Source organism: Ambystoma mexicanum, chromosome 1p, assembly GCF_040938575.1.
Source record: "Ambystoma mexicanum isolate Mex_15411 chromosome 1p, UKY_AmexF1_1, whole genome shotgun sequence".
NCBI classification, from domain to species: Eukaryota; Metazoa; Chordata; class Amphibia; order Caudata; family Ambystomatidae; genus Ambystoma; species Ambystoma mexicanum.
The window spans coordinates 1,097,827,865-1,098,981,297 of NC_090921.1; the positions used below are offsets into that span (position 1 = coordinate 1,097,827,865).

The 1,153,433-nt window shown below is 46.3% G+C and overlaps 2 protein-coding genes, 1 non-coding gene and 1 pseudogene across 5 annotated transcripts; 2 read left to right on the forward strand and 2 right to left on the reverse strand.

The window, feature by feature from the left end:
• Window positions 1-79,504: 79,504 nt before the first annotated feature.
• On the reverse strand, window positions 79,505-83,198 carry LOC138462406 (28S ribosomal RNA; annotated as a pseudogene).
• Window positions 83,199-83,604: 406 nt separating this feature from the next.
• LOC138465835 (5.8S ribosomal RNA) lies at window positions 83,605-83,758 on the reverse strand. The gene has a single exon (XR_011267909.1). It is a non-coding gene; the product is annotated as a 5.8S ribosomal RNA (ribosomal RNA).
• Window positions 83,759-87,639: 3,881 nt separating this feature from the next.
• On the forward strand, window positions 87,640-742,660 carry ILVBL (ilvB acetolactate synthase like). Of its 3 annotated transcripts, none has more exons than XM_069604705.1 (16): window positions 87,640-87,782; window positions 167,792-167,930; window positions 237,370-237,571; window positions 319,860-319,987; window positions 370,031-370,169; window positions 447,575-447,686; window positions 447,967-448,066; window positions 528,912-529,009; window positions 581,845-581,981; window positions 664,759-664,893; window positions 664,984-665,098; window positions 680,129-680,298; window positions 709,290-709,360; window positions 732,351-732,422; window positions 739,589-739,694; window positions 739,841-742,660. In XM_069604705.1, the coding sequence occupies exons 1-16, from the start codon at window positions 87,778-87,780 to the stop codon at window positions 740,017-740,019; spliced, it is 1,908 nt and encodes a 635-aa protein (XP_069460806.1). In that variant the 5' UTR covers window positions 87,640-87,777; the 3' UTR covers window positions 740,020-742,660. The 3 variants fall into 3 exon arrangements, with proteins under 3 accessions (XP_069460806.1, XP_069460809.1, XP_069460808.1); XM_069604707.1 differs by lacking the exon at window positions 87,640-87,782 and adding an exon at window positions 167,372-167,390 and having other exon boundaries at window positions 739,841-740,153; XM_069604708.1 differs by lacking the exon at window positions 167,792-167,930 and having other exon boundaries at window positions 87,641-87,782; window positions 739,841-740,169.
• A 316,430-nt stretch (window positions 742,661-1,059,090) lies between these two features.
• On the forward strand, window positions 1,059,091-1,060,053 carry LOC138525929 (olfactory receptor 6N2-like). The gene has a single exon (XM_069636222.1). It carries the CDS (start codon window positions 1,059,091-1,059,093, stop codon window positions 1,060,051-1,060,053), a length of 963 nt encoding a protein of 320 aa, XP_069492323.1.
• Window positions 1,060,054-1,153,433: the final 93,380 nt, after the last annotated feature.

Here is a 1,153,433-nt window from a genome sequence, read left to right on the forward strand (position 1 = left end):
TGGGAGAATAAGCTGTTGCTGTCACAATTCCTGCACCCAGCCCCCCGGCATATCAGGCTGGAGCCTGGTCACGGCCACCTAGTCGGCCCCTAAGGGCCTCTCCATCTCCCCAGACACCTACTTGGACTCAGACTTGGCGTATTTGGCACCAAGCTCACACACAGTCCTGAGATCCACTTTGTATTGGACTTGCAATGTATTATGGGGCAATGGATGCCCCCATGTAATTCAGTTCTTTGAACTGGATGAGCGGTCTAGTCTTTCGGGTTTGGCTCAGCCCAGGGATACCTGGGATACCTACAGACTATTTAAACCACACCCGGCCTGAGGAACATGCTTTGCGTTTCTCTGCACCTGCAGCATGACACTCATGCGCTCGGATATCCTGAAGAGGCCCATTTCTTTCTTCAGCGCCAGGGCACCTGCAAGAATAAGAACTTTGTTGCCAATGCTCACCTCGAAGAGCATCCAACTTCTGTCCAGCTCTTCCCAATCTTGCGGTTTCCTACGGCAGAGTCATCTCCGTCTCGGCACGCCGCGCCCTATCAAAGGGGAGAAGAATAGAAGAAAAGACGTTAGTAAGCATTCTGCAATACTTAGTTCTCTTGAATTTGCAAATAGAGTTTAATCCTTACCTGAACTCCCATCGATCGGACAACTTCTGCTCGGGAGCATCCCGCCGATCTGAAAAAGGGGAAAAGACACATCAGGTTAGCCTAAAACATTTAAGAGGCGCCGCACATCGCGCTTTCTCACCGCAGCTCATCTCCTCAGCTCGCTTCCATGCTGGGTTACTGCGGCACCTAAAAGGACACGGAAAAGACGAACATTGGTTAGTATTAAGGAAGCCAATAAGCATCACGCTCGGCATTCCTACTTACTTCAGCAGCGCATCACCATCCATAAGACCTTCATCACCTAAGGAAAGAAAGACACAGTATTAAAGGGACTAGGGCCATCAGAAATTTTGTAAGACTCATTCCAATTACCGGTCGGGCTGAAGCCGCAGCAAGCCCCATCCGCCGGGCACGTGCCAGTGAAGCAACTAGGTACCCTCCAGCCCGCATCACCCAACGCACCCCTGCATCGAAGGCAGGACGGAGAGTGTTCAGGCATCTGCCTGGCCCAGAAGTGCGCGCACCGCCCACAGGTGAGGGCGATGCAGCACGTGAAGGGATCCTATTGGCCTATGAGACTGCCATGTGAAAACTAGAATCACATTTCGGAAAAAGGACAAATGTGGTGTTGGAAAGATACCATTTCTTTTCCAGTGCTCAGGCTTCAGGAGAGAGTATTGACACCTACCTAACAGCTCTACGCACCCTCGTTGCACCGTGCAAATTCACTGGGGTGCCGGATGAATACATCCGAAATCAGATTATGATGTGCACTAGTGATTCCAGGATAAGGGAGAGACTTTGGATTGAAAGGGATCCCCCCATTGGAGAAAGTAATATAAATAGCGAGAGCAAGAGAGGAGTCTAAGAAGTGTCTGAAAAGATTGGAGATGTACATGCCATAATGACCAAAAGAGGACCAGCCAATCAAAAAGCAAGAGCCAAGGATAGTAGAGGAATGTTTGCCCAGAGGGAAGGATGCAGGATATGTGGTTGGCGGGGACACACTCCTGGCACGAAAGAGCGTCCCGCTGCCAATGTAGAATGCAGGAAATGAAGAGTGAAGGGACACTTTGCCTGGATGTGTAGAAGTACCATCCAATATAGACAGACTGTCAAGATGGTTGAACCAGATGAGGACAATGCATCTTTTGTTGGTTATGTGAGCGACAATGTACCTGACCAAGGAAGTGAGAGAATGCACAAAGGAGTGCTGTTGAGTGTGGGGTCTTGCAATAGGAAGAAGCAGCCCTTGGGTGATGTTATCTGTGAATGATGTGCAATTACATATGATGGTTGACACCGGTTAGCCCAATACGATGATTTCTACTGAGTTATATACAGCAAGTTACCACAAGGGTGCAATCCCAAGCGTCCACAGAGTAAGGAGGGTGCCAGTGTTGGCTCGTGAGGGTCTGAAGAATGAGTTGGTGAAACTTCAGGAGGCTGGAATAATAGAGGAGGTAGAAAGTTCAGAATGGTTGGCTCCTGTGGTTCTGACTCATAAAGCAGATGGGGGTATGAGAATGTGTGTGGACCTAAGGGACCTCAATGGTAGTATGTGGGTGGACAGACACCCTTTGCCCAACATAAATGAAATGTTAATGCTGGCAGGAAGAGCCTCATGTTTTTCTACATTTGACCTATCATCAGCCTACCACCAAATTGATCTTCATATAGAATCACGCCCTTTAACATCGTTTTTGACCCCTTTTGGCGCCTTTCATTTTTGTAGGATGCTGTTTGGTTTGGCATTGGCATCCACAGTCTTCCAGCGATTGATTCAGAAACTTTTTTGTGGTATGTCAGGTGTGGAGTATTTTCAGGATGACATCCTAGTATAGGGGAAAATCACAGCGAGCATGATGTCAGGGTATTGAGAGTGATGAATGTGTTAAAGGAAGGTGGCCTGACAGTGAAGTGGGAAAAATGTCATGTGGCGGTATCCAGCGTGACATTCTTAGGACACACCTTGGATGAAAGTGGTATTCATCCCAAGGAGTGTCTGGTGAAGGTGTTAAAAGAAGCACCTGCACCTGCTAACAAGGAACAGCTGAGATCTTTCATGGGCTTGACAGAATACTATGCTCGTTTTATTGCTTCCTACGCTGAAAAGAGAAAAGACTGTTAACATGAGGGCGTTACTTAAAAAGGGAGTTCATTTTGATTGTCAGACAGTTGTCAGTCTGAATTTGAGAGACTGAAGGAGCAGGTGGACCAAGCTCCATCATTAGCTTCGTTTTCGCCTAGAAAGAAGACTGTTTTGACTGTTAATGCTAGTGAAGTGGGCATTGGATCTGTACTACAACAATGGGACGAAAGAGGATATCGTCCTATTGCCTTTGCTTCAAGGGCATTGAGGGATGCTGAACAGAGGTATGCAGTGATTGAAAGAGAGGCTTTATCTGCCATTTGGGCTTCCAAACATTTCAGGACCTTTCTATGGGGGGTTCCATACAGATTAAGGACTGATAATAAGCCCCTTGTACACGTTTTAACCACTAAGGGTTAGTCAAATGCTTCCTCTAGAATTTCTAGATAGATGGATGGCAGATATGGAAGAATTCAACTTTAAAGTGGAGTATATTCTAGGAACAAAGAATGCAGTAGCTGGCTGTCTATCACGTCTTCCTAGTTCTTCTAGTGAAGCCTGTGGCGATAAAGGTAACCTAGAAGAGTGTACCATGATTGCCAGTGTGATTCCTGCAATTGATGAGGTGGAGTGGCACAGGGAAAGCACCACTGATTTGACTTTGACTAAAATTAGAGCTGCGCTTAAGAATGGCGTTATAGATAAAGAGTTGAACAATAGTTTTGGTCATGTGTGGGAGGAACTGTCAGAAGGGCCATGGGGAGTTTCGAGAGGCCAAAGGTTGGTTCCCCCCGTGTCCTTGAGGGGCAGGCTTGTTGGACTAGCTCATGAAGGACATTTGGGCAGGTCTTTGACTAAGAGAAGGTTGAGAGAATCTTACTGGTGGCCAAGAAGGGACAGTGATGTCGAGGTGGAGGTGAAAGAATGTGTAGCATGTGCCACAAGTGACAAAAGTAAAGTGCGTAAACCCCAGCCTGTGCATCCAGTGGAAGTTCCTGATGTGGTGTGGATGAAAGTTGCAGTCGACATCATGGGTCCCATGGACATTTTAGGTGGTGATTTAAGATTTATTGTGGTTCTCGTGGACTATACTTCGAGATGGGTCGAGGGAACAGTTTTGGAAAGTGTCACGTCAGAGAAGGTTGTGGATTTCTTAAAGAAGGTGTTCGACAGAGAAGGTGTGCCAGCGAGTATTGTCATTGATAATGGGGTGCAATTTGTGTCAGGACATATGCAGGAATTTATGAACAGTTTAGGGATACGGCATCATAAAACCACTTTGTACAACCCAGCAGCCAATGGTCTAGTTGAAAGAATGAACAGGTTTGTTAAGGGTGCCATTCAATTAGCTGTAGCCAATGGTCTATGTTGGAGGAGTGTTTTGTCAGAAGCTCTCAAAGCTTACAGGTACACGCCATCTGCGTTGACGGGATGCTCTCCTTTCCAGTTGATGCGTTGCAGAAAGGCAGGCACAAAGTTGAGGGTATCTGCTCTGGGTGGTGGTGCACATTCTCAAGTTGACATGCAGGAGGTACTGGAGTGAGTTTGTTCAAGGCAGGAGAAGGTTAGAAAACATTTTAGTTCCAGGAAACCCTTACCGGTGTCGGTAGGAGATCGAGTGCAGATAAGGAATCCCTGGTATATGGCCAAGGGTACTAATGTTTTTATGCAACCCTGTACTGTTGTTAAGGTGGGGCAAGGGTATGTGAAATTGGATGATGGATCCAGATGGAGTAAGAGGAGAGCCGTAGTGGTTGAGAAGGGACAGTCCATAATGGGGCATACTACGAACATTCCCGGCAGGCAGTGGTCGAAGTGTATGAAAAGAATAGTGGAACTATGTTCCTGCTGGCTTGCCCCCGCTCCCCACAAACCCCATCGCCACACCCCTTCTGGCACACAATCCAAACCCCCAAGCACACACACCTGCTTTTTATGGGAATGTTCAGTGCAGTGCACTGAAGTGCAAGCTTCAACTTCTTCCTATACTTTTATTTTAAAACGAAACCACTCCAGAACGGTTTCTTTTTAAAATAAAAGTATAGGAACAGTGAAACTTAAAAATAAAAAGTATAGGAGCATTGCTTACGACCGCTCCCGCCCACTTTGACCTCTGCCGGCAGGCCTGAAGAGGAAAGCATTTCAGATATGTCGGTGGGTGAGAGAGAGAGAAACAATGACAGGGTTTATGCAGGTTCCAGAGTTTCCCCCTTGGACCAGAGGGTCCAGAGCCCTCCCTGTGGCCAGAACTGTTTCTTTTGAGAGACAGCCCACTGAGGCACCGGTTGTTGTAGAAGGAGGAGTGGTGCCAACTATGCCAGTGGGTGGGGGAGAGGGGTTGAGAAGGGATAGTAGTTACCCCGTGTGGGAAAGGAAGGTGCCGTCTAAGTTCAAGGATTATGTTTTGAATGCTTGAATGGGTGTTGATTGTGTGTGGTGGGGTGCAGAGTGTATGTGTGTGCGTGTGTGTGTGGCGCGGGTGCGTAGTGTATGAGCGTGTGTGGGTTTTGTTGTATTGGAGCCCTAGGGGAGGAGAAAAGTTACATTGTGAGTTGGATGATGTGGAACCCTATGTGTGGAATGTACATCATGATTCCGCGAGGTGTTTAGCTTGTTTACTTGTGATGGGGGTTCTATGTTCTGTGGGTAACAGTTTAGATGTATGCTGGTTGAGTCCGGCTGGGCTCAGGGTCTGTGTTGACAATAAAGCATATATCACCTACCATGAGTGTCCTTCAGTTCCACAGCCTGCCTCATTGTGAAGTGATTGGAACAGAAAGGCAATTTTTCAGAGGGAATATATAAGCCGAAACACTCTACTTGTAGTTCTAGCATTTGACAGGAAACCATCAGTTTACTTAAAAAAGGATACCCAGAACCACTAAACTACAGGGATAAGATCACAAAATTCACACTACAGAGGACCCTCTGCTATTTTGTTTGGGGCAATTTAAGGTGCAAAAGTGCAGCATTCACATCTAACACACAAAGGATGCCACACAGCAAAGCACATACTTACACAGAGGCATCATTGTAGCAGAACAATTCGAATAGAGCCCGGGAGGATGATCAGTTACCAGGGGAGACAGCCCTGACTGGGTTTAGTTATGCAGTTACAGGGGGAGACAACACTGACTGGGCCTAGTCATGCAGTTACAAGGGGAGGCAACACTGACCGGGCCTAGTTATGTAGTTACCGTATGCAGTTACCAGGGGAGACAACACTGACTGGGCCTAGTTATGCAGTTACCTTATTCAGTTACCAGGGGAGACCACACTCACTGGCCATAGTTATGCAGTTACCATGGGAGACAACACTGACTGGGTCTAGTTATACAGTTACATGGGGAGACCGCACTGACTGGGCCTAGTTATTCAGTTACTGTATGCAGTTACCAGGGGACACAACACTGACTGGGTCTAGTTATGCAGTTACCATGGGAGACAACACTGACTGGGCCTAGTTATGCAGTTACCATGGGAGACAACACTGGCTGGGCCTACTTATGAAGTTAGCAGGGGAGACAACACTGACTGGGCCTAGTTATGCAGTTACCATGGGAGACAACACTGACTGGGCCTAGTTATGCAGTTACAAGGGCAGACAACACTGACTGGGCCTAGTTATGTAGTTACAAGGGGAGACAACACTGACTGGGCCTAGTTATGTAGTTACTGTATGCAGTTACCAGGGGAGACAAAACTGACTGGGCCTAGTTATGCAGTTACCTTATGCAGTTACCAGAGGAGACAACACTGACTGGGCCTAGTTATGCAGTCACCATGGGAGACAACACTGACTGGGCCTAGTTATGCAGTTACAAGGGCAGACAACACTGACTGGGCCTAGTTATGTAGTTACAAGGGGAGACAACACTGACTGGGCCTAGTTATGTAGTTACTGTATGCAGTTACCAGGGGAGACAAAACTGACTGGGCCTAGTTATGCAGTTACCTTATGCAGTTACCAGGGGAGACCACATTGACTGGGCCTAGTTATGAAGTTAGCAGGGGAGACAACACTGGCTGGGCCTAGTTATGAAGTTAATAAGGGGATACAACACTGGCTGGGCCTACTTATGCAGTTTCCAGGGGAGGCAACACTGACTGGGCCTAGGCATGCAGTTACAAGGGGAGACAACACTGACTGTGCCTAGTTATGCAGTTAGAAGGGGAGACAACACTGACTGGGCCTAGTTATGTAGTTACCGTATGCAGTTACCAGGGTAGATGACACTGACTGGGACTAGTTATGCAGTTACCTTATGCAGTTACCAGGGGAGACAACACTAACTGGGCCTAGTTATGCAGTTACCATGGGATACAACACTGACTGGGTCTAGTTATGCAGTTACATGGGGAAACAACACTGACTGGGCCTAGTTATGCAGTTACCATGTGCATTTACCAGAGGAGACAACACTGACTGGGTCTAGTTGTGCAGTTACCATGGGAGACAACACTGAATGGGCCTACTTATGAAGTTAGCAGGGGAGATAACCCTGGCTGAGCCTACTTATTCAGTTACCAGGGGAGACAACACTGACTGGGCCTAGTTATGCAGTTACCATGGTAAGACAACACTGACTGGGCCTAGTTATGCAGTTAGCAGGGGAGACAACACTGGCTGGGCCTAGTTATGAAGTTAGTAAGGGGATACAACACTGGCTGCACCTACTTATGCAGTTACCAGGGGAGACAACACTGACTGGGCCTAGTTATGCAGTTACAAGGGGAGACAACACTGACTGGGCCTAGTTATGTAGTTACAAGGGGAGACAACGCTGACTGGGCCTAGTTATGCAGTTACAAGGGGGGACAACACTGACTGGGCCTCGTTATGCAGTTACTGTATGTAGTTACCAGGGGAGACAACACTGACTGGGTCTAGTTATGCAGTTACCATGGGAGACAACACTGACTGGGCCTAGTTATGCAGTTACAAGGGGAGACAACACTGACTGGGCCTAGTTATATAGTTACCGTATGAAGTTACCAGGGGAGACAACACCGACAGGGCCTAGTTATGGAGTTACCTTATGCAGTTACCAGGGGAGAGCACACTGACTGGGCCTAGTTATGCAGTTACCATGGGAGACAACACTGACTGGGTCTAGTTATGCAGTTACATGGGGAGACAACAGTGACTGGGCCTAGTTCTGCAGTTACTGTATGCAGTTACCAGGGCAGACAACATTGACTGGGTCTAGTTATGCAGTTACCATGGGAGACAACAATGAATGGGCCTAGTTATGAAGTTAGCAGGGGAGACAGCACTGGCTGGGCCTACTTATGCAGTTACAAGGGGAGACAACACTGACTTGGCCTAGTTATGCAGTTACCTTATGCAGTTACCAGGGGAGACCACACTGGCTGGGCCTACTTATGCAGTTACAAGGGGAGACACACTGACTGGGCCTAGTTATGCAGTTACAAGGGGAGACAACACTGACTGGGCCTAGTTATGCAGTTACAAGGGGGGGACAACACTGACTTGGCCTATTTATGCAGTTACCGTATGCAGTTACCAGGGGATACAACACTGACTGGGCCTAGTTATGAAGTTAGCAGGGGAGACAACATTTACTGGGTCTAGTTATCCAGTTACCATGGGAGACAACACTGAATGGGCCTAGTTATGAAGTTAGTAAGGGGATACAACATTGGCTGGGCCTACTTATGAAGTTAGTAAGGGGATACAACATTGGCTGGGCCTACTTATGCAGTTACCAGGGGAGACAACACTGACTGGGCCTAGGTATGCAGTTACAAGGGGAGACAACACTGACTGGGTCTAGTTATGCAGTTACAAGGGGAGACAACACTGACTGGGCCTAGTTATGCAGTTACAGGGGGAGACAACATTGACTGAGCCTAGTTATGCAGTTACAAGGGGAGACAACACTGACTGGGCCTAGTTATGTAGTTACCGTATGCAGTTACCAGGGGAGATAAAACTGACTGGGCCTAGTTATGCAGTTATCTTATGCAGTTACCAGGGGAGACCACACTAACTGGGCCTAGTTATGCAGTTACCATGGGAGACAACACTGACTGGGTCTAGTTATGCAGTTACATTGGGAAACAACACTGACTGGGCCTAGTTATGCAGTTACCATATGCAGTTACCAGAGGAGACAACACTGACTGGGTCTAGTTATGCAGTTACCATGGGAGACAACACTGAATTGGCCTACTTATGAAGTTAGCAGGGGAGACAACACTGGCTGGGCCTACTTATTCAGTTACTCTGGAGACAACACTGACTGGGCCTAGTTATGCAGTTACCAGGGGAGACAAAACTGACTGGGCCTAGTTATGCAGTTACCTTATGCAGTTATCAGGGGAGACCACACTGACTGGACCTAGTTATGAAGTTAGCAGGGGAGACAACACTGGCTTGGCCTAGTTATGAAGTTAGTAAGGGGATACAACACTGGCTCGGCCTACTTATGCAGTTACCAGGCGAGACAACACTGACTGGGCCTAGTTATGCAGTTACAAGGGGAGACAACACTGACTGGGCCTAGTTATGCAGTTACAAGGGGGGACAACACTGACTGGGCCTAGTTATGCAGTTACCGTATGTAGTTATCAGGGGAGACAACACTGACTGGGTCTATTTATGCAGTTACCATGGGAGACAACACTGACTGGGCCTAGTTATGAAGTTAGCGGGGGATGCAACACTGACTGGGCCTACTTATGCAGTTACCAGGGGAGACAACACTGACTGGGCCTAGTTATGCAGTTACCAGGGGAGACAACAGTGACTGGGCCTAGTTATGCAGTCACCAGGGGAGACAACAATGACTGGGCCTAGTTATGCAGTTACCAAGGGAGACAACACTGACTGGCCCTAGTTACCATGGAAGACAACCCCGAGTGGGTCTAGTTATGCAGCTACAAGGGGAGACAACACTGACTTGGCCTAGTTATCCAGTTACTGTATGCAGTTACCAGGGGAGACAACACTGACTGGGCTTAGTTATGCCGTTACCATGGGAACCAACATTGACTGGGCCTAGTTATGAAGTTACCATGGGAGACATCACTGACTGGGCCTAGTTATTCAGTTACCAGGGGAGAACAACACTGAATGGGCCTAATTATTCAGTTCCAGGGGAGACAGCAGTGACTGGGACTAGTTATGAAGTTACCAGAGGAGACAACACTGACTGTGCTTTGTTAGGCAATGGAATGTAGTAAAGAAACACAAAGGCCACCGCTGAATGCTGCAAAGACAAGAAACCCAACTAGACGGAGCAACCATCAGTAAATAGATATGCTACAAATACAGATAACAGCGACAGGGGCCGAGGACTAAGCAAGGCGACTCGAGGAAAGCGTAGATGGAAAGCAGGGGGCAAGGACAAGTAAGTCCATGCAGAGGAAATTGAGAGCACTAGGTCATAAAAATCCACATGTATTCTCCATCCTTGCAGTTCAGCCAAAGCAAAAAAAAGGCATGGGTCAACCAGCTGACTTCACATTATTATTACAGTAGGGTGTCCAAGTAGCTGGTGACGTCCCCAGGACACTAGTTTCCCAGTCCTGTGGTTTCGCCTTTCAATTAATAAAGATCAGCTTTTATGTCTCCAATTAATACAAGTCAGGTTGTCAGGTCAACAACTCCCAGGGTTGGAAACAAGGCATCCGTATGATATGGAGTCATAAACTTTGCAGGCAACTAAAATAGGTTGGCGAAGTGATCACCGCCTTGTGCCCTTTTACCAAAAACCAAGGAGAGAACTTCAATCCTCGCATTGTTTGAGGCAGCGGGCACACACATGCCACCAGCTCTGGCTGCACACCCTCTAAATAAGCCAATTTAAAAACATAGCTCTCAGTCGAGTGGCAGGATCTAGGCACCCATCTAGGTGACTGTGCCTTGGTGAATCTTGTCCTGACATTGCTGTTAAATAATGTCTCTTCAGTTTCTGAAAGCTCAGTGCTTTTTTTTGTTTTTTTTGTTTTAGTGGTTAAAATCAATTCAATCTTTAACATCAATAACAGTTGAACATACAATTAGATAAAACATACAAAAATCTTGTAGAAAACGACCAAAGAAAACTAGCGTTGCAAATACTTGCACGCTATGTTAAGATTCACTCTCACTCAATAATGAATAAAAAAATATGTAACTGTGTTTAATGGGCATAGATGATCCTGACAAACACATTTGAGCGAAATACTGTCCAATTCATAACAAATTATTGAATGCAGCAGAGGGGATGGAAGACGGCAGACTTTTCTCCAAATCAAGGCTTCTAATTAAGACTAATAATCTATCAGGGCTGGGTCATATATTTCAATTCCATAGAGTATTTTAGGGACGATCTTGCCCTAAATGAAGGCAATAAAGAGAACTTGCCAAATTTAGAATCCACCCTATGCAATTGGCTCGCTAATTTAGCAGCCTTAGTGTACAGCCATGAACAAATAGATATAACAGAGGGTTTGGAATCAATCATGAAGCCAAGATAAAGAAAAGAGTTGATCCTCTCCACAGACTCTGTTTGAACATACCACTTAAATGAACTCGTTCAAAAGTTGCATTACCTTTGTCTCTGCAGGATTTACAGACAGTGAATTAGCATTGACAAAGGCAGAAAGGCCATTCAAAACACGTTGGAGGCCAATCAAAGTATTGTCAAAGATTAGATAGTCGACTGCATAACCAGTCCATAAAGGCCTTCAAATAGATTTTTGGAGTTGCCAGGGCCAAAGGCTGCAAATATTGATCTTAGTCTGCCATATATAAATTGTAGAGGCAGGAGGCTAAAATGCACCCTGCCTCACACCTCTGTGAGTTTTAATCGGGTGAGACAACATACCTTGCTGATTTAGGCTGACTTGTACAGAGGAGTGGCTAAGGAGAGCGTCTATCATTCTCAAAAGGCCTGGAGGGATACCCCATTGCTGCAACGTACGCCACAGCAATGACCGATCCACTGCGTCAAAGGCTGCTGCAAGGTCAATAGAGGCAAGAAACACTGGGTTACTACCCCTTGACCAAGCCTGACACTGAATACAGTTAAGTAGCATGCCATTCAGTTGAGTACCCATTCCCTTCCAGAATCCAGTTTGCCACTTAGATATTAAACTCTGGCTAAATGGTGAAAGTTCAGCATTGGGTACCTAGGGAAATGCGGCTTCTGTAAGCATTGCATCCGGCATCACAGCATCAGGAATGTTTAACATGCTAATTCCTGTGCCGGGTCTTCCAGTAGTTAATCACAATGAGCTTAGAGAGATGCTGAGCCTGGCTGCAAGGTATCCGCCATCAGGAAAGTGTGAGATTTCCATTGTAAGTCCTCCCTCTGGCTCATGACAGTGATCTTCTGGGATTTTGTTTCTGACTTTGGGTGTCTTATATTAAAGCATCAGAAAGCCTGGAAGTAGATTGCAGTTCCATGTCTTCCAGCAGCTCAGCAAAGTGCATCAGAACTTGGATTGGGTTTCCTCTGCAGGCAGATCTGCACGAAATCCCAAAATATTACCTAAATAAATGCAGTTTCTGGATTTATAATATTGAGAATAATTATACAATGAAGATTAAAAAGTGCAAATTTCAGTTCCAGGGAAATGCAGCGACTCAGTATAAACAAATGATTCCAGGTCTCCCAGTAGCTCACTGGGGTCCATGCAGGTAGCCCTATTCAAGTGGGCTAATTTAAGTGCAAAGGTCACTAATTCTTTAACTTCAACACAGATGTCCTGCATGCTGTGCCACCACCTTATTCTCATTACTCATCAGCCTAGGTGTCTTTTAGCTAGCTGGTGTCCCGATTGTTGTTATTTACCCTCTTCATTGCCTTGGCTGTTAGTTCACTAGGGTAGCCTCTCACAGGTAGCCTCCTTCTTACCCTCCTTCTTAGATCTGTGCCTTCCCTTTTGTAATCCTGGCGCCATGTGCTGTTCCTTTTCAATCTAAGCAATTGCCCCAGTGGTACGTTATCTCTTACATGACGAGGGTGAAAACTTGTCTAATGCAACAGTGCATTGTGATCTGTTGGCTTATGGAATGGCTCAACAAACAGAACTTTGTTCTCTTCGTTGACTTTGATGGTGATGTCTAGAAAATTTAGAGCATTTTTATTCATAATCGACGTGAATTGCAAGTACCGTTCCTGTGTGTTGATCCATTCACAAACAATGTATCTTCAGCTTCACTCCATTTCCATACCACTCGTCATGGAGACAGCCAACAGATTCAGTGTGGTGGATCAGCTGGGAGATGACAAGCGTTTCCAAGAGTTTGCCCAGGAAGGGGTTAATGGAAATAGGGCGGTAGTTAGCCGGGCAAGAGGGGTTGGCAGAAGGCTTTGTGAGGAGAGGGTGCACAAGGGAGTGCTTGAGGGGTATGTTCCTAATACAACTCCTTTGCACCAATGTGTGTGTCCTAACTTTATGTGTGGTCTTACCATAGTATCCTTTGCTACAAGGACAGATAATAAAATAAATCACCATGCTAGAATTACAACGAGAGAAACTCTTTTGTTCCCAGGAGTTTCTGTGTTTTATATCGATCTCTGTTAATCTGTGTAGTGTATTATCTATTTGAATGCACTGCTTTTCGATAAATAATGAAAACTTTGAATCCCCTTTCACTGAAATATCATGCACTTAATATTGAACATAACAAGACCAAATGCTTTACTGAAAACAAAATTAGCTCAGGCAAAGGAAGTTCTGCATTTATGCTGCCATTTGAAAGAATAATATAATACATTGTACAACTTGTATTGTTGTATTCCACATGTATTCCACATGCAAATGATGGACAAATGCATATTACAAATCTGAGAGAGTTACATCTTTTGATAGGCCCACACTGGCATTGCTAGTAAATAACACAAACCAAGCATTTTCCTTTCACATGTAACATCAACATGTTCAATTTAGTTTTGAACTCTAGACTGCATGGTGGTTTCTTGAAACCAGGGCTTTACAGACACATTTTCCATCACTTTGATCTGAGTTACTGGGCACATTTGAGTTTACAGAGGACAGATCATCATGGTCTAATTTTCAGAACGTTATTTCTGAAGCCACTTTGGTAAGAGATTGATGAATGCATTGTCAGTCAGTAATGTCAAATCAAATAAGCAGATGTCTATATAGACACTAACCTCTGATCTTGGCTGAGAAATTACTTTAATTCCATATTACATAAGGGAGGGCTAGCTCATAGCTAACACATTGTTCTGCGATAGAGAGAAAACACTAGGCCAAAGAAAGCAAAGAGGAGGACACTACTGGGTGTAGGTGAAGGGAACCTATCACAGACTCTGTCCAATCCAAAAGTCAAATGATGCTGCATAATTGGAGTTTGCGGAGTATTTAAACTCAAAGAAATAGGAAAAGAGAAGGGTTTTGGGAAATCAGAAAAGTAAGAAACCCTGTTTGATAGGAGAGAAGCAGATTGGGGTTCCAAATGCAAATAGCCGTTGAAACCTCTTCTTAAGAGGGCCTTTCCAGAGAGGACTAAATGCAGGGGCTTTCCAAAAGACAGAGCCAAATTACCAGAGAGGGATATTGGATGCTGGCAGACAGACTGCAAGGAAGAACCTTTCTAGAAGTGATACCTGAAACCAGTTGATATTCCTACCTGAGCTAGTCCTTTAAAAGACAAACCCAAAAGGGAGTACAATATCCCTAGAGTATTAAGATAAATATTCCAAGAATTTATGAAATGCCAGATAGCAATTAAAAGTGTTTTGAGGGAAGCCATTTTACATGCTACGTCACTATAAGGGAGAATATAGTACAGGGCATATCTGCGTTGTGATAACTAAAAGTGAAACCATGTGAAGTTTCATCATAATAAGGCTTTTCCCCAGAAATTGGGATCTGTGGAGGCCATAGACATTCCAAATTCAGATGTTGAATGATAAGCCTTTGTGAGTGGTGCATACCAGAGGCAATACATGAATTGAAATATGTTCCTTAAGGAACATTCTTCTTTGAACTGGTGTGCTGAGAGGGGGGAACTGCATCCCAAGAGAATAGTGGAGTTAGGGACTACTGTCCCAGCATTCCGAAAAGAAATAGAATTCCTGGACCCAAGCCTTTCAAATAATTGTAACCAAGACAAGCCTTCAAATTGTTTTTTTAATTTATGCCCAAGTTAGAAACCAATAGTGTGTTACAGATGGCGTCCAATATTTTAGATATGCTTCAGTACTGGAGCAAGAGAATCATGTGTTGAGCCAATATTTTTTCTCTGATGCCAACACTTGACGATGGTTTCAGAGGAAACTAAGTAAACTGTTTTGATTCAAACTTTATTCAAGAACTGCAAATTCAAAACTGCTTGCTTCTTGTTCCAGATTGCTGTGCTGGGGGGTATTAGATATAGGATTTTTCTCCATAATGATACACTGTTTAAAGTGCTACATGTTCGGCACCTTCCATACCGCTGGCACTGTCAAATAAGGAGTTACATATCAATATATTCATATATACTGGTGAGTTATTGTTTAACTGATTTTCCTCCTATTCACCCGCAGTTATAACTGTGTCAATTACTTAATTGGTACTCTTCCGCTGTAATAGAAGATTTCAATTGCTTTTATTTGCACAGATCTAATATTGGGCTGCCATTATCCAGAAGTTTTTATATTACTTACTGTACATGCGTTGTTCCACAATTGGAATGTCTACATTCTTTAGTAACATTATTACTATTCTTGACATTAGATGCAGCTACTTTCAAACATTCTGTGATCTCCTTCTGTATTCTTGACAAGATCATTTCATTGTGCATGTATCTGTGAAAAAGAACTAGAATATTAAATGTATATATCTACTTAAAAAGGAGAGTGCACCTCTTCCATAATGCTATTTGTATATGACAAATACACCCCAGCGGGTGAGGGGGCATGGAATGTTAGGCAGCACCAATACTTTATGCCCCACATTTGTAGGACAGTGCAGACACTCGTATCATCTGCACCACTTATCTTACATTTCTTAACATCACTTGCCCTATGGTTTCCTTCCCAATTAGACTCCATGTTGTTACTATCAGCAGGTCTTATTTTGTTTGTTCTGATTCATTTCTTCAGATACTCATACGCTCCTAACTTACTAGTGAGCAAGTTAGCCCTTATTTGGAAATCCTATTCATGGGTACTATTTCTGTCTATGGCTGAAATTGGCCAAAAGGTAAATAATCCCAGATGGATTTTGGGGTGGGATGAATGGTAGTGCAACAATGAGTTTTTGTCTGCAATTTGGTAAATGGTCTCACTCTCAATAGACCCTTTTCTTGGAAATGTATTAGATCGGAAAACTGATCTCCACTCTGTGATAGGTTATGTTATGTTATGTTAGCGGTACTTGTATAGCGCACCGTCACCAACGGAATTGGTCCCCAGGCGCGCTGGCGGATCTGTAAACAGGGAGGGTGGGTAGGGTTAGTCGGGAAGAGGGGAGAAGGAGAGTGGGAGAAGTGGTGTGCTGTTGGCAACTTCAGCTCGGTATACACCGAGTGCTGGGTTTTGGTCCTAGTATCGGATCGGGCGAAGGCCTCGAGTGCTGTTGGTGAAGATTATGTGTTGTTGGTGATGTGTGGTAAAGTGCATGCGGATTGCTGGGAGAGAGATGGTTGTGTGGTTTTGTGTGGGTTTAAGTATGCAGAAGATTGAGGGTTGGGTTAGTGGGATCAGTATCCTGATTTAGGTATTTATGGTTCTGTTAGAGTTGTATACCTGTTGGTTGGGATGTTGCTGGTTCCTCGTGGGCCCACTCGCTTTGGTGGAGTTGCACTGATCCAACTGTATCCTATTGAGTGTGGTTTGGATTGGTGGGTGCGTCTGAACCTGATCTTCAGGTGTGGGACCGGGTGGGTGATATCTATTCTCAGGTGATCTAGTGTGACCTTGGTCGGTTAAGGCTTTGAATGTTTCAGGGTCGGGGTTGTGTTGATGTGTTGTCCTAGTGGATCCGTCTTGGTGAGCTTGTGTATTCAGATATTCGTATCCTTCTGTCCTGACTGGGTCTTTGGTTTCCGTGGGGTGAACATGCTCGGGACTGTTGTTTAGTTGTAGTTTGTGTGGTGGGGCATTGTTTCCCGCTTTGTATTGGTGGACCATGTGTAGTGATGAAACATTCTGTTTCTCACCCATTGCATTGGGGCCCATGGTGCAGTGCTTCCTTTCCCTCTCTATTTTTTGTCCTTAGGGCTGTTGGGGATGGTAATAGTTAAGGTCATGGTCCTCTTGATGATTCGTTCTAGTCTTTGTCTTAGTTTGCTGTGTTTGCTATCTTTGGTCGTATTGCGACTGTCTCCCGTTTGGTCCTTTGGTATGTCGTGGTATATTTACCTCGGCTTTTCCCATTGATTGATCAGTGTGTATCGCGGTCGCTCTACGCTCATTTATGTTTTTAGTTATCTCTGTGCCCCTGTGGCCAGTCTTTCTAGTTATGACGTGAAGAGCCATGTTTTCAGTAATTTCCTGAATAATAGTGGTTTCTTGTGTTACGTATGTACTTTGGAAGGTCATTCCAGGTTTTCGGGGCTAGGTGAGAGGAGGATCCTCCTAGTTTTCTTTTGTTGTAGGGCTTCGGTTCCAGGCGGATGTCCATGCTTGATCTGAGCGTTCTTGTCGGTTGATGTAGGTGCAATTTGCTCTCTTAGGAACTCAGCGCCTTAGTTGTGTACTGCTCTGTGTGTAATGCACATTGTTTTGAATTTTATTCGTTGTTTTATTGGTAGCCAATGTAGTGTTTTCAGCGCTGGTGTGGTGTGTTCTCTTCGGGGTAGTTACAGAAGTAGTCTGGCTGCCACGTTTTGAATGCGTTGTAGATGTTTTAGGAGTCGTTCAGGCATGCCTAGGTATAGGCTATTGGCGTAGTCTACTTTGGACATGATGAGGGAGATGATGGTGGTTGTTTTGTTGGTGAACGATAGAAATGGTAAGATTCTCCTTGCCGCTCGCAGGAGGAAGAAGCATTTCTTGAGGAGAGCGTTTACTTGTGGCTCTAGCGTGAGCTTACTGTCCATCAGAACCCCAGGTTGGTGCTGGGGCTGTCCCGAATTCCCTTGGCCAAGGGATGACTTGGTTTTCTCCTCCATTTTTTGTGACGATCATTATTTCAGTTTTGCCTGGGTTGATTTTGAGGGAGTTAGAGTTCATCCAGAAGAATACATCGCGGAGGCAGTTTTCTACCATTGAGTTTCTTTCCGGGTTGTCTTGTATTTTGAAGATTATTTGTGTATCATCAGCATAGTTGTAGCAGGTGAGGCCGTGGCTTTTGATGATTCTGATCAGTAGATACAGGTATATGTTGAATAGTAGCGGGGAGAAGGATGATCCTTGTGGTACTCCATAGGTGGAATCTCTCGGGCTGGATTTGAAGGGTTTCATCCATACGGTTTCCGTTCTGATTGTTAGGAAAGATTTGATCCATAGTAGGGTGGTGTCTGTTATTCCAAGTCCTTCTAATCTCGTTATTAGAATGTCATGGTCGACTGTGTCAAATGCTGCTGATAGGTCTAGGAGTGTCAAGGCAGTGCTGTTGTCCGAGTCTGCGTTGATTTTTAGATAGTCCCATATTGAGAGTAGAGCTGATTCCGTTCCTCTCAATGGTCCGAAGCCAACTTGTGCCTGGTCTAGTAGGCGGTGCTCTTCTATAAACTCTTGGGTTGTTTTGTATATGTACGTTTCAAGCAGCTTGGCTGTATATGGGATATTGCAGATGGGCCTGTAGTTAGAGAGGTCCTCTACGTTTCCCGCTGTATCTTTGAGTAGTGGCCTGATGTATGCAGTTTTGAAGGCTTGTAGCACTTTCCCAGTTGCGATGGAATGATTGAGGATGTTCCTGTGATATTCCATGGGCGTTCCTTGTTTGAGGATCAATTTGTATATGTCTGGTGGGCAGGGGTCTTCGGGGGATCCTGAGTTATTGCTTTCATTCACCAGTTTGAAGAATGTCTCCACTGATATTTCTGGAAAGCTTTCTTAGTTTGTTTGGGTGCTCCTCCCGGGTGTAGGTTGGAGTCGTGGTCAGATCAGACGGTCTGCTTTGTATGATTTGTTGGATGTTGGTGATTTTGTTTTTGAAGTTGTCTGCAAGGTCGTTGCAGAGTTTCGTGGATGGAGTTGGTGTGTTGTTGCATCCCGGAGGGTTTTTGATTTTGTTTATGATTTTGAAGAGCTCTTTTTGGGTGTTTGGTGCTTCGAAGATTCGGTTGTCATAGCGTTTCCTCTTGGCTTTTTGTATTTCCTTTTTGTAAGCCCGGTAGTGTTGTAGGAATTTCAGTTTGTTCGCCGCGCCGTTTTGTTTTCTCCAATCAAGTTCTAGTCTTCTTTTTTTTCTTTTCATGGTGCTAAGTTGTGGGGTGAACAATTTTGCCATTGACCGTTTATTAGAAGAAGCAAAGGGTTTTCTTTGGCGATGTTGTCTATAGTAGTTAAAATCCAGGAATGCAGCAAGGTTACCTTTTTGTCCAGGTCATCTTCTTCCATGAGTGTTGGGTGCGGTTTGTTTAGCTCCAGGAGTTCATTCAGTTTGGAGTTTTTGATGGTTCTCCAATTTCTTTTCATGGTTTTCGTTGTTTTGTCTGGTTGATTGTTTGTTAGCGTGGTCATTTTGATTACGAAGGGGATGATGAGGTGGTCGCTCCAGGGTATGTGAATTGGGGGTGCCGTGGTGAGGAGTAGTTTGTTAGCGAAGATTGCGTCAAGTGTATGCCCTGCTGAGTGGGTTGCTCCTTTGACTAGTTGTTGTAGGTTAATTGCTGCTAGTTGGCTGGTTAACGATTTTTGTATGGTTGTGCTTTCTCCTTCAAACCAGATGTTGAAGTCTCCTAGGAATATCAGGTGATTGTGTTTGATGGCTAGGACGGTGATTGCTTCTGTGAAGGAGTCTACGAAGGTTGCATCGTACGTTGGTGGTCTATATATTTGTACGAATTTTATGTTTGTTTTGGGTGTTACTGCTAGACGTATGATTAGGGATTCGCATTTATCGATGATTAGTGGGTCTTCAAGTTTGATATCCAGGTGTTCCTTGTGAATGATTGCCAGCCGTCTCCCTCTCTTGGTTTTTCTGTTTGATTGGACACATTTGAAGTATTCAGTCAAGTAGTTGTTGAGGTTGATCTTGTAGTTGTCGTCTAGCCAAGTTTCAGTTACAAATAGGATGTCGATCCCTCCGCTGCAGAGCAGATCGTATATCTCGGTGGCATGTTTGGACATTGATCTTGCATTGATGAGGTTGCATTGGATCTTTTTGGTGTGGTTTTGCTTGTTGGTTGTTCCTTGTTTTGGTTTGTGGTTGTTTGGTTTCGGTGCATCGTTGTTAGCGTTGATTGGGGATGGATGAGGATCAGCAAAGGCTGTATCTTCATTGTAGGAGGGCGTATGAGGGTCAGCGGAAGCTGCATCTTCATTGAAGCGGTCTGCTAGATTGAAAGCTTGGCTGTTCAGTGGTGTTGTTTCCCCGTTTGTTCTGGTTAGGTGAAGGTCTGTGAAGGCTTCTTCTTCGTTGAATTGGTCAGTTAGGTTCATGTTTGGGTTGTTGGTTATAAGATCTTCGTCGTCGTTATGTCCGGAATGGTGTGGGTTTTGAGGGTGTCCTTCTGTTCTTGTGATGTATGGGGTGATGGGGTCGGACTCTAGCCACATTCTTCTTGGGTGTTCCCATCTTTTTCCTGGTTGTCTTGGGATGTTCTTTGTGTGTCTTGATGTCTCTGTGTCATTGGGGTATCCTGGTTCTTAGGTTGTTGCGAGGTACGGTGTGAGATATAAGGAATTTTCCCTTTGGAATTTTGTTCTGGTTGTTTTGGTTTTTGGTGTTGTGTTTCCTCCATTTGAGGTTGTTGCTTCGGTGGTAGTTTGGATTTGTGTGCCTGTGTCCAGTGCGGCCTTGTCTTGTGCTCTTTCTCGGCGTCCCTTTCTGGTTCGGGGCATTTTGGTGCTCAGTGCAGAGTTGCCGGTTGAGTGGTTGGTTGCTGTGTCTTGTGATGGGAGTGCTGGTATTTCTTCTTGTGTTGGTAGCCTTGGGTGCTTTTGTGCCGTCTGTTCTTCCGGTGGGTCGGTTTGTGTATCCTCTGAGCGCTGTCTGATGGTGTTTTGGTGCTGGGGTACTGTTGTCAGGGGTGTAGGTCAAAGTTCAGTGCTGTCTATGTAGGTCTCTCGGAAGGGGTGAGGGCGGTCAAACTATTCTATCACGGTCTGGTCCTCACGAGGAGTATGTTAAGGTGGTTAGGCTAAGGAGACCTGCACGCTGGGAGAGAGGGCCCCCAATGCAATCCGAATGCCACACAATATAGTCTGGGAGCAGAACCCCTGCCAAATTTGGGAGACCTGTATAGTGCGAGAGAGGCCTATCAATGCAATCTGAATGTCATACAATGCAATTTTGGAAAAGAACCCCTGATAATTTTGGGAGATCTGTATAGTGGGAGAGAGGCCCACCAGTGTAATCTGAATATCATACAACTATCAAAGCGATTTGAATGTCATACAATGCAATTTTGGGATAGAACCCATAGTCATTTTGGGAGACCTGCACAGTGGGAGGGAGGCCCATCAATGCAATCTGAACACCACGCAGTACAACCTGGGGACAGAACCCATGATGAACTTGGGGGTGACCTGTATAACGGGAGAGAGGTCTGACAATGCAATCCAAACATCACACAATGCAGCTTTGGGGACAGAACCCCTGCTAAATCAGGGAGACCTGCACAGTGGGAGAGAAACCCACCAATGCAGTCCGAACGTCACACAATGCAATTTTGGGTTCAGACCCCCGCCAAGTTTGGGAGACCTGTATAGTGGGATAGAGGCCTATCAATGCAGTCTGAATCTGATACAGTACAGTTTGGGAAATAGAACCCCTGTTAAATTTGGCAGGCCTGTGTACTGGGTGAGAGGCCTATCACTGCAATCTGAATATCATACAATACAATTTGGGAGTGGAACCCTTGATACATTTTGGAGACTTGTATAGTGGGAGAGAGGCCTATTAATGCAATCTGAATGTCACACAATACAATTTTGGAATAGAGCCCCTAATAATTTTGGGAGACCTGTATAGTGGGAGAGAGGCCCATCTATGCAATCCGAACATCATCCAATACAACTTGGGGACAGAACCCCTGATGAACTTGGGGGACCTGTATAGTAACCCCTAATCATTTAGGAGACCTGTTTTCTTGGGGGGAGTCCTATCCATGCAATCTGAATATCATGTAATACGAATTGGGAGTTGAATCCCTGCTAGATTTGGGAGATCTGTATAGTGGGAGAGAGGCCTATCAATGCAATCTGAATTTCATACAATACAATTTGGGAGTAGAACCCTTGATACATTTTGGAGACCTTTGTAGTGGGAGAGAGGCCTATCAATGCAATCTGAATGTCATACTATGCAGTTTGGGGACAGAACCCTTGATCAATTTGAGGGACCAGTATACTATGTAGTTTGAGGACAGAACCCCTGGTCAATTTGGGGGACCTGTATAGTGGGGGAGAGACCTATAAGTGCAATCTGAATATCATACCATACAATTTGGGAGCAGAGACCCTGCTAAATTTGGGAGACCTGTGTATTGGGAGGAGGCCTATCAATGCAATCTGAATATCATACAATACAGTTTTGGACAAAACCTCTGATAGATTTGGGTGACCTGTATAGTGGGAGAGAGGCCTATCAATGCAATCGGAATGTCATATGATTCAATATACGATTTAATTTCGGAAAGGAAACCCTCCTAAATTTGGGAGGCCTGTTTATTGGGGGGAGGCCTATCAATGCAATCTGAATGTCATACAATACAATTTGGGAACAGAAACCCTGCCAGATTTGGGAGACCTGTGTATTGGGAGAGAGGCCTATCTATGCGATCTGAATATCATACAATACAATTTGGGAACAGAAATCCTGATAAATTTTGGAGACCTGTCCAGTGGCGGAGGGGCCTATCAATGCAATCTGTATATCTTGTAATACAATTTGGGAACAGAAACTCTGATGAATTTTGGAACTGTTTTATATCGGTTTAAGTGGCTAGGATTATAGGGTAGAGTGGTTGATCTACTCCTAACCCAGGCCACTCCTACCTTACTGGTCCTTGTAGTTGATGGTACTAGATTTGAGACACCTGTTTCGTGGGAGAGATGCCTATCAATGCATTCTAGATATCATACAATGCAAATTGGACACAGAACCCCTGCTAAATTTGAGAGACCTGTATAGTGGGAGAGAGGCCTATCAATGCAATCCAAAAATCATACAATGCAATCTGGACACAAAACCCAACTAGATTTGAGAGACCTAGCCAGTCAGATTGGTACAATATGAAATAATGATTACATTTGAGGGCAAGGGAGAGAGAGATGCAGTGGGGAGTAGTCACCTTGTTCGCGATGGGTTTGGTAAGTGGCTCGAAATCTAAGGTAGAGTAGTTGCTCTACTCCTGACCCAGGCCACTCCTACCTTACTGGTCCTTGTAGTTGATGGTTGACGGCTGGCCACTGGCTTCCCTGCTGACACTTCTTGGAGCTGCCTCTGTTGGAGCCGCCCTTGGCCTAAGGCACTTAGCCGCAGGGCTGCACTTAAAAAATATATGGAAACAAGGCCCGGGAGGGTCCTTGTCCTAACCACACTCACCTGGGCTGCCTGGGTGAAATTGGGTGCTCGCAGGCTGTGTCGGGAGCAGGGCTAGGCACCGAGAGTGCAACAACCAATCAGGGCGAGGGGGCGGCCTTAGAGGCGGGATGTGGATTCGGGGCAGACGGGGAAGATGCACTGCATGCGGGCGCTGGGGGACCCAACTAACTTAAAACATATATGGAAACAAGGCCCGGGAGGGTCCTTGTGCTAACCACACTCACCTGGGCTGCCTGGGTGAAATTGGGCGCTCGCAGGCTGTCGGGAGCAAGGCTGGGCCCGAGAGTGCAACAGCCAATCAGGGGTGAGGGGGCGGGCTCAGAGGCGGGATGTGGATTCAGGGCAGACGGGGGAGATGCACTGCACGCGGGCGCTGGGGGACCCAACAAACTTAAAAAATATATGGAAACAAGGCCCGGGAGGGTCCTTGTGCTAACCACACTCACCTGGGCTGCCTGGGTGAAATTGGGTGCTCGCAGGCTGTGTCGGGAGCAAGGCTGGGCCCGAGAGTGCAACAGCCAATCAGGGGCGAGGGGGCAGGCTCAGAGGCGGTATGTGGATTCGGGGCAGACAGGGAAGATGCACTGCACGCGGGTGCTGGGGGACCCAACAAACTTAAAAAATATATGGAAACATGGCCCGGGAGGGTCCTTGTGCTAACCACACTCACCTGGGCTGCCTGGGTGAAATTGGGTGCTCGCAGGCTGTGTCGGGAGCAAGGCTGGGCCCGAGAGTGCAACAGCCAATCAGGGGCGAGGGTGCGGGCTCAGAGGCGGGATGTGGTTTCGGGGCAGATGGGGAAGATGCACTGCACGCGGGCGCTGGGGGACCCAACTAACTTAAAAAATATATGGAAACAAGGCCCGGGAGGGTCCTTGTGCTAACCACACTCACCTGGGCTGCCTGGGTGAAATTGGGTGCTTGCAGGCTGTGTCGGGATGTGGATTCGGGGCAGACGGGGAAGATGCACTGCACGCGGGCGCTGGGGGACCCAACAAACTTAAAAAATATATGGAAACAAGGCCCGGGAGGGTCCTTGTGCTAACCGCACTCACCTGGGCTGCCTGGGTGACATTGGGTGCTCGCAGGCTGTGTCGGGAGCAAGGCTGGGTAACAGTGAATTTGAGAGATTTACTTTGCTCATTGATCATCTGCCTAAAGGACGCTCTGGATGTAATATCCATTTCTAAGTGATGAATTTCTCATCAATATACCTCTCTTTATGGGTCTTGGAATCAGCATATACCATCATTGTCTCAAAATACTCCATGAATATATTTGCTACCTTCAGAGCCACCATGGCACCCATGGAGGTACATATCAACTGTTGATACAGTTAGCCATTGAATTGAAAATAATTACCTTGAAGGGTCATGCTTGTGCACCATGTAATACAATCTGTAGGTGCTTGTCTGTCTTGGGCGCCCCTCACGGGAGTATGCCCTACAATTTCTTTAGCATCCTATAGAGAAATACACCTATGTAATATTTGAAAATCTAAATTCATTAAGGATTTTTCCATGTTCCAATGGGAATATCCTCCACCTGTTTGATGATGTGTTTACTGTTCTTTCCCTATAACTTGATTTTAGACGTTTCCCTTTGTAAAAAAAATCTCTGCATGTTTGGAAAAAAGACTCAATAACTGACCCTATAACTCAAGCACTGGTAACTCAAACACTGGGTTTGTCTGGCATTTATTCCAAATGTTTGTGTGTTTTAGGCATAGTACAGAATGCTGGAAATCCAAGTAAGGTTTGTACTATAAAGGCACCCTCTTGTTCTTAGCCAGCCTCCCCTTTTCACCGCTAATAATGTCAGTGTAATGGGTGTTTGCAAATGCTGGTTAGCGTCTTTCTGAATCGGGTGACAGCTGTTCCTGGCTCTTTGACATCTCTCATATCTTATACAGTTAAGGATATGTTTGCACTACAATGCTCTTCCTTTGTCTGCAGGGCATATTATAATATCTGGACTATCTTTAAGCACATATAAAACTGTTTTTTTTTTCTCTGACTTAAATTTTGATAGTTAAACATCTGTTTAATATCTTCCTCCTCCATGTCTTGCAAACCCATTTTTCAAAGACCACAGATTCGGGGCTACCTGTGACAGGATACAAACTAGAGGGGTCCCTCAGTCTACTAATGCTTTCAGATAGATATGGTGGAGTTTTGGTCAAATTATGAATTCGTCCTCATGAATCTTGAGAAGTCAATTCTATTGCCAGCGTTGATATGTCTTTTAGTAGCCAAAGATCAAACTCCTTTTTGTAGCACAGCTTCGTCATCACGAGTTGACACATGGTGAAGAAGATTGGCTGCCAATAATTGCTGCTCCTGCTTGGTCTGGGGGCTGTCTCTCATTCTGGGTTCGTTGTTCAACCACTCTCTAAAATAGAGCCACTGCTTGAATGTTGCCTTCTTGGCCATCTCTGTCCTCTATCGCCTCCCTGTTGTCTATGCCAATGTTCACCACTATCTATAGAGTCTGACCTAGCGCTAAATGAGGTCCCAGGAAACCTAAATCTTTTCGGTCTATATGGTACTTGATATATGTACGGTTCTGAGCTTTTGATTGTAAGGTGTATGTACCATTTGATTGACACACACAGAACTGCCTGTAGACAATGGGCTGTGCTGTGTCACCCTTGTTCTGAATGCTAGCCAGCCTTTCTCAGGTTACACACAACATGAGCCACTGCACACCTTCCCTGAGTCTAGGGAAGCCCTTGACAGCTGGAGAACATCTGGTAAAGGTCTTGCACATACAAACCTTACTCCACATATGATCTGGCTTCTCCCTTTGGGTTCTGGGGCCTTGCCAGGATCTCACAGAAACCTCCCAGGAAAGTTGCCAACAAGTCTTGTTTTTTTGGCTGTGAACGTGACCTGTAGTATAGCCCTCTGCAGGATTACTGCTTGCTTCTTTCCAGTAGCTCCCAGCAGGCACTGGTGTCGTCTTCCTTCTGACACTCCAAGTGTAGCTCCTCCTCTTTGGACCGCCAGTCCCACTCTGTCTAACTCTGCTCTCAATGAACCCGTTTTATAGGGATGTGCATTTCCTAAATTGCCCAATAGGGAATGGGATTAGTTACTCCCTCGTGGGTCTTGTGTGCCCCATCAACTCTCTCAGGTTTGCTGGTTGTTCCTCCGCCCCCTTCTCAATAATATTCTGAGGTCAGGTTAAGGGGCTGCACATCCAGCCTCCATGGTCTCTGAGTCTGCTGCTAAGAGATTTCACGTCGTTTGGGGGTGTTAAATTGGCAGCAGGTCACAAGATATTTGGCGATTGCAGTATCAAGTAAACCTCCCTGCAAAGATAATCCTGTTGATATCCGCCTGTGTATCCGCTCTGCCCTGCACCAGTTAGCAGGGCTTCCCAGGGGCCTATGGCTGTGGGCAGGTTAGATCGAAGTGGCGGCGGCTGGAGAGCGTGGTATGTTCATTCCCTGCATGGCTCTGCATTACATGGCGGCAATCTACCTCTGAACCCCTTAGCCTGGGATTCCATTTGGCAGAGGAGGTTGGTAAGAGGAGAGACGAAATGTAAAGAAATATAAATGGAAAATGGGTAGGATGGAGAAAAACTAAACCAACGGACAAAGGAAGAGAAAGATACTATACAACATAAATGATGTAGTAAGCCAAATAGTGATACAAAACAGGGGAAAGAACCTTGGCTGAGTTTTAGGGGGAGAGACAAGTGGAAGGTGTCAAATTACAAGTAAGAAGAGAGGTTGGGAGATCAAATAAAGGTAGCTGGGGGTGGGGGGCAAAGTTTACAGATAATAGTGCGACCAGAGATTGGGATAGAGCAAAGTGCATAGAAAGATGAATAGTAACACAGGGAATGAGATAAGTGAGAAATAAAAAGAGTATGAGGGATGCGAGAACACGATTGAAAGTAGGGGACATAACAGAAGGAGCCAGAGAGTTTGAGGCGAGAGATGGAGGGAGCAATGAAAGTAGAAGTGAGCAGAGGTTCATGGTGCAGGAAGAAAAGAGGGATCTGAAGGAGTCAAGGAGGGCAGGTAAGAGAGGAGAAGTGAGGTCTGAGGACACAGGTGCTGCAAGAGAAGGTTTGAGGAAAGCAAGCTGATTCGAGAGGAAAGAAAATAGTGGTGAGAGATGGAAAGAAAGAAGCCGATGCAGAGAGAGAGAGGGGGGTAGAGAGAGAGAGAAATTGGACAAAGGAGTGGTGAAAGGCAATGAAGGGAGGGGAAGGGAGAGATCCACTTCGAAGAGGGTGGGTGACCGAGGAAGTAAAGGAGAGATGCTAGCGGAAGGGTGTGGAAGACGGAGAGGGTAGAGACGAAAGGAGAGAATAAATGAGAGGTTAGACAGTGAAGGAATCTGTAGTAAGGTGGCTGAGAGAAAACAAGGGAAGGAATGAGCGCCAGCAAAAAATTAAGGAAAGGAAAGAGTGGCGCAAGAGAGTGAGACAAAAAGAGAGTTAAGAGTCCAGGAGAACATGGGGGAAATGAAAAGGGCTGGTTTAAGGGAACATTTATTTTTGTGACCCTAGTTTTATTCGATTTTTCCAACAAGCAAGTCAACATACAATGACTTCAACTTAATAAATTTAAGCCATCTAAAATTCAACAACAATTAAACCAAAACCCACCCCAAACAAATCATCCACAATAAAGGCGAGACCTAAGTTCTAGGAGGAAATAGAGGCGAAGGAAGAAGAGGAAAGAAGAAGGGAGGGAAAGGTTAAAGAAAAAAAAACGAAAAATAAACCTACCTATATAAATTTGAATGCAATAGAATGATATAATCAATTTCAGCAAACAAAGGAAAGGGGAAGTTATGCAAGATGGAGGCTTTGTCAGAAGTGAGACCGTGAAGTAGCGAAGAAGGTGTGAAGGAAAAAGATCTGAGATGTAGACTGGAAAAAGTAAGGAGAAGCGAGGGATGGAGTTTAGGTGTAACAGAAGACAGACTGACGGCGTTGAGGATGGTGAGAGCCTAGCAAGGGAGTAAAGGAAGAAAAGGGGAAGGAGAGGGAGGCAGTTGGAAAGGAAAGGAAGTTAGTAGGGTGTTAAGTGGTGAGAGGGAGAGTGTATTGAAGGGGACATGAGAGAGGGAGGGACTGAAACAAAAAGAGTTCAGACAGGAAGGAAATGATGTCAGATGGAAAGGAAGTTCAGAGTGGACGTGAAAGGATGAAAAGTAAGCACAGTAACACAAGGGCGGGTCAGAGGAACTGAAATGTGGAGAGATGAACAAAGGAGATGTAGAGTAAGGAATGAAAGGAGAAGAGAGGGAATTGAAGCGGAGAAGGTAATAGGGGCTATCTGAAGTTAAACTGAGAGAAGGAGGCAGGAATGAAAATTGGCAAAGGATGGCGGGAGGGAAGGAAGTAGGAGTGCAAGGGGAGGTTGATGTAATGTCAGTAGACACCGGAGTCACGTGAGCGAGGGGGTGCCCGCCTTACGTGACAAGGGACATGATGCAGGAAATAAAGTAGGGAATGCCCGGAAGGGGATTACCCAGTAGCACCATATCCTGGCTGGTTGTGTCTTACTTTAGCTCCGCACGAACAGTTTGGCGGCGAGTGTGTGAGCACGATCCCGAACTCCTGAGAACAACCATAGGTCGGAACATTACATAATCACACTGGCGACAAGGTCAATGCGTGCCCATATGTGTTTTTGCCCGCTCTGCAAAGCTCCCGCAGCCGGCTATCGATGTCCCAAAGGCCATCTAGAGGAAGTGTGCGTAACCACAAACCCTGTGGAGGAGACAGCGAAAATGCGCTGGAACATTCCCCGGCCACACTGAGGTATAGCGCGCAAAAGGTGGAGGGGTGCATATTTCCCAGCGAGTGGAGAAGGAGAAAAAAATATATAAAGTAATGCTGCGAAGGCATGCAGCACACACACTCAATACGCATGGTGAGCCCTCAGAACAGCCCAACAAGGGAGAGCGCCAGCAGCATCAGAGGTCCCAGAGGCAGTTTAGTGAGACTGGGAGGCCTAGTCCCAGAAGCAACACAAGCAAAGTTTATGAGGCCTTTCGATCCATATGCCTCAGGAGCCACCCTTAGGTGTCAAATATGGCTCCAGCAGTTGGAGCTCAACATACAAGCCAGGAAATTAACAGAAGGGAAAAAACAACACACCCTACTACTGTTTAAAATCGGCGCTGTTGCACTACGGATATTTAACACCCTGCCAAATAGAGAAACAACAGATAACTACAATGCAGCAAAACTAGCACTAAACAGCACATTTAAACCCAAGTTGAACCTGATTATGAACGATTCCAATTCTGCATGTCTAGGCAGAGGGAAAAAGAAAACATTGATGACTTCCACGCTCAATGCAGAGAACTAGCAGTAGGCTGCGAATTCCCAAATGAAGAGTTCACCATCCACCTGCAGATCATCAATGGGATGTCATCAGACAAACTATGCAGGGTACTGCTATCAGTGAAGAACATCCCTCTAGACTGCATTCTAGACATGGACAGACTACCAGAACGTACAGACGACCAAGTAGCCTTCTAACCATGCAATGACTTCTGCTCGACACCTCCAGAAGGATGAGGAGATTCCTGAATTCAGAGGGAGACCAGAAGGCAGACGATCCACTAATACTACGTCTGGGCAAGCACCAAATCAACGCAAGTCCTGCAAGTGGTGTGGAGGACCCTGGCACAGAGGAGAACCATGCCCAACCCTATGGGCTACCTGAAGAAAGTGCAAGAGATGAAACCACTTTGCAGCAGTTTGCCTCAACTCGCCCCCTCCAAAAGGAACAGAACAACCCGAGACATTGAACCCCAGGCAGAAAGGCAAGGGGCATCGCCGATGCATGAAGGTCACCCAGGAGCAGTGACACAGAAGACACCTCAGAGGAAGAAACATCCCCAGAAAGACGCTGCAGTCGACAAAAAAAAAGAACAGTGAATGGGTCCACATGATTTCGGCCATCAAGCCAGGGAAGAACAATCAAAAGGGAAAGCCATCGAGACGACCCTCCCGCACCATCCTAGCAGACGGGACACCCACCAAAGTTGTCTTAGACACCGGAGCAACAGTGAACATAATGCCCCTGTGAGAAATGAAGAAAATGTAACCAAGGCCACAACTTCAGAGACAAACTAGTTGCAACTATTTGCGTATGGATGCAAAAAGACGCTACCCGTAACAGGGTCTTTCCGCTCCAACCTATCACACAACAGAACAACATGTCGAGTAAGTACATATGTGGTAGAGGGAGATCTGGAGATACTGGCAAGCTGCCACAGCACAGAAAGACTAAAGCTGGTCCACTTTGCGTTCAGCATTAACACACCTGATATCGACAACTTCCTAAGAAAACATAGCAAAGTAATTGGATACCTCAGAGGAAGAACGGTTAAGCTACACCTTGACCCAACGATTGAGCTCAAAACAGTGAGGCACCGCAGAGTCCCCTTCCACATGCGGGAAGCAGTTGAGAAAGAACTAGAAAAATTGGAGAAACAAGGAATTATCGGAATGTTGATTGATTATGTTGATCAGGACCAACACCATGGGTATCACCCATGGTCATAGCACAGAAACCACGTCAACCCAGCGATGTGGGAATCTGCATCGACATGCATTTGCACAACGTGGCCATAGGCCAAGAAAGACATGTGACGCCGACAATAGATGAGCTGATTGTGGATCTCACAGGGGCGAAGATCTTCAGTAAGTAAGAGCTACGCTCCCGCTATCATCGGATACGCTGGGCCCGAGAGTCACCCTACATAATTACCTTCTCTTCCCACCTAGGTCTCAGGAGATACAAGAGACTTAACTTCGGGATATCATCAGCTGCAGAGGTTTTCCAAAATGAGATACGAAGAGTATTGAATGGCCTAGCGGGTACCACCAACGTCAGTGATGATATCCTAGTGTACGGAACAAATACAGAAGAACACCATGAACAGCTAGCAGCAGTCCTACAATGCCTAGAAGAGTCTGGCCTCACTTTACATGCAGGGAAGTGTGAGTTTGGCAAGAGCAAACTGAACTTCTTTAGATGTGTTTGATGCAGAAGGGGTATCACCAGACCCCACTAAGGTATCGGACATCAAAGAAGCCAAAGCCCCAAAATCAGCATTAGAAGTAAGGAGCTTCATGGGGATGGCTACTTACTGTGCCAGATTGATCCCAGACTTGGCCAACATCGCAGCACCCCTACACAGTGGGAACACCACCAGGATGCCTTCTAGCGAATCAAAGTCTCCCTATCGAGCACAACCAGGATGGCGTGTTTTGACACAAACTGCGCCACGGAGCTGCTAGTGGACACAAGTCCAGTAGGAGTTATGGCAGTATTGACTCAGATTTACAGAAAAGGAACGGTGTACCCGGTCGCATTTGCCATCAGGGCACTCAGTAAGGCAGAACCAAACTATGCCCACATAGAGAAAGAGGCTCTAGTGATACTGTGGGGGTGCTGTCATTTTCAAGTCTACCTCCTGGGTCAACCAGCAAAGGTATTCACGGACCATGAACCCCTGGTACCAATCTTCAAAGGCTCTGCTCCATACCCTCCGGCATGCCTGGAGAAGTGGATGCTGCAGTTGCAGCCTTGCAATATCGAAGTGCTGTACCGAGTCGGTGCAGACAACCCGGCGGACTACCTATCCCGCCATCCCCGACCGACCACCAGCCAAGAGAAAGAACACGCCATCGAAACAGAGGAACTTGTATGCCATGTGGTAGCGTGTGCCCGGCCGAAGACAATGGCCGTACAGGAGATAGCAGAAGCAGCAGAGACAGATGCCTGCCTGCAACGCGCGTAACACACCACTCAGTCAGGAGACTGGAAAAATATTCTAGCAGCAGTGGCACATCGCACTGCAGCGGCACAGGAGAAGTTACAAGCCCTGTTTGGAATCAGACACGAGCTCACTGTATCCGAAGAAGGAGTCATACTGAAAGGACACCGAATTGTTCTGCCAGAAGTACTAGAAGAATGGTTCTACGGCTGGCGCACGAAGGGCACCAGGGCATCATAAAAACACAGACTTATCTGGAGTCCAGAGTGTGAATGCCGAAAATACAGAACAGGATGACAGAACTAGTAGAGAGCTGGCCAGCATATCAGTCCTTGAGGAGACACGTAGCACCCAAAACCATCACAATTGCACCCAGAAGCAACACGAGATGGGAATCAGTTAGTGTGGACTTCTGCACCATCTCCGGAGAGCGATACCTGTTGGTCCTGATCGACGAGTTCAGCAGATACCCAGAAGTCGAGCACATCAAGTCTACTGACGCGCCATCTGTGATAACAGCCTTAGAAAAAGTATTTGCTGTACAGACCATACCACAGAGGATAAAGAGCGACAATGGTCCCCCATTTACTAGCCGCGAACTACGGCAGTACCTGTCTAACCTCAACATCAAGCATCAGAAGATCAGCCTCTGCTGGCCACAAGCAGAGATGCCGAAAGATTCAGGGGGTCCCTTAACAAGACCATCAGGATTGCGAAGGTGGTTACATGACGTATACCGGTTCCTCCAATCACACGGGCAGGCCCCACACACCTCCAAAAGAGTTAGCCCAGTGGAGTTGACGTTTGAGGTTCCTATCCAGGATGAACTACCACTGCACCCGAACTGGATAGCCCCAGACACCGACACACCACTCATCCGAGAGATGCAAGAAAAACTAAAAGACAAAGAGAGGAAAGCCTGTCCAGCACAGCACAGAGAACTGCAAGCTGAGGACACAGTGCTGGGGAACAGCAGAACACCACCAAAGAAGATGACGCTGTCCTACGAGTCCTTCCCGTGGACAGTGCTGAAGTCCAACCACAGCATGGTGACTGCCACCAGAGGGCATGAAGTGGTAATACGGAATATATCCCACTTCCGCAAGGTACCTTCAACACTCTGGAAAGAACAGCCCGCACTTGAAGTAGGAGGAACCAACCCACCAGAGTCATCAGGATGGCACCCCGGAACGAGCAATGTCAACCCACAGCAAGATGAGGCGCCAACCCCCAGCGACAACCACGATGATCACGGCGAAAGCCAGAATGATGCAGAATTTCAAGGTAGAGCAAACACCAGATATGGACTCCGAGAAAAGCCTCAACCATTGACCCAACCACCAGGGTAAATCCTGCACGGAATATATCGCTGAGGAACAAGAAGAAGTGATAGCCCGTCTGGCGAGTGAGAACATACAGAGACACTAACAGTGGGAAAAGATATTTGTGTTCAAAATATCTACGTTTGGGAGGAATGTGATGTCAGTAGACACCCAAGTCACGTGAGCGAGGGGGAGCTGCCTTAAGTGACAAGGGACATGATACAGGAAATAAAGTATGGAATGACCTGAAGGGGATTACCCAGTGGCACCATATCCTGGCTGCTTGCGTCTTACTTTAGCTCCGCACGAATAGTGCGATGGAGAGTGTGTGAACTCCATCCCGATCTCCTGAGAACAACCAGAGGTCGGAACATTACATTATCACAGTTGAAAACAGGCGCAGAAAAAACAGGCGCAGACTGTCCAATAGGGCAATGCCCGAACCAAAAATGCAAAATCCTAGTGGCCCAGTTTATTTGCTCAAAGTGGGACACTTTTTATGTGGGCCAGTTTGATAAGTTACTTCACTCTGCAGCTACTAGTTTTAACCATTGTTGCTGAATAAATAGTCTTTAAATTGAACTATTTGCATTATATTTTATTTATTTTTTTAAACTCCCACTTGGGTACCACTCTGTCACAAAAGGAATGAATTACCATTTGCAACTGTGGGCCACTTTTTCATTGGTGCCCGAGACCATGTTATGGCCCAGTCCGACCCTAGTTCTGTTTGTTATGCAGTCAGCACCCCGTTTCCTGTTCACTGAGCAGGCGAGCTTAGTCAGGAACACGATTTCAAGGCATCCGGAGGAGAGGGGAGGAGAAATGCAGTGGCCAATATTTTATTTTTATTATTTCTGAGCAATGTGTGGATACAAATCAAGAGAGGTCAAAATGGACAGCTCATGACTTGTTTCAAAAAGGACACAAGTTGGACTAGCACCGCCAGAACAATAATAAGTCCTGTGGCCCAGAGAGGACAAGCACGTACTCACGAGAGACTTGTATGTGACATAAACAAACAGGTTACATTTGTATGCGCACTTCATCAGAAATATATTGCACATGAAAGACACTGGGTGACAGGACCAACTCGCGTCCCTGGGACAGTGGTGGACTTGCCTGCAGGGCCTCTGCAACATGGGCCGCTTTGCTGAGAGCACGCAGAACGTTTTATATTGCTGCATGCAGCATTCACCAAAGATGTCATTTTCGCGTGCACAGTGTAATATGTGGCCACTTTGAGAAAAAAAACGGTGACTCTTTTTGTTCCCAGTCCACTCCTGCCCATGGAAGAAAAGCAATGCATTCCCAAACACTGTGCAAGGTCTGTGAATGAGGAGGTCGGGCCTATTGTTTGCCTCTCTGAGGGTGCTGGGGATGAAATTGCGTTGCTAGGCCTTTGCTCGCCTGAAGGTAGACGTAATGAGAGGTTTTCTGGGACTCAGGATATTGCCTCATTGCCAGAACATTGCTGCAGCTCAAGAGGTATTGTGGGTCCCTTGGCAGAGCTGTTGGCAGGAGCTTTGAATGTAGATGCGCTTGCAGGCTCGCACTGGTCTATCTGGCACTAGGGAAATGTCTAAAGGGGGTCAAAGTGGGCCTTTTAGATGAGTGACTGCACTGTGCAGCTGGTAGTTGTGGCCCACGTTACTGACCGATTGTGCTTTGAAATGCTCTGTTTGCAACCTTTCTGATCGAAAACGCTCCCTAGGTAGGACAGAGTTTATCACAAAAGGTAATGAATCAACATTTATGACTGGGCCACGTTTTTTGTAGTTGTAATTGTTTATTTGTAGAGCGCTTATACACAAGTGAAGTGCTTCAAAGCGCTTCAAGGCGGGAAGGGAACAACGGAGTACAGTCTTCATTCTTAGGCCTTGAAGAATCTGAATTATTTACAGCAATAGCTAGCATACTAGAGCTGAGGCCCATATACTAGTGAAGTGCTTGACACAGAGTGAGGGAGAAGGGGAGGATAGAGTGAGTGGAGCATACAGATCAATAAACTACAGTACTGGCTTGGCCAACATTTCAGGTTGCTTGGTAGTTGGTCATCAATGCGCCTATGCATGAGTATTTCCAGCACGCCTACGCTAGGGAGGGGAGACAGAGGGAGGACCGGATAGACAGACTTGCAAGGCCTAGAACATTCAAGGTCAAGGAACGTGCCAGTGCGCAAAACAGGAAGTGCGAGGGAGGGGAAGGAGGACAGGTGTGCCCAGTCCAGCAGGGGCCTAGGTTAAGTGTAGGGTGTGTGCCCCTCTCATGGAGCAACATTGTAGTAATGCCAAGCAGAGTGTGGAGGCCCGGAGGCAAGTGCAGGACTGGCGGGGGAGCCTAGGACCTGTGAGGCTCTGTAGGTGCAGCAGGTGACCAGTCAGCTAACTGAGCAGGTTGGGGAAGAGAAGGAAGGAGGGAAAGAGCGAGAGGAAAGAGATTAGCAGGGGAGAGGGAAAGAGAGGGAGGAAGAAAAGAAGAGATAGGTCTTGAGGAGTTTCCAGAGGAGGTCAGGCTCAAGACAGAGAGAGGCAGGGAGGCTGTTCCAGAGGGAGGCACCTGCAGAGGATAAGGATCTACCCCCAAATCTCTGTTTGGAGAAGCGGCTCACCCACATAGAGTTGGACGAGGCCGAGCAGAGGGCTCTAGAGGGAGAGTATTTGGAAAAAAGAGAGTTGTAGATAGTAAGGGCCCTGGCCCCAGAGAGCCTTGCGGACTATGCAGAGGGACTTGAATTTGATCTGTGCAGCCACCGGCAGCCAGTGGAGTCATTTAAGCACTGGAGAGATGCAGTCCCTGGGCTTGAGTCTTGCGGTTCTGTTCTGGATAAATTGCAGAGGTTGGAGAGTTGAAGTACAAAGATTGAGGAAGAGACTGTTGCAGGAGTCCAGTCGGGTGAGAACCAGGGCTCCGGAGACAGTGAGTCTCTGGGGGAAGTTGAGATAAGGTAGAATACCTCTGAGGAGGTGCAGCTGGCAGTGAGACATGTAAGAGATGTGAGAAGAGAAGCAGAGAGTATAGTCGAAGATGACTGTAGCCTGTTATAATGAGAAGTGATGGCGTATGTATAGCCCTCCCACCCCCTAGTAAGAATGACACAGAGCCAGCGTATGCACACAGCTTGGCCTCACCTGCACGTGTGCGGGACAGCACTATTTATTTCTTTAGCATGATGACGTGGTCTGCATCAACATGCGCAGCATGATGGCACAGTTTCCATCATCACACAGAGCGTGACAGCATAACATCCCTGTCCCAGAAAACTAGATTCAAAGCATCTGACAGCCCTGAATAATGTTTGCCCACTTCCTGTATTATTTAGTTGTACATTAAAAAGTAATGGAATCGAGGAGTGCTTCTTTTCTCTCTTCTTTGCGGTATTTGGTTCTGCTTGCTGATACATGTGGTCTCTGGTGATTATTCTTTCTCTATGTCCAATCGCTGGAGAGCCCAGCGGTTCTTGTGGATCATGTCTTGACCTGTTGCTTTTGCATAACCATCCAGGGCGGATGCTGGGACTGGTTTGTGCTCTGTGTCCTCCCGCATCAGTAACTTCTTGATCCTTTTTTCTCAGTCACTGTCAGTGGGTGTGGCTTGAGAGGGATATTGAGTTTATGACTAGGATGCCTATTCCTTAAGAGGACCTCATTGCTTTTCTGAAGATTCACCAACATGGTTCATCAACCCTTACATTTTCTTTGCGTTGGCAGTAACATTTCTGTGGTACACCTATCGATCTGCAATGGAAGGCCCTTGTCTGGATGGGGGACTTTGTATGCTTCCATGAACATACTATACCATCAGTGCTTACACTGGATAACCCAGTCAATGAATGTTTCATTGTCCAATACGCTCGCAGCCATCGATTTTGCTCTTGTGCAACATGGAAAGTTTAGTTTTGTGTGTACATGAAATGCTCCACTTTGCTGGTGGCTCTGTGCCAGCTTGGCATGTTGCATTTGTGTGTGTAGGCCAACTAGAAAGTATCTAAATTCTTGGCCCTGAAAAGGCAGGCCATTGAATGGTGGAAGTGATTCTGGAATTCAATGGATGGCAAAGACCTACGCCTGTGTCTGATGATTTGTTTCCACTACGACCAACAGTATAACAACTTTGGAGTCACCAAGATGGAAGTCCTCTTGTGACCCGGTAAGTTCTGCTTGGACCCTCAGTGGGCCTTGTAGGGCAGCCTTTGCTGTGGTTGCTCTGTGATGCTGTAATGGAATAATGTGCAGACCAATCTGTTTTCAGGGTCAGCTGAATATATGTATCTGCTCTGTTCACACCACACTTTCTTCCATGGGCGTGGTGATGGTGATGGCAACCCTGGTAAGAATGCAGACATCTTCTTCTGCCTTGCACATCGCTGCTCCTTGGCTATCAGGTAGGTCGCCCCGGGTGACATGACAGATAGTCTGCAGGCTTTTCTGAACTTTGAGAGCTGTCCATGTAGTTCTGAAACCATTGGTTGCGTAACCTTGAGGATTAATAGAATACCCTACTAAAAAGTAATAAACACTCTAAGTGAAGAGCTGAAAATACTGCAGCAGAACCTGTCTTGCTGTCTACCTGTATCTGTCAGATATGGGGAGACATTGTGTTCTTGGGATAGCATGGCTCCCAATCCAACCTTGGAGGCATCAGTCTGTAGAATTAACTCTTGACTGAAATCAGGCATCTTTAGTATCAGTTGCTGACACAAAACTTGTTTCAGACCCGAGAAGTTGCATTGGTCCTCTTTTCCCCACACAAGCTTTTGGGGATGGGAGTTTTCCAGCTTGTGGTTAGATTGGTGGTTAAGGCGGAATAGTTTGGCATGGACCGTTTATAACAGCTGACCAATCGGCTGCAGTCCCTGACACAAAACAAGGGGCCCCCCTGGAAACCGGAGTGTATAGACCCCTGATATTAGTCTTCAAAGAAAAATATGTTTAGCTCTTCACTTAGAGAGCGTATTACTTTTTAATAGGGATTTGTTGGAAACAGACTAATTAGACCTCAGGTGGAGAAAGTAAAAGCGGTACAAGAAACACCTGTGCCAAAAACCAAGAGGGACCTTAGAGCATTCCTTGGATATCCAGCTATTATAGACGGTTATGCCAAACTATTCCACTTTAACTATGAATCTAACCAAGAAGCTCGAAAACTCCCATCCCCAAAAGCTTTTCTGGGGAAAAGAGAACAAATGCAACTTCGAGGGTCCAAAACCAATCTTGTGTCAGGAACTGATAGTAAAGAGCCTGATTTCAATTGGATGTTAATTCTACAGACTGATGCTGCCAAGGTCGGATTAGGAGCCGTGCTATCACAAGAACACAATGGCCTGGGATACCCCATATTGTACACAAGCAAGAAGTTATTTCCCAGCGAACAGTCTTATGCCACTGTTGAATTGGAAGCCCTAGCCATTAAGTCATAAATCTATGATATTATTTGACAAAAAGAAGGTTTTGGCTCCTGACTGATCACTTCCTCTGACTTGGATAAGTCTGAGGAAGGACTTCAATGCGGAGTCATGAGATGGTTTTTAGATCTCCATCCCCTTTGTTTCTCTGTAGAACATTAAAAAGGAAAAGAGCAAGGCAATGTGGACTTTGAGTCATTTCCCACTTCCCAGTCAAGGGGGAGCCTCTCATTTATCAGGAGAGGAGCCACCCCCTGTGAGGCTTGGAGGTGAGCCCGGTCTGCAAGACCCTCCCGGTCTGGGCAAAGGGAACCTCACTGGGAGTGACTTCCATCTCAGGGACAAGGACTCCCAGTCTGATTAGGACCTCCCAGACCAGTATGCTTTGTCTGCCTACATGGAACTTGTACAGCCTAATTGTATTCTTGTTTTAACTCCACCAACACATGACAGCCATTACTTCCTGTTGGCTTCAGGCAATGCTGGATTTCATCTGAGCGCCAAAGACACTGATGAAGGACACACCTTTATTGCTTGTGATGGCATACCTAAACAGGAGAAGAACTGTGAATGGAGAGAAGGAAACTCCTATGTACGGGGGTGGGTGTGCAATCCCTATGCAGAAGTCAGCCCTCTGGAGGAGACGTCCTGGTAGGGCGGAGCCCGCTGCTGCATGGAGAGCGAGTCCAAAGCTAGGCAGATGCCAGAAGGCTGCCATTTTCTCTGACTGCGAAATCCAGGTCGGAGGAAGAGGCAGAAACGGAGAAGCACCCGTTTCCTCTGATGGTGTAACCACATACAAGCCGTGGTGAGTTTGGAGCCTGTTAACCGATGCCGACTCCAGCTCGCTTTGGGAAACCCATATCCTGAGCTGTATGCCCAAAGGCCAAAGGACATTAGCTTCTGATACATGCAGCAACAGGGAGGCGAACATTCCCACAGAGAGACTACCACTGAGAGGTACGAGCACTTTGAATACAGGCTGGGAGAACCAACAAGGTTACAGGAGCAAGAGAAACCCGAGCGGGCAAGCACCCCATGTGCATCAGAATGCAAATAGTACAAACACTGTGAATCAAGGCTGGGAAAGCCAATGAGGTTACAGGAGCAAGAGAAACCCGAGCGGGCAAGCACCCCATGTGCATCAGAATGCAAATAGTACAAACACTGTGAATCAAGGCTGGGAAAGCCGGAAAGGTTAGAGGACCCTGAGAAACCTTTATGGACAAAGGTCCCATGTGAATCAAATTGAGAGTGATACAAAACACTTTGCATCCAGGCTGGGAAAGCCGACCCGGTTACGGGATCCTAAGAAACCCGAAGAGGCAAGTGACCTATTTGAAGCCAAGTGAAAGGAAGACAAATATTTTGTATCAAGGTGGGGAAAACCGACGAGGTTGCAGGAGTCTGAGAAATCCTGAGTGCGCAAGAGCCCTGTGTGAATTACATGAATTGAGAAAAACAAGTCTGTTGAAATGCCGTAGCACCCCTGGGTGTCCAAGAGCCCTGAGGCTGTTATGAAGAGAATTGTACTAAAAAAAGAAACCTGGCAAGCTCTTGAGAAAAACCCTTGTTTTCCAGAGGAAAAGGGAACCATAAGTAGGAAAGTTTCTTTTGGACTAACAAATTCTGCAAGAAAGCTGTGAACTTGTTTGTTTTGATATTAATGTACTTGGAATTATTTACAGACCATCCAAGTGGCTGGAACAGGCAAAAGCTGGAGATGGAGGTTATTGCTCCAGCTTCTGTTTTTAGTTCAGTTTTCCAAAGTGGTAGGGCCAGATTAGTTGGATAGGATTTTAGACCAATGACTTTTTTTCTTTGATGAGCACCATTAGTTTTAGTTTATAGGTAGGGAACTTCCCTCATAGAAATTGGGAAAGTTAGGAATTCCCTTTTACTTTTAAAGTCCTTGAAAACACTTCTGTCATTGGTCTGAGTCCTCCTTCTGGTTCGCCACATAATGTTCTGCCAGTTACAACAGTGCAGGAGGCAACTCTTTTTAAAACGCTGGAAGATCTTGCATATAACAAGAGAATGCTCCGTCTAATGAGAAAGACAATTGGATAAACAAGGTCTGCTGGTTGCATCAGGACTCTGTGCAGGGGAGCAGAGTCGGTTAGTAGTTTCAAAAATATTAGTATCACACCTCGTCCCGATTTATCACGGTCAGGCACAAGTAGGAAGAGATGGGATGACTATGCTAGTGGGACATTTGTAGTTCGCACCTGAATTCACCACTATGGCACAGAAATACTGTCAAAGGTGTGCTATCTGTCTACAGAATAATGTGGGGAAAGTATGCCAATCAGTCATGGGGCACAACCTCTCCCTTATGGCCCATTTGTAGGATTGCAAATTGATTTCCTTCAATTGTAATCAGTGGCAGTATTTACTTGTGGTTGTGGATGTTTTCTATGGGTGGGGCTGCCCCTGTAGAAATGCAGATGCAGTAACAGTTGCCAAAATATTGATCTGGAGTTTGTACCTAGACGTGGAATACCTGTGTGCATTAACTGCGATCAGGACCCTCATTTTGTTAAAAACATCAATAAGACATTGCTGGCAACGTGGAACGTTCAGCATATCTAACACTGTCCTCACCACCCCCAGTATTCAGGAGCGGTAGAGGGGTGAAATGGGGTCCTAAAGAACAAACTTGCAAAATTATGTCTGAGGCCCTCCCCCAGTCTTTGTTAGTACGAGGAGTACACCTACCAGGAAAACTCGGATGAGTCCCTATGAAGTTCTTTCTGGATGACCTATGAGATTACCTGTATCTCCACCATTAAAAACTGTGTCTGATAATTTACAGCTGTCGGACAATAGATTATTTAATATTTCAAGATGTTAATACCTTCTGTCAGTCTCATCCATAATCAGGTCTAAGCTGCTCTGCCACGGTAACACGACACTCCAGGTCATTCGCTTCAACCCGGTGACTGTGTCCTGATAAAGGTTCATCAAAGAAAGACAGCTCTTGCCTCCAGGTGGAAGGGGCCGGACCTGGTGTTATTGACTTTTAATTTGGCTGAAAAGATTCAGCGGCACCTGACATGAGCGCACATGAATCACTGGAAAAGGGCAGTAGTCTCTGCAACTTTGTTGTTATGAACCTTTTGATCTGTATTTCGGTACTGGCTTAAACTAATGTAGTTGTAGGTGAACATGACTAAATTGTGCAGACTATTTTAGCTATGAAAAACGTAGCTAACTTGATGACATCTTTTGATGTCAGAGCTTGGCCATGGTATACGAAACGCAGGGAGATGCACTGGTAAGGGAGAACCTGTGACCCGAATGGAGCCTGGGAATGTGGAGTGGATCTTTGGTCAGGATTTATACCACGACCAGCAGAAATGTCCAGTCGGGGTAGTTCCTTATCCCTGTGAGGCTCTTCCAAATTAGATCAGTGATGAGGATTACCTCAAAGCTCTGAACAGCAAATTGGTGGAACCGACAGTGAAACCTCAAACTAACCTTAGAGATAGAGGTTTGCCCACTACTACTACTAACATACCTACTACCACTGGAAGATGAACTGGGTATCCTGAGCCTTCCCACATTTCTGATTTAATTTACTATGGTTACTCTGTCTTTTTCGCCAGGAGGAGGAACAAGATTATGTCCAAATTGATTTACTGGTATAAGCGATGGCCCAGAACCACAGAGGTGACAGCCAGACAAGTTCTTGGTGGCAATGCTAGCTTTGTATCAGATGCAGTGAACCTACCCATGGTAATGCATAGGGTTGTGGTACTTGGGTATTGTGAATGAAAAGACCTTAGTACCATTTTAGGGAGAAGTAGGGACAGGCTGATACGTTTGGAGTGTTAATTGCTGACGATCCTAGATGGAAGAAATGGTACTAGAATGGTGAAAGTGTGTTCAAATTCATCAGAGGCTCGGTGCCAATTTTCAGGGAATTTAGATGATTGAGCGTGTACTATGATTCAACATCTGCATTCTCCAGAGATCGATATAGACGAGTTTATGAAATATACTTAGGTTTACAATCAAAGGGTGTGGTACAATACGGTGCCAAAGATAGATAAGACTGGATAAAGATACTTGGTTTTGAATACAACAGTAGCAACAATGTTATTTACCATTCCCCAGTCTGCCTTTCAGGTTACAACTCATTATCCAAACTGCACAGGGGGGCTGGAATCCGGCTTGCACAACAACAAGAGGAGTTGTTTGGAAGACGGCAGAAAAGGGAAGTGATTGATACAATGTGGAATGAGGCTAATACTGCACTTGCAACGTAGGGAATATATAAAGGGTCAAATTTAGAAGAACGAGTAGACTGACTTAAATGGGCCACCGGGCTCATATCTGGAGCAGAGCTTTCCATCAGTGAGTCACACATTGGCGGGCTGCATGTGATCGGCAGTCTTAGCAAGCTAACTAAAGAAGCCCTTCAACATTTGATGAACTGTGTGCTGGAAGCAGGCCAGGCAAGAATATGGAATGGGATATGGCTTTCGAGGAGGTGCAAGACTACCTGGACACGAATCTGGTGTCGATTAGAGGGGATGTGTTACATGTCATCTGGCCTAGACTGTTGAAAAATGACTCAGGAGTACCTTTGGAAGCACAGCAGCTGGTACTGTTAGGCGAAAGAATGCTCCTTTACAGCACGAGGTACAATAAAAGGACTGTTGGCATTAGTAAGCTGAATGCTGCCTGGTCCGTGGGCAGGATATAACTGGGAATGGGTCACCCACCATGAAGTGTGGGAAATTAGGCCACCCGATGATGCCTCTTGATACTTTGTCTCTGCCCCGGGAATGACCCCTGATTTGTGGTTTAATGTGTGCTCGAACTGGAAACTATGGCCTCTGCAGCCCCGATAGTTACAATGCTTTAATTAGCTAGAAGGACAGTTACTGTTGGTAAGAAATAGGGTGGTTTTGCGAAGGAGAAGATGCTGGATACAGTCTGGTAGGAAGAATGTTCTTTAGAGAGGATGAATGGTGTGTAGCGCTGTTAGCTCCACCAGAACCAGATATTCATTTTATGATTCATACTTGGAGCAAACAGAAAACCCTCTTTTGGCCTGCTGCGGCGAGGGAAACGGTAAAGGTGTAGGCAGAGTTTTTGAAAGGGTGACCTGAGTTAGTGGCACACAGGTTTGAAGGTTTGGAGTAAGTAGAGGAAGTAATTATCGAAAGTGACTAATATTTCAAAATGTTTACAGGCACTGGAAACTGTGCACAACCAGGAGAAACGTGCATTTAAGGTGGCTCGCCATACTGCTACTATTTGTGCTCCAGATGTTTTATGTGCTATGAATCAGGAAGAGTCTGAAAAACCTTATATTATCACTGCAGTCCATCTCACAGAATGTTCTCTTCTCTTGTCAGGGGTAATAGCTGGATATTACGGGGGCACACAGATGGACACTGGCCCCTGTGTCCATCTGTGTGCCCCCACTGGCCACTGTGTCCATCTGTGTGCCCCCACTGGCCCCTGTGTCCATCTGTGTGCCGCCACAGTCCCCCGTGTCCTCCTTGTGCCCCCACTGGCCCGTGTCCATCTGTGTTTCCCGACTGGCCCCTGTGTCCTCCTCTGTGCCCCACTGGCCCCCAAGTCCATCTGTGTGCCCCCATTGGCCCCTTGTCCATCTGTGTGTCCCCACTGGCCCCCAAGTCCATCTGTGTGCCCCCACTGGCCCCCATGTCCATCAGTGTGCCCCTCTGGCCCCTGTGTCCCCCCACTGGTCCCCGTGTCTTCCTGTGTGCACCCACTGGCCCCTGTGTCCATCTGGGTGCCCCCACTGGCCCCCGTGTCCTCCTGTGTGCCCCCACTGGCCCCTGTGTCCATCTTTGGGCCCTCACTGGCCCCCATGCCCTCCTGTGTGCCACCACTGGCCCTGTGTCCTCCTGTTTGCCCCCGCTAGCCACCAAGTTTGTCTCTGTGCCCCCACTGGCCCCCTTATTCTCCTTTGTGCCCCCACTGGCCCCTGTGTCCTCCTATGTGCCCCCACTGGCCCGTGTCCATCTGTGTGCCCCCACTGGCCCCCATGCCCGTCTGTGTGCCCCCTCTGTACCCCTAGTCTGTTTGTGTGCCCCAACTCACCCCCATGTCTTTCTGTGTGCCCCCACTGGCCCCCAGGTCCATCTGTCAGCCTTCTTGCCCTCCCCCCACCCCTTCACCTTTCACTTTTCTTAGCACTTACTCTTATCATTGTCCCTGGACCTTTGATAATAGCTTGTCTGTCCCAATGTCTTCTCCTCCCTCTCCCTCCCAGCACTACCTTGATCAGTAGTTGACCCTTCAAGATAGTCACTTGTTTTGTTCCTCTCCTCTTCCCTTCTCTCCCCTCCCCCGCACCTCCCCTCCTCCTCCCCCTCCTCTTGTCACTCTTGCACTGCAACAATAGTCGTCAGGCATAGTAATGTTACTGCTAGTATTGTCTCCTTTTTCCTTCCCCTCCTCCCCCATATTGTTCCATGCACTTATACTATCTGTTATGATATGATAGTATAATGACCAATACCCATCATTTACCCTTTTATAAAAATTCAGCAGAAAACCTTGATGTTACAGCAAGAATTGGGTCAATTGCTAGAGCATAATAAAGATGGTTGTATTGAGTTTAACTAACCACTGAATGAGGTAGAGGTAGATGGTTCACCGAGACAAATGAACAGTTGGATTGAATCACAGATGAGGGGCTAGTGGTAGAATCGCCTCTGCCAAGGTATAACAAGTGAAATGGAAATGTAGACAATAGTGGGAAAGCAAGGGAAGAGGTAGATTAGTTGAGCAGCACACAAAATAAAAGGGGGGGTCTGTTAATGTCTGTAAACCCCTGCGGGGGGATTAGTGGCATGGCAGTGCCATAAAGACACTGTATAATGTACAGATTGTGTGGGAAAATGATTATGTCAGGAGGGAGAGTCTTGTTTTTAGGGGCCATTTGTTTGTTTTGTTTTATTCGTATTTATATAGCGCACAACAGCCCGAGGACATCCTGGCACTTGTTACAGTACAAAGCTTAGTTAGTTAGTTACATGGTCATTAGCAATATATATACAGGTTGCAATATAGTTACATAGTCATTAGCAGTATATATACAAGTTACAATACAGTTATATTACATTTGTGTTATATTACAATATACATGGCAGAAGTGGAGGAGGCAGTCCTCCACTTGCTAGTTGAGGAGAGTGGCCTTGAGGTTGTTGCGGAAGACAGAGATGGAAGTTTCAGCTCTAAGGGTGGCAGGGAGTGAGTTCCAGAGTTTCGGTGGAATATAGGAGGAGCCTAGACCTCCCGCTGTGGCTGTCTTTATGCGTGGTATGTGTAGCTGGTTGGTGTACTGAGCTCTGGTGGGGCGAGTGGATGTGGTCCTTGATATTGCTTCAGATAGGTATGCTGGAGCGGTTTTGTTGATGTATCTGTGAGTGATGGTGGGGATTTTCAGAGTAATGCGGTCTTTGACATGGAGCCACCGGGCTTCACGTCTGGCATGGGATATATGGTCTCTTCTAGGGATGCTCATGGTGGCTCCGAGGGCATTGTTTTGTGTGGTTTGCAGTCTGAATGTTTTTGGCGGAGGTGCCAGCTAGGAGGGCATTGCAATAATCGAGTTTGGCTCCTATAGTTGCTCTAGCTATGGCCAAGCGGTTGGGGGTGGATAAGTAGGGTTTAATGGCATTGATGAGTTTGGTGCTGAACGCTGATGCAGAGGCTATGGTGCTGACTTGTTTGTTCATCGATAGATTTGCATCAATGTGAACACCTAGAGTCTTGACAGAGGATGATACGGAGATGGTTGAGTTGTCTATGTTGAAGTTGTTGTATTCGGGGCTTAGTTTCGATAATGTCTTTGTCTGGCCCAGGATGAGAATTTCGCCCCGTTAAGACAGAGGCCATTGATTGCCATCCAAGCTTGGATAGTGGCATAGATGTTGTGAAGGGCCGTGGCATCTTGGTGATAGAGTCCAGATAGGGCTAAAAGTACATGAGTGTCGTATGCATAGTTTGTATATGCAACACCCATGGAGTCAAGTAGGTTGAAGAGGGGTTTTGTGAAGAGGTTATAGAGGGTGGGGGCTGTACAAGATCCTTGAGGGACACCGCAGTTTATAGTGGTAGGATCTGCGTTAGCTATGTCGGAGTAGACCTTCATGGCTCTTTCTTCAAGGAAGGAAGTGATCCAGGATGCTGCTTGATTAGAGAAATGGGCTGCATGGGTGAGGTGGGTGGTGAGTGTTTGGTGATCTACCAGGTCAAAAGCAGCTGATAGATCGAGAAGGAGGAGCAAGGCAGGTTTGCCTTTGTCCATGATCTGTGAGATTTGATTTTTTAGGTCTAATAAGGCGGATTCTGTTCCATGCCCGACACGGAAGCCAGATTGTCTTTTGCCTAGCATGGAGTTAGCTTCTATGTATGATTGGATCTAGATGTGAGCTGCTTTGTCCAGGATTTTTAGGAAGAACGGGACTGTCATTATCGGTCTGTAGTTGTTGGGTTGCGCTGGGTCAAGTGTGGCCTTTTTTAGAAGTGGCCGCACCCAGGCTTCCTTGAGATTGTTTGGGACAGTTCCTGTTTGGAAAGATGCGTTAATGAAGGCAGTAATCAGGGGTGCTAGGTCATTGGCGCAGTCCTTGATGATTTTAACTTGGGAGTTGGCCTTTGAGATCCTATCATTGAAGGAGTTGGATTTTGCTGCTAAAATGGCTTTTTTATATTGGAGGTCTATTTGTTTGAAGAGGCTCTTATTTAGATCACTCAGATCCGTTTGCCAGTTTTTAAGCGACTGACGCTTTTGAGCTCGGACGGTTTGGAGTTCTTCCGAGAACCAAGAGTTGCAGTGAAATGATTTTTTTCCCTTCTTGCTTTCAAGTGGGGCTATAGAGTTTATGGCATTGGTGAGAGTATCATTGAAGATAGCTGATAGTATATTTGGGTCCTGAGAGAAAGGTGGTGCTAGGAAGGGGCTTTTAAGGTGGGTACGCAAGTTGTCTGCATTGAGTTTTTTAGAACTTCTTATTGAGGCAGGTGGTGCGTGGGTGAGAGTCTTAGGTTTAGGGTTGGTGGGGATGAGGAATTCGAGGCATGTGTGGTCCGTCCATGGAAGGGCGGTGTTTGAGGTAATGTTGGATGCACAGTTGTGATCCATGACCCAGTCAAGGGTGCAGTCTTTGGAGTGAGTGGGGGTGAGGACTCTTTGGGAGAAACCTAAGTCTGCGAGTTCTTTAGCTAGGGTTGTGGTGGATCTATCCTTAGGATCATTGTATCTTAAATTTAAGTTTCCTATTAGAAGGATTTTGGAGGACTTTTTAATGTTGTTGCTGAGTCGATGGGAGAGGTGCTCTTGGAAGTCAGCTGGGAGTCCGGGAGGTCTGTATAGGATGTGGATGTTGATTAGATTATTGGGGGAGAGCGTAAGCTTGGCTGATAGGATATCAGCATAACCACCCCATGTACTATAGTCTGCTCATCTAATGGATAGTGAGTCTTTGTGGATAAGGGTGACTCCCCCTCCAATCTTATCACATCTATCTTGCCTAAGGATGGTGTAGCCTGTGGGTGGGGCTAGTGCGATGGCTGGGCAGGAGGCATCATTGAGCCAGGATTCGGTGATGCAAAGTAAGTCCAGATTAAGTGTGGATAGTAGATCATTTATCTCGAGAGCATGTGCAGGTAGGGAGCGTACGTTCAGTAGTGCACATTTAAGAGGTGGGTGTTATGTGCCTTTGATGTTTTTGTTTGTACTAGTATGGGGTGAAGTGTGCTTGTTGTGGTGTGTGGTAGTGAGGGGCTTAGTGCGAAGTAATGTCAAGGTATGTTGGGGTGGTGGGGGGAGAGGGGCAGTGCCTATGCTCATTTTAGTATGGGGTAGTGGTGCAGTGCGGGTGCCTAATCTGGTGTTTCTAGTCGTGATGGGTGTGGGTGAGTAGAGCAAATACCTAGGAAGTGATTGATTTCTGAGATTGCGGAGTCTGGTGGCTAGGCTAGGTGGCCGAGACTGTGTGATGTTGTAGTCTAGTGCTGCGGCATGTGAATTTAGTGCCGGCTGCTGGGTGAGGTGTGCTGGGAATATGTGGGGAGGCATAGAGGCCATTATAGTGAGGGCTATAAGGATGGCTGTTAGGCTGGCTGAGCGGAGTGTGGCAGGGAGAGTGCGGGAGAGTGAAACTATGCTATGATTGGGAGGTGCACTCTTGGGCATCATGATAGTGGAGAGTGGCTGTGTGTGTGTGTGCAGCTGGTGTGTGCCGCTGGTATGTGACAGAAATGACAGGGGTATTGTGTGACTAGTGCTAGGTAGTTCAGAGGCAGGTCACAAGTGGGTCACAATTCAACAAAACACAATGCCTAAATTCGATTTTCTAAGTGGGGCAGGCAGAGGCTATCACACCTTATATCGGATACCTAAATCATCTGTGAAACATTATATAATCCCAAGTGTTTATTATTTTTATGTTAGTGGACATGGATAGGGTAATCCTCACTTATTGACTTTGGACATTGTTTGCACCCGAGGGCTGTCTGGGAAGCATCTGCTGTGCGACTGCTGAGACAGCACTTTCAGAGGCTCTCGGGGTACTCGGTGAATGCCACTTGGTTGCCATTTTTTGATTATGCCAGTTCATACTGGTTATCAAAATGGAGTCTTATTCCCTGCAGGATGCCCGTCAAGAGGCAGAGAATGAATGCCACTCACCTGAGTAGGTGGACACTGGATGTCATCATACTGTGGCAGTTGAACTGGAAGGAGAACGTCACGTGATTCCTCATCAGGAGCTGAACATGGAGAAGAGACTCAGGCGGGATAGGTCAAGCAAAGGTGACCTATTTTAGAGGAGGTCTGACTGTGAGGGTAATAAAGACCAGGTAAGTTGGAAGGTGGTTGGCTCGGACAGTTGTGCATAGTGGGATGCTGTCCATTTGTTGACTCGCAAGTCTTAATAAATGGAACCTGAATTTTCCATTCTCTACCTGGCTTCTTAGACTGGTTTTTATATTACTTCGATACCCTCCAACCCAGACTGAGAGGGGTCCATACAACCACCTGAAAGGGGCAGTTCTCTGGCAATGTCACACCAGTTGCAGAGTTTGAGTATTTGGCCATAAAATGGGCCACTCATAGCATATGCTACTAACTAACCAGTTGACGGTCACTGACCATGTCCCTTTGGTATAGATGGCTCAGAACGAAGCCACAATCGCATCGAATATAGGTAATGGCGGTAAGTACAACTGCATTTACCTGCGCATGTACTCCCCAATTGCATGCATCCACCAGCATGGCTGCACAGAATGGGCATGGGAAACGGTTTGACACATGGCAGGCACAGCGAATGGACAGTGAGCACACACACACTTGTCTGGGAATGTGGGTGAACGTACCAATGCACATGTAATGAAGCTGAAATGTGCATGCATGCACATGGACAGATGACAAGCACCCATGTGTGCTAAGATCGTCCACACCCATGACAAAAACCCATCTTGGCAGGCCAACAGTCAACGTGCACATGCATGCACAGTGCACACACTCAGCAGGCACCACCACCACCACATACATGCATGGGCCCCCATCAGAGCACTAGCACCCACGCGACGCACATGAAATTTTGAACTCTGGGAGATACACAAAGTGACAAGAGTGTAATGCAAGACCATAGACATGTATGCTAGATGACTAACAACATGTTATCACATTTCCAACACGTACACAGTCCACAGACAGTGAAGAGGCTAGACCCTCGACTGCAGCAACATCGACTGCCCCCACCCCTGTACAGACCAAAGCACCCACCAGCAGGAGCAAGCAGCAGCGCAGGGCTGCCAGGTCACCACCAGCACCAGCAGCAACCCCACCTCCACCTCCCACTGCTGTGGACATCCCATCATACCCTACGGGGGACACAAAACACATGCCAGCAGACAGTTGCCCCTCACCAGCAGAGCAAGTGAAGCAGCGGTCACTACCGCTCTCAGTGCCATGCCACAGATACCGCCTGAAGTGGCACACTCTGTGACAGCAGTGGTGTACAGACAACAGGGAGCCAGTGTGCCAGCATACCCAGCATGAGGAGTGCAGCCCCTGGCACTTTGTGGCAGGCCCCATATGTCTTCCACTGAATGGTAAGAAGAGGAGGAGGCGTATGATGGTGAGACGACACTGCTTTAGCCCAGCCCAGCCACCAAGTCTGAACAGCGGTCCAGCACTGTCTGAGTCCAACTTGCCCACAAAACGTGCAAGGCTGGATACTATAAATAGGCGCAGGTGGGCATACACACACTTGTGGGCCAGCAGCAGCAGGAAATGCAGGCGATGTGGGTCTGCCTGCAGAGATTCACACGCTGCATTGCACATGCTGCATTGCACGCTCACAGGGCTATGCCATCATGACCATGGTTACACTGGGCCACAGGGTGCGTGACCACACAGATTCTTTCTCGGCCTCAGCAGAGTCGCTGAGCCAGGCAGTTCTGTTGTAAGGATGGCGGGAGCAAGTGGAATCCACTGTGGCCATAGCCATCAGTGTAGGGCTAACAAGCCCTGGCGCTGCAGCAGGCTTGGCCCCCGGACTAAAATACCCATGAATCTGGGGGCCAGCATGCAGTTCGCAGCATTGCACTCACCAGGGCTCTTAAGGCCCACCCCCGCCCATGCCAGTTGCTGGTGATTTCAGATTTGCGGTACGGGCAAGGTGGGGAGCACTGTGAGCGCGGACAGAGACAAGGATTCAGAATTGTACATGTCATCAGGCAATCTGAGGCCTGGACACGTCAGTGAATTCTGAGGCAGCTTCTGCTGCTTGAGAGCCTGTGCACGGCGGTGAGACGCCAGAAGAAATGCCAATCATCAGAACGACTGCTATGGCTTGAGACCACGTGGAAACAAGAGGTGCCTGGGGCGCCCTCTGGGGGCCCCTGGCTTCAGTTAAGTACTTCACAAGAAACGTGAATGAACTTGTGCGCATGATTGCCACGTGTGAAGCTATAATATGTGGATGTGTGAGATAAGATTGAAATGAATGCTTACAAGCTTTATACTTGGGCAGAACATTTTACAAGAGACTGAGGGTTCATTGTGTGGGGGCTCATCTCATGCCATCATTCACGCAAGTCATATTATGTCTGTCTGCTGACTATTACACTTACTATGAGTTCTGTTGATATTCCAATATCAAGTCATGCTTTTGTCTGTCAGTTTCCATTGTTTGCTAATCATGAGTTATGTTAATGTTGCGCTTGGGTTTATTATGCTCATCAGATATTCCATGTGCAGGTCCTAGTTAGGATTTCCAGGGTGCATGCATGATAGTAGGTTGAGGTGTGCAGGGTCAAGTTGTTTCGGTTATGTTCAGGAGAGATTGATTAGGTCACAATTAAGAGTGACTGCAGTGATTAATGTGTTTCCCCTAAACCCCCCCCATCCTATTCAACAACGTTCCCCTAACCCTCTTTCTGGTATTCTTAAATAACCCTACCTATCCACAACTTGTAACATTTCACTGGCAACTGACTTCCTGTTGCCACCCAGAGATTACAACTCCGGCAGCCCGGGAAGTCAGGCTGTTTCCCTGATATGAAATAGATGCTTCAGTGCGAGTAGGCTAGATCCCATTAGATGACAGGACCTTTCTGTCTCTACAGGTTTGTGGCCGGTTTCTTTAATGGAAAATAGATGCTTCAGTTTGAGTAGGTGAGTTCCCATTAGACGAGAGGACCTTTCTGCCTCTCCAGGTTGGAGGGCCGTTTCTTAATGGAAAAAAGATGCTTCAGTGTGAGTAGGCTAGTTCCTGCTAGATGAGAGGACCTTTCTGCCTCGCCAGGTTGGAGGGCCGTTTCTCTAAAGGGAAATATATGCTTCAGTGTGAGTAGGCTGGTTCACATTAGACAAGAGGACCTTTCTGCTTCTCTAAATTGTAGGGCAATAGATGCTTCATTGTGAATAAGCTAGTTCCCATTAGATAAGATGACCTTTCTGCTTCTCCAGATTGGAGGGCTGTTTCTCTAATGGGAAATAGATGCTTCATTGTGAGTAGGCTAGTTCCCATTAGACAAGAGGACCTTTCTGCCTCTCCAGGGTGGAGGGACATGTATCTAATGGGAAATAGATGCCTCAGTGTGAGTATGCTAGTTCCCATTAGACGAGAGGACCTTTCTGCCTCTACCGGGTGGAGGGACGTTTCTCTAATGGGAAACAGATGCCTCAGTGTGAGTAGGCTAGTTCCCATTAGACGAGAGGACCTTTCTGATTCTCCAGGTTGGAGGGCCGTTTCTCTAATGGAAAAAAGATGCTTCAGTGTGAGTAGGCTAGTTCCTGCTAGATGAGAGGATCTTTCTGCCTCGCCAGGTTGAAGGGCCGTTTCTCAAAAAGGGAAATATATGCTTCAGTGTGAGTAGGCTGGTTCACATTGGACAAGAGGACCTTTCTGCTTCTCTAGGTTGGAGGGCAATGGATTCTTCATTGTGAATAAGCTAGTTCCCATTAGACAAGATCACCTTTCTGCTTCTCCAGATTTGAGGGCTGTTTCTCTAATGGGAAATAGATGCTTCATTGTGAATGGGCTATTTCCATTAGACAGGAGGACCTTTCTGCCTCTCCAGGTTGGAGGGCCCGGGAAGTCAGGCTGTTTCTCTAATGTGAAATAGATGCTTCAGTGTGAGTAGGCTAGATCCCATTAGATGAGAGGACCTTTCTGTCTCTACAGGTTTGTGGCCGGTTTCTTTAATGGGAAATAGATGCTTCAGTTTGAGTAGGTGAGTTCCCATTAGACGAGAGGACCTTTCCGCCTCTCCATGTTGGAGGGCCGTATCTCTAATGGGAAATAGATGCTTCAGTGTGAGTAGGCTAGTTCCCATTAGACAAGGACCTTTCTGACTCTACAGGGTGGATGGCCATGTATCTAATGGGAAATAGATGCCTGAGTGGAGTATGCTAGTTCCCATTAAACAAGAGGACCTTTCTGCCTCTACCGGGTGGAGGGACGTTTCTCTAATGGGAAACAGATGCCTCAGTGTGAGTAGGCTAGTTCCCATTAGATGAGAGGACCTTTCTGATTCTCCAGGTTGGAGGGCCGTTTCTCTAATGGAAAAAAGATGCTTCAGTGTGAGTAGGCTAGTTCCTGCTAGATGAGAGGACCTTTCTGCCTCGCCAGGTTGAAGGGCCGTTTCTCTAAAGGGAAATATATGCTTCAGTGCGTGTAGGCTGGTTCACATTAAACAAGAGGACCTTTCTGCTTCTCTAGGTTGGAGGGCAATAGATGCTTCATTGCGAATAAGCTAGTTCCCATTAGACTAGATGACATTTCTGCTTCTCCAGATTGGAGGGCTGTTTCTCTAATGGGAAATAGATGCTTCATTGTGAATAGGCTATTTCCATTAGACAGGAGGACCTTTCTGCCTCTCCAGGTTGGAGGGCTGTTTCTCTAATGAGAAATAGATGCTTCATTGTGAGTAGGCTAGTTCCCATTAGACAAGAGGACCTTTCTGCCTCTCCAGGGTGGAGGACCGTTTCTCTAATGGGAAATAATTGCCTCAGTGTGAGTAGGCTAGTTCCCATTAGACGAGAGGACCTTTCTGATTCTCCAGGTTGGAGGGCCGTTTCTCTAATGGGAAATATATGCTTCAGTGTGAATAGGCTAGTTCCCATTAGACGAGAGGACCTTTCTGCCTCTCCGGGATGGAGGGCCGTTCCTCTAATGGGAAATAGATGCTTCAATGTGAGCAGGCTAGTTGCCATTAGACAAGGGGAACTTTCTGCCTATCCAGGTTGGAAGGCCTTTTCTCTAATGGGAAATAGATGCTTCATTGTGAGCAGGCTAGTTCCCATTAGACAAGAGGACCTTTCTGCCTCTCCAGGTTGGAGGGCCGTTTCTCTAATGGGAAATAGAGGCTTCACTGTGAGCAGGTTAGTTCCCTTTAGACGAGAGGACCTTTCTGCCTCTCCAGGTTGGAGGGCCGTCTCTCTAATGGGAAATAAATGCTTCACTGTGAGCAGGTTAGTTCCCTTTAGACGAGAGGACCTTTCTGCCTCTCCAGGTTGGAGGGCCGTCTCTCTAATGGGAAATAAATGCTTCACTGTGAGCAGGTTAGTTCCCATTAGACAAGAGGACCTTTCTGCTTCTCCAGGTTGTAGGGCTGTTTCGCTAATGGGAAATAGATGCTTCATTGTGAGCAGGCTAGTTCCCATTAGACGAGAGGACCTTTCTGCCTCTCCAGCTTGGAGGGACGTTTCTCTAATGGCAAATAGATGCTTCATTGTGAGTAGGCTAGTTCCCATTAGACGCGAGGACATTCTGCTTTTCCATTCTGCTTTTCCGGGTTGGATGGCCATTTCTCTAATGGGAAATAGATGCTTCATTGTGAATAGGCTAGTTCCCATTAGACGAGAGGATCTTTCTGCTTCTCCAGATTGGAGGGCCGTTTCTCTAATGTGAAATAGATGCTCCATTGTGAATAGGCCAGATCCAATTAGACGAGAGGACCTTTCTGCCTCTCCGGGTTGGAGGTCCGGTTCTCTAATGGGAAATAGATTCTTCAGTGTGAGTACGCTAGTTCCCATTAGACGAGAGGACCTTTCTGCTTCTCCAGATTGGAGGGCTGTTTCTCTAATGTGAAATAGATGCTTCATTGTGAATAGGCCAGTTCCAATTAGACAAGAGGACCTTTCTGCCTCTCCAGGTTGGAGGGCCGGTTCTCTAATGGGAAATAGATGCTTCAGTGTGAGTAGGCGAGTTCCCATTAGACGAGAGTACCTTTCTGCCTCTCCAGGATGCAGGGCCGTTTCTCTAATCGGAAATAGATGCTTCAGTGTGAGCAGGCTAGTTCCCGTTAGACAAGAGGACATTTCTGCCTCTACAGGTTGGAGGGCCATTTCTCTAATGGAAAGTAGATGATTCAGTGTTGTCAGAAACTTACAAGGGAAGAGTATCAACACTCTCCCCCGAACCACAGAAGCCGAATGGATTCGACCCTCCCACCGTGGTTGGCACAGGCACCTGACTGTGCAAACACAGGTAACCACGTGGCAGCCAATGGGGGGAAGAGGGATTAGGGAGAGGTTGTGGATAGGGTGGGGAGATTAGGGAAACCAGAAAGAGGTATAGGGAAAGCCTACTTGGGATAGGTACGGGGAAGCACAGGGTAAACCCTACATATGCAAATATTAAACCTGACACACTCCTATCATCCTATACCTACCTACCTACTAAACTGTGATACACATTTACCATACCCAGTGGTCATAGTCATATACCTTGCTACTTATTGACTACACCTAGTCAGACAATGCACATATATCACATGAAACACAATGAGCATGGCAGCATGATGACATTTAGCAAGCTGAATGAAACAAACAGGGAAGTCTTCCCAATGAAATGACAAACACATGGCACTGGGGGTCAAAATAAGCAAACATGACATTTAACATAGATCACGTCCCAACATGAGTCAGAATGCACTAAATTTGCTGGTACGGAGTTAACACGTTTTTTCTAACCACACTTTTCCAAAACGTAACTAAGTATTCCCTGCCCATCATAACCAAAGACCTGTGAATCTCTTGTACTCCATTCATATAGTTCTGGTCTGAATTCATGGCCACAAATGAAACATTTCCACTATTTGGGATACACAGTGTACTGAACACCTACTTCAGTACTTCAAAGCATAACATAGGAACATAATCAAACAAACGTGACTTTCAAGCACAGCGTATGAAATACACTGTTCTCTGCCGTCGGAACGCCGACGGCCACAATCATTGCATTTCCCATTAGACGAGAGGACCTTTCTGCTTCTCCAGGTTGGAGAGCTGTTTCTCTAATGGGAAATAGATGCTTCATTGTGAATAGGCTAGTTCCCATTAGACGAGAGGACCTTTCTGCCTCTCCAGGTTGGAGGGCCGTTTCTCCAATGGAAATAGATGCTTCAGTGTGAATAGATTGGAAAAAGGTGAGTAGGCAAAAGGCCTGATGCGTGCGCTCTTCATGTCCCAAACTAAAAATTGTGGAGTTGGGCTGTGCTGCTGTGGTCAATACTGTGTACACCTACTTCTACACAGTGAAGAAGATACGATAAAAGAGAAAATGACCCGCAGATCGCGCTTCTTCTGATTGCTAATATACGTTAATAGTGTGTTTATCAACAAATATATGAGAAGAATAGTCAAAAGTCCATATTATTGGTGTGCTTTACTGACACCCTGTATCTGCCAACACGTGTTTCGACAATGGCGTCGTTCTCAAGGCTGACAATATCATATCAAACATTGATGCCGGTCACATAAACACATTTCAGTAAAAATTTAAAATATATAATACATAACCAATTTATATAAGAAAGCATCAAGAGTATAGTAAATTGAAGAATGATAATCCATAAATAAATAAATAAATAATAGAATTCACATGCCCAATTAATGGAGGTCAATATGTTCAATATGGAGATGGAACAGGAAGAGAAACAATGGCAATATGTTACTATGATCATTAGTGATATTCAATCAAATAATATATATATTAATATGTCGGATTAGCACATTGATCATGCATTGTTCATGCTCGTGCAGCAAACCAAGCAACACCATTTACTCTCCTCTACCTTAATTCGGTGTGCATATTAGGTGTGACTAACTAAATCATTGTGCAGTAAATGATGTAAAAGCATGGTATCACAAGAGTCTTGTATTAGTACAGAGAGTGAGTCTCACCTATCTTCTGGTAATTATATTTTGAACGGAATCCAAACTAATTTATCATTCCAAAATGAATCCTGATATGGTTTTATCCATAACTCGTATTGTACTCTGTTGTTGCCTGTGAACTCTCTCTGCATGTGTTACCCGTATACATGCATGCTTACTCTCCGGAAACCGGTATTGTTTAAGCTCACAAGTCATATGAGTATTCCAAGTTCATGTAATTAATTGTTCCGATTATGTTCGATCCATTGCAGGTTACCTATTAGTTAAATATGAAACTACCTATTAGTAAAACAGTATTTTCGTTCATTCCTAAAAGGATATTACTAAAAGAATATACACTTACCATATATGTGGGTTCAATCCCATTCAGAATTATTGCGAAAGAGTCAAAGACAAATACTATGTGAATGTTGCAGGATCTATGCCGGCTGCGATCTGATGTGATCACGCATGCGTCAGGGGCCGTACATAAAAAAACATAAACACTGGCTAAAATTAGTCCATCACAACAACCATTCATAGTGCAGCATTCAAACCATACATCACACTCAGTGACATTCGACCAGACAACAATAGCTAAAAAACATGACAAAATTGATTAGCAGTAGGAAGTGGGGTACACATTCCTCACATCCCATCTAATTATTTTAGTACTTGAAATGTTTTCACAAACAACAATAGAAACAATTAAAAACAATCTATCACAAAGGTGGATCTAGAAGAAAAATGTTTATGTAGATCACATCCCTAGGGAGTAAGCTCGAAAGATGCACAACCAGGCACCAGCTGGCATACTTCTTAATGGACACAGGCCTTCTTCCACAGTATTTACCTTATTTTAAGGGTCCACCTTCTGCCTCTCCCAAAATGTTCCTCCCTCGGTGGCCCTCATCTTCCTACACCGATTTTGTCTGTACCTTTCAAACTGTTCTCCAAGTAATCCTTTCTCTTGTGTCTCACCTTCCATCGATTTCCTTTCCCCCCTTTGCTAGTTTTACCCTCTTCACGCTGCTCTCCCCCTTTCCCTTCTTTTCACGCATCTTCACCTTCCTCTCCCATCACCTCTCTACCGTCCACCTCTCTAAGTCTTACTCTCCTTTCACTCCCTTCTTTCTCTTTTAATCCGCTCTTTACTGCAACGCCTGTTTACAAACTCCCATACTAGGCCTTCGACCCAAGCCTCCCTGTATAGTCCTGCCCCTTTTGAAACTGAAAAAGAAAGGGAGTTAATGAATGTACACAAGTCCTTGTGTGTACATGACTAAGTGATTGGTTCTTCTGAGTAACTCAACCTCTTCAGATCTACTGGTTTGTATCAGTTATACATTGTCAGCTGCAAACTTGAAGTCAAGCAGCACTGTCATGGCAGCTGCCTGACCCCACCATGGTGCCTCCTGCAGGAAGCTGCACAATAACCCTGCCAAACTTGAACCTCATATGCCAACTTAATTGCATACCCTCAAGCTCAAGTATGTCTTTTTCACAGTCCATCATGCAGACTATATTCAAATTTACTTTTAGTTGGATTAAAGACGATACCCACAGACTTTTTGCCTTCTAATGCAGAGTTCTTCATTCTTCAAAACTCTGCCAGGTCTTGAATTACAGACTGCTACCTGGCAAATGAGAAAGTGGATAGGGTAGACACCTGGGGAATACCTTATATACTGGCTATTATCTTTCTGAAGGTACAGGTCCCCCTCAGGGTCTCATAGCTCCATTCCCACGTGTCCACCTAGAAACAGTCACAGTTCTCTGCTTTTTTTTTAATGTTGTCACTCAGTTCATTCTTGTACTCAATATGTAATTCTTTTCATTGACGGTTTCATATTTTCAGTCATTTATATTCCATTCAAGTATTTATATTGTTAAAGTAGGCCTTATGTTCATTAATTATATAACTCGAGTTATCAGTTCATGGTTCTTACACATTTATCATATTTTAGATTTATTATAACAATTTCATTGGACCAAAGTGTAAGATATCTTATCCATTAGCATAATTATGGATCTATGTGTTCTAATTGAAACTGAACGAGTTGCATTTATTTCCAAATGTTTTGTACCCAATTTGTTTTAATGTCAGAATGTGCTGTAGATCATCCCTCCACCAGCCACCCTCCTCCCTCTACACAATCCAATGTGGCCTGACCACAACCCACCATCTACCTTTGGTGGTATATCGTTATACTGTTAACTGGTGTTATGTTCACTAATATTCTTAATAAAAATCTATAAAACTTTAAAAAAGTATAATAAACATTAGCTTAAAGAAATAGACAATTGGGTAATGGACGTGTTTTTATTATGACAAGTGCTTACACTGTAAAGCAACAAATAGTACATATACATGTGTAGACTGGATGCATAGTATACATTACATAGTATATTTGGCAATTGTCTTTTTAAAACCAAAGATCGAATTGGAGCCATATGGAGTGAACCTGCTTTACCTAGTGGGATTGGAAGAAATAGAAGCCTAATAGTGAAACATTTGTGGAAAAAACAGTTCTCATAACTGCACATGAAAAGCTGCAAGAATTTGATAACGGAAAAAGTAAACTTTATTATTGCAAATGTTCACAATCTTATGTCACAATATTTCTTGTAAGGGATCAACAGATATCAAGACTTCGCACCTTCACCAGGGGCACGCTGATACACAGTGCCAGAGATTTGTGACGCAATTATCGATCTATTAATTATTTGCTTTGCATAATGGTGCTGTAATTTGAACAAGTACGGGTAACTATAGACAACTAAAGAGCTAAGAAAGAACATTTCCAAGTTAAAAATGTCACTCAAAATATGGATTTATAGGACAGTGGGCCTCATTACGAGATTGGTGCTAAAAAGCAGCCATTAACGGCATGCCATTAATAACATGTCCGTTTTGGCTGGAACCTGCAAACAGCGGGTGATTAAGAGTGCACGAGCATGCACACCCCTGCATGGCGGTAATGGCCGTACCGGCACCCCGGTAACGTCCCTCAAACCCCCAGATAGCGGCATCAACAAATGCACACATAACGGCTCCGGCCTCGACAACCCCCAAATAGTGGTACGGTATTAACGTAGTGCCAAGAACGGGCCTGTTATTACCGGACCCGGAAGTAACCTCATCGTGCCGGAAACGGGAAAAGCGTAGGCGGCCATCTTCAAAAACACAATCCATTGCCATCCTCCACATACACGACCTTCACCACCAGAACTCCTAGCACACCACAGACAAAATGTCGAAGTCTACCTAGAAAGGCACGGTTCAAGGATGAGGAGCTGAACATGTTAGCTGACACCCTAGTGGCGAATGCTGATGTGGTGTTCTGCAGCGACCTCAGGCGTCCAGCCCAGTTGAAGAAGGCTATCTGGGAAGTAGCCCGGAAAGTAAGCGCAGTCGGCACCACCGCACGCACAGTGCGAAACAGTGGGATGACCTCAGGCTGAGAGTATGGAACATCTTGTCGGCCAATCGGAGCCAGGGGCTGGCAATAGGTGGAGGTCCTCACTCACCAGTGAAATTGGCCAGATGGGAGGAGACTTGCAGCTCAGTCACAGATGTGGAGTCAATTGAAGGAGTCGATGGAGCTGAGTTTGGCGTGCCAACATCGGCAGATGAAGGTGAGTGTCCCTGGAAACACATGACAACTAATCATCACCATTGACCTCCAAATGTGACAGCAACGCCAGCCAATACATGGCCCATCATGCACACCTACACATATCCATATACACATGCTGGGCCCACCACTATCACATCCCAATGCGTGCTGCATGCTGCGCCCATACACGAATACACACCCAACACACAGATTACCTGCATGTGTCACACAGCACGCCACTCCCAACACACATCAAGGCCCAACAGCAGCCACCATGGTGTACATGTGAACACCTGCACGATTCAAAACAGCACCCCCCAACCTTGCATGTACCCAGTCCGCTGCAAAGCCAGGCATGCAACTGATCACATGGCGCCACCTGCACAAAGACAAACGCATGCATGATGCAAGCACCACCATCACTGATGCCCTGCCACTCTCTGTCCCCCACAGGTACGGATGCAGACAGCGAAGAAGCACAGGGAAGTGCACAATGCACAACACCAGCCAAAAGGCCAAGGAGGCAAGGGGATGGCACCGGACCATCTACTTCAAATGGACCAAGGATTGGCCAAGTGGCACAACAACCAGTGCCCTACCAGCCACAGTGCAACCCACACAGGATGAGCAGACACCTGCCCCTGCATCCCTGGACACACAATCGACACAGGCCGAGGACACATCCGGCATGGACGATGGCACACAGTCTGCTGCTGCAAGCACAATTGTGGAGATGGCTGCATCGGCACAGCATAGTGTCGACGAGGAAGCTGACCCTGACGATGACGGCAATGCAGGCCTCGTCCACTCAGAGCCTGTAGGACGAACACCAAGCCCGCAGGTCACCCCACAGGACACACCTCGCGGGATTAATCCGAACAGGGCAGCCAGGGTGAGTGGTCTCCGACATTGCACAGCCCCATATTGCATGCAATACCACCACATAACCCACCAACCACCACCCACACTGCCATACGGGACCTTGAGGGACGTCTGTCCAGGATGGAGGGCCGGCAGGAGGAGATGCAAGGCTATGTCAAGCAGTACCTTGCTGAAGGGGAGACAACACGCAGTGTCATCCATGACAACACTGCGGCCGTAATCCAGGCCATCAACTCAAGTGCACAGCAAGTGCGCAATGGCTTCAATGCCTTGGGACAGATCCTCACCAGGATTGCTGACAGCATGGAGCAGCGGCAGAATCCAGCTTTGGGGTCACAACCATCTGGCTCATCCACATCGACCACGCCAGCCAGTTCCAGGCAGACCAGCCCTGTGCGCAGGTCCCTGCGAAGTGCACATCGCTCAGATATCCAACCCCGACCTCCGAAGGGGGCTCCACAGTAGCAGGGCCACCCTGCAGATTCTGTTTAGGAATACATGCAGACACATGTTGTGCCATTGTTGACTTTGGGTGTTAGGGGAGGGTGGAGGGTGGTGGTGGGTGTAGTACTGGGGGTACTGTGAGGTGTGGGGGTAGCGTGGGGGTGTGTGGGGGGAGAGGAAGGGGTGTTGGGGGCGTGGATTGTTAAATCATGTTGTACAAAAAAATCACTCCAACACACCTGTTGTGTACAAAACATCACATGAGTGGACATTGCTTATTTGTTGTTTGTCAAACATATGTATTGCTTCATAGTGAACTGTGCCCATATACCCACACACCCAGTGCCCACAGTTCCCAATACATGGCACCCTCTGCATCCAAGTACATCAGAATAATTGGTCTATGACCAATTGCCGCACTGCACCACCCTCACATGTATCACGTCCTGGCCTATGTACAACATCTACTCCTTCCTCTCCTACTTCACCAGGTGGTGGCAGCTCCATGTCAGGTGGCAGGGGTACGATCCACCGGATGCACATGTTATGCAGCATTGCACATACCATGCTGATCTTGCCCACCTTCTCAGGCCCGTATATGAGTGCCCCACCCGACCTGCTGATGCAGCGAAACCGTGCCTTCAAAAGGCCAAATGTCTGCTCAATGACCACACACGTTTGTGTATATGCACAATTGAAGTCCTCCTCGTGCCTGTTCTGCGGATTCCTGACAAGGGTGAGTAGCCACGCTTTCAGAGGATATCCAGCATCACCTACATGGGAGCAGAAGGAAGTATGTGTAAGGATAATGCTCAGTTGCCATGTCTGCTGAGCCTGTACATCTTTCAAGTTCATATGCACAATCCTGTCAATGGCAGCAACATCCACATGACTATCAGCCCTGTACAGTGCATGCCAATCCATGATGCAAGCCTTGGGTGACATACATGACCTAGGGTCCTAGGTATTTAAACCACCAGGCCCCCCTATGCATTTTGGCTAAGTCCATTATGTACGCACATGTGAGGGATGTGTGGGTGGGGATAACTCAAGATACTTTCATCCCTCTCCTCCCATGGCCCAGGGGGCATTCCCCTTGCATAGGCATGTAGCCCCCCGCCCCATCCCTCTCCTCCCATGTCCCAGGGGGCAGACTCACCCAACAGCCAGCCACTTCGTACGACGTCTCCTTCCATATGGCAGGGTAGTGAGGAGTTCCGCAGCACCATGGCATCATGCGTGGATCCGGGGTATCTGGCACAGCAATGTGTTATTATCTGGTTGGCATCACACACCATCTGCACATTGATGGAGTGGTATAGCTTCCGATTGCGGTACACCACCTCCACGGCATGTGGGACTACCAACTCTACGTGGGGGCAGTCGAGGGCACCAATTACATTGGGCATGCCTGCCAGTGGAAGGCTATTTTGGTGGCATTTGCCTCCAGTGGTGTCTGTGGTAGGGATATGTAGGCACTTGCGTGCTTCAGTAGTGCATCCAGCACTTGGTTTAACACAACAGAGAAGCATGATTGCGACATGCCATGCATTTGGCCCACTGTGTGTAAGTGCCTGTGGCCAGGAAGTGGAGCACAGATGCCACCTTCAGCAGAGGGGGGGTGGCTGTGCGGATGTTGATCAGGCTGACCAAGTCTTCCTGTATTAATTCCACTATGTTGGTGATGGTGTCCCTGTCCAGCCATTACAGGGTGTGGATCTCTGCTGGGGTTAAGTCAAATGGATGGGCCCTTATACGTGGATTGATGGCTGTCTGCGGGGAACAACTACCTGCACTGGTGGGATTTGCTGGGCCAGTCTCACCCTCCTTCTCCTGCGTCTCCTCTGTGTTGCCTGTTGTACTGCCTGCTCAAGGAGTAGCAGTGCAGGCATGTCCTCCAGCCCCATTATGGCAAGTACAAGTGGTAGCATTTTGGTTTGGAAAGGGGTGTGGTGTGTGGGTGTGCTCCTTTTGTGCTGGCCCTGACTCCATTGCCTCCACCTGTGCTAATTGTGTGCACTTGTGGCACTTGGTTACACAGCAGTTTGTTGTTAACGGGTGGTCGGCGATGCCGGTATTGCCGGCATCATGGTGGCCCTTCTTACTGGCATCTCGATGCTGGTAAGTACATGTCCGTGCGACTCGTGGTGTCCTCTTCGTTGCGGGATGCCGGTATTACGGGCACGCCGCCTGCGCGCGCGCCCGCATGCCGGTACGGTGGTGCACAACCACAGCAGGCCCTTGTCGATGCCGATGGGACCGGGCGTCTAGGGTCGTAATACTACGGACCGGTATTGGAGGCCAGTATTGACTTACTGGCTCCGTTATTACCGGACCGCCAACCTCATAATGTGGCCCAGTCAGTTAAAATAACACAAAAAGCAATTCGCACTGCCTAAAATTAAAAATGGGATTAGGGTGGAAGGAACTCAGAAACACTTGACACTTTTCTGAAGCGCACATGGCACTTTTTCAATCTCTTATACTCTTTGCACTTTAGTCGGGCATTTCCAATATTTAGATTTGCCTTGGTGAAGTAATATGGTTCTGCATTTACTTTACAACGCATTTTGCACTCAGCACTTATGTAGATGTATAATGGATTTGTATGTACAAGGCAGTTTTGTCAATATTTAACATGCATTTATGTGTTATGATATGTATTCTTGTTTTTATTTATGAGCTCTTCGTGTTAGGTATGCGGTTAGTGTTTTGCAATAACTCATTGTGAGCAGGGTCAAATGAGTGGTACGTATTTCTACATTAACGTGCACCTGCATATATTTTGCTGCCATTACATGTATTATGCTTTTATTTTTGTTCACAAACAATTCACTTATTTATGCTCCATGCTGTGTCTGACAAATTGAGGAACATTACTCAGTATATTAATTTATTGTTTAGCAACATGCATTGCTGATTTCGATAAAGTTAGTGATGTTTATTTAGTCAGTTAGTGAGTCTATACCCATGAAGTTCTTTGTGTATTGAGATTTGTTGCTGCACAGCAGACAGTGAGATTTTGCAGAAATTGGTAGTGCCATTTCGTTGATGTGGAAGGCGAAATTGTAAGGAAAAAGGTGTTACCAGGAAGCTTAGGACTGTGTTGATGTGCTAAATGGAGAAAAAGACAATACTTACCATGAGAATGTGGGGCTTTGTGGAGCCAACAGACTCATGGCCGCTACTTAAGTCCCTCACCGGCCCGTGTTGCCTGTTCGTGATTGTTGGCGTGGTAGGCACGGGCCGGAGAAGAACAGGTGTGCAGGCGTTTGTGTGATCGAGGGACAGGACCCGGGCCATGCAGTGAAGTGGCGTGTGCCAGGAATCAGCTTACGGTGCCTCCAAGAGAATCACCCACCCGGTCTGGCAAGAAACCACCTTCATCCTGGTCTAGGCTCTCCCATGCTCAAAGAATAAACCATGTTGATAAAGCAAAGCACCCAAAACCTTCGCAAGTACATGTCAGCGTAAGAAATCGGCATTCCAAACAGAAAGCGCCGCTCCAGGTGTGTTGGAAGTTGCGATGGACACTATGGAAGCCTTGCGATACCATGCATCACACGCCCCGACCGGGGAAATCTCGGCTCTCCTCGTTACATGACACAGAAGACTTAAGGACCGCCTTCAGCCTTGTTCGGCGCTTCTGATTATGAAAGTTTTCTGGAACTCCATGTGTTTTGCTAATTCCTGTTTTGCCATTCAGATCACTGCTTCTCTTTTGACCTGCCTCTGTGCGCCCTCTTGTCTAATGATCTAAGATACCCGGACCTGCTACATTACTAGGACTGCCTTGCCTCAAGGTTTTTTTTATCACCGCCCTTACTGGAAACTGACCTCGGATTTTCGCCTCACGGACTGCTTTTCTTGCTCCTTGTAATTGGATCTACTCGCCTGTTGACAGACCATGCTTCGTCCCTCGGAATTCCAACCCTACTCCGCGATTACCTTCCTGAACGGCACCTCAACAACGTCGCGCCCGGACTAGAGGCTCTTTTCATTGTGCGCCGCCCGGTGCATTCAGGCGTCCTCATTTCGTTGGGATAGGAGTGCACAATGCATGAACTAAAGACGTTTTCTGCCGCTGTACTGGCAATTTGCTACTAGCGTCCTCGTGCCGTCGGGTTGGATTAATTCCCCTTTCATTGATTCCTGGACATTTGGACCACCTGATTACGGATACTTTGTCTTGCTTGATTCCAATATTCCTGGTAAGAGCTGTTTGTTCTGTTGTTTATACCATTGTCTATTCCCCTAGTTCTGCAAGCACACTGTGTATCTCCCTGTACTCATTTGGGCATTATTGTTGTAGGCTCACACTGCTATCAGCCTCCCGAATGTCTCCCATTGCTGTACCCGTCATCTGCTCCAATTCAAACAGGGGATTCTTTCGCAAAAAAAGTTCAGCCCTATACCGTCCTTATCCTTTTACTGTGTTTGTGCCAGGTTTGGGTATTGCCCTGTCATTTTTGCATTACAGCTGGTGATGTCCGGTATTGCGTCCATAGCTTCCGATTAATAGATCCCTTTGTTTGTTAACCAAATCAACAGATGGGTACACTGGTAAGAAGAACTTGTCGTCTACTTTTCGAGTTCTGCTATATCCATCAGTTCTTCTTGCTTCTGGATTATCCTCAGAGATTACCCAGGTGGCGAGACCTGATAGCACGCTGGTAGGGAGTTGATAAGCGAGGAAATACATGAGATGGGAGCTATATCCTAATCAAGAAGGGTAAGAACTAGTGTCAGGATAAGCTAGGAGATGCTACTCAGGTTAAGCAAGTGTGCGCTAATCAGGTTGTTTCTTTCCCTATGTTCCCTATACCTATCCAATTAAGAACCCTAAACCCTCTTTCTGGTGACCCTAACACCCCCCACCTATCCACAACCTCTCCCTAACCCTCTTCCCCCATTGGCTGCCGCGTGGTACCTGTATATGCTAAAATCAGGAGCCCATGCCAACCAAGGTGGGAAGGGTCAACTGCATTTGGCTTCCGTGGCTAGGAAGGAGTTGTGTGATACTTCAGGGCTGTGACATAATCACCAACGCCCAAATTGGGATAATTAAACCACCCAAGCCAGATGGAGTCCCCTCCACCTTTAGCACAAAGGTGCTAAAAGTATTACAAGATATCCAGGCAGAATTGATTCAGTCCCGGCAGGAGACTGCTACATTGAAGATTCTGGTTGGTGAGCTAATAGCTCGGAACGCCGCATCATGGGGAGGCTGCAGCAACTTCCTCAGCAGGACCATCTCGTCGCTCAAATACAGTTGTGGCGCAACAGCCTCTAGGTGTTCCATTGGCAGTCCCCAAGAGGTTTGCAGGGAATCCTATAGGTTTGCGACCTTCCTGACACAATGCAAGCAAAATTTTCTATGCAAACCTAAAGCATTTGAGCCCGCTCAGGCTCGGACAGCTTTCGTTATTTCTTATTTGACTGGGGACGCGGCACCCTAGGTGATTCCTCTAGTCCAAAAGGATGACCCAATCTTATATCATAGGGCTGGGTTTTCAGTGGAATTTGCATGACGGTTTGACCGTCAAAATGTATAACTGGCCCTGGATAAAGAGTTATTAGCACTGAGGCAGGGTACAAAGGATTTGGTGACATATGTGATGCAATTTAATCGCTTGGTGGTAGTGGCGGCGTGGCCAGAACCCAAGCAAGCAGTGTTATTCTATCAAAGATTAAAAGAAGAACTAAAAGATGCAATAGCTCATGTGGAACCAGATTCAGTCATGTAGTGCATTAATTGACTTGGCCCTGCGGTTGACCATAGATTGGGGGAGCGCAGGGGTGAGAAAAGGAGGACTGATGGGGTACCTTTTGTGAACTTAGACAGAAGTAGAGAGGTAGGAGGGTGTGCTAGTGGGAAACAGGGAGAGCCCAGGCAGATTGGTAGCGTTCAGGGACCTTTGTCAGCGGAAGCAAAGGAATAGTGGAAGCCCAATAACTTGTGTTTGTATTGTCGGAAATAGGGGCATTACATCTGGAACTGTCCCAATATACCCGGTTGAGTTGGGGAAAGGAGGAAGGTGGAGGCGGGAAAAGAAGGGGCTCTGTAAGTGGGGGAACGACTATACTGAGCCAGCAGGATACAGAGTTCCCTTCAGCTATGTAAATTAAGGCCCCTCATATCTATTTATTGGTGACTTAGATTTTTGAAAACAGTAAGATGGTATCGGCAATGGTGGATTCAGGGGGCACAGGAAATTTCATAGACATTGCTTTGGCAACCAAGTTAGGAATTCCCAGTAGAATCAAGAAGGAGGGCAAGTTGGTGCAAGCCGTAGATGGCTCATGTTTAACACCAGGACCTATTACCACCCAGGAGGTGAGGATGTGGGGTGCTGAGGGTCATGAGGAGGCGATCACGTTTGATTTGATTGCGGCACCTCAATTTGGGGGGGATTTTGGGAATGCCCTGGTTAGTGGCACATAATCCCAGAATAGATTGGTGAGTCAGGACATTGACCTTTGGAAATGAGCAGTGTGCATCTCATTTGTCAGGCATTGGAGGGCCCACCACCTTTTTTGGTAGAAGTAATTCACTCCAGATTGGGGCAGTGGTTCCCATCCTGCCGTTATTGCTGGTGTCTTTGACAAAGGTTGTGCGGTTCAGTTACTGCCCAATAGACCGTTTGACTGTGTGATCGAGTTAGAACCACAGGCTAGGTTACCTTGCAGTCGGGTGTATGCCGTATCTGAAAAAGAGACAACATCTGTGGGAATACTTAGATGAGATGCTAGCCTGTGGGTTTATAAGAGCTTCTAAATCTCCAGTTTCATCTCTGTTGTTTTTCGTGCTGAAGGAGGGCACCTTAAGGACCTGCATCGACTACAGAGCACTGAATATGGCGACCATAAAGAACCGGTTTCCATTACCTTAATTTCTGTATTATTAGACCAGGTAAAGATGGCTTAGATTTATACCTACTTGGACTTGAGGGGAGCATACTGTTACACTCACCTGGTCTCTGCGGAGGCCTTGGGGCACGGTTGCAGCCCTCCCTGAACTTGAATCACCCCCTTCAGGCCTCTGCCTCAGTAGAAAAGCTGTGAGCGGTGGCACGTGGTGATACTGCTCCTGTGTGGAGATAAGAGTGTGTGAATGCGCCAATCTGTGATTGTTGTACCTCTCGAACCCTTCACCCCAAAGTACGGTTTCTGTGAGCATACACCGGCCCATAAAGCTCACCTGTGAATTATGGAAGATAAGCTCTCCACCCTGCTACTTCTGGCAAGGGCGCGTCGAATGGGATCTAGTTCCTTCACTGATCCCTGATAAGGATTAGTCCAGTCCAGCTGCAACTATGCTTCTCCTTATGATTGGTAAGTCTTTCTTGAGCTCTTGTGATGCTGTTCGTTCTGTTTAATGTCTTTATATGTTGCTCCTATTTATGGACGCAATAATGTCTCTCTTCTATTTTCTTCCCTTGGATGGAAATGCGGCCTCAATGTAGCTGTGAGACGCGAGATGCGGCCGGATGGAAGATGGATGCTACCGCAATGTTCGACAGCAGGTAAGTGATGGTTTAAGGAAAAGCGCGAAGTATGGCAAAGCGCAACCTTAAACTGACTGTTTTTTCGAGGTCTAACCTTGTCTTCTGTTTTTTCTTGCAGCCGCTGCTGTCGATGATGGGGCATGTCATCCTGCGGTGACAAGATGAAGATTTTGGCGTTCCGGAAAGTGTAAAGATTAATACTTGGTTCGCCGAAGAGATGTACAGGTAAGAACAGCTTCCCCCAGTTGTTAAGTATGCTGGCAGGAAGCACGATGTCCAGGAAGCAGGATCTTCAAAGGTAAGTCTGACCTCAGGCGACGGTGAGCGTTACACTGCTTGCAAGTGCAGAATAACGCGAAGCGTCTGTCTTCAGGATCAGGGCAGCTTATATAGCGGAGATCGTGGGCACGCCCATTAGGGCCGGCTTACCACCCACACCCTCCACTCCTAGAGTGAGCACGTGCGAAGGCAATCCATTAGCACCCACACACAAGAATACACCTGGGGCTGCTTAATGGATGGAATGTTCAAGGTTAATGCATCTGAAGTGCCATGTCCATAATAAAAGCTTTTTGGTCTTAGATGGATGTTCTTGTTTACTTTTGTTCATGAGCCAGTGTCCACCCACGTCTCCTGTGCATGCGACCCCTGCATGCCTGTGCCACTGACTTCATGACCATGACACATACCATCTCATCAGGGTGACGAGTGGAAGACGGCTTTCTGTACAAAGTTTGGTTGGTTTGAGTATTTGGTGTTGCCTTTGGTTTATGCAATGCTCCTGCTGCCTTTCAACATTTTATGCAGGCGGTGTTGCGGGAATATTTTGATTTGTTTGCGATTGTTTACATTGATGATATTTTGATTTTCTCTGCGTTCGCAGAACAACATGTACAGCATGACAAGGCAGTTTTAGCCAGGTTATAGGATTATCATTGATTTGCCAAGTTAGAAAAATGTGAATTTCATGCCACTAGAGTAGGAATTTTGGGTTTCATTTTGACACCATCCGGAGTAGTGATGGATGATAAGAAGGTACAGGCAGTCACCAAATGGCCGTCTCCACAGTGAGTAAAGGACATTCAATCATTTCTGAGCTTTGCCAATTTTTATCCAAGATTTATCCACAATGTTTCTGCTATTATTACCTCCATTACCCGATTGTTAAAGAAGGCGACCAAGTTTCATTGGGATCAGGAGGCGGAGGAAGCATTTGAAAGTTTAAAGACAGCATTTACAGAGGCTCCGATTCTATGTCATCCTAATTTGGAGAAACATTTTCAGATGGAGACTGATGCCTCTAATCTGGCAATAGGGGCAATTTGTTCACAGACAGACGAGGAGGACATTCTACATCCAGTGGCCTATTTTTTGCGCCAATTGACATGTGAACATAACTATGCCATTATGGATAAGGAACTTTTGGCAATCAGGGATGCCTTCCTGGAATGGCGTCATTACCTAATGGGGGCCCGACGTCCTGTAGTGGTTATTACTGTTCACAAGAATTTACAGTACTTAAGGTCAGCCAGGACCTTGAATTCTCAGCAATTAAGATGGGCCCAATTCTTTGAAGAGTTTGACTTCATGGTTACATACAGAACAGCTTCCCCCAGTTGTATGAGCAACAGCAAGGCAGATGCATTGTCCAGGCAGGAAAATCTGGGAGGGTAGTGTCAAGTGGAACTAAGTATCATTCCAGTGGAAAAGATTGTGGGTGGGGTGACGCAGGTGGTGCTGGGGGAGATACGTCAGAATTTTCCTAAAGAAAAGTGGTCAGAGTGGGTGAAGAAGGGCGAGGCCAGAGTCATACGAGAGGGTCTGCCTCATCAGGAGGAAAAATTGTTCCTCCCACTGAGGCCTCGAGGACAAAAGCCTTGTTTTGGTCCCATAACTCTCCCATGGCAGGGCATGTGGGTATCAGGCAGGCACAAGACATGGTGCAGCGATATTTTTGGTGGGCAGGGTGGGCCTCCCAGGTCCAGAAATATGTGGCGGTTTGTGAGACTTGTATACAGTCTAAGGCTGATCATTTGAAGAAGGCTGGATTGTTGCAGCCACTTGCTACTCCCACAGAACCTTGGCCATGTGCATCTATGGACTTTGTTACTGAGTTGCCCCGGGATGTAGATTGGATACAATCTTGGTGGTAGTAGACTATTTGACAAATCAAGCCCATTTCATACCATGTGATGGTATTCAAAGTGCGGGTATTTTGCTGATCTATTTTTGCAGTTACAGTGAACAATAGTATCCGATCGAGGGTCACAATTCACCTCTCAGCTTTGGAGTGCTTAATCTAAGTAACTCGGAATCTCCTGCACACTATCCACTAGTTACCATCTCCAAATGGATGGCCACACTGAAAGAGTAAATCAGACCATGGAGCAATATCGGAGGTGTTATTTGGCCCAAGGCAAATCCTTGTGGGTTCAGTCTCTTTGGCTGGCAGAGTTCTGTTATAATAATGCCAAACATGACTCATTGGGCATGTCCCCTCATTTTTGTCTCTATGGCCAGGATTGTCAAATGTTACCAAAAGAGGTTCCAAGGTTTAATAAGATCCCGGCAGTTACTGAACATGCGCAGGAGCTTCTTGAAATACGAGAGAAGGCACGCCAAAATCTGAACAAGGCCCAGGTGAACTATAAGAAGCAAGCAGATAGAAAGAGACGATCCAGCCCCGAGTATGTGGTGGGAGATCGAGTGTGGTTGTCCACTCAGCACATTAAGTTATTTGGATCTCATACATTTCTGCCCTGTTTCATCGGACCTTATACCATTGTTCGATGTGTGTCTGATACCGCAGTGCAACTGTGCGTGCCTTCTCATATGAGGATTCATCCAGTGTTTCACGTTTCTTTGGTTAAACCCGCAGCTCCTGGTGTGGTGACAAGAAAAGATCTGGAGTGATGAAGGATGGTCAAGAGGAATTTGAGAGGCACATCCTGGATTCCAAGTGGTGCGGTACAAGACTTTGGTACTTTTATTTCCTGGGTGGGTTGTGGTCCTGACGATGACTGTTGGGAACCTGCGGAGGCAGTGAATGCAGATCGACTGGTAAGACTATTTCATCAATCCCATCAGGGTGAGCCGGGTCCTGGGAGGGGCCCTAGCGGAGGGGGTAATGTAAGGAAAAAGCTGTTACCAGGGTTGTGTTACAGTTCTAAAAGGGGGAAAAGACTAAATTTCCCATGAACCTGTGGGTATTTGTGGAGCCAGCGCAGGCTCATGGGAACCACTTAAGTCCCTCCCTGTGCTGCCTGTTGGTGATTGTTTGCGTGGCAGGCACGGGCCAGAGGAGAACAGGTGTGCAGGTGTTCATGTGATTGAGGGATAGGACCCATGGCCATGCGGTAAAGTGGCTTGCTGCTGAAGGGCTTCGCTCCTCATTGGGGGCACTGTGCAGAGTACGGTAGTGTGTTCTGTCTAATGCAGGATTACACATTGCTTGGGGGAGAGCCAGCAAGCCCGCCCCAGTCCTCAGTTAAGTGATACGGAGAGTGTGGGGGTGATTGGCTTGAAGACTCATTACAGCAATCTAAACTATGCACACAGGGTGTGGGTTTTGGGACGTTTGAAGCTACACGCTGTGAAAGACTTGAAAACGAGTACGGCTTCCACGTGTCTTTCCCTTCAGAAAGGAGCATCATGGAACTCGCGTTGAGCAAGCCGCAGGAAGCGGACCACTAGCACTCTGAGCACTATACTTCTGGGGCATTTTTTATAACAGGAGCATAGGACGCTTATGTTGTTTGTGGCAGCTTGCTCTGGTCTTTTTTCATGTTACATGGCAAGACGCTGGTGTGCAATATATTTCAGAGTTACCTTTCGCCTGATGACATGGCAGGAGGGGTTGAAATCTCCCAAAGGAGGGAATACCACGCTATTGCCAGATATACGTTTGTTGCCTAATGTTTTGTCCATTTCATGTGTATGCTGCCACATTTCATGTTGTACGCTGCTGCAGTCGACTATGGCCATCAATAACTCATTATGTGCGTATGTCTCTTGCTGATAGGGAGTTGATAAGTGAGGAAATACATGAGTTGGGAGCTATATCGGAATCAAGAAGGGTATGAGTTAGTGTCAGGATAAGCTAGGAGGTGCTACTCAGGTTAAGCAAGTGTGCGCTAATCAGGTTGTTTCTTTCCCTATGTTCCCTATACCTATCCAATTAAGAACTCTGAAGCCTCTTTCCGGTGACACTAACATCCCCTACCTATCCACAACCTCTCCTTAACCCTCTCCCCCCCCCCCCATTGGCTGCCTCGTGGTATCTGTATATGCTAAAATCAGGAGCCGGTGCCAAGGTGGGAGGGGTCAACTGCATTTGGCTTCCGTAGCTAGGAAGGAGTTGTGTGATACTCCAGGGGTGTGACAGATATCCATGTTTGGTCGTAAATTGGGGTGCGTTCTGAGAACCACCTTTTTTCTGTAGAAGATTGCTTCTTTTTTCTGACCGAGCGCTTGAAGCTCACTTATTCAGCAGGCCTGGGTAACAGCAACCAAAAAGTCCACCTTTAACAAAAACCATTGACAATTGGCGGTTCAAACAGTTTTCAAATGAGCGCCAACAGAACCACATTGAGGTCCCATTGCTTGTGCAGTATTCTCCTTGGCAGGTAATCTATGTAGAGCGTTAACATGTCTCCAAATTATTTCATTAACAAATGACAGCATCCGCAGTCAGCTGTTCCGATATGCCGCTATCGCTGACAAATATGTTATATAAGAGACCACAGACACACCACTTTCCACCAATCATGCGATGGAGATATCATCCAGTCTTGCCTGCATTGGGTTTTTGTCACTTCCTAAACACCAGTGGCAACAACACCTAGACACCCTTCGGCCTTAGTTTGCGCTATTTTATATTTTTAAATAATAATAACCCCTCCATTTACTTGCATACTGCGACCTGGTGGAATCCTTCCCAGTGGCCCTAATGCTCCCCATGTTCTTTTGAGAGGGTCCCATGTGACTGTAACGATCCTTCAGATGGTGTCACTTCTCCCCAGGAGCGGAGACTCTTTCGTGGAGTTTAGGGAGGTGAGGCTGCTGACCGATAGTCCCCCTATAGGTGGCAACATGAGGGATGGGTTGTGATAAGAACTCTTTGGTCAGCTTAGTTGTTTGTTTCGAAGTGACAAGGATAGTTTAGGAGTTGGACTAGGATGGAATACTTCTTTGACACAACAGATTTTCAGCCACAAGTTTTAGTTTTGTTGAGGTAGGGAACCACCTCTAGTTAGGGCCAAAATAGGTTTTGCATACTTTTACCCATAAATAATGTTTATAGCCAAAACCATGCCTGCTTTTGGTCAGACTGCTCATTCCAGGTCACCACAGTCCTCCGGGACTAGGCCATCAAGGAATGATTTGTGCTTGGGTACAAGACCTCCCCACCCTTTACTGTTTGAGAAGGTCCAACCTCAATAGTAAGCTCCACAGGGCTTCTGAACTCAGCACTTTCTGGTTGAAATACCACAACCTCTTGAGCCAGTTTGGTGAAACTGGGATTAGATGGTAGTTGCTTGTGTGCTTCAATTTGTGCAGGGCACTAGAAGGACTGGTGGAAAGTGTCGGCCATCTCAAGTGAGGAGGCCATCTCAAGTGAGGAGAAAGGCATCCCCGTGAGAATTCTCCCCCTCTCCCTTCCAAGGTGCATAGAGTACTTTTTTCTTCTGAGTCAGCATACCCCAAGTTCAGAAGATTGGCTGTAATGTTTTCACATGATGTTCCCATTAATGGGGGACATATGACTTTCAACTAAGGACATCTGCCCATATATTCTCCTCTTTCGCCACGTGGGACGCTATTGGGAAAACATTGTAGGCATCAGCCCCACAACTTGAGCGCGAACATGCAGGGAGTTGCAGATCTCATGCTGAAATAAAACTGAGTTGTTGTGTTTTCAGTGCAGATCAACGCGCAGTGGTGATCTGCCAGATGGTGCAGAACACCTTGAATGTTAGATTGCTCAGAGTGCTAGTCAATTTATATGGTGTGCCTCTTCCTCTGAGCTATAAAGGTCATGGAGGTCCCATTTCCCCATTAGGCTCTTCAACCTGAAAGACTGGAGTCCCGTCACAAGGGTCTTGCTCAGGTATGGATAAATTTTTTTCTCGCAAAGTCTGGTTGCTTCCCTTTATTCAACCCTGCAATTCCTGACGACCTATTCCCTCTGTCTGAGTCTGAACAGAGGGTCACAAGGTTTAATTGTATATCTTTCATGTGTTAGGTTATGTTACCAATATTTGTAAATTGCAGCGTACACACAACAGCATCTTAGCTCTAGGTAGCGGAATGAGGATGGAAAGAGCTAGAAAAGATATGTTTTTAGTATCAGAGATAGTTCTCAGTGGCCCGTAAAGCACAGGGAATAGAATTCCAAAAGGTGTGCCGCGGCAACCAGAAAGGATCGGTCCCAAAGACAAGTGGCCTTGAATCGGGGGACAGAAATAAGACAGGCATTCGCCAAGCAGAGTGTCCGAGCAGGAATGCAGATAGAATTTGGCCTGTAGATATTCTACCCCAGTTCCATAAAATACATGATGAACTAGACATTTGGCCTTGACATGAATGCGCTTGGCCATGGGTAGCCAATGAAGATGGTGCACAACTAGAGTAATATGAGCACAACTAGGTGTGGAAGTGGGTAGTCTGGCTGCAGAGTTCTGCAGGACTTGTAGGTGCCATAAGAAGTAGACAGGTAGTGCCAGAAATAGGGTGTTGCAGTGGTCCATGGAGGACATAACAAGTGAGGACACCACAGGGGCACGTAACTGAGAAAGGAGAAAACAAAGAACCTTACTAAGGGTTTTCAGTTGAAGATAGCCCCTTAGACATACTGCACTTATCTGAGATTCTGCAGACAGAGAGGCTAATATTATTACCCCTAAATCCTTCAATAGCGGATCAGGAGAAGAAAAAGGGCCCAAGGAAGAGGGCCAAAAAGAGGGGGTCCAAAAGGCAGTAGAGGAAGGAGGGCCCACCACCAACACCTCAATTTTTCCCCATTCAACTTGAGCCAGCGATTATACATCCATGCACCCAAAGCTTCAAGGCAGGCCCTACATCTGGTCACTGTCTCGACAAGAGAGCGATCTAAATGGACCAGAATCTGTGTCATCTGTTAAGAGTAACACTGGAATCCGGGAGAGCAGATAAGCTTGGTAAGAGGTTGCATCTACATGGTAAACAAAACCTGGAAGATGGAGGAACACTGAGGTCCACATGTCAAGGCAGTGGGATCAAGACGGCATGGCCAACGGCATCAAAGGTGGCAGATAAGTCAAGTAACAATAAAGCACCAACGCTGCAGGAGTTGTGCAACCGATCCACACCATTAACGTTGGAGACCAGCACCCCCTCTGTGCCACGTTCTGGACGAAAAACCGGATTGCGGTGCGTGGAAGAAGAAAAACTCAGGAGGAGAGGGCAGACTAAGGCTTCATAAGAAAATGAAGAAGCAAAATGGGATGAAAATTAGCCATGATAAGAGGGTCTAAAGAAGGCTTTTTCAGAAGTGGAACAACCAATGTGTGTGTGACAGAAGCTGGGATCTGACCTGTGAGAAAGTATTAACAGCATGTGTGACCAGAGGACCAATCAGGGGGACACAGTCCTTCAAGACAGAGTGCCCCCAGCAGGACCGTCCCTGCGGGGGCATTACGTGGGGCACAGCCCCCGGCCATCCATGGGGAAGGCTGTTTCGCCATGGAGCCCGGGTTGGGCAGCGAGAACCAAGTGGAGCGGAAACAGGTCCCTCTCACTCTGGCCTATAGTAATCTGGAGGAAGGCGACTAAGCTTTCTTGTAATCCTTGTACCAAGATTGAGAGGGGGACTTGTTGGCAAAAGCATCTAGGCCCCTTATAGACCCAACTGGAGAACAATTTCTAATTGACGCCCATCCAGACTTCCAGAGCAGCCCAGCCACATGGTCCTCGCATTCATTCCTATGGCCAACTACCAGATGACAGGGCTCACAGATGGGGTTGGCCAACTGTTACGCATTCTGCGGGGCGGTCCCGTTTTGGAGGACTATGTCCCGTGCTGGACGGATAAAAGCCCCACCTCCTTTCAGTTAGGTAAATGTTTTTTATGTGGGGCTGTGGAAGTCTGTCTCCCATGTGTGTCCACCATCCTCAAGCCTCGCTGCGGTCGCGGGGAGCTCCGTCCCCGCCCAGAGGGAAAAGCTCTAAGGTGGAGGGGAAAGCTCTAGGTCGACCCAGCCAGAGGTGCTGCCTCCGGCACCTGCCTGGCATGTGGGTCGTCCATCCCCAAGCCCAGCAGCTGTCCCGGGAAGCCCCGGAAGGGTCCCTGTCCGGAGGGAAAAGCTCTATAGGCCCCCCTCCTGTAGAGCTCCAGGGTGGCCCGGGCCAGAGCTAGAGGACGGCCAGGGTGCTGCCACCCCCTGCCTGTGGGCACCTGCCAGTCACTTTCCAGTGGGGGCCAAACGCCCTTCCCGCCCGGACCCATTGGAAAGCATTGCATGACCAGATGGCTCTCTGCAAGTAGGGTGCCCAACTTTCTGAAATCATTTTACAAGACACTTGTCCCAAGGAGGAGGAACTTCCCCCCCAGTGAGTCATGGGGACCGCATCGGGGCTCCCCACGACCGCCGCTTGGCTTGGCGACTTGGTCACACACAGGTAACCAGGACTAACCCATGAATGCCATGGAACTCCGGGCCGGCCGCTCGTAGCAGTTCTAGTCCCTCAGAGAAAAGGGGCACCCCTAAATACCAGCATTGCGTTTCAGACTTGGTCACACACAGGTGACATTACCCAGAGGACGAGGAAGGCGCCACGGCCACCACACAGCTCCGGCCGTGCCGCGTTTCCAGCCTCCACCCATACAGAGGTACAGAGCCCCCCGCCAGTTTTCTGTTACTTGCACCTGCCTTAGCTCCGTTGAAACATTAGTCGGAAACAGGGGCCGGAATTTCCGTTTCTGACATCCATCTGTGCATTCAATGGAGGTTCTGCACTTGGAAACATTGTCGCTGGGGCTGGGACTGTGCACTGAGCCGCCACCGGCAAACCAAAGCCCAGACTCTCTTCTCAGCATCTGTCCAGGTGAGGAGCAAGTATCTACTGCCTGCGCCACAGACCTGCCCTGCAGGGAGTCACTTCCACACAGACTATTAAGCTTACGGAAACCGACCAGAGACAAGTGTAGGAGTCAGACAGGCCAGCTGCTACTGGGGCCTCCTGGTCCGACTGCCCCGGCCCCTCGACCAGATGGCCGGTGGGGCCCCCAACTAAATAGCCCAGAGGCCGTCAGGCCGTGCTGGCCCTGACACCACCGTCCAGGGGCCAGGGCTTAAGGCACTACCGCCTCTGGGTGCTAGGGCTTAAGCTGCCACGCCTCTTCCCCGCCTGCCTCCCAAGGGCTGTGTCAGGCCACTCTGCTTGCCAACGGCTGGGCCATCTGGTCTGCCAGGCTGACCGGGAAGGGAGAAGAGTGCGGGGGGAAGTTTCCTGTGAGCCCGGCGGCACAGTGGAAGGATGGAGGCTCTTGCGGCACCATCGCAGTGCCGTTTAACAAAAGCTTGGCTCGGAGGACAACTTTCAATAGATCGCGATAGAGCTGCTTTGCTACTTACGAAAACCCTGACCCAGAATCAGGTAATCTACGAATGATTTAGCACCAGGTTCCCACAAACATGTGGTGCACTACGGGCGAAAGAGGTGGCTAGCTCATGTTCACATTTGAGTACTGAGGCGATCGGCTCTACACACCGGCCCAGAGGTCATCTATCCTAGGCCAACCGAGGCTCCACAGCGCTGCGGTACCGTTACGGTTAGGGGGGAATTCTGACTTAGAGGCGTTCAATCATAATCCCACAGATGGTAGCTTCGCCCCACTGGCTCCTCAGCCAAGCACATACACCAATTGTCTGAACCTGCGGTTCCTCTCGTTCTGAGCAGGATTACTATTGCAACAACACATCCTCAGTAGTAAACCCAGCTCATGTTCCCTATTAGTGGGTTAACAATCCAACACTTGGTGAATTCTGTTTCACAATGAACGAGCCGACATCAAAGGATCAAAAAGCGATGTTGCTATGAACGCTTGGCCGCCACAAACCAGTTATCCCTGTGGCAACATTTCTGACACCTCCTGCTAGAAACCCAAAATGTCAGAAGGATCCCGAGGCCCCACTTTCATGGTCTGTACTCATACTGAAAAACGAGATCAAACAAGCTTTTGCCCTTCTGCTCCGTGAGAGGTTTCTGTCCTACCTGAGCTCGCCTTAGGACACCTGTGTTATGGTTTGCCAAGTGTAATGCCCCAGTCGACCGCCCCACCTGGCACTGTTCCCGGAGCGGGTCGTGCCCGGTGAGTGACAGGCGCTTGGAGCCAGAAGTGAGAGTCCTGAGGGGCTCGCCCCTGCCTCCCTAGGTAAGTGAAAAAACAATAAGGAGTAGTGGCATTTCATCGGCGGCCCGAGGGCCTCTCACTTATCCTACACCTCTCATGTCTCTTCACAGTGACAGACTAGAGTGAATCTCAACTGGGTTTTCTGTCCCTGCTGATTTTACCACGCCCGTTCCCTTGGCTGTGGTTTAGCTAGATAGTAGGTAGGGACAGTGGGAATCTCGTTCATCCAGTCATGCACGTCACTAATCAGATGACAAGGCATTTGGTTACCATAAGAGTCATAGTTACTCTTGCCATTTACCCACGCTTCATTGAATTTCTTCACTTTGACATTCAGAGCACTGGGCAGAAGTCACATTGCGTCAAAACACCCACTGTGTGCATTCTGCAATGCTTTCTTTTAATCTAACAGTCTTAGATATTCCCCTGGTCCGCACCAGTTCTAAGTCAGCTGGTAGGCGTCTGCTGACGCAGAACGCTGGCCTGAACCGCGGGAGGGGAACAGAGAGGCGACCACTGCAGCTGGGGTGATCCACAGGAAGGGCCCGGCTCACATCCAGGTGTGTGGGGGGGAGGCAAAGGGGGATAAAGGAGGGAAGATGCCTCGTCCAGCCGCGCCACACAGCCAGTCCTGTTTCGCACCCCAGCCCGCTCGACCCAGCCCTTCCTGAAGTTACGGATCCAACTTGCAAACTTCCCTTACCTACATTGTTCCAACATGCCAGAGGCTGTTCACCTTGGAGAATTGCAGCGGATATGGGTACGGCCCAGCACAAGATTTACACCATCTCCCTCGGATTTTCAAGGACACGCGAGAGCTCCCTGGACGCAGCCCGAACTGCAAAGCTTTCCAAGGCTCTTGCTCCTCTCTCGGGGCAAACCCATTCCAGAGTGCCCTGCCCTTCACAAAGAAAACAGAACTCTCCCCGGGGATCCCGGCAGCTTCTCTGGGATCGGTTGCATTACCGCACTGGATGGCGCACGGGCGCCTATCTCTGCCACTCCGGGTTCGGGGATCTGAACCCGACTCCCTTTCGATTGGCTGAGAGCAACAGAGGCCATCACGGGTTCCTTTCGAGCGACGCTCGACCATTTATTAGGGCGGATTGACCCATGTTTAACTGCTGTTCACATGGAACCATTCTCCACTTCAGCCTTCAAAGTTGTTGTTTGAATATTTGCTACTACCACCAAGATCTGCACCTCCGGGGGCTCCACCCAGGACCCCCTCACCCCAGGCTTCCATACGCACCGCAGTGGACCTGCTACTTGTCACCGCTTAGCTCCTGTGACTCTCAGCGCCGGTCGGATTAGGGCCAGATGCTCCAGCGCCATCCATTTTCAGGGCTAGGTGATTCGGCAGGTGAGTTGTTAAACACTCCATAGCGGATTCCGACTTCGATGACCACCCTCCTACTGTCTGTATCAACCAGCAAGTTTTCTGGGGTCTGATGAGCATCGGCATCGGGTATCTTAACCCTGCGTTTGGTTCATCCCACAGCATCGGTTCTGCTTACCAAAAGTGGCCCACTAGGCACTTGCATTCGATGCCCAGCTGCACGCCAGCAAGCCAGGCTTCTTACCCATTTTAAGTTTGAGAATAGGTTGAGATCATTTCGGCCCCAAGACCTCTAATAATTTGCTTTACTAGATACAACTGGGGTATCTGTGCGCAAGCTATCCTGAGGGAAACTTCAAATAGTCTTTCGCCCCTATACACAGGTTGGACGACCGATTTGCACATCAGGACCGCTACAGACCTCTACCAGTTTCCTTTGGCTTCGCCCTGCCCAGGCCTAGTTCACCATCTTTCGGGATCTATCACACACGTTCATGCTCCACCTCCCTGACAGAGGTGGCGAGATAGTCTGTTTGTGTGCCTACCACGACGGTATCCTACCCCAGCCGGCGCGTGCCGGCCCTCACCTTCATTGCCACACAGGGTTTTGTTTGCGTACTTGTTAGACTCCTTGGTCTGTGTTTCAAGATGGGTCATGTAGGTAACCAACATCACCTCAGACCATTGGTGCCCTTCGTGGGCCTCCCCGCCAGGCAGCGCGACATGTTCGGGGCACACCGAGGGCAGTCCACCACAGTCGAATCGGGAGCCCAGTCCCCCGTTGCTACCCTGGTGACCCCCCAAGAGGAGAAGGGCGCAGCAGTTGTCAATCTCACTGTGCTCTGCAGACACAGCAAAACTGCTGTCAGGGGGCTGTAACACTCTGCCGGAGTTGAGAGCCACCTGCCCCCTGGGGTCTTCCCAGCCGACACAGAGCTAGTCGCGGTGCACCGCCACAGAGGAAATGCGCCCTGCGTGGGCCAGGTGTGCCCAGGTGGCAGTACCATGAGGGCATCCACCGTTCCAGGTGACCGACCTGCCCGCCGTGTTGAATCCTGCGGGTGGACTGCACAAACCCCACCCGTTTACCTCTCGACGGTTTCATGCCCTCTTGAACTCGCCCTTCAAAGTTCTTTTCAACTTTTCCTTACGGTACTTGTTGGCCATCGGTCTCGCACCCGTATTTAGCCTTAGATGGAGTTTACCACCCGCTTTGGGCTGCATTCCCAAGCAACCCGACTCCGAGAAGACCAGACCCTGGCGTGCCAGAGGCCGCTACCGGCCTAACACCATCCGCGGGGTGAGACTCGATCAAAAGGACTTGGGCCCCCTGAGCGACGCAGGGGAGGTGGTTTTCTGTACGCCATATTGCCCACGCCTGCCGCAGAACAGGGATTTGGCGCTAGGCTCTTCCCTCTCCACTCACCGTTACTGAGGGAATCCAGGTTAGTTACTTTTCCTCCGCTTAGTAATATGCTTAAATTCAGCGTGTCGCGACGTCTGATCTGAGGCCGTAGTCGGGGGAGCAGAAAGCTCGGCCCGGCTGGCCTCAGGGCTGTACGGGGGGCTGCCCCAGCCCCGTGCTACCGAGTGTGCGCTGTGCCGATCCGTGGCCGAAGCCCACATGGGCGCGATGGGCATGTGCCCCGGCGTAGGGTGGAGGTGCAGCCAGGCTTTTTTAAGGCTTGTTGCTGCCGCCACCACGACCACCACCAGGGGACGCCGGACCCTCATGAAACCCACACGAGGCGGGGAAACTGGTGAGGTCGGTACGCGCCCGCAATGACCTTTGTGTCAGGTCCAGCTATCCTGCGATGGTGCTGATCGGTGTCTGACCTTAGGGGGACGAAGGGAATGGGGTCCCTGCGTCAGCCCCAGCCGCGCCCCAGGGAGGGAACCCCTGGCCGATTGATGTTCAAGCGACCCTCAGACAGGCATAGCCCCGGGAGGAATCCGGGGCCGCAAGGTGCGTTCGAAGTGTTGAGGATCAGTGTGTCCTGTAATTCACCCTAATTCTCGCAGCTAGCTGCATTCTTCATTGACGCGCAAGCAGAGTGATCCACCACCAAGAGTCACATGCAACTTTTTTTTGTTCCAAATGTCTGCCTGACCCCGCAGGAGTGGCCGGAGGTGGAGGGAGGCAGCGCCGCCTGTGTGCGAGACAGCCAAGAGCCCCATCTAGCTTCCCCACTTGGGAGTCGGCCGAGATCATTGTGGTTTCAATACAACAACAAAAAAAATCCAGGCGCTTAGCCCGGGAAGCATGCAGCAGTACGGCGCTTCCCACAGGGACGAAGGAAGGCCGCTCTCCCACAGGCCCAATCCACTCATCCTTCCCCGACTCCTTCTGCCCCCCTTTCGGGGAGGGTGGGAGGGGAACAGCACGGGGAGGTGGTCGGGTGGGGCCGATAGAGTCTTCAGACCCCAGCTGGGCCGCACGGGGCCGAGCTCCAAGTACCTGGGCAAGAGGGAAGGTCACCTGCTGCGCCGGCCATTGCTTGCCCACAGGTGTGGGTGGCTAGAACCTAGACGCCCGCCCGTCGGTTAAGCCTGCGTGCACCCCCGGCCGGCTCGGTGAGGGGGAAGGCCGCACGGGGCTCTGTCTCCGGTGTGTGGTTGGGGACATCCCCAGAAAGTTAACCAAACCCTGCCAAGCATCCCCGTCCATCTGCTGGATCGCATACCCAGCTTCGTTGGAAGGGAATCCCGCTCTCCGGCGCCTGGTTGCCCACGCGCCCCAAACCGCTCTGCTGGCAGGACCATAGCACGAGGGGTGCCCCGGGCTGTGGGTGCGCGTCTGGGACGCAACCGAGGTCTGGCCCATGGCTCTTCCTCCGGCTGCTCCGCTGTTAATGATACTTCATGCTCCCACTCACAAGCAGATACCCCAGCCCTACATGTCACAATTCACACAAATGCCCCATTTCTCCTTCCAAACACACGTTCCAGATTCAAATACCACATCCCTCTGGACCCACATGCTACCACTCCTCCCTCCGAACCCACAGACACCAATATCCGTCCCTCCATAACTACACCAATATGCACCACCCCTCTCTCCAGAGCCACACCCATATGCTTCACCTCTACCTCCAGACTCGCACTCAAATTGCACCATCCACCCTCTCTATACCCACATCCAGATTACCCCATCCCTGCGACACTCACATGCTCCCACCCCTCTCATAGACCAACATCCTTCTCTCCAGACATACATATCCTATCCCTCCATTCACACCCAGATGCCCCCCTTCCTTCCCACCAAAGTGCTCCAGACCTCACTCAGACCCTCATGTTCCATCATTCCCTGACATGCTCCCACTATATGCCCCGTCCCTCCATTCCAGATCAACGATGCCTCTCTCTGATCCAGACTCCATCAAGCTGCCACATCCCTTCCTCAAGACCCATACCATGATGACCCATCCTCTCTCCACACAGCCAGATACCCCCATGACTCCCCCGACCAATGAGTCCCCATCCCTCCATCCAGACACACACCAATGTGCCCCATCCCTCCAGACACACACCAATGTGCCCCATCCTTCATTCCAAACACACAAACCAAGATGCCCCCATTCCACCTTCCAGATGCACAAAGATGCCCCCATCCCACCCACACCAAGATGTCCCATCCTACCCTCCCAACACCTAGATGACCCATGACACCCTCCAGAACAGATGTCCCATACCTGTTCCAGACCGACACTAATGTGCCCTCATCCATTGCAGACCCCCCAAAGATGCCACCATCAGTCCCTCCAGAGTATGATGCCCCCATCTTGCCCTCCAGACCCACACCTAGACGATCCATCCATTCCTCCAGACCTACACTGTGCCCCATACCTCCCTCCAGACCCACACTGTGCACCCATACCTCCCCATACCCACACAAATGTGCCCACATCCCCTCCCTGCAGACCCATACCTAGATGACTCACCCCTCCCTCCAGACCCACACCGTGCCCCCATCCCACCCAAACCAGGATGCTCCATCCCCAGACCCACATCAATGTGCCCCGTCCCTCCCATCAAACCCACACCAATGTGCCTCCACCCACTCCCTCCAGAGCCACACCAGGATGCCCCATCCCACCCTCTAGACCAACAGATGCCCCATACCTGTTCCAGACAGACCGCAATGTGCCCCCATCCATTGCAGACCTCACCAACATGCCACCATCCCTCCACCAACAGCAAGATGCCCCCATCCTGCCATCCAGGCCCACACCTAGATGAACCATCACGCCCCCAGACACAGACCAATGACCCCCATCCCTCCCAATCCCACACCAATGTGCCCCATCCCCTCCCTCCAAACCCACACCAAAATGCCCCATGCCACCCTCCAGACCAACAGATGCCCCATCCCTGTTCCAGACCGACACCAATGTGCCCCCATCCATTGCAGACCTCACCAAGATGCCACCATCCCTCCACCCAAAGCAAGATGCCCCCATCCTGCCATCCAGACCCACACCTAGATGAACAATCCTTCCCCCAGATCCACAATGTGCTCCCATCCCTCCCCAGACAGACCAATGTCCCCTATCCCTCCTATCAAACCCACACCAATGTGCCTCTATCCCCTCCCTCCATACCCACACTGATGGCCCCATCCCACCCAAACCAGGATGCCCCATTCTTCCCCCCAGACACACACCAACATGCCCCATCTCTCCCATCAAACCAACACCAATGTGCCCCCATCGATCCCATCAAACCAACGTGTCTCCATTCACTCCCTCCAGAGCCACACCAAGATGCCCCCATTCCGCCCTCCAGATGCACACAGATGTCCCAATACCACCTACACCAGGATGCCCCATTCCACCCTCCAGACCAACAGTTGCCCCATACCTCTTCCAGACCAACACCAATGTGCCCCATCCATCCAAGACCCCTCCAAGATGCCCCCATACAGCCCCCCAAACACACTGTGCCCTCCCTCCAAACCCACATCTGTGTGCCCCCAGACTAACACCAATGTACACCATCCCTCCCTCCAGACCCACACCAATGTACACCATCCCTCCCTCCAGACCCACACCACTGTGTCCCTATCGCTCCCTCCAGACCCACACCAATGGGCCCCATCCCGCCAGAGCCACACCGGCGATTCCACCAAGATGCCCCATCCCTCCCTCTAGACCAATACCATAATGCCCCATCCTCTCTCCACACAGCAAGATGCCCGTTCACCCTTGCAGACCCACACCAAGAAGCCCATGTGCCTCTCCCGAACCACACACAGATGGCCCCAGCCGACCCCCTCTAAAACCACCCATCCCAAACACACCCTCATAAAAACATTAAATTACTCTATTAGCCTCCGTTGATCAGTTAAGCACCACCATCTACTGTCCTTGTTCCTTTTCTTAGCCCTCCATACCTTTCACGTTGGATAGCCGAACATGATTTTTAAAGTAAAAATTATTTTCCGCCCCTCAATCGGGTGCCTTGCAGGAACGTTCATGGTATCCCGAAGAAAATGCTAATTGTATTCTCAGCCAGCCAAGACCACAAACAGTGCTACTGCTCTTGCAGCCTGGCAGCGAGCCTTCTCGGTTTCTGCTCAGAAAAAATGACGATGAGGGACAAGACTAAGTGGGGCGCTTCTTGCAGAAACATTCCGGTATCCCGAAGAAAATGCGCACCATAACCGCTGCAAGCCAAAAGCACGCAGATTCCGGTTAAACCATCACCGGTAGCCGATAAGCCTTCCCGCGACTCCTGCTGTTCTTGCAGCCTGGCAACCAGAGTCTCCGCGAGTCCCAGCTCGGTTACACCTGGTATTAAAATGCCCACCTTAACCACTGTAATTGCAAGGTTAAGTAAGGCACTCAGATTCCGGGTGCACTTGCACCGGCTGCCAGAGTCTTCCCGCTAGGCCGTTACTCCCGAAAATCACATGACGTAGGAAGTCACGTGAGAGGAAAATCATATTGATGACGTGAAAAGTCACGTGAAGGGGAGTAGGCGGGCCGGGCCATTGCTATGGTCCGTTTCTCGAATATGAACTAGACTCTACCTTTATGAATTGGGACCTTATTGTGGATTTACGAGTATTTGCCATTCCCGCTGTGGGTTTCCATGGTGTGAGTAGGATTTACGTTTACCTTTGTTCCGCCTGCACTTTAGTTCCTGGTTCCTCCTTCCACTATTTTGTATTGTTCATTACAGCTGCTTGATTTCACTTTTCATTGGCGAGCGCAGCCAGTGTCATTGTAGAAATTCTACTGTTTTATCGTTCAGGTAAAACGCATGGTTGGTGTTAACTATTTGGTCTAACGCATTTCACCCGCCAACCTCTTTTTATGATGACTTCTTACAATGACTTCTGGAGTTGTTAGTCCATTATATTTTTGAGACGTTTTCCATCTGGCATGTGTGATCTCGATGGGATGTTGGATTGGGCAGGCACTTAACTTTCACAGCGGTGATGGGTGGGTGTGGATATTGTATTTTTCGGTATACCGTGCCTTTTATTTAATGACACAACCTTTTTTTATTTCCATCAACACGGGCACTCCCCATTGACCTTAGGCTCTCACCTTCTTGAGCATTTATTGGTTCTCTATCATGTATTCCTTTGGGACTTATAGTCTGGTTATAGCCTTTTCATATTGGTAAATATTGTGCATATTTCCACTCACATTTAATGGACATGTATGTCGCAAATCTTTAAAGCATTTGTGTATATTACTTCGATTGAATATTCTTACTTTGTATTTCTCTGCAGAATTTTGTTGAAATTCCTGCACTTGAAAAAAGGGGCTATCCAGAAACGCGTTGAGCTTTTCGATTTTATCTTTCTTACTATTAAAACACATTATCTTTTTATGTTTACATTGTGTACGTGTACTGCTGTTGAATTTGCCTTTGAATGTATTGTGAATTTTTGACTATTTACCGTTTAATAGATGTGCGGGGGACTGGAGTTTCCTTATTCAGGTCACTTCACATCTGTTTCACTGTTGATTTTCAGCCTTAATGCCAGGACTGTGTTCTCCCGCGCACCCCACACTTCTAGCTCTGGTATATATTTATTAATCTAAGCTGCTGTGCATCTATGCAACTCTGCTTCATCTGCCGCGGCGTAGTGATCCAAGGCCCTGAGGATGTGTGCAGTGTACCTATCTCATAGCACATGCACCTCCTGGAAAGGCTCCACCAATCTATCTCTGAGTGCACGGACTGCTCAGAATTGTTTACTCTCCTGTGAAGAATGAACATTGGCATTATCCTTTTTTCAATATCATTTTAAAGTGGACTGCTTAGCAGTAACCTGCCATCACTGTATAACTGCCTGACGGAGCACAGCTGCCCTTCTGACAAAAGGAGGCGGTTTTTGAAGTGGAGACTGTTTCACAACAAAGCTAAATCAGTTCAATACAATATTTGTTTGGCAATCAATTTTGGCCGTGTTTAGCCAGATTAATTAATCGAACAGGCTTAATACCGAAGACCAGTCCATATGCGCTGGACCGGGACTCGAACCTGTGTTGCTCTTCGTCTTGCTTCCAAGCTATCCATCCGCCCGATTTAATATCAATCTTTTAACATGGTCAAGCAATTAAGCAGGTTGATTGTTGGTTGTGATAGGGATTAAGGAGGAGGAAATCGATGCCCATTTTAATTCTTCTGTTACCTGACTTTGGAAGACCCTGCTTTGGACCATCATTAGATCAAAAACTAGACCTCCATATTTGGAACAGAAAGTTGACCATGAGCACTGTGTATTAATTTTCAGGCATTTGGTACATGACGGACATCAGCCAGTTTTTCTGGTGTCCAGGAAGCAGTCCAGATTCTTTGCAATTCCAGCATATTTCTTCCTGTTCGGTTGGAACACACTGATACTGTTGCCATAAAGAGACCTTACAAGGTCTGCTCTACAATTCCATTCTCAATATATGTCCTCTAAAAAGTCTTGACGATTGCAACATTACTGATACCAGTAATATAGCTAAGCGGGTTGAGCGCTTGCTGCTGCAATCTGTGTGATTCGCAGGTTCGCATCCTGGAAAGGCCAACTTGGCCTTTCATCCGTCTGAGGTCATAAATGAGTACCAACTTCGGTTGTTATGACACTGTACCACGCTTAGGCGTAACCGCTATATAAATAATGTGAATCTTAAAGAGGATAGTGGACCTGATTCTCCTAACTAGAGGCCACTTTTGGGTTAATGCCTTATTTGTCTTTATTTTGGCCACTGCTGCCACTTATAGTGAAAAATACCCATTGGATGAATAAAGCACTCAATCCAAACCTACCAATCCGCTCTCTTCATATTGAACCAACACAGTCAAACACCTTGTTAACATAGAAGCTTACAACTTCCCAGCTCTGTCTTTTTGGCTTAAGGTGCTACTATGATGACTCTCGGTGCAGGCTGCACGTGTTTCTGCTATGCATGAATCTGATCTGTTCCTTGTGGACTACCCAAGCACCACATTAAAAGAGCCGGCCTGCCAGCACCCAACTTAACATCTTGCTTTGTACATTAGTCCTAGAAAGGGATGGGAGTACGAGGCACTCCATTTTGAGTCTTTACAAGTTTAGGGGGAAGCAAAATGGTTGCCTTTAGGGATGAGGGAGAATGCTCTTCCACTGTTGTTTATTGTACATCGGCAGCAGGGTCATTTTACCAGTTTTTGGTGCCCGGGGCACAAACCACCCTGGCGACACCCCCAGAAACCCATCGCCTCATTTCACCCTCAAAAACGCATGCCCCCCTCGCTGAAAGCTCCCCCCCCCCACGAAAGCCATGCCCCCTTCCAATCCACAAAACACAGGTTACATACCTCAAGTCAAATTCAACAGAAACTAGTTTAGGCTTTAAATGAATTATCTAGTTGTTAATAAAATGTAAATATTACACATCTCTGTGTAAATTGGACCACCACACGTAACACAAGGGTGGCAGAATCCACCTCATTGAACTAGAACACCCATTGAGAAAGTGTAACACACTCTTTACTTGGCACCCACTGCTTCTTGTTCCCTGTGTCTTCCACTCCTCCTTGTGTTCCCCAATTCTCATTCAGGACCACTCGCTGCACACTGTCCACTGCTGGAGATACCATCTTATTCCAGGGTGGTGCAAGAAATATCCCCACAAGTACCTCCTTGCCCGAAGGGAACCAGTACCAAGACCTTGCACAATGGCCACCCCATGCTACATTAAGCCATAATTGGCAAAGAGGTGCTAGGATTCTAGCAGAATTCGACCAGATGTTTCAATACCCAGGATCCTCCCACTACCAATATACTAGAGCCATGCTATGGCAGCGTGGTCTTACCTTATCAAAGTCTCCTCGTTGAGGATATGGGGAAATAACCGTGTTAGACAAGCTCAAATAAATAAATGTAGGACTAATATTATGGAATGCAACTCCTGAGGACGTGAAGTCCTAAGGCAATGCCAGCCCCAGGAGATACATTCCATAAATTGGCATTAGATGTCATCTCATCTGACTCACACTAATGAGCATGTAAAGAAACTGATAAAGAGGAACTTCCAATAACCATGGTAATATGCCTACTTTGCTCATCTAGAACCCCTTGCATTTACATTTTTAGTTGGCGCTTGCACCATCTGTAAGCCAAAACTATTGCATTTGAGTACAGCAAGGGAGAAACATGAGGAACACAAAGCTTGTAGGTGATGCTTGGTATTTAGACACTCATTGACTGCCCATGGCCATGGTAATTCCTATGGCCACTCCCACCCAGTTCCTGCTCCTCCCCACCCAAAACACCTCCTCATGTGCCCTGCCATCAAACTTTGCACTCGTTTTGGCTTGTTTATATTGGGCATTTGACAGTCACTGCTATTAGATGTCCAGTTATTTGCACCATTTTGCACCCACTACCATCAATGGGCAGTTAATACCGCTACAGCAGTGACTGGCAACCTTTCCAATGCCCACACAAAAGCCCAAACTGTTGGCATTGCCAATGCCTGTTTTTAATATACAAAAGCCTCAAAGTGATGTTGGCTTTTAGTTTGTATGTTTTCGAATTCCTGTAATTACACCTTTTGTGTTATCTTTGCAAACAGGACTACAGGTACCAGAATGCAAAGGGATCTTAAAAGCCACCACTGGCTGATCATGGAGCCGACTAGAGACAATGGAGATCTCCAAATTGAAGCATTTTTAGTATTCCGTTCCCATCAGGTTACGTGCCAAATACGTAGTCGCCATGTGGGAAATTAAAAACGGAACCATTTTTGTATTTGTTGTTTTTTTCCCCCTTTAATGAGGTTGTCAATATTAAACAGCAAACCAGGCTGTGCGCCTTTTCACTTGGGGATTGTGCAGCAAACGGTTCTCAAACAGTGCCAGAACGCAGACCTAGCATATCAACCGAAACCCTGATCTTCCCATTTGGCTGAGGTGCACTTAGTTACGGAACAAGCATAAACTGAATAAACCCACTACCCAGCCCCCAAATACAGCATGGAGGCTGTGACGCATACCCAGAAACAAGTAGTCTCAGCACAAGAAATGTTTATCGTGTAGTTTGCATTACCAGCAATGGCCCACTTAGCTGGGAGGCAGCATTGTAAGCAGTACTACTGTGTGATGACCACGAACAAACAGAGGCCAATACCTGGTTTGCTCATTTAAAGTTTAACTGTTTTTTACATCGCACATAATTTCAGAAGGACAACACGGTTGGAGACTTAACTGCATATTAACCACTCGCCCCCTTTGGTTCCCTGTCAAGCACCCGGCGACAGATATGTTGACATGCACCAGACATGGATGGATGGGAGCCATCAATCTGGTTGAGCATGTCAAAGCAGAGCCTGCGCCACCCATTTCAACTCTGCAACCCCGATTTTACCTTGCTAGAGCACCCCACATTCTCTGCTTTAATGTATTAGCCAAGTGGAGCAGGACGACGAGAATAGCAGCTGAGAACAGAGTGGGATTCCGTTCCCCTCTGACCGTTATGTGCTGTGGCTACCTTTTGGAAACGTAATCCAGGTGCGTGTGCTTTTTACAATAAAGTTTGACCACGAGTCGGCCTGTGTCTTGTGCCTCCACCACCTCAGCAGGCCGAGTCTGCCTTTGAAATCATTAGGCACAACAGAAAATCTGACGGCCTGAAGACCGTGTTGCAGTTTCTGCGACATATTCGGTTTAATGAAATGCATTTTCTCAAGATTGCTTCGTGAAATGCAATACCATTTTATGCCTTGATAAATTGCTGTGCTGGGACAGAATATGCCTGATATAAACTATATATTTCCACTGGAAAGATACTCATGGGGTTTGGAATGGAAAGAAAGTTGCTTCCCTATAATTGCGTGTGCAGAGCTTCAAAGGGAATCATAAACAAAAACAAACAGTTTACTAAACTTGTCATGCAAAGTAGGGTTGTCCTGAAATTCGACGTAAAATAGTTCAGACAAATTCAGCTTTGCCCTAATAACGTGTATAGTCCGGCCAAAAACAGAATACTTAAATCCATGGTTTCCGAAAAGCTCACTCAGATAAAATATACAACTGTAATACATAATTCTACCTTTCATCTCTTCTGCCAACACGTTTGCAATGTTTGACATCAATGCTTTTACTGGGGAAGCTATGCTGGTTGATAAACATAGCTAGCTTAAAACAAACACTCGGGGTGTTGCTTCAACAAAGTCTATTTAACTTTAGTTGTTGAAAGAGTACAACAGTTTCCGACCGAGAACTTGGCAGAACCAAAGCAGACTATTCAGCATTTGTCAGAGTACTAAAATATTCTTGGCTCCATTATATAATTCACACCTTAAAGGGCAGACCACGAGGCAGCCTTGAATAGACATTAAGGAGGATGGACCCAGCCAGGTAGGCCTGCTTTTTTCTTTTTTTTTCCCCCAGACAATAATTATTATTCCCTCGTTGAACTTCAATGGCATGGGGACCTTTGTGTTTGGCTCGACTGCAACACGCACTACTTCACCCAGTCTCCTCTTAATAGGATTCAGGCAGACTTGCAGAGAGACTAGAAAAGGTCTGATTGATTTACTGCAGATTGAAAGGTGCGTCATGATTGGTTGCTCTGCAAGGAGGCAGGGCAGCACCAGTTCCACAGGGGCTGAGCAGAGCCACATACAACACTAGCGGTTTAGCCAAGCGCCTCCATCAACATTTTTACCATCCTGTCGCAGCAGCGGGGCTTGTGCCCCACACCAGCACTCTGATTTTTTTCAATGCCATCTAGGGTGTGGAGGCAGCAAACAGAGGGGGAGTAGCCGTGCCAGTCTGACTTTTTGTTTTTTTTATGCGCGCCTGCAGGCAAGGACAGACGGTGAAGGTATTTTGCATCTTTGCAGGCCCGCCACAACATAAAAACCATGTTTCTTTTTAATGAGCAAGGGCGTGTTTTCTGCCTAGTGACCCACCTGGCCAGCACTGCCATCCCCAAGCTGGGCTTTACGCACCCCACCCCTAATTTCCAGTCCCCCTACCCCCAGCCCCTCAAGATGAGCAGGATATGGGGGCCCGGGGCATGTGCCCCGTTTGCCCACCCATAAAAATGTCTCTGGACGGCAGATGTGTAGGTGCAAGATTCTCTTAATATGTTCTCTACAGTGAACCCATCACTCCCTGTGTTTGCACATTCACAGCTTTTTAGATTCTCTTAATATGTTCTCTACAGTGAACCCATCACTCCCAGTGTTTGCACATTCACAGCTTTTTAGATTCTCTTAATATGTTCTCTACAAGGAACCCATCACTCCCCAGTGTTTGCACATTCCCAGCTTTTTAGATTCTCTTAATATGTTCTCTACAGAGAACCCATCACTCCCCAGTGTTTGCACGTTCCCAGCTTTTTAGATTCTCCTAATATGTTCTCTACAGGGAACCCATCACTCCCCAAGTGTTTACACATTCCCAGCTTTTTAGATTACCTTTTCGATCCTGCCACATCCCATGGTGCATCAAGCACATCCTTCTCTTCTCTTCGCAAAATATTGGGATCTCTGCCTCATCTAACATGCCCTGACCTGCTCTGGGTCTACTCTAATTTGCTTACTGTGCAGTTTTATAATAGTCCTAAAATATTTCCTTAATTCCTTCTTGATCATGCACAACCTCCTCTGCACATTTGTTCTCACTTAGTTGCTGCCATCTTTCTCCCCATTTATTAAACAGACGAATGTGCCCGCAAAATGTTCCCGCATGTTGTTTAGCTCTATATGTCTTATAACCATAGTTCCTGAGTCTCTCATGCGAGTCCAACGTTTCCTTTTTTTTAGTAGCTTCACCCGCCAAGAGGCATCTTGTGGTATTAGTTCACATAGTCATAGCTGTAAACTGACTCTCTGGTCTGGCCCTCAAAACAACTCAAAACCTTTGAGGCCGCAGAACGGGTTTAAACCCATGAGCAGGGCGAGAAACAAGATAATCGCGTTACTAAAGTGATGGTCCTTTTAGGTGCCTTCATCTGATATAATGGTTTGCTGATGCCTGCTTCTGATAAACAATCTGAACTTTGACCTCCTGTGATCTCATACAGTTTGCAGATTTCACAGCCCAGGAAAACACACATAGGCTCTCTGCCTCTTCTCTAAAAATAAAAAAAACGGTCGTTTTCGGTGAGAGTCCAGTGCACACGTTATTGGTAGGGCTAGGTTGAAAATAATGCTAATTCTGAAAATAAATCATGCACTGCGGAGACGAGTATTCAAGTGTTTACAACGCGGTTAAAAATAATTCCAGATCATTGTGTTTGCTCCATCACTACATATATTAATTACTGATGTTTCAATTTGTCAAAGACACTGATAGTGAGCGCACATACCCAAAAACCGTTTTGCCCAAGAAGGGCACTCCAGTGCGATCCCACTTCTGAATGCCTTTTAAAGAGAGTAACTCATTAGTACAATGCAGAACACACTTTAGCTGAGTTTTGCAAACACGTTTTTAAGTGTTTGTCTGTCAAAATAAGCACCAAGGAATTGTCACCTTGTATTGAGGCAAATACTTTTTTTTGTGTGAAACTTATTAAGGGTCACATCTCATGCAGGCGCACATTAAGTCATAACACACAGCTAGACAGTGCAGGTGGTCACAAAAAATAAAACCCAGGTGTTGGTGCTGCGCATTCTATGGATCACATTCAGCTAAATGTACCCTAACCTGTAGGTTCCACCATTTCTCCTTCAGCAGTCGGCCATTGAGCGATAAGACGAGCCACCAGGGGGCCCCGTGTATTCCTGGGCTTAGTCTGCACTCCACAAAGGGCCCCAAACTCTTCATCAATATCACTTCACCTAATCGGATCCTCCAACCAAGTCATGGCCACAGGGGGGACAGGGTTAGTCCATCGCATCAAGAGGCACCTGTGTGCTACGGTCATGCTCGTTTCCAGCTAGCATGCGTGAAAAAATCCCCACCACCCCCTCCAAAGTCTTGCACCCGAGGGCATAACCACACCATACGGAGGAAACCAGCTGCTGCTACATGGCATCTCAGACGCCTATCATCCCTGGTAGAGTCAAAGAGGTGGAGTCAGGCAGCGGCCAGATATACCCTGTGAAGGGTCTTAGGCTGAATCAATTGGAGTCTAGCGCTGGAGGCTGTGTCGTGTGTACACTCTCAAAGCATGGCCCAGTGCTTGTTTGTGAAAGGGGAACCCACATCCTCCTCCCATTGCGCCCTACACTTCAAAGCTGCCCAAATCCTGCTAAATGAATCCATACAAAGACCATATGCTTTGCTGAAACTGAATTCAAGAGATACCGCAACAGAGGGGGCTCTGTCAGAAAGGAAGACGATCAGTCTTTAAAAGCGTCCCACATCCGAAAATATTGACACCGTCGGCAAAACCCATTTCCCAACCTCTCCGCAAATTGCTCCTGGGAAACAAACACCACTCTGGGTACAGATCAAACATATGCCCTATCCCCAATTTCTCCCCTGACCCCCATTCCAAACTCGCGGCCGCATCACAGGTTGGCTACAAGCACTCCATATTACAAAGCTGAAGCTCTGGGGGGTAGGGAATATCCACTCCCAGTCGCTTAAGGAGTCTATTCCACACATGCACAGTGAAAGCCACCGTTTTGAATTAACAACCCCCCCCTATGTACTAACGCACCCTGCAGCATAAATGAGATCACCAAGCACTGCTCAAAATGCACATGTGGGCGGGGTAGACCCCGACATCCAGTATGGCACACAATGCACCTGAGCTGCAAGAAAGTACAGTTCCAAATCCGGTGTCCCAATCCCCTGCGGTCCCATGGAAGAGTCAATGTATCCCAGCTAATCCGAGGGGATTTCAGGTGCCATGCCAACTTCACCATCAAGGCCTTTAAGTCGGAGAAGAAAGCCGCGCATGGCCAGACAGGGACATTCTGAAACCGATACAGTAATTTGGGAACCACCACCATTTTGGCAAGAGCTACTCGTTGCAACAGAGAAAGGGGGGGGAGTGCACCATCTGGTCACCTTACCTATAAGAGCCTGCAGGTAAGTCAGGTGGTTATCCTGAAGAAGGGAACTATGACTCCTGTTGACCCACACACCTAGATTATTCACAGAAGTTTGTTCCCAACGATAAACTCCAATATCGTGCAGCTTGACCGTGGCCTCATCCAGTGGAAACAAAATTGACTTGGACCAGTTAACACTGAGCCCCAAGAAGTGGCCAAATTCTACAACCTTTTGTTAAAAGGCCCAGATTGACAGCTGGGTCCTTGAAATACAAAATTGCATCATCTGTGTATGAGGACACCAACTCCTGCATCGCGCCCAGCGTCAGTCCCTTCGCTCAGTGATACTCCCGCAGCTGGACCGCCAGTGGTTCTATCGCTATTGCGAAGAGTAGAGGCGAAAGCGGACACCCGTGTCTCGTCCCACGGCACAGAACAAAAGTAGCTAAACACTTACCCAAAAAACCTAACCGCGCATTCACCCCCGCATATAGAGGTCTCACAGCAGCCAAGTATTACTCTTGAATGCCAACCTGTTGGAGGACTGCAAATGGATAATTCCATTCCACAGAATCAAGTACTTTCTCCACATCTAATAGGGGTGCAATAGCCTGCACCTCGGGGTCTATTTGACCTAATATAGTGAAAAGTCTGCGCAGATTCAATGAAGTCGACCTCCCTGGAATAAATCCAGACTTATCAGGATCGATTAAGGTAGCAAATATAAGGTTGTAACAGCCTTATTTGACAATATTTTAGCTTCGAAGTTGAGAAGTGTTATCTGACGTTATGAAGCACAATCCTGGGGATACTTCCCAGGATTTAATATCAAAGTCACCACAGACTTGTGCTACGTAGGTGGGAGTAGATCTGAATGTACTGCCTCCTGTCAGACATCTAGCAGAGAACCCACCACTTTGGACCCCAACTCCTTGTACATTTCAGCTGTTATATCATCCGTGCCAGGTGCCTTTGCAGTGGGCAACGCTTTGATAGCTGACAAGATATCATATTTTCTAAACGGCACAGCTAGTATCACTGCAGCATCCTGGCTTGGAGTTGGTAAGGAGGCATCTAGCAGAAACCTCTACTTCATCCTTGACCATCCCCCCCACGATGCATAAAGCCGCTCATAGCACGCGCAAAAGGTTTCCAGAATGAGATCCAACTCTGCAACCATCTGCAGTGCGCACAGCCGCTATATCTGAACTATCCCCTCTTGCCCAGCATCGCAGCCAAAGCTGCCCAGGCCTACCCTCCTCCCTGTGACGCTGGGCCATCAGTTAAAGCTGCCACCTTAAACTGCCAGAAAGGTCTAGGCACTCCCTCACGGCCCAGATCTAGTGACCACAACCCAGGTGAATGGCCTGATAATGGCCAAGGGAGAAGAGAGCATTCCCTCGCATGATCACCATCGTCGGTCCCGCCAAGACGACATTTATCCACGAGGACACGTTGTGGACCGATGAGTAAAAATGATATTCCCTGTCCTCAGGGTGTAGCACCTTCCATACATGTAACGGTTCTAATTCAGTCATGCCCTTCCATACTGCATCTGCAGCATGCGAGAGGGGGGAATGGAGGGTGAGCATTCCCCACAGATCTATCTCTTGTCCCACCTAGCACTACGTTGAGGTCCCCAGTCCATGCTATATTGGTATGCATATGCTTATAGCAGCTAGATAGGAGCATTTCCAAAAACGAGAGATCAACCACATTGGGACCATAGACCTTTGCAAAAGTAACTGGGACATGGGCTAGAATCCCTATCCCAAATCTACCTTTCGTGTCTACGACCTTCTCCACCAATCTGACACTCAGCAATCTGTGTAGCAATATCGTAACTGCGGCAGAATAAGTAGAATAGGTTGTGTAGTACATGTTAGCACCCCAGGACCTAGCAAGCTCCACCCTCTTCCCCATATCCGCTGCACCTATCAGATAGGTCACCTGCAAAAGAATCACTTTGGCACCATGTCTCTCGCAATAGCGAACTACCATGCATACCTTATGTGGGTTATTAAGCCCATGAACATTCCAGCTCACAATTCCGGACTAAACCCAAATAATACGGCACACTGCTGCTCCTCTGCTCCTTGCCTCCGTCCATCCACACACAGCCAGATACATACCAACCGCACTACCCAGCGACATGAACCAATATTCAAATACAATCCCCTTTCTCCACCCGCCGCAATCTCAATCGGAATACCCAACAATCGCACCTCTGCCCACACTGCAGTAAATGTCTGCTCCCTCCCAACACATATAGGCCATCAAGGGTAACCCCCCGGGGCCGCCGGACACTGCCACCTCGAGGGTCTAATCGAGCCGACTGCTACCAGAGGAAGGCCAACATCCCAAAGATTCCCATCAACTGGACCAACTCGTTACATATGCAAACGTATACTCTCACCCAATGCACCACCGTGCATACATAACAAAACGCAGAGTAAACCAACCCACCAGCCAATCAAGACATATGTTCCCCTTGCAATAACTGTCAAGGCCCACGCCACCAAGTATTTGCAACTGTGAATCATCAAGGCGGGCTCAGAGTCACCATATCTCTCCTTCGGTAAAGTTCCCCAAAAGTTTTGTTCTGCTGCAGGCTCGATGAAGAAGTGAGTTTTGTCACCATGAACCACCCGCAGTCTTAACAGTTATAGCGCCCAGAGACTGCGCTTTGCCGCCAAAAAGGCAGGCCCACTGGACTGACTGTGTAAAATCAGGATAAAACGTGACTCGAGCCTCTCCATATTGTATGTTGCCAAGATCACGAGCTCTGCAAAGAATGACATCCCAGTCCCTGTAATTCAACAGACAAGCTATGACTGGTCAGGGAATCTGCTTTGACACTCTGTGCGCCCTCTCCACCAGAAACTGCGAAGACAATCGAGGGTATCCCAGCATCCCAGCATCTCCTGAATACATTAAGACCTTCATATTCTGCTGCAGCACTGTCTCATGGATCCCAACCACCTGTATATTGTTTCTAAAATGACCTCACCTCCAGATCCTCATCCTTCTCAATCTAGTTGACCTCCTGCTGCAGAGTACGAATCGCCTGCGTCACCTCCACGCCGAATTCCTTGAGTATTCCCACTGCTTCAGAAATCCGGCTGCTTTCTTTATATGTTCCTGTGTGCGATCAAACCTATATACCATTCATCTAGTTTGGAATTGAGGTAGTTAAATCCACTCCATCTCCACCAATACTAAGTCTAGTTCTGAGGTTGTGGCACAACTGCTGGAATTTAATTCTGCCTACCCCGGGTAGACAGATCCCAGCTTTTCTGGAGAAATTTGGGGCAATGACATCCTCTCTCCACGAGCGGTCAGGCTCTTTGTGAGAAAACGTCAAGTGTGACTACCGCTTCTTACCCTCTGCCATGTAAGTGATAGTTTGTAGAATAGCACCCGGGATCGCAGCAAACTCACACCTAGTGTTCCTCAATAGTCGGTCTGCAACACTCTTATAGCAGACGGGCTTCCAAACATAGCAGCTGATCTGGCAGGGGTATAAAATACTCACTCCACACAGACGTAGCACAATTCCTTTCAGGGGGTCCCAACATCCACAGGTAGGGCAGGCGCAACCCGCCGCCAGGTATTCGTCAAGCTTAGATGGCAGAGGATCAACCCAGATCACTCGCAATCCAAATATGGGTCAACAGTAGAGTATTTACTGCATAATGTGCATCGTGCAGCAATACTTGCTTTATAGTACTCTTGGGTAAATTGAACCATGTACCTTGGCTCTCTCTCCTGTGCGCTCCCTCAGCACCCAGAACTCCAATCAGATAGATGCCCCTGCCAGGATCAAAGACCACCCGATTTCAAGTACTGTGGTTAGCTAAAGTAGACCTGGCAGTTGGCTCCTGGATCCTACAGTCCTCACCAGCCCCTGCTCCGCTCCTCTAATACAGCAGCGATTGCCTCCACTCCAGGTGGGACCTCAAGCCGGGAAACACCCGAGGGAGGCACATTCTTCCATTGCTGCCTACGGAGCCTCTGTGCCAGCAGCTGCCAAACCATCTGTGTGCTGGGGACACCTCACCCTCGGCTGCCGCCGGCTCGTGGGCCCCACAGGGCCCAATTCAATGGAGTGTGGTGCCGTACAGCCCCAATCCCTGCTTTTAGTGATCTCGCCAGACAGTTACAGCCCAGTGCAGACACCACCAAGTCTCTCCTCCACAGCTCAGTGTCGCCATATCTACAGCGCCTCCCAACTCTGCGCCCCGCAGCAGATTGAACAGGCCGCTCCTTCAGGCCGCAAGACTCCGCTCTCACCACCATTCCATGCAGCCACAGAACCAGCCCAGAGTTGTCCAACAGGCGCCCGGGGCACCACAGTCAATGTGCCCTACAAAAAGTTTGTGGTGCGTTCAGCATATCAACTGGATGGCCCCCCCATGCAGTGTGTCATCAAGGAGTTTAGCTAGCCGCGGCCACCTTGGTCGCGAGCGCCCTCCTGAGGCAAATACTTATCTACGCGTAAAATGTGCTTGCTAGTAATTCTAATGCAATTGTCCTCAATGTGGTGGGTTCACAGTGCATAGCTATACAAATTATGCTAATGTTTGGAGTGAAGGCCATGGGAGAGTGGGCAACGCACAAGTGACCCCTGTGAAAAGTTGGAATCTATGTGTACGGTCACTCCCACACTTGCCACTCATGTTTCTTCACATCAGTGAGTATTTGTTTAGATTGTATTTCATTGATCTGTATAAATGTATGCCCTTATCAGAGGGAAGCCTGAAAGTCACTACAGCCTTCCTTAACAGGAAACCATTGCACTGAAGAGTTGCAATTGGTAACCAATGGCAGCAATTGTTAGGGGTTATAATGATGCACCCAGAACAATCTGAATGGGCATATGGTCGGATAGACATGTTCAAATACTCTACGGCATCTACCTTACATAGGTTGCTGCACTGTGTAAATGCAAAAGGAATTCCGGAAAAAGTTCTGGGCTCCCAACTAGAAGTACGAACCCCCTGCTTCTACAGTGATAACATTGCCAAAGGTCAATGAGATCACTCTTCCATCAGCCAGAGTAGTTTCCTGGATGCTACTCTGTGTGACCTCCAACCAGCCTTCCCAGTCAGTGGCGGTTGTCAATGTTTCATTTTGTGACCTATTGAATAAACCTTCCATGATTCATTGAGATGAAACATTGAGTGTTTGGGCTGATGGGTCATGCTATCTGTATTGTGGGATGGTGACTGCCCCCTTCGCGTGGCCTTGCAGAGCACATTCTCCGCAAGGCGCGAAGGACTGCAGCCTCTGAGAGAAAGGCTTGTGACTCCCTGAAGCTCACTCGTGATGGGGCTTAGGTCTGTGCTAATAATGTAGGCCTAACACTACGTGCTAGAACTACAACTCCCAGCTCCAACTGTAGTTCCCCTGTGTGTTTTCTTGCTGGCAGGCGCGACAGCAAGAAGCTGGGCAGGGCCGGCATAAAAGGAAGTAGCCAGCTTCTTTGCATTTTAGGCCACTATTCTTTGCAGCAGAGGGTTTAAAAATCGTTTTTACTATTGCATTTGAATTTTGAGAAATTTTAATAACATTGGGCCTCATTACACGGATGGCGGTGAACCATGGCGCTATTAGCGCCATGGTTCATGCCGGTAAAATACCGGCACCGCCTTGGTGGAAAGGGGAATTACCGCCCTATTCCAAGGTTGGCGGGGCGGTAATTCCCCCTTCCACCATTGCCCTTCCCCATTCCCATTTTTGCCCCATAGGGCTCTATGGGAAGGGGGAAGGCGCTAATTACGGTACCGCAAAATGCGGTACTGTAATTAGCTCCCTGCTCCCTTTGCGGGTTGGTTTTTTAAAGCCTGCAAAAAGCAGGCGTTAAATTCCCCAACCCGCAAAGGGACCTCGTAGTAAGGCGGTAAGGTTTTACCGCCGCCCTTGTAATGCGGCCCATTGTTTCTAAATTCGTCTTTTAGCCTTAGGTACGTTTTCATTTGCATTTAAATTGTTTCTTCTATTTGTGTTGACTGTTGAAGCAGGAGTTTCATTTAAACGCATGTGCACGTTACTATGCGCTAGAAATACAACTCTCATCTCCAACTGTAGTTCTTATGAGCTTTTTCTTGCCGGCAGGTGCGACAGCAAGAAGCCGATCAGGGCCGATTTAGGGCGTGTTTGGGCACTGCAATCTTCTAGGTAACTACTTACTTAAGTGGGCCGTGTAATTCTTCTAAGAACATTGCTTTCTTTTTTCATCGCTTTCGCACTATGGCTTGTTTCTCTGCCTATGTATCAGTTTCAGCGGCCCGGCTAATGACCAGAGAAGCCACTGTGCACAAAGTGCAAGAGTACAGACCAAGTATTGGAGTATTGGAACCAGATTCCCCTTCTGATGATGCCGGTGCCAATGATCAAAATTCCGAAGTCGGATTAGTAGCCATTCCCCTTTTGGAGAAAATAAATGTAATTGTGGAACATAATGCAAATATTATTTATATATTTGAAGATGGCACGATTCCAAAGATCGTGGATGAAAATCCTAGCCACACCCTTTAACATGGTGTTACTTAACACAAGATCCCTTAATGCACACACAATGGAGGTACACGACTTCCTCTTGGAACACAATATGGACATAATATGCCTTTCCGACACGTGGTTACAAGATCCGTGGTGCCCCATTATGGAGATAGCTGCACCAGCTAACTATAGCATTTTTTCAGACAATCGCTCTGGTACTACAGGTGTGGGGAGTGTCCATCATTAAGAAAGAAGGGTTGGACTTCTTTCAGATACCTGCTACCTTTAGAGGGCGTGAGCTTTTGTACTCAAAATCAGATTCAATAAACTGCCTAAATCTCCTGTTATATAGGCCACCAAAACATGCCTGGTTTTCAATGAGGAACTAATGCACATTCTTCAGCCCCTGAATAAACCTGGAAGTGCGAAATTACTTCTGGGAGACTTTAATCCTTGGCTGCATGATATACCCAACCAGGAAGCAGCACAGTTGGAAAACAATTTGAGGCGCTCAGAATGTGTTATCCTAAATACAGGACCTACTCACTCTAAGGGGAAAATATTGTTTGTTTAGCTACTAGAAATCTTCAAGTAGTGATTAAGGAGACCCAGCCCTGTATTTGGTCAGACCACTTTTCCATCTTTTTCCAGACCTTTTGCAAACAAACTGGAGGTGTTGTGTGCCTTTTTAAAGAAAATTCTCATTAGGAATTGTAAAAAAGTTTTGGTTAGTGATTTGAACAAGGGGATCGTGTCAGTAATGGAAACCACTACCAACTAGGATAAAGCTGAGCTATTAGTTTCTACTTTCGAGTATATTATAACCAAAATGCTAGACCAGGTTGCCCCCTTAAGAACCTCAGTTGTGAGAGGCAGAACCCATCATAACAATGGAGCTCAAAGAAAAATTGGCTTTACGCCAATGGATAAAAACAAAATCTGATACTCACAAGTCGGCCTGGAAGGAAATTGTGATCAAATACAAAAAAGCGCTATGCAAGGCTAAGACTTTTTTGAGAATCAGATTGCGAAGGCCAATAATGGAGTCAAAGAACTCTTATCTTGAAGAAAGTTGAAAACACAAGCCAACAGCCAAATTCCTTCATCCCTTCCGAAAAGGACTGCGCTAATATACAAAAAGTCCTAGCTGCTAGAAATGAGATCAAAAGCTCTGCCACGGTGGCGGCAGGTGAAAATCCTGTACTCACAACCCCGTAAGGAGACTGGTGCCCCTATAGTGATTTCCGATGTAGAGGAGTTGAATTTTGTGTTTCCGGCCTATAAGTAAACACTCTCTTGGAAATTAAGAAGGATATGCACCCCACCTCCTGTTTTGGAGATACCCTCCCTTCCAAGATAATCTTGGAAAATGGAACTATATTTGGGCCACATTAATTCCTCCTTTTGACATGAAGCGGTTCGTAGAAACATTAAGCGAGTTACAGTTACTCCACTCATCAAAAAAACTGGTAAGTATCCCTAGGACATATCCAATCTGAGACCGATAACCAATACCCCCCTTTCTTTTGAAAGTTCGGGTTAAGGGTTCCACCAAACAGTTTCAGGACTTCTTACAACATAAGAAAGTCCTTCATAAAAAAAAGTCTGGATTTAGGTCTGGCCACAGTATGGAGAGTGCACTTTTGGATTTGCAGTCAGACATGCTGAGCATAGTGGACTCGGGTGGTTGTGGGCTGCTGGTCCTTTTGGACCTCTCGGCGACCTTTGATTTACTGGATCACGACATTCTTTTGACATCCCTGGCTAAAACAGGCAAGTGCTCACCAAATGTTATAGAGTGGATCCTCTCTTTATCAAACAGGGTCTCAGCTGTACATTGGTGGGAGGCCTTATCAGACTATGCCCCCACCTCTTTACGAGTACCACGAGGGGCTTGTTTGTCTCCTGCTCTATTCAATTTATATATGAAACCTCTGTGGGATTTGCTGGATGAGGTAACTATTTGTTTAATCAACTATGCTGATGATACTCAGCTGTTGCTGAAATTGGAAGCTAGCTAGATACAAGACTCTGTTAGATCAAGTGACACTTTCAAAATTGTTAAACTTTGATGGTGGAGGATTGGATGTGTCTCAATGATGCTAAATCGAAAATTCTACTTTTTGGCTCCCTGCTTCAGAGAGCTAAATTAGATCTCAGATACAACTCTTTCTTGCTAGATGGATGTGTGATCAATACTGAGATTAAGATCAAAACCTTGGGCAATTTCCTGGACTGTAATGTTAGTCCCGATGCAACGGTAAACAACCGCATTCATAGCACACAATCACCTGAAACTCTTGAGGAACATTAGACCACTGATCTCAGAGAAGAACTGTGAAACTCCAGCTAAGGTCACTGTCCTATCAAGAATGGAGTATTGTAATGCCCTTTTGCGGGGGGTACCTCAAAGAATTTGCATGCCATCCAAGTGGTACAAAACAACGCAGTTCAGATTATAAAAAGTACCGCATGGTGAGCATATCACAATATTTCAAATGTCTCTGCACTGGCTCCCTATAAGAGCCAGAATTCAATTTAAAATGGCTATCTTTGTTCACATGGCAGTATATCGGACAGCCCATGAATATTTAAAGGAAATTACCTAGCGATCAGCAAAGATTCTACGTTCAAGTAACTTTGTTACTACTTTGCCATGCCAAAAATGGCTAAAAGCCAATGGAAAATCCTTCTATTACACAGCATCGTCTGCTTGGAATGCTCTCCCTCCAACCTGCGGTTGGAAGGGAATCTGCTCTTTTCAAAAAAGCTTGAAAACCAACCTATCTGACCTGCTTACAGGTGACCTCATTGGGGAAATGCCTTATGTTATTGTTTTAGTGTCTTGTGTTTCCACGCCCTGATGCCAGTCCGGTCTCCAGTGTGTAATAAAATAATACTAATATGTTGGGTGTGTTCGCTGCGCTTGGGCCTTCGTTCCAAAATGGCTGCAAATAATTAAGATGGCATTTGCACTTACCTCTACTATGTAGCTCCTAATGCATGCAATACGTTATTGTGCGCTCTCCTGCATGCACACCCCCTTATACTCCCTACCCCCTATAGTTTGCTTCTCATTCAAAATCGCCTAGGGGGCTGGGAAGACCCTTTCTCTTTATCAACCGGTGGTAGACGTGATGGGGTTTGGTAGGGGTAGAGAGTGGGGATTGAGTAGAGGATAGAAAGGGTGGGGATCGGGTTGTGGGGGTAGAGATGGTGGGGTTTGAGTGAGTGGGGCTGTGGGTGGGCTTAGATGGAGTGGGGGTGGGGTGGGTGGTTGAGGTTAGTTGGTTGGGGTAAAAAACATGAAGAAAGTAGCCTCTGGAGGACTTGTCAAAAGTAGCCAAACAAAACCCAACTAGCACGTATAATGGGGTGGGGGGTAGAGAGAGTGGGATGGGTGTAGAAAGGCAGCGTCAGGGGGACCAAGATCTGCCATCCAAAGTGGCCTGAAATAGTCACAGTTTCTCCAAAAATAGCCCATTATGTAATAGCTGAACAGCTGGGAAATGCAAAGCCTGTCACCACGACTTCCTTCTTACAAAGTTGCTGGTTGGAGCAAATATTGTTGGGGAACTTCTCATTGGGTAGCACGGCGGCAGAGTTTGAAATCGCTATTTGACAGTTCATGCTGTGCCATTGCCTGTTTCTATTCCAACCAGATATTCTCAATTCTGAACCCCTGTTCTCTCTTCTGTAACAATGGTTTTGCAATTTTGTTGCACAAGTGCAACAAAAATTGGCAAAACCAAAAATGTGTCGAGGTCTGGGGGCAGGCCTACTAATGGGGAACCGGGGATGAGGCACTGACAAGGCGCTTCAAACATGGGCTCACCTTTGTAATTTAAGCCTGCGTGTATGTGAAGTGGATTGGCTGATTAATGGGTTGGGCCCCTGGCACTCTTTTCTGTTGGTTATTTCACTTCATTGCCTGGGCACCACCAATACATTTATGAAGTTGGCACCCATGGCCCTTCTAGCCTGCAGGTGGTCCTATCTTGAGCTTTGTGTGAGGGAGCAAGATAGGATAGCAGCCGCCGAGCCGGTACAGGAGCGCTGCAGGTAGAAGTGCCTCACTGTTTGGTGACTTTGCAGGGATATGAAAGCGAATAGATAGACTGCTGCTCTTTTTTTGGATGACCCTGTTCGCTGCAGTCCTGTTTGTCATTTACATGTTTGTTTAATAATTCTAAGAGCATTTTAGGGATCCTATTAGTTTAACTTTGGACATTCTCTACTTTTGCTATGTTAGACATTAGGCGTTTGCTCTGTTATTTTCCTTGCTACCTCTTTGCCACATTGCAACAGCTGCACCTGCTTAAGGTAAAGGCTGTAGATTGCACAGGGAGAAGCCTGTCCAGAAACATGTTCACATTTCCCCAAACTGGTTGACCCTGTGCAATACAAATGGCTAATGAGCTACCTGGTACAGTTGGTGACCCCCGTCAGCCTCTGCAAAGAAACATTTTCGCTGGAAAATTAAAGTTGCTTGTTAGTCAATGATTCAACAAAGCATTCTCAGGAAATATCAACAGATTTTAGATACTCGGTAAGCTCTAAAACGTGGTAAATATAGACTAAACCAGGAAGCAATGTTGTCCCATGCACTGTTCTGTTTTTAATGTAGTCTCGTCTGCAGCTGGTATCCGAGTCACCTCTTTCAGTGATCAATCTAGAGTACCAATGCAGGACACATGATCCTGCTTGTTGAAGTCCTGCTCTTATGTCCTCGGTTTCTTGTTGTGTGTGCCTTCCAAAATTACAGTTTTGCCTCCCTATCAGGCTGCCCTGTTACAATACTGAGCAGACGCTGTCTGGTATTCTTTTAATGAGCCTTGGGTCAATTCAGGTGATATCCTATCCAAAAGTAAGCCCATGGTTCTGGCTCCCTCCTATTGTGCAAGGACATAATATAATTCAGGCAATATGTTATTATTTTGCAGTGATCTGTCGCCCTCCATTTTTAAAAATCCTTTCTTTCCATCTATTCGTACTGTCTCCTTGTGCTTTCTTTTTCTCTTCCTCATCCCTCAGCCTACCCCCCCACCCTTACTTTCCCTCATTGCATTTCTTTTGGTGGTGGTGGTGGGGGGAGGGGGGCTTATCTTTCTTTCCAGAATTCTTCCTGCCTCTTATTTCTAGAAAAAACTATTATTACAAAAATGACTAAAGGAAAAAATATAAAAGGAAAAACATGATGGGAAGAGAACGAAACAGATGACAGGCTGGCAGGGAGAGAATGAAAGTAGGACAGATGGAAATGGAGGAAGAAAGGAATGAAAGGATAGCGAAGGAGAGGGGAGCTACAGAGAGACAGAAGTGCAGAATAGCACCACGTATATCGTAGTGTTTTAGATATGTACTGTGAATCACTTATCAATGGAAGTGGGTGCCAAAACTTTCAAATGGGATGTTTGCCCTGAGGTATCTAATTGCATCACGTCACGGAAAGCACTCTCATACGAGCAGTGGGTGCAGTATTCTTTCAGTACATGGAACATAAGAGAAGTGGAACACATACAAAAAAGATCCAATAAGTGGCATGGTGATTACTTTGAATTTTAAAAGAAATGATGCATGTAAGTGCAGCGATCCGGATCTGAAGTAGAGGGTGGAGGGGGATAAGACAGTGGTGCCCCTCACCCCCCTTGCTCTTCGCACTGGTCGTGGAATTATTAGTCAATGCCCCTAGGCTCGATTGTTTTAGTGAAATAGGTCTCTGTAGTGGAGAATGTCGTGAGTGTATGTACAGGACATACTCACCAATGCCAATCTGGCTGAGGGGATAAATCCTCATTCTTTCACAAACATTAATATTTCCTTGCAGGTCTGGGCTATTGCTTGCAAAAGGCTAGGATGTTAGGGTTATGGTCAACTTGAAACTTTTTTGCAGAAATATATTTTTCTATTTATGGCCGGTTGTCTTGCACCCCTATTTTTTTGTACTATTCTGCCCCCCCCCCAACCGTTTATATGCCCTTTCCCACTCACCTTTATTTCACAATGTTTTTTTTAGCTAAACATTTTCATTAAACCCATTGAAAAAATAGCCGTCAATGTAGAAAGCAATGCACATGATGGGAGGTTGGCCAAGTAGGATGTTGGCGGAGCCTCACTTCAATTACGATGTCCTGTTGCAGTTATCAACAAGGCATGATGCCTGGTTTCTTTGGTATCGCCTGTTTCTAACCCCAGTTGTCAATCTCTCTAGCCATGGTTCTTAGTACTGTGAAGGTCTGTGGCATTAGGGTAAACGCAGGTGCCTCTTTCAGGCAAGGGCGGGAACAGGTAAGGAGGCAGACTTCAGAATATAGGCACCACCGAAAGTCGTTGCAGTTCAGGTGGCCATTCTTGATTACGTAGCTGCTGGTCTCTTGCTCTGTCAGTTTCCAATGTGTTTCGGTTCTTGTGCTCTTGCCTATATGTTCTCTGAACAATGGAGTGACAACCTGGTCCAGCAAGGCTTCCAGGGTGTACAACAGTTAAAGCTGGTTTCAAGGCCTTTGTGTCTCAGAGACAAATGCGAGTAGGATCATCTTACTCGGGTAGTTGAAGTTCAGTCCCAGTAGATACCAACCGAACAGCCTTGTGCTCAGTAGGGCTTTGAAAAAGTTACCCCCGCCCTCGGGCTACTAAGAAAATTCCTTGCTCACAAGGCTCATATAATGGGCAGCCACGGGTTGGAGAAAGCTTTGGGACTGAAAACAGAGGAGAGGTGGCCGCGCGGAGCTTGGCCATGCTAACACAGGCAACTAGTAACTACTCTGCTGGATAGTAGAACATCTAACCCATCCCCCTACCACAAGCAATCGGCCAAGTATACTTCTGAACAGTCTGGCGAGGGGAGGCCCAGAGATTGAGTGGCAATGCAGTATGGTTCTATCGAAACTTCTAATAATAATCTAGTCCTATCCCTAATTGAAGTAGCTGGAAAGGGAGTGGACAAAGAGGGACCACTGAACAGCCAAGAGGGTGGAAAATGGACTCCAAATCAACTGGAGAAGACTGGAATTTCTGCACCAGAAACTTGTCTGAATAACCCCAGAGTAATCATGGGTGGAAGGGGACCAACCAATGGGAATCAAACAAGTACCAATATTGTAAGTCCCCAAGTGGGCTTTGGAACATTGCCCACAATAGTCTCAAGTGGTTGTGAACCCATTAAGAATTTACAACACCTTGCTCCTTCTCCACTGATGCATAATTCCAGCTTGAAGGTAGTCGGAGTACCCAGGGCAAATGTTACACTTGATAAGGCAGCAACTAGGTTGGGTCATGAACCATCTTCCCTCATTCTTAAACCTAGCAGACCAAAAGTATCCTGGCTGCGGGGTCAATATGTTTACATAAAGTACCCACACTGGCCCCAAATCATCCTTATGAACCCAGGTAAGCACAAACAAAGGTATATACTGGATCCGGATAGTGAAGGGATATTCACTTGCAACCCGAGAACAAATTGGTAATTGCACCAGGATTCCCCAACTGGGGCAAAATGCTTTTGACTGTTGGAACGCATTTTGGGGACTCAAGTATAGCTAAGGATATATTGAGCTTTGACAGGAGATGTCACCCCCGGCAAATAGTGTAATTGAACTTAGTGCTTCTGCTCTGGAAAATGTTAGTGGCCCGTCATCTCTAGAGCAAATGCCGTCCCACTGGGGAAAAGGACTTTGGGTGATCTCTTCGATCAGACATCGATGCTAAATGGTGTATTACTGTTTTAGTGATTCCCCTCCTTGTTTTAAGTCCTGTAATGCACCTCGTTCCCTATGAGATAACATTAGACCACTGATCTCAGAGAAGAACTGTGAAACTCCAGCTAAGGCCACTGTCCTATCAAGAATGGAGTATTGTAATGCCCTTTTGCGGGGGGTACCTCAAAGAATTTGCATGCCATCCAAGTGGTACAAAACAACGCAGTTCAGATTATAAAAAGTACCGCATGGTGAGCATATCACAATATTTCAAATGTCTCTGCACTGGCTCCCTATAAGAGCCAGAATTCAGTTTAAAATGGCTATCTTTGTTCACATGGCAGTATATCGGACAGCCCATGAATATTTAAAGGAAATTACCTAGCGATCAGCAAAGATTCTACGTTCAAGTAACTTTGTTACGACTTTGCCATGCCAAAAATGGCTAAAAGCCAATGGAAAATCCTTCTATTACACAGCATCGTCTGCTTGGAATGCTCTCCCTCCAACCTGCGGTTGGAAGGGAATCTGCTCTTTTCAAAAAAGCTTGAAAACAAACCTATCTGACCTGCTTACAGGTGACCTCATTGGGGAAATGCCTTATGTTATTGTTTTAGTGTCTTGTGTTTCCACGCCCTGATGCCAGTCCGGTCTCCAGTGTGTAATAAAATAATACTAACATGTTGGGTGTGTTCGCTGCGCTTGGGCCTTCGTTCCAAAATGGCTGCAAATAATTAAGATGGCATTTGCACTTACCTCTACTATGTAGCTCCTAATGCATGCAATACGTTATTGTGCGCTCTCCTGCATGCACACCCCCTTATACTCCCTACCCCCTATAGTTTGCTTCTCATTCAGAATCGCCTAGGGGGCTGGGAAGACCCTTTCTCTTTATCAACCGGTGGTAGACGTGATGGGGTTTGGTAGGGGTTGAGAGTGGGGATTGAGTAGAGGATAGAAAGGGTGGGGATCGGGTTGTGGGGGTAGAGATGGTGGGGTTTGAGTGAGTGGGGCTGTGGGTGGGCTTAGATGGAGTGGGGGTGGGGTGGGTGGTTGAGGTTAGTTGGTTGGGGTAAAAAACATGAAGAAAGTAGCCTCTGGAGGACTTGTCAAAAGTAGCCAAACAAAACCCAACTAGCACGTATAATGGGGTGGGGGGTAGAGAGAGTGGGATGGGTGTAGAAAGGCAGCGTCAGGGGGACCAAGATCTGCCATCCAAAGTGGCCTGAAATAGTCACAGTTTCTCCAAAAATAGCCCATTATGTAATAGCTGAACAGCTGGGAAATGCAAAGCCTGTCACCACGACTTCCTTCTTACAAAGTTGCTGGTTGGAGCAAATATTGTTGGGGAACATCTCATTGGGTAGCACGGCGGCAGAGTTTGAAATCGCTATTTGACAGTTCATGCTGTGCCATTGCCTGTTTCTATTCCAACCAGATATTCTCAATTCTGAACCCCTGTTCTCTCTTCTGTAACAATGGTTTTGCAATTTTGTTGCACAAGTGCAACAAAAATTGGCAAAACCAAAAATGTGTCGAGGTCTGGGGGCAGGCCTACTAATGGGGAACCGGGGATGAGGCACTGACAAGGCGCTTCAAACATGGGCTCACCTTTGTAATTTAAGCCTGCGTGTATGTGAAGTGGATTGGCTGATTAATGGGTTGGGCCCCTGGCACTCTTTTCTGTTGGTTATTTCACTTCATTGCCTGGGCACCACCAATACATTTATGAAGTTGGCACCCATGGCCCTTCTAGCCTGCAGGTGGTCCTATCTTGAGCTTTGTGTGAGGGAGCAAGATAGGATAGCAGCCGCCGAGCCGGTACAGGAGCGCTGCAGGTAGAAGTGCCTCACTGTTTGGTGACTTTGCAGGGATATGAAAGCGAATAGATAGACTGCTGCTCTTTTTTTGGATGACCCTGTTCGCTGCAGTCCTGTTTGTCATTTACATGTTTGTTTAATAATTCTAAGAGCATTTTAGGGATCCTATTAGTTTAACTTTGGACATTCTCTACTTTTGCTATGTTAGACATTAGGCGTTTGCTCTGTTATTTTCCTTGCTACCTCTTTGCCACATTGCAACAGCTGCACCTGCTTAAGGTAAAGGCTGTAGATTGCACAGGGAGAAGCCTGTCCAGAAACATTTTCACATTTCCCCAAACTGGTTGACCCTGTGCAATACAAATGGCTAATGATCTACCTGGTACAGTTGGTGACCCCCGTCAGCCTCTGCAAAGGAACATTTTCGCTGGAAAATTAAAGTTGCTTGTTAGTCAATGATTCAACAAAGCATTCTCAGGAAATATCAACAGATTTTAGATACTCGGTAAGCTCTAAAACGTGGTAAATATAGACTAAACCAGGAAGCAATGTTGTCCCATGCACTGTTCTGTTTTTAATGTAGTCTCGTCTGCAGCTGGGATCCGAGTCACCTCTTTCAGTGATCAATCTAGAGTACCAATGCAGGACACATGATCCTGCTTGTTGAAGTCCTGCTCTTATGTCCTCGGTTTCTTGTTGTGTGTGCCTTCCAAAATTACAGTTTTGCCTCCCTATCAGGCTGCCCTGTTACAATACTGAGCAGACGCTGTCTGGTATTCTTTTAATGAGCCTTGGGTCAATTCAGGCGATATCCTATCCAAAAGTAAGCCCATGGTTCTGGCTCCCTCCTATTGTGCAAGGACATAATATAATTCAGGCAATATGTTATTATTTTGCAGTGATCTGTCGCCCTCCATTTTTAAAAATCCTTTCTTTCCATCTATTCGTACTGTCTCCTTGTGCTTTCTTTTTCTCTTCCTCATCCCTCAGCCTACCCCCCCACCCTTACTTTCCCTCATTGCATTTCTTTTGGTGGTGGTGGTGGTGGGGGGAGGGGGGCTTATCTTTCTTTCCAGAATTCTTCCTGCCTCTTATTTCTAGAAAAAACTATTATTACAAAAATGACTAAAGGAAAAAATATAAAAGGAAAAACATGATGGGAAGAGAACGAAACAGATGACAGGCTGGCAGGGAGAGAATGAAAGTAGGACAGATGGAAATGGAGGAAGAAAGGAATGAAAGGATAGCGAAGGAGAGGGGAGCTACAGAGAGACAGAAGTGCAGAATAGCACCACGTATATCGTAGTGTTTTAGATATGTACTGTGAATCACTTATCAATGGAAGTGGGTGCCAAAACTTTCAAATGGGATGTTTGCCCTGAGGTATCTAATTGCATCACGTCACGGAAAGCACTCTCATACGAGCAGTGGGTGCAGTATTCTTTCAGTACATGGAACATAAGAGAAGTGGAACACATACAAAAAAGATCCAATAAGTGGCATGGTGATTACTTTGAATTTTAAAAGAAATGATGCATGTAAGTGCAGCGATCCGGATCTGAAGTAGAGGGTGGAGGGGGATAAGACAGTGGTGCCCCTCACCCCCCTTGCTCTTCGCACTGGTCGTGGAATTATTAGTCAATGCCCCTAGGCTCGATTGTTTTAGTGAAATAGGTCTCTGTAGTGGAGAATGTCGTGAGTGTATGTACAGGACATACTCACCAATGCCAATCTGGCTGAGGGGATAAATCCTCATTCTTTCACAAACATTAATATTTCCTTGCAGGTCTGGGCTATTGCTTGCAAAAGGCTAGGATGTTAGGGTTATGGTCAACTTGAAACTTTTTTGCAGAAATATATTTTTCTATTTATGGCCGGTTGTCTTGCACCCCTATTTTTTTGTACTATTCTGCCCCCCCCCAACCGTTTATATGCCCTTTCCCACTCACCTTTATTTCACAATGTTTTTTTTAGCTAAACATTTTCATTAAACCCATTGAAAAAATAGCCGTCAATGTAGAAAGCAATGCACATGATGGGAGGTTGGCCAAGTAGGATGTTGGCGGAGCCTCACTTCAATTACGATGTCCTGTTGCAGTTATCAACAAGGCATGATGCCTGGTTTCTTTGGTATCGCCTGTTTCTAACCCCAGTTGTCAATCTCTCTAGCCATGGTTCTTAGTACTGTGAAGGTCTGTGGCATTAGGGTAAACGCAGGTGCCTCTTTCAGGCAAGGGCGGGAACAGGTAAGGAGGCAGACTTCAGAATATAGGCACCACCGAAAGTCGTTGCAGTTCAGGTGGCCATTCTTGATTACGTAGCTGCTGGTCTCTTGCTCTGTCAGTTTCCAATGTGTTTCGGTTCTTGTGCTCTTGCCTATATGTTCTCTGAACAATGGAGTGACAACCTGGTCCAGCAAGGCTTCCAGGGTGTACAACAGTTAAAGCTGGTTTCAAGGCCTTTGTGTCTCAGAGACAAATGCGAGTAGGATCATCTTACTCGGGTAGTTGAAGTTCAGTCCCAGTAGATACCAACCGAACAGCCTTGTGCTCAGTAGGGCTTTGAAAAAGTTACCCCCGCCCTCGGGCTACTAAGAAAATTCCTTGCTCACAAGGCTCATATAATGGGCAGCCACGGGTTGGAGAAAGCTTTGGGACTGAAAACAGAGGAGAGGTGGCCGCGCGGAGCTTGGCCATGCTAACACAGGCAACTAGTAACTACTCTGCTGGATAGTAGAACATCTAACCCATCCCCCTACCACAAGCAATCGGCCAAGTATACTTCTGAACAGTCTGGTGAGGGGAGGCCCAGAGATTGAGTGGCAATGCAGTATGGTTCTATTGAAACTTCTAATAATAATCTAGTCCTATCCCTAATTGAAGTAGCTGGAAAGGGAGTGGACAAAGAGGGACCACTGAACAGCCAAGAGGGTGGAAAATGGACTCCAAATCAACTGGAGAAGACTGGAATTTCTGCACCAGAAACTTGTCTGAATAACCCCAGAGTAATCATGGGTGGAAGGGGACCAACCAATGGGAATCAAACAAGTACCAATATTGTAAGTCCCCAAGTGGGCTTTGGAACATTGCCCACAATAGTCTCAAGTGGTTGTGAACCCATTAAGAATTTACAACACCTTGCTCCTTCTCCACTGATGCATAATTCCAGCTTGAAGGTAGTCGGAGTACCCAGGGCAAATGTTACACTTGATAAGCCAGCAACTAGGTTGGGTCATGAACCATCTTCCCTCATTCTTAAACCTAGCAGACCAAAAGTATCCTGGCTGCGGGGTCAATATGTTTACATAAAGTACCCACACTGGCCCCAAATCATCCTTATGAACCCAGGTAAGCACAAACAAAGGTATATACTGGATCCGGATAGTGAAGGGATATTCACTTGCAACCCGAGAACAAATTGGTAATTGCACCAGGATTCCCCAACTGGGGCAAAATGCTTTTGACTGTTGGAACGCATTTTGGGGACTCAAGTATAGCTAAGGATATATTGAGCTTTGACAGGAGATGTCACCCCCGGCAAATAGTGTAATTGAACTTAGTGCTTCTGCTCTGGAAAATGTTAGTGGCCCGTCATCTCTAGAGCAAATGCCGTCCCACTGGGGAAAAGGACTTTGGGTGATCTCTTCGATCAGACATCGATGCTAAATGGTGTATTACTGTTTTAGTGATTCCCCTCCTTGTTTTAAGTCCTGTAATGCACCTCGTTCCCTATGAGATGCATCCAGGTCCTTGGGTCACCCTATTGTATATGACTTAAGCTTATAATGAATAGAATGTTGTTTGTTTAATTTGTGATGTTATATTTGCGTAACCTTTTATGGCTCAAGGGCGAAATAAAGTTATGACTGACAATGTTATGGGCATCTTTGAACTCCAGACTTGAAACTCCTTAATGGAAAATTGGTAAACCTGCACTCTATTATTGAAGACCATGGTCATGCCTGGCATATTCACTCTTTTGCATGTTTCCATATGTGAACACTGTCTACTATTCAGACACATATTAATGTCCAGATCTCTAATTCTCAAAAGAAAGTAGATAGACTGTTACAGGGTTTGAAATTGAGATTCAATGAGCAGGAGCTAAAACCAGCTCCTGGTTCCCAGGAATCGCTCTGTAAGGCAGGACCTACAACAGGGGAACTAGGAACTACCTTTAACTTTTTGTCCACTTTGTATGAACCATTTGTGTTTAAATGTGTATTAGATGTGTTCTAATTTTTCTTTATTAACATTCCCAAATACTCAGTTAATGTCAGATTTACATGTTTGGAAGGCACCAGTTGGCCATAGGAGCGAGAGGTAGCTTCTGGTAGCTGTTTTCAAGCTAACCAGGCTCTACTATGCTAGAAGCAGGTGCTACATAGCTCCCAGCTCTCCTCACTTTCGAACCCTGTTAGGAGATTCCTTCCACTAGCTGATTCTGAAACATTGGACAATGTGTGTCTCTTGTTCTTTATTCGTAAAGATGTTGAATTCACAAGGTCTTCAGAGTGCTCTCCCTCTAGTGTTGTGGTCAGCGCAGCAAATACTGGACTTGGAGTACTTTAAGCAAGTATGTCTGGAGTAAGAAAGCCCGTCAATATCAGCTTTTAGATGTTCTGGCTTCATCTATTCAAAGTCTTCTTCCAGAGGTTTCCATAAGCACTGGTAACGTTATTTGCCTACAATTGCTTTGCCCTCTTTTTCAATGCTAGTATTGCTGTTCATATAGAAAGGTGAAGGATCCGTGTAAAATCCATATGGTATCAAGGAAGGAACACAAGGTGATCTTTTTGGAACTACTTCCATACAAGACTTAAAGGCCGCCATCCACTTTCCCCAGCCTATATATCAAATTTGATGCAGTGTGCGGGCAATTCTGCTCACTATGCGCTGACCGTAAAAGTTCTGTAAATATGGACTTTTGTTGCACCAGGTACTGTAAGGTATACCCGAACCTCATTCTCAGTTGCATAGATTTGGAGGAGTACCTGAGTATGGTGCTGGTCCCTCCAAGTTAAAGTATCACTGGTTATCAAATATTGTATCAGTGAGACACTGAGAATAGGTGTACAAAGGTGTCTTTATTATATGAATTGCCCTTCTGTGGGCACGTGTTTCGACCTGACTCATAAGTTTCAATTTGACACCTTTAGTAGCAGTTGTTTCCTGTCAAAATGTGTTCGGTTATCAAATGGTGTAATCCCAAATTCCACGGGCAAGCATGGCTTAACTATTGCAGGGGTCGAAAATGGTATTAATGGAGCAGGAGCTGAAAAAATTGGGTTTCAGTGCTTTTCCTCTGACCAGGAGTTTCACACCCAACCCAGGAGCTATGAAAGTGAAATGTCATGAATGCCTTTTCTTACCATAGTCTATGTGTAATGGATGAGAAAATATCAGCAAAAGCACATTAGAAACGCAGCTCTAACATATGTACTAATTTAACATTGAGAGTTGCACTCTTGTCAGAATAGTCACTCCAGAGTGCTTGGAATCGTGTAACTTGATCTTATTTGCAAGCTGTGCCACACACCCACAAATGAATACACCACACACACTCTCGTCCCGTCAGTATCTATTGGTTCCTCTGTCTTATACCATATTACTTTACATTTAATTCACTTTTACTCCCTCTGCCTTGGGACAATGTCCCTCTATGCTGCTACCTCTCACCTGGTCTTTACCTAATTTGTCTGCCATTATATCCATCCGTGTAACTGCATCTGTCCTTACGTGAAACTCTTTTGCCATCTCTTCCCTGCCCTGGTAGTTTTCTTTCTTGCTGCCTCTTCTCTGCTAAACCTTTGTTCTCATGCTCTACTGCTGCAGTTTCTCTGGCTGGATGAAGATCCAGGGTAGGCTTTGAAAAGTGACTGTATTTGTTTGTCCCTTTGCATAGGAAAAGTGCATCCGTGACAGCTCTACAGATAAGGGGTGTATCAGCTACTTTTCCTCCATAAAAATAGGCAAATACTCCCATAAAATAAAAATAGGGAGTAAGAATACTTCCTACAAAAAATGAGAGACTGAGGCATATGTCTGCTTTCACTCACACAGCTCCATGGATATGTCTGGACCAGCAGTGCACGTAGTACCACGGGAAGAAACTTGCAATTATTACTGCATGATCGGAAGACGTAAACGTGTATCTTTTAATGTGTATGCATAACTAGGTGCAAAGAAATATTACAAAAACATTTCCGTTTCCCAGTTATAACCTATATTTACTTGCTTATAAAATGCTCCCATTGGGAATTGGACTTACATTACTCGCTATAAAATCATTTTACTCCACTTTAAAAAATATGGAGTAAAATACTCCCACTTCAAAATCTTATGCGGGACACTGATTGGTGATTATATAGGCCAGCATGGCAGGAGTGAGCTGGAGGACTGATTGGGGTAGGGAGTAATGGGGTTTGGGGTTTCCTAGGAGTGGGAACCTCTATTGAATAAGGAATCTGGATCTCCCATTTCATGGTCAAAAGGAGAGGGCCATAATCTAATTAGCTGCCATGCCAGATTCTGACAACCTTGCTACAGTATAGGGTCTGTCTTGTGCAAAAATGTAAACTTCACTGCATCACATTAGTGCCAGTAACATCACTGCATTGCGAATAACACATGCTGCTATTATCAAACTAACACTCAGTTTGACTACTTGATAGGAAGGCAGAGACGGCCCTGCTAGAATTAAAACCTATGAGTGCAGTTTGCACCAATATTTTTGGAGATTGACATACATGTACTAGGCCTCATGGTATGAACCCACTTTGCAGTAGCCAATTTCTTTTTTCTTCTTTTTCTGATGCACAATAGTAATCTACAGGCAAACTGTTGCAGTTTAAAAGTGTATAACCCACTAAAGCTGGTAATGCAGACAACCCGCTCCTTGGCACAGCTACTGTTTTTGCACAACAAGCAGACATCATTGACCAGTCGGCCTTAAAAAGTATTAATTATATCAATACTTGGTAATATGTTCTACTTAAAAGCAAGCACAGATTGAGGAGCAAATGGTGACTTTGAAAATCAAATGGTCCTACCCAGGGTAATGGCACAATTCTTAACAAAGAAGAGGTGAGAATTCTTAGAGGAAATGAGAACCTCCTACAACCTCTGTTTTATCTGCTGTAGTTAACAATGACATGCTCCAGTTACACGCGTACTGCTTTAAACAAAGAATGTGGCGAAAAAAGACTTCCAGCAAAAGCTGAGGCACATTTGCAGAGTGCCCATTAATATAGCTTGAACACCTTGCCTGCAGCGCCATTATGACGGCTCTCGAGTGCAGCAGCTTCTAAATAAAATGCCCTTGGTTCCCTTTACGCTAGATGCATAAGAATGCTGCAGTATACAATACTTGCGACATCTATAAGCCGAAACTATTGCATTATAGTATAGATGTGGAGAAATTGCATATGAGGAAGGACACACAGTTTATAGGTGTTTATTTGCCCACGCCCATTCTAATCCCTCGTGGCCATTCCCACCCAGTTCCTGCCTCTCCTCGCCCAAATCATCTCCTCATGGGAACTCTTTGAGCTTGCTTTAATTACAACTCACCATCAAACTTGGCACTTGAGGTTCCTGCCAGTGTTTTTTCAAAGCAGTCTTCTGACGGTGAATGACTTAATTGGAGCTCTAAACAGACTACTTGTGTAATGTGTCTTAACCAGGTTCTACCATCAGCCACTCGATTTTATAAGCACTATGCATATCCTTCACTGAAGTCCTGTTAAAAACCATCATTGGCAAGCCAACAGTTTTGGTATATGTATTCGGCATTTGCCAGGCACTGCTATTGTATGCACAGGTTCCCGCACCAATTTGCACCTGCTATCATCAATGGCCAGTTAATACCACTATGGCCGTGCCTGACAAGTGCCTTTCCTATGCCTACACAGAACCCCAAACTGTTGGAATTGGCAATGCTTGTTTTACATGTCAGTCTTCTGAATGGGCCTGTCTTCATTTGGCGGAGGCACTGCAAACATGCAAACTGTTAATGTACTTCCAGTTTCCTTACAAATTTCAGCTCCTTTTATGTTCTGCTCCCATTTAGTGGTGGTAGCAGGCAATTGCTACATGAGCAGTTTTTTAAGCCGGCACCTTTTTACAACTCCTGGCAGCCTTAGTGGTAGGCTTACCAGGTGCCAAATCACTCAAACCTGTTGATTATTGGCGCTCAGCACCCGGGAATTTCGAACCCTGTTATTGTCCAGGAAAGCGTGAATAATAACTTGTTTAGGTTACATGCCACTACTTGCCCACGACCACCAGTGTTCATAACTTCTACAAATAACCATCTCTTCTTGTGCAGTTTAGGGTGGTTTAACAATGCAACAACATCTCCGGTTTCCTGCACAGCCCATCTATTTACCAGGTATTGTTATTGAACATGAGCAATGCCATTTATTTATACACTTATTTATTTTTTATTTGTACACTTGTAATGCGCCAGAGCCCGCATACATCAGGGCGCAAAAAGAAAGAAAAAGATGAAGATAGAGAGGGCAAGAAAGCTACCACATAAGAGGACAAGAAAGGCACATTATTCAAAAAGAAGGGTTTTCAATTTCTTTCTAAAAGTCATAGATTTTTTCATCCAACCACAGTTGTTTAGGGAGTTGATTCCACCTCTTAGTAGCTTGCACAGCAAAGGCTCTGCCCAGGTCTCTTGCTCTTTTACACCGTGACGCCAGCATGTACGCCCGTTGCTCGACCTTGTAGTTCGCCCTGAAGAGTATGCAACTAGACCTGCTTTCAGGTGCATTGCCATAAAGACATTTATGGGTCAGCGCTTTAAACGGAATGCATGCTTTCACAGGCCGCCAGTGTAGACTCCTTCTGTGTGCCGAAATAGGCTCATGCCTAGGGATGTTCTTGAAGATGCGCACAGCGTCTCCTGCAGGCGTCTCAGTCCGGTTGTGCTGATTCCAACCATGAGCACGTTATAATAATCTAATCTAGGTGCTATGAGTGCGTACACAAGTGTAGCACAGTTGGCCTCAGAGACATATGGCTTATTTAATCTCAGAAGTCTGAGAAACTATTGGGTTTTATTGGAGACATTAGTAATGTGAGTGTGCAGGTTTAAAGATGATTCAAACATGAAAATGAGAGTTTTAACCATGTCCATCACCTCTATGAGATGTTGTTCAATCATAAAACGTTTATACTGACAATCCAGTTTAGCGCTGAGCCAAGGAGCATAATCTCGGTTTAACTAGCATTTATGCACATGCCATTATTAGTCATCCAGTTGTGGAATTTGGTATATACCATTTTTATCCTGTCAGTCTATTGTGTGAGAGCCACTCAGCTCGAAGAAATAGCTGAGTGTCATCAGCATAATTGGTAAAGTGACTCCTCCTTCTAGGCGATCACAAAGAGGGCGGCAGAAAAAGAAGGAGGCAAGCATGCGCCCTGTGGAACTAAACATTTTTGCACTTTGGCAGGTGAGGAGACCTTTCCCCAAACGATCTGAGAGACTTGGTTAGATAAAAACTAGTTGATCCAGGTAATTCCTTCGGATGAGTAAATACCAGCCCCTCATGTTCATCAGGAGCTTGTCGTGGTCGACGAAGTCAAAGGCTGCTCACCAGTCCAACATCAGCAGCCCCACCTTGTCCTCATCCTTAATCCTAAACATCTCAGATTGCATATTCAACAGAGCACTTTCAGTGCCAAAACAGGCTCTGAAGCCTGATTGCTGATGATGAAGTGCTCCAAATGTCTCCAAGAAGACCTGCAGTTGTGACATAGTCACTTGATGCGGTTTATGGTCATAATAACGAATTTAAAAATCTCGAAAAAAATAAATCTCGAAACAAAAAGGCCGAAAAAAAAGGTCGAATTTTTTTTATGACGTTTTTTATTCGAAATGGGGGGGGGGTTCCCCCCCCAACCCCCCCCTTTTTTTTTTTGAAGCATTTTTTTTTAAATCCCGGACCCCAAAGTAAGTATATAATTAAAATAAAAAATTGACTTTTTTTCAACCTTATTGTTATTCGAGATAATTTTTTCGAGATTTTGACTGACCACCACTTGATGCAGCACCTTAAGTAAGAAAGGAGCATTCGAAATAGGCCTAAAGTTTGAATGCATCTTAGGGTCCAGCCCTGATTTTTTTATTTTTTTTTATTTTTTTATTTTAAATAATGGGGTGACCGAAACACTCTTCAGGGCATTTGGGACCTGACGGTCTCTTAAACTGGCGTCAATAAATGGTTCCATGTCTTTACAATGACACCCAAAATAACGACATACTTTTTAAATTCTTTTTTAATTCTTTTTTTTTATTTGGGTGTTTCTGCTGGCTTTTTAGCCTCCCCCTACTGCCCCAACCCCTTTTAATCTTTGAACCCACCCCCCATATATACCTTTACTTTATAATGTTCATTACAAACGCTGGATACCGCTGGTAAGATGCACAAGGAAAGGCAATAATAGGTCGGTATTGGCCAGAATAGCTCTAGAAGGAAGCGGGTCCTCCATGCAGGTAGTAGGCCTCATTTGTTTCAAAATGTGAGAGGATGAGGAAGAGAGAGTAGGGGAGGAAACAAGAAGGGGTGCAAGCATACGAAACAGAAAGGGACAAGACAATAGTAGACAATTGACTAAGTAGACAAGAGCTCAGATAGAACAGCATCTATCTTTTATGGCCGTTAGTTTCTTGTTTTTAGTCCCTAGTGGCTGTGTTTTGACATGTAGCCCTATACATTGCATTTCTTTGGTTACTAGGCACACTATATGTTGCCTTTTGGCCACTAGATGCCCAGTGCATTGTGTTTTGCTTTCTTGTGGCACTAAAAGCGCACCTCCGTCTGATTGCTCCCCCTCACCATCGTGCATCTCCACATCCCCATTCTCCTGCTTACAGCTCTTACTCATTAACTGTTTCGCCAGGGTCTTCAGTCCACCCAGAAATAAATCCCCATTCACTGCTCCTCCCCCTCCTTACTCCTTCTCATACTACCCCATAATCCCCTCCTTAAGGCATCCTGGCAGTTAATTGCATTCCAGCCTTTACAGTCTCCCTCACCTCCCCTTCCAAACGCTTATGGAATGCCAAATCACTTTGCAAGAAAACATCCTTGCTGCAAGAAACAAGGTCTCTTAAACCATTCATACAAACCACCACCCATAAATTGCAGCAGTTGGATGATAGGTGGAATGTCTTTGAAAAAAGGATGACAGAAATGGAAAACAGAATTGGTCTTATAGAAGATATTTCCCCTAGAGTGTTGCTGTTGGAAAAATCTGTTAAAGACCTTTCAAAACACAACGAAGATTTAGAAAACAGAAGCAGGCATAATAATCTATGTATTATAGAGCTTCCGGAGGGCTGTGAGGGTAATGATGCTATTGTGTTTCTTCAGAATCTACTCTCGGCAGTTCTACACATACCTAAAGAAATACCCCTAAATATCTAACAGGCACATTTCATTGGCCCTGCCAGAACCTCTTCAACATTGCAAAGCTCCTTGAGAACTATGATTTTTTGCTTGCTGGAATACACCCAACTTCAGCTCATAATATCAAAAGCCAAAGGGAAAAACGCTCTAACTTGGCATGGCAATAGGATCTACATTTCACAAGGTGTCGCCAAGAAAACTGCCCAATGTAAGAAGGAGTTTCTCTCATCGCCCTGCGCTAAAACAGATTAATGTAAGATAGGGGCTATACCATCCCTGCACCTTCAAGGTAACCTTTGCTGGCCGTACCTCAATATTTGATGAACCTGCAGATCTTAAGTCTTACATCCGCTCTCTTAAAACTGCAAACATGGACACTTCTCTGCCCATCAACATCCGGAACCTGACTATTTTTCTGTTACATCACGATATGCTGCAGTTGTTATAATTTAACCACTCAAGTGGTGGGTCGTGCACCGCCTGACAACCTCCATCTCTCAGGGCTGATTTTAATTTTGTCCTGCTGGTGTCATGTGCTCCAACTCTTTCTTTTTTTTTCCCTTTTCTGTCTTAGTATACTTAACCCCTTTACACCTCTTCTCCTTCATATACCACTACCGATGTGTTCTGCAGTACTTGGTTTATAATTCTTTTTCTTTTCTTCCGGTCAAGTTTACCCTTCCCTTCCCATGTCCCTTTTGTGTTTTCCTTTTGTGGCCACCCTTACAATTGATCGTGCATCTGTTAGTTCTTCATATGCTGGCTCAAATTGTAGAATATATTAGCTTGTTTGCAATATTTATTGATTCCTTTATTTTTTGGTCTCTTAATGTACATGTAATATTTTCAGTAAGTCACAATGGTGTTTAGATGTGTTACATGGAATATTAAGGGCTGTAATCACCCGATCAAGAGATATAAAATCATATCCCTTTTGAAAAAGCTTAATCCCTCTATTGCATGTTTGCAAGAAACCCACATCTCCACCCCAGAAGCTATGAAACTCAAATCTTTTTGGGTTAAAGACTTAATAGCAAATGCGGAGAAGGGTAAGAGAAATGGCATAGCTATTTTTATTAGTAAAAAACTATCATACACGATTGTGGGTCAGGATGTGACACCAACGGAAGATGGGCCTTGGTTAAATTGCAAATTGGATCTGACATAATCACAAACATATATGGTCCCACTCTTCCTGATCCAGACTTTTGGCTCTCTATTAAACAGATCATTCTCACATCAAACTTCCCCAACCTCATACTATGTGGAGACATGAACCATGTCTTGGACTCCTTCCTGGATAGAAAATCCAAATGTTCATTTAAAAATTCCAAGTCATATAAAGCCTTCAAGCAATTTCTAGCCGAGACAGGTCTTATTGATTCATGGAGACTGGCACATCCTGTGGATCTAGATTATACTTTCCATTCACACCCCCATGATACACTTTCACGCCTTGACTACATCTTCATTACCAAATCCCTTACAAACTCTGTTACTGACTCCCACATCTCAAATATTATCATCTCTGTCCATGCTCCTGCCATCACTACTTTAGACCCCTCAGATATTAAAAGACCATCCTCTAGATGGAGATTTAACAATTGTTTCCAAGATAAGAAATGTATTCAATCCTTTTCTAACATTTTTTTTAACTCTGTTTATTGATGGTCTTAGCAGATACAGTTCATTGCACATTTACAATCGTAATACATTCATGTCATCTGACATACCACAATCATATAATGGTACATTTGCATTTATATAGAAGTGTCATCATCTGAGGCCATTTGACATAAATACATTCGAAACAGGGCCCATATATCTTTGGGGCAATTGCTTTTTGGTACGGTCAATGTGTATTGTTCCTTGCATTCGTTGACATATGACCGTTCTCTGAGAAAATTCTCAATGCTTGGTGGAGAGGGTTCTTCCAGCATTTTAAAATGCACCTTTTTGCTACCACACAGTCTCCCAGTGGTTTCCGCACTCTTACCGATGTCCCTGAATAAGTAGATTTGGTGGGGTGGGGGGGTTCAGAGAGGCCGGGATCTGATTTATTTCTTCTATAATTTCTGATACTTTTCCCCAAAACGCAGCCACTGCAGGACATTCCCAATACATGTGAAACGACCCTGCTTGAGGTGTTTTGCATTTGGGACATTCACCGGTCCCATTAGTTGTGAATTTGGCCACCTTAGCCGGAGTGTAATGGAGTCTGTTCAGTACCTTGAACTGAATCCGACGTAGGCCTGCGTTCATCGATACCACCTTCGTGAGCGCACAGTATTTGGACCATTTCTCGTCTGTGATGGTTGTATTCAAATCCTTTTCCCATTTGGTTTTGAAATCCTTGAGTGTGGGGGAGTGTGTCTGCATCAGTACATACAATTTAGAGATTCCCAGCCCCCTGCCGGATATTGCTGCTTGCAAGCATGGGTGTATGAGAGGTTCGTCCGGAAAAAGTGGCCAACGTGCATTAAATGTTGACTTCATCCTGTAGTATTGGAGTGCTCTGAGTGGTCCTCCTCCCACGGCATTGCCAAAGTCCTCCCTGCTCACGAACTTCCCATTCGGGAAAATTAGCCGCATTTTAATTTCTTTGTTTGGGTCCCAGTTTCGCTGTAATGATTTGTCTAGCGTTGGAGGGATGCCAGGGTAGTACCAGAGGGGAACGTCCTGGTCATACGGAGTATCTATTTTTAGTCTTTTATACAATATGCCCCATGCTCGAACCGTACTTCCTATGTGGTCATAGAGACATGAATCTTTGTACTGCAGATTAAAAATAATGGAACGGAGATCAATGGGGGATGCAGCAAATATCTCTAACCATATGTGGGGTGAGCGATCTGATAGGTCGTACCAGTGTTTGGCGAATTGCACCTCTGCAACCAGGTACTATAATTCAAAGTCTGGTGCTGCAATACCCCCGCAGCAGTACGGCTCGACTATTTTCTCCTATTTCATTCGAGCGGTTTTCCCATCCCAGAGGAACGTTACGCCATTCCACGTAGATTTTTTAAAAATGTTCTTCCCGGCCATATGGGTATGTTCATGAAGAGATAGAGCAGTTTAGGGAGAACGACCATTTTTAAAATGGCAACCCGGCCCTACATGGATATGGGTAGTTTGGCCCATGCCTGGAATTTAGCGCTGAGAAGCTGCAGCACTTATTCGTGATTTTCTGTGTATAGTGTCTGCCTTTCTCTGGATATCAATATGCCCAGATATCGGATGTGTTGAGTCGACCATTTAATTCCAGAAGTTGCCGTTGGGCACACGGTGGTCGGTGTCAAGGCAAAGATCTCTGATTTAATCCTTTCTAACATTTCGACATCAATATTTTGAAGACAACTCTGACAATGACACCTCTATAAGTAATAATTGGGATTCCTTCAAAGCTGCCCTAAGGGGACACATTATTGCCTACTCCAGCATGAAAAAGAAACAATACAAAAAAGACCTTGACAGTCTTTACTTCTTACTAAGGCAGAAAAACAATTCTGCCTTTCCTCGTCCAATGTAGACCTACGTACCGTTTTATCCATACGCTTCCAAATCAATAAAAAAAACTCACTGAAAAAGCCTTTGGTGCAATATTAAAGTATAAATCTAAAATATATCAATCTTCGAATAAAGCAGGTCAGGCCCTTGCATCCTATCTCCAAGCAAAAAAAAGAAAAAACACTTATTGCTAGTATCAAAAGTACCCCAGGCACTGTAATTACTGATCCTTTGAACATTATTGAAACTTTCAAGGACTTTTACTCTGATCTATATTCCACAGACTCATCCATACTAGAAGCCAATATTTCCAATTTTTTTAGTAATATTGACAGGAGCTCGTATCCTACAATAGATCTTGCAGACCTTGAGGGAGAACTTACAACTAGTGAAGTCAATCAAGCTATTAAAGGGTTGAGCCGAAGCAAAGCCCCAGGAACTGATGGTCTTTCTTCCAAATTCTTTTGTCAATTTTCATGTCAGCTTATCACCAGACTTAAAACTTAATTTTCTTCTTTTATATCCAAAGGTTTTTCATCTGGTACATTTTCCGAAGCCCTTCTTATTCTATTCCCTAAACCAGGAAAAGATCTTGACTTCCCTAAAAACTATTGGCCCATTTCCCTTATTAATGTAGAAAGTAACATTTTCGGCAAGATATTAGCTAACAGAATAGAATCTCACCTTTCCAAATTGATTAAACCTGATCAAGTCTGTTACGTTAAAGGTAGAAACATCTCAGCCAATGCCAGACTTTTACTAAACGCTTTATACATTACTGCCAAAGATATAAAGAACAAACAAGCTTACGCTGCCATTGCATTAGATGCCGAAAAGGCCTTTGACTGAGTTAATTGGGAGTTTATGTTCCAAGATCTAAAATGGCATGGCTGTGGTGTAAGCTTCATCTCCCTTGTAAAACTTCTATACTCAAACCCAAAATCCTCCTTATTCATCAACGGCCAAACCTCATCGTTCTTTTCGTTACAAAGAGGTATCAGACAGGGCTGCCCCTTTTCCCCTATCCTAAATGTAATATTGCTTGAACTTCTATCACCGGTATTTCTGTTGGTAATTATGAAACTAAGGTCGCTGCATATGCAGACGATATTCTTGTCCTGTCAAAAAACCCTAAAAAATACCTTCCACACTTATTAGCTGTAATACGGAACATTTAGGAAGTATCGGCGTATAAACTCAGTAGAGAAAAATCAGAGTTACTACCACTAAACCCCTTCTGTCTTAAACACGAATTAGACATTTTTGGGTTCAAATGGTGTGCTAACTCCTATAAATATTTGGGTATGCATTTTGCTTCCACTATTAATAGTACTATCAAAATGAACACAGACATTCTACTCAATAGGCTTTCCGAACTTACCTCCACCTGGTCACCCTTATTTCTTTCCTGGTGGGGCCATCTAGACACCATCAAGCTGATGCTCTCGCCCATCATTTTATACACGTTACAAATGCTGCCCGTTCCTCTTCCCACCACCCTGTTCTAATCCATTAATTCCATCTTACTTAACGTTCTCTTGTTCAAAGGTAAATCTAAAACAATTGCACTCAACAAACTCAAAACTCCACCTGAGCAGGGAGGGAGGAGTCCGCTTTCCTGGTTTAAAAAAATATCACTATGCTTTCTAACTTTAAGCAAACTAGTTTCTGGTACATCCCATCACTCTGTGATGATCTCCCATCCTGGTGTAAACTTGAAAAACAAATGGCCCTCCCTCATGACATTGTTGACACAATTTTTCTCTTTCATCAGGTGGCCTCCACCCTCTCTGATCCTGTTACGCTCACCTGGCCCCCACAGGGGTGTCGATCGGACCCGGACAGCTGCGGTCTCCTTCAACGTGATGCGTAGTGCAGAGAGGGCTGTCTGGACTGGCCCGCCTAGTCTTGTCTGCTGGACCCGAAGAAGTATTTTCCTGCAAGTGGAGACAGGGATTAACCACCTGTGGGTTTTAGTGATGGCCTCCCAACTGTTCTCGCTCTCCCCCACTAATCACCTCCGATATCCCCTTAGTAACCTCACCTTATGTTCGTAAAAGATGAGCTCTCCATCCTGCGTGTCTTGCACGGGCGCGTAGATACCAGTTACTTCACTGGTTTGAAGGCGTTGGGAGAGTTCCGGTAAGTATTGACTCTGAAGTCCCTGGCGGGATTGGTAAGTATCAAGTTCAAAGAGTTCAATGTGCCCGATGTTCACTCTTGCCCCCTTCCTTCCTTAAGTTGCAACTGAGTTCGTGAGAAGAAGGTCTCGTAGCTGCTGCTGGCGTTCAGGTAAGAGTCTGTGTTACCCAACGCTGTCCGGTAACTATTGCATGCGTTAACGTGTTGTTTTTCTCCCTCTTTACAGATGCGGCATATGAAAATGTGGAGAGTTATGGAATAATACCTCCGGTGGTAAATCAGGTAAGTCTATGGTAGTAAGAGGTTGTATTTGTTGATTCCCTTGGTTCACCTTGTTTTTTCTTGTGTCCCCCAGGTGCCGGATTACGGCGAAGAAATGATGGAGACAGTGCCGGATCGAAAGATGCTGTGAGAACTGGTGAGTATGGCGCCGTGCTGCAGCTGGCGAAGCGACGCGTGCAGGACTGATGTACTTTCCAGGTCCGGAGATTAAATGGTTCCGGAATTAGGTGAGGAATTTGAAATAAGTTTGTTTTCTAACCTTGTCCTTTTCTTCTTCTTTATTCTAGGAGCTCCGGATTCGAGGCGGGCATGGCAGAAGACTGGATGCTGGCTGCAGGCACGCGGGCGTGGCAGAAGACTGGGTGCTGGCTGCAGACACAGTGAGCGTCACGCTGCTGGATGCAGAATAACGCGAAGCATGTGCTGCTGTTCGGGTGTGGTTTAAATAGCCTCCAAAGTAGTTCCAGGTAAGAAGTTCCCTAGAGCCACGCCCGAGTAAAAAATAGTCCCTGTAACAAAATAGTCCCATCCAGGCCTCATGTAGGCTTGGACTCTTTTGCAGCATGGTCTGCATCAGGTAAGTAAAGTCTATGATGTCTATGATGCCTATGGTGCCAGGACTGATTTCTATGATGAGCCTGGCGCCTAAGGCGCCAGGACTGAACCCAGACAGCCCCAAGCCGGGGCTGCTGTGGTTTAAACAAATGTCTGGATGCCTGCTCCCGGAGCTGAGGGCCTTGGTCCTGATGCCCGTGGGTAGGCATCATGACAGCACTCCCCACCCTAAGGCCCCTCCTAAAGTTGTTCTTCCCCCTGGCCCCGGTTTGTCTGGGAAGTTCCGATGGAATCTTTTCACCAACCGAGGTGCATGAACGTGGTCGCTAGGCTCCCATGATCTTTCTTGTGGTTCGCAGCCCTTCCAATCGATCATATAAAAAAGTTTTGATTTAATCATCTTGGAGTCCAGGATATTTTTTACCTCGAATTCAGGTTCGCCATCTATCAAGATGGGGTCAGGTGGTTTGGTTAATCTTGTCCCTGGTTGAACTGGTTTTAGAAGTGAAACATGAAAGACAGGATGAATTTGCATATTAGAGGGTAATTCCAATTTGACGGCCACTGGGTTGATAATGGCCTTAATGGTGTAAGGTCCCAAATATCTAGGATTAAAAGTCCGAGTTCCCTTCAGAGGTATATGTTTTGTAGCCAGCCAAACTTGATCCCCAATCTGGTATTGTGGAGTTTCACTTCTATGTTGATCTGCATTTTTCTTGTATTTCTCTTTTGCTTGTTTCAAATGTTCTGTGGCTTCCTTAAAGGCTTGTGTAATAGTAGAGTGCAAATGACTAACTGCGGGCATTTCTAAGTGCTGAGGCGAATCGAGTTCTGAGGTCCGAGGGTGATATCCATATATGGTATAAAAAGGGCTTTGTCCGGTTCCTGAATGTACAGAGTTATTGTATGCGTACTCGGAAATCCATATAATATCTTTCCAATTGCTTTCGGTCTGGTGTAGCATGCAGCGTAGGTACTGTTCAAGGGTCTGGTTGGTCCTTTCCGTCTGACCATCGGTCTGGGGATGGTGACTTGTTGATAGCCTCACGTCAATTTGTGCTAGTTGACAACATTTCTTCCAAAAATGCGAGATAAATTGACTACCTCAGTCAGAAACCAATACGGAAGGGAATCCTTGTAATCGAACAATGTTTTCGAGGAACTCCTTGGCCAGAATCGAAGCAGAAGGTAACCCCTTTAAAGGAATAAAGTGGGCCATCTTGGAAAAAAGATCCACAATAACTAGGATGGTGTTAAATCCATTACATGGAGGTAGATCTGTAATAAAGTCTAAAGACAAGGTGTGCCATGGTGTAGGTGGAATATCCAAAGGTTGTAAAAGGCCTGCGGGTTTTTTCTTCTGGCTTTTGTTTAGGGCGCAAATGTCACAAGACATCACAAATGACTTTACATCTTTTCGCCAAGTGGGCCATGTCATGATGCCTGCCCCCGGAGAACCAGGCCAGGCCCAGCACCCCCGGAAGCAGGCATCATGCCCTCGGGTAAAAGCCCAGCGGCCCCTTATAGGGGCTCTTTGGACTCAGTCCTGGCGCCTTTGGCGCCAGGCTCATGTTGGACATCAGTCCTGGCGCCATAGGCGCCAGGCTCATAAAGGGAGGTGTTTGGTGCACTTACCTGATGCAGACCATGCTGCACGCTTCAGGCCTCCCTGAGACCTGAAAGGGACTATTTTTTCATAGGGACTATTTTTTTCACTCGGGCATGGCCAGGGAAGGATACATACCTAGTTGGGGAAGGATACATACCTGGGACTTCTTTGGAGGCTATTTAAGCCACGCCCAGACAGCACTTCATGCTTCGCGTTGGTCTGCATTCCAGCAGCTGAACACTCACGGTGTCTGCTCCTGCTCCTGGACTCCAGCCACGCCCGCCTCGAACCTGGAACTCCTGTAAGGAAAGAAGAGAAGAGAAGAGAAGAGAAAGGTGAAAACCACGAACTATTTCAAACTTCTTACCTGCATCCGGAATCTTCACTCCAGCATTCCTGAAGAAGGACTTCCATTTAAAAGCATCGCGTTGCTCACTGCAGCGCGCTCTTCACTCACCTGTCCTCGAGACATCTCCCGGCTCCATCGCGGCTGTCAGCACATGTCGCCACATCTCTGCGTCTAGGGGAGAGAAGAAGAGACAAAAGGTGAGCAAAGGGAACACCGGAGGAAAGCCTAATTTACAGCCATAATACTTACCAGCTTTTCTTGGTGTCATCCCATATTTCGGGTTGACGCCGCTCCGTTGGCAGGTACCGCACCCCGGCCCCTATGGGGAAAGGACAAAAGACATTATTGGGAAATGATAAAGACATTTAGAGGAATCGCCCTCACTAACTCACCTGAGTTTACCATCGGCAATTAACCCCTTCAGCGCATCGTCTTCATTCTGCATCTGAAATAAAGGACAGATCACAAGTTAGGAAGACAACATAAAAGGGGGCTCACTCTTGAACTTTTGAATCTTCATACTTACGGCGTTTCGCTCAGAAAAGTCAAGAGGATTTTGCCAGCGCCATTCTGAAAACCAGTGAAGTAACTGGACTAACGTGCGCCCCTGCACCAGTCGCAGGATGGAGAGTTCATCCTTCCAAACCATAAGGTGAGCTTAAACCGGGGGTTTGGAGGAGGAAGTTGGAGGAGAACGAAGGGGAAAAAGGGGGGAATCAAGCACACTATTCTGCAGACGGTTAATTCCCTTTCTCATCTGCAGAAGGATATTCCTACGGGCCAGTCAAGCAAGATTTGGGGAACCAGTTCAATCGGTGTTCCGGGCTCTGCGCATCACGCTTGAAGAGGCCACAGCAATCCAGACTAGACCTGCGCCTCCGTGGGAACCAGGTGAGCGTTACAGGCCACCAGAACTGTCTCTTAATTTTCGCTTCAGTTTTTGCGATACCTGGGTGCCTTCCATCAGGGTGTCATGGTAATTGGTCGTCCTTGATAGTAAGGTAGGTCATTGACGACTGAGTAGGCCGGGCCTTTCTTTACGCAGTCCTGCAGGGTTGCTGGATCGAAGAGTTGTTGGATTTTTTAATGAATATCTTCTAGTGTCTGTAGAGTAGTTATGCCAAGAATTCTTTGCTCGGGAATTATTGGCACTGGTTCCGGGTTTGCATATGCTTGCCATTTTTGCAGCCTGGTCGATAAGTGATCACAAAATCGAATTCGGCAAAGAACAATGCCCATCGAAGTTGTCGCGATGATTGGGCTTTGGCTGTTTTTAAATACTGCAGGTTCTGGTGATCAGTGATTACGGTAATAGTATGCCTGGCACCAAGAAGATAGTGCCGCCAAGCCTTAAAAGCGGATTTGATGGCTAATAGCTCTTTATCATAGTTTAACTCAGGTGCTGAGAACTTTCTGGACCAAAACGCTACTGGGTGAAGTTGACCGGTTTCAGGATCCTTCTGGGACAGGACAGCTCCCATGGCTAAACTGGATGCATCAGTTTCTACTATGTATGGAAGCTCAGGGCGTGGATGCTTTAAGACAGGTGCTGATGTGAATTTCTCTTTCAGCTCTTGGAAGGCCTTTTCAGCCTCCTCGGTCCACAAGAAGCGTTTGTTTTTTCGCAAAAGTGCTGTGATGGGATGTACAACATGGGAGAAGTCTGGAATGAATCTGCAGTAGAAATTAGCAAGTCCGAGCATGCTTTGTACCCCTTTGACTGAACTGGGTGATGGCCACTTGAGAATTGCGTCCACCTTTCGAGAGTCCATTCGGACTCCTTTTGGAGTCAGGATAAATCCAAGAAATTCAATTTCCGTAGCATGAAAAACACATTTTTCCAATTTTGCATATAACTTGTGCTGGCGTAGTTTCTCAAGGACTACACACACATGCTTAACATGGTCTGATTCTGAGGAGGAGTACACTAGAATATCATCTATGTATACGACGACACAGACGTCAATGAGTTCACGAAGGACATCGTTCATAAAATACTGGAAGGCTGCTGGTGCATTGCACAACCCGAAGGGCATCATCTGATATTCGAATAATCCGTACTTGGTGCGAAAGGCAGTCTTCCATTCGTCACCTTTCTTGACACATACCAGATGATATGCCCCTCGGAGATCTAACTTAGTGTAGATACAAGCATCTTTTACTTGGGCTAGTAATTCGGGGATCAGAGGCAATGGGTATCGTTTTTTTTACTGTAATCTGATTTAATGCGCAGTAATCTATGCACGTTCTAAGGTCACCTTCCTTTTTTTGGCACGAAGAATAAAGCTGAGGATGCAGGAGACTTGGAAGGACGAATAAAGCCATTAGCAAGGTATTGGTCCAAGTATTGCCGTAGGTGATAATTTTCAGGTTCCGTGAGGGCGTAGATTCTACTGCATGGGGGTTGTGCACCGGGTAGGAGGTCGATTTGGCAATCGTATGATCTGTGAGGAGGTAATGTATTGGCCTGTTCTTTTTGAAAAACATCCTGAAATTCTTGGTATTCCTGAGGTAACTGCACGATTGGGTTAACGACTGTAGCCAGGCCTTTGTTCAAAGTTTTCTCCGGGTAACAGGTGTGTGCACAATCCGGGAAGGTTATTCTCTTCTCTCGCCAATCTATACACGGATTATGTGTTTCCGACCATGGCATCCCCAGTATTATCTGGAACTGTGGGGCTTTGATTAGATCGAACACAATAGTCTCTCAATGCCCATCTTGACTCGACAGTGTCATCTCTGTAGTGGAATGAGTTACAGGCCCCGAGGCAATCTCAGTTCTATCAACTGTGGTGATGACATCCGAAGTGGTCTTTTTGCAAAGAGGTAGATTCATCCTTGACACCAATTCATGGTCCATATAGTTTCCTACGGCCCCGCTATCTATGTATGCCCTTACTGCGTGCATACGTGATGGCTGCCTGGGATCAAGTAGGACCATTGGGATGATCAGATGCGAGGTCTGAGTGTCCTTCTTTAAGCTCGGCAAGCGGACCTCTACGCTTGTCGGGCGTGGTCGTTTCCCGAATCAGGCTCTATGTGGCTTTTATCAGCAACTCCTACCACCTTCTTGGGTGGTTTTGTAGGGCAATCCCGTAGAAAATGTCCTGAGGTTCCACAGTACAGACACAACTGCATCTGTCGTCTTCTTTCTCTTTCCTTTTGAGTTAAGGGTCCTTTAACCCCCTGATCTGCATAGGTTCAGATGCATCTGTTCCTTTGGTGGCAACGTTGGGTTTAACCAATACCCGGTTCTCGAACTTAGCTCGATCAGTCTTTCGGTTCTGAAGTCGGTGGTCTAGCTGGACCACTAAGTCTGTAAATTCTGTGCAACCCTGAGGTGGGTTCACAACTTGAGCCAAGACATCTTTGAGTTCTCCATGAAGTCCACGATGAAACAATGTAATTCGTTTTTCCTCCGGCCACCCGGTTTCCACCACCAACCTATTGAAGGTTGCAATATAGGTTAGCAGATCCTGGTTACCTTGTCGTAAGGATAAAAGTTTGTTGTCCAGGGCTTGACCCTGTGAGTGTCTGGCGAATAGTTTTTCCATGCTCCTTTGAAAACCTTGAAAATCCCAGAGAAGAGGATCATCCTGGTTGACTAATGGAATTGACCAATCCGCTGCGCTGCCACTAAGATATGACAATACAAAGGCTACTTTGGCTTGGTCATTTGGAAAGGCTCCCGGTCTGCAGAAAAAGTACAAGCGGCATTGGTTCATAAACACGGCAAACCTTTTGGGGTCCCCAGCAAAGCGTTTGGATGGAGGTGACGGAATATTTCCTGGTAAAACCACTTGCACAGGATTGCTTGATGAAACAGGGGTTGGGTTTCCCCCATATCCAGGTAGGGGCATTTGCCCAGCTTGGTTTTGCAGTAGTTGCCTAGCCAGATCATCCATGCGCTCCTTTGAGACAATCAGTTCTCTCCTGAGGGCATTAGTCTCTTGGCGAGCGGCATGTGCGTCCGCCCTAAGTTCCCCCAATAATTGGGCCAGTTGGTTGGTTTCCGAGGTTTCCATAACACCCGGGTGGGTATTTGTAGAGAGGCTTCGCGTTCTGTTACGCTCACCTGGACCCCACAGGGGTGTCGATCGGACGCGGACAGCTGCGGTCTCCTTCAACATAATGCGTAGTGCAGAGTTGACTGTCTGGACTGGCCCGCCTAGTCTTGTCTGCTGGACCCGAAGAAGTATTTTCCTGCAAGTGGAGACAGGGATTAACCAGCTGTGGGTTTTAGTGATGGCCTCCCAACTGTTCTCACTCTCCCCCACTAATCACCTCCGATATCCCCTTAGTAACCTCACCTTATGTTCGTAAAAGATGAGCTCTCCATCCTGCGTGTCTTGCACGGGTGCGTAGATACCAGTTACTTCACTGGTTTGAAGGCGTTGGGAGAGTTCCGGTAAGTATTGACTCTGAAGTCCCTGGCGGGATTGGTGAGCATCAAGTTCAAAGAGTTCAATGTGCCCGATGTTCACTCTTGCCCCCTTCCTTCCTTAAGTTGCAACTGAGTTCGTGAGAAGAAGGTCTCGTAGCTGCTGCTGGCGTTCAGGTAAGAGTCTGTGTTACCCAACGCTGTACGGTAACTATTGCATGCGTTAATGTGTTGTTTTTCTCCCTCTTTACAGATGCGGCATATGAAAATGTGGAGAGTTATGGAATAATACCGCCGGTGGAAAATCAGGTAAGTCTATGGTGGTAAGAGGTTGTATTTGTTGATTCCCTTGGCTCACCTTGTTTTTTCTTGTTTCCCCTAGGTGCCGGATTACGGCAAAGAAATGATGGAGACAGTGCCGGATCGAAAGATGCTGTGAAAACTGGTGAGTATGGTGCCGTGCTGGAGCTGGCGAAGCGACGCGTGCAGGACTGATGTACTTTCCAGGTCCGGAGATGAAATGGTTCTGGAATTAGGTGAGGAATTTGAAATAAGTTCGTTTTTTAACCTTGTGCTTTTCTTCTTCTTTATTCTAGGAGCTCCGGATTCGAGGCGGGCGTGGCAGAAGACTGGATGCTGGCTGCGGGCACGGTGAGCGTCACGCTGCTGGATGCAGAATAACGCGAAGCATGTGCTGCTGTTCGGGTGTGGTTTAAATAGCCTCCAAAGTAGTTCCAGGTAACAAGTTCCCTAGAGCCACGCCCGAGTAAAAAATAGTCCCTGTAACAAAATAGTCCCATCCAGGCCTCATGTAGGCTTGGACTCTTTTGCAGCATGGTCTGCATCAGGTAAGTAAAGTCTATGAGCCTGGCGCCTATGGTGCCAGGACTGGTTTCTATGATGAGCCTGGCGCCTAAGGCGCCAGGACATAACCCAGACAGCCCCTAGCCGGGGCTGCTGAGGTTTAAACAAATGTCTGGATGCCTGCTCCCGGAGCTGAGGGCCTTGGTCCTGATGCCCGGGGGTAGGCACCTTGACAGATCCCATTAAAGTATCAAGGTCTGCCTTTAGAATCTTCCTTTTCCATCAACTAAATACCACTCCCAAGACTTCTCACCCTATTTATGGTATAACAAATCAATCGCCACCAACAGTAGAACCTTCTACAGGAAAGTCTGGCTCTCCAAGGATATCAGATACATTGACCAAATTGTTCACCATCACACCATAATATCATTTCAGGATCTTAGAACATCTTTCTCTCTACAATTATCAGATATGACCTTCTACAATAAATTGGTGAATGCATGCATTGACGGATTACATGCACATGACTACAAGGTCTTATCTCCTGACATGACGAAATTACAGTTACTCTCCATTAATTCTGACATCAAAGCTGCCAAATTTGAAAAACTATTAGAATCTGTACGCCAAATGGACTGTTCAAACTCAATGGGAAATTTGATTGTTGTACTACATTTGATGATAACACATGGTCTCTGTTATGGTCTAGAATTAGGGGAGTCTCTACTTCAGCCAGCATCACCCAAACCCTTCTATTTTTTATGCACAGAGCCTTTATTATCCCGTGTAAGGGCTACCCGTATGTGGAACAGGACACAGTGGAAGGAGAGCATGATGCATACAAGGGCCAATGGTGGGGTCGCCATAACCAACCTGACCGCCTCAGGGTGCAACAAAAGAAGGAGCAGCACAGCCAAAAATGACCGCTCAGATATGTGGGGAAGCAGGCAGGGATGAAATCGGCAAAGCCGGAGCACTACAGCCAAACGCGGCCGCTGCACCGCCACATGAGGAAGCGGGTGGGGGAAGGAATGGGAAATGAGGGAGAGCCGCAGCTTAAAACAGCTGCCGCACCAACACGTGGGGAAGCGGTCCAGTTACCAATGGATAACTTTTGTAAAGATGAGGCGCGGAAGACTGCACCAGCAGGACTAGGCAACAGCCTTGCACAGTACGAATTAAACCCCTTGAGTCCACAAAAACTCAGTGTGTCAGTCCGAGTTACCTGGCGGGGGTCAACCAGGTTCCTACCGCTGGAGCCACAAGGCGAGGCAGTACGGAGGACCGTGTTGAGAGAAGAAAGGGGCGGGGCATGGGGGGGTTTGTAAGCTACAATGTATGCTTAATCCTGATTGGGTAATTAGCCACCAGCCCCTTTTTAAGGTAGAAAACCACGAAGGACTAATGTGTTTTTTTTCCGTGCCTTTTCAGGATCGACAGGACTTGGAGAGGAAAGCACCTGAACTCTGCTGGGCATACGAGGATATGGGGGAAAAAGAGCCAGAATGTTTATCCTTACACTGGGATCTACCAGAAGAGACTTTGAATATCTTGAGCTGTTTTATTATTTTTCCTTTTGCCTAACCTGAGAAAAGAAAGAACATTCCAGAATTTTTGGTTTTTACTGTTTTTCTTAATTATTTTTTGTCCATCTAGACAAGAATTCTGTTAAAGCACCTCAGTGGTCCAGTATCTCATTACATATTTTGGTGGCAGCGTTGGCATCCCGAAACACGGCATGGAGGGCATTATTAAGGCACTGGCAGATGGACAGCAGCAGCTGCAACAGCTAATACAGGTTCAAAGTCACCAGGCCCAAACCGACAGACAGGCGCTGCAACAAGCCATGCAGCTACAGGTCCCCAATCAAGATCCCCTGAAGCTCGTTACTGAAGTGATGGTTTCCTCCAGAGGACAGACACATGCTGCAACAAATGTCCTGCAGAAATTTCAAGCCGGGGAAGATCCAAGCTATTTCTTTACCAACTTTAAGAGGGTGGGCCGCAGCTCACAATGGCCAGTGGGGAAGTGGGGCCACTTCATCACCCCCTTGTTGACAGGGTCTATGCAAGGGGCCTATCAAGCAGCAAACCTCGCTGGCAACTCCCCCTATGCCGAAATAAAGCTAGATAAAGAGAACCATCCTGGAAAGAATGGACAAAGACGGGGAAGAGTATCGAGTGAGTCTGAGAGAGACAAGACTGCATCCGGGGGAAACACCCCGGCAACTATACTACAGAATACACGACCTAGCTGACAAGTGGCTCAAGCCTGCTACAAGCACTATGCCGGAAATGACTGAGAAGGTTGAGCTTGAACAATTTATAGAGGCGCTTTAGGCGCCAATGCAGCATTGGGTGCACCAACATCACACACTGTCATTGGTTGAGGCAATAGATATAGCCTCAGCCTTCCAGAAGGCTAGTAGTACTCAGCCCTCTACACATGAACCAGTCAAACCAGCCTCAGCCAGGGGAACTGCTAACACTGAGACAAAGACTCTCCGACCAGAAACAAGAGGAACAGGCTGGCCCATTGTGAATCGTCAGCTCCAGTGTTTTGATTGTGGAGAATGGGGGTACATTGCCAGATTCTGCCCCAGGAAGACAGACTGAACCTATGGAGATATGATATGTCATGTCCAAGGTCAGGAGTTTCGACGCAGAAGAGAACCATACCTAGTGGAGGTACAGGTTGATGGAGCGCCAAGGCAGGGACTCCTGGACAGCAGCAGCGAGCAGACAACAATCTGTCCGGAAGTAAGTGGGGCAGGGATGGTTGGGGGAAAACAGAATGTGTGCATGAGGACACTAAGATGTACCCTGAAAAGCATGTTAAGATAGAGGTTAATGGGGTTTGTTCCAAGATGAAGAGTACCGTAATCGCCCACCTACCGGCCCCTGTTCTGTTAGGCACCAACCTACCCACATTTAATGAATGTGTGGCTGACATAGAGTGGCTAAAGAATGCTCCTTTTTTCCTCACTGAGATCACACCAAAAGGGATCCAGGCACACAGGAAGATTAGAAGTGAGGTGAGCAAGGAAAAGAAAAACTGGACAGAAAAACACAAGGTCAGTGCGCTTGTAGATTGGCTGCTGGAAGACTGAAAAAAACCTTCCGGTGTGAACTATTGACGGACCCTATCCTAAATAGCGCAAGAGAACAAACCCAAGCCAGCACAACCAGCGCAACCGGGTATCCCTGGTTTAAGACGCATCAGGGTCTCATATATAGGGTTACGACCGACCAAACAAAGAAGGAAGTAGAGCAATTGCTGGTTCCTCTCGGTTTCAGATCAACTGTACTTAAACTGGCACGCGATGAAGCTACAGGGGGCCATTTGGGAAGAGAAAAAACACAAGCGAAGCTTCTGAAAAGATTTTACTGGCCAGCAGAATACCGTGAAATAGCTAAACACTATGAAGAATATCCCACGTGCCTGCAGACCAACCCCTCTAAGCCATTATGAGATACTTTGAAACCCATGCCCCTCACTAAGGAACCGTTCTATTTAATTGGAATGGACATAGTCGGCCCTCTACAGCCAACCAGCCATGGACACCAATATTTACTGTTCGTAGTGGATTACGCCACGAGGTATCCTGAGGCTTTTCCAATGAGGGGGATCAGCGCTACTCAAGTGTGTAATCAACTGGTGCCCTTCTTTTCTAGGGTAGGGTTACTTGCTGAAATTGTGACAGACCAGGAAAGGAACTTTGTCTCAGGAATAATGCAGAGGGTTTGTCAACAACTTTGCATAAAACAAATACGTACTTCTGTGTACCATCCCAAAACCGATGGACTTGTAGAACATTACAATAAAACAATAAAACCAATGCTCAGGAGAGTGACAGCACCCACAGGAAAAGACTGGGATCGGGTAATACCATGGGTACTCATGGTTCTGAGGGACACTGCACAGTCCTCCACCAGCTTTTCACCATTTGAACTGTTGTTTGGCCACAGACCCCAAACTATATTAGACATAGCAAAAAGTGAATGTGAGGAACAGGAAGAAGAGAAGCCCCTTACCGACTATGTCTTGGACTTAAGGTCACACCTCACTAAACTGAGAGAACTGGCACATGGGAACCTGGGCAGGTCTCAGTTAGCACAAGAGAAATATTACAACAGACAAACTAGAGTTCGCACTTTCCAAGTGGGTGATGAAGTGCTGGTGTTACTCCCTACCTCACACAACAAGATGTTAACACAATGGAGGGGGCCATACAACATAGTAGCGGTCCTCAGACCAATGAACTATTTGGTCGAGCAGCCGGATAGAAAGGAGAAAAGACAGAACTATCATGTTAACCTCCTTAAAAAATGGAAGGAACCCAGCCAATCATCTTCAAGAGTTCAGCCCCTCACGGTAGACCCACGTCAGTTCGCCTTCCAATCAGTACAGTGGGTAGCTCAACTCAGTCAAGAAGAAAAGGAGCTAGAACACCTCACCCCATTAAAACATGTGTTCTCATTTTTCCCAGGAAGGACGACACTGGTTGAGCATACCATTAATACCAAACTATCAGAGACAGTGCAAGTACGTCTGTATAGGCTTGCAGAGTCCCGAAGAGCTGCAATTCAGGCTGAGGTGGATGAAATGTTGCAATTGGGTGTCATAGAACCACCCACCAGCCACTGGTCTTCGCCTATTGTCCGGGTTCTGAAACCAGATGGATCTACACGATTTTATATGGACTACTGAAAATTGAACCCCATATCCACATACCAGGCTTGCCCAATACCTTGCATTGACTAACCTTTGGAGAGGTTGGGTGCAGCCCAATTCCTCAGTACAATATACCTCACTAAAGGATATTGGCAAATCCCTCTCCGACAAGAATAGAAAACCGCTTTTTTCAGACCCCCTGGAATATATCAGTTCACAGTCCTTCCCTTCGGCCTTCATGGGGCACCTGCAAAATTCCAGTCTCTAATGAACTGCGTTTTAGCCCCCCACAAACAATACAATTCGGCATATCTAGACGACATAATCGTTTTTAGGAAAACCCGGGGCGAACATCTCCAACATTGTAAATTAGTTATAGTCGCCCTTGAGAAGGCCGGTCGTAACATAAACCCCAAAAAGACCGTCCTGGCAGCACAACAGACCAGATACCTGGGATATCTGGTCATGTTATTGTTATGTTATTTTAACTTTTAGAGCGCACGGTCACCAGAGGCATCTTGGCGCTGAGGAAGAGAGAGGACCACCTCCAAATATAAGCCACTGCAAGATTAGAATAGCAGGGTCTTCATCGATTTTCTGAAGGCTAGATGGTTAGGTATAGCCATAATCTTAGGTGGCAGATTATTCCACATTTGAGCCGTAGCAATCAAGAAAGCCTGACCTCCAATGCGTTCATGGCGATAGGAGGGAACTACCAGCAGATCAGCCGAGGCAGAACACACCGGACGAGAGGGGTAGTAACAAGCAAACTTAGACTGGAGGTATTCTGCCCCCAGTCCATGGAGTGCTCGATGAACAATACAAAGTGACTTAAAATCAATTCTCCGACTGACAGGGAGCCATTGAAGAGCATCGAGTTACAGTAATCCAATCGGCTAAGCCCCATGACTGCGACAACTGCAGGATGAAGAGGAGCCGGTAGAAGCGGAAGGACCCTCTTCAATATCTTAAGAAGGAAATTACCTGTTTTGCACACGGCAGAGACTTGTTCATGCATTGATAGAGAAGCAATGAGGGTTACACCGAGATTCTTAACCTTTGTCACAGGGACAGGTAGAGGGCCTAAAGAAGAGGGCCAAAAAGGAGGACACCCAAAGTGAAGGATTGGGGGGGCACCCACCACCGTCACCTTTTTTCTTGTCCCCATTCAACTTCAACCAGTTTCGGACCATCCACTCACCTACAGCAGCCAGGCTCTGATGGAAGCACGAAAACACCTCAGTAAGTGCTAAATCAAGACGAATCAACTGGGTGTCGTCGGCATAAGAATAGCACCTGAATGAGCGGGAGAGAAAAGGAGGAAGAGAGAGCACCTGAGCGCGATCAGCCAGGAATGACGAAAACCATGATAGGACCTGGCCAGCAATCCCAATCTGGGACACGCGGGTCAGCAGGGTGGGGTGATCAACCGTATCGAAGGCTGCTGAAAGATCTAACAAAATCCGACCCCGCTACTCCACCAGCATCAACCAGCCTGGCCATGTCATCCTGAACTGACACAAATACGCTTTCCGTCCCCCGACCTGGCCGAAAGCCAGATTGGGCAGGATGAAGCAGAGTAGATGACTTTAAAAAGGAGGAAAGGAGAGGGAAACCAAAGATTCCAACAGTTCATAGAGAAAAGAAGAATAGAGATAGGACGGACCTGGGAAAGAAGGGAGGGATCTAACGAATGCTTCTTCAAAAGGGGGATTGTGGTACCGATTTTGAGTTCAGTCGGAATAACTCCATTCTGGCAAGAAGCATTAACAGATGTGGCGAGTTCCGTAAGGATGTCACCAGCGATTTGTTTCATAACAACTAGAGGAACTACATCGGAGGGGGAGCCAGATGGTTGGAGGGGGTGTCATCAGACCACAACTGGATATGGTAGAAGTGATATTGAAACTACCCATGCCCAGCAACAGAAAGCAGATCCATGCTTTTTTGGGGTTCGTGGGATACTACCGTCGCTTCATACCACTATTTTCTACCATCGCAAATCCATTGGCCAACGCCCTAAGAGCTTCCTAGAAGGTTGAGATACCACAGGACAAAGACGCCATGGCAGTCTTTAACCAGCTCAAGACGGTTATCACAGCACTACCTGTATTACACTGTCCGGACGTCGAGCAACCATTCTTTGTTCTGACAGATGCATCGGGTACCGGTCTGGGTGCTGTTTTATCACAGGGGGGTGAAAACGAACTACACCTAGTGGCTTACATCAGTCGGAAACTATTGCCTCATGAGAGCGCTTACTTGACTATAGGGAAGGAATGCCTTGCCATAAAATGGACGATCTTTTACAGACCATGCCCCTTTACAATGGCTCGCAGTACAGAATGACTCCAATCAAAGAGTTTTAAGATGGTTCCTCACATTACAAGCATTTCGGTTTCAAACCATCCACAAGCCTGCTGCTTTCCAAGTAATTCCAGACTACCTCTCCAGAAATTTAGTTCAGCCCGAACGGCATCTTCGGGGGTGTATGTAAGGGCTACCCGTATGTGGAACAGGACTCAGTGGAAGGAGAGCATGATACATACGAGGGCGAATGGTGGGGTCGCCATATCCAAACCTGACCACCTCGGGGTGCAACACCTGAAGGAGCAGCACAGCCAAAAATGACAGATGCTCAGATATGTGGGGAATCGGGCCGGGATGAAATCGGCGAAGCAGGAGCACTACAGCCAAACACGGCTGCTGTCCCGACCCGTGAGGAAACGGGCCGGGAAGGAGTGAGAGATAAGGAAGAGCAGCAGCCTAAAACAGCTGCAGCACCGCCATGTCAGGAAGCTGGTGGGGAAGGAATGGGAAATGAGGGAGAGCCGCAGCTAAAAACAGCCACTGCACCTACACTTGCGGAAGCAGGCCGGGAACCAACGGATAACTTGTACAAAGATGAGACGCGGAAGACCGCACCAGCGGGACTAGGCAACAGCCTTGCACAATACGAATGAAACCCCTTGAGTCCACAAAAACTCAGTGTGTCAGTCCCACCTACCTGGCTGGGGTCCACCTAAGGAAAGGGACGCAGGGTTCCTAATGCTGGAGCCACAAGGCGAGGCAGTACGGAGGACTGTGTTGAGAGAAGAAAGGGGCGGGTCTTTTTTTTTTTTTTTTGTAACCTACAATGTATGCTTGAACCAAATTGGGTAATTAGCCACCAGCCCCCTTTTTAAGGCAGAAAACAATGAAGGACTAATGTGTTCTTTTCCGTGCCTTTTCAGAATCGACAGGCATTGGAGAGGAAAGCACCTGAACTCTGCGGGGCTTACGAGGATTAGGAGGAAAAAGAGCCAGAGAGTTCATCCTTATACTGGGAACTACCAGAAGAGACTTTGAGTATCTTGGGCTGTTTTTAATATTTTTCCTTTTGCCCTGAGAAAAAAAACTTTCCTGAACTTTTGGTTTGTACTGTTTTGCTTATTTCTTTTTGTCAATAAAGACAAGAATTCTGTTCAGGCACCTTAGTGGTCCAGTATCTCATTACACCCCTGTTTAACTTACAAAAGCTCAAGCCCACACGGATGGGAATTGTTGGTCTTGTGGAGATACCCCTGGTTCATACAAACATATGCTCTTTGACTGCCCTCATGTTTTCTGATTATGGCAGGATGTTTGGAAATACATGATGATCATCTTAAATACCTCTTTCTTTTGCTAATGTTTTTCTTGGGAGCATTGCACTCAAAGGAAAAATATCCTTCTCGTCGTCCACTTTATACAATATTCTCATTGCTATTGCCAACTATCTTGTCACCACCAATTGGAAGCAACTTCAAAACATCTCCTGCAAGAACTGGAATAATGTTTGCCATACTTGCAGAATCAAACATTGCATGGCTTCCTACTTAAATTGCCAATGTACAACATGAAATGGGCCCTTTTCATTAACTACTTGGACTATCGCAATATGTCAGCCTATGGCTCATAGTTAATGCCTTATGATATTATGATCCTAAATATATTGCCATATTGTATTTCTATATTTGTAAAAAAATATGCACCTTTTTGCTTACTTGGCCATTAACCTTGAACCATTCCATTCCTTCCCTCTCGTGTCTTCCCTTCTGTTTCGTGTTGTCTCTTGTATGTGTCCCCTGTTCGTTGCCGAAGTTCTTTTTCATATACAACAATATTTTATTAGTGACCATTATATACCACACAGTTGCTGTTTAAACTGGCTCGATTTTATTTACACTAATATTTCAAATTGTCTTCATATATTGATACCTTATATATATTTGTATTATATCAAACTCATCCAGTCATTGTAACTCCTGGTTGCCGTTATGAATTGTTTTATGCTTAACAAATAAAAATCATTAAACTAAAAAATAATTACTCAGATGAAATGGAATTAGATTTGCCTGGGGCGTGAGCTTCACTACTCCCTGCCTCTTCCTTGACTCAGTGGCCCGCATATTTTCCTGTGGGAGTTTGGAGATTAAACACACCAACTTTACATAGAGGTGGAGAGTGAGGGTAACAATACACCATTAAGGCATCGGGGATCGAGGAAGCATAATTTAAGGAGAAAGGATGGTATGTGATTTCTTCCACCTGTCATAGCGTCTCCCTGAGTGTCACCTCCCCCTGGTGGCCATCCCCCATAAAGCCGCTCCAGGGTCAGGACCTGGTAGCAGCTGACGTCTCCTGGCCACATGGGTTAGGGGAGGGGGCGGGTAGCCCTGGGAAAGGAGTGATTACTTCCTTGGATTCATCACATACTCTTTCTCCCTAAGATCATGACTTTCCTCCCAAGGGTCTTTGACGAGATATTTTTTTTTTTTTTTTATTATTTGTATGTGTTCATTTAGAACTTTACAAAAGAAATGAAGAAAAGGCAAGAAAAAGACTTTCACTGAAGTAGCCCAGAAAAGTCCAGTGGTTTCACGAGGGATGGGGCTGTTTGGACTCTATCCTCTGCATGGTGAGTTGCAGAATTTTGGTTGAAGCTAGTAACCAGCAGTTTCGGTCCCCACCTATCAGTCTGTTCCAACACGTTGCTTCGTCCCATCCGTATTCTTCTGGGCTAAAGTGCTTTATGTAGGCTGATCTTAAGTCTAGGGTTGCTGGGCATGAGATCAATAGGTGCCTGATAGATTCGGTTTCGACGTTGCACAAGCGGCATGTATTGGAGTCAGAAAGGCCTCGGATGTTCAGGATCTCATTTGTTTCCAGTAAATTTAGCCGGATTCTTAACATGTAATTTCTTGCTCTCCTGTTTGGAAATTTCCGGAGATATTTCATCGGCTCATTTAATTTGGAGAGCATGGTGGGAAGGTGGAAAAGGAGTTTATTTTTGTTGACTAGGTCTTGGGTCTGTATCCAGTCTAATTCTTTCAGTTTCTTATAAACTCTCAGAGGGTTTGTAATAAGATCAGCTTCCGTGCACGTCACTGATTCTAAGGTGGACGTAATTTTGTTTTTCCATGTTTTTAGCATTGTAACTTTGCCGCTTTGTAGTTCTGTGTTCAGTAGACCAAATATTTGGTCAGTGTCGGCCGTAATGCATTTCCTGAATAACCTAAGTGAGTTTAGGATTACTGTTGCTCTTAGTGACAGTAAGCTAAGTTCCTGTCGAATTGCAGCAATGGATGTAGACTTAGGAAGGTTTAAGACTGATTTCCAGAACTTGCTCTCCAGTATTTGCCAAGTTCTTTCTGGGATTGTTGGCATGGCCTCTGTTCCATAGGTAATTGAGGGAACGACTTTTTTCTTGTAGAAGTCTATTACGGGAATGCACGAAAATTTACCAAATTTTGTATCTATTGCTTTTGCTTGTGAGGCTAGTTTCCCCAACTTTATTTCCAAAGCGAGCTGCATAGATATTTCGTTTTTTGAAGAGTCGATCTGGACACCTAGGTATTTATAGTCGGGTACCGGCTCGATCTCTTTACCCTCTAAGTACCATTTGAATTTTTCGGAGGATTTGTTGTTCTTCCGTCCTCCTCCCAGAATCATTATTTTTGTTTTTTCTCGGTTTATTTTTAGGTTATTTTCGGCTGTGTATCTCAGGAGGTTTGTTAGTTGTCTCTGGTGGCCGATCTGGGTCTGATCCAGGAGGATTAGATCGTCAGCATACAAAAGGTAACTTATTTTTGAGGATGCAAGGGGCGGCGGAAACGTGTGCTCCAGGTCTACAAAATCGCCGTAATCTCCGAGGTATGCAAGGAACAAGGCGGGAGCTAGCGGGCATCCCTGTTTTACCCCTCGCCCGGTCTGGATTTCGTCTGACAGGTCGCCTCTTTGGGAGAGTCGAACCCTGAGGGAGGTATCCGTGTGGAGAGCTTTGATTGGTTGGAATATTTCTTGAGGGCAGTTCCAGCTCTCCAGTTTGTCCCATAGGTGGTGTCTGTCGACGAGGTCGAAAGCCTGCGTTAGATCGATGAAGGCGATAAAGATCCGTGATTTTTTTTCCCATGCTTTGCTTTTTAGGGTGCTGATCGCTAAGATGTTCGCCGTCGTTCCCGTATTTTTCTTAAAGCCCGATTGGTAGTTGTCATTACATGGGGCTTTTTCGGCCCAAGATTGAAAACGGTTCAGGAGTGAGCTTCCGTAGACTTTACCAATGCAATCCAACAAGGCAACAGGGCGATAGTTGCGGGGGTCGGTGATGTCCCCCTTTTTATAGATCGGGACGATGATAGCTTTTGTCCAGGACGGCGGCAGAGATTGCTGCTCAGAACATTTCTGAAAGATTGAGGCTAGCAAAGTTGCCCATTCCGTGTAGTTGTTTTTCAGATCGATGTTTGAAATCCCATCTGGACCCGCAGCTCTGGAAATCTTCAGTTTTTTTATATGATTGCTAATTTCTTCTCGGTCATTTAGTTGAATCCAGGCTGACTTCTGGGCTGTGTGATCCCGACAGATGATTTGAGCGGGGGCTTGAAAGACCGAGGAAAAGTGCGTGATCCATTTGTGCTCTGGCATGGCATTGATTGTGGAGTTGTTCATTGAAGGCACTGTGGCTTTCAACAGGGACCAGAATTCTTTAGCTTTGTTACCATTGATGGCTGTTAACATTTTTTCAGCGTCTTGTTGGTATAGACGGTAACGATGTTCTTTCACCCATGATTTGTAGATTGAGGATGCCGCTTTTAATTTTTCTTTGTTTGACGGGTCGTTTCCTAATTGTCTTTTAAGTTTTCGCAACTCCCTTCGTTTGGCCACCAAGGTGGCATCGTAGGCGTGCTTTGGGGCTGCGTGGACAGAGGTTATCTGTTTTGAGTTCGTTCGGTGTTTTAACAGCAAAGGTACGTAATCAAGATTCTTTACGCCCTTGGGTCTGTCTTCCCCGGTATAGTTTGCCAGCAGAGTTTTAACCGCTCGGGTCGTCAGGTTTAGTCGGTTTCCACGGGCGTTTGGTTCTACTTCCGTAGAATAGAGTTCAGGCGCCTTGTGGTAATTTGCCAGCGACATTGTCAGCTGATTATGGTCGCTGGCTGTAGTCTGTCGGACTTCAAAAGATTGAACTTTGTTCAAAAGCGGTCTGGATACATAGATATAATCTATGGTCGCTTTTAGTGGGCCTTGTTCCCAAGTTGGCAGACGGTTTTTGTTTGGGAAGGCGAAGTTCAGGTTTTCAAATTTTCTAGAGGACATCAAGGAAGACCATAGGAGACCTCTTTTCAGTGGTGTTGTGGTTTGCGAGGATGCATCCAATGTTCGCAATTCTCTGGGGCATTTGGCATTCAGGTCGCCACAGATGATGATTGAAAAGACCTGACGTGTTGCTTGGATATCGTCGATCAGGTTTTCCATCATTAAGAGGTAAGACTGATGGTTTATTGCCGCCGGGTTCCAGTAAGTGTTAATCACCACTATTTGCAGCGGTTGGGAGAGGGGCTTTTCAGACCATTCGCATAATACTGCTAGGATTGACAGATTTGCTTGGAGGGTTGACTTGAGGGTCAACCCGATTCCCTGTCGACAGGCCAGAAGAAGACCTGAAGTCGGCCGACCTAGGGCTCCTTTGTTCGCTGGGGCCAGAATTGTGTCGTACCCATCCATAACTGGATTGTTTCTGAGCCAGGTCTCTTGGAGGCAAATAATGTCAAATGAAGCTAAGTTTGCATCGCCCGTTGTGGTGAGATGTAAGTGACCTCTCGTATTCCATGAGCAGAAATTTAATGAAGGTATGAGCCGGCTGACGTTCCGTTTACCCTTGGGCTCTACTGGGAGACCTGCAAATTGCTATTTGGATTTGGACCCTTGTGTTAGGGCCTTTGGGAGCCAGGCCCACAGCTCCTGTAGTTTTGCGGTTGATTTTTGGACTGTAGATGCGCTTTCTGTTTGAGCTCTGTAGGTTGACCTGTTGGTTTCCGCCATAGACACAGTCTTAGTCGAATTTAGACGATCTGCTTTTGGATGTTCCGGCTTCAGGGACGACTCTTCTGTGGACTCGTTTGACTTGTCGCACCTAGGAGTGACGGGTTTTAGTTCTCGATGGCTCTCAGGTAGCTTTGAGAATTAATTTACCACTGTTCGAGTTATCCCTGAGGGGCTTTGTGGCTCCACTTTTTGCTCTTGCCCCGAAGTTTTGGACTTTCGGGTCGATTTTTTTCCTGGGTTGGTTTTTTCCGTGTTTTGAGGCTCTCTTTGCACTGTATAGCCTAGCGCAGCCAGGTCACTTGTTGCATCCTCAATTTTCGACCTTATATACTTCGAAGTTGGATGAATATAGGCTTTTGCTCTTTCGTTCGAATGATATGGATCTATGATTTTTAAATCTGAGGACTTGATCTTCCGGAGGGTCGGTATCAGGCTAAATAGCATGAGGATTCCTCGTCTGTTCAATATAATGTCATTGTCGTTTTCAGCATGTTGTTCAAGCTTAATCGGGGATTCCCCTGTAGGGTCCGGTCTTTTCCGATGTTGTTCGGTCCTTGAAATAAAATGGGACCGCAAGTGTTGCCCCCTCTTATCGGATTTTCTTGATTCTGAGTGTGTGTTTTCTTTGGACTTTTGATAAGGGTCCCGGAATTGTCGTGCATCCTGTCTGCTAAGTTGGTTGCTAGAGGTTAGCTTTTTTCGAGATTGCCCCTCGCGAGCTGGAGGACAAGTGAATGACACCACTCTAGAGCTCGTTGGGCTACAAGAGGTGGCAGGTTTCCGACGATGGAGAAGTTTCCTGCGCTCTTCCAAGGTGATGAAATAATGTGGAGAGTCCTCTTCTGACAGTTCTTTTGGGTTATCTTTTTTTGCGACTTGATCTACTTTAGTTGAAGTAGACTGCTGCTTTAGTGGTTTAAGTGTTTTCTCATATTTTTCAGGTGGTTGGTCTTCCATGTCTTCAAGATGTTGAGAGATATTCATCAAACCCTCGTCTTCTAGGAGGTTTTCTAGTGATCTAGGAGAGGCTTTTTGGATTTGTTGGAGTGCGGTCGGACTCCGGGCCGAGGTTTTTGTTTTTTCTTTCTGTTTTGCTTACCCAGAGTTTAGACGCAGTGCTAAGGATTGATTCTGTGTTTCGGATTTCCCTCCACTGGGGTTGGTTTTTTTTGTTTCCCGTCTCATGCCTGTGAACAAAGGGTAAGAGAGATCAGACTCGCTCGCTGGCTTATTCGGAGGGGGCGGAATGTTTGCCGTTTCTTCTGTGATATCAATCACCTCTTGTTGTTCCGGGATTAAGAGACCAGCGGCCAGTTGGTTATTGAAGAGAGTGCTGGGGGGTGAAATTAAATGTTCGACTGGGGAAATTTGGACTCCCAGTTTTGTCCCTATGTCGGGTGGAGTAGGAGGGTTTTCCATTCCTTTGTGGCCGATTTCTATGCCTTGCTTTAAGATTTTGAGTTTATCATCTAAGGCGGTGATGTAACCTTCCAGAAAACTTAATTTCGTGAGCATTGTGGCTTGAATAGCTGAGTTGTCTTTCAGATTTTCGTTAATGCTTTCATACAATTTAGTAAACGGGTTCATTGCAATGGTGATAGCTGACATTATTGGGAGAAGATCTCTCTTGTGCTGCGATGCCGGCTCCGTTGTATGACCCTGGGGAAGGGGGCCTTGTTTTGGAGCGGGCGAAAGTATACTGGACTCGTTTAGAATCCGTCTTACTGTAGGCGAAGAGGGAAGGTCCGGAAGGCCACCACTGAGTCGCCCAGGTAAATGTAGATTTGAGGGGAGGGCGGGCAGTAGTCCCACTTGCCTGTTGCGGGTCGGCCGTTCCTTAGTTTGGCTGATCGCAACAGCTTTATTTGGGAGTGTATCAGACTCATGGTCAAGTTGAGGGAAAGTTTGCTTTCGTGGTTCAGAAGGTGGGTCTTGCGAGGGCTGGGGCCCAGTCTGCTCTATGGTTTCGAGTGGGGTAATTGAGTTGAGGTGGTTTGACAGTGAGGGTTCTTCACTGGCTAACTGTCTGGTTTTGCAAATGGCTGGTGCCAGATTTTCCTTAAGTAAGGCTGGTAGCGTCATGTCATCGAACTTATCAGAGTGGACGGTAACTTGGACAAGGTCCGTAGATTGTTTCGGTGTGGCTTTCCTCTTGGGTGTGACCTGGGGACCCGGTGTTTGATGAAAGGGCGGGACTGTTTTGTTTGCTGATTTCGCCTGTGAGGCTTGTTTTAAAGGAGATGCGGGTTGGATATCGTTTGCGAGATTTTGGTGTTGAACACAGGTATTTATTGGGACGAATATTTTTCTCGCTTTTTCTGGTGGTTGGCACGTTTTAATTGCCTCCAGTATTTCCTCATCGGTGAGGTCCGCTTGCCTCTGGTGCGTCTCTGGCGCAAAAGCATGGAAGAAGTCTGTTACGAGAGTGGCTACCGATGGTTTTGTTGGTTTCAGGCCCCGGTGATTTTTTATTATTTGGCCGTTTTTTTGGTTTTTTGACGTATGTGGTTTGGTTGTACTTTTTAGAGTTTTTTTTGTAGTTTTTGAAGGGACTTTCTTCCCAATGGAAATTGCGTTTCTTGTGTCCGAAGGTTCCGTCTCTTTTCTAGTGCGTTTTATTTTGTTTTTCAGAACCTCCGGGGACGCAGGCAGTGGTTGCGGAGGCTCTTCCAGAGCTGGGACCTGCTCTTCATTTCCTGTGTTTCCTGGGGCTATGTGCTCAACTGCTGAGTCGCAAGAAAGAGTGTTCAGTGACTTGCTTAGGAGCACTTGGGGTTTTAATTGTGTTGGTGTCTTGCTGGCTTGGTTGTCCTTGATTTCTCCATGGCTTTCGGAGCTTCTAGGCTCTGCTGAGGGGTCTATTTGGCCATTTCGTGTTGGCCGAGATGGTTGAACGTCCTCTTCGGCAATGGGTGTGTCCCTTTGGCCATCAAGCCCTCCTCACTGTGCGTCGCGTCCTGCCGTGGGGTTGGCGCTGGAAGTCGGCCCCACCCCCGAAAGACCTGCGGGTGCTCAGCCTCGCTTGGGGCCATTTCCGGGGAGGCCGTTACCGGGGCCGTTGCCGCGGGAGCCGGGCTTCGCTCGTCCTCCAGGACACTTTGCGGCATGCGCTCCCCGCCAAAGCGAGCCCCTCCCGCTCTCGGTCCTCGATCCTCCCTCCGGAGGCCATCGGGTCCCGGGGCTGTAGGGGTGGGAGTCGCGGGCGAGACCGCTGTTTGCAGCCGCTGTTTTCCGCCGTAGCCAGTGCAGGAGGTCGTTGACGCGGGCTATGGAGCACCGACAAGTCGCCCTCGGGATCCAGGCTCGGCGGGACCAGGGCCGGGAGCGCGTCCTCCAAGGTCCGCCGGAGCGGGTCCTCCGTCTCCCCTGGGCCTAACTCTTGGTGAGTAGTTGCTATATTTGTATTTGAAGTACTGGGCCCGGATCTTTCTAAGGAATCCTGTTTCCAACGGGCGTTCATAGTTGAGCCTGTTAAAGTTTTTGAGTGTTTGTGAAATTTGCCCGGCGTAAGATGAGATTGTGCGCAGTATTGTTGTAGGTTTTTTTCAACAGTGGGGCGTGAGAGCGCGCTTCGAAGCTGGCGACCCTCTTGTGTGACCTTTGGGTCTCGGTCCGTGGTTTTGGCTATGGGGGTGGAATTCACTGGTGGTGCCGCTGTTTCCATTGTTTCAGACGTGCACAGACTGCCACAGACTGCAACTCTACAGCCAACTCCGCGGCCGCTCCGCGGCTGGGTGGGGATTTTATAGGTCCTCCCACGTATGCGAGTAGACACGGTAGAGAGACTCCTGTCTCTGGAGAAAAGGTTTGGAGTGACTGCCACAGACTGCAACTCTACAGCCAACTCCGCGGCCGCTCCGCGGCTGGGTGGGGATTTTATAGGTCCTCCCACGTATGCGAGTAGACACGGTAGAGAGACTCCTGTCTCTGGAGAAAAGGTTTGGAGTGACTGCCACAGACTGCAACTCTACAGCCAACTCCGCGGCCGCTCCGCGGCTGGGTGGGGATTTTATAGGTCCTCCCACGTATGCGAGTAGACACGGTAGAGAGACTCCTGTCTCTGGAGAAAAGGTTTGGAGTGACTGCCACAGACTGCAACTCTACAGCCAACTCCGATTCGAGGACCATTCTGAAATGCTAATCTCTTTTGTTGTATCCCATTTCCATCCAGGGCTTTCAGGTATAAGCCCTTCTTCGTCCCTGTGGGTTCTCATTGTAATTGGCCTTTTTTCGGCAAACCCATTGATCAAATTGAGGGACATCATTGATCAATTTGATCAATGGGTTGAGGGACATCAACCCATTTATCAAACTGGGGGAAACCAGGCCATGAGGGTTTCAGACATGGGGAGGTTATTTTCAAGGGGAAGTGGGGGATACCATGTCTCACCCGATGGAGCTATGACATCTCCTCCCATGTGGTCCTCCCTCATATACCCGCCCCCATGTTCAGGATCGGGTAACAGCTGCTGTCCCCTGGCCACATGGGAGGTTGCCGCTGGGAGATCAGTGATCATCACAGAATCTTTACCCATTTAGAGATCTCTTATTTTTAGTCTGGCGTTTACTTTGTTCCCAGGTCTGTTAATCAATGGAAGGGGACATGGAGACTGATTGCTCAGATTGTCTGCTGCACCCAAAAGATAGTGTGGTATTCCCCTTTCAATGGACCAAAATAATTTTCTGGGAGTTCTTTCTTATTAGATGTGCTTTCAACCTTTATTTTCCCCGAGAATATCACGCAAAGGACATTCACTCAGTCTTCCCAGTAACTCGCCCCTCTGGATTTTAGATTGAGTTGGAGAAAAATTTAAGAGGATGAGTTTTAACTCGGGCCCTCCAGACAGGATGGCAAAACATTTGGAGCCCTTATCTTGCCATTTGTTTTATCCGGGAAGAGAGGAGTAGAATACCATGTGTAGACCCAAAGAGATTATTACTTTATCTTTACCTTGTATCATACACTCTATCGGACTGAAAAGCTGATAAACATTTCCCTCCACGGTTTCTCTCGCAGGCAAAATTGCCTGTGAGGTCCGGCGATTAAAGGCAACTCCTGTCTCACAGACCATATGTTGAAGGGTTTCATGTTTTTATCCATTGCTATTTTTGTACATTCCGGTGAAGGGAATGGGGAGTGTAGGTCTCTATATCTTGAGATAGCGATCCCCCTAGAGGAGAAAATGGTATTGGATCAGTTTTCAGATATAAAGTAGGACTGTACCTTCCACTAAATAGTGGATCCATGGGATATGAGGGAGGAGACAGCCTCCCGGGGAATGTCATAGCTCCATCGGGTGAGACATGGTATCCCCCACTTCCCCTTGAAAATAACCTCCCCATGTCTGAAAGCCTCATGGCCTGGTTTCCGATCCCACTCATGTCACCATATGTGAAGAGTCAAGAATGAAACTCTGACACAGATGATTCATGATTTTCGCCATAAATCTTTATTAAACAAAAATGGGTGTGGAAAATGCCTCTGTCCCTGCTCTAGAGGCATTTTCCCTACCTAAAACTACTAATGGGTCAGTCCTTTGTCAAGATGTCCAAAAGTACTATTATGACCCTCACATTCTAAAAATCCATAGGGTGAAAAGGGAAATGTCTTTGGTCTTGGAAGGTGTACACATTTTCAAAAAGAAAAATGTTTACTAGGATACAGTTAACAATATCAGAGGGGGGTCCCCTTCACCTGGATTTCTCTTCACTCCGCTTTATACTGGTTAAAATATATTTAATACACAAAACAGCTTGGCCGACAGTCTGATTCTTGATAGACTACCTGGTGTGCTCTCCTGTCATGTTTCTTCTTCTCCTTGATATCTCTCAATCACACTCTTTAGTTAGTTCCTGATAAACACTGCTCATACAACACACTGGCCCACACCCTGCTCTCCCCATACTCTGCATCAAACATACTGAACCCATGCCACTGGTTTGTGTAGCTGGACATTTGAAGTCCATTCCTGGCGATGATGCAAGTGCTTGGCCATGTACCATTGCTTTTGCCAGTGCTTGTTGCTACAATCTTGTCCACGTTTCATGATCCTCATCCTGAGGCCTCATGCACATTTTGGTAGCTCTGATCCAAGCACCAAAGTTAGGCTCCTAGCTGCTGTTATCCACTGCTTGTACTGTGAACTCCAGCAGTGCTGCATTGGGTTAACGTTTGTACACTGAGGCTGGTACGGAAACCTGGACTCAGTGCAAGTGCCTTTTCGCCTGTTATGGCACTAGGACAAAAAGCATTTATTGCCACTAGGACAAAAAGAATGTTCGTTTTAATACATCTTCGCACCACCGTAATATTTGTTATAGTGTAAAGATGTTCATGTTAAAGGTATTTATATAGCGCACCGTCACCAATGGAGTTGGTCTCCATGCACTCAGGCGGATCTGTAAACAAAGAGGTGGGGTTGGGTTAGTGGGTGAAGAGGGCATAGGAAAGTTGAAATAGGGTGTCGTGTTGGCAGCTTCAGTTCAGGTTTCACTGTGCGCTGAGCTTGGGTGTTAATATAGGATCGAAGCAAGTCCTTGTGTGCTGTTGTTGCGGTTTATGTGTTGATTTTTGTTGCAGTGTGGCGAAGTGCGTGCGGTTTGCTGTGAGAGAGGTGGGTTTTTGTGTGAGTTAAGTATGCAGAAATTTGAGGTTTTGGTTAGTGGGTTATATGTCTCTTAATCCATGTAGTTTTATGTATCCAGTTGTCATACTGGGTAGGTATATTCTTTCTCATTCTTCACCTGACTGTCTAGTCTCTAGGGTGATGGCTTGGCTGGTTCTCAGCTAAGTTATTTGAGTTCAGTACACCCGGTTGGGCGCGCATAATCCCCTATTTCTATAGTGGTGTTATATTATCATTCCCCCGCTCCTTCCTATCTATTTACTGTCGGTGTTTCATTGCTGCCTGGGATTACAATGTGGGCCAAGGTGTTATTGCTAGGTCATACCTTGCCTTCCTTCCCGATTGATCGGTGGATGTTCTTTGGTATGATTAGGTGGTCTATCTTTCAATTGATAAGTGGATATATTGTAGATCAGTATATCCTTACTTCTATTAGGGTCAAAGGCTTAAGGAATAGAGGATAGGTTCCTCTCTGAGCCTAGTTCCGCTGTGTATTCCCCTATGGGCATTCTTTCTAGTTAAGGGGTGAAGGGCCAGGATTTTAGGAGTTTCCTGAATTGTAGGTGATCTCTTGTGTTCCATATGTTCTTTGGTTTTTGGTGCAAGGTGAGAGAAAGAAGCCCCAAGAAAGATCACTGTACAACTGTACTCTAAAGATTATATATATATTTTTACACTGGCATTGTCTGCCCTACGGCAATATTGCTTTGAAATTTTTTTTTTTTTTTTCCATTCATTTGTTCCACTTGTGCGATTTATCATAAAACATTACAATTGCAGTGCTTTGAGTTTCCTGTAAGGAACCCACGAGTACCATTTGAAATGTGAAGGAGAAAGATTGCAGACAGGACTGGTATTCTAGCTGAGTTTGCTCTTCGGTTATTGCCCTCGTTCTGTAGATGGTGGAAGGATATACTCATTCCCTCAAACTTGAACCCATAGCTATTGCCTGCCTTTTGATCTGCGAGCATAACTGCGTATTTCCCTGCAGTAGTTTTCAGAGGCACAGGCGATGCGCGGTTATGTGGATTACACGCCAACATCAGTGTATTTCATTTGTTACTGCTTGGCTACCTCCAATGCTTATGGTTTTTCACAAACATGTAAAATAAAAACTAAGACACGAATATATGTTGGACAATTAAAGGCAGCAGGCTTTATTATGCATCACAAACTTGTCAAATTAAAATCCACAGGTGCTTTTGGGCACCACGAAGACGGGCAGCCCTGCTTCAGCTAATCCAGTAAACAAAACTCCAGGTTATTTGACCCAGCTCCCCCATAGCGTTCAGTAAGCGGGTCTGGTCTACATGAGCATTATCCATTCCTTCATTCGTGGCTCGTACTCCATTAATACCCACAGGGGCTTTCTCTGCCCTGGACAATGCCGCCACACCCGAGTGGGTTCACGGCCGCTCCGGTTCCCCCAAGTCACATATGTGCATTCTTTCATTGCCAGGGCCTCAACAATTGTTGGTGAAAATCTCAGTCTGGACAGATGTACTCCATCTGCCAAGAACAAGTCTGGGTTGCCCAATGTTATGATGCCATGTCTGCCTTTGCAAAATGTTGCCAAGCGGAGTTCAGCTTCCTCCTAGAAAGTTCCACTGCTTTATCTAATTCAGTGCTTCTTCAGATCCACCTGGTTAGTATTTCTGACATAAATACATCCGAGTGGCTCAAAAAGCACGTTCTGCTGGTGAGGGAGGTGCAGATTTCCCTTAATAGCCACCTTCTGCCAAGTTTGGTTATATCATTTCCTCCTAAATTTATCACTAGTTGGTCTGGGAGTCTTTAAAGCCCATTGAATCCGAAATCTTGTCTTGAAAATCATCACCCAGTGTAGCCCACCACGTGATTGTGGTGTTTGGGGTGGGAGGGCGTGGGAAAAGGGGTTGGAGTGGGTGATATCCAACCACGCGCCTGCTCTCGCAAAGAATGAGTGGACCACTATTCAGACAGACCTGTGGGGGGAGGGTGGGGCCGGTGGAAAAAGTTTTAAAAAGTTACATCATCCTCATATCCGTCTTGAAACATTCGGACTTTCTACCTCCTAGCTGTTTGACCCCTTTGCTCCCCAGCCCACCTAACCATGCTGAGGTGGCTGCCCAACCCCGAAGGAGTGTGCAGAATTCAGCCGGGTCCCAGCCCGCCCCTCTAATTGCTTTTAAGGATGGCCTGGAACTAGAACCTACTAAGGGACCTACTGCCCAAGTGTATTCGGGTATTCCGCCAACGGTGGCCTGATCTTCACAAATGACCTGGTGATGCATACCGGGCAGTGCACTTCATCTATACAGTACAAGTTAATTATTCTACCTTTGCCTAATTGGTCCATTTTGGACCTTAACAGGATGGACATGCTACCCTTGGACAAACTAACATCAGCCCATATCATCCCATCTTGTGGTTGTGTTGGTGGAGATGAGCTCACTTACCCGGAAAGCTCTCTTGTAGAGGGATGTTTCAGAGCGGTTGCTGCAGATCTTTTCTAACAGTATTAATAATTTGGCCAGCTTCTCAAAGTTCAGGGAGTGTCTATGGTCTGTTTTTTTGACCTGTAACCTGGAACATCCTTTCAAAACATACTTTATTAATGCACTGTGTGTTGTCTTCTGCCAACTAGCTCAATTAAATATGAGACAGTGTTCAGATGTACCATTGCCCAGGATTTCTTTGTTATGCATGAAAGCCCAGTCCAAGAAAATTATATCGTTCTCTTTCTATCTTTTCAAATTCTGTTATTCACTTAAATGTTTCTAAGCACATGGCATACTACCTAGCTGTTTTGGAGGCCAGCGCTTGTTGTGGCAATGCCATTAATGTATTTGTGGAGTTATTACAACCTTTTTTTATTATTGCTGAACAAGAGACTGCTATTGGAATATCTTCCCGTATTAACTTTTTTACAGTGGTCTTTTTTCTTTTTGTCACATTCGCTGGTTGTCTTTCTCTTGTTTCAATTTGGAATACCGCCCATACTACTTCTGTGACTGCAGTCGTGCACTGTTCTGCTCCTGGATTTAGCTCTGTGAAAGCCTTCCACTGAAAACGAGATAATGTATCTGCAATGTATCTGCAAGTGAATTCCTTTTTCCTACAATATGCCTTGCTTTTAATTCAATATTCATTTTCAGAGATGCACTCCCTACACAGATTTGCGTGTTTGAGAAGGTCAGGATTTGCACCGGACGTGCAATCCAGACTACTCAACATGCCTTTTAGCGGCTCTCACCTGTTTGGCAGCAAGGCTAACGAAAGCCTGGAGAAGCTGCAGACCACTAAGTTGGTGGCAAAATCACTTGGCATCGCAATCAGTCACAACAGTCTTACCCCAGTGGATCTTCTTGGAGGGGTAAGTGCTTTTGCTTTTGTTCCTCAGTTGGAAAATCGAGAGGACAGGCTTGTTATAGAGGCCAAAGAAGATTTCCTCATGATGGACGAGGGAGAGGTACCAAGTCCGCTCAAGCAGCGGTTGCTTTACCATCAACCACTGCTGCAGCCGCCTCAAAACCTCTGAGGTCTCAATCCCAAAGACCCCAGTGGGAGGCTGACTGTCTGCATCTGCAAGAATAGGGAGGCTTTACAACAGATGCTTGGGCATTAGACACAGTAGCCCAGGGTTACAGTCTCCCATTCATAAAGACTTCAGAATCATCCACCGGGGAAACCACTTGCTCAAAACTCCAGATCGCTCCTTGTGCAGGATATGTTGACCCTGCTAGAGAAAGGTGCTATAGAACCAACACCTGTAGTGCAGTGGAACAGAGGGTGGTGCTACCCATACCTTTCCCCAAGAAGGCCAGGGGAATTGAGGCCCATCTTGGATTCAAGAGATACTTGAACAAGTTCTTCAGGAATGACCCTTTCAAGATGGTTACCTTTTCTCCGATCCTTCAGGCCCTCCAGCTCCAGGATTGAATGGTGTCATTGGACCTTCAGGGTGCTTTCTTTGATGTGCCTATCCATTACAAGCACAAAGTACCTGATTATTATTATCAGTTTCAGCCATACTATCTTAGGAGCACAGGATTGATAAGTGCAGAGAGCTTTTGGATGTGATGCATGGCTGAACTATGACTGGGAGTTCAGAATGACAATGGACAATTTCCAGATTTAGTTTGGGAGGAGGAGGATGCCAACCTATACATATTTAATGTCCTAAAAGGGAAAATGTTGCAGCCAGCATACCCTGCCATCTGGCAATCTAGCAATAGGAGCTCCCATACCAGAGTTAGGGAGGGCTACCGGCAACGGGGCAAATGGAATCCTTCCTTTCGGAAGAAACCATTTGTTCACCAGAGAAACCAGCAGAGCCAACACTTCACAAGTAATGTCCCCCCACAATGGGGGGAAGCTACAGCAACCAGACAACAGTTTGATGGAAGTTTGAAAGGTTAATGCAACTGGGGAGCAAATGTAGATTCAGAAATCAGTGCAGCAAATATGGTGCTAACATAGCTTCACCAAATGCACCCGGGCCAACCCCCTGGCAAAAAGTAGGCCAGCGGAGTCCACAATCCCATAATGGATTTTTGCTTCTGGGTGTATCCCCAATAAATATTGAAGCCATGGAAAAGTGGTTAACAGATTTCCCAGACGGAGAAACAAACAGGTTCATCGAGGAGGGATTCATACAGGGTTTCAAAATTCCCTACCATGGCCCTGCTTCTGACAATATACCCAAAAGTCTAAAATCAGTAGCAGCAGACCCCCTCAATGTAAAAAATACTGTTCACGAGCATTTGGTTGCAAGAATTAATGTGATCACCCCTGGGTCTAGTCCCCCCCCCAAGATTTTTGATTAATTCACCACCCATCCCACCTCAAGGGCATATCTATAAATGATGGCATATCGAGCACAGACACATCAGTGCCTTATGCCAACATTTAGTAAGCACTGGACATAGTTAAGAATGCAGGCAAAGATGCCCTGATGGCCAAGGCAGACACCCAGTCTGCATTCAGGCTCCTCCCCATAAGCAGTTCACACCAGTGGTTCAGTTTTCATTTTGGAAACAAATTCTACTTTGGCAGATGCATGCCCATGGGTTGCTCCATCGCCTTCGCATATTTTGAGGGCTCCAGCTCTTTTTTGCAATGGGAACTCGAGTCATACTCGATGCTTTAGTGGTCCACTACCTAGACGATTTCATGTTTTCAGGTCCAGATGGATCAGATTTGTGCCACAGGGCCTCGAAGGCTTTTAAGGTCATCACCCAAGTATTGGGTATCCCGCTAGCGGAAGAAAAAACAGTTGCCCTGTCCATCATGATCTTATTTCTGGGGATCGAGAGACTCGTACAAAGGTGAATGTCGGATCCCAAGGGATAATGTGGTGGATATAATTGATGCCATGAAAATGAAAGATCAATCAACAGTAGGAGAGTTATTCACTAGAAGGAAAGTTGAATTTTGCATCCAGAATAATTCCACATGGGCACACATTTCAAAAGAGCCTTGAATTGAAAAAGGGGGCCACCAAGAAACACCACCACACACACCTGGGAGCAAATGTAGAGGCAGATTTAGCAATATGGTATACCTTCTTGAGACGTTAATGGAACAGTAATATGGAGAACACCCCCCAATGACAATTGCAAGCGGGTATTGTTCACTGATGCAGCTGGAAGTAAAGGTTTTGGGGGTGTTTTTGGCAATAAGAGGACAGCGGACGCTTGGCCCCCGGACTGGCACACTAAACGGCTGACCAAGAATATCACACTGCTAGAGAGGTTTCTAATTTAGCTAGCACTCCACCTGTGGCGCGATTGTTGAGGGGATTAAGTTTCAGCAATAGTTATTTAACAGTGTGGTCAGACAACTTGGCAGTGGTGTGGTGATAAACGGGGCGCAGCCTCATGCCAATGGGTTCTGGAGATACTTGGGTCCATAAGGAATGTATCTCTGAAAATGAATATTGAACTAAGCGAGGCACATTGTTGGAAAAAGGAATGAACTTGCTAATGCATTATCTCGTTTTCACTGGAAGACCTTCAGAGAGCTAAACCCAGGGCAGAACAATGCACGACTCTGGTCGCAGAAGTATGGGAGGTATAACAAATTGAAACAATAGACAACCAGCGAATGTGACCAAGAAAAAAAGACCAAGGTAAAAAAGAAAGACTGGAAGAGATTCCAATAGCAGTCTCTTGTTCACCAATAACGAAGGTTGTATTAACACCACAAATATATTGATGGCATTGACACAACGAGCACTGGTCTCAAACGGCTGTGCAGTATGCCAGGTGCTTAGAAACATCTAAGAAAATATCAATTTGGAAAAGATTTAAACCATTAAAGCGTGATGGTTTTCTTGGAGTGGACTTTTATGCAAGACAAAATCCTGGGCAATGGTATGGCTGTCCTATTTCATTAACCTAGTGGGCGGAATAGACCCAACACATAGCGCACTAATAATAAAGCATGCTTTGAAAGGGTGATTCAGGTTAGAGGTCACAAAACCAGACCCCCTGAACTTTGAGAAGCTGGCCAAATTAGTAATACTGTTAGAAAAGATCTGCAGCAACAGTTATGAAACATCCCTCTACAAGACCGCTTTCACCCTAGCATACTTTGTGCGTCACTGACCGGGAAAGCTCCAATCGATATATGGTCTGACATGGGCTGATGTACGTTTGTCTAAGGATAGCATGTCCTACCTGTTGAGGAGGTCCAAAACAGACCAATTGGGCAAAGACAGGATAATTAACTTGTACTGTATAGATGAAGAAGTGCACTGCAGGTATGCATCACCCGGTCCTTCTTGAAGATCATGGCACTGTTTGGGAATCCCTTATTAATACACTTGGCTGGTAGGTCCCTTAGTAGGTTCCAGTTCTGGACATCCTAAAAATGCAATTAGAGGGGAAGGCTGGAACTTGGCTGAATTCGGCACACACTCTGGGGTTGGAGCAGCCACCTCAGCATGGTTAGGTGGGCTGGGGAGCAAAGGGGTCAAACAGCTGGGAGGTGGGAAGTCGGAGAGTTTCAAGAGGCACATCTGGCACGACAAGATTTAACTAAATAAACTCATATTTTGTTTCTACAGGCCAACACCCCCGCCTCCCCACACCCCCCGCCCTCATTGCGAGAGCAGACTGGTGGTTGGATGCCTACCGCTCCGCCTCCCCCTTTCCCAACCCACAATCACATGATGGGGTACACCGGAGGATGTTGTGGGATGATTTGCATGTCAATTTGTCGGATTTGATAGGCTTTTGAGACCCTCGGACCACCTAGTGATACACTTAGGAGGAAATGATATAGGCCCACTTGGCAGAAGGAGGCTTTTAAGGGAAATCTGCACATCCCTCACTGTCATAGCGGGCAATTTGGGGCACTCTGAGGTACTTGTCAGAAATACTACCCAGATGGTTCTGGAGAGGTGCAGGATCGGATAAAGCAGTGGAACTTTCCAGGAGGAAACTGAACTTGGCTTTGGCAACATTTTGCAAAGGCATTGGTTTGAATAACATAAGACGTGGCAGCATAGCGTTGGGCAATTCTTGGCAGATAATGTATTTATTTTATTTACTGGATATTTGTAACACGCCTATACAACAAGTGGTGGGTATGGAGATTTTCTGAGGGCCTAGCGATGAAAGGATGCAAATAGGTGACTTTTCAGGGAACCTGAGTGGCCGTGAACGCACTTGGGTGTGGCGGCATGGCCAAGGGCAAGGGGATTAATGGAGTATCAGCCAGGGTCCCGCTTACTGTACGCTGAGGGGACCTGGGTCAGATAACCTGGAGTTTTGTTTACTGGCTGAGGTGAACCGGGGCTTCCTCCCCACCTGACCTTTTGGTCCCCAAAAGCACCTGTGGATTTGATTTGACAAGTTTGTGATGCATAATAAAGCCTGTTGCCTTTTATTGTCCAACAGATTATCTTGTTTTGGTTTTTATTTTACAAATAGGAGTGTATTTTAGTTGTTTCTGCTTGGCTATCTCTAATGATTATGCCTTTGGACCCTTAATGGCTCAGTAGCCGTGGAGGTAGAGGCTCAAAGCTGTAAGCCTGTTGACAGGCAGAGGGGCAAATGCAGGCGCCATTCGGGTGCTTGCAGCAGGGCTGGACAAAGGGGCTTTTAGCATCGCTGTGCCAAAATACAACGGACAGAAACCCGTTCCCCCATATGCCCCCGCCCCAGCCCCATCTGTTCACTGGGGCTTCAAATGGGAACCAACATATATACACATGCACCCACTGCACACTAACAAACACTGCCCATACAACACACACGTTCCCCACACACCCTGCTCTCCCCATACCCTACCCCAAGCATACTGACCCCACATAGTGCCCTACCACATTCCCCCACCTCACACATTTACCCTGTCCACAAGCACACTGCCCCTCACACTGTCTCCACTCATGCACACTCACTCCCCACACCAACATGCTGCTCCAACCCCCCCACCCACTCACTGCCCACACAGAGCCCCACAACACATGCACTACCTCCACACACATTGGCACTCTACATGCTTCCTGTCACACAGATTGACCAGCATCACACATGCATGTATTGGCCACACAAAGTAACATTGCCCACACGTGCACACATTGGCCCTACAAACTAAGTGGCCACAGACAGTCCTTGCCTATAAATCCTCACACCCTGCCCCCACACATCTGCTGGCCCCACAGATATACTGCTGGCCCCAAACACAAGGTCCCCTCGCACTGCCCACACAAACTCACTGCCCCCACCCAGTAACACTGCTGCCACACACACTACTCCCTCACTGCCGTCCCCACACCACTGTCCCAAACACTGCCCCCTCCCACACACACTTTGGTGGCACACACGTACACATTGCCCCTCCCCAACCCCCACACACAATGTTGTGAGTACCTGGGCCTTTCACGGAGATTCATGTCACTGGTTTGTATAGCTGGACATTTGAAGTCCGTCCCTGGCCATGGTGCAAGTGCTTGGCCATGTACCATTGTTTTTTCCAGATCTTGTTCCTATAATCTTGTCCACGTTTCATGACACTCATCCTGAGACCTCATGCACTTTTTGGTATCCCTGATCCAAGCACCAAAGTTAGCCTCCTAGCTGCTGTTATCCATTGCTTGTACTCTGAACTCCAGCAGTGCTCTGTTGGATTAACCTTTGCACACTGAGGCTGGTACAGAAACTTTCTCCTGTTATTGCCACTAGGACAAAAAGCATGTTCGTTTAATGCATGTTTGCACCACTGCAATGTTTGTAGTAGTGTAGAAATCGCCCCACTACAATAACTGTATTCTGAATGTTTTTTTTTTTTACACGGACATTGTTTGCACTATAGGGCACTATTGCTTTGAACATATTTGTGCACAATTGCAGTGCTTCGGGTTTTCTGTAAGGAACCCACTGGTGTACAATTTGAACGGTAAAGGAGGAAGCGGGCAGACGTTTGTGGTATTCCAGCTGAGTTTGCTCTCCAGTTATTGCTCTCGTTAGTGTTACAAAGGTCACCGAGAGGGATCCAGACGACGTGACGTGCCATGCAGCTTCCAAAGGCGCAAGACCGTGCTCGAAACAGTTAGTGTTTTCTGTAGAGGGTGGTAGGATATACGCACTCCCTCTTAAACTTGTACCCAGAACTATTGGCGGCCTTTTGATCTGCGAGCAGAACTGCGTATTTCCCTGCAGTAGTTTTCAGAGACACAGGGGAAGGCGGTCCTGTCGATTACAGGCCGGTGCCTGTGAAAAACCAATGGCGCTGAGGCAAAGTCCATCACGCCAGGCTCATCGTTAACCCTCCTGGCATTGATGGTCCCTGGCCTGTAGAATAATCTGCGCATTTCCATGCCTGACAACATTCCACAGCACACGTATCTCAACTACAGAGCCTATTTCTTATGAACCAAAGCGCGTTGTGATTGTTTTTCAAGCGGTCTTTCATGGAGTAACAAACGACCTTCCTTATTTTCTTGATGCAGTTGCTGTGATTTCTCACTCGCCATGGAGCTAAAGTGCGACTGCTTTTTCATCCTGGGAGCGCTTTTTGGCACCTCACTCTTCGCGCTGGTAGTCTACTTGGTTTACCGTTTTGGGGCGATCTACCAGTTATTCCACAAGGTAAGAAATCCACGAGAATTGCTGTAGAAAACTACTGCCCCATCATCCTGGGCTTATCGCTTCTTTGTGGGACGGTGTACTGGGGTACTTAAGAGGAAGGCCCTGGGCGTGGGACGAGGGTTGGGGGGGGGGTGTAGATGCCAGGTGGCCCCATGTCCTGAGAGTAATTGCAGTGCTTGCAGGTTCACTTTTCCTGTATGTTGTATGTGTGCTCATGTGAGCCCCACCCAGCCAGTAAAAGTGTGCAGCAGACGGTGTTGCATCCGGCAAGGTGCCATCTGGTAGCCGTGAGGGTGTTTTTTGTGCGCAGGTATACTGGAGAGATCGAAATGAAGGTTAGATAAGCAGTAGCTAAATAAATGCAACTCCTGGGTATCAAGCATTTTCCAGCTGCGCTACCACTGCGGGACAAGGGGCTAGTACATAGCGTTCCACAAATCTAACTTGCGCATAAGATGCACATTTATCATTTTGTCCATTATTCAGGACCACATCTGCTTTAAATGTCGTTCAGACATGTTCTAATTTGTTTATGCATTGTCCCAAACAGTTATATTCACATAGGTGTATTTCTTCTGCATCAGTTGGTGTGGGGAGCCAAAAGTAGCTCCTGGAAGCTGCTAGTGTTAAGTTAACCAGGCTCTTCTAGAGTACAGGCAGGAGCTAAATAGCTCGCAGCACCCCTCAATTTCGAACCCTGGAGTGGAGGATGCTGTGATCCACTGACGGGCATGAGCCTGCACACATGGAAAATGAAGTAAATTACTCACCCTAACAAACTTCCTCAGTCAACCCCACACAGATCCTCTGACTCCTACATAAAATACCCCACTTGTTGTGAGACAGAAAGAACCTGTAGCTGTTGCCCCCATATTATTGTTGAAAGTGGGTGGCGGGAGTCAGATTGGGGTGTAGTTGCTGTACCATGCTTGTGAAATTGATGACTATAGTGTGAGCCTCTTTTGCATAAACTGCCCCTGCTGGCTGCAGGACCCTGTCCTGGGAAAATGTTTGCATACCCAAAGTATGATACCTAGGTCACTTCCGTGATGTTGTTACTGGACCATTACGTTCCACCAAAAACTGAATACGTTCCACCAAACACTGAATCTCCTGCATTTTCACCGTATTCAGGATTTGTTGACCTTTAGAAACTTTTACTGCATCTAGGTAATGGAATTCGGGCAGTTAACTTGCTTCTGGGCCTCTTCACTAGTCACTGTTTTCATTAGGCATGGCTTTTAGTCATTTTATTTTATTTGTTGGTTATTTATATGACGCTTATTCAACAAGACAGTGTCTCAAAGCGCCACAAGGCAAAGGGGAAGGGAGTAATGGAACAAATAAACAGTGGAAAAGGCAATTAATACATGATAAAACAAACAGTGGTCCTACTAGGCCTTGTGACATTTGGAGCGTGCAAGTGCAGAGAAAGAGGTGGGGGTGTAAGTGCTAGAAGGGTCCCCCACGGGGAGAAGTGCCAGAGGTGCCTGTTGGCAGGGCATACGATAAGTGCATGGGTGGAGACATCACAAGCCAAAGAGGGAGATCTAACACCCATCAGGTAAGTGCAGGGCTGGGACAAGCCACCCAACTGGCAGGTGTGGGCCCAGAAAGCAGTGCAGGGGGGGGCGGATGCAGGTGGCATTTGGGCAGATGGCCAGGACCCCCTCAGGCCGCCAATCTAGAGAGAGAGAGAGAGAGAGAGAGAGAATATAAATATACAGTGAGATGGAGTTGCAGGTAGCATGGCCCCAGACAGTCCTATGGATGATGCAAAGGGTCTTGAATTGGATCCTTGCAGTGAACTGTTGCAGTAGTCCCGCCTAGAGAGGACCAGAGCTCTAGACACATTGAGTTTCTGGGGGAAGGTGAGGAAAGGGAGAGTGCCTTTTGTCATTGGTTTTATGTGTGATTTTTAGGCAGTGCTGAGCAGAATATAATTTGATTTTCTTATTTTCGCTAACCTTTGGAGGGATAGGCAAGTCTTGCTACTGTTTTGGGATCGTTTTAGACACATTTCACTGGAGGAGTAATTGTGCTGACCAGTGTGGGGCGGGGATATATCTGAAGGAATGGAGCAGGGTGGAGGAAGGGCAGAGTGAAGGAACAGGCAGGGCAAAGGAGATCTTCCCTGAAACACATTTTGGAATAAAGTGTGTAAATCAGGGAATTTTCAAGTCAATGTTTAGGGAGGCACTTTGAGCCAAGCACACACCAAGTTATGACACCTTGGACTCAGTGCATTATAAAGCTAGCAGCAAGACCCCTCAGCAAGTTAATACGTCAACCACAGTATTTGTGTTCAACTGGCAGGACACAGGTCCCAATTCTGACAGGTCAGTTCCTCGGCATTCTGTGAGTGATAAACTGAATACAATCAAAGTGGGTAACACTAAAACCTATTTTTACTATGTTAAGAAGCGGGAGGAATGTGGCATAAAGTGCTATATTAGAATGCTCGGTTATAAACCTGGAAATACAGTCTCTGCCATTTGGTGTGAAATCGAGCCTGTTTAGCCACAGACATCGTGACCTCACATGATGTTTCTAGATTAAATCTAATGGAGTTCAGTCACATGTACATATGCAACATTTCTTAAGGCTACAAGAAAATGTACAATTGAAGAAAAAAAACAGTTGTACATTTATTTTGTACTAAACATTGTAATATCAGCAAATAAGATTTGTCACCGTTGCAATTGTTTAGTCAACCAGTCATAATCTCAAAGCATTAGTTATCTGAAGAGCTTTTTGTGATATCGAAAGCACATTATAGCATTGTGTGGCAAGTCAGAATCGGGAGATGGAAAAGGTGGCATCTTCGTCCAAGGGGTTTCTTTATTTTGAAGCTCTCAAACCATGAACATTCCCCAACCTTCTTGGTCCTTATCTATAGAAAATAATCTGTAGGAGTGCTCATCACAATGTCATACAAAATAACTCCATCCCGCCGTCCAGAAACCTATTCTGCCCGATTTCTGTCCCTAACATTTTATAAAAAGATAAATCACCTAATTCTTTTTTTAAAAAAAAGTGCAACAAGCGCCGTTGCCCAAACCAAGGAATGGTTGGTGTTTCTGACCCGACTGTATCTCTCTCTCTGCCCCTCTCCCTTGCGCTCTCTCTCTCCCTGCCCTGTTGGACAGTTCTAGTTACAGCACAAAGTTCCCCTTATGGATTATCCTCTTCTTCAAGGTTGAGTTTCAGTCTCTGGTTAGTTTCTTTTCCTTGGAATTTGTAGGCGCTGTGCCTCAGTCTTTGGTCTGTGTTCAATCTTTGGGTGCTTCTTGGCACATACATTGACACCAAGTCTCTTTCCTGGGGATCCCCACCCAGGTATATTGCTGTACTCTCATTAGGTGTATCCTAGGCTTTACCCCACCTCGGGGTCCAGTTGCTTTCACCCCACCCTGCCTTTGGTTTCCTCCCCCACACCCGGTTCCTTGGAGCGACCATATACCTTTTATTTCTGGGCAGGCATTCCATGATCGCAATGCAGCTTCTCTTCCCCAGCTTTCTCCTTGGGTTCCGCATGGTGTGGAGACTTGTCTCCCTGCCTGCTGCTGTTCAGCAGGCTACTGCATTCAGTCTTCGCTGCAGTGTATTGGTCCTGCACAGATGTCTTCTTCAGGCTCCTGTCAGGGACGTCATTTCACAAAAATGCCAGGGGTAGTGGAAGTGACATCACGTGACCCTTGACCCCCTGATGACATCACAGGAAGTGATGTCATTTGACACCACCCCGAAGTGATATCGAGGGAAGCGATGGAACATGACCTTTCACCTGTTGACAAATCAGGAAGTGGCATCACATAGCACTGTACACTACGAAAAATATGGTTACGATATCACTATAATGTGATGTACATTTCATAAAAGAATGGATCGGCATATGTATAGTTAAGATCAGTGTGCATAGGCCCATATCACCAAATTACTGTAAATGCAAGCAGCCGTCCATGACCGAATGATAATGATGTTATTATATAGCACTTATATAGAAAAAATATACACTCAATATCACCCAACCTGTGTTGGTACTCATGTATCCACCTCAGAAGGATGAAAGACTGAGTTGAGGCGTTTAAGAACAGACTAAATCAGTGACTCACCCCCTGAAGTGTGCCTGAAATAAACCTTTAATGAGTCTAGCAATTATTGTATAGAATTCCAGAAAGACACATTATTTGGTTTTCCTATTCTTTCTTATTTAGGGTCAGTGCTGAAAGTGTTAGACTTGTGGCACTCCTGTTCTTATTTTTCTTCTTTTTTTAAGGGACCTGAACAAGAAAGCTAGCCAGAAGTAAAGAGCCACATGGTGCCGGTGCATGGAGCTTGCATTACAAAAACAAAACATTTACAAAATGAAACCCCAAAAAGGTTTTTTTTTTTTTTGTTTTTATTTTTAGAGGTCGCAAGTGAGACCTCGGAGGTCGCATTTGCGACATTTGTCGACCTCTAAATGACATCACTGGCTCCTGTCCCTCTGGGACCAGAGCTCCAGTTCTTTTTTTTTTCGGCAGGCCTGCCATGGTTTCCACAGGCTTGTCTGGGTCCTAGTTTAGCAGGCTTGGTGGATGCTTCCATCTCCCAGAAGTTTCCCTGCATCTTCTGCTCCGCGGCCGACTTTTCTTGCTTCCTCCAAGACGATTGGATCTGTATTTGCCCCCGGCATTGCAGTGTGTGTTCGGACAGATTTTCTCTTTTTCTACAACCCCGCCCAAATGAGACCTTTTCCCCTTTTTTTATAGCAAAGCCGAATCTGTGTGTTCTTGTATTTGCTGCTGTGTTAAAAAAAATTAGGCATTTTCTCCTCTATCCCTCTATCTTGCTTCTTCCCTGTGTCCTGATAACTCGCTTCTAGGTGTCGTGATTTATTTTTTTTATTTTTTACTCTATTTAAATTGCTTGCTGTGGATTACAGGGAGACGAACATTTTATGCACATATACATAGATTCATAGTCTCGGGAGGATAGCTCAGGGGCAACACGCTCGCCTTGGAAGCAAGACGACACGGAGCAACACAGGTTCGACCCCCGGGTCCGTGCTTAGAAACCTCTGGGTATTAATCGCGTTATAAATAACCTATCATATAATTTTACAGATGATTTGGTACATTTCTTACTATTTCAGTATTCTCAGACATACACATAGTTTCATTTTACAAAGGATTTACTACATTACCTGCTATATCGATACTTTGTTGCCATGGCATCAGCTCAATGTTATAACTTCTTCCTATATTCTCGGAGCGGCCCCCATATGTCTTTGGGTCTACATGTTGTTGGAACTGTGCCCACATATCCCTCATCCCTTTCATTTGCATACATCAGTTCTCCAAGCCATTCTTGTATCATCAGTGTTGCGTTTGATTTCCATTTTAATAACATACATTTCTTAGCAATTATGCAGCCCATATTAAAGAAACAACAAATGTTCACATTGACCCTCCCAATATCCCTGAGTATGTACATGATGTGGGAGTATTATGAGGGGTATTTCAGTTACTTCGTGCAACACATCAGCCACCTCTTGCCATAATTCCATTACTTTGGGACAGCTCCAGAACATGTGGATGGTGTCTGCTGCCTCACTTCCACATTTCGGACATTTGTTCGTGGTGTTAGGGGAGAATCATGCCATTTTCACCAGAGTATACTGCACTCTATTCAATACTTGGTTTCCTCAAGAGTGGTCTCGGTATCTCTTTCCCATTTCAGTCTGACTGTGTTATGGTGTTCTCTTCTGTTTTGCACCTTTCCGTTCATACTAGATAGTAGTCCCTTCCGATTCCCCCCCACCCCCGTGCCACCATCTCTATGCATTCACATGGTGCTGGTTCCTTTGGGAATGATGGTCACTTTTTCTTTATTGCTGCACGCGTACAATAATATTGTAGCACCCGTACCGGGTTGTCACCCAGTTTTGTTTTAAATTCTTCTATAGTGACAAATCTACCCTGTGGATAAAGGTCGCCTAGCCTAATTTCTCTACCTGGGTCCCACGCCATCTGTATGTCCGTATCGAATGTAGGAGGGAGCCCTGGGCAGTTCGATAATGGGATACTGTTACAATATGGGTTGACCGTGCCTATTCTATTATTTATTCGGGCCCGTGCGTTCACAGTTGTGTGCACTGGGTCAAACGTGCACAAGTCCACATAGTGATCGCTAAGTATGACCAATTTGAGGTCAGACCTGGAATGCTCCATAACCCTCCAGTGCCTTGTGTGGCGTCCCGGTATCTGGTCCATACCAATATCTGGCATAGTGTGCTTGCGCTGCCAAGTAATATAGTTCAAAATCTGGGGCTGCCGAGCCTCCCCTGGCGTAGGGTTCAGTCAGGGATTCCCATTTCATGCGGGCAGTCCTACCCCAGCCCATATAAATTGCACAGCCAATGTTCGAACCTTGGTAAAGAACGTACGCCCTGGCCATAATGGGATTGTATTGAAGAAATATAGTAGTTTGGGTACCACCACCATTTTCAAGAGTGCAATTCTACCTTACAGTGAAATTGGATATTTAGCCCATAGATTTAGTTTAATTTGTAATGTGTGTAAATATTCTTCGTGTTTCCTTTCAATGGTAGTCTCTGCTTCAGAGGTATTTGACAGTGGTCTGTGCCAAGTGGAGCCCGTGAAGGTTCTTCGGTTCCCTAGTATTCTCCGTAAATGGAAATAGCTCTGACTTAGCAGTGTTGATTCTATATCCAGAGTGGTGTGAATTCACGAACTTCATCCGTTACCGGTTTAATATTTGCACTTGGATTTTGTAGATATTGGAGGGTGTCATCTGCATATAGTGAGATCACTTGTGGGGGATCTAATAGGTGTATCCCTCCATTGCTGTGGAGGTTCCTAATCCGGCATGCAAGAGGTTCTATTGTAAGAGCAATTGGGAGGGGGAAAAGGGGCATCCCTGTTGTGTACCCCTAGCCAATGTAAAAGGGGTAGAGTAATTCTGGTTGGTGTGTGCTTTGGCTGTTGGTCTAGTGTACAATAGTTTCACATAGTTTATACAATTGTCCCCCAGGCCGAGTCGTCCTAGCACCCCAAATAAGAAATTCCATGAAACTGAATCAAATGCTTTTTCAGCATCTAGTATAACAGCAGGGGCTCCCGGGTCTATCTGAGACATTTTCCTGAATAGCCGTCTTAAGTTCAGGGCAGTCGATCTACCTTGGATAAAGCCTGACTTGTCAGGGTGTACTAAGTTAGGCATGTGTGGGAGCAGTCTGTTTGCAAGGGTCTTCGCAAATACTTTTGCGCCAGCATTTATTAGTGACAGTGGGCGATAAGAGGATATCTCTGAAGGGATCTGCCTGGCTTCAGAAGAACTGTTATCACAGCCTCAGATAAGGATGGTGGGAGCTGGCCGTTGGTGCATGATTCCTCCCATACTTTCAGTATGCGGGGGTTGGGAGGCACATATATCTTTGTATGTCTTATAGATTTCTGTCCCCAATCCATCTGGGCCCAGAGCTTTTCCACAGGTGAGTGAAGAGATGTTTTCTGACACTTCGAGTGTAATTGGGCTGCCTAGCTTCTCCCTAGTTTCATAGTCTAGGCAGGGTAGGGCAGTCTCTATCAGAGTCAGAGTTTGCATATAGGGTTTGATAATAGTTCAAAAACATCAAATGTATCTCCTCTGTTTTAGTTATATGGTGTCCATCTGGGCCTGTGATGTATTGCATCTCTCTCTCTCCTCTGACTATTCCCGCAAGGAGGCGACCAGGTCTGTCTCCTTCACCATACGTACGGGCCTGGGTTAGTCTTACTGTGAAGTGGACCTTGCGGTCCGCTAATTCCCTGAACTTTAATAGATTGCCCTTAATGACCCAGAGGAGTGCTCTATCCCCAGTATTTCTGTATTCATTTTCAAGTTTCTTTATGGAATGTTCCAATTCCCCCAGCTCCTGTCTCGTATTCTTAAGTATGCCAGTTATAGAGGCTATCATCGTGCCACAGAACCATGCTTTCAATGTTTCCAATATAATGGCATAACTCGTAACTGATCCCTTATTAACTCTGAAGAAGTTTTCTAATTCTTCACTTAAGGTTTCCACCGGTGGGGTGTCCGAGAGTGCTGCCGTAGCTACCCTCCATAATGGTCGAGTTCTGGCTTCGGTTGTTAGTGCAATATGGATCGCTACCAGGGTATGGGCAAACAGGGTGCGTGGCAAGATTGTGCATCCACGCAGTTGTATCAACCAAAAGTAAATTCGGAATAGTGCGTCATGTACCGTGGAATAGTACGTGAATTCAGCATTGTTTGGATGTTCTACTCTCCATGCATCAATAAGTGTGTGCTGTGTCATGATATGATGTATTGTTTTGGCTGCTGTGACAATGAGGAGAAAACACAGATGGCCTGAACACAACGTTGTTTATTCAAAAGGAAAAATATAAGAGTATCTTCAGCCACCGAAACTCCTTGATTTCTCTCGGTGTCTTTGCAACCCTGTTTTCATGGGTTTTCTATAATATGGGTGAACAGAGAGGGTCCTGGGTTCAGTCCTCGTAAGCCGAGAGCATCTCCGACGTTGTTCCCTTGTCTGCAGATCGTCTGTTCTGAAAGAAGCAGAAAGAACCTTTCTCAGTCCTTCTCTGTCAGGCTTATGAAGGGGCATGTAAGGTCTTAGCCAATCCGGACCCTGTGACCAACAAAACCCATTTACACCCCTGTTGGCCCGCCCCCTTTTGCCCAGCCCGTGGCTTGCCAAGATGCCTCACACTGTGTCCCCAGCGTGGAGGACTGCACTTCACGTCTTGGAGAAGATGACACCCCTGCTGCATACGGTAAGCCTGCGAAGTCAGGAAGGGAAGTTTCTGTGCCCTTAAAGCTGCCCTTGTGTTAACTCAGTTTCTGGTACTGGATCTATATTTGGATATATCTAGAATTGTGTTGAAATCTCCCCCCCAGACGACGGGGACGTTGGGTGTCTTTCCAACGGGAGTGGCCACATGGGCATAGAAGACAGGGTCCTCTATGTTCGGGCCCTATGTGTTCACTAATGTAATTGCTTCGTCATTTATTGTTCCTATGACAATCGCCTATGGTGGTCAATATGAGTGACTTCAGCCCTAAATCTTATGGATTTTTGCATCAGGGTGATCACCCCTCTTGCTTGGGATGAGTATTCTTTGTAATATCTCTGTTTTCCCGACTTTGGTGCAATTTTGCTATGTGTCGCTTCTAGGGCTTGTGTTTCTTGTAACATCACTACACCAGGTTAATGTCACCCTAAATGAGCCCACACCTTCGTAGATTTTTATTAAGTTATTTAGTCCACGCACGTTCCATGACATCAATTTTGTGTAGACATATATTAAGCTTTACTGTATCAAAGTACCCAGTCTCATCGTCCAATTGCTATGTCATTGCACTCACCCACCTGCACGTTTTATCACCTTCTTCTACTTCTATTGGATGTAGCCCAGGTCGGTCTCCAATCTCCCCAGAACCCCACTTCATTAACTGATTTAACTCTCTCCCGCAACCCTCCACCCACAAAATCTGCCCCAACTCGATGATGTTCTCCCATAATAACCTTGGAAACTCCCCAAGATGCTTTGTTGGCGGCCATGTCCTACTGACCCTGCTGCAGTTTGCCCCGGTTCAACTCAAATTGTAATTTTCAAGTGTGCCTGTTTACTGTAACATGCATTAAAACGAAGTTCACACCACGGTTCCAGTTCAGCCATTTACATTACCCTCATCATTTCCCCCTCTTGTGGAACGGTTCGAATCTCTGTTCTGACGCAGTGGTGGGATGGGTATAGATGCCTCAACGTAGTTAAGTGGGTCTGCAGGAGTTTTGAAAAAGTGTGCCCTGCCCCCGTGTTGGATTCTTAATTTAGCAGGTAAAATTAGGGCGTAGGGCAGACGTCATACTCTAAGAAGTCGTTTTACAGGGTCATATGTTTTCCTCTGAGCCTGGATAAACATGGATGTTACTCGATTCAAATCGCAATGTTCCAAGTTCTCTGGAAAGTTTCATGATGGCGTCTCGGTCCCTGTAATTAAGCAGTCTAGCGACAATCTTACGTGGAGGTGCTGTGGGATGTGGTTGTGGGGCGAGAGTTTGATGTGCCCTTTCGACAAGGAACAGCGTGGAGAGTGAGGCTGTGTCAAACAGTGATTTCAGTCTCAACAAAGAGTTCCATCGGGCCTTTGCATGAAATTTCGGGCACTCCTATTATGCGAATGTTATGTCTAGAACGCGATTCCAGGTCTTCACATTTATTTCTTATCTTGGTAAGCTCATGTTTTAAAAGATGCTATGTCACGATCATGTTGGTTAATCATGTCTTCCGCCGTGCTGACTCTTGTTTCCACTTCCTTAATACGTCCACTTTCTTTCTCTAGTTTTGCTTTCAGGGATCCCATCATTGAGACAATGTCGTTGAGCTTGACGTTAATTGCCGTGAATCCACTTTGCATAGCGTTAAGGAAGTGGTCGTCCCATGTATTTTCTTCCATGGCTTCCCCCTGACCAGCTTTGGAATGAGTGGCCGTCTCGTGGGGCCGAGGACCGAGGGCCGGTAAATTAATCCATGGGACCTTTTTTCTTATTGGCTCCCTTCATCATGTTGTCAAGTTGTATTATGCACTGGTCTGCCCGAATGTGACCTCTACAATTTCTTGCCTCGGGTTCCGGGCTTCTGGTTTCCCAGTTCATGTGGCCTCCAGTGTGATATATTGTGGTCAACAGACTGTGTTATGGTGGTTGTTACATCAGCATCCTGCTGCTAGTTTGCTAGATTGATTACACCGTAGGATGTTGTATGTTCAGTTGGCTTGGGGTCTACGTCTGGCTGAGTGTGTTATGGTGACTCCTATCTCTGATTTGGCCAGAGTTTTATGGGGTCACACTTATATTCAGGCCTCCATATATGACCCGGTATAGTGTTGTTCTTATAGGTTGGTCACTGCAGGAGGTCTGACTCTTGGTGAAACTGAGTGTAGCCCTCTGATGTGCAGTTGTAGTGGTGAAGTATCTCGTCTCTAGTACAGCAGTTGGGAGCTCGGATAACATGTGCAGCTGGTGACCAGTCTATGCCTCTGTGATGTTTGGCACAAAGGGCTGTGTGCCCCATGCTCATAGAGTTGTTTCGGCAGTATCTCCCTCGTATTATCAGGTGTGTATAGCACAGACCAAATGGCAAGGCCGTTTGCTGATTGGCCAAGCTGTCACTATGCTGCTTTTAGAGTGACCCGTATGGCGCTCCTCTGGCCCTTCAAACTGGATTGTGATTCGGCTGCCGTCCAGGGCCATGAAGTCAGAGTATTTTTTGTACCCTTAGGGGCTGATGGAGTCCAGTGGGGATGACGGCAGCCTCCTGGTGGGGTTATTGACTCTGTAAATGTACGGCTTGGTTACGTACTCCTGGCGCCCTCCACGCTTCTTGGGGCTAATGCGTTACTTCTGGCTGGGAATTTCATTCACCGCTTCCCCAGTCGCCAATGTGTTGTATTGTTTCCTCATCGTCTCCCAAGTAATGCGGTCTGCGCCACTGTGAGAGCCGGGCGCACCGTCGGGCCAAAGGCGCTCTACCGGTGATGTTGCGTGGTCCCGCGAGCGACACCACTCTGTTAGTGCTAGTTCTGGGCAGCGGGTGGCGTGCGATCCCTCCCAGGTGATCGGGGCACAGGGGTCTCACTAACCGCTTCTGCGTTGCTCTGGGCCATTGCTTCCTCTTCACGGATCTCCTCCGGGGATCTCCGTGGACTCCAGCAGCAGGTGGGAATGTGCTGCTCTTCTCGGCTGTGGTCATGAGACGTGCTGTCCAGGATCACTTAGCTTGTTCAGTGGTTATTACAGCTCCGTTTCGCGGCACATACTACAGCCCACAAGAACCGCACACCCTCTCCACAGCACCCGGGTGAGCAGGCTCCTAGGGCCCAGGAAACTGCGTTCATGGGCTTCCCAATGCCAAGTTCCTGCCAGCAGCCTCAAAGAGACAGCTCCTCCCTCCTCCGGACGCCTACCATGGCCGCTGCTGGCGCTCCACTGCACCTATTTTTGGATGACTGCAACGCTGCTCAGAGGGAGCTGTGAACCCTGCCACTTGGTCACTCGGTGCCCAGTTCCTTATTCTCTACTTACAGGTGTGCAGAGTTAGTGTAATAGGGTCAGATTAGGATTTATAAAATTCAGGATTATAGTGGGATCCAGAGCCTTTCTATCAGGCGGCCATTTCTTTGGCTGCCCAACAGTGCCCCCAGGTGTCATGCTTTCTGATCTATGATGTAACCTAGGCCCTTTTCCTTTCCTGGACACTTTGACTCTTGATTGTTGCATTGCTGTTTGTTGTAGTTGGTGTCCTGCTTTGCAGTGCCTCACTCTCTCCCTCCACCCTACCCTATTCTTCTCTCTGCACTCTCCCTCATGTGGTGCTCTCAACCTCCCCTAGCTTCTCTAATTGCTATTCTATCACCTATCCTATCCCTCTGACGAAGTCTGGAAGGAGAAGGTTCAAGAAGAATCTCCTGGTCTCCAATCTAGGCCTGCACATCGCTGACACCTATGTCGACTTTTGTTCCAAGCAGACTTTCACCGACATCCTCTGTCGTTCCTTCTCCGGACCTTTGGATTCCCCTTATGGTCTCTGCTCTCCCCTTTGTCTTCCTCTCTCATTAATGGTGGCACCCGTTGGGAAGTACTCATGGCATCCTTCCTCTTGGGTCATCATTAATGTCTATTAAATGGCACTGTCCTGGTCCAGGGCTCTCAGCCCAACCTCCTTCTTGATAGGTGTCTTCCGTCTATCAACTTCCTCTCCTCTCCTGCCACTCCTCTTTCTGCCACGCCTCTGGCCCCTCTGCCATGTCCGACGGGTGTACCACACTTATGTACCCCTCCTCGGAAGACCTTAAGAAGTGGCAACCTTCTCCACTTGGCTACCATCAAACCTTGCTCTGCCGTCAAACACTCCTGACATATGCCTCCCCTTGAAGACCTTCACCTAGACGTCCTCGCTCTCACCGAGATGTGTTTCACTGCTGGTTCTGTAACAAGTTTTGACACTCCTTCCTGAGGGTTACAAGATCCTCTCTAAGCCCAGGCGTAACCAGCCCGGTGGCAGAGTTGCCCTGATCTTCCCTGAGTGGATCCCTGTAACTATCATACCCATGCAGGCCTACTCCTCCTTCGAATCCCTTGTCTGCAGGCTTGGTGTCTCTCGTGGCCTCTCGCCTTGACTTTTCAACATCTACCTGGCCCCTCTAGCCCATTAGATCTCCACCTTCTCTCCTAGCCTCCAGTGTTATGCAGATGACACACAGCTCTCCTTCAAGCTTTCCCTCCTCTGCCTCCTCTTCTTCTGCCTTAATGCCAGTAAGACAGAGATTCTTCTCATTGGGACCAGTGCCCCCTCTTTCCCTCCCACACTCTGGCTGCCCTCCATGGCCCCCTCCCCCTCGGGAGGCAAAGAAACCTTGGTGTCATCTTCGACTCCTCTCTCTTCTTCTCTCCTCACATCGCATACCTTGCCAGGAAGGGCCGCTTTCAGCTGCACCTCCTCAGAGGCATCTCCCTTTCTTCACCTTCCCCCAGAAACTCAATGCCTCCAGAGCTCTGGTCATCTACAGGATGGACTACTGCAACGGCCTCTTCCTCAATCTGCCCAACTCCTCCCTTCACCCCCTTCAACTAATCCAGAACAGTACTGCAAGACTTATCCTTGGCCTCAAGCTCGGGGACCGCATTCCTCCAGCCCTAACCTCTCTTCACTGGCTCCAAGTTGCATTGAGGATCAAGTTCAGGACCTTCTGCATCATCCACAAGGCTTTCCGGGACCTGGGACACCGCTACATTCAACTCTTCCCCCTAAATACCTTCCCGCTAGAGCCCTTTGTCGTCTAGCTCTATCTCTTTGCAGATCAGATGCTTTTCCAAGCGGAGACTGGGGGGTAGATATCTCTTTTCTGCATGTGGCTTCCTCTGGAATGGCCTCCCTGCCCCTCTCAGATTTGAGCTGGATCTTCTTAAGTTCGGGAAACTTCTCAAAACCTTCCTTTTATCTTCTTCCTTCCCTCTCCCCCGCTAATGTCCACGTATGCATGTTGACTGGCTGCATTCAGAGTCTTACAGGGCACCAGGCCCCCCCTAATTGAGTCTAACCCTGCACTTGGTCTCCTGATTTCCCCCACCCCCCATCAACCTGCACTTGCCCTACCGGCCTGCCCCCCGCCCACACCCCCGCACTAGCCTGGCTGGGCCTGCACCCTTGTAGCCCTTCCAGCCCCTTTCATCGCACTTAGCTTGTGGACCTTCCTTCCCCTGTAGTCTGCTTTCCCCTGGCTCTATACACCTGGCGTCCTCTCGCACTTGCTTTTTTCTCACTGGCCCTTCTGCCCTGGCCGGCACTCCCCCACCACCCCCTTCCCTCTCCCCTGCACTTCTCTTTACTGCACTTGCACGATCTGAATGTCGCAAGGCCTAGTAGGATCACTTTTGTTTTGTCCTCCCTGTTCCCCCACCCTCCTGTCTTGTTGTACTTCGAAACACATTGTGTATAGTCGCATTATGAATACCCAATAAATAAATAGACTTCAATGGGACACCCTTATTTCTGCTTGTTTTTGAACCTGTCCTAACTTTTTTGAAGGGAAGTAAGGCCTTCAGCTTTACTTCGCTTTTGCTCATTGTTAAAGTGGAAACCGACTAGTCCCTTGAGAGACTTTATTTTGTCAATTGAACAAAGCACCTTGCAGTGCAATTAGTTTCCTCCTAAAGTTAGATCTTATGGGCCTTTGGTTACTCTTTTATGTGTCTAAGACAAGCGGGTGGCAACAGTAACACTTTTAGTTTTTGTATTTTACTCCTGCACTTTCGAGTTGACTGCAAATGGCTACTAAAGATGGCTAGGACCCCCAAGATGGCTGTACCTCGAGGTATTTTGCTTGTTCTTTGGCCATATTATAGTTTGGCCCTCCTCCTGCCCTCTCAGGTCAGAACATTCCATGTAAGGTCATGCACTTGCCCGGAAAGCTGCTCCTTACCTGGCGCGACAACTAATGGCTGTTTCAATGTGGCCGATCCTTGCCATTGGTGGGCCTCGGCATGCTTCATTCCCTAAATCTGGATACCAGAAGGCCTTCTGCAGCCATTCTTGAACTACTATGGAGCCAAGATTCCTGCGACGAAGAGCAACCTGTTGACGATTTAAGGGCGACTTCTGCAGTGGACCAGCATCCCCTCCAGTGATTGGCCCGTGAAGCCCTGCTCCTCTGCCTGATCTTAAAGGTGCCTTGGCAGTGCTTCAGCCCTTGTACTAGGCGATCCAACTAGTCTCAACACCTACTCGAGGTTGCCTGCCGTAGGAGCCTTCAGAAGTGTCAGTGGACTGACCAGCTCCCTCATGGGCTATCTCGCTGCAGCTGTTGGCGTTCCGTTTTAAGCCTCAGATCTTTGGTCGTCAACTTGTGCCATAAGTCCCCTTCTCCTGAAATGTTAGTGTCCTAGCATCAATGGAGACTAAGCTGGAGCTGCTTCTGTGACCATGCTGGAAGATTGCCTGTTGCCGCCTGTGACTATCGCTGCTTCTAATCTTCATCCCTCTTGTGAAGGGTCCTGAATTAATCTGCACTGCAACAGTCTGTATTCTTCATTGTTCTGGCATTGCTTCTTGACGTTGGACCCGACTGGAAGAAGCACTCAAACCAGCAACCCCTGGGCCACTGAACCCCCTCACCTGAACAAAGGATGGATGACAGATTTATTTATTTGTATTTTATTTTCTATTTTTTATCTTCTCCCAGGTCACACTGTGGATCATCTGGGAATTGCTGGGGACAATGTTGGGGTGGTGCGGGCTAGGAAGGGGTGGCTGGTGTGTAAGAAAACAAACTCTTCCTGCCACCCACCCTGCCCTCCATATGTTAACATCGAGCACAAAGTCCCTTGTCTCGTAACTCCCTCTGCGCTTACCTTTGGTCATCAAACCTGCATCAAGCATCCTACGACTGGGCTAGCCTTGGGACTGGGATAGGGGAGAGTATGTACATGTCTTTGGAAAAATACTTATTTAATGTGGAAATAGTTTGAACTGTTTTAAACCTCCACCCCACAAGCCCATTGCATTCTTTGTGAGAATCCCTTCCCTGGAGAAAACTGTACTGGAGCCTGTGATTAGTGGGCACTAGGCCCCATACATCTGAGGCCTGGTCTTCTGTAAAGGGGAATTGGGATGGTATTGTTTCAATTCATTTTAACTCCATATGATTACTTACTTGGTTCATTGTTGTTTGATGGATTGTAAGTGACCTACTGGTGAATGTATATATTTGTGATGTATAGTTTTGAGTGATAATACTACCTGCTAGTTTCATTTCTTAGTTTGTTCTTAAATACCTAATAGTTGTATTTTTATATATTAACTGTCTAAGCTGGATTGTGTGTTATTCTGTGTGGTCTCACGTAGGCCCTAGACCACTCTGGCACTCTCCTGAGACTAAGCCTTGATGGCTCTTCCACTTACCTTGATTGGGTTTTGGCTAAACTCTGCCTCTGTTCATCATAACCCGGATGACCTCCTAAAATCTCCTAATTCCCCTCACTCCCCAGGGTTGCTTTTAGAAATCCATCTTAACTTCTGCTTTTCTCCCCAAACATGGATTAGTGTCTGAAAGAGGTCCGAAACCTCACCAGCCATTCTTGTATACAGGCGCCACTTATCACATAGGTCAGTTCCCATATAACCAAATTCCAATGTAACCAATAAAGCTGTAAATTTCTGGGGACAAGGGAGGATATCCTAGATTCCTATCTAGGGGTAACATGTTTCAAAGGGGGGCCTGGGGTGGAGGGGCACAGTGGGACCGATTTATCTCCAGGATCCCTCTCTCAGGGGTCACTGGGAACGGGGGGGGAGAGGGGCTGAAGTAAATCTGGATGGGTTGGAAAATCCATTCCATTAATTACTTCCTCTGGGATTTCGGGGCCGACCGACACCTTTAACAATGTTCTGTCTCTTCTGACCCGTAAGGTGAGCAGTATTTTAGGATGGACTTATGCGGTCCATGGACACAAGTGAATCAATCAAGGCATTGGCCCAAGTTTTATTTACTCAGATCTGTTTGTGTATATGTTATGTTATTTTGCATTTATAAAGCGCCTTATATACCATTGGTATGGTCTGAAGGCGCTGGTAGGTTGAACGCCCTTGGGAACCGAAGATCAGATCAGTAGAGAGAGTCAAAGGTGCATGTGAGCACCGGATATGTGAGCAGCTCATGCAGTTTTCGTGTAATAGCTGTTTCTTAGCGGTAGGTGTGGTGGTTGAGAGATCAGGAGAATGTGTTCGTTCTGGCAGGTTTTTATCCAGAACGGTTGCAGCTGCGTTAGGCCTGAGGAAAACGCCTTTGCGGGGTGTGAAACCAGCAGTGTTTACATAGAATGATGTGGAGTAAGCGGCGGATGTTGGTATGAGAACAGTTATACCGAATGATGTCATAGTATCTCTGTGTTCTAGTTGAGTGGTGATGTAAAGGAGAGCGTAAGCATGGTGGTGTGATATGATTTATATGCTCTTTCAACGTTCTCTGCATTCCAAACCATACTATATACGTCACGCAATTCTATGCGCTCAGTCCGTAGCGTGCACTCCTATCCACTCATGCACCCCAGTCTGGTCAAATATACTCTGGTCCACCCCGCGTGCTCTAGTCTGCCCGGTGCATGCGCTCTTGTCCGCCCCACGGATGCCCTCTTGTCCGCCCCGCGCATGCCCTCTTGTCCGCCCCACGCATGCCCTCTGGTCCGCCCCATGCATGCCCTCTTGTCCACCCCACGCAAGTCCTCTTGTCCGCCCCACGCAAGTCCTCTTGTCCACCCCACGCATGCACTCTTGTCCGCCCCTCGCATGGTCTCTTGTCTGCTTTTTGCTCAACGCATTCAGTAGCTCTACGTATTCATCAATTCTATGCACTCATCAGTACTGGATGCATCTGTGTTCGTTCGTTCTACGTACTCGTCAGCTCTACACAACTTGTCCGCTCCTCTCAACTCATCAGTTCACTGAGGCCATTCGATCGCTCCAGGTACTCGATCGCTCCAAGTACTCATTCGCTTTACTATGCATTCACCTGTTTTACGCACTCACCCCCTCTATGCACTCACCCCCACATGCACTCCCTCCCACTCACCCCCTCTACGCATTCACCCCCTCTACGCACTCACCCCCTCTACGCATTAACCCCCTCTACGCATTAACCCCCTCTACGCATTAACCCCCTCTACGCATTCACCCCCTCTACGCACTCACCCCCTCTACGCACTCACCCCCTCTACGCACTCACCCCCTCTACGCACTCACCCCCTCTACGCACTCACCCCCTCTACGCACTCACCCCCTCTACGCACTCACCCCCTCTACGCACTCACCCCCTCTACGCACTCACCCCCTCTACGCACTCACCCCCTCTACGCACTCACCCCCTCTACGCACTCACCCCCTCTATGCATTCATCCTATCCATGCATTCATCCTCTCCATGCACTCATCTGCATCACGCACTCATCCGCATCACGCACTCATCCTCTCTCCGCACTCATCCGTTTTAGGCACTCATGTTTTTCACGCATCCAACAGTAATATCCTGTTCTATATATTCATCTCTACCCTCATCAGTTCTAGACCTTCATCTGCTCTGCATATTCATCCTCTTCATATACTCCTCTGCTCTATACGTTCATCCGCTCCATACACCCATCCGTTCCATACACCCATCCGCTCCATACACCCATCCGCCTATCCGCTCCATACGCCCATACGTTCAATATGCTCATCCGCTCCATATACCCATCCGCTCCACACACTTATCCGCTCCATACACTTATCCGCTCCATACACTTATCCGCTCCATACACTTATCCGCTCCATACACTTATCCGCTCCATACACTTATCCGCTCCATACACCCATCCGCTCCATACACCCATCCGCTCCATACACCCATCCGCTCCATACACCCATCCGCTCCATACACCCATCCGTTCCATATGCCTATCCGCTCCATACGCCCACACGCTCAATACACTTATCCGCTCCATATACCCATCCGCTTCATACATTCATCCGCTCCATACACCCATCCGCTCCATACACCCATCCGTTCCATACGCCTATCCGCTCAATATGCTCATCCGCTCCATATACCCATCCGTTTCATAGATTCATCCACTCCATACACCCATCCGTTTCATACATTCATCCACTCCATACACCCATCCGCTCCATACACCCATCCGCTCCATACACCCATCCGCTCCATACACCCATCCGCTCCATACACTCATCTGCTCCATACACTCATCTGCTCCATACACTCATCTGCTCCATGCACTCATCCGCTCCATACCATCATGTACTCTATTTGCATTTGCCAGTTCTGTGTATTTATCTGCTCCAACGCTTTACACATTCTCTGCATTTCCGTATTTATCCGCTATCCATACTCGTGGGCTCTACATACTCATCCGCTCCACATTCTCATCTGTTCTACACACTCATCCGGTTTATGCTTGTCCGTTCTGCACATTCATCTGGTTTGCGCATTCCTGCATTCTACTTGCTTCTCTGAAGTTTACGCACTCGCCCCCTCTGCGCACTCGCCCCCTCTGCGCACTCGCCCCCTCTGCGCACTCGCCCGCTCTGCGCACTCACCCGCTCCATGCACTCATTCGCTCTATGCACTCATCCGCTTCACATACTCATCCGCTCCATATACGTATCCGCTCTATACATTCACCAGGACTGTACATTCATCTGCTCCGGCAATCTACATACTCTCCGCACTTCCGTATTCATCCACTATCCACACTTGTGCGCTCTACATACCTATCCGCTCCACATACTCATCTGTTGTACACACTCATCAGGATTATGCTCATCCGTTCTGTACATTCATCAGGTTTACGCATTCCTGCGTTCTACTCGCTCTCTGTATTTACGCACTCGTCTGCGCTACAAGCTCGTCCGCTCTACATATACGCATCCGTTAAACATGATTATCCGTTCTATACACTCATCCGATCTACGTATTCATTCGATTTCCACACTCATTCGAACTATATAGTTATCTGTTCTTCGATTCATGCATTCCTTGACTCAGCAAATTCATCTGTTCCCACCGGCTTCATCCATTCTAACTATTTCATCCACGCTATTCACTTCTTTCACTCCACACGCATTCTGTCTATTTTAGGAGCTTAATTCTTGTTACTGATTCCGTATGATTTACTCTTATTAACCATTTCACTGCTTTGATCGACTTTATTTGTTTAATTCTGTTTATCCTTCTAGTTTATATTAGGGGTTATTAGCTGTCGATTTCTTGGATCAGGCAGTTTGTTGGATTGGTGTCATTGAGATGCTGTTAGCCTGTTTGGGTTAGTTTGGTCCCGGTAGGTTTTTAGGGGAAGAGCCAGGTTTTCAGCAGTTTGCAGAAAGACGCTAAATCCTCAGTTAGGCGGATGTGGGGTGGGAGTGAGTTCCACAGCGTGGGGGCCAAGGTTGAGAAAGATGACCCTCTTAACCTAACTGAGTTTGTTTTAGGTATGACTAGCAGGCCGGCTGAGCTTGATCTTGGGTGCGAGGGGGGTGGTAGGGTTTTAGCTTGTCTTGAAGATATTGAGGTCCGGTTTTATGCAGTGCTTGATGGGAGATGCATAAGGTTTTGAAGGTCACCCTTCGGGCTACTGGAAGCCAGTGCAGCGTCTTAAGGGCTGGGGAAATGTGGTCTCTCGGGCCGAGAGCAAGTAGCAATTTGGCAGTCGCATTTTGTGCCCTTTGGCGTTTATTCAGTTGGTACGCGTGGACTCCGAGGTATAGGGAGTTTGCGTAGTCCAGTCTTGATGTAACGATTGATTGGACTGCGGAGAGTCTGTTGGGAAAGGAGAGATATGGAAAGATGCTCCTAAGGGTTTTAAGGTGGTCGTGGCAGGACTTTGAGATGTTGTTGACTTGGCGCGAGAGTGTTAGATCAGAGTCAAGGGTGCATCCAAGATTTTTCACTGAGTTGGAGGGGGTCGGAGAGTTGCCCATGGCGGATGAACAGGGTAGCGGGTGGGGAAGAAGTTCTGAGTTGCCACATACCATGATTTCCGTTTTGGAGGGATTTAGTAAGAGGTGGCTTTGGGACATCCAGAGTTCTATGTCAAGGAGGCAGGAGGCCAGGTCAGGTCGTGAGTTGGGTTTTGAGTTCAGGAGTTTTAGAATTAGTTGAGTGTCGTCGGCGTAGTTGTAGCACAGGATGTTGTGTGAACGAATTATCGGCGGGAGAGTGATCAAATAGAGATTGAATAGGGGGGCGGATAGGCATGCTCCTTGTGGGACTCCTGTGTCAACTGGCCTGGCTTGGGAGGTATAGGTGGAGAGTGTCGTTATTTGGTACCTATCTTTGAGAAATGAAGCTATCCACTTAAGAGCGGTTCCACAGATTCCTAGGGAGTGTTGGCGGTCTAGGAGGATTGAGTGATTGATTGTGTCAAAGGCGGCGGATAGGTCAAGAAGGATTAGTGCGGCGCATCCCGCGGAGTCTGCTGTCATTTTAATGTCATCCCAGATTGAGGTTAGGGTGGTTTCAGTTCCGTGACGGGCTCTGAAACCTGATTGTGCGGGATCAAGGAGGTTGTTGGCTTCGACAAAGGCATTTAGTTGGGAGTAGGCGGTTTGGTCAATGAGTTTGGCAAGGAACCTGGTGTTTGAGATGGGGCGGTAGTTTTTGGGGTTGAGAGGGTCGAGCAAAGGTTTTTTAATTAGTGGTTTGACATGAACCGTTTTGAATGCGTTGGGAAAGATACCAGAGGATAAGGAGGCATTTATGATGGATCTTGCGTGAAAATTGAGGGTTGTGGCTGGGCAAGGGTCCAGCGGAGAGCCAGATGGTTTGCGGGTGGATAGAAGTTTGAAAAATTGCTTTGGAGATATTGGACTAAAGGATTCGAACTTTGGTTGTGTAGTGGTCGCAGCCGATGGACTGGGCGGTATGGTGGGAGTATTGTCTGGTGGATGTAAGAGAGCTAGTTTGGTGGCTAGAGTATTTGTTCTTTCGAGGGCTGTGGTGTAAAAGTGGAGGGAGAGTGAGTCGCACAGTGATTGGGAGGGGGTCGGGATGGCCGTGGTGCAAGCGGGTTTGGAGAATTTCGGCGATGATTTTGTGGAGTTCTTTGCTTGGATTTTTGCAGTTTAGGATTCGGGAGTTGTAGTGGGCTTTATTTGCTTTCCGGATTTCGCCCTTGTACTGATAGAGGTGCCGGGCCAAGGTGGCCTTGCTCTCCTGGGTTTCGTTATTCTGCCATTTGCGTTCTAGGTATTTATATAGTTGTTTAGTGGTCTTCAACTCCGGAGTGAACCATCTGGGGAAAAGGCCAAGGCGTGTTGATGGTTTGCAAGAGGGTGTGAGCCGCCTCAGAGATGCGTTGAGCCACGAGTTGAGCCACGAGTCGAAGGCGTCAGGGGTTAGTTGTTTATTGCGTTGGCAGGTAGGTTGTGGAACTGGAGGAGGGCGTTGGCTAGGTCCAGCACGATTATTCGTTTTTTCCAGCATTTGCATAGATTCAGAGGTTCGGATTCGGGTACGGGAAGGGGGGGTCAGGTGAGTGAATGGTGAAAGAGAGAATGAAGTGATCGGACCAGATGATAGGGGTGGGTCGGTTTAAGTGAATCCGGGTGTTGGAGCTAAAGATGGCATCAAGAGTGTGTCCTTTATAGTGAGTCGGGCCATTTATGTGTGTTGGAGGTTCATCGCGTCTAAACCGTCAACCAGAGAGTGTTTCATAGGGTTGGTGGGGATATCGAGCAATATGTTGAAGTCTCCAAGAAGGGTGAGATTGGGATGGTTTAGTTGAAGGGTGGCAATAGAGTCGCAGAGGTTGTTTGCGAAATGTCTATCGTAGCCAGGGGGTCTGTAGATAATTAGGATGCAATGTGAGAGCGACGGGGAGAGGGATAGTTTAACAAGGAGAGATTTGTAGGAAGGAATGGAAGGTTGGTTTTCGATGACTGAGGCGCGGAAGAGAGACTTGTAGACGACTGCTACTCCCCCTCCTCTAGCGGGATGGTTCAGTGGGATGAGGGAGTAGTCAGGGGGGAAGGGTTCATTGGCGATTGGGGCGAAGTCGCCAGAGAACCAAGTTTCGGTGATGAAAACCAGGTCTGGTTTGTCAGAGGCGAGGAGGTCAAAGTAGCAGTGTCTGTTTTTTGCTACGGATCAGGCATTAAATAGGATGCAGTTCACATCGTCGGGCGAGGCTGGTCTCGGAGCTGGAGCGAAAGGGGTTGGTGGCGGAGAGAGTGCAAGCTGGAGAGGGAGCTGTGTAGTGTGGGTGATGATCGTTGGGAAAAGTGGGCGCGCTGACAAATTGGTGTGCTTCGGGCCAGATTGGGTGATTGCGTGTGTTAGGATGATTGGGTTTGGCTCGGGGGGATTTGAGGGTGGGTTGTGGGGGGATAGGAGTTTCAGTTACAGTTGATGACAAGTCGAGGGAGAGGGGTTTCAGGAAGGGTGAAGCCATGGGGGAAGGAGGTGATTGGGGGGGAGAGGAGGTGGGTCGAGACAGGGGAGGCGAAGAGTGTTGAGAGATTGAGGGGGACCAGGTACGTTTCTTCTTTAGTTTCTTTGTTGCAATTGGAGTGTGAGAGAGGGTAGGGGGGTCAGAGGGGCAGAGGGATGCGGCTTCGGTTCTTGCTAAGGCTAGGCATGCCGTTTTTAGGGAGGGGAAAGGGTGTGGCCGGTGGTGGAGGGTGGCGGGGGTTTGTGGGCAAGGCGGTGGTTGGTTGCAGAGCGGGATGTTCCTGGTATGATAGTGAGAGGAGCGGGCATGGTTATCATTGGCTGGTCGGTGGCGTTCAGAGGAGGAGTGGTCTTAGGGTGGATGTTTGCAGGGCGGGATGTCTCCGGTATGTTAGTGAGGGGAGCGGGCATGGTTATCCTTGGCCGGTCGGTGGTGGTGTTCGGGGGAGGAGTGGTCTTAGAGTGGTTGGCACGCCATTGTGCCCCTCTGGCTTGGTGTTTGGAGAGGGGAATGGAAGGGAATGCAAAGGAGGGAGGGTTGATTTGGGTAGGGGGGACGGGAGGGCAGGCAGATCGGGAAGTGGGGGCGGTCCATGGTGCTCGTTTCCAACAAACCTTGGTGGAGTAAGTGCACTCATGCTGAGTAGCTGTGAGGTGTAGTTTCAAGTGCGACTTATGGTTTATTGGACTTTATAAATTCAGTGATATCACTGGCTGGGAGTGGCTATAATCAGCTTTCATAAGAGGCTATTGGGCGCACTTCTATAATCTGCTTTCATAGAGGGTATTGGGCACACTTGTATAATCTGTTTTCACAGAGGGTATTGAGCACTCTTCTAAATGCAATTTTCACTGGGAGGCTACTGGGCACACTTCTAAATTCAACTGTCACAGAAGGGCTATTGGGCATATTTCTGGTTGCAACTTTCACAGGGAGGCTACTCGGTACATTACTAAGTGCAACTTTTCACAGTGGGAGTTGTGTGCACTTCTAATTCAACTTTCACAGAGAGGCTATTGGGCACACTTCTAATGCACCTTTCTCAGATAATATTGGATACACTTCTAAATGCAACTTACCCGGAGAGGCTATTGGGCATGCTTCTATAATCAACTTTCAAGGATATTGGGCACACTTCTAACTACAACTTTCACGGAGAGGCTATTGGGCACACTTCTATACTTAACTTTCGCAGAGGATATTCGGCACACTTCAAATGCAACTTTCACAGAGAGGTTATTGGGCACACTTCTATAATCAACTTTTCCAGACGGGCTATTGGGCACACTTCTAGATGCAGCTTTCACAGAAAGGCTATTGGGCACACTTCTAATTGCAACTTTCACACAGGGTATTGGGCACCCTTCTAACTGCAGGTTTCACAGTGAGGCTATTGGTCACACTTCAAATTCACTTTTCTCAGTGAGGCTATTGGGCACACTACTAAATTCAGTTTTTCACAGTGAGGCTAATTGGGCAGATTTCTAAATGCCATTTTCAACAGAAGGGCTATTGGGCACACTTCTAAATGCAACTTTCCCAGAAGGGCTATTGGTCACACTACTAGATTCAACTTTTCACAGAGAGGCTATTGGGCACAGTTCTGACTGAATGTTTCATAGAGAGGCTATTGGTCATACTTCTAGATTCAACTTCCACAGAGAGGCTATTGGGCACACATTTAAATTCAACTATTAAATTCAACTTTGACAGAGAGGCAAATGGGACACTACTAGATTCAGCTTTGTATAGAGAGGCTATTTGGCACACTTTTAAATTCAACTAATAAATTCAGCTTTCAGAGAGAGGCTATTGGGCACACTTCTAAATTCACTTTTCACAGAGAGGCTGTTGGGCACACTTATAGATTCAGTTTTCACCGAGAGGCTATTGGACACATTTCTAAATTTAGTTTTCACAGAGAGGCTATTGGGAAGACTTCTAGATTCAACTTTCACAGAGAGGCTATTGGGCACACTTTTAAATTCAACTATTAAATTCAACTTTCACAGAGGGGCAAGTGGGACACTACTAGATTCAACTTTGTATAGAGAGGCTATTTGGCACACTTTTAAATTTAACTAATACATTTCTCAGAGAGGCTATTGGGCACACTTCTAAATGCAACTTTCACAGAGAGGCTGTTGGGCACACTTATAGATTCAGTTTTCACCGAGAGGCTATTGGACACATTTCTAAATTTAGTTTTCACAGAGAGGCTATTTGGCACACTTTTAAATTCAACTAATAAATTCAGCTTTCAGAGAGAGGCTATTGGGCACACTTCTAAATTCACTTTTCACAGAGAGGCTGTTGGGCACACTTATAGATTCAGTTTTCACCGAGAGGCTATTGGACACATTTCTAAATTTAGTTTTCACAGAGAGGCTATTGGGAAGACTTCTAGATTCAACTTTCACAGAGAGGCTATTGGGCACACTTTTAAATTCAACTATTAAATTCAACTTTCACAGAGGGGCAAGTGGGACACTACTAGATTCAACTTTGTATAGAGAGGCTATTTGGCACACTTTTAAATTTAACTAATACATTTCTCAGAGAGGCTATTGGGCACACTTCTAAATGCAACTTTCACAGCAAGGCTATTGGGCACACATTTAAATTCAACTATTAAATTCAGCTTTCACAGAGAGGCTATTGGGCACACTTCTAAATTCAGCTTTCTTAGAGAGGCTATTGGGCACACTTCTAGATTCAACTTCCACAGAGAGGCCATTGGGCACACTTTTAAATTCAACTATTAAATTCAGCTTTCACAGAGAGGCTATTGGGAACACTTCTAAATGCAGCTTTCTTAGAGAGGCTATTGGGCACACTTCTAAATGCAACTTTCACAGCGAGGCTATTGGGCACAATTCAAGATTCAACTTTCACAGTGAGGTTATTGGCCACACTTCTAGATTCAACTTTCACAGAGAGGCTATTGGGCACACTTTTAAATTCAACTATTAAATTCAACTTTCACAGAGGGGCAAATGGGACACTGCTAGATTCAACTTTGTATAGAGAGGCTATTTGGCACACTTTTAAATTCAACTAATAAATTCAGCTTTCACAGAGAGGCTATTGGGCACACTTCAAATTCAGCTTTTACAGAGAGGCTATTGGACACACTTCTAAATGCAACTTTCACAGCGAGGCTATTGGGCACACTTTTAAAATCAACTAATAAATTCAACTTTCACAGAGGGGCAAATGGGACACTGCTAGATTCAACTTTGTATAGAGAGGCTATTTGGCACACTTTTAAATTCAACTAATAAATTCAGCTTTCACAGAGAGGCTATTGGGCACACTTCAAATTCAGCTTTTACAGAGAGGCTATTGGACACACTTCTAAATGCAACTTTCACAGCGAGGCTATTGGGCACACTTTTAAAATCAACTAATAAATTCAACTTTCACAGAGGTGCTATTGGGCACACTTCTAACTGCAACTTTCACATGTATAGAACAGAGTTTCCCAATGCAAATATTTCACAGATATAATGGGTTTACAGTGGTAATGTTTCGTTAGATGAGTGGTTGGGTAGAATGGCGTGAAGTATTAACTTCTGGCCCTACCTTTCCCACACTTACTTATTGTTGGCTTCTTGCTTCTCCTGCGGATACCTGCAGATACGAAGTGGAGCCGTCACTGTAGGAGCCGTCCTTTGCCTTGGGTCCTTAGCCGATGGGCTGCCAGGCAGAGGGCTGCCTTGGGACGGTTGGTAATGGCGTGACCCCACGGGCAGCCGGCCAATCAGGGCACGATGGGTGGTTTGGGGGGCAGGAGGGAGTGCCTCAGGAAGTAGGCCTGGTGTTTAGATCCTCAGCACCAATCACACGCGGTGCAGGGACCTTGGACAGCCTATGGGGAGGGAGGGAGGGCGGGATCAGGAGAAACAAGGAAGTGGATCGGGTTGAGGGAGGAGGCCTGCACTGGGTTCAAGGGGGCCTGTGGGGACCTCAGGCACCACGAAAAGGTGCAAGATGGATGCTTGCACGCTCAGAGAGGGGGCAAACACTCACCTGGGGGCTAGTTTCCTACTGCCACGGGCGAGTGCAGCGAGGGCCGGTAGGCCTGGTTTTGGATCCCAAGTACCAATCACACTCGGTGCAGGGACCGTGGACAGCCTATGGGGAGGGAGGGCGGGATCAGGAGAAACGAGAAGTGGGTCGGGTTGAGGGAGGAGGCCTGCACAGGGTCCAAGGGGGCCTGTGGGGACCTAAGGCAGCACGAAAAGGTGGAAGATGGATGCTCGCGCGCTCAGAGAGGGGGCAAACACTTACCTGGGGGCTAGTTTCCTATTGCCACGGGCGAGTGCAGCGAGGGCTGGTAGGCCTGGTGTTTGGATCCCAAGCACCAATCACACGCAGTGCAGGGCCCATGGATAGCCTATGGGGAGGGAGGGCGGGATCAGGAGAAACGAGGAAGTGGGTCGGGTTGAGGGAGGAGGCCTGCACAGGGTTCAAGGGGGCCTGTGGGGACGTCAGGCACCACGAAAAGGTGCAAGATGGATGCTCGCGCGCTCAGAGAGGGGGCAAACACTCACCTGGGGGCTAGTTTCCTGGTGGAGGGGACTGGTGGTGCACACTATAATGTCTGCTTCTTCACTTGTTTCATCCCAGTTTTCCTATCCTCTCCATTCCTGTGCCCCGACCCACCCTATTTCTATGGGTTCCATTGGGTGATTCTTAGGCAGATCTGAGCAAAATGCGCCCATTATCCATGCTAGAAACAGGAGGGGTGGGGGATGTAGGAGGAATAGGTGTTGCTCTAGCAGTAGCCTCTGCTGTTCTCCCACTGGGTTTTGAAGGGGGTTAGGGTGACTGGTCTCCTTACAATTTTGTTCTTCCTTTTCATGATGGAAGGTGGTGGAATCTTTTGGCCCTTCACAAGAGGGGGGTGGGGTGGCATGTTCAGCCAATTTCTTCCTCATCCTTGGTAACACTGGGAGTTCACCAGTTGAAAGGTTTGCTGGATGTGTTTTCGAGTGATCTTCCATAACTAAAGAAGGTTGCTCCTTGATCGCACCAAAGACTGGCTTCATATACCACTGCCCTGTAGGGGCTAATCTATCTATAGGTCGCTACATGTGGATGTTGGTTGGCGTCTGACCTTAAATCCGGACTCGTATATCCCACTACTGACACCACTTGTGGTAAATCAGAATCAGTAGACGACTAACGTGGCACCTTGGTCAAAAGGATTTCATTATTTTGAAGCTCTCAAACTTAGGGTTTTTCCTAACTGTCTTGGTTTTAAACCAAAGTAAAGAAGGCTAAAGGAGTGCTTGTCAGAATGTGTAACAAAATAAATTCAGTCCGCCGTCCAGAAATCTATTCTGGCTTGACTTTTGTCTGTACCACGTCATACAAAGAAAAATAACCTAACACTTAACAAAAAGGTAAAACAAGTGCAGTTGCCCAAACCCGACCCCCACTGTAATATCCTTCACTCACTCACTCACTCACTCACTCACTCACTCACTCACTCACTCACTCACTCACTCACTCACTCACTCACTCACTCACTCACTCACTCACTCACTCACTCACTCTCAACCAGGGTCTGCTTGCCCTGTTGCAAGCTTCTAGTTATGACACCAAGTTCCTCTAATGATTTCCCCCTTCTTTGAGGTTGAATCTCAGTCTCTGGTTATTCTTTTCCTTGGGATTTGTAGGCACTTTCCTTAGTCTTCGATCTATGTTTAGTCTTTGAGTGCTTCATGACGGGTTCGTCCACACCAGGTATTTTCTGTTGATTTCCCCACTCAGGTACACTGCAGTGCTCTCTCCGATTAGTTGTCTCTTGGTATTTACCCCACCCTGGGGTTTTTGGTTCCTTACCCCAACTTAAGGTCTGGTCTGTTTCATTCCGTCTTGGGCTCTTGGCGTCTTGTTGCTTTCACCCTGCCTTGGATTCTCCTGGGGTCTCTGTCCAGCAAACACTTCCCTGGAGCGATTCCGTGCCTTTTTATGTTTGACTGGTGCTCCTCTTCGACGGCGTTCAAGGAAGGTGATGCAGCATTTTTCCACTGGCTTTTTCCTCAGGTTCTGCCTAGTTTGGAGCAATGGCTCCCTTCCTGCTGTCTTTCGGGAGGTTGTGGGGGGTGGGGCACTCCGGCATCTGGTCTTCACTGCTGCGTTACAGTCCTGCATGAGCGTCCTCTTCCTCTCGCTGCTCTCAGGTCTGTTTCCCAGCTGGCCGGCCGTGTGTTCAACAGTCTTTTCCACGTCTTTCGTTGGAATGCTGTGCGTATGGTCCCGTGTGCTGCCACACCTCACAGGAGGTTTTTTCTCAGCCTCTGCTGATCTGGGGCCAGATCTTGCTTGCTTCTTCCAAGCAGAATGGAGCTTTTTCCCAGCAACACACTGGTTTGTCAGTTCTTGGGCCTCTCTCGCTCATGGATGGTTTCTGAAGGGCATCAGAAACCACACAAGCCAATCCTGTATAGATTTGCCAGTTATGAAAGAGGTCCTTGGCCATATAAACAATAAAGCTGTCTCTGTATAAAGTTTCTGGGGAGAAGGGAGGATAACCTAGAACCCTAGCTAGGGATTGCCTGACCTCCAAGCAGTGGGGGAGAAAACCCCCAGTGGGATCACGCTTCCCTCCTGTCCCCTAAGGGGTGTTAAACTTAGCAGGATCATCTATCTAGTCCCACACTGGGTTTCTCCCCCTTGGGGAGGACTAATTGTCTGGATTCTTTCACAGTGGACATGTTCAGTCTACTCAAAGGTGTCCCTGCGTTATACCTGAAATCTGTTTTTTTGACTGGCACAGCAACATACTGTGAGAGGTCAGAAATTTGAGATGTACAACTTTGTGAAGGTTTTTCAAAAGATGCCATTTTCTAAACTAAAAAGGTTGGATAAACGCCTCACTATCCCTACCCCGATGAGGATTTCCCCATCTTAAATAAACTAATGGAAACACTCTAACAAAAGGTTTCTGTCCCTCACACTTGTACATACACCAATTCAATAAGGCAATATATGGCCGTTCAAAAGCAACAAATATAATGGAAGTTCACATCATAATTGCTTCTGCTTATGATCTGGGTGAATTCCCTTGCCCCAGATTCAAGCAGGACTTTGTTTCGCTTTTCCAAAAGGATAAGGAAATCCTGTCTCATAACAAAGTTCCACATCAGTTCTCTTTTTGTTCCACTTTGATTACACAAACTTCCAACTTGAATTCAACCAACACTTCACACGTGTTCAACAAAGTTTTCCTCTTTTCAATTGTAACCGAGATCTTGAAACAACTTCTTTTCATCAGAAAAGAATATTTTTGTACTTCATCAACAAAAATGTCTTTGTCAGGATATTTCTGCACAAGTTTACAAAACCACTTATTTGACAATATTCAATAATTCAGCAGCAGTTCATACAACACTTGCTTCAATGGTATTCATTTGTCAGGATGATTCTGTATAGATTCACAAAAGCACTTTAGTGGTTCTTCAACTGCTCCTTCAAGAATGTTAACCACACCACGGTACTTCCACCTGGTCTTCTCGCCTGCCAGGCTTACTATTATGAAGTTCACTGTTCTGGTGCACTCTCCTGCACTCTCTTGCACTCTCCTGCCTCCTGGCTGTAATGTAAATGAATTGCCTGACTGAGGCCATATCGTTTTTAAAGATGGCCAACGCGTGATTGGCCTGTCTGCAGCCTTACAACACCCTAGCTGCACTGAATCCGATTGGCTGCCCTTCCATTCATCAACCAAACAGAAAAGCCGGCAGGCGTTAGCCGGCCCTCCTACAAAGGCCTGCATACTAAGGCTCTTGTCCGAGCCTGTCGGAGCTCAGAGGAGCCTGGAAACTGCCCTAGTAGTGCGCCGCCCACCGCACTGCGGCTCCCCAGGGCTACTTTCGTTGCTACAAGTAAATCTCATTGGCTCTGCATTCCATCTGCACCCGTACTCCTCCTAAATGTTTCAACGAACACGGCCACCTGCTACCCTTGGTCCTTTACCTCCATTCTACAGTCTTCTCCTTAAACCGCTAGTATTTAAAAAAACGTACTACGCTAGCATCGTATTTCTATCTGAACTCCATAATGCACGTTTTACATTGTCATATGTTACATGTATTATGCTCTGCATGCTGCTATGTTTTGATAACTCCGCCATTAGTTATGCCTGCTAATAGCTATAACAATATGTCTCCCTGGTGATCTACATAGCCTCACCTCACCCTCTCAGCTGCTGTAGGCATCTGTTGTTCAGCACAACTGCTTGCACCCCAAGCTACCGCCCTGACTTATCATTGCCAGGCACTCGCCTACGCACCCTCCAATACCAAACCTCTAACATGGTGACCACTAACCTGCTGTAATCAGCCCACGCTCTCCTCAGCTCTTAACGCTCTACCCTCCTACACCCCTGGGTTTGGTCACCTGCACCCCCTATACCAACGATCCATATCACTGTTAACTCCTCAAAGGAGTGTGTCCATCGCTGTGGAAGCCCAGCTCTAAATAGCTATCACCAGTATCACCCATTCCCAGAGGCATATAATAGCTAATCTCCTAGACCAGGCCCAGTCGAGGTCAATAACACGTCTCCCCTCACACCATCTAGCAGAAGTCAAACCCAGTTATAACACAGTAAGCCACCCCCAAATAGCTGTCTGCCTCCTACCCATTGTACAATGGGAAGACACTACCCTCAGCTCCTCCACACATCTAGGCCATCCTACTGGATGGCACTGTACAGCAGGTTGCCTATACGCACTCCAAAAATGGCATGTACCTCTCTACTGTCCATGCCACACCCTCAACCCCTGCCCCATGCCCTTTCTCCCTAAAGCTCCCCCATTCATAGCACCCCTCCTTCCATCTCACGACCGTCTACCGGCTAAGTGCCATAGCTCTACCGAAATCTTAGCCCCACTGATTAGGACTTCTACTCTCTCCCTAGCTACGAGCCTCCCCAACCAATGCCTAGACAGCATGCGAAGCTGCGCTCTGAAGGGCAGATATCAGGATCTACAAACCTCTCTGCATCTCTCTGCTGCTTGCAGCTGCCGCACCCTACCTTGCCCCCTTCCACCTCGCACGAGCCGGTCGTAGGGAAGCCACCTACCTTACAGGAAGAGCCTGTCCCACACTGCTCTCAGTACCCCAGAGGCCCTCTCTACCCCATACGATCTGCACTAACCCCCTCTCGGTGCAAGATTAATCCAGAGGTTTGCGCGCCTCCGTGCAGGCACATGCCCACAAACATATAGCGCGCGGCCCAGAAAGCTCACCAGTCGCAACTATAGACTATGCATCAGACTCCAGCCCTCAAAGGGATAGATCTGCACACACCAGTGCTCACCCAGGTGCCCACCCCACCCAAGCTAACCACCAAGATGTTCATTACACCCATGCACATCGTGCAGGCTACCACTGCTGCTAGCCTGCCATATATGTCATCTCAAGTGCTACATGTCCATTGGCCTCTCTGCCGCCTAGGGTGACCACCGCACCCACATGTGAAGTGGCTGCTACCACAGTATGTCCTACCGTCACTACCTTGCCCACTGCTATCACCCTACCCATACGTGATGATGCTGCAACAAATGGAGGCCCAACTGCCACCATAATGCCCACTATGACTGCCATCCTCATATGTGTTTATGCTGGCACCACTGTATGCCCAACTACTACCACTCTGCCTATTGTATCCACCGTGCCCATCACACACACAGCTCACCTCACCCCTCCACCTAGCCCCATACCACATACTGTCACCCGCGGCGGCACCCTATCCCACCCCCCTGAACACCACCCTTAATTGTGCCCTCATCAACGCAAGTTCCCTCCCCGCTCACGCCTTTGATCTGCATGACCTGATCACTGCGCACAACCTCGATCTCTTGGTCATCTAGAAAACTTTGCTCCATGAAGCTTCCAGTCCAGCCATAGCACTTGCTCTCCCATTGGTTACACCATATTCCAACAAGACCGCCTGCACTCCAAGGGCGGTGGGGTAGCCCTCATAGCCAAGGAATCTATCTCTATTGGAAAGATCAAAAATTGGCCAGAAGCAACTGCGAATTCCTAGCCCTCAAACTCAACACCTCCCACAATTGCACCATCACACTTCACATCGTTTACGGCCCCCCTGTTCCACTTGCAGACTTCCACTCAACGCAACCCTCACACACCTCCTCTCTGACAACCTGAAGACTCCCACCAAGGTCATCCTGGCTTATGACCTTAACCTAGGGCTCCATGATCCCAATGACACGCCAGCGAAATCCCTGGCAAAGGCTCTGGAAACCCTACAAACACTCCTCCTCCGATCCCACACACATCAAAGGTCGTACTCTAGACTGGCTAGCACACCGCAACTGCCCACCATTCGTCACATCCCCCCTTCCTTGGACCGACCACCACCATATCCAAGTCACCAGCTCCCCACCCAAATACCAGAAACCGCCCTCCGTTCCGATCCTCCTCCGCCTGAAACTCTCCCCTTCTCACCAAAGAGAGACTCCTACTCTACTTACTAGTCCCAGCCTTACGGGCCCCTTTCTCCAATGACCCGAACACACTAGCACTCTCCTTCAACACTACCTTAACAGAGGCAGTGGAGGCCATTGCCCCACTAGTCACTCGGAAAAACACAGACCTACTAAACACTCTAACACATGGTACTCCCTGGAACTTCTAGACCTCCGGTTCAAGAAACGGGCAGCCCTAGCTACCTGGCAATCCACCCACTTGGACTCAGCCAGACTCAAGTTCAATAAACTCTCCAAGGAGTACAAAAAGCTATCATCCAGGCCAAAGCCAGCTCCTTCAACACATGAATAGTCAACGCTCACTCTGACCGTAAAGAAATGTTCGCCATCTTCAGGGAACCGGAAACCTCTGCCCTCCCCCCCCTCCCCAAGCCATATCCAGAGATAAAGCCTGGTGCTCGGACATACAATCAGCCATGCTCAAAAAGTTAGATACCCTTCACACCAGAGTTTTAGCCAGCCAACACCCCTCTATCTCTCCCAAAGACTCCCACACTCCCATCCTTAAACATGAGGCCCCCAACACGCCGCTTTTCTCATTCAGGGACGTCAACGAGTCATTTCGCTCATGAAGAACATTAAACCTTCCATGTGCAAAGGGGATATATGTTCGGCCACCCTCATCAAAGTGTGTGCAGACACGCTTGCACCCTTCCCCACTGCGTGCATCCTTTGCGTCAGGTTCCGTTCCACCGAGCCTTAAGGGAGCATGGGCACCCCCCCAGCCCCTACTAAAAAAAACTTCACTCGACCCTAACAACTACAGACCCATAACCACAGTCCTCTTCCTATAAAAAATCCTGGACAAAGCAGCCTACTTACAAGTTCAACACTTCCAGGAATCGACCTACATCCTTGGCTTCCGCCCTGGCCACGGAACCGAAACTGCCCTGCTTGACCTCAAAAACAAATCGATAACATCAGAGACACAGGCAAACCTGCTCTACTCCTCCACTTGGACCTCTCGGCCGCATTCAACCTGGTGGACCATAAGCTATGCTGCCAACACCTCTCCTCCTCAGCACACTTCTCTGCTAATGCCATCACCTGGATCACCTCCCTCCTCCAAGGTAGAGCCATGCGAGTTTTCTCCGACTAAGCTTCGGAAAAACCAGCCACAATCCAATGCGGAGTACGTCAGGGCTCTTGCATATCTCCCATCCTATACAACATTTTCACCATGCTCCTCTTCAACATACTTGACTCGCTTGGCATCATGTATACCAACAATGCTGACAATACTCAAGTTCTCCTCCCCTTGTCTGGCGATTATGAGGCGGATGCCAAGACCCTTAAATCCACCTACGCCACCATCCACACCTGGATGGCCGAAAACTGGCTTTGCCTAAATGGTGAAAAAACAGAACTACTTCTGCTAGGACCCAATGACACTCTGAAAAAAACTTGACCACCGATACTCATCCTTCAACATTGACAACACTGCCATCCCAGTCTCCCACGCAGTCAAAACATTTGGGGTTTATCTAGATGGAAACCTAACCATGTCCAGACAAGTCGGCGCCATTGCTTCCTCCGCAGCCTACTACACTAAATTCCTAAACGCAGCAAGGCCACTGCTCCCCTCCGCTAACTGCCTGGCTATTGCTAGAGCCTTTATTGGCTCGAGATTGCACTACTGTAACATCCTCTTTATGGGCACTTCAGCAAAAAACCTTGACAAACTTCAAACTATCCAAAAGAATGCCCTACGTGCCACCTTAGGCATCTCAAAAAGGGAACACATCTCCGCAGCCAGACGACAAGCCCATTGGCTGCCCGTTTGCGAACGTGTCCTCTTTAAAACACTTGCCATTACGTATAAGTGCATCCATCACTCAGCCCTGCCCTACGTATCTCCTGCTGCTTGTGTCCAAAGTTAAGCATGCCAGAGGGGAGTCGGGGGGAGTTAGCTTCACCTTCATAGCTGCTAAGCAATGGAATTCCCTTCTGCTCGCCCTCAGATCTGAACCCTCACACCTGGCGGTTCGCTATCAAAACCAGGCTCTTCACCTAATCCTCATGTACCCCAGCAGTGCCTCCAGGCTAGGTCGATGTGTGTAGACTTTCAATAACAAACTATATGTAATATGTATATGTTATATGTGCTATGCCATGATATGCTATACACCATGTAACATTTGTGTAGCCATATCTCCCCCTATGTAACACATCATGTACCCAAGCTTGTATACCCACCCACCTGCAACTGTAACTAAGTCATTTCCTTGTAACAGTGCCACAATTTCTCTGGGGTGTTTGCGCGCTTTATAAATGAAAATCAATAAAATAAAAATAGAACAAACTACTAACTACAAGTACTTATGTGGTAACGGTCAGCTTTAGGACTTTTGCAATGTCTCTTGCTTCACAACATCAAGTTTAAGAATTTCTTCAGGTGAAATAAGAACCACACTGGTGCTATTTGCCACACATTTGTGATTACCATACGTAATACAGGATATGCTCCACTCCTCTTGAATACCCTTTTATTAGAAGGGCAGATCTCCTGCCACTCTTATCTCCCAACGTCTACTCCACAACTTCAATTCAGATATTACTTTTGGGAGAACAAGGAACACATTGGTACTGTTTGGCACGCCCTTGTGATTGCCCCACACAATGCAGGTTAAGCGCCACGCCTTCTAAATATCTTCCATCCGAAGGGCAGCCTTCCTGCCAGTCTTGTTACTCCCCTAGCTCACTTAACAAATGCTGATGATAATTCTGTTTCACTTTCACACTTCTTTGGCTTTGGCAATGTAGGTTTAAGCCATCTCCTCCAATAAATTCCTTCACATATGGGCGATTTACAAACACTGATATTCTCATTTGCCTTCTTTTGGCTTGGACAATAATGGTTGTTTACGTTGCCTTGTTATGATTTCTCTTTTTGCTTTGGCAATAGTAGTTTGTATTTTCTTATAGTGTTATTGCTCTTTCTTGCTATTTGCTTTTAATATAACACTTCTGGTTTGAACATTAAATTCTTCTGTCTGCTCCCTTTTAAATCAGCTCAGTCTTCAATAGAATAATTAGCCTGCTTTAAATTAGTTCGGTATTTAAAAAGTGTCCTTAACGTTATTCTGTCCTTCCCATTTCTGAGGTTCAGATCCCTGGACTTGACCAGCGGATGGTTACGGAGCACTCCGAGGTCACCATGTAACAGTGAACTCACCAGGTCTGGCGTACAAGTCAGTTTGCCTTAATGCCTCCAGGTCATCTGCTTCGGTTTCCCTGCGTGTCCCGTCAACCTCTTATATGGCTTCCCGCGGCCTGAGCCTCTCAGGACCGGCATTAGTTTCACGCACCAGAATGGTCCCAGCGTCTCGGATCTTCAACATCTGCTTCTGTTGCCACATCGGCTGGTCAAAACCCCTCCTCCTCCTCCTAATTCGTAATGGGCGGCAACTTGCAGCCTTGTGCCTCTGCACTCCTCTTCTTCGTCCCAGTACTTTGGGAAATGTGGGACTTGAAGTCCACAACATAAAATTCAGCAGTCAAGGAAATGATCATCACTAAGTTAATTTCTCTGCTTGTACCTATTCCTCAAAGGAAAACCATAAGGATTTCATGAAGTATTTGGCTTTACAGAATGGGTGTTTCCAGGGTTAAAATTGGTAACATCTTCTGTATTTCCCTGGGACTCATCTGAGTTTATTTCTATGAATGTCTGCTACTTTAAAAAGGGTTTTTTTACTCCTAATACATGACTGGTTATAATTGTTTTCACCCACATTCTGACAATTATACATTCTGACGATTCGTTTGAGACAATGGAAGCTCTATGACAACAAGTCATTACATATTTCTGCATCAATGATATTCCCTTGTCTGAGGAAGAAGAATACCACGTCTCATCCCACAAAATCCTTCTGTTCCCCTGGGGCTCTTCTCCACCCAGGCTATCGTCCTGGCTAATACCACCCCCAGGGTCAGGGTCAGGAAACGTCTGACTTTTCTTGCTAACGGGGAGACTTTCGGTAGGGCTTTTGTGTGAGGACTCTGTGGGATTAATCACAATACTCTCCTTGAAGAATTGGGCTGGGGGCAAGTGTCCCTCTGGATGGCTAGCCTTTTACCCCCTTAGGCTATCAGATCTAGGTCCTGGCTGCCAGTCTGGGGTGAGGAGTTGAATGCACAGTGAAAGATTCATGATCCATAGAAGGCCTTGAAAGCTCAGATCTGAGCTCTCTAGGTCTCCTCTGGCACAACACCTCTGAGGGGATTATTTGGGCATTGAGTATGCACCTAGCAATTGTTGGCATAATCTGGACATAGAGGGTTGTACCTTACATCTGGTTACTACAGAGTAAATAATCTAATGGCATAATTAAGTCATATGAAGTTGCTGGTGGATTATGCTAGCAACTGGATGTGCTGGGCTCTTAGTTGAATCTGGTAACTTACTAGGCATATGAGCGCACTGTTGATGGACTTACGGAAAACACCTTTTTTAGCCCTTTTACTAAAGGGGAGTTCCCTTCCTATCAAAACTAAGACTAAGGTGCTCCTCGGTCCAAACCTATCCACTGAACTGGCCCTACTACTTAGAAAAATATAAAAGAAAAACTAGGCACTGTGCCCTTCACTCAGTGGTTTCACACCGATCTCTCTCAGGCATAGCAGTGCCCTTTCCTAGTTATTAATTCAATAAGTGTCTGTAGAAAAATCAATTCTCGCTTCTTTTTAACGAGTCTTGGCAGTCTCTCAAAGTTCCAAAAGTTCCTTTAAAGAAAGTCTCAAGTCCCTGAACAAACTGTGTCCCAATTTCTTTAGGTGGAGGGATATTTCCCTGATGCCTCTACACAAATTGTGGTGAGCTCCCCCACTTGCTTCATGTCTTGGGAGTCTGTGCTCCCCTGGTATTTGTTATTCACTGTTTTTTTAGCCTCTCTAGCTTCCTAGTGTTCCTCTATCCCAATGTTTCTCATCTCTCTGGGGTATTGGTAACCCCTCTTGTTATGTGGCTCTCTTACCTCTTGGCAGTTTCTCTGAGTTGTCTGGTGGATTGCAATCCTCTGGTTTCATGGGCTCCCATAACCCCTCATTAACTTTCTCCTTCTCTCTTTCCGGGACTCTCTGACCCTCATAGGGGCTTGGCGCAATCCTTCCTTCATCCCCTTTTTTCTCTCCTCTCTGCTACCCCCCGGGCCCTCGACACCCCAGATTCTGTTCTGATTGGTGTGTTCCAGTGACGCAACCTCTCTTTGACAGCGGCGGCGTTCGCCACAGCGTGTAGGTTTCCCACTCTGGATACAAGGGAACTTTCTGCTCTGTTCGTTTTCAGTATCTCTCTGCTCTTGGGCTCCCTCGTTGAGAGCGGAGGATTCACTCCTCCCTCGATCCTTAGTTTTGGTGGCGGTTTGCGGGCCCACCATGTCGCCTTTCTGGTCACGCCTCCAGGTAAGGCTTGCTTTGAGCTGCCTTTGCCTCTCTCTCTGCACTCTCCCGTGTTGGGTCGGCAGTACCTCGCTTCCGCACTAGTCTCTGCCCGCGCCACAGCGGCATCCTGTGCAGCACAGCTCCTCCCCTCAATGATGTTTCATATCAGAGGCTTGCCTCTGCGTAGCATTTTTTCTCTCTCAATTCAAGGGCTGTCGGCCCTTTCTTCTCGCCCCGTGACTTAAACAGGGTTTATTGTTTATCGCCAGCTGTTAAGTTCATGGAGAATCCAGAATTGTCTTGAGCCTAAGACATAGAGGTAAAGTTACTGTTGTTTGGAGTCCCATACATGGATGCAATTTAAGCTTCTGCTATCCCAATGTATGCAGATAATCCCATTCCCATGGGGGTATAATGAGTTCCCCCTCCATGGGAATGGGAGTCCTTGTCCCCTTGAGGGGAGTTGCTCCCAGTGACGTCACGCTTTGGCAAACCCTTGGGAAGGGTTTTGCTGAGGGGGCACCCCTTCCTAGCCTCAGTGGGAGTGGCTCCCTCTTGGGAAGAAGGGATGAAACCTCCAGATTCGTCATACTTGGCAGGCATACCTGAAGATCGTGAGGGAAGAATGCTGGTTTGCACAAGCTCTAGTTCAGCCACCTGCAGCAGCAGTTTTTGCCCTGGTTCCTCTGAATCCTTGAGTCCTGGACCCCTCTGCAACTTGTGGCTGCTTCTCACACCACAGCTTCATACACGGGCATTTAGTCACTCAAATAAACTGTATACAGTCTTTTTTATTGAGTGCACCATGAACACCTGGGGTTGGATTACATGTACCCCTGACCTATTGGAGACAAGCTCCTTCAGACCTTTCACCCTTCACTCCCTTCGCCCGCCACCTGGGAATCTCCATTGCCTTTTGTGAGGGGTCAGAAATGGGAGGCGGACAACTTGATGAAGGTTTTTCACAAGAAGCCATTTTATCAACTTAAAACGGTGTGGTAAACGCCTCTTTACGGAACCTAACGTGTGTTTCCCTGTCTGTGAAACTAAGACTAAAGGAGAACATACTTAATGCAAAATTGTCTTAGGCAATGATGGTTATCGGTCTTACATATTGCCTCCTCTTTACTTTGGCAATGCTGGTTATACTTTGGGTTCACTACTGCAACTTCTTTCCTTGGGCAATAGTATTCACAGCCTTTCTTAAATATCGTTCTCTTTACTTGGGGTAGTGATGGTTATAAACTTTCTCCTCCTTTCCTCTTCACATAAGTATGGTATTCAAACACTATTCAGCGGTTTACAACGGAGCGCCCTGGGGTCACCTGTCCGAGGAAAACTCACTGGTCTTTCCCTGCGCATCCGTGTATCCCGCTTCCGCTGCCAAATCTCTCTTCGTCGCATTCGGAGCTTCTGACATCTCCATATGCAGTTCCTTGTCTTGTGCCTTTTCGAACAGGAGACCATGTTGCTTCTCTCATTCCCCAGTGCTTGCCAGCCACCGGAACAGGCACAAAGCGCAGAGAACGCTTCTCCATGGGGTAATCTGCAACTGCAGCACTTCCCGCTGCGCGGCCTCTGCAACTCTGGTTTCTCCTTCTCACAACTCTCTCGGCCCCATCAACCGCAACAGACACAGCGGTGGTCCCGGCGTCCTCGGCTCTCTACCTACATGGCTCTACTACTACTACTACTACTACTACTACTGCGCCTCCTGATGTGCGCCTGAGGGGGATTTACATAATGAAAATTCCAGCTCAGGTGTAGGTTGTCAAGAACACTAGAGTGCATACTGCATTTCTGTGCCTCCGAGTCCCTCTTCCTCGTCTCAGAACCTATGGCATTATGGGACTTGAAGTCCCCCTTGGTTATTCTTTTTATTACATATTTCGGTTTTAACTTTACCTACCTCACACTATTTATAGAACATGCCTTTATAAAAGGGTTTTAAGGACATTAATAGTTGGTTCTTAATTTCGCAACTCAACGCAAATGAGATGTATAATTTCTCAGAAGTAACTGTGTTGATGTTCTGATCTTTACATACTCTATTCTTATGCTGACGATAAGAGTTTTCATTGCTAACATTTTGGGTACCTTGGAGGAAGGCTCCCCTTCCCAGATGCCAAGCCATTAGGTATTCTGCATCATGGATGTCTCACCCTTAGAAGAAAAGTATTGCGCCTCTCCTAGCAGAACCCTCCTATTCCCTTGGAGTCTTCTCCTCCCAGGTGATCCACCCCAGCTACTACCACCCCCAGGGTTAGGATCAGGTAGCGGCTGCCTTTCCCTGGCCAACCGGAAGGAGAGTTTAGGCAGGGATTCTGTGACGACTCCGCAGGATTCATCACAATTATTACAGTTCATTCAACACACCCTGCAACCCCCTCGGATGTGAATTGTGTGAGATGGGCAAGGGACCTCGTTACGGCCCCTTCATGATTGATGTGACGAATGCCCAGGATTAGAAGCTCTCAAGGAATTCCCACATTTTAATGCTGCAGCTTCCTGACGTTCTATACGATAACATACAAACATACTCTGTTTGCCTGTAAATGCATACATGACATGTAAAAATACATGCACTAGTAAACATACACGTCCATGTGTGTGTTTACATACGTAAACATACATGTGCATGGTGTAGATTGCATTTTGAGACAAAACATATGAATGGGTGCTGCATTTCTCACACTAGTTTTTTTAAGCAAGGTAAAATAACCGCAGTCTGTTGTGGCAAGCTAGTTGCCGTTTTATACCGGTTTGTTGCTTTCTATAGAAAGACCGGAAATGTATTTAAACAGGGAAACCATCCAGCTAAGACGGGTAATAATTTTAATTATCCCTTACAATAACTATTAAGGATCTATATTTAGAGGGGTGAAAGCCTCTATTGTTTGCAGTTGAATTCTTGGTCCAAGAAACCACAACCGATGATCTCTCCTCAAAGAAACTGAATGTGTGTGTCAGCCTGGGAGATAGGGTTGACAATCAAGGGTACGCCTGTGTTTTGTGGGGATCTAATTTGCATAGTAGTGACATCACAAAAAATACATTGCAGCATGAATCAGTAATTCTGAAGGTGAGCAGTGGATGTTACGTAAAAAAAAAGTTGCCAGGAGTAAGCCAAGAGATAAATGTTGCAGTGTCCAGTAAATGGTGGGCACTGTTGATATGCGGAAATATTGTGAAGTTGTGGAAAAGCCAGCGTACATGGGCTTATGTGCATAAAGGAAGACCTTTTCGGAGTGTAAATATATTTTGTGGTGTATTTTAATGTTATTTATGTTAATAGAAAAAAGTGTAAAGGATCTTTCTCCGTTTACCTGGAGGGAGTATTAACCTCAAAATCTCACAGAATCCGTTGAAAGTTCAACCTAGTACATAACGGCCAATTGTATCTGCTCCTCATTCTCCAGCATGGGGTCTGGCATGGATTCACATGCTCATGAATATTCCCCGTCAGGCTGGGAATCCTCGGTAAAGAAAAAATCAGTTTCAGTTTCGTTTCTGAACTGTCTTTCTCCTAATAACCAATCACTGGTCTCTGGGTCATACTGCCCCCAGCCAATGACTGCCCTCTACCTAAGCCCCTCCTCTGGCAGCCATCCTCAGATTTTTACCCCACGTTCAAGTGTTGGGAGTCCTCGTGCTATAGCTCTCGAGCTTTTACTGCGTTTTGCGATTTTTCAAAGAGTTTAATCTAATTTTTTCGGTCAATCGAGCCTCAAGCTCCACCGTTTCTACTTCCGATCAACGGGGACCCGTTTCGGAATTTTCTACGCCCCTCAAGGGTGAAGTTTTTGTCGAGTTCCACTTCTTGGAGGATTCCAGAAGATCTGAAGCCTACTCGTCGTGGATATGGCACAGGACAAAGTAAGCACGACGCCCGGATCCAAGCTGTTCAGGAACTACCCTGGATGCGGATTGCAGAATGTCTTCAAGGAGGACGAGCATTCTAGATGCCTCTATGGCCTTCACAAAGACAAAACGCACGTGGAGAAGGACTGCAAGAACATGTCGGGGCGGACCATGAAGGATCAGCGTATCCGCCTCACCAACTGGCTGGAGGGGAAGAGCCCAGCAGCAGGTGAGAAGAAGAGGTCCGAGCGATCGTCTAAGGCCTTTTGAGGGCGCTCCGGCGACGGGGGCCCAACAAAAGGCAAAGCACTTTGAGTCCGCGGGCACCGGGAGCGCCGAACAGTCGGGCTCCTCGGCTGCCAGGCAGGGCGCACTTTCACCAACGCCATCAACCTCGAGCCAACACTCGGGTTCGGGGAAGAGGTAATTGGAGAACCCGGGGAAACTTCAGGAGAAGTCCCAGTCGATCCCGACGGAGACAGCCGAGGGGGAGCGAAGCAGTGACCCTCCCCCCAAGGTGAAGGCCTCAAGCGCGCCCAAAGTCGTGAAGACCTTTATTCACCCGGCTAAGGCCTCTATCGAGGGAGTTGTGGCGGCCCTGGTGAAGCCTGTGGTGGCTACCCCAGTGGAGTCGACCTCGGGCCCAGAGTTTCCCTGTATCTGCGGGGGGAATCCTCTTTTTCAACCCATCGATAAGACCCCCGTGAGAACCTTGGCGGAAAAAGAGGGGGGGCGGTGGCCATCATGGACACGGATACAGCCTCTGAAGAGGAGCTGGCTGCAGTCATGAAGATCCTGAACAAAATGTTCGAGGAGGTCCGGTCCCACGGGAGGGATCCCAACGAGGCGGACGAAGAGGGCGACGGTGGTACCGGCGAGGTTCCTGTGGAGGCGGAGGATACCACTCCCCAACCGTTGCGCCAGTCGCAGCTGGTGCCTGGACCACAGGACAACTTGGGAGCGATCTTGATGGCGATCCAGCCCTTATATACGGAGATAAGGATGAGGTTGCCCTTACCCCCAACGGACGATCTAGCGGAGCCTGGCCCGTCGGGGAGTCCTCCAAGCAAGCAGAGGAGAGTTCCTCCCCCCCGCCCTTTCAGTCTGTGTGGCCCTCACAGCCTTCATCTCCTTCCCCTGATCCTAGGAAGGACACGGGAACAGAGACGGCCACGACGGGGACGGATGACGATGGTGGTGACGACGGGATGGGCCTTCCATCACCACCTCCTCGGGCCTCCCCGCCCGACGAAATTGGCTCCTTCCACGCCATGATCGCCAGGTCATCCGAGCTCTTCCAGCTCTGCCCCGAAGAACAGAAGAAGGAAGGCTTCCTCTATCAACAGCGTGAGGCCAAGAGGAAGACGGTCCTCTCGGTCCCGTTACTTGACATCTGGGACGAGGGACTGTCACTCCTGAAGAACCCGTCCACGACCCCTGCCAAGAGAGACCGGTACGAGAAGAAGTACCGGGTCCCGGATTCCGCCCCCTTGTGCCTTAGGGTACAGCCGACCCCGGATTCGGTCGTCTCTGCGGCGGCCAAGAAGAAAGCGGCAGGGGCGACGGCTTCAACTTCAACCTCCCCGCCGGACGGCGAGGGGAAGAAACTGGACGTCGGCGACGACGATTAAAGCGGCCAACGCTCTTGTGATTGTGACCCGCTATGACAGGGAGCTGCGGTTTAAGATTGCTCCTCTGCTGGACTTCCTTCCGGACGACAGGAGGGCTGAGGCCCTGGAGATACTGCAGGAAGGCGAGGTGGTGTCGGACCACGCCATAACGGTGGCCACGGACATTACTGACACCGGTTTCCGCCAGTTGGGCAACAGACACGTAGCAACAACAGGTTCGATCCCCGGGTCCGCGCTTAGAAACCTTTGGGTGTTTAAGCGCGTTATAAATACGTAACTAAGAAAAAAAAAAAAAACACACATAATTACGCAACTAAGAAAAACAAAAAATACAATTCCTGTAACAGCGCCTCGATGCCTGCGGGCTGTGTGAGCGCTTTATAAATGTGAAATAAAATAAAATAAAAAAAATAAAAAGTGTTTGCCTTCTACGGCACGATTGGCTCAAGGCAACCGATTTCCGCCAGGACGTGCAAACCAGAGTTTTGGACATGCCCTTCGACGGGAACAACCTGTTTGGCAAGACAGTGGACGAGTCACTGCAGGCCATCAAGGCCGACATGGAGACGGCTCGGGCCTTGGGAGTTTTGCAGCAACGACGGCTGCCCTTTCGGAGCTCCGGAGGCAAGCAAGGTGCCTCCAAAGGATTCAGCCGTGGCTCCTCAACGTACCGTCAGGCGGCCCGCTCCTCGTCACAGGAGGCCTACACAGGGCGCGGCAAGTCAGGATCTCGTTGTCGTCGCCAAGGAGGCCAAGGTGGCAAGGCCACTGCGAAGCAGGACTGAACCGGCCGTAGCGTCGGGCCCCCACCTGAGCACCCAGGTGGGGGGACGGCTGGTGAAGTTCGTCAGCGCATGGGAGTCCATCTCCACCGACCGACGGGTGCTGGATACCCTGGCCCACGGACACACTCTCGAGTTTCTAAAAAAAGTGCCCCTGCATTCCTCCCGTGGCCAGGAAGGAAAACCACGTCCCTCAACTGCTGCTGGAAGTAAGGGCGACGCTAAAGAAAGGAGCCATCAAGCTCGTCCCAAAGAGGCTCCGGGGCTCCGGAGTGTACTCACGATACTTCCTCGTACGAAAGAAGACTGGCGGTTGGCGACCCATCCTGGACCTTCGTCATTTAAACAAGTACATCAAGGCCCAGAAATTCTGGATGGTCACCCTCCAGCACGTGCTGGGGTAGCTGGAGGAAGGCGACTTCCTATCGTCGCTGGACTTGGAGGATGCCTACTTTTGTCAAGAATGGCACTCTGTCAAGAGTGGCACAGGGTACCCAAGTAGGGTTTGGGTGGCTGTGCTAAGGTAAGGTAGCAGATAAGCACACACAGCAAGAAGTTCAACAAGAAAGAAGAGTAGGAAACAGTAGCTGTGAGCCAAAAGGGGCAAAAGATACAAAGGTACAAACAAACTGGATTTCCTCTTGGGGTGTATGCTGAAATGGGAAAGAGTGTTCCACGAACCTTAGGAAACTCCAGCCTTCTGCACAGATTGCTATAACAGAGGCCCACGCTGTATGCTCATGGCTGGGAACAGTGGGTGTCTGTAACACTGAACACGCGACAAAGGAAGGGGCAGAGGTTGCCTGCCGGAAACCAACAGGCAAGCTCTGTACAAAGGGATTACATAAGACACATGAGAAGACAAGAACAGAAATATCCAGCGAAAAGGAGGTCAATGAGCAATCTAGCAGAAGGAAATGAAGGAAAGGCAGTTAGACTGACATAGATAACCTAAGGTGGAGTACAGAGGACTCGAGGAAGAGAACAAGGAGCAGCAGTCGGGAAAATAGAAGGCTGCAAAGTAGGAAGCAGGTCTGCAGTCAAGAGTGGCACTAGGTGCAGGCAAACTGTATTGGACTGCGGAGGACTGTAGTAGGCTGAAAGGCAGGGAGTCCAGAAGAACAGGACAGAGAGAGATTAGTAGTAGGCGACAGACAGAGAGCCCAAAAGAATAGGGCCACTAGGTAGGGAGCCCAGAGGAGCAGGGCTGTAGGCAGCGAAGAGGTGCAGGCTGCAAGGGAGGGAGCACAGGGAACAAGGGTTTGGAGACAGCAGAAGGTTGCAAGCTGCACGGTAGGGAGCCCAGAGGACAAGGGCTGTAGGCAGCCGGAGTGAGGCAGGCTGCAGAGCAGGGAGCCCAGAGGACAAGGACGGTAGGCAGCCGGAGTGAGGCAGGCTGCAGGGCAGGGAGCCCAGAGGACAAGGATTGTAGGTAGCCGGAGTGAGGCAGGCTGCAAGGCGGGCTAGGCTGCAGGGCAGGGAGCCCAGAGGACAAGGATAGTAGGCAGTCGGAGTGAGGCAGGCTGCAGGGCAGGGAGCCCAGAGGACAAGGATTGTAGGCAGCCGGAGTGAGGCAGGCTGCAAGGCGGGCAGCAGAGGACTAGGATGGTAGGCAGCCGGAGTGAGGCAGGCTGCAGGGCAGGGAGCCCAGAGGACAAGGATTGTAGGCAGTCGGAGTGAGGCAGGCTGCAAGGCAGGCTGCAGAGGACTAGGACTGTAGGCAGCCGGAGTGAGGTAGGCTGCAGGGCAGGGAGCCCAGAGGACAAGGACTGTAAGCAGCCGGAGTGAGGCAGGCTGCAGGGCAAGGAGCCCAGAGGAGCAGGGCAGCAAGGAGTTGAGCCCAGAGGAGCAGGGCCGCTGACTGTAGAGGGCTGCAGAGGACTGTAATAGGCTGCAAGGCAGGAAGCCCAGAGGACAAGGGCTGTAGGTAGAAGGCAGCAGAGCGTGATCGGCTGCAAGGCAGGGAGCCCGGAAAGGGCACTGGATCAAAGCAGGATAATGCAGCAACAGGAACAGCATACAAAGTAGAGGGTCAAGGCAAACAGGAGCGGGGAGATCTCAAGATGCAAGACACTGTGCTCCTACAGGCAGCTGCTTATATACAGCCCTGCCCTGTTCTGAGGCAGGCTAATTGACAGCACCTGTAGCAGCACACCTGAAGACAATCTGCCTCCTTCCTCTCTGGTCCTGAGCAGGTGGAAGCAGCACTGGCCGCTAGGGCTTCTGGGGATTGTGGTCCCAATAACGAGGAATGAGAATAGCCAGGAATTAAGGACTGCAGCCAGGTGCATTATGGTAACTGTAGTTAATTGAATAAAATAAGAAAGAACCAAAGTTGAGCAAATGGAAATAAAAGACCAAGGCGTGAAAAGGAGTTGTTCAAGGAGTATTAGGAGGATAAATGAGTATCAAGTAGTCCATGATGGTTGCCAATGCGTGCGCCAGCGGCGCGGGCATGACAACTTTCACATCCCCATTATAAAAGGACATCGAAAGTTTCTCAGATTCGTAGTCCAAGGGCAGCACTACCAGTTCAAAGCCCTTCCTTTGGGATTGAAGTCGGCGCCCAGAGTATTCACCAAGTGCCTAGCACTAGTGGTGGCGTGGCTGCGCCTGCAGGGGATCCACGTCGACCCCTACCTGGACGATTGGCTCATCCGAGCAAGGACAAGAGAACTTGCCGTCGGACACACAGCAAAGACCGTCCAACTGCTCACGGATCTGGGATTTTCCATCAACTCCTCAAAATCCCACTTGGTTCTGTCGCAGGTCGCACTGTTTCTGGGAGCCAAGCTCGACACGGTGGCGCGATTGGCCTCGCCGTCGGAGGAAAGGACGAAGGCCATCCTGGGCAAGGTGCAATGGCTGTTGGCCATGGACGTGGCCAGGGTGAGGTCCATCAAGTCCCTTCTCGGCATGATGTCCTCATGAATCTACCTAGTGCGCCTGTGCAGGCTGCGGATGCTTCCACAGTTCCTCGACGCCCATAGGATGCAAGCGATGAGCAGCTTCGAAGACAGGATCTCACTCAACGAGACCTTCCGCCAAGCGATCCGGTGGTGGGGAACCCGCGCACATCTGGCGGCAGGTATGGACTTCCAGACCCCGGTACATCAGGAGACTGTGACAACGGACGCCTCCCTGGAGGGATGGGGAGTGCACACCGGAGATTTCCACGCAAGAGGCCTTTGGCTCCCGGAGGAGAGGTAACTACACATCAACATCCTGGAGCTCCGAGCCGTTTTCTGGGCCCTCAGGTTGATCCTCCCATCCCTCAAGGGCAAGGTGATGAGGATCTTCACCGACAACACCACCACGATGTTCTACATCTGGAAGCAGGGAGGCACCAGATCCCCAGCCCTATCCAAGAAGGCCCAGGATCTGTGGCACTGGGCTGTCGCCCAGGGGATGTTTCTGGTACCCTTCCACTTGGCAGGAATAAAGAACACCATCGCCGACTCACTCAGCAGGGAGCTGCGCTCGTGCCACGAGTGGGAACTGAGGCAGGATCAAGTGGATCTGCTATTCCAAAGATGGGGCAATCCCCAGATCGACCTATTCACGACGGCGATGAACACCAAGTGCCGGAGGTTCACCAGCAGGTTTCCCCAGCCGGGGAGCATGGGCGATGTCTTCTCATTCCCCTGGGACAGCCTGTTCCTGTTTGCGTTCCCGCCGTTGCCATTGCTGCTGCGACTCATCACCCAACTCAGATGGTCCCGGTGTGCAGGATGATCCTAGTCGCACCGGCGTGGCCGAGACAAATCTGGTTCCCAGACCTTCTGGACATGTCAGTGTCCCCCCCCCCCAGTCAAACTGCCAACAGACGCAGATCTCCTCTCCAGAGAAGGCGGTGCCATCCTCCACCACGACCCGGGGTTGCTGAACTTGCAGGCCTGGCTCCTGCAGCACTAGATTATGGAGGGTACGATATTCCGGCAGACTACAAGGAGGTGCTTGCAGAGGCCAGGGCGTCCTCAACTCTCAAGTGCTATGGACACAAATGGAAGAGGTTTTCTGTCTGGTGCCGGGCACAGAAGATTAACCCTCTGCGGATTATGGCCCCTCAAGTACTGCCGTACTTGCTATCGCTGGCCAAAGCGGGGCTGGCCCATGCCTCCATCAAGATCTATCTAGCTGCTTTCTCACGCTACACCAGAACTCCGGGGCGCTCATCCCTGTGGTCCCATCGCCTGGTGAAGGAGTTCATGAAGGGACTGTTCCTATCGTTCCCGCTGGTGAAGGCTCCGGGGCCGCCATTCGAGCCTCTGCATTCGGCACCGTTGAAGTTCCTGTCGTGGAAAACAGCGTTTCTTGTGGCCATCACCTCCGCACGACGATTGGGAGAGATCCAGGCCCTCTCCTGCAAGCCCCCATACCTGACTTTCCATGAGACGAGGGTGGTGCTGAGGACGCACCCGTCCTTCATGCCCAAGGTGCCGTCGGACTACCATCTCAATGAGCCCTTGGTGTTACCTGTTTTCTTTTCATCGCCGGCCGAGGGGACTTTGCACTCGCTGGATGTAGCTAGAGCGCTGAAGTTCTACGTGGACCACACAAAGAGTTTTCGGAAGACTTCACAGCTGTTTGTGAACTTTGGACCTGTGAACCAAGGGAAGGCCCTCTCGAAGGCTTCCATTTCCAGATGGCTCTCCGACTGTCACCGTTTGGCAAACCGACCGTTGCCCTGCCGCCCGAGAGCCATTTCGACCAGAGCGATCGCTGCTACCAGGGCGTTCCTGTCTGGTGTGCCCCTGCTGGACATCTGCAGGGCTGCTACGTGGAGGTCGACGCACACCTTCACGAAATTCTACTGCATCGACCATGATTCCAGGGAGGAGTCCAGAGTCGGCCAGGCAGTGCTGCGCAACCTGTTCGCCTGAAGATGGGCCTGGCGAGGAGCTAAGAGATGCTTAATGTTGAGTTGAGGAAATGCTTAATGTTGAGCCTTGCCACCTCCCGTGGTTGTGCATGTGTGTACTGCTATGTATTCTTGTATTCATCAGCATGTGAATCCATGCCAGACCCCATGCTGGAAAAGGAACAAGTTACTTACCTGTAACTGTTGTTCTCCAGCATGGGTCTGGCATGTATTCACATGCGAACCCTCCCTCCTACCACTCTGTGGCTCTTCACTTGGTCCTACTGCCACTTTACATGCTACCAAATCTGAGGATGGCTGCCAGAGGAGGGGCTTAGGTGGAGGGCAGTCATTGGCTGGGGGCAGTATGACCCAGAGACCAGTGATTGGTTATTAGGAGAAAGACAGTTCAGAAACGAAACTGAAACTGATTTTTTTCTTTACCGAGGATTCCCAGCCTGACGACGGAGAATATTCATGAGCATGTGAACCATGCCAGACCCATGCTGGAGAACAACAGTTACAGGTAAGTAACTTGTTCCTTGTCTTCGATTCCACTTCCAGGTTTTGGACTCAAAAATATAATGTTGAGGGATGTCAGAGTAATAGAATTAATGTGCAGCATGATTTGAAGTAGACATGAGATCATAAAGTAAATTGAAGTCAAATATATAGTTTAAAATGTACATTAACAATATTGTTGATATAAATATTACAATTAATAATTGCATAATACATAAGTACATTAAAAAGTAATTTATTTTGTTGGAGAAATAATGCTTAATCAAATTAATTTCTTAATCTAATTAGTTTTCTTTTTTAAATGTAGATATTTTCTTAGTGCATGCAACCTTATGTATGCTGTTAAAGTGGTATCCCTGTCTTTGCCTATGGTAAGGCAAGAGCTCCGTCTAGCAGTGATAACGGGCAAAGCAGGCAGGATATTTTCTCTTCTGAAAACCTACATTTGACCTTTTATTAGTATGAGGCTTTATTTTGGGAATAGTGGACACTGTGAGCTGAATCAGTTATAGGGATATCTATTGCGATACAACAGTTTGCCTAGGAGCACACACTTTGGTTAAGTTGCAAAGCTGAGATTTGAGACCAGTCTGCACCTCAGGTACCTGAACGCATCTTCCCAGATGTAGTTGGTAGTAATATTGTTATCAACAGGTAATTTGGAGAAATATTGTCTTTTTGTAAGATTATTTCTATGGTGTATATAACTTGGCTCATACTAGCAATATGCGTTTTATCCATAAACTGGATGAGAGGATTGTTTTCACTGTCAAAAGAAATGAATTTCCAACCAATGCTTTTATTCTTTTTTCAAATATAAACTGAGCTACCTCCCTGAACAATTTCTTCTCCTGTGGCATCCGGCTCCAAGGACGTTGAGGCTGGGATTGCGCCTGTGGCAGGCTGGGCAAAGTTCTCCTACTGCAGAATTGTGAATACGCAGTGCAGAAAAGAGTAGTTGTGTTTAAGCTTCACTGCATGAAGACCATCATAGCCAAAATGGTTGGTGTGTGCTAGTCATCTAAGTTTTTTGGAGCCTGTCCACATCCTGCAGGAGTCCGGTTGTCTGGAACCTACATCATTGTACCCAAAGTGATCCCAGGTTAAGACCAATTTCTCTGCTCGTCACACTTAAGCAGGGCATATTAAATGTTAGTAAATCAGCGGTTGAGGAATCAAAAGAGGATTAAGGGGCTATGGGGTTCGTAAATGGTGGCCTTAAGAGTACATGGCTTCACCCTCTCCACTTTGCTACAATCTACGTAGCATTCAAAATAAACAAAGAGCGGAGGCTCTCTACACGTATTGCCCATATCTGATAAAACACTACTGACTGATCCAACATTTGATATGGAGAGAATGCATAAGTCTTATGCGGCTGCCCTAGCAACAGCAATTGATAGTCGGAGAAGCCTCCAATATCATTAGGTGAGAGTGGCTGTAAGAAGGCAGGTGCTTGGCACATTGAGCAAGTTGCTTCTACCTATGAAAAAGATAGACCACTAGAAGAGGTGGAAAATTCTTCTCTTCAGTTATGTAGCAGATTAAATATTAAAGTAAACGGGGCAGAACTTTTAGGTGCCACTATTTCTTTGCATGCTAGCCTAGCGCTGTTTGTACATTCTCTGAGTTCTAGCTTAACTGCTACAGATACGACAAAGTAAAGATCATGCCACTATGGATCTTCGTTCCAACAGGCCCATGAGATCTGTCATCTTGCCCAAACTCCTTTGTTAAAGAGCTCTCTTGAAGGTGCTCTATCTAGCATCACGGCTAATTTGGCCAAATATGTGATGGTACAGGCTCTGGTTTGCCTATATGATGCTTTACACAGTGAATTGAAAAGGATTGCAATAACTTTATTAGCAGTCCAAAATACAACACACCGGTTGGAACAAAGTACAGTATATGTACTGTAAAGGCATCAGGAAGCAAGACAGACAACAGATTAAAAGTTCATACAAAAGTAATTTATTAACTTAAATGTCAGGATGGTTGAAGGCCTAACTTGCCCTATGCTAAGGTGGAATTTCCCTATCTAAAGAAACATCTGAGTCCGTAAGTCTGTCTGTGTCCAAAACCTATACTTGACCTCACAATTAAAGCGAACCAGTGGGTAGGGATGTTGGTAATAAAAGTGTTCAAAATAAAGTTCCGAGCTTCTTCCAGCTCCAGGCTTGCTTTTCAGCTACACTTCCCCAAGTTCTAAACAGTTCCACAAAGTCTTGGGGTTCCCTTACCCGCAAAGACAACACAGTTCTTAAATGGCCTCAGGAGTCTCTTCTCCCCAAGGCCACACCAAAACATAAGGTCTCAGGTTTCCCTTCCCCTAGACATCAGCTTGCTCTGCTTGCCAACTGATACTTCACTTCAGTCTCACAATATTCAAAACTAGTTCCAGGTCAACTTTACACTCCTTTTGGTTCATATGAATTGCTTTCTTCTGCTTCAATTCAGCAATCTCTTACATGCACTTGTATTTCTCTGGCTTTCACAGATAGGGTATCCCCGGTCTAGGCGCAGTTGTTGGACCACACAGACACCCAGTACAGGTCATGCAACCGGCCCCCTTTGGCTTGCTTACACACACAGGTTCTTCTGTAACTGCTCCTGTGGTCTGGTTCACACTCACTTGGCTTTGCCTTTGCCAGCCTTTTGGCTTTGGTACAACGTGTTTTCCTCTTTGCCAGTCTCTGGACCTGGCCAAAATGAGTTATTTCATACAGTTAACTTTGTGGTGTTTTTTTCCCTTCACCAGTGCGCTCACACTCCCCTGCAATGTTCCATACTTGCTTTACATTACATTTCATCAGATTGGTTCTTAACACCACCTTGTTTTCTGTGCATTGGTTTATCAAAAGCTTTCGTATGCTTGTCAAAAAGCTTTCTTTTAGTTTGGCATTCAATAGTTCAACATTTCTGTATCTTTGCTTACAGTAGTAGTCATCACAGCCATTTACTTTGGTTCCGGGTATCTTGTGCATCATCTTTAGTTCATTCAGCGTTCCTATTTGCCACGTACCAGCCCCCAGAAGTGCCCCAGTTTGAGTGTTCCCTTATACTCAACTGTCCTTGGCGTCTCCTCCGGGCGGCTGTCTTCTTTTGCTCTGCTCTGCATACACGTTCCCGATGAATTGCGAGCCCCACTCGCAATCAGCTCTTCTCTCTGTGGGTTGCCGGCAGCTCTGCTCTCGCCCTGCGGATGCTACCGGTAACTTGCAGCTATCCGATTTCTTCCTCTACCTGCAGGCACCGACCAGTGAGGTTACCACCACAGTGGCCCTCGTGGTTGTATACTAATTGACCTTTTCACAATTGATCGCGGGAGAATTTACCTTTTCACAATTGATCGTGAAATGAAGGTCAATTAGGACATATATGCGGGGGGAAACCCCCCGCCGTCCCCCACTCAATCCCATTATATTATTACCCCAAACCCACCCCACACATATATATAAAAATGAAATAAAGGTCAATTGTGCATAAGGTCAATTAGGACCACTATTATTAGGTCAATTAGGACAAAACGTCAATTGTAAAAGGTCAATTTGGGTAATACCGCCCACGCACAACCTCTCCAGAACCTGGTGCCACAGTTCCTGTCGGTTTCTTGCCGGCATCCTGGTTTCCCGACAGGACCCCTCTCAGCCGCCTCGTATTCCACAGGATTTCTTCCTCTTCAGTCCAACTCTCTGCCCGGCTTTTCACCTGCTGGTCTCTCCCTTTGTCGGCTCCACATTTTATACACCTGCAACCGTTTGAGAGGTTGCAGGTGTGAGTCCTCCGGCTCAATTGCCTGACCATAGTGGGGTGGGCGGTGAGTACTCTGGACATGCCTGACCCTTTTGCCAGTCCTCTTTTCAGTACTAGAGTGGTGAAAGGACATGTTAGTGTTCACTACTCCTAGTCGCCTCTTCCCCATTCCAGGACTACAATGGTCTGAGGGGAAAGGGCTTGCAAAAGCCTGTAAAGGCAGGTGGAGGGGGAGGTTGGTTCTTATTAGGAAAAGCAATACCATGCCTCGCCTGCGGATAGGAGCTATAAGTGCTTGATATGTCTCATGGGCCTAGATTGGGTTCTTTGATCAAGCCAAAGTTGATACAAAAATTGTGGGGTGACGATTGGTCATGGTTGTAGTCTTCCTTCTTTCAAAACATTGTTCGCTAATGGGGGCCAACCTTTAGCAGAAGTCTGTTTAGCTTATCAGTTTTTTGAATACCCAAAAGGATTCACCCTTGCTAGCGAACTTTTTAAATCTGCTCATTACAAGAGGTAAGATTGAAGGGAGATCCTACACTAGATGGATACAGCTTTTTTGTAAATGAAGCAATAGGGAGTCGCACGGGAAGACCATCTGGGGGACTTGTGGTAGTAGGAATCCTTCTGTCCCATTATTGAAAGACGTAAAGTGACATCTTTAGATTTTACCAGCACTAAGGCTATCCTGGCCAGGGAGAGTATCTGCTGGCACAGTACACCTATTGTTGGTGAATATTTATTGGAAGGTGTCGAAAACTCAGCCAGATTCCTTCTTTGAGATATTAAGCACTCCCTTGGAGGCTTGGTATGACAATTTTGGTTACGACAACAACTTTCTAATGGGGGGGATTAGAAATGTGTGATACCATGTTGGGACAAGTGGAAAGGACGTAGTAAGAGGCACAACAAAAATGCCCTTAAACGTGGGTGCATTTGAGCAGAGTTTATGGACTCCTGGTCCTTACACAAACTGTATGAAAACATAAAAGGTGATAGGCCGGTGAGCCAGACATTATGATTTATACCATGCACCACTGCCATTTGCATGGTCTCCAGGCGCTCACGTGGCGCTAACAAAAGTGGGTGGGGTTGGGTATTGATGAAAGAAGGATAGGATAGGATAGAAGTTGTGCTCTTCTGTTGATGCTTGCAGATCCAGGAGAAACTGGAGTGCATGCTTTCTGGGTGTGCCTTGTTGTGCGCATTGGGCTTGTGTCCGGAGGGGTAGCGTCCAGTGTTTGGGTTTGTGTTTGCAACAGTTTGGTCTTGTGGCATGGTTAGCAGTGGGTGTTTGTGTTTTTGTGTGTAGTGTAGCTGGCCCTTTTGGGTTTGTAGTACATTGGAGGTATGCAGGTGTGGATAATAAGGAGGTGGCTAGTAGGTTTCTGTTTGGATCGGTGTGCAGTTGTTATACTGTTGGTTCTTCAATCCGTATTGTCCCATGTTTGCTTTGGAGCCAGAGTATGGTTTGTGGGGGTGCAGGTTTTTATGTTTGTCTCATTGAGTTGAATAGCCAGGTTTTCAGTCCCAAGTTAGGTGAGTTTTCATCGTTCTTATTTCCTTTGGTACCGAGTTCCATAGTTTGACTAGCGAATGGGAGAATGCTGTTTCTCCGAATTTCCTTTTCTCGTAGTGTTTATTTCTATTTGGATGTCGTTGCTTGATCTTGGGTTTCTTCCTGGTTGGTAGTGGTTGATTTTAGCTTGGATAAATTTGTCTCATTGTCCTGGAAGTTGAGGTAGGGTAGTATTCCTCTTATTAGTCGCAGGAGGTAGAAGAATTTAGTTGCTGCTATTGCATTGGCTTGTAATTTTAGTCAGAGTCCTTTGGCCATGAGGTTTCAATACCTGACTATCTCTGGTTGGGTTCCCATGCACCGTGGGCAGCTCAGGTATGTCTGTGTTGCGTTGTCTTCTGGAGAGGAGATGGTTATTTATGTTTTGGTTGGATTAAGTTTGGGAATGTTTGTCATCCAGGTATATATGTATGTGAGGCATTTGTTGATGGTGTTTGGGTCTTGACCGAAGGTTATCTTGAAGAGGAGTTGGGCATCGTCTGCGTAGTTGTAGGCAGTCAGTCTGTCCATGGGTTTGAATGAGTTTCATTAGGTGGTGGGGGGGACATGTAGATGTTGAAGAGGAGTGGGGAGAGATTTGATACTTGTGGTACGCCGCTGGTGATTTGCTTAGTGTTCAATGTAAATGGGGGTAAGTGTGTTCTTTCTGCTCAGTTGATGAGGAAAGATTTCACCAATTGTAGTGCACAGTTTTTTATGCTGCATTACTCCAGTAGTGTTCTGTGTCTGTTTGTGTCAAAGGCGGCTGATATGTCTAGTACAGTCACATGGCAACATAGCGTGAGTAGATCAACCCTGGATTACATTTTTGCATCCGAAATCCTGGTTCCCAATATAGGGTCTATGACGGCAATCTTTTGCCCCTCCAGTGACCATGCATTTTTGGAGGGCTCTTTAGTGACGGGTCACCTTTCAGAGAAGGGCAGCCCTTCTGGGATTCTCACAACCCTAGGAGAAAATGGGTTTAAATGGCCAGTCTTCTATAGCAAAGTATGTATGTTCCTGGGGAAATAAGTAAAGCTACAATGAGAGAATGCAGGGAAATGCATCCTCTATGCTCGTTGTCTTTTATGGTGTATTTAAATAGTACAGCAGAGAAGTAGCAATTTGACCGCTGGGTGTCGAATTGGGACCCACCAACATGATTGTGTGACACATCATCTGGAAAAAAGCCTTAAAAGATGGCATTAGAGATATCAGAAGTGGTATAACCTTACCAGGAGAGGATCGATCATTACAAATCAAGAAATTAATGAAGGCATACCGCATTTGGCTGATATACCACTGCCAAAGCCTGGATAATGTGGATTGTCAGAGAATGCTATTTACAGCTAACAAATATAATCTATTTATTTTCTGGCAGTCTATAAATAGCCCAAATATCTGTAAAAATACGACATCTTATGCTTTGGAGGATACCGTTTCTGAATCTCGATGGTTAATATTTTCAGGGGAGAAATTTGGGAGACGGCTTTAATTTTTTCTACCGCACATCTGGGTATATGGCGGGATGCAATCAGCCAGAATGAAATGAGGCACGCTGTTAGAAATGCTAAAGCCTCTAGGGCTGTGGGTCCGGATGGTTGCCCAACTTGATTCTAAATAGTGAAACACTATGGTCACAGCAAAAGCTGTTATTAAATATTTTCGGTGTGGTCAAATTCCTGATTCATGAGGGTCAAGCTACCTCATCCCAACAGAGTAATAGCCCTTTTAGATGCTTCATCAAAAATCTTTTCGGCACTACTGTTGGAGGATCTTTCTCAATGCGCCTCTTCTAGCAGTAAACCAAATACATTGCAGACTGGTTTCTGCAGGCTGCGCGCTGCCACCTTAAATGGACTTAATACACTATTGCAGACGCAGGTGCTTAGGCAATCCCTGTATATGGGTTCTGTAGATCTCTCAAGTGCATTTGACTTAGTCGATTGAAACAGATCATGGAACAAACTACATGAATGAGGCATCCTGGGAGGGCTGTTAAAGCTCTTCGTGCTTTTACATGAGAAGACGAGTGTTCAGATTAGGTTGGACAACAGTGGGAATTTGGGAGCAGCAGTCAAAACATTAGTGGGCCTTGGACACATGTGTGTATTGGCCCCGGCAGATTAACAATAGCGGCATTGCTATTAGCCGACGCTATTATGGATAGAATAGAACACTTAATGGACTCCAAAGAACCCTTATGAAATTAAGTGACTATTTGTGCCGAATAATTTAAAACCAAATGCAGACAAATCGGCCATTGTAATAACATCTGTTGAAGGCAAAGTGCACCTTTTTAAATGCTATCTGAATGGTGCCAATATTAAAACAGCTAGCAAACTTAACAACTTGGGATTCACACTTTATAGTAAGTAATGATACCATCTCTCAGCTAAACAAATGAGCAGGCTTTATTGACGGTGTTGAAAAACCTTTTTTAAATTCTGTAGATTTAAAATGTTGCAGATTTTACGCTTTTATGTTGGTAAGGTGATTCCATTGTTACTTTATGGGGTCGAATTGCAGGAGGTCAATTGGTTTCAGATAAATGGGCTTGAGAGTATGTATTGGAAGAGGCTTTTAGGCCTATCTGCATCCCTCCCGTTTGTAGTCATACGGCACAAATTACACATTACTTTGTGGAGAACATACGTCAACATAGCAAAACCTAGAACTTACTGTAAAACACTATCTCCTCCAACAAAGTCACTATTTATGGATGTACAGGAGATGTTCATAGCCCAAGATGCTCAGGCTTTGAGTCTGTTTCCAAGAGTGCCAGGAGATTTCAAACAGTCTAGTGACAAACCCCTGTAAGGTTTACAAAAAATTAAACTAATAGAATGGGCCATGGATCATGACAAAATGGCAAAATATAAATGATCATACATTTGCCTAGCTTCATGGACAGCCGACCTGTCTACCACCCTACCTAAGCAGGTTCCCCAACCACTTATACCACAATATATTCTTTGCGAATTTGCTGTAATTTATTGGGGTCACTGGAAAGGTTGGGTCGATAAGATGCTTGTCCCCAATAGATAGAGGATGTAGAATATGTAAAATTACATTGACTAGAGAAACCCTCCAACATTGGTATACAACATGCGATGGTGTGTTAGCATGGCGATTAACAGTCTTTACAAATGACACTACGGTTCGCAATATAATCCTGAGGGAGAGATTTTGGGCCAAGTTGATGGAAGGGGAATTAACACCCCACATCAAATCACTGATAAAAACTTTATAATTTGTGAGTTTTTTTTAGGGGAGATGTCTGATGCAGTTCAAAAGCGATGTCCGAAATAAGGGGACTGCAGGGATTCTTCTTTTATTTGTATTGCACTGAATTATATTGTCCAAAGATGGATTGTGTATAATGAGCTGTAAAAAAAAAAAGTTTTACATTTTTAATGGATGCTTATTTTATTGTATAAAATGTTTTATGCATATAGTGTAAAGGTTTTAGAAAACTACAATCACTAATTAAAAATACAAAATATTCGCGGGTCTTCATGTTTCCACAATCTGTGCAGGCCCAGGACTTGGGAACGCAACCAGAGTCTCCATCACAGCAACCTCTCTTCCCACACCCTTTGCAACTCATGACTCCCTTGGCCTCTCGTGCTTTCCCCATGTTTGTCTTTCATTGGCATTATGCTTTATACATGACTCACGAATCGCACCTAATAAATTACTATTAATCTGCATACAAAGATTGTAGCATCATTTATCTACATTTTGAGTAGGAGTCTTACAACTATCATAATGTGATTCAGTGAAAGGCTAAAAATGGCCAGTGGATTTTGTAAATGTATTTCAAAATTAAAGTGTGGTAATTTGCTTGTTTTTCATGGTTTGACAATGGATTGTCACATGTGATATGAGGAAAATGTGACATTTTGAAAATAATGTCAATAGTTAACCTATTTTTTTTGTAAGGGACGCATGTCTTGAAAGGCATAAATTGTAATTGCTAACTGAAGCTTTGTACGAGTTTTTACAAAATGAAAATGTCCATTTTGCCTTATCGCAGAAACTTTCAGAACATCTTGATCAAAACAAAAGTTCATTGAATGTATAGCTTGCACTTTAAATTATCTCCCAAAACAAAGTAAGTGTGCAACTATTTGTGTATATATGTGTGCGGCATAGGGGAAAGAAAGAAAGGGGACGGACTGGCCTCGCTGGGATGGGCACACAACATAGCCATATTTATCCCATTGTGACGGGATGGTTGCACAGGAGCTCAAAGCCTGTTCTGTTAGCACTAAAAGATGAATATTTAAAGCATGTTGCCATTTGCAGCTTGTGCTGCTTTAAAAATGCACAGCATCTGCTGATGAGGGGGATAATTTGATGTGCCGCCAGAGTTGAGGCTTTATCTGCCAAGCTTATCCCAAACTTAATTGCTTACTTTGACCTGGGACAGCTGGGGCACACACCTTCGCATGATGTAATATCTGACACAAGCACTTGCCTTTCTTTTACATTAACACTGTGAGGGAAGGTGAGCGTTTGGGTCGTACTGGGAACAGTGGTTTGCTCGGTCTTGCTGATCACTCTGGCAGTGGCATTACTGTTGGGGTGATTTGGTGCATGCCACAACAGCCCAGCTGCTTGGACAGGGGGATTTGTGATCGGGTGGCTTGATTTAATGCACACTCCCGCACTAGTCATGCTTTTTTGTTTACTAGAATAGCGGACCCAAGCAATTGAATGTATTAGTACATTTTGAGGGAATGGTAAACGTGTTTGAGGTGTGGTAGGGGAAATCACTTTTTGCACGTCTTGCTAATCGCTCAGGCAATGGAATTAGTAGCAGGGTGATGGAATTAGTGGCTGGGTGGTTGGTTATGTGATGTAAAAAAAAAACACCTGCCCCGGATGGGCGGCTTGATTATTGAATCATTTAAGCTTTCTTGAGCAGTTGCGACTAGGTGAAAGATCAAAGCACTACCAAGTTTATAAATGCACACCATTAAGAAATCCAACATTCTAATCTTGTCATCGGCCAATAAGAAAAATATACCCCCCTTTAAATGGCCAATAGACGAGCAAAATCTGGACATAATCTAAACAGAAAGTTGAGCCAACAATTACCTATGGATCACAAGCAAAACTCCTGGAAAACCACCTTACTGGGATTATATAGAAGGAATATACTGGAAGCAAATATTATCACTACCAAAAAGCATACCCATTCATATAATACAATCCGAACTAGGATTGGTCTCCTTGCAAACTACAGTAGATTGGCAAGCCTTTGCTCTCTATAGAAAATGTCTAATGTATAAAACTTACCTGAATAGCCTGATTCCAACTATTGCTGGGTGCTTTGCAAAAAACAATGATAAAGCCAGCCCTGAATATGTGGAAAGCCATTGCTTGACAACTATGATTAATGCGGACATAGATTCTAACCTCATAAACAACCCCGAGCGCTCCAGGAAAAAGTACAGCATTTAGACTGCGGCCTACTCTGGGACAAATGTAATAAATATAAAGCATTCAAAAATTGTAATTTCACAATGAAACCACTAGAGCAAATTCCAAAATACATTCCGACATTCCCAGATCATAAATATAGCAATAACCTTATGCCATTGCGCTTTGATCTGTGGCCTAATATGGCGAAACTAGCCTCATGGGCAAAACGCCCAACTCCAAAATAACTCTTGTAGATTCTGTGAATCCAGCTCTGCGATCGAAACCCTAGAACATCTATTGGTCGACTGTGTGAGCTTGGTCTCTGTGAGGAAAGAACATTTTTATAAATTCTTTCAAGAATTTAGACTCCTATCTACTAAACAAATGTGGAAGATGATATTCCATGCAAATCAAGTATCATTGAACATAGCAACAATAAACTTCCTCCTAAAGTTAAACTTATAAGAAGCGGTGATTGTGATACTGAAAATTGATTCAATAACAGAAAGTGTACAGAGTCCTTTAACATGACATGTACAATCCTCATTAAGTTAGAATCTGATATCACTTGTGCGTAATATCTTTCTGCAAGGAATTCAGAACTCAAACCCAAACCATGCCTCAATTTGGGAGACTTATCAATACTATTGAAGGAAAATCTAGAATGACCATAAGCCAGCAATGGAATTATTCAAGGTTTGTTTCTCTAACCTTTGGTTTCTAGGTTATGCCCACAGCTGTATATAGACATGTTTTTAGGTTATTAAATTTATTCTATTGTTGATTCAAATAATAGATTTTTTTTTGTAAAAGGAGACCTAAGATTCTATCTTGTCACTAGAAGTAATTGAACCTATGTGCAAATTGCTTACTTTTTAAGTACAAACCACTTTTTAATGCAACTAGTGAATTGGCTATAATTGATTAAGTAGTAAATGTATAAAATGTTTTATTAATGTTTACTACTGTTTTATTATGATAATCTTAAAGAATGTAAACGAAAAATGTTCGTTTTGTATTTAAAAGGTTGCGATTTACAAGTAGCCCATCCTCACGTTTTCGAAGAGTTGCAGGTCCAGGTTTTCTAGCAATTTGAGGTGCGAGCAGAGAATATTTTAAATGGGTATGTGTTTAATGAGAAGGGTTTGGAGTTGTAGCTCTCGATCTGGGGTAACACAGCCAGGGTCAAATTGCCCATGTGCTGAAGGTTTGTCAAGCAGCACACCCGCTGTATTTTCCACACTGCTTCAGCCTATGAATCTAATCATGGTGATGAATCTGATACGGATGATGACCAAAACGGTATCTATACATCACCTTATCTCAAGAGAAGAAGAGTGGTATATGTGAGATCACTGAAACCAAATCCAACCTGGCACTAGCCATGAACCAGCGGGACAGAGGGCGTTGCAAGCAGAGCCTGAAATGGTGTCTGCCAGAACAACCGCAGCATGTCTTCAGAGTGCAGATCCTCCTCAAAGCACGCATCTTCTCTACACCCTTTGCAAAACCTAAACTGACACCCTGACTTTTCAGTGGCATAGTTAGTCTCCAAGCACCAACAGCACCAACCAGGCCGTCACAGCAACTAATCACATCTTTGGCACCTATTTGTCCTGCAGAGTGCCAGGTTGCCTCTTCACTCTGCCTCTGAACAACACGTCAATGGCACTTCCTGCTGCTTCTCTAGGCTGGCAACATATGTCTTCTGTCTAGAATTGTTTTGTTCATAGTCCAAAGCTGCCACCTTCCACCTGCACTCTGTGCCAGAAAACATTGTCCTATGGAAAGTCGGGCACCAATCTTTGACCAAATAAAGCGCATTATTCAAAGTAATGGGGCCAACCTAGTCGGCCAGGAATCTGTGGATACAATGCATGCTGGCAACACCTGGCACGGTCACCCTGGAAGTTGAAGGTGTATTAAGCTTGCAGCAAAGTAATCTCAGCATAACATGGCAGTAGTAATAGTCCAACAAATATTCATGGCCTTTCCGGCAGCAGATCATGCTCCAGTTTAATTCTAGACCGAAGGCCGGGCAGGTCCCATGCATTGCACGTGTCTGTTTTTTGTGATTACACGTTTTCCCAGCGAGTGCTCCCCTTTCTATGATAGGGTTGCTATGGCATATAAGATTTGCTCTCAATTCAACCGATCATACAGCGCCAGAAATGCTTTGCAAGTGTTGCAGGTGCAACAAACTCCTACATCATCGTCTGAAAATGCCTGTGCCGACCAGCTAAAATTCTGACACACACCTGTGGGCCTCAATTCCAGGTTTCACATTCTTCTATATGTCTGTGCCTGGGTGTACACCAGCTAGCAGTAGGGGGCCCGGCCGATGCACAGATGGTTGATGTGTATTTGAGCTATACATGTCGGCTTGGAAAGGACGATGACAGACTGTACTATAGGTTCTGCAAGAAGTATTATGCTAGCAGCACTTGTCTGAGATGCCAGTAACGCCCTACTCTGCCCCAAAGCTAGGCTGCCATCGGAACATGTTTTCGGTGCTGCTTGTGCAATTGTCTGTTCATGGAATATGTCTCTTTGTACCTCATGTTTAACTGTTTTACTACTGCAACAGCCTCTTCCATAAACTGCCTCTCTCCTCAACTCCGCCCTCTTCAACTAATCCAGAATAGGACTGCAATATTTATACTTGGCCTCAAACCCAGGGACCTCATCTGTCCAGCCCTAAAATCTCTCCACTGGCTCCCGGTTGTTGCAAGTATCAAATTCAAGACCCTCTGCAGAATCCACAAGGCTTTCTGGGGACTGGGACCTCGGTACATTCAACTCTCCTTAAACACCTCCCTGCTAAAGTCCTTCGGTCCTCTAGCTCCAACTCTCTGCAGATCAGACATTTCTCCAAGCAGAAAGTGGGAGGTAGATCTCTCTTCGGCAGGAGCCTCCCTCTGGAACTGACTCCCTGTCCCCCCTCCGTCTTGAGCCAGATCTCAAGTTCCAGAAGGTCCTCAAGATCTCCCTTTTCTTCTCATCCTACTTTCTCCTTCTCCCCTGCTAGTCTCCTCCTGCCGCTACGACTGGTTGCCTGTGTGCCAAATGAGTTTCTCCAGAGCCAGCCCTTCCTGCATCCAGTCTCCCCGTCTCACCCTTTTCCTATGAGCACTTGCCCTTGGGCTTCCTTCCATGTCCATCAACAATGAGAAAACCGAGCTGCTCATAGTGGGCACTGTTCCAAGACTAAAAAGCACTGGACCCACAAGACAGCCACTTTGATATAACAGGCAGCACCATCACGTGAAAACACTGGGAGTCTGCTTGGACTCAACATCTAACGTCTAATAAACAGGTAGCGTATCTTTAAACTGTTGTGGCAAATCAGACCATACCTTTCAGAACAGGCCTGCAGTAGCCCCCACCACTGTCAATGCTAAACTTGCCTACTGCAACAGCCCAATGGTCGGTACCTCACTAACAAACATTAAAAAAAACAGTGCGTGTGGTATGTGGTCTCGGAAAGCAAGTGCACATATCCGAAGCACGCCTCAAACTACACTGGTTCCCAGTAGAGCAAATAATCCAGCATAAGGCAAGCTCCCTTGTGCACACGTGCATCTCCGGCAATGCCCCACCGCCTTAACTCTGCTCACGGGTCAATAAAGCTCCCATAAAACACACACTGAGATGTAACAATGGTTTACTGGCATGCCCATGCTTTAACTTCAAAAAGCTAGGAGGCACCAGTTTTGATGCTTGGGCGCCCGCATCATGGAACGCACTGCCCATCCCGCTGAGGATAATCCACTGCTGTCCCAGTTCAAAAAGAACTTGAAAACTCTTCCATAAAATAGCCACAAGAAATGTAAGAGCTGGCTAACCAACCCCTTTTTGTCCTGTTTTCTGTACGTTTGTCTTGTCAGTAACCTGAGGCCTTCGGGTTAGTGGCGCTATATGAAAAATAAATTTACAGATAGCCTTCCAAGACTACTCCTACCCCGCTCGCACTTTTTCCTGCCCTGGCCTCCCCTGGAACTAGCCCACCTGGGCACCATTTAGTACTTGCCCAGCCACCTGGGCCACCTCCCAGCACTTCTCCTCTTCTCCCTCCCCCTACTCCATCACTTTTCCTTTACCGTTTCCCCCCTCCCCCTGCACTTCTAGATACTGCACTTGCACGATCCAAATGTCACAAGGCCTAGTAGGACCGTTATTGTTCTTCTCCTATGTACCCTGCTATGGGCGTCATAAAAATGTTCAATAAATAAATGGGAAGCATTTTTGAATACTGACAAAGTATTATTGAAAAGCCAGGGCAAACATTGTACAATTCGCCTGATATGAGATGTCAATTTGTGGAAACTTGGGATCAGCCTTTTCAAGAAATATTGAAAGAAAGGTTGACAGACAGCGCTTGAACAAATAGTCATATATGGGATGTCAGTATGGGGGAAGTTGGAACACGTAATACCTGAAGTCAACAAAGCTGTATTATTGACTAAGTGAAACTGTGTCCTATCTAAGATGAATGTGTAAGTTACAGAGACCTGATAAGAGCATCAGGTAGTGACCCTTTTTGGGACCTAGCAGGGGAGTAAACCACCAGGATATCAAGAGATTCAGTTGAGGAGTTTTCTAGCAGCAGGTTATACCAGAAATTCATTTTGAACTGGTGTGTTAAAGAGAAACTTTGTCATATCAAGTTGTTTAAATTGAACATTTTGTCAACCAGAGAATTAGAAAAGACTCCCCTTTTGCAATACTTGGACCAATATTCGAGTTTCTTTGTTATATTCCAGGCAGGGTTGTGGAAGAGATTTGTTTTGCCATCCTGGGGAGAGTATTGGGTGAAAGACCTGTTTGTTACCTTAAATAGACTATTGTTGATACAGAACATTTTGAACAACTTTCCTGAAACAATTCCAGGGAAGGGAGCCAACCGCTGGACACACACATTATTTTGTTGGAGTTATACATTTAAGTTTTTGCACATTTTTGTTGAATTGAAATTAGAAACCTTTACCTTGCACTTTTTGATTGTGTATGTTAGTGGGAGGGTCAGATTTAGCTTCATAGGAAGGGACATTTGCTCTAGGATAGGAAAAGTTAGGCCTTTATCCAAACCCCTATCTGTTAATAAATTGGCTGATGTTGAGAACATTACCACTTTGTGTCCGCCTCTCATTTCTGACTCTGAGTACCTTCACATGGTGGGCTTGTTACAACCCATCATTACCAAATGTCAGCAAGGCATATTACTGTTGCCAGAGATTATAGGCACAGCAACCATATTTCAACTACATTTGTTTTTTGCCATTTCTGTTATCAACAAAAATAACATTTTAAACATTTAGGGAAATGTGTACTGTGCATAAGCGGGAGACTGTATAACAGATTGTTTCTGTATAGTCCAACTGTTCGTAGGCCTTGACGTCAGCAATACTTGTGCGCAGGTCTCTTCAGCACTCGGACAGTATACTACTTCCCTCAGCCATGTCTTGACTGTTGGGGCTGGGCCCATCCGCCAATATTTTCCCAATACAAATAGTCAGCCAGAAAATTTCCGGGCACTTGAAGAGATATCTTAAGTATAACTCAACTGACCCATCAGGGGGGTCACAAGGCACCTTCTCCCCTATTAAACCCACCTCAAACACACCCACCCATAATTCCTTGAGTACTTTAAAGGACCATGCTAGATGAAGGAAGTTGGCATGAGCTTATTGACATTTACCAAAGAGTGTCTCGCAACTGGGTAGATTCGACGAATGCGAGACAGAGGTATACCTGGTGCAGGAATTTGAATTGAGCATTAAATGATACTTTCTTAGTCTTTTAACATACATAGGACCATTCTTGCTCAGTTATAGTTCTTGCCAGTGACCTCCCCATATCCTTTTCACCACTTTGGACTGATCTACACATCCCTGAATTTAGAATGTAAGCATGAGACTAATCTCCCCTCTCCCCTTCATAACTGTATCTTCACAATTGTCATTGGGGGTCATTACGACCCTGGCGTTAAGGGTTTAACGGCGCCGTAAAAGGTGCCGGCGCCGTTAAACTCTTAATGCCTGATTACGAGGTCCCTTTGCAGGACCCGACCTTAACGGCTGGTCTAGACCAGCCGTTAAAGCAGGGACCCGCAAAGGGACCTTGGTGCTAAGTATGGTACCGCAATTTGCGGTACCGTACTTAGCGCCTTCTCCAATCCCATTAAGCCCTATGGGGCGAAAATGGGAATGGGAAAGGGCCTTGGTTCAATGGGGAATTATCGCCCCGCCAACCTTGGAATGGGGTGGTAATTCCCCATTGAACCATGGCGGACCCGTTACAACACCGGCACCAACCATGGTGCTAATAGCACCATGGTTTAGCGCCGGTGTTGTAATGAGGGCCATTGTATTTGGTTGAGCGTGGAAAGACCAGCCACAGTGCGTTGCACACCCCATAGTATAAATATTTCCAGCGCAGAGGTTCTAACTATCTTGTTCCACTTTTCAAGCGATAAGAATTTCCCTTCTAGCGATAAGTTTCCCTTCTTGACATAAATGCGCTAACAGTTCTGTTGCTAGCTTTTTCATCGTATTAGCATAACGTTGTTCGGAAGTGATGGATTTACCAGCCGCATGGGTGACTAGTATTATTGTGGAGAACAAACCTTTCTGACCTAGTTTTTGCATCATCCTTTTCTAGGTGTAGCACATACAGACAACCACATGAATATCACCCCTACAGCAATGAACTTCACACAGGACAACCATTATAAGTAAAATGGGCTCTGCAATGGCGCTTTCTATTTGAAAGTGAGGTTGATCGGAGGCCAGACACGCTCCATGCAATAGACATAAGTGGGGCTCCACACAGAGGCCGGACTTTAAAAAAAAAAAAAATGTTTTTCTTCCAAATTTTGTCTACCGAAACAACAGTTGGCACTGCAAAAGTTCTTCCGGAGTGCTAAAAGCATTAAGCCTGTGTTTGGGATGGGCTTGGGTGGTACTGTGACTGATTCTGTGGTGAGGTGCATGCTTCACTCTGTCCTACCCATCTCTTGGTTCATGGGTAATCAACCCCCCTCCTGATCCCCAAGTCTGCCCGAGAATACAGAACTTGACCATATAATATGGCTCGGCCAAGAGAAAAGGCCTACATCACCAGGAATCTATTTGCGTTTGAGTATCTGTTGTGTTCATGGAAGGGGCAGGAAGATAGAACCTGCCAGTTACCATGCACACACGGCTGCCAATTTATTTTTAATTTTTAATTCTTGCTTGGCAAGAAATGTTCCAGTCTGCCTAGCTCTGCAGGACATTTCGTGAGCCAGCAGGGAGGGGAATAATGACTGGGAGTACATGGATTAATAAGGTGAGTATCTTGTGCTTTTGTTTTTCGTCCTTTGGCCTTCATTGTTTGACTGACTTCCCTACATAACATTTGCATTGCACATACTGATTATATCTAAATACTTGTACATCTATCTTCCTTTGTCCCTCTCTTTACACCATTGCTCATTCTATTCTCTTACTGATTCCCTTCTATGAATCCATTCTAACTCATTGTGCCTGGACTGGTGTCTTTGTCAACTGTTGCATAACTCTAAAAGTTGAAGATTCTCCTTCCTGCTATTTCAGGTTGAAGCTCAGAGCTCCCGGCATGGCGGAGAGATTGTGGCAGAAGTCCTACGGGATCATGGCGTGCCTTTCATCTTCACCCTGGTGGGTGGCCACATCTCCCCGATTCTAGTGGCCTGTGAGAAGCTGGGCCTCCGGGTGGTCGACACTCGCCATGAAGCTACAGCTGTCTTCGCCGCCGATGCTGTTGCTCGACTTTCAGGTATTAGTCCAGGGGACTGGTGGGGAGTAAAGGCACACACGGTGTTAAAGGAATGTTTCTAACTAAAAAATACACCGCCCTTGGGACTCTAAAAATGGTTGCACCTATTATGCTAAATCATTTAGGAGTACAGGAATCTGGCTACCTGGATTATAGCAAATAAAAAATGACTTGGTAGGTAGTATAAGCTGATACTGCACAATGCTTTTAGTAACTGTTTTTCAAATTACCAGTGACCCGTTTACTTTATCCAGAATAGTTATTAACCACATAAACCAATGATATATACATATTTTCAGTGAAAAAACTTTGTTAAAGGGACGTTAATGGTTACAATTAAAACCGAAAACCCCAAGAAATTCGCCATTTATGGTAAGCTAAGCAACCATAACTCACGCTACCACCGTGCACTGCTAAAACTAACACCCAGGACATCAACTATGTCATCACAAATGTCATTGATGACATCAGTGATGACCTCGCATATGAACTTAATTTTAATCAAAGGTTCTTACAAGTTGTTGTGTTTACAGTGTTGGTAATAAGATGTCAGGTGTGATCAGGAGACCTATCGTGAAGCACTTAATGTATTAAAGAATGTACTCTTCTAAACAAAATATTATATTGGAGTGTTGTTGTTAATACATGAACCTAATCATACATACACATAGGCAATGGGTGGAGCATGCACCATAGAAGTACAATATTTTTAATTTATATATTTTGGCTAGTAAAAAAATGAATGCTACCTCATCAGAGGTTTGAGTAATGTTAAACATGGAATAAAGAGCTAATAATTGAACACTTCCTACATACTTGTGTTAGTACTGGCAATACATATGAAGACCTGCAATACATACAAATCAGAGGCACATACAGTGAAACTAAAGTAAGAGAAAGAAACTTCACTAGAAAATGTCAATTACATTAAAGTTAAACATCCTGTATACAACTGACTTGTCTGCTTCAGTCTTGCTTATGCCCCATAAATGTGCACCATGAGTTGAGACTAAACCCTAAGGAATGTACTTTAAGAAGGTTAACGTCTACATCTATAGCACCTTTTCGATTTTCATATTCTGACCGTCGGTTAACAAAAGCACCTGGCCTAGATATGTCAATGAACGATAACAAGTGGGCCTGATATCAGGCCTGTAAATTCTTGTAAATTCCACCAGACCTATAGGTCGAGTAACTTATTTGACCTACTCGACCCAGAAAATCATGAGGAACACTTTTTTATTTGAAAACACATTGCGAATGAAAGTGGTAATTCCTGTAAATAGAATAAAAAACACAGAATGGATAGATACCAATGGACATACCCTGGTAGGGAATGAGACCAGGCGAACTTGCGAGTGAGTAAAAGGTATTCTTTATATAAAGATAAAGTGGGGCTAGCAGAGGACTCTGCAACTTTGAGAGCGCTCTGCCACCATTACAGGTCAGATACATTATAAGTCCAAAACGCGTCATCTATGACGTATTCTATAAGGGATACACAAACGCTTTTCATTGGACGAGTTAACATAAGACATTATACAATGTATACTAGCGCTGGTGCTGGTTGGCTGGAGTTGAACTTGTTACTTCTTGAGGCGTGTGTGGCAGCTGGGCTCATCAGGGAGTGGCGATAGGTCATGTTGGATCCACACAGCTATAATTCTGGCTAAGCTAGACTTCACAGTAATCATAGGCATGCACAATTTAATATGGTACACAAGGTTCATCAGAACACATTAACATCAATACATTGTAAAACAGGGTGTGTATTCTTGACCTGGACCAGAGTGGAGCAGCTGTGGGTGGCACAGGTGCCTTATCTCGCGTGTGATTCTGGGGCACATATATCAGGTGCCTCGAGGATCAAACAAGGGTGTTGGGATTTGTTAGTACATGGAGAATATATGTCTGCTCTGGATTAATTATACAGGGGCAATTAAGGGTGGCCCATGGTCAGGGGTACCACCACTGCTACATCAATGAGGTGAGGGGCTTAAAGTTCATTCAGACAGTAACCCCTAATGGTGGGGGCTGTTTGAGCATGGGCAGTTTTGTGGAGACAAATCGTTACCAAGGGCCTGGCTCTGGCCCGGTCACACAGAGGGCAATGATCTCAGAGGAAGAGAAGAGATACAGTGTCAACTTGCAACAATTTGCGTCCAAGCTTCAGTGAGAACGGACAGCCGCAGCATAGACAGAGACAGTGGGGAGGTGGTGGCGGCTATCATGTTGGCTGTGAGCGGTGCTGGACAGGGGAGAGATGCAGGCTTGCCTCTGAGTTTCATGTGAGGCCTAGTAAAAGATGGAGTTGTAAATACAAAATGGAGTCCCTGGGGACCTGCGAAACACATTGGTTAGGTGTCATTCAATGGCTACCTCCGACCCGTCATCGGGGTTCGGCCGAGGGTGTGCGGCCAACAATTGAATGAGCATAACATATGCTTTGCCTGGAATGTAGGGAGGCTCAAAACAGCTCCTTCCTCCCATGCATCCCCCATTTCCGTTACTAAAGTAACGAAGATGCTAAGCCTTTCAAACCTTTTCGTTCTTCAGCCACTGCTTCAACCCAAGCCGGGGTCCCCTTTATTGGCATTCAAGCCCTGCACACCGATCTGAGACTCTCACCCCTCCGTGCATATTCATCCGGGGCGCAGGTCATGTAAATGCACCCACCATCCCCATCGAGATCCACCCATACCTCTTCATACCATTCTAACTCATAGGGTTCTTTTATCGTGGTGTGGTAAAGGTCATCTACCCTGTATCCCGTATTATAAACTGCAGTCATTTGATATTTGGGTTCCGGGCTGTCCCCAGTTTGGACTTGGGCGTCATGTGCGACCTGAAGCACCTTTGCTAGGTTGCCCATTGTCACCATCATCATTGCACTGCTAGGAATGGCTTTTGAATAGCATCCGAGTTCCACCTGGCACACACAAAAATCAGTAGAAAAAAAGACGATGACAGGTATCGGCAGTTTAATGGCCATCTCTAACCACGATGGGACCCACTCAAACAGGTTGTCGAAACATGTACTTGGCTGTATGCCGCCCTCTTCCTTCATCCTTTCATCCTTTCGCAGAGACTGTGTACTGCTGCTATCACATGTGACAGGGTCCCATTGTCTACGTCGGCAGAAGGCACGAATGTGCAACACGTACTCCCGATTTTTTGGCAAACACCACCGTCCATTGCTGTCAATAGGTCCAGCACATACCTGTTCTGCATGGTCATCAGTCGCAGGGCTCTAAGTTCTACCTTGATGACGTTGAATCCTTCTTCAGTGTCATTGGCCAACTGGATCAGCTCCCACTGGACAATCTGGAGCCATTTTGCATTTGCTCGAGCCTGGATACTTAGTATGAGTGATGCAAAAAGGTTTCTGCTGTATTGAACAGCCTGAGCTTGTCAGGAACCTGTGCTAAGAGTTCTGAAGATTCTGAGGAGATATAATTTGATGCCCTTCGTTTTCTTGACACTCTGACCTGCAGCTGTTCTTCCGACTCTACATCATACGTTGGGGGGTCTTCGGTTGTAGACTGGGGTGCCTGGGACATTTCAGCGGGCACCCTCTCCCCATGGACATGGCTTTCAGGAATTAGCATTAGGGCCGAGTGCAGCATGGCCAGGGTGCAAGTGCCTCTCCATGATGGCGGGAGGTGCAAGTAAACCTGTTTGCCGCACACCCAGTAAGTGCCCAATAATGCTGCCGTTCCTTTCTTCGTGCCAGGCAATATGAGTGTCTCATTGCAGTGTCTATTTGCACCCAAGGGCACCTTCCCTTCTCCATGAAAGCAAAGTTCATATGTTATCTCACGTTGCATCTTGATTGGATTTTTCGAGAGCTGTTACCCACGTTAGTTTGGCAATGTACTGGGACCAGATTGGAGTACATGTTTTCTCGATCCACTGAAACTTCTCTTCCGACAGTCCTCGCAATGCTTCTGCTCTGCACATCACTTGCCCCTCTTGCTACCTATTGTCCATGAACAGTGTCCCCTTAATAACAAAGAATGTCTCCTTGACACTGATCACTCCTCGTAGCTTGCTGTGGCAGATTTTTTCATTCTGCAGCAGTTGCAATGAAACTGTGTGTGCTTGATAGGTGCTTTTAATTCTACACAGTGCAAGATGAATAAGGCACTGAGCCTCAGCAATAGGTGCCTCTTGGGGTGATAGCATTTTTGGGGTGTCAATGAGCGCACATAGTAACTCTGGGTGACATGGGTCTTCTACTGCATCTAGACCCAGACCATGATATGCGTCATACCGTTTCTGCACTGCCCCCCTTTTCCATCTCCTGCTTCCCCCTAGACCAGTCTGAGCTTTTAGTAACTTTTGGTAACGGATGGGGAATATTCCAGTTACTGTATGTACACTTCTTTCATTATTCTGCTACCAATACATTGCGTCAGGTCCTGCGGTGGGGGTTTGCGCTTCATCATACATATAATGACCACTTGAGGTAGGTTGTGTGGCTGTATAGATATTAACATGTGGCAACATAAATGCATCAGCGTTAGGGTTATTCATATCGTGCACATTGAGATCATGTTCAGAGCTATCAATTACTGAGCATTCAACCAGTGGGAGTTTGATAGTTTTATGTTTGTGTAGTGAGGTTTGTGGATACATTGTGGGCCCAAATTAGTTTAAAACCATCCCACACTAGGTGGGTGCCTTCTTGTACCATTTTAACTCCCTCCGCCCGCTTCCAAAATAAAAGATATTGCCCAGTAAAGGCCAAAGCACAATAGCATTGTAGAAAAAACTATTGCAATGAAATACAAGCCGCACTCATACAAGTAGAACCTAGTACTACTAATATTCCCCCTACTGCTATCTACTGCTGTGTCGCTGGTATTGAGGGCTCTCATTTCAGCCATGTTTGTAACTACAGAGTGAGATATAATGGGTTAAGTACATATTCATCTTTATCATCTACCTTTTCATATTTGTCATAACATATTTCAGTACCAACTTTATAGAATGCTGAAACAAGTAGATAATGGCGAGAGAGAGAGAGAGAGAGAGGTCCATTTGCATATTTATATACACATTTTCACTTTGCACGCTTGTAATCGTATTTGTTATTTCTCCTTTGTGATCTTTTACACTTTCCTTCCTGGCATACTTGTTTTATGTATCTTGTATCACCTCATGGCACAGCCATGTTGTGTCTTTCCTGCTGTTCTCCTTCAGTTCCTACGCTGTCATGTGCCTTTCGTATGACCGATAGATGTATCCAGTATTTCAGGCCCTTCACTTTTGCTGCTGTTGGTGTACAATACACTACTTCATATGGGCCATGAAATCGTGGAGCATTCCATCGTCTCACGAAACTGCGCACATACACCATCTCTCCAGGCATTAACTGTGTATTGGGGCTGTCTGCTGCAACTGTGACAGTGTCTTTTTCATTCTCTCGTGTAAAGGGTGGTGCAATTTGTTTTGCTATACTCCTTACTGCTTTTGTCAACTGTGTTAAATATTCCTGGAATTCCTCTCCTAATATTGTGGCTGTTTTGTGAGCATCTGATGCTCTCCTAATTGGAGATATTGGAGTGTGCATACGTCTCTCTGTCACTATCTAGTGCGGGACAAGTGGTGGTCTTTGCTTGGCTGTGTTCTCAGCTGAAATAATGCTAGGGGCAAGCAATTCACCCAATTTTTCTTTAGGGTGTCACACAATTTGGACAATTTGCTTTTGAGGAGGCCGTTTATCTTTTCTACATATCCGTTCGCTTGCAGGTGATAAATCGAGCATAATTTATGGTTGATGCCCAATAAAGATGTTACTGCCTTAAACAAGTCATTTACAAAATGCATTCCATTGTCAGAACGTATGACGTCACAAATTCCCCACCTTGGGAAAACCTCTCACAAACAATTTCGCCGTACATTTTGCGTCCTGGTGGGCACATGGCCCTGCTTCCACCCATCATGAAAAAAGGCAGACCACCACAATGAGATGTCTTGCTCCATTGCACCTTTTTCCCATGTCTGCATAGTCAATATGCAGTTCACTGAACGGTCCGATGGGGTTGGGCAGTGTTCCTCTCAATGTTCTAAGAGTCATTCCTGAATGATATGTTTGACATGTGGTGCATTCTATTGTCAGTTTTGCCACATGTTCCTGCAACCCTAGGACGAACCAGTCTTTCTGTATATCTGCCGCTATATGTTGCTTTGCTGTATGTGCTGGGAAGTGCAGTTGTTGGAATGTGATTTGTAACAATTCTAGGGGCATTACCACTTTCCCTGTGCAATATCTTTGCCAAAGGAGATCGGTTGCTGATTGTGTACATCCTCTCTTGACCTACAATTCTTGTTCCTCAATGGGTGCTCTTTTCTGCAGGTCAATTATCTGTGATACAGACAAAGTTATACCCTGCTCTCTCTTTCCTCCTCCCCATTTTCTTTTAGTATGAATTTTCGCTTTATATTTTTGTTAAAATATGCGGCTTCTTTCGCGTTGGTGTCTGCTGCCGCGTTGCCCAATGAGATGACGTCACTGTTATTAGTGTGTGCCTGCCATTTCACTACAGCCACTATGGAGGGTTCTGCTAGAGCCTCTATTAATTCCTTTAAAAGCTCTGCATGCTGCACTGGGGACCCATCTGCTCTTTTGAATCCTCTCCTCCCCCACCTTGAAACCCCTCCATGTACTGCTGTGGTCATGTACGCTGAGTCTGTGTACATTGTTACCGTGCCAAATAGCAAAAGAAAGACTCTGGGGGAAAAAATTGAGATGGCCCCAAGATTCATCCCCATAATTAGGCTTGCAACAGCTTCTAAAGTAGAGAATCTTGTTGCCTCCATGTTGTTGCCACTCTAGGACTGAAAAACACCACCTTTTATACAAATATGACACTCAAAACAAATATACCATAGAATGTAACAATCAATTGCAATACTTTATTATATCAAAATTCTTTACACACAATTCATACAAAGCACTTATCCACTAAAAAACACTATTTTTCTTTTTCTTTTTTTTAAGTGCACTAGGGTCTATAACCCAAGACTCTACCTTATAAAATACAAATGTGAGAACTATAAAATATACCAATCTGCTCACTTGCTTACTCTTAAAAACTACGTATGACCCCATATAGTGATAAACACTTCTATTTTGTACAACAGACAGTCCCTAACCTGTAGGGTACTATCTTACAACATCTAATACCAATAATAGGTGAATCCTCATCTGTACAGACATGTATTTCAATTCAACTCAATAATTCATTGACAAATGTTGGCAACTGTACAACATTCTAAAACACCCAACATGTTTTGTTCTTTGTCAACAATTATAAAAGTATAAGAACTTCTTCAGGGGAGACGAAAGCAATTCATCAAAAGATAGGTCTTGACACTCTTAAAAACAATATCTATATACTCTTCTCTGTGATGTTCTTCATAAACCTTAAAGGGGGACAACATAGAATAACAGCAGTTAGTAAAGCTGTTCACTATTCAATAAAGCCTAAATCATGCGTGAGCAATAAATCTCCTACTAAAGGCTCACTGTATTTGCATTTATGATTAACGCCTTTGACGGATGAGTTGATTTGTTTTCTATGTAGACTTGTGATCTGTAAATATCAATACAACGACCGATGACAACCGTGCCACTCTAGTCACAATCCAAAAATATATAGGATTCAACCTTATTAACTCGATATACTCTCTAACATGAGAAAGCATTGCCTGCTAAATACCGGCCCATTGTAACACATGAAGAAAGCACTGGAAACCATTATCTCACAATGTGGGTACTGCGTCTATTCCCCATGCCACATAAACAACCACAAAAAAAAAAATGGTGTTTAAAAGCTGGAGATTTGCTGATATTTATTTACCGAATTGCTAAAGCCCTTCTTGCTTTATATCAACATGCTTATTATGTTCATAGTACCTTTTTTGGGGGGTGCTATAATATTGTGAAGGAAAACAATTGTTAAAGAACTACATGACTGCCAATAAACGATTGTGATCTAATGCTTACCCTTTATTGTACTTCAAGCGTCATCCTAGATTCGATCTTCACTGGACAAACAGCATTCCTGATATAACAGCGCAACACATCCGCGCTCGCGAGTACATCCCGTCGAAAGAACGTTACAAGGTAAGAAGTAACTTGTTCTTCGAAGGGATTGTGTCCTCCGACGTATTCCTCATCTTAGATAGGCTCCCATAGCAGTATTCTATTATTGGAGGAGGGAGTACTGACTTCACGCTGTCTTCTATTGATGAATAGAATGCAGTACAGCCCTTCCAAACCTAGTCTCTTGACTGGAGGAGGAATCCAGATTGTAAAAACGTGTAAAGGTATGGACAGACGACCATGTAGCGGCCGCACTTATGTCTTTAACCGGCACGCCTCTTTTGAGGGCCGATGAAGCTGCAATACCTCTGGTCGAATGAGCCCTAAGGTTTTGAGGGGGCTCTTTCCCTGCCAGTTTATAACATTCCAGAATGGCTAGAATGATCCATCTGGAAATGGTCTGCTTAGTTATTGGTAACCCCAGCTTGTGACCTGCGTAACCTACAAACAGCTGGTCTGCCTGTCTTATCCTGGCTAGTCTACTAATGTAAAAACTTAAAGCCCTCCTAGGGTCTAGCCTGTGTAACCTCTCTTCCTCTTTCCCCGGGTGAGGAGGAGGATAGAAAGATGGTAGGGTAATCTTCTGAGTGATATGGAATTCAGAAACCACCTTTGGGAGGAAATTAGGCTTCACTTGCAGGACAACTTTGTCTTTGTGAAATATTGTATGAGGGGGTTTACAAGAAAGAGCTTGTAATTCGCTCACCCTTCTAGCAGATGTAAGTGCTATTAATAAAACAGTTTTAAGGGTAAGGAATCTTAATGAACAAGAATGGAGAGGTTCGAAAGGTGTACCCATCAGGAAAGTTAGTACTAAGTTTAAATCCCATAGGGGAACTTGGAATGGTCTTGGGGGATAAACATTGGTTAACCCCTTTAGAAACTGTATTACCAAGGGTAATTTGAAATAGGATGGTTCTTCCGCAGTACGCTTAAAGATGGATAGCGCTGCGAGATAGCCCTTAATGGTGCCAACTTGAAGGCCTGAATTTGCCAAATATAGTAGGAAGGACAAAACCATTGGTTTACCACATGAAAACGGGTCGATATTCTGTTCTCTACACCAGCTGCAAAATCTGTTCCAACGGCAGCGGTATAAAGACTTTGTTGCTGGCCTCCTTGCCGAAAGTAACACCTCCATAACATCATCAGGGAGGTCCCAATCCTTGTACCTCAGCCTTTCAGAAGCCAAGCGTGAAGGTTGAGGGTTTTGATGTCTGGATGGAGAACCTGACCTCCCTTCTGTGAGAGTAGGTTCTCTCTGAGTGGAAGTCGAATTGGAGGGCAGATGGACAAGTCTAGAAGGTCCGGGTGCCACGTTCTCCTGGCCCAATCCGGGGCAATTAGGATCATGGTTCGCCAGAATCTTCTCAACCTCCTGATCATTTGAGGAATGACAGGGACCGGTGGGAACGCGTACAGAAGCGGAAACTCCCAGTCCACTATGAACGCGTCTCCCAGAGCTCCTCTCGGGGGAAATTCCCTTGAGCAGAACAGGTCGTATTTCCTGTTTAGGCTGGTGGCGAACAGATCTACCTGAGGGGTTCCCCAAAGGGCGAAGATCTCTTGAAGGACTTCCTGAGCTAGCTCCCACTTGTGGGAGACTGTGTTCTGCCTGCTCAGAGCGTCCGCTGTCAAGTTCTTCTCTCCCGCTAGGTGAACTGCTGATAGAGAGATTCCTTCTTGGATTGCCCAAAACCAGAGCTGCATCGCCTCTCGTAGTGATCCTACGCCTCCTCTTTTGTTGAGGTAATGCATGGCCACCGTGTTGTCCGTCATTATCAGGACGTTCTTCCCTTGTACAGCTGGCAGGAACGCCTTCAGCGCAAGTCTGATGGCTCTCAGCTCTAACAGGTTGATGTGTAGTCTGGACTCCGATGGAGACCAACGACCGCTGATGGTCAAGTCGTTGGCGTGGGCTCCCCACCCCGTGAGTGAGGCATCCGTGACTACTGTTATCTCCGGCCAGGGTTGCCAAAACTGTTCTCCTTTCAGAATGTTCTCCTGACAGGCCCACCACTGAAGGTCTCGAGCCACCCTGCCGGGAACCTGAAGAAGATCTGTCATTCTCCCTGAGAATTGTGACCACTGAGTCCTCAGAGCCCACTGGAGGGATCTCATTCTCAGGCGAGCCTCTGGCACTAGGAAAATGCAGGATGCCATGAGGCCTAGCAACCTCAAAAAGTCGAAGGCTGGGAGACGTTGGGCATGCTGGAACTTGGTAACCATCTGTAGAATATCTTGAGCCCTCACCTCTGGTGGCGAGGCTTTTCCCAGGGAAGTATCCAGGATCGCTCCTATGAACTGGAGTCTCTGCGATGGTATCGTTTGTGACTTCTTTAAATTGAGGGAGAAGCCCAGTCTGTGAAGGAAGTGGCACACGTGATTTAGCTGGATCTGAGCTTGTTCCGATGAAACAGCCCTGATCAACCAATCGTCCAGGTAGGGGTAGACGTGAATCCCTTCCCTCCTTAGACTTGCAGCCACTACCGACATTAACTTGGTGAAGACTCTCGGGGCGGAGGTCAGCCCAAATGGCAGCACTCGAAATTGATAGTGAGAGTTGCCAATTGCGAACCTCAGGTATTTCCTGTGTTTGAGATGGATAGGCACATGGAAATAAGCGTCCTAAAGGTCCAGAGATACCAACCAGTCCTGGAACTGAAGGGCTTGGAGGATCTGAGAAATAGTGACCATCTTGAATTTGTCTTTTCTGAGGAATTTGTTCAATTCTCGCAAGTCCAAGATGGGTCTCAGTCCTCCGTCTTTCTTTGGAATGAGAAAGTAAGGGGAGTACCAGCCCTTGTTCCTCTCCGCTACTGGTACCGGTTCTATGGCACCTTTCTCTAGCAGGTCCCAAATTTCCTGCAAGAGAGCGGATCTGGAGCTTTCTGAGAGCTGATCCCCGGTGGATGACTCTGAGGTATACGTAGGAAAGGCAGGCAGTAACCTTGGGCAACTGTTTCCAATGCCCAAGCATCTGACGTGATAGCCTGCCATACCGCCAGATGTTGAGTCAACCTGCCTCCTACAGGTGTCCTGTGAGGGAAGTCCTCAGAGTGGTTTTGGGGCGGCTGATGCAGATGCCGATGGTAAAGAGGCACCTGCTGTTGCTGCGGCTTTTGAATATCTACCCCGTCCACCTCGGGTAGTTCTTCTTTGACCCCTTTGAGCCGATCGTCCTCTACCTCTTCCGAATGCGGAGTAGAAGCGAAAGGACTTGCCCCTCGCAGAGGTTCCTGTGGGACGAAAAGGAGTCTGACGGATTGCAGCTCCTAGGGATTTTGCTGCTGCTTTTGAAGTTTGCAGTTTCTCTAAACTGTCATCCGCCTTTTTCCCGAACAAAGAAGAGCCATCGAATGGCATGTTCAAGAGCCTGGCTTGCACATCTGGGGCAAAACCAGACTTTCTCAACCAAGCAAATCTCCTGGTTGATGTACTTGCCGCCATTGCTCTGCTGATACTGTCAGCCGAATCAATGCCCGTCTGGAGGGATTCGCACATAGCGTCTTTACCGTCCTGTATAATATTCAGGAACGCATCCCTTTCTTCTCCCTCCGGGATGCAGTCAGCCGCTGTAGAAGCACACTCCCAAAGTGTATGGCTGAACCTAGCAAGGGTGCAAGTAGCATTAACAGATTTTAACGCCATGCTACATGCTGAAAAGACTTTCTTTGCCATAGCATCATATTTTTTATCGTCCCTGTCCTGTGGGACGGTAGGATAAGCCGTCTTGACATCGGTAGAGGATGCTGCCTGTACCACCAGACTTTCTGGGGATGGGTGTTTAGACAAAAACTCTGGGTCTGTAGAAGATACCCTGTACTTTGTAGACAGTTTTTTATTTACTGCTGGTACTACATCTGGGGTTTCCCAGTTTGTCATGATCTTTCTCTGAAGAGCTTTATGAAAAGGCACCACAGGATCCTCCTGTGGGCCTTTGTCAAGAATATCCGTGAGGTCATCTTGTTGGAAAGATTGTGAAGGTGCAGACCACCCCATGAACTCTGTAATCCTGGCCATTAAGGCTCTGTAGGGGGTTTCAGCATGCTCCCCTGGGTCTGGCTTAGCAAACTCCACCTCAGGGGAAGTGTCTTACCCACTTGCCTCAAGTAAGGAATCATGAAGATCCTTTAACCTGCGCTCTTCAGAGGAAAATTCCTCTCTAACTGGGGTTACAGGTCCCTGTAACTCAAATGTGTCTTCCTGTTCAGACAATTCACCCTCTTCTAAAATTGAGGATATAGTTCTCAATTGTTCTGAACTCATAAAGGGAGTAAATCCCATTTCCAAGGCAGAGGGTGCCGAACTTGTCATTATTGGCCTCGAAAACGTCGATGTCGTCGACGCCGATGTCGAAGGCTTCGAGCGTGGCGTCGAAAACAAAGGCGGAGGCCTCGAAGACCTCGACAGAATTGGAATTCTACTCGACCATCTCGAAGCCATCGACGTCGAGGACCTGGGGATAGTCACTGGATGTGTGGTAACCGTGACTTTTCTTGGCGTCGACGCCGGTGTCGAAGCTGGCGTCGAGTCGACAGACCCGTGTGTCGAAGGTCCCTTCGACAACGGCGTCGAAGACATCGACCTCGACGTCGACGGAACCCTCGTCGACGGAACCTTCGAGGAAGGTTTGGAGGTCATAGTCCTACTCGAGGGTTCGAGACGCGCTCGAGAGGTTTCCTTCGCCGGGTACTGCGACTCGCGGCGTTTTTGACCTTCGGGTCTTTCGACCAGAGCATCGCTCTCGGCAGTCTTCGAGGGGGTCGAGGCCGCTTTCTCGAAGACGCTCATCATATTTTTTCGGAATTCCTCCCATTCAGCCCGGGAACTATGTTTCGTGGGGCAAGGGATTCTTTTTGGCGAAACAGAGGAAGAGGAAGACGGAGAAGGGGGTCTTCGACGTCTCCTCTTCGAGTGCTTCGATCTCGAGGAGTGATGAGACCCACTCCGAGACCTGGAGCGCGAATGGTGACGAGGAGACGAATGTCTCGACTTCGTCGACGAAGAAGAAGCTTTAAAAGTCTTACCTTTCTCCAGCTTCCCCTTACGCTCCTTCAGGGCCTTAGCTGTCATGGACATACAGTCCTCGCATTCCGAACAATGGTGTTCAGCTCCCAAACACCACAGACAAACTCTGTGAGGATCGGTCAACGACATCTTTTTCCCACAATCTCGACATTTCTTGAAGCCGGATCGAGGAGTTGTCGGTTCCGACGAGGAAGCCATTGAGCACGGATCGAATAACTCGAGGTAAATAGGATTAATCTGACTAAGAACTGAGCAACGGTATTCCGAGGCACTGAGTAAGCGCGGAAAAACGGAACTGAGCAACGGACGCTGCGCGCAGCCTTTATAGGCAGGATGACGTCGACGTCGATACGGCGGCTGTCGAAGGACATCGACTCGGAGGACGACGATGCGCAGCGCCCTCTAGAGAAAAATTTTTCCAAGGCCATCAGAGCTGGAAGGAGATATCTAAGATGAGGAATACGTCGGAGGACACAATCCCTTCGAAAGACGTATTTTAGCAATCTTACTATTCCATTCGAATGCTTAACTACACACAGACTCTCATAAGGCAGAGAAATTAAACTGCTAAAAAAATGCAAATCAACTAGCTGCAAGGGACGGGGAAATGAGTGAAAAGAGTTCAGACCGAATTCAAGCTTCCTACTTACTCGAATAAAGTCTTGAGTGACGCGCCGCTTCCGCCAGCCCAAATCACGTTACCAGTCACCTGATCGTCTAACATCTCCTAATCACTGCGTTTATAGCACCTTTTGCTGCGTGAAGTGCCTCGATCAGTGCTACTAACTCTGCTGCCTGAGCTGAAAAATGCATTGGTAATCTTTTTTGCACTATTGTTTCATATTCTCCGTCTTCCAATCGCACTACTGCTGCTCCTACGCGCTTCTCTACTGTTTCTGGACAAATTTATGCTGACCCATCTATAAAATACACTTCTCCCTCCTCAAGGGCATTCACACTTGCTTTTGGCATGTCGTCACCTTCCCCCCTCAAATGTGGCACAATCGTGGTTTTGCATGTCCTCCACTGTACATGCTTCTGTAATGAATGTTGCAGGATTTACTGTTTTACAACGCACTATGTGTATATTGGAATAGGATAATATTATCTCATATGCTGTGGCCCTTTGTGTTGTCAGTGTGGATCTTGACCTTTCAAGAATGGCAAACAAGGAGTGTCCCACAAACAATGTCACTGAGCATTCCATTACAATGGTGGTGCTTTTTTCAAAGGTGAATGCAGGGGCTGCAAGAGCCTGTTCACATGCGAAGTGTCCTTGCATTACCACGCCGAGTGTGCCGCTGTAATAAACCAGCGGCTTGTGACCTAGAGATGTTTTCTGCGTCAACACTGCGGTCATGAGTATTCCATCGCAGTGCGAGAATAAAAAGAACTTGCAGTCATAGGGCCTCATTCCGAGTTTGGAGGCAGCCATGGCGCTACTTGTGCCATGGCTGCCTCCAAACCCAGGTCTGTGTCCGGTCTGGGTGAATGGGGACTTACCGGGACATTCCGACCTGTTCGGACCCGGTAAGTCCCCATTCAACCAAACATTCCTCATTCCCATTTGAGCCCCCATAGGGTTCAATGGGAATGTGGAAGGCGCTAATTGCAGGCCCGTAAATTACGGGCCCGTTATTAGCGCCCTGGTCCCTTAGCGGGATCCGCAAAGGAAGTGTGGTAAGACCACACAGCTTTAGCGAATCCCGCTAAGGGACCTCGGAATTGGGCGGTAAGGGTTTAACGGCACCGGTCTCCTTACCGGTGACCGTTAACCCTTACCGCCCAACTCGGATTGAGGCCCATAGTCAGGGGTAGCCAGAACTAGCGCTGTGGAGATGAGATCTTTTAACGTGTCAAATTCTGTATTAATTTCTGGAGTCCATGTGATCCCTGACCTTTCTTTCTGTGCCTCTTTTAGTGCTTGTAACAGGGGTATGGTATATGCTGCATAATCTAGTATCCATGCCTGGCAATAGTTACATATGCTGAGAAACTTCTCCATGTCCTTGAGTGTATGGGGCCTGATAGTTGCGCGTACTGCTGCCGCCCAGTCTGGGAGTATTCTCTTACCATCTTTTGATATCAGTGGTCCAAGATACAGCACTTCTTTTAGGCAGTACTGTAATTTTTGTCCGTCTACTTTGTACCCTTTGTAGGCCAGTAAGTTTAACAGTGTTATTGAATCTGATCTGCACTGCTCTTCACTTTCTCCGCATATTAAAACGTCATCTACATACTGTATTATTGTGCTCTTTGTGTCTGTTGCCAAGGTCTTCATGCAGTATTCTATTGAAAATGCTTGGGCTCTCACAATAGCCCTATCCCAGGGGCAACCTGCAATGCTCATATGTCCCCCCCAGTCCCCCAGGGTAAATGCTGTCCGATATTGTGAGTCTGGGTCCAGTGGTACTGAGAAAAATGTGTTTTTCTAATTCACCACTGTGAAACAAGTTGCTGTTTTTGGGATACTGTATAAAATTGATGCAGGATTTGGGACAAGTGGAAATTCTGTATGACGTCATTAAGTGGGCGTAGGCCCTGTATCATCCTCCAAGCCCCGCCCTTTGCATTTTTGATTGGATAAATTGCTGTATCATAAGGTGAGTTTGATGGTACAATTATCCCCTGTTCCAGTACGGCATGTATGGTTTCTTTTATCCCCTCCTCTGCTTCTATTGAGAAGGGGTATTGTTTTACTCAGGGTAACACTGCACCTGGTTTGAGCTTTATCTTAACAGGGGTTACTTCTTGCAAGAGCCCTACATCATGGGGATTGGTCATCCATAACGTGGCTGGCACCTGCTGCATGTCGTCATTGAAAAATGCTGGGGGTGCACGGACAGTGGCCATGAGGGGGTTTGTAACTTGTCTGTTCTGAATCATTATGTTGCATGTAATGCATATTTCCATTATTATTTCCCCATCAGTGAAACTATCAGTGAATAGCTCCTCGTCTGTTGGGTCACGCAGTGCCATGTTGGGATCTACGCATAGCACTGTTCTCCACTCACACCCATGCATGTCCAGCCCTATCACCGCTATTCGTTGTGCGGATACCTGCACACCTTGTAGATCTATGGATAATATGGACCCCAGCACCACCTCAGGGGCAACTACAGGGCGAAACACAAATTCGTAAGGCACTCTCCATTCTTGTCGTGTAATTTCTTGCACTACTTTTGCCAGAACTTGTATCCCTTGTATGAACATGTCTGGGTCGATTGGCACCCCCCAGACTGTTATGTTGTTGGCAATTGTGTTTATCAAAACCATTGCTCTCATGGCACATATACCTGGCGTTGAGCACACTATTCCTCTTTCTGTAAGGAGATGGTCATGTTAAGCTTACTGAGGAGACCCCCCCCTAGTAAATTTATTGGCGACTCTTCGTGATAGAATAGGGGTGCTCACACCAGCCCCCCCCCCACTGTTGCATCCAATTGTTTAATAAAGGGAACCCTGACCATCGCCCCAGAGAATTCTTGCGTTACCAACTTCCGGTCCGAGAGCAGATACCGGCCTTCCTTTAGACACGATTTTTCCGCCCCTGAATCCACCATGAAGATGAACTGTTTGTTTCCTAACTCTGCACCCACCAGTGGTTCCTCATTTGGGCTAAGGTTTGTCGATAGGATTGGACATGCAAGTACTCTCTGTGGGCTGTCCTGTTCTGGGTTTCTAGTTGTCACCGGGTGAATGAAAACGCTGTCTCCCACCAATGCTGTTCCTCTGAACGGGGCCGGCGCGCCATTCGCTGTGGTAACCAATGGTTTACTGCTTGTGTTTACCATGTGGTTCTGTCGTGTGAATCGCTGCTGTGTACCTTGTGGTGGTCTTCTCTGTTCTTGCTCATAATAGGGGTCGATTTAGATTTTGTCTGTATCCACCCATAGGCAAGCCATATGGACTGCCTGGGTGGGGGTGACCATACTGTTCATTCGGTTCTATGTGATTTCATCAACGGACTTTTCATTGCAGGGTTTTTTGCCGTGGATTTTGTTTTGAAAAAAAAACATACTTTTTTTTTTTTTGGGGGGGTAACCTCCCCAAACCCCCACCCGTTTAATTATTTTAATATTCCCCTAGACACACACCAAATGTATTTAATTTTTAACCCCAAAAAAAATCAGTTTTTTTTTCGAAAAAAAAAAATATATCGCAGCAAAAAACCCTGCGATGAAAAGCCCGTCGATGAAATGACGGCATACCAGTTATTCTGATATGTCATGGGGCGGGTGCGACATTCCCTTACAAAGTGGCCCCATCTACCACATGACTTACATGTTCCTTGCCCTCCCCCTCTGGGTCCCTGTCCTCTGTACCCTCCTCGTCCTCCTCCTCCTCCTCCAGCCCTTCCCTGCCATTGGGGCCCTCCATATTGTTCCTCTCCGGCCCATTCCTTCTGCCCATTTGCTGCCCAGGTAGCTACCATTCTTGCTTGTGTTGTTATTGGTCCCTCCTCCCCTTCTCCTTGCAGCTCCGGGGGAGGGTGGCTGCTACTGCTGCAACCTTCACCAATTTAGTCTGTACAAGCTTTGCTTCATCTGCCAACCTTTTCTGTGCAATTTCTTTCTCCCTCTCTTTGATGCTCCTACAGTGATGTACTATAATGCTCTGTATTTCTGGCCAGCCCTTGGCGTCTATCCCAGCAATTTTATCAAGGCCTTTCTGCACTTCCTTTGGGAGGCCTCTCTTAATAATGAAGTAAAAGAGGGACGTAGATTGGTCCCAAGCCGTGCCTGTCTTCGCCCTCCACATATCCTGCACCCGAAGAATGTAAGCCGCAGCATCTTCGTCCTCCCCCATAATGCATTGCATCACTGATTGTAAATCGGACCTATCTGGGAAGGTGTTCCTCGTGCGTCCCACACCTATTCTATCACATTGTTAAATGATGCCCCATCGTCGTGGTCACAATCCAATGTCACCCCTGGGAACTCTGCCTTTACCCACTCTCAATTAGCCTGGTCGCGCACTGTAGACACCAAAAAGCTTTTGGCGTCGCCAATTGCCGACGGTACACCCGCTGTATTCTTTTCAAAAGCATATATCCACGTACCCGCACCCCCCCTGGGAGCGGGGGCAACGTTTTCAGTAAATTGGCCTTATCCATCTCTGCCCAGGGAACATAGTGAGGCCTCCCCGACCCTTGTGTATTAGTTGCATCTGTACATTTTACTTCCCTTTACTTTTACTCACCTTTGCCCCTTTTTTCCTTGCTAGGGCCATTTTCCCAATCCTACTTCTTAACCTCCCAGGGTGTCACCCTTCCTTCTCTCCTTCATCACTCAACAGTGTTCGTCTTGGTGTACTCATGCCACCCGCTCTTGCTCCCTCCTCGTACTCATCTATGTCACTCCAACAGTCTTCCTCCATGTCGGATGTTACACTTCCCTGTCCCCCATTTACCTGTTCCTCTTCTCCTCTGCTCACTCATATGACTTTTAGGGGTGTCTTATCGATATGGAACGGAAAGTCCCCAGACTTCCACTCCTCTCCTGTTGGGCTTACTGGGGTTTTAAAGCGCTTTGCAGCGAAGCACTATAATTCTTATTGCTACAACATTTAGAGTCCTTGATCACCCCATCAAGTTATCTACATTCGGTTTGAGGGGGAGTGGGTCTATCTCCACTACATTCAGTTTGAGGGGGAGGGTCTAAGCACTTCTGTACAGTTTTATTAAAAGCCTGAGACATTGTGTTATCAGACCATCTGTTTGCAACTACTTTGGGGTGACCAGATGACTGCCTGTCAAGGCAGGCACACCTCTTTGCAGGCATTAGACTGTCCTCTTGGTAACCAGACTACAACTTCCAGGATGCATTTCTTTAAAAAAGGAAATCATCCAACTGGAAATATTGTAAACATGGTCATTTTATTGCTCCAGCCCAGAATACAACTAGCAGCACAATATTTGGTGCGTTATTAACCATTTTTGTACAAAGGGACACAACACAAAATGTCCATAGGAACTACAAAACTCACTCGTTAATAATAGAACAGGAAAAAGCCTTATTATGCTTAGTAACGACTGGAAATTAACGCAAATCTAGTCCCAACCTGTACATGCCAAGTTCCATTGTGGCTTTTGGAATTCCTACTGTGCAAAACCAAAGACTGGTGATTATATAACGCCACATGTAGCATGATCGCTTTGCAAACGTATTATTTATGCAGCTGTTGGTAAACCTCATAAATCCCATTCCTACACACTTAGTAAATATATTTTTAATGCATTTCCTCTGTGAGCTGTTTTTTTATTATTTCCTGTTGGGTAGTATGGCCTTTTCACAGAATTGTGGGGCAACTGCTTTTTGTCCACTCAAAGGACAAGCAAAACTCAGTGCCGAGTACTTTGTACCCAATTATTCATATATGTGCTCAGACAGGTCTACACTCGAACAGCAGCATCTGTGCATAACAGATGGCACTTCCATATCACTTTTTCTGTTTTATATGCTGGGTGGAAAATGTTAGGCGTTTCAGAGAATCTTATTTCCACACCTCTGTGTGTCTTTTAGGGAAATGTGGGCCTTATGAAGCATTTCCATGTCTCTTTGCCCATCCTAAGGTGTAAACTGATATAAAGTGACGGGAGGCCCCTAATTTGATAGAAGTTGCTAGCATATTTCTTTCTTTACACATTTGTGCGTGCGTGTACTACATTTGGCATGAGGGCTGTCTAAACGACCCTTCCCAAATGACCGGGGTCGAATTTCGCTCCTTAACTTAGTCTTTGCTACTCTGAAAATAAAGCATAATGTTTTGCTCCCTGCTGCCACCATGAGGCCAGTCGGGTGAGAGCTTTACATCTAATCTAAGAATAGCATTGTTTCTCGCCAGTAAGGACGAGTAGCAAGGAAAAACAGCTCTTCCTTTATAGAAATTACTTACCCATGCTACTAGTGGCCGAGTTGATTTTTCGAGGCCTGATGAACACAAACCCTTGTAAGAACTTTTGATCAAAATTCATTTCATACGCCAGGTCATTTGTGATGTCATCAATGACATGTGTGAAGTCATCTTTGTCCTGGGTGTTAGCATTAGAAGTGCATAATGGTGGCGCGAGTTACGGTTGCTTACCTTACCATAGCTGCTGAATTTCTATTTTTTCTCTTCCGGTTTTATTTGTAAATATAACGCCCCTTCAACAACGTTTTTTCAATGAATTTAATAGGTTTTTACCAGACCTCCCTTAATTTGCTACAAGTTCTTAATATCATACTTGCCCCAATATATCGTTCTTTTCAGTCAATCTATAACGTTTCAAGTAAAAACTGTGCCATTCCCCACCTCCTAGTAACATCCTAAACACTTCTATCAACTTTTTACACAGTTTTTGTTCGCTGACGTTCGCGAACATCTGACGTCACCATGGACTCCCCGACGAGCGGCACGTGATCATACTCGTGCAGCGTGATGTGTTTCTCGAATGGGTCCGGGTTTCGCAAACACTTCGAAACTGCATTTTCAGCCCATCTAGGAAGTTTCAAGCTAAATGTTTACCCTTCCACAGCGCCTAGACCCATTCTTACACGTTTTACACCTGCAAGCTAGGAGAAAGCACCTGCTTGGAAGAATATTGGCACACCTGCTATTTAACTTCAACAATGGCATCAGCCTTGGTCATCCCTCCTCCCCAAGAGCCACCAACGCCATCAGCTGGAGGGCCTGGACAATGGAAAAGGGGCAATGGTGCTGAGGAAGATCAAGAGGACCAGGAAGATGAGATGGAGGAAATGCCTACCTTCTGCACCCAAAGAGAATTATGGATGTGGCAGTTCTTTAAGACCATACAAGGAGTACCAAAGGCCCGGGCTGCCCATGTTGAATGCATTGAGTGTGGAATCCTACTTAGTTGCGGACAACACAGGCAGTACTCTTTTGGTACCACCTCCATGCGCTGCCACCACCCAGGTACTCTGAGAAAGGCTGTTCCTTTCTCAGAAAGTATTAAGCTGTCTTCCTCTACCTCATCTTCCTCAGTCTCTACTACTACCACCCCACAGGCTACTACTGTGGGCATAAAATGCCACCAGCTACCTTGCAAGCAATAAAATAGGCTGATGATCGGTATGCAGTCTTTATAATGAAAATGTTATGAATCTAATCTTTTATAACGAAAAACTAAAAATATAGTGAAAATGAATGTTGGGGCGGGCTAATGGGTTAATTCTTGTGGGAAATGGTTAGGGTGGGTTTTTAGGGGTGGAAAACGGGGGTTTGGAGGGGACCACCCCCCAATAAAACAAAAAAGAAATCGTTATGTTTTTCATTATTAAAGTTTCGTTATAAGTGCATTCTTCATAAAATAGGTCGTTATAAAGACATGTAACCACCACAATAGAATTAAACTGTATAACAAGTATGTACAATACACCTTCAAATAACAATACTCCTACGTCCCGTCCCCTTTCCTCCATACTATTGGGACATTCCGTCCAATGGGGACAGGACCGGAGCACTTTTGAAGCATCACAAATTAGTTTTTTGACCTTCAGTCCTTTTCCCGTCTGGGTCAGACACACTTGCATCTTAGGGAATGTTTTCTTTTTGTTCCCTTGTCCTTCATATTCTTGCTCCGGTTCCACAGTCTTCTTTCTTCCGTTCATGCGGGAGCGTCTGGAATTCGTGTCCTGCTAATCGTGCGACCGTCATTTCGTGAGGGCGGATTCCCATTTTCTGTCTGGAGTGCTTTGGCGTGGAACACCGGTAGGACTCTTGTTTATACTGCGACTTCCTCTCCGTCCATGCACTCCAGCGTCGGCTTGTCAGGTGGGAGGCGGTGTTCCAGCGGATTCCTCCTCCTCATTTACAGCAGTTCATCGAAGACAAAAGGAAGCGTCTAGTAAGATCCTTTTAGGGCACCCCGGCCAGGGGACTCCTTTCCAGAGTCTTCTGGTTCTGGGAGGTGCCAGAGTGGCTCTGGTACAATGGCTCTCCGTGAGGTGTTCCGAAAGGGCTCTAACCTGGACTACGGAGTTTCCTCCGAGGTTCCCTATAAGGGGGCTGTCGGGACCGGATCTTCATTCGAGGTTCCTAAAGTTAAGGCCAGCTTTTCTGGGTCTATTTTCACCGAGGTATTTCCCAAGGTTTCCATGTCTGGAACTAAATGTACCGTGACTAGTCTAGAGGTTTCCAATAAAGGGACTAAAAGCACCAGGGTTACCCCGAGCATCCCCGACTAGGGGCTATAATTGAAACAGGCAGGATCGAGGGCCCCTCTCCTCTGAGGGCTCTGGCTACGGGGGTGTGACCCTAAGCCTTCCAACACACAATCCTGTGGTCGACCCGATCCTGCTGAGGGGGCAAAGAAGCAAGGCAAACGCCTTAGGTCTTCAGGTACCGGCCCTGCTGAGGTTCCCTCACCAAGGGCTGATTCTTCAGCAGAACCTAAGGGTCATCACAAAAGCGCTCTAGATCTGCGAGCATCGGCTCTGTTGATGTTCCCTGCCAAAAGGCTAAAGTGGAAAAAAGTGCCCTGATATCCCTGTGGTGACAATGGCCTCATTGACAACTGTGACGCAGTTCACCTCGGGCAATAAAAAAATGGCTGCCCAACCGCTACGGTCTGAGACAGTCATTTTGACTAGCTCTCTCACACCAACGTTCTCAATGGCTGGAACTGAGGGGCCTGTTTTTGGGGCAGAGCAGCCTTTTCGAAGTAATGTAAACAGTAAGAATCTGTTCCGCCCTCCAATGGGTCGGCGGGCTCTTTTTCCACAGCCACACATGCGGTCTCACTCCCTCCAACGTCTGCATCCCTTAGTTTGTGGATCCAGCTGGTGGAGAACCATCCTGGCAACCAGCCTCTTTGCCATCCTTGGGGTATGCCCCTTCAGAGCGGCCTCTACCCACTCCTGTGCCTAGACCTTCCTCTGAAGACGTGTTTTTTGGCATGTTCCAGGCCCTTATACACTCTGACCCGATGAAGGCATTGTGGCTTGTGTTTTATTTTTACGCGAGGACACCGCCTTCCTGAGCTCTGCCCCACGCATCACCCTCAGTCCTTTTCTAAGTCGAAGGATGATACGTTAAGGATCTATTCAAAGAAATGTATCCTAAGCCTCTCGAGCAGCAACCTGCAGGTTCCGGTAGTGCCACCCCCCCCCCCCCCCTCTTCCGGCGGGACCTTCTCCTCCACTACCACCACTGCCTCCACTTTCACCTGTACTTAGACTCCCGTTGCGCAGTCAGGTCTGCCCACGGGGTCTGAGGTGCCACAGGTGTAAAATAGAGGATACTTTTTAGAGGGGTCTGCGGGCAGACGTATGGGGGAAAGGGAACTATGGACTAGGAGCAAGGTAGTCACTGCAGTAAGTAACTTAGTTATACTCCTTTCCTCCATGCTTTTGGGAGATTCCCAAGCACTGACCAAAGAAATGGAAGGATGGAAATGTCCCTTACTGGAACAGATTCCTAAGAACTGCCTGGTCGAACTGGGCATCAGCTCGAGAGCTCAGGTCAAGACCATAGTGTGTGCAAAATGCCGAAGGGGAAGCCCACGTGGCAGCCTTGGCTATGGACTCCCAAGGGACATATTTTTGGAAGGCGACAGTGGCCGCTATGCCACGGACCAAATGTGTATGAACCCCCTTTGGGGCTGAAAGTCTTGAATTGTGTAAGCCTCTGAGATGCATGAAGCGATCCAGCGTGGGATGGACACTTTCGAAGCTGGTTTCCCTTTTGGGTCATCAAAAGTAACAAAGAGTTGTGAAGAACTTCTAAGTTTGCTTGTTCTCTCGAGGTAAAACTTCAGAGCTGGTCTGAATCCTCTCTGCATCCCAGACCTGATTTGGAAAGAAAACCGTTAAGGATATTGATTGATTTATGTGGAAATCCAAGACGATTTTTGGAAGGAAAAAAGGATAACCTTATCCTTGTGGAAAATTTTGAAAGGATGTTCGACAGAGAGCTTGAAGCTCACTTATTCTACTTGCAGATGTAACCGCAATCAAGAACGCCACTTTCCAAGAAAGGAACTTCAGCTCAGTAGTGGCCATAGGTTCAAATGGCTTATGACACAAAGCGGTGAGGACCATGTTCAAATTCCATTTCGGGTGAGGAGGCCTGACCGGAGGAAAGATGAAGACCTGCAAAATGCCTCTTTATTACTGGGTTTGCAAGTGAAAAAGAACTGTCTGTAGACAGATAAGCTACAATGACTGATCGGTACTTTGTGCACGATAAGGTACGTTGTGCAGGATAAGACATGAATGCCAGAGGCTGCAAGGTCCGATATAAAAAAAACAAGACAGTCAACAGAAAGCCATTTCCTTTTGTACTGTGCTCTTGTAGAAGGCTTATATGCCTTCTGCATTATGACCGCGTGGATTGAACTGCCATTTTATCACCGCCTGAAGTAATCTGCGTCACAGGTTTTAGTGAGGCCAATGTCACCAGAGGGATTGTAGGGGCTTATGGGTTTAGCCCTCTGACAGGGAACCTCTGCAGAGCTGGTACTAGCAGACCTAGGGTGCTTTTCAGCCCCTTTACTTCCTGCAGAAGAAATAGCCCTCAGTCAGGGATCCTCGGCAGGGCTGGAACTTGAAATCTTAGGGCCCTTGCCCTCCTTCTTTGCCCCATCAGCAGGACTGGTACAACCACAATATTGTTTGTGGGAAAGCTTAGGGTCACATCCGGAAGCCAGAGCCCATAAATAGCACCCTGCAATCCTGCTGGATTTCATAATAGCCCCCGTTTGTGGATCCTCAGGATTAGCCCAGTACTTTTAGACATTTTAAAGGAAAACCCAAGACTTTTAGACCCAGACTGGAAAACCTCACGAATAACCCCGGTTGAGGCAGTGCCAGACATTGTGTTGGACTGCCCAATTCCAAATGTGGATAGCTAGATCCACCAGAGGAGGCGCCCTGGTGCCCCCAGGTTTGTTGGCGTAGAACAAAGATGCAGAATTGTCTGTGCAAATTCAAACCACTCTGTTGATAATAGAAGGCTGGAAAGCTTTCAATGCCAGAATAACTGCCAGGAGTTCTAGGTAGTTGACTTGAGACATTCTGTCCTGGGGCATCCACGGATCGTACAGGTGACCCAGCGTCGCTCCCCACCCTAGGCAGGAGGAGTCTGTTGTAAGCATAACCTGTGGGAAGGGCTCCTAAAAGGAGGTTCCCACTGAAAGGTTGCTGGGGTTGACCACCATTGAAGATCCGCTGTCATGAAGGATGGTATCGTAATCATTTTGGAGTCTGGGTCCAAAGCTTGGGACCAGCAGCTCAGCAGTGCGAGCTGTGCGCCTCATCTTCAGTCTTGCAAGAGGTAGGCTAGAACAAATGAAGCCATCAGGCCTAGGAGTCTCTGGAATCACCATGCTGACCCGTGGGAGGATTTCAGGAAAAGAAAGCATGTGGTTGATAAATCTGAAATTCTGTCCTCTGTTAGGAAAACTCTGCCACTGACCCCCAAAGGTAGGCTCCCCTCTACCAGCCGTTGAGAACGTTGGTGTAGAAGAGCTTGTTAAAATGGCCACTTCAGACCGCGTGGTTGGACCGCCATTTTGTCACTGCCTGAAGTGATCTGCGTCACAGGTTTAAGTGAGGCCATTGTTACTACAGGGATTGTAGGGGCTTTTGGATCGTTTTTAGCCCTCTGACGAGGAACCTTGACAGAGCCAGTAGTAGCAGACCTGGAGCGCTTTTCAGCCCTTTTGGTTTCTATGGAAGAATTAGCCCTCCGTGAGGGAACCTCGACAGGGCTGGTAGTGCTTGAAGACTTGGAGCCTTTGCCCTCTTTCTTTGCCCCAACAGCAGGACCAGTGCAACCACAAGATTGTGTGCGTTAAAGATTAGGTTCACGCCCGGTATATAGAGCTCCCAAATGGTGCTCCTCGATCCCGTTGGTCTACCGCAGGGTTTAGCCCTGGTACTTTTAGTCATTAGACAGGAAACCTCGAGACTAGGCTCCCGACGTTTAGTCCCAGACTGAGAAACCTCGGGAATCACCCCGGTTGAAGCAGCCCCAGAAGCGTTGGGCTTAGTCTTAGCATCTAGATGGGGAACCTCAGAGTAAAGTCAGGTCTTTGTGGTCTCATTTGATCTTAAGTGATGGGGTGTCACGCCTCCATATGAGAATATAAGTCCTCCCACCAGAGTCTCGTATGACCAATGAAAAACATAATTTGGACGATCTGTCGTTGGAGAGACCTCGTGTTGCAGAGGAGGCTGATGGCCGAGAGAAACACCGGGCACTTTGCCTTTGCTGCTTGGTCGAGGTGCTCCAGAGGAACCTTCTGCCCAGTGTGCTTGACACTCCTGGAAACCTCTAAAACTGGAGAATGACCTTCTGTGGGTAACCCGATCTCTGCGTATAGGCCGTTTTACAAGAACCGACAAGATTTACCTGTTTGCGTGCTTACCTTTTTATTGAGTTCCTCATCGGTGAAGGAGTGGAACAGCTCTTTACCTTCAAAGGGAAGGTCGAGTACTTTGTCCTGAACCTCCTTCGAGCACCTTGTAGCAAGCAACCACACTTGCTATGAGATGTCTACGCCAACCATAGGGCCTAGAACAGAAGTGTCATCACGATGGGCCCTGGCCTCCTGCAGGTCATGAGCCAGCACTCTGGCATCAGATAAGCCACCTTTAAAAACTTTGAGCCTGTCAGGGGGACTACATCCCTGAAACTCAGCAAGCTCCTTCCACAGCTTGAGATTTGCAGCTGCCAGGATGACCTCGGTATTTGCCTGCCACAGCTGAAGAGCCGAATTGAGAATACTTTTTCCCAATGGCAACAAGAAGATTGTCTTCCTTGGAAATGACTTGAGATGCTGCCATAGAGGATGTAGAGGACCGCTTAGACTGGATCATAGCTGCTGCCACCACTGTTGATGAGGGAGTGCAGATGCAATCAAGGGTTTGACTTCTGACGAGTGTAGTGTAAAGCAAGTGTCAATTTTCCGGTTCAGGTGCTGCCCGGATTGAGGTTTTTCCCAGACCCTGCAGGCTTCAGCTAGCACATCATTTGGAAGGAAAAGGCCCCTGCACTTCTGTGTCGAAAGAGTAAAGGCTACTGAATGTACACCTTTTAGTAGAGCAGGAGCCTCGGGTATCGGAATATCTTGCAACACCATCTTATCCACAACTAGGTCATGAAAGGCTCCGACAGAGTTGGGGTGGGCGGGAGTCCACCCTATCCTGGTCTGCTTGATCTTCATCCAATGCGGTGGGAACACAAGCCAGATCCACAACATGTGGGACCTCAGACCCCATGGGCAGACCTGACTGCGCAACGGGAGTCTAAGTACAGGTGAAAGTGGAGGCAGTGGTGGTAGTGGGGGAGAGGGTCCCGCCGGAAGAGGAGGAGGGGGGTGGCATTACCGGAACCTGCAGGTTGCTGCTCGAGAGACTTAGGATACATTTCTTTGAATAGATCCTTAAAGTATCATCCTCCGACTTAGAAAAGGACTGAAGGGTGATGCGTGGGGCAGAGCTCAGGAAGGCGGTGTCCTCACGTAAAAATAAAAAGGACAAAGTAATTTTTGATGCTTCAAAAGTGCTCCGGTCCTGTCCCGATGGACAGAATGTCCCAAAAGTATGGAGGTAAGGGTGTTAGGCAGAAACCTGTGCAGTTCCCTCTGGGACCACTGCAAAAGATTTAAGACTACAGGCGTTTGGCAGTAAACCCACTTGGTAGCAGTCTGTACCACACAGATTCACTGCGTAGCTGTGGCTGAGCAGTCAGACTTCCCTCAAGAAGAGTTAGGCAGTATACAGAGTATTCACAATAGGTCAAAAGAACACAGTAGAACAAGTAAACACTGACCAGAGCTTGGTGTAAAAGAGATATAATTATTTATTTAAAACCACATCTAGTAAAACGCACAGGCACTAATGTTAAGCAGTTCAGAAACACTGTCACTAAAAGATATACACTCCCTTAAAAGAATATTAGACAATTCTTAAGTAAAGCCCCACTTATTTTCAGACAGCGGTGAGCGCTTAACGCAGATGGCACTCTAGTAATTTGTTTTAACAAGGGAGAGAAAAGCAGAGTATAATTTGAAACAGATCCCAACACTTTCACAAGAACACAACAAGAGAAGAAGGCAAAGTAAAACCGTGAAGTTAGAGTTCAGAAAGCCGGATCCACTTTAAGAGGATCAGAACGAAATGTGTCCAAGGTCACACGGTTGAAGTGCACAAAAGTCTTGAAAAGGTTCAGAAAGAGTTGGACCAAAGAAAGGGACCAGTTAGATGGTCAAGGGGGCCAGCCCAGTCCAGAAGGTTAAGGGATTATTATTACCTTGTAGCAATCTTTAGAAAGGGAGGCCTGGCAGACACGGTACCTTAAAGTGGTGAGAATACTCCAGCGGGGGCAGTTGTTCCTGGCAGCGGATGCAAGTCGGTGCTTCGTCCGGGGGAAGAGAGGATCTCGTCGGGGAGGAAGACAGGAGTCCGTTGCACTGCCAGGGAAGAAACCAGCCGCGGAGTTCTCAGGTAAAAGGAGCGGTCCTTTTATTCGCGGTCCAGTGGTAAGTGGCTATCCGGTTGCCGGGGTGCTTGGCACGGGCAATTCGACCACAAGACGTCCTGGGATGCGAGGAAAAGAAGGTAAACTGTTGTGCCCACCAGTCAGGGGAAGAAGCCTCTCTGTTATAAGAGGCGTCACGAGATCGCTGGTTACCTTTTCTTCCTGGGGAGCGAGGAGATGAGGCTGCCAGTCTGTCGATGAATCTTCGCAAAGATGAAAGAGCAATGCGGGGAACCGACCCAACACCCTCCTGACAATAAATGACAGGATTGAGCTGAACCAGCTCCCAAAGTCACGGGTAGCACTTCTCTGTATTTGCGTGAGGTCAGGACAGTGTAAACACTGACAGAGAAGGCCAGGTGAAGTCCACTTCGGTACCAGCAGTTCGAGGGACAGATCTTCGGTATATCCTCGGTGGTAGAAATGGCACAGATACCGGCAGGGCACAAGACCAGTAGAAGGTTATGGGGAGGCAGACCCTTCAAGGAGGAAGGAAAGAAAAAGGGGAAGAGAACGAACCACCCCAGGACCGGACCCCTTCCCAACCAAGGAATGGTGCAGGGCCAGAGAGAGAAACCCAGGCAGGGACCTACCTAACCCCAATGACCAAGTACCAGACTGGAACCCAAAAGGGCAAGGAACAAGGCAGGGCAGGGCTCAAGGAACCAGGCAAGGAATAAGGAGCACAGGGCAAAGCACGAGGAAGATGCAGGAACAGGACAGGAGCAGAAAAGAGACTGAGGCAAAGCAGGGCTCCTGGAGCGTATACACGGAACAAACCACGTTGAGACGCGTTGTTTCTGGGTCTGTGGAGGCTAATTATAGCCTGGGACAAAAGCGAGGCTTGGAACACAAGCCGCTGTCACTGCGCATGCGCGAAGCGTTGGATACTGACGTTCCGCGCATGCGCAGGACATTCAAGATGGCCGCGCCCAGGGAGCCGGGAGCCCGGACCGCGGTACGCCGTGGAGAAAGGCACCAACGCGGATACAATCTCCAGGAGGGAGACCGCCGCAGTTGAGTACCCGGACCCCCAGAACAGGTGAGTGGCGCGCGCGGCGTGACACTCTCCAGCCGGGAGATCTTCTCTGTCGTCGGGAAGTGGTGAGTTGGTTCCGCAGGGCTCCACCGGTGGTGTCGTTGTGGTAGGTCGGCTCAGCTTCTCCCTCGTCGGATTCTCGGGTCCTGTGGCGACTTCTGAAGTTCCAGTCCCCAAAGCCCTGCTTTTATGCAGCACACCCGCATTCACTCAGCATAGCTGTCAATCAAAGAAGCTAAGTGGTGAGCCGGTCGGCTCACCACTTGGGCCAATCACACAAGAGTGCGACTTGAGTTACCAAGGTAACTCAGTCTAGGGTGCCTAAACCCCCTCCCACACGCCCTGTGGTACCCAGACAGAGTGGCACCACTTTTGGAGGCTTCTGCGGAGAAGCCCGCCAAAAAGTGGAACAAAGGGCTCGACTTCGGTTGGAGTCACAGAAGAGAACACAAACGCCATTTTAGAATCGAGTCCTGGCAAAAAATACCAACCGGCGAATTAATATTAAATAAATAAACCAGCGGTATGTTCGAGGCTATGAGAATTAAATAATTAAAGTTGGTAGCCTCGAACAATGGGAAAATCCCATAGGGATATATTCGCGGTCGAATATAAAAAGTAGTATCCACTGCCACCAGCCAAAACTCGATCAGGGGGGACGGAGATGTGCCCCCTCGACTAACAGACCCCGGGGCAATCAAATTGCCCCGACCAGTACGTCCACAATATGATGGTTTGTACTGGTTTCTGTTCATAATTTGGGACTAGTAAAGCCAATGGTGACTTTACATGCCCTGGGAGACAGTAGTCAGTCCCAGGGTATGGAGTCTATGGTGGGGTGTCACTATGACACCCCTGTGTCACTGCACGGAGGGTGCTGTGTAACACACATAGTAAAAACACGAGGCCCTATGGGGTAAAGGACCCCATAGCCCATAAAACACATAAACAGTCAAAGGAACACCATAAATCATGTCCAAGAGTGGGAGAAAAAGAGTCTCACTCTTGGCAGGAGAAAAAAACAAACTCCAGAAATCCAGCAAAGCTGCTGGGGGACTCACTAGGTTAGGAAATTCAGCCTAAACAGAGAATTCTCCCTAACAAAAAGCACTGTGGACTTAGGAATAAGGTAGTTACTACGGTGAGTAACTTTGTTACTTGCCCATCCCAATGGCGTCCACGGACAAAGAAATGAATGGCAGACATGGCAGCACCTGCACAGCTTTTTTGCACCTATGCAAGGAGCTCTATATCAACTTTTGTCCACTCCCCCACCCTCTCCAGGCCCTCCTTTGTCCACAAAATAACCCCAAATATATTTACATCCAATTTGCATGCACCTCTCTGCAAACTTTGATGACCACTCGTCAAATGACGCCAACGTTATAAGCTGCCAAAAAGGTAATCTTTCTATAAGTTGAGCAACTTAACCAAAGATAATATTACCATTCATTATATAAACGTTTCTCATAAACAAATGTCACCATTTCTTATTTGGACAGAAATTGCAAACACACTTCAGTGGCTAGAAGAAGAAGAAAGCTTTCCCAAAGAAGAAATGAGTGAAGATAAAACCTCTAATAGTAAACAATACTTCTTTCAACATAAACAAATATTAAAATGTATGGAGAGCTCATTGAAAAAATAATTTCTTCTTTTCTTATAATGCAAAGTTTGCATGAAGAAACTACACCACAGATTAATTATACAGAATCCCAACAATCAGAAATACAATCACAAACCCCAACTGTACAGAATTAAATAATCTCTTCTTCAAATTGGATGAATTTAGCAATGACTTTAAAGAACTTTTAAATTAAGTTAATAATTTTATTACAACATGCTGATTGTCACTCTCCTACTTATACCTGTCCCCCTTGCCCTCAGCACTCGCCCCAATCAGATTCACAAAATCAAGGCGGGTTGAAACTTCTCTGCTCCCTCCCCAGAGTGACTTTATTGAAATTCCAACCTCTCCCATTTTATGTTTCCCATTCTGATGCCCCATCCCTTTCATGCATACATGTATTTTTTCTACTACAATTATTGTGTGTAGTGTAATAAATGTGTATCTTTTTTAAAACCCAATTCAATAGTCCGCTACCATCGGAGGGTCCATTTGCGCAATGGGGGGTCCGCCGACATCGCGCCCTGTCCGGTATTGCATGACACATTTTAAATTGGTCCAACATCTTCCTGTGTTTGCCTGCCCCTTCTGTATCTCTGGTTGGTGCCCCTTCCCTACCCCATCTTACCTCTTCACCTCTCCTGCAAAAAAACAAAATTCCCCAAAAATATAAAAGCCAGAAAGACAAAAAGATTCCTTAGGAGGACCCACCTTTCACAATCAAATAACAGAACTAAACATAAAAATCACCGGATCTTTTGCACTCTGCATAGTAGGCAGACAGTACAATCAGACTTCTGGCAATTTCCTGCCATGGGGTGGGGGAATTAAAATAATCTTATTTCTTTTTTGTTAAAAAATGGTGGCTCTTAAAATAACTTATGTATTTTTTGGGGGTTTATGTACTACACGAACAAATGTTCTACTGAAGTTAATTATTTTTTCTAACTTTCACAAAAACTACTTCTAATTGATTTTCTCTTTTTTATTTACTACAACTACTAAAAAAATACTTCACAACATATTTCACGAGTTCACCAAAACAATTTCAGTGCATTGTGGATATTCAAAAGAAAAATCTCATTTCCCACATAAGTCAAATGCATTGCATCTCCTCGAAAAATATTTACACCATCCAACTTGATATTTGCATTGTCAAAAGATGCCACTCTTAAACCAAATAAAAAAGCACATTCACCTTTATAGACATGCAGTCTTTCTTCTTCCATTTCAGTGAAAATTCTCAGTGTTATGGTTGCAGCGCAGAAAAAACGAACCCCAAATATTTGCCAGTTATGGCTGCAGGCCATACTCTGTGGCTCACTGTAATGAAATGGAGGAAATGTGGTTAGTAGGCATAGCTATATGCAAGGGCCAGTGGCCACTTTGGATGGCTTGGCCGGACCCAGGGCATAGTTGAAGGAATTCCCTGGGAAAAGTGACCTTTGAACCTACAACCAAGACAAAGTGGACAGCCAGGCTCTGGGGGGGCAGGGAGGGAAGGGCTATGACCCATGGACCACTGGCCCACAAAGAAGGCAAAGTGGCCACTAAAGATCAGTTACTGCATCCATGGGTCTGGTGGCAACCCGCTGACTTGCATGGCTTCTGACGGTGCCCAGGGCATGGACAATGGCACGGCTGCAGGCAATCTCCAAAAGCCTTTTTTCGTCAGGGTCTTTATGTAGGTCTTCCTTACTTAGTTACTAAGCCTTCCGTCAAACTTCACCAGGCTCTTTAGTGTGGCAGAGCAGCCCAGATTAGACTCTTGTAAGGTAAGACGGGTTGGCTAACAGATACTGCATGTTTTAAAAAGCCAATCAGCAAAGGACCATACTCCATTTTCGTAAAAATATCTTCATATAAGAAAAGCCTAGAGAGCAAACACTGCAATGCAGCACTGTAACTGGTGAGTAAAAATTGTTTGAATTCTTAACTGTGTCTTTCTTGAAAGGGAAAATGCAATCATAGTTAAGTAAAACTCTTTTCCTATGTAGGCCAGAGTTTTCGGTGTGACCAAGGAAGACCAGTTAGTGCAGATTTGGGAAAGTTTTTGTGGAAAAGGTCCCTTTTTGTAAAAATGTCCAAAGGAGCACATTCTGCAGTTCGGGTGGAATTTAAGCCACACAGATTCATTGTTGATGATGAAGAAACCCAGAGATGAAGATTCAAGTGAAGAAAGCACTTGCCAGCAGCATCTGAGTCAAGAATGCGAGAATAATCTGGATCCAATAAGCATTTCTGGAGCAAGCGTTTAAGTTTCCAGAGGCAGTCATTGCATGTTTGGCAACCACCGTAGGTTTCAGTGACACATCAGTGTAGAAGGGACCCAGGGAAAGAATCTGAGCCAGAGGTCCTGATAGGTGAGGAAGCTGCAGTCAGTGATTTGGTTTTCCATCATCCTTGGTGGCAGGATTCAGCTTCTAATGCTTGAGAAGACCCCACGTAAGCATGATCATTGAAGATCTGCTTGTGATGTCCCACCGGTAGATGCCTTCCATGCAAGAAGGACCCAGAGTGGAGTTTGATGGTGTCAGGACAAAAGGCAGCACAGATCCTTCGAGCATCCCAGCTGGGAGAGACTGAACCAGTGCACTTGCCTGATGTCCTGGAATGAGGAAACACATGTCCAGACAATGCAGAGAGTCTTCAGGGTCGAGGCACTGAAGGGGCACCTACTTCTGGGTTCTTTGCATGCACGGTCAGGATCTTCATGAAGACCAGGCCCTTCAGCAAAAGCTGTAGTCCAGTTATCCCCACCGGATAGGAGAGAAGGAGCGCCTCAGTCTCCCCATTCTGGTCTTCTGCAGGGGCCGAGGTTCACCAGATTTGTTGCATTGTAAAAGGATGCGGATGCAGGGTTTCGGTCCTTCTTTTAGCAGCAGACCTTGGAGTGTAGGTTTATCATTTCAACAGTAGAGGTGTGGGAACCACAGAATTGATAATTCAAGCTGAGGCCGAGCCATCAAGCCGGGCGTGGCTCTACGAACCAAATGCAAGCAGTCAGAAAAAGGTGCATACCTTGCAGTCTGTATTCTGACCCTCAAACACGATCCCCATACCTGCTATCCTTTCTCTTCAACCCCTACAACAAAAACTCAATGTCTGGCATCCTTCCTGTCCCCCACAACACAATTTGATGCCTGGTGTCCTGCCTTCTTACGCCATAACAGGAAACCTATACCCTGCATCCCAATTTTGAAAAATATGGCACAGTAAAATAAAATTTGTCCAGGATTACACACTTTGTGTAAAATGGGATTTGATCCCAGTTTACACTTTAGACACTTGCCCACATCTTATCATCGCTAGCCGGTATATATGTCTTAATATATACATTTTTAAGATGCTAAAAAAAAATGCTGTTTTATTAAGTAGACTTAATAGTACATCGCCCTTCCTTTAAACCAATCTGACAAATACATAAAACATTGTTTAGCAGAAATAGTGATTAAAGCTTTATTTTCACCATCTTGAATGGAACACTACATGTACCGGAATGTGAAGTAATGTTGGTCTAAACAATGCCCTCTGTTTTGCAACTGGACGTTCGAGCCTTGTACACACAACAACAAAACTGCTTGAAAAGGTCACCTACTTGTAGACCTCATTTCACGCCCGCTTGGAGCTGGTTATTGTGCACTGCTTATAGTGGGCTTAAACTCTAGTGGAGCTATCCTCCAGCTTTCAGCAAGCAGTGGGTGCAACAGGCAGAACCTGCATGTCCTGAATGGTGAGAGATTGAGAACAAAAATTAGGGTATGTGTGATGGGTGGACAGCTTCATATGTAGGGAAGCAACCCCCTTTCCCAAGACCAGTGAGACCTCCAACCGCCTCATACTCTAACTGGAGAGTATATCGACCCCATGGCATCTACTGCTCATAATCCGGCAGAGTAATCTAACATTTCCTGGCAGGATCCTTATACACTATTCCAGGCAAACCCTTATGCCCACCAAACAGTATAGAACATAATCTATTTATTTTTTATTTTTGTTAAACCTTTATTTATTGCTGACGGGTACAACATAAGTACCCGGCACTTCGGGTTAGGTGCTTAGGGTTACATATTAGCACGGCCCGTAACATATTCATACATAATAAAGTAAATACAATAGTGTATCAAGACATTTCTGGCTCGTCCCCAGTATCATTTCTTTGATTGTCTCTGAGGTAAGTACGGAGCGGGCCCATATGTCCTTTGGTCTGCATGTACCTGTAACAGTCCTAACATAGTTCTCTTCACTCTCCTGAACATATATGAGGTCTTGTAGCCATTTGCGTTGGGTAGGAGCCAATTTGGATTTCCATGCCCTTAGTATGTTTTTCTTGGCCTCTGCTCCCGCTACAGCAACAAATAGGCGGGTTCTAACTGAGGCCTTACCTATGTCACCCAACAAGTATTTCTGTGGGGTAGCCGGGATATTCACTCAGATAATGTCACTTATGAGTTTGGCCACCTCTTCCCAGAAGGCTCTGACAGGGGGGCAATCCCAATACATATGTATGGAATTCGCTGATTGCGCCTTGCATTTGGGGCAGGATGCTTGCAGTGTGGGGTCAAACTTGGAGTTCTTGTTCTGGGTAATGTGCAAGTGATTTAGTATTTTGAATTGTATCATCTATTTGACTTTTTACGTTGGGAGAGAAACCTGTCTTTTAAGTGACAGATACTTCAGGGATGTGCACAATATAACATTATCAATATTTGTATTATCATTGGAACAAATACACTATATAAAAGTGTTCTTTTTGTGTCATGCACATTGGCCCATTTAAGCATGCTGATTTGCCCAGGATTACAGAGATTGGTCAAGTGTGGAAGCCTTGTTTTGGTGATGACACAGTTTGCAATTTTGCAGGTTTCAGACCACACATGCTCCCTTTGCATCTTTAGATATGCAAAAATATGCAATTTCTGGCAAGCGATAAACAAAGTACTGTGTGTAGGTAAATGATTACATTCTGTTTTTAACTCTCATTCAGTGGCCGTGTTACTTTATTTACTCTGTGCATTGAAGCGGTTTAGGAGTTGCTTGGCTAGACCCCAGTTGGGCTTTTCTTTCACAAAGCACTTGATCTGAGCTGCAGCCAAACCTTTCACTCTAATCTGGCTGAAGCTAGCGCTAGCTTCCCCCACTTCTGTCCACCAGTAGACTATGTAATTGACTAAGTGGGTCTGCTTTTTTTGTTTTTTTAAAACTTTGTTTGAGTGCTTGACAATACAACAGGTATAGACTTTCGACTAAAGCAAGTACAATGCAACATGGTCTATGATATTGACTGTGCAGTGATTATAACATTGTACACAATGAACAAGGGGAGACAGGCATTGTGGAATAATAGGCTGGACTCCGGGGACAGTGCAACCTCAGTTGTGGGATAAAGTTTGGGTTATTTGGGCTTGGGCCTGGGTTGACAACAGATGACTGCGGAAGGGGGGGCATATGTCTCTAGGTCTACAGTTTTGCTGCAAAGGCCAACGCTCTTCGATATCTGAGGCCCATGTGACAGCCCGCAGCCATAATGCCACTGTTGGGCTGGTGGAGCAAAGCCAGAGCAGCAGCATCGCTTGGACTGCCAGAAGTTAACAGAGGCTAGCCAACCTACGGGAGTTACTAGATAATTGTTCGTATTGATGGAACAGACAATTTGATGGGATGGGTTTGATAGCACTATTAAATATCCTTGACATGACCTCACAGACAACAGTCCAGTAATCTCCCAATTTAGGGCAACTCCAGAGCATATGAAGGTATCCTGCTCCCTCTACGTGACATCTAGGACATAGATCAGGATGGGAATGGGAAAATTGATGCAATTTGGCCGGGGTATAATGGAATCTGTGTAGTACCCTAAATTGTATTATCCTGAACCTAGAGTTAAAGGACACTGTACGGTCTGCGAACACCTAGATTCCCAAATGTCATCTGTAACATCTATCTCAAGGTCGCTGGCCCAAGCATCCCGAAGCCTAGTCAATGGTTTATTACGGCTCTGCAGTGCATTATATAGTGTGGCTACACATCCGCGAACAGTGGTACCCCTCATTTTGGCATCTAGTATTGGCTCATCGGGGTGTTGTATTGGGTACTCAGACCACATTTATTTTTTTAGTAGAACATCAAAGCCCTGCGTACTGCAGCCATTGTTGCGTGCGCCTCCATGGGGGACCTGGCAGATCTTGAAAGGTGATAAAGGTCTTCATTCTATACTTGTCGCCCATCGTAGCATATCCATCTAATTCCCACCGGCAGGATTCTAACCCACTTACGTTAGGGAATGATGTGAATACGTTCCACAAAGGGAGATTCCTGTGAAATGTGTGGGAGTTGTCTCCCAACTTCCATAACATCCCACAAGCAATTGCAATCACTTGGGCAGGGTTTGAGGTTTCAGCCTCTGCGTGTTTTGTTGAAAGTGTCAGAGAGCGGACATCACTAGAGCCTGCTGAGAGTCGTTCAATCTTTGTGTGGGTGCCTTGGGCCAGTATTAAACCAATAGGATAAATAATGTGCCTGTGCGGCAATCCAGTATTTTATGAAATCTGGGGAGGCTAACCCCCCTGTGCATAAGAACGCGACAAAGTATCCCACTTAAGTTGGACTGCGCTAACATGCCATATAAAGTTCTTAATCGCCATTTGTAGTGTGCCAAAAAATATCTTCCCAGGCCAAAGCGGAATGTTCGAGAAGTAATATGGTAGCTTGGAAAGAATAATAATTTTAAGAAGTGCCACGCGACCCGCTATTGCGAGCCGGAGCTTGGCCCAGGCGTGTAATTTGGCCTCGAGCTTGGGTAGGTATATCCCATAGTTGCGGGCATAGAGGGAGGTGTTGTGACGTGTTACTGTCACCCCTAATTATTTGATCTCTGAAGGAGACCAAGCAAAGCCCATAAGGTCAGGTGGGGGGCAGTCGGTCTGTAAGTGGGAACAGTTCTGATTTAGCACAGTTAACTTGCAGCCCAGACAGGACACCAAAGGCGAGTACCTCCTGCATGATCGGCGACAAGTGACTAGCTGGTCGCGGATAAAGAGGTGGGCATCATAAGCATATAACGAGATGATCTTCGGCTCCCCTGTCAGCTGGATCCGCCTCTTTGCATGTCTACTGCGGATTGCGACCGCAAACGGCTCCATTATTATAGCGAATAATAGGGGAGACAGTGGGCAGCCCTGCCAGGTACCACAATGTATATTGATGGGGGGAGAGAGAGCACCATTGATATTAGTTTAGTTTAGTTTAGTTTAGTTTATTATTTGTAGGGCGCGCCAAGCCCTGGAGCATCTGGGCGCACAAGACAAGAATATGCTCAACTTTGTTACAGGTACATCTACATAATCATAGTACATACTGCAATAAATAAAATATATACAGGTACATGTGCATGGTCATAATGCAGTATACAATAAGCAAGAATGAGCAGGGCTGGAGCTAGGTCCAGACAAGAGGTGATAAGGGTACAGGAATATTTAACAATGTGGAGGTGATATACAGTGGAATAAGTACAGTAATATACAATGGTGTAAAATACAGAACATGGTATCAGAGCTGGGGCATGCAGGTGGATCGCTAGTAGGGACAGTCAGGTCAAGCAGGTCGGATTAGTTAGATGTCATTAGCTCTCAGCCACTTGGTCAAATTCTGCCTGAATTTCGCAAAGGGCTGGGGTTCTCTTATGTCATGTGGTAGGGAGTTCCAAAGCTGTGCTGCTTTGACTGCGAAGCTATGTCCTCCAATAGTGGCACGTTTAAAGCGAGGGACATAGAGGCAATTCGCATTAACCATTCTTGTTGGTCTAGGTGAGGTTCTTAAGTGTAGCCTGTCCATGAGGTAGGGTGGTGCCATGTTATTGAGGCACTTGTGAGTAAGGGAGGCAATTTTGAGTTGGATTTTGTCCTGAGTGGATAGCCATTTATATTCTCTTCTTATAGAGGAGATATGCTCTTTCCTGTTGATCTTAAGCGCGGCTCTCAGGGCATTATTCTGTAGGACCTGGATTTTTCGGATAGTCTGTTAGCCCCAATGTAGAGACCATTACAGTAGTCCAGTTTGGACAGTATAAGGGCTCTGGCAAGCGTGATGCAGCTGTCTGTAGAGAGGAATTGCTTGCTGGCTCTAATGAGTTTGCAAGTATATGCTGTAGAAGAGGCGTCAAGGTAAAAGCCTAGGGTCTTGACTTCCTTTGCTACTTTGATATTGTTCCCATCGATAATGAAGCTGGCATAGTCAGTGTTAAGTTTAGTTATGCATGTCGGGGTGCCTAGGATTATGAGCTCAGTTTTGTCGTCGTTCAGGCATAAGCCGTGCGTGGCCATCCATGCCTGAACGATGCTGTAAATTTTATTCACTAAGGCCAGATCCACGACGTAATCTCCTGAAAGCGGAAGGAGGATCTGGGTATCGTCTGCATAGTTGGTGTAGGCGATACCCAGATGATCCATTTCGTCAAAGAGCGGCTTTGTGAATATGTTATAGAGGGTAGGTGATACACAAGATCCCTGGGGTACACCGCACGTTATAGGGATCGGGTCAGCTGAGGCTGATGGAGAGAAGACTCTCATAGTGCGGTTATTCAGGAAGGATTTGATCCAAAATATGGCCTCTTTAGAGAAGTGAGCAGCAGAGTCTAGGTGGCTGCATAAGACTGTATGGTCGACTAAATCAAACGCTGCTGAGAGGTCTAGCAAGAGGAGTAAGGCTGCTTGGCCATTGTCCCTACATTGATCTATTTGGGCCTTGAGATCGATAAGGGCAGTCTCTGTTCCATGCTGGGGACGGAATCCAGATTGGCGGGTTCCGAGCAGGTGGTTGGATTCAAGGAAATTTTGTATTTGCATGTATGCCACTTTGTCTAAAATTTTTAGAAGAAAGGGCACAGTCGTGATAGGCCTAAAATTGGTGGGAATGGCAGGGTCGAGGGTTTGCTTCTTTAGGAGTGGCAGGACCCACGACTCTTTAAGATTTTTCGGTACAATGCCGGTAGTGAAGGATGAGTTGATGAGTTTAGTTATGAATGGCGATAGTTCTCTCGCAGCATCCTTAATTAATTGGGCAGGGCATTGATCACCTTTACAGTTGGATGGTTTAAGTCCCAGGATCACTTTTTCGATTTCAGTGGTAGATACCTTGGAGAAGCAGAAACGTGTTATTTGTTTAGCTTTAAGTAGGGGTGCTGGGGTTAGAGCGTCCTGAGGTATGAGAGATGCTTTTTTGAGGGCGATTTTAGTTTGTAGGTTGACTACTTTGTTGGTAAGGGGAAACAGAATGTCTGAGCACCATTTTTTGTCCTTGGTACAGTTTTCTTGGGGAATGATGGGTGTTTCTAGCTCTTTCAAGATACTGAACAGTTCTCTGACACTTGATTTAGATTGGGATATTCTGGTATTGTATGTTTCCTGTTTGGCTAGTAGGATATCTTTTTTGTATTGGGATGATATCTTTGCAAGGTTTAGTTTGTTTTCTACTGTAGGAGTAAGTCTCCATTTGGATTCTAGTTTTCTTTTGGTTAACCTGAGATTTTTTAGGTGGGGGGTGAACCATGAGTTGAGATGTTTTTTCGGTTTACCAGTCCGTAATTTGAGCGGTGCTATGTGATCAAGGGCTGAGTTCATAGTTTCATTGAATTGATCAACTAGCATATCAGGCTCTGTGTTAGCTGGGAGCGAGTTTAGTTGGGGTAGTATAATTGGCAACAATTTTTCCGTGGTTATTAGCTTTTTGTTCCTCGTGGGTATAGGAGGGGCAGGTGTGGACTTGGCTGTATCTAAGTTAGTATCTACTGTAAATAGAAGTAGAAAATGGTCCGTCCAGATCTGGGGAACAGTGTCTGTAATGGTTACTCCACAGTTGTGATCAGCTATCCAGTCAAGGATGCGACCTTTATTATGAGTGGGACAGGTGACTCTTTGGGCAAAGCCCAGCTCTTTTAGGATCAGAGCAGTAGCTGTGGACTAGGTGTCTTTAATATCATTGTAGCCTAGGTTGAAGTCTCCTAGCACTATAGTTTGGGAGGTGTTTTTCAAATTGTTGGACAAGGTGGTGGAGAGGTCCTCAACAAAGGTTCCAATAGGACCAGGAGGTCTGTAGAGCAGGACAATGTTTAATGTTTGGGAGCTGGCGGTGGCTATTTTGACCGAGAGGCATTCACAAGATTTCGTGATGGGGGATGTGGAGACTCTTATGTCAAGACTGATCTTGGCAATAATGGCTAGACCCCCGCCTCGGGAGGTGTGTCTGTCAGCTCGTATGATGGTATACTTGTCGGGAACTGCTAAGGAGAGGGCGGGACCCGCTGCATCGTGAAGCCATGATTCTGATATGGCTACGAAGTCTAGGTGGTGTCCGAGAATAATATCTGAGATTTCTGTAGCATGAGCGACTAGGGACCTAGCATTTATGAGTGCACCTTTGAGGTGATGTTTAGTGAGCATGGTGCTTGCTATAATGGTAGGTTTGGAGCATTTTTGTGTGGGTCTTTTAGGGATATGAGCTTTCCTAGTGTGTTCTGCAGTGGTTTTCGGCTGTATGTTCATTTTTAGGAAGTTGATTTGTTCAATTTGCTTTGCTGGTAGTTCGTACAATTTTGGTAGGCGAGCACGAAGTTTGAGGTTTCTGTCTGTGGTACTACAGGCCCTGTATGTGGTAGTATCATCTTGATATTGGTTTACTGTAGGTCCAATGGTTTGTTGAGAAATAGGCATGGTCAGGTAGGAGAGTGATAATACCACTAATATGATGAGGGAGGCAGCGTAGAGAGGTAACTTAGCTGTCCTATCTAGTGCAGTGATACTTAGTATGTTTGGTTTTAGAGAGTACATGCTAGCTGACTAAGTCAGGTGCGCAGATAGCAGCACAGTTAGATATAGCTTTCGCTATTAACCTGAAGATAAGGAGTTGCGGCATGCGAATCGAGGCACAGCTAGATTCAGCTTTAAACTAAAGGTATGCAGTTGTAGCATGCAACTAAAAACATAGCTAGGTTCTAAGTTCAATTTTAGCGACTAGAAACATATCACTAAATGCAATTTTAACCTACAATTGAATGGTCTGTAAGCGACCTTAAGGCACAACACAATTGAATGGTCTGTAAGCGACCTTAAGGCACAACACAATTGAATGGTTTGTAAGCGACCTTAAGGCACAACACAATTGAATGGTCTGTAAGCGACCTTAAGGCACAACACAATTGAATGGTCTGTAAGCGACCTTAAGGCACAACACAATAAGGGTTGCTGCGGCAGGGTCAATTAAGAAATAACCCCAGAGAGGGCTGACCTAGTGCGGCTTGGAGAGTATGCATAGCAGGCCAGCAGCATCGTAGCAGGATCCTATACATGGCTGCAGATGGCTCAGGTCTATAGACTATAATCTCGGGCAGCACACAAGACATTGATCATGGGGGACCATAGCAAGTTGAGGTAACAATAGGTGCAGCCACCTAGGTTCAAGAGTTAGCGAGTGTCATAGTGTAAGGCTAGTGGTAAAGGCAGTACAGAAGTTCAATGGAGAGCATGTAGATCAGGTTGGGTAGAGAGGTAGGTGCGGCCAAGCATGCAGAGCATAAAAATGATGGTAAAGTGTTTACAGTAGAGAGTGATGCAACATTGCAAATCTAAACCTACGGGCAGCGTTGTCGACAGAATGGCTGCGAAGGGGGGGGAGGACAGAGGTATGTGTAGAGTTGCGCTTGATGCTGTGCATGGATTAGGAGCAAGGGGAGCAACATATGCAGTGCGAAGTATCTTTGGGCACAGATACATCATGCAATAAGGCATGAGTGCACGAGAATGGCATTAAGAAGCTTGTGGTAACAAAGCCTTTTTAAGAATCAAAGCAGTTCAATTTATCCACGGGCTGCGTAAGCGAAGTGGCGTTTACCGTTGTGGTTGGTCTTGAATCCGGCAAGGGGTCCGGGCGAATGGCGAGGAAGGCTGAGGACAGGTGAAGCTTTGCTGCTTTGGAAAAAAAAATGCTCTCTCCACCAGAGGGCGCTCCACTCGAGGTTGTGGCGTTGATGTCGCTCGGTGGGATCCATCGAGCGCCGACGTCATCCGCTGTATAAATGCCTTGAGCGCGCCCGTTGGCCTCAGTTCCATTTTTCCGTTAGCTTTGCTTCGGATTGAATAAAACGGTGCGTCAGTTCGTACGAAAATGTCTTCTTTATATAATCCTTCCACACCATAGACTGGATTAAAAAAAATGCCAGAAATGTGGGAGAAAGATGTGGCTGGGTGATCCCCATCGGAATTGCCTCTGGTGCCTCGGTTCCGACCACCGTATAGACGAGTGCGGTTCCTGTCAGTCAATGACCCATAAGGCCTTAAAGGAACAGAGAGGAAACTGGCAGTGGGGGAGGAATCCTCAAAGTTTTCTTCGAAAGGGAGAAAAGACTCAGCTGAGTCTTCATCAAAACGTGACAAAAAATCTAGGTCGAGGAGTAGATCCAGGAAGTCCTCTTCCTCTAAAAAGGCAAAGAAAAGACGAAGGCGTTCGACAACCCAACCCAAAAAGGTTACGTCGAGTGCACAGTCGACGTTGTCGAAGGCTCCTTCGACGGTCTCGACAATTCCTTCGAAGGGGTCGACAAGTCCTTCGACGGTGTCGAAGATTACCTCGACGATATCGAAGGTGACTACAGCATCAATGCCATTGACCCTTTTGTCGACGTCTTCGTTCACTCCAATTCCAAAATCGACACCTGTGTCGAAGTCTGTTACCTGAAAAGGAGGGTTAACACTGCATGGGAAAACCCTGAATCTATTCCGGCAGTAAATAAAAAAAATATGTGTCAAAATATAGACTCTGTACCTCAAATCCCGAATACTTGAGAAAACACCCATCACCTGAAAGTCTTGTAGTTCAGGCAGCTACTTCTACTAGAAATTCTGCATACCCTACAATTCCCACAGATAGGGATGATAAAAAGATTGATGCATGGTCCAGAAAGATTTTTACGTCAGGGCGCATGGCTTTAAAATCCACAAATGTAATTTGCACCCTTGCAAGATTTACATATACCTTGTGGGACTGTATGTTAGCGGCAGCTGAACACATCGCTGAAGGTGAGGAACGTGAAGAGTTCCTGTCCATAGTAAGGGATGGAAAGGAGGCTTCGGGGGAATGCCTTCAATCGGGTTTGGACACAGCTGACAGTATCAGTAGGTCCATGGCGTCTAGTATGGTGCTACGCAGATTTGCGCGGCTAAAGAAGTCATGGTTTGCACCGGATGTGCAATCCAGGCTTCTCAATATGCCATTTGACGGCTCAAGGTTGTTTGGCAGCAAGGCGGATGAAAGTTTGGAGAAGCTGCAGACCTCCAAAGTAGATCCAGGAAGTCCTCTTCCTCTAAAAAGGCAAAGAAAAGACGACACCGATCTCCCTCTTCCTCTTCCTCAACGTCGTGTGAGGAAATTATAACATGTCTGTCAAAACATGATTCCCCAAGAAAGTGGGAAACGTTCAGAGCATCTATGCTGAAGAGTTTTGAGAATGCGGCCCAGTCCCCCTCAAAAAAAGTCAAGCGAAGACCATGCCCCTTGTCATAAAAAAAGTGACAGGGGAAGAGCTAAGATGAGAAAATCCGACAAAAAATTGTCGAGGGTGTCGTCCAGGGAATCTTCACCGACGCCTCATGAAAAACGCCTACCGGTGCAGAATTCGGAGGTGGAACTCAAGAAAATGGCGTCGGACTCTCATATGCCATCAAAGTCCTTGTCTGAAATGCCCTCGAAGCCTCTAACGAAGGCGTTCGACAACCCAACCCAAAAAGGTTACGTTGAGTGCACAGTCGACGTTGTCGAAGGCTCCTTCGACGGTCTCGACAATTCCTTCGAAGGGGTCGACAAGTCCTTCGAAGGTGTTGAAGATTACCTCGATGATATCGAAGGTGACTACAGCATCGATTCCATTGACCCTTTTGTCGACGTCTTCGTTCACTCCAATTCCAAAATCGACACCTGTGTCGAAGTCTGTTACCTGAAAAGGTACTTCACCCAGAAAATAGACCTGATTTCTTTAGAACCATGTCCTCCATATATGAAGGATATTCATCAGCAGAAGATGTTTCACCTGCTGGTGTGGAATCTGGTACAAAGCAAGTCCCTGAGGAGTTAATTGACCCTCAATCTAAGATGCAAGACTTATATGAGTGCTTGCAGTCAGCAAGTGGTCTGGATACATCTCCAGAATATGAATTTGAAAAGCCTGACCAATCTGAGTGTGCTGATGCAGGATATAGAAAATTAGTGAACAGGGTAACTGAATTCATGGGATGTAGTAGAAATTCACCTGTCTATTAGGAGGATGATATGACTGACATCCTTTCAGGAGGACCTCAGCAAGACCCCATACTTCCTTTGCATGTAGCCTTACAAAGGAGGGTTAACACTGCATGGGAAAACCCTGAATCTATTCCGGCAGTAAATAAAAAAAATGTGTCAAAATATAGACCCTGTTCCTCAGATCCTGAATACTTGAGTAAACACCCATCACCTGAAAGTCTTGTAGTTCAGGCAGCTACTTCTACTAGAAATTCTGCATACCCTACAATTCCCCCAGATAGGGATGATAAAAAGATTGATGCATGGTCCAGAAAGATTTTTACGTCAGGGCGCATGGCTTTAAAATCCACAAATGTAATTTGCACCCTTGCAAGATTTACATATACCTTGTGGGACTGTATGTCAGCGGCAGCTGAACACATCGCTGAAGGTGAGGAACGTGAAGAGTTCCTGTCCATAGTAAGGGATGGAAAGGAGGCTTCGGGGGAATGCCTTCAATTGGGTTTGGACACAGCTGACAGTATCAGTAGGTCCATGGCGTCTAGTATGGTGCTACGCAGATTTGCGCGGCTAAAGAAGTCATGTTTTGCACCGGATGTGCAATCCAGGCTTCTCAATATGCCATTTGACGGCTCAAGGTTGTTTGGCAGCAAGGCGGATGAAAGTTTGGAGAAGATGCAGACCTCCAAAGCGGCGGCAAAATCGATTCAGTGCCGCTATACGACAACCTCAACAACGTCTCTACACAGGCTCATCTTCCTGGAGGGGTCGTCCCTTTCGATTTTATTCCTCATTTGGGAAAGGAAGGGGACAGGCCAGTCAAAGAGCGCAAAGGAAATTTCCTCGGGGTCTAGGAAAAGGTACTAGATCTGCCCAAGCAACAGCAACTGTCCCTTCAGCTGCTGCTGCCGCAAAACCACTCTGAGGTTTTGACCCACAAGACCCCAGTGGGAGGCAGGATCTCACAGCATCTGGAAGAATGGCGGGGCATTACTTCAGATGCTTGGGCACTGGAAACAGTACCCCAAGGTTACTGCCTTCCTTTTCAAAAGAAACCTCAGAATCGCCCGCCGGGATACAACTGTCAAACATCCAGTCCCGCTCCTGTTGCAGGAAATCTTAACCCTGCTACAGAAAGGTGCAATAGAACATGTATCTGTAGTGTAAAGGAACAAGGGTTGGTATTCCCCATATTTCCTCATACCAAAGAAGGACGGAGGATTGAGACCCATCGAGAAGCTTGAACAAGTTCCTCAGGAAGGACAAGTTCAAGATGGTCACACTTTCCCAGATCCTTCGGGCTCTCCAACTCCAAGACTGGTTGGTATCATTGGACCTTCAGGATGCTTACTTTCATGTTCCAATCCATCTCCATCACAGAAAGTACCTGAGGTTCGTGATTGGCAATTCTTACTATCAGTTTCGAGTTCTGCCTTTCGGGTTGACCTCCGCCCCGAAAGTTTTCACCAAGTTGATGGCGGTGGTGGCAGCGAGTCTCAGGAGAGGGGGGGGGATTCACGTCTACCCCTACCTGGACGATTGGATGATTGGGGCACATTCTCCAGAACAAGCCCAGGAACATCTGTCCAAGACTTGCCACTTCCTTCACAAACCAGGCTTTTCTCTGAATTTAAAAAAGTCAAACATGATACCATCTCAGAAACTAGAGTTTATTGGAGCAGTCCTGGATACTTGTTCGGGCAAAGCCTCGCCTCCCGAAGAGAGAGCGCACCACATTCTGCAGATGGTAATAAAATTCCAGAATTCCCAGTATCTACCAGCCTTCGATTTTCTCAGGTTGCTCGGTTTTATGGCATCCTGCATTTTTCTGGTGCCAGAAGCCAGGTTGAGCATGAGATCCCTTCAATGGGCCCTCAGGACTCAATGGTCCCAATTTTCAGGGGAAATGTCAGATCTTTTGCAAGTTCCAACCAGAGTAGCACAGGATCTGCAATGGTGGGCTTGCATGGAACATATCCTCAGGGGAGAATGTTTTTGGCAACCATGGCCAGAGATAATAGTAGTGACAGATGCCTCACTCACAAGGTGGGGAGCTCACACCAACGAGTTGACAATCAGGGGTCGTTGGTCTCCATCAGAGTCTAAACTACACATCAACCTATTGGAGATGAGGGCAATCAGACTAGTGCTGAAGGCCTTCCTGCCCTATGTACGGTCAAAGAATGTGATAATGATGGACAACACGGTGGCCATGTATTACCTCAACAAGAGAGGAGGAGTAGGGTCACTACCACTGTGCAGAGAAGCAATGCAGCTCTGGTTCTGGGCAATACAAGAAGGGATCTCTCTCTGTCAGCAGTTCATCTAGCCGGAGAGCAAAACACAGCAGCGGATGCTCTGAGCAGGCAGAGCAGTCTCCAACGAGTGGTAACTAGGTCAGGAAGTCCTTCAAGAGATCTTCGCCCTTTGGGGAACCCCGCAAGTGGATCTGTTCGCGACCAGTATCAACAGGAAGTGCAAACTGTACTGCTCATGGGAATTTCCTCAGAGAGGAGCTCTAGGGGACGCGTTTGTAGTGGACTGGGAATTACCACTTCTGTATGAGTTTCCTCCAGTCCCTCTGATCCCTCAAGTAATCAGGAGGTTGAGAAAGTTCAGGAAAACCATGATCCTAATTGCCCCGGATTGGGCCAGAAGAACGCTGTACCTGGACCTTCTGGACATGTACATCTGCCCTCCAATACGTTTCCAAAAAGAGAGGATCTTCTCTCGCAAGAGGAAGGTCACGTTCTCCATCCAGAGGTCAAGACACTCAACCTTAACACATGGCTTCTGAGCGGCTGAGATACAAGGATTGGGACCTTCCGGATGACATAATGGAGATCTTGCTTTCGGCCAGAAGGCCAGCAACTACATTTCTGTACCGTTGTCATTGGAACAAGTTAGGTAACTGGTACAGAGATAAGAATTTAGACCCATTTCAGTGTAATATTCCCACAATATTGTCTTTTCTGTTATACTTGGCTAATCCGGGGCTCTAGGTTGGTACGATAAAGGGTTATTTAGCAGTGCTATCTATTTTCAAGCGCTCCTCTGAGGAAGAATCTTACTTCAAGATACCTTTTATAACTCAATTCTTAAAAGGTCTAAATAATGTTTTTCCTCCAATACCTTTTCAAGTATCTGTGTGGGACTTAAACTTAGTACTAAAGTTCCTCAGATGCATTCCATTTGAGCCTTTACTTTCTTGTCCGTTAAGGCTCCTTACTTTAAAAGCAATACTTCTTGTGGCAATTACATCAGCTCGCAGGGTAAGTGAGTTGCAGGCACTTTCTAGCGGGCCTCCTCACACCATCTTTTATAAAGATAAAGTTGTCCTTAGGGTAAAACCCTCCTTTTTGCGAAAAATTGTTTCAGATTTATACCTGTCACAAAAAATAACACTGCCTACTTTTTACCCTCCTCCTCACTCAAGTAAGGACGAGGAAAGGCTACATAGATTAGACCCTAGAAGGGCTCTTAGCTTCTATATTTCAAGATTGGCAAGATTACATCAGTGTGACCAACTTATCGTGAGATACACTGGCCGCAAATTGGGACTGGCAGTGACTAAGCAAACATTATCTAGATGGATAATTTTGGCTATAACTGAGTGTTATAGATTGGCTGGGAAAGATCCTCCAGATAGGCTAAGGGCTCATTCAACCAGGGACATGGCGACTTCAACAACACTTCAAAGGGGTGTCCCAGTGCAAGATATTTGCACAGCAGCCACATGGTCATCCATGCAGACTTTTATAAAACATTATGCTCTAGATTCGACTTCTTCACAAGGAGGTCTTTTCGCCAAATCAGTACTTCATTCTGTACATAACTAATATTTCTGTACTCCCACCTCAAAACAGCTTTGGGTGTCTATCTAAGATGAGGAATACGTGGGAGGACACGATACATTCAAAGAACAAGTTACTTACCAACTGTAACATTCTTTCGATTGGATGTTCCTCCCACATATTCCTCATCGACCCTCCCAGCCTACCCCACAGTACAGTTTATGTGGTTTACACTCAAAATTCCTTTATTGCATGGGTCAAAAGAGGCACGCCATTAACTACAATCCATTGGCTACAACATACGAAAAAACAGAACTGAGGCCAACGGTTGTGCTCGACGGATGCTCCTGAAGGACATAGACGCTGCAACCTCTGGTGGAGAGAGACATTTTTTTTCCAAAGCAGCAAAGCTGAAGGTAAGGATATATCTAAGATGAGGAATACGTGGGAGGAACATCCAATCGAAAGAATGTTATAGTTGGTAAGTAACTTGTTCTTCTCGAAGCGTGGGGGGTGGAGCCCCTATGGTGCACGCTTCTTCCCATAAAGAGGCCAACCTAAGGACTAGTGAGGATTTGAAGTTTTTATAGAACTGCATCGTTGGGCCGTCTGCTCTGGGGGCTCTACTAGGTGGAAGCGCATCAATGGCTCGGGATATTTCATCAGGGGTGATTGAGCGGTCCAGAATTCTTTTGGCGTCCTCAGATAGTATTGACAGGGGAGGCTATCCAGAATCGTCTCAATTTCGGGTAGGATGGCTGTGTCTCAATTGGAATAGAGTGCAGAGTAGAAAGCGTGAAACACTTGGTTCACTTCAGGCGTAGAGTAGACCACACAACCCAAAGTATGCTGGACTAACACGATCCGTTGGCTACCATGCGCTTGTTTGACCATCCCAGTAAGTAACTTCCCATGACTTTCTCCTTTGCCTTACTTCCTCGCGAGACCCGGGTTGTCGAGGAACTTTAGTTCCTTATCTGAATGCACTCGGAATTTGTCCAGCTCGGTTTTAATATCTCCCAATATCGGACTGTCTGGACTCAATGCATATATCTGCTCTAGGTGGGATAGATTGGTTTCGCTTGAGCGGATATCCCTGCGTATAGTTTTAAGTATACCCGATTCAGTTGCCAGAGCAACACCACGTATACAGGCCTTGAAAGCCTCCCATAGGTTTGCGAGACTATCCACTGATCCCGTATTTATATCAAAGTATTTGTCAATCTATTTACCTATATTGGCTGTGAAGACCGGGTACGAAAGTAATTTTGGCTTGAGTCACCATTTGTCTGTGTCTTACCAGTGCCTCACTCTGTGACAACTTAATCGTAATGGCGGAATGATCCGAAAACGTCCTGGGTAAAATGTCGGCCCGTGTGAGGCAGCCAATTAATGTATCTGACACCCACCACAATTCTATTCGGGAATGTGAATCATGGACAGAGGAGTAAAAGGAGTATTTGCGTTGTGTAGGGTGGAGTGTCCTCCAGGCATCCACTATCCCCATCTCGCCCAGGGCGCCCTGCAACTTGGTGAGATGTCGGGGTTTGGACCCAGATCTGTCAAGATCAACATTCATTGATCGCCACCACCCAACACAGGGACCAAGGGATAAAGCGTAAGCAAACCTACTAGTTCTATGTAGAAGTCAGGGTCGTCCACACTTGGGCCGTACACATTAAGCAGCAAGACTCCTTGGTTAAAAAGGATGCCTCAGAGTAGAACGTAGTGACCTAGGGGATAAAGATGTGACTTAATGTGGGTGAATTTAAGTGATTTGTGAATGATGGTTATGACCCACCCTGCTTTGAGAAGAATATGAGGTGTAGAAGCGCTGCGTGCCCCAACTCTTGGCGAATCTCTCATTATTCATTGTCAGTGCATGAGTTTTCTGTAGGAATAAAATGTGCTCACTATATAGAAGGTAACCCAGTAAACACTGGCCCACCAACGAGTGGGAAGTGTCTACTCTGTCTGAAACCGGGGGGTTGTCTAGACTTTAATTATAAGACAGAGCTTAAATTACAGGTTGAACAACATAAATGACTAACAATGGTCGAAAACTATCTTAAAAACAAAAATAAATTTTTAATCATTTATTAACAAAGTTAAAAAGTTATTAAATTGCAAGGTTGTCAAAACCAACACATGTCGCATGACAAGCATAGGAAATCATTGATTTCAATCAATGATTATTATTCCCAGATTAGCATGTGCTCACCCTAGAAGACTCATATTGTGTACAATTCTCTCCTTAATATAAGGTGAAACAATGTATAACTCTGTTCAAATCCAGAGAGAAAATGTGTACCCTATGCTGTTCAGCTTGTAGTTGGAGTCGACACATCTTTGTCAGGTTGCCAAGCCCCCGCACATTCCAGCTCATTAGGTGTATAGGTTCAACTGCTATTGGGCCAAGGTACAATGTAATAGTTGGTCATCGGACCGGGTCTTAGACTTTTCAGTGGGCTAGATATCCAAAACTGCTGTTTGTTGTCAACATTTGCGCATATGTGAAGCACATTTTCCGTAACTATAATAAACTCGCACCCCCCTCCCGTCTCCCAATCAGAGAAGTGATCACTCCCATTAGTACAACCAGCAACACTTGTATCATTGCATGGGGGGCCTGTGGGCTGGCAGCAGCCCAGTATCAACTCAACTTAAATTGCATACACAACATAGTATTGGGTGCGATTTCCATTTGTTCGGTCACCATGTAGGCTATGACAGGGTAAATGAAAGACATTGCGCAATCAGGGGCCAACCATGGCAGCAGAGTAGTGAGGATCTGCATATCTAGGTTAAGCAAAAAGAGAGCACGTTAGTTAGGATCACCCTGGAAAGTGCTAATCTATAAATCTCATGGCCTCTTCCGGCATAGTGAAGACGTATACCTTATTGCAGTGTTCTATTGTCAGTTTAACATGAAAAAGCATAGCATACTTCACGTTATGGTCTCTGAGCCTTTTGTTGGTCGCCAGGAAGGATTTCCGCTCCTGTTGCACGCTTGCTGTGAAATCAGGATACAAGTGAATCTTGTTGGAACATAAGAGCCGTTCCCCTTTGGCTCTCGCCGCTCAGTGTAAGGCATCTCGGTCTCTGTAATTAAGCACCCAAGCTATAATTGGGTGGGGTGGAGCTCCAGGCTTTGGCCTGGTGATGAGTGCGCGGTGGGCCCGCTCAATTGTAAAGTGTGGAGACTGCCTGGGATTGTCAAGTAATGACAATAGGGTGCGTTCCACGTACTCCTCCTTCGGCTCGTGATGTTGTCTTCAGGAACCCCTATAATCTGTAAGTTGTTAAGCTGGGATCTATATTCAAGATCATCATTCTTTTTACCAATAGACTGCACCTGCTTCGATAGAGAGGCGACGTCTGCTCTCAATGTGCTGATCTCATCCACCGTGGTTCCCACTCTAGTTTCAACTTCAGTCATATGAGCATCGGATCTATCCATGTGTGATTTTATTGAACTGGTTGTTCTGCTCATGTCATCCAGTTTAGCATGGAGGGCAGTGAATCACCTTGCACATGGATTCCATCATATGATGCCGTTCACTAGACTCATGATGCGCAGTAGCACTGCCTGACGATTCAACAGCATCAATGTTGTCCTGGGGGGGGGGGGAGGTTCTTAGGCGCGGTCTTAGCAAACATATTGATTGAACTCTGTTTTTTCCCAGGGCCATTTGTCATCATGTCAGCCGCTGTAGTTGGTGTGTAGTGTGGCAGACAATATTGTGTGGGACCCCCAGTGGTACCTCAGGGTAGACTGGTTATGGTAACTGATGGGACGGCGAAGTGGGCCCCTCCACTGTAGCGAGAGGTTGGGTTTGAACACCAGCGCTTGTACTCAGGGAATCTGATAGCAAGTAGTGGGATGTTGCGCCCCGTATTGTTTGATATGCGTGCGCCGACCACCACAGCAAGCCTTTTGCAGGGAAGAGGGGGTATGCAGTGGCTGCAATACTAGCCTACTGAGGCAGGATAGGATTGGAAGTAGCGGGGCACTGCAGGTTCCGGTCGGGCCAGGGCCTGAAGGGGGCCGGCACTGGAGTAAATAACAGTTTTGATATCCAGCACTGTTCAAGCTGTGTAGTCAGATGGCCGTGCTGATATTCACGTAGGCCTGCCTGTGTGAGATTCACACAGCAAAAGCAAAGGGGCATCGGCCAGAGTGTGATGGGCCTTTCATGTAGCAGGCAAAGGTTGAAATGGAGTTCACAAATGTAATTGTGTTACAGTCATGCCCAGGAGGAGAGAGGATTTGGTCTTCTTGGCTGCAGAATGTGAGACCAGAATGACAGAGGCGACAGCGAGGTCTGCACCCAGAACCACAAAAAGTAGGGCGCAAGGATATTGACAGTGACTCAGGGCTTATGCCGCAGCAGGGTTGGTGCCAACCTAGGATTGTGGGATCTGGATGGGTCCGGCGCAGGCGGTCCCATGAAAAAAGTATGTGGGTCAGGGTAGCAAGAACTGGTGCGCGGACCTCGCCAGCATGCCACTCGTAGTTGTGGTGCAGGCTTCCACACCGGGGGAAGCCCCTGAGGCACTGTGTTGGCCGATCAGCCTGATATGCCTCAAACGGGAGCGGGGAAGCCATGTGTTTGCACTGAAGTAACCACTAGGAGCGAAGGGGCACAGGCAAGCCAGAGGAACGGCACCATTGTTGTGACAGGGTCAGTTGAGTTTGGCCGCTGGCCGGAACACGCAGCCTGGCCGGCCTCCACCAGCCACCCGCATAGCGAGGGGGGAGAACGGGAAGTGTCCCGACAGTGGACAGCCACCACCGGAGGCCTGTGTTCGCGAGCAGCTCAGTGGCAGACAGACTACGGTGTCGTTGTAAAGATAGGGAGTGGTAGGATGCACCGATGAATGTCTGGGTGTTGTCGGAAGGGATTGCCCGCCGTGCGTCAAAGCGTAGAGGTGGCCCAGCTGGTCGCCCAGCAGTCCGTGGGCACGAGGTTTACTACTCAGTGAGGGGAGATTCACTGGTTGCAGCGCCGGAGTCTGGAGACCGCAGCACAGTCTCAATCCCTCAGCTCACCAACACAGGAGGTCTTATGCCCGAGGGGGGGAAGTGCCGGTCATGTGCGGCCCGAAATGGGGGGAGTGGGGTCTGCACTCTCAAGTCGGCGAGATGTCGGGGGGAAGCCAGTCCTCGATGTTCCTCACCGGGGGTGCCTGGTCTTCATACAGCTTAACAAGGACACACTGCAGGCCCTCCCGGAAGGCGGTAGGTCTCGGAAGGAGGCAGGGTCCAGGCCTCATCGGTCCGTACACAGAGGCGAGACAAGCAATGTGCTGTGGGAGGTTCTCGGCGAGGATGCCAGGGAAGAACCCAACCAGTTTATCTCCTGGAGTGCCTGCAAGGACTGGGGGTGACTTGTGATGCTTTCAGCACCCTTGGGGCAAGGATTCAGTTTAGAATAGACGCATGGCTGAGGAGCTCCTGCCCTAGGCGGGCATCTCCTTCGAGCGCAAAAGCGCCCCCCAAGCGGGTCTGCTTTTATTCTCCTCGGGAAGCAGTGTGTGTGACCCCGGTGCCCAATTGCACTCGAAGCATTATTCAAAGACAGGGATAGTCTGAAAATGGCAGACTACACCTCCAGGCACTCAGGAAGGGCTTGCACATAAAAAAGTTGATCAATACTCTGACATCTACATAGAACATAGCCTGGTTTCAGGCTGACTACAGCACTCACTCCTGGGATACATGCACTGTTTAAAGATGCATATAATGTTTCCAGTACATCGATTGTCTGCAAACAGCTTAATTATATGTATCTTTAAACAATGCCTGCACCCTGCCACAAATTAAACGTGTTAAGATTGAATCAATTCTAGATACACCTGGGCAATGAAGCCTTCAGAAGTAGAGCAGGGTCATAAAATGCAAACCTTCACCTTCAATAAACGGGGAGTTCAGAGCACACAGTTGGCGATAATCCATAGGAAACTTTATTTTAATGTTTTCTGTAATTTGTTGCTGGTTGTAGGCAATCTTTTAAGATATCAAAAGAAAGGGTGAACCCCTCCTTTAATTATCCTCTTCGATGGTGTGTGCTTTACAACTCTAGGCTGATTGAGTTTAGGCATTGCAGGCAGAGAAGTCGAAGAAGCTCATGAGCATAATTGCACAATAAATAACTGCACAAATGTCTTAAAAAGGGGGATTTTCAAATGATGTAGTAGGAAAGCGGGGTACACAAGACATTTAAAGGTATGATGCTTAATTGTTGTCATAGAGTATCGACTTAAATTCAGCCATCAACACCCTGTAACTTAATCAGGCCTATTGACAGTTACTGTACAAAGAAATTGCCCATGTGGGAAAGATATGGCCCACCTTTTAAGAGGTCCGTGTTATCGGGCACTCTGCAGAATGCTAACATTTCCATATCAGTGGAGCATCCTCTGCAATCTAACCAAACATTCATACAAAAGAAATATAGAAAAATGTGGGCTGAACAGTAGCTGGCATTTGAGTGAACAGATCCCATTAGAATAGTCGAAGTGCAATGAGGTAAGCCAGTGGTAAGGGAGTTGCTGTGACCTTTAAAAACTACACAAAGATATATTAAAAAAAGGACACACAAGCGGTTTGTGGAGATGGAACTATCATATCCTGGATATAGATAGACAGACATGACCAATTGTAAGAAGTTTCATTCTCAGTAAACTTTGGGCGAGATTAAATACCTCCGGCTTAGGCCTAACCCCAACCTAAACTCACCTTCCTAGGAAAGTCTTGGGCCCTTATTCACAGAACGTTTTTCAATGGTGTTTTGCCATTATAAAACGCTTCTGTGAATTAGGCCCTTAGTCTGTCCTGTATGCTTTACTCTCCATGGCATTTCAAATATCCTTTTTGAAAATGATTGACAGTCCCACAAGTGTCCTTTGCGTTCAGAATTGTTTTCATGCCAACAGTCTAATTTAAAAAGAGGTTGACGATCTAATGTATCTTTATAAACTTCACAAGATTTCGTCCACTTTCACAACTCCATTCTCCTTGCAGGTCCTGTAAGCATTATAGGGTCGAATTATCAGGCTTTTATTTGAGTTGATCCACCATCAAGAGAGAGAGAAGAGGAGAACTCTAAATTGGGAGTTCCTGTTGTTAAATTAGAAACTAGCCTCAGAGATTGGGTGGAATTGAGATCAGAATCCAGAGACTGTCACAGTGAGCTTCTTTGAGAAGTTTGAACATACCATATTTTGATGGAGTAACCTTTGGGTGAATTTCGGGTCTATTTTCATACTGATACGATAGCCCAGGAGCCTAGAATTATATGGACAGAAGATAGAGGAAACAAGGCAAGAATGTCCAAAGCAATTGAAATTTGCCGATAAGATAACCAATCAAGGTTATAGGAGACTCCAGGATACTGAACCCTGGAGTTAGAGAGGGTACATCGTCTTTGAAAGAAGACTGTGGCATGGTAATACAGATTCATCTTGAATAGAATCCACACAAGATACTTCACACCCCTGAAGAATGTCCTACATTGTTGTGTTTAAGGGACAGAAACTTGTACAAGTTGGGAATCTACAAAATGCAATTTAGAATACAAAATAGACGAAAACATCTAATGCAAAGGGATCTCAGTGTGATTACGTTAAACATGTTTGACCCAAGATTACATTTATGATTAGAACCCACTTATGTTGATTCACTTGTGTTGTTTTAAGGTTTACAAACTGTTTTATGTGATATGATCATTTTTTATGATGATCTTTTAATAATTGACTTTGCATGATTAATAAAATTTGTATTTTTGAGTATTACAGTATTACTTAATTGTCAGATAGGATACCCATGTGTGATTGGCACTTTTTAGGAACTGAACTTCTTTTTGTAGATAACGAGCATTGCAGGGTCACCACTACACGTTGTAGGTATAGGTGTGGTGTTTCATTTTATAAGAGCCAAATGGTGTCTGACCAGTTCCTGCAGAGGACTTTGAGGGCCTTATCACCCCTTCCTTTTGACCGATTCCTCCTCTTGGCACTGACTCCCCACTTGTCCTCCGGTCTTGACCCTCAACACCCCTCCACATGCAATCTCTTTTCCCACCTTGGGCTTAACCCTCTTCTGATTGGGGTCTAACCTCTGCTTGGACTCAGCTTCCTTTTCTGTTTCATTTGAAAGTGCTTGTTTTGAAGAGACATGTAGAGTTATTTTTTGTGCAATGAAACACACGAGCCATCTTGCTCCTTCCTGCTTGGTCTCAGCATGCCCTCTCATTCCTTCTTGCTCTAGGTAACCCTTGCTGTGTTTTCTCTGGGTGCCCAAACTTCTCCTCCAGGTGTTTCCCTCCTACACCTCCTGATGGCAGCCTCATGTCACCTCCAGTTGGGTTCTAAATTCCACTTCCTTATCGCTTTTCTCTCTCTCATGTTAACTGCCACCTTTTCTCTCCTTGTTCAGGCTCCTTCCTGAACCATAAACATGCTCCAATTGCCCACACCTCCTCTTTGTAGGATTCCCTATTTATACTCCCATAGTCCTGGTCTGGGTGTAAGGGTCTGCATGTGGCCATCCTTATTAGTGCTTCAGTGTGATTAGTTGGTTATCTCTATTACCTCAGGTGCAGCGCATGTCGCCATGCGGGATCTATACAAACTGGACAGCGACTTTAAAAAGCTAGTCCACCATATTCATTGTGTGAGTTAACGCATGCATGCTAGTGGATGACCCTCGAGCCACACCTGCAGCTATATGCAAAGGGAGCGCTGTGAATGCTTCTGAGCTGTTGGCATAACTTCTAGATGTTTTGATCCTTGTATCATGCCCACCCAAGCTTGAGCGGTGATGGAATGGGGACAGGATGTACACTGCCGTATTCAAGGTTGCGGTTCATTAAGAAAGGCCATTAAAAGGGTTGTAGTGGTGTTAGGTTACATGAGACTTCTATCCATTGACGTGGGCTAAGAGAGGGTGACCAAAGGGATCATTCCCATACCGCTCCTAGGGCAATATTCCTCCAGCTTGAGGAGGTCCACGCCCCCCCTTGATTATCCATATTAGTGCGGATGGTTGAAATTACTGCCAGCAAAGAGAATTCTGTCAAATCCGCCCCCGTTTCACTTCGCTGGCTGAACATATTTATTCACAATTCAGCACTTTCTCCGACATGGGGTATTGCATGGACTCTCATGCTCATGCATATTTCCCACCGTCAGGCTGATAATCCTCGGTAAAAGAAAAAAAAGTTTCACTTTCGTTTACAAACTGTCTTTCTCCTCTAAACCAATCACTGAGTACTGGGTCTTAATGCCGCCAGCCAATGACTGCCCGCTCCATAAGCCCCTCCTCTGGCAGCCATCTTCAGATTTTTACCATCCGTCCCAGTGTTGGGAGTTCTCATGTTTCGTTCTTAAAGCTTGACGCGTTTTTTGTGCTTTTTTTGCTAGAAAAATCCTATTTTTGTTCCATAGAGCTCCTGTGCTCGATTCTTTCTTCATCCGAATAACGGCGAACCGGCATCTTTGATAGCTCCTCAAAGGCGGAATCGTCGAGTGTTTCTTCTTCGAAGTTTCCAGAAGGCCATCGGCCCTACACCCCACGCCGGACCATGTCAAACGAGAAGGACGGGGCTTCCCTCTTCAAGCTCTGCACCGCTACAGTTTGTGGAATGTTTTAATGGAGGACAAGGCTTCCCAGTGCCGTTATTGTCTGCACACGATGCACAAGGAGGAGGATTGCGAGATCTGTCTTGGCTTTACCAAGCGCACAATGAAGGATCGGCACACCAGACAAGCAACGTGGCTCAAGACCAAGGCCCCTAACCCGTGTGGTTCACAGGGGCATGCCTCATCCGGATTCAGCCAGTCAGAGCGGCCTTCTAAGGATACAGGAACGAAGACGGCGACGACAGATACCGATTACGACAGTGGCATCTCTCTGCATCCAAGGGCTTCTCCCCCGAACAAAGTGCGTTCCTTCCACTCAAGAATCGCCCGCGCAGCAGGACTCTTCAAGCTCACACCAGAGGAGACAAAGGAGGGTTTTTTGTATCATTGCCAGGAGGCGAAAAGGAAGCCCATTCTGGCGGTGCCCCTCCTGGACGATGCCTGGGATGAGGGTCTGGAGCTGCTGAAGAACCCTGCCTCTGCCCCGGCGAAGAGAGACCGGCTTGAAGAGAAACACCAGTTTACAGAGTCTGCACCCAAGTGTCTGCGGTCACAGCCATCACCGGACTCTGTGGTCTCGATTGCTGCGCGGAAGAAGTCATCGAATCCTTGGTCAGCTTGTGGGAAAACATCTCCACCGATCGATGGGTTCTGGACACTCTCGCCTTCAGCGAAAGTGTCCGCAAATACCATCAGTGGCCCGACAGTAACAGCACACTCCCAGCTGCTGCTGGTGGTTCGGGCCATGTTACAAAAGGGGGTGATAGAGCTGGTTCCAAAGCGACTCCGGGGCTCCAGAGTTTACTACAGATACTTCTTAGTAAGAAAGACGACCGGGGCTGACAGCCCATTCTCAATCTATGACTACTCAACAAGTACATCAAGTCCCAAACATTCAGGATGATCACACTGCAGCATGTCTTCAGCCAACTCGAGGAAGGAGACTTCTTGTTGTTGCTGGTTCTAGAGGACTCTTACTTCCACATCCCCATTCACGAAAAGCACTGTAAATTCCTGTGCTTCGTTGTACAGGAGAAACACTACCAGTTCAAAGCTCTCCCCTTTGGAATGAAGTCAGCACCCAGAGTCTTTACGAAGTGCCTGGCTCCGGTGGTGGCCCTTCTGCGCTTACAGGGAATACATGTGTACCCTTACCGAGACGACTGGCTCATCCGGGCCAAGCAAAGAGACATTGCTGTTGATCACACAGAACGGGCGAGCGATACAGTGGTGGGGTGTGCGCTCCAACATAGCTGGGGGCACGGACTTCCAGACCCCGCCCATACCAGGAGACAGTCACGACGGATGCTTCCCTGTAGCGTTGGAGAGCCCACACCGGGCGTCTCCACGCCAGAGGCCTGTGGCTGCTGGAGGAGAAGGAGCTCCACATCAATGTCCTGGGGCTACGGGCAGTGTTTTGGACCGTCAAGTCATTTCTTCCCTCCCTCAAGGGTAAGGTGGTGAGGGTCTTCACGGACAATACCACCACAATGTTTTACATCAGGAAGCAGGGGGGCACGAGGTCCCCGGCCCTCTCCAGAGAGGCATAGGAAAGGTGGCACTGGGCCGTCGTCCAGGGGATGTTTCTCGTTCCTTTTCACCATGCGGGAGTAAAAAACACGGTCACCGACTCTCTCAGCTGAGAGCTGCACTCTTGTCACGAGTGGGAGCTTCGGCAGGATCAAGTGGACAGCCTCTTCTTAAGATGGGGCAGACCCCAGATCGATTTATTTGCGACAGCGATGAACACCAAGTGCCAGAGGTTCGCCAGCAGGTTACCCCAGCCGAGGAGCATGAGCGACGCATTCTCCTTCCCATGGGAAGGCCTGTTCTTGTACACATTCCCTCTGTTGCCTCTACTACTACGAGTCATCAGTCAACTCAGACGGTGTCGGTTTAGGATGATCCTGGTCGCACCGGTGCGGCCGAGGCAGGTCTTGTACCCGGACCTTTTCAACATGTCGGTGGCACCCCCAGTCAAGCTACCGGTGGTTGCGGGATCTGCTCGCCAGGGAAGGAGGTGCAATCCTGCACCACGACCCAGGATTGTGGAACCTGAAGGCCTGGCTCCTGCAGCATTCGATTTTGGTGCCGACGAGCTGCCGGCAGACTTTAGGGAGGTCCTTGGCAGGGCCAGGGCATCGTCGACTCTTAGGTGCTAGGGGTACAAATGGAAGCGTTTTGCAACTTGGTGCCGGTCGCAGAAGATTAATCCTCTGAGGGTCATGGCCCCTCAAGTCCTTCCGTACAGTGTCGTTGGCTTAGTCAGGGCTGGCCCACGCCTCCATCAAAGTGCATCTGGCGGCTATCTCCCGCTACACCAGGTCTCCGGAACGGTCTTCTTTTTGGTCACACCCTCTAGTGAAGGAGTTCATTTAAGGACTGTTCCGATCGTTGCCGCCGGTCAAGGCGTCTGCCTGGCGTAGGAACTAAACATTGTGCTGACTAGGCTCATGGGGGGGAGGGGGGGGCGCCCTTTGAGCCTATGCATCAAGCTCCTCTCAAGTTCCTTTCTTGGAAGACGGCTTTCCTTGTGGCCACCACCTCTGCCAGGAGAGTCCGTGAGATCCAGGCACTGTCCTTTAAGTGGCCCTACTTGACTTTCCACTAGACAAGGTTGGTGTTGCGGATGCACCCCTCCTTCATGCCCAAGGTTCTGTCGGAATTTCATCTCAACTAACCCTTGGTGTTGCTTGTGTTTTTTCCAACGCCTTCCTCGCCGGCTGAAAGGGATTTGCACTCGCTGGATGTGGCTCGAGCGCTGAAGTGTTATGGTGACCGCACAGAGTTTCTACAAGATTTCTCAGCTTTTTGTGAACTTTGGTCCTGTGAACCATGTGAAGGCCTTGTCCAAGGCTTCCATTTCCAGGTGGCTCTCCGGCTGCATCACTCATTTTCACCGGTTTGCAAACTGACCACTGCCTGGCCATCCGAGAGCCCATTCTACCAGAGCGATTGCTGCTATGACGGTATTCCCGTCTGGTGTGCCCCTGCTGGACATCTGCAGGGCTGCTAAATGGAGGTCTATGCACACCTTCACAAAATTGTACTGCGTTGACGGGGATTGCAGAGGAGTCCAGAGTCAGCCAAGCAGTGCTGCGCAACATGTTCGTCTGAAGGTGAGCCTGGTGAGGAGGTAAGAGTAATTGCTTCTGTTGAGCCTTGCCACCTCCTGTGGTTGTGTGGTTGTGTATATATGTACTGCTATGTACTCTTTATTCATGAGCATGTGAATCCATGCCAGACCCCATGCTGGAGAAGGAACAAGTTACTTACCTGTAATTGTTGTTCTCCAGCATGGGCCTGGCATAGATTCACATGCAAACCCTCCCTCCTGCTCCTCTGAGGCTCTTCTTGGTCATACTACCAAATCTGAAGATGGTTGCCAGAGGAGGGGCTTAGGGAGAGGGTAGTCATTGTTTGGGGGCAGTATGACCCAGAGCTCTGTGATTGGTTTATAGGAGAAAGACAGTTTGTAAACGGAAGTGAAACTTTTACTTTTACTGAGGATTCCCGGCCTGATGACTGGGAATATTCATGATCATGGGAATCCATGCCAGACCCATGCTGGAGAACAGTTACAGGTAAGTAACTTGTCCCTTTTGGCCCATTTCCAGCCTGGCATTTTTAATTTTTGCCTTAAAAATTGCATTTATGCCCTGAATTTTGGCCAAGTAAGGGGGGTCGAAATGTTTCACATTCCCCTAATTGAAGGCATTTCAGGCAGAAATCCCCAAAAAGTGAAATGTTGGGCAGGAACATGTCGGAAATGGCCCCTTTTGCCCAATGGGCAAAATTTGAAAATGGGGCAGATTTTTACCAGAATTCGCAATTTCTCTCTAGAGCGAATTTCAACTGTTTCCTCTGCCTCTTCCTACTATTTTACAGTGGAACAAATCAGAGGACTTAGAACTCAACACTGCTGGATGTCAAGGGGTTCTGAACCTGTGCACTTGATCGGTGGACAGATTATTTCAAATTATAATGTGCTTAGGGATATTTCAAATTGTAATGTGCTAAGGGAGTGGTAAGTGAGTCGCCCCGATCCATATCCAAACTCAAAAGGAAAGACATTTCAAAAGGTGCCCAAAGCAGTAGCTCTCATTTTATCAAAAAAATGTTTTCATTCTGTAGTTGTTAAAAAGTTACTATGTTTGGGAAGAGGGAATTAAATGCTGTTGGGATGTCATGGGGTTCCGGACCTGTGTACTGAGAGTCTTAACCTCTGCAATGTCATTCGCGAGTGGGTTATATCCCTTTGGCCCCCAGGCTGTGAGGTCAGTTGGTGCCAAAATAATAAAGATCTCAACCAAAGGCACATATCCACTCTGCTAGCCAGCCGAAAAGTTAATTGCTGTCCGAAGCATGTATATTTTGTACTACAGTTAACAGGTTGCCAAAAGCAAAATAAGAATAGTTATTAAAATCAAAGCCCAATTAAAAAAGCTGTTGTTTTAGCTGAGAATTGAATCCAGGTCCCATTACTGCTGTGCCTCCTGATGGCAAGCGCCCAGAACACTTTCCAACTAAGGCTCTGCCCTCAAAGCCCATAAAACCAAAGATGAGCAGCAACACAGCTTCATGTGTCACCATGGACCCTGATTGGATAAAAGCTTGCGCATGGGCAGCAGGATTTCTATATAGCATCTGCGACAAAACATGGTATCACTTCACTTCTCACATGTGGGAGCCCCTTTCCTGTGAGGTTAGGGAGGCGAGGCTTCTACCCGATGTTCCCCATAGGGGTGGTAAAAAGCAGTAGGATCTCACAGAGAGGGGCTTCCCTCATGGGGATGGTGACTCCTGTTGTGGAACTCCATAACCCTTGTGTCCCCGAAATCCCTAAGACCTTAAAGAAAAGTCTCTGAGAGTACCACTGTATGTTAGTGTGACACTCCTTCTTTTCTTCCTAACGCCTAATTCAGTGTCAGTGTCTTATGGAAATACTGTGAAGATTATACAATGAAGATTATACAAACTACTTTTACATAGGACATCCAAAGTACTGAAAAGACGGGTCCTGAGGAGGCCAAAAGAGTGCATCATCGATACAGACAAGTGACTTTGACATTGCGCTGGGGAGGACTCAGCTACTGACCAAACCTGAAAGGTTACCAGGGAAACCTGAGAGAAGCCAGCTTGAACACTGATCTGCCCGGGAAGTTCAAACCCGGCAACTCATAAGCAAGACTGACAAACCATTCCTCGGTCTAGAGGGTTTGGGTGGAAGGTTGCAGGAAGCATCAGAAGCTGGAAGGAGGCCCGACCAATGCCGAAGTGCTAATCCGGTGAACAGTTGCATGACCTTAGCAAGGTGGACTGTTGGGTCCTCTATCAATGCTGATACCGCTGAACAGGAGGCCCTGCAGAACCAAAGCAGGGTAGGGGGAAGTGAGGAAAGAGCAACGCCAAACGCAGAAGAGCAGGCCCAATGTCCCAGGAAGAAAGGGGGTAACTGGAACCACAACCCCCTGGTAGGGGGTTGGAGTAGGATAACTAAAGCATCCAGAGGGATTTCCCTCGACTCAGTAATTGTTGTAAAGCTGCTCAAACAGCAAGACAGATCTCTCTTGTCAAAGTGGTTGGTGGAAAGGTGCCAAGAATGACATTGCCAGTGAGAAGTGCATCAGTAGGAATCTCCCTTGTTTCAGTAATTGTGGTAAAGCGAACCAAAGTCTCAGGAGTTATCTCCCTTTTCTCAGTAACTGTTGTGAAGATAACCAATGCCTCTGGAGTATTCTTGCTTGTTTCTTGGAATGAGGCAAAGTCAATCAAAGTGAAGTAAACCTCTGGAGTGATCTCCCTCATCCCAATACTTGTTACAGAGTTTGTCAAAATGTCATCAAACCACAGAAACCCGGAGAATGTGGAACGTTTAAACAAAATGTGAGAGAAGACTGCAGAGAAGACCAAGGCTTAAGAGTGTTTACTAGACATCCAAGTGAACGATCACAGGGCAGGCATTCTACTGGTTATATTAGTTTAACTCGGAAGCCAGAACAGAAGCCTGAAAAGAAGTACAAGACTTAATGAGTTGATTCAGATACTAGGGAAAAGCTTAATGCGTTGATTCAGATACTAGGGAAAAGGTTGCCAAAGATATTGTCAAATACACTTCTATTGGACCAGGAGGAGGGAGACATCCTCCTGGTATTCTATATCCACATAACCTTTTACTTAAGACACTTTCAACACAATCCCCAAGGTGTATAACGGTGAACCAGGAGAAATTAACCATTCTCCTGGTGTTCTTTGTTTGTGTATATAGTGGTAGTGCTAGAGTTTGGTATTTGTCCAAATGAAGTCTCGTCCTCTGTCCAAAACTACCTGAGTTTTTCCTTAGGTAGCAAAACCCCCTTTAGAATAGGGAGAGTTATGCTTTTTTGCTCACCCCTTTGCCCAACTCCTTCCTCCAGCACGCCACACATCACACCATGGAGAGAATGGAGAAGTGTATTCATTTTCTCTTTAGGCCTGTTAATGATTGGGAGGGAGGGGCGGATTACTTCAACTAGACCTCCCTCGCCAAGACAGATTGCATCATGTGTCAGCCATATTTTAAATGTCCATGGCCAACACTAGAAGTTGAGAAATTCTACTTAACGAAGCAGGGAGAGAAGGCCTCCAAAGAATTAGTGTTTTTTGGAGGCCAATTGGAGAAGCATTTCATACAACTGGGAGAGTGTTCCCTAAATGTAGGTGAGCCAAAGCACCAATTGAGAGATGCTATAAGCAAATTACTATTGTATCCCAAAAGTAAAGGCATACCTCATTAATTGTGGAATTCCAGGAAGAACAAACCTGTCAGAGTAAAAACAATCCAGACGTTCGTGTTTATAAATAAAGCTTGAAACTCTACTTTATGTGCTGGTATTCTTTCATTCTGCCACAAACTAAAACTGGTCTATATATGTGTATGGTAAGGCATATTCATGTTCTCCCTGAGGTTCACAAAGTTACATTCTTTCGAAATGATTGGCAATTAAGTGCATCGATCTAATGGAAGACTGTCAAGCAAAAGACCCATTGGCTTGACTAGGCCCCTGAAGCCCTTTCCTCTGTCCACCACACAGACAGTACATCTTGCAGAGCAATCTTCTCTGACAGGTGAGAGCAAAGGTCAGGCTCCATTGGCTTCAGTTTCTGTGATGTGTGAGCAAGGCACTGCCAGCAGTAGCTGATTCTCTGCAGATGGTCCGTGGGTATCCATAACATTGTAAAAGTTTGAAATATTACAGCAAGATAAACCGTGCATTGAACAGCTTTTCTTTTACGCAAAAGCTGAATGTCTTTGTTTTTACAGACACACCGTAAATATCTGACTTCATTGCTGTTCAGAGCCCAATAAGATTTTTTTTAAAAACAAGCACTATAAAATGTCACAGGTGCATTGACATACCAGAAGAGGGAAGCGATTTATGAAACATGTTCGTGTCCGAAGAAAAGTGTGGGTCTAGTTGAGTTCTGTGGCTTGTGTTGCCCGTCATGCCTTGCATTCCAGTGGGCATTGGGGATCTTCTGGAATAATGGTGAATGCAAGTTCTGAGAAAGGCAGTTAGGAGAGCGTGGAAGGTGAAGGCAGAGGCACACTGGACAGGGATTCTTATGCCAGTGTAACTAATAAAGAAATAAAGAGTGCAATGCACTTACTGTGCGAGTTCTTGCAGAACATTAGTACCAGGTGCATTTTCTTGTACGCTTACGTGTAAGCCCGCTCACGCCGTTGCGCAATCCTCGCGTCGCTGTTTTTAAAAAAAAATGTGCCACCATGGAAAGGGAGAAGGGACTATACGCGTATGTTGACCATTTTCTTTGTTTACTCTGGCCACCACGTAAAGGTAAAGAGAAAATGTGCTAAATTTTCCTGTCCACGGCAACCATTTTTTTTAAACTTTTTTTTCCCGGCTGCGAAACGTAATGCGTCTCGAAGCTTGAAAAAACCCCCACCATTAGTAGCCCAGTCTAACGGGCTGGTGTACTAATGGCAATAAGCCCCTCAACTGCGGGCCATTACTGCATAAGGTAATGCCCCGGGACCTTCGTGAAGGACCTCACTAGGCTCGGGCCTGTAATTGTGGACCCTTGGGGCATTACCTTATGCAGTAATGGCCCGCAATTGAGGGGCTTATTGCCTTATTGACAAGATGAATCTAGAACCATTATGAAACTACCAGCTCAAGTTCCTTTGGGAGTCTAGAGCAATGTTGCTGGTGCAGCATTCATTTGCACCCTTACTTTAAAAGGCCTTTGACATGTTTACATTCCATGAATGTTTCCAATTGTATTTGTAACCTTACCTCACAAAATGAAATGAACGCTGCATTTTGGGATATAGCTTTCTAAGCCCCTCGATATTTTGAGATGGTGTAATTTCCAATGTCATGTTTCCCAGTTAATGGGTTGACAAAAGCCTAAAAGAAATGTCTGCTGTATCCGACACTGCTCCATTTATGATCTGGTCTAGTTGCGTCTACTCTGCATCCATGGTTTCTGTGGGGTGCACAATTTTCTAACGGGCACATCCATGAATTGTTGCAGTCAAAGGCTCCTGTGTTTTTGTTGGAAATGTTGCTTCTGAAGTATTACAATATTTTGCTAGCACCAATTTTTGGTATGAAACATTTACATCCCACTGCATTAAAAATCCACCGGACGCTCTTGTGCATTATATATTTAATTTCCAGTGAATTTAATTAGCATTGGACTCAATACACCCTTTGTAGTGGTGCATTTGAATCGAAACTGGCCTCCTATCTAATGTAGTTTGACACCCCTGGTCTAATGTGTGCCTAGAGAGTGCTGCTTTTAGTTGCCTGTTGCCACTTGTTGCCTGTGCTCAGCCTCCTCTGAGGACTAGCAGTATTTGCCTTTTAATCACGCTGCTCTGAGGTTACCGGCTACATACAAGTTCGCTACGGCAGCATGAGGTTGTTGAATGTGATGAGCCTGCTTTCAGGTACCCAGCAACTACTGAGTCTTTGTATGTTCACGCTGCCTACAGTAATTGATATTCATAATATCTGCAGCCGACGGACGATGTGCCATTTGCCACTATGCGATACCAGCGCATATGTGCCATGTCCCCTTCCCCCACCCCATTGCTGATGCACTTGAAGGAAAACTAACCAACGATTTTCTGTGTTGGCACAAGTTGCAAACAGCATTGCCCATTGGCGATATTTAGCCATACCGAACATGCCACATTCTCAGTCATGGTTTCACATTCACAGGAAAGGTTGGACGAAAGGTGAATTATAACCGAATAGGATGTGTCCCTCTTGGCTGCCCTAGGAAACTGTGAATTGGAAGGATCAAACAAAGCACGTTGGAGAGACTATCTAAAGTTCCTGGACTGAACTTGGTCTACCTTTATCAAAATTCAGTGCCTGTCCTTGGTGGTTAGTTATCCCTTTTGAACTTGGGAGATGGGGTTTGAATGAACACCTATATACTATACTGTGGGATGGGCACTAAAACACAAGAGGGAGATAACCTCAGTTTAACAGTGTCAGGATGGGGTTGGCAACAAAAGTGAGTGGGTCTAGTCTAATTCTCCAGTCTTAAGAAAAATAAATAACCTAGACATCAGGGGGCTGTATACTAGGAACTATCTCCAAGTTACTCATGGTCACAGGGCAGTCTTTCTAAAGCTAATGAATGCTTTATTGGAGCTTTCTTCGTTTATCCCTGCCTGTGCTCGTTGATAAGGTCCTGGGCTCGGATATTATAGCCCTCACAACTCTGGTCATCCTCTTATTAGCCAGGACGGCGCACACCTACCAGCAAGTACTTTTGATTTCCATTTACATTAGGTGTGGCAGAAACGGCACATACATAACACAACATTTTTACGAGAGGTAGCATTAAACAGAAACAGTTAATTACATTTCAATACAATTCAACAACTGGGGAAGCTCCTATCAATATTTCCAGCAGCAGCCTAACCTGTTACATCCAATTGCATTTCTTTGGAAAAATTAGAGCAAACTAATAACTTGTTTGTCACAAAACTAATGGGGCCTTGCATTGTCTTCTCATCCTGGGAAGATGTTCTCTGTGGCCTCAGAGGCGAGTGCACCTTTACTTTCCTCACTACTCTGTCTTCTTCCTGTGCACCTGCTGCACAGGTCACATGAGATTCCTCTTGAACTCGCCAGAGTAAGCCGTAGCTTGGAGCTACATTCCACCTTCCTTCTATTATGGGATAACGTACATCTTTTGATATTCCATGTCCCACACAGAAATCTTATTCAGAATCCAAGTTCTGGGCTGTTTCTCAGCGCCGGGGCCCTAACATTATATTGTGCAAGCAGCCCTAATGGCCTTTAGCCTCACCGCATCATACCAACAGGGCATGGTTTCATGTAAATGCTCCAGCAACCCAGCAGTTGTGGTCTCGTAATGGTAAGTCTGTTTCAAGTGTTTAAATATTTATTTTTATTTTTTACACTTGTATAGCACACAGTCAGCCCCAAGGCATCGCAGCGCTGTTACTTGTAGTTACACTTAGTTACAATACAATAAAGGGAGCAGTAGAATACATTATGCATTAAACAATACATTATTTAGGTGAGACCGTACATTACAATATGCATTCAGGCATTTGTCGGTTGGGTAGCTGAGGTGTGGCGTGGTTATGTGAAGAGTAGTGTTTTGGCAGATTTTCTAAATGACTGTTGATGACTGTCCAAACAGAAACATTAAGGAAAGGAGCTATCGAATCAAGTTGAAGAAATATAAAATGAAAAAAATGTGTTTCTACATTGGGGATACCCAAATGATTATCAACAGGAATTTCCCTTTCCTTTCATCCAACCACCTGAGCACTTTTCAGACTGAAGTGTGATGAATCTGGCGTATTCGTCATTTCTCCATAAAGGGGAGCCACCCCCTTTGAGGCTCTGGAGGTGAGCCCACTCTATAAGAACCCCCCTCCCCCCAGGAGTCTGGTCAAGTGGGACGTCACTGGGAGTCCCTCCCTCTTGGAGGACAAGGACTACAATTCCCAAAGGGAGCTCCCTATGCAGGACACTTTAGCTGCCTACATGGGACTGCCTTCTGTCAAAAACCCTGTGTCATCCTCCTATTTGGTTATATGCAATGTTGAATCTAGCATGCCATATGAAGGCAAGCGGAATACCTCTTTAAAAAGAAACTTGTATGAAATTAGGACAAGTAGACCAGACGAGAGGAGAGAGATCTGTGCATAGTGGAAGCCCTCTAATGTTAATACCACTGTGAAAAGGCAGAGCAGAGTAGGACCTGCAGAACTGTAAGAAGCAGAGCTTCCCAAGAACGGAGTTCGAGGAACTGTCTGACATGGTGGCGTTTAATTTAATTGTTGTTAGCGGCTAAGACCCAGAGGTATCACAGCGTTAGAGTTTGCATACAAAGGTTGTACGGTGGAAGGTACATAGTTACAGGACATAGCAATGGATGACCACTGAAGTACCATGGTGAGCCTGGTGCCAGTCTAACAACGTTGAAACATGGACAACAGGTAGTGTTGAGGGCTCCCATTCTCCGTTCGCAGAATGAGGCAAACTGCATAGACGAGAGCGTGAGTGAATCCCAAAGGGAAGAAGTGAGGCAGCACATAAATGTACCCGAGTAAGCGCAGTGACGTGCCAGGTCACCCACGCTGAACAAAGGTATAGGGTGGAACTGCAGTAGTGGGAGGCTGCCGGGGCAATATGTAATAAGAGACTATGATTACCGCAAGGGTGATAATGGAATAGTGAATCCAAATAATCGGATTTCTAAGGAACGATTTAGGAACCTTAAGGAGAAGAATGTCTGTCATTAAGAAAGTGGAGACCAATCTCATGGGAGAAGGAGAAGGTCACGAGAAATAATTGCTGAGGTGGAGAGACCACTTAATGGGAAACTGGTGAAAGCGTTTTGAGATAAGATGCAGAGTAAACCAAGCAAGGAGAAAGATGAGCATATTAAAGAGAAAGTCACAAGAGATTTCCACGAGAGACAAATCCTGAAGAGTGGGGAGACCACTTAATGAAGAACTGGTGAGTGTTGTAAGCTAAGAATGCAGAGTGAACCAAACAAGGAGAGAGAGAGCGTGTTAAAGAGATATTAAGAATGGGGAACTCTCAAACTTGATAAAACAGGGGCATGACATAAAAGTAAAAGGAAGGTGTCTAAGATACTATCTCAAAAATAACAATGAAAAGTGCCATATTGTCTGGAACGTGAGACCTGTGAACAGTTGGGAGGAGTTATAAGAACTTGTGAATAAAACCAGAGAAAAGTATCAGAAGAAGTTGCCATAAGGAAAGTATTTAAAAAAAAACATTTGCATATTGAAGTTCGTTGTGTAACAAGAAAACCCTGAAAGCCTGAAGTTTAATGGCCAAGATTAAATTCAGAAGGGAAACCCTCTTTTGGCCAATTGGAGTTGTTCCTATTAGTGGTAGGGCCAGGTAGATTTGGGTTTGGACTGAGGACATTTTATGTTTGGACTTCATGACGACAGACGAGCACCTCTAGTTTAATTTAGTTGGGGAATACCTCTACTTCCTTTTTGGGATATAGTGAAATTGGCCTTCTTTTATTATTTAAATAAAAGAACAAAAAAAGGTCCACCATGTGTCTGCCTCCTTCTGACTCCTCACAGAAGTTATACTCTATCATCATCCATGGGTCTCCCCTGCAGGGCTTGAGCCCGCTAAATGCTCTGGTTTGCTCTTTTGTTTATTTTTTATGCAGGTGCACTACCATGCACATAGGCTAAGCACCTACAGATTCCAAATATATTTCTTGCGCTTATGGTTCTTTGTGTCGACTATGGGCCCTGAATATGCTTCTTCTTTTAGGTTCTGGACAGGTTCTGGGGTGCAGCCCCCAGCAGGCGTGCAGCCTTTCCTTCCAAAGGCTTCTGAGTTCCATCTCCGCTCCCATGTCTCCTTTCCACTCATATTTTCTAAGGGCATGGCTTTCACATGTATTTAATGTTTCGTATTTACATGATTTGTAGGAAGAGGACGGGCTGAGGGCTCAAAAGCAGGCGGCACCATTTTGCAGTTAGGCAGCACTCAAATGGGGATTCTGCGAATATATGGCCTATGCCCTTTAACACAGAGAGAACATACAACCACTTTGCTCACGAGCCGCCCAAGTTTTCTCTTGTCTTTTGTCATTGAGTGCGAAAATAGAGGTGCTCATTTGTTCATGAGCTGCTTGAATGCTCTACGGTCTCTCTGGAGTGCAAGCCTCCTGCTTGCTTCTCTGTATCTTGTCATCGACAAATTGTCGACTGCTGTGGGCCCTCAAATGACTAATTGTCTCACAGGACACCTTACCCCCTTTCCTATTTTTTTTTAAAACTCTTTTTATTGGTTTTACAACATGTGAAACAGAATCCCAAATGGTCCCCCTCACACCCCTCACCCCCCCCATGGTGGCTTCTGAGCTTTCCTTGGTCTGTTCTGTTCACGGGACGGGGCACCTAACGTCACTGCAGGTCCAATAGTTTTAGGCACTGGGGGGCACCATACCATTCGAAAGTCATCTTTGTGGAAGGGTAAGGCTTCTCCCCAATCTTTTGTGAAGTTATGTACTTTATTGTCAATGGCGTATGTTGCCCATTCTAAAGCCATAATTTCCCATACACTATGCAGCCAGTCCTGTAGGTTGGGGACCTCTGTGCTTTTCAATTTCCGTGCTATTAGTATCATAGCTGCCAATGTTAGGACCACTCTTGCCTTTTCTCGGGATCTAGGTTCCCTCCCAACAGCGCCCCCTCTGATTCCTAGTAGGATCTGTTCTGGTGGTCTGCTATTTCCTGGCCCGTAGACCTGATCCTGTACTCTCTGCACCTCCCCCAAGAATGGCTCTATTTTTGGCCATCTCCACCAGATGTGCTTTAATGTGCCCTCCAACCCACACCCCCTCCAACACTCCCCTGGTGATTCCAGGTATATTTTATGGAGGCGGGCTGGCGTATAATGCCAACCGAGCAGTATCTTGTACCATGCTTCTTGCAGCTGGGCTGCCCTTGCCAGTTTCGGGATCTTCCTCCACAGGCCTTCCTATTCCTCCCTCTCAATATCCCTCCCCAATACATGTTCCCACCTCCGCATATACGGCCACTGTTGACTTGTCTAATATCTTATACAAGTTGGATATCAACCCCTTTGATCCGTCATTAGACCGGAGGAATTTTTCAAACTGCGTTGTCTTCCTGACCGCTCCCTCTTTATTTCCGGGATGCAGTACCCAGTGCTGTAGTTGTACATACATAAGCATCTCCCATTCCTTCATTGCGAATTCCCTTTTACATTCCTTGAAAGGGAGTATTCCCTCCCCCCGGAAAACCTATCTCGCAGCTTCCTACACCTTCTTGCCATTGTGTGAATGCCCACTTCTCTAGCCCGGGTGTAAATTCCCCGTTATTGAAAATAGGTGTAAAGGAGGAGGGGGAAAATCGTGATCCCCCTGGTTCCCATCAGTTTGTCCCAGTTGTCCGCCATCAGTTTGGTTATGGTACTCTCGTATAAATGATTTGGCCTGTGCTGTTTCGGTAGCCACAGCACTTCTGCTAGTTTGTGGTGCGCTACTGCCCTGTCCAGTTTCACCCATTGTTTATTTTGCAAATTCTCCCCCTCTTTGAGCCATTCTGTAATTACTTGCAGTTGCATGGCCTCATAGTACTGCTGGAAGTTTGGCAGTAGGCGCGCTAGGAGTGCATCTGCTTTATTTACTTTAGCATAGTATTTTTAACGGACAGTGAACAGTGCCCCTTCACCTTCTTAGTGCGGAGTACCGCTAGTAGCCCTATTGCTCGTCTGTACTCCCTCATGGAGGATCTAGAAGGGGTTATTCCCGCCCGTTGCTTTGCTGCCTCCACCTCCGTTTCAAGCTGTGTTTCCAGCGCCCTCAGCTGCTTTTCCCTCTGAGCTTTCACTGCTATCAGTTTCCCCTAAGCATAACTTTGAACGTGCCCCACCTTGTTTCTTCCCTCGTGTCCCCCCTCCTGTTGGATTCGAAGAAGCTTTTGATTTTCCCCTCCATTTCTTCTCTAATTACCGGTTCCCTAAGTAAGTGCTTTGGGTATTTCCATTCCCATACCCCTCTTTCCTTGTAGCCTAGATCCGTTTGAATGGATACTGTCTTATGGTCCGCTATTCCAATGGGACCCGTCTTCAGGTCCCAAATCCGTCCCACTAAGCCCGTTGAGACCCAGACGTAGTCAATTCTGGACTGCGACCCATGAACTCCCGATAGGAAAGTATAGCCCTCCTCATCCCCCTTCAGATCCCGCCATGCATCCCATAGCCCCGCCCTCTGAATCCTCTCCCTTAGTTCTGCTGACATCACTGCTCCCCCTGCCTTTGTGTGTGCCCCCGACCTATCACGCCCCCTATCCAAGGCTATGTTGAGGTCTCCCATCAGGATTATTTGGCCCTGTGCATTATCCTCCAGCACTCCCAAAAAGTGTCTCAAAAACTGCTTCTGGCCTGTATTTGGTGCGTACACTACTGCCATAATGTAGGGGAGGTCCTGGTTCTTCCCCCTGGCCATTATGTACCTACCCTCCTTGTCCAGTAAGACTTCGAGGACTCTAAAATCCACTGTTTTTTTGATGGCTAGGGCCACTCCCCTCGTTTTGCTCTTTCCAGATGCGTGCAGGATCTGGTCAAACCCCTGTAACTTTAGTCGCCCCTGACTTTTGCGCATGAGGTGCGTTTCTTGCAGGCCCAGGATATCCAGCCCTTCTTTCCTCGTTAATTGTTCTAGCTTTTTCCTCTTCAGGAGGGTATTAAGCCCCCTGACATTATGGGTTAACCACTTGAACGATTATTGATTTTCCTACTTCCCCCTGCTTGCCGGTGGCCCTCATCCTCCCTCTCTCTGTACGTTCCCTCCCACCCTCCTTTCCCCTCTCTCACTCCCCTCGTTGTCCCTGTCCGTCCCTCTGCTCCAGCTGCCCCTTCTCCACCCCTCCCCACTTTCCCCTTCCTGACTGGGTCCTCAACCCCTTCTACCCACTCCCTCCCTCCTCTTCGGGTCTCATCGCCCTTACTGATCCCCAGATGTTTTCGCCCCCCTCGCCTGCCCTTATTCTCCTTCTGTCGTCCACCACCCCTTCTTATGATGCCTGTTCAGGGCTCGCCCACGCTCGGTGCTTCTCCCTCCTCTTCATTTGACTTTTCACCCCTCTCCCTGTATGGTGGGCCGCGTAGCGTTGCCCTTCTCCTCCTTTTGTCTCCGACTGTAGACCATTCCCACGGTTTCATTCTCAGTGTGTTCGCCATTACTGGTGCCCTTTTGGGCCTATCCTCCCTTCGCTCCTGGTCCAGGTCAAGGTGTAGCATATCTACTCCTTGTAGGGTGGTAATGCGTCTTTGCCCCCCTGCCCACTCAAAGAGGAGTCCAAAGGGAAATGTCCATTTGTATCTGATCCCCTTTTCTTTGAGTAGCGCTAGAACTGGGCCCATCTGACGGCGCTTGATCAGAGTACTGCTTGCTAGATCATGGTATAGCTCAATACTTTGGTCCTGGAACTTGATCGGTTCCTGTTGTTTTGCTGCGCTCAGCACTGTTTCTTTTTGGCCATATCTTGTGAATGCTGCAAACGCATCCCTCGGTCTGGCCTTCGTATCTCTATTGAGGCGTCCCACTTTGTAGACCCTGTCTAATTCGACTGTGCTCGGGTCCACTTCTGCTATTAGTTCTGCAAAGATGCTTTGGATGACCGCCTTCAGGTCCTTGTCTTGTAATGTTTCCGTTTTCCTCCACTGTTGGGTGTCACCTTTTGACTTGATTTCCACTCACAGTCCCCTGCGGGCCTTCCCGCCTCGAGATGGGTCACCCTGTTGTATCTTTTTGCCAGATTCCTCTACTTAAACGCCTCTCTTCTACACCCTCGTTATTCCTGGGTGATACCTCCCTTGTCGGGGCCCTCGGCCTCGCCTTTCTGTCTTCTTTGCAGGTCTGGTCCTTTCTTGCGGCTTTGGGTGGACCTCCCCTACTTCCCTGCAGTGGCGCCCCACCCTGCTTCTTCCCAGCATTTCCTTCAACTCTGCCGGGGTCGGTCCCCAGCAGGGACGGCTGGCCCACCCCCCCCTCCTTCCTGCTGAATGCTCTAGTACTAGATTACACTCAAGCCTGGTCCGTTTCTGGGGGCTGGCTCCACTCCCCTGTGCCCCCTCATGCTTCACTGGTACGGGGGCCACTCCAGGTGTGGTCCCTCTTCCTCTTACCAGTACTTGGGGGGGGGGGGGGGGGGGGGGAGGGGGGTCCCAGGTGTCTGCTGCCCGGGTCCGTGGGCCCCCGCTGCTCCTCTAGGCCTCCCCTTGGCAGGGCTCCTCCAGTCTGGCCTCCTCTGTATGTGAGGCGTGCTTGTATCCATTCCTCCTTGCCTCTATGGCCTTTCTCCCTGTCCCCTCACGGTTTATCCCCCTTCAGGCATGCTATCCTTTAGGGGCCGGGCGGCTCCTTGTCTGCTCTCAGCTTTTGGTCCGCCTCTCCCCTCTCTAATGAGCTCTCCGCCCCCTTGCTTGCCGTGCAGGCGTCCTAGGCACTTGATGTTCAGTGCCTGTGAATGAGCCCCTCGGGCCGTGGCGCTGCTGCTTCTCACCTGGGCCTCTCCTTCTTTCCTCCCTGCTCCGTCCGTGCCGTCCCTTGGAGCGGGTCTCTCCGATCCCCAGGGAGCCGGCTGGTGGTGCTCGGGCTCCTCTCTGCTCGTCCCTCTGCGCCTTAGGGGTGCGCCACTTGGATTTTCGCCTGCTGCCGCTGTCCCCCTCACGTCACCCGGTCTCGCTGCTCACTAATCCGCCTTGGAGCCTGTCATACACTGGTGCCTCGCCTCCCTGCCTGCCTGGCTCTCTTTTGCATCCCGGGGTACTTCGGCAGCCCTCAGGTCACCCGGTCTCTACTGTTGGCAGGGTGACGGGCTGCCCCGCAGGGTGCGCCCTGTCGTGGCGTGAACTCTCCCAGGCCATCGTCTTCAGCTGGACCTGCTGGGCTCCTCCACCCTTTTGCAGCTTTTGAGTTGGGGTGTCTGCGCCGCCTTTTCGGGCTGCTCTTTCTCCTGATCGTGTCCCTTCAGCCTTCCCCGTCCTCTGTGGGGGGCAGCGACTGTAGCCGTGTGGTGGAACCTGCTTAAATCGCTGGGGAGTCACGGGAGCGCCGCCGGCACGTCTACCTGGTGTCGCCGGCCATTTTAGAATCTTCACCCCCTTTCCTATTAATCTGATTTATCTTTAAACTTCAATAAAAAAAAGTTTGCCTTTTTTGCCCTTTTGGGAAAGTCGAATCTGGGTGTGTTGTATTGTGCTGTGCTCAAATACTTAGCCAACAACTTGCCAGGACCCGAACTTGGAACGTCCTAGAAGTAGTTTTGTTTTTCTTTATTGGCTTATAGGTGTTGATGCACACAATGCCTTACCAGGCCCAGTCACTCCTTGGTGGCTTGAAAATGGGCTATAGTCTGGCCAGTCTGTTCTTGGTTCTCCCATCCCCAATGAGGCATCTTGGGGACCACCAGCTATGGACCAGTTATAACGGTGACGGACTGGTAGATTTCCTCAGTGAAGTGTTTTTGGCAGCCTCAAAAACAAATGTCCACAAGATGGCTAACCTCTTGACGAAGCCATCAACTTTGGGATCCATAGATGGAGGCGCAAAGAGATTCAATGCAGAAAAACTCATAAGCACTTTCATGATGTTGGACATAAACCTAGCCCTCTAATCCATAAAGACCTTTTTGGGAACTGCACATGTGTAAAATTGGAAACCAATTCTTTAATGATTTGTTGGGTTGTAATATTTCTCATAGGAAATGCCTCCAGTTATTGAATGGCATAGGCGACAATCGCCAGGATGTACCTCTTCCCAGCATTAAATGGTTCCAACCTTTAAATGGATTCCTCCATAATTTGTAAGGTTTGCAGAGGTGCTTGTCCTTTGCCCATCTGGGTTGTCTGGCAACACACCATCGCAGAATGTCTTTACATGCTGATCGTTTCTAGGCCAGAAAAACTCACTGAGAATATGATCCTGAGCCTTGGCATTACCCTAGTGTCCTGCACATAAGTGGGAATGTGTCAACCCAGCACTTTTTGCCTAAATGTGGTGTGCATATGGTCTGGCTATCCCCTTTCACACTGTTTTCTTCTCGATACAGCAAACCTCTGTCCTCCACAAAATGCAGTCTTTACATTCCAGCCCTCTTCTATTGATCTACTCGTTGAAGGCAGACTTAAGGGAGGGATTATTTGTTTGGGCTAGTGGTGACACTCAGCCCCTATGGCCACCCGATCCAACACTGCTAGTGAAAGACAGGGGACTTTGTCACAGCACCTGGGCATTTGATGATGCATCTTTCCATACATGTGGGGATAACTTGGGCATTCTTTTCTGAAAGCAGCCCAATAACTGTGCTTAATGTTGGGCAGTGTCTCTGATGCGGTGGAGGCGGACCGCGGAAGGGGACTTTGGGATGCAAATGAGCAGGCACAAAGCTGCAGCAATTGACATTTGGCAGGTATCTTGTATATAGTGCGCCAAGTGGAGAGACAGGACAAGGCACATTGAATTTGTTTAGGCAATAGATTTATTTTTCCAAACAAAGTATAGTGATTTGTGTAGGTGTGGGGAGGAAAAATATGTACTAGTATCATCGCAACCAAAATTAAGCTTCACTTCAGTTCTGTTGGGTGTTCCTCCATCTCACACCCACAGGTAACCACTTAAAAAGAATAGTGTTGAACAAAGATCCAAAACACTGGGGCTGGAAAAGTAGAACACAAACAGTCTGTCTTCCCCAATGGCTTGCGCTGTGCTCTAGTGCCTCATTCCAACAGTGAGGCGCCTTGGTCCATGTCGCAGCATTCTAATACTCCAGATGTTCCCATTAGAAATTCAGGACTTAAAAGCACAGAATCTAAAGAAATTCTTGGTCAATAATTTCCCAAATAATACTTTGAGTGTACTGCCCAACCAAACAGTAGTCGCTAAGCCTTGATATTGATCACAGAATATATTGTGGGTAGTATGGTCTACTGCAATGCATATTAAATACTTTATAATTGTGTGTAATCTTAAGAACTCTTAATAGTTAAGTAGGAATAGTTTTCTAGGGTCATCAACTTTGATCAATATTTAAAAGAGTACGGTATCATTTGACAGTGGGTAGAACAGTGCTCTAGTTCTGTAGTTCATTGGCCCCCATTGTGGCATTTATATAAGTAGAAGTGCAGGTTTAGGCATTTGCTGACATGCCATGGCCTTTAGAATCTGCAGGTACTAGAATCTGCAAGTCGTTGAGTTTTAGTATCGACCAGTGGTTAGGCTCTTAAAAATATCAGATCTACATTTTATTTAATTTTGTTATGGTGTAACAAAACCTTACACACTTAATTTCTCAAATCAGTAGTATACATACCAATCTGACCTAAAAGAACAACATAGATGTACAGGAGAACATAATAAAAATATATAAACACACCAATATTGTACAAAACAATGATACCAAGTTCAAACACCCCAACAAATATTTCATCGTTGAAATTGAGCTGTTATATAGCATTGTACTCTGGATATTTATGTATTGTGCACAAAGGATTACTGTTTAATAATCGGTTTAGAAAAATGTATGATGTAAGATAATTGGTGGCTAGAATCGAACCCACTGCTCCTGAGACTGCTCGCTTTCAAGGGGAGATTTTCAACATGGGTACACCAACGATCTGGCAATGACATGTGCCTGAGGGGGATATGAACCCATTTACAGGCCACAAAACCACACATTTTGGGCAGAGCTTGCATATGCAGTCATGATGACCCCTGTGGAATGATTAAGGGGCACCTAGTGGTGAAACTATATGGACCAGATGATGCATGTTAGAGATGCTTGTGTCTGGTTGCATGATGGCCTTGAGGCGCGTTGTAGTGTAAGAAACATTCCCTGTTTTTAGGAAGAGCTGGGTTGGCCAAGACAGTTGAACAGATGCGTTGGTGGCCATTCATAGACCTGTGTGGGAAAAGCATAGAGGGAGGGGAGGGGTAAGGGGAGGGGAGAGAGCGAGAACACAGTTTGTACATAATACAAAGGGGCTGTGATCTCGGATCTCCTCTGGGTGGGGTGTATGATGTGTGGAGTCAGAAATGAAAGGCGGAGTAAAACTTGTAATTTTTCTCATTATCTGACATATTAAACAGAAATCAGTTGGATTAACGCCTCCCTATCCTAACCTTTTCACTACCTAGGAAACTAAAACTAAAGATCAGTCTGTGTGAAGTCATTAAATGTATAAACTGTCCTTGTGTCCAAAACATTCTAATCTGGCCCTCACACTAGAAATGAACAACTAAGCGTGTGTCAAGGAAATGTCATGTATATTGTTGGCAAAAAGTATTCATAATCAAAGTAAATAAATACATCCAACAGAAAAGTCTTCTCTGAGGAGAAACCCTTGGAATCCAGAGGGTGGTTTCTATTTTCTTGCTTAAGGTAGTACTTGTTGCAACTGTCCCCACATTGACATCTCATACATAGGGACTTGTTCAAGTTTTGTTGTTGCGCTTTATCTTGTCGGTATTCAAATATTCTTAGTCCCCAATGGCTCTGGGCATGCTCACCAGTGATTTGCAGCATCCCCGACCTGTGGCGTGTCTCTGTGATGAAACTCTCTCTCTGAGGCAGCCTCTGTTGTGCTGTGGATCTTCCTAAAGCATTTCTTTCAGCTCTGCGCCCAACCGCCGACTTCTCTCTCTGGGCTGGCTTGGAGAATGCTGCCTTCTAGCAAGGCTGTATCCCCGCGGCCTCTGCTGCTGCTCTCAGGGCTCTGACTGTCCTCCAAAGGCTCCGGCAGTATGTCTCCTTCCTTCGTGCCAAGTCGGTATGTGACTCTTGCGTTTTGCTGCATGGATGTGCCTGTTATCTCGACTTTCTCCGGCATGGCCCTTTACCGTTCTGCCTGCCTTTTGAGTGTGGAAGCCTATTTTAAATATCAGCTCCACTTCCTCGTCTCAGTACTTGAGGCTTTATGGGAGTTGGAAGTGCATGGAGATCATGGGATTTCTAAATAGATGTTTAAAAGTCTTACTTAGACAAAACATCAGAAACGGTAGATTTTATGTGTTGTGTATTTCTGAGGCCTGAACAGGATTTTGACTAAATTGACAGTATGCCATCAGATGTTTAGGGGTCCTATAGTTTTCTTCAGGAAAGAATGGTGAATACTGTGTCTCTTTCAATGGAGTCCACATGCCCAAATGGCAGTAGTCTCCGACCACTTGATCCACCCTCGTATTACCAAACCCAGGGTCCAGATCAGGTAGTGGCTGCCGCCCCCTGGCCATATGAGAGGAGGTCATCGCCGGGGCACCAATGGAGCTCATCCTTAACAGTGAGAAGTATTTGGAAATGCATTCAAAGTAAGTTCATCGGTATGGAATGAGTGTTATGCCCGAGTATGCTTACCTAGCTAATAACACACATTTCATCATTCTTCAAAGAAGTTGTGATACTTTACTGTAATATGAAATGAAATATAATTTGCAGATGTTAGGACCTTATAATGTTTACAAATAGTTTGTATTCTAATTTTAATAAATCTGTGTAATGTGTTGAAGGTTTATTGTAAAAGTAAATGACACATAAATCAACACATTTAACATTTAAAAAAACATCAAGGACCTAGGGAAAACATTTGTTTTGCATTAGATTAGGGATGAACTTGGAAAGGCAGGTTGATTAATTTTTACTTTGGCCTAATCTATGAAACTAGCACATGGTAGCTGGGAGGCTAATGCGATTTGTCTGTAGGCCACATCATTTGGACATTATTTGTATACTAGGGTGTCCCTGGAGGTGCGAGGACCTGTTATAATAGGTTTTGGACCTTATGTTGATCAAAAGGGGAGCACTAAAGGCACCCGACAAGAAAACGAGGCACACTAAAGGATCCGAGGATCCGTATTTAGTTCAACGCTCCCGTAACAGTTTAATTTTGTTATTTAGAAGTCGTTCTTCAGTTGTAGAGCTTTCGCTGGTACCTGTTGGGTGTTTATCGAGCCCTAACCCTCATTCTGTTATTGAAATAAATGAACCAGATCTCTAGGTGTGGCATGTATCATCTTAGTTCCCTGCATGTCTCACTGCTTTGTGATATTAGATTTTTGATTTTAGCCCATTTCCTAGCCTACTCTCACAATGTTTCTTCTGATCACTGTGGTCTGGGGGATTGGGTATCCTGCGTTTTCTTCTCTCTGCTAACAATCCCCTCTTTGCTTCTTCTCAGGCACTGTTGGCGTTGCTGCGGTGACAGCTGGCCCTGGATTAACAAACACTGTTACAGCTGTGAAGAATGCCCAAATGGCAGAGTCTCCATTACTTCTCATTGGTGGTGCAGCTGCCACCCTGCTACAGGTGAGCCAGGCCCAAGCATTGAGGGGGGAATTGCAGTAGGCCCTGTCATGCTGCTTCTGGTGACCAGTTAAAACATTCAGAAAGTGTTATGTTGAGGAGTCAACAGAAGGGATCAATTCAGATATTTATTGGGAATTCTCGTTTCAGATGCTTGTGAATCTCCCTAGAATCACATGTTGTGCATATAGTCAGACATCTAGTGGTAATCGCAGAGTATTGCATCTTTCTTTCTAAGATTGAAAAGGGATGTCGACATGGGCCTGACTATCCCAAACGTGACATGTAGTGTACCCAAAAACCTTCACGCGGTGACGTCCCACAGATAGTTTTTTCTCCGCGCATCTAGTTGGTCGCACATGCGGAGCTCGTATAGAGTTTATATTGCATGTCTATTTGTAAGCGGTTTGCACTTAATTAGCTCGACGGCTACTCCACGACTGATCCTGCCTTGCTGACGATCCATCTACTGACAACTCAGTGACTGATTTCCTCGCAGCTCTGGCACTGCTGCCCGGCCTCACAATAGGGAGAGTGGGGCCCTGTTATTACTGACTTTATCCTGAGAATGCCTCTTCTTGCCCTCTTTTTTCCATTAGTCTGGCTGCCGTTTCTCTGTTATGAAGTGAACACTCTTTAAATTCTGCACATCTTACAACAGCAAATTTCCCTGGAAAGATGCCCATCGCCAGTACAATCGGTGCCTCCCTCGTGACTATGACGAACTGTGTTGCAAGGCCTGTAATCCATTTCGGCCCCAAACCTGGGTGCACTAAGCGGTAGGTGGCCTACGCTATGCAGGCCGAGAGTCACTCCCTCGCCGGCACCTCCGAAGAGGAGTCGGTCGGCAACTGCGGTTCGATTCAGAAGCTGTAGACTTCACAGTGGAACCTACACATTACTGCATGTCCATCACCGGCGCTACAAGCATGCTACCGGCAGTGCGATTGGGGGGAATCACACCCCGGCGACAAGGACACACACACTACACCTACACCTAAGCATACAACCCCTACGCTTTCCTCTACGGATTCACAGAGAAAGCCTTTGTCGCACGCAGGCCTGTCAAATTACGACAGGGTCTACTGAGCCTTGTGGCTCAGCGCCCTTTGCACACACGCCATCACGGCCTGCTCACGGCATGGAGACTTAGTCTTTGACAGGCGTTCCCATTAAATCTTTGTCACCCGATGCAAAGGCATCGAAAGACGTGCCGAAACTGGCCCATTCATCCAAGATGCTCCAGAAGCTTCGTGAGAAGCTCTCAAAAGCGTATTTGCCCGATTCTGACCCTAAAAAGGCCTCTGCTTTAACAAAGGGGTATTCTTCAGGCTCTTCCCCTCTTTCCAAGGCCCTGCAGAAGGCTCTTGCTCCAGCTGCCCAGCCCTTCCCTCCCACTGACGAGTCCACGTCCTCTGGGTGGACTGAGATATTTGAGGCATGTATGGATAAAATTGGCTGAGTTTATCAACTTTTTGGGCCAGTTCGATGATCTGCTCAAGTGACCTAGGCCTGTGGATTCATGTCCTGTTCCTCTGAAGTCCGAAGGCTCCTTTCACCAGGTGCATTATTTGCATCCCCAGATAAGCAACATCTATAGGTACCTCCAGATAGATGTGTTCCTGGATGACCCCGACCAGGACATCTACTATGTCCCTGACCCAGGTCAGGCATTTCAGGACCCTGTAACGAGCCTCACAATAGGGAGAGTGGGGCCCTGTTATTACTGACTTTATCCTGAGAATGCCTCTTCTTGCCCTCTTTTTTCCATTAGTCTGGCTGCCGTTTCTCTGTTATGAAGTGAACACTCTTTAAATTCTGCACATCTTACAACAGCAAATTTCCCTGGAAAGATGCCCATCGCCAGTACAATCAGTGCCTCCCTCGTGACTATGACGAACTGTGTTGCAAGGCCTGTAATCCATTTCGGCCCCAAACCTGGGTGCACTAAGCGGTAGGTGGCCTACGCTATGCAGGCCGAGAGTCACTCCCTCGCCGGCACCTCCGAAGAGGAGTCGGTCGGCAACTGCGGTTCGATTCAGAAGCTGTAGACTTCACAGTGGAACTTACACATTACTGCATGTCCATCACCGGCGCTACAAGTATGCTACCGGCAGTGCGATTGGGGGGAATCACACCCCGGCGACAAGGACACACACACTACACCTACACCTAAGCATACAACCCCTACGCTTTCCTCTACGGATTCACAGAGAAAGCCTTTGTCGCACGCAGGCCTGTCAAATTACGACAGGGTCTACTGAGCCTTGTGGCTCAGCGCCCTTTGCACACGCGCCATCACGGCCTGCTCACGGCATGGAGACTTATTCTTTGACAGGCGTTCCCATTAAATCTTTGTCACCCGATGCAAAGGCATCGAAAGACGTGCCGAAACTGGCCCATTCATCCAAGATGCTCCAGAAGCTTCGTGAGAAGCTCTCAAAAGCGTATTTGCCCGATTCTGACCCTAAAAAGGCCTCTGCTTTAACAAAGGGGTATTCTTCAGGCTCTTCCCCTCTTTCCAAGGCCCTGCAGAAGGCTCTTGCTCCAGCTGCCCAGCCCTTCCCTCCCACTGACGAGTCCACGTCCTCTGGGTGGACTGAGATATTTGAGGCATGTATGGATAAAATTGGCTGAGTTTATCAACTTTTTGGGCCAGTTCGATGATCTGCTCAAGTGACCTAGGCCTGTGGATTCATGTCCCGTTCCTCTGAAGTCCGAAGGCTCCTTTCACCAGGTGCATTATTTGCATCCCCAGATAAGCAACATCTATAGGTACCTCCAGATAGATGTGTTCCTGGATGACCCCGACCAGGACATCTACTATGTCCCTGACCCAGGTCAGGCATTTCAGGACCCTGTAACGAGACCCAGACTGGGACCCCGCTGATGATCAGGGCACATGGCACACTACCCCTTCCCATGGACACTCTTCCCGTTGTTCAACCCAGGGACTCGTCGCCCATTGACGACCAGATGCTTTTTAATAACCTTCTCAAGAAAGTGGTTGACCATTTTAAAATGGTCACTAAAGAAGGCCGTAACAGATTCAGACTTAGTGGTTAACATCCTTAAAGAGAAGGTCCCAGTCAGCCCAGCTATTACGCTCTTAGACGCCAGGCTCCCTCCTTGCTGACACCCTCACTCACTCAGTCAACCCTCTAGTAGAAAGGATGTTCTGCCCAGCGCTTTCAGACCCTCTGTATGGCAGAGGCCACGCTGTCCTGGACTCCCTGGATGTTACAACCACCAGGAAACTAGCAGGATGGCTATCCGCCTCAGTCTCCTCCAGACAAGGATTGCAAAATATTTTACGCTCTCGGCAAACGTGTCCCCGCCTCTGCCACTTTTTGTACCGGAATTGCCAAGGATGCCATGCTCCTTGTGAGCTTTGGCGATGTACAATGGGGACTCGTACAGGAGGGCCTTCAGAATGTTACAGAACCAGCCCGCACCCAACTCCTAGTTGTGATTGCTGAAGGATGCATGGTCGCACAATAGCCTGAAAAACACTCTGGATTCAGCTGAAACAGCGGGATGCAGCCTTACACAGGGGACTTTTCTGAAGCGCCGTGCCTAGCTGAAAACTTCAGGATTTAGGCCAGAGACTCAGGCTTCCCTCATCAATAACTCAGTGGAAGATTCTGCTCTTTTTGGTAAGGTGTTTAGGCCCTGGAAACCGCTAAAAAGAGCACAAGACCCTCTAATCATTTAACCAGATCTTGGCCAAACCCTTTGTCCAGCAAGGGGCATGTAATATCCGCTTGTCCTTTTGCAGGCAGTCTTTCTGCCGTTCCTCCCAGAGGCAGTACATGTCAGGAGGAGCCCCTTGGTTTTCTGGTAAAGGTACCTCCAGCCGCTTTCATTCCCCACAACAGCAGGGATATCGACACAGGAAGGGAAGAGGGAGAAACTCTACAGTCAGAGGCTCTCTAATGATCCAGCAAATGACTTGGCAGTAGGGGTCCACTCCCATGTCTCCCCAGTTGAGGGACGTCCAACATCTTTTGGTTCCATGTGATAATGTCCCTGCAAAAAAGTCACAGATAAAGTGCAGTTTTTTTGCAGGGACACTACTACATGGAACTTGCGGGGGGGAAACCCTTGCTTCCCTTTCCCCATATCTATGGTCACCCTATAAAATGTCGCCATGACTTTTTTTCCAGTGACAATATGTATGGCGACCATATATATATATAGGGACAATATTACTGGATACACATCTTTTACCCATGCGTGGCAGGGGATCACTTCAGATCAGTGGGTACTCAAGACCGTAGCCCACTGGCACTGTATAGAATTTCTACAACCACCCTGCTACCATCCACCCAAGAGCAGATGACTATCGGCAGTGCATCTGCAAATCGTAGTGGAAGAGATCCAAATCCTTCTAGGCAAGGGAGCTATCGAGGTCGTCCCTCATCTTCACGTAAACAAGGGTATTTATTCAATATGTTTCCTTGTACCCAAAAAGGATCTTACCATGCGCCCTATATGATATCTGCGTCCTGCAAACAAATGTCGAGCCTCAAAAGTTCAGGATGACAACTCTTCAGGAATTAATCCTCCTTTTGAAATAGGTGATTACATAGCAACTTTGGATATGAAAGATGCATACTTTCATATTTCAATGTTGCCAGCGCACAGAAAGTACTTTGGGTTCAAGATAGAAAACACTCACTATCAGTTCAAGGTGCTCCCCTTTCGACATTGCATCAGGCCCAAGGGAGTTTATAGAGGTACTAGCGTTAGCAGCTGCTCACCTGCACAGGCAGTCCATCCCAGTGTATCCTTATTTCGATGACTGGCTCCTAACCGGAGACTCGTATGAAACGTGTCTGGAGAACACCCAAAAGACGATAGATCTCCCTTTCAATCTGGGATTCTCACTCAACAAAGTCAGGTCAGGCCCCCAGTCAACTCAAACAGTTTCTTGGGGCACTAATTCGGACAGAAGACTGCCTCGTCTTCCCCTCCAATGAAAGGGTTCAAAACATGTTGTTCCAGTTGCCTCACTATGTAGCCAGTCTCTGGATAATAATACACAAGGCCATGTGGCTACTGGGGATGATGGCATCCTTTATCTTCCTGGTTCCACACACCCATTTGCGCCCCATGCTGGAGTGGCTCTTGAGCCAATGGTGTCAGACAAGCAGTCAATGGGATGATGTAGTGGTTATCACGACCGCCCTTGTTCAGTCTCTGCAGTGGTGGTGGTCAAAGGAATGCCTTCTGAAGGGGAAATCCTTTACCACTCCTGCATCTCAAACATATTTACAGGGGAAGACCGTTCTTGTCCTCACAGACAGCACCACAGCCATGTACTATCAGAACAAGCATAGGGGCACTTCCTCTCCAGTGCTATCCAAACTGTTGCAGAATTTTTGGAAGTGGGCACTCCAAGACATGTTCCTACTATCTTAACATGTTCCAGGGCAACACAATCTTCTGGCAGACGTGTTCAGCAGAGACTTGCACCTATCTGTAGAACGCGAGTGGTGCTTTCAAAAACACCTTGATGTCTTTGCAGATTGGGGACATCCAGACATCGATTTATTTGCAACTCTGGGGAATGCCCAATGCAGAGATTACACCTCCAGGTATTCTCAAACCATCCAAAGGGAATGGTCTCTGGATAACATGGTCCGGGAGATTTGCCTATGCTTCACCCCCCACCCCTGCCACCCTCCCAATCCCCCCCATTCCCCTTCTCAAATGAATAGTACACAAGATGCACCAGGAACAAGTTGCGCTAATCCTGATGGCACCAATGTTTGTTTGTTTATTTTACTTGTATACCGCACCTGACACAGGGGTATCTGGGCACTCGCGAGTAAGAGGATGGTTACAGATTACAGTGATAAACACTCAAATTACAATCAAGTTTTCAGTCATAGTCAGCAGACAGAGATATACGGGCATTGAGGGAGAGAAGCATTTGCATACATGATTAAGAAGCGATGTATAATTGAGAACCAGGTTATTTCTTTTTGAGTAGCCAAGAGATAACACTGCTCCTAAAGTTAGCGAATATTTGGATGGATTTAATGTCAGATGGGAGTGTGTTCCAGAGTTGGGAGGCCAGGACCAAGAAACTGATGCCGTCTGCTCTTTTTAAGTTGTAACGGTGTAGTACTAGGCAAGAGGAGTTGGAGGATCTTGCAATACGAGTGGAGGATCTTAGAGTGAATTTGTCAGTCAGGTAAGGTGGCGCTAATTTGTTCAGTGCTTTGTAAGTGAGGCAGAGCGTTTTTAGTTCGATTTTAATTATTTTTTAATTTTTTTTATTTTTTTTTTATTTTTAATTTTTAAAAAAAAAATGTTCTTGTATGGATAGCCATTTGCAGAGTTTTCTAGTCGCTGAGACATGCTCTCTTCTAGGTATGTTTAGGGCCGCTCGGAGTGCATTGTTTTTTATTAAGTATGGTTTTGTTAGCGACTAGATAGAGACCATTACAGTAGTCCAGTTTGGACTGTGTAAGTGCTCTGGCTAGTATGAGGCAGCTGTCGGATGACAGCAGAGGTATACAGGCCCTAATCAGCTTGCCTGTGTAGATGATGGCTGATGCAGTCATGTTCACCGCAGGTTGTAGGTGGCGTTGAGGTACAAACCTAGCGTTTTTCCATCTTTCCCGATGGGAATGTTGTTCCCATCTATGTTGATGCTGCTGTAGTTTGTGCTTAGTTTATTTAGGTTGGTAGATGACCAACCAGGAGGATTTCAGTCTTATCATCATTCAGGCAGAGTCCGTGGAGGGCCATCCATGACTTAATGATGGTGTAGATTTTGTTTATCCATACTACATCCGTGTTAGAGATGCCTGTCAAAGGAAGGAGTATCTGGGTGTCATCTGCGTAGTTGATTTAGGTGACACCCAGACGGTCCAGGTTGTCAAACAGGGGCTTTGTAAAAATATTATACAAAGTGGGCGAGACGCAAGACCCTTGGGGCACGCCACAGGTGATAGGTATGGGGTCATCTGCTGCTGACGGTGAAAAGACCAGCATGGTTCTGTTGTTGAGGAATGACTGAATCCAGGTGATGGCAGTGCTCGAGAAGTGAGTTGCCGTGGCGAGGTGATCACATAGTACCCTGTGGCCGACTAGATGAAATGCTGCCGACGGGTCAAGGAGGAGTAAGATGGCCACGTTTCCTTTATCTTTTAAATCGTCAATCTGGCTTTTGAGGTCGACAAGGGCAGTTTCCATCCCATGTTGAGGTTGGAAGCCAGATTGTCGAGTTCCCAGTAATTTGTTTGTCTCTAGGCGGTCTTGGATTTGCAAATATGAAACCTTATCGAGGATTTTTAATAAGAATGGGACTGTGGTAATCAGTCTGTAATTTGTAGGTATTGAAGGGTCTAGTGTTTGTTTCTTAAGTAAGGGGAGTACCCACGATTCCTTCAGGTTGCTAGGTACAGTACTACTAGAGAAGGAAGAGTTAATTAGCTTAGTGATTAATGGGGCTAAGTCTCTGGCCGCATCTTTTATGATCTGCGCCGGACAACTGTCACCCTGGCAGTTGGAAGGTTTCAGGGAGGCTATTATTTTTTGTGCATCTGTAACTGATACATGAGTAAATTTAAAGCCTGTAAGTTGATGTGGAGAGGTAGAGGGATCCACAGGTGGTGAAGTAGGGGTAGAAGCATTTAGTTGACGCCGTTTGTCATCGATTTTGGACTGAAGGCCGGGAATTTTATTGTTGAGAGCGTTTTGGATGCTATTGCACCAGGGTTTGTCTTTTAGGCATGTGTCTGAGGGTGGGTTGGGATTTTCCAACTCTCTCAGTATGTTGAACAATTCTTTGGTACTGGAGCCTGCTTGGTTTATTCTGTTGTCGAAGGTCTCCCTCTTAGTGCGGATAATCTCGCTTTTGAATTTACCAGCGATATCTGCTAGGTTGGATTTGTTCTCTAAGGATATAGAGTTTTCCAGAGTGTTTCAAGTTTCCTCTTTTCGGTTGTAGTAATTTTGGTTAATTGGTGAACCAAGTGTTTAGATGAGCTCTTTGTTTTTCTCTACGCATTTTGAGCAGAGCGATTGTGTCTATGGCTTTGGCAATTGATTTTTTGTATAGGTCTCCCTTTGAGAAGGGTAATGCCTTTAAAGCAGGGATTACTAGAGGTATAATAGCTTCAACAGTGATGTTGCGTTTGTTTCGAGTGAGACACGGTGGTGTTACTGGGTACATTTTCTTCTCTAGGTTAGTAATGCTGAGCACAAAGGGGAGAAGGTAGTGGTCAGTCCAGGATAGGGGTAAGGACTCGTTCATTGTGATGTTATAATTAAGGTCTACTACCCAATCGAGGGTCCTTCCTTTCACATGGGTAGGTTGAGTGATCTTTTGAGTGAATCCTTGTTCAGATAGAGCAATGGCTAGGGCTGCGGCTGGTAGATCATTGGGGTTGTTGAAGCCTAAGTTGAAGTCCCCTAGGATTATATTTTGCGATGTGGGTTTGGTGTTGTCGACAAGTAGTGTCATGACATCTTCCTCAAAGTATCCTAAGGAACCCGGCGGCCTGTATATTAGGTGGCTGGTGATAGTACTTTTGAGCGAGGTTTGGAATTTAATTGATAAAAGCTTGCATGATGTGAAAGAACTTGAAGGCACTATTCTTATGTCTAGCGAAGTTCTGAAGATGATGGCGGTGCCTCCTCCTCTAGCATTATGTCTGTCAGATCTGAGGATAGAATAATTGTCAGGGACAGCTAGTACTAAGGATGGGCCTGCTGCTGCATGCAGCCAGGTTTCTGTCACTGTGAGGAAGTCAAGGTTGTTGGACAGAATGGCGTCTGCAATTTCAGTGGCGTGAGCAACAAGGGATCTGGTGTTTATTAGCGCTCCTTTGATGGGCTCCCTTTCAGTACTGGGGTGAGTGATGTTAGCTCTGGGTAGATTCTGATTTCTTTTAGCTATTTTTTTGGCTCAGTTTGAGGTCTATATGTTCCTTAGAGGGTTTATTTGAGTCGGTGGGTTATATTTGACCGTTTGGCTAGGGTATGTAGGAATCCTGGAACAAAGTCTGAGGTTTCTGGTCTTGGGATAAGGGCATATGGTTGGTAGGCCTGTGGTGAGGTGAATTGAGTTTTTGGTAATTGAGGGAGTGGCAGATGTGCATTTCTTCTTCCAAGGAGAGATGGGGCGTAGATTTGGTAGGAATAGCGTTGGCTTGGGTGTGGTCTGTATGCTGGGAATGTTCAGTGAAGGTAGGAAGGGGGTGGGTTTAATCCAAGGGCTAAGGGTCATGGCAACGTTCACGTTAGGGCGCCATTGTTGACCCATCTGGTAGAGGTTAGATGGTTGCCTAGTGTCAGGCGTGGTAATAGAAAGTAACGGGGGATAGTACAGAATGTACTAAGCATGGTGTGGTTGCTTACCTGCAGGTGCATAGTGGGAGTGAGCATAGTGGGGGCATAGCATGGGCGTATCAGCTAGTGCAGCGACAAAATTACTGTATTAACAGTACATATACTTGTGTACATAGCATTTGCAATAGTCTGAAAGAGTATACAGTATCCTGTATCAAGTTTGGTGATATTGATACATATAGTACAATGAATGAATCCAGTACACAATGAGGGTGATGATAGTTGAATGCAAAGTATGAGCAATAGGCAGATTGGCTGTACAGTATACGGTATCGGGTAAGGTGGAAACAATACATATGGTATGGAGCCGTAATCTACTGTTAGCAGAGTGGTGCAGGTAGCAGTACAAATGTTTAGATGTGCAGCAGTGGCAATAGGCTGATTCGATAAATAGTAATGCACAGGTGCACTGGTTTAAGAGTACATGGTGTGCTGCACCTTTCAAGGCAAGAACAGTGCTGATTATGTTAGACTTGTGGTCTGGAAGTGCACCTCAGGAGTATCAGTAATGGGTGGAATCCCATGTAGTAAATAAAGCTCAGTGTTGATGCTGGGAGATATAATGCTGTGCCACTGATATATTGTTGCGTGTGCAGGCTTGATAATACAGTGTACTGTTCGAACGGGACATTAAACTTCAAAAATGCTCTGGTATCGGGAGCTAACAAAAGTACAAAGTGGGCTGTTCTGTTATACAACGATCACTTGAGGCTATCCCATGTACAGTGGCGTAAGGCAGATGTAGTTATGCGGAATGGGCAGACAATGGAAAGAGAACTTTAGAAGTGTGTGCACAGTGGTAGGCTGGTGGTGGAACAGTCGGTAAGCGTAGGTCGTTGAGGGGGTCAAAGTCAGTGTCTCACCGTATGTTTCACGTAGATGCGTCGGGAGGAACCACGAGCAGCGAAGACAATCAGCGGTATCGGGAAGCGAGGACGCACAAGAGGGACAGGCTTAGGACCTTGAGCAGCCCGCAGCGCGGCACGCTCGGTCAGCTCTATCACGAGTGCCTTAATTCTGTGCCTTGCGTCTGCGCCAGGGTTCGCCAGCTGGCGACAGATGATAGGCTGAAGAAGGATTTTGCAGCCAATCAGGGGGCAGCATCGGTTGATGAGGTGTGCTGCTAGGGTTCCTTAGAATATGGCGGCTATCTTAGGAAGGAAGATGTCCTCGGCAGCCATGTTTCTCCCATCCAATGGGAATGCCAGTCTCCCTTCCCAGGAAACTGCCCTGCCCATACAACATGTTGTCACAGGACCTAGGGAAAACACTGCACCCGTGCTCCCAAACATTCAACTTAGCAGCTTGGCTTCTGAAGTCAGAGTTTGGGCATCTCAAATTACCTCAAAGCTGCATAGACATACTTAAAGGGGCATGGAAACCTAACACTAGACAGTGTTACTCCAATAAGTGGAAATGATTTGCCATTTGTGACTATTCACAAATATAAGGTGGTACTGCGCACACACCCACGCTTTGCGCCTAAGTTAATTTCTAAGTTCCACGTGAACCAATCAATATAACTTCATACTTTCTTGCAGAATCCAACAAACCTGGCTGAAGCATCCATGCACTAGATGTTGGGAGAGCAGTAGTCTACTACCCTGAAAAGGCTAAACCACTAAGACAAACCATTTCTTTGTTTCTGTGGCAGCTGGTAGAGAAAGGGAACCCTGTCTCTAAATCTGATATTTCCAAATGTATTGTTAAATATGTCACACTGTTACTCTGTTTCCAAAAGAGACTTACCCCTTACACCTAGAGCTCAATGTACTAGAGTCACAGGAGCTTCTGTAGCTTTTATTGCAAATGTTCCTCTTTACTTTATTTGCAAATCAGCTACCTGGAGTGCCGATCACACCTTCATTCAACATTACTGCTTAGACACGCACTCAGTCTGATTCTCAGGTGGGACAAGTAGTGCTAAGACATCTCTTTACTACTGTTCTTTCACACATCCCACCACCATCTCCTGGTACTGCTCGATAGTCGATGCACAGCATGTAATTCTAAGCTGATTCACAAACATCAGAAGACATACATTACTCACTATAATTGTATTTCTGATTGTATCTGCTTAGATTTGCATGCACCCACCCTTCCTCCCCTCTTGGAGTGGAAGAAACATAGACATCTTACACCTTCTTGCTTCTGTAATCACTCACCTTTTGTAAGGCTCCTTCACGGCAGAACAAAACAACCGGTGGGATCTCGACACATGAAGGATTTTGGGTACACTACACGTCACGTTAGGGATAGTTAGTCACCCCTATGTTGACGTCCCTTTTTGATGTTCGAAAAAAGATGCAATACTCCACGATTACCACTAGATGTCGGACTATATGCACAGCATGTGAATCTAAGCAGATGAAATCATGAGAAAAACGATTACAGTGAGTAATGTATGTCTTACTGAGGCCACGGACTGGGTTTCTGTAGCATGTACAGCTAGAGAAGCTTTTATTTTGCCCATTGTCCCCCCCGCCCCCCCACCCCACACTCCCCACTCCCCACCTCCCCTGAAAATCCAAAGGATATGTTTTCACTATTTTGACAGGGTGGTGTTCAGTAGTGTGCCCAAGATGAAGTAGTCTAGTCTGGCGTCCTTCCCACCTTCTCCTCTGAAGAGGTCTGCTTTCTGGGTGGTAAGACAGTCGCTCAGTCTTTTGTCTTAAAAGAATAGTGCGCTCAAAAATATTATTGTCCCGAGGGTTCGGGCATGTGTTTTTAAGCATACGTTGATCGATTGTACAAACATTTCCTGTGCACCTTACCGTAGTTTTCCTTTTTTACACATACGAAAATAGGCAGCAGGGTGGGGCCATCTTGTGATAATCTTATCCGTTGCCGCATCGCCCAAGGTAGACTGCCCCGGAGGCACTAAATCATATCCTGTGCCCCTGAGGCTGAGATCACTAGGCGCGTACCGCCCATTTCACGCCAATGCACGTCTCGTGTCAACATTCGCTGCGCTTCAGCTAATAACGTGTCTCCATGGAAATGCAGGACGCTATTAGGGAGAATTCTCATTTCTGGCTAATTTCCCTCACCTAGTGAGTCCCGCAGCAGCTTTGCTGGACTTATGGAGTTTATTTTTTCACTTGGTAAGAGTGTGATTTTTACCCCCACTCTTACCCATGTTTTGCTATGTGTCTTTTACCTGTTTTTATGATTGTGGACTCTGTAGTACACCACTCCAGTAGCCCCCTTCTTTTGTGTGTTACACAGCACCTTCAGTGCAGTGACACAGGGTTGTCTTTTAGTCTTCCCACCAACTCCATTTCTGGGGCTGACTACAGTCCCCCAGAAAAGGGTAAAGTTGCCTTTAACTTTACTTAGTCAATTTACCACAGATCCAGTACACCCCATCTTCCATGGAGTACTGGAAAGGGTTACTTCGTATCCCTTTGTATCTGTACCTCCTAGAGCATTGTTTCGCTCTTTTAACATTTAGTCTTGGCTGGTGGCAGTGGTATCTAGCCAAACTTTTCTACCACGATTATATTAGATAAACGTGGTATTGTTTTAGGCTATTATATTAGCCTCAAACTTAATCCCACTTGACCAAATACTTTTTCTTTTGGCTCTGGTCGGGTTTATTCGCCATTTCTTTTTGTTAAAGTCCTTCTTGTGTCTTACTTTGCGCGGCAAACCAGGTGTGCCTCCTTCGTTCACTGTCTTTTGGCGGGCTTCTGCTCAGAAGCCCTCTTCCAGGCTCCTGGTTGTCTAGGTGGGCTGAATGTGAGGGCAGGGTGTAGTCACCCCCTGCACAGGGTATCCTAGGAAACCCAAGTCGCACTTTGCCATGATTGGGCTAGAAGTCAGAGAGTCGCCACTGGAACTACAAGGAACTGAAGAGAAGCGGAGAAGAAGTCAACTGCTGCAACTACCCCATCCCGGTGAAGCCCTGCTGCAGTCCTGAGCTTTCTACCCTTCGACGACCAGAGAAGATCCAGTCCGGAGTCTTCTTCCCTTGAGCTTGGTGGGGATAACCAGCTCATCTTCCACAGCCAGAGGATTCTCTTCTTGGTCAAAATCGCTGCACAGTGCTGTAGTGGTCCGGATAGCCATCTGAAGAGCCTCTCCTGTTTTTAAGGAGCGCACCTTTTTGTTCATCGTCGCTGCTGCCAGCTTCATCCCTGTGTGGTGCAGACCCCTCCAAACGTCCTCCTTCACATCGAAACTCCAGGAACCGTGGGTCTGCAGGAAACCAACAGGACAACTGCCAGGGCACCAGCTTCTCCATTGAATAAGGTACTGTGTTCTGCTTGAGGAATTAGGGTGCATCTCTTTGCTTCATCTCCAAGGCTTGCCCTTGTCTTCCCTCCTTCTTATAACTTTTGCTTCCGAACATTGACAATATCAAAATACTCTTGGCTACGTTGAATCGTGAACTGTCCGACTGTGTGATCCTCGACAACAGGCACCCGGTGTCACTTGACCCTGGCTCCGGCCCTTTGACTCTTGAATTCCTGTCTATGAATGTTCTTCAATTCTGTCTGCCTAACTATAATATTGCCTATGATTTTTGCCTCCAACTCTGGGTATCTCAGGTGCTAAGTGTGCTTTTGCCCCGGTAGCATTTCTTGTCACGGATACACGGTTATTTAGTAGACTGAACTGTCAAAAAGTGATCGCAATCGTATTCACGGTAGCGTGTCTTGTTTCGTAACACCGGTCCATTCAAACACAGGGTACTTACTTTGAGTCATACTGTACAAAGTAAATTGTTTAGTTGTAGTATATTTTACGTGTGGTTTTGAATTTAATAGAAGTGTTGTGTTTATAACAAATGGTTTAAAAATAAATGTGCTCATATTTTTCTACCTGAAACCTTGAGTCAGTGTTTGCTTGAGTCACAGTTATTGTGGTCCCTTTGTGTAATCTCTGCTACTGCTCATATACTCTTGAGATAAGCCTGGGTGATCCACTACTGCTACCACTTTAACATAGTAGTACAGGCTTGTACCAAAGGTAAAACTTGTATTGCCACCTGTAGTCTTCATTTTGTGTAGTGGTCCCTAAGGGCACTGCACAGGATTCTGCCTAACAGAAGCCTCTTTCCTCAATAAGTATAAACAGACCGCTTCTCATCAGACAACATCAGATTTGCTATCGTTTCACTGTCTTTTTTTGAGTATTCTGTGCCTCGTTTCTGTGCTCTGGTCAGCTACCTTCGTTGCTCGTAGCCCGTGCGAAAAGATACTAGTACCATTACTAATCCATTTTTATTTTGCCCCATAATGGAAACAATACAGCCCTACCAGTACGAGCCGGAGTATTCCGAGGCGGAATTACTCAAGAGAAAGATGCGCAAACGATGAGGCTTCGGACGGCAGTTGGGAGGACGATTCAACAGATCAAGAGCCTGAGCCTAGTCGCATGGACGAAGTTTCCAACTGGTGTACCTGCAATCGGTGCGGGCTAATGCCAACCGAGGAGGAGAACTGCTGTTGCCGAGAAAACTCTGGATGCTTGTCCTACATACCGGAAGGCGAGGCACGGCCGCAATGCGTTACTGAGCTGCACGACTACAGGGCAGCCTGCCTCACACGGTCCGTGTTGAGGATTATGATTGTGCTTATGCACGAACTTCGAGCAACAGTTCTCCCTCGCAATCCAATTAACAAGTAAGTGTATTCTAGTTGTGATGTCACTTATGCCACTACCATTTCATGGTTGTCTCCTGTATTTTCATGACTTTGATCTATCAATGCCAAACGAATGTAGTCTTGCAATTCTATACATCACTCGCAATTTGGGAAACCATAGTGGTCTCCTTATGTTTATTTCATGTACAACCATGAAGCAATATTTCTTTGTGACCCAAATGTAATGGAATGCATAGTCGTTCAATATTGCACAGTGTCTAACATATGTACTGGCAACAATGCCATTGGATTCAACTAAGGTTTAATACATTTATCTTGTTCATTTAAAAACAGTTTGTATCTTTCTCTTTCACAGGTGGTACAGGCTGGTGGCCTATCGTTCGTTTACATGGTGGCTTCATGGGAGGCTTGGACACCACGTTCAATGAGTAATACCCGCCTGTCTTGTTGGTGCCATTAGAGAAACTTTCCCCAGTGACAGTGGTCAGTACAGCGGATTTTCCCACACTGTGCTACAACCCGAAGTTTAGAATGTGTAGTACATGTGTGCCATCAAAATCAGCAACAAAATAAAACACGAGAACTTTTATCAATGGTTGTTTCAATTTTCCAGTGAATCAAGTGTCTCCATTCAGCAGTGTGCCGGGCCTTGTCTGCACGCCTCATTCCCATCCATCCCCCCTCCATTATCAAAGGCAGTTGGCACCAGTGGATGTGCGCTGCCAAAGGGGGCTTACAGGGGTTGGAATGGCCAAGGTGCCAACACCATGTACACTTCAAAGGTATCTTACGCGCAGGGGTCATTGTTCACATGCCCTCCTCAGACTGAGTCTCTCCAGGCAGGCTCCCCTTGAAGCAGGCCGCACCCCTCTAATCCACATAAGTGTGTCTCCATTCAGCAGTGTTCCCGGACCTTGTCTGCACGCCTCGTGCCCATCCATCCCCCCACCAGAATCAACGACAGTTCGCACCAGTGGATGCGCCCTCCCAATGGGGGCTGGCAGGGGTGGGAACGGCCAAGGTGCCAAATACCATGTACACTTCAAAGGTATCTTACACGCAGTGGCCATTGCACACATGGCCTAGCCAGACTCCGTGTCTCCTTGCAGGCTCCCCTTGAAGCGGGCCGTGCCCTTGCTATTCACATAAGACCACACCATATACACGTCATTCATTCACATACACACCCACTTTTCTAATTCTTTATAAACCACTTGATATTTATCATGAGAACATCTTTGAGCCCTGCAAGTCAACTTTTGAACGTGCTACCTGAGACCTTCTGTGAGTGAGCTCGTCATCATGCCACCTGTAAACATCTCATGTTCTCCTGCTACTAACTACCCTGCTTGCTGAATCTAACTGTTTGTTGGTCAAGGTAAGGGCAGGTCACCTAATCATATCGCCTCGATCTTTAAATTTCAATCTATTTCGCACAAATGTACCCAGTAGTGTAATGTTCATTTATCTCATTGCCATTGAGTTGATTTTAATTTGTTAAGTTATCGATATATAGCAATTGTCATCAGTGTCAATTGGGATCGAATTGCATCCTTCGCGGACCATGTCTATAAGCATGTTTACTTTTGATGCATGATAGTACATTCAAGGGACGAGTAACATGTTACGATTTGTGTCACATTCATTTCATGAATTGTGCATTCATGAAAGTTATCCTATAATACAGCCGGCTATGCTACACAGGTTTTGCTTCGGTGACCAAAACATAGATTGCATAGAAAAAATGTATGATATAATTCCATCTTTCTCACGCTTTTATGCAAAGTAATTTTCTAATAATGTTGACCTTTTTTTTTCTTCTTTACAGAATTTCCAACAATGCCTGCATGTACGGTTTACGGTTGCTGCTCTAAGACCCATAACAAATCCAAAGGCACTACAATGCATGTATTCCCAAGGAATATAGATCTAATAAGAGAATGGGTCAGATATTGCGGATTTGCGCCGGAAGAACTTGAAAGTAGAGCCCATGAATTCTTGGGGGACTAGAGGGGTGATCGATTCCGCATCTGCAGCCTGCACTTTGCCACAAATATGTACGACCAATCGCAGTACCCAAAGAAGCATCGACGTAATCGCTTCCAAATGCAATTACAACTCTATTCATGCACACGCTGCCTCAGGTGAGTCACGGTTCCTGATTTAGCTGTAGGCCTTGGGGTACTGAACAGGTAACTACTTGGACGGATTGGTGTTTTTGGTTTATATGTCCCTTATAATACTTTTCAAATTTATGAGATTGTATTGCTTTATAACTGACCCCCATTTTGCTAAACATCTGTCCTTGGTTTTAGGAGCATCGCAGAAAAACGATTTATGGGCACAGATAACTATGGTATAGTGCCCTTGGAAATGAGCATAGTCTTTTCGTAATCGGTCGCTTTACATGTCAATTTCTTAGGTTATCATTTCTAAATCAAATCTAATTTTCCCTTTTTACAACTCCATGACAATGTACTGACTGTGAAGGAGCAAGATTCTGCATCCATGTCTTCCCGGGAGTCAACAGCAACTTTGAGTGCGCATCAGATAGTTTTATTTAGCTATTCAGTTCTGGAACTGTTTTATGCATGGAATTTGAGATAATATGATCAAATGTACGTATTCTGTCGTTTGTTTTCATAATTTTTCATTTATGGGTTTTTATTAATTTGCACCGTTGTCTGCATTACAATGTATGTTTTCAATTTCACTTGTTTCATCCATACTAAAACAAGTACTGTGTTACAGGGTGATGCTGGTACTTCGACTACAATTACATCATCCTTCGGAGCTGATACAGAGCCAGAGGTATGCGTACTGACAGTTCCCTCAAATGAAAAAAAGTAGGTCCTAGATCTGATACGATCAGACGTTGACATTATTATAAGCGAGCATCTTTTGCAAATTGCTTCAGTGCAACATTTCAATCAGTGGGTTTCGCACAGTCATCTTTGATCAAGTAAACTAGCCATCAATCAGGTGAAATTCGAAATGTATATTTTGACTAAATTACGTACACAGTGTACGAGGGTATCTGTGAAAGCCATGTGCGCGATGGAATCATTTGATTTCAAATACGAATGACTTATTTTTAATGAATACTCTTTTCTAGGGATGTATATAAGATCGGGATATAGAAGAGGAGGCACGTGGATCCGAGTTGGTGGGCCAGCTTGCTGCTGCGGTCGTTACAGTGAAGAAGAAGGTTTCACAGAATACCAAGAAAGCAAAGGTAACTAACAGACAATTTCATTTCCAAACATTGTTTTGTGCTGTTGCTTCATAACATACTTTAAAAAAATATCTAAAGTGCCATTAGATGCTGCTTGCCAAACTGATTTGACCATGGAACAACTATTAATTGAGGCGCAGCGTGTTCAAATCAATAAGCAGACTCGAGATGCTTCTGCCCAATGGCCAGAAAATTAATTGAATGTGACCTGCGAAGCCAGCAAAGTATTGCTATCATGCGAGAGCTCCACCAGATGAAGATGAAACTGAATGTAATGAAGATGCTTTTGAATTAGTCGCAGACCACTTGACACAATGGACACCCGCCAAAAAAGGGCCACCCAAAAAACAATTGATTTGATGTTTTTTCCGATTCGTGTTCAAGTAACAGAAGCTGAAATAACAGATACTGAAGCATCAACACAATTGACCGAGGAACTAGCCAAAGACCTCGACTACAGTTTGTCTAGTTGGGCTGATATGCCAACCACGGTTGAGTCAGAAACAACATTCATGCAGGATGATAGTGTAATAAAGGAGCCCAAATGCATTGTATTTGACAGCTGCTTGATGGAGATTATAATGATGCTGAAATGTGTGCATCCATTGAGAGGGGAAGTATGCGGTAAGCCATTGGTGAATGTGACTCGTGTATCACAAGGCAGTAGCCTCAAAATACAAGCCACCTGTGAAATGCTCCATGCAAAATGTTCATGGTCCGCTCAACTGATGCTGGGGAAACTGCCAGCTGGAAATCTACTGTGTGCAGCTGCTTTACCTTTCAGTGGCTCTAGTTTCAGTACGTTGTCCAGTTTCTGTCAATTTGTGGGACTCCAGTTCCTTTCTAAAATGCAGTACTACAAATATCAACGTCAATATCTATTCCCTGCTATTAGTGAAGCTTGGAAAATGGAACAAATGTCTATTCAAAGTACATTCTCCGAAAAACAGTTCAGGCTAGCTGGCAATGGACAGTGTGACAGTCCCGGATTTTCAGCAAAGTACTGCACATGCCACTTTTAGGACATGGAAACTAAAACAATTGTGAGTCCGGTGGTCGTACAGGTGTCCGAATGTAAATCCTCAGTGGCTATGGAGAAACTTGGTTTTATAAAATCCCTGGAAGATCTCCAATCGAGGCGAATGCAATTCGACTTCATAGCCACGGACAGACACGTTTCAATAGCCAAGACAATGAGAGAGCAGTTTCCAAATATTCGCCATCAATTTGATGTATGGCACGTTGCAAAATCAATCCATAAAAAAATCTCAGCTGCATGAAAAAAAAAGGTTCTGGAAATATTTTACAGTGATCCCAGTCTTTAAGATGATGGAGCTCCAAAACTTGTGATGGGTCTGTGGAAATTCTACTAGAGAAATGGTGGTATTAGCGCATAACGAGAATGTAGGGCATGAACAATCGAGGACTGTGGGAAAGTTTGGGATGCTTCGCTACACAATGGCCTTTACAGAAAGAAACAAAAAATGGGTGGTCAAGCCAATATACGAGGAAATGGAATTCGATTTTGTGAAAGATCTTATTATGACTGTCTTTGACATACGTACTCACGTAATCGTGCACAATTTTGTTCCGAGGACACATACATTGCCACAAAACACTGCAAACGTGCCCTGTCCACCTGTTAGGCTCACCTGGTCCCTGTGGAGGCGTTGGGGCATGGTTGCAGCCCTCCCGGGGGAGAGGTTGCTCGGGTCCAACTTCCCCCTCTGTGCTTATTTGGTGACTGGTGGTAATAGGTGATGCTTCTCGGGACTGCTCCTGTGTGGAGAATAGGGGGCGTCAGTATGCCAGCTTGTGCGCCTGATCCCCATCCAGACCCCTTCTCCCAAACCGTGCTACCCGTGGGATGCGCTGTCCCTGTAAAGCTCACCTGTTGATTAGTTTGGGTGAGCACTCCGTCCTGCTGCTTCTGGCAGGGGCGCTTGTATGATCTGGACCGAGTTCCTTCACTGGTTCCTTGCACGTGGTAGTCCAGTCCTGCTGCGACTAAACCACTATACTTCAGGTAAGTGTTCCTGTTTGCCTTTGTCTTTCCTCGTCTGTTTTTGTTCTATTTTAAAGTTTGTTGTCTTGTATTGCTGTCCGTTCTTTTGCTTTCTTCCCTTGCAGGTGATGTTGCCGGCCCGGCAGAAGCTGCGGAGCTCTAGGCGGCAGCCGGAGGGGATGAGGAACGAAGCTGCAGCGGTTCAGTAGCTGTGAAGTTGTTAACTAGGTGGCGCGCAGGGTTCAAATGTGGTGCAGCCCTAGGGCGGATGTTCTAACCTTGTCTTTCTTCTTCTTCACAGGGTCCGAGTTCGTGGATGCGGAGTGCGGTGCTGTGGCATCGGGATCAAGATCACTGGATGTCAGGAGATGAGTCTGCAGATGAAGCAGTGAAGTACCGGTTTCGTGGAGGTGAGTATGTAGGAGAACGCCTGGTTTCAAAGGTAAGTAAACTGGTCCAAGCGGCGGTGAGCGTCACATTGCTCACGAGTGCTCAGTAATGTGAAGCACCAGCCTTAAGGATGGAGCAGCTTATATAGGTGAGCTTCTGACACCACGCCCACCAGGTTCAGCCTGGCTGCCACACCCTGCCACACCGGATGAGTCAGCACATGAAGACCAGGCCTAGTAAGTCACACCCGATGAGTCAGCGCATGAGGATGTTCTCTGGATTAAAGGCTTTCAGCTCCTGGAAAGTTCTTGTAAAATAAAAGCACTCCTGCACTGAAATAAAGTGTTCCTGCTCACATCTCTATATGAGCGGCGCCAGGACTGAGTCCAGCCAGGGCCCCTGTGTTTATGGGTTCCAAAGGAACATAAGTGAGTCAAGTGACCCATTGCCCCCATCACTAGATGGTGTGGTTTTTGCGTTCTGGGGCCTGTGGCCATGACAGCACTCCCCCCTCAAGGTCCCTCTCATAGGTGGTTTCCCCCCTGGCCCTTTTTTAGTGGGGTTACTGTGGTGGAACTGCCTGATTAATCATGCTCACTGGGTTCCCAGGTCCGATCTTGGGGTCCATAACCTTTCCAGTCTATAAGGTAATATAACTTGGACCGGACCATCTTAGAGTCTAGGATCCTTTTAACTTCGTATTCTGGTTCTCCTTCAACTATTTTGGGATCCGGTGGAGTATCGATCTGTGTACCTGGTCTCAATGGTTTTAGGAGGGAGACATGAAAACCGGGTGGATCCGCATGTGGGCCGGTAATTCTAATTTCACGCCCGCAGGGTTGATCACATCCTTGATAGTGTAGGGTCCCAGATATCGGGGATGGAACGCCTGTGGTCCTTTCAGGGGGATGTTTTTGGATGCTAACCAAACCTTGTCTCTGACTTGGTAGTTGGGAGCTTCCCTTCAGTGTCGATCGGCAAACTGCTTCTGTTTCTTTTTGGCTCTGGCAAGATGCTCTGCTGCTTCCTTAAAAACCTGGGTGATGGTTTTGTGTAAGGTCGTTACAGCGGGCATTTCTAATGATTCGAGTGGGTCGAAAACGGCGGATGCCCGTGGATGTAGACCGTACACTATGTAGAATGGGCTTTGTCCCGTACTGGTGTGAATGGAGTTGTTATATGCATATTATGTTAACCAAAGTATGTCCTTCCAGGTATCCTCGGTTTGTTGCAGCATACACCTTATGTATTGCTCGAGGGTCTGGTTAGTCCGTTCAGTCTGGCCGTCGATTTGGGGGTGATGGCTTGTAGATAACTCGAGGTCGATTTTGGCAATTTTACAACATCTTTTCTAGAATGCAGAGACAAACTGAGTTCCTCGGTCTGCTACCAATATTGATGGGAACCCATGTAGCCGGACGATCTGTTCCAAAAACACGGTAGCCAGAGTAGAAGCAGCTGGGGGACCTTTCAGGGGAATAAAGTGGGCCATTTTGGAAAACAGATCTACGATGACAAAGATGGTGTTGTATCTGTTACAGGAGGGAAGGTCTGTAATAAAATCCATTGATAGTGTATGCCAAGGTGCTGGGGATACTTCTAAAGGATGTAGCAGACCTGAGGGACTTTGTTTTTGGGACTTGTGTTGTGCACAGGTGCCACAGGTAGCGATGAACTGGACAATGTCCTTTCGCCAAGTTGGCCACCAGTAATTTTTCTTTATTTTAGCTTGTGTTTTGGCTATTCCCGGATGCCTTTCTACTAATGAATTGTGATAGTTTGCGAATATTTGATTCTGTTATTTCTTATCTGGGATGTACAATCATCCTTGGTAGTACGATAGGTTGTCCGCGATTGTATACCGGTCTCCCTTCCCTAGCCATTCCTGTTGCGCTGGTGGACTCATCAAGTGTTACAGGTCAGATTTTAAGTTGTCTAGATTGGTGGTTGTGGCAATCATGCCTTGGATTCGTCCTTCAGGGATGATGGCCACGGGGTCTGGTGTAGTGAATGCCTCTTCTCCCTCACTCATGCGAGACAGGGCGTCCGCTTTTCCATTGCATAATCCGGGTCTATAGGTGAAAGAGAGCCCAGCGGAGTTGGCATGATTGCGCTTTAGCGGTCTCCAGATATTGTAGATTGCGATGATCTGTGACAATAGTGATTGTATGTCTACCTCCAAGAAGATAATGTCTCCAGGGTTTGAACGTTGCCTTAATTGCTAACAGTTCTTTATCAGTGCATAATTCAATTCAGGGGCTGGAAACTTGCGAGACCAGAATGCCACAGGATGCAACTGACCTGTTTCTGGGTCTCTTTGTGGCAGGACTACTCCCATTGCTATGTTGGAAGCATCAGTTTCGACCACGTATGGTAGTTCTGGTCGAGGATGCCGTAGAATTGATGCTGTGGTAAATGCTTGTTTTAGCTCCTGGAAGGCTTTCGCTGCCTCTGCAGACCAATTAAATTGTTTATTTTACCGTAGTAAAGAAGTGATTGGGTGGACGATCTGGGAAAACCCGGGAATGAACCGGCGATAAAAGTTGGCAAACCCGAGTACACTCTGTACTCCCTTTATGGATGTAGGTCGGGGCCAGTTAAGGATAGCGTCTACCTTGCGCGTGCCCATGCGTACGCCCCGTGGTGTGAGAATAAAGCCGAGGAATTCTACCTCTGTCAACAATCTATTAGGGCTTAGACAATCTGGCTTCCGTCCTAGGCATGGCATGGAGACAGCGTTAATAGATCTAAAAACCCAAATCGAGGACCTGAAAGATAAGGGCAAACAGGCGCTCCTGCTCCTCCTTGATCTCTCAGCAGCCTTTGATTTGGTCGACCATCAAATCCTCTGACACCATCTCAAAATTGCTGCCCACTTTTCTGACGCAGCAGCATCCTGGATCAGCTCATTCCTTGCTAACAGAACCATGAGGGTTTTCTCTCCTCTAGCTGCAGCTGACCCAGCCCACATCCCGTGCGGAGTCCCACAAGGATCCTGTGTATCTCCTACACTATATAACGTGTTCACTAAACCACTCTTTGATATTCTTGGCTATCTGGGTGTCTCCTACACTAATTATGCGGATGACACCCAGGTACTCATCCCTATCACTGGTGATTATGTAACCGACTCTAAATCTCTTAATACAGTCTACACTGTCATCCAGGCCTGGATGGCTAATCATGGACTTTGCCTCAATGACGAAAGAAACGAGCTAATCATCCTTGGCTCACAATCTAAACTTACTAAACTTGACCCCAAATATAATTCCTTCTCTATTGACGGGAATGATATTAAAGTCGCCAATGTCACTAAAACTCAAGGAATATACCTAGACTCCAAACTGTCCCTCAATCGACAAACTAATGCAGTTGTTTCTGCGTCATCTTACACTTGCAAACTGATTACAGCTTGCCGTCCCCTCCTGACGACGGGCAACTGCCTGATACTCGCAAGAACCCTCATCTTGTCTAAAATCGACTATTGCAACACCCTCTACTTAGGGACTAGCCAAAGAAACCTTGACAAACTCCAGATCACACAAAACAACGCCATTAGGGCAGCACTCAACATACCCAGACGTGCTCGCATCTCCAATACCAGACGGAACCTTCAGTGGTTACCTATCTCTCACCGCATATCACTCAAATCACTTGTGCTAACCCACAAGGCCTAGAATAATGCAGCTCCTGCTTATCTAGCATCACGTGTCACGCAACACACAGCCGCGAGACCATTGAGATCCGCCCAGGCACACACACTGGATATTCCCAGCTTCAAGCTCTGCACTGCTGGAGGGTCGGGTTTCCCTGTCCTTGCCGCCAAGCTTTGGAACTCCCTTCCCAATGTCCTGAGGAACATTCCGCACTGCCATTCCTTTAAATCCAAAACCAAACTATGGTTACTTGAACAAGATGCATTAGCCGCCAACCCGTCATCTGTCAGTTGCTAATGCTGTTTTGCGCGGCTTACCGCACTCTATTATTCAGAAAACGTCTGTATTTATATGTGCATAATTTGCATAGGCTCGCTACCCTTTCGACTTTGATGTAAATATAACTTGTAACTTGTAACTGTATATTGTTTATACCTCTGCTGTAACCTGTAACTTTCCCAAACATGCGGACGTAAGCCCTTGGACAAGGTGCGCAATACAAATAAATAAATACAAATACAAATACAAATGAAAGAAGCATTTCTCCAATTTGGCATATAGCCGGTGTTGCCGCAGTTTCTCCAAAACTGCCCGGACATGGTTGACGTGGTCCTCCTTGGTGGTGGAATAGATAAGAATGTCATCAATATAGACAAGAGCGCAGATGTTCAAAAGTTTGGGGAGCACGTCATACATGAAAAATTGGAACGCCGCCGGGGCATTACATAGTCCCAAGGGCATAACCTGATATTCATAAAGGCCATATTTCATGCAAAAGGGCGTCTTACACTCCTTTCCTTTTTTGACTCTTCTTAGATGGTAGGCCCCTCGTAAGTCTAGTTTTGTATATATCTGAGCGTTTTTGACTTGATCCAAGAGCTTGGGGATAAGCGGTAACGGGTACCAGTTTTTTACCGCGATCTGGTTAAGTGCTCTGTAGTCAATGCAAGTTCTCAGGTCTCCCTCCTTTTTCGGCACAAAAAAAGAGGGGCGAGGATGCATGGGACTTGGACGGACGAATGAAGCCATTTGCCAGATACTGATCGAGGTAGGTTTTTAGATGCTGGTTTTCCTGTTCTGTTAGGGCATGAATCCGGTTGCAGGGAACTTGAGCTCCAGGTACCAGATCAATTTGGCAGTCATACGGTCTGTGCGGAGGTAGGGTGTTTGCTTGCTCTTTATGAAAGACATCTTGGTAATCAGGTATTCAGGTGGTAGTGAACTGGTGAGGCCCAGTATGGTTTCTTTCTTCGACGAACCTGGGTTGGTAAGACCTTTTAATGAGAATCCCTTGCTATAACAGGTGTCGGCACAGCCTTGGGGAAAGGTCAGAACTCATTTACGCCAGTCAATCCTGGAATTGTGGGTCTACAGCCAGGGCATTCCCAATATAATCTGAAACTGAGGAGCGCCGATGAGATCGAAGGTGATGTCCTCTTGGTGACCGTCCTGACACAGAAGCGTGACTGTCCCTGTGTAATGCGTCACTGGGCTGGATGATAGCTGAGATCCATCAACTGCTGTGACGTTTTCCAAAACCTGCTTCTGTCGGAGAGGAAGGTCTATCCGGGTAGCCAGATCTTGGTCCAGGTAATTTCCCACAGCCCCACTGTCAATCTATGCCTCCAAGGCATGTATTTTCAATGGCTGCTTGTGGTTTACCAGAAGCACAGGTATGACTAGATGTGAGGTCTGTATAGGTTACTTTTCACCGCTCGACATGTGAACCCCTACGCTTGCCGGGCGTTGGAGTTTCCAGAGTCCTGTTCTTCTTCTTCACCCTTGTCAGTTGCTCCAACTGCTTTCCTGGGTGGTTTCACCGGGCATTCTCGGAGATAGTGACCTGCCTTACCACAGTACAACCAAAGCTGCTGCTGTCTCCTTTTCTCGCTTTCTGCCTTGGTGAGTGGGCTCCGCAAGCCTCCGATTTGCATTGGCTCGGACTGATCGTGTGATTTGGTTTGATTCTCACGGGGTCGCACGTAGACCGACCGTCCCTCAGCCTTGGCCCGATCCATCTTCCGATCCTGCAATCTGTGATCTAGCTGCACTGTCGATATATTCAGCACATCTTTCCGTTCTGGGGGATTTACTACTTGAGCTAAAACGTCCTTAAGTTCCCCTCGCAAGCCTCGGTAAAAGAGTGTAGTTCCATTCTCCTCTGGCCAGTTAGTTTGTGCTATCAGACGATTGAAGGAACTGATATATGTTAGTAAGTCTTGATTACCCTGCCTATTGATAACAGTTCATTGTCCAGAGCCCGCCCTTGAGTATGCCGTGCAAATAGTTTCTCCATTTCACGCTGGAAACCTCTGAAGTCTCGAAGCAAAGGATCATCCTGGTTTACCAAGGGGATTGACCGGTCCGCTGCACTACCTCCCAAATATGAGAGTACAAATGCCACTCTCGCTTGATCGTTGGGGAATGCCCGAGGTCTACACAAGAAATGTAGGCGACATTGATTCATAAAGATAACATACTTATTCGGATCGCCTGTGAACCCCCCCCTGGAAGAACCACCTGTACTGGTGTGGGCTGCGGAGGCGCGACAGGAGGGGCATACCCCGGCAGTGGTGTCATGCATCAGGCTTGGAAGTATTGGAATAGGTGGTGATTCTCCTAACATGGTTGTGGATGTTCCACATTGACGGGCTATGCATTTCCAATATGGCAGCCGGACATTATTTAGGTCCTTTCCTCTAATGAGTCAGCTCGTTGTATCGTCTTTGATTCACTACAGTGCCAGTTTCTGAGTTTACCCCAGTGACTCCCTTCTAGTGCTTTCACCCTTCTGTCTACCTTCCTTCCAGCTGCTTAAGTTTTTCCTGTCTTTAGTCATGTTCGGGATTCCTTGCTGTTAAGGTACCTTAAGGATTCTGTCTGTTCTTTTTCCTGTCACCGCCTCGGGTTCTTATTCCTACTTTCGTACTCTATTTGGTTTCTTCCCGGCTCCTAACCTTTCAGCCCTCATTCTGAGGCTGATGGCTTACTTCGTCTTTGGGGAATCGGCTTCTACCCTTTCTTTATACCCTTTCGACTATCGTCTACCTGAGACGCTTCTGTACATCTCTGTATGCTTTCACGCTATATCTTCTGTTTCCCTTTATCCTGCTTCGCTCATCACTCTCACTTTGCTTGAGTCGGACCGTGCCATCTTTACCTACCAGTGCTGACTTACTTTTGACTACTTTTTTTTTTTTTAATTCTTTTTTATTAACTTGACAGCACAACAAAGAACAGCAGAGGGAGCCACATGGCACCAGCGCTAAGAACAAGCAGTGCGAGTATTAGACAGTACAAATGAATAAAATATGACATATTGGTAAAAGGCAGATTACAAGTTATTGCCACATACACCTTAACAGGTCATTGACTAAGGAGAACCACCTGGGGAAACAGAGGGAGAAGTTGATGGTGAGGCCAAGGCAGAGATAAAGTCTCGGAATCTCGGCCAAATATCCCTCAGCCTGGAGCGCGAACACTGCATCGCACCCCAGGATTGCTCGGTGTCGTGAGCCCATGTGACCGATCTAAGCCATTGTGTATAGGTAGGGGCTCTAGGGCGGAGCCAACATAGTAATATACAGCGGACTGCCAGCAGCATGCAGAGGCCTGCCAGTTTCTTAGAGTCACGAGGCAACTGGGGGAAATCGTGGAAGAAGCAGTGCAGTGGGGTAGGGGTTATCGGGTGTTCCAGAATGTCGGACAATGTCGAGCAAATGTCTAGCCAAAATTGGGATAGCCGGGGGCAGAGCAACATGTGTATGTAGGTAGCCTGGTCTGCACCACACCTGGGACAGGAGGGGGGGTGAGCATCAAACATGCGATGGAGTCTCATGGGTGTAGGATGATATCTGTGCAAGATTTTAAACTGGATAAGTTTAAATTTGGTGTTGTAGGAGGCCTCGTGAGTACGGGCGCACATCCGAGCCCACCTCTCATCAGTGATCTCAGAGCCAATGTCCTCCTCCCATTTGCGCCGCAGCTCGGTGAAGTGGGGGGCCGCTCTAGTTTGCAATAAGGAGTAAAGTCTAGACACCTTGCCCTTGAAGGAGAGATAGGAGCAGAGCTCCTCCACTATAGGTTCATCAGGGGGCAAGGCGGGGAAATGCGGGTATCTGGACTTAAGATGTCCACGGAGTGACGAGTACTGCAGCCACACCGAAGGTCGACGCCTAAGTGAGGGAGGAAGGTCAGACTATTCTATAAAGTTTCCCTGTTCAAAGACATCGCGCAGAGACAAGAAGCCAGCAGCGGCCCAGCAAGTGACCACTGAAAGTGGAACGTGCGGAACATCGGGCAGGAAGTTCCACAGTGGGAGATCCCCATGGAAAGGGTAGGGGATGTCGACCATGGACCAGAATTTGGACAAGGCCAGAGATGTACTGGCTACAGGATTTGCAGAGTTTGAGTCAGGGGAAATCGGTTGGAGGACCAGGGAACCGAGCACACGGTCACAGACAGTGAGCTTCTCGAAACGAACATGTGGGGGGGGGGATCAGTGGTATTGAACCAGAATGCAGCAAACTGTGATTGGGCCACCACCCAGTATCTGACAAAATCGGGTGCGCTAAAACCACCCAACGCCTTAGGGGTGGATAGTGTGGAAAGTTTGAGGCGGACGGCCCCGGAGTGCCAGAGGAAGGTATTACATATGCAGCGCAGTGTTCGAAAGAAAGTGTCCCCTGGCCATAGAGGCAGATTGGTAAACCGGTACAGCAATTGAGGCAATACAATCATTTTGAGTATTCCAATCCTGCCCGCTAGCGAAAGGGGAAGTTTAGTCCAGCTGGAAGTTTTAGCCTCCAGCTTAGTTAAATAAGTATGGAAGTTATCATCGCGCAACTTAGACGTGTGGCGGGAGACCACCACCCCTAAGTAGGTAAAACTGTTAGGAGACCAGTTAAACCCATGTAGGTCGGGGGGCGCCAGTGTGGAGTCTGTAAGCGGAAACAATGTAGACTTAGAGCAGTTAACCCTCAAACCGGAAATGTCACCAAATCGAGCCACATCTGTCAGTATAGGCAAAAGGTTGACTGCCGGGGATCGAACATACAGGAGGGTATCGTCAGCGTAGAGTGGGACTATGTCGGTCTGGCCGGTCGTGCGTAACCCCCTGTGTGAATGCGATTGTCTAATCATGTCAGCGAAGGGCTTCATGGCAATAGCAAAGATGAGTGGGGAAAAGGGGCATCCCTGGCGGGTACCTCTAAATATCTGAAAAGGGGAAGAGCACCTATCTTCTGTGCGGACCTTAGCCGGGCTAAGCGGTTAGCAAGAAGTTTGGAAAATATTTTGATGTCACTATTAATCAGAGAGAGGGGGCGGTATGAACTGCACTGCGTAGGGTTTTTACCTGATTTAAGGAGCACTGTAATCAACGCCTCCCGGAGGGACGGTGGAAGTATGCCCCTGTCACATGATTCCTCCCAGAGCGTCACTAGGTGCGGCGCTAGTTGGGCCTTAAATCTTTTATAGAAGTCTATCGGAAGCCCATCGGGGCCAGTGGCTTTACTGGATGCCAATGACTCAACGGCCTCAACAATTTCCTCTAGGGCAAAAGGCCTCTCGCGAGAGGCGCTAGCGTCGTCTGACAGGACTGATAGAGGAAGGCTCTCTAAAAAGGGATTGATGTCAGAAATCTGGGATCCGTCTACCTCAGAGTATAGGGACGTGTAGAATGCGAGGAACTCGGAGTTAATGTCCTGAGGGGAGGTGGCGAGTGTGCCATCCGGTCTAGAGATGGCTGGGATATTGGGGGCACCAAATCCGCGGCGCAGTAGTCTAGATAGCATTCTGCTGGGCCGTTCACCTTCGCCATATTTCCTCGCCGATTGAGGGGAGTCCTGGAATTTAACCTCGCGCTCGGCAAGGCCCCGGAACCTGTCCAGCTCAGAACCCAGCAAAGCCAGAGTGGCCGGGGAGTGGTCAACCGCGTATTGGGCTTCGTAGACGGACAGGGCTGATTCGCTGGCAGCAATATCGGCACGGATGTCTTTCAGTATGCCACTGCACTTGGAGATGGCAACCCCTCTAGTGTGTGCTTTAAAGGCCTCCCAGAGCACCGCTTGTGTTGAAACAGAACTCATATTGATCTCAAAGTATTCTTTGATAGAGGACTCAAGCTCAGAGACAAACGCCTGGTCAAGGAGCGCATGGGGGCACATCCTCCACTGTCTTGTTTTGTTGGTGTCTAGTCCCCAGTTTAAGGAGATGAGTACATGTGAGTGGTCTGATAGTGTCCTGGGAAGGATGGCTAAGCGGGTGATGCTTCTGATCAGTATGTCCGTGACGAGCCAACTATCTATTCTGGAGTGTGAATCGTGCACTGAGGAGTAAAAGGTGTATGTACGGTCATCAGGATACATCAGGCACCAGGCGTCCACCAGTGCCAGGCGGGGGAGCAAGGTCAGGACAGAGCATGCCGCCCTGTAGAGCTGGCGGGGACGAGAACCCGATCTGTCCAGGGTGACATCAAGTATCGTGTTGAAGTCACCACCCCATAGGATAGGGATTAGGGGGTAGCTCGCGAGTAGAGTGGCCAGGTGAAGGTAGAAGTCAGGGTCATCAGCGTTGGGACCATATATGTTTAGGATGACTATCTCCTGATGTTGTAATATACCGGCGATGAGCACAAACCTTCCAAGTGGGTCTATGTGGGAGTGGTGACACGTAAACTTCAGGCTTTTATGTATTAGGGTGAGGGTACCTCGGCTCTGAGTGGAATAATTAGTGTAATATCTCTGGGGGCCCCATTGCTTGGCGAATCGCTCACAGTGCTCCGAGCGGGCGTGGGTTTCCTGAAGGCATAGGATCTTCACTCCGTGGCGTTCAGCGTGGAGCTGAATCTGTCTCATCTTTTTATAATTGCCTAACCCCCTGACATTCCAGCTCATAAAGGTCAGAGTCATATCAGCCATATTTGGAGGGGTGATAGTGTGATAAGCAAAAGAGGATTCCAGTGAAGTGAACGGGGTGGACCCTAGGTGTATGCGGACTCCCGACCATGTGTATGAATTGATTGGGCGCGGTGCCTGCAGCGCCTCTGGAGGCTGTCAAGACTTTTTCAAACCAGAACATTCCCAACCTACCCCTCACCAACATCCCTCCCCCAATCAGAGGGACGAAACCCAAACAAAACCAAAAAACACATAAATTCTTAGGCATCAACGCCTGGGGGGGCTGTTTGCGGCCGGACTATGGCGCGCTGGACCGGGAGAGCGTAAGAGTTATGCTGCGTAGTAGGACAAGTAGGGCGTTAAGGGTGGATGCGAGCAACATCGGGACCGGATCTATAAGCAGAGGGCTCATCGGGGTTTGGGTTGCGGCCGTGTGCCAGGACACGGAAGCAGCATAGTCTAGTGCGGTCTTAGCCTGGGGGGGCCCGGGTATCGGGCATGATTGACAAAAGTAAGTGGGATGAGCGGTGGGGTAACTCCGAGGGAGGGACCCCACAGGAGATGGTCAATACAGTCTACGATGGCACAGCAGGGCGGGAGAATACACCTACACAGATAGGTAATGGAGCAACATCAACAACATAAACAACAATGAAGTGCGATTAATAGTGGTCATCGCGGGGGGGGAGCGCGGTGGCGGCCCCGGCCCGCGGCCTAGGTATAATAGCAATTATAGCAAAACCATGAAGCGAATGTGAACATTGTTTACATCAACCAGGAAAGTGTTCATCAATAAACTGGTGAAAAATGGTGAAAAAGTGTGTTTGATTAGAGTGTTCGATCCTCACTTTGGCGGGGAAAAGCATGGAGTACTTAGCTCCCAGGTCCCGAAGTCTCTTTTTCACCGCCAGGAAAGTCTTACGCTCCTGCTGCACAGCCACGGAGTAATCCGGGTACAAGTGTATCCTAGCCGCCCCGAGATGAAGCTCACCCTTGGCCCTGGCCGCCCGGAGCAAGGCATCGCGGTCCCGGAAGTTGAGGATTCTGGCTATGATGGGACGGGGTGGGGCACCCGGCCTGGGCCTCGCGGTCAAGGAGCGGTGAGCTCGCTCCACAGAAAATTGTGCCGAAAGCTTGGGGTTATCCAAAAGAGTCAAAAGGGTACGCTCTACATAGTCCTCCATTGGCTCCCTGATGTTGTCCTCCGGTATGCCAACAATGCAAAGGTTATTCCGCCTGGAGCGGGATTCGAGGTCATCATTTTTCTTTTCGACAATAGAGACTCGGCTGGTCAGGGTGGTCACAGCTGCGCATAGGGAGACCAGGCTGTCCTCTGCGGTGCCAACCCTTGTCTCAATCTCAGCAACCCTACTGTCCGTTCTTTCGATATGGGCCTTTATGGATGAGATGGTCCCATTCATATCATCTAACTTAGTGTGGAGCGTAGTGAAACCCTCTCCCATGTACTCCATCATTTTGTGCGCGTCATCGGAGGCTGAGGGAGCTGCAGTGGCCGGTGACTCCTCCGGAGCGTCAGTAAGCGGCTTGGAGGGAGTTTTAGAAAACATATTCAACGAACTCTGCTTCTTGTTAGACCCTGCTCCCTTGGTCATGGTGATAGGACAAGTCTGGCGTCCAGGATCCGGCACAGAAACGGCGGGAGACCCTCAGAGCGTCGCCACACAGGCCTCACAGGGGGGGGGAGGAGGCGAGGCGTGGAGAGAAGACAGCGAGGCTGGGGAAGACACCAGAGAACACAGAGCGAGACAGTCAGACACAAGGACCAGAGGGGTAGGCCAGCCGTGAAATTACCACTGGAATGTCGGGACAGTACGTAGTTGTCGAGGCCGGGGATCAGCCCCCATGGAGCGCACCCGGAACAGGAGGGTAGGGCATACAGCAGGGTGTTATTGGTGGGCTGCCCGCAAGGGCCCGAGTGCACTGGAAAGCCACACAGAGGTAAGTAGTCAGTGGAGTGAAAGTGGAGCTGAGGAGGGGCACTTCACAGTAGACAGCGCAGTGGAGGGTCCAGATCCGGAATTGTGGTTGGGGACCACAGCCAAAAGCCGGGGTGGGGGGGCAGAAAGGACAACGGTCCAGAAGAGCGAAGAAGTAGTGCTGGAGCAAGGGTCCCCAGCCGTGTCAGCCCGTGCACAGCGGCGGAGGCGAGTCGCCGCCTAAATAGCGGCGGTCCGCCAGGGCCACAGCAGGAGGATGGGAAGCTGGAGGGACCGCCGAGGCACAGGCCCCCCACACGCCCCCCGCCTCGATGAAGCACAGTGCCGCAACCGTGGCGAGGTGGAGGCCGGAGAGAACAGTAGTGGCCCAAGGGCAAGTGTCCGCCGGGGGCTCCGGGCCCACAGTCACTGTAAATGGAGGCTGATGATGCGGTGAAGCGCGGCGGCTGTGGGACCTCAAAGAGCAGCAGCCAAGGGGAGGTAGCCTGGTGGCAAGGGCAGATCGGCTCACGGACTCAGCCGCATGCAAAGCCCAGGGCCGCAGGAGCCGGGAGATTTAAGCGCCCCTCCTTCCCCCCGCACCCCCCTACATTGACAGGAATCGGGAGGAAGGCAGGAGTTGCGGAGAAGCGGGGGTCCCCACGGCACGAGACAGGGAGCCGAATAGTGCGGCGTCTCAAGCGCCGCAGGAGCCCGCAGATGCAGATGGTCGCGAGCCCGGGCGGGATCCGCAGGGTCCTCCAGGAGGGTGGTGAAGTGATCGATGGAGTGCGGGGCGACCACGGGGGCCGGCAGGCCCGGGTCGCTGAGGAGGGCTCTGACGCCCCTCCCCCACCGCGGCCTGCAGAGCCACGCGCTCAAGTAGGAGGAAGAGCTGCAGCCGGTGGAGCCGCGTGGCGGAGTGGCCAGGCTCACACAGCCCCCGGCGAAGTCGGAGGGCCGTAGCACGGTCCCCAGGGGGTGGCGGGTGCCAGGAATCCGTGGGGCTACGGCTGATATGTTCCTGAGGAAGGACCGCCGGTGCACTGGAGGATAACTGCAGCTACGGAGTCTTTTTTGAGGACTATATCGCTCTCCCAGCGCGGAGCTCTGCAGCTAGGCGGCCATCATGCTTCGGCGCAACAGCGCCCCCCCTACTTTTGACTACTTTACCTCCGTTCCTGTACTTCTGTATTAGCTTCTTGTGCTCTCTTGCTTTTCTTACCATCATTTTAGCCTCAGTTCCTTGTACGGGTAGGGTTCCGCTGATCCTGAATTATGATACCAACTGCCAGTCTTCATCTGTGCCCATACTGACCCTTACAGACGTGCCAACATTCTCAAATGGTTCTCGTGAAGAATATGTCAACTACATTGTTACAATTCAAGATTCATCAACGAAGATCCGAGTTCCAACACCTTTCAATTCAGGGTTTTTTTCAGCCAAAGACTTTTTCCCTGATAAGGGGATTGCTCCTTGGCTGTCCCCTGGCCTGGATCCTTATCAGGTCAAGGTGGCGGCAGCTCGTCCCTATTTGCATCGTAAAAAAGAAAGAAAGGACAAGTCGGCTAAGTCTACCAGGTTAAGGAAGAAATTGGAACAACCAGAGAGTTGAATTGAAGATACAGGTGAGGAGGATTGGGGAGAGAGATAATCCAGTCCTGACAAGTGGGACCTGGCCTGCCTGTACCTGGAGCATTTGCCTTGCTAGTTCATCTGTCCGCTCCCAGTTCACAATTAAATCCCTCCTTGGGGCATTGGTTTCCTTTCTTGAGGCATGAACTTCAGCTTGTAACTCTCCCAGTAATCGGGTCAACTGGTCCGTTTCAGAAGTTTCCATAACGCCCAGGCAGAGATTCGAAGGGGCTTTGCGTTCTGTTACGCTCACCTGGTCTCTGCGGAGGCGTTGGGGCATGGTTGCAGCCTTCCCGGGGGTGAGGTTGTTCGGGTCCGCCTTCGCCCTCTGTGCTTATGTGGTGACTGGTGGTAATAGGTGATGCTGCTCTGGACTGCTCCTGTGTGGAGAATAGGGGGCCAGCTTTTGCTCCTGATACCCTTCCAGATCCCTTCTCCCAAACCATGGTACCCATGGGATGCGCTGTCCCTGGAAAGCTCACCTGTTGATTAGTTTTGGTGAGCACTCCGTCCTGCTGCTTCTGGCAGGGGCGCTTGTACGATCTGGACCAATTTCCATCACTGGTCCCTTGCATGTGGTAGTCCAGTCCTGCTGTGACTAAGCCACTATACTTCAGGTAAGTGTTCCTGTTTGCCTTTGTCTTTCCTTGTCTGGTTTTGTTGTATTGTAAAGTTCATTGTCTTGTATTGCTGTCCGTTCCACTTTTGATGTTTGCTCTTTTGCTTTCTTCCCTTGCAGGTGATGTTGCCGGTCCGGCAGAAGCTGCAGAGCTCGAGGCGGCAGCCAGAGGGAATGAGGAACAAAGCTGCAGCGGTACAGCAGCTGGTAAATTGTTAACTAGGGGGCGCGCTGGGTTCAAATGTGGCACGGCCCTAGGACGGATGTTCTAACCTTGCTTTCTTCTTCTTCACAGGGTCAGAGTTTGTGGAGGCGGAGTGTGGTGCTGCGGTGTCGGGATCAAGATCACTGGATATCAGGAGATGAGTCTGCAGATGAAGCAATGAAGCACCGGTTTCTGGAGGTGAATATGCAGGAGAACACCTGGTTTCAAAGGTAAGTAAACTGGTCCAAGCGGCGGTGAGCGTCGCGTTGCACGTGAGTGCACAGTAACGCGAAGCACCAGCCTTAAGGATGGAGCAGCTTATATAGCTGAGCTTCTGAATCCACGCCCACCAGGTTCAGCCTGCCTGCCACACCCTGCCACACCCAATGAGTCAGCACATGACGACCAGGCCTAAGGAGCCACACCTGATGAGTCAGCACATGAGGATGTTCTCTGGAATAAAGGCTTTCACCTCCTGGAAAGTTCTTGTAAAACAAAAACACTCCTGCACTGAAATAAAGTGTTCCTGGTCAAATCTCTATCTGAGCCTGGCGCCAAAGGTGCCAGGACTGAGTCCAGCCAGGGCCCCTGTGTTTATGGGTCCCAAAGGAACAGTGAGTCAAGTGACCCATTGCCCCCATCAGTAGATGGTGTGGTTCTTGTGTTCTGGGGCCTGTGGCCATGATACCACCTAAAGCAGAGCTCATGGAACAGTTAACTTCCCGATTCAAATGATTACCATCTATTTCTTTGTTAACAATGTTTATATAAAGTGTCCAAATAAAGCATCCAATTTGTCTTTTGAAATGTATCCTCTTTGTCAATTTTTTTTTCAACAAGTGCCATTTTTACGAATGCCATACAATGTAATGTTGTACTTTCAAACTTCCCAGTTTCGTCGAGCTACTGCGGGACCTTCACTGATCGTGGGAGGGTCAGATGGATAACAGCATGAAAGAAACTTTGGGGTTCTGCAGTTGCTTTACCAATCAGTTGCCCAAATAGCTGAATAACTACTTGTCCCACAAAAGGGATGAGACCTAGGCTAGATAAGATACTCGGCACGCAAGAACTACTGACTGTGAGCAAAACAGCACACCAAAGTGGGTTGTTAGTGAGAAATAGCTGCACTCTGACCAATATATTCATGGGGGCATGTGTTGGGGGTCATTGCTAATGTAAGGAAGGAGAGGGTCGGTTGAGTCCCCGGCCCCCATACATTATACGCGAAAGTGACACCCTGCTCTTGCACTCGTGGGGGATGCCTCCTTTGCCCTTCTGCAGCCATGGGGAAGAAGGCCCTAACATAAGCAGAGGTGGGGCTATTGCTAGACACACTTGGACTCCATTTTGTGTACCCTCGACTCCAACTTTGGACTAGGCTGCATTCTGTCATTGTAAAGTTTCCCCTTCCCCACAGCAGCGCCACGAACAGCGACCACTGAAAGCCCCTACCTTTTTCCTCCTGTGCCTCACAAGTCCCTTTCTCATGGATGTGCCGAGACAAGATGTTGCAAACTAAGAATGTATTCATTTAAATCTACCTCTGAGATCACTGTCTTGTGTGTGTCAGGGCCAAACCATGACTTGTAGTTGTTCATCCATCTCAACAAATGTTCTCCTGTACCTCTCACCCCCACTGCTGGAAAAATACTGCTTGTTCAAACTTGTGCCCCTCCAAAGCTATTCTTTTCATGTACCAGAAGAGAGACTACTCCTTGCTGACCACCCCAGAGTGCCTCTCAATAAAACAACATCCCAGTCACAGTATATTCTGTCCTAAACTAACATATGTCACTACACCCCCTTTCTAGCTCTGATGTGCCAGACCTGTGAGCTGTCAATACCGGCCCCCGCTGGTTGCCTCAGGGGCAAGACCCCCACACCCTTCACCTCGCTAGTGACCCAAAGTGGGATAGTACAAACACATATGTGCAATTTATAGGCCTCTAATATATAACTGCGGTTATGGGTTCAGGGGACTGCGGCCTGGCAGGAGGGGGTTGCAGCAGGGCTTGCCCCGGCATTCGCCTATGAGCACATTTTGTCAGGGCTCGAGACATGCTCCTTGCGAAAAATGTTTACGTGATTTGCCGTGTGAACAGGAGACAGGCTGAGCTGACAGGTGGTGTGGGCTGGCTCTGGGAGTCGCTGGGAGAGTGCGAAGTTCTCCAGAGGAACCAAGTAAAACACTAGAAATTTTGCGCGCCATTGGTGGATAGCAGCAAACAATTAATATGTTTTTCAAAAATATTTCCAGTGCCACTATGGTCTGAAGGGCTATTGGCTCTCATTCTGAGTGAAGGTCGGCGGCTTTGAATTTATGCTTGCGAGCTCTTCAAACCCACGCATCGTACACAGTATAAGGTTCAATTGTTTTTTTGACCTTAAAAGAAAGGGATGATTCTGAAAGGAATGAATGAAGGGAGGGCTGTAATACCGTCAAATATAAGGTTCACCATTCCAAAACTGGACAAAGGAACATGTAATTTCATTTTATGAAAATGTGTTGATCTGAACAGAGTCTCTGCGTTAAGCTGAGAGAATGGAAATGCTGAATATTATGTAAGTTTTACTTTCGACGATTTTATAGACCGAGTCAACTTATCATTAGCCGATCGTTATTGCTGGCTTACATTCTACTGGGTTGTTCTTTGTGGCATATTGCAACGACACGCAAATACAACCTGTGTGTGTACTTGACTTTGTCCCCGGGCACATGGGCAGTCCAGCATCGAGATGCATGTAGTCCACCACTGGGTTACCCCAGGTTCCACAAATGCCTAATTCAATGCTAATATTTAATTATAATGCTGTCTATGTGTTCTTCGAATTGTAGCATCAGCTTCCGCATCCCATTTCGAGCTGAACATACTCCATAGCACTAACCTATGAAGTAAATTGTAGACTACTTTCCATGTTGTTTTCCCATTGTTTCACGTCTGTGTTCATTACTGTTAACACTGGGCCGAATTAATGGGTAAAATGATAAATTGTAATAAAGATCGGATTCTGAGACACATTTCTGTTATGTTTTTCAAACAGCTCCATCCTGCCTTTCTGCTATTGTCATTGATTCTAAATACCAACTGACATGTTTTTTTAACCGGCAGCTGCAGATACACTTGAATGGCTCGATCACAATGATGCTTTTTGTGACTATCGCCACAGGTCGATATGCCCTTACGCGGTACCAGCGATAAGGAGCAACCTGACATTGTTTATGGTGGCCTAGCGCCAAGCTGATGCCCAAGTCCTGCGATTCACGGTGTGTCCAATGCGCTTTATTATACCCAAAAGGAACACCGCGTGACTCACGATAAACATTTGTGGATCGAGAACAAAGAAAAAAATTACCCATTTGCTTGAATATGGCAATCGCCGGATGTTCTCGGAGCGTTTATTGTGAAATAAAAATGCTTTACAAATTGTACAGTTTTGCTATTTCCTTTAAAAGTATAGTTTTATATTCAAAATTGGGACATGCTGTGTTGTGAGATGATGTGTGTTAATATTCCGGGTTCTGCATCAACTAACGTTAACACGTAGGTGATGACTGGGCGCGTTTGGCTATGCTGCCCAGTAACGTCATGCAGCTAGGCGGAGAATATCTCTAGGTTTGGTGATGTCAGCCTCACGGGCGGAGGATATGATTTAGTGCCGCCCCGGCAGTCCACCTTGGGTGATGCAGCAACGGATAAGATTATCACAAGATGGCCGCGCCTTGCTGCCTGTTTTCCCATTGTGTAAAAAAGAGGAAAACAACGGTAAGGTGCATAGGAAATGTTTGTACGATCGATCAGCGTATGCTTAAAAACACATGACCGAACCCTCGGAACAATAATATTTTTGAGCGCACTATTCCTTTAAGTGCCCTGTGCTTTCTTGAAATCTTGAACATTCTTTCTGGTCTTGACTTGAACATGTCAGGATGTCGCCTCATCTACCTGGACTTCTGGCATACATGGTACCAGTGCGCCAGGTGCCTTGCATCTTATATGGATAAAGTGTCATCCACCTTTTGGGGATGTTATTCTCCAGGATTAGCCACTTTCCTTCCTCCTTCCTTGTGGGGAGGGTGTGCCGCAGCTAATTACTTAGTCCTTACTTCTAGATTTGTGTGGGGACCTTCTCTCCTTTCCCCGTACACACTTGTCTTACTTTCTCCTGTCCTCTTGTACTTTTTCCTACTCTCCTCCTCTTTCGAGACTCCTCGTCTTTCTGCCACACAGCTCATTGCTGCTCTTTTTAGTCTGATCTCCTCTTTACCTCCTTCCACCTCCAGATTTATTCCTTTTTAATTCTCTGGTCCTTTCTCTCAAGCAATGTCTCCCCATTATTTTCCTTAGCCTCATTTACTTTGGGTTTCTTCTTATTCCCTATATTTACTTTGTCCCCTCCTTTTATTTTCCTCTCTGAATAATCATATGTGTTCTCCTCATTAATCTGTCCCCATCTTTTTCCATTTGAGTTGCTTTTTCACACCTACCTTCTTTCACTGTCAATCTTCTCTGCATTTCCACTATTTCTATCTTCTCAGCTTTTCTATCTACTACTTACACTTTGCTGTATGACTTTGCTACTCTTTCTGCTGCCTCAAATGCTATCCGACTGTTTCTTTTTTCTCAACACTAACCACATCCTTGATCTCTTAACTCGTGACTCTTACAACCGTAAACTGTCCTGCCCCAGGCCGGAACTGTTTTAATGCTTTAGTGAGTTCCTGTGTTACTGGCATGTATGGGGTTCATTGTCTAACAACCATCAGGACTAGAGGACCAGCCTGTGCTATCACTCAGTCAGTGATCCGTAACACATACTCGCATCCTTCTTGATGTGACAAAACTCAGTCTCCATCTTTGCTTCACTCATGGTACTGTGGCTGCAATAGTCTAACGCATAGACTCTTCCGCCCACCAGCCACGTACACCACCGCAGGATCGTGAACTTCTGATCAGTGAGTGTTTAAAAGAATCACAGAATGCAGGGCTGCACCGCAGGGGACCATAGTGGCACCTCTGCAAACGTATTCTAGCATTGTCCCTGCCTTGTGGCTCATGCTGTGATGTATCCCTATTTTGCCCTGGGTAAATGGGGACAGGCCACTGAGCTTACCACACAAGGCTGTAGATAAACCAGGGAGCCTGGTGGATCCTCTGTTTAGCCCCTTGAAAGCCTGCACCACAGAGCAGGTGGTGACCTGCGGCCTCCTGGGGCATTCTATGCCATGTCTTCACAAAACTCTTTCCCCTTAGGCGAGGCCCCCCATAAATGTGAGTTCTCCAGCATGGGATCTGGCATGGATTCACATGCTCATGAATATTCCCTGTCAGGCTGGGAATCCTTGGTAAAAGAAAAAACAGTTTCATTTTTGTTTCTAATGTCTTTCCCCTATAAACCAATCACTGAGCTCTGGGTCATACTGCACCAAGCCATTGCCCTCTACCTAAGCCCCTCCTCTGGCAGCCATCTTCGGATTTTTAGCGCACGTTCAGGTGTTGGGAGTACTCACGTTTTGCTGTTCGGGCTTGTCTGCGTTTTTTTCTTTTGTGATAGGAAAATTCAATTTTTCTGTCAAATCGAGCCTGTGTGGTGCTCCATCGTTTATCCTTTTGATTAACGGGGACACGTTCTTCGGCTTCTTTCATGCCCCTCAAGGGCAGAAATCGTAGAGTGTTTTTTCTTGGAAGCTGACTGGAGGAGATACTTTCTGTCCACACCATTAAGGGTTGTGACGACGACGGAAACGCCGGTACGACGCCCGTCGGAGGGGACTATGACGGCGTCGCCGGGGATGACCACATGGGCGCTAGGTCCAGCGACCTTGTTCCCCATGTTCCACCCAAGCGAAGTCTCGCAGGATATCCTCTTGACCCTCCACACACTGGCATCAGAGATTCAGAGGAGAATGCCGACGGTACCACCACCAACACCAGTGACCCTGTTGACACCGGGGCAGCCACCGGCGAAGAAGAGGAAGAGACATCCTACACCTCCATTAAAACTATTGCTGCTCTTCCCCCCCCCCCCCCACTAGGGGGACGGAGACAGACTAGGCGACAACGGACACGGACGGCGGGATGAGAAATCGCCGTCGCCACAGCTGAGAGCTTCTCCACCGGAGAAAGTGAGATCCTTTCATTCCATGATGGCCCGTGAGTCAGAGCTTTTCCAATTCACCCTGAATGAAAAGGAGGGCTTCCTGTATCAGCACTGGGAGGCGAAGGGGAAGACCATCCTGTCGGTACCGCTCCTATACAACATTTGGGATGAGGGGTTGGCCCTGCTGAGCAACCACGCCTCAGTCCCAGCGAAGAGAGACTACTCGAAAAGAAATACAGGGTGCTAGAGTCTGCAACTTCAGGTAAGCGGTCCAAATGAGGTTCCTGGACATGCCGTTCAATGGAGACAACCTGTTTGGGAAGGCCGTTGATGAATCCCTCCGGGCCATCAAGACTGACAGAGATGGCCCGTGCCTTGGGCACCCTGCAGCAACACCGTCCGTCCTTCCGTTCATCAGGAGGGAATTCCAGCAGGTCTTCGAAGGGTTTATGGCCAACCCTCCCACTCTTCGACCTTGGAAGCCCACAGGGGTTGCTCCAAGGCCTTCGGAGGTGGCCTACGTCATTAAGGGCCCCAAGGCGGACCTATGACTTCCAAGCAAGATTGAACTGTCCAGGACGTCTGGCCCCCACCCCTGCACCCCGGTGGGAGGCTGGCCGGCAAACTTCGTCAGCGTGTGGAAAACCATCTCCACCGATCGATGGGTGCTGGACGCTCTCGCCCACGGAGGCACCTTGGAATTTCAACGAAAGTGTCAGCGAATACCACTCGTGGCCCGACAGGAAAATCACATCCCTCAGCTACTGCTGGAGGTTCGGGCCATATTGAGAAAAGGGGCAATAGAGTTGATTCCACTGCGACTCCAGGGCTCTGGAGTTTACTCAAGATACTTTCTCATAAGAAAGAAGACCGGGGGCTGGAGGCCCATTCTCGACCTACGACGACTCAACAAGTACATAAAGTCCCAAAGGTTCAGGATGGTAAAGCTGCAGCATGTGCTCCGCCAGCTGGAGCAGGGAGACTTTCTGTCGTTGTTGGATCTAGAAGATCTAGAGGACGCTTACATCCACATCCCCAGGCAGGAGAAGAATCGTAAGTTCCTGCGTTTTGTCATCCAAGGGAAGTATTACCAATTCAAGGCTCTTCCCTTCGGACTGAAGTCAGTGCCCAGAGTCTTCACCAAGTGCCTAGCTCCAGTGGCGGGCTCATCCGGGCCAAGTCAAAGGACATTGCCGTTGACAACACAGCGAGTACCGTGCAGCTGCTGACGGAGCTGGGGTTCTCAGTGAATTCTGCAAAGTACTGCTTGACATCATTGCAGGATGCACTGTCCTGGGATCCAGACATGCATATACCTGATTCGGCTCTGCAGGTTGCGGATGTGCCCTCTACAGGAATTCCTCGACGCACGTTGGGTCCAGGTGTCCGGAGGCTTCCAGGACAAGATCACGCTTGACGAGGAATTCCCTCGAGCGATAAGGGGGTGGAGCATGCATTCCAACATCGCCTGAGGCACAGATTTCCAGAGTCCCCCGTACCAGGAGACGGTCACGACAGACGCTTCCCTGGAAGGATGGGGAGCCCTCACCGGACGTCTTCACACCAGAGGCTGCCAGAAGAGAAGACGCTTCACATCAACGTAATTAAACTACAGGCAGTGTTTTGGGCCCTCGGGTCGTTTCTGCCGTCCCTCAAGGGAAAAGTGGTGAGGGTTTTCACGGACAATACCACCACAATGTTTTACATCCGGAAGCAGGGGGGCACCAGATCCCCAGCGCTCTCCAAAGAGGCGCAGGACTTGTGGCACTGGGCCATCGCCCAGGGGATGTTCCTCATTCCGTTTCACCTGGTAGGAGTACAGAACACTGTTGCTGACTCTCTCAGCAGAGAGTTGCGCTCTTGCCATCATTGAGAGCTTCGACAGGATCAAGTGGACCACCTTTTCCTCAAATGGAGCAGTCCCCAGATCGATCTGTTTGTGACGGTGATGAACACCAAGTGCCGGAGGTTCGCCAGCAGATTCCACCAGCCGGGGAGCATAGGAGACGCATTATCATTCCCTTGGGAAGGCCTGTTTCTGTATGTGTTCCCTCTGTTGCCGCTACTTCTTTGAGTCATTAGTCTACTCATACGGTACCGGTGCAGGATGATCTTCGTCACGCCAGCGTGGCCGAGGCAGATCTGGTGCCTGGACCTTCTCAGCATGTTAGCGTCCCCTCCAGTCAAGCTGCCAGTGGTCCTGTATCTTCTTGCCAGGGAAGGAGACGCAATTCTGCACCACGACCCAGGATCTCTGAACCTGAAGGACTGGATCCTGCAGCATTAGAGTTCCGTGGCTACGATCTTCCAGCGGACTGCAGGGAGGTACTCGCCAAGGCCAGGGCATTGTCTACTTTGAAGTGCTACGGACACAAATGGAAGTGCTTTGCGACTTGGTGCCGGTCGCAGAAGATCAACCCTCTGAGGGTCAAGGCCCCTCAAGTACTTCCGTATTTACTGTAATTGGCTAAGTCGGGGCTGGCTCACGCCTCCATCAACGTACATCTGTCGGCTATCTCTCGCAACACCAGGTCTGCGGGATGGTCTTCACTGTGGTCGCATCGTCTAGTTAAGGAGTTCATCAAGGGACTGTTCCGCTCATTCCTGCCGTTGAAAGCTCTGGCCCCGGCGTGGGAACCTAATGTGGTGCTGACCAGGCTTATGGGGGCCCCATTTGGACCTATGCATTCAGCTCCACTTAAGTTTCTGTCTTCGAAGACAACGTTCTTTGTGGCCATCACCTGTGCAAGATGAGTAGGTGAGATCCAAGCCCTGTCCTTCAAGCGGCCTTACTTGACTTTCCACGAGACGAGGGTGGTGCTGCGGATGCACCCCTCCTTCATGCCCAAGGTTCTGTCGGAATTTCACCTTAAGGAGCCCTTGGTGTTACCTTTTTCTTTCCCCCCGACGCCTTCGTCGCCGGCTGAGTGGACTTTGCACTGAATGGATGTGGCTAGAGCGCTGAAGTTTTATGTGGCCCGCACGAAGAGTTTCCGGAAAACTTCTCAACTTTTTGTGAACTTTGGTCCTGTGAACCATGGGAAGGCCCTGTACAAGGCTTCCATTTCCAGGTGGCTCTCCGGCTGTATCACGCACTGTCGCTGGTTGGCAAACCAACCACTGCCTAGCTATCCGAGAACCCATTCTACCAGTGCGATTGCTGCTACAACGGCGTTCCTGTCTGGTGTGCCTCTGCTGGACGTTTGCAGGGCTGCTACGTGGAGGTCGACGCACACCTTCACGAAATTCTACTGCGTCGATAGGGATTCCAGGGAGGAATCCAGAGTCGGACAAGCAGTGCTGGCTGAACTGTTTGCTTGAAGATGAGCCCGGGTGAGGAGGTAAAGGATGGCTTCTATTGAGCCTTGACACCTCCCGTGGTTGTGCATGTATGTACTGCTATGTATTCTTTATTCATGAGCATGTGAATCCATGCCAGACCCCATGCTGGAGAAGGAACAAGTTACTTCCCTCTAACTGTTGTTCTCCAGCATGGGTCTGGTATGGATTCACATGCGAACCATCACGCCTGCCCCTCTGCGGCTCTTCTTTTTGTCCTACTACCAAATCTGAAGATGGCTGCCAGGGGATGTGCTTGGGTAGAGGGCAGTCATTGGCTGGGGGCAGTATGACCCAGAGCTCAGTGATTAGTTTATAGGAGAAAGACAGCTTAGAAACTAAACAAACTGCTTTTTCTTTTACCGAGGATTCCCACCCTGATAACAGGGAATTTTCATGAGCATGTGAATCCATGCCAGACCCATGCTGGAGAACAACTGTTACAGGTAAGTAACTTGTTCCTTATTTTACAAGAAGCAATTTGCAGTCTCCCTTACAAAGTTCCCAGTCATTTCCAAGTATCCAGGCTTCTCCTACTGACAAGTCATCCGGGTTTGTCTATGGTATCGTTCAGTCTGCTTTGGTGGTAGTCGTTTCTTAAAGGGTGGACTCTTGCTTCTTTCTGAAATTATCTATCCATTGGGGATAAGTGGAAGATCTGTTCCCAGGAACAGAGGTCTGGCATTGCAGCTGCTTTTGCCAAGGAACCTTTCATTTGTTATTTTCTAACTCGACATTCATATGGATATGTTTCCTGGTCCCTGTGGACCGTGGTGATGGTGACCAACGTTAAAGTAGGCAGTTGTTCCGGAAGAGCTAGGTCTGCCTGAATTGTTGTGTGGCAACTGCTAGAATCCAGCAAGTCTGTCGCTTTATTCCCTTCAACATCCATTGGGTTGGGCCCTTTGTTTACGAGCATTTCTAGATGTTCTAGCATGCCTTCTCCCATATCTTCCTGTTTAACCATTATTCCTTCCTCTCTGTTAACTTATGATAGGCTTGGTTAACAATAGCTGGTCTGCATGTTGTCCTCCTGGGGATTTTCAAGCAGGCTTTGGAAAAATAAATACAAATATGTTCATGCTTAATAGGGCCTGGCCACCCCACCAGATGTTTTATTTGGCCAAATGCGCACACGCATTCTAACCTTTCTGACGATTTTCCCCATACCTTGGACTTCGCCCCCCCGCCCCGTCCACTAAGCGTATTGAGGCCATACTAATGGGATAAATGTGCTTTATAAATTACCCCTACTACTACTTTCCACAGACATAGGATTTTTCTAAGCCTCATGGTTGGGGTTGATGTCTTCAGTCTCCCAAACTCCCAGTGCAACAGGAAGGAGGGCTCAGGAAGGTGTCTTCTGTTTCTTGATTCTTGAAGAGTATAGGCTTGGAATAGGGTGGTTACACTGCCATCCTCCTCTCCTTGGTGGTACTTTGAGTTGGTTGGGTCAGGACTGATAGGCTCTTTGATAACTTGTAACCAGCCTCTCAGGCCCACGTGGCTTGTTCTAATTTAGGTATGTGAAACTGATGGACTGTGTTCTGGAGGGACGGTGGCAATGAAATACAAAATTGCTAGTGTCCTTCACTTCCTCAAATGTCATTCCATGAATCCATTTGGTCAAGGCACTTTGGATTCAATAGCATAGCTGCATGGTCATTCAGCAGACTGTTGATCAAGGTCCTGCTGTTGCTGTGTTGTTACTCCGGGTTATGCACCAACTACTCCAGGAGACCTTTCTTGATTTCCTGCGTGGAGTATTTGGTAAGCCACCTGTAGTTCCTCAGTCAGGAGGGGAGTGATAAAGCGACTCCAATTGTTTTCTTGTCTGGGAATCTCAGCAAACGTCTTGAAGCTTGTGAAGAAGGCACCTGGGTCTTCACCTTCACAATTTCTTTGCATGCTGATTGCAGCAAACGAGGTAAACCGTTAAAAGTCCTGACTGCCTGGAAAATCTGGGTTTTCTGGACACTTCACAGTGGACGTTGTTGGAGTGAGAATGAGGTTCTGGGCTTCTTTAACTTTGGGTCGCCCCGACCATTAATAGGTTCTCCTGCTAATGGTCTGTGGAAACAAGTAACCGTTTCTGGAATTCTTAGCTGAAATTGAGTTTTATCTTAGTAAGATATTTGACAAGACTGCTTTCCTTCTCTTCCACCTGGGATTCTTCTTGTACTGTGCTGGGGTAAACTATCATTCATCGTTGCCCACTAGCAGAACGAGTTCTTCCTCCTCTGAGGAGGTGGCCAGTTTGGCTAAAGAATAACGCATGTCTAAATGTCTACATTTGGTAAGGAGGGACTCTGTGATATGGCCCATAGTCCTCAGAGCATATGTTTTGTTTAATTCTGGGAGAAGAACACAAGTCGGGGTTTGATCAGTGGGGGCAACTTTCTATGACTGGTGGGGTGGATGGGGTAGCCTTTAACTTGGGAAAGGTGTGTGTGTCCCCACTTCTAACACCATATGTCACGGCTGAGGGATCAATGAACGACTCAAAGCCAAATTATAGGTTCAGATTCTACATTGTATCCAACACAAATATCCAGGCATTGAGGATACATCTGACTTTGGGCCGGGATAGTGTGGTATGTACAATTGAAGTTGCTTTTCTTGGGTTTGTGGACGGATGTCCTTCCCACTCTCCCTCCCCTCTCCCTCCTCAAGTTTATCTTCATGGAAAATCCATCCAGGGAATTAAGTTCTACTGGCCCTATTGTACTCCAGATGAAGCAGCCTTTCTTTGGACTGTGAATCTCACCCCTTTCTCTTATCCCCTAAAAGTCCTCCTTCCTGGCAGTAAAGTGGTCACTTACAGCCTTTGGGGTTTCAAGTGTCCTGTACTTCTTTCTTGACAGCTTGCAAAGTCTGTCTTGATTTGCTGTGAACTTGCCAGGGTGCCACTTGTTTCTGCCTGAATGCCCAGAACAAGTAGCATACCCATCGCTGGTGACCTGTGCCGTCTGGACAGGGGTCAGGTTTAAGAATCTTAGCTTTTTAGAATCAGAGATGCATTAAGAGATGAAATGCCTACATGACCTAGGTTGCCCTTTCACAATTGCTGGACTGTCCATTCACACCTATGCACAAATCGAGTCTGCGTTTGTCTTGGAAGATGGCCTTTCTGATAGCAATCACTTCGGCTAGATAACCATGATTGAAAATGTCCAGCCATTGATGTAGGGACCCAGGATTAGCCACTTTGCATGATAGAATACGCCTACGGCTAAGCACCTCCGGCCTAGTGCACACATAGCTGATTAGACTGAAACACCCTACGTACCTCAACACCTCTACCACTAGCATGCGGCAACCAACACCCGAAAGGAATTTGGTATAGCCGAGCCACATAAACTCTCTCAACAATAGCATCCTATCTCTAAACCTTCAACAGCACCCACCCATGTGCCTGAACTCTCTTGGGCTGCTTAGTCGAGCCTTGCCAGCCACCCAAGCCCTAGAGTGGCAACATGAACACACACATCTACTAAACATACCCCCTAGAATTTTCCAACAACATAGACTACAGTCACCAGGGGCGTTCAACCAAGGAAAAAGCGCATTGAGGCCACACAAGTGGGGAAAGAACGCTATATAAATAACAAAATACAATACAATACTTAGCTTCTTCCTTATTGGTGATACCTGTCTGGCCAATCTGGTTACTTCTCCATGGCTTCCATCCAAGGTGCTTCTCCGCAACTGTATGAGATTACATCTCGGGATATCATTTTCCCCTATTCTTCTCCTTATCTACTCTTTCTGCCTCATTCGCTGTTCTGCCATGCAGCTAGTTCCTTCATATCATCATTCCACACAGAAGTGCCTCCTTCCACCTCTCTTCTTTATTCTGTGGTCCCTTTTCTCTACTAAGCTCCTCCTGCTCCCCATTCTTCTCTTTATCTACCTTCACTGTTCTTTCCTTTTTCCCCCATGTGTCTTTCTCCCTCCTGCATTTGGTCTTCCTCTCTGCTCTCCTTTTATCATCTCTCCACCACTTCTGTTATCCTCTTTCCACCTCTTCCTCCAATCTTATCTTTTCTACCTGTGTTGCTTTCCCACACCACCACCCTTCTTTCACCAGCCTTTATCTCACCAGTCCTATCTTTCGCCCTCTGGCACTTTTCTGTCTTCACTCTTCTGTTGCTCCTCCACTTTTCTCACTACTACCTTCAGACCTTTTCCTGCCATTCCTCCTCTACTGCTATCACCCTTTTTTCCCTCCTCCTTCCTTTGTCTCTGCACTGCCATGGTTAAATCTCTCCATCCCTCGGACCTGCTCTGGCTTCCGCAATTGTGCACTCTTCTGGTCCGATTTCATCTCTATTCTGGCCTAGTCTGTGCGTTTTAATTGTTTAAGTGAGTTCAGCCGTGATTGCCATGGACGAGTGATGGGCGATTGGCTGGAAAACATAATGACTACAGAAAGAGCAGGTGCTAACTCACGGTTAGTGGTCTGTGTGACGTCCCTGCTACCCCAAGTGATAAGATGCTCAATCATCATTTTTGCTTCATTTGTTGGTACTGTGATTGCTGTCTAGCCAGGCAGAGCTCTGAGGAACCCTGGCGGCTTCTGATGTGCGCACATGTTCTGCGGACCGTGGGGCGAGCTACTCTTGCAATCTGTTATTGGTCCCAGAACTAGGCCTTACTTTCAGTAGTGCAGTGGATGTCCGGATTGGTGGCTCTTCAAACCGTATGTTCTGGAGCTCTAGCCCTGGCTTGTGGCCCATCACATAACCAATCCCTATTTTACCCAGGGTAATTGGGGACAGACATGTATTAGATAAGACTGGGCAGGGTGGGGGATCCTTCAATACTCTATGTACCGTTGAAGTATAGGGAGATTATGTACAAGCTTAGAAGAAGCACCTGGCCATGGCCTGAGCAAAGACAGCCGGCAAGATGCAAGTGGGAAGGGCTTCTTAACACTGGTTCATCCTATACTGATGTAGAGGCTCTGAAACGTGGTACTTCATCAGGACATTTGACTATGTTTTAGGTTTGTGGTGACACCCTTTTTTTTGTTGTTGCAGGGACGGGGTGCACTTCAGGACATTGACCAGCTCTCCCTCTTTCGCCCTCTTTGTAAGCTCTGTGCATCAGTAAGAACCGTACGAGATATCGCCCCTGTGCTTCGCAGAGCCCTTGCCGTTGCACAGTCTGGGACACCAGGTAAACAAATTCCTGCTCAGCATGTTCTAGATTTGCATATACCCCAGCATTACTTGAAGAACTATATATATTTCTGAGGCTTGTGGAATCTGCTTAGATCACATGCTAGGCTGACATCTAGTGTTCGCTGCGGAGTAATACATTTTTTGTTTTCGAAACTCGAAAAGGGACATCGATAGGGTGTGCCAGTAATACCAGTAATACCCAACCAGTGTGCCAGTAATACTATCTTAGTGTGACGTCTACTGTACCCATGGACCTTCACGTGTCGAGGTCCCTCAGTTTTTTTCCGCATCATAGTCGGACGCATATTGCAGGGTTCCTTCTTGGCTGACGCCATTACTTAGAAAAGTTGAATTCTAGTATTTCGTTCTGTACTTTCTATATCTGTTTACTGCAATATCTTTTGCGACGGCTTCAAGGACAAGTTTAATTTGTCGATGACAGCAACTCCCGTCTCGATGATCCTTTGTCTATGGCCTCTCAAGGCCCCATCGCTCCTCGGCCCTGCACAGTAGGGTGAGCGGGGGGATATTCATATTCTAGTCTCGTTAAGAGAATGTCTATTCCATCTATTTTGCCAGGCTGCCATCCCCACATACATCATGAAAAACACCCCTTTTAAAATGTTGCCCTTCTTGTAATAGGAAGTTTCCCTGGAAAGATTTGCACTGGGTGTGCAACCTTTGTCTCACTAGGGATCACGCCAAGGAACAGTGCAAGTCTTGCTAACTGTTCAGGCCAAAAACGCTTAAGGACTGCAAGAACAAAGGTTGGGCCCACCACGCCATGTACACCGTGGCTGCCTTGGACGTCGAGGGAGCCTCCAGTGATGGCAGCATCTTTGTCGTGAGCAAGGGCAATCGTCTGGATCCATCGGATACCCACGTGCCAGCCCCCGACCCCATCAGGCAGGCCGGTGGTTCTGCTACGGTGACGACACCCAACGACTCGAGCACTACCAAGTTGGATTACACCAAACACCCCCCCTTGGCCGAAAGTCGACCACGTCGTCGACTGATTAGCCTCACGTGGCATCGAGGGGGAGGTCTGAAGTTTCCCTGTCCTCTGGGCCATCGCAGTGGCGATCACCACACGACAGGCCCCCGAAACAGATGATAGTCTGTTTCCGACACTGCGCCTAAAGCTGCAAAGTCCTCGGGCGCCGACGACCGTGTGTCGAAAGACGTGTCGACGGCCTCGAGGAAAAGCACAATGTGCTTGAATGAGCAAGTTAATTAAAAAACACGTTCCCGATACCCTATTAAAGGCCAGAACATCGAAAATTCATAAGTCTTCAACGCACCAGGTTAAAAAAGTTCAAGCTACTAAAATCAAGGATTACACTACCCTAGAGGCCACCCTGTCAGGGGCAATGCACCATAAGAAAACCCCTGTCCCAGAGCCCCCACCTACACCTGCTCCTCATGCTCCCTCTGTATTGCCAGGCTCCTCACAATGGACCACAGAACAAAAGTTATGCGGAGAATGCCCTGCTTTATACATTTCTTTGACGACCACCGTGCGGTCCTTCAAAACCTTCAGGGAACCCCACAGAGCGGGGCAGCTATCACTCATCCTGCTGCCAAAAAAGCCTGCCTAGACATCACGCAGGCTACCACCTCATTGCATCAGGACTTGGGACAAAACACTTATTACCATACCATGCAAGGCTCTCATGACCCTGGAACATACACAGACCCAGAGGACGAAGGGGACGACGATGATGAGGACGTATACGTCATCCAGTCTCCAGATCACACCGACCCACCAGTGGCTGACTCCCCGGTAGACAACCAGTTGCAATATAATAACCTGCTCCTAAAGGCTAGCACATAAAAATAAACACACAAGAAGCACAAGTCAACAAAGACTTTGCGGAGGACATCCTTGGGGATATAAAATCGGCAACCCAATTTATCCCCCTAATACAATCGGTACATAGATGAATCCAGCCCTGTCTGCTTATACCCAATTTGACACGGGCAGTCAACCCGCGCATCGAGAAGATGTTCAGACCAGCCCCCTAACACTCCTTATACATTAGGGGACAGCTAAAGCCTGACTCTTTAGTAGTTACTACTACAAGAACGAGAGCAGGAAACCCCTTTGGCCTCTGCCGAAGCCCCTCCTGACAAGAAGAGTAAGAACATCTACACCCTGTGAAGGAAGGTAGCTTCCGTGGCAGCCTACCAAACAAGGATAGCTAATAACACAACGCTATTAGCCAGTTATAATTGCCGCAAGTGGGATAAAATTGCTTAACAGAGACTCAGTCCCAGAGCCCCTAAAACACAGCTCTCGCTCACCATCACTGAGGGGAAACAGGTAGCCAACTGCATCCTTAAACAACTTGGGCGTGGCAGAAGGCACACTGATGAAACATCACGCATGGCTACGGCAATCAGGCTTCAAATTAGAAACCCAAGCAACCCTCCTAAACATGCCCATTGAAAAGAACGCTTTGTTTGGCAAAGCAGTGGAAGGATGCTCTCAAAAGCGCAAAAGAGGAATATGACGCCCTCAAATCCCTAGGGCAAAGAGGGGGCTCTAACTCTCGTCGTTTTAGAGGACAAAACTTCCAACGGGCCTATAATTACAATCAAGGTGGCCAAGGTTCGTCACAGGGGCAGTCCTCACAGCAGGGTTTTCAGAGGCCAAAGAAGGTCTTGGAGTAGGGGCAGATCCTCCTTCTCATGAGGGGGCTCAACCCCCCCTAAGCAATGACCACCCGCTACAGGTTCCCTCCCATGCCACTCCAGTAGGACGTCGTATTTCACACTTCACCCATGCATGGGAGGGGATCACTTTGAACAAGTGGGTACTTTCCACCGTGGAGGGGGGGTATTGCATAGAGCTGATCCAGACGCCAGCTAGCCACCCACCCGCCAAGGCAGACACACTTCACAGGAAGAACAACGTATCCTGTTGGAAGAGGTGAATGTACTGCTTTTAGCATATTGCTAGTGGAAACATTATGGCTACCACTATAGCACAGCCTACAATATGTAACAATGGAATGTCTCTGCAAACGTATCTACGACATGCAAATATCAGTGTAATTCTGCAAAAGTTGAATCCTGTGACTTCAAATGTGAAGCACTATGCAGCTCACAGAAATGCATCTGCACACACTTCATCCCATTTGAATATTCACTGCTTGCCCACATTGGAACATACTGGGAAATGCGTTTGCATCCATTACAGAACGCACGTCCCTCTCCCTCCCCGAGCACTTTCCTTAAGCCCGCCCAAACCTCGCAGCACAGCTCGCTGGACAGGCTTCCCCCACCTCTGCACAGCTTAAATGAAGTCTCCCTCATCCCTGTGACAGCCTGCACAAGGCCCCAGACATTTAATTTGCACACGTCGCCTAAACTCAGCATTCCTGCTACGGCTGCATTATCGTCGGACAGCAGTCGGCCCAGGTATTTCCTCTGTCCCTCACTGAACGATCCCCAGCCCTACCAGCACGTTTAACCATAGAACCACTCCCTCTCCTCTCGTCACAGCAAGACAGCAGCCTGAACTACTCTGCCCACAATCCCGTACACGTGCACATGCGCCTATTTTAAGCATCCTGACTTGATTCCTCTGGACTGCCCGGGGCTCTTTCCACATAAAGCGCAGAACATAAAAACCTCTCTTGCATACCTATCCATCAACCCTATTAACGTATGCATTGCGCCCCGCTCAAAAGCATACCCAGCCTGCACAGCTCCCATGGGAAGCCAAAAGCTTCCTCTGCACCCCCCAACCACACGCTTTATCCAAGAGGCAGTCTACCCCTAACCTTCCCCCAACCGCCCACCACTAGTCACCACAGCCATCCACAAGCATCAGATCGAAAAGCAGCAGCAACGTGAGACTACGACTGAGCTGCCTGCTCTAAGGCTTGTGAGACTGCGTTCTCGTTTCCAGGGCAGTACCACTGCTATGTCACCACTACTTATCACCACCAGAAATGCAAACTTGCACCTACACACACACACCACTCCCTCCAAACCACCACCAATATCCATGTCTCCACCACTTCAACCACGCTATGACACCCTAACATTGCCAGCGCCTTCAAAAACCTTGTTGAGCAGCAGAATCAACTTGACACTGTATCCCTCCCCCGTACTATCCCTAGCCTGGTCCCAAGGACCAGGAACGTACTACACCCTAACTATAACCCCACCACTGCCCCCTCACAGTCAACATTAAGACCACCCCCCTTCTCAACACCTCCCTTACAACATACACATTACTCACCGGGTGGGGAGCCCATTACCTTCACCGCACAGCACATGGCCTGTGGATGCAGATCACAGCCCAAAATCACACAAACCTTTTGAAACTGCTAGCAGTGCTCAAAGCCCTACCAGCTTTCTCAAGTGCACCCGTCAAATCAGACAGTACAAGTCCTCATGGACAGCACCACTGCCATGTTTTGCATAAACAAGCAGGGAGGCACACACTCTCCAGTTCTGTCCAGGCTAGCACAAAAAATGTGGAAGTGGGCACTCAAACGGGGCATGTACCTAACATTGCAGCATGTTCCAGGGGTACTCAATTCTCTGGCAGACTCATTTAGCAGAGATCCTCTACCCGAAGAACATGAGCGGCAGCTCGACAAATATCCTAAACCATATCTTCTCCCTATAGGGTTACCCACCTTTAGACTTGTTCCCCACAAGCCAAAACACCCAATGCCCAGACTTTGCATCCAGGTTTCCCCAACACCGGTCCAAGGTGAACACCCTGTGATGAACTGGTCAGGGAAATTTGCCTACGCCTTTCTCCCCAGTCCACTACTGGGCAGGTTGGTGAACAAAATGCACCAGGAACAAGTCACACTAATCCTAGTTGCTCCTGTTGCTAGGCCATAAAGACCGCATATGAAAACTAAGGCACAATAACCATATAGTCCAGTGACACGTCAGACACGAGGTTCATTTTCCAAACAAGTCTGGTTTATTTCAAAGTATTCTCAGTCGGCCGACTGGGTCTCAACGCTCACGACGTGTGTTCCCAGACCTCGTGAGATGCGAGAGAGCGAGCAACGCTCAAGCAGCAATATATATACATTATACATAATCTTTCCCAAGGTAATTCGATCCACCCACAAACATGTCGTACAGGCTAGAGTTAAGTGATTAACAATTATGACAATTAAGGAACGTTATGACAAGTCTTCATTCAGCCTAAACATAGTTATTCTAGCAAAGGCAGCAGATACAGCTTTCTGTTATGGGGAACATGGAGCTTCTGGCTCAGCAAGGATATCGTGTTCTCAGCAGGGAAAACATTCCTTATTACCTTATCTGTATGACTTGGGTCATGAGCTAAAGGTCAGATAGTTCTGAAGCAGAAAATACCATTCTCTGCGAAGGAGCACTGCTCAAAGAGTATAATTCATGTTTTAACTGCCTTTTACTACAGCGTTTGCAAGACAACCCAGCACCTGGTCTGCTGATTAGATGCAGCTTCTGCTCGACTTCAAGGACTTAGTGAGAGAGAAAAACAATGTATTTCTGCGCAGTTTGACATTCCTGTCTGTGTTGGTTTTTCAGCGTTCAAGCCGTGGCCTTGCACTGTGTGCGAGTTCGAAGCATAGAATACATTTGCAAAGCGTTTTGACAGAAAGGAAAAAAAACAAATGGACCACATTTCACAAAATGGACGCCCTCTGGTTACATTGACGATTCTAGGATTGCGAGGTTTGTCACATGATGCGATTGGTTTCAGGCCAACATACTATACATACTATAGGGTCGTTTCTGGTCTAACACTGTGTGGGCGAACAACCCTGGTTTCCTCATCTGCGCAAACTGGCGTTGTGCGATCCAATCAAACTCCCGTGCCCGTTCAACATGCTCACACAGCACGGGGGGACAACGTTCCACCCACAACCTCAGTCTATGAACTTGGCAGCTTGGCTCCTGAAGTCATAGAATTTGGCCATTTAAAACTACCTCAAAGGTGTATGGACATTGTTAGGGAGAATTCTCATTTATGGCTAATTTCCCTCACCTAGTGAGTCCCTCAGCAGCTTTGCTGGATTTCAGGGGTTTATTTTTTCCACCTGGTAAGAGTGTGAGCCTTTTTCCCACTCTTACATGTGTTTTGCCATGTGTATTTCTACTTTTTGTGTGATCTTGGGCTCTGGAGCCACACCACTCCAGGAGCCCCACTTTTGTGTGTGTTATACAGCACCTTCAGTGTAGTGACACAGGGTTGTCTTTGAGACTTCCCACTGACTCAATTTTTCTGGGGCAGACTACTGTCCCCCTGAAACCTCTAAAGTTGCCATTAACTTTATGTAGTCACTTTAAACTACAGACCCAGTACACCCCATATTTCATGGAGTATTGGAAAGGGTTAATTCCTTCCCCTTTTTGTCTGTGCCTCTCTGAGCTTTGTTTTGCTCTTTTAACATTTAGACTTGGCCGGTGGCAGTGGTATCTACCCCAACTTTTCTACCGTGATTATACTATATAAATGTGGTACTGTTCCAGGCTATTGTATTAGCCTCGAACATAAACCCGCTTTCCCAAATACTTTTTATTTCAGCTCCGGTTGGGTTTAATCGCCATTTCTTTTTGTTAAAGTCCTTGTGTTTTACTTTGCGCCGTCTACGAAGAAGCCTTCCTTTGGCGCCTGGGTGTCTAGGTGGGATGAATATGAGGGAGGGGTGTAGTCACCCCCTGCACAGGGTCTCCTTGGAGACCCAAGTCGCACTGTGTATTGATTGGCTGAGGAGGTTGTCCGTGCCGGACAACCCTCCTGCTGAGTGATTGACAGCCAGGCTGTGTGAATGGGGGATTTTTGCATAAAAGGCAGACTCTTGGGCTGGAAGTCAGAGTCGCCCCTGGAACTGCAAGGAACCAAAGAGAAGCAGAGAAGAAGCCGGCTGCTGCAACTCCCGTGTCTCGGTGAAGCCCTGCTGCAGTCCTGAGTTATCTACCCTTCAGCGACAAGAGAAGATCCAGTCTTGAGTCTTCTTCCGTTGAGCCTGGTGGGATCAGCCAGCTCATCTTCCACAGCCAGTGGACCCTCTTCATGGACGAAATCGCTGCACATAGCTGTAGTGGTCCGGATAGCCATCTGAAGAGCCTCTCCTGTTTTAAAGGAGCGCACCTTTTATTCACCATTGCTTTGCTGCTGCTGGCTTCATCCCTGGGTAGTGCAGATCACTCCAGACGTCTTCCTTCTTGTCTCCACGACTGAAGCTCCAGGAACCGTGAGTCTGCAGGAACTGCCAGGAACAACTGCCGTGGCACCAGTGTTCTTCAACGAATCAGGTACTGTGTCCGACTTCGAGGAATTGGGGTGAACCCTTCTTTCTCACCAAAGGCTTGTCCTTTTCTTCCTTCCCTCTTATAACTTTTGCCTCCTCTTCTGACAATATCTAAGTACTCCTGGCAATCTTGAATCGTGAACTGTTCTAACCGTGTGATCCTCGGCAAAAGGAACCCTGTTCCACTTGACACTGGCGCAGGCCTAATGACTTTTATCCTATTGTTAGAAAGTGCCCTCTGATTCTCTCTGCCTTGACAAATGTATTGCCTATGATTTTTATCCCCAACTCTCTTGTGTTAATTCATGTGCTAAGTCTGTTTGACTACGGTTACATTTCTTCCCACGGGTACGCTTATCTTTAGTAAGACCAAACTGTCATTACTGTCAAAAAGTGATCGCATATGTACTCCCCGTAACGTCTTTGTTTCATAACACCGGTCTGTCAAATCCTAAGGTACTTACCTAATTGAATTGGTTGTGTGTAGTGTATTTGATGTGTGGTTTAATTTTACTAGAAGTGAAGTGTTTTGTGAAGAGATGGTTTAAAAATAAATGTACTTATATTTTGTAACCAGAAACCTTGAGTCAGTGTTTGCTTGAGTCACAGGAATTGTAGTCCTTTGTGTAATCTCTACTACTGCTCATTTGCTCTTGAGATACATCTGGCTGCTCAGTCACTGCTACCACTCTTTCTGTGTAATACAGGCTTGTACCAAAGGTGAACTTGTATTACCACTTGTAGTCTTAACTCTGTGCAGTGGTCCCTAAGGCCTGCCTAACAGACATCCTCAAGGAGGCACGCAAACCAAACACCAGATACTGTTATTTTAACAAATGGAAAAGATTTATAATATGGTGCCAGTCAAAAAATATAAACCTGATAGATTGTACTCCATCACACGCTCCACTTACTAGACTCTGGGCTAGTATTTAACTCCATCAAGGTTCACTTAGAGGCTCTATCCGCGAACACCACTTCTCAAAGCAAGGTGTCGGGAGTTAAGAGACATTACCCTCCCATTTCAAACCCGCCTCCAGGGTGGGATCTAAATGTGGTACTTGCAAAGCTCATGGGCCCCCATCTGAGCCTATGCACAAGTCCAGCCTTAAACACCTTATGTATTAAACGGCTTTTCTGGTGGCTATCACTTCCATAAGAGTCAGTGAATTACAAGCTTTGTCAGTGCAAAACCCTTTCTTTGTTATCCACAAAGACAAGTTGGTACTAAGAGCACAAGCTAGGTTTTCACCTAAGTTCATATCTAAGTTCCATGTCAACCTGTCCATCGATTTACCAGCTTTCTTTCAAAACCCTTGAATCTCAGCTGAGATAAAACTCCATCCGCTAGATGTAAGGAGGGCGGTCCTTTACTACGTAAACAACACAAGACCGCTAAGAAAAACAGACCAACTGTTTGTCTCCATAGCATCTAGCAGGGAAGGCGACCACATTTCAAAAAACATCATCTCCAGACGGATAGTGAAATGCACACAACTCTGCTACTCTCTATCAAACAAAACTCTGCCTTTCACACCAAGAGCTCACTCTACCAGGGATACAGGAGCTACTTTGACCTTCATTGCAAACATCCCACTAGACACCATTTGCAAAGCAGCTACATGGAGCTCTATTCATACTTTTACTCAGCACTACTGCATTGACACACATTCTAAAGCAGATTCACAGGTGGGACAAGCAGTACTAAAACATCTATTTGCCGCTGTACATTATCACAACCCACCACCTTCTCCAGACACTGCTCGCTAATCTATGCGTACCATGTAATCTAAGCCAATTCCACAAGCCTCAGAAGGGATACATTACTCACCGTAATCATATTTGTGATGCTTGTATCTGCTTAGATTGCCATGCGCCCACGCTGCCTCCTCTATGGAGTAGAAGGTGCATAGATGTTTCTATGGCTTTATCTATCATCATCTGCTTTATTACATCTATACTCACGATACACTTCATGCTACCTCATGTCAGAAACAAAACTATCTGAGGGACCTCGATGTATGAAGGACCATGGGTACAGTAGGCGTCACAATAGGTATGGTATTACTGGCACGCCCTGTCGATGTCCCTTTTCGAGTTTCAAAAACAATAAATGCAATACTCTGCAACTAACACTAGTTGTCGGCCTATGCATAGCATGTGAATCCAAGCAGATAAAAGCATCAGAAATAAGATTACAGTGAGTAATGTCTCATATATTTTATTTTTTAAGGAAAACACTTTAGTTTCAGGGTCGTTAAGGTGAAAACTCGATGCAACAAAACCCCTGAAATTCTGTTAAAGCCACCTTAACTTCATGCCCCCTGTTGCACAGCTCTTACCACAATGATGACATCACTAATTACATTACAGCAGTAACTGGTTTTAAGCATGGTCTTCAGCCATGGTCGGTGTGCATGGACAATATATTTTAACACATGAATGGTTACTAGTCATGGCCTTTAATTATGGACAGTGGTCACAACCTTCCCTCGTGCACTGATATTTTAAAACACTAACAGGCTACCAACCATAGATTTTGGCCTTTACAGTGGATACAGCTTTCAACCATGTCCACTGTGCATTATATACACTGATCAGGCATTAGCCATGGACTTTAGCACAATACTGCCCACAATCTTTGGCTGTGCCCACTATATATTCTAACATATAAATGGGCCACTAGCCATGGCCTTTGACCTGGAGCAGTTTGTACATCTTTTGGCCATGTCCACTGTATATTGTAAAATAATATGCACTAAGCAATGGCCTTTGGCCGTGCCCTCTGTATATTATATACACTAGCCATTCACTAGCCATTGTCTTCAACACAATACTAGCCAGTGGCCACAGCCTTTTGGGTGTGCTGACTGTATATTCTAACCTATTAATGGGCACTAGCTATGGCCTTTAGCCATGGCCACTGAATACAGCTTTCAACTTTGACCACTGTATATTTTAAAGCAGCGATGGGATACTAGGCTGGCTTTTAACCATGCACATTGGTATTTTTGCTTTAACCGACCACTAGCTATGGTCTTTGGTGCTGGCCAGTGACCCCAACATTTGACATGGCCAAGTCCATGCCCTAAATTGTTATTAAGGTAATCAAAGTTCTCATGAGCTAACTTATAAATGATATGTCTAATTCCATCATTGGTGTAATCAGTTGTATACAATGTAATTAGTGGTGTTACCAGTGTTGGCATCAGTGTTCTCATAGAACATGTAATTAGTGATGTCATCAGTGATGTCATTGTGGTATAGGCTGCGCAACAGGGGGCACAGAGTGAAGGAGGCTTTAGCTGAAGTTCAGGGATTTTGTTGCATAATGTTCTCACCTTAACGGGCCTGCAACTAAAGTATTTTTCCTTGAATTTCAAGGGTTTGTTATTCCATAGATTTTTAGAACACTTCCAGAACACTATCATGGTCTTTGGCCTTGGACAGTGGGCACGGGCGCTCTATATTTTAAAACACTTACAACCCATTGATCAAAGATGTTCATAATAACATACTGATTTTGTCCTGTTTTGACAGTGGTATTGTTATGTATAAAAGATTGCATGCTTTGAGAACTCAAAATGTTTTTAGGCAATGCGCAATGTGATTAAATGAGTTGCCATAGACCTGAAGGCGCCCAATCCCGACACAATATCCAAAACTTTGCATAATGGACACACCCCGTCAGGGAATAGGAGATAGATTTCAATTAGAACAAAGTTTTATGTAAGATAAATTGTGCATGCAGAGAACTCTGCTTCCCAGAGAGCGATCTGCCAAAAATTACAAGGGCATCACATTATAAGTAGAAAAAACGTCACTGCTGATGCCATGTTACATGTATGCAATTCTACAATACAATTGGCTTCACTCATTAGTCCATTATGGATGTTTAGGCATTGACCACATTGGATTGGCTGTTTCTTGGGTGTTACTCCCGCAGCACGTGGGTCAGCTGGGCTCATCTCCATGGGGTGAAGGCCATGTTAGTCAGAATGATACACTCCCTAACTGGCTAATCTACAATAACAGGATCTGAGAGCATGAGACAAATGACAATTATAGAAGTCTAATGGGAATGCGGGTGCTTCTCAGAGTTCACTGACAGGTTATATATGTACATTGTACCGTCTACACCTCGCTACTCATAAACCCAGTGCCCTAACCCAGGGGTCCGTCTTGGGGGTGGTTTTCATCTACTTGATGCCTCATGATACGAATAGACATGTGTTAGTCTTAGGAAAAATATATGGGTGTCTTGGTTTAAAGCCATGGCGAGTGCCCTGATCTGGTCACAGTGAGGGGTCAGATGTGTATCTGTATCTAAGAGCAGAGGGGCTTGGGCCCAGTGGACTATGGCTCGGCAGGGTGGGGACCGAGGGGGCACAGGCAAGTTAGTGGAGATGAATGGGGACTCGGGCGGAGACCTACTCCAGTCTCACAAAGTGCAGTGAGCTCATCTGTCTTAGAAGGATACTGAAGATTGCAACAGTGAATGGCTGGACTTCCGTGAGAACAGGGTTTGTGCGCAGCTTGCAGAAGATAGAGGGCTGGGGGCATGAGCTGGCGGTGTGAGGCGCAGAGCAGAGGCAGAGACAGGCTTTTAGAGATAATTTTCAGGCCTAGAAAAAGATGGCATCTGGTGGGCATCAAAATTGAGTCACTGAGCTTCAATAGAGCTTGGTTACATGTTTATCTTGTTAGTAATAAGAAGGCGATTGATACAGATTATGTCTGAGCGGTAGGGGGACGTCTCCCCTCTTCAGCACAAGTGGATCCGTCCATGCGGGAATGGTGAAAGGGGCCGAAAAAAGACCACCTCTTCCCCAACAGACAACACACTTTGGTTAAGCAGCGCACTCTTTTTTTTTTTTAAACTTTTATTTTTGCAGGCAGAGGTTCACAAGGCACATACATCAAGGCAACACATGTGTATAACATATTATTCTTGAGCAACACAGTAATCACAGTACAGCAGTCATAGCAATAGCATCAGGGCGAACCTTAAGCAGAGGATATAAGGCCTCATGATGTGGGGGATGTCCCTTGTGAGGCAGGGGACAAGTCAGTTGTGTGTGTACTTTCACTTTGGTTGTTAAGATAGGTGTTAAATTCAACCCAGGTGTTCTTGGGGCGAGAGTGGGCGGGGAGCATGGTCAGGTATTCCTCCTCGCAGTTTCGTGACCAGGTGAGCAAATTCAGCCATTTCTTAAAGGCCGGAGGGGAGGAACTTTTCCAACTCTGGAGTATGCATTTCTTGGCTATCATACAGCTTATGTTTAGAAATTTAGCCAGACGTCTAGTGTCCACCGTTCTCCATGCCCCGAAAAGGACTGCTAAGGGATCAGGGTCGACCACCGTTTCGATAATCTCGGTGAGTGTATTTAGGATGCTTTCCCAGAATTCAGATAGTCTGTTACAGGACCAAAACATATGTAGATGGTCGGTCCCCTCTGCTCCACAGCGAGGGCAGGGGTGCACCGTGGTGCGGGTGAACTTCGAAGTCCTGTGCGGGGTATAGTAAAGCCTATTTAGGAGTTTGTATTGCATGGCCCGGTGGCGGAAATTGAGAGAGACCTTTTGGGTGTGTAGGCACATTTCCTCCTAGACCCTGTCGGATATTTCTAGGCCCAGTTCAGCCGCCCAATTGTCGCGTGCTCTGAGCGCTGTGATCGGGGTGACGTCTTGTAAGATCTTATATAATGAGGAGACGACGCCACGGGCGCCGCCCGAGTTGGTGATATATGCGATCGCCGGATTATCAGGGGGCTCATCAGGAAATGAGGGCCATTTAGTGCGAAACGCAGCTCGGAGCCTATAGTATTGGAGGGTCTCTAGAGCGGATCTGGTGTGCCCCTGTTTCCATGTTTGGGGGTTAATGAACCTGCCTTCCGGATAGAAATCCGATAATGCCTGGTATCCCAATGCGCCCCAGTGACGGGCAAGAGCAGTGTCATGCGTGGGTTCCAGGCCCGGGAACGCCCATACCGGGAGCCATTTATAGTAAGGGAAGGAGTCGGATGTCAGACACAACAGGCGTGCCCAGGCACGCAGGGTCGCACTGATTGGATCGATGGGGGAGTCAGATATATAGTGCTGATGCAGTATGAGGGACATTATGTTATTGCCAGCGGCTGCCAGTCGTTCCAATTTAACATGTGGGCGAGCAGGAGAACCGGGGTACCAATGAGTGGGGTGTTGGGCCTGGGCCGCAGTCCAATACAGCATCAGGTCCGGAGCAGAAATTCCCCCTCGTCTGTATGGAAGCACCATATCAGTCCACTTCTTACGTACCGCACCGGAGTGCCATAGGAACTGTGCGCATAGTGCATGTAGTTTGGAGAAGTAGTCCACCCCAGGCCATACGGGTAGGTTGTTGAAAGTATAGAGGAGCTTAGGCAGCAAAATCATTTTAATGAGGGAGAGACGACCTGTCATGGATAATGGGAGGGTGCGCCACCGTGAGAGCTTAGTTTCAACTATCTGTGCTATAGCTGAGTAATTATCGGCGAGCAAGGTGGATTTGGTTAGGGATATTTGCACACCCAAATATTTGACACCATCTGGAGACCAACGAAGGGGGTATTCGGTGGTGGGTTGTATGGTAGACTTAGTAAGAGGGAAGATCTCAGACTTCGAGTAGTTAATTGTGAACCCGGAGTGGGTGCCGATGCGGGTGATATCTCTTAGTATAGGGTCAAGATGGGCCGTGGGTTCCCTAATATACAGTAGGACATCGTCAGCGTATAGGGAAATGATTTCGGGATCATCAAGCAGTCTTATTCCTTTGCGGGCATGGCGTGAACGGACATAATCCGCCATCCGCTCTCTCGCCAGTGCAAAAAGGATCGGGGAGAAGGGGCAACCCTGTCGGGTACCCCTAAAAAGTGTGAAGAGGTCAGATGTCAGTGAGTTAGCTCTTACTCGTGCAACAGGGGAAGTGTATAGTAATTTGATGAACCCGATCATGTTCGGGCCAACGCCCATTGTTTCAAGTACCAGCCACATATAGTTCCAGGAGACCATATCAAAGGCCTTTTGAGCGTCCAGAGCTACCGCTACAGCCTGGACGTCCTGTTCTATACGGGACATAACGTTGAACAACCTTCTAATATTGTGGGAGGTGGACCTACCGGGGACGAAGCCTGCCTGGTCCTCGTGAACCAAGTCTGTCATGATGGGGAGAAAGCGGTTCGCTATGATCTTAGCAAAGATCTTTGTGTCGAGGTTCATCAGGGAAAGAGGTCTGTAAGACCCACATTTGTCGTCAGGTTTGCCAGGTTTGAGCAGCACCGTGATGACAGCTTCACGCATGGAAGGGGGAAGGATGGAGACGCGTAGTGCTTCGTCCCAGATCTCGAGCAGCCTAGGGGCCAAAATAGCGATGTGCTCTTGGAAAAATTCAGTGGTGAGCCCGTCGGGGCCTGGTGCTTTACCTTTGGGTAGGTCTGAAATGGCCGTCACTATCTCGTCCAATGTAATTGGGGAGTCCAGTTGGTCCCGGGTATGAGGGGATATCTCAGTGGTGGGGATCTGGTCAAGGAGCTCGCGCATGTGTTGTTCGGTAGGTTGGGAGTGGAGGGACCTATAAAATTCGGTAAATATGTCTAAGATACGTTGGTCCGCCCATTGTGGGTTGCCATGTTGATCTTTGACGGAGGTAATCTGCGTCCGACCAGATTCCCTTTTTACTAGTGTCGCTAGCGTTCTCCCGGGTCTGTCCCCCTCCCCATACTTCCTGGCGGCCTGTGGGCGGCTGAAGTATTGGACTTTGTTGGTAGCAAGTGTGTTATATATCTGGAGTTCATCACTAATTTGGGCGAGTGTACCGGGGTCAGCAGCCATGGGGCATTGCAGCTCTAGTTGTTTCAGTTTGGCTTCAGAGCGCCCAAGGGCAGCTCTTATTGCTTTCAGTACTCCAGCCTCTCGGGAGATAGACATTCCCCTAATATACACTTTAAAGGCGTCCCATCTCACCGCGGCTGATGTATCTTGAAGAGAGTTGCACTCAAAGAAAGATTCGATGTCAGCCAATATTTCAGCCTTGAAGACAATGGGCCTCATTACGACCCTGGCGGTCCGGAAATAACGGTGGCGGTAAACCCGCCGCCACCGTTGTTTCCGGACCGCCTGATCCCGACCCCTGCAGGCGGGAGGTGATGTTCCCGCCAGGTCTGACCTGGCGGGTTTAACACCTCCCGCATGCAGGCGGACGAGGAAACACCGGCAGCATTACGAGATGCTGCCGGTGTTTCCATGATCCCGATTCCCATTGAGTCCCACAGGACTCAATGGGAATGGGGATTTACACCATTCCGCCTCCGTGATTCCCGGAAAACCGGGGTTGTAATGCCCCGGTAATTCCGGGAATCACGGAGGCGGAATGGTAATACGAGTCTGGCGGTAACCAGGCGGTTTTACCGCCGCGGTTACCGCCGGACTCGTAATGAGGCCCAATGTCTTTGAGGGCCTCAGATTTAAAACGCCAGGTGCTGAATGTCGGGATGGGCATCCCCAGTTCCACCGAGACTGTAATTGGGGCATGGTCTGATAGTGTGCGAGGTAGGATCCAGGAGCCCCCCACTCTGCCCATAATTTCCCTTGACACCAGGAACAGGTCTATCCTAGATGAGCTGTCATGCACAGACGAGTAATAGGTGTACTCCCGCCGCTGGGGGTGCAGTGTCCTCCAGACGTCGCAGATGTTTAGTATCTCTATATGGCTGCGTAACTGACGTGCAGCACTGGACAGAGCTCTGGTAGCAGTTCCAGTTCTGTCCAGGACAGTGTCCAGAATAAGGTTCAGATCTCCTCCCCATATGATTGGTACACCCACGAAGCCCAGCAGTATGGTGGCTACAGCGCCAAAGAATTTGGGAGAGTCTGTGTTGGGGCAGTATGCGTTGACCAGAAGATATTCTTTATTAATCAGGGTGCAATGTAATATAATATAACGTCCTTCAGGATCTATGTAGCTTTTATGCAATATGAATTTGATTGATTTATGGATCATCGTGAGTACGCCCCTAAATTGGGAGGAGTAAGAGGTAAAGAATCTAGCGGGACCCCATGATGGGGCTATGGTCCTTGGGATGTGACCATTGGAGTGTGTCTCCTGTAAAAATAGTACCCTACAGCTATGCCTATTAGCATAGGCCATGATTTTACGGGCCTTGGTGTGGTTACTTAAACCCCGGATGTTCCAGGACATTATGACGGTAGACATTTCATTGGTAAATATTTAATCGCACAACGCACGACTCGGTGAACATCCCATGTCCAGTGATAGTGTGAGCCCAAGGAGTTGGGATTGAAAGTGCACTTGCTGCCCATCAATACATGCGCCGCGAAACCTCGTGTGCCTTTTTGGAATAACACCCCATTCCCGCCCGCCACCCTCACCACCAACCCAAGATTAGTAGTGTGAACATCACCCTCCCCGAGCTGTACGCACCTGAGCTGTCCCCAACTTGGCTCAGACTGTCCAAAAGCCCAACAGGGGCTAACCCACAACAAAGGTGTATCCAAGAACAGTGCAATCGCAGTGGGGTGCGCCATTGCCGTGCACTAGCACGCTTGGAACCAAATGGTTCCGTTACAAGACAAGCAGTGTTGGCGGTCATGTAATGTATGGCCCCGCCTGTCTAAGTGGGGAACCGGGACCGGCATATGCATCGTAGCAACTCAGTAACAATACAAACAATTACAACAGTCACGTGGTGGATGCCCCCTCATCCCAAGTGGGAAACAAGGGCTGCCGCAGAGGCATCGGAGCATTGCGATTTAAGCAACAAGTGACAGCGATTATTAAAGGGCAGGCCGGATCAATAATGCATTGGCCCCATGGAGTGTATCTCCGAGATGACAAATGAAGTGTGCGTACCAGGGCTATGTATCATGGTGAATACAGAGACGAGGTTAATAGGGGGTGCCAGCATTGCCTAGTAAGATTCCTGGATCACGTGTAAGCAAAGCACCTAAAAGGCACGGGCCATGGTTTTGCATTAGTGGGATGAGTTGACACCACGCAGCCGTCAATTTAAGCATACTAAAGGCAGCATGTGCAGACCGGGACATGTTACTGCAACGGGCGGATTATAGGGTCGGACCCTGGAGCCCGGGAGCACCCCCCAGGTCAGCCAAGGCCAGAGGCCGGGGCGGTTGGTCAGCCCCCGAGTCCAGCAGAAAGGAGTGACCAGCACCCACCCTTCAGGAGCCAGACCACGATACAAATGCATGCAGTTGTCATGATCTCTGCTTCCAAAAGGTCAGGGTTTTCCTAACTCCCTTGGAAGCAGATCCATAACCCAGGTTCCGAGGGCCAACCAGTCCCAATTGGGACCTTTTGGACCCAGTCCTGGCGCCAGTGGCACCAGGCTCATAAATATGCCCAGTCCCAGCGCTGGAAGCGCCGGGCTCATAATGCTTGGGTGGACTTACCTGCAGCAGACCATGCTGCTTACTTGCCTGCCAGTTGAGCCTCTGATCCTCTTCTGTTTGGAACTACTTTTCCTGTTGGGTGGGGCAGGAGCCACTCCCTAGATTCAGAACACTGGAACTCTTCTGGAAAGCAGGAACTCTTTTCTTACCTAGGCGTGGCTGTGGAAGGAGACACCTAAGCACTACAGGAGGCTATTTAAACCACACCCGATGGATGAATCTTGCTTTGCGTTATTCTGCATCCTCTGCAGCAGAACGCTCATCGTGTCTTCTGCAAATGATCCTGGGCCTAAGGAAAAAGGCTTACCATCCTGAATCCAGTCTTCAGCAACACCTATAAAGACAAGAAAGAACAGGTTAGCATTACGGTCTTCAGTGACAGCGCTTCACTTACCTGGTCCATCGGCTGTCACCGACGCCTCGCGCTGCATTCCGGCATCTGAAAGACAAAGGCTTACCTACTCTTCGTGCGCTCCGGAGGTCTTCGCACTGCATTCCGGCATCTGAACGACAAAAGCTTACCAACTCTTCGCACGCTCCGGAGGCCTTCGGCGCTGCATCCCGCATCTGAAAGACAAAACAAGGTGCGTTTAAAGACATTGGGGAACTTTAATACTCACGTGCCATTACTCCTTTCCACATCTAACCCAGTGGGTATTCCGGCACCCTGCAGCCGCTCCGAACTTGTACCTGCAAAATAAAAAGACAGTTAGAGCGCATCGTGAAGCAGGCAACAAGCGCTTACTTACGTGCTTCCAGGCACTTCTATTCATCACACGGGCTCCATCTTCAACTCACTTCAGCCCGTCATCCGCCATCGCCGGAACCCTGCAAAACAAGAGACATCCTTACTAAAGACTTTTAAAGACATTAGAATTACTCGAAACTTACCGTTCGTGCAGTAAACGACGGACAGCAGTCCTCTGAAGTCAAGAGGCCTGCTCCCCTTATCCAGTGAAGAAACTGGTTACAGCACCCTGCCCCGAGGCAGATGGAGAGCACGGCGTTCACTTACCTAAGGTGAGAGCGTTAACCTTTGGGGTTCTACAGGAGAAGAGAAAGGGAAGAAGAGAGAGACATTCAATAACCCAGTTCATTAATCCCATATTTTCTATCTGCAGACATCTTACCCTTCGAGTCAGACATACAGTGCACAGAGGTCCAGCCCAAAGAGCCAGCCGTGTGTTACACATCACCTTTGAAGAAACGGTATACGCCCAGTCAAGACCGGCGCCTCTACGGGAATCAGGTGAGCGTTACAGCAGTAGCGAACCACAACCCCATAGTAAACAGAACCATATTGCCAATAGCATATCACAAATCGGGGATCAGCAGATTCAGTAAGTTCCGTTGGGCCACACAGTGCGTGTTCAGTTGCCGCCAGCGTGGCCGTCCCCCGGATTGTGGAGCGGTATTTGCATCTCGATGAATTTTACCGCCTCCTCTGGGACAGTGAAAAAGTACAATTTGCCATTATGGGTGATCTTGAGCCGTGCGGGGAACAGGATGGCATATGGGACGTTGCACTCCCTGAGCAGTTTCTTAACACCGAGAAATTGACGTCTCTCCTGCTGCACCGCCACTGAGAAATCCGGGAAGATTCTAATGGTGTGGGCCTCCAGTCGTAGGTCACCCTTCTCCCGTGACAGGCGGAGGATGAGGTCCCTGTCGCGGTGGTTGAGAATTTTGGCGATTATGGGCCTAGGGCTGTCGCCCGGTTTAGGTCGTGGTGATAGGGCCCGGTGAGCTCGCTCCACCGTGAAATATGGGGAGAGGGCCGGATTGTCAAGCAGGTCTTTAAGCAGTTTCTCCACAGCGTCTTCCATCCGCCCCTTGAGGGCGTTCTCGGGGACCCCGATGATGCGCAGGTTGTTTCTGCGGGAACGAGATTCCAAATCATCGCATTTCGCCCTTACACTGTTCATGTCCCGCGACAAGGAGGCCACAGTGTCTTGGAGCGTGTGTATAGCATCTTCATTAGTGGAGATTCTATTTTCGGCCTCCGTGATTCTAGATCCCACCTGGTCTACATGGGTTTTTAGTGAGGCGACGTTTGCATTGATGTCGTCAAGCTTTTCGTGGAATGAGGCGAAGTTTTTGGCCATCGATTCCATTAGTGTGGTAAGATCTGGCGCCACAACCCCGGGAATGGTGTCATTATCGAGATCCTCTTGTGGGGGCGACATGTGGGCCGCTTCAGCTCGGGGGAATCGCCTTAGCGAACTTATCCATGGTTGGAGCGGCTCGACATTGTAGGAAGTAAGAGTCTGGGTGCGGTGTGGTCGCACCGTGGGAGAAGATGGTGGTGTGGAGGAAGCAGGCCTCTGTGGAGTGGAGGGTCTGCAGCGGGTGTGACAGTGTCGGCAGATTGCGCTAGGCGTAGTGAGGGCAACCAGCTACTGTGGGACTGCAGCTAATCAAGTTGGTCGAATTATGGAGGGGTCCCAGTCTAGGGAACCCAGTCGCGCAGCCACCGTGGGGGGTGGGGGGCCCTCGTTGACGTGAGCAGCTCCAGTGGGTCACAGCCCCATAGGGACCGAAGTTATTAGGCAGTCCGGGGGGGGGGGAGCAGCCGCAGCGGGGACAGGGCCGGCAGATGGACCCACCGCAAAGCTCCTCACCTGTAGGCCGCAGTCCCAAGCGGGGAGAACTCAGCAGGGGCCCCAGAGTTCCAGCAGTGGGCAGAGGACCCAGGACAGGAGCGCCGCCGCGCACCCCCAGCGGCTCAGCAGAGGCGGAGCGCCCGCGCGTAGTCGCGGGATGAACACCCGCCGTAGAGCGCCGGGCGCGGCCCCCGCAGGCAGTCAGAGCGGGATCCTCGCCGCCGGTCCACGGAGCAAGGGAGGTAAAATGCAGTCCACCGCCAATCGGCGTAGGACCGGAACACCCCACCGCCAGGGCGAGCAGCAGCCGCGCGCCACACGCGAGGGGCGGGGGTCTCCGGCAGCCCGGGTACAGTCAGGAAGGCTGCGCGTGTGGAGCGGCCCAGTTTCCGGGGAAAGTGTTGGTTCTGGAGGCGCCAGGTCCGGGGCAGCAGACGGAAACTCCAGAGGGCGGCGCACAGCCGGCTCGCAGTGGTCACAGCGGCACACCGCAGGCCCAGAGTCGGCCTCCAGCGAGGCACAGCGGAGTAGTCAGTTGGGGGCCTTGGGGGGTCCGATTCGCTCCAGGATCAGACGTGCAGGTAGCCCAGGCAGTCAGCAACGCAGGGGGCCAGATGAAAATGAAGGATTATGGCAAGAACCGCAGATGTAGCCGGATGATCAGCGGCTAGGCACGGAGCTTCAGAGCTAAGCAGCCATTTTGTATGCTGCTCAACAGCGCCCCCCCTAAGCAGCGCACTCTAACCCCTTGTTTTATGGCCGGTCTCTTAGTGACTGTTGTGATACATCGCACAACCCCAACTAACTACATTTAAGCATCATGGAAATGGGGGAAGGGGAATTAACAGCTGTAGGAATGACATATCCCCAGGTTCTTTTACCCCCATAACGAAAATCAAAAGCTGGCACCCATGAATATATGCACAGTAAGTGAACATATATCTTAAAGTGAAATGTACAAATTTAGTTCACTCGACGACTCCAAAGACGGATGTGCACAAGACAAATAGCATTGGACTTTAAAAAAAAAAAGTAATGAACACCAGAAAAATAACCTGAAAGGAAATCTATATATATATATATAAAACAGTCTGGTGTATATGTGGCATTCTTGGGGACATAACTCCTCGTGAACAGTGAGGTTTGGTGTCATGAATGTTGCACAGAATATTCTTTATTTCATTGCCGAACTAACACAACTATTTCTGGCTCGATAGGTCATCCTGTTCCTTAGATAATTAATCTTGTTGGGTTTTCTGCTTTGTTTTTCGGCATTACGTTTTGTGGTGTTCACCATCATCTACAGGTCATTTCTGGGAAGTGCTCATCGCGCATCGAAGCTGAAACATGATCAACACCCTATTAATTTCTATCACAAAATGTTGTAATGGACAGGTATTTCACCCGTATGACTTCAAATGGAATTTTGCTACAGTTTAAAGCTGACATAGTTGAATACACATTTTGTGTTGAATTAGTGAAATTCACATGTATCGTGTTTTTTCTTTGTGGCAAACATTTATTCATCTTTTTCGGTGGAACATTGAAAACAATTCTGAGAATTAAAATCGTGGGCGCAGCCGGTTAGTTAAGCTAGTGTTCCAATAAATATGCTGGCAAAGTATACAAGATGCTCACTTTTTAAACCCAGAAATCTGTTGTGAAATATTCCCTGGAAAACTAAATTCCAATACAAAAGAAGTGCTTGTGGTCTTGTGAGTAAGCGTCTGGTGAGTAAGCGTCTGCACTGGGAACCTGACAACCTGAGTAAAATTCTGATAGCCAAATACTTGAGCAAGCTTGCCAACCTCAAAAAAAACCCATGGGTTGTGAACGCCCTCTGAAGAAAAGTTAGGCTGTCCACCCACATGTTGCCTTTACTGGTGCCCTGAAAAGCATCCACAATTGGGAAAATAATTGCACCAATATCATCGTGGGCAGATACTCATGAATTACTTGCCCTCTCATCATTTCCCCTCCTCACCCCCATGTATTGCTTTCAACAATACTCTGCTTAATACAGCTAACTTGAAAAGTACACATACCATAGTGTCACTCATATAAATCCTTCTGGAACTATGTTGGACAAAAAAGTGTACAATTGTGTCATTATTCCATACATCTTGACTGCGAGACTACAAATACCAGAATGCAATTCAGCAAAAGGCAAAATAAAGGTCTCGGAGTGCAAAACTTCCAAAGACTGACAGCACGGTTAAAATAATAATTTGAATGCCCATTTGGTCGCCCACCGATGCAGTAACTGGGACTGACACTGCTTGACTTCAAAGCAAGGAAAGTGCTGGCACGTTTCGTCTTGTAAGTTTGGCTCATTTATTGGGCAACATGGCCTGATGAGGCTGTCCCCTTCCACACTTTGAAGCTAGGTAGGGTTTGTCCTGGGTACTGCATGGATGGGAGACCTGGATGGAAATCGCATCACTGGCCATGCCCTTCATACCATGGCCAGTGATTTTTCCACCACTGACATCACTCTAGCTGTAGAAATAACTTTTTAAAAAAGCTGTCACTGAGGGTACTAAACTACACATACCCGTGGCTATCCGTAGTCCTTATAGCCTCGAATATAGCCATGAATATCAGAAAAACATGCGTTTCCCTGCCCCCCAAGGCCCTCACCAAGTGCCCCCCTCATCTGTGCCAGGTCCCCCGCACTCCCCAGATGGCCTCCCCTCCCCTCTCCCTTTCCCCCTACAACACATGCTGTTTCTGTGACGCAGTTTGCTTTGAGATGTCGGCTATTCGTGGCTACGGCCAACGCTACACAAAGCTTTGTGTTGCAAACTCAATCCATAGACCCCCTCCAACTCCCAACGTTCACTTGGTACCCTCTAGCCACCCCCCACCCCACCTCTAGCCTGATGGCATTTGCATGTTTCTTGATCTGCAAATAGCTTTTTTCCTGCGTTTCACTTTCCCATAGCCTCTGCTATAGCCATGGTTATCTCTCGCATCGAGAGAAAACAAGATGGCAGTGGTGTCCTTTCTAAAAACACCCATTTTTGGGTAAATCCCCAAGATATAGTATATCTATAGGTACCCACTTCTCTGTCAAATATTGAAATGACTACTGAATGGAATAACCCCAAACCAGCCATGGATCGTGAGTCAGTGCTTGGTGCCCGGGTTGTTTCAGACCTGGTCGAAATCTGTCCAGGTGTTTGAGCTGTGCGTTTTGGCAAAAATTGACCTTGTTTGTCTATGGGAAAATGAATGGGAAGTAGGCCGCAACTTTGGAAAACATTTTATTTGTCTTCTTAATAACTTTCTTAGTCGAGGGGATTGGGTCCTCAGACGTATTCCATATCTATGACTGGTAATGTCCACAGCTGTGCTGCTTCGGAAAATCTTTGGCGTCTGCGTCCTGTGTCAATGACGTCGATGCGCCGTCCCCGAGGACCTCCTCCGACGGCCGACGTCACCCGATGTGATAAGTAGGACGCACGACGCCCATAGCCTCAGTTCCGTTTTTTCCGCGAACGTGTTCGCTTCGTGAATCTCGGTACACCTCGACTCGTTGGAGTTGCTGTTTTCTTTCTCGGTTCGTTGAACCTGTTCGGTTGGTGTGAAGACCTGTTCGTGGCGATGTCTTTCTCATCTTCGACCCCCGCGTCCGGGCTTCAAGAACTGCGGGGACTGTGGGTCCAAGATGTCGGTCACGGACTCGCACGACGCCTGCCTCTGGTGCCTCGGGGAGGCCCACGATACGGACGACTGTGTCGACTGCCAGTTGCTCACTGCGAAGGCCTTGCGAGAACGCAAGAAGAAACTGTTGGTAGGTCGGGTGTCTAAGCCCCGGAAGTCGAGGTCTGCGGGGCTTTCGACCGATGACTCGAGGGGTGACTCTCCGCGTCGTCGTCGGAGGTCCGGTGGGTCTCCTTCCAGGAGTCGGTCTCGCCACTCCTCTGCCTCTTCTAGGCATTCCAGGAAGCGCCGGCATAGGTCGCCTTCCCCGTCCTCTTCCGAGGACTCCGCCCGTCGGCGGTTCGCTTATCCCTCCATGCAAGCGACACCGGAGGAATGGGCTTCCTTCGGGAAGCAGATGCTAGCGATTCTGGAATCGCAGGGCACCGGTCCGTCTGTGCCTCTGAGTGGGGTCGGTCGGCACCGGTCGAGAGACACTGCCCGTACGCCTTCGGGCTCGGGTGGTCGGCACGGCTCGTGGGAGAGGTCCCGCTCGGACAAGGGTAGCCGTTCTCGCCATGCCCGTTCCAGGTCCCGGTCCTCGACACGCTCGAGACCGCGTGATCCTGTGCCGTCTTCGAAGAAGACGTCGACGCCTGTGGCGCCGAGGTCGTCGACGATTTCTCTCGAGGTTCCGTCTTCGAGGGGGTCGTCGACGCCCAGGTTGTCGAGAGACATGCTCGGAGCTCTGGCTTCGAGGACTGTGTCGACGCCGCAGATGCTGGAGGCGTTGCAGCTGACATCGACGCTGATTCTGTCGATGCCTGCGCCGACTCGCTTGGCGCCCTCAACGCCTTGTCTGTCGACACCGGTGCCGACTCGCTCAGCGCCCTCGACGCCTTTCGAGGCGGTGGTGTCGGAGGGGCCCCGTGGCACGGGGTTTGCCCCTAAAAAGGCTATGGCTAAGGTCCGGCACTGCTTTGGTCCGCAGAGGTCTTCCTCTCCCCGCCTGGAGTACATTTCAGAGGGTGATGACGGCTCTGATGGCGGCCTGGTTCCGGTTACGTTTCCGGATGACCTTATCTCGGGCCATAGTCAGTTTGATGACCTGAGGCAGTCACTGCATGATGCCAGTTTTGTCGGCCGGAGCCTGGCACTCATGCCGATTCGTCATATCGGCGCCTTATGTCTCGGGTTACCGAGTACTTGGGTTGGTCAGCTCCCCCAGGGGAGTTCGTTCAGGATGATCTCACGGACATCCTTGATCTCGGTCCACCCACTGACCCGGTTTTGCCTTTTCATATGGCTTTGCAGAGAAGGGTGGCGGCGGCTTGGACTGCTCCGGAGAGTCTCCCGGCAGTGGGCAAGTCTTTGTCTCGCGAAAATACCGTCCAGCCAGTAGCGACCCCTGCTACTTGTCTAGGCACCCCACCCCGGAGAGTTTGGTGGTGCAGGCGGCTACGGCCCCGGCAAAGCAGGCGTCGTATCCTACCATCCCTCCGGATAGGGACGACAAACGTTTTGACGGCTGGGCGAAGAAAGTGTTTTCTTCTGGGGGTATGGCACTTCAGTCGGCCAACTCCATATGTGCCTTGTCTCGTTTCACACACACTCTGTGGAACTGTGTTGCATTAGCGGCTGATCATATTCCCAAAGGGGACGAACGGGATGGTTTCCTTGCTATGGTTCAGGATGGCAAGGATGCCATGTGTGAGGCCGTTCAGTCGGGTTTGGACTTGGCGGATTGTGTCAGCCGGTCCATGGCGGCGAGCACCGTAATGCGCAGGTTCGCGTGGTTGTGGAAGTCTGGGTTCGCTCCTGATGTGCACTCCCGGCTCCTCAACATGCCCTTTGACAGTGAACACCTTTTTGGGAGCAAGGCTGACGAGAGCCTTGAGAGATTGCAGACCTCCAAAGCTGCAGCGAAGTCGTTGGGCGCTGCAGTTCGCCAACCTCCGCCTTTTCGTCCTAGGGGACAGCAATGGAGGGGAGGTTCCTTTCGCTATTACTCGTCCTACAGTAAAGCGAGAGGAGCTAGCAGTCAAAGAGGCCATCGTAAGAGTGCCAGAGGTGGAAACAAAGGTACTCGAGGTGCCAAGGCCGCTCGGGCAGTTGCCTCTTTGCCCTCAGGCAACGCCGCAGCCGCTACCACTCAGTCATGAGGCCAGGTCCCATGGTTCGCCGGTTGGGGGAAGGCTGGCGCAGCATCTTGTAGAGTGGCAAGCCATTACTTCGGATGTGTGGGTTCTGGAGATCATAACCCACGGCTACTGTCTTCCTTTTCGGCAGAGGCCTCACGACAATCCACCAGGGAACCTCTCTTTGAAGAGTCCGGATCCGCTCCTTGCGCAGGAAATTCAAGCCGTGCTGGAGAAAGGCGCCATAGAACTGGTGCCTGTAGCGGAGAGGAACAAGGGATGGTATTCCCCTTATTTTTTGATTTCAAAGAAAGACGGGGGATTGAGACCCATCATGGACTTGCGCGGTTTGAACAAACTCCTCAGGAAGGACAAGTTCAAGATGGTGACTCTTTCTCAAGTCCTCCAGGCCCTTCAACTTCAGGACTGGTTGGTGTCTCTCGACCTCAAGGATGCTTACTTCCATGTGCCGATCCATCCCAAGCACAAGAAGTACCTGAGGTTCGCGGTTGGCGACTTGCACTTTCAGTTTCGGGTCCTGCAGTTCGGATTGACCTCTGCCCCGAGGGTTTTCACCAAGCTCATGGTGGTGGTAGCAGCACATCTCAGGAAAGGGGGGATTCACGTCTACCCCTACCTGGACGATTGGTTGATCAGGGGGAGCTCTCCCAAGCAAGGCCTGGATCATCTGTCCGTCACCTGCCACTCCCTTCACAGGCTGGGCTTCTCCCCAATTTAAAGAAGTCCCATTTGACACCAACGCAGCGGCTCCAGTACATCGGAGCAGTGCTCAACATGTCCCTGGGGCAGTGTTTTCCTCCTCAGGTGAGGGCTCTTCACATTCAGCAGATGGTGCACAAGTTTAAGTTTGCCCAGACTCTCCCAGCGTCCGAGTTCTTGAGACTGCTCAGCCTCATGGCATCCTGCATTCTTCTGGTGCCAGAGGCTCGTCTGCGGATGAGATCTTTGCAGTGGGCACTCAAGCTCCAGTGGTCTCAGTCCTCCGACAGGCTGTCGGACCCTGTTCAGGTGCCGCCCTCGGTAGCCCGGGACCTTCTGTGGTGGGCCGTCGAGGGCAATCTGATGAAGGGTGCCCCATTTTGGCTGCCCTGGCCGGAGCTGACGATCGTGACGGACGCATCCCTCACGGGATGGGGAGCTCATGCCAACGAGCTGACAGTCAGCGGTCGTTGGTCTCCGTCGGAGTCCAGACTCCATATCAATCTCTTGGAGCTGAGGGCCGTCAGGCTTGCCCTGAAGGCTTTTCTGCCGACTGTGCGTGGGAGGAGTGTCCTGATTCTGACGGACAACACGGTGGCCATGCACTACCTCAACAAAAGGGGGGGGGCAGGGTCACTTCCGCTGTGCAGGGAGGCGATGCAGCTCGAGTTCTGGGCCATCCAGCAGGAAGTTTCGATCTCAGCAGTTCATCTGGCCGTAGACGACAATGAGACTGCGGATGCTCTGAGCAGGCAGAGCACGATCTCTCACGAGTGGGAGCTGGCTCAGGAGATTCTCCTGGAGATCTTCGCCCTTTGGGGGACCCCTCAAGTGGATCTCTTCGCCTCCAGTGTCAACCGGAAGTGCGAAAGGTTTTGCTCGCAGGAATTTCCTCCAAAAGGAGCCTTAGGAGACGCATTCGTGGTGGAGTGGTCATTCCCACTGCTGTACGCGTTTCCTCCAGTCCCCGTCATCCCGCAAGTGTTGCGGAGGTTACGGAGGTTCAGTTCCCGGATCATCCTCATTGCTCCAGCGTGGGCCCCGAGGACGTGGTACCCAGACCTTCTAGACTTGTCCATCTGCCCTCCACGTCGTCTTCCCTACCGAGACGATCTGCTCTCACGGGAGGGGGGTCAGGTTCTCCATCCAGAGGTCAGATCCCTCAATCTTCACGCTTGGCTTCTGAAAGGTTGAGGTATAAGGATTGGGACCTCCCTGAAGACGTGATGGAGGTGTTGCTCTCGGCCAGGCGGCCGGCAACAAAGTCTCTGTACCGTTGCCGCTGGAGAAAGTTCTGCGACTGGTGCAGAGTTCAGAATGTGGATCCTTTTGAATGCGACATTCCCATGGTTTTGTCTTTTTTGCTTTCTTTGGCCCACAGGGGCTTGCAAGTGGGGACCATTAAAGGTTACCTGGCGACGCTGTCCATATTTATGCGCTCGTCTGAAGAGTGTTCCTATTTTAAGATTCCTTTAATTTCGCAGTTTTTGAAAGGGCTCACTAATGTGTTCCCTCCGTCACCTTTTTTGGTGCTAGGTTGGGATTTGAACCTTGTTCTTAAGTTTCTTATGGGTGATCCGTTTGAGCCTTTACATTCTTGCCCTTTGAGGCTGTAAACTCTGAAAACTGTGTTTTTAGTTGCGGTCACTTCCGCTCGCAGAGTGAGTGAGTTACAGGCACTTTCAGTTAAGACTCCCTTCACTGTGTTTCACAAGGACAGGGTTGTCCTTAGAGTTGTCCTTCTTTTCTTCCGAAGGTGGTTTCGGAATTTCATTTGAGCCAGAAGGTTGTTCTTCCGGCGTTCTATCCTCCTCCACATCCTGGTAAGGAAGAGGAGAGGCTCCATAGGCTTGATCCTAGGAGAGCGTTGAGCTTTTATATCTCGCGCATGTCCCGGGTCAGAGTGGACAATCAACTTTTCATTGGTTACGCTGGAAAGCGTTTGGGACAAGCTGTGACGAAACAGACTTTGTCTCGTTGGATTATTTTAGCTATCTCCGAGTTTTACCGCTTGGCGGGTAAGGACCCTCCGGCTGGCTTGCGGGCCCATTCTACCAGAGGAGTGGCTGCGTCTACTGCCCTGCAGAGGGGAGTTCCTATTCGTCACATCTGTGATGCAGCCACCTGGGCTTCAGTACATACTTTTGTACGTCACTATTCCCTCGATTCCATCAGAGGGCAAGATCTGGCCTTTGGCAAGGCAGTTCTCTATTCCGCAATTTGATTGGGCATGCTAAATTTGTATTCTAAATTCTTTCCCACCTCCTTGCTTGGTACTGCTTTGGGAGTCTGTCATAGATATGGAATACGTCGGAGGACCCAATCCCCTCGAAGAACAAGTTACTTTCTTACCTGGTAACGTTCTTTCGATGGGATGGTCCGACGACTGATTCCATATTGCTCCCTCCCTGCCTTCCCCGCTGCAGAATTTCTTTTGTGATTGCAGCTTGCGTTCCGCAAGGCCTTGTGTGTCTGACTGGCAGAAAACTGGTGGCACAAGTTCTGGTAAAAAACTATAACTGAGGCTATGGGCGTCGTGCGTCCTACTTATCACATCGGGTGACGTCAGCCGTCGGAGGAGGTCCTCGGGGACGGCACATCGACGTCATTGACGCAGGACGCAGACGCCAAAGATTTTCCGAAGCAGCACAGCTGTGGACATTACCTGTCATAGATATGGAATACGTCGTCGGACCATCCCATCGAAAGAACGTTACCAGGTAAGAAAGTAACTTGTTCTTTTTTAACATATCCTTGCAACACCTTGCTGTCTGAGCTCCCTCCGCCACCTCCGAGTCCCTAATCACTTTTCTAAATTTTGGTCAAACCCGTTACTCGAATAAAAAGTTACAAGAATTTTAAGGGGTTCCTATGGGATTCTTTCACCTTAAACATGCCCTAACTATAGGGCGGCTATCGTATGTATGTACTAATACTCTCCATAGCGTGGAAACGGACCACACTCCACATTGCCCCATAAACAGTTAAACAAGTACTTGGCAAGTCGTTTATAAAATCCTTTAATCTTCAAAGTGCATGGCCCCAGGGAGCCAATCAAACCGTAACGTGTCTTGCAACTTCTTGTTGCTTCTTCACACAGTGTATGCTTGGTGAAACATTCACAATTAAATACATTGTTGGCATATCACATCAGCTACGTGTACCAGCCTACTGCTTGCGCATATTGCTTACTGCCCTATTCACAAACTTCGAATCTAGGTGTTCTACTGTATCACATATTGTTTACTGCCCTACTCAAAAATTTCGTATCTAGGTGTCCTACTGCTTGCGCATATTGCTTACTGCCCTATTCACAAACTTCGAATCTAGGTGTTCCACTGTATCGCATATTGTTTACTGGCCTACTCAAAAATTTCGAATCTAGGTGTCCTACTGCTTGCGCACATTGCTTACTGCCCTACTTACACTGCTCCTGAGCACCGCACAATATACAACACTTTTATGTGCCCCACTGACCGTGTGTATTACATATTGTCGCACATATACTGCTTTAACCTGCTCTGCTAACCTGAATTTAGATGCACACTATAGGTGTACCTTCTGATATTACACACCACCTATCCGTCACGGCATCAGAATCAGCATGCCCTCATTAGTCACCAACCAGACTCCTTACACGACAATCCTTGCCCTGAGCACCACACTCTACATCATAGCACTTATCACCCCTGCCTACAGGACACTGCCAGCCGTGACATCTACCACCTTACCTAATCCATCTACCACGTCTTACCAAGACATGGCAGATGCCTTAAACTACCTCCCATGCAAGCCATGCCTAACCACAGAGAGAAACCTATGTCTCAGAGCGAGACTAGCCAAAATACACGAGCCTCTCACGAGGTCACTAAACATATCCCACAATTCTAGAACCCCTAGCATGCCCTTTGTTCCCCATTGCGCCCCCAAGCCTACTAAAATACGTTCTTCTAAGTACAGCAAACCAAAAACCCCACTTGCTCCCCTGCCCACCACACCAACATCTTTGAGCCCCCAGATAAAAGGCGCATTAATAAACTCTAGATCGTTGGTAGCACATGCTATAGAAGTTGCCGATCTGATCCTGAAAGAGGTTCTAGACTTTCTTGCCATTACGGAAACATGGCTACCTACTCCAGGCCCTATGATCATGTTAGTAGTTCCCGAGGGGTATTCCATCGTGAGACATGACAGACCCAACGCTAGATGGAGGAGGTATCGCTTTTATCTACAAATGCGGTCTCGCCATGAGACCTGCTACACAGATTGACCTCCAGTCATGCGAATCACTATCAGTCAAAGTTCCTCTAAACAATGACCAAACATTAAATATCCATTTGATATACCGCCCGCCAGGCCCTCCTGGATCCTTCGTGGATGACATTAACTCCATCCTAACTAATAACCTCAAAAGCTCCTCACAAGTACTCCTTCTTGGAGACCTGAACATGGGCTTTAATGACCAATCAGACCAGCTTGCCACAACCACAGCTAACACCCTATCTGAACTCGAATTTACTCAAAGAAGCCATACTGCCACCCATGAGAAAGGTAGAATTCTTGACTGGGTTGCAGACCACAAATGCCAGGCCAACATCCTGTCCATCTCGCCATTAGCCTGGACGGACCATCACCTTTTGTCCTTCTTGCTCTCTACCAATAAACCCCCACCGACTACGGCCGCCAGGGCTCCACCTACACTAACTAGAAACAAAAAGAGCATCACTGTGGATAGACTCATCCCGATGCTACTCCCCACTCTCAACTCTCTCCATGACAACACTGACCCTGGGAGATTGGTTGAAGAATTCAACAAAATCATGACCACTTCCCTGGATCAGATTGCACCCACAAAACTAAGACCAAGCAGGCAGAAAGCTCATCTGAATAACTGGTTCACACCTCTCTTAAAAAATCCAAGACAACAGAAAGGAAACTGTGAGGCTACTTGGCTTAAACATCCCTCTGAAGCCAATAAACTCAAACTTACTAAAATCTCCTCCCTATACAAAAAAGAAATCTGCCTAGCAAAACGAACATCCTTTGACACACGCATATCTAATGCCAAATCTAACATAAATGAACTGTTTACCATCCTTAAAGAAATAGAGACCCCAATAGCACCTCCCAATACTTGCACGAAAGACAAAAAAAGGCTACAAGGATATCCAATTCGCCCTAGCCAATAAAATAGCCATGCTACTAAATAAAATCTCATGCAAAAGAACTGCCTTAAATGATCCCCTTGCCACTAGCACCACTGATAAGGCCAGCAGAGACGAATCCACGCGTTTCAACTTCACCAAGGTTTCCATCCTTGAAGTGGAAATAATCATCATGTCCCTTAAACCTTCAAATTGTCAGGGAGACCTATGCCCTGTGCAGCTTATCAAGGATGCTGCCCGTGATCTATCTCCATTCATCACCAATCTCATTAATGCGTCCTTCACATCGGGCACCATTCCCACCAACCTCAACCAATCATGGGTACTCCCACTCTTAAAAAAAAAACACCCTTGACCCATCCACACCCACCAATTATAGACCCATTACTACCGTGCCCTTCCTTTTAAAAATCTTGGATAAGGTAGCATACACTCAAATTAAAAAACATCTAGAACAACAACACTTGCTAGGAGCTAGGCAATCAGGTTTCCGTCCCCAGCATGGCACAGAAACCACCCTTATCGATTTGAAGACCCAAATCGACGAGCTCGGAGACAGTGGGAAATCAGCATTACTCCTCCTCCTAGATCTTTCAGCTGCCTTCGATCTAGTCGACCACACCATCCTCTGCAATCATCTAAATACGGCAGCACACTTCTCGAAGGAAGCGGTTACCTGGATCAGATCATTTTTAAATGGCAGAACAATGAGGGTCTTCTCGCCGCTAGCTGCCGCAGACCCTATACCCATTACCTGCGGTGTGCCCCAGGGATCTTGTGTCTTGCCTACACTCTATAATATCTTCACTAAGCCCCTCTTCGATGATCTGGATCATCCCGGTATCACCTACACTAATTATGCAGATGATACCCAGATCCTCCTCCCGCTTTCTGGGGATTACGAAAAGGATTTGGCCTTGGTGAATAGAGTGTACATCATCATCCAGGCATGGATGGCCACACACGGCCTATGCCTGAATGATGATGAAACTGAACTCATCATCCTGGGCACCCAGTCTAACTTAAAAAAATGAGGCCCCAATTACTCATCATTTATAATTGATAGCAACACCATAAAAGTTGAGCACAAGGTGAGAACACTTGGTTTCTACCTCGACTCTCACCTCTCATTCACTAAACAGGTCAATTCCTGAGCATCTTCCACAGCCTACACGTGCAAATTGATACGCACTGGCAAGCCATTCCTCTCGGAAAACAGTTGCATTACCCTAGCCAGAGCCCTCATCCTTTCACGCTTGGACTACTGTAATGCCCTCTACCTAGGATCTTCCAAAGCCACTATTTAAAGAATCCAAATCCTACAAAATAATGCCCTTCGAGCAGCTCTAGGCATTTCCAGAAGAGACCATATTTCCGAGACCAGCCGTCAGAATAATTGGCTCCCAACCCACGACAAAGTCATCCTAAAAACCTAATCGCTGACACACAAATCTCTCAACAATGCCGCACCCATCTACCTGGCTGAGAGATTTCACAAACAAACTTCCACTAGACCAGTAAGACTTGTCAATAAAGACTGTCTTGTTATACCTAGTTTCAAACGGTCCACAATTGGAGGTAACAGCTTCCCTGTGAAAGCGTCCAAATTATGGAACACCCCTGCCTCCCAGCCTAAGAATAGAGCAAACGTACCACAAGTTTAGAGCCAACACCATTATATGGATAAAATCCAACAACCAGCACTCCTAACCACCTGCTTCCGCCATAACAACAGCTGCAATTAACGCTTCTATAGACTCTATTTTGTATATATATTCCTGTGTCCACATACTCTACTGTACACCATGCCTGTTTATTTGTTCTCAATGTACATATAATTTTCTGTTATTTTTATGTATCCTGTATAATTTTGTGTAACCAAGCTTCGCATATACTTGTAACTGTTGAGCCCTGTTACCCCCGGGTATGATGCGCATTATAAATAATAAACCAAACCAAACCAAACCAACTCAAAATGAATACTCCATTCATCATTTTGGAAAAGTATGCAAACCTAGTGAATTGCCCATGGCAGATTGTAAAAGTATTCACAAAACACCCAATACAACAACAATGAACATTAATGTTGCGTGGGTCGCAGTGGTGATACCAGTTATCAATGTTCAATCCTGCAAACTGTTAAACCGGTTAAATCTACATTTTAAAGTTACATACCTTAATTGGCAGACAATGCCCAGTTATATATTGGCTTGCTGGCATGTCACAGACAAAAAGTACACTTCCTTAAAAATGCAAATAGACCAACCAGCGTAGCTCATCGCGAATCCAAATTAAGGCCCAGCTGTGCACAATTAAATAGCATCGTAGTCTGCTGTGCAACCGTTAGTCATGACACCATATAAATGTAAAGCCAGCCCTACAGTGAAAAACCAACCAGTAGAGTGTAAAGAACATAACGGCAAAATTGACATCTTCCACTCATTATAAGAAATGCCTAATGCATGGCACACTCTGCATATGCTTTAACCTGTGAAGATAAAGTGGAAATGTGTAAATATTCAACTGTAAACCTTTGACTATAAAGTGCACAGTGCAATTTCCATGCATAGCCAAAAAAGAAACAGACTTAAAATTGGCCTCCCTGTTAAGCACACAATGTAAATTGAAACGAAATCAGCTTCTTAGATGCCCTTTTAAGGTGCCTACTGCATAGTATACCATATTGGTTCGAAGAAATAACATGCCAACGCCATATTAAGGTGCCTAGTGCATGATGTTATATATAGCACATTGAGATGATGTGAAATGCCATTTCTTGGATGTCTACATGTTGACTAAGATAAAAAGTGCCTAATGCATATTATTCCATATTGCCCATATTGTACAAAATGTCAATGCCATTGAAAGGTGCCACATGTCTTGGCTCTTAGCTGTTGTAATATTCTAACTTTGTGCTTACTTGTGGTACTCCCCACATACCATTTTCCGCACGGATACGTAAGAAAATAAACTACAAATGTGGTGTTGCATGTGATGAATTGTAGTAAATCCTTCACAGTACCTTAAATGGGATGAACATAGTTATTTGAAGACTGAGCATTCTGACAACCCTTACTTTTGGTGCATTTGAAAAAAAAGTGACCGGATTAGATAACCAAGTGCCACCAGAGGTCTTGCTGATGGTTGGATGTAAGAAACTAGCCACCAATATGTCCTTTAAACTCTGTGCTTTCCGAAATGTCAACCAAGGATTGTAGGGCTGTAAGGAAGCCAATTCCCTATCTAATTTAAGGACATGCCAATGTTACTGGACTTTGGCCCGAATTTTCCCTGACACTTAACCATAAGTTAGTATAAGTCGTGTTTGATTGTCCTCTTCTTGATCTGGTGGATGCCGATCACTTAAACGTCGTCAATCCCGACCCTTGCCTTTGTCATAAGCTTTTTAACCCACCTGTGTCACATATCCTTGTTCGTAAATATACTGGCAATGGCGTATCGACTTCAAACTCCTCACTATCACCTACTGCTGCTTACAGAACACTGCCCTCTCTTACCTCATGAACTGCAACACCAAGAAACACAACACTTGTAATCTCTGCTCTTCCACCACATCTGCCCTGCTCATACCTAGATTCTCCAGAAAGAGAGCTGGGAGATCCACCACCATCGCTCCTAAACTTTGGAATACTCTCCCCCAGCATATCCAAAATGAACCATCCTACACATTCTTTCGCAAGCAAGGAAAAACCTTACTTTTTAACAAATATGTGTAACTCCTTAGCCTATCCGATGTATGATTACCACTGCCTCTGACGAATGGAAACCATTTTGCAACGTAGTATATAATGCTTTCTTAGCGCCTCGATACCTCCTGGTCTGGGCACTCTCAACAAAAATAATAAATAAATATCCCTGTGGCCAGCCCCCAATTTGTTAATCTTCTCAATCAGATGACTCAACCGGTTTATGTTATTGAAGGTTTGCCTCCCTTTAACAAAACCTGATTGATCCGGGGGGATTCGTTTGGCATACATTTTTTCATTCTGACTGCTAGAATTTTAGTAAATATTTTCGCATCTATGTTGATGTGAGCTATGGATCGGTATGACCCACATTCTGTTGTATCTTTGTTAGGCTTAGGGAATAGCACTACTTTTGCCTCTTCCATAGCATGGGTGATACTTCCCAAGGTGATAAAAGAATTGTACAATGAGATCATTACCGGAGTTAATGTGTCTACATATGTCTTGTAAAATAATGCTGGATAACCATACTGTCCTCGAGCCTTATTTAACGATAGTGACCTAATTGCTGCACGTACCTCCTCAGGAGTAATATTGCCTTCCAACCCATCTCCTTCCCCAGGGTCAAGTTTATTCAAGTTACACTGCTTCAGGTATTCTTCCTGTACTTCTGCATCGGGTGAATTGGTAGTGTATAATGTGGAGTAATACTCTGTGAATACCTGTACTGTGTCATCCTACTTTGACCTAAAGGTACCTGGTCCCAATTTAATGCAAAGGATGGCTCTTTCTTCCTCCTTTTTCCTCACATGCCGCGCCAACATTTGGTCTGCTTTGTTCGCCTTAATATAATACTGTTTTAAAAATAGTATGGACTTCTCTGCTTGCCTAATTTTGCAAGCGCGATAGTTGCCCCTTATGTGCCTATATTCTCTCCTCAAGGTCACTCCTTCATCTGTTTCCATTTTACTCATTACACCCTTCAATTGTGATTCTAACTGACTTTGTATCGCATTAAGTTGCTTTTCTTGGAACCTTCCCCGCAATTAACTCACCCCGCAAAGTCGCTTTGAAGGTGTCCCATACTTTTTGTTCCTGCATTCCCAGGGTCCTGTTTGTTTAAAAAAAAAAACTCCCCAGTGTTACCCCGTATCTCGTTATTTATAACCGGGTTCACTCATAAGTGGTTTGGGAATTTCCAATTCCAGAGCTCTGACCGACCCGGCTCTTGCTGTATGTCTTTCGATAGGGGAGTATGATCAGACAAACTAATGTGCCCTAGGTCCATTTTGTGTACTTGCCGAAATAACGTAGCTGACACCCCTATATAGTTGATCCGGGAGAACGATCGATGAACATGCATGTAAAATGTAAAACCTCTAGCTTCCTTTTCTGTTTCCTTCAAGGAATCTACCACCGCTAGTCGGGCCATACATGCTCGAAGTTTTTGTGAGGGGCCACTGTGTATGACATTTCCTGTCGTGCTTCTGTCCACCAACTGGTCCCATGCCACATTAAAATCCTGTTATTATAATTTGTCCCAATGCAAAGTTCTCAAGTTTGTTGAACACCTCCCGCAAAAATCCATCTTGGCTTGCATTAGGCGCCTAAAGAGTGGCTATCGCGTACCATGAACCCCCATCTGGATGCGATCAAAGATATATCTACCGTCCATATCCACTTCTCTTGCAGTTATTGGCAGTCCTGCTAGTCGCTTGAATGCTATAAGGACCTCTCCAGTTTTCCCCTTGTTGTTAGATTGTAGTATATGGGGGTATCCCTTAATCTTTATTTTATGACCGTCTTGTTTGCATATGTGGGTCTCTTGTAATGCCACAATCACAATATCTGGTTTTCCTCTCCCAAGGAATTTTTCTACCTTGCTTCTATTAACCGGGGAGTTTGGGATGCTTACATTCAGCAATAAGAGTTGGAAGCTATCTCCCATGGTTATTCCCCATAAACCTTTTGACACCTTAATACTTTCCTTAGCAGCCGTCCCCCCTCCTCTCCCCTTGCCACCCCAAACTTCCCCTCTTTCCCTTTCCCCCTGCCTCCCAACACACTCTGGTCAGACTCATCCCTCCTCTCCCCTTCTCCCTCCATGCGACAAACCATGGAGGCTGAGTCGCATTACACACCTGGAGACAAAATGTGCGGGTCTACTAGGACCCATACCCTCCCAAATTCCAAGTGCCGGGATCACCTCACACCTACCTCGGCACCACCACTCCTCCCTTCAACGCCCCCGCCCCCACTCCCTCCGAGGCTTTTACCCTAATGTTGATTCTCCTTTTCAAGGTCTTCCATTTGGTGCTCCAGATTTTGTGTGGCCGTTGCCGGGTGGTATGTTAAAACATCTATTTTGCATGTATCATCTGCTAGCTCCTGAAGGAAGTTTTCGGTAGTATCAAGACGCGCCCCCACTACAGCTATATCCCCTTTGATCTCCTGCAAGGATTGAGACAGCTCTGCTCTGATCATACTCGGCTGCGATTGTAGGGTCTCTGTCATTTGATCATTAAAAGCTTTGAAACATTGCTGGAGCACTTCTCTAGTTACCTCTTGTCCAGTTGACCATATCAGTGACCCTCTTGAGAGCTCTTGTTCCTGAGGGATTTGTTCTTCTCCCGACCCTGCCTCTCTCTCCTTTCTCCAGAGCTTTGACAATGCCCTATCTTGTTTCTTTGCTCCTTTAGGAGTGGGGCCCCCTTCCTTGTATTATTTGGGTTTGTTTCTCAACATTTTTAGGAATGTGTGAGGGTGACTTTCTTATCCCCACTGTGGTCAGATCATGTAGAAAAATGTCAGTCCTTTGTCCTTATCTTGCTCAATTCTACAGGGTATCACACAATCCAGTCCAACTGCTCTTTCTCACTTTGTCTGGACTCACCAAAGGCCTTCTTATGTATTCTGCCACACCCAATCCAGCATTCATCAGTACTTTTTCTGCTGCCAGGAGCAGTTTTCTTTTGAGTCTCTCCGACGTTATTCACATAGTCCTCCTCGACCAATCCCCTTCCACTGCGTCCTTCAAATCTGCTCCAGGTGACTCAGTAGGTGACGTGCCCATTGGCATGCAACAAAGCCAGCTATGCTACACCATGCAGACCAGACCCCTTCTCCTCTAGCGTGGAGGGGAGGGAGTTAGGCCAATCCTCTGTGGCCCCTCTTCACCCAATTTTTCACAACAGTCAAAACGGCGCGATCGGGCGAGGCACTTCCTGTTTCAGATGCTCACCACTGCCAATCGACCAGAATCCGCCGCAATCTCGACGTCCTTGGGTTCCAAAGTGAACGTTGGGGTCATTTGGTGACTCCATCCTCTTCCCAGCTAGGTTCCTAATGCTACATTTTCCTTGTTATTGATGGCGACGGGCAGGAGCTACTCCTCATGGTGCGAGCGTCATGGCGGCCATCTTGGAATCCTAAACTTTGCCTTTCTAAACACAATGCAAATCCATAAGAACTAAGACAATTGGAGAAAAATAGAAGAAAAAAATGTCCTCTGAAAATCTGTGCAGGATCGACCTCCCACTGCACAACACTAAAATTGTATGGAGCGCACTGTCAATTAATCCCAATGCTGCATGCTGTACCATTTCCATCCAGTAGGTGGTGTTATCCACCAGGATTGTGAACAGTGCCAATGTCAATCAAAAAGCAAGCCTCCTGTTTGCATGTTTCCACCAAAATTACAACATCCGTGGGTGGCCCAAAGTTACTTCCCAAGTAATTTGTTACCCTTGCAGCAGCTCCGAGTACAACTGTTGGCCAACACGTCACCACTACAACATTTATATGGCGAAACAGTAGAGATGATCTTCACCGAGCTGCTGCAATGTCTCCTTCCGCAGTGCTGCCACTGACGTAGTCGCAGTTTCGGAGTACCATCCCGAGCACACAGACGCTGCCCAAGACTAATAGCTCACTGTGGTGTGTGTGATGGCCAAATGTGGTGAGGATGTGCGGATGTCCAGAGCCCCGATGGAACGCATGGCCCCAAAAACAAATTGTGGAGTTATGAAACGCTGTGAGCGGGTGTATATAAAACGTGTATAGAGCCCATCGAGCGTTGCTAAATACCCACTTCCAAGAAAAACAATCCATGGTCCCTCACCATTTAATGTCACTCGCCGACCTATGAACGGGACCCGTTGTATTGCACAACAATTTCACGCTTCTTCATCAAGTCTTAAGTGATCTCTGTTGTCCATTCTTGTGTATGTCCTCACCAGCGTTCGGCTCTTTAGCGTCCTTCACAGCCACCGTGTGCAGAGCCGGCCTTGGGGCACAGCGGACAGGCCGACCACCCGGGTCGCCATTAGCCCCCTAGGATGCCAGCTCGAGGGAGCCTTTCAAGGGCTACCCTGATTTGGCGTGGATGGAGAAGTGTCATTTTGAAACTGCACTTGCGGGCGCATTTAACAACAATAGGGTGCTGGGACCCTATCCTATTGAGATAATAACCACCCGACTCCGGTGCTCGAGTTGGGCGATAATCATCTTGATAAGGTGCTGCAGCACCCTATTGTTAAATGCGCCGGCTGCCGTGAGCGCATTTAATTTTAAAATGACATTTCTCCCACCACAAAAAGAAACATTTGGCGCCTCCACCCTCCAGCCCCCTAATTGACCAAGGGCGCGGCAGGAGGGGGGGTGCCAAATTGTTGTTGTTCTGCCCGGGGCGCTGCTGCCACTAAGGCCGGCACTGACCGTGTGGTCTTTCCTCCTTGTCCTTCGTCGCCAGAAAAATGTTGTATACCAAAGTAATGAGGATGATAAAGGAGTCAGTCATAATGTGTTATGGGTGTGACGTCATGGACAGTGTGGAATGTAGTGATGTCAGTTTGGAATGCTCAGGTGTGAGTGGTGTGAGGTTCTAAGGGTGGCAGTTGAGATCTTAAGCTGGCTGGGTGAGATGTGCCAGTGTTTTTCCTGACCTATGTAAGACACTAAGAATAAACGTATCTGAAACGTACCTGCTGGCTCCAGCATAATGTCTGTCTTGAAGAACCCCATTGCTTCACTGGCGACGAGGATGATGTAGCTGCTGCGAAGGGGGCGGCTAAGAATCAGGACATTGCCCTTCAAGAACCACATCTTATCCCAGGGGTGCCAGTTTACCCTGGACCCATGAGGTAGCGGTCCAGGGCACTTCAGCAGGTTGGCTGCTGCTGGAGTAGTGTGGCCGACCACAAAAGTGATGGGTGGAAGGTTTCGAATGAATCTAAACCACTGGCAATTGCTCTGGGCAACCTTCCACACCACCGTTTTTTGGCCCGTCTGCGCCATTGCAAAAGGGGACTAGCCATGTGCAAATCAGTCAGCAGCTGCCGCCACCGAAGGTAGCAGCCCAGCCCGAACTGCTAGGCCAGGTCCCCTCTGCACAGAAAACCAAGCAACCCCAGACATGTTTCGGCCTGGTTGGACCTCCTCAGTGAGGTGCAGCCTGATTCCCTGTGGCGCAGCGAGCAAGGGACCCACGTCTGGGCATACCCTCTCGCAAGGAGAAACAAACTGACCACAAAAGTGATGGGTGGAAAGTTTCGAATGAATCTAAACCACTGGCAATTGCTCTGGGCAACCTTCCACACCACCGTTTTTTAGCCCGTCTGCGCCATTGCAAAAGGGGACTAGCCATGTGCAAATCAGTCAGCAGCTTCCGCCACCGAAGGTGGCCCGGCAGGCAGTACTGAAACTGGGTACCGGAAGGTGGAGAGGCCCGGTGGGCAGTGCAGGAGTCCGTTGCCGAGAAGCAGCGGTCCACAACGATCCATGTGAGGTGGGAGCTGCAGTGTTTGGCGGCGCTGACTAGGAGGAGGTGTGTCAAGGACTCTACCGAGCGGACTGAGTTCGTTGGGCGGCGCTGGAGAGAGGGTGTGTTCCACAGATCCCAGTAAGACAGGCGGTGCTGTGAAGAGTGTACCTCTCAGATACCATCACGCCGTGCAGTGCTGGAGTCACGGCTCTGCTGTACAGCTGTTGTGAGGGAGGCTGCGCCAGGAGGAAGTGTGACAGGCTGTGCAACGTTAAGGGGAGCGAACCAGAGTGTGGTTTGGTTCATGCGGCCCTGGTCAAGGGGAGTCATAGGAGATCAGCAGCCGACGAGGCAACTCTGTTGTGAGGGACAGGAGATCAGCTGGTGGACATGGCTGGTGCAGAAGAGGTGTCGGCGCAGCAACAGCAGGGCCAGTCGTATGTGCCATGCAGGAGAGTTGAAGGAGAAGGTGTTTCCTTCACGGAGCTGGCAACAGCAGTGACGATGTCGCCAGCTCCTGAGGAGGTGTTCCAGCAGTGTCAGCTGGAACGCAACGCTGCAGTGAATCGCAGCGTATGTCTCGTGGAAATGGAACGAGGTAGCGTTTGCGTCTCAGATGCGAATGGGCATCTGGAGGCAGATGGGCGGTTGACTGTTGTGCAGAAATGTACTGTCACGAATACAGCTCCGTGAAGACTATGTATACCTCCGTCCCCAAGCACCGGTCAGGGAGGAACAAACCACTCTCTGACCAGTTATTGAGGCCACAGGTGGCTGAAACAGGAACACTGGTACCCAGGCAGCTGCAAAGGAAGCAGTAAATCAAGTACGAAACCCACTTGTATACAATGCAAGAAACCCCCCCACGGTAAGGCACAATAATACAGAAATAGGGCAACTACCAATAGACCACCGGGGACTGTTGTACTGTGAAGTAGGATGATCCCTTGTGATTCCCTCCCCAGGGACTACAAGTGGTGAAGAAGGGTAAACCAGCAGCCGCAAGGTGGTAGCAGAGGGTGGACAGAGGTTGGATAGCAAAGTTCCTGCAAGCCCCTGATGTTAGCCACCGTAGTCCAAGGCTTGATGCAGAGGGAGTCCAGAACTGAGTGTGCCGTGGCAAAACAAAAGGCACAAAGAACAAGGATCCAGATAATAGTCAAAAGCAACTTAACCAAAAACGCTAGCAGGAAAGCAATCTGTAAGTCCAGAGCCAAGTTCAAAGGAAGCCCGTGAAGACAGACAGCCGAGATATGTCAAATCCAGGGGCAAGGCAAAGCAGATCCAGTAAACAGAATGCCAGGTCAAAAGCCAGTAGAACGCATGTCCAGAATCCAAATCGCCACTTGCCGGTGAAGAAAACAGCTGAGAAGTGCTGTTAGGAGCGGCCGGTGTCATTTTATGCTGAAGCGTTTCCTGATTGATCACGTGGGCGGTGCCTCACTGGGTCACGTGAGCGGGACCGCACACGATCACGTGAGCGGGTCTGTGAAACGTGGCGTACTGAAGCACGAAGCGGGTGTCCCTCAAACATCATGGCAACCGCCAACGAGGCCACAACCGCCAAGAATGACGGCACAGAGCTCTCCTTGCTACCAGATGGCCGCGGCGGAGAACTGCTTGATCACGTTGCTGCTGCTGGGAGGAGCCCTGGAAAAAGGTACCATATTGTGTTGTGTGTGTGTGTGTGTCAGGACTGCCTAGGCGTGCTGCTATGGGCGTGACATGTACCAAGAGACATGCTGAGGAAAGTTTGGTTTCCGCTGTGTCTGTTTGTGCGGATGATGGTTCCAGTGTTGGCAAAAGGAAATGCTGCTCTTCGGGCGTGAACATGGGGGAGAAAGCGTGTTGCATTTGCGCTGGGGGAGAGCAGTTTCATGAGGAATTTTACGACTCTTACAGTGGTTTGAAGAACCTGAAGGAACTGGACCCGGTCAAGACTCTCACGTTGGCGGAGGACTAACTTTGGGTAGGTGTTTGGTGAGGCCGGTGAGTGTGTTGTTGTGGTGTTAGGTGTTGTGGCCTCTGGGTTAGTCTTTTGTTTGGGGTGGTCATGGGTTTAGGTGTCTGTTGCGGTGTGATTGTTCATGTTGTGGCCCTGTTTCTTTTTAGGCTCACCATGTTGTACTGTAATTTATGCTTTAACATGTTTTTCCTAGGGGGTATATGGACTGGTGGGTGTGGGGTCATAAGGTCTTTGTATTTAACATGTTTTCTTTTCCAGGTGGGGTACTTGAACTTGGTGGTGTGGGGTTGGTGCTGCACTGTCTGTATGTTTTAACTTGTTTCTTTTCTTGGTGGGGTACTTGGACTTGTGGGTGTGGGGTATGGTGCTTAAGGTGTACGGGACTCTGACAGGGTTGGACCTTGATTAAGGGGGTCATTTGGACGTGGGGTTGGGGGGTCCGAATGTATGCACAATGTTAACCGTCAAGTAATTTCTTCTGCAACGGAAGGCTGACTTGAAATATTAGCAGTGCAGAAAATGTGTTATGTGTTACATGCTTAGTCTGGTTATGTGACTGGTATCTGGTGGATGTGGGTTACAGTTGGGACAGTTTAGTGTGTGTGGTAGTTGGTGTGTATCTTTAACAACACTGTTGGTTACAGTGTTTTGCCATGGCTGTGTTACAGTCAGGTTGGTCAAGGTGGTGCAGAGGTCGGTGTTTTGGTCATATCTGTTGGTTACTGTGGGATGCCTGCAGTTGGCCGGGTGGTCTGTAGTGCATTTGTGGTGGCTGTTGGCACAGTCGAGCATTCCTGGTAGTGGGTTCAACTACAGTTTTGTGTTTAGTCCGCTGCAGAATACCGGCCGGGTTGTGTGGTGCGTGGCGACTGGGGTTATCGTTGGGGAGACTTGTGGATACAGTCGGGCAACCTTTGGTTTGGTCGGGGCGCTTTTGGTGCCCAATGTTGATCTGTTATTACAGTGATGGCAGCTACTGAGGGTCGGGTGGTTGGTAGCTGGTGACTTGGGGTCACGTTATGGTGTGGCAGGTGTGGAGTTCTTCTCTGGTATTATGGTAATTTTGGTTTGAAATGCCAGTGCTGGATGGTGTTTTTTTCCTATTAGAGTTCTGTGCTGGTACTGGTCATTTTGTAAGGGAGTTGTTGAGGTGGTTTTCTCTGTTCTAGTATGAGATTTAATAGTTGGACCGATTAATAATAGTTTGCTTGTTGTTGCTCACGGTAGAGCTGGTTGTGCTCGGGCGTGGCAGGTCTGAGGCTCTGGGGGGCAGCTCAGAGTGGAAGGTGTTTGTGCACTGATGGGCACTTACGGGTGGTGGTACGCTTGGGTGTGGCAGACCTGAGGTCTCGAGGGGCAGCTTGGGACAGGTGGTTGTGCATTGTTTTTTACTTTTAGTCCTCGAAGGTTATCAGTCCTAGTTTGTTTTGTCGGGAAGGTTTAGGCCTTTGATCCATGTCGGTGGGGGTTCTTTCCTTGTTTGGTTTTGGTGGGAGCGGAGTGGTTGGTGATGTGGTGTAGGGTTGGCAGGGGGGGTGCTGTGTTAGTGGTTTAGAGTTTTGCATAGGGATTTCTGCGTTGGGTTACTTCGGGTGAGTGTGCGGTAGTGACTTGGAGCTTTGTGTAGAGATTTCTGCGTGGGGTTACTCTCCGTTGGTTGTGCGGTAGTTCCCGTTCCACAGGTGTCCATGTGAGCATTGGCCCGTGTACGTGTAGGACGTGTACCCATTTGGACGGTGGTGCCGTTTCTTATTTATCTACGTGCTGGCCACATGTTTGATTTCTGAGGAGCTTATTTGTTGTGGGTTGCCTTTGTTTAGGTTGTACTGAGCAGAGGTGTCGTAGTGGATGAAGAAACTGGGGTTATCAACCAAAGAGGGCGTCAACTTAAAAATTAACCAGAGCAGAAAGTGAAATTAAACTACATTTCTGGAATTAACAAACTCTGCATGTGGCGTATTTATAAGCAGGAGAATCATTTTCATGTATATATTTTCCTAGATGTGTCATAATGGGTGTGATGTCATGGACAGTTTGGAATGTAGTGATGTCAGTGTGAAATGCTCAGGTGTGAGTGGTTTGAGGTTCTAAGGGTGGCAGTTGAGATCTTAAGCTGGCTGGGTGAGATGTGCCAGTGTTTTTCCTGACATATGTAAAACATTAAGAATAAACTTAACCTGGAAGTTACCTGCTGGCTCCGGCGTAGTGTCTGTCTTGAAGAACCCCATTGCTTCAGATTCCATAAGCAAGAAGTGTAAATAAACATACATGTATTTAAAGCTACAGGACCCCAACGCTGGACCGTGCCGAAGGCTAGTAAACTGTCATCTGAGAATCTGCTGCTGTGAGTGTGAGGACATTCTATTTAGAATACTGAATGCCATCGCGCGCACTGACGCACACTGTGCATATGACGTAATGTATATGACAGCTACCTTTTATACAATTAGGCTAAATCCATAAATATGGCTACCTCTCACAAGTATGACCACCACATATAGGGGCCCTAGCGGTGAGGTCAAATTACCAAACGGGAAGGGAGCACCGGGAGATCTCGTTTTAACTCATAACACGAGATCTCCCGGTGCTCCCTTCCATTTCGGCAATTTCACCTCACAGCTAGGGCCCCACCATTGCATTTGTGAAGTTGGCACCCATGGAGCTAGTCATTTGCATACATTTTAATCCGTTGCAATAGCTCGCCATATTAGATGCAGCACAACCTGTTATTTATGATCCGACAGGGACATGTGTTACAGTGATTTCATAGGCACTGATGGAGCCCCATGAAATTCTTCGGAAGGTCGCCTTCAGGGGAGTCAGGTCACTATGCCGTCCCTAAAATTGTTGACGCACCGCTTAATTCGCAAAATGTGCCCCCCCCCCCCCAAGAGCAACCTGTGAGGGACTTGCAGGGGGGCACTTTACACAATGAATTCCGATTTAGAAATCGGTAACTAGGCACTCCAGGTGTTGATGATTTTTTCAGATACAGTTTGTAGCTTTCTGATCCTAGCACCGTGACTATTGATGCCCTTTTTGGAGAAATGTTGCCTATTTTTTTTCACTCAAAATTCCATTGTGCTTTGTATGCCTAACCTCATCGTCATTTTTTCCTGCCACGAGATGGCGGCAGCGCACCGCAGCTGCTTCAATGGTGTTTACTGTTGTAGTCCAGACTATCAAATGGCGCCAACGACAGTTACAGACCCGAGCATTAGAAGGGGGATTCCCCCACCCGCCACAATTTGGGTAGATTTCTTGTGATTCTGAATAGACTCACCCTACCATTGAGCGACACAAACAAGAACATATATTCATATTCAGGGTGGAGGTGCGAAAGAGAAGTAAACCATGCTACAAGTTATACTTTTCCATTACTTGCTCAAAGGCATCTCAGTCCGCATGCTTGGTTTCTACGGGGGATCCAACGGAGTCATAAACTGGAACCTTATTTATTAAAGTGTGTGTCACTATGCCGTTAAGCAGAAGTAGAACCTCTTAACAAATATTAGCAGCACTGCCGAAGCCAACCGGCCTGCCGTTTTTGGGAAGTAGGAGTGAATTTTGTAACAGTCGAATATGGTTGTATGGTGCAGGTTTGTGCTTGGTGATTGGGGGCTTTGTTGAATATTGCTGTGTAGGTCGATAGAGGAGGCGTCGGTGAACATGACTGTGTGGGTGGATGGATGAATATGTGTGTCAAATATGTGTAGAAAAGCACATATGTAAACATGTTGCTCTTCATTGAAACGGGCCTTCTATGCATTATTGACAAGGAGCATGAAAATGACAAAAAAAGAAAACATTAAAAAAAAAAAATTAGTTATTTCAATGAAAAGATTGAAAATGTAATATTTTTTGAAACTGCTGGAGAGTAATAAATAAGATGATGAAGCATAATGCTCGCTCCGTCTTGACATAGAATTGCACTAAAAAGTACCATAAAATGTGATGAGTGTGCTTGTATGTAATATGAACCTAGGTAGCATTTAATTACCAGTCTAGATATGCCTATTCAGCAACACATTATCACATCACATCCCTGCCAGTTTACAGTATGCCCATTTATCAAACTGAGAAGGCAGAGTACCCAGAGCACACCGTTAGTTACATTAAAACTCAATGATTCCCACACACTCGCTCTCAACCTTGGACACTCACTAGCACAATCACGTTAAAGGTTTTCAACCTTTCACCGTACATTAATATCATCTCATGATATGTGAAGTACTGCCGCTATATGCCATGCCTAGTAAGCTTGACGTTCCCTGTAAGTTCACAGACTGATATCCTAAACTCTTCGTTTTACCTTCCCAGTATTAATAATCAGCAGTTAGGAATATGACACTTTTGACCAACCGCTTTTATGTAGAACCTTTTCAAATATGTATTACCAAATCGAAATTGTTGCTCATTTTATCGACCTCTCTAGTCGGCTTTGCCAGGATTCAAACCGGTGACCTGAAGATCACACACACGCCAGGAGCAAGCGCTTACTGGTTGAGCTATATTTACTTGCTTCTTATCATATCTTCCCGCTTACCTCCAAGTTTGATGTTTCTAGTGAGCTTTTGGCGCAACATTGCCAGTAAATCGGACATTCCCAGTAAGCTCCCACATCACACATTTCCAGTACACCGCACTGAAAAGTTACATATTAGCCTAAAAGTCATGGGCCCTCATTACAAGTCAGGCGTTAAGGGTTAACGGCGCCATTGGCGCCGTTATCCCTTAACGCCTGATTCACACTTTAACGCCTGCTTTTTGCAGGCGCTAAAGTCCAAGGCGCTAAGCGACCTTGGTGCTAATTACGGCACTGTAATTTACGGTGCTGTAATTAGCGCCTTCCCCATCCCCATTATGCCCTATGGGGCAAAAATGGGAATGGGGAAGGGCAAATGGTGAATGGGAAATTACCGCCCCACTCACCTTGGAATGGGGTGGTAATTCCGCCATCCACCATGGTGGAATCCGGCATGGACCATGGTGCTAATAGCACCATGGTCCACCGCCTGACTTGTAATGAGGGCCATGGAGTACATGATCCCATCAGAGAAGCCCTAATTGTGCAGCTCGCACTGATTGAGACACAACACGCATGCATCTCTTGGCCATGCAGAACATAACGTGATAGGCAGTGTGATGAGGCGCTAGACCATCACACCAAGACAAGTCTTTCCAAATACTCGCAAGAAAATGAGCATATGTATATATTTGTGAAAGTGTTTGTATGTTCGTGGTTGGCTTCAGCCCCATAACAGTTGGTGGGCTGACATGTTGACCCACGGTTGGCATACCAGTCTGGTGTGTTCTGGTGTTAGTGAAATTTGACCAACCACACCCATTCGCCCTGCACAGGGGTGGAGCGGGGTCCAGCCCTGTTCTATCAGTATTGGCCGATTTCTGGAGATTGGCAATTTTGCGATTTTTCTAAAATATGAAGTTGTGTCGCAAAATAAGCACGAGGCTATAGCAGACCCCCACGTGCATGTCGGCTAGAGACCCGGACAATGCTGGGTGGTACCGCTAGTACAGTTCTAAATAGCTGGACCATTGATTAACTGATGGCAACTAAAATACCTTACAAATAAATTACACAAAAATAATGCACATTTGTTTAATAAGTACACCATAAATGTAAACATTGCAGGATCGAGTTTGATGTGAGCCCCAGACAAATCTCCTAGGTTTTGCTCTTGCACTTGAAGACCAATCTACACAAAACAAAGAAAACGAGTGGTTAGGTGACCTGCTGATAGGCGTTCAACACAGACATGCAGCTTGTTTTGTAGATTGTGGAAACCATTTGAAATGTGCAAAACAAACAGCTTTTGTGTCCAAACAAGACATTAAGTGAATAAACAGTTTTAAAATGGCTCTTTTGTAAATGTTTCCCTGTTGTGCTGAAATAATTAATCGGATTGGCAATGAATTGGCTCCGCTGGGGGTGTTGTCCGGACAGTTATTTTCACCTAAACATTAGCATGGTTCTGAGGACTTGCCACAGGCAATGGTCCCTTCATGGTGCATTCAGGCCTGTTAAAATGTGTACCAGGTCAACGTGAGGTGTTTGGGTTCCGACAAAGGTGTCCCCGTGATGACAGCCTTGGGGGAGATGAGGCAGCTGAGGCCATCATAATGGGTGGACCGCACATACCCTTTGTTTTTTCTCCAGCAACACGCAACTCTCCCCTGCTCGTTCCAAGAGGGGCAGATTACGGTCCATTTTCTGTGTTGCTCCACAGGCATGGATTGACCCTTCTCTGAATGGGGTCGAGGGCATTTGCAGTATTCCAGTCTGCCATTCAGGGGAATGTTTACCCTATTGCTGCACTGCTTCGAAAACCTGGTTTCCAAGGGTGTGAGGTCAGATGTTTTAAAAGGGTAATCCCAGTGAAGTCAATGGAGATTAAGAATTTTGAAGAGGCAGCTATGGGTTGATGGGTGGGTGACCAGTACTTGAACGGTGGATATAAAGCTTTTTGGAGGGAGGAATGGCTTGACTTTCTGCAGAAGGGAGCGCTGATACCAAGCTGTCTGAGTTTTCTTAGCCATCTGTGCCTTGAAGGAGTGGTGTTTGTCAATGTGGAATCCGAGGAACTTGGCGCAGGAGCTGAGTTTGGCTGTGAAGCTCTCTGGGTTCATGGTTGATAGCCAGGTCTGTATGTCTGGGTGTTCAGTGTTGGTGAGAAGTAGGTTGGAGCTGTTGAGCTTCAAGTATGCACTGGACATTCAAGACTGGATCAGCGAGAGGCCTTTTTTGAGCCTGTGTGTGTCCCTGATGGAGTAGATCTTGAAGTATAGCTGTATGTCGTTGGTGTACTTGTGGATGTTGTGTGGCTAGGCGGGCTTCCAGAGGCTCCATGTATAGATTGGCGACCACTGAGGAGAGGATTGAACCCTTCAGGACTCCACAGGTGACAGGTAGCATTGGTGATCTAGAAGAGTCCATCTGAACAAACTGTTGGCGAGATAGGACTTGAACCAGCGTAGGACAAGTTCTCTGATCCCCATGTGCTGATGTAGGTTGTCTGTGAGTGCCTGGTGATCTACTGTGTCAAAAACGGCTGAGCTGTCGAGTAGAACCAGGAGGCAGGGGTGGGCATCATCCAGGATGTTGAGGGTGTCATCAACCACCTGTATGGTTGCGTCTCTGTGCTGCATTTGGGTCTGAGCCTGGATTGGTAGGTTTGGGGGAGATTGTTGTGTCGATGTGTTGCTGCAGTTGCATGGCTACCGCTTTCTCGATCTTACCTAGGAAGGGAAGATGGGTGATGGGGAGATAATTACCTAGGTTGCCGGGATCCAGAGTGGGTTTCTTTTGCAGAGGGAGGATTTCTCCTCTCTTTAGGGTTGATGGGAAGGTACCTTGAGTTAGGGAGCTGTTGATGATCTCCAGGTAGGGAATGGGGTAGCTTCTGCACTGAGGGTCTTGAGTATGGATGCCAGGAGAATGTGGTCCGTATACGATGTGGCTTTGAGGGCAGCCAGGGTGTCTTTCAGGTCCTCTGTAGAGAGCGTCTTGAATGTTGTCCAGGGTGTGGAGTTGTAGCAAGGAGGGACGTGAGGTGGTTCTGTGGATGCAGAGCTGGTGTCTATGTGCTGGTGAATCTTGCTGATTTTGTTGATGAACAAGTTGTTGATGGATGTGGATTTTTTTTGGATGGAGTGTTGTGTGGCAGGGTCGGGTAACAGGTTGACGCAGTGATTGACCACTTTGAAGACAGCTTTGCTTTTGTTGTCTGCTTCTGCTATGGTGTTCTGATAGGAGGCCTTGGCTGTGTTGATTAGCTGTCAGTGGGTTGTTCCGAGTTCCTTGAGCGTCAGGTCAGATGTGGTCCTGGAGCGGCACCAGGTTTTCTCTCATTTCCTGACAACTCTTTTGCTGAGGTTGAGTTCTTGCGTGTACCAGGGTGCCGTCGGTTTCGGTTTGCAGGTGCGTTGTTTCAGAAGCATGTGTCTGTCAATGAAGGGTGAGAGGGTGGTGTTCAGTGCTTCCATTATAGAGTCGCAGTTTGGTTGGGGGTGTTCGGTCCATGTGTGGTGGAGGTTGGCGAGGTCTTCCGTGAGGTATTCCACCGGGAAGTTCTTGAAGGACCTGAGAGTTTGTCTGATGGGTTTCTGCTGGGAGTGCTCGACTGGGGTGGTGTGCAGGGTGTTGAAAGGCATGGCCAGGTGGTCAGACCAGTCAAGCGTGAGAGGAGAGCTGTAGTGGAGGGAAGGAAGTGCAGTGATGTTTAGGTTGAGGATGTTACCTTTCTCGTCAGTTGGGTCTTTAGTGTGCTATGGGTGTTGAGAAGGTTGAGGAGAGCACACTTTGAAAAGTGGCCAGTCATTGTGACGACATATTGACTTTGCTGAACTACACCTTCGTACAAGCGCATATCAACAGTCGCTGGCAACTCGCCTCACCTCGGTTATGGGAATGGGCCTGAGGGACTACCACATATTTTGGAGACATTTATCAGAATTGAGACACAACCAGTGCTCTGACTGCCCTCTCAACTTGAGTGTCCATGCCCAGCCATCATGAATTCTATTGCAACTTCTGTTTGGTCGTGGTGACGCCTGTGTGACCCTAATGCCCCATCTCAATAATCCGATCTTGTAAGCTGCAACTATCCTCATTTCCTATCTAACATGCACCCCTTTTTTGATGGACATAAAAAACTGCATGTTCTCTGCAACGCACCTTTTCCTAGCCATCGCTCTCATGTCCGTCCCTTCACCATTTCAGGGCTGAGTTTTTAACCATTCCTTCTTGGAAATGAACAGTACAGTAACACTAGCAACAATGTATTGCTACTTGTCTTGACACAGGAAGTACCCGAGATTCAAGGTGTGGAACTGTCATTACCTTTTCGAAGACCTTCCTGTTGGTCTGTCTTTGGCACCCATGATCTTCACCAAGACTCTAGAAGTAGTGGCGGCTCGCCTCAGGAAGGAAGGCATTGGTGTCTTTTCCTACCTGGACGACCGACTCGTCCAGGCTCACTCTCCATGTCTAAGATCTGTTTAAGTTGAGAAATGCAAGCTTTTTGAAAATATTATTCTACTTATGGAGCGATTTCCATTAGTATTATTTCCTTTTGTAGCTGAGGGTTGATTAAGTTTCATTTGCGAGTTCTTTGCACTTTATTTACACAAACACTGTCAATGTTATCTCAACCATGAGTCCGATGTTTCTTCTTTAAATTATTTACATGGGCTTCAATGTAGGATTGTGACGCTTTCACAAAGCACACTGACGAAAGAGCACGATCTTGGGTTGTAGATCCTCTTGATTTCAGGATTAATATTCTGTGATGTAGTGCACCGGGGCTTTCTTTGGGATCAGGGGGCTGGAGCTGGCCTAGGAATAGCCTGCACCATCTTGCATGTTAGTTTTCCTCCCTGACTCTCCCTGTGGTGCAGGGCTGGCGTCTTCTGTATTTCCAGCATGTTTGTTAGCTGCTGGTAACACACTGGGTACACTCGGTAAACACTTGCACATTTTAAACAGGGACAATGCAAACATTGTGTCCCCAGCGTGAGAATCTCTTGAAAGTGGGCAGTTCGTCTGTAACTTTGCTTTCCGCAATGAATTATCATTGTTTTGCGGAAGTTGCAAATGGTTTACGTTGTATTGCGGAGCTGCAGTTCGACTTGAGTCCATGAACTCCGTGACATTTTTTGGATGTATCATGTGAAACTGCAACTGCATCTAAACATACAGTGCCACCCGCAAATGAACAGAAATTCTTTCGCCAGCAGGGAAAGGTGGCCTTTTCTAGGATGGAGCTTTGGGTCTGTTCAGAGAGAGCTTCAGGTTCTCCGAGTTGGCTAGAGGGTTCCATATTGGTGCCCTGTAAGCCCCCACAAGGGTTTGGGCAGGGTCAAGGCTTTTAGAGCGATCTGCCTTAATGGGCTGCTGCAGTTGGGAAGAGCCCAGGTATCCAAGATTGTCCCGTGGTGATGCATTGCGATTGTTCACTGCCACATGACAGGAACCACGGTAGGGTGACACGGGCAACCTCTTCAGAACACCCCCTGGAACTACAGCTATTGGCGTGTGGTGGCCTCTGGCCCCCGGATTCCCCATCTTGGCAGCCCCCAGAAACTGGTAGGGGACGCCATCATGCATCCTGTTGGTAGGCCCAAGGAAGCTAATGCAAGTGGCTGTAAGAAAACGGTACAGCACTTCTTCCTGTGCTATTTGTCCTTCACCCCCTCGAGGCCTATGACTCCCTCCAAATCTTCCGCCTTGTCTTGGCCTTAATGATATGAAAATCTCAGATAAAACGGTATTGACTTAGACTCCAGCACCCGTTTTCTAACCAATGTATACCAAGAAACTGGTACCGCGCAGTGCAATTTCCATCCCGGCAAAAAAAGCCCTTGTGCAAATGTTCATTCCAGCAACATATTTATTCACCTGTGCAAAACTTAAGTATACAGTCAAAGGTTTATGCAATCAAGGCCCTGGTTCCTCCCAGGGGGCTTGAGCTTGGTATTGGACAAATCCAGCCACACTCGCGCTCCCATTTTTTTCTAAGTGGACCGTAGCTTCCTTGGTACCATTTATTTTATGTAATTGCGCACTTAATGCAAGCACTGCGGTTCCTAAACGGGGGATCGGGATTCGAACCTATGTGGCAATGCCTGTCTTGCTTCCAAGACAAACGCGTTGCCCCTGAGCCATCCAGTAACAAGACCTATGGTGTGCAATCATTAAAAGTACGACCGTTTATGTTCTAAGTTCCATACTAAGAGAAGAGTTGGTGTTTTTCTTTATAGTTGTGACGGAAAGTTGGCGAAAGCTGACTTCACATAAATGTTGCTAGCCCTGTGGGCTTTTGGAGCTGTAGAATTGGCTATGACACCTTATTGTTCCCCATTCCTCTGGCCAGGTGTTTCTGTCACCTTTACAAGACAGTATAATGCACACACTGATCTGTCGCTTCACTCCTAGCACCAACTAACGCCTCTGCTTCCAAGCCCCATACCAGGAACAAATTGCTCGCTGATAGGTGACATCTCCCTATCCCCTACTTCTCCTGCTTGCTCAAGGGAAATCATTGCTTCCTCCCTATGCAGCCCATAGAGCTGAGGCTTGTTGTTTATTTACATTGCCGGGCAACTAGCCTCTTGCCCTATGGCCCCCCTTCCTGCTACCTGCCTAAGAGGTCGCTTGATGCTCCCTTGCCCCACCAGACCTGCGAGAAGGAAAGTTCCACCGTGTTTAAATGCACACACGTCTACTGAATATTATGCACTATGTGTTTGCATGTGTGTGTGTGTGTGTGTCTGCCTGCACGTGTGTGTGTGCAAGGAGCTCCTTTCTGGCAGTCTGCTAAACATAGGCGTGGAGTGATTGCCATTACAGAAGATCATAGGAGTGCAGCTGCAGAGCGCTGCCAAGGCACTCCCTCCTGTGGCCATGCATGAGCCCAGGACAAAGAGTCCCTGTGCCCAGAAGGAGTTCTGCCCCACGCCCATGTGCCAGCTGTCAGAGTAAACTCGAGGTGGAGGCAGGAAGAAGGCAAGGCACCTAAGGGGCTCCAAGGGATGCCGCAATACAAAAGCGGTATTACTGAGGGAAAAGGGGAATCGCACCCCTGTACTTGCATTGGGCAAATGGGAGTACCGCGACCCTGTTTAGGAAACCGGGACAGTAGGGGGATTTTGGTGGTGCAGCTAGAGTTTCCCGTGACGGGTTCAGAAATCTGCCCTTCTCTTGGCTATTTTTACTTCGTTCTTTGTCTTTAGAGAGCAGATGTGGATGAAGTAGTTTCTAGATGAGAGGTGCAGTGAGCGTGGATGGGGTACAATACTGTGCCTCCGCTCACCAGTCTACATGCCGGCCAGACAGGATGTATGTGTAAATAATGTGTGGAGGTAGCTTCAGAGGCGCACACAGATAGGTAGCTACAGTGTAGATGCTACTGTGCAGATGGCTGTACTAAGAGGCGCACACAGATAGGTAGCTACAGTGTAGATGCTACTGTGCAGATGGCTGTACTAAGAGAGGCGCACACAGATAGGTAGCTACAGTGTAGATGCTACTGTGCAGATGGCGTTACTAAGAGAGGCGCACACAGATAGGTAGCTACAGTGTAGATGCTACCGTGCAGATGGCGTTACTAAGAGAGGCGCACACAGATAGGTAGCTACAGTGTAGATGCTACCGTGCAGATGGCTGTACTAAGAGAGGGGCACACAGATAGGTAGCTACAGTGTAGATGCTACTGTGCAGATGGCTGTACTAAGAGAGGGGCACACAGATAGGTAGCTACAGTGTAGATGCTACTGTGCAGATGGCTGTACTAAGAGAGGGGCACACAGATAGGTAGCTACAGTGTAGATGCTACTGTGCAGATGGCTGTACTAAGAGAGGCGCACACAGATAGGTAGCTATGGCGTTACTAAGAGAGGCGCACACAGATAGGTAGCTACAGTGTAGATGCTACTGTGCAGATGGCTGTACTAAGAGAGGGGCACACAGATAGGTAGCTACAGTGTAGATGCTACTGTGCAGATGGCTGTACTAATGTGCAGATGGCTGTACTAAGAGAGGGGCACACAGATAGGTAGCTACAGTGTAGATGCTACTGTGCAGATGGCTGTACTAATGTGCAGATGGCTGTACTAAGAGAGGGGCACACAGATAGGTAGCTACAGTGTAGATGCTACTGTGCAGATGGCTGTACTAAGAGAGGGGCACACAGATAGCTGTACTAAGAGAGGTGCTCACAGATGGGTAGTTGGCTTTGTGGCAGGGTGGCCTCGCAACTGGTTCAGTGTAGAGGACATGAACACAGGACAGACGTTGCCGTCTTTACCTACAGGGATCTGCTGAATGTGCAGCTGTGATGGTCCCTGGTCGGCAGTTATCCCTTACCCTGCCTGTTCGGTCTCCTGATTTATGAGATCAGCAGTAAGTTTTATGGCATGTACTTTCCTAGTAGTCAGGCAGCCTCTTGCTAGTTCCAAGGCTTTCCTGCACATCCAGTTTGTAGCAAGTAAGTCTGGAAGAGGGGCATGTGTATATCTAACAGCTTCCAAGCACCCTATTAATGGAACATAATGACTTTGCTTACCCGCCTCCCCCCATTATCTTCCTTGTCATTGCTGGTTATGAAAGGGCATGTACTATCAAACCCTTGTTGCAGCAGCTATTGAGGACGTTTTGTAGTGCACTGTAACCAGTTGTCGGATCTAGTGGTTTTAGAAATGTATTATGTCATAATTCTGCATCACATAAACCTATCGACTGCAATATCGGTTGTCATGGCACTAAGGACCTCCCTGTAGTACCGCAATAAAGAATTAAAGCGAATCCTGTTTCAATAATAGTTTTACCTCTCCTTCAGGGACATGGAAAATGAACAGCTCAAAATGTGTTGTACCTTGTGTCCAAAAAGGCCGCTTTGAAAATGATTCTATTATTTAGTTACATCTTGATCACTGTAATGTTTACAAGCCCTGCTAGAGAGAATTCTCAGAAATGTGCCAATTCCCTCTACTGTCATGTATCAACAACATCGACCCTTCTGGTCTGCCTGGTGCTTTAGTCAATAGACTTTATGCAGTACCTTCCACATGGCCGACGTTATGTCCTGGAGCGGTCTAGTTGTCCGTGCGGACTTCATGCTCCCTTGAAAACAGTCACGCCCCCGCGCTTCCGCGCGTCTCAACGCTCTGCTTGCCTGCCTTTCATCCTGCAAGTTGTGTTCTCGTGTTAGCCCTTTTCCCTTCAGAATCCCTGGTTCTTCCTTCCTGGTTACCCCTTCTTCCCAGTGCTCATTCGAAACCCCTTTACCCCGTATTCTTATCCTGGTTCCATCCTGGACTCTTCCTGGAACAACTGAATGTACCCGAGCCTCGGCGTCTCCGCGACCGGGAGCCGCGAACCTCTGCACCTCTCCGAAGTCCAGCAGACTGGATTCAGAAGACTCCAGAGTTTACCTTTACAAGGCACGCTCATCCAGCAAAAAGAAACCTGCGCACTCAAAGAAGAAAACCGCAAGAAGCAAACAGATGAGTCACAAATCCGAGGACTCGGATTCTGACATCTACCTTAGAGACCCCCAGCAACTTTGCTGGATTTTGAGGACTTGATTTGTTTACCTGAAGAAAGTGAGACCCTTTTCCCCACTCTCTCATGAATTTCAATGTGATTTGTTGTACTCTGTTTCTTTTGGTTGTGGAGTCTGACAAACACCATAGGCATCATTATTATAGTGTGTCACAGCACCTTTAGTGCAGTGACACAGGGAAGTCTCTTAGATTTCCCAAGGTTTAACTACCTTCTCTGGGATGAACTACTGTTTCCCAGAGCAGTAAAGTGAAATTTACTTTACTGATATTTGTAACTTTCCAGGCCCCGCACACACTATCTTGAAACACTTGTCTATAGGCGCGTTATAAATGCCATATCAAATCATATATCATATATTAAAATAGGGTGCTGGATGGGTTACCACGTAGCCCCTTTGTCTAGCTTCTCAGGTAAAATTTTTATGTTGCCCTTTCCTCACTGAATGGCTGGTGGCAGTGGTTTCGTTTTTTAATACCGTGGTGTGCATTTACCGCGGGCTGCGTTAGCAGCTGCAGTAGAGCACCCAAGGGTGCCATTTTTGTCAAAATGGCCCGGTCTTCTTTTTTCACCATTTCGTTGTGGAAAAGTCCTTGATATTGTGATGAGTAGTGCAATTCAATCTCTTTCTCCCCTGCAAGCACACTCTCCTCACCTGTGCTGTCGGTCTCTTGTAGGCGTTGTCGTGCAAGGTCGTCTCTTCCTTTCTTATGATGAATGTGCTTGTCACAGAGGGAAGCCACAGTGACTGCTGGATAAACAGCTGTCCCGTGACTCCCTTTCCGGAACCAAGCCAGAAATCAGGGAAAAACCCAAAAGGGAAAAAACCCTGGGGTGTAGTGTTGACTCTTCCAATCCGGATGACAGGACAATCGCTGATGAGAGCAATGGAGCGAGGCGGATATCGGAGTAGAAGATGTCCAACAGTCCAAACCAAGGAGTAGCCGAGTCAGGGGAGACGGAAGCTCCTTGTGGCAGTTTGAAGATATGGCACTGGATCCAGGAAGAGGAAAAAGGTATGCAGCAAGCACAGCTCAGAGGAGCCCAGCAGAAAGAGAGTACGGGAAGGATCCCCGAAATCAGAAGAGAGAGAGAGACGAACGGATAAAGCACACCAGAGTACCGCCCGGAGCAGCGGCAGGAAATGAAGCGAGCATTCCGAGGAAAGAAGTAGGATCACAGGCGGACAGGAAAACCCTCTGGCAGATCCGAAAGGTGGACGACAGAGGATCAGAGCGAGAAAACCCGGAAACAGGAAAGCATCCAAAGTGGGTTGCAACGCAGCGTCTACCAGGAGGCGGGGAGTTAAATACTCCCAGCGGCGCTGTGTCACGTAACTGGGGCTGGTAGCAAGAACACAGAGAAAGGACTAAAACACCCTACCTCTGTGTCTCCAGCTCCAACGCAGAAACATCTGCCAATTTTGTCTATGGCCGTGACGGCGGATGACAGTTATTTACTCTGCGCGTCAAACCAGGTTTGGTCCCTTTGTTCGTTTTGCCTTTGGCGGGATTGACGAGTGAAACCTGCCTCTGGCTTCAGGGTGTCTGGGGTAGGCAGGAAGTGAGGGAGGTGCCCAAAACTCCCTGTGCTTAGTCTCCTAGGAGACCTAAATGCACTCTGTGATGATTGTATGGCTGACTGTCCGGCAAGGACAGCCACCCTGCTGGGCGAGTGACAGCTAGGCTGGAATGAAAGGGAGAGAACTGTATAAAAGGCAAGTCTTTTGGCTTCGAAGGCAGAGTCGACCACTGGAAGAAGTAACCCAAGAAGAACTTGAAGAGGACACCTGCTGCAACTCCTGGACCGTTGGTTTGCCCAGTGAAGCCCTGCTGCAGTGTTGACACACCAAGTTCGCATTGACAGAGAAGCCCCTGCAAGGACGACTTCTCCCCTGGAGTTGGCAGGACCAAACAACTCCAAAGTGAGCCACCTTGACATCTATCTCGGAGCTGGTTGAATTTCCACAGAGTTGCTGCTAGAAACCGTAGAGCCAGGGAGCTTGAACACCAGTTTGTGTGTGTTGCTTTTAAGTTGGCCAAGAGCTCCAGGAAGATTCTCCGGACTCCCAGGAAGCAGGACTGACCGAGCCTGAGCCCGCTTAAGAGTGCGGGACCCCAGAAGCAAGGAAAGTCCATCTCAACAGCCCGGAACTGCAGTGTTCCTATTTACGGTAGATGCGAGTAGCTGAAACACTGAACAGCCACTGAAAGTGAAGTTTGCCGGTTGCGAGTTTTGACCGTCCCACTGCAGTGCAGGAGTCTCCCGACGTCCTCCCTCTTGTCCCCACGACTGAGACCCAGGAACAGTGAGATCTGTGAACCTCTGTGTAACTCCCCTACAGGTCACATTGACCCCTCTTGAGATAAACCTGGCTACTTGTCCACACTACCAACCTGTGTAGTACCGACTTATACCAAAGGTTTGGTTACTACTGCCAGGAGGTCTGGGTTGTTATAGTGCACCCTAAGGGTACTGTATACAATCTTGCCTAAAAAACTGTATACCCCACTGGCTAACGGGATGATCTGTAGCTACCTGTGCGTTTTAAGTGGTTGTAATGCACCTTTCCCCTGAGTTGGATTTAAATGCTTAAACTTTCCTGCATTCTTGTCTCTTTTTCTGAGTTTTACAATACAAAAATCAACATGTAAAAACCTTACAAAATTTCAAATTCATCCGCAACCACACACAGGTGTGCATTCTCATACAATAAACCAGTGTCCATTTGTTTTGTGAAAGTCTCTCATTTCAAGGGTATTGGACGTTGTAGCATCTATCTATTCGTCTAGGAACTTAAAAAAAAAAAAAGAAACTTTCAATTCTGGTTAGATCACAAGCATTTTATTTTGAACCGCCACTTCAGAGTAGTAGCTGTAGTCATTTAGTTGTATTTTCTTAATAGAAAATGCAACAAAACATTAATGTGAGAAATAAGGAAGGGTTTTGCAAACCAGAGAAACTCATTATACATGTTTTCCCATTCGTTTAAATATAGATTTGCTGCTGTTCTGTGCAAAACTACGGAATTGCATGCTGCAGTGTTGCATATATATTGTGGGGACAGCACCGTGAAAGTGACTTACAATGTCAATGCAGCATATAATGTGGACACAAGCATCATGAACATTTAGTAAAATAATCTTGTGCGCTGTTGGTGACTGGCATCTATTGGGTTCTTTTATGTGTAACCCTAGAAAACTGATGGTAAATTCTTTTCAGATCCTGGCATCATGGAGAGAGGCGGTGATAATACCAATTTTTAAAAAGGGGGACCGGGCGACCCAAATAACTACCGCCAAATAGCTCTATTGGACTCTCTGGGTAAGGTTTATGCATCTGCCCTCCTGCGAGAGCTAAGTGATTGGGCAGTCAGATCAGGGCGCTCCGGCCCTCACCAGACTGGGTTTCTAAAGGGAGTGGTTACATAATTACATATGCTCCTGTTGAAGCATCTAGCTATTGGGGCCAAGTCCAACATCTACCTGGCATTCATGGACCTAGAGCAAGCCTTTGATGGGGTTTGTCGGTAGAGGCTATGGGCGGAACATTTAAAGTGCAGATGTCCCCCAGGACTGGTTGATGCAATTAAAGTACTCTTTTCTAATACTTTGATCCAGGTTAGAATTATCAGATAAGAGTACTCTCTATAGGAGAATATTTACACATCCTCTGGTTGAAGCAAGGGTGTTCATTGGCCCCTTTTCTTTTCAATCTTTATATATCGGATTAAGAGGAGTCTCAACAAACAGTTTGGGCATTCCCGCCAAGAATCAATGCAACAAGCCTCCCATGGATCATTTATGCTGACGATTTAGTGTTCATCTACCAAACCTGATTGGACTCCGTCGGCTAGACTCCTTTATAGATTTCCTTATATTAAACAATTTGAGAGTGGATGTAAAAAAAGGTCCTTGTCTTGTCACCTGCTGATAGGAGACCTAAGGGAGCTTTCTCATGGAGGGTCTAGGAGGAACAACTAGAAGTGGTAGACTCCAGGTATAGTGGCGAATAAAAACATCAATGAGCAAGCCCACTATAGTATGCTGCGATTTAAAAGTGAAGAGGTTGGCAGCTCAGGGAGTTAGATACAGAACCCTTTCCTTACTCCCGGTAATAATCTTCTATAAACAAAAAGTAGTCAAAATACTTACCTACAGGGCTGATTCACTCTTGAGCTTATTCTGGAAAGTATGGGGATTATTGGAGGGCTATTCTTGGAGGAAAGTATTGTGATTACTGAATTCACTTTCCGTAGTTTGTATCCGTATGGAATTAGGACTCCAATCGATGGAGTCTACTCTAGCCTGGAAAAGTATTTCCTTTCTTTGAAAATGCCTCCTGGTGGATTGTCATGGTTTATTACATGGCACATGCAGCCCCTACAATGAATGTGGCGCACAATAAAAATGCTTTCATTTTATTTTAATACCTCTGATTCTTTTGAGACGGTCTCCAACCCGTCTCACACACACCCTCCACAAACACCCCTTGTCAAAATGGACTAAGAACCAGGCCGGTGTATATCAATAAAATATTTATGTATGTATTATTTAATGTCAAATTAGAATCAAGCGACCAGGTTAAGATATACTGTCACAAATACTTCCTTTTTAATGACAAAACAGAAGAAGAACAATTTACATACAATGATAGCACCAGAGTTAAGGACTCACCCTGCAACACTCAACCCCAAACATCAATGGGACATGATTCCTTTGAATGGAAGGCAGTGGCAGGGAGTAGGAATACAGGGGGGAAATCAGTTTTCGTGGGGTAGGAGGGTGACCACAGAAAAAATCTGGGGAGTCAGCAAAGAAGAGGAAAATTTGTTTTTAGAGCACAATGGAAGAATAGGGTTTTTAATTATTTATCACAACTGCTATGAGAAGGAAATAGAAACACAGGGAATTCACTTGCATTTACTTAAAAAGACAGGCAGGGCTTTTAAAGAATACTAGTCCGGCCACAAGGGGAAAATCGTTTTTTGGATATACAGCACATAGGCAATGGGGAAATGGGAACAGACTAGAAAAAACTGTTTTTGTGATGGGACTCCCTTTCAATGGAAAAGTAAATGCAAATGGACTTTGTTTTTTCTGAGGCTGAAAATGACAGGTTCTGGGAAAGGGGGTAGCTCACAAAAGGAGAATCGGTTTTGGGTTAAGATGACAGATGACAGATGCAATGGGAAAATACAGTTGCAAATGGAAATTCGTTTAGCAGGGCACAATTTAAACACCGGGAAAATTTTGTTTTTCAGATCCCAAATGGATTAATTCTTTGTGGTAACCCTTTATGACTATACCAATTACCAAAACGCTGGGAAAAGATAGTTGGTTTCGGATTCCAAACTTCAATAAAATTCTCCTCCAGTCCTGTATTGTAAATCCCTAAGTAGAATGGCTTATTTTACAGTTCTGACTGTAACTCAATTTGAGCCAGACCTAATATTGCATAACTATTTTGCACAAAGCATACATGCATTAACAATCAATAGCTACCACTCCTTTTCTTATTGTAATACAAAAGACTTTAATTCATTTATATAAGCCGATCACAATATTCTAAAACATTTTCATAGTTTTCATTACAGCGTGGAAATATCGATCGTGTCAAAAAAGGTGGCTGTTAAATGAGCCACCACTTAATCATCTAGTTAACCACACTCACCTGCGATAAGGACGACGATCCTTCCTCAAAAGTTCTGTGCTGACAGCTCTACACAGACGTCCTACACTACCTCCTTCATTGATCTTGCTCCAATATTTTCGAGCAAACCAAAGCCCACGTCAGTGGCTCTAACGCCCACTTCCAGTTTCCACCCTACTTCCGCTCAAAACCAGGACCGGACCCAACGGAGACTCCAAGGCAAAAAGACATTAAAACTAGCGCTAAGCGATCGTCAATCCTCCCCGCCGATCCATCCCCGCAATCTTCTGTCAGAACGCGGCTTAACAAACTCCGGCCATTCTATCTCAACGGACACCTTGGATCTGCCCAGGCCACGGCCTCAAACCACAACAGCCTTGGCTCAGTCTCCGAAAACCTCTGAAGAATCTCTCGTTTCAAGTCCTTTATCTCCAACCTCAGCCCAAGAAGTGGACGACTTGCCTATGGCATTCTCATCTACTCAAGATGCTGGACAAACCCCTTGCCGGCTGCCCACTCTACAGGCGCTCCCTGATGCCCCATCCACCTCAACATGGGAGCCGGCTGGTAAGCATCTCGAGATTCACCATCTGCCCACGCCTGCTCCAACCACTTCGACCAAACGAAACACTAACTACGTTCAAAATAGTGTGGTAGATAAAACAAGGCCGTCAAAGCCACCCAAGACCCCCAAGCCAACGGAACTGAACCCGTCCAACGTTAAGACAACTAGAACCATAACCCTGTTCAAAATCGAACAGATCTCAAGCAAAGATAAATACATAATTCTCAATAGAAGAACTGTGCTGAAAATATCATCGTCAATACCCGCCTTAAAACATTTGAAATCGGACCACTTTCAGCGGGTCGAACCTTACCACAGAGACAACAAGGCCAAGGCGCACCTTTACATCTATAGCTCGGCAATACAAGATATCTGTAAACAAGCGGGCGAAGACCTAAAGGCAATGGGGCTCCTTCTCTCAGAAATAAAAACCTATGCCGACAGACCAACCCCTTTTGGGGTACACTCAAAGAAGAAAATTAACAACGACCAGAGCCCATCTAGACGCCTCCATGAGCGCAGAGACAAGCTAAGGTCTCACTTCAATGTCCCATCAAGAAAAAAGTCAACCTTTGACCAGTCCCATGAACATCGGGCAGACCCTACCCGGGACCACTTCTCTCAATACAGAACCTCATCGAAAGCGGCCTGGGTAGACGCATCACCCCAAAGGTCCCTCTGTCACAGCGAACACAGGCAAGCCACACCTACCCGCGGCTTGTCTCAGTACCAGCAAGACAGGCAACGCACGGATAGACCAGCACATGCCCGGAGACACTACTCACCTCAAAGTGATAGTCGTGCCTACAGGTCTCAACACCGACACTCAACTTCTGCCTTATCACCAGCGAAACCCACTACAAGGCCAATAGGACCATGGCATTGGATTAAAGAAGTCCTAGCTCCAAACAAGGCAAAATAGCAATCACTAGAGGAAGCCGACGTCCCCCTACATCCAAAACTTTTAACGCTGGCCTCCTGGAACACAAGGGGACATACTCACTTAACGACTCAAAACTGCATAGACTTACAACAGTTCGATATCCTCTGCCTCCAGGAAACATGGCTGCTAGACAAACCTGTGTTGGATGGATACGAAATTGTGACATCACCGGCGGTAAAGGGTCCTCTGGGTCGTCCCTCAGGGGGTCTCTTAATAGCGGTGAGATCGGACCAAAATTTAAAAATTCTCAAAACTACTGCTAACTCCTACGGGGTTCTGGCGGTCCTGTTGGCATGGAACAGCCCGTCGGACTCCCTCAAACCATCTTCTAAACCAAGCCTGTCGCCCCCCCTTGCGTTGATCACCACCTATTGGAACCCACAGAGAATTTCCACATCTCTCTTTTGCCAAACTATGGAGGAAACAATCGACGACATTTGTATAGAATGGGAGACGCCATGGATCATCATTTGTGGTGACCTCAACGCTAAGTGCGACCAGCCGAAAGAGATCTCTTCGAAGGACACGGAGCCCACGCAAGCCGAACGAAGAGGCGAAGTATGGATGACACTCATGTCCTCTAGGAACCTACATAACGCCGCCAAGATCAGAGAAGGCCAGCCTCTCCTACCAACATGGAAAAGAGGCCACTGGTCGGCCACTTTGGACTACATTTTTGCCTCTCCAGCCCTGTGTGCACAAGTCCAAGACTTCCACGTGCTGGAAACCACGTCAAGCGACCATAACCTTTTGTCCCTCTCTTGGGCCTCAACAGCGCTCTCGAACGGCAGCTACCTCCCCGAGGTGGAGCTCAATCCACAACAAACGCGCCTGCGTCTGTCTGCCGCAAATATAAGGGCAATCACCTCTCAGTACGTGACAAACCAAAACGCGGAGTCACCCTTGGAATCTCTTGGCAGACCAAACTACCTCCCACTCCTCCTATCCTACAAGTATTCTTCGACGTTGGGTCCAAAAGCCCAAAAGATCCACACTCATCACTTCGACAAACAAATAGCACTCAAAAAAACAGCATTGAGAAAGCTAAAAAGACAAGTCAAAGCTGTCAAAACCGTCGAAGCATGGAACAAGTGGGCCAACGAATTTCGATGTATAAGGCATGGTTGAGAGCCAGACGGGCAGGCATCTACCAGCGGGAGGCTGAACTTATGCTCCGAGTCCTCACAACTAAAAAGACAGCAGACTTCTGGTCTCTAATAAACCACACGTAAGCGACAACCTCCTCAAACATGAGTAACGCTGTTCCGGAGCAAGCCTGGGTTACTTTCTTTACCGACCTTTTTGCGAGTCCATCGGCAGAAAAATCTCAGTGTATCACCATGCCAGACTCCCCATGGGTGGACCTTTCAGCCGTATCTGACATATCTCTCGCAATCAAAAGGCTTAAATCATCCAGAGCGCCAGGTCCGGATGGGCTGTCTAACATAGACTTAAAAAAACATCACCATGAATGGTCCACCTTCATTTCTAATTTGTTCAGCCACTGCAGACAAACGAGAAAGATCCCACTCTCGTGGTGCACATCCATCATTATTCCCATTTACAAACAGGGACCCAGAGACGTTCCGGGCAACTATCGCCCGATAGCCTTGCTGGACATCATGGGCAAGATCTTTGCGTCTCTCCTCCTAGGCCACTTTCAACAATGGGTCAAAACAGCCCCCTGCAATGACCCTCTTCAAACGGGCTTTAAAAAGCATGGGAGCACTACACTGAATATATTCATACTATCCCTGCTGAAAGCGAAAACGAAAGAAACTTCTCAGCCTGTCTATGCTGCCTTTATCGACCTTTCACAGGCTTTTGACAAAGTCGACAGAAGGAAATTATGGGGCAAGTTAAAAAACTGGAATTGCCCAGAATCGGTCCTAAATCCACTAATGGCCTTGCATATCAACACCACTCTCAAGGTCAGGCTGAACAGACAAGGCACTCTCTCTAGGGAAATTAGTGCAAACAGAGGGGTCAAGCAAGGCTGCCCACTGGCTCCAGCCCTTTTTGTCGCATTTCTTGGTGACTATAAAGACTCTGAGCGGCTTGTCCGCTCCTTTCCGCCAAAGCTTGGAAACACGGTTCTGTCTCGACTCCTCTACGCGGATGACATGATTTTGTTCGATCAGACGCCAATCGGCTTGCAACGGCAGCTCGATAACCTTGCAGCCTATATGTCAGCCAACAATCTACTAATAAACCAGGCCAAAACCAAAATCATGATTATTTCAAAAGACATTCGTCCTCACAAAAAACCTACATCGTGGACAGTAAACAACATCAGAATTGAGGTGGTTTCCCACTTCAAATACCTGGGGGTGGTAATCGATGGTTCAAGCAAGGAACAGAAAATGCAAGCTCACCTCTGGACAAAAACAAAGCTTTTGACTTCTCAACTCAAAGCGATCGACAGGAAATTTGGCAAATACTCACTCTCCCCGGCCATTGCCTTCTATAAAGGGAAAATAGTGCCAGCGTTAACATACGGCATGGACGCAATGTTCACGATTCCACACCAACTATGGCGAAGGCTAGAGGGCCACATCTGGAAATCACTTTTGGGTTTACCAAATGCAATTCCCATCGAAGCAGTCAGAAGAGAGCTGGGGCTGCTCTCGTTAGGCGCGACTGTCAGTGTGGCCTCGCTTGCCCTGTTTAGAAAGACCTTAATAAAAGATGGCCTTCAAATCTGCAACTTCATCAGCCAAGAGCTGTCCTCCACGTCCTCCAAAGCCGTTCTGCTTTGGGTGCGTCGGCAAGAACACACACTGGAGGAAGTGTCATGTTCCAAACTTGACCTAATTTCGAACCCCCAAAGGGTAAGCTACAAATTAAAGACCCAAGACTGGATCTCCACCATAGAAAAAGCGGCAGCAGCGAAATGCTTAAGACATCTCCCGCCAACATTTAACAAGTTGAAGTCGCCCCTAAGTTACTGTGTTAAATTCCCAGACAAAAAACTTCGAGGAATATTTTTGCGAGCACGTCTCAACCTGCTCCACACAAGAGAAATCCTGGGGATTAGATCTTTAACTGCCATAACTACCTGCAGGCTATGTAATGATCCTGACTCCACGGAGTCAATACGCCATCTTTTGCTGAACTGCCCCTCGCTGAACCGAGAACGCCTGGCCTATCTTCCTCCACTATGGCACGACTCAACCCTAATTGAAGAAAACACATGGTGGTGCCGTTTGATTTCTGGTGAAAAACCCCGCTGGGCAACGGCTACGGCAAAAATAATTCAGGAGGCTTTTCTCAAAATTGCGAACCAAAGCTCGAATTCCTTACCGGAGGTGCATGGTGGATACCAACATGACCACACAGATGCACGACATGAAGTCTCAACTGGCGAATCAGGCGTCGGCTGAATATCCCCCTTTATTCTGTAAAATTTCCACCTTGACTTGATCGCAACTTTCCAACGCCTCGTCTGATCGCCGCCTTTTGCACCTGTGTGGGTCTTCGAATTTTATTGAAATTATGAACTGATACCCCTTGTAAAAATCATGCTTTTCTAGTTGATTATGTACAAGTAATAATAAAAAATAATAAAAAAAGAAAAATATTTTCACACTCAACTTCTATTGCCACCATTCACTCCCTGTTTTCAAACACAACCCAACATGTTTCATTCCTCATTCACTCTAGTTAAGAACCAATAAACAGAAATTTCATCAGGAGAACACTAACTCTCACTTCCACATCATCTATACAAATTTTGAGCAGGTATGTTGTTTTTAACAGCACTCTTCTGCTTATGTCTGTGCCCTATTTAATTGGTTAAAGCTTTTTTCTCTGTTTTGCTCTTCTGCTGCATTGCTTAACTTCTCTCTCATAACACCATCTACATTGGGATTCTGCCCATTGGCGATGTATTCAATGCTGGACTCAGCCACGTCTAAGACTGACTTTCTGTGATCTGCCATATCTTCATGTCTTCTTTGTGTTGATAGATTTTTATTTGATCGACGCCGGCTTTATCTTTCTGATGCTGCCGTACTTCTAACAGATTCTCCATTCGGGAATCTCGCTGTGTTCGCAACTTTCAGGTGGTGCGGGTATCAATCTCTAATGGCGTTTCCATATGGCTTCTCGAGTCTGCAGGTCTAAGAATTACCTTACGTTTCGGATTAAAACCATACAAATCCAGTGAAATAATGGGGAAATTAATTGATTTGCTTATAAAATACACTAAAGATTTACACAGGCAAATGGGGATTCTTCACAGGGCAATGACTGAAATACAGACACATGGGGATTTTCAATGGGGATTTGCTAACATACACAGGCAAACGGGGGAGTTTTTTATGGGGAGATTACTGAAATGCACAGGCAATTGGGGGTTTTCAATGGGGAATTTTCAATGGGGGGATATCAAATGCAATGCTAAAAGAATACAGGATTTATGCAATCTATGGTTTCTGGGGTTTAGTTTACTTACAGGGGAGGTCTGGACTGGACATCACGGAGCATCAGAGCACCACTGCTGTGACAGCCAATGGGGTCAGCCAATGCTTTCCTCTCCCCTCCAAGTGGCCCCAAGTCACCTACTATGTCTCCTCTGCAAGACTTAGTTCTCACTGCTAGTGCTGGGATGGATCAGAGTTTGGCAGCAGCTCATCTCAGATGTTAATGGGCAGAAATGCTCTGATTTGAGCACGGGTTACCTAGTTATAGGGCAAATGGCATCACTAATGTATCATGGTTCCCACAGAAGGGATTGGGTCTGTGTCACTAGTCCACTCCTATCAGTGTGCTGATAGGTCTACAACATTTTACCTTTCAATAAGCTTTTTAGAAAGCGCACAGTTACAGCACATATAATGGTCACTGTAAAGTTTTCCCTTGCATACAACTGTTACAAGAACATCATAATCACACTTTTAGTGGCTTTGGTGAGCATTGTCACTTGGTAGGAAACACGAAAGGACATTTGATTCATTTCACCGGTGAAAGAAACTCAATTTTACTGCAGCTGCTTAAACCCAGTTCAGTATCCCATTATATAGTCTGTGCATTGTTGTTTCATAGAATGTTACTCCAGCTCTCCAATAATTTTGGCAAACCTTGCCACATGTGTTTCCCTTATGCCAGGCAATTGGCATTTTTATGCATCTCAATGTTATGAAGCCCAATTTCACTCCTTTTTGCTTTTAAAAGTGCAGGGCCTAATTTCCACATTATTTCAGGGCAGGCCTTTCATTTTTGGGGAGCCCTCGCAACCGACTATGACCTTTTAATGATGGCATCCAGGGGCTATTTCACCCCACAGGATAGTCCACTCCCCTTTGAAATCAGGAGAAACAAGGACCAGTTACCATGGGACAGGAGGTGTGCGATCTGGGAGTGTCTTTATGACACATTTGGAGCATATCCCTTTAGATATGATCATTTCAAATCCATTAAAAGCACACAAAAAACTGCGGGAGGGCTTGGATAACCACAAGATGCTTATGCCAAAAATAAATTGGCGATAAAATCCATCCAGGCAAGACAACGCTTAAATCTCATTCCTTCCTTCCTCCAAAAATTCCCCTTGGAATATTGAGAAATATTTAAGATGCCGCTTTAACATTCTTTCCACTAGAGAAATTCAATTGGCTCGTGGGATGTTATTAGAAGTGAACTCATTTTGCAGATTCTGTGGGGAAAGTGGAGGCCCAGAAACTTTATTTCACTTAGCGAGTCTGTGTAGTGCTCTGATAGATGTTCGCACTTGTCATTTGGAAACATGGATTGCAACTATAAAATCCTTATCGGCCATTGAATTGTGGGAGATGTTTTGAATTGGTGAAAAATGGTTTGGTTTTAGCCACGCTGAAGTTCATTTGAATGCATTTTTAAGGAATTATTTTTCTAGTTAACTTCTTTAAGTGAGCCATCATTTTTACTGCTAATTTATGAAATTGATGTTTGAATTGAAAGTATGTTCTCAACGCTTAAGTAGTTTTGTTTTGGTTTTTTTTGCGTTTTCCTCCTCTGCTCTTTTTGGAAGATTTTCTCCGGTTCTAGGAATGAAATGTCAATGTCAATGTAAAGGTTTGCTTTCTTTGCTTGTTGAAAATAAACCAAATTCAGTCAAGATTCTTTTTTTTTACCAAATGTTTTCAAAAGGTCTGTAGAATGTACCATTTTAAACTATTTTTCAGGGGGAACAACCAGGATCACCCTACATTAAGGTCTCCTTCTTTACTCTTGACTCTTCTTTACTCTTGGTCCCTGGTGCATTGTAATGCCCCTCCACTGAAAATGTTCACTAGCCACCGTTCCCGTTAATCATGTACAGTGCCGGTGACCCCCCAAGTGCCACCCATCCCCCTCGGCACCAAAGCTGCTGACTCAACTGAGGCACGAGGTGGAGGAATTGCACTCATTGTAAAAGATAACCTACCTACCAGACTTATACCACACCTGGATACCAATTTGTGCGCCAAACTTAACTTAAAATGCACCCAAACTCTTACAATCCACCTAATATACAGGCCACCAAATTCCATTGGTACCTTCGAAGATGACTTATCTAATATCATATCAAACAATTTAAAAAACTCTTCCCAAGTCATTTTATTAGGAGACTTTAACTTAGGATATAACGACCCAAATGACGCACATGCCTCTACTGTGGCAAAAATCCTTACAGAACAAGGTCTCACCCAAAAAGTACTGGACCCTACACATTCTAAAGGAAGAACTCTGGATTGGATAGCGGACCATAACTGTAATACGACCATCTCTTCCAACTCACCTGTGTTATGGTCAGACCACCATCTGATAACCTTCACCATCAACACTGAGAAAACTATTGCCCCGCCCGCACTACTAGCTCCCTCAGTCCCTACACTCAACAAAAAAAACATCACTTGCGATAAACTACTCCCCCTCATCTTACCCACCCTCAATGCCCTCCCAGAAAACTTGGGACCAGATGCCTTGATTAAAGTTTTCAACAATACCATGACCACCTCCCTGGATACAATTGCGCCACTTAAACTCAGAAAAAGCAAACCTAAGGCGCACCTCAACTCTTGGTACACACCCCACCTAAAAACATTACGTACTAAAAAAAGATCATGCCAATTACTATGGAAAGCTCACCCTTCTGAAGAAAACAAAACTAATATGCGCGCTATCTCTGCCCTCTACAAAAAAGAAATTCGCTTAGCCAAACGTGAATCTTACAATTCAAGAATAGCCCAAGCTAATTCCAGTACCAAGGAACTCTTTGCTATCCTCAAAGAACTTGAAGCACCCATCCCCGTACCTGACAACTGCATTAAGGACAAACCTTGGTGTTTGAATATCCAACAAGCATTGACAGGTAAAGTTGCTACTCTTCAAACAAAAATTAAGAATAAAAAGCCTCACTATTAACCAACTTGCCCAACAATACCATTATAACCCCGCCCACTATTTCTGACACACTAACACGATTCAAATTCTCAAAAGTTACTATTCTCGAAACAGAAAAGACAATACTCTCGCTCAAACCCTCTAACTGCCATGGTGATCAGTGCCCTGCCCAACTCATAAAGGATGCAGCCAGAGAACTGTCACCTTTTATCACTAAATTGATTAACGCATCATTTAGGACCAACAGCATCCCCACTAACCTTAAGGAATCCTGGGTGCTCCCTTTACTAAAGAAACAAACTTTAGACCCTCTAATTCCCACGAACTACCGACCTATTACCACGGTACCATTCCTCCTGAAAATCATAGATAAAATAGCCTATCTACAAATTCAAAAACATTTGGAATCCAATCACCTGCTGGGATCTAGACAATCAGGCTTCCGGCCCCAACACGGGACTGAAACTGCGTTAATTGACTTGAAGGCCCAGATCGATGACCTCAGGGACAGAGGCGACCTAGCTCTCCTCTTGCTTCTGGACTTATCGGCCGCGTTCGACCTGGTCGATCACCAGGTCTTGTGCAGCCACTTGGACTCGGCAGCAAACTTCTCCCCAGAAGCTATAGCTTGGATACAATCCTTCCTCAGTGATCGTACCATGAGAGTATTCTCTCCCATTGCTTCAGCTGACCCTATCCCTATCATGTGTGGTGTTCCCCAGGGCTCATGTGTCTCGCCTACCTTATATAATATTTTCATAAGCCCCTTTTCGATGATTTGGATCATCTGGCTATCACCTACACTAACTATGCAGATGATACGCAGATCCTCCTACCAATTACCGGTGATTATGAATAGGGTTTATCTTATCATCCAGGCATGGATGGCCTCTCATGGACTATGCCTGAATGATGACAAGACAGAGATCATCATCCTGGGTACACAACTATCGTTAAAGAAACTAAGCCCAAATTATTCTGCCTTTTAGCGTCGACAATAACATTATTACAACTGCCAAGGAAGTAAAAACATTAGGTTTTTACTTGGATTCTGCCTTAACGTTTAACAAACAGGTAAACACGTTGTCCTCGGCCACAGCCTATACCTGTAAATTAATCAGAGCTGGCAGAGCCTTCCTCTCTAATGACAGCTGTATCACCCTTGCTAGAGCTCTTATATTATCAAGACTTGATTACTGCAAAGCCATGTACATTGGGACGAGCAAGCAAACCACTAAGAAAATCCAACTCCTGCAAAACAACGCCCTTAGAGCCGCACTCAGAATTGCCAGGAGAGACCATATCTCGGACACCAGAAGAGCTTACAACTGGCTGTCGACAATGGACAAAATAAAACTTAAAGTCGCCTCCCTTACACATAAATGCGTAAACAAAGCAGCCCCTCGCTATTTTATGGACAGAATCATTACTAAATCTGAGACAAGACCAACCAGGCAGTCAAATACTAATTGCCTCCTGACCCCTAGATTCAAACTGGCCAAAGCGGGAGGTAACAGCTTCCAGGTCAAGGCTGCCCAACTATGGAATTCACTCCCTACCCTACTCAGACTAGAACCATCCTACACAAAATATCGCCACATCCTTATAAAAATGTTCAAAGATTCTGATGGCTAAGCATGATTTTGGCGTTCGCCCTCTTCACCTAGAACCTACCCTCCTCTACTCCGGACCCCACTCGGTATGCCGCTCGCAAAGATTTTGCATAAATTCATTTTGTATATAATGTATAAATATTCTCTGCGCTATTACCATGTAAATTGTAAAAAATTGTAAAAGTGCATTTTGTATATAATGTATATTGTATTGTATATTATGTACAACTAAGCTGTGAGCAATCTTATATGATGCGCCCGACTACCTGTGGGTTTGGTGCACAATACAAATAATAAACTAAACTAAACTTTGCCACTGGATGGGCACAACACGACTGTGTCAACTGTGTACATCCCTGGATAGAGCTGCTGGTAGAATGAGCAGCTGAAGCACAGCCTTCGCCACTCCCTCCACAATTTCAAACTGTAGAAACCTGGAGAGAAACCAGGACGGTGGGCTGCGATGTTGGGACCTTCATGCATAATCTTATGCTTAAGGCATTTATTTAGTTATTACAAGCACTGATTCTCTTGTACCCTTTCTTGCTGTCTCATGCATGCTCAAATGTCCTACCCACATTAAAGTAAACTGTAAGGCCACCTCACACAGCCTTGCTGTGGGCTTCACGGTTGTCCTCACGCTCAATTATTCACCCGTCCTCACATTGTCAATAATTTGCCGATCCATGCACTCATTTAGCCATATCTTCCATTAATCCTTTTCACACGTATGTATTTATCTGTCCATACAGCCATTAGGTTAATGAAGGAAAGTTAAAGGGTATACATGCTCTTAAACGTTCATTCAGTCTTCCATATACAACATCTTGCATTCATCCCTTCATCATCATACCTTTACTCATTCATTTATGCTCCTTACCATTCATTCACACATCCTTATCCACTCATTAATTCACGCATCTACATTCAATAATCTTACCCGCCTAGCATCGTCTCTCTTCACTGTTTGTTTGCTTCCGCTTTAACATATACCCCACATGCCTAAGTGTGTCTTTCACCATACAACAGCCAAAACTATTGGCTTTTTTAATGGCAGTTTAGGCATGTTATACTGTGCAGTATGTTTTCTTAAGTCTCCTATGCATAAACTATTTCCACTGTTTACATGTTTAACTCTTCAGAAGTATTGGTGAAGATCAAGGCTCCCGGTTACCCCCTTACAAAAAAGTTACCATCTATCCTGCTCCCTTGACTCAAAATGTCAGAACCTCATACAGGGACCCTGTGCGTCCCTCTAATAATGTGCCACATGCTAAATGCACACCTTTGCTGCACCTTGAGATTACTAACTAAACATTAGCAATAGGGTTTAAATATTCTCCTTATATATCCGTAAACGTCCAGCTACCTAGTCTCCCACAGTGCTTCCTCATGTAGTTAAACAGTCTGTAGGTATGCCTATAAAATGTTAACATTTGGTACACCAAATGTGTCTCAGCATTATGTACTGGTTAGTAATCTCCAGCCAGATGCATTTGCTTGTATCTGCTGCAAGAATCGCTGAGCGGCTATTTGTCCTTTTTAAAATCTGTTCCTGTGCATGCAGCTGGGCCATCTGGTTAATGCACTGCCATCCTACACCACTTCCAAGTGAATGAATCAAGCTACAGTCCTGAACATGAAATGAAGCAGTCCAAACACTTTGCTTATTTGACAAGAGGCTGCTCTAGTGCAGGGACAATGCATTTGAAGTCCATTTATGGACCCTATCCCTGATATTACTGTGGAAGTGCATGACAATATGAATCATTCTACATTGGAGAACAAAAGACTGTGACCGTGGTCATCCTCTGGCCGCTTTGGCCAACCATTGTAGTAATCTTTTGCAAGTCACCTTGTTAGCCCTAAAACAATTCCCTATCACGGTCTAGCCCCCCTGCGCAACCATGCACCGGTCTTAGACAATCTTAGACAATCTCCTATGAGGGTGTGGATCACTATACTTTCCTATTTCAGGGCCTATGTGCACTGTGTTACTCCTATTTTACGCCTAACAACATACACCTATCTTACTCCTATGGACACAAAACACAAGACACAAAGAAAACACATGAATCGATTCAATTATAACAATAGAATACATTTATTTATGCATAACAAGGCATGATGCAAGAATTATCACAACTATGCAAATCTCAACTTTGCATCTTTTATGCTTCTGGTGCAAATCTACCATGCAATAACTATAAGCCTAACAGGTTTCTAATGCAAGCCTGTGATTCTAATGCAGTCTAATGCAAGCGTCAGCATTCCTCTCCAATCCACACCATACTTCACGCTCACTCTCTAAGACAATCCCTGTCTGATTTCCCCTTCGCCAAAACTCTTTGTGTGGATGTCTGTTCTAATCAATCAGTTTAGGCCATAAACCATACTTCCCATTTGCATGTGCATCTCTCCCCTCTCCAGCTCTGTCTTTGTCAAGTCTCTCCAAGTCCCTCCTCTCCCGCTACTCTGCAAACAGCCAGCCAGTCATTCGAACTGCCTCAAGCCTTTGCCAAGCTCTCGATCTCCCAAAGCCATCAGATTCTGCTGCACCAAGAGACCTCTCCCTCATCGAACTCCATAAATATCTAGCACCATCTGCAACAACAACTAACACTAGCAACTCCCCTCTTCCCTGGTTATACTATGCAATGACGTACTCATTCCCCATGGTTACTTTAAGCATTCCTTCGTTTCTCTGTGTGTCAGCATTCTATATGAACGTGTCTGAAAGTCTGTGTACTTTCACTCCGTGTTCTTGTCGTGTTCTGTGTCAATGTGACATTGGACATCATATCTCTATCATGCCATGATGTCCAATCTGCCTGCGGTGCCTGCCTCCTATTTCTCCATTCATACCCATTCACTCCACTGTTGGCTTCACGAAATCCTCTTTCCTCCAGAGAACAGGCCATCTCTCCTCGCAAAAGCACACTCTCCCATTCTCCATGCTGCCTCCCTCCTTTTCTGTCTCCGCGAAGCACACAAGCCCATGCTGATAAGGCTTCCTTCGCCTTCCACTCGGACAAGTTCGTTTTATCTGTCTGCCTGCCAAACAACTATGTACGAATACTTGTACTCAGTGTAATTCAAAACAATCTTCGCACACCGTGGCACTTCTCTGTCTCATTCAGTGGAATGGCTTAATAATGCCAGTTAAATGCTTTCTAGCATTTACGCTTTCTCTCGAATGGCAAGCGTTACCTATATGCTCAAAGCATATTCTAAGTGCACACTCTACGTGCATGGTGTCTCTACAATGCATACATGTGTACATGTTACTACAAAACATACCAATGAGTCATTTTAAATGGCTCTACATGTCATTTCAGGCCTCATTCATTCTCCATAGTGCCTCGCACGTTTCTCTCTCAGCCTAAGCGCCACATTCTAATGCATTATACATAATTCTAAAAGCATCTCTTTCAACGTATATGGCAATAACATAACTAAGCAAATCCTTCATATAACAGGGCCTATTTCTCTCTTCAAATGTACTAGTCAGTACAAATCAGAACTAAACCGAATATATGATGGATAACTAAACATGATGCAATAAATCCTAAAGGGGTAATACTAAATAATGTTTCTATAACCAAGAGTAATGATGGGTAATGGTGTGTAATGAGTCTGTACTGATAACAAACCAGGCCTCTATATTATCATGTTCTACAACCTCTCTTCTGGCAGTGGTCACTTTAGTCAAACACTTGTCTTCATAACATGCCCGGTTTTCGTCTTCTTCCAGGTCCAGTGTTTGTGGAATTTCCCATCGACATTCTCTACCCATATCATGTGGTGCAGAAGGAGCTGGCCCCTAAAGGCCCACCCAAGGGCATTGTGGGACACATCATTAACTGGTGAGTTTCAGCACAATTCCCTTATTAAGCATACTATCCTTTTGCTATCCCTCAAGGTTTTGCTGCAGTGACAAAATGAGATGTTTTGTATCTGAAGAGGTATTTTCTATCAAGTAGAGCTTAAGAGTGATGGAACATATTGTTTACTACTGTGATGTGCCGAAGGTGAACCATTGTGAATATGGTGACTGCAGTATAGGCAGACTGTATGAGTGCTCATGAATGCCAGAGATTGAAAAAGAGTTTAGAAGTATCTTTATGTGGATTTGTTTTCCATTAGGTATTTGCAGAACCATCTCAACAATCTTTTTGCTGGAGCCTGGGAACAGCGGGACATTAGCCCTCTTCCTGTACACATTCCACAGGCGAGCCCGGAGCAGGTGAGAACCACACATCTTCCCTACTTTGTGCTGATGTGCTGCTCGTGATGAAGGACAGGATGGTCTGAGGACTGCCATAGCTCTTTTGATAGCTTCAAATTTAAAGCACTGTTCTGCTCCCTTGCATACGTTGGATAACGTACTACCAGTGTGTTAATTCAATTTGGTTGTTTTGAGTACATTTATTTTTAGGGAGTCGAAAAGTAGTTTTTATTTATTTTTATTTATTTTTAGTTTTAAAACCTACTTGATTTTGTTGTACTCCAGACTTGGCTTATCACTAGTAATTCCCATCATATGCATTCTTATCTTAAAATCCATGTTCAGATTAGATAACACAATATTAGAACTCCTTTGTCATACATATGCTTCGGTTGTTCGTGAATCAAGAGGCTAACACCTTTGTTGCCATTATTCGCTATCTTATTTGTTGGCAAAGTTGCCCGATTTTACAGAGTGATATAGTTGGTAGAAAACTGCATCAGTTTTTGAGAACATCTTTTGACAGACCTAGTAAAATTGAAGGGTTGCTTGGCCCGCTTCATGTGTACGTTACAGGACATGTGTGCTTTTCTTTCCTGAAGGCCACCAGTTTCTGGATGTTGCCTAAATGGAGCAGGAGTGGGAGAACTTGCTCAACACCAAATCCGCCCAATTCCCTGCAAAGAATGCACACTAATTCATGAAGTACATCCAAAATGGTTTTCTTTGTGTTGGGATACACAGGCTAATTAAATAGAAATAGCATTTTGTATGCAAGAACTCCTGGCACACTCTGCCTTTCTACACACCAACCCAAAGCTTTACTTCCCGAACTGTTGCCTTTCAATAGTTAGTAGAAGACATTATTTATGAAATTGTGCATCACTGTAGCTGTTCTCAATAGTTAGGTTGTTTCAGATTGAGAAGCTTAAGGGGATCGAACATTTTAATGGTTTGTCAGGTAGTTTTACTCTGCCCATTTTGGCAAGGCAACGAAGGTGTCACCACTGGGGGAGGACTGTGGTCCACGTAAGTCATCCGCTCCACAATGAGACCACTGGAGAGGGTACATGGAGGACCCCCCAAAGAACCTCCAGAGATACCCAGGTTTGGGATGAATGGTTAAGGGACACTTTCATTTTTAGGCATTGCTTCAAGGGCCCATATATATCACTCTACCTGGCTTACAGGGGTTTTCCTTTAAGTTCATGAATTTGTAAATGGTGAAACGGACAAAGAAATGAAAGCAACCATTCAGAAGACGTGAACCATTTTAAAGAAGCAGTGAATACTTTTGATTGTCGCTCGATAGGGGATGGCAATAGATTTGTAAGAATGTGTTTTTTATAATGAAGTTGCGCATAGGAATTAACTACAATATATAAAGGCACATACACAATAAAATAATTTCAGTATATGGATAAAAACATATACTGAAAATATGGTCGCAGAGGACTGTAGAATGTTCATACAGTCGACAGATGTCCAATTGCAATTTTCTTAAGGCATACATGCCATAGAACCTCAATTACACTGCGGGTGACAATGTTAAATGTATCGACCCTTGGAATATAATTGACTTGTGTTATCCTTTGAAATAAAAGATATATGTATAAGTAAAGGATCTGCACACTGAAAGCAGTTAAGATGTGCCCGAGAACAATCAGAGGACTCCATAGAGGCAGTCCAGTCCCCAAGACCGGAACTTGCAGAGGAGTGATGACCTCTTCCAGAATGGTGGTTGCTTTTCAGTTGTGGAAGGGTTAACATGGCAGGGGAGCACTAAAGATCTGGACAAAGGGAAGAAACCTTTACAGCGGAGTCAGAAGCACCCCTTCAGAAGATCCCGATTAAGAAAGTCAGTTGGATATGTTGCATTGAAGAACCTGCATATTGAACCCTTAGAGCAGCAGTCAGGATGATTGCCTTTTCAGTTTCAGTGGCATGGTATGCAGAAGACTACCTCAAAAGAATGAACCTGGATGCCCAGCTAGAGTCCTGAGAAGCAGGTTGTGGAAGGAGGATTATGTTATGGTGACCCTAGCCCAGAGTCAGAGTGCATTTCAGATAAAGAGCAGCAGGACGCACAACTGAAGGTCTCCACACCAGAAGGATGCCAGGGTCCTGCTGTGCAGATGAACAGTCGAGATCAGCAGAGGCAAATGCTACGATAGGACAACTGAAGGATGCAGTGTTTGTTCAAAGGATCTTGCACCACCCGTGAGCTTTGAGAGTAGGAAGAGCCAAAATAATGCTGCCTTACTAACATACTTTTATCCCAATTGAACCAGACGAAAGGAGCATAGGGCAAGATTCCTTCTGGTATATAAAGCTTCAAAGCCTTACAATCGCATTAGCAATCGCCAAAAAAGATGCTGGTACAGAGCTTCCATAGTCGTCTTCTCTTGGATGCTGCAGGACAGAATCCAAATCGTTGACGTTTCATTGGTGCATCATGCTACATTACACTAGAGGCTATCCCTAATCGCCAATCATAAATACATGTAATATTTAACGTTTGGGGACCAGCCAACCAATGCTGCCAAGCACACATGCTTTTGCAGAATTTTTTTAACTCTATTTGTCATTTCAAAATATTAAACTCAACAAAATCATCAATTAAAGTCAGCGGGTTATATCTAAATAAATTAGAGGATTCTTTCCACTGAGGAAAAACATAAATAAATTCTGTTCTTCACTGTGAAGTAATATAACAGAGAATCATCAACTATAACTAACCCTGTGCAATATTACTATATATAAAAGAGAGAAACAACAACACAAAACAAACACATAGATACGCAAACGTGTATAGACAATACAACACAACTCAACTCACACACTATTATCCTATTCACGCACATCTTCACAAATCACACGTTCACCCCAGTTCATCCAACTGTAGCAATTATTGATTAGTCTCAATCATACAGTTCATTGAATGGCCCCATATTTTTTTTAAATTTATTAACTGTGCATTGGACCAGCAAATAAACCTTGCACATCTTTTTAAAATTAGAAACCACGGAAATATATATTACATAATATAGCGGTTACAAATGCCACCAACAACCAGGAAAACCTCCATAAAGTGCACACAAATCATAACTAATTAAAACCGTCCAATCCGCTTCAATCTAAAAATTCACTAAATTGAGAACACATCTCAACATACCATTAAAGGTTAGTTCAAGTTTTACTAGGGAATAGCGCATGGAAAATCTAAGGGCTGCTAATTTTCACGAAATTTGTAATCCTGCTAATAAAAAGTTGCTGCAGCTCGTCAGAAGTCATAGACCTAAAAGCGCGCAGAGGTCTCTCAAAATGTTACGCTATAAACCTCTTTACTGAACCACACTCCAGTAAATGATGAAACGTTTCAACTGTATTGGGGGGAGTTACAGTCGGCAGATCCTGTGCTGTCTTTCTATTTTGTTGAGTCACCTACAATTTCATATGTTGGAAAAAGATTTAAAGGCAGTCTAAGAAATAGAGAACACCACCTTGAAATAGGAAATATTGAGTACATTCGGTATTCCATTTAGCGGTTCTCCCAGCTAGTTATGTAAGAGAATAATGTATATTGTTTACTTTCAGAAATGGTTAAAATCCAATCATTTCTCCATAATTTGACCTTTATTTCATTGGGATTCCGTTTGAGTGTTTTCCCCTATCGCTACCACAGAATATAGTATGGATGGACAGTAATCGTACCATTTAAAAAGTTAACTCTTGTATCCCTCATCAAATTACTATACATCTCCCACAAAGAGCCTTTAGAAGCCAAAAAGATCTTTCTAAGCATAGATAATATGTTACACTTAACTGTCACTTCTAAAGATGGGAGACTCAAATTGTAGTGGATTATTTGTTTGTTTGTTTGTTTGTTTATTTATTTGTAATGCGCACCTAACCCTAGGGTAGCAGGGCGCAAGAGCAACAAGAGGATTGTAGAGCTTAGGTTACATTTGGTGAAATGGATGGAGTCCAGATATGGTTACAGTACTGGACACATCCGCATCATTGAAAACAGTTACAATAAAACAAATTTACAGTAAGTATAATATACAAAATGTACAAGTTATAGCTGAGCATGTAGGGCAGTAGATGATAAAAGCAGGTATGTTAGTTGTCGTGTTCCTTGATCCAGTGGATAAGGTTGAATCTTAATTGTGTGTAAGGAAGGTCTTCCCTTAGGGGTGGCGGTAGAGAGTTCCAATGTTGTGCAGCTTTAACGGGAAAGCTACTCCCCCCGGTCGTAGTGCGTTTGAATCTCGGCACCAAAAGGAGGTTAGAATTGACCTTTCTAGAGGGGTGGCAGGAAGTTTGTCTGATAAATCTCTTTGTCAGGTAAAGAGGGGCAGAATGGTGGAGACATTTATGGATCAAAGAGACAGATTTAAGGAAGATCTTGTCTGTTGTAGAGAGCCAGTTGACAGATCTTCTAATATCTGAAATGTGGGCTTTCTTTGGGAGACTGAGGGCTGCTCTTAAGGCATTATTCTGCACGATTTGAATCTTTTTATGATATATTTGTTACTGCCTACGTATAGGGCATTACAATAGTCCAACTTGGACAGGATCAATGCTCTAGCTAAGGTAATGCAATTATTGGATGAGAGGAAAGGTTTCACTGCTCTGATGAGTTTGCAAGTATAGGATGTGGCGGAGGTCATAGCGTTCATTTGTTTTTTTAATGTAAGTGTGGAGTCTTAAGTGGAAGCCCAGGGTTTTTACCTCCTTAGCCACGGCAATGGTATTATTATCAATTTGAAATGCAGAGTAATTCTGGCCAAGTTTGTTCAGGTTAGCTGTTGTGCCCAGGATGAGGAGTTCTGTTTTATCATCATTCAGGCATAGACCATGGGAGGCCATCCATGCCTGGATGATGAGGTACACCCTGTTTACAAAGGCTAAATCCTTGTCATAATCCCCCGTCAGCGGGATGAGGATCTGGGTATCATCGGCATAGTTTGTGTAGGTGATACCCAGACTGTCAAAATTATCGAAAAGGGGCTTTGTAAAGATGTTGTATAGGGTGGGCGAGACACAAGAGCCCTGCGGCACACCACAAGTTATAGGTATTGGGTCCGCAGCTGCTAACGGGGAGAAGACTCGCATTGCTTTGTTATTGAGAAAGGACTGGATCCAATCGATTGCCTCTTGGGAGAAATGGGCTGCCGTCTCGAAGTGCTTTCAGAGGATCTCATGGTCGACCAAATCGAAAGCTGCTGACAGATCAAGGAGCAGCAGTAGTGCCGTCTTACCCTCGTCTCTCAGCTCATCAATGTGTGCCTTAAGGTCTACAAGTGCAGTCTCAGTACCATGTTGGGGTCTGAAGCCAGACTGTCGGACTCCTAGGAGGTTGTTGTATTCGAGGTAGTGTTGTAGGTATGCTATTTTATCAAGGATTTTAAGTAGGAATGGTACTGTGGTGATAGGATGGTAATTGATAGGGATGGAAGGATCTAGATTTTGTTTTTTGAGGAGTGGGAGGAAGCAGGATTGTTTCAGGTTATTAGGTATGATACCTGAGGTGAAGGATGCATTTATAAGTTTGGTAATGAAAGGGGAAAGTTTGCGAGCTGCATCTTTTATAAGTTGCGCCGGGCATAAGTCACCATGGCAGTTTGAAGGCTTAAGAGTAAGGATGACTTTTTCAACCTCTATAGTGGGTAATTTGCGAAAGTTGAAATGGGGGATGGCTACATGGGGTGGAGTGGAAATTGGTAACAGTGCTGTAGTATTAGTGTTGCTGGATTTCGAGGTGGTGAGAAGAATGTCTTTTTTATTATTGATCTTAGTTTGTAAGCTTGAACTTTTATTGGCTAGAGCGTTTTGTATGCCCGTGCACCAAATTCTGTCCTTGAGGCAGGAGTCTGGAATTTGGATAGGGGATTCTACCTCTTTCAGAATAGCAAACAGCTCTTTGGTGTTAGATTTAGCTTGGGAGATGCAGAGGTTGTAGGAGGTTTGTTTAGCAAGGAACATTTCTTTTTTATAGAGGGTAGCTTGTTTGCTCAAGTTATTCTTCTTAGTCTCGGATGGATCTAGTCTCCATATTTTTTCGCAGCAACGTTTCTCTTGTCTAATTACTTCTGGTGTGGAGTGAACCATGCAACCACGTGTTTACAAGGTTTGCTCTTTCTCATTTTTAGTGGTGCTATGACATCAAGGGATGATAACATCACTTTGTTGTACATATCTACCATAGTGAGGGGATCAGTATGGTCTGGGGTAGAGTTGAGAGTAGGTAATATCAAAGGGAGGAGGTTTTCTGGGGTAATGTTTCTTTTATTTCTACTGGGGACTGCTGGTGCTATACTGTGGATAGGCAGCGTAGCTGATGCCTCTAGTGAGAACATAATCAAATGGTGGTCGGACCAGGACTGGGGCATGATGGATGTGACCGTGATTGGGCAGTTGTGCTTGGCAATCCAGTCAAGGGTTCTGCCTTTGGTATGGGTGGGAACTGTAATCTTTTGGGTAAAACCTAATTCTTCTAGGGAGGTGCTGATTAAGGTTGCATTAGAGTCTAGGGGGTCACTGAAGCCAAGGTTGAAATCTCCTAGTATAATGCTTTGAGAGGAGTTTTTAAGGTTGTTGGACAAGATGTTGGTTAGGTCCTCTTCGAAGGATCCTAGAGGGCCTGGAGGTCAGTATATAAGGTGGATGGATATTGACTGCGTGTTGGATATAGCTAGCTTGGTGGATAGAAGTTCGCAAGAGTCAATATTGTAGGGTGGAGTGAGTCTCAGTGTAAGGTTGGTTTTAGCCATTATGGCGAGCTCTCCACCTAGCGAGGTGGTACGATCTAGTCTTAGCAAGGTGTAGTCATCTGGGATGGCTAACACAATTGCTGGACCAGCTGCAGGGTGGAGCCAGGATTCAGTGATCGCTAGAAAGTCCATATTTTCTTTTTGTATTAGATCGGCTATATCTGTTGCCTGGGCAACCATAGAGCAGGCATTTATAAGAGCGCTCTTAATCCCAGACTGTGCTGGTTGGGGCAGTGAAGGCTGTGTCTTGAGATTGCATTTCGGGGCAGAAGTGGGCTCTCGGAAGAGTCTACTGTTCAGTTGGAGGGGGTGCTGTGAATGGCTAGTTTTGCAGGGGCTAGTAGTAGCATTGCTTGATACTTTTTTAGGCAGGGGGTCGTACAGTCTTGGGAGTCTCGCGCATAGTTTGAGATTCCTCTGTAATAGGGTGCACGGTCTAGAGGTCATGTCAATCTGCTTAGGGAGATTGTGCGCAGACGCTGGTAGAGGTGTGTAGTGTAACATAGTGAAGTCTTGCAGGGTGATTATGTGGAGGAGTGTCCTTAATAGGACCATGTAAAATGGTGGGAAGTACATGTCGTGATCGTATGCGTTTGGCTAGTTGAGGGGTGGACCAGGGATAGATATGCTGTGTGGATAGCTATGAAGGCAAAGTTCATAAATGGGACCACAGCTCTATAATTTGGCATTGAGCATATGGCTCAAGCAGTAGGTGTAGCAGGGTAAAGCTACTTTCTATTTGCAAGCAAGGCAAGGTAGATCTGACGAGGCTAGCATAATGCATATGCGACAGACCTATAGGTAAACCATAAGAAGGATGCACGTATGGCATAAGTAAGCTGGTATGATGCTAGTATGCTAGGTAACACAATGGGAGGCATACAATCATAGGCAATATTACTTGGATAGTACTGGGTTAAGTATAATGTAGCATGTTGGTAGCTGTAGAACTATTGGCAAGCACAGTGTACAATGCATTAGTTCTTCACCTGGCATTGAAGGCGGTTCAGATAGCAAAGCACTAATAGGCTAAATGTGACTATCGAGTTACAGGCTAAATGCAACTTTCAAATGAAGATGCACTAATAGGCTAAATGCAACTATCAAATTACAATGTAGTCACAGGCTAAGTGCAGCTTTCAATGGCAGTGCGCTTTCAAATGGCTAAATGCAACTTTCAATGACAATGCACTTTGAAATGGCTAAATGCAACTTTCAATGGCAATGCGCTTTCAAATGACTAAATGCAACTTTCAATGGCAGTGCGCTTTCAAATGGCTAGATGCAACTTTCAATGGCAATGCACTTTCAAATGGCTAAATGCAACTTTCAATGGCAATGCGCTTTCAAATGGCTAAAAGCAACTAACAAATTACAATACAGTGACAGGCTAACTACAGATATCAGGTGGCAGTTCAGCTATCAGATAACAGTGTAGTAGCAGGCTAAATGCATGTGCATGTGCAACTGTAGAGCAATGCAATGAGTATAGCTGGCAGGAGGTGATGCAGCAGGTGGCTAGTTATAGATAACATGTGGCATAACTTGGGAGCAGTTATCAAATGTTGCTGCAAATTATTGCCATAGGAACCCCTAACGGAAGCTCGAACACTCGCCTCCAAAATAAACCTTAAAATGTAAACCACTGCAGCGAGTTAATTGGCAATATTGTCTCCGCTACATATGTCAGTCAGCTTTGTTGTGACCTCCACTCAAAGTAAAGCCTAAATAAACAAATGAGTTAACTACCTCCAAATCTGATAATCACCATTTGAATCCTGCATATGATTTTTTAAAATAAAGTTTATCATCTTTGTTTTGTTGATATTAATTATCAAATCATTGTTGTAATTCTTGCAAACTAGTAATTTGTCTTTGTAGGCCAATCAGGGTCTGATTTAAAAGGGCAAGATCGGCATAAAAAAGTCACCTTAATTTATTAGCGCATAAATGAGGAGGAAATGAACGCAATTTGACAAGTGTCTTTCCTATGTGTCAGATGAATAAGTTAAAGAGTGGGGGCTGACACGGAACCTTCTTTCAAAACTTGTTCTGTGGGTTTGGGGGCAGATACTAGTCTTTCTCTATTCAGCCTTATTTGAATTGCAGTCTCAGAAGAGGGCCGTAATAATCTCTACGAGATAGCACGGACAATTAGTGAGTTTTTGCCTTTGTCTTGTGCAATCAATATTGTCGAAGACCATAGTAAAATCAACAAATGCTAAAAAAGGCTAAAACAAATCCCTGTGGCATTATTTAAGGCTCTTTTACCAAATTCAGAATACAACTATTAAGAGGGGCCCGTCCCTTTCTTGAAGCCAGACTGTAACTTCTCGAGACATTTTCCCTGGGATATTCAGGTGGTGTGGATTCCACAGCAGTCCCAGACTATCAACCCCTGCAAAAACTCTGATAACCCCACACGTTCCTTTGTTAACTCCTGGTCAGAGCTCACATTAGAAAAATGACCCTAGATGCTCATTCCAGGTCTCAACACAAAAACAGTCGAGTGCAACAAAGCACAGTTGACAGTTTTGTGGGTTTAGCAACACTAGAGCTTCAATTTTGGAAGCCTCCAGGGAGAAAAAGCTTCCTGTAAAATGGCTGCAACTCCTTTCTTAGCGCTCATCATTAGATAATAGGATACCATCCTCATATTTTTGTGCAAGTTTCATCGTGGTTATCAGGGACATTTTAGACCATAAACTGATGTCGCACGCATGCACCTTGTTTTTATAGCCGATTCAGCTTAAAGTTTATTTGCGTACCCAAATAAACAGACTGTAAACAACACCTTTGAATATAACTAGCTTGTGTGACAGTCATGGTCATGACTCATTTGAGGGGGGACATCGACCCCTCCCAACCTGGTGCCGAATTTTTACCAGCACAAAGCCAAAACTAGCCCTGTCCCAGATGCAGGGAGTTGGGGAGTGGGGTTTAGGGGAGGCTGTGGGGGTGGGGCTTTGCAGGATGAATGGGGGGGCTCCTATCCCTGAAACAGAACCCATGTGCCATGAATGCCACTGGGTTACGTGATGCCTCCCTGTACTTTTTCTGGCCTGTGTTGTCTTTCACGTTTCAGGACTGCAGCTCCCAGAGTCCACCTGCGCACCACCAAGAAACCCTATACCGGAGCCTGGGGAACAGAACTAAAAGCAGCTGGGGAATGGACTTGATTTCCACTTACCCAGCAGAGCTGAGACATAAAGCCTCCAACCTACCAACCCCAGGGGAATGGTGGGCCAGCAGAAAACTGAGTGAGAAGCGAGTGCAGGGGAACAGGAGAGGCCCTGAAATTGTTCCAAAACCCAATTAGAAACCAAACTCACCAGCAGAGGAGAAATATCACAATAAAACCAAAAATAAGACCTACAGCAAGCCGAGAGGCCCATCTTGAGACTTGATAACTGGGCAGAGAATAACTTGAAGTGGAAACTTTGTTTTTGTTCATACAATCTATTTTAAAGTGCACTGTCACCAACCAGCACCAGTACAACCGCCTGTGTCAAGTACTGAGTCCTAGACGAAGGGGCTCCTTGGCAAGAGCCCCCACCTTTGGGGTCCATAAGAGTAGAACATGTCCCCTGTGATAACTAGATGGGATTCCCTAGGGGGAAAAATAGCGCAACACCACAAAATAAAAGCAAAATGTTTTGTGGACGAAAGTGAGCAAAAATTATGTGCTCCCTTACAATGATTTTGTAGTGAAGGTGTCGACCAGAGAGGAATGATGCAACAAGAGGCAGTCTCGGGTGCAGGTCCATAACTGATGCCCATTTGTGGACCCCCTCCCAAATACATTGTTCTGCCCGTGGTTCCGCACTGGGATTGGAAGCTGGCACAAGGAACACTGCTGCTCTATAAGGCCCAAAGCGGATGGTGGCCCGGAACTCACATTAAAACAAAATGCTTCCAAAATTGCCTACCAGGATCACTTGCAAGAAGCAACAGAATGTTGTTCTAGATGAGTGGACTCTTATGCACAGAAAAGCTTTGAGTGATCAAAGGCCTGTCATAATATGGATGAATGGTCTTTCATAAGACAAAGAGCAGGGCTCAGGCACCTGGCCGATCCCATTCATCAGATAATCCTCCCCCACCCGTTCGCACATAGGAAAGAGCCACATACACATGTAAGAGGTGAAAACAATCAATATTCAGTAATAAGGGCCCGCCTGCAGTGACAATTGGGAAATGGGAACAATTAAGTTGGGGACTAATTACATCAACCTAGTGATGCCAGCCTTTTTAAAAGGAGACCAAATTCTGAGTGCTGAGGGGTGTCCAGTCATTTGGTCGACTACAAACTGGTCGACTGCAATTTGGTCGACGTCATTTGGTCGAAAACCAAATGGTCGAATTTTTTTTTTTTATTTATATATGTGTTTTGTGGGTTTTCGTGTTAAAAAAAAAAAAAGAAAGAAAAAAAAGGGGGTTGGGGGGGGGACCCCCCCAAAAAAAAAAAAAAAATTCGACCATTTGGTTTTCGACCAAATTGATTCGACCAGTTGTCCAGTCGACCAATTGATTTCGACCAAATGACTGGCAACCGTGCTGAGGTGTAGAGCTGGCATTCCAGAGAGGTGTGATTTGGATAGATGAGCGCTGGCGAGGGACAAAAACCAGGCTTCGGGTGACCTTGAAGAATTGGCCAATTAGCTGAAGAAAGGTGTAATGAGGTGGCTAAGTTAATTGCATCAGAGTTCGACAGGCATGGGTTCTGGAAGAAGTGAGCCCGAGAAACGTTCTAGCAACATATGGTCGGATAATGGCAGGAGCAAGTTACATGAGACCTGTAAGACCCACCAACTGAGGCCATTAACCAGTGGGACAAAGCCAGTAGCCTGCCCTTGTCCAGGGGAATGGGAACCCCTCTCAGCCTGAGGTGGCAGGCCTACTAGGGAGCAATCCAGAGGAAGTACTTCCCCTGAGGAGGTGGCAGCTGAGATGCCCAAGTTCCTACCGCTGCCCTTCCCTGTGCCAATATGTTCTTGTGCAGTACAAGCTTGTCTCACGTCATAAATTGCAAAGAAAAATGTTCTTCGGTCTTTCAACCTCTGTGCAACTACCCAGAGTAAATCTGTGCATGCCGTGCAACTACCCAGAGTAAATCTCTGCATGCCGTCTCTCAACCTTCACTCAATCGAAACCTCACCAATACAATGCAGGGCCCCTGACAGGAGCGTACAGTGCATCTGCCCCACACATCCCCCCCCTGACCCCACATTTGGAGGTCACCTCAACTGCTTGCCATCTCCCTACCCCAGCCAAGACTCCACTGTAGATCCCGGCAATAAGGATCAGACGGCTTCAACACTGGGATTGGCCCCCTCAAACTTCTGTCACCTGAGCTTAGCCCAGCCACCTGACCATCAGCCAGACAGTGCTTTCTGACCCCTACATGAAAGTTTCTTCCTTTTTTTTTTTTGGAACCTTTATTTACAAGTTAACCATAAGTATAAACAGTATACAATAAGCATATGGATCGAAGGAAAACACACAATTTAAGAAACATTCAATAACCCAACTACCCCCCCCACTCCGGCCCGCCCCAAAAAAAACACTTTAGCAAATTAGTATAGCGAGAGAAACTTTCCCCAGATTTTGTCAAACAAACCAATCTTCCCCTCCCTCCTGTACAGCACCCTTTCCATGTCTGCCAAATTGTGCATTTCATTCATCCATGATCCAATGTCCAAAGTCAAAGTGGTTTTCCAGTTGCACAAAATTATTTTATTGCCCATCATGGTCCCCCTGAACAACCATTTCTTTTGACATTGTGTAAGGTCGTCCAATAATTCATCACTTCCCAAAATCACCATATTAAAATTCAAGGCAGGCAACCCCTCAATCACTCCATCACACACTCGACCAACCTCACTCCAAAACAACCTCACCAACCCACAATCCCACAGCATGTGCTCCAACGTACCGAATTCATGTACAGACCTCCAACAATCCGAACTTCCCAACATCCCCCTTCTCCACATTTTTTCCGGTGACCAATAAATCCGATTGAGAATCTTAATCTGCCTTGACCTCTCTGTGAGACCCAAAGAGCACAGTCTAACATTCATACACATTTGTTGCCACAAGTCCTCAGAGATTTCCAAACCTATCCTCCTACTCCACTCCCCTCGAAGTATATCATTACCTCTGTAATTTGATACAATCGCCTTGTAAACTCTGCTGGCCAATCCCCCTTCCTCTCCCCTCGCTTTCCTAGTGAACAGATCCAAATTAATCCTCTTCAATAAGTTGACTTGCCCAATTGCGTCTGTAATCCGAAATCCTGAAGTTCTCAATTTTAAATCGATGTTGCAACTCACTCGCTGTCAACCAGACATCATCCTTAAACAAATCAGAGATAAAGTGTACACCTCCCAGAAACCAATCCGCCCAGAACACAACACCACCATTTATCTTAATTGAAGGGTTCATCCAAAAAAAATCGAGGCTCCAGGATTCTTTAGAACGTTAACCCCCAAAAAAACCACACAAATCTCTACATGAAAGTTGTGCATGCACCTGGAGACCCCTCTGCTAGCCCCACCTTCAACCCATTGCATAATTACATGAGCCCCCATGCCATCAAAACTCGCCCAAACACATCCAGGGCTGCAGTCAGGAGTCCACTTCATGGCCCCCTGTTCACCCCAGCCTCGTATGGCAGGCCACTCGGCTCACGCCTCCAAATCAATCCATTCCACACCATAATAAACATGACTGTGATGCCCGACCTCCCCAGAACGAACCACCCGACATAGTACGACAGGATGAGACTGCATCCAAGAACCTGGCAGCAAGGCCCAATCCTATCTGAACTGGGGCTGCCATACTTCCCTCCACAACCTCCCTTTAGGCACTTTAATGAGGGTGCGCAACGGGAAACGTGTCCCGCTGGCAGGACAATGTGTGCTGAGCAATTCCTGCTCAGCACGCTCATTATTCTGGCAGCAGGACACCTTACCCTTTCCGAACGGGAGAGGTGTCCCGCTGCCAGGACGGTGTCCCAAGGAGCTCCAGGCAGCAGAGGGGCTCTCACGTTGCTCTGTCAACAGAGCATTTCAAAGTGAACCATTAGGCACTGATTGGAAGGGGGTTTGGGGGCGCACTATGAGCAGGGAATTTTGTCCCTTTAGAAATGGTAATGGGAGGGAGTGATCAGAAGTGAGAAGGGTGCATAATGTTGCATGCCATCATGCTGTTATTTTAAAAAAAAAAACTAATGACTATAGAGTTGCTCCATATATAATAGAGTAATTAGGTATTTTGCACCACTTGGTTATTTGCCTCTTGGCTTACTTATGGCAACTTATTCTAAAGTCCTTTCCATTGTGCCTCCAAGTATCAAAGACTGATGATGCTCCTTGCGATGTCCTTTTCTGTGAAGTAATTTCTTTTGGTGCAATCCATATGCAAATTAGGAGGTTTGTATGTATTTTGCCCCAGAGCGCCTGGACAGAGCTCTCTGATAAAGGAGTTTCCTGCATCTGTAATGATTCTAGAGTTTTATTTGTGTTCGTGTTAAACGTGCCATCTGCCACTAATGTTACGAAAAAAGTAGGTTGGGGCAGGGATGGGCAGTTTGGAAGCGCAAATGAGCCAAACATATTTTTCCAATCATTGAAAACATTTGCAAATAATAATTTCTCAGTGCAAAATTCCCAACATTCTTGTATTAAACCTAACCTGTTCTTGACTGGCTGGTTGTTTTCCCCAATTGTGCTCCTGCACAATTGGAAAGGAGAGAGCCATAAGGGTGGACTGTGCTCAAAAAGGCGCTGGAAAAAACCCACAACCATCTCCAAGTTAACTAATGAAACGTGCATCGAGATAATTTCTGCCCATTCACTAAGGTCACAAATACCATCATAGGCATTCTGTGGATAAAGGCGATGATGGCCTCTAAAACCTAAGGTCACATTGCCCATCAACATCAGAGCATGCCTGTCATTCCTCCGTCACGTTAATGTGTTATTATTATGGATGCTTAAAGCCTTGTTATAGTTGCCTCAGTACCATCTTTTGAACCAATGCCAATCATAATGTCTGTTTAGGCTTAATTCCAAAGGTTCTGATGGCAGTGGTCCCTCCAGGGCCAATGAAGCCCTGTTAGCATCATGTTAGCATCATTTGTGTATAAAGCAAATTAAGATCTTATACTGGCAAACATAAAGGACATTGATGATGGGGTTAAAGGAAAGGAAAGGAAAGGAAAGGAAAGGAAAGGAAAGGCAAGGCAAAGGCAATGTGTGAACTTCTCATAGAAATAAACTCTGGCAATCGGTGTGTAAATAATTATTACAAACCAGGGAGCAACAATGTTACTCTTGTTATTTATAAACTTCAACCCCTCTCAAAGGGAATAACACACACTTAATCATAAATGATATGGTTTATATATATATTAATACATACAAAATGTTTAGATATATTAATGCATACAAAAAGTGTCTTAACATAGAAATATATCAACACCACATAAACATCCTCTAAATATCAATGTTTCTCACCCGTATTGTAGAGTTTCCTGTGTTATGTTAAGTTAATTTATAGTGCACAATGCTACCATTTGCATGGTCTCCAGGCGCTCATGTGGCTCTGTAAGAAAGTGGGTGAGGGTAGGTTAGTGAGGGAACAGGGATAGGATAGAGGTTGTGCTCGTCTGCTGATTGCAGAACCAGGAAAAACTGACGTGTCTTCTTTCTGAGTGTGCTTGGATTGTATGCACTGGGCTGTTGTATCCGCGGGGGTAATGTCCAGTGGCTGAGTTGTTTGTTGTTTGCGGTTGTATGTTCTTGTGGCAGATGTTTGGCTTGTGTGTTTTATGTGTGGTATTGATAGCCCTTTGGGTGTGTGTTGTACATGGGGAGGTATGTAGGAAAGGAGCAGGCGGTAGTTAGTGGTTTATTTTCGGTTCCTGGGTCTGTACTGTCCCATGATTGCCTTGGGTCTGGGCTGTGAGCTGTGGCCATTGCATGTTTTTAGGTTTGTCTCTGTGAATTGAATAGCCAGGTTTTGAGTAGTTTTCTGAAGTGAGTTCTTCTAAGCGAGTTCCATAGTTTGGCTATCAAACTTGAGAATACAAAAACTCTGAGCTTCCTTTTCTCGTAGGGTTTCTTTTTGATTTGGACACAAAATGTCCAAATCAAATGATTTGCTCGATTTTAGGTTTCTTCTTGTTGGATGGCAGTTCCTTTGGCTTCGGTGCCACCCTCGCCTATGAGGTAGTACATTTCTTTTTTGTTTTTGGCCTTGAATCCTATGTTGAGTAGGCTGCAGTATAGAATGAGCTTTTCCTTGTTTATTGTTGCATATCCTTTTCTGTGTCTTGGTCGGGAGGTGTTGGTCTGGTTTTCTTTTCCTGCGGTTCTCTTGGATGAGGCTGTTATTTGCTGATTGAGTGGTTGGGGCCTTTGTCTCTTCAGTGAGGAGTTCAATTAGATTGAGGGATGGGTTTCTTTGATGTGGTTCGTAGTAGTGTGTTTGATTATGCGTGTGCTCTTTTTTCCAGTCTTTGGTTATAGAAGCCCTGAGGATGGAGGATTTTTGTTGGGGTCCTTCCGGAAATGTCTTAGGGTTGCTGGGTCCTGTGTGTTGTGTGCAGTTTGGCAATCTGTTGGGGTCCAGGATTGTTTGGGTCCTTGCTTGTGGATTGTTAGGATCATTGTTGGTGAGCTAGCGGGATATGTATTCTTTTTTAGTTCTTGTCTTGGTCTATATCCTTAGTCAGTTTAATGGTCACTGATGGAGATTTTGGGTTGTTGCGAATTCTGGTAGGTAACGCCTGTTCCACGGGGGTTCGATTTTCTGCCTATTTATGTTTTCCATTCTGGTTTCTTTGTCCTTCTTTTATCGTGGCAGGTTTGTGGTCAGGCTGTCTTGGTCTTGGATTTGGGTTTGTGGTGTATTGCAGGGGCTGGTGCAGTCCTTGGTGGCTTTCTTTCCAGAGGTCAGTGGTAGGTCAATTTGCATCTACCTCGCTGTGGTTGTTAGTTGTGGTCTCTTTTGGATTAGGGATCGGATTGCAGTATATTCTGAGGGGGGAAACCCTCCTCTGTGTTTTTTTTAAAAAAATGTTTACGTTCCCGGGCTTGGGTTAAATTGTTGTGCTGTGTCCCACAGTGGAGTCTGCCTCTCTTTGGCTGTTGTATTGCGCCTCTGTTTTGGAATCAGGCTTTCAATGTATTTTCCAGGGGCAAATGCCTTCCTAGGTTAGTTACTTTCCTGGTCTTGGGTTAAATCATTGTGCTTCGACACGTGGTGATTGTCTCTGTATAGTTGTTGTTTTGTGCCTTGGTTTTGGCTTTCCGATCAATTCCAGGGGCAGGTGTCCTCCTGGGTTGGTTACTTTCTTGGCCTCTGGTTAAGTCAGGGTGTTCTGCCACTGTGCTGTCAGCCACATTGTGGCTGTTGTATTGTGCCTCTGTTTTGCATTCAAGGTTACATATATATTCTAGGGGCGGGTGCCCTCCTTGGTTGGGTTCCGTCTGTGTGCTGCGGCACAGGGATGTCTGCCTTACTGTTGGGTTCTGGTGTTTTGTTTCTCTGTGTTCAGTTGTCTGTCTTCGGTTTGTGGTGTATATATGTTTCTGATGCTTGTAAATCTGCTTAGTATAACATCCTGTGCATCTAGACTGACATCTAGTGGTAATTGCAGAGTATTGCCTCATTTTTGCGAAGATCGAAAAGGGACGTTGACCTTGGCGTGACTGTAACACTATCGCTACTGTGACATGTAGTGTACCCATGATTCCTCACGTGTCAAGGTCCCCCAAATAGTTTTTTTTAGCCATACTGTTCGGTTGCATTCATGCAGAGCTTGTGACAACGATATTTATTGCAAAAATTAATATCCATCTCATCATGTTTTCGAAGCACCTGTTTCCAAGTTCCCGTCTGCAGATTTCTGCGAATTCTCAACAGCCTGCTGCAGCCTTCACCATCAAGCTTTGGAGTTCCACAGTAGGGAGAGTGGGGCCCTTTTGTTCTTGACATCCTCCACTAGAGAATGCCTACCTATTCTTCCCCTTTCTTTCCCTTGTTTGGCTGCTATTTTTCTACTTAACAGAGAGAACACCATTTAAATGTAGCCCTTCCTATAATAGGAAGTTTCCTGGGAGGGTCACTCGGAGTGTAACAACGGTTTGCCTCGTGACCACGACGAGCGGGGTTGCAAGGCCTGTCGACTTTTTAAGCCCAAGACACTTAAATAATTGCGCACTAAGAGGTGGGCAGCCTATGCCATGCAAGCCGAATCCCATTCCCTCACCAGCGATGTCTCATCGGACGAGGAACCCTCCAAAAGCCATGGCTCCAGTTTGGAGGCCGAAGATATTGTTGTGGAGTCCGCCGACTCCTGTGTGCCCGTTCCTAGCCCCACTAGGCATGCCGAACGCACTGCTACAGGGATATCACCCACTGGTGACAGGGACACATACGCTCACACCAAGACAAAGCACACAACCCCCCCGGCATCCCTCAATGGTACCATTAAACAAACCGACTGTACCCGCAGACCCGTCAAATCTTTGGCAAAACCTGGGTAACTCTCCGGTTCACAGCTCTGTTTTTCCACCTCCGCGGTTAGTGCATGGTTCGATGTCTATGACTTCCCAGGGTGCTTTCCCTAAATCTTTCACGCCCCTTTCAGACACGTCGAAACATGCGTCATCCGTTAAAGCTCACCCTAAATTAAGAGAGAAGTTGTCTAAAACACTTACACAGCTCCAGCTTTCCCTCCGGGGTATGTCCAGGCCTCTTCCACACTGTCAGTCCTTACATGGTCATAAAGGTCCTGTCCAAGAGGAGGTAGCTTTCCCACTCCCTGAAACCCCTACTTCAGGGACCTGGACTAGAGCAATGCTTGAGCAATGTATGGAATAGATGTCTGAGTTTATTGATTTCTCAGACCGACTTGATAAGAGAACTCAATAGCTGGTCAGACCTTCTTCTGGCTCTTGGTTTGCAAAAGGGTTTCCCTTCCCCAAGGTTTGAGAGAGTTCACAATGCAAAGCAGTTCCCTTCCCCAAGCTTTCAAGTCTTTCACTTTCTTCAAAAAATTATTCTTTATGATACATTCCAGTTCTTCTGGTTGGGTTACCTTTCACACATTTCACAATTAGTTCCTTAATTTCAGTTCACACAATCTTTCCTTTATCTTCAATCACAAGTCTCCTTGCACATATTGTAAGTGGCTTTTCCATATGTAGGTATTTTCGATCTATGCGCAGTTATCGGACCACACAGGGCCACTCATTACAGGTCACGCAACCAACTATCATGGATAAGTACAAGTAGGAACAGTTGAAATGGAATAGAGGACACTGACGTGTCTCAGATGCTGCAAGTAGAAGTTGTGAAATCTCCCTGGTGACTTTATGCTCCTGCCCTGTAAGCAGGAGTCAGGGGAACAGAGCCTCCAGGGAAACCCTCTGTGGAAGAAAATCCTGGTAGTGTGACTGTTCCTTCAGCGTGAAGGATGTGACTGTCTCTGGGCTGTCTCATTCTCTGCCCTTTACTTGTGGAATGTTGTTGCCTGTATGGTAAACTAAGTGCCCAGGTAATTGTCTTGTTTCAGGATGTAAAAGAGTGAACAATTTTGCAAAGGGAATGAGCAGTACCGGTTTAAGAATCTGTGTTCGCCTGCTTGCGGGCTCCTAGTAAAGGGAGAATGGGAGGGTGTTTGAAAATCGTAGGGTGTGTAGCAGAAGATGGAGAAGTGTTGAATATCAGGGTTAAATAGGGGAGAAGTAGAGCATAGATATTGGGTATTAAAGTAGAGGGCAGAGGGTTGGAAGAAGCTGCTGAAGGATGGGCACGAGCAAGATAGGTGGCAACCTCCGACTCGGATAATGGAGAAAAGGAAGAGATTACTGATGGAGGAGAGCGAAAGTGAACACCCACAGAGGGTGAAGGAGAGCAAGGTGAGGAAGAGGCCCGAAGAATTTTCACTTTGGACATAAAGAAATTAGCAAAGTCAGAGGCTGATAGCCATTCTCAGGAGGAGCAGGAGGAGGAGTAGTTAGAATGGCTAAGAACTTGAAAAATATGTTGAGGGTGGGTAGAACGTATGAGAAGATCAGCATAGTATAGATGCTGGGCAGCCAGCAAAGAAGTCATAGGTGTGAAGGGATGATGGTGTGTTAAGATCTGTAAGGGCTTGGGTCGTCTTCCAGTGTCTTTCAGGCTGCCGTAAAGATTTGTGAGAAGAGCAGATGGAAGGGGTAAGCCAGGGCTGCAGCCATGGTAGATCCATCTCCATACCACCCCCGGCACATCAGCCAAAGGCTCATAGAGGCATCCGCCCCGTGAGTCGCGTCCTTGGTGGTCTGCAGAGCCAAGCAGTTGACTTTAACACACCAGATCAGGATCCCGTGGATGAAGAGGAGAAACAGTATCTCCATCTGCCTCGTACAGAGATGTCTGGACGAATCATGGTCTCCCTAAATGCATCCTCGGGGTGATTTGGTTTCTCCCAATGCCATTCCTCTAGCCACCTTCTATGGGTCATCTTCTTGAGAATTGTCTTAACATGCATTAACCCACTGCACTATATGTTGATGCACAGAACATACAGGCTGAAAGGTCGGAAGAAGAGATCCATACACATTCATTAATACGTCCTAATCGGGATCTAAAATGCAAACACTGAAAATAGTCACTATTTCTAAACCTCTAGCATTTTGGATCCTATCTAATACAAATGCACACCTTACAGTAAATGTAGGACCTATCTGGAGTAAAGGAGGAACACACTTTGGAACACAAGGTCAGAGCCCACCAAAAGTCATAACACATAGTCATAGCACCAACTCATTGCACTCCTACAAATTGTACTTCAACATCGTATTTACTAGTGTAACACAATGTTTTACTACTGTATCATATAAATAAACTATACCATCAGTATACACCGTTATAAACTTTATATATAATGTGTATTACGTGCAGTGATTTAAAACCCTAAATCATTAAATGTAAGAATAGCAAAAATCATGGAATTGCATGTCAGGAGCGCAGGCAAGTAGTATGCCTTTCTCTGCTGCTGGAGCAGCAGTACGGTTGAGTGCCTACCTTTTACATTCTATTGTATGCAGGATTACGCACTGTTTAACAAGGAAGATTCTGTGCAGAGTGCGACTGCAGCAGTAGTGAGCGAGCCGCCTGCACTTGCTCTCCAGATGGCGAGAAAGCTGCACCCCGGGCACAGCTGACGGTCTTGTTGGGCCATGGCAGGCGTGCTGCCAGACAACACCCCTCCACCACCTCTCCCTAGCAGTAACATACTTTGTTCTGTGAAGAGCCTAGACCTATTATTTCAAAGTACCTTTCTGAGAGTTAATTGCAGCGGATAATGGCCAGTGGTGTAATACAAATGTCTTAAACTAGTGTTCATTTGCAGCTGAAGTCTTGTTCGGAAAAAGCATCTGTGTGTCTTGTGCATACGCGCACATATATATGGACAAAATATAAAAGACAGATACAAATTTGCTGTTGGTATTAATTGAAAAAAAATGAAAATTAAGAACTTTACTTAGCAATGCTTTTGCACTTAAGCCTAGTGGGTGATGATAGACCATTTTGCCTTTGGTGCCAATGCATACGTCTTGAAGCTCCTTTTCAAATTGACACAACCATCAAATGCAGAAGAATAATTACATAGACTGGGATTGGGACTGACTTTAAAACAACACATAAGCACAGAGAAATACTGCCAGCAATATTATAGCTGAGAAATGCGGGTACCAATGAAGATTACCCCTGCATACTGCGCATGGGAGTCTGATTCTATTAAAGACACAGAGGCGAGTGTTATGCTTCAACTTCTTTAATTCTACTCTTTAGCAGATCCAAACACTCATTTTTTGTCCGTCTTTTTTCAAACTACATTTCCCTTCTGAAAAGTCCCATATGTAGTCCAAGACACTTAATGTGCCTGTCTGTCACTTCCTGTCCTTTGCTCCTCCTCTTCTTTGGATGCTCTGTTCTGCACCTAAACTCGAACTGGAACACAATTGCTCACGAGACCACATCCTACTTGAGCACTCCTAGGCTCTTCCAACTTGGTCTTGGGTACGGATCCCACTCCTCCGTCGGCCAATCCATGATGCCATCACTGCCTTCGTGTTCAGTCATTCTTCTGATCGTTTCCTATCCAACAAACAATGCCATTAGGGTGGAGAATGCATTGCCCTACACTTTCGAACAGGCAAAAGGTGGTTAAACATTCAGTGCATCCGCTGGGCGGGAAATTAATGAAATTAATGCTCGCCTCTGTGTCTTCAATAGAATCAAGACTCCCTGCGCAGTATGCAGGGGTAATTTTAATTCTATGTCAAGACCGGAGGTGAGCATTAGTCTTGTTTAAAGCTTAGAATATCGCTGTTGCTAGTGATGGTACTGGCTTAAAGTATAATGTCTTAAAGGCACTGTCGTGTGCCCAATCTACCGCTTGCAAGATATCTCCCAGGGCCACCCCGGTTGAGAACACTTTGGACGCCATAGCACCTCTGACTGCGCTCCAAACTGTATCCAATCAATCCCTGCTTACTGCATGACCTCGCTGACCCATCTCGCAATGGTGGCTGTCGATACCGCCTTGTGAGGCCTCCTGCGTGCTACCAGCAGCTGAAACACACCTGCCGGCCGCAGCTCTTTGGTTTTACACTCATATTCTCCAATGCACTCTGCCACTCAGAGCTGGGGGTTTGTCTGCAAGAAATGGGTAAGAGACGAGGAGTTAGTTCTCATCTTCCTAGTGAGAATGAAGGTAATTCCATCTGGTCCGTACACCTTCCCATTTGGGTCTAGCGCCCTGACATCCAATACTCTCCTACACGATACTAAACACAGCAGTATGGCCAGTTCCCTTGAGAGTTGAGTCAAAGATAGATACTTGTTGGGCAGCCAGTCCATTGGAATCGTAGTACTATGCTCACGTCCCACGTCTGGTTGTATCTCCGGTTAGGGGGAACTCAAAACCAAGCCCCTCTTATGAACCTTACTATTGCTGGGTGGTCCCCTACTGTTGCACAGTCCATTTGCCTGTGTACCGCTGATATTGCCGACCGATATACCCCCATGGTACTGAAAGCTTTCCCTTCTCCAAGAGCATAGCTAGGAAGTTGAGGATTGCCACTACAGAGGCAGAAACGGGAGGAAGACCTCTCTCTTCGCACCATGCCGACCACCTGCCCCAAGCCGATTCGTAGCTCCTCCGAGTGGAGGGAGCGCACAAGGCCGCAAGGAGCCCTGCAGCATGTTCGGAAATTCCTGGCAGAGCCCATCTCTGCCTGATACCTTGCATGCTACCAGGGGGCAGTGTTCCCTTCAAACCCCGAGGATGAAATGACCCATTTGGGTCCGTCAGCAGGTGTTGTTCGAAGGGGAAAATCTGCAGGAAATCCGAGGAAATCTCCATCAGAGCTGAAAACCACACTTGCGACTTCCATATGGGTGCTACTAAAATCACTGTCGCCTCTTCTGTGCGCACTTTCACTAGCACTCTGCTCATCATGAAGGGTGGAAATGCACAGTGCTTTTCCCCGCTCTAGTCTTGCAGGAACGCGTCTGTCCCTCCTGCTGCCGGATCCAGCATCCAGCTGAAATAGCAGCTTTTCTGAGTATTAAATCTGGAGGCCAAAAGGTCTGTGTGAAAAGGACCCCATATACGTTCCAGCTGACTGAACACATCCTGGTCGAGCTTCCAGTCGCTGGAGTCTGACGGAGGTCGCAAGTTTCAGTCTGCCTCTGTATTGAGCACTCCTGGAAGATACTCTGCTGTTGGAGATTCCCTCTTGTACGTAATAGTGCCAAAAGTCTTTTCGTTAATTATGTCAAGATTCTGATATCTTTGATCTTTCTTGCTCGTAGCTCGAGCGTGGCTTTGTTCGTGTCTACAACAAACCCCAAGAAATCGAGTTGTGTGACTTCTCGTGATTTATCAAGAAGCCTAGAGATGCCTGTAGGTTGCAGGTTGTCTGATATGCTAGAGTCTCTTTCTTCTGCTAACAGCAGGATATTGTCTAGGTAGAAAATTATGCAAATTCCTTTCTTCCTGATGTTTGCAGCCACTGGCTTCATCAATTTGGTGAAAGCCCATGGTGGTGATGCGAGGCCGAAGGGCATCGACTTGAATTGCCATAATCGCCCTTCCCAGTTGAATGCGAGAAAGGTGCAATATGCATGCTCTACCAGCACTGAGGTATGTGTCCTTTAGGTCTATTCTTGCTAGCCAGTCCCCTTCTCTCAGGGTGTCTCTTAGTGGATGGATACCTTCCATCTTGAGGTGTCTGTCACCCAACTGTTGAGGTCTTTTAAGTGTATAACTGGTATCACTTTCTCTTTCATGTGTACCAGGAACATATTGCTCACAAATCTCGGAGCTTGCTCGCACTGCTTGTTGGCTCCTTTCCCTTTCGAGCTGCGCAAGCTCGTTGTGGAGGAGGCTGCCCTCTGCTTGCAACAATACTAAGGACCAAGGGAGTATTTCTTGGCAGAGTTCCTGAATAAATTCTATTTGCAACCCCCAAACAGTCTGTAGCACCCAAGCATCGCTGGAAAGCGTGCGCCAGTTTTGCCCGAAATGTCTTCTCTTCCCTCCCCCCTACCCCCCGCCGGCGAGTATGTACTGGGTCTCACCTGTGTTAGAGCTTTGCGCTCTTCCGGCTCCTCTGCTCCTGCCTCCCCTGGGCAATCTCCCTCTAGACAGGACGGAGTCTTGCTGCCTGCTTTCCCAGTAGTGTGCTCTTTTTCCTGTATTGCCCATATTGTCTGGGGGGGAGGCTGTTTGGGGGGAGAGTCTGGAGGCTTGGCACTGCTGATTTCTGTAGAAACTCGTTTCTTCATTTACTAAACGCATCCGCTGCCTCTGGGGTCTTCCTTTCTGCCCCATATTGCCGGTAGTCAAAGAGTGTTTTCTCTTCCAGGTCTTATTACTCCCCTGCAGTCTTTTATCCCTTGTGGACGTGCTGTCTTGGATGGACTTACTTTTCTGCTGTTCATTTCCAAGTGACTTTCTTTTTTTCTTTTTCTTTTTTTAATACAGCTCGAAGGGTGCCCTTTTCAATTTTAGACATTTCAAGTAACCTTCATGTTAAGCACTCGCATCAGCTACTGTTTATTAGTAGGATGCCCCATGGTATTTCTTAATTAAAATGGCTTATTGCTTCACATTGCCTTACCCATATCTGCATATCATTGTATCAAGGCATATTCACTTGGTTATTCCCATTAATCCAAACACATTTGATTTGTCTTGTTCTTTGTCTTTGTATTGTGCACCCCCTTAATAGGACCTTAATATCGGAAGTATCTGTTATTCCATGCGGGTGGTGTAGATTTTCCAATAAACATTTTCACATGCATAGGACTCTGGAATATCCATGCTCAACCTGCTGAATGATTTAAGAATTGCGTCCACACTTTGCTTTTTTTTTAGTTTTGGCTATTAGTGAAACTATTGTATTGGGAAGTAAAGACAAGCGATTGATGTAATGTTAGGTGCGGCTGACAGCCTGTGGGGGCTGTTTGGTTATTTACCCATCCATCGACCGCCACTGGCCATGCTTGTCTTTATGGCCATTCCCACCCATTTCCTGACTCTTCCCCACCCCAAAACGTCCCACTGGGATCTCTTTGAGCTGGCTCAATCAAGCATTAATATGAGACTTTGTTGAGGGGCCTGTGAGTTTTACTTGATGGTTGTTGTATCCTTGTATCCTTGAGAGCCATCAGTTTTAGTTTGACAAAGCTGTGTATAAAATAGCACTTCCTTATTAGACCATCACAATTTACTCCTCTGAAACTAAAAGCAAGCTATTCAGCTAATTTGCATACCAATAGTACATTAGTATTTGTCTCTGATCTGCAGGTGAACGTCCAGTGATGAGTATTAAGTGGTTCTATGAATGTGTGACCTTTTAGTTGAAAGGGCCTATTTTACTATCACATTGCAGGTAGAAAGGATTGTCAAACCCTCCATAAAATTGATGGTGGCTTATTTTAAATAAGTCTTCCTTTAGTTAATGGTTTAATTGCATCTCCGTGCAATTTGTGTATTAAACATGTCTTAACCAGCTGTGCCTTTGGCCACTTTATTTATAAGCAGTATGTGTGTCCTTGCATCTGAGGTCCTGTTTTCAACCAGCATTGGCAAAGCAGACATTTTGACTTGTTTATAGGATTAGTTATGCACTGCTACCATATGCTCTGGTACTCCCACCATTTTCAAGCTTTTGCAACATTATGGCTAGCTAGTAACATTATCTTTGTGCCTGACAAATGCCTCCACAAAAGCCCAAACTGTTTGCTTTGCCAATGCTTGTTTTTTCCTCCCGACCCTCTCTGTGGTTCCAGGCCAGGATCGGTGTTTGATCAGAGGCATGCATCGGTTAGTGGGTCACTTCGGCCACGATCAGGGAACTGGTGCACAGTTCTGGGTTCCCAAGCACACTGGAGTAGAGAAAAGAGTGGCAGCCCCTTTCCGAACAAGCTGTTCGTGCTGGCGGGCCGCATTAAACTACAGCTGTTCGGCCTGGTGTGTACATTGGGCGCATCATCTATGGCAAGCACAGACTTAACATTGTGCTCGGCCACCGGTCAGGACTGCTTGGGTAATAAAATCAATTAATAAATAAAGCAAATTAATCTGTAACCCCTGGGAAGAAATGCATATTAAAAATTCTCTAGGATGGGGTCTTACATGGATTCACATGCTCATGAATATTCCCTGTCGTCAGGCTGGGAATCCTCGGTAATATTAAAGCTAAAAAAAAAAAACAGCTTGTCGCTTCTATAGCCTATTGCTGTCACTTTGGGTCATAGTGTCCCAGCCTGTGACATCCTCCTAAACTCTACCCTTGGTTGCCATCTTCAGATTTTTACCACATGTTTCTTGTGTTTGTAGTCCTAGTTTTTCGCTCCTTGAAATCTGACACTATGCAGTTTTGTTTCTCCTATTTTTGCGAGAATTCGTAGCGATTCTTCATCTTCTTCAGCCACGTTGTGACTACCGGCGGCAGGGACCAGTTGCCGGAGGAGATCCTTATCCATCGTCGGATCTCCGACTCGTGGTCGCAACAGGCCCTGGCTTGGGCTTTTGCTTTGACACTGTGGCGGACACCGCAAAGAAAAGTCTTTCCAAACCGTGGCCTGAAGAACATCTTCATTGAAGATCGGCACCATAGGTGCATCTACTGCCAACATCCCAACCACGATGCGGATGGATGTTCGATATGCCAGGCCTTCTCAGCCAAGACATGGAAGGACCGCCATAGGAGGTTAGTGGCGTGGATCGAGGAAGGGAAGGCCTCTGACGCGGCCTCTGGGCGTAGTCATGCCTCTTCTGGGGCCAGCAGGTCCAAAGAGGGGGCTCCCTCTCACAAAGAGGTTAAGGTCCTTTGTGGATACTTCCCTGGTGAAGAATCCAAAGAAGGAGAAATCATCCGGCTACGGGACCCAGATCAAAGAGGCCAGCTCCATCGACGCTTATCCTACTGGCAAGCCATCGGGTTCCGTTCGCAAGGAAATTGCTGACACTAGCGGCCAAACAAGAGACAAAGGGCAAGTCGTCTAAGGACCCTTCGGCAGCTCCACCGTCACCGCAAGCCTTGTCCTCTACCTCATCCAACAGGTCTATTGCCCCGTCGACGACCACCCCATCAATGACCTTGTTGTCGACTTTGTCTACGAAGACTGGTCTTCTATCGACTGCTTCGATCCCACCAAGGGGCTTGTTCACGATTAGCCACTATGGCAGTTACCACACCCAGAGTATCATTGCCGCCTAGACCTCGGTCAGCCGTACCGACGACGGTCCCGTCATCGACTGCACCTTTTCCTGCTAGACAGGCTCCAGTTGTCAACTTTCCCTAAAGACTCAGATTGGGTGAGGGAGATGCCTCCAGCTCAGGATTTCCTGCCTAGACCCACCAAAGCCACCCCGCCTTTCACTCTGGCCCATCTGGGACCGCCTAGAATGTCTCCAGCTCACTACACCAGTTCAGAGGAAGACCTGCCAGAGGGTTTTTTCTTTCACCAGGAGGGTGGTCAAGGGGAGCCAGACCCCATTGTGCCAGTACCTCGCCAAGGTGCACCATCACACCATCCATCTTGGCCTTTAAGGCCTTCACATCAAAGCCCAGCACCTGCTCCTGCACCGGGCCTAGCACCTGCTCCTACACCAAGGGATATGTCTTTGGACATTTTGACCACCTTCCACACACTGGTGGCTGAAATTCAGCATCGTCTGCCCGCTGCTCCCATTCCTGCTCCAGTAAGGAGTCCTCCAAGACCTTCTTGAGTTCAGCCGATGCAGTCTCGTCTGGCACCTGTTACTAATTGCCCATTGCCGGTTGCACCACCCCCTGTGCTGGGGGTAGAAGCTCAGACTGATACTGATGATGATACCGCCTCAACCAGTACGCACACAAATGAGTTTGATGGCTATATTCCCGCTGATAGGTGAACGTCCTGACATCGAAGTGCCTCCATCGACTCTCCGCTGAACAATATCATGTCGTTCCACTCCATGATCTCCAGGGCAGCGAAGCTATTCATCCTCTTGCCTGAGGAAAAGAAAAAGGAAGGTTCCTTTTTGAACGACGGGAGTCTTCTAAGAGAACCATAGTTTCAGTCCTCCTGTTGGATGACATTTGGGAGGATGGCCTGTTGGTCATGAAGATCCCTAACGCCACACCTGACAAAAAGACACCGGTTGGAAAAGAAATACCGGGTCCCGGAATCGGCCCGCAATTGCCTCCAGTGACAGCCATCACCAGGCTCTGTAGTCCCGTCCGCCGCTAGGAAGAGGTCCTCCAAACCGCCTTCCTCGTCCATGGTTCCTCCGGACCCTGAGGGTAAGAAGCCGGATGCGACTGGGAAGCGCATCATAACGAAGGCAGTGTCTACAATCAAGGCTGCCATCGCCCTAGCCAATCTCTCAAGGTATGACGGGGAGTTATGGTAAAAGTTGGGGCCCACCCTCGACTTCCTGCCGGATGACAAGATGTGCGAAGCACTGGCTCTGTGCCAGGAAGGGGAGGTAGCCTCCAACCATACGATCAGTCATCCTCGACATCGCTGATTCGGACTTTCGCCATATGGGCAATGGAGTCGCCCTCCAACAACAGGGTTGGCTCAAGACCACCAACTTCCGCACAGATGTGCAAACATAGGTGGTCGACATGCCATTCGATGGTGACAACCTGTTCGGAAAGGCAGTTGACGGAACTCTGCAGGCCATTAAAACAGACACCGCGATGGTACATTCTCTGGGCACTCTAGTAGACAGTCATTTCGCTCCTCTAAATGGAGAGTCTCAAGGTGTTCAAAGGGGTTCCCCTCATCCTATCACCAGCCCCCCTGTTCAACCACCCAGGAGGCTTAGGATGCTTTTAGGGGACGCTTCCGGGCTTACAGAAGAGCCAACGAGCATAGTCGTCCACTGTTAGGGAGAATTCTCATAAATGGTTGATTTCCCTTACATAAAGAGTCCCCCAGCAGCTTTGCTGGATTTCTAGGATCTATTTTTTCACATGGTAAGAGTGTGAGCCTTTTTTCCCACTTTTACATGTGTTTTGCTATGTGTATTTCTACTTTGTGTGATCTTGGGCACTGGAGCCTCACCTACTCCACGTGCACCACTTTTTGTGTGTTACACAGCACCTTCAGTGCAGTGATACAGGGTTGTCTTTGAGACTCCCCCCCTGACTCCATTTTTCTGGTGCTGACTACTGTCCCCCAGAAACAGGTAAAGTTGCCATTAACTTTATATAGTCACTTTAAACCACAGAGCAAGTACATCCCATCTTAGATGGAGTATTGGAAAGGGTTAACTCTTATCACTTTTTGTCTGTGCCTCTTGGAGCCTTGTTTCGCTCCCTTATTTATTTATTTATTTATTTATTTATTTATTTATTTATTTAGCGCTAAAGCCCGCAGGCATCAGAGCGCATTCCAAAAAGACAGGACAGTGATTACAAAAACGGGACAGGAATAGACACACAGAAGATCATATCATGGGGAGCTGAGAGAGGTCGCTAATCCAGTTTATTTAAAGAGTAGGGTCTTTAACTTCTTTCTGAAGAGTATGTAGTTGGTTTCTAATTTCAAGGATACGGGCAGTTCATTCCATTTATGGATGCTTCTGTTTGCAAAGGCCTTGCCTAGGCCGTTTTGCTTTTTAGCTGGGGTTGTCTGGAGAAGACCTATGTTGGAGGATAATACATTTCTAGATGGTTCATGCCACTTGAAGTGTTTTTAAAAGTACACTGGGGCTTTGCCATACAAGCATTGGTGGACCATTGTGAGGGATTTAAAAGTAATTCTCTCCTCCATGGCCAGCCAGTGTAGATCTTTCATATTGCCTGTGATGTGTTCCCTCCTTGGCCTACCCGTGATTGTCCTAACGGCATTATTCTGAATTACCTGGCATTGCTTCAGGCATTTCATATTAGCTCCCAGAAGCAAGGAGTTGCTGTAGTCCAGTCTTGACAGTATAGTTGCTCTGGGTATGGTAATGCTGTTTTTTTGGTTGAGCAAGGGTCTAATTTTTCTCAGGAGTTTTTGATGGTATTGACAGTTCCTTTTTAAGTATGCTGTATGGGCCTCTGCTCCTAGTGAGACTTGTAAGTAGACTCCCAGGGCCTCATTACGACCCTGGCGGTAAGTTACCGCCAGGGCCGTGACTTTACCGCCATGGCGCAAACTACGTTTACGCCATGGCGGTAAGGGGATTTACCGCCCCATTCCGACCTTGGCGGGGCGGTAAATCCCCAATCCCCATTTACCCTTCCCCATTCCCATTTTTGCCCCATAGGGCATAATGGGAGTGGGGAAGGCGTTAATTACGCCACCGTAAATTACGGTGGCGTAATTAACACCAAGTTCCCTTATCGCCATGGTTTTTTACACCCGCTAAAAGCAGGTGTAAAAACCGCCATGGCGGAAAGGGAACTCGTAATTGGCGGAAAGGGGTTGGCGCAGCTAACGCTGCCGCAAACCCCTTTCCGCCAGGGTCGTAATGAGGCCCCCAGTGTCTTTACTTTCTCGGATATAGGAATTAAGGCATTTTTTATACTGAATGCGGAGTATGAAGGAGTTTTTTCCTGGCGTGTGTGGATCCAAAGATCATTAGTTCCGTTTTGGTCCCATTCAAACACATCCAGTTGTCTTTCATCCAGCCCTCGACGATGTATATAGTCGTAAGTTTTTCACTGTCTTGATTATAGTCTCCACTAAGCTCGAAGACCAATTGAGTATCGTCGGCGACATTAGTGAAGAATATTCCCAGTTGAGTTAGCATGGTACATAGGCATTGTATATACAGGTTAAACAGTAGGGGGGAGAAACTAGCTCCCTGTAGGACTCCACAGTCCACCGGTTTGGTTCCGGAGGCCTTATTTCCCCAGACTATCCTGGATTGTCTGCCTTGTAGAAATGATATCCATTCTGTTGCCTCTAGTGAGCCGTTTCCTGAGAGTTCTAGGGCCTCTCGGAGCCTCTTGTGATCGAGCAGATCAAAGGCTGCCGAGAGGTCCAGTAATATCAGGAGACCTGATTTCCCCTTGTCCAATATACCTAGTATCTCGGTCTACAGATCTAGTATGGCTGATTCAGTGCTGTGACCTGTCCTAAAGCCTGACTGTTGGGGGTGCAGCAGGTTGTTCTCGTCTACATAGTTCTGGAGCTGTCAGTGGCTACTTTATCTAATATTTTCAACAGGAAATTGCAATTTGTAATCGGTCTTAGCTTTGCAGGGTCTTGTTGGTCTACTTCAGGTTTCTTTGGCAATGGGGTACCCGTGACTGTTTTAATTATAGCAGGTACTGATTGATCCCGGAAAGATGCGTTTACCATTTTTCTAAGGAAGGGAGCGAAAATTTCTGGGTTTTCTAATATTAGTTTAGGTGACAGTACATTTTCTGAGCATGTAGTGCTTCTGATGTTAGAGAGCGTTTTCTTCATCTCTTCGATTGTTATAGGTCTAAACTGAAATTTAGTAGTTTCAGTTTCGGCCTTGCTTTCGTTAAGTTTGTCTTGGGTCGGTGGGCTATGACTCTGGCAGTTAAGGATATTGTCTCTGGCCTTAATGATTTTGTTTTGGAAGGCCGTTTGAACCTTCTCACAATCTAATTCTGTCGGCAGAAAGGGACGGGGTGAGTGCCTTAGGTTTATCAATAGATTTGAGGATTTGGAAGAGTTTGCCAGTGGAGTTGGAGGCGGTGTCAATAAGTTCATTGTAGTGATTTTTCTTGAGGTCTATGAGTTATGTCTTGTATCTGTGATCAGCATTCTTCCATTTCATTTTATTTGTTTCTGTTGGTTCTTTTAACCATTTCCTTTCTAGGTTCCGTTTTTCTTTTTTTAGTTCAATAGCTTTGTTGTTGAACCATTTTTGGTGATTTATATTTGACCTGACCTGTTTATTTTTCAATGGGGCTTGGCGGTCGAGTAATTCTTTCATGCCACGATTATATATCGATATGATATTTTCGCATGAATCATCATCTTTGTCCCCATTTTAAGATTAAGCCTTGCATGGTGGCAGTGGTATCTACCCTAACATTTCTACAGCGATTATCTTATATAAACCTGGTAATGTTTTAGGCTATTATATTAGCCTCGAACATAAACCGGCTTGACCAAATACATTTTATTTTGGTTCCGACTGGGTTTAGTTGCCATTTCTTTGTTAATGTCTTTCTCGTTTTTACTCTGTGCGCCAAACTGGGGATGACTCCTTTGTTTGCTGTCTTTTCGCGGCCTTCTGCACAAAAGCCCTCCTTAAGGCGCCTGATAGTCTAGGTAGGCAGGATGTGAGGGAGGGATCTTGGGACTCCTGCCATGGGTTCCCTTGGTAACCCAAGTCGCACTCTTGTCTGATTGGCTAAGGGGACTGGCCTCGCCAGGCCAGCCACCCTGCTGTGTGATTGACAGCCAGGCTGTATGAATGGGGGAAAACTGCATAAAAAGCAGGTCTCAGGGACTGGAAGAGCAGAGTCGCCACTGGAACGAAAGAACCAATGAGGAACTGGAAGAAGAGGATCCCTACAACAACTGAACCGCCCGGTGAAGCCCTGCTGCAGGTCTGAATCTCTAAATCCGACAGCAGAGAAGATCCTCCAGGAAACTTCTTCCCTTGAGCTGGTGGGACCAACCAGTTCGCCCAAACTACAAGCTAGGACCCCATCTCTGGTCGAATTCGCTGTACAGAGCTACAGTGGGCCGGATAGCCAGGAAGGTCGACCTCGCTTGGGTTTTAAGGAGCTCACCTTTTATTCGTTGTTTGGCGCTGCTGCTGATTTCTTCCCTGGGTAGAGCAGGACCCTCCAGTCTTCCTATTTCTGATCGGTCCGACAGTCGCTTCAGGAACTGTGAGCCTACAGGAACTACCAGGAACGTCTGCCTCAGCTACAGCCCCCTCTCTGTTTTAAGGTACTGTGCAAATCTGGTTGTGCGTTTCGCTCAGCCGCGGTGAAAGTGTTTGAAATCTTTCTCCAATCCTAGGGCTTGTCCTTCTCTTCTCTTTGAACTAACTTTCCTACCAACCAACCTCGTCCGGAATCTGTGCCACAAACTTTACAGTGAACTACCCTGAACTGTGTGATCTTGAGCAAAAGACTTTTGACCCATTGACTTTGGCCCTAAGCCTTTTCTAGCTGATCTCCTTACTTTAGTCTCTCTTGTTCAATTGCCCAGAGTACTTACCTGTTGGTTTTGCCTGATTTCTAATAACTTTGTCTTTCCCTCCCTTTTAAATTGTTGGAGTGCCATTTTGCTCCCACTTCATTTTGTGAGCTTAACTTGTCTGGAATTTAAGCGAAGTGGTGTGGTGTATTTATGATTTTGATCTTGCTTAGAATAGTGAAATGTTATACAACTGTTGAGTAAATAAATATATATTCTTTTACTTAGAAACCTTGAGTCAGTGTTTGCCTGAATCATAGTAATTGCTGTCCTTTGTGTAACTATTTGTACTGCTCACTTACTCTTGAGATAAGTCTGGCTGCTCCGCTACTGCTACCACTATAACTGTGTAGTACAGGCTTGTACCAAAGGTGAAATTGTACTGTCACTTGCAGTCTTAATTGTGTGTAGTGTTCCCAAAGGGTACTGCATATAATTCTGCCTAACATCCACTATGCAGCAAGCACTCGCTGAAGCAGGCCTGAATCGGCCCTGGGTCTGCGCCCCCACTTCTGCACTTGAGTGGGAGACCGTTTATCACAATTTGTCGATTTGTGGCAAAGGAGGTTCAAGCCATGATGAGCAAAGGGGTAATAGAACCAGGTCTCAGCGCCTCCGGGGGTCTGGCGTGTACTCCTGATACTTTCTGGTACAGAAGAAGTCGGGAGGGTGGAGGCCCATTCTAGAATTGCAACGCCTCAAGTTCCGCAAATCACAAACGTTTGTGAGGGCCGGGGGGCGCTGTTGCGCATGATAGAAATGGCCGCCTCATCCAAGAGCTCCGGCCCTTCTACCATCCTGAGCCCAATCTATCGTGCACCAGAGCAACCCATGGAGATGCAAAGTGTCTGATTGTGCAGATAACGATCTCGTGAACGCGTGACAGAAACCCTGGTTCGAAACAGTGGCATATTCCCAAAGTTACACCGAGCTGAAAACCCACTGAGATTGGGTTGCAGCGTGGGCTGCGTGCGAGTCCCAAGGGACACAGAGGCTGTGCCGCAGACGCTCTGTAGAGCTGACCATAGAGAGGAGGCAACTCGGAGTGGCTGTGTATGAAGACTCGAATAAGAGCCCCGGACGTGACAGTGGGGAGGACCCTGCTCCCATCGACAGCGAAATACACCAGGATATGAGGTGCAGTGACTCGACTGGAGGGGATGCCGACCATGACATCCGTTAAGTGGCTTGTAGACGAATTCTGTCCTAGTGAGACGCGCTGAAGATACACGGAAAAAGACACCCAGACATCCAAACCCTGCACTGCAGATCCACTACGCCTGCCGCCAGTGCTAATGGCGGGCACCTAGGACGGATCTGAAGAGGGCATCGATATCGGACGGTGAGACAAGCACGCTAAGATACTTGACGTCATAAGGGGGAGACACCCCCATCTCCTGCTGACATTCATCTGAAGCCATCGGCCCATGCGAGGCCCAGTCCTGCTAACTGAGATAATACGTTGGGGTGCGGGACCGCCTCGTAGTCGGTGAGAGGCAGTTGATCCAAACTGACAGGAACGATCACATTGGAGAGAGGAAAGGGTCCGGCTGGGTACCGGCAGTAACGCTGATATCCAAGCACGGGCCAATATAAATGTTCAGCACAAAAACACGAACACAGCTGCGCATTGGACAGCACGTCACCATACTACGTGGGAGAGCACAGTCCACTTGTTGGCCTACAGTTGGAGGGGGCGATACTATGAACACCTCACTGGATATGTGAATAAAATCTACATATGAACTGAACGCAGTACGTAGAAGGATACAGCTCATCCGGGGGAACTGGTCATGCAAAGGAGAACTCCTACTCACCGAAGGGGCAGGGTGAATCAAAACTCCTGAGCTTGCTGGGCCAGAGAGGTCGGACCTACCCCCAGATTGAAAAGTTACGGGGAGGCAGGCTCATTCCATCACTATATAATCAGAACCCAACACTTTTTTGGCGGGTGGACCTGCCATTGAGTGTCAACGCGCCCCTCTTGTAAACGAAGAGGGTACGTCTCAATTGAGGTGTGGGAGAGTCAGACGCTCCCTGGTGTGTGCACGCAAAACTGAATGGCTTCAAGGCCGTCGGAAATACTAGAGATCAATGCTACATTAAGAGCATACTCCCGAGTAATAGATCCTGAGCTGTCGGGGGCGAAATAGTGATCAACTAACATAGTATCATCGTATTCCTGGTGAACAAACTGCTAACTAGGAGGAAATAGTCCACTCATAAGACCTGGAAATATTGAGAGTGGCAAAGCACAATCCTCTTCACCGCAAGACGCTCCCTCAGACTCGAGACCAAGCAGGAGTCTGCTTCACAAGGGTTCCGGCAGTGTCACTCGACTCGCAAGAAGAGTAGAAAACAAACGTTTGTGAGGGTCACGTTGCAGCACGTGCTTGGCTAGCTGGGCGAAGGAGATTTCCTGGCAACTTGGAGGATGCTTACTTCCACATCCCCATTCACCGCAAACATCGGAAATACCTGTGTTTTGTCCTTCAGGGTTGCCATTACAAGTTGAAGGCCCTGCCGTTTGGCCTAAACTCAGCCCCAAGGGTGTTTACCAAACGATTGGCCCCGGGGCGACGTATCAGCGCCTCAAAGGAATCCATGTCTATCCTTACCTGGACGATTGTCTGATCCTGTCCTGCTCTCATGCTCTGGCAATTCGGCACACACACAGACCATCCAAACTGTAACTTAACACAGATTCTCAATAAACTATTAGAGGTCCTGGTTAGCGCCATCTCAGAGTGCTCCTTTCCTGGGTGCCTGCCTCAATACACTCTTGTGCCTAGCAACTCCTTTGGAAGAGAGTGAAGGCCATACTATGGAAGGTCCAACGGCTGTCAACAGCTTCCGTTCCAACAGTCCGATCCATCAAGTCCATACTCGGGATGATGTCCTCCTGCATCCATCTGGTTCCCTTTTGCAGGCTGCAGATGAGACCCCTGCAAGAGTTTCTGGATGTCAAATGGCAAGTCACCAGCGCATGGAACGGCAGGATCGCCCTCAATCAGGCGTTCCGTCAGGCCCTCCAATGGCGGTCAGTTCACCTGCATCTCTTGCAGGGTGCTCCTTTTCAGATCCCTACATATCAGGCGGCAGTCAAGACCGATGCCCCTCTGGAGGGCTGGGGAGCGCACACAGGACATTCTCTCGCTCCTGGAAGAAGAGTTGCACATCAGCGTCCTGGAATTGCGGGCAGTCTTCTGGGCGCTCATCCTTCGCTGCAGGGGAAGGTGCTGCAGATCTTCACAGACAACACCACCACCATGTTTTACATCAGGAAACAGGGTGGGACGAGCTCCCCTGCTCTCTGGCGGTGCAGAGCCTGTGGCGCTGAGCCATTGCTCAACAAATGTTTCTTGTCCCATTTTATCTGGCAGGTGTTCAGGACACCATTGTGGACTCTTTCAGCAGCGAGCTGCGCTCCTGCCATGAATGGGAACTCATAAAGCCAAAAAAGAGTAGATGGGTCACACGGTACAGCCCGCTATATTAATCAAGCAAAATATTTAGCCATCAAATAGGGAAACCAATAAGGGGATAGGCCACGTCAAGGATAGTATAAAAATGGCATTCCTTTATTAATCACATATCAAATCGCAAAGCAAATAGTACAAATGCATAATAAAACAGCATAAAAACATACAACTCATATTGAATATACACAAATAAAGTGCATGACAGCCAATCAACCCCACTGCAGTTCGGGGTAAGAACAGCATGAAGAAAGTCTACTGCTGTTTAGAAAGGGGAGACATCAGATACAATGATTCTTGGGCCTAGCATATACACTATTTATACATCACGCAAACACTTGGAGATGCAGGTCTCATAAGACATCCTGCCAAATTCCGGCCATCTAGTCCAAATTGCAGTCAATTTCCTGGGATTCTTGTAGGGCATAGACTGGCCAACTGTGGGAGGAAAAAGTAAAGGCCATACAAGACACTCACATTCATACAACAAAATCAACTCTTAAGTGTTTTTTTAGGCTTAATTGGATACCATTGTATGTTCATCCCTGCATTTTCTATCATCACAGCCTCTTTAACTGAAAGGTTGAATAAACACTAACTTACAAGGCTTTGAACAATGAAGTGACATTGCAATCCACCTTTGTTGTGAAAACCTAACTTTTCCAGAAAATATTTGCTGTAAACTGATGATTCCAATGTTGGTCTAGGAGCAGTGGTATCCTAGATGTGTGATGACAGCGAACACTGAAATGTGACAATCAGGCTTGAAGCCCTTGCGTTCGGTGGGCCATTGAAACCTTACGCTATTTAGAAAAGAAAACATTCCCTCATCAAATCATGCACAATTGATATGGCTGACTCAACATAAAGATGCTAGAGTAATCTGATGGTTTCTCACTCAGCAGCCTTATACTTTCGAGATGGAACATCGGGCAGGAAAAGTCCAGAGTAATGTGGACTAAATGGGTCCCCAATAGAAAACAGAAGGGGCAGTCAGAAAGTGAAGTGGGATGTGGTGAGTTGGAGGCACTGCCCATTTTATGTTATGAGGGGACCGAGCCAGAGCAGACTAGGTAAGTCCTGGTGCTACCCGATATGTCTGTAAGGTTGGAAGGAGCAGGATTATGTGATGAATCCAGTGGAGTCATCACTGATTCCCCGGCAGTGACCTGCTCCCATGTGGCCAGCCGTTACTTGTTGCAGACCCTGGGGTTATATGAGGGAGGAACACATGGCAGGTGTGAGAAACTCATGGAGGCAACAAGTAAGACAGACGTGATCACAGTTCAAGTGTGTTTATTGAACAATGAATTTTGTATACAGGTTGTAAAAATGCTGACTCTAAACCTAAATCTAAGATGGGAACAAACGTCACCCATCAAATGAAAAATAAGGCAGTCCTTGTGGCATATTCAAATAATATGGGCCTATAAGAAACCTTTTGCCAAACCTCACAACTAATACAAAAAGGGTGTGGGATAGTTTTCTGGAAAAGAAAGAAGTGTTCGTAAATAATATGTCAGGATGCGGTAGTGTGGGGACTCCCTTCGCCATGTTTTATGCACAGGGTAAGGTGGCAGTCTGGAGCACAGCACACACTCGAGCTTCCACAGTACGAGTTAACAGTTCCAATAGCAGCCTTCGAGGGCCTGAGGTATTCACAAACAAAAAGTTCTCTTTGCAGTTCACGTCGAGTGATGGTTTCACCCTTGGGTCCCCCTCTTCTGGGGCTGACCCTTCAAAAACTGTCCCTCCTCTTAATGGGTTTTGGATAATGACTTCACCCCTGGATCTCCCTCGTTCGGGCTTGGATACGTCCTGTTCAACAGTTCGCTGCAAACCTCCATTTCTCGAGTACATGTGATCAGGGTGATAACAGCTCACCCCTAGGTCCCCCTCTTACGGGCGATGACACTTTTTTGACCAGCGGGACAGTATACTTCTCCTGTCCCCTTCTAAGTGTCTCAATTTCTTTTCAAACTGTTCATAGTGGACATTCCTTACTTTTGTCAACACACTGTTTGTCAGGACTTAAAACGTTGACCCTTCTCATTGGCACCCCTCTTCTGGGTTCACTCTTGCCAACTTCACATTCACTTTCATTTGCAATGTTCACAGGATTCACTTCCCCTTTTTACTTTAACCATGCGAGATTCACGTGCCTGTTACTTTCTCAAGTTTTGTAGATCAAAGTCTTTCGATTGTATGAGGATTTTAGTAGACCTTCAGTATTACCACTTTTACCTCTTATGGTGGCTCTGCTATGGCCTTCTGGTTTCTGTAGTTTCACTGAAACGGGGATCGACTAGCCTGTTTTGGAGGAACACCCACACAGTGCCGATTCCCTCTGTAGCTGGTCTCCCCTCAACACATTTAAAGTTCCTTCACAGTTCTTTGAGCTAGGTTCAAACTTGCCATGTTGTGTTCCTCATTCAACACAGCCCAGCTCTTATCGGTTCTCCGCTTGGCTCACCGTCTGCGAGGAACCGCTTGGCTTTCTGCTTTACTGGAGTCAGAGCCGGTACCACGGTAGCATGATTTTCCTTCTCTCCCGCTGATCAGCATTGGCACGCTCCTTGTACCGTTGACATCTGCTGAAAAACACTTGTGCTATTGTGTGCGGTCGTAGGCTCTCCTCCACGAAGGTTCTGCGGATGTGGGACGAAAAGGGCAAGGTCACTTCTCTCCTCGCCACCCTCTTGCTTCCCATTGCCTTTCTCCTTCTCTTGAATTGCCGTGCCTGCTTAGTTGTCTAGTCATGCTGTCTGTCATGATCGTAGTGTGCTTTCTCTCTCCATTTGTATCTCTGTGGGGAAAAGGAAGGACCGTCAGGTGTGTATGGTTCAAGTTAATTGCCTGACTCTGCCTGACCCACGGGTTGGGACATGTCAGGTACACAGTTGTATTACCAGTCCATTATTTACGAGCATAGGGGGAAACGTGTGGGTGTCGGAAAAGGGAAGAGGTAGAGTTTGCACATGTCCTACGGGATAGGATGGGGAAGGTTTGCAAAATCGACGAGAATGACCGGGATTCAGAACAGAACATAGAGGATCGTGGGAATGGTAGTATTCTGTCATTGGAGATTGGGGTTTCGAAAGATGACCATCAGAGGGACGGGAATGACAGGGTTTGCGGGGTAAGTGGAAATTGCAGGGTTCATGACATTAACAAAGGGGATTGTGGGAATTATAGGGCCTCATTACACGGACGGCGGTAACCATGGCGCTATTAGCGCCATGGTTGCCGCCGGTATTTTACCGATTCCGCCTTGGTGAATGGGGGAATTACCGCCCCATTCCAAGGTTGGAGGGGCGGTAATTCCCCATTCACCAAGGCCTTTCCCCATTCCCATTTGAGCCCCCATAGGGCTATTGGCGGTACCGTTATGTGCCCTGAAGTCCCTCAGCGGGTCCCTTCCTTAGCGTGTGGTCTGGCCACACGTTAAGGACGGGACCCGCTGAGGGACCTCGTAGTATGGCGCTAAGGGATTACCGGCATCGGTAAAAATGGCATCCACACTCAAAGCAGCAGAACGGGAGAGAACTGTGCAGGAGAAAGCTGACGGAGAAGACGGGAACATCAATGCGGCGGCCGCGAGTCACACATACCGTGAAGGAAGGAGAGATGGTGCAGACACTCCTGAAGGACCGTGTGAGCACTGCGAGCCGCAGCAAAGCTACTGGAGGTATGGTTGTGCCAGGAAGCCACATCCTGGAGTCAAAGGCACAAAGGAGTGAACGCAGAGCTGCAGGAAACGCTGAATAAATGTCTGCATCGTGTGGGAAGCTATCCTAGGGATGAAGCTACCGGTGAGTCTGCTCAGAGCCATTGGGGACCCCGGGGCATACCGCCACGCATGCAATCAAGGGAATTAATTATGATACTCCTATTATGGACAATTCTCAAAGGCGGTTTACATACAGACAAAACCCAGTGTTAAAGCGATGCCCAAAAGGACGAATATTTGAATACCGACCAGATAAAGTTCAGCAACAAAACCTGAATAAATATCCATCCACATTGGTGAGGGAAAGCTGGAAAAAGTGTTCTCCCGAGTAAACATATTGAAACACAACAAAGTTGATGCAGCTGTGGCATAGTGAAAAGGACAGTGAAATCAATAAGAAGTCCTGGTAAAAGGAATTCACCATAAAATTGGCATTTGGAATACCTGGCAGGGGAGTATACCAGGGGATCTGCAAAAACCCAGAGGAGGATTCCTGGCAGGGGAGTATACTAAGCAATCCATCAAAGTTGTATAAAGTATCTAACGTGCTAAAATACCTGGCAGGGGAGACCTGAAGAGCCCACAAGAAGATTCCTGGTAGAGAAATGCAACAGGCAATACGTCAAGGTTACAAAGAAAGTTAAAGAAAGTTTATTATGGAATTTATTATTTGAACAAGAACTTTCTGAATTCAGTATAAAGAACCAAAGGAACTGTTGGATAAAGAGATACTTTTGTGTTACCAAGAAGCTGTTCAAAAGAAACACTTTTGCCATCCTAGCTAAACATCCAGGGGAAGGGAACCATCCTTTGGATCCAAAGACTTCTCCTTGGAGAACACTTTTTGTTTGATTTATCTTTATATTTTCATTATGAACACTTTCTGCCAAACAAAAGTTAGACATTTCCTTGCATCCTTAGTTGTTTGTTTCTAGTGTGAGGGTCAGATTATAATGTTTTGGACAAAAGGACGGTTTCTAATGACTTGAGACAGATTGATGTTTAGTTTCCTATGCTGGGAAACTCTTCCTTAGGATAGGGTTAGAGGCCTTTAACCAACCCATTTCTGTTTAATAAAAATGTTTGACAATGAGAACATTGTAACTTTGTGTCTGCCTCTTATTTCTTACCCCTCAATTATCTGGGTTTGTTATCCCCTCTGAGATTGGTTTTTCTATTTTCCCATTTGAGAATACAGCTCCTTGAATATCTACAAATAAAAGCAAGTCCTGCACACCCTAACCCTGGTAGAGAAAGACCACAGAGGAGAAGTAAAACACAGAAGAGACTTCAACTGCGAATGTTCCGCAAATTCAACATACCATTTCTGAAGGAAAAATACATTCCAGAACGTTCAAGGACTGTGCCGTCAGGGCGTAACAATTTGCACATGCTCCCAGCAAGCCCAGTTGACCGAGGCACAAGCTACTCATTGCAAGATGGCACCAATGGCCTGGTGCGTATTTAAAGCCAGCAACTGAACACAAGGTCATGTAGATCCTACCAATACCAAGAGTAACGATCAGTTAAACCAACCAAATTGGGTAGGGCTAGTCAACGAAATAGTTTTGTAAAACATCCACCAACCCAAGGTTATAAAAGATAGGCAAAAACCATTAAGCGGAAGCTGGGAGTAAGCAGAGGTGCGATACCCTACCTATATACAAAAGGAGAGTGCTACCTGGATGCAAGTAGCAGACCTGCTGTTAGTGCTGCAGCAGAACCAAGTCCTGTGGTGGGCTTGGAGAAGGCCCTAGAGCAAGGTTGCACCACTGACATGTGAAGGAAGATTGAAGGCCTGAGGACTGGGTCCCTCGAGAACCCTAAACGAAAGGAATCCAAAGGACAGATGCGTGGCAGGACAGTTACAATATCATCTGCCTTAAAGGACCCTGACTTTAATTCTCTTTATGGCTAAAGTGAACTTTGTGCTGAGAGGATGAGGGAACCTGGAGATGTGTGAGAGAATCTTATTCTGAGAAGAGGAAGACACCGTGGAGAGGTCCAAATCGGGAGTACTACATGATGGGAACTGCCAAGGGAAGTGTCTTGTGTGATTTGTTCAAGACTAGGGCTACACATTGATAAGAGGAGTTTTATAAACCCTTTTGTTTGGCCAGATGTGAGAACATTTCTTTGGAAGGAAGGATATATGAATAATTTCTGACTTTTCTGTCTCCATCACTTTTGGATTTTGCCTAATAGAACAGGGCATCCCTCAACAGCAGAGACTTGCCTGGAGGACCTCAACACCCTAACGTCTTGGAAGAACATGTGAGAACTCCTTGGTGCTTCTTTTACACCGTTTTACAGATCTATCCGTTATGATTTGTACCTTTTCCCCCTAGATCCTGTAGGAGATTTTCAACCTTCACGCTGAAACCAGACTGCTTAATAAAGGCACTTAATAATGGTTAAAAAAACGTTTACTTCATTGGGTCATTATTCAACCCTACAACGAACAGTGAAGGAAATACTTTTGTAACATGCATGCAAATGTGATTTCCGAAGTAGAATCCTCTTCAGTTTTGCAAACTCAAAGTGCTTTGTTGAGATAGTGAAAGACCCAAAAAAGCCAGACCCAGTGTGATCATTCACAGTAAGCAACACCAACAGCTCCACCCGAAATGAGTGTTGATATAAAAAGTATTCATTTCAAGTCCCACCTCTATATGTTTAGTTTGCACAAATCTGCAAAAAACAAAATGTGGGTGATCAATATAGGAATCCAGGGCATACTCTAATAATGTATCATGACCTGGTTTTTCTATGCAGGCAGCCACCAGGTCAATAATTTTAAAAGCCAACATTCATTTATTTACTGCAGTTGTCAAGACGGTCAAACAATGGTATTAAGTGAGTCAACTGCTTGGAGACCACTCAGAGAGGTCTTTCTAAATCTAACTGTCATGCCCCTGCAGCACAGGAGTGCATGCAGTGGCCGACTGGCGTGGTCTGGGTGGCTAGGGGAAGACAAAAGTCGGCCATGAGCTAAGTGTATCTGTTTGAGTGTATGATGTGGGGTAAAGGTTTTAGTGTGATGGGGAGGGGTCTGGGGAGAAGGTGGGGTTTTTTGGAAGTGTGTGCGTCTCTGTTGCGGATGGTTAGGTGGCAAGGGGATGCAGGATTGAAGGGAGATTTGGGGGGTACAACCCCCTGATTTCAAGGGTGAGGGTGGGCAGGGGATTTGTTTTGACGGTGGGTGGGAGTGAATAGAGATCTGTAGAGGAGGACCCTCAGATTGTTTTTTTCCGCCATACTGGTGGGAAGCATTCCGTGGAGTTCCCTGGCCTTAGCCATACTTTTGCTAAAATATTGTTATATTTCCCCATTTCTCCACCCCAACGTCGAGTCACCGCATCCACACTTGACGCCGGCCCGGAGAAAGAATTGACCGTCGAGAGCTGCACGACGGATTTGGGCCTCGGAAGGCCTCTGGGCTCGGCCCTGCAAGTAGGGAGAGTGGGGGGTGGACATACTCTACACTCTTTTGGTATATAGGTACTTTCTTATATATTCCTACACTTATTAGCCCGCTGCCACAAGGTGCGTATGGAGGTACCCCTTTCCAATTTTGCCCCAAGTGCAACCGCAAGTACCCTTGGGTTGAAAGGCATGCCACGTGCAATCTCTGCTTACCGAGGGACCACCCCGAGGCTAACTGCAGAGCATGTAGTAGGTTCAAACCGAAAACACTCAAGGACCGTTCGATCAAGCTTTGGGCCCACCACGCCAGGCGTCAAGAGGCCATGGCAGCGACGCCGTGCTTTCGGACGGTGAGGGCAACGTGGCGTCAATTGACAGCCAAGCGCAAGTCCCCGACCTCGGAAGGTCGTCCAGCAGGGCGGCTATGGGGAAGACCCCCGGCGACACAAGCGCTACCCACAGCACTTCCACAAAACACATGAAGTCCAACCGAGACTCGACGTGCACGTCGAGTACTCGGAAAGAGGCACATAGAGAACAGTCTGAATCTGTGTCCTCTGGGCGTTCTCTATCTAGATCGCCACATGACTCCAGGCAACCATCCACTGTTGCCAGAAGTGCCTCGCTCCCCAAGGTAACGGAGGTTCGATCGTCAGAAGATGAAACCGACCTCTATCCCCAGTCCGCACTCCAGGAGTCGGCGTCAACAGGCCACGCAATGGCTGCTCCCGAGTCCCAACCTCCACTTTCCAGAGATAGGGACACTACCCCCGAACCTCAGCGCCAGGCGTCGTAAGGCTTCGGAGGGGCGAAAAAATAGGGTAAACACTCTTCCACACACGGGGAAGGGGAAAAACAACAGAGGAAGCAGTCTCAGCCTCCTTCCACACCTCAAAACCTTTCTACCCCACTTAAACAGATGGACAAGTCTCGGTCTTCTGTTATCCCAAAGACCCCTGTTCAGACCAGTAGGTCTAGTCTAGATAAGACAGGGAAAGGCCTTCAAGAAAGAATCATTCCCAGTTCAAGAGAATGGGCTACTGATGACATAGACAGAGACATGTCAAGGATGTCATCATTGGCAGATTTCTACACCAAAAACCCTGAACACTTTCTCTCTTTTACCCCCGACGGGTCAACTCCCTCAGGCTCTAAGGATCAAATACCCCCAAGTAAGAAGTCCCGGGTTGAAGCTCCTTCTTCAGACCCTTTCAGTATACAGCCCTATTCTCAATATCGGGGAGATCCATCCCTTTATGAGGATCCAGATTTGGGCATGTTGGAAGAACAAACTGGGACGGCCTACTATGGGGATGACGAGGACCAAGAGGAGGAGGAGGAGGAGGACAACCCAGAAACCTACAGGCTAGATTCCCCAGTAGATAAAGAACCCCCGGTTACCAACTCCCCTGTCGATAACCAGCCTCTCTTGAATGAAGTGCTGTCCACAGCGGCAGAACACTTCCACATTGACACCCAGGGTGCTCAGGAAGAGAGGGACTTTGCTGAGGAGTTAGTGGGAGAAAGGAGACCTGTTGCCCAGGCCATCCCTATCCTTAAGTCAATACAAAGGAGGATAGACCCTTCCCTTGTTAATCCCTATCTCACTAGCGCGGTAAACCCCAGAGTTGAGAAGCTTTTCAGGGCAGCCCAAACAGACCCACTGTACATAAGAGGGCATCTGAAACCGGACTCCCTGGTAGTTACAAACACCCGTAAGAGGGCGGGAACACCCTTGTCATCGTTGGAAGCTCCTCCTGACAAGGACAGCAAGACGATTTATGGCTTGGGCAGGAAAGTAGCCTCCACTTCCGCCTACCAGGCAAGGATTGCCAACTCCACCACCCTGCTGGCGAGTTACAACTGCCACCAGTGGGAAGAAGTCGCGGCCCTCATAGATTCTGCCCCAGAACCCTTAAAAAGCCAATTGGCACGAGTTTCGGTGGAAGAAAGAGCTGTGTCCGGTTGCATATTAAAAGCAACCTTTGATGTTGTGGATAACGCCGGCAGATTGATAGCAGAAGGTACTGTTATCAAAAGGCATGCTTGGTTGCGACAGTCTGGGTTCAAAGCCGAAACCCAGGCTTCATTGATAGACAAACCGGTGGAGCCGGATCTATTGTTTGGAAAGACGGTCGAGGACGCGCTGAAAAATGCCAAGGACGAGTATGAGAGACTCAAATCCCTAGGCCAGCTAACCAATAAACCCCCAAACCAGAGAGGGAATGGCAATTTTCGTCGCCCACGCGGACAAAATTCCCAGAGAGGGCCTAACTATTCCCAGGGGCAGGGTACACAGTGGAACAACAGCCAGCAGTCTACCCAGGGTTATGGCAGGGGTAATTAGAGAGGGCGTGGTAAGGGTAGAGGGAGCCCCAGTAGAGGCGGCGGCACGCCTCCACCAAAACAGTGACGTTCTGTTCAGGGTCCCTTCTCACACATCCCCAGTAGGGGGACGCATTTCCAACTTCACCCAAGCTTGGAAAGGGATCACTTCAGACAGATGGGTGCTGTCCACAGTGTCCGCAGGATACTGCATAGAACTGTTAGAGCGTCCCCAAAACCACCCTCCACAACAAAGAATACATTCTTTGGACCACCAGAAGATCCTCCTCGATAAGATCGTCAATCTTCTAGCAAAGGACACGATAGAACTCGTCCCGGAACACCAGGTAAACAAGGGTATTTATTCAACCTACTTCCTTGTGCCAAAAAAAGATTTGACAATGCACCCAGTATTGGATTTACGATCTGCAAACAAGTATGACTACTCTGCAAGAGGTAATCCCCATCCTAAAAAAGGGGGATTACATGGCAACATTGGACATGAAAGATGCCTATTTTCATATTTCCATGTTCCCAGCGCACAGAAAGTACTTGCGCTTCAAGGTGGACAGTCGGCACTACCAGTTCAAGGTACTGCCCTTCGGGATAGCCTCGGCTCCAAGGGTATTCACCAAGGTACTGGCGGTGGCGGCAGCACACCTACGCAGGGAGGCAATCCCGGTGTACCCTCACCTGGACGACTGGCTCATCACGGGGGAGACCCCAGTAATTTGTAGAACAAACATCCAAAGGACGATCGACCTCCTCTTCGAATTAGGCTTCTCAATAAACGAGAAGAAGTCAAGTCTGGTGCCAAGCACCTCCAAACAGTTCCTAGGAGCTATCCTAGACACGCAAGAGGGGTTGACCTTTCCATCAGAGGAAAGAATTCGGAATATACTGCTGCAAATTCCGCAATATCGGGCCGGTCTCCAGATAACGGTACGCAAAGCAATGCGTTTGCTGGGCATGATGGCGTCATGTATTTACCTGGTCCCCCACACGCTCCTGGGCATGCGTCCCATGCAAGAATGGTTGGCGAAACAGTGGTCTCAGGCAAGTGGTCAGTGGGACGATCTAGTGGTCATTTCGCCAACACTGGTACTAAGCCTTCACTGGTGGACAAGAGAAAATCTGTCCAAGGGGAACCCTTTTACGATCCCGAGATACAGGCTGTAGTCACAACCGATGCATGCCTGACAGGGTGGGGAGCTCACCACCTCCACCATACAGCTCAGGGTCTCTGGTCTCACTCAGTGGCCTAGAATCACATCAACCTGCTAGAGCTTCTGGCAGTATTCAGAGTGCTTCAAGCGTTCGAGCCCTACCTGCTGAATCTGTCAGTGCAGATCCGGACGGACAGCACTACAGCCATGTTTTACCTAAACAAGCAAGGAGGGACTCGTTCGCCAAATCTGTCTAAGCTTGCCCAGAAAATTTGGATATGGGCACTTAGACGAAAGATCTTCCTGTCATCTCAACATGTTCCAGGGGATCTCAATTCTCTGGCGGATGCTTTGAGTAGAGATCCCCTCCCAGAGGAACACGAATGGTGTCTACACAGAGAAATCGTAGAAGATATCTTCTCTCAGTGGGGTTTCCCCACCATAGACCTATTCGCCACAAGCGAAAACAGACAGTGCCCAGGATTTGCATCCAGGTTCCCCCAGCCAGACTCCCAGGGGAACGCCCTGTGGATGAACTGGTCAGGGATGTTTGCGTACGCTTTTCCACCAACACCTCTCATCAGGAAGGTGGTCAACAAGATGAACAGAGAATCAATGACGCTCGTCCTAGTTGCTCCCATGTGGGCGAGACAACCGTGGTTCCCACACCTACGCAGACTAGCGATGTGCGAACCCATCAAACTCCCGGGCTGGTACAACCTAACTCAATGAACCTAGCAGCATGGCTCCTGAGGTCATAGAGTTCGTACATCTCAAATTACCACATAGATGTATGGACATCCTAAAAGAATCTAGGAAGCCAAACACAAGGCACTGCTACTTTGACAAATGGAAACGATTCGTTATCTGGTGCCAGAATAAGCAAATCAACCCAGTTGATTGCACTCCTTCCACAGTTGTCACATACATGCTCCACCTGCTGGATACCGGACTGGTATTTAACTCACTGAAGGTACACCTGGCAGTAATGTCAGCATACACCACATCCCACAACAAGGTGTCATGGTGGAAGATACCGGTGGTTAAAGCTTTCATGGAAGGAGTAAAGAGACTTCACCCTCCTATTTCAAACCCACCACCAGGATGGGACCTTAACGTGGTGCTATCTAAACTCATGGGCCCCATTCGAACCCACACCTGACTTATAATACGGCCTTCTTAGTAGCAATAACATCTATAAGAAGGGTCAGTGAAATTCAGGCTCTGTCAGTGCAGGATCCATTCTTTACATTTCATAAAGATAAACTGGTTTTACGTACACACCCTAGGTTCTCACCTAATTTGATTTCTAAATTCCACGTGAACTAGTCCATCGAGCTTCCGGCTTTCTTCCAAGACCCACAAAGCTCGGCTGAGGTGAAACTACACACCCTAGATGTGCGTAGGGCGGTCCTCTACTATGTAAACAAGACCAGACCGCTAAGGAAAACAGATCAGCTGTTTGTCTCCGTAGCTACAGGCAGAGAGCGAGATTGCGTCTCTAAAGGTGCCATCTCTAGGTGGATTGTTAACTGTATCCAGCTGTGTTACTCTCTTACTGACAAAACTCTGCCTTTCATCCCAAGAGCCCACTCTACAAGAGGCATTGGGGCCACTCTGGCTTTCATTGCAAATGTACCCCTTGACACCATTTGCAAAGCAGCTACATGGAGCTCTATTCACACTTTTACTCAGCACTACTGCATTGACACCCATTCCAAGACAGATACTCGAGTGGGACAAGCGGTTCTAAGACATTTATTTGCTCATGACCCTTCTCACATCCCAACTCCTTCTTCTAACACTGCTCGCTAATCTATGCACAGCATGTGATCTAAGCAGATTCCACAAGCCTCAGAAGAGATACATTACTCACCGTAATCGTATTTCTGATGCTTGTATCTGCTTAGATTCACATGCGACCCACCCTTCCTCCCCTCTGAGAGAAGGCGCATGGATGCTTGTAGTCTTATCTATCTATCTATCGATCTGCTTGGATTATCTGTACTCACGCTACTCCTCATGCTACCTCATGTCCGAAAAAATACAATCTGAGGGTCCTAGACGCGTGAGAGATCATGGTTACAGTGGACGTCACACTAGGGATAGTATTACTGGCACGCCCTGTGTCGATGCCCATTTTCGAGTTTCAATAAACAAACTGTAATACTCTGCAGCTTCCACTAGATGTCGGCCTATGCACAGCATGTGAATCTAAGCAGATACAAGCATCAGAAATACGATTACTGTGAGTAATGTATCAAATATATATATATGTATATATATATATATATATATATGGATGAGTAAAGGATGGATGTTTTCACTATGCATTATAAGCAGACAAGCAAGCAGAAGGCCTCATTTCAGTGTGTCGCAGTTAAAAAGCAAATTGAATTACAAAATGAATCTCAGCAGGAGTTGGATGAGCCAAAGAAGCCAAGGTCTTATCAAGCTGGAGTGAACTGACATTGGATACAATTCATGTGAAAGAACAGAAACTCCTGTTCAGAAGACTTGATCAAAACAAAAGACGTCAGTGGACTATTAGAAAATAGTATTTTAATACACTAAAAGGCTCGATTCCATGGTCTCAAGTCATGTGGAAGAATGAAGTTGGAAGAACGAGGTGGTCACACCTATGCGCAAGGGCAGTGTGTGCCCACAATCCTTAAAATTGCTCGGAGCACAGTACAAACTCAAGGCCAGGCTTCAAAGCCCTAATTGACATTGGACTATTGAAGTAATGATGGATTGATTTGCTACTTGGTGGGAAGCTAGTGTTAAGACGAGCTCACCAGCACCTGGATGTTCAGTCTGCAAGCTGCTAGACGTAGGTGGAAAAGTTCTGACGCGGGTTAGAAGCCAACCAATTGTAGAGGACTGCATAATAAAGGGTCCTATAGTTTGTGTAGCCAATGGGACGTCGTGTATTTAGTGATGTTCATAGTGGCCATTTTAAGGGTAGGGCTTAGTTGCCCCACCTGATAAGTACCCTATCACTTTCCTATACTGATATGGAACTTATACTTAGATATTCACTTAGAGCCTATCACTTCCCTCAATAGGTTTTTGTAGTTTGCTACGGAAGATGACGTTGGTAATGACGCAGGATAACGATTTTGTTTAATATAACCTCTGTTTGCTTAATATAACCTCTGTTTTTTGTAAGATTCATTGAGTAAGAGGATCGAGCGAGTGCTGATGTTCGTTGTGCTCCCTGTTATAGATAATTGGCATTAAAACAGATTCCCTTTTGCCATACTACCTGAGTCGTTTCGATTATTGATGTATGAATTAAATCTGCATCCCCATTCATCTCAAGGGCAATTGCTACTCATCAAATGGGCTGGGATGTCCAGTTCAGATCTATTTCAGAAATAAAAGGCCATCCCAAATCGTCCTAAAAGAAATCCATCTTTTTTGTGTGCAGCCTTTATTATTCAAGAATATCCTATAGAATCTTAACTATGCAATACAGTCCTGTAGCAGCAATCAACTCAATTCAGATGAAGAAACCAGGCAGAGATTGATCAAGTCTGCTTAAATGGGTTCCATGATACAGTGCAGTTCTTTAATGGCAATGGCTCAAGCGCTGGAGCGCAGACAGGCAGTGGGTATAGTCAAAGTCTTGACAGCAGATTGAGATTCCAGTGATTGTCAAAGGCAGTTCTAACTGCTTGCAGTGGCTCAAAGCAGCTCAAAACAGTTGAGCTTGCTCGAAGCGGATCAGAGCTGGAAAACAAGGCTGATCTTTGACTTCTACATGCTCGGGGCAACCCATCCAGGGGCCTCCAAAGGCAAGGTAAGTCCTTTCTTCTGCACTTTCCAACCAGGAAGGTATGTAGAGAGCACTTGCAGGGTTCAGTCAACTCCAGTGAGCAGGTTCCTTGGTACCAGTGGTCTTCACTGCAGTTAGCCTGGTCCAGCCAGCTCATCTCTCCACATATAGTGTTGGGATTAGGGGTTTAGGGGGATAGCTTGCCTCTTCACCTCCATGGAACAGAACACTTGAAATTCAGAGGATGTGGGAAGTCGTGACCAACTTCACGCAGCATGTTCCTGTTGCAAAGCCCATAGGCACATACATATTATAAGAGAAGGGATTCACAATGACATACAAAATACTATTATTTGAGACATGGCATTATGGGGGGCATCCACAGGAACGCGCTGAGTTAAGGTGGTCATGGCTTCCCACATTCACTGAATTTCAACAGTTTTGTTGCGTTAAATCTGCGTGACTTAACTGCACCTTAACTAAGGTTTTTTCAGTGAATTTCGAGGGTTTTGTTATAGCATAATATTTTACCGGCCACTAGTCATGGCATTCGGCATACATGTTCCCCCAATATATTTTTTTTGGACCCTCTTGGTGGCAACGTCCTATGCATGTCTTTCGGGCCCACTAGCCAGGCCAATCTACCCTGGCCAGTGAGCATGGCCTTTGACCGTGCCCACTGTATATTTTAAAACACTCTGGCCACTAGCTATGGCCTTTGGCCATGTCCACTGTACATGTTCGCACCTGCCCAATATGTGCCTTTTGGACCCACTAGGTGGCCACTGCCTTTTGCTGTGGCCACTGTACATGTCTTTTGGGCCCACTAGCCAGGGGCTTTGGCCATGCCCACTGTATCTATTAAAACACTACCGCTCTTTCCCGCTCACTAGCCATGGCCTTCACCCATGACCATTGGCCCTGGCCTTTGGCCGTGGCTGCTTTACATGTTGCCCCAATAGCTTTCTTCCATTCCCACTGGCGATTGGCCTGTGCCTTCGGCTGTGGCCACTCTATACATTGCTCCAATAGGTTTCCTAAACGGTCCACTAGTCATGGCTTTTGGTCATGGCCAGTGACCCCGGCTACGCCACTACGTTTCTTTTGGGCACACCAGCTATAGCAGTGGCCATGGTCTTTTGCTGTGGTCCCTTGACATTTTGCCCCAATAGGTTTTATTGGGGGCCACTAGCTATGGCCTTTGGCCGTTGGCTGTGTCAATTTTCCATATTGCACCATTCGGTTCCCAAAAAGTAACCCAGTAGCCATAGTCTCCAGCAACACCCATTACCTGTACCTGTAGCTATAAACCTCCACTTTTTTTTTGTATTCACATTTATTTAACTTTAAAAAAAAAAAGTTTCCTATAACTTTGGTCAGTATTACCCAGATAATAGTAGTGCACTACAAATAACCCTGGTTAAGAGAAAAGGTTTGAGCTCGTAACTTGGTACCTAGCCTCCCTCCCCAATTTCACATGGTGTCCTCTAGCCTCCCCGTCCCCAACTTTAGCCTGATGCCATTTCATCCTTTTTCCTCATCCAAATGTAATTTATTACACTTTTCGTTTTCAACTAACTCCAGTTATTTCGGATATATATATAATAATATATTATCACTTGCATCGAACAAAATAAAAAAGGCACTTTTTTCATTTCTGAAAAATCCTCTTCTGCAAAGCACCATTCTATATATAGCTATAATTTTGGAAGAAGGGGGGGTGCCCCCTTCTCCATCAAATATTTTAACTACTGGATGGAATAACCCCAGAGTCAACCCTTCGTGCCCAAGTTGTTTTGTACCTTGACCAATTCCGTCCAGCGGTTTGTGCTGTGCGTTTTTCATTTTTTTTATTTATCTTTCTCACAATTTCCAGTCTATGGAGAGGGGGTTAGGGTGAGAGACCTTTTGTTTGCAAAATATTAGCCAAATCTGTAATGCGAGGCAAAAGTTATTAGCAATTCAATGTTCAGGTTTCCTTTGGAGCTTGATACTCTACTTGACTATAGTGCGGTGAGATCCTATATATCCAAAGCAAACAAAAAGTCAATGGGCCTCATTACACGTTGTGCTGTAGGGATTTAACGTTACCGGTAAGGGAATACCGGTATCGTTAAATCCCCATGCCAATTACGACCCGGCTCACTGCTATTAGCAGCACCGCTAAGTACGGTGCCACTAATAGCGGGTGGTCCGCATGCGCGCGACCCTCCATCCCGTAAATAATGCCATGCCGCTAATAGCACACGGCATGGTAAAGCCCCCAAAACCCCTTACTGCCATGGCGCTAATACCGGCATCGCGAACCACCCGTTAATAGAACTGAGCAGTGTTCCCACCTGCCACAGGTGGGCACAATCAGCACAGGTGGAGGCAATGGACACTGTGGCAGCACAAAAGGAGCACACCACACCCCTTCCCACACCAAGATGGTTCCAATACTAGCAGCATTACATGGGCTGGAGGACATGATTGCAGTGCAGCACCAACAACAGGCAGCACAGAGGATACGCAGGAGGAGGGCAAGACAGGCGCAGCAAGTACCACCAGGGCACCTAGTCATACCACAGAGGCAGCCACCAATCCCCAGGATCAGAGCCAGTCCATTTAACCTAACCCCTGAGCAGATACACACCCTGTACCGTCTGGACCGGGATACCATCACCAGCATTGTGGACATGATACATGATGACATTGTCAGCCTCATAGACATCCAAACTGCCATCCCCCCTCTCCTCAAGGTGGTGACTGTGTTCCACTTCCTGGCCACAGGCACCTACCAGCATACAGTGGGGCAGATGCATGGCATCTCACAACCAGTATTCTCACGCACGCTGAACCAGGTACTCGATGCCCCCCCTGAAGCATGCACCTGAACACATATTCATGCCACGGACTGCCCAGGAGATCGCGAACACCAAAGTTGGCTTCTATTCACTGGCAGGCATCCCAAGTTGCATTGGGGCCATCGATTGTACCCATGTGGAATAGGTGGTCCCACATCACAATGAAGTATTCTACCGAAACAGGAAGCAATTCCACTCCATGAATGTCCAAATGGTATGTGACGCTAACAAGATAATCACTCATTGTTGTGCCCGATTTCCCGGATCAACCCATGATTCCATGGTCCTGCAGAACTCAACCATACCACGCTACATGGAGCGACAAGCCGGACTACGTTCGTGGCTACTTGGTGGGTAGCAGGGCAAGCACATGGCAGTGTGATTGGGGGGGGAGAGATACATACTCCAACTGGGTGTGATTGGGGGGGGAGATACATACTCCAACTGGGTGTGATTGGGGGGGGAGGGATACATACTCCAACTGGGTGTGATTGGGGGGGAGAGATACGTACTCCAACTGGGTGTGATTGGGGGGGGAGAGATACATAATGCAACTGGGTGTGATTGGAGGGGGGGAGAGATACATAATCCAACTGGGTGTGATTGGGGGGGGAGGGATACATACTCCAAATGGCTGTGATTGGTGGGGAGAGAGATACATACTCCAACTGGGTGTGATTGGGGGGAGGATACATACTCCAACTGGGTGTGATTGGGGGGGGGAGATACATACTCCAACTGGGTGTGATTGGGGGGGAGAGATGCATACTCCAACTGGGTGTAGCCTGTCGTCCGTAGGACAAATGGACATACAGATGTACGCCAATGTCCATCAGGGAAGGCCGCAATGTACTTGATAAGATCCCGCATGCAATTATAAGCTACACAACATAGAGAACAATCCAGGTCTACGAATATTACACATCCATCCACATTGCACATTATGCCACACCACATAATACACGATTCAGCAACATGGCGTCAAGATGGTAGTACAGTATCAGCGCAGCACAACATCAATACAGAAATGTGCCCTTGAATGCATGCAAAGGGATCACCCCTAGCCATAGCATTGAACCACACACCTATAGCACCAGTGAAGTGATGCTACAAAGCATGGAAACATCAATGTCGGAATGGCAGTACACTAGCAGTGTGGTACCAAATATGCCTGGGCTCAGGGACACCTAAGACCTGGCCTCACCCAGGACATGTCAATTGCTGTTGGAGGCATGATTCGGGCATGTCCACTTGCAGGGTCAAGTACACCTTTGCACATTGCAGTCACACAGATCGTCTGCATGCATGCGGGTAGTCGTGGATCACAATCCGTATGCATAGTTGATTTGTGTGACATGTACATGCCACTCCAGAGTTGAACAGTAAGCAGTTCCCCATTATTCCCCCCATACAGGCGATGCCGGCTATCCCCTGAAGAGGTGGCTCCTTAACCCTGTACGGAACTCACAGAACCGGCACGAAGAGGACTACAATCGTGCACATACGCGTACCCGTGTCGTGATTGAGCAGACATTTGGCCTTTTGAAGACACGCTTTAGGTGCATAAGCAGGTCGGGTGGCGCTCTCCTGTACGGCCATGAGAAGGTGGCCAAGATCACCATGGCATGTGTCATGCTGCACAATATGTGTATCAGACGGAATGTGCCACTGCCCCCTGACGTTCAAATGCAACCACCTGATGAGGATGATGATGGTGATGAGGACGGAGGTGACGGGGATGCAGGTCATGCAAGGGGCGATGGCCAAGAGGGACGTGATGTGAGACAGCATCTGATCAACCAAATTTTCTGAGTAACATGGTTTCACTCTGTACGATGGATATGGGTAGAAATGCACTGGCGTCTGTGTTGTTTGTTTGTTTTATTCACTTTTTATGCGAGCCAGACCCAGGGGTAGCAGGGCGCAGTGGCAATAAAATGCAAAGCTTACAGGTTACATCAAAGCATAGCGTACAATATAAAATACAGTGATTACAAAGTATACAAAATTCGAGAAAGGTCAAGCCAGTTATAGGTTACATCCTGGCAGAATGTACAGTAGAAAATACTGTGAGGTCATGGGGCACAGATACTTACAAAATATACATGGGACACAGATAATACAAAATATACAAGGTTCGAGTGCGGGCAATCGGGTTGAAGGTGACAACGGTCAAGTGAGATCAGCTGAGGTTAGTCGAGGTGAGGAGTTGGATGACATTTTTTCTAAAGCGAGGGTAGGGCAAGTCCACTCTCAAGTCTTGTGGTAGTGAGTTCCAGGTCTTTGCAGCCTTTACCTGAAAGCTATTACCACCGATCGTCTTAAGTCTAAAGTTCGGTATTGTCAGGCAATTGGAATTGACAGCTCTAGTCGGTCTGAAGGATGTTCTCCTGTGGAATTTGTCAATCAGGTATTTGGGGGCGGAGTTATTGAGGGCTTTATGGGTCAGGGATAACATCTTAAGTGTTATTTTGTTCTCAGTGGTCAGCCAGTTGTGATGGCGTCTGGCGGCAGAGATGTGGGATCTTTTGTTTATGCATAGTGCTGCTCTCAGGGCATTATTTTGTAATATTTGTAGTCTTTGCGTTCTAGTTTTATTCGCTCCGGAGTAGAGAGCGTTGCAGTAGTCAATCCTAGAGAGTATTAAGGCTCTAGCCAGGATTAAGCAGCTCTTGTTGGAAAGGAACGGTTTATCAGCTCTTATCAATTTGCACGTGTAAGCTGTGGAGGAGGCAAGGGATTTTAGCTGTTTGTCAAGAGATAGGGTGGAATCAAGATAGAATCCCAGGGTTTTTACGTCCTTGGACACTTGGATGATATTCCCATCTATGTTGAGGAGAATTCCAGACCTAATTTTTTTATATTAGTTTGGGTGCCCAGGATAATCAACTCTCTTATCATCGTTCAGACAGAGGCCATGAGTGGCCATCCAGGCCTGGATGATAAGATATACCTTGTTCACCAATTCCGTGTCTTTCGCATGATCCCCAGAAAGCGGGAGGAGGATCTGTGTATCATCTGCATAATTAGTGTAGGTAATACCGAGATGGTCCAAATCATCAAACAAGGGCTTGGTGAAGATGTTATATAGAGTTGGGGAGACGCAGGAGCCCTGGGGGACACTGCATAAGATAGGGGTGGGATCTGCTGCTGAAGAGGGGGAGAAGACTCTCATCGTTCTTTCACTCAGAAATGACTCAATCCATCTGATGGCTTCCGGGGAGAAATGGGCAGCGGAATCCAGGTGACTACAGAGGACTTTGTGATCCACCAAATCAAAGGCGGCTGAGAGGTCAAGGAGTAGCAGAAGTACTGTTCTCCCTTTGACTCGTAGCTCGTCAATTTGGGATTTCAAGTCAATAAGGGCAGTTTCAGTTCCATGTAAGGGACGGAAGCCCGATTGTCTCTCTCCTAGGAGGTTGTGTAGTTCTAGATGCTTTTGAATTTGGTTATAAGCGGCTTTGTCCAGAATCTTGAGAAGAAACGGTACCGTGGTAATAGGGCGGTAATTAGTAGGGATGAGGGGGTCTAATTTCTGCTTTTTAAGTAGGGGAAGTACCCAGGACTGTTTAAGGTTGGCAGGGATGGTGGCTGAGGCAAAGGAAGCGTTAATCAGTTTGGTGATAAAGGGCGATAATTCTCTGGCAGCGTCTTTTATTAACTGTGCTGGGCAGAGGTCACCTTTACAGTTAGATGGTTTAAGCGACAGGATAATTTTTTCTACTTCCAAGGTGGTCAATTTAGAGAAGTGGAAGGAATCACTGTGCGCCGGTAGATTATTGGTGTTGGGCATTTTAGGCGAATCCTGAATTTTAAGTACTTCTTTTTTTTGCTGGATTTTATTTTGGAGAGTAATAATTTTATGTGTTAGGGCTTGCTGGATGTCTGTGCACCAAGGTTTGTCCTTGGTACAGGCGTCCGGTGTGGCGATCGGCGACTCAAGTTCCTTTACAATAGAAAAGAGCTCTTTCATGCTGGAATTAGAGTTGGCTATACGGTCATCATACGAGTTACGTTTTGCCTGGCAAACTTCTTTTTTGTAAAGTGAGGAGAGAGAGGTTAGTTTGGCTTTGATGTCGACTGAAGGACAGAGCCTCCAGGTGGTTTCACTTTTTCTTTTCAAGATGCGCAAGTCTCTTAATTGTGGAGTAAACCATTTGTTTAGGTGGGCTTTTGGTTTGCTTGGTCTGAGCTTGAGAGGTGCCAGTTTATCTAGGGTGACGAGCATGATATTATTGAATTCTTGTACTAGGGTGCTGGGTCTTAGATTAGCTGATAATGCATTGAGGGTCGGTAATATAGCTGGGATTACTTTCTCTACCGTAATGCATTTTTTATTTCTGGTTAAGCAAGGCGGTGCTATTGGAAGGATTGTGGGGTTAGGTCTAGACGTGGCTAGGTTAAAGGACACTAAAGAATGGTCTGTCCAAGGTAGGGGTCTTATGGATAGGATAGTGGCTGAGCAGTTACAGTCAGCTATCCAATCTAGCGTTCTTCCCTTCAGATGCGTAGGCTTGTCAACTCTTTGAGATAGGCCTAGTGCGTGAATAGTGTTGGCTACCACTGTAGCATTAGTATCCTTGGTGTCATGGAAACCTAAATTAAATTCCCCAAGGAGGATTATTTGAGAACAGGGTTTGAGGTTATTAGTGAGAAGGTTGTGGAGATCCTTATCAAAGGTGCCTAAGGGGCCTGGTGGTCTATATAAAAGGTGGATGGTGAGAGTTTGATTATTATTTATCTGTAGTTTAGCAGATAAAGTCTCGCAGGATTGGATCGATGGGTAGGTGCTAGTCTGAGTGAGAGGCTTGTTTTGGAGATTATGGCGATGCCGCCGCCTCTTGCACCTTCTCGGTCATTTCTGATTATCGTGTAGCCATCTGGGATGGCTAGCATGAGCGAAGGTCCTGCTGCATTGTGTAGCCAAGTCTCTGTAATAGCGAGAAAGTCAAGGTTGCCTTCTGAGATTAGGTCGGCATGGGTGACAAGCGATCTCACGTTCAGGAGTGCTCCAACGATAGTTGGGGTCTTGGAGATCTCTGTGGCTTGGGGGGATGGAGTAGTAGGTGTATTAGATGTAGTGAGCTTATTGTTCTGAGTAGGGCAAGTATTGGAATTGGGTGAAGGCGGTAGTCTAAAATAGCAAGGATTGCAGATCTGCTGGAAGTTAGTTTTGATGTTGGTAGGGGGAAGAGACCTACGGGGAGGTTCATGCAGTTTGGTTAGCCTGGCGCGGAGTCTAAGGTTTCTACTAAGTGTATCACATGGACGTGATGCAGAGGTGGATGTCTCAAGGGATCCATGGCTAGGATATAGGTATTGGCCTGGAGCGTTACAGGTCAGATGCATTACCAATGTCAGAGGAGGCAGGGTGTTAGGTAGGTTAACATCTAGCATAATGAATAGATGTAGGATAGTCCTCAGTAGGACTGTGCAAATGGCTGGTAGATACATAGTTATATAGGAGGCCTATCTAAGATACCACATTAGTAGTTGGTGGGAGCAGTTGGTAACAGGTATGAAACACAATGTATGCTAGGGTATTAGCATGTAGGAGCAATCTGGTAATAAGAGTCACCTAGATACTAAGTGCTAATATGATATATGTAGTCAATGACTCAGTAGCAATGATTCAGCTATACTGGCTAGGTAGGTGCAAGAGCAAATGTAATCAAGGTCGCAGAGGCAGAAGTTTAACTAAGCTGGCTAAGAAAGTACATGTGCAAGTGTAATCAATGACTCAGAGGCTGGGCCGACTAGGTAAGTACAGAATCAAATGCAAGCGGGTCTCAGCAACAAAGGTTCAGCTATGCTGACTAGGAGGGTGCAGGACCAAAGATACAATCAATAATTCTAGGCAATAGTTTGGCTAGGTCGAGTGGATGAGTGCAGCCGGTTACAGGTTAAAGTGGTCTGTTAGTGACCATGAGGCACAACACCATTGTAGTGATCTAATAGCGACCATAAGGCCCAACACAATTGTAGTGGTCTGATAGTGACCATAGGGCACAACACAATTTGGGGTGGTCTGATAGCGACCATAGGGCACAACACAATTTGGGGTGGTCTGTTAGCGACCATAAGGCTCAACACAATTGTGGTGGTTTGATAGCGACCATAAGGCACAACACGATTGTAGTGGTCTGTTAGCGACCATAAGGCTCAACACAATTTCTAGTGGTCTGATAGCGACCATAAGGCATGACCATACTAAATGCAAATATGGGCGCAGGGTATCCCTGGGAAAATCAGAGCAAAACACAGATGCTAAATGCAGGTTAGGGTCAGAGCAAAACAGATAGAACACAGAAGCTAAATGCAAATAGGGGCGCAAGGCAACACTGGGTAAGGCAATGTAGAGCACAAAGAGATTAAATGCAGTTGTAGAGGCATAGTACAAGTAGGCGTATCTATACAGAGCATATTGGACTGAATGCAAATGTGGCGTGAGGCCCCTGCAGGTGAGGAGATTCGGGGGAGGCCGTGCAAGAGATGCTGTACAATGCCAGCCAGATATTATGAGTCAATAAGTTTCTTGCGGGTGAAGGGTGGTTGTGACTGACCAGGCGCAGGGGACACCAGCGGTGTAGGGTACTTTAAGGCTGGAGGCAGGGTGTTAGGTGTTACCTTAGCTCCGGGAGAGTTCGTTGCCGGGCACCGCTAGTCAGGCAGGCATGAAGAGACCACGGGCGTCGTAGCAATCAGCGGCAAAAAGGGCATAGGAACATCGCCGAGCGCCGATTGCGCTTGGTCAGCTCAGTCAGAGCCTGAAGCCTTCTTTCCTCGCCTTGCTTCCGCAACCCGGCTTCCGCCTGCCGGCGAATCGCGTTGAGTTAAGGGGAAGCGAGGTAGCCAATCAGGACACGGCTAAAGGCCTGGTGGGGACAGGCAGAGGAGAGGACACGGCAAATCAAGGACGGCGGCCATCTTAGAATGAATAAAGCACCTTGGGTGCATATGGTGGATGATGGCAACAAATGGGCTGATAAGCCCACGCTCTGTGTAGGAGCGTCGTGATGGTGAGGGATTGCAGGACGCGTCGTGTGCATTCCGAGCACAAAATAGGAATCAAATTTTGGTGGGACACCGAGGGGCTTGGTGACAGCTGATCATGAGCCCCAAGCTTACCTTAGATCCTGTGTTCGTCGGTGGGGTGCTGCTCCTGCAGTGCACCCGCGCGTTGGGGAGCTCCTGCTCCCGGAATGCAGGAAGGCTAAGCGCACAATGGACCCTGTCACCAATAAAGTACACATACACAATGAAGAAGTCCAAGCCTGTGTTTTGATTAATCACTAGTGTATTAAAGATTTTAAAGATGTATAAGTGCATGTCTCCAACCATCCCACCACCCTTCCCTCCTCCCCCCACAACAGTCCCGAAATACCCTTCCCCCCTCCCCCACAACAGTCCCTAAACACCCTTCTCCCCTCCCCCACAACAGTCCCTTATGTGTCTGGCACAATGTAGTTGTCCAGATGCACATGTGGAAGGTTCACCCTGCAGTCCCTATTCCCCATTGCCACCACTAGCATTAGGAGGCTGGGTTGACGCACGCCTGGTGGTGCGCGTGGAGCGGCGGAGGGGGCTTGTCTGCCTCGAACTAGCGGATGATGATGTGGCTGTCTGTCTGGGTGGTGGTGGTGGGAACTGGTGGTCCATCGTGTCCGCTATCCGCGTGAGGACCTGCCTGAGTTGGCCAATCTCCCCACACAGCCTGTTGGTACAGGCCTCAATCGCCTCCCTTGAGTGCCTGGCAGTCTCTGTTATCTCCCCCCTGAGACCGGCAGCCTCCTCCACATGCTACCCAACCGGCACAGTTATGTCGTCTTGGCGCTGCCTGATGCTGGCCAGGTCAAGGGCACTGTGGCGTTCTGGTGGTGTGGCTGCTGCGCCTTCTCTGCTACCAGGACATCTGGTGAAGCTACCAGTGGGCTACTGAACCCTCCCATGTTGTCCTCGCCAGACTGGCCATGGACACTGGACCCAGGTGTTTCCTGTGGAGTTGCCTCTGGGCTTCCTGGTGGGGTTGGGGTGTGAATTTCCATGGGGAACTCCATTGGGTCCTCTACATCTGAGAGCGGCGCTTTGGCTGCCGCCTCTCCTGTGGAACTTGTTGCAGCAGAGGGTGGGCCCTCCGTGGCTGGAATCTGTGGTGGGAGGTTCACTTCAGAAGGTGGGGCAGTTGTTGCTGGTGTGGACAGTTGTATGTTAGCAGTGGCGCTCCGCCGATGTTTGGCACTCTGCATGGGGACTCTTCTCCCTTTGCCCCTTGATGTCGTGGGGGTGTCCCCTGTGTCCTGTGGCCTTGGTTTTTTCGTGGCAGGGGTGCCTCAGTTGCAGTGCCAGGATCTTCACTGTCTGTATGTGAGCCTGTCGGGGACAAAGAGGGGGATGGCATTGGTAACGGTTCTATGTACTTCATGCAGAATACGTCAATCATGCTGTTGTGAGCATTTGGACTTCATTGGTAGGGATGCAGGTGATGTGTCTGTTGAGTGGCTCCTCCATGCATGGTTGTGTGTGGCACTTGTCTCAGGTGATGTGTGCATGTGTGTATGTTTGGGTTTTGATACTGTCATGGCCAGGGTTGTATGCATGTATGGATGTTTGCGCATCCATGAGGTGATTCTGGGCTCACATTTGGGGGGACCTGAACATTCACAGTGCATACTTTCATGTGTACACTCACCTCCATCTGATGTAGTTGCCACACCATGCTCCATGGTCCCGACTCCCTCACTCGATTCCACTCCAATCATGTTGTCGCAGGTCTCTTCCCACTCCTTTAATTTTATCGGCGAATCAGATCCACCTGCTGTGGCTATGTTGTGGTTCGCAGACAGGATGCTTCTGACCCGGAGGCGGAGATCATCCCACTGCTTTCTGCACTCCCGGACAGTGCGGGTGGTGGTGCCCACTGCACTCACTTTCAGGGCAACCTCTGCCCAGATTGCCTTCTTGCGGATAAGGGTCTCCCGACGCATGTTGCTCGCAAATACCACGTTGGCATTCGCTGCAAGGGTCTCTGTGAGCATTGTTAGCTCCTTGGTGGTAAACATCTCCTTGCGCTGGCGGTCGGTTGTTTTTTTAATAGCCTTAGGCATGGTGAGGGTGTCCTTGTGGCTTTCCAATAGCGAAGTACTCAAAACAGGTCCAGGGAGCAGAGGATGGCAATGGATTGTGTTTTTAAAGATGGCCGCCATGCTCCTTCCCGTTCCTGTGCGATGACGCTATTTCCAGTTCCGCTATTTAACGGTGATCGCTAATTGCGATGGCCATTTTTAGCGGTGACCGCTATTTGCATGTTGGGGGAGGTCGGAAGTGCTATCAGCGCTTTCATCGGTGCCGCTAAGGGTCTTTTTGGGGTCTTTAGCGGCATGGCGGTAGGGTCATTACCGGCATGGCGCTATGCTCGTGTCCGCGTACTCGTAATGGTATGCTATTAGCGGCCGCTTGCCAAGGCGAACACGTTAATAGCGCCATGCCAGTAAATTGCGATTTTTACCGCACAACGTGTAATGAGGCCCAATACCTTAATTAGGCTAACAGTCATTTTTCATATTTGTGAGCTTTTGTGGAATGTCTCCACTTCCTCAGGCAGAGATGGAATGAAACATTTGAAAAACATCACCGCATTCAACGCTCATTCCCCATTCCCGTTGTTTTGTTCAGTCTGTGAAGTGTCTTTGTGTTTTTGTGTTGTTCTGTGTTGGAGTTAATGTACAAGGAGTTCTGATTAGGTATTTATGCATAGGAAAGAGTAAGTGTTCTAGTTATTTTAAGATGTGGTTGTGCTTCTTCATGCTTTGAATTGCTTTTCTTTTATTTGCCTATGTAATGCAGTGTGATGTGTTATATATTCTGTTTAACTTTTGGTAATATGTTGTTTATCTAAAATTCTTGAAAATAAATATTAAAAAAAATAAATAAAAAAAACATCACTGCATCAAAGCTTAAATATCCCCTCCTGCAGATCACCCGTTATCTGTGGCTGTCTGTACCTGATTTGTAGTTTTGCTCAGGGCCATGTATTGGATGTTCAACTCCCCCACACGTCTAAATGGTGCACTGTGTTAAGGGAGCAGGAGTCAGTGAAACTGGAGAGCAGAGAAAACCAGCTCACCCAGTTAGGGGGTTATCAGGAAGGCAGGAGGGGGATGGTTAAGTGTTTGTCACTGTAGATGCATTCCAGTTGAAGTTCAGTATGTCAGGCCAGTCCCGATCAGTGGTAGCACAATCAACATATCAAGTTTGTGCCTCTAGAAGTCTGAAACAGGGAATATACAGACCATTTATGTATTAGGCTTCAGACTTGTGGAGCCCAGTGTGGTAACTGTGTCAAAAACCTTATCAGGATTGTGTTACAGCACAATCAGGAGAAAAGGGTGGGGGTTGACTAGGGACAGGGCGCCTGTCTAGTCTCTGAGTAGCTTTTCAGCTGGGGCATTTTGAGGGCTGGTGGTTCTGGGCTGGAGGGTGTCCTGCAATTCATTGCCTTAGAGAGGCTGGTGGTGCCAGTTGAATGTCTGTGAATGGCTTTGGAAAATCTTATGGAATTTTTCGGGTCTGGATGTTGTGATCCCTGTATCTCTATGGGTGGAAAAAGAGAAATTCTGTTAAGTGCAATAGTGACTCACAAAACCGTGATGTCTTTTCAAGCCCCCTGCTAGTGTATTGAAAATGTGCATGCATTTGAGTACTTTCACAAAGGCGTTCAGACATTTAACTGGCACTGCACCAGACCCACCAGGCTTTCTAAGGCAATACATTGGATCTGCATGAAATGACCAAATGCAAAAGTCTGACTACCAAAAGTCCAACCTTTTTTAAAAAATGTTATTTTTATTTTTCCATATATATATATATATATATATATATATATATATATATATATATATATATATATATATATATATATATATATATATATGGGGGGAGACCCCCCACACCTCTCCTAACTTACCCCTATACATTTTTATTAACTTTACCCCCCCACATATATATCTGTGGAAAAATGGAGGTCGGACTTTGGGGGTCCACATCACAGGCCTAACACACAAACTGGCTGTATATCTCCTCTTTGAGACAAGCCTGATATGTTGATGATCTTGTAAAGGGACTGGCCTGACATACTGACCTTCGACTGGACTTCACATACAATGACTGACACTTAACCATCCCCTCTTGTCGTCGGGAAAGCCCTCTAACAGGGTGGGCTGTTTTTGTTTTCTTCCCCTGCTCTCCAGTTTTACTGCCCCCACCCCACTTAACAATTTAGACCTTGAAGTTTGCAATGTGTGGGGGTGTTCAACATCCAATGTATGCCTCGCTGAGCAAAACTACAAATCTGGTACAGACGGGTGCATATAACGTGGTATCTGCAGGAGAGGCTATGTAAACTGTAATGCTGTCATGGAATTAAACCTTCTCTGCCTGTGGAAGTGGAGACGATCCACAAAAGCTCGCAAATCAAAATAAATGACTGCTAGCATAGTTAAGGTACCGACTCCTTGTTTTCTTCTGGAACAACATTCTATACAACCCTTGGCTTAATCGTTACATGCAAACTGAACTATATATGCGGCTTGTGGATCTGCTTTAGAATTGCATGCTTTGAATAGGCTGACATATGGTGTGGAGGATGACATGATTTATTTTTTATTTTAAAAAAGCGACGTCGAAGAGTGTCTGTAATACTAGCTCTATTGTGATGTGTACTGTACCCATGATCCTTCACGCTTCGAGGTACTCCATTGTTTTTTTTTCTTCCTGCCCTCGGGTTGGTCCCTCTTCGCTGAGTTTTTGGAGTTTGTTGCTCGTGATCGAGCATTTACAGTTCGCTATTAATATATTAACATACAGATCATTATCACCGTCTTCGACGAGACCGGCCAAAGGTATCTGCTGACTTTCGACAACAGGTTTTCGGCTCTTGAGTGTTCCGGAGAATCACTGCACGACGTCCTACAACTCTTAAAGCTTCAGCCTACACATTAGGGAGAGTGGCAGTTGGTGGCACTTGACACATTAAGAAGAATGTCTCCATACATTTCCCCTAAAATATGTATCATCTCACTGTTCACCAGCATTGACCATGGAGAAAACTCCTTTTAGATTTTGTCCCACATGTAACTGGAAGTTTCCCAGGAAGGGCATGCACAACGTGTGTAACCATTGTCTTCCTAGAGACCTCCAGGCGGCCAAATTTTGAGCATGTAAGCTCTTCAAACGAAGACTCATGAACCTAAATCACATGCATTGAAACAAGATGTTTCTACGCTAGTGGACAGACATCAGGGTACAGACGTAGCACTTCCCCATTAATGGATACATAGAAGAAAAAGCACATGTCAGACGGGTGGAAGAGGTGGTTTTCCCACTGCAAGCCACTCCTAGTGGTGCTTGGACAAAGAATAGGTTTGAAAAACCACTAAATAAAATGGCTTCTTTCATGGACTTTTTAGACAAACATCCTATAAAATGTACACATGTTGTACAGGAGGAGGAGGAGGTGGTATCCCCTAAAACAGCTTAAGTATATCCCACACACACTTATGAGCCCATAAATGAGCTAGATGAGGAGGAGGAGGATGAATTTGCAGACGAGAACTGCTGTTAGAATAATTGCAGAATGTACATTTATTGAAGGACATGCTTGGCTAACTAATTCTAAATTTACACCGGAGACTCATGCCATAATGCTAAACATGCCTGTAGAGGACAAGGTCTTATTCGGTAAGGCTGTAGACTGTGCTCTCAAGACTGCAAAAAAAGAACACAAAACAATTCAAACATTAGAGCACATTTCAAATGAACGCTTTCAACAGAGGTTCCTTTTCCAACCGTCGTAGTTTTCGTAGTCAAAGCTACCCAAGATCCTCAGGCCATTCTAGCTATACCTCTGGTGCCGGCTCCAGTTTGTGGTGTACCAACCTGGGGCAATAGTCCACATCTCAATCTTCATTTCCCAGACAATTTAGAGAGGGACGTAACCGAGGTAGAGGGCAAGACACTCAAGGTTCGGCCACACCGGCCAAACAATGACTCCCATAATCACCCAGGTAGGGGGTCGCATTATGTCATTCACCTACGTATGGGAGAGGATCACAACAGACAAGTTGGTGTTGAAAGCGAGACCTGGGTGTTGCATTGAATGCCAAGAAAAAACATGCACTCGCCCTGCAAGCCTCAAAAAAATACCTTTACACCATCAATGGATTTTGCAAGCCGAAGTAGAGACACTTCTAGAGAAGGAGTCCTAAAACATTTCCCACCAACAGAGGTAAACAAGGGTATTCTGTGTACTTCCTTGTTTCAAAGAAAGACGAAACCAAACGCCCAGTACTTTACTTCAGACCAGCAAACACGTATGTCAAACCACAAAAGTTCAGAATTACAACATTGGAGGAAGTCATCCCATTGCTCAAAAAGGGAGACTATGTTTTGAATTTGTTTGTCATATAAAATACTGCCTGCCCCTTTGCTGTGCCACTCTCCCCTCACAAACAGCATTGTATTTTTCAACTTGTACAACTCATTTTGCCTCTTTCTTGTATTTTACTTGTTACCAATACTACTATTTTGTACTTCTATTGATATTTGATGTTTGGTTCTGGTGCACCAAAAGCCATTGGCTAACTCTTGTGTGTAGAAATAAACTCGAAACATATTGAAGATCTGTTAAGTCGGTCCCATGGATAATCATTAACAATACACACTCAAGAAAATTGAGTAACTACACGTGCAGGAGAATACCCAGCTTTATTCAAACATGGACGGCTGGGAATTTTCACATAAAAGCCTTCTCAATTGTACCTCTACGTCCTGTCCCCTTTCCTCCACACTGTATTAGTGTCCCTTGCTGGGGGCGGGAACGGAACCTTTTTCACCATAAAAAAACGATCTTTCCCCTTTAGCCCCAGGAGCATGCGCTCGCTTGACTCCGCCCACCGGCACAACACCTCAGTCCTCTTTTCCGCAGCGGCGGGAACAAACCTACCTCACCTATGCTGTGGTTGAGGCCCTTCTGTGTCTCGTAATTCCACGCGTGTCAAGTCTTCCCCAGGGACAACTGTCCCTAGAATTTTATTTCACTTTTTTGCTGTACACCATCCTCCGGTGCCTTGACCCTCCACGGCGCATGTCAGCCACAACGTGTTTCAGCAGGTGCCCAGGCTGTGACTGTTCTTTCCCTATGTCAGACCCGCACGCGCTCTACCTCCGGTGCCTAGGCGAAGACCACGGCTGGTAAGGTTGTACAGTGTGACACGCCCTTATGCCCTGGTCTCTGAAGAATCGGCTGGCTAGGTAGCGAGAGATCCTCAGCTGATCACCTCCAGACGGTTCCATGTCTTAAAATCGTGGCAAAAACGGCGTGAAAACAAAATATCGTGGCAAAAATGCTGTGGTTTTGCCGCCACAATCATGTAAAGGATGTGGGGGACACGCCCGCAACCCATTCTCCCTTAAATGGTATAATGGGGTACACCTTTACCGGGTCAAACCACAGCATTTTTGCCGCGATTCTTTTTACCGGCGACATTTTTGCTGCGATTTTATTACCTGATAACAGTACATAAAGAGAAAGATTAAGAAGTTAAGTATATTTTCGAAAGAACCCTGCAAAGGCGACTCATTCCCTGGGAAGCGACCTAGCGGGAGGGGACTAGTAGGCTATATTACTGGCAGGGGTACCAAGCCTCAGATAGTTACCTGCTGAGGGGGTCCACAGACTATCCCGGTCCCTTAGCCGAGGGGCCACGCAGCCAGATCCCGAGGGGCTTTGCTCCGATACCAGCCTCAGGCCTGAGGGGGGCGCCTAAACGCAGTGATAAAAGCACCACCGGTACCATGTCCAAGAGCAAACAACCTACCAGGTCTACACCGGAGGTGCAGGGCAAACCCGAGCCTACGTGATCAGGCAAACAGGTGGAGGCCAATGGCAGTTAACCCACAGATCCGCGAGCTGCACATGAGGTGGTACATGACAAAATGGCAGCACAGCCAATCAAAATGGCGGCACATCCAGAAGCGCGCCTTTCCAGCAAACCCCAAAGGCCTGACTTCACGCCCAGCGTGGTGTGGTCTCCCATGTCCACACAGCAGGTCACATGGAGCACTTCCCACCCAACCCCATTGGAGCAAGTGTGCTACACGGAGGCGGCCTACTCCCATACCAGACACAGCGCAAGGAGAACTCAGCCTTACACGCTCATTCAGACGGCTGTGCCGGTACATGAGCGTACCTCACCAGTTTTGAATATGAAATCTCCACAAATGGGGAATATTCTCAAGGGAATCGTCCAGGACATGGATCCCGCCTATTCTCCCTCAGCAGCCGGTTCCAGCCTCACCAGTACAGCCACTTGTTCTGGTGCTGTCAGCAGCCCTGAGTACAGTGGTGGCATTGTCTGATATGCCTTTTCTTATGACCTTTTCCACTCTTCCACCAATGAAAAGTTGGACAAGAAAAAGAACAGCTCACAAACAGCCAAATCACTGGCTATGCTGTCAAAATCGTCTGGTAAGAGCTTCGTACAGGGCCAGGTGCGATCTAACTGAGGTCGTACCTTTGGTGGTTTCAGGGGCTTCCAGGACCACTGCACTAGACAGCCCAACAGGTCTCCCAGCCAACATTGGCGCAAACCGCAGCAGAGAATATCTCACAAGGGCTTCTTCAGTCTCCCTCCCAGGCACCACCCTCGGAGGGAAAGAAGCAGTGACAGGGGTCAAGATCCACAGCTCTCGGGTGGGGGGCAGGCTTGCCCTTCACTTTCAGTCCTGGTGTACTCGGTTTGCAGACCCATAGATACTCTGTGGTAGCCCAAGGCTTCCACCTAATTCAATGGACCACAAGTCCCCCCCATTCACCCCTCCCACAGATTGGGACGCCATCTCTCCTTGCGGAGATCCGCTCTCTGGTAGCGAGCGAGGCCTTAGAGGAAATTTCCCCCCCCTATCCCCTCCTGAGAGGCATGGGGTTTTACTCTCAGCTTTGCAATACAGAAGAAGAACCAGGCAAGCCTGCAAATTGTCCTAGATCTGTCCTTCTACCTTTACCTACCCTTTCAAAAGTTCAAGATGGTTACGCCAGTATTGATAGCGGAGTCCCTGTGTGGGGAAGACTGGACGTGCTCCCTGGATATGAAGGGCTGCATACCTACATGTCCCGATTTGGCAGCCCCATCGGTCCTTCCTACGGTTTCTGATCATGGGCTTACACTTCCAATACAGAGTCCTCCCGTTTGGCCTCAACAAAGGATTTTTACCAGACTCATGAATGTGGTGGCAGCACTACTCTGGTCAGAGAGCCACCATGTATATCCATACCTTGACGACTGGCCGGTTCACGCAGAACCGCCAGCGGTAGTCCAGAATACAAAAGCAAGACTAATGCATACGCTCTACTAACTGGGGTTCTCCAACCTCAAGATGTCGCAGATCCAGCCTACACAGTCCTTGACTTTCCTGGGCCTTAGATGGGATACAATAACGGAGATGATATTCCCCACTGAGGGCAAGGTCGCTGTGATCAAAGCAGCTACTGGGCATTTCCTCAGCAGGGCGCTGACTTCGGCATGGTGGTACCAGCACCTGCTGGGGATTATGCCAACTTGCCTCCTGCAGCTTCCTTTATCAGCCTCATGGAACCAGGAAACCAGGTCCCAAGCAGCACCAATTACCATACCAACTCATCTTCACCAGGACCTACTATGGTGGAGAATGGACACCAATCTGATTGCGGGCAGTTCGTTCCATCATCCCCGGCCGCCATACACCATTGCAACAGACTCCTGCTTCGAGGGATGGGGGCCACTATGAGCAACCACAGTGTACATGACATATGGTCCAGAGGGGATCAGGACAAGCACATCAATTGGCTCGAAATGATGGTGATATGGCTATCTCTGAAATCATCCTCCCAACTATCAACCGCCCAGTCTGTATTCAGACAGACGGCTCCACTTGCATGTACTACCTCAACAAACAGAAAGGCACCCAATCTCCACCCCTTTGCAGGCTATCGAGATATGGGAATGTGCCTTAGTGAACAACATTTTGCTCTCGGCTATTCACCTGCCGGGGGAGTCCAACCTAGAGGTGGACAAACTCAGCAGACTGGGGGTCGACAACTATGATTGGCTGTTAAACAAGAGGGTCCTGGGGGTGATCTTTAGCAAATTCCTACACGCAAAACTGCAAATGTTGGTATATCAAGGTGTATCCTCCACCTCGTTCTACTATATGTGTTTAGTCTTGTACCCAAATTGTAGGCCTTTCTCTCACTGGTCAGGACTCTCAAATCTAGCTGTGTGTGGTCTTGTACCCAAATTGCATTGTCAGGTGTAGGCTCTAGCAATGTCTAGTCTCATACTCAAATTGCACTGTCAGGCTTAGGCCTTTCTCCCACTATGCACACTCACATCTAGCGGTGTTTGGTCTTGTACCTAGATTGCAGGCCTTTTTCTCCCACTGTACACGACTCTCAAATCTAGCTGCTTTTTGTCTTTTGCCCAAATTGTAGGCCTTTCTCCCACCTTGCAGGACTCTCAAATCTAGCTGTGTTCAGTGTTGTACCCAGATTGCACTGTCATATGCAGGTTCTAGCTGTGTTTAGTCTCATTCTCAAATTGCACTGTCAGGTGTAGGCCTTTTTCCCACTATGCCGGACACTCAAATCTAGCTGTGTTTAGTCTTGTACCGAAATTGTAGACCTTCTCCCACTATGCAGGACTCTCTATTCTAGTTGTGTTTATTCTTGTACCCAAATTATAGGCCTTTCTCCCACTCTGCAGGACTCTCAAATCTAGCTCTGTTTAGTCCTGTACCCAAATTGTAGACCTGTCTCCCATGGTGCAGGACTCTCGGGTCTGGCTCTGTTTAGTCTTTTACCCAAATTGCATTGTTATGTGTAGGTTCTAGCTGTGTTTAGTCTCATACTCCAATTGCACTGTCAGGTGTAGGCCTTTCTCCCACTGTGCAGGGCTCTCGGATCTGGCTGTGTTTAGTCCTGTACTCGGGTTACAGTGTTGGAGTGTTGGGTGTAGGCCTCTTTTCCACTATGCAGGACTCTTGAATGTATGTGTAGCCTCCATCTCTGCTTAATATATTCTGATACCTGCTACATTATGAAAGCAAGGCTCCCTGGAATAGGCCTCTCTACTCCAGACCTGGACATATATTGCCCCAGCCGAGCAAGCTCGCAGACTATGGTATGTATATTTCACACCACTAGTGTGGACACAGGCCGCAGGCACGGCCAAGCATCCATGCACGATAGAATATGGCTACGGCTAAGCATATCCGGCCTAGTGCACACATAGCTGTCCAGACTGAAAACCCTGACGTACCTCAACACCTCTGCCACTAGCATACAGCGACTACCACCTGAAAGGAATTTGGTATAGCTGGCCTCACATAGACTCTCTCAACAATAGCAATCTATCTCTAACCCTCAACAGCACCCACCCACGTGTCTGACCTCTCTTGGGCTGCTTAAATCGAGCTTTGCCAGCCACCCAAGTCCTAGAACGGTAATATGCAGACATGCATGCCCTAAGCTAAACCCCCTAGAATTTTTCAATCACATTGACTGCGGTCTCCAAGGGCATTTAACCAAGGAAAAGTGCATTGAGGCCACACAAGTGGGGAAAGAGCGCTATATAAATAACAAATACAACAATACAAATGGGGTCATCCCCAGATGGATCCAATTTGCCACCGGGCTCAAAAGGAGGTGTCACCAGTTTGTGCCCTGGATGGGACGGGGCAGAGGCTCACTGGGGGATGCCTTGCAGGTTCAGTGGGATGGCATGTATGCATACGCGTTCCCTCCAACTCTTCAAATTCACACGGTCAAGGAGGCGCAGAAACTATGTCTGATTTTGATAGCGCCATGGTGGCCTGCCAGACCATGGCTCTCAGAGCTATTGAGACTTTCGAATTAACCACCAGCTCACCTCCCAGTGGTGGCGGATCAGCTATTATCCCAGCAAGGGGTAGTCCACCCCTCCCAGGAGAGGTTGGCCCTAGCGGGCTGGATCCTGAGCATGTATCCCTGAAGCACCTCCATTTGTCACAGGACAACTTGGACATCATCCAAGGGGCAAGAAACACTAGGAGTTAATACAGAAGCAAATGAACCAGGTTCTGCTACTTGACCAAGGAAAAGGGCATAGACCCATTAGGGTGCACCCTAGATCACATTCTCTCCTTCTCCGCACATCTGGCACACTCAGGGGTGCAGGTGGACACATGCCGGACTTACCTGGCTGCAATAGGTGCATACAAAAACTCCAGTGGTTACGTTTTCTCCACCTCCAACCTTGTGGTCAAAAGCCATTTAGTAGGACGAAGCAGGTTGTACCCACCTGCCAGACACCCAAACCAGGTCTGCGACCTCAAATGTGGTTCGGAGCACCCTGGCTCGTAAGCCATTCGAGCCCATGGCATCAGTAGACGTCAGACTAGTCACTATTAAGACCGTGCTCCTGGTGGGCCTTACCTCAGTGCACAGGATCATTGAAATTCAGGCCCTGGTGGCATCGGAGCCATATACCACTTTCCATCGGGACAAGGTGATGCTATGGACACATCCCTCTTTTCTCCCAAAAGTGGTTTTGTCGTTTCACCTTATCGAAGAAATAGTTCTTCCAACTTTATTCCCAAATCCGAAAGATGATGCAGAAAAGGTTGCATTGTCTCGACGTCAGGAGAGCGCTGAGGTTCTACCTGGACAGGACATGGGCCTTTCACAAATCGGATACCTTGTTTATCACATTTGAGGGTCAAAACCAAGGTGCCAGCCCTCAAAAGCCTTGATAGCTAGGTGGATGGTTATGGCCATCAAGGAAGCCTACGAAGGACAGCGCATGAAGTGGCCAGCAAACATGCACGCTCATGCGGTCAGGGCCAAAACAACAGCAGTGGCATTCCAAAGACACGTGCCATGGCAGACAATCAGCAGGGCGGCCACATGGGCTTCCCCCTTAGCCTTCTGCAAACATATTGCTTGGACGCCAGTGCCAGATCAGACGCAGCATTTGGACAGGCTGTCCCGAGAAACATTTTTTCTTAGGAGTTGCAACGTCTCTCCTCCCTGGGGCTTGAACCAGTGGTAATCGCCCATACAGAATGTAGGAAAGGGGCCGGGATGTAGGAGTAATTATAAGTTACTCACCGAAGTGACTAACATACTCCTTCCATAATCCCCTTTCCTCCCTATGTCCCACCAGCCTCCCCTATAACGAAAAAAGTGTTATTAGGCTATTTTAATATAGCTGATGTGTCAAAGGGGACTGAGGTGTGGTGCTGGCTGGTAGGCTGAGTCAAGGGAGCGCATGCTCCCGGGCCGCGCCCCTGCACGCTCAACTAATTTAAAGAGGAAACACAGTTTATTCTGGTGAAAAAAGTTCTGTTCCCGTCCCTAGCGAGGGACATCCCTACAGAATGGATGAAAGGGGACTATGGACTAGGAGTATGTTAGTAACTATGGTGAGTAACTTATAATTTATTATACAAAACACAAGCTTTTAAATGGAAAAAAAAACATGTCATAAATGGCATCCTGGTTAGTGATAAGAAAATTATTTTATTGGCTCATCCTATTGGTTAGTAAAATAGAACACCTACATGTTCCATAGGCGAAAGCTACTACTATTGGATATTCTTTAACTGATAAATGTAAGTAGATTTTCTTTTTTGTGCCAAATCCCTTCTATCTGTGAGAACCCCAGCACATTTTGCTGGACTCTTGTACCTTTTTCCTATACTCCTGAATGAGGGAATACTTTTTCCCCTCATTCATTCTTTTTGCTTTGACTCTGAAAACCCTTGTTCATTCTGCTTTACTTGATTTAATGGAGTCTTGCTTTCCTCCATATTTTTTAAAGGCATCTGTAATTTGCTTTTGCAGCACACAGCACACTTTGTGCAGTGTTGCTGGAAGCCCTTTGAGCTTTCCATTTTATATTCTTTTATTTTCCTTAAGAACTACTGTACTCAAGGTTATAAGGATACTTTGTATCCTTCTTAGCTTTTCCCTTTGTGTGATCAGCACACACCACTCTACGTGGAGTGCAGAGAAGGGTACCTACTATCTCCATTTCTCACTGCTCCTGTAACATTTGTTAGTGACAAGCCTACAATTATGGCTGGTGGCAGTGGACGTGTTATACAAACATTTGGGTGATTTTCTATTGCATGCTGTCTCCACAGCTGCAGTAACACACAGAATGGTGGCTTCTTGCTTTTATCACCATTTTTTGTGTGCTTATCCTTTCTTGGTATTCTTTCTTCTGGGTGGGGGAGGTCTTGGTTTGACTTTTGTCTTCGGCAGGAACCTTTTGTGTAGCCCGCCAAGGCTCCACTGTGTCTGCGAGGTCAGGAAACCGGGGAGGATAAAGAAACTCTGCTGTCCTTTGTATTCTGGTGTGCCTGAGAGAAACCAGTTCCCACTGGACTGCTGGCTGTCATGATTAGACAGCCACCCGCCCCTTTCTGTAAACTGCAGGGAGAGTTTGCAGAGGATAAGTGTGAATACCACTGGAACAGAAGAACAGAGAGAGAGAGACAGAGACAGAGACTTAGTGTGCACATATAAAGAGACTCCGTTTTATAGTTATCGAAGGCACATGATATATTTTATTTATATTGCGCCCATTCACAAGTGTTTCAGGGCGCGACGAAGCATGGTAGGGGTACAAGGGAGAACAAAACAACGATCTTAGTAGTCCAAATGACATTGAGAACACGCAAGTGCAGGAGAGAGGGAAGGGGGGGAAGTGCAAGGGGAAGGGGAGGAGTGGGAAGTGCTGAACATGAGATCAAAACAGGAAGTGCAGACAGCAGCAGGCAAGTGCAAGAATTAAGCGCAGACAACGGGTGTCAAATAAGTGCGGATAATGGGACTGTAGGGTTCTATATACAGACCGAAGTATGGAGGGTTGCCAGGAGGCAGTGTGGGTAAGCAGCTGGGTGGGCAGGGATCTGGGCCCGAAATGAGAGGGGAGCCAGGTGCCCACTGCAGAAACAGAAGAGATCTGCAGGGGAGAGGAAGAGAGAAGTCAGAAGCAAAGAGCAATGTCTTCAGTTGCTTCCGGAACCGAAGATGGTTCTCCTCAAGTTTCAGGGAGGCGCCAGCCGAAGAAAGAGATCTACCACCAACTCTTTGCTTGGAGAAGCGACTGACCCTGAGGGAGTTGGTGGTAGAGGAGCGAAGGGCTCTAGTAGGAAGGTATTTCCGAAGGGAGAGTTAAAGGTATTTGGGCCCCAGAAGGCCTTGTGGACAATGCAGAGGGTCTTGAACTTTATCCTTGCAGCCACTGGGAGTCAATGAAGAGATTTCATGGCTGGAGAGATACGATCCCAGGGCTTGAGGCCAACAAGTCTTGCATTCCTGTTCTGGATGAGTTGCAGAGGCCGAAGAGTGGTAGCAGGCAGATTTAGAAAGAGTCTGTTGCAGTGGTCCAGCTTAGAGAGAACTAGAGCTCTAGAGACTGTGAGCTTCTGGGGGAAGGAGAGGAAAGGAAGAATACCACTTAGGAGGTGCAGTTGGTAGTTTGACTTCTTAGAGACGTTGGAGATGTGAGTAGAGAAGAAGAGGGTGGAGTCGATGACCCTGAGGTTCTTAGTCTGACAGGTGGGAGCAGGAAGAGGGCCAACCCTACATGGCTGCGCGGTAAACATAGGCCCGATGGAGAAACCTAAGCAGGCTCAAACACTGAGGACAGATGAGGCTGCGCTGCTAATTCCCACAAACTTCCCCTTGTCCCCAGACTGTTGCAATTATTTAGTATTGCAGAGAGGGATGTGGCCTGCAAGGCCATGACACAGCACCAGGCTCCTTGCTATGCCCATTCATTACAAGCAGACCAACAGCAGACTTCTAACCCACACCCAGCCCACCAGGAATAATAGCACCCACCACTGACCCAGTCCAAGAACCCCTGCATTCCACGATAAAACCAATGTTCATAAAAGATCTGAGCATGCATGACCATGTCACCTTTTCCCATAAATACACCACTTTGTAGTGTGAGGTACAGTGAGGGAATACATTATAGATAAAAACTAGGGTGGAAGCCTTGGGTGCGAGGAGTTCGATAGAGACAGAGCACAGAATGTGTGGTCAGCCGGATTGTATTTCTCCCTTTCCCCTGGCACCAGTTCGTAAGCCTCCCAGGTGCATGCCATAATGTAGTAGTAGGATTGGCTCACAATGCATGAAGCGCCAGACCTTCAGTCCCCGGGGAGATGAGCCCAGCTGACCCACGTGGAGACACCAACAGCGTAGGCGGGAACCAATCATAGCCTGGTATCTCATATGGAGCAGGACCATGTACTCTGTCTTACCAATCAGCTGTGCGGGTATATTCCCTATAGATGACGTCCTCCATGACGCTGTGGAAGGACCTACGTGTATGTGACCTACAGCGACCAGCCCCAAAACATACTCCCCAGAGGCCCTGCAGGAGCCTTCTTTGCAGAATCCCACCTGCTCTTTGGAGCGGGGTGCGGCTCCAAGGAGAGGTGCAGGCCAGTGTTGGAACCCCGTGAAAGGAGGAGTTTGGGTGAACACGCGCATGTCAGTATAGCTTGCAAGGGATAACAAAGTAGAGTTGGATGTATGGAGCAGAGTGAACACGCAGTGATTGAAATTGGGAGGGTGGCGTTCTTTAAGGATATTAAGCAAAAGCAAAACGGAAGAGAGAGAACCTCCCCGAGTGAGGGGAGAAGGTGGTGCCGCATTTATTGTTTAAACAATAAGGGAAAAGAGGAAAACGTATAGGAGCTCTGTATAAGTAGACAGCTCGGGAATATTAGTGGTTGTTGTTTTAGTTTGTTATTTTAGTTTGTTTTGTTTGTGTATTTTATGGTGTAAAGAGGCCCATGTGGGGCGTTTACGTGTTGTGTGGACGTATGAGGAGAGCGTGATGTGTGTGTCTATACAAAAAGGTCTAAGCTGGTAATAGAGGGGTGGCGGAATTGAACTGACGATTTTCTTTATTTCTTGATGACATTAAATTGCATTGTTGATGAAACTGAACTGCATATTATTTGAACGGGCTATTGTATAACTGTGGTGCAGCAGCATAGGCATAGCCTCGCTACCAGACACACGAGAGATGTGGCTATGGGGGGAGAAACACTAATGGAGCACATGTGCAAGGCCCTGCCTTTTATATTGTGAGAAGATTATTAAAGTATCACAACCAGTGTGCTACCAAGACTAGAGGAGGAGGGATGCCCCGCTCATGGCCAGACTAGGGCTCCTTTGACAGAATCGTGTTGGAACACATGTCCACCTTTTTGACTGAGAAGTATAAGGTGAGACTGTTGCAGAATAGAATAGAAGGGAAGTATTGAACCTCTGAAAAATGTTTGAGGATTTAGAGGATCTTAAGGTGGAAGGAGTGACACATGACTGTAACAAGGATATAAACCCAGGAGAAGGTGGCCCCTCCCACCTCTAGATGACCAGAAACGCCTGCAGCCCCTCCCAGCAACTGCAAAGAGACCACTGCTGTCCTGACCCCATTTTCTTATCGACAGAGGAGCTTCGAAGAGGATGACTCCTTCTCTTGGACTGGTGGCCATCTTCACTTCTAAGGCGACCTGCGCATTGAGTCATCCCAAAATGGGCTGTGACTTTCCTGGAGTGCAAACTACCAATACCCTGGACCTGTGACTACTTTGCAGTGTATCATCTTCTCGTAAACACACTCTCCCGAAACTTCTTCAGGACCTCCAGCAAAAAGAATCCCCTCCTCAAAGGCTTCTCTCCAGAATCTAGGACAGAGTATGTGAGGTAGATCATTCGGCCAAGGACCATTCCCCCTTGGAGCCTGTGAAAAGATGCCAAAACTGCAGACCGACTGAGCAAGAAGGATGCTTTGCTGAGAGTCCTTTCTCACGACTGCTGCTGTGACATCCCTGGCCCCTACTTTCGTCACCACGCCCAAGGAACAGTAGACTGGGTCCACCGCTGCAGCACCATGAAAGAATCCAGCTGCATCTTCTTCGCAGCTCCTCAGGTACTGCAGGACTCATGGCAGTACATACCTCAAGTCATTCTGTCGCTCCTTTGCTGCTGGAGTGCTGATTCTGGCGTTTGGTTGTTCGGCGATACTGTTCGCCCAGGCCTAATGCTTGTGCGCCCATAGCGGAGCCTTTCCCAAGGTCCCTTAAACCTTTTTAACCCCCTAATACAGTCTACTTACTTGTAACAGAAGAATCCTTTGGAATTGTGTCTGCTCTACTGCTGTTCCTTATCTGCTTTACCTCGAAGCTGACTTTGAAGAACTCATACCTAGATAGGGATAGACTGCTAAAAGCCTTAAGTCCTACTAAAAGTATTGTAAGCTTCTTAATGTACTGACCTGCTATTATTGGTGTTGAATAACCCTTTTTATTTCTACAACAGAACATTTTATGAGTTGCTGTAAGAAAGTGAATGTACTTACCTTGAATGGTGTTCATAACCGGGAACACTTCCCTAACAATAACTCCTAAATTCATTCTACTAAACCATGTTATATTTCATACTATTATTTCATTGGTTGGCTCTATAGGTAGCCAACCTGGCGGACAAAGTTCTAATTGGTTAATAGTTTGCTCATTCAACCTTGGTCACTTTAATGTGATGCCAGTGTGTGTGGTGAGGAAAGAGAGATACAGGCTGCTATAATCCAATTTGAAGGAGTTAATACCTTCTCATTCCCAAGCCTGATACCTTATCTGCCAATTTGCTTGTGGCCTTGGAGTGTCATCCCTGTGTCTGGATGTCCCAAAGGAGTATCACGTGCGCGATCTAGTTAAGCCTGGAATAAATTATCACTGTTCTGATCACGTGGTAGAGGACCACTGTTCAGAACTCATTTTCGTCTATTGAGTTTTCCTGCTATCCTTACTCTTGTGTATTGCGCTGTGTTTATTCATTAGGAGGCAGCTTGGCATGGTATCTAATTGCACCTGGAGATAAAGGCTATCTGTACTTTCTCACTGCTACCAATAGAAACAAATTAACTTCATGGGTGCATGCTGTGTTCTGGAGAATGTAATCTAGTGTGTTTTTGATTCCCTGTGGGGCCCACTTCCTTACTAACCTTGATGCCTGAGCGTCAGTCTGAACATCGTGAGACTTGGGATTGCGTGCACAGCAGTTTGTCAAGATTCATTATTTCAGAATGAAGGCATTTCAAAGTTCTTTCTAAAAATGGCAGTATTCTGTTTCATTCGCTGTCATGTTAATGTTCTTCATGTCTTGTGCGTTTCATACTGCCATGCATTATTCGCTGGCCATGTATTCTGCAACCTACCCCTACCTATGCCCATATCTATGCTGCTTGTATACCCTATCTGGGTGTTCTGAAACCTTTCCCTACTCTTGTAAATGACCTCTACTTCTTTACCCTACTTATGTGGTGCAACCTATTCTACTCTTTATGTATTACCACTAATATTTAAACTGGCTGTTTACAGGTCACTTGTCAGCTTGTATCTTGGTTCACCTCTGTGAACATCTGGAATAGGACCAAACTCTTTGTTTCTTTTATCTGCACCATCACAGGTCTCTGAAGGTCTAATCAGCTCAAACTGTGACGCTCACCATGCTTGCATTTTTCCTTTCTGCAGGTGCAGCAGTGTGTGGAGCTCCTGAGTAGAGCAAAGTCACCTGTTATACTGCTGGGCAGTCAGGTAACTCTACCCCCAACTCCTGCAGCAGAGCTCAGGTAAATGTGAAGCCTTGTATAGTGAGTATGTGATTGAGTAGCGGTTTCACCTAGTGAGCTTATTGCTGAAAGCATCAGAGGACCTATGAGTTTTCAGCCTCTAATTTTAAGCCAGAAAGTAATGTATTGTAATTCCACTGAAACCTAATGACACATGTACTCTTGTGCAAACAGCTTGTTCTATCTGTTTATTAGTTAGTAAATCTGATCTGTTATGTCTCTTTCCCTGGATCCTGTGACCTCCTATTTGCCAGCATTTACGAAATCCAGTTAACCTTTTTAATGTCCAAGCCCACATGAACCTAGAGTACCAGCGCCAGTGCAGGCTGCTGTGTGCTCTACTGAAGTATGTTGCCTATCCTTTATAGTTAGTATGTTTTTGTGCCGAAATGGAATCTGTTATGTCCCTTGCACAAAAGTCCAGTATTTAGTCCTGGTCCATCTCCTTTTAGTTTAGTTTCCTAGAGGTGGCCCAAGGTACTTGTAGACGAGAAATATATTGTTTTAGAAAGTGTGGAAATGTGCGATTGGCACTTTTTTTCCCTTGCATTTGTGGAGGGATAAGTGTATTTCAATACAATGATTTAGAACAGCCATTGGTGCTTACCTAACTTATTATTTTTCAAACAAATGTTTAACTGCAGTCATTCAGCAGTTGCCCTTTATCCACATTTTGTCAAATCTATGTGATGTATAACCTTTTCTGACTACAAAAACATCTTTCTAAAGTGCAATCCGTTGATTGGCTCTATGAAGTAAAGTAATAACGAAGGTAAGTTTATCTTCACGTATGATTTATTCTTTATACAAGAAAGTGGTAACGAAAGACCCTCTTTACAGCAAGGTAATGACAGTTGAACTGTAATTAGACTCACACGTCACAGATTGGTGCAAGTGTATGATCAGCACGAGTAATCTTGCGCACCTAGTATACAACATACGATCCCCTTATAAATAGCATATATTAACATGAAATACATACTTATGACCTTTTTGTGGTAAAAATGATATGTCACAAATAAACTAGGTTGCAGCAGGCACTTGAACAGTAACATGACACGAAATGAACTAAACACGGAATACATGACTATCAGGGAGATATACAATACAAAGGTAATTCAATGATCCCTGCAAGAAAAACAATAATTTATACATTTCGTAATCATAAAATTTCACAGGTCTTTTCCACGTGCCGCTTGTGGTATAATTTCCGCTATTCTGGCCTTCCCCACTTGTTGTCACTACTTTCACCACAAATGTGTTGAGTACTGTTAGTAATAACATCACTGTATAATCTGCTCTGATCACCAGGGATAAGCACATCCTCCAAATCACATCTACTCTAATTTTCCTCTTGCAAGGGAATCTCCTTTTCTCCAGCATGGGGTCTGGCATGGATTCACATGCTCATGAATATTCCCCGTCGTCAGGCCGGGAATCCTCGGTATAGAAATAAATCAGTATCAGTTTCGTTTCTGATCTGTCTTTCTTAGTAACCAATCACTGGTCTCTGGGTCATACTGCCCCCAGCCAATGACTGCCCTCTCCCTAAGCCCCGCCTATGGCAGCCATCCTCTGATTTTTACCGCACGTTCAAGTGTTGGGAGTCCTCGTGCTGTAGCTCTCGAGCTTTTGCTGCGTTTTCGTGCTTTTTCAGGAGATTTTTCTCATTTTTCGGTTAAATAGAGCCTCAAGCTCCACTGTTTCTACATCCGATCAACGGGGATCCGTTTCGGAGTTTTCTACGCCCCTCAAGGATGAAGATTTCGTCGAGTTACGCTTTTGGAGGATTCCAGAAGTTCTGAGGCCTACCCCGGACATGGCCCAGAAGAAAGGAAGATCGATGCCCGGGAAGCTGTTCAGGACCTGCCCTGGATGCCAGCTTCAGAATGTTTTCAAGGAGGACGAGCATTTGTTATGCCTCTACCGTCTCCATGAGGACAAGACGCACACGGAGAAGGACTGTGCGTTTTGTGGGAACATGTCGGAGCGGACCATGAAGGATCGCCACCTCCGTCTCGCCAACTGGCTGGAAGAGAAGAGCCCGTCAGGCGAGAAGAAGGAAAAGAAGTCCGAGCGGTCTTCTAAGTCCTGTGAGGGTGCCCCGGCGACGGGGGCCCAACAAAAGGCCAAGCACCGCGAGTCCGCGGGCTCCTTGGCTGCCAGGCAGGGCGCATCCTCCCCGGCGCCATCAACCACGAGCCAACACTCTGGCTTGGGTAAGAGGAAGTCCGAGAACCCAGCAAAGCTTCTGGAGAGGCCCCGGTCGATCTCGAAGATTCCGGCAGAGGGGGAGCGAGGCTCGGACCATCCCCCCAAGGTGAAGGTCTCAGGCGTACAGAAGGTGATGATGGCCTTAATTCACCCTGCTAAGACCTCGATTGAGGATGTCGCAGTGGCCCTGGCTCAGCGTGTGGAGGCTACGCCAGTGGAGGCGACCTCATGACCCAGAGTCTCCCTGCCACCGCAGAGGGAGTCGTCTTTCAGGCCCATTGAGAAGACCCCCATGAAGCCCTCGTTGGAAAAGGTGGGGGAGGGGCAGGTGGCCATCGTGGATACAGACACGACCTCTGAAGAAGAGCTCATCGAAGTCGTGGAAGAGGGCCCAGCCCATCGGGAGGGATCCCGACGAGGGCGACGACGAGAGCGACGGTGTCGCTGACGAGGTTCCTCAAGAGCCCTCGCGCCCGTCGTTTCCGGCGCCACAGGACACTTCGGAAGCCATTTTGTCAGCGATTCAGTCCTTATGCTCGGAGATAAGGACAAGGTTGCCCCTTCCCCCCAACAGAGGTACCTGAGCCAGACCCGACGGGGGAACCGGAGCCAGGACCTTTGGAAAGTCCACCGCATAAGAGGAGGAGGACGCATCCTACGCCACCTCTCCCACCTCTGCGGCCTGCTCTGCCTTCCTCCCGGTCTACTACCCACGGGGATGATACAGGCACGGACACGGCTACGACAGGTACAGATGATGACGGAGGCGACGACGGGACGTGTCCCCCATCGCCCCCTGCTCGGGCGTCCCCGCCCAAGGAGATTGGATTCTTTCATGCCATGATTTCCAGGGCATCCGAGATCTTCCAGCTCTGCCCAGAAGAGAAGAAGAAGGAAGGGTTCCTTTACCAACAGCGTGAGGCTAAAAGGAAGACGGTCCTCGCCGTACCACTTCTTGATGACATCTGGGATGAGGGGCTCGCCCTCCTCAAGAACCCTGCCACGGCGCTGGCAAAGAGGGACCGGTACAAGAACAAGAACCGGGTTCCCGACGCTGCCCTCTTGTGCCTTCGGGCGCAACCTACCCCAGATTCAGTCGTCTCGGCGGCGGTAAAGAAGAAAGCTGGGGGGGCATCGGCTTCGACATCAACTTCCCCGCCGGTCGGCGAGGGCAGGAAGCTGGACACGATGGGACGACGGGTCATCTCATCCGCAGCGACGACTATCAAGGCGGCCAACGCCCTGGCTATCATAGCCCACTACGACAGGGAGTTGTGGTTCAAAATCGCCCCTCTGTTGGACTTCCTTCCGGACGTCAAAAGGGCTGAGGCCCTTGAAATCCTACAGGAAGGTGAGATTGCTTCGGACCACGCCATCACGGTGGCAACGGACATCGCCGACACCGGTTTCCATGAGTTGGGCAACAGCGTTTGCCTGAGACGACGAGGATGGCTCAAGGCGACGGATTTCCGCCAGGACGTACAAACCAAGGTTTTGGACATGCCCTTCGACGGGAACAACCTGTTTGGGAAGGTGGTTGATGAGTCCCTTCAGGCCATCAAGACAGACACGGAGACTGCCCGGCTACTGGGAGTGCTCCAACGACGGCCGTCCTTTCGGAGCTCCGGAGGCAGACAAGGTGCCTCCAAGGGATCCGGCAGTGGCTCCTCCACGTACCGGCAGGCGGCAAGATCTTCGTCTGAGGAAGCCTACAGGGGACGCGGCAAGTCAGGTGGTGCCCGTCTTCGTCGACAGGGAGGTCAAGGAGGCAAGGCGGCCTCCAAACAAGATTGAACCGACCGTGGGGTCGGGCCCCCGCCGAAGCACCCCGGTGGGAGGCCGGCTGGCGAGGTTCGTCAGCGTGTGGGAGTCCATCTCCACCGACCGTTGGGTGCTGGACACCCTGGCCCAAGGGCACGCCCTCGAGTTTCAGAAGGAGTGCCCTTGCGTTCCACCCGTGGCCAGGAAGGAAAATCACGTGCCTCAACTACTGTTGGAAGTAAGGGCGATGCTCAAGAAGGGTGCCATCGAGCTCGTCCCAAAGAGGCTTCGGGGCTCCGGAGTTTACTCAAGGTACTTCATCGTAAAAAAGAAGACAGGAGGATGGCGCCCCATCCTGGACCTGCGACGACTGAACAAGTACATCAAGGCACAGAAGTGAGGAGGGCGATTTCCTGTCGTCGTTGGACTTGAGGATGCGTACTTCCACATCCCCATTCTTAAAAGACACCGAAAGTTCCTCAGGTTCGTGGTCCAAGGGCGGCACTACCAGTTCAAGGCCCTCCCGTTCGGATTGAAGTCGGCACCCAGGGTGTTCACCAAGTGCCTCGCACCGGTGGTGGCGCGGCTGCGCCTACAGGGGATCCACGTCTACCCCTACCTGGACGACTGGCTCATCCGGGCAAGGACAAGGGAGCTCACCGTGGAGCACACTGCGAAGACCGTCCAGCTGCTCACGGACCTGGGATTCTCCATCAACTTTCCAAAATCCCACCTGGTTCCGTCACAAGTTGCCCTGTTTCTGGTAGCCAAGCTCGACACAGTGGCGCGGCTGGCCTCGCCGTCGGAGGAAAGGACCAGGACCATTCTGGGCAAGGTGCAGCGTCTGCTGGCCATGGACATGGCCAGGGTAAGATCTATCAAGTCCCTCCTGATGTCCTCCTGCATTTATCTGGTGCGCCTTTGCAGGCTTCGGATGCACCCCTTACAAGAGTTCCTCGACGCCCGCTGGGTCCAGTCGAGGGGCAGCTTCGAGGACAGGATCCCTCTCAACGAGACGTTCCGTCAGGCGATCCGGTGGTGGGGTACCCGCTCTCATCTGTCGGCGGGCACGGACTTTCAGACCCCAGCTCACCAGGTGACAGTGACGACGGACGCCTCCCTGGAAGGTTGGGGAGCGCACTCCGGAGATCTTCACGCGAGAGGCCTTTGGCTCCCGGAGGAGAAGTCACTCCTCATCAACATCTTGGAGCTCTGCGCAGTGTTCTGGTCCCTCAGGTCCTTTCTTCCGTCCCTCAAGGGCAAGGTGGTGAGGATCTGCACCGACAACACCACCACGATGTTCTACATCCGGAAGCAGGGCGGAACCAGATCCCCGGCCCTATCCAAGGAAGCCCAGGATCTGTGGCATTGGGCCGTCGCCCAAGGTATGTTTCTGGTGCCTCTTCATCTGGCAGGAATAAAAAACACGATCGCCGACTCACTCAGCAGAGAGCTGCGCTCGTGCCACGAGTGGGAACTACGCCAGGATCAAGTGGATCGACTCTTCCGACGATGGGGCGAACCCCAAATCGATCTCTTCGTGACGGCGATGAATTCCAAGTGCCGAAGGTTCGCCAGCAGGTTCCCCCAGCCGAGGAGCATGGGCGATGCTTTCTCGTTCCCCTGGGATGGCCTAATTCTTTATGTGTTCCCTCCGCTGCCGTTGCTGCTCCGGCTCATCAACCAGCTCAAGAGGTCCCGGTGCAGGATGATCCTCGTCGCACCGGCGTGGCCGAGACAGATCTGGTTCCCGGACCTTCTGGACTTGTCAACGTCCACACCAGTCAAGCTGCCGACGGACGCAGACCTTCTCTCAGAGAAGGAGGCGCCATTCTTCACCACAACCCGGAGTCGCTGAACTTGCAGGCCTGGCTCCTGCAGCACTAGAGTTTGGAGGGTAAGACATCCCGGCCGACTGCAGAGAGGTTTATTGCAAAGGCCAGGGCGTCCTCAACTCTCAAGTGCTACGGACATAAATGGAAGAGGTTCTCTGTCTGGTGCCGTGCACAGAAGATTAACCCTCTGCGGATTACGGCCCCCCCAAGTATTGCCGTACCTACTGTCATTAGCTAAGGCTGGACTAGCTCACGCTTCCATCAAGATACATCTGGCCGCCATCTCACGATACACCAGAACTACGGGACGCGCGTCCTTGTGTTCTCATTGACTGGTGAAGGAATTTATGAAAGGATTGTTCCGATCATTCCCGCCGGTGAAGGCCCCTGCCCCGGTGTGGGAGCTCAACGTGGTGCTGGCCAGGCTAGTGGGGCCCCCACTTGAGCCTATGCATTCGGCACCGTTGAAGTTTCTGTCATGGAAGACAGCGTTTCTCGTGGCCATCACCTCCGCACGACGAGTGGGAGAGATCCAGGCCCTATCTTGCAAGCCGCCATACTTGATGTTTCCCGACACGAGGGTGGTGCTGAGGACGCACCCCTCCTTCATGCCCAAGGTGCCATCAGACTTCCACCTCAACGAACCCTTGGTGTTGCCAGTTTTCTTCCCATCTCCTTCGTCGCTGTCCGAAAGGACTCTGCTCTCGCTGGACGTAGCTAGAGCGCTGAAGTTCTACGTGGACCGCACAAAGAGTTTTCGGAAGACATCACAGCTGTTTGTGAACTTTGGGACTGTGAATCAAGGGAAGGCTCTCTCGAAGACTTCCATTTCCAGATGGCTCTCCGGCTGCATCATGCACCGTCACCGGTTGGCAAACCGACCGCTGCCCGGCCGTCCGAGAGCCCATTCGACCAGAGCGATCGCTGCTACCACAGCGTTCCTGTCTGGTGTGCCCCTGCTGGACATCTGCAGGGTTGCGACGCGGAGGTCGACGCACACCTTCACAAGATTCTACTACGTCGATCGGGACTCCAGGGAGGAGTCCAGGGTCGGCCAAGCAGTGCTGCGCAACCTGTTCACTTAAGGTGAGCCTGGTGAGGAGGTAAGAGATGCTTAATGTTGAGTTATTGTATTGCTTAATGTTGAGCATGTTGCCACCTCCAGTGGTTGCGCATGTGTGTACTGCTATGTATTCTCTTATTCATGAGCATGTGAATCCATGCCAGAGCCCATGCTGGAGAAGGACCAAGTTACTTACCTGTAACTGTTGATCTCCAGCATGGGTCTGGCATGGATTCACATGCGAACCCTCCCGCCTACCCCTCTGCGGCTCTTCACTTGGTCATACTGCCACTTTACGTGCTACCAAATCTGAGGATGGCTGCCAGACGCGGGGCTTAGGGAGAGGGCAGTCATTGGCTGGGGGCAGTATGACCCAGAGACCAGTGATTGGTTACTACTAAGAAAGACAGATCAGAAACGAAACTGATACTGATTTTTTTCTATACCGAGGATTCCCGGCCTGACGACGGGGAATATTCATGAGCATGTGAATCCATACCAGACCCATGCTAGAGAACAACAGTTACAGGTAAGTAACTTGTTCCTTACCATTCACCCCCCACGCTATTGTATGTGATGCCATCCATGTTACCATCCCATGCTTCATGGTAATTCATGACCGCCACTCGGTTCATGCTCCATCGTTTACCATCACTTGTCACCACGTGTTTCTGACCCACTTTAGTGACTACAATTGCATCAAAGTATTGAGAAATTGAGAACATCCTTTGGGCACTCTAAATGGCTTTTTTATCCTTACAGTGTCACCCACTTTTACTCTTTGCTCTCTACCCGCATCCCTTCTCCTGCCACTCTCTTGTTGTTTCATTAACCAATCCGGAAAAATATCAGAACCCATATCTGTGCCTCTTCATACAGAATGGAGATGTGCCCGGTAATACGTGTTGTGTGTCGCAATGAACCATCAACATGTTGTCTATCCCCTTTTTCCACTCCAACCCACTAGCCAAAGACCATTGTAAAGATTCATTGATTATGCGATTTTTGCGTTCCACAAGGCCATTTGCTGTAGGATTGTACAAAGCTGTACGATAGTTTTCAATTCCATGAAGTTCTAAGTATTGCCTCATTTCATTCGATACCAACTGAGCACCATTGTCAGATATGATATGATAGGTTATTTATAACGTGCTTAATACCCAGAGGTTTCTAAGCGCGGACCCGGGGATCGAACCTGTATTGCTCCGTGTCGTCTTGCTTCCAAGGCGAGCACGTTGCCCCTGAGCTGTCCTCCCGAGACTATCACATTGGGATAACGTTCCCATGTAAATTTGTTTCCAAAACGTTGATTACAGCCCCTGTTGGTATGCGATCTACAAACTCGACTTCAAACCACCTAGAAGCGTAGTCCACTACCAGTATCGCAAACCTATTCTCTTGCCCAAGTTTACACACGGGACCCATAAAGTCTATTGCAATCTTCTCCCAAGGCCTCTTCAGAATGTCCACACTACCAGTCTCCACTTTGTGTTTTCAAACATTTGTCGCTCACAGATCATGGAACACAATGTCTCACCACGGCTTCTACCATAGCATCCATTTCCAGCCACCAAAACCTTGACCTCAATCTTCTTTTAGTAAGACTTATTCCCAAATGACCCCTGTGTCCCCTCCTAGTAAGTTCACCCCGTAATAATAAAGGGAGAATCATCCTCTCCCCTTGAGCAAGACCCCACTCCGAGCTACTCAGTTCATCTCTGAATTTGTAATACAGACTATTTTTAGCTTCACACGTGTGCCAACTTTGATCCATGCCTACTACAGCTTCTCTCATTTTTTTTTAAAAGACATCACAAGCCAAACTCTTAATCTGTGCAATCCACTCCTCCCCAATATGGCCCTGTAGCTCCACCCCTTCCATGGTTGCTCTAGATATACAATCTGCCACCGGATTGCATTTCCTGAAATATACTCTACAGTGAAGTTGTAAATCTGTAATGCTGCTAATCACCTATCAATTCTGGGAGTCGCCAGACCTGATCCTTTTGTTGAGAATAAATGTGCCAACAGCTTGTGGTCACTCCTAATTTTGTAAGGTATGCCCCAAATGGAAGTCTTAAAATATACAGAAGCCCAATAACATGCCAGGCTTTCTCGTCCAATGGTCGAATACCTCAATTCTGTGTCAGATAGGGTTCTAGATGCAAAAGCCACCGGCGCGTCCCTGCCTTTCCTGACCTGGCTCAAGACCACCCCCCAACCCGGACTCGAACGCATCGACTGACACAATAGTTTCTGCCAAAGGGTGAAATCTATACAAAGTGGGCGCATTTGCGATTCCTTCCTTCAGACCCCTGAAGGCAGTTTCTTCCAACTTACCCCAAAATAACTCTTTCTTCTCTTAAGCAAAACTCTAAGCGGTCAGCTTTTTACTGCCAGATTGCCCACATATTTTGGAATAAAACTCTATTAACCCTAAGAGGATTTCAGCTCATCTTTGTTGGTAGACTATTTCACAGCTACAATGGCGTCCACCATTTCTGGACGTGGAATAATGCCCTCTTTGGTGAGCCTATGTCGCAAATATGATACTTGATTTACTTTAAATCGGCACTTGCTTAACTTGACTGTCAGACCAGCCTTCTCCAGTCTCCTTAATACTTGATGCACTCTGGCATCATGTTCACTTTCATCCTTTGCCCCGATTAATATGTCATCCAGAAAACACTTCACCTTCGGAATGTCACCCAGCATATCCTCCATAATCTTTTGAAATACAGCAGATGCCAATGCTAAACCGTAAGGCATCCTTTTGAATTGGTACTCACCTTCGGGGTAATGAAATCCGTTAAGGCCTGAGATGCAGTGTGTAAGTCAATCTGGTAATATGCTGATGACAGATCCAGAGTAGTGTAGCATTCCGCCTCCTCCATAGTTATTAGCATATCATTGATCTTGGGTAACGGGTGTCAATTGACCCAAATACATTTATTGAGGTCCCTTAAATCCACACATACTTTAATGCAACCCTCTGGGCATTGAGTGACCACAATTGGAGACAACCATGCACTGCTTTCTATACGTTCAATTATGCATTGCTAGCATAGACCCCGAGGTTCCTCCCTCACTTTCTCTCTCACGCCCAATGGAAGATTGCATACTTTGTGCACAGATGGTGTAGCATTGGCAGGGAATTCAATCTTGTGGCAATAACCCTTACGTTTACTTATGCCATGCCCAAACACCTTCTTGAACCTGGTTCCCACCTCTTTAGCAGATCTTTCTGCCCCTGTTTACCTCTACTGTTCTGACTTGCATCTGTTTGCCCGGATATAACTCAAGGCCCAATTTCCCTTGATGCCGCCAACCTAATAAGCAATCACCTTTGACAGCCACGTACGTTTTTGCTCGTATGTTCTTGCCACTATAAGCAATGTCACCCCACACAAAACGTTTGATATCAATCCTTCCCATAATGTCTGTGTTGTGTACTATGTGGCTTTTGTCACCCCAGATTTCTTTGTATTTACCTACCGGAATTATGGTATAAGGGGACCCAGAGTCGGCTAATGCTTTCACTAGACACCCTGCCACTACAATTTCCACTTCCGGAGGCACATACACATTATCGTTCTCTATACCACCCACAATATGTACGATTTTGTTTATCCACTCACTTCTCCCTTCTCCCACAAATTGAACATCTCTTTCCCTCTCCACATATTTGTTGTTAAATTTGCACAAACTAGCAAAATGCCCCATCGTCCCACAACGCCTACATTTCACTCTCATGGATGGGCATTCCCTGGTGTTCATGGCGGGTTTCTCTAACCCACACCTAGTGCATTGCCCTTTGCGGTTATCATGTACAGATGCATTATTCCCACCAGACAAAGTGGGTCCACTCCCTCCATAATGACCCCTACCCGTTTTGGTGTATTTTTTCACTCAACATACTTTTGACTCATCGCTACCACTCAAGATTTCTTCTTCTCTATCTACTATTGCCTATACAAACTCCTTGTTATTCTTGGAATTCACCTCCTTTAAACACATGCTAGTTAGTTCCATGCCCTTTGCTATTCCCAATGCGTCTAGTAAAGAATGATTCTTTGCCTGCCACAACATTTCTTGAATTTTGGGGTTAGACTTGTGCATCATGAGTTGGTCTCTGATATACTCATCTTCATTTCCTGTAAATTTGCCTGATGCCAATAGCACTGTCAAGTCAGCTACAAACGAGTCCACTCCCTGTCCTCTTGAGAAGAACTTATACCTCTCTAAGACCGTATTGATCTGTTTTCCAAACAGTACCTGTAATTTTTTCATTTCCATTGAATACAAACCTTTCCCCATGTCCCCTTCCACCATCCTCCACAACATATGGTAATTGTTTGATAGTGTACTGCTTCTGCCCCCAAACAACACATCAATGTAGAATACTTCCTCTCATCTGATTATCTTTCTCTGCCCGATGTCACAAAATCAAATGTAAATCTCTCAATTGTTCCCAGGGAATTAATGTTTACCCGGGTGTAGCCAGAAATTTGGGTGGTGGCTCTAGGTTTTGCATGGCATTGACAATGACTAATAACGGAAAATATTCCCAGCTAGCCCCTGACCAGAATGTCTGCGACAGTCAGTTATATTGACTAGGATCATCACCAGAAGTTAATGTTATTTAAATCTAGCCGCTAACTCCATATCCCAGCTATCTTCAGACATTGGTCCCAACCACTGTCACTTCCAGATGTTGCTGGGACAGTCAGTATAATGCCACAATTTCTCTGTGCCTTTCTATTCCCAGCTATCTTCAGACCTCCCACTGTCACTTCCCGATGGTGCTGGGAAAGTCCCTCCTCCTTGTGAAATCCCTCCTTCCCTCAGAAGCTCACTGTCTCCCAAGCTCTGGTTCTCTCTAGGTTGGACTACTGTAACAGCCTCTTTCTAAATCTACCTGCCTCCACTCTCCGCCCTTTACAACTAACCCAGAACAGGACTGCAAGTCTTGTCCTTGGCCTCAAGCCCTGGGATCGTATCTCTCCAGCTCTGAAATCCCAGTGGATGCAAGGATTACATTTAAAACCCTCTGCATTGTCCACAAGGCTTTCTGGGTCCTGGGTCCAAAATACCTTCAACTATCCCTCTGTAATACCTCCCCTCTCCAGCCCTTCGCTCCTCTACTTCTAATTCCCTCATGGTCAGTTGTTTTTCAAAGAAACGAGCTTGGGGTAGATCTGTCTTTGGCTGGGGCCTCCATTTGGAACAGCCTCCCTACCATCTTGAAACTTGAGGAGAACCATCCCCGGTTCCAGAAGCACCTCAAGACCTTCCTCTTCGCTTCTGCCTTTGCCCCTCTTCTTCCCTGCGGATCTATTTTCTCTCTGTCGGGCACCGTGCACCTGGCCACCCTCTGACCTTCGGGTCCAGGTACCTGCTCACCTTGCCACCCTCCTGCACTGCCTCCGGGCCACCCCTTGCACTTGGGCCTGTATCTGTACCCATACAGTCCCCCACCCACTTTTGTTCTGCACTTATCAGATCTACCCTATCTGCTTAACCTAGCACTTGCCACTTGCTGGCTGCACTACCACTGTTTATCGCCTTGTTTATTTATTATTATTTATTCTGCCTCTCCGCTGCTCTGCACCTTCCACCTCTCCTCCCCCTTCCATGCACTTTTCCCTTTCCCATGCACTTGCGCGTTCTCAAAGTCAACTGTTTGTTATTGTTCTCCCTTGTTCCCCTCCCTTTGCCTGGTCGCGCTCTGAAACACTTGTGTACGAGCGCAATATAAATAAAATATCATTTCATTACCTCCTTGATTTCACCATAATGTATCAAGTACTTGCCAGTCTATCACTGTTTGCGCTACCCACAAGATTATACGTTTCACTGCAAGTGTTTAGAACAATTCTATGTCAATCAAAATAAATCAACTCAAATAACTGGAGTGGAAGAATTGTGACAGAGCCACTTGTTAGGTTGTACATTTTTGTTATTTTAGGCAATTAACACTTATGTGCTGGGAATAAACAAAAGCAACCATAGTGCAAAGTGACGTCAAAATCAACGCCAATCACCAAAAGCAACCATAGTACAAAGTAACGTCAAAGACAATGCCAACACGTGTTTCAACCCTAACAGGGCCATCCTCAGGGCGTATATATTATATAATTAACTGTGTCAAATAGTCCAACTGTAACACATTGTTAAAATAAGACCAACAAACAAATTGGTATTCATGCAATGCAATGCAAAATTAGAAAACATAAATCACAAGAGGAAGAAGACGGGGGGGTGGGGATAAGAGAAAAGAAGACAAAAAAATTATTGTTTAGCGTCAGAAAAAGTCCAACAATATTAGTTTTAAGAATACATGTGCAAAGCAACATATATGGTACTTGTTGCGCATAACCACATCCTTACTGGCAATGTTTTAACTCGAAAATACCTGGTAAACAGAGTGCTGGTTGTGCACAAAGTCCCGCGTAAATTCACATTGTGTATTCTACTCGATCTTTATGAGGTGTTCAATAGTGCGAAGGATCTGAAAACGAAGCGTACTACTGATGTTATGCCTGTTGAATTAGAAGCTCAAAGGAGCACTAATGTTTAAATTAAAGTTAGTCTTGAAAGTTACCAACGTTTACCTGCCTGTTTTTTTGGGAGGTTGCTAGCCGAGTGGTCAACAAGGAAGAAGTTCCATGAAATGCGTTCGCAGTTGGCTAGATTATTTCAAGTAACTGCAAGAGAGAGATTACGGAAAATATAATATGTATTAATCCGTTCTTCGGACAATATAGCATTGTAGCGCAATGTATTCCACTTGTAAAGTAAAATTAGGATTAACGTTCCTACTGTGTAAGCTCATTGTATCCGCTCAAGTGTTAACTGCGGAAGCTCACCAAATAACAGCTTCAATGCAATCCTCTAACGAATTGAAAGCCGTGTGGCCGATCGTACGGTCAAAGAGTCAAGGTGTTGGCTGCAATAGCCTATAACAGACCAGGAAAGCTAAAAGCTCTCTGGTCACGTGATCTGAATATTATGACATTGCCTCGCAACACTGGGCTGCTCAAAACCAACGTGTCCCAAAAAGCGTTCTGTCGATTTTGCATGCAAAATGAGCTTGTAAACAAGAAGATAAAAGCTTGTTATGCTGTAAATGTACTGGTAAATACCAACTACGTGTTAGTGTAACTACTACTTTATATTTATAGGCGTTCGCCTATTTGTCCAATCCTGATGGAGCTCACGTCATGTGACCGGCTGTTGCCTGGTAACACTTCCTGGTTTTACTGCCAAGCGTCCCGAACTTGAACGTGGGGGATATTAAATAAAATCAACAAACCCATTGGTAACGTGTACTTAATAATATAATACCGTCGCTAATAAGCATGCTGTGTACTCATTTTTGGTTATGTAGGCATCGTCCTGATGCGGTCCCTGCCAAAGCATTGACGCATACATTTATTAAGAAAAATGAGTTGAGAAGTTAATGTATCAATTGTGTATTTGGCGTTTGAGTATTTGCACAAAGTTAAAAGTGCGCAGGTCATCCAAGGAATGCAAGTAAGTTAGATCCCATAATTGGGAATAGCACATTTCGAGCAAGTTCAGCCGTGTGCCATTTTAGATCATAAGCTCGTATTTATTACTGTATATGTTACATTGGTATCTTCTGGTGCTTTGAAAGCCTGTAAGGAGGTCTATACAGTTTATTGAAGGGTAACATAATGTGATAGTACTCATAATAAATACTGCTCGTAAGTGATGCTAAAACCCAACCATTTGGAGGGTTGAAATGAGTGGATGGGACATCTTGTAATGAGCAAACAAAGGGACTCTGGGCAAGTAAGTTGCAAAAAAAGTATTATTGTGAGTGTGTTAGAAAGTGAAAGCGTCCAAATGCAACAGAAATTACCTCAATGCAACTATTGGGATCAATAGAGTCCCAGGCCCACAGGGAAGCCCTGAGGGAAGAACTCCATAACCTCAGGGAGACTCTTCTTGACCTTGAGGCTGCCACTAATTTGAGGACAGAACATCAGCTGGAGCGGCTCACACGTTCGCTCTCAACTGAAATGCAGTCAACACGTGAGGAGATCCGGTTATCACGGGAGGCCATGCGTGCAGAAATGCATGCAACCCGTGAGGTGGTGCATGGGGATCTCCGCACTTTAATCCTCCAGAATCAGACCTTCAACACCTGCATACTTGCTGCCTCCCATAGCACCATCACCTCCTGATGCAGCAGCAGAGGGTGATGAGAGTGACATCAGCAATTCTCCCACAATAGCGTAGCTGTGCAGGCCATGAGCCCATGGAGGTGTTTTTTTTTTCACAACATCCACACATGTGGCTGTTGGTGCGCACCCTTTCCTCGGACCTCCTGGCTCCCCGCCCCACCCCCCACATGGCCATTTTTAAATTTTGTTTTTCTTTTTTTAATTATTTTTTCACAGTGGGTTGCCTTGTGTGGCTCCCGTGGGCATCCACTGTATTCCGGCTGGGCACATGCAGGATGCAGGCTTGTCCTGAGTTTGGGTTAGATGCTTGGGTTCATGAGACACACACCCCTCCTGCTTCCCGTTTCCATGGGCTTGCAAAGGGTGTGACAGTGAATTACACAGTGACGTTGGGCTCCCATGAGCTGTGTGGGCAGTCTGTAGTCAATACTGTGTAGACATTCCTAGTGGATATTGTTGTTGTTTTGTACACTGCATGGTGTATTGATATGTGCTTGTGCTTCCATGTCTCCCTCCAAATTTGCAGGTTCATTCCTCATGTCTTCACAAGGCCCTCTACTTTGGAGGTGGAGTTCATGTTTTATGCAGTACACTGACAAATTTGGAAGGCTGCAACACTACAGTTGGAAGGGGTCGATGTGGTGGCATATTCAGGTTGTAAGACTACGACTACTTTAACTTAGTACTGTCATGTTTTTCCTATGTTTGAGGTTGTGTTGCTGCATTGTATTGTTGGTAAGTATTTGGTCATGTGTGTTGTTAGTTCTACATTACTGGGAGCATATTGTGCGTGGCCAGTTTCCATTAGGGACAGTGTACATTGTGACACTTGTTTCAGGTTTTGGGGATTGCTTTGTTTGCTTTCACATAGCATGCCATGCCATGGTGTGTTGGGTGGCAGAGCTGGGGAGGGGTTGGGTGACATGGCGCTGTTGTCATGTTGTATTTTGCAAGAGGGTAATGAATTTAGGAGCATAGAAGTGTCTTTTGATGACACAGCATTGGTGGTGTTTGTGTAGGTAGGGATGCACACAATGTAACACTTCCAGGTGACCAATCTCAGGCTGGTATGGTTGTGACAGTTGACTGTCCCTTATGTCATCATCATTGATTGTCAGTTTCCATTAGGGACAGTGTACATTGTGACACTTGTTTCAGGTTTTGGGGATTGCTTTGTTTGCTTTCACATAGCATGCCATGCCATGGTGTGTTGGGTGGCAGAGCTGGGGAGGGGTTGGGTGACATGGCGCTGTTGTCATGTTGTATTTTGCAAGAGGGTAATGAATTTAGGAGCATAGAAGTGTCTTTTGATGACACAGCATTGGTGGTGTTTGTGTAGGTAGGGATGCACACAATGTAACACTTCCAGGTGACCAATCTCAGGCTGGTATGGTTGTGACAGTTGACTGTCCCTTATGTCATCATCATTGATTGTCAGCTGGTATGTGCCAGGGCTGTGTGCAGTCCACAGGGGTGTGATTTTAGGTGAAGTAATTAGACACCAGCTGCGTACGGGCTGCCTCACCCCATGCCCTTTCCCCTCCCATGCGTAGCGGGCATGCATGTGCATGTGGTTGGGGATGTGGGGGCACCACCATGTCCACCGGCAGACCCCGGCGTGTTGCAACGTTGTGCAGGACACATGCTGCCACTATGATCCTGCACACTACTGGGGGAGCGTATAACAGCTGCCCGCCAGAACGGTCAAGGGAGCGAGAGCATGACTTGAGCACTCCGAATGTGCGCTCCACTATGCCCCGGGTTGCAATGTGGGCTGTGTTGTATCTTACCTCGGGTGGCGTGGTCGGGTTCCGAATTGGCGTCATCATGTGGGTGCTCAGAGGGTAGGCACTGTCCCCTGGGGAGGTGGTGATGGGTATCATTAGTGGGGTTGTGCCATTACTCAGTATCTGACATGCATGCATGTGCTGTGGCATTTATACTCACCAAGCAGCCATGTATCGCCATGCCGCACAGCTTCTAGGTCCCGGTTTAGGGTTGACATTCTGTAAATGAAACTGTCGTGGGTGGACCCTGGATTGTTTGCATGTACTGAAGTGATGATTCCCTTGGCATCGCTTACTTCCTGCATGTTGATGGAATGCCAGTGCTTGCGGTTTCTATAGATGTGCTCTGATGCCCTAGGGGGACATGGGTGCAATCAATGGCACCTAGTACTTTGGGGAATTGTGCCACCCCGAAGAAATCCTGGACGGCAGCCTGCCTTTCTGCAGGTGTTCTGGGCAGGTAAATGTACCTGCGGACTGATGGGCATGCAGTCATGATGGCCAAGACCTGGTGTAGGCAGCGTGACTGCGTGGCCTGTGACGCCCCCCCCACTATAGCACTTGTGCGCTGAAATGATCCAGTGACTGTTAGATGGTGGGGGCTTCCCAGGCCCCACACCTGCACTCGCACGCACACCGACGCACACAGACCAGGAACCACGCAGGACGCGTGTGCTCTGCTCGGGTCCCCGGCTCGAACTGCCAGAGGACCGTCTTTATTCATAACAGAGCATGCGCGAGCCTCGATCCCGCTCGCGCATGCGTAACTGTTGATTAGTCACTACGCAACATCCCTCCTTTTCCCCCCAAACAAGAAACCATAACAACTTACGTAACTACCAACAGTACTTTAACGGCCAGTCTCGTACCGGTTACGAGGCAGAGTCCATAATAAAGTCTTGGAACCACTGCGGCGGCTTGCGCCCCGCCCGGCTCGGGTACCCACGTGCCTCGGCTGGGGGCACCTCTGGTGTCCCTGGAGTCTCGGGCGGTCCGTTGTCCCTCGGTGCCGATCCGGCATGCTGCTCGGGCTCCCGCGTGGTGCTCTCTTGCCGGTCAGGCGCCGTCTCTATGCGCCTGAAGAACGACACATTCCTCGTGACTGTTCCCTGGGCATTGGCCGCAGTGACCATGGACCCTTTGACATGGGTCACCTCCAGTGGCTGTGCCTCATAGGGCAACAACGGTTTTCCTTGCGGCCTCCTGTTTCGCACAAGCACGGTGTCCCTCACTGCTATCGCCTTCTCCGGCAATCCTCGCCGAGCCGTCTCACTCTCGTTCCGGGCCGCTCTTTCTGCTCGCACCCGGTTGTTGTCGATCTCCCCCGGACCCTGACCTTCCACTTCGGCCCCAGTAGATTGATGTGGGGTTGTGCGATACTCCCGCAAAAAGTCAAACAGGTTGCGCCGTAGATCTTCCCCTCCATTCATCGATATGCGGAAGATCTTGTTGAGCGTCTGCATGAAGCGTTCCACCTCCCCATTGGCCCTGGGCCAGAGCGGGCTGACTTTCCGGTGCTTTATCCCCCTTTCCTCACAGTAGCGGGCAAACTGCTGCCCTTTGAACGGCGACCCGTTATCCAAACAGATCTCCAGAGGGAAACCATGGGTGGCAAAAATGTTCTCCATGGCCAGGATGGTGTGGTCACTTGCCATGGATTCAACCAGCTCCACCTCGGGATAGCGGGACCATTGGTCCGTCACCGCCAGAAAGTACATTCCACGGCCCGTGGACCCGAAGTCTGCATGCACAGTCCCCCACAGGCGTTCACTCCTCTCCATGGCTTGGATAGGCGGCCCTCTCTGCACCGGACTCGCCGCCCGGCATGGAACGCAGGCCCGCACAAACTCCTCCACCCTGCTCTCTAGATCCGGGAACCACACTTTTAACCGGAGCCGCGCCTTCGTCTTTGCCGTCCCCTGGCGTCCCTTGTGGGCCAACTGCAGTACCTTGCCCACCAGAGTGCGCGGGATGACTATCTGGTGCCCCCTCAGCAGGAGGCCATCCTCGGCCACCGACAGCTCGACGTGTCTTCCAGAGCGCCCTCAAGTCCTTTTGAGCATCGTCGCCCCTTCTGGCATTGTTCATCAACACCTCGCGCCATTCCCCACTTGACACGGCCTCCTTGATCCTCAAGAACACCTCGTCAGCATTCGACTCGTCCGCAATTTCCTGGTGCGCCAGGGTGACGGGCAGTGCTGCCTCCACCACCAGGTGCACCGCCTCAACACAGTCCGCCACCTCGTCTGAGTGCCTGGGCCGCCCAGTCCCCGGGTGTCGGGACAGATAATCCGCTGGATTGTGGGTGCCAGGGCGATACATCAGCTTGACCCCGTACTCCATTAGCGAGAGCATCCACCTCTCGATGCATGGTGGTGGTTTGGACGATGCTCCAGACATGATCGGGATCAGGGGCTTATGATCCGTCACCACCACTACGGGTTTCCCCAGAATGTAAATGCAAAGTGTTTGTAGCCCCATAGGATAGCCAAGGCCTCGCGATCGATCTGTGAATAGCGCCTCTGTCTCGGTGAGAGCCTTGCTGGCGTATGCAATGGGTCTCATCGTCCCTTGGGGTCCGCCTGCATGAGAACCGCCCCCAGTCCAACCAGGCTGGCGTCCACAACGATCTCCGACTCCCGGTCCGGATTGAAGTAGGCCATCATCTCCTGGCCCGACAGGGCGTTCTTGATGGCGGCAAACGCCCTCTGTTCCTTCCCGGTCCAGTTCCAGGCCACGTCATTTCTAGTCAGTGCCCGCAAGGGCTCCGACAGGGATGCAAAGTCGCGAATGAATCATCCACAATAGTTGACCATCCCCAGGAAGCTCCTTACTGCCGCGGGTGAGCCCGGCGGGGCGGCCTCCTGAATGTCCTTCACCTTCTCCGGATCTGGGGAGATGCCGCCCGCGTGAAACACAAACCCGAAGAATTCCAGCCGGTCTTTCAAAAACTCACACTTTTGTTTGTGGAAAGTCAGGCCGAGGCCACGGAGCCTTTCCAGGGTGTTTTCCAGGTGCTTTAGGTGTTCCGCCTCCGATCTCGCGAACACCAGGATGTCGTCCGACATATTGATCACCCATTTGAGTCCCGACAGTGCTCCCCTGATGGCATTCTGGAAGACTTCCGCTGCCGACGAGACCGCGAAGCTGAGCCTCCTGAACTGATACAGCCCCTTGTGAGTCGTAAAAGTAGTAATGTATCTTGACTCGGGGTGAAGCTCCAGCTGATGGTAGCCAGATCTCAAGTCCAGTTTAGAGAACACTCTCGCTCCCTGCAGCTCGCCGACGATGTCGTCCAGGGTGGGCGTGAGGTGTGGTTCCCTTTTGACCGCCAGGTTATGTAGCCTCATGTCCACGTAGATGCGGTCCACCCCAGGTTGTTTCGGCTTCGGGGCCACCACTATTGGCGAGACCCAAGGGGTCGGCCCTTCCACTCTCTCGATGATGTCTAGATCGACCATCGTCTGTAGTTCCTTCTCCACCTGCGCCCTCAGAGGGAACGGGATGCGGCGATGCTTGGGCGCTGTCGGGCTCACCGACCCGTCGATGTGAAGTCGTATGGGGTCAGCCTTTTGCTTCCCGATGCCTTGGAAGATCATGGCATTGCGCTGCAGCAGGCGTTCCAGGTCAGTGTGATATACGGCAAACATGAAGTGCACCAAGTTCAGTGCCTCCGAGGCAGCGCAGCTTAATAAGGAGTGTGGGCTCACGCTGGTGACGAAGAACCTCGCTTTTATCTTGCTGTGCCCGTGGGAAACCGGCGCCACGAACACCCCCTGAATGGGGAGTGGCGAGTCACCTCCAAATGCATATATCCGCGCTGTGGATTGTCCAACTCAGGTGGGCCCGGGAGTGCTTCATAGTGGTCCGTTGCTAACACACAGACCGACGCTCCGTGTGTCTATGAGGACTGGGGTGGGGACTTCCCCGATGTTTACCGTACATGTCGGTTGCCGGCTTCCTGGGCCCTTGGCGATGCTTGAGATGAAGAAGACTTCTTCCTCTTCCTCCTCAGCAATGTTTAGGTCCTGGATGCCTTGCTCGACAGCCGACACGCCCCTCACCCTCCGAGTGTTGCTCCCACCAACTATCGCTGGTCCTCTTGAGGCTGATACCGGTGCAGTAGCCCTGCACACCTTCGCATAATGTCCTGGTGTGTCACACCGGCCGCAGACCCTCAACTTTGCCGGGCACTCCCCCACGTGTGGCAAGTCATCTCCGCAGTAGGGGCAAGACAGAGCAGCCCCAGGCACTGGAGGGCCATCTCCCTTCTTTGGTGTCCATCTCGCCCTCCCTAGGGCAGAGCGTCCAATGGCAAATGCCTCTTTTCCCTTGCTAGAGTGCGTGACTGCGTCCATTTTCGCCCCCTGGCCTCCGCCAGTTCGTACGCTCTTCCCGTGTCCAGGATTTGCTGCAGAGTTGGACCAGGCTCTCTCAGTACTTGCCTTCTTAGTTTCCCAGAACTGCACCCTTGCAGCAGCTGGTTACGGACCATATCCTCTTCATTCACCCACCTGCAGGAGGTTGCCAGGTGTCTCAGCCGCGCACAGAACTGGTCCAGCGACTCCTCATCATGTTGCCGTTCCGCGCCCATGACGAATCTATCAAAGTCCACGTTGGCCATGGGCAGGAAGTGATCTCTTAGGGCTTGCTTCACCAAATCATACGTAACCACCGGGATGTTGAGAGAGTCATAAATTCTGTGCACCTCTGTGCCTGCAGAATACACCATGATGGCAATTTTGGCGTCGTCATCCTCTTCCCCAGAGGCCCTGAAAAACATTTCCAGTTTCTTGAACCACAGGAGCCATTTCGGCCCCAGCTTGGAGGGTGGGAATGGGGGCTAGTGTGCTGTGCATTCTGCGTGGGATGGGCGCAAGGGCACCCTCATTCTCTCCTTCACCCATGCTGGCGAGCAGGCCACGTACTCACGATGACACTTGATGACGAAGGCGTGATCTCGGCACCAAAACCACCTTTCTTCTCCTTCTTTATCAAAACCACAGCCCTAGGGCAGTGTGAGGGTCCAAAAATTGTAAATGCTGCACTGGAGATCGCAACCGGGGCACGAGCACCCTCTCGGGCCGCAACCGCTGCAATCTCTGATAGCACAAAATGGCCGCCGGCCGCACGTGTGAGTCCGAGACAACACGGAGCATCAACTCACACTCCGATGCAGTCGGAGCGGGTACGGGACGCTCCTGAGTCTCCTTGTCGCCAGTGTTAGATGGTGGGGGCTTCCCAGGGCCCCCACTTGCACGCACACCGACACACACAGACCAGGAACCACGCAGGACGTGTGTGCTCTGCTCGGGTCCCCGGCTCGAACTGCCGGAGGACCGTTTTTTTTCATGACCGCGCATGCGCGAGCCTCGATCCCGCTCGCACATGCGTAACACTTGTGTAGTCACTACACAACAGTGGCCAGGAAGTGCAGTGGATTGAGGACCTTCTCCAGGTGGCTGAGTGCTTGGGAGCACAGGGTGGGTGATTTGAGGTCATCCTCCCACTCACTGACCAGGTCGAGTATTATGTGAGGTGGAAACCTGTACCTCCCATACACCTGGTCATCAGGCATCCCAAAAATTCTGGGCCTGACTATCCTCCTCCTCCTCCTGCGGTATCCCACGACCACTGCTGCTAGGAATGGTATATTCATCCTGGCGTCTGAGCTTGTTGTTTGTTTGCGCGCACTTTTATGCTGCGTGGGTCCACATACGCCTGCTTCCTGCTGGCGTACGTGTTTCCGGATTAGCGTGTCTTTTTTGGCACACGTGTTAGCCCCTTTCGATTCCATGAATACGTGTTGTAGGCGAGCGTGTGGGCGTTCCGCGCACTTGCCTCCTGTACTTCCCCCGTGATGCTGTTGGGCGGAAACCTGTGCAGTTCCCTCTGGGACCACTGCAAAAGATTTAGGACTACAGGCGTTGGCGGTGAACCCACTTGGTAGCAGTCTGCACCACACAGATTCACATGGTAGCTGTGGCTGAGCAGCCAGACTTCTCTCAAGAAAAGTTGAGCAGTATGTGGAGTATACAAAATAGGGCAACAGTAAGACAAGCAAACACGCAACGAGGCTTAGTGTAAAGATATTAAGGTATTTATTTATAACAAAATGTCTATGAAAAACACTAAGGCAAATCACGGCAAACAAATCAAACACAATTACTCTACGGAGTAGACCATCAATCCCCCTAGCAATATCGACAACTCTAGGTTCTACTGGTACCACTTATTTTCAGACAGAGGTGTATACCTCAACCCAGATGACACTCGAATATTAGTTAGGACGGGAGAGAAAAAGATAGGCAGGTTACGAAATCAACACAGTTCGATCCTATCGGATAAAATGCAAGGCAGGAAGGCAAGAATCACAATAGATCGTAAAGTTCAGAGGCCAGGCCCACTCGGAGAGAGGCAAGGCGCGATGTCCCAAAAAGTCTCTAGTGGAGATGCATTCAAGTCTGTATTGCAAATTGTTATCAGTGGATTGAACCAGTTCAGAACAAAGAATGAGAAAAGCTTGGAGGCGACCCAACGGAACGGAGAGGATTAAGACACCTCACTCGAACCGATCAAAAGGGAAGCCAGGTGGACACGGTACCTTGTTGTGGAGGGCAGCTCCGGCCGGGGCAGTTGTTCCTGGTGGTGGATGCACGTTGGTTCTTGGCCAAGAGTAGAGATGATCTCGTCGTCGAAGGAAATGAAGTCCGGTGCACCACCAGGGAAGAGACCAGCCGCGGAGTGCTCCGTCACAAGGCACCACCTTTTGGTCGCGGTTCAGGGGTAGTGGCTATCCGGTTGCCGAGGTGCTTCTGCACGGGCAATTCGACCACCGCGTCCTGAGGTGAATAAAAAGCAAAGGGGACTGGTTGTTCCCACCAGTCAGGGGAAGAGACTCTCCGGCAGGGAGATCTCCTCTGTCGTCGGGAAGTGGTGAGTCGGTTCCGCAGGGCTCCACCGGAGGTGTCGTTGTGCAGGTCGGCTCAGCGTTACCCTCGTCGGATTCTTAGGTCCTGTGGCGACTTCTGAAGATCCAGTCCCAAAAGCCCTGCTTTTATGCAGAAAACCCCCATTCATTCAGCCTAGCTATCAATCAACACAGGCTAAGTGGTGAGCGGGAAGGCTCACCACCTGGGCCAATCACCCCAGAGTGCGACCGGAGTTGGCAAGGCAACTCGGTCCAGGGTGCCTAAAACCCCCTCCCACACCCCTGTGGTAACCCAGACAGAATGGAACCACTTTGGAGGGTCTCTGTACAGAGCCCGCCAAAAGTGGAACAAAGGGCTCGACCTTTGGTTTAGGAGTCACAGAGACAAACACAGACGCCATTTTACAAACCGAGTTCTGGCAGAAAATACCACTCGATAAACTTATTTAAGATAAGTAGATTGGTGGTACGTCAGAGATTAATGAGAAAAAGTATCAATCTCCAACAATGGGACGAGTCCCATAGGGTTATGTTCGGGGACGAACATAACAAGTAGTTTCCACTGCCACCAGCCAAAACTCAACGAGGGGGGACGGGACAGTGCCCCCTCGAGTAACAGATCCAGGAGTAATCGAATTACCCCTACTAGTACGTCCACAATAAGATGGTTTGTACTAGTTCTGTTAGTAAATTTAGGTCTAGTAAAGCCAATGGTGACTTTACATGCCCGGGGAGACAGTAGTCAGTCCCCGGGTATGGAGTATATGGTGGGGGACCCGCTAGGGCGCCCCCCTGTTACGGCACGTAGGGTGCGGTGTAACACACATAGAAAAACATATGAGACCCTATGGAGTAAAAGACCCCATAGCCCATCGAACACATTGACATTTCAAAAGGAATTACACACATACATGTCCAAGAGTGGGAGAAAAAGAGTCTCACTCTTGGCAGGATGGAAAAAAAACAAACTCCAGAAATCCAGCAAAGCTGCTGGGGGACTCACTAGGTTAGGAAATTCAGCCTAAACAGAGAATTCTCCCTAACAGATGCCCACATTTTCACGCGTTGTTCCCCGTTCCGCGTGTCGCGCCCCGTGTTCCTCCTACTTTTGTTGTGTGCGCCGCGCTATGTGCGATGTTTGGAGACGTGTGCGCCACGCAGAATTTTGGCGCGCATCCTGGCATTTACACGCGCACGGACTTCCATGAATCGCTGTGCGCGGCTTTCTGTGCGATTTTCGCGCTGGCACTGCGATTCGCATGCTTTCGCACGCTTGCGCTGAGAATTTCAGCGCACATTAATTCCATGAATCGGCCTGATAATCTTGTGGGTAGCACAAACAGTGACAGACTGGCAAGTACTTGATACGTTCTGTTTTGAAGGTTTTTTTGCGAAATTACCCTTCTTGCTTTCACTGCTTCTGCACACCTGACAATTACTAAACTTTTTGAGATATATATTCAGCTCTTATTTATATTGTGAGCTGTGCGCACGTCAAACTCAAAGATAATTTCTCATACACCTGTACTTGATTTCACCATACATTTCACCCAGATATCTCTTCCTTCGTGATAGCTTCATATGAAATGTCCAGGAAATAAACTCGACACCAAGGAAAAAGATAAATAAACTTTAGTTTTTTTTTCTACCACAGGGGGTCTGTGTGTTTAAATGCGACAACTCCTGAATTTCAGCCCCTCTCTCTTCCGGTTATGCACTCCATGTGTCACCTCCTAGAATCCGCCTCCCAGCTTCCCCCTGAATAGTGTTAAATAGCCTGTTGAGAATGCAAGCTTCAGCCTTTCCCCCACTGGCGTATAGTTTCTGTGGTACTGCTTGCTGTCACTCTCACTGCCACTCCGTATGACGGAGCGCCACAGCCTGCTTCACTTCCCTGCTGTTTCCCACTGACGGGCTGACCTCTGCGCCAGCTATGCTTGGTGATGTGGTGCCCTGGGTTGCGACCCGGACGGAGTCTAGGCCGCTGCAGTGCAGATCGCGGATGGCTGACTGGTTTCAGGGACCATGCCGTGCCTGCAGGGTCTTCCTCCTCGTCCCTCACATCCTCGTCCCTCACATCCTCGTCGCCATTGAATGAAAGTAATAACAAAGGTAAGTTTATCTCCCCGTATGATTTATTCTTTATACCAGTACGTGGTAACGAAAGACCCTCTTTACAGCAAGGGAGCAGGAAGATAATATAATTAGGGTAACAGGTTGTAGATCGATGCGTGAGGATGCTCAGCGAGAGTCATCCTCGCGCACCTAGTGTACAACACTCTATCAAGCAGCATCTGGTGTAGTAACCTCTTAAACAAGTGTGCCTTCAGCCACCTGATTTCTGGGCAATACAGCACACAGTCCTGACTTAAAGTACTTGTTAAACGTTTTCCTTTTTATGGAGAAGGTAGACTAATAGTATTGCTACTAAAATAATTATTTTGTTAAAGGTCAAGACGGTAGTAACATGTTTATCATTCTAGTGCGACGATTTGTAGAAATTGTTATATATTTAAATATATGAATTTGGGGGACATGACCGCCTAGAAAAAGACAATTGTTGGCTTTGCCATTGCTTGTTATGGCATGGATTCCAGGATGCTCATACACTTTCTTTGGTTTTTGTCCTCTCTCCATCACCTTGTGCCTGTTCCTTCACTCTGGGTCTGATGTGCCCTTTTCTCTCTGCTACTCCTCACTTGATAGTCGCTCTCCTCTATTGCTCTCGTACTCCACCTTCTTCAGTCAGATGTTCCTTCTCACCACCTCTCCTCTCCTGATCTTCCTCTTCTCGAGTTGCACTCCTTTCCACTCCACCCCTGGTCCTGGTATTGCACCTTTTCGGAACCCCTCTAATTTCACCCTCTTCCTAATACGTTTCTCTTCCTTATCTCCTCTTATCCTGGTATTCCGTCCCCCCTCTCACTCACTCAAGCACTTCCTTCCAGCACTCTTGGTTAGTCTTCTCCCTCCTTCGAATTCACTCCTTATGCAAACACTAATTTCCTTCAGCCAGAGAGCCTGCCTTATAAAGTGCTCTGACCTCACTGTTCCTGTCTCTGTCAGGCTATCAAGCTTTGGGTTTACTTGCTCGAAGATATTTGTACTCAGATTTCATTCAGGACCCTGCGCTTTTCTGTGGTTTGTCTGCTGTGCAAGCCAATAATGGCTTGGCCCACTGTCTTGGTTTTGTTTCTTGCACATGAATGCTGAGAGCTCTAGGCACAGATGCGACCTGCTCCATGGACCGCCCTGCACAGTGTTTATGAGAAAGTCTTCCCCTGGGTCTTCTGAATAGTATTTAACAAAGAATCGAACACCTGTGGTTGGATCTTCCTGTTTCCAATCCCTGATGATGCATGAGTTGAATGGAAAATAACCTGATATGTGGTTTGAAAGCTAGGGCTCTGTGTGTTTTGGGGCTCATTACATTCTCTGCCGGAACCTAGGTCCCTTAAAGGGACATTACCACCTTGTGGTATTCTGTGGCAAGCACCTGCCACCTGCATGGTGGGGATTTCTAGGTGATCCTCCTCAATTTGCCCCTCGGACCAGTATTACGGTGCAAGTCGAGTCACCCAACTCCCAAAGCCACCCCAAGGGGCAGTCAAGGAACTTTGTCACAATCTTGTACTCCTATGCCACACACTGCACCTTCTCCTGCCTTCCTATTTGTTTTCCTCATGTGTGGGGCTGCATGACATGAGCCCATGCAGCATTGTTTGGCGTTACCTTGTTTTTCCCCACTGTTTCAATTCTGTTTTTGTCAACAGTGTTTGCTACTGCCGATTCCTTTGTCGTATCCTAAACTGAATACTTATTTTGACTCATGAACATACCGTGAGTGCAAGTTCCCAAACGCAAATCCTCACACAATGTTTTAGAGTGCCTAGGCCCTGACTACAAATTGAACCTGAGCTCACTCTGGGTGCACTTTTTACGAGAGCTTTTAGTCTCTTCCCACCACAAAGCTAATGTTAAGAACTAAGCTTGGTGGCAAGGCCTATGCCTTATAATGCTGAGGCGGTGAGGAAAATAAGGGATCCCTGCACATAAACAGCACACATTATACAATTGTATTCAGAACCCACAAAGCCAGGACATCAGTGACAAAGTAGCTCAAATACCTGGGCAAATCCTTAAACCTTGAAGAGAAATCCTATATAATAAAAGGCCAGATGTATGTTTTTCCGATGCAGTCATGAGCAGTAGAGACTGCCTGCTTTGCCTGTTGTCACTGCTAAAGGTAGCTGTTGCCTTAGGATATATAGTGGTCCTACTGTGTGAATGAAAACCTACTATATAGCATTACATTAAGATATACCACATAATAAATGAAAACTTTGAAACTTTCCCACTAGTAGGCACAAATAGTAATAGCTGAAGAGGATGTGTACAGGGTTAGTCGTACAATAGGCCCAAAGGCCTCCAGAATTCCACAAATGCTTTAATCCAGTCGTACTGTGCCTGCTAAGGTCCCAGGACACCCCCATTCCCTATAGATTGCAAAGGAAACAAAGTAGCATCAATAAAACAATAGATGATATGTAACACATCATTATTCTATGGAGAGGAGTAAGCTGCAGTGACCTATTCTACAAAATGCTATAGTAAATCGCTGGTACCTGCAAGAAATCCAGTTTTGATCTGAAGCTCCGGGGATCCAAGAAAAATCTCACCTTACATGGAGGTGCAGGTTTTGTGTCATTTTCTTTTTAAACTTCTTTTTTTATAATTTTCATGTAAAACTTTAACAAATACATCAACTTTTAACTGTTTCCTCCTATAACCCTGCCCTCACCTCCCTCCCTGGAGTGAACATGCAGTAGTTGTCTGGGGTGCCTTTTGGTATTGATCCATGCCCTAATTCAAGTCCAAAAGCTTCAAGTACTGGAGGCACCACTGGCACCTCTAACCCTCTTTCAAGAAGGCCAAAACCTCATGCCCACTCCAGTGCCACCAAGTCCCATACCTTACACAACCAATCCTGGAAGGTTGGAATTTCAACCCCCTTCCATCTCTGCACCATGAGCAACATTGTTGTTAATGTTAGCACCGGGTGGGCCTTCCCTAGGCTCCCCTTCCCTCCCTTGCTTCCTAATTCCCAAGAACACCTTCTCCGGGACCTCTTCCTAAAAGGGTGTAGGTTTGGGGCGTTTCCATGATATATGGTCCCATGTCCCATTTCCCCTACACCTCCAACACTCCTGCGAGACCTCCGGGTAGATTGTGTAGGCGGACTAGGGGGTGTAATGCCACCTACAAATTAATTTGTACCAGCATTCTCCAAGTTGGGATGCCTTCAGTAACTTCGGGCCCGCCTCCACAGCCACCCTAGTTATTTCCTTCCCAATTGTTTTCTCCCATTTCCCCATGTATGCCCCCGGTGCCCTGGGGGGTGGCTTCGCCCAGTATCCTATATAGATTGGAGATGGGGCCCTTTGCCCAGTCCTGTGTAAAGAGACATTTTGCAAATGTCGTAAGTTGGCTGGTCTCCGCTCACTTGGTTTCTGGGTTCAGGACCCAATGTCTGATTTGACAGTACCGGAATCTGTCTTGTTCTCCACCCCAAAACATACTTTACATTAAACAAATTTCCTGATCGTCTGATCCTGGAATATGTCCCGTATCCTCCGGCAACCCCCCCCCTCCTGCCACCTAGAAAACACCCCTGGTTCCGTTACGGCGTGAAGACCAGATTACAAAGAATTGGTGCGAATGGGGACGGGAATGTCGTGATGCCATATTTCTTGGTCAGGGCGTCCCAGGTGTCTGTCAGCCGCTTGGTTATAGCACTTGCATAAATCTGTTTGGGCCTGTCCTACCTCTCCAGCCATAAAACCTCAGAGTTTCTGTCCCATCACTGCCTGGTTCACATCCATCCACAGCCTCTCCCTTCCGTCGGCAATCCACTCCCTTATCAGTCTAATCTGGGCCGCCTCACAATATAATTGAAAGTTAGGGAGTACAAGCCCCCCCGACACCCTTTCTCGGGTCCATCAACTGGGCTCGATTATCCTCTGCCTCTTGCCCTCCCAGATAAAGCTTCCAGTCTGCTTCCTTAGTTCCCTGAAGAAGCTACCCGGGACAGGCACTGGCAGCGCCTGGTAAAGGTAGAGTAGTTGGGGAGAGTAGCGATCTTTAGTGCTGCTAGTCGACCCAACCAGGAAATCCGAAATGGTTTTCCATTTATGAAGATCAGCTGCAATGGAGGCCAGCATGGGGGGGTAGTTAGCGGGGTACCACCCTGAGAGTTGCAGTGTTATGTGTATCCCCAGATATTGTACCCCCTTTGGGCTCCAGGCAAAGGGCGCTGAGGCCTTCAGGGATGCAACCTCCCTAGCCCCATCATCTGGTTTAGAATCTCTGATTTTGATTCATTCATTTTTAATCCCGAGGCCACCCCAAATTCAGTGAGAATCTTCCTGCATGCCCCTAATGAATCCTTTGGATGAGTAAGGGCGGGAGCATGTTGTCTGGGAATGCTGTGACCTTGTGCTGTTTCCCCAAATTGGATCTCCTGTACCTCATCCGATTCCCGCAATCCCAGCAAGAGGGGCTCTAGATATATTGCGTAAAGTAGAGGTAGTCCAATTTTAACTACTGGAGAGGGTCCCGTTGATAAGGAGTCTCGCTCTGGGGGAATTGTACTCCACCTGCACCCTACTGATAAAGTCTGTTCCCAACCCCATTTTCCCCATCACTCTGAACAGAAATGGCCATTCCACTCTGTCGAATGACTTCTCAGCGTCAAGGGAAAGTACTGTCGATGTTTTGTGACCTTTTTCAATGAGATGGGCTATCCATCTTATCGAATGTTTGGCGTCCCTGTTAGGCAGAATCCTGTGCAGTGCCCTTAGGGACCACTACACACAATTAAGACTACAGGTGGCAATACAAGTTTTACCTTTGGTACAAGCCTGTACTACTATGTTAAAGTGGTAGCAGTAGCGGAGCAGCCAGGCTTATCTCAAGAGTATATGAGCAGTAGCAGAGATTACACAAAGGGACCACAATTACTGTGACTCAAGCAAACACTGACTCAAGGTTTCAGGTAAAAAATAGGAGCACATTTATTTTTAAACCTTTGGTTATTAACACAACACTTCTATTAAATTTAAAACCACACGTTAAATACACTACAACCGACCAATTCACTTTGTACGGTATAAATCAAGGTAAGTACCCTGTGTTTGAGAGAACCGGTGTTACGAAACAATACACGTTACCGTGAATACGATTGCGGTCACTTTTTGACAGTTTGGTCTACTAAATAAACGCGTATCTGCGGCAAGAAATACTACCGGGGCAAAAATACACTTAGCACCTGAGATACCCAGAGAGAGTTGGGGCAAAAATCATAGGCAATATGTTAGTCAAGAGGCCGGAGCCAGTGTCCAGTGGAACCGGGTTCCTGTGTCGAGGATCACACGTCAGATAGTTCGCGATTCAAAGTTGCCAAAAGTACTTTAGATATTGTCAAATGTTCAGAAGCAAAAGTTATAAGAAGGAGGGAAAAATAAGGGCAGTCTTATAAGCGAGAAATAGGGATTTCACCCAAAATTCCTCAAGCAGGACACATTACCTTTTCAAAGAAGAAGCTGGTGCCACGGCAGTTGTTCCTGGTAGTTTCCTGTAGATCCACGATTCCTGACTTCGGCACGAAGGAGGACGATGGGGGGGGGGCGTCCTACACCACGCAGGGATGAGCCCGGCAGCAGCGACAATGAATAAAAGGTTCCCTCCTTAAAAACAAGAGAGGCTCTTCAGGTGGCTATCCGGACCACTACAGCAGTGTGCATCGATTTCGGCCACGAAGGCGACCCCTGGCTGAAGAAGATGAGCTGGCTATCTCCACCAGGCTCACGGGAACAACATTCCGGACTGGATCTCCTCTTAGTCGTTGAAGGGTAGATAACTCAGGACTGCAGCAGGGCTTCACCGGTACGGGATAGTTGCAGCAGTCGACCTCTCCTCCGCTTCTCTTCGGTTCCTTGTAGTTCCAGGTGCAACTCTCTGACTTCCAGCCCAAGAGACCTGCCTTTTATGCGAAAATCCCCCATTCACACAGCCTGGCTGTCAATCACATGGCAGGGGGGTTGTCCGGCCCAGACAACCACCTCAGCCAATCATGAAAAAGTGCGACTTGGGTTTCCTAGGATACCCTGTGCAGGGGGTGACTACACCCCTCCCTCACATTCAGCCACCTAGACACACAGGTGCCTTGAGGAGGGCTTCTTGGCAGAAGCCTGTCAAAAGACAGTGAACAAAGAAGGCAAACCTGGTTTGCCGCGCAAAGTAAAACACAAGAAGTATTTTAACAAAAAGAAATGGCGAATAAACCGCACCGGAGCCAAAAGAAAAAGTATTTGGTCAAGCGGGTTTAAGTTCAAGGCTAATACAATAGCCTACAATATTACCACGGTTATATAAAATAACTGCGGTAGAAAATTAGGGTAGATACCACTGCCACCAGCCATGTCTAAATGTTAAAAGAGCAAAACAATGCTCTACGAGGTACAGATAAAAAGGGCTAAGAGTTAATCATTCCAGTACTCCATGTAAGATGGAGTGTACTGGATCTGTGGTTAATTCGACTAAGTAAAGTCAATGGTAACTTTACCCTTTTCTGGGGGACAGTAGTCAGCCTCAGAAATGGAGTCGGTGGGAAGTCTGAACGACAACCCTGTGTCACTGCACAGAAGGTGCTGTGTGACACACAAAAGAGGGGGGCTACTGAAGTGGTGTACTCCAGAGTCCATAATCACAAAAACAGGTAAAAACACATAGCAAAACACAAGTAAGAGTGGTGAAAAGCTCACACTCTTACCAAGTGGAAAGAAATAACTCCAGAGATCCAGCAAAGCTGCCGAGGGACTCACTAGGTAAGGGAAATTAGCCATGAAATGAGAATTCTCCCTAACAGTCCTCACACAAACCCCGCCTGGTCCTAGTGTATTAATTTTGGAAGAAGGCCCTCTAATCGATTTTCCAGCACTTAAGTGTACATTTTTGCATCTAGCGTTGGTCAACCTATTGGTTGATACAAGCTGCACTTAGTAGGGTCTTTTTTTCGGTTGGGGAATAAGGGTCATTTTTGCCTCCTTCATTGCTGCCGAGATGCGACTCCCCCACCCCCCCATCCACTCCCTCTGTTCCCCAGAGCTGATTGAACAAGCCTGTCATGTGGGAGGCACAGGGGGACCTTGTAGAAGGCCACTGTATACCCATCTGGGCCTGTTGCTTTAATTACATTACAGACTTCCTCTTCGGTTATGTCCTTCCTTAGCTGTGTCCTCTCTTCCTTTCCCAATGACCGCAAATTTACTTTCGCCAGGAAGCTCTCCTGTTCCTGTGTAGACAGAGCCTCCGTCTTATACAAGTCCCCATAAAACTGCAAAGCATTTCTGGATATCTCTCGTGAGAGTGCGGCGACGGCCTGTGTAATCTACTATCACTGTTACCGTCTTCTTCGCCACTTCCCCCCTCAACAATCTAGCTAAGAGCTTATCTGCCTTGTTTCCCATGGCGTAGAATCTGACGACGTGATAGCATGGCCCTCCCTGCCTTTCTGGTTCTCAGGATACTCAGCTGACCCACAGCCTGCCTATGTACCCTCATATTTTTTGCGTGTTCAGCAGCTTACGCCTCGCTTCCTCCACCTCTGCATCTAGCTGGGTTTCTAGCTGTTTCATCTGCTTATCCCATCTTGCCTTGGCTGCTATGAACACTCCCCTAATATTTGTTTTGAATGTGTCCCAATGGGTCGCCACCCCACGTATCATGCTCCTTTATTTTCCTCAAAAAGTGAGGTCATCTTACCCTCCATGTTCGTCTCTGGACAACATCCCTTAATGTTAGGGAGAATTCTCATTTCTGTGCTAATTCCCTTCAACCTTAGAGACCCCTAGCTCTTTTGCCGGACTTTAGGACTTGTTTTTATTTTAACCCTGAAGTGAGTGAGCCCTTTTTCTCACTCTCTCATGTGTTTTGACCTGATTTGGATTATGTGTTTCCACTGGTTATGGAGTCTGACAAACTCCATAGGCATTAGCCTTTTGTATGATGACACACAGCACCTTCAGTGCAGTGTCACAGAGAAATCCTTTAGGCTTCTCGTAAGGTTTAAATACATTTTCTTGTGATAACTAATGTTCCCAAGAATAGTAAAGTGAAATTGACTTTACTTCTCTTTTCTCTTTGTAGGTCCAGCACACACCATCTTATGTGGAGTGCTGGGGGGTTAATAAGTAGCCCCTTATCCCACATTCTCATGTAACTTTTGTTATGTTACCCTCACTACTTTAAATGGCTGTTTGCAGTGGTTTCATTTTCCTATCATTGTGCTTTTCAACCACAAGCTGAATCCTCGGCCACAATATAGCACCGATGGGTGATCATTTTGTCAAAATGGCCCGGTCTTCTTTTTTCACCATTTTCTGTTTGTGAGGTCTTTCTTGAGTTTTACTCTGTGCGCCAAGCCAGGTGTGAGCCCTTTGTTCGTTTTGCCTTTAACAGGCTTCAGTCCTGAAGCCTGCCTCTGGCTCCAGTGTGTCTGGAAAGGCAGGATGTGAGGGAAGTTCCCAAAACTCTCCTGTCCTTTGTCTGTGGGAGTGCATAAATGCAACCAGTCCTGGCTGGCTGGCTGGCTGTCCTTTCAGGACAGCCAACCCGCTGTTTGAGTGACAGCCTAGGCTGTGCATGAATGCGAGAAACCTGCTTAAAAGGTGCGGGTTTTGGTACTAGAGTCAGGGACTGGGAGAAACAAAGAGGAAGAAACCGTAAACAAAGCTTGCTGCATCCTCCTGGACCTTTGAATTGCCCAGTGAACCCCTGCTGCTGTGCTGAAACTCCTTTTTCTGATCGACAAGAGAAGCTCGGGGAGGGACGACTTCTTCCCTTGGGTTAGTGGGACCAACTAACCCGAGACAAACGAGAACCGAGTGCAAGGGGTCAAGAAATCTGTAGTCAAGTGCAACGTCTGCAATCCGGCCACAAGCTCCAGGAGTCTACTAAGGACCCTCCAGAAGCAGAACAACCGGAGCTCGAGTCCCCTCACCAGAGTGCATGGCTCAAGGAGTGAAGGAAGCCCAATCGGTATCCAAGATCCATGGTGGTGCTGTTTACAGCGCGCTGAAACCGTGAAGTGCTGCAGATCCGAAAAGAGCCTGTAGCTGCTGACAACCTCCACATTGCTGCTGCAGGAGTCCACCAGACGTCCTCCCTCTTGTCTCCACGACTGAAGCTCAGGAACCCTGGATCTGCATCGCAGCAACAGGACAGAATCCAGCTGGACCACTCTTCTTCAAACCAGAGGTACTGTTTTGGGGTACTTACCTCAGTGTCTTTAGAGCTGTGCTTTTCTCAGTTGATACTTGCATTGGCTTACTTCAGAGTTGATTCCAACTCTGCTTTTCACAAGTGTAACAGCTTGTGACCCTACAAGTGATTTCTATAAAACTCTACTTTGTGCAAGACCTTTATCATCTAAGAAGTGACTCTGTTCCATAGACTGTGCTCCAATTGACTTTGGCTGTCCTGGCTCCCTGCAGACTCTTCAAGTCCATTGACTTTGATATTTCTGTCCCTCATTGGTGGTAACTTGATTTAGACTGTTATTGCTGGGAACGGCATGTCTACACTTTATTGGAAGATTTAAGTATACTCACATGCCCTGAGAACCTGTTTAACCTTTTTCCTTCCTTTAACATTTCCTTTATGCAACCTCAGAATCTGCAAAGTACAACTAGTGATATATAAATGCCGTTACTGTCCTTGTGAATGAAGTCACCTCTGGGTGTAGGAAGTGTGTAAAAATCATTTTGTACTTCGTACTCGAAGAGAAGGCACTGTAGGTCACCTTCGTCGACTTAGTTGTCGGACGCTTCCCCCAAGAGGGTTTCTTGCCCAACCAAAATGTCCACTCTGGTCAAGTGGGAGGCCTTCAGAGCAGATGCTCAAAATATTTGAAAAACAAAAGCCTCCAAACCACGCTTCTAGCGCGCCTTCAAGAAGCCGGGAAGGAAAGGGCTTGACCTAAATCCTGCACTCCCTCGAGCACGGGATGAAGGCCTGATCCTCATCGAGAGCCGTCAAGGCCTCGATCTGATGAAGTCTCATTGAAGGGTCAGTCGAGCCGGAAGCATAAGTTGAGGTCATCGACACCTTCGACGCCAGCCAAACCCTCAACGTCGACATCGACTCCAAAGGGATCGACGCCAGCTGCGCCATCATTGCCAGCCGTGCCATCGACGCTGATTGCCCAAGTCAAATCTACGGCGCCAATGAAGAAAATGTTGACGACTCTTCCAGCGTATAACCCATTATTTGCAAAATCCCTAATTCCTGAGAGAGCATATGTACCACTACCCAGGAAAGACTATTTTAAGTCTTTCTTCCATTTATGAAGAGAATGAGCAGTCAGATGAAGAGGCTCCATTTGGCCTTAAATTTGGTACGCCAAATGTACCTGAGAGTTTTATTGCAGAGGAGTCAAGGTTGAGGGGACCTATATGACCAACTACAGACTGCAAGTGGGGTGAATACGGAGTTTGGGAGACCAGAGGCTGGGGAGCATGCAGATGCGTTCCACAGACAACTCATATCTAAGGTAGTGGACTACATGGGGTAGAGTAGACCTCCATTGCTATTCGAACAAGATTATCTGACAGACATCTTAGATAAGGGTCCTCAGTCAGATCCCATATTACCATTTCATGTTGCTTTGCAGAAAAGGTTGGTGACGAATTGGGAAACACCGGAAACCAATCTGGCTGTAAATAATAACTTGACAAGAAGTTCCGTCCTTCCAGTAGTGACCCTGACTACCTGTTGAAACACCCCACTCCAGAGAGTCTGGTGGTGCAGGCAGCTACTGCAACATCTAAGCAAGCGGCTTACCCTACCATCCCTCCAGATAGGGACAACAAATGAGTAGATGGATGGGCAAGGAAGGTATTTTTTGCCGGGGGTATGGCACTCAAATTTGCCAACTCTGCATGTGGCCTTGCAAAATTTACGTTCACTCTATGAGACTGCATTTCCATGGCGGCAGAGCACATTACTGAGGGGGGTGAAAGAGACTAGTTCTTAGCCATAGTTGGAGACGGCAAAGAAGCCATGTGCAAGTCTCTTCAGTCAGGTTTGGATTCTGCCTTTAGCATCAGCAGAGCCATGGCTACCAGCACCCTTATGCACAGGTTTGCATGATTGCGGAAGTCTGGTTTTGCACCGGATGTGCAGTCCAGACTTCTCAATCTGCCCTTTGACGGGTCTCACCTTTTTAGCAACAAGACTGACGAGAGTCTTGAGAAAATGCAGACTTCGAAGGCGACAGCCAAATACTTAGGCAACGCTATTAGGCAACCTCAGCCTTTTTGACTGAGTGGAAAACCTTGGAGGGGTAGATATTTTCGCTACTACTCCTCAGTTGGAAGGGCGAGAGGAATGGGCAGTCAAAGGGGCCAAAGAAGGTTTACTCGTGGTGGATGAGGAAGGGATGCAAAGCCAGTTCATGCAGGGGCTTATTTACCATCTGCCGCTGCATCAGCCGCCTCAAAACCTCTCTGAGGTCTTGAGTCACAGTTCACCATGGGGGGGGGGGGGGGCAGACTGTCTCAGCATCTAGAAGAATGGCAAGACATTACTTTGGATGCTTGGGCCTTGGAAACTGTAGCCCACGGTTACGGCCTTCCTTTTATACAGAGACCTCAGAACAATCCACTGTGGAACCTCTCTTTGAGGATTCCAGATCTGCTCCTTGTGCAGGAGATTTTAACCCTGTTAGATAAAGGCGCTATAGAACCAGTGCCTGTAGCGGAGAGGAATAAGGGTTGGTTTACCCCTTATTTCCTAATACCCAAGAAGGACGTAGGACTGAGACCCATCTTGGACTTGAGATACTTGAACAAGTTCCTCAGGAAGGAAAAGTCAAGATGGTCACACTTTCTCAGATCCTTCAGGCCCTCCAACTCCAGGATTGGTTGGTGTCATTGGACCTTCAGGATGCTTATTTTCATGTGCCAATCCATCTCAAGCACAGAGGTTCACAGTTGGCGGTTCTCATTATCAATTTCGAGTTCTGCCATTCGGGCTGAGCTCCTCCCAAGGGTTTTCACCAAACTGATGGCGCTGGTGGCAGCGAGCCTCAGGAGAGGGGGGATTCACGTCTACCCATACCTGGACGATTGGCTGATCAGGCCACGTTCTCTGGAACAAGTCCTGGATCATCTCAAAGTCACCTGCCACTCCCTTCACAGACTGGCCTTCTCCCTTAATTACAAGAAGTTCCATATGACACCTTCTCAGAAACTCCAATTCATCAGAGCTGTTCTGGATACATTCTTGGGGAAAGAGATCGCCACCTGAGGTGAGGTCTCAAGACATTCTTCAGATGGTCACCAAACTTCGAAGTGGCCAGTGTCTCCCAGCCTTCGATTTTTTTTTATTTTTTTTATTTTTTGGGGGTTGTTCGGCCTCATGGCTTCCTGCATTATTCTGGTACAGAGGCCAGCCTGAGAATGATATCCCTTCAATGGGCTCTAAGAACTCGATGGTCCCAGTTCTCATGAAAGATGTCCGACCTACTTCAGGTTCCAAGCAGCGTCGCACAGGATCTTCTGTGGTGGGCCTGCGAGGACAACATTCTGAAGGGAGAACATTTATGGCAACCATGGCCGGAGATAACGGTAGTAACGGATGTCTCACTCACGGAGTGGGGAGCCCACAACAACGATCTCACAGTCGGCGGTCATTCGTCTCCATCATAGTCCAAACTACATATCAATCTTTTGGAGCTGACGGCAATCAGACTAGCGCTGAAGGCCTTCCTGCCCTCTGTATGAGGGAAAGAATGTCCTGATAATGACAGACAACGCAGTGGCCATGTACTCCCTCAACAAGAGTTTGGCAGTTCACCTAGCCGAAGAGGAGTACACGGCGGCGGACGCTGTGAACAGTCTCCCACCAGTGGGAACTAGCTCAGGAAGTCCTTCAAGAGATCTTCACCCTTTGGGGCACCCCTCAAGTGGACCTGTTCGCAACCAGTGTCAACCGGATGTGCGAAAGGTACTGCTCCAGGGAATTTCCTCCAAGAGGAGTTTTAGGAGACGCGTTCATTGTGAACTGGGAATTTCCACTCCTGTATGCCTTTCCTCCAGTCCCTGTCATTTCTCAAGTGATCAGGAGGTTCAGAAAGTTCGGGAAACGCATGATCCTAATGGCCCCTGATTGGGCCAGGCGGACGTGGTACCCAGACATTCTGGACATGTCCATCTGCCCTCAATACGTCTTCCACAAAGAGAGGACCTTCTTTCTCCAGATGAGGGTCGGGTTCTCCATCCAGAGGTCAAGACATTCAACCTTCATGCTTGGTTTCTCAGAGGTTGAGATACAAGGATTGGGACCTCCCGGATGACTTAATGGAGATTTTGCTTTCAGCCAGAAGGCCAGCAACAAAGTCTTTGTACTGTTGCTGTTGGAATAAATTCTGCAACTGGTTCAGAGAAAGGAATGTAGATCCTTTTCTATGTAAATCACTGGATGATTATCTTTTCTGTTATCTTCAGCCAATCTGGGGCTCCAGATTGGTACTATTAAAAGCTATTTGGCGGCACTGTCCATATTTAAGCGCTCGTCAGAAGAATGTTCATACTTCAAAATTCCACTGGTGACACAATTTCTAAAGGGGCTCAGCAACGTGTCCCCCCCACCCCCCCATCTCTGTTCCAGGTTTGGGAACCTTAATCTGGTTCTAAAATGTCTAATGTGTGCACAGTTTGAACATTTACATTCATGTCGGTAGCTCTTAACATCAGCCCGTAGAGTGAGCGAGTTGCAGGCACTTTCGTCTAAACCACCCTTTACTATCTTCCACAAGGATAGGGTTGTTCTAAGGGTTAAACCTTCATTTTCACCCAAAATTATTTATGATTTCCACATAGGACAAAAAATAGTTTTGCCTTGTTTCTATCCCCCCCACACTCCCTCATCCTAGCAAGGAGGAGAAGAGATTACATAGGTTGTTCCCTCGTAGAGCTTTAATCTTTTATATATCTAGAATGTCAAAACTCTGTATTGATGATCAGCTGTTCATTGCTATACGGGCCACAAACTGGGTCATGATGTCTCTAAGCAGACCTTGTCCAGATGGATCATTCTGGCCATTTCAGAATGCTACAGGTTGGCAGGGAAGGGTCCTCTGGAATGATTAAGGGCCCATTCCACCCGGGGCATGGCTACTTCTACAGCCCTGCAAAGGGGTGTCCCTATAAAAAATATTTGTGAAGCGGCAACGTGGTCTACTATCCACACGTTCACAACTCATTACTGCCTAGAATCATCCCTTTGTCAGGATGGTAGCTTTGGAAGCAGTACTGCACTCGGTTCATGAAAACAATTGAAATACAAATTATACTCCCTCCGCCAAACCAGATACTGCTTTGGGAGGCTATCAAAGATGAGGAATACGTGGGAGGGGACAATCCAGTCGAAGAACAAGTTACTTACCCCTAGTAACGTTCTTTCGACTGGATGTTCCTCCAATGTATTCCTCATTGCCCTCCCAGCCTACCCCACAGTAGAATTTTCCATTCTATTACAGCTTTCCTTCAAGGAGGAGTATGGTCAATCCTGTAGTTATGCAGGTATTTCTGATGTAAGGGAAAAAAACAGAACTGAGGCCAACAAGCTCTGCATGTGCTATAAATGCCTTCAATGACATCATCGTTCAGACAGAGGCCTTCGAGGGACATCGAGTTGATGCCATCGACACACATCGCTCTCTGCCTGAAAAACATTTCCAAAGCAGCTGAAGCTGGGTATCATATATCAAAAAGGAAGAATACGTGGGAGGAACATCCAGTCGAAAGAACGTTACTGGGGGGTAAGTAACATGTTCCTCTAAAGAATATCCACTAAATTTATGCTGATTCTGGAAAAGTATTTTAAATATATTTGATTGTTATATATCTTGCCCTTTTTAAAGAACGCTTATTTAAAAATGTATGTTAAATAAATAACTATTCATAACTGAAACCTTGAGTGTAAGTGTTACTTGGCTACTTGTATTTGCGAATTTCATTGTAACAGCTGTACAGTTCACATTTACCCCTCTTCAGATAAGCCTTGCTGCTCAGTCATACTACCAACTTGTGTAGTTCAGGCCTATACCAAAAGGTGGGTTGCCTAATACCAAGAAGATAAGTGTTGTGTAGTCCCGCACAGTGTTACTACATCAATTCTTACCTAACACTTAATAATTGTGACGGCGTTCCCCAGCTCCTGATCCCCCTGCCCCGACCCGCTACTTGATTCGTCATCGTGACTACCTCGTAATCTGCAATGCCCAGGGGCCCCGCCTCCACCTCTGAGACTTGCCCTAGGAGTGACGCTGACGCCCAAATGTAGTCAATCCGACATTGCGACCTGTGTACATAGGAGTAGAAGCTGAATCCCTCCATCTCCCCATACAGTCCCCTCCATGTATCCGTAAGACCTAGAGCTACAAAGCGTTGCTGCAGCGAGTTGGATGCTATTCCTCCCTTACCCCCTCCTCCTATCGACCTATCTAGTGTTCTGGACCAGGGCAGGTTGAAGTCCCCCCGTTCGAATGATATGGCCTTTTGCTACCGCCTCCATGACTCCAAAGAAATCCTTGAGGATGGACTCCTGGCCCTGGTTGGGTGCATACACCGAGGCAATCATACATGCCTCCCCGTTGAAGTCACCCACAATAATACATCTCCCCACTTTGTCCGCCTTACAGTCTGTTCCCCGAATGTCTACCCTGTCTCTGATGGCCAACGCCACCCCGGCCGATTTGTTTGGACCGGCTGCCTGATCCATTCGGGAGAAGCCCCTTATCAGAGCCTTGCCTGGTTTCATCGCAGGAGATGTCTCCTGCAGCACCACAATATCTGGGGCTATCATCATCGTGAATAATTCCAGCGGTTTTCTTTTCAGGGGGGACTTCAATCCCCATACATTGTGTTGCCTACCTGAATGCTACCACTCCCCTCGCCCTTTACTATTTGGTACCACTGCTCCCTCTCCCGACCTCCCCTAGTCCATCTAGGCCCTACCGCACCCCTCAGTGAATGTAAATACTTGGACACTCCCTCTTCTCTGCATGTTCCCGCCATCCCTCCCCCTGCACATGTCGACCCCAACTACCACTGATTCCCCCTCCTTGTACCCCACCCCCTCAACCCACCTGCCACCTTGTTCCGTTCCCCAACTCTGGGATCCACCCCCCCTGCCCTTTCCCCCTAAGAAAGCTTGCAGGCGCTAGCGCCCTCTCGAAGTCCAAGATGGAGCTATGTCCGCCGCTCCCAGTGCCCAATTTCAGACCCTTGTAAGTCGTCCACCACCACTGTTCACACCAAACTGCTTTACTTGGCCTTTAAATTGCCTCCTCAGTTCGTCCCCCCTCCTCCACCCTGTGCCCCCAAAGTCACAGTTGTGTGCCCCTTGGGGATAGCGGGGATGGGCCTACACCTTTTGTTTTTCTCCGACCGTCTCCCATCCCCACGGTCGTCGTCTCAGGCGATGCTCTGACTGTGCAGGGGCGCCTCCTGTCCGCTTTTCTCTAATTTCAACTGCAAACGGTCTAACCTTTTTTCCACTGATACTATTCGCCTCTTTATGCCCTCCAATTTGAAGACCAATCCGAAGGGGAAGGTCCATTTGTATCGAATACTTTTCTGGGTCAGTTCCCTAACCACCAGACTCCTTTGTCTACTCTTCAGAAGTGTGGACCCCACCAAGTCCTAGAATAATTGGATTTGAGAACCTTTGTACGTCCCGGGCTCTTTAGGTCTTGCTGCACGTAACACGCCTCCTTCTAGTGTACTGCAAGAAGGCGGCCAGCACATCTCAGGGCCTCCCCCCTGGTCCATTCCTACTTACGCCCATTCCGTGAATCCTGTCAAACTTTATCTCATCTGTGGTGACGTTCCCCAGGATGACTGCTAATATCCCTTGAATCTGGGCCTTCAATTCTCTATCCGCCACCGATTTGGGCAGATTCTTAATTCTTATGTTGATTCTGCTCGACCTGTAATTCGACATTCCTGGTGGCAGTGTTCAAACGCTCTATGGCTACGCTGTTCCCTGTGGTTTCTGACTCATATCCTGCAGGGCTCTCTCAGCTTGTCCGGCCTGTCTCCCAGTTGACACATTTCTTGCCTCATTTCAGCCAATACAGCATTGAGGTCTGACATTAATTGGAACTGTTCCTGAAACGTTTTTGTGAGCGTTGTCTACTGAGACATTAGGTCATTATGCAAGTCTTGCTTTAGTAGGGGTTCGGGTGATGTCTGTATGTTTGCCCCTTCTTCCCCCTCCATATTGGCCACGGTCTTGCCTGTGCCACTCTTATCCGTGGGCTTCCAGATTGTTAAGAGTGTGCCCGTCGGACTCCCCGCCTGTGCCTGCTTTGCTCCTCTTACCTTGGCTTCGACATCTGCCCCTAATCCTGCTGGGTTACCGGCCAAAGCCCTGTCCCGTCTAAGGGGAGCGACTATCCCCACTCCGGGCTTGCACCACACTCCTCACGACCTGTACTTATTTGCACCCTCAAATTTGTCCCTATAGTGTGCCCTGGTACCAACGTCCTCTCTTGGCCCTCAGAGTGGCCGGTGCAATCTGCCCGCCCTAGCACCACAGATTATCCTCGGTCCCTCTGCTGGGATCCCCCTCCCTCCAGGCCTGTCTTGCCTCCAAATTCACCCACAGCAGTGCCGCCTTGCAGCCACTTGGCTCCGGGCCTCTCTTCCGATGCAACCTTTATCCGAAGACTCTGCACTGCTGCTCAGCGCCCCGGCTCTGTCAGGGGGCTGTCTCGTTCCACTCTGCTCCTCTCCTCCCAGAGCGCCATTTCACTGCTCGGGGCAGCAGTGTCCTTGTTCCCGGTCCTCCCGCACTTTTCCTGCTCCTTCTTATGGCCTTATTTGCAGAGACCCGTCCACCCCCACACCCCTGGCATTGGGGCCTGCCACTTCAGAATGTCCCTCCAGGTCCTTGGGACGACCGTTCCTACCGGGGGAGGTTAGACGGCCTGCTCAGCCCAGTGGCGCCTGAACCACACTCTGGTGGCCTGGGCTCGATCTCCTCCCTGCTCCGCACTTCGCTGCCGGGAGACCAGGGTCTCTGCATCGGCCCGCCTCTCCACGTCCATGACGCCAATCATTGCTGCTGGGGTTTTTTCCCCTCCAAAAACGATAAGATGCACTCTTCTGAACTAATCATTGTTTTGTTTGCAAAGGAACAGGTGGAATTCACTGCTTTAAAGCAATCAGTAGTCAGAAGGACATTTCCTAAGTTTATAATTGCTATCAGAAAACTAACAGGCTGCTAAATGATAAAATCAAGTCTTGCTGCATGAGCAGTAGACTTCTTTGGGAATGTTCCCTGTTAGGCAGAAACCTGTGCAGTTCCCTTAGGGAACACTGCAAAAGATTTAAGACTACAGGTATAGCAGTAAACCCACTTGGTAGCAGTCCGCACCACCCAGATTTACCTGGTAGCTGTGGCTGAGCAGTCAGACCTCCCTCAAGAAGAGTTAGGCAGTATGTAAAGTATACACAATAGGTACTCAAATACAATAGCACAAGCAAACACTGACCAGAGCTTGGTTTCAAAAGTATATAGTTATTTATTTATTAAACACACATAAGTTGAAATCACTCTAGCAAAATATAGTAAAAACACTTCAAACACAGTTATAATGAAAGCAGTTTCAACCCTTACTCCTATCTAGACAACTCTAGGTTAACACCACATAATTCGAACAGAGGTGAGTGCTTAACGTTAGATGACACTCTAGTAGGTTCAAGAAAGGGATAAAAGAAACAGAAATAGGTTAAACACACCACTCTAAGGTCCAGAACACTTGCAATAGGCTCAAAGAAGTACAAAGTCACAGGTGAGCAAAAGTCACTAGGCAGGGCCCACTCTTAGAGTAGCCGGAGCGAAAATGTGCCCAAGATCACACTGTTATTAGGGATTCAAAGTCTTGCAAAGAGTTAGAAAGAGTTTAGAGTGGCTTAGAAAGTTTAGCCAGGGTGTCCCAGACACTCCCAGGTTCGAAAGCCGGGGGCTAAATCTACCCCGTACAGTCGGTGGCAAGGGAAGCCAGGCGGAAAACACGGTACCTTAAGCGGAAAGGATCCTCCAGCGGTGGCAGTTGTTCCAGGCAGTGGCAGCAAGGCTCGACGTCGGTCAGGGGAGAAGAAGTTCTCGCTGAAGAGCAGAAGAAGAAGGTCGTTGCACTGCCCGGGAAGAAACCAGCCGCGGAGTCCTCCGGTTAAAGGGTTGTACCGACTTTCGCGGTTAGGGGTAAAAGTGTGGTATTCCGGTTGCCGGGGTGCTTGGCACGGGCAAGGCGGCCACGAGATACCTCGAGAAGCGGAAAGAAGGTGAAAACTGGTTGTCCCCACCAGTCAAGGGAAGGAGCCACTCCGTTAAGAGTTCTCCTCGGTCGTTGGAAAAAGTGGTGAGACGGTTCAGCAGGGCTCCACCGGGTGGTGTCGTCGAAGCAGGTCGGCTCAGCTCTTCCCTCGTCGGATTCTTGGTCCTGTGGCGACTTCTGAAGTTCCAGTCCCCAAAGCCCTGCTTTTATGCAGCAAACCCCCATTCACCCAGCCTAGCTGTCACTCAAACATGCTAAGTGGTGAGCCGGCCGGCTCACCACTTGGGCCAATCAGGACGGAGTGCGACTTGAGTTACCAAGGTAACTCAGTCCAGGGTGCCTAAATCCCCCTCCACCCCTCCTAAGTACCCCAGACAGAGTGGCACCACTTTGGAGGGCTTCTGTGGAGAAGCCCGCCAAAAGTGGAACAAAGGGCTCCACTTTGGGTCAGAGTTACAGAGGCGAACGCCAACGCCATTTTAGAATCAAGTTTTGGCAAAAAGTCCCAACCGGAGTTATAATAATAAATATATAAACCGGCGGTATGTTTAAGGCTACCGTAAATAAATAATTAAATGTGTTAGCCTAAAACAATGGGAAATCCCATAGGGAAATATTCGCGGTCGAATATAAAAAGTAGTTTCCACTGCCACCAGCCAAAACTCGATCAGGGGGGACGGAGACGTGCCCCCTCGACTAACAGACCCTGGGGCAATCGAATTGCCCCAGCCAGTACGTCCACAATATGATGGTTTGTACTGGTTCTGTTCAGGATTCAAGACTAGCAAAGTCTTTGGTGACTTTACATGCCCTGGGAGACAGTAGTCAGTCCCAGGGTATGGAGTCTATGTTGGGGAGTCCCTAGGACACCCCTGGGTCACGGCACAGAGGGTGCTGTGTAACCCACATCACAAAAATACATAAGGCCCTATGGAGTAAAAGACCCCATAGCCCATTCAACACAAGGTTTAACCAAGAAAACACACTGCAACATGCCCAAGAGTGAGGGTAAAAGAGTCTCACTCTTGGCAGGAGAAAAAAAATAAACCCCAGAAATCCAGCAAAGCTGCTGGGGGACTCACTAGGTAGGGAAATTCAGCCTAAACAGAGAATTCTCCCTAACACTCGCCCCCCCCAGACTAAGGGACAGGAGGATTTAATCCACTCCTGGATGAACCTCATACCTCTAGTCGATGATATACATCCTAGAGAGTCCATCAGCATTTTGATGGTGACACCTTGACCTATGTTCAATGTAGAACTCAAATGTTTTCTTTTGCAAGCTAACGGACCTACAGACCCTTTGAGGAACATCAGTCTTTTTGTTATAGGGGATCTGGTTGACCAGTCCCTCAGAAGTTGGTACAACTTCTGAACCTATGTTAGGCTTTTTCAAGGGGTCCTTATAAAGGATTCCCTTAGATCTAGAGGGGCCTCCAAGGTTCCTCACCACCTCTCTTGTGGGAGCAGGTTGGGTCTTAGGCCTCTTGGTTGGAGGCGTTGGGGTTAGGCAATGTACCTGCTTCCCCTTCCTCTTAGATCTATCCTTACCTATTTTAGGAGTTTCCCCCCTAATATTAGGATTTGAGTTGGGGTCTTCAGTAGAAGGTCCAACAGTCTGAAGGTTTTTGGCCTTAGACTTTTCTTTTCTGGTTTTCCACCAGCACTGAGAATTACCAGTTCTCTCAGGTCCAGATAGGGGCCTAGTTGGTCTATCCACCTCTTCCTCAGAAGTAGGGGGAGTCAGAGACTCTGAGACTAGGGGAACAAGGATGGAGCTTGGTTGGGGCTCCCATGTTCCTAGCATACTATCCTGAAAGGTGCCTGGGTCAGAGGTCAACTTACTAAACCCAAGGCTTGTAGTGGGGTTCTCAGTAGAGGGTCCCACAGGCTTAGAAGGGTCCTTCAAGGTAGCCTTTCTAGCCAATTTGGTTAAGTTCTGCTTCTCCATACTGGGAGGCCTGGGGGTATGTGACACTACTCCTAGAGTTCTTAGGTCATTCCCCAACAGGACCTTCCCAGGTACCTCAGTCTGAACACTGACAGGGATCCTCACTGTCATGTTGTTACACTGAATGAGGGCTGGTAGAATAGGAACCATTTGGACAGGGCCTCCAGACATCTTAGTGGGACCTTTGGGTGCTTTGGCCACATCCTCAGGTTGAAAGAAGCTTTCATCCACTACTGTTCTGCTGGCCCCAGTGTCTCTCCTGGCAGGAGTATCCTGGCCATTGACAAGAACACTGTCCACATAATACACCTTAGAGTTAACAGGTAGGGAGTTATACACAACCCTATTCTGGGGACTAACCAGACCCATAGGCTCTAAGTTTACAGTTGCTTGAAGACCCAAGGGTTCTTCAGCAAAGAGTTCAAAGTGGGCACTAGCCATCTGTACTTCATCCTCAGGAGTGAAGGCTAAGGCGACTGAGCTGATCCCTGCAGGTTTACCCTTGCACTTGGGATCTCCTTTGATATGGTCAGTACCCTGACAGACATAGCATTGTCCAAATGCTCTCTGGAAGGGTGGCCTGTTCTGACCTCCTTCTGGCTTGTGGCCAGAAGGTACAGTAGCCTGACTAGGTTTCCCATGTGGCTTACCCTGGTTATTTTGTGGTTTGGGGCCCTCTTTGGGATAGGAATTATTAGAATTCGCTTTGGAGTCTGTTTTTGGCTGTTTCTCCCCATCCTTCTTCTGAGTTACCCCAGAATCCTTGTGAGTGGCCCTGTTGGCAACCCACAAGTCAGCAGCCCTAGCCAGTTTCCGGGAATCTAATTCCTTGGAATCAGCCAAGTGTTGTCTGAGCTCAGGAGAGCAGGCATCATAAATAGTCTCCAACATAAACAAATTCTTCATACCTTCATAAGTGTTCACCTTGTAACCCTTAATCCATCCCTCTAAGTTTTTCAACCCTTCACTCACCCAGGTAGCCCAAGGGGTACCATCATGCTTTTTGAGGCTCCTAAACCTCTTAAGATACTGGGAAGGGGTCTTCCCAAATCTAGCTATCAAAGCTAGCTTCACACACTCATACTCTTTCCTATCCTCCTCCCCCATCTCCATTACCACATCAGTTGCAACAGGGGGAAGCCTAGAGAACAACCAGGTGAGTAAGTCATTTCCTGTGATGTTCTGGAGCCCATGATTATATTCAAACAGAGACAACCAATCCAACACATCCAACTTAGGCTCATACATACCAACCAATTCTTTAGGCATCCGGGGTCTTTTAGGACTGGAACTTCTAGAGGAGCCAGAGAGAGAAGCATTCTCAACAGATAATTTCTTCATTTCTAGCTCATACTTGAGCTCCATTTCCCTTAGCCTTAGTTCTTTGTCAGTTTGAGCATTCAGTTTCTTATACTCCAATTCTAGTTTCATTTTCTCCAGTTCAAAGTACTGAGGACTAAATGTGGGACCTGGTAAAGGCCCAGTAGGTACAGCAGGTAGAGCAGGCAGAGGCCTAGGGGGGACAGTCACAACAGCCTCACCCTCCTCTTCTGACTCTTCCTCAGAATCATCAACATTTTGCTCCATGTTAATTTCAATACTGTCATCTACAGTTGCTGGAGTGGTAGGTTCCTCTGAACCCTCACCCAGACTTTGGTTAGCTAACAATCTTTCAATCAGCTCCATTTTCTTGCCCTTAGTCAGGAGGTCCTTATGTTTACAGAGCACTCTTAAACAATCAGCAGTTTTGGCTGCAAGGGACTTTTGACTATAGCTTTCTATAACTGACATGTTAGAGGTTTACTTTTATAGTGCTAAGCTTTGTGGTTAGTTGCACTAAGGTATCTAAAGCACACTAAAATGTATACTTAATACAAATCCCACCGCTGTACACCAGTGTTAGGCAGAAACCTGTGCAGTTCCCTTAGGGAACACTGCAAAAGATTTAAGACTACAGGTATAGCAGTAAACCCACTTGGTAGCAGTCCGCACCACCCAGATTTACCTGGTAGCTGTGGCTGAGCAGTCAGACCTCCCTCAAGAAGAGTTAGGCAGTATGTAAAGTATACACAATAGGTACTCAAATACAATAGCACAAGCAAACACTGACCAGAGCTTGGTTTCAAAAGTATATAGTTATTTATTTATTAAACACACATAAGTTGAAATCACTCTAGCAAAATATAGTAAAAACACTTCAAACACAGTTATAATGAAAGCAGTTTCAACCCTTACTCCTATCTAGACAACTCTAGGTTAACACCACATAATTCGAACAGAGGTGAGTGCTTAACGTTAGATGACACTCTAGTAGGTTCAAGAAAGGGATAAAAGAAACAGAAATAGGTTAAACACACCACTCTAAGGTTCAGAACACTTGCAATAGGCTCAAAGAAGTACAAAGTCACAGGTGAGCAAAAGTCACTAGGCAGGGCCCACTCTTAGAGTTGCCGGAGCGAAAATGTGCCCAAGATCACACTGTTATTAGGGATTCAAAGTCTTGCAAAGAGTTAGAAAGAGTTTAGAGTGGCTTAGAAAGTTTAGCCAGGGTGTCCCAGGCACTCCCAGGTTCGAAAGCCGGGGGCTAAATCTACCCCGTACAGTCGGTGGCAAGGGAAGCCAGGCGGAACACGGTACCTTAAGCGGAAAGGATCCTCCAGCGGTGGCAGTTGTTCCAGGCAGTGGCAGCAAGGCTCGACGTCGGTCAGGGGAGAAGAAGTTCTCGCTGAAGAGCAGAAGAAGAAGGTCGTTGCACTGCCCGGGAAGAAACCAGCCGCGGAGTCCTCCGGTTAAAGGGTTGTACCGACTTTCGCGGTTAGGGGTAAAAGTGTGGTATTCCGGTTGCCGGGGTGCTTGGCACGGGCAAGGCTGCCACGAGATACCTCGAGAAGCGGAAAGAAGGTGAAAACTGGTTGTCCCCACCAGTCAAGGGAAGGAGCCACTCCGTTAAGAGTTCTCCTCGGTCGTTGGAAAAAGTGGTGAGACGGTTCAGCAGGGCTCCACCGGGTGGTGTCGTCGAAGCAGGTCGGCTCAGCTCTTCCCTCGTCGGATTCTTGGTCCTGTGGCGACTTCTGAAGTTCCAGTCCCCAAAGCCCTGCTTTTATGCAGCAAACCCCCATTCACCCAGCCTAGCAGTCACTCAAACATGCTAAGTGGTGAGCCGGCCGGCTCACCACTTGGGCCAATCAGGACGGAGTGCGACTTGAGTTACCAAGGTAACTCAGTCCAGGGTGCCTAAATCCCCCTCCACCCCTCCTAAGTACCCCAGACAGAGTGGCACCACTTTGGAAGGCTTCTGTGGAGAAGCCCGCCAAAAGTGGAACAAAGGGCTCCACTTTGGGTCAGAGTTACAGAGGCGAACGCCAACGCCATTTTAGAATCAAGTTTTGGCAAAAAGTCCCAACCGGAGTTATAATAATAAATATATAAACCGGCGGTATGTTTAAGGCTACCGTAAATAAATAATTAAATGTGTTAGCCTAAAACAATGGGAAATCCCATAGGGAAATATTCGCGGTCGAATATAAAAAGTAGTTTCCACTGCCACCAGCCAAAACTCGATCAGGGGGGACGGAGACGTGCCCCCTCGACTAACAGACCCTGGGGCAATCGAATTGCCCCAGCCAGTACGTCCACAATATGATGGTTTGTACTGGTTCTGTTCAGGATTCAAGACTAGCAAAGTCTTTGGTGACTTTACATGCCCTGGGAGACAGTAGTCAGTCCCAGGGTATGGAGTCTATGTTGGGGAGTCCCTAGGACACCCTTGGGTCACGGCACAGAGGGTGCTGTGTAACCCACATCACAAAAATACATAAGGCCCTATGGAGTAAAAGACCCCATAGCCCATTCAACACAAGGTTTAACCAAGAAAACACACTGCAACATGCCCAAGAGTGAGGGTAAAAGAGTCTCACTCTTGGCAGGAGAAAAAAAATAAACCCCAGAAATCCAGCAAAGCTGCTGGGGGACTCACTAGGTAGGGAAATTCAGCCTAAACAGAGAATTCTCCCTAACATTCCCATTGTACAAATACATTCGGTGGCCACGTGGAGGTCACATCATAACTTTACCAGACACAATGGCTATCCACCCAGTCTAACCAGTCAATGGCGAGTATTCAGATCCTGTAAAAGGCGTGTCAAGGTCCGAGCTTGTGAAAGTGCTTCATTTTTAGCTGACTGCCTGTCAATGCAACCCTTTAGCTTTGAGTGACTGCCTCCTTACTGGACCGAGAGTGCACGCAAACAAAAAAGGCATGCCTCGGAGTCCCCAGGACTTTAAGGGACGGCATTAGAGTACAGACCTTATTGGGCTCTGCCAACCCGAAAATATTGTATATATGTATTTACAACGAATACAGAACACAGCAGCAAGACTACTCCTTACACTAAGAGAACACATCACACCAGCACCGAGAACACTACATTGGTAGCCAGTCAAAAAATGATCTTCAAAAGACTCTGCATAACACACAGAGCAATCCACAGCTAAGGAGAAGACTTCATGCACTGAAAAATATCCAGCTGCAAACTAAAACTAAGGTCCAGCAACTAAGGTTGCCTCGAACTGAAACAAAACATAAATTCGGATCAGCATTCTTCTGCATATTGATGAGACTTTGCAACTCGCTTCCAAAGGAAATACGAACAGAAGGTCACCTAAAATTCATGAAACTTAAAAACATGGCTCTTTAACTCACCAAGCTAAAAACAGAATACCAGCGATTGAAAACCGCCATCACAACATAAACTCTGAAACAGGATCACCCAGAGAAATGAAACACTCAACCCCAAACACCATAGAAGATAAACCCAACGCACCAAAAGACTCGGACGACCCCTGACTAACCCTACTAAAAACTCTCTAATACTCTGCATACCCGCCATCCAACACTGAAGAAATAAGACGCATGCCTTTGCCACAAAAACACTGCACTCTACAAGCACTCTTCTGACTCTCCAACACCCAAGACGGACATAAAACACCTACATACAACCACATACCGAACGCCACACAATGTCGATCTACCAAAAACATACCAGCACACAGTGACCATTTTTTCCAAACTGAAGCCACCAACAGCACATCAATGCTCGCTTGAGATTTTCAACAGGACTCTCCACAGGACGTATTCTATATGAAAGGAGCGGACTAAAATATCTCCATAATTGAAAAGCATAGTGAGCTGAGATACGTAATCCTGGTAATGGATCAATGTTTTATGTTTTAGCTGTAGTCCCTACAATTCCAAATTGATTTACTCTTTCCCAAAAGTGCTGTTAAAATACCCATAGTTTAAACTTATGTTGTGAGACAAGAAATAGAGGGTAAAAAGTGGGTTTACATTCTGTGGTGTTTGGAGTGTTTGGAGTACTTGGTAAGAGGATCTGGAAGTGGCAATGGCGGTAAAAGCAGTGAGAACAAAAGAGGCAGTGTAGGTTTTTTTCACCTTTCTGCATCATTAAAGGAGGGAGGATTTTCAAATACATTTAATTCCATTTGCATTCGTTTTCTGTGGATATCGGTACATTTTCAATCTATTTAATTCAGGCGATTTCTTTCTTGATCAATCTCATACTATTGACTTCAGTCACTTCCTCTAGGTTTGACCCTGGGGCGTGGGGGTCAATGTTAGTATCATCGTTTGTATTTTCACTTATCTCTTCAGAAAAACAGTTGAGGCTCTGGGAATACCCTGCTTCTTGGGCGGCATGGCCAGGGGACTACTGGGAAGAGACAGCCCACTCCACATCCGGCAGAACCGCAGAGATGCTCTGAAGAATGCTGACCTGGTTATTCTAGCAGGTACTACCATGTAACAAATTTGTTTGAACTATTATCCGCAAATGTCTTTTCAGTAACATGTATGCTCAAGAAGCAATATCGGCTTTAACGTTGTCAGCCAATAAAAGACAACGCATTTATGGAAAATATGAACACAGCAGATGCACATTGGAATGAGATGTACTGTGTTGCAAATGGGGATGAGTTTTCAAATCGTGGAAAAATAGAGTGCCAATATCTGCTACGGTGGCAGAATTGCTAACATACAATTATGCCGCTTTTGTATTGCTGGTGGCAAAAATGCAGTATGCAGCAATCCAGTATTTTGTGTACTTTTTACAGGGTTGTAGTCAATGCACCCCTTTAGTCCCCTCCCCCCATTAATACCGCTTTCATTAGCCCTCCTGTATGTAGGGGTAACTGAGATGCTACATCTGGCGGTTTTACCACTACTATAAAAAAGGAATAAAGGCATTTTTACACATTTCTTTTTACACATTTCTGTAGATGTTAACAAAGCACACAAACTAGATATAGGGGTTTTAAAAAAACATGTCAATCAGTATCTTTGGTAATCAATACGTATTAAACCTTTGAAGGTGGTGATCTGCCGCTAAAAGCTGCAATCGCTCATACTTAAAGGAATGGTTCGGTCAGAAATGTTTATTGGCCCTACGGGTCGGCCATGTGTTTTTAAGCCTATGTCGCTCGATATTAGAAAAATTTCCTATGGACCTTACCCGAGTTTTCGTCCATTAAACGAATGCGAAAGCAAGCAGCAGGGCGCATCCATTTTGTGATAATCCTATCACTTGCCCCATCGCCCTGGGTGAGCTGCTTTTGCGGCACTAAATCATATCCGCCGCCCCTGAGCCTAACATTATCAAAACATTCATATTCCCTGCCTCTCTCTGTGACATTACTGTGCTGCGTAGGCAAACACGCCCAGTCGTCATCTACGCGACTTCCACAGAACCCGGAAACCAACACAGATCAACTCACAACACAGCGCGCAACAATTCGAATATGAAACTGTACTTTAAAATCAAACAGCGATACGGTACATTTGGTAAAGTACATTTATTTGACATTAAATGTTTAGAGAATATTCAGCAATTGGCATATTAAATCGGAATGGAATTTCTTTTCTTTGCTCTCGATCCGCAAATCCTCTAAAGTTTATTGTGAGTCATGCGCTGTTCCTTTATGGTACATAGGGTGTTGGTTTTCGTTAAAAGAAGCACTTTGGTTGCACAGTGAATCACAAGGCTGTTCCATCAACTAGGCACTAGGCCACCGTAAAGGTTGATATGTTGCTTCTAGCTGCTAGCACTGCTATGGGCCCTTGGCGATCGTCCCATAAGATAGTTTATGTAGTGCAGTTGTTTACAAGAAGCTGCAGCTGGCGATTGAAGAAGCCATCTGCCGGGGTCGGCAATAGGTGGCAGTCCCAGTACGGTAGGATGTACCTGTTTTGAAAACATAAAAATTTAAATTAGTCTCACCAGCCGATCTTTATTACTATTATTCATTTAATTTATTAGGGCCAAGGTGAAACTATTTGCTTGCGAGGATAGTGAAATGGAGTATGTTCGGCTCTAAAAGCAATGCAAAAACTGACGAAAGAAATCGAGGTTAACACACAATGTAAAGATTTATTAGCGTTGAACCACTGAGAAACAACTGTCTACATGCGTGTCGAATGGGACCATGTATGCCCATGTGCCCGGTAGAAAGATGATCCCACAAATGTTTTACTTGCTCTTCGTTGTAATATGCCACACTGAACAAACAAGTACAACTTAACCTGCCTTTAACGGTACGCTATTGCTATTATATTCCGGTATAAAATCGTCTAAAGAGTTACTTACATTATATTTGCCATTTCCATTGCGTCGGCGTAATGCAGTCCGTAAAGCCCACTCTGTTTGTGCCAACGATTTTTCATATACTCAACTAACATGAAACTCGGTGTAGTTTCAGAATTTTCAGCCTTATCGTCTCTTACGTTATTGCACCCCTCCTTCAAATGAAGTCCTTTCGGCATGGTCCCTGTCTCTCAAGGTAAAAAAACAATAGAACCTTATACTGCCAGTGCGAGCCGTGGGCCTCTTCAGCCCGCGAGCAAAAAATCAAAGCCGCTGACCTTCACTCTAAATGAGCATACATTCTTACTTTGCAACATCCCGTGTAAAGCCATCTGTGAGAACTTGAATTTTCGACTCCATCTTTCTACTAGGCCTCAATGTGCTAATGCGAACTGGCTTCTCTCCCATCTGCAACACCTCGCTTGGCGCGTTCTAAGGCCCCCAATTTTGTCCTCGTTGTCCGCGAGCTTTGCAGCCCTAGAGAACCATAACTATGGAGACATTGACTTTTTGGGGGAAGGTCAGGAAAAGTATAAAGTACCCAAGGAGTTGAGTTGAAAGTGAGATTTATTGTTTGTTTGTTTTATTATTTGCAATGCGCAAGCCTCCCCTCAGTTAACAGTGCACAGCATTTACATGAGATTGCGAAGCTTAGTTACAGCAACAAAAATATATACATACACATATTGACAAGGTCAGCGATATGAGGTGAATAGAGAGAGAAGTCAAAGATGACACCCAGGTTGTTCGCCACCGAGGATGGTGAAGGGAGGGGTTAGGGTTAGCATACTTTGTATGTACACTGTACACTAACATTTTTTTCAAAAAGACAATCAGATTACAATGATTTAAACCGGGATTTGTACTTGTCAACGAGCTCTGCTTTGGGTGGACATGGCACAGTGGCAATGTTTGGTGGCAATGCATCAGTGCTCTGCACAGAATCGGTCAAAATTCCATGTCTGTGCTTCTCTAGTACATTAACAATAAGGCCTTTAACAAAGTCGAACTTCATTTCCTCATATACTGGTTTCACCACCGATTTCTTACTTCTTTTTGCAAAGGCCGTAGTGTAGCGAAGCATCCCTACATTTCTCGTAGTCCTAGATTGTTCACGGCACAAATTCTCTTTATGGGCCAAGACCGCTAGTAGAGTCCTATGTTTCATGCCCTGTATGCTGAAATGCAATCACTTTGGCCTGTACTTTAGGCACATATTATGGAACATCTCCAAACCTTCTGTGTGACAGAATTCTGTCAGTCCCCTCAAATCTCTTGATAGAGTTTTATCAAAAACAATCTTCTCAATGGCTTTGTGTGTAGGTGTGAGGCGATCCTCTGCACACCGATCCACTGCACACCAGAACACTGCTCACATTTCCCCAACACCTCCCTCCAGGGTTCGAGGCTCATGTGATTCGGTTAACCCAAAGGACCGAAAGCTCCGTACCAGGTATGGTGTACGGGCTCGATTGCAACCCTTCCTGCACTGGCAGTTGCCATGGAGAACATACAGCAGAAGGGGCGGCGTTACATCTCCACGCCGATCACGTGATCCAGAGTGGCGTTCCTCACGTGACCTTGGTGGACGTCACATGACCCAGAAACGTCATATGACCCAGAAACGCACAGTATATAAGGCTTGAGACACGGAACACTCATTGCTTCTCAGCTGTCTTCAGACCCTGTTTGGCGTTACGTTTTGCTCTACCGTTTACCTTGATCTCGGAACTCTATCTTGGACTCCTTCGGATACTCCTTTGTACCTTTGCTTGGAACTGTTTACCTGTTGCTGGATTTTGGACACGACCCTGACTTGCCTTTGGATCATCCCTTGGTACCTTGCTGAACTCCTACGCCATTTCCCTCTTGGGATTCAAGTCACGCCTTCAGTCCTACAGGTGGCTTATCCTGCATCCACGCTATTCTGCGGTTCTACTGTTCTAGGGACCACCTCATCTGAGTCTCGAACCTCCCTCCTAGGTTTCCTGGGTTTTCCTAACACCAGATAGGTAAGACTATTCAGATCCTTTGGTTAACGTGATATATTGTAATTGCCTGGTACTTAACCTTGTTCCTTTTTGACAGCAGCATCGGTGTTCCAGAGGTTCCGTGGATCCGGGAAGTAACATCTCCCACCTGTGGCCCCAAAGGTCGCACAGCGGGTTTCTTTTAGTTCCCCTGTGCGTCACTTGAGGACGGAGGTTTCACCGGTCTACACGACACTCAAGTCAGAACAGACTGATAAGCCGTATAATCGTGTTAGACAATGCAGGGATCCACGGAAGAACCCATAGCTGCTTTAGTCCAGGCGATTACAGTATTAAGGGCAGATATGGCCGCCGCGAATACGGTGATTCACCAAAGATTAGATTCCATACAGAGTGTTCAGCATTCTCTTCCTGCAGACCCTGAATTCGGAGATGCTAGCACTTCAACCACACCTCCTCCCTTGGCAAATATCCCAGCTCCAACTCCGGTGGTCCTCCCAACCCCTTCCCCCCTGGCCGCTCCTGAACGTTATCAAGGTGACCCCAAGAAATTCAGGACCTTCATCAATCAGTGCAAATTACATTTCTTGTGCAGACCTCTGGCCTTTCCTAATTCCACTGCTAAAGCCGCCTTTGCCCTTTCCCATTTGGCCGGGACTGCTGCCGCTTGGGCTAATCCTTTATTGGAGAATAATAGCCCGGTTCTTTATGATTTTGATTTGTTAGTTCTAGAAATGTCTCGAGTCTTTGATACCAGACGCAAGGCACAGTCTAGGGATTTGGAGTTGTTAGAACTAACTCAGGGCAGAGGGACTTTGATAGATTACATCACCCGGTTCAATCAATTGGTTGCCGAGACATCATGGCCAGAAAGCAAGCGGGCAGTTATCTTTTATAGGGGGTTGAGTAACGTAATGAAAGATGCTTTAGCAGTGATACCTTCCATGCCCACTCAGTATCAGGAACTAGTGGATCTTGCTCTGCAGGTAGATGCACGATGATCAGAGCGTAGAGCTGAGTTGGGGGTTTCTTCCCATCCTACAGTCGTCAGTACCCCTGCTTCTAGTACGGAAGAACCTATGCAAGTAGGAGGTTTACGTAGCCCTATTACAACATCTGAGAGAGAACGTAGAAGGGTGGATAATGCATGCTTTTATTGTGGCACCACGGGACATTATGTCCTCGACATCCCAAGAAGAGTCAGGTTTTTCGGACAGCTCGACCTTAGATCCGGAGATCAGGTCGAGTGTTCAGTCTTCATCTCCGTGTACCCCTCTTGCCTTTGCTCGTGTTCAACCCATCTTTGTAAAGGCCACTCTTTGTCCCTCTACAGGTATTTCTCATGCAGTCACGATCATCATTGACTCAGGTGCTACTGGGAACTACATAGACATTGCGTTAGCCCATTCCCTCAATCTACCTTTAGTGGTAAAAACTCGACCTGAACCTGTTCAGGCCGTAGATGGCACTGCACTAGTCTCCGGTCCTGTTAGACACCAAACTGCACCTCTATTGTTGACCATACAAGACATTCACACAGAGACGTTAAGTTTTGACTTGATTACCACACCTCATTTCGGTATCATATTAGGAATACCATGGTTACGTGAACACAATCCTCTGATTAATTGGCAATCAGGCACGGTGCTCTTCGAGTCTGAGATTTGTCAGAACTATTGTCTCCCAACCCATCAAACAACCGATACTCCTTCTCGGGCCTTGGGAGCCTTAGCTCAACTCACGCTGAATGATGATGGATCAGAGGTTGTGAATTCCCATACCGTTGGGGGGGTGGTGTCAGGGATTCCATCTGAGTATAAAGCATTCAAATCAGTTTTCGATCGTGGTTCTTCCGAGGTACTTCCTCCACACAGACCATATGACTGCCCAATTGAATTAATCCCTGATTCCACCATACCTTCGGGCAGGATTTATTCCTTGTCTCCCTCGGAAGAACAAGCATTGAAACAGTATGTACAGAACGCCCTACGATTAGGACACATCCGCCCCTCTACTTCACCAGCTGCAAGCCCTATATTTTTTGTACATAAGAAAGAGGGGGATTTACATCTTTGTGTGGATTATCGGCGTCTTAATGCTATCACGAAAAAGGATAGATATCCAATTCCGTTAATCACACCCCTTCTGGACCACTTATCTCATGCTTCTGTTTTCACCAAGCTGGATCTTCGCGGCGCATACAATCTAGTGCGCGTTCGCGAAGGCGATGAGTGGAAAACTGCTTTTTGTACCCGTTACGGCTTGTATGAATACCTAGTCATGCCCTTCGGCCTATATAATGCCCCGGCAACATTCCAGCGTTTTATGAATGACATATTCAGGGACATTCTGGATGTATACATGGTTGTGTATTTGGACGACATCTTGATCTTTTCACGTAATCTTGATGACCATGTAAAGCATGTCCGAGAAGTATTATCCCGTCTGAGGGAACATTCCCTATTAGCCAAACCCGAGAAATGTCAGTTCCATAAAACGTCTGTTGAGTTTCTGGGATTCCACATTACCCCTGGGGCGTTATCCATGAACGAATCCAAGGTTAAAGCAGTCCTAGATTGGCCAGTTCCTCAAACACTCAAGTCCTTGCAGGCCTTTTTGGGATTCGCCAACTTTTATAGGCGTTTTATTTCCTCCTTTTCCACAATTGTTGCCCCGCTCACGGCCCTGACCAGCCCTCAGGTACCCTATCGATGGCAGAGGGAACATCAGGAATCTTTTGAGGCTTTTGAAAACCGCTTTCACTACTGCACCGGTGCTCCAGCACCCCAATCCCGATCTTCCGTTCATAGTTGAGGCGGATGCCTCTTCTTTTGCTCTTGGTGCGGTATTGTCTCAGACATGTCCTACAACAGGCAAATTGCACCCGGTGGCATACCATTCCCGTAAGTTCTCCAATACTGAGACCCATTATACCGTAACGGAGAAGGAACTCCTGGCTGTCATGGACGCCTTTCGTGTCTGGCGCCATCATCTTCTGGGGGCTAAGCATCCAATCACTGTATACTCAGATCATCGAAATCTACAGGATCTGGCCTCATTGAAGTGCATCAATAGCAGACAGGTCCGGTGGCATCTTTTCTTTTCCTCTTTTGATTTCCATATTATGCATCGTCCTGGAACCTCACATGGAAAAGCGGACGCCTTGTCACGTTCCCCGGGTGGGGTCGAGTTGCCAACCTTCCCTGACACTGTTCTCGGAAAGAGTCATGTGATTTGTCTCTGCACTCCCTCTTTGTCATTGTTAGATTCTGTACGATCTTGGACTAGCAATCATTCCGACCAATTGCGAGATTGGGACCCTGTGTATTCTGATGGTTTGCCTTTCGTGCATGAACGTCTGTTTCTTCCCACACCTGACACTCGTAATTTGGCCCTTGAGTGGTCTCATGATGCTCCCTTCAATGCCCATCCCGGTCAAGAGCGCACTTTGGATCTCCTAAAGCGCTGGTGTTGGTGGCCCTCTATGAAGCGCGATGTGGAATGCTATGTCAATTCATGCGCTGTTTGTGCTCAGGCTAAACATCGAAGAGGACGACCGGTTGGGCTGCTGCTTCCGCTTCCGGTACCTCCAAGACTTTGGCATACACTGACAATGGATTTCGTAACCGATCTCCCCAAGTTACAAGGTTTTGACACCATCTGGGTGGTGGTGGACACGTTCACAAAAATGGCTCGTTTTGTTCCCTGTAAGGGTATTCCTTCGGCCCCGGTCTTGGCAGACTTGTTTTTTGAGCATGTGTTTGTGTTATTTGGACTCCCTTCGGTCATTGTATCCGATCGAGGGTCACAGTTCACCTCTCGTTTTTGGAGGTCATTGACTAAATTACTGGGCATCGATACCAGGTATTCTTCGGCCTATCATCCTGAGACTGATGGGCAGACCAAAAGGACGAATCAATCTATGGAGCAGTATCTTCGGTGTCTTATATTGCAACAACAGACCTCCTGGTTGACCGTTTTACGGCTTGCTGAGTTCGCATACAATAACGCGGCTCATTCTGCTACAGGTTTTTCTCCATTCTACGCCCTCTACGGTCAACACTCCAAGGTCTTGCCTGTCCCTGATGCTTCTGTTTCTTCGAATCCTGCGGCCACGGCTTCTCTTAGGGATCTGTCTGCTGTTCATGCTAGTACTGTGGTCCATCTCACTGAAGCAAAGGCTTCTATGAAGGCCCGTGTTGACGGCAAGCGTCTGGCTGCTCCTCCCCTGGTGGTGGGTTCTAGGGTATGGTTGTCTTCACGTCACCTTCGCCTAGTGGGTTGCCGGAAACTGCTACCTCGTTTCGTTAGCCCGTATGTGATCTCTCAGGTTGTGAATCCGGTGGCTTTTCGTCTAGTTCTCCCAAGTTCTTGGCGTATCCATCCTGTATTTCATGTCTCTCTCCTCAAGCCTTGTCCTGATTCTTCCCGCCTCCGAGCCCCTGTTGCTCCGGTGTCCCTGGCCTCTCCTGATGTTTTTGAAGTGTCGGCCATTTTGGGTTCCTGTTGGTTTAGGGGTAGGCTCCAGTATTTAGTGGATTGGAAGGGTTACGGACCGGAGGAACGTTCTTGGGTTTCCGCCTTGGATCTTGACGCCCCTCGGTTGGTAGCTCGCTTCCATAGGGATCACCCGTCCTGCCCATGGGGTCGTGGGCCGTTGGGGGGGGGGGGGGGTTATATGTTAGGCGATCCTCTGCACACCAATCCACTGCACACCAGAACACTGCTCACATTTCCCCAACACCTCCCTCCAGGGTTCGAGGCTCATGTGATTCGGTTAACCCAAAGGACCGAAAGCTCCGTACCAGGTATGGTGTACGGGCTCGATTGCAACTCTTCCTGCACTGGCAGTTGCCATGGAGAACATACAGCAGAAGGGGCGGCGTTACATCTCCACGCCGATCACGTGATCCAGAGTGGCGTTCCTCACGTGACCTTGGTGGACGTCACATGACCCAGAAACGTCACATGACCCAGAAACGCACAGTATATAAGGCTTGAGACACGGAACACTCATTGATTCTCAGCTGTCTTCAGACCCTGTTTGGCGTTTTGCTCTACCGTTTACCTTGATCTCGGAACTCTATCTTGGACTCCTTCGGATACTCCTTTGTACCTTTGCTTGGAACTGTTTACCTGTTGCTGGATTTTGGACACGACCCTGACTTGCCTTTGGATCATCCCTTGGTACCTTGCTGAACTCCTACGCCATTTCCCTCTTGGGATTCAAGTCATGCCTTCAGTCCTACAGGTGGCTTATCCTGCATCCACGCTATTCTGCGGTTCTACTGTTCTAGGAACCGCCTCATCTGAGTCTCGAACCTCCCTCCTAGGTTTCCTGGGTTTTCCTAACACCAGATAGGTAAGACTATTCAGATCCTTTGGTTAACGTGATATATTGTCATTGCCTGGTACTTAACCTCGTTCCTTTTTGACAGCAGCATCGGTGTTCCAGAGGTTCCGTGGATCCGGGAAGTAACATCTCCCACCTGTGGCCCCAAAGGTCGCACAGCGGGTTTCTTTTAGTTCCCCTGTGCGTCACTTGAGGACGGAGGTTTCACCGGTCTACACGACACTCAAGTCAGAACAGAAGGTGAAGATGGAATCAACCACTTCTTCTTCCGTGCCTCCTCTGTGGACAAAGGGCCATGTTCACATTGGTGGAAATGTTGGTTTTCTGTCCAGCGGTGAACGTGGTACAGTGGTGCATCAGTGATCGCCATTTTTCAAGTAGGATTTCCACTGACCCTTCACAAGTTTTGGAGCTCCACCAAAGATGGTTGCTGATAGATTGGGACCACTGTGAAATACTTTCCAAACCTTTTTTTTTCCCTGCAGCCGAGATTTTCTTATTGATTGATTTAGCAAGATGCCATACGTCAAATTGATGTTTAATATGTGGGAACTGCTCTCTCATTGTCTTGGCTATTGAAACGTGTCTGTCCGTGGCTATGAGGTCGATGTGCATTCTCCTCGATTGTAGATATTCCAATGATTTTATAAATCCTAGTTTCTCCATGGCCACTAAGGATTTACATTGGGACACCTGCACGACCACAAAACTCACAATTTTCTTACTATCCATGTCCTGAAAGTGGTAGGTGCAGTACTTGGCAGAAAATCCAGGGCTGTCGCACTCACTGTCCATCGCCGGCTAGCCTGAATCGTTTGCCTTCGAATGTACTTTCTAGAGACAATTGTTCAATTTTCACTAATTGCCGGAAATAGATAATCATGTTGGAATTTGTAGTACTGCGTTTTAGAAATGAAATGGAGTCCCACAAACTGATAGAAAGACTCTAACTTTCTAAAACTGGACCCACTAAAAAGTGAGGCAGCTGCACACAGTAGATTGCCTGCTGGCAGTTTCCCCAGCATCGGTTGTGCAGACCATGAGAACGTATAATGTAATGTACAGGCAGCATGTATTTTGACATTACTGCCTTGTGTTTGACGAGTCACATGAATCAATGGCTTCCCACATACTTCCCCTCTAACAGAATGCCCACATTTCAGCATACTTATAATATCCATCAAACAACTGTCGAATACTATGTATTTGCCCTCTTTCATTAGGCTGTCATCCTGCATCTCAGTTGTTTCGGACTGCATCGTTGTGGACATATCACCACAATTGAAACTAATATCACTGATATCAGGTTCTGATGCGTCGGTGAATAGTGCTGCTGGGTCATTGTCATTTCAACATCTGTTAATAAAACATTGATGGGAGAACACAACAATGTCGACAGATTTTTGGGTGGCATTTTTTTTGCTGGTGTAGATTGTGTGAATTGATCTGCGACTACTTCAGAGCTATCTTCAATACATCCAGTATCATCTTCATGTGATGTTGCAGTCGCACTGTAGCAATGGTCCATACCATTCCTGTAAGTTCTCCAATACTGAGACCCATTATACCGTAACGGAGAAGGAACTCCTGGCTGTCATGGACGCCTTTCGTGTCTGGCGCCATCATCTTCTGGGGGCTAAGCATCCAATCACTGTATACTCAGATCATCGAAATCTACAGGATCTGGCCTCATTGAAGTGCATCAATAGCAGACAGGTCCGGTGGCATCTTTTCTTTTCCTCTTTTGATTTCCATATTATGCATCGTCCTGGAACCTCACATGGAAAAGCGGACGCCTTGTCACGTTCCCCGGGTGGGGTCGAGTTGCCAACCTTCCCTGACACTGTTCTCGGAAAGAGTCATGTGATTTGTCTCTGCACTCCCTCTTTGTCATTGTTAGATTCTGTACGATCTTGGACTAGCAATCATTCCGACCAATTGCGAGATTGGGACCCTGTGTATTCTGATGGTTTGCCTTTCGTGCATGAACGTCTGTTTCTTCCCACACCTGACACTCGTAATTTGGCCCTTGAGTGGTCTCATGATGCTCCCTTCAATGCCCATCCCGGTCAAGAGCGCACTTTGGATCTCCTAAAGCGCTGGTGTTGGTGGCCCTCTATGAAGCGCGATGTGGAATGCTATGTCAATTCATGCGCTGTTTGTGCTCAGGCTAAACATCGAAGAGGACGACCGGTTGGGCTGCTGCTTCCGCTTCCGGTACCTCCAAGACTTTGGCATACACTGACAATGGATTTCGTAACCGATCTCCCCAAGTTACAAGGTTTTGACACCATCTGGGTGGTGGTGGACACGTTCACAAAAATGGCTCGTTTTGTTCCTTGTAAGGGTATTCCTTCGGCCCCGGTCTTGGCAGACTTGTTTTTTGAGCATGTGTTTGTGTTATTTGGACTCCCTTCGGTCATTGTATCCGATCGAGGGTCACAGTTCACCTCTCGTTTTTGGAGGTCATTGACTAAATTACTGGGCATCGATACCAGGTATTCTTCGGCCTATCATCCTGAGACTGATGGGCAGACCAAAAGGACGAATCAATCTATGGAGCAGTATCTTCGGTGTCTTATATTGCAACAACAGACCTCCTGGTTGACCGTTTTACGGCTTGCTGAGTTCGCATACAATAACGCGGCTCATTCTGCTACAGGTTTTTCTCCATTCTACGCCCTCTACGGTCAACACTCCAAGGTCTTGCCTGTCCCTGATGCTTCTGTTTCTTCGAATCCTGCGGCCACGGCTTCTCTTAGGGATCTGTCTGCTGTTCATGCTAGTACTGTGGTCCATCTCACTGAAGCAAAGGCTTCTATGAAGGCCCGTGTTGACGGCAAGCGTCTGGCTGCTCCTCCCCTGGTGGTGGGTTCTAGGGTATGGTTGTCTTCACGTCACCTTCGCCTAGTGGGTTGCCGGAAACTGCTACCTCGTTTCGTTAGCCCGTATGTGATCTCTCAGGTTGTGAATCCGGTGGCTTTTCGTCTAGTTCTCCCAAGTTCTTGGCGTATCCATCCTGTATTTCATGTCTCTCTCCTCAAGCCTTGTCCTGATTCTTCCCGCCTCCGAGCCCCTGTTGCTCCGGTGTCCCTGGCCTCTCCTGATGTTTTTGAAGTGTCGGCCATTTTGGGTTCCTGTTGGTTTAGGGGTAGGCTCCAGTATTTAGTGGATTGGAAGGGTTACGGACCGGAGGAACGTTCTTGGGTTTCCGCCTTGGATCTTGACGCCCCTCGGTTGGTAGCTCGCTTCCATAGGGATCACCCGTCCTGCCCATGGGGTCGTGGGCCGTTGGGGGGGGGGGGCTATGTTAGGCGATCCTCTGCACACCAATCCACTGCACACCAGAACACTGCTCACATTTCCCCAACACCTCCCTCCAGGGTTCGAGGCTCATGTGATTCGGTTAACCCAAAGGACCGAAAGCTCCGTACCAGGTATGGTGTACGGGCTCGATTGCAACTCTTCCTGCACTGGCAGTTGCCATGGAGAACATACAGCAGAAGGGGCGGCGTTACATCTCCACGCCGATCACGTGATCCAGAGTGGCGTTCCTCACGTGACCTTGGTGGACGTCACATGACCCAGAAACGTCACATGACCCAGAAACGCACAGTATATAAGGCTTGAGACACGGAACACTCATTGATTCTCAGCTGTCTTCAGACCCTGTTTGGCGTTTTGCTCTACCGTTTACCTTGATCTCGGAACTCTATCTTGGACTCCTTCGGATACTCCTTTGTACCTTTGCTTGGAACTGTTTACCTGTTGCTGGATTTTGGACACGACCCTGACTTGCCTTTGGATCATCCCTTGGTACCTTGCTGAACTCCTACGCCATTTCCCTCTTGGGATTCAAGTCATGCCTTCAGTCCTACAGGTGGCTTATCCTGCATCCACGCTATTCTGCGGTTCTACTGTTCTAGGAACCGCCTCATCTGAGTCTCGAACCTCCCTCCTAGGTTTCCTGGGTTTTCCTAACACCAGATAGGTAAGACTATTCAGATCCTTTGGTTAACGTGATATATTGTCATTGCCTGGTACTTAACCTCGTTCCTTTTTGACAGCAGCATCGGTGTTCCAGAGGTTCCGTGGATCCGGGAAGTAACATCTCCCACCTGTGGCCCCAAAGGTCGCACAGCGGGTTTCTTTTAGTTCCCCTGTGCGTCACTTGAGGACGGAGGTTTCACCGGTCTACACGACACTCAAGTCAGAACAGAAGGTGAAGATGGAATCAACCACTTCTTCTTCCGTGCCTCCTCTGTGGACAAAGGGCCATGTTCACATTGGTGGAAATGTTGGTTTTCTGTCCAGCGGTGAACGTGGTACAGTGGTGCATCAGTGATCGCCATTTTTCAAGTAGGATTTCCACTGACCCTTCACAAGTTTTGGAGCTCCACCAAAGATGGTTGCTGATAGATTGGGACCACTGTGAAATACTTTCCAAACCTTTTTTTTTCCCTGCAGCCGAGATTTTCTTATTGATTGATTTAGCAAGATGCCATACGTCAAATTGATGTTTAATATGTGGGAACTGCTCTCTCATTGTCTTGGCTATTGAAACGTGTCTGTCCGTGGCTATGAGGTCGATGTGCATTCTCCTCGATTGTAGATATTCCAATGATTTTATAAATCCTAGTTTCTCCATGGCCACTAAGGATTTACATTGGGACACCTGCACGACCACCAAACTCACAATTTTCTTACTATCCATGTCCTGAAAGTGGTAGGTGCAGTACTTGGCAGAAAATCCAGGGCTGTCGCACTCACTGTCCATCGCCGGCTAGCCTGAATCGTTTGCCTTCGAATGTACTTTCTAGAGACAATTGTTCAATTTTCACTAATTGCCGGAAATAGATAATCATGTTGGAATTTGTAGTACTGCGTTTTAGAAATGAAATGGAGTCCCACAAACTGATAGAAAGACTCTAACTTTCTAAAACTGGACCCACTAAAAAGTGAGGCAGCTGCACACAGTAGATTGCCTGCTGGCAGTTTCCCCAGCATCGGTTGTGCAGACCATGAGAACGTATAATGTAATGTACAGGCAGCATGTATTTTGACATTACTGCCTTGTGTTTGACGAGTCACATGAATCAATGGCTTCCCACATACTTCCCCTCTAACAGAATGCCCACATTTCAGCATACTTATAATATCCATCAAACAACTGTCGAATACTATGTATTTGCCCTCTTTCATTAGGCTGTCATCCTGCATCTCAGTTGTTTCGGACTGCATCGTTGTGGACATATCACCACAATTGAAACTAATATCACTGATATCAGGTTCTGATGCGTCGGTGAATAGTGCTGCTGGTTCATTGTCATTTCAACATCTGTTAATAAAACATTGATGGGAGAACACAACAATGTCGACAGATTTTTGGGTGGCATTTTTTTTGCTGGTGTAGATTGTGTGAATTGATCTGCGACTACTTCAGAGCTATCTTCAATACATCCAGTATCATCTTCATGTGATGTTGCAGTCGCACTGTAGCAATGGTCCAATAAAACTTTACTGGATTCTCCGGACACATTCAATTAATGTTCTGGCCATTGGACATGAGCATCTCAAGTCTGAACACGCTGCGCCTGAATTAATAGTTCCTCCATAGTGTAAATGGTCTGGCAAGCAACATCTCTCATTTGCTTCACTGTCTGTGTATGTATAGTTTGTACACCCACGGGTAACTAGAGGACAGATTGGAAAAGGGATGTTCAGTTTAAACACAAGATAAAGTATATTACAATTGACAGAAAAAAAAACATAATATAGTCCCCAGCACAAAACGATTTCTAAAAATATGACCTGTTTGTAACTAACCTTATTTTTGTTTCTTTTCTTTGCAACTTTCTTGACTCGAACTTCAACATCTACACGCTGTTGCTCCGATTCGTATCCGCATGTCTCCCCTTCCTCTTGCGCTGCAACGACTATATTTTCTGGATCCGCATAGACAGCATGGAATGACACTCCATCGACTCCCTGAAACATAGTACTTTCATTACTATGTATCACAAGATTGAAAACATAAAACACACGTGAGGACGACTACACAGGTACATCTCAATAGCGAATAGCGAAACACGAATTAAACATTGTGTTGAACAATCAAACGACAAGTATTCCAGCTCTGATGATGTAGTTCGATGAACTGTCAGTATCCATACCTCTGGCTCCGCATAGACTGCCATGAATGATTTTATAGGAGAGGGTGCCTCAGCAACTCCCTGAAACACAGTACTTGCATTAGTATGGTTTTCAACATTGTAAACATAACACACACTTGGTGTCGACAGGCACAGGTACATATAAAGAGATAACCACAAATGATGCAATGTCTAAAAGAATCAATGGATATCTAAATATGATCCGATTTAATCAACTTATTTCTCCGATTTCTTCACATCTGCATCATCTACAAGGGATGTTGTGATTGTAGAGGAAGCTCCGTCGTCTCCCTGAAACACAGTACTTGCGTTAATAAGGAAGAAAGTATAGCAAATGGAATCACGTTATATGATCACGCTCGATGGAGCGGTCAGTATCCATACCTCGTGCTGCTGAAGAATATCTATGGATGTTGTAAATGTAGTGCGCACTTCCGAAAGCTGTTGCGCCGATTTGTATACGCATGGCCCGCTTTCCCTGGAATTACTTGAATGTCAGGCTCTGCATCAAGTGCAGGGGTTGACGCTCCATCTACTGCCTGAAACATAGTACTTGCATTAGTAAGGATTACAATATTGAAAACATAACACACACTTGGGGTCGACCGCACAGGTACATATCAATGGCTAACCACGAATGAAACATTGTGTAGAACAATCAAACAACAAGTATTCCAGCTCTGATGATCTAGTTCGATGGAGCTGTCAGTATCCATACCTTGTGCTGCTGAAGAATATCTATGGATGTTGTCAATGTGGTGGACGCTTCAGCATCTCCCTGAAAGACAGTAGTTGCATTAGTATGGAAAACACTAATTAATAGGTGTATATAAATTGGAAAGCACTAACCAAACATTCGGTAAAATAATTACACGATACATAAAAACTATTACTTGACATGCATAAAACAAGTCTGTAGCGGAATAGCTAAGTAAGATTACCTGAATGCGCTAGAAGTGGTTGATAACTGCGGGCACGTCACGGATGTAGAATGTTCTTGCTTCAGATTCAGTGGATAGTCAAGCAGTTGTAAAGGTAAATTATTGTTTGATAATGAAATGCCAATATTAAAAATTGCCATGTAAGCCGACAGAATACTTGAGAATAATGCTATTGAAAATGCGCAATATAGCACAGTTCCCTGTGCCCATAAATAGATTTCCTTTGGGGGTTATAAAATCGAAAAATAATTTATTGATAAATGTCATTATTCAAAAAGCTATACACTCATATCAATATCGAAAGTATTACAAGGGACACGACACCTAAAATATCAATTAATCCATTCAGCTACCTACACACTACCGCAAGACCTAAAGCTAAATCCGGACACTTGACTCACCAGTGGCGGAATGTGGACAAATAGAGTTGGAATAGCGTTTGCAAGCAATTTTCGTGTCGTTCGCCGTTTATTCTTCTTTGTTACCCAAGATGTGGCGTACATGTTAGAGGAAAAGTGCCGGCTGCAGGTGCGGTATGGATCACCCCTCTTGTCCTCAAAGACTTGTTGGACTCTACTTTCAAGCTCATCCAGTGGATATCCGCAATGCCTGACCCATTCTCTTATTCGATCAACAGTTTTAGGGAATACATGCATTGTAGTGCCTTCAGATTTAGCATGGGTCTTCGAAGGGCAACCGCTAATCGAACAGGCAGGCATTGTTGAAAATTCTGAAAAGTAAATATCAAGATTATTATAAAACCTTGATGAATAAAAATGTCATAAAAAAGTAAATGAACCATACCATGTTCAATGCAAGGTTTGTTTTGGTCGCCGGAACTATACCAGTTCATCAAGTGCGGCTTAGTATTTGCATTACTTTCACAAATTAAAAAATGATGGAACTAAACTCTGAACATGTGACTCGTCCCTTGGATGTGCTGTCTTGCACGAGAAGGAAACATGCTTACATTATAGACACGACCCGCGAAGGATGCAATTCAATGACAGATGAAAATGAATAGAAACTCAAGTCAATAGCAATGAGACCAATGGACATAGCACTATTGAGTACGCTACTCACAAATAGATAGAAATTTTAAAATTACTGAAATATGACTGTGATACATGGCCTTACCTTGACCAACAAACAGTTAGTTTCAGCAAGCCCAGTAGTTTGTGGCAGGAGAACAGGTAGATGGCCACAGCTAGCACACTGACGAGTTTGCTCGAAGCGCTCATAGAAGTTCACAGATAGCACGACGACAAGCAGATTAGCATCGATCTCAGTGGTTCTCAGGTAGCACGTTCAGGAGTTGACTTGCAAAGCACAAAGATGTTCTCATGAGACATATCAAGTGGTTTATAAAGTATTAAAGACAGGGGTGTGTTTGTGAATGAATGACGTGTATATGTCGTGGTATTATGTGGTTTGCCAGGGGGCGGCCAGCGTGAGGGGAGGATCGTGGGGGGGATCCTGGCCGGAGACATGGGGTCTGAGGAGGCCATGTGAGCGATGGCCCCTGGGCGTGGGATACGTTTTGAAGTGTACATGCTGTTTGGCACCTTGGCCGTTTGCGCCCCTGACAGCCCTCCATGGCAGCGCGCATCCACTGGCGCGAACCACCTTTGATAGAGGGGGCGTAGGATGGATGGGCCTGGGGCGTGCAGATAAGGCACAGGAAGACTGCTAATGGAGACACGCTTATGTGGATTGCAGGGGGCAGCCAGCGTGAGGGGGCAATCTAGCCGGAGACACGGGGTCTGAGGAGGCCATGAGTGTGATGGCCCCTGGGCGTGGAATACCTTTTGAAGTGTACATGCTGTTTGGCTCCTTGGCCGTTTGCGCCCCTGACAGCGCCACATGGCAGCGCACATCCACTGGCGCGAACTGCCTTTGATGGGGGGGTGGATGGGCCGGTGGGCGTGCAGGCAAGGCACAGAAAGACTGCTGAATGGAGACACACTTATGTGGATTGCAGGGGGCGGCCAGCGTGAGGGGGCATCCTGGCCGGAGACACGGGGTCTGAAGGTGGACATGGGAACAATCACCCATGAACGATAGACAGCTTTGAAGTGTACATGGTTTTTGGCACCATGGCAGCGCTCAGCCCCGGGTGCGAACTTCTTTTGATAGGGGGGGGGGATGGATGGGCCGGTGTGCGTGCAGGCAAGGCACTGGAAGACCCTTGAATGGAGACACACTTGATTCATTTAAAAAATCAAAACAACCGTTGTTAAAATATATGTGGTGTTTTATTTTGTTTCTTATTTTGATGGCACAAAAATAGAAAACTTTACACATTGTACAGGTCAGGTTGCAGCACAGCGAGGGAAAATCCCCTGTACTGACCGCTGTCACTGGGGAAAGTTTGTCTTATGGCAGCAATGGCACAGGCGGGTATTACTCTTCGAACGCGGTGTCCAAGCCTCCCGTGAAGCCACCATGTAAAGGAACGATAGGCCACCAGCCTGTACCACCTGTGAAAAAGAATGATACAAACTGTTTTTAAATGACCAAGATAAGTTTATTAAACCTTTGTTGTCAATGACAATTCTTTTAACTAATGGCATTCTGCTCGGACAAATGCTGTCTAGACACTGCACACTATTGAACGACTTTCATGCGTTACAATGAAATGTATATGTAATTTTGAATAAAGGAGACGACCATGAAATAGTAGCGGCATCACAACCATAGTATACTTACTCGTTACTCGGATTACGAGGACGAACAGTTGCGCGAAGTTTGTGCATAAGCACCATCATTATTCTCAACACGGATCGTGTAAGGCAGGCTGCCCTGAAGTCTGGCAGCTCGGTGACGATTGCGGCCGTGGCTCGCCTTCCGAAATGTAGGCCACGCATCCCGAGTTTTCACAGCAGCAGCAGTTCTCGTCCTCGGTTGGCATTAGCTTGCACCGATTGCATGTGCACCAGGTGGAAACACCGTCCATGCGACTAGGTCCAGTGTCTTCATCCGTTGATTCGTCCTGCCAACTGCCGTCCGCAGCCCCATCGTTTTCGCATGTTTCCCTTTCCAATAGTTCCTCCTCGGTAAACTCAGGCTCGTACATGTAGGGCCTTATTGTAGCCATTGTGTGGTAAACAAACTAAAATAATTTATAGCGATGGTACAGGTGTTCACACGGGCTACAAGCGGTGAAGGTAGCTGACCAGAGCACAGAAACGAGTCACAGAATACTCAAAGTAACACAGAGAGAGGAATGGAATCGAAAATCTGCTGCTGTGTGTTGTCAAATACTTATTGAGTAAAGAGGCGTCCTGCCATTTCCATGGCGACACGTCATTAGCTGAAGCGCATCGAATGTTGACATGAGACGTGCTTTGATGTTGTGAAATGGGCGGTACGCGTCTGCTGATGACAGGCTCAGGGGCGGGGGATATGATTTAGTGCCGCAAAAGCAGGTCACCCAGGGCGATGGGGCAAGTGATAGGATTATCACAAAATGGATGCGCCCTGCTGCTTGTTTTCGCGTGCGTTTAATGGACGAAAACTCGGGTAAGGTCCATAGGAAATTTTTCTAATATCGAGCGACTTAGGCTTAAAAACACAAGGCCGACCCGTAGAGCCAATACAAATTTCTGACCGAACCATTCCTTTAATTATGGCAGAGCTTCCATCTCCGGGTGAAGAGGACGAAGGACCTAAAGGACATGTGCAGACAGATGGTCGCTTACCATGGACTTGGATAGCGATACTCCGAGATTGCAAACTGCCAAGTTCATTGATGCTGTTGTGCAATCTCCACCACTCTACAATGTACATGTGAAAAGTAAAAACTAAATGAATTGCTGATTTGTCAAGCCATGATCGGAGACATTTATGCATTTTAGCGTGTTTAAAAAATACGACACCCACCAAACGTAGGGTGTACGGTATTTAGGCGCGTGAATACAAAACTGTTTGATTGGAAATATTTTGTTTTTGCAATTCCCCCTCTATAGTTTCCTATGCAACCCCATTCTTTTTGCTTTGTTTTTGATCCTGACCTGATCCTTCCGCTTCACTTCCCTTTTGTTCATTTGTTATGGGGAAACTGACTATTCCTTCAGACTGTCAGTACTGAGAAACTTTTTGTTTCTATTTGGAATTCTTTTATTTTTACATTGCGCACAGCACCTTGTAGTGCAATGGGTATCTACTTAACATTTTAAATTTGGGATTTTTGGTTATTTATATATGTGCCTAAAGACAAGCTGGTGGCAGTAGTTAGAAAATAAAACAAAGACAGTACAAATATGCGCACATTCACGTTTACCATGTATTGCTGCTAAACTTGGCTAGTGCCCTAAAATGGCTGTGCCACAAGATTTTCGCTTGTTGTTTGGCCACATTGGCTATTCCCAGTCCATGTGCCTGGTGCCAGAAAGTCTGCTGCTGGGGCAAATGTGAAACCAGTAGTTGTCCCTGATTGGACAAGTACTGGCTTTTTTAATGGTGCAGACCTTTTCCATTGGTGGCTGTGGACTTGCTTTCAGCGCCAGTTTTGAATGGGAGGACTCCTCCCGCAGCCATTCTTCAGATCTACGTTGCAGCAAAGAATCGTTCACAGAAAGCAGCCCGAGGACGACTTCTGCAGTGGAACAGCATTCCCTCAGTGAAGCCGTCCTCTGCTTGATCTCAGAACAACTTTGTTGGTGCTTCAACCATTGGACTAGTGGCACGAACTAGTCTCGAGGTTTTCTCTTGATTGCATGCCCCAAGAGCTTTTGGAAGTGTCCCTGGACTGCTCGGAGAACTCATGGGCTACTTCGCCAGGATCATTGCAATTCCATGTTCAAGCCTAGAACTTTGGTGGTTGCCAGCTTGTGCCATAAATTGCCTTCTTGCAAATGTTCAGCTTTCAAGGGAACCTGTCCTCGAGGTGCTTCTTTGACCGTGACCAGATAGACGCCTGTCGTTGCTTCGAAACAGTGATCGTTGCTGGAACTCTCCTCCCTCCATCCTGTGAAGTGTCTGAAAAGGTCTGCATTGCGGCAGTCTGCATTTCTTCATTGACTGGGCTTGCATCTTGCAGTTGCACCTGACCAGAAGAGCACTCGAATCTGCAACCCCTGGGCACCTCTCACCCGAAATATGGATGGAAGGCTGTGCTCCTAGTGACCACCATCTTGAACCCTGGGAAAATTGGAGTCTGGGGTTAAGCAAGCATAACTGTGCCTGTTCCACCCTGTCCTCAATAGGAGAACATTGGGTGCAAGGCCCACAATCTCCCTCTTACCTTTGGTCATCGAAGGTGGGTCAAGTATCTCGTCCCTTGGGTCTGGTAGAGAGGAGAACTTTGCGCTCTTCTGACAAATAGTTGTTGAACTTTTGAAACAGTTTGAACTTTTTTGAATTGGCACCACAAGGCCATTGCATACCTGTATAGCATACTATGCCCCATACATCTCATGGCCAGACTTCTTTTGTAAGGGGTATTGTACTTGTGACTGGTTCTCAAAATTGTACCTACATCGGAGTATTTGCCAGTTCCACCTAGTTAGTTATTTAGGGATGTACTGTAAGGGAACCTACTGGAGAATGTATATATTTGTTATATGGTTTTGTATGATCTTACTACCTGCTAGTTTCATGAGTTGGCGTTTTCCTAAAGGCCTAAAGAAATAACAATTTTTAAAACGGACTTTCTAAGCAGAATCATTGTTATTCTGGGAGGACTCATTGGGGCCCCTGGCCACACTCACGCTAAGTCTTGACTGCACTCTACTGCTACCTTGATTGGGTTTTGGCTAAATTTGGAGTCTCCCTGCCCACCATCACTAGGGTGGCCTCCTAAAATCTGCCCACCAGGGTTGATTTTAGAAATACATTTTTAACAGCCTTTGTTATTTATTTGCAAAAAGCAGTACTTCACAAACTTTCCAGAGTAGCGTTTGTTTGGTCGACACTTCTTAATTGAAGTGGTCTACTTAATGAGTTTGTTCATCTGGAAGATGTTCAGCCATGAGATGATCCAGTGAGAGGTTACTTGTGTTCACAGGTGTTGGGGCATAATTTCATTTTTGGGGGTCTCCTGTCACATTTTATGGGACCACTAAACGTATTGCTTTTTCTTTGCTGATTTTCTAGTATATTCAATTTCACTTTTGTGATCAGAGGGACCTCTACTGAAGTCCTGCCAATGCAACCCTTTTTCCGTCCTATGATTGCCCCTATTGCTTCTGGGACAGGGGTGTGTGTTTTAGGCACCCCAATTCGGTCCCAGGCTGAGTGTGACCCTGCAAGAGTAAGCCGATGACAGTTGTTTTAATTTGGGCTTGGACATCGGTTTTAGCCTTTTTCCTGCATTTGTGACCCAATGGTCCAGGATGATAGCCTTTTGGACACCAATGCATTTTGTTAAAATACTTCACCCAGCCAATTTACTTTTGCACGCCCCTTTGTCTTTACGGACCACGAGGCAGTCCTAAAATTGCTGTAGTGCTGATGAGGGTCATCATGAGCACCGCCTGGCACCCTATATTGATTTGCAATGCAAACTTCTGGTTACTGACCTCTAGAAGCATTATAATCACCTGGTTGTTTCACTGGTCCTTAGACAAGCCATTTGCATCTATCTAAGTGAATACTGGTCCCTGGGTTCTAGGGTCCTAGTATATTCCATGGACTATTCACAAGGGGTCCCCTGGATCCTGGAGTGGTGAGGTGTTGCAGGCCCTCTCACCATGGTTCGCCCTTGGAACCTATTACTCCAAATCTTGCTTTGCGTCCATCCCTCTCTGGCCTGCTGAGTCTCTAGCATAGTGCTGTAACTTTTCACAGTGTTTGACTCTGGTGTTCCCTTTAGTTGGCCGTTGCTGCTGCTGCATCTCTGGGGTAAAAGCCGTACTTACCTGACTTTATTCCATGAATGCAACTGTCTAAAGGCTTTGCCCTGTTTAACCCTATGAGAGAACTATTCTGAATGCCTGAACAACTTTAAAAAAGACACGTAACCTGCACCTCCTTGTAAAGTGACATTTTGCTAGGATCCATCTGGAACTTCAGATCAAAAAGTGAATTTTTAGCAGGTACCAGCTATTTACTATAGCATTTTGTAGAGTAGGTCACAGCTTATTCCTCTTTATAGAATGTTGTTACATATTAGCTCTTGTTTTATTGATGCTACTTTGTTTTCTTGGCAATCTATAGATGATGGGGATGTACTGGGGCCGTAGCAGGCTCTGTACCACTTGACTAAAGTATTTGTGGAATGTTTGTGGCCTTTGGGCCTATTGTATGATTGTGTTTACCCTGTACACATCCCATCCCAATATTACTATGTGTGCCTAACCTATTATCTTCCTGGTTTAAGAATTTCCCTGTGTATTTTAGATACTTTGTAATTTATGTCCTGGCTTTGTGGGTTCTGGATGGTTATTTGATTTTACCGAAGTAAAAATCAGAGTGGTAAGTTTCACCGAGGTACAACATACCAAAAAAAAAACAGATCTTTTGGGGGTTCCCCCAAGCCTCATTTTCCTACCCTTTTAACTCCATCCCCACCCTTTTAACCCCCTAACATGTTCTCACCCCTCCCTTAAGCATACTAAAGGGCAGGACTGACCCCTGGTTCGGAGTAGTTTGTGGCTAAATTTAGCTTAGTTCTTGTTTTAATACATTGGGGGTCATTACGACCCTGGCGGTAGGGGGTTAACGGGGCCGATAGAGCTGCCGGCCCCGTTAATCCCCTACCGTCTCATTACAGGTTCCGCTCACAGGACCCGCTAAGGACGCCTGGTTTTACCAGGCGTCCTTAGCGGGTCCAGCGAGCGGTCCTGCGAGCGGTCCAGCACGCTAACAACAGGCCCGTCGTTAGCATGCTCCCCCTTCCCATTCAGCCATATGGGGGCTCAAATGGGAATGGGTATGGGTTCCTGGAATGGGGAAATACCGGGCCCTCCAAGGTCGGAATGGCCTGGTATTTCCCCATTCCAGGAACCCGGAACAGGGCCTCCAGGGTCGTAATGACCCCCATTGTCTTTCAATGTGTTGTTTAACCCAGAGTACTTCTTTGTGTGTCAGTTATCCAAATGTGTAATTCTAAACAGAGTGAATATTTTCAGTATACCTGTTTGGTGTTATTTATTGGGTAACCTATTCGGACTCACTATACTGATGCACACGTTTTTTGCCTCCCCTGAGTGAAGCCAAGACTGCTCTGTTGCGTCTACCAATGGAGTGAGTTTGGCTGGAACCCCTGTCATACCATTAGAATAGATGGTTTCACATCTCTCAACAGAGTATTGTGCAAATCTATTAGAAAACGTGTCAAGACCGCCAGATTTAGATCTCCCCACTCTGATTTCAAATGTAATGCATGTTGAGTATGATAATTTGCATACATAATGTATTGTCTTCTAATAATAGTAAGAAGGAGTTAAATTAATATATGAATGTGCAAAGTTTGAGTCTGTTCAAATGAGCCTATACAGCATCCCCTTGGGATTCTAAGGTCTATGTACCCATTGATAGCCAAAGTGTGGTTTGGAGCTATAAGGAAGACATTCCTCTTTCACACATTGTCTCCACATTGTCTCCCCACTGTTTGCTCATCTTTAATGGTGTCCTATTTTTCCCCATTTTAAACCTACTCCGGTTTCACTGGGGTTGTAACTCTTATATGTACGTGGCCATTGGAGCCCCTCAGGATACCAATGGCGGGTGCTACTGTCAAGGCTCCCCTTAGTCTCCTGGGGGTCAGTAGCATAACCTAGACAGTTGAACTAGTTCTGGATGGTATAAAATAGTGACAGTACAAGTTGTAGCAATGTTGGCTAACAGTAAGCCTTTACTTCCGTATGGTGTTGTGAAATCTATTTACTGGGCAAGTGTGCTTTGTTGCTCTTGTGTGGAGCTTGGGAATGATCATGTAGGTTAATTCCCCTGATGTGAGATCTGGCCAGGAACTCACAAAGGTTTTCTGCTCTGCAGGTACAGTCCACCTGGGATTCCTCTGGCATTCATTCACTTCCCTTGAGTATACGTGTGAAAGTTTGTGTGTGGTGCCAGCACTATTTGGCTGGCCGCCAGAGTTTGAGTGGTGCATGTTCATATGATTGGTAATTTAGGGTCATCTTCAGATTTAGCATAAACACAGCTTCACTGCATCTCAAACTTTGTCAACTGCTTGTATTCGATCCTGAAGAATCCAAGTGAGATGACTGATCTGGACATGCTGTGGACTAGCATCTTTTGGCATGCTGAAAATCTGACAGAAGCTTTGCTTTTCTACCAACCAAAAGGAACGGTCTGGTGCTCCTTTCCCTTGATCTAGTAGATTAACAGGATCTGTTCTTCAAGAGGTTTTTTTGTTGTCTTCCCTTCTCAGGACTAACGCTTCGAGCTCTGGAAATGTCTATTGCATATCCTGTCATCCCTGCATGGCTGTCTCTTCTTCCACGGTTTGCATTTCTTCAGGGGTCACTCTGTCTCCAGCTGGGTTTACATACCTGCTCTTTCATGACCAGCGTTGTCTGCTACATACCCAGCTCCTTGCTTATCAAACTGCTGCCATCCCAGCAGATTCTACAAGGGCTCTATTCTAAGCTTGTCACTGGAACCTTTTGGCTGCTTTTCTCCATCAGTATCTTTGTTTGGGGATTGCCTGACTACCGTGAAGCTGTGTTTAGTTTGTCCAAGCTGAGCAACAAATCTAAAACTGTATCATGACCATCCCTGCAAATGACCTAATTTCTCACCTTTGCGTCACATTTAGATAGATTTGTGAAGATTAGCAATGCGTCACACAGGGATCGAAATTTAGATTTGATAAGCAGGAGTTAAAAGCAGCTCTTGAGTATCTAGCATTAACCAGTGACCAGGTGATACCACTGCGGAACCAGGAGCTAATAAATAGCCTTCTGCAAATCTAACTTCCACATAAAATGCAATTATGCTTTAAATGTTGTTAGATGTGTCTAAATGTTTATAGATTGTCCCATCTTCGGCATCAGTTGGCCTGGGGAGCCAAAAGTATCTCCTGGTAGCTGTTGTTGTAAAGCTAACCAGGCTCTTCTAAGCCACAAGCAGGAACTATATAGTTCCCAGCTCCCCTCAATTTCTAACCCTGGTCACATTTACATAGAATCGTGAAAATTAGCCATGTCTCACATTTAGATAGAATTCTGAAGATTAACCATGCATCACATTTGGATAGAATCATGAAGATTAGCAATCGAGAAAAACTTAGAGAATACCCAATGTACTAAACACCCCACTTCTGCACCCCTCCTTACACACACGTCCCTTTTTTTACTATATAAGTCCATGGGCGAGCCAAACTACACACACACACACCCAACATAACACTCTCATACAAAAATCCCAGGCGGACACAACAAGCCAGTGCGCAGAACCAGAACCTTAAACACCAGCCAATTTACACATAAAACACAAACCCAACATAAGACGTTCACATATAACAAACAACCCAGGCATTGGGACTCACCCTTGCTGATAAAACAAGCCAGTGCATTCAAACAACGCATCTGCAACCCAACACACACAGGTGCCCGTTTCTCCTGGTTCTGGACCTATACTATCCCTCTACCCTCACTAATCAACCCTGTCCTCTTTCTTGCAGAGCTACTTTAGCTCCTGAAGACTGCCCCTGGGTGGTGGCGGTGCGTCGTAGAAGTCAACATAACATACACACGACACACCAATTGATAGTCGCCAAGAGTCAAATTTCACTACATTTCCTAATGGCGAAGTGCACATTTTGCATTCTGCTTAACTTATACAAACTTTCTTCAGTTCGGTGTGGCATTTCTATTACACTATGAACAGGGTATAGTGCCAGTTATGGAACTGACAGCTCTTAAACTGCTCCTAGTTTGGATCTGGTTATGGAGTAACCCCCATGGAGCACTATTCTGTGAACATTTCATGGATTGAGGTCACAGGATGGGGCTCATAATCTGCTGTGGTTCACACATTTTAGAAGACTATTGCCAGCACTTGTTTGCTTTTATGTGGGAAACTCCAGAGCTGATAGAGGAGCGATGCTCGAATTTTAATATCCACTTTTTGGGAACAAAAGAAAGCAACTTTATTTTAAAGACCCCCTACACATTGGGCCTCATTCCGAGTTTGGAGGTAACCACGCTGGCTGCCTCCAAACTCATTCCAATTCCGCCCTGGTGAATGGAGTAATTACTGTTCCATTCCAAGGTTGGAGGGACCGGTAATTCCCCATTCACCAGGGCCCTTCCCCATTCCCATTTGAGCCCCCATAGGGCTCAATGGGAATGGGGAAGGCGCTAATAACGGTACCGTAAATTACGGTACCGTTATTAGCTCTAAAGTCCCTTTGCGGGTCCCGTCCTTAACGCCTGCTTAAAGCAGTCGTTAAGGAAGGACCCGCAAAGGGAACTCGTAGTAGGGTGGTAAGGGTTTAACGGAACCGGTCTCATTACCGGTGACCATTAACCCTTACCGCCCTACACAGAATGAGGCCCATTGTGTTTTTATCTTGAAGTAAAATGTTGTTGGCAATAGGAAGCTTATGTTGATTTAGTAACCATATCAGAAATGGGTAAGTTATATTTGTAGCCAAGAACCTGGCTGCTTGCAGCTGAAGTCGAATACTTGTCTTTGGGTTAGACCATATACTGTCCAAGTAACCCAATGCTACATATGTGATACAAATAAAGACCCCTTTTCATTTTTGACCCTTATTCTATGGCATTGAGGAAAAGATTGTGGTTGCCCGTATTAAGGAGGACAGTTGATGCGACTGATTTAGCAGCTTAGAACATCATACAGTGCTCTCATGATGAAGTGCAGTTTGGGGTCGCACAATGTATATGGCGAGCCTGGTTTAAAAGAAAAAAGATAATGGTCAAAAGTCTTATTCATGAAGGGGAATATGTGCTACTGTTCTGTAATGGGTATAATTTAATGGAATAGATTTTAACAATGTTATCTACATTTTATATTTTTATGATGTTTGTACTTTGTAGCTTGTTATTGTATTTGCATTATATAATTATGCTTATTTTGTTTAATTCCTGTGCACAACTGTATTATTTAAAGAATATATGTTTACCGGTATATTGTCTGGCCCTTCCCTTACTGTGTGATAATCAAAAGAATCTATTGCATCTTAAAACCAGTTCACTCCTCCTGTGCAGTCAAACCTGTGCGAGTTAACATCGACTGCTCTGGCATCACAAACAGTTGCACATGTTATGCGTTATGCTATGTTACTTCGCATTTATATAGCACCTTATGTATCATTGGTATGATCTCAAAACACTGGTAGGTTGAACGCCCTCGGGAACCGTAGTTCAAGTCAGTAGAGAGATAGAGAGATAGAGAGAGAGAGAGAGTCATAAGGTGTGTGGGTGCACCGGATATGTGTGCAGCAGGTGTAGCATTTGCATGATGGCTGCTTCTTAGCGGTAGGTGTGGTGTTTGGGAGGTCCGGTATATGTGTTCATTCTGGAGGGTTGTCATCCAGACTGATTTCCAGCTGCGTTAGCGCTCAGGAGACGCTTAAGCAAGCAAGTGTTAGTATGAGAACAGCTATACCGAATGTGTCATAGTATCACTGTGTTCTAGTTGAGTGGTGGTGTATAGGAGAGAGTAAGCATGGTAGTGTGATATGATGGTTATCAGTAATGCGCTTGAGATCGAGCACGCCATCTGTACCATCTATTCTATCTGTTTTATTTACTCTGTCTGTTCATTCACTTCGTCTGTTCGTCCATTTCGTCTATTTCATCCATTTAATCTACTAGTCCATTCATCCATTCCATCCACTCAACCCTTCATTCACATGATCTACTCCGTTCATTCTGTAGACACATTTCATCCTTCCATCCGTTTATTGTGTTCTATCCGTTCCATCCTTCCTATTCATTCGATTCGCTCTGTGTGTTCCACCCAAACCATCTGTTTCACCCATTCCATCTGTTCCGTCCGCTCCATCTGTTCCGTCCACTCCATCTGTTCCATCCATTGCATCTGTCCCTTCTGGTGATGCCTACAGCCGCTTGGAAAAGTCCAGCTCTCAGCACATGTGCACAATTGTGTGTTGCTATGGAAGGATGGAAGAAAGACTCATCAGCAATGCAGATCAACAGCCTTTCACACTGCTTTATGGAATCACTTTGTTCAAAGGTCTCATTTCACAAAGAAATATACCAATCAGTCACTTAAGTGTTTCTCTGTTTACTGCTGTGTCACAATTTTAGGTGGTTTGCCATTTACTGCTGTGTCCCTATTTTAGGAGTGCCTCCATTTACTGCTCACAATTTTAGGTGTTACTCCATTTACTGCTCTGTTACAATTTTAGGTGTTTCTCATATACTACAGTGTCTGAAATGAAAGCATTTTCTATTTAATGCTGTCTCAAATGTAGGCATTTTTCCCCCACTGCTCAGGTATCTCAAACTGTTTTTCTCCATGGGTGAAGCCCATCCGTATTAGTGAGCCATATCTTAAAATTAGCCCATCTTATCTCACATTTAGCTCAGCTGTGTTAGTCAGCCGTATCTCAGAATTAACCCATCTCGCAAGGACGGATCGTGGGGCACAGGGAACACATCACCTCTGGAGGAACCTGTGAGGGTTATAATTGCTGCACATCAGAATGTACGACAGGGGAAGGGAAATGGGCACAGTCAGAGCAGCGGGGGTAGGAAAGGATAATGCCACTCAGCAACCCTACTAAAACTCCCCTTCTGCATACACCTCTCAAACGCTGAACTGAACACAACCATACCTCTTCAGCACAACAAACCGCACGCACTTCACTACACCACAATGAAGCAAACCACACACAGCCTCGCCTAGCAGCACATGGGGGCTAACAACCAAAAAACTAACCTGCGCTCATTGAGTGGTGTCAACCTAACTGAAGCTGCCAACAACACATCACAGCTCTCTTGCTCTTTTCTCCCACTCAGTCCTACTTACTCCCCTCCCCCTTTGCTTTACAGATCCGCCAGAGCGCCAAGAAACCATGCAGGTGGCAACAGTGCGCGATATAAGAACCTTTAACGTAACAGTCATTTAAGTATGTGTAGTAACATGTCATTGCAGACGTTTGGTCACTGGATGGTCCATATGCATTTAGCTGTGTCACTGAAACTGAAGTTATTATCTGGCTGACCGATGTGAAAGAAGCCACTTCAATATATTTTACTGATATAGTAATTTAACTATGTTGAGAATGAGTAGCCAACATATACTAAATGTGTACACTTCTATCTCTTTACAGAGTTGCCCTGCATGTTTCTGGCTTTAACAGTTTGTTTCGCTTAATAGAGTGTGTATTGTCTCTTTTGGTTAGACTTATTTTATCTCGTTAGGCCTGACTTTGTTGTATCTCTTTTCATTTTAAATGAGTTTATGAATTACCCGCCTCACAGGTGGGCACCAATTGACATGATTTTTCCAATGGCAAATACTGTGCTCTTGCTTGGGAGGGTTTCACTTTACCAAAAGGTGAGATATGAGCAGTGATAGTACAATGGGCATATTTGGTGTTTGCAATTTTCTGAAGCATGCAATCATTTGCACCATGTTCTCATATTCACGTTTCATATTCACTTAAACCCATGTGAGCAATCGGATACACAAATTATTCATCAGCCTACTGATGTTTGAGTGCTGGCCATGAGCATAATAGCACACTATCATGACAAGGAAGTCGATATTTAAATTGACAACTATCGTGGAAGCCTCAAAAACGCTTCTTGATTATATTTAAAATATTTATCAAAAACAAACTTTTGTTATCTATATAGCTAATTGCCAATTTTACCATTTGTATTACATTAAATAATTCCAAGTGGCCTTGATAGTAATTCTCCCAACATCTCTCTAAATTCATCACTGATTTAAAATTTCCAAAACGGTGGTTTAAAATGTAAAAGGTTTGCAATATAGTCCAAGATACTGTCCTACCATTCTGCTGTTACATGCTAATTTATCTAGTTTGTTGCTGCACATAACGAGCCTAATATTCACAAAACAATATTGAATTATAACAGCATTTAACTTTGCTTCCGAAATTCTTCCGATACATTCTGGTCTACGGCCTGGCTAAGCCCATCAGCTTCTGAGGAAATATTGCGTAAAAACGAATTTCAATGTGTCTCATTAAATGTGAGCTGTTTTCTACTCTAAGCAAGCTGATCAATGAAGCAATATAAGGTGTGTATTTCAAAAGGTTCTATTGATTACATGGACAAAATTTATCGATTAAGATTTAGTGACATTTATTATCTCTAATTTGATTGGTCTGCAAATATGTGGGGGAGAGCCCTCACCACCCCCTATATTATCATGTTTACCCCTGCTGCCCCCCACTACCCCAAGACATTCATTTGCAGAGAAATTCGATTAATTCACCCAATTCTTCTGTGTTGTAATCTTCCTATCCCTTTCTAAAATGTGTTCCAAACAAAATCTAACCTTAAATCCTCACTTTCTACTGTAAGGAAGGCATGGTATCATGAATGCCGACAGACACAAATGATGCACTGTTCAAGGGTATTTATTTAGCAAAGGTGGGGTGGTAGAACGCCTAGCTAGCCCTATATCTAAGGTTGAGACCAAGCACAACCATCAAATAATTAATAATGCAGTCCTAGTAGTGTCTTGTCAGATCAAAATGGCCTATACTAAAAAAAACTATTGCCAATCCTTGCGCTATAACAAATGTGTGTGGGAAAATGTTGCTTGCAAAAGAAAACTGTGTTCAAGACAGTGTGTATCAGGATGACTGAACAGTGGGGGGTTCCCTTCCCCACGTTACAAGGTGGCACACTCGGGCTTTGGAACACTCTCTGGCTTCTTCGGTTTGAGGATGCAGCTTGGGACATAAACCAGGGCCTTCCGCAACTAAGACTCTTTCCAAAACAGTCTCTCATTCGCAGAATCCCTGGGCACACACAAAACAAGTTTCTTCTCTTCAGGATCACAGTTCTCATGGCTTAGGTTCACAGTTCATACTGGGTCTCCCTCGGTCAGGCTCAGACTTTTCACAAGGGATTTAAAAGTTCCTTTAGGTCTTCCTCAGTCGGGCTCGGATCTCTTTCAACAAGAAGCACTTTATCACACGTAGGTCTCCTCAGCCGGGCTCAGACCTTGCAATCACAACACTGGTAAGGGGGTTTCCTTCCCCTAAACTTCCAATCCCTTCAATTCACAGTTTCTCACAGTCTTAAATGTTTGTCTAAAGAGAGACTTTCGATTGGGCACTTTCACTATGCCGGACCACTCGGTTACTCTGTAGCATCTGTTCACAGTGCACAAGTTATAGGAAAGGTGCAGATGTCTTTGTGGTCGTATTTCCACTACATGTCCCATAATGCACCTTTCCTTATGGTTAAATAGTGGATTTCATGCACACAAGAAAAGTTCATATATTTCAGACAAGTTCCCTCTGCAGCCTCTCACGCGTGCTGGTTTTCCCTTCACTCAGAAACTCACCGGCCACGTGATGCTGTCTGGAAAAGACTTGTTGCTCTCAGATCTGAGGTCAGGGTCTTGCTACCTGCCCCTCTGTCTCCCTGTGGATCAACATCCACCCTCTGAAAGCAGCACTGGCCTGCTGCAAGCAGCTCTCCTTGCTTTTTGGCTCTCTCTCCAGGCTGGAAGTCTCCAGCCACACCGGGACAGCGTTCCGGCATCTCGCTTTTCCTTGGCCCAAGTAGCAAGTGGTGCTGGGATTGAGAAGGATCCCCTGCTGGACTCGGCCACACAGACTCCCTTTAGTTCTTCCTACTGCTGCTCTCTGTTATGCCAGGAACTCTACCTTTTATACACCTGGGTTTCTTTAACGGGCTGCAGGTGTGAGTTTGGTCTGCTTGTCCTTGCCTGACTGTTAGTGGGACAGTCCAGTATTAAAATGGGGCAGTCTGTCTTCTGTCTCTCTGTGTGGTTATTCTTCTTAGTCATCTCCTCTTCTTCTTAGTGATTTTCATAATTGGGTATTGGGAGGGGTAGTTGTGATGGAATTGTCCTTTAAAGGCAGAATGGGTGCGATTGTGATTAAGCACTTGACCCTGCTTGGTCTCAGTGGGGCAGGGCCACTGCATATTACCAGAGGTATTCTTTCTAGTTGCAGTACATGGGTAACTCAGTGGGGTAAGGTAATTATGGGAGTTGTAGTTTCCTGTCGGGATGGTAGATAGCTTGTGGATGAAGAAGTCAGAAAAGGAAGGATGTACTCTGGGTTTAGAAGAGGTGGGGGAGACGGCCACCAGGGGGCGCACGGATGGAGACATTCTCCGTGTGAGCTCCGCGCAAGGGTCCCAAAAAGTGGGTTGAGCCCCCACCACGAGACCCCCGCTGGCTAAAAGAACGTCGGAACCTGGTGTCGGAACCTCCCGGGCACCGTCTGGTTCCAACTCCGATCGAAATCGGATCTTGCATTCTGGAGAAACACTCTCCAGCGCCATACGGAAGGAGGACGCGCGAGGCCTGGAAGCTTCCAGCACACGCTGCGCTGACACGGCCCCAGGAAACTGGCGACTTCGTGGACCCTCGACTCGGCTGAATCCTGCGAGAAGGTGCGTGCAACTTGAAAGACGCACAGGCCTCACCTGATCAGCGTAAGACACGGTCCCAGACTTTAAGCCGCGCCCGGTGCGCGGGTCCCCGCCAGGGCGACAACGGAGGAAGGCCTTCTCTACGGGGATATACCGAACCCTCCCCCGAGCTCACAGTTCTTCTGGTGGGGAAAAATGCACTCCGGGGATATCAGCGCTACGCGCTTCCCTCTCCTCCGGCGTGCAGTGGGCTGAGGGTTGGGCCCCTGGACTCCAGGGCGTGTGCCCTCCTCGGCCCCCGTTCCCGGCCACTGCTCCTGCTGGTCCCATCGAACTGTCACTTCGCCTGGACGGGGACCTCCGGACACGGCCACAGGCCTCGACGACACGGAACCTATCCGGCCCGCAAGACACACCACCACATGCAGACGCTGTCCTGAGAGCACCCCACTGTGTGATTGTGACCCCACTACCCAAGGACCCTATGGACAAATTGGCAAAATACAAGTTTACCCCATCGCAAGACGACCCCCGAGGCCCGGACGAGCAAATGATGGCCTCCCAAGGATCTGAGGCCGCGGCAACTAAAGGGGACGTTGCTGACCTACTCAAAGAAATGAGAAGCATGAGAGCAGACATAGGGGGTCGGATTGACAAGATTACGCAAAGGATGGATAAAATGGATGATAGAGTGGAACAGCTCGAACACAATCAAACCTCCTTAAATACGCTGGAAACGCAGATGGACCTTCGTATTGCGGAGTTAGAACATAGGGAAGAGGAAATAAAGCTGAAGGTGGACGATCTTGAAAATAGAGAACGCCGTAACAACATACGTGTACATGGCATTCCCGAAAAGGAAGGGGAGACTGATCTTGATTTGAGGCAATCCATCCACAACATCCTGAAACTCCTCTTTAAGGACGATCTGGTAGACGAACCCAAAATCGACCGCGTCCACAGGGCAGGAGGCAGGGCAGGAGGTCCGCGTTCGGTCCTAGTCAGATTTCACAACTACGCTGACAGGGCCCGCATCTTGGAAAAAGCTAGAAATGCCCCACCACTCACCATGGGTGACGCGACTGTCTCTCTTTACCAGGATTTGTCATCCCTCACGCTTGCTCTGAGAAGAAAATGTATCCCAATTACAAGGATGCTGAAAGACAAGGGAAGCAGATATCGATGGGGGTACCCGTTCTCTCTCACCTTCGAGTGGCAAGGCTCGACAATAAAGCTCGCAACGGAGAAGGAAATTGCAGACTGCACAGCTGATCTCTTGGGCGAACGCGCAGGGGAGCCCTCCCAGGGGGACCCAAATATAAAGGAAGCTGAATGGCGCATCAAGGGCCCCCGCCGGAGGCGTATCCAGGGCTCCAGGAAATTTCGGAGGATGGATGACTCGCGTGACATGGAACACTAGCTTGGACAGGGGTCGTGTGTGCTCAATTATTGGGGGGAAAAATGCCTTCCTCAGAAGGGTGCCTTACCCCGATCGCTTCATTTGGGGCCCCGCCTGATGAGCCGAGGGGTCGACTGAGGTGTTATTTGCTCATTGAGGATCATGGATCCACATGCCTTCCTCGAGGCGCTCCTTGACTGCGATATATCAACCTACGTATGGAGCATTCGATTCTGTTTGCACGGTGAACTTGGTGATGGATATGAGGTAATATCCATGCAGCATAGACATTCTGGGGGGAGTCGATAGTACTGTTTCGAAGCTGCGGTTTACTCAGGTTTTTGTGTGATTTGTTTGTTGGGGGCTCACTGTTATGTTTGCTTGTAATGGGAAGGGACTGCTTGTTCTTGCGGTCCCCGCTGATGGTCCGAATTCGACTGGGTGAGGTCAACCCAGCCGGGTCGGGCACCGATCATAAAGGGGATGGGGGAGGGTGGGGAGGGTGGGGAGGGTGGGGTAGAAGGGCAACATTTAATCGACCACAACTTAGATTTGAAGGGAGAAATAGCACAATACCCATGTACGCGAGGGCTTTACACACGGAATTGGCGCTGTCGCAGGCACACTCGAGGTGCATACACACGTATATGACCTAAAATGACACACACACTTTCCACAGATACCATACGTATCTGCACGCTTAATGTTAAGGGGCTGAACTCCCCCACCAAGAGATCTATGGTGGCCAGGGAATTTAAGAGATCGAAGATCGACATTCTCTTTCTTCAGGAAACGAGATATCGGAAGGGTGAGGAGAGAATGATTCCATCACGGGAGGTTGGGCCCACCTTTTGGAGCTCGGGCGCTCTGAAGAAAGCGGGGGTGGGAATCATAATCCGCAAGAGCCTGCGGAGCAATATTATGGAGACATGGACAGACCAGGAGGGGAGGGCCCTCATAGTCATTGCTAACATAAGGGGCACGATAGTCACCCTCGCCACACTCTATGCACCTAACCAGGGGCAGAACAGATTTCTGCATAAAATCAGTGAAAAGGTCTTTGGAATGGCCAAAGGACACACGGTCCTCGGCGGGGACTTTAACACGTGGATGGACAGCTCCTTAGATAGACAATCCAAAGCAGACGCAGCAGACCCACCCGGTATATCAAACGAGGCGAACATCAAGCTGACCCTTGACCTCTTTGGCCTCACTGACTCCTGGCGTCACTTACACCCGTTGGAGAGAGGCTTTACCTTCCATTCCCTCCCCCATGACACGCTTACGCGCATTGATTATATTTTTCTCTCAGAACATCTCACGCGTATAATGCAGGCAGCTAGTATACATACCTCCGCCTGGACGGATCATGATATGGTGGCGGTGGACATACCCTGGCACGATCTAGCCCCGCGAAACTCCAAATGGAGATGCAATGACTCTCTATGGGCCGATTTGGCCTTCAGAGAAAACCTGGAAAATGAAATAAAACAGTTTTTCCTTATAAATGATACGGGGGAGGTGGGGAAGCTACACGTCTGGGAGGCCGCCAAAGCGACGCTGAGGGGAATATTAATAAAAGAGGGAGCCGATAAAAAACGTGAACGTGCTCTGGTGGAGACGGATATAAGGGAAAGGCTTGGGAGGGCGCAGGCCATGGCACAGTCATCCCCATCTGAGAGGGCTGCACATATTGCCGAAGTCCGCCGTCTCAGGGAGGAGTTGAGGATACTCATCGCCGGTAAGACGGCACAGACCCTACAGTATCTCAAGCAGAAGTTCTATGAGAAGGGTGACAGGGCCGACGCTCTCTTGGCGGCCCGCCTTCGCGCGCAAAAAGCGGAGAGATGGGTTGAAACGATCAAGAGACTTGATGGCACTCTCACAGACACGGTAGTCACGGCCCCTGAGGACATACAGGAAGCATTTGCTTACTTTTATGAAGACCTATATACATGTGACCCGCCCTCCCCCGTAGGGAGTATAGATGCATATCTGAAGGAATTGCAGATCCCCACACTATCACCCACTGATGCGGATTCCTTAGACATGCCTGTTCTTGAAGAGGGAAGTCATAGAGGCCATCAAGAGGTTGAAAACAGGCAAAGCCCCAGGGGACGATGGATTCACGCCTGGGTTCTATAAAACGTTCTCCCCCTTCATTGCTCCCTTTCTTACATCACTATTTAACCACATCTTTATCACAGGCCAGGCACCTCCATCTTTTTCGCAAGCCCTCCTCGCGGTCATCCCAAAAGAGGGCCGTGACCCCAGACACTGTAGCTCTTATCGCCCCATCTCCTTGCTTAATATCGATGCGAAGATTTACGCCAGAGTGATTGCAGCCCGGTTAGAGACATTCCTCCCTAGGCTGATAAACTCCGACCAAGTTGGCTTTGTCCTTGGCAGACAGGGCGCGGACACAATGAGAAAAACGCTGCACCTAATCCACGAAGCAAAGGAGATGGAGGGAGACCCGTCTCTCCTGTCTTTGGATGCCAAGAAGGCCTTTGACCGGGTCTCCTGGGAATTCCTAGAGAGGGTATTGAGTTCATACGGGCTGGGACCACAGCTCTCCCGTGCCATTAAAGCACTTTATAGCTCCCCTGTGACGTCCGTGGCGGTGAACGGGGGATACTCTCGGTGGTTTCCCCTTGAGAGAGGCACAAGGCAAGGCTGTCCACTGTCGGCGATCCTATTTGTGTTGTCTCTAGAACCGTTGGCACAAAAACTGAGAAATGACGCCAGAGTTAAGGGTATCACGGTGGGCGACCGGGAATATAAATTGGGACTATACGCAGATGACATTTTGCTACATGTGACCGACCCTTTAAACTCGATCCCGGCAGCATTTAGTATTATTGAGGAGTATGGAGCGTTGGCAGGACTGAAAATTAACACGGGCAAATCTGTCGTCCTTCCAATAGACACCCGCAGAGACGCGGACGTCGAGCGCTTCGCCCCCTTGGGCGTTAAGGTCAGCCTCACTACGCTCCGATACCTGGGCATTAACGTCACCCGAGACCTTGGATCCCTGTATGAGGCCAACTTCCCCCCAATGTCCATTGCTCTCCAGAAAGATGTCCAAAGGTGGTCCAAACTCACCATCTCGTGGCTAGGGCGTCTGAATGCTGTAAAAATGGTCCTGCTCCCTAAAATATTGTACTTATTTCAAATGCTCCCTATTCAAATGCCCCCGGACTACTTTACAGACATAAGGAAATTGATACTAACCTTTTTATGGCAAGGCCAAAAGCCAAGAATCCCGAGACCCCTCCTTCAACTTAGAAAAGATAACGCTGGGGTGGGCCTCCCAGATATTGAGACATACTATAGAGCCACTCAGCTTAGGGTCCTTGTCCCACATTTCAGACAGCAGTCAGAACCCCAGTGGATAGCGCTTGATAATTACCACCTCCGTCCCTTTATCATGAGTGAATGGCTATGGGTGCCTGGACCACAACTACGTAACACTGTCAAATCCCATCCCATCATAGGCACGATATGGTCGGTATGGAAACCAGGGAGGAAAATGGTGGGTGTCACAACGTGGCCCGCCCCACTGGGGCATCTCTGGTCACCAGGGATCCGCGATGCTATTCCGGAACCAGGGAGTTATGAAGCATGGTACCAGGCGGGGCTAGAAAGGGCAGGACAACTGCGCCGCAATGACTCCTTTATTACTATTCAGGAGTTGCAGGAAGCCCTCGGCATAGGTAATCTCTCGGTCTTCCTGTATCTTAGACTCAAGGGGGTAATGACCAGACCCATATGGAAGCAACAGTTACAAAGAGACCTCACGCCGTTTGAGGAGATCCTCGATCGGTGCACTAGCTCCAAGGGTCTGATCAGTGCTATGTACCTCGCACTCATTGAAATCGATATTAAACCCTCCTTGACACTTAAGAAAAAATGGGAAGCTGATATGGGCAGGCAAATCTCCCCAAAACTATGGTTACAAATGTGCAGAAGGACGGCGAAGTCCTCCCTCTCGTGCCAATATAAATTACATGCCACCAAATTACTATACAGATGGCAATACGACCCTGCCCGGCTGGCCAAGATGTACCAGGGAGTGAGCCCGAACTGTTGGAGGGGTTGTGGGAGGCGGGCCGATTATTGGCATATGTGGTGGGGATGCGCAAAGGTCCAACTCTATTGGTCAGAAGTCCTTAGCTGGATCAGGGACCTCGACGGGGAGGAAAGAGAGATGCATCCACTGCTCGTTTTGTTTTCTTTAACTGAGGAAGGGGATAGAATAGTGGTGGCATGCAAAATGGTGCAGGGTCTATTGATGGCTGCTCGAGCATGTCTTACTATGACATGGAAGAGACCCACGCTCCCCAGCAAGAGTGAATGGCGAGCAGTCGCACTGAGCATTTACAGAATGGAGTGCCTGACGGCAGCATTGCATGGGGATCGTTCCACGGTAGAGAACGCCTGGTTGGAGTTTCGCTCTATATATGCGTTGTAAGGTGTGTCTGACACACGCTATGTCCAAAGCTACGAAGGCCTAACGATTGGATTGACTCGAGTACGTGTCTGTTAAATCAATGTGCGACTTTTATGCCCACTGCCATGACTGAAATGACGGTTAATTAATGTTGTTCAACGCTCTCTCTAAGTTCTGGTTTGATATCATGTGCGGGGGGTGGGAATTAGGGGTGGGATATGTTTAGATGCAATAGTTTGGGGTTTTCTTTTTCCTTTCTTTTTCTCTTTCCTTTTCTCAGGTATGCGATATAACTGATTGTTATAATACTTACATGCTCGCTTTTTTTTCTTTCTGTAACCAAGAGATGTAAGCTGCATTTATGCGACTGCCGAACTTTTAAAAATCAATAAAAGTGAAATTTGAAAAAAAAGAAGAGGTGGGGGACTAGGTTTCACTTTTCTAAGTTAGAGTTGGGGTGCGACAGGATTCTGCTGACAACATCCTCCAAAGACAGAGGGGATATTAGTAGTGGCGTGTCGGACAAAGGGGGGAGAGAATACTGCATCTCACCAGAGGACATTCCTCCAGCAGTCCCAAAGAACCCCCTGTACAGGCGATCCTCCCGCACTGGTCCACCAAGTGTCTGGTTCCAAAATCGATGGCCGTGCCCTGACCAACTGAACATAAAATCCATGGGGTGTATATGTAAAACCATCCTCGGGTTTCTCACACCACCTAGAACTTGTTCACTAACGACCCTAACATATACCTATCTGGCTCTCAGTATCTAAAAATAAAAAATCGGATTTTCATGCCATTTCTCTTTAAAAGTCATGTAAAAATTACATGCATCGTTGTGTAGTTTGCGTGAGCTGAAATCACACTTTTATTATATTTGCTGTTTGCTAGCTAAAATAACATACTAATCATATTTCTCAGTCCTGGCCATTCTCTCTTCTTCAGCACCACTCTCAGCTTCTCTTCTGGGCTATCCGCTAAACTCATCTGTGGCCACTTATCCAAAAATCACCAGCCTATCGCATCTCCTTTATGATCTCCCAAGCATGTTGGTTTCTAGTTAACTCTCCCCCAGACCTTGGTTATGGATTTATAACCCATTGTTTGGCTTGATTACTATTTTTGTGTGAATTGCGCAACCACTCTGCTTTTTTCATCCCAAATTTAAAATGTTGACATTTTGCTATAAACTATGTCTACATTAAGTAGCATTCAATTTGATCATGCATATTTAATTTGAAGCTTCGCTCAGAATACTAACTAGTCATGAGCGCCTGCTTTTTTTCAGGTTTTCTGAAATGGAAGCATATTGTACTTGTCCAATGCAGCTGATAAGTTTGCAGCAGGAGCTGGGACTTTGCTGAACTTGTCGAAGATTATAATTGGCTTTGGTTGCTCACACAAGCTTTTGGTTCCCCCCAAGTTCGCTGTTATCGTCTCTAAGTAGTGTACTGACTCCATCTGCTTACATCATTTTCATAATGAGCACATGCATACTTCATTATTCTACAAATTCTCAGGCACGGATCATCTTTTTCTGCTTACAACTACTATGGGCTTTTACCACTTGTGTGTTAAAATGCACATGTTTATCTCCTAAATCTGTGCTTCTGTGTGAAAGTGCATTGTTAACATATTTCCATTTAATTGTTGCCAGTGTGTGCCTTTCAATTGTATAATACAATATGTATTTCTGTAAAGTCCCGTCCCTCTTTGCTTTGCAGTGGCAACAACTTCCATGTGCTATTCTTCCTTCTAAGTGCTATCCAGGTGTCTATATGCATTGTTCTGCTGCTCGTATGAGGTGTTTCATGGGCTGCATTTGTGCTTCTTTCTTGATGCTAGTCTAAAAAGTCTGTTTGCCCCCACTCTCTTTCCATTGGTTGTTGGTGTTCAGGATTTTCGTACTTTTTTGCTTGGTGTTACTTTGGTCCCTGTCCCTCCCTATTGGTTGTTGGTGTTCAGGGTTAGAATCTAGGAATTCAATTAATTATTCCCCATTCTTCAAATGTCTCCCCTTCGTTAGCCTCATATCAAACTCTTGTTGATATTGGCTATTGAGTTGCAGGTTTTGATGGTGTTCCATGGTGCTTGGTGAGGCTTTAAAGTTCGACCCGATCAGTGGCACCATCTTGAATTTCCTAACTCTGCAAGACGTAGTGTTATGCATCCCGTTGCTTTATCCACTCCTGCGTCCTGACAGAGCTGCCGGTGTGCTGCGTGCCAAGGTCCCCGGCTCTCTGATCTTACCCAATGGCACTTTATATTACATGATAATGACCTGTTAGCTATAAGCGATAATGTAGGCTGTGGTAGGATACCTCACAGTCAATCACATAAGGAAACTAGCTTGTGGCTGACTTGTCTGGGTAGTTCCCTCATAACCACTTTTCTGGGCAAGCTGCGCCTGTTGAGCAAAAGAGTCATGCAATAAATTGACTTGGAACAAACTCTAGTGAATTTGGCCGGTGAAGATTCAGCCAGTGATTATGTTTTCCTGTATAGGTAAAGCTGATGGGAACAGGTATTTGGTTACTTAACTGCACATTAGAAGTGTGGCCATCTATTTGTGTATTAAGTTTAACTTGTTGACGGTAATGTGAGTTTTTAATAGTCGCAAGGCTATGCGTTCCTCTGATCGATTTTGTAGACTTTATGGAACGCAAAAACTTGAAACGTTTAAACATTTGTTGACAGAGTGTGAAGCCTTAGGTGTCTGGCAACGGCAATTAGATCTGGCGATTGGTATGACTGTGGCCTGTATTTCTGTTGAAACCTTATGGAATGTTTTTATGGAGGGTAATGTTTGCATAATGTATCAGATGGTTAGATTATGGGACAAAGTCTGTGTTTTTGCTGCTTTAGTTATTGCTATTGGAATGGGTTACAAGATATAATGTTATGTATTTTTAGGCCCTGCTAGTGTTTTTTTTTTTTACTGCCATTTATTGATTTCATGTTGATTCTTCGATTGTAGAAAAAGCCTACAATGCTGTATTATAGTTTTTACAAATAAAAGAATATCCTTTTGTATTCTGCATAGCACTGAAGCTTGGGTTGACCGACCCCTTTGGGCTCCATCTAGAGAAGGCGGCAGATACTTTTTATGTTCTGAACACAGAGCAGGAGAAAGTCATATTCTTGACACCAATAGTAACCCAAAATATTTGTGTGTGATTTAGGAGGGTATTTCAAAACCACTACTGGTGTAGGGTTCTGGGAAGCCAAGCTTGGTGGACCTGCAAGTTTTTACCAACGTCTAACAAAAATAAAACTTTCACCGGAAGAGTGGCTGAGCAGTAAGGAAGGATTGGGAAGGTCAGGAGCTCAGTGGGGAATGTTTTAACCTAAAGAAGTGGTTGTCAAACAAGAGATTGTTCACACTGGTAGAAATCAAATATTAGCATATTTATTAGTAGCACACATTAAACTAAATGAAGAGTAATACACTAAACAATATGCATATATACACAACACAAACTAGTCCAATTGGGACACAAACCATTAGGTCAAAAGCCAGTTATTCAACCATGCACTGTGACACAGCTAAAGTGGGGGAAAATGATGTTCATAAGACATCAGCCTTCTGTAAATTGTAAGACATGCCAAAACTTAGAAAATAAGCTTAAGCAGTCAACCCAATGCTAGGAACAAAGGTTCCGTTTTTGCATACTTGTTGGGGGGGTGTTTAGGAGATGTATCCCCATAGGCTTCTATTGTACTCCATACAATAGTGACGTCTAGTTAGATCGTGGCAGTTTGTAAGCCATTACGTGCAGGTTTTCTGTGGAGAAAGGGCAGCTGCCACTGTTGGCTGTCGAGGTGGACCCCAGAAAGGTAACTTATACACAGGCCTGGGCCCCACCTCAAAGGGTAGCTACAGAGTAGGACTTTATGCTCATTTGGATTCATTGGGGAGCAGTGGGCAACAAAGTTTCGTAGCCTGGCTCCATGAGCCCGACCAAGAAAACGGATGACTCTTGATCAGTCTAGGCCCATTGGTGACGAATGCTGAAATCATTTGTTGCATAGTTTGGGGGTATAGGAGTCTCCGGTGAAGTGGTTGCTTCGTTTGAAAGCTAGGTGTGGTGAGTGTGAGGTTGCCATGCCCATAATCACTAAGTTTAGGATACCACTTGGCTGGACTGCAGGCTTGTGGTGAAGAGGTACCTCTGCTTTAGTACTAACAACTGAGATGGACCCCAAAGTTACAGTAAGCAGTAGATGCATTCTTTGTAACCCAGCAATGGTCTGCAGTTGATTGTGAGAGGGGAAAAATAACTTCAGTTCCAGCAAATACCCTCTTCCTAGTGGAGATCAGCAGAGCCTCAGAGTCTGTGACCCTGCGCAAAGTCACCTAGCCAGATACTACATACAGCCGTTGGTGTGTAACAGCACAGAGAAGGTCCTACTCGGGATGAGGCAAGCTAGCTATGCACCCACTGCTTCTGTAAGCTTGGAGAGGAAGTCCAACAAGGTGCAGGCCTGGGAAATTGTTTTGCCCACCATTTGAAGAGATAGAGGAGGTACAGTGCTGATGTCTGATGTCCCATGGAGAGCAGAGCTTTGACTTTGTCAGCCCTTGTTGCAGCAGATTCCTGGCATTTATATGTGGCCTTTCATTCTTCTGGTATTCTTACCTTCTAAAGGGCTCAAGATCACCTCCTGGTATTCACAGAAACCTTGGTGGCGGTGACCACAGCCCACCTTCCCATGGACCTGCAACATTGAAACACTCTCCAAACATGGATAACCAGCTCAACAATCATTATGACATCCCTGTAGCTTGGATAAGAATAAATATTGCCCACGCTAATAGCTCAGGAAAGTCTTCATTCTATTAAAGACAAGGAGGCGAGCATTATGCTTATCTTTCTTTAATACTGCCATATCAGCATTTCAAAACTTCAACTTTTAACTTTTATGTTTTGGTTTTTCTGACATGTTACTTCGAAAAAATCAAAGCAGGAAGTTACAAGTTTCATCTCTCAACTGAATCAATTAGGTTTTAGAAAACCACGCTTCCCATAATCCTGAGGCCCTTTGTAGTCCTGACCTCTACTCCCACACCAATCAGTGGCCAGATAGGGGTATAAACACTGGCTTCCCTAAGTCCGTTCCTCTTTCTTTTGCCATCAGAGTTCTAGAAGTACAGAGATTCCCCAAAATGTCAAACACAATCCATAAGGCCTGCACTCGATCCGCAGCTGGCGTGACTGTTCGGTCCAACGGGACAACTTGCCAGAAGATCCTCGGTGCATATCCTGACTTGCTCATGTCGCCATCTGATCGTCTCCTATGAGAACAGAAAAATCATATGAGGGCGGGAATGAACTACAAATGGAACACCATGCATGACAGTTTTCATTCGCTCAGTCATTGCTCTCATTTGTTTCATACATTAGGGTGGGATATAATGCTCGCCTCCTTGTCTTTAATAGAATGAAAACTTTCCTGAGCTATTAGCGTGGGCAATCTTTATTCTATGACAAGACAGGAGGGTCGCATTATGCTTGTTCAAAGCTTGCTATTACTCTATTCGGTATATCAGATACTGGCTTGAAGTAAAAAGTCTTAAAGGTGGATTCAGAAGACCAATCGGCTCATTTCATAATATCTTGTAGGGCTACTCCTGTCGCAAACGCTCTAGAAGCCATTGCTCCCCTAGCGGAATGTGCACCAAATAAGGATAAGTCTATCCCTGCCCACTGCATGACCTCCCACACCCATCTCGCAATGGTCGCTGTCGCTACTGCGTGGTGAGGTTTCCTACGCGCTATAAGCAACTGGGTTACGCCGCGCGGTCTGAGATGCGCTGTAGCTGCTTCATAATCTTTGATACATTGTGCTACGCATAACTTCTTATTCTCTGCAAAATATGGGTAGATAATTACCCTGGAGTCGGTCTTTGTTCTTCTCGCGATAGTAAACGCTACTCCTTCTGGATAAAATATCTTTCTATCGATTTCCAATGCTTTCACGTCTGACACTCTCCTGCACGCTACTAGACATAGAAGCATAGCTAATTTGCCTGATAATTGTGACTGGGATAAAGCTTCATTTTCCGGCCACCTAAGGAATAACTGAAAAACGTCCCATAAAACCGCATACTTTGGCTCTGGCGGCCTTCTCAGTTTTATACCTTTGAGGAGCCGTAAGATTGCTGGGTGCTCTCCTACTGGATTATTTTCTATTTTCTTGTGCCCTGCTGAAATTGCGGAATTTTGAAGCCAAAAAGTTCAGGATGCTCACTAGAGGTGCTGAAATGGGATCCAGACTGTGTTCTGAACACCACTGCGCCCAACCGTTCCAAGCCGTGTTATAGCTCCTAATGGTGGAAGGCGCCCAGGAATCTCGGCTACAATCTGCAGCGATGTTCGAAATTCCTGGCAAGTTCCATCTTCACCTGAAACCCTGCAGGCAATCAGCTGCAAGGAGCCCGCTTCTATGAGCAGGTGAACCCGACCGGTCGGGTCGAGTAGAAGGCCCTGGATGCTCGGAACTATCCTCGGAAAATTCGTAGAAAGTTCCACCGCTACTTGAAACCAGGCCTGCGCCCTCCAACAGGGTAGCACCATCACCACTTCCGCTTTGTCTCTGCGAACCTTCGCTAGAGCTCTTGTGATCATTGCGAATGGGGGGAAGGCATAGTGGAGTGCTCCGTTCCATGGGTGTAGAAAAGCGTCCGTACCCGCTGCTCCTGGATCTATCCTCCAACTGAAATATTTCTGCGTCTGCGCATTCAGTCTGGACGCAAACAGATCTATGTCTAGGGGTCCCCATATGTCTTGGAGACGCTTGAAAACTAGAGGGTGTAGCTTCCAATCGCTGGAGTCTACAAGATACCGAGAGTTCCAGTCTGCTATACTGTTCTGGCTCCCTGGAAGATATTCCGCAGTCACCGCAATGTCGTTCTGAAGGCAATAATGCCAGAAATCTTTCGCTAATTCCGCTAGCATTCTGGATCTCGTTCCCCCTAATTTGTTGATGTAGCGGACTGCCGAGATGTTGTCCATCTTGAGCAATACGCAACATCTTATTTTGTCCTTCGTGAATGCCCGAACTGCGAAGGAGCCTGAAAGAAGTTCTAGACAATTTATGTGGAGATTCAACTCTTCGCCGGACCATTTCCCGCCTGTCTGGACTTGTTCGCACCTGGCTCCCCAACCTGGCCTGCTTGCATCTGACTCAATGGTCAGTTCTGGAACATCTCCGAAGATCGCCCGCCCGTTCCAGGCTTCCATGTTCTCTAGCCACCACCGTAGCTCTGTCATGGCTTCTTGGTCTTGGTTCACTAGCTGATGGTATTTCAGGCCTCCGCGGAGATGCTTGATCTTGAGCCTCTGTAACGCTCGATAATGTAACGGTCCCGGGAAGATGGCCTGAATGGAGGCTGCAAGCAGGCCTACTATTCTGGCCAGATTCCGAAGCGAAATTACTCGCTTTGCAATCACTGTCCTGAGCTCCTTCTTTATCACTCTCACTTTGTGACTTGGAAGCTCTAGAGTCGCTTTCACAGTATCTATGGCGAAGCCTAAAAATTCCAACCTCTGAACTGGCGCTAATTGGGACTTCTCTAAATTGACTAGGAATCCCAGAGATGATAGGAACTTGAAAATCCACTGCACATCTCTCGTGAGGGTTTCTTTGCTGGATCCCATCACCAGGATATCTTCCAGATAGATAATCATACGAATACCTCTCTCCCTGATAGCTGCAGCTACTGGCTTCATCACTTTTGTGAACGCCCACGGTGCTGACGCCAGCCCGAACGGCAGTCATGCAAAGCGCCAAATCTCTCCTTCCCATCGGAACTGGAGATACTTCCGAAAGGTAGTTGCTATCGGAATCGCTAGATAGGCGTCTTTGAGGTCTAGACGGGCTAGCCAATCTCCTGAATGCAATAGGTCTCGGAGGAGATGGATGCCCTCCATCTTGAAATGGTTGTATTGCAGCCAACTGTTCAATTCTTTTAGATTTATGACTGGACGAATCTTTTCCCCTCTACGCACCAGGAACATATTGCTGAGGAAAACCTGACCTTCTGTGCTCTCGCGCTCTATTGCGTTTTTCTCTACTAATTTGCTTAACTCGCTGTGTAAAAGCGCTTTCTCTTCTAGTGGCATGTAAATGGGGACAGGTTCTCTGTACTGCTTTGGGATGTCTATGAAATCTAGGTGAAGGCCCGCTATTGCTTGTAAAACCCAAGCATCGCTTGACAAAGCTTGCCATTCTCTCAGAAAACAGAGAGTTCTGCCTCCGATAGGAACAATTGGTGTACTCACCGCCTGCTGCGCCGGGCTGACGGAAAGAACCTCTTCCTCTGCGGCCTCTTGGATGTCTTCCTCTGGCCGGGAAAAAGGTGTCCTGTTGACAGTTTTCCCAATATTGAGCGCGTGGACCTTCAGGCCTTTTTTGATAGTTGTAGCGACCGGACGAACAACCTCTGACTCGTCTGGTCCCAGCAAAAACACGACTGGGAAATATCTTCTTTATAGAGCTCTGAGCTCTCTCGAGGGCTGAGTAGGTGCCAACAAATTGATACATTTCCTTAGCGAAGGCCTCCCCGAAATGCAGGCCTTTGGCGCCCTCACCTGCTTCATACGTGGCTAGATCGCTGAGCTTATTGTCGATCTTTAGGAGGATGCCTCTTCTACGCTCCGAAGAGAGTGCGCAGTTGGCGTTACCCAACAAGCACACTGCCATTTGAGCCCAGTTACCTAGGGCGTGAATATCTACTGGGGTACCAGTATCTTTTGATTTTTCTACAAGGTCCATAATCTTTGCCAGTGAACCCGCTAAGTCCAAGAGCTTATCTTGACACCCTTTCCATGCACGATCGATGCCTTTCCTAACGTCTCGTGCTGTTTTGGTCACGAAAGTGACAATTTTTGGGTCTAGTTTTGGTGTATCTGCCAGCTTCCTGGGCAGTTCAGGCCGTAGACATTCTGATCGCATGCGGGATCGAACTTCTCTGTCCAGCTGCTTCCTGATGTGTTGTGACATGTATAATGCCACTCTGGGTGAGGGCTCCCACTCAGAAGACTTTGGGTGTTCAATGGACTCCGGGTCGAACATATCTATTACGTTGTCTTCTTCCTCGGGAAGAGTTTCAGGAATTGGCTGAGGGAACTCTTCTTCCTCGCCGCCTTCGTCGTCGGGGGCGTATCCCTCTTCATATTCCCCTGAATTGTCCACCCCTGGGGCAGGGGGTCTGATGTGGCCATCTGCTAATGTTGCTAGAAAAGCTTCTTTCAATCTGGCGACTGGGTCGCTTTCACTTTGGGGAACAGAGTCAACCCTATCTTTTGTGCCCGAGGGGGTCAATGAGTCAGCGCTCTTCCGGGCTTTTTTACCTCCCTTATTTTCAACCCTCTTCTGAGGGTGTCCAGCTGACGTCCCCTCTCCAGGGCTGTCGGCCTGTCTCTTCCTGGCCGCCAGCTGTTCCTGCTGCTCAGACATGCATGCTTCGAGCATTTCTAACCTTTCAGTCAAAGGCTGCACCCCTTGGGAGACTGCTTGAGAAAGTGAATCTCCCAGTACCCTCTTGAAGCTGAGGGATAAATCTGTGTCTTGCCAGGTGGGTTCTTCCTCCCACTCTTGTTCACTCCACTCTGGTGAGGTGGACTGGGAATCCCTCGGGTGCGATGAGTGAGCCATTGAATACTGTTAGCAGCGCTAACTTCTCGGGGTCAGCTGAAAATGAAGGCTCTAAATCAGAGTTTACCTCCTGTGCACTCTGCGCCTTCTAGCCTATCTGTGAACTGTTTCACGTTCTCTGTAGATCCAACAGATGCCACCAAGGAATGTCTTTCTCCTTTTTTAGTTATGTTTTTGTTTTTTTTTCGAAAAAATGTCTCTCAGGTACTGACTCACACGACCCTCTGCTCCGTTTCGCTATGTGTACGCGTGAAAAGCGAGCGTTAGGGGAACGTGGAGCATTCCGAGAATGATATGAGGCTGAACCTGCTTTGCTGGGTCCTAAAGCCCTGCGCGTTCAGCGGCGCGAGCCGCCTCCGCGCACACGCGTATAATGTAGGCTGCCGCAGGGTCCTAGAGCCTTCGTGAGCGAAGACTTCGGCTACGCCGGAGAACGGGGCGGCTGCCAGAAGCGAGCGGCTTTGCCCGCGGCTCCGCCCCACCTCTCCTCACTCCTGTTCCTGTTAGAATTGAAATAAAAGCATGACGGGGGGAAAACACCGGTAATACAGGCGCGCGCGCTTCCTACACAACGGTACAAACGCTGTAAAATAAGCTCTCGACAGCCATCAATCAAACACCTGTTAGTCTATCAGCTAACTATCATTGATAATGAGTACATTTAGTGACTAAATCATAATAGGCAACGATAATCTAAGAACAGAAACATGAGACATAACACTTATCTCAGTATGCCAGCAAAAAGAAAGAGGAATGGACTTGGGGGAGCCAGTGTTTATACCCCTATCTGGCCACTGATTGGTGTGGGAGTAGAGGTCAGGACTACAAAGGGCCTCAGGATTATGGGAAGCGTGGTTTTCTAAAACCTAGTTGATTCAGTTGAGAGATGAAACTTGTAACTTCCTGCTTTGTTTTTTTCCAAGTAACATGTAAGAAAAACCAAAACATAAAAGTTAAAAGTTGAAGTTTTGAAATGCTGATATGGCAGTATTAAAGAAAGATAAGCATAATGCAAGCCTCCTGTCTTGTCATAGAATTGGGATGTATTCAGTGCTCTAGATTGAGGTGGGAGTATTTTACTCCTTATTTTTAAACTTTGAGAATAAATCTGATTTCAAGAGAGTAGAGGTGCCTTCTCCTTTGCAAGAGAGTAAAATGTATGTGACATCCAGCGACTTGTGCAAAAACTGTATGGAAATCATTACGTTGCGGCAGCTTTCTGCATTGTGACAGAATACATCTTTAATTATTTCTGTAAGGTCTGGCCATTTGATCTCGCCTGTATATATTATGTAGAAAACACAAAAACCTAGCCAATTACATAGTAAAGCAAACATGAATTGTTTTGTGCGTTTTGAGATTCGATAGCACAATTGTCTTTTTGATGTTTAATGAAAGTCCTCATTTCCTGGAGCTAGTATTACCTACTGGAATGTCAATGTTGTGATAGAACAGTGCGGAGAGGCAAGGACTCCATGCTAAATTCTATACCTAATCTCATGGTCAGTAATGTGTGTGTTAGCTATTAGTTGCACTCAAATGTTCGATATATTATCAGCCCGGAAAGTAGCACTGTTCGTACCTGTATTTCCTGATCATGTTTTTTGTATTATGCAATTCAAAGGTGAACCATTAATTGTTGGCATCCGTGGCATCTACCCTCTGGCCTAAATAGCCCGTGAATTAAGTGAAACAGTTTACTTCATTTGTGAGCTAAATAAAGGCTACACATATAGATCAGAAAATTAAGGACCACAACTCCCAGAAGTCAGTCTGGCTAAAAATAGCGGTTTTGTTTCACTCGTGAGCTGTTGATTGTTATTTACAGCTCATCTTTAAACTACACCATTAGATGACGTTTTCATCATTCCACAACAAGAAGGGGTGTTTGAAGTCGTAAAGACACAGAGAAAAAAGAAACCAAATGAATATATTGTTGCTTTAACTGTTGACTTTGAATTATGATTATGACAAAGAAGTATTGTGTTTAAAAAGGAAAAGTTATTGCTCCTGAAGAAGAGAGGCACACTCTCGAAACGCGTAGAGCTCTGAATCGAGAATGTTTTTCTATTTTCTTGAATGTTATATATTTCTTTGAGTGAATTGAACTCAAACATTTGTCAACACATGGTATTAAAATACTATTATTTTGGTACAAACATTTCATTAAAATTTTTGTGTACATTGAAATAAGCTGGTTCACTAAATGTTCATACTTAATATTTTCGCACAAGATTGGCAAAGCCAGTAGACTGAATAGTTAAATATCAGTAAAAGATTGACATAAAATTATATGTTGTTTGGATACGGCAATCCAATATTTAGAGGTGTGCAGGGGACGGGAGTTCCTATTATCAATAGGAACACCATTTTTTTCCATAGTATTACTGACCTATGATACCAAGGTCGATTGTTTTCTCCCCGGCACCCCAAAAGACTATTTAACATATCGACAAGCCAGTGGAGCTTTGAATTGTTGAATCAAGATAACTTTCTCACTGAAATGCAGGGTGTGCAATTTCTCTTTTTTTGTTTTTTATATAATGCCTTCCATGCGCGTACAGTGGTCCCAACTGGGTCAAAGGGACAAGAATCTTTGTATTGAGAATAAAATATTATCGAACGGAGGTCTATGGGATGTGCCGCAAACTTCTCAAGCCATATATGGGGCGATCTATCCTCGGGGTCATACCAGTGCTTCGCGAACTGCGCTTGTGCTGTAAGATAGTATAGCTCGAAATCCGGCGCGGTTAGCCCCCCTGTGCAGTAAGGTTCAGTGAGTTTTTTTCCCATTTCATTCTAGGGGTTTTCCCGTCCCACACAAAGGAGACCACCATTGTTCTTATTTTCTCAAAAAAGGATTTGCCTGGCCAGATTGGTATATTAGTAAATAAATAAAGTAATTTAGGGAGTACGACCATTTTAAGGATCGCAACCGTGCCATTCAGGGATATGGGTAACTTGGCCCACGTTTGCAATTTTGCCTTCAAAGTCTGCATTATTGCTTCATAGTTGTCTGCAAAGAGTGTTTTTGTCTCGGGACACCAACACGCCTAAATATCGAATGTGTCCGGTTGCCCACTTAAGGTTTCCAGTGGATCCTAGGCATGTGGTTTGAGGTGTCGGCGGTAGTATTTCGGATTTTTCGTTATTTATTTTATATCCCGAGTATTTAGCAAATTCATTTATATCTTGCATTACAGGCATCAGGTTAGTCTCAGGGTTCCTAAGGTACAGTAAAGTATCATCCGCATATAAAGAGATTGGGGCGGGCCGGACATTATTATTCCTCTATCCCTGTGTTTTAGCCTAATCATTATGGCCATTGGTTCAATAGTCAGTGCAAATAATATTGGGGAGAATGGGCAACCCTGCCTGGTACCTCTGCCCAGTGCAAAGAACTCAGAGACCACATTGTTTGTAAGGACCCTCGCCCCGGTTTTTCTGTACAGTAATTTAACATAGTTAATGAAATTGGGGCCCATTCCAAACCTTCCTAATACTTCAAAGAGGTACACCCAGGATACCGAATCAAATGCTTTCTCGGCGTCCATGTGACACCGCTACAGCTTGAGCCTCTAGTGCGATCTGTGCCGTTATTGCAAACAGTCTGCGCAAATTGAACTCAGTGGATCTTCTAGGGATAAATCTGTTCTGATCCGGATGAATCAGAAACGGAATGTTTGGTAATAGTCTATTTGCCAGGACTTTGGCGAAAATGTTAGCGTCAACGTTAATGAGTGATAGTGGCCTGTATGATGACATATCCTGTGGGGGACGGCGGTGATTAGGTAGTACTGTTATTACAGCTTCTCCCATGGATCCGGGGAGCTCCCCAAGTTCCAGCGCTTCCTCCCATACTTTTAACAAGATTGGGGCAAGTTCCTTTTCAAATTCTTTGTATAGTTCCACCCCCAACCCATCAGATCCCGGGGCCTTTCCTGAATGTAATGCTTTTATGCCTTCTATAATTTCTTCCACTGTGATTGGGCTATCAAGGGCCAGTTTTGTGTCTGGTGAGAGGGTCGGGAATTCCAGGTCATTCAAGTATGCTTGTATTTCAGATACAGTTTTCTCGTCTGTATTTGAGTACAGTTTCTGGTAAAATTTCAGGAATTCAAGATTAATGGATCTACCCCCGGTCACCATTCTGCTCTCCGTGCTTTCAATGCATGTTATCGGAGTGTGTTGGCGGTCCGCCCTGATGATGTTGGCCAGAGCTCTTCCCGCCTTGATCCCCTCCCCGTATCTGCGCGCCCTGGCTGGGGCTGCTATGTATTGCATTTCTCTTGTGGCCAGCTTATTAAATTCCTTTAGGAGGTGATTTATTTCAGCTAAAGTATCCTTATTTCGGGTCTAGCTATAAGAGTTCTCTAATTGCCGAAGTCGCGTCTCCGTTTCAGTTAGTTCCTGTCTCACCGCTTTAAGCAGCCCCGAGGATTTGGAGATCAGAGTTCCCCTTACCCAGACCTTGAAAGCCTCCCATAATGTTGAATATTTATCCACTGTTCCCATATTGTTGTTAAGGAATTCTTCCATTTATATATGTAATGCCTCCGCAACATTAGGGTCTTTTAGTATATGTGTGGGCATTCTCCATCTTTTCTGCGGTTTCGGGACATCTCCCAACATTAAGTCCAGGGATACTGGGGAATGATCAGATAGTGTTCGTGGGTATATTTCACAACTTTCCAGCCCACCCAGCATATCTTCCGACACCCACCAATAATATATACGAGATTCCGAGTCATGTATGCTCGAGTAGTACGTGTACTCCTTCGCACCTGGATGCAATGCCCTCCAGGCATCTCGTAGCATCAGCTGTGGCATAACCTGATCTAGGACTATAGATGCTTTAGACTGCATCCGCTTGGCTCTGGAGGATCTGTCTAGATTTGGGTCTAGTATTAAATTGAAATCTCCTCCCCAGATAATACTATTAGTATCAAGTGTAATCAGTAATTCCAGTACATTGAGATAAAAGTCTGGGTCATCTATATTGGGGCCGTAAGTGTTAACCAATGCAATCGATTTTCCCGCAACCTCTCCCCAAACCATTACATATCTCCCCTGGGGGTCCTCTTTATGTCCTATGGTCTGGAATCCCAGTGATGGATGTAGTATGGTCATGACTCCTCGTGCCTGAGTGGAATATACTGTGTGGTATCTTTGCTTGCCCCATGCGGCTAGTATATTTGCGTTGCTGGGGCCCTGTGTATGTGTTTCCTGTAACATGGCTATATGGGGTGAGTGTCTGTTAATGTAAGTTCCTATTTTCCTAGTTTTGGAGGGATTGTTCAGCCCCCTGACGTTCCATGACAGCAGTCTAATTTTCATCCCTTTGCCATTGTCAGTGCCTCCCGCCATTGTATCTGCTCACCATTGCAGTGTTTTCCAAATACCGTTCAACATACATAGCGCAATTATCTGTTCGACCTTCAACAAAACAACTTTTCAACTGTTCAACAAAAGGTCCATCTTCTCCCTTTCCCCACCAACCCCACCCCTATCATCCGCCCCAACTGGATGATTTACCCTTACAAACTGTTGGAGATCTCCTTGGGTTGCCATGTTGTCGCTGTATGGCCGCCCGATCGAGCTCGCAGTCCGACTTCCACATTTTCCTGTGGTGCACCACCGCTTGTTTTGTCTTATTCCTGTTCCGTTTTTGTGGTAGGCATGTGCTTTGGTTCTTCTTGCATCAGAGTATCATCAGTCCGCCTCGGGGCGGGGTCCGCCATTTTGATCCGGGCCCCGGCCTACTGGGGGAAGAGGTATATGTGACTCGATATAGGCCATTGCAGCCGCTGAATTCTCAAAGAAGTGTGCTCTTCCTCCGTGCTGAATACGCATTTTGGCAGGGAATATTAATGCATACTGGATCTGACGTGCTCGTAAAAGTCTTTTCACTGGTTCGTAGGATCGTCGGTTGGCCTGAACACCTGCCAAAAAATCCAGGTATATGTGGATACGGATCTCCTCATAGTGTAGTGTACCTTGCTCACAAGCTTTTTTAAGAATCGCATCTCTGCCCCTGTAATTTAGGAGGCGCGCTATGATCGTGCAGGGCGACGCCCCTGGTTTTGCTGTTGCAGCCAGTGTGCGATGCGCCCTTTCTATCAGAAAATGTTCCGAGAAAGTTTCAGGACCGAAGAGGGTCTGTAGGAGAGCTTCTACTTGTTGTTCCATTGCTCTTTTGCCGAACTTTTCGGATACCCCAACAATTCTTATGTTATTTCTTCTAGAACGAGATTCAGGATCCTCGCATTTAGACTGTATTCTGAGAAAGTCGTCTTTTAATTGCGTTATGTCACGAGCATGACTTGCAATAGTGTCCTCGTTGTTACTAATTTTGCCTTCGGCTTCTGTTATTCTGGAGATTTCTTTATCCACTCTTGCCTTCAATGACCCAATAGTTGAGACAATGTCATCCAGTTTCACATTTATTGCAAGGAAGCCATTTTGTACAATCGTGGTTAGTTTGTCGACCTCGCTTACAACTTCAGTTCCGATGTTAGGGGCAGCGGATGTTTCTGCCATCAAGTCCGTCCCTTGGCTGTTGGTGAACGAGTCCATTGGACCCCTTTTCCTAGCCCCCGCTCCTTTTGTCGGTTTATCAGGCATTAGTGCTGTCCTCGTGGCTAGGGCCTGCAGTCTATTCAGCACCGCCTCCTCCTCGCAGCACTCACAACACGTGGCTTAATGGCGGTTTCGGTACGTACCGCTTGACCGTCTCACAAGGTTAATGTGCCGTCCACACTCCTCTCCCCTTCCTGCCGCACCTTCGCTGTTCTCCTTCCCACCAAAGAGACGTCGGCCGCTTCAGCTTGTATGAAGCATCCTTCGGTTCACTCGTTTGTTGGTGCCGGATCGCCAGACCTCTATGGTCTGCCGGCTAGTGCGTCTGCGGTTACTTCCAATATCCACGTGGATCTGGGAGGCGGCCCGCGTCCTCCACCCTCACCGCCAACCATTGCATGCGCTCTATTTCCTTCCTACAACAGCGTTTTTCTTCTGGATTTCTGCCGTTGTGTGCAGGATTGTTCCGCTGCAGCCTCCACTCTTAAGAATCATCCGTGGGGTGCTCCAAGTTAGGATCGTTTTATTAAGGATATTTGTCGGGACGGAGCTCGCGCTCTAGGCAGCCATTTTTTATCGCGCTCAACAGCGCCCTCATTCATTGGTTTGTTTTTGAACAGAGTTTGCACTTCGTGGAGAGTCACGTTTGGGATGTTTTAATAGTAGTCTTGAAGATTTGAGAGGCTATAACACCTGTGATTGGTGTAATGACAATCACTCACCCTTGAGCAAACACTCTGCTGCCACTGACCATTTATAGTAATGTACCCCATTGACTACAAGGTTGAATGGATGTAAACTAGACTGTGCATAGTCATCATTTTACACACTGTTTTTATAATTGGAGTGTGAATTAAATTATAAGTGTAAAAATGACCTGGCTCCACATGATTATGCCCACAGCACAGGTACTCTGAAAAATGCAAAGGTGCAATACTGGTTTGTTTTCACTGGAAAAAGCACAATTTGTTACTAAGTTGTCATTCTCAATTACAATTTAGTTTTCCACTGTTAGGATAATAAATATGCACAGTGCTTCTGCTTTCTACACACAACATAGCAGAAGCTGAATGGAAAGAAACCATTCCTTTTATCACAGTGGGCAGTTTCATTTTTTTGAAAGGCTTCAGAGAAATACATTCTGTTTCAGGGGCTTTTCTCCATGGCTTGCAATTACATCCATGGAGATAAAAATGAAAAGAATTGTTCTGGTTTCTGTCAAGTAACCTGACCTTTGCACTGCCCTCTGCTCTAAACTTGTGTGTAAACGTACACAGGAAAATAATAAACGTGTTGCATTTACAAGATTTTCATGCATAAATAGGCCTGGTACAAACCTTATCTGCAGGCCTGGGTGTATTGGACTCCCTTCCCTGTCGAAACACGTTACAATCACACAAAAGCCCCCTTCCTTGGTTCTAGTCTGAGACCACGAGGCATATGACCATATATGCCATTTCCTATACCTGCCTGGGAGGAAAGTTGCCAAACAAAGCAGTGAGCCACAAAGACAGGGCTTAAAAAACAAGGTTAGACATTTTGGCCACTGTAAAATGGCTTTCTCCCAGCAAAAAAAATAAAGGTGCACAGGAATACACTCTGAGTGTACACATAAGGTGCCACTGCCACCAGCCTGTCTGGGCTACACTGAATTAGGGAAAATTAGTGAAGTAGTATTGCTACATACTGGACAGTTTCCATGTGCTGCTAGTTTCAAAGACTAACCATCCGCCTCCAAACCAAATTAGGTAAGCTAGTTGGGCCAGAATTGCATTTTTGGTGGTTTTGCTCTCCAATTTTATGGGACTACTAATCTTTTTGCTTTTTTCCCCCCACCTTTGGATCTTAGGACCCATGGCTTACGTTTCTGGTTAGAGGGACTTCTGCTGAAGTTCATGTCAAGAGCACCCTGATTCATACAGTTCCTATTATATTCATAGTGTCAATTGTTAGTGTGCAGAGTTTCTTACGTTTAATTTCTGTGGGTTGCTGCAGACAAACACTGTACATTAAATCTCATCCAGGGCGAGTAGTTTCTTCTTTAGAGCAACTTACCTTTTTTTCTTAGCAGTAGCAGTTTTTTGGGTTTTAATATTGTGTGCAAGTTAGCCACTCATGCAAAGTCTACCTCTCACATTCCTTTCTAAGGTTATTCCCTTTTCTCCAGTGTAGTGTAGATTTTATTTTTGTTAGTGGTCATCTTTTTATTTTCTATGTACGAATGGTTACCTTTCTAAAATGGGACATGAATAAAATGTCAGCAAATGGGGACAAAACATTATTCAGAAAGGTGCCTGGTTTAATCAGGTACAAAAATTGACTTTGTTCAGGCCATTCTTGATTTCTAGCCTGGATAGGCTTCAGCTGGGGGGCTGCGGGAGGACTCCCTTGCATCTCCTCTGGTGGTATTGCTTCTTGAAATATTTCTCCTTTTAGACCTCCCTCTGCTGAGGCCCAGCTGGTAGCCAGACAGAAGCTCTAAACACCTAAGGAAACCAAGCTTAACTTGGAAACTCTGAGACTAATCCTAAGGATGAGAAGCTAATCTTAAAGATGAGAGGCTAATCCTAAATATGATGCTGAGGATAGGGCAAGGGAAGAGTCCTCACAAGAGTTCTCTGAACGGGCAAGGGAGCTCACCAGGGGTCTCATCAGGAGAAGGAGAGGGATCACCAGAACAAAATAAAACTGGAGTTACAGGTAAGTACACAAGGTCTGGTTCTAATTATGGGGTGGTTCCAATACTGGTTCTGGGTCTCCACTTTATCCCATGTTCCTTAATAACTTAATACAGATGCATGTTGAAGGGAATTAAGTTTTGGATTGGTTTAAAGGTTTTGGAATTGGTTGCAGAAGGTGACATGTGAGCGTCAGCCTGCATGGTTTCTTTCCCATACATCTCTGAGAGACTGTTGTGCTATTCTGGAGTTGAATGAGGAGGCGAGACTGTTGTATGAGGGTGTGAAGGCAGCTCTCATAAGGAGATTTTGCCAGACTCTCACTCAGTAACTTGGGACTTTTTGTGCCCTTTTAAACAATGTCCAATGAATGCCTTGTGTGCATGTGTAGCCCTGTCACAAACTGATTGGTTGGGTGAAAGGCTACAAGATGGACTTGCAGGGCTTGATCAATCTGGTGATGCCGGAGCACATCATCAAAGCTTGTTCTCCACAGTTGTCGGTACGTGGCTGACTTGAAGGTCTTAGATCAGGGTGAGCTAGCAAACATTGCAGGCTTCAGTGTTCACATACAGTGATCCACAAGGACAGAAATAGTAACTGAGTTAGGTTGTTACAGTAGGTCAAGTTCCAACTCCTCACAGGCCGATAACATAGATGTGAGAAAGCCCCTTTGAAGGTGGCGTACCACAAGAAGGGTAGTATTCCGAGACTCCCTGGCACTTGCCGGGACTCTGGTGAGTATGTCCATCCCACAGGTATACGTCTTAAGTGTCCAAGAAGGGCACAGCCTTCAGGCGGAACATCTTGCCTCTGAGGAAACTTGCTCCAAAGCAGACATTTCACATCTTTCTTTTCAACCTCTTTGCTAATGTGGAAAAAGTCCCAAAATGGTAATTGAGATTGTTCTCAATACACAACAGTACTTCATTCCCATTTGTGTAGCTTTTAAAGGAAACTCCTGTGATAAGGGACACTGCTGTATATATGACAGTTGTAGACAGTATTTTCTTTGGGGCAGAGATTCTAGTAAATAGAACTCTAAAATCCACTAATTTATCTAGTGGTCCCCTTCAAACTTTCCCTGTAGTTGAAGTCTCCCTCCAGATAGTGGATATAAAGTAATGTCTTCCTGTCTGTGCCCAAGAAGATGTCCCTGGCAGAGTGCTACTGGGGAATGATTTGGAAGAGGGAGGTATCTTTAGTGGCACAATTCTCTATGTAGCAGCTGTGAGGTTAAACTCCAGCCGTTCCCAGTGTCAACTTGCTAAGGTGGACACCCCTAAGTATAGAATGTTGTCAATGTCCAATAGAAGGAGGAAGACTAGTTCTTCCCCTATGTCTTCTCTAGTAGAGCCTTTTACTCCATCTGCTCCAACAGGTGGGGGTGCTTGTACTAGACACACACCGGGGCTATTAAGACCCATCTAGTGAGGGCTTTGTCGAAAAGCCTATATTAGGTTCAGGGGATGTGAACCCACAAACCCCATCCCCCCCCCCAAGGATTCTTTGGAACACACCCAATCCCTTAGGAGAAAGACCATTCCAAAAGGGATTCTATAGTCTAGGGTAGGTTCTATAGTCTGCAGAGATTTAACCTTAACAGCAAGGTTAGGTTCGAGACCTCTCCAAAATGTTATCCAGTCTTGGAGTCTTGTTTTGGAGAATAAGTCGGTTGCAGCTGCAGTTTTGTTTTGGCTTCACCAACTGTGCAAGCAGATTTACCACCAGTAGGCAAATGTACAATTTTATTTGTAAACCTCTTTTTATTGTATTATTATTGTTTTTAACATGCAATATTACCACAACTCAGACATGGGTTTTGTCAAATTGACATGTTCAACAAAGAATGACAGGCATAGCCCTTAACATAATTGTCTTTCCCCTTTGCCCCTGTCCAATGTCATTAAACAATTTGACCATAACAACCATCCTTGATTCCCCCACCGTCCCCTCCCTTCCTCCCTCTCGCCCACCCCCTTTTTTACCTACCACTTTGAAATAAAACCCTTCAACTAGCGTAACACTAAAGGTACCTTATCATACAATATCTGGTTCCCCGTCCACCTTCATCTGCACTTTTATATTTTCCTACGAAGGCCAGCCATTACATCCCCAGGGATCTCAGGCGTTCATGGAATAGTATTGTGAGATTCTCCATCTCGTACATCTCCTTTGTATGTTTAGACAAACTCTTGCTACCAGAAACAGGTTCTGAGGCATATGCGTAATGTTATTTTCCTCTTTCCCAAACAACACCAATAATGGCACCTGAGCCCTCCTCATCACTTCCACTTCCTTTAGCCACCCACAGACCTCCTTCCAATACACTTGTACCTTCTGGCAGCTCCATCACATGTGCCAGTATCGCATTACTCCCTCACACAGTTTACAACTTTTGGGATTTATCCCTGCATACATCTTAGCCAGTTTTAGGGGGGTGTATATTGCCATCTGTTGAGTAAACTATAATTGTGCATTTTATATTGCGTAGACAGCGAGGAGTTTCAAGCCCTCTGACATATCTTCCTCCACTCAACGGCCAAGCTCCCATATCTCATTCACATTGCTTCTACGGGATTCCCTTCTTTCTGTGCCCCCTTCTGTGCCTGATATAGGTTAGATAGCAAGCCTTTTGTATGTACCTGCCTGTCTAACACTTGTTTAAAGTCAGTCAAGGGTCTATCCAGTTTCCCTTCCCACCTCTGATCCCTCAATGCGCCTTTTAACTGCATGTACAGAAAAGGGGAAATAGTCCAAATTCAATATGCTCTGCAGTTGGTCAATTGCCAAAAATGTCCCCTTACTCCACAGATGGCCTGCTCTCACCAGCCCTTCCTCATACTATTGCTGGAAGCATAGGGACTCCTGAATCATGTCCCTTAGTGGGGGTGCCCAAATGCGACTTGGGGGCAATGGCCAGATTGTTACTCCCTCTGTGTCCTTCTACTTTCTCCAAATTCCTCATAACCCTTTCAGTATAGGGAGCCTTCGGATTCTCATTGCAATTTTGTCCTGTGCGACCCATAGCCACTCCCCCAACGTAACCAACGCTATTTCTATAATTTCCAAGTGTACCCTTTGCTTCCTTGTGTCCCTAAAATGATCCAATATAATCCTCATCTGTGCCGCCCTGTAATCCTCTAAATGTGGCAATCCCGCTCCCCCCTCTTTGGGTCAATCCAGCACAGCAACCTTTTGCCTTCTTACCTTGCCAAAACTGAGCTAGCGCCCTCCTAGCTTCCACAAAAAAGGTGTGTGGGATTTCCACCGGCAGCATTTGAATCTGGGAAGTAGGTTTATCCCACCACCTCATGTTTCCTCTAATTTGTGCCCACAATGGTGGGAAATTGGCGTCATACAAATTGTCCATGTTTTTCATCATAAAACCCACCCACATACTTAATTTTCATGCCCTCAACTCTGATCCTTAAACCTACTAGCATATACTAGCACCTATTAGCATCTCATGAATTTTCACCCCTGCTGTCTCTTATTGGGGCCATCGATTTACTCAAATGAATCTTGAAACCTGAGAGCACCATATGTCTCCTGCATCTTAGTCAATCTGTTTTCCTGATGTTGTCCGCACCCTGTTGGTCAAATACAAATCCGACCTGGTCTGGGTGTATCAATTTGGGGAGAAGGCAGCCTAATCGTTTTACTGAAATGCTTGTGAATAACTTGGCATCACAGTTCAATAAGGAGATCTGTCCATAAGAGCCTCACTCCTCCTTGACTCTCTCTTCCTTGTGTATCGCTACTATTCTTGCTTCCAAAAATGAATTCGTCATGTCCGCCCCCTCCCAAATGGAATTAAACAACCCCTTTAAAAACAGTGGCAGCACTTCTACATAACTTTTTATAGAAGGTAGAGGTAAACCCATCCCTACCTGCGGCCCTCCCGGTTTTCCTAGAGGAGATTGCACTCGACGCTTCAGCCACTGCTATGGGCTCCTCCAGTGTCACCTGCATCTCCCCGTTCAACTTGGGTATATCATATTTATCTAGACATGTCACCTCTTCCCCCACTCTCTCGTCTGCTGTATAGAGATCTTGATAGTAATCACCAAACCCCTTAGCTATTTCCTTAAAGTACCTCCTGGTATATTTATCATAGACACCCCCAGTGTACCATTTTGGTAGCATTTGGGGTACTAAGTGCTGCTCATACCACTTTCTTTCTGTGGCTCTTCTTTATTTTGTAATGAGACAATCCTAAAATGGCTGTTCTGCAAATATGGGCCCTATACTCTCAATTGTGGCATGTGCTGCTTTAGACCGGTCCATGGTTTTATACAGACCAATACACATCCTGTGTGGGTGGAACTACATTTTTGCCACTGTTCGGGTTGGCCAACCTGATTGGCTGTAAAACCCTTTGTTTAGGTACCACTGGATGTGGTGAGTGCAAGGGTATATCTAGGACACATCTTAAGCCTTCCGCAGTTCTGGAATTTTCTTAGCGTTCTCCTGAACTCTGCTTATATACTTACCAGCTAGAGGATGTTTGGTCTCAAAGCTGAAGCTGCAATCTTGGGTCTAGGTTTGGTCATACTGACTGGGTATGTGGTCCAATAACGTTGGCTCCAGTTATGGCTGCTGGGCATTGTGGTGGTTATTATTTATTTCGGATCATTGATCCACAAAGCGTATTTGTTAGGAGTGTGCTCTTTACATATACAGTGTGTGATCGTATATGCAGTGCAAAGTTACCTATACAGTACAATGCTGGCACAGCTCAGTGACCAGCATCCATAGAACCTCAAATCTCTGGAGTGAAGGTGGCATGTGCAGAGGCTCCGGGTTCCAAGATTGTCTTTTGCTGCTGATGGCGAGCTGAGAGGTTGCTGCTTAAGAGCCTCTTGCAAATAAAGGGTTTTGTTACTTACCTTACTGCCGCATAAAGAATATTATATAACAGTATTCAAATAAACAGATCACATAGTAAAACATACATGTATTACATTGGTACATGCATCTTCATAAATGCATCCCACGTACTACTAGCTAAAAGTTAGTTCAAAACCACATGTCCTAGTCCATAAAATCAGTAGAAAAAACATGTTCAAAAACAGCAGAGAAATATACATTCCACATTGTTAGTCCAATTACAAAAATAGATAAATGGGTGCAGCAAATAGGTAGACTCTCTAAATAAAATTGAGTTGGCTCAGTGGCAAGGCATGCAAATACCCTGACGCTGAATAATTTGTAGCAGGTGTGCTCTCTTGGCCCAGGCTTTCCTCAAATAACTTAACAGGGTAAACACCACCCTCACTGTTGAGCACTGCAATAAAATAACTGAGCCTGTTTATAGTACCTGAAACCGCTCCCTTTCAGAACTCCCAATAACAGTGATTTCCAGATCTCCTGCATACAGGGCGCAACACAAAATGAACCAATGTCTCCTGTTGCCTACATAAACATGAGGCTGCATCTCTGGATATTAGCTCATGACTCAATCTAGCCGCCACAGCCCTCGTAGGTATTACGTTTAACCGTGCCCTAGAAAGGAAGAGCCTGTGGTGCGCATCCGTGACCATTGACAAATACCCAGCAGCCCCCTCAATTGTGTAAGGAGGAAGATGTAGTCTTACTTGGCGTTTATGCACCAATGCATCCTCCCTGACATTGGCAAATTCTTGCATTATCTTATATTTCAAAATGTGCTTTGGGACGTGGTGTAACAACGCTGTGTTTTCAAAGCACATCCCCCAGTCCAAATTTACAGAAATATAGTCCAATATAAGCAAGCCAATCCACTCTATGCCAACTTGAATGCAAGATTACATTTGAAATCCTCACCTTCGTCAGGTTGGCCTCCTCATTTGTCCAGAGGGCATGCCAGAAAAGAATGGGTCTAAAACGTCAACCAGATACGTTGACCCCATCTCAAGATGGGTCATGTAAACGGAGATGGATTGTGGGACTGACGGTAATCATGTCAAAAGATTTCTCTGCTTTCTGAAGCGGGTCCAGTTTGTCATAGCCCCAGATTGTGCACCCATAAGATCCTGCAGGGATTGCCTTACCCCTATATATTACCAGCAGGTGATCAGGTGAGTGATTCTGTATTGTTTTAGCAAATCTGAAAATACCCTTCCCACCCCAATACCTGCCTGATTCAGGATAAAGATTGTTCAATGTGGTCGCCCCTAGTTAATCTGGAGTTGAATCTAAGAACAAGATAGTCAAAGTTGGTACAGACTTTCCTGTCTATGTCCATACATTGTAACAGGGGAAAGTTGCTTTTTCGTGGTCAGCACACATATTACAACTTATTTTTTACAATTTGCCTTTAGTCCCGTAGCTGACATATAACCTTTATGTTCATCAACTAATAATTGGAGTGATCTGTGTTTTTGCCAAAATCACTGCATCATCAGCATAACTCCACACTGGGGGCCCTCCTGCTCCCACGTCTTAGTACATCTGCACCAACGGCATCCAGGCTATCGGAAAGAGAGTTGACCTACAAATTAAAAAGAAGTGGTGCCAGCACTCACCCTTTCCGGATCCCCTTTCTAATGGTAATCGACTCCATCCACTCACCCCTAACACATATCAAACCTAAATGTTCTCATGGAGAGCATCCAGCATGGAAAGTAGTTGCGTCAAAGGAGACCCCCTGTCCACGTGGTCAAATGCAGAACTTGGGTCAATAAGGGCCACGTTTACAGGAGTGTCTAGAATCTTCACATGCTTTCCCAACAAGAAGTACAAATTCAAACCCTGATAGATAGTGCTTGCCGTAAAGACAAGCAGGGCGTCCAATAGAACATCATTCTCTTGTACACTCTTCCAATCTCTTCAACACAATCCCCGCAAATAGTTTGGAAGTGCCATCCAATAGGGTCTCTAGGCGGTACGCTGTAGGGTCAGATCTGTCCCCTTTTTTCTAACTTGGAACTATTATCCCTGTTTTCCGACTGCTCAGGATATGGTTGCACAAAACTGGTGCATTGAATACCTGAACCAATACCGAAACCCCCATATCAGTCTGATATATATTTTTTTTAAGTCATTTGGCACTCTGTCCACTCCCAGTGATTTAAAGGCCCTCTGCCTTGACAGGACTTGCACCATTGCCTTAATAGAAATGGGTCTCAATTTAACCTTTTCAGAGTGTTGTGAAGACTGTAGAAATTCTGATTCCCCCTTTTCTAGCATAAAAAGCTTGAAATTGTTCAATCCACACTTTTTCAGAAATATGGATGCCACAAACATCTCGAAAGCCAATGTCCAATTCAGTTCCTCGTCACTATGTGCCACTTCCTGTTGACAGCATCACATACTTCATCACAGTTGTTGCATGCTATCTCTGCTCTCCTCTTGGAGAGCTCTATATTCACCTTGTCTAACCCTAATTTTTTATATCTGGTCACGGATTCTTTAAAGCAGCCAATTATTCCCTCTTCTTGGCTTTACATGCCAATGATGACCAGGATTTTTGCTGTGGCCCTTGAGAGATCTTACCGGATGCTGGACGTTTAAAAATGTACTGACAAATGTCCATAAATTGGTTAAAGGCCTCTACTAACTGGTGTAGCTTAGGTTCCGTGTTCTAACAGAGGTACCATTTTTTGTGGCAGAAAGCACCTTAACGCACCTTAGAGACTGGCTTCTCTGCAGCTCATCCAACGTAATACTCTTCCCCTCCTCCCTCTTTTGTATTAACTGCGGTGTAAAGACCATGCCTGATTCCAGTCCTGATAGTATCCCTCCGCAATCTCAGCAGCAGTGTATTATGGCCACTCTCAAGCCTCCCAAAACCCTCAAAACTGAAAATGGAGCCCCACCAATATATGGGGACTAAAATATAGTAACTTAAACTCCAATACCTTCCGTTATCAAAGGTATAGTATCCCAACATTGTACAGTCAGTCCTTCCATGTATAGCCCTATAGCCTGTTTCTAGCAGAATGTCCTATAAAGTGCTTTATATGAGAAATATGTGTCTGCCATATTTGGTCTTGGTAGACATTGGGAGTCTCCCTCTTCATTTTCATGATGCAGGTCATCCCTGTATTGATCTGGAATAGAAGCTTTCATCTTGCCCCATAATTGTTGGGGGTGATTTCAAACATCGGCTCTCTCAGGGAGTTCAATGCAATCAGGTGCCTTCTCCCTCTTGTTCTGGAAGTTTACCAAGCCAAGACTTTGGCCACCCCTGAATGTTAGATGATGGAATAGTAAGTTGGGGCTAGATCTACATATCGGTTTCCATCCGTTCTCAGTGGTCCTCATTCTCCCCCTGGTCCTCCACATCGAATGGGCTGGGACCAGGGGGAGGATGTTTCCATGCTGCAACTGTCTCTGTGCAGTTTCACTTCTGCTTTCTTGTTTTGCCACTTTGCTCATGTGCCTTGGGCTTGGACGCTGTCACCATTCAGAAGGGTTGTGGGACACCACTACCTCGCATCTGATGTTCATTTGAACTGTCCTGAACTAGTCCCATTGTGTCCTGCTGGCTTCCTCGTCTTGTCCATTGAGCCGTCGTTATCGGCTTGGCTGAATTTCTCCATCTTCTTGGAGCATTTTACGCCCTTGTTTTCACTTCTGGCTGGTGGGACTCACTCCAGTAGGATTGTTCCTCCTTTTGTTAATCTTCATCGTCATTGTTCCCGGGTTCAAGTCTGAGTGACCTGGTCCTGCATCTCAACCTGTGAATAAAAATGTGTATTTACCAGAATGTTCTACCGTTCCCGAGATGTGTTTTTGGTGCCTGCAACTGTGAGTACTAATCTGTGCCCTGGGTTTGTGCGTTATTCAAGATACTTAACCTCAGGGGTCCCCATGGTCGAGGGTTTCTCGAAGCACCCTTTAAACATGTTTTGCCAAGAACTCTTTTTGAGGGTTTCCTCTGGCGTCCCTTGGGGTAGGATGCTTCCTGCTGCACAACTGTGCGGTACAACTAGGATTTGTCTTGTTTTTTTCACATAACTGTGGGTCTGCCTACAGACTTTGCCCTGTTGATTCCTTTGGGGCATTTTTACCAACACCTAACAATTCCTAAAAAGTGACATTCTATGGTACTAACCCAAACAGTGACCTTTTTTCTTAAGTCCTCTTTGGCCCGTGGAGTTTTCTGCAAAGGCTTGGCTATTTAGCTAATAACCTTGATTTACTGTACATTTTTAAAATCCTTATTGCATTCATGTCTATTGAAATGAGTCTTTTTAAAATAATTTTTATTAAGTGCATTTTGGCTTTTTACAAAACCTTAAGCACTACAAGAAGAAGAAAAGTTACATTTAAAGAACCTAAAATACATATTACAAATAAAACAAGTACAATATTATAAGCTCCAATTATACAATTTTCAGATTCAACCTAGTCGTCCACATTAATTATAATTTCCAATTAAAATAAGAGCCTCCTTCCAAATAAAATAAGCAGTAGCACTAATAATACTTCCCGCAGAATAAACTGTGCTCCAAAATTGGTCGGTCTACCAACCCGCTTCTAAAAAAAAAACCCCAAAAAACATTCCAATAACCCTTAAGATATCATTCAAAACTGAACACTTAATGAGAATATGCCTAGTTCTCCCTATTGCACGGTTGCATAAGTGACAGTGCCTGACAGCATAGTGAATCCCTTGCTATGCTCCAACATACTCATAAGTAGGTAATATATTTAATCCGAGATATGATACAAAATGCGTATAGGCAATAGGACATGGTTTCAATAAGTATGAACAAGGAACAGTAAGCCGAAAGCCTTGAGTTTCAAACTCAGCATACCTACATCTAGCACTGAACTTGGCAATTTTTTTCACCCTGTCCCAGTCCATAGTTTTAACCTTAACTTCTTGAAAATATTGATGGTGGTATACATCATCGGGAATGATGAGGCCGATAGAATCAAGATCTGTGATAACTGATTGCTTCAAATCGATGTGCGCATAGTTAGGTTATTAAACTCATTCCATGCAGTGGCCTCGAGCAGGATGTTCATCTCCCTGCCCAGTGCAATTTAAGATGCAATCTAGTGTGCTGGACCAGCCATAATGCCATAAGGGAGGGTAAACCCAGCTCACACCCGAGTGCCTTTACGGGCACCGCACTTCTAAACCCCAGGGGGTGATCATAGAGGTTTCCTCTCAAGTCTATCAAACTAGTTAAGCAGCTTTGATGGTAAACACTCCAAGCCGTACAGTATGCTAGAGACAATTCCAGTCTTGCAGATCTCCAAGAGCCCCTCCACGTTATGTCCTCCTTTATTTGCAATAAATATCCATATGACCAGCCACTTTTTGAAGGCGTTTTGTGTAACATACTCGCCCAAGCATTGTGCAGTGGGGCAGGATTTAATCTGTATGCCCAAATAAATATAGGTGATGCCCACCTCTAGTGCCACTCCCTCCAGCCTCCAAATAAAGGGCTTTTTGCATCTTGCTCAGCTCCCCATGATTATGACCTTCGTCTTCGAGTGGTTATTGGCCATGTCATTTTGAGTAGCATACCAAAATAGTGCATTGATGGAACGCTGCAATCCAATTGGTGTGAGATCAAACAGAACCGTATCCTCTGCATACATCATCTAGGGTGTGGTTATGTCCCTGATACTTGGTGGAAAACTACGAGCAGCTCTAATTGCAGAGTCCATATTGGCCATATCGAGGTTGAAAAGGAGGGGTGCTAATACGCACCCTTGCTTCAATCCTCGGTTGGTGGGCATCGTTTTTGTTAGTTGACCATCAAGACCGATGCGGACAGAGACAGTAGTTTCCAAATGCAGCAACTTAAAATGCAGCCACATAGGATCAATACCTCAGTGCATTAGTTTCTGCCATAACTTCTCAATCGAAAGCACAGGAGTAATCTGCATAGCATACATAGAGACTTCTGTTTGAACGTTGCATAGCATCAGCAAGCATATAATGCAAAGCCCAGAAGTTCTGTGAGGTGTTATGGTTGCGTCTACAGCCCATCTGAAATGGACTTGGAAGAGCGTTCGACTCCATACCGATTTTAACTTTACGGAAGAACAGGGCTGCAAAGATCTTGGCGCTAGCATCGAGCATGGCCAGGAGTCTATAATTAGATGGGACTGTCCTCCTACCCCAGCCAGCTAAAAGGAATGTTACTGGTAGCAAGAATCCTTACAAAAATGAAGGCAAACAAATTTGCCCAATATTCAGGGTTTGCTTTGATTGTGATATTTAGCAAGGCCGTCTGGCCCAGGCGCCCTAGAGCCTTTACGCTACTTAATTGTAATCAAGATATCTCCCTTACCAAAGCCCTCCGCACTAGTGCAGATATAATATGTCATAATTACAGCATCAATTTTTAGATCTTCATCAAAATAATGGCTAGTGATGTGCATACCCCCAATTAACCTGTAATATGGGATTAAGTTCTATAGTGTTATCCAGGGTCATAAACCTCCTGTAAAGATACCAGATCTGCTGTCATGAGTTTTTAACAGTGAAAAGAGAAAACCCCAGTTGGCATTGTTTGTAGAATGTTTGTGATTTCTATGCCAATTTCTATATCTAGTCCAATAGCTTTTATAGCAATATTGTATAAGCTGATGTAAGTAAATAATTCATCTCATCTCTCTCCGAAGAGTCGTCTTCCTACTCACAATGGTAGCATCATGCAGCCCTGTCCTCGGGGCCTTCTGCCTTCTGACTAACCGCCCCTAGAGTGGTATTCAAGATGGTCTGGATGTTGGCAAATGGAGAACGAAGATCTCAATTATGTTGCAATAAGTGCTTTATAGGTGGTGGGTCTTTACTAATGGTATGATTAAATCTTGAGAAATTATACGTCTTCCAAACGGATCTATGTGATTATTACGACGGCCGAAAATGCAGACCTTTTTTATGTACATTTTTTTTTAAACCCCCCCCTCTTACACCACATACATATAAGGGGGGAGACCCCCCTGCACCGCACCATATTACCATTATATTACATACCTCCCCACCGATATATATGGTGTATGGGGTGAACTTTATCTTCCAAACCAATTGATTGCCCTGTTGATTAATTGAGGCCTTTGAAGGTGGCTTACTAAGCGACCTAGTGCTTTTCATGGATAATTCCCAAGTGAGCATAGCGTGGTCGCTAAAGGGAGTGAATTTTGCATCAATTGTATTGGTATATCTACCCACGAAGGAATTTGTAAAGACATAATCCAGCCGCGAGAATGCGCTCCCATTAATCCACATATAGAGATCACTATTACCAAGGCCCTCCTTCGTATCTAGCATGGCATAATTGTACCCATGCAGGAAATCTGCCCATTTAGATCTGCTAAGGGCTACGTTTCCCCCGCCAGTCTTTAAGTACACCTGCACAACTAATTCATCATCAAGATATTGCATAGAATCTATGGCAAGGGCACGATCATTAAAATCACGACTTATTATGCTTGATTGAGAATGAAGGGCAGCAGATTCCCTAAGGAGTACCTCCACCGGTGCCTTGACAGGTTGGGTGTTTATGCCACCCATTAGATCATAAAGATTGATGATTGGGAGCCTATTGAGAGGGGGAGGTAGGCCTTCAACTGCTACACCCAATACATGGGGTGAGCAGTCTCCATATCTGAATTTATGGGATTTAAGATGCACACCTTCACCCACACAAAGGCAAGAGGGAAACCCTGGGAATCCAAGACAAAAAGAGCAATTTTGAGAACGTTTCTTAAATCAATTGCCAAGTATTCCCAGAGTTTTAGGAACCCAGCGTTCAATCTGGCCAAACAATGTTCATTGTCAAGTTTCTGCTGATAACAAGAGGCCAGAGTGTTCTGACTCATGGCCATGCTCCATAATAGAGTCAATAAATTGAGTTTGTGGTTGAATAATCTCCGTAGGTAGCTTAACCACCAAGTGTCTGTGACAGTCCATGAAAAATCAAGGTTCCGGACATATGAGTGATTGGCACAAAGCAGGTCTACTATAAGAGGAGGTGACAATTGCCCAGTTCTGTGAAGTCTGCATCTGGCAACTCACCATGCTCATTGTCGATAGATTTTATAGACTAATGCAGGAATTTGACGAAGCACCTGCAAAAGGCGTAAACGTTTTATAACTCGCTATCGGCCTTCTGGGCACACTCTGAAAATGTGACCCACTTACCCACCATTGGGGCACGGCTAAGGGCCTCTTCCGAACTCTGATTAGTATGTGGCAGTACAAATGGAGCCGGTGTCGATACTGCAGACAGAGGTCATGTGGTTGTTGTCTGCTGGATGTTTTCCGCAGCTACGAATAATGTAGTCACAGCCTGAGGTGTAACACCTGAAGTCCCAGCACCATCAATGGGATGCTGCACCCATTTTTCCATTGGACCTCATAATGTAACCACATGATTGGAATTTACATGTTGCACAGTTGACTGATTAGGATATATAGCAGGCTGTGCAATTTGGGTCGCCCCAAAAAAAGTGATTTACAGGTAGGACAGGCCTTAGAAACTGCCTCATCCGAAAGCGCTATAGTGCCCACAATTCTGTGCTCTGCTTTGTTTTTTCAACCTTTTATGGGCACCATCAAAGTCTTGTTACAACGTGGATTCTTGCGACTCCTATGTGAAGCAGGTCTGATAATGGTAATCCTGCTGGATTATGTGTGCACAGCCAATGGAACATTGGGCCCAGTAGGTACTTGAGATTTATCCATTGCCTTCTCTGGCTGAGTTTTTGTGACTTTTGATGTTTCCACAAAAACAATAGAATCCTCACTAGGCGTATTTCTCATCATAGTACACTGTTGGGGCGATGGAGTGGAATAACAATTCCAGTTGGAAGCACTTAGGTTCAAATCAGCTGCCTCAGTGCTATCAGTCAAAATGATATCAACTACTTTGGACAAAATGGTCTTTAACTCTAGTTGCTCTCGGGCCATGTTGGAAACCAATCCGAATATACTGTCAACAGTTACTGCATTTAGCGATGGAGCAGAGGTTTGCGTCTTCAACATATGATGCACCCGAACTAATGGTACTTTCCATATCTCCATCTGAGGATTCCAAGCCCGCTGCAATCCCTTCAAGGTCCAGTGTTGCAGAGAGATTAGTCCCAATAATATCATATGGTAAAGTAGGGATAATTGCTGCTGTGTTAGAACTAGGTTGGGATGTTTGAACCCTCTCCATTAGCCTGTCCCGCTCCCGGGTAGCCGTACTTCTGTTTTCTGCATCTCTTAACTGCTTTCTTTGCATTTCTCTGCATTTTTCCCTCTAGGTGAACCCTTTGGCACCCACATACTCCTGCTTTTTCTCTCCTCTAGGCAAGTGTTGCTGGGTTTGCTTCACATGGTATGCTTTATCCACTAGGCCTTTCTACTCTTCTCTAGGTTCCCCTCTGCTCTGTGTTTCATACTGTTGCCCTCCAGTCCCTTCTTCCTCCCTAGGTTGTTCCGAGTCAGCTGATCCGCCACTGCTGAGGCACTGCTGTTTCATGCTGCCTTGTTTGCTTGTTCTCTGCACTCTTTTGTAGCCTGTTGTTTTCCCCTTTGTTCTCCACCCTCACCCCTCCCTCTCTATCCGCTTCCTGTGCACCCTGCGAGGCATAGCCCTGTGCAGTGTTCCTTTTCAATTCTCCCCCTCTCGCCTTCCCTCTCCGCCCCCTATATCACACCCACTATGGTGCTCTCCATTTCCCCCATATTCTCTAACTATTTCTCATCTCCTATCCTACTCACTAAGACTGGTAGCAAGAAGCTTAAGAAGGACACCTTGGTCTCCAACCCAGGCCTTCCCATCGCTGACACCTATGTCAGTGCTTCCTCCAGAGAGGCTCTCACTGACATCCTCTGTCGTTCCTTCACCCGACCTAGGGACCCTTCATATGGTCGCTTTTCTCTCTCCGTATTCCTCTTCTATTAATGGTGGCACCCGATGGGAGTTCCTCTTGGCCTCCTTCCAGTCCTCCAAAGTCAACATTAATGTCCATCTAAATGGTACCATCTTGATCTAGGGGCCTCAGCCCAACCTCCTACTATTTGATAGGTGCCTCCCTCATCTCATCAACTTACTTCCTTCTCCTGCTATTCCTGATTCCACTGCTCTTGCTGCTCCTCCACCTCCTTCCTCTACCATTCCAGCTTCTCTGCCATCTTCCACCTCTCTGGCTCCCTTGCCACCACCTGCTTCCACTGCCTCTCAGGCTCCTCTGCCACTTCTGATGGGTACCTCTCTCCACTGTACAGCTCCACGGAAGTCTTTCAGAAGTGGTAGCCTGCTCCACATTGCTACTCTCAACTCTTGCTCTGCTGTCAAACACTTCTCTGACATCTGCCACATCCTTGAACTCCTGGACCTAGATGTACTCACTCTTACTGAGACATGGTTTAAGGCCAGCTCTGTCACGAGTTTTGACACACTCCTCCCTGAGGGCTACAAGTTCCTCTCCGAGCCCAGGCCCAACAGGCACAGAGGCAGAGTGGCCCTGATCTTTCCTGAGTGGATTCCTTCCTCCATCATCCCCACTCGAACCTACTCCTCCTTTGAATACCTGGTCTGCAGGCTCTCTATCTCTCCTGGTGCTCTCTGACCTTGGTCACCTTCTACAGGCCACCTGGCCAGGTTAACCTCTTCATCTCTGAATGGGCTGACCTCGCTTCTTCTCTCCTTTCCTCAATCTCCCAGCTTCTCCTCATTGGTGATCTCAGCATCTATCTACCTTGACTCTCCAGAGTCCTCTGGACTTTTCCACAACATTTGCAATTCTCTGTCCCTTTCAATTCTACCCTCTGGTCCGACTCGCTCTGCCGGGCACACCTTGGATGCTCTTATCTCTTCAGACATCCCTCTCTCAAATCCTCTCCTGGTCTGACCACTCTTCTTTCTTTTCACTTGAAGCTTCCTCTCCCCTTGACAAAGGCCCACCCAGCACTGCCACCTTCCTTTGCGGTCATTCAACCTATGAAGCGAGTGTCCATGGCTGCCTTTTCCTCCACTTTCTTTCCTCTGCCTATTCCTTCGGCTGACTCCCATCCTGCTGCAGCCTTTTCCATCCTCCACCTTTCTTTCTCTAACACTATGGCCATCCATGCCCCTGTCATGAGAATCCGCATGAAGCCTGCCAAAAAGTGCAACTCTTGGTACGACTCCGACCTGGCCGCTCTGCTGAACGGAAATGGGGAACTAAGGGTGCACCCTCTGACAAACTGGCCTGCCTCCTACTCCAAAGGCAATACAGACTATCCATCTTTTTTTAAATGAGGGTCCATATTCAAGCCTGCATCTCTGCGGACTAACAACATGGCCAAGCTATTCAAAATCTGCAAGGAACTATTCTAGATCCTATTGCAGTATCTTCCTCTTCCACACCTACCCAGGCCCCTGGCCTTTCATTTCACCACTAAAACCCAGGACATCGTGTCTGCACTCTCCGCCTCTTCTTCCCTCTCACCCTCGACCTCTCTCAGGCCCTCCTTGGCTACCCTCCTCTCCTCCTCTCACCCCTCTCTCCTGTCACACCGGATGATGTTTCCAGACTAGTCCGGTCTGTGAAAGTCTCATCCAAACAGGTGATACCCTGCCCTTCCAGAACCATTAATGACAACATTGATTCTCTCGCTCCAGCCTTTGCCGATCTCTGCAATCACTTTCACAACTGGAGTTTTCCCCTCTCCTCTCAAGCACTCCCTTGTTCACCCACTTCTAAAAAAAGCCTTCTGCCGACCCCTCCATTCAGGCAAACTAGCCATCACTCCTTTCCTGGGCAAACTCCTGGAGAAGTTGGCTATCTGACAGCTAACTCTCCACTTGTCCCCATTGATTACTATTTCAGAGCTTTTGGAAACTTCTTGAACTCCTAAAATAACTTATCAAAGGTACTTACTGAACTGACACATTTGTCCTGGTCCCTCAGGGTGCCCTGGCCTTTTTAGAACAGACTGTAATTTTAGAAGGTAGAAGTGATATATTCTATAATGAATTACTGCAGTTTACTCTTTTCTGTTGGCATTCATGATATTCCATTAAACCATTTTCGTTTGTGTTCCCAACTATTCTTGTGGCATGAACCGGGACCTATTTTGAGCTCAGTACTGTATTTCGGATTGGTGTTGCTGTCTGTTGAAGCTTTTGCCAGCATTTCATTTATTATATTAAGTTTTCTTCCCTCCATTCTAGAAACCCAATAGGCTTAGTACTTATTAAGTTACCTTTCTGTGTTGTGTTAGTGAGGTGAAATCTATGGATTATCCCCTGTCACATTAGTACTGTCTTGTATCCTAAGGCAATACTAAATATAAATACATTTTTACAGTAAGTGTGGTGTATTTTCTTGCATAAATGTACTTCGGTAACAGCCCACCCCTCCTAAGAGTGAAGCTGGACTGCTCTGTTTTGTTACACACTCATTGTGCAACTTGAAGGATGCCATTTTCCTCCATTCAGGATAAGTGTCTTCACACCCCTCACAAGAGCTGTATCATGCTCATCCCACTACGCAGACGGAAGAGGAATGTTGCCAAAGGAACTTCCATTGTAGTAGGTACAAATTCACGGGTCAATGGCACAATTTCATTCAGGCCTCAAGCAGGATGTGCCAGACTCTGGTGTGGTGGACAAAGACCCCTCACCATGGCATTCCACACACAAAGCCACATGCAGATAACTTTTGTATAATTAGGGCCACATCCCTCGAAGGAGTTTTGCAAGCTCACTCAAAGTCCCTGTCCACTTAAGGTTTTTGATCGTACATAGGCATTTATATTTATGTATTGGGGTTAAGCGATGTGAAACCAGAAAACGATGTCTTATGCAGACACAGCATAGTGACATCTTTTGCATCAATAAGCAGGGAGGTACAAGGTTGCTAAAGCTATAAAAAGAAGCTTGAAACATTTGCGGATGAGTGCTGCCAAATACCTGTTGATGCTGGTAGCGTATCATCTGCCGGGCTTTCAAAACACTAGCAAATACTGGCAAAATCATTTACTGTTACTGCATGGGTCAAGTGTGCCGTAATGGGAAAGGACCACATGACTCTGAGTCTTCTGGATCCTTCATTTATTCCTAGTTTTGGAGTCCCCCAAAACTACTCCATGGAGAAATGCTCTATTGGTGCATACACGTTTACCAGATGCAGTAGAATTGCATCCAGTACTGTTTTTATGTGGAGAACATTTACACAACACAAACAGCCAGTTTCTAAGAATATCAATCCTGAAACTCCTAGTTTTTCAGAGTGATAATATATCTAGTGTTCTGAAATATCAGATCTTTCACCCCAACTTCCTAATTAGGGTTTCTGGTTTTCAGTTTTTGTTTTGTCAATTTCGGTTGTGTTTTTGTAACAATCTATGTTTTCAGAAAATAATGGAGCACAACAGTGTTTTTCCAGTGAACATGAAAAACATGCGTTTATTAACATACATATTTTTTGGAGCAGAATATCATGGGGATTGTGAAAAACCAGAGAATGTTTCACTGCCTAGACCCTGCGGGATCCCTTACTCGGGAGGCCAGGGAGGTACGACGTGCTTTCGTCGCGGGATGTTTTTTCGCTGGGTTTTTTGCCGTGTTTTTTTTTTTCTAAAAAAAAAAACTCATTGCATTTTTTAGAAAATAAAACCCCAAAAATAAATAAAAATTTGCTGGGTTTTTTCGAGGAAAAAAAGCGTGGTAAAAAACCCCGCGAAATAACATCCCACAATGAAATGACATGGAACCACCAGGGCACGGCCATCGCCTTTGTATCCAGACCCTGTGGGTGAACAAGTGCGTGAGGATCACCAGTTTGAGGGTTCTTCAGGGAGTGGGGGAAGAATGCCCGATGGCGAGACATGGTATCCCCTCTTTCCAAATACCCCTGTCCCATCCTATTTTATAGGATATTCCAACTTCCCAGATCCCCCTCCCTTTCCTACACAAACACATAGCCGAGGAAGAGGAGGTCTGAGGCTAAAAGGAGTACGACCAATGCAATACATTGGACATGTCCCACTAATAAGATCAGGCACTTGGTCTTAATTACATATACCTGGTACATAGCTTTCCCTACATGGTTAAAAGGTGAACACTGGGACCCGCCCTGAGCAAGGCGATACACGAGAAGGAGCAGTTCTTTCAGGATGACGGCGAACCAGGGGGAGCAGAGCGACATGCTGAGGGACGGAACCAAGATACAGAGAAACCTTGGACACCCCGGCGAGATATAGTTACTTCCGAAGGGCCTTGAAAGTTGCACAAGGAAACCCAGTCATAGAGAAGAGCCAAACCGCTTTTGTGTTTCAAGGATACCAGCCACCGTCCTGGGTGAACGGCAGAGTTGGGGAGGTGCAGCGGCAGTTGTGGTATCAGCCTTGACTTCAGGATCAAAGCGCGAAAGACAAAAATGAATTCACACAGCTGGTGAGTTGAGGAAAGCAAAGAAAGTCTGGTCTGTGTTAAATGAAACTTGACGGCAACACTATCCTACGAATGAAGGTTGCACGTGTGCCGATAAAACGTGAGAGAAAGCAAAGCATTTGAAAGAACTTTAATTTAAAGATACAAAGTAACAGAGTGGTCCGGCGAAACGAGGATTGCCCATCTAAAGTCTTGTGAAATGTCTGATGCCGTAGAAGCGGCGGGAAGAGAAAGAAACTGAGATACAAGATTTGAACTGTTGGGTTTGATCCCGACACAGGGAAACCTGGATGAGGGATATATTTGAACGTTGAAATAAGTACTGTTCTAGAAACTACATTTACCAAGAGGTCTTGGTGTTGGAAGGAAGGTCGAAGTGGTCATGCCGAGCTAAGAGCAAAAGCCTTGCAGTTTCGAAAGGCTTCGACAGCGGAAGGAAAGTGAATAAAGGCTTGAGCCCGACAGAGGGAAGCCTATGAAGGTGTCATTGAAGCTTGATGAAGGGAACCTCCACAAATTGTGTTAGAAAGGAGTGAGTCCGGCGGAGGGAAACCTGTACTGAATTGTGGTAACCAGAAGGAAACAAACTTTTATTGAACTGTATTACAAGACATTTTGTGGAAGGCCAAGTGGGCCCTGGTCCACGAAACAAACTGCATGCTTGTGTCCAAAGCAAGTGTGTTGCAAGGTCCAAGTGTGCCACCTTACACCGTGCTACAAATCGTGGGGAAGGGAGTTTACTCAGCCATACTGACATTCCTTTTGAACACTGATTTTCCTTTTTACATTCCACATTCCCTTTACACATTTATTGTATTCGAAAGAGGGTAGGCATTAGGTTTATTAGTATAGGCCATTTTATTTTGACTAAGAACTGACTAGGACTGTATTTTCTTTTTATTTGATGGTTGAGAATACTCCCATCTTAGTTATAGGGCAATAGGAGTTTTCCAACCCCTTTTAAACCATCAATAAAAGGTTTTGAAACGTGCATCTCTTTTGATGCCATGCCTCTCACAGGATATACAATGTGCTCAATGATCAGGCTTTTGGGGGAACAGTCTCTCAAAAGGGGGTAGTAGTATTTGTCACTAGTCAGAGGCTATTTGGCCAAATTGTGGCACATTTTGAGACCATTATTTTTGGGGGTGTGTGCACATTGACCTCAAGCAGGAAGGGTACATACCTATGCCTCCAGTTTAGTAACTGCAGCAACATCATTAAAGGCAACACTATTCAACACCCACATACTTGACAGAAAATAGCACTCAGAGATTTTGCCACATGAAATAGTACTGGAGTAATTTATGCCAGAAAATGCCCATGTGACCTGCTATATGTGGGTCAGACCAATAGATCAGCCCGAGAAAGATGGCTAGAACATAAATCTTGACATTTTAAAGAGTTCAGACATAACCTAGCCCAGATCAGTTTCATTATATTGGAAGTGGGTCAGAAACCTCATAGAGGAGACAATAAATCCAGGAGGCTTGCGCAGAGAGAAATGCACTGGATCCATCTTTTGGACACGGTGCACCCAAGAGGTTTGAACGAGGAGTTTAAGCTATACTGTTTTGGATGACTAATAGATTGTCTACCCTTAATAATCCATGGAGTAAGATGTAATTTTGGTTTACCAAATGCCAATAATGGGCCAGGTACCTGATGTTACCCATTTTTATCTGTGCTGTTTAACTTTGTTTATTTTTATTAATTTCCCAGGGGATTGTCTCTTGGTTATCTATACTTAATGTTCAGCCACTTCTACAAATAGCTGAAGTTATCTGTTTTTGATTTGTACTGCTCGATTAAATGTATCTCCCAGGATCCTTTGATGTCTGGTTCATAAATTAATGTTAGGTTATATTCACATGCTTATCATGTTTAACCTTAGCAATGGTATGCACGTTACCATATCTTTTGATTCTGCTTACGAAATGTGTACCTTTGTCAAAATATTGCATATCTAATACATGTTCAGGCATTGAATATTATTATTAACCACATAGCGATATCTCTCACCTTCTATAATAATTCGAGTCATGTGACAGCCAATATTACAATGTTGAATGCTTACGAACAGCTACTTACAACTGTATTTGTTTCCACTCTATATGCATGACTGTAGGCTATAAGCATGAATTTATTGGTGAAATGTACATATTGATTGAACATTTTACCAGCTTATTCTTTTATTAACCTATGGGTTCCATCCTGTTTCATTTGAATATTCTTTTAATATCGGGTACACCACAGTCCTATGTCTTTGTCTTATCACCTCTTACAGCCTGTCTTCTAGTTTTACTAGATGTTACCATGGTTACCTTTATAACAACAGTCACGATCGTGTCTCTGATCGCGGCAGATGTTTTACTGTCTTCAATATGCACACAGGTATTTATTGATGCTTTGCTTACCTTTGACTCCTTATTGATCAACACTGTGTGTTACTCGCTTCTAGATACGCGTTAGTTTAAATTTACACAACTTGGTTTACATTGACAGCTTGTCAACCACATGGCACAAGATATGTCTTTTACTGAGAGTCGGCTACCGTGTTGAACTAGACGTGACAAGGCATTCTATGGGAACTCGTCCTCTATGAACACATGTACTCTGATGTTTGGATATATACATTTAGAATAGGTAACTCCTATTTTTCTTCTATTGTAGTCCTTTTCACCATTCTTTTCACATTACCTAACTAACCTGCTTACTGAGTCCTTTTTACAATCTATTTTCTATGGCCCCCCAGCGGTGTTCCATTAATGTCGGCATTCACCTTGCTTCCTATTACACTGCTGTGCACAGCCAATACTACAGGTACCATTTTACATAATTTCTATGAACCATTCTTGTTGTTATGAGCTTTACAATTGGCTATCGCATTGGTGATATCTACACAGGATTCGCATCATTTCTGCATGCTTGCATGCACACTGACCTGCTCCTCATGATTCACACTCCAGAACCCTCACTTCTGATGATCTGATCATTAATATGATTGAGTTCACCGGTACTCAATACTATATGAGCTATTTTTGAGCTAGTCCATTCAGCATGATTTGAATTTCACATACTGTTCCCAATGGCAATCTTGGAAATTGATTTAATTTATTATCATATGATAAATGGTAACTGTGATACAGTCTTTAAATAATGATGATCTGACATGAAGTTTATCATATATATTATTCTTTAGACTCTTTAAACTGCACCTGATGAGGGGAATTTTGAATCCCAAAACGCGTTGTGCTTTCTACTTTTAACCATAAAAGAAGATTGGGATAAAGAACTTTTTTCTGAACAGTATGATTTATTAACTTGTTAATTATTTCTGCATGAATGTCTTAGCATTATATTGGCTGATTTTCAGGGATAAGGTGTGCAGGAGAAGGGAGTGTCCGATACTCTTCGAACATCATCTTGTTTGCTCACGTTGTTTCCAACTCTGTGTCAGGGTGTTGTTACCTCCTCTGCACCCAGGTTTTTCATTATTATATTTACATAACTTCTAAAATAAACATCTAAAAGGTGTGCTACTATACAGATTTGATACTTGGTGCGTGAATTGAAACAAAGAAAACAATGTAACATAGAATGTCCAGTGTTTTTGAATAAGGTCAAGGGATCGGAGAGGATGCAATGGGGAAAAAGCAAAACAAAAAGGTGATGACTGGAAGGTTTTGAAATTATAACCACAGGTACAGCTCTGGGCAACCCTCCAGACCATCGTTTTTCAGCCTTCCAAGCCATTACAGAAGGGGAAAAACCATATGCAAATCAGGCTTGGTCCTACCCCAAAAGGGGCAGTCCAGCCCGAACTGCTAGGTCAGATCCCTTCTGCACAAGACCACAAGCATCCCCAGACATGTTTCAGCCTTGCTGGGCGTCATCAGTGAGGAGTAGGGTCTCTAGGCCCAGCAGACTCAGTTGAGATTAATTCAAAACCTTCCACCCATCATTTTTCTGGTTTCAGTTTGTCTCCCTATGTGAGAGAGGCTATGCCCAGACGTGGGTCCCTTGCTCACTGCGCCATAGGGAACCAAGCTACACCTCACTGAGGCCCAAGAAGGCCGAAACATGTCTCGGGTTGCTTGTGTTTCCGTGCAGAGGGGACCTGGCCTAGCAGTTCGGGCATGGCTACTCCCATAAGTGGCAGTACCTGACTGATTTGCATATGGCTGGACTCCTTCTGCAGTGGCAAAAACGGGCTAAAACACAGTGGTGCGGAAGGTTGCCCAGAGCAATGCCAGTGGTTCAGATTAATTCAAAACCTTCCACCAATCACTTTTTTGGTTTCATGGGGAAAAAGCATACAGGCATACAGGGGCGGGGAGTAAAGTCCCTTTCATTGTATGCCAAGCCACTTCGCCAGCCACCTTCATTCTCCTCCCATCCTTGCTCACACTAAGGCACCACTGGGAGGGAGGTGGACAGTGTTTTCGGTTTAAACTTAGGGGGCACTTTTCTCCCAGTGGTGTTTTTTCTGGGGTTTGTCGGGTTCATCTGAAAACCGGAAAGCCTACTCAAAATGAAGCCACTTAGTGTCCATCCAGAGAGACCATATGGGCGTTCGAGACTGGGTCTTAAATTGTTTTGCCTTCCCTCTTTGCTGTTATATCTATTTGTGTGATAATGGAGGATTTTATATCTGTCCAGTCATTGCTGACTGGTGGCATTAAAACACAGCGTTATACTTTCCACAATGTAAATTAATTTGTATATGGATACTGCTTTTTGTGTTAAGAGCCAGTGCATCACCTTGACCAGCACGCCGATAATACAGGTGTAGCATTGCTTCTATTGATATGAGATAAATAGTGGGCCAGAGTAACTAGCTTTACTTTCTCTCTTTGAAGGTACTGTATGTGATTTTCGTCTTTCCTATGGCCGTGTACTGAATCGAAAAAGCAAAATCATTGCAGTTAATCGAGATCACGCTCAACTGCTAAAGAACTCTGATATGTTCTGGAAGCCAAGCATCGCTATTCAAGGTACTTCACCATGACTGTTTCTCACGTGTTTGTCCACAGAGCCATGGTTTTTATATGTACTGTGCTTTAGTTCAATCTTCTCTTTTAAAGGGGATGCTGGAACGTTTCTGAAGAAGCTTTCAGAAGGACTTAAAAATTACTCTTGCCCTCGAGAGTGGGTTGAAGGTTTGAAGGAAGGAGATGTCAAGAAAGAGCATGAAAACCGGTAAATGTGTAAACTACCAAAAATGCTGTTGGAAATTGCCAATGAATATAAAGACATTTGTATTTTGAAGCAGATATATTGACTCAGGTTTTTATTGATATGGGGTGCATAACATGTTAGGTAAAAATGTGTGTAGTAACACTGTGTGAGACTATACAACACTTATCTGCTTGGTATTAGGTAACCCACATTTTGGTATAGGTCTGTACTACACAAGTTGGTAGTGTGACTGAGCAGCCAGGCCCATCTCAAGAGGGGTAAATGTGAGCTGTAGAGCTGTAACGATGAAATTCGCAAATACAAGGATCCAGGACAGCCAAAGTCAATTGGAGCACAGTCTATGGAGCTGAGGCACTTCTTAGTTAATAAAAGTCTTGCACAAAGTTAGAGAGTTTTGTAGAAATCATTTGTTGGGTCACAAGCTATTACACCTGTGAAAGGCAGAGCTTTGCAGATCCTCGGTTCCTGAGCCTCAGTTGTGGGGACAAGAGAGAGGGCATCTGGAGGACTCCTGCGGCAGCAATTTGGAGGTCGTAGGCAGCTACGGGCTCTTTTCTAATCAGCAGCACTTTGCGGTGAGGGGACTCAAGCTCTGGTCGTCCTACTTCTGGAGGGTCCTTAGACTCCTGGAGCTTATGGCCGGATTGCAGACGTTGCACTCGACTATGGATTTCTCGACCCATGGCACCCGTTTCCTGCAGCAGCGAAGCAGTACAGCCGGTCGGGGAAGGTCGTCCAGTGGAATTCGTCTCAGGGTTAGTTGGTGCCACTAACCCAAGGGAAGAAGTTGTTCCTTCCGTAGCTTCTCTTGTCGATCAGAAAGAATTTCAGCACAGCAGCAGCGCTTCACCGGGCAATTCAAAGGTCCAGGAGGATGCAGCAATCTTTGTTCATGGTTTCATCGTCGGGTGTTTCTCCCAGTGGTCGACTCTGACTCTAGTCACAAAATCCTTGCCTTTTAAGCAGGTTTCTCCCATTCATGCACAGCCTATGCTGTCAATCAAACAGCAGTGAGCCAGCCAGCCAGCCAATCAGCCAGCCAGTCAGGACTGGTTGCATTCATGCACTCCTAGAGACAAAGGACAGGGAAGTTTCGGGAACCTCCCTCACATCCTGCCTTTTCAGACACACTGTAGCCAGAGGTGGGTTTCAGGACTGAAGCCTGCCAAAAGCAAAACAAAGGGCTCAAACGTGGCTTGGCGGGCAGAGTAAAACCTAAGAAACACCTCACAAACAGAAAATGGCAAAAAAAGAAGACTGGGGCCATTTTGACAAAATGGGCACCCATGGGTGCTATACTACAGCTGAGAACTCAGCCTGGGTATAAAAGCACAATGGTAGGAAAGTTAAACCACTGCCACCAGCCATTTAAAGTAGTGAGGGTAACATAATAAATTGTACATGAGAATGTAGGATAAGGGGCTACTAGGTGTCCCCCCCCACCCCCCCAGCACTCCACATAAGATAGTGTGTGCTGGACCTACAAAGAGAAAAGAGAAGTAAAGTCAATTTCACTTTAATATTCTTGGGAACAGTAGTTTACACAAGAATAGGTATTTAAACCTTATGAGAAATCTAAAGGAGTTCTCTGTGACACTGCACTGAAGGTGCTGTGTGTCACAATCCAAAAAGTAGTTGCCTATGGAGTTTACCAGACTCCAAAAACAAAGGAAACCTATAATCCAAATCAGATCAAAAACACATGAGTGAGCAAAAGGTCTCACTCACTGTTAATTTCGAACCCTGTAGTGATGAGGAGAATTCTGGAACTTAGAGAATAGCTTGGAAAATAAAGCAGATTAAAGAGCTGACTGGTTGCACTAGAGTAGCGTGCCCTGGTACAAATGGGGTTTTAATGGTTACTTGTATTATGAAACATTGAAAGCTTGAACATGGCCTAGTTTGACATGAGTTTTGGAAGTAAATGAGTTCAATGGATATTCATTGTAATTGTGTGTGCCTGCATATGTGTGTGTCCGTGTGTGTGTGTGTGTGTGTGTCTGTGTCCCCTGACTATTGGGGGCTAAACACAGGGTACTGGTACCCGAGAGGCTTGAATAGCCGATTACTGTGTGCTAAATCTGATGATGATCATCTGTTGGTTTCTTGTGCAAGAAGCAGTGATTGGCTACACATTATGGAATGTTGTAGTAATTGGTGTATAAAAAAGCAAGGATTCTTGTAATATGGAGTTTCTCACATTGTTATATATCACTTCCTGCCAGATTCTTCCCTGCTTAATACTAGGTGGTATTACCAAATGTAACTGTTCTCAAACTGCCAGTTTCAAAAGAATGAATGACCGAATAAGCCAGGTTAGGATTTGAAAAAAATGTAGCTTTTGGTATACGAAGATGTCAGTCAAGCACTTAACTTGCAGGACCATCTTGCTTGCTTCAGTGGCGATTCTGAAATGAAACAGAGAATACCTGCAAATAGATTGTTTTACTGATTTGTGTGTAATGAAACACGATTCTGGGGTATAGTGATGGTTAGTTGTTAATTATGTGTGATTGAAAAGAGCATTCTGAGATGGGGAAGGGTTTACAACGGCATCTCTGTGTAAATGACTAGATAATCCAGACGTTTTGTAAGGTCTAGTGCGTAGCATAGCACAGATACTGTTTATGTAAGGAGCTCTTGCTGGTATTAAGAAGCAGAACTTTTGGGGAAGTAAAGGAGTTTAAAATGGTGTCCAGATTTGGCACTCAACTGTCAGGTGTCTTTATTGTGGGAAAAACCCATCTGCCTGACACTATGTAAAACTGGCCTGGCAAGGGCACAGTTACATACCAACGTATAGCATTAGGGTATGCTTGAGCAACTTGGTTAGCAAAACCCTGGTTATGAATTTGGTGGTCTGGGCAAGTGAATGGAATTTGATTTCCCAGGAAAAACTGGAGTTCTGCAGGCACTCTCATGGTTTGCACACAACAGTTGCTTGTAAGAACTGATTAAACTGTGTACACTTCATAAGTTTGCCTAGACACATTGCAAGCCATCAGTGGCAACCAAATAGTGTGCAGGAGGCTTGACGACTTAGTCACCATAGATGCAGATCATGCATAGCATATGAAATCCAGTTACGGCCCGGGCCTTTTGACCCGTCCAGCCCAAGAGATGCAGGGTAGTCCCTTGATGAAGTGCACTTGGGTTTCAATCTTAGACTGGAGAGGCTTTGGCCAATCAGGTATATTCCACATAGGCTACAGAGATGTATGAACTTTGGCCCTTGCCAACTCTTGACCTGGAGCTCAGCTGGAATAAGAGGGGTTTGTGCAGGCCATTAGAATGTGGGAGGTAGGCATACTGGAGGATGAGACGAGAAGTAGATGCCCTGATAAGAGAAGCCTAGTCGAAGAGGACCTCAAACGGTCAAAGCGGTGGGCAGTCATAATGTCGACAGTCAAAATGTCGACAGTCAAAATTTCGGAAAATAAATGTCAAAAAAATAATGTCGACAAACAATAATGTCGACATTTTTTCGATATTTTTTCGAAATTTGGTATTTATTGGATGAATAAATAAATAAATATATATAACTAAGATATGTTGAGTATGAGGAGTGGGGGGTGTGGGGGCTGGCAGGGGGTCTTGGGTGAGAGGGGTTGGGGGGACATCCCCATAGTAAATGATACTCTTTTTATTTATTTAATTATTGAATAAATAAATAAATATATAATTAGAATGTGTTGAGTATGAGGGGTGAGAGGGTGGTTGTGGGGGGGTGGCAGGGGGGTGTTGGGTGAGGGGGGTTGGGGGGGACCCCCCCAATAGTAAATAATACTCTTTTTGGTTATTTATTTATTGAAAAAATAAATAAATATATAATTAGAATGTGTTGAGTATGAGGGGTGGGAGGGTGGCGGTGGGGGGTGTGGAGGGGGGTGACAGCGGGGTGTTGGGTGAGGTGTTGATAGTTCTAAGTGACTTTTTTTGTCGACATTTTTTTTTCTAAAAAATGACTTTTTACATTATAAGTATAGGATGTCGACATTTTTGTTTTTGAAAAAAAAATTTCGACATTTTTGTTTGTCGAAATTTTTTTTTCCACATTATGACTATAAACCGGTCAAAGCAGTGTGGAGTCATAAATTCTAGAGACTGTTACTGATTTACCGCAGCAAAGGCAGACTTCAGGGAAGAAAGGGAAGGACAGGGGGCCACAGCCATAAAGAAGATAATTAATAGTCTTTGTGTGTAATCTCATTCCCTTATTCTGTCATCCCCTGACTTTTCTATTCCAATGAAAACCTGAATCAAGACCACAGCTTTGAGTGGTCTACTGACACCTCAGCTGCGACAAGGCAGAAGCAAGAACTACTACTGTTTTAGTCTATATTTGTCCAGATTTGCATACAGAAAAGGCAGCATTCTTTCTGCAGGAAACTGCATCCATAACCTTGTAGGCACTAAAGCTCAGCCTCTGGAAGGAGTGCACATATGCTCTGTACTGAACTGACTAAAATCACCTGTCGAGCCAAGCAGCATTTTCAGAGAACTCAACTCATGAGCTTGCTTCAACCAGGCTTATTAGGGAGTTTCCACAAAGGATGGGGAATCCACATGGCAAACAATAAAAGAACAGTGGTGCTTTGGAAAATGTGTCCTAAAGCAAAGTCTCTCTGGATCACTCATTGACATCACTCAGCTTCTTGTGTAGAACTCCGGCTACATAGAATTTCCTGGGTAGGACCAGCACTCATGATGAAGCTCCCACTTGTTTCAGAGCCCCCATTTCTTTCAAGATGAGATGGGTCAAGGGGATCCTCTGGTGCTGAGCTATGTGCCACTGTCCTTACTTGGTCCTAGGTCCTCCTCTGCTAACTGATGCCCTTCTTACTTTCCTTCTTGCTAAATCATCGATGCTCAGTAATGCTTGGCACCTTGCCTCTTCCTCTTAGATCTGTCTCTCAAGCTGTCTATGGGCTAAGATAGCTTTTTGACCACACATGCATTCCTTCTTCACCTCCCATGAGACAAATGGCAGTTGGATGTTGTTTCCTTGCCTTGCACTGGCTGGCCCTGTACCTCCAAGAGATCTCACTTCTTCTGTCCCCTACCTTAATAATCAGTAGATTCAACAAAGATGCAGAGCTTCTCCGGGAGTTGAAAATCCCTTATAGATGGACATTTTCACGTGGCTTATGCTTTTAGAGATCATGCACTGATTACAATGGCTCAGGATGGTTGTAATTTATTGGGGATAAAGAAAGAGATTTCTGAAATGGAACAACCTTCTTGCTTGGATTTCTGCACTAGTAAATGGGCCTGTGTAATTAGGAACAGCAAGATCAATCCACCCACTGGCTGACTGTTTGGACCCTTAACTCTGGAGGATTACCTTGGTAGTGGCACAGCACTTGAATGTCTTCCTGGCTATGGCGGACGCCTTCAGTCTTTCTATTTTTTTTCTCCTTTCATAAATTTGAAGAGATTGATGGTGAATGGGGCATTCTGTTTATTTAGTTGTAGTGCCCATCTGCTTGGGCGCGGGTGGACAGGTTGGTGGGAGTGAGATGGCAAATCCCTGCATTCTTCAGGGTTCTGCCATTCAGGGTAAGGGGAAAGCTTGTATGGAGCGAGAGGTAACTATGTTTTAACCTATAGGGCAGAAGCTCAAGGATCTATGTTGAAAGTAGTAACTCTCAATGTCAGAGGGCTAAAGCGGACAAAAAGCTATGGATTTTTCAGTTATCCACATGAGAGAGAGATTGACATGGCGTTTAACCAAGCGACACACTTCATCAAGACGGATCGACATAGGCTAAGATTCCGTTATTACCCAACTGTGGTTGTCATGGAAGACTGGGGTGGCAATTTTAGTAGGTAGGAATTCTGCCTCGTCAGGAACTCTGGTTACTGCAGATAGGAAAGGGAGGGACTCATGCCAAAACGAAATACTTACTAACGTCTGTTTTTATACTGAGCAAAGATCAAACTCCTTCCTGTTGTCCTTTCTAAATGTTTTATAGAATAGTACCTGTATAGAGAATGATTGTGGGGCCAAGCGACTAAACTCACTTTGGAATCTGCACTTGACTACTCCTAAGTATTAAAATCTTCTGACAACAGGAGAGAGGTGACCGACAAATTTCAGGAAATTGGGCTGTTGGATCTATGAAGGGTCTTTAACAAGAAATCAGAGGGGTACTTTCTTTTCCTATGTCCATAGAACTTTTACATGAAGCCTTAATATGTTGACTAACACTGCCTGAAGGTGAATAACATCATAGTGCAACCTAACGCATTCTCATCACAACCTCATCATGGATATTAACCTATCAGATTCTTTACCCCAACGGAGGCCCTGGTTGGTCCCACAATGCGTTCTGAGAGACAGGATTATACTGGAGAAGATGACCAATTATATTAGTGTTTTTCTGGTTAATTAACCACAAAACATATCCTACAACACCAATTGGGACACTATTAATGGATCAGTCAATAACTAAATTAATGAGAACAAGGAAACTGGTTAAGAAGAAACTACAGAAGGATCTAGAGGGATGGGAGAGGAGCTTTTGGAAGAAAGGCCATAGAAATATGCCAGAGACTAGACAGGAAATGTTATGCAGTTAATTGGACAAGGCCTGGGATCAGGCCTTATCAGGGGAGGGAGGGAGCCTAACCCCCATCAACCCTAGCAGTTCTGGAATGGTTGTGGGACCCCTCATTACCTGATGCGACTCTGGCACCGCAATGGGGAACAGAAGCTGCGCCACCTGTAGGCCAAGCTGCTGCAGGCGAGACCAAGAGGATCGCAGGGAGAGCTGACTCGAGAGGGCCTAGCGGTCAGGCAGAGCACTGGAGAGTGGAGGAGGTGGGAAGACTACTGGTGGAGAGTCGACGTGGCGGCTTGATGAAGAAAGCATCTGCTGGAGCCTCTGTGTAAGATTGGGGGACCCACTAGGCCGCCAGGGACATTAGGAAAAAGAACCTGCAAGAGCTGGCAAGACAATTTCTGGGGGCTTGGCCCCGCAATGCAAAACCCACAAAACCACCAGGGAATTTGTATTAGCCCTCCAAGGGGGTTCTTTTACAGAACACCACACTAGCCCACCAGGGGCTATCTTATAAAAAATGATATTCTAAAAAACTGCCTACAAGAAGGCCTTAGGCAACATACCCCTATGGGACAATACGCGTCAAGAAGCAAGCAGGGGCTTACACGTTTTTAGGAGCTCTCCTAAACCTTTCCTTTGTCAAACCGCTTGAGGGAGTGAAGTTAGTAGGAGGAGGTAGAAGCTGGGACTAGAGGAAGTGGTAGTGGGGAGTAGTGAAGTTGTGTGGGAGTTAGAGGTAGCAGTCAGTGGTAGAGGGTGGTAGTGACACAGGAGGGAGGGGAGAAGCAGTGGTAGTAGTGGTAGAGGGGAGTAGCAATGAGAGGCTGTAAAGGTGGGAGCTGTAATGGAGTAGGAGCAGTCGTAAGAGCAGATGGGTGGAAGTCATAGCGAAGAGGAAGTGTCAAGGAGGTAGAGGAGGAGGAGGCAATTTACGGCGAGTATTTAATGGTTTGTTTTGATTTTTTTAAGGTGTGCTATTTGTTGGTGCTGCATACATTTGTGTGTGTTGCTCTTAGGGCTGCACAGAGCTCATAAATGTATTAAAGTATACAAACACTGTTATTTTGCGCTCCAAAAGATGGATTATTATTCTTGTGGTTCAAAAAATTATATAGCATCAATTTTCTTGAGTTCAAACAATAATAGTGATTCTCGACACATGCTTTCCCATTATCTATTAATGGTTCCTCAGGAGGGTTAAACAAATACTCACTGAATGACCTGAATTTACTAGGACTAGTCATTCTGTCTTGTCACCCCCTTTGTCTCCCCTCTCCAGTTTGGTTGCGCCTGAAAGACTTCACACACTTGCACTAGGAGAAAAGCCGTCAGGCTTAGTACGCCATTTACTTTTCTGTTAGATCATTCAGAAACTTCAAGGCCTAAGAATGACTACTGTATCCCTTTGCTTCCTTCCCGCCTTGAAGCACTTCACCTGTGTATAAGCGCTGTACAAATAAACAATAAATAAATATAAAAATGGACAACCTTCAGGCCTTGCGTTTGGGACACATGCTATTATCACTCTGTTCCGACCAAGCAGGTTTTGACACAGATAGGCAAACAAGGTAAACATTAAACAACATTCGTAAAATTGCTTAAATTGTAAACAAGATGGTTAGATTCCCAGCTAGACCCTCTGCTTTGTTGGTGCAAAACGCTGAAAAGACATTTGAAAGGATAAATTGGACAGGTGCAATTTGCTGAAGGAATGATGCGTTGGATCTTGGTCTGCAAGCTGGTTATGAAAGCTAGAGTAAATGGGCCATTGTCGAGAGACATCCTGATGGGTAGAGGGGTCAGACAAGGGTGCTTGCTGTCTCTTATTTTAATCATTTTCACCATTGGGGCACTAGCTAGGAAAATAAGAGCAAACCCAAACATCCAGGGAGTTCCTTTTAGGGAAGATAAATGCAAGCTGACAAGGTTTGAAGATGGTCTACTGGAAGTTCTCTCAGATCCCCCAAAGTTCATTACTGCACTTAACATTGAAATTAACATTCTCTAGGATCTCCAGGTTCAAGGTTGGGCCAATGGTAAAGTCTAATATTGGGATAAACATTTAGTCTAAACTAGAGGGCTGGGCTAACTGTGTTGATTGAAACACCCATCACTTTCGTGGTTTGGGAGAATCAATCTGTTGAAATGCATGTCCTACCTAACCTGATATATTTGCCTCATTATACCTCCCAAACATGCGTTGATTTGATTAGAAAAAGAAATTACGCTTGGGAAACGCTAATGATGATAATTAGCTATTTTTATAGTGCTTTTGCCAAAGCACTGTACACAGAACATTTAGAACAAGATGGGGTGGGTCAATGTTGCTTGAAAGTCTCTGCTGCCGCTATTTTCTAATATAACCTGTCTAATCGGCGGACAGTAATCCTTGGTGGGAGAACAGGCTGGCTGTCCTGTATGAAGCACCTTTGTCTCAAGGTCTTGGTCCCTTAATGTGAGATCATAGGCGACTGGAACCCACAAGTGAAATCGGGTATCCCGTGGTGTTAAACGCGTAGTGTGCGTTCGCGATGTGAAGATTCCCCTATCGTGAGAACCTGAAATGCGGAGAGACGCGCGGCTGAACGTCTCTGCGCATTTCAGGTTCAAGGTGAGTCAAACCTAGTGACACACATTTAGAATGGCAACATGCTATTCATGGGGAATAAAACCACATTATTTGGACTTTTTTGAATGACCCAAGGCAATTCAAGGTAAGCAGACCCTATTGGTAATAAGCTACAGTGTTATTCTGTTTCAGCAATACTCTAGTTATACCAACACTGTTACAAGTGTACACCTTGCAACATATGTAACTTTTTCTTCTCTCAGAATGGATACAGTTAAACTCTGAATACTTTTCAGAACACAGTTCAATCGTAAGTGAAGAACGTATATACTTTTGAGAGGGACAGTTAGCTACCCATGCATAAGTAAGAAGTCAGGGCACACATTTAGAATGGCAACAAGCTATTGAAGGTAACTCGAACCTTATGGTTATAAACCTGTACACTACAGGAATAGTCGGTTAATCCAATGATACTTTGTAGAAGAATAGAACACAATTCTAAGGAAAGTAAGAACTCTCTGCACTTTTCAGAGGGGCAATCAACAACTCTAGGATAAGTGAGAACTATGTAAGACTGTCTTAGAAAGGCACTAAGCAGGTCAGGGTAAGCAAACCCCAATATTACACTTTTAGAATGGCAGCAGCTATTCAAGATGAGTAAACCCTATTGGTAGCCTTTGACACTTATTCAGTTTCAGGAATAATAAAGAAATACCAACTCAATTACTTTCTAGAAGAGTAGAACACAATTTAACCCCTTATACTTTTCAGAGGGGCAACAAGCAACTCAAAGGTAAGTATGAAATTTGTGACACTTTGAAACGTATTCCGCTTCAGGAATCAAAGTTGCACACCAACACCTTTTAAAAGTAAGTATTTTGCATCACTTGTTATATTTTCTAGTCCGTCCATATACCTTAGAGTCCTTCCCTGTTCTAAGGCATGAGTGATCTCAGAGGCAGAAGAAGGATACTCGTGGTCTATTGGCCAACATTAGGCAGGTCAGGATAGAGCTCAGATGCAGGAAAGTCAGAGTTCCAAACACGAATCACCCACTCGGCCAAACAGGATCATCACAAGACTTTAGGCAAGTACTATCCAAGACTACACAGTACCTCAGCAGTGAAGAAGAGCTTGCAGATGGACGCCTTCACAATGCAGCAGCACAGGACGCAGTCTCTGGATTCTTGGTTGTGGTGATGAAAGAAGGGACACCGGATGGGAACTTGCAGCAGCAGTCGACAGAAAAGGCTCCCCAATAAAGGATTCTTCAGTGCTTCTCGTGGCTCTGTAGATTTGGCGCTCTTTTCAAGGTACCGGATGAAGGACTGTTGTCGCTGGTCATTGCTATTCTAGTCCTGCACTCGGGTAAGCAGACCTAAAGGATTAGAATAGTGTCTCTGGAGGTCCAGCGTGAGCCCACCAAGGTTTCAGAGAGAATCAGACTTCAGAAGACGTTGCACAGCAATCAGGCTCGAGGTCCCAGGGTATTTTTCGGTTTGCAGCCCAAGAAGTTCACAGCACGTCGTGCGATGGCTCGTTTTGCAGGTCGTCTCAAGACTGAAGGGTCCCAACAGTCTCTGGGCTGGAGTCGTCTTCGGGACTCCTAGGTCGCATGGAAAAAAGGGTAAGAACAGGCTCTGGTTACACAGCAGGCATCTCATGTTGCTGGAATCTGCTACAGCCATCTTCTCTTAAGCTTCCTCTTCGGATTAAGCTCCAGTTAAGCAGGAACCCACACACAGCTTCTGCAAACTCCTGTAGTTTACAGAAATTGGCAGCTGGCTATCCAATCAGGACAGCCAGCCCCCCGAGTGAGAACTGGATTTGCTCAGGCAGACCAGAAGACAAAGGACTGCAGAGTTTTGCACGCCTCCCTCAATTCCTGCATTCAGACACTGTGGAGCCTCGGCAATCAACACAAAGGGTTCCTGCCGAAGGCAAAACTTCAACCAGGACCTCCCCCACCCAGGACGGCAGAGGAAGACCCAAGAATGGACAGCATGCTACAAATGAAAGAAAGAAGCAACCGTTCTAGCAGAATTGTGACCCTTCTGTGCATTACCACAGATGGTTTCACAGCCTGCAGGTAATAACACAATAGTCATTAAAGTATGTCCACTGCCACTAGCCATAAAAGTTAGCTTGTCACGGTAACATAAATGTTACTGGAGCATTGAGAAAGGGGATACTATTTATCTCCAAAGCACTCCACATAAGGTGGGGTGTGCTAGTCTCACTATATAAAATGTAAAGGGATGCAAACCTCTTTCTATCCTTGGGAGCTATAGTCCACACAGCATAAATCAAGAGAAAATAAAAAGGGAATGCCCAAGGACAAACCAGCAACACTGCGCATAAAGTGCTTTTATGTTGCACTGATGCCTAAAGTCTTAGGAATGGATATCTTCAAAAATACACTATGGAGAGTCCGAAAATGACAACAATAAAATAGTAAAAGAAAGGATGAGTGGGGAAAAAGGTTACCTCTCACCTAGGAACATGGAAAAAGAATCCACAAGTCCAGTAAAAAGTGCTGGGGGTCTCACAGTGGTGGGAGATTTAGCATAGAAGTGAAAATGGATCCTAACGGACATGATATCAAAGTTGCATAAGGCATTACTCTCCTCGAAGTCTCTGCCCCATTGGGATCATCTAAGGGTATGGAAGAGTGAATTGGAATGCCCTATCTCAGAGGAGACTTGGGCTGATAATTGGGCTAGAGCCAAGAGAACATCAGCGTGTGTACAACTTAAGGAACGTGCTTGGAAATGGATACGCCAATGTTCTCTTACTCCAGATAAACTGCAACAGATTGCACAAGACCATCAAGGCAGGTGTTTGAGAGGTTGTGATGAGAAAGGGACTTTAATGAACCTTTGGTTGTCTTGCCCTAATCAGACCCCTTCTGGCGAGAAGTGAGACTACTTATATGTGGGGCGATTGGAAATGAATGTCCATGGGATCTTGTTGTAGTACTGTTGGGTATGTTAATTTGAGAAATGTTCCCCTTGCACGCCCTTATAGGGAGATTGATGACTGCTATACTGCTATCTGCAAAGTTAGCAATTGGTGCAGTATAGGTGGCAAAGGAAGCGCCATCTATAAATAAATGGAAGAACACACCTTCCCTGAGACAGTTCTCTTGTGGGCCTTTGTGCTGATCTCCCCGTCAGAAACCCTGCTGCCTACAATATGGCTTGGAATTTCGGGACTTGGGACACTAGCTTCTTTTAGCAAAGAGAATACAATTCCTTTACTTTTCCCATCCTGACACTTAGTTGAGTAGAGAAAGCTCCCTCTTTTTGTCAGAAAACCTCTGTCCCACATGTATCCACCTTAACCATTTGAGATCTCTGTCTGGGTATTCGGAGCTGGTGGGCTGTCAGTGGACTGGACCTTGGCAGGGACACCATAAGGTGGAAATAGCCCTTGCAATTTTGTTGGTTATCTCTGTTACCTAGAGGGCAAGGCCTGTCTAGTTATTCAGAGAGATGTAACCTTGTGTGTAAATGTACTTTGTAAGCACTTCAAACTCTAGTTTCTGGTTTGTCTATACCTCCCTCTTTCTGACAACCCTCAAGGACCTCCTTGGGCATCATCCTTACGTTCTTCCTATGCATGGCAGTCAGGCATTACATTGGAATCATGCAGGGCATACTTGTTGGCCATCTCAGCCTACCCAGGTGGGGTTTTATTTTGTGTTTTCCTTTCAAGCTAAATTGCAAAGAGGCACTTTACTGAACTTTGAAGGTTGAGCTGGCACTCTAGGGCACCTCGCCCTGTCATACTTTTCCTACATCTAACCTAAGGTATTTCAGCCAATGGCTTATGCAGATGCTGGCCTAGTTTCCTGAAATAACGCTTTATTGGTTTTATTTATACCGCGTATAGTTTAATAACTCTAGGCTCTTTGTTCCTTTGTTTAAATTCTGCAAGTATGAGGTGGTGTTTACACACACATCCCCCTTTTGTACCAAAAATGATCTTGGATATTCATATTATTCAAGAAATTCTACTGCATACTTTCCTTCCATATCCTCAGTCAGATTTTGAAAGAACTGCACAATCTGGCTATTTCTACAGTGCTCAGTTTATTTGGAGCACACAAAGGATTGCAGGTGGCTAAAACATAGTTTTGTAAAAAGATTACACTTGTAATAGCTCAGTTCAGATTAAACTAACCTTTAGAATTTGTATCTCCCTTTCCAGAAAGGCTTGCTGCCCAAATAGGGTAAATTTCAGAAGCCGTAGGAACAAGAATAAAAAGTGTGTTTCACTCAAAGGTGATCTGTATTATTATGGAGCGGCGATGTGCAGAGGGAACAGTCTGGGACACTAGCTTCTTTTAGCAAAGAGAATACAATTCCTTTACTTTTCCCTCTGCACATCGCCACTCCATAATAATAAAGATCACCTTTGAGTGAAACACACTTTTTATTCTTGTTCCTGCAGCTTCTAAAATTTACCCTATTTGGGCAGCAAGCCTTTCTGGAAAGGGAGATACAAATTCTAAAGGTTAGTTTAATCTGAACTGAGCTATTACAAGTGTAATTTTTTCAATTTTGAACAAATAGATTACTAGATAAGTAATGGAAATATGTCTTACAGAAAAGAATCCAATATTCTTATTAACCTGAAGAAGGGTATTAATTACCCGAAACGCGTGGTTTAAAGGATAGGAAATAAGATTGGAAGCCTATCAAGTCTATTGGATCATGTGAACAAATAACATTTGGCAACATATGAGAACAATATGTGAAAGAAATGTGGAAAAAAAATGTGTATTGTTTAAAAAAAAAACACCTGAGTAAATATGTCATTCTTGTTTATGATGCACAACTTTGATTTATCTTATGAAATAATGTTCTTTGCAAAAAACTAAAAATAAATGTCTTCTTTCATTGGAGAGATGTTGAATATGAATGAATAGAAATCCATTGAACAACGAATTACATGCATGTACTTCTGGTAATAGAACAGAATCTTCAGCAAGACTTGTTTTTACCTCAAGCTGTGCTCCAGTTTGTACAACAAGGTTTTTTGTTGTACCACTTACTTGTCACATTGTTACAGTAGAGGTAGCACTCTACTAATTGGGAGCACCTAGAAAGCACATTTAACAAAAACAGGAATGTGTTATATGTTTACAACTAATGATTTAACATTGAGTGCGCCTCTACACACTCCGTATCTAAAACATAGTTTTCTCACATTTTGTAGTTCTTCTCAATGCCTCGAAGACCTTGGTAGATCAGGTGGATTGTTACATGTATCCTCAAAAATCCAAGAGCAGGAAGTTACCCTCTCCAAAGGGTAGGCACACCCGTCCGGTGTGGGTGACAGCAGCTTTTGTGACTTACCAGTGATATGTTAGAGTAGAGCGCATTTGTAGAGCAGCTACTAGAGCCATGCTGCAAGCATGCTGATTCTGATAGCACTACCGATTATATGTTAGTTGCAGGGCCAAGCCCAGGTCTGACAGGCCATCCTTACACATTTGTTTGAATAATTCTCAGTGTTTCTGTAGATTCTTACAGATGTTTTGTTTCATACACCCTCTGAGGTCAGGGTGCTTATTAATCTCATAATTATGTAGGAAAGGTGACTGGGCATAAGAGGAAGTACCTGTTACTGCCCACAGGGGTTACTGTACTTCTAATCCTTGGCACAGTTTTCTCCATATTCCCATTCCTCATTTCCTGGCAAGAGAGTTTCTGCGATCCTGACCTTATAAAGGAACTTGTGCTTGGGACACAGGGCATGTGCAAGGGAGATCCTGGCGTGGTGCCGCATGCATGCTTGTGCATTTGCCCTGTATTTGTTTTAAAATAAAAAATAGGGACTTTAGAGTGTCGTAGTCCGTGTGGTGAGTGACTTGTACTTTTTCCACAGAGAGAAGTCTAATGAGAAGACAGATCGGCACCTGAACCCCTTGAAAGTTCTGCACCACGTTGACAATCTCATGTCGGAAGACAGCCTGATAGTGGCTGATGGTGGTGACTTCGTGGGGAGTGCAGCTTACATTCTCCGTCCCAGGGGACCCCTTTGCTGGCTGGATCCAGGTATTGTACATTATCATGTACCCCTCCCTCCCTGAGAGCATGTCAAGGCATAAAGCCTTGCAAATTGGTACAGGGATAAAAACTGCATTAAAGTAGGTTCAAGCTGAACACAAAAAATGCGTTGAGAGGACAGTTTTACATTTGTTTATGTGGGAACTAGATTATTTGTAGTTGGCATTGGACATTATTCAGTAACCAGTATCCTGAAGCAACAAATGAAAAATGCTCTTTGTTTCGTATTTCCTTTCTTAAATGACCATTTAATGACATTCATAAATTCTTGCTGTGAAAATGACTCTTACTGCTCTGAGAGCAGTTTGCTATTATACAATGTGGACACACAGATTGTTACATCACCAGAGTTATGTTCTTTTTCCTTATCTGTCCGAGCAGGATCTCTATTACCTTAGTTTCTTTAATTTGTTCTCCCCTCATCAACTTCTTCTTTTGAATCGTCAATCTTCAAGGTATTCTACTGCATTTTTAAACTTTTTCTCCAGTTTGTGATATTTACATTTTTAATGTTGCGTATTTTATATGATGTAAGTCTACAGCTCCCCACTGCTAGTTGAGTGATCCATTGCTGCATGCTGACATTGTGGGTTAATAAACAAGAGACATCAAAGAATGTAATGTGATGAGTCTTTTGTAAAATTCATAGTGAATTGGAGTACATTTTGAAACCTGATGGAACTTAAAGATCTTTCTAAAGTTAAGTAATAGGTCACAAGGTTTTCTCACCCAAAGAATACTCTTAAGATTTTATTTCTTCCAAAATGTACTTGCCTCTGGTGTAGTTGGCTCACGTAATATGGAGGCCGCTGCAGAACTCTTCAAATACTTACTGTTGTGTTGAAAGAAATAGAGATGCCTGGTATTTAGACCTTCATCGCAGCAAATGGAAAACACTTTTACCCTCTTAATGGCACTAGCGTCCCCATCTCAAGACATCGGCTACCTTTTCCCAGTCTCATGCACGTTCCATCATTCACATTGTATCCCATGGTCACCTCATCCAGCTTATGTCACTCATCCTGCATTCCATCTTTCATCCATAAGTCACAACATACCCCCCCGCCCCAACAAAGTAATACATTACACATTCTTGAAGCCTTCTTTGCAGTGTTTTATACTCTGCAAACTCCTGTTACTTCAAAATGCTCATTAGGCACCACGTGGAGCACACTGCTTCCCAAACCTCTTCCAGCTTCTGGTGACTCAGTCCTCCCTCTGCTTCCATGTGCACAATCAGTGTATTGTACAAATATAGTCTAAGCATCCTCCAAAATAACACTTCCATGGATTGCATTCTCCCACAGATTCCTCATCTGATAATATTCTTCCAGCGTCGGCTGCTTGCAAACTTTTTTTGACAGGGGGCACAGTGCGGCTCGGCGTTGTCCGTGAACTCTATCATGACTAGACCGTGCCACTTCTCGACTCCAGACGTGACGTCGGTAGCACATGTATCACGCCACTCCGCCCAGATACTGCAGTACCTTTTTTACATGCACTCTGCAGGCTGTCCGTAACAGGAAATTCTCTTCAGTGAGAATTGTTTTTTGCCTTTGACGCCGAAATGTTGCCCCTAAAACCTCAGGTTTCAATCACTGGAAGGACTGTGGCTCGAAGATGTCCATCACGGAACCACACAGTATTTACGTGTGGTGCCTCAGGGTGGACCACGACATCGAGCAGTGCAGTTCCTGTCAGCATATGAACCCGAAAGTGATCGAAGGAGGCTGCCCAAGAGATAGTTTTGCTGATGGTGCACTTTTACTTTACATCATTTATATAGCGCACTGTAGACCCTTGGGCATGAAGGCGCAAACAATAAGATAAACAAAATACAAGACATGACATTGCATCTACACAGTAATTTATCCATAGTGGTTTCTGGCAAAGCGGTGTGAAATTTATGCGAAGAGATATGTTTTCAGATCTTTCTTGAAACTCTCCAGAGAGCTTTGAAATCTCAGTGAGCGAGGAAGTTGATTCCACAATTTTGGGGCAGCGAATTGGAAGGCTCCTTTCTCAGCCTTTGAGGATCTACTCCTAGGAATTGTGAGTAGATTCTGACCGGAAGATCTTAAATCGCGACTGCATACGATTTCGGTAATAACGTTCTGTAGATAGTTTGGCATGCTGCCTTGTCTGCATTTAAAGGTAATTGTCAGGATCCTGTGCTTAATGCGTGCTTCCACCGGAAGCCAGTGTAAAGAGCGCCTAGCCTCTGTTACATGGTCTCTTTGGGTCAGCCCTAAGACCACTCCAAGTGCCCTATTCTGCATTATCTGTAATCTTTGGCATCTCCTTTTTTTTAGACCTACTAATAAACTACCACAGTAGTCTATTTTTGCACCAATTATGACTCTTGCGATTGTTTCTGAATTTGCCTGTGAGATGAGTGGCCTGAGGTGGTGGAGTAGTTTGATGAAGTATGCTGATGCCGAGATTACACTAGTGATGTGATTTGTTATAGACAATGTTTGATCTAATGTTACTCCTAGAATTTTAAGTTTTGATAACGGTTTGATATGATCTGAACCCAGCCTAAAGGATTGAAATTCGCTATCCAGCTTGTTGATGGCGGGGAAACTTCCTATGATCATCAGTTCCATTTTGCTTTTATTTAATGGTAGGTTGTTATTGAGCATCCAAGTTTCAATTAAGTTGAACACTCTATTTAACTCTGGTCTCGTGAATGGCAGCCGGAGAGCGGGACGACACATTGCGTGTCGTCCGCATAATTAGAAAATATAATCCCCTCTGCTTCCAATGGGGCAAAGAATGGTACCATAAACAGATTGTATATACTAGGCGAAGTGCAGGCACCCTGTGGAACCCCAAAGAAAACCAGAATGGGGGTAGCTTCCGCAGTCTCTGAACAGACTCTGCTATGTCTGTTCTCCAGGAACGACATTGTCCATGAGACGGCCAGGGGTGAAAAGTTGGCTATTACCGATAGTCTGGATTTCAGTATTTGGTGGTCAATTAAGTCGAAAGTCGCAGACTGATCAAGAGATACTAAGAGGGAAATTGAGCTTTTATCCATACAATCTAGGAGTTTGGACTTAAGATCAAGAAGTGAGGTCTCTGTTCCAAAACTCCTCCTAAAGCCGGATTGGTGTGCATTCAGAATAGGGCATTCATTAATAGGTTCTGAGATCTGACTATACGCCACCTTATCCAGAATCTTTACTAAGAAAGGTGTGTTACATATAGGACCGTAATTCAAAGGATTTTCCTTATCCAGACCTGCTTTTTTAAGGCTAGGTGTTACCATTGATTGCTTCAGATCTTCTGGTACCTTATCTACTCTGAGAGATGTATTTATAAAAATACATATAGATTTAATAAGCAGCCGGGGACAAGTTTTTATAATTAGGGAGGCACACGAGTCCCCCTTGCAGCTAGAAGGTTTTAGTTTTTCTATTATATCCTGGAGTGTTTCCTCTGTAATTGGCACAAAATAAAAATCATCTACTGTGATTTCTGCGTTCATGGATATTTGCTGTGAGGAAGGTGCCTTAGCAGGTATCGGTTTCTTTCTTTCTAACATCCATGTTCTAATTCTTAGTAGTTTATCTTGCATACCATTTTGTATGCGCTGGCACCATGCAGAGTCTGTGATCTCTATTTGGTCTTCCTGGCAGAAGGGTTGCTTCCTGTTCTTTCAGGATTTAAAGCATTTCCCTGGCATCCAAAGTGGCATTCGCAACACGTGAGTTATGAAAATTACTCTTAGCGCCAAGCACCTCACTTTTATATTCCTTCACTAGTGTCTTATACGCTTGAAGGAATATCAGTGTGGGGTTAATTTTCCAAACATAATAAGCCTTAGTCGTTGCCAATTTATGCTTTCTCAGGTCCTCTGTAAACCATGCTTGACTTTTTAGGTCTGAGTTTTTTGTTTCTTTGGTTTTAATGGTCTAGAGTCTTAGATATGTTAGCCATACCGCTGATCAGACGAGCAGACATATGGTTGAGTGGTGTCTCTGAGGGGAATTCAATATTACTATCTAATAGTGGTACTATATTGTTAAGGGTAAGACGTTTTATGTTACGGGCCAACATGTAACCTTTGAATTGTTTTTTTTTCTTTCATTGAGAAGGGCACAATTAATACAAAATGTATTAACACATTGTCCGACCAAGGGTATAACGTTGTAGATACATTCTGGCAAATGGTGTTCAAGGTTACTACCCAGTCTAGTGTGTGTCCTAGTGCAAGGGTAGGTACTGTCACTTGTTGAGAGAATCCTAAATCCGCAAGTGAGTGGCCTAAATTACTTGCATGAGAGTCTTCAGAGTCACCCAGCCAATAATTTGCTTCACGGTTGCCTGCTAAGTCGTTGGGACATGATACCAAAGGTCCAATGCCTGAAAAGGAGAACAGATACTGAAAAAAAGAAGAGCTCACACTCTGAGTGAGCCGCACCATTCATCACCCCACAAGAAGAAGAAACGGTGTTGATATAGACACCACTCAGGTTCGTTGGAGGATCATTCCCGGCTATGGGTGCCCCAAGAGAGGAGTGGGAGGCATAAGACCGAATGCTGTAAAAAGCAGTGGTGGGTATGGCTTGGGCATCTATGCTTCTGGTGGACCAGGCATCAGTTGCGCTCGGAGGTTCCTTTGCCAAGGTAGCCTTTTCTAGTCCCAAGCGCTTGACCTTGGCGCTGCGAAGAAAATAGTGGTGCAGATGGCCCCTCGAAGTATCTGCATAGAGAGGCCTCCTCTGAACACTCCAGTCGCTGATCAACTGCTCGTTTGTCGATAGGATTTCTTTCCAATCTATCTTCAACTAAGTGGGTGTCCTGCTCCCTTTTGGAATGGTGCTGATGGGGGGATGGAGGGATTTTGGGAGCTGACTTCTTCACTGACCAGGCCAACCTGTTGGCCTTGATCACAACTGACCTAGATTTGCAGCAGGCATCTGTCATGATCCCTACCCCTAACCCTCATAGGCAAGTCAGCCTCACAACTGGAGCCAGGTTACATCCTTCCACTGTGGCCTCAAAGGCCTTGACATCTCGTCAAAGACTCTCTTGGAGTCTGTCTTGGCGCCTTTGGCGCCAGGTTCATACTTAATGTGAAGATAACATTAGGGTTTGGACTTCTTAATAGACTTTTATTCAACATGGAGGCACCCACATAGCTCAGTTCCAAGAACTGTGGTATGCTGTCTAGTGTTTCCAATCTATCGGGCCTGTGGTCGGGCCTTGAGATACCTGGGGCTATAAGCCACACCCAAGCAGAGGAACACGCTTGGCGTTATTCTGTGGTTTGCAGCGTGACGCTCAACGTGTCCAGCTCTGTCTTCAGAGTTCCTTGTTGCCTGCCTTATCCTGAAACCGTGCACCTGAAAGAAGAACATCATCATTAATACAGCACTTACCTGTGAGTAGCATCATGTCTTCGATCCATCGCAAGCTGCAGTTCCACCTACTTGAGTATACTCGATTCAGAGTACAACAGCATCTTGGCGCCGCAACCTTTCTCCGGCGCACCGCAACCTGGAAAGAAGAGAGCGAGATCGCATTAGTGAGCGCTTACTCACTCCTACTCAAGAACAACGAAAACCACAAGACTCTTACCTGGTTCAGTCATCCCTCGGTCAGCATCCATTCCGGAACATAACAACGGCCTACAAGAACAGGGAAAGACACAGGTTAGCAAAAGAAAAGGCAGGATAGCGCTGCACACTGCCCAGTTACTTACAGAATAGCGCCACGCACCGCACATTCACTTACTGACTCGTGCTCATCTCTAATCAGCACGGCAACGCCTAAATCTTTTTCCACACCTATAGGAAAGAAGCAGAGACATTAGTAACAAACAAAGGGGAAAAAGAAAGAAAGAAAGCAGAATATCAAGAACCGGGCCCGCACCAGTGAAGCAACTAGGTTGCAGCACGCCCGCACCAGCTACGCGCCCCTGCACCGATAAGCAGGACGGAGAGCGCACCGTACCAAGAATTAAGGTGAGGAGAAGGTCCAAGGAAAGGTTTTGAGTCCAAGGGAGGCGGGAGTCAACCTACAAGAGACAGTTAAGTCTTGAATCCAGTTATCCTGTATTGCTTGCCCAATCCTCAGCTGAAACATTACCAAGGGACCAAGGGAGAGGGTTCGAGAGTGCAAGTTTTCCAGCCAGGGCTGAGTGGCGTCCCTGTGGATACCAGGTGAGTGTAACAGCATCCCCTTACGGACACTACAATGCCGAATACAAAAAGATAGTGGAGAGGGCAGTTCTGGCCCTAGGGCTAGGTACCCCAGCCAAGCCACTCCAGTCCTATGACCTCACATACATCCTGGGTAAGGACCCCAATCGGAGAGTGCCTTGCTCTTTAATGCTGCCCTATCAAATCCCATTAGACGCTGTGCAGAGACAATGTTCCACTCCAGCCTTAGTTGCCATAGCATGTAAGATAGCTCAGCAGGTTGAGTGCTCGCTGCTGAGATCTATGTGTGATCTGCAGGTTCGAATCCCGGCAAAGTCAACTCAGGCTTTCATCCTTCCTGAGGTCGATAAATGAGTACACACTTCAGTTAGGATGACGATGGATGTAAATATGTCCTATGTACAGTGCTTGGGCTTAAGCACTATATAAATAACAAATCATTATTATACAGAGCTGACCAAGAAGTATAAACCAGCTGAGGGGGGCGGGGGATGGGGGGAGGGGTCTGCCTTTCCTTTTGCCTCATCCCACCAGAGGAGGTTTGGTGGTCCAAGATGCCACAGTGAACTCACAGACCGCTATGTCTACCTCCATTTTAGCAATGGACCGCATTCAAAAAGACAGACGCATTAGCCAAGAAAATGTTTGCCATTTGTGCCTATCGCTAAGTACTCTTGTGTTTTGGAGGACAATGGCTGAGGCCGCAGATCCTCTCCCAGCATGGGAGATTAGACATGGATTTCTGGACATGACAAGTGATGGGAAAGAAGTTGCTTGCCAGGCCCTTCACACGGTTCGTGACACCGCTAATTGCATTGGTCATGCCATGTGAACATTCACGGTGCTTAGAAGGGTGGCATACCTCCACAGCTCTGTTTTTTTTTTCCCCAAACGTACAAGCCAAGCTCTTAGAAAGGCCATTCAATGGCGAGCCATGTGCCAATCCATCGAAAGCACAGCCAGTTCCTGAGATTTGTCATTAGGGACACTCCGTACAAGTTCTGAGTGCTCCCTTTTGGCCTAACCTCTGTGCCCAGGGTTTCGATCAAGCTGATGGCAGTGGTGGCAGCTCACTTCAGGAGATACGGTGTCCATGTACCTGGATGACTGGTTGATTCAAGGAAGGTCTCGGGGACGGGCATCTGCGCAGCCCGAGAAAACCTGTTCCTTTTGTTTGGGCTTCTCCCAACATTTGTAGAAGTTCCTTGTCTGACCAACGCAGAAGCTACAATTCAATGGAGCAGACCGGGACAATTCCCCCCACACCCCAAGCTAAGAGTCATGGGTGTCGGACAGGTGGTCCAGCTGTTTCAGAACCACAGCAGCCTGCTTGCTTCCTTCCTCTTGGGCTTCATGGCATCCTGCATTTTTCTGGTGCCAGAGGTAGGCTAGGCATGAAATCCCTTCAGTGGCTTTTGAGAGATCAATGGCCCTAGTACTTGGACAATATGAAGGACGTTCTCAAGGTGTCTAAGCCAGTGGCCAACGACCTATCATGTTGAGCCAGCAGGGAGAGCATGATGGTGGTGGAACCCTTTTGGCCACCGTGGCCACAGGTGCAGTTTGTCAAGGATGCGTCTCTGAAGGGCTGGGGTGCTCACTGCAGAGATCTGCAAGTGAACGCTGGTGGCATTTCAGGCTCGAGTTGCAATCATTCAGGCTAACGCTGATGGCTTTCACACCATCCCTCAGTGGGGAACATGTCACGATTCTGGCAGACAACACAGTGGGCATGCATTACCACAACAAGCAAAGGTTTATACAGTCTCTGCCCCTATGCAGGGAGGCTATGAAACTATGGTTCGAGGGGATGGGGTCCTCCGACGTATTCCATATCTATGACAGTAATCACCACAGCTGTGCTGCTTCGGAAACTTTTTTCTGCGTCGATGCGCCGTCGTCGAGGACCTCCCCCGACGTCCGACGTCATCCGATGTGATAAGTAGGACGCACGACGCCCGTAGTCTCAGTTCCGTTTTTTCCGCGAACGTGTTGCTTCGTGAATCTCGTTTACGCCTCGACTCTTTGGAGTTCTGTTCTTCTCGGTTCTTCGAACCTGTTCGTTTTTGTGAGAAAATCCTTCGTAAGAAGATGTCTTCTACTTCGTCTTCGACCCCGCGTCCGGGCTTCAAGAAGTGCGGGCAGTGTGGGTCCAAGATGTCGGTGACGGACTTGCACGACTCCTGCCTCTGGTGCCTCGGGGAGGCCCACGACACGGATGACTGTATCGACTGCCAGTCGCTCACGTCCAGAGCCTTACGGGAACGTAAGAAGAAGTTGTCGGTGGGGGGCGTGGCTAACTGCCATGTGAAGAGGACGTGCTCTGGGTGCGCTCCGCTCGATGCGACCAACATAAGCTGTCTTTTCTTACTTAAATTGTGAACCCCTGAAGCCCGCGGTCCTCTTCATCGAACGCTGCTACCTTCCTGCACCCGCTGGCTTTTTTCCAAACTCGTGGATGCCCTACGAAGACCGAGCGGCCGCACGGAAAGTCGCGGCAGATCCGAGCCAAAATGGCAGCTCCCTCGCGTTGAGATACGCGGCAGCCCTTACACCAGTGCTGCACCCGGACTGCGGCGCCATGCCGGCTGAGCCGATCGGACACCCTTGGACACAACGGCGCCTGCGGTCCTGCCCGACCCGCGCAGGGAGCCAACGCGAGACACACCCGACTGGGCCCCCGGCCACGAACATTGCCCTCGGAGCGGCTGACGGGCGGTGCCGCGCGGGCGGTGAGCGGGGGATACGGGCCCAACAACTGCTCTAGTGTCTCGGGCGGCCCCCCCACCCTGCCCCTCCTCACCCGCCTGCGCGGAGCCCGGAGCCCGGGACCACTCCTGGGTCCCTCCGCCGAGCAGAGGACCCTGCAATACCTGTCCGATCGGTGAGGGAAGCCAACGGAAGACACACGCGACTCGGCGCGCAGGCAGAGGGCGGTGCGGCCTGCTGAGAGCGGCCGGAAAGAAGAGCGGAGAGCCCGGGCGTCGCTAAGCCCACGAGGTGAGCGGGGGGGAAAGCCCATTATTAGCAGGATCACCGGGATTGCCGTGCCTGCATTCCCCCCCCCTTGCCCACCATACTCACTGGGACCCCCAGGTGGGGCGCAACACCACGAACTGTATACCCGAGGCCCTGAGGGGCGGGCCTGGACGTCTCGGCCCGGTGTCGGCCAGGAGGGGTGACCTGCCCCGAGGCGCTGGGGGCCTGCTGGGCGCGCCTCGGGACCATACCGGCGGCACCACGGATCTCCCCCGAGCTCCCTACACGACCACTGCCCTAGGGAACCCTACCGTCAACGCCTTCATCGGGGATCACACGGCCACTCAGCCCCGCTGCGCTCTGACCACCCCGGGCCCACGCTAGAGAAGACAGTGATCCAACGGGCCATCCGCCATGTCCACCAAAGGGGCCAGGTCCAAACAGCGCCAAACCACCATGGACACCTTCACGGCTGGGGGACCCATGGCTTCCGAAACCTCTAACGGCTCAATCATAGATGCACAGCCTGACCCCCCGGGATCGGCTACTGAACCTAGCAACACCCATATCCTTGAAGCCGTTAAACTGCTCCAGACCACTATGGAGCACAAAATTGACGCGGTGGCCATAGACCTGGGCCTCCTACGCCAGGACGTCCGCTCCTTAGCCAACAGGACTGATACACTTGAGGCTCAGGTGCGCGAAAACACTGAAACCAAAGTGGTGCTCCTCAAAGATGTTGATGAGCTGCAGCAAAGAGTGAAGAACTTGGAGGAAAGGGCTGAGGAGGCAGAAGGGCGGGCACGCCGGAACAACATCCGCCTCCTGGGCCTGCCGGAGGGCATTGAGGGATCCGACCCCACGAACTACGTGGAGAACCTAATACTACAGGAGATTGGCGCTGAGAAACTGTCTCAAGGCTTCACTATTGAAAGGGCCCATCGATCCCTCACTAAAAGACCTCCCCCTGGCGCCCCTCCCAGACCTATAATAGCGAAGGTTCTTAATTACAGAGACCGGGAGACCATCCTGGCCTACACACGGTCAGGCGGCCAGATCCTCAAAGACTTGGCCAAAATATCCATCTACCCCGACTACACCTTCCAGGTCCAATTGAAGAGGGCTCAATTCATACATACCAAAGCCAGATTGAAGACCGCCGGACTGTGCTACATGCTCCTTTACCCCTCCAGATTGAAAGTTATACGCAACAACAAAGCCCACCTATTTGACACTCCATCTGAGGCCCGGGACTGGATGGACAGGGAGCAGATCCCTGACATAGAGGTAAAGGGACGGCAACCGCGCTGAACCTCGCCACGATGGCGGCGTTCGGGTCCGAGGACCCTCAAGGGCCCCTCCACGCAAATGCCAGCTTGACACAGCTGAACAGATTCTACACAGCGGGGCACCAGAGTCGAACACTCTTCCACTTCCGGAAGTTTCCCTTTTTTTGGGTATACACATACCTGCCCGTAGGGCACCAGGCGACCAATGCACGGTCTAACGGAGCGGAAACGGGACAGTCACAACGAGGGAGACCTCGCTCGACCTTCTTTCAGTTTGGGGTGTTTAAGGTTATGGGGGGGAGGGAAAACGGGAGTTGGCACGAATGTTAGGTGCCGGGAAAGGGAAACACCTAGACCACTGACGTCCACCATACACAGCATGAAGACAACACAGCCCCTAGGCTTGGCGACTCCCAAGCTGCCGAGGGGGGGGGATGGGGTGTGGTGGCTTTATAGTCAAGTACCTCTATCTAGAAGCACCAAGACCACTGAAATTCTCTACACGCCTCTTGCCACTTACTAGTCCCCCAAATAAACGCTATATCTCTAATTACCCATGGCTGACACGATAAAAATCATTACGTGGAACGTCAGAGGCATGAATAGCTATGTGAAACAACGTCGCATCCACGCATATTTGAAAAGATGCAAGGCCGGGATTGCCATGCTCCAAGAAACACATCTATCTGCTGATAAACTGAAGACATTGGATAAAACTTGGCGTGGGACCTTGATAGGATCCTCCTACTCCTCTTATGCTAGGGGAGTCTTGATATGGGTTGACCCAACCATCCCCTTCAGACTAACATGCACTAAAACGGATGATGAGGGTAGGATGGCACTGGCGTGCGGCACCATCGAAGGCAGAGAGGTATGCCTAGTTAGCACCTACGCACCCAACCACGACGCTACGGCTTTCTTCCATTCCCTGTACCCAAGGCTCAGCCCCTACAGGGACAGCGTCATGATCTGGGGAGGGGATCACAATTGCACTCTAGACCCTCTAAAAGATAGATCGGACAATAAACATACCCGCCCGTCCCCCCCGGCCAAAATTTTGTCCAAACTGACTCGCCAGCTGTTACTCCGAGACTTGTGGAGAGAACTGCACCCTGACCAACAAGTATTTTCCTTTTACTCCCCACCCCATGCTGTCCATACTAGGCTGGATTACATGTTTGTAAGCCAAGAACAACAAGCTATGTTCGGCGACGCCCTTTACCTGCCCAGGGTGCTGTCTGACCATTCCCCGTTGCTGGCCACCTGGGCAGTATTCCCGCCTAGACCCCCGGTCCCTACTTGGAGGCTTAGAGCCGAAGCCCTTCACGATGCGACTTTCCGGGAACACATAAGTGACTGTACCGAGGATTACTGGGAACGAAATTTGAATAGGGTCAGATACATAGGCACTGCATGGGAGGCATACAAGGTGGTCATGAGAGAAGAAATGATTGCGTCCATAGGTGGAGCCCGTAGATCCATCATAGCCTCCCTGGAACGCTCGGAAGGGGAGCTGGGCGAATTGGAAAACAGAGCCGACTCTACCCCAGAACTCCTACAAAAAATAACCGACATAAAGCAAATCTGTTTAACTCACTGGGAATCCCTGGGTAAATTGAGTTACGCTAAACACATTGAAAGAACCCACGCCCTGGGAGACAAACCCGGGAAACTCCTAGCCTGGCTGTATAAAAGGGAAACCCCCCGCGCACCCATTTGCCAAATTCTTAAGCCGGATGGCACCACAGCACATACCCAAAAAGAAATCAACTCAGTCTTTTCAGATTTCTATCACAACCTGTACTCCGAGACCCCGCCTGTAGTGGATGCCAGTATTGAAGATGTCTTGGACATCATTGAGCTGCCTAAATTGGACTCACAGATGGCTGAGACGCTAGACGAACCCATCACTCCCGACGAAGTAAAGGTAATCATTAGATCCCTTCCATCTGGAAAAGCCCCAGGTACTGATGGCCTCCCTGGAGAGTTTTACAAGACTTATGAGGAGACTCTAGCCCCTCTGCTGGCCCAGGTGTTTAATGAAGCTTATGAGCACGGTACCCTCCCTGACACCATGAGGGAAGCCGTTATTATCCCCCTCCTCAAGCCTGGCAAGGATGGTACGGACTGCGGCTCCTACAGGCCCCTTTCCATGTTAAACGTTGACAGCAAGATCCTAACCTCCCTCCTAGCGAACAGATTGCGTAGAGTAATACCACACTTAATCCATCAGGATCAAACGGGCTATGTGCCCGGGCGCTCCATAACCGAGAACCTACGGAGGTTGCACCACGATATATACAGTACGGAACTGAGGCCCCAGAAATACGCAGTTGCGTCATTAGACGCCACCAAAGCCTTCGATTCAGTGCGATGGGAGTGGCTATATGCCACCATGGTAAAAATGGGAATAGGACCAGTTTTCCTGAAATGGACCAAATTGGTTTACACCAATCCTTCTGCCAGGGTGCGGACCAACAAGACATACTCTGATTCGTGGTCCCTCCACAGGGGCACCCGCCAGGGATGCCCACTCTCCCCGATGCTATATATCATCGCCAACGAACCTGTGGCCGCATACCTTAGACAGGAGTACGGGGATGGGGGCATTGAGATTGACGGGATAACCCACCTTGTCTCCATGTACGCTGACGATACCCTGTTATACTTACACAATCCCGAACACCTCTTGCCCTACATTCTCGAAACCCTAGAATACTTCCACAATCACACGGGAATCCGGATCAACAAAGACAAGTCCTGCCTCTACCCGTTAGCTGCACTATACAGAGAAGACTTCAGATCCCTGCCCCCCTTAGATCTTCAATGGCAGGTGACCTCCTTTAGATACCTGGGAATCATTATACACCGTAACCCTCACACGGAACACATCCTCAACACGATTAGAGCTAAAGACACCCTAGCAAAATCCATGGACTTCTGGGGGAAGCTTCCGCTTTCCATGGCCGGGAGAGCGGGTCTCCTCAAGATGGTAGCACTTCCCCGCCTACTACACAATTTCACCAATGTTCCCTTCAACTTCCCCCCCTCCTTCTTCAGTGACATTAATAAGTTATGCAGGCAGTTCCTCTGGCAGGGGCGCAGGCACAGGGTGGCGCTGGAGACACTCCAAAGACCCTACGAAAGGGGAGGATTGAAAGTCCCCAACTTCGAACTGTACTACCTTGCAAGCCAGCTAAGACACGTCATGCGATGGATGGCCGATGAGATCACTACAGATACCAGACTTCTCCAACCAGCTCTGACCGGCCTCTTACTCAGAGACCTACTCTGGGTCAAGGAGGGAACCCTAAGGCAGTACCCATACCTGGCAAAGCTCGGAACCCGGCTCTGGCGAAGGGCTTGCAGAACATTGGGGTCCCCAGATCCATATTCCCCACAGATCCCCATAGCTGCACTCATGGCCCATCGCCCATGGGGCCGTCTGGAAACGCGTGCACAATGGGAACCCTGCAGGGTGGCCACCCTTGGAGACCTGGTTCAGGACCAGGAAATCCTAACATTCCCCGACCTCAGCGAGACCACGGAGCTACCAGCAGGACAATTCCTGCTCCACAGAGCAGTGATCCAGGCTCTGAAGGATAGATGGCCTATGGCGGCCACCCTTGCAACGGACAACGAGATTATAGAAACAATGTTAAACACCGCCGAAGGGGGCCACGAAACCTCGCGGCTCTACGAAGCCTTAATGTTAGGCACGACCAGGAATGAGCTCAGAAGTAGAGGAAAGTGGGAATACGAACTAGGCCTGGAATTCGACGATAAGGAGTGGGAAAGAGTCATCCTCTACCACAAGAAAATCTCCAGAAACGCCCGCTTACAACTTATCCAACTATACATCACCAACAGGGCTTACCTAACTCCCGAAACCATATCGAGTTTCAAGGGCGCCGCAATCCAGCTATGCCCTAAATGCAATGAGCCGAGGGCGGGAATGACTCACATGTTCTGGGGTTGCCCAGTGATACGCACCTTTTGGACACAAGTACGGGAAAGGGTGGCAAAAGCAGATATTGAACTAGAGGTGCACGACCCTGCGGCCTGCATCCTGGGTAGATACAGCCGTGACCACAAGAACAAGCCCCTAAACAGACTTAGAGACTTAATTTATATCACGGCGAAAAGACGCATAGCCATGGGTTGGAAGAGCCCCAGAGGCCCGATCGAAGCGCAATGGTGGGACGACCTCACAAAGTGGATAGCTGCCGAGACCGGAGCATGGGAAACCGCAATCCACGAACAGAGGCTAGACTCCAGTGCGGAATTACACCGCTGGGTGTTGCTGGCCGTGCCATTACTCCACCCCAGAGCGGTGGACGACCCCTCAGAAGGATCGGCCAGCCCTGGCCTCTAAACTGGCTTGAAATAGGACGGTGGAGTTGACCGGGATCTTGGAGGTGGGGGAGGGGGGTGGGGGGTGGTATTGGGGAAGTTGTGGACGTGTAGTATATATACAGTACTTGACAAGATTGTGGTCTGTTAATCTGTTGAAAATCAATAAAGAAAGTTCAAAAAAAAAAAAAGAAGAAGTTGTCGGTAGGTCGAGTGTCCAAGCCCCAGAAGTCAAAGTCTGCAGGGCTTTCGACGGATGATTCGAGAGGTGACTCTCCGCATCATCGTCGGAAGTCTTGTGGGTCTCCTTCTAGGAGTCGGTCTCGCCACTCCTCGGCCTCTTCGAGGCATTCTCGGAAGCGCCGACACCGGTCGTCTTCCAGGTCCTCTTCTGAGGACTCTGCCCGCCACGTCGCTTACCCCACCAGCCGTGCGACGCCGGAGGACAAGGGGACTCGTTCTCGACGTACCCGTTCCAGGTCCCGGTCCTCGACGCGTTCGAGACCGTGTGCACCTGTGATGTCTTCGAGGAAGACATCGACGCCTGAGGCGTCGGGGGCGTCGACAGGCTTTCTCGAGGCTCCGGCTCCGAGGAAGTCGTCGAAGCCGTCGACACTCAGGTCGTCGAAGGACACGCTCGGAGCTCCGGCTTCGAGGACTGTGTCGACACCGTCGATGCTGGCGGCGCTGCATCTGACGTCGACGCCGATTTACTCGACGTCGACGTTGATCCTCTCGGCGCCGATGCCTGTTCTCTCGAAGCCGGCGCCGATTCACTCGACGCCCTCGGCGCCTTTCGGGGTAGGGGTGTCGGAGGTGCCCCGTGGCACGGGGGAACCCCCTAGGAAGGCTCTGGTTAAGAGCAAGCACTCTCAGGTGCCTTCTTTTCACCACCTGGAATATATTTCGGAGGTGGATGAGGATTCTGATGGCCCGGTTCCTAGTCAGGTTCCAGATGAGATGGTCTTGGGCCATAGTCAATTTGACGATTTGAGGCAGTCACTGCATGATGCCAGTGGACTGGACACCTCTCCGGAGGTGGAGTTTTGTAGGCCTGGCCTGGCTCTCATGCCGATTCCTCATACCGGCGCCTTATGGCTAGGGTCTCCGAGTACTTGGGATGGTCTGCTCCCCCAGGGGAGTTTGTGCAGGATGATCTCACGGACATCCTTGATGTTGGTCCCCCAACTGGCCCGGTACTGCCGTTTCATATGGCTCTACAGAGAAGGGTGGCGGCAGCTTGGACTGCTCCGGAGAGTCTCCCGGCGGTGGGCAGGTCCTTGTCGCGAAAATACCGTCCAGTCAGTAGCGACCCCTGCTACTTGACCAGGCACCCCACTCCGGAGAGTTTGGTGGTGCAGGCGGCCACGGCCCCCGCAAAGCAGGCGTCGTACCCTACCATCCCTCCTGATAGGGACGACAAACATTTTGATGGCTGGGCGAAGAAAGTGTTTTCTTCAGGTGGTATGGCGCTTCAGGCGGCCAACTCCATATGTGCCTTGTCTCGTTTCACACACACTCTGTGGAACTGTGTTGCGTTAGCGGCTGAACATATTCCCGAAGGGGACGAACGGGATGGTTTCCTTGCTATGGTCCAGGATGGTAAGGATGCCATGTGTGAGTCTGTTCAGTCGGGTTTGGACATGGCTGAATGCGTCAGCAGGTCCATGGCGGCGAGCACCGTGATACGCAGGTTTGCGTGGTTGCGGAAGTCAGGGTTTGCTCCTGATGTGCAGTCCCGGCTCCTCAACATGCCCTTTGACGGTGAACACCTTTTTGGCAGCAAGGCTGTCAAGAGCCTTGAGAGGTTGCAGACCTCCAAAGCTGCAGCGAAGTCGTTGGGTGCTGCAGTTCGCCAACCTCCACCTTTTCGTCCTAGGGGACAGCAATGGAGGGGTGGTTCCTTTCGCTATTACTCTTCCCTCAGTTAAGCGAGAGGAGCTGACAGTCAGAGAGGCCAACGCAGGGGTACCAGAGGTGGACGACAGGGTACCCGTGGTGCCAAGGCCGCTCGGGCAGTTGCCTCTTTGCCCTTAGGTAACGCCGTAGCCGCTACCACTCAGTCATGAGGCCATGTCCCATGGTTCGCCAGTTGGGGGAAGGCTGGCGCAGCATCTTGCAGAGTGGCGTGCCATTACTTCAGACGTGTGGGTTCTGGAGATCATAACCCACGGCTACTGTCTTCCTTTTCGGCAGAGGCCTCACGACAATCCACCAGGGAACCTCTCGTGAAGAGTCCAGATCCGCTCCTTGCGCAGGAAATTCAATCCCTGCTGGAGAAAGGCGCCATAGAACTGGTGCCTGTAGCGGAGAGGAACAAGGGATGGTATTCCCCTTATTTTTTGATTTCGAAGAAAGACAGGGGTTTGAGACCCATCATGGACTTGCGCGGTTTGAACAAACTCCTCAGGAAGGACAAGTTCAAGATGGTTACTCTCTCTCTCGTCCTCCAGGCCCTTCAGCTTCAGGACTGGTTGGTGTCTCTCGACCTCAAGGATGCTTACTTCCATGAGCCGATCCATCCCAAGCACAAGAAGTACCTGAGGTTCGCGGTTGGCGACTCGCACTTTCAGTTTCGGGTCCTGCCGTTCGGATTGACCTCCGCCCCGAGGGTTTTCACCAAGCTCATGGTGGTGGTGGCAGCCCATCTCAGGCAAGGGAGGATTCACGTCTACCCCTACCTGGACGATTGGTTGATCAGGGGGAGCTCTCCCAAGCAGGTCCTGGATCATCTGTCCGTCACCTGCCACTCCCTTCACATGCTGGGCTTCTCCCTCAATTTAAAGAAGTCCCATTTGACGCCAACACAGTGGCTCCAGTAGATTGGAGCAGTGCTCGACACTTCCCTGGGGCTGTGTTTTCTTCCCCAGGTGAGGGCTCTTCACATTCAGCAGATGGTGCACATCAGCATGCCCAGACACTTCCAGCGTTCGAGTTCTTGAGGTTGCTCGGCCTCATGGCATCCTGCAGTCTTCTGGTGCCAGAGGCTCGCCTGCGGATGAGGTCTTTGCAGTGGGCACTCAAGATGCAATGGTCGCAGTCCTCCGGCAGGATGTCGGACCCAGTTCGGGTGCCGCCCTCGGTCGCCCAGCACCTTCTGTGGTGGGCCGTCGAAGGCAACTTGATGAAGGGGGCTCCATTTTGGCTTCCCTGGCCAGAGGTGACGATCGTGACGGATGCATCGCTCACGGGATGGGGAGCTCATGCCAACGAGCTGACAGTCAGCGGTCGTTGGTCTCCGTCGGAGTCCAGACTCCATATCAATCTGTTGGAGCTGAGGGCCGTCAGGCTAGCCCTGAAGGCTTTTCTGCCGACTGTGCGAGGAAAGAATGTCCTGATCCTGACGGACCAATCAGTGGCCATGCACTACCCCAACAAAAAGGGCGGGGCAGGGTCACTTCCTTTGTGCAGGGAGGCGATGCAGCTCGAGTTCTGGGCCATCCAGCAGGAAGTTTCGATCTCGGCAGTTCATCTGGCCGGAGACGACAACGTGACGGCGGACGCTCTGAGCAGGCAGAGCACGATCTCTCACGAGTGGGAGTTGGCTCAAGAGATTCTCCTGGAGATCTTCGCCCTTTGGGGGACCCCTCAAGTGGATCTCTTCGCCTCCAGTGTCAACCGGAAGTGTGAGAGGTTCTGCTCGCGGGAATTTCCTCCAAAAGGACCCTTAGGAGACGTGTTCGTGGTGGAGTGGTCATTCCCACTGCTGTACGCGTTTCCTCCAGTCCCCGTCATCCCGCAAGTGCTGCGGAGGTTACGGAAGTTCAGTTCCCGGATGATCCTCATTGCTCCGGCGTGGGCTCGGAGGACATGGTACCCGGACCTTCTCGACTTGTCCATCTGCCCTCCACGTCGTCTTCCCTACCGAGATGATCTGCTCTCACGGGAGGGGGGTCAGGTTCTCCATCCAGAGGTCAGATCCCTCAACCTTCACGCTTGGCTTCTGAAAGGTTGAGGTATAAGGATTGGGACCTCCCTGAAGACGTGATGGAGGTGTTGCTCTCGGCCCGACGGCCAGCAACAAAGTCTCTGTGCCGTTGGCGTAAGTTCTGCGACTGGTGCAGAGTTCAGAATGTGGATCCTTTTGCATGTGACATCCCCATGGTTCTGTCCTTTTTACTTTCTTTGGCCCACAGGGGCCTGCAAGTGGGTACCATTAAAGGTTACCTGGCGGCGCTGTCCATCTTTAAGCGCTCGTCTGAAGAGTGTTCCTACTTTAAAATCCCTTTGATTTCACAGTTTCTGAAAGGGCTCACTAATGTGTTCCCTCCGTCACCTTTCCTGGTGCCCGGTTGGGATTTGAACCTTGTTCTCAGGTTTCTAACGGGTGCTCCCTTGGAGCCTTTGCACTCTTGTCCTTTGAGACTGTTGACTCTTAAAACTGTATTTTTAGTTGCGGTCACTTCCGCTCGCAGAGTGAATGAGTTACAGGCACTTTCAGTTAAGCCTCCCTTCACTGTTTTCCATAAGGACAGGGTTGTCCTTAGAGTCCGTCCTTCTTTTCTTCCGAAGGTAGTGACGGAATTTCATTTGGCCCAGAAGGTTGTTCTTCCGGCATTCTATCCTCCTCCGCATCCTGGTAAGGAAGAGGAGAGGCTCCATAGGCTTGATCCTAGGAGAGCTTTAAGCTTTTATGTTTCACGCATGTCCCGGGTCAGAGTGAACGATCAACTCTTTATTGGTTACGCTGGAAAGCGTTTGGGACAAGCTGTGACGAAACAGACTTTGTCTCGCTGGATTGTTTTGGCCATCTCGGAGTGTTACCGCTTGGCGGGTAAAGACCTACCGGTTGGCTTGCGGGCCCATTCTACCAGGGGTATGGCTGCATCTACTGCCCTGCAGAGGGGTGTTCCTATTCGCAACATCTGTGATGCAGCCACCTGGGCTTCAGTACATTCATTTGTACGTCACTATTCCCTCGATTCCATCCGAGGACAGGATCTGGCCTTTGGCAAGGCCGTCCTTTGCTCCGCTATTTGATTGGCAATTCTAAATTTTAGTTCTAAATTCTTTCCCTCCTCCTTGCTCTGGTACTGCTTTGGGAGTCTGTCATAGATATGGAATACGTAGGAGGACCCAATCCCCTCTAAGAACAAGTTACTTTCTTACCTGGTAATGTTCTTTCGATGGGATGGTCCGACGACGTATTCCATATCGCTCCCTCCCTACCTTCCCCGCTGCAGAATTTCTTATGCGATTGCAGCTTACGTTCCGCAAGGCTTTGTGTCTGACTGGCAGTAGACTAATGTCACACGTTCTGGGGGAAAAAACTACAACTGAGGCTACGGGCGTTGTGCGTCCTACTTATCACATCGGATGATGTCGGACGTCGGGGGAGGTCCTCGACGACGGTGCATCGACGTCATCGACGCAGGACGCAGACGCCGAAAAAAGTTTCCGAAGCAGCACAGCTGTGGTGATTACTGTCATAGATATGGAATACGTCGTCGGACCATCCCATCAAAAGAACGTTACCAGGTAAGAAAGTAACTTGTTCTTCTGGCTTCTGGAGAACAGGATCTCTGCTTCTATAGCTCATCTGGCAGGAGCAGAAAACGGGTTGGCGGACACTGAGCACAGTCTCCCACAAGTGGGAAATGTGCCAAAGTTTCTTGCAGAAGTCTTATTGGGATCTGTGGCAGTGGATCTGTTTGCCAAGAGGGCCAACACGAAGTTCAATCAGTTCTGCTCGAGGGAATCCCCTGTGAGTAGGGCAGTGGTAGACACAATCCTGGTGAAGTGGGACTTCGACTGCCAATTCACGTTTCCTTCTATAGCCGTCATCCTGTGGGTTCTCAGGAGGTTGAGGAGGTTCGAGCCACTGATTTTGATCACCCCGGACTAGGCGAGGAGAGCATGGTACACGGATCTCCTGGAAATGGCAATCTGCCCACAAGCTTTTCTCGGAGGCCGGACCTCTTATCCCAGTTGAAAGGTCTGATTCTGCCCCCGATCCCATAGTCTCTCAAATTGCATGTGTGGCTCTTGAGAGGATGCAATATGGCTGGGACCTCTCTGAGGAGGCAATTGAGGTGTTGCCGGCTGCACGCAGACCTTCCACTAGGTCTCTGTACATGCAAAGGTGGAAAAGGTTTGAGATGTAGGGGTTCGCAAGGTGGACCCCATCTCATGCCTCACAACCACAGTGATTGAACTACTTATGTCTTCTACCACATCAGGTCTTGCAATGCGCACGGTCAGACGTCATCTGGCGGCTTTGTCCATTTGTAAGACTTCTCTGGATCAAGGATCTTTCTTTTCAATTCCTGTAATGCCCTGATTTCTGAAGGGCCTTCTGAATAGGTTTTTGCAGACGCCATTTGTGGTTCCACTTGGCACCTCAATTTGGTGCTTACTTTTTTGATTGGTGTGCCGTTTGAGCCCATGCATTCCTCTATTAGGTTGCTTACCCTTAAGATGGCTTTCCTAGTGACCATCACGTCAGCAGGGCATGAGGGAGAGCTGCAAGCTCTCCTCTGCAGGTTGCCATTCTTGCGTTTCTTTAGAGATAAAGTCCACCCTCAATTCTTGGCTAAGGTGATGTCAATTTCATATCTCACAGAGCATTCATATCTCACAGGGCATTGAGTTGCCGGTATTCTACCCACTGCCTCAACCTTCAAAGGAAGAGGAAAGGTAACACAAGCTTGACCCAAAGAGGGGGCCCAGCTACACTCTGGTTTGGATGGCAAATATCAGAAGTGATGACCATCTATTCATTGCATTCTCGCAGTCAAGTAAAGGTCTGGCAGTGTCTAAGCAGAACATTTCCATTGGATAGTCCTCTGCATCGTGAAATGCTACGAGAAAGCGGGAGCAGAATTTCCATCGGGCATCAGGGCGCACTCCATTAGGGACGTGGCGACCTCTACTCCGCTACAAAGTTGTGTGTCTGTGAGAGAGGTCTACGTGGCAGCTACGTGGTCGTCACTCCACACGTTCACAAGGTATTACCGCCTGACGTGGCTTGTGAGGCTGATGCCCGCTTAAGAAAAACAGTGTTACAAAGCTTCCTCATTTAAATACTTTCATCCTGCCTCTGAGTAATCTGTGGTAGAATACAATCCATTGAAGGAGAAATTACTTAACCAGTAATGTTCTTTCTATGGATTCTTCTCCTGCATATTCCTCATCGCCCTCCCAACCTGCCCCGCTATGAAAGTGTTCTGGACTGCTCTTAGTTTCACTTCTTTGGTGGGACAACAACAAAAGGTTGTGATGTTAAAAAATTAAAGGGGGTGCAGAAGATTGCGCTGTGTACAATTGAGTACTGTCGGCCTGTTGTCTACAGATTTTGTTACTGTTACTCTCACGAAAAAGAAAACAAATGTCTGTGTTTGGCTTGTATTAGCCAATCCCGTTTGGATTCTTCCCAGCGGCTGAGAATGGGAGGGGGAAAAGGTGGGGATCTGAGTTATGGGTGCGTGCGCAGTGATGAGATATATGTACTACCTATGGTACTTCTGGAGTCAAGGAGTGGTGCGGTCGAGTCATGGAGTCGACGGATGACGCCAAGCCGCACTCTAAGGTTTCTGAGCAGCTGATGCTGGAAAGATATTCATCAGATAAGAATCTATGAGAGAAGAATCCATTGAAAGAGCATTACTGTAAGTAAATTGTCCTTTTGCGCCTTTTTTCGTAGAACACATTGGCAAAATAAAATTCAACTCTCAATTATTCACCTTCCTTGGCAATCTGATTTTATAAAAATAAATGAATAAAGAAAAGATTGTTTACGAAAGCACATATCTAGATTACACATCGGTTTAAACATAAAATGAATACCTTGCAGATCAAGTACTAATTTTCTTCATTCATTTCATCCTAGCAGAGGGGTTAACTTCATAGCACCAAACAGCTATGGATCTGGGACCAATGACATTCTCTGCAAGCTTGTTACTAACCTCTCACAATGAAGGGCATCTTTGCTTTAGTCCTCTTATGTAAGCACTACTGAACTCTCAGAGAAAGCTGGACACCATTGTTTGAAATTAGTTCACAAAGCAAACCTTCTGAAACTAAGTTTTCTTCCATGAATTTGATGAACTATACTCTTCACCTGTCTCAGCAATTTAACCTGTGTTCTTTTAAAATACCTTTCACTACTAACCGGGTGAAAATGATCCTGTTGCAAGCTACTAGCCAGCCATAAAAAGTCACTCGCCACCTCAATTCTACAAATACACACTGCACACCATTTCTTACTAGCTTTTCTCATTGCTCCCTGCTTACCCATATCCCAAGCCAATGCATTATGTGGACCAACCATCATTTTTGCTCATGATGTAGGTTTGCAGTGGTTACCAAGTGACATTCTTGCACATTGTAAGGTTGGTTGAGTCACATTGATAGTTGACCAGTGGTATATGAATTTTCAAATAAATGTATATATGCCCATATTCATATATGTATGGGAAAGTGGTATGCAGGGGTGGAACAGAGGCTGTGGTGTAGGTAGGGGGCCATAGTGTGGACCCCAAATAATAGTAACATAGTGACTCGACCAAACTTGCCACTTTCAAAAATGGAAAATGGACATGGGGTAACCACATAGAACCCTTCAGACAAATGCTGACATGCATCCATGTCGCCATATTTTCAAACCACACACTACTTCAACCTAGTCAATGGGGGTCATTCCGAGGTTGGAGGTAAGGGATTACCGGCGCCTGTAAGGGCACCGATGGCGGTAATCCCTTACCTCCGTATTCCGAGTTCCCTTTGCGGGTCCCTCTTTACCTCCTGCTTTTAGCAGGAGTAAATTACGGGACCCGCAAAGTGACCTTGGAGTAAATTACGGCACCGTAATTTACGGTGCCGTAATTACCTCCTTCCCCATTCCCATTGAGCCCTATGGGGGCAGAAATGGGGATGGGGAAGGGCTATGGTGAATGGGGAATTACCGGTCCATCCAACCTTGGAATGGACCGGAAATTACTCCATTCACCATGCCGGTATTCCATGGAGTAAATAGCTCCATGGTTGCCAACCATGGAGCTATTTACTCCATGGTGTAGTCCTAACTCGGAATGAGGGCCAATTTCTTTTCTTGATTGCTGCTGAGCCAAAACTCCTCTTATCCTAACTTTTTGTTACCTCCTAATTCCTAAATGGCCATGATATGCCACATCATTAATGTCTTTCTGCTCTAATCTGATATGCATTCTTCACAATATTATAATACGGGTAGCTACTCCCAGAGAAACCCCAAAACCGGGGTCCCCTTTCTCTCCTGTCCAGGACCAACAGTACATGATCATATAAGGAAGAGAAAAGAGAACAATAGACATCATTGTAGTGTCTAATTCCTCTAACAAACAGATGCTAAGTCCTGAAGAAATGGACCCAATATCATGACCGTACATAATTCAACAGATGTTTAAAAGCTAATAAAACCCACAGAAAAAAAACAATACAAAATCACAATACAAATAATCAGTAACCAAATTATAAACACATTGGAAATTCCATTACATCACAATCAAAAGAAACCAAATGTATGATGTCCCAATTTGTGTAAAACGATCTTAAGCCCAACTTGTTTCTGTCCCTATCAACCATTTCATAGGGCGTTCATCAGTGGCTGTCCAATGCTCACTCGCAAGATTTTTGATTCATGGGTGTGCTGATCTCCTTGGCACTTAAGACGAGTAGGAGAGTTTCTAACACTGAAACAATCAAAAAAAGAGGACAAAGTCACCAATTTCAACCAAGGATGTTGCATATCAGAAAAAAACGCAATGTAATTCAATCCAGTGGATGCTTGTACAAGCTAAGCACAAACCATTAGTCAAAGGTACCTGCTCACTATGCATGGTATCGCCCGTTGTATACAAAATCCATTTCTGGTCCTAATTCATAGAACTTCTTGATATGTAACGGCATCCAATGGCCTCCGCAGGACACTGCAATACATAAAAAACACAAAACACTGTTACACACTGGAGTGGTCTCTGGGTCCCCCTATTGCTTTCCAATAGCATGTACGATCCCTACAACTATAGGCCTATAATAACAAAGGTTGTCATACCTGGCATGCGTAGATGTACAAAGCACACTCCAAATTATATTGGGCGTCTGTTGTCCATCTTTGTATATTCACAATTCAAGTATAACTCTGCTAGGTTCAAAAAGGATACTAGCTGTTCTCATCAATCTACTAATCCAGGTGCCTATTCCATGGACTCAACTCCACCCCCAAAAGATTGGATCCCAAATACTCTAGTTCAATTTCTGCGCTCCCTTGTTTGCTTTGAGTAAGCCCATACTTGCCCCGCAAAGATATTGAAGATTAAGCTACTGATTGGGCATTTGTTGAGAATGCCCTTTTTGCAACTTAAATTAATGAAGCCTTTCTAAAATGTAAGGCACAGGTGGTAAATACCAAGTCCCTTATTGCAATCTCTTTGGGTATGGCAAATTCTCCTTCTCAGCCCTCCCCAGCTGTTAAGGCACATCAATAGGTAAATCAGTGATAAGGAGCGCAGGTTCAGCTCAAAACAAATCTGAATCTTGTCTTGCTCAAGACACACCCAAAATGTCTGTGTGACTTTCAGAACGGCGGTCAGTCCTGCTAGTAGTGCTAGAACATCCATCCCTTGATGGCAGCATAGTTTTATCTAGCTGCCATTAGTTGGCTCCGATAACCCAAGACTTTTGGTGACTAAATATCATCAAGGAGGGATGTTGTCTTACCCTGCCCATAGTCTCTCTAGTTTAATCTAGTTTTTAATCTCAAAGGCAGTTATTAATGGTACATCAAAAAAGGTCAGAGCTTTTATTTATGATACCTACTAGCTCCCGACAAAAAAGATACTAAGAATCATCCTGGACCTTAGTCAGTTGTGAGACTCCCCCATTTGAGGCTAGGGAGATGAGCCTGCTTTGCAGAGGTAGAGGCAAGTGGGACCTCACTGGGAGAGACCCCCTTTTTGGGGACAAGGATAATGCAACTACCATAGCCGCATATATGGGGCTGCCTTCTATGAAGAATACTATGGCTACTTCATGTTTGGCTGAAGGCAATGTAAAAAGAAATCCATGTGTAGAATATATGGAAAATGTCTCTTTAAACAGAGACGTGTATTTAACTGAGACGGGTCTGAGCAGAAGGATAGTGCTGTGCGCACGGGAAGCACTCTGACCTCATCACGCCTTGTGGAGGTGGAGCCCAAGCAATTTGCAGAGCCTGCACGTTTTGAAGAACTAGAGCAGCAGAGTGTGACGCTGGAGCCCTGGTGTGCAGGACAGCAAAGGAAGTGGTACTAACGGGAGAAAAAGGAAGAGGTACCTGGTAGTGGCATGACCATGCATGCAGAGTGGTGGGCAGAACACACAAAGAACAGCGCAGAAAGTACCACAACAGGAAATATGAATGCCTACTGAGTACCAGCGTTGGCAGATGTTCGATGAGGAACTGAGAGCGGGAAACCGAAGATCAACGAAGAGAGCGAGAAGCAGTACCCGAGCAAGAGCCGAGCCATGCAACCATTCCCTTCATAACGAGAGGTACCAGGGAATTGGGAACAACGGAAGACCGCAATGGAATTGTGAAGGAACTCCTCCCAATTCTAAGGACGAAAGAATAACCAGAAAGTTGAATGAATGGAACTGTAAAAGTCTAAGAACGAATGGCAAATAACCTGGTAGGGAAAGACCAGGGTTATATGAGAGGAACTCATCCCAATCCTGAGGACAAAGTATTATTGAAGACTCCAGTTAATAAATGAATTCAACAAGATATAATATAAGAGTGTTATTTAAACATACTAGGTGGGGAACAAACGGAGACTGAGAAGAGAACCCATGGGAGGAAAGGCAGGAACCCTGTACATTCAAAATTGAAGCCTGGAGAAACTGTACCCCTGAAACATATAATGAGAAAGAGATAAAGCTCACAATTGAACAGTATAATAGAACAGTGAGCCTCAGAGAGTATAATTGGCAAAGAAAGCCTGAGAGGAAATGCAAGTAAATATAATTTGGAAAAGGATAAGCAAGTAGACTGTAAAGAGCATTTATTTGGTGACAGGAGTGTGAGGAACGGTTGTACTACAATGAAAGTAACACAGAAAGTGCAAGATCCAAGAGTTGAGTTGATAAGAGGCTATCAAAGGAGATTATGCTAAGAAGTAGTTAATCCAAAAGGAAACATATATATATATATATATATATATATATATATATATATATATGAACTATCCAGACCAAAGGGAAAACCGAGGGAAGAAGAGACATTCTCTTGGCCTATTTACTTTAGTTATAGCGTCAGATGGGGTTAGTTTAGACGGAGGACATATGTACTTTGGACTTCCTGACATCTGAGGAGCACCTTTAGTTTCTTTAGATAGGTAAGGTATTCCTTTTAGCCATAGGGAGAGAGTGGCCTTATTTAATTTTAATAGAGTACAGAATGTCCTCAAAGTGTCCGACTCCTCCTTCTGACTCAACACACAGGTTATAACCCTGGAAACATTTTTGTACTTTTTTCCTCCGATATTGGAGGCTTTGCAAAGTGGATGTTCAGGAGCTTATTTCACATCCCATTTCTGGAACAGTACACACACACACATTCTGCCATTTGCAACAGGCAGTTCATTATCAATATACGGTCCCACCATTTGGTTTGAATGCAGCTCACAGGGCCTTCACAAAAGTCCTTTGGGAGAGGTAGGTTGTACATCAATACCCATAAGTGGATTACTGGCCGATTCCGGCTCTATCTGCTGAACTCTTCGACTAGTGTGAAACAACTAATGAGACCTTCATTTTTCATTGACCTAAACAAAATAAGCCATTGTCCCAACTTTGAGAATGCAGTTCATCAAAGCAGTTGTCACCCTTGCAGTAGACTGCAAGAAAGACAATGTGCTTTCTCCTAAGGAAAGGATTATGTAAATCTGGAATTCTGTTCTCTATTTTATAAACCACTCATCTACCATAACATGTTGTTTTAAGCATTCTTTTTCTTGCACCAAGGTAAAAAATGAGACCAATGCAGTCGCCTGGCTCCAAACTACGGCTCAACATGAAAGACACAATTCATGAATATTTTGATAAGTGTAATTTCAGAAAATGTATCCTCCTATCGGATCTGCCACCTCCTCAATGAGATCAGAACATTTTTTCTTTGCTCACTTATGTTTAAACCTTCTGATCTGATGGTTTCCTGTCAAATGGACCTATCGCCTTGGAAACTGTTTTTCTTGTTGCCTTTCCTTAAATAGAACTGTGGGTTACAGGGTATTTCTTCTGTCCCCTAGATCGTATGTCTGAGTTATTCTTGGTACGGAGCCATTTTTATTTCCTAAAATACTTCTATTTTTACCTTAATAAGGAAAGCATTGTCAGTCTTTCTGCTTGGGCCTTGTACCTCCTCGGCTGTGACAACATTTCATAATTTGGTTGTGTGACAGGGCTGCTGATCCGACCGGTTCAGGGGAGAGTGGGAGCCCAACCCTTAACACACTATCGGCTGCTAGAGAGAGTGCGGGTAGGGACGCCCCAGCCACTCCTTACCTCAAGACAGCAGTTAGATCCACCCAGTCCGGAGTGTGTGTGGGGCAGCTCGAACTGTGCACCCGTCCATGCCCTTTGCCGGCTGGCCTCGTGGCCAACAAGGTCTTCTGTAATGAGCGCTCCGGCTCAAGTGCAGCATACAATAGGAAGCACAAGGTGGTTCCTGGATATGCACTGGGTGGCCAAGCATCTCCAGGCCATCCCTTGCGCCCTAGCTATGCGAGGATGTGCAAGATCACACCCCCTTGCACATTCAGGCCTTTAGTACCCCAGCCTGCATCCCCAATGGGGCATACAAGGCTGGGAAATCAAAATTCCCTGGCTCATTGGGCACGCGCTGGGGTACTACAGAACTGTCAAAGAGTTTGTGTTTCTCCTCAACAGTTATGTTAAATCCAACCCTGGAGCGCTCCCTCAGCTGCTTGCTGAAGTTGGGGGCAGCGCTCAGTGTTTTCACTGGGTTGGCTTGGCTCATCCATAGTAGGGGTGGGTCGACATTCGTCACCCGATATGGACGAGCTGCCGCAGGGTCTATGGGCTAATAGTTGTCGTTTCAGGTGCATCATCTTTTCTTTTCAAGGCAGGTATGGTCTTATAACCCTAATTGTGCTGAGGAGCATCACTACAGACTTATGGTTTTATAGATCTCACGTTTTATTGATTTCAGGTGCTTTCGGAACGTTGGGGGTTGGAGGTGGATTTGCCCTAGGAGCCAAGCTCTGTCGCCCTGAATCAGAGGTAAGTTCCTACCACCTAGAAAGTGTGCAGGTCCTACCTTAAGATGCAGATTAAATGATTTGTAAATGAGGTAGTGCTCATGGATTCCTAGAGCAGTTTCCTGTGCAATTCTTGCATGTATTTTGTTCCCTCGCAGCAAGTCATTAGGCACCATGAAGGAGGCAATAGTGCAAGATGGGCCTCATTGATCTTGTGCGAGACAAACATGTCATTATTAGTTTTACACTCATTGTGGGGGTAATAAGTTCCTGCATCTGTTGCAGAAAAGGAACCTGAAATGCTCCCCAGCAAGGGCTTATTCGCAGATTGATGAATCCTATCATATCATATTTATGTAGTCAGTGAAAAAAAAATGATATCATCTTAAGTCTGTATTAACTAATGTATTGCAACAAAACCCATGAAATTCAGTGGATGGGGGAAGTGACAACCATCTTAACTCTGAGCCCTTGCCCCACTGTAGAAACGTGTATGGCTACTTACCTCATAGTTATCTCAGTGCACGTTATGCTTGTTTAATACATACTTATTGAATTTTTCATTATAGATGTGTAGACAATCATTTACTTGGTCTCCTTTGTGGGTGTTCTGTACCCTATGCCAATGCTCTCCCATCCAACAATTCAAGACTTCCAGCTCAGTCATGTTTACCAAGAATTGTTTTGTCTGTTTTTTATGGAACCCCTGCCCGTCTTCTAAAAGATTGTTATTCTAAACCCCCACACTACTGCTGGTATAGAAAGGAAGGAGACGTCCATCTGCAGCAAGAGGAACCAGCGGCCCTGGCCCTGTTAACTTGCCACTCTCCAGATGCTGCATGGTACAACCTGTGGTCACATGTCAAGACCACTTGCCTCAGTTACATTTAGTGTCAGAGGGTGGCCTAATCAAAGAGTGGCCATTAAAGGGCAGCCTTAAAGCTCTTATAGAATTGCCTGTTTGAGTTGCTTTGTGAAGGGTTGCAATGGGATGTTACTTGCTTGTTGCAGCTATTCCTGTTAAAGACGGGATTAGAATATGTGTGTGAATAATATACTACAATCTCCTGTTCGCCACATCCCAGTCATTTGTAGATGGCAATAGTAAGCAAGGGCAAGTTGTTACAGTATGGTTTATTAAACTCCCTGTCAGCAGTAAAGCCTTCCCATGATGTGAGGGACATTTTAACAGAGCACATATAGTCTTCATTTTTAACTGAGATATGAATATCAATGTCATCTCCTCCTGTATTTGATAAACCGGTGCAAGATGGGTATAATGTATGCCAAATAGACAGGCTGGGAAAGGTGGAGGTAAATGCTGACATTTCTATAACTGGCAAAAAGTGGACAATGCTTTCAGGATCTCTTTTGGATGGATGTGAAGTCTTGTATTCTGTACAAATCTCAGTTCAAATGCTGCAACTGTGTTTTAATGACTTGTACGCATCTGATTCTATAGCAAGTATTCTTCGAAGCGCCTGTAAGATATTTTAATATGGTTTTAATTTGCCTGGTACTCATGTCTAATATGACATTCGTAAAACAGTTTTAGGCAAGACTGATGACCTTAGATCTCAGCAATGGGTTAGGCTTCCTATCCATACGAAGGGTAGTATTTTGGAAGTGTAGTTTTGTTTCCACCAATTCTGTTGGATTGATTGGATTGAACTAACCATGTTTTGATCCCTTTACTTTTAATACAATTTTTAATGCTTCAAAAATTGCCCATGAATAATCATGAAGACGAGGTTGCTCAGATGGGGTCAAAAATGACTGCTGATACAGAGATCAACTCAGTATATGTAAATTGGAAGGAGTATTTATATCAATTTGTGACTACAGATTCCCATAAAAAGACCTAACTTAAGAAAACTTGCACACAATACAATCAGTCCCTAATTGACAATAAACCTATTCACAAGGCTGAGAAATGGTGGTAGAAATTAGCCGCCCAGAATGCCTAAAGCACTTACAAACATTTGGGGTTCAGGTGGGGTAAATTCAGCAAGAGGTAAACACTGCTAAAGGTAAACACTAGTACTATCCTGTAATATGGTTAGTAAATCAATCCCAAGCTTTCCTTAAATCATGTCCCTCTATAGATCCTCTGTTGGAAGTCAAGGCAGGCAGACCATTTAGTTAAAAAATCCAGTGATCTCAAAGCCTTCCTTATTGAGGAGATCAAGGAAATTAAAGCTGAAATTCCGTAACAGCAAAGAAACCTCTGTATTGTTCCAGACATATGACATAGAACTGTCCCTGATTAGCACTTCTTTAAACCTATTGATCAGAGTAATCTTACTTTAGCCCTCAATCATCAAAGTCTGTTATACATCTTGATATCCTTCATCTAGTATAAATGACCTAAAAGACAGATATTCTTGCCCCTCCTCAGCATTGTTAATGTCTCTCCAAAACAAGGCCGTTTTCCTTTTAAATTGAAGGTTGGGCAAATTTTGCCCATCCTGATGAAAGTTCATTCGGATGCCTCAGATTGGGAACCTGTAACCTGCCTTCCTTTAGTCTGTGAAAGTATTGAAAATGTTGTAGCGTTGCAGCTGTAAAAAGAGATTGGTGATGCCAACTTCATGCAGGCTTATAATAACTAGGGTTTAGATCTCGATGCTGAACAAACACCAACTCTTGAAGTGGTAGATGACTGGTTTAGAAGTGCAGGATGGTCATGACCCCTACCTACTTACATTCCTGGATCTGTTGATGGCTTTTGATATCGTCAACCATGAGGCACTCATTTGGATCTGCGGATCAATATTGGGAGGAGAGGAGGGTTTACTGGATTAGTTTTCAACGCTTTTATGATGTTGCTCAAAGTGATTCAGGTGGTCCCCAGCTCTTCCGCTTCTTTATGGTGTACCTCAGGGCCGATTCTGTCACCACTAATATTTAACCTATATATAGAGCCATTGGGAGATCTGGATTTGGTGGCTGGATGGTAGGGTAGGGTCCGGGGGTCTCCATTCACCAGTGCACTGAAAGTGCAATGTAATTCTCCTACAGAGCTGCCTTGCCTGCATCAAGCCATGGATGGCCTCTGTTTCTTACAGAGTCAGCTTCAATGAAGCAGTCTTTATTCTTGTCAAACACGAAAGAATGAGGAAGTAATTTATTTACAATTAAAGTGTTTTGATTCAATACAAACCTTCTTTTTAACACTAAAATACACATCTATACAATAAAAATCCTCACAATTATAAGATTTCTAAACAGTCATAAAAAGCATTGAATATTAAAATAACGATACCTTAGTATTTTTCCGCGATACAAAAATCAGATTACACCATTCAACTTTTTGTTACTCTCAATACAAATATAGTACATAAACATAAAACAGTGCTATTTCCAGAATAGAGCAAAACCCATGCTTGGTCAGACAGCCAATTTCACAAGCGATAGCATATGTTAGTGTACCATTTGATGTGCACATTTTCAAGTTTTTAACAGCTTGTCAATAAATATCAAGGAGTCTTCACCACTAGCTCAGAGTCTGAATTTCTTCTCTAAATGGGGCGTGTTGCTCCATTCTAGAAAGTCGGGAGGAGGTCAAGGCGTGAAGCTGCATAAAATAACATTTAACCTGCCAGTTATGTGTTTTATTAATATATCTAAACGGCAAATTCACTGGGAAGCTCTGGCGTGTATACAGTGAGTAAGCTAACATCCCTGAAAGTTTCACCATTCTATAATTCATGGCCCATGTTAGGGCTTTATCTTTTATTTCCCTACCTGCCACTGCCATATTGATCGGTTGCATCAAATCAAAGCCAATATCCTTATAAAAACTAAGGATTTTGTTCATATACTCTTTAAGGGCTCTTGAGATAACGTTGGGTTCTAATAAGTCCACATAATTGTGCAACATTGAATCATGATTTTCCTTAGCATCTAAAGTTTTTAAATAAAATACCCCACTGTGACTTGAACGGTACCCTTGGCTGAGTCCCCCCTGTGCACACGCTCTCCTCACCTGAGCTTTCCGAGTCGATGGTATCTTGCAGGCCTCGACGTGCCAGGTAGTCTCTCTCCTTTTTCTGGTGCGTGGGCTTGTCACAGAGAGAAGCCACTGTGGCCGCTGGGTGAGAACAGCGGCACAGTGACCTCCTTTCCGGAATCAAGCTAGAAAATACAGGGAAAAACCCGCAAGGGAAAAAAAACCCTGATAAGAGGTGTCAAGACTTGTCTCAGAAGGCCAGTTGTTCACAGATGAAGAAGGAAGCGGAGGATCTCCAACACTGAGGTAGTGGCCCTCAAAACGTCCAAGTCCAATGGTAGTACTAGGCCATAAGAGCAGGCGGAGAAGGTAGCAACTGACGGCTGAGGCGGAAGTAGCAAATCTACCAAGAAAGCACTGCGGGAGAAAACCCCACGCTGTCTGGACCCAAAAGAGCAAGGGAAAGAAAGGAGAGAGAGAGAGAGAGAGAGAGAGAGAGAGAGAGAGAGAGAGACCGACCGACCGACCGGAGAAAAAGGCACAGCTAGCGCCGCCCAGGGAAGGCGGCGGAGAGAAACGGAAAACGAAAGTGCGGTGTTCCGGGGACAGGAACACCGGAGAAAGTAACCACAGAGAAAACTCCTCAGTAATTCCAAAGCGGGGTGCAGAGGAAGAGCGAAGGACCCAGAGTCGAAAGGTAAACAGAGGGGGTTGCAACGCAACGACCTGCCGGGAGGCGGGGATTTAAATACTCCCGGCAGCGTTGCGTCCCGAGTTTGGAGCGGCGGCAGCGAACACAGAAAAGGGACTAAAGTACCCTTCCTCTGCGTCTCCTCAAACTCCAACGCGGAAGAAATCGCCAGTCACGGCGATGGCCGCGACTGCGAGTGACACCCACTTGTTACTTTTTTCTGAGTAACAAGTGATATCAAGCCTAATTCACTATTGATAATCGCTGCATGGGTCGATTTAGGAAGGCCAAGTGCAAGTCTCTAGAGCCTACCTTAAAGGAGTTTAAGCCAGGAGGTCTCTCTGTCAGTAAAGCTCTCCAGCCCATATAACGCGCTGCACACAATACTATCTTTAAAGATCTTCATCAAACCTTAGTGACCAACCATGTATTTGATAAAATTCCTAATAGTATGTAACTTTGTCATGCTTTTAGTTATGATCACCTTTCCCATACCGGCACCATTAATATTTTCAAAAATAGGTATGCCTCTATATGTATAGGCCTCCACAACCTCTAGTTTTTTCCCCATCAATTTAACCAAGTGTAGTTTTGTTTTCTATTCTTTGGCTGTAAAGCCATGACCTTGCTTTTATTTTAATTAATAGTTAAGCCATTCTCCACCTAATATTTATTGAGGGTATTTAAACTGTGTTGCAGGTCCAGGGATTGTTTGGTCAATGAGAATGAGTGCCAACACGTGGTGGGACACTGCAAAATATTACCATTTCCTTATCAGGGTCAGCCACGTAGAGGTTCTAGGGGCTAATGGAAAATATACTTTCGCTAAGCAAGTCCGCTTGATTAATTCTTAGTTGGACTGGAGTGTCCGGATGGAATTCGTTTAAAAAGTGGAATGTGATGGGGTTCAAGCCCCAATCCGCCAGTTTCTTCCAGAGTCTTTCCCTAATTACAGTGTTGAAGATGGCTTCATAATCGATAAAACAGATGTAAAGCAAACACCCTGTATCCTTCAATGTGGAGCAAATGAGAAATAGTACAGTCCATAAATTAACCTCTGTCCCTAGGTCCTTTGATTTTTAGTGAGATCTAACTCCTCTATCCAATCCTTTTTGCCCCAGTTACTACTGGGAAAGATTGCTAGTATCCACCATTGCAAGCAGTCTGTAATTATGGGGGGATTCTCTGGGGCCCTTTTTTATAAATAGGGAACAGTATTGACCTTTTCCAGCTTATAGGTATTCTGCCAGTATCATAAATCTGTGCAAAAAGTTTATACAAAATGTTCATCCACTTAAGCGGGTCTTAATGACACTGTTAGAAACCCCATTAGTGCTGGGAGCCTTCGACGGTTTAAGACTATATATCAGAAAACCAATATCTTCCAAAGTGAAAGACCAGGGAACCATTTCAAAAGACGGCACCAAAATCACGGGAAAATTATCTAAGTCTCTAGGTACATTATAGAGTTTTATGATATGCTCTATCCAGACTGCCTTTGATATTGGAATAACTTCTTTCTTATCCAGATCCACTTCGGTCCATGATCTATACATCTTTCAAATGTTTGGAGTATCAGTGGACCGAAGCGCCCAAAACATAAATTGCCATTCAGAAGTCATAGCAGAGGCTTTATATGTTCTGGCAGAGTTCTTCATTTTTAAATTAGCTATAGCAGATTCTGTGAGCCAAATTATCTATGGTTCGCTTGGGCTCTTTCAGATCCTTTTTAAATGACTGTCTCATATATACAATTTCCAGATAATAAACTTTCTTTGGTTTATTAGGCAGTTTTCTTTTGTTTAGCCTGCATATAAACAGAAACCTTCCATTTCTAAAGCATATAATATCACCAAGTTTCAAATTGTCATTGTTTACCCAATTACAAAAAAATCTCTCATTAAAAGATTGTATATTTACTTCGGTCCAGCTTATTACTGGCCTTCTTAATCTTGTAACTTACTTCCAAGTATACCTGGGACGGTTGGTGCCTACATCATATAAGTTTTGTAACCATCCAAGTATATTTTATTCATTAAACATGTTTCCTGGAGAGCAAATACATCTTCAAAAATAAAGGGTACCTGGTAGAGATCTATGGTCCTCCCTCCAGGTGAGTATACCAATGTAACAAAAAAGTGGGACAATAGGTAAAGAAGATGACAGAGTACTCTTACTTCAGTAATTCACAGAGAATGATTTAAATTAATCATATATCAATACAACACAATGTCTAAAAAAGAAGCTGATTGCCTTTATCCCATTGTTCATACTCTGTCACCATATCATAAAACACAATATTGTGTTTTATGATATGGTGACACATGACACTGTTTTTCTGTGTAAACATTAGAGCGTGAAAGAGTATGAACGATGGGATAAAGGCTATGAGCTTCTTTTTTAGACATTAATTATGTGTTATATTGATATATGACGAATTCAAATCATTCTCTGTGAATTACTGAATTATGAGTACTCTCATCTTCTTTATCTATTGTGCAAATAAATCTGCCAATAGCAATTGCAATGGCCCCATAGGATTCTGCATAAAGGAAGAAAAGCCTCTGATGTTCTAGGACAATATCACCAACTGCTCATGCGAGACCCCGATCTTTCCAACTTCTGGTATCCCCTTCCCAAGTATAATACTGTTGATTCCCATGGCGACCCGGCAAAGAGGCATTTGAATTCAGGACCACCATAATCTTGTTTACTATTGATATAGATGCACTGGTTGAGGGAGTGCTGGTCGTCGCCTTGCGAGAGCAACCCTGTTTTATTTTTTCTGTGCCAGTTCTTTCTCCACACATCTTGAAAAATTATAGGCCAGCTCATACAAAGTATGGGAATGGGCCATCATTAATTCAGTACTGTGGAAACTAGATGATCTAAAGCCCAATATCATCAGTCGGTTTTCGAAGGGAGTTGGATTAGTGTTATCTCGCTAAATGTAATAAATATAAATGTGGGTATCTGATGCAATAGTTCCAGAACATTTGCACAATTCAAATGTTCTCGGGTGGATAGCTCAGGGGCATTGTGCTCGCCTTGAAAGCAAGATGACACAGAGCAACACAGGTCCGATCCCCGGGTCCGTGCTTAGAAACCTCTGGGTATTAAGTGCGTTATAAATAACCAATCATATCATATCAAATAAGTGCTTTAAGCTGTTGCATATATTAGAGATCTTAATTTTTCTAGCCCCATGCTTATTATTTTGAATATTCTCCAATGTTTTATCCATTGGCTATGCAGTGCTAGTTGCTTTCAAGGACACAGTGGGTATCATAGGCAGTATATCACTCCCCATTCGTTGGTTCTGGTTTTCTTCCAGGGCCACCATATTGTTCTCAACCATCTTAAAATCAACCGAGCCTGTAGATTAGTTTTCTTGCTCACCCAAGTATTAAGTGAGCGGGTGTGAGATTCCAATGTAGTTACAATTTCAAAATGATTCTCCATTTCTTGGCAAACCAGATTTTTGGGGGAAAGGTCACCACCAAAGATTGAGTTGCCACTGTAACCTTATTAGTACTGTCACTACCTTCCTTATCTTTCTCTTGATCACATATCAATTTTTTTGGATGTGTAACTTTCCTCTTCGGTGTCATATTGCCTCTTTTGCTATGTGCATTAGTATCTCTCTCTTCAGTGTTCTGCAGCACTTGTACAATTCTCATTTGCCTGGGTTTCAGTGATACATATCACTGAGGCAGGAATAGAATCAATATTTTTCTGTGATAAGTTAATCCCTGGCACTCGGGCGGTTGGAGCAACACTTGCCTTCTCAAGGACTGCATCCACCAAAATTGGAAGCCCCTCCTTTTAAAATGTTTTGTTCCTTCAATATTTTTCTGCAAACTGAATATAGTGCTTTCAACATAATAAATGATTCCATTTCGGCTTATACTTTTTCTTCCAAAGAGTCAAATGAGGAGTCTGAAGAATCATTCGCTGGGGAAGATGCATATGCACCTACCGTGATATGTTCTAAATCCGGCGAGCTAGACGGATTAGTCTGAGGGCACGTGTGATCCTCAATATTCTTTTTCGCTGACACATTATCGCCAGACTTGTGGTTGCTGAGCGATGTTCTTACAGACCTGCTCTGGCAATCAAGATGCAAGTTAAGTAAAGAGTTAATATATATAGGCTCTAAATCTGAAAGTTACTTCTGTGATACAGGCTCGTATATTTTCAATTGTGACAATATCTTCTATGCTGGAGAGCATTTGTGGCTTTAAAAAGTCCGTAATTTTAACTTCAGTCTCCATAATGCTGCGCTTCTCACACACCACTTATAATTCCCACGGCAACTACTTTGTTTTGAAGTTTGCTCTTTCTGTTTTTCTTAATCAAACGGTTTGTCCTTAGGTCGTGGCTACACACAACCTGTACGGTAGAACGTAGTTGGTATTTTTGGGATACTTTTGGCATTCCCTCAATAAAAAGGGGGAGGTGAAAGCGGGGGCTATAAAGCGTGCTGCAGACCTAGAGCCGAGGTTACAATGTTGTTTATAAAATCAATACATAAAGAATAAAACATACTTTCAAGTTTTTTTTTCCACCAACGGACCACAACAGACAACTTTGCAGCACCACTTATACGTGCCGCGGCACTGGAGCTTTTATGCATGAGCCAGAGAAGGTCTGTGAAAAAGCACCGCCTCCAACAAACGGACCACAACAGACAACTTTGCAGCACCACTTATACGTGCCGCGGCACTGGAGCTTTTATGCATGAGCCAGAGAAGGTCTGTGAAAAAGCACCGCCTCCAACAAATGGACCACAACAGACAACTTTGCAGCACTACTTATACGTGCCGCAGCACTGGAGCTTTTATGCATGAGCCAGAGAAGGTCTGTGAAAAAGCACCGCCTCCAACAATAGAGTAAGCAGACGCTCCAGCGTTCCAGCCACAACAAACTGCATTACAGCTCCACTTATCCGTACGGCAATGGAGCTTTTGTATGTTATCCAGAGAAGGTCTGTGAAAAAGCACCACCTCCAACAATAGAGTAAGCAGACTCTCCAGCGTTCCAGCCACAACAGACCACTTTGCAGCTCCACTTCCCGGAGAGGAAGTAATTTGTGGCAGGCTTGGAGCTATGCAGTGGTGCTCTTCCCAACTCATTCTGTCAGAAGGTGCCAAATGTGGCGAGAAGGTCAAACAGATTTTTATCAGCTTCATTTGCTGAAGAAAATCAAACCTTTCCACTTTTCGAAAATGTTTAGAACGACTATGCAGTCACTAGTTGGTTCATGTGGATGGGGAAGGGGGGGCCTGTTGATAGGCAGCCCAAAAAAACAACTTGTCACCACAAACACTAAAAAATATTGATTCACTAAGATTACAAATTCCTCATGCTAGGAAAGAAAAAAACAAGGAAACTGGGTATTAAATATTATGTACCAGAACTTGTTTACAGTTTCGTTATGGTTATTCACATCACACCTAATTGATTGTAAGGGATTAAAGACACTGCCTTTTACTTACATTTTGGGATTCTGCAGCATGGGCTCTGTCATGGATTCACATGCTCATGAATATTCCCCGTCAGGCTGGGAATCCTTGGTTAAAAAAATGTTTCACTTTAAAACTGTATTACTTCTCTAAACCAATCACTGTCCTCGGGGTCATACTGCCCCCATGCAATGACAGTCTTCTTCTTAAGCTCCACCCCTGGTGGCCAACTTCAGATTTTTACTGCACACTTCAGTGTTGGGAGTCCTCAAGTTGCTCTCTGAGCTATTTTTCGTGCTATTTTGAAATAGTTCCATAAAGGGTTTTAGAATTTGTACTGATTTTTGCTTGATCGTCTTCGACAAATGACAGAGACCGGCAGCGGGCATACGCTCCCAGCATAGATCTTCATCCACCGTCGGATTGTCATCGAAGTTTTGAGAAGGCCCGGCCTTGTGCCTACTTCGCAACTTTCAGCCATGACCGAGGAGAAGGGGGAAAGCAGACGCCTCTTCTAACTCTGCGCGAAGTGTGGATAAAGGAATGTATTCATGGAATATCGGCATCATGAATACTTATATTGCCTGCATCCGGACCACAATGAGAGGGATGCGAGGTGTGCTGTGGTTTCTCGAAGAAAACCAAAAAAGACTGTTAGCTGTCTGTCAGCGTGGCTCAATTCAAGCAAGGCCACTGACTCAGCCTTCGGGCAGGATCAGGCCTCATCTTGGACCGGTCGGTCCGAGGAGCAAACTCCATCTAGGAGGAGGTCAAAATCATTTGAGGACGCCTTGTTCACGGAGGTCCAAGAGAAGGCCAAGCTGCACAGCGCTGGCTCCGCTGGGTTTGCCGCTGATGCGGGTCCGAGTCGGGCAGAAACCAATCAGCATCAGCCTCCACAGTGAGCCTGACGACGAAATGGGCCTCTTCTAAGAGAAAGTCCCTAACCACGTCTAAACTCTGTATGTCTGCGGATAAATCGACGAGGGACAGGTCCGGAGAGGACTAGTCAAAGCTGACTAAGACCTTGCAGCCTGCCAGGTCAACTGAGTCAACAACGGCGATGTCAACGATGGCCTCGACAAGCACATTGTCGCGAAAGAAGTGTCTGCCACGACCACCCCACGGGTGTCCTTACCCATGAGGCGAGATACGGCTATGGATGTAGCGGTCACTCTGGGAATAGGGAAAGACCTGCTACTGCATCAACCCAGCAGCCTCCAGAGAGGGAGAGCGAGATGGTCCCCCCAGTGGAACCTCTCCGGTACGTGGACCCAGGGGCTGCTCCAGATAGACTAGAGCAAATTTCCTCCAGTTCTGATGAGGGAGACAATCTGCCTGACCATTACTACACAGATCACGAAGGGGGAGGATCTGGGAGGCGGTGGACGTAGGTCACCTGCTCGCAAGGGAATGTGTGCCAGCCCAGACCCTACGCCACTGGCTCCTTTCAGCCGTTGACCGAGGTACGTGTCGCTGGATATTCTAACAAATCTGCACACAGTGGTCACAGAAGTCTAGCAGGGGATGCTCCGGGACCTATGCCTCCATGGGACCCCCCAGAGCCTCCGTGGTTGAGCCTGCCCATGCGGAAGAGAAAGTCTAAGGGGGCACTGGTCCTTGGTGGCATCCGACCCCCTCCACCGCCTCGTCCCAACATGACCCCACTCGTAGCTCTGGCTATGCACACAGACACCACAGCTATGGGCACTGTCAAGGATGACCACTTTCTCCAGCATGGGGTCTGGCATGGATTCACATGCTCATGAATATATTCCCCGTCGTCAGGCCGGGAATCCTCGGTAAAGAAATAATCAGTATCAGTTTCGTTTCTGATCTGTCTTTCTCAGTAGTAACCAATCACTGGTCTCTGGGTCATACTGCCCCCAGCCAATGACTGCCCTCTCCCTAAGCCCCGCCTCTGGCAGCCATCTTCAGATTTTTACCGCTCGCTCAAGTGTTGGGAGTCCTTGTGTTTAGCTCTCGAGCTTTTGCTGCGTTTTCGCGCTTTTTCAAAGAGAATTTCTAATTTTTCGGTCAAATAGAGCCTCAAGCTCCACCGTCTCTACATCCGATTAACGGGGATCCGTGTCGGATTTTTCTACGCCCCTCAAGGGTGAAGATTTCGTCAAGTTACGCTTCTTGGAGGATTCCAGAAGTTTCTGCTGCCTACCCGAACATGGCCAGGGGAAAGGAAGCTCGACGCCCGGAAAGCTGTTCAGGGTTTGCCCTGGATGCCAGCTGCAGAATGTGTTCAAGGAGGACGAGCACTCGAAATGTCTCTACTGCCTTCATGAGGACAAAATACATGTGGAGAAGGAATGTGCGTTTTGCAGGAACATGTCGGAACGGACCATCAGGGACCGACACCTTCGTCTCTCCAACTGGCTGTAAGGAAAGAGCCCGTCAGGTGAGAAGAAGAAGACGAAGTCCGAGCGGTCTTCTAAGTCCTGTGAAGGCGCCCTCGGTGACGGGGGCCCAACAGAAGGCAAAGCACTGCGAGTCCGCGGGCACCGGGAGTGCCGAACGGTCGGGCTCTTCGGCTGCCAGGCAGGGCGCGCCTTCCCCGGCACCATCAACCATGCGGCAACGCTGTGGTTCGGGGAAGAGGAAATCCGAGAACCCGGGTAAGCTTCTGGAGAGGCCCCGGTCGATCTCAAAGGATTCAGCCGAGGGGGAGCGAGGCGGTGACCCTCCCCCCAAGGTGAAGGCCTCAAGCCCGCCCAAGGTGGTGAAGGCCTTGATTCACCCGGCCAAGGCCTCTATCGAGGAAGTCGCGGTGGCCCTGGCACAGCCTGTGGAGGCTACACCAGTGGAGGCTACCTCGGGGCGCAGAGTCTCCCTGCCTCCACGGAGGGAAGCCTCTTTCAGACCCATCGAAAAGACCCCCGCGGAAAAAGAGGGGGGGCGGTGGCCATTGTGGACACGGACACAGCATCCAAGGAGGAGCTGGTAGAAGTCTTAGAGGGCCTCGACGAGGGCGTCGAAGAGGCCCGTCCCCACAGGAGGGATCACGACGAAGGTGACGACGAGAGTGACGGCGGCACCGGCGAGGGTCCTAGTCAACCGTCGCTTCCGGAGCCGCAGGATAACTCGGCGGCCATTTTGTTGACGATACAATCCTTATGTTCGGAGATATGGACGAGATTGCCCTAACCACCGACGGAGGATACGGAACCAGGCTCGACGGAGGTGCCGAAGCCGGAGCCAGGCCCAGCGGGAAGCCCCCCGAACAAGAGAAGACGGATCCATCCAACCCTGCCTTTTCAGCCCTCGCGACCTGCTCAGCCTTTACCCATGTCCCCCGTCCCTGGGGATGACATGGGAACGGACACGGCCACGACGGGTACCGACAATGACGACGACGGCGGTGACGACGGAACGGAGCCCTCCTACGCCCAACGAGATCAGATCTTTCCATGCAATGATCGCCAGGGCATCCAAGCTTTTTCAGCTCTGCGCCGAAGAGAAGAAAGAAGGTTTCCTTTACCAACGGCGCAAGGCCAAGAGGAAGACAGTCCTCGCCATGCCTCTACTGGATGACATCTGGGACGAGGGTCTCACCCTTCTCAAGAACCCATCTACGGCGCCTGCCAAGAGGGATCGGTACGAGAAGAAGTACCGGATCCCAACCGACCCCTGACTCGGTCGTCTCAGCGGCGGCCAAGAAGAAAGCGGGGGGGCATCGGCCTCAACGTCATCTTTCCTGCCGGAACGCGAAGGAAAGAAGCTGGACGCAACGGGATGACGAGTTATCTCGTCGGCGGCAACAACAATTAAGGCGGCCAATGCCCTTGCGATCGTGGGCCGCTACGACAGGGAGTTATGGTACGAGATCACCCCCCTGTTGGACTTCTTACTGGATGACAAGAGGGCCGAGGCCCTGGAGATCTTGCAAGAAGGCGAAGTGGCGTCGGACCACGCCATTACGGTGGCAACGGACATTGCCAACACCGGTTTCCGCCAGCTAGGCAACGGCGTTTGCCTTAGACGACGAGGGTGGCTCAAGGCGACGGATTTCCGCCAGGACGTACAAGCCAAGGTTTTGGACATGCCGTTTAACGGGAACAATATGTTTGGGAAAACAGTGGGTGAGTCCCTGCAAGCCATCAAGGCGGACACAGAGACAGTTAAGGCCCTAGGCGTTCTCCGGCAACGAAGGCCGTCCTTTCGGAGCACCGGAGGCAAGCAGGGTGCCTCCAAGGGATTCAGCGGTGGCTCCTCTACGTACCGCCAAGCGGCCCGCTCCTCATCGCAGGAAGCCTATAGAGGACGAGGCGGCAAGGCGTCCTCCAAGCAAGATTGAACCGACAGCTGTCGGGCCCCCACCGAAGCACCCCGGTGGGAGGCCGGCTGGCGAAGTTCGTCAGCGTGTGGGAGTCCATCTCCACCGACCGTTGGGTGCTGGACCCCCTGGCCCAGGGGCACGCCCTCACATTTCTAAAAAAGTGCCCCCACATTCCACCCGTGGCCAGGAAGGAAAATCACGTCCCTCAACTGCTATTGGAGGTAAGGGTGATGCTCAAAAAAGGTGCCATCGAGCTCGTCCCAAAGAGGCTCCGGGGCTCCGGAGTAAACTCAAGGTACTTCCTCGTGTAAAAGAAGACAGGAGGATGGCGCCCCATCCTGGACCTGCGACGACTGAACAAGTACATCAAGGCACAGAAGTTCCGGATGGTGACCCTCCAGCACGTGCTGGGACAGCTGGAGGAGGGCCATTTCCTGCCGTCGTTGGATTTGGAGGATGCGTACTTCCGCATCCCCATTCTAAAAGGACACCGAAAGTTCCTAGGTTCGTGGTCCAAGGACGGCACTACCAGTTCAAGGCCCTCCCGTTTGGATTGAAGTCGGCACCCAGGGTGTTCACCAAGTGCCTTGCACCGGTGGTGGCGCAGCTGCGCCTGCAGGTGATCCATGTCTACCCCTACCTGGACGACTGGCTCATCCGAGCAAGGACAAGGGACATCACCGTAGATCACACAGCGAAGACCGTCCAGCTGCTCACGGACCTGGGATTCTCCATCAACTTTCCCAAATCCCACCTGGTCCCATCACAAGATGCACTGTTTTTGGGAGTCAAGCTCGACACAGTGGCGCGTCTGGCCTCGCCGTCGGAGGAAAGGACGAAGGCCATCCTGGGCAAGGTGCAGCGTCTGCTGGCCACGGATGTGGCCAGGGTGAGGCCCATCAAGTCCCTCCTCGGGATGATGTCCTCCTGCATATAGTGCAGGCTTCGGATGCGCCATCTGCAAGAGTTCCTCGACGCCCACTGGATCCAAGCGACGGGCAGCTTCGAGAACAGGATCCCACTCAACGAGACCTTCTGACGAGCGATCCGGTGATGGGGCACCCGCGCTTATCTGTCGGCGGGCACAGACTTTCAGACCCCATCCCACCAGATTACAGTGATGACAGATGCCTCCCTGGAAGGGTGGGCAGCGCACACCGGAGAACTTCACGCGAGAGGCCTTTGGCTCCCGGAGGAGAAGATGCTCCACATCAACATCCTGGAGCTCTGTGCAGTGTTCTGGGCCCTCAAGGGCAAGGTGGTGAGAATCTTCACCGACAACACCATCACGATGTTCTACATCAGGAAGCAGGGAGGAACCAGATCCCCAGCCCTCTCCAAGGACGCCCAGGATCTGTGGCATTGGGCCATCGCCCAAGGGATGTTTCTGGTGCCCTTTCATCTGGCAGGGATAAAGAACACCATCGCCGACTCACTCAGCAGGGAGCTGCGCTTGTGCCACGAGTGGGAACTACGTCAGGATCAAGTGGATCGACTCTTCCGACGATGGGGAAAACCGCAGATCGACCTGTTCGCGACGGCGACGAACTCCAAGTGCCAGAGGTTCGCCAGCAGGTTTCCCCAGCCGAGGAGCATGGGCAATGCTTTCTCGTTCCCCTGGGACGGCCTGTTCCTATATGCGTTCCCTCCGTTGCCGTTGCTGCTCCGACTCGTCAACCAGCTCAAGAGGTCCCGCTGCAGGATGATCCTTGTCGCACCGGCGTGGCCGAGGCAGATCTGGTTCCTGGACCTTCTGGACTTGTCAGCGTCCCCACCAGTCAAGCTGCCGACGGACGCGGATCTTCTCTCCAGAGAAGGAGGCACCATACTTCATCACGACCCGGAGTCGCTGAACTTGCATGCCTGGCTCCTGCAGCACTAGAGTTTGGAGGGTACAATATCCCGGCTGACTGCAGAGAGGTCCTTGCAAAGGCCAGGGCGTCCTCCACTCCCAAGTGCTACGGACATAAGTGGAAGAGGTTCTCTGTCTGGTGCCGTGCACAGAAGATTAACCCTCTACGGATTACGGCCCCTCAAGTGCTGCCGGACCTACTGTCGCTGGCCAAGGCTGCACTGGCTCACGCCTCCATCAAGATACATTTGGCTGCAATCTCCCGATACACCAGAACCACGGGACGGGCGTCCTTGTGGTCCCATCGCCTGGTGAAGGAATTTATGAAGGGACTGTTCCGATCTTTCCCGTCGGTGAAGGCCCCTGCCCCGGCTTGGGAGCTCAACGTGGTGCTGACCAGGCTCATGGGGGCGCCATTCGAGCCCCTGCATTCGGCACCGTTGAAGTTCCTGTCGTGGAGGACTGCGTTTCTTGTGGTCATCACCTCCGCACGACGAGTGGGAGAGATCCAGGCCCTATCCTGCAAGCCTCCATACTTGACTTTTCACGACACGAGGGTGGGGCTGAGGACGCACCCCTCTTTTATGCCGTCGGACTTCCACCTCAACGAGCCCTTTGTGTTACCTGTTTTCTTCCCGTCGCCTTCGTCACCGGGTCTGGCATGGATTCACATGCGAACCCTCCCTCCTACCCCTCTGCGGCTCTTCACTTGGTCATACTGCCACTTTGCGTGCTACCAAATCTGAAGATGGCTGCCAGAGGCGGGGCTTAGGGAGAGGGCAGTCATTGGCTGGGGGTAGTATAACCCAGAGACCAGTGATTGGTTACTACTGAGAAAGACAGATCAGAAACAAAACTGATACTGATTTTTTCTTTACCGAGGATTCCCGGCCTGACCACGGGGAATATATTCATGAGCATGTGAATCCATGCCAGACCCATGCTGGAGAACAACAGTTCCAGGTAAGTAACTTGTTCCTTATCACGGCTGATGGAGAAACACCACCACACACGGACAAGCCCCATAGGGCGTCCCCACTGGATGAAGTTGGATCTTTTAATTCCATGTCAAGGGCCTCTGATCTGTTTCAGTTGGTTCGCGAGAAAAGTAAGGAAGAAGGGTTCCTCTACCGGCGACGCAAGTCGAAAAAAAAGACCATCATGTCCGTCCCCTTCCTCGACGACATCTGGGAGGAAGGCCTGGTGCTAATGAAGAACCAGAGAATGGCCCTGCCCAAGTTTGACGGGTTGGAGAAAAAGTACAGGGTGCCAGATTCTGCGCCCACGTGCTTAAGGTCTCAGCCCTCGCCCGACTCAGTGGTCTCAGCTGCTGCCAGGAAGCACTCTGTGAAACCATCGTCAGCAGCCATGGTACCTCCGGACCAGGAGGGGAAGAAGCTGAATGCAATGGACAAGAGGATCATTTATACAGCAGCCTCTACCATCAAGGCAGCTAACTCCCTAGCTATTTTGTCCTGAGATGACCGAGAACTATGGTACAAGCTGGGTCCTATTCTAGACTTCCTGCCCGAGAACAAAAAGCTTGTGGCACTAGAAATTCTTCAAGAAGGGGTACTGGCCTCAGACCATGCCATCACAGTGGCAGTGGACATCGCAGACACAGGTTTCCGCCATATGGGGAACGGGGTATCCCTGCGTCGGCAAGGTTGGTTGAAGGCAACAAACTTCTGCCAGGACGTTCATGCTAAGGTACTGGATATGCCGTTTGACAGGGAAAACCTCTCCGGCAAGGCAGTCGACGAATCTTTGCAAGCAATAACAGCAGACCTGGAGATAGCATGCTCCCTGGGAACCTTACAGCAACAACATCCTTTCGCTCATCCAGAGTAAAACCTGCCAGATCTTCCAAAGGTTATAATACCCCGTACCAGCAACCTTCAAGCTCCTCCATGCAAGAAGCGTAGAGGGGTCACTCTCAAGGCAGCAGAGGACAGCGCCGCCCGCAGGGCAGAGCTCTGACCCCGAAGCAGGCCTGAACCGGTGTGACTTCGGGCCCCCACTTAGTCAGCCGGCCTCCAACTGGGGTGCATAAGTTCGTGAGCACCTAGAAAAGATCACCACGGACAGATGGGTGCTGGATGCTCTCGAACAGGGGCACACCTTGAGTTCCAATGATGGTGTCCTTGTATTCCGTAGATACCATGACAAGAACAAAACGGACCACCGCTTCTGCAGGAAGTGTGGCTCATGTTATAGAAAGGGGCAATAGTACCCGTTCCCCCAGCATCTCCGGGGCTATATTTCAGATACTTTCTGGTTCTAAAGAAAACAGGGTTGAGGGCCAATTCTGGATCTGCGTTGCCTCATAAGTACTTAAAGTCCTAAAAGTTCTGGATGGTCACATTGCAGCATGTGCTCGGCCAACTGGAGGAAGGAGATTTTCTGACTTTGTTGCATCTAGAGGACAGCCAATTTCCACATACCCATTCACAAGAAACAATTTGTGGGTCAGGGTCGGCACTACCAGTTCAAGGCCTTGCGCTTCGGCCTGAAGTCGGCCCGAGGCTCTTTACTAAGTACCTGGCCCCGGTGGCGGTGCATCTTCGTCTACAAGGGATCCACATATACCCTTTCCTGGACGACTGGCTGGTGTGTTCCCGCTCACACTCTGGCAAGCGAACACACATCAAGGACCGTATGTCTGCTGATGGAGTTGGGGTTCTCCATAATCTATCCAGAGTCCTGCTCGACCCCATCTCAGGACACACTGTTCATAGGTGCCAGACTCAACACAGTGACATATTTGGCCTCTCCCTCAGAGGATAGGGTAAGAGCCACAAAAGGCAATTTGCAGTGCTTGGCATCAGCACACACTGAGAAGGTGAGGTCCATCAAGTCGCTGCTGGGCATGATGTCCTCCTGCATTGGCCTTGCCTGCCTCTGCAGACTTCACATGTGTCCTCTCGAGGAGTTCCTTGATGCGAGGTGGTTGCAAGTATCAGAACTTTGCGGACAAGATATCACTCACTGAGGCGTTCCGTCAGGCAAAACAGTGGCGGGGTGTAAGACTGCATCTCATCCAGGGAACTCTGTTTCGATTTCCGCCTTGCCAGGAGACAGTCACCACAGATGCCTCTCTAGAAGGATGGGGAGCCCACACCGGACACTTGTACGCCGGAGTCCTCTGGCAACCACAGAAGAAGGGCCTCCACATCAACGTCTTGGAACTTCGGGCCGTATTCTGGGCCCTCAGGTCTTTTCTGCTGTCGCTGAAGGGCAAGGTGGTGAGGGCCTTCACAGACCACACCATGTTGTTTTATATCTGGAGGAAGGGGGGGGGGGCCCTCACCGGCGCTCTCCAAGGAAGTCCAGGATCTGTGACTCTGGGCCATTCAGCAGGGCATGTTCCTCATCCCTTTTCAACTGGCAGGCATCAAGAACACCATTTCGGAGTCGCTCAGCAGCGAGTTGCGTTCCTGCCATGAATGGGAGCTTCGCAAGGACCAGGTGGGCATGCTCTTTGACGGATGGGGCAAACCCTGGATTGATCTCTTTGCGATGCCAAGTGCTAGAATTTCGCCAGCAGGTTCCCTCAGCCGAGGAGCATGGGGGATGCGATCTCCGTCCTGTGGGAGGGACTGTTCCTGTACGCTTTTCCTCCATTTCCACTCATGCTACGCTTGATCAACATTAAAATGCTACAGCCATAAATGGAAGCACTTCTCTGTGTGTTGCCGGACTCAGAAGATTACCCCTCTGCGCGTCACATCCCCTCAACTTCTTCCTTATTTGCTTTCCTTGGCCAAGGCGGGATTGGCACATGCCTAGATCAAGGTGCACTTTGCTGCACATCTCGGTACACCATGTCTCCGGGTAGACCCTCCCTGTGGTTGCACAGAATTCCTCAAGGGGCTCTCCAGGACTTTTCCGCGGGTGAAGGGAACTCAAAGTAGTGCTGGCTAAGCTCATGGGAGTGCCTTTTGAACCTATGCATCAAGTCCTGCTCAAGCACCTCTCATGGAAGACGGCTTTCCTAGTGTCTATCACCACGGCCAGGAGGGCCTGGGATATCCAGGCCCTGTTGTGCTTGCAGCCTTACTTGTCTTTCCACGTTTCAGAGATGGTACTGCGTACACACCCCACCTTTATGCCAAAGGTACTTTCGGAATTCCACCTCAACAAACCTTTTGGTGTTACTGGTCTTCTTCACAAATCCGTCATAGCCAGCAGAGAGGGCCTTGCATTCGCTGGATGTTGCTTGTGCCCTGATGTTCTACGTGGCACGTACAAAGAACTTTCAGAAAACTTCTCAGTTGTTTGTCAACTTTGTCCATCACGGCAAAGCCTTATCGAAGGTTTCCATTTCCAGGTGGCTCTTCGGCTGCATCATGCACTGTCATCGACTGGTGAGCAGGCCGTTGCCAAGCTGACCGAGAGCCCACTCCATCAGAGCCATTGCAGCAATGACAGCGTTGCTCCCAGGTGTGCCCCTGCTTGACGTTTGCAGGGCTGATACGTGGTGGTCCACGCACACCTTCACAAGGTTCTACTGCGTCAACACAGATTCCAGGGAGGCGTCCGGAGTCTGCCAAGCGGTGCTACGCAGCCTGTTCACTTGATGCAAGTCTGTTCCAGAGGTGAGTGTTATTGCTTCTGTTGAGCATTGCCACCTCCCATGGTTGTGTATATGTACTGCTTTGTAATCATTATTCATGAGCATGTGAATCCATGCCAGACCCCATATTGGAAAAGGTGTAAGTTAATTAACTGTAGACTATACTTCACCAGCATGGGTCTGGCATGGATTCATATGCGAATCCTCCCTCCCCACTGTGGATTTTCTTGGTTCATTCTTCCACTTTACGTGCTTACCAAATATGAAGATGGCTACAAGGGTGGATCTTAGGGAGAGGACTGTAATTTGATGGGGGCAGTATGACCCAGGGGACAGTGATTGGTTTAGAGGAGAAATGCAGTTTTAAAGTAAAAGTGAAACTGTTTTTTTACTGAGGATTCCCAGCTTGACAACCGGGAATATTCATCAGCATGTGAATCCATGCCAGACCCATGCTGGAGAACAATAGTAACCTAAACCTACCTAGTTATAGGGATAACGACAGATCTGTATTAAATGGGCTCTGCATTGTCATTGCCTTTTAATGTCATTGTAGATGTTTTTCTCTTGTTGTAGATGCTGTTTTATTTTGTTATATATTTCTAATGTTTGCTGTACGGTATCCATTGCTCCCTGGAGCTACTTTCGGTCATTAGATAATAAAAAAAAAAGTTTTAAAAAATTGGAAGTTCTGGCCATTATTTCCTTAAACTGGTGGCAAAATAGTCTTCCTACAATAAAGAAAAGTAGTTTGTCGTTACACCCTCACAGTTACTGCACTTGCTAAACTTGGCAGATCATTGAACAGTCTGTTTGTTAATTGAAAGAATTACGTATCTCCAATTAACATGAATGTTCACCATTCCTTAAGGTGAAAAGGTGCTATATATCTACCCTATAATATAAAATCATAAGTGACGATTTTGTGTAACCTTTTTATGTAACTATTTTTGTGATGCTTTAAATTGGGGTCATCGTATGTCCTACAGACATGGGTCTGGTGTCATTCCGTTCCACATTTCACCCACTTTAATGGTATACTGTCCAAACTTCAATTCCTAAGGCGTTTGAAGTCCATTCACTAGACTTCATTCACTGATGAATTTGTGTATAAGTGACAATTTCGTGTAACTTTTCATATGAGTCTGGTGGAATTCCATTCCACATGCATCCAACTTTGATGGTATACTGTCCAAATCTACAATACCTAAGGCGTTTTGAAGTTTATTAACTGAAGCTGTGTGATGAACTTGTGTTAAGTGACGGTATTGTAATGCTTTGAATTGGGGTCATTGTATGCCCTAAAGATATGGGTCTGCTGCAATTCCGTCCCACATTTCTCCAACTTTGCTGTTATACTGTCAACTGTTCAATTCCCCCAAAGGGGTGGTGAGAACGTAGCGAGCCCGTGGTGGAGTTTCGATACAAGCAACCAAACCGCTGAGTCAAAGCGCTGCAGTCGCAGGTTGGAGGGAGCGGGGGTTTGGCGCCAGGGGGGCAGAGCCCCCTAGTTATTCCATATAACAGTTTGGCCTAACAGTGAAGAATTGATCTGTAAATGTCTGCTCAAAGGAATCTTCACTAGGCAACTCTCCAGGAATTTAACGGTAATACTAGCTGGCAAATTGGCTATCATGGTTGTTGGGGTTTTTTCCAGACATTTTATATTTGTAGTTAAAACTATATATTTTTGACATACTTCAGTCAAGTTATTTGTATAAAATTAGCACTAGAAAAAAATGCTGGAATACATTTGTGTTTTTATTCGGCTCAAAATGGGCCAGTAAAAGAAAGTATTTTAAATGCAAAAGTAAGACTGCTTCTTAATGTCACACTAAGCTGTCAAATCTGAGTCTTGAGGGTTTGGTCAGAGTAAGATATGAAAACTCCTAGTCTTCACTGGTAAAATAACAATCTTACTTAGAGACATAGTTAGTAATGTAAGCATTGAGTCCCAAAACTGAGTTATAGTGAGAAGGTTAAGGTTTACACAGTGCTTGCGTTTTAAGGAATTCTAAAGTGTCTGCTTTTCAATTGCAAAAGCTTGTAAGGCAATGATGCACTCTATGACATCTGTTTAGGCCATGAGCATTCATCAGAAAAAGACATTGACTGTTTTTTTAATGGACATTTATGCCATAGTTGCTTGTATTTTATCACTCATCCTCTATTCATTCCTTTCCTTAAGGTCTGGATCATCTATGGCGATGGCTCCTTAGGATACAGCATTGCAGAATTTGACACCTTCACCCGCCACAAGGTGAGACTTGCCCAAATCCCTGAACAGCTACAATGGAGAGCACACCTTTACGCTGTTAGCCATAATTCACTCTGTTTTAATTTCTATTTCCTATAATTTCTAGTCTCTTAACGAATTCTGCAATTCCCATCATTTCTCACACTAAAACACGTTAAACCGATTGCAAGCACTTTACAGAAAGAATGGTTTTTGGTTCTATGGCGCAGCCCCGTGTTGTAGTCACACCACACTGATTTTGTGATCTGATTACCTATGTCAGGACATTATTAGGTACTGTACTGTGACTGGTGGCACACAATGTGCGCTAAAGCAATTCAGATCGCCGATGCTAATCTGCGATTTTACGGCTGAACTTGGACGGGAATGGGGATTTACACCATGGTTGCCTGATATATATGTTACTACATTGATATTCGTTTACTATTTTACTATGTTGCTGTTTTGCTTTATTTTTTATTTTTTATTTTTCTTTCTCTTTACTTGGAGGGGGTAGGCTTTCCTCACGGATCGATGATGTTTTGATGGGTGGTTTGATGGGTGTGTTTATTTAATCTCAGACATATTTGCTGATGCAATCCTCTTCACCTGTTGTTTCAATGATAGGGATGCTTTTGAAGTGATACAAGTGATTCAGGTTATGTTGTGTTGTTAGGCTACTCGTAGCCTGCATGGGTTCTTTTTAACTTTGGTATTTTCTGGTTGGGGATATCTTTATATGATTGGGAGGGGTATCGGGGGTGGCTTGGGGTTTGTTAGTTCTTGTTGACGTTGGATCCATATTTCTGCAGGTGGGGGTGGGGGAGGGTTTTTGGTATTTATAAGTACAGTATTTTTGATTTGATTTTTTGTTGTTGTTTTTTCCTTTCCCTTGCAATGCCGTCTGGGAGGGGTGTCCAGTTGTCTGTTTCCTCGTGGAATATCAATGGTCTAAATAATCCGCTCAAAAGGCAAACGATTTTTAATTGTTTGAAAGATATGCACAGTGATGTACATTTTCTCCAAGAGACCCATTTACTGTTAGAGGATGCTAATATACTGCGCAAAGGTTGGATTGGGGAATTTTTTGTCTCTTGCTATTCATCCAGGAGTAGGGGGGTTGCTATTTTGATTCGGAAGAACTCCCCGATTAAGGTTTTGAAATCCCGCGCTGACAAAGAGGGTAGGGTCATCGTGCTCTTGGTGGAAGTTCAGGGAATACAGTATATTCTTTGCAATGTTTATGCCCCTTCAGTGGATGATGGCACATTTTTTGGGACAGTGGCTCAAATGTTACAGGATTTTGCTTGCCAGAATGTTATTATGGGAGGCGACTTTAATTTGGTTATAGATAACGTCAAGGATCGCAGTGGGCCGCATATTGCTATTAGAAGAGACCCGACTTTTTGTTCCTTTAACTCACTTATTTCTGAATTTGCATTAGAAGACTGTTGGAGATTGCTTCATGGGGATTTGAGAGAATATACATTTTATTCTAGTTCTCATGGCTCACATTCTCGTATAGATGTTTTTCTCGGCTGGTTCAGCAACCCTGAATTTGAAAAGCTGTGAGATTGGTTGTATTGCTGTCACTGACCATGCACCAGTGTTTATGAATGTAGATTTGCAGTTTAGCACTCCTAGATCGTTTTGTTGGCGAATGAACACCTCAATTCTTCGAGATGAAAAGATTGTGGAGAAAATCAGATCTGAGGCTGATCATTTTGTTGTGGAAAACAGGACAGATGGTATGGCTGTTGGGACAGTATGGGAGGCATTTAAATGTACAATGCGGGGCTTAATTCTAAGTTTGTCCAGTAGCAGGAAGAAATGTATGGTGGACGTAAGTATGGATTTGGAACAAAGTATTAAGCAACTTTCACTGGAGATGATTAATGACTCTGGGAACATGGAAAAAAAGAGAAGATTGAGGGCACTACAGAGAGAATTGAATGAAACTTTGAGGATAGGGTCTGAGAAGGATTTGTTTAAATTGAAATGTTCGTATTTTGAATATGGTGAGAAGTGCGATCGCTGGCTTGCCTATAGATTAAGGCAACAGCAATCAGAAAGATCTATCACTTCTATTAATAGAGAGAATGGTCAGGTGACTTGTGATCCAAAACTGATTAATGAGACATTTAAGGAATACTATACGAAGCTGTATCAGAATGAGATGGGTGTCAATGGATTAAATGGTTAATTATTGGAAGGAATGGAGATACCTGGAGTGAATGATTTGGAGAATGCAATGCTGAGTGAGGCTTTGACTGTGGATGAATTGAAAACTGCGATTGGAAAGTTGAACTCGGGTAAGTCACCGGGTCCGGATGGTCTGCCTGCTGAATTTTATAAAATCTTACCTGATTCAGTGGTAGAACTTATGCGGGATATGTTCATAGAATCCAGGGTGGGAGGTTTGCTTCCTGCTTCTACTAGTCATGCCATTATATCGGTTTTTCTGAAAAAGGGTAAAGATAGTTGTTTGACTTCGAATTACCGTCCGATCAGTTTGATTAATACTGATAATAAGATCCTTGCGAAACTATTGGCCCTTCGTTTGCAGAATCTTCTTGTGAAGTTAGTGCACACTAATCAATCAGGCTTTGTTCATGGCCGGAGGACATCTAGCAATATTAGGAACTTACTGTTGTTGATGATACATGCACAGGATATGGATGATGATGTTGCGGTGCTTTCCTTGGACGCGGAGAAAGCGTTTGATCGTGTTGATTGGAACTATCTTTTTTCAGTATTGCGTGCTATGAATTTGGGAGAGGAGTTTATTTCATGGATCGTCTTGCTATATGCTTGTCCGACTGCCGCTGTCAGAACTAATGGGCAATTGTCAGACTCCTTTGTGCTACGGAGGGGTACGAGACAGGGATGTCCTTTATCCCCCCTGATATTTGTTTTGGCCATGGAACCATTGGCGATTGCCTTAAGGAGTGATGTGGGGATTCAGGGTCTGGGTTTTCATGGTGCTGACCAAATGTTGTGGTTTTATGCGGATGACCTACTTTTGTTGTTACGGAATTTAGCAGTGTCCCTTCCGGCCTTGCTGAATGTTTTGGAAAGATTTCATGCGGTGGCTGGATTTAAGGTTAACTGGTCTAAATCGGAGGCGTTACCAATTTCAGGATATTGTGACAAGAACTTGATTACCGGGATTGGGTTTCAATGGTGTGAAAGGAAACTGAAATACTTGGGTATATGGCTAACCACATTGGTGGACGAGATGGTTGTGGTAAACATGAATGAGGTATGTACTGATTTGAAAATGAGCATCCTGAGGTGGTCTTTGCTTCATTTGTACCTATGGGGCAAGGTGAACGCTATCAAAATGAATGCAGCTCCAAGGATTAATTTTGTTCTAGGTATGCTTCCGATGAAAATTGGTCAACATTATTGGAAAAAAATTGATGGTATACTGCAGTCATTCCTGTGGGATAATAAGCCGCCTAGGCTTAAATTGTGGAAACTTCAGTTGCCAGTAGAAAAAGGTGGTCTGGGTGTACCGAACTTCAGGGCATATCATTTAGCCTTTTCAAGTCATTTTATTATGCCTTTTTTGATGGATTTGCTTGATAAATGGGTAATTGCAGAGGCAAGTATGTTGGGTCCGCTCCCTCCAAGGGCTATTCTCACGGCGACAAATAAGTCATGTAATAAATCGCCTTTGACGGTTTTTCTGAGAGAGACGTGGAGACAGGTTCATGAATTGTTGGGCTCGATTGCTTCAAAGACCATTCACTCATCCATTTGGCTGAACCCATTGATTACAATCGGGGGAAGGTCTTTATTCTGGCCGGATTGGTTTCTAGGCGGGGTGTTTTGGATTGATGATGTTCTGGTGGATGGAGGGTGGATTGGGGAACGTGAGTTACGAGCAAAGTTTCACATTGATAATTTCAGTACTGAAGACTTCAGGAAATTGAAAAGATGTATCGGTGATGTGGCGGAGCTAGGAAGTTCAATGGTGAATCTCTATCTTATGCAAAGGGAGCCAGGTGGTTGTTCCATTGCTAGCAGGATATATAATTGTATTGTGTCTGAGTATAAGGAAAATTCAAACTTGAGAGATGAATGGGGAAGGAGGTTAGGGTGTGAGATTTCGCCTGAGATGTGGTTGAATATGTGTGCGAATGTTAAACTCTGTGCAATTGATATGGTGGAACGGTCAAGACAGATAAAGATCCTCAACAGAGTGTTTTGGAGCCCGGAGCGAATGTTTAAGAGGGGGCTGATGGACTCGGATGAATGCTGGTGTTGTGGGAATGAACAGGGAATTCTGGAACATCTGTTGTGGGAATGTGTGCGTGTACAGGGATTTTGGCACGATGTTTGTGGTGCCTGTCTGCGTGTTTTGAATTTGGATGTTGAATTGGATTTTATGACAATGATTTTGGGGGGTGGAGATTTGCTGGATGATCTCTCTGTGTCACGGAAAAGGTTTTTACTCCGTGGAGCTTGTCTGGGTAAAAAGTTGGTCCTCAGGGGCTGGAAATCACGGAATGCGCCTTCTCTTGATGATTGGGTGGAGGGCATGTCTGCCCTTGCATCCATGGAAAGGGTGGTTTACAAGAGGCAAGGGAAGTTGAGATTGTACGGAAAGGTGTGGGATGACTTTCTAGATATTTACTGATTTATTGCAAGTTATATACTTATATTATTCTGTTATTCTGTGTATTTTTGCTGAGTATTTATTGTTCTGATTGTTTGATTGTTTATATATGTGTAAATTTTATAAATAAACAAATAAAAAAAAAAAAAAGGAATGCACAATAACGTGCAAAGAAAATGCCTCAGCTTAGAAAACTCAATTTAAAAAAAAGAAAGAATGCATTGCACTTTGATGTACCAATGGAAACCATAATTTATGGCACATGTTCACATACTTTTCTTGCAAAATAAATCACTAGATGCATTCAGCAAGTACCAACAAAGACAAATGTGTTTTTCGTGGGGATTGTAATGCTCAAAGTAAAACCACGGAGTACGGTCATGGATGAAAGGGACATCCAAATAATGCAGCTGCCTTGTGACTTTCCACTGAAAGCAGCAGAAACACTTTTTTTCATTTGCATTAAGTAGAATCTAACATTAATAGTTATGTATATGAATGGGTTAGGGACTCTAAAAGGCTGTCAATGTTCCAACACGGGCTTTAGAAAGGGTCACTCAATATCCCTGAATGCAGTAGTGTTACGAATTTTCCAGCAGTCTGCTTGAGTGTGGAAGGAAGGATCAATCTTTGTAGCCTCCATAGACCTGTCAAATGCGTTTGATAGGGTTGATCGAAAGATACTATGGGATAAGTTGCATGAATGGGGGCTTCCTGATGACTTATTAAAGATCTTGATGAAACTGCACTATAAATCAGCAATCAAAATAAGATTAAATAAAGAAGGTGATTTATCAAGGCGTGTAAAAAGGGTGGTACAACAGGGATGCATTTGTGCCCCGTGCATCTTTAATCTGTACCTATCTGACGCTAGGGAATATCTGGATAAGTGTGGTTTTGTGTCCCCAAAAATAGGCAATCTGAGAGTACCTGGGCTATCCTATGCAGATGACTTTCTGCTATTTGATGTCACAAAGAAAGATTGCAAAGACTTTTGAAGGGTTTCTCTGAGTATGCTTTCAAAAATGGGCTAAAGATCAACCCTGCAAAGACTAAGATTCTGCACTTCTCAAGAGGAAGGAAAGGGGAAAATATGTCATGATCCCTAGAGGAGTGCAGTATCGGATGCTTAAACCAGATGACTTATTTGGGCTTGGACATTTTTGGACGTCCATCTAGTGGAAAAATCTGGGCAGAGGTGAAAGTAAAGGCGGAAGCATTGGCAATACAACTAGCAAAGCTAGATGGCAGATTTGGTAGGTTCTCGATCAAGCCGCCCTTCCAGGTTTATGAGGGGAAAATTGTCCCTAAATTGCTGTATGGTGCGGAAGGGGTCGGACCACTCTTACGTTTTTGGAGTCCCTGGAAGCATTGATTTGGAGACAGTGCCTTAAATTGCCCAATGCAATCCCGATGCCAGCAATTCGGTTTGAACTCGGGCTGATATCACTGAAGGCACAAGTGTGCTGGAAAAAATTCTCCCTACTAGCAAAAATCATTGACCCTATGGAACACACGCTCTATGAACAACTAAAAAAACATCTAATAATAATGAGGTGATTGGGTAAGAAGAAGGACGTTCTATGTTTATTGGAAGAGGAATGTGAAAATATGCTGGGGGAACTGTGGTTGGATATAGATCTGTTACTAAACAATCCGGGAAAAGTAAAAATAAAAATCCCTCTTTGGTAAAGATTGGTGTGACAATCTGTAATGTTTCCATGCTTACACTTCTCTGAGTCATCTATCAATAGAGCATAAGTCCAGGGGAACCATATTGCATATTATGTTTAAATTCCCAAATAAATATATGCAGAATCAACTCCTTAGGTTAAGGTGGAATATATTAGATTCCAAGGAAGTTCTCCCGAGGTGGGGAATGCTAGTTGAGAATGATGGAAAATGTAGGTTCTGTGGAACGGATGGGGTGATTGAAACATGTAGATATATGGTCCTGGATTGCTTGGTCTTGGCAGAAGCAAGAAATGCACATATGAGTAAATTCTGCAGTAAATGGTTACCGGTTGATCAAGTATGGCAACGATGCGTCTGTATGAATAGCACAAAGACAGGCTTGAAATTGCAGCCTTCCTTAAATCCTTGAAGTTAACAAAGGGAAACTTTCCTTGAAACAAACTCTGATGAGGAACATTAAGGAAATTGAAAAGGCAAATGGAAAGTTTACGAGTATGAATTGGATGTATAATTAATTATTTTTTCTTTCTTTTAGGTTATGGTTGCTGTAAAATTTTGAGATTTATTGGTATTGTTTTTAGTCTTTTGTAAAGACACTGTATTTAGATTGTAAAGGTTTTTTTAAAACCAAAACAATAATAGAAACAATAGTTATGTATAGGATTAACCGATTGATAGTCTTCAGGATTTAGTTTCAGATATTGACTTCGAAAAGCAGCCCATTGTCAAATGTTGCTCACATTTTTTAAATATGGAACTAAGTACCTTAGCTTCTAAAAGCAGAGCATGTGTTTCTTTTCTCTCTAATTTCTCCTCTCTCACTCTTAATTAGTATTTCGGTAGTAACCATTTTACCTTTTGCTGGTTGCAGACCCCTGTGATCGCTTTGGTTGGAAATGACGCATGCTGGAGTCAGATCTCCCGGGAGCAGGTTCCCATGTTGGGAAGTAATGTAGCTTGTGGCCTGTCCTACAATGGTAAGTGTGAACTTCTTGTTATTATGTTTCTGCCTGCTAGTTATTTGCACCAGTGCATGTTGATGCTTTTAACAGCTAAAAAAAAAAGCCAGATTTTTTTTACATGGACTTCAACTTTCCCTTATGACTTTCTTCTTGTTACTCAGATTACCATTTGGTAGCAGAAGGTTTCGGTGGAAAAGGCTTCCTCCTAAAACGTGAAGATGACGAAAACATGGATGCCATCATCCAGGAGGCCCAGGAAGAAAACAAGAAAGGAAGAGCAGCACTGATTAATGTCCTCATTGGGAAAACCGATTTCAGAGACGGTTCTATCTCTGTGTGAAACCATGTGGAAGACTGTTCTGTTTATGCATAGAGAAAGGTCTAGGGCAGAATGCTATGTGGGAACCTTATATCCTGATCTGAAACCATTCTCCAGGAGGATTTCCGATCCATGTGAAGTCAACTTTCAATAGAGTTATGTTTTGATGTGAAACTATTCTACAAGGGGTTTTATCTGCAGAAACCAACTTCAATGAGAGATTGGTCTTTATGTGAAGCCAGCTTTCACACCAGCTCTGCTTCTGCTTGAAACTAATTTGTCTATTTTGGTGTTAGATTATCTTCTAATATGGATCACTTTATGAAACTAGCTTTATAGATTGACTTTTCACTGTGTGAATAATACAATGTTTGAGGGAAACGTAGGTTAGTTTGACACTTGCTTCCAGGAAGGATCTATATTTGTGTGAAACGGCCTCACCACCTCCCACTAACAACTTTCCCTTTGTGCAATTAGTATCTAAATCAAAAATGTTCAACTTTAAATATGTTAGGAAATGTGGGTGTCTGATTTTGGGGGGATTTTTTAATATGTAATTTGTTTTTCAACTTTGAAGAAATTATCATGATTGCAAGAACTTTTTCAAAATGTCAAGTAAATGTAATTTATTTTTCCAATGAAACATGTGAGATGTACAAGTCATCCAATTAAACCTCTTTATACTTAGTATATAGTTGAGCGGCAACAAAGCAAATCATACTGAAGAAAAGAATTGTGATCTCACAGGCACTAGCCCCTCCAGCCCCCTCCAACCCTGTGCCAGACCCTGCAAGTGACCTCTCAGACACTAGGACTCGCTGACTCGGAGTCATTGAATCAGGCTGCGTTTACCATGGCATGGTCCTGGTTTTTCCGATCATTTGACTGTAGTTGCAGTTTTTACTCAAACTAAGTACAATGTGGGTTCTTTTTTTTTAATGAAATTGTGCTGTCTTCTTTTAATGGACTCCGTTTGTTACTGTTATATCAAGAACTTCATGGACAAGCCTTCGTATGAGGAATGGATCAATGTCTGCTACTTGTACAGCTGCAAAATGCTACATCTTATCAAGGACAGCTTTTGACCGTATTGGCTGTTACCCAAAGATGTAGGGCCTGATTCACAGAGGTGTTTTATAATGGGACAATCATTGGAAAAAGTGCTGTGACTCAGGCCCATAGTGTCCTTCCATCTAATATCTTACTGACTTCCCCTCAGTGGCATCTATGCCATGTTTCGTTATGCAAATAGTACCTGTCTGATTGGTGATGCAAGATCATTAAGTTGCTATCTTATGCGTTTGGATCTTATTGATGCTTGGGTGGTCTGTGGTGTGACATGGATTCCAATTCTCATCTTCACTTCTACAAAAACCAGTGGGTCTTTCCCTCTCTTCTTCTAGCTAAATGTATGTAATATAGCATTGTACCTTCCTGTTGCTAATGCAGATACGCACGTGTTACCTCTGTGTGATTAACATATTGCATTCGAATAAATAAATTAGGAGCCCCATGCCGGTTCAAAGAGAAACACAAACTGTTTAGGCCTTAAAAGACAGCATTTGCTCTTACACAGACCTTTTTTTTCCGTCATGTATGGATTTTCCTTTCAATCGGTACCTCAGCGAGGCTTGCAGTGGTTCCAGTTGATTAACTGCATCTTAGCTTTTTCATGGATGATTTGCATCTTTACTTAATTATTGCTGGAGGTGTGTGTGTTTGTGCGTGGGCACGGGTGCATGAGTGTAGATGTCAGTCTGCTCATGCTGTCTGTGTGAGTGCATGTGTGGTTAGGTGTGGAAGTGCTTTGAAATGTAAATGCATCCGTGTCTTGTGCTCATTTAAGAGTAGGTGTGAGTGTGTTAAAATATATTAGGTGCACATGGGATCTGCCAGCCGTAATAGGAGTATCCATATGTATGGTACAATGACCAAGGCACAGAATGCCTCCAACAGACGTATCAGGGTGTTAACCGGGCTTGTCATTTGAGTACCTGAGCATATCATGGCAGTATCTCCCAAATGGATGAAACTGGGGATAGCATAGCCATGCAGCCTCACACAATACATTTGATGAATTGAGAGAAAGAAGTACATATTATTCTGGAAGAGACCCGAACAGATCTGTACCTTCAATGCTCCTTGTAAGAGTGAGTGCTTAGGCCTTTATTTGGAGTATGAAAGGTTGGACACAAGATGGCACTTCTTATCATAGGAGGGGATTGTCGGAGCGTATAATAGCAGAAAGACATTGTTAATTATGAGTAGTGCTCCCAGTTGTCTTTCAAACTGATTTTTTTGTAAATACAGAAGGAAATCACTGTTTGGCTTTCAGTATTTATTTGTAAAAAACAGGAAAAAGTGGAAATGCCTGTGTCTTGATTAGCTCGTCATGCTGTCGATTTTCCTTGCAGGTTAATGGTGATGCAACGTGTAACAAAGGCGAGGATAACAAAAGTGATGCATTTCCCTTTTAAATTGCTTAAAGGGCTGGCTGCAGAGATCTTTATCACATCACCAGAATGAGCAGTTGTTTTGTTTTTAATTTCTTTTTAATGTGAAAATGGATCTTGATATGATGTTAGAACTCGGCTCTATGAGCTTCCCATTGCAGGCGTCAAAGCGCTACATTTTTAATTTGAATAAATGCGGAAGAACGCTGGTTGCAACTTATTTTTTTTTTACAAAGCAAGTATCATTCAGGTTAAATACAAATAAAATGGATAAATACAAATGGAAATGTTGAAATAAATACCATGAAACCAAGAGCATTATTTAGAAGTAATTTGCTACATACAAATACATCTCTTCATGCACAATTTGTAAGGAGCACCAGGTAGTATTCGATCAGTAACTGCATATAGTTTGAGTACCTCAAAATTGCCTGCCAATACCAGACATACAACCGGGAGCATATTATTGCTCTACCGATGCTTATGCTGCCACAACCCTTTCACATGATTTTAGTATCTAGTCATATGTTTGCAATGCGTGGCATATGGTGCGAGTACACCCGAGCCCACACACTGTCATGGTGGCACTTCATTGCTCTCCTGAATAGACATACATCACTGCAGCTACTTCTGACGAGCCTTGCCACTACCGCCTTCCTTCTTCTCTGCCCCCCCCACCGCCCCAGCCAATGCATGGCATATGGTGCGAGTACACCCGAGCCCACACACTGTCATGGTGGCACTTCATTGCTCTCCTGAATAGACATACATCACTGAAGCTACTTCTGACGAGCCTTGCCACTACCGCCTTCCTTCTTCTCTGCCCCCCCCACCGCCCCAGCCAATGCATGGCATATGGTGCGAGTACACCCGAGCCCACACACTGTCATGGTGGCACTTCATTGCTCTCCTGAATAGACATACATCACTGCAGCTACTTCTGACGAGCCTTGCCACTACCGCCTTCCTTCTTCTCTGCCCCCCCCCCACCGCCCCAGCCAATGCATGGCATATGGTGCGAGTACACCCGAGCCCACACACTGTCATGGTGGCACTTCATTGCTCTCCTGAATAGACATACATCACTGCAGCTACTTCTGACGAGCCTTGCCACTACCGCCTTCCTTCTTCTCTGCCCCCCCCCACCGCCCCAGCCAATGCATGGCATATGGTGCGAGTACACCCGAGCCCACACACTGTCATGGTGGCACTTCATTGCTCTCCTGAATAGACATACATCACTGCAGCTACTTCTGACGAGCCTTGCCACTACCGCCTTCCTTCTTCTCTGCCCCCCCCCCACCGCCCCAGCCAATGCATGGCATATGGTGCGAGTACACCCGAGCCCACACACTGTCATGGTGGCACTTCATTGCTCTCCTGAATAGACATACATCACTGCAGCTACTTCTGACGAGCCTTGCCACTACCGCCTTCCTTCTTCTCTGCCCCCCCCCACCGCCCCAGCCAATGCATGGCATATGGTGCGAGTACACCCGAGCCCACACACTGTCATGGTGGCACTTCATTGCTCTCCTGAATAGACATACATCACTGCAGCTACTTCTGACGAGCCTTGCCACTACCGCCTTCCTTCTTCTCTGCCCCCCCCACCGCCCCAGCCAATGCATGGCATATGGTGCGAGTACACCCGAGCCCACACACTGTCATGGTGGCACTTCATTGGTCTCCTGAATAGACATACATCACTGCAGCTACTTCTGACGAGCCTTGCCACTACCGCCTTCCTTCTTCTCTGCCCCCCCCCACCGCCCCAGCCAATGCATGGCATATGGTGCGAGTACACCCGAGCCCACACACTGTCATGGTGGCACTTCATTGCTCTCCTGAATAGACATACATCACTGCAGCTACTTCTGACGAGCCTTGCCACTACCGCCTTCCTTCTTCTCTGCCCCCCCCACCGCCCCAGCCAATGCATGGCATATGGTGCGAGTACACCCGAGCCCACACACTGTCATGGTGGCACTTCATTGCTCTCCTGAATAGACATACATCACTGCAGCTACTTCTGACGAGCCTTGCCACTACCGCCTTCCTTCTTCTCTGCCCCCCCCACCGCCCCAGCCAATGCATGGCATATGGTGCGAGTACACCCGAGCCCACACACTGTCATGGTGGCACTTCATTGCTCTCCTGAATAGACATACATCACTGCAGCTACTTCTGACAAGCCTTGCCACTACCGCCTTCCTTCTTCTCTGCCCCCCCCACCGCCCCAGCCAATGCATGGCATATGGTGCGAGTACACCCGAGCCCACACACTGTCATGGTGGCACTTCATTGCTCTCCTGAATAGACATACATCACTGCAGCTACATCTGACGAGCCTTGCCACTACCGCCTTCCTTCTTCTCTGCCCCCCCCCACCGCCCCAGCCAATGCATGGCATATGGTGCGAGTACACCCGAGCCTACACACTGTCATGGTGGCACTTCATTGCTCTCCTGAATAGACATACATCACTGCAGCTACTTCTGACGAGCCTTGCCACTACCGCCTTCCTTCTTTTCTGCCCCCTCCACCCCCCCCCCCCCCCTGCCCCAGCCAATGCATGGCAGATGCTGCCTTTGTACATACATCCGATGCAGAGTTGTTTATATGCTGAATTGACAATCCCCAGCATTGACCACTGATTGACTTTCATCTCAAGGGGTTTGTTTGTGTTGCACACGCATAGTTATTTTGTGAATACATATCGATAGCTGGGTGACAGTGTTTCTGTGTGCGCAAGTGTGAATATGGTATTTATTTTTACAGGGGCATGTCGTGGTACTATATGGCTACACAGAAGACTGCACCCATGGCTTTCTATAAATCCATTAAAGAAAGATTTTTAGAATAATTTTAAATCCATAAACTGAAAGACACTCATCCTTGCTACCAGCCATAAAATATTTGTGGGATTGCTCAGTACTGCTGAAAATCAATGTGCATTTCCACTTTTTCTTTTTTTTTAAAGCAATCTCACCTGGGTTTTGAACGTTTTCTGTTAAGGATTTTCCATCTTAAGTACTTCCCAAATCCCCATGCGTCCTGCTGCTGGCGAAAGGTCTAGGTCTGAGTGTCGACATGCAGATTATTCCCAGAGGAGCCCAACAAGCCTTAAGAGGGGCTAAGTCTCCACAACATCCTAGGGATCCATAAAGGTCTGCTGGCATGACACAAAGACTGCAAAGGAAGAGGGAACTGGGCGCACACTTTGTATTTAGTAGATATTTCAATTTTATATAGATCCAGACAAGCTGGTTTTAGGATTTGAGGTGCACGGGAGGAAATGAGGCCTTGGCACAAAAGCCTGATATACACATGAAGGGAAAGAAAAGGATCCTAATACAGATTCCTCCTGTCCCATGCACACTGTCAAGGGACCACCAGAAAGGTGGTAAAGAATAGTAATACAATAATTCCGGAATATTCAATAAAATGTAATCAATAGAGAATTTCATAAGCCATTATGGCAAAATATTACATGTACACAGAATTTGTAAAACACACAGATGTTTTTTAATTGTAAATAAAATTCAATGTAGAGATGAGCAAAAAACACATTTGTTATAATCAGTGTTAATGGTTTTATGCCCTTCAAGGGATAACCCTCTTCATCAGAAGCCTGAACTGAATTTGCTGGTAGTTGAGAATCATTGGAAACAAAGAAGAAGCAAAAGAAAGAAATACTTTCTATTAGACAAAGGACTACGATACATGTCACAAATCAAGAAATTCAACAAGACATATTATTGCATTGGTATGTACTTTCAGGTTAAACATCATCTCTATTGTAAGTCCTTTGTCAAGAAGAACATTTATGCCTGCTAAGCATTGAGCTAAACTGCTTTGTAATAGTATGCCACAGCATGGTATGAGGCTTATTTAGCCAAAGTGTACAATTACCAACAAGAAAAATAAGGTCTGGATAACTAGGCCTCATTCATATATATATATGTATATTGCAACGTAGTCCGCTAACCCGATCCCCAGTTTAAAGCGAACAAATACGTGTCAACACACTCACCTATGTGTGTTTGTAAAATGCGCGTCAGTAGAAAAAGCGGCCCAAATGTGGTGCTGATATTTCAAATGGACTAGAAAGTCCAAGACGTCATGCGGTTATATGCCTAAACAGCAAATGGGTGACATAAAAACATAAGCGCTGTAAATTCAAAATGCTAATCATTCAAAAGTCAAGAGACATAATCAAGTAAAACGTGCTTGAATGGTACAAACCCTAGATCAAGTACAGAAGTAGCATGATGTGCCTTCTAATATCCAAAAATAGGAAGTGAATAGAGCAAGTGGCTCGAACAGAGTTGACCGTGGTTATTCTATATTCGAGTATCTGGTAGAGAGACAATCGTATAGGGTACTTGGAAAAAGAACGTACTCGGACGTACGGTTGCGCTATATCTACAGCAAAAGAGAAAATATAAAACATATTGCTAGACAATGTACCTCATGTGATCTCAGAGTAGATCACGTATAGGTGCTGAAGCAAGTCGTGAAATTCAGCTAGGCTGCACGAATCTCGCAGTTTCCACTCCGTTGTCAAGGACGCCATCTACTGCAGGCTTTGAAGCGAACGAGTAATTAAGAGCCCGTTAAGCGGGAGTTCAGTCAGCCTGCGGGGGAACGCATATGTATATTCAAATTTAAATGTGTATATGTGTGTAAAGAGAGTAGCCACGTATGAAAAGGTGAAGAAAGCCACTACAGTTAGTGTACCTGATAGGAGGATTCAATCTGCTGGGTCTGGACACGAATGACGCAACTCAAGCGTCCGTGACCACTATAACTATGGAACTGATCTGCCACGTCTACCTACCCAAATAGAGGTAGGAGTTTCAAAATCGATAACGGACTAGGGAAAAAGGCCTGCAACGCCGGCGGCCATCTTAGGGAGTAAGGCCGCAGGAGTTGAATTACATTGTAGTCAATATTAAGTTCAGAAGAACTGAGTCACTACACAGATATTCCAGGGTATGCATGTTTACACTACCTAACAAACTTTTATGTATTTTATCTATCTCGGATGCTGGTATATCATAAATGTATTCCTGGCAACATCTTATATATCATAGTCCGCTTCCCATTGTAATTCATATTTGGGGCGGAATGTTCAATACATCCATATACAGTTTGCCATATATATATTTAGGTATGAATATAGCACAATGTCCATTTAGGATACGCATTTTTCAATGTTGAAATTGGACATTGTCCAGGTATTAGATAAACAACGATGAAAGCATCTCTGCAAGACGTCATGGCATATGTAGAATAAAACTTGTATCATTCCAAAATATTCTAGAGGAGTACAAAACTCAGATCAGCGACTAATCACTCAAAGATAAACAGTACAAAAATAAAAGCTAAATACAAATCCACAGCGTACAATGGCATTCAGTATAGAGAATCTACCTATTTACAGCTTACTTTATAGATACAGAGGAATACTATGTCTATGTTAGTACATATGTTATACAAATTTGAGTCTCAATGGTGTCCAGTCTGTCTGTTTACACTCTTCATTATGTAGTAAAATATGGTCATAGAGTCCATTTTGACAAAGATTTCAGAGAAGGAACATAACCAATGCATTCAGGAGAGATTGTATTCAAAAGAAAATGTAATGACAGTGGTCATAGTTAAACATCTAAAAGCATTCTTATCAGAATTTCGACAGAAAAACACCAAATGGATTCAAAACGGATTCACATAGTGTTTATAGGGATGTCATAGTGATAGGCAGAATTAGTAAAGAAATTTCAGTGGGCAATTAGAATATGATGCTCATTCCGAGAACAGATCAATGTATGTTATAGGTTAGAATTCCTATATTGTACGAGCCAGCTAACCTGTGGGCCAAAGTCCCCTTAGAAAGTACAGGTATCTGCTCAAATTCTAAATGAAAGAACTCAAGGAAAACTCATCATTCAGCTCCTGGGTTGTAAAGTGTCCAGTAAATCAATCCAGAATTTCTCTCTATGGGAGAGAAGGGCTAGATAATCTCCACCCCGTTGGGGCCTTTTTTACCACCTCAGTAACCTGAAATTTCATTTGCGCGATAGTGTGTTGTTGTTCAACAAAGTGACGTGCTACTGGAGATCTTGCATTTTTACACCTGATGGTGGACTTGTGTTCCGTCCATCTGTCTTTCACTGGCCTTGTTGTCTGTCCAATATATAATTTGCCACAAGGGCACTTGATGGAGTATATCACCCCTGTTGACAGACAGGTAGTAAAATCCCATATCTTAATCTTCTTCCCTGTATGTGGGTGAGAGATGGTGTCGCCCTTTATAACGTTGTTACAATGTTTACAATTGAGACAGGGAAATGTTCCCTTCTTCTTGGTTTTAAGTAAGAGTTGTTTATCCTTACAGGGTCTCTCAGCTCTGACCAATCTATCCTTCAATGACACAATGACCGCTCTGCTAGAGGCCTTTTGACTGTGTCCTCTGCAGGGAACCTGCCTACTGAAAGCCACTTTAACCTGGAAGTGTCTTCAAGGTCACCCTCTTATCCTTGCTATCAAACTTTCCCTCTGTTGCCGCTCTGGGCTGAGGATCCTTCTGTGCTGCTCTTTGGGCAGACTCTTGCTCACATTGCTGGCTTTCAGCCAGACCAAATCCATCCATGCTCCTTGGTGCAATGATGTGGCCTTATTTTGGCTTTATGCTCTACTCAGGACACAAACATAGTATTCTTGCCATCTGGGGCCAGACATAACATATTTAATGTCTTACCCGCGTCCTTCACATACTCTTGCCTTTTTGTTGCCAGCAACATTTACTGCTCACATGACCTATTTTTGGATTAGGCCACCTTTTGATTTGGCTTGCAGCACCATAAAGAAACACGGCAGGTATTTTAAGCCTACATATCTAACACGGTTGCCTGAGCATGCCCTCAAGCCCCTCATATACCAAACACTATTCAATCTCGATCTTAAAATATTCAGAAACTACTTTGGAATCCTAGTGCATAAATGATATCAACACTCCTGTGTCACCACTTCCTAGAGGCTAGTGCTTCTAAAATGGACAGGCACACATCTATACTGGTAAAAGGATTTAGCCCTGGCTAACTCTGTCTCTGCAAACTCCTTTCCCCTCCCTCTTACTTCACCCTTGCTCAGGCTATTCTTCCTACAAGTCCTAAGTTCTGGTGACTCTAAACGGTGGCAAGATGAACCTTGGGAAAGCATTCAGTGCTTTAAAGTTACTACAGTGGTGATTTGGTGTAGTAAAAAGACTGGCGGAACATGTGGTTTGAATGTATGTGCATATATTGATAATATATGTGCTTCAAACTGATCATGGAAAGTGAAACATAGCTTGAAAGTTGATGTGAACTGCATGTTAAGTTATTTGGCTTTTGCATGTGTATGACGTATGGGTCTTGCACATGGGCATTCAAAGGCAATATCTGATATATAGTGGGTGCACCTGTGCATGTCATGCCAGTACCTGAAGTATGACTTGAGTACCATGGCATATTTTGGCACTACTAAGTAATTAAGACAAAACCTGCTATACTGTGGGTTTATCTGGCCATATCATTGCAATACTTGGCATGTAGAGGTAGTACTTGTCCATATGATAGCAATAGATGACGCCTGTTGAGAGTGCTGGAATGTGGGGCATTATCCTTATATCAGACATATGAGCATTCAATAGGTCATGGGCTTATGGTGCCATTGCTACACTGATGTAACCTTTTGTATAGAACTCCAATAATGTGCAGATTGACACGTATAGTCATAGAAATCGTACACCTGAACAACTAAAGAAATGCTGAAGAAGAACAAAAACATATTACATACATGCACACTACCTGTTTCTTCATCCATACATTACACAACCTATATACCCTAAATAAACCAGATCTTTGGGAATTTCAATGCGTGTTGAAAATACTATTACTTTTAATATTTACTTTGCATCCCAGGCCCCTTTTTAGTATTTACAGGCTTCACCTTTTCCTACAATGAGCTTCACATGTGATTTTTAGATTTGGTTTGCAGCTATGGATCAAATTCACGGACAGTGTTGTAAAGGTGGGTCACACATGAGTAAGTATAAAAACCAAGGTTGATTGGAAATCCAAGTACAGGTAATGGGTAAACAAGTCCCCAGATTCACCGTCCTTCTCGCTCTCCTCCAACCTCCACTTAAAAATGACTCCCACCACATATTCCTGAAGTAACCTGCTATCTTGGAATCTGGAATGCAGATCAACTACTATATACATGTATACAGGGTCTCCAGGATTGAGCTGTTATGCAACCAAATGCAAATAACATGTATAACAATCATCTATGCCAAAGAACCATAGAACACACAGTAATCCTACGTCCCATCCCCTTTCCTCCACACTATAGTTGTCCTTCACTATGGATGGGAAACGGAACCTTTTTCACCAGAAAAATTGTCTTCCCCTTTAAATTTAAATGCGTGTGGGGCCGTGGCCCTGGGAGCATGTGCTCACCTGACTCCACCTCCAGCACCACTAATCAGTCCTCTTTTCCGCGTTGACGGGAGTGGACCTCGTTCACCTTTAGTCTGTGGTTGAGTCCTTATCTTTTACTCTTAATACCACGCTACCACTTCCCCACGGATAATTTGTTCTCCCTTTTTTTCCATATAGCTAATTTCATTCAGTCTAAGTACTCTGTCCTCCGGTGCCACGCTCCTCCCCGGTGCATGTCGACGGCGGCAGGGTTCAGCAGGTGTCCGCCCTGCAAGGGTTCCTTCCCCACGTCGGATCCACATGCGCTCTGCCTTCAGTGCCTTGGCGAGGACCATGGCTGGGATGGCTGCTCAGTGTGCGACACACTCAGCTTGCGCTCACTGAAGAACCGCTTGGCCAGGTGGAGGGAGCTCTTCTCGAGATCGCCACTGGAGCACATCAAGGAGGAAGACCAGGCCTAAGGTAGGTGCACTGTTCTCCTCTGCACCCTTCCCCGGGAAGTGACCAAGCGGAATGGGCCTTCCAGGCCCTACTACCAGCGAGGGGACGAGGCTTTACGAGCTGCTGCCCACACGGATGATGGGGTGCAAGGATCCTCCCGGTCCCAAAGCTGAGGGGCCGGAAGGCTCTGGTACCGGGGATCTCCCCGAGGGGCTTACCTCTAACACTGGGCGTAAACATGAGGGGGCGCCTAAACACATTTCTAGCACTACCAGCGACATGGCTGAGGGCACTTTGCCTCCCAGGCCCTTGCCTGAGGTGTAGGGAAGATCTGAGCCTTCGCAGTCAAGCAAGCTGGTCCCAGTGCGACAGTTGTCACTCAGCAAGCACATGGCGCAGTACCAGACAAAATGGCCTCCAGGCCAGACAAAATGGCGGTGCATCCTGAACCTCTCCATACCAGTGCGCAGGCATCAGAACCTTTGCCTAGGTGGGATTAGTCTACACTGGTCACTTGGTCCACCACATACCCAACTGTTTCCACGCAGAGGCGATACACAGACCCCAGCTACCCGAGGCAAGGGGTGGTTAGAGCTCAACAACAGGTGCAAGTCCAGGAACCCGCACCCATGCAAGTAAGCTCCTCACCAGCATGAGAGGACAGGTTCTTGGAGAAGTTACTCATGCTTATGAGGTTGCCGCAAATGGGGACCATACTTAGGGGGTCATCCAAAACATGCTCCCTCCGGCACCCAGTCAACCGCCTGCAGTGTTTCATACACAGATACCAGTACAGGTCCAGGTTCCCGCACTGCCCCAGGCACAAATCGTCACTGCAGCTCCACCCCGGTGCAGCCCCTGGCGCAGCATCCGGCGCTGCCCATCGCCATGCCACAACTGCCCGCTGCACCCTCCAGCACTCCACCAGCAGGCCCTGACCTGCAGGACACAGCGGGGGACACGGGCGACAAGGAAGATCAAGAAACCGCCTCTTCAGCTAGGGCATTCCATAAAAGACTGGCTTCTGTGGCAGAATACTTGTGAATCCCGCTGCCACAGGCTGAGCAACCAGAGGCGGGTGTCTTGGCTGAGGTGCTTACCATCTGGCCAACCACAAAAACTGCCATCCCATTGCAGAAAGATGTTGAGTCATTGGCAAAGAAGGGCTGGGTGAAACCACACTCCACGCAGCCTAAAAACAAGCGCCTGGATGCCAAATATCGACAGGCAGCGGGGGACTCCCTTGTGCTGTCGGTGCACCTGCAACCTCACTCTTCGGTTATAGCGGCAGCCTCTATGTACGCTAAGCCACAATCCTCCACAGCTACACCTATTTCGGGCCTCCTAGACAAGGAATAAAAACTCCTAGAGGCCTATGGCAAAAAGATATACTCTAATGCTACACTACACTTGCAGCAGGCTGATGCGGAATGCTAGCCGCAGTAAACCAAAAGCTCTGGCGGTAGATTGCAGAGTTCCTTCCTGAACTTCTGGCCCACAGTCAGGCGAGATTCAATGCAGGCCGGGCGGAGGCTAAAATAGTAGCCCAGGACATCATGGAGTCGACAGTGGCACATATAGACACCGCAGGCAGGTCTCTTTGTGTTGCCACCGACATGAGTAGGACAGCTTGGCTTAAGGCAACGAAGTTTAACCCTGACATGCAGAAACGCATTCTCGACCTGCCATTCGAGGGGGGGACTTGTTACATTCAACTACAGATGAGCTTGATAAAAAGAAAAACCTCTCCCAAACAGCTAAGTCCCTGTCAAGTTTAACTAAGTCTTTGCCCAAGACCTTTAGCCAGAGTCACCCACGCTCTGACAGAGGCTGTCCATTCTGTGGCTTCATAGGCTTTCAGGAGTGACTCTTCTAGGCAGCTGTACAGGTTTCCCAGCAAGCACTGACGCAAGCAGCACAAATCCTCACAAAATGGCTTCATCCAATCCCCCTCCCAGCCACCAGCCTCGGAAGGAAAGTAACCATAACGGAGCCATCATGATCCAAAGTTCTCCGGTGGGGGTTGGCTTGCCCTTCACAATTTCTGGCGAGTAAGATTCGCGGACCCATGGATTCTCTCTGTGGTTTCCTCAGGCTTCTGCCTGATGATACCTCCATTTCCCCTTTCCTACCCCCCGCCCCCCACTCACAAAGATTGAGACGACAACTCTTCTGGCAGAGATCCGCTCGCTCACGGTGAGTCATACTGTGGAGGAGGTTCCAGCCTCACAGCGAGGCATCGGCTTCTATTCCTGTATCTTTGCCAAACAGAAAAAGAACCAGGCTGGCCTGAAAGTTGTAGTGGACCTTTCAACCTTGAACTTTTCCCTACCCCTTCAAAAGTTCAAGATGGTTATGCCAGCATTGATAGCAGAGACTTTGTGTGGGAGAGACTGGATGTGCTCCCTGGATCTGAAAAATGCTTACCTGCATGTCCCGATTTGGGAGCCCCATCGTTCCTTCCTCTGGTCCAGGATCATGGGCTTTCATTTCCAATACAAGTCCCTCCCATTTGGCCTCAGTTCCGGCCCTAGGGTCTTTACAAGGTCAATGAATGCTGTAGCAGCTCTGCTCTGGGCGGAAGGCCACCACATTTCTCCATAGCTTGACGACCGGTTTGTGCGAGCGGAGTTCACCGAGGGAGTACAGTGCACTGCAGCCAGCCTAATGCACATGCTATTCGAATTGGGGTTCTCCATCAACCTCAATCAGTTGCTTCCCACACAGTCCTTAGCCTTCTTGGGACTAATTTGGGATACAAGGGTGGAGAGGATCTTCCCCTCGGAAGACAAGATCTCTGCAATCAAGAGGGCCACGGCCATTTCCTCAGCAGATCAGTAACATTGGCATGGTGCTTCCAACACTTGCTTGGAATAATTGCGACTTGCCTGCTGGCGGTGCTGCATACAAGACTCAGAATGAGGAGGATGCAGCTACACTTCTCAGCCTCTTGTAATCAGGAAACAGGCTCCCAAGCAGCTCTGATCTGCATACCGCAGCATCTGCACCAGGATCTCTTGTGGTGGAGGACAGTGGCCAACCTGTTAGTGGGCAGGCCTTTCAGACATCCACTATCGGAGGTCACCAATACCACAGACTCCTGGCTGGTGGGATGGGGGGCTACCCTGGACAACCACAGTGTCCACGGAATCTGGTCAAAACAGAAACAACTAGAGCACATCAACTGGCTATAGATGATGTCCATCTGGTTTGCTCTTGGAGCGTTCCTCCCCATTGCAGGCAACAAGTCTGTTTGCATTCAGAAAGACTGCTCCACATGCACATATTACATCAACAAGCAGGGGGGCACCAGGTTCCACCCCCTCTACAGGCTGTCCATCGACATTTGGGAATGGGCACTATCGAACAACATTTACCTCTCAGAAGTCCTTTGGGGGAGTCCAACCTGGAAGCGGACAGACTCAGCAGGCTGGGGGCCGACAACTAAGAGTGGCAGTTGAACAAGGATGTCCTGAGGGAAGTCTTCATCAATTGAGGCCAACCTCAGGTACACATATTCGCCACCAAGCGCAACAGGAGATGCCACCAGTTTGCGTCCTAGATGGGGAAAGGCACGGCTCTCTGGGGGACGGATTACAGATTCAGTGTAACGACATGAGTGCATACGCTTTCCCTCCTACTCCATTGATTCACAGGTCATCTGCAAGGGCAAGGAGTTGTGGAGGCTTCCTCTCATCTTGATAGCTCTGCAGTGGCCAGCAAGGCCTTGGTTCTCAGAACTCATCCGGCTGTCGGGTCAACCGCCAGTCCTTCCACTTGGTCCAGCCCCCCTACTTTCACTACAGGGAGACATGGTAGTACATCCTCCTCTGCAGAGATTAGCCTTGGCAGCCTGGTTCCTGAACACGACACCTTAAAACATCTGCACTTGCCGCAGGACAACTTGGCTATCATTCGGGGGCAAGAAGCAACTCCACCAGGAGGCAATACAAAAGCAAATGGACCAGGTTCTGTGACTAGTCCAAAGCAAACGGCGTAGACTCTCTGGCATGCACACTAGATCAGGTGCTGTCTTTTTCCACACATCTGGCACATTCAGGGGTGCAGGTAGACACTTGTCGTACCCAATTGGCAGCCATACAGGCTTACAGAAACTTGGGCTCTTCTCCTACAATCCAGTGGTCAAAAAGCACTTGGTGGGTCTGACCAGACTCTATCCTGCAGTCAAGTGCCCTTAGCCTTTTGAGCCCATGGCGTCAGTGGATATCAGGCTGGCTACTATAAAGACTGCTCTACTGATTGGCCTTACCTCAGCGTGTAGGATCAGTGAGATACAGGTGCTAGTGGCTTCAGAGCCGTATACCACATTTCACTGGGAACAGGTGGTGCTAAGGACGCACCCTTCATTTCTCCCAAAGGTTGTGTCATCTTTTCACCTCAATGAGGAGATAGTACTGCAGACATTCTTTGCAGATCCAAAGGACGAGGCAAAGACGGTGGTGCACTGTCTGACTGTCATTTACTCCCTTTTCTTTATATGTGCACGCAGGATGCCTACATTCCTAACTCAAGTTTCTTACGCTTCATCTATGTTGTTACATTAGGGTGTTAAGATTAATGTCCTCTGATGCACATGCCTACACATCCCCTGATCATTTGTGGGGCTTGCTCCTCTGCTCCAAGGTTTTGTTAGTTCTCTTTCTATTTAGTATTCCTCATGGGACGTGCAGTAATATTTTACATCAATATATCTTACTCCAACCTCTCATTGAGTCCGTTTTCCACACTCTTGGTTAAAAAAGTGAGTTATTTTTCTTTCTGTGTTAATCTTCTTTTGGCTGTGTTTGTGTCATTGCCTTGTTTTAATTGGTACAGAATAGTCCACTTCAGATCTTCGGCTTTGTGTATAAAATGTCCATTGCCACAAATTCCCAAGGCATCTCAGGAAGTCCCAAAGGTCTTAATGGCTGTACATACCATGTGTGCACTTTGTCAGAAGTACTACATACTGGACACTCTCTCACTACCTTCTCCACTTCATTGTCTAAGTTGTGCCACCAATAATCTGCCCTTAATCACCCTTTAGTCTTGGACATCGCAAGGTGTCCCTTGTGCTCTAGACCTACTAGTTTACTCCCAACTCCTTGTGGTGGGACAATGTGACCAGACCTTAAGAGCTGACCGCTTTCCACAATGAGCTCATCTTTGATACTATGAACGTCCAATCATTGAGTACAAAATCTTTTATTTAACCGCCAATCTCTTTTCAGCTTCCTTCCACTTGCTTTCGGCAATGGAATCTTCACATGTGCAGACAATTTCTCCATTTAGTCTGCCCTTGTTATCCCAATCAGACTCATTTCCTGTGTAAATACTGTTACTCATGGAAAGGAAATCTGCCACTATGTTCTCCTTGCCATTAATATGTTCAACAGTAAACTGGTGTCCCTACAATGTGGTGACTCACTTCATGATTCTTTGCGAGACACCTTCTAAACCTTTAGAGTTGAAAATACTCACAAGGTTTGTGATCTGTAGAAATTGTGAAAAACCTTCCCCACAGAAATGCTTTACATTTATTTATGGACCACAGTCTGCATAAAGCTTCTTTTTCTATTACTGGGTATTCCTCTTCTGCTCCTTTTGATCTGCTGGATGCAAAGGCTATGGTCTTCTCAATCCCATTTTGCTTTTGTAGTATCACAGCACCTAACCCAGTATTGCTCGAATCTGTTCTCACAAATGTTTCACAGTTACTCAAGATGGGGGCATTGACAATACACTCTTTGATCAATTCGAATTCCTCTTGGCATGCTTCAAACCATACAAATTGATCCTCTTTCTTGCACAATTTCCTGATAGTTCTACACTTGTCAGCAAATCCTTCGAAAAACTTAGCATAATGCTCCTCTAACCCCAAGAATGAGAGTACTCCGTTTGTCTTTGGGAGGTTTGACTCCAATAATGGCATTGAGCCAACTTTCCTTTGGTAATACTCCCTGTGCATTGAGTTTGTGTCCCAAATGTTCAATCTCTGCCACTCGAAACGTACATTTACTTCTCTGGAACCCACTTCACTCAATGTTTTTAACACCTCCACAAGTCTTTTATCATGCTCTGTCTCTGAAGTCCCTGTAATCAAAATGTTGTCCTGGAAGAACTGCACCCCTTTAATATGACCTAACATTTTGTACATCATATGTTGAAAGAAAGCAGCCGCTGAGACCAGCCCAAAGGACATATGCTTATACCTAAATGTCCCTTCTTGTGTGATAAATGTAGTGAAGTTTATTGATGCTGGATGCAGATTAATCTGGTGGTCGCCTGAGGAGAGGTCTACAGTTATAAAATAGTTAGCCCCTGCCATCTCTGCAATGTTGGGTATTGGAAATGTATCCACAACTACATATCTATTGAGTGCTCTAAAATCCACACATAATCAGACACAACTGTTCTCCTTGGGAACCAGGACAACTGGGTGAACCCACTCAGATGCTTCTACATCCTCTGTTACATCTTGTGCTAGTAACACCGCAGACTTTGGAGGCCACTGGAATGACGCCCTGTTTCAATAAAATTTTATGGGAAAATCCCTTTAAACACGTTATATTGGTCTTAAAGACATCCTCTGGTTTATGTAGTTACGAGGTAACTGTGGCAATGTGACCTGGAACTTTAGCTTTTTCATCTTAGTTCCCCAGTACTCACGGACCATTTAACGCCCTCATCATTTTCAACCTTCACAACATCATCTCTGGTGTCTCCACCCTGATTCATAGAGAGTTCTTTAACCAACCACTTGGTGAATGTCCTACAATATTGTGCAAAATGCCCTTTTTTATTTCAGCGCAAACACATCACTTCCAGCACTGGACAGTTCACTGAGTTGCCAAGATGGGAAGAGCTACAGCACCTGAAATATGTTCTCCCTTTGTGACTTGGGGCACCACTTTGGCTGCTTTATCATTCTTACTCTCTTTGCCACTCTTTCTTTGAGTTTATACTTTCATACTAGTGATATTTTAAGGAGTGTTGAGTGCATTAACAGTATTAGAAACATGGGTATTCGTCACTTTTAACTCGAGCTCTTTAACAAATGCCATAGTATGTTCCATTCTTTTAGCTCAATCAAGTGCTTCCTCCAGTGAGGGGTCTGCTGTTGTTCAAATGTCTTCTCATATTTTATTTTCCCTTACTTTGAGCATAAACTGATATCTGGGGCATTCATTGTATGTCAAACCAAAATTACATTTGTTTGCAAGTTCACAAAGTGCCTTGATGAACGCCTCAATACTTTTACCCTCCAAATTCTCTCTGGTACTAAAGTAGTACCTTTCTAGTGCAATGCTCACCCTTTTTTCATAATGCCTTTCTAGTTTCTTGATGATTGTCTCATATATCAGGTAAGCTTTTAAGTATGAGCCTCCCTTCAAACCCCAACTGTGCATGAGCATGGCTCTGTGCCTTTCTATACAGTTGTGGCTATGCACTACCATGGTGTAATTCATGAAATCTTTCTTTCAGATCTCCCACTTAGTAACAGGCAAACTTGGCTTGGGGAGGAACTATACAGGGAGAGCAGCCATAATGAACACAGATGCAATAAAAACAGTGCTGGCAGAGACAATATACTTGTCGTATGCAAGTAAAGGGGCAGACACACAGCTGTGAGAAAAGCAACAGAAGGCAAATGACTAGTAGACAGGAAAGTTCAATGTATGTGGGAGGGTGCAGGTGCTCACAAATGTACCTCTCAAGTTGTTCTGTGAGTAGAAGGAGGGCAGAAAAAGAAAATCATTTGAATGCAGACACACAGGTATGCCTGTTGGGAGACCCTCTCCTGCAAGTAAATTCACCATCAACGGCAGGGAAGTAGTCGCACCTCTGGATGTTTACCCATGAAAACAGTAGTTGTCACTGCAGGCGCCTCTCAGGGACACCACGAGCTCTACTCACCCCGTAGCGAGTCATGGAGGTGTCACCAGGCAGCAAAGTGCATGTACACTGCTCTCTGTTCCTTGTGTATGTCGTTGCTGGGCAACCACACACATTGTGTAGGAGTTGTGTAGGAGCATAGCAGCGCTCGGGGCTCCTTTCCTCCTGGCTGCGATCTTTCCGAAAGCACAACAGGAAGGGATATGGCGCACAGAGGAAACTCTCAGCCTCGGGCACCGATCAATCTAAACTGGGTTGGGCCATGTCAGCAAAGTGCAAAGGAGGGAGCACTCCAAAGGATCTTCACTTGCTCCCCTCAAAGGAGCAAGTGATACATTTGCCCTGTAGCGCTGTAAGGTGGGAAAGCCCACATCGTCGTACTGAGGGGGAATGAATACACAGGTGACCGCTCCACTTAATGTGAGAGAGCAAATACATATTGAGGCACACACCCTACACCCAAACATCAGTCGCCAACACTGGAAGTTATATTATAAGCACCTGCTTCCACCTTCAATGCTTCCAGTAAAACTGATAACAGCTCCATTAAAAACATATATAGGGAGGAAACAGGCGTTATAGCCATGGAGTAAATTTACTGAAGGAACTCGCATTAAAAATATCCTTACTTAACACTTGCTCCTCGGATAAATCTGCAATTAACATCCAAGATTACATACTCGAAAAAGATGTCGATATCATGGCCATAACTGAAACGTGGCTTAAAGATTCTAGTGGACCTGTCATTAATTTAGCCACCCCAAAAAGCTTCAATTTCTTGGACAGAATAGAGACTGAGGGAGTGGTGGGGGAGTAGCAGTCATAGTTCGAGAGGATGTGTGTTTTTGTTTAGATCTTATGTAGATTGCGAGATACTGCTTCTAAAAATCATCTCTGTAACAACATAATTTTTGTATGCCAAATGAGCTGACTAATTTTAATGGGCATCTTAGTAAGGTTAAACAAATCCAATTCCTCCACCCTCCATATGGGGGATATTAATAGGTGTGGGGGGGGGGATGAAGCCCATAAAGAATCCCTCTTGCTCGATCAAACATTAAATAACATTGAGATTGTCGTTCATAACAGTGAACCCACTCACATTAATGGTAACGTTTTGGACTGGGTTGCTTCCAGAAAGTTGCAGATTAGCCTCATTACCACCGAACCTTGTGTCTGGTCGAGCCATTCTTCTATCAATTTCCAGATTACCCTACCAGGGAAGCAGGCTTTGCTATGCAGACCACTTAAAAGCATTACAAGTAGAAACCTGAAAAAGGTAAAACCGGAAGATCTTGATAAATGTCTGCAAAATATCATGGTAAATAGCTCAGACCTTGATCCTCCACACATCCTGGCAGGAAGGTATGACCATGATTTGAAGGGAATGCTAAACAGCATAGCACAGATGAGGACAAAGATGGTCAGGGGCCAGCTGAACCATCCTGATTGGTTCTCCCAGAGCTTATAAAGCTCAAGCAGGAAAAAAGGAAGGCAGAAAGGTGCTGGAGTAAAACCAAAACCCAAGAAAATAAAACCATTTGGAAATACATTGAGAGCCAATTCCAAATAAGTATATACAAAGTGATGAAAGATTACTTTTAATGGTGAAATTGAAAGTTCTTGCAAAAATACTTAAAATCAAATCACCTATTCTGGATTCCAACATGGAGAAAATACTAAAGAAAATGCATCCCACATCATGCCCGGATGACACAATTGCTTCTAAAATGGTTTTAATAATGTTTGCTTTTTTGCCCATGCCCAATATGTCTTACTAACACTGCTTTCCTTCATAGAACCATTCCAGACAGTATTAAGAAGGTAGCTGTTACGCCATTATTAAAAAAAGCAGAACAAGACCCTAAAGATACCAATAATTTTAGGCCTATCACAAATGTCCCTTTCCTTATAGAAATCATAAATAAAGTAGCCACTATACAGCTACAAGACTATCTAGGTCAGGCTGATATTTTGCACCTTAGACAGTCTGGATTCAGATCCAAACATGGAACTGAAAGTGCGTTACTGGATCTTCAGACGGATGATGTATACTGTTGACAAGAGTAAAACGAGGCTGTTAATGCCGCTGGACCTTTCAACAGCTTTTGATCTTCTTGATCACATAAAGCTCCTGGCTATACTATCTTTGGAAGGACAATGTTCGTTTGTGGCTATGGGGTGGATTGAGGCATTTCTTTCCAACAGGATGTCCAGAGTATGCTGGGAACAGGGCTTGTCCACCTATGAACCATGTACATCTACAAGCACATCACAGATGTGGATATAACATAGTTTGCCTTTGTTCCTTGCTTACATGATCAAAGATACATGATCAGTGAGCAATTGGAAGTGTTGGCCTGTGAGATAGTAATTTTGGGTTCCACTGCCCTCTTGGTAGCCAGGCATTCTATCTACAATTTTCCATAGGTTTATTCCCTATGCAATGATTTTCTACTAATAGCTCCTAGACCGACTCCTTAAGCAGATATTTGGAGGCTAAATTTGTGGGCGAAGTCAAGCATGATGAGCAAGGGCGGATGGCATAGATATTGTTTCAACTCCCTCAAATGTGCATTGGCTCTTAGGTGACCATTGTAGTTGGCTTGGTTGGGATGCTTTCAGTTGATCGTTTTCAGGTCCAGTGATTGTTAAAAACCTGGCAATTAAATGTTGGGAGTAATTGATTAATCAATAAAATAAGTTCCTTGTTGGTGGTAGGCAGTAGGATCTTTTTTTTTTTTTTTTTTGGTTGGTTAGACCAGGGGGCACTTTGCTGGGTTGGCCCTCAATCCCTCTTTCTCCAGGGTTTGCATCGGGAGGCCCAAGTGACTCATGTCTTCTCTCCAGGTTTGGTTATGGATGACCATATCCACGAGGAAGACCCAAGCATATGCCTGGTGGGGTCGTAACACATGGGCCATCAATCTTTAGAATGTGACTGGACCATCATGTGTAACAAAGGACAGTATAGTATATGAATCACGCCCTGTGGTGTAGCAACTGCATTATTTTCTCATAGCTCAGGAGGATAGCTCAGGGGCAACGTGCTCACCTTGGAAGCAAGACGACATGGAGCACCACAGGTTTGGTCCGCGCTTAGAAACCTCTGGGTATTAAGCGCGTTGTAAGTATTTGTGGCATCGGTATGCCACGAAGCTGAAGATCTCATTGAATTTCGGAAAGCAATAAAAAAATCCTAATTTGTCTGTCTTCCCAACAATCACAATCTGGGAGGCCCAGTGTGTGCAAGAGAGTTCACTGACTTGTATTTCCAGCATTTTATGGCATGATGCTGTAGGCAAGTGATAAGCATAGACCCACACAGATTTCTCCAGCTGTGTAAGAATGTGGTTTAAGAAGCCCTTCGCTCTGCTCTTTTTATTTGAAAACAAAGCTTGGAAGTAGTCTGGGAAATCTCAAAGATCTAGGGACTCCTAAGGCCATCCCTGAGTTGGTAGATGGATAATTTGTTTTGGGCACTCACATTTGGTTTTAGCTATTCAGCTAGGATCAGCTGGCTCTTTACACACTCCTTTATCCAGTTGACATGATGGATATGGGAGAGCTTCCGTCTGTCAGGTTGCTGAACTGAATAATTCAAAGTCACTGATCACCTCAGTAATGAGGTGTGGTTCATGTCACTGGGCTTGTAGCTTGTTTTATGAGGTAGTATGTAGGACAACGACCTTGTCTCTCACCTTGAATTTGCTTAGTGGGATTTGCCAACAATACAGCTGCTGCTGTAGAGGAAATTGCAACACGTGCAGTACCAGTGAGGATGCCTGTACCGCAAAGAATTCTTGAAACAAGGTATCCCCTGAGAAAACCCTTTATGCATTCACAAAGATATGATGGCCTTCTGGATAAAGTCCCGGAAGAAGTGTGAAAATGAGAACGAAGAGTGCTGTCATGCGGAGCAGAACTGACGCGTCCTGAAAAGTGTACATTGTTTGTATACCTGTGCCCAGGCCCCCATGCACCCCGCACCTCTCTGCTTTGTTCCCCTTCCTGCTTCCCCCCTCCTCCAGCCTCCCAGCCAGCCCACAGCTCTTGATGGGCTACTCCTTGGTTGTGTTGGGGTCAAGCAACCCGCGCTCCTGCTGCTTGCCTCTTCTTCCAGACTTGAGCAGGTGAGCGCTCCTTGGCCCCCATTTTTTAAAAAACAAAAAAACAAGTGTACATTGTTTGTATACCCGTGCCCAGGCCCTCGTGCAGCCCGCACCTCTACGCTTGGTTCCCATTCCTGCTTACCTCCTGCTCACGCCTCCCGGCCAGCCCACAGCTCCTGATTGGCTACTCCTTGATTGTGTTGGGGTCTAGTGACCCGCACTCTTGCTGCTCGCCTCTTCTTCTAGACTTGAGCAGGTGAGCGCTCCTTGGCCCCCATTTATGAAAAAAAAGTGTACATGTATACCCATGCAACCCGCTCCCTCTGGCCCTCTGTGTTGCCCCATTCTCCCTCTCCACCCTCCTCTCAGCCCTCCCACCTCCCCCTCCCACTTCCCCAGATTGGTCATTACTTAGCTCTTAAGTGAACCTCCCAGGGCAGCTCTCTGCAAGTGCAGCCCCAAAGTGTCAGCAGGTGTCCGCAGGGGAAGCCAGTGAAGCCAGCCGTCAACCAACAAAGACCAGGACCTGCATGGTAGGAGGGGTCTAGGTGGGTGTAGAGCAATTACTCTACCCCTTAAGCCTAGCCACTTACCATTCCGATCAGTCACATAGAAATTCTCTCCGCTGCTTTACCTCGACCTTACACTGTCAACTCCAGCTGTGTGTTAGTATGATAGTCATTTAATTTGATAGGCATAGACCTCTGTCCCACAACATAGGACTCTCAAATCTTGCTGTGTTGAGCACTGTGATTACCGTGTTGTACTCTACCTCTTAAGACAGTGTCACTTCTAGATAGTGCGCTGAAAGACTACTGTGTTGTACTCTGCCTCTTAAGACTGTGCCACACCTAGATAGTGCGCTGAAAGTCACTGCGTCGTATTCTGCCTCTTAGGAATGTCTTAGGACTGTCACTTCTAGTTAGTGCGCTTAAATTCACTGTGTTGTATTTTGCCTCTTAAGACTGTGTCACTTCTAGATTGTGCGCTGAAAGACTACTGTGTTGTACTCTGCCCCTTAAGACTGTGCCACTTCTAGATAGTACGCCAAAAGCTTACTGTGTTGTACTCTGCCCCTTAAGACTGTGCCACTCTTAGTGCGCTGAAAGATTACTCTCTCGTACTTTGCCTTTTACGACTGCCACATCTAGATTGTGCGCTGAAAGTTTACTATGTTGTACTTTGCCTCTTAAGAATGTGTCACTTCTAGATAGTACGCCAAAAGCTTACTGTGTTGTACTATGCATCTTAAGATGGACACATCTAGACATTGTGCCCACGAGATATTGTGTTCCATTCCACGCTATCAGTACATCCAAAATCGAGTTGTGTAAAATTCCACCTAGTAACTCTGTGTCTCATCTAGATGGTGACCCCATCTCGCAATCATCCACCTCCCACACCTGTCCATATTCCCAGAACCCGGCGCTCCCTCCCCCAATCCTCATTCAGCCCCCACGGCACACCACCCACACACTAGCTCTCACCTTCTCGAACCCCACAACCAATCCGTCCCTGAGCACACCAGTAGACATCCCCCCGTCCACCTCACTTCAGCATACCATCACTCACTCAATCCCCAATCACCACACCACATTGAACCCTAAAATCAGAGCAGCACTCTGGCACGCCAATCAACCCCCTCCCTCTGTCCGCTTCCGAGAACTCCCCTATTGAACTCACCATGACACCCCGCCCCACATCAAACTCAAAAATCAATGCCACACTCCGGCGAGCTAACCACCTCCCGCCCCTAAATCCCATCCTACCCCTCTATTCCCACCCAAACTCAACACCCCCCTCCACACCGCTGACTGCTGTTGAAAACTCCCTAATACCCCTCGCCAGGTCAATCTGCCCCCAATCCAATTCTCAAACGAGCGCAGCCCGCTGGCCCGCCAAACACCCCAAACCTCACCTCCCTCTACCCCTACCTCCCACCCAACTTCAACCACCCCACACCTCCATACCCCCCGCATAACTCAATGCCTCTATCCCCTACCCAATCTCATAATTGCGCAGCCCGCCACCCACAACCCTCTCCACCCTTTCCCACCCCCTTAACATCTCCTCAACACCCACCAACAACCCCCACCATATACCTTTCCCTCTCTACAAGCCCCTCGTCTCGCCCTCGCAAGAACATTAGCTGCTTCTCCTTTGTCCTCCGACCCCCCCACCTTCTCCCACACCCCCACTCCACAGAAACCCTTGAAAAGTAGAAAACAATCCTGGTCCACCTCCAAATCAGCCTACTCCTCACCATTTCTACCCAGCCTCCCAATCCCTCCCTCTCCATCCCCGCTACACTCACCCTTGCCCCACTTACACCCCCTCTCTCTTGACTTCTCACCCTGCTCACCGGACCCTCCCAATCTTTCGAGACCCACCCGAGACTCTCCCCCCATCATTGTTCCCTCGACCAATGTCCATCTGCCCACTTGTGCGACCTAATCTTTACCCCATAGCTCTCAACCTTTTTTGTCAGCAAGGCGGGTGAAAACACCCGATTTTCTTTTTGGTGGGTGAGAGGCCCATAGAAGTGAATGGGCGTATGAGGGACTTGGCGGGTGATTCCACTGCTTTCAAGGCGGGTGACACCCGCCAAAAGCGGGTGAGTTGAGAGCTATGTTACCCACTCCCCTCCCACATCCTCCACCGCCCAACTACTCTTCCCAGCCACCACAGACCTGCCTTCACCCACCTCCCCTCCCATCCCTTCCACTCCACCAGCCCCCACCCACCTCTATCTCATACCCCAACTACCATGACCACACCCCTCTCTGAAGTAAAGTGCATCCTCTTTAACGCCTGCTCTATAACGAAAAACATACACAGCATCTTCGACCTCCTCTCCTCCGACAAACCAGACCTAGACTTTATCACTGAAACCTGGTTCTCAGATGACTTTGCCCCTGTTGCACATGAGGCATTACCCGCCGACTACTCCCTCATCCCACTCAACAGACCCTCCAGAGGAGGCTGCGTGGCGGTCCTCTTCAAATTTCACTTCTCTCACTCGTAGATTCTCAGTCACACATTCCATCAGCGAATCCCTCCTTGTTAAACTCTCACTACCGCCGATTTCTCCCATAGCTTCCTAATCATTTACAGACCCCCTGGTTTAGACAGACATTTCCCAACCAACGTCTGTGACTCTGTAGCCACCATTCAATTAAATCACCCCTCCCTGACTCTCCTAGGAGACTTCAATATCTGGTTGGACATCCCCGCCAACCCCATGAACCACTCACTGTTCGACAGTCTGGATGCACTCAACCTCTACCTCCACATGAACGGCCCAACTCATTCTAAACACACATACAGAAACACATACATGCAGAAGAGTCATTGAGTTGTGCAGCAAATTGAGAGGCTAGAACCATGACAATGAAAGGTCTTTTAAAAAAAAGCATTGAATCGAGCACAAGCAGTAGAGCCATCGCCCAAACTGGAAACAGCAACATGCTGGAAAGAAAACATGACTAGATTAAAGATGGAAAAGGATACTTTCACTAAACGCTGTTAGCAAAGCTATAGAAGTATTCATAATAACCAAGGAACTTTACAATTCCATATCTGTCAATGTTCTCCAAGTCATTCTGGGAATGCTAACGGAATCCTGTTATCAAGAAAGTGGCTATAATCTGAGTGATGAAATGTCTGAAAGGACCAACATTCACCATTGTTGTTTTTAACAAGCAAAAAGGATTGCAGAGTGAAGTCCATTTCAGCATAATCAAGGAGGCTGAAGATTAGTGCTATACTACTTGCAGAGTTCCGAATGACAACGCGCTTAAGACAAAGCTCTGCATTGCACTTCATAACACCCCTTTGGTTGCAGAATGACCGGATCACGACAGAGTCCTACTGTTTCTTAGTTAATTTTGTTAAACTTTATTGTCCTTCATACCAGGTTTGGGACAACCTAAATATGATCAGGCTACAGATAAAAATACTCCACTACTATTACCTCGAGCACATCTATTCATTCACAGGTAAAGTCTAGATGAATCCAAGTGACACAATTTTCTCTCGATCGTGATCACACTTTAGCTGGATCAATCAAAGGGCATTGCTTTGTCACAAGGTCCATCAAGCACAGTTTTTTTTAAAGCAAGAAGGTGAAAGGTTCACTAAAGCCACTGGTACTGGGTACTTTACCAGGATATTCCTCAGCATTGATCTACATATCAGATTATGATGTAGTCTAAGAACCCCATTGTCAGTTCAAGGTTAATTAATATTTTGGTTGTTCACCTTCAAGAATTCTTATTGCCACTTCCCAAGATCTACTCACAGGGTTCAGCTGAAGCAATTTTATAATTAAACTGTGCTGTACTAGGCCAGAGATTTCAAAATCCTTATCCTCAAAGAGGATGTATTGTGCCTGCTTCTATGTCACTCACCCTAGAATACTCTTCTCCACAGGGTCCTTTGGCACAACACTGCTTCACCCCACAGGATCTGTGCCAAATCCTCTAAAGACACTGGATCATGTCCTGTCCGAGTTCCTTTTAAGCATATCATAGAAAGGAAATAGGGTCGACTCGACAGATGCTGCCCCAGTGGCTTTCAAACTACTTCAGCACCTGACAGAGAATAAACAATATTCTGTTCTATTAGATTTGTATTTTCCACACAATATCTGAGGCTTTATTTAACCCGAGAGAGAGAGAGAGAGAGAGAGAGAGATAGAGGAGAAAAAGAAATATATATATATATACACACATCCACATCGTTGAACCCACATCTACCAAATTTTGCATGGAATCCTCATTTGTCTGGGACAAGATGGTAATCTATGTTTGGATGCAAACAATTCACTCCGTATACACCCTCATTTACTGATGTGCCCCCCGATTCGCTACAGTAGGTACTAGAATGAGGCAAAATTTGGAATAGTGTCTGAAGCTAAATGTTCGATGTGTTGGTTATTCCTTTGAATTTTATTACTACTATATAAGAGTTCGAAACTGTTTATTAAAGCATTTTTAAAGGGAATAAAAAAAACTAAATGAAATTTTATTTTTTATCACGCCACTCCGAATTTGTGAAATGGCAGGGTTACAGTTTACTTAAGTTCATTCACGAGAAGAGAGCACAATCAATCTTTCTTAGTCAATTTCTCAAATGTGCTGAAGCCATTGAGTGACTGAAACATGGCACACAAAAAAACTAACATCACTTGGAAAAGCACCATCTGATGCAAAGAGAAAATCAATATCAAGAGCTTCTGAAACACAACAAACAGCAGCGCGACTTGCCGACTAGAGGACAAGAGCAACATCCTCCAGAGCACCCGAGACACCACAGCAAACGGAAGCAAGACTTGCCGACAAGAGGACAAGAGCAACATCCTCCAGGACATGAAACACCACTCGGTCAGGACACGAGCAACGCTGGGTAGCAGAGCTAGCTCATAATAAACAGAAGTTGCAAAAATAGATTAATCCATCATTGTGTCAAACAATAACCCTCATCTATCCATTATTTACTGTGACAATGGAAAGAGAGCTGCTACCCACGTCCAGCAGGTCTAGATATGCAATTCAAAATATGGAAAGCAAAGTGATAGAAAGTTAACTATCATCATGGCTTTTGCTGCTATTCCTGGCAAGTGAATTGGTCTCTATTCATAGAGAGCTATGGAATAAACACCTGGGATGGTATGCACAGGTGTTCTTTGATTCCACCCTCCTGTTTTAAGGAGCTGCACTTTTTCATTGGAGAAGGAAGGGGGTAGCTTTTTATCAACTGTATGCATGTCACAGATGCTGCTGACTGCGCTATTGTTTAAGCCTGAGCAGAAAGCGTTACTGTAGTGCCTCCTGTTTTGCTAGACATAGAACCCTTGATGGCATACTTGTGGGACATTCTGTTCTATGGTTAAGTAACTGACACATTTAACTAGCACCAGAAAGAGTCTGGCCTTTAATGTTTTATGAAACTGGGAGCATGTGGCCATATCCTACGTCCCTAAGCCCTGCCCCAGACTTCAAACTTCAGTCCTTTTCCATCTGCTTAGGCTTTCCCTTCACTGAACAATGGCTAGGTTTTAGTAGGGATGGATGGCGAGTGCATGGAGGAGCAGGAACTATGGACCAGCGGTAGAGAAGTCACTCGTTTGTCCTGTCCCCTTTCCTCCGGACTTCAGTCCAAAGCACTGAATCCAGAAGTCGGAATTGTCTTCAGACTAGCTTAGCCAAATACATTTTGAAGGACTGCTTGTCCAAACGACATGGGCATGAATCGATGTAGGAGGACATTTCTGGATGGAGTTAGTTCTGAGTATGAATGGGTTATCTCATTCGTCGTATCACTGACCACAAGGGTGATATACAACCTGCCAGAGGTCATAAAAGTGCTTCCTTATTTATGAAACAATCATGTGTACAAGTTACATAATGTATTCTAGAACTCCAAATAGAAATAAATGCAGCACTGGGCTCCAAAATGGTAATGTCTAGGCAGTAGATGCATTGCAAACTTGGTTCAAACATAAATTATTGCCATACATGTTATACTGCAGACACAGGCTTAATGGTGCACGTGCATTGTGTTTCACCCTCCTGGGGGTTTGTTAAGGCACAATCACTAATAGATCCCAGTTGTAGCTATTTAACAGACTTTGCAAAAATAATAATTTTAGAAATATTTCCATAGGTCTCCATTAGTCCTGCTGTAAAAGGTTAAGTGAGAGAAAGAAAGAGTGGGGGAAAGAAAATCAACAAAGCGTATATTAGAAAATGACCAAAATATATACTTGTGTGCTGTATATGTCAGACATCTGATTGGATCTTAACAATAGTTTAGAACACATGTTGTATTTCATCCCCAAAATAATGTCTTAATCCCTTGGTGCATCATTAGATGAAAAGCATTCTCCTATTTCCGCAAAACTATTCCAGGCCAAAAGAGTATATAGTTCCGTCTTATGTATTTACATATCAAAATTGGGTCATGTTATCATTTCAGCTGTCCTAGGTATGTAGGAATAAATTTATATACCTGACTATTTTTTTTTTTTTTTTATTGAACTTTACACAGTTAAAACTGAGTTTTGTCAACGAAAACAGTAACAGATCCGACCAGGGCGAAACTCTTCAGGGATCAGCAGAAGGAAAGAAGAGAAGAGAGAGGAAAAGAAGAAAAGGTAAGCATTCCGCCTGACTATTATTGCAATCCATCAAACTTGCGGCTTTGATGAATTTCCTGGACTGGTAGATACTATTAGTTGTCAATTGACATCACCATGGTGTCTCATCCCTAAAAACAGACAAAAAAATCTTAAATATGCAATATTCAAATCTACCCATTGATAGAAAATTCTTCTTTTTTACAAATATGTTGTTTAATATCACCCCTATCTTGAACCGTTCAAATTGGGGATTCAGATCTGGCAGAAGGTGTAAACATACAAATTGGCAGCATACCGCGTCTGTATACGCGGCCGCCATGTTGAATTTTAATTTGATCAAAAAAGCATTGCATCATGTAGTGATATCACATTACACATGTTTCTCGGACTTCAAAAAAATTAACCTGATCTAAGCATGCACAAATGCCATTCATAGCAAGAAAAAATTTGTTGTCGGTTTGCCAACTCTAAACAGAAATAGTTTCATGAAATTCACTTGAAGCCACCTAACTGGGTATATGCAGCTTACGTAAATGGTGACAATATATGTATACCCCCCTCGTGTAACCAAAAGATACTATTGTGAGATTTGTTATACATTATCACTCATGTCTAGAATTGACCTGATTAGGGTACAAGAAATGGAGAAAGCATTGCGCTTTCAAATCGGCAGTGTTCCACGTCTGTGAACGTGGGCGCCATGTTTGTTTTTAATGTATTCAGTCAACGTTACTACGCGTAACCTGGCAATGTCACGCGTGTTTCGTTGACTTCATTCTCGTCTATATGTTCTTGAAACTCAGAGTATGTGCCCCCAATCTTGGGACGCAAGCCGATATGAATGAAATATCACTTTCTTATTCCGAGAAGTGGAAACATTTAGAAAATTATCTTAGGTAACGGATGGATCTAATTATATTTGCTGTATTTACAACCAAATCAAAAGGGATCTTCCTAACCCAAGTATGTGTCATTTCCATATTTTTCCAAACGAAGAACATCATTTAAATGATAAAATATAGACCAAATGTATTGCCTGAAATTAACAATCTGCCATATATGCACATTTGTATGGCCTTTGTTTGTGCACTATATCAGAACAACATATTCCATATAACGTGCAGATGCCACAAGTGATCTCAGACTAGTGTTAGCTACAGCCTGTCATTAAGCTATCTGTGCACCAAAATAAATGCTGTGATATGTATAGCTGCATAGGTTACAGTAGAAAAATTATCATTCCCGTTTATTTGCGCGTAGTTATCAAAATACATACTCTCACTATTTGATATATAACCATATTTATAGGGCTTCACTAGTTGGAGTTGGATTTGGGGAGTATTAAAATGAGAAATCCAAATGGAGATTGTGTGAAATATAAAATGAGTACATTGTGTTCCCATATTTTGAAAAGACTGAAAAATATATACTATGTTTGACCAGTGTCCATATAATAGAGATAACATTCTGGGTGATGAGTCAAATACGTGAAACATAGGCTCCATCCAAACACAAGCATACAGAATTATCATGCAAATTATAAGAACATATGCATCTCATGGTCAGAGTTCAACCCATTTCTTGTGGTTCTAAGTAGACAGATAATCTTGGATTCTTCTTGATGAAAGATGACTTCCCAATCTCACCCACCCTTTCTTTCTCCCACTTAACATTTTACAGCAAGACTAATGGAGTACTAATGAAATGTGTCTAAGATTATTCTCTTTGCTATACTTTTAATCTGCTAGAACATGGCTAGAACTGGGATGTAATAGATGTATTAGTGATTGTGCCATGACAAAACCCCAGGAGGATGAAACACAATGCACGTGCACCATTACATTAGGCTTGTGTTGACAATATCATATGTATGGCAGTATTTATGTCTGAACTAAGTTTGCAATTAATCTATTGCCTAAAAATAACTATTTTGGAGCCAAGTGTGGCGTTAATTGTTATTTGGAGTTCTAGAATGCTTAACAATGCTTATTATATAACTTGGGCACATGATTGTTTCATAAATAAGGAAGCACTGTTGCTTATAACTAATAACTCAGTAGGAGCTTAATTGAATTTTTCTGATTTAGGGCTGCAGGGTGAATTTCAGCTATACTCAGGCAAATTCAGCAGGACTGTCTTTAACTGACTCTAAGATAATAATTTCCAATAATTAAAAGGTTGGGCACACAGCTCGAGTGTTCACCATTATTTGATTTATGGAGCTCAGAAAAGTTTTGGTTCTGTTTAAATAAAACTTAAGGATCCTTTGTCCATCCAATTTTGGGAAAAACCTATGCAATGATATGTCCTGGTTTATATGCATCTCTGACACTACCTTAGGCACAAATGTAAGTTGTGTTCTAAACAACATCTTCTCTTCGTAGAAAACAGTAAATGGCCGAAAGCATACTCCACCTGCACGCTGAGCTGATGTGATCGCCACTAGAAAAAAATGAAAAATAATAGTCAAAAGTACTACATTAAAATTCCACAGCGTTTGGATGGCTTTTTAGGTGGGAAGAGATGGCAAAGGCAGCCAAAGTGCCACTTACCAACAGGATTGGAAACTGAAACGAAAGACAATTCTGAATTCCGATATGCCTCCATATCTGACACATACGCTCTACAGGAGCCTATCTGATGAACCTCAAGATACCAGATGTATTATATTTATTTTCTGTATCAAGAGCCCCATAGCAGAATGTGGTCCAATTGCAGATTGCCCGTAGAATATTTTCTCACTGCCTGAATAATTTTCACATTTTCTGCTGATAGCGCTAGGTGACCCAACCTGAACTCCTTGGAAACCAAGCTACTAAGGACCCCGCTTGAGGGGAGTGGTGAAGGATGAAACCTTCTGTCGGGACAGTAGACTTCTCTTCAATGGTTCAATGATTGACCCTCTGTGGATAGGGACATCAGGTCTGTGAACCAGAAGCTGACTGTGCATCAATGAGGTTACAATTTCCTGTCTGATAGACTTTTTGAATTGTCCAGTGAATGAGTGGTAAAGGCCTAGGCTAACCCCCTTCCCACTCTATCTTAAGCCCAAATACCAGGGACCCTCCTGGAGGGGGGACTTGGTCCAAACTTCTTTGCTGTCATAAAACCTTGAGGTAGAATTGTCTGAATCTGCACCACCCTGTCTTGTTATTTGAAAGAAAGGCTTTCATTGATAGAACATTCTATAACATTTGAAAGGCCCTTGGGGTTCTGAGTGAACCAGGGATCATGGACCTGAGAGTCCCCCAGGTGGATTCCTCATCTCAGGAGAGACAAATCTGTGGTTATTGACACAGATGGAATGGGATGCTCGAAGGGAACCCCTACCTTGAGATTGCAACTGATGCAACCACGATATGTGAAGAGGAATATGTAAAACCTTTAATAGGGTTCCTTAGCTTGAGACCAGAAGGCACCTCGAAAAGGCTGGGTACGATGCATTTTGAAATGGGCGAGAGGAACTGCTAAATCTCAGGAAGCCATGAGCCTCAGAAGTCTCTGAAACCACCATGCTGAGATTAAGCTTTGATGTCTGAAAGCCTGGGTGCTGCAAGAAACCTGTCCAAAGTGGTGTTCCATCAGAATGGTATTTAATTTGCACCTGATTTCATGCCAAGACAGACGCCTGAAAGTTAACGGAAAGGCCAGAGTTTAAGAGACAGTCTTCCAACAGTTGCATAGCCAGACTGACTCCCTCCAGGCAGTCATCTGTGTAGTAATACATGTGGACTCCTTGAATACACAGATGGCCCACATCAGTCACCATCATCTTGGTGAAAACACATGGAACAGACCGAAAAACATTACCTTGTATTGAAAGTGGTGGTTCCCCACTGCAAGCAGAGAAGGTGGCAATGTGGAGACCAAATGGGAATATGATGGTATGCATCCTTCAGGTTTACCACATAAATCCAGTCTCCCTGGTGTAATTCTGGCTTGCTCTGTACTGTTGTGATCATGTTGAATTTTCCAGAGGGGATGTGTAGATTTATCCCAGAAGGCTGAGAATGGTGTGCAGGCCCATCTAGTTTGGAAATCATAGCATGAGCCCCTCTTTGAAGTATAAAGAGGTTTGATTGACTCCATCTGTAAATATTTCTGGATCTCCCCTAAGAGGGAGGGAGAACAAATCTGAATCAAAAGAGGATGAAGGGGACAATAAGGAGACAATGGAAGTCAGAAGCCTTGATTCACCACAGAAGGAACTCATGAGTTGTTTTGTTCTTCAACACCCCTTTGTATTTCTCTACTGCTCCTGTGGATTAATAGTGGGGAAGGCAATGCAAATTATGCTGAATTTTAAAAGTGGACAGAAGTGCCTGATATTATTTATGACATGGGTTCGCTATGCACTATTATTGCTAAAGGGTATTCCGATCCTTGGGACAAAGTTTTTTACTAAGATTGTAACAACAGTTATTGCAGGTGATTTTCTACCTGGGTGACCCTCCAACTACCCAGAGAACACATTCAGGGTAACAAGGAGATAATGCCAATTATTACAGCATGGGAGCTGCAGAAAGTCAATTTGCAGACCCACAATGGGGCCATAATAATGAGGATATGCCCTCTCACAGGAGTCTAGTCTTTCCCACATTATTTAAGCGGCAGGTGATAAATTGTTGACAATATTCTTGTGCCATCTTGGCAAACTCGGGGACAAACTATGAACGATTCAGGGACATAATCATTCCATCTTGCACCACACGAGCTTGTCCATGATGCAATCTGACATGGTGATATTTACTCAAAATACATAGTTAACCTGTTGATAGTGTCACATTCTTATAAAGCTTGTTAATGAGACACACTGGTGATGCTGACTGCCCTGGCTGATACCGTACATAAAACATTCAAATAGAAGCTCCTTAAGACTTTCCTTGTTACCTTCTCCTTCCCTTCCACTCTCCTCTGCTAAACCCACAATTACTGTGATTGGTGTCCGGGACCGTTATGCGTTTTCAGGGCCCCTGACCTCCCACACCCAATTGGTCCAGCTGCTGTCTACCCTCAGCACTTGCATTGGCACACCCTCCACCCCGGAGGTTTGCGCTTAAACCTAACGTGGCTTTGACTGTGTAGCATTCAAGAATCATAGCACTTCATCCGTGGCTCACCCATGAGCTCGGACTCCCCAGCACTTACCCCCTCTGCCCTCTTCCTTGCTGCACTTGCATGTTCTGAATACTCACAGGGCATAGTAGGTTCATCATTTTTCCTTTTTCTTCCCATTGCTCTTAAATATTGTGTTTTGTAATGTGTTTCACTCCCTGTGGGCACTTTGAAACAGTATTTTAGTTGCTGTATAAGCACCTAACAAGCAAACAAAATAAAAAATTAAATAATTTGTACACTCAGAGGGTTCATTATTGAGGACGTGACAGTGTGAAAAGCTACCAATTGATACCACCCTTGCATAAAGAGGCTGTTTAAAAATTCCAAAACCTCAGACTGCCACACAGATGGGGGCAGTTTTGGGGGTACTCTGATAATAATGGATTTTTGGTTATGCTGAAATTGTCCAATCTCTCTTAAAGGAATTGTGTGGTCAGAAATATTATTGTCCCTATGGTTCGGCCATGTGTTTTTAACCATAAGTTGATAGATCGTACAAACAATTCCTATGCACCTTACCAGAGTTTTCTTTTGAACACAAGCAAAATCATGCAGCAGGGCGTGGCCATCTTGTGATAATCTTATCAGTTGCCGCATCGCCCTGGGTGAACTGCCTTTGCGGCACTAAATCATATCCTCTGCCCCTGAGCCTGAAATCACCAAATCATTGATATTCTCCGCCTCTCTCCGTGATGTTACTGAGCAACGTAGCCAAACACGCCCAGTCGTCACCTACGCGACTTGACGCGGAACCCGGAAAACAACACACATCATCTCACAACACAGAGCGTCACAATTCGGAATTTGAAACTGTACTTTAAAAGGAAACAGCAAGACTGTACAATTGGTAAAGTACATTTATTTCCCATTAAATGCTTCAAGAACATTCGGCGATTGACATATTCAATCAAAATTAAACTTTTTTTCTTTGCTCTCGATCCGCAAATGTTTATCGTGAGTCACACGCTGTTCCTTTTGGGTAAACAGGGTGTTCCTTTTGGGTAAATGAAGCACTTTGGTCGCACAGTGAATTATAAGGCTGGTGCATAAACTTGGCACTAGACCACAGTAAAGGTTGTTATGTTGCTGCGAATCACTGGTACAGCGTAAGGGCATATCGTCCCTTGGCGATCGTCCCAAAAAAGAGTCAAATAAATCCAGTGATTGACATGTAGCTGCAGCTGGCGGATGAAGAATCCATCGGTTGGGGTCTGGAATAGATAATCACAGAATGGCAGGATGTACCTGTTTGCAAAACATAAAAATAGAAATGCGTCTCAGTAGGCGATCTTTATTACAATTAACCATTTTACTTATTAGCACAAATGTGACACAATGTGAACCAAGAGAACACAACGTGGAAAGTACTCCGCTATTTGCTTCCGAGGATAGTGCAATGGAGTATGTTCAGCTCTGAACGTAATGCGTAAACTGAGGCAACAATTAGAGGTGCACAATGTCATGATTTATTAGCGTTGAATCAGGGGGAAACGAGTGGTGGTGTACTTGCGCTTCATTGCAATATGCCACACAGAACAAACAAGTACAATGTAACCAAGCAATAACGGTCCACTATTGATATTTGGACTAGTTCTGGTGTAAAATAGTCTAAAGAGAAACTTACATTATATTCAGCATTTCCATTCTCTTTGCGTAATGTAGACCGTAACGCAGACTCCGTTCGTGTCAACGATTTTTCATAAACTGAAATTACATGTAACTAAGTCCAGTTTTGGAATGGACAACCTTATCATATCTTACGTTATTACACCCCTCCTTCAATTCAATCTCTTTCGGAATGGTCCCTGTCTCTCAAGGTAAAAAAACAATAGAACCTTATACTGTGTGTGCGACACGTGGGTCTCCCCAGCTCCCAAGCAAAAATTCAAAGCTGGTGACCTTCACTCACAATGAACATACATTCTTAGTTTGCAACATCTCGTGTCAACGCATCCATGAGAACTGGAATTTTGAAGCATGGGCCCTGGAGGAAAAAATTAGGGGCTGTCACTCCTCGCTGTTCATGGCGCTGCGGAGGGGTAGGGGAAACTTGCCAATGACAGAATGCGCCCTACTCCAAAATTGTAGTCGAGGAAACACAAAAACTAAGTCAAAGTGTGTCTAGTAACAGCCCCACCTCTGCTTATCTCACGGCCTCCTATCCTATGGCATGTTTTCACAGTCAGTACTTCTTGCGTGCCTAGTATTTTATGTAGCTTAGGTCTCATCCCTTTTGTGTGACGAGCAGATATTCAGTTGTTTGGGGAACTGTATGGCAATGCAACTGCCGAAACCTAAAGATTCTTACACACTATTATCCATCGGGCACTAACATAATAAATGAACGTCCCACAGTAGCTCGACGAAACTGTGAAATTTGAAAGCAGTGTTACATTGTATGTCAATCCTAACAATTGTACTATTTTTAAAAAAAAAAGGACAAAGAGGATAGATTTCAAAAGAGAAATTGCATACTTTATTTGGACACTTTATAAAAACAATTTTTGGCAAAAATAAAAACAGATGGTAATCATTTGAACCAGGATTTGAAGAGTTCAACAAGCTCTGCTTTGGGTGGACATGGCACGTTGGCAATGTTTTGTGGCAATGTATGTGTGCTCTGATCAGATTTGCGCGCAATTCCATGAGTATGCATCTCTACGAATTTAATAATAAGATATTTAACAAAATTGAATTCCATTTCCTCATATATTGGTTTGACCACCCATTGTTTGCTTCTTTTCGTGAAGGCCATAGTGTAGCGAAGCATCCATAAGTTTCCTGCAGTCCTAGATTGTTCACAGCATACATTCTCGTTATGTGCTAATACCGCTAGTAATGTCCTATATTTCATCCCTCCGATGCTGAAATGCAATCTCTTTGGCCTGTACTTTAGGCACATATTGTGGAACACCTCCAAATCTCCTGTGTGACAGAATTCTGTGAGTCCCTTCAGATCTCTTGATAGAGTTTTATCAAACAAAATCTTCTCAAGGGCTTTGTGTGGAGGTGAAGATGGAATCAACCACTTCTTCTTCCGTGCCTGCTCCGGGGACAAAGGGCCATGTTCACATTGGTGGAAATGTTGGTTTTCTGTCCAGTGGTGAACGTTAGAACAGAGGTTCATTAGTAACCGCCATTTTTCCAGTAGAATTTCCACAGACCCATCACATGTTTTGGAGCTCCACCAAAGATGGTTGCTGAAAGACTAGGACCACTGTGAAATAATTTCCAATCCTTTTGTTTTCTCCCTGCAACCGATATTTTTTATTGATTGATTTGGCAACATGCCATACATCAAATTGATGTTTAATATTTGGAAACTGCTCTCTCATTGTCATGGCTATTGAAACGTGTCTGTCCGTGGCTATGAGGTCGATTTGCATTCCCCTCGATTGTAGATCTTCCAGTGATTTTATAAAACCAAGTTTCTCCATGGCCACTGAGGATGTACATTCAGACACCTGCACGACCACCAAACTCACAATTTTCTTACTTTCCATGTCCTGAAAGTGGTATGTGCAGTACTTAGCAGAAAATCCGGGGCTGTCACACTGCCCATAGCCAGCTAGCCTGAACCGTTTGTCGGAGAATTGTTCAATTTTCCATGCTTCACTAATGGCAGGGAATAGATAATCATGTGGATATTTGTAGTACTTCATTTTAGAAATTAAATGGAGCCCCACAAACTGACAGAAAGTGGATAACTTCCTGAAACTAGAGCCACTGAAAAGTAAAGCTACTGCACACAGTAGATTGCCAGCTGGCAGTTTCCCCAGCATCGGTTGAGCAGACCATGAAAACGTTTTATGTAGCATTTCACAGGTGGCATGTATTTTGAGGTTATTGCCTTGTGTTACACGAGTCACATTCACCAATGGCTTCCCACATACTTCCCCTCTCACTGAATGCACACATTTCAGCATCTTTATAATCTCCATCAGGCTGCTGTCGAATACTATGTATTTGGACTCCTTTATTAGACTGTCATCCTGAATTAATGTTGTTTCGGACTGAACCGTTGGCGACATATCAGCCAAACTGGACATACTATAGTTGAGATCTTTGTCTAGTTCGTCGGTCAATTGTGTTGATACTTCAGTCTCTGTCATTTCAACATGTTACTTGACCGTGAATAGGAGAAAACATCAATGTCGACTGCTTTTTGGGTGGCATTATTTTGGCGGTTGTCGATTGTGTCAAGTGCTCTGCGACTAATGTAAAAGTATCTTCTATACATTCAGTTTCATCTTCATCTGGTGGAGCAGTCGCATTGAGCAATGGTCCAAAAACACTTTGCTGGATTCGCCGGTCACATTAAATTCATTTTCTGGCCATTGGACAAAGGCATCTCGAGTCTCAACACGCCACGCCTCAATTAATAGTTCCTCCATAGTGTAAACAGTTTGGTAAGCAGCATGTCTCATTTGTGTAGCTGTCTGTGTCTGCATAGTCCGTACTCCATCGGGCAACCACAGGACAGATAGGAAAAAGGATGTTCAATGTAAATCCAACATACAGTATCGTACAATTTACATTAAAAAACGCATATAATGAAGGCCTCAGCACAAAACAATTGCTAAAAATAGAAACTGTTTACAAATATCCTTATTTTTCTTTCTTTTCGTTGAAACCTTCTTTACTCTAACATCACCTACAGCAAGTTGGTGCACCAATTCGGAATCATGTGCCTCCCGTTCAATATACAGATCTTGTATACATCCCTAGAAAAGAGTATCCATTTAAAATAAGTAATTTGTATTACAAATAAAATTAGACCGACTTTCTTTCATTAGAGGGTACTGTCAATATGCATACCTCTGGCTCCGGATCGACTACAAGGGATGATGTAATTGTAGAGGAAGCTCCAGCAACTCCCTGAAACACAGTACTTGCATTAGTATGGATGAAAATATTGGAAACTGAACACACACTTTGGGACGACGACAAAGGTACATATAAATATTAAACCACAAATGAAACGTTGTGTAAAAGAATTACACAATATGTAAATATGATCGGATTATCTCATTCGATGGAACTGTCAGCACACATACCTCGGGCTCTGGAACAACTACAAGGGATTATGTCATTGTATTGGACTCTTCAGCATCTCCCTGAAACACAGTACTTGCATTAGTATGGATGAAAATATTGTAAATTGAACACACACATTGGGACGACAATGACGACAAAGGTACATATCAATAGCAAAACACGAATGAAACATTGTGTAAACGAATGACACGATATGTAAATATGATCAGATTATCTCATTCGATGGAACTGTCAGTACCATACATCTGGATCAACTACAAGGGATGTTGTAATTGTAGAGGATGCTCCAGCATCTCCCTGAAACACAGTACTTGCATTAGTATGGATGAAAATATTGTAAATTGAACACACACATTGGGACGATGACAAAGGTACATATCAAGAGCAATACACAAATGAAACATTGTGTAAACGAATTACACGATATGTAGATATGATCAGATTATCTAATTTGATGGAACTGTCAGTATGCATGCCTCTGGCTCTGGATCAACTACAAGGAATGATGTAATTGTGGTGGACGCTTCAGCATCTCCCTGAAACACAGGGTAAGTGTAAGGATGAAAATATTGGAAATTGAACACACACATTAGGACGCGGACAAAGGTACATATCAATAGCAAACCTCGAATGAAACATCGTGTAAAAGAATGACACAGGTCGTAAATATGATCAGATTACCTCAAATTCCATGCATAAAACAATTCCGGAACTGAATAGCTAAGTAAGACTACCTGATACGCGTTCAAAGTGGTTGTTGACTCCAGGCAAGACATGGATGCTGAATCTTGCTCCTTCATATTCAGTGCATAGTCATCGAGTTGTAAAGGAAAAAAATTCTTTGATTTAGAAATGCTTATCTTAAAAATTGGCATGTAAGTAGACAGATTACGAAAACATTATGCTTATTTCAAAGGACACTATAGCATAGTTATTAGTTACATTTACACCTAAAATACCCATCAATCCATTTGGTTACCTGCACACTGCCGCAAGGCCTAAAGCTAAATCCGGAAGCGTGACTCACCTGTGGCAGCATGTGAACGAATAAAGTAGGAATAGCGTTTGGGAACAATTTTTGAGTCGTTCTCAGTTGATTCTTCTTTGTGTGCAAGGATGTGTCGTACATATTCGGGGTAAAGTGCAGGCTGCAGATGCGGTATCGATCACCCCTCTTGTCCCCCAAGACTTTTTTTACTCGACTTTCAAGCTCTGCCAGTGCATATCCGCAATATCTGACCCATTCTCCAATTCGATCTACAATCTTAGGGAATACATGCATTGTAGTGCCTTCAGATTTGTCATGGGTCTTCGAAGGGCAACCGAAAATCGAACATGCAGGCGTTGTAAATTCTGCAAAAAAAAGGTCAACATTATTCAAAATTTACTTTGCATAAAAATGTGAGAAAGAAGGAATTAGACCATACATTATTCAATGCAAGCTTTGTTTTGGTCACCACAGCAAAACCAGTGCAGCGTGGGCGGCTGTATTATTGGATAACTTTCATAAACAATTCATTGATGTGACGAAAATCAGAACATGTTACTCGTCCCTTGAATGTACTATCATGCATGAAAAGGAGACATGCTTATATTATAGACACGGTCCACGAAGGATGCAATGCGATGCCAATTGACACTCATGAAAATTGATACATCGATTACATAACAAATGAAACTCAAGTCAATAGCAATTAGATGAATGAACATAGCCCTACTGAGTACGTTAGTTCAAAATAGATAGACATTTACAGATGAAGGAGATATGATTAGGATACATGCCCTTACCTTAACCAAAAACAGTTAGATTCAGCAAGCAGAGTAGTTAGTGGCAGGAGAACAGGGAGATGTTCACAGGTAGCACACTGGCGAGTTGACTCGCAACGGTCACAGAAGTTCACAGATAGCACGACGACGAGCAGATTAGCATCGGTCACCGGGGTTCGCAATTAGCACGTTCACGAGTTGACTTGCAGTGCTCAAAGATGTTCTCATGATAAATATCAAGTGGTTTATAAAGAATTACAAAAAGGGGTGTGTATGTGAATGAATTATGTGTATATGTTGTGGTATTACTTGGATTGCGAGGGCGTGGCCTGCTTCAAGGGGAGCCTTCCTAGAGACACAGGGTCTGAGGAGGGCATGTGAACAATGACCCCTGCGCGAAAGATAGCTTTGATGTGTACATGGTGTTCGGCACCTTGGCTATCGCGCCCCTGACAGCACCCCTTGGCAGCGCACATCCACTGGTGCCAACTGCCTTTGATAATGGAGGGGGGATGGATGGGCCTGGGTTGTGCAGACAAGGCACTGGAACACTGCTGAATGGAGACACATTTATGTGGATTGCAGGGGCGCGGCCTGCTTCAAGGGGAGCCTGCCTGAAGACACAGGGTCTGAGGAGGGCATGTGAACAATGACCCCTGCGCGAAAGATAGCTTTGCAGTGTACATGGTGTTTGGCACCTTGGCCGTTCGCGCCCCTGACAGCAACCCTTGGCAGCTGCCTTTACCAACTGCCGTTGATAGTGGAGGGGGATGGATGGGCCTGGTGCGTGCAGACAAGGCACCGGAACACTGTTGAATGGTGACACACTTGAGTCACTGAAAAACTGAAACAACCATTGATAAAAAATATGTTGTGTTTTATTTTGTTTCTTATTTTGATGGCAAAAAACTACTACACATTGTAAAGGTCTGGTTGCAGCACAGCGAGGGAAAATTCCCTGTACTGACCGCTGTCACTGGGGAAAGTTTCTCTAATGGCACCAACAACACAGGCAGGTATTACTCGTCGAAGGCAATGTCCAAGCCTCCCATGAAGCCACCATGTAAACGAATGATAGGCCACCAGCCAGTACCACCTGTGAAAGAGAAAGATACAAACTGTTTTTAAATAACAAGATAAGTGTATTAAACCTTAGTTGTCAATGACAATTCTTGTATCCAATGGCATTTTTGCCAGGACAAATGCTACCTAGACACTGCACAATACGACTTTTATACGACTATTACTGGAGAATTGCAAGACTAAATTGGTATGACCATGATATATTGAAGTTACGACAATATAGGAGACAACCATGAAATAAGTAGTGGCCTAACTGACATCACAACCAGAGTATACTTACTCGTTACTCGGATTATGAGGGCAAACTGTTGCGTGAAGTTCGTGCATAAGCACCATCGAAATCCTCAACAAGGACAGTGTGAGGCAGGTTGCCCTTAAGTCCGGCAGCTCGGTAACGCATTGCGGCCGAGGCTCACCTTGCGATATGTAGGACAAGCATCCAGAGTTTTCTCGGCAGCAGCAGTTCTCCACCTCAGTTGGCATTAGCGTGCACCGATTGCAGGTACACCAGGTGGAGACGCCGTCCATGCGACTAGGCTCAGGCTCTTGATCTGTTGAATCGTCCTCCCAACTGTCGTCCGAAGCCCCATCGTTTCCGCATCTTTCTCTTTCCAGTAATTCCTCCGAAGAATACTCGGGCTCGTACTGGCAGGGCATTATTTTTGCCTTTGTGGGGTAAACAAACGAAAATAATTTATAGCGATGGTACTGGTATCTGTTTGCATGGGCTACAAGCAACGAGGTAGCTGACCAGAGCACAGAAACGAGTCACAGAATACTCAAAGAAATACAGTGAGAAGAATGGAATAGAAAATATGCTGTTGTGTGTTGTGAAACGGTCTGTTTATACTTAAGAGGCGTCCCACCATTTCCATGGTGACACGTCATTAGCTGAAGCGCAGAGAATGTTGACACGAGACGTGCTTTGGCATTGTGAAATGGGCGGTACGCGTCTAGTGATGTCTGGCTCAGGGGCGGGGGATATGATTTAGTGCCGCAAAGGCAATTCACGCAGGGCAATGTGGCAACTGATAAGATTACCACAAAATGGCCACGCCCTACTGCCTGATTTCGCTTGTGTTCAAAAGACAAAAACTCTGGTAAGGTGCATAGGAAATGTTTGTACGATTGATCAATTTATGGTTAAAAACACATGGCCGAACCATAGGGACAATAATATTTCTGACCGCACCATTCCTTTAACTCTATGCCTCCAACACAGGGGAGCCCTTACAATGGACTCCAGAGGCTGAAGAAGCTTCCACGGGGATCAAGTCCTGCTTGGCTGAAACTCTTGTACTGTCATGAAAAGGACAGGTTTGCTTTGGGATTGCGTGTGTTGGCAATATGATGCCCCGTCAATCAGTTTTGCATGAGAGCTACAGTTGGATATTATCCTGAAATTTTGTCTAGTCACGACACACGATTTTAGTGGTTATTTACAATAATCTTCTTTAAATTGCCTGAGTATCTTCTCAGAAGAGAAAATAATTAATGACAATTGCTGTTTCAGCTTGTAATCGGGCATAACAGAATTCTTTGAAGGATAGAGGGCAGGGTCTGCAGGCTGTCCTGCCACTGCATTTTCATACATTAATTTGTAAGTTCCTCTGGAAGGACCAAAAAATATTTTACCTACAGTGGGGTGCTCGGGGGAGTTTCTCTATTTGATGTGGTAATGTTTAGCTTGTTTTTGATCCTTCAGCCAAGGCACAGTTGTTTCCCATGGAAATGTGTAGCAAGAGAGTTGCATAATGAGTGTGATGGTGATGCTGGCAGAGGCACAAGGGATTACCAAATTCCAATACTATTTTAAAAACCTCTGTCGATTAGTGACATTTGTTATATGATGATGGTACTTAAGTTTGACCTCTGCATTCTTATTACTCCTTTTTTGGTTCCACAGCTCACTTTGTAATTCTAGATCTTTTCTGGATTCCATTAAACCAGAAAGGTTTGATGGCTTTCTTATTATTTTAGAGATTTTAGTCAGATGGATATGATTCAGTGCTTCCCTCACCCTGGGAAAGGGCCCATTGGTGTGGCATCAGCTGGTAAAGCTGTGGCCAAAAATGGTAATAAATTGCCTCCTGCATTAGTATGTTTCCAATTCTATTCATGTAAGAGTCTTTCGGTCAGAGGAGGCGTATTTCTCTCTTTGGGATAGGAGATGAAGAATAAGAGATCAGAACGATCGGCCCAGAATACGTTGACAATAGGTAAAGATAATGGAAGGGCAAAACATTTTGTTTAGAGTGTGCCTGGCTTTATGTGCTGGTTCAATGCATAGCAGATGTGAAGCTTGACATTTCAAATATGGTAACAGGCTCTTAATGAGGCTGTTTTGGGATATTTCCATCCTTATATTGAAATCATGGAAGATTGAGAAATGAGTTTGTAATGGCAAGTATTTGGTGAGAAAATCTGAGAGTTCCTCTCCAAATTTAGCATTATTTCCAGGCGGTCGGTAAATGACATAACGGAAATTGAGAAAGAAACAGTGCCACTGGGCTTGAGAATCATAATATTCTGGAAAACATTTTAACAAGGGAAATATCTCTGTGAAACCACCCTTCCCAGCTGCAACGGGGCCCTTTTTCATCCGCCACCACCCTCTCTACCTGTGGCGTCCCACAGGGCTCTATCCTATCACCATGGTTCTTCGATGTCTATCTTGCACCTCTTACTCACCTGATCTCCTCTTTCTCTCCTCATTTCCAGTGTTATGCCAGTGACGCACATCTTTCCTTGAAACTTCCCTCTACTTCCCCCTCTTCCTCCTCCCTCATCCCTGACTGTCTGTCGGCCGTTCAGGCATGGTGCGCAGTGAGTTATCTCTATCTCAATGCCAGTAAACAGAGATCCTCCTTATCGGGACACCTGTAACCTCTTTTCCTCCTACCCTCTGACCACCCTGTTTGGGCCCCTTAACCCCACCATCTTGTGTAGCCAAAAACCTCAGGATCATCTTCGACTTCACTGTCTAGTTCACCCGTCACATCATGGACCTTACCAAGAAGTCCCACTTGCAGCGCCACTTCCTCAGAGTCATCCCTCCTTTTCTCACCTTCCCCCAGAAGCTCAATGTCGCCAGAGTTCCGGTCCTCTCCAGGCTGGACTACTGCAATAGCCTCTTTCTCAATCTCTCTTTTTCTGAACATTAACCCTTAAGCCCAGGGACCGTTACTCATCCAGCCCTAAAATCTCTCCACTGGCTCCAGGTGGCTGCAAGGATAAAATCCAGGACCTTCTGCATCATCCACAAGGCCTTCTTGGGTCTGGAACCACGCTATCTCCATCTTTTCCTCCCTAAATACTCCCCTTCTAGAGCCCTACGCTCCTCTAATTTCAACTCTCTGACTGTCGAACGCTTCTCCAAGTAGATAGTAGGGGGCAGGTCTCTCTCCTCGACTTGTGCCTACCTTTGGAGCAGCCTCCCTGTCCCTCTCAGACTTGAACCAGACCTCCTTAAGTTCCAGAAACTGCTCAGAACTCTGCTCTTTTCTACCTCTTTCCCTCCCCTGGTAATCATCCCAGTGCTGCTGCGACTGGTGGCCTGATCCTCATGAATCATCTAGAATCGCAGGCCCTTCCTCCCAGCCAATACAGCGCCTCCTGCCCCTACTGCACTGACCTGCGGGACCATCTTGGTGGTGCGACACCCACCTTGAGAGGTACCTGTACCAGCACTTAGCCTGAAGTTCTCCTCCTAGGCTCCCCTTAGCACTTCCCTCCAGGGCCTGCCTCCAGCACTTAGCAAACTCATCTGTTCCCCGTTCCATCCCCTTCCCATGCACTTCTCCTCAATTTACTTGCACGGTCGAATGCCACAATGCCTAGTAGGCCCAGGTTGTCCCTGTTGACTTAACCCCTTCAAACATCCCTAAGAAGCACAATTTTCAACAGACCTAGCACCTGCGGCCAAACATGTTTACATTAAATAATGCAAAGAACATGGAAATGTCTGGCTGCTTAATCCTGGAGCATGTACTGACCCACAATTTAGTATGAGCCTGGGATAACAGCAAATTCAATGGGATTTGGTTTATCTGTATTTGCACTTTGCATCTATTTAAGAACAAGATGCCGTTTCGAACAGAAATGACTTACAGAGTATGCAATAACAAAGAGCAGAGGTAGTCATAGGATAAGGGTTCCTTACCTAAGAGCATTGCTGTATTGGATGACCTATGCCAGGTGGTGAAGGGGTAGGAATAGCAACCTAAAGCAGAGAAAGGGACTGAAGGACTGAGGGTAGAATGCAGGAGTGGTGGGTCGGCGCGGGGTCTTTGGGGTAGTTCTCCCATGGCATTGTAGATTGAGCCTTGTAGATTGAGCCTTGTTTTTAAGAATTTCACACTGAAGAGCTGGCTTTGGCTTTGATGGTTGGATGGGGCAGATGGAGTGCATTCAAGTGGAGTGGGACAAGTAGGGAAAAGGAGTGAAAGCGGGAAGCACTGGAGGACAGGTTGTGAAAAGTAATGGAGCAAAGAGTTTGAGAGGGATTTTAAAGTGAGATGCATCCAGTGAGTTTAAAGAGAGCCATTATGCAAGGATAGTCACACAGCATGATGATGGTAGCTAGAGCTGGCCGAGGATCTGTGTCGGTTTAAAAGGGTGTATCTCACAAAGTTGAGAACTTTGTTGAGGGGAGCAAAAGGGAAGCTGTGTCGATCAAGAAGTAGGCTTGCACAGAAGTCCAGCACAAAAGTGCCAATACAGGTTTTAGTTGAGTGGTGTGTGAGGTTTACAGAGACTTTTCTAATTCCTAGGAGGCTGAGTCTGGCTGCAGTGGCCGTGAGGAACTGGTAGAATGTTTTATTGCTGTCAGAGAACCCCAATATTGCTAGCCTGGGGCAAGGGGTGAGGAGATCCGATAGAGAGCGGAGTGGTAAGGGTGAGGTTGGCTGTGGAGGCAGGGAGAAAGATGAATTGTATCATGTTGGAGTTGAGTTTGAGCTTGAGCACAGATGCCTGTGTGGACAGCCGGTTTGGTCCAGGAGACCCCTCTCACCTGCGTTTCTTCCCCAGATGAGGGCTATGGCCCATTGGGCGTTCCCTCATGCCACCCGGGCCCAGGTGGTGGAGGGCTCACCCACTGGAGACATTGCCCACACGTATCGAATGCCCACATGTATTGATTACAACACAAATTTAGCTAGGCCCAAAAACCATTCTTTGCCCGGTAAAGATGGTGTGAGCTCAGCGCACTGTAGCGCGGCCCCCACCCTTGGAGAACATCCCTGTTGCCGCAGCACCCTGGCAGATCCGCTGCGAGCACGTTCCCACGAACAAGACGGACATGAGCTAGCGCAATACGCTAACATTGTAACAGTTCACCTCCCGCAGTGTACCATCACTATCAGCATGACCCGGCCAGCAGGCCTGAACAATGAGAAGAACAGTAAAATGGTCCTCTGATGGCAGACAGTCTTTATATATATGTATATATTAATGTCAAGACCTCTTGCATTACTTCTTTCTTCCACAAAATACGAATGCCTGTAGAATGTATTAAAACGAGAGAGTATGCTCCCATGATATAAGCTATGGCGAGCTCGCACCATTGCAGGTGGATGCTAATGATAAAGGAACGCTCCAGGGATCTGTTCGTTGCGTGTATCACTGGGCAGCCTACCTCACGTGGTTTCGCGCCATAACTAAAGCTAATGCTGCTAGAGTACACGAGAAAGCGGATGCAACTATACTATGAACTCATGTAAAGAATGCGCGAGAGTGCACGTATCATGTGTGAATGTCTGAGCCCCTCATATGCCACCACCGTCACGAACGGTGGCGGGTCGTTTTCTATGTACTCCACTGATCTAACCACTACCTCATTTACTGCGAATGTATATGCATGTAACTGAAACACTGTAGCTGCTAGAGTGTAATGTACAAATATGATGCTCGAACTGGGTATAATCGAAACGCACCCAGCAAAGGTTAAATGCATGTGTTGAAGTGATTTTAAATAAGTATTATAGAAAGTGTTCAAATGTTTGCGATGTCTTTACTTATATTCAGCAACACACGAGGGAGATACCTTTGTGAAAGCGTACAAGGTCTCGATGTATCTCCCTCCCTCCCCCAGAAGGCTGCCAAGACATGAGAACGGAGCCCCGCTCTGCGTTATCACGCCTCCCCCGACCCGACTGGAGCCGCTTCAAAGACTTGTAGCCCCACTGCAGCACCCAAGGCCGCGGCCAGCCACCTGCATTATTTACAGCACAGCAGTAAACCTTAGTTTAAACTCAAGCACCCCCTCGTAAACCCCACAACCCACCGGACTGTCTCAGACTTATGGCCCTGTGCAATCAGGACACCCAACACTTTGACAACACACAGCGAAACATCCATAACCACTTCTAACAAGACAGGAAGACCTGTACCACCCGCCCCAGTCCCCGAAGCTTAGCCCCTCGACCTACGGTCCCGGTCAACAGATCACGAGTAACCAGGCCTCGATATATTATCTCCGGACCCCTCACAAGGTGCATTCCTCCTGTGTTGCATTAACCTATTGAAAGATTTACTAAAAAGAATAGAACTGTAAATGACTGAATGACTGCAGTGTGCATGGCAGAGGGCAAGTAAGTCAGAAAAGGCATTCATCTCTGCCACAGGCCGCCTCGGCACACCAACACCGCCCGGATGAACTCAAGCCGACCTGCCAGGCCCAGCCCAACCCACGAGGGTGACCAGTGACGTCCTCCAGCCAAGACCAACCACACCGCAGCAGCACCTATAGTTAGTCGTCGCCACCCAATCCCAATGAACTTGTGCCCCCTATAGTATGTAGGTTTTGATGACGTTTTTTGTAAATATATACGCCTGTCTTTGCTATTGTCAGGCAGAGCGCTCTCGGAGTTTGCAGAGTTCTTTGCATGCCCAATTCTGATTGATAAACTCCCATTTACGCTCACCCGCACTCTGTCTTGGCCTTATTCCCATTTTGGGAGAGTCCTTCATTGTCTCTCATTGCGGGGAGGATCGTGCTGTCTGGGGACGCTTGCTTTCAGTGGTGACCCCGATAGCGTGATTTTTATTTCTTCCTAAACTCCTTATAACCGTCCCCGTTTGGCACGAGAATCTCCAGTCGAAAAGGGATACGCACGGTGAGCCGGCTCCGGGAGGCTGCCCGCCAACGGCGACCGGTACACTAAGAAGTGCGCACTCAATAGAGAGGGGGTACGGGATCCCGGTTGAAAAATCCCCTTTGAGTACCGCTCGCCGGATCCGGGGCTGACTGTTGAGCTGACGGCGACACTGCCTGGACGGACCCAGTTTCGGAGAGTATCGGTTCAAGACGGGCACGTGAGTACTGAGTGCGAGCGATCTTAAGGGGAGCGGGAAGTGAAGTGTAGAACAGGAAACGAAGAGGGGGTACGCAGATCTACTAAAGATCATCTTAAAATTTCCTTGCTTTTTCTTTGCATATGGCCATTAGGATTAAGAGGTGAATAAGAGATAAAAGTGACGGGAACCTAGCTCCGAAAGGGGGTGGAAGGCGGCGCCGCATAGTGCTATCTTGACTAGTACTGGGAATATATGAAGACGTGGAGTATAAAATAAAAGTGTTCAGCAAAAGGGGACACTGAGAGTACATTAGTGACCGCTATTACTTTCTTCCTTTTTCTTAAGGGTAGGGGGGAGAATAAAAGAACTGTGATTAGCACAGACTTGGGGAGACAGTAAGAGAAACAAAGTCCTATTAGAAGGAGGGGAAAACAGGTTAATATCTATATATATATATGCGCATCTAGATATTCAAATAAGGCGATTAGGGACAGCCGGCTAGGGAGGAAAGGGAGGGCAGCTTGAATAGTGAATGGTGCCAAGAGGTGTGTGCACCTCGTATGTGCTAGAAGAGATTTTGACGTTGTGAATGTGTGAACCATTATAAGTGCATAATAGTTAAATGGTCATGATAAGTGTGGTCGGATAAAAGTTTTTTCTCTCTTCAGACAACGCCAATATAGTGGAGTGAGTGAGTACCTTTTTGATTTCCAGTCTGACATTGTCAAACCAAAGGATGGGTTGCTCTTGTATGTGCCCCTCAAAAAGAACATAATAGACATTGTGTACGGCCAGTTTTGTATTGTACAGATAGGGAGGGGGAGAGCCCAAAGGGACCCAACATTGAATGTGAAGTAAAATATAAAGAATACTATTGATACGACATTTACATTGTAGTTGCAAACACACTAGGCACATCAGCACTAGGAGGGCATAGAAATGGGGGCTGAAACACCCTTATCGCATATTTGTAAGAATCTCCCGGGGTACGTGGAGCGGCTTAAAAAATATCACGACCAATGGGTGACCGAGCTAAAGGGGGAGGGGTTACCTCAGATTTGGCCCGAGGGAGGGTCATTTGATAAAAGTGTCCTGGATACAGTGGCCACATGCATTTATCTAAAATACAAAGGAAAGCAGCTGCAAAATAGGAGGGAAATATTAGGTCTTTGGAGGTTATTTGAAGAGATACCACTGCCTAAGACACCAGCACTAAATCCTGATCTCCCGTCCACCACAGACAATCCACTGCTAATACAAAGAGATGTCAAAGAAGGCTCAAGTGTAACGCCACCAGTAGAGGTAATAAGTTTGTACCCGATAATAAAGAAGCCTGTGCCCGCAGAGGGGTACAGTGATCCCACTTACATACCTCCCCCGAGAGATACTACACCCCTCCGGCCCACGGCACCTCCGCCATATGAAAGCACGAGGGAGCGAGCCCAGGCAGGCGCACAAAGGGTGGATATAGAGAAGCTCACAGATGATTTAGAATCAAGACTGACGATAGCAAAGGATGAGCTCTCGAGGATAAAAGACGTATGCGAACGAACAGCACTAGATGCAACTAGATCAGGGCCTACGTCTAGAGCGCTAGGTGAAAATAGAAAGCCCGAAGAGGGGTGGAAAAAGGGCGAGATTTTGTTCAGAATTGAGGAAGAACCAACGCGAATAATAGAAGTAGGGCCCGGAGAGGGAGATGTTGCAAGTGAAGAAAGGAGGGGGGGAATTAGAGAAGAGTTGCTGTGTGACATAAGGGACGAGGTAGAAGAAAGCGACAGGTTGAGTATGGCGATAGGAGGGGGAAGCGAAGGGGGGGAAGGTACGTGTTCACTGAGAACCTTGGACGATGAGTGGACGGGGCGACTAAGGAACAGAGTGGGAAAAATGGCATCACTAGGGACATCAACAGCTCAAACGGGTCCGGACGGAACGACAAAAGGAAGGCTACAGCTCCCATTGATACACAGGGGAGGAGGGAGGCCTAACTATATCCCATGGGCACAGATGGATAAGGCCAATTTATTAAAGCTATTGCCCCCGTTGTCAGGAGGGGCAAGTAAGTGGATATATGCCTTTGAGAAAAATACTGCCGGGGTACCCCTAGCCATAGGAGATGTAAAAAGTCTACTCGTATCAGCAGTAGGTGACCAGGCTGAAAGGGTATGGGTTAAGGCCGGTTTCCCGGGAGTAACGTTAGACTGTGACCGCCATGATGGGGCATCCTTTAACACGGTGCGTGCCAGGGTGTGGGATGCCTTACGCAAAACATTCCCAGACACACCGGACTTGCAGTCAGTGATGCAGTGTACAATGAATGACGGGGAAGAGGCTATGGATTACATTTTTCGGGTCCAAGAGATGTGGAGAGCAGAAACGGGCACGCCCTGGTATCAATTGACATCTTTATTTTATTTTATTATAAAGCGAGGGCTCCCACAGGAAGTGCAGAAGGCGCTTGACAAGATAGCAGGTATTGAAGCAAAGGGATGGCCAGAAATTCAAAGCATAATAGTACACCATTGTAAAATAATAAAGGAGAGGGAGAAGGAGGTGGCGCAGAAAAGATTTGCAGACGAGGCGAAGTTAGTACAGTCAAAGTTAGTGAAGGTTGCAGCAGCAGTAGCCGCGCTCCCACACAGTAGGGAGGGAGATGAGGAGGAGGAGGGGCTGATAGCACTCCAAGGAAGGGTGGCAACTAATTGGGCAGGACCAGCACAGCGGCAGTGGACTGAGCAAGAGCAAGGTGGAAGCCCGCAGTGGCAAGAGTGGACCCCTTGAGGGGGACGAGGTGGGTACAGGGGCCGGAGAGGAGGCGGACAGGGGTATGGGGGAATGGGAGGAAATGGATGGCAGGGCCCTAGGGGCCCCCAAGGGAGTTGCTGGAACTGCGGACGATGGGGACATTACTCCAGGGAGTGCAGAAGTAGACAAAACAATGGGTTCCAGGAGGGGGAGAGTTATGGTCATCCACACCCGGGAAGCCCATACGGTCTCCCAATGGGACAGCAGCAACTAAGAAACCCCGGCCAGGGTACCACGGGCCAGCAACAAGGACACCAGTATAGGACACAGAACCACCCCCAAAACAATGACAGCATGCAATACACACCAGGTAACCCTTTCGCGACAACAGCAAACGGGGCCCCCGCGCCAGCGCCTTACAGCGGCATGTCGGTAGTTTCCGGAAATGTCTTTAATGAGGGAGGGGCGACGAGATACCCCGCATAGGACAGCCCACAGAGAACACTTGCGTGTCCAGTTCTATCCACCACCTACAATGCAGCAGAGGAACCATTGGTAGGGGCGCAGATAGGAGACAAGCAGTTTATATTCATGGTTGATTCGGGAGCGGAGAAATCATGTATCAGAGAGGGCCGATTCCCGTTATCTAACAGGAAGTTAGAGAGGCAGGGGTTCTGTGGGGCTGTAGTTGAAGTTCCTTACACAGAAGCTTTGGATGTAACAGTGGGGGGTAAGACTGTGAAGGCACCCTTATTGTATTACGAACATTCCCCAATTAACTTGCTAGGGAGGGATCTCCTGAGTAAACTCAACATGACTATATCATTTACCGAGAGAGGGATAGTGTGTTCCACACCCGGGATATGCCCCTTGCGTGCAATGTTGCTAGTGCAAGCCCACACAACCACGCAGGAAATACGAGGACTGCCACAAAACGAGGAAATGTTTATCAAAGGGCTGAAGACTCTGGCCCTCATAATTCCCGAGCTGAGAAGCATGGATTGGAGGATCCCGGCGGAGTTCCTCTTCCGCCCCATAGTATGCCCCAACACAGCACCAGGATCAGTGGTATCGTTAGATTTGCACGCTGTGCAAGTGTCAGCAAAAAGAATAGCTGTGATCGGAGTGGACGAGGAAGGGTGTGAGTGGCGCACAGTGCTATGCACAAACGCCAACATCGCCCTGCGAGAGGTAACAGATGAGGATCTCTTTTCAGACTCAGAAGGGGATGGTGAAATAGTGATGGAAATAGCGATGCCCTGTGATATTTTAATACAAGCAAGGGAGACTCCCGTCCAATTGATGACAGTGGTAGGAGCACCACCGTCGTTTTTTGATGATGACATGAGGCTCGTACCAAACAACTTATGGACAACAGGCCCCCATGATGTGGGACTGTTGCATGGAGTACAGCCTGTGGTAATAAAGCTAAAACAAGGAGCAAGTTTACCACGAGTTAAACAGTATCCTCTGTCTCGTGAAGCTGAAGAGGGGATAAAAGAGACAACAAACGCCCTACTAGCACAAGGGATAATAGTGCCTTCAAACTCCCCATGTAACACTTGTATTTATCTGATACAAAAAGCAAAAGGGGGGTCTTGGAGGATGATACAGGACTTACGCCCCCTCAATGATTTAATTCATAAGGAGTTCCCTCTAGTCCCGAACCCCGCATCCATACTATGCAGCATCCCGAAAGAGGCATCACATTTCACAGTAGTGGATTTGAAAAACGCATTTTTCTCTATACCCCTGGCTGAAGAGAGTAGATACCTTACCGCCTTCACACTGGGGGGTAAAAGGTACGAGCATTGCAGATTACCACAGGGTTACTGCGAGAGCCCGAGCATCTTCAATCGCGTATTACATGAAGACCTAGGAAACCTATCAGTTGAGAGCACCATTATTCAGTACGTAGACGATTTACTAGTCTGCGCACGAAACGAAGAGACATGCAGAACAGATTCCATAACATTATTGACTTTGCTGGCCAACAAGGGGTACAAAGTGGACAAGGGAAAGCTACAATACTGTCTGACAGAGGTCCTGTACCTAGGACAGCTGATTTCGAGAGATGGAAAAAGAATAATACCAGACAGGGTGGAAGCCATAAGATCAGTACAAGAACCCACAACAGTAAAAGACATGCAGAAATTTTTGGGAATGTGCAATTACTGCCGAGCATGGATATTAGATTATGCGGCATACACTAGGCCCTTATTACAAGCATTAAAGGTGGCTCAACAGGAGAACAGGAAGGTGGAATGGACGGAAGAGATGAGTTCCTCCTTCCAAACACTAAAAGAGTTGATTTCAAGCGCCCCAGTACTCGCAAACCCTGATTATGGACGCGAGTTTTACCTATTCTCCCACTGCAAGGAAACACTGATGACAGCAGTCCTGACACAAAAAGCATCCTTAGGACACAAGCCACTGGCTTACTATAGTGGCACTTTAGATGCCGTGATGCAGGGCCATTTCGCGTGCGAGCAATCACTCGCTGCAGCCGCGTTCGCGATTGAGAAAAGTGCCACAATAGTAATGGGCTGCCCTGTGACATTGTTTGTGGAACATTCATTATTTGCAATACTCGAGAGATCAAAAAGCACACTGACCACACAGCGGGCAACTGCCTACGAGATTATACTGTCCAGTGCCAACATCCATATAGTGAGATGCAAGACAGTGAACCCCGCCACATTCATTATAGAAACGTGCACGCTCGAAGGCATGCAGAACCACGATTGCGCAACCTACACAGGAGGAAGTGGGGAGGAGACAGTGGTGTGTGAGAACGCTCTAAGCGAAGGGGAAGTGTACTTTGTGGATGGGTCCGCATCTATTGACACGGACACGGGAGAGAAACACGTTGGCATGGCAGTGGTGAGGTTAGAAGACGGCGAGTATGAAACACTGGTACAATATCGTCTCCCATCACATTACTCCGCGCAGGCAGCAGAACTGGTTGCACTCATAGAAGCACTACATGCAGAAAAGGGTTGTGCAGTGACAATATACACAGACTCAGCTTACATGACAACGACAGTACATGGAGGCCTAGCAAGATGGGGGCGGAGGGGCTTTAGGAGGGCAGATGGAACACCTGTACAGCATGCAGAATTGTTAAAAGAGTTAATTGAGGCCCTGCAAAACCCCACTGCAGTAGCAATAGTAAAGTGCCAAGCACATACGTCCAACACAGATGTTGTGTCTTTAGGGAACGCGGCAGCGGACGCTGCCGCCAAGGAGGCTTCCTATTTTCAGAAAAATGACACAGGTGAATACATGCTTAAGGACAAAACAAACGAAGAGCCCCCAGAGGGATATAATGTCATGCCCATACCACAAATAATAGAATTGCAGGAAGGAGCCAGTGCAGAGGAAAAACTATTGTGGACAAAGCGAGGGTGCAGCAAGTCAGGAACAGACCTGCTGTGGAGGCAAAATAACTCGGGGAAGGTGGTAATGCCAATTCAGCTACTAGAGATTGCATTTCAACAGCTACACTTCCCTGCACATAACACCAAACAACACATCGCAGCAGAAATACAGGAAGAATGGTTCGTGCCCTGCCTTCAGGAGCATGTGTCTCGATTGGCAATGGAATGTACAACATGCCAAATATACAATTCAGGGATGACATTACGCACTCTCCGGGGAACAATCCCTAAACCCATTGGCCCATTCAAGGAACTACACATAGATTACGCAGACATGGGGGAAAGGTGTAATGGTGCACGGTACATGATTGTGGTCGTGTGCCCATTTTCAAGGTGGGTGGAAGCAGGACCCTGCGCGCGCCCCGATGCCAAGAGCGCCGCCAAGTTCCTAGTAAGGGAAGTATTCCCGCGCTGGGGAATTTGTGACGTGATCCGCTCAGACAATGGCACTCATTTTGTGAATGAGCTTTTTAAGGAAGTGACTACATTGTTGGGAATAAAACATAAATTATGCTCAATTTATCATCCTCAAAGTAATGGCGTAGTGGAAAAGATGAACGGACTGTTGAAGGGCAGGTTATCAAAACTATGCTTTTCATTAAAAAAGAATTGGATTTACTGCCTACCGCTTGCGCTATTTGAGTTACGAAACCAGCCAAGCAAAGACCACCATTTGTCCCCGCACGAGATCGTGACCGGGAGACGGATGAACACTGCACATTCACCACTGCGCGAACACTCAGACGCTCACAGAAGTGCCGCGATATTGGGGGATGAGTTCACAGACTATTTAAAGAAACTGACAAGGGCAGCGCGCGTGATAGCAAAGCAATTGTCCCCACCCTTCACTAGAGAAGAGGGAAATGTAACAGGCGCTGTCACGGAGCCAGGGCAACAACTACAGCTAATGCCAGGCGACTGGCTATATGTCAGAAGTTGTGTGCGCCGGTGGAATGCACCACGATTCCATGGCCCATATGAAGTAATATTTTGCACGCCTACGGCGGTAAAGGTCAAAGGGTTGAGGTACTGGGTGCACTTGACCGATGTACGGAAGGCATATAGCAACGTACAAGAGGAGGTAAATGGGGAGGCACAGACAACAGCAAACGCTGCAACTGAGCAGAATGACTGAATATGAACTTGCGTGTATGTGCTGGTACTGAATTTGAAGAAATGCACAACTGATAAAGATGCAAAAAAAAAAAAGAGGAAAATTTTGTTTTAACTTTCATCTTGTTGAGTGTGTATATATATATATATATACATATATAAAATGGAATGCTGAACTATGAACTTATATACACCCTTGTCTGTGAATACCCCTCCCCGCATTCCCACCCGCTCCCACTCCCCGTCACATGTATATTGGCGCTGATGGTGCCAACAAAATGTTTACATGTATGCACTCAATGCACTTTTATATCTTAAAACAGGAGCTTCCATGGCATCTAACGGGCGGCCTGCAACGGATAGATTTACTAGAATTAGAGAATGGTTAACTGTGAAATGTATATATTCGTATGAATGTGGACTATCTGCATGCATTATATTGTTTTTTACATTATTATTTGGTCTCATTACATACTGGTTCATAGCGTTCATCTCTATCGAGATGAACGAGGGGGGAGGGAGTAACACAACTACTGGGACCAATACAACTACAAGGGAAGGTGATTTTTTGATATGGGATGGAACTAAACTTGTGTGGGGCTACTATACTACGTCATCCAATGTTGTCATTTCACACGATGGAGGGCCAAAGGGTGAAAGACAAAACAACACACTGTCCACACCTGAGATGTCTAATTACAATGCTCACAGCTTAAACGACCGGAATCCCTCTGCCATATCCTGGTTGTATAATACCCTCACCAGCCAACCTGCCCCCACGGCCATAGTGAATCAAAGAATGAGAGAAACACATGAAATATTATATGATGACTGGGTGAAGGGGGGCGGGAATGAGAAAGGGGGGTCTAGTTTGTCTCTTGCCCAGGGAATCGGGAAGAATATGAGGAATAAGAACAATAGACGGAAGAGGGAAGCAGGAAGGAGGAAGTATGATGAGTACTATGGGTTAGGTCTAGATAAGATGGAAGACCCACGACACCCCCACCAAACAAATAAGTGGTATGCAGACATGAGTGCCACAGCTAAACAAACAACAAACGAGAGCTGTTATGTTTGCTCCCTCATCCCTCACGCATCAGGTACACCCAAAGTACTGTTACCCAAAGAGTTGCCGATTATAGATGCCCAATGTCTCCTTCATCTCACGTTATGCAGAATTAAGAACACCTTCCAGGCACATGAAGTGACTTTTCAAATGCTGCAGAACGAGAAAACGTGCTACCCAAAACCGTCAGGGGTTGTATGTCTGAAAGAACCATTTTTTGCAATCGAAGGGACACTTTTCTCTGATAACAAGTGGAAGAATGAAGAAGTAATGTGTAAAGCTGAAGCACTGAGGGGTGTGGCACCGGAGAAATTGCAATGGATAGAAGAAACATGCACACCCGTATGGAGAGAACACATTTCAAAACTAACCTGGGTTACGCCCATCGAAAAGCCTTTCAAGTTGCAGAATGAAATAGACTATGAACTATGTTTCAAAGGAGAGGGGAGAACGTCCATGGGGACAAACAAGAAGTGCAACAAAACCCTCACTATCCCAGACCTAAGAAAAGGGACTGCGGCCCTTATGGACACGTATTGGGTATGTGGAAACCAGGCATACCTACACCTCCCCCCGTCGTGGAGTGGCAGCTGCTCAATGGCCACTCTGCACTCAGCTCTAATGGTGATACCAGAAAGCCACATCGATGGAAGCAAAAGGACACAAGAACGCACACAACAGAGTGTGGCCCAACCAACTGCAGAACCACAAATGTATGTCCTGTCTTCTGGAAACAAGGGAGAGGTGCTGACCCGCAACAGACGAGCATCAAACTATATATCAAAGGCATCATCAGAACTATTGGCCCAGATCCCAGACAAATATCGATTATTCAGCTCAGCAGAAACATTTTTTGCCTCGCTCATATCAAGTGTCCAAGCAAGGGCTAACGCAAAATGGCTCCAGATAACCCGCTGGGAATTAATTCAGCTGGCGAACAACACCGAAGAAGGTTTTAACATAATAAAGGTCGAACTAAGAGCCTTGCGACTGATGACCATGCAAAACAGGTATGTCCTGGACCTGTTGACGGCGATGGACGGCGGTGTTTGCCGAAAAATAGGAAGTGCCTGCTGCACTTTCGTACCTTCTGAAGACGCAGAGAACGGCTCCCTGTCCCATGTGATCGAAGCAGTCCACAACCTAGGAGAAAAAATGAAGATGGAAGGCGGAGCAGAAGATAGTACATGGTTCGATAACCTCTTCTCCTGGGTCCCCTCATGGCTTGGAACAACGATGAAATTTTTGATGCCAGCTGTGGTGTTCCTCCTTTTGATTTTCTGCCTATGCCAGGTGGGTCTTCGAGTCTGTGCTAACGCAGTACCAAATGGTGCAATGATGATGGTGACAATGGGCAACTCACACGGTACACTAAAAACGGTGCAAGAAGCACAAGTGCAAACAGGGGTAGACAACACACCCAGGTACCAACTGGTGCCCATGTACCACGACAAGGATATTGTAGATAAGCTTTGGCACACCACCATCAAAGAGCCCCGCATACTAGAATGGTACGAGGAAGTGTGGGTAGATTTGGAAGGAGATGGTGGGTGCATATATCTTACGTGTACTCCAGATGAATACGCCAGGAGAGGTGAGAGTTTAAGGGGGGTGTGCAGAGCATGGATGCCTATCAAAGGAACTCCTGCATGGGATGAGGCGGTGATGGACAAAGCAGAATGTAGGAGGATAGAGGAGTTAAAGAATTTGTTACTTAAGTAACGAAAGGGGGGAAATGTGGGGGAGGACTGGTCCAGGAGACCCCTCTCACCTGCGTTTCTTCCCCAGATGAGGGCTATGGCCCATTGGGCGTTCCCTCATGCCACCCGGGCCCAGGTGGTGGAGGGCTCACCCACTGGAGACATTGCCCACACGTATCGAATGCCCACATGTATTGATTACAACACAAATTTAGCTAGGCCCAAAAACCATTCTTTGCCCGGTAAAGATGGTGTGAGCTCAGCGCACTGTAGCGCGGCCCCCACCCTTGGAGAAAATCCCTGTTGCCGCAGCACCCTGGCAGATCCGCTGCGAGCACGTTCCCACGAACAAGACGGACATGAGCTAGCGCAATACGCTAACATTGTAACAGTTCACCTCCCGCAGTGTACCATCACTATCAGCATGACCCGGCCAGCAGGCCTGAACAATGAGAAGAACAGTAAAATGGTCCTCTGATGGCAGACAGTCTTTATATATATGTATATATTAATGTCAAGACCTCTTGCATTACTTCTTTCTTCCACAAAATACGAATGCCTGTAGAATGTATTAAAACGAGAGAGTATGCTCCCATGATATAAGCTATGGCGAGCTCGCACCATTGCAGGTGGATGCTAATGATAAAGGAACGCTCCAGGGATCTGTTCGTTGCGTGTATCACTGGGCAGCCTACCTCACGTGGTTTCGCGCCATAACTAAAGCTAATGCTGCTAGAGTACACGAGAAAGCGGATGCAACTATACTATGAACTCATGTAAAGAATGCGCGAGAGTGCACGTATCATGTGTGAATGTCTGAGCCCCTCATATGCCACCACCGTCACGAACGGTGGCGGGTCGTTTTCTATGTACTCCACTGATCTAACCACTACCTCATTTACTGCGAATGTATATGCATGTAACTGAAACACTGTAGCTGCTAGAGTGTAATGTACAAATATGATGCTCGAACTGGGTATAATCGAAACGCACCCAGCAAAGGTTAAATGCATGTTTTGAAGTGATTTTAAATAAGTATTATAGAAAGTGTTCAAATGTTTGCGATGTCTTTACTTATATTCAGCAACACACGAGGGAGATACCTTTGTGAAAGCGTACAAGGTCTCAATGTATCCCCCTCCCTCCCCCAGAAGGCTGCCAAGACATGAGAACGGAGCCCCGCTCTGCGTTATCACGCCTCCCCCGACCCGACTGGAGCCGCTTCAAAGACTTGTAGCCCCACTGCAGCACCCAAGGCCGCGGCCAGCCACCTGCATTATTTACAGCACAGCAGTAAACCTTAGTTTAAACTCAAGCACCCCCTCGTAAACCCCACAACCCACCGGACTGTCTCAGACTTATGGCCCTGTGCAATCAGGACACCCAACACTTTGACAACACACAGCGAAACATCCATAACCACTTCTAACAAGACAGGAAGACCTGTACCACCCGCCCCAGTCCCCGAAGCTTAGCCCCTCGACCTACGGTCCCGGTCAACAGATCACGAGTAACCAGGCCTCGATATATTATCTCCAGACCCCTCACAAGGTGCATTCCTCCTGTGTTGCATTAACCTATTGAAAGATTTACTAAAAAGAATAGAACTGTAAATGACTGAATGACTGCAGTGTGCATGGCAGAGGGCAAGTAAGTCAGAAAAGGTATTCATCTCTGCCACAGGCCGCCTCGGCACACCAACACCGCCCGGATGAACTCAAGCCGACCTGCCAGGCCCAGCCCAACCCACGAGGGTGACCAGTGACGTCCTCCAGCCAAGACCAACCACACCGCAGCAGCACCTATAGTTAGTCGTCGCCACCCAATCCCAATGAACTTGTGCCCCCTATAGTATGTAGGTTTTGATGACGTTTTTTGTAAATATATACGCCTGTCTTTGCTATTGTCAGGCAGAGCGCTCTTGGAGTTTGCAGAGTTCTTTGCATGCCCAATTCTGATTGATAAACTCCCATTTACGCTCACCCGCACTCTGTCTTGGCCTTATTCCCATTTTGGGAGAGTCCTTCATTGTCTCTCATTGCGGGGAGGATCGTGCTGTCTGGGGACGCTTGCTTTCAGACCATAACTGACTTAATCATAAACTGCTCCCAGAAGACTGGTGCTGAACATGTAATGAAGATGGGGGCATGAGCAAGCCATATGTTCGGGGCATGTAGCAACATGACTTCCTTCTAGGATGAGGGAATGCTAAAATAAAACTGCTATCAGTGTGGAACCAGCTTCACAGATCCTTCTCCAGCTGTGTTTTAGGCCTGTTCCCCTGATATGGTTCACATCAATCCACACCAAAATGTTGAGTTGCAGAGCCTTGTCCATTGCAACAAAGTAAATCCTAAATGAGGACTAAATGTGGATTTCTTGGTCCAGGACCTAACATCCCTCTTTGCAAAGGAACACTTCGCTTATCAGAGAAACAACCCCCAAGGAGACTGCAACGTATGTGGGCTGCCCTTAGTGACTACTGTGCCCAAAGAACTACTTGTAATGAGTGTATAGTACTTTATTAGGGTTGTCCATGGGACACAAATGCCTGGTTCTTCACTCGGTTCAATTGCTGAAATGAATTGAAATTCTAATTTGCATTGACGTAATCCTACCAGGTGACAATATAGGGATCATGTATTGACTTTACTTATTTTAATACATGAAGGACGTTTTCCAAAGGGGCATGCAATTAATAAGAGTACAATTTAGAAAAATGAAATTAAAACATTTTTTTTAGAGGTAGTAGAGTTATTAAGGTAGGCAAGCAATAGCATGATTTTTTTTAGGATCAACAGTGTTTATAGTGTGTTATGAAAATAATGTGGAGGCAGAAAGGGAAAAAAGGCAATTGAATTATGCAAGATCAGAAAAAATAAGGGTGGTGTAAAGCAGGTAAAGAAGGAGGCTGCATCGCTTAGAAAGCTTTGCATTGGAGAGATACAACTCAGAAGCACACAAACATACAAGAAAGCAAGTCGCTAATTGTGCATAATGGTTGTGTGCGTGTGGTGTAAAGGAGGGCCATAGATTGTTGGAGTATACTTATCAACATTGATTGATATAAGGTGCAACAGAAAATTGGAAGTGCACTTTGATCTTGGTGGGGTTCTGGCTTAGGTCACTGGATTCCCTTGGTGGGGGTGGTATCTCTCTTGATGTGGTCCCCGAGGCATAGCGTGCCCAGGTATATTCCACAAGCTCCACTTCGATATATTCCTGTGGGTGACTGCCAGAGATGACATCGGTATGTTCCCTGTGACTATCTCTATTTCTCCATCACTCTCATGGGCATTTTGTGAAACATGGCCATATGTCCATGGTGTTATGTGCTCCTCCTAGGGGTGTGGCGGATCTTCCCTTTATGCCCCACCCCTCGGGGTGAAAGCATGGTCTCCGTCTCTTGGCTAGCTAAGCTCCTGTGCCCGTTACCCCATCAACTCTTCATGGAAAGTTTGTGTTGTTGGTCTCTGATTTTGTTCTTCATTTCTGGCCATCATATAGCTTGTCTCTCTATGAGGAGATGGGATACCTTTCAGCCATGAGTTGTGGCAGTGCCAGGTTTTGTTACCTGTTGGCCGGGCATGTATCCTCAGCACTTCTTGTTCCATCCCTGTACCTCAGAGCATTCTCTGGTCACCATTCACTTGCTGGGCTGCCCACTGAGTCCACCCACTGCCTGTCCTGTAGTAGGTGCTCCTACTACGTCTCTGCTCTGTATCACTCTTCCTGGCGTGTCAGTTTCAGCTCCTCTTGGGTTTATGTATGATTCCTGTGTTCCACCAAAGCCCTCCTGATGTGTGGCCCGCCCCCTGAAGCCCTGTGACTCAGGCAGGGGCAATATCTGGAAAGGTAGCTTGCATTAACCTCGAGGCAGCAGGGCCAGTGAATTGTGAAGTATAAATGGTTCTTGGCTTTGAAACATTTGTACTTCGCATGACAGGCAGCGTGTACAATTACAATTAAACACTGCCCGACAGGCTAGCAGGCCAGACAACATTTATTAGTAATTGTGATCCCCGCTTACCATTTGCACGTGGTAAGGAGTGTTCACAATGAAAACTAAATGCTTCCCAACATGTAAGCAAGTCAGGCATCATTTACTTTTGATTGTGAGCGCAGCTTACCATGTGATCACAATTAAAAGTAAACAGTGCCTGGCATGCAAGCATGGCAGGTAGTATGTAATCAATTTGCACAGTGGAGTGCAAAAGTGCGGGGCAAAAGGTGGCGTACACATCTCTATGCCGCCTTTTCCCCTGCACTTAGGCAATCCACCGTGCAATTGAAGAACATTTTTGGCGGGGAGCGACCCATGTCTATGTCAACACGTAACGGCTCCCCATCGCCAAATTACGATATTTTAGAAAATGAGCTCATATGCGTGCATGGCGGAGGGATAAATGGCATACCATGGCAATATATGGAATGTTATTGCTGCGCCTGAGCATTTGATGGTACTTGCAGGACCCAAGGTGTGACTCTTTGGTTGTATTATGGCAGTACCAGTGCTCATGATGGTACACTGCATATGTTGAGACTACCCAATAGGTCTCGGGATAACTTGACAATGCATTGGCAAGACCTGGCATGAGTTGTGTACATGTGGTGATATAACAAGAGTACCAGTGTGTCTCTTCCTTGGCATTCGGTGCCAATATCTGGTGCATAGTGTCAATGTTGCTATATAGTATATGGCAATACCTGGCATGTTATGGGTGTATAGAGACATTTGATGGCAATACATGGTAGAGCATGGGAACAACTGGAGTTCATAGACCATTATCCACATATCTGCCATATGAGCATAGCAGGTGGCCATTAGATGCCACTACCTGGACGTATGGTTCAATTCCACCATGGCAACACCTATATATCCATGTATACAATGCACCATACACCCATAAAACCACTTATGTACAGGTAAGACAGCCAACAATGGAAGCACAGACACATTAAAACATATCCCAACCCACAAATCCATCCACTCTGTACCAATACAGAGATGTATATGCTATGCAACACATACACTATGGCAAAGCACTATCCGGATCCTCTTGGATCTTTTGTCAGCCTATGACATGGTATACCACAAAATACTGCTGACTGGAATAAAGAATGCAGCGAATATCTGGCCAGGCTCTTGACCGAATTCAATGTTTATTCCATAACTATAGCCAGCAAGTGAGAATGGGCTCAGCAGAATACTCAATACATGTAATAGCACATGCAGAGACCCAGGGGTCTTCGTTATAAATCCTGTAGCGCGATACGTACATGCGCCCACTTGTTCAGGTTATCAAGCCACTTCAAACTAATGTTCAAACAAACGTTGAATGAGCAAATATTCCAAATTGACTGAGTGAAGGATAACCACCTTTGTCTGAATGGACCTAAAACAGGAGTTCTCATTCTGGGTAATTATGAGACCATTGCAACTTCTATTGAGATGACCCAACCGCGAGGCCCACCCAGCCCCTTTCCAAAGAGAAAAGAACCTGAGAATAATCGTGGGCACAGGCCTGCCGCTCACCCCAATCCACATCAGCTCAGTGGTCAAGGCCACCACCCTCCACCTTAGATGCTCCAAAAGATTCTTCCTTTGTTACAAACTAGCCATTGCGTGGCACTGCCTAGAGCCTATGGCACAACTAGATCACTACAATGTGATTGTCTACGAGTGCTCTAGTGAGTCCAATGTCACTCTATAAAGACTGCAAAATCAGGCATACAGGCTTTTCCTCAACGCCAAGAGTTGTGACCACATCGAATCAGCTGTAAAAGACATTCCTTGGTTCATGGGAGAGTCCAGCATTGACCTCGATTAAAGACCCACAACAGTGTGGCTGCAACCACTCGTACTCCAATGCAAAAAATCCAATATGATCAGCAAGGACACACATCCTCCATCAACCGCAATTCAATCCCCCAAAACATGGAGGCAAAAGACATGCAGCCCAGGGACTCAGCCAGTGGAAAGCTTTACATGCCAGCGAAAGGCAACAACAAAAGTACCTGAAGATCAGAAACAGCTGAAAACATCTCTGGTCAAAATGACCTTCTAATTAGAACTCATGATACTGATGCAGCGACTGTGTATTGACATATATACAGAATTGCCTTGACTGGCAACTGAATTTTATTTGGCTACCTAAAGCAAATTCAATTTTGATCTAAACATTAAAAGAATGGATCTGTTAAAGATAGTGAACGCATCCTTTGAAAAAGTAGAGCGGTCATCACGTGTAATGTCAAATTGCAATCCCATACACCAGAGGCGCCAATAATCTTTATTTACCTTAACTCACATCTAATGGGATACTAACTGCCCTCATGGCACCAGCGTCCTGCACTATCTTGCACACAGAAATAAAACCTTTTTAATAAATGTGACCTTTTGGCTATGGCAAGGCTTGTTTTCTCTCTAGATCTAAGCACTGCCAGGCATTGTGATATGTGAATAAGTTCCTCGTTCCATGACCCGGAACTTATTACTGCTAAGGAGATGCATAGTTTTCTGTTCACATTATAGTGGACCATATCTGTCCAAACACATGTGGATCAAAGCAAATACAGGGGACACGAAAAGATAAGTCAGAAATATTTTTAAATGGACTGACAAATAATGTTGGTTATACCAAAAGAACTTTATAAGGGCATATTTTGAAAATCAAATCGGAACAGTGGGTCTGTCTGCAGGGAGCTGGATGTGGCTGGCATCCTAGCAGAACCCAAGGTGGAATTCATTAGGCCCCTTCACAAACCTCCCGGTGATGTGAACGAGTGGGGATTTTGCAGACTGGCTTAATGGCATCAGGGACCAAGAGACTGTGGGGCTTTTAAAATGTGTAATGCCGTAGAGGATATTCTGTCGTCAATAAATAAAGTACTCAGGGGACTCACCCACCTGCACCCCAAGCCACCTAATAATATTTGTAACTTTCTTCTAATGAGATGTTGTACAAACAAACTCATCTTGCAGCCAATTAGGGGCCTCCGAGAGTTGATTAGGACTGCGCACGCGGAGCAGGACTCTCTGACATGTTTCCCTTGTGCGCATCTGCGTGCCAGGAAAGTTCTGCTGTTCAGGCTGTGAAGTAGTAAATGTACAGTGCACACACGCATCGTCGCATGACCATTCCACCTGTTCAGCTCTGCAATGCCAATTAGTACTTTTGACATAGTATGGGTCATTTCTAATTAAAGGTTTCATTGCACGAAAGGGAACACCTCTGTTTGAATTTAAGTGTAAAAGGTTGCGCCCGTGCAATTTTCCTAATTTCCATCCCTTTGTGGAAAACTGAGGAGGAAAACTCCTGTACTCTTTACTTTTCCCCGACTTTGGTGAACAAGTGTAAAGGCCTCCCAGAATTAATGATTGCGTGGAAACATTTGCAATGTATTCCTATGGAATCTGCCTGCATTTGCCAGGGGGTCATTTAAGGCATATTCCATTGGAAGACATTGGGCCTCATTACGGCCCCGGCACCCACGAATGGGCCATTACCGGCCCATTACGAGATGAATGGGCCGGTAATTGCTCATTCGCGGGTGCCGGTATGGCCGGCCTCCCGATCCCCATTCTGCCAGGGCAGAATGGGGGGTGGGGGTCGGGAGCATGGTGGCACCGGCACTGTTAATAATTGTGCCGGTGCAATCACGAGTTCTGCTCGCGGGTGCCGGTCTTCACGCCTGGTCAGACCACGCCTGCAGTCCGGCACCGGTAAACAGAACTCGTAATGTGGCGGAGAGGTAACAATGTCGCCGGTAGCACTACCGGCGCCGTTGTTGCCTTTCCGCAACATTCGTAATGAGGCCCATTGCCTTACCGCCACATGTAAATCCATGCTGGCATTCCGACAGCCACATTTGTCCTAGAGAGTGGGAAATGGGGGAAGACATAACTCCAGAACTATGCCAGACACATTCTTGAATATGAGGTTGAGCTATAAAAAGGGCGGTAAACACTTTTACAGATCGCTTCACTATGACAATTGGCCTCATTACGAGGTTGGTGGTAACCCCCTGGGCTACCGGCTGGTTTCCGCCAACCCCGTAATACCAAATCCGGCACCTGACTTCCCGCTGTCATCGGGACATTACAAGTCCTGGTGGCGCGTGAAATCAGGCGCCGGATTTTGTAAGTCCCCATTCCCACTCTATGGGAGTGGGAAGACAGACGCACCGGCACCGTTGCTAACGGTGCTGGTGCTTCGGTGACAACTTTGCCAACCGGGGCCGATGCGCCCAACAGGGTCTTTAGTAGAAGTGAAGTTGCTGAAGTAGAAGCAGCATCACTGTGAAGTCATCCTGACAAAGATACCTACTGTGAATACTAAGCGTGTAACTGGTGACATAATAACTGTTAACCAAGAACTTTGTTTCAATAACCATTGGAGAGGTTGTATTTCTTTTGAACTGTGGCCTGATAACATGTTCAATGGTTATTAACCACTTGAGAGTTCGCAGCCACTGCTTTTACTCACTGTGCCTTTCACAGATGGGAAATATCCATTTGCATATCAGTCTTTGTCCTGCCCAGGGGCAGTCCAGCACCGAAATGCAATGGCAGTTCCAACCTGAACGAGAGTACCACCAGCAACCCCATACACGTGTTTCACCCTTGTTGGGGATCATCAGTGAGGTGAAGCTGATGCCTCTCTAAGCACAGCTGATGCCTCTCTATTACAGCTTGGTATATTGACCTGAAGAGTTTCAAGTTGGGCCCAGGCCCCATCACTAAAATAAATGTAACTGCATGCAGAAAGCTGCTAATTTTGACACACTTAAATGTACTCACTCGGTCTAAAAGGATGTCCTTGGTGAAAGGTTATGGTAAATGCTGGTGGAATATGTTGCTAGATGAGGATCTGCCTCATTTTCTTTTAATCTGTCCACATTATTATAATGTAAGGAAGGTATGGTTAAAAGCACACTTTAGAAGTAATCATGTTAGTTCTATCAAGAAAACATTGTCCTTTTTCAATTCCTGAAGAGTCTCCTTTTTTAGCTAACCTGGCTGAATTTATAAAAAAGTGCCTTAAATTTGTGATCGGGTATTTTCCATAACGTGGATGTGTAGACCTCATGTTCTGGTCATCCTGACGCCCATTGGACGGTTGGTTAAAACTTTTATTGGAGCTTGATGATTTCATTTCTGGTTTTACATTGGTGTATTTATTAAGTTTGCTTGACAGTTTTTTTCTGTAATGTAAATGGAGAAATCTGAAATAACATTCTTCTTCTTTCCAATCATGGGATCCCCTCCCACATCGCAACCCAGTGGGAAAAAGGATCAGCCAATCATTTACACCAGTGACAAAGTAGCACCTCGGCAAGTGGGTGCTACAAGTAGTGCACAATAGAGTTCTTGAAAACACCACCAACTTTAACACCATGAGCAACCAACTCACCTCATCTGTGACAGCTCAATGTGGAGGTATGCAAGCTACTGCGGAAGGCTGCCATCAAAAGACTACCATTTCTCAGAACAGAAAAAGGCTTCTGTTCCCTTTTTTTTCCTAGTGATGAAAAGGAACAGACAAGGTCTACCTATTCTAGACCTACACACCCTAAACTAATTTGTGAAGCATTAGGTTCAACATAACCACACTGCAACAGGTCAAACCAATGATACAAAAGGGTGAGTTTCTGGCAACCATCGATTTGGAAGATGCCTACTTCTACTTACCAACCCATCCAGCTCACAGGAGGTACGTAAGGTTTACTGTAGTGAACAACAACTGACAGTTCTGCGTACTTCGATTCGGCCTGTGGTCAGCTCCGAGAGTTTTTACAAAATTCCTTGCTCCATCACAGCACTTTTACGAAGTTCCGGAGTCGAAGTGGTACCATATCTGGACAATTGGCTTATGAAGGCGGAATCAGAGGAGCAAGCAATCCAGTTTCAATCACACAGAGGACACCATTGCTGCTCTAGGAGTATCCATGAACACTGTGAAATCCGTGGACACGCCTTCACAAAGGACCCAGTTCCATGGGACAGATCTGGATACAGACATTCCCCTTGGAAAACGAATAGGTTACAGTGCTGGTGCAATCAGCAAATCGGGTCATGACAGCAAACACTGCCACAGTGTCTCAATACAAGTTCCTGCTGGCATGATGTCCTCATGTATATTGCTGGTTCCAAATGGCAGGTTGAAGATGCGACCCAATCAAGAACAGTTGCATCAACAGTGGATACAAACTTCAGGTGACTGAGAGGATTGGTTCACCTGACTCGCGCCTCCCCTCTGGCTCTACGGTGGTGGCAGGATGAGTGAAAGCTTCAAGAGGATATGGTGTTTTACGCTCCAATGTCAACCCTTATCCTTAGGACAAATGCATTCCTGTCAGGCTCGGGAGCACATCTGGGCGATTTGGTGCAAAGAGGAATCAGCCCTACATATCAATTTCTTGGGGCTCAGGGCCCTTCGATGGGCATTGAGGTCATTTCAACTGGTGCTAAAAAAGTCAGGTCATAACAGTGGAAATGGACAACAACACCTCAATGCACTACACAAACAAGCAAGGGGGAACTAGGTTCGTCACTGCTATCCTTAGAGGCACAGGTACTGTGGAAATGAGTTCTCAAGTAAGGAGTTCACATCTGAGCAGAACACCTTCAAGGGAAGGATAACATCCTGGGGCCATATCATCAAAGATTTGCACTGCAAAAAAGCATTGCAAATTAATTGAGCACCATTTTTGCTGCTTTGTTATTAGAGAATGGTGCAGAAAGTTTTAGCCCGAATCAATAGTATTTAAATGTTTTCACCTGGGGAAAATAGGAGGAGGCTGTTTTATTTAGGATGTGTGCTGTGTAACATAAAATGAAATATAGTAGACACCTTTTGCTGTATTTTATGAAGCAATCTTATTACACAAAAACAGCCTGGTTCATTTTTGCCCAAACACCAATGTTTTTAGATAATGTGGATTGTGACCAAATCTGTTTGCTCCATTTTGGATTATCAAAGTGTTTGCTCATTTTTTAGCACCAGTGCAAATCTTTGATAATCTGGTCCCTACGAATGAGAGCTTGACATGAATGAGCTTGAGCAAACCTTCAGGAAATAGAGTTTGCATCAGAATGACCTCTGCGCCACAAAGAAACAACTACAAAAGAGTTCACGGCGCCCCTCTGCAAGAAAGAACATGGCATGATAACCTGTTCTGTGGGAATGTACCCACTCAGAGTATGCAGCCACATGTTTTAGCTCACTGTACCTTTCACAAAGGAGGAATATCCATTTGCATATCAATCTTTGTCCCGCCCACTTGAGCAGTCCAGCACCGAAATGCTAGGCAATCCTCCTTTGAACAAGAGTACGAACAGCAACCCCAGACACCTGTTTCGGCCTAGTCGGGCCTCATCAGTGAGGTGGAGCTGTGCCACTCTGAGCACAGTGAGCACATCTGGATAACCCTAGGTAACTTAAGGTGACCAACCCCAAGTTCCTTTTACATTCAAAAAGAGGTCAGTGCGGCCCCCGCAAGAAAGAATACAGCATGATAACCTTTTCTGTGGGAATGCACCCACTCAGAGTCTGCAACCACATGTTTTAGCTCACTGTACCTTTCACAAAGGAGGAATATCCATTTGCATATCAATCTTTGTCCCGCCCACTTGAGCAGTCCAGCACCGAAATGCTAGGCAATCCTCCTTTGAACAAGAGCACCAACAGCAACCCCAGACATGTTTTTTTCGGCCTAGTCAGACCTTATCACTGAGGTGGAGCTGTGCCTCTCTGAGCACAGTGAGAAAGGGGTCCACGTCTGGATAACCCTAGGTAGCTCAAGATGCCCCATCAGGAAGCGCAACGTGCCGCATCACTCTTCAGTTCTATGCATTAACATCAAACCAGTGTCTTACACCAGAAATAGACTGGAGCCTCAGCTCCTACCCGTAGTATTTCAGGGCAGCAATCTGTAAGGAACTTGGGTCACAACTCCGCTTGCACTGATGTTGTTCGTGTTCCTGTGTTCCTGCTTATTCTTGTTGGCTGCATCTTTTCCCGCCCTGCCTTTTTGTTCATCCTATCTTCTGGTCTCCCTGCATTACCCGCTCCTTGTTTTCGCTACTACTTTCATTTTTGCCTGCTTGGTTCCCGCTGCCATGCTGCTGCCCTCTTCGTTCTCTTGGATTTTGCACTGTGAAACCATGCTGAGGGTTTTTTCCTCCCTGTGGGGAGTTTTTTTTTGTCCTGGGACTTGTGCCCTTCGTGGATTTACATTAACTCTGTTTTCAAACCTTAAAGGTGAATGTGGCTGCTCGATGGGGCCGACCTTACCTCTTCCCTGAGAAAACCCAGAGGAAGAAGCAGTTAAGGCAAGTCGCTGAGACCGTCTCACTGCCATGGACAGGCAAGTTCCTGTGTACCTTCCCAACTATCCCATTGTTATCTAGGGTGCTGAGGCGGGTGAGAGAACAACCATGCATGATGATTCTTATCACTGCGGCCTGGGCACAGCATGTCTGATACCCAATCCTCTTCAGATTGAAACACAACATGTCTATACGTCGGAGAACACATCAAGTGCTTTTAGCACAAAAGAATGGGCGAGTGAATCACCACGACCATGCTGCTCTCTCTCTCTCAGAGCTTGGTTGCTGAACAACAGAAACACACCCATCTGAAATTGCCAGACAAATGCTGGTATACCATCCAAGCAAATAGAGCTCCTTCCACATGCAAAACATACGCTAGCAAGTGGAGTCATTTTAATGTTTGGTGTGGTACACCAGGACTGCACCCACTGCAAATCACAGTAGACCAGTTGCTTCCCTACCTGCTTCATTTAGCCAAAGTGAGTTTATCGTTAACCTCCATTAAAGTACACCTCTCTGCTATTACAACATAATCAAGGAGGATTGGCTCATCGTCTTTATTCTGTGATCATGCAGTAAAGATGTTTCTAAATGGTCTACTTAGAACATTCCCACTTACATCACGGCCTAACCCGAGTTAGCAAATCAACACGGTTCTAACGGCTTTGGTGGCTGCACCCTACAAACCCATTCACAAATGCGACCTAAAGTTCCTTTCACTGAAGGTGGCCTTCTTGATAGCAGTCAATACAGCGAGACGCATTAGTGAACTGCAAGCCTTATGTGCAGACCCTCAATTCACTGTCTTTCACAGGGACCAGGGCTCCCTCAGACCACATCCGAAATTCCTTCCTAAAGTGGTTTTGGAAATGACTCTCTCGGAACGGACTGTGCTACCAACCATTTTTGCGAATCACACTACTGGTGCTGAACTCACTCTGCATTTCCTGGACTTACTATGCGTCCTTAAGTTCTACATTCAACTAACTAGTGCATTCCGTACATCCTCCAGGTTGTTTATTTCCTTTGCATGCCCATGTTATGGCCAGGCCATCTCCAAACAGTGTCTTGCCCGCTGGATAGCCGGTTGTATTAGTCGCTGTCATGAAATGAAGGGTGGCCCTCTTGCACACCCAGCTACTGCCCACTCAACCAGAGGGAGTCTAGCAAGAGCGTCATTTCATGCTGGAGTAGCCATGAGAGACATATGCAGGGTTGCTACATGGAGCGCTCTCCATACGTTTGTCAAGCACTATTGTCCTGAGGAAGACACCAGAAGGTAGTCAGCTCTCAGCCAAGCAGCACTATTACACCTATTTGCCTAAGGCACGAGCAGCCTTGTTCTTTCCCTCCTTCCATTCATGATGTAAGCATGCATAATGTATTCTGTGGTACCCCTCTTTTGGGAACTGTATGGAATTATCGTGTGCTTCATGGAAGTCAGTGGCATCCGTCCACTGCTTGGTATTCTACTCAAGCATATGAATCTATGAAAGATACCAATGCTTGAGAAATACAGTTAGAGTTAACTAAGACTTCCTGCACATAACAAAGTTAGAGAGGTTTTGTCACTAAGCAAAAGTAGTCGAACTTCTGTGACTGAAGTTGCTCATTTATTAAACACCACGAGGGCTGTCTAGTTAGTTAGTTATCAATTTAGAAATGTAATAGCGAATACTAGTTGGGCTTACATGCGTTTCATGGAATAATCCACCTTTTTAGGAATCCTAAACATTATGTTTTAAGCGCTGTGAAAGTAAGGTCAAATGAATATAGTTTTTAAGTTAGACGAATAGGTGTTTAATAGAACTAATGGTGATAGCTAAGGAAAATAATTAAATAATGTACGATTATGGGGGCATTGTTAGGGAGAATTCTCTGTTTAGGCTGAATTTCCTAACCTAGTGAGTCCCCCAGCAGCTTTGCTGGATTTTTGGAGTTTGTTTTTTTCCATCCTGCCAAGAGTGAGACTCTTTTTCTCCCACTCTTGGACATGAATGTGTGTAATTCCTTTGAATGTCAATGTGTTCTATGGGCTATGGGGTCTTTTACTCCATAGGGTCTCATAAGTTTTTCTATGCGTGTTACACCGCATCCTCCGTGCCGTAACACTGGGGCGTCCTAGAGGATCCCCATCATAGACTCCATACCCTCGGACTGACTACTGTCTCCCAGGACATGTAACGTCACCATTGGCTTTACTAGACCTAAATTTACTAACAGAACTAGTACAAACCATCCTATTGTGGACGTACTAGTAGGGGTAATTCGATTAATCCTGGGTTGTTATTCGAGGGGGCACTGTCCCGTCCCCCCTCGTCGAGTTTTGGCTGGTGGCAGTGGAAACTACTTGTTATATTCGACCCCGAATATAACTCTATGGGATTCTTCCCATTGTTGGAGGTTAATACTTTTTCTCGTTAATCTCTAACATGCCACCGGTTTATTTATCTTAAATAAATCTATCGGTTGGTATTTTCTGCCAGAACTCGGTTTTTAAAATGGCGTCTGTGTTCGTCTCTGTGACTCCTAAACCAAAGGTTGAGCCCTTTGTTCCACTTTTGGCGGGCTTCTGCACAGAGGCCCTCCAAAGTGGTGCCATTCTGTCTGGGTACCACAGAAGGTGTGGCAGGGGGTTTAGGCACCCTGGACTGAGTTGCCTTGCCAACTCAGGTCTCACTCTGGTGTGATTGGCCCAAGTGGGGAACCACCCCGCTCACCGCTTAGCGTGTTATGATTGACAGCTAGGCTGAATGAATGGGAGTTTTTCTGCATAAAAGCAGGGCTTTTGGGACTGGATCTTCAGAAGTCGCCACAGGACCTAAGAATCCGACGAGGGTAAAGCTGAGCCGACCTGCAACGATGACACCTCCGGTGGAGCCCTGCTGAACCGACTCACCACTTCCCGACGACAGAGGAGATCTCCCCGCCAGAGAGTCTCTTCCCCTGACTGGTGGGAACAACCAGTCCCCTTTGCTTTTTCTTCGTTCCAGGACGCAGTGGTCGAATTGCCCGTGCTGAGCACCCCGGCAACCGGATAGCCACTAACCCCTGTACCGCGACCAAAAGGTGGTGCCTTGTGATGGAGCACTCCGTGGCTGGTCTCTTCCCTGGTGGTGCAACGATCTTCAACTTTCCTTCGATGACGAGATCATCTCTTCTCTTGGCAAAGCCCCGACTTGCATCCACCACCAGGAACTACTGCCCCCGCCGGAGCTGTCTCTCCACATACAAGGTACCGTGTCCGCCTGGCTTCCCTTTTTGCCGGATAGAGTGAGGTGTCTTAATCCTCGCCTCTCCATTGGGTCGCCTCCAAGCCTTCTTAACTTTCTGTTCTGAACTGGTCCAATCTTTCCATAACAATTTGCGACAAAGACTCGAAGTGCATTTCCACTGTGATACTTTCTGGGACATATCGCCTTGCCTCTCACCGAGTGGGCCTGGCCTCTGAACTTTGCGATCTACAGTAGACCCTGCCTTACTTGCCTTGCATTTGTTCGTAAAAGTGTTGGTACCGAGTTGATTTCATACCCTGCCATTTCTCTCCTGTCCTAAAGAATACTAGAGTGCCATCTAAGTTAAAGCATTCACCTCTGTCTGCAAATAAGTGGTGCCATTGAACCTAGACTTGTCGAACTATTGTTAGGGGGATTGATCTACTTATAGTAATGGTGATTGAAGTTGTTTGCCGTATTAGTGCCAGTGTGTTTTTCATATATGTGTTTTTATAAATAAATAATTATATATCTTTACACCGAAGCTCTGTTCCGTGTTTGCTTGTTCTACTGTGTAAATTGCCCTATTTTGTATACTCCACATACTGCCTAACTCTTCTTGAGGGAAGTCTGACTGCTCAGCCACAGCTACCAAGTGAATCTGTGTGGTACAGACTGCTACCAAGTGGGTTTACTGCCAAACACCTGTAGTCCTAAATCTTTTGCAGTGGTCCCAGAGGGAACTGCACAGGTTTCCGCCTAACACTGGTGTACAGCGGTGGGATTTGTATCGAGTATACAGTTTAGAGTGCTTTTTAACACTTTAGGATAACTAACCACAAAGCTTAGCACTAAAAAGCAACTTTCAAAAACATGTCTACTATGGAAGTTTACAGTCAAGAATCCTTGTCAGGTGAAAAGACTGAGAGTTTACGAGCTCTCTGTAGACAAGAGAATCTTTCTGTAAGAGGCAAGAAAGTAGAACTGATAGCGAGATTGCTGGAAAACCAAAGTCTGGGTACTGGTTCAGAGGAACCAACTTCTCCAGCGAATATAGAAAACAGTGATGGTATTGATCTAAATCAAAGTCTTGATAATGAGTCAGAAGAGGAAAGTGAACCTAATGAAGTTAGCCACTCTGAGCCTCTGTCTGCCTTACCTACTGTACCTACGGGGCCCATACCAGGTCCCACATGTAACCCTGCTTATTTTGAACTTGAAAAAATGAAGCTCGAGTTAGAATACAAACAGTTTTTGGCTCAATATGAAAGAAACCAAGAGCTAGAGTTCAGACGGATGACTGCCCAGGCTGAGCAGAAGCAAGCTGAGTTAAGGCTCAGAGAAATAGAACTTAATCAAGAGTTAGAGATGAAAAAGTTGTCTGTGGAAAATGCTTCTCTATGCTCTGGTTCCTCTAGAAGCTCCAGTCCCAAAAGACCCCGGATGCCAAAGGAATTAGTGGGTATGTATGAACCGAGATTGGATGTTTTGGATTGGTTGAAACAGTTTGAATATAATCATGGGCTCCAGGACATCACCGGGAATGAGTTACTTCCCTGGTTGTTCTCTAGGCTTCCCCTGTTGCGACTGATGTGGTAATGGAGTTGGGGGAGGTGGATAAGAAGGATTACAAAAGTGTGAAACTAGCTTTGATAGCTAGATTCGGGAAGACCCCTTCCCAGTATTTTAAGAGGTTTAAAACCCTCAAAAAGCATGATGGTACCCCTTGGGCTACCTGGGTGAGTGAAGGGTTGAAAAACTTAGAGGGATGGATTAAGGGTTACAAAGTGAACACTTATGAGGGTATGAAGAATCTTTTTATGTTGGAGTCTATTTATGATGCCTGTTCTCCTGAGCTCAGACAGCACTTGGCTGATTCGAAGGAATTAGATTCCAGGAGGCTAGCTAAGGCTGCTGACTTGTGGGTTGCCAACAGGGCTACTCATAAGGATTCTGGGGCAACTCAGAAAAAGGATGAGGGAAAACAGCCTAAAAAAGACTAAAAAGAGAATTCGAATAACTCAAATTCCAAAGAGGGCCCCAAACCAGAAGGGTAAGCCACAAGGAAAACCGCAGCAGAATAGTGTGTCTTCTGGTGCCAAACCGGAAGGAGGCCAGAACAAGCCACCATTCCAGAAAGCATTCGGTAAATGCTTTGTTTGTGGCTCGACTGCCCACGAGAAAGGAGATCCCAGATATAAGGGTAAACCTTCAGGGGTCCAGCTTGTCTGCTTAGCCTTCGCTCCAGAGGAGGAAGTCCAAATGGCAAGTGGAAACATTCTACTGCTGGCTGATGAACCCATTGGAGTCTCAGCCAGTGTTTCTTTAGTATCTCTGGGGTTGTGGGAACAACAGAATTTAGACGTCTATAATTCTATCCCCGATAATACTAAAGAGTATTATAAAGACAGTGTCCAGGTGAATGGTCAGGAGACTCCTGCCATTAGGGACACTGGGGCCAGCATAACTGTGGTGGATAAATCTTTTTTTCAGGCTGAGGATTTTGCTAAGGCACCCAAACGCCTCACCAAGTTAGCTGGAGGGCCTGTGCAGATGCTTCCCCAATTACCAGTTCTCATCCAGTGTAACGACATGACTGTGAAGATACCTGTCAGCATACAGAGTGAGGTACCAGGACGCGTTCTGTTGGGTAACGATTTGAAAACTCTCAGAGTTGCATCGCATACCCCCAGACGGTTACAGGAGCTAACCAGACCTGCAAGGGAGAGAACCATGTGAGGTACTCTCCAGGAGATGATGAAGAAAGAAATCACTCCTGCTCCACTGGAATTGTCGGCCGCTGTCTCAAAGAAATCAGAAGCGAAAGGGAAACCTAAGACTTCTATACCGAAACCAGCAGCCAGCATTTCAGTGCAACCAACAAGGACTTCCCTGCGGTTGTCCAAAGTTACACCCGTAACTCCACCTCCAGCTGAGGCTGAGAGGGAGGTACAACCCTGTGTGGTAGAATTAGACTCTGAAGAAGAGCTAATGGAAGGCCAGGAACTCGTTGGAGATCTGGATCCTGTTGACCATCCTGAGTTGCAGTCTTTATTGGCAGAAGTTGGACCCAGCAGGGCAGACTTCAGTAAGGGACAGAGAGAATGTCCAACTCTGGAAGGTCTTCGCCGCCAGGCAGAAGCTCATGCTGAAGGGCAAGAGCCTGGGAAATACAGGTTGCACTGGGAAGATGGCCTCTTCTACAGTGAACGGACCGAGTCTGCACCTGGAGACTACAAACGACTTGTAGTACCCCAAGAGAACAGACCACAGTTCTTGCAGTTAGCCCACGAGATTCCTTTGGCTGGTCACTTGAGTTTCAAGAAGACTAAGGAAAGGCTCTCTCTCTACTTTTATTGGCCAAAGATGGGGGCCGAAGTAGAAAAACACTGCAGGAGCTGCCACACCTGCCAGACCTCTGGTAAGGTTGGCTCCAAGAATGTGGCACCTTTAGTGCCTCTCCCAGTTGTGGGACTCCAATTTGAGAGAGTAGGGATTGACATTGTTGGTCCCCTTGATCCTCCAACCTCCTCAGGCAACAGGTTTATACTTGTTGTAGTAGACCATGCTACTAGGTATCCTGAGGCAATTCCTATGAGGAATGTTACAGCTCCGGCTGTGGCTAAGGCCCTCCTTGGTATTTTTACTAGGGTCGGGTTTCCTAAGGAAGTAATCTCTGACAGGGAGTCAAGCTTTATGTCCCCCTACATGAAAGCCATGTGGAAAACCTGTGGAGTTACTTACAAGTTCTCAACGGCTTACCACCCACAAACCAATGGGTTGGTAGAACGGTTCAACCGAACCATGAAGAGCATGATAGGTGCTTTAGAGGAACACCTTAAGCGTAAGTGGGACCTTCTACTGCCATGCCTTCTCTTTGCTTATAGAGAAGTCCCTCAGGAGGGAGTAGGTTATTCTCCCTTTGAGCTCCTCTATGGTCATCCCGTCAGAGGTCCATTGGCCCTGATTAAGGAGGGGTTGGAGAGTGCTCCTTCCCCCACGCCAGTCAGAGTGACTGACTATGTGATAGGTCTCCGGAGGAGAATGTCGCACATGATGTCAGAATCAAGCGATAACTTGAAAGCTGGACAAGCATTGGTCAAGCACTGGCATGATCAAAAGGCTAACATGGTTGAGTTCGCTCAAGACCAGCTTGTTCTCGTTATGATCCCAACAAGGCAGAGGGCCTTGCAAGACAAATGGATGGGACCCTTCAGAGTTGTGGGTAAACTCGGAGAGGTCAACTATCTGGTGGACTTGGGCAATGCCAAGGAGGCTCCGACCGTCTTCCACACCAACCGACTCAAAGCGTATGTCTCGAGACCTGATGTAGGAGCGTTGCTTCTAGCATCATCCGAGGAAGAAGAAGTGAGTGAAGCTCTTCCAGATCTCCTCAGAGGCTTACCTTTAGACGAAAAAATTGAAGGAGTCAATCTCTCTTCAAATCTGACACCCGAGCAACAAGAAGAGTGCAAATCTATGTTGAATCAGTTTGCCTCTCTGTTCTCGCTTTCACCAGGCTTGACCCCTTGGGGCCAGCACGACATACTCACTGGTGACTGTCTGCCAGTCAAAAGCAGAGGATACCGAATGTCAGAAAACGTACGAACCCACATCAAGAGGTCAGGTGAGGTCAGCAAGATGCTTGATCTCGGGGTAATAGAGCCCTCTACTAGTCCATGGTCTAGCCCAGTTGTGTTAGTACCAAAGGCCGGATCTAAAGAACTTAGATTCTGTGTGGATTATAGAGCTCTTAATGCAGTCACCAAGACTGATGCCCACCCTTTGCCTAGAACAGATGAGTTGGTGGATAAACTTGGTGCCGCCAAGTTCCTCAGCACATGTGACTTGACATCAGGCTATTGGCAAATAGCCCTGACAGACCATGCCAAGGAAAAAACTACATTTTCTACCCCTGTTGGCTTATACCAGTTTAAGGTAATGCCTTTCGGATTGAAAAATGCACCTGCTACATTTCAACGGATGGTAAACCAGGTTCTGAATGGGATGGAGGACTTCTGCATGGCATACTTGGATGACATAGCAGTGTTCAGCCATTCCTGGGAAGAACATGTAACCCACCTAAGAGATGTTTTGCAGGCTCTTGGACGAGCCAATCTGACCATAAAGGCGAGTAAATGCCAAATTGGACAGAGTAAGGTAGTCTATCTTGGACATGAGGTAGGAGGTGGAGAAATAAGGCCTTTGCTCAGTAAGATTGAAGCTGTGCAAAATTGGACAACACCTACTACTCAGACCCAGGTGAGAGCCTTCTTAGGCCTCACTGGGTATTACAGGAATTTCATTGAGAACTATGGGACCATAGCTTCTCCACTGAATGTCATCTCCTCGCCCAGATTTCTTAAAAAGGTTAGATGGAACGAGGAGTGCAATCAGGCTTTTGAAAACCTGAAAAAGGCTCTTTGCCAAGCCCCAGTACTCAGAGCTCCTGATTACCACCAAACTTTCATTGTGCAGACAGATGCTTCAAATGTAGGAATAGGTGCCGTACTCAGTCAACTGGATGGGAAAGGTAGGGAGCACCCTGTTTGCTTCATCAGCCGCAAGCTGAAGGATCCTGAAACAAGGTGGGCAACAATCGAAAGAGGGTGCTTTGCTATCGTGTGGGCTCTGAAGAAGTTTAGGCCATACTTGTATGGTTCTACTTTTGTCATTCAGACTGACCACCAACCCTTGAGATGGTTAATGCAAATGAAAGGGGAAAACCCAAAACTATTGAGATGGTCGATCTGCCTGCAAGGGTTTGATTTTACCATTGAGCACAGGTCAGGGTGTCACCACCAAAATGCTGATGTCTCTCTAGGATGTATGTCATCGACTAGAGGTATGAGATTCATCCAGGAGTGGATTAAATCCTCCTGTCCCTTAGTCTGGGGGGTGAGTGTTAGGGAGAATTCTCTGTTTAGGGTGAATTTCCTAACCTAGTGAGTCCCCCAGCAGCTTTGCTGGATTTCTGGAGTTTGTTTTTTCCATCCTGCCAAGAGTGAGACTCTTTTTCTCCCACTCTTGGACATGAATGTGTGTAATTCCTTTGAATGTCAATGTGTTCTATGGGCTATGGGGTCTTTTATTCCATAGGGTCTCATAAGTTTTTCTATGCGTGTTACACCGCACCCTCCGTGCCGTAACACTGGGGCGTCCTAGAGGATCCCCACCTTAGACTCCATACCCTGGGACTGACTACTGTCTCCCAGGACATGTAAAGTCACCATTGGCTTTACTAGACCTAAATTTACTAACAGAACTAGTACAAACCATCCTATTGTGGACGTACTAGTAGGGGTAATTCGATTACTCCTGGGTTGTTATTCGAGGGGGCACTGTCCCGTCCCCCCTTGTCGAGTTTTGGCTGGTGGCAGTGGAAACTACTTGTTATATTCGACCCCGAATATAACTCTATGGGATTCTTCCCATAGTTGGAGCTTAATACTTTTTCTCGTTAATCTCTAACATACCACCGTTTTATTTATCTTAAATAAATCTATCGGTTGGTATTTTCTGCCAGAACTCGGTTTTTAAAATGCCGTCTGTGTTCGTCTCTGTGACTCCTAAACCAAAGGTTGAGCCCTTTGTTCCACTTTTGGTGGGCTTCTGCACAGAGGCCCTCCAAAGTGGTGCCATTCTGTCTGGGTACCACAGAGGGTGTGGGAGGGGTTTTAGGCACCCTGGACTGAGTTGTCTTGCCAACTCAGGTCGCACTCTGGTGTGATTGGCCCAAGTGGTGAACCACCCCGCTCACCACTTAGCGTGTTTTGATTGACAGCTAGGCTGAATGAATGGAGGTTTTTCTGCATAAAAGCAGGGCTTTTGGGACTGGATCTTCAGAAGTCGCCCAGGACCTAAGAATCCGATGAGGGTAAAGCTGAGCCGACCTGCAATGACGACACCTCCGGTGGAGCCCTGCTGAACCGACTCACCACTTCCCGACGACAGAGGAGATCTCCCCGCCGGAGAGTCTCTTCCCCTGACTGGTGGGAACAACCAGTCCCCTTTGCTTTTTCTTCGTTCCAGGACGCAGTGGTCGAATTGCCCGTGCTGAGCACCCCGGCAACCGGATAGCCACTAACCCCTGTACCGCGACCAAAAGGTAGTGCCTTGTGATGGAGCACTCCGCGGCTGGTCTCTTCCCTGGTGGTGCAACGATCTTCAACTTTCCTTCGACGACGAGATCATCTCTTCTCTTGGCAAAGCCCCGACTTGCATCCACCACCAGGAACAACTGCCCCCGCCGGAGCTGTCTCTCCACATACAAGGTACCGTGTCCGCCTGGCTTCCCTTTTTGCCGGATAGAGTGAGGTGTCTTAATCCTCGCCTCTCCATTGGGTCGCCTCCAAGCCTTCTTAACTTTCTGTTCTGAACTGGTCCAATCTTTCTATAACAATTTGCGTCAGACTCGAAGTGCATTTCCACTGTGATACTTTCTGGGACATATCACCTTGCCTCTCGCCGAGCGGGCCTGGCCTCTGAACTTTGCATTGCATTTGTTCGTAAAAGTGTTGGTACCGAGTTGATTTCATACCCTGCCGTTTCTCTCCCGTCCTAAAGAATACTAGAGTGCCATCTAGGTTAAAGCATTCACCTCTGTCTGCAAATAAGTGGTGCTGTTGAACCTAGACTTGTCGAACTATTGTTAGGGGGATTGATCTACTTATAGCAATGGTGATTGAAGTTGTTTGCCGTATTAGTGCCAGTGTGGTTTTCATAGATGTGTTTTTATAAATAAATAACTATATATCTTTACACCAAAGCTCTGTTCCGTGTTTGCTTGTTCTACTGTGTAAATTGCCCTATTTTGTATACTCCACATACTGCCTAACTCTTCTTGAGGGAAGTCTGACTGCTCAGCCACAGCTACCAAGTGAATCCATGTGGTACAGACTGCTACCAAGTGGGTTTACTGCCAAACACCTGTAGTCCTAATTCTTTTGCAGTGGTCCCAGAGGGAACTGCACAGGTTTCCGCCTAACAGGCTTATCGACAAACACCTGGATCTCACGTTTAAGCTGAATGCCTTGCTCAGTTTCGCAACTGACTCCATTATGTGTGAGGTTTGGTGTAAAAGGAGTTTTCTATCTGTCATCAATAGACAGTGAAGAGCTAGGCATTTTTGTAATTCAAATGGACTATACAAATGAAGACAAAGAATAACTTTATGCATAGATGTCAACGTATGACAAGACGCAACAAGTTCTGATGTCTTAACATCACATTACACCAGTATGTAGATGATATACAGTTGTGCCTAAATTTCCACAAGATATTGCTCGCTTTCACTCATGCCTTTAATCCACACAAACATGGATGACAAGTGCCTACTTAAAGCCTAACCCCACCATGACCGAATTTGCACTCCTGTGCCACGCCTCCAATCAGGAACCCACTTAAATGTGGCTGAGCGAAATGCGCTCGTACTGATTCAACCCTCAACTCACCCTCTTAGCAAAATCCCTACGCTTCATTGTGGATAGGAATCTATCCATCCAGCAGCACATTGTTAAAAAAGGTGGAAATGGGTTGGTATCAGATCTTTCTACTCTGGAAGATCAAGCCCTTACTCCATCCCCAGGAGTTCAAAATGGTGGTGCAGGCCCCAATGATCATGCATAGGGATCGGGTAACACACACCTTGCAGGGCTCTCGGATGCTCACCTGTCATCCCCCTAAATGCATCCGGCCAAGACTCACCTCATCACCAGCTCTTGGAAATTTGACGACACCACGTTGCACTAATTACACGTGATCCCCTGCTGGACAGGATCTCGTTCAAAACTGCGTGCCTCAAGGCAATCACCACTGGTATTCCCGCCTATCTGATGGCATAATTAAAAACATAGGGCGGCACATGGTCATCTTGCAGTAATACCATCACCAGACTGGAAACTACACTGGCTCGCAAGCAGAAAACTAGGAAACATTATTCTCATGTTTGGTCTTTTTGAACTCCATCCGGTGGCAATCCGGATTACCCCAACTCCTCTTCACTTTAGGAATTAAATGAAGAGCTGGCTCTTCCAACATCACCTTGGTGTAACCTAGATTTTGCTGTCTGGAGCACTCCTCCATCCTTATCTAGTACTGTGAGAATTATTGCTAATCTTTACTTGACGGCTTGTTAAACTTTCGCTACCAATGTTTTGCTGTATGACCTGTACAGCGCTCCACTGTTCCTGAGCCAGCTTAGTGCTATAAAAATAAATAATAATACAGGCAGATCCCATCGTTTACTAACATATTAATGCCATATTATTTTAGTGAAAAAGGGGCGCCCTATGATATTGATTAGAAAAAGATACTTGGAGAAATGTGCACCAAGTTCTCCTTGCGTATACTCTGGGAATATTGTGTACTCCCGGTGTGCAATTAAATCTACTGTTGTTGTAGGCGAGTGAACGCGATGTAGAAAATAAATGAAAACAAAGAAGTCACTGTGATTCACTTGAATCATGAAAGCTGACTTCATCATGTGTTTCAGTAGGCAGTGAAAAGTCACCAACTGAAAAGCGTAATTTATTCAGTTTTGTCTTTGGTGTGTATGGCGACGGGGGCTCTAGTGTACACTGGGGGTGGCCACATGCAAGAACATGCATGAAGCACAGAGGATTCTTTCATCCTACTACCGAAAGAAGGCACAAGGTACTTCCCTCCAAAAAGTGGCACGAAATAGGGGTGTGATTTATTCGGTTCTATGTGATGTTTTAGCTTTTTGTAGGTCACCTAACAAAAAGACTGATTTCTTTCGCCTGATTTTAGGCCTACAACATCCACTCGTGTGCATCGCAGGAGCTGACAGTTAGATTTAGAAAGACCATTGTAAGCAGGCTTTCTAAATCGATTTTTTATTAAATATATTTTTTTTTTAAACGACCTCTTCACTTAGGACCATTTATTCACATCAACTTGGTAGTTTGAAATGTTGTTTGATGTTCTGTTTTGCTACAGGTGTTTTGCCCTAAAGAAGACATTCCAAAATAAGAAAGAGGACAACGTAGAGACACCTTTTTTAACTCTAGCCATGGGCAGCAGAGGTTTTTGGCCACAGTCAAAACTAGTAGGCAATAACAATAATGGTGTAACTTTAATCAAGTGTTGTCAATAGCTTGAAAGCTACAATGGTCAGTATTGGACCTGACTCCATTGTTACCAGAGTTGTGTCTGGCAATAGCAAGAATGGTGTAATAGTTAGCACTTCATTAGGCAACGAATGTCAGCCAAAGCCAGAAAGCTGCAACAGTCACTATTGTTCATAAAGAGGCGTTTAATATATATGTTTATACTATGAGCAGGAATTAGATTATAGATACCTATCAAGCCAGTCATATAGCTTTTATGGTTTAGCATAATGTATTGCCATGTAAAGCTGTGTAACATGAATATGGTGTATACGTATGACTGATTTGTTTATGTCATTTGTGATCGACTTTTGCCAAACAATGTTGATATTATTATACTAAAGTTTTCAGTTGTATAGCATTTAATGAACAGTTTTTTTTAATGTATATCGTCGTTAATGTGAGCATCTGTATGCCTCACATTTCATCAAGTTGTTTTCAAATAGGATTTATTCCAGATTTACAGTAAGCGCGTATTGATCCCATACAGGAGATTTCTTTGTTTTGTATGCATGTCTACTTAACGCTTGAGAAAATAGTTCTCATAACATCAAGAGGAAGACATGCACACATCCAGGGTCCATGGATTGGATCAAGATCAGTGATGCAAGCTCACCAGCTGCTCGCCGACACAGACTAGATTCCAAGATGGTGCTCCAGTTTATATAGATCTCGCCTGCCAATCTGTGGGCCGCCCACAGGTAGTAACCAGGAGTCACACATGAATCCGAGGAGGGACTGTGACAATTAGTCAGTACTGCACCAGGCCCAATAGACCCACACAGATTCCCCCACGGAAACCCTCCCTCTACCCAGAGGAGTTCGCATGATTGTCTAACAAGTGGGGCCTGAAGCTAATTTAGTTGAGCACACTGCAGTGGCATTAACATCTGTAAATGCCCAGTCAGTGCTACTGAGTGGGTATTTCCAGATTTTGGATGGACCTCGCCCACTCAGGCCCTACTCTGTCTATGCCTCTGACTCTACCATTCACAGACATATCCCCAGTATAAAAGGGGTCTGTGAATAGCACAGCATGAGAGAGTTTGAAAGCAGGCTGCCAGTGAAGAGAATGGAGGTGACTAAGAGAGAATGATGGAGGTTGGTGAATGGAAAACAGGACTTTGGAGGTGGGACAGCAGAGCTTGATGAGGAGGCTGGATGTGAGAGCAAGAGAGAGAGAGTGAGAGAGTGAGACTGAAGGAAGAGGGAAGGTGGGTATTAGTCAGGTAGCAGAAGGAGATCAGGTTTGCTGTTGCTAAAATAATGGTGCCAGGCAGATCATAGAAACCATACTCTGTGTGCAGATAAACTCGTACATACTTATTATTTTTTTTTTTAATTCAAAAATGCATTTGGTTTACATCTTAAACCTTACACTTGTGATTAAATTCAATTTACTTAGTCCTTGTTTTAGAATCTTTAACTTTAATATTCCTATTTGTTGCTGCCGTTTTTTGAGGTTATGATTTCCCAGAAATTAATGATGGTAGCAACCATCTTTCCGTTGTTTCCCATAAGGATTTGACTCCATCGTTCCTCTGTTCCGACGGGGGCACTTTGGTATTTGCCGCTATATATCAGTCTTTTTGGTTAAGTGCCTCACATTCCATTATTACATGGTATAGAGTTTCTGTTTTCCCCAAAATTAGACAGAATCTGCAGTAACTGTTCGCATTTTTGTTTTGAGTCCATTTCCCCAAGACTTCTCTTGTGGGGAGTAGGGTTAATCTCAATTTTAGGAACATGTCTCGAATTCTTCGATCTAGTATAAATTGAGATAGTGGGGTAGTTGGTTAAGTGCTCGTGACTCTCCGCCACACTTTAGGTTCAATTTATATCGGTCTTTCTTATCTTGCGTCGCTATCCAGTCAAGTCGACTCAGCTTCTTTTTTGCGTTTTGTGGCATTCGCAATTCCCTTTTCGTTGCATAAGCTCATTGCCGCTTCCTTCCATTTTTTTAGTACTGTGTCATTAACCTGCAAATATGAAGTTCTTAAAATTTCCAAGGCCGGTATCTTCTCTTCGCTATTCAGTTTTCTGAATAGATCCAATGTTTTCCATTCTATTATTGATTCAAGCGATTGTAGGCCCAGCTTGTAGCGTATGCGGGACATCGACATATTTTGGGGTAGGCCTAGTACTTTCCACCAATAAATCGCCTCCAATTTTGTCCATATGGATCGATCCAGGTTGATCATTGCTTCTGCACCATACGCAAGAATCGCTGTCACCTTTTGTTTTTAAAAGTTTACCGCTGGCCTTAGCAAGAATTTCCCAAATTTCTTATGGATCACCAGACCCTGTCGTGCTAGTGGTTTGGTTTTGGACTTCAAATGTTGTACCCATGGAATTTCAGTGAGTGATTGATTGATCCATATTCCTAAATATTTGTACGTCGTAACCTGTGTCAATTTTTCCTGTTGTAAATAATATGGAAACACTTTTTTCCCTTTTTGCTTTCTATATGTCAGGGACATAATTTTTGTCTTCTTGATGTTTATTGTAAGTTCATTTTTTTCCATATATTCTTGTGTTTTGCTGAGTGCCATTTGTAGTCCACACAGTGTTTTTGCCAGCAGAATAATATCGTCTGCATAGATCAAGCATGGTACCGCAGTCGCGTTTAATTTCGGAGGATTAATGTTTGGTGCATTTATCAACTCTTCGAAATCAGACATGAACAGGATAAACAGAGCTGCAGCCAATGGACATCCTTGCTTTAGGCCATGCCAGGTATTGATTTGGTTAGTTATAATGCCATCGGCTGTCATTCTCACTTATATTTTGGTGTTAGTATACAAGAGTTTTAACGGCTCCAGTATGTCACTGGGACACCTCCATTCTTCGAGTTTGGTCCAAAGCAAGTCGTGGTTGATTTTATCGTAGGCAAGACTCAGATCGACATATGCTACAATTATGTCAGTTTTAGTTCTTTCGGCTTCATGCTTCATCAGGTTTAGAATTGTCAGGTTTGTACTGGTGCCAACATTGCGTACAAATCCTGTCTGTCGTACTGCAAGGTGGTTAGTTTGTTTTGCCCAAATATTTAGTCTTGTAAGTAAAAGGTTAGCAAAGATTCTCTCCAGGGGGTCCAAGAGTGATAATGGTCGATAATTCATTGGATCCTTGGATGATCCTTGTTTATATATTGGTATGAGTGTTGCTAGTTTCCATGAGTACGGGACTCTTTTGGTGCGATTGATCAGCTCTATGATTTTTCCACAAAATTGTGCCCAGATTTCAGGGTTCTCTTTTAATGTGGCGTTTGACATGCCATCAGGACCAGGGGCTCTTGATGCATTTAGTTTTTTTATTGTGTTGGTAAGTTCTTCAATGTCGTAGCTCACACTTCATGTCTTTTCCGTGAGGTGCAGGGTTTTATTTCCAACTGTTGGTCTTTCTTTATGGAGTTCCGTAAAGTATTTTACCCAAGCTACTTCTGGGACGTCCACTACCATCACATCCTCTATATTTTTGTTCGGTTTCAGTAGTTCCCATAAACGTCTTGTATTACTGTTTTTAAGAGTATTCATCATTTGTTCTGCATTTTCTTGCTCTTGCATCATTTTTGCATTTTTAAGCCAATTGTTGAATTTTTGTTTTGCTTGGCCAATCATTCTTTTTTTGGTCTGAGGGGATTCCTTTTTTGCTTTCTTTATAACAGATTTCTTTTTGTGTTTCTTTTCTGCAATTGCTTTATTATATGTGTATTTTAGTTCAGGCTGTAAGTGTTTGTTCTGTCTTTGCTTTAGTTGGAATTGGTTAAATAACCATCCATAATTGATTTTGCAGGCATCTTCTTTCTTTGAATTCTTTAAGGTTTCTGTGATATCTGTTAATTTGCTTTGTGGTATCTTCAGACGGTTCATTCAGTTTGACAGGGTCAGTGTGGGAATATTTATTTTGGGACGTTTGCTGGTATTCATTTCCCACGAGCGCTTAAGTATGTAGTGGTCGCTATGCACGCTAAACACATTTGTGGCATTGGTTTTAGTTTTTATGATTCCTTTACTGATGTAAATGTAGTCAATGATTGACTTTGTTTTTCCACGTGACCATGTGGGTGTAGGTGTATTAGTTGATATGTTTAATGCTTCCCATCGTTCAAAGTTTCTGTTACGTGTCTCTATTGTCCATCTTCGGGCTCCATGCTCGAGCAGAGGTTCTTCTATTATTTCTCCTTTGCCGTCAAATAGATGCAAATTAACATCACTTCATATGATAAAATCTACATCTTGGTGTTTCTGAGAAATGTTGTCGATCTTAGTCAATATAGAGTCTATTACTGTTTCTTCGTTGAGTTCCAGTAAATGTTTGTGATGTTTAAGTACTTGACACTTGTTGACGTGGTAGTGTTCGGTTGTTGCATCATTGTTTGTGTCTTCAATGAAGTATTTTGTGCCCAATTTCCTATATTTTGATACTCAATCATTTCCAGTGCAAATTCTTGTCTGATTAGGGTAAGGAGACCGACCGACGGTTTACCTGCTTTGTTGGTTATTGCAGGATTCGTGTATGTGAGGTATCCTTCACATACTGGTGGTTCAGTTAACCATGTCTCCTGGAGACATATCACATTTGCTGTACTCAACTCCGGTTGTTCAGTTTGAAAAAGGTGCGTATGACCCCTTGTATTCCAAGCACAAAGTGTAAATAATTGTTTGGTACTTTCCTTTCGTTGTTATTGCATCAGATTTTTGGACTTCTCTTGCCTGCTCATTTCTGGATTGATTTCTTGCCAAAAAGGGGATGCTTCGTAATTCCATCCTGATGGTATTCTGTCTGTGTACTGACAGGGAACCATTCTTTTTTGATAATCCTTGTACCTTCTTTCGTCCTCTTTTTCTTTCCATTCTTCGATTTCATTGCTCATGATGCTTGAGTCTCTGCTCATGTCTGAGTACATACTGTTGTTGTCCCGCCAGTTCGTATTGGCGTTTTCTTCGTAGCTACTATCCTGGCTGTCTTCTATTGTTGCTATAAATCCAAGACATTCAAATTCTTTGGCACATGATGTTATTAAACTCTGCAGTTCCCATGAATCACAATGTATCGTATTCCAAGCACAAAGTGTAAATAATTGTTTGGTACTTTCCGTTCGTTGTTATTGCATTGGTTTTTTGAACTTCTCTTGCCTGCTCATTTCTGGATTGATTTCTTGCCAAAAAGGGGATGCTTTGTAATCCCATCCTGATGGTATTCTGTCTGTGTACTGATGGGGATTCATTCTTTTTTGATAATCCTTGTACCTTCTTTCCTCCTCTTTTTCTTTCCATTCTTCGTTTTCATTGCTCATGATGCTTGAGTCTCTGCTAATGTCTGAGTAAATACTGTTGTTGTCCCGCCAGTTCGTATTGGTGTTTTCTTCGTTGTTACTATCCTGGCTGTCTTCTATCGTTGCAATAAATCCAAGACATTCAAATTCTTTGGCACATGATGTTATTAAACTCTGCAGTTCCCATGAATCGCAATGTATCCAAATTTTGTCGCGTCTTAGTTCATCTATGAACTCGATTAACTTGAGGTCTTTTGACTTCACCGTTTTCAGTTTTGGTATTACCTTAAAAAGGCGTAGAATATTGGTTCTATTCATCACAATTTTGGCCTCTTTCTCTGATTTTCCTTCCAACTTCAATTTAATTACTTTTTTTTGTAGTGGGGATCTATGAATCGAGGTTTCTCAAGGTGAAGACTTTCTGAGCTGGAATCTTGGTTCTTGTTCCAAGCAGTGCGTTCATTACTTGAGATACTGGTTTCTTCTACTTGTTGTTCGTGGTCTGATCTCTCTAGCCTTGTCGAATTTAGAGTGTTGTTTCTAGAGTTCAGTTCTTCGTCCGAAATCTCTTCACAGGAAAGCTCTATGGATATGTGTGATCCTGTTATAGTCTCCTCGTAGCAGTCAATTACAATCATTGAGGAAGTGTTTGTTTGTGATTCCAGTAGCACCGTTCCAGAAAAGTCTTCGCTCTGAGCACTCTCTGATTCGTGTGTCGAATATGTGGTTAGATTCATCAGGGATTCGGTGTTTCCATGGTCAGTTGTTATGGAGCTAGGGGACTGAGTACTTCTACCCCTACGTTTCCTTTCTGCATTTCGGATAGGTTCTTCTGTTGCTCCACTTCCGGTGCCCTTTTCCTTGATTTCAGGATTTGATGTTCTCGTTACCTTTGGTTCTAGGTGCTTGGATTTATTGGTGATTTCTTTGGCGCTCTGTGACAGATTTCTAAGGAAATCTCTTGTGCCTCTTTGTTGCTTTTTGGTAAGTTTTTTCGCCACTGCCGTTTTCACTTTGTTTGCATTATTCTGGCGCTGTTGTTCAAATATGCTATAATTCTGATTCCCTTTGACTAGCTTACTGTGTTGATCAGTGTTTGGTGCAATGGACTCCGGAATCCGATTAGCTGGCTTTTTGCTTATTTTATTCTGTAAATCTTCTGGTGTCAGATCTATCAATAGGATGTCCTTATCTATGTTCGCGTCATCTGGGTGATTCTTCCCATTCTTGGTCTGTGAGCGAGACAATCTTGTCTTAGAAGAGTGAGCCTTTGTTACTCCATCTGTGTGTTCATTCGTCTTTTGTATTTTTTCCTGCGTGCAATTCTTCGTTAGCGATGTCTTTGTAATGGAGATTAAGGCCTCGGTTAACGATGCTGTGTCCATCCTGTCTTGCCTTGCTATGTCGGCCAGACGTTGTTGCCAAACGTAACTATTTTCCGCTTCTATGCCAAGACGTTCTTGTATCTTGTATATGAGTTGTTCAAGGCTCTTCTGTTTGGTAAATATGGAACCAAGAATCGTAGTATGCTCTTTGGTTGTTTCATTGTTTGCCTCTTGTAGTTTTATGTAGGGTATCATTGTTTGAGTTGTTACAGCAATCAGCATATTCTGGAGGTCAAGCATTGAAGTAGCGACAGATTCCTGTTGTTTTGCTGGATTTGGTGCACAGTAACAAACTGATTCTTCCGTCATATGGGCTCTTTCCATTGTTTCTGCTTCAGTATTCGATATTAGTGTCTTATTTCCTGTTGTATTGCTTGAATCTAAATAGCTTAAAGTGCTGTTATTCCCCTTGCTTATTTCCATCGCTATTCCTGGTAGATTAGCCTGTCGTTTATTTTTCCTATTTGTTTGTTGTAATTCCATGAGCGCTTCGATTTCAGTTAAATCATGCGAGAGGCTTTTTAATCGTCGTTGGCTAATTGGAGCGGTTTCTTTAACAAATCGCTCTGATTTGGTCGCTCTTTGATAATATAGTTTCCATTGTTCATTTGCCTTGATGGCTCTCTCTTTCTGTGAGAGTGAAGTATTGTCAGATTTACTGGGGTCGCTTCCTTGTGTTAATTCCTTTATGATGTCATTGGGGTCAACGTATAATTCGGCCTCTCTGTTTTGTAGATGTTCAAACTTGTAGTCTTGTTCATGTCCTCGTTGCAGCTGTGGATTGCTTTTTTCTCCAGCGTTTATTTCATTATTGCTTGGCCCCTTGTTGCAATGCTGGGCTAAAATGTTTTTAGATACATTCAGTTTCTTTATTATTTCGCATGACTTCTCTACATCTATTATAGACAACACTGAGTCAGTATTTCTTTCCATCATATTGGCATTTGCATTAGTGTCAGGTTCTGTCTCTTTAAGATTCGAGCAGCCAGGGACTTCAGACTGACACAGTCTATGCTCCTCCTCCGTCACCCTGCTGCTACTACCAGTGTACTGTGGCTGTTTCAACAACATTTTCCTTGTTCCTAGTCTTGTATTTCATCCTGATAATTGTTTTATTATCGTTGTTTTTATATCTTCTACAACTTTCGTCATAGTTTTGTGGTATTTTATGTTGGGGGCGGAGCTTGCACTTGCTCCGTTCTTCGCTGTTTTGCTTCCTCGCTTTCCTCCACTCTTTTTCCCTGCTCTCCCCCTCCCAACAATCGGCCGCCAGCGCTCCGCAGAAACTGTACTCCCCCGCCTCTCCTCCCACACGGGCACCCTCGTACCTCATCTGCCCGCGCATGCAAGCCCACGTCGCCCACAAGCACGATGACAGGTAATGGTGGAGGGGTGTTTCAGTATCTTCAAAGTGTGCCGTGTGGGGGTCAAAGGACTTAGTCCCGCAGTCCCCCCACGCTAGTCTCTCTCCTGGATCAGAGTGATCAGAGCGGCTTCTGTTATGTGTCCTCCGACACAGACACGCTCGTACTTTTCCGACTTCAGATGTTGGATTGTTGGATTATTTTGGGGTGCTGTTTTTCCTATATCATTTAATGTACTTCACTGTACTTCTATATCTGCCGCGTGGGGGTCAAAAGCTAACGTATGCAGTCCCCCCACGCTACTCACTCCCAATATTCCTCCCAGTGTCACGTGGCGGTTTTGTTATCAAGTTTGTTGAGGTTTGTTTTGCCGATTGCAGACAATTTATGTTGAAGGGAAGGAGTTTATATGAGGAGGGATTTTAGGATTAAGAACTCCTCTAGTGGTGTCGGTGGTTATACACAGTTAGGGTCTCCTACCTGGATGGGTCACTTCCTCAGATCCGCTGATCCCGCGGACTCCAGCAGACTCCACACTCTGCCTCCACACTCCGCGGCCCACCCGTGGCCGGTGGTGGTAATTATACTGTTCCTGGGTTACTCCTCCAAACGGTAGACACAGTGGACAGACTTGACTCCAGCAGACTCCACACTCTGCCTCCACACTCTGCGGCCCGCTCCGCGGCCGGTGGTGGTAATTATACTGTTCCTGGGTTACTCCCCCAAATGGTAGACACAGTGGACAGACTTGACTCCAGCAGACTCCACACTCTGCCTCCACACTCCGCGGCCCGCTCCGTGGCCGGTGGTGGTAATTATACTGTTCCTGGGTTACTCCTCCAAACGGTAGACACAGTGGACAGACTTGACTCCAGCAGACTCCACACTCTGCCTCCACACATACTTATTTAATGTGTGCTGAGGGTCGTATTGAAGACTGAGAGTCGGGTTGCTTGATTCCGATTCGTGTCTGCACACATAATCTTGGCCTGCATGTGCATATTCATGGTGAGACATTTGGCATGTTGGACATTGTGTGGATTGACTGCCAAGAAGAGGATGAGAGTGGGTGGTGTGATTGGATTTTGCTTTACTTAAGTCTATCAGCTGGCAACGTGCTCGCCTTGGAAACAAGACGACACAAAGCAACACAGGTTCGATCCCCGGGTCCGTGCTTAGAAACCTCCCGGTATTAAGCACTTTATAACTAGGCAACTAAGAGACTTATTCCTATAACAGCACCTCGATGCCCCCGGGCTGTGCGAGCGCTTTAAAAATACAAATAAATAAATAATCGGAGATCAGACAAACACTATTTGGGAATGAGCAGGGTACCCAGGGGTCCGGCTAGAGAGTGATACACATGATGGGGCTCCATTTAATAACTGTTGAGCCCATGTGTGGGTTGCATTGAGAAGGACATACCCATAGAGACACAATGTAGTTTCCATTATGGCACGCGCCATGAAACCTGATGAGGACCCTGCATTGTCTATTCAGTCGATCCAAGAAATGTGGCGACAAGAAAAAAGGGCCACGTGGGAAAAGAACATACCATTCTTCTACCATCTATTATGAAAGGGTCTTCCCACAGAAGTGCAAGAAGAATTAGACTGAATAGTAGGTATCAAAGCAAAAGGATGGGGCGAGATACAAGGGGATATAGTGCATTTTTGTAAACGCAAGTGTGCGAATGAAAGTGCAGCAGAAGAAAAGGCGCAGAGCAAACTAGAAAAAGTTGGCATGGAGGGAGACCTAGTAACACTACAGATGCACAGCAACAGTCAGGACCACCACAAGAGTGGAAAAACACTCCAGATAGCAACTGACAAGACAAGGGAAGGGTCTAAGGGGCAACGGGTAGCTCACAAAAAGGACAAGGGGGAGGATTACAACCTTGATTTGGAGGAGCATGTTGGATATGAGGCAAGATGGGACACATGGCTAAGGATTGTCGAAGCAGACCCCCCCATGCAATACCATTCAGGAGCACTCCCAACTCCATATTATGCACAAGGGCCAACACAAGGATTTTATGTCCCAAGCCACAGCCCCGGTACCAATGTATGCCCGATGGTCTGCATAACCCCAGAATGTAGGCCCCATACGGTACCCAACCCCAAATTAATGTTATGCAGTATGTCACACAACAGGCTACAGCACAAGAAACTACAGTACCATGGGAGCAGAATGCCTTTCCACGAGGAACAGTGACACATTACACTGGAGCTAGTGTTTTAGGGAGCATTGCGTTCCTACTTCCCGGGTCTAAAACATATACACAATAGGACAGCCCACAGCAAGCCCTGGTGTGCCCAGTTCTCTCAGTGACTCCAGGCACAGACAAGGAACCCAATGTGGAAGTGAGGATAGGGAACAGAATGTTCACCTTTATGGTAGACACCAGAGCCACCCAATCTTGCAAAAGGAAAGGACGGTTTCCATAGTCAAACAACAATATGGACACACTGGGATTTTCTGGGGCAATCGTAAGGGTTCCTTTCACAGAAGAATTACCCCTCACCATAGGGACTCAAGAGATAGTTGCACCATTACTTTACAGCACAGATACACCAGCAAATTTACTGGGGAGGGATCTCCTTCAGAAACTTAATATGACCATTTAATTTACCGACAAAGGAAAATGTGTGTTCCACAGCTGGAATGCATTACACTCAGAATAGCCCCAGTAATACAAGCAATTTGCAGCACTAACAAAATTCGAGCATTACCATTAAATGAGACTCTATTTACATATGCAGTGACCATTTTGATTGACTGGTTACCAGGTGTGCAAGATGTAATATTTCACCTACTAGCAGAGTTTCTATTCAGACCAGCAGTTCCATACATTACACATTCAGACAGTGACCATGTGAAAAGACACAGTCATCATAGCAGGCACATATGAGGAAAGGATGGATTGTAGAACAGTACTATGCATAGAGTCAACACTGCCACTAAGAGATTTCACAAATGAACAGTTGTTTGTAAACATGGAAACAGATGGAGAAATAGTATTCGAAAATCAGCATACCTTGCCACATGGTAGTGCAGCACAAGGAAGTGCCACAGCAGCACCCTCACAGCTCCAAGAAAACTTAGCACAAGTGCATAGTCGACTATGGACAAGCAACTCACATGACGTAGGGCAACTGACCAGCATAGGAGCAGTAAAAATCAAACTCAAACCAGGTGCCATTCTCCCTAGAGCAAAACAATATGGATTGTCCAAAGAAGTGGATGAGGGAATTTATGACACCATCAAAGCACTACTGGGCCAAGGCATCATAGTACCCTAAGAATCAAGATGCAAAACAGCCATATATCCATTCAAGAAAGCAAAGGGATCATCATGGCGGTTTATTCAGGATCTCTGTCTTCTGAATGATATAGTGGAAGCAGAATATCCAATAGTGCCAAACCCTTCATCAATACTGTGTAACATACCCGCCTATGCAGTTTACTTTTTCATATCGTGGAAAGAGATTCCAGCACACTTGTTTGGCTCAATGGTACTGTGAATCCCCTAGCGTTTTCAACAGAGTCCTTTGGATGGACCTGGGGAACATCCACATGACCCGTGCAGTGCTACAGTATGTAGATGACCTATTAGTATGCAGCACCACAGAATAACTGCAGAAAAGACACACTACACAACTCCTGACGATACTTGCAGACAAATGGTACAAGGTGGACAAAGATACACTACAATACCGCCGGAAGGACGTTGTTTATTTGGTACCCATCATATCCTCATCAGGGAGAAGGATACATCCTGACAGAGCCACAGCAGTAAGAAACACATCAGAGCCTAAAGAAGTTAGAGAAATCCACCAATTCCTAGACCTGCGTAATTATTGCAGAACATGGGTATTTTATTATTCGACACATGTCAGACCCCTATTGCAGGCACTCAAGGAAGCACAAAAGATGAAAAGCACACTAGAATGGACAGAAGATATGGCAGAATGCAGAATGCTTTAAGAATCTCAAAATAGCTATCTGCAGTGCACCTGTATTGGTAACCCCGGATTACAATAAACAGTTTTTTTCTAGTCTCTCACTCAAATGGACAAGTCATGACAGCAGTGCTCACACAGCGATCATCACAAAAACACAAGCCATTGGCCTACTACTTCTACCATGCAAAGAAGCATTAGCACCTGCAGGATTTTCTACACAAAAGTCTGCCACCATAGTTATTTATTTTATTTATTAAGCATTTGTAAGGTGCTTATACATCAGGAAATTGTGTTTCAATGCATCCACAGGGCAAAGGGGAGTTAACAGGGGAAAAAGGCAAATAACACTGATGAACAAAGGCCTTGTCAGTATTCAGATCGTGCAAGTGCAGCGAGAGAGAGAAGGCACAGGGAAGGGGTGTAAGTAATGGGGGTTCCACCGGGGGAGGAGGGGAGTGCTAGAGAGTCATTTGCAAGCAACGGTAAGTGCCTGGTAGATATCACTTGGAGGGTGGTCACTGCCAATGAATAGGTGCAGGCCTGCAGGGTAACACAGGTTGGTGGGTGCCCAAAGGCAAGTGTTGGGGGCAGGCAGAGGCTGTGATGATTGGACGGAAGGCCAGAACCCAGAAGGACACATAAGGGCTCAGGCCACCAATCTCAGCGACTGTGGTGTTTAGCACAGGAGGGAGAGGGTGAAGGAGGAGATGAAGAGGAAAGTCTTGAGGAGTTTCCAGAATTTGAGGAGATACGTCTCAAGATGGAGAGGAAGGGGGAGGCTGTTCGAGAGGAGGGAGCCAGCCGAGGAAAGAGGTCAGCCACCAGCTCGCTGCTTAGAGAAGCGCTTGACACACAGAGTTGGAGCTAGAGGAACGTAAAGATCTGGAGGGAGAGCATTTGGTGAGAGCAAGTTGTAGATAGCGTGGTCTCTGGCCCCAGACAGCCTTATGGATGATGCAGAGGGATTTGAATTTGATATTTGCAGCAACCGGGAGCCAGTGGAGACATTTTAGAGATGGAGAGATACGGTCCATGGGCTTGAGGCAAGGATAAGTCTCGCCGTCCCATTCTGGATAAGCTGGAGAGGGCAGAGTGAGGAAGGGGGCAGATTAAGGAAGAGGCTGCTGCAGTGGTCCAGTCTGGAGATTACCAGAGCTCTAGATACATGGAGATTCTGTGGAAAAGTGAGGAATGGAAAAATGCTTCTCAGGATGTGGAAATAATGGTGGGCCTTTTTGGAAAGGTCCAGGATATGAGGGAGGAAGGAGAGCGAGGAATCGAAGATGACTCCAAGGTTTCTGGCCTCAGATGAGGGAGAAGGGGGGAGCCCATAGACTGTGGCCAGAGTAAGGGGAAGAAAGAGGGAGCTGGAGTCGCAACAGGAAGGATCTCAGTCTTGCTGGCATTGAAACAGAGATCATTAGAAGCACACCAGGACTGGATAGCAGATAGGCAGTCCGGGAATGATAGAGGAAGTAGAGAAAGGAGCACATGGCAGTTTGAAGAAGAGTTGGGTGTCGTCTGCATAACACTAGAAGTGAAGAGAGAAAGTAAAACTAACGTGAGCAGGCGGGGCGAGATAGACGTTAAAAAGTTAGGGTGAAAGGTTGGAGCCCTGGGAAACGTCGCAGTTGGAAATAGAGGTGGGGGAGGAGAAGGAGCCTAGGATAACCTGGAACATAAAATAACTTAACAGGGGCGGTCAGTGAGGAAGGATGTCTGCCAGTGCAGGGCCTGCTCCGAGATACCAAGGGTATTGTGGAGCAGTTTTATGAGGATGGAGTGGTTGACTGTGTCAAATGCAGACGAGAGATCAAGCAGAATGAGAACGGCAGGTGAGTTAGAGTCGAGAGATGCAAGCAGTTCTACATGTGTGTTCAGCAGAGCAGTTTCCGTGCCTCTGGATGCTGGGAAACCAGAATGATGGTCGTGTAGACAACGAACGAGCTCAGTATGCTGGGTCAGTTGGGGGAAGACCAACTTCTCCAGAGGTTTCCCTAGGAAGGGAGTGATAGAGATGGGACGATAGTTAGCCAAACAAGAGGGGTTGGTAGAAGGCTTTTCCAGGAGGGCGTGCACAAGGGAGTGCTTGAGGGAAGAGGGGAAGGACCCAGAAGCAAGAGAGTGATTGCAGAAATCAGCAAGTGCAGTGGCAAGGGCACCAATGTTGTCCTTAATAGCTCTAGAAGAACAGGGGGCAATCTGTTTGGAGGAGATCTTCATAGAGCGGAAAAACATAGAGACCTCCTGAGATGTGATAGGAAAGAATGAGGTGAAAATGGATGAGGGAGGGTGGGAAGCCATGGGTGGGGGATGAGAGGAGGGGGAAATGGAGTAAGAAAGAATGCTCAGGATGTCCTGAAATTGTGCAGTGAAGTGTGTTCAGTGCACTGCAGAGGGTCTGGGAGGCAAGAGGTGAGGTGGAGACTGCAGAAGGATTGGCTAGTTCCTTGCAGATTTTAAAGATTTCAGCCATGTTGTTGGATGCAACAGAGATGCATGCCTGGATGTGGGCACTCTTTTTGGAACAAATGGAGAGATGGTATTGCCTTTGGAGAAGGCGACTGACCGGTTTGTCAGAGGATGTGCATGAGGTCTGCCACTTCTGCTCAGATGATCTGCACTTGTTTCAGGGCTGCTAGACCGGAGTCGTACCAGGTGTTACACTTGGTGGCATGTTTCATGCGGATCCTCATGACTGGGGCAACAATGTTGAGGGTGTTAGTGATGGCGAGATAGAGGTTGCTAAGAGCAAAGTTAGAGGTAGAGTCTCCAGTGGTAGGAAAGGGGGCATGAAGGTGGATGCAAAGACAGAAACTAACGGGCAGATGTCTGTGAATGAGGTTGGCAGACCTGGGAGCGGTGCAGTCAGAGGGCCTAGAGGACCCAGGTAAAAGGAGAGGAGGGAGTGGTCTGACCAGGAGAGCAGGGTGGTGAGTGAGATGGTGAGCAAAAGATCAGGGTGGATAAAGGCATCAAAAGTTTGTCCAGATGAGTGGGTAGGACCAGAGGGAAGATGGAGAGGGAGAGTGAGGTGCAGAGGTCACGGAAGAGAGTAGAAGCTGTGATTGAGGATTCAATGTGAATGTTGAAGTAACTCAAGAGGAGTAGTTTAGAGGTAGATGACAGGAGAGAGGAGAAGAAATCCGCCCATTCTGGGAGGAACAGGGAGGTGGAGCCAGGTGGCCTGTAGATAGTTGCGATAGTCATGGAGGAGGAGGGAGAGATGACCAGCTTGCAGACCAGGCTCTCAAAGGAGGAGTATGACAGGGTAGGTATGAGAGAAGAAGGGAAAGATCAAGGCAACCCCACCTCCAGCAAGGTTAAGGCGAGGCTTAGAGATGATCTTGTAGTCATTAGGGAGTCAAAAGCAGTGACTGAGCTGGCATTGTACCACGTCACGGGAAGGGTGAGGATATCGAGGTCAAGGTCTTCAAAAAGGAAGCAGATGTTGTTAAGGGCGGCTAGATGAACTAGAGGGGAAGAAGGAGTAGCAGGTGTAGGAAGGAAGTTGATGAGGGACGGCAGGCACTGGTCAAAGAGGAGGAGGTTGTGTTGGGGACCCTGAGCCATGATAGTGCCATTGCGACAGACATTAATGATACACCTGGATGATGAGAAGCCCGCCAAGAGTACTTCCCATCTCTTACCACCATTAATGGGTGAGGATGGGAAAGGAGAGAGAGTAGATGCGGAGTCCAAGGATCTGGAGAATGGACAGAGAACAGGCTATCAAAATCTATCTGGAAGCTGCGCTGATGTAGGTGTCTGCAATGGGCAGACCAGGGTTAGTGGGCAGGTAATCTTTGTTAAACTTTTTGCTTCCAGACTTAGTGAAAGATAGAGGATAAGTGATAGTATAGCAGTTAGAATAGATAGAGGAGATGGAGAGTGCCATCGTGGTGGTGGAAAGGTAAGATGGAGGGTAGAAGGAGAGACTGCACGGCACCAGCACAAGCTTACCAGGCAGCCTTAGAGCCGATAAAGGTGGAGGCACACCAGAATTTTACAGCACACTTGAATGCAGCAGAAAAGTGGAAGGTGCACAGTTGGGACAACCACAACTAAATTCACATTTTACAGCACATTTGAATGCAGCAATAAAGTAGAGAATGCACAGTTGGGACAAAAACATCTAGATTCATATTTTACAGCAGACGTGAATGCAGCAGAAAAGTGGGGGGTGCACAGTTGGGAGAAACACACCTAGATTCAAATTTTACAGCACACTTGCATGTAGCAGAAAAGTGGAGGGTGCATATTTGTGCAGCAGAAAAGTGGAGGGTGCATAGTTGGGACACCCACACCTAGATGCAAATTGTACACTTGTAAGGGAACACTGCTGCTGCTGTAAATATATGTACAGTGGTCACCGCTCCACGCTCAACCCAATGCCCAAGAAGTGCTTACCTTTCTGGGAAAAGGCTTCAAGGAAATCCAGAGATCCAGGATCACTGTAGGGTAGGGCCGAAGGAGGGGGGAGCCAGGAGACCCTTGCGCTTCAGCATGCAGAGGAGAAAGAGAGTTATGGGATGTCCACTTAATTTGTACATCGAGCATACCGTCTTTTCTATCCTAGACAGAAACAAATCGACACTCACCACCAAGAGAGCAAGCGGGTATGCAGTAATCTTGACCAACATAGCCATAAGCATAGTGAGATGCCCCACAATTAACCGAATAACATTTATAGCCACACCAGTCGGGCCACAAGATGAGGTTCATGATTGTGCAATATATGAAGGAGAACTAGACGAATACAGCAGGGTGAGGACCCACTTGACACAGGAGAAGTGCTTTGTGTAGATGGGTCATCAAGTATAGATCAAGAGAGTGGTTAGAGACACACAGGAGCAGCATTAATACAATATGTGAAGGACCAAGGAGAGGCATTCTAAATAGTGATGCAACAGAGATTACCCTCATACTAGTCAGCACAATCAGCTGAACTTGTAGCACTCATGGAAGCACTAGACTCATCAGCATACGATAATGTTACCATTTATACTGACTCAGACTATATGACATCTACAGTACATTCCGGACTATCAAGGTGGAGGAGAAGAGATTACAGAAGGGCATATGGGTCAACAGTCCAACATACAATCTTGTTAGCTAGACTAATAGAAGCTTTGAAAGGCCCCCTTCATGAAGAAATTGTGAAGTGTACCATACACTCCAAAGGGAAAGACGTGATTTCCTGTGGAAACACGCAGCTTGTATTCCCTTTCCCGAGGAAAGCCAAAATCCTGTCACAGCAGTACAGCAGGAAAGGCTACCAGAAGCTTGCAGTGCATTATCAAAAGAACACATCATTGAGTTTCTTGAAAGAGTCCCACCCCAAGAAAAAGCATTATGTGTAAAAAGAGGATATACCCTGTCACCCACTGACAACATATGGAGACAAAACAGCACAGGTAAAGTAGTAATTCCCCTTAGAATTGTTAAACATTGCCTTAGAACAGCCCCACTTTCCTACACATGCACCAAAGCAGCACATTGCTGCTGACATTAGTGAGAGCTGGTGCATGCCTAATCCTGCCGAACAAGTCAATACATTTGTGACAAACTGCACCACATGTCACAGGTTTCACCCCGGACATACAGTGAAGGTCCTAGAATCAACACTGCCCATCCCTACAGGGCCCTTCAAATAGCTCCATGTTGATTATATTGACATGGTGAACAGATGTAACACATACAGGTATGGAGTAATAGTAGTGTGCTTATATTCCTGAGGGATAGAGGCAGGACCCTGCGTGAATGCAGATGCCAAATCTGCTGCAAGGTTCCTAGTGAGGGAGGTGTTCCCCAGATGGGGTATTTGCAAAGTACTAAGTTCTGACAACAGGCCCCACTTTGTAAATAAGTTTTTTAATGAGATTATTAGGCTGCTACGCAATAGACATAAGCTATGTACAGTATACCACCTGCAGGTAAATGGAGTGGTGGAGTGGTTAAACTGTCTGCTTAAAATAAAGTAAGCCAAGCTGTGCACTACTCTAAAAAAAGCTGTCGCTGCTGCATGGCCTTAGCCCTGTTCAGTCTGCGTAACCAGCCAAGCAAGCACCCGCACCTGACACCCCATGAAGTGGACACGGAAAGGAGGATACATACCCCAGCTGCACCCACATGAATAGTGTCTGATGCACACAGAAGTGCAGATTTATTGGGAGAAGAGTTTAATGTATATCTCAAGAATATGTCAATCTTGGAAAATCTTATTTCTTCACAGATAGACATCAAAGTTCACCATCAGGCCCCAACAGACAACAAGCCACTGCAACAAGAGAACCTCTCCAGCTACAACCTGGCAACAATGTCTACTCCAGACAGCACACATGACATTGGAATCAACCAAAGTTCACATGATCGTACGAAGTGGAGAAGGCAACACCAACTGCAGCAAAGCTAAAGAATTGCTGAGCCTGGGTGCATCTAACTGATCTGTGCGGAGACACGAGCACAGCACTGCAGCACAGATGAGCAATAGACGTTGGGGCTCAAACAAGAGTCAGCAACCAAAGTTGAGCATTTTTAAAAGACTGTAGAAAAGTACAATAGAAGAATCAAACCTTTCTGGAACAGCAGAGCAAATGCAGCAGTCAATATGAGCACTTTAAAAATGCTAAATAAATAAATAAATAAATAAATAAATATCCGAGAAGTCAAAGTGAATAAAAGTAGAAATTTCAAGATTGTGCTTATAGGGATTTGCTGTCTATTTTTCTCTCTTCTTTTTTTGCACTAAGGGAATTATTGAAATAGGTGTTAGAGGTAGTAGGCATAGTGATATAAAGGTAGATAATCTACTTACGCTTAGGGACAACCTCGTGACCAGACACAAATGACAATTGATTGAAGAAGCAAATAACGTATTAGACGAACATCATTCAGATGGTACAAACGTATGGTAAGACCTAATTAAAGTCATTAGTAGGGCCCAGGTAAATGAGTCATGTTACATATGTGGGCTTAGCCCACATGAGGTTGGCATCACCTGACTGTTCTTATCTAAGGAAGTTCCAACTTTAGAGGCACAGCACTTAGCAGATTTGATAATTTGTTGAATGCCAGGGCAGTTTTAGGGACACCTAGTCCGAAATAAAGATAGAAAAGAGATCCAAAAGTGAATGTGAAGGGATGGGGAAATACAAATAAGCACAGTGTCCTGCAAAACCACAAATGATTATAGAAGGACCGACATTTTGGAACAGGAAATGGGTGAAGGGGCTTCTAAGATCAGCACATTGCCACTGAGCTATACTACCTCAGGACACCAAATCTTCATTTTGTTTCAGGGGCAAACAAAGCGTGCCAGTTGGAACCGATAACAACTGTAATCAGACATATGTGATGCCAGAACTAAATGATGGTACTGCCACAATCATAGACTTCCTGTGTCAATATGGAACTAAGGCCTATGTCTATTAACCTCCCTCATGGAGTGGCCTATGTTCCTTAGTAACTCTACATGCCCCTATAATGATGATTCCAGAAAGCCATGTAAATCTGCTCAAAGGATGTTTCCAGTTGTGATGTTGGAAATGCATTAGAGGGACAAGGCCGCCATGTCTTTGTCCTGCACTCCCTTATCATGTGTGTTCTGTGCTATTTTCTGCACAGGAGTCCAGTTGGGACCCCAGGCCATGCAGCGCTTCCTCTTTTTGGTTGTGGTGAACAGAGACCCTTGGGATACCCTTATGGCACCCATGGCTGAGGGTACAACCCTGAACCCCTAGTGTATGTATTTGGGCACCTGTGTGTTGCCTACTGAGCAGGGTATGGGCTGGTGGCAGTTTCATGCTGATATGAGTGGAGCTCTGAGTATCCTCCATTTTGCGATACGCAGGCGAACATGAAACACTTATTCTGGCAAGGAGGGCTAAGATGCTATGGCAGGAGACATCAGAAAGACTAGACTCCATGATTGGTTCACCTGTTAACTTTGCAGCCACTTTGGTCGTGTTGCTTTGGGAGAAAGGGATAAGGATTATGCAATGGGATGTGAGGGAGCTGATCAGGGATATCATTTCACCAAAATGCCAGGGGTAGCGGAAATGACATCACATGACCTTACCCTCTGATGACATCACAGGAAGTGATGTCATTTGATCCCCCCACCTCGAAGTAACATCGCGGGAAGCGATGGAACACGACCTTTCACCCCTTGACAAAACAGGAAGGGGCATCACATATTGTTCCTATGTACACTACAAATAATATGGTTGTAATATCACTATAATGTTATATACATTTCATACAAGAATGGATCACCATATGTATCGTTAGTTTCAGTGTGTATAGGACCATAATTACCTAATTACTGTGAATGCAAGCAGACGTCCAAGGCCAAATGATAATGATATGTTATTATATAGCACTTACGCTTAAGTGCTTTATATAGATCAAATATACATACATTATCACCCAACCTGTACTCATTTATCGACCTCAGAAGGGTGAAAGGCTGAGTTGAGGTGTTTAAGAACTGGCTAAATCAGTGACTCACCACCTGAAGTGTGCCTGAAATAAACCTTTATGGGTCTAGCAATTATTGGATAGAATTCCAGAAAGGCAAATTATGTGTTATTCCTATTCTTTGTTATTTAGCATCACTGCTCAAAGTGATACGCCTGTGGAACCCCGTTTTTTTAGGAGACCTGCACAAGATAATCTGCCACTCCAATAATAAAGAGCCATATGATACTGGCCACAGCCCAGGAGCTTACCTTATAAAAAAAAATGTTTTTTAAAAAATTCTTTTTTTTCTAGGGGTAGCAAGGGAGACCTCAGGGGTCGCTAATGCGACCCCTGGTGACCCCCAAATGACGTCCCTGGAGCTGATCAGGCCTGCGTAGTATTGGAAAATAATTTCGTTATATGTGTTTGGAAGAAGATAGTGGCCTGAAAATGAGTGATTAGGGGCTGAAATTATTAAATTGTGTGCCCAATAAACAATGAAACCTGGAGAAGAAGGTTGGAGTGGAAACACAAGAGACCATGGGGCAAATTCCTGAAGTGGAATGACAGGAGGTGTGCTCGACAGCACGCGAGCCTGTGCCTCCGGTTCTCAGCACCACACACCCCTCATCTTTACACCCTGTTTCTTGTGTGTGTGTGTACCTCATACACTCCCCCTTCCCTTGTGTATCATGTGTTATGTTCAGTTTGAACAAAGCTGATGCCCATATTTTGCGGGCTCCTGGTTGCACATGTTGCTATGCTCTTGTACAGTGGTTACCCAGATTGTACGTTTTGCCTGCCTCTAGAAAAACTGAATAAAATATATATTTTTTTTAGAAGCTAGACTATTGGTAGGCTCCTACATTGCCATACAAAACGACACACTGTAGGAAGCATTGCAATGTGCAAATTGTCATGGCTCCCACATGAGCACTTCTATGAATGACTCAAGCCCTGTGACAAGCCATAGAGAAAGTGAACACATACTTTCTCTTTTGCTGTAGTCATAGTGCCGAGATGATAAAACACAAGAGCACGTGGGTTGGGCTTCACAGAGAAGACGCATATGTGTTTGTGCATTGGTGCAGCTGTTGGGTGACATCTCAAAGGGCACTGACAAGTACAGTACCGGGTGCCCATTAATGCATGTAAAAGTGCTTGCTGCAACTACCACATCCACACTACACAATTTATCCTGTACTCACGCACAAGTGAGAATCAACTCAAGAGTACATACAATGCATTCGTTTTACCCCCGTTTCTACGTCTATAGGTCGCGCACAAAAGGTCAAACCCATTGATTGCAGGACAAAAGGTTGCAATCCAGAGGGTGTGACCAATTGTGCGTGACCCTGTCCCTATCCATGTCGCCCCCCGAACTCCCAGGCGCTAGGCGTCACTCTGCATCCCCTCCAGACCCCACCCACCTTACCTGATGCGGGATCCGGCCTCTGGCTGCCTGCTCCTCTCACAGGCTGTCAGTCTGTAGAGTGCGTTTGAGTGAGTGAGTTTCTGCACAACCTTTTGTGCCCCGGGCTTCCGGGGCCACACTCTACAGACTGACAGTGCTTACACCCACTTGCTCAACCATCTGTAGCACAGAGTCATGTGATCTGCATGTCCCTATGCTATTATAAGTGATGGAAGCGGAGAGCAGAGACATGCTGTGATCAAGTGGCAGACAAAGCGGATCTGTGATGTTTCCCTCCAGGCCATTTTCCCCGAGCCTCGTTTCACCAATGAGGGGAAACATCATTTTATCAGCGTGCCCCCCTCTCTGCCCTTCTCTTATGCAGGGGAGGCCGCAACACGTCTGGGGATGCTTGTGGTCTTGTGCAGAAGGGGTGCGACCTACCAGTTTGGGCTGGACTGCTCTTTTTGGGGTGGGACCAAGCTTGATTTGCATATGGTCTTTCCCCTTCTTTATTGGCTTGGCAGGCTGAAGAAGGAGGGTCTGGAGGGTTGCCCAGAGCAATTGCCAGAAGTTTAAGATGAATTCTAAACCTTCCAGCTATCACCTCTTTTGTTTTGAATAAGCCATCTACACAGCCTCCATGTTCTGCCCTGCCCACCTCTCCCACCCCTTATCCTAGGTTGTGTGGGGGATACCAAGACAACCCCCAGGCTGCTGGCAACATTTAATTCTTTCTCCCCTCCTACACCCCACATCCCTAACCTCGGTCCCCCCTTCTTACCTCACACTTTGTTGCGTGCCACTTCGTGGTCTCCTCCTTGCGTATGTGCAGTAAGCGCATGCGCTGTGTCTGGACAGGACACCATTCAGTGAAGGTGGCCTGTTGCGGAAATATTTGTGGCGAAAGTGACTGGTTCAGAATAAGCTAGGAAGGAAATGTAGGGTATGGGGCATGCATGCATTCAGGTAGCATTGATGAGCTAGCATTGGTATAAGGGGATTTGCTCTGTTAGTTTCTCTCAGTCAGTTCGTGTGTTCCTTTCTTTCTGGTCTGCAGGGCACAGACAGCATGCATCGTAAGTCACACAGGACAGCATCATGACACACATTCTCTGAGCCAGACTACGACACATCTTACCCCCTTAAAAACCCAACAACACCACATACAGATATTCGTGCATTAATAATAAACATGACAAATGCATACTATACTATGGCAAAACAATGCAAGAAAAATAATAATATTCACAACAATAAAAGCACATACAAATAACCTTGCATGAGGAAATACACAGGTAAATTGCATAACTATGGCAACACAAATAATAGAACATTGTCAAAAATAACACTAGCACACGTAATCTCTCAACTTGATAGGAGACCCACTCCTCCTTGCAGGACGATCTGTGGCAGCGTGTACAACTTCATTCAAACTTCACACATGTCAACCGCAACCATTTCCCTTGACTGCCCCACATCTCCCACAGGAATGGAAGATGGACCACCCTGCAGGCAAGAATGAAAATCAGGCACCGCACCATCTAACACAGGAATGGAAGATGGACCACCCTGGACCACCCTGTAAGCAAGGATGAAAATCAGGCACTGCACCATCTGAACCCCCCCTGCCGAACACCACCAGAATACCCGCCATCATTACACCCATCTAGAACCACAACACGCCTTTTACTCCACGTCGAACAATCCTCCAATTGAACATACCCCTCACCACACTATACAACCTTTAAAGGAGGCAAAAATGCACCCCCCCCTTTGGCACAAACCTTGGATTTTTGACACACACAGTATCCCTCGCCGTCACACTCAACCTTTTTTTAGTAGATTGACTCAACCTTACCCCTTCCTGGCACACATGCACCCTCTGCTGTACCTTATTCAGACCCATGCAACACGTGCCACCACCACCTAACGCCATGGACCTAAACCTTGACCCTGCCTTCCTGCCTCTCATTAACTCAAAAGGCGTCCTCCCAGTAGAAACTGATGGGGTCCTCCTGTATGCTGCAAGATAATCAGTAACAACATCTTGCCAATCCAACCCATTGGCTAGTGCAAGTTCGATGGCACTCTTGATCACACCATTCACCCTTTCTACCAAACCATTGGCACAAGGGTTATACAATGCAGTACGGTGATGCTCAATGCCAAACTGTTCCAAAAACTCCCTCATCTGCTTGGAGACAAATTGAACGCCATTGTCTGTGACTATGCTAGCAGGAACACCCTCCCAGTCAAAAATGTTCTTAAGCAATCCAATAACTGTCTCTGTTGTCACTCTACCAAAAGCAGCAACCTCTACCCAACGGAAGGTATAATCAATCAAACTACTAAAAACCTCAATTCAGGTTGCAAACAATCAAAAGGACCAATAATGTCCAATGCCACCTTCAACCAGACTTCTCTGGGAACTTCCACAGGATAAACTGGCTAAGGACGCACTACCTTGCTCTTATCACTAAGAGCACAAGCATCACAGTCCTTCACCATAACTTAAACATCCCGGTCCATGGCCGGCCACCAATATTCTTCACGCAATCTCTTCTTCGTTAATGATTGTCGTATATGACCTTCATGTGCCAACGCAAGCAATTTATTTCTTACATTCACAGGGGGAATTAGCCTCTCACCTCTTGACACACCCCAAGGCCCAACCACCAACTCAACCAGGACTTGGGCGTAACCCTTCCCTGCTGCTCTACTTTTGACTGCATCCTACCCTTTGAGAAGACCCTACTTAACCCAAAAAAGTTCCACATCCCTGTCACTTTCCACCTCCCACTCACCCTTATCGATAGCGTGGAGGATACACGCAACCTGAATACCCACATCACAGGGATCTTGTTCACCATTTGGCACTACAACAGGCAATCACGATAAAAAATCAGCAACTACATTCTTCCTTCCAGAAAGATACTCCATCGTAAAATTGTACTCTTGCAAATCCACCACCCATTTGGTTATCCTTGGGGAAACAGATGCAGTACCGCGAGTGGTGAGCACATGCACTAATGGCTTGTGATCTGTCCTGACCGTGTAAGGCATACCCCATAGAAACATTCTAAAATGTTTGGAGGCCCATGTCACTGCTAGTGCCTCCGCCTCAATCACTGAATATCTCGCCTCCACATCGCGTAGAGCCCTGGAAGCAAATGTCACTGGACCATATTCACCATTACACCACTGTTCTAAAACTGCCCCAAGCCCCACCTCGCTGGCATCCACTGTGAGAACTGTCTTACATTTGCGCTCAAAAGACTTCAAACACGGAGCGCGATCCACATCCTTCTTAACTAAGTCAAACTCCTCTTGACATTTACCAGACCATTCAAACTTAGCACTTCTTTTAGGCAAAGACCTCATAGATGCCGTTTTCTCCGCATAATTGGGAATAAACTTAACATAGTACTCCATTAATCCCAGAAACGATCTTAACTGGTCCTTGTTTGTGGGAGCAGGAGCCTCCTTCATAACTTTAACTAATGCTGGCTTGGGACTTACCCCACCAAGAGTATGACCCAAATATGTTCCACTGGCCACACTGACCCAGCATTTCGACAATTTTACAGTGAGCCCCTTCTGAAGTAGCACCTTCATGACCTTATGTACCCTCTCATCATGTTCCATGCGACTACTACCCCAGATCAGGATGTCATCTTGAAAATAACTGACACCAGCCACCCCACCAAACAATTCTTGCATCAGTCGCTGAAAAACCGCAGATGCCGACGCCAAACCAAAAGGCATGCGGCAAAAGCGAAAAGCACCGAAAGGAGTTACAAAAGAAGTGAGTGGCCGTGACTCCACGTGTAAATCAATCTGATGGTAGGCTGCAGATGAGTCAAATGTCGAAAACCACTTTGCCTGTCCCAAAGTCAAAAGCAACTCATTAATATTATGTAGTGGATGTCGATCTACCCATATATTGGCATTCAACTCCCGGAGATCCACACACATCCTCAAACCCCCATCAATCTTCTTTACTAAAAACACCGGGAACAACCACCCGGAGCTCTCTATTTATTCAATGACGCCTTCTGCTTTCAACTTTTCTAATTCACATTTCAACCCTTCTCTGGCCAATACTAGAACGCCCCTGACCTTGTGCTGTTTAGGTATCGCTCCCTTTTTTAGCGCTATGCGGTGAGCGAAACCTCGCAACTTTCCCAATATTTCAGCAAAAACACCTGGATACAGATCCTGCAAAGACTGGGCCGTCAACCATGCACTAACTCCACTGGACCCCCCCTGAACACTCAACACTGGCACCTCCTTCCCCGGGTGAATCTCAATATTGAGTGCAGCCTGCTCATCCCAACCTAGAACACTAGCCCCCTAGTGTGCAACATACAGTTTTCCAACAGCAAACCCACCTTTGAATTCAACTTGGGCCCACTCGTAACCTAGCACCTTAATAGAAGCCTGTCCATATGCACTGGGATTTATGTTAGGGGGACTTAAATTTGTCACGTCTTTGCCAAACTTCTCCTTATACACATCAGGTGATATCATGGTATATGGCGATCCTGAGTCCACCAACATCTCCAACAATTGGCCGTTGACTGACACACTCTCCCACGGTCCTTTCTGTACAACACCCTACACATGTAAAATCACCGCTTGATCAGGTTTGTCACATACACCAGTATCCTGAAACATGACCTCACCCTCAGACATGAAAATGGTCACACCACCCTTAGTATGCGCATCGCCGTTGACCTTGCACATAGAAGCAAAGTGTCCTTTGCATTTTCTTCATCTGCACTCAATATTAATGGCCGTGCACTCATTTGCACCAGTCAAATGGCTGAACCAGCCGCATTTTGTACAGAATTCTCTGCCTTTAGACACCCTCCAACCTTGATTGTCTACTTTCTCAGGGCTTTTCTTTGTATCAGCGCTGCTCCTCCTATACTGAGGTAACACTGCTTGTACAGCATCCCTTTGAGCCTCCTTCTCTGTGACTAATTGCACACTAGTCCGAGATGCCTCAATAGCCCTGCCAATCTCCATGACTTTGTATAACGGTGGGTCACCACCGATCCAGAGCCTCTCCCTAATTTTGGGATTGTTAGTTCTCATCATGATCTGGTCACATATGTATTCATCCAAAACACCAGTAAATTTGCATGTTGCCATTAAAGTTCGCAAAGCAGTGGCATAAGAATCAACAGACTCCCCCACACCTTGTGCCCTTGAAAATAAATGATAGCGTTCCAGGACCACGTTAATTCTCCCCCCAAATCGACCTTCCAGTTTCTGTAAGGCAGTCCCATATGCACTGACTACCCTTTCACCTTCGCCATCACCTGGAACATAAACATTGTCACCTGGAAGATGCCTGAAGATTCGTAGGCCCTCTGTGCCAATGCAATTTAATAGTGCAGACTCCTTCTCGTCCTCACTAAATTTTGCTCCACCAGCAGCCCTCAAGCATACTCTAAAAGCATCAATCCACTGATCCAAGGAGATGCAGGTTCACCGGGAGATGACAAAAAGGCAGGTGGGGTGGGGGCTGGCACTGGAGTGCAGCATGGCGAGCAACCACAAGTGTAACAATAACCAAACACCAGCACTGGTCTCGCACACCTGGAAGCAAGACCAGTGGTCTGTAGTCTTTAGGTGAGGAATAATTCCAAGGGATGTCCACATTTTCTCTTCCAGCACACCACTCTACGATATGCAGTTGTTATATGCCCCCGATACGTGCAGCAGTTCCTCAGGCTGAGGCAAAAGGAGAACACCAAAACACAAAACAACACAGTACCTGTTACATGATATGCAGCCCAGTAGTTGCACCCTTGCACTTGTGATCCGCACTTTTACTATGGGGCTAAATCGCCTTACTTATTCGGAGCGCCACTGGCTATACATCATGCCAGAGGCGGCTTCATGACTTGCGCAGCGGCGTGGACCTTACCACGCACCAAGGCAAGCGCGGCCGTCACTGGATGGCTATTGGGCCCCCTAATATCACAGCTGCCTCCTCCAATCACGGGCTCACTGGTGGGCATGGCCAACGCCGGATGGCCGCCAAGCTCCTTCCTCCAACCACAGCTCACAGTGGGCACGGCCGACACCGGAAGGATTTTGGACCCCCTCAAATCACAGCTGCCTTCTCCAATTACAGCTCACTGGTGGGCTTGGCCAACACTGGATGGGCATTGAGCCCCTTCCAATCACGGCTCACTAGCGCCTTCTGGAAAGGCGGAAATCCCTCAGCCTGGGGACGACAGGGAGCACTGGCCTGTCTGCGTCTTAAACGTTGAGATGCCCCTCTTGACACCAACTGGCAGGCACGATCCATGCTCCAAGACACGTAAACACTGCACGGCAGGGGCAACAGCCAAGCCAACCAGAGCTCGTAGACACTGAGGCGCCCCCTTTGGGCAGCGACTCCTTCCTGACGAGGCCGTCCGCACCCGTGGGCAAGGGTCAGGGTCTGGAAAATAATCCTTGTTGCCAATGACAAAATCGGACACCACAGGTAAGTACAAGTGTCTTTATTGCAGACCCCGCAGCAGCCGCCGTGAGCCTCAGCACATCCACTTCAAACTGGCCCTCCTGGAATGCTGCTCTACAAAGCAGAACAACATTCCACGCGTGCCAGACTACGACAGATTTCTAATTAAAAAAACAAAAGCAGGAAAACTTTCCTCTAATGTCTCTGATATTCAGCCTTTCGCTTCTTAACTCTCTGTCTCCCATCCGCGTGACACGGATTGCGCAAAGTTGCAGCCATGCAGGAAGGTAGCATGAAGGGCATAGACAACACCATTCTCAGGGGTATTGGTGGTAATGAAGTTGGCGTCTATGGTCAGCAAGAGGGATAATGGCATCAAAACAATCTGCATGAGGAGAGAGCATTGTTTAGTCAGTGTTGCCTATGCCAGGACGTCATTGCCCACTCAGCCATGATTTGCAATGCAGAGGATTGCCATGTGCTGTGGGTTACTTAGGTGCAGTGTCTGCCTGTGCAGGCCAGCCGAGGGCTCTTGAGACAGATTGATCCCTGCATGACGGTTTCTGGATTCAGATTTTTTGAATGATAGGCCCCCTAAAGTGACGCGCTGCTGGTTGTAACACCAGAGAGTTTACAGAGGAGATTGCAGCGTTTTTCAAAGTTCTCAGTGTATGCTGAGAAATCCGCTTCTACCTACAGCCTCCATTAGCCTCCATGAGGCCGTCACTACTTAAATATGGCCGACCGATATATATTGAATGTAGCTTCTGCTCCCATCTAGCTGAGTCTGCAGTGATTGGAGGTCTGATTCTATTTGAACCAATCACCTCGCCGGCAGGCGAACCCCGGCCCACCCACTAAGGCCACCTAACAAGGCAGCTGTTGTACGTGGACAAAAGGGACACTGCTGCTTTAAGAGCAGCTACGAGGAAAGAGCGGGAAGGAGAGAGGAAAGGGAGGGGGCTGGAGAGAAAAGGGCAGTTGGTGTTTAGGAGTGAATAAAGCAGTTCACAGCAGCATTGGCTCCGTGTCATTCCTGAGGCCTGTGTATGAGCGAATAAACGGAGTACAACACTGGCGACGAAGCCCATGCGAATCGTCGCGTGCCGGCAGCAGTGGAAGGAGGGTCGTGAGCCCAGCAGTCCAGAAGGGCCCGTGTGCCCTGTCGGTAGGCCTGTAAGCCTAGCAGGTTTGGGGAGCGACTTGCTCCGTAACAGAACAGCGGCCCGTGCGCCCTGTTGGAGGGCCTGCGTGCTCGGCAGTTTAGGTAGGCCCGTGTGCCTTACCAGGGGCAGCGGCCCGTGTGCCCTGCCGAAAACGCACAGTGCGCCCAACAATCGCGTGGCCGGCGTGCCCGTAGAGGGTCTGTGTGCCCAGCAGGCCAAACGCGCAGAGGCCCGTGTGCCCTGCCACAGAGCCCGTGAGCTCAAGAATACGTAGGGCCCGTGAGCCCTACCACCGTGGTCCGCGTGACGCAGCGGAGGCCCGCCAGCAGCAGACCAGCCCGACCGGAGCTCAGGAGAGCGCCAGAAGATCGAGGGGCCCGTGTGCCGAGGACCGAAGAGCCCAGCAGCGGAGGCCCGCCAGCAGCAGACCAGCCCAACCGGAGCTCAGGTGAGCGCCAGAAGATCGAGGGGCCCGTGTGCCCAGGACCGAAGAGCCCAGCAGCAGAGGCCCGCCAGCAGCAGACCAGCCCAACCGGAGCTCAGGTGAGCACCAGAAGATCGAGGGGCCCGTGTGCCCAGGACAGAAGAGCCAGCAGCGGATCAGCCCGCCCGAGGAACAGGAGTGAGCGACCGCTACCCTCTGGCACCACGCAGCAGGACCGGCAGGCAGAAGGATGGGGGCCCCGTGCGCCCGCAACGTGGACCGCATCAACAGCCACAAGTAAGGTGTCGGGGGAAAGGGGTGACACCATAGCACTTAAAGGGAAACAAAGGGAATCCCGTGTCCCCCGCACGTGAAAAAAAAAAAAAAAAACATCACAGAGAAACCCAGAGTATCCCCAAGAGACAGTGTTACGGGGTAGCATTACGAATCCCCGCGCTCCCCACGTGACACATAATATAAAGAGAGCAGACAACAGAGACTACCACAACAGCAAAGGGGAACCCGTGTCTCCCATAAGTGACACCCACAGATACCACGGAAATCACCCAGAAGAAGGGACCCCCCCCCAAGGGACATTAGAACACAACGGAGTGAGACACACCACGTAAAGAGAAAGCCTGTGCCTCACGTCCGGGACCTGCACGGAAACACACGGCGCCAAAAGCAGCCGTGACCAACGTCCACGTGCCACACACCCTACCAGAATGAAATAAGTGACAACAGCATGTCGGCCCCAGCAGCAGAGGACCCCATCACCCAACCACCACCGCCAGCGGCACCATCATCTCACGCAAGCCTAATGAGGAGACCCGCCCCATTCACATTAAACCCACACCATGACCAGGGCCAACGATGGGAAGAATGGATGGAGGAATTTGAAGTCTTTGTGGGTGCCATTGGCACACAAGAACCTCCCAACATACTAAGTATCTTCGCAAATGTCGCAGGGAGAGAAATTAAAAACATTATATGCACCATTGCACCACAGGACCGTACTACATACGCAAAGCTCCTGCAAGCCATAAATGAGAAACTAGTAATCTCACCCAACCGTGACTACGAGAGATACACATTTAACCAATGTGGCCAACTCCCTCACGAATCAATAGGAGAATTCGTCATACGTCTCCAACGGAAGATATCAAAGTGTGACTTCGCAAACTTTAACGACGAAGAGGCCATTAGATTACGCATAATAGAAGGTTGCGTATCCTCGATGTTCCGGAAACACCTCCTAAAAAAAACCCCTATTCCTAAAAGAGGTATTGGACCTAGCCAGAGTTTACGAAAGAGTGGACATTCAGGCAGCAGCCATTGAGAACCCCAAGAAAGGAGAGGTAATCGCAGCAATACACCCCTACGCCCGCCAACCAACCCCGCAGACAAGGACAAATCCGAGATACCCAACGCAACGGACACAAAGCGACCGCCAATGCTATCGCTGTGGGTTCGAGTATCCACACCGAGGCCCATGCCCCGCCATCGGGCAACGCTGCATGAGATGCGGAATGGAAAATCACTTCCAGGTGATGTGCAAGGAACTACTACCGGAAGGAGGATCAACACGCCCACGACCTGGCTCCCGCATGGTGGACACACACCCGGAACCACATCGCCAGACAGACAGGAACGCGCCACCCCCCATGAATGCATATCAGCGCCCAAACACGGTGAGAGCCCTGGAAGGACTTCGGATCGAGCCGGATAGGAAAGACCACGAACTATACGATACCCACCAGAGTGACTTCATGCAAGAGCTAGAGAGAGAGGATAACTACAAAACGGGAACACTAAACCCCCTCGGGCAAGCCAGAGAACCATACCTCAACCCCCCTCCACAATACCAGGTGCGAGGAACAGAACAGGTTCTATACCTACAAGATGGATATGACCGAGAATACGTATGCCTTCTCAGTGTGGAAGCTGAAGACACCTCAGCTCCCAGAGTCACGATCCTGATGGGAAACATTAAAAACAGATTCATCGTCGACACAGGAGCGACGGTGAATGTCATGAACGAGGACATCTACCGTGAGGTAGCCTCGGCTTACCCCCTACAAGAATCCAAAACACACATCTTTCAATGGGGAGCAGCCCAACCTATGACCTCCAAAGGAAAATTTCAATGTGATCTACGACACAGGGACATCACAACAACTGCCACGATACACGTCATAAGAAGCCCGTCTATCGGCCGCTGTCTTCTCAGCTATCGGACGGCTAACGCCCTTGCCCTAATTGACCTACACTACGACCAATCGGAGGTAATCGAAGGACTACCACTCCCACACGAGTCCATCAGAACAATGATAGACAGACCACTGGCGAAAGAAGATCTCAAGAACAAATTCCCCAAGCTGTTCGAGGGAGTGGGCATGCTGAAAGGCTCACACATCAAGTTACACATCGACGAGAACATCCAACCTGTACCGCAACACCCACGCAAAGTGGGTTTCCACCTTCAAGAACAAGTATCAAAAGAAATCCAACATCTTCTTCTCAACGACATCATAGAGAAAGCAGAAGGACCAACACCATGGGTATCGCCAATAGTAATAGTTCCCAAGGATAACGGTCGTCTCCGCATATGCGTGGACATGCGCATCCCAAACACCGCCATCCAGAGGGAAAGGCACCCAGGCCCAAGCTTAGAGGACATGCTGATCAGGCTAAACCAGGCGAGGTTCTTCTCAAAGCTTGACCTCAACCAGGGCTACCATCAGCTCGTCCTGGACCCAGAATCACGACCCATAACCACGCTTGCAACGCACGACGGGCTATTTCGATACAAAAGGCAAAACTTCGGCATGTCGTCTGCGGCAGAGATCTTCCAGGAGACCATCAGACGCCTCATAGCGTCGGAGATGAACGCACTAAACTATAGTGACGACATCTTGATATTTGGAAGGGATCAAGAGCAACACGACAGAGCCCTAAATACCATCTGCTCCATCCTACAAGAGGCAGGACTGACACTCAACGAGTCCAAGTGTGACATCAACAAATCAAGCCTCAAATTTTTTGGACACATATTCTCAAATAAAGGCATAACCGCAGACCCAGACAAGATCAAGGCCATCACTGACCTCCAAGCACCCATGAACACGGCAGAGCTACGCTCCCTGTTAGGAATGGCGGGATATTGTGCGCGTTACCTCCCAAACTACGCCACAACAACTGACCCACTCCGCAACCTCCTAAAGAAGAACCAACCATTCATATGGGACGCACCTTGCCAGGAAGCATTCGCGACTATAAAAAAGGGACTCACTAGCAACAGACAACTGGCGTATTTTCATCCAGATTGGCACTCCATTATCACAGTTGATGCAAGTCCAGTAGGACTGGGAGCCATCCTTGCCCAAACCGACTCCGCAGACAACGCCCATCACACGATAGTTGCCTACGCCAGCCGAGCCCTGTCATACACGGAAAAAGCATACTCACAAGCAGAAAGGGAAAGCTTGGCGGCAGTATGGGCATGCGAGAAATACCACCACTTCATCATTGGCAGGAGATTTACCCTGGTAACAGACCACCAAGCCCTCATATCCATCTTTGGGAACCCCAAAACAAAAATGCCACCCCGCATAGAGCGATGGGGAATAAGACTGCAAGAGTACGACTACACTATTGTCCATAAACCAGGAGGAGACGCGAACCCAGCGGACTATCTATCCAGACACCCCCTACTAGATGAAGACGACACCCTGGCACATGAGGCCACTGAATACATCTCGTACCTGTCATCCAATGCCATGCCACCTACCATCTCGACCTCAACATTCGAAGAAAGGAGCAAAGCCGACCCAACGATCAGAGCCGCCATCTCTATCACCCGCTCCAACAAATGGAAGGAACGCCGCACAAGGGGAACAGAAGTAGAAGACGCAGACCCGAAAGAACTTGACCGGCTAGCTAAGATTAAGGACAAACTCATAGCAACTGACCAAGGACTCTTGCTACGTGGGAAGAGGCTAGTAGCACCAAGGGACCTAAGGAAGACGCTAGCAATGCTGGCCCATGAAGGGCACAGAGGAATTGACAATACAAAAAGATTCCTCAGGAACTATGTCTGGTTCCCATATATGGACACAATAGTAGAGGACATGCTCAGACAGTGCAGACCCTGCCAACTGGCAGCTAAAGGACCAAACTCAATACCCCTGCAACTAACCACGCTCCCGACCAGACCCTGGCAAAAAGTTGCGATGGACTTCTATGGACCTCTAGAGGAGGGAGGTTACCTATTAGTAGTAATAGATGAATTCTCCAGATTCCCATTTGTCAAGCAAACACCCTCGACATCATTCATGGAGATTGCACCTATAGTAGATGAACTATTCAGTGAATGGGGCATCCCCAATGTTGTCAAGACAGACAACGGAGCTCCCTTTCAAGGACGGGAATTCGCAAACTTTGCGAATCACCTAGGGTTCCTCCACCAAAAGATTACGCCGCTCTGGCCTCAGGCCAACGGGATGGTAGAACGGTTTATGGCCACCATCAAACTGACCAGACAAAAAGCAGCAGCAGAGCAGACGCCTCACCCAAAAGCCATCTGCAGCATGCTACGAAATTACCGAAACACTCAACATGACGCCACGGGGAAGCCGCCAGCTGAACTCATGGTGAGGTACCAACCCAGAACACGCATACCCAGATGGGAGGACTACACACCTGAAGAAGACTCAGCAATCAGAGAACGAGATGCCGAGAAAAGGAGAAAAGCCAAACAATGGGCTGACGCCAAAAGAAGAGCGAAAGAACAACAACTGGAAGTCGGACAAACAGTCTTGGTGCGACAAACTCAACGGAAGAAAACGGACACTCGATACAGCCCAGAACCCCGAATAATCACAGCCATCAAAGGGCCCATGGTCACAGCAACCGGAGAACTAGGAGACATCACCCGCAACTCCTCGTTCTTCAGGAAGTTATACCTGGAAGAACCTGAAACGCAAGAGACACTCAACGAGAACCAGAGCGAAGAAGAAGCAGAGCCCCTAGTGGAATCGACTGGCGAAAGTCGAGAATCACCGGGAAGACCCTCAAGGACAATCAAGAAACCAGTGAGACTCATCGAGCAGATGTAACTGGACTCCCTTGTTAAGTACGGGGGAGGTGTTGTACGTGGACAAAAGGGACACTGCCGCTTTAAGAGCAGCTACGAGGAAAGAGCGGGAAGGAGAGAGGAAAGGGAGGGGGCTGGAGAGAAAAGGGCAGTTGGTGTTTAGGAGTGAATAAAGCAGTTCACAGCAGCATTGGCTCCGTGTCATTCCTGAGGCCTGTGTATGAGCGAATGAACGGAGTACAACAGCAGCATCCTGTCCTAAGCCTGGCCAGAGACGACAGAGGCCAGGGACAGGAACTCTGCCCATCCATGCCGAGTTGAACTGACTTTGCAACCTTCCTGCCTGAACACAGATTGCTCGCTAAGCACCCATCGCTCCATCTGTTGACTTTGACTTGCACCTTTGGTTAATGCCATGCTCGTAACTGAGAGCCTGATTGCAACCGATTCCCACCCAAAACTACCTTCTATTTACGTCTATGTATGCTTTGAACATCTTTTCCATCCACAGCTTTGGCGCTGTTCCCACACCGAGCCCCAATACTGTACACTATAGTGCCTTGCTTTAGTTATTACCCTTTTCCGCCTTCACAACGTAGCTTTAGGCTTGTCCATTATATTGCATAACATTTCATTGGTAGAAGCTCCCATGCAAATTCTTCAGGTAATTACTTCTGGAGAACTGTGATTTCGTATAAATTGTCTAGGAAAATTACTTTGACTTTGTGTGCTTACTTAATTCCCTATCGCTAACTGCTTCGGTGCTACCGGCCCCATGGCCTTTCTTCCACATGATTGTTGATCATTTTACTATGCCCCCCCACCCCTGCTTCCACTTATAAGTAGCTGAAGAAGCATTTCGCCCCTTCTCCCTCTCTGTGACGCCTCCGCGGCACAAATCCATCTGCGACTTTGGAGTGCCACCTCCTCTGCGAGCTCTGAGCACCATCCAGTGAATTCCTGTCCCATCCGACCCACGTATACTCCTGCACTATGTAACTGTGTATCTGAACTCCTGCCTCTGCTTTACTGCACTGCCACGATCACACGTTACCCCTTCCTACCAATGTGTCCATACGAGCGTTTGTGCCACTGCACATTGTACACTGTTACCAATATTTATCAATGTATAACCTACGCCTACGGCGCCTTTACTGTAATGTGGCATATATCACGTTTAATTGGAATGTCTTCTACCTTACATTTGTATCTGTTTTAATATATGCATAGTCCTGGTCACCATCACTTATGTGCTCTTACAGCCTAGCCTGGTGACATCCTTAACCGCTTACCACAGTTGCTGTGTCGACTTATTTAGTGATCTCAGCTGCCCATATCTGTTTGTGCCTAACTGATTTTGGTCGCCTGCACTTGTTTTGCACCACCAGCAATTTGAGATGCCATTACCTGGCTGTGCCTTACTGTTTCCTGGTCATTTGTACTTGCTTGCACCATTAGCAATCCTAGATATTACTATATGAATGTGCGTAATTTGCCTTATTTGTCTAGCTGCATATGTAACTGGACCTTCAGTTAGCCCAAATGCTTCATCATAAATGTGACCAATTGCACACTTCTGCCTTTATGAGTGTACCAATAGCGATCCTAGTTACCCGATCCTGAATGTGCCGAACTACTATTTAGTCAATTATACTGCAAATTAACTGACCGCTCTACAGTGTTCTTAGCTGCTTAAACACAAATGAGCCACTTGAATTGTTTAACATGCTTTTGGGTAACTTAGTGCATCCCTCTCAAATGTTACTCCTATTCCTAATCATTGTATCTTGGGCATTTAGCCTCACTGCCCAACCACAGTTAGCCAGCCTACTTCCATCTAACACTCCTGCTGTCATGATGATAGATTCAAACCACAGTGCAACCGTGAACCAACTACCTCAACAGATTTTACAACCATTTAGCCACACCACGGGACAGCCCACGCTATGTGATAATCTGTCTAGCTACAACAATGTATCTACCAACCGGTATCTCAATGCCCCTGCCTTATGGTTGGAACACTTTGCGAAAAAACCTACACCTAACCAACCTTGTGCACTAGACCTTAGAAACAAGAGACTAGGATCTAGATTCTCCCGCACCTCTGGTCATACTGAGAATCTTCGCACCACATCTAAATCTACATCTCCTAGCCTCAGCCACCAGGTGCCTTCGACATCAACTTCTAAGACTAATCTTAACATCCGAGCATCTTCATGCAAAGATACTCAGATCAAGGGCGCCCTTGTCAACATCAGATCCCTCACTGCTCATGCATTAGTCATTGCCGACCTCATCAAGACCCAAGAGCTCGACTTTATGGCGATATCTGAGACAAGGTTACATGCAGCTTCCGGACCTTTACTCTCCCTTGCCATACCTACAGATTAATCCAACACTAGATGTGACCACAACTCTACACAATCCAGAGGGGGTGTAGTTGACTTAATTCACAAAAACTCTCTTGGAATAAGAGTTATACCCAATCTAAACATCAAGTCAGCTGATCTACTCTCGGTTAAGCTACCTTCATCGCCCAACCAAATGGCCACCCTACACCTTATTTACAGACCACCTGGCCTTGTGATATCTTTCGTGGATGAGATTACATCCTTAGTATTAGACAAATCTAAAACTAAATCGCAAATCATCCTCCTAGGGGACTTCAACTTGGGCCACCAAAATCCTAATGACCTTACTGCGACAGACCTCGCCAACACCTTAACTGAAGCTAGGATTCACCAATCACATCCAAGATCCTACCCACATCAAAGGGAGGACACTCGACTGGCTAGCAGATGCTAACTGCAACATTAGTCTACAAACCAATTCACCCTACGCATGGTCAAATCACCATATCATTACTTTCAACATTGAAGCTGTCCAACGTCCAACACCAACGATCGCACCTGCCATGCCCACTAGAAACAAAAGGGACATAACAAGAGACAAATGACTCCCTCTTATTCTTCCCACCCTTAATAAAGCTACAGATTCTTGCTCTGATCCATCTATCTTAGCGGAAACGTACAATTGCGCCATGCCACAGCGTTAAATTCCATCGCCCCCATTAAACTTAGGAAACCGAAACATCACACACATCTCAACTCGTGGTTCACACCACAACTAAGAGTGCTCCGTAAAGCTAAACGTAGTGCGGAACCCCGGTGGAAAAGCTACCCTTCTAATGCCCACAAGGATGGGCTCATTTTAGCCTCTCTCAACTACAAAGAAGCTATCTTCCGGGCTAAAAAAGAGATCTTTAACAATCACATCTCGCAAGCAGACTCAAACACCAAAGAACTATTCAAGATTATAAAAGAACTTGAATCACCTGCTATGCCTCCTATGCCTCCTGATACTTGCATTAAAGATAGCAAATGGTGTGCAAACATACAGACAACACTCCTCGACAAAATTGCAACACTCCAAACCGCGCCCCTTTCCACCAAGTGCCACCCTAACTGTAAACCTTTTACCTTCTCTCCCCTAATTATTTTCGAAGTCGAAGGTATCATCAACAAAATCAAACCATCCAACTGTCAAGGTGATTTGTGCCCTGCTCCTATTATCAAAGAAGCCTTTCACGAGTTAGCTTCTTTTATCACTGCCTTTATACATTAATCTTTCAAAACAGGTATTGTCCCGGACAATCTAAAGGACGCGTGGGTCATCCCCCTGCTCAAAATACTGTCCTTAGACCCCAGCATACCAACCAACTACAGACCTATCACTACTGTCCCTTTCATGCTTAAAATACTAGACTGAGCAGCCAACAATCTCCTTGGTCTGAGACAATCTGGCATAGGAATGAAATGGCTTTGATTGACCTCAAAACACAAATCGAGGCTCTGAAAGACAATGGGAAACTAGCCTTGCTTTTACTACTTGATCTTTCAGCGGCTTTTGATTTTGTCAGTCATCAAATTCTGTGCCAGCACCTCACATCTGCCGCCCACTTTTCTGACACTGCCACTGCTTGGATGAGCTCTTTCTTAAGCAATAGATCCATGCGGGTATTCTCACCATCAGCTTCCGCAGACCTTGCTCCCATTCATTGTGGCGTCCCGCAGGGTTCGTGTGTATGTCCTACACTTTATGATGTCTTTACTAAACCACTCTTTGATGTTCTTGACTATCTGGGTGTCTCATACACTAATTATGCTGATGACACCCAGATATTCATCCCCATCACGGGTGATTATACAGTGGATACCAAATCCTTGAATGACGTCTACATGATTATCCAGGCTTGGATGGCCCAACATGAACTCTGCCTCAATGATGATAAGATGGAACTCCTCATTCTGGGTTCCAATCAACGTCTCAACAAACTAGACCACTCCTTCAAGTCTTTCATCATTGATGGCAACGTCATCAAGGTATCCAAGGATACAAAAACGTTAGGAATTTATCTTGATTCCTCACTATCATTGACCAGACAAACTAATGCAGTTAGGTCAGCTTCGGCCTACACATGCAAACTTATCACAGCTTGCAAACCATTTCTGTCCACCCCTAATTGCATCATACTGGCCAGAACCCTTATCATGTCCAAGATAAACTATTGTAGCGCCCACTATCTGGGGACTATCCTATACAACATTAACAAGTTACAAATGACCCAGAACAATGCCATTAGAGCATTAAATATTACGAGACACCAACATATTTACGACCACAGAAGTAATCTTTATTGGCTCTCTGCCAAGCAAAGAATCTCTCTGAAAACTCTCTCCCAGATGCACAAGTGCCTGGCTAACAAGGCCCCGCCCTACCTATCCAACCGCCTCGCACACCACACGTCTACACGACCTCTGAGAGCGGCCCATACCCACAGTCTCTCCCTCCCCAGATTCAAATTACAAAAAGCTGGGGGTGTGAGCTTCCCTGTCTTGGCATCCAAACTTTGGAACTCTCTCCCGAACTCCATCAGAACAGAGTCCTCATACCATTCTTTCAAGAACAAAACCAAATCTTGGCTCTTCGCACAAAATAACTGACATGCCTGCGGTGCTACCTGAAGTCCTGAGCTCACTCTGAGCTCAAGACCATAATGCCTTTTGTCTTATTGTTTATATTAACTTGTACGTAGTTTATGTTGTCATACTGTTAGCTGGCTCATACCGGTATGTGTCTGTAAACTGATCGAGTCATGCGCCTTCGCTATTGTATGTAACTGTAACTGTTGTTTGTTTATTTATTTGGTAATGCGCACCAAACCCTAAGGTAGCTGAGCGCAGCAGTTACAAGAATATTTGAAGCTCAGTTACATAGAAGAAAGGTCAGTACATGTTTCAGGACATAGTAGTAAATACATATCAGGAGGTACATAGATAAGGAAAGAAGTAATGTACACATATAGAGCACACAGCTTTGTACAGGGTCAGAATGGATAAGGAAGAGACTCTTAGATGTCGTTGGTACGCAGTCGGATCAGTAGATTACGTCTAGAAATAAAGAAGGTCTGTTGTGCTCTGATATCAGCAAGGAGTGCGTTCCCGGTAATTGCAGCTTTGAATGGGAAACTGGAACCCCCAGCTTTGGAAAGTCTAAATTTCGGGATTTCTAGGCAGGCAGAGCAGGCAGAGGATCTCGTATTGTGGGTAGGTACTTTTCTGGTTAGTCTGGATGAGAGATAAGGCGGAGCACCATGGTTGAGGTATTTAAAGGTGAGAGATGCCACTTTGAGAAGTATCCTGTCACTGATTTTTAGCCAATGCTGGTCTCTTTTGAGATTGGATATATGTTCTCTTCATGGAACTGTGTTCTATAAGATTATGCACCCCGATGCCCTTGGGCCCGGCGTGCTTTACAAATAAATAAAATACAAATACAAATAATGCAAGCGTGAAAGCCTTTTAAGGTAGCCTTAGGTTGCCATCAGCTGAAATGCTCATTTGTCTGACAGTCATATCCAGGAATCAAAGGGGGCTAGGGTGTAGGAAAACTTCCTAAAATCACTGACTGTGGTGCTCTCTCGGGGGCATGAGCTGTACGTGACACACCAGTAATCACTGTCTTTTGGTTTCAGGAAGTGCTACAGGGAGAAAGCAGGTACCAATACCCGTGTAAACTCAGTGAGAGTAGTTGGCCAGCATTGTTGGGTGACCCATTGGCTCCCCTAACTTTTAACCCTGACATCCATTTTACGTTGTTCCTTTGATCTCTCTGTCTCTTGTGTGAGGGCTTCTACTAGCAATGACTTTGAGCAACGTGTCTCCGATTTGTTTTGTTTGTCTGTTTTGTTTATTTGTTATGCGCACCGGACCCTGAGGTAGCAGGGCGCAAGAGACAAGGAAGTTTACAGCTTGGTTACAGAAGTTACAAGTTACAGAACGCGCAAGTTACAGAGTAGGCAGTTTTTGTCTCTACAGGTGAGACAAGTACAAGTGCAGATATAGCGCCACCAAACAATCAAATCAATGGTGAACAAGATACCAAGTCAGGTAGAGTGCAAGTGGAGGTGCGAGAGGTAGAGTGCCATTTATGTTGCATTCTCGGTGAGCCATTTTATGGTATTCTTTCTGAAGTTGTTGAACGTTTGGTCGGATCTAAGTGCAAGAGGTAGGGCGTTCCATAACTGAGCTGCCTTGACTGGGAAGCTGGAACCTCCAATAGTGGTACATTTAAATCTGGGCACTAGAAGGCAGTTAGGGCTGACTGTCCTTGTAGGTCTGGAGGGATTCTTCCTATTGAAGCGTTCTGAAAGGTAGCTGGGGGCTTTGTTGTTTAAACATTTGTGGATGATGGAGGCAGATTTAAGGTTGATTTTTTCTTGAGTAGAGAGCCATTTGTGTTTACGTCTTATTTCTGATATATGTGCTCTTCTCGGGATGCTTAAGGCTGCTCTAAGTGCATTATTTTGGAGCACTTGAATTCTATTGATGATTTGTTTGGTTGTCCCTATGTAAAGGGCGTTACAGTAATCTAGTTTTGATAAGATGAGGGCTCTGGCTAGGATAAGACAACTGTCATCTGATAAGAAATGTTTCCCAGCACTTATTAATTTACATGTATAGGCAGTGGATGAGGCCAGTGAGTTCACCTGTTTGGTTAAGGATAGTGTTGCATCAAGGTAGAAACCTAAGGTTTTTACTTCTCTGGCGACCTTGATAGTGTTGCCATCGATGATGAAGGCTGAGTAGTTTTGGTTGAGTTTGGAGATGCGGGCTGCCGTGCCCAGGATGATAAGCTCTGTTTTGTCATCGTTCAAGCATAGGCCATGGTTGGCCATCCATGCTTGAACGATGCTATAGACTCTGTTCACCAGAGCCAGGTCTTCAACATAATCCCCAGTAAGTGGTAAGAGAATCTGGGTATCGTCTGCGTAGTTGGTATAGGTGACACCCAGATTATCGAGATCGTCGAAGAGTGGCTTGGTGAAGATATTATAGAGTGTTGGCGAGACACAGGATCCCTGTGGCACTCCGCAGGTGATAGGAATCGGGCCTGCTGCCGCTGCGGGGGAGAACACCCTCATGGTCCTGTCACTAAGGAATGACTGTATCCAGACTATAGCCTCCCCTGAGAAGTGGGTCGCCAAGTCCAAGTGATTGCATAGGACTCTGTGGTCCACCAAATCAAAGGCGGCTGAGAGGTCCAGAAGGAGAAGGAGAGCTAGTTTGCCCTTGTCTCTGAGTGAGTCTATTTGGGCCTTTAGGTCAATCAGGGCTGTTTCTGTGCCGTGTTGCGGACGGAAACCGGATTGGCGTGTTCCAAGGAGATGGTTTATCTCAAGGAAATTCTGGATTTGGGTGTACGCTACCTTGTCTAAAATTTTTAGTAAGAAAGGCACTGTGGTGATGGGTCTATAATTTGTGGGGATGTTGGGGTCCAAGGTTTGTTTTTTCAGGAGGGGGAGTACCCACGATTCTTTTAGGTTGCGGGGAATGGTGCCCGTAGTGAAGGAGGCATTAATACGTTTTGTGATGAGGGGGCTAGATCTCTAGCCGCGTCTTTTATCAGTTGTGCGGGGCATTGGTCTCCTTTGCAATTAGACGTTTTAAGAGTCAGAATGGTCTTTTCTACCTCAAATACTGAGACCTTGGAGAAGTGGAATTGGGTAGGTTTTTTAGGTTTGGGTGTGGGGGTTTTGTCCACGGGAGGTTGGGTTGGTAATGAGGCTTTCTTTAGGGCAATTTTAGTTTGGAGGTTGGCCACTTTGTTGGTTAGTGCCAGTTGTATGTCAGTACACCAAGTTTTATCTTTGATGGAGTCGTCCTGTGCTGCGATAGGAGTTTCCAGTTCTTTTAGGATGGAGAATAGCTCCTTCATACTGGAGTTGGCTTGGGTGATCCTATTATTATAGGTTTCTTGTTTGGTCAGGATAATATCTTTTTTGTATTGCGAGGAGATGTTTATTAGGTTGGTTTTATTTTCAGCGGTAGGATGCCGGTTCCATGCTGTTTCACATTTTCTCTTCTGTTGTCTTAAGTTTTTTAAGTGGGGTGTAAACCAGGAGTTTAGATGCTTTTTTGGTTTATTGTTTCTAAGTTTAAGCAGAGCAACTCTATCAAGGGCAGTGGACATAGCGTTATTGAATTCCTCCACTAGGATGCCTGGGTCGGTATGGTCAGGTAGAGAATTAAGTTTGGGTAGGATGTGAGGCAGAATATTATCCGCTGTGATATTTTTCTTATTTCTGGTTAAAGTGGGTATGGCAGGGGTGGGTGTGAGAGTTGTGGTTCTTTTAGTGTTGAGGGTAAAGGAGATAAGGTGATGGTCTGACCATATTTGGGGGGCAATGGCTGTTATAGAGGGGTTACAGTTATGACTGGCAATCCAGTCTAGAGTTCTGCCTTTAGTATGTGTAGGAATATTCACAGTCTGCGTGAAGCCTAGTTCTGACAAGGTATTAGCTGTGGCAGTAGCCTGGAGGTCATTGATATCGTTGTACCCTAGGTTGAAGTCTCCTAACACTAAGATTTGAGAGGAATTTTTTATCTTCTCAGAGATAACAGAGGTGATATCTTCGTTGAAGGTATTGGTAGGGCCTGGGGGTCTATAGAGGAGGTAAATATTAAGTGTTTGGGAGTTAGCGGTGGGTAGTTTGATGGAAAGAAGCTCACAGGATTTAAGGTAGGGTGTGGAGGTGATTCTCATAGAGAGGTTGGATTTGGCGATAATTGCTATTCCTCCACCTCGTGCGTCTGGTCTGTCAGCTCTAAGGATGGTATACTTTTCTGGGACTGCTAGAATGAGTGCAGGACCTGCTGCCTCATGGAGCCATGTTTCAGTAATGGCGATGAAATCAAGGTCGTTTTCGCGTATGACATCGGCTATGTCAGTAGCATGAGCGACTAAAGATCTGGCATTGATCAATGCAGCTTTTAATTCTGGTTCTGGCTGCACTGTGAGAGGGAGGTTGGCTATATGTTTATTAATTTTATGGTGGAGTTTGTGCCTGAGAGGGGCGGTAGTTTCCAATGGTGTGAGTAATTGCGTTTCCAATGGTGAGAGTGATTTCTCCATCTCTTACTGTTTCACCCTCTGCCACTCACCTCTGTGCCTCGCTCTCTTTTCTGTCTCTTGATCTCATTGCCACATCTTCGTGTTTATGCCTCTCAGATTTGAATCTCTGCCTTGCTGTCTCATCCCTCTTCATCTCACCTCACGCTCATATGCCTCTGTCTCTCGTCTCTGTAACACCATCTCGCCCTTTCTCTTGCCTCTGTCCCTTTGCATCTCTCTGCCACTGGCCTATTTGCCAATCACTCTTTATCTCTCACCTGTGTACCTCTGTCACGCTCTGCTTCCCATCTCCGAGTCTCTGTCTGCCTCTGCCTTCTGTGCCTCTAATCCATACCTTTCACCCCTCCTCCTCTTCCTCCTATTCAGGAATGTGAGCGTGCGTGTGATGGGGGCTAGAAGGAAGCCTCCTTTTCCCAAACCTTTCACCCCCCACCTACAGCTTTTAAGGGTACACTCTATGCCTGATGAGGGAAAGAGTTTGGAAGTAGGATTACCAAGTACGCAACACTTAAAACTAGTACTTATTCTATGGGCCTTATTACACGGACGGCGGTGGACCAAGGTGCTATTAGCACCTTGGTCCATGCCGGTAAAATACCGGCACCGCCTTGGAGGAAAGGGGAATTACCGCCCTATTCCAAGGTTGGTGGGGCGGTAATTCCCCCTTCCCCCATTGCCCTTCCCCATTCCCATTTTTTCCCCATAGGGCATAATGGGAATGGGGAAGGTGCTAATGACGGCACCGCAAATTGTGGTACCGTAATTAGCTCCCCGGTCCCGGCAAAAAGCAGGCGTTAAAGTCTCCAACCCGCAAAGGGACCTCGTAGTAAGGCGGTAAGGGTTAACGGTCACCGGTACCATTAACGGTGACCGTTAACCCTTACCGCCGTCCGTGTAATGAGGCCCTATGTACCACATCTTGGCTTCACAAGGCATTGAAAGGGGAATATGAGTTGTGCTTTACGCAGGGATTGTTTTATAAGAATAAACATGTCAAAACGCCCCTTTAGATGTTTATCAACCCGATATGTGTGTTTGTTCCCATTCTACTAACACACCCGAGGCCTTTCCTCAGAACCAATGCAATCACTGTCCCAGCAAACATTAATTCACCTATAAAATAATGTTTATCTTCATTGACTAAAATACCCGTGCAAACCATTTAAACCTCACCCGTTTCACAGACGCAACAGGTTAAGAGGAACGCCACTGACTGCTGACCGATCTAAGGAGGGAGTTTCATGATGCTTTTGCTTTGCCAAGGTGCAATGCCACTGCCTCCTCTGCCCCTTTGGGACAGGTCCAGGGCGTTGCTAGGGGGGGGCTAAGGGGGCTATAGCCCCTGATCTTTTGGTTGTAGCCCCGGATAGAATCTCAGGAGCTACAGCCAAAAGACTAGCTAGCCCCCAGTCCCAACAGTTCCGACATAAGCTTAGCCCCGGGTCTTTTCCAGACCTAGCAACTCCCCTGGACAGGTCTCTTTCCAGCATGTGGCATTCCTGCTCTTTTACAGCTGGGCAGATACAAGACAAAGAATAGAGGATGGCACATTTATTTTTCCTCTCTGGGGGGCGGAGGCGGGAGCTCTACAAGACAATAGGGCACATTACGATTTTGATGGTGAACCGGTGTTAATAACGGTTTGCCGGTATTACCGTTACCAGCAGGGTGACCAGTGAAATCACCACCGCATTGTGATCCTGCGCAGGCACGTGCACCACCCTACCAGTAATGGTAATACCAGCACACTGGTATTCCCATCAACAACTAAATGCCGGAATTGCCAGCAGAAAAGTGCTGGTAATACTGATACCAGCACCCAAAGTGCCGGTAATACAAGCCAGAAATAGCGTCTCTACAGGAACGGGAAGTCCTTCGGTGGCCATTTTAAAAACACAAAGCATCCTGAATCTCCTAGTTCCTGCTGCCATTCTGGCCCAGAAGTTCGCCAGAACCATGATCCAGGATAACAAGTCCCAGGCCCCAGATCTCCGGCTCAGAAAGCCCAAGTCCTCTGATGCGCAGCTCACTGCATTCGCGGATACAGTAGTCCAGCATCCCTTTTCGGGATCAGGCACAGTAGGACCAGCGTCCAGTGTAATTCTGCAATGTGGACTGAAGTTGTGGAAAGGGTGACAGCTGTCGGAACTCTGCCCCCGCACCAACAGGGACGGCAGGAACAGGTGAGATGACCTCAAGGCAAGGGTCTGTGGCCTCATTGTGACGCACAGGGAGGAGGCACGGTTGGATGCTCTTCACCTCATGCCCTGGAAGGACATAGCCAGCAGTGTCCTGCATATGGAGGGCCTAGAGGGCATAGGATGTGCTGTGGCCGGAGCAGGGACCCAAGGTGATGCGGTTAAGTACAAGTCCATGTACATGAGCATGTCCCCCCAATTGCACACATCCACCAGCATAGCTGCACAGAATGGGCATGGCAAACGGTTTGACACATGACAGGCACATCAAATGGGAACTGAGTGCACACACATGTGCCAAGGGATGTGGTTGAACATACCAAAGCACATGCAATGCAGCTGAAACATGCAGGATGCACATGGACACATGCCAAGCACCCATATCTGCAAGATCGTCCACATCTGCAAGTGATACCCCACTACACCCACGACAAAAACACATCTTGGCAACAGTCAACGTGCACATGCATGCACAGTGCACACACTCAACCTCAGCAGGCACCACCGCCACCACATACATGCATGAGCACCCATCAGAGCAATAAAACCCAAGTGACCCACCTGGAATGTTGAACTTTGGGGGACATACATTGTGGCATGTGTGTAATGTAAGCCTACAGACGTCTGCAAAATTACTAACAACATTCTCATTACATTTCCAACAGGTACACTGTCCACAGATTGTGAAGAGAATGGACCCTCCACCTCAGCAGAGTCACTGAACCAGGCGGTTCAGTTGACTCTGTAATACATCCTTTCCCAGGGATCTGAGCCCCCCACTTCCGCAACACCCACAGAGGGCTCACTCCCAAGCACCCCAAGGCGCTGTTCACTGAGCCACCTCACCACCAGGGAGTAGGAGTAGACCCCCAAGTTCAAGAGGCCATGGAAGTGACACTTTGATACTGCAGGGGTGATTTTGAGGGTGGGTGTTTGGGAGGGTGTGCTGAGGGTGGGTGCTTGAGGAGGGTGTGTGTTTGGGAGGGTATGCTGAGAGTGGGTGTTTGGGGAGGGACGATGTTGCTTTTGTGGGGATGTTTGTTTAATGTTGCACGTAGTTAGATAAAAAAAAATCACTTGAAGCAATGAGGGGACATTCCTTATTGAGGGAATGTGTTTAATGTGCGCAGTCAATACTCAATTCACGAAGGTGCACATGTAGTGTAATTTGGTGTCGTCATCCAAAGAAAATGTCAATGAGTTCCTGGCCTCTAGACGCTCAGTGTGTGCATGCGCCACCCGTGGCCACTGCGTCGTCCTCCTCTGGGGGGCATGTCCACATCCGGGGGCAGGGGAATGTTGCGCCGGATGCGAATGTTGTGCAACATAGCACATGCCGGCACTATCTCGGCCTGTACATTAGCACACCCACAGTACAGTGGAGACATCGGAAGCAGGCCTTGTACAGGGCGAAGGTGCACTCAATTGACACCCTGGTCCTGACGTGGGCCCGGTTGTATGCCACTTCCTTTGGCGTCAGAGGATTGCTCAGAGGACTAATCAGGGGCAGGGGTTACTCAGCACTTCCCGCCACCACCTTTTATTGCATGCTAATAACAATAATATCTATTTCCTATATAGCACTAGACACTCAGGGGTCTCAGAGGGAATTGATAGAAAATCTTGTATCTAAAATACTGTATCTATTTTTAGATCGAATTTCTCTACCACTAAAAGATCGTATTTACTAAAATATTGGAACAAGTAAAATATTGAATTTACTGAAATATTGGCAATTCCTTCCTTACTATACTATTTAAAACATTAGCAAATGTTGGTTTGTTCGGTACTCACCATATTTTCGGGGCCCATGCGTATCTTCCTTTTTCATCCTTCTTTTATGAGATATACTGCCATCTACTGGCCATTGGTTTTGTTACACCTTTAATTTTAATTACAAAGTTTAGGTTATATTCGTGCATTTTTGGGAAACTCACAATATACTCACCACTATAACTTTTAAACGTTAGATAATGATAGCATATAAAAATGCTCTTTTTTCAATATTATACTTTGCTTTTGTATGTAACTTGTTTGGTTTCTTGTTTCTTGCATTTTTATAGTACGATGAATGAAACATGGAATGCAAGACATGAAATATAATCTTTTCTGCGATTTCTTTTAGTTTTTGTGTATTCTGAACACATTTTGCAGATTTTGTTTCCAAGCTTTTTCCACCTATTTTCTGAAGCATACAAGTTTCTTGCACTCCCTGCTCTAATGTAATCACGTGTAAACATGCCCATAGGTAGGGTCTGCATTGTCCCATGGGCACACTAAGCCCATGATGCAATCCCTCCAGCTTGTTGTTTGTTGTTGATGTTCCACTAAGTATTACTTCGTAGCAGTTCCAATACTTTATTTGTATGTTAGGTGGCTTCCTACCATAGCATGTTTGGGCTCCAATCCATGCGTCCTCACAGTATTTTAAAAATGGGTCATTTGTGACTCGTTATCTCTACAATAGTATTGGTTAATTATTGGCATATATCCTTGCATCACCTCCTCCTTTGGCAGAAATGCTAATGACCATAATTATTTGATGTGGAATTGAAATCCACAATCTGAAATATTTTTTTTTGTAATCCATATTTTTGTATGTTCCTCCACATGCTCTCTCTGAAATGAAAGTTTTTCATGAAAGAAATGAAAGAAAGAAATGAAAGAAAAAGGATTTCTATTTCTTGGAAAGTAGACAAAATACTTTTGATCACCGCTAATTCAAAACCCATTATGCATATTTCTGGTAGACTCACTGAATTGGGCATAATTGACTTTAATTGCCCAAACGCTTCTTTGTAAGCCCTTGCAGTTTTATTGCTCATCAGCATGTATACCATGGGGAAATATTCACAATCTACATCTCCATGTACACCATAAAGTTGACTGAAAGGTTTAGCGCAACTCTTAAATGTTCCGTCCATCATTCGTGTTTTGCTCCTTGACAGTCTCTCTAGATTCTGATCAGATGCAAATATCAAAAAGCGATTTTCTAATGTTCCGCTGCCATATTGTAAAAATCTGTGACCCTGTTTGTACATTTCCGATTTTCAGGTGTAACTAACTCTTCCATATTTTTGGGAATGTTTGGCTCCTTGCTTTTAATTTTTCTTATATACATATGATTTGCCCTTTCAATGACTGCAAACTCAGCATTTCTCCGGCAGGCTGAGGAGGAAGTTCACCAGGAACATCTCTGGCAACAGGACCTGCAGTGCTATCTGCATTTAGCGCTTTTGCTTTCATAGCATGCATTTTCCCTTATTTTTTATCTTATATTCACAGGGTTCGAGATTATGAGCTGTTGTAAATGTTACCAGATCATTTACACTACCTGCCCTTCTTTTTTGCGTTCTTGACCATATATGTATCCTTCATGACAAAGTTGCCTTTTTCCTTTATTTGACATAATATATTTAGCCTCTTCCATTGACCTTTTCTATTTTGATTCTACAAATTAAATTAAAATATATACACTTTCTTAAAAACGTTACCTTTCTTTTCAAATGTCACATATTTATATTCCTTTCATTATAACCCTTTCACGAAACATACCTTTTATTTTCTGTAATTCCTTTACTTACATTTTCCCTCCACAAGATGTAATCTGTACAGTTAAACCTTTTTTTAATGTGCCTCTGATCGTACACTTGTAATGGTCGCTTTCTCACATAAAATACATTACGCACTTCTGTTATATACTTCCTGGTTCGCTGTATTACACTGCTTCCTTTATACAATCTCACGAGGCAATCGTAATTGTGCTTACTGAGGATGCGTCCCCTTCAATAAGCTAAATTAAATATTTTAATTGGAAAAACAAGTTTACTGTTATTCATAAAATGTTTATTGGAAAATAATAGATCTTTTCGCGCTTCAAGCTTTTCTAATATGGACTCTGTGTACTCGACATTTCCGTTTCTGATTTAATAACGTACATCCGTCTCAGAGCACTGCAATAACAGATGACATCATTATCCACTGCAGGCTGCACACAGATATCTGGGGTGAGCGTTCAATTCGCTCTGCTATCTTACCAGCATGTCACAGTGGCCAGGGTTGGTACCTTTTGCTTATTACTGCAGATCTTTTCTGCTATGACAGTCAAATGAGATATATGTATATGCATTCTATTTAATTATAAGCAGTAAGTTGTTCAATAGGAAATGTCTGCAGGCATGTTGAAATGGAACCTGTGGGTATCCAGAGTCCCCTGCAAGGTGGAGAGGAATAGGTATTAATCATGGCCATCTGTCAATGAGTTTCCTTTAACTGCAGCATCTCAATAGACATGCTGTGCATGCATGTCCCATATGTCATCCCATTACGCTATTTCATTTTCGGGCCTTTGCATGTGTAGTCGACTACTTGGGGGCGAGGGGTTCGGTCTTTCATGACACATCTTGCACACAGCCGACACTCGTATCTTCCATGGCCGGTGCTTAACAGGTCAGGTCAAGTTAGCGTGCCATGTTGGGTGGTTTGGGCTACTCCCATGCATGGTTCCTGATGGGGGTCTGGGTTACACATGCAGATCATATGTGTGGATCAGTTGATGGATTCATATGCACCGTGCCCTGTTTACATGCAATGTCAAATGCTAGTGTCATGTCACTCAGGTGCAGTTGATCAGGATGACATTACGTGTATGGCAGTGTTCTTCAGGCCTTGTCATGATGGACCCCCATGGGCTCAATTGGTGTCGGTGGCCCATACCCCTGGCAATTCCTTGAGCCCCTCAGTTCACACCAAGGGTGTCTGGGACTGGGCAGGCTGTTCAAACTTCCAGGGTGCAATAGTGGTAACTACTCTACTTGTGTGTAGATTTTAATGTGTGGTTCGACTTTGCATGGATGGTAACCCTGGCTATTGGGCATGTTGCTGTAAAAGGGGACCCTCTACTTCATCAGCTTTGACATCTACAGACATTGACATTGGAACAAGACCAAAGGAAGATGGACACCCAGATGGTTCACAGTCATCTTTAATACAGGTTCAGAAAGATACACTGGAAGCACACTGGAAGCACACAGGGTTCCTACAATCAGCTTGTCTTTTATAGTCTTTTGAAGATGACACAATACTTCATCCAATTTCAGAATACATATCTGATTGGTCCCTTCAGCCAAAAATAAACCCCTACCTGCCTTTGATTGTTTGGCTCAACTGTCGCTCACCAAGCCGCATTAGCTAATTTTGTAATGCTCCGTCTGACTGACACATTGACTGATTAGTCCATTCCAGTCTCAGCTAAACATAATTATTTATCCTTCAAATCCTGCCAAGAAATAGTTCTTATCAGCTCTCGAGGCTCTGCCAAATTTACTTGGAAGCTAATACTGTGGGAAACCTCATGTGCTCTTCTTATTTGTTGCTAGTTAAGCAGCTGTTCTGCCTAATTGGTAGCCTACCCATGCTCTTATCTGATTTTCTAACAATCGTTGTCTGCTTTTTCTGCTAGGAAATTCTAAATATACCAACCCCGACATACTTATCTACAGTGAACTGCTGCCAAATAAATATTCATTATCTGCATGAGTAAGGGCTTTTGACACCTGCACCAAAGATGGCATTTTGTCTCTGGCATCCATCTTAGAATCCATCTTAGCCTGTTCAGCCTAGATACTAGATCCCAAAAATATATGTCACCCTATATGCACACCTTATCTTCAAAAAACACTATAATTCTGATTTTTGCAATACTGGAACCACTGATCAGACTACCATGCCATCCACACCCAGCTTGGGGGGAGGAGTCTACCACCTCTTCTACACCCGCCCTCTGGTCTGTATTTAGACACCTATTCAATACACGACCACTACACCCAATGTCTTCCCTCCCCCATATACAGTGTATCTATGCATCCCTGTCTCAGTCACCCACATCAGTGTTTTGATTTGTCTCAACATGGGAGGTATCATAAAAACATTTCTACAAAGTCAACAGTTTCTTAAATATAAAACATATATGTATCTCCCTTTGTCAGAAGATCATTACAACATTTTGCCCTTTTTGAAACTTTATGCATGTATTCTCAATAACAACTTTATTTAGTTTTGTCTGGATCCTATCCCCATTACCCGAAAACTGGAGACATAACATACACATCAGTTGATTTCCCCTATGCTACTACGAGAATCATGAGAAATCATTCCTTGAGGGAACCCACCAGCCCATTTTCCTCTTTATTTGTCCACGTGCAACATTTACTGTACACTTTTTTCCTTTCCCCCACCGCACAACATTTCCTTGTTTCTTCCCCTGTCTCCATACATATTTTCTTCCATCGGTACATCTTTCGTTGACACATCTTCCACCAGATTCATCTTGTTTTAGCTTTTTTCTGCATCCACGGACCGTCTTCATGGTAAGCCCATTTTATTTGTACTTTGGGCTGCTTTGCAGCAAGTTCACAGGCCCTTTGATTCTAAGTCCAGTCCTTTTGAGTTCTTTGTTTATTTCATCAGAAAGTACTTGATTTTCTCAGTCTGTTTATTCGAAGTCAGTCAGGGGGGCATTCGATTGTTTCTGGGGAACACAAGGATGGGGCGTCCCGTAGGAAAACCTTTCACAAACAAAGGTGACGGCAACTGGTCATCTGGCTGGGTCCCTCGATTCTTTTCTCTCTGCTCGCAGGATCGGTTGCCGTTAATCGCCTGGTGTGTATGTATCTCCCGTACATCTGTAATATAAAACTGAATGAGTTTCTTTAAAAAAATAAGTATGTCTTTATCGTCAGTACTGTCTCCTCAAATCCAACCCTTAAAATAACTATGTGTTTTTAAACACTCCTGCCTCCTAAACAATCTCTACTGCATTTTCTCTTCTTCTAATATAACAGGATGGCTGCTTCTTTCTCATTTTTCGCACATCTTGGTGTTACTTTATACTAAATACATACTGGCTGATACAAGAACTTGGCTATGATCTGAAGTCATACATTTTTTACTTTTTCTGCATTGCCCTATTTTCCATGGGCCTCTTTTTTTTCAAAAACTGCATTATATTTTAAAGGAAACATTTTTTCCCCTGTGGTCGACATTCTCAAACCAAAGAGTCATACGGTTTCCTTTTTATAATGAAAATAATAAACAACAGACAACATAAAAAAATTCAAACACTTTTCCAAAATAGGATGTGTTTTCTTCAATCGCTCCCCTTCTAGACACTTCTTTGGATTCTTGCTCCCTGCAGAAACCGAAATAGAGGCAAAGTCATATGGGGACTGGCAAAGTGGCCAGGTTTTTCCCTTAGGGTAGACCCTTGCTCTTTCCTTTCAATCAAAACATTTTTACTGCGGTTATTTTTTGGCAAACTCAGCCCACTCAACCATAAGCTTGCTTTTTCTGACTCGTTGGTGGACATTTTAAACATCATATCATCATGTAGCAAACAGGCCTGTCTTTATTTAGTTTGTTCTACCATGCTGAAAATGTTCTCTGTACTTTTGAAGTTCTCTTCCTGCTGGCGTGGGACCGCAGTCGTCTTCTCTCTTTGCTTTGTTTATTCTGTTTAGACACAATTGACATTTTTCATTGTCCTGCCTACTCTAATCTTGCCTAACCATGTTATTGGGATCCCAGCATTGATTCTACTAAGTGCATGTGAATGTGACATATGAGAAATACATTGTTTTGCCTATCCTAAACATTTCATGCATTTTTGCCAAATGTGCCCATTTGGCATTTTGCCATTACTACAATTACAAAAATGTTACTCCACCTTCTATCCAAAGTCTTCTCCGTTCTTTCAGTTAGATATGGCCATACCTTATATCTTATGCTATTCTATGCTCACACCTGTTTGCACCTTTCTTGGGAAAATGCTATCTATTTGAAAAACAGTATCCCTTACTGTCTTTCTTCTGTACTCACCTGTGTCCTCTTACTCGTAATAATGATCAATAGTTTGTTTCCCACACTTGCTTTGTGAACCGATACTTACCTCTTCTAACCCTGGTTGTCCACTAGCACTTACCTCTTCCACGCTTTAATGTTTCTTCTCGTTATATTGCTATACTCTGCCAAGGCCATGTAGACATTCCTCTCATGCTCAATAATAACAATAATTTTCATCTGTAAAACATAAATCAACATCATCATATTCATTCAAACAGTGTTTTTGTTACTTACTCGCATATGTTCTTTGGTGCAATTCTACTACAGGCTTTTCTCATATCAGATCAATCTTGGCCATCCACACTCCTTTGGCCTTTCATTTATCATATTTCATTTTTATTAAAAATATACTACACTGTTTCATTGTTAGCCAGCACCATCCTTTGTGCTTATTGTTTACAAATTTGGATACCTTATGCATTTATGCTTTTCGCTGTTTTAATATCCATTCATTCGTTCCTTTATTTATTTATTTATTTATTTATTTCACCCCCCGCCCGAATTTGTCATTAATCTCTTTAATGTTGAGCTTTTTACTCTTGTGCTTTTATCCCTATCTATTTATGATTTAGCCCTCTCTAAATATGTTGTCCTCAGTGACGTCAATCAACCTAGACCCTTCCTCAAGAGCTATCACTGTCCTCCATGGTCTACTCTTATTGTCCATTCCTTTGAGCATTGCCATTTCCCCTCATACTATGGCTGCTTCTAATTCTATAGGGGTAGTCTGTCCTTAAATATCTATAGTCCAAACAAAAATTCATCAAATATTCTCACCATTCTCTCCACTAGGCCAAACCGCCACTTTTATAAACTGCTCACCCCATAATAAGAAAAATCTTCTGGTTCCACCGAAACAACTTGCAAAGGAATTTGTCCTGTTTAATGCCAATATTAATTCATCCGCTCTTGAATAGTGTATTCCAAAAGTGGAACACGCTATCTCTTGGTCTGTAAATAAAATCATCATGTTTAAGGTTTGTCATACAATCCTTTCCCAAAATATTTAACTAGTGTCTGTCGCAAATGTAACAAGGATCAGTCATGTCACACTCTCCTATAGAGACTGGTAATTCATCAATGAAATTGAGGGTTCCGTGGAGCTATCAATTTATAGCTCCATAGAACCCTTAATTATTTATGGCAATTCTCACCACTGAATATTTTTCCTCCTGTGTACATGAATGTACAGTCCCAGTGTCTACTAACAAACCAAATGTTTTGCATCCTACCGTCTCACTAACCCTTGGCTCCTCTTGGGGGTCTAATATTACTGAAAATTCTAAACACATCAAGTCGTACTGTGAGCTGCCATATTGTGGGTGCATGCATACCCCTGTTCCTGTGAAAGAATTTCTTCCTACCACAGTGGCACCTCCTATCCTGGGTGTGAACGCCTTTCCTGTATTTTGCATATCGCTAAGTCTGCATCGGTGCTTGTGTAAGGGCTTTTGACACCTGCAACCAAGACGCCATTTTGTTGCTGGCATCCATTTTAGCCTGTTCAGCCTAGATACTCGGTCATGCTACCAAACGGCAAAACATTTACTTTTAAGCATAACTCGTTTTCTATCCAGTTTTCAGACTACATGTTTACATATTCATGATATGTGAGCAATACTGGAGACACCCCTTACTTCCTTAATCATTCTGACCCTTAAAATATATGTCACCCTATATGCACTCTTTATCTTCAAAAAACACTATAATTCAGATTTTTACAATACTGAAACCACTGATCGGCCCACCATGCCATCCACACACAGCTTGGGGGGCAGGGGTCTAGCACCAACTCTGCATTGCCATCTTTCCACTTCTTCCATGGCTCATGGGGCCCCCATGGACATACGTTGGACACCTCTAGGTGTCCCAGCCCAGCCCCTTGCAGACCATGCATGTAGTGGGATGTGTGATGTTGCATTCTGGTACCTGTTGTCCAGTGTGTGTGGCTGGCCTGTTAGGGTGGCATGTATTGGCCATTCACTGCTGCATCGTGAGTCATGTTCTACTCTGGTGGGTTGCATTCTGTCATGTTTTGGGTGTACAGGTCGGTCCTGCATGTATGTGGCCTTGTCAGGGCCTACAATCTCTATGTGGGTGACGCCCCTGCATGCCACTTGTACAGCAAGGTCTGTGTGATGGAACATGTACTCACCCAATGCCCAGGTATATTGGACTGTATGCCCCTCCATGTACGCTAGCAGTGCGCTGTTGCGCAGAACCATGGGACCATGGGATGATCCTAGTAACCGCAGTGGGTGATCGTGAGGTCGGATTCACAGGTGACTAGGACATTAAGTGAATGGAACTGCTTCCCGTTCCTGTAGACTTCCTCTGAGGCCTGAGGTATCACCAGCTCAACATGCGTGCAATCCAGGACTGCCACCACATTGGGCATGTGTGCAACGGCATTGAATCTTGCCTTCATGGTGTTCACCTGTGCTAGGGTGGTGGGAAGTGCAGTGTCCTGTCCCACATGCCACATGAGTTTGTCCAGCACCCGAGTAAACTGTTTTGAGAATGCAGGCTGTGAAATGCCATGCAGCTGGCTCACAATGTGCTGGTACGTGCTGGTGGCAAGGAAGTGCAGGAGCGACACCAGGTTTATCAGCGGTGGTATGGCTGTCGTTATGCCGAACCTGCTCCTGATGTCTTCCTGGATCAGGTTGTGGAGTCTTGCAATGCTCTCCCTGTTGTGGCGGTACATGGTGAGGATTTGCATGTCAGTGAGGGTCCATGGTGTGGTCCTTACACGGGGTATGGGCGCACGCTTTGCGTGGTGTCTCCGCACAAACCTCCGCCTCCTCCTCCCCACTGCCTTTTGTTCCCTCCGGCAAATATCTGCTGGTATTACTGGCAACTCCACGCTTGGGAAATTCCAGTAATACAATTGTGCCAGTATTACTGGCGAAGGTTTCAGGCCCATCTGTTATTTCCAGTGCCAGCAGTATCGTGCCCTTAATTCCAGATGCATTGATACCCGTGCCAGTAATTCCAACAACTGTGTTCCAGCACACTCGTATTTGGCCGGTCCGGCAAAAGTGTTAGTACCAGTTTCAAGGAGAAGAAAGCTTGGAGTGTCCAGGCAAAACTTGAACAGGTGTGAACACTAGTTTGGGAGATGGGGCAGAGAATAAAAAGAGGTGGCCAGCCAACCCCAATGTCTGTGCACTTCCTTGCTCTTTCCCCAGGAATAGAACAGTGGAACTGGAGTTTGGGAAAGATGCAGAAGCAATGATTACATCTCTCCCCCTGACCCCCTTTCAGCTCTCTGCTCCTGATTTACTTTGTGGAGATGGGAGGCGGAGGTGACACAGCACTTCTCTGTACCTCCTGTTATAGCATGCTAATCATATAAGTATCTATGTCTTATATAGCGCTACACACCCATGGGTCTCAGAGCACTGAAATAACAGATTACATTATTATCCGACAGAGTGATACTCAAAGGCTGAGTTGACCATTCCGGGATTCGAATCTGCCACAGCAGGCTGCGCACGGATATCAGGGGCACAAATTCAACTCACTGTGCTATCTGACCGGCATGTCACAGCGGCCGAGTTGATAACTTTTGCTTATTATTCTGCTATGACAGTCAAACGAGTTATATTTATATGCATTCTGTTTAATTATCAGCAGTAATTTTCTCATCATTTTGTAGCTCAAATGAAGAGGTTGTGCTATCTCATCCTCTTCATTTGTGGCAGAAAAGGTTACGCTCGAATCATTTGTGGCAGAAAAGCTTATGCTCGAATCACAAAGGGCATCTGAATGGTTGTCTCATAAATTCAGATATTCAGATGCTTTTTTTCCTTGCCTCTGCACAATTGTGCAACTCAATGGGAAGAGGTTTTGCAGTTGAAAGTGCTTCCCAAATTCACAAAAAGGATGAGTTTAACAAATCTGAGAAAAAATATGATCATGCGGTTGCAAGTGCATGCAAGAGTGCAGGATGATGTGCAATGTGTGATGGGGTAAATTCTAACCCATTAAGTTTGGTATGTTGGTATTTTCTTCTGCATTTGTGCTATATTAGAGAGTGGTTCAACAATTCAATAACCCAGCTCTGTTTAATAAGGTGCTGTGTGATGCAGTGTGCCTTGCAATGTGACATGTCATCTTAAGTAAGGCAATATTTTCACAGACACCTCCCTTTCCATGTCAGCCTGCAGAAGGTGAAGTCAGAACACTATGACCATATTACGAGGAGCACATTTTTTTCCCTTTCAAACCTATCCTACTTCCGAATAACTTCATCACATAGCCGTCCCAGGTGGACATGGCCACTTTAACACCATTTTTCATCCCTTGTGGTCAAGGCTACTAGCAGGATTGTCCGGGTCATGACCTTATACCATGACCTGGACAATCTGGCCACTGTCCTCAGCCACCAAAGGTGTATCACTATTTTTGCACCTACATTATGACACGTCAAAAAATAAAACACAAGCACAGTTGCAAAACCATGCTTTCAGGTCCTTGCCATTGCTCCTTATACGAGTTTGCTTGAAATCCGCCCATGTTTTTTTTTCAAAAGTGTCATAATGTATGCACATACAATAGTCATATAACTTAGCCCCAACTTGAGAACATCCATTCAGACCTTACACAAAAATTCAAGGTTGGGTCTATAATCTTTCTGAAAACTTTTGTCCACATTCGTCAAACGCCAACAAAGATATAAGCTATCTAAAAATGTTGAGACCCTCTAATTTAGCCCCCTCTTGAGAAAATCCCACCAAACTTTGCAAAAACATTTATATCTAGATTTAAAATTGTTTGCAAACGTTTGTGCATATTTGTCAAATGGCACCACATTTATAAGCCTTCACATTATTTTGGGACCCCCCCCTCTAATTTAGCCCCCACTTTACAGATCCCACCAAACTTTGCAAATCCTTTCAGACAAGATGGTACTGACTTATAAGCCACCATGGGTGTGATATGCTGCAGTGGTTGTGGCCAGGGCCTAGAGTCTTGGGTGCATAGCCGTAGGCTGTAGGCCGAAGGCCATACTCCCAAGACTCTAGGCCCTGGCCATAACCACCACAGCATATCACAGCAATAGATACAACTGTAGTGTCGAACATCGATCAGGTGGTTGTGGGGATCGATTACAGTCTTGGGTGCATGGCCAAAGGCCATGCACCCAAGACCAAATGTATACGTAGTGAAGTTATAAGCCACAATGGGTGTGATATGCTGCAGTGGTTGTGGCCAGGGCCTAGAGTCTTGGGTGCATGGCCGTAGGCTGTAGGCCATAGGCCACACTCCCAAGACTCTACGCCCCGGCCATAACCACCGCAGCATATCACAGCAATAGATACATCTGTAGTGTCGAACATCGATCAGGTGGTTGTGGGGATCGACTACAGTCTTGGATCAAATTTATACATAGTGAAGTTATAAGCAATAATGGGTGTGATTTGCTGTGGTGGTTGTGGCCAGGAACTAGAGTCTTGGGCGCATGGCCAAAGGCCATGCACCCAAAAACAAAATTATAAGCACTGGAGTTAGAAGCCATCATGGGTTTCATACACTGCACATCCATACATTCGAATATCTATGGCCATACACTCAAGACTCTAGGCCCTGGCCATAACCACCACAGCATATTACAGCTATAGAGACACCTGTAGTATCGAACATCGATCAGGTGGTTGTGGGGAGGGCCTAGAGTCTTGGGTGCATGGCCAAAGGCCATGCACCCAAGACCAAAGTTATACGTAGTGAAGTTATAAGCACAATGGGTGTGATATGTTGTGGTGGTTGTGGCCAGGATCTAGAGTCTTGGGTGCATGGGCAAAGGCCATGCACCCAAGAACAAACTTATAAGGCACCATGGGTTTCATATAGTGCAGTGGTTGTTGGCAGGACGTAGAGTTTTGGGTGCATGGTCGCAGGCCGTAGGCCGTAGGCCATACACCCAAGACTCTAGGCCCTGCCCACAACCACTGCAGCATATTACATTCATACATCACACCCATACAATCGAATATCTATCTGTTAGGTGTGGGCAGGGCCTTGAGTCCTGGGTGCAAATTGCATATGTGCTGCAGTTAAAATGTTTCATTCTATGGGTGTGTTAATGATTTATAAGCCACCATGGGTGTGATATGCTGCAGTGGTTGTGGCCAGGGCCTAGAGTCTTGGGTGCATGGCCTTAGGCCGTAGGCCATACTCCCAAGACTCTAGGCCCTGGCCACAACCACCGCAGCATATCACAGCAATAGATACACCCCTAGTATCACATATCGATCAGGTGTTTGTGGGAAGGGCCTAGAGTCTTGGGTGCATGGCCAAAGGCTTTTTTTAAAAGTTATAAGCACTGCAGTTATACGCCACAATGGGTGTTATATGCTGCAGTGGTTGTGGGCAGGACCTAGAGTCTTGGATGCATGGCCAAATGCCATGCACCCAAGACTGAAGTTATAAGCACTGAAGTTATAAGTCAGCATGGGTGTGATGTGGTGCGGTGGTTGTGTGCGCGACCTAGAGTCTTAGGTTCATGGCCGCAGGCATGCACCCAAGACCAAAGTTATAAGAGGTGAAATTTCCAGCCACCATGGTTTTGGTATGCTGCGGTGGTTGTGGGTAGGACCTACAGTCTTGGTTGCATGGCTGCAGGGTGTAGGCCGTAGGTTGTACATCCACGACTCTAGGCCCTGCCACTGCACCATATTAGCCATAGATCAGATGTATAGATTTGATTATGTATGAAATGTGTGAAATTATACTTACTGTTTAATTTGTTGAAATTCGATATATTTCTTACATGACTTTAGTACTTGGAGGAAATATTCTTTTTCAATTTCTGTTATAAAAGAAAAGAGCATGTTAGTGTTTGTATTTTACAAAGACTTCTTACATTGTACAATAGACATTTTAGCTTTTTTTTACCCTCATATTTAGTTTACAAACCAGTGTACTGTGCATTTTGCTCAGTTTCTGTGTTTGTTTTTCAAATCAATGGGCCTGGGGGATAAAATCCTTCTCGGATTAAAAAAACCCTTTCTTTGCTATGCTACCAACATTTTTTTGTTTCCTTTGAGTGTTCACTTGTTGTTTCTGAATAATGTACTGTATGTTGGCTTGTTGCAGATTTTTTAAACAGTTAGATACCTGTTGGCGTATTCTAACTGTGTATTTTTTGTTACAAATCAGTGGTACTCATATCTGTGTGGTTGTTATACATTCTTGGGCAGTTAGATACCTGTTGGCGTATTCTAATTGTTTGTAGTCTTTGAATTGCATTTTTGTTAATGTTGAAGTAAACATGACTTATTACATTTTGGCTTTAGGAAGATTACATAGGCGCTTGTAAGATTTGCTGGCAATCTCTTCTTTAGAGTTATGGTACTATAATTACATTCAAACCATCCACATTTCTTTTTAATATATGCAGTGTAGTGACCTGCATTTGTTGTGGCTCCTGCGTGGTAGATTATACCTATTGTTGTGAAGGTTTACTTACCAACTGACACTTGACTGTGTGTGAATCCAGTCAGCTTGCAGTTGTTTTTGGTACCATCTGCATTGTAACATAGAAGCATTAGTATTATGTAGTTACTATTATGTGTTTGTATCAGTAAGGTGGAGCGATTATCTGAATTGCAGATAGTACATAATCTGCCATGGTTTGCATTTTGTATAAGTTGCTGAAATTGAATGGATTCACAATTAGGCATGGATACATACACAAATCGCTCATAAGGGATGTATTCCTGTGTCACATTGTTACAGAGAGTGCATGCATGTTTCCACATGTATGAAATCTGGAAGATTCCATATATAGGTATGTTTTTGTTTTCGAATACTTGTAGTAAGTACATCACAAATTCTTGTGGATCTTCCTGTGAGTTTATAGTGAATCTCACCATTCCAGCACAGCAGTCCAATTCTTGTCTTATTCCGTGAACACTATACGTGTTATCAGGATTGTTTGTTGCGTTTCTATGGAGGACTAACATTTGCAAACACAATTGGTCTGTACTGTGTAAGTAAATGTTGTTAACAATTGGTGACAATTCAAATAGAATATTCATTGCTACATTTGCGTAGCAACTTACACCACTTTCATTTGAAAATTTGAATGGACCAGATAGTTCTGTGTCCGAATGATTTTTTTGGAGTTTCTGTTCCTTTTTTGAAGCAGTACCTGATTTCCTTTCACTAATAGCTTCTTCTTTGCTTGTGGTAATTGATGAAGTATTAGCTTCTTTTGCTTTCTTTGAAGGATTTGCAGTCAGATCCTGTTGCTTTTCTGTTGGAATTTGTTTTCTTTTACAACGTTTTCCTTTCTCTGGAACAGGATATGATTTCAGATGGGGGGTGTACAGTGAACGCAGTCTATTGTATTCTACAATGCAAGGAATATCAGCATTCACTTTACTTGCATCACAGTTGATTAGAAATAGACTGTCAAGTGTACGTGAGCGTGATAGTGCTATGTAGCTCATGCCTTCCTTAAAGACTGTGTTTCCAATATCTATCAATGCTTTGTCTAGGGTATGACCTTGGGATTTATGAATGGTGACTGCATATGCAAAAGTTAGATAAAATTGTTCTCTGCGTACATACATGTCTTTGAAGAGAAGGAATCGAGCTGTTGAGAGCCCTAGCCTTTTTACTTCTGGAAGTTTGTCAAAGAGAATATTGAGAAAGTGAATGTTGTTGTCACGTGGGTATGTTTGAAAGCCAACAACTGTACCAAGTGCCCCATTAACTGGTCCTTGCTCTACGTCAAGGTTACGTATAAGCATTACTCTACAATTTAAGGATAATTTTAATATTTTTTCCAACCCAGCTGTGGTGGAGATTGAATTTTTTAAGATATTTAGTCTAGTTGTGGCTTGCTGACACATGGGTAGTGTCATACCATGTACGTCCAGTTTGTCTGTGGAGCAAATTTCAATTATTGGTTGCATTTCTTTTTTTAACATCGTTTCATTGAATTTGAAACAGCTTGCAAGAGTTGGCATTAAGGCCATACAATTGACATTTTTGTGCGCTAATTGCTCCAAAACATCAGTAGCACATGCGTTATCGCCATAAAGTGCATGGATGTGCCAGTTTTTCAATGTTGCTTGTGCTTCTTGAGATAGTACACCAATTCTAATACTTTTTAAAATGTTGGCTTAAGTGAGGTCTGCAGATTGACGCATGTTTTCTGTTAATTCTCTGTATTGGAAATGTTGCCAAAGATTGACATTTCCTATGCTGCCAACAGTTTTACGGCAGAGTTTGTGTCCTAAGGTTTTAAAAGTAGGTTCACTTTTCACTGGTGTCAATTGTAGAAGATCTCCGAAAACGATAATGTGTTTTCCTGCAAAGAGTTATTCGTAATTTGTTTTAAGTACTTCTTGCAATCTGAGGTGAATCAAAGCCAACATTAGGTTGGAGACCATGCTCACTTCATCTATTAGGAGCATTTTCATTTGTGTTAATACTCTGCGCAGTTCCATTGCAGCTTCTGTACAAAGTTTGTAATAGTCTAATTTGTTTTGGTGTTCTACTGGAAGGAGTAATAATCGGTGTAAAGTGACACCGCCTATATTGTAGGCAGCTAAACCTGTGGGGGCAGTTACAACAGCTGACAGTTTGTTGTTTGTCAATTGTTGAAGGAACTTGCTGATGATTTTGATTAAGAATGTTTTGCCTGAACCAGCTTCACCACTGACTTACAGCAGTATAGGTTTGTAATTTTGGCAGGTACATTCTTTATTTTCGTGTTGTACACCATGTGCAATTTCTTTTGTTACTTCTTCAAAAATGGTGCGCTGGTCTTTGTTAAGTTTTGATTGTAGTACAGTTAAGTCTTCTATATCATCTTCATAGTGACACATGGTGTTTCCCACTTCTGTCATAGCTAATTCTGCCTCATTTGCTATTTGTGGCTGTCCTAGTGATTCTTGACTTCCTGTTACAGAAGGTTGATTACTGTCGGAAGTGTCCTTATCTAGTTGGGCCTGGAGTTCTTCTTCGTGTTGCTGTTCATTGTGCAACATTGTTTTGTACTGCGTAAAGTTCACATCGGTGATAACGCTTTCATTTTGAAAGTGTCTTCATAGCAGTCATAGTTATCTAGTGTCTCTTCCTCTTTCTCCATGGTTTAAAAAGTTGAAGCAGGGACATGTAATATAGTTCTTTCTGTTGAGGAGTTTTTAATGACAATTTGACATGATTAATTAACCTTCATTTGGTAAGTTTCACTAAGCTGCCTTCACAATCTGTCACTCTATATCTACCTTTCCTCTCATCGGGTTTTATATTATTTTTGTATGCAAAGATTTGGGCTATGTGGTATAGACACATGGTTTCCAAAGTGGTACTCCTGTTCGGGTAGTATGCGTCCAGTAATTGTTTTTCAAAATGTCTTGGCTGTTGGGATCATTTTTGCCAATTGTTTCTATGTCCTCATATGATTTGAGAACTCTTTTTCTAGATTTAGCAGGACCAAGACTTAGCCATACTATATTATTAGATTTTCCATACAAAGCAGTACCGGCTAAACGATCTGCAGCTTCATAGGTTCCACATTCTCTATGAGAGAGCATTTCTATGCCTAGGCTGTACAATTTCTGAGATAGTGTTTTGTCTGATGATAGGTCATTCCAGAGGTCTTGAAGCTCTGTTTTCTCTGCTTTTGTTAAGTAGGCTGTAACCTACCGTGCAACTGCAGTGGAATTGTCTGCTATGTACTGCACATCTATGTTTGCATTCCATAAGAGAGCAATGATTGCATTGTAATCATTGATGTATTGTGATTCTTCTGTTCTTTTTATGTAATACGTGTTCTTATGTGATTTACCTTTAACGCTATGTCGAACTGAAGACATGAAGTTGTTCACTTCACCTGTTTCTGTAACTGGTCTAGGGAAACCAAAGCGGCATTTGGTGTAGTATTTCCCTTTGCTTTTGTATTTGCGAGGCCCATATTTGCCACATTTGTGTCTTTGAAATTGTACAATCTGTCCATAAAGGTCACTATGTGTCCTTTGTGAAGGGATTTCACAAGTGACATATTTTTGGATGAATTGCAAAACAGTGGCATCACTGTCCTCACCAAATTTAGGTGCACCTTTAATCCATAAACGCATGTGGATATGTGGTGCTCCTGTGGCTTGGTATTCTTTTCTCCAAAAGAAGTGTTCCACTTCTCCGAGGGGAGGAACAGTTTTATTACAAATAACGTGTAGCATAGAAATGAAACGATGGTGGAAATATCTTGAAAATTAACAGGATCTAGAGAGCGAAGTTCTTCAGGTGTTAGTAAATCTATGTTGTTTGATATGCGTAGGAAATCATGTAAATCTTCCCATGCATATTCTGCACAACTTAATGTAACAAACCAAGTGGGCAGTCCAAGGTTTCTGATCATACAACGTACAACTCCGTGCCGTCGGAACCAGTATTCTTTCGTACTACACGCATGTTAGCAAACAAATTTGTTATGCTTGATTGTAAAACCTCATCTTTTTGTTGCACTTTTTGTATTAATTGCGTAGCTGACATATTTTGAAAGTGGGGTCCAGATTTCAATATGTGTGCAACTCCGTAACATAGGGTTGCTAGTTCATTTTGAAAGAGTAGGTGGAATATGTATTCCACATTTTGTCTAAATCTGGGATCTTCAGAATACATTCGTAATGAGCGGTATTCTGATGCTGTTATCTGAGTGGGTCTATCATCGTATCTTCCTCCTTTGCCAGTAGGAAATAGCAGTGGAAAAGCATGTGCTTCTATACTTTTTTCCTATATGCTCATTGGTGCCCCTTTGGTTTGTCGCATTTGGTAAGTTTCTAGTGCATCATCTATGCTCTCATTAGAGTGCAATGGATGAATTGTATAATGGTCCAAAAGAGTGGATACTGCAGCAGGATCCAGAAATTCAAATTGACCAGTTTCTGATGACTCTTGAATTATTTCAGTTGTTTCCCTTAAGCTTTCTTCAATATTCATTTCTTTGTAGTATTCATTATTGTTTTTCAGATAATGCAAGGCTTGTCTAACTTTATTTAAGTCCATGAGTTGTTGCCAATTTTTTTGTCTTTTGTTGGTACACCATTTACTAAGACAATTAAAGAATGCTCTATTGGACGTTGCACTCCTAGAGTGTGCACATTTTCTGTTAGAAATAATGGCAAATAAACTACTTTGCCACAAATGTCTTTTACCAATTCAGAGGGAGGTAATTTTGCTGTTTTTGGTTGAAGGCGTATTATTGCTTGAAATGGGTGTACTGTTTGAATTATGCTCTCATACAAATTGAGTTGTTGCAGGGGTTTTGGTAGTGGGAATAATTCCAAATTATTTGTGATAGCTCGTGAAGGAGTTTGGTTGTTGTCAAGTTTTGTAGTGCAGTAACTGTAACATATTAGGGTTTCCCTTATTTCGTATTTGTTTTCTGCTAAAAGGTAGAGAGCTAATTCAAACCATTTGGAATCTTCATTGTCTTCTATTTTGTATGTTACATCTATAGTTTTTATGTTACTTTTGTAAAAAGTTCTGCAGCAAAACACACGCACATGGTTTGATATTTCAGCGATGTACGTTTAAATTTTTGTATTTCTTTTTTGTATGTGTGTAATAGAAGGTTGCCATGTGCAGAATTGTTGCTAATCTGTTCTAACACTATTGCATTTTGTAAGTGCCTTTCACTTCCAAAATATTTTCTCTGGATACGTTGATTTCTTCTTGTAGGTATTTGGGTGTACCATGCAGAAGAGTGGTATTTAAATTGGCTAGTTCTAAAGCTGGACTTTTAGCATTGTACAGTTTATACACTAGATTTCTTACATTTGAATGATGTGTTGATATCATTTTGATATCATGGAAGGTGCTTTTGCAAATAGGTCCAGAAATTTAGGCTAATGACTGTCCTTGTGGTCCTGTGTATTTGCGCACTGGACAGGTATCCATATTTTGCAGCACTTTCATTTTCATTTTGTCTTTCCCTTTCATATACTGATTGAGGAACTGGCGTAAAGATTTGAAATATTTGTTAGGAATGTTACACATTGACGTGCACGGCCATTTGTATACTGGACGGTCTGGTTCAGTCGAATGTAGAGGTAATTCAGAGTTTTCTGGGGATACTTTTGTAAGCAGTGTTTCGTGTTCCATGATGGTATTAATGATTTTTTCATAGCCTCGTCCACTGCTATGGATGGCAATAGTATTTGTTTGATTTTGTTTGTACGCTTCTTCATTAAAATATGGTTCTGTGGTCGTTGTGTGACTGTCAAGACTTGATGGTCGTGTAGGCGATGATACCTCTGTCCCCAAGTTCCACTCGAGCAAACAATCAATACACTGCCCGAGCAGCCCTTGAGGCCACAGGTGGTGAATGTCGTCGGCCGGAACCAGGAATGCCGGAAGGTGTTTCCCCTGACTTCTGTAAGGCAAACACGTGGGTTAATTAACCAATACACCCTGTGCACAATCCTAAATGTATACCTATAAGGAGCTTACCCTGAGTGGTTGTCTGGAATGTGATGTAGGGTGTCTGTCTGAGGGGCCGACTGGGTTGACGACAAGGTTGCAGCCTGGCAAAGCACTTGAAGGATGGAATCACCACCTGATACGGAACCTGGTACTGTGAGCCAATCTAGATGGCACGTGATGCAGAGAGCTGAATTCAAACCAAAGGATAATCCAATTGCAGTCCAGGAGAAAAGCCAAGGTCATGTCCAGGGGGAGCGGTTTAAGACAAGGTACCAAACTAGGGAAATCCAAGAATCAGTCCGTGGGAGTAGCCGAGGTCAAAACCAGGAAGAAGCAGGTCCAGGCGTGGTACAAAAGAGGAAGCAGTTCGGAACCCAAAGGCAAAATCCAAGATCAAGGATAGCAGCATCCGTAGTCCAACCAAGATCAGCTGTGAAGCATGGATGGGAGTGCGCGCGTCACTTTTGAACGCTCGCTCCAGTGGTCACGTGACTCACGCACGTGATTGGCGCACACGCGATTGGACGCGTGGCGGAAGAACGTCCAAGCGTCGGCAGCGGAGACGCGGAATGTTCATGGCGCATCTCCACGGCAACCGCCAATGCAGGAATGGAGAGCGAGGCATAAACCAGCGTCGCAGAGTTCGGCCAGCCCCTTGTCGACAAACCTGAAGGCGAGAATGTGCAATGGTGCGTGTGGTATCTTGTTGTGTACTATGATTCTGCCCTCTATTGATGGAATTAAGGGATGCAATAGGAGGGTTTGTGGATGTGGATAGGGGCGTGACAGAGCCCCCCTCAAAGGCCCACGACCCCGTGGGCTCGAAGGGTGCTCCCTGTGGAACCGAGCCACCAACAACGGAGCATGGACGTCAGGAGACGGAACCCAGGACCGTTCCTCAGGACCATAGCCCAACCAATCAACCAGGTACTGCAACTGCCCTCTAACAATCCGGGACCCCAAAACAGCGTTAACCTCATAATCCTCCTGGGAGGCCAGTGGAACAGGACCGGGAGCGGACGTCATGCGAGTGGTATCAGGGCAGGGTTTGAGAAGGGACGTGTGAAAAACAGGGTGCAGTCTCCACGAAGTGGGGACAGCAAGACGGTAAGCAACCGGATTCAGGACCTTGGAGACCCTATATGGGCCGACGAAACGGGGCAGTAGTTTACGTGAACCTGGTATGCGCAGGTGATGCGTAGACAACCACACCCGATCGCCCGGTGAGTATGAAGGGGCCTCCTTTCTCCTTTTGTTAGCGGCTGTCCGCATCGACTCCTGTGCTTCCCTGAGATGGACAAGGGTTCGTGCATGGATGGAAGCGAGATCCCGGGCACAGTCATTAGCCGCCGGATTTCCGGTCCGTAGTGCGGGGGTATTGGAAAAGTCAGAATCAGAAAAAGGGAGGGTACGTGGATGCTGGCCATAGAGTGAGTAAAAAGGAGAGAACCCAGTGGATGAATGCATAGTGTTGTTGTAAGCAAATTCTGCGTAATGTAGTGAATCAAGCCAGGTGTATTGAAATTGCAAGGCTAAACAACGTAGGTACTGTTCCAGGGCCTGATTTACTCTTTCGGTCTGACCATCGCTTTCGGGATGATAGGCCGACGAGAAGCGTGCGTCAATACCCAGTAGTTTGGTAAGGGCCACCCAGAAACATGACGTGAACTGTGTTCCACGATCCGACACAATGACACATGGCAGACCGAACAGACAGAAAACAGACCTGAAGAACATTTGAGCCAAGGAAGGAGCGGTGGGGATGCCTTTACATGGTATAAAGCAGGCCATTTTGGTGTATGAGTCCACTACTACCCACACTGTATCATAACCCCGAATACGTGGTAATTCTGTTATCAAATCCATGGACACCGTATGGCAAGGTTTTGGGGGTATGGGCAGGGGCTGTAGCAATCCCAACGGACGGCCTCTCTGTGTTTTGCACTGTGCGCATATAGAGCAGGTTTTGACATAGGTCTCCACATCTCGTCGCATCAAAGGCCACCAGCACCAGCGTTTCAATAATTCCAGGGTTCGTCGTTGACCTGGGTGACCATTGATGAGAGCATTGTGGGACCACTCCAAAGCCTGGTTACGTGTATCATTGGTGGGTAGGAATAGTTTCCCTTGAACAAAAGGCAAGCCGTCTTGTATGTCAGGATCCCAATCAGCTAGTATCTGGGGACGTTGTGCAACCCATTGTCGAATAGCAGTCAACATAGGTGGGGGAGGTGTGCAAGCACAAACTACATGGCCTTCGCCTAGAAGCATCTCAGGATACGAAGGAAGGGGCACCCCCCCTGGTGAACGAGACAGGGCGTCAGCTTTTCCATGGATCGTCCCAGGTCTATGCTTGACGATGAAATCATAGGCAGAAAAGAAAAGATGCCAACGAACTTGTCTACTGTTAACACATTTCAATGACGCTAGGTCCTGTAGGTTTTTGTGGTCAGTGTAGACTGTGGTCTGGTGCTTTGCTCCCAGGAGATGATGTCTCCAGACCAGCAGAGCATCCCTGATTGCTAGGAGCTCTTTTTCAGTGACCGTATAATGTGTCTCGGTCGGTGTGAATTTCCTGGAATGGTAGGCCACCGGGTGTAGTGCTCCGGTGGAGGGACATGGTTGGGACAGGATGGCCCCCAAAGCGAATGAAGAGGCATCTGCTTCCACAACATACGGGAGTTCTGGGTCCGGGTGTTGCAAGACAGGAGCCGTGGTGAACGAGGTTTTGAGGGTATCAAAGGCTACCTGATGTGTAGAGGTCCAGTCAAACAACACCGCGGGACTCGTCAATGCGGTTAGGGGTGCCACAATGGAAGAGAAATTCGTGATGAATCTCCGATAAAAGTTAGCGAACCCCAAGAAAGATTGTAGTTGTTTCACAGTGACAGGAATCGGCCAGTCTATGATAGCTTGGACCTTGGACTGGTTCATAGTCAGCCCCCCAGGGGATATATGAAACCCCAAGAATTCGACTTCGGCTGTGTGAAATAGGCATTTCTCAGGTTTGGCATATAAGGAATGTTTTCTGAGTCGTGTGAGTACTTCCCTAACATGAAGGACATGCTCGGCCATAGTTTGGGAGAAGACTAGTATGTCATCTAGATATACTACGACGTATAAGTCCAGAATATCATTGAATATGTCGTTTACGAACCTTTGAAAGTGGCAGGGGCATTGCAAAGGCCAAAAGGCATCACCATATACTCATACAACCCCTGACGGGAGCAGAATGCCGTTTTCCACTCGTCACCAGAGCGCATACGGACCAGATTGTATGCTCCCCGTAGATCCAACTTGGTATATACAGAAGCATTGGTCAATTTGTCTAGCAAGGTTGATATGAGTGGGAGAGGGTAGCGTTTTTTTATGGTGAACGCATTCAGGCGTCTGTAGTCTACACATGGACGGAGGTCTCCCTCCTTCTTCGAAACGAAGAATATGGGACTAGCCACAGGGGATGAAGAAGGCCTGATGTGGCCTAATTGAAGAGCATGACCTATGTATTCCTTCAGGGCCGTTTCTTCTGATGGTGATAGCGAATATATGCGCCCCTTGGGAAGCGTTGCCCCATCGATCAGATCTATGGGACAATCATACGGTCTGTGGGGTGGTAGTACTTCGGCAGAGACTTTATCAAAAACCGAATGGAAATCGTGGTATTCCGGGGGTACCCCTGACATAGTGGCTCCCACTGTGTGTGCCCCTTCAGGAGGACTCTCATCCACTATGCGTAGCCCCCCGAGTGCCCTTGCGGGACTGCTGAGAACATCGTCGTCCAGTAGGCAAAAATGTTGGCATTCCTCAGATTCAAACGAAACCTGACCAGTACCCCAATCGATGAGAGGGTTATGTTTTTTCAACCAGGGAAGACCCAAGATTATCCCGAACTGAGGGGTAGATATCAGATCAAAGGAAAGTTGTTCCTTATGGTTGCCCTGGATGGTCACGTCCATTTGGGCGGTTTGTTGCTTGATCGGACCGGATACGAGGGAGGACCCGTCCACTGTCTGGACCAGTTCGGGATGTATCTTGGTCACTAGAGGAAGGTTCAGAGACTTGGCCAATGATATGTCGATAAAGCAACCAGTAGCTCCTGAATCAATGACGATGTGGACTTCATGTGAACACTCCCTGGCCGGTTGAAGAACCGCTTGAACAGCCACTGGCCTTATTGGACCGAATGAAGGAACCCCGGGGTTATAAACCGAGCTCGCCTTGTCCCCGGTATTCAAGGGCGAGCTTTCTGAAAACCCGAAACCCTGTTCTTTGGACGTCAAGGGCATTCCTTGACAAAATGTCCACTGAGGCCACAATAGAAGCATGCATTGGCGGTTCTTCAACGCTCTCTCTCGGTTTGGGTAACAGGGCTTCGTAGACCCCCTATTTGCATGGGTCCCCTAGCACCATCTGGGGTAGAGGGCAAGGATTTTACAGAAAGGCCTGACTCCATCCGGCGTTCAGACTTCCGAGCGTCTACCTGTAGGGCTAGGTCTACCAGATCAGAATAGGTGTCAGGAAGGGAAGGTACAACAGAAAGAGCGTCCTTCACAGCGTTACATAAACCTTTGTAGAACACCACAGCTTTCTTGTTTTCTGGCCATGAGGTTTCAGCTGACAACTGGTTGAAATGTGTGATGTATTCTATCAAAGACTGTCTGCCTTGGGATAGCTCTAGCAGCTCCAGGTCCCGGGACTGGGCTTTATACCTGGTGTCAAATATTTTTGCCAACTCACTCACCAGGAGGTTGAAATCATAAAGGGCCGGGTGATTGTTTTCAAGGAAAGGATTAGCCCAAGTAGCGGCAACCCTGGACAGATGGGAAAGCAGAAAAGCGGCTTTTGTGGTGGAATCATGAAAGACTAAGGGCCGACAAAGGAAATGAAGCTTACATTGATTGATAAAGGTACAGTATTTTCTGGGGTCCCCCTGGAACTTCTCAGGGGATGCCAAAGGAAACTGAGAGGGCAATACCACAGGAGTAGGTGGCGTGAGTGGTGCAGAGGGCCCCGGGGTAGGTGGTACCGGATCCCCAAATTCGGCATCTGGCGGTAAAGGGTTGCGGTTGCTCTGGATGGTGTCTAAGCGATGATGAATCGCGGTTGTGGCAGCCGCCACTTCCGTTCTAAGAGATGCAACCGCTTGCATTGGAGTGGCCACGGGTTCCCCGGCAGCGGATTCCATTGCCTGGATGACCAGAAGTGGCTTCACAGTCTGTCAAGACTTGATGGTCGTGTAGGCGATGATACCTCTGTCCCCAAGTTCCACTCGAGCAAACAATCAATACACTGCCCGAGCAGCCCTTGAGGCCACAGGTGGTGAATGTTGTCGGCCGGAACCAGGAATGCCGGAAGGTGTTTCCCCTGACTTCTGTAAGGCAAACACGTGGGTTAGATAACCAATACACCCTGTGCACAATCCTAAATGTATACCTATAAGGAGCTTACCCTGAGTGGTTGTCTGGAATGTGATGTAGGGTGTCTGTCTGAGGGGCCGACAGGGTTGACGACAAGGTTGCAGCCTGGCAAATCACTTGAAGGATGGAATCACCACCTGATACGGAACCTGGTACTGTGAGCCAATCTAGATGGCACGTGATGCAGAGAGCTGAATTCAAACCAAAGGATAATCCAATTGCAGTCCAGGAGAAAAGCCAAGGTCGTGTCCAGGGGGAGCGGTTTAAGACAAGGTACCAAACTAGGGAAATCCAAGAATCAGTCCGTGGGAGTAGCCGAGGTCAAAACCAGGAAGAAGCAGGTCCAGGCGTGGTACAAAAGAGGAAGCAGTTCGGAACCTAAAGGCAAAATCCAAGATCAAGGATAGCAGCGTCCGTAGTCCAACCAAGATCAGGTGTGAAGCGTGGATGGGAGTGCGCGCGTCACTTTTGAACGCTCGCTCCAGTGGTCACGTGACTCACGCACGTGATTGGCGCACACGCGATTGGACGCGTGGAGGAAGAACGTCCAAGCGTCGGCAGCGGAGACGCGGAATGTTCATGGCGCGTCTCCACGGCAACCGCCAATGCAGGAATGGAGAGCGAGGCATAAACCAGCGTCGCAGAGTTCGGCCAGCCCCTTGTCGACAAACCTGAAGGCGAGAATGTGCAATGGTGCGTGTGGTGTCTTGTTGTGTACTATGATTCTGCCGTCTATTGATGGAATTACGGGATGCAATAGGAGGGTTTGTGGATGTGGATGGGGGCGTGACAGTGACTCCATTCACCTCCACAGATATTTAAGAAGTTGTTTTTGCTGACATTCCGTTTATTGAGAAGTTTCTTTTGTAGTTTAGTACTTAGTTTTGTTAGTGGTTTCATCCTATTTAACACAAAAATAAATAACTTCCTTTTGAGAAGGATTTCACTGTCTACGAGAGCTTCCAGGATTCATTTTCTATGGTAGGTTTTAAGGGTTGAGAATGATGTTGCTCCTCTTCTTATTAGATTCTGAAGCACTCTGTGGCGGAAACATTTTTGCTAAAATACTTTTTTTTCCTATGGTTTCTTGCTACTATATCAGGATTTATAGGAGCATTGTTAGCAGTAGTGGTAGCCGAATTCTTATAAAGCATTTTCTTTTTCGTGCCACATTTTGATAGAGGAGGCAACGTTTCTGTAGTTGGAGCTTATTTTGTTTCGCTAAATGACAGCACAAACTCTGGTAGAGATGGATGCTTACTTTGGACACTTTTATTTTTATTTTCTCTATTTCTGCGTTCCTTTCTACGGGCTTGCTTTTTGGTAGGCATTCTTTGGGGTCTGTTGAAAAAAAAGAAGGTATGGGTTGGTGTGCTTTATAATGTATGTGTCCTGTGTGCATGCGTGTACGAGTTTGATGGGGAAGATGTTTGTGGTGGTGCGTGAATGTGCATTGGGCAGTTACAATGAGTTGGGAAGGCTATTTTTCTGTTTGTATGTTACTACACTGTGCTTCAGATGAGACTAGAAAGTGAGCTAGTGGAGAGGAGAAGCATTAATAGTAAACGTAATGGTATTAAATTAAAACAGCTATTTGTTTTGTAGTACTAACTTTCTAAGACTTGTCTATGTTATTCGTGTTCCAAAAACACAGGGATTTGTGTGCCATTCTGCCTGTTAATCTTTGTTTAATAAATGGGGATTTGTGGACAAAATGGTTCAGAAATCAATGTTTTTTTGTGCGCAAATTACATAAATAACCCACACAGTCTCTTTGAGGAATGGTAGGAATATAAAGGTACTGCTGTACTTACTTTTTTTTGTGGAATGACCATGGTTTCTTCAGATATGTTGTTTGCAGTGTAGATGCTCTTGATTTTGAGGAGAGTGGTCTTCACTGCAATTGTAAAAGGAAGAAGTTAGTAATTGTGTGGGTTTAAAGCAGTCATGTTAATATACACGTTCATTTTTCAGCTTTCGTGGAAGTATTCTTGTTTGATAGCTCAACACAGTGTATGCGTGCATTTGATTTCACTATGTGAAGCCTTTACATGTTCTTTGCTGTATGTTAGTTGAACCTGCTTCGCAAATGAGTACAATTTTGAGTACATGAAATTACCTTGTTTTTTTCAGCTGTGTTGTACATAGCAGAGAGGTTTGGAAGTGGTAGGTCATTATAGTAGATGGGAACAATTTCAATACTTTCATATTATAAGTAGGAATGCGAAGAATCGGGAGCACCTGCGAGGGAGATGTCACCACAGCAATTGGGAATGTTTATTTTTCTCATACGATCGCATTGGAAGTAGCATTAATTTAGGCGGACGACAGTAAAAAATTGTGACATTTTTTAATGGAAAATCGAGTTTTGCGCATAAATTGGGAGGGTTTGTTTGTACGTATAGGTTATGCGGGAGATAGTAAGAAGTAGTGCGGTTTTTCAATGAAAAATCGAAGTCTCCCACTGAAAGTGGGAATGCTGGTATGTATGTATTGGCTATGCAGATTTAGTGGCATTCATTTCTTCAAATGAAATCAGAAGAGTTGCAAATGTAGTCTGAATAAAAAATGCATACCTGTACTTTATAATCATGCATGTGGGTATGCATGGAGCTGTAAGTAGAAATCCGTGACACTTGCACAGTAGTTTTTGTAGTAGGTGCTTTGCAATGATATGAGACTTCTATTCAGAGTGATCATCAGTACATCTGAAGTGCGCAACTCTGATGAAGCAGTTAGATGCAGAGGTCTTGGATGTGATTGTGTGACTGCTTAGCTGTGTCCAATGAGGGAATGAATTTGCAAGTGATGTGGAAAGGGTAGAAGGACTGGCTAAGAGTTACGTGCTGCACAGACACCGCGCTTTTCCGCGGCCAGGGCGTGTCACATACGGGGTTTCACAGCAAATCCAGCATGGAAAGGGGACTGTAGGCATCAGCCAATCAGATGTTGACATTGTTGATTTATGTAGAAAGAGAGTGTGTGTACTGAAGATGGCAGAGTTGGAGACAGTCAGGGTCTTGATGCTCGGAGATATTTTTGTCCATGGTTTACAACACTATTCAGAATGTAGGCATGTGGAAAAAATTTCGATGTCAGAGGAGTGGAGATGATGTGGAGCGCTGCGACTGATTGCAATGTAGCAGCAATTCTCCAAGTTTGCAGAGATATGCGTAGGATGACCAGTCCCCATGTGGTAGTTTTGCACTATGGTGCTTCCCATTTGGCCTCCGTAAGTTCACCTACTTTGTTGGGAGATTTGGAACAGCTGGTTCAAGCAGTCATTAACATCTTTCCAACTGCGAAAGTAATTTTTTCTGGCTTACTCCTTAGAGCAAAATGGGACAACACTTCTGTTTTTTGTCCTGATCAAAGTATTGGCAGGTGTGCCATCAATCGAAGCATATGTGCTTTCATGTTAAGAGCTGGTATGTTTTTCTGCAGCCACGAGAACATTGTTTCCAGTAATGCATCTTATTTTGAAGCAGATGGTGTTTCTTTATCTTTTTTGGGAAATGCCATGTTCTTTTGAAATGTAAGGCTTGCTTTGGAGAAGGTTATGTGATGATTCTAGGAGTAAACTAAGAAGAAACCCCCCCCCAAAAAATACAAAATAACAGGTGTCTGTCAGTCATCTGCAAAAAAAAAATAAACGGCTCTTTTCAGAGCCCACCTTAAAGGAGAAAAGGGGAATACTATTTAAATGTACAGTCGTCACGCTCAGATCCTCTACATGTCCGCGGACATGGCGGTAGTCTGCAGGCAGCGCGTATTACATACGGGTATTCTGGGGTGGAGAGGCATGCAAATGAGAATGAGCGAAGCTAGGGATTGGTCAGTACAGTTCAGTGGGTGTGTTATGAAAGGAGAAATTTTGTGACAACGTGTTTTTCCTGAGAGGAGAACAGACAGCTATGGCTGTGTGTGCTCGAAAACAGATTATCTGGATTTTGGGAGACTCATGGATACATTGGTTGAAGGTGCATTCAGAACGTTGCAGTATATATGCGGATCTTGGATTCCGTCATGTGGAAGTGCACTGGCATGGAGTGCGTGTAATGAAGTGGCTGGACTTGGTACCTCTCTGTTACTCAGACAGAGCATCATCCTGATATAATTATCATTCATTGTGGAGGAAACAGTTTAGGGCATGTCTCTGGAATTTCTTTGCAATTTGCAATAAAGGCAGGACTTGAGAAGGTCATGGACATGTTTCCAAATTGCCAAGTAATTTTTTCTCCTATTGCACAAAGACAAATGTGTTTGTGTTCTGATTCATTTGGTCCACAAATGGAGAAAGCGAGGCGCAATGTCAATAAGGCTGTTTGTGCCTTTCTAAGAGATGTTGGCATGTCCTCTTTCCACAATGAAAATATTATGTTTCGTAGCGCATTAATTTTTCGCACAGATGGAGTCCATCTTACATATGCTGGCAATCAGATTTTTCTTCGAAATTTAAAAAATGCATTGCGTCCTTTTTTGGATTCATAGTCAATTACTTTGCATTACATTTTCACGAATCCCAGTTTTTCAAACACACAAAACACCACCAAAAGGCTCTTTTCAGAGCCGCCACTTACTCCCAGACAAAAGTGCATTGGTTTTGCTAAATTTGCACCCTATTGCTTTGTGTGTCCTAGGACTGTCCGCAGACTTTTTTAAAAATGCGCGGGGGCCTACACCGTTTACTTGATTGTTCCATTTTCAAACTGCGAAAGGCGGCTCTGAAAAGAGTCTTTTTTAAAATAATTTTTGTTGTTTTATAATTTTTTGCATTTTTTACACACGACACACTAGGATAGGAGGGAAAAGGAGAGTAAGGAGGGACACCAACCACGAGGATAAGAAAGGGCACGTGAAGAGAGAAAGATGTAGGGTGGGCCTTAGTTAGGTAAGTAGCAGTTCTTCTGGTGCTCCGTGACCGTAGTCTCAAAAGCACTTCGAAGACTCTCCCCCTGCAGAGTACTGCGTCGCAGTAAATACACAGGGCCTCATCACGAGTTTGGCAGTAACCCTTAAATCTGGCGGTCGTGCTATTACCGCCGGATTTAAGGGTCTGCCAAATCAGGGCTTCGGCGGATTTCTCTCCAGCTCTGAGCTGGGGGGAATTCTGCCGAAGCTTCACGCTATTACCGCCGGCGGGAAATCCGCCAGCGATAAGAGCGCGAAAATTCTCCATTGAGCCCAATGGGGAATGGGGCATTCCCGAATGGGCTCAGTGGGGAATGGTGAAATCCATTACCGCCAAACCCGTGAACCGGCTCTAATAGGGCCGGGGGGTTTGGCGGTAAGGCTAATACTGTCAGTGGTAATACCGCCGGCGTTACCACCCAACTCGTGATGAGGCCCACAATATTGTGACCCTCGAAAGGTAAGGGTCAACCGCATCGTGAACGGCCTGTGAGTCAGCTGGAGGGATGCGCTCTCCCACAGGAGTGTCTCTTGTGGTGAGTGGATCGGACACAGAGGATGCTGCGGAGGAACTCAACTTACTACGCTCATTACATGGTACCACCTTGCGAATGTTCACGCCGTGGAACGAAATTTGGTGTCACTTCATGGTTGTCGTTCCAAAGCTGTACGCACCAGGTCTCCCACGACTCAGCACCAACTTGCACCGGTTACAGGTGACCAGGTTTGCACGTGCTTTTGGTACGTTACCAAAAACTGTAAACAACCGCCACACCCACGACTCCCGGCGAGTGGTGGTTGTAGGGCGTTCCTCCCCATCATTCTCTTCATCCTCTTCTTCCTCGCTCTCTACATCCTCACTCTCATTTCCCTCTGCAGGCCCTTGCGGAGGTGGTGGAGGGATTGGGGGTGGTGCTGAGGCTGATGTAGCAACAGCAGCCATGGATGCCATTAGTGTTGGTGAGATAATCTCCGGTACAGCAGTAAAGGCAGCAAAACTCAATCTACAATTACCAGAAGTACAATGCAGATGGCTTGGGGGTGTAAGACTTACGGGTGTGGTGTGCATGTGCGTAGATGTTCCGCTGACTGTACGGCCAGGTACGCCGTCATTAGGACACCTCCATTTTGTTTCAGTACGGACATGCCGGACACCGCGCCTGTTCTATGGACAGTTCCGGACAGGTATAGTGTCCTTAGGACACTCCCATTTTGCTCATTTACAGACATCCCAGACACCTGGTGTGTTCTAAGAACATTTTCATCTTGGTTGTGAACAGTACGGAGAGGTATAATGTCGTTAGTATGCCCCCATTTTGTTGATTTACAGACATCTTGAACAGCTGGTGTGTTCTAAAAGCAGTTCCGTCTTGGTTGGTACGGGTAGGTGTACTGTCTTTAGAACATCCATATTTTATTATTGATGGACAGGCCGTACAGGCGCACTGTACACTGACATTTTGACTCTTTTTTGAAAAAAAAAATGAGACCCATCCAATTACTCTACAACTAACATAACATTTTTTTTATTAAACACACATGCAGGTATTAAGAGAGAGAGGGGGAAGCAGACACTGAAACAAATATAGGGGATTTAAGGTTTTCCACTGGCTGGTTGTGAGGGGGATGAAGGGACGAAGTTTCGACAAAACGTCAATGTAGTTCTTGAGGGTTTGGGGATAATTCACTGGGAAATGGAGAAGGGGGACAGGTACAGGTGGGACAGTGATATCTGATTTTTCCTTTCACATAGTCCTCCACGAATTGCCTTAACCCATTAAAATTCTCTTTTAGCATTTCCACTTTGTCTTCTATCCATTTCAATGTGTCTTCCACTGTGTCTTTTGGTGCACTTTCTTCTATTTATTCCATGGTCTGTTAAAAATAAATATATATATGTTAAGTACCCATGAAGTACTGACTACTATTTTGCTCATGCAGAGAAGTGTGCACCATTATTATCGCTTTCTTCTGACATTTCGCCATGTGGAAAATTCTCCTTCAGCCACTCCAAAGTACTGCACATTTCTGTGTGAAAACAACAGAAATACATTATTTGTTCTGCACCTCATAATAACAGTATACAAACATACAAAAAGGAAGTTCACTTACTACTTTCTTGTAATTTGTATTCCTTGTGTTCTGTTCGTCTACTGTCGCTCCTAGCTCTACAGTTTCTGTGAGGCAATTACGTTGGAGGAATACCTTTTTTGGTTATGGTATAATCCATTTCATTCTACATGGTAATTAAATGGATGGGTTATGTGTGAGACGTGTAGGTTCCAATCGTTATTTACTACTACTTATAATGTGTTCATGTGCTATATATACATACATATATGAGGAGAGCACTTTAATTGCAAGGATGTTAAGGTGAGACCTTAATGCAACACAACCACTGAAATTCAGCTAAAGCCACCTGAACTTTGCACCCCCTGTTGCGCAGCCCATGACCACAATGATGACATCACGGATCACATCTCTGATGACATCACTCATTATATGTTGTATGAGAACACTGATGACATTACAAATCACATCACTGATGCAATCACTGGTGAGACACTAATTACATTGAATATAACCGATTACATCAAAAATGGAATTAGACATAACACAATTTATAAGTTAGCTCATGAAACGTTTGAATACCTTAATAACAATTTAGGCCGTAGACTTGGCCATAACAAAGGCTGGGGTCACTGGCCAGTACCAAATGACCATAACTAGACATTGGTTACTGTTCAAAAATACCAATGTGCATAGTTAAAAGCCATGCCTAGTAGCCCATCACTGTTTTCAATAATACAGTGGGCAACATTGAAAGCTGTAGTCAGTCGTCATGGCTAAAGGCCAAAGCTAGTGCCCATTAATATGTTAGAATATACCGTCTGCATTGTTGAAAACCATGACCAGTGGCAAGTATTGTGTTGAAGACCATGGCTAGTGGCTGGTTAGTGTATATAATATACAGTGGGAACGGCTGAAGGCCATAGCTAGTGGCTGGTTAGCATTATATAGTACACAGTGGGCACGGCCGAAGGCCATCGATTATTGCATTTTATTGTAAAATATACAGTGGACGAAGTCAAAGGCCATGGCTAGTGGCCCATTTATATGTTAGAATATATAGTGGGCATAGCCAAATATAGTGGTCACTTGTCTGCATTGTCTTAATGTCCATGGCTAGTGCCTGACCAGTGCATATATATACAGTGGACATGGTTGAAAGCTGTACCACTGGCAAAGGCCAACATCTATGGTTGGTAGACTGTTAGTGTTTAAAAAAATGCAGTGCACATGGGTGAAGGTTGGTACCACTGTCCATCACTGAAGGCCATGACTAGCACCCATTCATGTGTTAAAATATATTTGGCCATGCACAATGACCATGGCTGAAGGCCATGCTTAAGGTCAGTCATTGTTGCAATGTAATTATTGTTGTCACCAAAGATGGCATCAGTGATGTGATCTGTGATGTTATCATTGTGGTCCTAGGCTGCGCAACAGGGGGCACGAATTTATCGTGGCTTTAGCTGAATTTCAGGGGTTTTGTTGCATTAAGTTCTCACTTTAACATCCCTGCAACTAAAGATTTTTCCTTGAATGTGAAGGGTTTTGTTACAATGTATTGATCACCTTAATGTCGCTGCAACTAAAGTTTTTTCCTTGAATTTCAAAGTTTTTGTTACAATGTATTGCTCACCTTAAGATCCCTGCAACTAAAGTTTTTTTTCCCTGAATTTCAATGGTTTTGTTATAATGTATTGGTCACCTTAATGTACCTACAACTAAAGTTTTTTCCTTGAATTTCAAAGGTTTTGTTACAATGTATTGCTCACCTTAAGATCCCTGCAAATTTGAATTTCAAGGGTTTTATTATTCCATACATAATTAACATTAATAATACAGACCTACTCCTTAGACGAAAGTGCGCAAGACAAAATAGCATTGGACTTTTAAAAAAGTAATGAACATCAGAAAAATAACCTGAGAGAGGAAATGTTTCCAAAAATATGATGGCAAAGTATAAAAGGTGCTCACCTTTAAAACCCAGCAATCTGTCGTGAAATATTCCCTGGAAAACGAAATCCCAATACGAAACAAGTGCTTTTGGTCTTGTGAGTAAGCGTCTGCACTGGGAACATCACAACCTGAGTAAAATCCTGGTAGCCAACTACTTGGGCAAGTTTGCCAACCTAAAAAACCCTCTGAAAAAAGTTACGTGCTTCACCCACGTGTCCTTAACTTGTGGCCTGAAAAGCAGCCACAATTAGGGGATAATAACTACACCAGTGTCCAGAATCGCAAACTCTCTTGCCACATCGTGGGCAAATACTCATGACTTACTTGCCCTCTCGTCATTTCCCCTTCTCACCCCTATGTCTTACTTTCAACAATACTCTGCTTTATAAAGCTAACTTGAAAAGTACACATACTATAGTGTAACTCAAATATATAAATCCTTATAGAACTAAATTAGGCAAAAAGTGTACAATTGTGGCAATATTCGCCCCATCTTGACTGTGTGACTACAAATACCAGAATGCAATTCAGCAAAAGGCAAAGAAGTTGTCTCTGAGTGCAACACTTTCAAGGACTGACAGTATCACGGTTAAAAAAAATTATGCATATGCAGTGTTTTATGAGACATTTAAAACTTTGAGAACTCACAATGTTTTTAGGCAATGCGCAGTGAGATTAAATTATTTGCCGTGGAGCACACACTTGGGTTAAGCAGCGTTCTCCAGGCGGTACATCCCTTTTTGGTGCCATCATTTTGGCGCGGGCCTATTTGGCACAAGCATTCCACCGCAGCGCCCATTTCGGTGTGCCTTTCTTCGGCGCGAAAGCCATTTTGGAGCCGTTATTTTTGTGCAACGGTTGTTTGGACATGGCTGAAATTGCAGCCACATCTAAATGCCCTCATGCTAAATAAGATTACAGGACTGCACTGCAATAAACCTCACCACCTCCCACTTGCATTGCTTTTCTTTTAAACTAAATTAAAATAGTTAAATTAAAAAAACATACAGCCTTGAACACTGGTCTGCATTTAACCATTAAGTTACAATGGCTTGGTGCTTCATGGGGCATACATTTCATACTTAGTCTATCATTTAATATGTTCAATGATAAAAGGCAAGGTATGAAACTTGTGAAAATCCAAACAATAGCATCATTGTAGCATAATGGTTAAGTGGTGCGTCTCAAACTCCTTAAGGCCAGGGTTCTCTCATAGCAGTGTCCAGCATAAATGTGATTTCTTTAATTTCCTTTTTTCTGTTTTTATAAAAATGGGGATGCAGTGTGTTATGAGATATTTAAAACTAAGAAAACACACAGCATTCAGGACCCTGGACTGTCTGCCATCCGTGCAGGATCCAGGACTGACCCTGCTTAGTTTCAAAGCGAGGAAGGATCCAGGTCCCTCAGGCCATGTATCTCTAATTGTTTTTCTAAGAGGGGGCATATTTTAGGCAACATGGCCTTAGTGTGGGGACCCCTTCCTCACTTTGAAGCTAAGCAGGGTTCGTCCCAGTCAGTGCAGGGATAGGAAACCTGCTGCTGCTGTAAAAATACCTGTTTTTTATTATTTACTGGGAGACAACAAATACTAGAATGCGATTCAGCAAAAGGCAAAAATGTGTCTCTGAGTGTAAAACTTCAAGGCCTGACAGTAGCACGGTTTAAAAAAAAGTAAATAGTTCAGATGCCCATTTGGTCGCCCATCCATGCAGTAACCGGGACTGACCCTGCTTAGCTTCAAAGCGGGGGTGACCCTGCTTAGCTTCAAATCAAGAAAAGGGCTGGCCCATTCCTCTAAGTGGTCTTGTAAGTTTAGCTTGTTTATCAGGCGGTACAGCCTGAGGATGCTGGTCCCTTCCTCACTTGTCATGATTCCTGCCCCTCATGTCCCCAGCCCTCCAAGATGTCAGGCTGGAGCCAGGCCACGATCACCTACATAGCCCTCAAGGGCCTCTCCATCCCTCCAAAGACCCACTTGGAGTCAGACTTGGCGCTTGTGGCACCAGACTCACTCACTCCCGTAGGATAACATTGGGGATTGGACTTGTAGTGCATTGAAGGGGACAAGATGGATGCCCCCACATATTTCGGTTCCAGAACTGCATGTGCGGTCTAGTCTTTTGGGTGTGGTTCAGTCCAGAGACACCTGGGATACCCAGAGACTATTTAAACCACACAGAGGCTGAGAAACATGCTTTGCGTTTTCTGCACCTGCAGCGTGACTCTCATCGTGTTCGGAACGGTCTCCAGTAGGCCTGCATCTTTCTTCTGCGCTCAGCTCCTGCAAGAACAAGAACACCGTTAGGAATAGCCTTACCTTTCGGCGCTTCTGCCCATCATTCATCGCTCCTTCTGTTCTGCAGGCATCTTCAGCGGTGTCATTCCATCCCGGCACGCCGCGCCTAAGGAAGAGGGAAAAGAACAGAAAAAAGGCATTAGTAAGCATTCTGCAAATCTTTGCTTATTTTTAAATACTGCACGAGCTTCAAACGCTTACCTGAATCCCAGCCGCTCTGGGGGAACTCTTTCTCTGGAACTTCTCATCCATCTGCAAGAGGGAAAAGACACTCCAGGTTAGCGTGGAAACATCTAGAGGTGCCGCATTTGTTCTTCATAACCAGCATCCACGCTGAAAACGTTGCAGCACCTAAAAGACACAGAAAAAGAACTCAGTCAATGCAAATATAAAAGGGGTGCATCGCACATCGCGCCCTCACTCACCTTCAGCGCTACTCATCTCAGCAGCACGCCGCCATCCCCGGATGCCGGCCATCATCTAAAGAAAGAAAGGAACGAAGTTAGAGAACTGTTCAAAAGACTCATTATACTTACCTGTCAGACTCTTGCCAGTGAAGTAACTAGGCAGCAACAAGCCTGCATCAATCAACGCGCCCCTGCGCTGAAAGCAGGACAGAGAGCACACTATCCAAGAAAACAAGATGAGCTGTGGATCAAAGGGAAGGGCTGGACCCCGGGGAAGAAGGGGTTCAAGCACACAGAGACAATAGGGAGTTAAACTCTACCAATCCTGTGTTTCAGGCCCAGTCTCCAGTCGAATAGCCTCCAGGGAAGGGTTTAAGGTCGTAAGAGGTCAGAACAGGCTGAGTGACGTCCCCGTGGATACCAGGTGAGCGTTACAACACTTTAAAGCTAAGCAGAGTTTCTGCTGGTTACTGCATGAATAGGAGACCTGGGAGGCAATTGAGTCACTGGCCATAGGGGCAGTGATTTTTCACCCCCCACATCACTATAGTTAAAAAAAAGGTTTTAAATGTAACCATGGGTACCGAACTACACATACCTGCGGCTTTCTGTAGTCCTTTGTAACCTCGATTATAGTGGCGAATATCGGCACTAGAGCCAGAAAAAAAATGCTTCCCTTCCCCCCAGGCCATCACCAATTGCCCCCCTCATCTGTGCCAGTTCCTACCAGTACCCAGATGGCCTCCTCACCTCCCCTGCCCTCGCCCTTTCACCCCAGAGCACACGCTGCTTCTGTGACGTAGTTTGCTTCCAGATGTCGGCTATTAGTGGCCATAGCCGAGGCTACAGAAAGTTTTGTGTTGCAATCTCGATCCCTGAACCCCCTCCGACTCCCAAATTGCACTAAGTGCTTTCTAGCCATCTCCCACCTCTACTCTGATGGCATTTGTATGTTTTTTTAACCTGAAAATAGCTTTTTACTGCGTTTCATTTTTGGATAATCTCAACTATACCCTATGATATTTCTCGAATCGAGAGAAAAATCAAGATGGCAGTCATTTCATTTCTGAAAACTAAGATCCTGCAATGCACCATGGGAGATATAACTATAATTATATCTATCGCCGTCCTATATTATACATATATACATACATATATATATATTCAGTAAAAAAAAAACTTTGTTAAAGGGACATTATGGTTAAGTTGTCCTACTAAAAACCCGTAAAATTCACTAAAAAAAAACTTTGTTAAGGGGACGTTATGGTTAAGTTGTGCTACTAAAAACCTGTGAAATTCACTAAAAAAACTTTACCAACTTGAAATTATGGTTCAAAGTTAAACTGAAAAAACCCTGAAATTCGCCAGTTATGGTAGGCTAAGCAACCATACCTGCCCGCACCACTGTGCACTGCTAACACTAACACCCAGGACATGAAAGATGGCATCACAAATGTCATTGATGACATCACTGATAATATCACATGTGTAGCCCCTTTGTTTTTGGTCACTGCCATATATATATGTATGTTCAGTAAAAAAACGTTGTTAAAGGGACGTTATGGTTCAAAGTAAAGCCGAAAAACCCTTGACATTCGCTACTTATGGTAACCTAACCAACCATAACTCGCACCACCTACGTGCATTGCTAAGACTAACACCCAGGACATCATATACACTTTCATCATGTGATTTTGGGAGATATGTACTATAATTTCCTTACTTTATATACATGTAACATAGAACATACTGAACCCCCTCGCTAATGATATTTGAAAGGCACGGACTGAGCACCTGTCTGCGGACGTGCACGGACAATGCCAACAGTACCCAAACAGTCAGGGGGTATCTGAAATTGTACTATTGTATTATATGAAAAATGCACAACTTTGAAAAATAACACATAAAGGGCCTCATTACGACCCTGGCGGAAATGGAAAAATGATGGCGGAAATGCAATACCGCCATCGAACACCGCTCGTTGCGATCATGACCCGTCACCGTAAAGTACGATGCCATTAGCGACACCGCAGTGAACGGCAACGCTAACTGCACCAAGTACGCGCACGCGCGCCTTGCAAAACCGGAATCACCGCCATGGCGCAACGGTACGCGAATTCTGACCCTATCGGACATGTACTGAACGCCATCAAGCACGTCGTAAAGTACCATTCCGCCATGGCGAGAAATACGGCAACGTGAACCAACCGTAAATGGCCCACTGAGTGCCTGTACTCCACTCCCTGGCCTCATTGCACAACTCCTGGCAGGCGCAATGTACTCACACTATGCAACCAGTGAAATCCACAATTCACCCATGCATGCCAACGTAGAAAAGCATGCAGGGGCTCAAAGCGCCCCGTGAGTGGGCATCCATGTACGGCATGTCACCATAGCCGTACTGACGCAGCACAGGCATGTGAAGGTACAATACATCAAAATGAAAATCAAGAACACATGACACAAAACAACAGTAGTCCCCCATCGCTTGCCACCAGCGCAAGGCAACATCCAAAACAGCATCCTGAGGGGGATTGCACCAGCCCTGTACTCATGCCAGTAAACAAACCAACCATCAGCAGAAGCATGTACCACACAAGTTGGCAGAGTGACTGAGCAGCCAGGCTCATCCCAAGAGGGGCCGATGGGAGCTGCAGGGCACAGATGGCATCAATACAGAAGCTATTCCAATGGACATGACCCCAGTCCCCCTCCAACAAACGCACGCAAACACAGTCACCTGTGACCAGCCACATTCTGAACAACCCATCATTCCACCAATCGACCTGGCTGACAGGCACCAGTCGGCCAAAAGCCAATCCCCCGCCCCTGAACAGCACATCATGTAAACAGACACAATGGCAGCCCCTATCCGTGACCATACTGTGCTACGTAGGCAAACGCGGCCAGTACTGTACCACACAACTCAACTCAGAAGGCGGAACACAATGCAGATCATCTCGCAATACATACCGCCACAAAGCGAAAATCGCCACATCACCTGCAAAGAACAACGCAACACGACAAATATCGGAATACAATTTAAATGCACATCCAAATGACAAAGGCCCCACAGCAATTTGCAAAATAACACCAAAACAACCATCATCACCGAGGGCTGCATCTGCAATAATTGACCGGCTTCCACTTGTGTGACGCCCTGTACCATCATGGCACACAGGGCCTACATCAACGTTCCAAAAGGCAACATGGAAGCGGCAAGAACCGCAGGTCCGTCCCATGAGGCAGGCACTAGTCGAGCTGAAAGGCCGAAATGTTGCACCTAGCCACCAGTACAGCGTAAGGGCATGTGGCCCATTGGCGATCGTCCCATAAGATCGAAATGGTGCTCCACTGATTCACCCGAAGCTGCAGGAGTCGAGAGTAAAAACCATCTGGAGGAGTGGCGTAGAGATGGCATCTGCAATAGGGCAGGAGATACCTGTCACCCAAAAGAAACACAAATTAACCGATTGCATTACGGGACTCATGATGCATTACAATCTTCATTCAACACACCAAATCCACACCCATATGCATGCTAGCCCACTCCAAAGGAATATACACACCCCTAAATCAGTATCGAATCATAACGAAACCAATCGAGCTAAATACACCATTGGCAACGTCGGTTACTGTGCATGCGTCCGTCAAGATAGAACCCATGACATGGGATTAGTAACGTGCCTAGACACAAGTGTATGAAGGCGCGTCGAGACAGGGAGGATCCGACAAGGGCAGATAGACGTATGTCCCACTATGGCAGCCTTGCATCACATAAAGCAGGGGAAGGGGAGTGAATCAAAAAACCCATGTACATGGCAGACCCTAAACGGAATCATCAGTCCATGCATCCATTCATCATTCCCTCATCCCGCAATGAAAACGCATGAATATTCACTCACATAATATGTGAAACTTCCATCGCGTCTGTGAGTAATGCAGTCCGCAAAAACCACTGTGCCCCTGGCCGGATCTGTAGTGTTGTGAAGCAAGATGGATTTGGGAATGTCCTGCCTTATCGTCCACTACGCTATTGCGCATCCCATTCAATTCATATCATTCATTGCCTGCTCGTTATGGGCCATGTCCCAAGGACATTCTACAATAGAACGTTACATTTCCAGCCAGACCTGTGGGCGTATCCTCGCCGCTACTTCAAAGCCCAAAATGCTGGCCTTCGAATTCCTCACTTGCAACATTACGTCGAAAAGGCTTCTGTGAACGCTTGCATTCACAATTACATCAATGTAGTGCGGCTGTGTGTCATGATGCTAACTGGCTGCAATCACAAATGGGACGCCACGCCCGTCGGTGAAGTACGTTACTGTGCTGCATGAGGGTCGGCCATCGATCGAGCCCTACATACCACTGACTCTTCACAGGTATGTAAGCGGCTGCAATCATAGCATGTGTAACAATGGGAGCATACCATGAAGATCAGTCAAAGTACATCACACTGCCATCGGGATTAGATACATGATTCCAATCCCAAGATGCCATGCGGCCAAATGCAGCCTTACGTGCGGGACGTGCTCGGCCAGAAGGGATAGCATCTGCCACAGAATCATTCAATCAGCACAGGTGGAGGCCATACAGGCCGACAGCACATATATAGCAGACCCAAACCCCTCCCACAACCACTCCCACTCCAAAATGCTACCGGCAGGACTAGCGATGTTGGGCCTGGGGGACCAGATAGCACTGCAAGTGCTACAACTACAAGAAGACGACGAACAACAACAGGTACAACAACCGGGCGCACAGGGGAGACGGAGGAGAAGGAGGAGGAGGAGGGCAAGGCAGGGTCAGCAAGGCCCACAAGCACTGCCACTACCACCACGCAGGCGGCCCGCAATCCCACGCCTCCGAGCCGATCCGTTCAACCTCACTGCTGAGCAGATCCACACCCTCTACCGTTTGGACCGGGACACCATAATCGCCATTGTGGACATGACACATGCTGACCTCGTGAGCATGATAGATAGCCCAACCGCCATCCCACCCCTACTGAAGGTGGTGTCTGCACTCCACTTCCTGGCCACAGGCACCTACCAGCACACAGTGGGACAGTTGCATGGCATTTCACAGCCACTGTTCTCACGGACACTCTTCCAAGTGCACGATGCCCTCCTGAAGCACGCCGACGACCACATCACACTACCACGCACGTACCAGGAGATTACCAACGCTAAAGTGGGATTCCATGCACTTGGCGGCATCCCGGGTTGCATTGGTGCCATCGACTGCACCCATGTTGAATTGGTTGTCCCACATGCCATGGAGGTCCAGTACCGCAACCGGAAACAATTTCATTCAATCAATGTGCAAATGGTGTGTGACTCCAACAAGATATTTACGCATTGTTGTGCCAGATTTCCAGGATCTACCCATGATTCTATGGTCCTGAGGAACACAAGAATACCACGCTACATGGAGCGACACGCAGGGCACAGATCCTGGCTACTCGGTGAGTCTCATTCCATGCATTACATCGTGGCCCATTTGATGCGTCAATGACCTTGCAGGGGGGGGGGGGGGCTACTTAGCACTATCATTCCACTGACACCCTTTATTCGTCTCATACAGGTGATGCCGGGTATCCACTGAAGAGATGGCTCCTTACACCAATCCGGAACCCACAGAACGAGCATGAGGAGGACTACAACCATGCCCACTCACGTACCCGTGTGGTCATTGAACAGGCATTCGGCCTACTGAAGGCTCGTTTCCGCAGCCTCAGCAGGTCTGGCGGGGCACTCATGTACAGCCATGAGAAGGTTTCTAAGATGGTCATGGCATGTGTCATGCTGCACAACATGTGCATACGTAGGAATGTGCCCATGCCCCCTGACGCTGTACTGCATGCACCTGAAGATGATGATGATGATGAGGGTGGGGATGTGGAGGCACCTCAAGGAGTCCATGAGGCACAGGATGCACGTGCAATCCGACAGAGCATCATAGATGCATGCTTCTAGCAACCACGCATGGTGCCTATTACACGGAAAGGGGACCTGTGGCACTGTGTGTGTGTAGTACAGGCACATTGTGGACTGTACGCCTATGAAGGCCTCGTACGCAAATATCAATGTCCACACATGTCATTGGATGATTATGAGATGCTGTATTGTTAATGTGATTTGATTTATACACCCTATGGACCCGCCACCCAGTGAAGCCCAACACACCCCCTCCACCCTACTACCTCCCCCCCCAACACCAGTGTCCAAATATGCATGCTGTCCGTGGTTGGACGCTATTGCAAGCCCCCTCTACGGGTATCAGGGGCACCCCTGCCCGTGGAGCGCAGGTTCCTGCCAGATCTGCGTTGGGGGCTGCCCTGGACGGAACTTGCCACGGATGATGTCTCTGCCTGCTCGCGTCCATGCATGTCTCTGAGGGTTTGTGAGAGCTCCGAGAGCACACGGCGCACAGCAGCAAGTTCAGCACAAACGTCTTTGGACGTCGCATGCAGTTCCCCCCTCAGGCTCTCGGTGCTTTTCTCCATTTGTGCTCTCAGGCTCTCGGTGCTTCTCTCCATTTCTCCCCTGAGGCTCTCACTACTTTTCTCTATTTGTGCCCTGAGTGTCTCGGTGGATGTTTCCATGGCTGCCCTGGAACCCCCGCATTCATTTGCATGGTCCTTGAGTAGCGTGGACACTTCCTGCTGTTGCTCGATCAGCAGGTCGAGGGACTGTTGCCTCTGCTGGGCCATGGACATTTGCGGTGGTGTGACAGGGGGGCTGCTCAACACATGTTGCCTTGGCACAGGACTTGTGGGGGTTGGCCAGTCGTCGTCTTCAGGGTGCCCCTGCGTGGTTTCGTCATGGTGTAGGGGATGGAACATGCAGGGGGATTGGGAAAGGTCATGGATGGTACCTACGTCGCCAGCACTGTTTTCCGTGTCGGAGCATGCTGGCATGACAGCTGTGTCACCTATGGTGCTGCTACCACCAGAGGCAGTGCCATCAGATACGTTCTTTGGGGGGACCTGTGGTGCTGGGGTTGTGGACTTGCTGGCTGCTGGGGTGCCTGTTGCAGTCCCCTCCAGTGTGCTGCCACTTGATTCCTGCTGCTGCCGTGTCTTGATCCTTGCACCTGAGGTGGAGGCTCTTGGGACGTTGGTCCTGGCCCTCTTTGCAGGCGTGCTGGTAGGGGTGTCCTGCAGCTCGTCGTTGGTATCGGACCCTGTGGTGGAGTAAAGAGGGGCGAGCGTTAGTTATGGGTCTGTCGGATTTGGAATGGCAACGTATCAAATGCATTGGGGTGGTACATGAGGCTGATTTGGGACTGGGCCTTGGAGGTGGTCTCATTTTCGTGTGGATTGAGGATGCATTCATTTGGCTGCCTGCAGTTAGGGGGTGCATGCTGCACATGTAGGGGTTGTTTATGGCATCTTGATTGATTTGTTTATTCATTCTGACTTTTAGAGGGCGCTGTCAGGGCAAAGTATGTATTGCACTATGGGGTCACATGGTACTGCACATGTTCGTGGTTTGTGGATTTCGCATTGTTTCTCTTGGCCAACCTACCTGATTCTCCGGATGTCGGCACTCCTTTCTCCATCCCTCCGACTCCCTCTATGCTCTCCATTCCTATGGTGGAGGCGCAGATATCCTCCCAGGGGGTCAACTTGATGGGCGACTCTGAACCCCCCCCGGTAGCTGTGGCGATGTTCCTGTTCGCAGAAAGTATGCTGCGAACGCGGATCCGCAGGTCGTCCCACCGCTTGCGACATTGCTGTGGCGTGCGGGGTGTTGTCCCCACCGCACTTACGCGCTGTGCCACCAGGGCCCATATGGCCTTCTTGTTGGCAAGGGCCGTCCTGGTCATTTGACTGGAGAAGACGACGGCGGCATTTTCCTGGAGGGTCTCGGTGAGCACGGTCAGTTCCTCTCGGGAGAAGTGTACCTGCCGCTTGCGGTCACATGCTTTCTTGGCTACCTTTCCCATATTTATTTTTTTAACTGGGGTTGCTAACGGGTTGGGATGTGTGTCAGGGTCGGATTTTTAATGGTTGTGTTGGGATTCGGATTTTATAGTTGTGCGGCGTGCTGTTTCCCGTTCCGGCCACATGCTTTTACTTCCGTTTCCGTATATTTACGGTGGCCGTAATTTGCGGTGCCCGCTCGTTACGGTGACCGCTCATTACGGTGACCGCTAAGATGGGTGGCGGTATTGCACCTGGTGCAGCGTACGGCGGCGGTAAGGGCCGTTTTGGGGTCATTTCCGCCATCGCAGCCTTTCGGATTCCGCCATGGCGTAATGCTCGTGCCCGATGGGTCGTGATTAGCCGCACTTTGCTCCTTCGTGCAATGGCGGAAACGCTATTTACGCTGTTGCGGTCCGGTCAGTCACTTTCCGCCAGGGTCGTAATGAGGCCCAAAGACATTATAAGTACTAATAAAAAATAAGTGAACCTAAACGTCTGAAACATTAACCATGCGTTTAATGACCATCTAGAATGAAATGGATTATACCATAACAAAAAAAGGTATGCCTCCAACGTAATTACCTCACAGAAACTGTGCAGCCAGGAGCGACAGTAGACACACACAGTACAACGAAAACAAATTACAACAAAATAGTAAGTGACCTTCATTTTTCTTATATGTGTGTGCTTTTTTTGTGTGAGGGGCAGAAAAAATAATGTATTTCTGTTGTTTTGACACAGAAATGTTCAGTACTTTGGAGTGGCTGGAGGAGAAGTTTCCGCATGAGGAAATGTCAGAAGATAGCGATAATAATGGTACACACTACTCTGCACAAGCAAATTAATGGTCAGTATTTTAAGGGCATTTAACATATATATATATATTTATTTTTAACAGGCCAGGTAAAAAAAGAAGAAAGGCCAACAAAGGACACAGAGGAAGACAGGCTGAAAAGGATAGAACTGAAAATGGACATACTAAATGACAATGTTAACAGTTTAAGGCAATTTGTGGAGGAATATGTGAGAGGAAAAATACAATATCACTGTCCCACCTGTACCTGCCCCCTTCTCCATTTCCTAGTGAACCATCCCCAAACCTTCAATAAGAAAATAAACGTTTTAATGAAACATCCATCCCTTCATCCCCTCACAAATCATCCCCTCACAACCAGCCCGTGTTAAACCCTTATTCCCCGATATTCGTTTCAGTATCTGCTTCCCTCTGTATTTCTCTTGATTGATGTGTGTGTGTGTATTGAAAATGTTTTAATGTTAGTTGTAGTGGAAGGGTTTGAGGCAAAAACATTTTTTAAAAAGAGTTAAAATGTCCGCGGACAGCACGCCTGTTCGAGCTGGCCGTAAGCAATAGAATATAGATGTTCTAACGGCAATACACCTACCCGTACCAATCGCAGCCAATATGGAACTGATATTATAACGCACCAGCTGTTCAAGATGTGCGTAAATGAACACATCTCCGTACTGCTGACAAACAAGATAAAACATGTTCTTAGAACACTCCAGGTGTCCGGGGTGTCTGTAAATGAACGAAATGGGAGTGCCCTAAGGACACTATACCTGTCCGTACCGTCCGCAGCCAGGATGGAACTGTCCGTAGAACAGGCATGGTGGCCAGCATGTCCGTAGTCAAACAAAATGGAGGTGTCCTAAGGACTCTGTACCTGGCCGTACAGTCAGCAGCTCATGTACACACATGCGCACTACACCCATAGGGACTGCGAACATCGTGCCTGTCCGTAACTGTCCATGTCACTTGTGTCACACTTTTAATTAGTTTCAGGACCCGAACACTGTCCGTAGAACACCTGCGCGCATGCGACATCCGTTACTCTGCATTTGCTGTCCAGCGGGCACCCATTTCCCCTGCGGATGTCTTCACGACGTCATCATGTGACCGCACCAACGCTGAGCGTGTGGACTAATTTGCGCAGTTTGTCTGCTTCCGCAACATTTCAAAAGAACTTATACAAACATGGGAAATTATTTTACAGTAAAAAAATCACCATTTCACATGTCCCATACAATGGCCCTACCTTTGAACGTATTGTTTCAAATTTTTGCAATGCTTTTGAGTGAGCAATATGGTCACGAGCCACACCCCTCCGCCCCTATAAATGGCTACACCCCTAAGATCATCTTCATTGTGCTTCTGGCTATAGCAGATTGAGTTGTGCTGCCTTTACTGCTGTAGCGTACATTAGCCGACTAATCCTTATGGCATCCATGGCTATTGTTGCTTCATTTGCCTCAGCACCACCCCCAAACCCTCCACCGCCACCACCTCCCCAAGGGCCTGCAGAGGGAAATACGGGTGATGATGTAGAGAGCGAGGAAGAAGAGGAAGAAGAGAATGAGGTGGAGGAACTCCGCACTACAAGCACTCACCGGGAGTTGTGGGTGTGGTGGTTGTTTACCGTTTTTGGGAACATACCAAAAGCACGTGCGAACCAGGTCAGATGTAACCAGTGCAAGTTGGTGCTGAGTTGCGGGAGACCTGGTGCGTACAGCTTTGTTACGACAACCATGAAGTGATACCTAACTTCATTCCACAGTGCGGACATTCGCAAGGTGGTGCCATGTGAAGAACGTAGTAGATTGAGTTCCTCCATAGCATCCTCCGTGTCCGATCCTCTCACCACAAGAGACACTCCTGTGGGGGAGTGCATCCCTCCAGCTGCCTCACAAGCCATTCGCGATGCTGTTCACCCTTACCTTTCGAGGGTCACAATATTGTGTATGTACTGCGATGCAGTACTCTGAAGGGGGGAGAGTCTTCGAAGTGCTTTTGAAGCTACGGTCACGGAGCACCAGAAGAACTGCCCCCTACCTAAGTAAAGGCCACCCTACATCTTTCTCTCTCCACCTGCCCTATCTTATCCCCGGTTGGTGCCCATTTCTTACCCTCCTTTGCCCTCCTCTCCTAGTGTGTCGTGTGCTGAAAAGCAATAAACTGGAAAACAACAAAAATTACAAAAAAGGCTCTTTTCAGAGCCGCCTTTGTCAGTTTAACAATAGAACTATCAAGTGACCGTTGTAGGCCCCGCTCATTTTTCAAAAAGTCTGCGGACAGTCGTAGGATGCACGAAAATGGAGGGTGCAAGTGGAGCAAAACCAATGCACTTTTCGCTGGGAGTAAGTGGTGGATCTGAAAAGAGCCTTTCGGTGGTGTTTTGTGAGTTTCTAAAACTGGGGATTCGAAAAAACGGATTGCCAAATAGGTGACTATGAATCCAAAAAAGGTTGCAATGCATTTTGTACATTGCAAAGAAAAATCTGATTGCCAGCATATGTGAGATGGACTCCATCTCTGCGAAAAATGAAAGTGCTGCGAAAAAAAATGTTTTCATTGTGGAATGAGGACATGCCAACATCTCTTAGAAAGGCTCAAACAGCCTTATTGACATTGCGCCTCGCTTTCTCCATTTGTGGACCAAATGCAGAAGAATGCAGCCATATTTGTCTTTGTGCAATACAGGAAAAACTATTTGACAGTTTGGAAACATGTCCATGACCTTTGCAAGTCCTTCCTTCATTGCAAATTGCAAAGAAATTCCAGAGACATGGCCTAAACTCTTTCCTCCACAATGAATGATAATTATATCCGGATGTAGCTCTGTCTGTAAAGTAGCACAGAGAGGTACCAAGTCCAGCCACCTCATTCCATGCACGCCATGCCAGTGCACTTCCACATGAGGAAATCCAAGATCTGCAGATAGACCGCAACTTTCTGCATGCAGCTTCAACCAATGTATCCATGAGTCTCCCAAAATCCAGATAATCTGTTTTCCACCGCACAGAGCCATGGCTATCTGGTCTCCTGCCAGGGAAAAGACGTTATCACTAAATTTCTCCATTCAGAACACACCCACTGAACTTTACTGACCAATCCCTACCTTCGCACATTCTCATTTGCATGCGTCTCCGCCCCAGAATCCCTGTTGGTAATACGCGCTGCCTGCAGACTAGCGCCATGTCCGCAGACACGTAGAGGATCAGAGCGTGACCACTGTACATTTAAATATTATTCCCCTTTAAGGTGGGCTCTGAAAAAAGCAGTTTCTTTTGTTTTTTTGGCAGATGCCTTACACCTGTTATTTATTTTTTTTAAAAAATATTTTTTCTTCTTACTTTACTCCTACAATCATTACAGAACCTTCTCCAAAGCAAGCCTTACATTCCAAAAGTACATGGCATTTCCCAAAGAAGCTAACGCAACACCATCTTCTTCAAAATAAGCTGCATTACTGGGAACAAAGTTCTCGTGGCTGCAGAAAAACATACCAGCTTGTAACATGAAAGCATGCATGCCGCGATTGATGTTACACCTCCCAATACTTTGATCAGGACAGAAAACAGAACTATTGTCCCATTTTCTTCTAGGGAGTAACCCAGAAAAAATTACTTTTGCAGTTGGAAAGATGTTAATGACTGCTTGCACCAACTGTTCCAAATCTTCCAACAAACTACTTGAACTCACGTAGCCCAAATGGCAACCACCATAGTGCAAAAGCACCACTTGGGGACTGGTCATCTTACGCATGTCTCTGCAAACTTGGAGAATTGCCGCAACATTGCGATCAGTCTCAGCCCTCCACACCACCTCCACTCCTCTCACATCGGAATTGTGTGCCACATGCCTACTTTCGGAATAATGCTGTAAACCATGGACAAAAAAATCTCCAAGCACCAAAACCCTGACTCTCTCCACCTCTGCCATCTTCAGTACACGCACGGTCTTTTGACACAAAAGAACAATGTGAACATCTGATTGGCTGATGCCTACAGTCCCCTTTCCATGCTGGATTTGCTATGAACCCCGTATGTGGCATGCCTACCCGCGGACAAGCACTGTCTACGTGCGGCACGTAACTCTTAGCCAGTCCTTCTACCCTTTCCACATCACTTGCAAATCCATTCCCTCATTGGACACCGCTATGCAGTCACACAACCATCCACCAATCACATTCAACATCTCTACATCTAACTCCGTCATCAAAATTTCGCACTTCAAATGTACTATTGATCACTCTGAATGCAAGTCGCATATCATTGCAAAGCACCTACTTCAAAAACTACTGTGCAAGTGTTGCAGATTTTTACGTACAGCTCCATGCATGTGCACATGCATGAGTATAAAGTCCAGGTATGCATATTTTAATCAGATAACATGTGCAACCCTTATGATTTCATTTAAACAGATGAATGCCACTAAATCTGCATAGCCAATACATACCAACGCTCCCGCTTTAAGTGCAAGACTTCCGATTTTTCATTGACAAACCGCACTACTTCTTACTGTCTCCCGCATAACCTATACATACGTAACAACCCACCCTATTTAGCGCGAAACTTGATTTTCCATTAGAAAATGTCACAATTTTTTACTGTGCACCGCCTGCATTAATGCTACTTCCAAAGCGATCGTATGAGAAAAATAAATGCTCCCGATTGCTGTGGTGACATCTCCCTCTGAGGGTCTCCCGATTCTTTGGATTCCTACTTATAATATGAAAGTAGTTAAATTTTTCCCATCTACTATAATGACCTATCACTTACAAACCTCTCTGCTATGGACAACAAAGCTTACAAAAAACAAGGCATTTTCATAAACTAAAAATTTTACTCATTTGCGAATCACGTTCAACTAACATACTGCAAATAACATACAAAGGCAGCAAATAGTGAAGTAACATGCACACATGCACTGTGTTGAGATATCAAAGGAGAATACTCCGACGAAAGAGGCAAAATTAACGTGTACAGTAACATCACTGCTTTAAACACACAAAGTTACTAAGTTCTTCTTTTTAAAATCGCAGTGAAGACTACTCTCCTGAAAATCAACAGCATCTATACTGCAAACGACATATCCGAAGAAAGCTGGTCATTCTGCAAAAAAAAGTAAGTACAGTACTACCTTTACAGTCTTACTGTTCCTCAAAGAGACTGTGTGGGTTATTTATTTAAATTGCGCACCAAAACAAACATTGATTTCTGAACCATTCTACCCATAAATTCCCATTTATTAAACAAAGAATAACACGCAGAATGGTTCACAAATCCCTGTGTTTTTGGAACTCAAATAACATACAGAAACCTTAGAATGTTAGTACTAGAAAAGAAATAGCTGTTTCAATTTTATACCATTACGTTTACTATTAATGCTTCTCCTCACCACTAGCTCACTTTGTACTCTCATCTGAAGCACAGTGTAGTAGTATACAATCAGAAAAATAGCCTTCCCAACTCATTGTAACAGCCCAATGCACCACCACAAAGAGCTTCCCCATCAAACTCAAGCACGCATGCACACAGCACACTTACATTATACAACTGACCAAACCATGCCTTCTTTTTTTTCAACATAGTAAAAAAAGTAGTTTGGCAAAAATGTTTCACCACAGAGTCCTTCAGAATCTAATAAGAAGAGGACAAGAATCATCCTCAACCCTTAAAACCTACCATAGAAAATTAATCCTACAAGCTCTCGTAGACAGTGCAATCCTCTCAAAAGGAAGTTGTTTATATTAGTGTTAAATAGGATGAAACCACTAACAAAACTAAGTACTAAACTACAAAAGAAACTTATCAATAAACGAAATGTCAACAAAAATAACTTCTTAAATATTTGTGGAGGTGAATGGAGTCACACAACAACCACAGAACCATATTTTAATGAATAAGCATAGAAACAAAATCAAACAAACACAATTGCCATCCGTAGCAGTGGACGAGGGTATGAACAAATCAATAATACCATCATGGAACAAGAAACACTGCTTACAAAAGTATCCCCTGAAAACTCAGAATTACCTCTCGATTCGACTAAACCAGACCGTCCACTATACAAATGATTGTGCACGTCAAAGTGTGACATTACTAACAAATCTCTCAAATCTTTACATCAGTTCCTCAATCAGTATGTGAAAGGTAAAGACAAAAGTAAAATGAAAGTGCTGCAAAATATGGATATCTGTTTAGTGGGCAAATACACAGGACTACAAGGACATTCATTAGCCTGCATTTCAGGACCTATTTGCAAAAGCACCTTCCGCGATATCAAAAGGATATCAATACATCATTCAGATGTAAGAAATCTAGTGTATAAAATGTACTATGCTAAAAGTCCAGCTTTAGAATTAGCCAATTTAAATAAGTCTTCTACATGGTACACCCAAATGCCTACAAGAAGAAATCGACCGTATCAAGATAAAATATTTTGGAAGTGAAAGCCTCTTACACAATGCAATAGTTTTAGAACAGACAAGCAGCAATTCTGCACATAGCAACCTTCTATTACACACATACAAAAAAGAAATACTAAAATTTAAAAGTGAATTGGCTGAAGTACCAAACCATGTGTGTGTGTGTGTTGCCGCAGAATGTTTTACAAAAGGAACACAACAAATATAGACGTAACATACAAAGTATAAGACAATGAAGATTCAAATGGTTTTAATTAGCTCTCTACCTTTTAGCAGAAAACAAATACCAAATAAGTGAACCCCTAATATGTTGTAGTTACTGCACTACAAAACTGGACAACAACCAAACTCCTTCACAAGCTATCACAAATAATTTGGAATTGTTCCCACTACCAAAACCTCTGCAACAACTAAATTTGTATGAGAGCATCATAATTCAAACAGTTCACCCATTTCAAGCAATAATACGCCTTCAACCAAAAACAGCAAAATTACCTCCCTCTGAATTGGTGAAAGGCATTTGTGGCAAAGTAATTTATTTGCCATTAGATCTGACAGAAAATATACACACTCTAGGAGTGCAACGACTCTAGGAGTGCAACGACCAATTTAGCATTCTTTAATTGTCTTGGTAAATGGTGTACCAACAAAAGACAAAATAATTTGGCAACAACTGGTGAACTTACATAAAGTTAGACAAGCTTTGCAATATCTGACAGACAATAACAAATACTAGAAAGAAAGAAATATTGAAGAAACCTTAAGGGAAACAACTGAAATAATTCAAGAGTCATCAGAAACTGGTCTATTTGAACTTCTGGATCCTGCTGCAGTATCCACTCTTTTGGACCATTACACAATTCATCCATTGCATTCCAATGTAAGCATAGATGATGCACTAGAAACTTACCCAATGCGACAAACCAAAGGGTCACCAATGAGCATATGGGAAAAAAGTATAGAAGCACGTGCTTTTCCACTCCTATTTCCTACTGGCAAAGGCGGAAGATACAATGATAGACCCACTCAGATAACGGCATCAGAATACTGCTCATTACGAATGTATTCGCAAGATCCCAGATTTAGACAAAATGTGGAATACATATTCCACCTACTCTTTGAAAGTGAACTAGCAACCCTATATTACGGAGTTGCACACATTTTGAAATCTGGAACCCACTTTCAAAATATGTCAGCTATGCAATTAATACAAAAAGTACAAGAAAAAGATGAGGTTTTACAATCAAGTATAACAAATCTGTTTGCAAACATGCGCGGTACAAAAGAAAGCTTGTTTCGATGGCATGGAGACGTACGTTGTATGATCAGAAACCTTGGACCACCGACTTGGATTGTTACACTAAGTTGTGCAGAATATGCATGGGAAGATTTACATGAGTTCCTACGCATATCAAACAACAACAAAACCAACATAGATATATTAACACCTGGAGAACTTTGCTCTCTAGATCCACTTAATGTGTCAAGATATTTCTATCATCGTTTCATTGCTATGCTACACTTTATTTGTAATAAAACTGTTCCTCCCCTCGGAGAAGTGCAACACTTCTTTTGGAGAAAAGACTACCAAGCAATAGGAGCACCACATATTCACATGCTTTTATGGATCAAAGGTGCACCTAAATTTGGTCACAACAGTGATGCCACTGTTTTGCAGTTCATCCAAAAATATGTCACTTGTGAAATCCCTTCACAACGGACACATAGTGACCTGCATGGACAGAATTTACAATTTCAAAGACACAAATGTGGCAAATGTTGTCGTCACATATACAAAAGCAAAGGGAAATACTACACCAAATGCGGCTTTGGTTTCCCTAGACTAGTTACAGAAACAGGTGAAGTGAAGAACTTCATGTCTTCAGTTCAACATAGTGTTAAAGGTAAATCACCTAAGAACATGTATTACATAAAAAGAACAGAAGAATCAAAATATATCAATGATTACAATGCAATCATTGCCCTCTTATGGGATGAAAACATAGACGTGCAGTACATCACAGACAATTCCACTGCAGTTGCACGATATGTTACAGCCTACTTAACAAAAGCAGAAAAAACAGAGCTTCAAGACCTCTGGAATGACCTATCATCAGACAAAACACTATCTCAGAAATTGTACAGCCTAGTCATAAAAATGCTCTCTCATAGAGAATATGGCGCCTATGAAGTGGCAGATCGTGTAACCGGTACTGCTTTGTATGGAAAATCAGACAACATAGTATGGCTAAGTCTTGGTCCTGCTAAATCTAGAAAAAGAGTTTGTAAATCATATGAGGACATAGAAACAATTGCCAGAAATGATCCCAAAAGCCAAGACATTTTGAAAAACAATTTACTGGACACATACTATCCGAACAGGAGTAGCACTTTGGAATGCATGTGTCTATACCACATAGCTCAAAACTTTGCATACAAAAATAATATAAAACCCGATGAAGGCAAAGGTATATATAGAGTGACAGATTGTGAAGGCAGCTTAGTGAAACTTACCAAACAAAGCTTAATTAATCATGTCAAATTGTCATTAAAACTCCTCAACAGAAAGAACTATATTACATGTCCCTGCTACAACTTTTTAAACCATGGAGAAAAGAGGAAGAGACACTAGATAACTATGACTGCTATGAAGACGCTTTCAAAGTAAATGAAAGCGCTATCACCGATGTGAACTTAACGCAGTACAAAACAATGTTGCACAATGAACAGCAACACAAAGAAGAATTCCAGGCCCAACTAGATAAGGACACTTCCAACAGTAATAAACCTTCTGTAACAGGAAGTCAAGAATCACTAGGACAGCCACTAATAGCAAATGAGGCAGAATTAGCTATGACAGAAGTGGAAGAAACCATGTGTCACTATGAAGATGATATAGAAGACTTAACTGTACTACAATCAAAACTTAACAAAGACCAGCGCACCATTTTTGAAGAAGTAACAAAAGAAATTGCACATGGTGTACAACACGAAAATAAAGAATGTAACTGCCAAAATTAGAAACCTATACTGCAGTATGTCAGTGGTGACGCTGGTTCAGGCAAAACATTCTTAATCAAAATCATCAGCAAGTTCCTTCAACAATTGACAAACAACAAACTGTCAGCTGTTGTAACTGCCCCCACAGGTTCAGCTGCCTACAACATAGGTGGTGTCACTTTACACCGATTACTACTCCTTCCAGTAGAACACCAAAACAAATTAGACTATTACAAACTTTCTACAGAAGCTGCAATCGAACTACGCAGAGTATTAAAACAAATGAAAATGCTCCTAATAGATTAAGTGAGCATGGTCTCCAACCTAATGTTGGCTTTGATTCACCTCAGATTGCAAGAAGTACTTAAAACAAACTACGAAGCACTCTTTGCAGGGAAACACATTATCAATTTTGGAGATCTTCTACAATTGACACCATTGAAAGGTGAACCTATTTTTAAAACCTTATGACACAAACTCTGCCGTAAAACTGTTGGCAGCATAGGAAATGTCAACCTTTGGCAACATTTCCAATACAGAGAATTAACAGAAAACATGCGTCAATCTGCATACCTCACTTACGCCAACATTTTTAAAAGTATTAGAATTGGTGTACTATCTCAAGAAGCACAAGCAACATTGAAAAACCGGTACATTCATGCACTTTATGCCGATAACGCATGTGCTACTGATGTTATTGATGTAATTTGCGCCACAGACAAACTAGACGTACATGTTATGACACTACCCATGTGTGAGCAAGCCATAACAAGACTAAATACCTTAGAAAATTCAATCTCCAACACAGCTGGGTTGGAAAAAATATTAAAATTATCCTTAAATTGTAGAGTAATGCTTAAACGTAACATTGACGTGGAGCCAGGGCTGGTTAATGGGGCACTGGGTACAGTTGTTGGCTTTCAAACATACCCACGTGACAACAACATTCAGTTTGTTAATATTCGCTTTGACAAACTTTCATAACTGAAAAGAATAGGGCGCTCAACTGCTTGATTCCTTCTCTTCAAAGACATGTATGTACGTAGAGAAAAATGTTCTCTAACTCTTGCATATGCAGTTACCATTCATAAATTCCAAAGTCTTACCCTAGACAAAGCATTGATAGATATAGGAAACACAGGGCCTCATTACACGGTAGGCGGTAAACCATGGCGCTATTAGGTACCCCCTTGGAGGAAAGGGGAATTACCGCCCTATTCCAAGGTTGGCGAAAAAGCATGCATTAAATTCCCCAACCCGCAAAGGGACCTCGTAGTAAGGCGGTAAGGATTTACCGGCACCGGTAAAATACCGGTACCGGTAAACCCTTACCGCCTAGCGTATAATGAGGCCCACAGTCTTTAAAGAAGGCATGAGCTACGTAGCACTATCACGCTTACGTACACTTGACGGTCTATTTCTAATCAACTTTGATGCAAGTAAACTGAACGCTGATATTCCTTGCCAGAATACAATAGACTGCGTTCACTGTACACCCCCCATCTGAAACCATATGCTGTTCCAGAAAAAGTAAAACGTGGTAAAAGAAAACTAATTCAAACAGAAATGCAACAGAATCTGAAGGCACATCCTTCAAAGAAAACAAAAGAAGCTAAAACTTCATCAATTACCACAATCAAAGAAGAACCTATTAGGGAAAGTAAATCAGGTACTTCTTCAAAGAAGGAACGGAAACTCAGAAAAAAGCACCCAGAGACAGAACTAGCTGGTCCATTCAAATTTTCAAATGAAACTGGTGTAAGTTGCTATGCAAATGTAGCAATGAATATTCTATTTCAATTGCCACCAATTGTTAACAATATTTACTTACACAGTACAGACCAATTGTGTTTGCAAATGTTAGTCCTTCATAGAAACACAACAAACAATCCTGACAACACTTTGACTACTCTGCTGGAATGGTGAGATTCACTATAAACTCACAAGAAGATCCACAAGAATTTCTAATGTACTTACTACAAGTACTGGAATACAAAAACATACCTATAAATGAAATCTTCCAGATTTCATACACGTGGAAACATACATGCACTCTCTGTAACAATGTGATACAGGAACAAATCCCAAATGAGCGATTTGTGTATGTATCCATACCTAATTGTGAATCCATTCCATTTCAACAACTTGTAGAGAATGCACACCATGGCAGATTATGTGCTATGTGCAATTCAGATGATCGCTCCACCTTATTGATGCAAACACATAGTAACTACATAATACTTATGCTTCTACGTTACAAGCAGATGGTACCAAAAACAACTGCAAGCTGACTGGATTCACACACGGTTAAGTGTCACTTGGAAAGAAAACCTTTACACCAATAGGTATAATCTACCACGCAGGAGCTACAACCAATGCAGGTCACTACACTGCATACATTCAAAAGAAATGTGGATGGTTTGAATGTAATGATAGCACCATTACTCTAAAGCAGAGATTGCCAGCTAATCTTACAAATGCGTATTTAATCTTCTTAAAGCCAAACTTTAATAACTAATGTGTACTACAGCATTAACTAAAATTCAAGTAAAAGACTATAAACAGTTAGAATACGACAACAGGTATCTAACTGCCCAAGAGTGTATAGCAACCACACAGATAAATGAATACCACAGATCTGTAACAAAAAAAGCACAGTTAGAATATGCCAACAGGTATCTGTTTTTTAAAAATCTACAACAAGCCAACAGACATAACATTAATCAGAAACAACAAGGAAACACTCAAAGAAAACAAAGAAATAGTTTGTAGCATAGCAAAGAAAGGTTTTTTTTAATCCAACAAGGATTTTTTTTCCCCAGACACAAGGATTTGAAAAACAAACACAGAAACTGAGCAAAATGCACAGTACACTGGTTTGTAAACTAAATATGAGGGTAAAAAAAGAAGCTAAAATGTCTATTGTACAATGTAATAAGTCTTCATAAAATACAAACACTAACATGCTCTTTTCTTTTATCACAGAAGTACTAAAGTATGTAAGAAATGTATGGATTCTCAACAAAGTAAACAGTAAGTATAATTGCACACATATCATACATATTCAAATCTACATGTCTAATCTATGGCAGTAATATGGTGTAGGCAGGGCCTAGCGTCTTGGATGTATAACCTACCACCTACACCCTGCGGCCAAGCAACCAAGACTATAGGTCCTACCCATAACCATCGCAGCATATCAAAACCATGGTGCTTATAATTTCACTACTTATATGTTTACTCTTGGGTGCATGGTCTGCAGCCATGAACCCAAGACGCTAGGCCCTCCCCACAATCACCTGAATGATGTTTGATAATACAGGTCTACCTATACCTGTAATATGCTGCAGTAGTTGTAGCCAGAGGCTAGAGTCTTGGGTGTAAGGCCATAGATTTTTTAATGTATGGGTGTGCAGTATATAAAACCCATAATGGCTTATAACTCCAGTGCTTATAACTTTTTTCTTGGGTGCATGGCCAAAGGCCATGCACCAAAGCCTCTACGTCCTGGCCACAACAACCACAGCATATCACACCCATTGTGGCTTGTAACTACACTACGTATAAATGTGGTCTTGGGTGCATGGCCTTTGGCCATGCACCCAAGACTGCAGGCCCTCCCCACAACCACCTGAGTGATGTTCGATACTACGGGTGTATCTATAGCTGTGATATACTGCAGTAGTTGTGGCCAGAGGCTAGAGTCTTAGCTGTATGTCCATAGATATTGCAATGTATGGGTGTGCAGTGGCTTATAACTCCAGTGATTATAACTTTGTTCTTGGGTGCATGGCCTTTGGCCCTGCACCCAAGACTCTAGACATTCCCCACAACCATCTGATTGATAAGCAATACTACAGGTGTATCCATTGCTGTGACATGCTGCAGTGGTTGTGGCCAGGGCCTAGCGTCGCCGTCGCGCTGTCGGCGGATCCAAGATGTCGGGCGCATCCAAACAATCTGATGCAGAACACGGCTCACTGCAGCCAATCGGAGAAGACGTTGTGTGTCCGCGGTCATGACGCCAGCTCCTTAGCCAATCGGTATCTTGTCCGCGGAACGAACAGGGAAGTGTGACCGCGGAGTGGACATAGATATCGCACATTTTTTTAGACCTACTTTTTGGTCGTTTTAAAGAAAACTACTGCACGGATTGTCACCAAATTTACAAAAGCACGCATTCGGGACCAAGCCCCTGCCGCAAATTTGGTGAAAATCCGTCCAGCGGTTTGACCTGTAGTCGTGCGCAAAGTTTTTCCCCCATTCACTCTATGGGAAAAAAAGACTTTTTGGGACCCCCCTATAACTCCCCCCCACCCCCGGACCAAACATCACCAAACTTTGCAAAAAGATTCAAAGTGGCCCATATACTTTTTTTTGCAAAGTTTGGTGAGGATTCGTCTAGGGGGAGCGGAGTTATAGGCCGCCCAAAAAGTGCTCTTCCTATGGAAATAGCAACTTAACCATAACTACACAGCCACTGTGTAATATATATGGAGCACTATTTCTAAAAAGTTCAAAGTTAGGGTAGCCATGATTATTCTCACACCACGGACGAGCGGGCTGTGGCCCGTAACATATGTAAGGGGGAAGGCCGACACATTATGTTCACTGCTACACGGTGAATAAGGTGACCAGTGCTTTTTTGAGAATCTGGCATGTAAAAAAGCTCATACACAGTCCTTTTTTACTTTTGCCTAGTAGGTGGCTCTTCAGCATTGTCTGTAAATCAAAACTATTGCATTGAAGTACAGCTAGGAGGGAGATGGCATGTAAAAAGGGACATGCAGCGTGTAGGGACTGTTTGGTTATTTACCCACCCATTAACTTCCCATAACCATACTAATTCCTATGGCCATTTCCACCTAGTATCTGCCCCTCCTGCCCAAAACACATCCTCCTTGGATCTCTTTGAGCCTGCTCTATCAAACAGTAACACCAAACTTTGGCTTGCCATCATTATATCTAAGCTGTCTGCTGAAAGTTAACGGTTTAATTACAGCTGTAAAATGTCCTACTGTCATAAAAATGTCTTAGCCAAGTGTGCCTTTGGCTCCTTGATTTATACCTGACCCTTGCACTGAAATCCTGTTAAAAATAATCATTGATGAAGCCAAAGGTTTTATCAGACTTTCTCAGACTACTCATTCCTGTCATGGGGCATTATAAGTGCTATAAAGTCATGAGATGATTTCATTTGACCATTCCATAGGGCAGATTCCCCACCTAGAATTGTGCCGATCCGGACATATCATGACTCTGATTTGTGATTGCTCATGATTGCTCATTGCACAATGCACATTACATCTCATTGAGGGAATGTATTCTTTACATCTAACCATTCATTAAGTGGCCATCTCATTGTTTCTCACTAAATAAGCTGTATCCAATCAAATTTCAAAATGCCTTATTCACACATTATCCTCGATACATGAATATGTTTGATAATTATTGGTCCAAACATTTTGTGGACGATGGGTACGAAAAGCTACAATATTAATTTCTAACCAGGGTTGTTACTGTGCTAGCTGGGGCATTTGCACAGTGGCAGCTTTCAAAAGGTAAATACTTTCATATCCTTTATGATTTCATAGTTCAATGGAAATGGGTTTTCTGTTTGTTCTGTACTCCATCCCTAGTATGTCTAAGCCTAGGCACACCTTCCTCTGTGACTCCTTTTTGAGATGCCCCATATCATATCTTTGCATTTCTCAGAATCCTTTCCTGAAATATTTACTGTGTCTCCTTCAATTTTCTGTTTTAGAGACTGGAGTGGAGCTGGAGGGCAAAAGTGGCTAGGGGCAAATCCCAATATACCACATTAACCATTGGTTTGTAGACTGAGGCAAATCAAAATGCTTTCTTGAAGTACGTTTGAGCTCACTGATAACATGGCAGTCCAAGCTCAACTGTTTAGTTCTCCTGACGTGGCAGGGAGGCAGGAGTCACTGAGATTGCAAGCTTCCTGTGGCCATGCTTGAGATGGCCCTCCACTCCTGTTTTTGCTCGGAAGTCTGTGACTTGTAGTTTTCCTAGATTTCAAATGCGAATGGAAAAACTGAAAGTCACGAATTCCAAAAGGAAAATACAGGACTGGATGGCGTTCTTGCGCATGGACACTAAAAAATGGAGAGCTTTAGAATCACATGTTTAAAAAAGTAGCACAATAATAATCATGGGACTGTAAACGTTGGCTCTCCAGATGGTTTGGACTGCAACCCCCTTCATTCTTGGCCAGCAGAGTCAATGGTGAGGGATCATAGGAGTTGTTGTCCAAAACATCTGGAGAGCCAAAGGTTTCAGACACTGCCTTAGGGTATGATTCTCCAAACGTTTTTAGGTTTTGGCAATCAGGTGGTGCTTTGAGGATTCCTGTTAATAACAAGCACTGGAAAAGCCAATATTTGCATGAGCTAGGGATTTGCCAAGCACTGGTATATTATAGCGAAGTGCCAACACCATTATACCAAAGTCCTTTTCGTTAATGCTTCTTCTAATCCCCCTCCTCACCCTTTTGTATCTATCTCACCCCCCCCTTCTCCCTATTTCTCTTTCTGATTGCAATCATGGCGTACACTTAGAGTCCGCTCTTTCTTTCTCTCGTCACATCTCTGCTTTCTCTTTCCTGCCAGTCTCACCCTTTTAGCATTCATAAGGCAAGGCCCTTTCTTAGTTTTCAGGCCACTTCATCTCTTATCTTCTCTCGCCTCTTCTGCTTTTCTTGCCTCCTCTTCGACCTCCCTGTTTCTCGTTTTAGTCCTCCCAACGCAATTTTGTGTTCTTCTTTTTGTCTCCTTTGTTTGCCCCCCCCTCCCCCTCGTGATTCAACCACTTCTTCTCTTTGCTGGCTACCTTTTCACTCATATCTTAAGTTCAACTTTCTTTGTATGGTCTTTAAACCCCTTCATAATCTTGCCCCCCCCCTTATCTTTTCTCCTTGGTGTCCTTTTATTCTCCCCCTTGTACTCTTCGCTCCCAGTCTCTGTTTCTCCCAACTGTTCCTCGCCCACCCTCTGCTCGGGCCCGCTTTCGTTCTTTTTCTCCTCTGGCTCCCTTCCTTTGGCATGCGCTGCCGCTCTCTCTTCATTCTATTTCTTCATACTGTCGCTTTCGTTCTGCTCTTAAAGCTCATTTGCTTTAGTTACATTTTGGTTACTGCTGTCGTTTTTCTTTTACTTTGTACCGTGTTGTGATGATTTGTACAGCACTTTGGCGTAAAGCGCTTAACAAATACAAATGAAATACAAAGATACAAATGAATTAGCCAGCTGTTGCCATTTGGTGGCCAAAAGGTATGGCAGTGCCTGGAAATGCTTTACCAATGCTATTTTATTTGGATGATTCTTTGAAAACAGGGTCCAATGCCAAAGAGTAAGACTTTACTGACTGAGAGTGGGTTATTCTTCGGCACGGTACAGCCATTCGCTTATGGTCTAGTTTCTCAGTCTAATTCAGGGAGTACACATGCAAGGTGTCCCATGGAATGAGGCCAGGAAGGTATGCAAGTAATTAGAGATCTTCTCATTGAGTCCCAGAGTTCAAGCATCTTCAGAGGTAGCAGATTCCCACCCACTTTTGGCTGAAGTTCGGTAGTAGGTTGAGCAGGAAATCTCAATGTTACTTGTAAGAAGCAATGGAAAAACAGCAAATTCAAAGAGGATGCAGCTCTTGTCAGCAATGAAGCTGGAGCTGTCTTGGTTTACCCCTGTACTGCGTCTACATCTTTGTATTATCTTAACATTGCATCTTAATGATGCTGATATCATAAAGCACTGCTGGTCTTCTGTGATAGTTGCACTGTGTCCTCTGCACTGGTGCCATGATCAGACAGTCAGCAATCTCTGCGTTTCCTCACTCCAAGTTATGGCACCTTAATGATGCTTGCATGGGGAGCTCTGAGGACCAGAGGCGCAGTACACAGGTGAGCCTCAGCAAGTTACTATTTCACCAATTCTGTGAAGGATAATCTTTGTATTCCCCCTTGATCTAAGCACCTCTCTGGGGGGCGCACGGGGGTGGTAGAAGGAGCAGTGGGTATCTGGGGACACCTCGCCTATTAGGAGAAAGAAAGAGCCAATCAAAGAGCAGCGCCACTAATGCTTACCGAGCGGCCTACAAATAGCATCCCCGCCGATGTGCCTGTGCAGAAGGCGAGTGGCCTGCAGTGATCATATCCAGAGTCTAGAGGCAGGCGGCGTCATCAGTGTAGAGGTGCAGCACCTGGAGATTGAAGGAGAGTGCACAGGTACAGTGAGCGAGCACACAACTCGAAGCACTCATGCTTTGTAGGGGTCTGAGCGCGTCTACCTGGCCCTGACGGTCAGTGCTGCTGGACTGTAGAGTTTCAGAGTGCCAGAAGGCGACCAGGAGGTTGGGGGGAGGGTAGGGGTAGGACTGAGGGGGGAGGTTAGGGAGGGGCCAGGTGGTTCTTCTACCTGGGTGCCAACTTTCACAGCTTGACAGATTCATAACACATGCACTCTCATAAGAAAGGTGTAAGGAGGAGAAGTAAATAGGAAGGTGTGTTGGCAAGGGCAATCTCCAAAGCCTGTCTGAACTCAGGCTTTTCACAGGCTTAGTTGCGGGGGTGGTTCGCCCCATACTTACGATCAGTTATGCCCAGAATTTTCCATCTCATGATTTTTGGGAATTCTTGCTAGGAGATTTAAGGTTGCTTGTCTCGGTGCAGGGAACGGTCTCTTGGATTGATATTCCGGTAATTTAACTCACGTGGCTCCATCACCATTTTAAGGATACACTCTGATCCAATGCTTATAGTGCAGACTGATGCATCTTGTGTCTTTCAAACGAAGGGCCTTTGTAATTGCTTTCACCTTGAATATTGCTTTCACCTTGAATACTGTGATGATATAGCAATAACGATGCAAATGTGCTAGAGTCGTACTGTGCCTCAGGCTGGCGTAATCTTCATCACGTGGAGTTATGGCCATTGAAAAGCAGATGGTACATGGAATCTTGGAAAGAAGGATGGAGATTGCCTAGCAACAGATGTGTGAAGGAGGGTACTACATGATAGAGAACTATCGGAACAGCAGGTGTCGCAACTGGCCCAGACGTGGGGAACAATAAGCATTGCAAGCAGAAAAAGAGATCTGGGGATAGTGTTTTAAAAAATATACTTTAATATTGAATTAAAACCAATTCAATGTATACGTCAAAATTACAATTATAATGAGCAAATGAACAGTAGCACATGAGCACAATTCTGATCTAATCATTCGACACAAAATCTCATCTTCCGACCACAGTCTAGCACACGACCAGACTCCAATCATACGACACTCACTGTACAGTTAATTAGTCAATAGATTAAATCCGATGTGACCAAAAAGCAATACAATTCATATGCTATATTAGAACAGTGAGAAACTGACATTGTAAGTGGCTAAACAATGGAGATGGATTCAACTGTCAAAATCTCATCTCCCAGCTACTATCTAGAACACCAACTTGTTTCGATGTCCTATGTGATTCTGACGTCTTCATCAGGGGAAGAAAACAGGGTCAATAGCTCATCAGGGTAAGAAAACTGGGTCAATAGCCAGATGCCATTTTATTACTTTAAAAGTGGGAGTCCTCTGAAACACCAACTGGAAGTTAAGAAACTAGTCCCATGGATAGAAGAGCTAGGATGGGAATCCTTACGTCTCAGAAAATGGCAATTCCATAGTGAATGGACTGGATCATCTCACAGTGTGGACAATAGCCTTAAATTGCTGAAGATGATTCGCGCCTTGATGGCGAAAATGTAAAATCATGGCAAAAAGCTTCTATAGACTGCAACAAACAGATATGCTGCCACTCCCACACTCGCGCGTACTGCCTCCACCTGAGCGAATGAAAAGCAGATGATAACTGGACTGTGGAAAGAAGGATGGAGATTGCCTAGCAACAGATGTGAAGGAAGATACTATGTAGGCTCATTTATAAACCCAGATCAATTTTTTGCAGTGGTTTTCTGCTGCCAACCTGAAACTGTTATGTGAAAACAAGTCGATTCTGATTTTATTTTTATTTATTTATTTTTTACATTTATATAGCGCTGGCAAACTCTCAGCCATCAGGGCACTTGAAACCAGTTACATGAACCAGCGATTTCATCAGTCCTTAACTTGGAAGAGATAAATGTTAGCGCAGCAGGTAACACAATGACAATCATTCTTCATAGGTTGCAGAGAAGATGCATATTAGTACAACGGAAGAAAGCTGTGAGTGGCAGGTGGTTAGGTGAGTAGCCAGGTTTTTTGGGCTTTCTGAAATGCCCAGTAGGATTCTTCTTGTCTTAGTGTCTGTGGGAGTGCATTCCAGGGTTTAGCGGCAAGGACAGGGAAGCTGGAGCCTCCCGCTCTGGCGCGCTTGTACTTTGGTTGTACTACTCTACGGTTGTAGAGGGTTCTGGTAGGTCTATCTGTTTGGTGCATAACAATCTTTTTCACCGCTTCACATTGGTGTGGAAGTTCGTGTTTTACATTTATTCTACATTGTATCAATGTTCTCCTTCACGCTAGGTTTTTTCTTCATATACCACCCACCCGCATGCCATTTACTTTCCCACAACAAATTGCGATATAAGTAATAGATTTCTTTGTTTCTTTGTTTCTTTGCTGTTCTTTGTCTAGGTTTGTGCTACACAAAACCCAAAACATAAATATAGATGCAATGTTGTGTCCTTTATCCCGCATCACTTTAGCTCTGGGAAACACATGATCCATTGGCTGCTTTCTGAATAGAATGAGGGGAACCCCCCGGATAACATCAGTGTATGAAGATTAACATGAAATCTGCCAAGGAACTGCTTAACTGGAGAAGGTGCCACTGATTGTCCTAAAAGGCAACAGACTTGCCAAATATTGATGAAATTAATATTCCTAAGGAAATGAACCTTCCGAAGGATCCAACTCTCTCTGCTACTTCCCCGCCACTCGGTACAAGACCCGAAAAGGTAAATATCCACTATTACCCATCTCTTTGGAATTCCCAGATCCAACCCTGCCTCGCCTACTGGCATTGGGAATGCTGACGCACAGTGTACTGTAGGTCCTGCCACAATTCCCAATCCCTGCACTGAAAGTGGGCCTTTGCCCCGTCCCAGTTCTGGCACAGACCCCTCCCTACAATCCAGCCCAGCACCTCCAATTACAAACACAACATTACCTCCAAGAAATGTCTTCTTTGCCCCAATAAATAGAAAAATGAAGCTTTGCGGCCGTTGATGTGGGCAAATACACACTATATATGATCCATCTCTCTTCTAGGTTTTGCAGTGTGAGTCATATCGTGGAACTAACTGCTTCTGTGGAAGTGCACAAGCTTTTAGGAATTAAGAGTGGAAAAGACCTTGAGATTGAGAATCAAGGGGTTTAATTGTATCTAAGAAATGAGACATCTTCTCGCGAGATCTTAAACCTTTGACAAATGTAAGGACGTGGAAATGGAAGAAATGGAAGCAGAAAGGCTTTGAGCGGCAGATGGAGCTTGTGCCAACTGATCGATCTGTTGGGAGACTGCCAAAATAGCAGGGTAGCAGACTGTTGAAGTGGTGAGCATCATGTTTAGGGACTTATGGATGACATCTAAAGGTAATGGCGATGGAGAGGTGGGATAGCAGGGCACTGACAGTTGAAGAGCCTGGTGAAAGAGAAACTAAGGGTTTGGCTAGTGAAACATGGAGGGCATAGACGGTGAGGCAGGTAGGTTCTGATGAGTGACATCATCAAAGTGGCAGATGAGTGTCTGGCAGGTAGCCGGTGAATGATACATGTAATCATAGCTGGCATTGATTGGCAATGACAGCTGCAATGCCAGGCATGACAGCTGAAGTGCAGTGAACAAAGATCATGTGGGGGTAAGGCACTGTTGGCGTTTCTGGTGATAAGTAGGTGGAGTGTTGGTGACAGCTGAAGTGGGGTGAGCGACATTTAAGGGTGAAAGGTAGCCGGAGTGTGGCGGGTTATAGCGGAAGTGTGGTGAAGGATAGCTAAGTACTGAGTGATAGATGGCATGTCTTGGGTGATATGTGAAGTGTGGTGAGTGATACCTGAAGTGTGGTGAGTGATATATCATGGTGAATGGTGGCTTGTCGGTGGTGGGCTAGAGTGTAAGCGCAGCGGCTGATAGCTGAAGTGTGGCGACACACAGCTGAATTGTTTCTTTGGTATCCCTCCACATCTTTGCTGTGTAAGCAGTTAGAAGGACTGGATGAGGGACACTTTGGCCCAGCATGGTCAATATTGGTACGTATAGCCCCTCAAGACTTGAGAAAAACCTAAGCTAAACTGCTGCAAAAATTAGGTACTGATGTAAAAGCTAGCTACATTTTTTTCTTTGTAGCTAGATTACACGTCCCATCAGTTGGCAGCATCACCTATCCTCAAATCTCAAACATTACCAGTTTGCAAAACTTTTTTATTATTAATTCAGCTTCGATTTTTTCAAACACGAATGTTTTGCAACACAGCACACACCACGGAGAAGTGGAGAGCTGTGCTGTCTTAACAGAAAGAAAAAAACAAAGAAAGAAGAGGAAGTGGTAAGTACTAATAGTTCTTACGGTAGGTAGACTTGAACAAACTCAAAATAAAACAAACAGACATGCGAAATGACATTCCTATCAAGTCAAAATAAATGTGCGATCCTGTTTAAGGTATTGATCTAGAAAGATTGCATCTCCTCAGCACGTGATGTCCCGCTTCGGATGCCAAGTAAGTTATGTTGATGTTATGTTGGTGTTATTAGTCTCACGCAGGTTGCGTTCTGCCACTTGCATGGCCTCATTGAGTTTTGCATCCTGTAACGGATGGGTGTGGGGTGCTTCATGGAGTAGCGGGAAGAGAGCACGGTTGATGTCAAAAAGCTAGTGTGAAACTGATCATAGGCACTGAGATCCTTGTGCAGGTGTGTGCACTCGTATTACGTAGCATACAGCGGTCTGTGTGTTGCAGGGTGAGCTCTCATGGTGGGTGAGTTCCTTGATCCTGATTGCCATCTAGAGGTGTCATCCTGGTCGGTTTGAAAGTAGGAGGTGGTTGGGGTTGGTCACTGTTAAGTTATGTTAACAAAATGTGTAGAGCGCACTGTCACCCAGGGGTCTCATGGCGCTGGGATAAGTGGAGGTAAGACAAAGGGAATTAATTGGAACAAGAGGGTTTTCAGGAGGCGTCAACATTCCAAGCGGTTAACGGTGCATCTCAGAGAAGGAGGCAGCGTGTTCCACAATTTCGACGCTGCCACTGAGAGAGCCCGATCTCCGATCCTAGCACGTCGGGAGGAAGGAACAGCGAGCAGGCAGGTGGAGCAGGAGCGAAGAGCACGAGTGGGCCGGTAATGGAGAAATTTGTCCTGGAGATAACTAGCACCAAGACCATAAAAGACCCCTGTCTGCTGTACAGGTCAACCCGAGATGGTGGTCCTGGGCGTCAGTATATACTGCTGTAGGTTAAGGGCACAGTAGCGTGAGGCGGATGAACAGTGCCAGAGAGACATGCTGGAACATGGGTGCCCTAGGTTAGGTCCTGGGTTAGGGTATGAGGCCGAGCGTTAGAGGTTAGTAGTGGGAAAGAGAAGGCAGCAGACCCGAGACGGGTAGATAATGGATCTTCAAACTAAAACATTTACATGTTCAAAGTGCTATGGGGAGGCAGAAGGCTTTAAGTTGTCCCTAGCCCCCATGCCCAACTGACTACACTTCCTCTATCACTCCACCATATGGCCATCAGAGATTGCTCCTAGTGTCACTGTCTGTTACACTCTCTTTCTCTTCTCCACCCAATAGGTACATTCTGGGCCATACTTGGGTATAAAACAGGGTAGGGCACCAATGACAAAGAGACCCACAGACACAAACGACAATTCATTCCTTTTGCGATAGACTGTTAGGGCCAGATTAATGGAATTATTTGCGTGGAAAAAAGGGTACTTGCCCGCAAACCATGCATAAATCTGCATTCGTCGATTCATGAAATCGAATGCACTGTAATTTTCCTGGACTTGCGTGGAGTACATGCAGGCTCGGCACATCTCTGCGAGCCGTCTTGGGCCTTGCGCGAGACTCCACGCAGAGCATGGGCGTGGCTTGCGTAGAGGGCTGGGAAGGGGGCGGAACACCAAAAATGCAGAAGAACTTGCTAAAAAGTGGGCGTTCCGAGTGACAGCCTGCAAGCAGTCTCTCACACGCCCACAATTGCGCGTCACAAGATGTATTCATGGATCTGATTGCGCAACCTCTCGGCCCGGAAATGGCCACACAAGTCCTTCATACTATCCACCACCCGAAGGCAGGCGTAAGTACACTTGCGCATAGGAATCGCAAGCGCAGAGGTGGGGTTGCATGTCGGACATAGGGGTGTGTGTACTCAACCAGGGTACCAATCGAACTTAGGGGTGCACGAACACAGTTTAGCAGGGCGCAGATTTCCAGAGTAATTACTGAGTTATGATTTTTTATATGCATGTTATCGGGGTGCCGGATATAGTTAGCGGGGACTTGGCACAGGTTCCTGAGATGCAGGCATGTTTGCTGGGGGACCCCACGCACTGTTTGAAGTGTGAGTGTTGTTATCAAGGCAGGCTCATGGCCCTCTGGTGAAAATCGACAATGATGGTTCTGTTGCACCTAGGACCTGAGAGTACATCTGTTTGGCAATAGCGTGGGATGAATTAACAGGCAATCTGTAGTTAAACAAGCATTGGTAAAGCCAATAGGTCTGGCTTTTTTTGTGATTACACAGATATTATTGGATAAATGAATGCATGGTTGAGCGGATGGATATTGCTGTATTGGTGGGGTATCAGGTAATAATGTCCCCATAAATAATGTCCGCATACATAATGTTGCCGGGAAAAGCCATTGGCGACATTATATATTGTGACATGAGGTATGGGGACGGGTTGCGGGGATGTCACCTGTTCCCCTTGTATATAAAAAAAAATGGGGGGGTTGCAGGGGTTTCAATGGAATAATGTCTCTGCAAAAAACAGAGACATTTTTGTTAGGAGACATTTTTGCTGGGACATTATTACATGGAACCAATGGTGGTAGGATGAGTGAATAAATAAGGTTGTATGAATTGATGGCTGGATGGATGATGCGGTATACATGTTTGGATAAATGTATTAATGTGTTTTTTTCATTGGGTAAAAAGGCACTTTTTTTAGGATTTAGGAGCAGAAGTTACCAAGTGCTTTGTGACATGAGCAATCTTTGGGTCTCTGCATAACAGAATGACACTGCGCCTTTCCCGTGAGGAGGTGTAGACGTTACATAGATCTCTCTTCAGCAGGAGCATCTACCCATTGAGCAATCGCGCCAGGATTCAAGCCCCGGCATTCCGTGCTTCAGTGATCTCCGAGGCAGATGTAGACACCTTCTGAGATTGTTATTTGAGTGTAGGAGACTGTCCGCTTGGAGATTGCACTGTTGAGGGCAATAATTACAGTTTACATAGCTCACAACACCAACTAAACTGTCATTTAGCCTCATAGACCGGGACCAGAGTGACAGTCGGGGGTATGTGTGTACATAGGGTAACACGTTTGTGCATCGAGCGTGTGGCCTTTTGGTGTAGAGACGCATCTAGCGCAGACTACGATAAGCGGGTGTCAAAAAACAAATGTCTATTTCAATGATAATGCGAACTCCATATATGCACGCTTGTGCATTTGGCTTGGAGAACAGGGTGACCATGTCTTGGGGGGCAAGAAAGAGTGCAGCAGTTCTTGGTGAAGGAAAATGATCTGACAGAAGAACAGGGGGAGATATGTAGCGCTATGATCCCTCTCTGGAGAACCTGACACAGGATTATGGCGGTATACAGGTTCAGATTACAGAGAAACAGGAACAAATGAAATCCCATAGAACTGTTCTGCTTCCTAAAGTTTGTTCTATGTTAATCTTGGGAAACAGATAGTACTTGTAGACAGGGGTGGTGTTTGAGCCATCAATAGTTCTGTTATTCATCTCTGCCATCATGTTTAAATTAATGAATAGTGCACAGTATTTCACCTCCACTGTTCCCCAATGTATACCTAGGACTTTGGCTTGGGTCACCATATGCAGAACCTATTGTCGGTGGATCCATTTTTTCAAACCTTGAATAGATACAGGCCTTACTCTTTTGCACTTGGTGTGTAGGTGCTAGTCCTGAATTGGGCTGACTGTGGGCATTTCATGCTGGACAGGGCATCCAGAAAAAAGTATGGTTAACTCTTGCAGGGCATCTGATCCAAGGCGTACGGGCCCTTTGATGATGCCTCCTGATATTGAAATGGAATCCATGCTAATAAGAGAATTGACGAACCTGTCCTTTACATTACATCTTCTTATAGGATAACGGCCCACTTCCTTAAATTTGAATACACTGAAAAAGGCCCTTTTCCAGATTATATCAGCCATCGCTTCATCGCACAACAATGTATGTGTTTTAGGAGATTTTACCTTTTGGGCTGCATCTACAGGCAGCGCAGCAGCCGTCTCTATTTTATCTTGTATCGAAAGTGTACCTTTGCTCCAATTAATTGCAGAACCTACATATAGGAAGGGGCATATTTTAGACCCCATTTCTGCTTCGGTAGAACCAGTGCCTGTTGGCACTAGTCAGATTCTATCTTGGATGGATCATTGTTTGATGCCTTCCAAGTTTATGCTTCCCTCACCCATCAAGAGGATTGCTGAGCCAAAAATATTACAGAGAAGCTGGCATCATATTGGCCCTTCGAAGCATGCGCAACAAGTCATACTAAATGATCAGACGTCAACGGATGTTCCTTCACCATTACTGCTGCCGTTGTCCCAGCGTCTTACAGCTCGCTCGGCTGCTGTGGAACACTTGGCACACCTTTAAAGCTTGTAAAGGAAACTACACGTCCGTCGGCCCCGTGGTTCTCTTCAGTACTCCGTGCACTATGTGCGGTAGTTCGGCGAGCTGAGCATAAATGGCGAGTAAATTATGATCAAGCCTTTGGACTTTCTTTTAAAAGAGAGCCTCTTCCCACTTGGCTTCAAAAGCCGCTAAACAATCTTATTTTGGGAGACTAGTCCATCTGCGGCTAATACTCCCAAACAACTGTTTCAGACAGTGAAGCATCTTTTTCCTCCAATATTGGGATCCGCAGCTTCGGCCTCACAAAAAATATGCAATGGTCTGTCTGGTTATTTTGTGAAACAAATGGAGATTATTAGGGACAACATTAGTTGCACAGTTTGTTCAACATCTGCAACTATGTCACTTAGATCCTGGCAACCCATGGAGGGGGTTTTTATCTCCACGAGATTTGAATCTTTCCAGCTTATTCATTCGTCTGAAGCAATAACTGCGGCAATGTGACTAAAATCTGCCTCCCACTTGGATGAGATTCCTCTTCTCATTTTAAATTGATCGAGAAGGATACAGGCGAAAATTTCGCTGAAGCTTTAAATTCGTCTTTGTGGCATGGATTCATGCCTGCAACTTTAAAACCTGCATTGGTTGTTCCATTGCTGAAAACCCCCACTATGGGCGATGATTTATTGTCAAACTATCGTCGTATCTCCTTACTCCCTTTTTTAAATGAAAATACTGGAGTCTGTTGTCACCCCCAGATCAGGTCCTTCTTGGACTATCATCAGATTGTGGACCCCATGCATCTGGGTTTTCGCCCTCCTGTGGGTAAATCCGTAATGGGTTCAGTGTTAGATGACCTAGCCAGTATAGGGATTAAGGCGGTGTGGCAGGTCTGATTTTGTTAGACCTGTTCCCCACATTTCGATACAATTGATCATTCCGTTCTCTTGTCCAGACTGCAACGCATTGCCATTATTGCTAGCGTTTTTGATTGGTTTGTATCCTTCTTGGACTCATGAAAGCAATATATGTCTTTGTCTCCTTTTAGATCATCCCCTGTGGCTGTTACTTGTGGGGTTCCCCAGGGTTCATCACTTTCCCGTCTTCTTTTTAATATTTATGTTCAGCTGTTGGCCCGTCTTATTCGTGCTTGAGATTTCCGCTTTTTCTGTGACGCTGATGAAACACAGAGTGTAATCCGGTTGGATCTTGAACAGGGTGGCACTTCTAACTGGCTACAAACCTGCCTAGAAGCAGTTAGGAGCTTGATGGGCCTAAACTAGTTAAAGTTCAATAGTGAAAAAAGGTGTTATTTGTAGGTTCTCCAGCTTCACTTCCGCTCTGGACGCCGGATTATTGGCCATCAGACCTTGGTCTTCTGCCCACCCCCATGGTGGTAAAAAAACTTGGGGCTGAAGATTTCTGCATCTTTTCCACTGGTGGCCCGGGTCAGTTCTATCTGCAGCACCGGCTTTTTCCAACTGAAAATAATTCTACCTTACATTCCTTCTCGGGTTCATGCCGAGGTCGTCGCTGCTATGATAAATGGCAGCCTCGACAATTGCAATGCTGTTTTTCTAGCTCAGCCTGCATATCTATTATACCGGTTACAGCTATTGAAAAATACATAGTTCATTTAGCCAAGTGCATTTCCTATGGCAAGCCAGTTTAATTAGCCCGACGTCACCTGCACGGGTGGCCGGTCGCAGCCCGTATTCAAACTAAGGCTCTGTGCATCACACACCGGTTGCGGCAAGATAGAGGATGTAAAGCCTTACAGGAAAAAGTTGCTCCCTACTGTACTGGTCAATTCCTACGATCCGCCTCTTGTTTTTTGCTTAAAGTTTCCAACTGTCGTTTGGAGCGATGTGGCGGATGTGCTTTTTCCGTGGCAGGTCCAAAGCTATGGAATTCTCTCCCGCTATCTCTGCGAAAGATCCAGGATTTTGATCTTTTCAAGGTACATCTAAAGACCCATTTATTTGCCTAAATCTCTTCAATCTTTCCCACTTTATGCCAGAGGTGACGGTTTTTGCGCTATATAAACAAAGGTGACGGCTTTTGCGCTATGTAAATGCTGTTTGATTGATTGATGTTGCGCACACAGTGTATGCCAGCATTTTCACTGTGAATACGTTTCATGATGCGGCTCCCAAATCCCTGCATTGCATTTGAATGTATGCCCCCACCACACACACACATACACGCTGCTGGCACAAACTCACCGACGCATGCACATCCACAGTCACACACTTTAAAAAAAAAAACTCTTTTTATTGTTCTTGATAACGTTACAATAAACAAACAAAACAGATGGCTGTATTTGCAGTGATTCAACAGTCTCATACATTTATGGGTCTCATGCGATGCAGTAAAGGTGACATTTGCGGTGATGTCCACAGCAGATAGCATGTGGTGAGCTCTCCCTCTCAGTCCCTCCTCATCCCTTCCCCTCCCCTCCCCAGCCCAGCACAATCCAGCCACCCCGTACCTTCTGGAATTTCCGAGGGCAACCCCTAGCCTTGTATGATTCGAGCGACATGCATCTGTCCATTTCGGCAGTTCATTGGCTGAGTCGCGGGCGATCCACCGTGCCTCACATCATGGCTATGAATTTTCTTTGCTAATCCCAATGCAGTGGACAAAAACATTTGTTCATATCTGGTAAACCCAGTCTCCCCCTAGATTCCCAGTATAGCCATTTTAGGTTTGCGGGGGAACACTGTCCCTGTTATTGCTGACAGTTTCCGTATACATTTCTCCCAGAACCCTTGTACCTGCACACATTCCCATATTGTGTGGAAGAAGGTGCCCTCTGTCCTGTCGCTTTGCAAGCAGTTGTCCTGGTCTGTTGCCCCCCATTGCGTCAGTGACGTATGTGAATAATACACCCTGAAGAACATTTTGTACTGAATCACACGCAGACTGGCCGACATCCCAATTTCCCTCGGGAACATGAGCGCTTCAACCCACTGCTCTGGTTCCAGCTTCCCCACATCACCCTTCAATTTGCCCCTGACCCGGGACAGTTTGGGAGAACCAAAGGCCGTCAGTACCTGCTATAGCATTGATGTAACCTTCCTAACTATGCACTTTGAAAAGACATTTGCTTCTAATGGTGAGCTTGTGGGTATCTCTTCCAGGGCCAGAAATTGGGATCTTATCGCATGGGATAGCTGTATGTTTTTATAATAGTCCTTCCCCGGTATCCCAAATAGCTCCAGCAGTTTCACGAAAGAGAGGAGTGTCCCCTCCTGCACCACATTGGTGGGGTTCCTCACACCCCGCTCCTCCCAATGTTTGAAATGCCCCATTTTCTTGAGTTCCGAGAGAAGCCTATTATTCCAGAGAGGTTGATCTACGGTAGGGCTCCTCCCAACCCAAAGCTTGGTGTGCTTCCTTCCATGCCTGTCTAGTATGCTTGATCATTCAGGGGAGGGCTGTGTCTATTGTACCATCCCCTTATAGTATCTGTTTGGGTGTTTTCCCCTCCATCCCACCCCTCTCTGCCATCACGTGCAGGAGTATCGGGTACCCATGTAGCTAGTCATTGACCATGCCCGTTTCTGCAGCCCAGTAACACCGCCAGTGGTTGGGGATCCACAGGCATCCCTCCCACACCGAACATGAGTGCTATGCGTGGCTGCTTCCCTCCCCACAGTAGCCCCATAAGAGAGTTCTCTATTGTGTCAAAGGTGGCTCTGGGAATTGCCACAGGAGCGTTTTGAAATGCATACAGGAATCTGGGGAGAGCCAGCATCTTAAAGAGCTCTGCGTTACCCATCAGTGACAGGGGGAGCGTTTGCCAGTGTGCCACGTCGGAAGAGAACCGGTCTATTAGGGGGGTGAGATTTAGTTGAGTATTGTTCTCTGGGGAGGGACTAGGATGTATGCCCAAGTATTTAAATCCTGATACAGAAACTAGGAAGGGGCAGTCCGGGGGATGGCCCCCCCCTGCTCCCCCAGCGAGCTGGAAGAGTGCCGACTTCTGCTGATTCACTTTGAGCCTACTATAACCCTGATCATTTACAAGTACATCCATGAAGAGGATGTCATCGGTTATCCAAAATAAACCAAGAGATCATCCGCGTATAGTGAGACCCGGTCTCCCCCTACCCCCTGGGCCAGCGGAAGCCTACCCAGCCGTGTCATCCCGAAGTCTGTTTGCTAGTGGCTGGATGGCCAAGATGAACAATAGGGGGTTAGGCGGCATCCCTGCCTTGTGTCACACTCAAGGGTAAACCCCTCCAATTGTACCCCATTAACTTTGACCAAAGCCTCTGTATTTGTATTTGTATTTTATTTATTTGTAAAGCGCGCCGGGCCCAAGGGCATCACTGCATCACTGCATCACTGCCTCTGGGGCTGCATACAACAAGCGAAACCACTTGCTGAAGCACTCTTTGAACCCCATGCATACCGTGATTTCCCAGAGAGCCTCCCATCTCACTGAATCAAAAGCTTTTTTGAAATCAAGGAGTGCTGCCAGTGTATGTAGCTGTGTTCTCTGGTTTATCGCCATTTGTGCCCTGCAGATATTCATTTGTGTGGAATTGGTGGGCATGAACATGCAATGGTCAGGGTGTATTAGAGATTCCATTACTCCTAACAGGCGGTTGGCCAAAGCCTGTGGCAGCACTTTGGTCTCGCCATTAATCAGCAAAATCGGCCGATATGAGGCGCATTGTTCTGGGGGGCTTCCCCGCTTTCGGCAGCACCACTATAAATGCCTTCCTCAGATCTAGTGGGAGGATTCTGTAAGTTTTACACTGTTTAAAAAGATGGTGCATTGGCCCTGTGACCTTGTCCCAGAGTCACTTACAGATCTCATCGGGGAAGCCGTTAGGCCCCAGCGCTTTGCCTGACTGCAGCTGTAAGAGCACAATCGCCAGTTCTTGTTCTATGATGTCTGCTTCTAAGCACGCTTTCTGGTGCGCCATTAGGCATGAGAGATTTGTGGAACCTATGAACCCTTCGGCCATTGACTCTGCCTGATGCCTCAGGATGCTGTTTAGCGTCCTATAAAAGGTTGCAAACGCACGCACGATTTCCCCATCTTCTGTCACTATGGTACCCTTTGAGACATGTATTGCCCTTATTTGTCCCTTCGCCCCCTCTCTTCTTTCCAGCCAAGTCACCATCTTTCCAGCCCTGTCCCCCGACTCGTGGACTTGGCTCTGCATTACCCAGTGTGCCTGCCTTGCGTTGTACAGAACTACATTTCTTAGAACCTCGTGTGCCGTGACAAGGGCCTCCCGTGAGGCCCGAGAGCCAGAAGCGCAAAACTCCACCTCCTGCTGCAATGCCCATGTTTCTGCCTCCTCTACCTCACAAATGTGTTTCTTTCGCGCGGCGGCTGTGAGAGATATTGCCTCCCCCTGCAACACTGCCTTGAAACCCTCCCAGAGCGTGACTGGGCTGTCCACGGATCCCTCGTTCTCAGTGAAGTACTCTGAGGTCCTTCGTGCCAGTCCTTCAATTACTTCTCCTAAGTAGTACATGTTCAGCCTCCACATTTCCCTTGGTTTGGTTCGACGTTTTTAAGCTCTGTAATGAGAGGAGAGTGGGCTGAGATCCCCCTGGCCGGATACCTGGCAGAGGCAAGCCTCTGTGAGGTCCCTTGGGGGAGAAAGACGTAGTCAATATGTGACATGGAACTCTGTGCATTCAAGAAGAAGGAGTAGCCCGCCTCTGAGTCATGTGACAGCCACCAGGCATCTAACCAGCCGAGTGTTGTAGTGATAGATCATAACTTGGTGGTGAGAAATGGGTTTCTGCTTCCCAGATGCGTGCAATTGTTCCTCAGGTACATGACCTCACTGAAGTCCCCCCCAATCACCCAGGTATCTGCCGAATGCTGGAGCAGCAGGTCTTGCAGGTCATTCAGTAGTTTTAATGAGAGTGGGGGTGGGGCATATACGCCGACCACCCCACATATGGCTCCCCAAAACTCCCCTTTGTTTAATACATATCTAGCCAAGGCGATTCTTTTATGGATCAAAATCACTGCCCCTCTCGCTCCCCTTGAGAAACAAGTGTGGTAAGCCTTATTGTAGTTCGTCCTCCTAGTGCTCTTGTTTCGGTCAAGAGCACACTGTCTGTGGAGTGCCTGTTCAGAAACTGGAGAACCAGTCTGCGCTTAATGTTGGAGCCCAGCCCGTTGACATTCCATGTCAAAATGGACATTTTCCCTTCAGCCATTGTCCTGCCAAAAACCATATGGGGTATACCTAAGCAGAGAAACCCCCACCCACCCGGTCTCCTGCCAGACTGTTCCGCTGTATTGCCTTACTGCTTTTCTGGATTTCCCAACATTTCACCTTTGCCCAGCCATCCTTAATATATGGTTTTGTGTCCCCCGAACGTAATAACAACCTGCCCAACTCCCTCCAAAAAAAACCCTGTGCCCCACCCCGTACTTCCCCCCAACTTGAAGCACCTATCGCTCAAAATGGTACCAACAGGTGCCGAGTCCAACATTAAACATCTACGGGGGTTCGCCTAGCACAGCCACTACAACACCCTCTCCAGACCTGTGGCCGCCTACGCCCAGTATTACATAGCATTATCTGTCAGTTTTCCGTCTCTCCTAGTACAGCTGTATCTTCAGCCGATGCCCTCCATCTCAGATCGGCCCTCGGTCTGTGCCAATTGTTCCGGGTTTGGATGATGTTGTTTTGTGGCGGGCGGTCTTCCAGTGGTTCCCGTTGCTGCTTCCTATCTGTCGGTTGAGCATCTGATCCTTATAAGACCTGGGTTATAGCTAGGCTCATGCCTCCTTTGGGGTGTGGAAGAGATGAATGGTCTCTTCAGACTGAACCTTGAGTTGGGTGCGGAAGAAGAGGGCATATTTGATGCCCATTGAGTGCAGCTTTCTCTTGATTGAGTCATATGATTGGTGTGCATTCTGGACTTCCCTGGTGTACTATGGAGAAAAGAACCACTTGTTGGCAGTTTTATGTAATGGGCCCCTTGGCCCGCGTCATTTGCAGTAAGGCATCTCTGGCTTGGTAGTTCAATAGCCTTACTATAATTGTCTGGGGAGGCACCCCAGTGGTAGGCCCGCCCATTGGGTTCCTGTGCGCTGTTTCCACAGAGAAACATTTTGTATTTTTTTTAGCAGCAAACAGTTCTGCCAGCCAGTCTTTCAAGAAGACCTCCATGCTAGGCCCCTCCTCCTTGTGAAGCACCCCCAGGATGCAAAGGTTGTTACAGTGGGACCTGCCTTCACTGTCTTCTGCCCGTTTTTCCAGGTGCGTGAGCTTCTGGGTGACCGTCGTGAGCTGCTTCACCAGCCTTTTGGTAGCATCTTCAGCGTCCAAGAAACGTTTTTCAGCTTCCCCTACCCTTGTTGCCATGTTCAGTAGGTCTTGATGTAGGAAGGAGACTTCCACTGCAAGGTCATCCACTATGCTCTCTATCGCTGTATTATGAATATCATGCTTCACCTGCAACTATGCCTGTAATTGTGTATCCATAAGACCTCCGGTCTCATGCATATCTGCTGAATTAAGAATCCAACACCTACTTGTAACAGCGCCTCTATGCCCATGGGCTGCAAGTGCGCTATACAAATGCGAATAAATAAAATAAAATAAATCGCTGCACCTGAGTCACTTACGGCCTTCATTACATCCCGGAGTGAGATCTGGGAGTCACCAGTTACCTCCTCCAGTTCTTTGGCCTCTTGCATTGAGGTCATGGGTTGTTGGGTTGCCCCCACTGTAAATTAATCCATCTTGCTTTGTAGTCCAGGCTTCTTACATTTGTCCTCGACCAGGGTGCTCCTGAGCGTAACAACCTGGGCAGCTTTCCCGGACTCTGTGGGTTCACTTCTCCACTCAACTGTGATGGGTCTGTGCTGTTTGGGCAGTCCTCCCCTACGAATGTCACCTCATCTGCAGCCAGGGTTGTTATCTGTGCCTTCTATACCCGGGGGGTTCCTGTGTCTGCCTCCTGCAGACTTTATGGAGGTTGCGGGACCATACCTGCCTACGTGTGGTATTTGCCCCAAAACTATGGTCACTGTGCTGTTAATTATTTCCTTGTGGCAGCCTCCTGCCTCTGTGGCCGATGTGCTGTTGCAAAAGTCTAGTTGCCAAGTCTCCAGGGAGGCCGCAGCCCACCCCCCATTGAGATTCTGCAGTGAGCTAATTTACATGCCATGCCCCCCACCACGGCACCACCATTGTAGGGGGCAAACAGTGAATTATGAAGTTCCGGTGAGGGAGGGGGGGACAGCCCAGTGTCAGGGGGTGATGGTCACCAGTGTTAGTCTAATGGGCTGGGGCGGAGCTCCCTCTGCGCGTAGCTGGTGTTGCTGCTATGCCCCACACCCGTCCTCACTGCCAGCTTGTACTGGCCAGCCCCGTTCCTTCCCGTTGCCGGGTCGCAGATCTCGATTGAATGGCAGGTCCTCCCCTGTCTCACCGCTACCAGCCCGTGGGTCCGCTGGTAGTGTTCGTTGCAGACGGGCGCCTCTATTCGCTGGCCCAGAAAGGGCAGTTTTGTTGTTTTAGTGGCTGAGGAGGGGAGGGGTAGGCTTCCCCGACCCCATCCCTCATCAGCATCTGCCTGGGTCCTCTCTACTCCAGAGCCTCTGCGCCACTCCCACAGGCAGCCCCAGACTTACACAGCAGTCCAGCAGGATGTCAAGCATGGTCTCCTCTGCCGCTGGGTGTCCGGTGTTTTCTTGGTGTCCTTGCTGTCCTCCATGGTTCAGCTGGCTTGTCGGTCTGCTCCGGTCCACATGAGGTGCTGCGTCTGCCACCTTCTTCCAACGGCTCCTCTTCCCAGCTCCAAAATGGTGCCAAATCTGGGCCAAATTAACAAGGGGGGTCCTGGGAGTCCCTCTGCCAGACATTAGTCCTGGTTGCGAGAGACTTACCAAGAGTCTTTAGCTCACTATCTTTCACAGAGAAGAAATATCCTAAACATATCAGTCTTTGTCCTGCCCTGGGGCAGTCCAGTATCGAAATGCTAGGCAATTCTCCTCTGAACAAGAGTACCAACAGCATCCCCAGACATGTTTCAGTCTGGTTGGACCTCATCAGTAGGAAGGAGCTGTGCCTCTCTAAGAATAGTGAGCAAGGGGTCCACGTCTGGATTCCCCTAGTAACTTAGGGTGAGACCCAAAGTTACTTGCATATGCAAATTAACAAGGGGGGTCCTGGGAGTCCCTCTGCCAGACATTAGTCCTGGTTGCGAGAGACTTACCCAGAGTCTTTAGCTCACTATTGTTCACAGAGAGAGAACATCCTAAACATATCAGTCTTTGTCCTGCCCTGGGGCGGTCCAGCACCGAAATGCTAGGCAATTCTCCTCTGAACAAGAGTACCAACAGCATCCCCAGACACGTGTTTCGGTCTGGTTGGACCTCATCAGTAGGGAGGAGCTGTGCCTCTCTAAGAATAGTGTGCAAGGGGTCTACGTCTGGATTCCCCTAGTAACTTAGGGTGAGACCCAAAGTTACTTGCATATGCAAATTAACAAGGGGGGTCCTGGGAGTCCCTCTGCCAGACATTAGTCCTGGTTGCGAGAGACTTACCCAGAGTCTTTAGCTCACTATCTTTCACAGCGAAGAAATATCCTAAACATATCAGTCTTTGTCCTGCCCTGGGGCAGTCCAGTATCGAAATGCTAGGCAATTCTCCTCTGAACAAGAGTACCAACAGCATCCCCAGACATGTTTCAGTCTGGTTGGACCTCATCAGTAGGAAGGAGCTGTGCCTCTCTAAGAATAGTGAGCAAGGGGTCCACGTCTGGATTCCCCTAGTAACTTAGGGTGAGACCCAAAGTTACTTGCATATGCAAATTAACAAGGGGGGTCCTGGGAGTCCCTCTGCCAGACATTAGTCCTGGTTGCGAGAGACTTACCCAGAGTCTTTAGCTCACTATTGTTCACAGAGAGAGAACATCCTAAACATATCAGTCTTTGTCCTGCCCTGGGGCGGTCCAGCACCGAAATGCTAGGCAATTCTCCTCTGAACAAGAGTACCAACAGCATCCCCAGACACGTGTTTCGGTCTGGTTGGACCTCATCAGTAGGGAGGAGCTGTGCCTCTCTAAGAATAGTGTGCAAGGGGTCTACGTCTGGATTCCCCTAGTAACTTAGGGTGAGACCCAAAGTTACTTGCATATGCAAATTAACAAGGGGGGTCCTGGGAGTCCCTCTGCCAGACATTAGTCCTGGTTGCGAGAGACTTACCCAGAGTCTTTAGCTCACTATCTTTCACAGCGAAGAAATATCCTAAACATATCAGTCTTTGTCCTGCCCTGGGGCAGTCCAGCACTGAAATGCTAGACAATTCTCCTCTGAACAAGAGTACCAACAGCATCCCCAGACACGTGTTTCGGTCTGGTTGGACCTCATCAGTAGGGAGGAGCTGGGCCTCTCTAAGAATAGTGAGCAAGGGGTCCACGTCTGGATTCCCCTAGTAACTTAGGGTGAGACCCAAAGTTACTTGCATATGCAAATTAACAAGGGGGTCCTGGGAGTCCCTCTGCCAGACATTAGTCCTGGTTGCGAGACTTACCCAAAGTCTTTAGCTCACTTTCTTTCACAGAGAAGAAATATCCTAAATATATCAGTCTTTGTCCTGCCCTGGGGCAGTCCAGCACCGAAATGCTAGGCAATTCTCCTCTGAACAAGAGTACCAACAGCATCCCCAGACACGTGTTTCGGTCTGGTTGGACCTATCAGTAGGGAGGAGCTGTGCCTCTCTAAGAATAGTGTGCAAGGGGTCTACGTCTGGATTCCCCTAGTAACTTAGGGTGAGACCCTAAGTTACTTGCATATGCAAATTAACAAGGGGGGTCCTGGGAGTCCATCTGCCAGACATTAGTCCTGGTTGCGAGAGACTTACCCAGAGTCTTTAGCTCACTATCTTTCACAGAGAAGAATTATCCTAAACATATCAGTCTTTGTCCTGCCCTCGGGCAGTCCAGCATGGAAATGCTAGGCAATTCTCCTCTGAACAAGAGTACCAACAGCATCCCCAGACACGTGTTTCGGTCTGATTGGACCTCATCAGTAGGGAGGAGCTGGGCCTCTCTAAGAATAGTGAGCAAGGGGTCCACGTCTGGATTCCCCTAGTAACTTAGGGTGAGACCCAAAGTTACTTGCATATGCAAATTAACAAGGGGGGTCCTGGGAGTCCCTCTGCCAGACATTAGTCCTGGTTGCGAGAGACTTACCCAAAGTCTTTAGCTCACTATCTTTCACAGAGAAGAAATATCCTAAACATATCAGTCTTTGTCCTGCCCTGGGGCAGTCCAGCACCGAAATGCTAGGCAATTCTCCTCTGAACAAGAGTACCAACAGCATCCCCAGACACGTGTTTCGGTCTGGTTGAACCTCATCAGTAGGGAGGAGCTGTGCCTCTCTAAGAATAGTGAGCAAGGGGTCCACGTCTGGATTCCCCTAGTAATTTAGGGTGAGACACAAAGTTACTTGCATATGCAAATTAACAAAGGGGGTCCTGGGAGTCCCTCTGCCAGACATTAGTCCTTGTTGCAAGAGACTTACCCAGAGTCTTTAGCACCTCAAAACCTTCCTCTTTGCCTCCGCTTTCTTTCCCCCTCTCCCCTGCTAAAATTACTGAAACTGCACTGAATCTGCAACTGGGCCACTCACCGTTCTTGGTCCTTGGCCCAGCCACTCTCCCCTGCACTGAGTCCCTGGCAACCCCTTCACTGCGGGACTGTGTCTGTATCCCTACAGCCCCCCTTCCCAGCACTTGGCTGCACTTACCTCGCACTTGCCACCAGCTGGCCCTTGTTATTTATCCTGTATGCTATAACCCTGTACTGCACTTTTCCCTCTACCTTTCCCCCCTCCACTTTTCCCTTCCCCTCTACCCTTGCACTTGCGCAATCTGAATGACACCTGGCCTAGTAGGATCGTTGTCTGTCTCCCCTTGTTCCCCCCCGCCTCCTCGCGCCTTGAAACACTTGTGTATAGGCGTGTTACAAATGCCATATCATATCATATCATATCATATCATATCATATGACCCTGACAATCTGGCCACTGCCCATGGCCACAGGCTACCCCTCAGTCACTAAAGGTATACCGCTATTTTTTGTAGCTACAGTATGACACTTGGCAAATAATACAACACTGGCACATTTGCAAAACCATGCTTGTAGGTCCTTGCCAATGCTCCTTACGCAAGTTCGCTGGAAATCCACCCATGTTTTATTTTTTCAAAAGTGTCAAATATATGCACATACAATTGTCATATGACCTAGCCCCCACTTGACAAAATCCATTCAGACTTTACGAAAACATCTATACCTAGATCTATAATCGTTTTGCAAACCTTTGTGTAGATTTGTCAAATGACACCACATTTATAAGCCTTTACAATATTTTGGGACCCCCCCTCTAATTTTGCTCCCTCCTTATAGAATCCCACGAAACTTCACAAAAACATGTATATCTAGATCTATTATCAGTTTGCCAAATGTAGTGTAGATTTGTCAAATGGCAACTCATTTATAAACCTTTTCATTATTTTCGGACCCCCCCTCTAATTTTGCCCCCTCTTCACAAAATCCCACCAAACTTCGCAAAAACAATCATATCTAAATATATGATCAATTTCCCAAATTAAGTGTAGATTTGTCAAATGGCACCTCATTTATAAGCCTTTACATTATTTTGGGACCCTCCCTCTAATTTTGCCCCCTCATGACAGAATCCCACCAATCTTTGCATACTCACTCAGGTCAGGAATATACATGCAAGATTGCATGCAGTTCCATTAAGTGGTGCCAAAGTTATAAGCCATCCAAGACTGCATTTCACCAACCCTGTAATGCTGAGGTGTCCGCAAACTTTCACAGGACTGTTCTCGAACATCCGAACTGTTCGCGGACTTTTGCAGCAAAAAAACCCCGTTTTTTTGCTTCTTGCAACCATATCCCATCCCATCCTCATCACCCCTCACCTCCCCAGAGATTATTTCATAAGTTTGACAACTGCAATGTTGTGTTTTTTAACATGTTTTTACTGCGATGTCCGCGGACATCGGCGAAGTCTGCAAATCCAAGATGGCGGGCGTTGTTAGGCAGAAACCTGTGCAGTTTCCTCTGGGACCACTGCAAAAGATTTAACACTACAGGTGTTTGGCAGTAAACCCACTTGGTAGCAGTCTGTACCACCCAGATTTACCTGGTAGCTGTGGCTGAGCAGTCAGACTTCCCTCAAGAAGAGTTAGGCAGTATATAGAGCATACATAATAGGTACAGAGGCACAGTAGTACAAGCAAACACTGACCAGAGCTAGGTGTAAAAGTATATAATTATTTATTTAAAAGACACACTCATAAATTACACTAGCACAGAAAAGGTAAGTAAGTCAAAACACAGTCACTATTACTTATATGTACATCCCTAGTTATTTGTTGGACAAGTCTAAGTTAACACCACTTATTTCCAAACAGAGGTGAGCGCTTAACGTTAGATGGCACTCCAACAAGTTAGTTAAAAAGGGAGGGAAAAGGCAGAAGTAATGAAAACAGCAAGGTAAAACACTTTTCAGAGATTCACAGTAAGTTTAGAAAGGCAGTCTATTGCGGAGCAAGGAAGTTCGGTTGCCAGGCCCACTCTAGGGAAAGCCAGGCGAAAAGATGTCCAAGATCACACAATGTCACAAGTCTTTACAGGTGAGTAGGAAAGGTTTTACTAAGTTTAGAAAAGTTTAGTTAGGGTGCCCCAGGCTTACCCAGGTTCGAGAGCCGAGGGCTAAATCTACCCCGTACAATTGGTGGCAAGGGAAGCTGGGCGGAACACGGTACCTTTAAAATGGAAAGGATCCTCCAGCGGTGGCAGTTGTTCCTGGTAGTGGGTGCAAGTCATGGCGTCGTCCAGAGGAAGAGAAGATCTCGACGTGGAGGAAAGCTGAAGGTCGTTGCACTACCAGGGAAGAAACCAGCCGTGGATTTTTCCGGTTAAAAGGATGTTACCCCTCTTTCGCGGTTGAGGTAAAAAGTGGTATCCCGGTTGCCGGAGTGCTTGGCACAGGCAAGGCGGCCACGAGATGCTTCAGGGAGGCAAAAAGAAGGCAGAAACTGGTTGTCCCCACCAGTCAAGGGAAGAAGACTCTCCCGGCTGGAGATCTCCTCTGTCATTGGGAAAAGTGGTGAGATGGTTCCGTAGGGCTCCACCGGTGGTGTCGTCTTGGCAGGTCAGCTCGGCTTCTCCCTCTTCGGCTTCTTAGGTCCTGTGACAACTTCTGAAGAACCAGTCCCAAAAACCCTGCTTTTATGCAGCAAACCCCCATTCATACAGCCTAGCTGTCACTCAAACATGCTAAGTGGTGAGCGGGGCGGCTCACCACTTGGGCCAATCACACCAGAGTGCGACATGAGTTGGCAAGACAACTCAGTCCAGGGTGCCTAAACCCCCTCCCACACCCCCTGTCGTACCCAGGCAGAATGGCACCACTTTGGAGGGCTTCTGTGCTTTAAATAAATAAACCGGCGGTATCTTTAACATTGCACCAAAAAGTGGTGCATTAAAGTCAATGGGAAATCCCATTGGGAAATATTCCGGTGGAATATTTCTGTGGTATCCACTGCCACCAGCCAGAAACTCGGCGAGGGGGGACGGGACAGTACCCCCTCGACAACAGACCCAGGGGCAATCTAATTGCCCCTACCAGTACTTCCACAGTATGATGGTTTGTACTGGTTAAGTTCCTAAGTTAAGACTAGTAAAGTCAATGGTGACTTTACAGACCCAGGGAGACAGTAGTCAGTCCCCGGGTGTGGAGTCTATGTTTGGGGGTCACTATGACACCCCTGTGTTACTGCACTGAGGGTGCTGTGTAACACACATTCAAAAACCAATGATAGCCTATGGGGAAAAAATACCCCATAGCCCATAAGCACATAGCAAGTCACAGAAACACTCTCAAGTCATGTCCAAGAGTGAGGGTAAAAGAGTCTCACTCTTGGCAGGAGAAAAGATAAACCCCAAAAATCCAGCAAAGCTGCTGGGGGACTCACTAGGTTAGGAAATTCAGCCTAAACAGAGAATTCTCCCTAACACTCACCCCCCCCCCAGACTAAGGGACAGGAGGATTTAATCTACTCCTGGATGAACCTCATACCTCTAGTCGATGACATACATCCTAGAGAGTCCATCAGCATTTTGATGGTGACACCGTGACCTGTGCTCAATGGTGAAATCAAACCCTTGCAAGCAGATTGACCATCTCAATCGTTTTGGATTTTCCCCTTTCATTTGCATTAACCATCTCAAGGGTTGGTGATCAGTCTGAATGACAAAAGTAGAACCATACAAGTATGGCCTAAGCTTCTTCAGTGCCCGCACAATAGCAAAGCATTCTCTTTCTATTGTTGCCCACCTTGTTTCAGGATCCTTCAGTTTTCTATTGATGAAGCAAATGGGGTGTTCCCTATCCTTCTCATCCAGTTGGCTAAGAACTGCACCTATACCTACATTGGAAGCATCAGTTTGTACAATGAAAGTTTGGTGGTAGTCAGCAGCTCGGAGTACTGGAGCTTGGCAAAGAGCTTTCTTCAGGTTTTCAAAGGCCTGATTGCATTCCTCATTCCATTTGACCTTCTTAGGGAATTCTGGAGAGGAGATCACATTCAGAGGAGAAGCTATGGTCCCATAGTTCTCAATGAAATTCATGTAATACCCAGTGAGGTCTAAGAAGGCTCTCACCTGGGTCTGAGTAGTAGGTGTTGTCCAATTTTGCACAGCTTCAATCTTGCTGAGCAAAGGCCTTATCTCTCCACCTCCTGCCTCATGTCCAAGGTAGACCACTTTACTCTGTCCAATTTGGCATTTGCTTGCCTTTATGGTCAGATTGGCCTGCTCAAGATCCTGCAAAACATGTCCTAAGAGAGTCACATGTTCCTCCCAGGAGTGGCTGAAGACTGCAATGTCATCCAAGTATGCCATGCAGAAGTCCTCCATCCCAGCTAGAACTTGGTTCACCATCCTTTGGAATGTTGCAGGTGCATTTTTTTAGTCCAAAAGGCATAACCTTGAATTGGTATAGGCCAACTGGGGTAGAAAATGCAGTTTTCTCCTTGGCATGGTCTGCCAGGGCTATTTGCCAATAGCCTGACGTAAGGTCCAGTGTGCTGAGGTACTTGGCTGCACCACGTTTATCCACCAACTCATCTGTCCTTGGCAAAGGGTGGGCATCAGTCTTGGTGACTGCATTAAGAGCTCTATAGTCCACACAGAATCTCAACTCTTTGGATCCTGCCTTTGGTACTAACACCACTGGGCTAGACCATGGACTAGTAGAGGGCTCTATTATCCCGAGATCAAGCATCTTCTTGACCTCACCTTTGATGTGGGTTCTGACATGTTCTGACATTCTGTATCCTCTGCTTTTGACTGGCAGACAGTCACCAGTGAGTATATCATGCTGTCCGCACGGGGTCAAGCCTGGTGAAAGTGAGAACAGAGGGGCAAACTGATTTAACATAGCTTTGCACTCCTCCTGTTGCTCAGGTGTCAGATCTGGAGAGAGATGAACTCCTTCAACCTTTTCGTCCAAAGGTAAGCCTCTCAGGAGGTCAGGTAGTGCTTCACTCTCCTCCTCCTCTTCTGATGAAGCTAGAAGCAATGCTCCTACTTCTGGTCTAGAGACATAGGCTTTGAGGCGGTTGGTGTGGAAGACTCTGGGAGCTTCCCTGAGTTTGCCCAGATCCACCAGATAGTTGACCTCTCCAAGTTTTCCCACAACCTTGAAGGGTCTCATCCATTTGTCTTGCAAGGCCCTCTGCCTTGTTGGAAGCATAACTAGAACTAGCTGGTCTTGAGTAAACTTAACCATGTTAGCCTTCTGATCATGCCAATGTTTGATCAGAGCTTGTCCAGCTTTCAAGTTGTCACTTGCTTCTGCCATCATGTGTGACATTCTCCTCCGGAGACCTATCACATAGTCAGTCACTCTGACTGGCTTGGGGGAAGGAGCACTCTCCAACCCCTCCTTAATCAGGTCCAAGGGGCCTCTGACGGGATGGCCATAGAGAGGTTCAAAGGGAGAATAACCTACTCCCTCCTGAGGGTCTTCTCTATAAGCAAAGAGAAGGCATGGCAGTAGAAGGTCCCACTTCTTTTTAAGGGGTTCTTCTAAAGCACCTATCATGCTCTTCATGGTTCTGTTAAACCTTTCTACCAACCCATTTGTCTGAGGGTGGTATGCGGTTGAGAACTTGTAGGTAACTCCGCAGGTTTTCCACATGGCTTTCATGTAGTGGGACATAAAATGTGACCCCCTGTCAGAGATCACCTCCTTAGAAAACCCAACCCTGGTAAAAATACCAAGGAGGGCCTTAGCTACGGCCGGAGCTGTAACAGTCCTCATAGGAATAACCTCAGGGTACCTAGTAGCATGGTCTACAACAACAAGGATAAACCTGTTGCCTGAGGAGGTTGGAGGATCAAGGGGACCAACAATGTCAATCCCTACCCTCTCAAATGGGACTCCCACAACTGGGAGAGGCACTAAAGGTGCCACATTCTTGGAACCAACCTTACCAGAAGTCTGGCAGGTATGGCAGCTCCTGCAATATCTATCTACTTCAGCCCCCATCTTTGGCCAATAACAGTAGAGAGAGAGCCTTTCCTTGGTCTTCTTGAAACTTAAGTTACCAGCCAAAGGAATCTCGTGGGCTAGTTGCAAGAACTGTTGTCTGTTCTCTTGGGGCACTACCAGGCATTGGTAGGCTCCAGGTTCAGATCCAGTTGGTTCACTGTAGAAGAGGCCATCTTCCCAGTGTAACCTATACTTCCCAGGCTCTTGGCCATCAGCCTGAGAAGCTGCCTGTTGGCGAAGGCCCTCCAGAGTTGGACATTCTCTTTGTCCCTTACGAAAAGCTGACCTGCTGGGTCCACCTTCTGCCAGTAAAGACTGCAGCTCAGGATGGTCAGCCGGGTCCAGGTCTCCAATAAGTTCTGGGCCTCCTACTAGCTCTTCTTCAGAGTCTAGTTCAACCAAACAGGGTTGTACCTCCCTCTCAGCCTCAGCTGGAGGTGGAGTTACAGGTGTAACTTTGGACAACCTCGGGGAAGTCCTTTTTGGAAGCACTGGAGTGCTTGCTGTAGGCTTTTTCCTAGGAGTCTTGGGTTGCCCCTTGGCTCCTGATCTGGTAGTCACTGCAGTAAGTTGCTCCAGTGGAAGAGGAGTGATTTCTGTCATCATCTCCTGAGATAAACCTCGCAGGGTTTTCTCTCTTGCAGGTTTTGTGAGCTCCTGTAACCTTTTACTAGGAGGTCTGGGGGTATGTGGCACAACTCCAAGAGCTTTCAGGTCATTACCCAACAGAACCCTTCCTGGTACTTCACATTGTATACTGACAGGTATCTTCACAGCCATATCATTACACTGGATGAGAACTGGTAACTGGGGACACATCTGCACAGGCCCTCCAGCTAACTTGGTGAGGCATTTGGGTGCCTTAGCAACATCCTCTGCCTTGAAAAAGGATTCATCCACCACAGTTATGCTGGCCCTAGTGTCCCTGATGGCAGGAGTCTCCTGACCATTCACGTGGACACTGTCCTTATAATACTCTTTAGTATTATCTGGGATAGAATTATAGACATCTAAATTCTGTTGTTCCCACAACCCCAGAGAGACTAAAGAAACACTGGCTGAGACTCCAGTGGGTTCATCAGCCAGTAGTAGAAAGTTTCCACTTGCCATAGGGACTTCCTCCTCTGTAGAAGCCCGCCAAAAGTGGAACAAAGGCTCGACTCGGGTTCAGGGTTACTGAAGTGAACCTAGACGCCATTTTGGCGGCGAGTTCTGGCAAAAAATCCCACCCGGTGAATTTATATTAAATAAATAAACCGGCGGTATCTTTAACATTGCACCAAAAAGTGGTGCATTAAAATCAATGGGAAATCCTTGGTATCCACTGCCACCAGCCAGAAACTCGGCGAGGGGGGACGGGACAGTACCCCCTCGACAACAGACCCAGGGGCAATCTAATTGCCCCTACCAGTACTTCCACAGTATGATGGTTTGTACTGGTTAAGTTCCTAAATTAAGACTAGTAAAGTCAATGGTGACTTTACAGACCCAGGGAGACAGTAGTCAGTCCCCGGGTGTGGAGTCTATGTTTGGGGGTCACTATGACACCCCTGTGTTACTGCACTGAGGGTGCTGTGTAACACACATTCAAAAACCAATGATAGCCTATGGGGAAAAAATACCCCATAGCCCATAAGCACATAGCAAGTCACAGAAACACTCTCAAGTCATGTCCAAGAGTGAGGGTAAGAGTCTCACTCTTGGCAGGAGAAAAGATAAACCCCAAAAATCCAGCAAAGCTGCTGGGGGACTCACTAGGTTAGGAAATTCAGCCTAAACAGAGAATTCTCCCTAACAGGCGTTTCCAAAAATCTGACTCACTTTACGCTCTTCACCATCCAATCGGCGAACATGTCACATGTTCGCGGACATGACGTAAGCTGATTAGCCAATCAGGACACTGTCTGAGGACCGAACAGGGAAGTGTGTCCGCGGACCGAACATAGATATCACTAATTTTTTGTGACCTACTTTTTGGTCATTTAAAAAAAACTACTGGACGCATTTTCATCAAATTTGCAAAAGCACGCTTTCGGGACCAAACCGCTGCTCCTGGTCCAAATTTGGTGAAAATCCATCCAGCGGTTTGGGCTGTAGGCATGAGCAAAGTTTTTTCCCCATTCAGTCTATGGGAAAAAAAGACATTTTGCGACCCCCTACAACTTTGCCCCCCCTGGACCAAACCTCACCAAACTTCGCAAAAACAATCATATCGAAATATATGACCAATTTCCCAAATTAAGTGTAGATTTGTCAAATGGCACCTCATTTATAAGCCTTTACATTATTTTGGGACCCCCCCTCTAATTTTGCCCCCTCATGACAGAATCCCACCAATCTTTGCATACTCACTCAGGTCAGGAATATACATGCAAAATTTCATGCAGTTCCATTAAGTGGCGCCAAAGTTATAAGCCATCCAAGAACTGCATTTCACCAACCCTGTAATGCTGAGGTGTCCGCGAACTTTCACAGGACTGTTCGTGAACATCCGAACTGTTCGCAGACTTTTGCAGCAAAAAACAAATGTTTTTTTGCTTCTTGCAGCCATATCCCATCACATCCTCATCACCCCTCACCTCCCCAGGGATTATTTCATAAGTTTGACAACTGCAATGTTGTGTTTTTTAACATGTTTTGACCGCGATGTCCGCGGACATCGGCGAAGTCCACGAATCCAAGATGGCGGGCGTTTCCAAAAATCTGACGCACTTCACGCTCTTCACCATCCAATCGGCGAACACGTCACATGTCCGCGGACATGACGTAAGCCGATTAGCCAATCAGGACACTGTCCGAGGACCGAACAGGGAAGTGTGTCCGCGGACCGAACATAGATATCACTATATTTTGGGACCTACTTTATGGTCATTTTTTAAAAAAGTACTGGACGGATTTTCACCAAATTTGCAAAAGCACGCTTTCGGGACCAAGCCGCTGCTTCCGGTCCAAATTTGGTGAAAATCTGTCCAGCGGTTTGGGCTGTAGGCGTGAGCAAAGTTTTTTCCCCATTCAGTCTATGGGAAAAAAAGACATTTTGGGACCCCCCCTATAACTTTGCCACCCCTGACCAAACCTCACCAAACTTTGCAAATAAATTCAGAGTGGGCTATATATTCTTTTTGCAAAGTTTGGTGAGGATTCGTCCAGGGAGAGCGGAGTTATAAGCCGCCCAAAAAGTGCTCTTCCTATGGAAACAGCAACGTAACCATAACTACATGGTCGCTACCGCAGGCCATGTAATATATATTCAGTAAAAAAACGTTGTTAAAGGGACATTATGGTTAAGTTGCGCTACCAAAAACCTATGAAATTCAGTAAAAGAACGTTGTTAAAGGGACGTTATGGTTAAGTTGCGCTACCAAAAACCTATGAAATTCAGTAAAAGAACGTTGTTAAAGGGACGTTATGGATCCAAGTAAAACCGAAAAACCCATGAAATTCGCCAGTTAAGTTAAGCTAAGCAACCATACCTCGCGCCAACACCGTGCACTGCTAAGACTAACACCCAGGACATCAAAGATGACATCACAAATATCATTGATGACATCACTGATGATATCACATGTCTAGCCGCTTCTTTTTTGTTCACTGCCATTTATAGATATTTCTATTCTCACATGTTCTTAAATTACTTTTCTTAGAATGTAATTGCATCTTATGATGTACATATATAGAGGAAGACCTGAAACACAGATCATGTAGATTATACACAGTTGCTAATTATACTGCCTCTTGTTTGCTTACTTTACTTTCCATATATAAGCCCCATATTTGTATGCATTGTAGTCTATTTATGTTTTGTGTGTATTAGTAGAAATATGTAGTAAGTGATGCATTAGTAGCTACTTAGTACATGTTTCACAGTACGGAAAAGTCTGATACAGAAGATTCACCGTTTTATTATATAACTTTGGCAAATTACAAATATAGCACCTCTGTGGTGTATACTGCAGCCAATACCTACATTTCTGTATGAGTACGTTCGTGTACTAGAAAAAACACTGCAATGGAATGTTCTTTAGAGCACTACATTGCGTAATGAAGTATGTAGTTTATTACACATTTCCCGATAATCCCTGATATTTGTTTGCCAACATTGCATGCACAACCCCTTCTTTGAAAAGTAAATGCACATGTGATGTCATTTGTGATGTCATCAAGGATATTTGTGATGTCATCTTTGATGTCTTGGGTGTTAGTCTTAGCAGTGAACGGCGGTGACGCGAGTTATGGTTGCTTAGCTTACCATAACTGGCGAATTTCATGGGTTTTTCGGTTTTACTTGGATCCATAACGTCCCTTTAACAAAGTTTTTTTACTGAATTCATAGGTTTTTGGTAGAGCAACTTAACCATAACGTCCCTTTAACAAAGTTTTTTCACTGAATTTCATAGGTTTTTAGCAGCGCAACTTAACCATAATGTCCCTTTAACAAAGGTTTTTTACTTAATTTCATAGGTTTTTATTACTGCGGCGTCCCGGTGTAGGAAGGAAAATCCTTCACCAAGATGACCACCATGGAAAGGGAAGGCGGGGTTCCATACAGAGCCCCTCTTCACTTCACAACACGTGTGCGTGGTCTTCACTCGCAGCTATGTGTTTTTCACAATGCGTGTGCGTGGTCTTCGCAACTACGTGTTTTCCACAGCGCGTGTGCGCAGTTTTCACTGCTACATGTTTTCCGTTAATGCCTGTGCGCTGTCATCCTTTCTGCGTGTTTTTCTTCAATGCGTGTGCATGTTCGGATAAGGCGCGTGTGAACTCGGATTCATCTGTTAAGAGCGTGCGTGCGATTTTGAAAAATATACACTGCTACATGCTTCATGCAACGCGTCTGCGCAGTCTTCTCAGCTATGTGCTTTCTACAACACGTGTGCATGGTCTTCACAGCTATGTGTTTTCTACAACATGTGTGCGTGGTCTTCGCAGCTATGTGTTTTCTACAACACGTGTGCGCTGTCTTCGCAGCTAGGTGTTGTCTACAACGCGTGTGCATGTTCTGATGAGGCGCGTGTGAGCTCGGATTCGTCTCATTTCTGCGTGTTTTTCTTCAATGCGTGTGCGTGTTCGGATGAGGCACGTGTGTGCTCGGATTCATCTGTTTAGAGCGTGTGTACGAGTTTGAAAAAGATACACTGATACATGCTTCATGCAACGCGTCTGCGCAGTCTTCTCAGCTATGTGCTTTCTACAACACGTGTGCATGGTCTTCGCAGCTACGTGTTTTCTACAACATGTGTGCGTGGTCTTCGCAGCTATGTGTTTTCTACAACACGTGTGCGCGGTCTTCGCAGCTAGGTGTTTTCTACAACGCGTGTGCATGTTCGGATGAGGCGCGTGTGAGCTCGGATTCATCTCATTTCTGCGTGTTTTTCTTCAATGCGTGTGTGTGTTCGGATGAGGCACGTGTGTGCTCAGATTCATCTGTTTAGAGCCTGTGTACGAGTTTGGAAAAGGTACACTGATACATGCTTCATGCAACGCGTCTGTCTACAACACGTGTACATGGTCTTCGCAGCTACGTGTTTTCTACAACATGTGCACGTGGTCTTCGCAGCTACGTGTTTTCTACGACACGTGTGCACGGTCTTCGCAGCTAGGTGTTTTCTACAACGCGTGTGCATGTTCGGATGAGGCGCGTGTGAGCTCGGATTTATCTCATTTCTGTGTGTTTTTCTTCAATGCGTGTGCGTGTTCGGATAAGGCGTGTGTGAACTCGGATTCGTCTGTTAAGAGCGTGCGTGCAATTTTGAAAAATATACACTGCTACGTGCGTGCTTCCTTCAACGCGTGTGCGTTCTTCATTCAACGCATGTGCATGGTCTTCTCAGCTATGTGTTATCTATAGTGCATGTGCGTGGTCCTCGCAGCTACCTGTTCTCTACATCGTGTGTGTGCAGTCTTTGCAGCAACGTGTTTTCTACAACGCATGTGTGTGGTCTTCGCAGCTACGTGTTATCTACAGCGCGCGTGTGCGATCGTCGCAGCAATGTGTTTTCTACAATGCGTGTGCGTGTTCTTCGCAGCTATGTGTTTTCTATAACACTTGTGCGTGCTCTTCGCAGCTACGTGTTATCTACAGTGCGTGTGAGCGGTCTTCACAGCTACGTGTTGTCTACAGCGCGTGTGCGTGTTCGGATGAGGCACGTGTGATCTCGGATTCATCTCATTTCTGCGTGTTTTTCTTCAACGCCTGTGCGTGTTCGGATAAGGCGCGTGTGAGCTCGTCTTCACAGCTATGTGTTTTCTACAACACGTGTGCGCGGTCTTCGCAGCTAGGTGTTGTCTACAACCCGTGTGCATGTTCGGATGAGGCGCGTGTGAGCTCGGATTCATCTAATTTCTGCGTGTTTTTCTTCAATGCGTGTGCATGTTCGGATGAGGCACGTGTGTGCTCGGATTCATCTGTTTAGAGTGTGTGTACGAGTTTGAAAAATATACACTGATACGTGCTTCATGCAACGCGTCTGCACAGTCTTCTCAGCTATGTGCCTTCTACAACACGTGTGCATGGTCTTCACAGCTACGTGTTTTCTACAACATGTGTGCGTGGTCTTCACAGCTATGTGTTTTCTACAACACGTGTGCGCGGTCTTCGCAGCTAGGTGTTTTCTACAACGCGTGTGCATGTTCGGATGAGGCGCGTGTGAGCTCGGATTCATCTCATTTCTGTGTGTTTTTCTTCAATGCGTGTGCATGTTCGGATAAGGCACGTGTGAACTCGGATTCATCTGTTAAGAGCGTGCGTGCGATTTTGAAAAATATACACTGATACGTGCTTCATGCAACGCGTCTGCACAGTCTTCTCAGCTATGTACTTTTTACAACACGTGTGCATGGTCTTCGCAGCTACATGTTTTCTACAACATGTGTGCGTGGTCTTCGCAGCTACGTGTTTTCTACAACACGTGTGCGTGGTCTACGCAGCTAGGTGTTTTCTACAACGCGTGTGCATGTTCGGATGAGGCGCGTGTGAGCTCGGATTCATCTCATTTCTGCGTGTTTTTCTTCAATGCGTGTGCGTGTTTGGATGAGGCACGTGTGTGCTCAGATTCATCTGTTTAGAGCGTGTGTACGAGTTTGAAAAAGATACACTGATACGTGCTTCATGCAACGTGTCTGCGCAGTCTTCTCAGCTATGTGCTTTCTACAACACGTGTGCATGGTCTTCGCAGCTATGTGTTTTCTACAACACGTGTGCGCGGTCTTCGCAGCTAGGTGTTTTCTACAACGCGTGTGCATGTTCGGGTGAGGCGCATGTGAGCTCGGATTCATCTAATTTCTGTGTGTTTTTCTTCAATGCGTGTGCATGTTCGAAAAAGGCGCGTGTGAACTCGGATTCATCTGTTAAGAGCGTGCGTGCGATTTTGAAAAATATACACTGATACGTGCTTCATGCAACACGTCTGCGCAGTCTTCTCAGCTATATGCTTTCTACAACACGTGTGCATGGTCTTCACAGCTACGTGTTTTCTACAACATGTGTGCGTGGTCTTCGCAGCTATGTGTTTTCTACAACCCGTGTGCGCGGTCTTCGCAGCTACGTGTTTTCTACAACACGTGTGCGCGGTCTTCGCAGCTAGGTGTTTTCTACAACGCGTATGCATGTTCGGGTGAGGCGCATGTGAGCTCGGATTCATCTAATTTCTGTGTGTTTTTCTTCAATGCGTGTGCATGTTCGAAAAAGGCGCGTGTGAACTCGGATTCATCTGTTAAGAGCGTGCGTGCGATTTTGAAAAATATACACTGATATGTGCTTCATGCAACACGTCTGCGCAGTCTTCTCAGCTATATGCTTTCTACAACACGTGTGCATGGTCTTCACAGCTACGTGTTTTCTACAACATGTGTGCGTGGTCTTCGCAGCTAGGTGTTGTCTACAACCCGTGTGCATGTTCGGATGAGGCGCGTGTGAGCTCGGATTCATCTAATTTCTGCGTGTTTTTCTTCAATGCGTGTGCATGTTCGGATGAGGCACGTGTGTGCTCGGATTCATCTGTTTAGAGTGTGTGTACGAGTTTGAAAAATATACACTGATACGTGCTTCATGCAACGCGTCTGCACAGTCTTCTCAGCTATGTGCCTTCTACAACACGTGTGCATGGTCTTCACAGCTACGTGTTTTCTACAACATGTGTGCGTGGTCTTCACAGCTATGTGTTTTCTACAACACGTGTGCGCGGTCTTCGCAGCTAGGTGTTTTCTACAACGCATGTGCATGTTCGGATGAGGCGCGTGTGAGCTCGGATTCATCTCATTTCTGTGTGTTTTTCTTCAATGCGTGTGCATGTTCGGATAAGGCACGTGTGAACTCGGATTTATCTGTTAAGAGCGTGCGTGCGATTTTGAAAAATATACACTGATACGTGCTTCATGCAACGCGTCTGCGCAGTCTTCCCAGCTATGTGCTTTCTACAACACCTGTGCATGGTCTTCGCAGCTACGTGTTTTCTACAACATGTGTGCGTGGTCTTCGCAGCTATGTGTTTTCTACAACACGTGTGCGCGGTCTTCGCAGCTAGATGTTTTCTACAACGCGTGTGCATGTTCGGATGAGGCGCGTGTGAGCTCGGATTCATCTGTTTAGAGCGTGTGTACGAGTTTGAAAAATATACACTGATACGTGCTTCATGCAACGCGTCTGCACAGTCTTCTCAGCTATGTACTTTTTACAACACGTGTGCATGGTCTTCGCAGCTACGTGTTTTCTACAACATGTGTGCGTGGTCTTCGCAGCTACGTGTTTTCTACAACACGTGTGCGTGGTCTACGCAGCTAGGTGTTTTCTACAACGCGTGTGCATGTTCGGATGAGGCGCGTGTGAGCTCGGATTCATCTAATTTCTGCGTGTTTTTCTTCAATGCGTGTGCGTGTTTGGATGAGGCACGTGTGTGCTCGGATTCATCTGTTTAGAGCGTGTGTACGAGTTTGAAAAATATACACTGATACGTGCTTCATGCAACGCGTCTGCACAGTCTTCTCAGCTATGTACTTTTTACAACACGTGTGCATGGTCTTCGCAGCTACGTGTTTTCTACAACATGTGTGCGTGGTCTTCGCAGCTACGTGTTTTCTACAACACGTGTGCGTGGTCTACGCAGCTAGGTGTTTTCTACAACGCGTGTGCATGTTCGGATGAGGCGCGTGTGAGCTCGGATTCATCTCATTTCTGCGTGTTTTTCTTCAATGCGTGTGCGTGTTTGGATGAGGCACGTGTGTGCTCAGATTCATCTGTTTAGAGCGTGTGTACGAGTTTGAAAAAGATACACTGATACGTGCTTCATGCAACGTGTCTGCGCAGTCTTCTCAGCTATGTGCTTTCTACAACACGTGTGCATGGTCTTCGCAGCTACGTGTTTTCTACAACATGTGCGCGTGGTCTTCGCAGCTACGTGTTTTCTACAACACGTGTGCGCGGTCTTCGCAGCTAGGTGTTTTCTACAACGCGTGTGCATGTTCGGGTGAGGCGCATGTGAGCTCGGATTCATCTAATTTCTGTGTGTTTTTCTTCAATGCGTGTGCATGTTCGAAAAAGGCGCGTGTGAACTCAGATTCATCTGTTAAGAGCGTGCGTGCGATTTTGAAAAATATACACTGATACGTGCTTCATGCAACGCGTCTGCGCAGTCTTCTCAGCTATATGCTTTCTACAACACGTGTGCATGGTCTTCACAGCTACGTGTTTTCTACAACATGTGTGCGTGGTCTTCGCAGCTATGTGTTTTCTACAACACGTGTGCGCGGTCTTCGCAGCTAGGTGTTTTCTACAACGCGTGTGCACGTTCGGATGAGGCGCGTGTGAGCTCGGATTCATCTCATTTCTGCATGTTTTTCTTCAATGCGTGTGTGTGTTCGGATGAGGCACGTGTGTGCTCAGATTCATCTGTTTAGAGCGTGTGTACGAGTTTGAAAAAGGTACACTGATACATGCTTCATGGAACGCGTCTGCACAGTCTTCTCAGCTATGTGCTTTCTACAACACGTGTACATGGTCTTCGCAGCTACGTGTTTTCTACAACATGTGCACGTGGTCTTCGCAGCTATGTGTTTTCTACAACACGTGTGCGCGGTCTTCGCAGCTAGGTGTTTTCTACAACGCGTGTGCATGTTCGGATGAGGCGCGTGTGAGCTCGGATTTATCTCATTTCTGTGTGTTTTTCTTCAATGCGTGTGCGTGTTCGGATAAGGCGTGTGTGAACTCGGATTCGTCTGTTAAGAGCGTGCGTGCAATTTTGAAAAATATACACTGCTACGTGCTTCCTTCAACGCGTGTGCGTGCTTCATTCAACGCATGTGCATGGTCTTCTCAGCTACGTGTTATCTATAGTGCGTGTGCGTGGTCCTCGCAGCTACCTGTTCTCTACATCGCGTGTGTGCAGTCTTTGCAGCGACGTGTTTTCTACAACGCGTGTGTGGGTGGTCTTCGCAGCTACGTGTTATCTACATCGCGCGTGTGCGATCTTCGCAGCAATGTGTTTTGTACAATGCGTGTGCATGTTCTTCGCAGCTATGTGTTTTCTATAACACGTGTGCGTGCTCTTCGCAGCTACGTGTTATCTACAGTGCGTGTGAGCGGTCTTCACAGCTACGTGTTGTCTACAGCGCGTGTGCGTGTTCGGATGAGGCACGTGTGATCTCGGATTCATCTCATTTCTGCGTGTTTTTCTTCAACGCCTGTGCGTGTTCGGATAAGGCGCGTGTGAGCTCGGATACATCTGTTAAGAGCACGTGTGCGTGCCTCATGAAACGCGTGTGCGTGGTCTTGTCAGCTATGTGTTATCTACAGCGCGTGTGCGTGGTCTTCACAGCTACATGTTATCTACATTGCGTGTGTGCAGTCTTTGCAGCTACGTGTTATCTACAGCGCATGTGCGCGGTCTTCACTGCTATGTGTTTTCCATTAACTCCTGTGCGCGATCATCATTTCTGCGTGTTTTCTTCAACGCGTGTCCGTGTTTGGAGGAGGCGCGTGTGCGAATTAGAAAAAGAAAGTGTCTTCGCGTTTTGTCTGGCGTGGTATATGTCAAGAGCGGGTGAAGTAGTTGTGCGCGTGCGCTTTACTGCGTGAGCATGGTCTACACCGCTACGTGCTTTCTTCGTGTTCGGATGTTTTTTAGTTAACACGGTTTTTTGCTTCTTGCAGCCATATTCCATCCCATCCTCATCACCCCTCACCTCCCCAAACATTCTTTGTTAAGTTTGATGAGTGCAATGTTGTGTATTTTTTTATGTTTTACCTTGATGTCCGCGGACACCGGACGAGAATCCAAGATGGCGGGCGTCTCCAAAAATCTGATGCACTTCACGCTTCATCCCAGCCAATTGGAGACCACGTCACATGTCCGCGGACATCACGCACGCTGCTTGGCCAATCCGTGTCCTGCCCGCGGAGCAAACAGGAAAGTGTGTCTGCAGAGCGGACATAGATATCACTAATTGTTTCGCCTTACGTTTTGGTAATTTAAAAAAATGACTGGACGGATTTACACCAAATTAACAAAAGCACGCTTTCGGGACCAAGACGCTGCTAAGACTAAAACCCAGGACATCAAAGATGACATCACAAATGTGATTGATGACATCACCTATGAAATTAATTTTGATGAAAAGTCCCTACGAGGGGTTGTGTTACTAATGTCTCTAACAAAATGTCAGGGGTAAGCGGGAGACATATGACCAACTACTTAATGTATTAAAGAATATACTCTAAACAAAACATTATGTTGGAGTGTTGTTGTTAATACAGGAACCTAAACATACATACACATAGGCAATGGCTGCAGCATACACCATAGAACTACAATATTTTTAATCTGGTAATTTTGTATAGTAAAATAATGAATGCTACTTTATTAGAATTTTCAGTACTGTTAAACATGGAATACATAGCTAACAATGCAAGACCCTCTACACACTTTTGATAGCACAAACAATACATGTGAAGACCCACAATGCATACAAATCAGAGGCACATACAGGGAAACTAAAGTAAGGAAGAAAGAAACATCACCAAAAAATGTAAATAAAATAAATGTTCATCTTCATGTATAGAAATGAATTGTGTGTTTGACGCCTGAGTATTGCCCCGTGTATGTGCACCATGAGCTGAGAGCAAACCCTAAGCAATGTACTTTAAGAACATATGACAAAGTTAACATCTAGATATATATGATATAACATGATATGATATGGCATTTACAACGCCCCTATACACAAGCACCTTTTGAATTTGCGTGTGCTGACTGTCAGTGGACTTGGCCAAGCGAAGTACATTTTTTCAACAATATTTTGAATCGACTTAGCCCTACTGTGTTCTGGTACATTTAATGTATTTTTTATTTTTTGTTCCTCTTCAGATTGCTGTTGCTTGGATGGGTGCAGCATACATCCCTAAACCCTGCTGCATTGCCCCCAATCCCTGCCAAGTGTTTCATATTTCATTCAGGTTTTATCTTTTTTTTAATACATTCCTTATAATAGTTGCTCTTAAGAACTAATGCAAATTATTATTTTCTATTTATGAAATTAAGATATCTTAAGAACAAATGTCAACTATTAAAAATGTATAATTTACTGCAATTCAATTAAGTTCATGTAGTACTCCAAATCCTGCTAGACGAGACAGCTATAACGTATGTATGGTATGTATGTATTTCATTTATATAATTCAAACCTAGTTAGAAAACAACAGGACACTGTGCAAAACAAATTGGTAGAATACAGAGTAGGATAGGGGATATAATTTACCCTATCACAACAACTATGTCATACTAAACCTTCCCTGTTCCCAACCCTTACACCAGTATATGTTACTATTGGCAGTTGAGGTAGTCCTTAAATGCTCTCATGGGGAATTGAATGATAGAAACAATATTAATGCCAAATCATCAATGCCCAATAGTTGCATTAGTGTCCCAAATGTTAAAGATTGAGACATCTGCCAAAGGGAAATTTATATTTCAAAAGCCATTCTTTCCTGTACATTTCCAAGTTGATGCTTGCTGCAAAAAATGGTATAGTCCGATCAGGAATTGGAGTCGACTTCTTTATGTTTATTGTGAACCCCATAAAATGCAACAATTGAATTGTTCTGTTAGTGGTGTGATGTGGTGGACATTGATTGTCAAAGAGGTATGATGAATCCAATGGTTTTATCACTCCTTTCCCAGCATTGACCTCTCCCATGTGGCCAGGGGATGGCATCTGCTGACCTTGGGGGTGGCTATATGAGGGAGGATCACATGGTGGGAGGCAACCCACAATGGAGTGACATGAAATCATCGGACGAGATATGGTATGTGGTATTCTCCTATTACTTTTAGAGATACATCTTTCATTCCCCATGCCTTAGTGGCATATTGTCATGACTCCCTTCACCCACCAATGAAAGCTACTAAGAATAGCTTCCCATACCCTGTCTATAAGTCACCAAGAACTGACTTTCCTTTCCATGAAATCAAAAGTACTGTGATGAAAGAGATGAGTGGAGTACAGCAGATCGATAAAGCCCAGAAGCACAAGCTGTGCATATAAGAAAGCCCTGGCAGTAGAGCACACGAGTCAAAGTCACGCTGGAAAGTGTGTAACATACAAACTATTGCCCACAAAACACACCTGGGGAACACACACACAGGATTGTTCAAACATATACCATCTCAGAAGTATGAAACTACAGTATCAGTAAATGAGGATACAAAACAGAAACACGTAGTGGAAACTCAAAGGCTTTGCTTTCTGGGATAGTTGCTTCCATGGTCTTGCGGGTCACAATAGCAGTGGATGGCAATGAAGAACTAACTCAAGCTATCCTGAGGCAAACAAAAGATGGGTATCCCGAAAGTGAAGCAAGAGATTGGAACTGGTTGGCTGCAGCCTTGGCTGGAAGTAGTGCCAGGTAATGTCGAGAATCCTCACAAAGTTCAAGATTAAATCTGGGCACCTGGAACACCAGAAGATTTGCTAATCTGTTTAATACGGCCTGGACCTAGTTTGAACAATTAGATGTATTTTGCCTCCAAGAACAATGGTTAGATGTATGTCCCTTGGTAGATCATTTTGAAGTGGCAATCAATCCTGCCATAAAAAAAAATAAGGGAAGACCGATGGCAGGACTTCTGACTATGGTAAGGAAAGAATCCGGGTTCCATATAACCGAATCCTGGAACAAGTGTCCATACATCCAAATAAATAAACTAGTGCTGCAGGGAGACAATAAACGGGACGTAAACAAAATCTACTTAATAAATGTCTATTGGCAACATCAGGCGATGGACCCCTGGATATTTATAGATGACATAACCCAGATTATAGACGATCTGAACGAGAGCTTTGATATACTCAACATCATTTTATGTGGCGACTTGAACATCAACTGTATCGACTGGGGGCAAGTCAGAGAATTGCACCTGATGAATGGGAACATCACGGGTGATACACACGCACACCCCACTTGGAAAAGAGACCATCAACGATCTGTCCTAGATTATTTTTTTCTGTCCGCAAACTTGGTTAAACGTGCTCTGAAGATGCAAATTAAGGACACACCTCAAGGCCACCACAACCTTGTCATGTTAAAGTTAGTGGGCTCGGGAAACACGCAAACTACCACTGGAGGAGCCGAAATTGTGTTTGACTCCAGTAGGATTCACCTGATGTTAAAAGAACCAGAAGTAAACTCCCTAATCGACACATACAGGACTCAAGCCAACAACGTGGAGTACTCATTTACGCTGGAACAATTCATTGAGCGTAAACAAGGACTGCGAAATCTTGCATTCAAATCGAAACATGTCTTTGATGCGGCACTTGCACAAAGGAAAAGAGCTCTCCGACAAGAACTTAGACAAGGTGCACACTTGGAGACAATTAAAAGACGCACACAAGCACAAGCCGTAAAACAAAAATACAAGAACTGGCTGATAGCTCACATATCTAAGCTAGAACAGCAAGATGCTGAGTCCATGATAAAGAGACTTGATAACAAACACGTTCGAGAATTTTGGAGGTTAATAAAAGACGAATCTTGCCCCAAATCTGCGGTACAGGTCAACATGGTAACCGCAAATGCTTGGCAACAACATTACACCAAGCTATATGCAAAGAAGAGCGACCCTGTTCCAGAGCAGCTGGCCTTGACGGTCTTACAAACTATACCCTCAAACAACATCCAGAAAAATGGGCTGAACTCTGTGCACTGATATTTACAAGGATTGCAAGAGAACAAGCATCTCCAGCTTCATGAAAGTCTGCAATTATTGTGCCTATATTTAAAAAGGGCAACAGGTTGAATCCCAAAGACTACAGACCGATTGCAATCCTGGATGTAATGGGAAAGGTCTACGCCACAATGTTACAACAGAAATTATTGGAATGGATTAAATCTGGCCAACGGTTTGACGTTCGACAAACCGGTTTTGTGAAAGGGGTAGGCTGTGGCCTTAACTTACTCATCCTGAACATCATGAAGATGGAAGCAAAAAAGGGCTGGAAAACGCGTCTATCTCGCATTTATTGACTTCTCGCACGCATTTGACAGCATCAATCGCGAGATATTATGCGAGAAAATGCAGAAGTGGAATTGCCCGAGTAGCTTATTATCAGCAATTCAAGAGCTCCACACAAATACCACAATAAAAATCAGATTGGATCGAAGAGGCACCCTGTCTAACCCAATTAACACATACCGTGGGGTAAAACAAGGATGCCCACTGGCTGCTATTGTGTTCAATCTTTTTATATCCAACATAGGGGACGACTTTGACAACATTGCTGCATTCAATCCGAAAATTGGCGACAAAGAAATAAGTTGGATCCTCTACGCCGATAATTTGGTTCTGTTAGACTCTACTCCAATAGGGTTACAGCGGAAACTAAACCTAATTGAACCATATGTAGTCAAGAACGGGCTAAACATTAACTTCAAGAAATTGGAAATCTTGTCCTTGCAAGATCTGTCTAAACATACATTTCTTGTCAAAAAGAAATTTAAATGGTATTTGGGCAAGGAACAGGTGAAGACTGTTTTAAATGCCAGATACTTAGGAATGTGAATCAGCTCTAGCAGAAACAACATCATCTGGGTCACAACCATCAAAGCCAAATGTCGCCAACTAGCAATACAGGCAGCAGTTCTGCAAAAAACTATGGAAAATTCTCATTGATACCAGCCATACGGTTCTATAAACAAAAGGCAGTACCAGCCTTGCTGCACGGTGCAGACTGTGCCTTGGGGTGCACTGACACGTTCTGGAGCACACTGGAAAACATCATTTGGTCGAAGGTGTTGTGGTTACCAAAGGGGATACCAACAGTGTGTATAAGACACAAATTAAACTTGACATCTATAAGTTCCAGAGTCTCTTGGAATATGCTGGGGCTTTATCGTAAAATAACCATCAAGCGGACACCTCCTCAATTTGAGATTTTACAGCATCTAAGCGGTCCAAATAAGACCAACATGTTGGCACAGTGGTCGTTACGCTGTGAGCAAGTGATGGAGCATTATGATTTAAATATTGAAATTCTCCATTCTAATCCAAACAAAGCTAAGAAAAAACTCTGGCAACAAGACTGGTATGAAACCGGGGAGTTGAGACGCAAACAGAAACGGATGCTTTTGGCTCCCCGGAAGCAAAAAAACTCAATGAAATCCAGAGGTACTTGGAAAGATTTCCGAACAAACGTTGGAGAGATCTATTCCTGAAATTCCGCCTGAATGCTTATAAAACCAGAGAAGTACTAGCATACTGGGATAAAAGTACAACCAAAGACAACAAATGTCGTTGATGCAAAATACAAGTGGAATCCCTAAAACACTTGATTCTATTGTGTACTACATTGAGAGAAGAAAGAACTAAACAGCTAGGTAAAATACTAGCCGAACATCAAACACTGAGTGCAGACGAGTTCTGGGCTCTGTGTTTTGAGGACTCAAAAAGAAAACTAACAATTTCATTAACATTTCTTTTGGAAAGACATAATTAAGAGGTTTAGTGAAAAATTGATTGTCATTTAGACATTTTAAACTATGCTGTAAGAATGTATGAGTGATGAAAACTGACTTGAAACGCATTTTTGATTTTTGATGTAACCATTTGTGAAATATTTTAAAGGTTTGAACAAACCATAAAATAAATAAATAAATAAATAAATACAAACAAACTATTTTTGATGAACAGAGAAGTCTGAAGAAGGCTCCTACCCATCCCCGGAACTGTGAACTTTATCCATTTGTAACTTTTGTGTTGGAGTTACATCTTCCTTCTAAGTTTGAACATTTGTGCACTTTCAAGGTGAAAGACATTACCCTTTTTTACCTTAGAGTGTATTTTAGAATGTGAGGGTCAGAATAGTGTTTCAGACACAGGACATTTTACTTTGGACATCTTGACATCTGACAGACCCTTAGTTCTTTTGGTTGAGGTAGGTAAATACCTATTAGAGTAGGGACAGCGATGCATTATCAAACCCCCTTTTTGTTTGAAATAAAAGTCTATAGCCACAAGTATGATCTCTCTGTGTCCGTGTCTTATTCCTGATCCTTACACAGGCATGAAATGGGAATATATATAACACAGGCTTTTCCAACAAATGTGCACCAGTGTCTCTTAGAGTAGTGGAACATGTTTTGCCAATTCTGAGCAAGTCCAGGAGCAATGTTTCTCCCGTAAATTAATGAAATAACTATTGGGCTTACATTCTCACCTAAACACTTGATTTTGTTGTTTTGTAAGTTTCTGAGGAGTTCCCAAACCCTGTCCCTAGAGTTCTCAGGCTCCTTTCTCCACTGTTCTCACTACTGGGTTTAAGGGTTCTTGCACCCTGTCTCCAACATATTAGCTTTCCTTCATGATGCAGATCCTCCATGCCGGCTTCTTTTCCATATAGGAGTCTATTTCGTAGGCTCTGTAAGTGGGCCATGAATAGCTGGCCTTCAAGCAGGGAGTGTAACCAGAGGAAGTTGCCCTTTAGTTGGAACAGGGTTCTTATTATGTCTCTCACTGCCATCCCTCTCTGCCAGGTTTTGTTCCTCCCTGCACCTGCTCTAATTTCGTTCTCTTGCCCAGCATTTTGCCTCACACCTTCCTCTCACAAAGCTTTGAGCTAGATAGTCTGTCTTGCTAGGTGTACCCGTTTTAGTTTTTAGCATCTGTCACCTACTCTTAAGCAGAAATTCATGTCACATCTCTCTTCCCCTCCTCTACCCTAAATGTGTAATGGGCCGCCACTTCACCTCTTCATTTCCTTCTTCTAACTCCTCCTTCCACTACCTTGATGTTAGCCATGTTAGCCATAGTGTCCCCTCCACTTCTTTGTGTCGCCCCCTCCTTCATCCCTCCATCCCTCCACCTCTTTCAACAACTCTTCCACCAACTGCGCTTCTTTTTCCTCTATTTTCTGTTCTTTTTTTATCCACCTCTCATCATTATTTTCCAGCCATCTACTCTCCTTCACACCTTATTTAAGTCTTGGACCTCTTCACTCCTTTGGCACCTCGTATGTGGTGGTCAGGATTCTCTAGTCTTTTAATATCACTTCCACCTTCTTAACAATGGTAGCCTTCTTCTTCAGCATGTAGGAGACATTGTGTATAATGTGCAATGTTCTCTACATCTTTAACATCACTCCCACCTTCTGAGAAAGGGGTCTTTTAACTAACCACATTCGGGGTCTGTCTTTCCCCAGCCTCCTGAGCCTTCCCCACAGCCTCCTACCGCCTGCTCTCCCCAGGCTCCAGGGGACTTTCTCCAGTTTTCTGTCTACAGCTCTAAATCTAGCTCTTTCCCCCGTCTTCTTATGATCACTGCTCCAAATGATCTCCTCTTTCTAACGCCACCAACTACTGATTGAGCCCTTGTGTTTTCATATGTTTTTGGCCCCTCCTCACAGCCCTCTCTGGTATAAGGGTACTGAGGTCTGGTAGATGGGAAGTGGCATGATTGGGGGATCCACCCCAGCGGATGGTTACAGCCCTAGTTTAGGACTTGGGATTGGCTCTACGCTCATCTTGAGCAGTCATTCTCCTGCCTGCCACACCCTGGCCACACCCTGGCCCTGCCTTATAATTTCTCTATTGGTGAAGGGAACTCAGGTGTGCAGGCGTGGTATAGGGAATATGGAGGTCGTAGTTCTCTGAGCCTGGGTGTATTTCTTGTGTCTGCTGGACTGCGACTTCAAGAACCACGTCCACCATCTCGAAGTTCCAAACTCCCTCTTACACTTTAGCCGCTTCATATACAGACAGGCTGGCAGGGTCAGACTGTGACATAAACTTGGCTTGGAAACCAATAAAAGAAATGGCTCATAGTGGCTAGTGGCAACTTGTTCCTTTCATGACAGACTGTTTAGGAAGTACCTTAGGGAGAGTTTTTTTATTAAACACTATTGCGACTTGTGTATTTAAAAAGTAATTCCTAAAGGTACTGAGTGTACTGCAAAGTGAAGTAACTCAACGAATTGGCTCACTTTGGCCAGAAAACTGCACTACTTTGACTGAACTGCTTGGTCACATCTCTTCTACATGAGACAGAAGCAACCACAGAGATGTTTTGTCCTCAGAGGGCATCATCAATGAGGTGTAGCTTGGGTCTCAGAGTTTGTCTTTAAAAAGAAGTTTAACATTTTCATAATGGTCTGGTGTATCAGAGGTATTTAACTTTATTGTTTACCCAATTTCACTTTGATTGATACTTCACGCATAATATTTTCATTTTCGATTGGTTAACATTAAATCCAGAATCAAACCCAAAGCCTTTTGTGGCTCTTAAAAATATTCTGAAGCACATGGTGTTGGTCATTCCAGGATTGATGTGTCAATATGAGATACACAATCCATTACTCTTTTATACAATCTTCAAGGGTGACATAAAGTTCTCAAAGTGGCAATTTTCAGATATCTTGATAGGAGATGTCTGTTTACATAGGGACTAAAAATATCCACCTGTCTTCTACTACGTATCAAGATATCTGGAAATTGCCACTTTGAGAACTTTATGTTACCCTTAAAGATTGTATAAAACAGTAACGGATTGTGTGTTCTTTATTTGAACTGATGAAATTGAATTTATTTGGTGTTTATTGAATTGTTAGTATGAATAATTGCTGTATGTTGTAATTAATTTGCAAATTGATGAAAAGTAAAAGAAATATGTTTGTTTGTTTTCTTAACCCACTTGAGTGGGTTTTTTTTTACATTTAAATAACACTTGTACAACTGTATTATTGCTTAGGTGTGGCCTTGTTTGTACCTTGTGGTGTTCAAGGTACCACATTTTTCTGCATTGTTCAGATCTGGTAGCACAGATCTAACAAGGAGCACCTGTAAGTTTACTTAAATGTTTTGATAATATTTATCGATGTATAGTGACTTTCAAGAAAGAAATTGAGTGCACCTCTACAACCCTACTAGTCTTAGTATCCCCTGTAGCTACACCGACTCTAGAGGTTGTCCCACACAATATACTTTTATAACATGTCATTTTCAAAAATCAAGTCACTTAAAACTAATAGAGCTGAAACATTGGCATTTTCAGAAGAGGAAGCCAATAGGATATTGAAACTCATTAAAACTACTGAAAAGGAACTTGGCGATACTGCCAAACTGGAGGAGCTTGTGTACCAACTTGAAAGGTTAATACGACGAGAAATAAGTCAGATATTACATGCTACGACACTGTCACAATATTACATATCCCAAAGGATACCCAGGGGATTGAGGATAGACTTGTAGCCCACCCTTTGCAAAGAAAACCCTGAGTTCATCCAGAGGTGGAGACTGATACTTAATAAGTGTTCACTTGACTTAATTATTCTTACAATTGAGGAGTTATCAAAATCGCTCACCACCATTGAGACAGTCATTGAAACCACTAAGAAGTCATTATCAGCTTTTATTACTAAGGATGAACTGTCACAGTTACTATAGGAAATTAGCAACAAATATGATGATTACAAGACTGAAATTGAAATGAAGAAGATTGGAAAATTTAGAAGGTATACCCGTGATTACAAGTTAGACATTGGGCCTCATTGCGAGGAGGGCGGTAAGGGGTTAATGGCACCGGTAAAGGTGCTGGAGCCGTTAACCCCTTACCGCCGCATTACGAGGTCTGATCACGGGAGCCGCACAGGACACCTGGTTTTACCAGATGTCCCTAGCAGGTCCTGTGAGCAGCCCAGCATGCTAACAACGGGCCCGTCATTAACAGGCCCGTTGTTAGCATGCTCCACATTCCAATTGATCCCTATGGGGGCTCAAATGGGAATGGACCGAGTCCGGGTTCCCTGAATGGGGAAATACCAGGCCCTTCAAGGTCGGAATGACCCGGCATTTCCCCATTCAGGGAACCCGGACCCGAGTTTGGGGGTAGCTATGCCCTTATTAAGGGCATGGCTACCTCCAAACTCGTAATGAGGCTGATTGTGTAATCTTGGAAAGAATACTACTACCAGCGAGATAGTACTAAAGGAGGGAGACAACCATTTAATAAGAACAAACAAGTTCCAAACACAACACCATCGACATCCGAAGCCTCCAGTACTGAACTAGACAACCCTCAAGAATTATCTGAGCAAGTACAGGAAATAACCAAGGATCCTAAAGAGACCAGTCAAATCCCGAGTACCTCTAGAGCACTACTGAATATACAACCAACAAGTTCTTCTTTTTTAGACCGTGTCAGGTCCGATGAAGCAAAAAGAAAAAATCCACAAAGAAAGGTGAATATACCACACAAGAGACTTAGTTGTAAATATTTCACGTTACAAGTTAAGTAATATTGTACAGCTGACATTACAGAAAGGATTGTGTTTTGTGCCCCATTATACCAGTACCCTACTAAAGGGGACAATTGATTTCTTCAAGTTGATGCGCAAGATGAAGCTAAACGTGTTTTTTGACTCGATCGAAGTAACTGAAAATAGAAGCAAATCAGAATATCTGGAAATGAAACCAAAGAGCACTTTTTCACCTCCAGTACAGAACTGCATTCTGGACGTGTTTCACAAATCAGTGTTAAAGGACTTTAAGAAACTCAACTTTCGTAGAAGACAGAGGACGGACTTGACTGTGAGAGAAAAACAATTGCTTGATAAACTGTGGCAGAACCCAGAACTTATTATCAAGCCAGCCGACAAGGGTGGAGCTTTATTAAATCTAGAAACAGTCAAGTATAAGATGGAAGTGGAGTGGCAACTAGCAGACGTAGAAACTTACCTGGAGGTATTTATTGATACAACGCAACAGGTAAAGGTGATTATCAAGAAAACACTGATGAGGCAGAATCAGATGAGATAATTACTCATAAAACAAAGCTTTCCTCACCAATTTACACCCGATTATGCCAGTGATTTATGTCTTACCTAAGATCCATAAAAACATACAGGATCCACCAGGTCGTCCAATTATAGCTGCAACAAACAGCTCATTGGAGCCTCTGGCTCAGCACATTGACACAATTATTCAACCGCTGGCACAGAAAGCCACAACCTACATAAAAGATACCTACCACTTCCTGACAAAACTTGATACAATACACTTTGATGAAGAAACATATTTTGTTCACGATGGACGTCACTAGCCTTTACATGAACATAACATACCAGGCTGGCTTAGAAGCAATCGAATGGGCATTACTGAATTACAGAAGATAATGTGAAGAGTGATTGATTATTTGTATGAATTTACTTACTATCGTGTTGAACAACAATTTCTGCATGTTTGAACACAGGTACTTCATACATATTTCTGGGACCTCAATGGGGGCAGGTATAGCTCCCAGTTATGCTAATATATACATGGTTTACCTTGAGGAAACAAAAGTGATTGAGAACCCCCGATGGAGGAATAAACTCAAATGCCTGGTCAGATACATTGACGACTTGTTTGGAGTTTGGATGGGACAGAAGATTATTATTAGGAAGATTTTTTTCAATTTATGAATACCCTTGCTTCAAGAATTGCATTTACGTACAAGTGCAGTAAGACATCCCTAGAATGTTTAGATGTCTTAGTCTATTTGAAACAAAATACACTTGAAACAACTGTTTTCACAAAAAGTACAGACAGGAATAGTCTACTATTAGCATCTAGCTTCCATCAGAAAAAAAATATTGAAAGTATTCCATTGAGCCAACTAATGAGATACAGGAGAATTGTATCAGAGGAAAGTGAATTTGATAAAAAAAGCAAATGAGCCTGCAAAGAAATTTCTGTCAAGAGGCTATGACCCAGCTACAATCAAATCAGATACCAACAAGGTCAAAAGAACCACGAGGATGGAAGCTCTGCAACCAAGTGTTAAAAACATAGATAACAACCTGGTTTATGTCACCACTTACTCGCAGCAGTGTAGTCAAATCAAAAGAATTGTGAAGAAGAATTGGGAAACTTTGTCCTTGGACCCTAAACTGGCAAAATTATTTCCAACACCACCTCTGTTTGCCTATCATAAGAGCAGGTCTGTACATGACCATTTGATTAAATCGGACTTCAGTTATAAGAGAATTCAAACTAAGTCATTTAAAGGTACTATTCTGTGGAACAATTGCAACTGTTGCCATAACATAATCAAGGGGACACACGTGAATCATCCATACAAGGGTAACAAGATTCTTCTAAGACATACCTCTACATGCAATACTAAGAATGTCATTTATGGCATAAAGTGCCCCTGTGGCCTTTACTATGTTGGCCTCACTGGCAGAAAAGCTAAAGTCAGATGGGGACAGCACAAATCTAATGTATTGCAAACATCTACTAAGTCACTTGTTGCCCAGCATGTCAAAGAACTTAAACATTCAGTGGCTCAGTTACAGTTTATAATCTTAGAGCAGGTCAGCTGCCAAGATGTTGTGGTAACCTACAGAAACTGTTGCAACAAAGAGAAATGTATTGCATATATAAACTTGACTCCATGCATCCCAGGGGGATGAATCTTGATTGGGATCTATACTGCTATTTATGAATGAGATAATATGTCACCCTAACTATATACAAGAATCAACTGATTGATCTGACAGACTGGTTAACTGTGCATCAACCTACTGTACCATCTTTATTTGTGCTATAGGATGACATTTGAGCTTTGTCTGTTTTATGTAATACCTGCATTAAGTGTATAAGATTGGATTTGTTTTCTACATAATGTATTTTTTAAATTTTTTTATTGAAACTTCAGCGCAGCGAACCTATTAGGAAGCCAACAAGTTGCCAAGCTTTTGTTACAACACATCGTCATATATGTCTTGTTATCCATTACAATATAAAAAAAAAACAATTAGCAATCCAGCATATAAAATTGTATCATGTCATCATGTTAATAACAATTTAAAAGTTCCATAAAACATCATTTTTCAGTTAAATTTAGAGAGTCCAAGAAGTTCACGATTGCGCAGGTCAACTTAATGTTATGTCCGGCAACCGCATAAGACCACCAATTTTGATTGTCTGATTCAACAGGGGTAAAGTCTCCTAAGTGACGCAGTTGATGTGAAGTTAGCGCAGGGCATCCGGTAATTAGATGTTCGATAGATTCGATTCGAAGGTTGCAGAATCTGCAAAGATTGCCGTTTGCTTCATTAATATGTCGTAGAAATTGCATTTCCCTGGTGTTTAATGCATTCAAACGCACCCTCAAAAATTGGTCATGATGTTGCCAGGGGCAAGTTACCAAATAGCGACAATAAGCATTGAGTTTGTGTTCGCCTATTCCCGATCTCAAGAATGTAGGCTTCGTTTTCAGCAGATCGTAATTCTGGATCCAACACCATCGGTCAAATTTCTTTTTTACGCACTGAGGTTGGTTGAGCAAGTCAGCTATATTCAAATCGCCATTTAGAGTGGCTTCCAGTAATTGCTGCCAGTCTCCTAGAAGGCCTGGTCCTCCACAGCTTGGACGATTTTCAAAAAGTTGGCATGACGGAGGCAGTGGGTGCAGCTTCATCTTTCGTAGCACCATTATTGATTTCCACATGATGCAGCTATGTATTGAATTTATTGATAATTCATATCGAAGAGACACCATTGAAATGTACGAGGGTAGATGCAATACCCAACGCCAAAATAAGCCTTCAAGCTTCTGCCAGAATAGGGCATCAATGTTCCAGCCTGATTCAGATCCAAACGTAATAGCGGGTATAATATTTTGAATGTAGAAAATTAGTCCCTGTCCAAGAGAAAATTTGCCATATTGCTTGTTTATTTTTGAGGCTTGAATGCTGAATTGAATCATCTGATTTGTGAGGTCTAGCTTCCAGTGATGTTCACTGATAGAAGTGTTGAAAGTTATTCCAAGGTATCGAATGGAATTTAATGAACTCAAAGAGATTCCATTAATTTTCCAGGAGAAGGACTTATCTTTTCTGGAACCACCAGCACCAATGGTCACGATCTTTGTTTTACCTGTATTTAATTCAAGATCATTCCTATTAAGATACTCACTCAGACTTGTTAGCAAGCGTTGAAGACCAATCTGTGTAAGATCTACTAGGACAAGATCGTCTGCATAAGTTATGCAGCGGATTTTGGTGTTGTTTATCTTTGGCGAGAAGCATCTGACAGCTTCCAGATGTTTCGGAAGGTCGGAAATGAACAATTTGAAAAGTTTGGCTGCCATGGGACATCCCTGTATCACCCCCTTGTTGGTAAAGATATTCTTCGATAGGTCTCCTTGATTATTTAAACGAATCTGAATGGAAGTATTAGAATGCAGCGTTTTAATTGGTTGTAGCAACTTTTGAGGACAATTCCAGTTTGACAATTTCTGCCAGAGCTTGACACGATTGACACTGTCGAACGCTCCTCGTAGATCGATGAATGCCAGATGTAATCGCCTTTTTGCTTTTAGGGTTTCTGATTTCAATATGTTTAAGATCAGTACGTTAACCTCAACTCCAACTCCTTTAGTAAAGCCAGTTTGACGAACATCATAGATTTCTTCTCGCATAGACCACTATGCAAGTCGTTGTCAAAGAAAAGAGGCAAATAACTTGCCTATCGTATCTAACAGAGCAATCGGGCGATAGTTTTCGGGATCCGCCCAATTGCCTTTATTATATATAGGTACAATGATGGCTTCACGCCAGGATTCAGGAATAGTCCTTGAGGAGGATAGTGAACAAAACAAGGCATCTATGAAGACTGACCATTGCGTTTCGTTTTGTTTTAGCATCATGTTGGATATCATGTCCGGGCCAGCAGCGTGTGAATTCTTCAGAGCGCGTATTGCAATTTTGATGTCGTCTTGCTGGATTTCCAAATCCCATGGGATCACGTTATCAGATGAATCAGGCGATCCTTCACTCAAGGGAGTACTAAGTATTTTTACAAACTGAGTCTCCCATGTGAATGCATCAATTGCGTTTAGCACAGAAGGTGAATGACGCAAATTTACTGCATTCAAAATCCTCCGAATTTCGCATGAATTTTTAGTAAGCAACTGTTTCATCATTAGTTCTGCTTTATCTTGTTCAATAATCATGTTTGCAGATTTTAGCCAGTTCCGGTAAGTTTGGCGTCGTGCTCGAATTGAACTTTCAAGATTGTTGTCGCAAAAACTAGTGAGGGATGATTTTTTCATAGCTCTTATATCACGACGCATCTCCCTTTTTGCTGTAGTTTGTAGTGACGATGTGAGATGCTTGTGGGAAATTCCCATCACTCTGTCAGCAGATTTGATAATGATAAAATTGACTAAAAGAGGTGCATACTCAACCGAAAATCCTAATGTAATAGGTACAACTGAGATATTGCTGTTAATCTTTAAGGTTGAGAAATATGGAATTTGAATTTTTGCTGTATATCAATGTTTCCCCTTCTGTTAATATGAAGGTATGACATACTCTGACATGAAAATGTTAAGAATAAGGGCAACGTCATTGTCTTACAACAATTATTCGATATATTTATACACCGAAGTAGACACAAAATCGTATTTAACAAAAAGCCTTAAATAGTCTACATCTCTCTGAGCAGTGTCACCAAGCTCTCTCTGGAGTTACTTTCGGGGACAGAACCAGCCGCCCATCAAACAGGCTGTTTAAACGAATGTTGTATTCAATATGGAATGAGCAGCATTACTCACAATTCACCCTCAAGATGGCAGTTTGGAAGCGTCATGTTAATCATTAGCTTTCTTTTAGAAGCAACACAGAGCCGTCGCCTAGCGACGATCTGTAGCAAAGGAAACACGTGTCTGTGTGGACGATTCCTCGGTCAGGATAAACGCCTAATCAGAACTTCATGTAAGTCTTGTTACATCTACACTTAGTGTGATAACGCTACTACGTGAATTATACCTTTAACTGAGGCAGAATCTAAAATAGAGATGTGCTTCTAGTCATTTCCAGCACGCTGTATCCAAGCCGATTGGCAACCACGTAAACTACTGGAAAAGGGACTTGTAGCACCAACGGGCAACTCAGCTGCCTGCATCTGTCAATGGAGCAACTTTTGACAAACCTCTGAGTCAGATATTTTTATTCTAGCTTTGCGGCAGATTCGATTTTGATATTATTTACAGACAACCAAGTTAGTCTGCCTTGGCTGACACATTTGTAACTTATATTGTAGATTTCCCAGCGCGTGAGCGTGGGGATTGAATAACTTAAAAGGCGACACATCACTGAATCATAAAAAGAACTAGATGATATATTTGAAGTGAGTTTTACACATGAAGTTCACACTCCAACGAGCAACGTCTAAGCCAAAGTCACAACAAGAGGTACGCTACTTTATGTACCGGAATTACATGAAACTAACAAGTTGTTTAATAGATATTAACTCTAGCTAATATGCCATTACAGCATTCCTATTTGCACTTTACCAGATGTAAGAAGATTCGAAGATGCTAGGAAATATCTAATCTTCTTGCAGCACAGCATTCTACATCCGTATAGCGGGTGAGCTTATTTCAATTCATTGAGGTAGCTAAGAGTCACTACCACTGTCGGTTGGTCTCTCAGTCAGACACAGCACTTATTCAGCAACTTGTCTCACTGGAGACCAACATTTTAAAGATCTGAATTGTGACACATTTAGTAATCTCAGGCATCTGCCTTTTTATCAACAGAAGTCGTATTCAAAATGAAGTAGAATGAATTAAGGATATTACTCTTGTATGAGTCCTTCCACAGGTTAGTGCAGTTACGCTAATCTTCACCTTTTCTAGCTAAAATTATGTAAAACAACATTAGGATTAGCTCTTTAAACTAAATAGAATTTACTTTTATTATAATTTCAGAACTTTATCGCCCCAGATACCTATACCTGAAGAAGGGCTATACGCCCGAAACGTGTAGTTCAAGATAGGTGGACATTTTTAGTCCCTATGTAAACAGACATCTCCTATCAAGATATCTGGATATTGCCACTTTGAGAACTTTATGTTACCCTTGAAGATTGTATAAAACAGTAATGGATTGTGTGTTCTTTCTTTGAACTGAGGAAATCGAAATTTTTGTTGTTTATGGAATTGTTAGTATGAATAATTACTGTATGTTGTAATTAATTTGCAAGTTGATGAAAAGTGAAAAAAAACTTTTTGTTTTCTAAACCCACTTTTAAGACTCCAATTGGCGATTCATGGAACTAATGTGCACCGAAAATCACTGCGCAAGCGTGCGAAAGCGTGCGATTTGCAGCGCAAGTGCAAAAATCGCAGCACAAGCGTGCGAAAGCCGCGCACATCGATTCATGGAAGTCTGTGTGCGTGTAAATCCTGGGATGTGCGCTAAAATCCTGCATGGCGCACGCAGGCGCACACGTCATCAAACGGCGTGCGCTACGTGCACAGCAAAAGCGCACATAGCACGACGCACACAACAAAAGTGGGTCGAACACGGGGCGTAAGTACAGGAGGTAAATGCGCGGAATGCCCACACGCGCGCCTACAACACGTATTCATGGAATCGAACAGGTGGAAACGCTTTCCCCTAAAAAAGACATGCTAATCCGCAAACACGTACGCCAGCAAGAAGCAGGCGTACGCGGCCCCGCACAGCATAAAACCCAGGACCAGCCTTTTTGGGATGCCTGATGACCAGGTGTATGGGAGGTACAGGTTCCCACCACACATAATACTCGACCTGGTGAGTGAGTGGGAGGATGACCTCACATCACCCACCCTGTGCTCCCAAGCACTGAGCCCATTGGAAAAGGTGCTCAATGCAATGCACTTCTTGGCCACTGGTTCATTTCACCAGACAAGTGCCATAGTGGGGGGGTGTCACAGGCCACGGAGTCACGCTGCCTACACCAGGTGTTGGCCATCATGACTGCACGCTCTTCAGTCCGCAGGCACATATACATGCCCAGAACACCTGCAGAAAGGCAGGCTGCCGTCCAAGAATTTTACGGGGTGGCACACTTCCCCAAAGTGCTAGGTGCCATTGATTGCACCCATGTGGCTCTACGTCCTCCCAGGGCAACTGAGCATATCTATAGAAACCGCAAGCACTGGCATTCCATCAACGTGCAGGTAGTATGTGATGCCAAGGGAATTATCACCTCAGTATATGGCAACTATCCAGGGTCCACCCATGACAGTTTCATTTTCAGAATGTGACCCCTAAACCGGGACCCAGAAGCTGGGCGGCATGGCAATACATGGCTGCTTGGTGAGTATAAATGCCTCTGCACATGCATGCATGTCAGATACTGAGTAATGTCACAACCCCACTAATGATACCCATCATCACCTCCCCAGGGGACAGTGCCTACCCTCTGAGCACCCACATGATGATGCCAATTTAGAACCCCACCACACCACACGAGGTAAGACACAACACAGCCCATATTACAACCCGGGGCATAGTGGAGCGCACATTCGGAGTGCTCAAGTCACACTTTCGCTCCCTTGACCGCTCTGGTGGGCAGCTGCTATATGCGCCCCCAGTAGTGTGCAGGATCATAGTGGCAGCATGTGTCCTGCACAATGTTGCAGCTTGCCGGAGCCTGCGGGTGGACATGGTGGTGCTCCCACATCCCCAACCACATGCACGGCTGCTGCACATGGGAGGGGAAGGGCACGTGGTGAGGCAGCCCGTACGCAGGTGGTGACTAATTACTTCACCTAAAATCACACCCCTGTGGAGTGCACACAGCTCTGGCACATACCAGCTGACAATCAATGATGATGACATAAGGGACAGTCAACTGTCACAACCATACCAGCCTGAGATTGGTCACCTGGAAGTGTTACATTGTGTGCATCCCTACCTACTGAAAGACAACCAATGCTGTGTCACAAAAAGGCACACATTTATGCTGCATGAATGACTACCCCCTTGCAAAATACAACATTAAAATAGTGCCATGTCACCCAACCCCTCCCCATTTCAGCTACCCAACACACCATGGCATGTCATGCAATGTGAAAGCAAACAAATGAATGCACAACACATGACACAAGTGGCACAAAGTGCACTGTCCCAAATGGAAACATGCAACAGACAATATGCTCCCAGTAATCAATAACAAACAGCACACATGAACAAATACTTACCAGCAACACAATACAGCAACACAGGATGAAACAGTGGCAAAATATGACAGTACAAAATCAAAGTAGTGCAGGTCTTACAACCTGAATAAGCCAGCACATCGACCCCTTCCAACTGCAGAGGGTTGGTGTCAGGCAAATGTGTAAGTGTACTGCATATAACATGAACTGCATCTGCAAAGGAGACGGCCTTGTGAAGACATGAAGAAGGTACCTGTGAATAAGGAGGAAGACATGGATGCACAAGCACATATCAATACACCATGCAGTGTTCAATACAACAACAATCCCCACTAGGGATGTCCACACAGTTCTGACCACAGACTGCCCACACAGCTCATGGGGGCCCAATGTCCAAACACAGGACAAGCCTGCATGTGCCCAGCTGGAATACACAGTGGATGCCCACGGGAGCCACACAAGGCAACACACTGTAAATAAATGGCCATGTGTGGGCCGGGGGGAGGCCACCCAGGAGGTTCGAGGACAGGGTGCACACCAACACCCACCTGCATGGATGTTGCGAGAAAAAAAAAAATACCTCCATGGGCTCATGGCCTGCACGGTTATGCCAATGTGGGAGAACTGCCGTCGCTCTCTTCACTCTCTACTGCTACATCAGGAGGTGGAAGTGCTATGGGAGGCAGCCCACGCAAAGCCCTGGTATGGTCCTCCATGGCAGCAAGCATGCAGGTGTGGAAGGTCTGGTTCTGGAGGATGATAGTACGGATATCCCCATGCAGCACCTCACGGGTTGCCTGCATTTCTGCACGCGTGGCCTTGCGTGATGCCCGGATCTCCTCACAAGTTGCCTGCAGCTCAGCTGAGAGCGAAAGTGTGAGCTGCTCCAGCTGCTGTTCTGCCCTAAAATTTTGGGAAGCCTCAAGTTCAACCAGACTCTCCCTGAGGAAATGGAGTTCAAACCTCAGGGCTTCCCTGTGGCCCTGGGACTCTACAGATATGGCTTAGCGCACAGTCTCCAGTGCCGCCCGTCGGTCCCTGTTGGACGCCAACATGTCCTCCCTGTGTGATTGGCAAATGGACTCTGTTGCCTACTGTTGGAGCTCCATCTGCCTTTCAGGGGGGAGAATGGAAGTGGCCACCCTCGCCATTGCCTGAGCCGTCATTTCAACCGATGCTCCCTGTTGTGCTGCTATACCGTACATGGAGTTTTCCCATACAGTATTGCCTGGTGGCACACGGCCACTGTGTCGGCGGGCACCACACCTGTTTGGGGCAAGGCGATCTGCACCTTGCTGTGCTGGCACTGCCTGAGGCTGCAGGACTGCATTCCTCCTCTGATCTGCTGGCCCAGGAACAGGATCAGATGTTGTGGAGTGTGACCCTGCATCCGTAACCGCCAAAGGCGGAGTTACCAACACTGACATCCCCATAGAGGGGTCTACCCCTGGTGCAGGTGGGTTGGACAGAACAGCATCCCTGCCAGAAACACTCACCTGCGACAGCACATAAGTCTCATCATCGGATTCAGCACCTGAATAATAGAGGTCTGGGGAAGTGCACCAGGAGACACCCCTGGACAATATGGTCTGAAGGCGGATTTGGTTTTCACCCACCACCACACCACGTCCTCTACTGGTGCCCGGTCGTGGCTGAGATTCCTCCTGGGTTTGCACCATCTCCTCCACCTCTACAGCATCAAGTGTGTCATCACCTGCAAAAACATGAAAGACAACAAATGGAAACAGGCATGAGCACCATAGCACACACATAGGCCTGACAAGCTAGAGATCCAGTACATGAATTACACATGTACCACATGTCCATAACCCTGGCATGCATGCACTGTCAATAAGTTGGAAGGGGAGGCAAAAAGCAGACACAGAGGACACCAAGATGGAAAAGCAACACATTTGCTGCATGCTGGATAGCACTGGCATCACACATTAGCCTGTGAGTGGCATGACACATGCCAGCACACAGATGGCATGTGGCATAGCCATGGTACATTTGACAAGTACAGCCATATGTCAGTGAATGAGTACTGTCACCCATCCATGTGAGATGGACATGATGAGATGAAAAATGCAAAATAGTGTGACAAAATACGCATGTGCAACACACTGCAACACATCCAGTGTACAATAATACAGTGATGGCAGGCAGATGGATACATCAATGGTTGGTCACTTCAACATGACAGTAAACAACTATCATGTTCCACATTCAAACAGGCCCCAAAAATTAATGTGAGCAGGCCCTTACTCAATCAGCCTGAATGGTCAAATCATTTCCATAACAAGGTAATAAATGTGGGCCAATGTGGGTTGTAATCTATGACAGAAGCATGTCACATATGTGGCATTAGGGCAGAAAAATGCGTTGCAGAAATGGGAGGATTGAAAAAATCAGGCTGAATGAACACTGAAAAATCAGAACAACGTTGTTGCAAGATGACAGTTCAAGGGCAACTGCAGTAATATGGCGCTAATTGGCTACTGTGGTCAGAAGGGATACTGTCATACCCAAACCCAAGGCCGGTGAATGGTTTGGAGGAAGCACATGGGTGACTCATACCACTCAGGAGTACACACTCTCACCTGGCACTCAATCATTACACATCACCCAAGAAACATGCACATGGATTACACACACTTGCATGGGCACTCACCGGACAATGCCTCATAATCTGCTAGGTCTCCCATGCCTTGGATCTGTTCCTCTGTGATGAAGGTTCCAGCAACAGACTCATGTTCAGTGAGTTGATCGTCCTCTGGTGGAGACCCACCGCCAGTCACCAGAGTAGAGGCATGATTGGAAGCCAGCTTATTCTTTGCTCTGTGTTTCAGGTCATTCCACCGCTTGTAGCAATCATCAGCTGTGCACCTCACAAATCCAAGGGCACTAATGTGCTCCGCGATGGTCTGCCAGTGGGCCCTACGTTGAGCAGTCATAGTCTTACAGCCTGCAGTCACCAACATTTCGCGGCTATGTGCCGACACATAGGCCACAAGTGCATTAAGTTCGGCGTCATTGAAGCTAGGCTTCATTAATTTGCCGGAGTGTGTAGCCGTGTCTGGGGTCTCAGCCTGTAGTGCAAGAGTACCCTTCTTCTTCTTGTAAGGTGGTGCGGATCCTGAGTGGCTTACGCCGCTCTGGTCAGTAGGGGCAGTAGCACAGGTGGACTGGGTACTAGAAGCCTGTAAAGGCACAATGATCATAGGTCTTGGTGCAGGCATTGGCTGCAGGGTGATGTCGGCAGGGCCAACATCGGTGTGATGGACCTGGATCGACACTGTCCCGGCTGGGAGGCTCATAGCTGGTTTGGATTGAGCTGCAGCTGCCCCTGCAGCCTCCCCACCCTGGCTACTTGGGGCAGCAGATGACATTGTTGCCCCAGATCCACATGGCCTGGTGACAGCAACTTTCACCGACACACATTGATTAGACTTGCTGACCTGGAAGTCAGCCTGGGAGTCATCCTGTGCCGGTTCAGTTGACAAAAAGGCCAGTCCAACAAGGGCTGAGCTGGGATGGTGTCAGCTACGTTTCCCACAACCATTGGGGGGGGCATAGGTGTCCTCGATTGGTCCTCCACACACGGGGCTCTAGGGGCACCCTGCAAATCCTGGCCACGTCCCCTACCGCGCCCACCATGCCCACCTTTTGGAGGTCGGCCACCTTTGCCTCGCTTACTGCTTGGTCGCCTCCCAACCATGGCACTGATGTTGTTGTGCGTATGGGAGTTGCAGTAAACAATTGTCCTGGGCAATTGGGGTGGAAGGGGTAGGGTACTAGATGGAATTCATACCCTTGTGCTCTAGCAAGGCTGTATGTGACCCCTGGGGGAAGATGACGGGTCAGAAGTGTGTGTGTGACTTTGAAACGCCATGGATGCATGACACATGTCCGTGATGATGTGCAGATTCACTCATGCAGTGCGGTCACCGTTTTATCTACTGTGTCTATCCACTGTGTCTGTGGTGTACAAGCCATGATGCATGACCCTCCGGTGATGTGTGTGCATGGGATCAGTGTGAGCCATGATGCATGTGAGTTTGAAGGCAACATTTTGGTTAAAAGAGGCCCTTGTACATGGATGCTGATGTTGATTGCAGGCGCCGTGCCTGTTTCTGCATGTGTGTTGCGTGCATTCACCCATGTATTGTGGAGGGACAGGATGGAAGTGACATTTGACAGAGCCACTCATGTGTTATTGCTTCCTGTCTAGGGGAATATTGTACTGTACCCTGATGCTTGTGTTCTATGTCTCCCTCTATGCAGCGTCAAGTGAAGAAGAGGGCGGAGACGGCGCTGCGAAGCCAAGCGGTGGGGATGCCTCCACCGGGCGGCGACGCAAGGCCCAGCCACCCTCCCAGGAATTGCCATTGTCCGGGAGCGAGGGGACTGGTGCCGCGTCTGCCACTACGGCTGTAGCAGAAGGGCTGGGTGAGCCCACACAGTGGCTTGCAATGGCGGAAGACGGTGTGGAGACATCCAGGTTGGTGGTCTCCACAGAGGAGGAGGAGCCCGCTACTGAGCCGCACATGGGGCCTGGTGCAAGTGGTGCAGTCCAGGGCCAGGGTCAGGAGGCAGCACAGATCACCGCAGAGGGGCCTGTGCATGTCACTGTCCTTGACCCTGTGACTGCACCACCATGCACCAGCAGGGATGCCCCGTCCCAGGCCCGTCCGCAGGTAGGGGGGAGTGCCACGTCATCTGCCTCTCCACTACCTGCGGACGAGGGGTCACACAACCGTATTGGCTCCGTCCTGGTTGGTGTCGCGTTGCGCAGGCGTGACATTCGTGATGACGTGCATGTTACTGGGCGGAGCACGCACGCCATCACGAAGAGCAGCATCGCGACGTGGCACTGTTGACAGGGCCCTGGTCGGTGGGTTCCTACATGTGTCGCGCACTCTGGCGGACTCTCCTCCTCTGTGGAGACTATGTGCCAGTCGTTCTCCCTGCCGTCTTCCGGCCCAGATTCCATAAGGGCCCCCTGTGGACCTGGCCTGACCAACACAGCCAGCTTGGTGGAGATCCCATCCCTGCCACAGTCGGGAGTCGGCGGTCCAGCAGGGGTGGACACCACAACAACTGGAGACCAGCTGATGGAGGATGTACAGGCATCATCGGACAGGGCACATGGACAGCAGCAGCAAGCTCTAGATGGGAGCAATGATGGCTCAGGGCCATCGACATCAGAGGGGCAGGCATCGGCCAGAGGGCAGGAGAACCCTGGAATGGGTATGTCTTCCGTGTGGCTGCGGTTGGGCCGGCGTATAGATGCGGAGCGGCGGCGGGCAGAAGAGGCACGGCTCACAATGGTCAGGGTGGAGAACTCCATGCAGAGGGCACTGAGGCGGGCCGAGTGCCTCGAGGCCATTCGCAGGGAGTTGGAGTCCAACATGGCATCATCCCCGCAAACCCTCCGCGCCATGGAAGAGGACCGCCTCCAGGACATCGAGCAGGAATTCGGTGATGCCCTGGCCCGGGAAAGTAGGAAGTGAGCCATCGGACTAGCCCGCCGCCATTGTAGATAGTTTGTAGTTTTAGGTTTCCTTTATCTTTTTCATTCATTTGGGGCACTTGGACTATGCCCCACCTTTTTGTATATAGTTCTTTATTAGGTAGTTTTTTTGCTAGACTTCATTTCATTCGTTGGGCTCATGGACCCTGGATTACTTCTTTGTACATAGTTGAACAGTGGATTTATCTATTATTATTTTTCTCACCATGGAGCAATGGATTTTACTGTTTCCGTTTCCTTTGGATTTGATTTGGTGACCGGAGACTTTGGACACATTTTCATTTCGATTTATTTGGATTCAGACTTCATGTTTTTCTTTTTGTGTTTTGGACATGCTGCATTTCATCTTTTTTTCAAACATTTTTTTCATGTTTTCATTTGATTACATTACTTTTGTGTTCAATACATTTTGGTTATTACTTTGATGTGTGGTATTCTCTCATTGGTTTCATGCATGTCACGGTGTAGGTTTTCACAATCACCAGCACACATTGTGTGTGTGTGACAGACATGTGTTGATGTACATTCGAGCCATTTGGGTTGTATCATGTAATGGGCATTTCAATGTGGGGTGGATGGGATACTTGGTTGGGTCTTTGCACAGGGGTGGCATGCGGTGGGATTTGGGAGGCCATGAGGCCCATGATTGTGGATCATGATGACGTCTTGGGGGGACATTAGTCGGGGCCTGCTGGCAGGTGCCCATCAATGCTGGGTGGGTGGGGGTGCTGGGGGACATGAGTCGGGGCCTGCTGGCAGGTGCCTGTCAATGCTGGTTGGGTGGGGGTGCTGGGGGATATGAGTCACGTCCTGAGCCTCACTGCTGGGGGTGGACGTGCTGGGGGACATGAGTCAGGGCCTGCTTGCAGGTGCCCCTCACTGCTGGGTCGGTGGGGGTGCTGGGGGACATGAGTCAGGGCCTGAGTCTCACTGCTGGGGGGTGGGGGTGCTGGGGGACATGAGTCGGGCTTGAGCCTCGCTGCTGGGAGGTGGGGGTGCTGGGGGACATGAGTCGGGGCCTGCTGGCAGGTGCCTGTCAGTGCTGGGTGGGTGGGAGTGCTGGGGGACATGGGTCAGGGCCTGAGCCTCACTGCTGGGGGCTGGGGGTGCTGAGGGACATGAGTTGGGGCCTGCTGGCAGGTGCCCGTCAATGCTGGGTGGGTGGGGGTGCTGTTGGACATCAGTCGGGGCCTGCTGGCAGGTGCCTGTCATTGCTGGGTGGGTGGGGTGCTGGGGGACATGAGTCAGGGCCTGAGCCTCACTGCTGGGGGGTGGGGGTGCTTGGGGACATGAGTCAGGGCCTGCTGGCAGGTGCCCGTCAATGCTGGGTGGGTGGGGGTGCTGGGGGACATGAGTCGGGGCCTGCTGGCAGATGCCCGTCAATGCTGGGTGGGTGGGGGTTCTGGGGGACATGAGTCGGGGCCTGCTGGCAGGTGCCCGTCAATGCTGGGTGGGTGGGGGTGCTGGGGGACATGAGTCAGGGCCTGAGCCTCACTGCTGGGGGCAGGGGTGCTGGGGGACATGATTCAGGGCCTGCTGGCAGGTGCCCGTCAATGCTGGGTGGGTGGGGGTTCTGGGGGACATGTGTTGGTGATCACTAGTACAAGCTGACATGTGGGCTGGCTGGGGGGCATGCCCATGGTGGATGGGCTGCGTGCGGGACATGACCAGGGGTGCTGGGTAGTCCCCTGTGGTGTGGGCTGCCTGCAGGGGCCATGGAGGGGGTAGAGGGCACACTTGGGAGGACCCACACTGCCAATTCACGTGTGGGACTCCCCGCGCACCCCACTGGACACACATACCCTGCACTGACAGCAAAATCGTGTGTGAAACTCCCTGCAAACCCCAGTAATACACATACCCCGCTCGCACAGGACCAATCGCATGTGAAACTCCCCGCGAACCCCAGTAATACACGTACCCCGCTCGCACAGGGCCAATCGCGTGTGAAACTTCCCGCAAACCCCCGAAATACATGTACCCCGCTCGCACAGGGCCAATCGCGTGTGAAACTTCCTGCGAACCCCCGAAATACACGTAAACGCTCGCACAGGGCCAATCACGTGTGAAACTTCCTGCGAACCCCAGTAATACACATACCCCGCTTGCACAGGGCCAATCGCATTTGAAACTTCCCGTGGACCCCCAAAATACATATACCCCGCTCACACAGGGCCAATCACGTGTGAAACTCCCTGTGAACCCCAGTAATACACGTACCCCGCTTGCACAGGGCCAATCGCGTGTGAAACTTCCAGCGAACCCCTGAAATAGACGTACCCTGCTCGCACAGGGCCAATCGCATGTGAAACTTCCCGCAAACCCCAGTAATACATGTACCCCGCTCGCACAGGGCCAATTGTGTGTGAAACTCCCTGCGAACCCCAGTAATACACATACCCCGCTCGCACAGGGCCAATCGTGTGTGAAAATTCCTGCGAACCCCCGAAATACATGTACCCCACTCGCACAGGGCCAATCACGTGTGAAACTTCCCGCGAACCCCCGAAATACACGTACCCCGCTCGCACAGGGCCAATCGCATGTGAAACTTCCCGCGAACCCCAGTAATACACGTACCCCGCTCGCAGAGGGCCAATCGCGTGTGAAACTTGCTGCGAACCCCCGAAATACACGTACCCCGCTCGCACAGGGCCAATCGCGTGTGAAACTTCCTGCGCACCCGCGAAATACACGTACCCCGCTTGCACAGGGCCAATTGCGTGTGATTCTCCCCGCGCAGCGGGGTACGTGTATTCGGAGGGGTGCGCGGGGAGTTTTACAGACATTTTCATGGTTGGGGGCCTGTATGCTGGTCCACTGGCCTGTGTGCCATGTACGGGTTTTGTGCGCTGTACATGGCGCACAGGGAGGGGCTGGGGGCGTAACTGGCACTGCTGCAGAGTCACTGCACCACTCTGCGCCACGGCTGGTAATGGATGTTAAAATCCATGAATACGCTGTGTGCGGAAATGGATTTTGGCGCACGGGGCTGGCGCAGATTGTCACACGCGCACACTGAGCACCAGCCGCGTGCGCCACTTGTGCGCTGAATTCTATGAATTACCCTGTGAGTCTTTTTTAAATAACACTTGTACAACTGTTTTGTTGTTTATGTGTGCCCTTGTTTGTACCTTGTGGTGTTCGAGGTACCACATTTCTCAGTATCAATTACGGTGTCTGCTGAGTCTAGCAGTTAGTGGCATTTGGACTGCTGGTGCGGCAGTCTGATTTTCCTGGCTGCAGTGTGTTTTCCCTGGCTGTTGTTGCTGCAAGGAAGCTGTACAAAACCCCCCTTCAGGCACAGAGTGATGCAGAGTCTGCTGTGTCTAGCAGTTAGTGGTATTTGGAATGCTGCTGCAGCAGTCTGAATCTAGCGGTTAGTGGGAGTTGGTGGCGGGAGGTGGCTCCACCACGGACATCGGCACTAATGATCCTTGCGCAAAGAAATGTCAGACCCTGATGCTGATTCAATGCTTGCCCGAGCAAGAGGACAGACTTGCATCCAAGGACAAGTGTCTACCCTCGCATCTACACCCCGGATGGAGGATCAAGTCATCGCTTCCATCACAAACCCGGATATAGAGGTGAGACCCCCCCAAACCATATCTCCCCCATATGGTTTCTAACAAGGTAATATCCATTGATCTACTTAAAAGATCTATGACTTCCTGCCTAGATATTACCGATGAGGAGATGCTAGGTGTCGAGGGGGCATGGGGGCTGTCTGTGCACATTTACATTTGGACCATGAAGGTGGAAACATTATGGGCAGCCCAACGGCAAAAGAATCTGTTCCCATTCCCCCAGGGGAAGTAAAGAAACTGGGCACTTATCCCCCTAATACATCTTGTCTATTCAAAAGCAGTATCCCTGTCTTCAAATACATCACGAGAACTGATACTGCCTCAATAGAAACATTGGAAACTGAGAGGCTAGGGAAGACGGTGGCTCTTGATGAACTTCATCCTGCAGAAACGAATTCCCAAGTGTCTATGAGTCATTCTCTGCACAATCCTAGGGGGAGGGAAGGCGTTGAAACTCCCAAGGATATGTCAAGTTCCATGATGGCCTAAGATTGGCCAGCATGGAACTTGACATGGCTGGCATGACATTGCGCTCATTCAAGCATCTCTAAACAATAAAGCTAATTGGAAACTGAACAACCACCTCTCTAATGTTGTGGAATTGTTAACGGAGCTTGCTTCTCCCATCCCCCTGGGGAAATGTTACTCATCAACTTCTTTATTCCCAGCTCCATGAGGGGGTGACAATAGGGAGGGGCAGCCTAACCTGCCGGAAAGTTCGGATGGGGCTGAAGAGGCAGAGCCACATATGGGCAACTCCTCGCCAGTGGAGTCCACATCCTTACCCGCAGCTGACTCGTGCAGATCTCCCTTATCACCGGCAATTCCATCAAACTCCTCACCTGCATCGTCTGAGCCAAGCATCAATGACTCGATTTATTTTCAGACATTCCAGAGCAAGAGATGCATGGAGAGGAAGCTTGGAAATATCAAATTTAATCCATGATCATGTCAGCGCTGACTATCTCATTGTGTCCATTCATTAAATTGTATGAATCAATTAATGAAGACTTTAAGGACCAATCCACACTCCAAGCGATGCTTCATTTAAAATTACTACATCTGGAGACCTTTACAAAAACAATTCAAAATAGACCCAAATAAAATAGACCCAAATACTAAGCAGAGCAATCCAATAAATGGCAAGAAAGACTTTGTGACTTGACAAGAGCCGAACTTGCCGATAAAACATCAATGATGGGCACCATTCTCAAATTCCAAAGATGGATCAGAGTAATGACTCAAGCGGGAGACAACAGGGAGTCAATATGTATTGCCAAACGTGACAAAATGAGCCTAAATAAGGACGTGTGAAGGAAACTTAATCCTAAACATAAAGTCACAGGTTCTATATCCCGAAATAAAGTAAATCGGCCGGTGGCTGCAAACCTGGTGGACACTGTCAATGTTGAAGAGGCAGTAGAGGGAGGCTGTCCCTCGCAGAAATTCAATGAAAGTTCCCAGGAGCCCCCGGTGATGCCAAGCCAGCGCAATCTCAATAATGCAACTTGTATGCTACCATCTCAGCCAAACATGATGGAGGGACCCAACCAGGGAACCATGGATCAGATCCAGGGTGAAGAGGGTGGGCAAAGGTCTGAGATCCCAATTCTTTAGTAGCCAGTGTTTGCAATTTTTGGGAAAACCAGAAAGATACGCGCTTGGACCCCCAGTCCAACAAAAGAAATCGAAAAACACAGTTTCGACTAAAAAAACTAAATCTAACACTTGAAGATCTTTTACACAGAACGTAAAGATTCTCCCTCAACGAGCTGCCCAGCCGCCTAAGCCTGGGATCACTGATAGTGCAAAGCTGGTGAAGCCCTCTCAAAGGGTCACAAGTCAATGTGTCCGGCCCAGACCTTGCTCTTCAAGGGATGTTGACCCTGTTTGCCTGGATGTAGAAGATAATGAATCACTCTCAGAGCTTAAATTTTCAGTTTTTTCGATTGAATCAGCCAGTGAGGCATTTGACAGGAGCCAGGACAGCAGCGGGAGGTTAGCCTGGAACGAATAGGCTTGAGCCCCTGGTACCCTCCCAACCAACACAGAGTAAGGCTCAAAGCACTCGTGGGGAAGCGTTTCTCACATTTGCCCAAAAAAGAGGGAGGGCAAAAATAAATGCTTCCATACGGGCCGCCACCTTTTCAAGCGATTGTGCCCAAAAAATCTGGAAATAGAAAATAAGGCTCCAACATAACAAAGAAGAAGCAGGAGGCAATTAGTATCTCGTTAGAGCATGCATCGCTCCCAAGTAAATGACAATCTTATACTTAATCAGAGGAACGTAATGATTCCACTCGACCATATACCCTCATTATGGGCAATATCTTCAGAACACATCTCTGTGGTGGAGTTTGTTAAAGAAACTTGCACGGATTGGGCCCTGCTACATGTAAGATCAGAGAGGATCAAAAAATCCTTATGGGAGGGAGCCTCAGAGTTCTGGACATTGGGGTTTGAGCAAAACCATGAATTAAACTGTGGGGGGTCCTCATTTGTGTCAAGCTATAAATTAAGAGATCCTCAAAGGTTGGCCCCAAAAACAAAAGAGGAAAGCATGAGAGAGCCTATGACCCAGAGACAGGCAATTGTCAAAAGGCGTGGAGATGAATCTAAGACAAACATTTTGTCCAATGAGACTACTCCTCTGAAAATCAAATTTTCCAGGACACCATAAATCGATTGAATGGTGGAACCTGATAATCATCATATTTTGGACACTCCTAATGGTAAAGACTGGGACTAGGTCCAGTCAGCGTTGGCCCCTGGGAAAGAAAATTAATGCAAAGCAACTCATTCCTGATTGGCTCCTGGAACACTAGGGGATTTGTCCATCTGTTCAACAAAGATCAATTGAATTGGTCCTCTTTTAACATCATATGTTTTCAAGAAACATGGCTGTGGGAGATCCCGATGTGTGATGGTCATATTCCATTCTTAAATCCAGCAAGAAAGGGCTGTAAAGGTAGACCGTTTTCTGGCTTGCTGACACTTATTAAAATAGGATCAGGAATGAAAATCTTAAAACACAGTAATCCCAATCTCTGGTCCCAAATATTGACGATTGAACTGGTGCATGATAACTCTAACCTGTCTTCTAGTGTGTTGCTGATTAATATGTATTGGAACCCGGTTAAAGAGGGGAAGGATCAATGTATGGGTGGTGTCTTGGATGGGATGGATCAGGCCAGGTTGGAGGCGGAACACCCATTTATTATCCTCTGTGGGGACTTGAACATTAGATGCAGTGATTCATACACTCTCCGTGAACATTCTCGGGGGAACCTACACAGCATTAGGCAAGAAAGAGCTAATACATGGCTCTAAGAAATGGGTGCTGGGGAACTGGTTATGCTGAATAACAATACTGACAGGACCATTCCTGCTAAGTGTACTTGGAGAGGTGGCCTTGCTAAAGCCACTCTGGATAACTTTTTAGTTTCAAATAATGTCCAGAGAGGTGTAAAGTCACTGGTAGGTATGGATATGAAATCCAGTGACCACTCACTCCTGAAACTAAGCGGGTCCGTCCATTAAATAAAAAGCTGGAGATGAACAGTTTAGAGATCCAGGTTTCACAAGGTTGTAACAGGCTTCGCATCAATTCCGAGGCTGTCATAAAGATTACAGCGATACTGAAAGCATGGGTGGAAAGAAAGGATAATGATCTCAACTACTTTCCCTTACTAGCCACAAACCAACAGCTAGATCACAGAATGGTCAGGCCAGAGTATGCTCAGAATCACAGGTTTAACATAGATCTAGTGAATGAACGGAAAATGTACAGAGCAGATATGTAAGCTCTAAAGCAAACTCCCCTAGTCAGTCACATTTAGAATACAAAAAACACAAACAGCAGTATACGAATTGGCTACGGAGCTTTAGAGCAAATTTTATGCAAACTGAAGGTGAACACATGCTCGCAGTGCTCAGTAAAAAGAATTCTAGACTCATGTGGGAGTGGATCAACGAGGTTGGCACCTCGCAAGATGCCTTACAGATTCCTATGGATTCTGAACAGCATTGGCTGGACCAATTTGGGTCGCTGTTTTTGGCACAGATGAGCCAGGAACTGGTCGAACCTATGTCACTTCCCATCTGATGGGCATGGGCCATGGACAAGCAGGACATTTTAGACCTAATCTTGAATCTGAGTTTGTCCAGAGCCCCTGGCCCTGATGTCCTCTCTAATTACATCTTAAAACAAGCTCCTTGAGAGTGGTCTGAATTTGCATACTCGTCATTCGGGCAAATTATGATTGAAAAAAAGTGCCTGATTCGTGGAAAAAGGTGGTGATCATACCTATTTTATAAAAGGGCATGCTTGACACTTTGAGGAAAATCTTTGCTTCAATCATACTAAAACGTCATCAACTTGGGTCAAAGATTCAGGCCATCAGGATCCCCGGCAATCAGGCTTTGTGAAGGGCATAGGAAGATCTCTTAACGTCTTCCTGTTGAACCTCCTTAAGCTCCAGTCCATCAGAGAAAAGACCAGGCTGTATGTGGCTTTCAGGGACTTGGAGCAGGTATTTGATAGCGTGAACCAGGAACATTTATGGTGTAAGATGAAGGCCTGGAATTTCCCCCCAGACTTTATAGAGGCAATGAAAAAGCTATATACAGGCACCATGATGCAAGTTCGCCTGAGTCAACAGGGACTCCTGTCTGATCAGATTAAGATAAATAAAGGTCTAAACCAGAGCTGTTCCTTGGCACCGATCATTCTTAACAAGTATTTCTCGGATTTGAGTATAAGTCAAAATAAAGTCAGAGGTTTCCCTCCTAAAATCAATGGAACGTCAGTGCCTTGGATTATTTGTGCAGATGATCTGATCTTGATAGATAGAACCCCTTAAGAGTCAATGTAAAAAAATAATAATTGATGGTTGTAAATAGAAAAATAAAAAAGCAAAATTGGAGATTTAGATGGCAACTTGGTTACAAGCCTCTCGAACGCATTCACTCTATCATTTATCTGGGAGTCTGTGTAAATCAGAGCCTTGGGGAAACTCCTTGGGCTAATTATCTAAGATCTGCCCAGGGACTGATCCTACACCAGCGATTTGGGAAATGTTCCATGATGCCTCTGATCACCTTCTATAATCAGAAAGTCACTTCTATCCTGCTTTATGGGGTGAAGTCGGGGCTCAATTTGATGTGGCAGATATGGGAAATTGTGGAGGGTGCTTTCTGGAAGAGAGTTCTTCGTCTGCCGAGTAGTATCCCAATGGCCTGTTTCAGATTTGAATTGGGTCTGCCTTCGTTGTATGCTGGTTTGCTCTGGAAGACCCTGACTTTGAATCGAAAATCGCTGTTGGCACACATCGCCCCCCCACCCCCAGTTAGCCATTCTAGACCACCATCCTCAGTAGTCAGGCCTTAGCCTTTTCAACAAGTGGAGGGAGAAATGTGTCAGTTGCCTTCTCGAAATAAACTCTTCTGCAGATCTTCTTATATACAACCCAGCTATGGTGAAAAAGAAACTACAACAGCAGGATTGGATATTGACCCTGGAAAAAAGAAACAAACTCTCTCTCTTATGAAGGCCTCTGCAGTAGAATGCAAGGCCTTAAAAGTAGTCCCAAAATACCTGAAGAAGTTCCCATGTCCAGTAGTTCGAGGGAATTTAATGAGAATGTGTCTAAATCTGTATCTCACTAAAGAGGTTTTGGTGGCACGAAAGCAACTGGATAAGAACCTCATAAATTGTAGGTTCTGATTAAAACCAGGGGAGCCTGAAACGCTGAAACATTTGTCAACTTGATGTGAAGGCCTGACAAGTCACACCTGCCACCTGGCAATGTTCATTAGTTTGACCCCCTCTCTCACAGTGGATGAATGGTAGTTGACTTTTTTAGCAGGGGAAAGACTGTCTCTGATATTTGCAGTGGTTACATTTTTTTATGATTTTTTTAGTGTGAACGTGAAATGATCTAAGTGGAATTAAGGAAAGTCAGTCATGAGGGAAAGGGAACAACTGGGTTAATGCCTATGACTGGCCGTTAATGTATGTATAGTATGAATGCTGGATATTTGTTAAAGGTTTGTAATAAACTTATAAAACAGAAATAAAAAATAAATGTAAAAAAGTATTAATTACTGGGTTGTTATTTTAACTTTTCCTCCTAGTTGCTGTTGGGGTAATAGAGCCAGATGTAGAAACCATGTAGAGACCATGGGAGTCAATGGGAGGTCTGTGTTTAGAGACAATTTGGAAACGTTTCAGTGTTTACCTTTGAATTCATCTTCTTTATATGGGTTGATTCAGATGAGTAGTCTTTCAAATTTATATTTTCACTCTGTTAATTGTAGTGTCCCCTTTCTATCTTTTCTTAACTTCGATTGTTACCTTGTCACAAAATGTCCATTCGGGAAACCCCTAGTGGCTTACAGATCCCTTAAAGATTCCCCTTGTTACCTATTCTTTTCAATATCTATTTGGTCCCAGTTATTGATTATGTTTAAGAGTGTCTATTTCTGTTTAGAACTATGTGAATTATACCTAGATATTTTTTAGAATCTCACATGCTAAGGAAATGGTCTCCCACTCCCATGTGTCTAAATGGTGGATGGAAGAAACTTTTCTACAACTTACTGACACAAGAAGAGAGATTGGGCCTCATAACGTGTGCGGAATGGCTTTAACGGTGCTGGCAATGGTGCCGGCGCCGTTAAACCCACACCGCACTATTACGAGGTCCCCTCGCGGGACCCGCTCTGGACGTCTGGTTTTTCCAGACGTCCATAGCGGGTCCCGCGAGGGGACCAGGGAGCTAACAACGGGCCCGTTCGTAATGGGTCCATTGTTAGCTCCCTCCCCATTCCCATTGAGCCCTATGAGGGCTCGAATGGGAATGGGGAAGGACCGGGCCCGGGTTCTCTGAAGGAGGAAATACTGGGCCCTCCATACTCGGAATGGCCCGGTATTTCCCCATTCAGGGAGCCCGGACACAATTTTGGAGGCAGCCATGCAGATCCATTATATTCATTGTGTTCAAACTAGTTCCATGCCAAGCTCTCATAAAAGCGCTGCCAGATAACTGGCTATTATGTAACTTCAAAGGGACCTGTTACATTCATAATTTTAGACCCCTCATAAAATCTATTTAGATAAGGTCATGAGAACAGCTTTTCAGATGGCTGTGCGAAATCTCAACAAACTAGCTTCAACGTGTATTCATGTTAGGAAGGAGAATATATATGGGATGTATGAACTGTGACCTGTGGTGGTCGAAGTCAGCATTTCTTCCTTTATGAAATGGATAGGAAAGTTAAATGTTTGCATTTAAACCTATAAAATAATCATTTGAAAAATCATATCTCCATCATGTAAGGTTGCACCAATTTCAAACAAATATCTTGTAACCACACAAAAATTGCCTGGGATGTAATGGAAAAAGATGAGCATAAATAGGAAAAATAATCACTCTGGAAGTACTCAATGCACAGTGATATCCATATTTTGAATAATTCCTTCTGTTATACAAAATATAATGATCCTTATTTTTATCAAACTTCTACATTCACATCCAGAGTTTTGCAATTAAATAAAATGCCTCTTCGTAACATGGTGAGTGGAATTCCCTCCCACCTTTGCAGTTATGGGACTGGTGGAAGCCACACCTCAGTCACAAGATGTGGGGAGGAGCAAATTAATATATAATTGCATGCTCACAGATAGAGATTCATAATATTGGGAGGGTAATATTAATAATATTTTTTGGTACAACTGGAAGGGGGTACGAGAGGGAGCAGAGCTAAAACCATTTGCATGAATATCCTAGGCAGGCTGCAGACAGAAGCGCTTCTAGAGGGAAGTGCATAGCCCATATTGGAAACTGGATTCTAGACGGCAAACTGAAAAAGGGACCTTTCTGTAACAGCAGCTCCAGATTGAGAAACCATATTTAAAATGTAAGTAGAAAATCCAAAATAACTCCAAATGATCCCTATTGTATAGATTGTCCAGGGTAAACCCTAGGAATAGAAGGCTGGGATTAAAGGTTGGATTTCACACCAGGAACATTAAACCGCAATGTGGCAATGCCCTCAATGTAAAATGTTGAATTTATTGTGATTTGCATTACATTAACAATAATTTGATGCTTGGACTGTATCAGTTGGTTAATATGATCTTTTTGGAGCTCACAATTTTTGGGTGATGCTATATAAATTGACCACGAATATATTTACAGCCTTGAAAAAGAATGTTCTAAAACACCATGAAATATTTGTCTAATTTTGGAAGTCCTATGCAAAATTATTGGCTCACCTAAACAATAAACTACGGGTGTTAGTGCCTTAGGCCAATTGTCTTACTTGAATATTAAGATAATTGCATCTCCTATAACTTATCAATTATTCAAACACACATGTATGTTTATATTTCTACAATACATTAATGGTTTATATGGCTCCAGTACACATTTTTAAAATTAATTGCACAAAATCCCTTTGTGCATTCATTGCACGTTAAAGGTGGTGACAAGTTTGGCATCGCAGATCCCTGCCTTTTCAACCCCTTTAAATATTGCAATACTAAAACCTTAAGTGCTTTTCTTCAGTACCACTAAAACAGTTTAGAAATCACAAGCAGTGTTTTTCAAATTTTTACCTCCACATGGCGACCGGCAGGGACACGAAGATGCAGCAGCGGCGTAGGGGGCCTGCCGCCACTGAATGAATCATGTAAGTGGGGCAGGGGGTGGGAAAGGACCTGAGATCTGAGGGGAAAGGGAAGCTGGTGAGGCAGGGAAGCAGCAGTCAGACTCCTTTTAATGTGGGCTGAGATCTTGGTTGGCTCCCCTACACGGAATACTGCCTTGAAGCTCAATTTCAGTACACCCCTAGTAATAATAGGCATTTTTTCAAGTGTCTCATGCTCCTACCATTATTCCCATACTCATTATCAGGACTTAAAGAGGTAGATGCTTCTCGGTCCAGCCCTCCTTGGTCAGGAATTCATTACCTATCGAACTGCATATCAACACTTCCTTGACATCATTCCACCCTCAATTGATAAGCTTGCTCTTCTAAGTCTGTGGCACATCACCAGTGCCTCAAGACCATTTGGGATAGTGCCTCATTGTACAAGTGTAGTAATGCTTACTGCCATAATCAGGCTGGTAGGACACAAATGATCTCCTTCACAAGACTATTTTTTTAACCTGCAAATACAACATGATCTAATTACTTAAGGGAACATAAAGTCTTGGACCATGCTCCAAAATAAACGAGTGTATCTGGATCGGCTGCCCTGCGTTTGGCACTCTCTGACTGTTGATGCGTTAAGTCTTGACAACTTCACTACCACAGTAGAATGCCAAGCCCTTATGCTGAGCCAACTCTTGTAGGTGGCTGTCTTGGGACACTTGGGTGGGGAAGTTCTGTTTGGACTTCCCTAACTTGGGGAATTCCCTAGCTGTCTTGTCCTAACCCCGGACCAAGCCAACTCTCCTTACTGCTACACCACATGCACATTCCACTCCCAAGCTGGGTTCAAAGCCTTCAGGACAATTTCTCTCCCAAACTCTAGAGCACACATTCCTGGGTTCCACCTCCTTCACAATTGCACCACTTCAAACTTTACCTCCTCCCTCTCGCTGTACACTACCCTCCTCTGCATAAACTTCTCCTGCCTTCTCCTCTTTCAGCCTCCTGATGTTTAACGTTCCATGCCTTTACTCTGCCTCCTTCCGCAACCACCTCTCCTTCCACCTCTTGATATTCATCCACCTCCAGATTAACTTACGCCTCCTTCCACACTTCCTCCTCCTTTCAACCCCTGCTGTTACAACACCTCCACCCCAACTCTGTCTCCTTCCTCAACTACTACCTCTTCCACCTCCTCCAATCACTCTCAACATCCTTCCTCTGATCTTTCCCCACCCCTTCCTTTGATGTAAAATAATTCCTTCTCCAGCAGCTTTTCCCCCTTTAGCTCCTTGCCCTTCCTCCTTCACCACATTTTGGTCATCATTTTCTTCCACCTGTCTCCATACTGCTTCCTGTTGCTCTAGAACTTGTTCCAAAGGCTGTCGATTGTTACTTTAAACAAACCCAAACACACTGACTGTATTTAGAGCTGCTTTTATATTGTCTTGGAACATATCCTGGGCTCATTCCCAAAGCAATAGCTTGCAGCTGGTTCTGTGAGGGAGGACTCCATTCTGATTGGCTGTGACCATTTTCTTCCTTTGGCACCCTTGGGATTCTGCTACGTGTGGCAGAGGCTACTATCCTGAAGTGTAGGGGAGTCCCTGAACCCTAGTTAATCCACACTTTTGGCTCCTAGCACCAAACACACGCCCTGATCACAATACATACATACATAAGGTCTCTCCCAAATCACTGACCATGGAACATTTCTTCCATCCGCTCGGCAAAATCACAATCTGGCCACTTTATTCCAGCCCCAGGAGGGCCAAGAGAAGATCATCAATTCACTGCAGGAGTGAGGAATCCCCCTCTTGGATATACCAGCACTCCTACTCAGATATAAGATCCTCTGCTACAGCCCCTGCCTTCTGCAGACTGATCTTGACCCATTGAGAATCTACTTCTAAAATAGACAAAGGCCCTACTGGTCTCACCCAAGCTAAACAAAACATTGTTTCCACCCTCTGCTGTATCCTCTTGCTGGTGCCAGTGCCAAGGGCAGAGCTGACATGGGCATGATCTATTTGGATTAGCTATGTTACCCTCCCTTACTCTTACAATTTCTGCCAATGAATATGTCATCCTCACCTCACATATGATTTAACTTGCATCCTATTGACCCAGAGCCTGTGGCTTAACTAATAACTTGGTTGATTAGGGCTTGTTACTTAATTTGCATCCGGGTTGCTTTTGCCTTATATTGAATCCTGGTTGCGTTGGGTCTGTGAACAAATGTGTATCCTGGTTTCTTAGGACCAGTGATTTGGCTTGCATCCTGGTTGCTTAGGGCCTGTGATTTAACTTACATTCTGTTCACTTACGGTATGTGGCTTCCTTTGTATCTGTTCACTCAGGGCTTGTGCCTTAACATGCATCCTAGTCACTTAGGGCCTATGAATTAACTTGCATCCCAATCTCCTAGAACCTTCATATATATTCCTTCTTGGCCACCTAGGGCCTGTGAATTAACTTGCATCCTGGTCGCTCAGGGCAGTGATAGGGTTACTTAGGGCCTGTATCTCAACTTGTTTTTGATTGCTTAAAGATTGTGATTTAACTTGCATGTTGGTTACTTATGGGCTGTCATTTAACTTGCATCTTGGTCACTTAGTGCATGCAACTTAACTGAAATCCTCGTCAGCAGGGGTATGCAACTTAACTTGCATTCTGGTCACTTAGGGCCTGTGACTTAACTTACATCCTTATCACTTTGAGTTTGTGATGTAACTTAGATTGGTGTTGCTTAAGACCTGTGATTTAACTTGCATCCTGGTTGCCTAGGGAAATGTCATTCTGGTTGCTATTGGCCTGTGATTTGATTTGCATCCAGGTCACTTAGGACCTGTATGATATCTTCCTTGCATTTTGTTTTACGGTTTCTGTACTCCGCCTCATTGCAATATCATCCTCTTGCCCATATACTCCTAGCTCAGCATGCTCTCACCAATTATCCTCTTCCTCCTTATTGTTATTACCTTCTCTATCGCTCGTATTTACCCACTCTGTCTTTCCTCCATTCCCCTCCCTCTGTGGTCTCTTTCCATTTTCTTCTCACCCTCATTCTTCAAGGTCCTCTTAAAATGCACTCTAATCGGTCCCCTCTACCCTTACTCCACATACTCAAACCTAATTTCTCCGACCTGCTACCCTCCAGCTACCCTCTCAACTAACTCTCCTAACTCTGTTCCACCTATTGACCTCACCCTGAGTCTCTAGAATTCCCAATCCCTCTGCATGAAAATCTTCTTTCGTACACACAACTTTAATTCCCATTGCCCAAAATTCTCTGTGGTGGTTAGCACTGAAACCTGGTTTCACCCCACAGACACACGGGCAGCTCTTTACACCTTCTCTCATTCTCCTTGTTTCTCTAGAAAAGGTGGTGGTGTTGATCTCATGATCAAGGAAGACACATAATCACCCATCAATGTCCCTAACATCAAAGTGGGTGAACTTACTATCTCGAAATGACAAATGCCACCATCTCCAAGTCCACTAGACTCTATCTGTCAAATCACTATTCAACCTACACAATCTTTTGACCCACTCCCAAGGTATCTCTCTTGATCTTATACTCCTATCATCCATCGAAGACTCTACTGCTCTCACAGTGAACGCTTTCAATCACTCGCTCATTCACTTAACCATCTCTGGGCTCCCTCCACTTACACTTCCCCTTTCTATCACCTGTTTCCAAACGTAACTTCTTCAAGCCAGACTCTGTGGTCCACTACCTCAACCAGATAAAAGTCTTGCTTCATGTCCTTTTCCTCCACTTGCTCACCCTACTGAAATAACCTTTATCAAATGTAACGCTGTACTGCCCATCCCATTGCTTGATCAGTATCTGGGCCACTCCTTTATCCCCTCCCACTCCATCCAACTGATGAGGACAACTGTGTGCTTTGCTTACACTGCTGCCACATGTATAGACCCCCACTTTCTACTGACCCTTACCACTTCTCTTGATGCAGCTAAAGCTTCCTACTTTACTATACTAATCACACTAACTCTCCCTGCTCACACCATCAACAACCATCCCTGACCCTCAAAGCCATGCACCCCTGAAGAATCGCTCCATAATTCTCCCTGCAACCTCTCCTTCTCAACATGCATCTCCCCTGCCTGTTATACAATTGCTACATTCTTTCCTCTTCTAAATAAATAAATAAATCTAGTGCCACCCCCAACAACTTCACATTCTATCGACCTATCGCTCTCCTGCCCATTACATCAAAATCCTTGCAAAGGTTATCATTACCAGATAGTTAACTATCTTGAGGGTCCCTATCTCAGTGACCCCATTCAAACTAGGTTCAATCCAAGCACTCCAAAGATACAGCTGTCTCACAAATCTTTCACTTGCTCACTGCTCCCACCTTTCTTCTAGCCTCATTCTTCTTCACCTGTCTGCAACCTTCCAAGCTGTAGATCATCCATCCCTCGTTCAAACTCTTTCCCTCCTTGTCTTCAAGCCCTCCTCCATCTCATGGAACTCCAGCATCCTCTCCCCAACACCACTTCCCAAGGGTGTTCATCAAGATTCAGTCCTTGGCCCATTCCTCTTCACCCTTAACCCTCAACAAACCAATGTCCCCCTTTGGTTTTAACTTTCACCCAATTCTAACGCAACTCAGGTCTTCTTCTCCCTCCCTTTCTCTCGTGCAATCTCCAACTACAGGTCCTATGAAATTAGCCCATTTTGCAACTCCCGTTGCACATGGACTCATTCACAATGGGATTTGGAAAATGGATCTGTTGTCTCTCTGCTATCACACCTGGCCACACCCACATTATATTTCTGCTTATCTGAGGCCACCCATCAAAACCCCATCTTTTGCTTCTTCCTCCCTCACCGATGCTCCATAAATCTAAAATGGAGACACTCCCAGAACCAACAGCACTTTCACGCATGCTTTCCCTTCTCCACTCCCCAGTCTACTCTGCCCCTTCCTGACACATTTCCCCTCAACCTCACCTCACTGCAGCACACTGGCCTGCTCCCTGTCTCCCCATTTCCACCTCTGCACACACACCTGCTGCACAATCTTTCTTATTCTCCTTTTTGGGAATATTTCATTGAGTGACCATTTTCAGGTGATCATCACTGGGGGCCCAACGCATAACCAATAGCCTAACCACCATCTGCCACATGATGACCTTACACTGCCTCATCCTCAACTTTTAAAAAACAGAAGTTATCTTTCTCTGCGATTCCAACGCTAACCCAACTCACTCTTCTCCAACCTTTTTCTCTCTGTTTTCTTTGACATCATCCTGAAACTCTCCCAGTTCACCATGGCCACTGCCACCACAGCAAGACTCGGGCCTCATTCCGAGTGGGACGGTAAGGGAAACCGGGCACCGGTAAGGAGACCGGTGCCAGTAATCCCTTACCGCCCTACTACGAGTTCCCTTAGCGGGTCCCTCCTTTAACGCCTGGTCTGACCAGGCGTTATGGACCGGACCCGTTAAGGGAATTCAGAGCCAATAATGGTTCCGCAATTTGCAGTACCGTTATTAGCACCTTCCCCATTCCCATTGAGCCCTATGGGGGCTCAAATGGGAATGGCTTTTTCAATGGGGAATTACCGGTCCCGCAAAGGTCGGACTACACCGGGAAGTCCCCATTGAACGAGACCTGTGCCGGACACGTTATTGGTGGCAGTCATGGCGCAAATTTGCGCCATGACTACCACCAATCTCGTAATGAGGCCCTCAGTTTCCTAAATATACGTACGTTTGAAGTTTCTAAAATATTGTAATACAAGTACTCACTGACATCATTTTTGAATGATCAAAATATGATTTGGGTACATAACATTTGTACATTTTTAATATGTTAATTTACAATATGTTTATATAAGTAAAGGCTCATTTGTTAATTAATATTTGTATAATAAAGTACAAAACCTTTTTAATACATTTACATAACTCTCTGTTTATTTGATTGTTAGTTTAATATAAATATGCATCATCTCACTTTATTTTAAACTTGCCTATATGAAATAAATGCATATGCATTTCCAAAATACACTTTAAATGATACTTTTACATGCATTAACATAACTTTATGTTAAACATTATGTGTATTTTTAGCGTATTATACAAGCATGTCAAAGCACATAATGGAAAACCTGCATGCAGTTTCTGTTACTAATATATTTTTACAAATACAGACATATGGTACACATGTTTTAATCTGTATAATACAGTTGCTGTGTATATAAAAATTGGATATACATGTTTAACAAAAAATTATAGATAGCACTTTTACATTGTATGTAAGTTTCATGATATTGCAATGGCTCAACGTCCCTGTTTTTAAATGTTACTTGTATGTGTAAACATTGTACAATTATTAATCTGCATAAAACATGGGACACAATGTATATAATTATACATTAAAAATATTCTTTAAGGCTGTACTAAAATGTTAATATGTAAACAGTATGTAACATACAACTAAACACATATATAAACATTTCCAAGCAATATATTTATTTATACCCAGTTACAATTGTTTGGTACTATTGGAAATAGTGCCCAATTTACAAATTTTAAAAAGTGACACCTTAAAAATAACCATACCTTTTACTTACATATACATAATTTTATTCCAAATTAATAAGTGAGTATAACATAGGTAATTTTACTACGTATGTTGAAATTTGCCTAACGTTCGGAATAATTTGCAACTGTTTAAAACATATAATGAACATAATAAAAACAAGATGTCATAGCATTATGTTATTACTCTAATTGTACTCCAGAAATGAATGTTTTTTTTCCATTGGGTAAAAAGACACAGAAACCTAGAGAGATAGGCAGCAAAAAATACCACCAGATAAAATGAGACAAAATAAAAAAATAATAATAACACATCACAAAGTGCTACTCATGTACAGAAAAAACATTTGCCACAGTTTCAAAGCTAACATGTACTTCAAAAAAATAATACTGGTAATTCCAGTACCAACTACCAAAAACTTCACAAAAACATACAAACCATATCAACACAATCCAACATATTACAACCGCTCTTCAAAAATATGCTTGCTTAGCACAACAAAAAACATAAAGAGTGGAAAAACATTTGTTTTTAGCACACAGGGCTAAAATTATCAGCAGATTAATAAAACAATATAATATTAGAAAAGGCGCACTGTAATGCTCACCTGATGTCTCATGGTGCATCTGGATCCCTTGTGGGCACAGGCTTGTTTGGAGTAAAAGGGAAAGGGGTTGGCTGTGAAGATGCCTGTCTCCTTGGGTGGCTTGATGGCAGTGTTTTCCCCTAACAACAAGAAGGATTGTGGATTACAATAAACTGGGGACTCCCCTCCCGAAACCTATATCGACCCTATGGAGGCTGGACTCATCGTAAGACATTTTGGCTTGCAGTTGCAGTTGCGACCAGTCACTTCATTGGTCCTGGTCCAGGCCTTCAGTGACCAGTTGAGGGTCTTCACAATTGTGCATATGGTTTTGTCTCTAATCTTGCCTTCTTCCTTGTCCAGAAATACTGTTCAGGTTTTATTTAATGTTTCTCTCCTTTTTTTTCCAGATGTACGTTCTGTATTGCTGCCCAGACCACCTGGGGCGGAAGAGAATATCCTGATTTATAGGTAGGTGTGTGCCGGGCTCAGGTGGTTAGAAACACTTCTTGTTGTGGGTGTGGCACTCGCTATGCTGCTGGCTGGTTTCCTTTGACTTTCAGGAGTGCTGGGAGACTGCAGCGATTTTCAGGGAGCTAGTGATTGAAGGCAGTAGTTTTCAGGGAGCTTGAGAGCAAAGGCAGAGGTTTTCAGGGAGCTGGCAGAGGATCTGGAGATCCAGATACGTGTTTCTTGCGTCTGCCAGGAGCCTTTGGGGGTCAGAGCAGATGCGTGGCAAGTGCTCTTGCTGCTGATGCAGGATTTAGAACCAGGGAATTGTTTATAAAGTCCTCGGTTCACATGCTCCTGTTGACTAGAGCATTCACAAGGGCGTAGGAACTGCACCACTGGCAGTGGCCATCTTGGGTGAACAACTTGTTTGGTTCTTGGGGTGGCCATCTTGGAATGGGCTGTTTAGAGCCAGTTATGAATTAAGTTGGTCCAGCCTCCCTTTACCTGCAGTGTTAGTGGGACCTCGGGCCGTGTGATCATGACACACATGCATATACATATACAAAAATCAGATTTAAAAATGTTATTAATTTATTTTTTATTCAAAATACATTATTTCTATACACAGCAAATGGACAAAGGAGTTGCAATTACTTTATGAAAAATGTAAAACTCTCCCTAAAAATGTTGCACACAAATACATGCTCAAAAATATTGAAAGAACATATATTAGGAAAATGGATAGGTACTTCCTCTTTTGGATGTATATTTGGAGAAATCCATGAGTTAATTTAAATTGTAAACACCACAAATGAAGAAACTTCCCAATTCTTTAGTAGAAATAAACACGTTAAAACAATGGTTATGTCTAGAAACTTGTTAAATACGTGAGTCACTTTTACATTCCTTAAAAATGCGCAGTAAATATTGCAAACATTAAAAAAGAAAAAATTTACAGAAACTTTATCCTTTTTATGTAGGACAGTACTTAGTAATCACACCGACATTGTATTTCCTGTTCCTTTGTAAATCACAGAAATAGTAATTTCATCACATTCGGATTCCATGTGCACACAAAACAGCTATCAGACAGTTAGTATGATATTTTAAATTACTGAAAAATCAGTCAAATTACTATTACAATTAAAAGAAAAATTAAAAGTCCAAGTATAGAAAGGATTCCACAAATTTCAGATAGTATTCAAGTCCCATACCTTGGAGCAGAAGATTTACAAACACAATTAAAAATTAACATTTTCAAAGTACACAAGAAGAACTCTGTTAATAAATACCATACATATTGAAATGTACACGTTTGCAAACCATCAATATCCTTTAAATGTTTATGAGTTTTGCATATGAACATGTACAAAGCTTGTTGGGAATAGTTCAATTTTTATTCATTGATGAACAGATCCCAATGAGGTGAAAACCTACAAATCTGATGTTGTAAACATTTAGACAAAAATAAACTGCCAATGCATTCAATTGCAAATAGTATGACACCAAAGCCTGTTCCCAAAAATTTACAGAATTGAAACTTATAATAAAATATTATCATCCAACTAATTCGACTATTTCAAACAATTGTAAGGTGACCAACCAAGTCTGGAAGCAGACCATCATATGAATTAGCAAAAGCTTTAAATGGCAAAGTAGAATATTTACTTTTCAATATACATGACACCTTAGAATCTTATGAGTCAATTGTTCAACTGAAAATGCACTGTTAATGTAACTAAACAGTGAACCAACAAACAGTAAAAGACTTTGTTAAGAACTTGCTGGTTCACTTAAAGTGCACCAATTTCGGAAGTCAAAGTTGCACATTAGAAAGATGTTAATATTACAGAACATATTCATTTAAACATTGAAGATATTAATGAGAGACAGGGAGATTTGAAAAACAAAGAAGGTGAACAATAAGAAACCTTGTATGCATAATATAAAATACATTCTTTCCATTCAAAGGAGGTGTTAGGTGATTCAGTATAATTATTTAAAATGAAATAAGGCACATTACTTAGTGCATGGGAAAAATATTTAGAAGAAAGATGTTTTACTCAATTGTTCCCTACAGGAGAGGACGGCTGATTAGATTAGATGATAGAAAAGTACAAATATCTGGCTCTGAATATAGAACTTGTTGCATGTATTCAAGTGCCCCTAGATTTCGACTTAATCATCAATGCATGTTTCACTTATTGCATGAAAAATAATTATCCACATTAAGTTACAGCACTGCTCATACACTTAATAGCGGCAAACCTTATTATAATGTGAGTTCATCTACACCAATTAAAAATGTATGTGCTAAAGAAAGCGGCATTAGAAACATTTTGCTAATATGCCAGCATTAAGAGAGCACTGTTATGGGCTTTTTACATATTTAAATTGTGTGTTACATAACCTTGAACCACAAACATGGATTGTAACTTTACGCTGTGTTGAACATGCATGGGAGGATTTATAGACCTTTTAAGAGAAACACATTTAAACCTTGATAACATTAACACCTTAACTCCAAATGTGTGCTGTTTTCTGGATCCAGTAAATGTGGAAAGGCATTTTCAACATTTTTTTGTTGCAACATTAAACTTGTGAAGTGAATGTCCACTATTGAGCAAAGTAACACATTACCTTTAGAGAAAAGAGCAGCAAGATCAAGGGTGTCCTCCCCATGTGCATACAATTATGTGAAGTGAAGATGTTCCTGGCTTTGGAGAAGATTTTTCAAAAACAGTAAGCAATTCTTTTGAAAATGATGTCACTTGAAACATTAAAAATCAAGTTAAAAGTCACATTTATATGACAAATAATCTTTATTAAAATGCACAAATACATTCCTAATGTAAAGCAATATACAAAGCAAATTATAATTTCTTATAAAAGATGCAGTTTTAGCTTCCTTAGAAAGCAACAATCTGAAACTATAATTATCATCTTTTATCAATAAGATATCATGCACAAAGAACTCTTGAAAGATCTTATGAATTAAAGTAAGATTCAAAATCTTCAAACATTAATGACTACTGTCCTATCATTTTAAGTATGCAAAACACTAATATAGATAAACAATTTGTACCAGACAATTGGATTGCTGTAAGTGTGTACTTAACTTCATACGTAACTAAAGCTGAAGAATGTCAATTGCACAATCTTTAAGAAGAAAAAAAAGTGACAAATCACTCACTGCTTGTTCAAATAGTTTATGAGTTGAAGCTTTTCCACATCAAGAATGTGGTACATACGAAGCTCCTGATAGATTAACAAGAACACACCTTTATGGTAAAAGTGCATACATGTAATCAATTAGTTCGGAATAACCTTAAAAAGATGCACACTTTTTAAATCTTACCATGAAATAGAAATGTTAGGAATGTTTAATCCAAATAGTGAGAATATTGTGAAAAAGCATGCCAGATATCTCAAGGTTATTGTGTCAGGGGCAGTCAACAATTTAAGTGACTCAATGTTCACAAAAAGTCAAATTTAGGGGCAAGCTCTGCCCCCACCCACAACATTTTCATGATGCCAAAATAGTGTTGCGTGGTTGATGCAGGGACAAATACAATGTATATTGCTGGCAATTATATAGGAAAAGGTGGATGTGGACTCAGACAGTGACAAAAGGTGGAATACATAGAGAGAGAGACAGGCAGCTTCATTTAATGGTGTTATACTCCTTACCTCTCTGCTCCAATTTCCTCCCTCCATCCTTTTGTGCCACTTTCACACTGTTTCTCCCTCTCTCTGCCTGCATGGGATGGATGGGAACCAAAAGTGGTCCTGGACATGTTTTTTTTCAAAGTGGTCTCTTTTTACAAAGTGAGAGCAAAGAAACACCTTTGTGTATGTTGTTGGGGGCCTTCCAAAAGAACATATGGAATAAATAGTGAGCTTTAAAGCACATTTGTTAAAAGGCAGGGATTAAAAAGTAGTTAAACACAGCAAAGGGATGTAGGTTATAAAGATTGATGGAAGGAAAGAGTATGGTCCATGGGAGAAAGCAGCCAAAAACGAGGGTACCCACACAAAGGAGGCCCATGATGCAAAGGCCCACTGAGAAATCTCCAGACGTTCCTGTAGGTCAGTCCACTACTGCTGCCTGCCTCTGTCTCATTTACTCATAGTGCCTCTTGGAATGTGTCACTCTCTGCATCTGACTACCTTTCTCTACCTTACTCTCTGTCAAACCTCTTGCTTTGTCACTTTCTTTGTCTCTCCCATCCTGAACTCCCTCTATCTGTTTCTCTTTCTCTATCCACCATCACAGTCTCTGTCTTTCTCACTCTCTCTTGTTGTTTGGTTTTGTCTAACTGTGCCCCTCTGTGGAGCTCTCACACTCTCTCGCCATGTGTCTATATCTGTCTGTCTCTCCCTCTCTCTATCACACTCTGCCTCTCTATCTGTTTCTCTGTACTTTCCAATCCAATACAACTGTTTTGTCCTTTTAGATTTGGTTGACTGGTAACACAGCTACACATTGGCAACATGAGACTGGGCTATATAGAGTGAGGAGAGTTAGCAGACCAATAACTAAAATTCAAACATTATGTGCTGTATCCATCCAATCACATGAATGTTGTGCATTCCAAACTGATCCACACATAATGAAACGCTGTGAAGTGCATGCAATTTAGGGCAGAGGGTGAGATCAGTGCTTACCCTTACAGTAAAAACAATGAAGGTTACCTGCTGCCATGAATTCATTCGTTCACATTTCATCCCACCTTCATAATGCCTGGCCATTGATGAGTCACTTAGTGTTTGGAGGCAATGTATGATAGCCAATATGTATTAAAGGATGGGAGTACATGAGCAAATGATGCAGGGCAGAAATATTCACAAGATGAATGCCTTGAAAAGGCCTTCACAATACATGCAAATAAGCCAAAGCAATTGGCTTTTCCAGAGCTTGTTATTACTGGGCACAGTTATATTTTGGATCTCTGATTTGGGAGATCAGGTAGTATGTTTTCGTATGAAGCTTTTTATAGTTGGAGTGTGACCTTTTGGGAGATCTGAACAAAGCACATAAATAGGACAATAGTTTAGGGAAAAGTGTCTTAAACGTGGGTCAAGCCCTCTGTAGGAGGTTAACCTTTGACAACCATATTATCACTTCTAGTGAATGACTTGTGAGGCAGGTTAGGCATAGGACAGGAGAGAGCTCTGCAGGGATTGGTTTGGCGAAACATTGACTAAGCTTTGTTTACAGCATGGCAGTTCTGTTTGGTTTAACAGGATTTGTGGGGGATGTGCAAAGGGTTTATGTGAAGAGCTGTGCGACTACCTTCTCCCATCACTCCTATAGGGTGATTACGCGTTTGGTGGTGGGATAAAAGTGCCTGTAAATCTGGAAGCAGCACTGTTACCGCACTGCCAAACTACAGGTTTGCCGGTGGGGGTTCCCTGATTTACCTCCAGCCAATGGCTGGAGGTAAATCAGGCCCACAATGGCAAAAAAGCTCATTTTACTGGCACCAGTAACACTTGCACCGGCATTCCCCTCTGCAGAGTCTTATTGGACTCCATCGGTTGGGGAAAGACCACTCTTTCCGCAACCTGTAATATCCCGGAAATTCCAGGATATAGGCTGTTGGAAACGATAGGTCAGTTTTCCGGTATCCTGATGGTCTTACCTGCGGATACTGGCAAACTTGTAATGAGGGCTTTTTCTTTTTGTCATTGTGGGCCTCTATCCAGGGGCAGTAGGGGTTCCTGGAGCTGGACTATCTCCATAGGCTGTGAGAACTCTAACATTCACCAGCCTCTCTCTTTTGGGAAGGTCTTGCAGTACCCCTTGAGTCATGCAACTGAATCTTAGTCTTGCATGCAGGGGGTGCCACTCAGGAAGAGGGCCTATTAGCTCCCCAAAGTAGAGCAGCCTTTGTTAGAGATTTTGTAGTGTGCCCCTTTACCCTTTGGAACACTGCATCCTTTCTTTTTTATCAACACTGGATCCTTAAAGCAGAAAAATGGATCCTTCTCCCCTTTTGTGTAGGCTTTTATAGTTTCTCCCAGCTTCCAATAAGATCTTACAGGTCCACATTGCAAAGCATGGGGAATGAGGTAATGTTTAATAATTCAGTGCCTACAGAAACAACCAAACAGGCCCCCTTTTCCAGGATCTAACTCCAAGGTCCCACTGAGAGACGTCACATTAATCAAATGGGCCCAGAAGTAATCTAGAAAACCTATGATTGGGGGAGGTGGGGTATTCTGAAACAATTTAAATACCATCATGTGGAAGATAAGTGTTCATTATGCAGAGTAGGTGTAATGCATTCAAAAGGAGTGACGCATTTTACCATTGGAGAAGCAACGTTCTTCTCCACATTAAGTCTTCACACTGAGTGCAAGGACATGCATGGTTCTGCAAAAAGGCAATTCTAGCAAGCAAACCGGGGAACCATCATTGGAAAAGAACATAAGGGTACTAGCTTGATACCACAATCAACACATCTGGTCCCATTGCATGAGGGAGGGTCAGCAACAGGGATTGCACCAGGAAAAGAATGTATTTTTTCCAATCTTTTTTCTGCCCTCACAGGTATGGTATAGCTCAATTGCTTTGAAGCCAAAGAGAGTCAGTGTACTCCCCCAAGTATTCAGTAATAGAAACATCTCCCACATGCACTGCACTGTACTATTTGAGATGCACTTTAAGACTGAATACAAAGTATGTCGAGTTGCGTACATTGCAAAACAAAGGAGGTGATAGGTGGAAGGTTTAGAATTGATTTTAAGATCTGGCATCGCTCTGGGCAACCTTCCAGACCATCGTTCTTTGCCTGCCAAGCCATTACAAAAGGGGAAAGACCATATGCAAATCAGGCTGTGTCCCGCCCCAAAGGGGGCAGTTCAGCCAAAACTGCTTGGTCACAGCCGTTCTGCACGAGACTATGAGCATCCCCAGGCATGTTTCAGCCTTGTTGGGCCTCAGCAGTGAGTAGTAGCTTGGGTTTCTAGGCCCAGCAGGCATGGGACCAACGTCTGGGCATACCTGTCTCACTCAGGGGGACAATCGCAAAACAAAAGAGGTGATGGATGGAATGTTTGGAATTATTCCTAACCTCTGCCATTTCTCTGGGCAACCTTCCAGACACCATTCGTCATCTGCCAAGTCATTAAGAAAGGGGAAAGACCATATACAAATGAGGCTTGGTCCGACCCCAAAAATGGCAGTACAGCCCAAACTGCTTGGCCACTTTCCTTCTGCGGGACCACATGCAGCCCCAGACATGTTACGGCCTCATTGGACCTCATGAGTGAGGAGAATCTTGGGTCTCTAGGTGTACTTTGGTCATGAGTAGGAGTGTCACACCACTAAGCATTGGCAGTTTATTCTCCTCCTGGACTAATCTCAGGCCCCAGTTGACATAGCAATTATAAAAATCAATTTTAAATTGATATCTGCAGATATTATGTTTACCTCCAAGTGCCAGGCTGTAAACGAAATTAAATGTCCTGCCTAGATTGAAATGAGATACAGCTGTAGGTATCATCAAGGGGTGACATTGATTATGAGCTAAAGCCCCAAAAAATCTTAATAGAGTAATGTTCAACTTGTCTCTGAGCCACTAGTCTTCAATCATCTATGGCATAGGCCCCACTAAGCAAAAGGTGGGCAGGCCCCCCATAATTGTCAAATGGCAGCAAGTCCAAATGGTAATGAACTATCCCCACCACCCAGTACAACTGTACCTCTTCTCTATGCCCCTGTGTATCTTACTCTGCTGTATATCTGTTCTGTTGTTACCTCTGAAAATCACTCTGCATCTGTACTGTTGTATTCCTCTGTAAAGTGCTCTGCTACTTCTCAAAGCTAGGTCAGCGCTCAGTAAATACAATAATAATAATACCTACAAGAGACAATACAACACATTGGTGCTAGTGACATGCACTTAGCAAAAGAGTTTTATTCATCTTGATTTGCAAGAACAATCCGGTTGACATTCCAGTCTTTTTAGCCTACACGTGTTTCAAAACATCCTCTTCATCAGGGCTGACAAATGAATGCAGGTGATACCACAAAAAATAAGTAAATCAAATAAAAACCAATGATTTAGATTGCATTTCAAAATGCATACACAAGCATCAATAAGGTGAACAATTGACTGAATAAATGGATGAACATACCAGAGATAGGATGGGTATGCAGGTATGTTTACAAACGGGATGAGGAAAAACAGAAACATATGTCATGGTAGTTGCTATAATGCTGTAATGCTTCTGTTATGCCGCACTCTGGGTTAAACCTGGATTGCTGTTGAAATCATTATAAGTATTTTATTGTTAACAGTATAGGGATAGATTAATGATATTACCATGCACTTACTTAATATTGGTATTCACTATTGTTTACTTGAGAAAATCCCTTCGCTGAAATATTTTCCCTTTTGACAGATGCTGATTGAAATATGAATTGGACATCTGAAATAAATAGGAGTGTGCCGTGAGCACCATTATGGTCACATGGGGCCTCATTCCGAGGTTGGCGGTAAGGGGTTAACGGCGCCAGTAAGGGTGCTGGTGCCCTTTACCCCTTACTGCCGCATTACGAGGTCCTTTAGCGGGTCCCGCTAAGGGCGGCTGGTTTTACTAGGCGCACTTAGTGGGAGCCGCTAAAGGACCAACATGCTAATAACGGGCCCATTAATAACGGGCCAGTTATTAGCATGGTCCCCATTCCCATTGAGCCCTATGGGGGCTCGAATGGGAATGGGAAGTACCGGGTCCGGGTTCCCTGAATGGGGAAATACCGGGTCCTCCAAGGTTGGAATGGCCCGGTAATTCCCCATTCAGGTAACCCGTACCCGGTATGGGGGTAGCCATGGCGCTAATAGCACCATGGCTACCTCCAACCTCGTAATGACCTCCATGGACTTTTAATAAAAGTACAAATGGACGAGTAACATTGGTATTAAACATATAACTGTGGATGAGAGATGAGATCACTTTGTGGTCGAACTCTTCATAACAGTGTTATAGTTAAGGCAGATAAATTAAGAGCAAAACGTACCATCTAAAGTTATGGGGCAGATGTCCATTTGGGAATCATCTGCGATGGCATCAGCGTTCAGTAGTATACGGGTGCCATGCTGTTACAGTGTTTATACTGTATACACGTGCGTGGTCGCGTCACTCAATCATTACGCTCGCCGTGCTCCAGCAAATAGACAGTTCATGCCGTTATGAGCAGAACGTGTCATCGTACCATAGTATGGTGTAATGTAATGATATGATATGATTTGATATTTTATTCATATCGCGCTCATACACAAGTGTTTCAGAGCACGACCATCTAATCCACTTAGCTGTGGTATGTTAAATGGAAGGAGTGTTGTCTTAATATGATGGGCACAGCAACACTCTTATGGTAGGTGCCCTACTGTATATGAATTTGGGCTTGTCAGATATGTGTGCCCATATGTAGGAGGTGCCAATGTCTCTGTACAATTGGATTTAAGATATGTGCATATTTGCAATATTGTGTAACAATATCCACAGTCTGATTTGTATCTTTTGCTGGTTTAGGTATGGATTGTAACAAGTCTGTCCTGTTTTGCATATCAATTTTGTTGCATGATTCTTTAACATTGATTTGTGAATACCGTCTTCTTTGAAATCTCTCTGTTATGAGTTCACGTTCTTTAATGAATTGTGTTTTCTCACTGCAATGTCTGCGTGACCTGTGGGATTCCCACATAGTATGTTTTTAGAGTAGTTCTCCAATGACAGCTACTGGCATGTAGTACAGAGTTGACTTCTGTCGTTTTCCGAAAAGTTGTAGTCTCAATTTTGACATTTTATATATAAATATGTAAATCCAAAAAGTCAATGCTTCTGGGATTGCAATGCCCTGTAAGGGTTATGCCAAATGTGTTGTTGTTCAGATACTCAGTGTATTGTTCAGAAAGCTCAATTGAACCTTTCCATATGATTAAAATGTCATCAATGTATCTTTTCCAAATAATTATATTCTGCTCATAAGCTTTATTCACTAATGCATGAGCCTCCTTGAATTCTGACATTAATAGATTCACCAGTGATGTGGCGACCCCACTCGTTTGCAAATAGTAGGTGTCATTAAATAGAAATGCATTGTTATCAAGTGAAAATTTGAGAAAAGTTTTAACATGTCGACATGTAAAGCGAATGAGGCAGAAAAACCTCAGCAAGTATAGTCAATCACCCTGATGGCCAACAGATGATCAATAGAATTGTATAGGGCTGTCAAATCTAATGTGGCTAGTAGAAACTCTTCTTGCCACTCAGCGTCTGCTAAGAGTAGTAGTACCTGAGTGCTGTCCCTTATGTAAGAGGGTAGTTTAAGTACTTATTCTTTGATAGCATTGTCAATAAATTGGGACAATCCTTCAGATGCCCAACCGATGCCACTCACTATTGGCCATACTGGCGGAAGAGCTTCAAAAGATTTATGAATCTTGGGCAAAAGTAAAGTGTTGGCATGATATGTTTTGCTATGAACAAAAAAGAATTTTTCTCATCCGACAGAAGCCCCAACCATCCCTGTACCATCCCATAATTAGATGCTCTAATTCTTGTACTATTGTTTTGGTGGGATTAGACGATAGTTTTTAATAATGTCCTGGTGTTTAAGGCCAATGTGCATATCATATGGTCTATTCATTATCACCACATGACCTCCTTTATCAGCTTCCTTAATTACAATGTTTGTATCCTTGGCTAGGGCCTGGAGAGCCTTTTGTCAGTTTGTGGAAAGATTGTACAGAGTCTCCTAGGATTTTTTAGACTTGTAGTCTAAGTGATGATGGATGTCAGTAATGAGTGCTTGGTGGAAGGTGTCTAAAATGTTTTCAGTAGACATCTGTGGAGTGAACTTTGATTTGGGTCTAAGTTATTTCAGTTTTAGATTTCTGGCGTGTATGTGTAAATCAGTGTGCATGTCCTCTGGCTAGCCGAGGACTCTGATGTTAGAGACATGAAATGTTGAGTGTTCTCAATATCTTCAATGGTAAGCTGGTGATATCGATACAACAGTCTGGGTTTTTTTTCTCAAAAAACGTTCTTAACTGAAGCTCCCTGACAAATTTAAAAATATCTATTTGAAAGTTAATGAAGTCGGTGCCTTGCGTGGGTGCAAAGGAAAGTCCCTTATTTAAGATGAACTCCTCTGCTTCTGTAAATTGTCAATCTGATAAGTTGTAAACTGTCTCCTTAAACCTGACCTTGTTAGTCTGCCTGTCACCCCTGACTCTTAGTCTGGACTTCCTCCTGGCCCCCTCATTCCCCTGTAATTGTATTGTCTATTGAAGTGGTTTCCCCCTCTGAATCCAAATCTGAGCTACCCAGTGAGGAGTTGGGTGTACTGGCTTTTGATCTAGATTGATAGCTATCATCAAACTTTGGTTGAAAAGTATAAGCTCGATCATCTTGATAATCACGTCCGTCTCTAAAATATTTCCTGAATTTGCATATTTCAATTTCATCTTGATAAAGAATTCAAAATTTCATAAATGTTGTCATAGTTATTTTTGTTTAGTGCTTTCTAAGCTGCTCATCTCGGTAATCTTTTGCTTGAGTTTGTCAATTTGTTTTTGAATTTCAGTGTGCTATCTGGTAGCATGCTCTACCAGTAATTCTACCATCACCTTGGAACTATTGTTAATATTGCCTTCCCACTTATGTGTCAGATCATTATCTTCAGTATTATCGAAATTCAGAAAGATCAGAATCCGAAGACTTCACAGAATTGTATTATTCTCCAAATAATTAGACATAGATGCTTGTTCCCAGTATATATTTTTTTTGTTTGGACAACCCTTCTAATTGGACACATTTCTTATGTAGTGTTTCTGTAGTACTCTGGTACGAAAAGCGGTATCAGTGCTGCCTTTTGGTGCAAAAAAGGCAGTTCGTCTTCATCCGTACATATTAAGTACTCTGCCATATTGTCGACACAAGGTAGTATAGAAGGCACTGAACCAGTAAAAACTAATCAGGACTAAAGTGTGGGTAAACTGGAATCCCAGTGCGCTTAACTAAAACAATGCATCAATCTAACAGCCAGCTGCACGCCTTGTATGTAGGTTATACCATTCACCACAAGAGACAAATGTAACACATTGGTACTAGTGACATGCGATTAGCAAAAGAGTACCAGTGTCTGGGTGTTTCACACATGCACAATAATTGTTAACAAGCATGTCACATGACAACTAGCACAGTGATAACCATTGTTAAATAATAAGAAACACATTCATCGTTCAATGTTTTAATCCAATCATGGTAACAACTACTATAACATCAGTTTCTATTTTCCCTTGTCTCTTTTGTATCCCTACCTGCATACCCAATCTATCTCTGGTATGTTCATCCATTTATTCATTCAATTGTTCACCTTATAGATGTTTGTGTATGCATTTTGACATGCAATCAAAATCATTGGTTTTTATTTTATTTACTTATTTTTTGTGGTATCACCTGAATTAATTGTCAGACTTGATAAAGAGGATGTTTCGAAACACGTGTAGGCTGAAAACACTGCAATGTCAGCCGGATTGTTCTTGAAAATCAAGACATTGAATAAAACTCTTTTGCTAAGCGCATGTCAATAGCACCAATGTATTGCATTGTCCCTTCTGGTGAAGGGTATAACCTATGTACTAGGCCTGCAGCTGGCTGTTAGATTGGCCCATTGTTTTTGTTCAAAGCACTGGGATTCCAGCTTACCCACACTTTAGTTCTGAAAAATAATAACTATCTTGCGACGTCAGTGCTCCTTATTCCCGTATAGTCCCAAGGGCTCCCCCACATGCTCCCAGCACAGTCTCTGGGCTCTCTCGTCCCAATCCTAGCCCAGTGCCTGGGATCTCCCCACCCCACCACAAACCATTGGCTCTCCCCACGCTGCTCCCACCAATGTCCCTGGGCTCTCCCCACCCTGCTCCCATCACTATCAATGGCTCCCCCATCCTGTTCCCACCACAGTCCCTAGGCTCCCCCACCCAGCCCCCAGCACAGTCCCTGGGCCAGTGGCGGCAGGTGAATTTTTGATTGTGGAGCGGCATGATAGTTCTCCCAGATGAGCCATAGCGACTGGGTGTAGTGAGGGAACACAAACCAATCAAGGGTGGATCGGGGGGGGGGGTTCTCCCTCTGGGAATTCCTTTTAAATAATGGGTTAAAATGTTGCATTTTAGAGCATACTAATTAAAAAAATGGGTAAAAAGCCAAACAGTTTCCAATTGGTGCTGGGGATCCCAGGGGGCAGGCATGGCATTTTTTCCTTTACATATATGATAGATGTCCAGTAAAAAGACACAAACCCTGCCCCTGTGCCCCACAACTCGTAACACACTCGCACAATCAACATGATTATGTGTGTATTCGAGGTGATGGGGGCCCAGGGGGCAGGCATGGTATTTTTTACTAGACATCTACGATAGATGTTTAGTAAAAAAAAATCCCATCCCTGTCCCTGGGCCTCACAGCGCCTAACACACACACACACAATCAAAGTAATTATGTGTGTATGCAAGGCTCTGGGGGGGATCAATGGGAAAGCATGGTATTTTTTACTGGACATCTATGAAAGATGCCCAGTAAAAACATACTATCCCTGTCCCCTGGGATCCCTGGGCTCCACAGCGCCTCAGAAAGAGAGCTGATTTTGGCAGGTGGGTATGGGGATTGTGCAAGATTTACAAAATGCGCTTGTTGTACAACCCCACCACCCCCATCAGCTTCATGGACCAACACAAACACACACATACACATTTAATTTTATTTTATTGGATAGTTGGAAGGCACCTATACAACAAATGGTGTTTCAAGTTGCCACAAGACAAAAAAAAGTGGGCAACAAGGGAGGAAGGTAACAATAACAGTCCTACTAAGCCTTGTGATATTCAGATTGTGCAAGTGCAGTAGCAAGAAGTGCGAGGGAGAGGGGGTGGGCGAAGATGCAGTGTGCGCGAACGCAACGTGTAAGGGTGGGAAAGGAAGTGCAGGTTAAAGAGGAGAGAGTGACTGTGAATGGGGTGGGCTGGGGAGGGGGGAAGTATAAAAGACACTGAGCAAGTGCTAAAGGGAGGTCAGGACGGCAAGTGCCAGGGGATTGCAAGGGTTCAGGTAGTGAGGGTCCACATGCTAAGTGTGAGGAGGCATTCACACAGCAAAGACTCTATCATTCACCCAAGCACCCATCATCATATGCTCACTCATAACACAAGCATACACATAAATAAAAAATAAATGAACATGAACTTACTTCCCCAGCACTGAAACCTCTGCATCATGAACATGAATAGTGAAGGCAGAGCTTTGCTGGGGCTTGAGTGTGGGTGCTCAAATGCCCTGCTCCACTTTGCTCTGTCTGTATGTGCGAGGAGGTGCAGGAGCTCCCCCTTGCACATACAGACATGCGGTTCCCCAGCCAGCATTTCCAATGAGCTATGCAAGGCTGGTAAAGGCACGGCTGGTGAAGCAAAAGCGCCCCAAGCCTTGCATGGCTCATTGAGCATGTGCGGTTGGGGATCTAAATTCTCAAAGGGAAACAGTTAGCTGGCTCCTCCATAATGGATGAGGGGGGCCACTGGGTCGACGCCTCCACACCCATTATGGACAAGCCGCACCTCCCCCGAGATCCTCCTTCCCTGCAATCTTTTTAATTTCAGGCTGGTGTCAAGCGCCACCCCTCCTCCCCACCCCTGAGAATGAGGCTCCATAGTCTGAATACCTCTGACTGAGCCATCATGAGGCACAATTCACATTCTTCAATACGTTTCTTTGTTTTTAAAAATCACTTCTTTAATTATTTGATTTAAAGAGACACCGCAGCAAGTTTGGAATGGATTGTGGGTAGGATTCTATTCATTGAGAAGTCACAGGTCCTGTTAAGTGTTAATCTTTAGGGTCATCAGCACTTGGAATTTCAATTTAACTATAGGACCTTCAAGTTGGCTTTTTAACCGTTGTCTGCTCCAATGCAAATAGCATCACAATGTACGTTTCTTTTAAAACAGACTAATCGTTTGATGTCTGATTGTTTGACAAGCAAAGAATAGTCTTACCTTTTTAGCAGAATTGCATATTTTATTCAGATCATGCATAACAGCAAGCTGCAAGTCTTTGGAAAATAATGACTGCAAGTAGGTGATATTATTAGATAGACCCCTTTGTGTTATGTATTTAAGTGTTGAAGGTAGTACAACTCACAGGCCTGTTATAGAGATCTAAAGTTGTCCCTGTTCAGGTTCGAAACAACCCTGACGTTTAAACTCACATCACGTCGTATTCTGGAGCTGGTAAGCCAACATTTACAATGTGAAAAAAAACAATTACTTTGCATGAATGAGAATGCCATGCTCTTAAAGAGCCAGGACTTTGGGGACTTGTTCTTACTCAGCAATTATTTTGTATGCCGATTACTATCATAAAACAGAAGGGAAAATGTTGTTCTGTCAGTTCAATCGGGTCATCTCTTAGTTATAGGTTCAGATCAATGTAGATCTGTGAAGATCTGTGAGCAGCTACGTTAGGACGTTAGAATTCTAGCCGGGTCATCTCTGCCTTTCTGCATTCCGATAAAATCAGTACCATTAAGCAATAGCATCTATTATTTACAATGTTGTGAACCAACAAAACAATAAGGACTGTTAAAGGAGAGACCTGAGGAAGGAGGAGGGCATGGCTGAATAATTTAGATCAGTGGTGATGGCTAGAGAAGAAGTATCCGAGTGACAGGAGAAAGTGACAATGGATGATGGGTTATGGCCAGCATCCACTTGTGATCAAGGCCCAAAAAAAGCCTGTGGGGTCATTACGAGTTTGGAGGCAGCCATGGCGCCATTAGCGCCATGGCTGCCTCCAAAGCCGGGTCCGGGTCCGGTCTGGTTGAATAGGGCTCTATGGGAATTGGGAAGGCGCTAATTACAGGCCCGCAAAGAGCAGGCCCGTTATTAGCGCCCTGGTCCCTTAGCGGGACCCGCAAAGGACGTGTGGTTGGACCACACGTCGTTTGCGGGTCCCGCTAAGGGCACTCAGAATTGGGCGGTAAGGGTTTACGGGCACCGGGTTCCTTACCCTTGACTGTTAACCCTTACCTCCCAACTCGGAACGAGGCCCTGTGACAGTGTAGCTACCATGTTTCTTTTCATGGTTTCCCACTCTTCTGCCCCATTATGAGGTGGGAATAATTTGCCACACACTTTAATGTGGTCACAAACTGGCCTATAATATTGAAGTGTGAGTGGCGTTTAAGACGCGGTGCTGGTGCTTAATATGTGGAGGGCTAGGCCTGTCCTTGTCAGACAGAGCATATCAGGCCTGTTGCGCAGTGCTGCTGCCCGACACCCAGGTTGTCGCCCTCCACCTCAATGCCTCTGAAGACATTGATTGAGAGAGAAAGCAATAGTGGAGTGGGCTGCAGAGTGGTAGTGCAGACTGTGCAGACCGGAGTCTTTCCACAGTGGACACTGTTTACCCAGCTTTCCCAACTTTTTCAACCCTTCAAAAAGCCTCTCCAACCGCGGAGCGGCCGCGGAGTGGGCTGCAGAGTGGTAGTGCAGACTGTGCAGACCGGAGTCTTTCCACAGTGGACACTGTTTACCCAGCTTTCCCAACTTTTCAACCCTTCAAAAAGCCTCTCCAACCGCGGAGCGGCCGCGGAGTGGGCTGCAGAGTGGTAGTGCAGACTGTGCAGACCGGAGTCTTTCCACAGTGGACACTGTTTACCCAGCTTTCCCAACTTTTTCAACCCTTCAAAAAGCCTCTCCAACCGCGGAGCGGCCGCGGAGTGGGCTGCAGAGTGGTAGTGCAGACTGTGCAGACCGGAGTCTTTCCACAGTGGACACTGTTTACCCAGCTTTCCCAACTTTTTCAACCCTTCAAAAAGCCTCTCCAACCGCGGAGCGGCCGCGGAGTGGGCTGCAGAGTGGTAGTGCAGACTGTGCAGACCGGAGTCTTTCCACAGTGGACACTGTTTACCCAGCTTTCCCAACTTTTTCAACCCTTCAAAAAGCCTCTCCAACCGCGGAGCGGCCGCGGAGTGGGCTGCAGAGTGGTAGTGCAGACTGTGCAGACCGGAGTCTTTCCACAGTGGACACTGTTTACCCAGCTTTCCCAACTTTTTCAACCCTTCAAAAAGCCTCTCCAACCGCGGAGCGGCCGCGGAGTGGGCTGCAGAGTGGTAGTGCAGACTGTGCAGACCGGAGTCTTTCCACAGTGGACACTGTTTACCCAGCTTTCCCAACTTTTTCAACCCTTCAAAAAGCCTCTCCAACCGCGGAGCGGCCGCGGAGTGGGCTGCAGAGTGGTAGTGCAGACTGTGCAGACCGGAGTCTTTCCACAGTGGACACTGTTTACCCAGCTTTCCCAACTTTTTCAACCCTTCAAAAAGCCTCTCCAACCGCGGAGCGGCCGCGGAGTGGGCTGCAGAGTGGTAGTGCAGACTGTGCAGACCGGAGTCTTTCCACAGTGGACACTGTTTACCCAGCTTTCCCAACTTTTTCAACCCTTCAAAAAGCCTCTCCAACCGCGGAGCGGCCGCGGAGTGGGCTGCAGAGTGGTAGTGCAGACTGTGCAGACCGGAGTCTTTCCACAGTGGACACTGTTTACCCAGTTTTCCCAACTTTTTCAACCCTTCAAAAAGCCTCTCCAACCGCGGAGCGGCCGCGGAGTGGGCTGCAGAGTGGTAGTGCAGACTGTGCAGACCGGAGTCTTTCCACAGTGGACACTGTTTACCCAGCTTTCCCAACTTTTTCAACCCTTCAAAAAGCCTCTCCAACCGCGGAGCGGCCGCGGAGTGGGCTGCAGAGTGGTAGTGCAGACTGTGCAGACCGGAGTCTTTCCACAGTGGACACTGTTTACCCAGCTTTCCCAACTTTTTCAACCCTTCAAAAAGCCTCTCCAACCGCGGAGCGGCCGCGGAGTGGGCTGCAGAGTGGTAGTGCAGACTGTGCAGACCGGAGTCTTTCCACAGTGGACACTGTTTACCCAGCTTTCCCAACTTTTTCAACCCTTCAAAAAGCCTCTCCAACCGCGGAGCGGCCGCGGAGTGGGCTGCAGAGTGGTAGTGCAGACTGTGCAGACCGGAGTCTTTCCACAGTGGACACTGTTTACCCAGCTTTCCCAACTTTTTCAACCCTTCAAAAAGCCTCTCCAACCGCGGAGCGGCCGCGGAGTGGGCTGCAGAGTGGTAGTGCAGACTGTGCAGACCGGAGTCTTTCCACAGTGGACACTGTTTACCCAGCTTTCCCAACTTTTTCAACCCTTCAAAAAGCCTCTCCAACCGCGGAGCGGCCGCGGAGTGGGCTGCAGAGTGGTAGTGCAGACTGTGCAGACCGTGTCATGACCGTGGCACCGGTCTCCGCCGCAGACTGCCTGGCCAACATGAGCAACTATAACGAGGAGGCGGATATCGCTGCCCTGAGGACTTCTCCACCCATGGAAAACCTACAACAGCGACCGCGGGCCTCGGCCTCAGCCATAGACTCAACTTCGTGGCCCGGAACGTCTCCATTGAACAGCCCTAGACCGGGCACAGGTACGGTACCTCCCCCACTTGTGTGTGTGTCTCCTATTACCCGACCTGCGTCCGTGTCTGAGTCTTTAACCCCTCCCTCTTGTTTTTCTGTTTTGCTCTCCCTTCCCCCCCCCTCCCTTTCCTCCGATCCTTCCCCTCCACTGCCATTTTCCTTACCCGTTCTTCTTCCCCCTCCCCTTCACATCCCCCGTACCTCTGTGCCGGCGGGCTTGGAGGTAGAATCCACTCGTCGCGTTCTCCGTCCACTGAAGGAAACGCCAGTGGGGAGAACGAGTTCGAAGAAGAAGGGCGAAAAGCAACCAGTGCCGAAACGGGTGCCGAAAAGGACAATAACTTCATCCCAGCAGGATACGCTCGAGGAAAACAACGCAAAAAGTGCGAGACTGTCGCACAATCAGAACAACAGCAACATACTCGCCGATGCCGACATCGTTGTGACATCTCCTGCAACGGCACCGGCTCTAAGAGAGAATCCATTTCACCAGACGACAGATTCTCCCATTCGAGAAGAGGTCAGATTGCAAACAAACGAACGGCCATGCTGCGAAAGTACGCACTTGCAGGAATTGAACATGGTGATACAGGTGGATTGTGCCCACCAAAAAGAAAGCTCCTCCGAATCTGAAACATCTAAGCAAAAGTCCATCAAAAGAACGGGTCAATTGCCCGTAAGTACAGAAACATACAAGCCGAAATGTAAATCACCTTCAAAGATGGACGGCGAGGAATTAGTTTGTGCCGCCCAAATACATACGGCCAAAAACCTGGCAACGCGGGAACGTACCGTAGAGGATAATACTTTAAAACTACACGATGTAAACAGTATGATCAAAGAGCCTAAATGGAGAAGCCAGCCTCAAAATCCAGCTGTTCTGGACGCCACATCTTGCAAATTGAAAGAAGTGATTGAAGTCTTAACAGACTCAATCACCCCAAACGGGAACATCGAAACACCAGAGGTAATATGCCCTCAAATGGTAATCTTGCCGAAAAAGAGAAAAGAAAAGCAAGGATGTCAAAACGATGATCAACTTAAAATACCTTCACTGACGTCAATGAAAAGCCAGCGACATACTCACAACAAGGTCAGAAGGGGACAGACCTCCAGAACAAAGGTCCCCCTAAATAAGAAAATGGGCCCAATGAATGGACAAACTAAGCCTTGTACAATGTCACTGCTAAACGACTTCTTTAAGAAAAAAATGGAAAGGGGAATTCATCTCCAGCAAGATCTGTCGGACAACGAAATGTTAGAAAGCCTTACTCACTTAGAGACAGAAACAGCAAGGGTAAGAGCCACCCCCGAGGACCCACTGGAAAACTTAGGCCTCCTGGGAAACACTGCAACCAGGACTGAAACAACGGGTGTCTCACCCCTTAGATGGCACTACTCGAATAAAGCTACATCTTTAAATACAAATGACGCACAGCAAGACGGGCCAGGTGTTAAGCCCAGTCAAGAAAGACTGCTCGACAATATTGAAGAGGAAAACATAAGTTTCGAAGGCAGGGGACAGGCTCAACAGTTAAGTACTAATTTGATGGAGACCTCACTTAACCAAAGTTGTCACGCCATGGAGCAAAAAAACACTGTGATGAATAGTGGCGGAAGTCTTAAACAGCACCATGTCTCTTTACAACCACTTAGACTAAAAAACTCAGACCAGATCAACGTGACGAATTCAAGCACTCCCATCAAGGGAACGTCTCCTGAACCAACAGAAACAGTTCCAACGATTATTACGCCTACCGTAACGGGTAGTTCAAGTAAAACTGCGCACGTTTCTCTACAGTACCCGGACCACCAGAAGTTGGACTTACCTTCCATAATGTCAACAGTAACAGTGGCACTGGCCCCGTTCTCCAAGCTCTATGAGAGCATTAATGACACACTTCGAGACCAGGTGACCATGCTATCTATAATGCAATCGAAACTGCAATATTTAGAAGGGTTTATTTTGGGACGTCAAGGATCGAAAGACAGAGAAAGAACACACGGGAAAAGTCATCCCGAACGTGACCCTCCGAACCATTTGACAGAGGAATATCTGCTCGTCGAGGAAAGCACCAAACGACAGCTACAACATCCGAAGGGTACCGCAGCCACTTTGTTTACCACTCCAAACGAATCTGATAGAGCGTTAATCACACAAGATACTGAAATCAAGACCTCAGTCAGCAACTCGGCGAATGAACCTTTGGACGCCATCATAGCCATACTGGAGGAAGACGACGTCCGTTCAGCGCTCAGTCAATTCGTTGCTGCAGAATCAGGGGTGGAACAAGCTCCCAATCCCTTCTCTTACATAAAAAGAGTAGAAAGCACAACAAAAGCCAACAAAGGTTCGGGAAAGAACACTAAGAAATTCACGTATGGAATATTCAACCAGCAAAAATCTATAGTGAGTCAAACCCCTTCTAGGAATGCCAAGTCCCAAGTTCAAAACACACCTTCCACAGAGAGGGCGAAGAAAAAAGACGCTCCTCTTAAAACAAAAGAAACGAAAAATATACATCAGAAACATACGATGGAAAAGGGACCAGCTTGTCCAAAAGAAACCGTGCCCGTTCTTATGGTTGAAGACGGGTCGGATTGGAGTATACAAACAATCGACGAATCTGGATATGAAAACCGCCCAAAAAAACAAGCAAAGAGAAAAGCAATTGAATCAACTCTTGAAACTTCAAATAGCGAACCATCAAAGAAAGTCCTAATCGTTGACAATTCCGTCTCGTCGCCAAAGTCCTAGAGGAAAACCAACAACTCACAAAAATTGGAGTTAGAGAGGAATTCAAAGTCGAGGATAAACATTATGGCTGAGAAAAGATCGGACCCAAAACGCAGTGAAAGCTCAAACATTTGGAAAAGGAACAAACCCCGGAAGGCATCTCCCCCTCTGTGGAAACAGGAGATTAGATCTGACCTGAGAAAGAGCCCCAAATCCCTAAGAGAAAAAGAACAAAAAAAAATCTCAGACTCATACTTACGTTTCATTTCGGATGAAAACGAGAAGAGAAAAGAGGAGAGAAGATCCGCCATAGAAAGCACGCAGAAAAGCGCAACAAAGCGTATTGTCAGCGATTTTATTGTCAGGTTGAAAAACATCAACCCAGAACATGACGATCTGATCATGAATAGAACGAACATTATCAGAATCCTAAGCAAAAATACCAATTTGAAAAACATTCAAAATAAAGATTTATGGATAGTCGAACCAAGTACATCAGGCCGAACTGACTATTCATATATACACCTTGATTCTGAGAGTATTAAGCTGCGCCTACTGAAAGAAGCGAATAACCTTCTGGCAGGGGGTTTCGAATTACTGGACATTGGGAACTCAAACACTGAAACAGAGAAAAAAGTTAAACCCCGTGGAGAAGTAAATAATGGGAAGGAACTTGCTCAATCGAACAGGGAAAACCGTGTCCGCTATATTAGCCGGATGCCTCATGCCTGCCCTGAGCAGAAAATACAACCAATAATTAAACAGAGAGCTCAGAGGTCTAACCGAGAGGAGTACGGAAAAACGGGGAGAAACTATGCAGCAGAAAACAACCAAGAACCGTCCCAGGGGCGAGGCCAAAGATATCATGATCGACCAAGAAATGACCCGATACTGAGGAGCCGTGAAACATCTAGGGAGAACAAAACCATGGCGTGGACCTGGCAAAAACCTGAGACCAACCGTAGGCAAAACCATTAGCAACGATGGTTGGGACAGAAACGCGACCCCGAAACACCCAAGAAGAAGATCTTAGATAAGACCACGGATCTACTACAACCATTAAGACTGGGATGTTGGAACACAAGGGGTTTTACGCACCTTACTAAAAGGACTGACGTTAACCTGGGCACCTTTGATGTCCTCTGCCTCCAAGAGACGTGGCTGACTGCCAAGCCGCAATTGGATGGTTACGAACTTATCTTCAAGAGCGCTAGGAAAGGAGAAACAGGGCGCCCATCTGCGGGACTCATAATTGCAATCAAAACTGGAACAGGACTTGAAGTTCATGAAATTTCGTCGCCACTGCACTGGATCCAAGCTGTAATCTTAACAAGAAAGTCTTCAGCCAACGAACATCAAGGGATCACGCTGCTCTTAATAAACGTTTATTGGAACCCGGTGACGACAACAAATGAAGACTTTATCAAAGAACTTCATAGTCTTTGGGAAGAAACCCAAACAAACTGGCCGGACCATAGCAGTATCATCAATGGAGATTTCAACGCAACCTGCGACGGGATCGATATGTTTTCTAAGCAGTCGAGTCTAAAGACCCCAGCACGGGAAAGAGGGATTCTCCTCGATAAATTAATGGCTGACAGAGATATGCATAATCTCCACTGGACTCGCACAAAATTAAACTTGGAGATCCCGTCATGGCAAAGGGGTGACCAAAAAGGGACAATAGACCATATCTTTGTATCAAGAGAAATTCTGTCAAAGATCCACTCTTTCAAGGTAAGGCGCACAGAGTTCAGTGACCACAACCTCTTAATCCTAGAAGGTTGGTCATCAAGATCGAATCTAATTAAGAGCTCCTTGCCGCTTGAGCCTTCAGAGAGAGGTAAAAGAGTGAAGATCTCACAAAAGGGATTACAGCAACTTGAAGCGCAATACGTAAGACCCGGAACTAAAAGTCCGACGCAAGGGCTAAGGGATGAGAATATTTTGGACTACACGCCCCTGTTAACTAGATTCCAGATGGATCCAACCAAAACAGCTAAACCACAGACTGGGCATCGACATTCTTATAACAAGGATCTGGTAACGAAAAGGTTGGAACATAGAAGATTGAAGAAACACTACCAGAAGTTTCCTTCAACTGATAATAAGGCACAATGGTTAAAGGCTGTGCAAGAATATAGAAGTTGGTTGTTTCACTACCGCCACAAACTGTATTCGAACGACTCAGAACAAATGCTGATGGCAGTCTGTGGAAACAAACCAAAAGAATTCTGGAACCTGATCAAGGGGACCCAAAGCAACGCCAACGATAACATCCAGAACAACGTGGGAGAAGCAAACTGGATTGAGCATTTTTCCAAATTATTTGCTCCAATTATAGACGAGAATGATTCCTACTCGCCGATTAGGAAAAGTCGCCCCAGGGACACAACGTGGAATATCCCTGTTGACAAAGAATTAATTCTGAACAAGCTCACAAAATTGAACAACTCCAGGGCGCCGGGGCCTGACGGCATTAGCAACCTAGAACTTAAAAAACATCCAGAGCTATGGGCAAGCTTTATGAGCAAGCTCTTCACAAATTGCAACCAGTCAAAAGATATCCCACCAACATGGAAAAAGGCGAACATTGTCCCGATCTTTAAGAGAGGCGCAACTGACGATCCGAACCATTACAGGCCGATCGCTCTTTTGGACGTAATGGGAAAAGTGTTTGCGTCCTTTGTATTGGATGACTTTCAACAATGGGTCCATTCCTCTAAATCTATGGATCCTTTCCAGAACGGCTTTGTTAGGAATTCAGGGACAACCACAAATATCCTGCTCATGAGCGCCCTGAAAGCGAAAGCGCTACAAGGAGACCTGCCGATCTTCGTCGTATTCATTGACCTGGTACAAGCATTTGACCAGGTCAATAGACAACGTCTTTGGTCGAAATTAGAGGCAAAAGGGTGCCCGGCCTCAATTTTAGACCCTATAAAGGCCCTGCATCAAGGAACCTCTATCCAAGTTCGGCTCAGTGCCGAAGGAATTTTATCTGAAAAGATTGCGACAGCTAGAGGAGTGAAACAGGGCTGCCCTCTGGCACCCTCTCTATACAATGCATACATCGCAGACTATGGGGAATCAAGTCTGGCAATCAGACATTTCCCACCAGAACTGGGCGGAGAGAAGATCAACCGTCTACTATACGCTGACGATATTATCCTGATGGATATGACGCCCATTGGTCTTCAGCGTCAGTTAGACAACTTGGTAGTATATATGTCAAAAAACAATCTGCGGTTAAACAATGAAAAAACCAAAGTACTTGTTCTGGGGAAACCATCTAAAAAGATCCAAAAATGTTCCTGGCACTGTGAAGGCAGGAAACTGGAAACAGTACATGCTTTCAAATACCTGGGAATCACAATTAGCAACGAGAAAAATGAAAAGACCATGCTAAATGCACTTTGGACAAAATTGAAGAATCTTACAGCCCAAGCAAAGGCAGTGGATAGAAGGCATGGCCGCTACTCGTTAATCCCCACTCTGAGGTTCTATAAGGCTAAGGTGGTACCAGCATTGATATACGGCACAGATGCTATGCCTTCGATCCCGAACCCAATTTGGGTGAAATACGAAGGCTACTTCTGGCGAAGTGTCCTGGGTTTAGCGTCATCAACCCCCATGGCATTAATAAGGAGGGAACTCTGTATTTCATCACTCCTGGCAGTCAAGATGAGAGCATCAATGTTGCTCTATCGTAAAGTTATTAATAACCCAGAAGCACGAGTGCTGGTCCTTATCCGCAAAGAATTGACAGAAGGAGACAACCGGATGCTTGCGGAATGGGAACAAGCAAATCTAGCCCTCCTGAAAGAACTAGATTTACCGTTGGAAACTTTAATTCAAAACCCAAACAGAGCGGTGGCAAAATTGTTCGAAGCGGATTGGATCCACACACAAGAACTGGCAACCGACCACTCATTAACAGGCAATCTGCCGAACGCTCCCATGAAGCTAAATGCAGTTCGAGGATATCTCCACAAATTCCCGGATAAGAATCTCAGTCGCCTATTTCTACGATTTAAATTGAACCAACTGAAAACCAATGAGATCTTGGCAATTCGTAAACAAGTGCAAACGAACCTATGTCGGTTCTGCAAATCAACTGAACACATAGAAACTTTAAAACATCTAATAATGGATTGCACAGGTTTGGTGACTGAAAGATTCTGCTTCCTGATGGACCCATTGAAGTACTATCAAACATTAGACCGGGAAAATCTCTGGTCATTATTGAACAATGGGAACAATAAAAGATGCGTGATAGGCGTAAGCTTGTTTCTCAAATCACTGAACTTACAATGAGGGAAAATTGTAAAGATGGGTATGCCGCATTCAAACGGAGAACCACGTTGGGATTCCTCGATCCCACATATGAACAGAGATTTATTATTATCATCACTATCAAACAAGAGACTTGGCGAAGGGAATTAGGATTTGGAATTAACACATAAAGATTAACGGAGTCGAGGCTCTCTCATAAACTGTAAACAGGAGTTTACCTACAGCTTTCTGTTTTGTAAAAATTGTAATACAATTAAATCAAAATAAAAAAAAAAAAAAAAAAAAAATAGTGGATAAAGGTCCTCATTATTCACTCCATTCATCATGTCTTTCTCGAGAATAACCCTCACTGGAGAATCTTTGTTCTCTGTCTCCCAAAATGTTGATTAGGGGAAAATAGCAGCAAAATGATACAACTTTAAATTCATTTGTTTAAAACCTCCTCTATCTGCGGGTCACTACATCCTTTCTGGAGATAGCAGTGGGCATCTACCAAACCTCATAACAAAACATTTTGCATTTTCCTCACCTCCAGTAACGTCCTGGGATCCTGCCAAATACTACTACTTCACAAACCAAATATTCTCCCTACGCAATCACCCCTGAAAGCGTTCACATACCCTCTAATCTTTCTTCACATTTCCCAAGCCAATATCCATCGCCTCCTCCTTTTCTGTTAATGACTTTGCTCACTACTTTTCCTCTAAAATCTCCAGCCAAGAACTGGATGTAACTCAGACCCCCACCGGCATGAAACAGGTGATATTTTTGGTACTGGGATATCAGAAAGTGGAAACGGTAGGTGTGTTTCCTGGTATCGTGGACGATTGTCTGCCAGGATACCAGCAAGCTTGGAATGAGGCCCTTTGTCTCAATCACTTGCCTTTATCGCTCTGATTTTTTTTAATGTCTCTCTCAGCTGCACTCTTCCCTGCCTCCTTCATATCTGCAACTGTCTTACCCCTATTGAAGAAACCCTATGCTGATTCAAACATCCCAGCAAACCTTCGCCCAGTTTCTTTACTTCACCATTATTCAAAAGTCCTTCAGCGGGCGGTCTTTGACCGGATCGCTAAGTACCTTGTGTATAATGAATTTTGGAGATCCACTTCAATCTGTCTTAAACACTCCACTGAGACTGCACTCATGTCTCCAACTTTTCCTCTAATGCTCACCACTCCAAACTCTCTTCTATCATTTTGGACCTTTCTGTCGCTTTGATACTGACAATCCCTTCTCACTTCTCTTGCCTCTCCTCTCCAGGACCTTAGGTTTCGCAAATCTGCTCTTGCCTTGATCACCTCCTACCTGAAGGTTGATAGTTTTCAACTCGCTTGGATGGAACTAGCAAACCTCTGAACCCTTACCCCCTCCTTGTCAGCATGCCCAAAGTATCAGTCCTTGGATCTCTGCTCTTCACCTTGCATACCACTGCCCCAAGAAGACATATCTCAATGTTTGGCTTTCACTATCACCTTTTTGCTCAAATATGTCTCCTTTACCTTCTTCACCACAGTCATCCCGCAACAGATTATGTAGTCTCACTGAACTTCATTGCTGGATGGCTCTCTGCTGCCTCATGCTGATCCCTTCAAAATGTCATCTTTATCCCAACTTCCAATGTCACTGCTACCATGCCTGTCTCCTTCCCTCTTGAACTTCTTGCTCCCTTACCAAATGCTTGCAATCTTGGGGTCTTCTTTGATAGCGACCTATGACTGCAACATTTCATCACTACCACTGCCTCTGCTGCTCATATTAACTTCTCAACATATGGAAAATGAGTCCTTTTCTTACTACGCACTCTGCAGAAACTCCAATCTCCACTCATGTGCTCAGCAAACTGGACTACTGCTCAACCCTACTCCTTGACCTTCCTCTCTACTCCTTCCACCCTCTGGACAAAGTCCTCAACTTTGCCCCCCACACTCTCTACAGCCTACCCAGATCCTCCCGCACCTACCAACAAAATGCTGGTTGGCTCTCCATGCACAACATCTCTCTTGGTAAGTTCCTTCTCCTACTTTACAAAGCTATCCATGGCTCCATGGCCTTGTTCTTCAGTATCTGTCTGATTGAATCTCAGTTTGCTCACCTTCTCGTTGCCACTGATTCTCCGCTGCACCCAACCACACCATCCTACACCCTCCCTATGCCTCCTCTCGCTTCTGCTCTTTCTCCCTACTTGGCCCTCTCTACTGGAACCCACTGCCCTTAACAATCAAAGATAGCCCCCCTGTGAATCTCTTTAAAGCTCGGCTTAAGGAATAAGTTACTTACCTGTAACTCCTGTTCTCCAGCATTGGCATCTTTCATATATTGACCTGCTGTTTGAATATGCCCTGTCATCAGGCTGGGAATCCTCGGTAATATTGAAGCAGCATCATTTGAAATGAAGCACTGCATTCACGTTAGTGTTCTTTTGTGTCATTTTAGGTCATTTACTCCTTAGCAGTGCCTCGATTAGCTCCTCCCTTGGAGGCCATCTTCAGATCTGCATAATGGCAAACAGTGCCAAGATGAGTCAAGATGAGCCATATGCAGGGTAGGAGGAAGGTGTGCATGACAATCTATGAAAGATACCAATGCTGGCGAACGAATGTTACAGGTAAGTAACTTATTCCATTCCCAACATTGGACCTTTCATAGATTCAAATGTGGTTTCAATAGATTACATAGCATTATTCACATACATGCCTACGCATATCATGCCACCTTGGGAAGAGGAAAAAAGGCTTACCTTCAGGATAAATCTCACCCTAGGTGAACAGATGATGAAGGACAGCTTGTCCTACTTTGGACTCCTAGGTGGAGTCGCTGTCAACACAATTGAACCTGGTGAAGGTGTGATCAGACCTTCACATCACTGCCCTGCATGTCCGGGATTGGCATAATGGAGAGGAAGGCAGTACTAGACGAGACAGACCTTGTCGAACGAGCCTTGAATCAACTAGGAAGTGGCCTGTTGGCTACGTGATGTCAGATGCAAATGCAAGCCAATAGCCATTGGGCTATGTAGGATTTGAAGAGCTTGTTACCGATGTTTGTGGGACCAAATGCAACAAACATTAGGGTGGATTTTTGCATTGGTTTGGGATAGATAACATAATACTGCAGTGCTAGCATGACATCCAGAGAGTGGAGAGAGCGCTTAGCGGGCATGGAAGGAGAACTGAAAACCCTTATTGAGATGGAATGCAGGAGGCACTTTAGGCATGAAGGTAGGGCTCATTATTATTATTATTAAAAGGACCGTGTACTTGTGGAAGACAAAATAAGGTGGCTTAACAGAGAGCACCTGGATTTTTTCAACCCTTCTGGCAGACGTGACGGCGACTAAGAAATCCATTGTCCATGAAATAAGTTTATGTCAGCCTTGTGCAGAGGCTCAAAAGAATGTCCCATCAATTTGGAGAGTACTACGTTAAGTTCCGAAGACAGAGCCAGTGCATGCACTAGTGGATAAACACAGAATAGGCCCTGAAGTAATTCCCTGACGTGTTGGTTCGACCACAACAAAGGTCTATCAGGAGCATGGGTGAAGGGGGAAATTGCAGCCCGGAGGACCTTGTTTGAGGTGTGGGCCAGGCTGCTGCGTCCCAAGGGGAGTAGATAGGGCGCAACGTGCTGTACTGAAAGTTGAAAGGGTCCACACTGTTAGTAGCACACTACACAGAAAAGTGTTTAGATTTGCTGTTATGGCAGAAGATGGTGGTGGGTGCCTAAGCCTTCTCTAAGATATGCTTGCAGTCATGGGGCATATGTACACGGCTGAACTTTGATGAAGCAGGAGCCAGGCCATCAGGTTTACGGATGCAGGGTCATGATGAAGGACTGAACCCCTGTTCCTGGATTAGAGGTTGTATGTGGGCGAAAGTGTGATGGGCGCAGCCGATGACAGAGCTGGGACATCCAAAATCCAGAACTGTCATGCTGAGGCCACAAGATTCAAGCTGCACTGTTGTTGCTTGAAGACAGAGAGTCCTGTCTGTCTTCAAACAACAGCCTACTCGCGAATGCCAGGCAACTCCATGTGGGCCCTTGTGGCAAATAGCTCTCTGTCCAGTGTTTCAAATGTGTGTAAATTGTGTAGATCCTGACTGCAATGGAGTACCTACTCGTGGCATGAATGAGTTCCCTCCTGAGGGAATAGGTTTTGGAATTGTGTATGCCGGGCAGGTGGAAAGGAGACAGGAACATCCAATGAGAGAAAGCTTACCTCCAGAAGGATTGTGCTTTTGCGGACATGACAGGGGACTTGGCGCCCCCTGCTTCCAGATATAGGACATGGTGGCCGTGCTGTGTGTAGACACCAAAACCACTATCCTTTGCAGGTGGAGGTGAAAGGACGTCAGAGCCAAAAACACTGACCTCAACGCCAGGGCATTGTTATATAAGGACTTCTCCCATTCTGACCAGAGGCCCCTAGCATGAGAATCGCTGTCATGGGTTCCCCAGCCCTCCATGGATGCATCAGTGGTAGCTGTGACCTGCGGGGCAGGCATCATGAATGGAGCTGTTTGGCGCATTTCGACCACCAGCGAAGGGTGTTGTGGAACGGACGCATGAAGAATTGCTTGTTATCCCAATTGTCAGTGATTTGTTGTCAAAGGGAAACTACAAATTCCTGAACAGGGCTCATGCACAGCAATCAGTGATAAATGTGTGGGATCCAAAAGGAGATCATCCCTCGAAGTGATTTAAGAGTATGGACTGATGTGACTTGCTGTTGAGACAGTAAGTGCATCTTGGAGAGAATCGACTAGACCGTAATGGCAGACAGGATAGCGATACAACAGATTCAACTTAACTGCGCTCCCAGGAAAAGCATCTTTTGGGAGGGCATCATGAAGGACTTGCTGTAGTTAATGGAGAATTCCAATGAGGAGAGGAAGGTAATTGTGGCCTTTGTGTGTTCTTGAGAGAGGGGGAGACACAGGACCCTGACTAATCAGTCATCCAGAAGGTGCCTTCACTGGAAGCAGGCCTTTTTTAGAATAACCTTGGCGGAGACTTGAGGCTGAATGGTAGAGTCAAACGGAGGAATTTCCTGTGGTGTAATGAATGTGCATGTGGAAATACACGTCCTCCGAGTTTAAGGACGACATGAAATCCCCTCTTTTTAGATGACTGAGGATGTGCTATAGGTTGCCCATGCGAAAGGTTTGAGTCCGAAGGAACTTGTTTAGAAAATAGAGGTCTAATATGGGCCTCCATCTGCCTGAATTTATATTTACAAGCAAGTAGAGAGAGTAAACACCCTGAAACCAGTGGGTGTGACCGGCACAGTCGTCACTCATTTTAAAAGAAGAGCACAAACCTTGTGTTGCAGCATGGAAAGTTGCTTTTGCTTTTTCGTCTTTTTTGGAAGGTGCAGTAGTGGGTGGTTTTAATATAAACTTCAAGGTGTGGCCATGTTGAAGCAGAGAAAATACTCACTGGTCAGAGTTAATCCATCTCCATTGATGGAGGAAATGGGATTGGTGCCATCCGGCTATGGTGCGGAAGTGGAGGGATGGGACTGTGTCATGGTCAGGATTGCTTCGTGGTTTGGGCTCTCACCTGGTTGGACCTGCAGATGCATTGATTGCCCGTATACGACTGGGCCTTTAAGTTTTCCCTGAAGAATAGGTATTTGATCTATAGGTTTGGGAACGTTAGGCCAGTCTTTAGTCATGGTACGATCTGAGAAAGCAGGCCTTGTTAGGCCGAAAATGACTGGTGTGTGATATGATATGATATCATATGGCATTTATAACGCGCCTATACACAAGTGTTTCAAGGCGCGACGAGGCAAGGGAAGGAGGGCAACAGAGGGAAGACAGAGATAACAATATTTCTAGGCCAGGTGACATTGAGATTGCGCAAGTGCAGGGGAAGGGGAAAAGTGCGGGGGGACGCAGTGCAGTACATGGGATCGACAGTAAAAGCAAAAAATAGAATAAATAAAGCAATAAGTAAAAAAGAGCGGCCAGCTGGTGGCAAGTACAGGGTAAGTGCAGACATCAGGGGTCAAATGCTGACAGGGGACTGTGGGGATACAGAATACAGTCCCCATGTGTGGGTTGCCAGGGAGGCAGTGCAGGGGTGCATCTGGTGGTGGAGGGGACCTGGCCTTGAGATCAGAGGGTGGCCAGGTGGCCAGTGCAGTTTCAGTTTCAGCCACGAGTTCAGTAGGGGAGAGGAGTAGAGAAAGCAAAAGCAAAGAGGAAGGTTTTGAGGTGCTTCTGGAACCAGAGAGGGTTCTCCTCAAGTTTCAGGAAGGCAGGGAGGCTGTTCCAGAGGGAGGCCCCAGTCGAAGAAAGAGATCTACCTCCTACTCATTGATTGGAGAAACAGCTGACCCTGAGGGAGTTGGAGGCGGATGAGCAAAGAGCTTGAGAATGAAGATATTTAGGAAGAGAGTTGAATGTATTGAGGCCCCAGGCCCCAGAAGACCTTGTGGACAATGCAGAGGGTTTTGAACTCAATGCTTGCCGCCACTGGGAGCCAGTTCAGAGATTTCAGTACTTGAGAGATGTGATCCCTGGGCTTGAGACCAAGGACAAGTCTTGCAGTCCTGTTCTGGATGAGTTGCAGAGAGTATAAGCAGGCAGATTTAGAAAGAGGTTGTTGCAGTAGTCCAGCCTAGAGTGTACCAGAGCTCTGGAAACAGTGAGCTTCTGGGGGAAAGAGAGGAAAGGGAGAATACCTCTGAGGAGGTGCAGCTGGTAGTGTGACTTCTTAGAGATGTTAGAGATGTGCAGAGAGAAGGAGAGTGCAGAGTCAAAGATGAACCAGAGGTTTTTAGCCTCACAGGTGGGAGCAGGAAGAGGGCCAAGAGAGGCTGGCCAGAGAGAGACAGGAAAGGAGGGAGCAGGTGTGCCGATGAGAAGAATCTCAGTCTTACTGGCATTAAAGCAGAGATCATTGGCGGCACACCACTCCTGGATAGCAGACATACAGTCAGAGATGAGAGAAGGAGAACAAGTGGTGGAAGGGAGCCTGAAATTAGTTGAATGTCATCCGCATAGCACTGAAAGTTGGGGCAGAGAGCGGCAATGCGGTGGGCAAGAAGTGCCGGGTATTGATTGAACAGCCAGGGATAGAGGTTAGACCCATGGGGAACACCACAGGTAGAGATAGAGATAGAGATAGAGGAGAGGAAGGACCTGAGTTCGACCAGGAAGGGTCGATCGGAGAGGAAAGAGGTTAGCCAATGCAGGGCCTGATCGGTGATACCCAGGTTATCACAGAGTAGGTTGAACGGGATGGCGTAGTTGACCGTGTCAAAGGCAGAAGAGAGATCGAGTAAAATGAGGACACAGGGGGTGTTGGAATCAAGGTTGAAGAGCAGGTCTTCACGGATGCTCAGGAGAGCAGTTTCTGTGCTTCTGGCAGCTCTGAAGCCAGACTGCTGGTCATGGAGACAGCCAACAGATTCAGTATGAAGATTAAGCTGGGAGATGGCCAGCTTTTCCAGGAGTTTGCCCAGGAAAGGAGTGATGGAGATTGGGTGATAATTACCCAGGCAGGATGGGTCGGCAGAGGGTTTCTTAAGAAGAGGGTGCACAAGGGAGTGCTTCATGGGGAAGGGAAGACCCTAATGGTGACGTATGGCTGACTTAGTTGCAAAATGTCCAAGGAGCAAGTTGTATGATCTGGGAAAGCAAGCCTTGTTAGGCCTAAAATGACTGGTATGGCTGGTATAGTTGCAAAGTATCCAAGAAACAAGTCGTATTGTCTGTTTTGGTGGCTGAAAGGGTGTCATCCACCTTCTTCCACAAAGAGGTCATCACCATTGAAGGGCATGCCAACAACCTTAGACTGTACATCCTGGCAAAAGTTGGTGGCCTTGAGCCAAGCATGGCAATGCAGCACAACACCATTTCCCATCTGGTGAAAACCAGTATGAGCGATGTCAACCACTCCGAGATGGAGTGGTCGGACACAGCCTCACCCTCAATAAGCAATTTGAAGGCTTCCTTCTTCTTACTGACAGGCAAAAAATCAATAATGGGCCCCATCTTGTACCACAGCTCCCGATCGTATCCTGACAAAATGGCAAGGGAGTTCCCAGCGTTGATGGTAGTGGCTACAGTAGAGATGATTTGTTTGCCTAAATCTTCCAATTGTCACCCTTCCTTGTCCAGAGGCACAGTACATGAAGAAGAAGGGATGGCCAATTGCTTGGGTGTGAGAGAGGACACAATAGAATCAGGGATGTGTTAGTATGAAGTCATTTGGGGGCAGATCGGGTGGCACATATTTCTTGACACATCTATCCTTCTGATAAGGCACAGTAAAGGGGTTCTTTATCATAAGTAAGCCGTCTGCCAAGATGTCATCAGCACAGGAATAGACACCATAGTCTTCCAAGCCTGTTTCCTGTGCCGAGAGAGGAAACACTCCTTCCCCTGCCCAGTATGGATGAGGTCAAACATTTTATACGCTTTGGACATAATGGTGGGAAATGTCCCAACAGGAGAATACGCTTTTGGAAGTACCTCAGGCACACCATCTGCTGGCACCGGGTCATCATATTTATTTGAAGACAAAGAGTTAGTAAATGTAATGTCCTGGAAAAGGTCTTGCCATGAGCCTGAAATGTCCTTTGAGGGAGGGTGCACCAATGGATGGGCACACCTTCTACGAGGAACAGGTGGCTACTCCAGAGTAGGAGGGAAGAAGGGAACCTGTGTCTACAGTTCCTACATTAGCAGTGTGTACATGATGCCCCTGGAGAGGTACTGGGCATTTGAAAGGAGCAATACTAGGTGGCTGCACAGGAGGCCCTTAAAATCAGTGCCAATCAAGTTTTCTAAAATGTCCAAAAGAGAAACATTTTATTGACCGGGCAAAGCCAGAGGCACATTGAGCTTGAGCATAAACAGCTTCTCCTTCTGTCTCCTAGGAGATGCGACTGCGGTGGGCAATGTCCATTTTGCAGACCTACGTGACAAAACCAAGGACAGAGTTGTCAGTGTCAGAGGCTGCGTAGTAGTCAACGTGGTGGCTGTCATCGAAGATGCAGTAGTCGATGAGGGTTTTGATGGGATTTTTCCACAGTCATTGATGATGATGTCATCAACAGAATTTTTATCGTTGACAGGATTTTTGCTGTTGACATGGATGTCGTGGTTATAGTTATCATCAGGGTCCTAGATGAAGAGGACTTGGTGGGGTTGTCCATTGTCAACGATGAAGCCATCAACGGGATTGTGGATTGTTTTAGCTTCCTGGGCAAATTCTTCATGGGTAAAGGATTTATTTATTTATGTATTTATTGGTCACATATTAGGCGTTTATACAATTGGAAAAAGCTGTTTCGCAACACCCACAGGGCAAACAGGGTGGGGACAGGGGAGATAGAATTACACCAAGGATAAATAATTGCATTAATAGTACAAAAAAATATTGAGAATCGAGGGAAGTGGAGACAAACCTACTATGCCCTGTGAGTGTTCAGACTGTGAAAGATGGTGCTGTAGATGTGGTCAACGCAGCTGATGGAGTCAATTATAAATAACCTATCATATCATATCATGTCATTGGCGATGCCATCATCATGGACTACGTCGAGGCGACTGGCTGCTCATGCAATGAGGATTTGTGCGGTAAGGCTGCCTTATCGGGGGCAAAAAGAGCATGGATGGCATCACCTTTCCTCATCCTTTTCCCACAGGAAGCCTCCTCGTGGCATTTCAACCTCTTGGTAAAAGGAACATGCTCTTGGGGACTGCTGTGGAAAATTGAAGCAAGGCTTCGCACAGAGTTTGAGACCACAGTCCCCTCATCCATCCAGGCAGCTAGCCCCTATGATGGTTTTCAAAGTCTTATTGGACAAAAGAGTGGCAAATGGAGCAGGAGTTAATATTGTGGTCTGATCCAGGCAATACAGATACTACTCATGCTGATTCTCAATGCAAATATTCTTAATGGCATTTGGAACTTTCCTTAAAATACTTTTCTTAGTCTTTGAGTCAGTCACTGTGGGCCAAGATAAAAAAAGTCCACAGGGCTCACCCTAGTGGTGGGGGGGACACAGGGATCTGTGCCCATTAGGGATGCACCAATGGTTGCAGGACTTCTGAATCCCCAGACGAGGAAGGTACTTATCTCAGCTTTCAAATGATATGAAAAGCAATCTTGAAGGTTGCAATTTGCAGATAATCGTTGAATGAATGTAGAGACCTTGAAGAGGACTCCCTACCCATGAACGTGTTGGAAGAATCTAAAGATGACCTCCACTGGAGGAGCTAAGGGAGGCGCTGCCTATTGGCTAAGGGATAAATGTCCCAAAATGACACTGAAGTGATTGCAGTTCTCCATTTCAAATGAAGCTGCTTTAATGTTACAGAGGATTCCCAGCCTGATGACGGGGAATATTAAAACAGCGTGCTGGAGAAACTTCACTTACTTGCTAACAAGGGAGATCCCCCTGCCCTCTCCCTCTCCCCCATCCTCCCTGCCTGACCCAACCACTGCATCCAGTGACTAATTTTTATACTTTGTACTCCTCTTTCATTTGAAGCACATGCCCCCTTAGGTTAAAGTCACCTGTTTTCCTATAGACATTTTTTCCTTTTTTCCCCCGCTGGCATATGTCCTAATTGTGTACACCCTCATGAGCTGTGTCACTACTTGTTCTCATCTTTTTGCTATTGCACAACTTCATGGGAATGCTCCTGCCATCTGTAAATGTGCTATTAAAAGTCATTTCTGATTGAAATTAACATTGAGTTCTTCAAATAAACACACATACAAATATTATCTTAATTTATAGAGGTTTGCATCCACACATTCATTTTTACACAATTCACTCTGTACCATATTGTCAAGTTTGGTTTGTCCCATCATGCCATGGCTGATTTTATATCAACAACATTGTTTCCAAGTTAGTCGTTATCACCTGAATATAATGTTTCAACAGCATATTGGGTGTCTCAGACAAGGGTATGTATGCATGGGAAGCAGCATTTACAATCGAGCCTGCCTACTTTATGCTCTTGCATTTGGACAGCATTTACACCGCCATGAAAATCCATGCCACTGCAAGAGCTGCAGTAGTTGTACTGCAGAGAGGAAGGAGCGTCGGAAACTTAAGTAATGTTTCACCCCTCCTCTCCGCCATACAAATGAATTAAAATGAGCTCTGACGTGAATGGAAGGCGTAAAAGCCTAATTCAAGGTTTTCTTGGGCCTCATTATGAGTGAGGCGATAGGGGTTTAACAGTGCCAGTAAAGCTGCCGGCGCCATTAAACCCCTACCGCCTCATTACGAGGTCCCCTCACGGGACCCGCTCTGGATGCCTGGTTTTACCAGACGTCCTTACCGGATCCCGCGAGCAGCCCATCATGCTAACAACAGGCCCGTCATTAACGGACCCATTATTAGCATGCTCCCCATTCCCATTGAGCCCTGTTACAAATACCGTACAAAAGAGGATGAGTAGAATTGTATTCCCCTTCTGTCACTGTAGCAGTGGCATTGCCCCCTTCCTTTTACTCCTCAGTATCACTGACTTCCAAATTCATTTGTTGTGGCCTGGACTCAAATGTTATCTTGCCCATCATAATCATTATTCTCAGACTAATAAGTAGTACTGAGGAGAGAGAATCGGAACTTCTGTATTCTGAATTATCTTACACACATGTGATGTGTGGCCAAAAGTGCTCTTGCTGAATTTGAAATGTATGCATTCAATTTACTACCTACACTATTGGCACCCTGACACACATAAAATGCTATGGCTGATGGAAAACACAACCCAGCTACATGCCTCCTGATCTCTCTGGCAATTGTAGGTGCTATTGACATGTTGGTACTCATAATGGCCACTTTTTAGCAGCCACAAATAGATTACACATATGTTGGAATTTTCTGTTATTCATCACCAAAGAGGGCACACTCAGTTACACTCGCTCAATATAATAGAATTGTTGTTAGGAAAATGGTCCCGAAACATTATTGAACTGTTTTAAACATTGATTATATGTACACCTTTGTTGGTGTACACCAGCAATAAAGTTTGATTGATGATGATAATGGTGATGTTGATGATGGTGATGATGACTATAATCTCCCAGTATCCCAAAGTATTCTAATTATTTTTCTTCTCAATTAGTATTTTGTTTTTATACAAAAAGATGACACACTCTGACACAAACACTGACAAGAAATGTCACATGCATTCATGGTGGTTGCTGGGATTCTCTCGTAAACTAGTAGTAGTGGCTTCACAAAAAAGATGACCCACCCTATTTAACTTTTCTACCTCTCCTTCAACTAAAACCAATTTTAATTTTCCTTTTTGTCTTCAACTAAATGATATGTTGTACTTCTTCCACAACTAAAGCCAATTCTCTCAATCGCTGCACCAACTATGCCGTTGCCTAAAACACTGATCCTGAAATTGAACTGCACATGCCCTATTTATAGCATTTTAGCTCAAACACTCTGGAACTCTTTTCCTGAACCCAGGATAAAGCTCAAGAATTCTTGATTCTACTGAAACACCCAATATTAATGGCATGATTGTGCATTAACATTGGCCAGCTCAACAGAAACCGTATATGTCTGCACAGAACAAAAGATAAGTGCCTCAATCTTTATGCCTCAATGGTTGATGGGCTGTCTTTTAACATATTACCATCCTGACTAAACATTTCCTTGTTTGAGAGATATTGGAATGCATGTTTTTCTCTCAAACACATTCTACTGGGGAGGCAAAAGTGGCCATGCAACTATTAGAAGAACAGGTGCTTCTATCAGCACATATCTTCCACATATGATTGGGTTGGATGGCCTATTAGGTTTGAATGTTCAGATTTGAACACATCCCTGATGATGATTTTTTAATGTGGAGACACAGAATAGAGAATTTGCAGGGATGCGTAGTGTCCGATTTGAAGATGAGAATATCTTAACAGATGGACTTCCCTCAGGCTGTGCAACTAAATCACCAGAATGTGCACTGTTTTCCTAACTTAGTCTCTACAATGTGGTGTGCTACTTTGCACAATTGTTGCTCTTGGGACAAGTTTGTGTGGTCCTTCTGAGCATCTCCAGTTGCAACACATCCCTGCTTGAGATTCCAAAACATTGAGCTGTAAAGGCTCAGCTAATTACAGTATAAAAAACACAGCAACAATCACTGTTTTATTCTCTCACTCTCTTACCTATTCCCTATTTCATTTTCAGTCACTCTATCATTCACTTGCTTATCTTTATTGCTTCCATCTATCCACCTGCTTCTCCCCTTCATTGTTACTCTTTCTCTGATTGCCTTTCATATCACACAGTCTCCCCCATATGGGGCCCTTTTTCATTGTTTCTTTCTTTCATGACTTCACAGATTAAACCATTGGTGACATGGATATCAGCAATATAACCACCGTGACAGAGTTCTTCCTCCTGGGGTTCCCAGCCCTCCAGAGCTACAACACTCTTCTCTTTGTCTTGCTCTTCCTTGTCTATGCCCTTACCATCACTGGAAATGTGGTCATATTTCTAGTCATCAGGTTAGATGCCCGCCTACACACTCCCATGTACTTCTTTGTCAGTGTCTTGGCCTTCATAGAAATCTGGTATACTGCTGTCACCATCCCCAAGATGCTAGCCAACCTCCTGACTGATAGAAAGACCATCTCCTTTAATGGATGCCTCTTACAAACATATTTCTTCCATTCATTGGGGGCCACAGAGTGCTACCTGTTGACGGTGATGGCCTACGACCGCTACCTTGCCATCTGCAACCCCTTACGCTACCCGTCAATCATGACGACCAAGCTCTGCATTCGACTGGCCATGGGTTGTTGGGCATGTGGTTTCATGTGTCCTGTTACGGAGGTCATTCTGATTTCACAGTTGCCCTTTTGTGGGCCAAATATAATCCCTCACATCTTCTGTGACTTTCCTCCCTTGCTGAGTTTGGCATGTACAGACACTTCCATCAACGTTCTGGTGGACTTTGCCATCAATGCCTTCATCATCCTGGTGACCTTCCTCTTCATCATGCTGTCTTACGTGAAGATTATCATAACCATCATGAAGATAAAGACCTCCAAAGGGCGAATCAAGGCCTTTTCTACCTGTGTTGCTCACCTGACAGTTGTGCTTGCATTCTTCACCTGCATCATCTTTATGTATGTCAGGCTGACAAAGAGCTATTCTTTGTACTATGACCGACTACTAGCTGTTATTTATTCAGTCCTCACACCATTGTTAAACCCCCTTATATACAGTCTCAGGAATCAGGAGATCAGAGAGGCGTTAAAACGGAACTTTAAACCGGTACAAGTGTTCAAACTCAGCATCCAGCAGGGATACAACTAGTTTTTGCGTTAGAGAAAATTATAATTACACTGGAAGCTCTTTTGTCACACCTTGGGCAAGCCCGTTTGACACACCTGGGCATATTAGGCATAGAAATGACTCTTCCCCTCTACACATTTGTGTGGATAAGTCACAGAAAGGTGCAGAAAGGTGAGAACAGGTCATTTGTGGAGGGCGAGGAATCAAGGCAATAGAGATTGAGAGGAGGTGAACAGAGAAATACAAATAGAGTAAATTCATGGTGGAGGGAAGAAGAGTCAGAGGAGAATGCAAGACGGAGGCTAGAAAGGAAAGGGAGACAATGCATCATTACCATGTGAATCAAAAGAGGGGGATATGAGACAATGGAAGGGGTGGGAGGTATGAAGGTGGACAGAGAGATAGGCAATAAGATATGTTTAGGAGAGTATAGGTTGTGAACATAAATAAGAGTCAAACATTATACAGTATAGTTTTCCCTCATATCTTCAAAATAAGGTAGATGTCACACATGCCAATGCCAATTTCACCACATCAACTTCCTAGCACTGGTCTAACAGCTAGCCTGACTCCAAAGGGTCAAATGCACAGGTGGCAGATTCATTATGAATTAAGTATTGAGACCCTTTCTCTACCAAACAAATTGGTCTCCAGTTGCTCCAGGTTAGGGATAGGATGAAAAGTACAATGTAGGAAATGAAAGTACCTATCAGGATGTACCACTCTCATCACAAAAATAATCTCATGCTTTCCATACCCAGCAAAAGCCGAACCGACCACCTCCCACTGATAATCAATGTTCCAGTATCCATTGGCTGGTACAGATACTGTAGCCATATCCAAGCTGTAAAGTGTACAATGTACGCTGCCCAAAAAGTAAGGCTCATTCTGTCCTTTTGTTTCTCAAGAAAACCCAAAAACGTAAGTATTTCAATGAATGCTCCATCAAACACTAGCTAGCCATTAATTTCTCCTTCTCTTGGTTTCCATGTGATTAGAAATACTTTGGATCATAGTTTTGTAATAAAAATGCAAGTTCTGCGCATAATGAAGGAACGCACTTATCATCTGCAAGAGTAGCGCTATAAAAGGGGATGTGGATCTTTCTGATATCTACGAAACTGAAAGCCTAATAAAACTAATCAATAAATCCTGGGGCACAGGTAAGTATAATTGCACTTAGTGGTAGAATGCAGCACGGTAAATAGGCCCCAGAATCTTGATTCTGCTTTAAACATGTGCAAGGATTTTGTTTGCAGCAAAGACCACTGCAGCCGGTTCATTAATACAGATCATGCCAAGGTAAGCATTCAGAGAAACGCACAGAAGTTGTTATTCTTCGAGGTCAACTAATAAGCAACAATTATTCAATAGTATATCCGTGGGTCAAGGCTCTGATGTTGTCATGGTTAGCCGTTACACATGAGAGTCAGGAAGAGGCGACCAGGGCAGAATAATAAAGTTCCGCTGGTCGTCTCAAATGTTTCAATCATTTACTTTTGTGTTGTGGGAATTGGGGGTGGATTGTGACATCATATTATTGTAGTTGAGGGCAGTTTAGGAAGGTTCATGGACCCAATGTTCAATCATAACATATGGAGTTCCATATGGGTCCAAAGTGTGAGGATCAATCATTTCTGTGTGAGGAGATTTTTGCTATGTTGCACAATCACAAATGCTCATTATTTTGCTTTCTATAAAAGTTTTTGTTCTGAGGGTGGTTCTTTGACCGTGCCTTTTCATGCAGTTCTGTTCTGTGTTCTGTTTGAATTTGCTATTGCAGCTGCGTCTGGACCCTGAATACAATTACGTTACTTCTTGCACCGGAGTACACTCCTTTTTCACTACTTTTGTAATTTTTGGGTGAGTTCTACAAGGTGACCTCCGACACATCTTTGGAGGCCCGAGTGAGATAACTTTGCTGTTCACAAAGTGGATGAAAATAGGGCGATTGAGCAAAGTGATATGCTTTGATATTGAGTGTGTGGGACTGTTTGAAGAAAGTGAGACATTTTTAAAAGGTTTTAATTAAAGGTTTACATTTGTAAGGGGAAGAAAGAAGGTAGGAAAGAAGAATATTTTCATAAGAAAGAAACAAGGCAGAGGCAATGACATTCTATTGGATGGATGCCCATTTAACCATAGGTGTAGGAAGTTGCCCCAATACCTCGATAAATATTAAACTACCATTTTGAGTGGGTAGACGACACACTGGGAAAGTGTTATAAAGAGTGGCCCCGAGTAGGGACGTTTCATAAAGATATTATATAAAGTATTAGAGCAACATATAAGGGAGCAAATCTTAAAAAGAGACAGGCCATTTTGTGGCTTTGGAAATTATACGAAGAGAAAGAGAAAGAAACAGAAAAAGGCAAGGATGAGGAGAAGGGTAGTGTACCACCACCTTATACAATATACACGTTTATAAAACCAGCTGCAGGGTATTACAAATCCTAAACGAGAGAGTCAGGACAAGGAAGGAACACATGAAAAGAAAGACATGGGCAGTACAAGCGTTATCAGCAAGGATGAAAAAGGGAAGAGGAAATATTTAAATGACAAAAAGAGTGTGCAGTAACAACTTGACAGTGTTGTCAAGGAGGCAGACAAAGCAATGGAAAGGGAAATAGAGGAGAAAGGAAAGGAACACGAGAAGGGAACAAATGAACAGGGGTGGACAGCAGGACGCATACAATTTAAAATAGACAAGTGGGGACAGGATTTGGCCCATAGAGAAGCTGGCGCGACAGACGAGGGGGCACACCATATTGGACTGGGAAGACAGCGCCAACAGCGATCAGGGGGAGGATGAATCAGACACCCACCATTTGACAGATAAGAGCCGGGAAAGGAGAAGGGATGAAAGAGAAGAGGAGGGAAGGGACGAATCATTGGGCGGCTGGGGAAACAGGCCACGCAGCAGGAAAACCAGAATAGCGGTAGCAAATACACCACAACACGGTAATAAACGCAGAGCGCACACACAAATTACACTTCTACAGAAAGCAAGGAGCGAGGTTCATTACATACCGTGTCAGACAATGGACAGGGATAATCTAGTTTACAGTTTACCTTCATTGATGGTGGGATGAGCAATTGCATTTATGTTTTTGAGAAAGAGACAGTGGGAATACCATGGGCCACAGAAGATATAAAAAGTTTGTTGGCACTATTGGTTGGGGTGAGGAATGACGAAATATGTTTGGAAGGCTCTGAGAGAGCTCTATCTAGACATGTCAGACATGGGTTCTATATTGGCTCGCAAAATGAAGCCTGATGATGAACCTGCAGAATACATACGATCCATACAAGAAATGTGGACGCAGGAAAATAAGCAGTCATGGAAAGAAAAAAAAATACCTTTGTTCTACCATATCTGGCGAGGGGGAACCCCGCGGATGAACAGGTCTCTTTAGGAAAGATAGTGGAAATTGAGGCAAAGGGGTGGCCTGAGATACAGGTTACAATTCTGCACGTTTGCAAGAAAAAACACGAGATGGTGAGAGTGGACAATACTAAAAGGGCAGAAAATAAATTGGTTCTGAAAAAACCGGCAAAAATACACATAGAGTAAGCAGTAATCACAGGGCCAGTAGTTGTTCCTCAGGCACAGGAAAGGGAGCTTCCAACGGCTGCAGTAATGCAACCAGGAGGATATACACAGGTAAATAACAGTTCTGGACAGGGCGATTCCTAATATACAATACACCCCTTCTCAATACTTTTCGATTGATTCATATTCATTTTATTTTTCAATCATGTCAATATAAACACTACACAGTTATAATTTCAAAAGTTATAACAGTGCAAAATTCATGAACCTAGTAGCACAGGTATACATAATAAAATAAATTACATGTATATTTGATTGTAACTCAAAACAGGTGTGAAGTGCATTTCATTTCAAAAGCCTAACCCTTTGATAGGGTTAGCTAAGTCTCTACTTGTCATTATTCAGATAGATGTAGTAATGTACATTTAACACTACTCATGTTCTTGGTTTGTCGACACACAGGTGTTTCAGCATGAGGACGGAAGTGTCATTTGGTTCCCCTCTTAGAGAGTTCCTGTGTTGTTTAAATGTTATTGTGCGTGTGTCTTCAAGCACATGTGGTTGAGGGGATCTGGCTCAGTGTCCAATATCAACGATTACTGTCTGTCATCTCAAATTGGATGATATTCTCCCTTTTGGTGATCCCGGGGAGGTTAAGACGACACAATCAACATTTGTGGGTTGTAGGAAGTGCCACAGCGGACCTGGTCTTGCTATCCCAGAGAGCTGGAGCCATCAGTGCATCTGGCACTTTGCTGCGCTCAGACTTCCATATAGTATATTTGGAATCGCCCTGTCCAGTTGTGTTACTTAACAGTACAATGATACCTGGAAGTGACAGGGAATAGCTAGGTGTCCCGCTTTTGACAAATAGAATATACACAGGTGCCACCCAACCAGCAGTGGGGGACGGTACAGATGCAACAGCAACCAGCATTCATAAACATGCACAATCCCAGGGTTATGCAGGCAGACGGGGGAGGTGCATACACAAGACAGTATCAGACAGGGAGAGGGTATTACACACTTGGAAGAGGAATGGGATACAGGGGAATGGCTCCACGTTTCGGAGTACAATATTATGCATTTGGGAACTTTGTACATGTTGTATGAACATGGTCACTCATGGCACAGGGAGGACAACAACAGCAGACATACATGCAGGAAACACCTCAACAGGGGCAGATCATACCACAACAGCAGCCATACGTGCTGCAGACTACACAGCAAGTGCAGGTAATACCACAACAGCAGCAAGTGCAAATACAGCCCACACAAACACAGGGCATTACTGCCCATGGGCAAGTTCAGGTACAAAATTGGGAAATGGCGGGAACTCAAGGTATAGTGAGTGTACTTCAGGCACCAGCGCAGACACAGATACCCGAAGGGATGACAATATTGGGGCAGAACACCATACCCCAATATACTGGAGTGACAATGGTGGGTGGTAACCCATTTGCGTCATCCGCAAATACTTTTTCCCAATAGGGATGCCCACGGCGAGTGCAAGTGTGTCCTGTTCTAGCAGTAACTGAAGACACTGAGGAGGAACCAGAAGTAGCAGTTCAGATAGGACAGAGGGGATTTTCCTTTCTTATAGATACTGGGGCAACCAGATCTTGCATCATGGAAGAAGGATTTACATTAGCTAACAAAATTCTGGACACAAAAGGCTTTTCGGGGATGATTTTGAAAGTTCCTCTAATAAAAGATTCACCCTAAACGATAGGGACGCAGCATATTGTAGAACCTTTGTTGCATTCAAAAGACACTCCCATCAATATTCTGGGGAGGGACTTACTTAGCAAACTGAATGCCACAATTTCATTTTCAGAAAAAGGAATGGTGTGCTCCACACTGCAAATGTACCCAGCCCGGGTGGCAGTACTGATTCAGGCATACCATGCACACAGCGCAATGAGAGGGATACCCACACACATAGAAGTGTTTGTATATGGGGTGCACCTGTTGTTGAGATGGTTGCAGTGTTTTGGCTGCCCAATGAGTATTTATTCAGGCCTAAGAGTCCCTCCACAGTAAGCGCAGGCACACACTCTACTGTACCTGGAGGTAGTAGTAGAATGGAAAGACACAATTATACTGGTTGCTACTAATGTGTACACTATGGAATTGTGATCAATATTATGTTTTGATCCTACAGTGACATTGACAGTAGTCAGTGACATCTAATCGTTTGCAACAAATGAGAACAAGGAAGGAGATGTAGTGTTTGAGCTGGCCCTGCCATGCCCAATTTGTATAATGGAAAGAGCAGTGCACCAAATGATCCAGATAACAAAACAGAAAGCATGCTATTTACAGGAAGATTTGGAAAAAAGTGCCCAAGAGCTTGTGGACAACAGGACCCCATGATGTAGTAATACTTAACAGGGCTGGGGCAATACACATCAAGTTAAAAGAAGGAGCACTATTGCCACAAGTAAAACAATACCCCCATCATGAGAGGCAGGTGAGGGCATACATGAGACATTGCATGCCCTATGGCAGCAAGGCATAATGTAGGTGAGTACATCACCTTGCAACACTGCTATCTATCCGATTAAGAAAGCAAAAGGATGGGTGTGTTTTCTATAGAGGATTTACGTCCTCTGAATGACATTATCGAGGCAGAATATCCATTGGTTCCAAATCACGCGACTTTTGTTGCAGTGTGCCTCCGGAGGCACACTTTTTCACAGTGGTTAATTTAAAGAATGCTTTTTATCATTCCCAGTCTACAGGTGTCTCTCTGCCTTTATGTATAGCGCAACGCAAATTGAACATACTAGAATGCCTCAGGGGTACTGCGAATGGCCTAGCATCTTCAACAGAGTGAAAAAAATGAACTTGAGCAATTTACAAGTTGCGAACACAATGATACAATACGTTGACGACTTGTTAGTGTGCAGCACAACAGAAGAAGCGTGTAGTCAGGACTCAGTGACACTACTGACACTGCTAGCTGCAAAAGGATAGAAGGTGGACAGGGAGACATTGCAATACTGTCAAAAAGAAGTGGTGTACTTGGGTCAGATTGTGTCAGCGGACAGGAGAAAAATAACACCAGAAAGAGTAGAGGCCATACACAGGACCCCACAACCAAAAACTGTGAAAGAAATGCTGCACTTTTTGGCTTGTGCAACTATTGCAGAGCATGGGTTTTTGACTACTCCACATATACCAGGCCATTGCTGCAAACACTAAAAAAAAGCACAGAAAAACTAGACACAGATAAAATGGACGGTCGAAATGGGCGAGAATTTTGATGAGCTCAAAAGTGAACTAGCAAACGCACCAGTGTTAGCAACTCCTAATTACAAGGAAAAATGTCACCTGTGTTCACATTCAGATGGAAAAGTAATGCCAGCAGTACTGACACAGGAAAAGGGTCAGGGACACAAGCCACTTGCATATTACAGTGGGTTATTGGATGCAGTGATGCTGGGACACTTCCCATGTGAGCAGGTGCTTGTAGCCGCTACATTTGCAATTGAAAGGGCTTCCACAATAACCATGGGGTGCCCAGTAGTTCTGTACGTGGAACATGCATTATTTGCAATACTGGAGAAAACAAAGTCAACATTGACTTCCCAAGGTCTCAGGGTATGAGGTAATACTAACCAATCCAGCAATAGAAGTGGTTAGGTGTAGAACAATAAACCAAGCAGAGTTCATTGCAGAAAAAGTGAAGACAGAGATTATGTCCATGACTGTGAAGTGTGCATCAACAGGAGTGAAGGTAACCCCCTAGTTAAGGAAGAAGTGATCAAGGGGAGGCATGATCCTCATCGATGGGAGTTCCAGTATTGATAAAACCATGGGGCAAAAGCCCACACGGAGTGCAGTAGTGTGGTATTGAAGGGGAGTACAGAAAGGGGAGGAATTAGTTGTGTACTCACAAATGTGATTGCCAAATCATTACTCTGCACAGGCAGCTGAATTAGTGGCTCTAATTGAAGCACTAAACATGTTTCAGGGCCAATGAGTGAACATCTTCTCACACTCAGTTTATGTCACCTCTACAGTACACACAGGACTAGCAAGATGAGAAAGGAGAGATGATAGTACTCCTGTTCAACATGCAGCATTGTTGATAGAACTATTGGAAATGTTACCACTCCCATTAATAAAATGCAAAGCCCATACAGGAGGGCAGGATTTTATCTCACTAGGAAATGAAAGAGCGGACAGAGCAGCAAAAGAAGCAACATATCTATCAGAGGGATCACAGGCGCTGTACCATGGCAAGGAAGAAATAATACCCCTAATAGCAGTACTGAAAGTGAGCAAAGAGAAAGATGCATTGCCATAATGTCTTAATGTAATGCCTATGTTACAGATAATTGAGTTGCAGGGGGGAGCATCAGATGCTGAAACAAATCTGTGGAAGAGGAGAGGATGCTCTCTGTCTCCGACTGATCTGATTTGGCGACATAATAGCACAGAAAAGGTTGTCATTCCAAGCAAACTGTTACAATTGGCATTGTAACAGCCTCACTATCCTTTCAACGTATCGAAAGAGCATGTGGCTGCAGGGATAAGTGAAGACTGGCTTGTGCCAAACTTTTATGAATTTGTTTCAGAATATGTGAGCAATTGTATGGTGTGGCAGAAATATTTACCAGGTCATACATTGAGAGTTATACAGGGAACTTTGCCGTGACCGGAGGGCCCCTTCCAGCACTCACATATTGATTACCTTGATATGCAAGAGAGGTGTAATTCATACAAGTACCTGCTTGTAGTGGTGTGTCCATTCTCACATTGGCTTGAGGCAGGTCCCTATGCCCACAATGATACCCACTCTGCGGCAAAATTCTTGGCGAGGGAGGTGCTCCCAAGGTGGGGGATTCCAGATGAAATTTGTTCTGATAATGGGCAACACTTAGCTAACAAATGAATAAGGGAAATAACAACTCTCCTGGGAATAAAACATAAACTGTGCACGGTTTACCATCCTCAAGCCAACCGTTTGGTAAAAAAGATGAATGGACTGATGAAAATGCAACTGGCAAAGCTTATGCAAACGCTTACTACAAATAAACATAGCATTACATAATAAGACTTTGAGACTTCGATCCGAGTTAGATTGAACCTACCGGGAGATCTCTCTTCAAATATTCATACCAGCAATGGAGTGAAACAAGGGTGTCTCTTAGCAACACTACTGTTTAACCTGTACCTTGTAGATTTGGTTCCCTTTTTACAAAACTACATATTTGTGTCCCCTACAATCAGAAATTGTAAAGTTCATCTTATTGCATATGCAGATGATATAGCATTAATAGATTACACCCCAATAGGTTTATAACATCTTCTCTTAGCGATAGAAGATAATGATAAACAACCTAAAAACAATCACACCGTTACTGGAAAATATTAACTATGCGAAGATTGATTTTAGTACCACCAGATCAATCGTTGTATGAAGACATACAAAAATGTTTGAATATTTTAAAAAAATAATTCTTAGTAATTTACATGATGACGCTCAAAATATCCTAGCACAATGTGAATGTACATCACAGAATATAATGGAAAATCCAGAAAAAGTGAAACAAGCACTAATGCGCTCAGACTTGATCAAGACAAGAGCATTGATAAGCAACTTAAAAAGCAATATAAATGTTTCTATGTGTGAGAAACCAAGTTCGTATGTGTTACTGTACATCAGAAGGTTTCCAAATTCCAAGTGGTGAAATGAGTTGTTGCGATTTCGATTGGGTCTGGTAAAAACTAAAGAGACAGACCGAATGTGGAACAAATCTGATCCCACTATGGGTGAATGTAACGTGTGTGGAGAGGGATATCCTCAAGATATACATCAAATATTGATCTCTTGTTCATCCACGCAAACTCGGAGAGAAAAATACTTCTCAACACATGTACACAATTTCGCATGGATCTCAACAAAAGACTTTTGGTATAGACTATCATCAGGAAAGGGAGTCTCACTTTCTATTGCGTTACTTAAACTATTGAACAAATAAAAATTCATATCCCTTTCACTATAATACATTAAGAATAAGAAATGAATGTTGTAGAATCTTTCTACTTATGTTATTATGAAAACAACATCTTTTTGTTTTGCAACTATGTTTTAAATGAATTTGAATTGAGTAATCAAGATTTAATTTTATTATTAATTTCGTTTTAGAAGAAGATTTATTGGAATGCAATTAATGATCTGTAGAATTTGTAAAATTATTTGATTACATTTTTTTGTAAAAAGTCAATTTTTGTGACTAAATTCACAATAAAAAAATCATAAAAAAAATAATCATGGGTGCACTGCTTGCCGCTTGCTATATTCGCATTGAGAAACACGCCTGGAGGAGATCATCATTTGACTCCTCATGAGATTGTTACCAGGCGGAGAATGCATGCTCCAATTCCGCTGTCACGTTCAATCTCCGATGCTCATTCTACTTCTGCTACTCTGGGAAGGGAATATGATCTGTACCTTAAAGAGCTTACCAAGTCACAATTAAGTGATGCGAACAGACAATTTCCAAAAGCAGAACCTCTTTTCCGGGAGACAGAGTGCTCATGAAGAACCACGTAAGGAAGTGGAAAGCAAAGCATTTCACTGTCACGTATACTGTCGTCCACTCAACACCAACTGCAGTAAAATTACAGGGACGCCGCAGATGGGTCCATATAACTGATGTTCGCAGAGACAAAAGTACTGTCTCCCAAAGCACAACATGATGGGGAGTATACATTAGTTCTCTTTTCATTTTCGAACTGCAGTGAGATTTTTCCAGAAACCAGCAAAAGAGGGAGCAGAAGAGGGTTGTACTGTAAAAATGATGACCAAGAAAAAGACATTTTCAGGTTTTTGGAGTGTTATGATGTTAATATGTTTTAGTAAAGCCTTGTTGCTTTTATTTTTTATGTTTTTTAAAGAAAAAAGTGGAACACAGTTGAATGCAAAAAGAAAAATGGGAAGGAGGAGTGTGATGAATGGAGAGGGCACCCACCATGATGCAGAAGGAGAGCATAGTTCAGTAACAGGCAACGTCTAGTACGATGAAATGATGCGTGTGGGAAGGGAGAGAGTAAATGGCACATGCTACATATGCTCTCTCATTCCACGCGTGGTAGCGATGTCCAAGGTTCTTCTGCCCCAGGCTATGTCCTATGAGGAGGCTGGATGCCTGATGCACCTGTCTCTTTGTAGAACTCAAAGTTTGTTCCCGGGAAACAAAGTAGCTGTTCACTGGGTGGATGAAGGGGAAAATGTTTATCAGAATAACTATGGGAAATTAAGGCGAATGCTCCAAAATCAGCACACAAAGCCTATAAAGGTGGAAAATTACAAATAGAAGATCATAAAAGTATACAATATACAACTAAAGAAGGCCATAGTGTCTCCTGGTGTCATACAAGACTGCTGATGCAGTTAGAGCGAGCAGTATGCTATGGGGACAAATGGGAGGGGAGAATAATGCAATGTCATGCTGAAGGTCTGGTGGGTTTTCAGCAAAATGTGATAGCCAAGTATAATGTAAACTGTCGAGTTATTTGGGGAAAGTATGTTCATGCCTTAACTTGGTTACATGAAAAGCATCAACCAGTTGAAACACAATTTCCTTTGCGTTTCAGGTCAAATGGGTCAAATTAGCTTCCTGGGTGCTAATTCGGGATGCTCTAAGGTTTTGCAGAATGCAGCGCAGAATGCAGCGATTCAAAATCATGTGATTTTCTAGTGAATTAGGCAAGACCCACGGCAGATTCAAATCGCCCGCAGGCCATTTTCCCTGGGGAGACGGTTACAATGTTCCTAATATGCAATACAAATGCAGTAGTTCTGGCATGGGGAACAGCAGCACCGAAGGATCTGTGGTGGGCCTGCGGGTCCAGAGCATATACCCAGCTTCCGCCTTACTGGTATGGAGTGTGCACCCTCATCACTTTGCACAGCCCTGCACTTGTGGTGCCTCGAAATAGCACTGCCATGAAGATCGCACTGCAGGGAAATATGGCACATCAAAGTGAGCAAAGAAAAATAGTGAGGAGAAGAAAAAGAATGAGTAACTACTTCTCTGGGAAAGGTTCAACAACCTGGCCGCTATCCCAGATGAGTACCGCCTATTCTCTTCTGAGGCAACCTTTTTTACTTTTGCTACTTTGCTACTTCCAGGAGCGTAGGCTTCAGCCAATGCATAATGGCTGCTGCAAACCCACTATGAGCTACTGCAATTAGCTAACACTACTGCAAAGCAACTGAATGCAATTAAAGAAGAGATGAGAGCCTTGCGCTTGGTGGCCCTTCAAAATCACTTTGTCCTGGTCCTCCTAACAGCCATTGTAGGAGGTGTGTAGACCCATTTTGGGTCAAGATGCTGCACAGTGATCCCTGATGGGGAGGCCTCTAATGGAACTTTAAGTGCAGCTAAGCAAGATATAAGGACACTCCAGGGAAATATGTCAGGCGAGGTTAATGGAGTGCAAGGAAAAGTCTAGTTGGACAGAGTATTCGCCTGGGTGCCTACCTGGCTTTCTGGGCTGTTTCGAGTGACTCTACCCGTGATGGTACTGTTTCTCATCACCTTTTGTGTTATTAACAACACTTTTTAATAAGCATAAAGGACATTTGATGTTACGCTTGAGTATTGATAAAAATAGCATTGAAATGAAAAGCAGGAAGAAAGTAATGGGGGAATGATGGATGAGTGTTTACACAGCCTGCTGATGTCGAAAATTATAACCAATATTAGAACCAATGCCTAAAAGATGGGACAGGGTGTTTCTGGATTGGAGAGGACCTGAATGGCTGGGGGGAGACTGGGGAGACCTGACACGATTAGAGAAAATAAGGCCCAAAAAGATGTAGTTATTAATAAATTAATAATAGGGGGTTTAATATAATAAAAATGCAAGTTCAGCATGCTCTCAAGCAGAGCACTTATCATCTGAGAGAGTAGTGCTATAAAAGGGGAGGGGGACTCTTTCTGATATCTGCAAAACTGAAAGCCTAATAAAATGAATCCATAACTCCTGGGGCGTAGATAAGTATAATTAAACTTAGTGGTAGAATGCAGCATGGTAAATAGGACCCAAATCTTGATTCTACGTTAAACATGTGCAAGCATTTTGTTTGCGGCAAAGACCACTGCAGCCGGTTCATTAGTACAGAGCATGTGATCCCATGCCAAGCGTTCAGAGAAATGCACAGAAGTTGTGATTCTTCGAGGTCAACTGATTAGAGCATACAGGGTCTGCCAGTGAAAGAGGCATATATGACCATTTTATAATTCAAAATCATGTGATTTTCTAGTGAATTAGGCAAGACCCACGGCAGATTCAAATCGCCCGCAGGCCATTTTCCCTGGGGAGACGGTTAGAATGTTCCTAATATTCAACAATTATTCAATACTATATCCGTGGGGCAAGGCTCTGATATTGCCATGGTGGTTAGCCGTTCCCATGAGAGTCAGGAAGAAGTGACCAGGGCAGAATAATAAAGTTCCCTGGTCATCTCAAATGTTTCAATCATATAATTTTGTGTTGTCGGAATTGGGCGTGGATTGTGACGTCATATTATTGTAATTGAGGGCGGTGTGGGAACGTTCATGGACCCAATGATCAATCATAACATATTGAGTTCTATATGGGTCCAAAGTGCGAGGACCAATCATTTATGTGTGGGAGATTTTTGCTATGTCGCACGATCACAAATGCTAATTATTTTGCGTTCTATAAAAGTCTTCCTTCTGAGGGAGATTCTTTGACAGCGCCTTTTCATGCAGTTCGGCTCTGCATCCTGTTCAAATTTGCTGTCCCAGTTGCATATGGGCCCTGAAAAAAAGTGTGTTACTTCTTGCTCCGGCATGCACTCCTTTTTGACTACTTTTGTAATTGCTTGGTGAGTTCTATGAGGCTAACCCCGCCACATCTTCAATATTCTGAGCCAGATTATGATTTTGCTTGATTTCATTGCAGTGTAACTGCATGCAGTAGCATTGTAAAGGTGTTGAGAAAGTGGGCATCAGAGAGGGTCTCATTTTCATCTCCTTTGAGTGTTCCTCTTGAAATTGTCTACACCTTAACTAACCCTTTTGAGTCAAAGCAAAAATGTGATCAATATTGAGAGGTATTTTAATCTCATACCTAGGTGTTATTTATTGCTTGCTTTTTTCAGAGGAATACTGCATGTGTTAAATACTATCTACCCCATTATCAGAAATACTGATATTTGAAATATTGATTTAAAAAGAAATAGTTATAGCCATATCGCTATCTTAGTATCATGGATCTACGCACTGTGGAATTTGAGATGAGAGCCTCATGCAGGAGAGCCTTGAAAATGGCCATCTCTGTAAAATGTGTCATACTGTAAGTCCTTTAACATCACTGGGATCAGAACCAATATTTACAAATAATTCAAGAACTCTACATTTTAAATTATTACGGAAATATAAAATATGTGTATTCACTTTGATGCATTTACATATGCAATACAAATGCAGTAGTTCTACCACATCACACATAAAGCCACACAAAGGCAAACTCACTTGCTTATCTAACTATAGTGTGTGGGGAAAGGTTGACCTGCAAGACTGTGAATTGTTTTTGAAATTCTCAGCATTGTTGAAGTGCTTACTGAGGCAGATCACCTAAAATCAAGCATGCAAACTGTGTGTAGCAAATTAATTTAGTGTATAATTTTTGCAACAAGTAATGTGGGTCGTAGCTGCCTAATAGACCCATGTTGTGGCGAACTAGTCCTTCCTTTTCACTTTGCATGCAGGGACTTGCAATTGCCTCCTGGGAAAAATGAACCATAACTCTCAGTATACAAAGTGAAAAGCTTGGACTAGCTAAAGGTATCACATGTGACGGGACACAACAGCATAGCAGCTATGCAGAGAGGTCCTGCCAAATCTGGTTAAATTAATGTCAAATATTTTTGTTTCATGGCATGACTGGTGGGCACCGATCTTGATGCATGCATTTTGAGCTATAAGTTAATCCAGCAACATAATGGATTTTTGGCTACAAGGAGTTAAATTTATAATCTATAAAAGGATATTCATACAGATCTGTTCTGTTATCAACTGAATGCTCTATTGGATACCTTTGGCAAAACTGATGGGTTCTCCACAATACATCACTGTCCAACTGTATCTACAATGGCCAATAGATATGAAGTTGCCGGAGGAGGCCATGTATATGTGGGGTTTCCAGAAGTGGGATCTTGACTAGGGGGGCAGATGTCTGCTATGAATGAAGCAAAATCATTTGGGTATACCATATGACCTCTTGAAGATTCTCAGTTAGCTTATAGTCGAACACAGTCCATTGTGGTGCCAAGTTAATTTGTTTTAAGACGGGAAGTCTTGCCTGATTTCCCCATAGTTGTTTGTTTTATTTTCATCTGGTTTGGACAGAGTTGTGGCGAAGTCCACTCTGACCCACCTAAACTAAATGGCACTAGTTATAGATTGTTAATGTAGGTAGACGGTACTGCCATTTTAGACACTCCAGACACCTAAGGGCCTGGAAGCTAATTTAGAGAAAGTAAGGGATTATTTCTCACTACAGAAGCTGGATTTGAACCTAAGGAGAACATTTTAATATGCCCAAGGGTCTAGATGGAAAAATATGTCAAATGCAGAAGCGACAAAACAAAAAAGAATTAACAAATACATGATTACCTCAGAGAATATCAGGATGAGATAAAAATGAGAAAGTTTAAAACATTTTTCAGAGATGATAAAGATTATAGACAGGACAGGGTCTATACCTTTCAACCAAAATATGATAATATGGGTTCTAGATCTAGACCTAGCTCGTCCAACACCACCCCGGCAAGTGCTGATCCGGATTCAGAAGGAGACAACATTGAAACGGATATTACCAGCACCAATGCAACAGAATCAGCAAATAGTGGCATATGATTTTTAGAGAGATACGCAGATACAAAAAGGGAAATCAAAGATTCATCAACACCAAACAGGTCAGATTTCAAACTCCACCTACTGTCCTTACTCCAGTACCAAACATCACACGGGGGGGTGGAAGTGGGAGCTCCGACGAGGACATCGGTCGCACGGGGATCCTGACTCAGTCCAGCACGAAGAAACATCTGGGGAAGTAACTCTTTCTGATTTAGTGGTCAACATCTCTAATAAACAGTTAACTAAGAACGAGATTACAGTTTTGAATAAAGGGCTATCATTTGCTCCAAGTGCTGGCACAGACTTTGTTAATTTTCAAATTGATTTGTTAAAATATTTGAGAAAATGAAAGTTGAAAAGGTTTTTTCCAACAGAAGTCCAATCATTTGGATCTAAACCGACACTGGACCCCCTCAGCACATACACAGTATCGGACATCACTAATATTGAAACCTTGATGTCCTTTAAACAAGATAACATTGCAAGCTTAGATACCATCTGTAATGAGCTAGATGTCAAGGCTTGACATTTGGAAATCAAAGAACTCAAACCCAAATCAAAATTTACTCCGCAATTAACATTGGAAAATGTAATCAAAACCTTTCATAAAGCAATCACTAATGACATTCAAGCCTATTTGGACAGATTAAATCACAATAAGAAAAGATACAGATCCAAACTCTGTAGAGAGGAATCCAAGGCTCTGGAAGATCTTGATAAGGATAGTAATATAACCATTAAAGAGGCAGACAAGGGAGGGAACGTGGTTGTTCTTAACACATCAGACTATATCGAAATGGGTATGCAACATCTAGCCACTCCCAACTGCTACTTACTAATCAAATCTAATCAAACTAATAGGGTCGTATCAGACTTACAAGATCTAATACAAGAGTGGTACAAAAAGGGGTACCTGATGGATAATGAGAAAAGATTCTTAACCATTACTGAACCATTCATGCCTATGTTATATTTTCTACCGAAAATTCACAAACCAGTTCAAAAACTGTCAGAAGTAAGACCAATCATGAGTGGCATTGAATGGGCTACATAAGGACTGTTGCAGTATCTAGACGAGGCCCTTAATGCACATGTTTTGAACATAAAATCGTATATAAGAGACAGTACACATGTACTGCAGTTCCTGAAAACCTTGGAATGGAAATCTGACTTCATGCTAGCAACCTTAGATGTGACATCGCTTTATACTAGCATGATCATGATTTGGCAGTTAAAACCATTGATTATACATTTCACAATTCATCTGCATTGTACCTTAAATATATTGATATGCTTAAAGGTTTTCTGAGATTTACTCTGTGTAATAATGTTTGTTTGTTTAATGATCAGTACTATGTGCAAGCAAAGGGGGTGTCCATGGGTGCTAAATTTGTGCCATCCTAGGCCAATGTATTCATGTCACAATATGAGGAGACACATATTTACAATCAGGAAGCTTTTTGTCATAATCTGATTGCTTGGAGATGATTCATTGATGAAATTCTGATTGTTTGGACGGGATCACAAGAATCTTTCGATAACTTTGTGGCCCCCACCAGCAACAACACCTTCGGTATCAACTTAACTGGCCATGCCAGTACATTACATATTGATTTATTGGATTTACACATTTTCATTGAAGAAGGCTCAGTGCAGACTTGAACCTATCGAAAACCTACATAAGTGAATTCTGTGCTCTATGCCCAAAGTGGTCATCAACGGACTACTATCAACAACATACCGGGGAGAGAATTCAAATTTTTGAATATGGGCTATCAGCCTGACATTATCAAGAAAGCTTTCCGCAAATATGCCAGGACTAAACAATTGGAACTTCTAGTTGAAAAGGGCAAGTGAAATTGCCAACCACAACACATTGCAATTAATACTCAATTTTCCAAGGATTCCTGTACCTTATATCAATTGGCATTGAAACATTGGCACATTCCCTGGATAAGGATATGTTACCTTTTTTGTCTGACAAACCTAAATTTACTTTTACCAAAGCTCACACGATTAAACAGAAATTGAACCCTTCTTTTCTTAATACTATGGACCAAGGTTCCAACAAGAATTGGCTCAAAACAACAAGAGGTTTTTTAAAATGTGGTAATTGTAATTTATGTAAATATGCACATGATAATTGCCAAGTCTTTAATGATATCTCTGGTACATCGGTCAGGATTAATGATTTTATAAAATGCAAAACCTGCTATGTTGTATATGCCATAATATGTGTTTGCGGCAAATTGTATGTGGGCAGTACCATCAGATAGGTGAGAGTATAAATTAGGGAACATCTAGCGAGCCTGAGAAGTACTGACCCCAAATTACTACCTGCCATAAATTGGCAACAAGAACATCAGTTGACCAATAAAGGAGATCTACGATATATTGGTCTCATGAAAGTTAAGAGGGGGAAGAGAGGTGGGAACATCCAGCTCAAATGGAGGCAATTTGAATGCAAAGTAATCTGTTTCCTACGATACACTATTAGTCGACTTAATACTGACCATGAAATTAATGTCTTTTTGTAAATATTAAACCATGTGTCAGTTTATCAATGCTCATATCTAGACAATATGTCTGTTATATGTGGCAACATACAGTTAAAATAATTGAAAGTTCTGAAGATGAGAAGCCCACTGACTTGCACATCAATACTTCATTCTCACATATAACACAACGCATGACACACCTGTGGTCACAATATCAATCAGTACCAATAAAACCGCACAATCAGCCAGATTAGGGAAGGTTTTCGAAGTCAATCCCTAGTACATTTCAATTCACCCCCCAATGTTAACTATATGGATCTATCATTGAGATTACTTCTCTTCCATGCATATGGACATGGCATGAAGCATGACAATTCACACAAATCTATAGGACTACTATGGATCAGATCATGAATGATAATTTTATTGGCACATGTTATCATAGCTGCTTTAGGAGCCATTTCAGTGAAACTATCTGGTGGCTCAGTAACCAATGACTTTCAATCTATGGTATATTTCAAAAATATAAAAATATACTTCACAATTATTATAGGTAACAACAGCTCTACCTTAACAACACAATCGAGTACCATTATCATTATTGATTTCAGAAAAGGGGTCTAAGCCCGGACGAGGGGGGCCCGTGGTCCGAGCCCGAATGAGGGAGACAAAATTGTGAACATTATAGAAAAGGGTATGGATTATAAAGTGAATCCAAAACTGGTCATCGATTGCATTGTGTTCTTTTTGGCACCTGGTTGGACTGTACCGAGGCCCCCCGTGTGTTGTGTTCAAGCACCAACATCCACTACACCTCATCCCAGTTATTTGTTGTACTTTATTTTGGTGGCCGTTATTTATATAAGGCCATTGTCATTAGAGTATACTTGTAACTTGTTTCACCCCTTTGTTTGGTTGTGTCATTATATTTCTCTATGGTGGCCTCATGAATTGGGGCCATGTGCGTGATTCTATAGTTGTCATGTGCTCTACTTCTTTATTGGCTCCTATCAATATTACTTAAATACCCATTGAGATTATTTATGCATCTTCCTGAACTGCCAATTTTATAGTCATTTGACTCGTGCAGAGATGCCATTTCTCCATTAACACCTTTTTATTTATTGATTATTAGTACTCTCTTCGTATCTGTGTGCCCCACGCATTCTGACCTTGCTTTATTAATTACAACCCGACTATGTCTCATGAGTGTACCGCTCTGTGTCCACTGCTTTTAGTTGACCCTGCTGGTTTTCCAGGTAATGTTTGTGTCTCTGTGTTATTAGTGATTTTGTGCTCCAGTTGACATGACATGTGTACACAAGCCCACTGTGGTTTAGTCAATTTGAGCCTTTTCTTTCCGAATTTCTCATTCACTCTTCAACAGCCTTTAGGCCTCATTCTATTATCCTACTCATCTCCTAGAGTGTTCTGTGCATTTAGAACTCCACCGCTAGCATTTTTTATCACAGATTCGCGTTTGTTTATGTGTGACATCACAAACGCGACGCCACATGTTCTTTACGCTTCCGACATCACTTCCTTGATGTATGCGGAAGTCTTTATACACTGGATCATGCTGTATGCGGTACGCATTTGGATCCTCTTGTTCTATTCTACGTGGCTCGATTTACCGAGTGAGTATTTTTCGGACCGAATGATTGTGTTTCCTAGATTTATTTCATAGTAGTTCATCTTTTGTAGATTAAGAACCTGAACTTGTGCCTTCTTTTTATTGATTTCAGGCGATATATGTGCTTTGGCAATTGTGGCATGTACTTTTTTTTCTTGTCATTGGGATGACGATCTTGTTCCTCATTGCTGTGTAGTGGTCACAGCCATCCAATTGGAATGTGAAACTAACCTTGACCTCCATTTACATTGCTTTTTCCATTGTGTATTTACTATTGTTTAATCAACAACCTAGCTTTGATATTTGATTTGTCCATTATTAGGATTTTACCGATTTATCTTGACTGCCACTTTGTGCTGTAAGACTATCGCCTGTACCATCCATTTCATGTGATTTCTTATGGGTCTTCCAATCTGAGTGGACATCTTGTTTGGTACACTTCCATCGTTTTAATACATCTTTCACCCAGTGTCAGTATAATTACGATCTCTTGTCACTTAACTAGGTTTAAGTTTATGTGCTATGTTTTCTAGCTCTTTGGCCCTTTTATTTCCCTCCTTTTCATCACGGTCATTTGTTTTCATTGGCTTCCATTCCTTCTGGTGATGCATGCTTGAAACACATGCGGGTTGATTCAGGTGCACTAGCCCAATAAAGAATGCCCACTCTAGTTTGGGATAATAGCATGAACTCACCCAATCATGGGATCATTACTATAGACATGCCTTATCTCATTGCATTTATCAAGTAGCAATTTGTTTGCTTAATGTAATTCTGGAATTGTGCTTTTTCCTGGATTTTTTCAACCGCCTGCGTAACCCTTGTCCTTCCCTCTCAACCTGATACGTGGTATGCGATGTTTCTTTTATTTTCATTTGTATTTGCATTTAATTAACTCATTTTGTGTATTATGTTTTATGCATTATGTCATTTTATGACTTTATGTTTGTAATTGTTTATTTGTCTTGATTATTCAGCCTTGAAGACGACCTTTGTGTCGAAACACGTGTCGGCTGTTCATGACCTTATTAAATACACTTATATTTCTGAGATGCATTAGTGTAATGGTGTAAAGCGCATTACCTTCCCATTCTTTATCAGAGTATTATAGAAAAGGGGTCTAAGTCCAGACGAGGGGGACCCGTGGTCCGAGCCCAAAGGAGGGAGAAGAGTCTTGAACTTGTGAAAGTGAAAGCCCTGACAAAGGAAAGGAACTTTTGTGTTTTGTTTGTTATATCAAGCCCTCTGCAGTAAGAGACTGTCATTGCGAGAGAGACTTTGTCAGAAGGCCCTGATGCCTATGTGTTGAACTGTTAACTCGTGGCCAAGAAGCCAAAGTGTGTGCAAAGCCTACATGTGACGTCTCACCCCGTCCTGAAAACGTGGGGAAGGGAAGCCAACTGCTCAACTACCCTAACATATTATTTCTTGAACACTTTTCTTATGCATACATTGTTATCTCACACCATTTTGTATTTAAAAGTAAAGATTGACAATAGGTTTATTAGTATAGGCCATTTTATTTTGACAGACTCCACTAGGACTGCGTTATTATTATTAGATGGTCGTAGGTTGCTCCCGTCTTTGGATTTAGGTTTAGCTAGGCATTCTACCAACCCATTGAAGTTCAATAAACACCCTTGAACTGTGCTCACTTGTGTCTGTCTTCACTGTTTGATACTATGCCTTCCTTACATGCCCAATGATTAAGTGGGTTTGGGGACACTAAGGTTGAGGTTCAGGACGATGTTCTAAGTCAAGAAAAGGTGACGCAGTGGAGGCAGCATGAGAGGCCAGATAAGTGAGGCAAAGTAATGGAGAAAGTAATGGATAGTGCCTGCCGAGGGAGATGAAGAGTGCTGCTTCCATCTGCGGACAGCTGCAGACAGCGAGTGAGTTGGCCGAACTTTGCCTTAGGCTAGATATTAAATAGTATCAGTCCCCAGGTGGAGGGTAGGGAAGCGTGGCCAGAGCCAGTGATGCAGGAAGGCAGCGGCAGATGAAAGTGCTGAGCAGCACCAGAGTAAGTAGAGAGTCCCCGCCAAGCCGCACACAGCAACAGGTAGGACCTGACAGGAGGACACAGGTTGTTACAGGGCAGGGCTGTGCTCTGATTGTACAAGAGAGCCATATTTTAGGAATGCCAGATCCTTCAATAAAAGAGCCAATAGCACAGTGTAATGCCATACATACTTACAGTTCACCGCCTTTTAGGAAAAATTGATAACAATAACATTTGAGACAGTATTAGTTGCTGTTGATGGTAGAGACTGAAATCTAATGTCACAACACATTTTGAATATGCTCCACACATTTCGTACTTTACATTGTCCAGGTATTTCAAGAAAGGTAAATGAATTCAATCTATTGGGGTAGTTAGCATGATTTTTAGAACACATATGAAAGCTGTTTGCTTTGCCACTTATTGAAATGTTGCATTTTAAGCAGTGCAGTGTAAGAATCTTTTTGCCAGGCTCATTTTGGGACTTTGTAACCATCGCGTCATGATACATCCTGCTGACCGATTCTGTGCTCTAATATTCAAAGTAGTAACATTTTCTATGCCTCCATTTTTTCATGGAAACCATGCCAATTATACTTCTGTAAAGGATTTCAAAACCTTCGATTTTCTAACATCAGATTCAATAAAAATTGTACTTTTTCGCTTTAGAAACGTTGGGCCATTGTAGGAGGTGGAGTCTGACATGTAGCTCTGTAATTTCTGCAGTGCGCAATTCAGAAGGTTTGCATTGTACACTGTTATGGACTGTGTTCTTTGGCAGGCTCATAACGATGGTCTGGAAGTTTGCCCAGAGCAATACCAGAGGTTAAGATTAATTCTAAAACTTCCAGACATGACCTTTTTTGTTTTGCTGTCATTCATCTTTGTCATGACATTCTTGATAACAAGTCATCACAGTTGCACAAATGGTTCGCTGTCCATTAGGTGCATTCTCAAGGAAATCCTAATTACCTGCAACACGGTCCAAAAATCTTCCTTTCACAAGGTTCAATTGTACATATACTTCTCCATTATCCTCCATGTGTCATAGAATTTCATTAGCTAAAGCTCTCTTCAGCCTGTAAACCAAATTATAATTGTTTGAGGAACTCAAGGAATGCATGAGCTGCATCAAGAATTTGCTGCAAGATGAGGGCTGTACCATTAGTCCAGAAATAACCCGAAGTGGATGTTCATGTATGTATCTTAACTCTACGAAGTTAAGACATCATACAAAGCCTGCTTTTGTATGGGCACCATTATATAAGTGATTGTGACAAAGCAGCAGCCTGGAAGCCATCAATCATCCCACCTATTGAAAAAGGATGGCACTTCTAATGTTATTGCTTTTGTAACATTGGCCTGCATGATCGAACCTGTACATTTCCACTTCTCCTTTGCCCCCATGGTTTTCCATGGTCATTTACCAGTCTTAAATAAAGCCTTCATATTTCAATTCAGGTTGGAACACACCGTGGCCTACATTCAGTTCTTGGTTGGAGTCAACGTACTTTTAAATGTGAGGGTGAGTGCACGTGATAATACAGCCTATCAGTGAAAGTCACATGGTGACAGGCACAGTGCAATGTCAATGCACATTGGCGTCATACTTGGAGATGTACATGTGTGGGCAGCTTACTTGGATGATTCACCATATCACAGCAACAGTATTTTTCAATGCAAACTCCAACCAAGCGGAATCCACCCTTACATGCAGAAACCCGCTATTGAAATGTTGCATCTCTCTATTTTGCACATGTGATCTCTGTATCAGTGATGCCACTCATGATGCCATACATTATATCATATGTGATATCATCAGTGATGTAATTTGTGATGTCATCAGTGTGGTTAGGGGCCTCGCAATTGGGCAGGATAGTTAAGGTGGTGCAACTTCAGCATCTGCTGGATTTCAGGGGTTTTGTTGCATTAAATCAGATCCTTAACGTCCCGTCAACTAAAGTTGTTCACTGAATTTCAAGGATTTTGTTATGTTATGCCTCTCACCACCTGTAATTTTGTTTTATTTTCTGATAACCTGTTAATGCATTTCTTATCAATTTCGGTTTGTGAGCTAGGCAACATCGGGTTTATCAACTATTTCATGTTGTTTTGTGTCCACTGGATGAAATGGGATTGGTAATGGTTTACTGTGACAAGGAAGTGTGAAATGGGTTAATTGGGAGCTGTGATAAGGAATAGCAAGGTGTGATTAGAGGCGGACTGTCACGAGAAAGACTGTGTTGGTACACAAATATACCTTGCACATTATAAACAAAGAACTCCTTTTAAGGACTTTCTATAAATATGAATTTTTCAAAAATAATGCTCAGATCAAGAACTACGAAAGTAGTGGGACGAGAAAGAGGTGCGTGCTGATAAGAGACCTAGATTCATGAAAAATAACTATTGAGATTGAGGATTAACAAAAAAGGAAAGATATGAAGACACTATGTGAATCATTCAGATGAGAAACAGTACATTAAACAATGCAGATCAAGAATCTTCCAATAACTTTACGGTATTTGAGGGTAGAATGTAAACATTACAAACAACATTGATAATTGCACTCTCTTTTGGAAAATGTTTAATAAAAACTGAGATAAAACTGACTATTTTCTTCTCAATTCGTGCTTTACGGGTACAAAAACTCTGCAAATGGATTGGCCTAAGTGTACGTGCATGGTATGAAATTCAAAAGTTGATTGGTACATAGAAACACAAATCAAATATATATATTGCAGAAATCCTTACATTTCCTCATTGCTTTGGAGACAAATTCAGGTGGACACAGAGCAAAACTAGCAAGTTTGCTCATTGTCACTTGTTTCCTATCCAAAACTTTTCCCTTTGTGTTTTCTCTTTGGTGTACCATTTTTGTCTGTTTGTTTGTTTTATATTCATTTTTTGGTGTTTTTTTTCTAACTTTTTAAAGGATTTTTTAATCCTTTTTTCATTTTTGTTCTTTTTTCTTTTTGATTATTTTCTGGAGATGGCGACACAACATCCTGAGGAAACCTCCAGCAATGAAGAGATTGGCCTTGTCGCTGTCCCCGAAGACCCATAAGACTTTGAGTGGGTAGAGCAGACAACTCTATCCAAGAAGAACTCTGAAGGATCTTCCCTGTGCTGGCAGTACTTTAGGAAGCCTAAAGACAATTCATTGTCAGATGTCGAGAAGGCACAGTTCACATTTTGCGGCGAGGTCAGAAGGAGAGGATTTTCCATGGTTGCTGCACAAATGCTGGCTACACAAGGTTTGTCAACCACATGAACTATTACAACTGGCGGCAAGTGGATGAGCATTTCAGGAGCAGGCTCCGGCTACAGGCAATCTGCCTTCGCTGAAATTCCCGCCAACCCACCGTCAGACCTGCAACGCCACAGGAGCATCATCTGTTGAAACTCTCCCAGCTGCATCATTTGTTAGACCTCTCCCATTGACCAGCAGCATCATCTGTTGGACCCCTTCCATTGACTTCATCTGGTGCCAATGATGGCATCAGTGTTGGACCCTCTATGTCAACACAGGCCTCCAGAAGGTGGGGGATTTACCTGCAGGAAATGCTATATGCCAATAGCACTAAATTCAGCATATTTTAAGGCTATTGAGAATGCCTTGGTGGAGCATGGGAGAAACTACCAGTAATTATTTTTGTTTTTGAGAGGTCAGTTACTCCTTTTTTCAGGTTTCGTTTTGCCTGACTGTTAATAAAAAACAAATGTATATATATATATATATACATATATATATATATATATATATATTACACTGTTACAGGGCCTGCGGTAGCGGGCGTGTAGTTATTGTTAAATTTCTCAACTCATAGGAAGAGCACTTTTTGCACGGTTTATAACTACACTCCCCGTGGACGAATCCTCACCAAACTTTTAAAAAAAGTATATGGCCCACTCTGATTTTTTTTTGCCAAGTTTGGTGAGGTTTTTGTCAAGAGGGGGGCAAAGTTGTAGGGGGGTCCCAAAATTGTTTTTTTTCCATAGACATAATAGGAAAAAATGTTTTTCACACCTACAGCCCAAACCGCTGGACGGATTTGCACCAAATTTGCAGCAGGAGCAGCGGATTGGTGCCAAAAGCGTGCTTTTGTTAATTTGGTGTAAATCCGTCCAGTGGTCTTTTTAAAATGACCAAAAAGTAAGTCAAAAACATTAGTGATATAGGACACATTTCCTTGTTCGCTGCGTGGACAGGCCTCTGATTGTTCCAGTGGTGCGCGTCATGTCCGCGGACACCAGAGGCGCACATTGATTGGCTAGAGGGAAGCGTGATGAGCGTAAACATCCGCCATCTTGTGTCCGTGGAAATTTGTGGACAGAGCAGCGAAGAAAGGCGCTCGAAAACATGTTTTAGGGCATCTGGTGGTGGGAAGCGGGGCTGGGAACGGTGGGGGAGTGAAAGATGGGTCTTATGATGCATTTGTTTAGGTGCAAGACGGCAGTGTTGTGTCTGCGGTGTACACAGACAGTTCCTCAGGAAACCAGTTCATTTATTGACTGCAATCAGGCTTTATTAGGGCAGGAGAGTGCATTGTAGATGACATGAGGTTGTTTGTATTGTGCTGTGGTGGTTGTATGTATTACTGTGTACAGAAGTGGATAGGGTTTGAATAATAACGGCTGTATTACACTGCAGTGGTTGTGGCCAGGGCCTGGAGTCTAGTGTGCATGGCCAGAGGTCATAGGCCGTCGGCCATGCACCCAAGACTCTAGGTCCTGGCCAAAAAGTGCTGCAGCATAATACAGACATGCACTCAAAATTGTGATACTGGTATATGTATTGGAGAAATATGTGTACAGAATGTATGTTTGCAGAATCTGTACACTGGTTGAAGTTCTGTAATAGAATGTGTACTACAGTGTTAAGGTCTTTAGGTGGCTAGATTATTGAATTGTAGAGTGTGCTCACTAGTTGTATGCACTCGAGTACTATGTGTGCAGAAGTGGATATGGTTTCAAGGGTATGCTTTATGTGTTTGTGTTGTGGTAAGTGGGCAGATGTTTGCATGCATGCCTGTATTATGCTGTGGTATTTGTAACCATGTCCTAGAGTCTTCAGTGTATGGCAGAGGTAAGTGGGCTGTGGTAAGTGGGCAAATGTTTGCCTGCATGGCTGTACTATGCTGCTGTGGTTGTGGCCATGCACCCAAGACTCTAGGCCCTGGCCACAACCACCATAAGGATTGGAGAAATATGTGTACAGAATGTATGTTTGCAGGTTACAAATAAGTGTGTCACCAATAATTGTATACTTACTGTTTGTATTGTTGAGTATCTCTGCTGTTTTGTTTGCATGGTGTGTGCAAATGTATGATACATTTTTTGTTCATTCTCTGTGATAAAAGAAAATATAGCATGTTAGGGTAGGTACTTCGTAATGTCATTTTGCATTGCATTGCAGATTTTTGCATACTTTGTAGACCCTCATAGTTAGTACTTAGCACTATGCTTTAAACAAATGTACTGTACAATGTGTTCAGTTCCTGTGTTTTTTCGCATAATCATTGGGTCGGTGGGAAATGCAGGATTAAAAAAAACATTTCTACGTTTAATTGTTGTTATATTGCATAGTTTGGTTTAGTGACATGACCACTATTTATAGCAATAGTTGAGGTGATTTTCATTTTGGAAGTGGTGTTACTATGGTTGTAGTTAGATACCAGTTGGGGTATTCTAACTGTTTATCTGTTTGCTCCTTTTAGCAGTATTTCTGTATGTTTTTGGTTGTTAATGTTTTGTAAGTACTGTGGTATTGCAGAGTAATATCAGAGAATTGTGGGGGCAGGCAGATACCTGTTGGCGTATTCTAACTGTTGACAGTTTGGAAGTTGTTGAGGGTTTGTTTGTAGCACTGTGGTTGCTGAAGGTTGCTTTAGGCAGACTGATCGCTGGAAATAATATTGAAGTGCTATGGTTGCAGTTACATACTGGTTGGTGTATCATAACTGTTCACAGGGTCGAAGGTTATTTTGATTTTGCAATTACATATATGACAGTGGGTATTCGGCAGTAGGTTATTCTACTTTTGTAGATTAGTGAGTACATTTTGGTTTCAAGAATATTAAGTAGCCATTTGCAAGATTTGCAGGTAATCTTTGCTTCAGAGTAATGGAAGTATCATTGCATTCAAATCATCCACATTTCTTTTTAATGTATGCAGTATAGTGAACTGCACTGGTTGTGGTGCCTGTATGGTAGATTATGCCTACTGTTGGGAAGGTTTTCTTGCCAAGTGATACTTGCTCATGTGTGAAGCTAGTAAGCTTGCAGTTGTTTTTGGTACCATTTGCATTGTATCGTAAAAGCATTATTATTACATATTGGCTATGCGATTGTAATTGTAAGCTGGTACGATTATCGGAATTGCAAGTAGTACATAATATGCCATGGTTTGCACTTTGTACCAGCTGTTGAAATGGAATGGATTCACAGTTATGTATAGACACATACACAAAACGCTCATTAGGGAATTGTTCCTGCACCACATGGTTGTAGAGAGTGCATGTATGTTTCCATTTGTATGAAATCTGGAAGATTTCATTTATAGGTATGTTTTTGCTTTCCGGTACTTGCAGTAAGTACATTTGAAATTCTTGTGGATCCTCTTATGTGTTATGAGTGAATCTCGCCATTCCTGCACAGTAGTCTAATTCCTGCCTTATTCCAGAAACACTGTAAGTGTTGTCAGTATTGTTTTTTGCATTTCTGTGATGGAGTAACATTTGCAAACACAACTGTTCTGCGCCATTTAAGTAAATGTTTTCAAGAATTGGTGGCATTTGGAATAGAACATTGATTGCTGGATTTGCATAGCAATTTACACCTGTTGTATTGGAAAACATGAATGGACCAGGCAGTTCTGTGTCTGAGTCATTTGATGAAAGTCCATGAGGTTTCTTTGCAGAGGTAGTTGTCTTTGTTTGAGGAGTTGGGCATGCATTTGACTTTTCAGTACATCCTTTTGTGTTTTTGGTAGTTGAGGGAGTATCAGCTGATTTCAATTCCTTTGGTGGTACTATTAGGAGATCATGTATAAGTTCTGATTGCATGAGTTTTCTTTTACAAAGTTTGTGTTTTTGAGGAACAGGGTACATTTTGAGATGGGGTATATCGAGTGCACGCAGTCTATTGCACTCTACGATACAAGGAATGTCAGCGTTGAGTTTACTTGCATCAAAATTGACTAGAAATAGTCCTTCAAGTGTATGTATGCGTGACAGTGCTACGTAACTCATGCCTTCTTTAAAAACTGTGCTGCCAATATCAATCAATGCTTGATCTAGGGTTAGACCTTGCGATTTATGAATAGTGACTGCATATGAGGGTGACAGAGAAAACCGTTCTCTGCGTACATACACGTCTTTGAAAAGAAGAAATCGGACTGTTGAGCGTCCTATCCTTTTAACTTCTGAAAGTTTATCAAAGTGAACATTGATAAACTGAATGGGGTTGTCACGTGGGTATGTTTGGAAGCCAACAACTGTACCAAGTGCTTCATTAAATAAACCGTGCTCCACGTCAAGGTTACGCTGCAGCATCACTCTACAGTTTAAACACAATGTTAAAATTTTCTCCAAACCAGCTGTGTTAGAGTTAGAGTGTTCTAAGGTATTTAGTCGTGCTGTGGCTTGCTGACACATAGGTACTGTCATACCGTGCATGTCGAGTTTGTCCATGGAGTAAATTTGCCCCTGTGGTTGCATTTCTTTTTTCAGCATTGTTGCATTGAATTGTGCACAGTTTGCAAGAATTGAAGATCTCCAGAAACAATTACATGTTTTCCACCAGAGAGTTCTTCGTAGTCTGTTTTAAGGACCTCTTGCAATCTGAGGTGAATCAAAGCCAACATTAGGTTGGAGACCATGCTCATCTCATCTATTAGGAACATTTTCATTTGTTTTAAAACTCTGCGTAGTTCCATGGCAGCTTCTGCTGAAAGTTTGTAGTAGTCTAATTTGTTTTGGTGTTCTACTGGAAGGTGTATTAATTGGTGTAAAGTGACACCACCTATGTTGTAGGCAGCTAAACCTGTGGGGGCAGTTACAACAGCTGAAAGCTTGTTGTTTGTTAATTGTTGGAGGAATTTGCTAATGATTTTTAATAAGAATGTTTTGCCTGAACCAGCTTCACGACTTACATACAGCGGTATAGGTTTATAGTATTGACAGGGACACGTTTTATTTTTGTGCTATTGTTTTAATTACTTCTAGGAAAATGCTATGTTGCCCATTTCTTAACTGTGATTTCAGTACAGAAAAGTCTTCTGTAGATTGCTAATACTGACACTTGGTGTTTTCTACTTCTGTCATGGCTAATTCTTCCCACATTGCTATGAGTGGTTGTCCGAGTGGTTCTTGGCTTCCTGTTAGAGAAGGTTGACTGCTCTCAGGAGTGTCTATATTTGGTTGTGCTTGAAATTCTTCTTCTTGTTTGTGTTCATTGTACAAAATGTTTTTGTACTGTGTAAAATCTATATCTGTTATAGTGCGTTTACTTGCATTGAAAGCATCTTCATAGGAGGCATGGTTGTCTAATAAATCTTCCTTTCTCCATGGTTTAAAAAATTGGAGTAGGAACATGTAGTACAGTTCTTTATGTTGAGGAGTTTTTAAAGATAGCTTCATATGATTAATCAGGCTGGCTTTGGTAAGTTTAACTAGGCTGCCCTCACAACCTTTCACTGTGTATTTACCTTTTTTCTCATGTGGTTTAATATTATTTTTGTATGAGAAGTTTTGGGCTATATGGTATAGGCACATGGTTTCCAAAGCAGTACTCCTGTTTGGGTAGTATGTGTCTAATAAGTTGTTTTTCAAAATGTCCTGGCTGTTGGGATCATTTTTGTCTATTGTTTCTATGTCTTAGTATTTTTCTGCATGCAGCTGGACCAAGGCTTAGCCAGACTATGTTTTCAGATTTCCCATACAAGGCATTGCTGGTTAAACGGTCTGCGGCTACGTATCAGCCACATTCTATATGAGAGAGCATTTTTATACCGAAGCTGTACAATTTCTGTGACAGTGTTTTGTCAGATGATATGTCATCCCAGAGGTCTTTCAGCTCTGTTTTCTCTGCTTTGGTTAAGTAGGCTGTCACATGCAGTGCAACTGCGGTGGAATGGTCTGCAATGTACTGCACATCTGTATTTGCATTCCATACGGGGGCAATGATTGTATGGTAATCATTGATGTACTTTGATGCGTCTGTTCTTTTTATGCAGTATATGTTCTTAGGTGATTTACCTTTCACACTGTGTCTAACTGAAGACATGAAGGTGTTCACTTGTCCTGTTGCTGAAACTGGTCTAGGGAAACCAAAGCATCATTTGGTGTAGTATTTCCCCTTGTTTTTATATTTGCATCAACAATACTTGCCACACTTGTGTCTTTGAAATTACAAAATTTGGGCATGTAACTTGCTCTGTGTAGTTTCTGAAGGGATTTCACAAGTGACATATTTGTGAATGAACTCCAAAACAGTGGCATCACTGTCATGACCAGATTTTGGAGCATCTTTAATCCACAAAAGCATGTAGATGTGTGGCGCTCCTCTGGCTTCATATTATTTTCTCCAAAAGAAGTGATCCACTTCTACGAGGGGAGGATTTGTTTTGTTACAAAAGAAGTGCAATATGGCTATAAAGCGATGATGGAAGTAGCTCTATACATTTATAGGATCCAGATAGCAGAGTTCTCCTGGTGTTTTTATGTCTATACCTGCTTTTTTTTGTTTGCCATGCATACTCTGCACAACTTCAAGTGACAAACCATGTGGGTGGGCCAAGGTTGCGAAGCATACACCGTACATCTGCATGACGTCGGAACCATTACTCTTTCTTTCCATGCATGTTTGCCAAGAGATTTGTAATACTGGACTGTAAAACTCACAGGGTAATTCATAGAATTTCGCAGAAAAGTGTCGCAAGCGGCTGGCGCAGAGTGTCCGCGTGCGATTGTCTGCGCCAGGCGCGTGCGCCAAAACCGATTTCCGCGCACAGCGTATTCATGGATTTTAGGCTCCCAAACCAGCCGTGGCGCAGAGTATCGCAGCGACCCTGCGCAGCGCCAGTAACGCCCCCAAGAACGCCCTCGCGCAAGGAAAAGCCATCAAAATCGCTAAATCATCGCAAAGGGCTGCGCTAACCCTGGACCAGTTTACAGGGCTGCCAAACAAGGAACGCAAAGCGGGTAACGTTTATCAGGGGTACGCGGGAAGTTTTACATGCGATTAGCCAGGGTAAGTGTATTACAGGGATAAGCGGGAAATTTTACATGCGATTAGCCAGGGTACGTGTATTGCAGGGGTACGCGTGAAGTTTTACACGCGATTAGCCAGGGTACGTGTATTACAGGGGTACGCGGGAATTATCACACGCGATTTGGTTGGGTACGTGTATGACAGGGGTACGCGTGAAGTTTTACACACGATTAGCCAGGGTACGTGTATTACAGGGGTACGCGGGAATTATCACACGCGATTTGACTGGGTACGTGTATTACAGGGGTGCGCAGGAATTATCACAAGCGATTTGGCTGGGTACGTGTATTACAGGGGTGCGCGGGAATTATCACACGCGATTTGGCTGGGTACGTGTATTACAGGGGTGCGCGGGAAGTTACTCACGCGATTAGGCTGGGTGGGTCCTCACAGGTGTTCCCTCTACACCCTCCACGGCCCCTGCAGGCAGCCCACAAAACAGGGGACTACCCTGCACACCTGCTCATGTCTCCCACCCCCCACCCCCCCAGCAGTGTGGGGCACCCTCCACCAGGCCCCCACTCATGTCCCCTATCACCCCCACCCCCAGCAGTGCAGGGGCAGCCTCCACCAGGCCCCCACTCATGTCTCCCACCCACCCCACCCCCCAGCACTGTGGGGCAGCCTCCACCAGGCCCCCACTCATGTCTCCCACCACCCCCACCCCCCAGCCACCATGGGCAGCCCCCACCAGGCTCCCACCCATGTCTACCACCACCCCCACCCCCAAGCAGTGCAGGGGCAGCCTCCACCAGGCCCCCACTCATGTCTCCCACCCCCCAGCCCCCCCAGCAGTGTGGGGCACCCTCCACCAGGCCCCCACTCATGTCCCCTATCACCCCCACCCCCAGCAGTGCAGGGGCAGCCTCCACCAGGCCCCCACTCATGTCTCCCACCCACCCCCACCCCCAGCCACCATGGGCAGCCCCCACCAGGCTCCCACCCATGTCTACCACCACCCCCACCCCCCAGCACTGTGGGGCAGCCTCCACCAGGCCCCCACTCATGTCTCCCACCACCCCCACCCCCCAGCCATCATGGGTAGCCCCCACCAGGCTCCCACCCATGTCTACCACCACCCCTACCCCCCAGCAGTGCAGGGGTAGCCTCCACCAGGCCCCCACTCATGTCTCGCACCCCCCCAGCAATGTGGGGCACCCTCCACCAGGCCCCCACTCATGTCCCCTATCACCCCCACCCCCAGCAGTGCAGGGGCAGCCTCCACCAGGCCCCCACTCATGTCTTCCACCCACCCCACCCCCCAGCACTGTGGGGCAGCCTCGACCAGGCCCCCACTCATGTCTCTTATCACCCCCACCCCCAGCAGTGCAGGGGCAGCCTCCACCAGGCCCCCATTCATGTCTCCCACCCACCCCACCCCCCAGCACTGTGGGGCACCCTCCACCAGGCTCCCACCCATGTCTACCACCACCCCCACCCACCAGCAGTGCAGGGGCAGCCTCCACCAGGCCCCCACCCATGTCTACCACCACCCCCATCCCCCAGCAGTGCAGGGGCAGCCTCCACCAGGCCCCCACTCATGTCTCCCACCCTTCCCACCCCCCAGCCACCATGGGCAGCCCCCACCAGGCTCCCACCCATGTCTACCACCACCCCCACCCCCAGCAGTGCAGGGGCAGCCTCCACCAGGCCCCCACTCATGTCTCCCATCCCCCACCCCCCCAGCACTGTGGGGCACCCTCCACCAGGTCCCCACTCATGCCTCCCACCACCCCCACCCCCCAGCCACCATGGGCAGCCTCCACCAGGCCCCCACTCATGTCTACCACCCACCCCACCCCCCAGCACTGTGGGGCACCCTCCACCAGGCTCCCGCCCATGTCTACCACAACCCCCACCCCCCAGCAGTGCAGGGGCAGCCTCCACCAGGCCCCCACTCATGTCTGCCACCCACCCCCACCCCCCAGCAGTGCAGGGGCAGCCTCCACCAGGCCCCCACTCATGTCTCCCACCCCCCCAGCACTGTGGGGCACCCTCCAAAAGGCCCCCACTCATGTCTCCCACCACCCCCACCCCCCAGCCACCATGGGCAGCCTCCACCAGGCCCCCACTCATGTCGACCACCCACCCCACACCCCAGCACTGTGGGGCACCCTCCACCAGGCTCCCACCCATGTCTCCCACCACCCCCACCCCCCAGCCACCATGGGCAGCCCCCACCAGGCTCCCACCCATGTCTACCACCACCCCCACCCCCCAGCAGTGCAGGGGCAGCCTCCACCAGGCCCCCACTCATGTCTCCCACCCCCCACCCCCCCCAGCAGTGTGGGGCACCCTCCACCAGGCCCCCACTCATGTCCCCTATCACCCCCACCCCCAGCAGTGCAGGGGCAGCCTCCACCAGGCCCCCACAAATGTCTCCCACCCACCCCCACCCCCCAGCCACCATGGGCAGCCCCCACCAGGCTCCCACCCATGTCTCCCACCACCCCCACCCCCCAGCCACTATGGGCAGCCCCCACCAGGCTCCCACTCATGTCTCCCACCACCCCCACCCCCCAGCCACCATGGGCAGCCTCCACCAGGCTCCCACCCATGTCTCCCACCACCCCCACCCTCCAGCCACTATGGGCAGCCCCCACCAGGCTCCCACTCATGTCTCCCACCACCCCCACCCCCCAGCCAACATGGGCAGCCTCCACCAGGCCCCCACTCATGTCTCCCACCCACCCCACCCCCCAGCAGTGCAGGGGCAGCCTCCGCCAGGCCCCCACTCATGTCTCCCACCCCCCACCCCCCCAGCAGTGTGGGGCACCCTCCACCAGGCCCCCACTCATGTCCCCTAACACCCCCACCCCCAGCAGTGCAGGGGCAGCCTCCACCAGGCCCCCACTCATGTCTCCCACCCACCCCCACCCCCCAGCCACCATGGGCAGCCCCCACCAGGCTCCCACCCTTGTCTCCCACCACCCCCACCCCCCAGCCACTATGGGCAGCCCCCACCAGGCTCCCACTCATGTCTCCCACCCACCCCACCCCCCAGCCACCATGGGCAGCCTCCACCAGGCCCCCACTCATGTCTCCCACCCACCCCACCCCCCAGCACTGTGGGGCACCCTCCACCAGTCTCCCACCCATGTCTCCCACCACCCCCACCCCCCAGCCACCATGGGCAGCCCCCACCAGGCTCACACCCATGTCTACCACCAACCCCACCCCCCAGCAGTGCAGGGGCAGCCTCCACCAGGCCCCCACTCATGTCTCCCACCCCCCATCCCCCCCAGAGAGTGTGGGGCACCCTCCACCAGGCCCCCAATCATGTCCCCTATCACCCCCACCCCCAGCAGTGCAGGGGCAGCCTCCACCAGGCCCCCACTCATGTCTCCCACCCACCCTCACCCCCCAGCCACCATGGCAGCCCCCACCAGGCTCCCACCCATGTCTCCCACCACCCCCACCCCCCAGCCACCATGGGCAGCCCCCACCAGGCTCCCACTCATGTCTCCCACCACCCCCACCCCCCAGCCACCATGGGCAGCCTCCACCAGGCCCCCACTCATGTCTCCCCCCCATCCAACCCCCCAGCACTGTGGGGCACCCTCCACCAGGCTCCCACCCATGTCTACCACCACCCCCACCCCCCAGCAGTGCAGGGGCAGCCTCCACCAGGCCCCCACTCATGTCTCCCACCCCCCCAGCACTGTGGGGTACCCTCCAAAAGGCCCCCACTCATGTCTCCCACCACCCCCACCCCCCAGCCACCATGGGCAGCCTCCACCAGGCCCCCACTCATGTCTCCCACCCCCCAAGCACTGTGGGGCACCCTCCAAAAGGCCCCCACTCATGTCTCCCACCACCCCCACCCCCCAGCCACCATGGGCAGCCTCCACCAGGCCCCCACTCATGTCTCCCACCCACCCCACCCCTCAGCACTGTGGGGCACCCTTCACCAGGCTCCCACCCATGTCTCCCACCACCCCCACCCCCCAGCCACCATGGGCAGCCCCCACCAGGCTCCCACCCATGTCTACGACCACCCCCACCCCCCAGCAGTGCAGGGGCAGCCTCCGCCAGGCCCCCACTCATGTCTCCCACCCCCCATCCCCCATCCCCCCCAGAGAGTGTGGGGCACCCTCCACCAGGCCCCCAATCATGTCCCCTATCACCCCCACCCCCAGCAGTGCAGGGGCAGCCTCCACCAGGCCCCCACCCATGTCTCCCACCCACCCTCACCCCCCAGCCACCATGGCAGCCCCCACCAGGCTCCCACCCATGTCTCCCACCACCCCCACCCCCCAGCCACCATGGGCAGCCCCCACCAGGCTCCCACTCATGTCTCCCACCACCCCCACCCCCCAGCCACCATGGGCAGCCTCCACCAGGCCCCCACTCATGTCTCCCACCCATCCCACCCCCCAGCACTGTGGGGCACCCTCCACCAGGCTCCCACCCATGTCTACCACCACCCCCACCCCCCAGCAGTGCAGGGGCAGCCTCCACCAGGCCCCCACTCATGTCTCCCACCCCCCCAGCACTGTGGGGCACCCTCCAAAAGGCCCCCACTCATGTCTCCCACCACCCCCACCCCCCAGCCACCATGGGCAGCCTCCACCAGGCCCCCACTCATGTCTCCCACCCCCCAAGCACTGTGGGGCACCCTCCAAAAGGCCCCCACTCATGTCTCCCACCACCCCCACCCCCCAGCCACCATGGGCAGCCTCCACCAGGCCCCCACTCATGTCTCCCACCCACCCCATCCCCCAGCACTGTGGGGCACCTTCCACCAGGCTCCCACCCATGTCTCCTACCACCCCCACCCCCCAGCCACCATGGGCAGCCCCCACCAGGCTCCCACCCATGTCTACCACCACCCCCACCCCCCAGCAGTGCAGGGGCAGCCTCCACCAGGCCCCCACTCATGTCTCCCACCCCCCATCCCCCCCAGCAGTGTGGGGCACCCTCCACCAGGCCCCCACTCATGTCCCCTATCACCCCCACCCCCAGCAGTGCAGGGGCAGCCTCCACCAGGCCCCCACTCATGTCTCCCACCCACCCCCACCCCCCAGCCACCATGGGCAGCCCCCACCAGGTTCCCACTCATGTCTCCCACCACCCCCACCCCCCAGCCACCATGGGCAGCCCCCACCAGGCTCCCACTCATATCTCCCACCACCCCCACCCCCCAGCCACCATGGGCAGCCTCCACCAGGCCCCCACTCATGTCTCCCACACACCCCACCCCCCAGCACTGTGGGGCACCCTCCACCAGGCTCCCACCCATGTCTCCCACCCCCCCAGCAGTGTGGGGCACCCTCCACCAGGCCCCCACTCATGTCTCCCACCCCCCACCGCCCCCCAGCAGTGTGGGGCACCCTCCACCAGGCCCCCACTCATGTCTCCCACCCCCCCCAGCAGTGTGGGGCACCCTCCACCAGGCCCCCACTCATGTCCCCTATCACCCCCACCCCCAGCAGTGCAGGGGCAGCCTCCAACAGGCCCCCACTCATGTCTCCCACCCACCCCCACCCCCCGGCCACCATGGGCAGCCCCCACCAGGCTCCCACCCATGTCTACCACCACCCCCACCCCCCAGCAGTGCAGGGGCAGCCTCCACCAGGCCCCCACTCATGTCTCCCACCCCCCCCAGCAGTGTGGGGCACCCTCCACCAGGCCCCCACTCATGTCCCCTATCACCCCCACCCCCAGCAGTGCAGGGGCAGCCTCCACCAGGCCCCCACTCATGTCTCCCACCCACCCCACCCCCCAGCACTGTGGGGCAGCCTCCACCAGGCCCCCACTCATGTCCCCTATCACCCCCACCCCCAGCAGTGCAGGGGAAGCCTCCACCAGGCCCCCACTCATGTCTCCCACCCACCCCATCCCCCAGCACTGTGGGACACCCTCCACCAGGCTCCCACCCATGTCTACCACCACCCCCACCCCCCAGCAGTGCAGGGGCAGCCTCCACCAGGCCCCCACCCATGTCTACCACCACCCCACCCCCCAGCAGTGCAGGGGCAGCCTCCACCAGGCCCCCACACATGTCTCCCACCCCCCACCCCCCCAGCAGTATGGGGCACCCTCCACCAGGCCCCCACCCATGTCCCCTATCACCCCCACCCCCAGCAGTGCAGGGGCAGCCTCCACCAGGCCCCCACTCATGTCTCCCACCCACCCCCACCCCCATGCCACCATGGGCAGCCCCCACCAGGCTCCCACCCATGTCTACCACTACCCCCACCCCCCAGCAGTGCAGGGGCAGCCACCACCAGGCCCCCACTCATGCCCCCCTGCCCACAGGCCCTGACAATCCTCAAGCATGGGCCTCATGGCCAGCCACCACAGCCCAAAGACACAACCAAGTATTACATGCGCCCATGATACCACTCCAATGGAAACAATGTAAATGAACACATGTGTCTCACACACACACAATGGTTGCAAGTGAACCTGAAAACCCATATCATGACAGTCATGAAAACAATGAGATGAAACCACACATTGAAGAATGAAAAAATCAAAATAATGTATTAAAAACAACAGTAATGGCAATCAAAATTAAACAAAATACACAAGTAAAAAAAACAAAATTAAGCTGGCTGTCCCTTTTCAAATTAAAATCAATAAATGATAATCAAAAAAAATTTCTTCCAAAGTTCAAGTCTATAAAAAGGAAATGAAGGGAAAAAAGAAATAGAAAACCATTGCTCCATGGAAAAAGATATTCATAGTAAAAAAAATATCCAAATGCAAAGTCCAACTATGTCCAAAGTATTCAGGGTCCATCATCCCAACAGAAGAAATTAAACCTACCAAAAAACCTATCTAAAATGGAACTATATACAAAAGGTGGAGCAGTGTCCGTCGACTCCAAATAAAAATAAACTATAAAGGAAACCTATCACTAAATAACTATGTACAATGGCGGCGGGCCAGTCCAGCGGCTCACTCAGTGGTGTTCCGGGCCAGGGCATCATCAAACTCCTCGTCGATGTCCCGGTGGCTGTTCTGTTCCATGGCCCGAGGGTCCGCAGGGACGCCGACATGTTCACCTCCAACTCCCTGCAGATTGCCTCGAGGCACTTGGCCCACCTCAGGGCCCTCCGCATGGAATTCTCCGCCCTGACCATCGTGAGCCGCGCCTCTTCCGCCCGCCGCCGCTGCGCATCTATGGCATGGCCCAACCGCTGCCACATGGAAGACACTTCCCGTCCAGGGTCCTCCTGCCCTCTGGCCGATGCCTGCCCCTCCGATGTTGAAGGCCCCGAGCTATCGTGGCTCCCACCTACAGCCTCCTGCTGCTGCAGCTGCTGCTGTCGATGTGCCCTGTCCGATGGTGCCTGCACATCCTCCTCCAGCTGGGGTGCAGTCGTTGATGTGGCCACCCCTGCTGGACGTCCGACTACCGACTGTGGCAGGGATCTGTTGTCTACCAGCCTGGCCGCATGGTCGGAGGCAGCTCCACAGGGCACCCAGGTGACACATGGGTGGGAAGATGGCATGGAGGACGACTGGGGCATAGAGGGTTCCGTGGAGGAGGGGGTCGGAACAAGTTCCAGGAAACGGAGGAATCCAGCCCTGGTGAGCTGTCCCAGTGGGTCAACGCGGTCAACGAGCCATGCGAGAAGACGTGCAGACTCATCATGAAAAGACTGCAGGTCAGCTCGCATGGCCCGTTGACGCAACGCCACCCCACCCTGGACAGGCTCAGCCTGGTGCAGGATAGCCACATCTGCAGGGAGAGGAAGGCCAGGTGTTGTAAGCCAATCCCCTCCCTGAGAACAGGTCTGGAGGTAGGCATCCCCGCTGGTGCAAGATGATGCAGTGACAGGAGCAGGGACAGGATTGCACACAGGCACCTCAGCGGCGGCCTGTGCTGCCTCCTGTCCCTGATCCTGCACTGCACCACTAGCACCAGTGGAATCCCCACCTCCAGACCCCGCCTCTGTCGCTTGCACGGCCTCCTCCTCCTCCAAACCCCCCACCAACCTGGATGACTCTGTGCCATCTTCCTCCGTTGGGCCCTGTGGGGTCCCAGCTGCCCCTTCTGCTGCCGAGGAGTCCAACTCCAACCTCCGCCTCTTGGACCTCCCCTTGGCAGCTGCGGCCTGGGACACGGCACCGGACTCCTCACTCCCCGACGAGATCAGAACCTGGGAGGGGATCCGGGCCTTGCGTCTCTGGCTGGTGGTGCGACCCCTGCCGCTGTGCTCCACAGCTCCTTCTCCGCCCTCTTCATCAGATGACGCTGCAGACAGGGAGAAAGAAAACACAGGCATCAGGGCACTGTACAATGGACTCATACACACATGACAGTTATACATGAGTGGCATTGATAAACCTCAGACATGGCATCACAATCCCCAACACACATGTCATTTCAACTTGCACACATGAGCCATACCACAGCCATATTGCAACAGCCAGCACCATCCATTCACATACAACAGCATGAGCAGCCAAAGGTCATCCACACATCACATGCAACATAGGGAGTACACTACACATGCACACACACCACCAAACTTGCATGCATGTGTACACCTCCGCCAACTGTCGCAGTGTTCCGATCGACATCCATGTCACACCTGACAATCATTCCTCCACATCCTGTGCCATGCAAGCCCACACACACAAGCACCATCCATGTGTCACACATGAGACCCCTCGCATGTGTCACCCTCACGGCCCTGTACACCCCCCCCTACTTGCCCACATAAAAATACATGTTCAACCTGCACACTCCTGGCACACCACACGCACAGCTTACAATCAGTATGCATGTACACTTACCGCTCGACTCCAGACGGGTCTGCCTCTCAAGGACCTGGACGTGGAGCGCTGGGGATATGCGTTCCAGGACCCTCATCTGATCTTCCGACAAGTGGCCCCGGCGCCCCTTAGCATCTGCTGCCTTCAGGAGGCGCCGGGACTTGTTGAGGGTCCTGGACCTGAAGTCCTCCCAGCGCTTCCTGACATGTTCGTAGTCACGGACTGCCACCTCCTCCGCGTTGATGGCAGTCACAATGTCCATCCAGATCCGAGTCCGTCCTTCCTTGTCGGCGTGCAACCTTCCGAAGAGGGCATCATACTGCCCCAGGACATGCTCCACCAGGACACCAACTTCGGTGGCAGTGAAGCTGGTGCCCCTCTGCCTCCTTGGCCGGGGGTTGCCACTGATGCCAGATGTTGCAGGGCCCGACATGGCAACCCCAGAGGCAGGAGTGGGTGGGCAACTGGGTCCTGGGGCTGGGCTGTGGGGCGATGGAAAAGCAGTCGGGAGTCTTCGGTTCCAGCAGGGGTGGTCACAGCAACAGCACCCCTGGCTGATGTGCAGGCAGCAAATGGCAGGGCATGTGGGCAGCAGGCAGTCAGGCAGCAGCAGATGGCAGGTGGGAGCGTGCTCAGGGCTCTGGGGGGCAGTAATTCGGCCTTCTGGACAGGAGCGTGGTCTTCCGTGTGTGAACGCGTGGCCAGCTTGATACCGAGTGATTTTGCACGTGAAAATCCAGCACGTCTGCGTGTAATTCGAGGAAAGGCCCTTAGCGAGTAAGCGCGTCAGCACACATCTGTACATTCATTGGCCCAAAGGCCACCAGCGTATGCGTGTCTATGAAGTCACGTACACGTTGAATATGGCACACGTTTGAAATGTTGTGTGTTAAAAAAATGAAAGACACGTCCGAGTGTCAAAGCGTGTAATTGGTGGAAATGGCCTTAGCGCGTACACGCGGAAGTGACAAAGCGTGTAATTGGTGGAAATGGCCCCAGCGCGTACACGCGGAAGTGACAAAGCGTGTAATTGGTGGAAATGGTCCTAGCGCGTACACGCGGAAGTGACGCTGGACGTGTGGGCCTGCATAAAAGGTACGTGTAGAACACCATTTCCTTGTACGTGCTTTTCATGGAGAGCGAGTGGGTGAAATCTGTACTTCTTGTCGTTCCACACGTGATTTACTTCACAGCGTTTCAAGTTCGTACTCCCTGTTACCTCTAACAGCTTTTTCTCTTTTTTCTCTTTTTCTGGTTTTCCTGGGCCTGTTCCCTCAAACAGCGTTCCCTTCTACTGTTGTCCTGTCTCCTCAGACAGCGTACAATTCTTCTTTTGGCGGGGGTGTTGGCAACGCGCACACATGCTTCTTTTTCACGCTCTTTTTCCTGGCAGACGGTGAGTCACGCACGTATCTAACATCTGTGTTTGCCCCGTGTGTAGCCTACCCCTTCAGAGGTCATTCTAGGCTGCGTGTGACACGCATACGTTCATTCTTGTGTTACTGGGTGCCACAGCGTAGTGCAGGTTTATTTTTCCGCACACGTGGTCTAGGAGGGGTTGCGTGCACGTTATCTCCCTTTTTTGGGCTTCCTGTGCGTTGCGTGACCCGTCATCTTTCCCCAGGGGTCACATTCAGCCTTGCTAGAGCACTAGGGTACGATTACCATCTGGTACTCAACCCCTTTGACACCCAATTGCCCAGGACAATAGTTTACAGCCACTCCCATACGCACATTAACATCAGTGCCATGGTTGGGAGGCGAGGAATCCGTAAGGGTGGCAAAGGTGGATGAGCCACAAGTGGTGGCCGTGGTGGATCCAGTAGGGGACGTGGTCGTTACTTGCAGGGTGACCCTGTCCCCCCATGTGTGGAGGACCAGTCAAGGGCACCCATAATCCCCCCCACCCTCCCTGGTTGAGGGTGATGTGGCTGACACCATCCATGCTCAGCCCTTTTGGACCAGCCCATTGTGGCACCAGACCTGGCTGACTCCATGGCTGACTTCCAGGTCAGCAGGCCTATGACACGTGCGCTGGTGCACGTTGATGTCATCAGGCCACGTGGATCAGGGGCAGCAAGGTCATCTGCTGCCCCAAGTAGGCAGGGTGGAGAGGCTGCAGGGGCAGCTGCGGCTCCATCCACCCCAGCTCTCACACACCCAGCCAGGACAGTGTCGGTCCTAGTCCATCCTGCTGACATTCCCCCTGACACCATTACACTTGAGCCAATGCCTGCACCAACTCCCATGCTGAGTGTGCAATCCCACACTCCTGATACAGAGTCCACCAGGGCTCCTGCCCCTAGTGTCCAGAGCGGCATAGGACACTCAGGATCACCACCACCTTCCAAGCGGAAGAGGAAGAGTGCTCGTCCGGCACAGGCTGATGCCCCAGACACGATGGGGATGTCAGTGTTGGCAGCTATGCCTTTGGTGGTTACGGATGCAGGGTCACACTCCGCGACATCTGATCCTGTTCCTGGGCCAGCAGATCAGAGGGGGAATGCAGTCCTGCAGCCTCAGGTAGTGCCGGCACAGCAAGGCGCAGTTCGCCTTGCCCCAGACAGGTTTGATGCCCGCCGACGTGGTGGCCGTACGCCACCTGGCAATACCGCATGGGAGCAATCCATTTACGGTATGGCAACCCAACAGGCAGCATCATCAGAGATGATGGCTCAGGCCATGGATAGGGTGGCCACTTCCATTGTCCCCCCCGAAAGGCTGATGGAGCGACTACAGCAGGCAACCGACTCCATCTGCCAGTCACACAGGGAGGACATGTTGGCGTCCAACAGGGACAGGCGGGCGGCACTGGCGACTCTGCAGGAAGCCATTGTCATGATCTCTGCTTCCAAAAGGTCAGGGTTTTCCCAACTCCCTTGGAAGCAGATCCATAACCCAGGTTCCGAGTGCCCACCAGTCCCAATTGGGACCTTTTGGACCCAGTCCTGGCGCCAGTGGCACCAGGCTCATAAATATGCCCAGTCCCAGCGCTGGAAGCGCCGGGCTCATAATGCTTGGGTGGACTTACCTTCAGCAGACCATGCTGCTTACTTGCCTGCCAGTTGAGCCTCTGATCCTCTTCTGTTTGGAACTACTTTTCCTGTTGGGTGGGGCTGGAGCCACTCCCTAGATTCAGAACACTGGAACTCTTCTGGAAGGCAGGAACTCTTTTCTTACCAGGAACTCTTTTCTTACTTAGGCGTGGCTGTGGAAGGAGACACCTAAGCACTACAGGAGGCTATTTAAACCACACCCGGTGGATGAATCTTGCTTTGCGTTATTCTGCAACCTCTGCAGCAGAACGCTCATCGTGTCTTCTGCATCCGGTCCTGGGCCTAAGGAAAAAGGCTTACCATCCTGAATCCAGTCTTCAGCAACACCTATAAAGACAAGAAAGAACAGGTTAGCTTTCCGGCATCTGAAAGGCAAAGGCTTACCATCCTGAATCCCGTCTTCAGCAACACCTATAAAGACAAGAAAGAACAGGTTAGCATTCCGGCATCTGAAAGGCAAAGGCTTACCTACTCTTCGTGCGCTCCGGAGGTCTTCACACTGCATTCCGGCATCTGAAAGACAAAAGTTTACCAACTCTTCGCACGCTCCGGAGGCCTTCGGCGCTGCATCCCGCATCTGAAAGACAAAACAAGGTGCGTTTAAAGACATTGGGGAACTTTAATACTCACGTGCCATTACTCCTTTCCACATCTAATCCAGTGGGTATTCCGGCACCCTGCAGCCGCTCTGAACTCGTACCTGCAAAATAAAAAGACAGTTAGAGCGCATAGTGAAGCAGGCAACAAGCGCTTACTTACGTGCTTCCAGGCGCTTCTATTCATCACACGGGCTCCATCTTCAACTCACTTCAGCCCGTCATCCGCCATCGCCGGAACCCTGCAAAACAAGAGACATCATTACTAAAGACTTTAAAGACATTTGAATGACTCGAAACTTACCGTTCGTGCAGTAAACGACGGACAGCAGTCCTCTGAAGTCAAGAGGCCTGCGCTACCTATCCAGTGAAGAAACTGGTTACAGCACCCTGCCCCGAGGCAGATGGAGAGCTCGGCATTCACTTACCTAAGGTGAGAGCGTTAACCTTTGGGGGTCTACAGGAGAGGAGAAGAGGAAAGAGATAGGGACACCCCAATAACCCCAGTTCATTAACCCCATATTTTCTATCTGCAGACATCTTACTCTACACGTCAGGCATACAGTGCACAGAGGTCCAGCCCAAAGAGCCAACCGGGTGCTACACATCACCTTTGAAGATACGGTAGTCGCCCAGTCAAGACCGGCGCCTCTGCGAGAATCAGGTGAGCGTTACAGAACGCAAAGCCTACCGCAAAACTCTCGCCCAGGCGCTATGGAAACCTCGGATACTGACCCCCTAGCCCGGTTACTTGGGGAACTAAGGGCAGAAGTGCATGCAGCTCGTCAGGAAACGAATGCTCTAAGAAGGGAACTAATTATTTCCAAGGAGAGAACAGACAATCTTGCTAGACAAGTGCTACAGTCACAAGCCGGACAGACCCCGTTACCCGCATCAGGGGCACATCTTCCTTCAACATCCTCTATGAATCCAGTGCAGATCAACCTACCTGGGAATGTACCTCTGGCTCCGCCCGAACGATTTTCTGGTGACCCAAAGAGGTTTGCAGTATTTATCAATCAGTGCCGGTTGCACTTCTTATGCCGGCCAGCAGCCTTTCCAACTGATCAAGCAAAAGTAGCTTTTGTACTTTCGTACCTTAGTGGCAATGCGGCAGACTGGTCGATCCCTCTAGTTAATCAAGATGATCCGGTTCTCCATGATTTTCAAGCCTTTCAGCTTAGTATGGAAAAACTGTTCGCAAGACATTCACAGGGGCAGGCCTTGGACAATGAGCTTCTTTCGTTGCGACAGGGTAATCAAGACCTTTTGGCTTATATTGCATCTTTCAATAGACTAATAGTGGAAACTCAATGGCCTGAGGACAAAAGGATTACGCTGTTTTATAGAGGTCTACGTGGAGAGCTCAAAGACGTTTTAGCCCAAGTAGTGAATCCCCCACAAGACTGTTCGGATTATATAGACTTGGTCGTTCAAATAGATCACAGGCTGCAGAACAGGAAGGCCGATCGTTCCAAGTTTGATGCTCGAGTATTTTCCAAACCGCCAACTCCTTCCAAAGGAGTAGACTCCGGGGAACCCATGCAAATAGGGGGTCTGAAAGGTCCTCTAACACAAAGGGAGCGGGAAAGGAGGAAACAGTTGCAATTATGCCTATATTGCGGAAACTCAGGGCACTTTCTTCGAGACTGTCCGGTGAAACCTGCCAAGAAGGCAGTAGGAGCTACAGTTACCAAAGTTACAAACTCTGAGCAGGGAAACGACCTCGCCCGACAAGAATAGAGGTCCTCTTGCCGAGCGTGAAAACCAGTTCCGTGACCTCGCATTTCGTGATACCTATGGTCCTCATTAGCCCTGATAATCCGGATCGATTACATGCAATTGAAGCTTACGTCGACAGCGGTGCCATCGGCAATTATGTGGATCATGAAATGGTTTTGAGGATGAATCTAACTCTTTGTCCCAAGGCTGTAAAGGACGTCATTACTACGGTGGATGGTACGGAGATAGCCTCCGGGCCAGTAACGCATACCACTCAAGAGGTGACGCTAGTAAGTCAAGATGGACACCATGAGAAGATTGTGTTCGATGTGATCAAGGCCCCTCAGTTTCAGATTATTCTAGGAATACCTTGGTTGGAGAAACACAATCCTCTGATCGATTGGCGAGCAAGAACGGTCCAGTTTCCAGAATGTGTCTCTACTTGTCACCCTCCACCTGGTGTTGCACTGGCCGCAATTTCTTCAGAGACTCCCCAGTTACCTCCCGAATACCTAGAATACCAAGATGTTTTCCGGAAGGATCAGGCTAACTCTCTACCTCCTCATAGGTCTTATGACTGCCAGATAGACCTGATACCTGGATCTACTCCTCCTTGTAGTAGAATTTATGCCCTCACCGAGCCTGAGAACCTTCACCTTCGACAATACCTGGATCAATACCTGGCAAATGGGTTTATTCGTCCTTCCAAGTCCCCTGCTTCTTCAGCTTTGTTCTTCGTTCCAAAAAAGGAAGGAGACCTTAGAACTTGTATCGATTATCGCTCCCTGAACCAGATCACCGTTAAGAATAGATATCCGTTACCTTTGATCCCTGAACTCCTGGACCAAGTCAGAAAAGCATGTATATATACAAAGCTGGATCTTAGAGGAGCTTACCACTTGGTACGAGTAAAAGAGGGCGATGAATGGAAGACGGCCTTCCGCACCAAGTATGGGCTATTTGAATATCAGGTCATGCCCTTCGGACTTTGCAATTCCCCGGCCGCCTTTCAATATTTAATGAAGGATGTCCTCAGATAGCTCATAGATGTATGTGTTGTTGTTTACATTGACGACATCCTCGTTTATTCTTCATCGGAATCTGAACATCGGAAACACGTGAAAATGGTCCTCGAAAGATTGCGTCAACACAAACTTTTCGCTAAGCTGGAAAAATGTGTTTTCAACGTGACTGAAGTTGAATTCTTGGGATTCATATTATCACCTGGCGGAGTGCGTATGGATTCAAAGAAGGTCGATGCAGTTCTCAAATGGCCATCACCATCCTCCGTAAAAGGTGTGCAAAGCATGTTAGGCTTCGTTAACTTTTACCGCAGGTTTATCCCCGAATTCTCTCGAATAGTCCAGCCCATCACTGCCTTGTTAAAGAAAAACAAACGTTTTGAATGGTCTACCGAGGCGGAACAAGCTTTCCAGGATTTGAAGACTAAATTTATCTCTGCACCAATCTTAAAACACCCTCGCCCCGAACTCCCCTACATCGTGGAAACTGATGCTTCAAGCCTTGCCATGGGGGCAGTTCTATCACAAAAGGACCCGGTAACCAATCAGTTGCATCCCGTGGCATTTTGGTCCCGCAAATTCTCGCCTCCTGAAATCAATGACACGATTACTGACAAGGAACTTCTGGCTATCAAGTCTGCCTTTAAGGCTTGGCGGCATTATCTGCTGGGGGCCCGACACACCGTTACTGTGATTACGGATCACCGAAACCTGCAATATTTGAAGACCGCAAAAGCCCAATCCTCTAGACAACTCCGTTGGGCATTATTCTTTGCCGAGTTTGACTTCATAATTACCTATCGACCTGGTACAAAGAACGGTAAAGCCGATGCCCTTTCTCGGATGGGAGTGGAAGAACACTTGGTCAACCCTAAACCTGTACCAATCATTCCCGAACAAAGAATTCTGGGTGTAATTGCCACAGAATCCATAGAGAAAGTTAAGGATAAAGCCAGGCAACTTGTAACTCCAGCAGACATACAGAATTGGCATCTGCAGGGAAAGGACTTTGCAGTAAAGGACAACTTATTGTATTTCCAAGAACGATTATACCTACCCAGCACAGATTTACAGAAAAAAGTAATCTCTTGTTATCACGACTCTTTAATGGAAGGTCATCCCGGTATAGCCAAGACCTCAGAAAAGATCAAGCGCTACTTCTGGTGGCCGTCTTGGAAAAAAGATATCAGAGACTTTATAATGTCCTGTGGAGTATGCGACCAAAACAAGAGTCAAAAGGAAAGACCAGCAGGCCTCTTACGCCCTATTGACATCCCACCTCGCCCTTGGCATACGCTTTCTATGGACTTCATCACCGATCTACCTCCATGCTCCGGATACAATACGATTCTAGTAATCGTGGACTTATTCTCCAAGATGGCGCATTTCATTCCGCTCAAAGGCTTGCCAACAGCAGCAACTCTGGCCCGAGAATTTCTCGAAAACATCGTCCGACTGCACGGTTTTCCTTCGGTTCTAATTTCGGATCGAGGTAGTCAATTTATTTCTCATTTTTGGCGAAGTTGCTGTCGGTCGGCTCAAATTGATGTGAGACTATCGACCAGTCACCACCCTCAGACCGACGGACAAACCGAGAGGACCAATCAAACTCTGGAACAGTATTTACGCTGCATGCTGCAACAAACTGAAAAAACTTGGAAAGATATCCTTTGGATAGCCGAGTATGCCTACAATAACTCTGTCCATTCGGGAACTGGGAAAACCCCGTTTTTTCTTTTGTACGGCAGTCACCCTCGAACCTCGGAGTTGGATCCCCTCCAAGATCTTGAAACACCAGCAGTAGACTACCTGCATTCTACAATCACCCAAGCCTTTAAGGAAGCTGTTTCTCACCTTCAAAGGGCTAAAGAACAATACAAGAAAGGAGCAGATCAACATCGGAAGGAAGCCCCTCACTATCAAGTAGGGGATCAAGTCTGGTTATCCACCAAATATCTATCTCTAAAAGGGCCACGCACATTCAACCCAAGATACCTTGGTCCCTATTCCATCACTACCATAGTAAACCCAGTAGCGGTCAAGTTGGACTTGCCCCCGCACATGAAGATACATCCGGTCTTCCACGTCTCTCTATTAAAACCCGTGCAACCTCAAACCCGACTAACCAAATCTCCAAAACCTATCCTAGTGGATGGAGAACTCGAGTTTGAAGTCAAAAGCATTCTGGACTCCAAGATCTCCAAATCTAAACTATTCTACCTAATTGACTGGAAAGGCTACGGCCCCCAAGAGAGATCCTGGGAACCTGCTGAATATGTCCACGCTCCTCGCCTAATCAAAAGATTTCACCGAACATTTCCTGACAAGCCAAAACCCCCGGAGAAGCCCGGTTTGGGAGGGGCCTTGAGGGGGGGTACTGTCATGATCTCTGCTTCCAAAAGGTCAGGGTTTTCCCAACTCCCTTGGAAGCAGATCCATAACCCAGGTTCCGAGTGCCAACCAGTCCCAATTGGGACCTTTTGGACCCAGTCCTGGCGCCAGTGGCACCAGGCTCATAAATATGCCCAGTCCCAGCGCTGGAAGCGCCGGGCTCATAATGCTTGGGTGGACTTACCTTCAGCAGACCATGCTGCTTACTTGCCTGCCAGTTGAGCCTCTGATCCTCTTCTGTTTGGAACTACTTTTCCTGTTGGGTGGGGCTGGAGCCACTCCCTAGATTCAGAACACTGGAACTCTTCTGGAAGGCAGGAACTCTTTTCTTACCAGGAACTCTTTTCTTACTTAGGCGTGGCTGTGGAAGGAGACACCTAAGCACTACAGGAGGCTATTTAAACCACACCCGATGGATGAATCTTGCTTTGCGTTATTCTGCAACCTCTGCAGCAGAACGCTCATCGTGTCTTCTGCATCCGGTCCTGGGCCTAAGGAAAAAGGCTTACCATCCTGAATCCAGTCTTCAGCAACACCTATAAAGACAAGAAAGAACAGGTTAGCTTTCCGGCATCTGAAAGGCAAAGGCTTACCATCCTGAATCCCGTCTTCAGCAACACCTATAAAGACAAGAAAGAACAGGTTAGCATTCCGGCATCTGAAAGGCAAAGGCTTACCTACTCTTCGTGCGCTCCGGAGGTCTTCACACTGCATTCCGGCATCTGAAAGACAAAAGTTTACCAACTCTTCGCACGCTCCGGAGGCCTTCGGCGCTGCATCCCGCATCTGAAAGACAAAACAAGGTGCGTTTAAAGACATTGGGGAACTTTAATACTCACGTGCCATTACTCCTTTCCACATCTAATCCAGTGGGTATTCCGGCACCCTGCAGCCGCTCTGAACTCGTACCTGCAAAATAAAAAGACAGTTAGAGTGCATAGTGAAGCAGGCAACAAGCGCTTACTTACGTGCTTCCAGGCGCTTCTATTCATCACACGGGCTCCATCTTCAACTCACTTCAGCCCGTCATCCGCCATCGCCGGAACCCTGCAAAACAAGAGACATCATTACTAAAGACTTTAAAGACATTTGAATGACTCGAAACTTACCGTTCGTGCAGTAAACGACGGACAGCAGTCCTCTGAAGTCAAGAGGCCTGCGCTACCTATCCAGTGAAGAAACTGGTTACAGCACCCTGCCCCGAGGCAGATGGAGAGCTCGGCATTCACTTACCTAAGGTGAGAGCGTTAACCTTTGGGGGTCTACAGGAGAGGAGAAGAGGAAAGAGATAGGGACACCCCAATAACCCCAGTTCATTAACCCCATATTTTCTATCTGCAGACATCTTACTCTACACGTCAGGCATACAGTGCACAGAGGTCCAGCCCAAAGAGCCAACCGGGTGCTACACATCACCTTTGAAGATACGGTAGTCGCCCAGTCAAGACCGGCGCCTCTGCGAGAATCAGGTGAGCGTTACAGCCATCTCCATAGAGTCCCAGGGCCACAGGGAAGCCCTGAGGCTGGAACTCCTTCACCTCAGGACGACTCTTGTTGAGCTTGAGGCTTCAACAAACCGAAGGACAGAACAGCAGCTGGAGCGTCTCACCCGTACGCTCTCAGCTGAGATGCAGACAACTAGGGCGGAGGGCCGGGCATCCCGTGAGTTGTTGCATGGGGACCTCCGCACACTCATCCTCCAGAACGAGACCTACCACACCCGCATGCTTGCAGCCATGGAGGAACAGACTAGGGCCTTGCGTGGGCTGCCTCCCATAGTGCCACCACCTCTGGATGCAGCTGCACAGGGTGAGAATAGCGACAGCAGTGATACTCCCACAATAGGGTAGCCGTGTGGGCCATGAGCCCATGGAGGTGTTTTTTTTTTGCAAGATCCACACAGGTGGGTTTTGGTGTGCACCCTGTCCTCGGACCTCCTGGGTGGCCTCCCCAACCCCCCCCCCCGGGCCCATTAATGCCATTTTTGATTTTTTTTAATTTTTTTTATTTTTTTTGGGACAGTGTATTGCCTTGTGTGGCTCCCGTGGGCATCGCTGCATTGTGGCTGGGCACATGCAGGCTTGTCATGTATTTGGTTCAGATGCTTGGGTTTTTGTCACACACACCCCTCCTGCTTCCCGTTTCCATGGGCTTGCAAAGGGTGTGTCCAAGTGACATTGACGTACATGGTGACATTGGACTCCCACTACATGTGTGGGTAGTCTAGTCAATACTGTGTATACATTCCTAGTGCATATTGCTGTTGTGTTGTACACTGCATGTTGCATAGATGTGTAACTCATCATCCATGTCTACCTCCTAATTTGCAGGTCCTTTCCTCAAGTCTACACAAGGCCCTCTACTTTGGGGATGGAGTCCATGTTGGCAGCAGTGCACCTACAACTCTACATGGCGGCAACACTGTACAGTTGGAAGTGGTGGGAGTGTAGGCATTTCCATGTGGTGAGACTACTAATTTCTTACATTCGTAATGTCATGTTAATGGTAGTTTTGAGGGTCAGTAGCTGATAAGTGTTATTGCTAAATACCTGCTCAAGTGTGTTGTTGGTCCTGCATTACTGTGAGCATTTCAGGTGTCGCGAGTTTCAATTAGGGACACTGTACTTTGTGACAATTGTGTCATGTAGTGGGGATTACTTTGTTTACCCGCACATAGCATGACATGGCATGGTGTGTCGTGTGGCGGTGCTGGGGATGGGTTGGGTGACATGGCACTGTCCTCATGTTACATTTTGCAAGTGGGTATTCATTTTAGCTGCATGAATGTGTTTTTTCACGAAACTGCATTGGTGGTGTCTGTGTAGGTAGGGATGCACACATTGTAACACTTCCAGGTGAACAATCTCAGGCTGATATGGTTTTGACGGTTGATTCTCCAGACATTCAGGATCATTGTCAGGTTGAGTCATCATTGATTGTCAGATGGTATGTGCCAGGGGAGTGTGCACTCCACAGGGGTGTGATTTCTATGTGAAGTAATTAGCCACTAGCTGTGTACGGGCTGCCTCCCCCCGTGCCCTTTCACCTCCCATGCGCAGCGGGCGTGCATGTGGTTGGGGATGTGGGCGCACCACCATGTCCACGGCCAGGCCCCGGCATGTTGCAACGTTGTGCAGGACACATGCTGCCACTATGATCCTGCACATTACTGGGGGAGCGTATAACAGCTGCCCGCCAAAACGGTCAAGGGAGCGAAAGCGTGACTTAAGCACTCCGAATGTGCGCTCCACTATGCCCCGGGTTGCAATGTGGGCTGTGTTATATCTTACCTCGGGTGGCATGGTGGGGTTCCGAATTGGCGTCATCATGTGGGGGCTGAGAGGGTAGGCACTGTCCCCTGTGGAGGTGGTGATGGGTATCATTGGTGGGGTTGTGACCTTGATCAGTGTCTGACATGCATGCATGTGCAGTGGCATTCATACTCACCAAGCAGCCATGTATCGCCATGCCGCCCAGCTTCTAGGTCCCGGCTTAGGGTGGACATTTGGTAAAAGAAGCTGTCGTGGGTGGACCCGGGATAGTTGGCATATACTGAGGTGATGATTCCCTTGGCATTACATACTACCTGCACGTTGATGGAATGCCAGTGCTTGCGGTTCCTATAGATGTGCTCAGATGCCCTGGGGGGACGTAGAGCCACATGGGTGCAGTCGATGGCACCTAGCACTTTGGGGAATCGTGCCACACCGTAAAAATCCAGGGCGGCAGCATGCCTTTCTGCAGGTGTTCTGGGCAGGTATATGTGCCTGCGGACTGATGGGCGTGCAGTGATGATGTTCAAGACCTGGTGTAGGCAGCGTGACTGCGTGGCCTGTGACACTCCACCCACTATGGCACTTGTCCGCTGAAATGATCCAGTGGCTAAGAAGTGCAGTACATTGAGGACCTTCTCCAGGGGACTGAGTGCTTGGGAGCACAGGGTGGGTGATGTGAGTTCATCCTCCCACTCACTCACCAGGTCCAGAATTACGTGTGGTGGAAACCTGTACCTCCCATACACCTGGTCATCAGGCATCCCAAAAAGCCTGGTTCTGGGTGTGAAAATTCTGGCCCTGACTATCCTCCTCCTCCTCCTTTGGTAGCCCACGGCCACTGCTGCTAGGAACGGTATATTCACCCTGGCGTCTGAGCTTGTTAGTTTTTTGCGTGCAAATTTATGCGTCGCGGGTCGACGTATGCCTGCTTCCTACTGGCGTACGTGTTTCTTTGCGTGTGTTATAGGCGAGCGTGAGAAACTTCCTGCGCACCCCGGAAATCCACGTACCCAGGCCAATAGCGTGTGGAAATTCCCGCGCACCCCGGAATACACGTGCGCTGATGTACTCGCGTGTGTAAGTGCCCGCGCACCCCTGAAATACACGTACATAGGCCAATCGCGTGTACGCGCACTTTTGTCCAATTACACGCGATGACACTCTGACGTGCAGTCTTTCCACATGTGCTCCGTCATCACGTGCTATGAGGGAAACACCCGTGCGGGTCATGTCACAGACGCGCTTACGCGCTGAGGGCCTTTGGTCCAATAGAATCGCGTATGCGTGCTGACGCGCTTACGCGCTAAGGGCCTTTCCTCGAATTTCACACTGACGTGCAGGATTTTCACGTGTCAAATCACTCCGTATCAAGCTGGCCACGCGAAAACACACGGAAGACCACGCTCCTGCCCAGAAGGCCGAATTACTGCCCCCCAGTGCCCCGAGCAGCCTCCCACGTGCCATCTGCTGCTGCCTGCCTGCCTGCCTGCCTGCTGCCACCGTGCCCTGCCATTTGGTGCCTGCACATCAGCCATCTGCAGGGGTCCAGTTGCTGTGTCCACCCCTGCTGGAACAGAAGACTCCCGACTGGGATAACATCGCTCCACAGCCCAGCCCCAGGACCCAGTTGCCCACCCACTCCTGCCTCTGGGGTTGCCATGTCAGGCACTTCGACATCTGGCACCAGTGGCAACCCCAGGCCAGAGTGGCAGAGGGGCACCAGCTTCACTGCCACCGAAGTTGGTGTCCTGGTGGAGCATGTCCTGGGGCAGTATGATGCCCTCTTTGGATTGTCCCACGCCAGCAAGGAAGGACGGGAGAGGATCTGGGCCGACTGTGTGGTTGCCATCAACGCGGAGGGGGTGGCAACCCGCGACGTCCAGAAGATCAAGAAGCGCTGGGAGGACTTGAGGTCCAGGACCCTCGTGAAGGCCCGGCGCCTCGTGGAGGGGGGCCGGGGCCGCATGAGTTCCATCCAGATGAGGGTCCTGGAACGCATACGCCCAGTGCTCCACGCCCAGATCCTTGAGACCCGTCTGGAGTTGAGCGGTAAGTGGCCAAGCATTGCTGTGTGAGACACGGCATGTTGCGGTGTGCTGGTTGTCTGATACTTGCCTGTATGTGTGACATAGGCCTTGTATGCATGTATGTGTGCAGCGACATCATGGTAATACATGTGCGACCAGTGATGTGTGAACCACATGGTTGTTGCATGTGTTTAAATGCGACATGGGGAGCCCTATGCAGATTTTACACATGAGAGCATGCCAGTCTCTGTTCCTGGACATGGGTGGGGGTGAGGGATGGGTGCTGATGCCAGGTACATATATGGTAGCCATGTCTGTGTGCCTGACCTGCGTGTCTGTGACTTGTGAATGCCATGGATGCATGACACATGTCTGTGACAATGCACAGATTCACTGATACAGCCTAGTTATCCTTGTATCCGCTGTGTTTGGGGTGTACGAGGCCAGATGGATGTGACTGAGGTGAAGTGTGTGCATGTGATAGGCATGACCCATGATGCATGTGAGTTCCATATCATTGTATGTTTCAAGAGTCCATTGGACATGTATGGAAATGTCCATGGCATGCACCATGCCTGTTACTGTGTGTGTTTTGCCTGGACTGACCCATGTGTTGTGGAGGGACATGATGGAAGTGTACTTTGACAGTGGTACTCATCTGCTATTGCTTCCTGTCTAGGGGACCATTGTACAGTACCCTGATGCTTGTGTTCTATGTCTCCCTCTACGCAGCGGCTAGTGAAGAAGAGGGCGGAGACGGCGCTGTGGAGCAAGGTGGCGGGGATGCCCCCACGGCTGCAGCGGAAGGGGTGGGTGAGCCCCCACAGGGGCCTGCTACGGCGGAAGACGGTGAGGAGCCATCCAGGTTGGTGGTTTCCACAGAGGAGGAGGAGGCCGCCACTGAGGCACACATGGGGCCTGGTGGGGGCATCCCTGCTGGTGCAAGTGGTGCAGTCCAGGGGCAGGGGCAGGAGGCAGCACAGATCACCGTCGAGGGGCCTGTCCATGTCGCTGTCACTGACCCTGTGAGTGCACCACCATGCACCAGCAGAGATGCCCCGTCCCAGGCCCGTCCGCAGGTAGAGGGAATGTCCATGTCACCTGACTCCCCTCCACCTGTGGACGAGGGGACCCGTGGCCGTATGGAGAAGGTCCTGATTGGGGTCGCGATGCACGTGGCTGCAATTCGTGATGCCGTGCGTGCTTCCCGGGAGGAGCACGCACGTCATCACGAAGAGCACCGTGCCGACGTGGCCCAATTGGGATCTTCCATGTTCGGGGGTTTCCTGCATGTGTCGGCCAATCTGGCGGCCCTCTCCTCCTCTGTGGAGGCTATACGCCGGTCGTTCTCCTTGCCGTCTTCCGGCCCAGATGCCACCAGGGCCCCCTGTGGACCTGCCCTGACCAATGCAGCCAGCTCGGTGGGGATCCCATCCCTGCCACAGTCTGGAGTTGGAGGTCCAGCAGGGGTGGACACCACAGCAACTGTACCCCAGCAGATGGAGGATGTGCCGGCATCATCAGGCAGGGCACATGCACGACGGCGTCGGTGGATTCCATCAGCCTGGATGCCGTCGTGCTGGCAGAGGCGGTTGCGTCGGAGGCAGCAGCAGAGTCAATGTGGGAGGCATCATGGCTCGGGGCCATCAACATCGGAGGGGCAGGCATCGGCCGGAGGGCAGGAGGACCCAGGACGGGAAGTGTCTTCCGTGTGGCTGCGGTTGGGCCAGCAGATAGGTGCGGAGCAGCGGCGGGCGGAAGAGGCGCGGCTCACGATGGTCAGGGCGGAGAACTCCATGCGGAGGGCCCTGAGGCGGGCCGAGTGCCTCGAGGCAATCCACAGGGGGTTGGAGGAGCAGATGGCGTCGTCCCTGCGGACCCTCGGGGCCATGGAACAGGACCGCCTCCGGGACATCGAAGAGGAGTTTGATGATGCCCTGGCCCGGAACACCACGGAGTGAGTCTCTGGACTTGCCCGCCGCCTTTGTATATAGTGCTTTAGTTTTAGGTTTCCTTTGTTTCTTCTTATGATTTGGAGTCGACAGACACTGCTCCACTTTTTGTATATAGTTGCATTTTAGTTAGGGTTTTTTGTAGGTTTCCTTTGTTCAGTTGGGCTCATGGACCCTTGGATGTTTTGTACATAGTTCTTCATTGGATTGTTTTATTTTTTTTGTTTTTATTTATTCACCATGGAGCAATGGTCTTTCCATTTATTTTTCTCTCTCGGATTGATTTTATTTTTAATGTGACTTTGGACAACATTTTTTTGAATTTGGATTTGTAGTTTTAATTTTTTTTGACGGACATGCAGCTTATCTTTTTTTTATTGCCATTGTAGTTTGTTTCATTTCATTTGCATTCAATTTTTTGTAATACAATTTTGTTTTCATACTTCACTGTGTGGTACCATCTCATTGGTTTCATGCATGTCATGTTGGGTGTTTTCCCATTCAATTGCAACCATTGTGTGTGACGGACATGGGTTAATTTGCTTTATGAACATTGGGGGTGTAACATGTAATTTCCATTTCCATGTGGGTGAATGGGTTACTTGGTAGGGCCTTTTGGCTGTGGAGGATGACCATAACGCACATGATTGGGGATTGTGAGGACCTGGGTGCAGGGGGACATGAGTGGGGGCCTGGTGGTGCTGCCCCTGCACTGCTAGGGGGTGGGGGTGGTGGGAGACATGAGTGGGGGCCTGGTGGAGGCAGCCCCTGCACTGCCGGGGGGTGGGGGTGATAGGGGACATGAGTGGGGGCCTGGTGGAGGCTGCCCATGGTGGCTGGGGGGTGAGGGTGGTGGGAGACATGAGTGGGGGCCTGGTGGAGGCTGCCCCTGCACTGCTGGGGGGGTGGGGGTGATAGGGGACATGAGTGGGGGCCTGGTGGTGCTGCCCCTGCACTGCTAGGGGGTGGGGGTGGTGGGAGACATGAGTGGGGGCCTGGTGGAGGCTGCCCATGGTGGCTGGGGGGTGGGGGTGATAGGGGACATGAGTGGGGGCCTGGTGGAGGCTGCCCCCGGTGGCTGGGGAATGGGGGTGGTGGGAGACATGAGTGGGGGCCTGGTGGAGGCTGCCCCTGGTGGCTGGTGGGTGGGGGTGGTGGGAGACATGAGTGGGGGCCTGGTGGAGGCTGCCCATGGTGGGGGAGATAGGGGACATGAGTGGGGGCCTGGTGGTGCTGCCCCTGCACTGCTAGGGGGTGGGGGTGGTGGGAGACATGAGTGGGGGCCTGGTGGAGGCTGCCCCTGCACTGCTGGGGGGTGGGGGTGATAGGGGACATGAGTGGGGGCCTGGTGGTGCTGCCCCTGCACTGCTAGGGGGTGGGGGTGGTGGGAGACATGAGTGGGGGCCTGGTGGAGGCTGCCCCTGCACTGCTGGGGGGTGGGGGTGATAGGGGACATGAGTGGGGGCCTGGTGGTGCTGCCCCTGCACTGCTAGGGGGTGGGGGTGGTGGGAGACATGAGTGGGGGCCTGGTGGAGGCTGCCCCTGCACTGCTGGGGGGTGGGGGTGATAGGGGACATGAGTGGGGGCATGGTGGTGCTGCCCCTGCACTGCTGGGTGGTGGGGGTGGTGGGAGACATGAGTGGGGGCCTCGTGGAGGCTGCCCCTGCATTGCTGGGGGGTGGGGGTGATAAGGGACATGAGTGGGGGCCTGGTGGTGCTGCCCCTGCACTGCTAGGGGGTGGGGGTGGTGGGAGACATGAGTGGGGGCCTGGTGGAGTCTGCCCGTGGTGGATGGTGGGTGGGGGTGGTGGAAGACATGAGTGGGGGCCTGGTGGAGGCTGCCCCTGCACTGCTGGGGGGTGGGGGTCATAGGGGACATGAGTGGGGGCCTGGTGGTGCTGCCCCTGCACTGCTAGGGGGTGGGGGTGGTGGGAGACATGAGTGGGGGCCTGGTGGAGGCTGCCCATGGTGGCTGGGGGGTGGGGGTGGTGGGAGACATGAGTGGGGGCCTGGTGGAGGCTGCCCCTGGTGGCTTGGGGGTGGGGGTGGTGGGAGACATGAGTGGGGGCCTGGTGGAGGCTGCCCCTGCACTGCTGGGGGGTGGGGGTGATAGGGGACATGAGTGGGGGCCTGGTGGTGCTGCCCCTGCACTGCTAGGGGGTGGGGGTGGTGGGAGACATGAGTGGGGGCCTGGTGGAGGCTGCCCCTGGACTGCTGGGGGGTGGGGGTGATAGGGGACATGAGTGGGGGCCTGGTAGAGGCTGCCCCTGCACTGCTGGGGGTGGGGGTGCAGGGAGACATGAGTGGGGGCCTGGTGGAGTCTGCCCGTGGTGGATGGTGGGTGGGGGTGGTGGAAGACATGAGTGGGGGCCTGGTGGAGGCTGCCCCTGCACTGCTGGGGGGTGGGGGTCATAGGGGACATGAGTGGGGGCCTGGTGGTGCTGCCCCTGCACTGCTAGGGGGTGGGGGTGGTGGGAGACATGAGTGGGGGCCTGGTGGAGGCTGCCCCTGCACTGCTGGGGGGTGGAGGTGATAGGGGACATGAGTGGGGGCCTGGTGGTGCTGCCCCTGCACTGCTGGGGGGTGGGGGTGGTGGGAGACATGAGTGGGGGCCTGGTGGAGGCTGCCCATGGTGGTTGGGGGCTGGGGGTGGTGGGAGACATGAGCGGGGGCCTGGTGGAGGCTGCCCCTGGTGGCTGGGGGGTGGGGGTGGTGGGAGACATGAGTGGGGGCCTGGTGGAGGCTGCCCCTGCACTGCTGGGGAGTGGGGGTGATAGGGGACATGAGTGGGGGCCTGGTGGTGCTGCCCCTGCACTGCTAGGGGGTGGGGGTGGTGGGAGACATGAGTGGGGGCCTGGTGGAGGCTGCCCCTGGACTGCTGGGGGGTGGGGGTGATAGGGGACATGAGTGGGGGCCTGGTAGAGGCTGCCCCTGCACTGCTGGGGGTGGGGATGCAGGGAGACATGAGTGGGGGCCTAGTGGAGGGTGCCCCACAGTGCTGGGGGGTGGGGGTGCTGGGTGACATGAGCAGGTGTGCAGGGTAGTCCCCTGTGGTGTCGGCTGCCTGCAGGGGCCGTGGAGGGTGTACAGGGAATACCTGGGAGCACCCAGCCAAATCGCGTGTAGAATTTCCCGCGTACCCCTGAAATACACGTACCCAGCCAAATTGCGTGTGGAAATTCCCGCGCACGTACCCGGCCAAATCGCGTGTGGAACTTCCCGTGCACCCCTGAAATCCACGTACCCTGCCAAATCGCGTGTGGAACTTCCCGCGCACCCCTGAGATCCACATACCCAGCCAAATCGCATGTGGAAATTCCCGCGCACGTACCCAGCCAAATCGCGTGTGGAACTTCCCGCGCACCCCTGAAATCCACGTACACTGCCAAATCGCGTGTGAAACTTCCAGCGCACCCCTGAGATCCACGTACCCAAGCAAATCGCGTGTGGAAATTCCCGCACACCCCGAAATACACGCACACATTATTTTTCAGTCCGCGGGTGTCCGTGTTTGTGGGTACCCCTTTGCACGTCATTTGTCCTGGAGGGCCACAGTATAGGACATTCATCATAGCTGTATACAGGTGCTATTTGTTGGCGCACCTTTTGGCGCACATTTATTACAGGCGCAGAGACGCTACCTCCTGCTTTCTTGTGGCGGTCGTGTTTGTGCCTATGCGCTGGTTTGACCGTGCGCTTTTTTGCCCTATTCGATTCCATGAATACGTGTTGTAGGCGAGCGTGTGGGTGTTCTGCGCACTTGCACCCTGTACTTCCCCCGTGACGCCCACATTTTGGCAAGTTGTTCCCCATTCCGAGTGTTACGCCCCGTGTTCCGCCTACTTTTGTTGTGTGCACCGCGCTATGTGCGATTTTCACTGTGGCCTGTGCGATTTTCGCTGTGACCTGGCGCACGCCGTTAGATGGCCTGTGCGCCAACGTGCGCCGCGCACTTTTTTTAGCGCACATCCGATGGTTTTCTCGCGCACGGCCTTCCATGCACTGCGATTTTCGATATTCCACTGCGAATCGCACGTTTTTGGCCACTTGCGCCGCGCTAATTATTCCATGAATCGGCCTGTTAATCTTTGACTTGCCCCTTTTGGAGTAGCTTCGTGGCAGACATATTTTGAACATTTTTGTGTGTGTGTGGAACTCTGTAACATAGAGTTGCTAGTTCACTTTCAAACAGGAGGTGGAATATGCATTCAACATTTTGTCTGAATCTGGGGTCTTCAGAATACATTCATAAAGAAGGGTATTCTGATGCAGTTATCTGTGTGCAATTTTCATCGTACCTTCCACCTTTTCCAGTAGGAAAAAGTAGAGGAAAGGCTTGTGCTTCCACACTTTTTTCCCATATGCTTTGTTGTCGCATTTGATGTTTCCAGTGCATCATCTATCGTGTCCTTGGAGTGCAGTGGGTGAATTGTGTAGTGGTCTAAAATATTGGAAGTTGCAGTAGGATCTAGAAGTTCAAATTGTCCAGTTTCTGAGGAATCCTGGATTTATTTGGTGGTTTCTCTCAGGTTCTCTTCAATGTTTATTTCTTTGTAGTATTCATTGTTGTCTTTAAGATATTTCAGGGCTTCTCTAACTTTTGTTTAAGTCTACCAGTTGCTGACAATTTGTTTTGTCTTTTGTAGGTACACCATTCACAAGGATAATGAAAGATTGATCTATTGACATTGTACTCTTAGAGTATCTACATTTTCTTGGAGATCTAATGGCAAATAGACTACTTTGCCACAAATGCGTTTCAGTAATTCAGGCAATGAGCCAACTTTGCTGTTTTTGGTTGAAGGCATATTATTGCTTGAAAAGGGTGTACTGTTATTACTGATTGCTCTTGAAAGGCATTTAGTTACTGTCCAGTTTTGCCGTGCAGTATGTGCACAGTATTGAGGGGTTGGTAATTTCATATTTGCTTTCTGCTATACGGTAGAGAGCTAATTGAAACCATTGGGATTCTTCATTGTCTTCTATTTTGTGCATTATATCTACAGTTTGTATGCTCTTTGTATAAAAGGTTCTGTGGCAACACACACATACTTGGCTTGGTACTTTAGCAGATGTGTGCCTAAACTTTGCTATTTCTTTTTTGTATGTGTGTAATAGAAAGTTGACCTCAGTAAGGGTGTTGCTATTCTTTTCTAAAGTTACTGGATTTTGATTGTGGTCTTCAGTTCCAAAATATTTGCTTTGGATGTGGTCTATATATTCAAGAAGTTGTTTGGCTGTACCATGTAGGAGAATGTTATTCAAATGGTCCAGTGCTAAAGCAAGAATTTTTGCATAGTACAGTTTATGAATGAGATTTCTTACACCAGAATGGTGCGTTGCTAACATTTATATATGGTGCAAGGTGCTTTTGAAAGCAGGTCCAGAAATGCAGGCTAATGAATGTGCTCGTATTCCAGTGTATTTGCAGACTGGACAGGAATTCATAGTTTGCAGTATTTCAATGTTTACTTTGGCTTTGGCTTTTACATGTCGAATGAGGAACTGCTGCAAAGATTTCAAAGTTTGTTTGTGCACTTTACACATTGATGTGCATGGCCATTTGTAGACAGGGTGTATTGGTTCAGTGGTTTGGAGAGTTGATGCTAAGTTTGCTGGGGTTATTTTTAAAATCAGTGTTTCTTCTTCCATAATGATATTGTCTACCTTTTCATACCCTCGCCCACTCCTATGTATGGCAATTTGGTTTGTTTGCTCTTGTTTGTATGCCTCTTCATTGAAATATGGTTCTGTGCTGGTGGTGTGAGGAGGTTATTTTTTTTTTACCACTCACCAGTACAGATGTTTCCAAAGGTATCTTTGCTGATATTGCATTTGTTTCAAAGTACGTGTTGTAGTTTACTAATTAATTTTGTTAGTGGTTTCATTCTGTTTAAAGATAATATAAAGATTTTCCTTTTGAGGAGCATTGCACTGTCTACGAGAGATTCCAGGATCAGTTTTCTGCAGTAAGTTTTAAGGGTTGAGCGTGACTTCTCGCCTGTTTTTAAAAGGTTCTGAAGGACTCCGTTGTGGAACATTGTTTGTAAAATTATTTTTTTGGAATGCTTCCTTAAGGTTACATTAACATTGGTAGGTCCAGTGTTAGCACTAGTGGTTGTTGAAAGCTTCCTGAAAAAAAATATTTTTTAATTTTGAAAGAGGGGCCACAGTTTGTTTCCTGTACACTGCTTCAGTTTGGTTAGTTACTGTATTAGCTTCTTTTATTTGAACTTTTTGTACAAATTCTGCTAAAGTTGGATGCCTATTTTGTACGCTTTTAGTTTGATCTGCTCTGTTTCTGCAATCCTCTCTATGGAGTTGCTTTTTGGTAGGCATTTTTGGAGAAAAAAATAAACTGTGGGTTGGGAGGTTGTGCACTCTATATGTGTGCACTGTGCATGAGTGTCTGAGTATGAGAGTAGGCATACATGTAGAGGTGTGTGATTGTGAAATGGGCTGTTAGTTTCGGTTGGGAAAGCCGTACTCATATATGTGTGTTACTATACTGGAGTTCAGATGACAATACAAAGTGTGCACCTACTGAGGTGCATTCAGTAATAGTGAATCAAATGCTGTTGGGTTGATTCAATTGTGTGTCATACAATACAAGAATATTGCATTGTCTGATTAATAGGCAGAACACTACAATAGTATTGCAATTACTTTGTTGGCTGCGAAAAGTAGGTTTCTTCTGAGTTCTGTTTTGTACTTGAGATGCCACTGGCTTTGAGGAGTGTGATCTTCACTGCAATTGCAAACAAAGGAAGTTAGTACATATGTGTGTTAATTCCACAGTAATTGCTCTTGAAGAATACATTAGTTACATTTTCAGAAGGATTTTTTGCCAGGCAGAGCCACTGTATGATTTCAGTTGCAGAGCTTTGTATTTGAATGGGGACTTTGGAGCATCAGTATCATTGCTAAGGTAGTTAGAGGACTATTTGTAAGTGTGCCCTATGAGGTGCATCTTTGAAAGTGTATGTGTTGCTGTTGTACTATTTACTGTGGAAATAGATTAGTGGAAGTTGTAGCAGGCTGAGAAAAAGGCTTGGAAAGATGTATGCATTACAAAGGAGAATGTTTCTGTGTGTGGAATTTCATGAATTTTTCTATACATAGATGCTTGCTACATGAGTGAAGGAAACCTTTCAGTTCTTTGATTTATTTATCTATATTTCAAATGGCACTGTTTTCAATGCAGGCATGCACTTGTTTGTTTTTGCAACCATGGTGCGTTCTGTTAGTTGTGCAAAGGATGCACTTGCCATGTTTTGCCAACATACATGCAGTTTCCTTTCTCTGTGTGCATTCTGGGCATTTTATATAGGATCTGCCACTTCAACTTGCTTTAAAAATGATTCCAATATGTTTTTTTCCATGTCCAAATACATTACAGAGAGTGCTGATGAAATTGAAATATGATGTTTAAAAAATTATGGAAGTGGGCATTAAAAGAAAAGTTTGTAAGGTCACAGCATTGTAAGTAAATACAAGTTGATGTTAGGAGATGGGACAAATGACAGTATGCTTTTTTTGGAGGTTATGCAGGGTAAGAGGCAGGTACCCTGTTCAATGCATTTATAAAAGAGTTGCAAATGTATTATACAGAAAATATTCATACCTGTAGTTTGTGTTGATCTATGCAGATGTGGATGAATCTGGAAGCAGAAATCTTTTTACAGTAGGTGTTGCTGTAGGTGCTTTCCAATGACAGGAGACTTGCACTCAGAGTGTTGAACAATACATCTAATGTGCTGAACTGTTACGACAGAATTAGATATAGAGTTCTTGGATGTGGTTGGTGGATGGTTATGTGACTGCTTAACAGTAGCCAATGAGAGAGTGGTGTAGAGAGTGAAGTGGAAAGGGAAGAAGGGCTGTCCCCATATTATGAGGTCCGCGGACACCGCGGTAGTCTGCGGACAGGGTGTGCCACATCCAGGGCTTCTCAGCATGCCTGGCATGGAAATGTGACTCTGCAGGCCAGGGGATTGGTCAATAAGGTTTCCTGGGTGTGGTGTGTAAGGAGAGATTTTGGCAGAAGATCTGTTTGCTGAGAGGAGAGCAGATGGCTCTGTCTTTTAGTAGGCAGAGTGTCTGGATATTGGGAGACTCATGGATACATTGGTTGGAGGTGCATGCACAGAAATATCGAGTGGCTGTAGATCTTGGTTTCCATCATGCGGATGTGCACTGGTATGGAGTGCGCAGAATGAAGTGGCTGGATTCGGTTACTCTTTGTGCCACTTTGGTGACACATCATCATCCAGACATTATTATTATTATTCATTGTGGAGGGAACAGTTTTGGACATGTTACTTGAATCTCGTTGCAGTTTGATTTGGGAAAGTTATGGACATGTTTGCAAACTCCTGAGTAATTTTTTCTCATATTGCGCAGAGACAAATGTGGCTGCGATCTTCTTCATTTGGTCATTTGGAGAAAGCGAGGCGCAATGTCAATAAGGCTGTTTGCGCCTTTTTGAGAGATGTTGGCATTTCGTCCTTTCACAATGAAAATGTTACGTTTTCTAGTACGAGCATGTTTCGCAGAGATGGAGTCCATCTTACTGATGCTGGCCTTCAGATTCTTTGTGAAATATCCAAAATGCATTGCAGCCCTTTTTGCAAGCATAGCAAGCATTTTTGCAGTAGGAGTTGGCCACTTCAACTTTTCCAAAAACAAACAAGCACCAAAGTTCAGAGCCACCACTTTCTCATGGAGAAGCATGCAATGTTTTTGATGGTGCCACCTCCCAACATTTTTTGAAAGTCCGCGGGCAGTCATTCTGCACAGGTTGCACAGGGGCCTGCATCAATTTATTGGCTCTTCTATTTTTAAATAGTTAAAGGTGGCTCTGAAATAAGCCTTTTTTTTGTTTTTGTTGTTTTGTATTTTTTTTGATGTTTTTATACACGACACACAAGGAAAGGAAGGGAAGGGGAGGGAGGGTAGGGAAGGGGCACCAACCACGGGATAAGAAAGGGCAGGTGGAGAGAGGAAGATGTTGGGTGGGCCTCACTTAGGTAGGTGGCAGACTTTCATGCTCCCAGACCGTAGCCGTGAAAGCCCTCCGAAAGGCCTCCCCCCTGCAGAGTACCACATCGCAGTACATATACAATACAGTGACCCTAGAAAGGTAAGGGTCTACTGCATCGCATATGGCCTGCGAGGCTGGTTCAGGGATGCGCTGCCCAACATGAGTGTCTCTTGTGGTGGCAGGAGCAGATACGGAGGATGTTGTAGAGGAACTCAACCTACTACTTTCATGGAAGGGGACGACCCTCCGAACTGCCACCTTGTGGAACTTCTGCCCTCACAACTGCCAAATGTACATCCTTTATATCATTGGGGGGCACTTTTCAATGTCAATTCAGAACTTAATTCTAAAATGGGATTATGGTACACTTTCAGAAATGAAAAAAACTGGCAGTCCCAATGCATAATGAGAGATATAACTAACTTTTTGGGTACCGAGGCACACTCCTGTGAGCCAAATAAAAAATAAAAAAACACTGGACGGTTTGTCCCAAAACTAAAAAGGATTTAATTTGAGCTTGTTTATTATCTGGTGCAAATCCGTCCAGCGTTTTTGGCTGTGCGTTTGAGAAAAAAATAAAAAATTAATGGAAAGTGAAAAACATATCCTTTTTTTGACACTCACTTCTTTTGAACCATATCACAGATTCACACGAATCCTACATTCATGAAGGCCCTAGCCTAATATAGGAATGCCAAATGCTGTGGTGGTCCTTGCTATGGCTCAAAAGTTATTAATCATGGATTCTTTACTTTTCCCATGGATGATAGGTTTCACCTTAACTATAGGGTGGCTATTGCCACCCTATCAAATATATATGATCACTGAAAAAGAACCTTAGTTAAGGTGCAGTTAAGTTGTGTAGATTTAACGCAACAAAACCATTGATAGCCACCCACCAACTCTGCCTTAATCTTGACAAGACCGAAATCCTTTTAGTGGGCCCACCCTCATGGCTAGTCAAACTGGACCCTGCCTTTTGCTCCTTTCCCTTTGCCACCCTTAACATCCCAGTGTCCCCGTATGTCAAGACTCTGGGAGTCTACCTGGACTCCAGCCTCAGCATGACCCGTCACGTCAATGTTATCGCCTCATCAGTAGCCCATACCACCAAACTCCTGAATGCAGCAGTACCTTTCCTTGCCACACAAGACTGCCTAACCATAGCTAGAGCATTAATCGGCTCCCGACTGGATTACTGCAACCCTCTCCTGGCTGGAACCTCTGAGCACAACCTCAACAAACTACAGGTTATTCAAAACAATGCTATGCGTGCCACCATGTACTTGAGCAAACAAGTCCATGTGCCAGCCAACAGAAAAGCTGCCCATGGCTACCTCTAAGAGAACGAAATTCTCTCCATCAACCACAGTTGGCTCTTGAACTCTGCCCCGCCCTACCTCTCTCAAAGAATCACCATGCACACATCTTTCAGGTCTGCCAAAGCAATCAATAGCCACCATCTTACCCCCCCACGATTTATGCACCTGAAAGCTGAAGGCTCTAGCTTCCCAACTACTGCAGCCTGTCTCTGGAATGCTTTGCTGCCACACCTGTGGGCCAAAAAATCATACTGTCCATTTTGGCAAAAACTCAAAACTAGATTGTTCAACTGAAACCATACCTGTATCCTGTTTTTCTGCTTCTGTCTCTCTCCCCATCCTCCTCATCTCTCCTCCCCTTTCTGTAACCAGCGCCTCGATGCCTGTGGATTTTGCATGCTTTACAAATGCACAAATAAATGAATGAGCCATGACCATCTTAACTAGTTGCGCTCCCGATGATGTCTCCGATAATGCCATTTTTTATGTCATTGTGAATCCCTTCTCTTATAATATGTATGCTCATGGGCTTTGCAATGAGAATGCACCAAGTTAAGATGGTTGTGACTTCCCACATCTGCTGAATTTCAAATGTTTTCTTGTGTTAAATAAGCACAACTTAACTGAACCATAACTAATGTTTTTTCAGGGAATATCAAGAGTCTTTTCATACCATCATATTTTTACTGGCCACTAGCCATGGCCTTTGGCCGTGTCCACTGTTCATGCTCTCTCAATATGTTTCTTTTGGCCTCACTAGGTGGCCATGGCCAAAGGCGGTGGTCAATCTACATGTCTTTCGGGCACACTAGCCAGGGTCTTCAGCCCTGGCCACTTAGCATGGCCTTTGGCCATGCCCACTGTATCTTTTATAACCCTATCTTTCTTTCCTGCTCACTATGGTCTTTGGCTTGAGGTAACTCCTCCACTTTACCAACCAACACAGGAGGAATTACTGCAGGCGGAATTACCACTTGCGACCATTCCTCCACATGCTCTGTGGAGCACCATGAACTCCATGCATATTGTCTGACACCACTGTTACCCCACTCGTAAACTGGTGGTAGATCTGTCAGACCGAGTGGCGGTAATGCATCCAGGCCAATAGTTCTTTGGTTTAGTACACATAAATACTTAAACCTCTTCCCTTTTGCAATACACAAACTATACCAAACTTAATAGGTATTTTTAAAACTTCTAAATGCCTCCCTGGGCTCATAGTGCACACAGACACTGGGGCACACACACACACACACAGACTAGAACTAAATATGACCTCAAAATACCACACTAATAGAGCACTTCCACTGCCCACATGTCTAGTTCTAAAATTCTATGCCAGGGAACCAACTAACCTGGTCTCAGCACAGACTTCCATTCGATTGATTTTGTTATCTCCCTCCTTGATGAAACAAACACTCAAGTGCCATTGGATGGCAGGTCACACCCACACAACAATACATGGCAGTAGTGTACAAACTCAACTACAACGACATTGGACGTCTGCACACACAACAGCAGATGATCGCACACACACGCACAAACAACAACAATGGATGAAAGCAATCACACATCCACATACACACACAGACATCAAGAGATGACAGCATACAGACCCACCAACAATGGATAGCAGCAAACAAACACACACGCACCAACAACTGGGAATGACATACACATAACAGTAGCACACACTCACAATGACAACAGGTGGCAGCCTACACACAAACGCACATACACGCACGGACACACAGATACACCAAAAGACACACACACCAAAAGAGGATGGCAGCACACGCATACATGCAGCAAACACATCAATACAATCAGAGAATGACTGCACACACACATGCACACACCACAACGGCAACAAATGATAGTAACACACCCACACACTCACATCCACCTCACAGGGCATCCTGATTCAGATGACCTGGTTTGTAGAAGTCAACCGTGCAAGGGCTGACAAAAGGCCACATCCAGCAAGATCAGCGTATAGCATGCCGCAGGGAACTAGAGAATAATGAAAGTAGTGAGCGGCATGGTCAAAAACTCACCCGCTTGTCTTTTTGATTCATTAGAGGAGACCAGAGGGAATAGTGCAGCTGAGATGCATTCCCCAATGACTGCTCATAATATATAAATGTTGCCACTGGCATCGGCTGCAGCAACAATGTGAAGAAAAACCTCCACACACCTGGAGCAGCCCAGATTCACAGTGCAGATTTTGAGGAAGATGTGGGTTACCTTGTTTTAAGTCTTCTTGTGTATCATTTATTCGACATTGGTTATTATATGTGTTATACTACTTTGTGGTTGGCACCAGTAAATACAAGATGGGTGAAGGTTTGTGTTCTGGCAAAGAAGCCGGGACTAGGAACAGAAGGGGGTACCTTTTCAGTTTGTTTCGGAAGGAGCGGGGATTTTTCCAGGTGATTCTTTTGGAGGGCAGTGTGTTTACTAGTCTAGACCCTTCACTTCAAATGAGCCTCTGAGTTTAGCTTTGAAGCGCGGTCTGGTGATGCGGCACAGGGTTTGGTGGGTTGATTGTTGGAAAACCTTACTCCTGGTGTAGCAGGAGCATTTTTCCAGGAACTGCTTCCTGTGTGAGACACGAGACTGCAATGTATCTCGGGCATTCATAAAGAAAGTGTGTTTTTCTTGTGGGTGGTTGGACCTGCGGATTTCTTCACTACTACCAGTTGAGATGTTGATCCGCTTTGTACCACAAACTCCAGATCTAAAATGCCGCTTCTCACTGGAAATACAGCAAGTGGGGGGAAATTAGCAGAGTTCCTAGAGCCATAAACCACAGGTGGAGCGACATCAGCTATGCTCCGTGAGGTAAATGTGAATAGTTTAAATGGGTGCATTACAGCTTCACAGGGGTACTGTAGGCCAGCATGGCATTCACAAGGTTCTTGGGGGAGGTTTGTGTGTGTTGAGTCAAGGGGCAGTGTTGCAGCAGGGAGAGAAAGAATATTGTCATCAGAACAGGATTGTTTTGCGTGCAGCAAGAAATGGCATGTGTGACTGAGGAGATATTGGAGTCTGAAGATTATGGTTCCACCGGCGAGGACCAATAGTGGAGAAAATGAGTCACTGCTTCAGCAATGCGAGTTATTTACAGTAAGATGTTAACGTCAGAGAAGCAGTGAGGTCTGGTAGATTAAACCTGTTTCATTTATTTTCAGGATATCTTAAAGCAAGGTTGTCCAGGCTTTCGTAAACATGGCACACATTTTGAATGTATTTCTAGCCTGCACAGTGAGTGCTTCTTATTTGGGAGAACATAGCTTGTGGTTTTATTATAAAGGATAATGAGCTGGCCCGCAGCACTGTAAACCTTCTGCATTTACTGCATTTGGTAGGGTGCGAGGGCCACATCATGTTTGTTCTGGTGGTGCAGTCTAGAGGTAAGTTGTGTGAGTATTTCAATTGTGGGAGGAATTATTTACTTTAGTGTCCCCATGGGAGTTGAGGCTCCTTTCAGCCAAATACATCAAGGTTTCACGCTTTGGTCTTAAAGCCACCTTTGCTTCAAAGGACACTGGAGGTGTGTATAGGGAGTTCAGTCTTTTGTGGGGGGTGTTTTAGGTCAAAGACCAAAATCTTAATTTTGCATTTGATAACTTTTAGATATTTGCTGGCTCCTTCTGATTAGCCTCTTGAAGGCAGGTGAAAGAGCCTGACCGATTCAGCATCCACTAGATGATGATACGCCTTCCCACAATGCAGATATGGATGGAGGAGCCACCACTCACAGGAGCGAAAGGCACGGGAACCTGGGTGGCCTTGGGGAAGCACGCCTTTCACTGAACTGTGTGTTGGGTATGAAATGGTCTCTGCTGTGGCGAAAATCTGCAGTGGCAGTGCACTTGACAGACCTGGCTGTAATTAATTCACTGTTGAAACCAAAGTGCAGCGATTCCACCCACGCTGTTGAACCAGGCTAGAGTTTCAAAGCGGTATCTTCTGCTTGAGGTGGATTGGTTTGTGTTCAACTGCATGGAGATCCCTTTTCATGGCTTCGCCCTCCATCTGCCCCAGTCAGCATTAACGTGCTGGTGCTCATCTGGAGTTTAAAGGCATTTAAACTGCTTTATTCAATGGCTCACTGGTCATATTCGCTGGAGATCTGTAGGGAGGACTGTGTGTCATTGCCATAGGAGTGAAGAAGAAACTGTTTTGAGTAGATGAATAAAACACTTCTCTTAAATTTTGTAGAGTATGGAGGACAGGGCCAGTTTGACACCTGGTGGGCGATCTTCCCATCTTACACTTATATTAAATTTGACTCACTGGCAAGTCAGAACTGCAAATGTTTGTAGAATTTGCACTAATGTTGTATGGCCACTGTCAGGAATGCAGTGAGGAGGTAGTGCGGGTTAAGCAGGGACATGAAACCTGCATGAGCCGTGTTTCCCAGAGTAAGACGCGGGCGAAAAGGAGATATTGATGAATGTGGTCGTGGAATAAGCAAAGACGTATGGGTGAGTGACAGTGACAGCTGGAGGGCTTGTTTCTCCAGCTGCACATAGAAGTTTCAGGGGAAAAATGAGGTGACTTTCTCGATCCATGGCATTGTGCGCCTCGGTTCTTTGCAGTCAGAGGGATGGAGCTGTGGACGTCTTCTATTATTTTCCCACTTCTAAAAAAAAGAGGAACGCTTATTGTGGGTTCCATGGTTTGGGGAGATTATTGTCAGAACTGTCAGATGGCTGGACGGTGAAACCGTGTTGAATTGTATAAGGAAAAACTCTTTGCCAAGTTACAGACCCACAAAACAAATTTAGAGTTTTGCTGATTTCCGGGGAAAGGGTTGGGGTGTCCAAATGTCATGTAGCCAGTAATGTCCGGAGGTTCCTAATAGCTAACTATGCAACATTTGGTGCAGGTTGGTGAAACGTTGTGGAATTGTTAATGGAACAATGCTCTGCCAAACACAAACCCACAAATTCGGACTTTTGCAGAAATCAGGGGAATGGGGTGGGGTGTCCAAATGCCTTGTAGTCAGTATTGTCCCGAGGGTCCTAACAGGTAACTATGCAAAATGTGGTACAGCTTGGTGAAAAGGTGTGGAATTGTTTGAGGAACAAGGCTTCGAAAGCCACAAACCATAGAAAATGCAAAACAAATTACAAGAGTAGAAACTGGTAGATACATTTTGGTGAAATAAAATGTATGGGAAATATTTTAGAAGCATCTATTTGTATGCAGGAGGGTCGAGACTGCAGGTGAAATGGACGGAGTGTTTGTGGACAGTGATAAGTGCACCTTTACGACCAGCAAAAGATATTCGATATTTATTGATATTTAATCCTTTGGTTTGGTGATGTCCTAGGATGTTAGGAGAAGTGGCAGCATTGAAAGTGCTGCCATTACATTTTTCTAGGATATGGGTAGATTTTCAGGGCATTGGGGCTGGTTATGAATGGCTTCTGTACAGAAGTGGCAGCAAAGGCCTTAAATTCCTTTTTTGTTTTTGTATTAATATGCCGAACCAGCCCTTTATCCTCCTTGCCACTTCCCCACGATCTATACCACTTCTCGTTACCTTCAGTACACAAAAAAATTACACAAATAAAATGTTATTCCTGTCTTTGAAGAAAACGGAGGAAGTGACACCCGGTATGATGGTGGATAGAGACACAGACCTGTTCTCAAAATGGACAATGGAGTATGTGATCCATTCAAACTTTATGATCCGGCCCTGACAATCTAGTGCCTGCTCCGCTATTGCATTTTTTAGTGACTTAACTGGAGTTGTACATCCACTATTGGTGGTATAAAATTTGCCTTACCAGGTATGTCTGTCTTCCGCCAATCCATCTATAAGCACTCTGCATGTCCTTCACTGAAGTCCTGTTAAATACAAGCAGATTGGCTTGTGTATTAGGCATTTACCAGGCACTGCCATTAGATAGCCAGGTACTAGCATAATTTTGCAACTGCTACCATCGAGGGCCAGTTAATGCCAGTACGGCTGTGCCTGGCAAGTGCCTTTTCCATCCCTACACATGAGCCCAAACTGTTGGCATTACCAATGACCTCACCAGACAAGTAAACGCTATCTCCTCTTCTGCTGCATATACAGCTGAGCTCATCAATTCAGCCAGACATTTCCTCACATCGACCAGCTGCCTCACTATCACTAGAGCAATTATAGGAGTGAGACTTGACTACTGCAACATCCTTTTTGCAGGGACATTTAAACAGAACATTAACAGAATGCAGGTAGTCCAAAACAAGGCCCTACCTGCAGCACTCAACATCCTGAGAAAAGATACATCCCAGCAGCAAGACAGAAAGTGCGTTGGGTCCCAACCCGAGAAAGAATCATCTTTAAAACACTCTCCGTCATGCATACATGTCTTCCCAATGCTGCCCCGGAGTACCTGTCTCAAATAATTGTGCGTACCAAGTCCACCAGACTGGTGAGGACTTTCAGCTCCCGCCGCCTTGTCCCTCTTACTTTAAAAAAAGATATAGGAGGAGGTTCTAGCTTCCCCGCAGTGACAGCACACCATTGAATGCTCTGCCTCCTACCCCCCTCTGCTATCAGAATAGGTGGTTTCGGGAGAATGCCGATGTTGCGATTGTTGACTTCAGCCACAACAACAGTTGGTGGGTTTAAATTTTAGCCCGAGGTCGGCATACCAGTTTGGGGTGTGCTGGCGATAGATAAATCTGACCAAACCCACCCATTCACCCTCTACAGGGTGGGGTCCGGCCATGTGCTACCAGTATCAGCGATTTCGAGAGACTGACGATTTTGTGATTTTTCAAAAATAGGAAGTTATGACACAATACAACATACACAGGTTATAGCAGACCCCTATGGGCATGTCAGCTACAGACCCAGGGAACACCGGGTGGTACCACTAGTATCTATTTATATATTTGTGAAAGTGTGTTTGTATGTTCGGGATTGGCTCCAGCCCCATAAATGTTGGTGGGCTGAAATTGTGGCTCAAGGTCCGCAAACCAGTCCGAAGTGTACTGACGATAGTGAAATTTGACAAACCCCACCCATTCGCCCTGCTCAGGGGTGGAGCGGGGTCCGGCGCTGTGCTATCAGTATGGGCTATTTCGTGAGATTGACAATTTTGTGATTTTTCAAAAATAGGAAGTTCTGACACAATAAAACATACACAAGGCTGTAACAGACCCCCATGTGCATGTCAGCTACAGACGCGCAACGCCAGGTGATACCGCTAGTATAAACATGTTTTATTTTTGCGTTTAATTTTAATGTGTATATTAGTTCAAACTAATTATTTCACACACACATATATATATACGGTAGTGGCCATGTAGTTATGGTTATGTTGCTGTTTCCATAGGAAGAGCACTTTTTGGGTGGCCTATAACATCGCTCCCCCTGGACGAATCCTCACCAAACTTTGCAAAACAAGTATATGACCCACTCTGAATTAGTTTGCAAAGTTTGGTGAAGATTCGTCCAGGGGGGGCAAAGTTATAGGGGGGGTCCCAAAACTTCTTTTTTTCCCATAGACTGAATGGGGGGAAAACTTTGCTCACGCCTACAGCCCAAACCGCTGGACGGATTTTCACCAAATTTGGATCAAGAGTAGTGGATGGGTCCCGAAAGTGTGCTTTTGCAGATTTGGTGAAAATCCGTCCAGTAGTTTTTTTTTAAAATGACCAAAAAGTAGGTAAAAAAAAATTAGTGATGTCTGTGTTCGGTCCGCGGACAGACTTCCCTGTTTGCTCCGCGGACAGTGTTCTGATTGGGCAATCGGCTTGCGTGATGTCCACGGACATGCGATGTGTTCAATGATTGGACGGCGCAGAGCGTGGAGGGCGTCAGATTTTCGGTAGCACCCGCCAGCTTGGATTCGCGGACGTCCGCGGACAGCGCAGTGAAACTTGGATTAAAATGTGTATTTAGTAGAGTGTGTTTGTGTGTAAGAGTGTTTGGGGAGGGTGGGAGAGTATGAGATAGGTTAAATGTTGTGTTTTTTTATGTGGTAGACACTCTTGTTGTGTTCGATTTGTCTGCGGACAAAACGGCTGTTCTGAAATGTTCTAAATAAACTAAATGGGGGGGTGTTCTGAGGACGCTATATGTGTCCGTTTTGTTCGCAAGCAAGCTCGCGGTGTCCTGAAATGTTTGTATGGGGTGTCCTGAAGACGCTGTCCATATTGTTCTCTGGCAAGTTGAATGTGTTCTAAGAACACTGGTGGTGTTCTGAAATAGTCGTAAATAAACAAAATGGGCGTGTCCTGAGGACGCTGTCCGTATTGTTCGATGGGAAGTTGAATGTGTTCTAAGAACACTCGCGGTGTCCTGAAATGTTCGTAAATAAACAAAATGGGGGTGTCCTGAGGACGCTGTCCGTATTGTTCGATGACAAGTTGAATGTGTTCTAAGAAAACTTGCGGTGTCCTGGAATGTTCGCAAATAAGCAAAATCGGGGTATTCTGAGGACACTGTCCGTATTGTTCGTGGTCAAGTTGAAAGTGTTGTAAGAACTGTCGCGGTGTCCTGAAATGTTCGTAGGGGGTGTCCTGAAGACGCTGTCCGTATTGTTCGCTGGCAAGTTGAATGTGTTCTCAGAACACTCGCGGTGTCCTGAAATGTTCGCAAAAAAAAAGGGGGTGTTCTGAGGACGTTGTCCGTATTGTTTGCTGGCAAGTTGAAAGTGTTCTAAGAACACTCATAATGTCCGCGGACATTAAAAGTTTCCATACGCCATAGTTGAAATGTTTGACTCTATGGGTGTGATATGCTGCGGTGGTTGTGGCCAGGGCATAGAGTCTTGGGTGCATGGTCATTTGGCCATGTACCCAAGACTCTATACCCTGGCCACAACCACCACAGCATATCACATTTATAGTTGCTTATAACTTTGAGTCAAAAAGAAATGTATAAGGAACAAAGTTATAAGCCATTATGGGTGTGATATGCAGCGATGGTTGTACTTATTATAATATACTTACTGTTTGGTTTAGTAACTGGAGTACATGTATTTTTTGTTCATTTCTGTGATAAAAGAAAATAGTATGTTAGTATTAGTATTTTGTAATGACTTATTACATTGTATAATCAACATTTTTTTTTTATGGACCCTCATATTTAGTAGATTAAAAACCAGAGAACTGTGCAATTTGCTCAGTTTCTGTGTTTGTTGATAAAATCATTGGGTCTGTGGGAGAAAAAAAAATCCATGTTGGATTAAAAAAATACCTTTTTCTGTTATGCTACAGTTTATTTGCTTGTTTGTTTTCATTGTTCACTTGTTGCTTCTGGCTAATGCTTTATACATTGGCTTGTTGCAGTTTTTTGGAGTAGTAACATATTATTTATTTGTTTGGATATTGTAAAAATTTGGAGCAGTTAGATGCCAGTAGACGTATTCTAACTGTTTATTTTTTAATATATTTTAGTGGTATTGATTTATATGTTTGGATATTGTTAAATTTTGGGACAGTTATATACCAATTGGCGTATTCTAACTGTCTATTTTTTTGCTCTAATTTAGTGGTATTCATTTATCTGATTAGTTGTTGTGGAATCTTTGGGCAGTTAGAGCTTTTGGAATATTTTAACAGTTTATATTTTTTTACTACAAGTTTACTTAAGGTTTAAGTACAGTTTAGTTATCAAATTTTGGTGTTAAGAACAGTAAATAAGCATTTGTAAGATTTGCTGGTAATCTCTGCTTTAGAGTAATGGTACTATCATTACATTCAAACCATCCACATTTCTTTTTTATATATGCATTGTAGTGCCCTGAATTGCTTGTGGCTCCTGCGTGGTACATTATACCTATTGTTGTGAAGGTTTTCTTACCAAGTGATATTTGACCATGTGTGAATCCAGTCAGCTTGCAGTTGTTTTTGGTACCATCTTATTGTATTACTAACGTGGAGCGATTATCTGAATTGCAGGTAGTACATAATCTACCATGGTTTGCATTTTGTACAGGTTGCTGAAATGGAATGGATTCACAATTAGGTATTGATATATATATGAAGCATTCATTGGGGATTTCTTCTTGTGTCACATTGTTGCAGAGAGTGCATGTATGTTTCCACATGTATGAAATCTGGAAGATTTCATTTATAGGTATGTTTTTATTTTCCAGTACTTGTAGTAAGTACATTAGAAATGCTTGTGGATCTTCCTGTGAGTTTATAATGCATTTAACCATTCCAGCACAGTAGTCCAAGTGTTGTCTTATTCCATAAACACTATATGTGTTATCAGGATTGTTTGTTGAATTTCCGTGAAGTACTAACATTTGCAAACACAATTGGTCTGTACTGTGTAAGTAAATGTTGTCAACAATTGGTGGCAATTGAAATAGAATATTCATTGCTACGTTTGCGTAGCAACTTACTCCAACTATATTTGAGAGTTTAAATGGACCAGGTAGTTCTGTAAATGATTGACTTTTTTTTGTTTGTCTTCCTTCTTTGATAAAGTACCTGGTTTACTTTCCCTATGGGTTTTTTTATGTTTGTGGTGCTTGATGAAGTTTCAGTTTCTTTTACTCTCTTTGGAGGATTTGCAGTGACATCCTGTTGCATTTCTATTTGATTTAGTTTTCTTTTAGAACGTTTTACTTTTTGTGGTACAGAATATGTGTTTAGATGGGGGTGTATAGTGAGTGAAGTCTACTGTATTCTAAAATGCAAGGAATATCAGTGTTTACTTTACTTGCATCAAAGTTGATTAGAAATAGACTGTCAAGTGTACTTAAGCGTGAGAGCGCTACATAGCTCATGCCTTCTTTAAAGACTGTGTTACCAATGTCTATCATTGCTTTGTCTAGGGTAAGACCTTGTGATTTATGAATGGTGACTGCGTATGCAAGAGTTAGAGAAAATTGTTCTCTGCGTACATACATGTCTTTGAAGAGAAGGAATCGAGCTGTTGAGCATCCTATCCTTTTTACTTCTGAAAGTTTGTCAAAGAGAATATTGACAAACTGAATTTTGTTGTCACGTGGGTATGTTTGAAAGCCAACAACTGTACCCAGTGCTCCATTAACTAGTCATTGGTCCACATCAAGGTTACGTTTAAGCATTACTCTGCAATTTAAGGATAATTTTAATATCTTTTCCAAGCCTGCTATCTTTGAGATTGATTTTTCTAAACTATTTAGTCTTGTTGTGGCTTGCTCACACATGGGTAGAGTCATACCATGTACATCTAGTTTGTCTGTGGCGATAATTTCCATTATTGGTTGCATTTCTTTACTTAACATTATTTCAATGAATTTTAAACAGCTTGCAAGAGTTGGCATTAAGGACATACAATTGACATTTTTGTGGGCTAATTGTTCCATAACATCTGTAGCACATGCATTATCACCATAAAGTGCATGAATGTGTCGGGTTTTCAATATTGCTTCTGCTTCTTTAGAAAATATACCAACTCTGATACTTTTTAAGATGTTGGCATAAGTGAGATCTGTAGATTGCCGCATGTTTTCTGTTAATTCTCTGTATTGGAAATGTTGCCAAAGGTTGACATTTCCAATGCTGCCAACAGTTTTACGGCAGAGTTTGTGTCCTAATGTTTTAAAAATAGGCTCACCTTTTACTGGTGTCAATTGAAGAAGATCTCCAAAAACAATAATGTGTTTTCCTGCAAAGAGCTCTTCATAGTTTGTTTTGAGTACTTCTTGTAATCTGAGGTGAATCAAAGCCAACATTAGGTTGAACACCATGCTCACTTCATCTATTAGTAGCATTTTCATTTGTTTCAATACTCTGAGTAGTTCCATTGCAGCTTCTGTAGAAAGTTTGTAATAGTCTAATTTGTTTTGGTGTTCTACTGGCAGGAGTAGTAATCGGTGTAAAGTGACAGCACCTATGTTGTAGGCAGCTAAACCTGTGGGGGCAGTGACAACAGCTGACAGTTTGTTGTTTGTCAATTGTTGAAGGAACTTACTGATGATTTTGATTGGGAATGTTTTGCCAGAACCAGCTTCACCACTGACGTACAATAGCATAGGTTTGTTATTTTGGCAGGTGCATTCTTTGTTTTCATGTTGTACAGCATGTGCAATTTCTTTTGTTACTTCTTGAAAAATGCTACGCTGCTTATTGTTTGGTTTTGATTGTAGTATAGTTAAGTCTTCTTTATCTTAATATTGACAGATGGTGTTTTCTACTTCTGTCATAGCTAATTCTGCCTCATTTGCTATTAGTGGCTCTCCCAGTGGTTCTTGGCTTCCTGTTACAGAAGGTTGACTATTGTCAGTAGTGTCCTTATCTAGTTGGGCCTGGAGTTCTTCTTCATGTACTGTTCATTGTGCAACATTGTTTTGTACTGTGTAAAGATTACATCAGTTATAGTGCTTTCATTTGCTTTGAAAGCGTCTTCATATGAGTCATAGTTATCTACTATTTCTTCTTTTTTCTCCATGGTTTAAAGAGTTGTAGCAGGGACATGTAATGTACTTCTTTATGTTGATGGGTCTTTAATGACAATTTCATATGATTAATTAAATTTGGTTTGGTGAATTTTACTAAGCTGGCTTCACAGTTTGTCACTCTGTATTTACCGTTTTTTCATCAGGTTTTATATTATTTTTGTATGTGTAGTTTTGGGCTATGTGGTATAGACACATGGTTTCCAAAGTGGTACTCCTGTTTGGGTAGTATGTGTCCAATAAATTGTTTTTTAAAATGTCTTGGCTGTTGGGATCATGTCTGGCTATTGTTTCTATATCTTCATATGATTTTAGAACTCTTTTTCTAGATTTAGCTGGACCAAGACTTAGCCATACTATATTTTCAGATTTTCCATACAGTGCAGTACCAGTTAAACGATCAGCTGCTTCATAGGATCCACATTCTCTATGGAACAGCATTTTTATGCCCAATCTGTATAATTTTTGAGATACTGTTTTATCTGATGGCAGGTCATTCCAGAGGTCTTGCAGCTCTGTCTTTTCTGCTTTGGTTAAGTATGCTGTGACATATCGTGCAACTGCAGTAGAATTGTCTGCAATGTACTGCACATCTATGTTTGCATTCCATATGTGGCCAATGATTGCATTGTAATCATTGATATATTTTTCTTCTTCTTTTCTTATTATGTAATATGTATTTTAGGTGACTTACCTTTAACACTATGTCTAACTGAAGACATGAGGTTGTTCACTTGGCCTGCATTTGTAACTGGTCTAGGGAAACCAAATCGGCATTTGGTGTACTATTTCCCTTTGTTTGTGTATTTGCGATGACAATATTTGCCACATTTGAGTCTTTGAAATTGTAAAATTTGTGCATGAAGATCACTATTTTTGGATTCCGATGGAATTTCACAAGTGACATATTTTCAATAAACTGTAAAACAGTGGCATCACTGTCTTGACCAAATTTAGGAGCATCTTTAATCCATAAAAGCATGTGGATATGTGGTCCTCCTCTGGCTTGATATTCTTTTCTCCAAAAGAAGTGTTGCACTTCTCCAAGGGGAGGAACAGTTTTATTACAATTAAAATGTAGCATAGCAATGAAGCGATGGTGAAAATATCTTGAAACATTAACAGGATCCAGAGAACAAAGTTCTCCAGGTGTTAGTATATCTATGTTTGTTTTGTTTTTGTTTGATATGCGTAGGAAATCATGTAAATCTTCCCATGCATATTCTTCACAACTTAATGTACCAAACCAAGTGGGTGGGCCGAGGTTTCTGATCATACAACGTACATCTCCTTGACGTGAAACCAGTACTCTTTAGTACCATGCATATTTGCTAATAGATTTGTAATATTTGGTTGTAAAACCTCATCTTTTTGTTGCACTTTTTGTAATAATTGTGTAGCCGTCATATTTTGAAAGTGTGATCCTGATTTTAATATGTGTGCAACTCAGTAACATAAAGTTGCTAGTTCACTTTCAAAGAGTAGGTGGAATATGTATTCCACATTTTGTGTAAATCTGCGATCTTCAGAATATATCCGTAATGAGCGGTATTCTGATGCTGATATTTGAATAGGTCTATCATCGTACCTTCCTCCTTTGCCAGTAGGAAAGAGTAGAGGAAAAGAACGTGCTTCTATACTTTTTTCCCATATGCTGATTGCTGATCCTTTTGTTTGACGCATTTGGTATGTTTCGAGTGCATCTTCTATGGTGTCATTCGAGTGCAATGGATGAATTGTATAATGGTCTAAAGTGTTTGATATTGTAGCAGAATCTAGTAGCTCAAATTGACCAGCTTCTTGTGTCTCTTGAATTATTTCAGTTGTATCCTTCAAGTTTTCTTCAATATTAATTTCTTTGTAATATTCATTATTCTCTTTAAGATATTGCAAGGCTTCTCTAACTTTATGTAAATCTACCACCTGTTGCCAAATTTGTTTGTCTTTTGTAGGTACTCCATTTACCAAGATAATTAAAGATTGTTGCATTGGACGTTGCACTCCTAGATTGTGCACATTTTCTTTTAGATCTAATGGTAAATACACTACTTTTCCACGAATACCTTTCACTAATTCAGAGGGAGGTAATTTTGCAGTTTTTGGTTGAAGGCGTATTATTGCTCGAAATGGGTGCACCGTTTGAATTATGATGCTCTCATATAAATTAAGTTGTTGAAGGGGTTTTGGTAGTGGATATAATTCCAAATTATTTGTGATAGCACGTGAAGGAGTTTGGTTGTTGTCAAGTTTTGTAGTGCAGTAACTACAAAGTATTACGGGGTCGGTTATTTCGTATTTGTTTTCTGCTATAAGGTAGAGAGCTAATTCAAACCATTTAGAATCTTCATTGTCTTCTATTTTGTATGATAGGTCTGCAGTTTTTGTGTTACTTTTATAAAAAGTTCTGCGGCAACATACACACACATGGTTTGGTACGTCAGCTGATGTACTTTTAAATGTTAGTATTTCTTTTTTGTATGTGTATAGTAAAACGTTGCCATGTGTAGAATTGTTACTAATTTGGTTTACAGCTATTTCATTCTGTAAGTGGGTTTCACTTCCAAAATATTTTTTCTGAATATAGTTGATTTCTTCTAGTAGGTCTTTTGCTGTACCATGTAGACAAATGTTATTTAAATTGGCTAGTGCTAAAGCAGGACTTTTAGCATAGTACAGTTTATAAACTAGATTTCTTATAGTTGAATGATGTGTTGATATCCTTTGGATGTTATGGAAGGTGGTTTTGCAAGTAGGTCCTGTAATGCAGGCCAATGAATGTCCTTGTAGTCCTGTGTACTTGCGTACTGGACAGGTATCCATATTTTTCAGTAGTTTAATTTTGATTTTGTCTTTGCTTTTCCCATTTTGATTAAGGAATTGGCGTAAAGACTTGAAAAATTGTTTGGTAATGTTACACATTGACGTGCATGGCCATTTGTACACTAGAAGTTCTGATTCAGTTGAATGGATGGGTAATTCTAAGTTTCTAGGGCATATTTTTGTAAGGAGTACTTCTTGTTCCATTATGGTATTATTAACTTTTTCATAACCTTGACCACTGCTATGTATGGCAATTGTATTTGTTTGCTTTTGTTTGTATGCTTCTTCATTAAAGTATGGTTCTGTGCTCGTAGTGTGACTCCATTCACCTACGCAGATACTTAAGAAGTTCTTTCTGTTGACATTTCATTTATTGAGAAGTTTTTTTTGTAATTTAGTTATTAGTTTTGTTAGTGGTTTCATTTTGTTTAACACTAAAATAAATAACTTTCTTTTGAGAAGAATTGCACTGTCTATCAACGCTTCTAAGATTAATTTCCTACGATAGGTTTTAAGCATTGAACCTGGTTTCTCCCGTTTTTATAAGATTTTGAAGGACTTTGTGACGGAACATTTTGGCTAAAATACTTTTCTTGGTATGATTACTTTGAAATATATCAAGATTTAAAGAAGCAGTTTTATCTGTAGTGATAGCTGATTTTCTGTTAATTGTTTTTTGGTTTGGTTTACATTTTGATAGAGGAGGCAAGGTTTTTGTACTTGAAACTTCTTTTGTTTCACTAAATGACTGTATTAGCTGTTTTGTTTCAACTTTTTTTTACAAATTGTGCTAGAGATGGATGCTTATGTTGGACACTTTTATTTTCATTTGCTCTACTTCTGCGTTGCTTTCTATGGACTTGATTTTTGGTAGGCTTTCTTTAGGGTCTGTTGAAAAAAATAAAGAAGGTATGGGTTGGGATGTTCTGCAATGTATGTGTGCTGTGTGCATGAGTGTTTGAGTAAGATGATAAAGATGTATGTAATGGTGTGTGATTGTGCATTGGGAACTACAACTAGTAGGGATGGGTATTATTGAATTAATGTGTTACTAAACTGGGGTTCAGAGGACAGACAAAGTAAGCTAGTGGTGTGGAGAAGTATAAATAGTATAACTAATGGTATACAATTAAAACAGTTGTTTGTTGTATAACTTCTAAATTCTAGTGGTTGAGTTGGGTAATTTGTGTGTCGAAAAATAGGAATTTGTGGGCCATTCTGACTGTAAATTGCTGTTTAAGACATGGGGATTTGTGGACAGAATGGTGCAGAATCTCTATCTTTAGGCACAGAAATAGCATGAGTTAACCTTACAGTGTGTTTGAGTAATAATACAAATATTATGGTGATATTCTACTTACTTTTTTTCTAAAATGAGCAGGTTACTTCTTAGTTCTTCGGCTGCTTCTTTTCAGGAGAATCGTCTTCACTGCAATTGTAAAAGAAACAAATTAGTAATTTTGTTTGTATATAGCACTGTTTTAAATTTTTAATTGGCATCCTCAGCGCCTTTCTCAAAACCATTAAAACTATCTTATTTACATAAAATACGTCGCACCAGTTGAATACATATGATATGTTCTTAATGAACAACTTGTATTGCAATTACTAACTGTAGCAAACAAAATATCTTTACTATGTCTTGTGAAATTTATAATGTAGCACTGAATACCATTATTCCTGTAACTAAGCTCTTCCAAGTAATAGTGCCTCAATGTAATGGGCTGCTTGTCCTATATAAATGTAAGTAATTAAATATATAAAGAAATAAAAAAGAATATGTAATTGTACAAGTATTTTTATTTGAGATTTGAATATAGAGTGTGCCTGCAATTTTGTTTGACTATATGTAGTCTATATATTTCATTTCAAAAATGTTAGTTTAGCATGATTTGAGTGCGAGTGTGTATAAAGAAATTAAATAGTATAAAGGTTTGTAAGTGACTGTTGATTTTAGGAGATTGAAAAAAAGACAGTAGATTCATTTTACAGATTATACAAGATACAAGTCAGTTAGAAAATGTGTTCATGTACTGTACAGAAAATATGTATACCTGTAGTTTGTGTTCATGCATATCGATATGCATGGAGCTGCAAGTAGAAATCTTGGAGACTTGTACAGTATTTCTTGTAGATGGTGCTTGCCAATGATATGACACTTGTACTCAGAGAGATTCACAGTACATTTGCAGTGCTGATCTATGATGATGCAGTTAGATGTAGAGGTCTTGAATGTGATTGGTGGATGGTCATGTGACTTCTTAGCTACATCCAATGAGGGAATGGCATAGAGAGTGAAGTGGAAATGGTATAAGAGCTGTTCATGTTACGATATGTCAGCGGACATGGCGGTAGTTCGCGGACATCGGGAGTTACATCCGGGGATTTTTGGGTTCAGAAGTCATGCAAATGAGAATGAGCACTGAAAGGGATTGGTCAGGAAAGTTTAGTGGCCAGGAGAGAGTTTCTCAGATACTCTTTTTGCTGAGAGAAGAACAGATAGCTATGGCTGTGTGTTTCAGAAAACAGATTGTTTGGATTTTGGGAGACTCGTGGATTCATTGGTTGAAGGTGCATGCAGAAACCTGTGGAGTAGCTGTAGATTTTGGATTCCCACATGTGGAAGTACACTGGCATGGAGTACGTGGAATGAAGTGGTTGGACTTGTTACCTGTCTGTGCTACTTTGGAGACAGAGCAACATCCAGATATAATTATAATTCATTGTGGCGGGAACAGTTTAGGACATGTGTCTGGAATTTCTTTGCAATTTGCAATGAAAGAAGGACTTGGGAAGGTCATGGACATGTTTCCAAATTCTTAAGTAATTTTTTCACAGATTGCGCAGAGAAAAATGTGGCTTCGTTCTTATTCATTTGGTCCACAAATGGAGTAAGCAAGGCGGAATGTCATTAAGGCTGTTTGTGCCTTTCTGAGAGATTTTGGCATGTCCTCTTTTCAAAATGAAAATATTATGTTTCGTAGTACATACATTTTTCGCAGAGATGGAGTACAGCTAACTTATGCTGGCAACCAGATTTTTCTAAGAAACATACAAAATGCAATGCGACCTTTTTTAGACTTACAGCAACCATTTTGAAGTAGGTGTGAGTATTTACATTTTTTTTGAAACACAAACACCTCCCAAAGGCTCTTTTCAGAGCCACCACTTCCTCCCAGAGAAAATTGCAATGCTTATGATAGGGTAGCACCCCAAAATTTTAGATGTCCGCAGACTGTGAGAGGCGGCTCTGAAAAGAGCCTTATTTTTTTTTTATTTTTGTTATTTTATATTTTTTTTGGTTTTTTTATACACGACACACTGGGAGAGGAGGGGAAAGGAGGGTGAGGGGGGGACACCAACCACGGGGATAAGAAAGGGCGAGCTGAGAGAAGAAGATGTAGAGTGGGTTTTATTTGGGTAGTGAGCAAGTCTTCTCGTGCTCTGAGAGGATAGTCTCAAAAGCACTACGAATTCACTCCCCCCTGCAGAGTACTGTTTCGCAGTACATACACACATACACACAACTGTGACCCTCGAAAGGTAAGGGTCATCAGCATTATGTATGGCCTGTGAGGCAGCTTGAGGAAGACACTGTCCCACAGAGGTGTTCCTTGTTGTGACAGGATCGGAAACAGAGGATGAAGTAGAGGAAATCAACCTACTAGGCTCCTCGCAAGGTACAACCATGCAAATGGCTCCAGAGTGAAATGACCTGAGGTGTTGCTTCATGGTTGTGGTCCCAAAGCTGTACGAACCATGCCTCCTGCAACTGAGTACCATTTTGCACTCATTGCAGGTGACTCGGTTCGCACGAGCCTTAGGACCATTCCCATGAATGGTAAATAACCGCCACACCCAAGATTCACGCCTATTGCAGGTAGTAGGGATTTCCACTACCTCATTCTCGTCATCCTCTTCTTCCTCATCTGCATCCTCACTCCTGTTCCCTCTTCAGGCCCTTGGGGAGGTTGTGGAGGGGGTGGGGGTGGTGCTGAAGCAGGTGCAGCACAAGGTGTTCAGCCATGGATGCCATCTCGATGATGGTGTAATCTGCAGGTGGCAGCAAACATCGCTGTGTTCTGAAGAATAGCCAGAAACACAATGAGAATAAGCTCTAGGGTGTAGACAGATCAAACACAATAAAAGGTTCAAAAGGTTTCAAAAAGTATGTAGGAATTCAGGATTAGTATGTGGGACTTGTGTTATGGTGCATTTTTATTGAGAAATATTGTGGATTACTTGAAAATGTACTTTTAAATTGTTCAGGGACACGAACAGTGTCCGCATTCAGAACACGCGATCAGCGTGGGCGCGGTCTCATGATCGCTCTGCGAACATGTTCATGAAGGAAGCAGCTGTCCGCAGGACACCAAATGCATGGACATTGGTTTGCGCATGCGTGTTAATGTCCTACGGACACTGTTCGGGTCCAGAAGTAATTAAAAGTGTGTCACACGTCAAACGAACAGTTACGGACAACCGTTTGTTCTTAGAACAGTTTAACTTCCTTGCGAACAATACGGACAGACATAGCGTCCTCAGGACACCTCCATTTTCATTTATTTACGAACATTTCAGGACACCGCATGTGTTTTAAGAACAGTTTCAACTTGCTAACGAACAATACGGACAGGTATAGTGTTCTTCAGGACACCCCCATTTTGTTTATTTACAAACATTTCAGGACATTGTGCGTGTTCTAGAACAGTTTCAACTTCCTAGCGAACACTACGGACAGGCAAAGTGTTCTTTAGAACACTTCCATTTTCCTCTCTTGAAGAACATTTCAGGACACCGCGTGTGTTCTAGAACAGTTTCAACTTGCTAGCAAATATTACGGACCGGTATAGTATTCTTCAGGACACCCCCATTTTCGTTTATTTACGAACATTTCAGGACACCACTTGTGTTCTTAGAACAGTTTTAACTTGCTAGCGAACACTACGGACCACTATAGTGCTCTTTTGGACACCTCCATTATCGTTTATTTACGAACATTTCAGGACACCGCGTGTGTTCTAGAATAGTTTTACCTTGCTAGCGAACAGTACGGACAGATATAGTGTTCTTCAGCAAATTAACAAGGGGGGTCCTGGGAGTCCCTCTGCCAGACATTAGTCCTGGTTGTGAGAGACTTACCCAGAGTCTTTAGCTCACTATCTTTCACAGAGAAGAAATATCCTAAACATATCAGTCTTTGTCCTGCCCTGGGGCAGTCCAGCACCGAAATGCTAGGCAATTCTCCTCTGAACAAGAGTACCAACAGCATCCCCAGACACGTGTTTCGGTCTGGTTGGACCTCATCAGTAGGGAGGAGCTGTGCCTCTCTAAGAATAGTGAGCAAGGGGTCCACGTCTGGATTCCCCTAGTAAGTTAGGGTGAGACCCAAAGTTACTTGCATATGCAAATTAACAAGGGGGGTCCTGGGAGTCCCTCTGCCAGACATTAGTCCTGGTTGTGAGAGACTTACCCAGAGTCTTTAGCTCACTATCTTTCACAGAGAAGAAATATCCTAAACATATCAGTCTTTGTCCTGCCCTGGGGCAGTCCAGCACCGAAATGCTAAGCAATTCTCCTCTGAACAAGAGTACCAACAACATCCCCAGACATGTGTTTCGGTCTGGTTGGACCTCATCAGTAAGGAGGAGCTGTGCCTCTCTAAGAATAGTGAGCAAGGGGTCCACGTCTGGATTCCCATAGTAATTTAGGGTGAGACCCAAAGTTACTTGCATATGCAAATTAACAAGAAGGGTCCTGGGAGTCCCTCTGCCAGAAATTAGTCCTGGTTGTGAGAGACTTACCCAGAGTCTTTAGCTCACTATCTTTCACAGAGAAGAAATAGCCTAAACATATCAGTCTTTGTCCTGCCCTGGGGCAGTCCAGCACCGAAATGCTAGTCAATTCTCCTCTGAGCAAGAGTACCAACAGCATCCCCAGACACGTGTTTCAGTCTGGTTGGACCTCATCAGTAGGGAGGAGCTGTGCCTCTCTAAGAATAGTGAGCAAGGGGTCCACGTCTGGATTCCCCTAGTAACTTTGGGTGAGACCCAAAGTTACTTGCATATGCAAATTAACAAGGGGGGTCCTGGGAGTCCCTCTGCCAGACATTAGTCCTGGTTGTGAGAGACTTACCCAGAGTCTTTAGCTCACTATCTTTCACAGAGAAGAAATATCCTAAACATATCAGTCTTTGTCCTGCCCTGGGGCAGTCCAGCACCAAAATGCTAAGCAATTCTCCTCTGAACAAGAGTACCAACAGCATCCCCAGACACGTGTTTCGGTCTGGTTGGACCTCATCAGTAGGGAGGAGCTGTGCCTCTCTAAGAAAAGTGAGCAAGGGGTCCACGTCTGGATTCCCTAGTAACTTAGGGTGAGACCCAAAGTTACTTGCATATGCAAATTAACAAGGGGAGTCCTGGGAGTCCCTCTGCCAGACATTAGTCCTGGTTGTGAGAGACTTACCCAGAGTCTTTAGCTCACTATCGTTCACAGAGAAGAAATATCCTAAACATATCAATCTTTGTCCTGCCCTGGGGCAGTCCAGCACCGAAATGCTAGGCAATTCTCCTCTGAACAAGAGTACCAACAGCATCCCCAGACACGTGTTTCGGTCTGGTTGGACCTCATCAGTAGGGAGGAACTGTGCCTCTCTAAGAATAGTGAGCAAGGGGTCCACGTCTGGATTCCCCTAGTAACTTAGGGTGAGACCCAAAGTTACTTGCATATGCAAATTAACAAGGGGGGTCCTGGGAGTCCCTCTGCCAGACAAAGACTGATATGTTTGGGATATTTCTTCTCTGTGAAAGATAGTGAGCTAAAGACTCTGGGTAAGTCTCTCGTAACCAGGACTAATGTCTGGCAGAGGGACTCCCAGGACCCCCCTTGTTAATCTGCATATTTAAGTAACTTTGGGTCTCACCCTAAGTTACTATGGGAATCCAGACGTGGACCCCTTGCTCACTATTCTTAGAGAGGCACAGATCCACCCTACTGATGAGGTCCAACCAGACAGAAACACGTGTCTGGGGTTTCTGTTGGTAGTCTTGTTCAGAGGAGAATTGCCTAGCATTTCGGTGCTGGACTGCCCCAGGGCAGGATAAAGACTGATATGTTTGGGATATTTCTTCTCTGTGAAAGATAGTGAGCTAAAGACTCTGGGTAAGTCTCTTGTAACCAGGACTAATGTCTGGCAGAGGGACTCCCAGGACCCCCCTTGTTAATCTGCATATTTAAGTAACTTTGGGTCTCACCCTAAGTTACTATGGGAATCCAGACGTGGACCCCTTGCTCACTATTCTTAGAGAGGCACAGATCCACCCTACTGATGAGGTGCAACCAGACCGAAACACGTGTCTGGGGTTTCTGTTGGTAATCTTGTTCAGAGGAGAATTGCCTAGCATTTCGGTGCTGGACTGCGCCAGGGCAGGACAAAGACTGATATGTTTGGGATATTTCTTCTCTGTGAAAGATAGTGAGCTAAAGACTCTGGGTAAGTCTCTCGTAACCAGGACTAATGTCTGGCAGAGGGACTCCCAGGACCCCATTTGTTAATCTGCATATGTAAGTAACTTTGGGTCTCACCCTAAGTTACTATGGGAATCCAGACGTGGACCCCTTGCTCACTATTCTTAGAGAGGCACAGATCCACCCTACTGATGAGGTCCAACCAGACCGAAACACGTGTCTGGGGTTTCTGTTGGTACTCTTGTTCAGAGGAGAATTGCCTAGCATTTCGGTGCTGGACTGCCCCAGGGCAGGACAAAGACTGATATGTTTGGGATATTTCTTCTCTGTGAAAGATAGTGAGCTAAAGACTCTGGGTAAGTCTCTCGTAACCAGGACTAATGTCTGGCAGAGGGACTCCCAGGACCCCCCTTGTTAATCTGCATATGTAAGTAACTTTGGGTCTCACCCTAAGTTACTATGGGAATCCAGACGTGGACCCCTTGCTCACTATTCTTAGAGAGGAACAGATCCACCCTACTGATGAGGTCCAACCAGACCGAAACACGTGTCTGGGGTTTCTGTTGGTACTCTTGTTCAGAGGAGAATTGCCTAGCATTTCGGTGCTGGACTGCCCCAGGGCAGGACAAAGACTGATATGTTTGGGATATTTCTTCTCTGTGAAAGATAGTGAGCTAAAGACTCTGGGTAAGTCTCTCGTAACCAGGACTAATGTCTGGCAGAGGGACTCCCAGGACCCCCGTTGTTAATCTGCATATGTAAGTAACTTTGGGTCTCACCCTAAGTTACTATGGGAATCTAGACGTGGACCCCTTGCTCACTATTCTTAGAGAGGCACAGATCCACCCTACTGATGAGGTCCAACTAGACCGAAACACGTGTCTGGGGTTTCTGTTGGTACTCTTGTTCAGAGGAGAATTGCCTAGCATTTCGGTGCTGGACTGCCCCAGGGCAGGACAAAGACTGATATGTTTGGGATATTTCTTCTCTGTGAAAGATAGTGAGCTAAAGACTCTGGGTAAGTCTCTCGTAACCAGGACTAATGTCTGGCAGAGGGACTCCCAGGACCCCCCTTGTTAATCTGCATATTTAAGTAACTTTGGGTCTCACCCTAAGTTACTATGGGAATCCAGACATGGACCCCTTGCTCACTATTCTTAGAGAGGCACAGATCCACCCTACTGATGAGGTCCAACCAGACCGAAACACGTGTCTGGGGTTTCTGTTGGCACTCTTGTTCAGAGGAGAATTGCCTAGCATTTCGGTGCTGGACTGCCCCAGGGCAGGACAAAGACTGATATGTTTGGGATATTTCTTCTCTGTGAAAGATAGTGAGCTAAAGACTCTGGGTAAGTCTCTCATAACCAGGACTAATGTCTGGCAGAGGGACTCCCAGGACCCCCCTTGTTAATCTGCATATGTCAGTAACTTTGGGTCTCACCCTAAATTACTATGGGAATCCAGACGTGGACCCCTTGCTCACTATTCTTAGAGAGGCACAGATCCACCCTACTGATGAGGTCCAACCAGACCGAAACACGTGTCTGGGGTTTCTTTTGGTACTCTTGTTCAGAGGAGAATTGCCTAGGATTTCGGTGCTGGACTGCCCCAGGGCAGGACAAAGACTGATATGTTTGGGATATTTCTTCTCTGTGAAAAATAGTGAGCTAAAGACTCTGGGTAAGTCTCTCGTAACCAGGACTAATGGCTGGCAGAGGGACTCCCAGGACCCCCGATGTTAATCTGCATATGTAAGTAACTTTGGGTCTCACCCTAAGTTACTATGGCAATCTAGACGTGGACCCCTTGCTCACTATTCCTGGAGAGGCACAGATCCACCCTACTGATGAGGTCCAACCAGACCGAAACACGTGTCTGGGGTTTCTGTTGGTACTCTTGTTCAGAGGAGAATTGCCTAGCATTTCGGTGCTGGACTGCCCTAGGGCAGGACAAAGACTGATATGTTTGGGATATTTCTTCTCTGAGAAAGATAGTGAGCTAAAGACTCTGGGTAAGTCTCTCGTAACCAGGACTAATGTCTGGCAGAGGGACTCCCAGGACCCCCCTTGTTAATCTGCATATATAAGTAACTTTGGGTCTCACCCTTAGTTACTATGGGAATCCAGACGTGGACCCCTTGCTCACTATTCTTAGAGAGGCACAGATCCACCCTACTGATGAGGTCCAACCAGACCGAAACATGTGTCTGGGGTTTCTGTTGGTACTCTTGTTCAGAGGAGAATTGCCTAGCATTTCGGTGCTGGACTGCCCTAGGGCAGGACAAAGACTGATATGTTTGGGATATTTCTTCTCTGTGAAAGATAGTGAGCTAAAGACTCTGGGTAAGTCTCTCGTAACCAGGACTAATGTCTGGCAGAGGGACTCCCAGGAACCCCTTGTTAATCTGCATATTTAAGTAACTTTGGGTCTCACCCTAAGTTACTATGGGAATCCAGACGTGGACCCCTTGCTCACTATTCTTAGAGAGGCACAGATCCACCCTACTGATGAGGTCCAACCAGACCAAAACACGTGTCTGGGGTTTCTGTTGGTACTCTTGTTCAGAAGAGAATTGCCTAGCATTTCGGTGCTGGACTGCCCCAGGGCAGGACAAAGACTGATATGTTTGGGATATTTCTTCTCTGTGAAAGATAGTGAGCTAAAGGCTCTGGGTAAGTCTCCCGTAACCAGGACTAATGTCTGGCAGAGGGACTCCCAGGACCCCCCTTGTTAATCTGCATATTTAAGTAACTTTGGGTCTCACCCTAAGTTACTATGGGAATCCAGACGTGGACCCCTTGCTCACTATTCTTAGAGAGGCACAGATCCACCCTACTGATGAGGTCCAACCAGACCGAAACACGTGTCTGGGGTTTCTGTTGGTACTCTTGTTCAGAGGAGAATTGCCTAGCATTTTGGTGCTGGACTGCCCCAGGGCAGGACAAAGACTGATATGTTTGGGATATTTCTTCTCTGTGAAAGATAGTGAGCTAAAGACTCTGGGTAAGTCTCTCGTAACCAGGACTAATGTCTGGCAGAGGGACTCCCAGGACCCCCCTTGTTAATCTGCATATATAAGTAACTTTGGGTCTCACCCTTAGTTACTATGGGAATCCAGACGTGGACCCCTTGCTCACTATTCTTAGAGAGGCACAGATCCACCCTACTGATGAGATCCAACCAGACCGAAACATGTGTCTGGGATTTCTGTTGGTACTCTTGTTCAGAGGAGAATTGCCTAGCATTTCGGTGCTGGACTGCCCTAGGGCAGGACAAAGACTGATATGTTTGGGATATTTCTTCTCTGTGAAAGATAGTGAGCTAAAGACTCTGGGTAAGTCTCTCGTAACCAGGACTAATGTCTGGCAGAGGGACTCCCAGGACCCCCCTTGTTAATCTGCATATATAAGTAACTTTGGGTCTCACCCTTAGTTACTATGGGAATCCAGACGTGGACCCCTTGCTCACTATTCTTAGAGAGGCACAGATCCACCCTACTGATGAGGTCCAACCAGACCGAAACATGTGTCTGGGGTTTCTGTTGGTACTCTTGTTCAGAGGAGAATTGCCTAGCATTTCGGTGCTGGACTGCCCTAGGGCAGGACAAAGACTGATATGTTTGGGATATTTCTTCTCTGTGAAAGATAGTGAGCTAAAGACTCTGGGTAAGTCTCTCGTAACCAGGACTAATG

What these genes read in the sequence shown, in the direction of transcription:
- ILVBL (XM_069604705.1), top strand. An exon ending in TCTACCAGTTATTCCACAAG is followed by an intron (nt 167,931 to 237,369) that starts GTAAGAAATCCA and finishes CTGCTATTTCAG; the next exon opens with GTTGAAGCTCAGAGCTCCCG. An exon ending in TGCACAGTCTGGGACACCAG is followed by an intron (nt 370,170 to 447,574) that starts GTAAACAAATTC and finishes GTCTTCTTCCAG; the next exon opens with GTCCAGTGTTTGTGGAATTT.
- LOC138525929 (XM_069636222.1), top strand. Translation starts at nt 1,059,091, where the DNA reads ATGGATATCAGCAATATAACCACCGTGACAGAGTTCTTCCTCCTGGGG.